At 41.1% G+C, this 1,110,608-nt stretch overlaps 8 protein-coding genes and 1 long non-coding RNA gene across 81 annotated transcripts; 6 read left to right on the top strand and 3 right to left on the bottom strand.

Moving 5' to 3' along the window:
• The first annotated feature begins 23,237 nt into the window (after positions 1–23,237).
• LOC139186197 (uncharacterized) lies at positions 23,238–25,304 on the top strand. Its single transcript, XR_011569735.1, has 2 exons — positions 23,238–23,349; positions 24,521–25,304. It is a non-coding gene; the product is annotated as an uncharacterized lncRNA (long non-coding RNA).
• Positions 25,305–35,002: 9,698 nt separating this feature from the next.
• LOC109567008 (E3 ubiquitin-protein ligase RNF146-B-like) lies at positions 35,003–80,676 on the top strand. Its single transcript, XM_070800605.1, has 3 exons — positions 35,003–35,103; positions 38,011–38,155; positions 79,366–80,676. The coding sequence occupies exons 1-3, from the start codon at positions 35,003–35,005 to the stop codon at positions 79,972–79,974; spliced, it is 855 nt and encodes a 284-aa protein (XP_070656706.1). The 3' UTR covers positions 79,975–80,676.
• A 241,619-nt stretch (positions 80,677–322,295) lies between these two features.
• On the top strand, positions 322,296–420,320 carry RXFP2 (relaxin family peptide receptor 2; the record flags this gene model as incomplete). Its single annotated transcript, XM_070800604.1, has 18 exons — positions 322,296–322,455; positions 372,746–372,892; positions 375,391–375,468; positions 378,506–378,611; positions 379,420–379,491; positions 390,365–390,436; positions 391,265–391,336; positions 393,371–393,442; positions 394,496–394,567; positions 396,317–396,388; positions 397,953–398,024; positions 403,986–404,057; positions 404,168–404,239; positions 408,540–408,611; positions 411,003–411,232; positions 412,038–412,448; positions 415,366–415,584; positions 419,106–420,320. Coding segments are annotated over 18 exons (2,331 nt in total), but the record flags the coding sequence as incomplete, so codon positions are not given.
• Positions 420,321–556,436: 136,116 nt separating this feature from the next.
• FRY (FRY microtubule binding protein) lies at positions 556,437–886,072 on the top strand. Of its 8 annotated transcripts, none has more exons than XM_070800572.1 (63): positions 556,437–556,743; positions 557,532–557,701; positions 686,798–686,997; positions 718,696–718,749; positions 729,699–729,838; positions 733,467–733,557; positions 733,785–733,864; positions 733,982–734,062; positions 738,854–739,022; positions 741,584–741,676; positions 741,772–741,870; positions 743,928–744,029; positions 753,815–753,918; positions 754,396–754,504; positions 756,379–756,465; positions 761,037–761,208; positions 762,668–762,800; positions 769,002–769,109; positions 777,954–778,212; positions 780,245–780,427; positions 782,726–782,812; positions 786,115–786,374; positions 786,846–787,035; positions 787,954–788,078; positions 790,235–790,292; positions 791,162–791,253; positions 791,893–792,065; positions 793,183–793,343; positions 795,326–795,436; positions 799,201–799,355; positions 806,073–806,172; positions 806,608–806,779; positions 811,763–812,019; positions 812,779–812,925; positions 814,800–814,968; positions 816,248–816,338; positions 822,615–822,697; positions 826,931–827,081; positions 827,635–827,738; positions 828,478–828,663; positions 830,620–830,818; positions 833,627–833,748; positions 838,660–838,847; positions 839,862–839,956; positions 841,155–841,762; positions 842,954–843,051; positions 843,386–843,556; positions 846,030–846,170; positions 848,133–848,312; positions 850,541–850,702; positions 853,165–853,239; positions 856,477–856,647; positions 862,725–862,925; positions 863,486–863,647; positions 866,306–866,472; positions 867,718–868,060; positions 871,185–871,334; positions 872,476–872,574; positions 873,979–874,062; positions 880,576–880,593; positions 882,629–882,739; positions 884,102–884,304; positions 885,414–886,072. In XM_070800572.1, exons 1-63 carry the CDS (start codon positions 556,628–556,630, stop codon positions 885,670–885,672), a joined length of 9,429 nt encoding a protein of 3,142 aa, XP_070656673.1. In that variant the 5' UTR covers positions 556,437–556,627; the 3' UTR covers positions 885,673–886,072. The 8 variants fall into 8 exon arrangements, with proteins under 8 accessions (XP_070656673.1, XP_070656674.1, XP_019826989.2 ...); XM_019971430.2 differs by having other exon boundaries at positions 556,441–556,743; positions 867,871–868,060; XM_070800574.1 differs by lacking the exon at positions 556,437–556,743 and adding an exon at positions 557,356–557,449.
• On the bottom strand, positions 855,544–965,659 carry ZAR1L (zygote arrest 1 like). Of its 35 annotated transcripts, none has more exons than XR_011569879.1 (15): positions 962,842–965,650; positions 961,783–961,875; positions 960,001–960,075; positions 885,389–885,896; positions 882,946–883,062; positions 877,917–878,033; positions 875,157–877,051; positions 874,035–874,187; positions 871,942–873,062; positions 869,237–870,819; positions 866,271–868,500; positions 865,966–866,132; positions 861,938–862,097; positions 857,811–858,113; positions 855,544–856,718 (listed from the first exon to the last, which is right to left on the bottom strand). XR_011569879.1 is itself a non-coding variant. In XM_019971438.2 (4 exons), exons 1-4 carry the CDS (start codon positions 963,562–963,564, stop codon positions 954,588–954,590), a joined length of 1,035 nt encoding a protein of 344 aa, XP_019826997.2. In that variant the 5' UTR covers positions 963,565–965,659; the 3' UTR covers positions 948,373–954,587. The 35 variants fall into 35 exon arrangements, 2 of the variants coding, with proteins under 2 accessions (XP_019826997.2, XP_070656692.1); XR_011569880.1 differs by having other exon boundaries at positions 862,002–862,097; XR_011569857.1 differs by lacking the exons at positions 855,544–856,718; positions 857,811–858,113 and adding an exon at positions 860,077–861,183 and having other exon boundaries at positions 875,157–875,556; positions 876,926–877,058.
• A 66-nt stretch (positions 965,660–965,725) lies between these two features.
• On the top strand, positions 965,726–1,004,738 carry BRCA2 (BRCA2 DNA repair associated). Of its 5 annotated transcripts, XM_019971421.2 has the most exons (21): positions 965,740–965,895; positions 966,567–966,668; positions 968,878–969,123; positions 973,159–973,267; positions 973,890–973,939; positions 974,032–974,072; positions 974,280–974,391; positions 975,340–975,389; positions 975,644–975,752; positions 978,418–979,524; positions 981,032–985,999; positions 988,413–988,508; positions 991,330–991,399; positions 997,165–997,571; positions 998,025–998,206; positions 998,928–999,115; positions 1,000,834–1,001,004; positions 1,001,475–1,001,829; positions 1,003,166–1,003,321; positions 1,003,509–1,003,653; positions 1,004,605–1,004,738. In XM_019971421.2, exons 2-21 carry the CDS (start codon positions 966,602–966,604, stop codon positions 1,004,736–1,004,738), a joined length of 8,763 nt encoding a protein of 2,920 aa, XP_019826980.2. In that variant the 5' UTR covers positions 965,740–965,895; positions 966,567–966,601. The 5 variants fall into 5 exon arrangements, with proteins under 5 accessions (XP_070656681.1, XP_070656680.1, XP_070656678.1 ...); XM_070800577.1 differs by lacking the exons at positions 991,330–991,399; positions 997,165–997,571; positions 998,025–998,206; ... (4 more) ...; positions 1,003,509–1,003,653; positions 1,004,605–1,004,738 and adding an exon at positions 989,068–991,298 and having other exon boundaries at positions 965,738–965,895; XM_070800578.1 differs by lacking the exons at positions 991,330–991,399; positions 998,025–998,206; positions 998,928–999,115; ... (3 more) ...; positions 1,003,509–1,003,653; positions 1,004,605–1,004,738 and having other exon boundaries at positions 965,739–965,895; positions 997,165–997,299.
• N4BP2L1 (NEDD4 binding protein 2 like 1) lies at positions 975,748–1,043,058 on the bottom strand. Of its 15 annotated transcripts, none has more exons than XR_002181899.2 (7): positions 1,042,659–1,043,054; positions 1,025,742–1,025,869; positions 1,025,343–1,025,431; positions 1,023,369–1,023,445; positions 1,021,864–1,021,914; positions 1,004,721–1,004,919; positions 975,748–981,475 (listed from the first exon to the last, which is right to left on the bottom strand). XR_002181899.2 is itself a non-coding variant. In XM_019971428.2 (6 exons), the coding sequence occupies exons 1-6, from the start codon at positions 1,042,835–1,042,837 to the stop codon at positions 981,470–981,472; spliced, it is 648 nt and encodes a 215-aa protein (XP_019826987.1). In that variant the 5' UTR covers positions 1,042,838–1,043,053; the 3' UTR covers positions 975,748–981,469. The 15 variants fall into 15 exon arrangements, 13 of the variants coding, with proteins under 13 accessions (XP_019826987.1, XP_070656698.1, XP_019826988.1 ...); XR_002181900.2 differs by lacking the exon at positions 1,023,369–1,023,445 and adding an exon at positions 1,023,251–1,023,319 and having other exon boundaries at positions 1,042,659–1,043,050; XM_019971428.2 differs by lacking the exon at positions 1,004,721–1,004,919 and having other exon boundaries at positions 1,023,251–1,023,445; positions 1,042,659–1,043,053.
• Positions 1,007,290–1,019,212, top strand: LOC139186271 (breast cancer type 2 susceptibility protein homolog; the record flags this gene model as incomplete). Its single annotated transcript, XM_070800555.1, has 5 exons — positions 1,007,290–1,007,481; positions 1,007,570–1,007,708; positions 1,013,779–1,014,023; positions 1,015,940–1,016,086; positions 1,016,982–1,019,212. Coding segments are annotated over 5 exons (1,365 nt in total), but the record flags the coding sequence as incomplete, so codon positions are not given.
• A 5,364-nt stretch (positions 1,043,059–1,048,422) lies between the features above and the next one.
• On the bottom strand, positions 1,048,423–1,110,090 carry LOC109566793 (NEDD4-binding protein 2-like 2). 14 transcript variants are annotated; one of them, XM_019971424.2, is made up of 10 exons: positions 1,109,930–1,110,090; positions 1,107,416–1,108,659; positions 1,101,069–1,101,193; positions 1,096,987–1,097,075; positions 1,096,523–1,096,599; positions 1,093,973–1,094,116; positions 1,055,304–1,057,060; positions 1,052,355–1,052,440; positions 1,050,722–1,050,768; positions 1,048,423–1,048,598 (listed from the first exon to the last, which is right to left on the bottom strand). In XM_019971424.2, exons 2-9 carry the CDS (start codon positions 1,108,657–1,108,659, stop codon positions 1,050,745–1,050,747), a joined length of 3,546 nt encoding a protein of 1,181 aa, XP_019826983.2. In that variant the 5' UTR covers positions 1,109,930–1,110,090; the 3' UTR covers positions 1,048,423–1,048,598; positions 1,050,722–1,050,744. The 14 variants fall into 14 exon arrangements, 12 of the variants coding, with proteins under 12 accessions (XP_019826983.2, XP_019826982.2, XP_070656682.1 ...); XM_019971423.2 differs by having other exon boundaries at positions 1,048,423–1,048,578; XM_070800581.1 differs by lacking the exon at positions 1,109,930–1,110,090 and having other exon boundaries at positions 1,048,423–1,048,578; positions 1,101,119–1,101,193; positions 1,107,416–1,107,638.
• Between the last annotated feature and the right edge of the window lie 518 nt (positions 1,110,091–1,110,608).

Here is a 1,110,608-nt window from a genome sequence, read left to right as displayed (position 1 = left end):
GACAAGATTGCATTGGGAGAGAAGGAAACAGAGTCAGCCTGAGCAAGAGGGTCAGGGGGGTGGAAGGGAAACTCGGAACAGGTTTGTGTAAAGGAAACCAAGGAAAGAGCGTTCTGAGAAGCAAGTGGTCGTGTGCCACGTGTTGCCAAGAGGCCCATTAGGAGAGGACGGGGAAGGGACAGTGTGACCTAGCAGCATGGGAGTGATCTTGATGAGATGGCTCCCAGAAAGGCAGCAGAGTGGGAACTGAGACTGTAGACAGCAAGAATAAACATTTGGAGGGGTCTATTGTCGTCAAGTCGCTCAGTCGTGTCTGACTCTTTGTGACCCCATATACTGTTGCCCACCAGGCTCCTCCATCCATGGAATTTTCTCGGCAAGAGTACTGGAGTGGGTTGCCATTTCCTTCTCCAGAGGGTGGGCGGTCTATAGTTAGTTCTTTTTATGATTTAAAGACAGGCTAAGGTAGTTTGAGGGAAACCATGGGATCTCGGGAGTTTTTATTTTAAGGTGGGAGATTCTAGGAGATGTCAACGTGAGATGTGAGTGATAAGTAGAGGGAAAAGGATGAGAGATTGGACTGGCGTCCTTATGGAGGGGGGATCCGAGGAGTCCACTGCAGGAACCTTGACAGGAGGGTCTACTGTCAAGAGGAAGGTTTTTCGATTTGCTGACATGAAGATGTGGGTACTGACACTGATCATTTCTGTTAAGTGTGAGACAGGGTTATTTGCTGAGAATGTCTGACTTTTTACACAGGTTTACTTCACGTAAATGGCAACATTAATAACAACGACGATGATGGCAACCACTTATGTGATGCTTATTATACTTGGCATGATTCCAAGTGTTTCACATTACGTTATTGAGCCTTCACAACACCCTCTGAAGTGAATACTAGTGCGTTCCCCAGTTTATACTGGCGGTAACTGAGGCACGGATTTAGTATCCAGCCCAAGGCCACACAGCTGCTGAGTCAGTGGCAGAGCTGTGTTTTGAACCCAGACATTTTGGCTCTAGAGTTTGTTCATATAATCTCTTTGCTCCTTCACCTCTGTCAAGAACATGTAGCCTCTTCCCAAACCGTGCATCTGGTTCTAAAACACTAGCGCAGTTAAAGATGACCATGAATCCAAGAGTTAGGGAGTCTAACCCTAACTGGTGGGCCAGTGGCTGAGACTCCACGCTCCCAATGCAGGGGGCCTGGGTTCCATCCCTGGTCAGGGAACTAGATTCCATGTGCCACGGCTAAGAGTTCGCATGCCACAACTAAAGATCCCATGCAGCCAGATAAATGACTATTAGAATCCAAGAGTTAATCATGAAGTAACTCTACAGAGATGAAAGGCAAGTATGATTACATACCAAATTACAGCAGCAATAGGTACTGGGCGGTGAAAAAAGGAAAAAACCGGCTCACTGAAACTGAATTTTGAATTTTTGTTCTAGAACTCTGGAAAAGAATACCTCTGGTAAGAGTTACGATCCTTATACACTGTGGCCCAGAAGGTCTCCCCTGAGGCACATACCCTAGTGAGACACATCCTTGCCCTGATAAGCTTGAACAAGAATGTTCAGAGTAGCATTGGAGAATTGGTAGGTTCTGGAATGTCTTTGTCACATTATGCTGTGGTTAGTATGGGTGAAATATAGCTACATGACATGTCTCAATGTTAAGCAAGTTTTAAAAGATCACAGAATAAAACTTACAGTTGGATCTCCTTTATGTAACTTGAAACTGGAAAATGAAAGAATAAATGTATATAGATACACATCTAAAAAAATTAAGAGGATAGACAAGATTCAAGATAGTAGTTACCTCCCTGTCTCTAAATCCTTGTACTTAATCACCCCTCATCTGAAAAATTCTGTTTCCTGTATGACATGACACTGTCCGGGGGTTAGGACGTGGGTATCTGGATATCTTTTGGGGGAGTGTCATCAGCTCACCACAGTATGTGATGTGACACTTTGGCAGACGGGTGAGTCAGGGGAATCTGAGGATGGCCTGCCTACTCCTTCTTTCATTCACTCATTCATTCACACTTGGCAGATATATTTTGGGCAACAACCACAGCCAGGGGGCTTCCCTGGTGGCTCAGACAGTAAAGAATCTGCCTGCAACGCAGGAGATGTAGGTTTGATCCCTGGATTAGCAAGATCCCCTGGAGAAGGGAATGGCAACAACCCACTTCGGTATTCTTGCCTGGAAGAGCCTGGCAGGCTATAGTCCATGGGGTAGCAAAGCGTGGGGCATGACGGAGAGACTAAGACCTCGTGCCAGGCACTGTGCTAAACACTGGCTCAGCGATGCCACCTAGATCATCTCTTACCAGCAAACACACACACAAACACACATTTATTTTAAACAGCTAGCCATTCTTTGGCTTCCCTGGTGGCTCACACAGTAAAGAATCTGCCTGCAATGCGGGAGACCTGGGTTTGATCCCTGGGTCAGGAAGATCCCCTGGAGAAGGGAATGGCAACCCACTCCAATATTCTTGCCTGGGAAATCCCATGGACAAAGGAGCCTGGTGGGCTACAGCCCTTGGGGTCACAAAGGGTCAGATATGACTGAGTGACTAACGCCTTAACTTCAGTCATTCTGTACACAGAGAAGAATTAGGCTAAAGACCTGCCTGAGGGACTTCCCTTGGCGGTCCAGTGGTTAAAAGACTCTGAGCTCCTACTGCAGGGGGCATGGGCTTGATCCCTGGTCTGGGAACTAAGATCCTGCTTGCTATGTGGCCAAAGAAAGAAAGAATGACCTAAAGATCTGTCTGGTATTATTCTGGGCTTCTCTGCCCGCAAGTCTGCTGGATATTTTCAGACATTCCCAAACCTAGAATTTCTTTTTACTAGATTACCTTCCTGTCTTATTTCCACACCCCCTCCCCAACCCACCATTGAGTTTCTACTGATTTTATAACCCAAATTGGGAGTTACTCTGCTTCTTTTTTATCAGGGCAGAATGAGCACAGGGTTAAACGGTCCTGTGCTGGCCTCATTATTATGTGACCTCGGGCTGGTCACGTCGTGTCTCTGGGCCTCAGTTTGGTAATGAAATGCAGTTTGAACTTTAAAATGCTATGATTCTACTATCTAAATAGAGGGCCCCTATCACTAACTATCCCCCATAGGTGCTATTTCCACATCTGTGCTCCATCCTGAAAAGACCTTAATCTCAAGACTTAATTACAATGAATTATCTGTTCTATCAATCTGGAAAATTTTGTCAGATTGAGTTTAATCAATTTGAAGTACATCTGACTTTCATTCATGGATTCAGAAACAAGGAGAACTGTAATAAGGGTTTTAAGATAATTTTTTATGGACACAAAAGTTAACTTTGGCTCACTCAATCAATATTAAGTTTTCTCTTATGTTTGAAGGTTCTGGAGATGTCATGGTAAACAAAAGCAGACAGTTTATTGTTCTTGCAGGATTTATCACCAAGGGCACAGATTGGAATAAAAAACTACTGGGCTTCCCTGGTGGCTCAGTGGTAAAGATTCTGCCTGCCATTGTGGAAGACATGGGTTCAATCCCTGGTCTGGGAAGTTCTCACAAGCCACAGAGCAACTGGAACCCATGCGCCACAACCACTGAGCTGCAACTACTGGAGCCCTAGAGCCCATGCTCTGCAAAAAGAGAAGCCACCGCAATGAGAAGCCTGAGCACCACAATGTAGAGTAGCCCCCAGTCACCACAACCAGAGAGAAGCCCTCACAGCAACAAAGACTCAGCACAGCCAGACAGAAATCAGACAAACTGCTGCTACTAACTCACATGATTATGAACTTTAATAAATGCTGACAGGGATTTGGGCTTTGATTTGAGATACAAAAATAAAAAGCAGTTAACCAGGTAAAGGGTCAGGAGGAGAGCATTTTAGGAAGAGAAACAGAAGATGCAAAGGTTCTGTGGTGGAGGGATCACAGCTTCTTTGAGAAACCGAGGAAAGCCAGTGAGGCTGCCGTGCTCTGGGACTGCATTTCACGGCCCATGACTAGCTTTTCTCACGGACCTCTCCATGAGCTCACTGTTCCATAACAGAATCCCACAGAGTGTTCACTGTATGTATGTTTACACTGTAATTCATCTAAGGATTTCTCCAGTATCGGTTATTTTGATCATTTGCCATTTCCACACTTTGGATTCATTTTTATAAGGGATTAAATAGAAGCTTGATCCTTGGAAGAAAAGCAATGACAAACCTAGACAGTGTATTAAAAAGCAAAGACATCACTTGGCCAACAAAGGTCCATATAGTCAAAGCTATGGTTTTTCCAGCAGTCATGTACAAATGTGCGAGTTGGTCCATAAAGAAGGTTGAGTGCTGAAGAATCGATGCTTTGGAATTGTGGTGCTGGAGAAGACTCTTGAGAGTCCCTTGAACACCAAGGAGATCAAACCAGTCAATCCTAAAGGAAATCAACCCTGGATATTCATTGGAAGGACAGAGGCTGAATCTCTCATACTTTGGCCACTTAATGTGAAGAGTTGACTCATTGGAAAAGACCCTGATGAAGGCAAAAGAAGAGGGCAGCAGAGGATGAGATGGTTGGATGGCATCACCAACTCTGGACATGAGTTTGAGCAAACTCCAGGAGATAGTGAAGGACAGAGGAGCCTGGTGTGCTGCAGTCCATGGGGTCACAGAGAGTCAGACACAACTTAGTGACTGAACAACAACAAATATGTGGAATATAAAATATGACATGAACGTATCTACAAAACAGAGACAGACTCACAGACATGGAGAACAGACGCACTAGTACTAGTCCATCCATATAGGATGGATAAATAACAAGGTCCTGCTATATTTTTAGCACAGGGAACTATATTCAATATCTGTGACAAACAATAATGGGAAAGAATATGTGTGTGTGTGTGTGTGTGTGTGTGTGTGTGCGTGTGTGTGTAAATCACTTTGGTATACAGCAGAAATTAACACAACACTGTAAATCAACTATACTTAAAGAAGTAAATCAATGTGATTAGTTTTATCTGTTTGGGAATGCTGTTTGCATTTATCAATTAGTTTTCCTTTCACAGTTGTATAAGAGCTATAACATAAATTGTCATGGGCTGAACTCTGCATGCTAAGTTGCTTCCGATACTTTGCAACCCTGTGGACTGTAGCCCACCAGGCTCCTTTCTCCGTGGGATTCTCCAGGAAAGAATACTGGAGTGGGTTGCCATTTCCTACTCCGGGGGGTCATTCTGACCCAGGGATTGAACCCAGGTCTCAAACCCAGGTCTCCTGCATTGGCAGGTGGGTTCTTCACTGTCTGAGCCACCTGGGAAGCCCAAAGTCATAAAACTTGGATTTTAATCCTGACTCTACAACTTACTATGTAATGCTGAACAAGTTGATTAACTTCTCTACACCTCAGTGTTCTCTTCTGTAAAATGCATAGAACCACAGTTCCTACCTTTTAGGGTTGTTGTGAGGAATAGATGAGTTAAATGATATAATCAATGAGAATACCCAGAACAATATATAGAAACCTACATTAAAGCTGTGTCTTGTTTGAAAATTATTCATGCCATTTTGCTCCTTATCTTCCTAATTCTGATAAATTTCCCTAGTAAAACAAAAAAATTGATAGAGCCATATATCTAACTTACAATTTTTCTGTGCTATTTGTAAATAGCTCTTATAATTGGAAAAAAAAACCTTAGAAATAAAGGATATAGGACATTTTAAAATTTCGAAGCAAAAGGGATTTAGTAAAGTTGCCAACAAGAAATCTTGGGGGAAAAATAGCATGAGCTATCCTTGGCAAGATTTAGCTTGGGTTGCTAGTTCTAACAAAGGTGCAAATTATTTGCTTGGAAAGCTGCACATACCTTTGGTATGGAAGAGTTGTAATGGGGCTCACTTCACATGGTTTTCCAAGGACCCAAAGGATTAAAAATTCAATTTCCTTTTTGCATTAGGCAACTGAATCATAATACTCTCTGAAAACATAATACCATAAAACACATACTTGGACTTTTGGGGCGCTCTGTAAACTATATACCCAAAGTTTCAACTTCCAACTGGGAGGAATATGAGATGGAACACGGGAACTTTTCACCTAGCTGAGGATTTGCCATCTGTATTAGATTCCTACTGCTGCTGTAACAAATGACCACAACTCAGCAGCTTAAAACAACATCAGTTATTAGCTTAGAGTTCTGGGGGTCAGATGTTTGGAACGGGTCTCACAGGCTCATCAAGTGTCATCAGGGCTGCTTTCCTCCTGTAGCTTACAGCAGGGGACTCATCTCCTTCCCTTTAAGCGAGGGATCTATTTCCCTGCAACCCCCGGATGCCACCTGCACCTGCACCCCTCGGCTCCTGGCTCCTGCTTCCATCTTCAAAGATGGCAGCGTGTCATCATGTTTAAACCTCTCTCCACCTCTGGCCCTCCTGCCTCCCTCTCCAGTGTAATCACTGGAAAGCCCAGTGTAATCACTGGAAAGCCCATGATACCCTCCCCGTCTCAAAGTCTTTACCTTCATCACATCTGCACACCTTTTGCCACCTGAGGTGACGTGTTCACAGGCCCTGAGGGATGAGGATGTGGGCATTTCTGGGGACCGTGGTTCTGTCCACCACACCATTCGAGGCTCTGTTCTTCCTTGAAGTCAGATTTACTTGGGTGTGTTTCTGTTCTGTGCTACCTTGGGCTCCGTGGATGATGACGCTACGTGTGTGACAAATGCTTTCTCTGCCAAATCAACTCTGCATGCGTTTTTGTACAACTTGAATGCAACTGACATTGTCCTAAAATTGTTTTTAGTTTACAGCTGAACACACTTCTCCCTGTCATCACACAGGACACGTGGAACCTACGGACAAGAGGCCCCCTGACATTTCTGTAACAGCTCATCATGTCAGTTTGCACACGATCATCACCTCCTGGTGTTCTCACATTTTGTTACGGAAGGTGGAGCACCTCAGAGAAATGCTGGCAACAGGGTGACGTGAGAACCGCCTGGTGATGGCTGGAAGCCAGCCTCTTTTATTATGCTACTGTTTCTTACTATTTCCAAGGATAAGGTCTCTGGATTGGCCCTTAAGATGCTCAGCACTAGCTAATTTAGAAAATTTCCACAGTGGCTCTTTAGGAACTACAGGTAAGGGAAATGACCTTATGGATGAAATCATAGCTAAATTTAAATAGACTTCCAACAAACAGTTTTAGAAGCCTTTGCAAAAATTGAGTTCATTGCCGCTTTCATGGGGAATTCTATTCCAAGAGATGATTTCAACTGCAATTCCCACTAAGAGTGAAAGATGGATTTAAACAGGAATATTCTGAAAAGCACAACTTAACAAGAAAAGTTCCGCTTTTGCATTGTGTGCCATGAATGACACGAGCCCTCACTATGAGACTTACGAATGTGTTTTGCTGGCAGGAAACCTGGGAGTTCAAAAGAAGAAAAGTAACTGAGAAACACGCTCACCAGCCCAAAACCAAGGGATGGACTTAGAGACACAAAGCACAGCAGAAATGACACTTTTAATGATGGTCTTGCAAGATTGGGTGTCTGGTGGGCAGGCACCCTCAGGGCAGTTACAACAAGCAATTTGTTTCCTAACACGCAGGTCCCTCCCCCCAGTTCCTCATTGCCCGAGTACTATGGGATGTATAATCTTTCTAGATGTCACCTAAGTTTCATTATTTCCTTACAGGATATCGTTCTTTCTCCCTTCCCAACTTACATCCTCATTTTTCAACAAAGATTTTCTTGCTAGTTTGTCCCTTCCCCAACATCCTGTTTACTTAGGGACCCTCCAGGTACATGAGCTGCATCACATCCACAAGCCATCAGGCAAGTTCACTGCCAGGGCACAGGCTACAGGTGGAGTCCTGTCTCTTCAGGATCCAGTCTGATCTCCCTCCCCAAACCTCAACTTTATCTAAAGAGTCCAGGCATCAATGTTGTCTTAAAAATGGACCATTCAAGTTTCTATTTCTTACAACTGTTTTCAAATGATTGCATTTAAGTTCTATTATTTGCACTTTGAGGGAGCAGAGAACCAAATACCAAATCCCTGAGGAAACTGCCAGGCATCTGTGGGCCATGTGGTACCTCAGGTCAGATCAGACAGGCCCACAGAGAGTTAGGAAGGCTCGACTGGTAACAGCCAACTGTGGGGAGGGGGAGCACAGGTTAGAAAAACACTGTGATTACTCAGAACCGTTCCCTGGAGATACTGCTTCTACAGAAGATGGAGGAGCCAGAATCCCACGGTGACTCTGAAAAGAAAAGGGAGCAGATCGGGTGGCTAGTCGCTGTAGCACACACAAAAATCACCTCAGAAGAGAAGTCCCTACCGAGTACAGAAATACAAAGAACAAGCCCGTGTTACTGAACGCTGGAGGAAAAAGAAAATATGCTGGTGTCTTTGGGGGTGTGGGGGTCACTTTAAATATTTTCCACCTTTCCCAGTTAGGTGCCACCTCCTGGCCTCTGCCACCCCTGGGACCCCATAAATCACACTGCATTTAGAGACTCCAGCTGTCTGGTAGTGGATCCCACTGCAATTTCTGCCCAAGAAGAGCAACCACACAGAGTTCAGGGATGCTGCGGCCCCTACCAAATCCATCGTCCACGATCATGGTAATGTTAAGGTAGTTAGAACAGAAAAACGAGTCCAAGACGGTGGCTAGAAGAAGCACTCACTGGGTAAACAAAAGAAAAAGGCTGTGAAAGAGGAAGCCAAGGACTGGTCTGAGAACCTCTGACAGGATAAACATGCCCCAAACAGCTCCCCTCCTCTGATTGGCCTTAAGCCTATGCCCCTTGGCATTCCCTTCCCTGATTGGTGGTGGGTACAGCCCTATTTTGCATAAGGCTGAACCAATCGGGTTCCAGAGAGAAGAGACAGAACCTATAAGATGGGAAGCAAGAGGGAGCCACTCCTATGGGGTCAGTCCCAGTGCACTATCTGCTGCCTACTGGAACTGTAAGTAGTCTGTCGAGACAAGAAACTTGAGGGTACACTGTCTGCTGCCTCTTTAATAAATCCTGCCTACTTGAGCTATAATTAGTTGTTTCAAATGCTTGCTAGGATGAGACAAGAGCAGAGAAATCCCATCTGCTCTAGTTGTAGGTTAGTCTGTCGTTTCAAATCTTTGTTACAACAAGACAAGAGCCAAGGGAGATGAATAAACTGAACTGACAGTAATAGTGTGCTCTCTGGTCCCACTCAAGGTGGGAGAGCAGGGTCTATATGATAAATCCACTTTAACATTCCAACATCCCTCAATCTTGGATGCCTTTCTCTGCAGTCCACCAAGGCAGTCCTGGCATATGCCATCGTTAGTCCATATTTCAGACAATCCACCAAAAAGAGCTCTTCCTCTCTGTTCCAGCTAAAACATTGTATTCAGAATTGTGCTTTGCAAGCCCATCTCAGCCTTATCCAATTTTACATTCCTTCCACTGTGATTTCATGCCCTTGAGATCCATTCCCACACAGACTGTTTTCTATCTATATAAATGGGAATGATCAGAGAATTCTTTTGGTAAGTATCACACAGCCTCAAATATTGGATGTCAGGGAAAACAGCTTATAAAGGACTTGACTAGAATAAATGATGAAATTTATGGATCAGCTCCTATGTTAAATTTTCTGAGTTTGATCCTTGTGCTATTCTTTATGTACTTGTTCTTAGAAAATACACATAAATCTGGGCAGAAACAGCCTACTAATCCTCTGCTGCTAAGTCGCTTCAGTCGTATCTGACTCCCACCAGGCTCTGCTGTCCCTGGGATTCTCCAGGCAAGAACACTGGAGTGAGTTGCCATTTCCTTCTCCAGTGCATGAAAGTGAAAAGTGAAGGTGAGGTAAGTGTCTGACTCTTCATGACCCCATGGACTGCAGTCCACCAGGCTTCTCCGTCCATGGGATTTTCCAGGCAAGGGTGCTGGAGTGGGGTGCCATTGTCGTCCTCTAAAACATGGCTAAACATAAACCACATACTTACACTTAGAGCATTATTGTTCATGTAGCCCTTAAAAGAATTTTGAAAAATTACATTATTCTTACCTTTTCAAGTTAACATTTAAACTATCTCATCATAAGCTTTCCAAGGAGAATAAGATAAAGATGATTCTATGAACTTTTAAAAAAATTAATTTTTAATGGAAGGATAACGAAATCTAGAAAGATGGTAGTGATGATTTTGTGAACTTTTAATATCTTGCTAAGAGTATTTTTTAACAAGTTAGTTTTAAGGCAATCTGACTGTTTCAGGGAATGGAAGTTTGACTTAGTTTTACACTTGATTAGAGTCCAGTCATTTTACAATTTTACATTTCTGTAAAATTAGAGGTTAGCTTGTATAAAAACAATAAGGTGCATTGATTTTTCTTCTGTCTGCTAGAGCAGATAACCTTAAGGGTCATGATTTTAATGGAATATAGGAATTAGCCAGTTTTGTTTCTAATTTAATAGTCTTGTTTCATCATTCCTTCTCTTACTAACTACATAAAACCCCAGAGTCTGATAACTTTAAAAAAATGGCTGGGCCTTCCCTAGCCATACAGCGGTTAAAACTCGGTATTTCCATTGCAGAAGGTATGGGTTCAACCCTTGGAGAACTAAGATCTTGCATGCAAACCACCCCCTCAACTTTGTCTCGTGTCGGTCCCTTCTTTAATGGGTTAACTAAAGTGTTGATTCATCTGTTTGTATGGTAATTATGTTCTTAACATTTTGAGTTATGCTTTGACAGTTTAAATAGTCATAAAACATGTAACTGCAGTATACTGTAAAAAATTTTAAACTGCTAAATCACCCTTTTGATCCATCCAAATGAATCCAAATACCACACTGATTTAACACCTATCATCATTCTCTTAAAAAATAGAGAAATGAGCTCATTTTTAACAAGCTGAAGGTTAAGTCACTGTTTTTCCTCCTTAAACCATGCCCACAATTCTCAAAAGTCATTAATAATCTTATCATACTTCTTGGCAAAAATGTATATATATATAAATTATTTTTAAAAATTTCCTTTGACTCTAAAGATATAAATGTTAAAATAGTCTCAATTGATTTATCATAATTATTATGAAAGCACAATAAGTCAAAATAAGAGTTTTATATGAGATGTTTTGATAGTTATTGATTATAAGAAAGTATTTTATTGGAAACTCAGCTCAGTGAAATTAGTGGAGCTTTATACAATGTTTCTATATATTCAAAGATGAATATTACTTTTTGTTATTTTAATTTTGCTAATCCAATATGTAAGCACCTCAGTAAGTAGATGGAAATGGAAATATTATCAATATTATAGTACTGTCATTTAATTCTTTGAAATCCTCTGAATTACACGCCAAAAATTACAATGTAGTTTATTCATATAAAATGATGTTTAGTGATCTGTCAGCTAATAACTCCATTGCATCATCCTTCAATTTTGTTGACAGCAAAGAACTGGAAACCACCTGATTTACATAAAGATTTCTAGCTGGTCACTTCCCATGGCTGATACCAAGATTTTGAATGGATCTTTTATTTTGTGCCTAGGGGGCTTTCTGGGAGAAGGCAATGGCAACCCACTCCAGTACTCTTGCCTGGAAAATCCCATGGATGGAGGAGCCTGGTGGGCTGCAGTCCATGGGGTCACTAAGAGTCAGGCACGACTGAGCGACTTCACTTTCACTTTTCACTTTCATGCATTGGAGAAGGAAATGGCAACCCACTCCAGAATTCTTGCCTGGAGAATCCCAGAGACGGAGGAGACTAGTGGGCTGTCGTCTATGGGGTCGCACAGAGTCGGACACAACTGAAGCGATTTAGCAGCAGCAGCAGCAGGGGGCTTTCTACCCAGAGCAATGTATCCTAGTGAGATTAGGGGTAGTAGAGTGCAGGCCTTTCTATTATAGAGTGAGAAGGGAGAAGTGAGAACTCTGCCCTGAAGTACAGAGTTCAGAGCACGGATGCAAGTGCAGGTCTGGAAATGAATTCTGTTAAAAATCCCAAACTACTTACAGTTTGAAAGCTGCTACTCCAGAGAACTTAGCTCACAGTTTTGTGATGCTGCCAAGCAGGATTCCCTTAGCCACCAATACTGACCTTTCCAGGGGTTTAAATGACTTCCCAGCACAGGTGTACTGAATCCATCCCACCGTGCCATTTGTGCAGTTAGCCAATGTAATTCCAACAAGAAACTCATAAAATGAAGAAAACACAACCTAGAAATTTGTATCAGCATTTGACAACAGTTTTTTGAGGTAAGCACTTTAAAAAAGATGAAAAATATTCTGTCTTCAGACACTAATGGCAATGTTTTATTCTGACATTAAAGCACAAAGTCATACTGACTCATCTGCCTGGGATTAAGATGCAGAAATGTCATATTACATCCCCAGTGATATGAAGAAAGGCAGTCAGTCAATCAGAGAAAGTTAGCAGAATGTTTCAAGAGTCTACTTAGAGCTATCATCATTTGCCAGAAAACATCAGTTCAAACCATACACAAGGGGAAAGATATGTAGTCCCTCCCCTTCTTCTTCCAACAATCTCTCAAGAAGCTTGTATTTAAATTTCAGTGACCGATCTTTGAAATGTAAAGGAAACAAGTTTTTATATTCTCTTGCTACTGCTGCTAAGTCACTTCAGTCGTGTCCGACTCTGTGCGACCCCATAGACGACAGCCCACCAGGCTCCCGGGATTCTCCAGGCAAGAACACTGGAGTGGGTTGCCATTTCCTTCTCCAATGCATGAAAAGTGAAAGTGAAGTCACTCAGTCGTGTCCGACTCTTAGCGACCCCAGGGACTGCAGCCTACGAGGCTCCTCCATCCATGGGATTTTCCAGGCAAGAGTACTGGAGTGGGTGCTATCCACTTGCAAATCATTTCACTCTACAGCCTCACATGGGGCTTCCTTTATGCTCAGACAGTAAAGAATCCACTTGCAATGAAGGAGACCCAAGCTCGATCCCTGGGTCAGGAAGATACCCTGGAGAAGGGAAAAGGCAACCTACTTGCTTGGAGAATCCCAGAGGAGCCTGGTGGGCTAGTCCATGGGGTCACAAAGAGTCGGACACAATTGAGCAACTTTCACTTACTCACGTGGAAGTCAGCGCTAATTTAATTAATTGGAAAAAAAGCAAATACATATAAAGCTCCTCGAACTCATCCTAAGGCATGCAGTGTTAACTTGTAGATGAGTCTTTGCTAATGAGATTATGTATTTTATACACACACACACACACACACACACACACACATGCATATATTCCAAGATTTCAGATTAGAGTATTTATCTGCCCTCTGATATTATGAAGGAAGGCTATTTTAATGCAAGAAAATGAATATGCTTCCTTGGTATGGACCAGGGGCCCCTGCCGGTCCCCATCTGTGAGGGGTCAGTGGTGAGCACACTTGCGTTTCCTTCTAGTCCTGGGACTCACTCGTCATCACGCTAAACTAACCCAGCTGAGAGAAATGAGGAGACGATAGCTTCCTGTGCCTGCTAATGGCTTCCTGTGCCCGGTGGCCGAGGGGGAGGGGGCACAGCAAAACACCGTACTCCCCTCACCTCTGACCTAAGGAGCAAGGAAGTGGGAGGCAAGCATTGAACCGTTCAAGTCTGTATGAGTGAGTCCCCGTGGAGAGGAGGTCGGGCTGTTCTCCTAATTCTTGGCTTTCACCATCTCCAGATGGGACTTTGAAGGAAAATGATCCATTACACCCAACCTTTCATCCTCCCCACTAAGCAAGTGGCTTGGCCTGGGACGCGGATGGAGGGTGCAAAAAGAAAGCCATGACCGAACAGTTTGCCCCAAACATTTTCCCAAATGTTTCAGAAATTCAGGAAGTTTACGAGGTTTCTAGTGAGGAAAGGGAAGGTTTCTCTTTTTCTTGAATAAATTTTTTTTGTTTTGTTTCATCTGGTGCTCTGAATCCCTTGACTGCAGAACTGAAGAATGCCTTCCTCTAGTTAGTTAATGGGTTCATTTTCAGGCTTCTTCAACTTAAGAGCTTTAAGTCCTCACCTCTCAAGGATCGTCAGGATTTCTTGAGTGGCTTTAAAAAATGCAGATGCTCAGGCTCCGTCCCTGCAGAGTCGGTGACTACAGGTGTGGCCTGGGGACCCTCCACAGCACAGCAAGGACTGAGCTCTAGACACGCAGGCCCTCTGAGACGTCCCCTCACATGACTCGGATAACAGTGCCGGGAGGGCGCTGCTGTTCACTCCTGGGAAGAGAGGCCCACGGTCTGACGTTGTGTGTCCCGCTCCGTTTGTTTTAAGGATTTCTGCCAACCTTAAATGCGAGAACACCTTCCTCCTGCTCTTCTGGGGTGGCTCCCAGTTACGCTACGAAAGGCTATTTTGCTCCTGAGGCTCTAACTTCAGAGATACGTTGCTTTTCGTTTTTATAAATAAGAAACATCTTGTAATTGTTTCTGATTATAAAGGCGTATGTTCATTATTAAAAGCACAATGCAGAATATATAAAGAATAAAACCGTCTGAAGAAGATAAAAGGCACATGTAATACGTGCACCTGAAAACAACTGCCATTCACACATATCGTGCAAAACACCACTTCATGTCTGATCACAAAGTTGGGATCATATGGTATAAATGGGTTTGTTACTTGATTCTTTCATCGGGAAGATGCTTAAGGTCAACAAATAAATACAAAACCACGAATGTGTGTGTGTTTGCTCTCATGACGGTGTAGTATTCCACCACACAGATGTACTGTAGTTTATTCAAAGAACTGGATTTTGATTTCACTGACTTTCTCTAATTTTCTCTTTATTTTCTATTTCCAGCTTCCCCAGACATGATTTCATTTCCCTCTAGACAACAGACTTGGGGCAAAAAACTTGATCCAATCAGGATTTGAGGTGATTTGAGGGAAACTTCAGGCTTTCTAAGGGCTGTCCTTATATCTGGGGCTTGGCACTGCAGGATCTCAGGCTAAAAACCTGAACTGTTCATCAGGGCCCTTGTTTCCTGCCACACCCTGATGTGCAGTTTTACCTCCTCAGCTCTGTTAGACTGTTCAGGCTGTTTAATCAGGCAGCCTCTTAGCAACTATTTTCTGCTTACTTTCTTGGCTTCAAGACCCAGACTCATCTATGGTGTGGCAAATTCCTCGAGGACAAACGCAACACACAGTAGTACAGATCGTCGGGGCTCACTTTTCTGCAGTTCCCTTTACTTTACGACCTTGGCACCTCAAGCCCTGGCTGCCTTGCTAACTGTGCATTCACTTCTGCCTCCAAACTCGAAAAATCTCTAGGCAACTATTCTCTGCCCGGTCTCAACCTCCTGCACAGAAAATGAGCCTTTCCTGGAGGGTAAAGGGGACCAAGAAAGGTCAGCCCACCCCAGAATATTGTTGTTATTAACTTTGGGCTCTTAGCTCTTCAATATTAATTTTCTTGGGCTGTGCAACAAATTATACATAAACGTAGAGGCTTAAAACGACACACTTTATTTCACAGGTTCTTAGGGTCAGGAATCCAGACACAGCTTAGCTGGGTCCTCTGTGTCCACTAGAGGCAGGATCGCCTCTCAAGGCGAGACCAGGGAAGGTTCCGCTCCCAGGTACACTCAGGAGTCACACTTGTGGGCTGCAGGGCTGAGGGCCGTTCCCAGCCAGCTTCTGGCCACAGTCCCTCTGTTCCCACCCCATGAGCTACTCCCCTGCGGCTGCCCGCTCCATCAGCATCTACACGCTGAGAAGCTACACGCTGGGAGAGCTTGCTAGCCAGGTGGACCTTACAGTCTCACGTCGTGGAATCACAGAGTGACAGCCTGGCACTTTTGTGATAACGCTGGTTACAGACCACTTAGAAGTCACACCTGCACTCAAGAGAAAGGGATTGCACAGAGGCATAGACTCCATAGCTGGGGACCATCTGAGAGTCCACTATCATGGCCTGCCTGCCCTGGCCAATTTTTGATGACCAGATTCAAAAGCTTTCCCCCACCCCTCAGTTTTGTTTTTATAGTTTTCTTGGTAGAAAGTTGGGTTTAATACAAGTTACTCTATCAGTGCTGCAAGCAGAAAAGTATACATGAACTTTTTTGTGGGAAGATACACATAACATATAATGCACCATTTTAACCATGTTAAAGTGTATGATGTAGCGGCATTTAGTTCACTCTGCAGGGCGTGCAAGCATCACCACTACCAAATTCTAGAACATATTCATCACCGCACAGGGAAACCCTACACCCATCCATCGACTCCACTCCCTTCTCCCCCAGGCCCTGGAAACCATAAGTCTGCTTTCCGCCTCTATGAATGAGCCTATTCTGAATATTTCATGTTAACTGAATCATACAGTGTGTGGCCTTTTGTGTCTGGCTTCTTTCAGCATCACTGAAACCAAGGATCACTCATGTTGTAGCATGGTGTCCAGGCTTCTTTTCTGTTTATGGCTGAAACATGTAATTGTACAGATATGCTGTGGCTACTTTTAATTCACGCAGATAAATCTGACTATAGATCTCATTATGCTTTTTACTCTGTTTTGATTCAGGAACTTAAAAAAAAATTATTTTCTTTGAGGTACAATGGTCAAGCGTTACAACTGGATGAGCTTTGATAAATGTATGCATTTATGAAACTACCACCACAATCCTTATCACACAGAACGCTTTGATCTCAATGTTCTCTTGCGCCTCCTGTAGACAAGCGCGTTGGCCTACCAGGGGCCCGGGACGGACACTGATCTGCTTTCTGTCACCACAGTTTTGCTTTTCCCAGAATTTCATATAAATGAAACCATTCAGTGCAGCATCCAATGATTGGGGCTTCCATGGATAATATGGAAATTGGAGAGGAGAAGTTATCAAAGAAACAATTTTCCATTACAAAATTCCCCAGGGAGATAGAGAGACTTCAATGTTATAATTAAAAGGTCCTATTCTACGTCTAGCATGATAAATAAAAAACAAGACATAAAGCAACACATAAGAACCTCTGACGCTTAGACACAGCCATGTGAAATTTAACAGAACAAAAAAGGGCCAATCTGAAAGATGAAGAAAACCACAGGACTCCTACAGGAGGGAGAGTAAGATGGGTGTCAAGCAATACCAGATGTTGGAATCAAAAGGATCAGTGCCTTGTAAGTGCTGAGAGTAAGTGATTCGGAACCTAGGATGCTATACAAGCCACACTGTCAATCAAGTCTGAAGAGCCAGTAAACAAACTATTAACTGTGCCAGGATGCAGACATTTTATTTCTCACGTGCTGTATACTGCTTCTTAGGAAGCCCTCGTGTCCCAGCCAAATGAGACAGTAAACAAAGTCTCCTCCTCAGCTGAACAGTAAGGGTTCCAGAGTTGACAGAACAAAGCAGGTTTAGAGAAAAACCAGTCCAGCTTGCTGCAGGAAGACGGACAACTCCAGCGGGGAGCTCTCCTGGGGAAAAGGAGGTCCATATGGCTTACAGAACTACTGAGAGGCGGGATGAACTCAAGAACGTGATGAAGGGAGGAAACACTAGATACTCCATAAAGTAAAAGCTGTCAAGGAGACACACGTGACCGTAACACACTAGCTTTGCAGTGAACAGTCTCCACACAGATAACAATGTCATTATTTTATTGATATGGAAGACCTTAAAAATCCACCTACAGACAAAGAGGAGAGCAATTAATTTTTGTTCCAAATAGCATACAAAGCGTGTAAAAGTGCTTATGACAAAGGGGTGAGGAGTGCGAAGAGGATGTGATAGGAAGGCTGTATGCTTATATTACAACCTGAAGTGTTGACAGATAATGTTCTAGACTGATGTTCTGATGTTCTAAGAAAGAGAAATTTAACTCTACTATCTGACGTTAAGGTAATTAGCAGAGAGATAAATAGGTGATATAACTACATTGGGGGCAGGAGGAGAATACAGGTAAGGGGATCCCTAAATTTGCTAAGTAAATAATGATAATAAAAAGTATATCATCTAACTAGCAGTGTTTTAAGTGAATGGGTGTGTGTGCGTGTGCGTGCTGAAAGACGGGCTTGGTGTGTTCGGGAAGTCAGAAAAATAAACACTGCATATATCTTTCATTGGGGCACTATTTTTATGAACATTTTTGGTAAATAGTAAAGCATTTGGTAAATGGTAGATTAAAAAAAAAGTATATCATCTAGAAATACACTGGCAAACACAAGAAGAGTTAGTGATGCCTGGGGATTTGAACTAGGGAGAAAAGGACTAGAATAAGAACTTCTGCTTTTCAGTACTTTCCCTCTGATTTTTAAGACTATGCATATGTGTTATTTTTTATAAAATGTGAAAACACAAACATTTCAAAAGCAAGGTAATTTAAAAGATGGTACTGACTTGAGAACTAAGGTCCAGATTTATGAAAAACTCAGCAGACTGTAAAAATGAGTCAGATTTTACCGTAGGTTATGATATGATCTTAAAAATTTTTTATCCAGGGAAAGACTTACTACACTTTGCAGAAAACAAAGATTCCGAGGCACTGGGTGACGTGGTTTAAGACATGAGACAGGTTCCAGCAAGGATGCTGCTGCCCTGGAACAAGGCAGAGGGGACGAGGGCCTGGGCCAGAGCAGTGAGCACTGGGGGTGAGGAAGGCTGGCGGGGGCTGTGCGGGTGTGCTGGGGTGGGAGGTGAAGAATCAAGGGTCACAGGTGGGCTGACTGAGGGAGCAAGACGATGAGGGCCTTAGACTTGGTTATAATGCACCTGAAATGAATCAAGTGGCCTTGGGAAGGTCACCGGGTCAGGTGGAAACAGGAGTGTATGGCTCCGGAGGGAGGGGTCAGGCAATAACACAAATCTGCCCAGTGTCCACTGAAGCCATGATGGTGGGTTAAATGGCTCAGACAGCGCTCACAGGAGCAGCCTTGGCCAGGAAAGCATCACCAAAAGCATCTGATCACCACGGCGCGTGGAGTGGTGGCAGCATCCCGGGGCTGGACGTCTCAGTGGACACCCAGCCACCTGGCTCGGGCACACCTCTCCTGGCCGGACCTCCTCCTTCAAGGCTCAGCTTTTACTCTTCATCTCAGAACTCCTGCCACAGACACTGTGGGAGACTCCTTTTATCTTCATGTTCTCTATCACAATTGTCTTGTTGTGTGGCATGTAATGAATAGTTTATTTAGTGGCCAACAGAATACACAGGCTGTGAAAAATAACCAGAAAAGCAAATGAATTTTTCATTTAATCGTTCTGTAGGTAGAATTTTAGGTGGAGAAGCGAGGGCAGCTGGTTCTCTCGGTCAGTGTATTTACTGGGACTTATTTTCCACGTAGTGCTGGGCCATGCTGCCTTGGTTGTTGATTTCAGTACAGGCAAGGTATCTCTTTACCTCTCACGGAATAACTTCAGAAGCAACTAGATATTTGGAAAAAGTGACAACGGTCTGAATGTTAAATAATAATCTGAACAATTTACTGATACACTTAAAGGGAAAAACAAGTGGAATTAAAGTGTTCAACTGCACTGCAATAGGCAAGGCTTGATAACTGTCTCCTTGGAAACCAATTACTGCTTGACTTCCTGTGGCCACAAAGACAAGGAGAACTGGGGGAACATAAAAACCAAAGGAAACTTTGAGTTGACAGATGGGTCATAAATATCAAGTTTTCTCAGTGGAGGCATGCATGCAGTCTCCTGCAAGATGATCCATACCAAACGCTTGGGCACACGGCTTCCAGGTATCAAATACATCATGAGATGGCTTACTCTCCTCCACTCTGGCCCAGCACCCATCCTCATTACTGCAGACTAACAGTTTGATATTGCCTTCATTATTCCACAGTACCTGATTTATATATTTTCATCTTAAATGGGTCCAGAGAGATAGTGGTTTGAATCATTTTGTTGACCTGAGGTTGAATGATATGTCATTTGAGTCAACAGACACACTCACACACACACACATAAATGGATAAGAAACAAAGGTAACCAGAAAATCCACAGCCAGCACAACCATCTCACAAAGAAAGGATCCTTCATTTGGCATTAAGTAAGCCAAACTCTGGGCTTCCTGGGTGGCACTAGTGGTAAAGAATCTGCCTGCCAACGCAGGAGATGCAAGAAATGCAGGTTTGATCCCTGGGTCGGAAAGATCCCCTGGAGGAGGAAATGGCAACCCAGTATTCTTGCCTGGAGAATCCCATGGACAGAGGAGCCTGGTGGGCTACAGTCCATGGATCACAAAGAGTTAGACACGACTGAGCACACAAAACAAGCCAAGCTGTCCCAGACAGGAACAATCATTTTTCAAATCAACCTGTACAGAAAGAAACAAACATTTGAACTCTGTGGTTTTAACTGACCAAACAAGAAAGTTCACAGAGGAGACAATGGGAAGTCCAGTCCTGTTGTGGAGCATTGACGCTCTTTAGTGTTCATTCAGGAGTCCCTCTTGGGCTGACTGGGTTCACCAATGAATTTGGATAATATAAAATTAGGTAGCAAGAGAATGCCGCAAGACCGAATTTAAACACTTGATAATTTTGCAGTTATGAGAGCCACTGTTCTGTGTCATGGTCTGGAATAATGAATCACAGCCTTGTTTAGACAGTAGAACAACTTGAAACCAAAGAATTTGTTTTAGAAACCCACAAATACTGGGTCTACTTCCTCACGACACCAGGAACCATTTCAAACACACATAATGATATATTTGGAACACATGCAATCAGGTTAAGCAGGATCATCCAACTAGGAGTTTTCTGTTAGTATATCTGATGCTATTGATTCCTTGGATTTGGTTGTCTGCTAACCTCTTAACAGATCAGGCGGCAGCAGCTCACGTGGGTGTGGACACTATGGGAGAAAAATCTTAAAATCTAGAAAACATTACAATTCATTTAGTTTCCCCCTCCCCTAGACAATCAGAAAAACAAAAACAACTGTTGTTAAAATCTGAGTACTTGAGCATGATAACCTTGGCAAACTATTCTGTAGGAGTACCTTTTGGAGAATCGCTGTTGTAGCAAAAATAGAAATCAAGGCCTAGGCATCAGAGTTGTGGGGTTCAAATCTGTCCTTTATCGAAGGCAACATTTGCTTAGTTTCACTTCAGGAAAGTTACGAGTCTTTGATCTGTCATACTGACTCAAAAGTCAGCAAACTCTTCTGCCTGGTTGAATTAAGAGAACAGCGCATTGTCTTAATCTAGAAATTCAAGGGCTTCTTCCCTGGCTTAGCGGTAGAGAATCCACTTGCACTGACCATGCAGGAGACATGGGTTCGATCCCCGGTCCAGGAAGATCACACGTGCCCGGGAGGAACTCAGCCTGTGCACTGCAACTACTGAGTCTGTGCTCTAGAGCCTGCGAGCTGCAACTCCTGAAGCCCTTGTGCCCTAAAGCCCTTGGATCTGCAACAAGAAAAGCCACGGCAACGAGAAGCCCTCGTAATGAAACTAGAGAGTAGTCCCTGCTGGCTGCAATGAGAGAAAAGCCTGTGCGGTGGCAAAGACCCAGCACAGTCCACGATAAACATTTTTAGAAAATTTAGAAATTCAAACCCTTTGAACTACTGCCAATTTAAATAAGTAAAAATTGCCATCACTCTCCCCCAGCCTATTTACAATATCTATGATTCAGGTAAGAAAAGACATACTGAAACTGTCAACATGTACAGGGTAGGGCAGTGGATTTTAGGTGATAGCTGGCAATGCACAGAGTAGGAGGCTCAGGAGGAGGGGGAGAATACTAAGAGGGCAGGAGAGAAGAAGAATTAACAAGAGATGCTGAGTTTTAGAAAGAGCGGGAAAAAATGTATTGCTTTTATTGAAGTATATTTGACTTACAATATTACATTAGTTTCAGTGTACATCACAGTGACTTGATATTTTTATATATTACCTACCACAGCAAGTTATTATAGCACTGACTCTATTCCCTGTGCTGTACATCACATCCCTGTTGTTGATGTACTCCTGGGTTGCTGCAAAATTGTGGTTTTTGCTGTTTGATATTGGAATACATTCTAAATAATGTATGTGGGTTATGTTATATATCATTTTAATTTGCATTTCTTGCTCTATGTTTTTTTGCTAATAACTTATTACTTGCTCTTTATTTCATGTTTAATTTAGACTATGGATATGATATTAGACAAAAAGCAAATTCAAATAATTTTCTTATTTGAGTTTAAAATGGGTCATAAAGCATTGGTGGTTCAGTGGTAGAATTCTCACCTCCCAAAATGGGTCGTAAAGCAGCAGAGACAACATACAACATCAGCAATGCATTTGGTCCAGGAACTGCTAACGAACGTACAGTGCAGTGGTGGTTCAAGAAGTCTTGCGAAGGAGACGAGAGCCTTGAAGATGAAGAGCATAGTGGGTGGCCATCGGAAGTTGACAGTGCAACTGAGAGGATCATCAAAGCTGATCCTCTGAGAACTACATGAGAAGTTTCTGAAGAACTCAACATCAACCATTCTATGGTCGTTCGGCACTGGAAGCACATTGGAAAGGTGAAAAAGCTTGATAAGTGGGTGTCTCGTGAGCAGAGTGCAAATCAAAGAAATCATCACTTTGAAGTGTCATCTTCTCTTATTTTACACAACAACAATGAACCATTTCTTGAGCAGATTTTGATGTGCGACGAAAAGTGGATTTTATATGACAATCGGCAATGACAAGCTCAGTGGCTGCACCTAGAAAGAAACTCCAAAGCACTGCCCAAAGTTAAACTTGCACCAAAAAAGGCTCATGGTCACTGTTTGGTGGTGTGCTGCCCGTCTGATACACTATAGCTTTCTGAATCCCGGCGAAACCATTACCTCTGAGAAGCATGCTCAGCAAATAGATGAGATATATCGAAAACGTCAACTTAGGCTAAAAAGACATTTTTCTTTTTTAAAAAAAGACTTATGTTTTTACCAAGATATCTTTTTTGTCTCCCCTCCAAATTTGGCAGGCCAAGAAAAAGCAGGTGCATAATTCTAGATCTAAAACTAGGAGTCGTCATTGGACTGGAAATCAAAACCGCAGAAAGAGCAGGTTGAGAGAACCTTACAAGAATCTCTGCTGAGAGACAGGTAAGTTAGACAGCCTGCCTGCCAGCCCCCTCCCCTATCCCTCCCATGAGCACAGGTACCAGGCCTTCTGATGTGGGCAGAACAGGGCAAGGGAGTCCAGCACACTCAGCGCCCGGGGCCAGTCAACATCTACACCCACACCTGTCCACCAAGGGAGGAGCTTTCAGCTCCCATTGGGAATACAGTCTGGTGTGGTGACAGGCTCCTGATGGGAGAAATGTCTCGAGTCTGTGTTGACTCTCACTGGCTAACCTTTCCTGAAGACTAGGCCAAGCCGGCTGAGCACACTGGAGCTGGACAAGTCTTGGACCAACTGCAGGTAGGGACACCCACATTCATTTTCTCCCTTTCTCTCTCCCTCCTCTCTTTCAGCAGGGCTTTTGAGCCCCTGATGTGTGCCAGATCACTGTTCTTGGCACCCAAGATGGCTAGGAAACTGTCAAGGAGCTTCCATTCAAGAGGAGGGAAATGGAAAATTAAGGTCCAATTTATTTTTCAGATTTAAAAAACCTCTATGAAGGAGAATAACTTGTAGGAAAGCGGGTCAGGAAGACCCTTTCTGATGAAGTGACAGAGGGAAAGTGGCCCTACTGTTAAGGAAGGAGGGGAGAGCCTTCTTTGTCCCGTGACTTAGCCAGCTACTGTTTCATGGATGCTGACAGAAGACACATGATGCTGGGAGACAAAGGACTTTGTTTTTCATGGCACAGAGAACAGCAGGAACTCCACCTGTCTGTGTCAGTTCCTTTCACTTCCCAATCCCGCAGGGTGACATGTGGATGTGGTGAGCACCGTGGGCTGGCATTACACGTGAGCAACTTGGAGCTCAAAGAGCCCTGATCTTTTTAAGGAGCTCCAAGCAAACTGGCCTACTGCTGTCTTAGGAAGACATTGTCTGTATTACATTGGCCAGTAAACAAACCTGCCCCAGGCTCCAGAATGAGGCATAATTCCTGGCTTCTAAGGCTCTGAGCTCTCCAGACATCCTTCAAAAATGGTCTGGAAGAAAAGCTGTCAGTGCCTCAGCTTGTAAGACACACATCAGACTGGAGTGACCTGTCTACCCACGATGCAGTTCTGAGAGATGATGGCCACCAGTAGGGCCAGACGGGTCCCCCCTTGGTTGGGTGGGCCTTACGACTGCTTCCAGCCAATGAGCTGTAAGCGGCTGTTACTGACATGGTACATTCCGGAACCCTCTTTTCACTCTGGCTCGGGGATGTTTGAGACAGTGGCTGTTCAACCAGTCTGGGTCTCAAGGGGTTCACAGGGAGCAGAACCCTCAACTAACCCATGATCAACATGGAACATAAACAAAAATGAAAGCTTTGTTTTTTAAGTCAGAGATTGCCAAACTTCAACCCACAGGCAAAATCTGGCCTGTAGTCTGTTTTTGTGTTGTCTATGAGCTCAGGAATGCTGGGGTGATCTTTTTGTTATGGTTTCAGATAGATGAAGCTCCATTTTTAACGTATGACATTTCCCTCTAGGGATGTGAAAGAGTTAGGCATCTGTTGCGACCCCATGGACTATACAGTCCATAGACAGCAGGGAGATCCAACCAGTCCACCCTAAAGGAAATCAGACCTGAATGTTCATTGGAAGGACTGATGCTGAAGCTGAAACTACAATACTTGGACCACCTGATGCAAAGAACTGACTCATTTGAAAAGACCCTGATGCTGGGAAAGACTGAAGGTGGGAGAAGGGGACGACAGAGGATGAGATGGTTGGATGGCATCACCGACTCAATGGACATGAGTCTGTCAGGAGTTAGTGATGGACAGGGAGGCCTGGCATGCTGCAGTCCATGGGGCTGCAAAGAGTCAGACACGACTGAGCAACTGAACTGAACTGAACTGATGAGCTCAGGAGTTTTTTTTTTTCCTAAGTGTTGTGAAGAAAAAGCAGCAGCAAACAGAGAAGAACATGGTTCAGAGTCCTGCATGGCCTGCAAAGGATAAAACATTTACTCTTTGGCATGTAATAGAAAATGCCCTCCAATCCATGGTTGACCTGGCCAATCTATCTGATGTGGAAGAAAATAAAAAAGATACAAGGGAAACAAAAATAAGAAAAGTGTTGGAAAAAGCAGTCAGTGTCAAAGGCTATCGTATCAATGGAATAAGGTGAGTTTCTGAGGCGTTGTCATTGGCTTTGAGAACATGGCAGTTACTGGGGGCTTGATAAGTGCAGGTCCGTTTGGACCGTCAGGGACAAAAAAAAAAAGACCAATTGGAGTGAAGAAGTTGAGTCTCAAAACGAATACAACCGTTATCAAGGTTCACTGTGGACAAGGACAGAGACGTGACAGGAATGGGCTGTGGGGTAAAAGGAGAGTTGCTTTTAAAGACGGGAGAAAGCAGGGCCTCTGAATAATCTCAAGGATCAGCCAGGTGGAGGAGGAGCTGACCCAAGAGAGCAGGAGAGACATCAGGTGACTGAAGGAGTGAACTCCAAAGAGCAGAGAGGAAGTGATATGACCTCAGTGGGAGGACCCGCCATCGTCAGGAGGAGGATCTCTTCTCCCGTTGCAACAGGAGAAAAATGAGTCTGCAAATGCAGGAGGACCTGTGGCTTCAACGGTGATAAGACGAAGGAGTTCTTATCTGATGACTTCTATTTTTCAGTGAAATATGAGGCACATTAGGGAGGGAGAAAGCTGTTGAGAAGAGGGCAGGGGACATTTGAGGGCAGAAGAGAAAATTGAAATGTCTCAGAGACTGAGGGGACTCAAGCTCCTAATGAGGAATCAGTGAGGAGGGCTGAGACACCTTTTGAGATGAATGATCATGAATTTAAAGTCAGCGTGACAGTCTGGCTTTGCGACATCTCCCGCAACTTTTAGTGTCTGGGTGCCAAGGGGAGAACGTCAATCTTTTGATTCGAACATATTTGGAGTGCGACCATTTGAGTGTAAATGAAAAACAGAATGTGCTGAGCTGCTCTGGGAGTTTTTTAAGGGCTTCTTGAAGGGTCCCTCCAAAGACACGCTGACCACTAGGCACCCCACTTCAGCACAGTGGCCAAGGGTATGTGCTTCAGAGCCAGAGTGTCCCGGCAGAAATCCAAGCTCTGTCACCTATGACCTCAACCAGGCTATTTAACTTCATTTGGAACAAGGTTAGTGGTTGGACTCACCTCATATGATGGTGGTGAGATTTATATAAATGAGTTCTTCTAGTAAAACCTTCAGAACAATGTCTGATCCATAGAAAGTGTTCCCACATGGCCTTGGTATTTAGCTGTATGCCACAATTTTCAGGTGACCTAGAAGCCGGATTAATATTAAATTTGCCAAAACCCTGCCTAGAAAGCTTGTGCTGTCCAGCCTTCATTTAAGTCAGGCTTTCTCCCTCTGGGGAACAAGAGTAAACACATTGAGAAATGAAGGTGTTCCCTAAGGCTCAAGTCCACTTTGAAATGCTGAGTCATTTGCAGAATCTTTTACAGGGTGAGACTCTTCACACTGAGTGCTTTAGACTGGCATTCGCAAGGGAGTATTTCCTGGAATTTTATTGGAAAGTGACTCTGAGGGACAAAGTGGAGTGAGCCAGGGACTAGCAGAGGCATTTTCCTACACAGCTTCCTGAGGTGAGTGGTTGGGGAAGACATCCACCACACGGGGCTGGCCCCTGCAGGCAGAGCAGAAAAGATCACATGCCTGCAACTGTCTAATGTGATGAATGTACTGGAATCAGGAAGAGAAGCCTCTTCTTCCCGCGATGTCCCTCCATAGCACTTTACTGACAGAGCTTAACATCATGCTTGCTACAAAGGAAAAATGCTAAAATGGTCCTGCCCCAGGAGGCACAGCAGGTAATGGAGGATGGACTAGGGCTGAAGGATAAAGGTAACTTGAAACTTGTCCAAAGGGCACCAGAAACACTGATAACATCAGTCTAATGAAGGTCCAGAAATGACTCTCTACCATCTAGCTGCTGCTTCTGTTATATTTGCCTAAGAGGCGAGATTTAAAAACCAGACCTGGGGTAAACCTCCATGGAGGCGGCGGCAGCAGTGCCTGTGGCCGCCCCCTCTGCCACCTGAGCCGTGCTTCACCGCCGCTGCCACCGCGTCGCAGCCGCCGTGGGACCCATGCTCCCCGAACTCCCTGGGGACGGCCATGGCCAGGTGGGCGGTGGTGGCCGGTGCAATCCCGGCCCCCTGCTGCCCCCGCTCAGCCCACGCCTAGAGGCCGCCCCGGAGGCCGTGGCCAGACAGTCGCCAGGTCTAAACACAATTAAGAAGTAGAACTGCCATATGACCCAGCAATCCCACTGCTGGGCATACACACGGAGGAAACCAGAATTGACACGAAGAGACATGTGTACCCCAATATCCATCACAGCACTGTTTATAATAGCCAGGACATGGAAGCAACCTAGATGTCCATCCACAGACAAATGGATAAAAAAGCTGTGGTACATATACACAATGGACTATTACTCTGCCATTAAAAAGAATACATTTGAATCAGTTCTAATGAGGTGGATGAAATTGGAGCCTATTATATAGAGTTAAGTAAGCCAGAAAGAAAAACACCAATACAGTATACTAATGTATATATATGGAATTTAGAAAGATGGTAATGATAACCCTGTATGCAAGACAGCAAAAGAGACACAGATGTATAGAACAGTCTTTTGTATTTTGTGGGAGACAGCGAGGGTGGGATAATCTGGGAGAATAGCATTGAAACATGTATATTATCATATGTGAAACACATCGCCAGTCCAGGTTTGATGCATGAGACAGGGTGCTCAGGGCTGGTGCACTGGGATGACCCAGAGGGATGGGATGGGGAGGGAGGTGGGAGGGGGGTTCAGGATGGGGAACATGTGTACACCCATGGCTGATTCATGTCAATGTATGGCAAAACCACTACAATATTATAATTAGCCTCCAATTAAAATAAAATTTTTTTTTAAAAATTAAAAAAAAAAAGAGCTTCTACAATAACAGCAGATGAAGATCCACTAGTAAATTGATCAATATTTTTGGCTGGCCCTCCAAAGAAAAGGTTAGGAAACTGATGGTCCAAGTAAGTTAGGTGACTGGCTTACGTTACACAGTTTGTAAGTGAAAGAGCCACTATATGACCAGAAAAAATTCATAGGGCTCCAGAGCCCGCCCTCATTTTCCTCATCTGTAAATAATAAGTTGGCCACCTCTGTGACATCAGATGTTCCAGATTAAAAAAACATGAATAATAATTTTGAAAAATGAATAAGCCTGCTTTTTCCCATCTAAAGAAAGCCCCTCTAAGTAAGCAGCTATGACACGTGTGCCTCAGGAGTATGGATATTACTGCTGTGTGAAACATGCTGATTAAAATCATTGTTTCTGGAAAACAAAAACAAAACCCAGACCTAAGCAGCCTAGTCTATAGTTCAATTGTCAAGATCAGGGTTATTAGCGAACTGTTTGCAGAGCAATGAGTAAGTTAGCCCGAGAGTAGACGTGGCACCAGTGCTGAAGGCTCAACACTCAGTCGTTAATTAATGTTAGGTTTGGAGATTCATCTACTTCTCTCATAGTTATCTAAAAGAAACAAGGACGTATAAAGGTTTATTCACATGCTCTTCTGTTTCCTTCTGACTGAGCAATATTCTAGCTGCCAAGATTTCCCTTCCAGCAACCTGTCCATCATCAATTCTTTTCCACTTTGACTCCTCTCCTCTCTTAACCAGTTTCAGACAAAATGTAAAATAGGGAGCCCTCTTTCTAGGGCTACCCCTAGGGTATGTGGCTGTTGGAAAATATTTTTGCAGAGCACCTGTCTGTATATAAACAACTTGATCAAAAATGCATTACAAAATTCATGGAGCCATGTCCATGAATAATGGGTAGAATAATGGGTAGAAAAGAAGGACTTATTGATTATCTTCCCATTAGTGCATGTGAAGATCCTTTGTCTTGTGTACTATGTGAGTGTCACTCACCACCCATCAGTGTCTCAGCCCGATTTTGGTGGCCCGACCTCATGTGATCCTGTGAAAGAATTGCTGTGCCAGCCAGCGGGAGCACCCTGCTCTCCAACCTGTCCTTCTGGGACTGGGTGCCACTCCAGAGCCAGGGGCTGACTCTATTAGCCTGACTTCTGGAGCCCCAGAGGACTTCTGGTCTACCCCACACAGGGAGCAGAGGGCTGGAGTGTGCTCCTGAGAGAGAGGAGATGAGGACTGGACCCATGAAGGCCACAGCCTGGGCTTGGGACACCCAGTGCGGATGACATGGTGGGCCCCAACAAGTACCAGGGGTCATCAGGGAGGGCCATCTTTCATGGAGGGCACTCCATTCACTGGGTCCTGGGGCCTGGAACCAGCCACAGGATGCTGCTTCCCTTATCCAAGGGCTACAATGCCTCTTTTCAGGTCTGGCTCACTGCATCTTTGACCATGGAGACAAAATTCACTCTCTTTGTTGTAACTGGAGATAGGCAAAGTGGCTGAGCCACAGCTTGTCACACAGTGAGCTCATGGTAGGGCCACAACCCTGGTCCCCAGGCCAGTGACCACTCACTCTTTCACGCCATGTGGCGTCTGATGTTCTCTTGCTCTTCCCTGAAACATTCAATGCCTCTTTCTGTTTCCTGGTATTATGGACTGAAGGTCTGCCTCTCCCCACTGTCCATACCTGAAGTCCTAAACCCCAGTGTTGCTGGTTTTGGAGATGGGACCTCTAAGGAGGTGATTGAGGTGAGATGAAGTCATTAGGATGGGGCCCTGATCCCAAAGAATTAGTATCCTTCATTCATAAAGAAACATAAGACAGCTAGTGCACGCTACCCCCAGTAACGGGCACCAAGAAGAGGCCACGTGAGGACATAGTGATGAGGCGGCTGTCTACAAGCCTGGTAGAGAGGCCCACCAGAAATTGAATTTTCTGGCACCTTGATCTTGGACTTCTGGCCTCCAGAACTGTGAGCAGATAAATTCCTGTTGCTGGGGCCACCTGGCATTTTGTGGTATTTTGTTATCGTGGCCTTGGTTTCCTAGGGGATGTTCACCCCCTTCCAAAACCAACTTCCAGATCCCTCTCAGCAGATCTTCAAATTCTCCCCTTGTCGTCTCAGTCCTTCAGAGGCTTGCCTTCAGTTAGCACCCTGATACATAAACCCACAACGATGGTTATTAACATCATAGCTTCTAGCTAAGATATTTAATCAGGACTACTTCTGGATAATCCCCTAATTCCAAAGACTGGTTTTAACAGTGGACTTGTAAAACATTAGGACAATCAGATTGAGGAAGTCAACTGCTTACATAGGCCTCCCAGTGGGCCCTTGAACCCCTGCGAAAAGCAGCTGCCTTCTCTCTCGTGAAGGCCTCAACCCTAACTTCCAGACTATAGCAAGCCTTTTGCTTTCAGTATCCAGGTGAGGAAAACTTATATTCCTACAGGGAATAGGGAAAATAATTCTACTTAGAAGTATCAGTCATTCATTACTGTATCATTTATTTGAAATTAGGCTATTACATATCATGTTTCATTTGAGTAACTGAAATGGAACTTAAGTACTAGTAATACATTGGGTTACAAGTGATAGGAAAATTAAACTCACAGAATCTTAATAAGAATTTATTTTTCTCTTAAAAGTAGGCAGATTCTGGCTTTGCTTTAGCAGCTGAAAAACAGGGACTCATTCTCTTTATACATTTTCACCTTGTCATCCTCAGCATGTTGGCTTTTGTTCTCCTGATTGTGCCTCATGAACAAAAGTGACTGCTGCAAACTCAGAAATCATCCTTCATTCGAGGCTGAAAAATGGGAGGACATGTCCGAACTGTGCCCAGTGGCCTCTACTAATTGTTAAAGTAGGCTTAGAAAGTAGCTATTTAGTTTTTTAACCTAATATAGATGCTGAGTGAGCCATGACTGGAAGAAATTAATTTGTGTTTAGAGATGGTGCTTTTCACAAAATCAACTGTTAATGCTAAAATGTATGGAGTGATATTTGTACATGATATCTTGGAAGTTTTTTGTAAATAATTCTAATTGAGAATTACTTCCTTTTCTCCAATTATAAAACTTGTGCATTTTTGACTTGCCTGTAGCTAAGATACAGAAAGCAGTGGCAGGTCATTATCCCCACCACAACAGAAGAAACTGAATGAACTGCAACAGAACACGTTTTAAAAAGAACATCGGCTACTGGGAATAAAATAGGTCTAGTTGCTAGGAGTCGGACACGACTGAGCAACTTCACTTTCACTTTTCACTTTCATGCATTGGAGAAGGAAATGGCAACCCACTCCAGTGTTCTTGCCAGGAGAATCCCAGGGACGGGGAAGCCTGGTGGGCTGCCGTCTATGAGGTCACACAGAGTCGGACACGACTGAAGCAACTTAGCAGCAGCAGCAGCAGCAGCAGAGGAACTGAATGCCAGAGTAGAAAGATCTCCTTTCCACTCTGAATGCAGATCTGTAGCTCTCTTCCTACTTTAGGTATTTGACAAGTGTGTGCATGGGCTCAAAACTGGACTCAATATTGCACAGGAACTATGAAAGAATAAAGAGAAACAGAGCTTTTGAGGACTGGTGTGAAAGCCAATTCTGGAGCATTCCTAAGGCAAAGACACTTTTTTCCTGCTGATTTCTTGTCATGGCAGCTTTAATGAGTACTTTGGTGGTAAGGGAGGTGCAAGCTGAGCTTGCAAGGAGAACAAAGTTCCTTGCACTCTGAAGGAGCACAGATGCCAAGATCATGCTGAAGAGAGAAGTGCAGGATAAACCAAGCACACCTCTCGCCCTTGAGACATCTGAACCAGAGGTGAATTGACTGTAACAAAATCTACAGCCTTTCCCCAGTGCCACCGCTGGCTCCATCATACTGATCGGCATTTTATCTTACCCTGGCTGCCTGACACAGGAAAGAGCAAATCCTCTCTGGGGGGAAAGAACACTTACTTCAGTCTTTACACAACTTTTACACACACAGTTTCTGGCAAGTAAAAAAAATAATTACAATACTTGGGGGGAAAAGGGGGACAATCATGAGAAAAAAAAAAACAGGATAAACTGATGACCCAGATATTATATTTAACAAACAAGATTTTATGACTATTATAATCATGCTAAAGAAAACAGGGACAGAAGGTGAACAAAACTGATGACAAGATCTTGGGAGAACTTCAACAGGGAAATGGAATCTGTTTATCTATCCCAATGGATACTCTAAACTCTGAAAAATGTAAAGAACTTACTGGGCAAATTTAATATGGCATCACCAACTCAATGGACATGAATTTGAGTAAGCTCCGGGAGCTGGTGATGGAAAGGGAAGCCTGGCATGCTGCAGCCCGTGGGGCCTCAGAGTCGGACATGACTGAGCGACTGAACCAAACAGTCGGAACTGAGCGACTGAACCGAATGAGAAGACACAAGTACTGAACTAAAACTTGGGTCAATGAAATTACCCAAACTTTTAAATAAGCACACAGAGACAATGGAATTTAAAATAAAAACCAACATAAAAAAACTTGTGAAGAACATTGTCAAATCACGTATGTGGCTGAAGTCCTAAAGGAGACAGGAAATGGGGTGAATGCAGTATTTGAATTTTCTAAACCTGACAAAAGATCTCAATCCACAGATTTAAGAATCTCAGTGCATCCCAAGCAAGAAAAATGTAAGTCAAACTGAGATATATCACAAGCCAAATCCTGAAAACTAACGAGGAAAACTAAGTAAAGGGGGCAATCTTTAAAGTAGCCAGAGGAACTAAAAGACACATTAACTTCAAAGGAACAACAAGCAGATTGATAAACTTTTTAACAGAAACTCCAGGATGGGATCCATATGGCAATTGAATATGTTTAAGGTGCTAAAGGCTCTCATGTTCTTAATTCTGGGGAAGCTATCAATTAGAAAGGAAGATAGTCAAATAGAAAAATAGATATCTGAAGACAAAATCTAGACAATTCATTTCCAGCAGACCTAGAGTTAACAAGTACTAAACAGAGGTCTTCTAGCTGAAAGGAACAATCTGTGAAGGAAAAGAACTGCAGAAAGGAAGGAAGAGCCTTGGAAAGGATAAATTCATGGCTGGATATATAAGGGCGTTGACCATTTAAACCAACAATAACAAGGACCTGTGGGATTTAGATCCAGTCTATGACAACCCAAGTGCAAAGGGCAGAAGGGAGTAAATTTAGCTGTACTTGTTTACCATTCTACTCATGAAGAGGTAAAGTTTATGAGCGATGTAGATAAATCAAGAATGCAGATGGTAATTGCTAGAGTAATCACGAAAAGCAGAAGAAAAGCTAAACACCTAGCAGAGGAGGGATAATGGAATGTTAAAATACTTAATCAAAATAATCAGAAAAAGGAAGAACATATGAACAAACAGACGTGACTGATAGGAACTAAGTAAAACCACACAAATCCAACAATATCAGGAATTACCTTAAAAATAGAAACTGACTAAAAACTTTCATTTTAAGAATGAATTTTATACTGGGTTAAACAGTAACATTCAACTTTATACTGTCTAAAAGAAACACACTTTAAAATATAAAAAAAAGCCCTTATAAGTTGAAAATAAAAGGATGGAAAAAATAGGCAATGCACACACTGACCTATGGGGCTTCCCTGGTTGTCCAGTGGTTAGGACCCAGTGCTTTCTCAGAGGCGGTGCAGGTTCAGTTCCTGGTTGAGAGCCCACATGCCAAGTGGCGCTCAAAAAAAAATACCTTGTTTGCAAAATTAATAGCAATGGAGGACATTTGAGGCGAAAATACTATTAAAGGCAAACATTTCATAAGCATAAAAGGGAAAATTTAATGGGAAGACATAACCATTTTAAATGATTGCATTGAATAATATAGCTTCAAAATACTTAAAGCAAAAATTGAATGACCTAGAAGAGAAACAGACAAATCCATCCTTGTAGTTGCAATTTTTAATAAACTCTTTGTGTTTTACAGTACAAGCACACAAAAAATCAGTGAAAACCCTCAGAAAACTAGAAATAGAAGGCAAATTCCTCAATATAAAAAGGGTGTCTATAGAAAATGCAGTTATCAGACTAATGTCACCAAATTGAATTATTTCCCCCCTAAGCTTAGGGAAAAGACTAGAGTTTTGACTCCCTATTCAACACTGTTTAGGAGATCCCACATAGCACAAGACCACAAGGAAGATGGAACTGCACAAAGAATGGAAATAGAAAAGTAAAAGTATATTTGGAGATGAAATGACTGTATTCAGAGAAAATCCAAAGACACTTAATAAGTACCATATCTAATGAATTTATCAAGATCACCAGATATAAGGTTGACATAAAAATTAACTGCATTTCTACACACCAGCAGCAGTCAGAAAATAAAATTAGAAAAATAATGTTTACAATAATATAAAAAATATCACCCCCCTAGAAATAAATTTAATGAAATAGTTGTAAGACCTCTACACTGGAAGCCATAAAATGTGCTGAGAGATATTTAAAAGGAACTAAATAGAGATTTATCATTTCATATACTGAAATATTCAATATTATTAGGACTACAACAATCTCACATTTATCTACAGATTCAGTTCCAATCAGAATCTCAGATTTTTTTGTGTGTAAAAGTTGACATGCTGATTTCTAAATATACATGGAAATGTAGCTAACCTAGCATGGTCAGATCAATCTTGAAACAAAGTCTGAAGATTTACATGACCAGATTTCAGGACTCAGCAAAAAAACTCATAAAAAGTTATTGGCAGAAGGATATAAATTAGACAAACTGAATGGGATGCAACCCCAAAATGGGTGCACACATATGTGGGCACTTTAAGACAAAAGCAGTAAGTACAATTCACGAGGGAAATTATGCAGAGAAATCGGGTCTCTCTGTGGAACGATATGAAGCAGCCACATAGATTCTGGTGGATGACAGCATACAAAGCTTAAACTGAAAACACAAAGGAACAATGGTCCTCAGCTGGGGGAGACAGTTGGGGGGGTTGCTGGCCGTCACAATGGTGAAGAGGCACTCCAGACATCTGGAGGCCATGGATGCTGCCAAATACGCTACAATCACAGGAGAGCCCCCAAAACAAGGAACCGTCGCACCCAAAACGTGATCAGTACCACCAAGGCTGATAAGCCCTGGTCTGGAAGGAAGAACAGAAGACTCTTTGTAACCTCAGGTGGACAACCCAGTGGTGAACAGATCATAAGAAAAACTGTCCATAAAATAAAGAATGGACAAGTTTGGTTTCGTTTGAATAAAGCCGTTTTTTCTATCAAAGAAAAGGATGAGGTAAGTTACAGACTTGAAGACGAGCTACGTGATCAATCCACACTTCGGACCAGGACTCTGGCAGGCAGACTCTAAAAATGGTCCCTCTAACCCCTGATTCTTGGGATTCAGGATCACACCCTTGGGCTATCTTCCCTGGAGTTGTGTGTGAGGTGGAGGGGGGCGGGTTGTAACCTGGGATGTGTGTGAGCGTGCTCCGTGAGCCTGCGAGGAGACACACTCCCTGGCTGGCTAAAGGAAACAAGTCTTCTGGAAAGGAGGGAAGAGCAGGCTACAGGCGGCAGCGGCAAGAGGCTGAGGCCCGCAGGCCAGCCGACAGCCCACGTGGACCGGGCACAGCTGACAACCCTGAGCCTGGATGCATGTCCTTCCGCAGATGAACCCCGATGAACCCACAGCCCCGACCAGCACCTCGACTGTAACCTTGTGTGAGGCCCTGGAGGGAAGGCCCGGGGGAGCCAAGGCCAGACTCCTGGCCCATGTGAACCCTCAGGCGGGGAGCACGTGTTGTGCTGTGTCACCGGGTGTGCGGCAGTGCTGCTCTGCAGTAACACGTGCTACAGATTCACAGCCAGGGTGCCGCCTACATGTGCCTGACACAAACACCACCCACCCAGCACGTCCACAGCACTTGAACCACCCCTTGGCAGGAATTCCAGGGGCTCATAAACACACATTTTCGGTGCTCAGCATCACTCATATCATGCCATCACAAGGGAAAGCCACAACGAGACATGCTACATGCCTACAAGGCTAAAAGGAGTAAGACCGCCAATTCTGAGCATGGACGAGGATGTGAAGCAAACACTGAATTCTTGGGAAGTATTGCTTAAGAGTTTTAAAAGAGCAGCCACTTTGGAAAACCTTTCGGCAGTTTTTACTAACAAACCAAGCATCTGCGCCAGGGTTCCACAAATGACAGCCCATGTGCCAAATCCAGCCTGCCACCTGCTTTTTAAATGAAATTCCATTTATGACTTGCAGAGCCTGAAGTATTTATCTGGTTCTTTACAGAAAAAGTGTGTGCTGATCCCTGGTCTACACTATGTCTCAACAAGGCTCTTCCGCAAAATGCATGTTCGAGGGAGTTTATTTAAGTTTTATACTTTAACAGCTTCAAGCCAGGAAGGGAAAAAAACTGAAATTCCCACCAAGAAAATTCCCATATATTCACATATGGAGTACTTTACAGCAATTAAAAGGAGCAAAGTATTGGTAGATGTAACATATATGATGCTCTCACAGGTTGAGCAAAAGACACCAGACACAAAAGAGAACCATGTAGTTCCATTTACATGAAATTCAAGAACTAGTAAAAATATCTGACAGAAACTGGCACAATGGAAACTGCTGGTGGTGGGGTACAAGGTGCCTAGGGGAGTCTTCTGTAGCACTGCAAAGTCAACGTCGTGACCAGTGCGTAGACACTGGTTACCATGGCCCTCAATTAGAAACTGCATTGTCTCCTACTGAAGAATATCTGGAAAGTGCAACAAAATTTAACCAGACATTGAAAAAGCAGGCACGTTCCCAGCATTTAGAAGGCAACTACTCTCAGGATTTTTCTTTACTTTTTTCTGGTCTTTTTTTCCTTTTAACGGTTTCAAACCTACTGAGAAGTTGCAAAAACAAAACAGCCCTTTCACCCAAGTTCCCCCTTACCACTATGTATTCTGGGATGTATGCCTCCCTACCTCCAAACAAGAATGCTCTCCTCCACTGCCACAGGGCTTCCTTTTAAAACAAGACTGTCTGAAATTAACCAGAACCCCAAATGGTACTTGATCATTTTTCTGACGATGCACAGTGACTCAACATTAACTAGTATTTAACCGGAGCTAGGAGGGGAGGGAGCCCCCACCCACAGGCTGCGTCTCACAAGAGTACACATGGGTGGGGACAGGGCATTTGTCCTAACTGCAAGACCAAATGTTAAGTTTTGGTCTCTGGTTTGATTTCAACATTGCATTTGGTGGCGAGCAGCGTTACTGGTGCAGAAAGGCTCTGGAGGATGCTGACCGCAGTGCACGCCCATGGCCCTTCTGTTCTGGAGGCTGCAGACTGGCTCCTAAGCAGTGTTTTGTCAAACATTCTCTTCAGGCCCTTCTGTAGGAGTATAAAATAGTCCCCACACGCCACAGCCCTCAGGTCACATCTGCTTTACAGGGTGTCTCAAGGGTGACAATCCTAAAGACCCTAAAGGAAATCAACCTTGAATATTCACTGGAAGAACTGATGCTGAACCTGACGCTCCAATACTTGGGCCACCTGATGCAAAGAACTGACTCATTTGAAAAGACCCTGATGCTGGGAAAGATTGAAAGCAGAGAAGGGGACGACAAAGGATGAGATGGTTGGATGGCATCACTAACTCAATGGACATGAGCTTGAGCAAGCTCCGGGAGATGGTGATGGACAGGGAAGCTTAGCATGCTACAGTCCATGGGGTCACAAAGAGTCGGACATGACTGAGTGACTGAACAACAACAGCAACAAGGGTCACAGGCTTTTGTTCATCCTCCAATAGGGTCTCAGTATTAGGGAACCATCAGAGAGGTCAATGTCAGTCGCCATAAGTGAGAAAGGAGTCTTTGGGCAAGGGGTGTTTCAAGGGCCCACTCTTCTGATCATCAAATGATACAGAAAGCCCTGAAAGCCAGATGAGGTGTGTATCTGTGGACTGGTTGGGAGGTGGTAATTTGCCATAATTATCTTGCCCTGTAGTATCAAAAAGCCCGAGAGCAAGTGGCTGTCTGCCAACCCGAGCCGCGCCAGCATGGGGAGTGGGGACGACTGGACACCTTCGGGGCAGATTTCCTTGTTGGAGAGACTGGCTCTGCCCAATGGCTCTTTCACTGACAGCACGATTGTTTGTGTGGCTGAAGTCCTTCTGTGCCCACTTTACATATTTCATGTTCAACATTGGCCTCAAATTCTCTACCAGGGTACTGGCCGCACTGTAAGTGGGTCTCACAGCTGCTGGACAGCACTGCCCATTTTAATTCAGATGCTCAAATATTTCTAGATTTGGCCTGTGGGGGCCCCCTTCAGGCTGGCTCTTAGTCTTTTTGTTCTTATAATTCTTGGAACCTTTTTGCATTTTCTGGCAAAAAAAAAAAAATTGTACTCTTCCTAATCCACTGATGGGATCAGCTATTTCTCTGAGGAGCTCTGGTTCTTTTTGTGAAGGAGGACATTTAGAAGACAAGTCTGATCTGAGCACTCAAGTGTGCTCATTGCTACTGGGTTTCCATTGCTTCTAGGCCTGGCCAGCAGACGGAGATGAAAATACACACCTGTACACAGATACAGACATAGATAAAAACATCCACATACCCACAACACCTGTAACTGTTTCTATATCTATCTGTACATGTATGTATCAACCATTCTGGAGCTGACACCAATACATCTAATTCTGATTCAATACTAGTGTTATTTCTAGCCTTGCTCTTTTCCATGTTGGTGAACCCCCTCTCAGATCTGATCAGAAGACTTTTTTTCAACTGAAGTTTAAGTCGGTGGGAGGACAGTCAAACATGTGAGCCTGGGTACCAGTGAGGCAACAGACACCACACGGGAGTAGATCATCAGTGGCTTTCTGTAACTAGTTTATGCATAGCTCAGCTTGTCTAAGCAGAACAGTTTCTGAGTCCATAAAGGCTCGGTCACTCTTGTTGCACAGACTGAAGTGGGATGTGGTAGGACCCAGATGTGGGCATTGGCAATAGCAATGCCAGGACCCAGGAGGTAAAGAGAGGTAAGCTCCCACCCCCTGCTGCCGGGAGCCACCACGAGAGATCCCACCCATGACAAAGGTCATGCAGAGAGGACCTGACAGGCAAAGGCAGATCAGGACTTGAGGGACTCCCCTGGACCTGCTCGAGCATCTACCCCAAAACCAGAATCTGTCTGTCTACTGTTTATTATATCATGCCTTTCACCAACTCTTCTGACATTAACAGGGGGCTATCCCTGATCACCTTTCTCTGAAGGAAATCAACTTAGAGCTCTAGTTAATAAGTCTCCTGGGCATAATAGGAGTGTTTCAATTCAAACCTCTCAGATGGCTTTCTAACTTGCCTGACAGGTTTATCCGGACTCTTACAACTATGCATGTGATTGTTTACAGCCTCCCAACCACGAGAGGCACGGGAAGCTTAAGATATTCTAACAGTATAGAGCTTCTCAGGGAGTTAAAAATTATTAGAATAGAACTGGTGGAGGATTTCATTGTTGAGCCAATGCTTGCTGCCAAGTTTCCATATCCCTTACCCATTGTGTCCTTGTGTGTATATTAATTAATATAGTTGGTATACAGGAAAAATAGGTAGTAGCCTTGATGTTAACAACTTTAGACCCTCGAGGTAATAAATTCCTTCCTTGTTACACCCCACACCTTTGCCCTATAGGAATGCAACTTTATCCAGTGCTTTCGGGGAGTGGCGCCAAACTTTAGAAAAATCACCTTTGTAGAAAAAAACTTTTCTGGTTGATCAACCTTTATCAGAGGAAAAAATGTTAACAGGCCTCCTGGCCAGAAGATGATGTAAATCACCTAAAGCCTTTTGCATACGATAGGTTTGCAGAAAGAAAGCCTGGTCTCAATAAGGGTCAAGGACTGCTGACCTTGCATGACTCCGCACCCCCCTATTATCCTCTATGTACAACTGAGGATATAAAAGTTCCTTTTAAAAATAAAGTTGCAGGCCTTGCTCACCAAAGCTTGGTCTCCCCGTGTCATTCTTTCTTTCTTTCTTTTTCTCTCTTTCTTTCTCTCTTTTTCTTTCAGGATGACTCCTTGGAGCACAGGGGCCCTCTGAGTTCACTTTTTTTTGCCTGGGCTTCTAAGACCTGATCGGGAAGGCGCCCTGTGTCTTCACCAGGGAGAGGGCATCCTGTGTCCTCATCCCACCAAGAGGGCACCTGAGGCCTCCGTGAACAGAGCAAGTTCCATGTCAGGAGCTTTATTGGCTTTCTGTGTAAACCAAGGAAGATCAAGCATCTTTCTCTCCCCTTTACTTTTAACTCTTTCTCTCTCGCTGACGCCATCATCCTGAAGGTATCCCTGGATCCTGCTGGGGCTGGACCCCAGCACCCTGCTCCTGAAGGAAGTGATTCTTCACACTCAGTCTCCAGCCTAACATTGGAAGGCTCCAGACTGTACTGGCCTACAAGGGGTAGGCCTGTTCCTGGCACTCTGGGGACCTCCTGCAGCATCTGGCAGCTTGTTTCAAGATTAAGTTTATTGGCAGACCCCTACCTCCTCTTCAGGCAGCCAGAGCCTGACTCCTCTGCTCTCCAAGGGGCATCACGGTGAGGAGGCTGGATTGCTAGGGTCACATTCCAGAATCTAAACCAGAGACAGCAGTGATTAGCCTGCTGCTAGAGCTTGGCTCACAGACATTTTGTTTAAGCCATTTTTTTTTTTTTCTTTTTAATTCTGAGTCTTCAAATAAAAATCAGATTTCTGACTTCTCTTGAAAAATATGAAGATGTGACAACAAGGGCCCCACGTGCTTATGCATGGACCCTCAGCTCGAATTGAGGAGGGGCACGTTTCCCCAGGGCTCCACGTGCCCCTGCCAGGTCTCCTCCCATTGCCCTTCACCGTGGGAGAGTCTTCTCTGCATGGCTGATGCGGATTGCTGCATCAGAGGGTGTGGGAGTGTCTCTTGCTTTGTGTCTGCCTTGATTCCACAGTCTTGTTTCAGGGCCACCTTGAGCCCACCAACCTTCTGGAAAGCAGAAGCCCAGCACCCCACAGCTGAGGCCAACTTTGGGCCAGTTGGGAGAGATGAAGCCAGGAAGAATGGTGGTGTACACCAAGACTGGACTTCAAGTTCATTTTTGAGACCAACGTGGAAAAGAAACCAGGCTCGCACAGCATATCAAACTGCCCAATCCCCCATGTACCCAGTTAGCACAGGAAGCACAAAGAGCTGAGGGACATAGAGAGGTAGGCTCAAGCCGCACTGTTTGCTTTTCTGGGTGCACACCTGACCCCATTTCCCAGACAGCCCTCTGGTCAGAGGGGGGTCATGTGAGAGCCAGGCAGACACCCTTGTGGATCGCAGTGATGGACACAACCTCCTAGCCTCGCCCTTACTCCTCCTCCCTCTCCCCACCTTCCACTCAAAAGCTCTTTCTTTGACTAAGGAGTCACAGATTCAGCAGAAGATTCTGAGGTCTGGAGGATGGATGAGCTGCAGGTGAGGAGGAGCCCAGGTCCCCGCCATGATCATGCAGAGCAGAAATTTCCTGCTCTACCTCCTCATTGGACTCCAATGAGAGCAAGAAATAAAATGTCTATGGTTTTAAGCCATTGAGATTTGGGGTTAACTGTTAAAATAGTGTGTCCTGACTAGTAACACTGGCCTTGACTAGTACACAGAGATTAAGGGTTTAACCAAGGTACTTTCAGAAAGAAAGTTCAGTTTCTTTTGTGGTCAAACTTCTCAAATAAATGTTACATAACCAAATACTTTCAAATCGCTTCCATCTAATCATAGCCTTTTTACCAATAATCTGGTTTGTGTTTCTGTGGTGCACTTGCCAGAAATTTTAACTGCCAGATCCAAAATACTTTCCAGCTCTCATTTTACTTGTGCTCCTGTGGTATTGGACACTGTCAACCACACTCTTTTTCCCAAAGCTCCTCCTGCATCTCTCCCCACGCCCAAGAGGTGGGCTGTTCCATCCTCCAACTCCATCACCACTTACTAGCATGTGACCCTGGGCATGTCTTGGGTTTCACTTGGCTCACTCACTTGGGGGCTTCACTTGAGAATTCCATAAGATAATGTGCTGCTGCTCACTGAATGAACGCAACGAGTAAATGGTGTGAAAGCCCACTGAATGTTAGCTGCTGTCACTGTTATTAATCACACAGTGTCTTTGCTTTTCTTCTCCTGTCTCCTCCTCTGTAAAATGTTTTGGTTCTTTTTTCTCCTCTCTGCTCCCTGACTGCCGGCTTTTCCAAACTTACTATCTCGAATCTTTTCACATCTCCTTTCTCCTCTGTGACTGACAAGTTTTTTATGTCAGGTTCTGAATGTTCTACCAAGTTTTATTTCCAGTCTGGGTTCCCTATACCTCTTCCATCATGGGTCATCAAAACAATCACACATGCAGAATAGACACACACAGAACAGACGGGATTCAGTGCTTTCCTCTGGGCACACCCCCATCAGAGACTGGATCTGTAAGGAAGACTCCTCGCAGACCTGAACTGTCATGTGAATGGCACCCCACTCCAGTACTCTTGCCTGGAAAATCCCATGGACGGAGGAGCCTGGTGGGCTGCAGTCCATGGGGTCAAGACTGAGCGACTTCACTTTCACTTTTCACTTTCAGGCATTGGAGAAGGAAATGGCAACCCACTCCGGTGTTCTTGCCTGGAGAATCCCAGGGATGGCAGAGCCTGGTGGGCTGCCGTCTATGGGGTCACAAGGAGTCGGACACGACTGAAGTGACTTAGTAGCAGCAGCAGCAGCAGGTGACCCAGCCATGGCACAGCCCGATGATCTGGCAGAGGTTCCTGAGAGGACTGTGGCTGCTCACTAACTTCCAACACCTTCCTACCCTTCTGGGTTCATGACTCGTGGTCCCCCTAGTCGTCTCTCCCAAATGCAGCATTCAACGATTATTTCAGTTGACTTATTTTTCTTTAGAATGGATATTCCCAGGGTATGAGCCACACAATATCTGACTTAAAAGATACTTCTCAAAAGGAGACTAAAAATTAATTTAAAAAACAAAACAACCAACCCTGTTGGGAATTCCCAGAGCACGTCAGGAAGCCAACGGGCTTGGGGAAGCCGGCTGTGGAGAGACCTGGGGCTTGGGTTAGCTCAGCTGCCTCCAAGCTCACGTGCACACTGGGCTGAGCCCAGTCTGTGAAGTTCCCTCGGCTGCCATGGGAGGGGGCTCAATGGGAGCAGAGAGGAAGGAGCCCCCATTGCCTGGAGCCCCCCGCCCCCAGGGGCAACTGGGGGATCAATCAAGCCAGAAAGGGAGGAGCCAGCTCCCTGAGAAGCCATGAGGTCTGTGTGGTGTCCCAGGAATTAAGACATCTGAGAGGTTTCACAGAGATCGGCTGGTCAGCTACACAAAGTGATAATATGTCTAAGAGTGTGTTCATTCGTAGGGCAAGTCCATTCTAAGAGAGTTTTCTGGATTACTGGCACCTACCTAAGGGTTTTGTGTTGGACAAGTCCTGCTAAGATCAGTGAGTAGCAGTGAACAAGAACAGACACGGTTCCAGCTTTTGTGACCGAGGGACTGGAGGGGCTGGGGGTACCCAGAGCAAATGGAGACCTAGGAGGGACAGCCAAGAGGGACAGGCACGTGCCTCTGGGCTGAGGGACTGAGAGCATGGAGCAGGAGCTGGTGGGGAATTAGGTGGTTCCGAGTCCCTTAGGATAGCTCTCAAAACAGAAGAAGAATGCTCGAGAAACTGCCCAAGAGGGAGCCCCGGGCATGTGAACTAAGTAGAGAACCCTCAGAGGAATCCTGCCTCTTGTTCATGGGTTCATGGGGGTGACTCTGGGAAACAGTGCTGGAGTGAGCTGCTTCCTGTCACTCAGATTCCATAGGAATAAACAAACTTGGCACCTTTAAAGAAGCGCTTTCAAAATGTTTTGAAAGGAAATGCTGGGCTGGGCGGGGGGGTGGCAGTAATCTCTGTGCCCACTAAAGCTCAGCAGGAGGATGGCGTGTGCATGGGTTGGAGCCCTCAATGGGATGACTGTGGTGAATTACAAGGCTATCTGCCCCGTGGCCATGGGCGAAGGCCGTGGAGCAGAGAGCGCACAGTGGATGTCCAAGACCCGGGAGCAACGAGCAGACTTGCTTTGTTTAACCTACGCAGTGTTAACAGAAAACCGAGGAAGTTGCCAACATTTAAAAATAGGGGGATGTAGCATAAAACATGGATTTTTAGCTTCTTTTGAGAAAATGGAGAGTCTGAGCAAATAAATTGGCTGCACACATGGAGCTGTGTATTTCTACACCATGGCAGATTCATCCATTGATATCACCTGCATGGCCCTTGCAGAGACCTGAGTTGGTAACCTTTTGCTATGGCAACTGATCATTCAAGCAGGTACTTTTTTTTTTTTTTGGCTGAGAATAAACAGATTCTGGGGCTTCCCTGGTAGCTCAGCTGGTAAAGAATCTGCCTGCAGTGCAGAAGACCCCAGTTCAATTCCTGGGTCAAGATCCCCTGGAGGAGGGATAGGCTACCCACTCTAATTTTCTTGTCTGGAGAATCCCCCTTACACAGAATAAATAGAATGCTTGGGGCTGGCCTTGTCTCTGTCCACACTGGTTCCTTGCAATATCCAGAGTCTCTCTGTTGCTTCTGCCAGAGCTCTGCTTGTGCCCTTTTGGCCATGCTGAACTACATTTCCCGGAATCCTCCTTTCCCCATGCTTCCTGTCAGCTCAGCTCTGAGGAGATTCTCTCCACAGTTGGAGGACAGAAGGGGGCAGCCATTTTGTAACACACACACACTTTCCAATCTGTTGATCCATCTTTCTGGCCTGAAGCAGCAATGTGATCTTCAACTGCTCTCCCGCCCACCTCCCCACCCCTTCCCTATCCTGGAAACTTCTTCCATGTTCTCTGACTCCTGGGTAAGCTGTCCTTGATGAAGGACCTTGGCCTCTGCAGGATACTCGTTACCTAGGTCAGAGGCAACAAAACCCAACGTGGGTGAGCTAGTCCTTGTGCCCGTGGGGTTCCAGCCTACTCATGACCTTCCTTCCTGACCACCAGCTTGGAGCTCTGGACTCTACAGCAATAGACATGGAGACAACTTTGCAGAGACTACTTACTGAACCACCATGAGTATGTAAGCCAAGTCCCTTGAATAAATCCACATGTATTTATGTCTAATTAGTTTTGCCTCTCTGAGAAAACCTTGATGACACTACACAATACTGTTCGCTGTTGCTCTCCCAGGGCACAAGCCTTTATCAAGGCTGGAGTCCCAGGGTCTGGGACAGGGCCTGCCGACATATATACCTATAGCCTCTCCTCGCTAAGGCCCTGTGTTACCCAGTCACCTTCCCAGAGATGTGCCATGCTGTTCTGTGCAGCTCCCCACCAAGGCAGGATCTATGACTTGAGCCCCTTTCTTCGTCTGGTAGGGATCCCACTGCATGACTCTGTCCCATCGCCTTCACCCTGGAGTATCTAATGACACTTCTCCAGTGATCGCAAACAACAGGAAGAAGCCTTGACTTCAGGCCACTTCTGCTTTTAACCTCACTGAGGAAAGCCAGTGCAACCTCTTACTTCCACGGAGTTGAGAGGTCTGTGTGCGAGGAAAAAAATAAAGGGAAACAGCATAAACACTCCAATAATTATCCAGCACTAAAGATGTGGATGGAGATGTGTTCCTTTGCTGGTGGTTCCTAAAGCCAGCTAGTCATTCCCAAATTATACACCTGCTAGGGTTGGGAACAGGGAATCTGTTTGTAATTTAAAAAGCTCTGTCAAATGGTTCTCTTATGCACAGATGAATGAAAAGTAACTGTCTTCTACCATATTATCCATATTCAATGCCAATTCTCTGAGTGGAACATTTTGATGGCAGTGGATAGCAGATAACAATAATTACCCTAAACTAGGATCTGGTATGTTGGCTACTCCATATGGCTAAATATGCATTTGAGTGAGTTCTGGAAGCTATGAGAGGCAGTATCTTATCCAATATTCTTATGTAATTGGGAGACAACCCCATGTGTGGGAGAACACAGCACTGGGGATTCTAATCAAATGAATACATTTTAGGGTTAGGTCTAGACATCACTGGGGCTGCACCTCACAGACTTGAGGGGAGGGGGCCAGAGTTGGGGGCAGCCTCACTTTTGCCTTTGTGCCTCCTGGTGCAGAGGGGAGGAAGCATTCTTGCAGCTGTGGGTCAGACTGCATGGAGCTGCCCTGGCAGAATTCTAAGAGGCTAGGGGAGTTTCAGTTCACTGGGGAAAAGAAACACAAAAGAAACAGGCAGAAGCATGACGATGGTGATGGAGACTGGTAAAAAAGTAAAGCCTGTCTGGAACACTGCACTGAGCTGGGTTTCAGCAATAGCATGCCTGATGGACACGAGAGCCACAGGGCTACGTGCAACAGTCAACTGGCCAGAGAGACCTTCTCTGTGAAGCAATGGAGTTGCCAAGGGAGGTTGTCCAGAGGAGGTTGTAGGAAATAGAAGACAGAATAACTAAAGATAAAAAGGTTGAAATTGACAGAAATAAGAATGTCCCCCAGTCTTATGCTAAAACACATTTGAAGAGGGAGTCCAATGAAGTCTTTACAAAGAGATGATTGAGTCCGTGCTGCATTCTGGGAACTTTCCCCCAAACTTTCTTTGATAAGCCAACACCATCACCTAGTGCTGAGAGCTCCAGAGAAAAAAGCCCCACAGTGTGTGGGCGCCAGACCCCAGCCCCGACGGGCGCCTGCACAGTGGGCTGGAGACAACTACTCACACAGGAGATGGAACTCGAGAAACTAGTTTCCAAACTAATACTGTCTCATCCGAGGAGGCTCCTATGAGCACCAAAGAGGGACTAGACAGTTCTGTGAAATCCGTGTAATAACAGGAATTTGGGGTGGGGGGGTATTTTGGGTATCCAATTTATTGAATTCAGCTTCTTGCCAAGGAAGCTGGTCTCAAAAGAAAAGCCATTTTCTAGGTGGGCTTTTTAAAGGAATGTTCTCTGCAAGTCCCTGCAACAGCAAGGGTAGGAAGCTATGTGTAAAGATGCCTTTAATCACCTGCTACACTGGCTAAAAACCAGTAGAACTCCCTGGAAACAGTCTCCGACATGAAAGAGATGGTTGAGAAAGAAGGCTCTCCTGCTCCAGTGCTACCTGGAAGCTGAGTCACAGCCATGAACATTGGTGAGCAGGCAGAAGAAATCAAGAGCTTAATTCTACTGGCCTGGAGGTTATACATTAGTGGTCAATTAACACAGCTCTGTTGATTACAGAGCCAGCAGAATCGTGGCTTACCTCTGCCTCTGAAAGTACTGAGAAAACACACAAAGTTTTCTCCCCCAAGGTTTATTTACCATATGCTAGTGCTGCCTCTTGGCTTCCCCTCTGCATAACTGACAAAGCCTAAGCCTGGCTGTTTAAGATGTTTAACAAGTTAGCGATGAGAGGTCAGGACAAGGGAAGTGGGTCTGGTGCAGACTGGCTATGGGAGGGAGCCCAGTGGGCCCTGAGGAAGTGCTGAGTCAGCCCAGTGACTTTTGTAGTTCGCAAAAGTTACACCTCTATGGGCAAGTTGAATTTTGTTGAGGGCTAATTTTGAAAATGATAATGAATTCTTAACTGAGAATGTATTGGCAAGTGGCATTTAGGATTTACTTAAATAGCCAACTTGCTGGGTGCTTAAAATACTGTGCAGTAACCTTCCACATCAACTAGCCAGTTTCCTGCCAGCAGGGAATCATCATGGGTGCCCAAACCAGACTCGGTGTCCTGGGGGCACACAGCGCTGAAGTTTAATTTCCCAAGAAGAACGCTTCGGTGTGGAAAGAACTTGTAGTGAAAAGTGAAATGACAATTCCTTGACTGCTTCAGAATCTCCACAATGACTATGAAAAGTGTACACAGCTGATCCTTGAATCACGCAACAGAAGATCATCCAAATTTTTATTCTGTTTTTTCCTCTTAGAATTGAGTATTTGTGCAGAAAAGCATGGTTTATGCCAATAAGAGAAGTTTTGAGAAAGCCTCTTTCACACCTTTTTGAAACCCCGGCTGAAATCTCTTCCCTTGCCGCAGATGGTAGAGACAAGGCTCAAGTCTATCAAACTCCACTCCATGTCTTGCCTGACATCCCTGCTCTGTTTCTGTCTGCAGAGTCAGGAAAATGTCTAATGTTTAATATCTGAATACAATATTTGATGTGTACACAGTAGAAGTATTCAAACCTCGAACCAGTATTGAAACCAAAAGACAATGGTTTCTTGATCACAGACTTGGAAATGAATGTAAACTCTATTTTTTGTGAAGTGTGTTTTAAAAACTCCTGCCCCAAGATCACTGTTCAATGGGATCAACTGTCAAATTTATTCTAGTACAAGACCAAAAAAAGGAGAAGCCTGTCTAGTTACGGGAGGAGGTGTGACAGCGGCTTTAAGGCTGTATTCTATGTTAAACTATATGATACTGTTCTTAAAAGAATCTATAAAAATTGCTGGGCAGCTTTCTCAACAAAAGGTGTGTACAACAAAAGGGAGGAAAGCAGGGCCCCCAAATAAGGCTCTTAAATTGTTGGTAAAGAGAGGGGAGAACTAGTATTCTGTTAATATTCAAAAAGAACCTCGTTTCAATAGTCTTCACCTGACATGATACTTATTTTCCTCAAAAAAAAATAAAGTCCCTTTTTGAATTGTCTTCCTGCATATATTTTTACAAACATTGTTTTCTTCATCTCTGTGATGTTTTCCTGTTTCATTTAGCGACTTCTGCAGCATGGATTAGATGTTAACTTACTATATTAATGTGTGAGAGGAAAAAAATTATTTAGTACATGGGAACTTTAATGAACAAATGTTTATTTTCTTTAAGTTTTGGAGTATAATTGTGTTTGGTGTTTTTTGGTTGTTCATAAAAAGGAAATTAAGTCTCATTCTTCTAAATATTAAGGAAGAAACTGTTACAGATGCAAACTTCAGAAAAATAATGGGGGAGGGCAGAAGCACCAGAATATTTACTAGCAAAGTATATTTTTTCTTTGTTGCTGTTTTAATAGTGGCAAGAACTGGGCAGGACTCAGGAAGTTCTAGAAGATGTAATAAATTTTACTTTAAAATGAGAATGTGATTTTTTTTTTTTTTTTTTGGTATGCTACTTTTGATAAAACTTAAGTGATTTGCAGGACGGTGGTGGTGGTGGTGGTGGTGGGGTGATGGATATATCTAGTTTCAATTCCCATTATCTTTATCAATTGTTCCAGACATAGGTGAGGATTAGCTGGGTTAAGGGTCCAAGGTTAAGTCAAGGTTACAGTGTCCTGATTTGAGGCAGAGCTGTGGATCAGACTGAGACCTCAGTCAGAGAAACTGCCTCAGCAGTCAGTCTCTGAGCCACTCTTGAATTTTAAAGTGCCCCAGAGTTTTTTATTTTTTGAGTATTTTGATGGAGTACTGATAATTTATATATTCAGTGTGTTTTAATCAATCCCAGTCATTCTTTTTGATGCTCACAGTGTCCCAGATTTAATCACTGGGGGCCCTTCAATTGGCTACTGTTCATTTGGCATTACCATTAGTATCAGGGTACTTCTGTGCTTTCCAGAACAAAGCTCACTTTCTTCACTCCCTATCCCAGACCTGTAATCAGTAAATTCTTGTTTAGTAGCATGAGAATACAACACTATTTTGAAACCAAACTCGACACCAATGGGAAGCCAAAGGAGACAGGGCATCATCAGGTGACGTATGCTCGTTAAAACGTTAAACTCGAATCTGGGTGATGTTTTAGCACCTTCTTCCAGTTTACTAGAAATGCAGGGAGCAGGAAATAAGAGTTAAATAACATGGGGATGAAAGCAGCAGACAAATCCAGACTCTTAGGCCACCTATCAGACGTGTGGCCTGGTTTCTTCAACAAGTCAATGTCACAAACAATGTGGGGAAGACTGTCGCAGATTTGAAGAGACTTAAAACATGCAAACACGGGGTCGATACTTGAATTCCATTTTCCAAGAAAAACTATAAAGCCATTCTGGGAGTTGCTGGGGAACTTTAATATAGATTCACAATTAGATGATACTAGACAATTATTAATTTTTTGAAGTATAACAATGGTATTGTGATTGTTCAGCTAAATATTTTTTGGTAATACAGGCCAAAATGTTTAAGGGTAAATTTAATGACATCTGTAACTTAAAGTGCTATATAACTATATATTACACATTTAGGAAGAAGATATGGTAAATTCAACAACTGTTGAAGGAATGTTGGACCTAGGTGATTTATTGCACTATTTTCCTTTTCCATAGAGTTACTTTTTTTTTTAACTGCTAAAAAAAAGTTTTAAAAAAGGGATATAACAAACTCCCAGCCTTTGGGACACAGGAAGCTTCTTGCTCCTGAGAACATCATGCCAAAGTTTCTTCCTGCCTTTCCTGCCCAGGAGATGGTATAACCAGGCTTCCCAGCCTCCAAGTCAGAGGTCTTTCTCATCTCCTCTTCCTTCTTCAACCTTTTCATTCAACAAGTACTACACTTTTTTTCCAATTACCTTTTCCAAATATACTGTGGATCTGCCCCACCCGTGGCCACTATCCCAGGGTAGCCCAGGACTGACCTCCCTCCTCAGTGATCATCTGTTCCTCACATCAGTTTAACTCAGAGCCATCTTTGTAAAGTCCAACTCCAACTGCACTGCCTCTCGGTGACTCCCCATTGCTTAGAGGATAAAGTCCAAGCCCCTAGCATGGTGTGCACTGCCACACCTCCCAGCCCTGCTCCATCGACATGGAGCTGGGCTTGTGTGGTCCCCTCTTTTGATGCCCTTTGCGTCCTCCTCTGCCCCTGGCCAGCTCCTCATGGGCATCCTGGAATTCCTGACGGCAGGAGTCCTCCTTCCCCAGGACAGCTCCTCAGACCCCCTGCTACCTCACTGGGCTGCAAAATCCCCCATAATAGCATGTTTACACTGCTGTTACTGTATCTGCTCGCAACTGTCTGAGGCGGTGGGTGTGTAGGGACTGGAGCCAAAGTGCCCTGCTACCCACCTATCCTTGTGTGACCCTGGGCAAGTAACTTAGCCCTTTCATGCCTGCCACCTGGTCTACAGAGTCAGGGTCGTAATACCAGAACCTAACTTACACAGTGCTGAGCATGAAGGGAGCCCAGACGTGTCAATCTTGGCAAACAGTGCCTGGTCCATTACAAGCACTCAATAAGTGTCAGCTATTAGTATTATCTCCACTGTGTTCCTGTTGTTCCTGTCTTCTCACTCCACGGCGAGCTCCGTGAGATGAGAGGTGGTGTTTATAGATACTGCCATGTGCCAGGCACGGTGTTAAGTGCCTGCACCTCATTTAATAATCCTCACAGATGAGCTGAGTGCCAATCCTTTCTCCCCGCTCCTGTCTACCCCTCCTTTCCTGCCTCCTTCCTTGCCCCCCGCCCCTCCCTCCTTCCCCTTGCCCTTCCTTCCTTCCTTGCATACACATTTTAGTGGCTTGTGTGTGCTGTCGGGAGCCAGCACGGGAGACCCCACCCATGACAAGGTCATGCGGGAGAACTCTGATGGGCAAGGCGAGTCAGAGCTTGAGGGGGCCCCCCCACTGGACCTGCCTGAGCGTCTACCCCAAAACCAAAATCTGTCTGTTTTACTATTTTACGACTTTCACCAACTCTTCCGATATTAACGGGGGGCTATCCCCGACCACCTTTTTCTGTAAGAAAATCAACTTAAAACTCTAGTTAATAAGTCTCCTGGGCATAATAGGAGTGTTTCAATTCAAACCCCTCTGATGACTTTCTAGCTTGCCTGACAGGTTTGTTCAGATTCACAGCCTCCCAACCATGAGAGGCACGGGAAGCTTAAGATATTATAACAATGCAGAGCTTCTCAGAGAGTTAAAATTGTTAGAATAGAACTAGTAGAGGATTTATTTGTTGAGCTAATGTTTGCTGTCAAGTTTCCATATCCCTTACCTACTGTGTCCCTGGGAGTGTATTGATTAATATAGTTGGTGTATTGAAATGTAAGTAGTAGCTTTAATGTTTGTAACCTTGGACCCTTGAGTTAATTCTTTTCTTGTTATAGCCCACCACACTTTTGCCCTATGGGAATGCAACTTTATCTAATGCTTTCGGAGGTGGCACCTGACTTTAGAATAATCACCTTTAGAGAAAAATAAGTTTTCTGGAGAAAGGGTCATAAAATGTTTAACAGGCCTCCTGGCCAGAAGATGATGTAAATCACCTAAAACGTTTGCATATGATAAGTTTGTAGAAAGAAAGCCTGGCTTCGATAAGGATCAAGGACTACTGACCCTGCATGACTCTACCTCTTCCCCCATTATCCTCTATGCACAACTTAAGGTATAAAAACTACTTTGGAAAATTAAGTGCGGGCCTTGCTCACTGAAGCTTGGTCTCCCCATGTCGTTCTTTCTCTTTCCTTTTCCTTTTCAGGCTGATATCCCCTGGAGCGCAGGGGCCCTCTGCGTTCACTTTCCTGCCTGGGCTTCTAAGACCCACTCGAGAAGGTGCCCAGGGTGGGGCACCTTCCGCGATTCGAGAGGGTGCCTGCGGCCTACGTGAACAGAGCAAGTCCCGTGCTGGGGCTTTACTGGCTTTCTGCGTAAACCAAGGAATATCAGCCTCTCTTCTCTCCTCTATTTTCTTAACTGCAAAATTCTTTCCTTATCTCTATCTATCCTTTTAATCGCCAACGCCGTCCTCCCGAGGGAACCCCTGGATCCAGCTGAGGCTGGACCCCGACAGTGTGCAGTCTTTCCTAGTGTACAGATGAAGACACTGAGGTACAGGAAGGATAAGGAGCCTCTCCACAAGCACCTGAGCCAGTTGCACGCAGCCCCTGGGCTGGGCTGCACTGCCTAACTCAGAGGTTGGTGTGTGCACCACTGGACCAAATGTTCTTTGCACCCACAGCACATAGCATGTTGACGGCTACTCACTGCTCACTAAGTGTTTGTGAAATGAATGAATAAATGGTTAGTAAACTAAGTTACAACAAGGAAAAGAGGAACATAGGGAACTCAGGTTTGCGGGTGGGCACGATAAGCTCTGAACATGTAGGTGAGAAGCCTGCCCAGGAGATATCGGGGAAGTCCAGGCTCAATGGCAAACCATGGTGGAGTGGAGGCTCAAGAGGGGACCAGTGAGGACATGCGTGCCCTGTCCTTCAAAAGGCAGTCCCGCATTTTATTGAGAATTCACCTTAAACTGAAAAATCTGGACAAATATTCATTGAGGTGAATATTCCCTTGTGGTTGTTGTGGAATTGTCAGCATTTTGGGGTGGCTCCCTTCTTATCTAACTCCATAATTCCTCAAAGATTACTCCAAGATGACGTCAAAAAATAATTCCTTGAAGATTACTCCAAGATGATGTTTAAAAATTCCCTCATGATTTTAGCTCTTCTGAGCAAGGATTTAAAGTAGTTGCTACGAGTTCTCTTATTACTTCCATAGTGGAAAGGCTTCTCTACTACCTTCTCTGGGATTTTTCAGTTTGAAATTCATTCTCTTTGACGGTGTTACTCAAGGGGAAGGCCAGTCTCCACTGGGTGGGGGCGGAAGGCCAAGGTCACATCATCAGGAAGCCTTCCTGAGTGCCCACTCTGGATCAGGCCCCCAGTCTCCATTGCTGTCATGTTAGCCTACACTACACAGTTCTAATAGCATTTTCTTTCTCTGAAATTACCTGAAGTCACAGACACAGTGTTTCCAGTCCCTCCCTCGTGGAATGGAAGCTCTCTGAGAGTCTGGAACATCCTTGCTCACACTACTGGGTGGGTTGGAGGTACCCGATAAAAACTGCTGAACAGATGAAATGGGGACACATGTGGCGTGGAGAAAGGAAGACGCAGAAAGAGGGGTACAAACACACAGGAAAGAGCCCCGACGTGGCCCCATGGGCCACACCTGCTGTTGGGGCTTTAGCTCCTATTTTAATCAAAAATAGAATGCCTTTTACTCCATTATTCTACTGTTTTCTATGCTGCTTCGTCACCGCCGCTGGCCTGTGGGCTCCGAGCCTGGCAGTGCTTACTAAGTCAGTGTGTCCTGTCACTCATTCACTCGTCCCCTGATTTCACTTGCTCAAGGGGATGGAGTGCGACTCCAGGCTGGGGGTCTGGGAGCTGAGGGTCCTCATGCGGCAGACAAACGAAGAGGGACCATACATCGCAAGGCTTTGACTTCATAATTCTGCTTATTAAGCCTGAAACACCAAAGAAACACTTGCCTTCTCTCATTGGCCTGGAAGGCTCTATTAGAAGCTGTTAGCAACAGGAAAGCGACCCACTCTCTGTGGCCCAACTGCAGCTCCCAAAGAGACCTTCATCAATCTTCTTAGAATTTTTATTTAACTACTTTCAGAAAACATCTCACTGATCAGTCTTTTTTTAAAAAAATGAGGCTAGAAGTTTATATTTCTTTGCATTATAAGTGGAGTAATTTATGTTCCAAATTTGAAATAGGTAACAGTCCAAATTCAATGACAACACTTTCCACTTTTCATGTTCATTGATAAATATTTTTAAAATGTCATTTAAAAAATATGTTATTATTTGGTATAAAAAGACCTGTCATGCTCAAACTATGTGACATATGGGGAAAACATTGACTTCTTTTAAGAGAGCCACTGTTAGTATAAAAAAAAAAAAAACCTCTCATTTATTAACCAGATTCCAGAGTATCAGGTGCCTACTTTAAAGACGATATTCACACGTGCTATTTACAATTCTATGCCTGAAGCGTCCATGAACATTATCATGGAATTATGAGGTCTGTTTCAAAATGCATCGTGTGTGTCCACCATCACCTCCATCTCCTCCAGGTGGCCTGCTGTAACCCTGACTCCCACCCCAGCCTCCTCCTCCCCTTCCTCATCTTCGCTCTGGCCACACCACTATGTCCTTGCTCCCATCACCCTCCTCCACCTCCCCCACCTCTTCCCACCTTGTCTGCGTACACCACCATCAGCCCCCAGTCCCTCTGCATTGTCCGCCACGTGGACATTCCCTCAGGCGGTGAATCAGGGTCACTCAGCTTTCCTTGCCTGTCGGGGGGTGCTGCCTACTAACTCTGTGCTGTTGGTGTGTGCAACCTTCCAGCTTGTGCTATTACGCGACCTGCCGACGGACCGGCAGAAGCAGCACAAAGATGGGACAGCGTGATTGGCCGTCTTAGTTACGCAAAGCTTAAATTAAGCTGGCAAATTCTTTCCACGTCGTTTCTTTTTACTTTGTTCTATTCCAATAGGGCTGTACTGTCACATCTAATTGCCTCATTAATATCTGAAAATGGTGTTAATTTCTTACAGAAAAAAAAAGGGCGGGGGGTGGAATCATTGGTTTCTTCCAGTTGTTTCATCTATTTTGAGTTTTTTTTTTTCCAAACAGCATTCCTAGACTTTCGAGAGCTGACTCTTCACCTTTGACTCCGTATGGTTTCAACGTAAGAGGAATGTGAGGAACAAGAGATCCTGGTGAGCCAGAGTTATCACAGGCAGCTGGAATGCTTGGCTGCACTTCATTATTTTTCACAAAATGACAATTTTTCTTATTCCTTAACATCTGCTAGGGTATAGATTTGTTCTGTAAAACAATGGCAGTTTGACAAATATTGTATATTAATGCATGTCTAAGGAATCTAGAATAATGGCACTGATAGGCCTACCTGCAGGGCAGGAATAGAGATGCAGATGTAGAAAACGAACTTGTGGACACAGAGTGGGAAGTAGTGGGTGGAAAGAATTCACAGAGTAGCACTGACATACATACACTCCCATGTGTAAAATCTAGCTAGTGGGGAGCTGCTGTATAGCGCAGGGAGCCCAGCTCCGCACTCCGTGATGACCTAGGGAGTGGGATGGGGGAGGGAGGCTCAAGAGGCAAGGATATAGGTACACTTACAACTGAGTCACGATGTTGTACAGCAGAAACTAACAACGTGGTAAAGCAATTACACTCCAATTAAAAAATTAAAAAAATAACAATAGCAATTTGAAACATCACCCTCTAAAAAAACGTAGTCATTAATATTTTCTAATGTGAGATCAGAAAGCAGACATGTCATTTCTTTTAAAAAATCACTTAGCTCAAGTTTGGAGTTTTCTGTACCATTTCTTCCAGTCTTAGAGACCCCTCCTTCCACCCCACACAACAGGTCTGTCTGGGAGACTAAACAAATACACACATGCCAGCTTCCAGGGGACAGTCCCTCTGCTGCTCTGACAAGGGCTCGCCCTTCATGAGTTGGCACCTCGAGGTGCCCAGCATGACCCTGGACAGCATCATTTTAGCATCTAGCTCAGTCATCTTGTGGTCCTTTCCAGGGGACATTTTCATGATGTCGGAGGATTTATCACAGCATCAATTTGTCTCTTCTCTAGTTTGTCTACATCACAAGGCTACATGCCCCATGGGGACTCATTATATTCTAGTATCTGGCATGAAAATATTTGTTGAATAGATAAACCATTAGATGCTACGTAGGAATGGCATGCTTCGTTCAGTACCTCTTGTGGGCCTCTTGAGATTAGAAAGGAACAGACAATGAAAAGGTGAAGCTATTGGATGATAAGAGTTTCACTGACAAGAGTTCCCATCCCAGAGCAACAAACTAGCACAGTCAGGAAGTTAAGACCGACAAGTCACCAGGCTGGGACTGAACAGCGAGCACTGGAGACACAGCCAGCACCACACTCAGGGATGGCACGGTGAGGCATGACATGCAGCTGGGCGCACGGTATCCGAATGGGGCTGGAGGAGCCCCGCAGGGAGGACAGAGAGTCCTCTGATAAGAGCCGCATGGAGGAGAGGCTGATTAACTTACGGTGTCTCCTTCTGCAGCTGAAAAGGTGACTGAGCCTAACTTCAAGTGGCCACAATGGGGATAAAACAGTGGGATAAAAAGGGGCCAGAAATGTACACAGGTCCAGAAACCAAATTAAGGTTAGTACTGCGCATATCCAACTCCAAAGAGATGAATGTCCATGGGAAATGTTCCAAGACAATTCAAAGCACGGCTCTAATCCATCTGGGGGGCACTCTGCAGCCCTGGCTGAGCTCCCGGGGTACTGAGAACGTGCACCTGTCCACCAAATTTCTCCAAAGTGTTCTAGAGACTCTGGGAGATTCTCAGCACCTGTGGTTCAGGAGAGGCTCCAAAGGGGAAATTCTCCCAGGAAGAACCGGCCAGCCAAGGGTCTGTTCGGAAGACCAGAGTTGCCCCCTCCCCAGAGTTCTCGCCATTCTACTGTCACTATTGTGCTGATTACTCTGTTCTTAGTTAAATCAGGGGAGCAGTGGGACAAAGACAAAAACAAGATCTCATCGGGGTTGGCGATTCAGTGTGACAGCGTGTAGCAACCCTGAGCTCATCTAGAATCAGGCAACCATAGAAGAGAGGAGAAATGTGGAAATATTGTACCTCAGAGCCTTAAGACTTCAAAGCTGCCAGCTTCCCAGGCTCCTCTGGAGATCTGACCCAACTATCTGCTCACCCTGGAGACCCTCCCCCTCGCATCTTGCAGAACCTGCCCTTCTCTCAGTCCTCTTCCTGACCCACGGGCAGCTCATCGCCAGAGCTTGGGACGGGTTCTTCTCACACTGCCTGATAGTCCCACCCCACTACGTCTCTGCCCCAGGGCCCTTTTTTTTTCTCTTTTCACTCTATGCTTGGCTGCTGGACAAGCTCATGCATAGCATGACTTCAGCTACCATCTGTATGCTCATGACTCCCCAACGTTTATTTGTTCTTTTCCAGATCTCTGTTCTAGGTTCCTGGCTAAACAGACCGCCCTGTTGAGTGTGCTCCTCAGCCATCTCAAATCCAGAATTTTTCCTGCTTTCTCTCACCACCCAAACCTGTCCCCTCAGCCCCTGGTCTTTCCTGGGAGAAGCCGTGAACGAAGTCACCCGGAACCCATCAGCTTCCATTGTCCGCTCCTTGGCCTAGCATCAAACAGCAAGTTCTCTTGCCTCTGCCCCTGAAATCCATCCCTTCTCAGCCTTTCTACTCCTGGGCTGGTAGAAGTCAGCTTCTTTTCTGGTTGCCAATCTCCATCATAACCCTCTGGCTCCATCTCTGTTGCTACTGTTGTGAATTTTCTATGGGAAAATAGAGGATTGGCTCTCCAGTTTTGCACAGAGTTCCCTGGCTACCAGACCCTCTCCTGGGACCTCGTCTTCTCACAGACAGGCTCCCACCACTCTGCCTGCCTTGCCTTCCATTTCCCACACAACATTCCTGCCCTACTATTTTTCTACTTCCTTTGGCATGAAATGCACGTCTACATCAGACCATCACGAACTTGAATGTGAGCAAACGTGACTTTTTTTAATACAGAATTCAGCTTTGCTTGAGTTGGCCTGGGCTCCCTCGGGTTACGGCCAAATGCCTTCCCACCAAACTCTGCATCTTCCTTTTCCTGATCGGACTCCCCCGCTTCTGGCTCAGGCTTCCTCTCAGAATTCCAACATCTCCTCAAAGGCCTGGGAACAGGCCTGTGATGAGAGAGCTGTGCTGCTCTCCTCCTCCTCCTCCCCCTGGGGTGGTGCCCCTCCCTCCGCCGGCCTGGGCCATGGAAGAAGCCCTCAGAATAGCCCATCCTCAACACATGTTACTTTTCTGTGAGTTCACAAATCTTTCATTTGAAGGGCTGTCTTCAGCAGTGACAGCCCAGCCTCCCAGGTTCCCACCCTAGTTCATAGACCTGTAGGATGCCCAAGTATCTGAAGGCCACACCCCTCAGAAATGGACCTTTCAGTTTCTCTTTGCAGCTGTTGGTCTGATGGGAATGGAAGCCCGGTCCAATCAGAGATGCTCCCATTTGGCTCCCACCCTAGCTCAGGGTCTTGGCTAAGTTCAGGGGTTTTACAAAAGGATCCTCTGGGTCATTCGCTTGGAGAGTTCTACTGTGATGTCCACTGTTGCATTGGGCCCACAGCTGCTGGACCACACAGGCTGGGAGTGGAGTGTCCCTGGGGTCCCCCCTTTCACCCCCTTTCTGCTTCATCGGTATGCTGTGTCTCAGCCAAAAAGGAACCAGCTTCAGATTCTTAGCAGTTTTTCGAGGCTGTCCAAGGCGACCTTTTTGCCTACTCCTTTCACTCATCCATCTTTTGGGGTCTGGTCACTTTCCGTGGATTCCCCAGGAGATAGGGGCAGGTTCCTGCTTCGTATGGTCCCCTCTTCAGACCTCCCAGAGCCTGACTGGGAAAGTGAGGTCTCTTCCAGAGACCCAAGACCTTGGCCTCACACCCACCACCCCCCCACTCCCTGCCCTCTTTCCGCCCGGGAGAGGTGCCTCCTCTTGTCACTGTGGGGGTGGAGGGCAGTGAGTGGGGAGTCCTGATCCTACCCAGCAGGCTTTCTCCCTAATCTTTTCAAGCCAAAGGCCATTCAATTCCCATAAAGGTCTAGGCTCTTGCAGCTCCAAAGGCAGGAGGAGGACACGCGTCCTCTCAGCCCTCCATGGTCTCCTCTCTTTGCTGAGCGCTGTGGGCCCCGTGTCTCACTGCTGAGCAGCGTCAGCCTGGGGACGGCCCTGCATCCTGGCCCTTTGCTGCCTCTGGAGGGTTGTGATGCCAGGCCCATGAACGGCACGCAGGCTGGAGGATCATGGGTCAGGTCCTCCCTTGGAAGGGACGCACGTCCTAATGCTTGACCTCTGTTGCCTTACAACCTTGAGCCAGGACTAAGGGAGCATGTGCATCATCTAAGGAACCCATTTCAGGATCCAATTCAAGAGCTGGTCTTGCTCTCTGTCTGCCTCGCTCTCCCCTCTCCCTTTCGCTCTTTTCCTGTTTGGCACTGACAAGCCTCTGAGGCAGGGGATCTGCTTGAAAGGGAACACAGAGAACGTCAAGGCAAATGAGGCCGAGTGGCCCCCAGGGGCCAGGGTTTGCCTTCTCAGCTGGGTGTTTGCTCTGCTCACCCAGGACAGATGAATATGGGAGCCATGTGCTTCTTCTAGGAGGAGGAGAAAGGGTGGCTGTACCATCGCAGGGCTCGGGGTAGGGGGCGGGAGGGGGGAGCTTTTAAGTATTTCTCTCAAGAAGCCCCTGCAATTAATTGCTTGTGGATCTAAAAACATGGCTGGAAATGCTACCAACCATTGAAAGCAATCTGAGGACAGAGCAGAGAAGGAGACCCCTGGAAAGGACAGAGCGCTTCCTCACGGGCTCCCCTGCTCCCCCAACTCTTGCTGGCTGGTGACCTGACATCTACTGAGCGCTTGCTCTATGCCAGCAGACACTTCATAAGAGCCCCACACGAACTAAACCATTCAATCTTCACAACAACTCGAGGAGGTAAGGACTCAGAGGACGAAAAGTGAGATGCTGAGATGTCGTGGCAGGACAGCTGCCACCCAGGCCCTTCCATCACCATCTGTCAGCTGCGAGGAGTTAGCTCCCCGAGCTCTTGCCCCACACTGTCGCTAAGGGCAGAGGAGAATGAATTTGTCACCCCATCCTTCCCGCCGCTGACCACACTCCCCTCCCCACCAACCCCCCAAACCTTACTCCGGGCCCGAAGCTGCCCCAAGGCGTGGAGTCTGTTTTGAAATCTTGTGTTTTGTCTTAAAATTCAGGCAGGTTACTACGTGGTATGTCCACGTTTACTTCTGGACTTGCCCCCTACGGACACATGGCAACAACAGGCTCAGGATGACAGACCAGGCACGGGCCTAGCAGACCAGAGCTGCCCTGCATCTCTGGAGGATGAAGTCCGGGCCAGCAGGGGGGACAGCAGAGGAGCTGCTCCCCCCCGGCCCCCCACCCCAGCCTGAGCTCCCAGGCCCCACTCTCCCCCAGCTCGAGCTCTGACCAGGAACACGCACGGGGCTTCCCCCGCAGGGTGTCCCCGCTCCGTGTCACTCCACACACCGCGGGAGGCTGGCCGGCACCCTTGGGTGGACAGCCTCCTGACTTGTCACCCGTAGCCTCTCCATGAATCCTCCCTGCTCTTGGAGCTGGGAACCCCAGCCAGGCCCAGGCACCGAGGGGTCTCTCTGCATCAGGCGGTGGGAACCATTCTGCAGTTCTAACGATATTGAACCGTTGACTCCAGGCAAATATCCACATTTTATCTAGTGACTGGTATGCCCCCAACCTTCTGTCACTTATATCCACACCTAAGCACCCTGCTTTTTTGGGAAGTGTTATAGTACCGGGGTTATGAGCATAGGGGTTCTGGGGACTGAGAGGGGATGCCAGGCAGTAGCAGTGTCCACAGGACTGTGCACGTGGCTCATCACATGGTCACTGGCAGTCACTTGTGTCCCCAGAGCCCTGGACCGCAAGCCCCATGTAGCTGTCTCCCCCTTGTCTGTGTGGCCAAGAGCCAGAAATTGGAGAAATGGTTCAAGGATCCTCAGCCCGCTGTGCAGAGACATGTGTCCATGCTGGGAGGAGCCATGTTCTGCCAGCACTTGCTCTCCAGGGTCACCAGATGACAGGGACCTTCCAAGTCACTGCTCCTTAGGGGCAGGGGACTATGGCATGGGCAGGGGGCTGGGGGAGAGGGTTGGTATGTCCCTTTAGAGCCAGAGGCTGCTGACTCCACAGAGGGAAAGTCAACCGTATGCCTCTGTTTGGATACAAAAACAGAAGCCACTTGAAGTGCTTTAAACTCTTCTGGCCATTTCAGACACTTTTCTTTATTTGACCCAGTAGAAACATTACTTATGTCGAATCAAAACACATGCTGATAAGCAATTCAAGTCATCACAGTGACTTATATCTTGCTAGCATGCTCCTTTAAAGAATGCTGTCAAGACGGCATCTTTGGATTACCATTTCATACACTAACCCTTCACTGCCTCCTCTACGGGGGGGGTGGCACGGGGGTGTGGTTTTGTCTGAGCAGCTGTGTCAGTAGCGAGCTGGCCTTGGAGGGCACAGCCCTGCACAGCTGCAGGGTGGCAGGCTCCGGGTAGATCCGTCAACACACATGCAGTTTGGACCGATATTCCTTTCTCACCTTGCTAAGACAATGTGTGCATCTGTAGAATGGGCATAGTAACATCTTACCAACAGGGGTGCTGTAGGGCGCAAGTTCAGCACACGGCCTTGGCCAGCGCTTAGTGGCTGTGGTTTGTATGTTTACTGCCCAAAGTCCTACAGTTACTAAGATACGGGCCAGGGGGTTGGCTCTTAGCTCCTGTGCTCTGCTATTTTTTAATTTTTTTATATTGTAAAATAAAACTACAGAAAAATGCATAAATCCATGCAGTTTAATAAGTACGTGTAAAACTGATACCTGTGTGCCCACTGCCGAGGCCAAGGAAAAGCCCTGAATGCCACCCCGCCCCTCCCTTCCGTCTGGGGCCCTCCCTGCTGGCCAGGGGTCTCCCTGTCCCTCGCTCCAGGCAGAGCCAGAATGGCTCCCTGGAAAGAAAACTTGAGCATGAGCCACGTTCCCCACAGCACAGTACTCGGGAGCTTCAGAAGGTCCCTAAGGACAGCTCCCCCATCCCGCTCCCCACACAGAGATGGGGGTGGCTCAGCTCCCCACGGGCTCCTTTTTCAACTACACAGAGTGACGAGCTTGCCTAGGAAGCCACCGTCCAATTCTCCTTTGTTTCCATCCCCTGGAAACATCCTTCCTGTCCATCCTTCCTGACTGGCAACCAAGCTCTGCTGGATTTCTTTGCTCCCAGTGCCTCCAGGCTCAGTTCCCTGGCCCCAGCACCACCCTTGCGGAGAAGGCAATGGCAACCCACTCCAGTACTCTTGCCTGGAAAATCCCATGGACGGAGGAGCCTGGTAGGCTGCAGTCCATGAGGTTGCTAAGAGTCGGACATGACTGAAGTGACTTAGCAGCAACAGCAGCACCACCACCACCCTTGCAGAGAGAGGCAATGGGTAACTGCCAGGTATCCTGGCAGACTGCCTAGATTCAGGTACTATGTCCAGCAAGGATTTGTGCTCCTGGCCCTTAGAGTACTAATTCTTGAGTTAGGTTTAATCTTATTTTTGACTTTGGTCTCAAGAACAAAGTTTATCTCAGGATAAGACTGTTCATTGTGAAAAGTTTCCCCTTCATTCTCCCATTTAGTATCAACAAAGCACCTCTGTGGATGGCCAGAGCAGTGGGAGGCACCAGGCCCAGTCCCTAACATTTGGACGTGGGGTTTTCTGGGTGGGGTGGCAGTGGTGGGTGATCTTATCAAGGGCCACCCCAGCCCCTGGCCCAGTGCATAGCCCTCAGCAACCACTCAGCTGCAGGAGTTCTTGGGCCCCTGGAGCTGGGGACCCTGGGTAACAACCTATAGCTGGATCAGAACCTTGCTTATACAAATGGGGCTTTGAGGGATTCTTCAGGAAGTAATCCTGAGACCTCAGTATGACATATCCTTCTGTTCATGACCCATCCTGGTGGTCTGCAGTATGTCTGTAAACGCACTGCTCTACAGACAACGTCAGCTATCTGGGCACAACTACGCAGCCCTGGGTAGTAAACACCAGCGAGAGACGCCTGTGTTACATGGAGTGGAGGAGGCTTGCCAGGCTCGCCCGCTGACCCAGAGACATCTGAGTATCCATGTTACAGTATTTGTCCCTCCTCACCCCAGGCACACCTAATCATCACTCAGGCAGGTCCATATACATATAGGCCCTTTCAAGAAGCAAATCCTTGAACTGTAGCAAATGTTTAGTAAAAGTGTTATGAATTAAACTTGAGTTATACAAGGCTGTGTTTCTTGGCATTAAAAGGGAAAATTGAAGAATTCCGATTAACAAAGGTATTTTGGCAATAACCAATAACCAGCAAAAATTCTGAATTCTTACTATATCTGGTCCTGAATTTCAACAGCTGAAAAGCAAAAGTTTAGAGGCAGAGAGAAGAGGTATTGTGTCCAGATGCAAAACTACTTTCCTATGAAAGTACAGAAAGCACTATGATAGATTTTCTAAAAATCTACGGGAACTGGGAAAACTATTCAAAATGAATCAGGTGAATTGCATTCATTATTCCCCCTCGATTGTCTTCTTGTTAATTTGGCAAATGAGAAAATTAAATTACCTTTTTGATGAATTAAAAGTATCTTGTTAATATTTCTAACCTTTTACAAAGTTAAGACCAAGCCAAATCAAAGACAGATGGAGCAATCACATCCCATCTCGTCAGTGTACCACAGAAGGCATCAGGAGCTGCTTTCCACTGGAGACAGAACTTGGTTCACAACACGTCAAACCTTCAAACTGACTTGGGTGGGGGTGGGTAATCAAGACAGAAATACGACAGTGTTTAGAATGGCAAGTTCGATGTTGGCCTGGAAAGTCACTACAGAACTGCAGTGTGTAGCAGTTAAGAGCTAGTAAGTCTTATTCTTCCCACCATCAATGCATTCAGGTGTGTTTGGGCAAATGTGCATATGAAGTCAAGTCTAAAGTAAAGGAGCGGCAGAGAAACGGCAGGAGCAGGAGGGAATGGAATGCTGAAGACACGGAGATGAGGGCATGGCTGGAAAAAAGAGATGAGTTGGTGACAGCAGGGGTGAGAGGTGGGAAAGACAGGAAATGGGAAGGAGGAGCCAGGGCCATCCAAGCGGGATCTGTAAGCCAAGATAAGGAATTTGGACTTCATCCTAAGAGCAATGGAGGACCTCTGAGGGACTTTAAATAGGGAAGTGACAAGGATTGGACATGCATTTTAGAGACTGTGCCTGCATTAAGGAGAAGAGATGAGAGGGAAGAGCAGTCAGGAAGGCATTACAGGTAAAAATGAGAACATATACTATCCTTCCATGTCCACGTTTCTGAAATCCTATACCAAAATCTGAAATCATATAATAAAGTGAAATATCAGATGGAAATGACAAATTGTAATTTTTGATAAATTTGGTGACAAATTTTATCCAATGGAACTTGACTATGGGATCAAAATCCCTGTGTCTCGGGCAATTTCTGCAACACTGTCTAGCATCTGTCTAAAGTAGAAGAGATTTAGGATGTGATGGTCATGTATATTACTAACCTTTCAAAGCACTTTTGGATCAAATAGGTTTTCTTTGTTAGGGATAATGAATTTTTATGTCTCTTGATATTTCTGGGAAACAAGTAATAGCCCAAGACCTAGGAATCTTCATAATCTCTAGATCTTGATACATGGTTGAATTCATGGCTTATTTTTGCTGGAAAAAAAAACCTGTTTTTCTTAATAGGAGGAACTTATCCTAACTAGGTAGCTTGATTTTTTTTTTTTATCCTATCCTGAAAGATCGAAGAATGTTGGGAAAGAAAATGACTGAAGGTTATCCCAGCAAAAGTTAATGAGTTTGTAGAATTTTGGAGCTTGGGATTGAAGGTTTTTCTTTGGTCAAGAAAAATATAGCATTCATTTCAGTTTTTCCCCCCCTTAAACTTGAGGGCACAGTGTGTTCTGATTCACACTATTATCTATGTTATGTAAATAATTATGAGATATGTTCTAGGAATAGCTGATAAGAATGATTAAAAATGCTGTCTCTAGCTTCCTTAATGTTTTAAAAATCATTCTGCTTTCAATTTTTCAATTACCATAATAAATCTCTCTTATTCCTGAAGGAAATCATGGGAGAGGAAATTCAGTTGGCTTTCCTTTGAGAAGGGAGATAAACCAAGACTTCCAAGACAATCTATCACTTAAAAGACATCCAGAAAAATAAAAGCTGTCTTGAGCTATCTACTTTGTCAATTTTCTCCAAAACTCCAATTTAAACTTTGAATAATACAGTCAGTCTGCTTCAAATAAGATTAACTAGATAGATTCTAACTGGATAGATTCTCTGCAGGCACAGCTTCAGGCAAACTCATTTTTCCCTTTTCTGACGTCTTAGTCTAACCTCAAAGTGCCAGACCCGGGCATCCTGACAGTCTTGACTGGAAGGTGTCTGCTCTCCTTGGTTAGTGCCTGGAAGCCTGGCTTCAGTGATTTCCTGCCTCTGAGAGCTGGACATGCAATAGCACCATCAATATTGATCCTCTGACCTGAACACTGGAGGCAGTTAGGAGGGATGTGGCAGTTTTAGAAAGAAAACTCAAGGCTGGAACACCTCCATATTGGTGGGTTGGTTTGCTTTTCCTGTATTTTAATCCAACATTTATTGAACAGCTACATGCATGCACTGTGTCAGTAACATGGGAAGTTTAAAACATATGTAAGGACCATCTCTAAAACTTCCCTAGAAGTTTTTAACAGCTGGGGAGATGAGACACATATTAAGCAGTAAGACTGTGTTTGCAAATGAAAAGCAAAGCAGACTTTTGGAGCATGGAGCAGGCAGACAGGTGCCTTTCAAAGGTCAAAGAGGTGGGGAGGAAACAGATGATGGAGTTACAGAGGAAGGCTTCGGAGGCAGACGACAGAAGAGAAAACAGCAACCCAAGCCAAAACACAGAGGCCCGAGAGCAGTTAGTACAGTCCGTCTAGGGTTTCTCTCTGTAGGAGCAAGAGTGACCAGACAGGGAGCAGGACAGGAGATCACACTGGGAAGGAAGGCTTGGGCTGTACTGTGATAAACCGTGTTTCCTGCCCAGGAGCCTGATCTAACATATCAGCAATGGGATGTCATCTAGGGCTTTCAGTGAGAGGGTGGCATTCACTTCATACATGTTTTTTTTTTTTTTTTTAATTAAAAATGACTTTTAAGTTAAAAATGAAAAAAGAAGATGACAAAAATGAGGATGCTCTTACACCAGACGCTAATGTCTTTCTTAGAGCTAGGAAGCTCTTCCTTCAACGCTGTCCAACATGCTAGTAAAAGAACCAGATGGAGAAGTGTCTGTCCTGTGCTGCGTAAAGGAATCTCAGGATTCTTTCTCTGGTGGTCCCTGAGTCTCGGGAGCAAGCAGCTTAATGAGCTTTGGGAGTCAGGAGACACAGAAAAACACAGCAACAACGGCTTTGACAGGCCACACACACATGGCAGGTGACATAAAACAGCTGAGCCATCTCAGCTGCAGCTGCCTGTCCCCACCGCTGGATCCCCAGACCCACAAAGTTCCCAGGAATCACCCTCTCCAGGTCTGCCCAGCCCCCCTGAAATTTGGATAGAGTCAAGATTGGAAAGTCAGTGACCGGCTCAAGTTCACTCAATCGGGCAGAATAAGAACCGGAAGCTCTTGTGTGCTTTCCTTAAACATCAAGGGTCCTTATCCGATGTGAATCTCCCATTTTTATTTTCCACACTTTCAACTCAATTTTGGAGTTCAACGTCTCAGCTACACTTTCCAGATCCTTCTCTTCCTGTGAACCCTCTAAAGGGGACCACAGGGACTGGGAGCAGGGGTCCAGGCCCGGTAGGTGAGCAGGTTACCCACAGGTTAGGTTATCAGGGTACTGGGTGGCAAGTTAAGAAACAAAGAAGCAGAACAACCAGAGGCAGGCAGTTAGGTCTGAGGACCTGCTCCGTGGAGCTTTGCATTAATTACAGGCACAAAATTGGCAAAATACACTTGCCATCAGCTATTGCGGCAAGGGGATAGGGCTGGAAGGCTAAGGAAGAGGCTTCATGGCCTTTGGCTGTGTAGGAAGGGATTGTTGTCCATGCTTTGGCTTCGTACGGACACTTTTCACCTCCACTTTCAAGCAGGAACTGACTTTTCATGTTAAGTACATTAAACTCTATCCCCATTTTTTGTCTGATGGGGATTCTTTTGAGCTGAAGATCAGCTCCTGAGCTGCGTTTGGATCACATTACTGTGGCATGGAGGAAGTGGCTGGGTACCAAAGAGAAAGCAATTGCCAAAGAGAACACAGAAATAGGCACAGCAGGCTTGGGCTGGAGAGGCAACAGCAACCTCGCAGGGCCCAGTGTGGGGAGGCAGAGGCCAGGAAATAGTTGGGACGGGACATCACACACAGGAGCTGTGCTGTGAGCACCTGTATGAGCCAAGACCAGGATTCAGAAATAAGGACGAAGGAGACAGCTGGTGGAGAGGACGCACACACGGGGAAGAGGATGCAGACAGGACCGGGATGATGCCCTTGTCCATTCGGGCTAAGAGTCACCACCCATTCCCAGTGGGGAAGAATTCCAGGTTCATACCCACAACCCCTCATTCAATCCTTCTTAAGTTCAGAGCCAACTTCACCTGTGGCCCAGGGCACCCACTCCGCATTTGTGGTGACCCTGCCACGCTCCCTGCTCCGGGCTCCCACTTCTTTTCCCAGCAGAAATCCTGTTTTTCCCCCTTCAGGAGCCTTCTTCCAAACTGTTTCGCAGGACTTTACAGGGCACTTTCATTTGTAATCTGAATATCCCTACTTCCAGGAAGGTTAAGTTCACTTTTCTTCCAGAAGTACCTGGAAGGAGTCATGGGGGTTTGCTTCAGAAAAGCCCCCATACTTTTTAGAGACCCCCCCCCACCCCTGAACAGGCCCAGCTGCCCACACTGCTGCCCAGCCCCGCTGGGTCACCACTCCACTCCACTCGCGTTCCCCTGGACCACAGCCCTCCTGTCTCTGGAGCCCACTTTGCTCCTGGGGAAGGGTAGGTGGGGAGACAAATTGGCTCAGGCAGGTGCAGGCTCTCCCTGCCCTGTCTGTATTCACAGGGATTTCCTCGCAGGACTCCTGCAGTTTTTCCCTGCAGTCTGATTTCTTTTGGGGACACCCAGTCCAAGCCGAAATATTTGAATATATATCGCTCTCCAGCTCCTATAGAGCTCCTGCTCTATCAGGCGCATCAAGAGGAATGACTGCACACTGGTCTGAGTGGCAGTTAAGAACCTTCCAAAGTTCTATGGCAGTTAAGAGGGGAGTCTGCCTGGAGCATCATAGCTGACCTCTGGGTCAACGGTCATGAGTTCTAAGCTCCTCAGCTCTGGTCTTGGATTAAAAAAAAATGCCCTTTTCCATGCATGTAACAAACCTCATATAATTTTCATTTCCAAGTATTGTGTTCAGTCATACCCAGTACGTTGTTTTGCTATTTTCACATAAAATACCGAGTTAAGGAATGCCAGGAAATTCTCTCTGCCACACTTGGATTGGCTAGACCTTTAGTCTAGGTTCCCAGAGTTGACACGCCCAAGGGGGGCAGCACTGTTGGGCTAATGAGGATCATTTCTGCATGGGGTGACACAGGGCCAGCAGGGAGAGGTTGTGAGCAAAGGGGAAAGTTGACTGGGCAGGGATCAGAACATCAACAAGGACCGCAAAGGGCTCAGAGTTCTGATACACCTGCATAAGGGCAGGAAAAGCATGCGATTTTATCTTTTTATGAGGGACACTGATGTGCAGTTTTCTTTTTGTATTAGTTTTGGTATCAGGTTAATACCAGCATCATAATATGAGTTGGAAAGTGTTTATTTATGTTCTGTTTTCTAGAAAAGATTGTATAGAGTTGGTGTTAATTCTTCATGCATTTGGTTGAATTCTGCCATGAAATCATCAAGGCCTGGAGATTTTCTTTTTGGGGAGTTAAAATTTTTATGAGTTCAACTTCTTTATTTAGTTACAAGGCTATTTGAATTATCGATTTCATTTGGGTGACGTTTGATAGTTTGAGCTTTAATGTATGTATGTATAATTACATATAACATTATATTAGTTTCAGATTGCAATATAATGATTTGATATTTGTATATATTGTGGCATTATCACAACACCTGTCACTATACAGAGTTACAAATACCTTGTATGATGAGAACTTGTTAAATTTACTCTCTTGGCAACTTTTAAATATGCAATACCTTATTATTACTATGGAGAAGGAAATGGCAACCCACTCCAGTATTCTTGTCTGGAGAATCCCATGGGTAGAGGAGCCTGGCAGGCTACAGTTCATGGGGTCACAAGAGTTGAAAACAGCTTAGTGACTAAACCACCACATTATTATTAACTAGAGTTAGCATGCTGCACGTTACCGTCCCTTAACTTACTCATCGTATAACTGAAGATCTGTGCCTTTTGACCTTCACATATTTTGCCCACCCTTCGCCTTTGGCAACCACCAATCTAGTCTCTGCTTTGTGGGGGTGGGGGGGGTGGTTTCATTGCTATTGCTGCTATTTTAGGCTCCACATATTTGTCTTTGTCTGACTTATTTCACTTAACAAAATGCCTTCAAGGTCCATCAATGGGGTCACAAATAGCAAGACTTCTTTCCTCTTTACAGCTGAGTAATATTCCATTGTGTGTGTGTAACTTCTTCATTCATTCACCTACAATAGACACTTAGGTCATTTCCATATCTTGGCTATCATAAATAATGCTGCAATGAACATAGGGGTACATCTATCTTTTTGAGTTGGTATCTTTGTTTTCTTCACATATAAATACTCAGAAGTGGAACTGGTGGATCATTAAAAAAAATTTTTTTAGCAATCTCTAAACTGTCTGGGCTTCTCTGGTTCCATTCTTTCCATGCCTCTGGCTAGGGCATTGGCTCTGCTCCTCTCAACACGGAGCTTCCTTCACTGAGTCAAAGCTGCTGTCCAGTTGTTCTGTGTCCCAGCCACTGGGACAAGGCAGAGACTCTGGAGTCTTTTAAAGACATGGCTTGGAAGCTGCTCAAATTGCCCCTCACATCCTGTTGTCAGAACTGAGTCTTTTAGCCACACCTGTCTGCAGAGACTAAGGAATCTATTCTCCAGCTCCGTGTCCATACGTCCAGCTAAAACTTGGGGTGTTCTGTTAGTAAAGGAGAACAGGCATGCAAACACAGGGGCAGGGGTTCACAACCAGTTAGTGACATGAATATTCAGGCGTTCAGCTTTACAAGACAATGCCAAATTGTTTTTCAGGATGGTTAAATCAATTTATACCCATCAGCAGGACAAAAATTTCCATTAATACACATCCCAACAATAGCTGATACCACCAAATGTCTTATATATTTATTTTTAACCCATTTAACAGGTATATAATATTTCATTATGATCTTAAGTTGCAGGTCCTTGATGCCTAATGAAGGTGAATGTCAATATTTTCCCTTTAGTGAAATAAATTAGTTGTTCAAATCTTTTGCCCATTCCTTCCCACCCTAGCCCCAACATGTTTTGTTTTTGTTTTTTGTAGGAGATTTTTAATTTCGTATAAAATTTTAAATACTGATCATTTGTCAGTTATGTGTTGTAAATATCGTCTGCTTTTAGGGCCTCTCCTTTCACTTTATGATGTCTTTTGTTTAACCTAAGCCCTTAACTTCAACAACATAATTTTGAATATTCTGCAGTTTGAGCTCTAAGTCTTGTTTAAGATGAATTTCCCTACTCAAAGGTTGTAAAAATGCTCTTTCATTTCCTTCTAGAATTTTAACTTTAGTTAAGCTATTAAAATATCTAGAATCAATTTTTTGTAAGGTATGAGATAGAAATCCAATCTGGCCTGTCTTTCCTGTGGATGTGAAGTGTCACTTTTACCACTTAACTTTCTATGGAGGTGTGAGTCCTCTTATCAGCGCCACACAGATCCACTGACGGATACTCCATCCTTGCATCCAGTGAAACAACGTTCTACTTTACCATAGACTCCTAATGAGTTTTGAGATCTGGTAGGTCAAGTCTTCTCAAGCATATTCTGGCTACTTTTTTTTTCTTTTGCTGTTTTTTTCCCTACATTCTATTCTTTTAGAATAAATTGTCAAATTTCTCCAACAAAATGTCAGTTTGGATTTCAGCAAACATTGCAAATAATGTACAAATAAACTGGTGGAAATTGATATATTTACAATATTAACAAATTTACAATCTTTACAAAAGTACTGATATCTTTATAACACTGAATCTCTCTATTGAGTATCTTTTCATTTAAGTAATCTTTAATGTCTTTCAATAACATTTTAACATATTCTCTGAAAAGGTCTCTGTATACAGTACAATCTAGATAGCATATTCAAAAGCAGAGACATTACTTTGCCAACAAAGGTCCGTCTAGTCAAGGCTATGGTTTTTCCTGTGGTCATGTATGGATGTGAGAGTTGGACTGTAAAGAAGGCTGAGCGCCGAAGAATTGATGCTTTTGAACTGTGGTGTTGGAAAAGACTCTTGAGAGTCCCTTGGACTGCAAGGAGATCCAACCAGTCCACTCTGAAGGAGATCAGCCCTGGGATTTCTTTGGGAGGAATGATGCTAAGGCTGAAACTCCAGTACTTTGGCCACCTCATGTGAAGAGTTGACTCATTGGAAAAGACTCTGATGCTGGGAGGGATTGGGAGCAGGAGGAGAAGGGGACGACAGAGGATGAGATGGCTGGATGGCATCACTGACTCAATGGACGTGAGTCTGAGTGAACTCTGGGAGTTGGTGATGGACAGGGAGACCTGGTGTGCTGCGATTCATGGAGTCGCAAAGAGTCGGACACAACTGGGCGACTGAACTGAACTGAACTGATAGTTTGTAAAATTTATTCCTAGGTATGCTTTTTTTGTTGTTATTAATTTGGTTTCACTTTTAAAACTATTAGGTAGTTAAAATAGGAAACAGGAGTCCAAAATGGCAGTGGCTAAAAAGACAAGGAAGAGAAAAGCCCACGAAAATAGAACAAAGGAAGGTCCGAGGACTGGAGTGAGGACATCAGGTAGAATAAACAACACTCCTGGCTAGCCCAATTTACGTAGGGCAGGCCCAGGGGGAGAAAAAACATATACAAAGAGGAGCCAAAGGGCTGGGGTTCTCTCTCCTGCATGCTGGCGCGCTCCCCCACTCTCTTTACGTCTTTGGGTTGACATGCTCTCATGCCTCGAGGATGGGTCTTCCTGCTATTTTCTAAATAAAATAGAGCTGTAACACAGAGCTGTAACACTGATTTGTCTAAGAGCTATAACATGGTCTGAGACCTGAGAACTATAACATGGCCTATCCAAGACCCGAGAGCTGTGACACGCTGAGGGCTTTAATGTCTGTCACTCCAAATCTTTGTTGTGATGAGACCGAACTGAGAAGCATACACTCTCCTGACAAAACTATAATTTCTAACTTGTGATAGAAATTGTGTAGAAGTGAAACTGACTTTTGAATATTAATTCTAAACTTGGTTACCTCTGCTGCTGCTGCTGCTAAGTCGCTTCAGTCGTGTCAGACTCTGTGCGATCCCTACCAGGCTCCCCAGTCCCTGGGATTCTCCAGGCAAGAACACTGGAGTGGGTTGCCATTTCCTTCTCCAATGCATGAAAGTGGAAAGTGAAAGTGAAGTCGCTCAGTCGTGTCCAACTCTCAGCGACCCCATGGACTGCAGCCTACCAGGCTCCTCCGTCCATGGGATTGTCCAGGCAAGAGTATTGGAGTGGGTTGCCATTGCCATCCATGGTCACCTCTATTATTGATTAATATAATTTGTAGGTTGTTGGGCGTTTTTATGTACACAACCTGATGTGAATAATGACATTATTCTAACGTGTGATTTTCTAATTACTCTAGTGTGTCATATTCTAATTCCTTTCTAACCCTTATATTCTTTGTTTCTTCTTCTTGTTTTATAGCTCTGGCGAGAATCATGAGAACAGTGGAATGGGTATAGTGGAATTGGGCACCATTTTCTTACTCTTGATTTTCAAAGAAATGCTTTTAATGTTTCACCCTTATGCCATTAGGTTAGGTTTTGAGTGGATAACCTTAATCATAATAAGAGCATTCCCTTATATTTCTTACCTTGAATTTACGAAGAGTTTCTTTTTTTCTTTAATTGTGAATATGTGTGGAATTTTACCAAATGTACTCTGTGCCCCTACTGAAGTGTTAAGTGAAGTTTTTCTGTGTTAATGTGATGAACTATGTTTAGAGTTTTGCTTCTTTTTTTTTTTAAATGGTAACCATTCCTGTATCTGTAGAATAACCCCTACTTGGTCAGAATGTAGTATTTATTTTTCATATTACTGGATCTAGTATACTCTTATCATCATGTCTAAGATTTTTTTTCCATGTAGATAAATGAGTGATGTCATTCCATAATTGTAATTTATTATACAGTACTTGTCTGACTTTGGTGTCATAGTTCTCTGGCTCTTAGAGACAAGTTGAATGACATTCCCCTAGTTTTCTGTTTTCTGGAACAGTTTATATAATATGAAATTGCTGTCCTTGTAGACAATAATGAAAATTCTGGAGTTTCAGGAAAAAAGTTCCAGTCTACCAATATGTGCCACAAGCACTGAAGTTTTCTTAACCAGCATATTAAATATTATATTTAAAATACGATAGTTTTGGAGAAGGAAATGGCAACCCACTCCAGTTTTCTTGCCTGGAGAATTCCATGGACAGAGCTCTGAGCCTGGTGCACTACAATCCATGGAGTCACAAAGAGTCAGACATGACTGAACAACTAAGCACAAGGTAGTTTTAGACAGTATAAACTGTAGTGGCTCTCCAGTTTACTGTAACTTTATTGAAAGAGCTTTTGATTTTTGGCATCCAAATGAGGAACATGAAGGTAGTCCACTGGAGAAAGTTCCAGTGAGCCTGGTACATGCAAATGATAATGCTGGTAGCTGTTTCACTTGGGTTGAACAGACTACAAAAACCATCATCAGAATCTTCTCTAGTCTCAGTATATGCATATTCATGTGCTTTAACAACATCCAGACCCTGTCCAGATAGTCTTTTTATTGTCATGCAATTTCTATTTTCTTTTTCATAGGCTTTGATCCTCTCCAAAATAAGTCTCAGTCTTTGATCTCCCATCAATCATTGTGCCCATCTGTCCAATTTTTTTACCTTGTTTATTGTAGCCAAGTGTTGATGTCTTGTATTGGACACTGCTTAAGTTTGCAACAAATGTCTGAATTATTGCTTGTAGGATAGAATTTTTGTTTATGGGTGATTTACAACAAATTTAGATCTCTTTTGTGATTCAGTTTTGAAAATCATATTCCCAGAATGAAATTTTAAAAAATAACTTTATGGAAGTATAGCTGATTCAAATGTTGTGTTAGTTTCAAATATACAGCTAAGTGAATCAGTTATACATATACATATATCCATTCTTCTTGAGATTCCTTTCCCATATTGGTTATTCAGATCAGATCAGTCACTCAGTTGTGTCCGACTCTTTGTGACCCCGTGAATCGCAGCACACCAGGCCTCCCTGTACATCACCAACTCCCAGAGTTCACTCAGACTCACGTCCATCGAGTCAGTGATGCCATCCAGCCATCTCATCCTCTGTCGTCCCCTTCTCCTCCTGCTCCCAATCCCTCCCAGCATCAGAGTCTTTTCCAATGAGTCAACTCTTCGCATGAGGTGGCCAAAGTACTGGAGTTTCAGCTTTAGCATCATTCCTTCCAAAGAAATCCCAGGGTTGAGCTCCTTCAGAACGGACTGGTTGGATCTCCTTGCAGTTCAAGGGACTCTCAAGAGTCTTCTCCAACACCACAGTTCAAAAGCATCAATTCTTCGGCGCTCAGCTTTCTTCACAGTCCAACTCTCACATCCATACATGACCACAGGAAAAACCATAGCCTTGACTAGATGAACCTTTGTTGGCAAAGTAATGTCTCTGCTTTTGAATATGCTATCTAGGTTGGTCGTAACTTTCCTTCCAAGGAGTAAGCGTCTTTTAATTTCACGGCTGCAGGCACCATCTGTAGTGGTTTTGGAGCCCAGAAAAAAAAAGTCACCCACTGTTTCCACTGTTTCCCCATCTATTTCCCATGAAGTGGTGGGACCGGATGCCATGATCTTCGTTTTCTGAATGTTGAGCTTTAAGCCAACTTTTTCACGCTCCACTTTCACTTTCATCAAGAGGCTTTTGAGTTCCTCTTCACTTTCTGCCACAAGAGTGGTGTCATCTGCATATCTTAGGTTATTGATATTTCTCCTGGCAATCTTGATTCCAGTTTGTGTTTCTTTCAGTCCAGCGTTTCTCATGATGTACTCTGCATATAAGTTAAATAAAGAGGGTGACAATATACAGCCTTGACGAACTCCTTTTCCTATTTGGAACCAGTCTGTTGTTCCATGTCCAGTTCTAACTGTTGCTTCCTGACCTGCATACAGATTTCTCAAGAGGCAGATCAGGTGGTCTGGTGTTCCCATCTCTTGAAGAATTTTCCACAGTTTTATTGTGATCCACATAGTCAAAGGCTTTGGCATAGTCAATAAAGCAGAAATAGATGTTTTTCTGGAACTCTCTTGCTTTTTCTATGATCCAGCAGATGTTGGCAATTTGATCTCTGGTTCCTCTGCCTTTTCTAAAACCAGCTTGAACATCAGGAAGTTCACGGTTCACATATTGCTGAAGCCTGGCTTGGAGAATTTTGAGCATTACTTTACTAGCATGTGAGATGAGCTATTACAGAATATTAAGTAGAGTTCTTTGTGCTGCACAGTAGGTCCTTGTTAGTTATGTATTTTATATATAGTGGTGTGTATATATAGTGGTGTTAAACTCCTAACTTTTCACTTCCCTCCCACATTTCCCTTTGATAACCATAAGTTTGACTTCAAGATCTCTGAGTCATTTCTGTTTGTAAATAACTGCATTTTATCTTTTTTATTAGATTCCACATATAAGTGATATCATATAATTTTCTTCGTCTGACTTCACTTAGTATGATAACCTCTAGGTTCATCCATGTTGCTGCAAATGGCATTAATTCATTCTGCAATGGCACCCCACTCCAGTACTCCTGCCTGGAGAATCCCATGGACGGAGGAGCCTGGTGGGCTGCAGTCCATGGGGTCGCTGAGGGTCGGACACAACTGAGCGACTTCACTTTCACTTTTCACTTTCATGCATTGGAGAAGGAAATGACAACCCACTCCAGTGTTCTTGCCTGAAGAATCCCAGGGGTGGGGGAGCCTGGTGGGCTGCTGTCTATGGGGTCACACAGTCGGACACGACTGAAGCACCTTAGCAGCAGCAGCAGTATAACATTGTATATATGTATGACATCTTTATCCGTTCCACTGTAGATGAATATTTAGGTTGCTTTCATGTGCTGTTTACTATAAACAATGCTGCAGTGAACACTGGGGTGCATGTATCTTTCTGAAAGGTTTTCTTCAGATATATGCCTAGGAGTGGGATTGCTGGATCATATGATGGTTCTATATTTAGATTTTTAAGGAACCTCCACACTGTTCTCTATAATGGTTGTACCAATTTACATTCCCACCAACAGCGTAGGTGGGAATGCACCTACATTTGCTCCGCACTCTCTCCAGCATTTACTGTTTGTAGATTTTTGGATTATGGCTATTCTGACCTGTGTGAGGTGATAACTTCATTGTAGTTTTAATTTGAATTGCTCTAACAATTGGGGTCGCAAAGAGTTGGACACGACTGAGTGACTGAACTGAACTGAAAAATTAGTGAGGAGGAGCTTTTTTTCATGTGCTTTTTGGCCTTCTGTATATCTTCTTTGAGGAAATGTCTATTTAGATCTGCTCATTTTTTGATTGGGCTGTTTGGCTTTTTTTTATATTAAGCTAATGAGCTTTCTGTATATTTTGGTGATTAATCCCTTGCCAGTTGTTTTGTTTGCAAATATTTTCTGCCAGTCTGTGGGTGGTTTTTTCACTTTGTTTATGGTTTCTTTTGCTGTACAAAAGCTTTTACATTTTAGTTAGGTCCCATTTGCTTATTTTTGCTTTTATGTTCATTAGGAGGTGGATCAAAAAAGGTCTTGCTTCAGTTTATATCAGAGAGTGTTCTGCCTATGTTTTCTTTTAAGAGTTTTACAGTATCTGGTCTTTATTTCGGTCTTTAATCCATTTTTAGCTTATTTTTGTGTATGATGGTAGGGAATATTCTAATTTCATTTTTTTTTTACATATATCTGTCCAGGTTTTCCAGCATCACTTATTGAAGAAACTGTCTTTTCTCCACTGTGTATTACTGCCTTTGCAATAGATTAGTTGATCACAGGTGCACAGATTTATCTCTGGACTGTCTATCCTGTTCCATTGATCTATATTTCTGTTTTTGTGCCAGTATCATACTGTTAAAAAAAAAAATGAAACCATTCCCTCTAAGATCAGGAACAAGCCAAGGATGTCCACTCTTGCCACTTTTACTCAACACAGTTTCAAAAGTCCTAGACACGGCAATCAGAAGAAAAAGAGATGAAAAAGAAGTAAAACTGTCATTGTTTGCAGATGATATGATACTATCCATGGAAAATTCTAAAGATGCTATCAGAAAACTACTAGAGCTCATCAACTGATTTGGTTAAGTTGCAGGATACAAAATGAATACACAGAAATCACTTGCATTTCTATACATTAACAACAAAAGATTAGAAAGAGAAATTAAATAAATAATCTCATTTACCAGCACATCAAAAAGAATAAAATACCTAGGAATAAACCTAAGGAGGCAAAAGACCTGAACTCAGGAAACTATAAGCTGCTGATGAAAGAAATCAAAGATGATATACACAGATGGAGAGATATACCATGTTCTTGTATTGAAATAATCAATACTGTCAAAACGACTACATTACCCAAAGCAATCTACAGATTCAATGTAATTCCTATTAAATTACCAATGGCATTTTTCACAGAACTAGAATTTAAAAATTTTAAATTTGTATGAAAACACAAAGACCCTGAACAGCCAAAGTCATCTTGAGAAAGAAAAACAGTGCTGAAGGATTCAGATACCTGACTTGAGACTACACTACAAAACTACAAAAGGAGATCTTTGAACTATCCTTGAATAATCCTTTCACTAACAGAACTTTTCTCCAGGCCAGATGAAACTTCTGCCTGCTTCAGCTGAATGAAACTTCAGTTTCAGGTCAGTTCAGTTCAGTTGCTCAGCTGTGTCCGACTCTTTGCGACCCCGTGAATCGCAGCACGCCAGGCCTCCCTGTACATCACCAACTCCCAGAGTTCACCCAGACTCACGTCCATCGAGTCGGTGATGCCATCCAGCCATCTCATCCTCTGTCGTCCCCTTCTCCTCCTGCTCCCAATCCCTCCCAGCATCAGAGTCTTTTCCAATGAGTCAACTCGTCACATGATGTGGCCAAAGTACTAGAGTTTCAGCTTTAGCATCATTCCTTCCAAAAAAAATCCCAGGGCTGATCTCCTTCAGAATGGACTGGTTGGATCTCCTTGCAGTCCAAGGGACTCTCAAGAGTCTTCTCCAACACCACAGTTCAAAAGCATCAATTCTTCGGTGCTCAGCCTTCTTCACAGTCCAACTCTCACATCCATACATGACCACAGGAAAAACCACAGCCTTGACTAGATGAACCTTTGTTGGCAAAGTAATGTCTCTGCTTTTGAATATGCTATCTATATAAAAGATAGATTTGCATGTCTTTCAAAGACATTATATATTGTTTACGTCTGTGGAAAAATAAAAATAAACTCAAGAACCCAACAAAATTAAAAGACACACTACTGTTATAAATTCTCAATAGCAAAAACGGAATTATATTTATATCAAATATATAGGTTGCCGATCTTGAAAATATGGTACAGTATAGGAGAAACGAACATGGACGTCGCAGGAAGATCAAGCGGGATATAATAGATATACCAAAGAAGGGAGTAGCTGGACTTAGGCTGGACTGTGATGCTAATACTGTAAATCTGGCGAGAGAGAGCTCTGCTGACGGAGCGGACAGTGTACCAGCTCAGAGCGGAGCTTCTGTTCAGTCGTCTTCTGTGAGGCCCCTGACGTCAGTAGACGGTCCGCTAACAAGCCCCGCCACACCATCCCCTGATGCAGGCACTTCTCTGGAAGACTCTTTTGCACATTTACAACTTGGTGGAGACAGCATAGTGGAAAGGAGTCATAGAGGGGAAGGAGAAGAAGAGCATGAATCACCATCTTCAGGCAGGGTACCAGCACCAGACACTTCGATTGAAGAAACCGAATCCGATGCCAGTAGTGATAGTGAGGATGTATCTGCGCTTGTTGCACAACACTCCTTGACCCAACAGAGACTTTTGGTTCCTAATCCAAGTCAGACAGTATCTGATCGATCAGTGGCAGCGGGTGGAACAGTGAGTGTCAGATCTCGAAGGCCTGATGGACAGTGCACAGTAACGGAAGTTTAAATAAAAGTTTTCAGATCCATGCTCAAGATGAAAATGGTTATCTGTAAATTTTTGCCCATGTAATATTATACTCATCCCAAGTAGTGCATTTTGGGAGTTGGGGTGGGAAGGGGTATGGGAAGGATAGACTTGTAATTAATATGTCTAACACATCTCTGTTGAGAAATTTATTTAATATAAAGAACTTGGGTGTTAATAGTTGAGAGCTGTTTAGTAATAACGCAGTTTTCTTGAGGTCTGTTTATTTTATAGTTTTTTAAAATACCTTCAGTTCTTTTGGCCAGCGTGTGTGTATTTGTGCATTAATGGTCCTCATCTGACTATTGCATTGGTTCATATTTTTCTGCATGGATTGACGTAAAACCATTACCAAAATTTGGCACCTACAAGATGTCTGGTATCATTATGAACAGAAAGCTTAAATAACGTGAGAACAAATGTGAATTTGGGGTTTTAAAATAACAACTACTTAACAGTAAAGTTACTGAAATGGAAATGTAAAGGAAACAGCTTATAACTTATGTTTCAGAATCTTGTTTGTAACACACTTCATGGCGTTCTCATAGGCTTTGCTGTCTAGTCCTTGTAGTTAAGAGGTTTCTCTTGATCCACATTTTTTTTTTGATTACAGACTTTATAATTTAATAAATATTAGAATTTATCAAAAAAAAAACAAATATATAACTCATAGTCAATTTTCAACTGAACAAATGTTGACACTGCCTGTGGTCCACTCTAACATATGATTGAAATAATCTGTTTCTCAAAAGTGTGGTACAAAGTGCCCATAAAAGTGAAAGTGTTAGTCACTCATTCATATGCAATTCTTTGTGACCCCATGGATTGTAGCCCACCAGGCTCCTCTGTCCACTGGATTCTCTAGGCAAGGATACTGGAGTGTGTTGCAGTTCCCTTCTCCTGGGGATCTTCCTGACCCAGGAATTGAAGCCAGGTCTCCTGCATTGCAGGCAGATTCTTTACTACCGCCTCAGCCACCAGGCAGAACTTGCCCATAAAACCACGTAAGTTACATGCACACTTATGCATACTCAGTCGCTTCAGTCGTGTCCAACTCTGCAACCCTAAGGACCACAGCCTGCCAGGCTCCTTTGTCCATGGGATTATCCAGGCAAGAACACTGGAGTGGGTTGCCTTTTCCTCCTTCAGGGGATCTTCCCCACCCAGGGATTGAACTCGGGTCTCCAGTGCCTCCTGCATTGCATGCACACACCTGGCTTCATGTAATAACTGGGGAAAACTGAGTAACGTCTCTAATCCAGTTAGGGCTGAGTTTGATGTTGCACTACAGTTATGAAAGGTAACATCACTGGGGAAAGAGGGTTCACAGAACTCTATTCAACTCTATTTTTGCAACTTATTGTAAGCTTAGTTATTTCAAAAACTAAAAAGTTAGTAAGAAAACACACAGGCCTGCTGCTTGATACTTTCATGTATTAAAAATGCTTTTTGGAGGGGTCATAAAACACATAGAAAGCATGCTGCATTTACTTCTCAATTCAACTCACTATTGCTCATATTAATTAGGAATGGAGTCTTAAAAGACTTGTGTCAAAGAAGCGGTTTTCACATTTCTCTTTCTCAAACTTTGCTCTTAGAAAATCTGATCTCTGTGAAAGCAAGAATCATAGGTATTAAAAAAAAAAAATCCCAGGGAGGTTAACCTACAGTTGTCTGTCATCCATCTTAACTTTACATTAGTATAATCTAGGTTTGACTGCAATTAAAGAGGTAGCAATGAATGCGATGCCCACAGACCTTCATAAAGACGATAGCTTAATCCATGAATAAGAAGGAGCATTATTGTAGCAAATTGTATTGCAGGCGTTACACTCTCAGGTTTCTAATACTAATTTAAAATCACTTGGATTCATCTGGTGCCAAAGTGTCACCATTCCATTCTGATCCCCGGAGTTCCAAAGATAATCCTGTGCTTCAACTTGAAAGCTCTCTGTCTGCTCCCAGGTGTAGAGGCATCTTTGCAGCTGACTGGAGGAGGGTTTTTTTTTTTTGTCACCTCTCCCGTCTGTGCTGCACTAAGTGTCATCTCTCCCACTATGTGGCCCTCCGTTTGTCATTTCAATGGACGGCTAGGCAGCTGTTAATAATGGGAGTCTATCCAGAAACACCATAATCAGAGACCACATTCAACAGCAGCTCAGAAAGTAGTGACTAATGTGAGGCTTTTAGAGCCTATTGAATGTCATCCTTTTCAAAGAGGAGAGTCAAAGTGACTTTGTGAAATGACACAGTTCTCTATCCACTCTTTTTTTCCCCCTGAGATATAAAAGATCCAGTTTCATTTATGTGTTTATTAAAAAAAAATCTAATAGATACTTCAAGTCATTGGGCTACTTTAAATTCCAAAAGTCTCTAATGTTTTGAAGTTGAAATGGCAGAAACATTTTTATACACTTGGTGATTTCTTTTTCTTTCATGGGTTTCCCTGGATGTCTCAGGCTGGTCAACCATATTTATGTGCCTGAAATCCTTGTGACAGACACCACAAGGATGGGAGAAGAAACTTAAGCACCAGTGGAATATCTGATGCTGCCACAGGTCTCTGAGACAGAAAGAATGAGCATGCTCTCCTGTGCCTTTGTAGGGAGGAAAAAGAGTCAGAGGGCACATGAATTGGGGCAGTATTCCAAGATGACAGGTCTTCCCACATGGTTCAGTGGGTAAAGAATACACCTGCAATGCAGGAGGTGAGGGTTAGATCCCTGGGTCAGGAAGATTCCATGAGGAGGGCATGGTAAACCCACTCCAGTATTCTTGCCTAGACAATCCCTTGGACATAGGAGCCTGGTGGGCTACAGTCCATATGGTCGCAAAGAGTTGGACACAACTGAAGTGACTTAGCATGCACGCACACATTCCAAAATAATCACCACCCACCGGGCCTCAAACTTCTATGTACACAGCAGGGGCTGACTTTGTCTTAGTTTCTTCAATCTTCCACCAAGCTTTTGTTGATTTTCATTTTCCTCACACATATACCATCTCCTTAAATTTCCGGGGAGCAGGCCATTTGGTGGAAGAAAGTTGAGTACCTCTAAAGGAATTCAAATAAATTACTTTTTTAGTACTGTCATTTACTTCATTAAAACTTGACTTTGTCTAAGTCACTTTTAGGAAAAAGAATTCTAATATTTCACACATTCCCCATATTTAGCCTATAAATACAGAATCTTATTTCCAATGACTCATCTTTGAGAAATATGTGACATTTTATAGACAGATAAACCCATGTGCACCAAAGACTAGGATCCTGATTTTAAACTCCCAGACCACACTAGTTCCCAGCTATCCCTGCAACCCTTGATTTGACCTGCATCATCTCCAGCCTCTTAACTTTGAGCAAAGGGACCACTAATGACCTTTGTTTCAGAATCTCTTGTTTCAGAGGCCAGTCACTGGCAGCTGATAAAATATAAGGAGTAGAATCCTGTTTTGGAGAAGGCAATGGCACCCCACTCCAGTACTCTGGCCTGGAAAATCCCATGGACAGAGGAGCCTGGTGGGCTGCAGTCCATGGGGTCGCTAAGAGTCGGACACGGCTGAGCGACTTCACTTTCACTCTTCACTTTCATGCATTGGAGAAGGAAACGGCAACCCACTCCAGTGTTCTTGCCTGGAGAATCCCAGGGACGGGGGAGCCTGGTGGGCTGCTGTCTATGGGATCGCACAGAGTCGGACACGACTGAAGCGACTTAGCAGCAGCAGCAGTAGCAGCAGAATCCTGTTTGACTTTTAAGAATGACAGGCAAAAATTGACACTAATGGCTCTTATCTTTGCTGGATTTCAGTTTAAAAATGTGAAGACGTGTTTCTCCGCATCTGAAGATCCGCTAACAACGGGGTCTGAATCCCTCATGATTATTATTGTACTCTGATGGTTAGAGCAGAGTAGTGAGTAAGAATCTGGGCCACAGGATGGAAACAAGTGTCACCGTGTGGCCATGCCTCCCCTGGCCCCCTGCAGAAGATGCTCCATTAAACCAGGAGCCAGCTCAGAGCTCTTTTATCCATTGCTCCAAGGGAGACACAGCTGTCCAGAGTTGACCCTCCAGATAAAACCCATCTGCCACCCCTGAGCTGACAGCATGTATAACCTGGAGTAGAGAGTTCACCGAACAAACAGGAGTTAAAGATTCATAAAGACTAAAAGAGAAAAATGATTTCGGAACTACAGGAAACGATATTTTTAATGAGATAAAGTCAGAGAAAACTTACTGACCTCTTGCAGAATGTCTGAGGGACGATTTAGTAAATGGATGAGGGAAAGGACATTTAGAAAGGGGAATCCTCTCCACCTTGCTCAAGCATATTAGATATTCACAGGCCAAATGTAAATGGTTGACCATTACTTGCTCTCTGTGTTTTGTCAGTTTGGCAAACAGATCAGTAATTGTGTGTCAAGTCAGCAGTCAATACGTGTGTCTGCATACTGTGTGCTACATAGAGAGTAAAAATCACTAGGCATGAGTATTATTTAATGTTGGATAATGCAGGTGGTGCTAGGTTCTGCCTGCCAATGCGGGAAAACTAAGAGACGATGGTTCAGTCCCTGGGTTGGGAAGATCCCTGGAGGAGGAAATGGCAACCCACTCCAGTATTCTTGCCTGGAAAACCCCAGGCGGGTTTTGCCTGGCGGGCTACAGTCGATGGGGGTCACAAAGAGTCGGACACGACTGAAGTGACTTAGCACAATGCAAGCTGCTGCTTCAATACAAATGACTGTCCTTTTTAGTGAGGGACATTAATTTCTTTTTCTGTTAAAGCTTGACATCTAATCCCAAATATAAGGCAGTGTGCATGGCAGTTAAGAACACAGACCCTGGCCTCAGCTCTGCCCTTTATGGCTTTGTAACATTGGGTAAATTACTCCACCTTTAAAAATGAGGAAAATAATACCCACATCATATTGTTATTAAAATTAAATGAATTCATATTTGTACATTGCTAGAATAATGGCTGGCAAACAGTATCGTCAGAGCTTATTAAATAAACAAATCTCTTCTTAAAAGTGTGTTAACATGCAGTAATTGTAGATGTTATCAAGTCTAGTTGAATTGCAATAAATATACTTATTTCTATCATTTAGCTAAAGAAACTAAGTAAGACCCAGAAAAATAAAATATCTTGTTTAAGAATCCAATACCTGGCAAACTGAGATACTTAAATCAATTTACATAGAACACTGCCAAGGAGGAACACACACCAGTTCTCTTGCTTCCCTAATTAAAAAAAATAAAGAATCATTAAAAGATAAGAAAGAGATGGGGAAATAGACTGAGATTCCATCATTTATGCCCTGACAATGTAGGCCAGCACCTGTCTGTGTGGTTGGATCAAAGTATGTGACCACAGACCCTCCCTTCTGCTGACTCACCCTGCCTCATCAACAGAAACTGGAGGTGAAACAGACATAGGAGGTCCCCACAAGGCCCACCAATTATACAGGAGCATGACCGACATGTGGAGAAGGAAATGGCAACTCACTCCAGTATTCCTGCCTGGAGAATCCCATGGACAGAGGAGCCTGGCGGGCTACAGTCCATGGGGTCACAAGAGTCGGACACAACTTAGTGACTAAACCACCATGACTGACATGAGAGTGATGCTAGCGGGCAGAACCACTGTTTCCTTCGCCCCGGGTAATGGTGCTCAACCCTGCTAATAACTGGGTTATTTCTGTGTGCCATGTCACCTCAAAACAATGGTAGACCAAAAGACCACCTTAGCAACAATTCTATTAAATATAAATGCTCTAAGCATACCAAATAAAAGATAGTGATCATTAAATTGAACAACAACATAAAAAGCCTCAGACTCAGACATATGTGGTCAAGAGACTCACTTGAAATATCCTAACACAGATAGGTTAAAAGTAAAAGGATGGGAAAATGTGTACTAAGCAAACACTTACCAAAAGGAAACTGGGTTATATCTATTCGTACTAGGCAAAGTGGATTTGAACAAGGAAAATTACAAGAACAAAGAGGCCTCATTACATAGTGACAAGGTGAATGCACTGAGAAGACATATCATCTTTAATATGTATGCACACACAGAAAAATCAAAACCAAAAAAACATTAAGATACAACTGGAAGAATGGCAGGGAGAAATAAATGCACAGTCATAGTTGGAGGCTTTCAGTTTCCTCTTTGAGCAATAGAACAAGGACACAAAAAAATCAGCAAGACCACAGAAGTACCAAACAATATCACTCCACTGAAGAACAGCTGAATACACATTCTTTTCAAGTGCACCGGGAACACTTGGCAGGACAGACCACATGCTGGGTCATAAAACAACCCTAACGTAGTTTTAAAAGATTCAGTATGGAAACCATACAAAGTGTATTCTCTGACCATACAGGAATTAATCTAGAAATCAACAACAGAAAAATTTCTGGGAAATCTCCAAATCCTTAGAAATTAAATATTTCTAAATAATCCATGGGTCAAAGAGCAAGTATCAAAGGAAATTTGAAAAGATTTTAAATTGACTGAAAATGAAAATAAAACATACCAAATTTGCGACATAAAGCTTAAAGTAGTGCTTAGAAGAAAACATGCCATTAAATGCATGTATTAGGAAAAAAGAGGCCTCAAATGAATACTGATTCCATCTCAGGGAATTAGAAAGGAAGAGCAGAAAAAACCAAACTTATAAGAAATAAATAAAGATAAGAGCAAGGGACTCTTGAGAGTCCCATGGAGAGCAAGGAGATCGAATCAGTCTATAAGGAAATCAACCCTGAATATTCATCGGAAGGACTGATGTTGAAACTGAAGCTCCAATACTTTGGTCACCTGATGCAACGAGCTGACTCACTGGAAAAGACTGATGCTGGAGAAGATTGAGGTCAGGGGGAGAAGGCAACGACAGAGGATGAGATGGTTGGATGGCATCACTGACTCAACAGACATGAGTTTGGGCAAACTCCGGGAGATAGTGAAGGACAGGGAAGCCTGGTGTGCTGCAGTCCATGGGGTCACAAAGAGTCGGATACAACTTATCGACTGAACAACAAAGGTAAGAGCAGAAAACCATAACATTGAAAATAGCAGAAAGGTAAAATTGAAAATAGCAAAACAATGGTGAAATCAATAAAACCAGAAGCTGATTCTGAGAAAAGCTCACTAAAATTGCTAAACTTCTAAACAGACTGATCAAGAAAATGAGAGCAGAAACATATTACTATATCAGGAGTGAGAGAATGTTACCATTACAGACCCAACACACATTAAAATATTACAAGGGAAACTGTGAATAACTCTAATCACATAAATTCAAAAACTTACATGAAATGGAGCAATTCCTTGGAAGACACAAACTGCCAAAACTCACTGAAGAAGAACAGATACAGTTCTGTATCTGTTAAAAAAAAAAAGGTGAAGTCATAGTTAAATGGCACAAGTCAGTATGGACTAAACAAAATAACTAAGATCAACTTGGGGATGCAGAGCTCTTTATTTTTTTCCTCTAGTGAGGAACCAACTGGTTCCCAAATCTGAGATTTTTGCTGTTAGTTTATTTAGGGAAAGGTGCTGAGTAGTAGGCTGAGAACTACAGATTTTGAGCAAATGTCTTGATATAGGAGACCGATATGATAAACGACTCTAAAGATCTTAGTCTCCTTAAAGTGATTATTTTAGCAAATGTGTTAGGGAACAGACATCTACTGGACTTCCCTGTTAACTCGGATGGTAAAAAAAAAAAAATCTGTCTGCAATGCAGAAGACCTGGGTTCGATCCCTGGGTTGGGAAGATCCCCTGGAGAAGGGCATGGCAACTCACTCCAGTATTCTCGCCTGGGGAATCCCAAGGACAGAGGAGCATGGTGGGCGCCAGTATAGGGGGTCGCAAAGAGTCGGACATGACTAAGCGACTAACACGCTGGAATAGACAGAATCTAGAGACAAGAATACTAGGAGACTGTCAGCAAAATGTCCTGGTAAAGATTTGAGCGAGGTAGGCAGCTTTCCAAAATGAATCTAAGGGGCACATCCCTCGCGCCAGGTGTGAGGACTGAGCTGCGCACCAGGATCCGAGGCCTCGTGGTGAAAGGCTTTTTTTGCGAGGGCCCCGCTGCACAGACCGGCTCCTTGGTGGAGAGAAGACGGGGGGTGGGGTGGGGTGGGGTGGGGGCCGGGACAGCGCCATCACTGCCTGCAGATGTGGGGCCCCGAGTGACCCCAACTTCAAGAACAGGCCACGAGAACGAAAAATAGAAGTAGAAGTTTGCCAAGGAGAGAGCTGGGCTTTCTGAGCTACCTGACTTTAAAGATGCTGAAGCTGTTCAGAAATTCTTCCTAGAAGAAACACAGCTTGGTGAAGGACTAGCTCAAGGTGAATATGAGAAGGGTGTGCACCACCTCAGAAGCAACGGCTGTGTGTGGGGACTGCCACAGCAGTCATGGCAAGTGTTGCAACAAACCTTTGCACCACCAGTGCTCCAGACGACTCTCACTGAGTACCTGACAATTAGAGAATTTTAAGTGCTTAGAGCTTCGCTAAAGATGATGTGGGATGAAAAAACAAATGTCGACATAATGATCTCGATTAAAGCATATTTTAAAAATCTTAACTCAGAAGATGAACAGCTCTGGGGGAGGAAGGGCAGATAAAGCCTGTTATGGACTGTCCTCCAGACTGGAGTCTCCCAAACTTAATTTTCACTTTGTGTAGATCCATTTGTCTGTTATTTTTCCCAGTGAAAAGTGTATTTTTGCTAAAGGGCTTTTCATTTTATAAATACATTCTGAATTACTGAAATATGCATTTTATTTATTTCTCAAATGTGTAATTAGAATGTACATATAACATCCCATTCAGTTCAGTTCAGTTGCTCAGTCGTGTCCGACTCTTTGCAACCCCATGAACCGCAGCACACCAGGCCTCCCTGTCCATCACCAACTCCTGGAGTCCACCCAAACCCATGTCCACTGAGTCGGTGATGCCATCAAAGCACCTTATCCTTTGTCGTCCCCTTCTCCTCCTGCCCCCAATCCCTCCCAGCATCAGAGTCTTTTCCAATGAGTCAGCTCTTTGCATGAGATGGCCAAGGTATTGGAGTTTCAGCTTCAACATCAGACCTTCCAATGAACAGCCAGGACTGATCTCCTTTAGGATGGACTGGTTGGATCTCCTTGAAGTCCAAGGGACTCTCAAGAGTCTTCTCCAACACCATAGCTCAAAAGCATCAATTCTTCGGTGCTCAGCTTTCTTTATAGTCCAACTCTCACATCCATATATGACCACTGGAAAAACCATAGCCTTGACTAGATTGACCTTTGTTGACAAAGTAATGTTTCTGCCTTTTAATATGCTGTTTAGGTTGGTCATAACTTTCCTTCCAAGGAGTAAGTGTCTTTTAATTTCATGGCTGCAATCACCATCTGCAGTGATTTTGGAGCCCAGAAAAATAAAGTCAGCCACTGTTTCCACTGTTTCCCCATCTATTTGCCATGAAGTGATGGGACTGGATGCCATGATCTTCGTTTTCTGAATGTTGAGCTTTAAGCCAACTTTTTTCACTCTCCTCTTTCACTTCATCAAGAAGCTCTTTAGTTCTTCTTCACTTTCTGCCATAAGGATGGTGTCATCTGCATATCTGAGGTTATTGATATTTCTCCCGGCAATCTTGATTCCAGCTTGTGCTTCCTCCAGCTCAGCATTTCTCATGATGTACTCTGCATATAAGTTAAATAAGCAGGGTGACAATATACAGCCTTGACGTACTCCTTTTCCTATTTGGAACCAGTCTGTTGTTCCATGTCCAGTTCTGTTGCTTCCTGATCTGCATACAGGTCTCTCAAGAGGCAGGTCAGGTGGTCTGGTATTTCTATCTCTTTCAGAATTTTCCACAGTTCATTGTGATCCACATAGTCAAAGGCTTTGGCATAGTCAATAAAGCAGAAATAAATGTTTTTCTGGAACTCTCTTGCTTTTTCGATGATCCAGCGGATGTTGGCAATTTGATCTCTGGTTCCTCTGCCTTTTCTAAAACTAGCTTGAACATCTGGAAGTTCACAGTTCATGTATTGCTGAAGCCTGGCTTACAGAATTTTGAGCATTACTTTACTAGCGTGTGAGATGAGTGCAATTGTGTGGTAGTTTGAGCATTCTTTGTCATTGCCTTTCTTTGGGATTGGAATGAAAACTGACCTTTTCCAGTCCTGTGGCCACTGCTGAGTTTTCCAAATTTGCTGGCATATTGAGTGCAGCACTTTCACAGCATCATCTTTCAGGATTTGAAAGAGCTCAACTGGAATTCCATCACCTCCACTAGCTTTGTTCATAGTGATGCTTCCTAAGGTCCACTTAACTTCACATTCCAGGATGTCGGGCTATAGGTGAGTGAGCACACCATCGTGATTATCTGGGTCATGAAGATCTTTTTTGTACAGTTCTTCTGTGTATTCTTGCCACCTCTTCTTAATATCTTCTGCTTCTGTTAGGTCCCCACCATTTCTGTCCTTTATTGAGCTCATAACATCCCATTACTTACATTAAAAATATCCAGTTCTTAGTTTTGAAAGATAGGCCAAAAAAAGTGTAGAAGAAAACTGAAGAATGCAATTTTTTTTTTTTTTGCTAATACATTTTGCTGTACATCAGAAAGTTGGCTGGAAACTTGTGTTGAGCAAAACTGAGCACTAAAATAGATTATTTCTTTCCATTTAATCTCTTAAATATGTACAACGTGCTGCTCTAATAACAACTTCACCCCTACCCTTTAAATGTTTTCTTTAAATCAGTGGGTTTGATGTGTTCTGGATATTTATCTCCTTGTATTTTAGATACATGTAGTTGCAGATAGCACCAGGAATTAGATCTCTGTGCATTCTTAACCTGGCTGAGTAAGCTTTACCAGTTAATGTCTGTCTACTTGCCTCATATATAAAGTGAGGAAATGGGTCTGCTAATTAAGCTTCTAATTCCTTTTGTTCTGTGCAGCATTTTCAAAAATCTCTTTCTGAGGGAAATACCTGTTTGGGCAGCCAGTCCTTGTGTTTGTTTATACTCAGAATTTTGCATGCTTGCCTGACTTAGTTGGTTTGAATTGGTTAGTTGAATTGGTTTTTTAAAAGGTATAATGTGTTGATTTTTAGTGAAATCATGGTTCTGTCACTACTTTTGTAAATTAACCTGAAATGTAACCTTCACAGTAACTGGGATGATATGCTTGTAAAAGTGTTCTCTTTCGCTTTTATCCTCAGTGTACTTCCTTAATCCCCTACCAACCCTTATCTTGTATGAGAATAATGTGTAACTTTGTGGCTGAAGACTTGAATGAAGATAATGGGACCTTTTATTCTCTAAATAGTGACATATTACCTTCAGCCACAGACTCAATATTAGACCTAAGAATAAAAATATACCTAGGTATAAAATACCTAGGTATTAAAAAAAAAGAAAAAGGAATGTGAGGGATAAACCTAAGAATTGGTATAGTTTGTACAAAACCACATGTTTATTTTTCTCCAAGTAAGTTATTTTTCTATAAGAGATAATGTATAGCTATGCTTTGGGGGGTAAAAGGCAGTACATAGTAAATATTTCTAAAGCATCTGGAAAAAGCTGCCTAGTTTAATACCCCTTTCCCTCATCTGTTTAAGGCAGTTTAACATAGTTTGAACCGGTTGCATTTTCCACAATGATTTTAGTTTTTTTTTTTTTGACATTAAAATGACTCCAAGCAGAAAATGAGAACCCTGAAATAGAGGCAGAATAACAAGTATTACTTCTGTTCCATCAAACATAGAATTTAAATACACAATTAAACTGCTCCTGTTTATGTGCTTTGCCATTAAAGTCTTCTTACCCTATACAAAAATCGAAATTACCCGATGGAAAATAACCAATTTGAGACTGAATGAAATGAGCCTGGTGGTCCCAGGGACAAGCACATTTAGCCAAGGAGTGTCAGTAAAATCCATTTTTATGTGTAATTTTGAAAGTAAGCCTTTAGGTCAGCACTGAGTTTGTGCTTGTGCTGAGAACTCAACAAATGTGGCCAAGAGAACAACTCTAGCATAATGCTTTCAGTGCTTCATACTTCAGCCCCATCTGTTTAAACATTTCTGCAGTGGTGCCCAGAACAGCTTGTTGGTAGCATCTGAGGCATTTTCAAGGGACAAATTTTTCTAAGGGCCAAATCAGCTTTAAAATATTCAGAAGGAAAATGGGATGGTCTTCTAAATTCTTGCTACTCGAAGCATTGTTCACAGATAAGCACCGACCTATCCTGGAAGTCATTTCATCTGGAAGAAATGCAGAATCTTGGGCCCCATTCCGAACTACTGAATCAAAATGTCACTTCATTTTATCAAGACCTCCAGGTGACTGATATTGAAATCTGAGACATGGTGGTTTAAGCTCTTTGAGCAGTTTTTTTTGGAGGGGGGAGGGTTGAGGGATGAGAGGATAAGGGCTGTTTTATTAATAAGAAGTAAGTGCTGATTCTTTAGGTGGGGGGTTGGCTTTTCAACTGTGTGCCCCAAAGGAAAAGACCTCATTGAGAACAGCCTCTGCTGCCAGCCATGCTCAGAGGTGTCACCTCTACTGTGGCATGGCATAGCAGAGCTCCTGGAGGCCTCTGGGATGCTTGTCAAGTTCAGAGGCAGGAGTTTCAGTATCAGGCAGGTGGTATTAATGCTTTCTTTGTGTATACTGGGTTGGCCAAAAAGGCCATTTGGGTTTTTCCATAATATCTTATGGAAAAATCTGAACGACCTTTTTGGCCAGCACAATACACAGATCTACGTGTTTTTTGTATTTTGTTTTGCACCTATAAATTAACGACTCTCTTCAAGGGGCCGACCCATCAACACTTTTATCAGACCAAGATAAAATGATTAGATCTGTTAACAATCTGACTTTTCAATGACACAAAAAACCAGCTCTTTCCCACGGGAGGGACATAAGTGACTTCCTAACCCATGATCTGGAGAGATGCCGAGCAGTGTTTTCAGGGTCCAAATTTGGTCTTTTTCCAATTTCCAAAGTGCAGTTCTGAGCCCAAATCCCTGGACACATATAGGGCTCTGCCAGTAACACCCTGTTCAGGAGCAGGGAATCCATCCCGTTTCAGTCTCTGGCAGTCAGGACCTCTCTGCTTTGTTTCAAGATGAATCTTCTGGTTACATCTTTGTACACTTTGTTCTCAGGGATCTTTGTGGAAAGAAGAGGCAGATTCAGATGTTCTAGAGGAGCCTGGCCTAGCAATTCTGTGCATGACGGAGCTCTGAGCTGGGCTTGGGGAGGAGCCCTTGCTTCTCTGCTGGAACTTGTGTCTCCTCCCTGGAGCAGCTCCTTTCATGACCTTTAAGCTGGTTCATCAATGTGATTCCCTCTAGAGATGACTATACAAAGTGTCATCTAAATGTCCAGTGATGGTGGTTTAACCATCTGCTTTTATTGATGGCTCACCCAGTCAGTCATTTCAGGGCTGCCTTATGCTCTGCTTGGATATTTATAATGTCCTTCACTGAATCATTCTTACAGGTTCTGAGGACCCTGGTGATGAATTACCACATGGAAACTACACAGACTCCCTGCCCCCCACTCCCACATCCCCACTGGAGACAGTGAGGAGCAGAGGGAGGAGTCCTGGCTGTGAAGCAAGATGTGCTGATGTGAGCATCTGAGCTCTCGTCTTCTCATGGTGCCATCCTGGGTGGGTTACTTAAGCCTCACTGAGCCTCGGCTTCTCACTGTGATGGGGAAAAATGGTATCTACTGTACAGCTGTCCTTAAGGATTAAGAGAGATAATACTCATTTAGCAAAACCACAAGCACTTAGGGAATCAAGAGGACTGTGCTCCGTTTCTGGTCGATGGTGAATCTCTCAGCCTGGTTTCCCCAGAAAACAGCCTACGGCAAAACCTAAGTGCTAAAAGCTTTGCTTGGACTTCCCCGGTGGCTCAGCCTTAAAGAATCTGTGAGTCAATGAAGGAGACCCAGGTTCAGTCCCTGGGTCAGGAAGATCCCCTGGAGAAGGAAATGGCAACCCACTCCAGTATTCTCGCCCGGAGAATCCCATGGACAGAGGAGCCTGGTGGGCTACAGTCCATGGGGTCTCAGAGTCGAACACAACTGAATGCACGCATGCGTGTGCACACACCCCTTTGCTGAGGACACACTCAAGGGAGGCAGATGTGAAGGGACCGAGTGAGTGAGGTAGGAGGAGAGAGGCAGCAGGTCAAAGGCGTGTGTGCCAAGCCATCCAGACTTTACCAGAGAAACATCCCGGCAGCTCAGAACACATAGGACACCCCCAGGGAGGGTGTGTGGATGCACTGGGTTCGCGCACAGCCACTTGGGGAGGGGTAAAGGAGGAGAATCCATCTGTTTGCTCGCGTCTCCTGTTGCTGACTGGCCAGTCTCCTCCTCTTCTCCACCACTGGGTGTCAGTTGCCCTACATTTCTGGAAAGTTCTGTCCCAAGAGCAGCGACATCAAGCTCGTGAAAGGGCCTGAAGTAGCAACTTTTAATGCCCGCCTCTCTGCAATCTGGAGCCTGGAAGACCCCTCCTGGAAAGCCAGTGGGGTGCAGTGGGGGGTGCCAGTAAGGCCCTGGGATTTGTAAAGCAGCAGTAAAGGAAGCACAGGGGCAGGTGGGGAGGGCCTGGCGGTGAGGTCAGAGGCTTGAAAGGAGGCATGGTTGGTTGGTCCTGCCTCCAGCAACACGGGAGATGGGGAGAAGCCACTTGCTGCAGCAGGACCGCCTGCCGGGCAGCCAGGGCAGTTTGGAATCAGCCTCCAACAGGAGGACGGGGACAGAGCTCAGCAAGCCCCTTTGGTAAGGCTGGACGTCGCCCCTCTGTACCCACAAGAAAGCCACTGGTGCCAAGTGATCTTCCTCGAGGGTCACCAGTAGCATCAAGCAGAAAAACCAGCCCAAACAAATCTGTGCAGTGCACATTGGGTCTGGTATTATGAGAGCAGGATGTGGGCTTTCACCAGTCTGTGAACATGGAAGGATGCGAAACTGGCTCATGACAGACACTGTTTGGGGGACTTTTAGTACAGGCGGCACTAGAGGCTACCTGGTGAACCGCTCAGTGTATATGCACATGGGCTTTTAGAAAGTAGAAAAACAGTTCATTTATCAAAACTTAAAAAAATCTTGTCTCATACTTCATCTACAGAAACAAGCCAAGTGCTGCCTCCTTAATGATGCCCGATAGAAACAGAAGCTGCAGTGTGGGGGGTCACAGCGTACAGGCCTCGACTTGCAAGCTGGGCTACCTGTCTTTGAAGTCTAGTTGTGTCACCCAAGAGCTGTGTAACCTCAGGCAAGTTAAGCCCCTGTGACTCAGTCTTCTCCTCTGTGAAGCGGGAGTGGACACAACCCCCTATCTTACAGGGCTATGGTGGGACGCCACCTGTAAACCGTGGTGCCTGGTACAGAAAGAGCACAGTGTGCACTGGCCGCTACGACTAAATGAGTGACTCAGTATATAAGAGGAGTTTTAAAGTTCAAATTGTGCTACAAAGCAACAAGAAAATTCTGAAAAACAACAGTCTACAAAAGCCCAAACTTCAGAAACCATACGATTTGTTCTTGTGTTAGAATGGTGTGTCACTGCTTTCTGTGGGATGCTATGTTGGTCATGGGCCAGTCCTTGGTCTCATGAGGACTTTCGCTGTCATTGTGTCTATCCCATTTTTCCCTCTGGCATTTGATATATCTTTGCCAAATCCTTGAAACGGCTGATGCAGTCATTCCCTTCCTTCAAGGCCACGGCATGGGTGATGAGCACTAAGATCAGTCAATAAGATTACCTGACTGGTGCACCCGGAGCCACCTCCTTAGCCTCAGATTGGAGACTGCATCTATGCATTTTGTCCACGTTGTTAAAAATGAATGTATCTTGCTCTTACACTGCTACGTGACATTTCAGAATTCAGTAGCACAGAATTATAGAAAAGTGTTCCAAACTACCAGTTTCTTTGAATACCGTACTTCACAATAATTCAGAGCCCTAAGCATCTTTATCAGTTATTTTCAAATGATTTCTTGGAGGAAGGCTGGCGTCTCAACACTGCATGACTTTTCTCAACTGTGCCAAAAACTGCATTCAGATTCACTCCAAAGCTACTGAGGTTGTATCAAAGAATTCAGCCTTACAGCAAAAAAATGGCCTTTTCAATAAAAGTGATAAAAATAACTTAAATTGCCAGGGTGCCCTTCTTCTGAAAAACTCATAAAGCCTTTACGTGATTTGGTGAAGGGATTTTCATCCAGAAGAGATGGCATTTGATTAATAAAGTTTCTCAAAGTTTAAATATATTTCTGAATATCTTTCTCATCTGCTGCAGCTGTATTTTCAGATGCAACTCATTTCAATTTAACTTACTATGACACACATTTGTTTTGTTTTGCTTTTAAAAAAAAATACAAACAGTAGAAGAGCTGAGTTCCTCTTCTTAGTTCTCTATGGCTCAGTCTCTCTGGATAACAGTTTGTTCCCGAGTCCTTTCATCTTGTTCAGCCACTCCCTGCTTCATCCTTCCCCTTCACTGCGGGGGCGGCCCCAGTGGGCGCTGATGAACAGACCCAGCGCTGATTCACCAGGACTCTGGGCCCCCAGTAACGGCCTTACTTTTTAATAGACTGTCATATTCCACTGCCCAGCGTTCAGACCTCTGAGCTTGGCTTTTCCAGGAAGCTAAATCTCTACCTTCCTCCCGTTGTGTGATGGTAAAGACTCTTACCTGTATTCTTGGTCCATCTGAGTGCCTCACACATAGATTTGTGATGCTACCAAATCCACTGACATTCCTATACCCCGGAGTTCTCAACTTCTCAATGGTTTTCAACATTTCCTTAATTTCATCCGCATTATCCAAAATTGCCAATTCTTCTTTAAATGTGTAATATGAAAATGTTTTCTATTTTTCAGAATCTTTATTTTTTTCTAATAATATATGTAATGTATGTTCACTGTAAATAAAATTTAAATATCCATATGTAATTCCACCTCAAGGAAATGAATGATGCCCGTACATTTTTTCAGTTTTGCTTTTGATTAAAAAAAAAAAAAATCAAAATTGGGATCATACTTGACTGGAATGAAGTTTAAGAAAAATCGGAACTTTTTCTTAAAGTGCACTGGATGTTGCCCACCAAGTATTTATAGATTTTCTATTGATTTAAGAAATTTTATATAATTTTGTGAACATTTCCCCAGGTGTTATTACTTTAAAAAAATATTTTCGAAAAACTGCATGAGTTTGCTGTTTGAAAGCATCTGAGGGTTTAGGTTGTCCTAAGTGCTCATGAAACTTTAGTTCAGTGAGAGCTTGTGTTGCCTGTGATGTCACAGGAAGGAAAATAACAGCGGATTGTGGCCCCTGGAAAGTGAAGGGACAGTTACAAACGTAGCTGACTTTGGTTTATGAGTATCAGTCAGGTCTCTACACAACAAAACCAATACAATACACACACACACACACACACACACATGCACACACGCACACATTTTTTTTTTTTGGTAATAAATTGGCTCACATAATGGTGAGGGCTGGCAAACCTGCAGATCAGAAACTCGGGCAGGGTTTGCATGTCACAGTCTTGAGGTGAAGGGAAGTGGAATACTGTGCCAAATTCATCACTCAGTGATCCCTTAACTAGTTGCTCTTTCATATAGTCTGCAACCAGGCACTTTTAAGACCAAAAGCCCAGAAGATGCTGTCTTGACCAAAAGTAAACTGATCAAAAGCTGTCTTGAAGAACAATCCAGAACTCAGATATGTGCTTCAAGTCAAGTATTCCTTCCTGATTTTATTACTGAATCTATGTCAATTTAAGTAATTTCCAGTTCTAAATGATTCTTATTTTAAAGGCTAAAATTCCACATTAAAGTCGATCAACACTGCTGCTGCTGCTGCTGCTGCTGCTAAGTTGCTTCAGTCGTGTCCGACTCTGTGGGACCCCATAGACGGCAGCCCACCAGGCTCCGCCGTCCCTGGGATTCTCCAGGCAAGAACACTGGAGTGGGTTGCTGTTTCCTTCTCCAATGCATGAAAGTAAAAAGTGAAAGTGAAGTTGCTCAGTCGTACCCGACTCTTAGCGACCCCATGGACTGCAGCCTACCAGGCTCCTCCGTCCATGGGATTTTCCAGGCAAGAGTATTGGAGTGGGGTGCCATTGCGTTCTCCGTCGATCAACACTACTTACTACGAAACATTTAAGGAATAGGTTAATTCTGCCCTGTTATACTATCCAACAGCAAAAAGAAATGAAAGTCACCCCCATTTATTTTACAGACCTGAAGCCATAGCTTTAGGTTTCAAGAAGCCATGGCTCTGTCACGTCCTCACTGCTGTTATTAGTGTGTGTGTGCTCCGTCGTGTCTGACTCTTTGTGACCCCGTGGACTGTAGCCCTCCAGGCTCCTCTGTCCATGGGATCCTCCAGGCAAGAATATTGGAGTGGGTTGCCATTTCCTTTCATTTGGGAGCAAATCAGGTCTTTCACAAATGCTCAGGGCTCTGCACAATGTATTACAGAAAGAAATTTCAGAATAATCTGTATTATGAAGTACATGAAAAAGTTCCTGTAAACATCAGCCAGATGAATTCAGAGCTTACCAGCCCAGGCACTGGCACAGAGAAAGCAGAACTGATGCCATTCAGGGATGAGATGTGTCTGAAGAAGTCAGAAGATGGACAAGGGAGTTTAGGGTTTGGGCAAGAGTGGGATGGAGATGGTTTGTGACGAAATCTAAACCCCAGAGCGAGACGCAGGGCTGGTTGATGAAGAGAAGACAAAGCACCTGTGAGCCAGCAGCTCCACTCACAGCGCCTAAGAAGAGCCGAGGCTGATGTTCCCCAGGGAGCGGGTACTCCGCAGGGATAGGGTCTTCACCAGGAGGTGGAAGAGAATGGTCCATAAATGCTTTGGGAGAATGAGGAGAACAGTGACCTCACTGCCTGACCCCAGGAACAACTACAATGATAATCATGAAGATGGACTATTAACAGTTATTGTTTCTCGAGGGCTTATTAAGTAGCAAATGTTGCATATGTATTTTTTAAAATTAGAAATCTAGCAGTCTATTCACACTAAGTCAAATCAGTGGAATCAAAATATCATACATTTTTTACTGAGGCAAAAATTCCTAAGTTTTCTAAAATATATGTATATATATAATGCACATTATTTAGATATATGTATACAAAACAGAGCATCACAAGGAGGCTGATACTGGAGAGGATAAATAACCAGAGGGATGACTCACACCTCCACACACTGAGGGAGGGAGCACAGACTTGTGGTGCAGGTGCGGGGAAATTCGGTCCTGATCACTGTCAGAACCTGTGGATTCTAACGTGGATCAACACAAAAGACAGCGGAAGATCAAGTGTTAGGTTGTTGACCCAGATAAGGAACCTAGGAGCAGAAAGGGGAAAGAGGGCAGAAGGCAGAGCAGCAGCGCTTAGAGAATCTGTCTACCAGGGCCTCTTTCACATGTGGTCAGAGGCAGAGCAGAGAGAGCGGGGCTAGAGCCCACGAAAGACACCAGGTCAGGAGGAGAGCTGGCTGGCTTCATTTGTCTCTCCAGAGAGCTGGCATCACTGAATATATATATAGAGGGAGAGATTTTTTTTTTTTGGTTCCCATTGACTATATGTATTTTCCCCCCAATCTCTCATAAGGATAAGGCTTCTGGAGTCTTACATGTTATTAGCAAATATGCACTGAGTCTCTACTGTGTGCTAATTCTGGTTGGTGCCCTGAGGGATACAAACATGTAGAAAACAGGGCCCATGCTCTCAAGAAACTTAGGGGCAAGAGGAGAATAAAGGTCATAAAAAGTCACGTAGTAACATGAGAAGTTAATGTTGAGACACAACAGAGTCATAATTAAGTACATGGCACCTGGGAAGTAAATGGTATGGATAAATAGTTGTCTGGATCCAGAGAAGAGAGGAAGACCCAACTGCCATGAGAAGGTTTTAGTGGGCCTGTGGAGGAGCTTTAACGGAGCACGATGACCTCTGGACAAGTCAAGAGCGAAGAGCCTTCCAGACCTGGAGCAAGACACTGGCAAAGTCAGGGAGCAGGCAGCCAGGAAGCCAGAGGCAGCAGGCCCGAGCTAGGAGGACCTTGAAGGCCGGGATACAGAATCAAAGAAGCAGGACGTGTCCTGGGTGCGGTGAGAAGCTGGGCGGGTGTGAGCCCTCACTCTGTAAGTTGATTTCTCCTTAGAGGACTGCTCTTTAAAACAATTCCAGGTGGTTAGCTTCAGGACACTCACAGTATCCAGTGAATTAGAGCCACTGATGAGGACCAGACACGAGGCTCAAGGCCAGAGTCTGATAGTTGTTAGCAACTGCTATCTTGTGAGCTGGAGCATGGGACACCAAGAGCCTATCCAAAGGAACGCCTAACTTAGATGGGTTTGCCTTGTATGTTAAATGAGAGGTTTTGGAGTAGACCTAAGAGGAAAAAATGCAGTATGAGAACTGGGAGTTTATGGATCCACAAGAAGCAACTGGGCAGGGCATATGCTGCAGTTGACTGGTTCAAACCAGCCCGGGCAGGTGGCCATGTTTCAGAGATTTGGTCCTTGTGAGCTCTTGTGGCTTGAGGACAGGCAGGCCTGGTATATCTGGCTTCAAGCTCATCACAAGCCTACACAAACATGCTAAGCCGAACTGGGAATGGTGACATCCCTCTTATTCTTGCATCCAAGTTGCACTGATGGACAAATGGCCATAAAGGTAAGAAAGTGGTATGTGCATACAGGTGTTAAAACACATACACCAGACAATGACTAATGTGCACCCTTACCCTGGAGTGCCCAAATGAAGACAAGCCACTTGAGGTGCAAGGAATGGTACGTGAAAACAGAATAAACTTCCCATTTCAGATGTGGACAGATTAGTTTGTGAAGTTAATTGCAGAAAAAAATGTTTATCAGTCTTCATATGACTTCTTCAAAGCCCTCTGTCTTTATTTTGTCACCACATTTCTCCATTTGGGTTTTGGTAATTTCCTTCTTATTCTGATTTTTAAAGAATGGTGAAAATTATGCATTCAGATCAAAAGCCTTATAATCCCACCTTCCTTCTACATACCATCAGAATACTTAGACTCTCTGTTCTTCTGTTACTTTTCAGCAAACCCAATGTTATCTTTTAATTCATTTTCAAAAGTTCAGCTAATAATCAGATCAGTCAATTATATGGGAGAAAGAAACACATAGGTAAAATTGGGAAAAATAGATATGGAAAAGAGGGGAAATACACTAATCAAAACTGCTTGCTTAGTAAAGCCTTTTTCCCCCCCATCTGCAAACATAAAAGTACATCTCAGTTCTGCGCCCTCACAAAGGATTCTGAAACTTAAGTGAGAGATATTTTGAAAATTAATTGAGCTTTCCAGGTTCTTACAGGCAACTTTATAGTACACTCAATGGAAATGGAGACGCAAAGAGGACAGCCCTGTCTCTTCATTATTCTCACCCTTGCTCTGGGCATGCTGGATGGATCAACAGCCTGTCAGAAACCTATTTGTAACCATCTTGCTAGGTTCTCATCATTCCCTGTGGAAGAGGCATCAAAAGAAGGAAAAAATTCCTGTATCACCCGAAGTCCTGTCACTTGACAATGACCAGAGAATTAACAGCAAACCACCAGTGAATGAAGCCATCACTATGCACCATACCCCAGATCACTCCTGAGTTATTTCTCTGAAGAGTCTGTGAACTGATGTTTAGATTTCTGTCAGCACCACAGAAAGCATCTATGATGCACTTCATGGAGTACCAGACTGGACCCGGGCGTTGCTCCTGAGCCCTGCTTTCCAGCCACACGATGGCACTGATTCATGCTGTGTGGAAAAGCACAGCATGCAGACCTCACCGTCTGAGACAGGCAGCACCTGGGCGATGGACATGGGTGTAACCAATTCTTAACAATCACTGTTTAGCTCAAAAAATGAGAAAAATGTCTGATGTGGGGAGGATGAGAGGTCTGAAGTTTTGGGGGAGAGATGGAAGTAAGCTCTGAAAGACAGGCTGGGATAATACATTCAGTAATTAAAGGTAAGTAACTACCCCTCTTCTAGGAAATGAGTCAGGATTTGGAAGAAGGGGTGTAAGTTTTATGATGTGCTGGAGCAGAGAGAAAAGAGCTTAATGAACTGTGGAGGGGGACAGGAAGAGTTCCAAATGTCAATGAACTGAATCAGGACCAAGGAGCTCCACCTAGCACATGTCTGTCTACCGGAAACATTATGGTTTAAACATTGCTCAATGCTTGATGCCTCAGAACACACTGTGCCTGTCATCTGAGAAGGTCAGTTTCATTTTTCTCCTTCCCAGATCTCAGGAAGCCATGTGGCTGACCCCCCTCCATCGACCCCAACCCTTCCCAGGATCTCACATGGGACTATTCTCCAGCCACACTGGACCATTCTGCAAACCCAAACATGCTTTCAGTGGCTTCACTGCACGTGCTCTTGAGGGGGTCCTTTCCTCTCTTGAACCACCCTTCTCTTTGGACCTTTTCAATGCTTATTAAATGTCAACTCTTTACAAAGGTTCTCCTGGCCCTTCTGTAATTGCTTTCTCCTCTGGACACCTATATCATTTTCTGTTTGTAATGAAATTCAACCCATTTCATCATATATTATGGTTATCTTGCCCTAATCTGTCCCCATTTCCAATAGATGATTAAACATGAGTATATGGATTTTTACTTCAATTTTCTTTAGATCCTTGCATGTACCTAGCACAATTTGTACACAGGACATTTGTAATACATTCCGTTCAGTTCAGTTCAGTCGCTCAGTCGTGTCCGACTCTTTATGACCCCATGGACTGCAGCACGCCAGGCTTCCCAGTCCTTCACCATCTTCCAGAGTTTGCTCAAACTCATGTCCATTGAGTCGGTGATGCCATCCAACCATCTCATCTTTGGTCATCCCCTTCTCCTCCTACCCTCAATCTTTCCCAGGATCAGGGTCCCTTCAAATGAGTCAGTTCTTCGCATCAGGTGGCCAAAGTAATACATAGTTGGTGAATAACACTGTGTTGGAATTTGGTGAATGATAATGAATCAGTGGGCTCCCTTTCTGTGGAGAACTCCTTTAGGGGAAGAGTAGGGCCAGGGTCCCACACAGCATGGGACTCTAGAGGCCAGATGGTAAGTGGCGGTGGGACGGGTTTGGTGGTAGGGGGTGCCGAATATGGGGTTGCGGGAACCCACAAGGCAGTAGCGCAGGGCAGAGCCAGAGTGGAGAATGGAAAGGGGAGTCCAGAGGCAGTGTCAGGTGAAGAGGCAGCAGCCAGCCGTTCACCACGAGTGAGCCCGCTGGGCAGAGGATCGGCTAGAGGCGTGTCTCGGGAGCTTTCTCATAGTCACCAGAGCCTAAACGCTGGGATCTGGTTGAAGGGTTAAGCAGAGTAAGCCCTTTAGGACACTCTCGTCCTTGGGTGTTTCATCGTCTGGGATGTCAGAACTGGGTGTGTGCTGCTATCTTAGTTCAGGTATCTTCAACGCAGTTTGGAAGAAGTTCTTTGGTGGCCATCTTCATGACCTAGTTAGAGTCAGTTTTTCTTAATTTTCCTTTTAGCAGCCTTCTAAGCATTCTTTTAATGCTCTGTGATCTATACCTGGCGAGCAGCTTTCTCTAAGCCTCATACGACTGAGTGGGCTGGACGTGCCGCATTCGGAGGACCTTTCCTGTCAGAGACAGAAGGCCTGAACTCACCAGCCTCCAGGAAGCTGGTTGTCAGCTTGTGTCTTTGGACTTTGATTTTTTTTGGAGGTTCTAGATCCAGTGATAATGAGGAGGTATGGTGAAAAGAGCTCTGACAGTAAATACCTAACACAAACCCCACTTTTTTCACTGAAAAATTTTGTAGTTTAACATTAGTTTCTGTGGACTTCAAATACCTTGTTTTTAAAATGAGATAATAATGCCAAGTAGTCCTGTTTATAAAATCCTGCAAGTCATGAACTTTTTCTTGAGGTTTTATTTCTTGAATCACTTAAGTTCATTAATATTTCTCAAGCACCTGTTTTTGTGGGACCCTGGGCTGAAGTACCTACACGCCACACCTTGGGCTTCTTATTCCATCGGACCAATCTGTCTTGAGGTACCAGTGCTTTCTATGGTTCCAGCAAGTCTCTGCAATCTAGAAAAATATTGATCCTGAAACCATAGGTATGTGTCTCATTACTTTATAAGCATTTTTGTAAAAAGAGGACGACGAAAAGCACTACGTGATGACGCTGCCCCAAGGATGAGGTGAGACGTGAGTTAGGAGGGATGCGTGAACTGTGAAGGGCTGGGGAAGAGTCAGCGGCAACCACGACCGCTTATTCTGCAGACTCGGCAGTCCCTCCACCAATCCTGGTCTGAATGAGGCCGAGAGAAGGAATGGGCAGGGGTTCCCATCTGGCTGGTGACGCTCCAGGCGTGTCTGCCCTCTCGTGGCCGTGACCCACAGCCTCTTTCTGGAAGGAGTGCCCTGAGAGGCCAGGAGAGGCATGTCACCGTGGGTAAAGAAGTTCTCAGCAGGGAAACAAGGCTTGTTCTCACCCTTCCCTCCTGGAAGAGGCCAGCCCACTTCCCTTTACTTGTCTGCAGTCCCAGGTACAATGCAGGGCACAGGCTTTGGGGGTAAACAAGCTCAATGCTGTCATCTACCATAGATCTGAGCCAATTCACTTGAGCTCCTTTAGCCTCAGGCCCACCACATGCATGACAGGGAAGAACAAGCCTGCCTAATCTGAGCTGTTGTGAAAGTTAAATGAGCTGATTTATGTAAAACAGCCGACACAGTATCTGGCAGGTATTAAGCATTTTTTTAAAAGGCTTTTGTTGCCTTCAGATTTGCCTTTGGACATTGTCTATGATTTAATCATTTACTGAAGCTATTTATTGAGTGGGTATCAATAACCTCAGATATACAGATGACACCACCCTTATGGCAGAAAGCGAAGAAGAACTAAAGAGCCTCCTGATGAAAGTGAAAGAGAAGAGTGAAAAAGCTGGCTTAAAACTCAACATTCAGAAAACTAAGATCATGGCATCTGGTCCCATCACTTCATGGCAAATAGATGGGGAAACAGTGGAAACAATGGCAGACTTTATATTTTGGGGCTCCAAAATGACTGCAGATGGTGACTTGCAGCCATGAAATTAAAAGACGCTTACTCCTTGGAAGGAAAGTTATGACCAACCTAGACAGCATATTAAAAAGCAGAGACATTACTTTGCCAACAAACATCGGTCTAGTCAAAGCTATGGTTTTTCCAGTAGTCATATATGGATGTGAGAGTTGGACTATAAAGAAAGCTGAGTGCCAAAGAATTGATGCTTTTGAACTGTGGTTGGAGAAGACTCTTGAGAGTCCCTTGGACTGCAAGGAGATCCAACCAGTCTATGCTAAAGGAAGTCAGTCCTGAATATTCATTGGAAGGACTGATGTTGAAGCTGAAACTCTGATACTTGGACTACCTGATGCGAAGAACAGACTCGTTAGAAAAGACCCTGATGCCAGGAAAGACTGAAGGCGGGAGGAGAAGGGGACAGAGGATGAGATGGTTGGATGGCATCACTGACTCAACGGACGTGAGTCTGAGTAAACTATGGGAGTTGGTGATGGACAGGAAGGCCTGGCATGCTACAGTCCATAGGGCTGCAAAGAGTCGGACAGAGCGACTGAACTGAACTGTACGATAGCTGGATTCAACCCTTTGGACATAGACAATGGTGAGCAAGCTAGATGCAACCATTGCCCTCAGGGTGCTTGCAGTACAATAGGGTTACTGAGTGAGAAATGACAATAAAGGGTAATAAACGCCATGAGAAAGGGCGTGCAGAGTCCTTCCAGTGCTCCACCCTGGATGATCCTCTCCTCGCTGTGTATGGGTTCCTGGGTGACCTCATTCATTCTCCTGGATCCAAGTAATGACTCCCAAGTAGAGACCTCCAGCACAATCCTTTCTAGACAAACCCAAACCATGTCTACTGGATCTCTCCTCTTGAGAGAGGAGTCTGAACACCTTCAAACTCAACATGTTAAAAACAGAACCACCCTGGTCCTGAGCCACCACCACCTCCAGTATCAGGTGCCCGCCCAGACAGCTGAGCCCTCTGTGAGGCTTCAGCCCCCTGGTCTGCCTCATGTCACCTCAACAGCCTAGCCCTGGCTCTACTCGTGCTTCCTCCTACGTATCTCTTGAATCCCCCAGTTATCTCAGTTCCGGCTTTAAAACAGTCATTAAAGAGCAACTGCTAACTTTCATTGGACCTTTTTACTATGTGCCAGGTTTTTTACCATGTCCTTTAAATGTATTCCCTCACTTAATACTACTGAGCAAGCTCCAGTGACGTTGAGTGTTCCTCCTGTTTCTATAGATAGAGGAGATGAGGTACACAGAGGCTGAGCAGGCTGCAGAAGCTCACGTGGATGGAAGTAAAGAAGCCTTGTAGCATGAAGCAGTGTCATCAACCAGCCACTCAATGCTCATCCAGGCAGCTTTATCACCTCTTCTCTGGATTTCTACAACAGCCACCACCCATGCCCTCTTTGAAGTTTCACTTCACCCCAGAGTGATATGATGTTTCTACCTGAAGTTCTTCAGTTGCTTCTGTTACCCTAAAAGTCCAAAGTCTGTAACAAGTGTTTTGAGGTTATTCTCCATGAGGTTACCTCTGATGACTTTACGGCCTTCTCATGCCTGCCCTCCCCCCCACCACACAGCCCTAAAACACTTTCTAGAGTTCCCACACACAAGCTTTCTTTAACTCTGGGTCGTCTCACATTTCTTCTCTTTGGAGAATCTTACTCTCTTCATGACTGACCTGACTCCTTCCGTTCAGCCCTTCCCCAACCCACGCCCCAGAAATACAATATTTTTTTAGTTAAGTTTCAGTTAGATGCCTCTCCTTCTAGGAATGCTCCCCAATTCCCCAAGTCAGAGTGAAATGGGGCAGTGGGAACAGTAATGGCTCCCTAGTAATATCCATTTTTGAACCTGTCACCTTACACAACAGAAGGGGCTTTGCAGATGTGATTAAGTTATAGATACTGAAGGAGGACGATCAGCTGGGGACATCAAGATGGATCCAATGTAATCACAAGGGTTTTTATAAGAGGAAATCAGGAGAATCAGGATCGGAGAAGGCAATGTGACAAAGAAAGATGAGGTCAGACTGAGGAAGCCATGAGCCAGGGAACTCCGGGAACAGGCAAGAATGTACATATTTCCCTAGAGGCCCTACTGAACACAGCTCTGTGGATAGCAACAGCACAATTTAGTCCAGTATGACCCATTTAGATTAAACTGAAAATTTAGATAATAAATTTGCCTTGCTTTAAACCACTAGGCTTGCGGTAATTTGTTGCAGTAGCAACAGAAAACCAATGCAGGTTTTCCACGTGCTTCCAGGCCTTTCTTTTCTATGTCTTAAGACTCCTAAAATTCTATTTTAACAGTCTGATCATGTGTTTCTCTCTCCCTCACAGCCTAAAAAGACCTGTAAGGTAATATACTGAATCAATATTATCCGACTTACATTCTCAAGGACCAGGATGGTTCTTGGATCATCAGTTCAGTCGCTCGGTCGTTTGACTCTTTGCGACCTCATGGACTGCAGCATGCCAGGCCTCCCTGTCCATGACCATCTCCTGGAGCTTATTCAAACTCACGTCCATCGAGTCAGTGATGTCCTCCAACCATCTCATCCTCTGTCGTCCCCTTCTTCTTCAGCCTTCAATCTTTCCCAGCATCACGGTCTTTTCAAATGAGTCAGTTATTTGCATCAGGTGGCCAAAGAATTGGAGCTTTAGCTTCAGCATCAGTTCTTCCAATGAATATTCAGGACTGACTTCCTTTAGGATTGACTGGTTTGGTTTCCTTGCTGTCTGAGGGTCTCTCAAGAGTCTTCTCCAACCACAGTTCAAAAGCATCAGTTCTTTGGCACTCAGCTTTCTTTATAGTCCAACTCTCACATCCATATATGACTACAGGAAAAACCATAGCCTTGACTAAACAGACCTTTGTTGGCAAAGTAATGTCTCTGCTTTTTAATATGCTGTCTAGGTTGGTCATAACTTTCCTTCCAAGGAGCAAGCATCTTTTAAAATTTCATGGCTGTAGTCACCATATGCAGTGATTTTGGAGCCCAAAATAAACTCTGTCACTGTTTCCATTGTTTCTCCATCTATTTGCCATGAAGTGATGGGACCAGATGGCATGATCTTCATTTTTTGAATGTTGAGTTTTAAGCCAGCTTTTTCACTCTCCTCTTTCACTTTCATCAAGAGGCTCTTTAAGTCCTCTTTGCTTTCTACCATAAGGGTGGTATCATCTGCATATCTGAGGTTATTGATATTTTTCCCAGAAATTTTGATTCCAGCTTGTGCTCCTTCCAGCCTGGCACTTCACATGAAGTACTCTGCATATAAGTTAAATAAGCAAGGTGACGACATACAGCTTTGACATACTCCATTCCCAATTTGGAACCAGTCTGTTGTTCCATGTCCAGTTCTAACTGTTGATTCTGGACCTGCATACAGATTTCTCAAGAGGCAGGTCAGGAGGTCTGGTATTCCCATCTCTTGGAGAATTTTCCACAGTTTGTTGTGATCCACACAGTCAAAGGCTTTGGTGTAGTCCATAAAGCAGAAGTATATGTTTTTCTGGAACTCTCTTGCTTTTTCAATGATCCAACAGATGTTGGCAATTTGATCAATGGTTCCTGTATCTTTTTTAAATCCAGCTTGAACATCTGGAAGTTCAAGGTTCATGTACTATAGAAGCCTGGCTTGGAGAATTTTGAGCATTACTTTGCTAGTGTGCAAGATGAATGCAATTGTGCAGTAGTTTGAACATTCTTTGGCATTGCCTTTCCTGGGGATTGGAATGAAAACTAACCTTTTCCAGTCCTGTGGCCACTGCTGAGTTCTCCAAATTTGCTGGCATGTTGAGTGTAGCACTTTTACAGCATCATCTTTTAGGAGTTGAAATAGCTCAACTGGAATTCCATCACCTCCACTAGCTTTGTTCATAGTGATGCTTCCTAAGGCCCACTTGACTTCACATTCCAAGATGTCTCGCTCTAGGTGAGTGATGTAGATAACACCATCATGGTTATTTGGGTCATGAAGATCTCTTTTCTATAGGTTTTCTGTGTATTCTTGTCCTCTTCTTAATATCTTCTGCTTCTGTTAGGTCCATACCATTTCTGTCCTTTATCAAGCCCATCTTTGCATGAAATGTTCCCTCGGTCTCTCTAATTTTCTTGAAGAGATCTCTAGTCTTTTCCATTCTATTGTTTTCCTCTATTTCTTCACACTAATCACTTAGGAAGGCTTTCTTATCTCTTCCTGGATATTTTTTGGAACTCTGCATTCAGATGGATATATCTTTCCTTTTCTCCTTTGCCTTTTGCTTCTCTTCACAGCTATTTGTAAGGCCTCCTCAGACAACCAGTTTACCTGTTTGCATTTCTTCTTCTCGGGGATGGTTTTGATCATTGCCTCCTGTACAATGTTATGAACCTCATAGCTGGATATAAATTAATATTTATTTGTTAAAGGAATGTTTGTCAAATGTATAGAAATGCTATAATTGATTTTCTTTGCTTCTCAGAGAATAATCTATAATTAGAAGGTTAGTCAACCATATGTTTTCCTACTTATTGGAAAAGACCCTGATGCTGGGAATGATTGAGGGCAGGAGGAGAAGGGGATGACAGAGGATAAGATGTTTGGATGGCATCACCAACTTGATGGACATGAGTTTGAACAAACCCCAGGAGATAGTGAAGGACAGGGAAGCCTGGCATACTGCAGTCCACGGGATCACAAAGAGCTGGGCACATCTTAGTGACTGAACAACAAGAACAACACACTATATGGAAGGAACTATAGTTACTGCTTTTCCTTCAAGGGATCATTCTTAATTTGGGTTGGAGCCACTTGCATTTGCACACCTTGAAACCAACTCTCTCATAAAGTAATGTGTTGCTTTGGCACTCCTGCAAGCACCAAACCTCTTTTTAAAAATATTATTTTTAATTGGAAGATAATTGCTTTACAATATTGTGTTGGTTTCTGCTATATATCAGCATGAATCAGCCATAGGTATACATATGTCCCCTCCTTCTTAAACCTCCCTAGCACCTCTCACCCCACCCCACCCCTCTAGGTTGTCACACAACCCCCGTTTGAGCTCCCTGAGTCATACAGCAAATTCCCACTGGCTATCTATTCTACACATGGTAATGTATATGTTTTCATGCTACTCCCTCCATTTGTCCCACCCTCTCCTTCCTCCCCTTGTATACAAGTCTGCTCTCTAGGTCTGCATCTCCACTGCTGCCCTGCAAACAGGTTCACCAGGACCATCTTTCTAGATCCCATATATATGTATTAATATTTGATACTTGGTTTTCTCTGCCTTCCTTCACTCTGTATAATAGGCTCCAGGTTCATCCACCTCACTAGCACTAACTCAAATGTGTTCCTTGTTATGGCTGAGTAATATTCCATTGTATATATGTACCACAGCTTCTTTATCCATTCTTCTGTCAATGGACATCTAGATTGCTTCCATGTCCTGGCTATTGTAAATAGTGTTGCAATGAACATTGGGGTAACATGTTTTTTTCAATTATGATTTTCTCAGGGAGGCTTCTTTTTAAAAGAAGCTTAAAATAAAGAGCATTCTCATCCACCAGCCTCTCCTCTTTGAACCCTAAGGTCAATGACCTCAAACTACTTATGGCTGACAGGTGAGTAAGAATCATTTTGGGGAGCTGGTAAAACGGACCTTCCTTGATCTTAGCCTTGACCTGTAGTTTCAGGATCTCCAAGAGGGGTCTGGTTCTCCAGGTGATTGTGATGCAGATCCAAGCTGGGAACTTCCGAGACTCAACCCTACAGCAAGATGAAGTGCAACTGTCACTTCCGCCACTAGATGTCAGGCTTTTACTCTGCACTCTGGGTAAAGCTGAGAAACTGCCTAGCCTTGCCCTCCCCCTTCAGCTCCCACCTCCAGGGAAATTAAATATGTTTGGGGCCAAGTGCTAGGACAGGTGTTCTCATATGCATCATCCCACTGAACCTCTCAACCACACAGCAAGTCAGGCATTATCCCCAAGCTACAGATGGAGAAACTGAGGCCCAATGAGCTAACCAGTAACTGGCTGAACTGGGGGTTAATTGCAAAGCTCATGTCCTTTCCATTTAACCATGCTGCTTTAACCTGTCTGGCCTGGACAGCTGACTGTCTTGCATGCAGGAGGAGTTCAGGAAATATTCGTTTAACAAACAGACGAAAAACTTAAGCCAAAGAGTAGATCAAGGTGAAATCTCCAGGTGCCTCTTAAAGAATTTTAATAATTTATTAAATAATTTATAAACTATTTTTATTTCTGTTTTTATAGAAGGGCAAGGATAAATTTAAAAATGAGTTATACATGGTACCTTTTACATTTTCTGGTAGTCTTTAGAGATAAACAAGGCAAAGTCCAATGTTGGACATGCCAAAAAAAAAATAATAAATCCTATTCAGGATAACCAGTGTGGCCACCTGCAAAAGTGGATTATTGTGAGGCTTGGAAGAACGGGTCCCTCTAGAGCTGTGGCTTCACAATTCTGTCCCTCAGAGGCTTCTGTTCCAGGAGGTGTGTCAGGAGCCTCCTCGGTGGTTGGTGAATGTGTGTGTGAGTGCCTGTGTGTGTGTGGAATCTGGGATGGATCAGAGAGACAGGACATTGAGGCCTTTCAGCCCCCATTTCAAGGAGAACACCCACATTTTATTGACTTTATGGGTCTGTACTTCACATAAGAGTCAGCTTTTAAACATGGTTCCTACCATCAGCAAGTAGAAACTATTGACTGATAAGCAACTGTAGTATTCTGAGCAGAATTCTAATCTGCACTAGCAATATGTTAAACAAAATACTTTGTACTTATTCTTAAGATTTTTCAGTTAAGGAAAAAATGTTTAAGGTTCTCAAGAAAAAAAAATAAGGCACCAAAACAATTTGCCTCGGAGATCCAGAAACTGTTTAAGAAAGGTCCAGACAGAATTAGTCCCCTACCTACTCCATTGTTTTATTTGCTTGCTTGTTTCTGTTAAAAGCAAATAGGATGTATTAGCAAATGTATAGCAAAATGAAACACCCTCCTTTTTAGCAACTGTCCTGAGCCAGGGACATGACTACATGCCAGAACACACGAGGCTCTGAAACGCACGGACTGAGGGGAGTGACATGGTGGACTCGTGAGCTGGTTGCTTAGTATTCCCTAAACCTCCTTCCTCCCCCTGTGCCCTGATTTTAAAGACTGTTAGACTCACTCAAAAACTTTTGCACAGCCAAAAAACCATAAACAAGATGAAAAGACAACCCTCAGAATGGGAGCAAATATTTGCAAACAAAGCAACTGACAAGGGATTAACCTCCAAAATACGCAAACAACTCATGCAACTCAATATTGCAAAAAAAACCCCAACCCAATCAAAAATTGGGCAGAAGATCTAAATAGACATCTCTCCAAAGAAGGCATATAGAAGGCCAACAAACACATGAAAAGATGCTCAATATCACTAATTATTAGACTATCACCTCACATCAGAATGACCATCATCAAAACATTTATAAAAACTTTCTGGAGATGGTGTAGAGAAAAGGGAACCCTTTTACACTGTTGGTGGGAATGTAAATTGGTACAGTCACTATGCAGAACAGCATAGAGGTTCCTTAAAAAGCTAAAAATAGAACTACCTAGCAATCCCACTCCTGGCCATATATCCAGAGGAAACCTAATTCCAAAAGATACATGCACCCCAATGTTCATTATAGCACTACTTTCAATAGCCAGGCATGGAAACAACCTAAATGTGCATAAACAGGAATGGATAAAGAAGAAGTGGTACATATATACAATGGAATATTACTCAGCCATAAAAAGGAACAAAACTGAGCCATTTGCAGAGATGTGGATAGACCTAGAGATTGTCATACAAAGTGAGTCAGAATAACAATAGTAAATACAAAAGTAAAAAAAAAGTAAAAATTCCAAGTAAATACCGTATAATATCACTTACATATGGAATCTAGATAAATGGTAAAAATGATCTATCTGCAAAGCAGAAACAGGGACACAGACATAGAGATCAAATGTATGGACATCAAGGGGGAAGGGGGGAGGGGATGAATGGGGACACTGATATTGACATACATACACTGTTGATGCTATGCTATGCTATGCTAAGTCACTTCAGTCGTGTCCGACTCTGTGTGACCCCATAGACGGCAGCCCACCAGGCTCCCCCGTCCCTGGGATTCTCCAGGCAAGAACACTGGAGTGGGTTGCCATTTCCTTCTCCAATGCATGAAAGTGAAGAGTGAAAGTGAAGTCTCTCAGTCGTGTCCGACTCTTAGTGACCCCATGGACTGCAGCCTACCAGGCTCCTCCGTGCATGGGATTTTCCAGGCAAGAGTACTGGAGTGGGGTGCCATTGCCTTCTCCGTACACTGTTGATACTATGTATAAAATAGGTAACTAATGAGAACCTACTGTATAGGTCAGGGAATTCTACTCAGTGCTCTGTGGTGACCTAAATGGGAAGGAAATCCAAAAAGAAGGGGAGACATGTAACCATACAGCTGATTCACTTTGCTGTACAATGAAACTAAGAATACTGTAAAGCAAATATAGTCCAATTAAAAAAAAAAAAAAAAGTAAAGACTGTTAGGTAGGAGCTATCGTAAGGACTGATATCAGCACATGGAGCCTGTATGATTCCTACCAAGTTTCCCTCTCCGAGCTGCTTAGGATCAAAAAGAGAGGAAAAGTTAGAAAAAAAAAAAAAATCAGTGTTGAGTACAGTTTGGAAACACTTGGCTGGAATAAATTAGAACCACATTTCCATCACCAAGGTCCAACAAGCAAAGGAAACCACCTTTCTCCTCTTTGGAAATGAGATGCTGTCGGAGTTTTGGGAACATTGAGACACAGCTTCCAGGCACAGCTGTGACACTAGGTCCCATCAGGTCTCTGATGACCCTTCTGCACTTACCTCTCCTTGACCTGTAGCCCTTCTCATCCCTTCACAGGGCACCAAGTCTTTTAGGAAGGTGGAAGGAGACAGCACCATTCCCTGGAGGTTTTGCAGACACCAAATTTCCCCTGGTAAGTTTGCAATGACCATCTCGGTCCTCAGGACAAATGGGCAAAACCGAGGCTCTTATGTTTTAGGGAATGAAGGCCACTGACAATACCAGTTTGCAAAACTAAAAGTTCTGTTTAGAACAGCTATTCTTGTTGTCCAACTTCCTTACATTCTCTAGTGCTTATAAGTTTCAAATGTATGCACTTGCTTATTCTTGCATATTTGACCATTCTTTAAAAAATGCTTCCCCGGTGGCTCAGCTGGTAAAGAATCTGCCTGCCAATGCAGGAGATGCAAGAGATGTGGGTTTGATCCCTAGGTTGGGAAGATCCCCTGGAGAAGCAAATGGCAACCCACTCCAGTATTCTTGCCTGAAAAATTCCATGGACAGAGGAGCCTGGCGGGCTACAGTCCATGCAGTCGCAAAGAGTATGACACGACTGAGCCCACATGCCTAAAAAATGTTGGGGCTTCCTTGATGGCTCAGTGGTAAAGAAACTGCCTGCCAAGGCAGGAAACACTAGTTCAGTCCCTGATCCAGAAAGATCCCACAGCCCTCGGAGCAACTGAGCCCAAGAGCCACAACTATCAAGAGCCCGGGAACTACAACTACTGAAGCCTGTGTGCCTAAAGCCCATGCTCCACCATAAGCGAAGCCACCTTAGGAGATGCAAGAGATGTGGGTTTGATCCCTGGGTTGGGAAGATCCCCTAGAGAGGGAAATGGGAACCCACTCCAGTATTTTTGCCTGGAAAATTCCATGGACAGAGGAGCCTGGTGGGCTACAGTCCATGGGTCACAAAGAGACACAAATGAGCAACTAAGCACACTTATCAAGACAGTGAGGAGCTGGGAAGGGGTGGCTGGCAGGTCGGAGGGAGGCAGGGCCTCCTCCAGGGTGTAGGAGGAGCTTAATATCTGAATACTCCGGGAGCCTGGATAACTGGGTCACCTTTCCCTCTATTTCCATCCAGCAGCCAGTCCAGGTCGGTGAGTCAGCAGATGAGTTAGCACCCAGAGTGCCAAAAGCTGCTTAGAGTCACTGAACAAACTTGGTTTGTTATAGTCATAGATCAATGAAAACTGCTATCAAACTTCTATGCAAGACTCTGTTAAATATTTTTTCCTCCCTCTCCTTCCCTTTTCTAAGGATTTTGGAAAAAGAAAATTTTAAGTACACAGAGTTAGGATGAAGAGGAGAGGCAAAGATTTAAGTTATTTGAAAGGGAAGTGGATTAAAAGAAAAGATAGATTTCCAGTTTAAAAGTGCTGAGTGAGTGCAAGGACAATGAAACATATAAAAGTCTTACTCTTCAAACTCAGAAAGTGATAGTTCATTGGCTTAATAGATTTTCAACCTAACCAAATTGCCTTCTAAAAATCAGCTAACGCTATGATTTTTCCAGTGGTCATGTATGGATGTGAGAGTTGGACCATAAGGAAGGCTGAGAGCTAAAGAATTGATGCCTTTGAACTGTGGTGCTGGAGAAGACTCTTGAGAGTCCCTTGGACTGCAAGGAGATACAACCAGTCCATCCTAAAGGAAATCAACCCTGAATATTCATTGGAAGGACTGATGCTGAAGCTCCAATACTTGGGCCACCTGATGTGAAGAGCCAACTCACTGGAAAAGACCTCGACACTGGGAAAAATTGAGGGCAGGAGAAGGGAGCGACTGAGGATGAGATGGTTGGATGGCATGGCCAACTCAATGGACAGAATTTGAGCAAACTCCGAAAGATGGTGAAGGACAGGGGAGCCTGGCGTGCTGCAATGCATGGGGTTGCGGAGAGTAGGACACAACTTAGTAACTGAACAACAACAACACTGTCTTTCTCATGACAAGAATTTTTACCTCAGTTTTTTCATAAGCCTCAAGTTTCTTTTCCTTTAGGTCGGCTTCTGTAATATGGAGTTTGGTATGAATGCAAGTCATTCTTCAACTTTTTGCTATGTCCAAACCTGCTATCCAGAATTACTTCCATAAGTACGCTTTAGTCTGGACTGCTGATTTTTCTTTGTCATATTCTCATGAAGCTAAAGCAATTCACTGACCCTTCAAAATTTGCTTGATAGTAGTGGAAATATTGAGGGTCACCAAGTCACCCAAGGGGCAAAGGGCCCAGAATGTGCTAGAGATAACTCTTGCCTGGTCACAATTTTGTCTACAGCTGTCCCCAACCGGTATTACATGTCAGCTACAGGAAAGTTGTTCCCTAAGGAGGTGTATCTCTGCTGTGAGGTGTGAGGTGGCTACATGCACATTTCAGAAGGTCCTTTGTACTAGGGTTTACACACACCGCCCTGGCATTTTCCCAGCAATGCTGTATTCTAGCTGGGAGGTGGTGAGCTTCTGGGGCCACCGGGGACATAAAAGGAAACTTGCGGAAGTAGAGGCAGAGCCCTGGAGGGCTGGTTGATGGTTGACCAGGTTGTGGCTTGTAGGACAGGAGGAAGAACAGCCTGTATGCATCTATGCAGCGGTCTGGGTTTGAAGAAACCTCCATGGTAGACAGTTGTATACACTTTTGGGAAAAGAAATTCGACAGCGTGTTGTTTACATGTTTACAGTGCTGTTCAAAGTGTTCTTAATCACAGCCCTGAGCAGATTGAAGATGATGTTTAAATTCTGGGCCCTGCCAATCTGAGTGTTTGGGAATGGAAAGAGATGAGTCCTGAAAGGGTGTATTTCCATATTCCACATTCCGTATCTGGAAGTTATCCACGTTGTGGTTCAGCAAACCATATATGAGTCTTATGAATGCTTCATGCTTATTTGGGGGGACATTCCCCTTGTGAAATACATTTGAAACATCCATGCATCCTCATATTCTTCTGGAAAACAGACAAGTGGGACCCATCCAGCTCCTCTCTTATCAACTACTTCACTCCTCTCTTCCCAAACAAGCAAACCAAGCTTCAACACATATCACCATCAACAGACAGGAAGCGGGGGCGAGGGGGCCGGGGGGGGTCTTATGCAGTGGACAAGCACGGGATTGGGGCTCAGGAGGTCAACGACAGGACCACCTGCACTGCCGCCAGCCAGCAGTATGATGTTGGAAGAAGTTAGTTCACATCTTGGGCTTAGGGTTAATTCCCTCAACTGTAAAACACGAAGAGTAAGCCAGGTGATTTGTGGCATCTCTTCTAGCTCAGATCCCGGGATTAGTGTTCAGAAGGCAGCAGAAAGCCACAGCCAGAGGGCAGCACAGTGAGGGCTTCCCTCATCTTCTCAGGGAGACCATCTGCACGTTGTGATTTGCAATAAAGAACTTTCAACCGGTAGACGTTTGCCGGCACTGTGACTACAGCTTCCAAAAGGAAAGGGGGAGAGAAAGGGAGGACTGAGACTAAAACAGGGAGAAGAATTTATGATTTACCAAGAGAAACAGGGAAGGGACATTTATGCTGAGCTGAAAAACTATGTGTGTGCATCAAAAGAATCCACTCATGGTGTGTGGATGAGGAGCTGAGGTGGAGAAAGATGATAAAAGATTTTTAAACAGGAGTTTGATCCAAATCAATCGACACAGTATTGTGTTTAAAGCAGTCCACAGTACAGAGTGCTGGGGCAGTAAGAACTTCTGGAGGGCCAAGTTTACTCAGATGGCTTTAAGCCTTTTAAATTTTATAATTCATTTTTAATGGGAAACTTTTAAAAGTGTACATGCCCTTGTTTTCTGAGACAGAGCACACTAACTTGAATACACAATAGAGATAATCCTTGGGTGCATAAGTATCAGTCGTAACTCACTCCGTGTTTAGTTTTTTCATTATAACTGCAGACTCAGATGTAGATTCAGATGGCAGATTGTGGGCTGATGGTCCTGAAATGTGTTTTTTGTTATTACTACTTGGGAAAATCCCTGGTATCAATGTGCAAAATACTTATTTGCCTCCTTTTCATAAAGATGGCTGAGGCCATGACAGCTAAATGAATTCCTGAGTAGTTTAATGTAGCTGCCTCGCAAAACATTAATGATCTAATTAAGGCAATCTTTCTAATTGTCGCTGTGTGTGTTTTAGGTCGCTTCAGTCGTGTCCAACTCTATGTGACCCCATGGACTGTAAGCCCACCAGGCTCCTCCGTCCATGGGATTCTCCAGGCAAGCATACTGGAGTGGGTTGCCATGCCCTCCTCCAGGGGATCTTTCCGGCCCAGGGACTGAACCCGCATCTTTTATGTCTCCTGCATTGGCAGCTGGGTTCTTCACCAGCAGTGCCACCTGGAAAGCCCCCTAATTGTCACTATTAGTCCCTTTTACTTGTAAACTCTGTTCAGTTCACAGTTACACTCTGATCACAGGCTCCTCGTCAGTCCAGGCCATCCTCTCTCAAGGTCACTGGAAGTGCTTCTCTACATTTACTTTCAACAGGGCTTTTCGCTTTGGGCTACGCAACTGCTTTAATATCACAGCCAATCAGGGTCCTCTTTTCCTTCTGGCCAGGAAACCAACCTAGTGTACAGTGTTCATATAATCTTTAGGTACTGGACTCAAAAACTGGGGTTATTGACAGGTGGGTGTTCAAGGGCTGGTGTCTTTTTGCTACTGAGAAAATTAAAATCATTTACATGCATGCTCAGTCACTCAGTTGCGTCCGACTCTCTGTGACCCCATGGACTGCAGCCCACCAGTCTCCTCTGTCCATGGGATTTCCCAGGCAAAAATACTGGAGTTGGTTGCCATGCCCTCCTCCAGGGGATCTTCCTGACCCGGGGATCAAATCTACATGTCCTGGGTCTCCTGCATTGGCAGGCGGATTCTTTACCACTGAGCAACCACACAACGCATCAGTACATCAGTTATTGTTACATGGTCTAAATTGTGTCGGATTTGTCTCTATGGTACAAGCCCCAACCCCTCCAAGTATAACAAGCTTTCCCTATATGAGCTCCGATTCCAATGGTCAGGCCAGGCCCCCAAGGTCTGAGGATGGTGGACAACAGTGGGATCAGTACTCTTTACAGTGCAACTTGGCGTCCAAGGTCGGTACTTATTTACTTCTCAAACAAAAAAAAAAGAACAATCCCGAGACCACGTAACTGATAAGGAGTTACTTCACTAAACTCTGGGTTACTTCACTAAACTTTAGATACAAATTTGTCTCAAAACAACCTATGACTTAAAACCAAAAGAGTCACCTTAATAACAAGCTCAGGGTAGAACCTATTAGAACACCTAATGGTTTTCTACTTTCCTATTTACTCAGGAAGTATTTAGTTTGTCACATAAAGGCCATAATATTGGAATTCTTTCCTCTTTATTGTGTAGTTTAAAGCTTTCTATCAGTTATTGTTTTGTTTATCCATACTTTAGCTCTCTCCTTATAAATAAATTTCAAATGTATCACATTTTGCTATTAGCTTTTTTTTCAGTTTCAACTGATATATTTATTTTGTCTGGAAAAAGTGAAAGTCACTCAGTCGTGTCCGACTCTTTATGACCCTGCGGACTATACAGTCCATGGAATTCTCCAGGCCAGAATACTGGAGTGGGTAGCGTTTTCCTTCTCCAGGGGATCTTCCCAACCCAGGTGTCCTGCATTGCAGGCAGATTCTTTACCAGTTGACCCACAAGGGAAGCCCAAGAATACTGGAGTGGGTAGTCTATCTCTTCTCCAGCGGATCTTCCTGACCCAGGAATCGAACCCTGGTCTCCTGCATTGCAGGTGGATTCTTTACCAACTGAGCTATCAGGAAAGCCCTATTTTTTATTTTGCCTGGACTGCCATATAAAAATTCATTAACATACAGTCTACATTATGATTGGCTTTTCAGGTGCCAGCACTCTCTGAAAAGCAACACTGCTATTTGCATTTATAGTATCACATAAAAAGCATATAGTTCTATATTTATCAGTACATTTGTTGCATTTTTCTATTTGCTGTGTCTATATATTTATTTTTAACCATATGGTTTTACACCTTTTGCCCAGAATTGTTGGGATATTGTTACATCTACAGATTATGATTTTTGTGTTGGTTCTAATAAATGGAATGATATTTTTATGAGTAAAATAAAATAATGTTTCTCCTATAAAACCACAATAAAATCACTTTCAAAAGTTAAGTGTGATTTAAAAAATACTGAATTTTCCCCTCAAATCTGGAAGTGTTTTGTAGTCAAGCATCTCTCTGAGCGTCTCTTCAGTACGTGCAGAAACAAATGCTACCACTTTTACTTTCATTTGTTGAATGTTTCGTCACTCTGGGTGATTGCTTGTGAGAGACACCCCCACTTCAAAAGCCTTGCAGTCCAAACCTCTTCCTGGCACATCTTAAGAAGTGACACTCACAGAAATTCACACAACACATGCATATTTGGAGTGTTCCAGAAGCACAGGCTGCTTTGCATGTTTTATCATCAGGGTTTGCACCCCAGTGTTTTCCTAACCAGACATCTGATGGCAGGAATCAGACAGCTGTAACTTTAACATTTTAAGTAAACCCACTTGTGAAGCACTGTCCCACAAAGTGGAAGAGGATCTTTTATCCCAGAAAATTTTGACTGGAGTTCTTAAGCAGTTGCAATGTGTGATGGTGACTTTCACTTAGTGATTAAAAAAAAAATTCCCAGTTTATTTATTTTTATTTTATTATTTTTTTAAATTTAATTTATTTTAATTGGAGGCTAATTACTTTACAATATTGTATTGGTTTTGCCATACATCAACATGAATCTGCCACGGTTGTACACGTGTTCCCCATCCTGAACCCTCATCCCTCCTCCCTCCCCATACTATCCCTTTGGGTCGTCCCAGTGCACCAGCCCCAAGCATCCTGTATCCTGCATCGAACCTGGACTGGCGATTTCATTTCATATATGATATTACACATGTTTCAATGCCATTCTCCCAAATCATCCCACCCTCGCCCTCTCCCACAGAGTCCAAAAGACTATTCTATACATCTGTGTCTCTTTTGCTGTCTCGCATACAGGGTTATCGTTACCATCTTTCTAAATTCCATATATATGCGTTAGTATACTATATTGGTGTTTTTCTTTCTGGCTTACTTCACTCTGTAGGCTTACTTCACTCCAGTTTCATCCACCTCATTAGAACTGATTCAAATGTATTCTTTTTAATGGCTGAGTAATACTCCATTGTGTATATGTACCACAGCTTTCCTATCCATTCGTCTGCTGATGGACATCTAGGTTGCTTCCATGTCCTGGCTATTATAAACAGTGCTGCGATGAACATTGGGGTACACGTGTCTCTTTCAATTCTGGTTTCCTCGGTGTGTATGCCCAGTAGTGGGATTGCTGGGTCATAAGGCCGTTCTATTTCCAGTTTTTTAAGGAATCTCCACACTGTTCTCCATAGTGGCTGTACTAGTTTGCATTCCCACCAACAGTGTAAGAGGGTTCCCTTTTCTCCACACCCTCTCTAGCATTTATTGCTTGTAGACTTTTGGATCACAGCTATTCTGACTGGCATGAAATGGTACCTCATCGTAGTATTGATTTGCATTTCTCTGATAATGAGTGATGTTGAGCATCTTTTCACGTGTTTGTTAGCCATCTGTATGTCTTCTTTGGAGAAATGTCTATTTAGTTCTTTCGCCCATTTTTTGATTGGGTCATTTTTTTTTTTTTTTTGGAATTGAGCTGCAGGAGTTGCTTGTATATTTTTGAGATTAGTTGTTTGTCAGTTGCTTCATTTGCTATTATTTTCTCCCATTCAGAAGGCTGTCTTTTCACCTTGCTTATAGTTTCCTTTGTTGTGCAGAAGCTTTTAATTTTAATTAGGTCCCATTTGTTTATTTTTGCTTTTATTTCCAGTATTCTGGGAGGTGGGTCATAGAGGATCCTGCTGTGATGTATGTCGGAGAGTGTTTTGCCTATGTTCTCCTCTAGGAGTTTTATAGTTTCTGGTCTTACATTTAGATCTTTAATCCATTTTGAGTTTATTTTTGTGTATGGTGTTAGAAAGTGTTCTAGTTTCATTCTTTTACAAGTGGTTGACCAGTTTTCCCAGCACCACTTGTTAAAGAGATTGTCTTTAATCCATTGTATATTCTTGCCTCCTTTCTCAAAGATAAGGTGCCCATAGGTGTGTGGATTTATCTCTGGGCTTTCTATTTTGTTCCATTGATCTATATATCTGTCTTTGTGCCAGTACCATACTGTCTTGATGACTGTGGCTTTGTAGTAGAGCCTGAAATCAGGCATGTTGATTCCTCCAGTTCCATTCTTCTTTCTCAAGATAGCTTTGGCTATTCGAGGTTTTTTGTATTTCCATACAAATTGTGTAATTATTTGTTCTAGCTCTGTGAAAAATACTCTTGGTAGCTTGATAGGGATTGCATTGAATCTATAGATTGCTTTGGGTAGTATACTCATTTTCACTATATTGATTCTTCCAATCCATGAACATGGTATATTTCTCGATCTATTAGTGTCCTCTTTGATTTCTTTCACCAGTGTTTTATAGTTTTCTATATATAGGTCTTTAGTTTCTTTAGGTAGATATATTCCTAAGTATTTTATTCTTTTCGTTGCAATGGTGAATGGAATTGTTTTCTTAATTTCTCTTTCTATTTTCTCAGGAACAAGACAAGTGTGCCCACTTTCACCACTACTATTCAACATAGTTTTGGAAGTTTTGGCCACAGCAATCAGAGCAGAAAAAGAAATAAAAGGAATCCAAATTGTAAAAGAAGAAGTAAAACTCTCACTGTTTGCAGATGACATGATCCTCTACATAGAAAACCCAGTTTAAATTTGCTTCCATTTAGCACATTTTTGTGTTTCTTTAAAATCATTTTTACTTCTGCTTCAAATTCAGGCACACTCAGAAAGGGGAAAAAGTGATTTGCTTTTATGATGGTGTAATATGGTGCAGAAACATCACATACATTTATAACTTGAGGTTTATACCACTACCGAATTCCAGAAGAGATCTAAGGTGCTATGTGGAGACATGGGTTTTGCTCTTATCTGGGCGCCTTGAAAATGTAATTTATGCTGGTGTTTTGTCCCATATGTTTACCACTCCTTGGCATTTGGTGATTAATGTCTGTAAGTGGAATAAAACTTATACTGAAGGCATAAAACATCCTCTCATCTGTGAGGTCTTGGCAAGCACTGAGACAATTGCAAGAGGAAATAATTTGAAATTGTACACTAGGCACAAAAGAGCTTAATGGCCATTTTAATTTTAAAGAGGAACTCAGACTGAAAGATAGGTGTGTCTGTGTGAGTGTGTGTGTGTGTGCGTATGTGTTCAGTCCTATTTAACTCTTTGCAACCCCATGGACTGTAGCCTGCCTGACTCCCCCTATCCATGGGATTCTCCAGGCAATAGTACTGGAGTGGGTTGCCATTTCCTTCTCCAAGGGATCTTCCCAACCTAGAGATTGAACCTGAATCTCCTGCATTGGCAGGTGGACTCTTTACCACTGCTCCACCTGGGAAGCCCTTTACAAGCTGAAATATAAAGTCACGTTTTAAAGGGCATTTCCACCAGGAACTGTCCAGGCCTTCCCCTCTGCACTCTCTGTGCAAGTCACACTTCATCCCTGGCATCCCTCTGGGAAAAGGAAACACAACACAAGCCAAGAAGGAAGGGCCGTACTGGCACACCATTCCTGGTCCATTTAGGAATGAGGTGACAACTTTACATGTTTTCATTTGCATGGTGTCATATCTAAAGACCCGGGGAAAAGATCAATCAGACAAGTTTGACATCGTGTAAACAATGCACCTTTTACATTAATCTCTCTTCCTAATCTGATGTTACATGTAGGGTAGTAAAATAAGGGGGAGGGGGAGGAGGAGGAAGGTAAGACTGAAGAAGGAAAGACTGCAGCAGACCTCCGTGTTGGGGTTGGGAGGCAAGGGACTTACACATCTCATGGGTTGGCTGATGGTGGACAGCTGGTTTTCAACAGGACAACTGTATGCTTCAGCTCAGTAATTTCTTTTGGCAGAAAGACAAGCAGCGTCCTCACCACTTCTCAACTCCATTTATGTGCCACCCGCCCTGGTACCTCTGTGCGTCCCTGCTTCCTCTGGCTACTTCTCTGGGACACAGCTCCTACCGAGTCAGGGGAGGAGGCACTGGCACAGAGGAGAAGCAGCTGTGTGGAGGGAGGGAGGAGGTGTCGGGTCAACGCTGGAGGCTCCTCTCTGCAAGCCTGGCCAGCCTGCAGCACCGGTGGGGACCATGGGCCTGGCCCTGGAGCGTCAGGATGCATGCCTACAAGGGAAATCAGCATCACCTGTGCTTATTACAGACTCAACTTCCTGGGCTCTCCCATGGGCCATGGAAACCGCAACCTCTGTGGGTGAGGCCCAGGAATCTGAATTCCTCATCACCTCCTGAAATGATCTGGATGACCCAGATCTGACACCCACCAGGCTCTCATCTGGACTGTCTCTTGCTGACCATTTGTCACTGACACTACGCTTCCAAGGTCACTTGAATTTGTCCTGCTTTATCCCCTCTGAAGAGAAGAAACCCCGAGTCACAGATGTCCAACAAAACTCTCTGAGAGACCGTCCTCATCAGTGCTGACATCTGCAGCATCCTGTCTTGGCAAGCACGGCATGCACGTGCGTCCGGGTCATGGCCCGATAGCTGCTAGGCTGGGAGCAGAGCTGGTCCCACCACAGCCCATCAGCTGCGCCCTGCTTGCTGTCACAAAGAGGCTCACAGGCAGGCCATGGCCAGGAGATGGGTACTAGACAGAGGCAGGGAGAATCGGGTCAGGCTGGCAGGAGAACATGGAAAGCTGGGGCAGGAAGCTGGGGCAGGAGCACACTGGGTCAGAGTAAGCCAGGAGTCCAGCAGGTCAGAGACAAAGTCTGCCTTCCTGAGGGGGAGCAGAGCTCTGCAGAGTGACCTGCACTGCTGGACCTCTGGGGCGTTCTGGGGGAGGCAGGAAGTCTGCCACCCTGAGAAACTACTGACGTGAAGTCCTGGAAACGCAGCCCGGCCTCTGAGACAAGCCAAATCCTTCTTGGAGAGTCCTTTCTTCACAGCTCAGAGTGTAACAGTCTCTCTGGACCTCAGTTTTCTCATCTGTAAGATCTGGGTGCTGAGTTGGAAAACCTCTACTTGATCTTCTAGCTCTGTTTCTACAGAAACCAAACAAAATATTGGGTTGACCAGAAGGTTCACTTGGTTCTTCTGTAAGATGTCATGGAAAAACTTGAATGAAACCTCTGGCCAACCCAGTAAATAAATAAGACAGGAAACAACGAAAAGAAATTTTTACACAGGATAGGAGGGGAGGCAGAAGTTTCTGGAGAGGTAAGAGTCACTCAAGGGAGGAAGGAAAGCCTGGCTAAAGCCAGATAAATGGGGCAAGGATGGGAGGGATGTGCCCAGAGTTCAAGGTCCACACTGGATCTGGTACCACAGGAGAAGGTGGGATTCAGCTTCAGACTTACTAAGGTCAAGTCACAAACCAAACAGCTCAGTGTAGCCACTGCGAAGAACATCGTCCAAGCAAAATGACTCAAGGTCCTCAGCCTATTTTCAAGACGATATTGTTACTTATGCAAAAGATGCCCCTGGCAGTATTCACTTTGCTCAAATCCTTAGCAGTGTTGCGCACTGACCTTTCAAATAGCAGGCACGCTGTTCACAGTATTTTTTTAGTTTATTTATTTTTAATTGAAGGATAACTGCTTTACAATACTGTGCTGCTTTCTGCCATACATCAACATGAGTCAGCCACAGGTACACATATGTCCCCTCCCTCTTAAAGTCCCCTCCCTCTTAAAATTCCCTCCTACCTCCCTGCTCTGGGTTGTCACAGAGTCCCAGTTTGAGTTCCCTGACTCATAGCCCATTGGCTATCTATATGGGAGTGTCTATGCATTTTTAAAAGTCTGAATAAATGGAAAGAAAATCCCATGTACATGTTCTGTGCTGCAGCTTTGAGTTGTCCGGAGCCCCTCAGTTTCCTGTGTGTTTCTAGTTCCCCCGGGCAGAGAGCTGCTTCTGGCGGATCTACCAAGCCCTCCAGGCAGGCGGCACTGGGTTCCTTCAGCAGAGACACAGCTCTAAGGGGCAGGACCTTAGGAGTGCCCCTTCTGCTGCATCTTAGCCCCTAGGGACCTAGAGACTCAGCCGGGAATGACGCCTCCTCACAGCCGTGCACAGAACCCTCCTTCTAGAGCTTGACTTTGCCCTGGACTGGACTGTGCAAAACCCATCGGCGCCATCTCTCCCCTCAGACACAGTGGCTGACACCCCCTCTCACCCTCAACTCTCTCCTCTACAGCTCCTGGAAACACTGAGAGCTTTGTCCCTGTCCACCCTGGGGTTTAGGGGACCAGGCTGGGCCCTCACGCCGTGAGTTTCATAAGAGCACCCAAGTTTGCTCACAGAATGCAGCCCCCATCCCAGCTGCACCATCCTTGCCTCTGTCACAGAAATGAGCTTGAGGAGAGTGGAGGGAGCAAGTCACTTCTCACCACTTTAGAATCCTGATTCCAGCACAGTGGGGTGCACACACTTTTATAGAACTGAGTATCCCTAATGGACAGAAAGAGGACGCATTTCCTCTTAGAAAGCTTCCCGAGATGGCTGCTGAACTAATGCTGGAAGAGCTGAAGCAGACTCAAAGCAAAGTCTTTCACAGGTGTGAGAATAAAAGGATGAGACTTCGCAGGTGGTTTCTTCTTGTGAACTGAAAAGTAGCCTTATCCTCTCTGCTTTGGCTTCCCTGGTGGCTCAGACGGTAAAGAATCTGCCCACAATGCAGGAGATCTGCGTTTGATCCCTGGGTCAGGAAGATTCCCTGGAGTAGGACATGGCCACCCACTCCAGTATTCTTGCCTGGGAAATTCCATGGACAGAGGAGCCTGGCGGGCTACAGTCCATGGGGTCGCAAAGAGTCAGACACGACTGAGTGACTAACACACAGAGACACCACCACTGCCATCCACAGTACTTGTCTCTCTTCAACTTTGTCCTTACTGGAAATTACATATTTTTAAAAAAAATTTTGACAGTTTTCATTTTCAAGTTCACAGTTGGTTCTTTTTCATTGCTACTTGTACCTGTTTCGTTTCTTATTTTTACTTAACGGAGTTTGTTTTTATAAAGTTATGCTTTACTTTTTGAACACATTTAGCGTACTTATTTAAAGGTTTGGCCAAAAATATTCTACAAAACTGAGTCTATAACATACCCTACAACGTTTCGGTGGCTGACTTTTGTTGGCTGTCTTTTTCCAGATTTCAGAACGAGTTTGTCTTCCTCACACTAGCAGAGGCGCCACTGCTTTCTCCTGCCCTCGGGAGTAGGAAGGGGCGTTGAGTCAACAGCAATAGCAGCTGGAAACAGCAGGGCCCTGCAAGCCGGCAGGAGTGGGCTCACTGCCTCATGTACCCTGAACCCTCAGGCTGCTTTTTGAGATGCTCAGCTCAAGGAGGAAGGTGCACACGTTTTCCTTCGTTGTTGAGTGTCTTCACGATGAGGGAGTGCCCCACCTCACCCGCCTTCGTGCCCTGAATCTGGCTCCTGCCACATGTGTGATGGAGAACTTTTGAGTCCTTCATCCTGTGGAACCTCACCTCCTGGGTGCCCAGACCCAGAGCCCAGCAGGCTTTCGGTTTCAGCCAGCCTCACCCTCTGCACCTCCATTCCATCTCTGGTCCAGGATGGCATTTCTCTTGTTTTAAATTCTGGCTAAGGTCTTTTGTTTCTCTCTTTAAATATGTTCCCCGTTACTGCTATACTTTACTTCTTATTTCTCTATTGGTGACCTCAAAGACTGAACACGTGACTATACCTCCAAAAGTGTGGTTATGTTTCTGCTTTAACTTATGCAAATCCTGCTATGCCTGCATACATTTTACAAAGATTTGTTAGTTCCTTAATGTGGAGTTCATTGTTCTAAGTTCTATGTGAGTGTGTATATGTGGGGGGAGGCACAAAATATTTTGACTTCTAGGTCCTTTTAATTTAATATGGGATTAACTCTTATATTCAAATAACTATAATATGGACCGTGCACGTCATCTTCTGAACCAAAAATCAGAATGCGCAGTCTAATTGTAATCACAGCTGTCATCTTCCTAATCTGTTTCCTCGTCTAGAAAACTTTGACAATAATAACACCTACTACTTTGAGTAATTTTCAGGATTAAATAATACAATCCAAATAAAGCAGTTATTTAGCTCAGTATCTCGAAGAAGGCAATGGCACTCCACTCCAGTACTCTTGCTTGGAAAATCCCATGGATGGAGGAGCCTGGTGGGCTGTAGTCCATGGGGTCTCGAAGAGTCGGATACGACTGAGCAACTTCACTTTCACTTTTCACTTTCATGCATTGGAGAAGGGAATGGCAACCCACTGCAGTGTTCTTGCCTGGAGAATCCCAGGGACGGGGGAGCCTGGTGGGCTGCCATCTATAGGATCGCACAGAGTTGGACATGACTGAAGTGACTTAGCAGCAGCAGCAGGCAAACTATTTTCATTTAGAAAATTTTCTTCTCTAAGTCAGATAGAGAGAAACAACATCATAGATATCATTTATATGTGGAATCTAAAAAAAAAAATGGCACAAAGGAACTAATTTACAAAACAGAGTTACAGATGTAGAAAACAATCTTATAGGTACTGGAGGGAAAGTGAGGGAGGGATAAAGTAGGAGATTGGGACTGACACATACACACTACTAGATATAAAACAGATAATCCATAAGGACCTGCTATATAGCACAGGAACTCTACTCAATACTCAGTAATGACCTATATGGGGAAAAAGTCTAAAAAAGAGCATGTATAACTGATTCACTTTGCTGTACAGTAGAAAGTAACAACATTGCACATCAACTGTACTCTAATAAGAATTAAGAAACAAATGAAAAAAATTTTTTTAACTAAAATTTTTTTTTCTCCCCAGTTCTTGCTATCCCTGTGTGTCCCCTTCAGCATTGATTCCTGTGCATCGTCATCTCTGCCGGGGAGGGACTTCTACAGAATTACACACCCAAGTTAACACAGGAAAGAAGCTGGTTTGTTTTGAAAGGGCTCCTCTGAAGTTGGGAGCTCACCATCCCCTTTTTGGGTGAAACCAGGGATAGCTTCCTGGGGCTCAGAAACAGGGTCCTGTGACAAAGAGGGTCCTGGGGGGTGGGCAGAGGAAAGAAAGGAAAAAAATCAGGGAGAAGGACTTCTTTCTGAGAAAGCCTCTGAAAAATGACCAAAGGGAACCGTGAAGAGAGACTTTTAGCCATCCTCTTGGCTCTAAGAGGAGCTGTGACTGGCAGGATTCCTTCTGCTAACAGGCTATCCTTGGACCCTGCAGAAACGGCTGCGTCTTGCCAGTTCTTTCAAAGACACAAGTGTGGTCCCTAGCCTGGTGCCTGGGGGCAGCAGACCCTGGACCACTGCAGGCTGACAGGAGAAGGCAGCGCCCGTCTGATGCATCTCCATAACTCGTGTGGGATCTCTGGGCCCAAGAAGTGTCCTGGGAGCAGATCCTTCACAAAATATTTAAAGTGGTGGCTCTTATGAAAAATCTAAGATGAACAGACACTAAGAAATCTAAGAGTGGAGTAGACAGCACAGAAACTGCTGGACAGGAGATGGGAACAAGCGCAGCTCCTCTCTGATCAGAAAAGCCTGTGGGTCTCCGATCAGAAAGGCATGAGGTCTCCCTGAGAGAATTCAGCAACTTAAAACTGGAATCAGTGATGTGCCAAGCACTGAGAACCCAGTTTTACTTATTTTTCCTGTTTTACAACCACAAAGACAGTTGAAAAGAGAAACAATGTTGGCTGCTGGCCTGTTTCACTGATGAAAATGAGATGGCAGTGGAGGAGATAAAGGCCTGGACACATGGCCAATTGCCCCTGGGGTCACATCCAGCAAGTCAAGTTCATCTGGGTGAACACAGAAGAAAAGAGAAAGCTTGAATGTAGTCCATGGTTTAGAATGGATTTAAAGAAAAAAGTCAAACAGTCATGCTCATTTTTCATTATCTCGGTGTCACAGCAAGAATATTTTTGATGTACCTGAGCTTCCGTAAATTAGAACAACCCTTCTGAGCAGTCACCTTATTTCAGCAGAAAGCAGGCAGCATTAAGACTCATTTTTAGAAGTTCTCTTGGATTTGGTGAGGGGTAGATGGAAATGGCAACCCACTCCAGTGTTCTTGCCTGGAGAATCCCAGGGGCAGGGGAGCCTGGTGGGCTGCTGTCTATGGGGTTGCACAGAGTCGGACATGACTGAAGCGACTTAGCAGCAGCAGCAGCAACAGCAGATAGGAAGTGGTAACAGCTCTGGGTTTTGCTGAGTCCCCTTCTGAGAATGTTTATTGAGGGCCCTATATCCCCAGGTGGGCTTCCCTGGTGGCACAGTGGTAAAGAATCTGCCTGCAATGCAGGAGACTCAGGTCCAATCCCCTCAGGAAGAGCCCCGGGAGAAGGAAATGGCACCCCACTTCAGTATTCTTGCCTGGAGAATCCCATAGAAAGAGGAGCCTGGTGGGCTACAGTCCATGGAGTCACAAAAGAGTCAGGCATGACTTAGCAACTAAACAAAAACATACCCCCAGGCCATGTCCTAAGACCACCCCAAGTGTGGTGGGACTTCCTTGTCCCCCAAATGCCAGATGCTGACATGCGACTGCATTTGTACACTCATGTCAAGAGCTGATGAACATTTTAATTTCCTCCAAAATTTCTCTTCTCCCCAACATTGCAAATGAGAAAATACAGAGGGAGTTTTCTGCTTTCTGGGATTTTGCAGGAGTGATGCCCTGGTGTCTGGGAAGATCTGGAACACGGCTCGGCTGCCAGGCTGGGCACAGACAGGCCCACAAGGCTTCTAGGGACTTGGTGGGGGGAGAGGGGGCTGTGCTTGCGGCTTCAGTGTTTGAATTCAGTTTTATGTTTTACTCCAGGAGATTTTCAAAGATGTGAAGGCCCCATCCAAATGAAGCACGGCCGTTCCAGTCAGTCTCAAAGGGAGGAGGGAGACTGAAACATCATGACCGTGAGGGTTCAGAGATGCAGGTCTGAGGCCATGAAACACCTGGCTCTGCCAAACCCAAACTTGAAGCAAAGCAGCACTGAGGCGCTTTCAGCCAAACCCAGGCCCAGAACACCTGCCCAGATATGTGAGGTGGCTTAGAATTGATCTCAAAGTTGATTTGTTTCTCTACATTACTTCAAATACTGATACAGCGTCAAAAGAGAACCAAGCCTCGAGCTGGATGACCAAGGATTCCCACTGGAAAGAAGGTCATTTTTCCACTCAACCATTCTAACCGAAGTGTCTTTCATAGCATTATGTTTAAAATATCATAGGATCAGTATTTAAAAACAGGTTTCTTGGAGGCTTCCCTGGTGGCTCAATGGTAAAGAATCCACCTGCCGAAGAAGGAGATGGGTTCGATCCCTGGTCTGGGAAGATCCCACATGTCTGTGTGCCGCAACTATTGAGCCTGTGCTCTAGACCTCAAACGCCTCAATTACTGAAGCCCGAATGCCTAGAGCCCATGCTCTGCAACAAAAGAAGCCACCGTAATGAGAAGCCCAAGCACCATAACTCAAGAGTAACCCCCACTCTCTGCAGCTAGGGAAAACCCCGCATAGCAACAAAGACCCAGAACACTAAATAATTTATATATATGTATGCTAAAGCTTCATTCTAGATAACACACTCCCTTAAAAAAAAAAAAAGATGTTTTTCAGTGTTTTTAAAAGTGTCACAATCCATTAATAACTGCAATTTGTTAATTGTCCTGATTTCTTCACTTTTCATCTTCACTGCTCCATTTTACATTCACTGTTCTCAATCCTATCTTTTTCAGGGATGTCTTAATTTCCCATTTGCTTGCCACTTTTTGAGTATTGTGGCATTTTGATGATTTTGCTGTCATTGGTTTGATGTATTTCTTTGTTCCTGTATCTTATTCCTGTGTTGAAGGCTCCATGTCTTTTCATAATTCATCATTTTGGAAAAATAGGCTTTGATATTTTCCAACTCTTTCTTTTTTCTTTAAAATTACTTGCTACCCCATGTTTTTTGAATGATGCTTTTGCCAGATCTCAAGTACTGCCAAAAGGAATCAATTAACATTTTCTCTAGACTTTATCTTGGAAATAAAAAGATAATAAATAAACTTCTCCATGCTACAAAATAGAACATAAGATTCTCCTTGTCTTAACCATAGTCAATTCAGATTTTGTATTTGAAAATAACCTCTAAATACAAAGAAAATTTCTAAACAAAAGAAGGCCATTAAGAAAAAAACTCAAGAATTACTTTCTATAGTCACACAATACAGGAGAATAATCATGTGGTAGCCAGATTATTAGAGGAATACTTTCTTTTTTTCTTTTACTGGTTTAGACTGTATAAAAACTCTAACACTTAATACTATCCTGTCTGAATGACTGAAAGCAGAATATTCTTGACTGCATTAAAACAAATATGAGCTTTTCATGCTTATGCTTCCATACCCGTCTGCTTGCAGATGTTAGGAAAAGTAATTATTAAAATATATAGTGAAAGAATGGAGGTCTTGTTACACGGAATTCCCATATCCTCATCTGTGATAAGATCTCCTTAGGTATGGTGACCTTAGAAAAAGCCTTTGTAAGGAATCCAGGTCGCAGAATAAATGCTGATGTGAAACCCAACTAACTACAAGGTAAAAATATTAATGAGATGTGATCTGCTTAATTTTTCCTCTGTAGTGTTGTCATTTTAATACCAGAAGTTTAAAGGCAGTTTCTTTTTCCTTTATGAGTATCCAGAAGCTATAAAATAAGATATTAACAACGGAGAAGATTTATCACCAAAGTTACATGTGCTCCTATGCTCAGTTGCTCAGTTGTGCCTGACTCTTTGTGATCCCATGGACTGTAGCCCATCAGGCTCCTCTGTCCATGGAATCTTCCAGGCAAATAATACTGGAGAGTGTTGCCATTTCCTACCCTAGGGTATCTTCCTGACCCGGGGATCAAACCTGTGTCCCTTATATCTCCTGCATTGGCAGGCAGATTCTTTACCACTGAATCACTTGGGAAACCCAAAGTTTTGTATGAAATTATCCATTTCAAGAGACCTGATATAGTCAGATACTACAGTGATGTTCCTGGACAATTGAAAAATTTTTTGTTTGTTTTGTATAAAACCAACACTATCTCATTTATCCAAATATGCTACAGCCAGGCAGAAATAGGCTTAGAAATATTTCCATCATTAATAACTACCCATATCTACTTGTAAAGTCCTCAGTGTCTGCGAGGTCACCCACTTCAGTCTTCTCTTTATACTTCATTTAAAAAAACATTGTCTTTTAATTTCTATTTTTGAAGTAGCAATATATTCTCTTGAAAAATTTAGACATGAATTAAGCTAGTATTCCTCAGCCCTCCATTTCCAACCCTGGTTCCCTACCCAGAAGTAACCACGGTTATCAATTTATTGTATAAAACTCCAGCCCTTTTATTTCTTCAACGCATTTTCATCTATAGCTATACAGTCATTTGATTGACTGGGTCCCAAAAGCATAATGACAAATATCTCCCCACTTTTCAGGTATTTTTGTATTGCCTCCAAAGGGGGAAAAAAAACTAAGTGAAAAATAATATTTAAATCACTACCAGATTTAATATTGTCGAACTTGGTATCCGTGAACAAGTCATTACATTTGAAAAGATTGGGTTCCCCTCACTTTACAAAGGTTCCCAAATAGAAATGACAGTCATTGAAAAATCATGGCTAACTGCAAACTAAATAAATTGCGTGTAACCAAATTTGTTCACAAGCAAAAATAAAAAAATTCTTTCTTTTTGCAACAAAAATTTACATTTAATTTGAGAAATACATTCCAAATGCAGTGGAGCAGTGTCTTCAATATTTAAGATTGGTTAGGGCCTACAAATTTCTTAAATCAGCCCTGTACAAACATATAGCATTATTTAGGGTAAGTACGTATTTTTTTTTAACTTGCTTTATTCACGCAAATGGCTTAGGGATTTTAAATATGAGGAGATCTATATCCACATGGTAGCTTTGTAACTGAGAATTCATATTTCACAATGCCCATGGGGAAAGGGAAGGTGTGATGGTGGGTAGTTATCATTGGGAATCAGTGGACATGACTGGTACTCAAAAGACTATCAAGCACAAGCCAGATGAAGAACTGTGTGATTACAAATAAAAGCCCTGAAAAAAGCAGGTATCACAGCACACAGCAGGCAGCCTACAGCGGGGAGAACCCACTGCATGGCAGATGGACTCACCCGGTCACTCGCTCACTCCACCAGTATATGCTGCCAAGCCCCTGGTGTCTCTCCTCATGGTGCCAGGCCCTGGAATGGAGCTCCAGAACACTCTATAGAGCTACACCATATACACTATGTGTATCAGCACACTATACATGGACTCACCCTCATGGAGCTCAGAGTCTCACCAGAGGACAGACATTACAGAACAACACGTGAAGATGTAATACAGGGGAAGGAAACAGGGTGTGCTAAGCAATTTTAAATGTCTGGCAAGCTCCCCTTGAGGAAGGAAAAGTTAAGCCATAGCTGAGGGATAAGTCTGACTTTGCCCAGTCACATGGAGGGGTCAATCTGCAATGGGGGGAAAAGTGGCATTATAGGCTAAGACTAGCAAACGGGAAGTCCTAAAAGCAAGAGGAAAGATAAAAACAGGAAAGGAGGCAGAGAAGACAGGCAGATGTCAGGGTCTGGAGGGCCTTGAAAGCCTGGTAAGGAGTTAAGTCTTCTATCTAAGGGCAACAGATGGTCTTTGAAGGGTTTTGAGCAGGGCTGCGGCCTGGTCAGATCTGTCTCCTAGCAACAGAACTAGAGTGGTGATTGTGATGGATGGATTGGAGAGGAGCATCCTGGAGAAGGGAGACCAGTGCAGAGGTTGTTACAATAATCTGGATGAGGGACAAAGAAGGTCTGCACACAGGTGATGGAGAGAAGTTCACTGATTCAGGAGAAAACAAGAGGCAGAAGCACCAGGACTGAGGCTGGGGAGTGAGAGCCCAAGACTGAGTTTCTGACTCCAGAGATGAGAACCAGAGTGGACTACAAATCATCTTTTAGCCTGACTGGTGAAGGGTATCACCCATTCCTTAGCAGGAGCAAACTAGAGAATAATATTAGAACCTGGTTCTTTGCCGGTAAGTATGAACGGTAAAGAGCAGGTGCTTTCATTCCAGAGCATAATAGTTAGTCATTTTCAAGAATATGTTTTTTGTTATTTTTATCATCTTAAAGATGACACTATGTGGCTAAATTTGGGTCTCCCACTTTACAATGGGCTTCTCTTGTGGCTCAGACAGTAAAGAATCTGACTGCAATGAGGAAGACCCTGGTTCCATCCCTGGGTCGGGAAGATCTCCTGGAGAAGGACATGGCTACCCACTCCAATATTCTTGCCTGGAGAATCCCATGGACAGAGGAGCCTGGCGGGCTACAATCCATGGGATCCCAAAGAGTTCGGCACAACTGAGTGACCAACACTTTCACTTTACAACTGGGCTTCCCAGGTGGCGCTAGTGGTAAAGAATCCACCTGCCAATGCAGGAGATGTAAGAGACTCGGGTTCGATCCCTGGATTAGGAAGATTCCACTGCAGGAGGAAATGGCAGCCCACTCCAGTATTCTTACCTGGGAAATCCCATGGACAGAGGAGCCTGGCGGGCTACAGTTCCATGCAGTCACAAAGAAGTGAACATGACAGAGTAATACTTCTTCACTTTTTTTTGAAAGTAAAATGAAGCAGGTAATATCTGCCCTTCTAAGCTCAGAGCACTGTAATGAGAATCACGGGCATTTACACATGTGAAGTCAAAATAGAGAACATATCCAAATAGAAACACGTCTCCTTAACTCAGAATACCATATCAGTACTCATGCAGTTTTGCTTACCCTTAACTGTAAAGTGTGTGTGCTCAGTTATGTCTTGCTCTTTGTTCTCATGCCCCCAGCTCACGTAAGAGGTCGGAAAGGACCTGCTGGGAGAGGAGTGGCTGCTGTGGGTGCCTGACGCAGAGAGGCCAGGAGGAAAGGCAGGTGCACCAGGCTGGGTGAGGAGAGAGACCCGCAGCCCAGAGGCAAAGCTCCTGCCATCTGTGTTGAGCCGGCACAGGCATTGTTTGTCAAAAGACACCCAAATGGGCTCAGAGAAACACACGTGTGTTTTGAAATGACTACATTTTCACTCTGAGGAGCAGTGTTACCTTAGGCGCCTCATTTTGAAAATGGTGTTTCTAAGCAGGGCGGGGGTGAGCAAGGAGTCTGGGTGTCCCTGCAGGGCCGGGACTCAGCCCGTGTGACCTCAATGAGCTGCACCACCAGCTGAAGCTGAGTCTGGCCCTAAGCCCTCCTCCAGGGGCACTGGTGCTGATCGCCAGCTTCCCCATCTCACCGCGGGCTGCTCAGCAAACCTGTAACTGAATGAGGGCTCTTTTAGGGCCATGGACATACTGAGTAAGGTAGTTTTCTGAAATTCTGTTTTTAACAAAACAATTATTCACATAGCTCAAGGTGAGTGTGTGTGTGTGTGTTTGTGTGCACACATATGCATGCGTGTATGCTGCTTGAGTTTTTGCATTTTTGCTTTGAGTTTTTAAAATATGACTACTTGCACAAGTAAGAGATTCAACTAACTTTCTCTAGTGGAAAAATCTGTTTCAGTCAAAAAGATTTAGTTTAGAACATATGCAATATATTATATCTCTTACTCAGCAGGCCATGTAAAAAATAAGTGATATACTGCATGTTCTAAATAAACAAAATCATTTTCATGAAAAATCCTTTTCTTGAGCACATGCTCTTCTGTATTATGTACCAAAGGTCTCAATCAAGTTACCACCACTACTATTTTAAGAACTGTCTCAAATATGTAGGCAATTCAGAGTCTCTAAACTGAAGAAAAAAGGTTTCCTTTCTCCTAGTCTTTCCTTCTGAGTTTTTTGGGAAGACATTTTGGAATGGCTTGGTGACAATTTTGCTTGGAGAGCATTCCATGGTCAATTTAGAGTGCATAAATCTTACTGCTTTTTCTATTTTTAAAATGTCAAATCAATTACTGCCTTCCGAAGCTGCCAAGCTTGCCAGCAGGGCACACTTGTGCCATCTCCTCTTGGCCCCTGTGGGTCCTGGATCAGAATAAAGGGATTGGTCCAGGTGACTCTCCTGGTGGCTCAAGTTTGGAGGCACAGTGATGCTACATGCCACACATGTCCCACACAGGAGATGGGAAGACTGGGCTCAGTGGTCCGTAGAGAGATGCTTGACATGGAACTTTGATTCTACACCAAAAGTCTGGGAGCTGGCAGTCTTTGAGCTGCCCACGGAAAGTTTGTTTTGTCCACACAGTGCTTTTCTTTTAAAATGAATTTATTACAAACATTTTAATATTGTGATATTTTTATATTAAAGTTTGGATTTCAGCCTTTCAAGAAAAATCAGAAGATCTACATACATGGGGTCTCCATTCCCCCATGGGAACAACAACCCTGTCTAGATGAGGCCCATGTTCTTTCCTCTATGAGGCCCCATTCCTCATGAAAGGGAAAGTTGCTCAGTTGTGTCCGACTCTTTGCGAACCCATGGACTATATAGTCCATGGAATTCTTCAGGCCAGAATACTGGAGTGGGTAGCCATTCCCTTCTCCAGGGGATCTTCCCAACCCAAGGATCGAACTCAGGTCTCCTGCACTGCAGATGGATTCTTTAGCAGCTGAGACACCAGGGAAGCCCAAGAATACTGGAGTGTGTAGCCTATCCCTTCTCCAGAGGATCTTCCTGACCAAGGAGTTGAACAGGGGTCTCCTGCATTGCAGGCAGATTCTTTACCAGCTGAGCTATCAGGGAAGCTCTAGTTACCAGTAATATTTTCATCATGGGGCTTGCACTGTTGTATTTCTCACACCAGACTGGCTTGCTATTTATGTTCGGCAGCGACAGACTGCGCAGAAGCACGGCTGAGAGGAGCTACCCCTCGCCCAAGGTCAGGGGTGGCGATGGCACAGGAGCAGCCTAGAGGAGCTACCCCATGTCCGAGGTCAGGGGAGGCGGCTGAGAGGAGCAACCTCCCATCCAAGGAGCTGTGGCTGTGTGGGTGCAGGAGGGCTGACAGGAGCTACTCCACGTTCAAGGTCAGGAGGGGCGGCCGTGAGGAGATACCCTTCGTTCAAGGTAAGGAGCAGAGGCTGCGCTTTGCTGAAGCAGCTGTGAAGAGATACCCCACGTCCAAGGTAAGAGAAACCCAAATAAGACAGTAGGTGTTGCAAGAGGGCATCAGAGGGCAGACACACTGAAACCATAATCACAGAAAACTAGCTAATCAGATCACACGGACCACAGCCTGTCTAACTCAATGAAACTAAGCCATGCTGTGTGGGGCCACCCAGGATGGGCTGGTCATGGTGCAGAAGTCTGAGAGAATGTGGTCCACTGGAGAAGGGAACGGCAAAACACTTCACTATTCTTGCCTTGAGAAGCCCATGAACAGTATGAAAAGCCAAAATGATAGAATACTGAAAGAGGAACTCCCCAGGTCAGTAGGTGTCCAATATGTTACTGGAAATCAGTGGAGAAATAACTCCAGAAAGAATGAAGAGATGGAGCCAAAACAAAAACAATACCCAGTTGTGGATGTGACTGGTGATAGAAGCAAGGTCTGATGCTGTAAAGAGCAATATTGCATAGGAACCTGGAATGTCAGGTCCATGAATCAAGGCAAATTGGAAGTTGTCAAACAGGAGACGGCAAGAGTGAACATTAACATTGTAAGAATCAGCGAACTAAAATGGACTGAGTTAAATGGAATTTAACTCAGATGACCATTACAACTACTACTGTGGGCAGGAATCCCTTAGAAGAAATGGAGTAGCCATTATGGTCAACAAAAGATTCCAAAATGCAGTACTTGGATGCAATCTCAAAAACAACAGAATGATCTCTGTTTGTCTCCAAGGCAAACCATTGAATATCACGGTAATCCAAGCCTATGCCCCGACCAGTAATGCTGAAGAAGCTGAAGTTGAACGGTTCTATGAAGACCTACAAGACCTCTTAGAATAACACCCAAAAAAGATGTCCTTTTCATTATAGGGGACTGGAATGCAAAAGTAGGAAGTCAAGAAACACCTTGGGTAACAGGCAAATTTGGCCTTGGAGTAAGGAATGAAGCAGGGCAAAGGCTAATAGAGTTTTGCCAAGAAAATGCAGTGGTCATAGCAAACACCCTCTTCCAACAACACAAGAGAAGACTCTACACATGGACATCACCAGATGGTCAACACTGAAATCAAACTGATTATATTCTTTGCAGCCAAAGATGGAGAAGCTCTATACAGTCAGCAAAAACAAGACCAGGAACTGACTGTGGCTCAGATCATGAACTCCTTATTGCCAAATTCAGACTTAAATTGAAGAAAGTAGGGAAAACCCCTAGACCATTCAGGTATGACCTAAATCAAATCCCTTATGATTATACAGTGGAAGTGAGAAATAGATTTAAGGGACTAGATCTGATAGACAGAGTGCCTGATGAACTATGGATGGAGGGAGGTTTGTGACATTGTACAGGAGACAGGGATCAAGACCATGCCCATGGAAAAGAAATGCAGAAAAGCAAAATGGCTGTCTGGGGAGGCCTTATAAATAGCTGTGAAAAGAAGAGAAGCAAAAAGTAAAGGAGAAAAGGAAAGATGTTCCCATTTGAATGCAGAGTTCCAAAGAATAGCAAGGAGAGATAAGAAAGCCTTCCTTAGCGATCAGTGCAAAGAAATAGAGGAAAACAACAGAATGGGAAAGACTAGAGATCTCATCAAGAAAATTAGAGAGACCAAGGGAACATTTCATGCAAAGATGGGCTCGATAAAGGACAGAAATGGTATGGACCTAACAGAAGCAGAAGATATTAAGAAGAGGTGGCAAGAATACACAGGAGAACTACAAGAGCTTCACGACCAAGATAATCACAATGGTGTGATCACTCACCTAGAGTCAAACATCCTGGAATGTGAAGTCAAGTGGGCCTTAGGAAGCATCACTATGAACAAAGCTGGTGGAGGTGATGGAATTCCAGTTGAGCTATTCCAAATCCTGAAAGATGATGCTGTGAAAGTGCTGCACTCAATATGCCAGCAAATTTGGAAAACTCAGCAGTGGCCACAGGACTGGAAAAGGTCTGTTTTCATTCCAATCCCAAAGAAAGGCAATGCCAAAGAACGCTCAAACTACTGCACAATTGCACTCATCTCACACACTAGTAAAGTAATGCTCAAAATTCTCCAAGCCAGGCTTCAGCAATACATGAACCGTGAACTTCCAGATGTTCAAGCTGGTTTTAGAAAAGGCAGAGGAACCAGAGATCAAATTGCCAGCATCCTCTGGATCATCGAAAAAGCAAGAGAGTTCCAGAAAAACATCTATTTCTGCTTTATTGACTATGCTAAAGCCTTTGACTGTGTGGATCACAATAAACTGTGGAAAATTCTTCAAGAGATGGGAATCCCAGACCACCTGACCTGCCTCTTGAGAAACCTATATGCAGGTCAGGAAACAACAGTTAGAACTGGACATGGAACAACAGACTGGTTCCAAACAGGAAAAGGAGTACGTCAAGGTATGTATTGTCACCCTGCTTATTTAACGTATACACAGAGTACATCATGAGAAACTGGGCTGGATGAAGCACAAGCTGGAATCAAGATTGCCAGGAGAAATATCAATAACCTCAGATATGCAGATGACACCACCCTTGTGGCAGAAAGTGAAGAGGAACTAAAAAGCCTCTTGATGAAAGTGAAAGAGGAGAGTGAAAAAGTTGGCTTAAAGTTCAACATTCAGAAAACGAAGACCATGGCATCTGGTCCCATCACTTCATGGCAAATAGATGGGGAAAACAGTGGAAACAGTGTCAGACTTTATTTTTGGGGGCTCCAAAATCACTACAGATGGTGATTGCGGCCATGAAATTAAAAGACGCTTACTCCTTGGAAGGAAAGTTATGACCAACCTAGATAGCATATTCAAAAGCAGAGACATTACTTTGCCAACAAAGGTCCGTCTTGTTCAAGGCTATGGTTTTCCAGTGGTCATGTATGGATGTGAGAGTTGGGCTGTGAAGAAAGCTAAGCACCGAAGAATTGATGTTTTCGAACTATGGTGTTGGAGAAGACTCTTGAGAGTCCCTTGGACTGCAAGGAGGTCCAACCAGTCCATCCTAAAGGAGATCAGTCCTGGGTGTTCATTGGAAGGACTGATGCTAAAGCTGAAACTCCAATACTTCGGCCACTTCATGCGAAGGGTTGACTTATTGGAAAAGACCCTGATGCTGGGAGGGATTGGGGGCAAGAGGAGAAGGGGACTACAGAGGATGAGATGGCTGGATGGCATCACTGACTCGATGGACTCTGAGTTTGAGTGAACTCCGGGAGTTGGTGATGGACAGGGAGGCCTCGCATGCTGCGATTCATGGGGTCGCAAAGAGTTGGACACAACTGAGCGACTGAACTGAACTGAACTGATAACCATTTAAATTTGTGATTCCTGTTCTAGTACATTTTATTTTAAAACCCTGATTTGGCTTTAATTTAGTTGCTTTAAGCTAACAGGAACTAAGTTCCTATTCTAGACTTTATATGCAAGCAGCACAATCATTCATTCATTCAACCTTTCTTGAGAACTTGCTGTGTTCAAGGCATCGTGCTCTCAGTTCAGTTCAGTTCAGTCGCTCAGTTGTGTCCAACTCTAGGGACTGGGATACAACACAAAATAACTCCAGTCCCTGCCTTCATGATTTTATAGTCCAACTATAATATCATTATCATAATAATATGATAACCACAGTCCAATTCAATTATAAAATGGCAAATATTTGCTATGGGGAGGTAAACAGTTTTTACAGGACAAAACCTTAATACTATGTAAAACAACCAAGGAAAGTTTCCAACCATGAGATATGCTCTCTGCTCTTGGGGTGAGTGGATGCTGTGATGCTTCAGGTACACTAGCACTGCAGAGCTGGGAGATGTCAGGCAGGAATCACCTGTAATACTTGCTTTCTGAGATCAGGATTCCACCATAAAGCTACAATGAACCATCCTTTGATGACTGTGACGTCATCTCATGGTATCACAGGGCCCCCAGACTGTCTTCAGGAGCAGGTGTCACTGTGCTCTTCTGTATCACCAGGCAATCCCCTGGTCTCTCTGGGCCTCACCATCCCTTTCTGGAAATGATCTCTAAGGTCTCTTCTAGCTCTCAGACTGATGATTATGTATGAAAGGGCTAAAAACATGTGAGAAAGGATTCAGAGTATCAACAGGGCACCAAAGAATCTTTGAAGAATGGGTTAAGTTTGGTTAAGGAGAAGTTTTAAAGTCTGGGTCTAAAAGGAATTTGAAGATTCAGTTTACTGGACAGAACTTAAGAGAGTATCCTTCATTGGAGATGAGGGAAAATAGGCAAAGACATGAAACGTGGGTCACGATAATAAAGGACCACTGGCAGACCATAGAGCACCAGCTGACGGGATGGAGGGCACCAGGGAAAAGCAAAACAGAAGCTCAGAGTGAGGCCTGTAAACTGAAGGCATTGTATCCTAAGGTAGAGAACTCAGTCTTGACACAGTAAGAAGGATTTAGGTAGTATTTTAAGATGATTATTTAGACAACTATATAGACCAGTCTAGTGCTTTCCCATCACCACCACCCCCAACATCATCAACTGTTTTCAAAGCCATTTAGCACCTGGGCAAAGCCTCCTCAGTTCTTATGCAACAACGGCCTATAGCCTTCATGTCTTAAAATACTTAGTCACAACCTAATGTCAACTGAGCAGACAGAAACTGTGATTGAAATAAAAGCATAATTGTAAATTACAAAGACGAGCCAATACTCATCCACCTCAAACTATTCCAAACAACTGAAGAGTATGGAAACACTCCCATGTTTCTATAGGACCACTATGATCCTGACACCAAAACCAGACAAAGACACTAAAAAAAGAATAAAACCACGTGATCAGCTCAATAGACAGAAAAATCATTTGATAAAGTTCAACATCCATTCATGAGAGAGTGCCAAATCCTAACCACTAGACCACCAGGGAGCATCTAACATTCAGTCATGATAAAAACTCATTCTTACCCAAGTTGGTATAAAGGGACATATCTCAACATAATAAAGACCATTTATGACAAACTCACAGCCATAGCACACTCACTGAAAAGATGAAAGCCTTTCTTTTGGCTCTGTCTTCAAAGATAAAAGAAAGAAAGGCAACAATAAACAAAGTGAAGTGAAGTGAAAGTCGCTCAGTTGTGTCCAACTCTTTGTGACCCCATAGACTATGCAGGCCATGGAATTCTACAGGCCAGAATACTGGAGTGGGTAGCCAGTCCCTTATCCGGGGATCTTCCCAACCCAGGGATTGAACCCAGGTCTCCTGCACTGCAGGCAGATTCTTTACCACCTGAGCCACAAGGAAACCCAATGATAAACAAATGGGACCTATTTAAATTTAAAAGCTTTGCACAGCAAAAAAAAACCCCATCAACAGACCAAAAAGACAACCTACTGAAAGGGAGAAAATATTTGCAAATGATATGGCCAAGAAGGTTAATAATACCCAAAATCTATAAATAGCTCATACAACTCAATATCAAAGAAACTAACAACCTAATTTAAAAATGAGCTGAAAACCTGAATAGATATTTTTCCCAAAGAAGATATTCATGTGGCCGACAAGCACATGAAAAGATGTTCAGTATCACTAATCATGAGAGAAATGCAAACCAAAACCACAATGAGACATCACCTCACATGTGCCAGAATGGCACAAATAACAAATGTTGGTGAGGATGTAGAGAAAAGTAAACCCTCGTATACTGCTGGTGGGAATGTAAACTGGTGGAAAACTATGGAAAACAATATTGAGGCTCCTCAAAAAACAAAAATTGTACTACTATATGATCCAGCAATTCCACTCCTGTGTATATATCTGAAGAAAACTAAAATACTAATTGGAAAAGATACATGAACTCCAATGTTCATAGCAGCATTATTTTTAGTAGCTAAAATATGGAAGCAACCTGACATCCATCAACAGATGAACAGATAAGAAGATGTGAGATATATATATATATATATGGTAGAATACATATATATAGAACTGCCATACGACCCAGCAATCCCACCACTGGGCATACACACTGCTGCTGCTGCTGCTAAGTTGCTTCAGTCGTGTCCGACTCTGTGTGACCCCATAGATGGCAGCCCACTAGGCTCCTCTGTCCCTGGGATTCTCCAGGCAAGAATACTTGGAGTGGGTTGCCATTTCCTTCTCCAATGCATGAAAGTGAAGTCGCTCAGTCGTCCCTGACTCTTAGCGACCCCATGGACTGGAGCCTACCAGGCTCCTCCGTCCATGGGATTTTCCAGGCAAGGGTACTGGAGTGGGGTGCCATTGCCTTCTCTGATACACACTGAGGAAACCAGAATTGAAAGAGACATGTGTACCCCAATGTTCATTGCAGCACTGTTTATAATAGCCAGGACATGGAAGCAACCTAGATGTCCATAGGCAGATAAATGGATAACAAAGTTGTGGTACATATACACAATGGACTATTACTCCACTATTAAAAAGAATGCATTTGAATCAGTTCTAATGAGGTGGATGAAACTGGAGCCTATTATACAGAGTGAAGTAAGTCAGAAAGAAAAAGACCAATACAGTATATTAACGCATATATATGGAATTTAGAAAGATGGTAACGATGACCCTATATGCGAGACAGCAAAAGAGACACAGATATAAAGAATAGACTTTTGGACTCTGTGTGAGAAGGCGAGGGTGGGATGATTTGAGAGATATCACCAGTCCAAGTTTGATGCATGAAATAGGGCACTCAAAGCTGGTGCACTGGGACAACCCTGAGCGATGGGATGGGGAGGGAGGTGGGAGGGGGGTTCAGGATGGAGGACACATGTATACTCATGGCTGATTCATGTCAATGTATGGCAAAAAACACTACAGTATTATAAAGTAATTAGCCTCCATTAAAATAAATTAATTAATTTAAAAAAGATTATACAAAAAGATGTGATATATTTATAGAATATATATATGATAGAATATTACTCAGCCATAAAAAGAATGAAATTCTGCCATTTGCAACAATGTGGATAGACGTAGAGAGTATTATGTACAGTGAAATAAGTCAGATAGAAAGAGACAAACACACTATGTTATCACTTATATATGTAGAATCCTCCCAAAATATGAATGTATATAACAAAATAGAAACAGACTCACAGATATAGAGACCAAACCAGCAGTAGCCAGTGAGAAGGAAGGAGGGAGGGGCAAGAAAGGGGTATGGAAATAAGAGGTCCAGACTACTATGTATAAAAAGATAAGCAATAAGAATATATTGTGTAACAGGGAAATACAGACACTGTTTTGTAATAACTTTAAATAGAGTATAATCTATAAAAACATTGCATCACTGTGTATACTTGAAACTAATACAATCTTGCAAGTCAAATAAACTTCAGTAAAAAAAGAAATGAAGTCATGAATGCAAGCAACCTTACAGATCTATATGTATCTTTAAGAGTCAATGGCTGAAAAATTTTCAGCAGTCTACAGTCTGTTTCAATTCTAGGTAACTTGCCATTGCCAGATACTCTTCCCCTCCTCCTACGTTAAGAAAATAGGAGAATCTGTCAACAACAGATAAAAGAAAGAAGCAGAGATAATTGATTTTCAGAGTCTCTAATATAAAATACAATCTATCTGGATTTTTATAAGTGGCAGGCAGGGTCATTTTCCTTTCCAGGGCCATTTTCCTGGATTCAAGAAGTTTGAGATTGAATTTTCTCAAGTCTCTCACCTCTTTTAAAAGTGAAAAATGAAAATCAGAATAGTACTCTTCTCTGCTGGCAGAAGAGAACTGAGGTCATAAGTGCCAAAAGATGATTTCCAAAGTAAGAGGATTTGGAACAGAAAGAAAACACGACTGTCATATCAGCAAGCACTCCAAGGCACAACCTGAGTAATCGTGCCTTTCTCCCGTCCTTCACAGTATCTTCAGAAGCAATTTTGTTTAATTATTTTGTGTCTTCTGATTTTGAAAATCATTAACTCAGCAGAATGCTGGCCATTGGAAGCAAACTGTAAGCTAAATTTAGAAATTTCTTGGAAAAAATACCCAGTGCCTATCATATATGTATGTACATGTGTATATATATATATTTATATGTATATGTATGCCTATCATATATATATATATAGTTGCTCTCATTATGCAAGATTTCTTATAAGCTGGCCTTTGTGTATTTTAAGGAATGAAGTGATCCCATCCCAGCTCTGAAGAAAGCCCAGAGGATACTTAACTTATGACAACATCTCAAAGCAAAGGAAAAGGGGAGTCACTTTAAGGTTTCAAAGAACCTATAGTGATTTTGGTGGGAAAATAGAAGATGAATGACAGGGAATTTTCACATCATTTGAATTGTTTGGAGCACTGCTTTGATACCTTGAATATATTTATGGTGTGGGTGGTACAAAATCAATCACTGTATCAGGTTTAAAGCTGGGACAGTTGCTCTAAGCAGAATCGGCTTGTGCCACTGAAAATTGGAGGCACGTGGTACTAGAATGCCAAGAACACTTGTGCTTTCTGGGACCACACCTGCCATATCAGAGGTGTGTCTACTTGCTCCAGAGGACAGATTAGGGGCTTACTCTATGTAAGCAGAACTTTGGAAATAAAATCAGGTTTTAAAGGAATGAGGGATCTTCTATTTAAACAATTTGACTTCTCAATCCACTTTCTCAGTTCAGTTCAGTCCAGTCACTCAGTCATGTCCGACTCGAACTGTAGCACGCCAGGCCTCCCTGTCCATCACCAACTCCTGGAGTCCACCCAAACCCATGTCCACTGTGTCGGTGATGCCATCCAACCATCTCATCCTCTGTCGTCCCATTCCCCTCCTGCCCTCAATCCTTCCCAGCATCAGGGTCTTTCCAAATGAGTTGGCTCTTTGCATCAGGTAGCCAAAGCATTGGAGTTTCAGCTTCAACATCAGTCCCTTCAGTGAACATCCAGGACTGATCTCCTTTAGGATAGACTGGTTGGATCTCTTTGTAGTCCAAGGGACTCTCAAGAGTCTTCTCCAACACCACAGTTCAAAAGCATCAATCCACCTTCCACACCATCTCTAAAATGATCTTTTTCATAAAGTTACAAATCAGAGCAGGCCACAGTTGCTCTTGCTAAAAACGTTCAGTGACTACCTATTACTGACATCTAATCTCTCTCCAGAAACTTCAATTTCCGCGCCCAATTATAAACATCACAACAATTTTTTTGCTTCTGTGGCATAAAGTGAGGATTACTCCTAATTTCACATGAGTCCTCCGGTTATTATATCTAAGTGGTCCTCTAGATTGGGCCAGGTGGAAACCATGCAACACAGTTTTCTTTAATACCTGCTTTCTTTTCTAGTTTGTCATCCTTTGGGAAAGCTATCTCTTTTGGTCTGGTGAACCCATTCATTTCCTCTTGAAGCATCCCCCTCTTTTTGTATACTTGCTCAATATCTGTAACAGTTAACTGTCTTAATAGCTGAATTCATAAAGTGAGCCTCTATTACAACACTTGAGAGTGACTGTAATTATGCCAGAATCAATCACTTCGCTCCTGCAGTGTACTCTGAGATCTACGAGGGCAGAAGACCTGTTTTATACAGCTTTGTGTCTTTAAGTGCCTGAAATACACTCTGCACTAAACAAATATCTGTTAAAGAAATGAATAGAGCAACAGTGAATCCTTTTCTAAAATGAAGAAGCTCTTTTTGTGATGCAAATAACCACACCCTGATCCATTTGGTTTGAGTTTGGATATTTATCTGCTAGCTTTCTGTTCATTGTAGTACAACAATATGTCACGTAGCTTCAAAGAGCACAACGGGAAAAATGTCTCAGCTATTCCTATGCCCGAAACAGAGATTTATCCACTGGAACATCACAATGACTAAGGAAAGAGATAGAAAACAAAAGAAAATCCTAGGCTTCAATTTATTCTGGTACTGATTTTCAAACTCTTTCTCTTTTCTTTTTACCAGACTGGAAAAGATGTAGTACAACTGTCTGATTTGAGTTTCCTCCTCATCCCTAGAAGGGGTAACATTAGGCAGAGGCTGGTGGGACTGTGGGGCAAGTGGCCCTTGGTTGGCCATCACCTCCTCTCCCATCCTCTTCAGCTATCTGGGTTTAGCCTACGCCTCCTGAAGAAACACCTGAAATCCCCTCCTCCAGGAGGCTGCCTCTGAAGAGCCCCTCAGTGCCTATGTTCCCATTCTGAACACAACTGTATTGTATTTGCTGTTATATTGCTTTGTAAACATTCTTAAGCACTTCATATGTCTGTGCAGGGTTGCTAGTTATAGCGAAGCCTTCCTCAGGGACATGTGTGCAGTTTCTGTCTCTTTGATGTCCTCCATCCATGCCCAAAGGCAAGCAGCACAGGATTCCTCTAACGCTGACAAGTGAAGATTTACATCTGTAGGAAATACACACCGTGTCCTCAACTTCCTCCTCACCCCCCCTTAACCTCCAGTAAAGTGATATATGGAATATTTAATTCAGATTTCTTTCTTCATTTAGAAATGTTGTAATATCTCTTAAAATTAATTGGAAATCCCCAAATCCCAAAAATAAAAATCGTATGATACTGTGTCTTAAAACCAAGATAGAACAAATGTTGTGCTAAGTCAAGAAGCCTGAGTAAGAACAGGACTCTGCTACTAGCATAGAGCTGGTGGAAAGATTATTTAAATAGGATGAGAACACTTTGGAAAGAGAAAGCCAGTACCTTTGAAGCGTCTTCATTTCCTTCCATGTATTGTACAGGACACACGGACTCAGTGGTATGCTAGTAAATTGGCTCCCCAGGAGAAAAAAGACCCCAAGCTATAGCATCTACTGACTTCTGTGGTATAAATACTCCCACCATGGTGGTGGCGCAGTGATAAAGAATCCGCCTAGCAGTGCAGGAGACACAAAAGATGTGGGCTCAATCCCTGGGTCAGGACTCCAGCTTTCTTGCCTGGAGAATTCCATGAACAGAGGAGCCTAGCAGGCTACAGTCCATGGGGTTGCATAGACTTAGACATAACTGAGCAGGACACTAGATCATGCAGGTATTACCTAAATCAAATCCCTTACAATTATACAGGGGAAGTGACAAATAGATATAAGGGATTACATCTAATAGACCAAGTGCTTGAAGAACCATGGATGGAGGTTCGTGACACTGTACAGGAGGCAGTGATCAAGACCATCCCCAAGGGAAAAAAATGCAAAAAGGCAAAATGGTTGTCTGAGGAGGGCTTACAAATAGCTATGAAAAGAAGAGAAGTGAAAGGCAAAGGAGAAAAGGAAAGATATATCCATTTGAATGCAGAGTTCCAAAGAATAGCAAGGAGAGATAAAAAAGCCTTCCTGAGTGACCAGTGCAAAGAAATAGAGGAAAACAACAAAATGGGAAAGACTAGAGATCTCTTCAAGAAAATTAGAGATACCAAGGGAACATTTCATGCAAAGATGGGCTCAATAAAGGACAGAAATGGTATGTACCTAACAGAAGCAGAAGATATTAAGAAGAGGTGGCAAGAATACACAGAAGAACTGTACAAAAAAGATCTTGATAATTCAGATAACCACAATGGTGTGACCACTCACCTAGAGTGAGACATCTTGGAATGTGAAGTCAAGTGGGTCTTAGGAAGCATCACTAAGAACAAAGCTAGTGGAGGTGATGGAATTCCAGTTGAGCTATTTCAAATCCTAAAAGACGAGGCTGTGAAAGTGCTGCACTCAATATGCCAGCAAATTTGGAAAACTGAGCAGTGGCCACAGGACTAGAAAAGGTCAGTTTTCATTCCAATCCCTAAGAAGGGCAATGCCAAAGAATGCTCAAACTATCACACGATCGCACTCATCTCACATGCTAGTAAAGTAATGCTCAAAATTCTCCAAGCCAGGCTTCAACAGTACGTGAACTGTGAACTTCCAGATGTTCAAGCTGGTTTTAGAAAAGGCAGAGGAACCAGAGATCAAATTGCCAACATCCGCTGGATCATCAGAAAAAGAAGAGAGTTCCAGAAAAAACATACACTTATGCTTTATTGACTATGCCAAAACCTTTGACTGTGTGGATCACAATAAACTGTGGAAAATTCTTCAAGAGATGGGAATACCAGACCACCCGACCTGCCTCTTAAGAAATCTGTATGCAGGTCAAGAAACAATCTGTTTAGGTCTTCTGCACATTTTTTTCCCTGGGTTGTTTGTTCTTTGTGTGTATGAGCTGTTTTTCTATTTTGGAAATTAACCCCTTATCAGTTGTATCATTTGCAAATATTTTTTTTCCAGTCTGTAACTTGTCTTTTTGTTTATTTATAGTTTCCTTTGCAAAAGCTAATAAATTTGTTTAGGTCCCATTCATTTATTTTTGCTTTTATTTCTATTGCTTTGGGAAACTGACCTAAGAAAACATTGCTACAGTTTTATGTCAGAGAATATTTTGCCTATGTTTTCCCTCGGAATTTTATGGTGTCATTCTTATGTTTAAATTTTTAAGCCATTTTGAGTTTATTTTTGTGTATGGTGTGAGGGAGTGTTCTAACTGATTTACTGTTACCCAACTTTTCCAACACTATTGCTGAATAAACCGTCATTTCTCAAAAAAAAAAAAAAAAAAAAAAAAGAAAGAAACAACAGAACTGGACATGGAACAACAGACTGGTTCCAAACAGGAACAATACACATTGTTTGGCATTGCCCTGTGTATTGTCACCCTGCTTATTTAATTTCTATGCAGAGTACATCATGAGAAACACTGGGCTGGAAGAAGCAGAAGCTGGAATCAAGACTGCCAGGAGAAATATCAATAACCTCAGATATGCAGATGACACCACCCTTATGGCAGAAAGTGAAGAGGAACTCAAAAGCCTCTTGATGAAAGTGAAAGTGGAGAGTGAAAAAGTTGGCTTAAAGCTCAACATTCAGAAAACGAAGATCATGGCATCTGGTCCCATCACTTCATGGAAAATAGATGAGGCAACACTGGAAACAGTGACAGACTTTATTTTTCTGGGCTCCAAAATCACTGCAGATGGTGACTGCAGCCATGAAATTAAAAGACACTTGCTCCTTAGAAGACAAGTTATGACCAACCTAGACAGCATATTGAAAAGTAGAGATGTTACTTTGCCAACAAAGGTCCATCTAGTCAAGGCTATCATTTTCCAGTAGTCATGTATGGGTGTGAGAGTTGGACCATAAAAAAAGCTGAGCACTGAAGAATTGATGCTTTTGAACTGTGGTGTTGGAGAAGTCTCTTAAGAGTCCCTTGGACTGTAAGGAGATTAAACCAGTCAATTCTAAAGGAAATTATTCCTGAATATTCATTGGAAGGACTGATGCTGAAGCTGAAACTCCAATACTTTGGCCACCTGATGCGAAGAACTGACTCATTTCAAAAGACCCTGATGCTGGGAAAGATTGAAGGCAGGAGGAGAAGGGGATGACAGAGGATCAGATGGTTGGATGGCATCACTGACTTGATGGACATGAGTTTGAGTAAGCTCTGGGAGTTGGTGATGGACAGGGAGGCCTGGTGTGCTGCAGTCCATGGGTTCCAAAGAGTTGGACACGACTGAGCGACTGAACTAAACTGAAGTGAACTGAACTGAGCAGGAACACGAATAATCAATGGATTAGTGACCAGTTTGCAAAATTCATGACTATTTAATAATTGCTTTTTGATACAGGCCGGCTTTAGCCCACTACTGTATATGCCTGGACACTGAGGTTAGATACTGGATTAGGTCATAGTAAAAAATAACACTAATACCTCAGTGTTACTTTCAATGTAGCAAATCAGCCATTTTCAATGTCACAAAGGGAAGATGGCATCTATCTCTCACCCAAGTCCTTCTCCTGTTGTATCTATAAGGTCTTCTAGATTTGAATGCCATGAATGTAGGGGAAATGTGATGATGAAAAACAACACACTGGTGTTTTATTAAAGTACTTGCTTATCTTCTTATTTTGCAGCAGCTGGCAGAGTAAGATTTATGGTGGCCACCCAATTAGAACTCAGAATGCTTCCCAGCTAATTATTTTACATCCTAAGTGAAATGCAGAAAAAGTAATACTGATTATTATTACAGCTGATGTCTAGTGAATGCACATGATGTGCCATGTGTTTGATGTATATTAAATCATATATTCCTTCGTCACAACCACCTTGAGCAGACATGCAATCATCAGGCCCCAGGTTATGCAGCAGGAAATGGAAGCCCGGCACACAGGAAGTGGGATGTAGTCCTAGGGAGCCTGGTGTCAGCAGTCTGGCTGTACCAAGAAAGGTTAGTAGCTCCCACTTATTCATCGTCTTTAAACCTGTCCTCCCAGGGGCGAGCTGGCTGCATTTATCACAATGCAGTTATATTCCATATCCTTGGCTGTACAGCAAGGAGGAAGCTTGGTTGAAAATTTCTGCTTATTAAGAGAGGAAGCTAACTGGTTTCTACTAATGATTCAGATAATATTCGCCTCATCATCTACTCTTGATTTAGACTCTTCTTTTTTCCATATGGCAATTGCAGATCCCTCTGCACTGGATATGTAGCAGGGTAGAGAGTATTTCTCCAAAACCCACTGAATTAAATGGAATAATATAGCCCTACTGCACAAAGTGAGCCACTCCTGCTTTTGCAGTCCCTGGCCTTAAACATGAGTTTTCTTACTTGAACTTTGATTTTCATATTATTGTGAATTTTCTGCGCCTAGAACTTCACATTGTTTTCTTTAGTTACACCAAGACCAACAGAAGAATAAAGTAAACATTAAGTGCTAAGTAGATTGGTAAGGAGGGTCATGGTGCAGATTTGGGGAGAAGCCTGGTGCCTGGTTTTTTAACAAATAGTGGTTTACAGAGTAGAGGTTTAGAGGATTGGGAGTTGGAGATAATTTTTACAGCAGAGCAAAACTTCTGAAAGGCTAAGGTGCAATTATATTTTCCCAAGGAAAAAGCTGAGAAAAACTGCTCGAAGAGACTATGTAAGTGATATCAATACATTACCTTTAATTAACAGCTACAGAAAAAGAAAGCAGTTGTGCAAAACTGCTTATCGTCCTGGTATCTCATGCCCTGTTTGAAACTTCTCTATATAAAACTGAAGGAGTTGGGAAGATTGGGGCTCAAGGTGCCCTATAGGAGGACCCAACCCATCTTTTACTTTGCGGAACTGTTAGGGGAAACACCCTGACTGAAACTGCCTGCCTTGGCCAGGCACCATAGTATCCAGTTGTATGAGCAATTATATGACAGGAGATCCCGGTAAGGAACACAGAACTAACAAGCCACCGCCAACTGGACGAATACAGGAAAGGTCAAAAGGAGATGCCATGTGTCCTACCACCTCCCAGAATCCTTCTTGCTGGCATCCATCCCGGCTGAGCAATACGTGCATCACCAGGAAGGACCCTGAGTCAGAATGACTGGCCAGAGACAACCTGGAAACCAATCCCATCACCATAAAACCCAGACTGAGAGCCACGTGGCACAGCAGTCCTCCTGGGTTCCCTTACCCTCCCGCTCTCTGCCCGGGCACCCCTTTCCCAGTAAAGTCTCTTGCCTTGTCAGCATGTGGGCTTCCCAGATGGTGCTAGGAGTAAAGAATCCACCTGCTAATGCAGGAAAGGTAAGAGATGCAGGTTCGATCCCTGGGTTGGGAAGATCCCCAGAGGAGGGCACGGAAACCCATTCCAGTATTCTTACCTGGAGTATCCTATGGACAAAGGAAGATGGCAGGCTACAGTCCACAGGGTCAAAAAGAGTCAGACATGACTGAAGTGTCTTAGCAGCATGCACGTGTCTCCTCAGAAAATTCATTTCTGAGTGTTAGACAAGAGCCCCCTTTCAGACCCTACAAGGGGTCTCCCTTTCTACAACAGAAGGATTCCCCACACTTCTTCAATGCACACCAGTGAAACGTTTTCCTGACTATATATGTAATGCAAGTTGCCTAGAACCTTTCTGCAAGCAGCCAAACTTCAGAAAGTTTGATTTGCCTTGAGACCTATCTGAGCCTGCAATGCTACAAGCCATAGCAAGGTTTAATTCTAGTGGTATTTTAAAAACTGTCTCTTCTAACATGGAAAGATGCTCAACACTGCTACACTGCAAATTAAAATTACAGAGATATTACCTCCCAGCGGTCACAATGGCTATCATCAAAAAGAACACAAATGACAAATGCTGGCAGGGACACACAGAAAAGGGAACCCTCAAAACTCTTGCACACTGTTGGCTGGGGTATAAATTTGTATAGCCACTATGGAAAACAGTACAAAGGTTTCCCAAAAAACTAAAAACAGAAGTACTTTATGATCTGCATTTGCACTCCTGGGTATATATCGGAAAAAACCCAAACCATGCATTTGAAAGAACTATGTACCCCCATGTTCACAGCACCATTATTGACAATTGCTGCGATATAGAAGCAACCCAAGGGTCCATCAACAGATGAATGGATAAAGATGTGGTATGCATACACAATGGAATATTAGCCACAAAAAGAATGAAATTTTGCTATTCGAAACAACATAGATGGACTTGGACGGAATTATGATAAGTGAAATAAGTCAGAGGAAGACAAATACTGGTATGGCATCACTTACATGTGGAACCTAAAAAATACAACAAACTAGTGAATATAACAAAAAAAAGAAGCAAACTCACAGATGTAGAGAATAAACTAGTGGTTCCTAGTGGGGAGACGGGCAAAGAAGGGTAGGAGACTAAGAGATATAAGCTATTATACACAAAAAACTACAAAGATAAATGTGCAACACAGGGAATATGGCCAATACTGTATAACAGCTATAAATGGAGCATAACCTTTACAAATTGTGAATCACTATATTGTACACTTTTAACTTATGTAATATTATTTATCAACTATTCTTCAATAAAAAATTTAAAATTGCCAGGTCTAGACAATGATCTCTGCTTCCTCCTTCTTTCTTTTAACAATCTTATGTTAGAGTTACAAAATTCTTAAAACTACTTTTGGAAGAAAATGATTATATACATAATTTTAAAAAAGCAATTCAGTCTATACCATAAGACTTTTCCCTATTTAGTTTCTGAGTTTCAGAAATACCTGATTAGTAGTTGCAAGTCCTAAAGGAACAATGAAAGAAAGAAGTACTGAGCAGTATGGATAAAAATAAATGTTCTAATTTGAGTCTTTCTGGTTCAGTTAGGGACAAAGGCAATTTAAGTAGTAACTCAGTGTTATACATTATGGAACTATATAACATGAAATTTTTTAAAAAAACATTTCCAGTTATAGAAGAGGTTTTTATATGCTGAAGGCTAAATTATATTTGTAACTTATTTCCATTTTTATTTTGTTTAGCTTTTCCAATTTTTAATGTTTCTTAATGCAATACATGCACAATGTTAAAATAAAACAATACATGAGGCTTGGCACATGACTGGTATTCAATAAGGTTCTGTTTAATGAGTGCATGTGTATGTGTTCAGTCGCTCATTAATGTCCGACTCTTTGTGACCCCATGGACTGTACCGTGCCAGGCTTCTCTGTCCATGCAATTTCCCAGACAAGAATACGGGGATCAAACCTGTATCTCTGGCGTCTCTTGCATTGGCAAGTGGACTCTTCACCACTGCGTCACCTGGGAGGCCCATGAATACATGGATTAAAGAATTATAAGCCCTTTCTCAGCCCTAATGAGTTCCCGTTCCCAAAGACAACACTTTAAAAAAATGTTTTTTTTTTTTTTTTTAAGACTTCATTTTTCTTAGAGACATTTTAGGTTCACAGCAAAACTGAGATAATAAAAAGATTTCCCTTATACCTACTCCCACCCATGCACAGCCTCTTTACCAGATGGTACATTTATTACAATGGATAACCCTACACTGGCACATCATAGCCACCCACAAAACACAGTTTACATTATTGTTCACCTCGAGTGTTATACATTCTATGAGTTTGGACAAACATATAATGGCATATGTCTATCATTTTGGAATATTTTCACTGTCCTAAAAATCCTCTGTGCTCTACCTATTCATCTATTCCCCTTCTTCCCCATCCTCTACCCCAAGGAGACATTCAAGCTTTTTTAAAAAAATTTTTATTTAAAATTAAAAGATGTTTTCTACAATTTTTAAAAGTTACTTTGTATATACGGGGCTTCCCAGCTGGTGCTAGTGGTAAAGAATCCACCTGCTAATGCAGGAGACTCAGGAAATGCAGGTCCCATTCCTAGGCCAGGAAGGTTCCCTGGAGGAGGAAATGGCAACACACTCCAGTATTCTTGCCTGGAAAATGGGCAGAGGATCCTGGCAGGCTACAGTCCATGGGGCCACAAAGAGTCAGATAACTGAGCACACACACACACTTTTCATATACAGTTATTACAAAGTGAAATCGCTCAGTCGTGTCTGACTCTTTGCTACCCCATGGACTATAGCCCGCCACACTCCTCCGTCCATGGGATTTTCCAGGCAAGAGTACTGGAGTGTGCTGCCACTGCCTTCTCCAGGGGATCTTCCCAACCCAGGGATCAAATCCGGGTCTCCCGCGTTGTAGGCAGGTGTTTTACCGTCTGGAGCCACCAGGGACTCCCTGTGCTGTAATAATACTTGAGGCTAGCTTGCACCCAGTAATCTGTGCCTTCCACTCCTCACTTCTTTTCTGCCCTTCTCCATTCTCTGTATCTGTGAGTCTGCCTGTTTTATGTTATATTCACTAGCTTGTTGTACTTTTTCAGATTTCACATATACATGATATCATACAGTATTTGTCTTTCTGACTTATTTCACTTAGCATAATGCCCTCCAAGTCCATTCATGTTGCTGCAAATGGCAAAATTTTGTTCTTTTCTACTTGCATAATGACCCATTGGTCATTTGCATTTTCTCTTTGGAAGAGTGTCTACTTAGTTCTGCTTATTTTTAAACTGGGCTGTTTGTTTTGCTGTTGAACTGTATGAACTGTTTATAAATGCTGGCCATTAATCCTTTATTGGTCATATAATTTGCAAATATTTTCTCTCATTCTGTAGGTCATCTTTTCATTATGTCAAGGGTTTCCTTTGCTGTGCAAAAGCTTTTAGATTTAATTAGGTTCCATTTGTTTATTTTTGCTTTTATTCCCATTACTCTAGGAGACAAATCAAAAAAAAACATTTCTGTGATTTATGTCAAAGAGTGTTTTGCCTATATTTTCTTCTGGGAGTTTTATAGTATATACTCTTTATTTGGATTTTTAATCATTTTGAGTTTAGTTTTGTATAGGTGTTACAGAATGTTCTAATTTCATTCTTTTTAAGTAGCTGTTCAGTTTTCCTAGCACCATTTCCTGAAGAGACGGTCTTTTCACCATTGTACGTTCTTGTTTCCTTTGTTGTAAATAAATTGACCATAATGGTGTGGATTTATTTCTGGGCTGTCTATCCTATTCCATTGATCCATGTGTCTGTTTTCACCGTCTCCATAGTTTTGCCTTTCCCAGAATGTCATATAGTTAGAATATACAGTTTGTAGTCTCTTCAGATTGGCTTCCTTGATTTATTAATATGCATTTAAGACCCCTCCATGTCTTGTCATGACTTGGTAGCTCATCTGGTTTTGGTGCTAATATTTAACTGTTCAGATGTGCCACAATCTATCTGTTCACTTACTGAAGGACATCTTGATTGCTTCCGTGTTTTGGCAGATAAACACCCATGTGCCCGTGTGCAGGTTTTTGTGTGGACATAAGTTTTCAACTCTTTTGGGTAAATTCCAAGGAATGCGACTGCAGGACTGACTGTACGGAAATGAAGGATGGAACCACCACACTGTCTTCCAAAGCGGCTGTCCCATTCTACATCCTCACCTGTAATGAATGAGGGTTCCTCACCGGCATTTGATGGTGTCAATCAACTTTCTGGATTTTGGCCATTCTGATAGGAATGAGTTTTCTTTTACTAACATGGTTTTGAAATTTACTTATGTTGCAGCAAGTATTAGTAGTTGATTCCTTTTTATTACTGAGCAGTATTTCATTGTAGGGATAAATACTAAATAATCTTATTTACTCATCATTGGTGGACATTTGAATTGTTTCCAGTTTTAGGTGATTATGAATAATAAATAGTGTAAATGGTATAAATATCTGCATTCAAACTTTGGGTGGCCATGATTTCCATTTCTCTTAAGTATAAATTAGGGTCATATGGACAGTTTTATGTTTAACATTTTAAGGAAACTGTCAAGTTGTTTTTCCGAGAGACTTTCTGCTCTTTACACTCCCACTAGCACTGTATGAGGGCTCCTGGTTCTCCATGTTTCTGTCTTTCTGATTATCATCATAATAGTGGGAGTAAAGTGGTATCTCATTTTGGTTTTACTTTGTATTTCCCTACTGATTCATGATGTTTAACATATTTTTATTTACTTCTTAGCTATTCATAATAGCTTCTTTGGTGAAATGTTTATTGAAATCCTTTGTGCAGTATGAGAAACAGTGGGAACGTAAGCACAGTTGTGCCAGTTTCCCTTGTCCCAAGTCCCACGGGTGATACGCTGGGCCCAGAAAGCAGCTCTGCCTGCACTGCGCTGCACAGGAGAGGAGGAAACCAGGACTTGGGGTTCAGCATCTTTTGTAACAAGCAGCCAACAAATCAGCAGCAGCCCTGGAGCGTGAGTGGCTATGCAGTCATCTTTCAGTGGTGCATCCACTTAGTGGCTGCAAGAACTGCTGCTTTCTATTCCTTCTACTTTAATGTCTTTCTCTTCCACACTTCCCTTTTTATTTTATTTTTTCAAGTGTTTAAGCTGAGAGGGCCTGATTGCATTTAATGTCTCAATTATCTTTTAAATCACTTTTGGAAACGTTTTCCCCTCCCTTTCAGAAACATTCAAGGGACAGTAAGTTTTATATTTTATTTAGATACTGTGTTTACTCTGTTGGATTTCCCCCTCCATCACCAAAGATAAATGAGTAACTCCCATACCTCAGTGGTAGTTGATAAAAAGATAGGTGCAAATTTCAGGAAGAAAAAAAAAGGGAAGAGAGAGGAGGAGAGGAAGGACAGGGGACAGGAGAGGAAGAAAGGGAAGAAGGAAGAAAGAGAACGATTTCTTATAGTTTTAGGAATTAAGTTTCTCTGTAGATCCTCTTCTGGCACTGTATTCAAGAGATCTTGGGAGAATTCTTAGTTTCCTGTGCTAAACAGGGGGAAATGCAAGATTTTCTTGAAAGATGTCACGGATGACAAAAAGGCTATTAGAATCCTACTCCCATGATAGCTTCATTAACAGCAATGCAAGTCTCTCCTTCTCCTTCTTGTTCAAGGCCAGCTGCTCTCGAACAATGTAAGGCTAGGTACATGGAATAACTCTGCAACAAGTTCTCAGTCCTGATACCAAAGAAGTTCTTTATTAATGAAATGAACTGAATTCTAACTTAATAATTCAGTCTTTATCTCGACAAATATTTACTGACTGGTGATACAATTGCTCCTGAAGGAAAAACACACTTTGACCAAATGAATAGGTTCTGTAGTTTTTAATAATAGGAAAAGCAGCAGATTCACAGATGTAGAGGAGAAGGCAATGGCACCCCACTCCAGTACTCTTGCATGGAAAATCCCATGGATGGAGGAGCCTGGTAGGCTGCAGTCCATGGGGTCGCTAAGAGTCAGACTCGACTGAGCGACTTCACTTTCACTTTAATCTTTCATGCACTGGAGAAGGAAATGGCAACCCACTCCAGTGTTTTTGCCTGGAGAATCCCAGGGACAGGGGAGCCTGGTGGGCTGCCGTGCATGGGGTCGCACAGAGTCGGACACGACTGAAGCGACTTAGCAGCAGTAGCAGCACAGATATAGAAGACATACCAGTGATTACCAGTGGGGGTGTGTTAGGGGGAGGGACAATATAGGTGTAGGAAGAAAAAAGAGGTTATTATTTATGTGAAATCATGTGTATGACATTTTTGAAAATTGTAAGCACCACAGAATTTATAGCATCTTTCACTCAATAAAACATCAAAATAGGATATCCATATTCTAAAGTTCTTTTGTGCATCCTTGAATGACTGTGTGCTTCAATACAGTAGGCACGGATACAGAAAAAACTGAAATAAAAGAAACCTGGGGAAGACTGTAGACCCAAGCATTGTGGCCAAGGTGCTGGCAGCCAAAAATGAATGTAAGAGAACGTAATGGACAGTGTCTGCTTCAGAGGCTATTTTCCGTGCTACCTTGTTTTATCTTAAGTGACTCATGCATAGAATAAATATTCCAACTCCAAGGGTGCATGTGTTCTGGCTTCACAGCCTTCAGGATCTGTAACTCTACTAAGGACACACTTCTCAGAGCCTCAGTTTCCATGTTCCTTAATCAAGTATGACTTGATTATGGACATGAGTTTTGAGGGCAGACAGAATTCAAGTCTGATTCCATTGTACACTAATGATTTAAATATGGGTATATTACTTAGCTAAAGCCTTTTTAAATATTTGTTTTTATTTTTGTCCTTAAGCTGTGAAATGAGAATTACAAAAATACATACTGCAAAAAGTTGTGAGACGGAATTAATTTAATCTATTTAAAGCACTCAGCCTCAAATCCTGGACAAATTGCCCTTAAGTGTTACTATTATAATTATTACCTCAAGTTTCTAGTGTTCTGTCATAATATCTAAAGAGCAGTTGTAATAATAGTGATAAAAAATTAAACATTCATTAGAGGTGATCAGTAGCATGCGTCTGGGTAATTATGAGCTGTTTTTGCTCACCCATCTATAAACTGTTGGAATAAAATGGTCTTAACCAAATATCCTTGAGGCTGTCTCTGCTAATAGTTAAAGAGAAGAGGTGATTTGTGGTGGGCCTTCCTGGGGCTTACCAAAACCGAGTTCTTTTGTATTGCTGGGACTTTATGTCTTTCTAATAAAGACTTTATTTCTAGCTACCAGCTTGCTCCTTGGAAGAAAAGCTATGACCAACCTAGACAGCATATTAAAAAGCAGGGACATTACTTTGCCAACAAAAGTCCTTCTAGTCAAAGCTATGGTTTTTCCAGTAGTCAGGTATGGATGTGAGAGTTGGACCATAAAGAAAGCTGAGCATAAAACTGATACTTTTAACTGTGGCGTTGGAGAAGACTCTTGAGAGTCCCTTGGACTGCAAGGAGATCCAATCAGTCCATCCTAAAGGAAATCAGTCCTGAATGTTCATTGGAAGGACTGATGCTAAAGCTGAAACAATACTTTGGCCACCTGATGTGAAGAACTGACTTATCGGAAAGGACCCCGATGCTGGGAAAGATTGAAGGTGGGAGGAGAAGGGAACGACAAAGGATGAGATGGTTGGATGGCATCACCGACACGATGGACATGAGTTTGAGTAGGCTCCAGGAGTTGGTGATGGACAGGGAGGCCTGGCGTGCTGCAGTCCATGGGGTCACAAACAGTCAGACACGACAGAGCAACTGAACTGAACTGAACTGAGCAGGCAGGTGGGGGCATGTGACTTGTTCTACTTGATGACACGTGAGTAGAAATACAGTGTCTCATGATTAGAAGCAGATTCTGTGGGTCTCTCACTCATGATAAATGATGAAACCAGAGGATCTAAGCAGGTTGGATTAATGGTCACTGAGTGGAGAGCAGCTGATTTGAAGAGTCAGCCACACTCAGGGTGGACTGCGAGTGAAAACTTTTTACTGTGTAAAGCACTGAGATGATGGGGCTGTTTGTTACAGCTGCATAACTCAGGCAATCCTCATTAATAGATTATGAAGCTCAAAGTTACTCTATTTTTCATATTTTAAATTCAGAACACCTAATGCAAAGAGCCAACTCAATGGAAAAGACCCTGATGCTGGGAAAGACTGAGGGCAGGAGGAGAAGGGGGCAACAGAGGATGAGATGGTTGGATGGCATCACCAATTCAATGGAAAAAACCCTAGGAGATAGTGAAGGACAGGGAAGCCTGGCATGTTGCAGTCCGTGCTGCTGCAAAGAGTCGGACACAACTGAGCAACTGAACAACAACAACAAAATGTTGTTATATAACACAGAGGTCACCAAGTGGTGGCAGAGCTCAGACTAAAATCTTGTTTCCACATTTCCTTCTACTACACTGTTCTATGATATTCTATACCCACAAACCTGATTTGCAGGACTATTGTAAAGAACATAGGCAAGGTAAATAAGGTGCCTAGCATGAGACCTGTCCCATGGCACACAATTTAAAAAATGGTAACTAAGGTTTAGATTCCCTGTTTTCAAAACCTATTTTATATTGCACTATGTTCCTGCCTGTGCCAAACATGCTAATTAATGACCTTTAATTTTGAACCACTATTAAACTAGGAATTGATCATATATCTCAATTTTGGAGCAATTACATTTTTACAGCTTAGATTGCTGGCATGGAATCTATACTCCACTCCATTTATTAATACATCTATTTAACACAAGAGAAATGCCTATCCATTTTTCAAACAATGACAGAAAATTCATTCACATTTTATGCAGAAACTTTGAGAGTTTATAAAAGCAGAAGCCAAATTCCTGGGAATTCTTTTATCATCATCACTTCTGGGTCTTAATTCCTTTTTTAAAAAATTTATTTATTTTAATTGGAGGCTAATTACTTCACAATATTGTAGTGGTTTTCCCATACACTGACATGAATCAGCCAGGTCTTAATTCCTATAACCATGTATCTCCTCCAATCTTCCTTATCCTTACTGGTGAGCTTTTTGTTGTCCCTCTTCTTTTTTGAAAGATGCATTATCACATCATTGTAAATTCCTTTTGGCACATCTAAGATGACATCTGGCTCTGGCATAATTCAAGGACATCAGAAAGCATTCAAACTATTAATAGAAATATACTGCCTTCAGGTTAGAAGGGGCCTTGGAGGTCATCCAATGCAGAGTCCTGAATTCTCATTTAAACAATGCCTCAAAAATGTTGATTCTTAACACTCCCCACTCCTAGTTTCAGCTCCCACTTGATTCTGCAATCACCCCTACACATCCCGCTGAAAATTTTTTTCCTACTATTACACTCAGGGACGGGGGAGCCTGGTGGGCTGCCGTCTATGGGGTCTCACAGAGTCAGACACGACTGAAGCGACTTAGCAGCAGCACACATATTATTCTCAATTTGATACTATTACACATTATATTAGCTATCTGTTCCTTTACTTAGAGCTTCATATCATCCATAGAGATGATAAATAGGAGTGTTTAACTTCTTAACTGAAATGTCGAACTGGGGAGAGACCCTAGCCCTGACAGAATCAAGATAGAGATAGCCTAACGGCCACAGAGGTCTCCCTTCAGATTTTCACTAATAATGAGCAAATAATACTTCCTAGGTACACCCATTTTCTACTATTAATAATCACTAAATCCTACTTCTAAAACTGACAGTAGCAGTGTTTTAAAATGAAAGCCAATGCTAAGGCATTTTGAAAACTTTTATTACAGTTTGTTTTAAGGCTGAAAAAATCCTGCAGAATTTAATTATAGTTAATTTGTTACTCAGAAATTCAATGGAAGCAAGTAGGGTGAAGTGGAAACATTTATTGCAGCCTTATTCATAACAGCCCTAAACCAGAAATAAATCAAACATCATGTCAACAAGAGAACGGATAAACAAACTGTGGTATATTCAAATACTGGAATACTACTCTGTCAAAAAGAGGACAGAAATAATGACATGTGCAATGACGTGGATAAATCTCAAAAGCGTTAACAGTGAGTGACATAAGCCTGATCCCGTCTGTATGACTTTTAAGAAAAGACAAGACAATTTCTGGTGATATAAGTAAAAAAAAAAATTTGCCTTGGCATGAGGAAGACTACATGGAAGGAGGCACAAGGCAATGTTCTTGGAAAATAGGAAAATTCTGTATCTTGATTTTGGATAGACTTACATGAGTATGAACATTTCTTAAAACTAAATGGAACGTTAAAGATCTATGTGTTTATGTGAATTACACCTACACAACAGCAGCAGCAACAAATACAGTGGTACACACAAATTTGGAAAAGCCTGAGATGAAAATTAGAGACAGTATCACTGACATATCACAAACTTCATGGAATGTCTACCCCAATATATAGTTTGGATGGTGCAACACTTAGGTTATAAAGATCCTATACACTATCTTGGAAAAGAAGTTTTGTACAGGTGGGAGAAGTACTGGGAAGCCTCCACTATCTCTTGGTTACTACTAGAAACACTGCTAAGAACAGACTGTGGACCCACCACTTAACTTGCAGCTGGAGCTGCAAGGACATGAAAATTCAATTCAAATACAGAAACCACATGTGCAGAGAATCAGGAAGACCAAGCATGGGAAGGCAGGACAGGAATGAGGTATCTCTACTACGGCTACTTGCCCCCCCTTTCCCAATATGCAGGAGAACTGGTTAAGCCTCAAGTTTCTTCTATGAAGACTTGGATGGGTACCTCAATTAATTCCTTACTGACTTCAGCTCAATTACTACATCAGTATGATCCAATATTTTTAGTACGCTGATTATATAGATGGCCTCCAAATACAAAACACAAACAATAAACAAACAGAAACATGCTTTACAGATCAAAATAAATAAAACCTTATTCTAAAAATTGAGACTGTATTTCCTTTTATGAAAAAAAAAAAAAACAATGATTAAAAGATAACTCTGGTGGAATTTTCAAAGCTTAAAGGAAGATCAAAGAATCAGACAGGAGAAAATGTCCAGGTTATCAACAAAGAGAAACAAGTCAAGATGGTCCCAGAGTGAACCTCAAGAACAATAAATGCTAGCAGGCGATGGAGCAAAACCTAAAGCTCCCGACAGAAAAAGACTGTGACTGAAGTTGATGTGTGAGGACCACAGAACACTGTTCTCAGATGGTCCAGGGAAGGAAACAAATTTAGAGATGTCAAACTTAGTGTATAGTTACATGTGACAAACGCTATATGTTGGCTCACTCGATGCTGATTTCGATCCCCTTGTCTTCTAATTTACAGAGGCTATAAAAAACAAAACACACAAGTAAACAAAAAACCCTAAAACCCTCCTGTAGTTTCATGAACTCTCTTGCTGTAAAGATGAGCCCGTAGCCTGAGATACTGCCTCTTCCTGACTTTCCATCTTCATGCAAATGAGTGTGTACTGGCTGGAGCTGCAGGAGCCGTTACGTTTGATGGAGCAAGAAGAGAAGAATTCTGAGTTTCTGACAGTATCACGAGCAGCTGAAACACTCCTGGGCTACCCATTCCTCGACTTCTTACTGAGTGAATAAAATAATGCCTTCCTTGTGGTAAGGATTTTTGTTACAGTTGAATACCATCCAAACTGATATATTACAACATTAAAGTTGCCTACATCTGATATAAGAAAATATACAGATCTACTGGGCAGAAATACAATCCAGAAAACCCCAAAACATACCTTGCTATATATAATAGATTATATATTCTAAGGAAGTAATAAGCAAAGTATCATATATCACTTAGTGGGGGCTGACTTACAGGAATCACTTCCACTGGGTAAAAATATCCGAGCTGTTTATAACATACATTAAGTTCATCAAAGCGATACACATAAATTATAAAATTATAACAAAAATACATTTAAAAATTCAATATACACTAAACAATTTTTTTAAATCTGATCTCAAACTGGAGAAAGAACTTCCCAAATATAAAATCACTGAAAAAAAACTCACCAAAAAATTTGACTCCTTGAACAAATATGACTATTTCGTATACATACATAAACCTAAGTCTAAAAGTCAAACAATACACCAGAAAAATATTTGCCTTGAATGTTATAAGCAAATGCTACTTTTTCTTAATATATAAGGAAAAATGAACAGAGGCCATTTCTAGGACAATTCATAGAAGAAATGCCAATGACCAATAAGCCCAGTTTCACTGATAAAAAAGACATCTGAGATAAAACAAAGTAAAGACTTGCTTTGGGTTTTAGGTTATCAAAGAATGTGCCATAAAAAAATAATTAGAAGTAGGAACCAAAATTTATGTACGTCTGATTGCCACCTCAGTTGAGTTACTTTTATTGGACTCGTACAAGCAGTGATTTTAACATAAATTTGAATTGCAAAGTATTGCTTTTAATGTCTTAAAATTATTCTAGGTGCATACTTCAAACAAAAACTACTTTGCATGCAGAAGACTGCCTGCCATGCACTTGGCCACACATTAGGTGATGGCAATAAAGCCTACAGAAATTATCCTGGCCTTAAAATTTTCAAAACTAGGAGAGATGGCATGACCAAGTGAGTATTGTGAAGGACTTTTGCTCAGGCCTGAATAGCTACATGTCAAGAGCTCAGACCGAAGACCAAGAGGAACTGCATAAGGAAAAACTTGGACTAACTTTAACCGAATAGGAAATGCAGAAAAATCCTGATATTTCAAAAATATATCTCAAAGGTATATTTTCAGTTCCAAAAGGGATGAAGTGGTAATGATTACAGGCTGCCAGCAGTAATGATCCCTGCTGCCAGGGACTGCTGATGATGATAGCACAGAGCAATTTATAACAATATTTAAATTAAAGCAGAAGGCTTACAGGAATGCATTATGAGTCATATATATATTTCTTTTAATCTGTTTTCAATTTGTTACAAAGGAAAATTTGTATACTTCTCTTTTCTTGGTAAAAATGTTATTAAATTGATAATGTGTCTTAAAAACAAAAGCTTCCAAGATCAAGGAAATAAGATACACACACAGAGATAGGTCCCTAGGAGGACAAACAGCAAAATGTTAATTATAGTCATTTTGGGATTATAGGATAATGATTACACTATGTTTTCTTTTTCCTAGTTATTTTCTTTCCTAACTTTTCATGATGAAATTTTTCTTTCATAAAATCAGGGTAAAGAAAAATATTTTTAAGTGACTGAAATCATCTATAACCACTTAATTCTTATTCTGGGTAAAGCAAATATTCCCAACTAACCTTTAGTGTAGTTATTATTATCATTATTTCTTACCACTTTTATATTTCAAGGCTGAGTCTTTATTTCTGGCTTCTGTTTGCTGGCTTATAAATGGTTAAGTTCGCAACTCAGATCAGTTGCTTTACATAATCTTTATAAATACTCCTTTACTGTTGTTTTCTTCTGTTGGCACTGATCTCCAACGTGCTCCAAAATATTATTTCTGTGTCACCCAAACTTGTGTTTACTCTCTTTATCACAACTCAACGTGTCAGTTTGTCCTACCAGATTCTCCTCATCAATGTCATGCCTTTTTTAATGTACTTCTTCTTCATTTATATCAATGGATATAAATAAGATGTGTAGATAAAGATACAGGTACAGATACAGATATGGGTAGAGTCACCATGTACAACCAAACCAAACAGACTGCCAGAGATTTCTCTAGAAAAGATGGGTTTGTTCAAGTTCAGCAGAGAATTGCGATTTGGGGTCTACAATTTGGGGTAAGTGGGCCACAGTTCAGTTCAGTTCACTTCAGTCGCTCATTCATGTCCGACTCTTTGCGACCCCATGAATGGCAGCACGCCAGGCCTCCCTGTCCATCACCAACTCCCAGAGTTCACTCAGACTCATGTCCATCGAGTCGGTGATGCCATCCAGCCATCTCATCCTCTGTCGTCCCCTTCTCCTCCTGCCCCCAATCCCTCCCAGCATCAGAGTCTTTTCCAATGAGTCAACTCTTCGCATGAGGTGGCCAAAGTACTGGAGTTTCAGCTTCAGCATAATTCCTTCCAAAGAACACCCAGGACCGATCTCCTTTAGAATGGACTGGTTGGATCTCCTTGCAGTCCAAGGGACTCCCAAGAGTCTTCTCCAACACCACAGTTCAAAAGCATCAATTCTTCGGTGCTCAGCTTTCTTCACAGTCCAAGTCTCACATCCATATGTGACCACAGGAAAAACCATAGCCTTGACTAGACGGACCTTTGTTGGCAAACTAATGTCTCTGCTTTTGAACATTCTATCTAGGTTGGTCATAACTTTCCTTCCAAGGAATAAGTGTCTTTTAATTTCATTGCTGCAGTCACCATCTGCCACATCATACACAAAGGAAGCAGAATGCTTTTATAGGGAGGGAAAAGAAGTTGGGAGGGCTAAGTAAACAAAGAATCCATGGCTTTTCATTCGGTGAGTCCTTTCTAGGAAAGAAGTGTCTTTCTTCTTGTTGGGCTCAGCAGTGCTGCAGGGCATGAGAGCTCCCCATTCTGGTCTCCTGATGCTGCTAAGTTGCTTCAGTTCAGTTCAGTTCAGTCGCACAGTCGTGTCCGACTCTGTGACCCCATGAATCACAGCACACCAGGCCTCCCTGTCCATCACCAACTCCTGGAGTTCACTCAAACTCATGTCCATTGAGTCGGTGATGCCATCCAGCCATCTCATCCTCTGTCGTCCCCTTCTCCTCCTGCCCCCAATCCCTCCCAGCATCAGAGTCTTTTCCAATGAGTCAACTCTTTGCATGAGGTGGCCAAAGTACTAGAGTTTCAGCTTCAGCATCATTCCCTCCAAAGAAATCCCAGGGCTGATCTCCTTCAGAATGGACTGGTTGGATCTCCTTGCAGTCCAAGGGACTCTCAAGAGTCTTCTCCAACACCACACTTCAAAAGCATCAATTCTTCGGTGCTCAGCCTTCTTCACAGTCCAACTCTCACACCCATACATGACCACAGGAAAAACCATAGCCTTGACTAGATGGACCTTTGTTGGCAATGTAATGTCTCTGCTTTTGAATATGCTATCTAGGTTGGTCATAACTTTCCTTCCAAGGAGTAAGTGTCTTTTAATTTCATGGCTGCAGTCACCATCTGCAGTGATTTTGGAGCCCAAAAAAATAAAGTCTGACACTGTTTCCACTGTTCCCCCATCTATTTCCCATGAAGTAATGGGACCGGGTGCCATGATCTTTGTTTTCTGAATGTTGAGCTTTAAGCCAACTTTTTCACTCTCCACTTTCACTTTCATCAAGAGGCTTTTGAGTTTCTCTTCACTTTCTGCCATAAGGGTGGTGTCATCTGCATATCTGAGGTTATTGATATTTCTCCTGGCAATCTTGATTCCAGCTTGTGTTTCTTCCAGTCCAGCGTTTCTCATGATGTACTCTGCATTTAAGTTAAATAAGCAGGGTGATAATATACAGCCTTGACATACTCCTTTACCGATTTGGAACCAGTCTGTTGTTCCATGTCCAGTTCTGCTTCCTGATCTGCATACAGATTTCTCAAGAGGCAGGTCAGGTGGTCTGGTATTCCCATCTCTTTCAGAATTTTCCATAGTTTATTGTGATCCACACAGTCACATGTCCAACTCTGCGCGACCCCATAGACGGCAGCCCACCAGGCTACCCGTCCTTGTGATTCTCCAGGCAAGAACACTGGAGCGGGTTGCCATTTCCTTCTTCAATGCATGAAAGTGAAAGCGAAGTCTCCCAGTTGTGTCTGACCTTTAGCGACCCCATGGACTGCAGCCTTCCAGGCTCCTCCATCCATGGGCATTTCCAGGCAAGAGTACTGGAGTGGGGTGCCATTTCTGGTCTCCTAAGTATATCTAATTTAGGATTCTCTTCATTAATTTCTTAGAAGTAATACAGTCCCAGTGCAATGTAGGTACAGGCTGCTGCAGTCCATAGGGTCACAAAGAGTCAGACACAACTGAGCAACTGAACTGAATACCGTCCTCATGCAATGTAGGTAATTCTCAACATCTAACTAGTGGGGCTGAGTTTAATTTAATTTCTCTGGGGTAAGGCCTGGGGATCAGTATCTTTTAGATTCTATTGTTCCAGAGTTGAGAACAATTGAACTGATTCATCTCTATCAAAGTAGCCTCCTTATTCTACAACAACACTTCTCATGCTTTCATGTACAAAGAAATCACCAGAGATCCTGTTAAGATGCAGATTCTGATTCAGCCAAGTCAGACCTGAGAGTCCACGTTTCTAACAATTTTCCAAGTGATGTGATGGTACTGTTTTACAGAACACATTCTGCAAGGAGGTAGACCACACTATAGAAATGCAAAGAAATCACATGAGACATAGTGAAAATGGCATTTAAAAGATTGCGAGAAGATGGAAATTATTCCACCATAGGGATATTATTTATTTATGTCAAGTATCATTGGATGATAGCTAATTAGTCACTCATTGAGTCATTCAGAAATACTGATTGAGAGCCTACTGTGTGCCAGACACTGTGCTAAAACACATCTAAGACAATAATTAGGAAGATCATCTAAGTGTTTACCACTTAGACACTATGCTCTAAGAGTCAAATCAGGAATGATGACAGGCAGAGATTTACCTGCTATTATATGAAATGCCAGGCTGGATCAATCAAGGGCTGGAATCAAAATTGCAGGGAGGAATATCAATAACCTCAGATAAGCAGGTGATACCACCCTAATGGCAGAAAGTGAAGAGGAACTAAAGAGCCTCTGATGAAAGTGAAAGAGGAGAGTAAAAAAAGCTGGCTTAAAACTCAACATTCAAAAAATGAAGATCATGGCATCTGGTCCCATCACTTCATGGCAAATAGATGGGTAAAAAGTGGAAGCAGTGACAGACTTTATTTTCTTGGGCTCCAAAATCACTGCTGATGGTGACTGCAGCCATGAGATTAAAAGGCACTTGCTCTTTGGGAGGAAAGTTATGACAAACATAGACAGAGTATTAAAAAGCAGAGACATCATTTTGCTGACAAAGGTCTGTATAGTCAAAGCTATGGTTTTTCCAGTAGTCATGTACGGATGTGAGAATTGGACCATAAGGAAGGTTGAGCGCAGAAGAATGAATGCTTTCAAACTGTGGTGCTGGAGAAGACTCTTTGAGAGTTCCTTGGACAGTAAGGAGATGAAACGAGTCAAGGAAATCAAGCCTGAATATTCATTGGAAGGACTGATGCTGAAGCTGAAGCTCCAATACTTTGGGCACCTGATGCAAAGAGCCTAGTATTGGAAAAGACCGTGATGCTCAGAAAAATTGAGGGCAGGAGGAGAAGGGGACGACAGAGGATGAGATGGTTGGATGGCATCACTGACGCCCTGGGAGCTAGTGAAGGACAGGGAAGCTTGGCATGCTGCAGTCCATAGCGTCGCGAAGAGTCGGACACAACTTAGTCACTGAACAACCACATGGACTGAACTGTATGCCGCCCCAGCCTCAATTTATATGCTGAAGCCCTCACCCTGATGTGACAGACCCTTTGGGAGGGGATTAGGGTCAGATAAGGTCATGAGGGTGGGGCTGTCATGAAATTAGTGTCCTTAGAAGAAGCAACAGAACGCCAGGCCTGGCAAGATGTCTGCCTGCAAGCCAGGAAGAGAACTCTCATCAGAACCTGTTCACACCGGTACCCTAATCTCAGACTTCCAGCCCCGGAAACAGAGCAAGAACATATGTACATTGTTCAAGTCAACGAGTCTATGGTATTTTCTTACAATAGCTGAGCAAATCAAAACAATGGTGAAGGGATATGGGTGCTGACAGTGGCAATGTTTGCTGAAGGCATCTGCAGGGAACAGTTTACTAGTTTCTCTTAGTTTGTTTTTCTCAAATGCTACTACAAGTTAATCTTATTGTTCCAGGGATTTGAGCTTTTCTGAAAACCAGCTGTGTAAAATCCAGCGATAATCAGATGAGCATATATAGTGGGAGTGGGCTCCTGGCAGGAACAGAGATAATCAACTGCAGAGAATTTTAAAACAATATTGAAACTGATAGAGGTTTGTCTTTTAATTATCAGGTGGCAATAGTGGTAAAGAATCTGACTGCCAATGCAGGAGATGTTAAGAGATGCGGGTTTGAGCCCTGGGTCGGGAAGATCCCTGGAGAAGGGAATGGCAACCCACTCCAGCATTCTTGCCTGGAGAATTCAATGGACAGAGGAGCCTGGCAGGCTACAGTCCATAGGGTCACAAAGAGTTGGACACAACTGAAGTGACTTAGCTCACACACACCATGGCAGTTCTAAACAGTGTTAGTTATATTCTTCCCTCATGGGCCAACTGCTCTACCCCAACTCCTTACCTTGTTCCTCGTGTATGCTGACAAAACCAGTTTTTAAGAGAACAAATCACTTTACAAGTCACTTTTGCACCCTCCAAGGTTTTGGATCTGCAAGGGGTCTGATGAATGAAGAATGGCTACACCTTAACACTTTTAATCATTCATTCACACAAGCAATCCTGACGCCATATACAGCAAACGACTATGGTTACAGTTAGGTGACCATTCAGTGTGTGAGTGGGGAGTTGTAGGTGACCAAGTATGAGATGATTTTCCACATTGCCTATGATGGTTATGAGCCCATGGGGAGGTGAAGCCTCTTCATACTCTATTGTGTGTGTATGGACGCACAAATAGTGAACACTGGTATCCGTCAAATGTGTTTGAAAAATGTCGTCAAATGTGGACGACAAAATGTGGTCCACTGGAAAAGGGAAAGGCAAACCACTTCAGTATTTTTGCCTTGAGAACCCCATGAACAGTATGAAAAGGTAAAAAGATAGGACACTGAAAGATGAACTCCCCAGGTCAGTAGGTGCCCAATATGCTACTGGATATCAGTGGAGAAACAATTTCAGAAAGAATGAAGAGACGGAGTCAAAGCAAAACAACACTCAGTTCTGGATGTGACTGGTGATGGAAGCAAGGTCTGATGCTGTAAAGAGCAATACTGTACAGGAACCTGGAATGTTAGCTCCATGAATCAAGGCAAATTGGAAGTGGTCAAACAGGAGACGATAAGAGTGAACGTCGACATTTTAGGAATCATCGAATTAAAATGGACTGGAATGGGTGAATCTAACTCAGATGACAATTATATCTACTACTGTGGGCAAGAATCCCTTAGCAGAAACGGAATAGCCATCATAGTCAACAAGAGTTTGAAATGCAGTACTTGGATGCAATCTCAGTAACAACAGAATGATCTCTGTTTGTTTCCAAGGCAAACCATTCAATATCACGGTAATAAACCAATGCTGAAGAAGCATTACTCTTTAGTTCTTCTTCGCTTTCTGTCATAAGGGTGGTGTCATCTGCATATTTGAGGTAATGCTGAAGAAGCTGAAGTTGAACGGTTCTATGAAGACCTACAAGACCTTCTAGAACTAACACCCAAAAAAGATGTCCTTTTCATTACAGGGGACTGGAAGTAAAGAAACACCTGCAGTAACAGACAAGCTTGGCTTTGGAGTAGAGAATGAAGCAGGGCAAAGGCTAATAGAGTTTTGCCAAGAGAACGCACTGGTAATAGCAAACACCCTCTTCCAACAACACAAGAGAAGACTCTACACATGGACATCATCAGATGGTCAACACTGAAATCAGACTGATTATATTCTGATTATATTCAGCCAAAGATGGAGAAGCTCTATACAGTCAGCAAAAACAAGACCGGGAGCTGACTGTGGCTCAGATCATGAACTCCTTATTGCCATATTCAGACTGAATTGAAGAAAGTAGGGAAAATCACTAGACCATTCAGGTATGACCTAAATCAAATCCCTTATGATTATACAGTAGAAGTGAGAAATAGATTTAAGGGACTAGATCTGATAGACAGAGTGCCTGATGAACTATGGACAGAGGTTCGTGACACTTGTACAGGAAACAGGGAACAAGACCAACACCAAGAAAAAGAAGTACAAAAAGGCAAAATGGCTGTCTGAGGAGGCCTTACAAATAGTTGTGAAAAGAAGAGAAGCAAAAAGCAAAGGAGAAAAGGAAAGATATACCCATTTGAATGCAGAGTTCCAAAGAACAGCAAGGAGAGATAAGAAAGCCTTCCTCAGTGACCAGTGCCAAGAAACAGAGGAAAACAATAGAATGGGAAAGACTAGAGATCTCTTCAAGAAAATTAGAGATACCAAGGGAACATTTCATGCAAAGGTTGGCTCAATAACGGACAGAAATGGTATGGACCTAACAGAAGCAGAAGATATTAAGAAGAGGTGGCAAGAATACACAGAAGAACTGTACAAAAAAGATCTTCACGACCCAGATAAACATGATGGTGTGATCATTCACCTAGAGTCAGACATACTGGAATGTGAAGTCAAGTGGGCCTTAGGAAGCATCACTATGGACAAAGCTAGTGGAGGTGATGGAATTTCAGTTGAGCTATTCCAAATTCTAAAAGATGATTCTGTGAGATGATGCACTCAATATGCCAGCAAATTGGGAAAGCTCAGCAGTGGCCATGGGACTGGAAACGGTCAGTTTTCATTCCAATCCCTAAGAAAGGCAATGCCAAAGAATGTTCAAACTACCACACAATTGTACTCATCTCACACACTAGTAAAGTAATGCTCAAAATTCTCCAAGTCAGTCTTCAACAATACGTGAACCATGAAGTTCCAGATGTTCAAGCTGGCTTTAGAAAAGGCAGAGGAACCAGAGATCAAATTGCCAACATCCGCTGGATCATTGAAAAAGCAAGAGAGTTCCAGAAAAACATCTATTTCTGCTTTATTGACTATGCCAAACCCTTTGACTGTGTGGCTCTCAATAAAATGTGGAAAATTCTGAAAGAAATGGGAATACCAGACTACCTGACCTGCCTCTTAAGAAATCTGTATGCAGGTCAGGAAGCTACAGTTAGAATGGGACATGGAACAACACACTGGTTCCAAACAGGAAAAGGAGTACATCAAGGCTGTAAATTGTCACCCTGCTTATTTAACTTATATGCAAAGTACATCATGAGAAACACTGGGCTGGAGGAAGCACAAGCTGCAATCAAGATTGCTGGGAAAAATATCCATAATCTCAGATATGCAGACCACCACCCTTATGGCAGAAAGTGAAGAGGAACTAAAGAGTCTCTTGATGAAAGTGAAAGAGGAGAGTGAAAAAGTTGGCTTAAAGCTCAACATTCAGAAAACGAAGATCATGGCATCTGGTCCCATCACTTCACGGCAAACAGATGGAGAAACAGTGGAAACAGTGGCAGATTTTATATTTTGGGGGCTCCAAAATCACTGCAGATAGTGACTGCAGCCATAAAATTAAAAGACATTTCCTTTTGGAAGAAAAGTTATGACCAACCTAGACAGCATATTAAAGAGCAGAGATGGTACTTTGCCAACAAAGGTCCATCTAGTCAAGGCTATCTTTTTTCCAGTAGTCATGTATGGATGTGAGAGTTGACTGTGAAGAAAGCTGAGCGCCAAAGAATTGATGCTTCTGAACTACGGTGTTGGAAAAGATTCTTGAGAGTCCCTTGGACTGCAAAGAGATCCAACCAGCCCATCCTAAAGGAAATCAGTCCTGAATAGTCATTGAAAGGACTGATTCTGAAGCTGAAACTCCAATACTTTGGCCACCTGATGCGAAGAGCTGACTCATTGGAAAAGACCCTGAGGCTGGGTAAGATTAAAGGCGGGAGGAGAAGGGGATGACAGAGGATGAGATGGTTGGATGGCATCACCAACTCAATGGACATGAGTTTGAGTAAACTCCGGGAGTTGGTGATGGACTGGGAGCCCTGGCGCCCTTCCATCCATGGGGTCACAAAGAGTCAGACACGACGATCAACTGAACTGAGTATCCATCAAAGCCTTTAGTTATTGGGCTGCCCATGTTCCACACAGCCATTCAGACACCAAATCACTATTTTTGTCTTACTGTACCATCGTTCCCCAAGGGTACTGATCTCATTCATCTAAGGGAGTTGGGTCACTGCCTTCTTCCTGTATCAATCCCCGGGATGTGGAGGGCAAGTGATTTATTTTTTAGTAAGAGACAAAGGAAAAGTGTATCTCGCTTTCCCTTATATTTCACAATCTAAAATATTTTCTCAGGTAGCGTGAGAAAATACTGAGAAAATTTTCTCAGGTAGTGTGAGAATATGGCATAATCTCACAACACCAGCTTAACAGAGGCTGCACACGTGATCAGGGATGAAATGTCCACTAAGTCCTCCCCACTCTTTGTACTCCAAGCATAAGAAAACCGCCTATTTCAAGAATTCATCAGTGAGAAACCAGCCCCATTTGAAGTATTCACTGCTATATCCAACAGTAAGAGAAACTGAGAAATGTAGTCTCTAGATTCACAGCCATGAACCCAGCATAAGACGAATCACTATGGGAAAAAGGGAGAATTAACCTGGGAGAACAGATAGTAGCCTGTCATAAACAGTAAGTATCCACAGATTTTATAAACATGCATTTTTCCTCAGCTAAAAAGATAAGAAAGACTCAGCCCATAGCTAAGACAGCAGGTTTAGTCCCAGCTTCCAGGGACAGTGAAATTGACACACTAGTAAATATGTATTCACACAGACATAATGAGGTCAAAATGTTCTGATGAAATCAGAATTCTGCATTTGCATTTTATTTCCACATGTCGTTCTTCTTGACAGATAAGGAGAAAGCTGATTTATTCTTCCAGGTACAAGAAGAATGCAAACAATTAACATACAACAACTTAACACTTGGAAAACATACATTTAAACATAAATATAATTCACTGTAGCACTTAGGTTTCCTTGGAGACTTTAGCCCAAGGTCTACATGAATCAAGGAAAACATTTTTAGATGGAACAACAATGTACAAAAACCAAGGGTAAGTCTTCCTGTCCTAATGCTATTCACTCAAATACACAGAGATTGATCAGATTACTCAGGGAGGCCACTATCTCTGTTGACCGCTGGCATTTCCTTCATTAAGACCAAATCAGTAATCAAAAACTCAGTTTCATCTTGTGTACTTTATCTCATACCTAGGAACACAACAGTTCACTATCAGGCATAATATTGAATATACTGCAAAATGCAAACTGTCAAAATTTTCTACGGGCTTATTAATTCCTGTTATTTTGGCATGTCTCTGTTGTTTACCATATGACTGCCCAGAGTGAAGTTGTTTTTACATTAGTTCACATATGCTGGTTAACACAAGCATAAAGAGCTTAAGAAGCATTAAGCTTCTACTTAATAAAAATGATTAAGATGGTAAATTTTATATGTATTTCACTGCAATAAAAAACAAAAAAAAGTGTTTTAAGTTCCTAAGTTTACTGCAATTTGTTATGCAGCAATAGAAAACAAATACAATTACTACATTTTCTTAGATGAATAAACTGCTTAGAGTATAAATAACTTATTTAAGTTTAAATGGCTGATTAGTTGACAGATATGGGGTTTGGACCCAGATAGTCAGAGGAAGCGGAGAAGGCAATGGCAACCCACTCCAGTACTCTTGCCTGGAAAATCCCATGGATGGAGGGGCCTGGTAGGCTGCAGTCCATGGGGTCACTAGGAGTCCGACACGACTGAGTGACTTCACTTTCACTTTTCACTTTCATGCATTGGAGAAGGAAATGGCAACCCACTCCAAGTATTCTTGCCTGGAGAATCCCAGGGACAGGGAGCTTGGTGGGCTGCCGTCTATGGGGTTGCACAGAGTCGGACACGACTGAAGCGACTTAGCAGCAATGAGATAAAAACTGGTCTCAAAAGTAAGTGCCAGATGATGTAGGGCGAAGTATCTCTACTCACACAAGGAATAAAGTTACTATGGTTGTTTATATATTGAAGGAGCACATATGAAACGTCTACAATGGCTCCCTCTCACACACAGAATAAAGTATAATTCCCTAGGCAGCCGCAATACGCAGTTTCTGCTTTACTTTCAACAACTTGTCTTCATAAGCCCTCTATTCCTGACTACTAATGATTCCAAAATACCTGCTGCTTTTCTGCGTCTATACCTCTGCTCACACTACACCCAAGTGAAATTAGCTTCCTCTTCACCTCTGCCTCTATAGTTTATTCTTTAAAATTCTTTAAAGCAGAGCTCAAACTCTACCATGTTGGGAAAGCATTTCAGCACAAGAACCCCTGCTGGAAATGGTTTCTCTCTCCCCCATCTCTGTGGATGTTCACTCTCTACACAGATTCATCATTTACTTTGTAAAATTATTAGTATTTGATTCAATTTCTTGAATATTTATGGCATTTCCAGACACAGTGCCAAACTGCAGAGAAAGCAGTGAATGACACGTAGACTCTGCCTTCGAAGAGTTCTCTCTCAGTTGATTAATAGCTATTTGCAGAACAGGCACCTAAGATTTCAAAGTAACTTTTTAAAATACAAATTAGGCTTTAAAATAGGAAAATCGTTCATAATTTAATGTGAATAACAAACATTTACTTTAAAAATAAAGTTTGAATTTTAAATGAAAATAAACACAACTCTCTTACAGAACAAAAAATAGACCCAAAGGCTCTCAACCTATGCTCACAAGGTCAGTACGCACCTCAGAGTCAACAAAAATGGAAAGGAAAAATATCTGGGACTGGGACACAAAATCTGAACAGGTTAGGGTTGAAACAGTAAAGTGTCAGATGAGGAAATAGATTACATTAAAAAAAATCTTTCTTCATTAAAGGTGATAAAAAAAATAAGGAGGATTCATTATCAAAATATCTCAAGTCTCCCTAAATCTATGTATATAAAAGCAGCAATGGGTGTTTTTCTAGAGCTAGTGAGGTAGATACTAAATTTCATGTAGAAAAGAAATTAAAGAGGTTGTCTCTACCAGATAAAAAGCCAATCATGAATATTGTAATTACCCGACATTTAGAACAGAAAGCACAGAACATATTATCTTGAATCAATGAGGAAAACACCAACTTCTCAAACGTGGATTTTGTTTGACTAGATGGCCACCTGGAAAACAACTAAAGTTGAGTACCTATTAACTACTCACAAACTCCAAAGGGTCTGTGATTTACATGTAAAAAATGAGATTATAGCTCTGCTCAGGGAAGACAGAATAGATGTACTTTGCCCTATTCCTCTTCCTAAGTGCAACTAGAAACCTTCCACATTATATACAAAACCAAATAGGAGATAATTCTGAGAGGTGGAGAGAGGAGGCAGACCAGCTAGGAAATCGGGGACCAACAGAATGAAACAGAGGCACGTTTCATGGATTTTCTTTTTGCCTCATATATTCTAGACTTGGAGTTAATGAAGCTGGCAACCCAGAAACATCAATAACTTCAGACAAAAAAAAAAAAAAAAAAAAACCAAAAAAGCCCACTCTCCTGCCAAAGGATCAGGACAGGGGCAGCCTAGCAAGATCAAAACTCTGTCAGATAATAACTGCTCTACTCCGGCCTAACACCACAGAAAATACTGTGCCCCCTCTCCCACCCATGATAGCAAAGGCTGAGTGGGGAATTTGGGCTCCCATCCTTGCCGGGCTACAAAGAGGTGTTGTCAGGGAACACTCAACAGGGAGCTGGGACTTCCAGCCCCACTGGATGGTAATAAAGGCCCCAAAGCCCCACGATGTCAGTGGGAACCACTGCAGGGAGACTGGAATTCCACCTCTACTTGGAAGCAACAAAGTTCCCTCCCTAACTGCCCCCCACCACCACTGCACAGGGCTAGTGTCAGGGGAGGCCGAGGAGAGAATGAATATGCTTACCACTGTCCAGTTCCCTGTGATGCAAGTGGAAGCCATGTGGGGAGCAGGAATGAGGCCCTCTTATCCCAAGAGGGTCAACTTATCAAGATGATATAATAATTATAAACATGTGCACACCAAACAGTAGAGCTCCACAGTACATAAAGCAAACACTGGCAAAGATGAAGGGAGAAACAGGCTTCCAGTAATGTAGTACCACTGTCGACAAGGTACAGAACTTGTATACAGGTTAGTAAGGAAACAGAGGACTTGAATAACACTACTCGATCAACTCCAACACCCAAAACCAGCAGAATACACATTCTTCTCAAGTTCACATGGCACATACTCCAGCACAGATGGTATGTTAAGTCATAAAATGAGTCTCGATAAATTTAAGAACTTACTCAGCGTCTTCTCTAACCACAATGGAACAAAGCTAGGTAAAAACAAAGCTATATAAAACCAGAAAACTCACAAACACGTGGAAGGTAAATAACATAATCTTAAACAACCAGTGGGCCAAAAAATAAATCACAAGGGGTATTAGAAAATACTGCGAGACAAATAAAAACAAAATACAACTTAGCGGAATTTATGGGAATCAGTGAAAGCAGTGCTCAGAGGTAAGTTCATGGTTGTAAACACCTGCATTAAAAAAGAAGAAGAAGAAAAAGAGGGAGCTCAAATCAATAACTTTACCCCAAAGGAACTAGAAGAAAAACAGCAAACTAAATACGTAATGGCAACAACATTTGCTGGGAGAGGCATACCTCTTTGTACAGCACTTGGGGAAATCTTATCCTAATGACCACGATTAATGTCTAAACACTCATGTGCCCACATAAAGCCTAATTCTCGTCTACCTGTAGTCTCTTGCATGAAAATGCTGCCTTAGTGCTGTCATCGATCACAACCGTGTAAGTTAGTGGTTAGCAAACTAAAGGAGGCCCACAGTATGCTTCTGTACGGTCCCTGAGTTAAGACTGGGTTTTTACATTTTTAAAGAGTTATTAACAACAAACCAAAAAAACCCAAGAAGTACATGTGCCAGAGCGTGTATGTGGTCTGAGACGCCTAAAGCATTTACTATTTGGCCCTTTGCAGAACAATTTGGCAGAAGTCTGCCACTTCCTCAGCCATGTTATATTTTGCTGACAACCTTCAAGTCTTGGTAGTTTATAAAAACAAAGGTTTCCTTTTCACTGAGTTTACATGTCAGTGATGGGACAGTTATGGTGCAGCTCTTCATTCTACGTGTCTTCTTCGTTCTGGGATCCAAGGTGTAAGAGCAGAGCCTGTCTGGCAAAGGGAATCAAGCAAAGGCTGAACGAATGTTGGCTCTTACTGTTTCCATACTTAGATGGGGCACAAATTCCCTTGGTCAAAGCAGGTCACATGGCCAAGTCTTATGACATTGCAGCAGGAGAAATACATCTCCTCTCCAAGAAGCATCATCCAGAAGAGGCTTTTTCTAAGGGGCCAAATAGAGAGAGGGCAGTGAAGAACCAAAAGCAACCACACAGCCTATTGCAAAAGGTTAAGTGGAGACAGCGTTAAAAGTGTGCTAGTTGCTCAGTCGTGTCCGACTCTCTGTAACCCCAGGGACGGTAGCCCACCAGGCTCCTCTGTCCATGGGATTCTCCAGGCCAGAATAATGGAGTGGGTTGCCTTCTCCAGGGGATCTTCCTGACCCAGAGATAAAACCAGGTCTCCTGCCTTGCAGCTGGATTCTTAACTGTCTGAGCCATCAGGGAAGCCCAAGTGGATATAAAGCCTGCTCAAGTCACCACATATTGTAGAAGGGTAAATGCAGTAAGTAACTTTAGACATCAATAAGCTAAACACACATGTAATTTCCAGGGTAGCAACTAAACAAATAGAAACAGACAAAATTTCTAAACCAGTAAATATTTAAATGGCAAAAATAAAATAAAAATCAGCTTAGAAAAAAAGGAAAAGAAACTACAAATATATCGAATGTACAAAGTAAGACAGAAACTTTAGCTCCAAAATCTCAGTGATTATTTTAAACGTAAATGTGCTAAATGCTCCAGTTAAGGGACAGTCTCTACCAGTGCTGTTTCTACCTTGGGGTCTGAACAAAGCTACAGTTCAATGGACACTGTGTGGCTGTGAGCAATTTATATTAGTGGAAGTCTGATTATTGTGCACCAGTGAAAACCACAGTTAATATTTATTATATTTATCAATCATCTATAGCAGTCCTTATAAATAGCTGTGAAAAGAAGAGAAGCGAAAAGCAAAGGAGAAAAGGAAAGATATACCCATTCAAATGCAGAGTTCCAAAGAATAGCAAGGAGAGATAAGAAAGCCTTCCTCAGCGATCAATGCAAAGAAATAGAGGAAAACAACAGAATAGGAAAGACTAGAGCTCTCTTCAAGAAAATTAGAGATACCAAGAGAACATTTCACGCAAAGATGGGCTTGATAAAGGACAGAAATGGTATGGACCTAACAGAAGCAGAAGGTATTAAGAAGAGGTGGCAAGAATACACAGAAGAACTATACAAAAAAGATCTTTACAACCCAGATAATCACGATGGTGTAATCACTGACCTAGAGCCAGACATCCTGGAATGTGAAGTCAAGTGGGACTTGGAAAGCATCACTATGAACAAAACTAGTGGAGGTGATGGAATTCCAGTTGAGCTATTTCAAATCCTGAAAGATGATGCTGTGAAAGTGCTGCACTCAATATGCCAGCAAGTTTGGAAAACTCAGCAGTGGCCACAGGACTGGAAAAGGTCCGTTTTCATTCCAATCCCAAAGACAGGCAATGACAAAGAATGCTCAAACTACCGCACAATTGCACTCATCTCACACGCTAGTAAAGTAATGCTCAAAATTCTCCAAGCCAGGCTTTAGCAATACGTGAACCGTGAACTTCCAGATGTTAAAGCTGGTTTTAGAAAAGGCAGAGGAACCAGAGATCAAATTGCTAACATCCGTTGGATCATGGAAAAAGCAAGCGAGTTCCAGAAAAACATCTATTTCTGCTTTATTGACTATGCCAAAGCCTTTGACTGTGTGGATCACAATAACTGTGGAAAATTCTGAAAGAGATGGGGATACCAGACCACCTGACCTGCCTCTTAAGAAATCTGTATGCAGGTCAGGAAGCAACAGTTAGAACTGGACATGGAACAACAGACTGGTTCCAAATAGGAAAAGGAGTATGTCAAGGATGTATACTGTCACCCTGCCTATTTAACTTCTATGCAGAGTATATCATGAGAAACGCTGGGCTGGAAGAAGCACAAGCTGGAATCAAGATTGCCAGGAGAAATATTCAATAACCTCAGATATGCAGATGACACCACCCTTATGGCAGAAAGTGAAGAGGAACTAAAAAGCCTCTTGATGAAAGTGAAAGAGGAGAGTGAAAAAGTTGGCTTAAAGCTCAACATTCAGAAAATGAAGATCATGGCATCTGGTCTCATCACTTCATGGCAAATAGATGGAGAAACAGTGGAAACAGTGTCTGACTGTATTTTTCTGGGCTCCAAAATCACTGCAGATGGTGACTGCAGCCATGAAATTAAAAGACTCTTACTCCTTGGAAGGAAGGTTATGACCAACCTAGATAGCATATTAACAAGCAGAGACATTACTTTGCCAACAAAGGTCCGTCTAGTCAAGGCTATGGTTTTTCCAGTGGTCATGTATGGATGTGAGAGTTGGACTGTGAAGAAGGCTGAGTGCCAAAGAATTGATGCTTTTGAACTGTGGTGTTGGAGAAGACTCTTGAGAGACCCTTGGACTGCAAGGAGGTCCAACCAGTCCATCTTAAAGGAGATCAGTTCTGGGTGTTCATTGGAAGGACTGATGCTGAAGCTGAAACTCCAATACTTTGGCCACCTCATGCAAAGAGTTGACTCATTGGAAAAGACCCTGATGTTGGGAGGGATTGGGGGCAGAAGGAGAAGGGGACGACAGAGGATGAGATGGCTGGATGGCATCACCGACTTGATGGACATGAGTTTGGGTAAACTCCGGGAGTTGTGATGGACAGGGAGGCCTGGCATGCTGTGATTCATGGGGTCACAAAGAGTTTGACACGACTGAGCGACTGAACTGAACTGAACTGATAGCAGGCACTACATTAAACATGAATTAACTCACAGCAACCTTATGTAGCTACCATCCCCGTTTTATAAATGAAGAAACTGATACTTGTAAGATGGAGTCCCTAGCACAAATTCACCCACAGAACCTGAGATAGGTTTGAGCCCAGGCAGTCTGCTTTGCTGCTCACGTATCTTCTAAGCTTGTGGTTCTCAAAAGAGGGCACACGTCAGAATCTCGGGAAGGCTTTCTTAAAGATCCCCACGGCTCCTAATTCCATAGATGTGGAGGGGACCCTGAGAATCTGTACTTCTGCTATATCTGGGGATGCCACTGATGCTGGTCTGGGGACCACACTTTGAGAACAGCTAGGTGCTCAAAGGATGCAGGAGTGAGCTCTAGCTCAGATCTGTGGTTCTCCCCTCACTTCCTGAACCCGGTGTCTGTGTAATCAGGCATGCTAACTCGCTTCAGTCATGTCCGACTCTTTGTGATCCCCTGGACTGTAGCCCACCAGGCTCCACTGTCCATGGGATTATCCAGCAAAAGATACTGGAGTGATTTGCCATTTCCTCCTCCAGGGGATCTTCCCAACCCAGGGACTGAACCCGAGTCTCTTAGTCTCCTGCATCGGCAGGCAGTTTCTTTACCACTCGGGCCACCTAGGAAAGCTGTGTAATCATATTCACCCCCAAACAACCAGCTAGATGCAAACCTGGCCAAAAAAAAAAAAATCACATTCACGTTCAGCCCATGACTGGATGCCATATGGCTCTTGTTTTCTCTTCTCTAACATTTTTGATAATTAATAGTTACATAATGATTTGTTAATACTCCTAACAGCGTACAACAGTGGAGCAACTGCTGTTTTCACCACCTGGCCCCTTTCAAGTTCTTGCAGCTCAAGTCTCCACACCGTTTAAGTACGGATGGACCCCTGAAGCACAGCAAAGCGACAGGTATCAGGTACAAAGAGAAGCTTGTCTGCCTTTCCAATACTGCTTTTCCACTGAGCCTGGCACTTCTCTTCTTCCTCTGGGGCATGGAAGCCTCACAAGTATCTCCACCGGGGCCGCTGTGTGACTTCTGAAATAATTTATTTCAGACAAGTTAGCAAAGGGCTCCTCTGGTCAGTAGAATTTTGCTGACGCCGCTGCTCACTCTGACACCTCGCCACCCACTCTTCTTAGTTCTTCCTCCCTTTTCTGAGAAATAAATGAGATACCAGAGAGATTTACTGGCCTAAGCTCTGCATGCTGTCTCCCTTGCCTCTGCAAACATGCCTCTGCTTCTCACTGACGCTTCTTCTTAAAAGGAGCCCCCTGCTTTTGTTCACTGAATCCTCTGCTTATATGATGAACAGAATGACTACACAGTGACTGCAGGGCTATGAGCTTACACTTCAGCACTGACAGTTTCTGCTTTTAGACTAATGGTGTCTGCAACATATTGCCTGACCTGGCACACAGGTAACATACAACCTGCACTGAGTGCTTAAACAGTTCACATGTTGAATTCTCATTTCTCATTTCCCCAAAGGTCTGTATAGTCAAAGCTACGGTTTTTCCAGTAGTCACATACAGACGTGAGAGTTGGACCAGAAAGAAGGCTGAGTGCCAAAGAATTGGTGTTTTCGAGATTCCCTTGGACAGCAAGGAGATTAAACCAGTCAATCCTAAAGGAAATCAGTCCTGAATATTCATTGGAAGGACTGACGCTGAAGCTCCAATACTTTGGCCACCTGATGTGAAGAGCTGCTGCTGCTGCTGCTAAGTCGCTTCAGTTGTGTCCGACTCTGTGCGACCCCATCGATGGCAGCCCACCAGGCTCCCCCGTCCCTGGGATTCTCCAGGCAAGAACACTGGAGTGGGTTGCCATTTCCTTCTTTAACTCACTGGAAAAGACCCTGATACTTGAGGGCAGGAGGAGAAGGGGGCGGCAGAGGAAGAGATGGTTGGGTAGCATCACTGACTCCATGAGTTTGAGTAAGCTCCAAGAGATAGTAAGGATAGGGAAGCCTTGCATGCTGCAGTCCATGAGGTCACAAAGAGCTGGAAATGATTTAGCGACTGAACAACAACAATTACCCTATCAGGTAGGTACTACTATGTCAATTTTACAGATGAAGAAATCAAGGCTTGGAAAGATTAAGTAACCAAGGTCACACACCTAAACAGCAGAGCAAGGTTGAAAAACCAGTGAAAACCTAAATACATTTTACTCCAGAGCACTCAGCTGCTTCCCATTTAACTGCTGGCCCCATTAGCAGTGAACTCACACAGTCACTGTCTACACACTGACTCCAAATTCTGGAGCATCTTAAAACTGCCCTCTCTTTCCATTTCATCGTCATTGCTATTTCAATGTTTAGGGCAGGGACTTTCACATCTACAGACAAAGGTGTAGGTGGGGAAAGTGACTCCACTTATTAACATTACGGGCCCCCTAGGACCACTTACAATTCTATCCCCCTTATTCCCGGTATCCTCTGAAGGCTTCCTCTGGCCATGACAACAGAACTGCTGGTTTCAGTTTCCTGCCTTCAAATATTCTGGCCCCATGGGCCTGCGGCTGTTGATTTCCCACTCGGAGGTTTCTGACAACCCTTTGCTGGTGCTTCTCTAGACGAGGAAGAGAGGAAATCTATCCTGAATTTTTAGAAGGACCTTTAATTAGTTTCACATCCAAGTTGACACTATTCATTTTTCCTAAGCAAAATTACATGTTGCTGGCAGGCAGGTAGAGGAGGAAGCTGCCTGGGCCTCTCATTTTGGCTGTTCGCTCTGTTTCCCAGAGACCCAGTTTCATGTTTTCAAAACTTGAATAGTAAAAATCAAACTTACCAGGAAACACAACACCCTTAAAAGAAAAGAACCAGGGGAAACCAGATAGCTTCCTTTGCAATGGGATTTCACCAAGTTTCCTGATTATGTCTGATTTCAACTTTTAAAAACCACCATAGATTGCGGTGTTTATTTTCCATGTTTCCATTTCTGACATATGACCCTCATTTGGGTGAAAAATAAGCTTTCTTTCTTGTCCCTTTGAGTGAGCCTCTTTCTGCTACTACAAAAGACAAATGAAAAATGGGCTATATTCATGATCAAAACTGAGAATATACATAAAATCATGCTGTTCTGTATAAGCTTGTATTCCACAATTTCTTAACCCTTTATTGAAGTAACACACACACAGAAAACGCACAAAATGTAAACCAGCATTTTAATGCATTATCACAAAAGAAAAGCCTGTGTCCTCACCAAGACGCAGACAATCTCTTATGTTCTCCCCACTTACCACCCCTTCTCTCCTTCCCAAAGGTAATCAGATCTTGACCTCTGCTAACGTAATTTAGTTTTGCTGGTTTTGAATTTTATAAAAATTGAATCTTATAATGTGCATTATTTTGTGTCTGACTTCTTTCACTCAGGAGTGTATCTGTGAGATGTATTACACTCACAAATGTTACATGTTGTAGTAATTCATTTTTACTATAGAACAGCATTTTGTTGCTTATTACACACTTTATTTATCCAGTCTGATGCTGAATGATGTCAGGGTTGTTTCCTGTTTAAGGTTCACCCTAGTGATAATGCCATGAACATCCTGGTACCTGTTCTTGACTCATGTTTGTATGTATTACTACAGGATGTATATCAGGAGTGGAACTGCTGGGTTCTGGAGAATCTGTGCATACAACTTTATCAAATAATCTGGAACTGTTTCCCAGAATGGTCAGATCAATTTACATACCCACTGGTAGGTATGAGCATTCCCCTTATGCCACACCATTACCAACATTTAATACTGTTGTTCCCAGGTGCTGGAAGGGATCCATCACTTTGATATCAATCTGATGTTTACGGAGCTTCTGCTCTACATGACAACAGAAGAACAGCCTTTGTATGAGTCCTTTCCCCAGTAATTTCAGAGACTCCAGGGAATGACTGCGCATCTTATGGATATTTCATGGTTGTCTAGCATGAAAGATGGCCTACATCTTTCTCTAGACTAGCCCTCCCTCCACACCCTGCAGGTCTCCTCTTTTGCAACTCCAAGGACTATAGCCTGTCAGCCTCCCTCTGTCCATGGAATTTTCCAGGCAGGAATACTGCAGTGGGTGCCATTTCCTATTTCTGGGGATCTTTCTGACCCAGAGATCGAATCTGTGTCTCTTGCATCTCCTGCATTGGAAAGTGGATTCTTTACCTCTGTGCCACCTGAGAAGCCCAACATTCTGTATTCAAAGTATATTTCAAAATTCCTGTGGTTTGAGAGACGTCTTTATCCAGCTTGATAACAGGAACCCCTTTAAAGCGATTTGCTTCTTGTCTCTCGTAACCTTCATGCTCATACATACTTATCACCTTGAGGAGCCACCCAATTTCCTACCAGACTCCGGTATGACAGACCTTCCACAGGGAAGGTGAAGACTGAAATCCACTATTGTTTTATCTGTGTGGTTTCCGTGAGACGAGGACGACACGTGACAGCAGGTGCCCTGATGCAAACTGGCTCTGGGGTGACAGGACTAGTGGCAGCCACTGTGGGTGTGCAGAGATGTTTGAAGTTGGAGGAATGAATACAGAGTGCCTAACAGGTATTGTCTAAGTGATTGTGACATAAGTTATGCTCCAACTGTGAAACTCCAATAAAGCCCATAAATCTAGGCCAGTGACAAGGAAGCCCCAGACGCGGGGCCGCTCCGCCCACTCAGTACACAGGCCTCAGTGAATTTATGGTAGCTTTGTCTCTGACTCCTTTCTCCCATTCTGGAGATTAGTTCCTCTCTTTAATTCTATCCTGCAAAATGTGCAGGCTAAAACTGCCTCACAACCTTATCCATCATTAATCTTCAGATTAATTTCAGCATTTGGAAATGCTAAGATGCCAGAACTTAAAAAAAATATACAACTTTGCTGTCTGTTTTATTCATCACTGGCATCTTCGTCTCCAGAGATAAGTGCAACATTAATCATAAGTTCAGGGAAGCATTTTCCATGTTGATTTAAGTGGGTTTATGGGGGTCACTTATAAAAAAAAGTATGAAACATTTGCTTATTATTCTGCATATAATAAGTTGCTAAAAGGTTATTTTTCATTTTATGGTCTTATAACTCAGGCCATAGTTTTAGTCCTTAATTAAAGAGTGATTAAGAAACAGCAGTTTCTCATTCACAGGAAAAATTGACATAATTTACTTACACAAAATTGTTTATAAATGCAAACAGTACAAAGGGAAAGGCAAGAGAAAGGAAAATTTGACAATGCATTCTGCACACCAAGTCTCATAGAACAAATCCTGAATGAATGAATGAAAGAAAAGTCTCATGGAGACACTGGCTGTAGACTTCTGTGTTTTACATTGAGCAAAGTCAAATCTCAGGAGGACAGTTTTCTCTTTAGCAATCAAATTTGCAACTTGGTGATCACTGTCTAATGAGTTACCTAAATCACAGGGTCTCCAACAGGCTTCCTTTTGGTGTTATTGGTGAAAGGCATCTTCTAACTAGTTACGTTGGCATAAGTGAGTTTTCTATGGTTTACCAGTACTTGAAAAGGTGCTCTTTCAATAAATTTACTTGTTGGTTTTGTGTGTTGCCTTAGGGAAACTTCTGTATGACATGTTAAATAATAAGATTATACCAGGAATCTTGGTTTTATTCTGAGCTTTATTGCAGCTTTCTCTAGGATTTCCATTTTAACTTAGATGTTGCCAATGGCTTAAAATAGATGTAATTTATATTATCTTTTGAAAAACTATTGGGATAGCCAGTCTCTAAAGACTCTTGGCCTCAGGTAGTCACATCTCTGTACAGTCAGTCTCCTCCCACACTGACTAAAGCTGATCCGAGCAACCAATAGGGATATTACAGAAATGATGCTTTGTTGACTTCTGGGCTAGTTCATAGAAAACAATGAGACTTTTGCCTGGTGATTCTTTTCTGGATCGCTCACCCAGAGGGAATCTGTTGCCATGAGGTGAGGACTCTCACCTCACTGCAGTGGTCAGGGGTGGAGGTCTTGCATCCCACCAGCACTAACTCGCTGGCCTGTGTGTGGTCACCTTAGAGGCAGAGACTCTGGCTCACACTAGCCTTCAGATAACCGCAGTCCTGGCCGGGATCGTGGGTGCAACCTCATGAAAGCCCTTGAACCAGAATGATGCAACTCAGCTGCTCTTGAATTCTTCACCCACAAAAACTTTGTGAAATAATAAATGCTTAATGATTTAAACTGCTAATTTGGGGTAATTTGTTATCCAGTAACAGGCTGCTAACATGCTTTCAAAAACTCATTGGGAAAGACCCTGATGTGGGAAAGATTTGAAGACAAAAGAAGAGGATGGCAGAGGATGAGATAGTTGGATGGCATCATCAACTCAATGGACATGAATCTGAGCAAACTCCAGGAGACAGTGCACAACAAGGAAGCCTGAACTGCTGCAGTCCATGGGATTATGAGGAGTCGGACGCGACTTAGTGAGTGAACAACAACAATTTAAATCAGTAATGGTAACAACTACACTGAATGTCTTTTCAATATCTATTGAAGTGGTTCATTTTTGTCTCATATTTTATCAGTCAAATGATGTTTTATTTCATTAGCTTGCCTAATATTGATCCTTTCTTTTCTTTCTAAATAAAATCTTCGCAATTATGGCCGATTATTATTCTAACACACAGTACTCTCTAATTTTATTTTCTAGTCATTTACTTGAAATTTTATTTATGCATTTTAACAAATGAGATTGGCCTATACCTTTCTTTTCATTAAAATGAAGATTATCATGCTTTTATAAAATCATCTTTTTCTCTATACTGTTACTAGTTAAAGGGAATCATCTGTTTTTTGACAGCTTAAAAGAGCTAGACCATGAAACCTTTCAGCCCATGACCTCTGGTTGTACTTTCTTTCATAACTCTCTCAAATCTCATCATACTCAATGGTCTATCCTGTTTATACTTGAATCAATTTTTAAGGTTTATGTGTTACAGAAAATGTTAACTAAACCACTCAGATTGCTGGCCTATATATCTATTTACTTTCAGTATCATTTGTCTTATGATTTTTAAAAACCTTCCTGAAGTAAGAAATGAATGTGAAGAAACTGAATTCATGGGCAGAACTGAACATCCAAGGGCAGGGGGCGGATGGTCAAGAGTAGAAACCAGCCTTGGGAAATGGCTTAGCTGTCTTGCCCAAGTAAGAAATGGATTCAAGAAACAAATGAAAGGTTCATAAGGAACTGGATCGGTGGGGTTCTTGGAAAGCTGGGAAGCTAAACCAAGAAGGCACACTTATATATCTTGCTTGCCACTCACTCCCCAAAAGAAACAAGCTTTTATTACTGACAGTTGAAGCAACTTATATGGACGCATCAGGCCCCTGAGAGGAATTAGCTGTATGGATGCCAGCAAGCTTAGCACTGTGGGGCACCAAATTAGGAGGAAAGTGGAAAGTACTTTGGTATCTCCATTACAGGATGGGTGACATCTGCCCTCATCCCTGTCCCCTCAGCCTTCTGCTCACAGCTCACTCCTGGACAGCTTACACCACATTTACTCTTCCCACTAACATCTTAGCGGGATAAAGGTTTCTCCTTGGGCTGTGGAGTTTAGAGCTATTTGCTTCCTGAATGGTTCAGACTGGCTGAACTTGGTTGTTTGCTCAGCACTTGCAGCTATACTGAGAAAGGTTTTTGACAGAGTCATAGAATTTCCCTCCCATATATAACCATCCTGAGAATTCCACACAGTCAAAGGCTTTGGCATAGTTAACAAAGAAGAAATAGATGTTTTTCTGGAACTCTCTTGCTTTTTCGATGATACAGTAGATGTTGGCAATTTGATCTCTTGTTCTTCTGCCTTTTCTTAAAACCAGCTTGAACATCTGGAAGTTCACAGTTCACGTATTGCTAAAGCCTGGCTTGGAGAATTTTGAGCATTACTTTACTAGCGTTTGAGATGAGTGCAATTGTGCGGTAGCCTGAGCATTCTTTGGCATTGCCTTTCTTTGGGATTGGAATGAAAACTGACCTTTACCAGTCCTGTGGCCACTGCTGAGTTTTCCAAATTTGCTGGCATATTGAGTGCAGCACTTTCACAGCATCATCTTTCAGGATTTGAAATAGCTCAACTGGAATTCCATCACCTCCACTAGCTTTGTTTGTAGTGATGTTTCCTAAGGTCCACTTGACTTCACATTCCAGGATGTCTGGCTCTAGGTCAGTGATCCCACCATCATGATTATCTGATTGTGAAGATCTTTTTTGTATAGTTCTCCTGTGTTCTTGCCACCTCTTCTTAATACCTTCTGCTTCTGTTAGGTCCATACCATTTCTGTCCTTTATTGAGCCCATCTTTTCATGAAATGTTCCCCTGGTATCTCTGATTTTCTTGAAGAGCTCTCTAGTCTTTCCCATTCTATCGTTTTCCTCTATTTCTTTGCATTGATCACTGAGGAAGGCTTTCTTATCTCTCCTTGCTATTCTTTGGAACTCTGCATTCAAATGGGTATTATCTTTCCTTTTCTCCTTTGCTTTTTGTTTCCCTTCTTTGCACAGCTATTTGTAAGGCCTCCTCAGACAGCCATTTTGCTTCTTTGAATTTCTTTTTCTTGGGCCAAAGCCTTTGACTGTGTGGATCACAATAAACTGTGGAAAATTCTGAAAGAGATGGGAATACCAGACCACCTGACCTGCCTCCTGAGAAACCTGTATGCAGGTCAGGAAGCAACAGTTAGAACTGGACATGGAACAACAGACTGGTTCCAAATAGGAAAAGGAGTACATCAAGGCTGTATATTGTCACCCTGCTTATTTAACTTATATGCAGAGTACATCATGAGAAATGCTGGGCTGGAGCAAGCACAGCTGGAATCAAGATTGCCAGAAGAAATATCAATAACCTCAGATATGCAGATGACACCACCCTCATGGTAGAAAGTGAAGAAGAACTAAAGAGCCTCTTGATGAAAGTGAAAGAGGAGAATGAAAAAGTTGGCCTAAAGCTCAACATTCAGAAAATTAAGATCAAAGACACAGCCTCCTACTTCAGCTTCCATGGACTGGCCTTGGACCCTGATGAATGAGCCCCTCTCTTCCCCAGCTCTGCCAACACTTCCACACCTGGACTTCCCCTGAAGGCATCCTGTTTCCCTAACTTGTCAGTGATAAAACTTCCTATGTTGTCTGCTCACAGCTGCGGTGGAAATGGCACACAGTTCTTCCCCTTGACTATGCATTCTCCCAAGCCATTGAGTGATAAGGTTCTCCTTTGTTCCTGAGGCCTAAGGCTTTAAAAAAGCTGTTGTTTCACCATTCAAGACCAACAAATGATTTTAAAAATCGTTCACTTAGAGGTCTTGTGGTCACCACAATACATGCTAATTCATTTCTTACACTCTGTACCACCTGGTTAGAACCTGAAATGCTAACACTTAGGTGATGCAGATGGTAAAAAAACAAGCCTAGCAATGCAGGACATGAAACAGACACAGATTCATCCCCTGGGTCAGGAAAATCCCCTATAGGAGAGCATGGCAACCCACTCTAGTATTCTTTCCTGGAAAATTTCATGGACAGAGGAGCCTGGTGGGCTACAGTCCATGGGATTGAAAAGAGTGGGACTCAACTGAGCACACACTACCACCATGCAGCATCTAATCACCGCCATGAGTCTAAGAATTTCCTTAAAATTCCTGGGCCTATTTTCTCATGGCCTCTTACCAATCAACTTGATTAGTACCTTTCTGAGGAACTACCCATCCTGAAGAGCCTGCCGCTGCAAACCACGTCCAACAGTGTCTCTGCAGAAATGACTTCTCTTCCTGCAGGTCCAAACAGTCTGCTTAGGTTATAGGCTACTGACATCCTTCACTCTTTCTTTAATGAACAAGTCCTTGTGACTGAGATCACTGGCGTGTTCTCCAAGCAGCAGAGAAGCCAGGAAGGAGGACCGTGGGGTGTTCGGACAGAACCGGGAGCATGGACTTGGACTCAGATTCTGTCTCTACTGCTCACCAGTCAACAAGTGTCCTTGGGGAGTTTATGTCCTCTCTCTCATCCTGAGTTTCCATGACTGTAAAGTGGCATGATGATAATAATACTTATCTCCCAGGGTTGCTTGTTTGTTTTTTATATAAAATGACACACTTGGAAGTGATTTTAGAAATCATGAAACATCAGAGGATAACTACTCCTCAGCTCCTGTGCTTGCAGAGGAAGATGGAAACACCACGTGCCTTTGTTTATGTGCCATGCTCACAGATTCTGCTCCCTGGAGAGAGTTCGAGACATGCCTTACGTCAGGCTACAGCATCACAGATCTAATAGATGGGTTTGTGCTTTTATCCTCTTTCTTGGATGTGGGCCTGCAGTCTTGCCCAGGGTATGGCTGATTCAGCCACAGAAGGTCTTCTAATTAATTCTTCATCTCTGGGGTGGTTATGTTCTCTTTCTCATTTTTAATTTAGTTTGCTTTGTGTTCGTGCTTTGCTATTTTTTTTATTAAGTTCTCTAGAAATTTTATTTTAATGAAATTAAACATAATCAGCTTTTGGTTCCATGTATTTTACTACTTTCAGTTTTTCACTAATTTTTCCAGCTTTAATTTTTCTTCTTCCCTGTTTTTAAAATGATTTGAATGTTTAATTATTTTCCTCCAAAGGTATTTAGTCTTTCCTAAACTAATAAATAATCTTAAAATCACAATTATGCATAGGATACTTATATTTGCAAATAATTGTTCTTTCCTGTTACAGTCATAAGACATGACATATGCAATAATACCCCTGTTGTCTTATGGGAAATTTATAGGGTATTGAGTTCCACAATGATCTTTAGCAAGAAAGATCATTGCTTACATTTGTTTTCTGTCCAGTACTAAGTTTTTCTGGGAGAATATAAGACAGTACTTGGCGAACTGCAGCTGTCATCCCTTCCCTCTTTCTCTGTGTCAGGTCACTCTTTCCTGCTGAATTGGCATTCTCCAGCCCGTGCGTGACACTTAGAATAGCAAATACAGCTAGCCCTCCCTATCTGCAGGTTCGCCATCTGTGGATTCAATCAACTGTGGACTGGGGTTTTTTGTTGTTGTTTTAGAAAGTTCCAAAAAAACAAAATTTGAATTTGCCACACACTGGTGATAACTTGCATAGCATTTACATTATATTAGGTATTGTAAGTTGTCTAGAGATGATTTAAAGTATACAAGAGGATGTTTGTGCATTATATGCAAATACTCCGCCACTAACCACTTGAACATCCATGGACTTTGTTATCTGTGGGTTTCCTGAAACCAATCCCATATGGATACTGAGGGTAAACTGTGCAGTTCAAATACAAACTGCCACAAAAGTGAGAAAAGGTGCTAATTCTCATTATTAGTAGGAAAATGTGAAGGTAGCCTGTTTTGTTAGCAACTTTGGATTAACTTCCTTTGATTCTGTTACCAACAGATGACAGATGAAAATGTTAATCCATTTGGGTGAATTTGTACCTCTCACTTTCTGCCATAAGGGTGGTGTCATCTGCATATCTGAGGTTATTGATATTTCTCCTGGCAATCTTGATTCCAGCTTGTGTTTCTTCCAGTCCAGCATTTCTCATGATGTACTCTGCATATAAGTTAAATAAGCAGGGTGACAATATACAACCTTGACGTACTCCTTTTCCTATTTGGAACCAGTCTGTTGTTCCATGTCCAGTTCTAACTGGACAGAATCAGTTAGGTGGTTAGAAGCAGATCAGGTGGCCTGGTATTCCCATCTCTTTCAGAATTTCCCACAGTTTATTGTGATCCACACAGTCAAAGGCTTTGGCATAGTTAAAAAGCCTCTTGATGAAAGTGAAAGTGGAGAGTGAAAAAGTTGGCTTAAAGCTCAACATTCAGAAAACGAAGATCATGACATCCGGTCCCATCACTTCATGGGAAATAGATAGGGAAACAGTGGAAACAGTGTCAGACTTTATTTTTGGGGGCTCCAAAATCATAGCAGATGGTGACTGCAGCCATGAAATTAAAAGACGCTTACCCCTTGGAATGAAAGTTATGACCAACCTAGACAGCATATTCAAAAGCAGAGACATTACTCTGCCAACAAAGGTCCGTCTAGTCAAGGCTATGGTTTTTCCTGTGGTCATGTATGGATGTGAGAGTTGGACTGTGAAGAAGGCCGAGCGCTGAAGAATTGATGATTTTGAACTGTGGTGTTGGAGAAGACTCTTGAGAGTCCCTTGGACTGCAAGGAGATCCAACCAGTCCATTCTGAAGGAGATCAGCCCTGGGATTTCTTTGGAGGGAATGATGCTGAAGCTGAAACTCCAGTACTTTGGCCAGCTCATGCAAAGAGTTGACTCATTGGAAAAGACTCTGATGCTGGGGGGGATTGGGGGCAGGAGGAGAAGGGGACGACAGAGAATGAGATGGCTGGATGGCATCACTGACTCGATGGACGTGAGTCTGAGTGAACTCTGGGAGTGTGAGATGGACAGGGAGGCCTGGCGTGCTGTGATTCATGGGGTCGCAAAGAGTCGGACAGGACTGAGCGACTGAACTGAACTGAACTGAACTGTACCTCTCAGTTATAAGGTGAAGGATATGCCTCCTTGTACCATGTGTTTCATCATCAAAAAGCAATACAGGTATTGGGGAGTATGCTGCTGCTGCTGCTAAGTCGCTTCAGTCATGTCCAACTCTGTGCAATCCCATAGACGGCAGCCCACCAGGCTTCCCCGTCCCTGGGATTCTCCAGGCAAGAACACTGGAGTGGGTTGCCATTTCCTTCTCCAATGCATGAAAGTGAAAAGTGAAAGTGAAGTCGCTCAGTCACGTCCGACTCTAGCGACCCCATGGACTGCAGCCTACCAGGCTCCTCTGCCCATGGGATTTTCTAGGCAAAAGTACTGGAGTAGGGTGCCATTGCCTTCTCCGTTGGGGAGTATGAAGCACAAACTATTGCATGTAAGATAAGCTATAGGAATATACTGTACAAGCACAAATGGATATACTATACAATATGGGGAATATAGCTAATATTTTGTAATAACTGTAAATATTTTGTAACCTTTAAAGCTGTATTAAAAAATAAAAATTTTTTAAAAGAGAAAAATATATATGGTCCTCAAGGAGGCAGAAAGTGTAATTTCTGCAAGGTTGCCCTGTTCTCTATGTAATGTACTCACATCACAACAACAAGCCTTTTGGCTGCAGCACAAACAGAACTTACCACGTGTCTTACACTCCCGATTCCGTTTTCTAAGACAGCTTCTGGCTGTTTAGCTACACAAGAACACACACAAGAAATGGGATAGCGTCTGCCCTAGTTTAACCACATCCACCACATTAGAAAGAATAATTAGCTAGAATTATTAGCTGTCCAGTGAATTTTCTAAATTTCTTATAGAATCAGCAGTTTGCTTTCCTCTATGAGCTATTATACTTGATAGCCTGAATCCACAAAGTATTGGGATGCAACATTAAAAGACATCTGTCTATTAAAAGGAGAGAAGCTGCAAAGCAGAGGACCCCTCCTGTGACTTCTCTCCACAGTGTATACACCACAACAGTCTTCCCATCCTCCAACAGCTATTATTTTTAGCACCCAGGATCACTGTAAACACTTTACCCCTCTGGGCAATGTTCTGCATTTGCATCAACAGTAACTGAGGCAAGGCACTGCTGACTCTCTGTCAAGGCAAACCTTTCACTGCTGCTGCTCCCCAGGAACCCTACTCCCGGGGTCTTCTGAGGGTTAGAAACAGGCCCTCCTGGTCCAAAATATTTCTTCCACTGACCTGCAAATATGCCTGGAGGCCTGAACTGAATGTAGACCTTATGGTATCTGAAAGGAGTAACAAATGAGCTATAATATTAGCTGGAGTTAACGGATTGCTCCTTTCTCCTTACGGGCTTCCCTGGTGGCTCAGTGGTAAAGAACCCGCCTGTCAATGCAGGAGATGCAGGTTCCATCCCTGGGTCAGGAAGATCCCGGGGAGAAGGGAATGGCAGCCCATTCCAGTATTCTTGCCTGCAGCATCCCATGGACAGAGAAACCTGGGGGGCTACAGTCCATGGGGTCGCAAAGAGTCGGATACGACTGAGCGACTGAACGTCAACAATTCCTTTCACCTTGGCAGAAGAGATGAGACTCTTAATGGAAAGATTTTCAGGGCAGAAGTCGGTGAGCTCTGGAGCTTGGAGCAACTTGGGGTCAGGCCTGAAAGCTGTTTAATCATTCAGTTCACTAATTAAATGTTGCCCATCTATTGTGTGCCAGGACTCTGTCAGGTGACGGGGTTACATCATTAGGTGTCATCAGGGGCCTCGTCAGTAGCTTTGGTGATGCAAGGAGATGACACAGCTAACCAGCCACTCTGAAAAGCATGTGTGTTGAGGAGCGCACCCCTGCATTTGTGCCTGAGGGCACCTGGCCAGGCCGGGTGAGACTGGCCCTGAACAATCACCTCTTCCATTAGCAGGCGGTTTCTGGCTGTTGAATCCCCAGCCCAAGTCCCAGCAGTGCCTCTCTGTACTTTTGCTCACTCGCTTACCCTCAGCCAGAAACATCTATCCTAGAGCACCAGGAGTGCACCTTTTCTTCTTAGCTCTGGGTTATTCACAAAAATCTTGAAACAAATCTGTCACAAACACTTTCTAGTGAGCTCACCACAGAATGGTGCTAATTCTTCCCAAAACCTTCAGGAAGCAAAGCACTATGATATCACCTTAATTAAAAATAAATTCTAATGAGATACTTGATGCAGATGCAGAAGTACCTCTTGGCGACATTCACTCCAGGCTTTGAAATTAATTCTAAGGCCCACTGGCATTTATCTTTGATTTAGAAAGGGGAAAATTGCTTTCCTTTTTCTTCTTTAAAATTTATGTAACTATTATAGAGGGAAAATTAGAGTGCATGAAATATAAAAATTGAATTATAATCCAGTGTAGCACATTTCCTTTTCCAGAAAGTCAAATGTCATCTGCCTATGAGCTGATGAGCCTCCAATGGGATCCTTAGACTTTTTTTTCCTTTCTACCTACAGTCTTCAAATTAAATTTTCATCATTTAAGGAACTCTAGTTGTTTTCCTTTTATGCAGGCTATGCCAAAACATAATCAGGTTCTCTATGAAATAAGTTGGTTACGTGAATATATTGCCAAGATAGGATTAGGTGCTCACCAAGAAATGGATGGAAATTACTGGGGAAATACAATTCAGGCATTTGATGATGGTGATGAAAACCCAATATTACTTAAAGTGGAGCATGAACCATTGGGTTTAGAAATTAGGAGGCTGCTGGTGACTTTTCTAAGTGTAATAAAAGCATTTCTTTCTTTGATAGAATCATCTGAACCTTAAGTGTACTTTATATCAATTATAATTTTTTTTCTGATTGCAATTGGTATTTTAAAAAAATGTATATAAAAGGGCTTGGCTCACTATATTCTAGACCTATGAGAGAGAAGACTCAGTGAAGTTTGGTTTCTGTCTTCACATTGTTCAAAGTTTATTTTATAGCCTGGTCTACAAAATTAGATTGAAATAATTAACTTTTGTTAATTATTTAATAATAATCTGTTTAATAATTTTAATCTGTTTCCTACAATAGAGTGTTTATTCACCATCTGCTAAGGTGTGTCCAAGAGAAACAGATTTTATTCAGTATTATTCCAACACGGGAGAGAAGCTTCAGTGAAGCTGAGTTTAACTCCAAATACAGCAAAAACAGCTGGGGATTTGTAGCCAGGCAGAATGGAGGGGGCCAGTGGGTTGAAAATGACTAAGAGTCAAGAGTAGGGGGATTCTTCCTAAACTGGTCAAACGGTATTCTTGCTGAAGGGAGCCATCATCAGTGGTGTGGAGTGAGGAATTTAATCAGGTGTCAAACGTGTGGAGACTCTAGCTAAGCAAACTTAGCAGTATTTTTGCTAAAACTGGGCTTGGTAGGCCAAAGACAGAGACCAAGGAGGAAGCCTAGTTAAAAAGGAGCTCAGAGGAGCCTGCCTTAAAGTTTGGTCAAGGAGAGAGTCTGTGGGGTGGCAAATAAGTACCCTCTCCCTGGCCTGCTGCAGTCAATTGATGGTGCTTGCCTAGGGGCACTTCAGAAAAATACTAGTGTTTCCCCTGGGTCTGGAGTCAATTAGCCCTGGTGCTTTCCAACTGTGGTGCTGGTGAAGACTTTTGAGAGCTCCTTGGACAGCAGGGAGATCAAACCAGTCAACCTTAAAGAAAATCAACCCTGAATACTCATTGGAAGGACTGAAGCTGAAGCTCCAATACTTTGGCTACCTGATACGAAGTCAACTCATTGGAAAAGACCCTGATGCTGGGAAAGATTGAGGGCAGGAGAAGGGTTAGACAGAGGATGAGACGGTTGGATGGCATCAACAATTCAATGGACATGAACTTGGGCAAACTCCAGGAGATGGTGAGGGACAGGGAAGCCTGGTGTGCTGCAGTCCATGGGGTCCCAAGGAGTTGGACACGACTGAGTGACTGAACAACAGCAACAAACCCTGATACAGCGGGGCACACGCAACCCGTGTGGGTGGACTTCAGCTTCAAAAGAACATCAAATCTTTCATTCTAAAAGGGGCCACTGCTCACAAAGACTGGTTCTCCTTGTCCAGCGTTTCTCAAACCTGAGTGAGAGTCAGAATCACCTAGACGCCTGTTATTCAGGGAAGGCTGGGCCGGCCCCCAGAGTTGCTGCTCCAGGAGGTCTGGAGGTGGGGCCCAAGATTCGGCATCACTAGGAAGTTCCAGGTGATGGTGATGCTGTTGCTCTGGGGAACCACTGTGCAGGGACCTTTCTCCACCTCAGCACCTCTCCTTGAATGAGCTGCTGGGAGTCAGCCCGAGGGCACCCGTATCTCCCCAGATACAACCCCTACCCACTAACTGCCCGATGAGCGAGAGCAGGTGTGTGCAGACACAAGTATTGGGGAGGTGGTGACTGGCAAGGGTATCTTTGCCAACAAACCATGCACTCCCTTTACTGGACAGGAAACAATGTATGAGGCAGAAGCGGGTAGACATCTCCATGGAGTGCAGGGGGCTGTGCACCAACTCCTCTTCAAGTATTCTGGAGAAATGAGGTAGGTATGCTTATGTCAGGGGAAATACGTGCTGCATTCCTAGGATGGAGCCAGCCGCCCTACTGCCTGCAGACTGGGCTGCGTCCCTCCAGGACGCCAGCTCTCTTGCAGTGGAGGTGAGTTTAGAGCTGAGCTCTGTGAGGGAATTTTCCTGACCTTCTCTCTCACACACGGCCCACTGGGTCATTTATAGTTCGAATCGTCAGTTATTAGTCACAGAAATAAAACTGGCATAAAGTCAAGCTGTCTCAGTTAACCCCTCTGCCACATCTGTGGATATTTTAAGCTCATTCTGTTAAGCAGCCTTGAATTCTTATCCTAGAGCAATTTCTACCATATCTATTTGATAATAAGATTTGAACCCTGGACTATACTTCATAATCTAAAAGGCCAAGGATTCATCCAAGGAGCCTTTATTATGAACCATGCTTCAAAGACAGCTTTCACATATTCTCTCCTTTCAAAATTCTTCCAAGGTATATATTAGAGCTTTTATTTATCCCCATGTGTCTTAATTTCACTTTCTTTTTATCCTCTCTGCTGCATTTTGGTTGATATTATACTTCTCTATAAATTTACTATTTTTCACTGTCTATACATCTATTTTTCTTTGCACTTCTGTGTCCCAATGGCCATATGTTTAGTTTTAAGACTATCATTTTGGTTCTGTGAAAGATTTGCTCTTTTTTTTTTTTTTTCATGCTGTCAGTGTCTTATCCCATTTCTGTCTTTAAACATCTTAGGCTTGTTTTAAATTCCCTTTGATATGGTGCTATTGCCTTCCAGTCTTGGTAAAGCATATCTTCCAGCAATCTCTATATTTCTGAGTCTCTTTGTTTTGCTTTCTTGCGTCACATTGCAACTTTCATTGTATTACTTTTTACTGTGAGAGTCTCTTCCTTGGGCTGTTTTCCGTGGGAATCCCCTGTGTGCTGGTTATGGCTTCATCCTTACAGAGTGTTTTGTGTTTCCCATGTTGGGAACACAGTGCGCTCACTTCGGCCAGATCTCTCGTATTAGGCTCTTAACCTGGTGTCCTTCTTATGTGAATGCAGACTTCACACCAATGTGCAGTGCAGGAGTACGGTTCAGATTTCTCATGAGTGGTTATTTTTCTCCCGACCTCCTCAGGGAAGGCAAACTCCCTATAACCTTTCCACACACACAAGTTAAAGGGAGTGCTTCCTGTCTGGGGACACACACCCTGGGGTCAGAATTCACTCCCCACCAGCCCTCATCCCCACGTGTCAGGTCCCACACATGGAATCAGTTCTCTGGCTTCAGTTTCCACTCATCTTTCTGACCTGGAGTTTCCTGTTCATTTCTAGGTTTTGAGCTGACTGATGTATTAACAAAAAAAAATTTTTTTGATCATATTCAGCATGTTTATGTTCTAAAGGTTAAAAAGATGTTTTCTTTTTTCATCCCTGCATCAGTTCTGTCAACTTTACTGACCCCCAAGACTTGAAGTACTGGATCATTATCCATGTCATCCCTAGCAAGGTTTGCTTCACTTAATATAAGATGCAAAAATCCTGACACTAATGTTTCCTTCTTTTTGATTGTCTCTTCCACTTTCTCCCTTTTGCATTCTGCCCATATTACCCCAGCTGGAGGGCCTTTCCTGGTATGTGTCTTTTGGTGGGGAGAATGATTTTCATTTCAATCTATGTGATAAAGGGATTCTCCACTGGGCCAAACACATTTTCTGCCCTATTAAATATCACATCTTTCCTGGCAGCAGCAGCTCAGAGTCTTTTAACTTTTCATCCTTTCACATCCAATATTGGGTAGACGAGACTTCCACATACTTTATCTCATTTGACCCTCTTAAAGTCCTGCATTGTTACTATTATCTTAATTTCATAGCTTGGAAAACTGGGCTTCAGGGGATAATTAACTTGTCCAAGGTTGGTAACTAACAAAGTTCCCCTTCCTCCACTGAGGAGGAACCCTACCTAGAAGGACAGCTTGCAAGCAGCTTTACTGGCCCTACTCCTCTCCTGGTATTGTTGTTCAGTCACTCAATAGTGTCCAACTCCTTGTGACTCCATGGACTACAGCACACAGGGCTTCCCTGTCCTTCACCATCTCTGAGAGATTGCTCAAACTCATGTGCATTGAGTCGAGGATGCTATCCAACCATTTCATCCTCTGTCACCTCCTTCTCCTCTTGCCATCAATCTTTCCCAGCATCAGGGTCTTTTCCAATGAGTCAGCTCTTCACCTCAGGTGGGCAAAGTATTGGAAGTTCAGCTTCAGCATCAGTACTTCCAATGAATCTTCAGGATTGATTTATTTTAGGATGGACTGGTTGGATCTCCTTGCAGTCCAAGGGCCTCTCAAGAGACTTCTCCAACACCACAGTTCAAAAGCATCAATTCTTCGGCGCTCAGCCTTCTTTGCGCACATCCATATATGACTACTGGAAACACCATAGCTTTGACTATACAGACTTTTGTAGGCAAAGTGATGTCTCTGCTTTTTAATATGTTTTGTCTGTCACAAGCTTTTCCTTGTAAGTGTACAGGGCTCCTCTCAGCCAGAGAACTTCTACTTGTAAACCTGCTCAGAGAAGCCTCTGTATGATTGTGCTCTTTGTTTTGCATATCTGAAGCAAAACCAGAATTTCCTGCAGATGATTATAATAAAAAAATGATTCTGAGAAATGCATTCATTTGCTCTCTGGAAAGCTGTGTGTCGCAGTTTTAAGCTTCTTGGATTTATTATCTGAAATTTCTAAGCTTTATCTTTTGGCACTGACTGCTACAAAATTATAGAAAATGGCTTTAAAGACTCAATGTATTTACACAAAGATGTGTTAGTGTGATAATTCTGTATCAAAGAATATTACATATTTTAATCTTCAGAAATTCAATTGGTATACTGATGTATCAAGGAATATTACATATTTTAATCTTCAGAAATTCAATTGGTATACTGATGTAAAATTCATAAAATTGAAATTGCTTTGGCTCTGGTCTTCATAATGAAAGTGTTGTGATGCCTTTAAAAAAACAGCATTAATGTCCTATCTTGAGACCTCAGTTCTCCTTGTCATCTTTGTCCCTCTCACCCTGCGATAAGTGATCCCCTGAAATGACCCAGTGTTGTGTGCCTTCTATCTTGTTTGTCTTGTGGAGTTAATAACCAAGGAGCTACAGGCAGCCTTGGGGGGCAGCTCCCATTTCTTTTTGGTATCCTCAGGGTACCTTATGAGGGCACTCCTCTGTCCTCTTCTTCCTTACTTTTTACACAGAAAAGGGAACTGCAAGGTATTTTCACCCTCCCTGTATTTGTTTTGTGGCTTCAATAACATGAAAACTAGAATTTTCATAACATGCAGCAGCAGGGGTTTTTATTTTAAAGAGAAGAAAAAAGAGGAAAAACACACAAACCGACAGTTAAACCCACAGCATCCAAAAACCTTCGGTTTTACTTCTCTTAAGAGAAAGGTGCTCCGAAGATTTTCACCTCTGGGTCTCAATGTATGAAGATGTTTCTGACACTTCAGAAGGGTGTGATGTTTCATAGTTATGGGTATATTTCTGCAAACTGTTTTGTTCTAATACTTTATTCAATGTCAGTCTTCCTATCTGCAAGTTCAGTTATAGCTACACTTTAACATCTTTTTAGATCTTGAGAGCACTCATTGTTACAGACTGAATGTTTGTGTTCCCTACCCCCAATTCATATTTGAAACCCAATCCCTGATGTAACAATGGTGTTTGGAGGTGGGACCTTTGAGAGGTGATTAGGTCATGAGGGTAGAGGGCACTAATGGGATTAGTTAGTGCCTTTATGAAAGAAGCCACAGAGCACTGCCTTGCCCCTTCTGCCAGGTGGTGGTGGTATTCAGTCACTAAGTCATCTCTGACTCTTTATGACCCCATGTCTGCAGCACACCAGGCTTCCCTGTCCTTCACTATCACCTGGAGTTTGCTCAGACTCATGTCCATTGAGTTGGTGATGCCATCCAACCATCTCATTTTCTGCTAGGTGAGAACACAACAAGACAGTGTCTATGAACTAAACGAACTAGACCTGGGGGTCTGTCTATAAGCAGACCCTCACCAGACCTAATCTGCTAGTTAAACAAGAGGGAAGCCGGCAGAGCACAAACTGTAAAAGAATGATACAGCCTGAGGACATGACATAAATTGATTAGAACCAAACAGGTCCAAGACGGCAGACGAGCTGACTTCAGTACATGCTCACTGTATCACATCAGCTAAATGACACACCCACCAGCACCATGACAGTTCCAAGGTCGACTAAACACCAACAAGTGGGTGGCAGCCCAATTCCTGGAAGTCCCCTTCCCCGAAATAGTTGGAATACTCCTCCCACTCGTTAGCCTATGAAATTACTCAGCCCATGAAAACTAACTACACCATATTTTAAGGTTACTCTCGACTTGTGTAATGGCTCACACTGTCTGTGGAGTGCATTTTTCTCTAAACAAATCCACTTCTTCGTTGTTTTGTTGCTAAGTTGTGTCCAACTCTTTTGTGACCCCATGGACTGTAACCTACCAGGTTCTTCTGTCTGTAGGATTATTCAGGCAAGAATACTGGAGTGAGTTGCTATTTCCTCCTCCAGCGGATTTCCTGACCCAGGGATCGAACCCAGGTCTCCTGTACTGCAGGTGGATTCTTTACTGCAGAGCCACCAGGGAAACACTTCTTACCCATCACTTTGTTTCTCACTGAATTCTTTCTACAATGAGACATCAAGAACCTGAGCTTCATTAAGTCCTGAGACCAGGTCTGTGACCTCAGTTAGAAGACCATGAATTCAAGTCCCAGGCTGGGGCACACAGTTTCAGCTTCACCTTGATTTTGCATTTCCCAGCCTTCAGAACCGTGGGAAATAAATTTCTTTGGTTTATAAGCCACTCAGTCTATAGTCCTTTTGGTATGGCAGCACAAATGGATAAAGACACTTACCCTGTTGCTCTAGGGAATTCAAATCTTATACAAACTAAAAATTTCACCTAAATACCACTGACTAGATAAAGAAAAGAAACAGATGATGATCTTTAATTATTGCCTTCAGACAATGTTCAGCAACATCTGCCTGCTCACTGTGCTGTAAAACGTTCTTAGGGGAGGAGGACTGTCTCAGCACTATATGCTTACTCTGGTTAGTAAGGATCGATTTATATGTACCTCTGTGTGTATTGTGCTATGCTCCCCAACGCCTTCTGTAAGCTTCTATTTCATTTTGTCAGTTCCAGGATATGTGTTCTCAAGAAAGGAAATTTGGGACGCCTGAGTTTGCTCTGCATTTATTTTCTTACTGTTAATCTTTGGTGATTCTCCCTCTATGAACTTACTGAAAACACTGGGTAATACATTTAGGAGAAGAATGTCAAAATCTGTACTGTATTGCTGAGAGAATTAAAATAATCCTCCAGAGGAAACATCTGACACACACACAAATATCTTAAGCCTCATTTATAACAGGAAAAATAATTCCTTGGAAAAAAGTGAGGAAAGCACAGAAAAATAGGGTTTTGGACTCTGCCCAAGACAAACCAAATCAGAGAGATTAATTATAAAGGCATTTTATGGTTTCTGCATTAGAAAGGAAGAAATGGCCAGGTCAGAAGTGGTCCTCATTTTTGCAGGAACATACAAGAAGCAGTGACTTGCTCTGATTTCTAGTTGTCTTTCCAAGTACTTTTTCTAATGAATTTTTTCCAAGTCAGTAATTTACATGACTTCCGGCCCTCCCATTCTGCTCACTGGACAGCACACAGCAAGGATGAGTGTGGCGTCAGGTCAGTAAATCTGTGGTGGGCCAGGTCCTCAGTCCACAACCTTTAAATCACGCTCTGACTGATCTACAGCCAGGGAGCTTGGCTTTTGCCATTTCCAAATATAGAGCATTGATTTCTTAACCAATACTTCAACAGTTAATCAAGAATGTTTATTTATGGAGCACCTTTAATTTGTTTTTCACCACTTGGGCCTGAGCAAGAGCTAATCTGACTGGAGAGATGCATTGGTCAATATGTATTAGACACGAAGCAACGAGAGAGCTGTGCAAACCAACATCAATACAATTAATGTCGTAGAGAGGAAACTCTCTTTGGGGTTCACAGACAAGGGAGATCATCTAGGAAGCCTTCAGTCATGAAGGAGGTTCAGTGAGCCAGGGGCAAAGAGAGATGCAATTGGCCAGCAAAAACAAGTAAAAATATGCTGAGGCAAGATCTGTGGTGTGTGGTGGTAAAAACACAGCCTACTTAGGGAAAATGAGCCTAAGGAGAAGTGTGGGCCATCCTACACCTTCACCCTCATGCCCTGACACAAATCTCCACACAACTTAAGCTCAGCCATTTTTGGCCACTTGCCATTATTTTTATCCATTTATTTATTCATCTTCTCATTCAATCGCTCAGGGAGTGTTTATAGAATGTTCATCTTATGCTGATATTGTACCAGTCACTATGGGAGCAAGGGTGAGCAAGGGGTCATTCTATCATGTTGGTTACAATCATGGGTTTTGTAGTAAAATAGACTTGATAAAGGTCTGGTTCTGCCAGCTACCACCTGAACAAATTATTTAATCTCTCAAAGCATCAATTTTGTAATCAGGAAGTACGAATATCTTATGTGATTTTTTTAAAGACTTTTTAAAATGAGAACCATTTTTTAAGTCTTTATTGAATGTATTGCAATATTGTTTCTGTTTTATGTTTTGTTTTTTTGGCAGAGAAGCATGGGGATTTTAGCTCCCTGACCAGGGGTGGAACCTGCACCCCCTGTGTTGGAAGGCAAATCCTTGACCAGTGGATTGCCAAGGAAGTTCCCCTTATGTGGTTTTTATATTTAGTATGTTTTTGCCTAGCCTTCCTTTCTCCTTACCAAATTTCCTTTGGAACTGCAGACCAAGATGGTGATAAGGAGAATCCTGAACTTCCCTCATCCCTCAGATAAACTGAATGTATGGCTAATTGCTGTCATTTCCTTTGAGAGAAATTCAGAAACTACTTTGGTGATGCCTATGCACTGGACCTGGCACAGTGCCAAACAACTGGTAGGGGATCCCCAACTTCCAGCTTCCCCTTGAGGAGCAAAGGGTCTGGACCACATGTCTCTTACCCCACTTTTAAGGCTCCCACCCAAGGGACAGGACCCTAAAAAACCTAGCTCCGAAAGCCAACAGAGCTTGTGTTCAGGAGACCCATAGAACTTCAGCAGTAAAGCAGCAGTTCTCATCTCATCCTCTGCCCCGCAGATGAGATGGTTGGATAGCATCACTGATTCAATGGACATGAACCGGGGCAAACTCCGGGAGGAGTGAGGGACAGGGAGGCCTTGAATGCTGCAGTCCATGAGTCAGTGCAGAGTCAGACACGACTTAACAACTGAACAACAACAACAAGGCAGCTCTTAGTGACGGCACAAGCATTCAGCCTGGTTATTCCTGCCAGGGCTCAGGGCACAGGAAGCTGGCAGAGAAGTGTATCTCTCAGTCTCCCCTGACAGAGGCAGCCTGCCTATGTTACATGCTCTTTTGCTGATTAGTGCCCATCCAGCTGCTAGCAAAAATTCTCCCTGGCTCCCAGAAGGTCTGGTGCACATTCCGTTGACTTCTCTCTTGGGCTTGCTCGAACAATAAAATCAGGTCACCAGCAACTCTCTCCAAGGAGCTTGTCCAGGTATCAGTTCAATTCAGTTCAGTTGCTCAGTCGTGTCCGACTCTTTGTGACCCCATGGACTGCAGCATGCCAGGCTTCCCTGTCCATCACCAACTCCTGGAGCATACTCAAACTCATGTCCATCGAGTCAGTGATGCCATCCAACCATCTGATCCTCTATCGTCCCCTTCTCCTCCTGCCCTCAGTGCTTTCAAAAGCATCAGGGTCTTTTCCAGTGAGTCAGCTCTTCGCATCAGGTGGCCAAAGTACTGGAGTTTCAGCTTCAGCATCAGTCCTTCCAGTGAACACCCCGGACTGATTTCCTTTAGGATGGACTGGTTGGATCTCCTTGCAGTCCAAGGGACTCTCAAGAGTCTTCTCCAACACCACAGTTCAAAAGCGTCAATTCTTTGGCACTCAGCTTTATTTATGGTCCAGCTCTCACATCCATACATGACCACTGGAAAAACCATAGCTAAGACTAGACAGACCTTTGTTGGCAAAGTAACATCTCAGCTTTTTAATATGCTGTCTAGGTTGGTCATAACTTTTCTTCCAAACAGAAAGTGTCTTTTAATTTCATGGCTACAGACACCATCTACAGTGATTTTGGAGCCCAGGAAAATAAAGTCTGCCACTGTTTCCATTTCTTCCCCATATATTTGCCATGAAGTGATGGGACCAGATGCCATGATCTTAGTTTTCTGAATGGTGAGGTGTAAGTCAACTTTTTCACTCTCCTCTTTCACTTTCATCAAGAGGCTCTTTAGTTCTTCTTCACTTTCTGCCATAAGAGTGGTGTCATCTGCATATGTGAGATTATTGATATTTCTCCCAGCAATCCTGACATCAGCTTGTGCTTCGTCCAGCCCAGCATTTCACATGATGTACTCCGCGTATAAGTTAAATAAGCAGGGGACAATATACAGCCTTGACGTACTCCTTTCTCGATTTGGAACCAGTCTGTTGTTTCATGTCCAGTTTTATCTGCTGCTTCCTGACCTGCATACAGATTTCTCAGGAGGCAGGTCACGTGGTCTGGTATGCCCATCTCTTTCAGAATTTTCCACAGTTTGTTGTGATCCACAGAGTCAAAGGCTTTGGCATAGTCAATAAAGCAGAAGGAGATGTTTTTCTGAACTCTCTTGCTTTTTCCATGATCCAACAGATGTTGGCAATTTGATCTCTGGTTCCTCTGCCTTTTCTAAAACCAGCTTGAACATCAGGAAGTTCACAGTTCACATATTGCTGAAGCCTGGCTTGGACAATTTTGAGCATTACTTTACTAGCATGTGAGATGAGTGCAATTGTGCAGTAGTCTGAGCATTCTTTGGCATTGCCTTTCTATGGGATTGGAATGAAAACTGACCTTTTCCAGTCCTGTGGCCACTGCTGAGTTTTCCAAATTTGCTGGCATATTCAGTGCAGCACTTTCACAGCATCATCTTTTAGGATTTGAAATAGCTCGGTTGGAATTCCATCATCTCCACTAGCTTTGTTCATAGTGATGCTTCCTATGGCCACTTGACTTCACATCCCAGGATATCTGGCTCTAGGTGAGTGATCACACCATCGTGATTATCTGGGTCATGAGGATCTTTTTTGTGTAGTTCTTCTGTGTATTCTTGCTACGTCTTCGTAATATCTTCTGCTTCTGTTAGGTCCCTACCATTTCTGTCCTTTATTGTGCCCATCTTTGCATGAAATGGTCCTTTGGCAATTCTAGTCTTTCCCATTCTATTGTTTTCCTCTATTTCTTTGCACTGATCACTGAGGAAGGCTTTCTTATCTCTCCTTGCTATTCTTTGGAACTCTGTATTCAAATGGATATATCTTTCCTTTTCTCCTTTGCCTTTCACTTCTCTTCTTTTCACAGCTATTTGTTAGGCCTCCTCGGACAACCATTTTGCCTTTTCTCATGTCTTCTCCTTGGGGATGGTCTTGATCCCTCCCTCCTGTACAATGTCATGAACCTCCATCCATAGGTCTTCAGGCACTCTATCAGATCTAGTCCCTTGAATCTATTTGTCACTTCCACTGTATAATGATAACAGATTTGATTTAGGTCATACCTGAATGGTCTAGTGGTTTTCCCTAATTTCTTCAGTTTAAGTTCAGGCATAGGTGATGAGAAACTGAAATAGAAAGATGAAAAGGAATGATGGGAAGAAGAGAAAAGGGCTGGAAGAGGGAGTTACCCAGATGTAAGGAAGGTAAGTAGAGACTAAGGCAGTGAGTACTGGGAATGAAACAAGGGACACTAGCAGGCATGGGGCGTGACAAAGGCAGCAGCACATAAGCTTCTGTCTGGGTATAGAGACCTTAACCGATGGAAGTCTCTCCATGTGAAGTCATGGAGAGAAGCAAAGCCTGTGTGACCAATGCAATAGACTAAGACAATGCACAGTAAAGAGAGTGGGGAAATCAGCCACAGAACACCTGTCATGCACGTTATGAGGCAGTACCAGTGATGCAGCTCACTGAGTATCACTGTTCTCACAGAATCCATGTAGTTGTTCTATAGAATCTTGTACTATATTTTACTCCATATTTATTTACTTTAATCCAGCTTTTTATTATGGGAAGCTCTGACGTTTTCCTGGGATTCCCAGGTGGAGCTACTGATAAAGAACCCCACTGCCAATGCAGGAGACCTCAGAGACGTGGGTTTGATCCCTGGGTCAGGAAGCTCCCCTGGAGAAGGAAATGGCAACCCGCTCCAGTATTCTTGCCTGGAGGATCCCATGGACAGAGGAGCCGGCTGGGCTACAGTCCACGGGGTCACAGAGTCAGACATGACTGAAGCTATTTGGCATGCCCATGCATGCTGATATTTTCCAGGTAATTTGGTTGATGGGATAGCTCTTCTCTGACTTTGGCTGGACCTACCTAATATGGGAGGTCTCAATATCCAGGGCTCCAGGGGTAGATGTCATGTATCTAATGCCCTTTGTATTTAGGTTCAGATCAAAGCTTGACTCCCTGTATGCTCAAGAAATACTGATTCGATAGTATCTTCAGGAATGTCTTTATTATAATCTGTAGAGATTTAGAGAGGGGTGTGAAAATCAGACAGGAGAAAAGGTCTAAGGATGACATCCAAGTTTTACATTTGTCTAAAGAGATTGATTGTGTTTCTGGTAGAAATATAGACTCTGGGGTAGGGATCAGGTTGCAGGGTGAGGGAAGATGGTGGGTCTCAGGCTCACAGATCTTCCAATCTACACCATTTCCCCTTTAGTATTTTCATGCCTCTCCATATTATCATTACTATCAAACTCTTATTTTCTTCCTGTGCTCATTAAATGGCTAATAGTAGTGCCAGAGAATGAACAATGTTCTGAGTCGTGTTTTAGATTTTCAAATGGTCATAAGCAGTTTCAGTTCACTTAAGCATATTATAATCAGCAACAACAGGAAGAAAACAGAAAAACTGCTATTTCAAATCTCAACAATTACACTGATTTCTTAATGGTGGATGTAGGAAAAAAGATCCATGTTACAGGGAGAAAGCAATTTTAAAATAGCAGGTTTACTATATGATCAGTTGTGTCCAGAATGATATGCAGTAAATACAACTAAGGAACTATCATGAACTGTCTCCTACGTGTTTTTCACTTTTTGCAATTATTTAAAACTTTTCTCTGAACAGTGCTGTTCACATAAATATGAAGGTTCACACTTTCAGACAATGTCTTGTTATAAAGCTATTTGACATCATAAAACTTTATCTCTTTTCATCAAAAGGAAAGAAAGCAGGCACAGATACACTGGACACCGTCCAGTAATGTCACCAAAGGTCTCTGTTGAGTTTACAGTCACTCCTCAGTATCTGCTAAGAAGTGGTTCCGGGACCCCTGAGGATACCAAAATCCATGATGCTCAAGCCCCTTACATAAAATGGCCCAGGATTTGCATGCAGTGTAAGCATATCCTCCTGTACACTTTAAATCTCCTCAAGATTTATAATAGCAAATACAATGTAAATGCTATGTAAATAATTGCCTGCACACAGCAAATTCAAGTTTTGCTTTTTTGGAACTTCCTGGAATTTCTTTTCCAAATATCATTGATCCACGGTTGGTTGAATCTGTGGATACAGAACCCCTGAAAATGGAGAGCCCACTATACTAGACACTTTTTTCTTTCAGTTTTATTGAGAGTCAGTTTTTAAATCAGTACATGGAAGGACGTACTTTTTCCATCCCAGGGTCCTCAGCATATTTATCACGGCTGTTTTAAATTTTTGATCTGAAACATCCAACATCTCTGGCATATTTGAGTGTGGCTCTGATGCTTCCTTTGTCTCTCCAGCTTTGTGTGTGTGTGTGTGTGTGTGTTTTAGTATGCTTTGAGCTGAACATGATGTACTGGGTAAAAATCACTGAGGTGAATGAGCCTTTAGGGTGAGGTTCTTTGTATATTGAGGTAGGAGTCAGGCTGTGTTTACTGTCTGCTCTTTTCTGCAGCTGTTGGAGGCTGGGTTTTCCTCTGATGTCATTGCTTTTTATCTCCCCTGTTGTCTTTTGGTTTCCCTATAGGTTTCTTCTTAAGTAAGATGAGGCATGCAGTTCTTCCAGGTAATGGCCCATTGTCATACATACAAGACCCAACTGATGCAGTGTTAAGGTGGACAGGCACACCTTATATTATTGCACTTAGCTTTACTGTGCTTTGCAGATGTTGCGGTTTTTACAGATTGAAAGTCTATGTCAACCCTGTAATAAGCAAGTCTATGGGCATAAATTTTCCAACAACATTTGCTCACTTTGTGTCTCTGTGTTGCCTTTTGATAACTGTCACAATATTTCAAATTTTTCCATTATAATTATATATGTTGTGGTGATCTGTGGTCAATGATCTTTGATGTTACTATTGTCATTGTTTTGGGGAGGCACAAGTTGCACCCATATGAGGGGATAGACTTAATAAATGTTGGATGTGTTCTGACTGCTCCAACTACCAGCCATTGCCCCATCTCTCCCCTTCTCCTTGGGCCTCCCTGTTCCCTGAGACACAACAACGGGAAATTACAGCAATCAATAACCCTGCAACAGCCTCTCAGTGTTCAAATGAAAGGAAGGTCACATGTCTCTCACTTTAAATCAAAAGCTAGAAATAATGAAGCTTAGTGAGGAAAGCAGGTTGAAAGCCAGACGGGCTGAAACCTAGGTTTCTTGTGTCAAAAGTTACCCAAGTTGAGAATGCAAAAGAAAAGTAACTTGAAGGAAATTAAAAGTGTTACTGCAGTGAACACATGAATGATAAAGGGGGAAAAAAGCAGCCTTATTGTTGATATGGAAAGTTTAGTAGTCTGGGTAGATCACACCAGCCACAACAGTCCCTTAAGCCAAAACCTAATGCACAGCAAAGCCCTAACTCTCTTCATTTCTAGAGCAGAAGGCAGCTGATGTTTCTGGGTGGCATCTGAATTCTGTTTAGAGTGAAAATAGTCCAGGGGTTAAGACTCTCTCTTGCAATGCAGTGGGGGTGGGTTTGATCCCTGGTGGGGGAAGTAAGATCCATAAGCCAAAGAGCTACTAAGCCCATGCGCCATAGCTAGAGAGTCCATCCACGTGATGCAATTAAAGATATGCGTGACGCAAAGATCTGGAATGCCACAACTAAGACCCAAAGCAGCCAAATAAATAAATACAGAAATATTTTTAAAAAATAAGTTAAAAAAATTTTTAATTAAGAAGACAGTAACCAGCTGATGTGGTTTTTCTCCTATACTCTCTGCCTTACTGGAGCAGCAGTTATTTAAGTATCAATGAGGTAACAGCCTGAGGTCAAAAGCTCACACGCTGAGGGTAATGAAAAGACAGGTGGTCTCTGAAAGTATCATTCAACAGCTGAACAAATATCAATAACCACCTACTCACAGAGCTGTTATGTAACACATGTGTGTGTATGCTAAGTCGCTTCAGTCATGGTCAACTCTTTGCAACCCCCTGGGACTATAGCCTGCCAGGCTCTTCTGCCCATGGGATTCTCCAGGCAAGAATACGGGAGTGAATTCCCAGGCCCTTCTCCAGGGGATCTTCCCAACCCAGGAATTGAACTGGCATCTCTTGTGTCTCCTGCATTGGCAGGCAGATTCTTTACCACTAGAGTCACATATAAACAACAACAGATGGTATTCTTCTATTTGGCTCCATATATTCATCGATCAGTTCAGTTCAGTCACCTAGTCATGTCCGACTCTTTGCGACCCCATAGACTGTAGCACACCAGGCTTCCCTATCACCAACTCCCAGAGCTTACTTAAACTCATGTCCATCGACTCTGTCATGCCATCCAACCATCTTATTCTCTGTCGTCCCTTTCTCCTGCCTTCAATCTTTCCCAGCATCAGGGTCTTTTCCAATGAGTCAGTGCTTCTCATCAGGTGACCAAAGTATTGGAGTTTCAACTTCAGCTTCAGTCCTTTTAATGAGTGCTGGTTTCCTTTAGAATTGACTGGTTTGATCTCCTTGCAGTCTGAGGGACTTTCAAGTGTCTTCTCTAACACCACAGTTCAAAAGCATCAATTCTTACATATTCATAGATGACAGTGTACTATTCTCAGAAGCAACGTGCTACAAGTTGGTTTCAAGCCATAGACTGTGGACAATGAGTAAACAAAAAGACAGAGCAGTCATAGGTGAGGATCCAAGCACTCCAGGTTGGAAAGCAGTGGCCCTCACTATGAAGTGTCAAAACACTTGGCCAAACTGCCATCTGCTGAATCTCACTACACAGACTCTTTGCCAGGCTAGCCAAGAAATACTACGGAAAACATCAGCAAAAAAGGTGTTACACAGCACTTTCTCTGACTCTTAAAATCACCCACCCCATTTATTGTAACTGAATTAGTGCATGAAACTTACATAAAATTCAATAAATTATAGATAATAGAATTAACTATTATTAGATTAGAAGAATTTACATTAGCTTTGTAAATTTTGAAGTGTAACTTAGAATCCAGCTTATCAAGTAAGAAACTGACCCCAGGGACAGCTTAGATTAGTGAATTTCTGTTTTTAGTTCTTGGGTAAGCTGGTATTTGCTTATCTGACATCTCCACCAAAAGTTGGGCAGGCAGTACTACCAATTAACTGTAGTGGTTGACAGCATTTTAGAAACATGGGTCTCAGGAGAGAGGAATTCATCTTTCTGGTGAACTCATCTTTTGGTAATTTATCTTTTTCTGTGATCAGTGAATATGCCAGAAGATCCAAATCAACTCACTTGCCTGCTTGCTTGTCACCAGACACCTCTCAGAAAGACACCTCTGGAGAGAGGTAGAGAGGACGACACCGGTGCAGAAGGATCTCCTCTACACACTGGTGTGTGTGGCACAGCCTAGGAGACTCAGCCACGCGTGGCAGGGCTGGACTGGTGACCCACAGCACAAGGCCTGGAGACACAGGGCACAGCACAATGCAGCCGGCACGGGGCTGTCCCCAGGAGACGGCAGGGCCAGTCCATGAATAAACAAAACCCAAATGCTGGAGTCCACCAACCCCAGAGGAAAACGGACACTCAGTCTTAAAGCATCAACAAAGCAGAAATTCAGCAAACTTGTTCTATTTCTGACTGGCTGCTCTTAGCCAAGACAATTCAGTCTATCCATTTTGTCCTGTGTTTGAGTAAGTCTCTGACACAGCAGGCGTTTATTACAATGGACTGAATTAAAATGCTACTGTGCTTTTTTGGTTCTCATTTGCATGTAAATTCTCCTTTTTTTTTTTTTAATGGAGCATGATTTGAACCATGAGACCGGAAGAAGATCAGAGACAGTCCTTAGGAAAGTCAAGGAAAGAAGCAATTCTGAACCAAAGATGCTCACAATGGCATACTTTTCAACTTTAGTACATTTTGTGCAACTTTGCACCAGTTACTGCCAAAGGATATTTTTCCTTCACCCGTTTAACAACTTCATTTATGCTTTACGCATCTTAGCCACTGACTGAGTAGAAATTCTTACCCATTTTCAGAATGAAACAAATACCACAACTAACGGAGAGGACTTTTCTGGCCAGGGAGTAACTTGTATGCACTTCCGGTCAGGCTGATCACAGGAATGGAAAAAAGACTGCTGCATTGTGCTCAGCAAATTATCCACCCTGCAATCCTGCTTCTGCTAGATGGGATTCAAGTAGCTAATGGCACTGAATAGTCAGCCATGTGAATCCTGTTGTATGACAGACCCCTCAGAGTCAAGAAAACACTTAAGATGATCAAGAAATGCTAAAGAAGAGTCATGGAACCATTTTTAAAAGGTGACTGTGAGCACAGTGCAATACCTTAACAAGAAAAAAAAAAGTGCCCTATACCTGGATATTAAGTGGACTCTGAGTTTTCCACAAGGCAGAGAAGAGAAGAAGAATATGAGCAAGATAGTATTTTGACATTACTATGTGGATTTTTTTTTTCTTCTTTTCCCTCTGCCCTCTCAATTTCCAAGGGTTGACTCTTGAGTTTATGGCTCTATTCAGGTGGTGGGGTAGGGTAGAGAACTAGCATTGCCTGGCAAATGTGTTTTCTTTTGGCCTGTATTTCCAAAACCCTAAGCTCAAAAGGAGAGGCTTCACCCATGTAGGATAAGAAACTCTCTGCAGAAGTAGGAGTGAACGTGGGGACCCTCACTCCAAGCCTGACAGATTCTCCTTGAGATGAGAGAGAGGCAGAGACATCTAGAGGTCCACAGGGGCTTCCCAGATGGCTCGGCAGTAAAGAATCTACCTGCCAATGCAGGAGATGCAGGTTCGATCCCTGGGTTGGCAAGATCCCCAGGAGAAGGAAATGGCAACCCACTCCACTATTCTTGCTTGAAGAATCCCAAGAACAGAAGAGCCTGGTGGGCTACAGGTCACGAGGAGATGGACACGACTGAGCATGAGCGTTTACTAGACGTTTAATGGGGATTCAGAGAACAGAGCTTCTCTGGACTCCGTTTCTCACTAATTTCTCCAGGGGTAAAAAAAAAGCCTCTGGAGGGATTGCTACAAGGCATGGTTAGGAAGATAGGACCAGGCAACCAGAATGGTGCAAGGCGGCAGGGGGACCCGGTAGTTGGAAGCAGTGGAGTCTGCACAACAATGACCGATGACCAGGGTGTCCCTGGCCCCCAGGGCTTCAGTGCTGCATTAGACCTGTGATGCCCAGAGGACCAAAAAACAAGATGAGCTCAAGAGCTTCAGATGCAGGAACAGAATGCACCAGACCTCTATCACCCTCCTGCCATGTTGCAACTGGTGCAGAATTTATTTTGAGCCCTCCCAGGCAGCATGGCCTGTCCCTGTCCCATCCCCTATAAGGAAAGGTATTTGTCCTGTCCTTCCCCTGCCCCATGTAAGGAAAGCACATGTACCTCATCCAACCAGCAAATGAGCCACAAGGTTTCTACCCTGGTCCTTTGTTCCTGGCTATAAAGTCAGGCAACTGACCCATATTCAGGGTCTGTTCTCCCTGACTAACAGGAAGCTGGCCTGCTGTCCCAGAAGCAGCCCCTGTGCACAAATTCTATTCTCTTTCATTCTCTCTCATGTCTGGAAATTCTTTTCCATCCTGCACACAGACACTGACAAGAACCATGTGGCGGGAATGAAGCACTGAGAGTATCTGAGACTCCACTAAGAGATTAGAAATTAATCTGTGTGTGGGAAAAAGTTCAAGTTCTATTTCTTTCATCTAGAAGCTTTTCACTGGTTTCATATCCAGAAAACTGTCCCCTCTCTGGGTATCCTTATAACCTCCACCTGCCCTGACCCCACCATACTCCTCAAACCCAGTTCAGTTTCAGTTCAGTCACTCAGTCATGTTCAACTCTTTGTGGCCCCATGAATCAGGCCTCCCTGTCCATCACCAACTCCCGGAGCTCACTCAAACTCATGTCCATTGAGTCAGTGATGACATCCAGCCGTCTCATCCTCTGTCGTCCCCTTCTCCTCCTGCCCCCGATCCCTCTCAGCATCAGGGTCTTTTCCAATGAGTCAACTCTTCGCATGAGGTGGCCAAAGTATTGGAGTTTCAGCTTCAGCATCAGTCCTTCCAATGAACACCCAGGACTGATCTCCTTTAGAATGGACTGGTTGGATCTCCTTGCAGTCCAAGGGACTCTCAAGAGTCTTCTCCAACACCACAGTTCAAAAGCATCAATTCTTCGGCACTCAGCTTTCTTTATGGTCCAACTCTCACATCCATATATGACCACTGGAAAAACCATAGCCTTGACTAGGTGGACTTTTGTTGGCAAAGTAATGTCTCTGCTTTTGAATATGCTATCTAGGTTGGTCATAACTTTCCTTCCAAGGAGTAAGCGTCTTTTAATTTTGTGGCCGCAATCACCGCCTACAGTGATTTTGGAGCCCCAAAAATAAAGTCTGACACTGTTTCCATTGTTTCCCCATCTATTTCCCATGAAGTGATGGGACCAAATGCCATGATCTTCGTTTTCTGAATGTTGAGCTTTAAGCCAACTTTTTCACTCTCCTCTTTCACTTTCATCAAGAGGCTTTTTAGTTCCTCTTCACTTTCTGCCTTAAGGGTGGTGTCATCTGCATATCTGAGGTTATTGATATTTCTCCTGGCAATCTTGATTCCAGCTTGTGCTTTTTCCAGCCCAGCATTTCTCATGATGTACTCTGCATATTGTCACCTCAAACCCAAGGTAACCAACATTTCTGATTTCTAATTCCATCAATTGGTTTGGACTATTAGAGACTTTCTTATTAAAAGGCATCATACACTCTCTTCTCTTTCATGTCTGGCATCTATTCTACAATATTATGCTACAGTTTTGGTTTGTGATTTTTATTGTTAAGTACAATTCCACTGTAATAATATACAATTTATTCTGTTGACGCTCCTTTGGGTTGTTCCCTATTTATGGCTTTACAGGATAAAGTGGCTTCAAAGATTTATGTACATGTCTTTTGTTTAAAAATGCAATCTTAAGTAAGTCACACATCAAAAAAGAAACTACAATGAATGATGAAGAAAGTCAAACTTGGAATTGACTTACACTGAAAGCATTACATAAAATTTGTGGGAATGCAATAAAAACAGTGCTTTGAAGAAAACTGATAGCCTTATATGCTATAATTTATCATTTACAGCCACAGAAAAGGCTATAGGCTAAAAAATTAATGATTAGGGATTTAGTACTGGCCATGGGGGAGTAGCAAGTAACTTATTCTTCTGCTGTAAACAACTATAAACCTGTATAAAATATGGGGAAGCAACCATTTTCAGGCAATGGACAATAAGCAGCACAAGGTTATGATCTTTGAGAAAAGGAAACACACAGTGAGCTCGATATTCATGCTGGTTTCTGCTGGGGCACTTCCTAAATGGCAGCAGAAACATGGTGCCGAAACAGAGGCCGTTGAGGGCGAGGTGGCCGACTCTGCGCTGGTGCTGCTATGGGCAAGGCTACGGAAGACGTAAGCCACACTAACAAAGAGCGCCAGAAAAGGGCACTGAAACGCCCTGGAGACTGCAAGCAGACACTCAGCCGAGTGTGGGCAGAGCGAGACTCTGGGAGGCTCAGCAGAGAAAGGCAATAGGCGTGTTGGCGGGGCCAGAGGCTCTGTGGTGGCACAGGGCAGGGAGACCCTGGAGTTCTGAGAGGCTTGTTCACGCTTTTCAGCCACTCTTGTAATTTTATACAGACGACACCTGTAAGGATTTATCTAAGTATTCACCCTTTTACTGTCTACCCTTCGGTCTTGCAACCCCAACTGTCCTTTTGGAATCATTTTCCTTCTTTTTGAGGGCTTCCTTGATGGCTCACACAGTAAAGAGTTCTGTCTGCAACTCGGGAGACCTGGGTTTGACCCCTGTGTTGGGAAGATCTCCTGGAGAAGGGAAAGGTTACCCATTCCAGTATTCTGGCCTGGAGAATTGCAGAGTCTTTTTGAAGTCAATAACGTAAGAGTTCTTTTGAAATAAGTTTCTTTGTAGTAGACATTCCCCTTTACAGATACTGTAAATTTATAAATAGTTTGTGTTGTTTTTATCCCTGAGTTAGTATTGTGGAATGCTGGGTTCTGGCTGACTTATCCTCACTACAACTTGTAATTTTCATTCCGCTGTATTTTAAGGTCCACTTCTGCCATTGATAAGTCTGCTCTCATGACGCCACAGTCTGTCCTCTCTCTGTAACTGTTCCTAAGATCTTCTCCTCTCCTTTGGTGTTTGCAGATCCTCTGCAGTCTTTCTAGGTGTGGGCTTCTCTTTAGTATCCTCCTTGAGATACACTGTACTTCCTCAGTCCTCTTAGATGTCATTTAAATTTTGCAAAATTTGCAGTCATTCTCATTTAAACTATTTCCCCTCAATTTTCTCTCTTTAACCTCCTGAGACACCAATTGCTTACAAGTTAGAATTTTTCACTCAACCCTCCTTGTCCCTTAACCTTTCTTTCATATTTTCCTTCTTGTCATCTCTCTTCAGTAAATTCAGCTAAGTTCTTCAGATACATCTTCTCCTTGGTTGAAACTAATCTGCTGTGGAACTCACTCACTGTGATCTGACATCAACAATTCAGTTTTCCATTTCCTAAAGTTTTGATTCCGTGTTTTTTTTCAAGTTTCTATATTGATTCCTTGTATTTTTTATAACTATGTCCTTTATATATTTATACAACTCACAGCAACTGTTCTGCATTCTGTATCTGACTCCTGTAGTCCACAGACTTGGGGTAACCTAAATTGGCAACCTAACTGATTCTGCAATTTCCACTCGTAGCCTGTCTTCTCATGTATGTGGTAATTACTGTTTCTATGGTCATGCTTGATTTTAGTCATTTAGGCCAGAGAAGAGAAACTGCACTCATATGGGAGACTGCTTCTTCTGAAGGCAGCACCCTGCCCTCTGGCTCCTCACTGTCCCAGTGTCCCTTTTGGGAGAAGACACAATGCATCTTCCTCCAAGTGATCCACTGATCTTCTTCCAACAAATATTTATTAGCATCCATAACGTGCCTGGCACAGTTTGAGATGCTTGGCTTGTAAGAAGACCACTACAGGCCAAATGTTAATTGCTTTGGGAAAAACTAAGGCAGGACAGGAGGACAGAATGTGCTTAGACTTGGAGAGATGTTTTGCGATCTTTGAATAGGGTCGGGGAAACCCTGCGTGAGAAGACAGCATCTGGCCTCAGTGAGAGGAGGGAGCCAGGCACACAGATGACGGAGAAGTGAGCATTCTGGTGGAAGCAGCAGCAGATGCCAAGGCCCTGAGATGGAAATACGTCTGATGTGTTGGAACAGCTACAAGAGATCAATGTGGCTGAAACGGAGTGAGGGAGCAGAAGAGTGGTAGGAGACGAGGTCAGAGAGGAAGCAACAGCAAGTCCTCAGTGCTTGGCAGGTCACTGTAGGGATGCAGACCTCTACTGTGCATGGAATGGGAAGGCACAGAGGTTTTGAGCAGGACAGTGACGTGATCCATTAGGATCTAACAGGCTCACTCTGGGTTCTGTGTTAGCAATCACCTGTGGAAAGAGTGAAAGGGTGAAGCAGGCAGAAGGGTTAAGACCACAGTGATGACACAGGAGAGAGGACAGTGCCACTGGCCAGGGAGACAGCAACAGCGGCCGCAGGAAGCAGCAAGACTCTGGATACTCTGATGGCCAAGCCAACGTGCTGTGCTGATGAACTGGATGTGAGCTGAGAGAGAAAAAGAGTAAGACAGCTCTGAGGGTCTGAACGAATGGCAGATGGAGTTAATATCTCTTGAGAAGGCAGAGGCTGTAGGAGAAGCAGATACACGTTGTAGGGGAGAGAAAGGACAGATGAAGTTTGAACATGATATGTTTGAGGTATTACCAGATATCCAAACGGAGGTATCAGGTAATTAATCAGATACATGAATCTAAAGATCAGGGAGAGGTCTGGGCTGGAGATATGAATTGGACTCTTCAGCATATGACAGTATTTAAAGCCAGTTCAGTTCAGTCACTCAGTCGTGTCCCACTCTTTGCGACCCCACAGACTGCAGCACACCAGGCTTCCCTGTCCATCACCAACTCCCAGAGTTCACTCAAATTATGTTCATTGAGTCAGTGATGCCATCCAACCATCTCATCCTCTGTCGTCCCCTTCTCTTCCCACCTTCAATCTTTCCCAGCATCAGGGTCTTTTCTAATGAGTCAGTTCTTCGCATCAGGTGGCCAAAGGACTGGAGTTTCAGCTTCAGCATCAGTCCTTCCTATGAATATTCAGGAATAATTTCCTTTAGGATGGACTAGTTGGATCTCCTTGCAGTCCAAGGGACTCTCAAGAGTCTTCTCCAACACCACAGTTCAAAAGCATCAATTCTTTGGCGCTCAGCTTTCTTTATAGTCCAACTCTCACATCCATACATTACTGGAAAACCATAGCCTTGACTAGACGTACCTTTGTTGGCAAAGTAACATCTCTGTTTTTTAATATGCTGTCTAGGTTGGTCATAACTTTTCTTCCAAGGAGCAAGTGTCTTTTAATTTCATGGCTGCAGTCACCATCTGCAGCAATTTTGGAGCCCAGGAAAATAAAGTCTGTCACTGTTTCCATTGTTTCCTCATCTATTCGCCATGAAGTGATGGGACTAGATGCCATGATCTTAGTTTTCTGAATGGCGAGGTGTAAGCCAACTTTTTCACTCTCCTCTTTCACTTTCATCAAGAGCCTCTTTAGTTTTTCTTCACTTTCTGCCATAAGGGTGGTGTCATCTGCATATCTGAGGTTATTGATATTTCTCCTGGCAATCTTGATTCCAGCTTATGCTTCATCCAGTCCAGCATTTCTCGTGAGGTACTCTGCATATAAGTAAGTAAACAGGTTGACAATATACAGCCTTGAAATACTCCTTTCCCAATTTGGGACCAGTCTGTAGTTTCATGTCCAGTTCTAACAGTTGCTTCCTGACCTGAATACAGATTTCTCAAGAGGCAGGTCAGGTGGTCTGGTAATTCCCATCTTTTGAAGAATTTTTCACAGTTTGTTGTGATCCACACAGTCAAAGGCTTTGGCATAGTCAATAAAGCAGAAATAGATGTTTTTCTGGAACTCTCTTGCTTTTTCAATGATCCAACAGATGTTGGCAACTTGACCTCTGGTTCCTCTGCCTTTTCTAAAGCCAGCTTGAACATCTGGAAGTTCATGGTTCACGTATTGTTGAAGCCTGGCTTGGAGAATTTTGAGTATTACTTTACTAGCATGTGAGATGAATGCAATTATGCAGTAGTTTGAGCATTCTTTGGCATTGCCTTTCTTAGGGATTGGAATGAAAACTGACCTTTTCCAGTCCTGTGGCCACTGGTGAGTTTTCCAAATTTGCTGGCATATTGAGTGCAGCACTTTCACAGCATCATCTTTCTGGATTTTAAATAGCTCAACTGGAATGTCAATTACAGTGAAGCACTGTCTCAGCAATCTGCTTCTACGGTAGCTTGGTGCAATGTTCTAAGGGCTTAGGGAGAAAGTGACCATACTTTTCAAGTGAAAAGTCAGCATGAACTAACAGGAAACTAGAATGCTGGGCCTTATACTCCCAGGGAGGCCCCACATTACATGACACCTCAGTAAACACACTTGGCATCCTAATCTCTGAAACCCATTTACTAGTTTAAAGAACAAATTCTATGTCTCAAAATAGCCCTCTTTGAAATTTGTATTTCTTGTCAAAATCTAGCTTGAGGAGGAATACTTCCTTAATTTCAGTTTCTTAAATTATCCTACTTGTTTTAATTAGAGATCTACTTAAATCTTTGATTTCATAACTCCAAGTTATTAGACTGAATGAAAGTGAGTTTTTATGAAACAAACATTAAGACTCATTACATTAATATCACTACATTATATAGACTGTTTTATGTATATACTAATTCACAAAAATGTAAAACGAGCTACCAGGTTCATTTACATGTAGGCAGTGGTATGCTTTAAAACTTTAATGACTGGCCTTCCAAATAAAATTCCTTACTTGTAGAATTGGCCAGTTTCTGTGGTGTAATACTCCTGTTATATCTGATTTCTAATCACCACATGACATCACTGAACATGGAATTGGAAAGAGACGTGAAAAAGCAGTGTCTGTGTGCCAGCTCCTATGTATCTCTGCATGTCTCCATCAAGAGGTGGATCCCACGTCTTCTTATTAGAGAGATTTTTCATTATGTGATGATCACATCACACCAAACACTTCAGAGACTGATTTGGTTATCTGGAGTTCTTTCTGATTCATATGAATTTTGGAGTTGCTTTTTCTGTTTCTATAAAAAATGTCACATGAATTTTGATAGGGACAGCAATGAAGTTGCAAATTGTTTTGTACAATGCGGGGCCTTTTAACAATACTAAGTTTTTCAATCCATAAACAAGGATGTCTTTCCATTTGTTTGCGTCTTTAATTTCCTTCATCACTGTTCTGTAGTTTTCAAAGTAAAAATCTTTCACCTTCTTACTTAAGCTTATTCTGAAGTATTTTATTCTTTCTGATGATGTTATAAGTGGGGCTGTTCACTTACTTTCATTTTCAGATAATTTATTGTTACTGTACAGAAATATAACAAATTTTTGCATGTTGATTTTGTATCCTACAACTTTACTGAGTTCATTTATTAGCTCTAACAGATTTTTGTGGAGTTCTTACACATATAATATATACATATTATATATAAATATCTATTAATATATAAAAGATCATTTCATCTGAAAACAGGGAAAATTTTACTTCTTCCTTTCCAATTTGGATGCCTTTTATTTCTTTTTTCTTACCTAACTGCTCTGGCTAGGATGTCCAACACTATATTGAACAGAGGTGCTGAATGTGGGCACCCTTGCCTGCTACTGATCTTAGAGGAAAAGCTTTCAAATGGGACCACAAATAATTCTGAATAGCCAAAACTGTGTTGAGAAGAAAGAACAAAGCTAGTGGCATCACATGTCCTGGTTTCAAAATACATTAAAAAGCTACCTCAGATATGCAGATGACACCACCCCTATGACAGAAAATGAAGTAGAACTAAAGAGCCTCTTGATGAAAGTGAAAGAGGAGAGTGAAAAAGTTGGCTTAAAAGTCAACTTTCAGAAACTAAGATCGTGGCATTTGGTCCCATCACTTCATGGCAAATAGACGGGGAAACAATGGAAACAATGACAGACTTTATTTTCTTGGGCTTCAAAATCACTGCAAATGGTGACTGCAGCCATGAAATTAAAAGACGCTTGCTCCTTGGAAGGAAAGCTATGACCAACCTAGACAGACATTACTTTGCCAACAAAGGTCTATCTAGTCAAAGCTATAATTTTTCCAGTAGTCAAGTATGGATGTGAGAGTTGGACCATAAAGAAAGCTGAGTGCTGAAGAACTGATGCTTTTGAACTGTGGTGTTGGAGAAGACTCTTAAGAGTCCCTTGGACTGCAAGGAGATCAAACCAGTCTATCCTAAAGGAAATCAGTCCTGAATATTCACTGGAAGGACTGATGCTGAAGCTGAAACTCCCATATTTTGGCCACCTGATGTGAAGAACTGACTCATTAGAAAAGACCCTGATGCTGGGAAAGATTGAAGGCAGGAGGAGAAGGGAACGACAGAGGATGAGATGGTTGGATGGCATCACCGACTCAATGGACATGAGTTTGAGTAAGCTCTGGGAGTTGGTGATGGACAGGGAGGCCTGGCGTGCTGCAGTCCATGGGGTCACAAAGTGTTGGTCACAACTGAGTGACTGAACTGAACAGTAATTAAAAACAGTATGGTCCTGGCATAAAGATAAGACAGATGGATCAATGAAAACATAAGACCTAAAACCATAAAACTCCTAGAAGAAAACACAGGATAAAAGCTTTTGGTCTTGGCAATGCTTTCATAGACATGACACCAAAGGCACAGATCACAAGAATACAAAGCACAAGTAAGAAAATTAAACTACGTGAAAGGAAATAAAAGTGAAAAGGAGTTAAAAAATTAAATTAAATTAAAACAAAAAAAGTGAAAAGGCAAACTATGAAATGGAGAAAATGTGTGCTAATTATACCCAATAATGTGTTAATTTCCTAACTATATAATGAACTCCTACAATTCAACAGCAAAATAACCAATAACTCAATTTTAAAATGTGCTAAGGACTAGAACAGACATTTCTCCAAATACCAAAAAAGCATACAAAAAGGCACTCAACATCACTAACCAGGGAAATGCAAGTGAAAATCACAATGAGTTACAACCTCATACTTCTTAGGATGACTATTAAAAAAAAAAAGACAGACAGCAAGTGTTGGCAAGGATGTGGGAACTCCTATACTCTGTTGTGGGAATGCAAAATGGCAAAAATGTTACTACAGAAAACAATATGGATATTCCTAAAACAATTAAAATTAGAAGTACCATATGATCCTGCAAACTTACTTCTGGGTGTTTATCCAAAAGAACAAAAATCAGAATCTCAAAGAGATATTAGTGTTCCCTCATACACTGTAGCACTATTCATGCTAATCAAGATGCAGGACTTAAATAGACTTAAATGTCCATTGATGTATGAATGAATTGAAATATGATATATATATATACATATATATATACACATATATATACACACACACACAATGGAGTATTATTCTACCTTAAAAAAGAATATTATTCCACCTTATTTTTTTTAAGATGGAACGTCATTCTACCTTAAAAAATACTATTATGCTACAACATGGATGAATCTTGAGTCATTGTATTGAATGAAATAAACAGGTCAATCCAAAATAGATAAAACCAAAATGGCATTTGTTTGCTCACATCACTGGTAAAGTCATTTTGTAATTTCAGGCACAGTTTGATGAAGATGTTCAAAAGATGTCATCAAGTATTTCCTCCTCTCTTACATTCTTTGTCCTCTCCCTGTCTCTCCATTTCTCAGCTCTATTTGACTCTGCTTGTCATCACCTAATTGGAGGTCAGACTCTGTATAAAATGATGCTCATGACTGCTCGGCAGTTCTTTAAGGTGATGGTCTCAGAAAATGAGATCTCTCCTCCCTTGTCGCTTATTCTCAGCATCTGAATCAATCCCAGAATCATCCCTGTTGGATGAGATGCTCACTCCTACCCTGGAGGAAATGGCTGTGCGGAGATAAAATATTCTACTGGCCAGTGTGAGTCATGTGCCCATACTGCCACAGTCATAGGGAATTGTTATACAATGCCAATACTACTGCCACTAATACCAGTTCACTTGTGTCCACAAACTCAATCAGGAACAATTTGGCCATAGAAATAAATTCCCTCTTATCAGTAAACTGATAAAAGTTATCAATTATATGTCAAAAATATCAAGAATATACATATGTGCTGGGAGGGACCTAAGAATAAAAATGAAAATACCTATGATACTTTAACCAGACTTTGATGATTATTCTGTAATCATCAAAACCCTTTTACTATTTTGACTGGGCACAATGAATTTCAACAGAAAAGTAGGAATATAGTGCTGGTGCTACTTAGTCCTAGTTTACACTTAGACTCTATTTTAGAACTCAGTTATCAATCAGATCTGTACATCTCACCAAGTATATTCAAAGGAGTAGACATTAGTGAGCAATATATTAGAACTGGAAAGGAAAAGTAACTCGGGTTCAACATCCCTCTTCCAAAACCCTTGGAGTCATAGGTGCCTTCAAATTTAGAATTTTTCATCAGTGTTCTAAAGCAGCATCCGTAATCAAATACATTAATAACTCTGCATAGAAAATGCACAAATATTTATACAAAATGTGGATGAATTAAGACCAACCATAGCCTCATGTCAGCTAAGGTCAAATTTCAGAGCCAAATGAGCTACGAAAAGATTTTCAATTTTCGAGCTTTATTTTTTAAATCCTGGAAATGCAGATAAGAGTTTGAGAACCTACACTGAAAAGGAGAACTTTGTTTTTCAAAAGCTCTACATTGTCATTGAGTGGTTTTCTTTTGGGCTTTTATAACGGGATCTAAAATGATTGTAAATGCTGTAATTAACTTCCATTATCAAAAAAAGGCAAAAAAAAAAAAAAAAAAAAAACCCTGGGATTTTCCAGGCAAGAACACTGGAGTGGGTTGCCATTTCCTTCTCCAATGCATGAAAGTGAAAAGTGAAAGTGAAGTTGCTCAGTCGTGTCCAACTCTTCGCAACCCCATGGACTGCAGCCTACCAGGCTCCTCCATCCATGGGATTTTTCCAGGCAAGAGTACTGGAGTGGGCCATGTAGCCTGTACAAATAATAATATACAGAAAATTAGAACTACAAATCATGCACATTTTCAGCACATCAAAATCAGAACATCAGTGTCGTTAAGATTTTCAGTCAGTTCAGTTCAGTCACTCAGTTGTGTCCGACTCTTTGCAACCCCATGGACTGCAGCATGCCAAGCCTCCCTGTCCATCGCCAACTCCTGGACTTTACTCAAACTCATGTCTATTGAGTCGGTGATGTCATCCAGCCATCTCATCCTCTGTCGTCCCCTTCTCCTCCTGCCTTCAGTCTTTCCCAGCAGCAGGGTCTTTTCTAATGAGTCAGTTCTTCACATCAGGTGGCCAAAGTATTGGAGTTTCAGCTTCGGCATCAGTCAGTCCTTCCAGTGAATATTCAGGACTTATTTCCTTTAGGATGGACTGGTTGGATCTCCTTGCAGTCCGAGGGATTCTCAAGAGTCTTCCCAACACCACAGTTCAAAAACATCAATTCAAAAGGTTAAGATTTTGACTATCTATAGTTCCAAAGGGAGACTGCAGAAAAGTAGGAAATTATCTACGATTATGTTGTGTTTTGTGGAGAAGGAAATGGCAACCCACTCCAGTGTCCTTGCCTGGAGAATCCCAGGGATGGGGGAGCCTGGTGGGCTGCCGTCTATGGGGTCGCACAGAGTTGGACGCGACTGAAGCGACTTAGCAGCAGCAGCAGTATGTTGTGTTTTGGGGTGTGCATATGAGGCAGCTGTGAAGTAAATTTTTCCTTCTCTTTAATTCTATGGCACAAATTAAGAAACCTTTCAGTTTCAGAAAATTAAAACATCCTAGTGACTCACTGCTAACAGCTTCATTTCTTTTACTTTTTCACTTGTCTCCCAACTCAAGACAATTATATACTTACCACCTATTCACATCCCCTCTCATTTGGGGAGAACTGGAAAAAGTCATCTAGACTTTTATTTGAAGCATTAAGCCATTCTGAAGCAATAAGTAGGACTGTCAGAAAAGTTCTGTGTGTGTGCAGTTAAAGAACATCAGTCAGTTTCACAAGTAACGACTGAAAGATCTAGATAAAATTCCTCACTTAATGATTCTTTTTTTTTTCAGTGTAACTCAGCTCTCCCACTGGGGAACTTTATAAAATATATATAAAGCAAAAAGAACAATTCTTGGCAGTGAAATTTTATCAACTGCTTCTAAGCAATTTTGTTGAAGTGATGTGGAGTCATTTGGGGAATTTTTCTGAACCTCCAATATTTAACAAATATATCAGCTTGACACTGAGCTAGAAGTCAGGTCTAGAGAAGCTGCTATGCTCTTTGAAAGAAAGTTCACTTCAGTCGCTCAGTCGTGACCGACTCTTTGCAACCCCGTGGACTGCAGCACGCCAGGCTTCCCTGTCCATCACCAACTCCCGGAGCTTATTCAAACTCATGTCCATTGAGTTGGTGATGTCATCCAACCATCTCATCCTCTGTCGTTCCCTTCTCCTCCTGCCTTCAATCTTTCCCAGCATCAGGGTCTTTTCTAATGAGTCAGTTCTTCACATCAGGTGGCCAAAATATGGGAGTTTCAGCTTCAGCATCAGTCCTTCCAATGAATATTCAGGACTGATTTCCTTTAGGATAGACTGGTTTGATCTCCTTGCAGTCCAAGGGACTCTCAAGAGTCTTTTCCAACACCACAGTTCAAAAGCATCAGTTTTTCAGAGCTCAGCTTTCTTTATGGTCCAACTCTCACATCCATACATGACTACTGGAAAAACTATAGCTTTGACTAGACAGACCTTTTGGAGAAGGCAATGGCACCCCACTCCAGTACTTTTGCCTAGAAAATCCCATGGACAGAGGAGCCTGGTAGGCTGCAGTCCATGGAGTCGCTAGAGTCGGACACAACTGAGCGACTTCACTTTCACTTTTCACTTTCATGCATTGGAGAAGGAAATGGCAACCCACTCCAGTGTTCTTGCCTGGAGAATCCCAGGGACGGGAAGCCTGGTTGGCTGCCGTCTATGGGGTCGCACAGAGTCGGACACGACTGAAGCGACACAGCAGCAGCAGCAGCAGCAGCAGCAGAAGACAGACCTTTGTTGGCAAAGCAATGTCTCTGTTTTTTAATATGCTGTCTAGGTTGGCCATAGCTTTCCTTCCAAGGAGCAAGCGTCTTTTAATTTCATGGCTGCAATCACTATCTGCAGTGATTTTGGAGGCCCCCCCCCCCAAAAATAAACTCTGTCACTGTTTCCATTGTTTCCCCATCTATTTGCCATGAAGTGATGGGACCAGATGCCACGATCTTAGTTTCTGAATGTTGAGTTTTAAGCCAACTTTTTCACTCTCCACTTTCACTTTCATCAAGAGGCTTTTTAGTTCCTCTTTACTTTCTGACGTAAGGGTGGGGTCATCTGTGTATCTGAGGTTATTGATATTTCTCCTGGCAATCCTGTTTCCAGCTTCTGCTTTATCTAGCCTGGCATATCACATGATGTACTCTACATATAAGTTAAATAAGCAGGGTGACAATATAACAACCTTGATGTACTCCTTTCCCGATTTGGAACCAGTCTGTTGTTCCATGTCCAGTTCTAACTGTTGCTTCTTGACCTTCATACAGATTTCTCAGGAGGCAGGTCAGGTGGTCTGGTATTCCCATCTCTTGAAGAATTTTCCATAGTTTGTTGTGATCCACGCAGTCAAAGACTTTGGTGTAGTCAATGAAGCAGAAGTAGATGTTTTTCTGGAACTCTGTTGCTTTCTCCATGTTCCAATGGATGTTGGCAATTTGATCTCTGGTTCCTCTGCCTTTTCTAAATCCAGCTTGAACATCTGGAAGTCTCAGTTCATGTCCTACTGAAGCCTACTTGGAAATTTTTGAGCACTACTTTGGGCGCATGTGAGATGAGTGCAATTGTGTGGTAGTTTGAACATTCTTTGGCATTGCCTTTCTTTAGGATTGGAATGAAAAACTGACCTTTGAAAGAAAAGTGTTTAAATTCCAACTGAAAACTGGGAAGATGACTTTTGGAAAGCAAACATGTCAATATATGAGACTTTAAAATATTTAAACCCCTCAGCCAGAAATGATAAAAATAGACAAAGGCAGGGAGACAAATAAGAGACATGCTCCTCCTCGTGTTATTTATAGTAGCAAAAAGACCAAACGGCCCAAACACAACAAAAGGAGAAGGCTTTTATAAGCATTATGTTCACCCCAGGTAATATAATACAGTTATTAAAAGTCATCTGCAAAAATCATAACAGGAAAATACTCATAATGTCAAGCAGAAAAAAAACAGAACCCAAAATATATAATAAAGTGTTACTTTAGTCATCAAATTTTCCCTCAGTCCTGGACTATTCCCACCAGCAAACACACCTGCTCTACTAAAATGACCAACTTGAAAAACAATCCCGTAAGCATCCACATCAAGCTCCTAAATCATTTCTCTGCTCCCTTTCACAGTAAATTTTCTTCAAAGCACTGTCTGAATTTGCTTTCTTTCCGGAACCTCCTCCAATCCGGATTTTGCTTTCACTGTTCCACCAAAATCCACGCCCTGACCGCTGTCAGCTCCACTCCTTGGGGACACAGCCCACCAGCAGTGTCAGACACAAAGGCTAAGTTACTCCTCCTCGACTTGCTCTCTCTTCTGGATTCTAGAACTTGCTGTCTCAATCCTCCTACTTTACTGGCCAGCCCTTCTCACTCTCCTATGCTACATGAATCCTCTTTCCCGTCTGTCTTGCCATCTAAACACTGCAATGCCCTGGGGCTCAGTCCTCCAGCTTCTTTTCTAATAAACATACATACTTCAGTTCATTGGGTCTTATGACTACAAGTGCCACCTAGGTGATGATTCTCTCCATGACTACATGACATCTCCACTTACAGCTTCTACTTCCCTGACTAATTTGATTCTCTCGCGGTCTTCCCCATCTCAGGGAATGGTTTCTAATTGCTCAGGCCAACAGCTCTGGATTCATTCTTGTCTCCTCTTTTCCTTATACCCCAATATCCAAACCATCAGATGTGTTTGACTTTCTACTTTCAAACCACCCCCACGAAATCTTCCCACTCTTCTCACCTGCACCACTGCCTTCCAGGTGTGAGCCCAGCCCCTTACCTCTCACCTATTATTTATGATATCCTCCAATGGATGCCCCTCATTTCCTGACCTCGTCCTCTCTTGCTCTCTCCTGAGGTCCTTTCCCAGAGATGCCACAGTGATCTTTGGAAAGGTTAAGTCAAATCATGTCTTTGTTTCTCTGCTTAAGCACTTAGAAATCTTCCCACCTGCACTTGATATTGTGGGTTGACACTCAACATTAACTCTGAACTTCTCCAGCACACAGGCCTTAAAACTACCTTGCAGTGATGTTCTAGACTATGTTAGATTCTGTAGGTTAGGATGAAGGCAGATCCGACACAGAGGCTATAAACGACAGCCACTTCTTCCCTGCTGCCGGTAGAAAGCAGTGTCATGGGTGTGTTTTGTTTTTGTTGTGTTTTCTGCGCGGCAGCTCAGTATCTAGGCACCAGTGTGCTGGATGCAGATGGGCAGGTGCAGAAGCAGCAGCTTCTGGCTCCCTGATCCCAGTGGTGGCCATGTGCTCCAGAGAACAGCACCTGCAGCATCAGTGAGCCCCTGACTCCCTACCTTCCCAACCCTGGCAGAAGAGCAGTGTCCACGGCATGCCCTTGTGAGGGAGTTTTTCTGGAAGGTACTCCCAGAGATCCACTGAGAACCCATTCCTCCAACCTTTCCAAAGATTTTATAAGCACCAAATCCACTGAATTATATCTTCTTTTTGCAGGTGCCTCAGTGGTAAAGAATCTGCCTGCCAATGTAGGAGATGCAAGAGCTGTAGGTTCGAATCCTGGGTCAGGAAGATTCCCTGGAATAGGAAATGGCAACCCTCTTCAGTATTCTTGCCTGGAAAATCCATGGACAGAGGAGCCTGGCGGGCTATAGTCCATGGGGTCACAGAGTTGGACACGACTGAGCACACATAGTGCTCCTTTGATAAGCCAGAGATTCCCATTCTCTGAAAGTAAATACAGCATCACAACACAATCAATTCCCAAATCCTTACTCTCACTCGTGTGACTCTATGTCACCCTCTGGTCTAAGACCTTCTATGGTCCTTCTTGCTCATTCTACTCCAGAAACACATACAGAAAAATAAACATACTGTTAAAAGAAAACAGAACAACTGAAGATTCAGCTACTGAGTTTCATTCTCAGTCACTTAACAAATACACCAATATCCACAGTTTTGTCATAACTTCCAGGAAAGCTAGACCTTTCCCATCTAGAAGGGTAAAAGGTAGGTTCTAGATCCAGGGGTAGAACTGAACCGGTGAGTGTGGTGAAGGCAGGTGGGGGAAAGGGGAGCAGAGGATGCTCCCGGGAAAGTAAACAGGACAGATGATGCAGCTGAGAGCCCTGGCTGCTGAGGGAAAGCAGCAGGGGCACGGCTGGGAGGCTAGAGGAAGCCGGCGGGATCCAGGAGCAGCAGCCTGCGTGAAGGCGGCAGAGGAGCCGCAGAAGGAACAGTGAAACAAGGGGAAGAAATGTGGAGGCTGCGGTCTTCGCCAGAGTGTGGCTGAAATTCCGCCGCCTTGCACATCCATCCCCTCTTGCCTCCATGAGGATTCCCTTTTTAGACTGGAGCATCATCACGCACACCAAGTCTGCATTTCTCAGACTCCAACTTGGGCTCAGTCAGGCCAGTGAGGGTGGTGTGGAAGCTTCTGGAAAGGAAAGAAGTGAACCCTTTCTCCCCGCTTTTACTTCCTTCCCCACACGAGACGCCGTCTTGGCCCCTGAGGCAGCTCAGGAAGGCGGGTAAAGAGACACATAAGAGCCTGCCTTGTCTCCTGCCTCTAGAATTTTCTGTTCTTATTTTGGTTTGCATGTGAGGAAGGTATAAAGCCCTGTGTGGTTTTAAGTCACTGTTACTTTGGGATTTCTTAAACTTCCCAGCTGAACCTAAACCTAACACACAATGAGACACCGAGTTTAAAGATTTCTGAAGTGAACCCTTGTCAGGATGTCCAGGCCCTGGCTGTGAGAAGCACAAGAAGTGTTAAGTATATTTCCAACTATGCAAAGTTTTCAATTAGATTAAAATCTACGCCCCGGTAGCTTTCATTAGTTTCCTTAGTCTTTCCCTAATATGTCATGCCAAATAAATTTAGGTTTATTCTTTTCCTTCATGACACCTGAAAGCAGCAACTGGGCTCCAAGTTATCCTTTTTACAGGCTGCCCATTCACTGGTTTGTGGAACTCTCTAAGTGCAAAGCTACGCATCTCTGCACCATCCTGCGTGAAACTGCCTCTGCACACAGCCCAGTGAGCCCATTCCCATCTTTGAGAGTGAGGTCTGGATGGGGACACGGGGTACAGGTGTGTGTGAGCAGGCTATTATCTCCTTCCCTCCAGGTGACATGCTTCTATTATTACTGTCTCTGCCTTTTCCAGCAGAGACACCACATTTTCCATTCACATGAAACCAGTTTTGACTGGAATGTGTGTCTTCTCCACCCAAAATGCTATTAAAGGCATCGTCCCCAATTTCTACTTAAGTAGTTTTTATATTTTTCAAATTCAAGTGCATAGTCTCACAAAGCCAGCTCCATTAAATTTCACCTTTAAGATCTGACTCACTGCTTCAGCCCAAGTTGCTTTCTGGAAATCTAATTCTCACACCCATCCCCTCTGGGTAAGCCTCGTGCTACTGGCACCTTTGATAGGCCAAGGTTCTTCATCTAACCCTTGAATCAAAAGATTGAACAAGACACCCTGTTCCTGGACAAGGGCTTTCCTCCCAGCTGTCATTCATCAACCAACTCAGAGTTTAGAGACTCTAATTTGCAGCCAGTGATTGTTCTCCTGATTGTATTCAGGATTTCTTAGCACAAAAAAAGGAAAGCTTAAGAAATATTCCTAAAGGAAATCATTTGGCCACTCAAGGGTTTTTGGAGCTGCTGGGAGTTACAAACTCCATGTCTGAGTGTCAACAGAATTCTTACCCCAGTGTACGGAGACAGTATGTAGAGGCAGGGCCTTTAGAAGGTAATCAAGTTTAGATGAGGTCACGAGGGTAGAAACTCCATGATGGGGTTAGTGCCCGCAGAGTAAGAGCAAGAGATACCAGAGCTTCTGTTCTCTATGACCTGCGAATATATCAAGAAGGCAACCACCTGCAAGCCAGGGAGAGTCCTCACCAAAAAACCAACTCTGTTTCCTTGACCTTGGACTCCCCAGTCTCCAGAACCATGAAAATGTCTATTGTCTAAAGCACCCAGTCTATTACAAAGGTCCCAAACTGACTAACAGGGATTTCCAACCAGCAACCTTCTCAAGGTGCCTCTGGCTCTCTATTGTCAAACCTCTGACATGTCAAGGTCATTGGGAAACTGTTCTCTGTGACAGTGACTCACGTATTAAGACGGGGTACTGAATGACATGCCTGCGTCCTGCAGGAGGCCCCAGGCACGGAACGTATGCCCACATAGAGGAGGCAGTTGTAAAAGCTCATCCTATTTTAAGGCCTCACTCTGGAACTGCGCCAGTGATCATAGGAATGTGCCCGGAATTTCTGCCTCTTCGTTTATATGCCACACAGATTTGGATTCTTGTTCCTACTTTGTATTTCTGCCAAGAGAAGCCAACTTAGGCATGTTTCGAAGGGTGTGGAATTTCAGTTTCACTAGCCTTTGTAAGGGAAAAGCATTTGAAATTTACACAGATCATCATAAGGGACAGAATGTTAATTTTTGTCCCAGAAATAACTTTCATGAAGAAAAACAGTTGCCTTTTCAAAGGCACTTATTCTACCCAAGTATTCTCGTCTTTTAAAATGCTAAAGCTGTTGAACTTTCTTATTTTGACACTGGAACAAATTTAATCTCATACACACAGGCCTTGAACCCAAGGAGATTTCAAGGTGGCAGGGTGATGAACATACCTTCTTCACTGGCTCTCGGGGCGTTCAGGCAAAAGAAGGTACGTGGAATGAAAACTAAGAGGCTGATAAGGACACATCCTAGTTCTGTGTCCTCAAACAGTTGAGAGCATGTGGGATCCAGAAGCTGATCCGATGACTATATCCCTATTCTAGGGTCCTCGGGACAGACGGAAAAGTGACTCAGGCACAGAAGAGCGGGGCAGGAGATTCTCTGATCTGGGATTCCCTCTGGAACCCAATCTGGTACCAACTGTGATCCCAGCCCAAGACTGTGCTGGGTGGAACCATTATTCAGGGCTTTCTTTCATGTAAACTCTCCCGGAATCTCACCTTGAGCTCCTCTCAGGTCACATGCATCCTATGATCTCCCAACAAATACTGGGGATGGCTGTACCTCACTCTGCACCATTCAAGCCAGTCACCTGTCAGCTGCACAGATTTACTAATATGACCTCATTTAACAGAAGCCCTATGAGGTGGCTATGATGCAGGATGTGAAGGTCATATTGATGAATCAGTCAGTCTTCTCAAGGTTACCCAACTAGAAGCAGATAAGCAGATGAGCCAGGACTTGGAGCCAGGACTTGAACCCAGGACTGCCTGCCCCCAATCCTAGTTCCTTTCACCACACATGCTGCCTCCACTTGCCCTGAGCAGCAGGATTCTTCTATTTCAATTTTGCTCCTGGAATCTGGGGGGTCAGAGTAACCTTGAGAAGCAGAGAGAGGGCCTAAAATATCTGTCTAGTCCTGCTGAGCATTTCTTTCTGACTCATGCATGCTTCCTTCTGAATCTGCTCACATAACTCAACTACCTCAAGGTCTGTAATCTTTGAGCTTTGACTCTGACCTGACCTGGAGGCTGATTCTGCTAAGGGGGAGACAACCTGCTCCACCTCAAAGGGAATATGAGAGTCTTTCCGGTTCATACACATTTGTAGTTACATGTGACCACTGGCTTGGTCAGTGTGCTGGCCATGGGTGAGGGGCCCCCTCCCTTCCAGAATGCCAGGGCCAAAGGAAACTGGGATCAACGTGAATGTGGGTTGAAAGTTCAAACAGAGACATTATATCAACGCACATTTTTTCATGGCATATCGGTACTTTGTTCTGAAAAACATGGAGCACCTTCTGACAGAACCATACAGACAGGCATTAATTTCTGCAGTTGGGCTCCAGGAATAAAAACAGCAAATCCAAATGCCGAAAGAGGCAGTGGCTCCACGAGGCATGGCTGAGCCGATAGGCTCTACCCACCAAGGAGACAGAGACCTGGACAGTCTAAGAGTGGTCTTCCTGTCTCACAGTGATTCTGCTGCTCCTGTCAGATTTCCTTGGACCTAGAGCTGCATTTTTTTTTTCATTCATCAAAACCTATTTTAAATACTAACCAAAGGGATTGTGAATTCTTAAAAACCTCGCTAATAGATGAATATCAGAAGTTTCAAGGAAGGAGACATTACCAGTCACATTCAAATGATTTCAAAATACATGGTGGAAAATGTGAAGAGAAACTCTCATACGAGTTTCAAACTTGAAACCTACAAAGTAGATCCAGCATGATAAATCAGACAAAAGAGAATTAGCCCAGCTTTTCCAAATCCTGATTGAAAATAGGAATAAATCCAAACTTGGGAACTGTCTCCATTTTGCTTGGGCTGCCATAACAAAGTACTATAAATTTAGTCGAATGTATTGCCTCACAGTTCTGGAGGCTAAAAGCCTGAAATCAAAGTGTCAGAAGGGCTGGTTACTTCAGAGGGCTGCGTGGAAGTTTTTATTCGCCACAGTATTGAAAGTCCTAGCAATCAGACAAGAAAATAAGCAAAAGGAATCCAAAGTGGAAAGAAAGAAGTAAAACTGTCACTGTTTGCAGATGACACTACAATATGAAATTCTAAAACTGTACCAAAAACCTCTAGAACTCATCAATGAATTCAGTAAAGCTGCAGGATACAAAATTAATATACAGAAATCTATTGTGTTTCTATACACTAACAAGAAACTATCAGAAAGAGAAATTAAGAAAATAATCCCATTCACAATCACATAAAAAAATACCTGGGAATATATCTAACTAAGGAAGTAAACGAATCAGATTGGACTATTTTCTCATACCACATACAGAAATACACTCAAAATGGAGTAAAGACTTAAACGTAAGATATGAACTATAAAACTTTCAGAAGAAAACGCAGGCAGTATGCTCTCTGACATTGGTCTTAGAAGTGTATTTTTTTGAATATGTCTCTTCAGGCAAGAGAAAAAATAAAACAAAGAAAGTGAAGTCGCTCGGTCGTCTCCGACTCTTTGCGACCCCATGGACTGCAGCCTACCAGGCTCTCTGTCCATGGGATTCTCTGGGCAAGAATACTGGAGTGGGTTGCCATTTCCTTCTCCAGGAGATCTTCCCGACCCAGGGATTGAATCCAGGTCTCCTGCATTGTAGGTAGAAGCTTTACTATCTGAGCCACCAGGGAAGAGAAGCAAAAGCAAAAATAAACAAATGGGACTACATCAAACTAAAATCCTTTTGCATAGCAAAAGAAACTCAATAAAACAGAAAGGCCACCTACTGAATGGGAGAAGCTATCTGCAAAAAATATACCCAACAAGGGGTTAATATCTAAAATGTACAATAACTCATACAACTAATCATCAAAATACGACCCAACCAAAAAATGGGCAGAGGACCTGAATAGATATTTTCCCAGGGAAGACATGCAGTTGGCCAACAGGCACATGAGAAGATGCTTAACATCATTAAGAAAATGCAAATGAAAAGCACAATGAGTTATCACCTCTCACCTGTCAGAATGGCTATTATCAACAAATAAAAAAGTAATGGCAAGAACATGGAGAAAAAGGCACCTTTGTACACTGTTGCTGGGAATGTAAACTGATACAGTCACAGTGGAAAACAGTACAAGATTTCTCAAAATATTAAAAATATAACTACCATACAATCGACTAGTTAAAAATATAACTATCATACAATTCCACTTCTGGGTATTTATCTGAGGAAAATAAAAACACTAATTCAAAAGTATATATCCACACCTATGTTCACTGCAGCATTAGTTACAATAGCCAAGTTATGAAAGCAATGTAAGCACCCATCTGCAGATGACTGGATAAAGAAGATGTGATTATGTATATATACATATATGTGTGTGTGCATACACACATACTGGAATATTACTCAGCCATAAAAAAGAAATGAACTCATGCTATCTGCAACAACATGGAAGGACCTAAAGGGTATAATGCTAAGTGAAGTCAGTCAGAAAAACAGAAACAAATGCTGCATGATTTCACCTATACATTAAATAAACAAACAAATGAACAAATACAACTAAACAGAAACAAAGTCAGAGATACAGACAGCAGGTGTTTGCCAGAGGGGAAGGGGCTGGGGGGAAAAGAGAAATAGGTGAGGGAGATTACAGGGTGCAAACTTATTATAAAGTAAATGAACCACAGGTATGAAATGTACAGTGTATGAATATAGGAATAATTATCCAATATCTTTGTGTGATAACAGGTGACAATGAGACTTATCATGGTGATCATTTTGAAAAGTACAGAAACATCAAGTAATTAAATTGTGTACCAGGAACTAACATAATGAATATCAATTACACTTCAAAAACAAACTCATAGAAAAAGAGGTCAGATTTGTGGCTACTACAGGTGGAGGGGGGGATGTTCATAGCAGCATTGTTTACAATAGCCAGGACATGGAAGAAACCTAGATGTCCATCAGCAGATGAATGAATAAGAAAGCTGTGGTACATATACACAATGGAGTATTACTCAGCTATTAAAAAGAATGCATTTGAATCAGTTCTAATGAGGTGGTTGAAACTACAGCCTATTATACAGAGTGAAGTAAGTCAGAAAGAAAACACCAATGTAGTATATTAATGCATATATATGGAATTTAGAAAGATGGTAACAATGACCCTATATGCGAGACAGCAAAAGAGACACAGATGTAAAGAACAGACTTTTGGACTCGGTGGGAGAAAGCGAGGGTGGGATGATTTGAGAGAATAGCATTGAAACATGTATACTATCATATGTGAAACAGATCGCCAGTCCAGGTTCGATGCATGAGTCAGGGTGCTCAGGGCTGGTGCACTGGGATGACCCTGAAGGATGGGATGGGGAGGGAGGTGGGAGGGTGGATCAGGATGGGGAACACATGTACATCCATGGCTGATTCATGTGAATGTATGGCAAAAATCACCACAATAGTGTAAAGTAATTAGCCTCTGATTAAAATAAATTAAAAAAACAAAAAGAAGTGTGCGGGGTGTTAGTCAAAGGGGAAATGAATGAAGGAGGTCAAAAGGTATAAATTTCCAGTTATAAGATAATTAAACACTTCCTGGTGGCTCAGATGGTAAAGAATTTGCCTGCAATGCAGGAGACCCTGGTTCGATACCTGGGTCGGGAAGACTCCTGGAGAAGGGAATGGCAACCCACTCCAGTATTCTTTCCTGGAGAATCCCATGGACAGAGGAGCCTGGCAGGTTACTGTCTATGGTGTCGCAAAGAGTCAAACATGACTGAGCAACTAACACTTTCACTTTCAGTGATGTAACAACTTGATAAACAATATTCAGCATTGCTGTATGTTACATGTGAGAGTTAAGAGAGTAAATCCTATAAGTTTCCATCAGAAGAAAAATGTATCCTTTTCTATTTCTTTAATGTTGTGTCTAGGAAATGATAGATGTCCACTAACCCTACTGTGGTAAATACTTCACTATATAAGTAAGTCAAGTCATTATGTTGTCCACATTACTTACACAGGGCTGTGTACCAATTATACCTCAATAAAACCAGAAGGAAAAAAAAATAAAGTGCAGGTGAAAGTGAAAAAGTAGATCAGAGGGCACCGGGTACTCGGGCTATTGTTTAGTGGGTACAGAGTTTCTTTTGGGACTAATGGAAAAGTTTTGAAAATAGTGGTGACGGTGTCACCATACAGTGACTGCAATTCATGCCACTGAATTGTATACTTAAAAATGGTTAAAATGGCCAAGTTTGAGTTATATATAGTTTAGTGTTTTTTTTTTTTTTTTTAATGTAAAGATACCTTAAGGAAGACACAGTAATCAATGTCTATGAGGGGTCAAAGTGGAGAGGAAGTATACCCATTACATATTTCTAGCTCTCAGAGGAAATAAGTAACGGTGTTCAAGTAACAGTATTTTATTACTATCATTACAATTATCACGCTCTTGCCTGACTCCCGAGCTCATTACTCCTAACATTATGATGCTACACGTACAGTGGGCACTCCTGAATGTCGTCATGGGAGGCCTTAACTGGGTCTGAATGATGGAAAGGAAGCAGTGAATGACAGTGAAGTCTTTGCGCAGTGGAGCAGGGACACATATTAAGGAGAAAATCTAAGGTTTTATAGTCCACCTAGTGAGTTGATAATAATGCTGAATAAGCAACTTACTTCTATTAACTAGTCCTGCGAGCTCTCTGCTTTTCTACACACAATTACTTCCACGAAATTCCCCTCACTTCTGTATTGATTTGGTCCCCTGCGTGGTTGCTAACTCCTTTCTGCTACTTTCTCGAGGGGGAAAAGAAAATCAATTCAGAGTAGCTGGAAGACATTTGGCTTTGTATAAAAGTGATCGATGGCAATAAATTTCATCTTTGTTATTCTCTTGTTCCAAGAGGCTGAGCTTCAAAAAGCTTTGCAGAAAAGAAACAGATGGTGAAGAGAAACATAAGGTAATAGTTCCCTCCAGGGGAGGGGCTCAGAAGAGCTTTGTGGATCATTCACGGCCGTATTCAGAATGCAAACGGGGAAATAATCTGAGTTTTAGTGAGGACAAAGATTAAGAAGCCAAGGAAAGTAGACTGACTATTGTTTGTGTAATACGTGTTTTTTAAAACAGACTCAGTTATGAGCCTTTAAAGCAAATAATCATGTGTGCTGGGTGTTCGCTGGACAGCCTGGTAACTGACTTGGAAGCTTGGGAGATGGATGCTCCAGTTGGCATCTTTATATTTCCAAAGGTAGAGGGCAGATTTCTTGGGAAAGAAGATCAGAAACATCACCTTGCTGTACACCTGAAACTAGCACAGCACCGTAGTCAACTATACAGCAACTACTTCAGTATTTCTGAAGCATGTGATGAAAAAGTGATGCATCCAGGTAGTGCAATAAAATTCCTAATTTTCAATCCAAAAAGGAAAAGTTACAATCTCAGGCAAGTTAAACCGAGAATTTTGTATTAGGAAATCAGGTCAACTTTCAGATGCCAGTCTCTCATGACACTTGTTTGATTTAAACGCTTCATCACTAGTGGCAAGACTGGACACTCACACTGCTGGTGAGTCAGATATCACACAATGTCCAGCTCGGCAATGCAGAGTCCCTGAACCCCGCAGTGTCTTCAGAAACGCACATTTCCTTCCTTGGGTATGTTACTAATAAGACCCTGGAATGGGACCAACTAAAATTGTTGGTGTTGAGAACAATTCACCCCTAGATAAAGAGGCTTTGCTACTTCCAAGTTCTGGGACCCGGCCAAGATGCATGTGAACATGGAATGGTTTGCTCTTGGATGCCTCTGAGAGGTGGGAAACTTTTCTGAGGGCGAGATTCTTCACGGAGTTGCCTGGGTGCTCTGTGTGTGAGCATCAGAGTGTGGGGATAGCTTGTCCAACTACTGGCCTCTGCAGGAGGTTCATGGGCTTTTAAACTAGGAAGACCAGGGTTAAGTAGAGATTAGTGGTGCTCATCTGGCTTTCCCAGGTGGTGCAGTGGTAATGAATCTGCCTTCCAATGCAGGAGATGTGGATTTGATCTCTGGGTCAGGAAGATCCTCTGGAGAAGGAAATGGCAACCCATTTCAGTACTCTTGCCTGGAGAATCCCATGAACTGAGGCACCTGGAGAGTTACAGTCCATGGGGTTGCAAACAGCTGGACACGACTTAGCAACTAAATAACAACAAAACAAAAGTGGTGCTCATCAGTTTCACGTGCTGCGGAGAGCAGGAGGACCTGCTCTCGGACAAAGTGGAAAGATACTGCGAATCATTCTGCTAAGCTTGGGGAAGGCAATCCCATCTCCTTGGACATGAAGGAGAACCCAACAAGGAAAAGAGAATGGAATAAATTTAGAAAGAATACAGGGAAATCAAACTAAGGTGGAAGAATACAGTACCTACAAGAAAGAGAAGGCTCTCACTGTCACAACAACGTCTGGGGCTATGCATCAGGCAAAAGTCCTCAAAGGTGATTAAGACCTCCAAAGAGAAAGCTATGGTTTAAGTAACAAGGAATATTAAGAGGAAGAAGTAAGGAGGGCTTCTGTCACAGACGACAGAGAGGAGGAACAGGTGAGTCAGGGCTGCTGGTGACCCCAGAGAGATGGCTTCAAATAGCCTAGCTTGGCCAATCAAGGGACTTGTGAGAACACTGGGCTCCATTTCCTTCTTTTATACATGAGGAACAGAGGAACTGGAGAAGGCAATGGCACCCCACTCCAGTACTGTTGCCCAGAAAATCCCACGGATGGAGGAGCCTGGTGGGCTGCAGTCCATGGGGTCGCTGAGGGTCAGACATGGCTGAGCGACTTCACTTTCACTTTTCACTTTCATGCATTGGAGAAGGAAATGGCAACCCACTCCAGTGTTCTTGCCTGGAGAATCCCATGGACAGAGAAGCCTGGTAGGCTGCAGTCCATGGGGTCGCACAGAGTCGGACACGACTGAAGCAACTCAGCAGCAGCAGCAACAGAGGAACTCCTGAACTCTCATGAGCTCAGTGGGCACAAACCTATAATCCCTTAATCCTTGCTAATTTGGCTCAACAACGCTGCCTTGGTTTTACCACTGGACTCAAGGGAACTCTTTTTAAGGTGTATGTACCTTGTAGGGATCAAAACCATCCCCAAGAAAAAGAAATGCAAAAAGGAAAAATGCTTGTCTGAGGAGGCCTTACAAATAGCTGGGAAAAGAAGAGAAGCTAAAGGCAAAGGATAAAAGGAAAGCTATACCCATTTGATAAGAAAACCTTCCTCAGTGATTGATGCAAAGAAATAGAGGAAAAAAACAGAATGAGAAAGACTAGAGATCTCTTCCGGAGAAGGCGATATTACCCCACTCCAGTACTCTTGCCTGGAAAATCCCATGGACGGAGGAGCCTGGTAGGCTGCAGTCCATGGGGTCGCACAGAGTCGGACACGACTGAAGCGACTTAGCAGCAACAGCAGCAGAGATCTCTTCAAGAAAATTAGAGATACAAAGGGAACATTTCATGCAAAGATGGGTACAGTAAAGGACAGAAATGGTATGGTATACCAGAAGCAGAAGATATTAAGAAGAGGTGGCAAGAATACACAGAAGAACTACACAAAAAAGATGGAGATAATCACGATGGTGTGATCACTCACCTAGAGACAGATATCCTGGAATGTAAAGTCAAGTGCCCTTAGGAAGCATCACTACGAACAAAGCTAGTGGAGGTGATGGAATTCCAGCTGAGCTATTTCAAATCCTAAAAGATGATGCTGTGAAAGTGCTGCACTCAATCTGCCAGCAAATCTGGAAAACTCAGCAGTGGCCACAGGACTGGAAAAGGTCAGTTTTAATTCCAATCCCAAAGAAGGGCAATGCCAAAGAAGGTTCAAACTACCACACAATTGCACTCATCCCACACACTAGTAAGTTCAGTTCAGTTCAGTCACTCAGTAGTATCCAACTATTTGCAACCCCATGAATTGCAGCACGCCAGGCCTCCCTGTCCATCACCAACTCCCGGAGTTCACCCAGACTCATGTCCATCAAGTCGATGATGCCATCCAACCACCTTATCCCCTGTCTTTCCCTTCTCCTCCTGCCCCCAATCCCTCCCAGCATCAGGGTCTTTTCCAATGAGTCAACTCTTCGCATGAGGTGGCCAAAGTATTGGAGTTTCAGCTTTAGCATCAGTCCTTCCAATGAACACCCAAGACTAAGCTCCTTTAGGATGGACTGGTTAGATCTCCTTGCAGAACAAGGGACTCTCAAGAGTCTTCTCCAACACCACAGTTCAAAAGCATCAATTCTTCAGCACTCAGCTTTCTTTATGGTCCAACTTTCATATCCATACATGACCACTGGAAAAACCATAGCCTTGACTAGCCAGACCTTTGTTGGCAAAGTAATGTCTCTGCTTTTGAATATGCTATCTAGGTTGGTCATAACTTTCCTTCCAAGGAGTAAGCATCTTTTAATTTCATGGCTGCAATCACCATCTGCAGTGATTTTGGAGCCCCCAAAAATAAAGTCTGACACTGTTTCCACTGTTTCCCCATCTATTTCCCATGAAGTGATGGGACCAGATGACATGATCTTAGTTTTCTGAATGTTGAGCTTTAAGCCAACTTTTTCATTCTCCTCTTTCACTTTCATCAAGAGGCTTTTTAGTTCCTCTTCACTTTCTGCCATAAGGGTGGTGTCATCTGCATATCTGAGGTTACTGATATTACACACTAGTAAAGCGAAGGAGTCTTTTGGGCCTAGAAAAGAAAACAACAGTTTCAAAGGCCCTTGCTTAATCATCTAACTTTGGAGAAAACAAAACAGAACTTTAGGTCCCGCCCTGATGCTCCAGGCCGGTTGCATCTATCTGGGAATTATCACCCCCTGTCCAGAAACCTTCCACCCCCCATACCTGCCCAGAAGACTTATCATCCCCTGTCTGGAAACCTTCCACCCACTACACCTGCCCAGAAGACTTATCACCCCCTGCCCAACTACAAATGCCATCTCAACTAAAGAATACCCCAAACATCCCGCCTGATTAACATTTCCCTTATCACTTCCACAACCTCCCTATAAATATGGAGCCTCTTTGATCCCTCTCAGCCTGGTCGTTAGGCCAACTGTCGCCCCTCCTTGCCTGAATAAAGGTAACCTACTTCTGTTGAGGTTGTCTTTCCTCTTTCTGCCTCGGCTGAACTATACCTTACATAAAGTAATGCTCAAAATTCTCCAAGCCAGGCTTCAACAGTAGGTAAACCGTGAACTTCCAGATGTTCAAATTAGATTTAGAAAAGGCAGAGGAACTAGAGATCAAATGGCCAACATCCATTGGATCATCAAAAAAGCAAGAGAATTCCAGAAAAACATCTACTTCTGCTTTATTGATTATGCCAAAGCCTTTGACTCTGTGGATCACAACAAACTGTGGAAATTTTTCAAGAGATGGAATACCAGAGCACCTGATCTGTCTCCTGAGAAATCTGTATGCAGGTCAAGAAGCAACAGTTAGAACTGGACATGGACTAATAGACTGGTTCCAAATCAGGAAAGGAGTGCGTTGAGGCTGTATATTGTCACCCTGCTTATTTAACTTATATGAAGAGTACATCATGAGAAATGCTGGACTGGATGAAGCACAAGCTGGAATCAAGATTGCTGGGAGAAATATCAATAACCTCAGATACATAGATGACACCACCCTTATATCAGAAAGTGAAGAGGAACTAAAGAGCCTCTTGAGGAAAGTGAAAGAGGACAGTGAAAAAGCTGGCTTAAAACTCAACATTCAAAAAACGAAGATCATGGCATCTGGTCCCATCATTTAATGGCAAATAGATGAGGGAACAATGGAAAAGTGATAGACTTTATTTTCTTGGGCTCCAAAATCACTGCAGATGGTGACCACAGCCATGAAATTTTAAAAGACACCTGCTCCTTGGAAGGAAAGTTATGACCAACCTAGAGAGCATATTAAAAAGCAGGGACATTACTTTGCCAACAAAGATCCATCTAGTCAAGGCTATGGTTTTTCCAGTGGTCATGTATGGATGTGAGAGTTGGTCTATAAAGAAAGCTGAGCGCCAAAGAATTGACGCTTTTGAACTGTGGTGTTGGAGAAGACTCTTGAGAGTCCCTTGGACTGTGAGGATATCAAACCAGTCAATTCTAAAGGAAATCAGCCCTGAATGTTCATCGGAAGGATTGATGCAAAACCTGAAACTCCAATCCTTTGGCCACCTGATGCGAAGAACTGACTCATTGGAAAAGACCCTGATGCTGGGAAAGATTGAAGGCAAGAGGAGAAGGGGATGACAGGGGATGAGATGGTTGGATGGCATCACCGACTCGATGGACATAAGTTTGCATAAGCTCCAGGAGTTGGTGATGGGACAGGGAAGCCTGGCAGCTGCAGTCCATGAGGTTGCAAAGAGTCGGACACAACTGAACAACTTAACTGAACTGAACCTGCAGGGAAGAATGGCACCTCTATCTGCCAAATATTCCTAGAGCGTGTAGGAATCACAGCTCAGACCAATTGAGCAGTCACTTCTGCCAGGCACTGTTTCAGGCACTTTTACATGTTATTTCATTTCATCCTCACAATAAACCTATCAAAAGGTTACTATTATTATTCTCTCTCTCTCTTTTTTTTTTTTTTTTTTTACAAATGAGGAAACCTGGGGTATATGCCAGGAGCTAGGGATAGAAAAGATTAATTTTGTGTAGCATCTTCTGATTATAAAGGGAGGTTATGGTTAAAGTATTCTTGCAACATACAGAAGTTGCCATTTTCTCAAAGTATTTGATCACGCAAGAAAATCACATAACTAATTGTATTAAAAAGAACCAATTAATACAGCCATAAAATTCATTTCATCACAGTAAAAGAGCCACATTCAAGCATATTTGGAAATAGCATATCTCCTTCTATAGCTATATTCTTTACTGCTTTTGTTTTCCGAGCCTGACTTCACTTTTATATTTTAGATATACTAATTGTGCCTTGGGGGGTTGAAGCCATAAAGTAGAATATCTATCATTTTTCAAGCAAGAACATCCTTTAAAAAATGTTACTAATTGCTAAATAGTCACATTTATTTCTTGCAAAATTACTCAGTAATAAATTCAAGCCAAACACTTGGAGGAAAAAAGGGGGCTAGAGTTCTTCCACTTAACATTTTAGTGGTTGTATGCAAGTCTTTTACCAAAGGAAATGGCAACCCACTCCAGTATTCTTGCTTGGAGAATTCCACAGACAGAGGAGCCTGGCTACAGTCCATGTGGTCACGAAAGAGTCAGACATGACTTAGAGACTAAACAACAACAATGCAAGTCTCTTAGGCAGTATAAGCCCACTACCCCTTCCCATCCACTTTCTGCTTCCCTATGAGGCAAATGTCAGCAGAGAAAATTCTGAGCAATAGTCTGGTCCAGCAGCCATGGATTGGGTGGGCACCTTAGAAGAGGCACTACTTACTTCTCTCCATCGCTGTGGCAGAATGTTGATTTGGTGGCTCTCAATGAACCATGCTCCTGGTATTCACACCCTATGTGCCCATCCCCAATGGGCTTAACTATTTATCTAGTTTTGGCCAATGGGACATTAGCAAGTGTGAAATACACGGAGATCTGATAAGCTCCTGCACTTAGGGCTTATACTCTGAATATACTGCTTTCTGAAACCCAACCACCATACTGTAAGGAAGACCAAGAAGACACATGAAAGGAAATAGGTGGAGAACTGAGCTCTCTGATTGAAAGCTCCAGCTGGGGTTCCAGTTTGTGGCCTGCACCAAGTGCCACCCACATGAGTGAGGTCATTCAGACCTTCCAGCCATTCGCCAGCCACAGTGGACACTGTATCATGCAGAAGAACCAAGCACTCAATGCACAGAATCACAAGGAATAAACTGTTCTTTATTTAAGCCAGTGAGTTCTGCAGTAGATTTTTACACACCAATGGGTAACTCAGACGAGCCTTCCTGCACCCTGCTAATTCCCTTCTGGATTAATGTCATAAAATGGTGAAAAAAAAAAAACAAAAAAAACTCCATGTATCAAGTCACTCCATTGTATACTCCAAACTCTAACCAGAGGAATCTTTCTAAAAACCATCAATGGCTCCCTAGGGTCTTTAATATAAATTTGAAGACTTCCCTGGTGGTCCAGTGGTTAAGAATCCACCTTCCAATGCAGGCCACATGGGTTCAATCCCAGATCCAGGAGGATTCCAAATGCCATGAAGCAACTAAACCCACGTACCACAATTACTAAGCCTGTACTCTAGAGCCTGGGAGCCACAACAACTGAAGCCTGTGCTCCAAGAGAGAAGCCACTGCCATGAGAAGCCCACGCACCACAACTAAGAGCAGCCCCCAGTGGCCACAACTAGACAAAGCTCCTGCACAGCGACAAAGACCTGTGCATCCATAAATAAATAAGTTATATGCAAAGTCGAGCCTATAACATGGAACATGATTATAATATGACCCTTACTCATCTCTCTAGTCTAGCCAATTACTTCACTTCAGCCCATCCTTCCTGTTCTGGTAACAGTGAACTGTGCGCCTTGCTCTACCAAGGGCCAGGCTCTCAGGAACCATCCTTCCCACTTCCACCTTTGCAGCTCAGGACTTGGACTGTGTGCCTCTCCCCAGGATTCTTTAGCACTCTGCTTACATCTGCTTACCTGCTGCACTGAAACTATATCCTTTCTTATTTCTCTTCTTGCTAAACTGTAGACTATTTGAAGACCAGGAATATGTATTTCCTTTGGTCTGAATATCTGTGTGCCCCCTAATATTCATATATTGAAATCTTAATGTCCAAAGTGATGTTCTTAGGAGGTTCTTAGGTTATGAGAATGGAGCCCTCATAAATAGGGTTAATTGACCTTATAAAAGAGATCCCAGTGAGCTCTCAAGCCTATGTCTACATACCAAGAAGGCATTGGCTATGAACCAGAAGAGGGCTTAACACCAGAGTGGGACCATGCTGGAGCCCTGATCTTGGACTTTCCAGGGGAAGGCAAGAGATAGAATCAGGTTTCCTTCCTGACAATAGGTGATGCCAGAAACCCAAATGTGATGGGTGATGTGTGAGGGGACCAAACTGTTGAGAATTATAAGAGATGTTCGGTCTAACTGCCAATAAAAAAATATGAAGAGGCTTCAAAACTGGAACTCCAAAGAGTTAAGAACTAAGACAATGAAACCAAGTGAAAACACAGAATCAAACAGGTAGACCTGGTGCATCTGAACTTTTGCACCAAATTCTGGCTGATGTTGAGACTTTGGCTTTGTCTACTGTAGAATGGCAAGAAATAAGAGGGAGAACCTAGCTTCAAGGACAGGAGTAGGTCAGCTGCTATCAGATCGCTTAAATACACAATGAAAAAAATTATAAGGCTCATGGTCTAAGAAGGAATAGATCTGGGGATCAACAGGGCAAATTTTTAGAACTGGAGAATATTTAGATACCATAACTATATGAGGTCACTCTTGGAAAAAAATGCTTTGAAGGCTTATCTCTATTAATTGCATCTTAAATGCTCCAATTAGAGACTTCCCAGGCTACTAATGATGCTGTTTCTTTAGGATTAGAGGCATCTAAAAAAACTTAAATGGGTGTGTCTCAAAAGCCTGGAAAGCTAATTAGAGAGCTCTAGTTCTAACCACTAGACCACCAGGGAACTTTGGAAAGCTAATTAGAAATGCAAATTCTAGGACTTCATTCAATGAGCTTTGAGCTTCAGAGTGAGTAGGGAATCTTCATTTTAATCCAACACTCCAGGCAATCTTGGTACAGGACATTTTTGAGAAACAGTGACTTAATAAGATTTTCTGACACAAGAGCTTTTGAAATTCATTAGCATTTATGAAGGCATACATGGATAAATAATTCTATATTCCTGTATCCCCCAAATTCAATCCTCTTTACCATGCAGCTGGGGTAGCACAGTTTTACATTATACTTTTTTCTTGCTAAAAATCTCACTTTGTTCTGGAATACATCATGGAAGAGGGACTTAATTTCATTTCCAGTTTTACCAACTGAGAATGAGACACATGACAATCCAGCTGCTCCAAACCTTTCTAGAAATGGTCTGGAGAATACACAGAGAAGCACACAGACACACCAGATATTTAAAATACAAATATTAAATAATCTTTCTGGAAGGTTGTTTTTCACTTTTAACCCATGAAATTCCACAAAGATGAGGACTGGAATATTTCCTGTTCTATCAGTAAACAAGGATGTCACAGGCATCAGCTATTCCAGCCCTCCAAGGCACTCAGGAAGGAGAATCCCAATCTTCATAGCCATCAGGCTGCAACCATGCCCTACAATGAGCCTAAGGGGAGTTCAGGATGTGAAAAACACAGAAAGCTGGCAGCTGAGATGCATATGAATGGAATGATTTCGGTGAGCCCAGCCTCTTGCAGCTTCCCATACACACTAAATTCCTTAATTTGGGATATCTGGTTTTCTTTAATTAACAATCATCTTTTGATGTTCAGACTACTGGCCCTTTGTTGCAGAACTTCTATATATCCTGGCTTCTTACCCACCTCCTCGGAGCAGTTCTCTCAGGGTTACTTGAGATGCTGTCTTCTGATTTTAAAGTCCTAAAAATTCCCATTGAATAAAACATAACTCTCAATTTTTTAGGTTGTGAGTGTTTTTTAAGTCAACAAAGACAAGGATCGCTTTTATGAATCAACTCACGTCAACACAGGCAACTAGATGCAGAAATGTCAGTGAAGACTGCAAAATTAAGGAATTCAGGCAGAATCCTATACTTTGGGTGCAAAAAGAAAAGGAGGCAGATGCTGAAAGGAGGCAGAGAGGGCTACATCACTGTCACACAGAGAAAGAACTGAGGCCTATATGACACATGCAGTCAGCATTTCAAGGCCGGGGACACAGGACGGTTGCTTAGCAACTGCTGTTCTTCCTTCACTCCCAAGTGGAACGTGTTTTTTGTGAGTTCATTTCCCATCCTTTCTCCTGTCTACAGACCAATCATTTAGAAATTGTGCTCTGCAATAACTCTAACAGTACATCAAAAATAACTTTTACATGATCCTTTAGTCAAGGAGAAGAGAGTAGGAGACTTTGTTCACTTATGCAAGGGATCTGAATGGAATCCATTCTTGAAATGTGTCCTGTATTCAGTTCTGCTAACAGTTTAACCAAGAAGAATAGTGACAAACTGAGAGATGAAGGTGAGGAGTTATAAAAATATTTTAAGTATGAGAAATGTCTGAGAAAGTAGAGTGTGCATATATACACACACGCACGTATACATACACACATTTAATCTTTAAGATGCTATTATGAAATGTATTATTTCAAGAATTCTAAGATGTATATTTTTTCACATTTCGACAATCTGAGATCATTCAAAGAGCAATGATGCAGATTAATAACTAGAAAACCAGTATCACTGCAGGCTCTTGTGTGACTCATCTGGGTTATGTGCCGCTCTCTGACTTCCTAGAGTAGGCACTGCTTTTATTCTTTTATTTACCACTCCATTTCTTTTTGCTATAGTCATATTTCATATTTATGTATCTTCACCAATACAGTCTTTTAATTTTATGCTTCTAAGACATGATAATTGATATACTACAGTCTTCTGTAAATTTCACTTGACACTGTTCCTGGGATTCATTCATGTTGTCTATAATACAATCATTTCTACTACTCTTCAGTACTAATACACCAAATTTATCTGTTTTATACAGAGGATATCTGGATTGCTTCTAGGTTTTTTGCTACTACAGACAATACTGTGGTAAACATTCTCATTCATGCTAAAATCTATTAATTTCTAGACTTTCAATAGGCTCAGGACACAATTCATTGTATTATGTGTACTACATAGATATTCTAGTTTATGGGTGACTTTCTACTTTATCCACCCATTCCAGTCCATCTTAGTTCGGTGATTCCTAGAATGTTGATGTTCACTCTTGCCATCTCCTCTTTGACCTCTTCCAATTTACCTTGATTCATGTACCTAACATTCCAGGTTCCTATGCAATATTGCTCTTTACAGCATCAGACCTTGCTTCTATCATCAGTCCCATCCACAACTGAGTGTTGTTACGGTCCATAAATCAAGGCAAATTGGAAGTGGTCAAACAGGAATGGCAAGAGTGAACATCAACATTCTAGGAGTCAGCAAACTAAAATGGACTGGAATGGGTGAATTTAACTCAGATGACCTTTATGTCTACTACTGTGGGCAAGAATTCCTTAGAAGAAATGGAGGAGTCATAATAGTCAACAAAAGAGTCTCAAATGCAGTACTTGGATGCAATCTCAAAAACGACAGAATGCTCTCTGTTCGTTTCCAAGGCAAACCATTCAATATCACGGTAATCCAAGTCTATGCCTGACTAGTGATGCTGAAGAAGCTGAAGTTGAACAGTTCTATGAAGACCTACAAGACCTTCTATAACTAATACCCCCAAAAGATGTCCTTTTCATTATAGGGGACTGGAATGCAAAAGTAGGAAGTCAAGAAACACCTAGAGTAACAGGCAAATTTGGCCTTGGAATACAGAATGAAGCAGGGCAAAGGCTAATAGAGTTCTTCCAAGAGAATGCACTGGTCATAACAAACACCCTCTTCCAACAACACAAGAGAAGACTCTACACATGGACATCACCAGATGGTCAACACCAAAATCAGAATGATTATATTCTTTGCAGCCAAAGATGGAGAAGCTCTATACAGTCAGCAAAAACAAGACAGGGAGCTGACTGTGGCTCAGATCATGAACTCCTTATTGCCAAATTCAGACTGAAATTGAAGAAAGTGGAGAAAACCTTAGACCATTCAGGTATGACCTAAATCAAATCCCTTACGACTATACAGTGGAAGTGAGAAATAGATTTAAGGGACTAGGTCTGACAGACAGAGTGCCTGATGAACTATGGATGGAGGTTTGTGACACTGCACAGGAGACAGGAATCAAGACCATCCCCAAGAAAAAGAAATGCAAAAAAGCAAAATGGCTATCTGAGGAGCCCTTACAAATAGCTGTGAAAACAAGGGAAGAGAAAAGCAAAAGAGAAAAGAAAAGATATACCCATTTGAACGTAGAGTTCCAAAGAATAGCAAGGAGAGATAAGAAAGCCTTCCTCAGTGATCAATGCAAAGAAATAGAGGAAAACAATACAATGGGAAAGACTAGAGATCTCTTCAAGAAAATCAGAGATACCAAGGGAACATTTCATGCAAAGATGGGCTCGATAAAGGACAGAAACGGTAGGGACCTAACAGAAGCAGAATATATTAAGAAGAGGTGGCAAAAATACACAGGAGAACTGTACAAAAAAGATCTTCATGAGCCAGATAATCACGATGGTGTGATCACTGACCTAGAGCCAGACATCCTGGAATGTGAAGTCAAGTGGACCTTAGGAAACATTACTACGAACAAAGCTAGTGGAGGTGATGGAATTCCAGCTGAGCTATTTCAAGTCCTATTTCAAGAAAGATGATGCTGTGAAAGTGCTGCACTCAATATGTCAGCAAATTTGGAAAACTCAGCAGTGGCCATAGGACTGGAAAACGTCCATTTTCATTCCAATCCCAAAGAAAGGCAATGCCAAAGAATGCTCAAACTACCACACAATTGCAGTCATCTCACACGCTAGTAAAGTGATGCTTAAAATTCTCCAAGCCAGGCTTTAGCAATACGTGAACTGTGGACTTCCAGATGTTCAAGCTGGTTTTAGAAAAGGCAGAGGAACCAGAGATCAAATTGCCAACATCTGCTGGATCATCGATAAACCAAGAGAGTTCCAGAAAAACATCTAGTTCTGCTTTATTGACTATGACAAAGCCTTTGACTGTCTGCATCACAATAAACTGGAAAATTCTCAAGGAAATGGAAATACCAGACCACCTGACCTGCCTCTTGAAAAACCTGTATGCAGGTCAGGAAGCAACAGTTAAAACTGGACATGGAACAACAGAATGGTTCCAAATAGGAAAAGGAGTACGTCAAGGATGTATATTGTCACCTTGCTTATTTAACTTATATGAAGAGTACATCATGAGAAATGCTGGGCTGGAAGAAGCACAAGCTGGAATCAAGATTGCCGGGAGAAATATCAATAACCTCAGATATGCAGATGATACCACCCTTATGGCAGAAAGTGAAGAGGAACTACAGAGCCTCTTGAGGAAAGTGAAAGAAGAGAGTGAAAAAGTTGGCTTAAAGCTCAACATTCAGAAAACTAAGATCATGGCATCTGGTCCCATCACTTCATGGCAAATAGATAGGGAAACAGTGGAAACAGTGTCAGACTTTATTTTTGGGGGGCTCCAAAATCACTACAGATGGTGATTGCAGCCATGAAATTAAAAGATGCTTACTCCTTGGAAGGAAAGTTATGACCAACCTAGACAGCATATTCAAAATCAGAGATATTACTTTGCCAACAAAGGTCCATCTAGTCAAGGCTATGGTTTTTCCAGTGGTCATGTGTGCATGTGAGAGTTGGACTATATAGAAAGCTGAGCACTGAAGAATTGATGCTTTTGAACTGTGGTGTTGGAGAAGACTCTTGAGAGTCCCTTGGACTGCAAGGAGATCCAACCTGTCCATCCTAAAGGAGATCAGTCCTGGGTGTTCATTGGAAGGACTGATGTTGAAGCTGAAACTCCAATACTCTGACCACCTGATGTGAAGAGCTGACTCATTGGAAAGACCCTGATGCTGGGAAAGATTGAGGGCAGGAGGAGAAGGGGACGACAGAGGATAAGATGGTTCGATGGCATCAACCAACTCAATGGACGTGGGTTTGGGTTGACTCCGGGAATTGGTGATGGACAAGGAGGCCTGGCGTTCTCCAGTTCATGGGGTCACAAAGGATCAGAGATGACTGAGCAACTGAACTGAACTTCTACTTTATTACACCACTTTTATTATTGGGAATTTCCTACTACCCAAATATATATATACACACACACACATATATATATATTAATCTTTCTTTTATACTGTACATGTATATTTTGTCTTAAAAAGTTTTGCTACTCCCCAAATATGAAAGACATTCTCTCATATTTTCTTTGACATTTTTACATTATTTACTTTTCAAGTTTAAAATTTTAATCCAACTGAAATTGATTTTTGATTTTGAGATATGGCTCCAATTGCAGGTTTCTCCACATGAGTAAGTAACCAAGTGGCCCAGCACCTTTGAGGACATCCTCCCTTCACTGATCTGCCCTGCCACACTGGCAAGTATCTTTTCCATATCTGCATGAGTCTATCTGTGACCCCTCTAATCTGCTCCATTAATCTCTTCACTGTTGCTACAGTGCCATCATCACAAGGTTGCACAGTGAATCTTCATTCCGGTAAGGCAGTTTCCCTCAACCTACTATTTGAGAGTGTTTTGGATATCCTTGGACTTTGCTTTTGCACACACATTTTACAAGTGGCTTGTACAAATTCCTCAAAAAAAAGAAAAAAAAAAAAACCTTGCTGGGACTCTTTTTGGAACCACTTTGAATTTATAAATCTATTTAAATGAAAACTATCACCTCATGTAAATCTTCGTATACATGAACACAGTGTATTTCTTTATTTAGATCTTTTTTACTATTTCTCAACAAAGTTCCATAACTATCTGCACAACAGTCCTACACATTTTTCATGCCATTTATTTTACAATGACTATTTTGGGTGAAGAATTAATGCTTTTGAATTGCGGTACTGGATAAGACCCTTGAGAGTCCCTTGGACTGCAAGGAGCTCAAGCCAGTCGATTCTAAAGGAAATCAATCCTGAATACTCATTGGAAGGACTGAAAGCTGAAGTTCCAATACTTTGGCCACCTGATGAGAAGAGTCAGCTCATTGGAAAAGACCCTGATGCTGGGAAAGACTGAAGGTAAAGGAGAAGGGGGAAGCAGAGGATGAGATAGTTAGATACCATCACCGATTTGAAAGATGTGAATTTGAGCAAACTCCAGGAGGTGGTGACACACAAGGAAGCCTGGCATGCTGCAGCCCATGGGGTCACACAGAGTTGGATGAGACTTAGTAACTGAAGAAACAAACAAAAAACTCTGGGCTGCAATAAATTAGATCTTTTGTAAAATGATATTTTCTAACTGTCTCTGCTGTATAAAATGTAATTTTTTGCAAAATGATATCTAGAAACCTTGCCAAAAACCTCTTATTTTATTTGAAAGTCATTATGGATTTTCTATGTAGACAATCATAACTTCCATAAATGATGACACTTATTTCTTCCTTTCCAATCCTTATATAACCTTAATTTCTTTTTCTCATCTTAATGCACTGAATGAGACATGAATTCAATATTGAAAAGAAAACAATGAACAGTTTTGACCTTTTCCTAATAATGAATGAAAATGTTTCTAAAATCTCAGTGGTAATAAAAATTTTAGTTCTATTTTGGGAGGATATACTGTAGATTTGGAACCAAAAATGAATTGATTTGATTTTCCAATTTGTTTCCCTTTTTTTAAATCACCACTCATGAGTCGGATTTGTCTTCCATTTTCCTTGTGTGTAACATATATAAAAACTTATTAGTAGCTTCATAAAATGTATTATGAGGAAGAATCATGTGCATCATATGAAAAGTAGAAGTTACCTCACTGTTATGGTACTTTGCATATAGCGTTTGCGTTTACCCAAATTTGTTGATTAAATAAAGTGGCAACTGGTCCCAGTTGCCAAGGGTCTCAATGATGCTGAGGTGCATCACTGAAATCTGAGAATCTTAGGAACTGAGTTACTTTTTAAAAGTTAGTTAAAGTAACTCAGAGACTACTGTATAGGCCCAGTGAATCCCAGATTTGGGCTTTAGAGCTTTAAATTTTAATAGAGGGGAAGAGACCTCCACCATGAACATGGCTGTGTAAAGGCAGTGTTTTTTCTCTCCTCCTCCTAGAAGTCATATGAAAGCCAACAAGGAGAAAGTTGGGGTGAGGGGGGTGGGAGACGAACTTTGTTTTCAGTAAAATTAGAGTACAGTTATCTGTACAGTTCAAAATATGTGAGGATGCCAGAAGGAGCTTAGACTGGGCAAAACCAAGTAGAGATGTAGAGAAAAATCATAAAAATGGCTAGGGATTTCGGGGCCAAGAAAAATATACTTTCTGAAGCTAAGAGGCTCACTCTGATGTGCAAACCTAATAGATATGTTTATTAATGGGAATAAGAACTGGGGTTAGCAGGAATATTTGAAGTCTCTCTGGACACAGTTTGGCTTGGAGAAGGAAAGGATAAAAGACTAAAGAAAGAATAACATGGAAGAGCCATTTTAGCATAAAGCAGTTTGTGTTGTTGCTACTGTTGTTTAGTTGCTAAGTTGTATTGGCTGTGTGGCAGAGAATGAAAAAACATTTAGGATGTGAACCCTACATACACACGCTACGCCTACACACACATGTGAGCACATGCACATGTACAAACATACCTACTCATTCACACACATACTTACATGCATGTACGCAAACACCCACCAACCTTCAGCAAAACCCAGTCCAAGAAAAATTTATTTGGATGAGTTATAAGAAAAAGTCCCTAGAAATGCATTGAATCAATGAGCATAAAATAAAAATATTGGGAAAACAGAAAACTTTAGGACAAAGAGTATTTCTCATTGAAAAATATTGCTACGTAGCAAATAAAAATCATGTCCAAATATTTCATACGAATTTCAAAGAACTTAGTAACGAGCAGCTTCAATGAAGAAATACAGTAAGGTAACAGAGGATGAAATAAAAGTTGCAGAACTCTGGAGACAAATAAGAAAAAATGAAAACTATCACAGAAATGAAATGTGAGTTAGTACATGGGAAAAGTGATACTGTAAAAAGCACAAGTGACACAGATGATATGAAAAGTGAACAATGGAAAATGGAAACAAAGAGATAAGGAAAATGGTACACACACACAATGAAAGCTAAAGCTGACAAAGGTGACCCAATGTGTACATAAGTAGAGTCCTAAGAAAGAACTGAACAAATAAAGGTATGAATCTTTAAAGGTATACTGACACTTGAAGCTATGTAAAGACAAGCTATTTTTATTAAAATATCAAAAGACTTTGAAAAAAATAAAAATATATCAAGGAAAATTCTTGAAATAAATGGAAACTTGGTACATTATGTGTTGGAAAACTTGCCTCTCAACATTCAACACTGAGACAAAAATAAAGCAGAGAGACCCCACAGAGTAAAAAGCTCATAAAATAAACTCTAAAAAAGAAAACATAATGTGAAATATGTTGACAGAACTGAGATCAAATAAAACTCTAAATACAGACAAAGAGGAGCTTATACGTATATAAAATATAGCTCAGAAAAGTTAAAAATAAAAAGGATGAATAAAGGAGAATTGGGCAATGCAAGGGCTTCCCAGGTGGCATGGTGGTAAAGAATCTGCCTGACAATGCAGGAGACACAAGAGATGACGATTTGATCCCTGGGTCAGGAAGATCCCCTAGAGTAGGAAACAGAAACCTGCTCCAGTATTCTCGCCTAGAAAATTCCATGGACGGAGGAGCCTGGAGGGCTACAGTCCCTGGGGTCGCAAAGAGTCGGACCGACTGAGCACACATGCGCACAGCACAGGGCAATGCAAATACATTAATCAAAAACCAGAGATTACTATCTTAATAGGAAACAAAGTGGGATTCAGGTTTTAAAAAGAGGACAAAGACAAGAACTCTATAATGCTAATGAAGACGTGAGATTATGTATTATGTATGTATGTATTATGTATGAAGACGAGAATCTATGTATTAAATAATGAAGCAGTTATGTTAATAACTGGAGAGGGAAATGGCAACCCACTCCAGTATTCTTGCCTGGAAAATCCCATGGACAGAGAAGTCTGGCAGGTTACAGTCCATGGGGTCACAAAGAATAGGACACAATGACTAAACAAAACAATGTTAATAACCAGAAAATCAAGAAGAATAAGACCACCCAACAGAAAAATGGGCAAAATACATAAAGTATTAACAGAAAAGGAAATACAGATAGCTCTTAAACATAGGAAAATTTGTACATCCTCTTTCTTAGTAATATAAATATAAAACTGTACAGATAAACCATTCTCCCTTATTAGGTTGGTAGTAGTAGCGTTAGTTGCTCAGTTGTTGCTCAGTCATGTCCAACTCTCTGTGACTCCATGGATTGTAGCCTGCCAGGCTCCTCTGTCTAATGGGATTTTCCAGGCAAGAACACTGTAGTGGGCTGCCATTCCCTTCTCCAGGGGATTTTCCCCACCCAGGGATTGAACCCAGTCTCTAACATTACAGGTAGATTCTTTACCATCTGAGCCACCAAAGCCATTTGGTTGGCAAAGAAACCCAAAGATTCACTGCATGTGGAGCTGTGGGGAGACAGTCCTTTCAAACACTTCTCGTGGTAGTGAAAACTGGTAGACCCCTCCTACCTCACTGCTCTACAGATGACAGTGTCAACCTCAAACCACCTTCTCATTTATCCTCAGACCCAGCAATTCAGCTTCAAGGAACCTGTCCAGATTAGATATAAACTTGCAGGAGTACTAAACGACAAATATGCTGGTTATTCACTGCAGCACTGTTTACAGTAGCAGAAGATTGGAAACAGTCCTACATTCCTTAATAGAAAGCTGCTTAAATAAATAATAGCGTGTTCCTGCTTTTCAATGCACAATACTGGATGCTTGGGGCTAGTGTACTGGGACGGGACGACCCAGAGGAATGGTATGGGGAGGGAGGAGGGAGGAGGGTTCAGGATGGGGAGCACATGTATACCTGTGATGGATTCATTTTGATATTTGGCAAAACTAATACAATTATGTAAAGTTTAAAAATAAAATAAAATTAAAAAAAAAAAGAAAGAATGAGAAATACTTCTATACACCGATACAGACAGAAAAAACCCTCTAGTATAATATGTTTATGTGAAAGAGCAAGGGGCAGAGCAGTGAATATTATCTTTTGTCTAAAAGAGGTTGAGAGAGGTAAAAATAGTATTTATATATATTAATATATACACACGTACATATATGCATAAAGAATCACAAAAATAGAAATCATCACAGAGGTAGCGTATAAGGGAGACCATTCACTTCCTTCTTATCTTTAATTGTTTAATCATGTGAATTTATTACCCATGTAAAAATTAATTTAAAATATGATAAATATAAAAGAGAGATTGTCACAGTCCTGCCAAGTTTATATTTTTATATTTTTCCAAGAAATGATAATAAAAGACTTCTACCATCCATAACTATTACAACCGTAAAGTAAAGGACATCTTGAAACAAACAAAAAAACAATAAAGAATTATCATTTTTAAAGAAAGGCTTTTAAATTGGCAACACTATTATCTTTTCCACACATCACTGTGGACCATGTGCACGTCATCACCACCTAGCACTGGCCACACAGAAACCTGCAGAAACCACTAGCACGAGTGATGAGAGCAGGCTGGATGGGAACAGGGCGGGAAGGGGGCCCAAGAAGTCGGAGATGTATGTACACATACAGCTGATTCACTTTGTTGTCCAGCAGAAACTAACACTGTAAAGCAGTCATAACCCAATTTAAAAAAAAGAGCCCTGCTAAAACCATTGTCAACCCAGGATGACATGCCCAAGGTTGTGCCTCTGAAGAATGAGCGACATTAGAGGCTTTATAACTATTGTGAATGGGGTTTCCCAGGTGGCGCGAGTGGTGAAGAAGCCATCTGCCAATGAAGGAGATATAAGAGACACAGGGTCGGGAAGACAGCTGGGTCGGGAAGATCCCCTGGAGAAGGGCATGGCAACCCACTCCAGTATTCTTGCCTGAAGAACCCCATGGACAGAGGAGTCTGGTGGGCTACAGTGCATAGGGTCACAAAGAGTCAGACATGACTGAAGTGACTTTGCACACATGCACAAAATTATCATGAATATTACTAAAATAGTCCAACTGAGTTGTTAAACAAATTAATAAGCAAATAATAAGAAACCCCTGGCAGGGACATCAGTATCCAGAGGTGCTACATTATTTTAAATGCCTAGTTTTCAACAAAAAATCTGCAAAGAAACAGAAGTGTGACCCATCACAAGGAAAAAACACATAATAGGCAACGGAAACTACCTCTGAGAGGGTATAGATGTTAAATTTAACAAAGACTTCAAAATAGCCATTATACACGTACCTGGGGAGAACTCAAAGTGGCCAGACTTAAAGAAGAAAGCTGTGATGACAGTGTCTCAAACACAGAATATCGAAAAGAGATACAGCTTATTTTAAAAATGAAATTCAAGAATTGGAAAGGTCAATAACTGAAATGAAAAAATGTACTAAAGGGATCCCACAAAAGACTGGAATGGCAGAAGAAAGAATCAGTAAGTTATTTTAATCTTCAAATAAAGATTATGTAATACAAAGAACAGAGAGAATAAAGAAGGAAAGAAAAATGAACAGAGTTTCACAGAAATGTACAGCACCATTAAGGAAGCCAGCACATGTAATGGGAGTACCAAAAGGAGAGGGACTAGAGAGGGATCAGAAAACATATCCAGAGAACTAACGGCTAGAAACTTTCCAAATGTGTTTTATAGTACACACACACACACACAAACCCAAGAAGCTCAGTGAAGATAAAGACAAGGAGAAAATCTTGAAAACAGCAAGAGAAAGGTAACTCATTTTGTACTAATGTGCCCCAACAGATAAATAGCTGGCTTCTCATTAGATACCACAGAGGCCACAAGGCAGCATGATGCCACATGCAAAGTGCTGAACGGAAAAAGAAAAGTGCTAGAAAGAAAAGAAAAAAAAACTGTCAACTAAAAATCTTATTTCCAGAAAGAGTGTCTTTCAAAAATGAAGATGAAATAAATATATTCTCAGATAAACAGAAAAAGACAATCTGTTGCTATCAGACCCTCCTTTGCAAGAATATTAAATATTCAGGCTAACAGGTAGCCCAGACAGTAACTCAAATACACACAAAAAGTGTGTGCCCACAAGAAGTGAAGAGCATCAGTAAATGTAATTGTGTATGACAGTTTAAATTCACATTTCTTCCCTTCTTCTTCTGATTCAAATACAAATGGTGTACAATAATATGGATTGTATTCTTAGGCCTATATATATACAAAGGTAACATATTTGACAATCGCAGCACAAAGGAGTTAGGTGAAAACAAAGGTTTATTAGAATAAGAAAAATGACACAATATGATAATTTGAATCCACAGAAACAAATGAAAAGACCAGCAATGGTAAACAGGAAAATTATTACAACAAACTATACATATATACTCCCTGTCTTGCTTCTTGCAGCTTCTAGACATGAAAATACATGAAGTAACAATTATAGCAATGTATTATTAGGTTTGTACTATGTATAGATGTATTATATATAAAACTAACAGCACCAGAGGATGAAAAGGAACTCTATAGAACTGTAAATGCAGAGGCTTCCCTAGTAGCTCAGACGGTAAAGCGTCTGCCTGCAATGCAAGAGACCCGGGTTCAATCCCTGGGTCAGGAAGATCCCCTGGAGAAGTAAATGGCAACCCACTCCACTATTCTTGCCTGGAGAATCCCCATGGACAGAGGAGCCTGATGGACTACAGTCCATGGGGTCGCAAACAGTTGGACACGACTGAGTGACCAAAACACACACACACATAGAACTGTAAAGGAGTAACATTCCTGCATCTCACCGGAACTTAGTGTGTATATCTGAAATAGATTCTGATGAGTTAAGATGTGCATTGAAAAAACCAGTGATGTAGGAGCCCCACCACTGCTTAGCCACAAAGATCAGCAATCAGACATCTATCCACAAACAGAAACAGCTCCAGTAGAGCTCGAGTCTACTCAAGAAACTTCAGCAACATAGTGAAACAGAAATACCTGAGAATAACTGCAGAAGAGAAGGAAGGCAGGCAGCTTCGTTTTGCCTGCTGCGTCCCATCCCCAAGCCGGCACTGCTCAGCACCAAGAGGGAACTTCCCAGCCAGGAAGAGTTACCCTTGCCAGGAAGGAAGAGTTGAGTGAGTGACCAGTTTCCCTGGTATGAATCATATTTAAAAGTAATCTGGTCAACAGATGGTACTGGGACAACTGGATATCCACATGCAAAAGAATGAATTTGGACCTCTACCTTACACAGTGTGTTAGAACTGAACCTAAATGAAAGAACTAAAAACATAAGAATCTTAAAGCAAAGCAGTAAATCTTCATGACCTAGAATTTCAATAGATTCCTCTACATGAAAGCAAAAGATGATTTAAAGTTTATCCTGTTTTAAATTAGTACAGGCATCCCACTTTCTTTTGGTTACTATTTGTATGAAATATATTTTTCCATCCTTTCATACTCAACTGATTTGTTCCTTGCATATAGCATATAGCTGGACCCTTCATCTTTTTATCCATTTTGCCAATCTCTGTCTTTTGATTGGATATTTAATCCATTTACACTTAAAGTAATTATTGCTAAGAAGGGACTTGATTCTGTTCCTTTACTATTTGTTTTCCCTGTATCTTATAGCTCTTTGCCCCTCACCTTTTGAATTTTATGTTTAGTTTTTGCAGTAAAACATTTTGGTTCCTTTTTCTTTTCCTTTTGTGTATGTTCTACAGCTAATTTTCTCTGTACTTATCATGGTGATTACATTTAATATCCAAAAATTTTAACATTCTAATTTTAATTCATACAAGCTTAAATTTAATAACATACAAAACCCTTCCTATCAGCTCCATCCCCACACACTTTCAATTATTGATGTCACAGAATTACATCTTTACACACTGTGTGTCCAAAAACACAGACTAGTAATTGTTCTTCTTTATGCATTAGTCTCTTAGATTATGTAGAAAACAGTTTCAACAACGCTATCGTTTAGACTATTTTTAATGTATTAGTCTCAAATCATGTAGAAAACAAAAAGTAGAATTACAAACCATTGTTACAATATTACTTTATATAACTGCCTGTGCATTTACCCTCACAGAGATGTTTATTTCTTTATACAGCATGAGTGTCCTTCTGTTTCAGTCTTCAGGACTCTCCTTAGAATTTGTTAAGGGATCTGGTATTAAACTCCCTCAGCTTTCATTTATCTGACAATATCTTAATTTCTTCCTCAGTTCTGAATTACAGTTTTGCTGGATATGGGATTCTTGATCTATAGGGTTTGGTTTGGTTTCCCTCTCAGCACTTTGAATCAGCCAGCCTTCTGGCCTCCAAATTTTTTGATGAAAAACCTGCTGATATTCAAAAGCAGAGACATTACTTGGCCAACAAAGGTTCGTCTAGTCAAGGCTATGGTTTTTCCTGTAGTCATGTATGGATGTGAGAGTTGGACTGTGAAGAAGGCTGAGCGCCAAAGAATTGATGCTTTTGAACTGTGGTGTTGGAGAAGACCCTTGAGAGTCCCTTGGACTGCAAGGAGATCCAACCAGTCCATTCTGAAGGAGATCAGCCCTGGGATTTCTTTGGAAGGAATGATGCTAAAGCTGAAACTCCAGTACTTTGGCCACCTCATGCGAAGAGTTGACTCATTGGAAAAGACTCTGATGCTGGGAGAGATTGAGGGCAGGAGGAGAAGGGGACGACAGAGGATGAGATGGCTGGATGGCATCACTGACTCGATGGATGTGGGTCTGAGTGAACTCCGGGAGATGGTGATGGACAGGCAGGCCTGGAGTGCTGCGATTCATGGGGTCGAAAAGAGTCAGACATGACTGAGCGACTGATCTGATCTGATCTGATTCTTACTGTGATTTCAGCTCCATTTGTTACTGTTGCTGGTTCAATTTACTGTGTGCCTGTAAAAGTTAATTACCAAACCAGTGACAGAAAGAGTAACTGGTATTCGGCCAACCAGAAATGAAGGCTGGAAGTAAAGTGAGAACTCTGGGCTAAATTCTCATGCTAACTAGTGGTCAAGGAAAATGTTCTCATTTAATAAAATAAATCCTGTTATCCAATCATTTATATCACATTTGGCACAGATCACAGCCCCTACAGATGGTTATACCTCAGTCTGGGTTGTATAGACCATGAAAAATACACAGGCTGCTGCACTTGGCACCCTGACATTGGTTAGACAAGACCTTCAGCTGACCTCCGCATGCTCTGATGCCAGACAGGGTATTAAGCAGATGCTCCTAACTACATCTGCCAACATCTATCCCAGAAACCTGACTCTCCAAAGCTCACCGCATGTCTCACATTAAGCCTGGTCCATACTCCTTCCAAACACAGCACAAAGTGATCAGAAGGATGGGCCTCTGGACCACATGAGGATTATGAAACAACAGGTGGGCTGGCTGCTGTGAATGTGCCCACATGTTTAGAGGAGCAAAGCCAATCAGGCATAATCTTTGATGGTCACATTTGCCAGATCGCTGATGTGGCATGTACTGCTTCCAGCCAACACTTGGGGAATCGCTGAAATGATTAAAACTAATGGTAAAGACTACTCCCATCATTCTCTAAATATACCATAAGACTGGAAACACTGATCTTTTAATTTTTGTTTCTGTCATCAGCTATCTTTGCCACCTAAAAGAGGTAGAGGTACCCCAGCACAACTTTCAGCTGCGCACTTCAGATTAGAAGGGAGTATGCCTTATCATTGCCACTCTCATATCACAAGTGCTAAAAAGAGGGCCTCTGTGCGCCCCTTCCTCTCCACACGCACTGACAGAGAACATCCACGAGAGAATTAATGCACAAATCGAGTGGTCTACAGATAAGGTAGCAGAGTGTCCTGGGATGAACTAGAAGTTTAGAGATCTGCTCCTCCTCCACACTCCCTGCATCAGTTCAGTCTGCCCTCTGCATCCACAGGTTCTGCATTCACGGATTCAACCAAGTGTGATTAAAAAAAAAAATCCCCAAAGTTCAAAAGCAAAACTTGAGTTTGCCATGCAGACAACTATTTACATAGTATTTACACAGTATTTGTAACTAGTCACACAACATTTGCATTGTTTTAGGTATTGTAAGTAATGTAGACATGATTTAAAGAACATGGGAGGATGTGAAGAGGTTGGAGGCGTATCTCAGAGGTACTGCAGTTTGGTTCTAGACTGCTGCAATAAAGTGAAGATCGCAATAAAGCAAGTCACACAAATTTTCTGATTTCTCAGTTCTTATCAAAGTTACATCTACAGTATACCATAGTCTATTAAGTGTACAATCACATTATGTCTTAAAAAATTAAAGAATATACCTTAACTGAAAATACTTTACTATTAAAATATGCCAAACAATTTCAATAGTAACATCAAAGATCACTGACCACCATAACAAATATAATAATGTAAAAGTATGAAAATTTTCAAGAATTATCAAAACATGACAGAAACATGAAGTGAGCAAAGGCTGCTGGGAAAATGGTGCTGATGCAGGATTTCCACAAACTGTTCATTTGTAAAGAATACAACATTTTGTGAAGCACAATAAAGCCACGGCACAATAAAACAGGGTGTTGTATACACAGATCCTGTACCATTTTACACAAGGGACTTGAGCATCATGGATTTCAGATCTGTGGAGGGTCTCTGTTGGACATTGAGGACCAACGGCACAGAAGGCCTCCCCCACACCCCGCCCCCACACTCTGCAAAGCTAGCTGAAGGACACCAGTCTGCTAGGCTGAGGACACCGATGCCCCCAGCTGCCAGCAGACCTGAACCTTACCGAGCTGTGAATGGACTGAAGATCACTGAATTGACAAAGGCTGTGAATATTTCAGAGTTGTGCTGAAGTCAACCGATAAAGCATTACCGTTAGGTTCATGTTTGGTATGGAAGTGAAACTCTGATGAAGCAGCTCCAAGAAATCTCCAGTGTCCATGTTTTTCCCTCACTGAAGCCTCTGACCTGAGTCCTGCTTCAGATCCTGATCCAGACAGTGGGAGCATCACCCCAGAGTAAGCTTTTCCCCAGCCTCAGGGAAGATAAAGACTTCTTTCTCTTTTCCCAGAGTTCTCACTTTATTATACATTTCCAGGAGTCTGTTAGTTACTCACTTTTTATCAATACATCAAATAAAATGACTTCTGAGACAATGGTGAGGACTATACAGCTATATTTGCAGGCATTGATATTTTGATTGGAAAGAATCAAATTAAGCACCATTGAAACTCCACATCTTTTTGAAATATTAAAAATACATCTAAAAGGGAAATACTATGATTCAAAGCATATTAGGCAAATACTATAAATAAAATCCTCAATACTATTGAAAATAACCAACCTGGGGTGATAAAGTGAATGAAGGATGAGGAGAGGTTCCCAAGAAAGCCAAGGGTCATCTGTAGTGGACTGGATCTGCAATCAACAACCTAAGAGAGCAGAATCTTTTCTGCAAATGAAGAAACTGAGGTTTAGAAAGATAAAGTGACTGCCTAGTACCATCTAGTAACATATCACACAGCTATCCAACTTCCTCCTAGAGAACAGTCTAGATAGCAGTGGCATTTTCACATTTGCCTTCTTGCCTATTTTTCTTCTCAAGAGAATTTACTATATGACAAGTATTTATCAGGTTTTATATTATTCCCTGCTGCTGCTGCTGCTAAGTCACTTCAGTCGTGTCCGACTCTGTGCGACCCCATAGACGGCAGCCCACCAGGCTCCCCCGTCCCTGGGATTCTCCAGGCAAGAACACTGGAGTGGGTTGCCATTTCCTTCTCCAATGCATGAAAGTGAAAAGTGAAAGTGAAGTCGCTCAGTCCCGTCCGACTCCTAGCGATCCCATGGACTGCAGCCCACCAGGCTCCTCCATCCATGGGATTTTCCAGGCAAGAGTACTGGAGTGGGGTGCCATTGCCTTCTCCGATATTATTCCCTAGTCCAAATTTATTAAGTAGCCACTTGTATTCTCATTACATAGGTGAATGCGAGCAAAGTAATCTGCTTAAAGTTTCTTAGCTATTAGTGGGGGAGCTGAGTAAGACCCAGGTCTGCTTAACTCCAGTTTGTGACTGATTCCCTAAACTATATTTCCTTCCTAACCAGCAAGTTTGTGGTTAATTGCTTCAGGTACAAATTGATCAGGAACATTAGCATATTGCAGTTCATGGGGTTGCAGAGTCGGACATAACTGAACAACAATTAGGTTTGAAATCAAACGTTACGGAGCTGTCTCAGCTTCAGATAGGGGGAATAAAACTTCTGACTGAATGCACTCAAACTTTCTCCCTGGTTCAATCCGCAGGCTACCCCAAAAGCAGAATTTGCTAAGAACTGTAGATACAGAGCTATCAGTTCTGACTGCCTAAATCTAGAAGAGCACAGGGTCTAGTCAATCATTCCACAATTATTTACAGTGGGAAGTTGGTGCCACAAAGAGTTCCCCAGGAGAGGCAGAGATGGATCTGGCCTCTTAACACTACAGCTGGAAGCGATTTGAGGGGTGACTTAGTCATTAGACTTGTTCTCTGATGGGGCTGTGAGGCAGTCTGGCCGCTTCACTCTGCTGCACTCCCACTCCCGGCGATGTTTTTAATATCTATGCCTAAAGTTAACATGCAGTTCCCAAAGCCATAGTCTTCTGTAAAATGTTCACTCTTCAGAGAACATTCATTTCCTAGTACTTAAGAGAAATATTTACGTTCCCAAGGGGGCATAATCAGACATCATCTCTGGAAGCATTTTCACAAGAAGTTCAACACGAGAAACAACACAAATACCCTCCAGTAGAACTGCTACATGAATTGTTATATAGCCATACTATAGAACATTTGGGTAGATATGTATAGTTACTTGAAAATATTCCCAAAATATACTATTAAGTGAAAATGTAAGTTACCAAAATGCATATGTATCACAGGATCCCCTCTACACAAACCAACAAAATGAAGCTTGTGTATTTGTGCACAGTTAGCCCTCCATTTCCATGCATTCCACATCTGCAAATTCAATCAACCATGGACTAAAAGTACTAGGGAAAAAATTCCAGAAAGTACCAAAAGCAAAACTTGCACTTGTTGTGCACTGGCAACTATTTACACAGCATTTACATTGTATTTACAACTATTTACAAACATTTACAGGCACAGGTATTATAAGTAATGCAGATGATTTAAAGTACATAGAAAGCGATGTGTACAGGAAAATATTACACCATCTTATATAAGGGACTTACACATCTGCAGACTTTGGTACCCATGGGGGTCTTGGATTGGCAGATGCTCTGTCCTCTACCTTCTCTCTCACACAAAGTTGAGTCAGGTACCATGGGAAAGCCTATTTTTCTTAAATAATTCAGGGAGAATAGGAGTCATACATATAACCAAGACAAGCCTTACTCAGTAAACAACTCCCAAATCACCACTTAATTGGCTATAAATCAGTAGCTGCTTCAGAGGACACAGCTCATCCACCTCTTCCCCACCCCCCAACAACTAGTTCTTTTAAGAATAGAATTATTTGTACTTTAGGTTGTCCCACTTCGGAGATGAGGATAAGCTCATCTTAGTGGTAGGGGAGACAGTTACATGACTGAAGCAGAAGTATGTCTCGTTTCCTCCCTCTTCCCCCACATGAATCTATGTATTACACTGAGCATCCAAAGAGAATTCTACATGGATATTTAACATCCACATTTGGGGGATGTCCAGCATCTGCACTCTCTTCCCACATTGGGGAAATGCCCAGAATTCCCAACTACCTGGAAGAAGAGTCCTGCTTCCCATCATAGAAGGTGGGTGTTAAACTAGTGGTAAAGAACCTGCCTGCCAATGCAGGAGACGTAAGAGATGTAGGCCTGATCCCTGGGTTGGGAAAATCCTCTGGAGAAAGGAATAGCAACCGACTCCAGGATTCTTGCCCTGGAGAATCCCATGGACAGAGGAGCCTGGTGGGCTACAGTCCATGGGATCACAAAGAGTCAGACACAATTGAAGCGCACAATATTATTATTAAACTACAGTTAGATAATAAACTTCGTTCCAAATACTGAAACTCTGGACAGTGGGCCATTTTCCCACAATTAGTGGGGAAATGTCACAATTTCAATCTTTTAGTTTTATAAACTATGGATTAAAATATAAGGTTGAAGGACTTCCCTGGAGGCTCAGCGGTTAAGATCATAAGCCTCCAATGCAGGGGGCACAGGTTCCATCCTTGGCTGAGGAACTAAGATCCCACAGGCCACATGGTGCAGCCAAAAAACATAAAATATAAAGTTGAAATCATCAACACACCCTTTACAAAGCAGTAGAAGAGAAGTGGAAATGAAGAGTAGTTCAAATACACAAATATGTATGTGCTTCAGTAAGAAATAATTTATGTATACGTTCAGTTCAGTTCAGTTCAGTCGCTCAGTAGTGTCTGACTCTTTGTAACCCCATGAATTGCAGCACACCAGGCCTCCCTGTCCATCACCAACTTCTGGAGTTCACTCAAACTCACGTCCATCGAGTGGGTGATGCCATCCAGCCATCTCATCCTCTGTCGTCCCCTTCTCCTCCTGCCCCCAATCCCTCCTAGCATCAGAGTCTTTTCCAATGAGTCAACTCTTCACATGAGGTGGCCAAAGTACTGGAGTTTCAGCTTTAGCATCATTCCTTCCAAAGAACACCCAAGACTGATCTCCTTTAGAATGGACTGGTTGGACCTCCTTGCAGTCCAAGGGACTCTCAAGAGTCTTCTCCAACACCACAGTTCAAAAGCATCAATTCTTTGGCTCTCAGCTTTCTTCATAGTCCAACTCTCACATCCATACACGACCACTGGAAAAATGATAGCCTTGACTAGACAGACCTTTGTTGGCAAAGTAATGTCTCTGCTTTTGAATATGCTATCTAGGTTGGTCATAACTTTCCTTCCAAGGAGTAAACGTCTTTTAATTTCATGGCTGAAATCACCATCTGCAGTGATTTTGGAGCCCCCCAAAATAAAGTCTGACACTGTTTCCACTGTTTCCCTATTTGCCATGAAGTGATGGGACCAGGTGCCATGATCTTAGTTTTCTGAATGCTGAGCTTTAAAGCCAACATTTTAACTCTCCTCTTTCACTTTCATCAAGAGACTCTTTAGTTCCTCTTCACTTTCTACCATAAGGATGGTGTCATCTGCATATCTGAGGTTATTGATATTTCTCCCAGCAATCTTGATTCCAGCTTGTGCTTCTTCCAGCCCAGCGTTTCTCATGATGTACTCTACATAGAAGTTAAATAAGCAGGGTGACAATATACAGCTTTGACATACTCCTTTTCCTGTTTGGAACCAGTCTGTTGTTCCATGTCCAGTTCTAACTGTTGCTTCCTGAGCTGCATACAGGTTTCTCAGGAGGCAGGTCAGGTGGTCTGGGATTCCCATCTCTTTCAGAATTTTCCACAGTTTATTGTGATCCACACAGTCAAAGGCTTTGGCATAGTCAATAAAGCAGAAATAGATGTTTTTCTGGAATTCTCTTGCTTTTTCCATGATCCAGCGGGTGTTGGCAATTTGATCTCTGGTTCCTCTGCCTTTTCTAAAACCAGCTTGAACATTAGGAACTTCATGGTTCACATACTACTGAAGCCTGGCTTGGAGAATTTTGAGCATTACTTTACTAGCATGTGCCGCTAAGTTGCTTCAATCGTGTCCGACTCTGTGCGACCCCATAGACGGCAGCCCACCAGGCTCTGCCGTCCCTGGGATTCTCCAGGCAAGAACACTGGAGTGGGTTGCCATTTCCTTCTCCAATGTGTGAGAGAGAAAAGTGAAAGTGAAGTTGCTCAGTCGTGTCTGACTCTTAGCGACCCCATGGACTGCAGCCTACCAGGCTCCTCTGTCCATGAGATTTTCCAGGTGAGAGTACTGGAGTGGGGTGCCATTGCCTTCTCCGTACTAGCGTGTGAGATGAGTGCAATTGTGCAGTAGTTTGAGCATTCTTTGGCATTGCCTTTCTTTGGGATTGGAATGAAAACTGACCTTTTCCAGTCCTGTAGCCACTGCTGAGTTTTCCAAATTTGCTGGCATATTGAGTGCAGCACTTTCACAGCATCATCTTTCAGGATTTGAGATAGCTCACAAATGGGAACAAAAAAGACATGGGGATATTGGTGTTGACTAATTCTGATTGTCAAGAGAAAAAATACTCTTAATACTTGACACTCTTAATGGTAGAGAGGAATTTGGACAGAACTCCAGGTAATCTACCACTTCCTGTTCTACCAAGTCAAGCAGTAAGAATTAATGGATTTTTGACAATCCAATCTAGGTAGAATACTCGTGGTTCAGATTCCTTACCTAATGAAGTCACCATACATAATAACGAATCAGAACAGCCAGGCTAAACACAGTGGAATTGGTAAAATAGAAAAGTCATTAAAGAAATATGACCTTCTGACAAATGCAGAATGCATTTATTATATATGGTGACTTCATTAGGTAAGGAATCTGAACCACGAGTATTCTACCTAGATTGGGTTGTCAAAAATCCATTAATTCTTACTGTTTGACTTGGTAGAACAGTAAGTGGTAGATTACCTGGAGTTCTGTCCAAATTCCTCTCTACCATTAAGAGTGTCAAGTATTAAGAGTATTTTTTCTCTTGACAATCAGAATTAGTCAACACCAATATCCCCATGTCTTTTTTGTTCCCATGTGTTAAATGGCAAGAAGAACCTGAAATGATCAGGGGGAATCCTCAAGTTTCAATTCAAAGGAGCTATTTTTTATGTTGCCTGGTGGAAATATATTTATAGTCAAAGAGAATAAGGCTGTTTAGCCCAGGTAAAAGCCTCCATCACCGGTGTCATGTTCTCTTTATTCAGGAACCCACTAAGAGTATTAGAAAGATTACGAAATATACATTCACAAAGCCAGACATTTTGGCTGATTAGCACTTGAGTGCTTTGGGGAAGAATATTCATGTGGAACGAATTCTTACACTCTGGTCCTTTTCAAAATCTGAACTTCATAATTCTCCCTGCAAGCATGCTTGTCATCAGGCCTCCAAATCTTGTTCCACGTTCTGATCTCCCCAAAGAATCATTAAAAATAATGAGTGATTGATTGTAGGGCCTGAGGTACTCTCTCCTTCCAGGCAAAATACTTAAAACATACATTGGGAGGAATTTCACTTTTTCCTATGTTTCAGAGTCACCCTGCTTGGGTCTGTGATTCTATAGAAGCCAGCTTATAAGAGCTCACAAATCAGGCAGGGTCTTTTACAATTAAGGTTAAATTTTCTTTTCTCTTCCGTCAACTGGTTATAGAGAGGAGAGAATTGCTGAAGGAGTACAGGTTCCAATTTTGAGATTCTAGGATAAGTCACTTTAACTATGTGTGATGTTATTACAGGGTTTCTTCCTCAATGGCACCTGGTCTTCTGTGCACTCAAGATATTCTGGGCCTTTGAAATGATTTAGGTCTGAGAACTGGGTGAAGAGCTAGGACTCTCACAGTGGTTCAAGCCAGGTCTCCAGGCAGCAGATTTTGACGTGTACAAATCCCTTTTTCGGTTTGTGTGCTGCTTCACTGCACTGGTTCCAGAGACCTCCAGATCACCAAGACTGACCGGCGCATTGAATCAAATCGAAACCACGTTCTAGGTCAGACATCTCCAAGTACATTTATGACACATTCCTCATGCTTTTCCGTGGTGTATAGATGTGTAAGACTTCTCCTCCTGGGTTAGAGTCTGTCATAGATCCTCCTTGCTATGCTGCTGTGAACCTCCAGCCATTGGCATGCAGGTCAGAGAGCATGATATACACTGATTTTTGCCTTTACACCATATCATTACTCTTCAGAAAAGGTAGATATGGCTAACAGATTGGAAAACTGGATTCTTGGCTGATAAGGATCAGCAGAGGTTGAGGTAATCCATGTCTCATGATTCCTCCCTTATTTTTTGTTCCAGGTCATGGATCCTCAGTATTTCTCACTCGATTCTTGAGCTCCTACATTGGTGACCTGACAAAGCCAATAAATCAACAGCTTTTTAATTTTGCAGCTGAGATAAACCTGTATAGGTTTTATTTATTTATTTAACCCTGATGGCCTTAAGAATTGAGGGGGTTGTTTTGCCTTTTTTTTTTTTAAGCATGGTCATAGAAAGTCACGATTTTTAAGTCAAAGATAGATAAACATTTAGAAATAAGTCTACCATTCTCTTTCTTCAGCTGACTGGCTGAATAGAACTTTGAAGTCAAACCATGATCCATGGATCAACTGGCCCAGGACTGGATCAATAACTGAGAGCTTCTCTAATATTTGCCCCCTGTTTTTAGTGGACACCAGTACTCTTGCCTGGAAAATCCCATGGACGGAGGAGCCTCATAGGCTGCAGTCCATGGGGTCGCTAAGGGTCGGATACGACTGAGCGACTTCACTTTCACTTTTCACTTTCATGCATTGGAGAAGGAAATGGCAACCCACTCCAGTGTTCTTGCCTGGAGAATCCCAGGGACAGGGGAGCCTGGTGGGCTGCCGTCTATGCGGTCACACAGAGTCGGACACGACTGAGGTGACTTAGCAGCAGCAGCATTTTAAATAAATACCAGTGATATTTTAATTAGTTTTTTGGCCACTGAGTGCCGTAGCAGTCAGATTCCCATCCCCAAATATAGCTGAATTTTCTCTGCCTTCAGCCCCCACCAGGTCAGATAATCTCAAATTGCCTGATTGTCTTTAAAGCCTATTTACTGCCTACAACCATTTCTTTATCTGTCAAGTTTCTGTCTCAAGTGGATTCCAGAAAAGAACAGAAAAATGAGACTACGAAGAGACTACTGAACAGCTCTCACCCAACAAAAGACCCAGGCTTAGAAAACCAATAGAAATGAAGGTGAGGAGTGATCAGCATTATACTTCCTGCTTCTCCGACTTTCCATCAAGAAAAGACTGATCATTAAGGACACCACTCTTGCCCACCACTGTCACCACTGGCAATGGATACAAGATGCTATAGCTGTACCCCTGCCTCCAGTGATGATGGAAACACACTGCTGTTGTTTCCTGCCCCCAGAAAGGATTCCCTAGGGTTCCTCCCTCTCTGTATGGCCTTTGATTCAAGATCTAAGGCTGATGCTTCTGATGGGTAAACCAGTACTCTTTACACTCCCATGCTCAAACTATCAATACAAGGGAAAAGAAAATCCATAGCTGGAATTGTCAGCTTTCATAGGGGTAGGCTGTGTTTGCTTCTCACACAGACTTACAAGGTAGGGAATTTTCAAACATAGGCGTTTAAGGCTTCCCTGGTAGCTCAGTGGTAAAGAACCTGCCTGCCAATGCAGGAGATGTGGGTTCGATCCGTGGTCCCAGAAGATCCCACACACCCTGGAGCAACTAAGCATGTGCACAACTACTGAGCCTGTGCTCCAGAGCCCAGGAACCACAACTACTGAGCCTATGTGCTGCAACTACTGAAGTCTGTGCACCCTAGAGCCCATGCTTCACGAGGCGAGAAGCCACCACAGTGAGAAGCCCACAAATGGCAACTCCAGCCCCCCCAATTAGAGAAAAACCTGCACAGTAACGAAGTCCCAGCACAGCCAGAAATAAATTAAATTTTTTTTAAATTTTAAGTTTAAATGCCAGATAAACAACAACAAAAAAAGACAAATGTCAACTACATGGAGGTGGGGAGGGGCAGTCAATTGATTTCTTGTGTCAGGGAAGCCGAGGATCACATGAATCAGAACTGAAACTGAATTCCATCAATATCCCAAAGCATGAGGCTCTGAACCCCAGCTAACGTTTCCCTCAGGGACAGAAAGAAATAGATGTACAATTACGGTTATTTTTTAAATGGTAAGTTTTTGTTTTTTTTTCCCCCGTACTGTGGTTATGGTTAAAGTTATATAATTAGAGTTTTCCTGCAGTGTTCATCATTTGATGACAAAATAGAGACATTCTGGCCCTTTTCCTTGGTTTTTATTTCTCGGTCTGGAAGAGAAAAATGGATCTGACTGCAAGTGATTCATCTGGTTTTTCCCTTTCTGTGTTGTTTTGATCTTTGTTCTTCTATACTATATCATTTCTGCAAGTAGGGCCTATTTTTAAAACTCATAGTTTCCACATTAAAAACAAAAACTTCATACTATTTCTTTTTTAGAAATGAGAGAAGTCGATTTTCTCCTAAGGAATGTTCAATTACTGTCACAGTCGAGTCAGAGGACCTGCCTTTCATTTGTCTCCCTGACAAGCACTGCTCCTTATGAGGAAATCATCCTCGGGCCTCTCCTATTTCGGAACAAAGGGCATTCAGGGAGCAGCTTACTCAAAAGTTTATTTTTCATTCAGGGAGAATACTCTGTCTTCCTAGTTTTACATCTCTGGTATTTCTAGTTCTCCCTTTAGTGCTGGAAGGCTTGTTCTTGCAAATATCTGTGCACACATCCAATTTTTTCATTACATACGTTGCACTTATACAATGTCCCACATTACCACAATTTCACAGACAAAGAAGCAGACATCCAACGGGATTAAATAACTTGCCTAAGCAAACAATGACCTTGCAAGCAGCAAGGGGCATAATCAAGATTCAAGTGTGGTTTTCTCCACCTCACCTCCCTGTGCTTCCCAATCTAGGTGGGCCTGACAACAGGGACATGCTCAGTAGATGTTTCCTGGACACAAGAGGAGCTAAATAATTAAACCAAATGCATCAAAACATGCTTCATGTTCTCTGGATAATCTCTGGTTACATAGGTCTGGGAGACTTATATCCATTGATTAAAATTGCTATTGATACTTACTGCTGCTACTGCTGCTGCTAAGTCGCTTCAGTCGTGTCCGACTCTGTGCGACCCCATAGACAGAAGCCCACCAGATTCCCCGGTCCCTGGGATTTTCCAGCCAAGAACAGTGGGGTGGGTTGTCATTTCCTTCTCCAATGCATGAAAAGTGAAAGGGATACTTACTGAGTGCTAGTTAAATATCCAAGTTTCCTGGAAACTGGAATTCACTGGCAGTCCAGGTAATTTTCATCAACCAAAGAAGTTTCAGAAACACTCTTTTCAGCTATAGGAAAAGAAGCTCTGGGGCCAGGGGGATAGGGTTAGATGTCATGAGAGACTCAGTGTACGTCCTGAACCATTTCATCTGGATCTCAAGAAGACATGAAAACATCAGATACCTGGCAAGACTGTCCTTTCCTGTTATTGCAGTAGTCCCTATCTTTGCCGATTTTTAAACAAAACACTAGATGATTTCATTTCCCTTTTCATCTGTGTATGTTGGTATTCTAGAACATGACCTAAAGTCCCACAAAAGTATTATGCTTCTAGCTCTGTACTGTGTACCTACTGGGCTTTCCTGGTGGCTCAATGGTAAAGAATCTGCCTGCCAATGCAGGAGACCTGGGTTCAATCTCTGTGTCGGGAAGATCTCCTGGAGAAGGGAATGGCTACCCTCTCCAGTATTCTTGCCTGGAGAATCCCAAGGACAGAGGAGCCTGGTGGGCTATAGTCCATGGGATCGCAAAGAGTCGGACACGACTGAGCAACTAAACAACAACAACAAGTACCGATCAAGTCATGTATTGGTGTCTGAGGGCTGCCATAACCAAGTGCCATACACAGGGTATTCTATAAGAACAGAAACTTGTCTGTCTCACGGTTCTGGAGGTGAGAAGTCCAAAGCCAAGGTATGAGCAGGCCATGCCCTCTCTGGAAGCTCTAGGGAAAGTTCCTTCCTTGTCTCTCAGAGTTTCTGGTGGCTGCCAGCAATCCTGGCCTATAGATGCAGTTCTCCAAGTCTTTGTCTCTGTCTTCACCAGGATTTCCCCCCAGTGTATCCCAATATCCCTCTTCCTAGAAGGACACCTCATCTTGACTGCATCTGCAAAGGCTATTTCCACTTAAGGTCATGTTCACAGATTCTGGGTGGACATGAATTTGGGAGGTGGGGACACTATTCACCCCAGTATGGCAGTAAAGAAATACTAATTGAGGGCCTCCCTGGTGACTCAGTGGTAAAGAATCTGCCTGCTGATGGAGGAGACACAGGCTTGAGCCCTGCTCCAGGTAGATTCCACGTGCCTCGGAGCAAATAAGCCTTCGAACCACAACCACTGAACCAGCCTTCAAGGACCTGGGAGCCACAACTACTGAGACTGAGCTCCCTAGAGCCCATGCTCCGCAAAAGAGAAGCCACCACAATGAGAAGCCCGTGCACTGCAACTAGAGAGTAGCCCCACTAAAGAAAAGCCCGAGCAGCACCAAAGACCCAGCACAGCCAAAAATAAATATGTAAAAAAAAAAAAAACAACCTAATTGAGAGAAGGAAGAACATGTCAAAGTCTTATGTTAATGGCCAGTGCCAAGAAATGCAAGGCCTTTCTGTGTGGAGTGATCTCCCTCTGTCCGAGTTCAAACCAACATCATTCCACTTCAAGCAGAGAATACAAGCAACTCTCCCTATGGGATTCTTTCTGTGATTTTCCTTCAGAGAGTTATCACATGTTATAGTGAACTGTTTCTCTGACATGGTGAACTAGATGCACACTTGCAGTGTTAACAATTTTCCCTGCTCCACCCTTCATATTTCTTCATTCTCATGGAAGTGATGCATGTTTTCCAGATAACTAGCTTTCCAGAATCGAGTAAGACTTCTCAATTGCCAAGGATGTGTACTGAGTACTATTGCTGGGGAGCCCCTAACCAGGTCTGTTGCTAGAAGAATTCAACTTACAGGAGGAATTCCCCTCTCCATAATTTCCCCCCTCAGATACATGATTTACATGAAATCTGTTTCAAATGAGCTCACAGGCACTGTCAGAGAAAGAAAAAGACGAAAAGTTGTCTGAAGAGGGGTGTGTATGTGTGTATGCATAAAACCACTGTGAGGCCAGGTCATGTCCACTCCTGAGATTTGGGCATGTCTAGGCTTATCGGAGTACCTGAGGATCCTCCTGAGAAAGGCAGCCAAGCCCAGTCAGACTGGCTTTAGTTTTGGAGATAAACATGATTCAGATTGGAAGACCCACCCACTGCCCAGGTGGTGTTCCTGGTAAAGAACCCTCCTGCCAATGCAGGAAACATAAGAGATGGGGTTTCAATCCCTGGGTCAGGAAGATCCCCTGGAGGAGGGCATGGCAACTCACTCCAGTATTCTTGCTTGAAGAATCCCATGGACAGAGGAGCCTGGTGGCTACAGTCCATGGGGTTGCAAAGAGTCAGATGCAACTGAGTGACTTAGCACATATATATAGATCCACTGCCACAGGGCTGGGCTCTTTTCAGAATCATGTGATGGAGGGGGAGTATGCTAAAAGAATTAGATATAAAACATTAATATTTCTTTAAAGTCCCTGTATCATCCTTAAGCAAAGGCTAATTGGTTTAGCTGCTAAGTCGTGTCTGACTCTTGGACTCTTGCAACTCCATTGACTATAGCCTGCCAGGAGCCTCTGTCCATGGGATTCTCTAGGCAAGACTACTACAGTGGGTTGCCATTTCCTTCTCCAGGGGATCTTCCCAACCCAGGGATGGAACCTGGGTCTCCTGCATTGCAGGCAGATTCTTTACTAACTGAGCTATGAGGGAAGCCCAAAGGCTAACTAATGGGTGCAATTCAAAACATGGTCTGCAGACCAGTGCCAGCTTGTGATAAAGTGAACACACAAACCGGGAGTGTTTAGATGCTCCCAGTTGACAGTGCTGCCACATCAAAGCACAAGACCCATGGATTTGTCTCAGTGAACACGGGGGAGCCTACACGTATTAACATCATTCACCACTCATTACCAGAAGCACCAACATAAACCACAGGACCTAATGGGAGGCAGAGGGATCCAGCATTCCCTCGTGGTCTAGAGCTCCTTCCAGCCTTATCCCCTCCTACCTACATATTCTGACTCTGTGTCCTCTGCTTACCTTAGAGTCACAAAATGATTTCTGCAGCTACAGACATCATAGCCTTAGACCAAATCCCCACAAAGGAAGGAAGGAAGGAACACAAAGGTTTCTACTTTCTAAGGTCCTCTCTTCTTCTTTAGAAGAAGATCCCGCCCCCTCCCTGGAAGCTCCTGGGAAAACGTTCCCTCACATTGCTCAGCTGAAGAGGAGGCTGAGATACTAAGTTTTTAGAAAAGAGTAATGAGAGTACCATGACTGTCTTCAGTTCAGTTCAGTTCAGTCACTCAGTTGTGTCCGACTCTTTGCAACCCCACGGACTGCACCACGCCTGTCCATCACCAGCTCCTGGAGCCTACTCAAACTCATGTCCATTGAGTCAGTGATGCCATCCAACCATCTAATCCTCTGTCATCCCCTTCTCCTCCTGCGTTCAATCTTTCCCAACATCAGGGTCTTTTCAAATGAGTCACCTCTTCATATCAGGTGACCAAAGTATTGGAGTTTCAGCTTCAACATCAGTCCTTCCAATGAATACTCAGGACTGATTTCCTTTAGGATGGACTGGTTGGATCTCCTTGAAATCCAAGGGACTCTCAGGAGTCTTCTCCAACACCACAGTTCAAAAGCATCAGTTCTGCACTCAGCTTTCTTTATAGTCCAATTCTCACATCCATGACTACTGGAAAAACCACAGCCTTAACTACATGGACCTTTGTTGGCTGATTATAATACAGCCCCTCAGACTGACACGGGGTCTGCCCTTCTCAGAAATCAGAGCATTTTCTCCTGCTCCCTGAAGTAATTATGGTTCTGTTAGAGAGGAGGAGGAAATGATTGCTGAGTAGACAATAACTAATTTCTGGGACCCTCCATTAATATATGAGCTCCATGTGGGTTAATATGGCTAATCCTCAATGGTCAGCATATTTCTGGTATATACTGGGTTCTCATGACAACCAAATACAAAGACAAAACTAAAGTATTCAGCCCATCACCTAAATGCTCGGTCTTTACAATACCACAGGTACAGGTATTAAGCAGCATTCTTCCCCCATCTCCTTGTCCCAGTTCTCAACTACCATAGGCATCAAATTGTTTCACTCAAGTTTTCTGGAAGCAATAATGCAGACTCTGAACCATGACTCATAAAGTGCTTCTACTTCCCCTCATTAAAGAAAAACCATCTCATGCAGACTTTCTCAGTGGTCCAGTGGCTAAGACTCTGTGCTCCCAATGCAGGGGGCCCAGGTTCGATCCTTGGTCAGAGAACTAAGATCCCACATGCTATGCAATGTGGCCAAAAAATTAAAACAAAAACACCAGAATATTGGAAATAAAAGCAAAAATAAACAAATGGGACCTAATTAAACTTAAAAGCTTCTGCACAACAAAGGAAACTATAAGCAAGGTGAAAAGATAGTCTTCACAATGGGAGAAAATAATAGCAAATGAAGCAACTGACAAACAACTAATCTCAAAAATATACAAGCAGCTCCTGCAGCTCAATTCCAGAAAAATAAACAACCCAATCAAAAAATGGGCCAAAGAACTAAATAGACATTTCTCCAAAGAAGACATACAGATGGCTAACAAACACATGAAAAGATGCTCAACATCACTCATTATCAGAGAAATGCAAATCAAAACCACAATGAGGTACTATTTCACGCCAGTCAGAATGGCTGCGATCCAAAAGTCTACAAGCAATAAATGCTGGAGAGGGTGTGGAAAAAAGGGAACCTTCTTACACTGTTGGTGGGAATGCAAACTAGTACAGCCACTATGGAGAACAGTGTGGAGGTTCCTTAAAAAACTTGAAATAGAACTGCCTTATGACCCAGCAATCCCACTACTGGGCATACACACCGAGGAAACCAGAATTGAAAGAGACACGTGTACCCCAATGTTCATCACACTGTTTATAATAGCCAGGATATGGAAGCAACCTAGATGTCCATCAGCAGATGAATGGATAGGAAAGCTGTGGTACATATACACAATGGAGTATTACTCAGCCATTAAAAAGAATACATTTGAATCAGTTCTAATGAGGTGGATGAAACTGGAGCCTATTATACAGAGTGAAGTAAGCCAGAAAGAAAAACACCAATACAGTATACTAACGCATATATATGGAATTTAGAAAGATGGTAACGATAACCCTGTATGTGAGACAGCAAAAGAGACACAGATGTATAGAACAGTCTTTTGGACTCTGTGGGAGAGGGAGAGGATGGGATGATCTGGGAGAATGGCATTGAAACATGTATAACATCATAGTATGAAACGAATCACCAGTCCAGGTTTGATGCAGGATACAGGATCCTTGGGGCTGGTGCACTGGGACGACCCAGAGGGATGGTACGGGGAGGGAGGTGGGAGAGGGGTTCAGGATGGGGAACATGTGTACACCTGTGGCGGATTCACGTTGATGTATGGCAAAACCAATACAATATTGTAACGTAATTAGTCTCCAATTAAAATAAATAAATTTATATTTTAAAAAAAGAAAAAAAAAAATAAAGCAAAAACAAAAAACATTTCTCTTCAAATTCTAAAACCCTGAAACTGACTTTGCTTCATCAACAATCATTGAAAAATCGTAAGTCTTAAATCTTGCAATTTCAGCTTTGGCAAGCAGAATTGTTTAGCCTGGACAAACTAAAAATCAAAGACTTCTCTTGGACCCACACAGGGAGGCCACAGGGCAAACTGATGCTCTGAAATCTGCAGAATCAGAGAAATCCAGATGGTCACTGCCAAGAATGGCTTACCTGGAGCAGAAGCTCCTGGAGTTCCCACAACATGTAAACAGAAATTTGGGTGAACTATTAGAGGCTGAGTGTGCACCAGTTTGAGAATGAGAATTTCCTTGGGACTATGATGGGGAAGGGAGAAGGCAATGGCACCCCACTCCAGTACTCTTGCCTGGAAAATCCCATGGATGGAGGAGCCTCGTAGGCTGCAGTCCATGGGGTCGCTAAGGGTTGGACATGACTGAGTGAGTTCACTTTCACTTTTCACTTTCATGCACTGGAGAAGGAAATGGCAACCCACTCCAGTGTTCTTGCCTGGAGAATCCCAGGGACGGGGGAGCCTGGTGGGCTGCCGTCTATGGGTCGCACAGAGTCAGACACGACTGAAGCGACTTAGCAGCAGCAGCAGCAGCAGCAGCATGATGGGGAAGGGGAGGGCAGCACACATTTTATTGGCTTTATCTCCATGAATCCCACGAGCTTCTCTGATAAAGATAACCTCCCAGCTCTGGCATGGGAAATTAGAAGTAATGCTCATGAAACTGGCCCAGACCTTTTCTATAACATTCTTCTCTCCAAGGGGAAAGACTCTACCAGAAACTTGTTCTAGAGCCAGTTGGGGTCGGGGGGGGGTGGTGGTCATTTCTCTGATTCTTGCCCCCATTCAACCTTCTTGTCTTACCTAAGGAGCATGGCAAGGGAAAGTATAAAACCCATGTGATCATGGGCTACAGACAAAGGCCCAATGAAACAGACTTAATAGGAAGATTCAAGAACGTCCCTTCTCCCAGATAGACCACCACATGAACAGGGCCCCAGTATAATATGAGTGAGTTACAGCTTAAAGGGCTGTAGGACATGGGGAATCCCAAAATCAATAAGGGAGACAGAATCAAGGACACTAAAAGAACTGGAAGGACCTGGCACCTACAGCAAACAGCAAACACAGCTCAGCTCCCAGAAAGACCTCACATTCAAGGCTTACTGAACTCAATTCCTATTACCCAATGCATCGATCGAATCCTGATTTCAACATAAAACTACAAGTTACTCCAAAAGGCAAGAAAAAAAAAAAAAACTGAAGAGCCAAAGTAAATATCAGAACCAAATCCAGAAATGACACAGATATTAAAATTGTTCAGTCATTAAAAATAAGTCTAACTAATATGTTAAATTCAAGATGTTTCTTACACAGAAACTCTTAAGAAAGAGCCAAAAGTAAAACCTAGAACTGAAAATACGATAATAGAAATGAAGATTACCTCGGATGAGCTCAACCGTAGACTCCTCACAGCCAGTCAATGAGCTTAAAGATAGGTCTGTATTTCCCAAACTGAAAATCAAAAATAAAGTAAAACATTAATAAAAATAATAATGAACAGAACAATTAACACAAGGTGCAACTATTCATAATGGGAATATCAGATACATAATAAAGAGAAAAAAGAGTCAAAAAAATTTTAAGAAATAAAAGCTGAGACCTTTAGAAAATTTATGGGATCCACCGAACCACAGACCCAGGAAGCTTAGACTAACCACTAAACAAACAAACAAACAAACCCACAGGCCCACCCCCGCCTAAGAAAAGACCCTAACTGAAAAGCCCATGCCTAGATATATCTATGCAAACTGCAGAAAACCAAAGACCAAGAGAAAATCATGAAAGAGCCCAGGAGGTGTGAAAGTTCAGTGTGTCCGTCTGACCTGCACAGGACAGACAGCCAACTGCTCCTGGAAACCAGCAACATCTGTTTTCTCCCTTCACCCGAGGGTGGCCTGCAAGCCCTCAGATGGAGCTAGGTGTGGACAGGAAGAGTGGGGTTTCCTGGATTGCCAACAGGGCTGGGCTGGGGCCATAGGGGCTGAATGGTTTGGAGTGCGACAGAGGGCTGTGACTGAGGCCCTGAGTTGCCGCGGATACAGGATGGACTAGATTCTCCCAACAGGGCACAGCCCTCAAGCCCAAGGGGCTGCCTCCACCACCTCCCTAGAAGAGGCCTCACCTTGCAGGACCTCAGGCTTCCTTGAGGGCCTGCTGGGAAGCCCTGCGATGAGAAACACCGGAGTGTTCTGGGTGCTGGAGGGGCCTAGGCCCAGACTTTCTATTTGCAAGGGTTCCAGCCCACGCCATCCATCAAGTAGACTCCAAACCTACTCAACAGGGCAATGTCTACCCCTCCCCATGGCCTTCACCTCAGGGGTAGGCAAAGTGTCAGGCAATGCCTCTGGACCAAAGCCCAAGCTGCCCAGGCAGGATGGTCCAGGACCAGCAGGAGCCACCCACTGAGCCTGCATGGCAAATCCGGAGCCTTCCATCCTTTAGTGGCAAACCCCAGGGCCCAAGCCAACCCTCCTCGGGATGCAGCAACCCAAACGTGCCATGCCGTTGCACTCCCTTGGGGGCTGGTTGTTCCTCTGGCACCCGTGAGGTGGCCTGGGTTCATCCCAGGAGACCTGTATCCAGTGAATTGTTCTTCAGAAGTGAAGGAGAAATGAAGACTTTCTCAACCATACAAAGCACTGAAGGAGTTCATGACCAGCAGACTGAAGGAGTTCATGACCAGCAGAGCTTCCTTGAGAGGAATGCAAACTGAAGGGAGAAATGGGTGGTCCTGTTGTTAATATTTGGAGACTATTACCCAATCTCAGTAATGGATGGGACAACCAGATAGAAGATGAGGAAAGAAATAGAGAGCTTGGACAACACAATAAAGCAACTAAAACTAACACACGTATCAGTGAAAGTCACTCAGTGGTGTCAGGCTCTCTGCGACCCCTTGGTCGCGCAGTCCAAGGAATTCTCCAGAATACGAGAATTAGTATTAGCCAGAATACTAGAGTGAGTAGCCTTTCCCTCCTCCAGGGGATCTTCCCAACTCAGGGATAAAACCCAGGTCTCTTACATTGCAGCTGAACCACGAAGGAAGCCCAAAACACATATACAGAGCACTAATCAAAAACAGTACAGTAACCTTTCAAGTGAACTGAAAGAAATTGGAACATTCACAAGTGTGTGAAATTAACATATTCTTAGCCAATGATTTGGGCTCCCCTGGTGGCTCAGTGGTAGAGAATCTGCCTGCTAATGCAGGAGATTTTGGTTGGATCCCTGGGTGGGGAAAATCCCCTGGAGGAAAAAATGGCAACCCACTCCAGTATTCTAGCCTGGGAAATCTTATGGATAGAGGAGCCTAGTGGGCTACAGTCCGTGGCATCATGAAACAGATGGACATGACTTAGCAACTAAACTACAACAAAACCAATGACTTAAAGACAGGATCAAAAAGGATATTAGAAAATAACTTAGAGATAAATGAAAATGAAACAAAGACCCAACAAGTTATAGTATGCAGCAGAAGCACTGCTAAAGGGGAAATAATGTAGGTGTTACAGATTTATATGTATGCACATATATGCGTATATATTTATATATAATTTATATATACATTTAATATGTAACATTTAAATCGGTTCAGTTCTGTTCAGTCGCTCAGTTGTGTCCGACTCTTTGCGACCCCATGAATCACAGCATGCCAGGCCTCCCTGTCCATCACCAACTCCCGGAGTTCACTCATGTCTATCGAGTCCGTGATGCCATCCAGCCATCTCATCCTCTGTCGTCCTCCTTCTCCTCCCCCTATCCCTCCCAGCATCAGGGTCTTTTCCAATGAGTCAACTCCTTGCATGAAGTGGCCAAAGTACTGGATTTCAGCTTAAGCATCAGTCCTTCTGATGAACAGCGAGGACTGATCTCCTTGCAGTCCAAGGGACTCTCAAGAGTCTTCTCCAACACCACAGTTCAAAAGCATCAATTCTTCAGCACTCAGCTTTCTTCACAGTTTAACTCTAACATCCACACACGACGACTAGAAAAACCATAGCCTTGACTAGACAGACCTTTGTTAGCAAAGTATAATATCTCTGCTTTTGAATATGCTATCTACGTTGGTCATAACTTTCCTTCCAAGGAGGAAGCGTCTTTTAATTTCATGGCTGCAGTCACCATCTGCAGTGATTTTGGAGCCCAGAAAAATAAAGTCTGACACTGTTTCCACTGTTTCCCCATCTATTTCCCATGAAGTGATGGGACCAGATGCCATGATCTTCGTTTTCTGAATGTTGAGCTGTAAGCCAATTTTTTTCACTCTCCTCTTTCACTTTCATCAAGAGGCTTTTGAGTTCCTCTTCACTTTCTGCCATAAGGGTGGCGTCATCTGCATATCTGAGGTTACTGAGATTTCTCCCGGCAATCTTGGTTCCAGCTTGTGCTTCTTCCAGCCCAGAGTTTCTCATGATGTACTCTGCATAGAAGTTAAATAAGCAGGGTGACAATATACAGCCTTGATGTATACTCCTTTTCCTATTTGGAACGAGTCTGTTGTTCCATGTCCAGTTCTAACTGTTGCTTCCTGACATGCATATAGGTTTCTCAAGAAGCAGATCAGGTATTCCCATCTCTTTCAGAATTTTCCACACTTTGTTGTGATCCACACAGTCAAAGGCTTTGGCATAGTCAATAAAGCAGAAATAGATGTTTTTCTGGAACTCTCTTGCTTTTTCCATAATCCAGTGGATGTTGGCAATTTGATTTCTCATTCCTCTGCCTTTTCAAAAACCAGCTTGAACATCTGGAAGTTCATGGTTCATGTATTGCTGAAGCCTGGTTTGGAGAATATTGAGCATTACTTTACTAGCATGTGAGATGAGTGCAATTGTGCGGTAGTCTGAGCATTCTTTGGCATTGCCTTTCTTTGGGATTGCAATGAAAACTGACCTTTTCCAGTCCTGTGGCCACTGCTGAGTTTTCCACACTTGCTGGCATATTGAGTGCAGCACTTTCACAGCATCATCTTTCAGGATTTGAAATAGCTCAACTGGAATTCCATCACCTCCACTAGCTTTGTTTGTAGTGATGCTTTCTAAGGCCCACTTGACTTCACATTCCAGGATGTCTGGCTCTAGGTCGGTGATCACACCATCGTGATTATCTGGGTCGTGAAGATCTTTTTTGTACAGTTCTTCTGTGTATTCTTGCCACCTCTTCTTTATATCTTCTGCTTCTGCTAGGTCCATACCATTTCTGTCCTTTATCGAGCCCATCTTTGCATGAAATGTTCCCTTGGTATCTCTGATTTTCTTGAAGAGATCTCTAGTCTTTCCCATTCTGTTGTTTTCCTCTGTTTCTTTGCATTGATCGCTGAGGAAGACTTTCTTATCTCTTCCTGGATATTTTTTGGAACTCTGCATTCAGATGCTTATATCTTTCCTTTGCTCCTTTGCTTTTCACTTCTCTTCTTTTCACAGCTATTTGTAAGGCCTCCCCAGACAGCCATTTTGCTTTTTTGCATTTCTTTTCCATGGGGACGGTCTTGATCCCTGTCTCCTGTACAATGTCACAAATCTCCATCCATAGTTCATCAGGCACTCTATCAGATCTAGTCCCTTACATCTATTTCTCACTTCCATTGTATAATCATAAGGGATTTGATTTAGGTCATACCTGAATGGTCTAGTAGTTTTCCCCACTTTCTTCAATTTAAGTCTGAATTTGGCAATAAGGAGTTCATGATCTGAGCCACAGTCAACTCCCAGTCTTGTTTTTACTGACTGTATAGAGCTTCTCCATCTTTGGCTGCAAAGAATATAATCAATCTGATTTCGGTGTTGACCATCTGGTGATGTCCATGTATAGAGTCTTCTCTTGTGTTGTTGGAAAGAGGCTGTTTGCTATGACCAGTGCATTCTCTTGGCAAAACTCTATTAGCCTTTGCCCTGCTTCATTCCATACTCCAAGGCCAAATTTGCCTGTTACTTCAGGTGTTTCTTGACTTCCTACTTTTGCATTCCAGTCCCCTATAATGGAAAGGACATCTTTTTTGGGTGTTAGTTATAAAAGGTCTTGTAGGTCTTCATAGAACCGTTCAACTTCAGCTTCTTCAGTGTTACTGGTTAGGGCAAAGGCTTGGATTACTGTGATACTGAATGGTTTGCCTTGGAAACGAACAGAGATCATTCTGTCATTTTTGAGATTGCATCCAAGTACTGCATTTCGGACTCTTTTGTTGACCATGATGGCTACTCCATTTCTTCTAAGGGATTCCTGCCCGCAGATATAATGGTCATCTGAGTTAAATTCACTCATTCCAGTCCATTTTAGTTCGCTGATTCCTAGAATGTCGATGTTCACTCTTGCCATCTCCTGTTTGACCACTTCCAATTTGTCTTGATTCATGGACCTGACATTCCAGGTTCCTATGCAATATTGCTCTTTACAACATCGGACCTTGCTTCTATCACCAGTCACATCTACAGGGAATGTTTTTGCTTTGGTCCATCCCTTCATTCTTTCTGGAGTTATTTCTCCACTGATCTCCAGTAGCATGTTGGGCACCTACGACTCTGGGAGTTCCCCTTTCAGTATCCTATCATTTTGCCTTTCATACTGTTCATGGGGTTCTCAAGGCAAGAATAGTGAAGTAGTTTGCCATTCCCTTCTCCAGTGGACCACATCCTGTCATTCCTCGCCACCATGACCCGTCCATCTTGGGTGGCCCTACATAGCATGGTTTAGTTTCATTGGGTTAGACAACGTTGTGGTCCGTTGATCAGATTGGCTAGTTTTCTGTGATTATCGTCAGTGTGTCTGCCCTCTGATGCCCTCTCAAAACACCTACCGTTTTACTTGGGTTTCTCTTACCTTGAATGTGGGTAATATTTATATACATTTAAATTATATATATTACATATATATTATATCTAATATATGCATATATATTTATATATGTTACATTTAAAAAGTTAAACACCCAATCTAAAAAAGCTATGTAACGTATGATTCCAGTTAGATGACACTGTGGAAAAGGCAAATCTATAGATGTAGTAATCAGGTCAGTGGTTGCCAGGTACTGGAGAAGGGGCAGAAGGTTGATTAGGTAAAGCATAGGAAATCTGGGGGGAGGGAGGTAGTGAAACTATCCTGTATGATACTTTAATGGTGAACATAAGACATTATGTTCAATAACCTCAGATATGCAGATGACACCACCCTTATGGCAGAAAGTGGAGAAGAACTAAACAGCCTCTTGATGAAAGTGAAAGAGGAGAGTGAAAAAGTTGGCTTAAAGCTCAACACTGAGAAATCTAAGATCATGGCATCTGGTCCATTCACTTCATGGGAAATAAATGGGGAAACAGTGGAAACAGTGTCAGACTTTATTTTTCTGGGCTTCAAAATCACTGCAGATGGTGACTGCAGCCATGAAATTAAAAGACGCTTATTCCTTGGAAGGAAAGTTATGACCAACCTAGAAAGCACAGTAAAAAGCAGAGACATTACTTTGTCAACAATGGTCCATCTGGTCAAGGCTATGGTTTTTCCAGTAGTTGTGTATGGATGTGAGAGTTGGACTATAAAGCTGAGCACAGAAGAATTGATGCTTTTGAACTGTGGTACTGGAGAAGACTCTTGAGAGTCCCTTGGACTGCAAGGAGATCCAACCAGTCCTTCCTAAAGGAGATCAGTCCTGGGTGTTCACTGGAAGGACTGATGTTGAAGCTAAAACTCCAATATTTGGGCCACCTGATTCAACGAGCTGACTCATTTGAAAAGACCCTGATGATGGGAAAGATTGAAGGCAGGAGGAGAAGGGGTCTACAGAGAATGGTTAGATGGCATCACCAACTCAATGGACATGAGTTTGGGTAAACTCTGGGAGTTGGTGATGGACAGGGAGGCCTGCCGTGCTGTGGTTCATTGGGTCACAAAGACTCAGACACAAATGAACAACTGAACTGAACTGAACTGATAAGACATTAAGCATTTGTTAAAAGCCAGAGAACTTTAGAGACCAAAGAGAAAACCTTAATATATGCATATTTTTAAAGTCATTTAGGAGATCTGGGATCCCAGGATGAAATGCAGAATGTGACAGAAGAATCTAAATGCATTATGAATGTATGAAACAACTTCATTGAAGAAAGTGGAGGAATAAGATGCCAACCTAAATAACTTTGGAAATGAATGACTGTTAAGACTCAAGGCAAAAGGAATTATACATAAGGACTGTACTCTAGCTGATAATGTTTTTCCCATGGGGTATGGTTAGCAGTTCTAAAACCACCATACTGGAACAGAAAATTATGTAAATGGATGTGAAACAGTGAGGGCCAGGGTTCTCACTTGTGGAGTGGGAAGTGACAGGTGAATAGGAGGACTGTGGGAGTGGACTATAAATGGAGATATCAGTATGAATTCATGTGTAACTTATTACAGGTATAGCTGATTACATATAGAATAATTATAGACATGTGTGTATATACACAAGTTGGTATATACACATGTATCTCCTTGCCCTGTCAGCGGAGAGGGCCCAGAAGTAATGGCAAACACTCCAGTGGCAACTGGCACACCTACCACCCTGATCTTGGTTTCTAATAAAATTATCCAATAAAAGAAACCAGAGCTCCTTGTAGACGTGATTGATTCTGGAACTGGGCCAGAAATTTGCTAGATGACCCTAGAGCATTTTGTAGTTAGTGCCAAAAATTAAGAAAGTTCAAAAATTTTTTTAAATGCAATGATAGAAGTATATAAAAAGGACCTAGCAGCCAACTCAAAGAGTTTTCCAATAACTGAAAAGGGAAAAATTGAGCAACAAAACAGATATAGTAGTGCAAAATAAATATACATGACTCCACAATACTAAACTGATTAAGTAAATGAGTAAGGCAGATAGACAAATCTTCTAAACAGAAAAATTCTAACTAATTTATGTGCACACTCTTACTCTCAAGAAAATCAAACATAACTCACTACCCTTAAGTGTGTGCTTCACACAGTGACTTTCTTCCAAAGAGTACAGTATGGAAGGGGAAAAAATAATAATTAATTATGGTTAGTGGAGAATCCTGACAGACACTACCTCAATCCGGTGATCAAGGTCAACATCAAGAAAAGGTTATACTGATGGTATGTACCATGCATATGATGTGATAAGAATGGGACTTCTCTGGTTTTCCTCCCACAAACACATTTTTAGTCATGAGAAGACTATCAGAAAAATCCCAAAATATGTGGACAAAATACGAGATTGGTTAATTCTCAAAACTGTCAAGGTCAGCCTGAACAAGAAGGTATGAGAAAATATCACAAGCATGATCTCATGAAAAGGACTTCCCTGGCAGTCCAGTGGTTAAGACTCCAAGTCTCCACTGCAGAGGGTGTGGGTTTGACCCCTGGTCAGGGAACTAGGATCCCACATGCCAAGTGGTGCAGCCAAAAAGAAACTTGTTTACATAAATAAAAGAAAAAAAATCACATGATAAATAAATGTAGCATGAAATCATGGATAGGATCCTACAACAGAAAACAACATTACAGAGAAACGGAGTAGATTTGAATAAACTATGGGCTTTAGTTAATAATAGTGTTTTAATATTGGTTCATTAGTTGTGACAAATGTAGCACACTAACATAAGATGTTAATAACAAGGGAAACTGGGTGTTATATATATGGAAACTCTCTATATTATATTTGCAGTCATTCTGAAAATCTAAAGCTGTTCTGAAATTAAAGTTTCATTTTAAAAAATTTCTTCCTGATATCTGAATGTAAGTTGCAAAGTAACAGATAACCAAAGATCACTTCAGTAATAAATGTTATTTATATACATATCACACACATTAAGCATTTTTTTTAATGATTGACTTTTAGGTTGAGTTTCACATGTGTTTTAAATAAAGTTTTATTTCATTTCTTTAAAGACTTAATTTAAGTAGCACTTAATTTTACATTCATTGAATCACATTGAGGAAAATAATTGTATGAAACCAGACTGTTCAAGAAAATTTAGAGCGACATAGAGATGACCACAAAGTCAGCAGTTGCTCACGTCCATCAGGAATGCCAGCAAACACCCTGCCCAGTCCTCCAAAGACTTGGTTCTTCAGGGCTGTGCCATTCAGTAGCCATGCCCCGGTGTGCCCTGAAAGGAAATTCTCCATAGGGACTGCCATTAGAATCTCTATAGCATGTCTGTTCTCCCCTCACAATGTTTCTTCTTCTTTTGTCTTAAGGTTGCCTCTAAGAAAAGAAATGCAAAAAAGCAAAATGGCTGTCTGGGGAGGCCTTACAAATAGCTGTGAAAAGAAGAGAAGCGAAAAGCAAAGGAGCAAAGGAAAGATATAAGCATCTGAATGCAGAGTTCCAAAGAATAGCAAGAAGAGATAAGAAAGCCTTCCTCAGCGATCAATGCAAAGAAATAGAGGAAAACAACAGAATGGGAAAGACTAGAGATCTCTTCAAGAAATCAGAGATACCAAGGGAACATTTCATGCAAAGATGGGCTCGATAAAGGACAGAAATGGTATGGACCTAACAGAAGCAGAAGATATAAAGAAGAGGTGGCAAGAATACACAGAAGAACTGTACAAAAAAGATCTTCACGACCCAGATAATCACGATGGTGTGATCACCGACCTAGAGCCAGACATCCTGGAATGTGAAGTCAAGTAGGCCTTAGAAAGCATCACTACGAACAAAGCTAGTGGAGGTGATGGAATTCCAGTTGAGCTATTCCAAATCCTGAAAGATGATGCTGTGAAAGTGCTGCACTCAATATGCCAGCAAATTTGGAAAACTCAGCAGTGGCCACAGGACTGGAAAAGGTCAGTTTTCATTGCAATCCCAAAGAAAGGCAATGCCAAAGAATGCTCAGACTACCGCACAATTGCACTCATCTCACACGCTAGTAAAGTAATGCTCAATATTCTCCAAGCCAGGCTTCAGCAATAAATGAACCGTGAACTTCCTGATGTTCAAGCTGGGTTCAGAAAAGGCAGGGGAACCAGAGATCAAATTGCCAACATCCACTGGATCATGGAAAAAGCAAGAGTTCCACAGAAACATCTATTTCTGCTTTATTGACTATGCCAAAGCCTTTGACTGTGTGGATCACAATAAACTGTGGGAAATTCTGAAAGAGATGGGAATACCAGACCACCTGACCTGCCTCTTGAGAAACCTATATGCAGGTCAGGAAGCAACAGTTAGAATGGGACATGGAACAACAGACTCGTTCCAAACAGGAAAAGGAGTCCGTCAAGGCTGTATACTGTCACCCTGCTTATTTAACTTCTATGTAGAGTACATCATGAGAAACGCTGGGCTGGAAGAAGCACAAGCTGGAACCAAGATTGCCGGGAGAAATCTCAATAACCTCAGATATGCAGATGACACCACCCTTATGGCAGAAAGTGAAGAGGAACTCAAAAGCCTCTTGATGAAAATGAAAATGGAGAGTGAAAAAGTTGGCTTAAAGCTCAACATTCAGAAAACGAAGATCATGGCATCTGGTCCCATCACTTCATGGGAAATAGATGGGGAAACAGTGGAAACAGTGTCAGACTTTATTTTTCTGGGCTCCAAAATCACTGCAGATGGTGACTGCAGCCATGAAATTAAAAGACGCTTCCTCCTTGGAAGGAAAGTTATGACCAACGTAGATAGCATATTCAAAAGCAGAGACATTACTTTGCCAATAAAGGTTCGTCTAGTGAAGGCTATTGTTTTTCCTGTGGTCATGTATGGATGTGAGAGTTGGACTGCGAAGAAGGCTGAGCACAGAAGAATTGATGCTTTTGGAACTGTGGTGTTGGAGAAGACTCTTGAGAGTCCCTTGGACTGCAAGGAGATCCAACCAGTCCATTCTGAAGGAGATCAGCCCTGGGATTTCTTTGGAAGGAATGATGCTAAAGCTGAAACTCCAGTACTTTGGCCACCTCATGTGAAGAGTTGACTCATTGGAAAAGACTCTGATGCTGGGAGGGATTGGGGGCAGGAGAAGGGGAAGACAGAGGATGAGATGGCTGGATGGCATCACTGACTCGATGGACGTGAGTCTAGGTGAACTCTGGGAGATGGTGATGGACAGGGAGGCCTGGCGTGCTGCGATTCATGGGGTCGCAAAGAGTCAGACATGACTGAGCGACTAATCTGATCTGATCTGCATCTAAGAGAGACTGGTTTATTTATAAGAATGCAAATTTTAAAAGCCTTCTGGAATTTGGAAAAGGCTTGTCATTTAAAATCCCTATAAATTAGATATGCGCTATTCTACGCAAAAAAAAAAAAAAAACTTCTACATGTTCTTTCTCACAAGATATGCAGCATCAACAATTTGTTAAATGTGATTCTTTCAGGGAGACTTTTGAATTTAGCCTCTAGGTTCCAGAAAATTAAGATCTTACTCAAATGTATAAAAATTCTTTTTTTTTTTTTTTTTATTGTAAACATATTTGTGCTCAAAATTTCCTGTAGTATTTTTTGTTTGTTTGTTTCATTGGAAATTAATTGTAATTTTATCAACTGAAGTTTTCATGATTTTAATTCACATAAAATTATGTGAATTCACATAAAATTAATCTTTTTAGAGTGGTTAACTGAGTAGCATCTAGAAAATTCATAATGTTGTACAACCACCTTTATCTAGTTCTAAAACTTTTCTACCATTCAATGTAAAACTCTGTACCCTTTAAGTAGTTTTTTTCCCATTTCCCTCTCTTCCAGACCCCAGTAATCTCCAAGTATCTTCTGTCTCTATGAATTTATCTCTTCCCTGGTAGCTCAGAGGTTAAAGCATCTGCCTTCAATGTAGAAGACCCGGGTTTGATCCCTGGGTTGGGAAGATCCCCTGGAGAAGGAATGGCAACCCACTCCAGTATTCTTGCCTGGAGAATCCCATGGACTGAGGAGCCTGGTGGGCTACAGTCCACAGGGTCACAGAGAGTCGGACATGACTGAGTGACTTCACTTTCAAATATTACATATACATGGAATCATACCATATGCTTCACAGTGTTTCTGGAGGCTTGAATATTGACTGGATTTTACTTTGTGATTCTTTAACTCAACTCCTTAAGAAACTTTTAGATTCTCTTATTAAATGATAAACATTTAATCTTATTAAATGATAAGCTTGGGTATTTTGTCTTTTTCTAACTAATCAATAAAGAACTGTCTTTGTTCTCTGACTTCCCAATAGCAAAATTACACTTCAATTACAATTATAAACCAGATTTCACATACAAGGTACTGCTGTATATGTCTGCATTTCCCCCCCTGCCTCCCATTTGCATATATTTGATGCTCATTTAGAGAACGACAATAGATTGCAGTCACATGAAAAGCACACGTTAACGATATACAAATTTGCCATTCCAAATCTTCCTGATAAAAATCAAAATATTTGAACAACCTTTAAAACATCCAATTTAAACAAACTCAGGAATCGAAGTATTGGGGGCATATATCACCTATAGCTCTATCTATACAGCATCAAGCAATATGGACTTTCAGATTATGTAAGTGACTCAGAGGTCATAGTCACTAATTCCCAACACAGAGATGACCATAAACATAGTTCCATGTCATGGCTGCCTCTTCTTCTAAAATGACACCAACAAGTGGTCTATTTTGTTTGTTATATTATTGAAATTTTCCAGGTATCTGTTTTATATTCCCTGGCAGTGCCTGAGGCTACAATATTTTCATTTCTTCCCAGATCAAGCCATACACCTAAAAGCCCTTTTGGAGGTAATTTAACAAACATATCTATGCTCTTTGGCCGTAATGATATTTTCATGACAGCTCTTGGAAATTTTATTCCAGAGGAATGAGGCTAATGATAGGAAATCCATGAAGATTGTCTGGGGAGATGTTTTGGAGTAGGCTGACCTTTTAAAACCTTTCAAATCTTCTATCCTGTCCTGTTTAGATTTAGGGTTGACTAATTTGAGATATATATAAATCTTATCTTTCTTATGGAGACTTTGTTGCCTTTAACCAAAGAAAGATGAAAATATGAATTCTTATGATTATAGAACCAGGGACCAATGACCTTGATCAGCACTATCAAATCTAAGTAATATAAACTATGTTTATATTGAAACATAGTTTAAAAATTTCTAGAGGTCACATTAAAAAGAGGTAAAATTGATTTTGACAACATACTTTAACTCAATATCTCTATATTATCATTTTAATATATAATAAATACTTTAAAATTCTCATCAGGATATTTTAATTCTTGTTCATACTGTCTGAAATCTTGTCCATTTTACACTTACAGCACATCTTGATTTGGACTAGCCACATTCCAAGAGCTCAATAACCACACATCTAGTGGCTACCATCTTGGATTGGGCACTTACAGATACAGTGGTGATTAACAGGGAGGACCTGGGCTTGAATGGTTTAAGAGGTGGAGTGAACATGATACAGTGGGGAAAATGTGAGGGTTCAGTTACCAATATTAAAATTCCACCTTCCACAATTAATTAATTAAGAAGCTTTAGAACATTTGCCTTGAATGTTTGCCAAATATTCATGTGGTACAGATAAGATTAAATGAGATAATGTGCATAAATCTTTGGCTACACTGCAGATACTCATTAAATCTTATCTTGACTCCTTCAAAGAGAATATATCCTATGAATTTACTAATTCTGCAGCATATCTCTATTACCATGCTGCAGACTATAGCCCACTAGGCTAATCTGTCCATGGGATTCTCCAGGAAAGAACACTGGAGTGGGCAGCCCTCTCTTCTTCAGGGGACCTTCCCAACCCAGGGATCAAATCCAGGTCTCCTGCATTGCAGGTGGATCTTTACCAACTGAGTCACCAGGGAAGCCCCATATCTCTGTTGACCAATTACTCAACTGTTATACATCAGTGAACAAAACAATTATAGCTAGAAAGTAGAGGAAGACAGACAACAAAGACATAAAATATGTTGTAGTATTTTAGAAGGTGACACAGGAAAGGGAAAACGTGCTAAAGGAAAAATAAAAGGGGTCAAGTATGAAGAGGACGTGACATCATTTTAAATAAAGTGGTCAGGCTAGCTGAGGGGGAGACGTTTGGGCAAAAACAGAAAGCAGGTGAAGGAGTTGACCATGTAGCTTTCTGAAGGAGGAGCCTGCCAGGAGGGGTCGGCTGGAGAACAGACCCTGAGGTGGGTTATTCCTGGAGGGTTTGAGGAACAATAGGGAGAGCGTATGGCTGGAAGGCAGGGAGCAAGGGGAAAGAGCTAAGAGATGAAGTCAGAAATGTTCTGATTGTGTGGAGCTTGTGAGCCACTGTAAGAATTCAGGTTTTCATTCCAAGTGAGGTAGGAGCTACTGCAAGATTTTAAGTAAGGACCGACATACTCTGATTGCTAATTTTAAAGCATCACTCTTACAACTGGGTTGAGAACAGGCTATGGGTGGTAAGGGTGGGGGGCAAGGGTGCTAGCAGTAAGGGAAGAAGCACAGAGACCCATGAGGAGTTACCACAGTAACTGAGGAGAAATGCTGGGTGGCTTAGACCACAATGGTAGTAAAGTGGTCATGGAAGTACTGAGAAGTGGTGAGTCTCTAAATCTATACTGAAGGTAGTATCAACAGGATCTCCTAATCATTTGGTTGTGGCGTGTGGGAGAGAGAAAAGCATCAAGAATGACATCAGCATTTTTAAATGATACAACAGAACGTATTTACAAAGCAGAAATAGACTCACAGACATAGAGAACAAATTTATGGTTACCAAAGGGAAGGGGTGGGAGGGATAAATTAGGAGTTTGGGATTGGCAGATGCATACTATATATATAATAGGTAAACAACAAAGACTTCCTATATAGTTCAAGAAACTATATTAAATGCCATGCAATAAATTATAATGGAAAAGAATATGAAAAAGAACACACCCACACACACACACACATATATATAGGATGTATCAGTTCAGTTCAGTTCAATTCAGTTGCTCAGTCGTGTACGACTCTTTGTGACCCCATGAATCGCAGCACGCCAGGCCTGCCTGTCCATCACCATCTCCCAGAGTTCACTCAAACTCACGTCCATCGAGTAGGTGATGCCATCCAGCCATCTCATCCTCTATCGTCCCCCTCTCCTCCTGCCCCCAATCCCTCCCAGCATGAGTCAACTCTTCACATGAGGTGGCCAAAGTACTGGAGTTTCAGCTTTAGTATCATTCCTTCCAAAGAAATCCCAGGGCTGATCTCCTTCGTAATGGACTGGTTGGATCTCCTTGCAGTCCAAGGGACTCTCAAGAGTCTTCTCCAACACCACAGTTCAAAAGCATCAATTCTTCTGTGCTCAGCCTTCTTCAACAGTCCAACTCTCACATCCATACATGACCACAGGAAAAACCATAGCCTTGACTAGACGAATCTTTGTTGGCAAAGTAATGTCTCTGCTTTTGAATATGCTATCTACGTTGGTCATAACTTTTCTTCCAAGGAGTAAGTGTCTTTTAATTTCATGGCTGCAGTCACCATCTGCAGTGATTTTGGAGCCCAGAAAAATAAAGTCTGACACTGTTTCCACTGTTTCCCCATCTATTTCCCATGAAGTGATGGGACCAGATGCCATGATCTTCGTTTTCTGAATGTTGAGCTTTAAGCCAACTTTTTCACTCTCCATTTTCACTTTCATCAAGAGGCTTTTGAGTTCCTCTTCACTTTCTGCCATAAGGGTGGTGTCATCTGCATATCTGAGGTTATTGAGATTTCTCCCGGCAATCTTGGTTCCAGCTTGTGCTTCTTCCAGCCCAGCGTTTCTCATGATGTACTCTACATAGAAGTTAAATAAGCAGGGTGACAGTATACAGCCTTGACGGACTCCTTTTCCTGTTTGGAACGAGTCTGTTGTTCCATGTCCCATTCTAACTGTTGCTTCCTGACCTGCATATAGGTTTCTCAAGAGGCAGGTCAGGTGGTCTGGTATTCCCATCTCTTTCAGAATTTCCCACAGTTTATTGTGATCCACACAGTCAAAGGCTTTGGCATAGTCAATAAAGCAGAAATAGATGTTTCTGTGGAACTCTTGCTTTTTCCATGATCCAGTGGATGTTGGCAATTTGATCTCTCGTTCCTCTGCCTTTTGTAAAACCAGCTTGAACATCTGGAAGTTTGCAGTTCACGTATTGCTGAAGCCTGGCTTGGACAATTTTGAGCATTACTTTACTAGCATGTGAGATGAGTGCAATTGTGCGGTAGCCTGAGCATTCTTTGGCATTGCCTTTCTATGTGATTGGAATGAAAACTGACCTTTTCCAGTCCTGTGGCCACTGCTGAGTTTTCCAAATTTGCTGGCATATTGAGTGCAGCACTTTCACAGCATCATCTTTTAGGATTTGAAATAGCTCAACTGGAATTCCATCACCTCCACTAGCTTTGTTCGTAGTGATGCTTTCTAAGGCCCACTTGACTTCACATTCCAGGATGTCTGGCTCTAGGTCGGTGATCACACCATCGTGATTATCTGGGTCGTGAAGATCTTTTTTGTACAGTTCTTCTGTGTATTCTTGCCACCTCTTCTTAACATTTTCTGCTTCTGTTAGGTTCATACCATTTCTGTCCTTTATCGAGCCCAGCTTTGCATGAAATGTTCCCTTGGTATCTCTAATTTTCTTGATATATATATAAAATTGATCACTATCTGTACACCTGAAACATCATAAATCAACTATATTTCAATAAAATAAATCACTTTTTTAAAAAAGAATAAAGCAATAGAAGCTATTTTCATTACAAACCATGTGGAATAACATATCCTTGTGCAGCTTTGCTAAAAATAAAATAAATGATAAAAAATAGGACATGATCTAATGATGCAACACTTTATGCTTTGAGTCCTTTCAGAGCTTTCAGAGATCTGCTATTCCAAAAGCCATCTTCCAAACCACTACTAGAAGAACTTTCTAAAACTTGCTTGCTGCTGCTGCTGCTAAGTCTCTTCAGTCGTGTCCGACTCTGTGTGACCCCAGAGATGGCAGCCCACCAGGCTTCCCTGTCCCTGGGATTCTCCAGGCAAGAACACTGGAGTGGGTTGCCATTTCCTTCTGCAAAACTTGCTTACATTTTGACTATCTCCAGAGATCCGTTTTGAACATTTTGTCATGAAGTTTTCACATCTCTTAAGCAAAACAGAAAAGTTGGTGTTCAAAGCATGGAGCTGTCATGGAGGCTAGAGCCTTGAGGGAAAAGAGAAACCCAGAGAGCTAATGGGAAGTGAACCAATCTTCCCATAGATTCCCTCGGTGGGGAGTGAGGGGTGGTGTCAGCTCTGACAGAGGCTGCTGTAATTGTTACTGACTTGAAGAAAGATACTCTTTGGGTCTGGCCACTGATGGTTCCTTGCCAACTCCATGGGCCACAGACAACTGCCGACAGACCCACATGTGGCCCATGTGGTAGCTTCCAGGGCCACTGGAGTCAGGCATCAATCTTCAAGTGACCAAAATAGTATTCATTCTTCACAGCTCAGCTGGAGCTGGATAAGGGATTCATTTTTTTGTTGTTCTACTGATCTTTAATCAGAAACCTATAATTGTTCAATTTGGCAAAGCAATGAATACAATCTTTTCTAAAGGAGAAACTGGAGGGGAAATAGCCTAGAAGTGCCAAGTTGATTTGATGCTAAATCAAGGCAAGGATGTACATTTACAGTATAAGTAAAATTTGAGTTTCAATGATGAGAAAAAGAAATTCAATCTGCTGAAGTCATTGAGGCAAACTAAAACAATCAACAACAACAACAAAACACATACACACAAGCAAAAACAACAACAGAAAAGAGAAGTGTATGTTTGCTTCATCAAGTCCAGAAAGATGCGACAATTAGAAAAACTGTAAAAAGTTGTAATCAGTTGTGTGTCCCTTAGGGGAGAAGACACAGAAATGTTTGTTTCCAGCTACACAATGTCTTTTCCATGAGAATAACCATGCAACCACAAATCTTTAGAGTATGCATAAATGAATAGATAAAGAAGTAGGTAGATACAGAGCTACTCAAGAGAGCAGGACAAGAAGTCGGAAAAATGACAAAGAGGGGAAAACTATTAAGTACACGGGGCACTGATACTGTGATGGGAGAAAACACCAATACCTTGCTATCAGAAGGCTCAGGAAAAAACAAACCCCAGGGCAGCAAATCCATGAGCAAAGCCAGGAGCCAGTGTAAACAGCAAAAACAGTTCTTTTATTGGTGCCAGAGGGGGTGAAGATTATTACTGCAGGAATCACTCCAGTCGACGAAACTTCCTACACAAGCATCCATTTTTACCGAACCAGATAATTTGGAGATGGCTGCTGTATTCTAAGAGTATGAGACAGAAATACATCTTTTACATAGCAAACATTTCTAATGACTTTTCTGTTTTTGAGCACAGCTAACCTACCTAGCAGGAAATAACTGAATTGGGAGAGTGGTTGACAAGCAAGTGGCTTTTCTAAAACTCTGGGGAAGGGGGGGTTGTTGCTGACTCTTTCTGACAAGATGGACTGCAGCCCACCAGGCTCCTCTGTCCTCCACTATCTCCCAGAGTTTGTTCAAATTCATATCCATTGAGTCAGTGACGCTATCTAACCATCTCGTCCTCTGTCACCCCTTTCTCCTCCTGCCCTCCATTTCCCCCAGCATCAGGGTCTTTTCCAACGAGTCAGCTCTTCCCATCAGGTGACCACGGTATTGGCGCTTCAGCTTCAGCGTTTGCACTCATTTTCCAGCCTGAGAAAATAGCAGAATGCAACGACTATGTTCCACAGTGTCACCTAGTGGCCTTGAGGGACAGGATCCAGAACCCAGGCAAATTCCAGTAAATGTACATACAGTCGGCTTCAGAAGCCTATCATTTCAGAGAGCAGCCTTCTCCCTTGATTGGAGGAGTGGGTGGAACAGGATTAATAGCTAATCTTGTGGCTCAGCAGTGAGGCTAAAATTCCCAAGCCTGACCTCCACTGTGTGTCTCACGGCACTGACCTAGGTTGCTTTTATAAACCTAAAACCACAGCTTTGAAATCACGTTTCCATTTACCTGATATGAAACATCTCAGTCAGGTGTCTCTGAGATTTCTGAGATCCACATAGAGAAAATACCAAATAAACAGATGTGTGAGTTTATGCAAATGTCATTTCTGAGTTGTGTGGATTTGTGATTTGTACACCTAGTAGTAAAGAACCTGCCCGCCAATGCAGGAGATACTAGAGATGTGGGTGAGAACCCTGGGTTGAGAAGACCCCTTGAGGAGGAAATGGCAACCCACTCCAGTATTCTTGCCTAGAGAATTCCATCGACAGAAGAGCCCGGTTGGCTACAGTCCATGGGGTTGCAAAGAGTGGGACAAGACTGAGCACATACACACAAACATAGCTTCATTCTCAGGTTCCAGTCTCAGTGTATCTCCAGACCAGTTTGTCACGTGATGAAGAGATCTCAGGCCTCACTGATGTGGAAATCTTTAGTTCAGGACAGTCTCCTTTGTTTTCAGAGTCACTGCAACTGACTTGCCTGCCTGTAGCCTGGACGCTGCAGAATTTATCACCCATAGACCTGCTAGTCCACTTTCTAAAACACAAATGCGATTGTGCTATTCCTGGCCTCAAATCCTTTACAGCTTCCTCTTTACCCTCCACAGAAAGTTCAGATTCTTTAAGAGACATGCAAGGCCCCAGGCTTCACCCCGTTTACCTGCCAGGTAGAACCAGCCACTGCTGTTCACACTCCACACTGGGCCAGTCTGTGTCCTATGGGACCTCTGGGTGCTGGCTCATGCTCTTACTGCTACAATACCTGTCCCCACTCCCCTTTACCTGGTATTCCTGTGCATCCTTTGACCCTCCCCAACCTCTAGCCTGGGTTAGTGGCCTTTCCCACACTCCCCGAGAGAATCCCACATGATCCATAATGTGACATAATACTCCATTTGGTAATTACTCTTCCATCTAACTACTAACTCCTGGAGGATCTGACAAATCCATCTCTCAAGTGCCTGGAAGACTGCCAGGGACAATAGTTACTCTAGATAAATATTCAGATAAAAGAAGGCATGAATGAGTAAATCAATGCCCTACTTCTCTGTCCCCTTAGTGCCAATCAACTTAGTTCCAAACATAAATGGGATCTGATGCTTAGTGGGACATGCCTGTGACTATTAAACCACAGAGCCATAGACAAAGAAGACACATTCTAAAGAGAGCCCACAAGAAAAGCTAGACATCCGTCTCTCACCCCAGACCCTATTGCAACTAACCACCATCTACTTTTGGCCTCCCTCCTCACCCTAGGCAGGTATCCTCTAAGAGGTCCAAGGAGAGGTAGGAGAGTGGCCATCATCAGCCTTATGGGGGACTGTGGTGTTCCTGTGGGATTTATCCCACTGCCTCTAGTATCACGTAAGGGGGAGAGCCCAAGCCCTCCCTGCCCCATACAGGTGTGAGGAGTGCCAGCAAGAAAGGAAGCCCGGCTCTTGCTCCCCAGCTGGGTGTTGGCAGAGTGTGGTGCGAAACTTCCTGGGAAAGTCTGGGGTGTCTTCGGGAACAGGGATGCAGAAATATGGAAACGGGGGTTTGTTTCTTAGTTGGTTACTTCCAAATGCAGGAGGCTTGATGGTGGTGGTGGTGGTGGTGGCTTAGTTGCTGTGGCCAACTCTTTGTGACTGTAGTTCCAAGGACAGTAGCTTACCAGGCTCCTCTGTCCATGGGGTTTTCCAGGCAAGAATACTGGAGTGGGTTGCCATTTCCTTCTCCAGGGGATTTTCCCAAACCAGGGATCAAACCCATGTCTCCTGCATTAGCAGGCAGGTTCTTGACCACTGAGCCAACAGAGAAGCCCCTCTGTTAATATTACATCAAGTAAATTGTTTAGTAAGCAGAAAGGGACTTTATTGAACTAGATTAGTGCCTGGGACCCACTCCAGTACTCTTGCCTGGAAAATCCCATGGACGGAGGAGCCTGGTAGGCTGCAGTCCATGGGGTTGCTGAGGGTTGGACACGACTGAGCGACTTCACTTTCACTTTTCACTTTCCTTCATTGGAGAAGGAAATGGCAACCCACTCCAGTGTTCTTGCCTGGAGAATCCTAGGGACGGGGGAGCCTGGTGGGCTGCTGTCTATGGGGTCGCACAGAGTCTGACACGACTGAAGTGACTTAGCAGCAGCAGCAGTGCCTGGGAAGAAAAGGACAGGAGGATACGGTCCTTCTAATTCCTTAGGTTCTTTGGTACCATGAAGGAGCTCGGAGTAGAGGACCAGCCACATGGGGAAGGGGTCCTCAGGAACAGAAAGGGCCAGAGGGACACAACACCATGTGCCCATCCACAGAGACCACTGTATCAGCAAAGAAAGACTTGATCTAAAATCTGCTGAAGGGACATGAAGGGACCACAAGGTATGCCTTCAAAGAGCATGGTTGGCGGTAATACTCAGAGAAGAGAAAACTGACTGCTCATGTGCAGACTCAGCCTGCAGACTCTTCCCTCCTTTAATCACACCTGGACTCCCAGCCTCTAGAGCTATTGGAACCAAACTCCAAGGAGGCACTGAATTAATCCTCCCTCCTCAGCACATTGTTCATCAGCCTCTTTCCTGTCTCATCTTACTCTGCTCATATCTAACCACGTTCATTTGAGTTAAGGCACATAGGACTGTGTGTGAGAAGAGGACATTTAATTCTTAAATTTCTTGAGAAGAAAAGTACTTTTCAGTAAAAACGTTACATCAGCATGCAGAGGAATTACTTCCAAAGTAACCCTAACTTTGTGGATCTGTACATGAAAGTTCTTAAGTATCTTAAGGTAATTACTTCACCTTTGAAAATGTCTACTTGGAATTATTTTCACTCTCTCGTAAACACAAAATTCACTCTGATTCCTTTATGTGTACCTAAGTTGAGGAGACCTCTATTTTGATCAATTAATTCAGATATGAACTCCTTCTACACTGCCTTTATGAACAGGTTGGTGGTTTAGATACTTTACTTTTCCTAGTGGAAAACACCACCAGATGCTTGGAAAAACTCCCAACAATTTGACAGATAGTGATGATTTCCATTTGTTGAAATTGGTTTCTCTTTATTTACTCCCTATCAAATAGCAGTATGAAGAGAATTCTTAGTGCCAATGATGATCCAAGGAAATAATAATTTAATATATTAGGCTGGCCAGAAAGTTCCACCCTCTGGAAAAGCCCTAAGGAACTTGTTGGCAAACCCAATATTTTGAATAAATAAGAGAAATTTTTATATTCTTTTCATTTGTATCAAAGTAAAGTAGGAAAGTTGTGTAATAAAATGCTATGTAATAAAATGTGGTTCTTTGTGACGCTACAGACTGTAGCCTGCCAGACTCCTCTGTTCATGGAATTCTCCAGGCAAAAATACTGGAGTGGGTTGTCATTCCCTTCTCCAGGGGATCTTCTTGACCCAGAGATCAAACCTATGTCTACCTGCACTGCAGGCAGAGTCTTCACCATCTGAGGCACCAGGGAAACCCAATAAGATGTGATATAAAGCTTTATTTCAGATCGTACAGAAAAATTTTGGAGGCAATAAATTTTTACAGTATGTGCTAGTATTCTTGTTAAACTAGTAACAACTCTAGTAGAATATGGAAATTTTCTCTCAATCTCTTCCCCAAAGAAATTTATATAGAGTCCTTTCTTTAATATTCATATGAAACAGAGACTTAGTGGGCTTTGTAAATCTTCTGAGTGGCCTCTATGAGTACCTTCATAGAAGATAAACTCTGGTTCATACAAGAATGGTACTTTTGCCATTACTGTTGGAATTCCCTTGCTTGTGCTATTCTACAGATACTTTGTGAAATGTGAAGAAGCCTCTCATATTTTGTGCAAGTCTCAATATAACAACTTTGGAAAGATCCAGAGGGTAGAGTCAAAGTATTCTTCCCATTATATCTGCTGAAATGCTGAGCATTAATTGCTCACCTATGTTTGACTTATAAAGTATATTCCTCATGCTCAGATTTTGGTTGGCACCAAATTGAGGTATGGAATTGGGTCTTGTATTCTTGCTCTCTCTTGCTCATTAGCCGAATGATTATGAACTGAATCTCTTTTTCTGGGCCTCAGGTTTTGCAATTATGAAATAAGCTGAACTAGATGATTTCCAAGATCTCTCAATTTTCACAGATTCTGAAAGTGGTTAAATGTATTGTCATGTAAAAATTATACTTTACATCAACAGAATATTGTCTTTTCTTGAACCTCCAAATGATGCTACATTTCAATGATTCAGAATTTGCATGGTGTGCCCTCTGCAATGTTTTTGACCCTGTGCAAACTAAAAAAAAAAAACAAACAAAAAACCCCACAATCATTGAATCTACTGGCAAGAAGTATTAATCATATTTTTCTTTGAGACGAGGACCTAAAGAAATGTCTGTGAGATTAGCACTTGATTATAATTTCAGTTATACATCCTCTGGCCAACATTTCCCAAAATGTATTTTCAAACTGCCTTTATGAAGAAGTTGGTTGCTTAGAAATTATTTCACTTTTCATAGTGAAAAATACCACTCGATACTCAGAAAGGCTTTAAATGCCAGTCCTGATAAGACAGTGGTGATTTCCATTAGTTGAAATTGGTTTCTTTTACTTTATTTTTAGCTCTACAGTGGGCTAACAGATATTTGCTTTTTAAAAAGAAACCACCACAGTACTGTAATTATCTTCCAATTAAAATAAATACATTACTTTAAAAAACAAACAAACAAAATGGAGTCTTGGGACTTCACTGGTGGTCCAGTGGTTAAGACTCTGAACTTCCAATACAGGGGGCAGGGTTCAATCCTTGGTCGGAGAGGATGCATTGACCAGAAAACAAACAAACAAAAAACAAATGAAAAGGAATCTTGTTGGCAAATGATTTGGAGAGATGATGGGTTGACAAAGCTAGATTCAGATGATTAAATTTTCTAATTTGATTTTCATTTTCTCATACAAGAGTGGTTGTCGCTGTTGTTTAGTCGCTAAGTCTATGTCTGACACTTTTGCAGCCCCATGGACTCTAGCCCACTAGGCTCCTTCACCCATGGAATTTCCCAGGCAAGAATACTGGAATGGGTTGCCATTTCCATCTCCAGGGAATATTCCCAACCTAGGGATCAAACCCACGTCTCCTGGTTAGCAGGCAGATTCGTTACCATGGAGCCACTTGAGAAGCCCATACAGAAGTAGTGTGTCCTGTAAAGGGAGGGGCCTGCTGCCGTATCAATAGGTACTCCTGCCCACGCCACCTAAACCCCCAATCCCGCTCTCACAGTGGGTAATAAGACAGTGAGAATTTTGGCCGGAGCAAGTCTTTCTGCACCACAGATATACACACTAAGTCAAACTAATTTTGCTTTGAGAAGTAGGGCAGATCTTGAGCCAGTCCAAAAAATGTTCAATTCATAGTTCAGTTTAAGCCATTCCCAGTTCTATTTAAAGGACTCTTTACAAAGCAGAGCTAAGTAAAAATGGAAAGAATTCTTTCTGGAGGCAGTGGGTTTCGGTCCTGGGAAATGTTCATACAGACGCAATCAGGAATTACAGGAACCAGGTACCCTGAGCATTTCCCCTGGGAAAGGTAGGATGTGATTTTCGTTCGGGATCTGAACATTGCAAAGAGCATGATAGGCTTGGTGGCAGTGCTCTGCCATTCAGTCATTTTGCTGGGAGTATGGGTTGATACACCCATTGTGGTGGGTTGGGGGGACACAGCTTATCTGTATGGCCTCAGGCTCGGGTTGAATACAAGCCAGGGAAAGGAGTAGCATCCTCCCAGAGGTCTCGTCCTAATTCAGCAACTGCCCACCTCTACTGCCATGGACACCTGGCCCAGCCTGGCTCCATGTACTGTTCACAGTACAAAGTTTAGCAACAAGGCAGCAAAATTTGGAGGTTAAGAGCATGGCCTTTGGAGCCAGACTCCCTGGGTTGGACTTTTGAACAGATGGGAACTTTCTATATCTTAGTTTCCCCATCATAAAAAGGACGTGATCTTAAAAGCTGCTCCAGAGTGTCATTTTGAGAGATGAGTGGGTTAGTCATGTCAAACAATTCACAAATGTCAACATAATAATACTTAGCACTTCTACAGTAGATATAATTTTGGAAGTAGTATTTCCAAACCTATTACCTTACTTGAACCTCATACGACAACTCGATAAAATAGGTAGGGCAAATGTAGAGTAGTATGCTTTTTTCCTTCCCTGATATGAGGATATTGAGGGACAAAGCAGTTGAGTGATTCAGGTAGTCAAGAGCTTTAGAATCAGGGAGAACTCCTTCTGAATCTGAGTCTACCACCAACTAACTCTGTGTCCTTTAGCAACTAACATAACCTGTGTGTTCCTTTATTTACTCATCTCTAAAATGGGAATAAAAATAGTAACTACTTCATAACGTTGTGGTGAGAAATCAAAGAGTCCATACATGTTAAGCATTTATAATAAAGCCTGACAAGTAAGAACTAGTCTTTTTTTTTTTTTTAATCTTTTGGCCACTCTGCACAGCCATGTGGGATCTTAGTTTACCAACCAGGGATTGAACACTTGCCCCTGCATTTGAAGCACAGAGTCTTAACCACTGAACCACCAGGGAAGTCCCAAGAACCAGTCATTTTAATTGCTGTTTTTTATTATTTCTCCCCTCTGATTAATTATATTCTTTTCCTATTTCCCCAATTCTTGGTATAGTACTTGATACATAAATTATGATCAATCATACTTTGTTGAATGAAAATGCTACAGGACTTCAGAAGAGAAGGAGATCTTGCAACCTGGGGAAAGTCTAGAAGGTTTTATGAAGGAGGTGGGGCTTGGGTTGGTTTTGTAGATAGCTAGAACTTAAATATGTGATAAAAAAGAAAGTTTAGTATTTTTGTAGGTGACAGAAGAGACTAATATATGAGTACTCCTGGATTACATATTTCACCTTTTTCTTTGGGTTTAATGAATTCTACATTATATTATTTAATTTCTCCCATTTGTAGTTAATTGATGGCAAAACCTATTTAAACTGCATTATAAAATGTAGCTTTATCTTACACATATCTTGTGTGCTTGCTGTAAATTCCAGCTAGCATAATCAGAAATCAAACTGAATTTATCGTCATTTTAAGAAATGGAAAAAATTACATTGAAATGCTTTAGGGATATTGTTTAGCTGCATTATAAAAAATAACCCACAATAATTTCACAGAGAGCATTCATTTTATCTGTTTCATTTTTGCTAAATGAGTCCAATTACAGCTCTATTTCTCTTAGTAGCTTGGGATTTTTTTTTTTTTTCTTAACGGTCTCCAGGCAAAACATCTATGTTTAATTTGCCTGAAGTGAAACTCCGTCTTCAAACGTCAGAAACTGTTGAATTCACCGTTTGCTACCAGCCCTAGAGCATCTTGATTTCTTTGTTCAAATGTCTGCCATTGCCAGTCAGGGTGCATTATGCATATTGTAACATAATTAACACTGAGGGTTTTTCAGAAAGTAAAAACGGTTTCTTTTTCCTCTTTTTAACTCTATACTTGTAACCCTTCCCACACCATGCCACAATAGCCAAACAGAAGAGGAAAAGCACAGGAAGCCAGCTGAACATTCGATCTCTCTGATGTTGGTGTCCAGATCGTGTGGTCATTTCCAATGCTCCAGATGATTAACACCTTGTCATGTGACACCCACACCTTCGGACTTGACCTCTCCCAGCTCCTCTTTGTCGTCATCTCTGGACCCCTCCCTATTCTCTCTCATCCTCTGATGATTTTACCAACTGTCCTCCTCCTTGCTCCTGTCATCATTCTTAACAACTTCAACATCCACATAGACAACTGATTTCAACATTTTAGTCTCTCAAATCCTTGGGTTCTTTGCTTCCAATGATGTGTTTACTTCTTCCCATCTCAGCATCTCTTCTGGAGTCTTTAAAACGTTCTCCCCTTGACAATCACATCTTTTCCTTCCAGCTCTCCTACCCTGAGTATCCACTCCAGAAATTCTCAGACCTACCCAAGCACCGACTTGATCTTTCTATCAGCTTCCCCTTGGGTTTGTGTCCCTTCTTATTTAGTGTAGATTCCATAGATCATAATTAGAAACATAACCCCCTCACTCTTCTCTTCCTAACTTCACTAGCCTTGCAAAGCCAAAACCCTACGTAAGCCCCACTATGCATCTGCTTCCCACCTGCACCCAAGCAGCTCAACAAATGCTCCATCAAATACACAAGCAAGCAGACTCATATCTCCTTAAGTTTATACTGACAACTCAAATGAATATATTTTCTACTATGTGTGCTTGTTCATTCTCCAAAAAAATAATTTCCTGTATTCTCCTTTCTGTTCATTTCTACTCATTACACACGCGCACACACACACAACTCACACACACATAAAAAAAGTATTTCCTTCTTGCTGCAATCTTTGCAATTACCAGCGACCTGGCTTCACACCCTACTAGAAGAAATACACAATCCGTTAGGCACAGTACTGATTCACTTTACCTGGATGCACCTAGATTAAGAACTTTGCTCTTAGGTACAGTGATGGATCAAGATAGAGAACTTGTTTAATAAAAGCAGAATTACACTTTTTTTGTTTACCTGAGGCTTGTGAATTGAGAACATTATATCTTCAGTAAAAGCAGAATACTTGAGTGTCTTTTAAATCTTCATTAAAATATACTTTTAAATTATTGCTACAAGAGAATATAAACACAAGAGAAGACTCTACACATGGACATCACCAGATGGTTAATACCAAAATCAGATTGATTATATTCTTTGCAGCTGAAGATGGAGAAGTTCTATACAGTCAGCAAAAACAAGACCAGGAGCTGACTGTGGCACAGACCATGAACTCCTTACTGCCAAATTCAGACTTAAACTGAAGAAAGTAGGGAAAACCACTACACCATGCAGGTATGACCTAAATCAAATCCCTTAAAATTATACAGTGGAAGTGACAAATAGATTCAAGGGATTAGATCTGTTAGACAGAATGCCTGAAGAACTATGGACTGAGGTTCCTGACACTGTACAGGAGGCAGGGATCAAGACCATCCCCAAGAAAAAGAAAAGCAAAAAGGCAAAATGGTTGTCTGAGGATGGCTTACAAATAGCTGTGAATAGAAGAGAAGCGAAAGGCAAGGAGAAAAGGAAAGATATACCCATTTGAATGCAGAGTTCCAAGAATAGCAAGGAGAGATTCGAAAGCCTTCCTCAATGATCAATGCAAAGAAATAGAGGAAAACAATAGAATGGGAAAGACTAGAGATCTCTTCAAGAAAATCAGAGATACCAAGGGAACATTTCATGCAAAGATGGGCTCGATAAAGGACAGAAATGGTATGGACCTAACAGAAGCAGAAGATATTAAGAAGAGGTGGCAAGAATACACAGAAGAATGATAGCAAAAAAATCTTCATGACCAAGATAACAATGATGGTGTGATCACTCACCTAGAGCCAGACATCCTGGAATGTGAAGTCAAGTGGGCCTTAGAAAGCATCACTATGAACAAAGCTAGTGGAGGTGATGTAATTCTTGTTAAGGTATTTCAAACCCTAAAAGATGATGCTGTGAAAGTGCTACACTGAATATGCCAGCAAATTTGGAAAACTCAGCAGTGGCCACAGGCCTGGGAAAGGTCAGTTTTCATTCCAATCCCAAAGAAAGGCAATGACAAAGAATGCTCAAACTACCGCACAATTGCACCCATCTCACATGCTAGCAAAGTAATGCTGAAAATTCTCCAAGCTAGGCTTCAACAGTATGTGAACCATGAACTTCCAAATGTTCAAGCTGGAATTAGAAAAGGCAGAGGAACGAGAAATCAAATTGCCAACATCTGCTGGATCATCAAAAAAGCAAGAAAGTTCCAGAAAAACATCTACTTCTGCTTTACTGACTATGCCAAAGCCATTGCCTGTGTGGACCACAACAAACTGTGGAAAATTCTTCAAGAGATGGGAATATCAGACCATCTGCCTGACTCTTGAGAAATCTGTATGCAGGTCAGGAAGCAACAGTTAGAACGGGACATGGAACACCAGACTGGTTCCAAATAGGAAAAGGAGTACGTCAAGGCCGTATATTGTCACCCTGCTTATCTAACTTATGTGCAGGGTACATCATGAGAAGCGCTGGGCCGGATGAAACACAAGCTGGAATCAAGATTGCTGGGAGAAATATCAATCACCTCAGATATGCAGATGACACCACCCTTATGGCAGAAGGCGAAGAAGAACTAAAGAGCCTCTTAATGAAAGTGAAAGAGGAGAGTGAAAAAGTTGGCTTAAAACTCAACATTCAGAAAACTAAGACGATGGCATCTGATCCCATCACTTCATGGCAAATAGATGGGGAAACAGTGGAAACAGTGACAGACTTTATTTTCGGGGGCTCCATCCAAAATCACTGCAGATGGTGACTGCAGCCATGAAATTAAAAAGACGCTTGCTCCTTGGAAGAAAAGTTATGATCAACTTGATGTAAAGTGAAGTGGCTCAGTCATGTTCAACTCTTTGTGAGCCCATGGACTGTAGCATACCAGTATCCTCCATCCAGGGCATTTTCCCAGCAAGAGTACTCTAGTGTGTTGTCATTTCCTTCTCCAGGGGATCTTCCCAACCCAGGGATCAAACCCAGGTCTCCTACATGGCATGCAGACACTTTACTGTCTAAGCCACCAGGGAAGCCCCCTAGACAGCATATTAAAAAGCAGAGACATTACTTTGCCAACAAAGGTCCGTCTAGTCAAAGCTATGGTTTTTCCAGTGGTCATGTATGGATGTGAGAGTTGGACTATAAAGAAAGCTGAGCACCAAAGAATTGATGCTTTTGAACTGTGGTGTTGGAGAAGACTCTTGAGAGTCCCGTGGACAGCAAGGAGATACACCCAGTCCATCCTAAAGGAAATCAGTCCTGAATGTTCATTGGAAAGACTGATGCTGAAGCTGAAACTCCAATACTTTGGCCACCTGATGCAAAGAACTGACTCATTTGAAAAGACCCTGATGCTGGGCAAGATTGAAGGCGGGACGAGTAGGGGACGACAGAGGATGAGATGGTTGGATGGCATCACTGACTCAATGGACATGAGTTTGAATAAAGTCTGGGAGTTGGCAATGAACAGGGAGGCCTAGTGTGCTGCAGTCCATGGGGTCGCAAAGAGTCAGACACAACTGAGTGACTGAACTGAACTGTGCTCCTATGTGATTGAATAAAAAGAAATCCAGCATTATCTGAAAGATCAGTGGCAACTAAAGATGACCTTTATGTCCTTTAAAGTTTGTTCTTGGATCGATCTCCTTGATATTTTATGGATGAAAGTACATAGATGCTAATAAGTTGGAGAATAAAACTAATATGCTAGATGAAAAAATGTTGAAAAGATTTAATTTACCAAAACAATGGGCTGAGACAAATAAGATACAATTTAATAAGGATAAATATAAAATCCTTCATTTACCTTTAAAAACAAATCTGTGATATAAAGCAAGATGGACAGCACTGCATTAACAGAAACAAATCCACAGACTAGGGGATCCCCAGGTGGCTCAGCAGGGGACACAGTTTCAATTTCTGGGTTGGGGAGAGCCCCTGGAGGAGGAAATGGCAACCCACTCCAGTATTCTTGCCTGAAGAATCCCATGGACAGAGGAGCCTGGCAGGCTGCAGTCCATAGAGGCTGCAGGGTCAGACACGACTGAGCATGCACATGCATGCACACATGCAATTGCACAGAGTAGCCTTTCATTAACAAAGATATACATTAATCACACAAAAATTTATGTTCATCACAAAGAAAACAATAGACCAACTATCCTAGGCACAGACTAGACCTCAGCTGAAAAACTAGATTTAATTCTGGGGACTTAATTTCAAGAGAAAGTTATAATGTCTACAGTACACCAAATTAAGGGGAGATGGGATAATGAAGAATGAAGAGAAGAGAAAGTCGCTGCCGGGGTCCAGCTCCAGTGGATCCAGGGAATTCGAAGGGGAGATGGCTTCGGCGATCAGGAAACAACAGCTTATTTAAATGTTAATTAAAGATATAAAGAGTGGCCGGGAGGACCAACCTCACATCCAAGGAGCCGTGGCTGCGTGGGCGCAGGAGGGCCTAAAGGAGCTATCCCACATTGAAGGTCAGGAAGGGTGGCGGTGAGGAGATACCCCTCGTCCAAGGTAAGGAGCAATGGCTGCGCTTTGCTGGAGCAGCTGTGAAGAGATATCCCACGCCCAAGGTAAGAGAAACCCGAGTAAGATGGTAGCTGTTGCAAGAGGGCATCAGAGGGCAAACACACTGAAACCATACTCACAGAAAACTAGTCAATCTAATCACACTAGGACGACAGCCTTGTCTAACTCAATGAAACTAAGCCATGCCTGTTGGGCAACCCAAGACGGCCAGGTCGTGGTGGCGAGATTTGACAGAATGTCGTCCACTGGAGAAGGGAATGGCAAACCACTTCAGTATTCTTGCCTTGAGAACCCCATGAACAGTATGAAAAGGCAAAATGATAGGATACTGAAAGAGAAACTCCCCAGGTCAGTAGGTACCCAATATGCTACTGGAGATCAGTGGAGAAATAACTCCAGAAAGAATGAAGGGATGGAGCCAAAGCAAAAAGAATACCCAGCTGTGGATGTGACTGGTGATAGAAGCAAGGTCCGATGCTGTAAAGAGCAATATTGCATAGGAACCTGGAATGTCAGGTCCATGAATCAAGGCAAATTGGAAGTGGTCAAACAAGAGATGGCAAGAGTGAATGTCAACATTCTAGGAATCAGCGAACTGAAATGGACTGGAATGGGTGAATTTAACTCAGATGACCATTATATCTACTACTGCGGGCAGGAATCCCTCAGAAGAAATGCAGTGGCCATCATGGTCAACAAAAGAGTCCGAAATGCAGGACCTGGATGCAATCTCAAAAACAACAGAATGATCTCTGTTTGTTTCCAAGGCAAACCATTCAATATCACAGTAATCCAAGTCTGTGCCCCAACCAGTAATGCTGAAGAAGCTGAAGTTGAACAGTTCTATGAAGACCTACAAGACCTTTTAGAATTAACACCCCAAAAAGATGTCCTTTCCATTATAGGGGACTGGAATGCAAAAGTAGGAAGTCAAGAAACACCTGGAGTAACAGGCAAATTTGGCTTTGAAATACAGAATGAAGCAGGGCAAAGACTAATAGAGTTTTGCCAAGAAAATTCACTGGTCATAACAAACACCCTCTTCCAACAACACAAGAGAAGACTCTACACATGGACATCACCAGATGGTCAACACCGAAATCAGATTGATTATATTCTTTGCAGCCAAAGATGGAGAAGCTCTATACAGTCAGCAAAAACAAGACCAGGAGCTGACTGTGGCTCAGATCATGAACTCCTTATTGCCAAATTCAGACTTAAATTGAAGAAAGTAGGGAAAACCACTAGACCATTCAGGTATGACCTAAATCAAATCCCTAATGATTATACAGTAGAAGTGAAAAATAGATTTAAGGGCCTAGATCTGATAGATAGAGTGCCTGAACTATGGAATGAGGTTTGTGACATTGTACAGGAGACAGGGATCAAGACCATCCTCATGGAAAAGAAATGCAAAAAAGCAAAATGGCTGTCTGGGGAGGCCTTACAAATAGCTGTGAAAAGAAGAGAAGTGAAAAGCAAAGGAGCAAAGGAAAGATATAAGCATCTGAATGCAGAGTTCCAAAGAATAGCAAGAAGAGACAAGAAAGCCTTCTTCAGCGATCAATGCAAAGAAATAGAGGAAAACAACAGAATGGGAAAGACTAGGGATCTCTTCAAGAAAATCAGAGATACCAAAGGAACATTTCATGCAAAGATGAGCTCGATAAAGGACAGAAATGGTATGGACCTAACAGAAGCAGAAGACATAAAGAAGAGATGGCAAGAATACACAGAAGAACTGTACAAAAAAGATCTTCATGACCCAGATAATCACGATGGTGTGATCACTGACCTAGAGCCAGACATCCTGGAATGTGAAGTCAAGTGGGCCTTAGAAAGCATCACTACGAACAAAGCTAGTGGAGGTGATGGAATTCCAGTTCAGCTATTCCAAATCCTGAAAGATGATGCTATGAAATTGCTGCACTCAATATGCCAGCAAATTTGGAAAACTCAGCAGTGACCACAGGACTGGAAAAGGTCAGTTTTCATTCCAATCCCAAAGAAAGGTAACGCCAAAGAATGCTCAAACTACCACACAATTGCACTCATCTCACATGCTAGTAAAGTAATGCTCAATATTCTCCAAGCCAGGCTTCAGCAATATGTGAACCGTGAACTTCCTGATGTTCAAGCTGGTTTTAGAAAAGGCAGAGGAACCAGAGATCAAATTGCCAACATCCGCTGGATCATGGAAAAAGCAAGAGAGTTCCAGAAAACCATCTATTTCTGCTTTATTGACTATGCGAAAGCCTTTAACTGTGCGGATCACAATAAACTGTGGAAAATTCTTCAAGAGATGGGCATACCAGACTACCTGATCTGCCTCTTGAGAAATCTGTATGCAGGTCAGGAAGCAACAGTTAGAATTGGACATGGAACAACAGACTGGTTCCAAATAGCAAAAAGGAGTTCATCAAGGCTGTATATTGTCACTCTGTTTATTTAACTTATAAGCAGAGTACATCATGAGAAACGCTGGACTAGAAGAAACACAAACTGGAATCAAGATTGCCGGGAGAAATATCAATAACCTCAGATATGCAAATGACACCACCCTTATGGCAGAAAGTGAAAAGGAACTCAAAAGCCTCTTGATGAAAGTGAAAATGGAGAGTGCAAAAGTTGACTTAAAGCTCAATATTCAGAAAACGAAGATCATGGCATCCGGTCCCACCACTTCATGGGAAATAGATGGGGAAACAGTGGAAACAGTGTCAGACTTTATTTTTGGGGGCTCCAAAATCACTACAGATGGTGACTGCAGACATGAAATTAAAAGATGCTTACTTCTTGGAAGGAAAGTTATGACCAACCTAGATAGCATATTCAAAAGCAGAGATATTACTTTGCCAACAAAGGTTCGTCTAGTCAAGGCTATGGTTTTTCCAGTGGTCATGTATGGGTGTGAGAGTTGGACTGTGAAGAAAGCTGAGTGCCGAAGAATTGATGCTTTTGAAGTGTGGTGCTGGAGAAGACTCTTGAGAGTCCCTTGGACTGCAAGGAGATCCAACCAGTCCATTCTGAAGGAGATCAGCCCTGGGATTTCTTTGGAAGGAATGATGCTAAAGCTGAAACTCCAGTACTTTGGCCACCTCATGCAAAGAGTTGACTCATTGGAAAAGACTCTGATGCTGGGAGGGATTGGGGGCAGGAGGAGAAGGGGACGACAGAGGATGAGATGGCTGGATAGCATCACTGACTCGATGGATGTGAGTCTGAGTGAACTCCGGGAGTTGGTGATGGACCGGAAGGCCTGGCGTGCTGCGATTCATGGGGTTACAAAGAGTCGGACACGACTGAGCGACTGATCTGATCTGATCTGATCAGTGAGGAAATTCAGTGGAGAAAAGAGGATGAAATAAGGATAGCTCAGTGAGGAAATTCAGTGGAGAAAAGAGGCTGAATAATTCAGCCAGAAGGTGAGAGAAAGAACAACATGGGGAGACCAAGTTTCGGTGAATGAGGCCCGCACTTTATTTTCCAATGTAGTTTTTATACCTTAAATTATGCATAGAGGATAATGGGGGAAGGGGTAGAGTCATGCAGTAAGCCAGGCTTTCTTCCTGCAAACTTATCATATGCAAAAGTTCAGGTGATTTGCATCATCTTCTGGCCTGGAGGCCTGTTAACATTTTAAGACCCTTTCTTCAGAAAACTTATTTTTCTCTAAAGGTGATTAGTCAGGCGCCACCCTCTAAAAGCATTAGATAAAGTTGCATTCCTATAGGGCAAAGGTGTGGTGGGCTATAACAAGAAAAAGAATGAACTCAAGGGTCCAAGGTTACAAACATTAAAGCTACTACTTACACCAATTATACTAATCAATACACTGCCAGGGACACAGCAGGTAAGGGATATGGAAACTTAGCAGCAAACATTGGCCCAAAAAGTGAAAAACCCTTCACCAATACAATTTCTAATCAATCTTTTAACTGCTCAAAGGAATCTGTATTTAGACAGTTTAGAACATCTCATGTCTCTCACAGATGGGAGGCTCTGTGCAATCACATGTGGCCGGAAAATCCTATTCAGGCAGGCTAGAGGACTTCCAAAGGAGTTTGTAGGTTGAAACACTGTCACACCCAGGAATTATTAACTGGAGCTGTAAGTTAACTCTTTTTTCAGAGAAAGGTAGTGGGGGACAGCCCCCCATAAAGTCAGAGGTGTAGGTGAGAGCACAAAGCAGAAAGTAGGCAGACTCTGGTTTTGGGGGTAGATGCTCGAGAATTTCCAGGGGGACTCCTGAGGCTCGATCCCGCCTTTTCGTATGCCGAGCCTCCTTCCTCATGACCTTTGTCATGGGCGGAGTTCCTCACGCTGGCTCAAGTCGCTCAATCAGACTATACAGTCCATGGGCTTCTCTAGGCCAGAATATTGGGGTGGGTAGCCTTTCCTTTCCCCAGGGGATCGTCCCAACCTAGGGATCGAACCCAGGTCTCTCACATTGCAGGCAGATTCTTCACCAGCTGAGCCACAAGGGAAGACCAAGAGTACTGGAGTGGGTGGCCTATCCCTTCTCCACCGGATCTTCCTGACCCAGGAATTGAACTGGGGTCTCCTGCATTGCAGGGAGATTCTTTACCAACTGAGCCATCAGAGAAGCCCATGGAGAACTTCATGAAACACCTCTCTGAGAGCTATATGGGTGGATCCTGTACTGACTGAAGGGCAAATCCAAGGCTGTCTGGCATAGGGGAGTCTGAAGTCCTTCATAAGCAAGCTCATATCAAAGCTTCGTCAGTGATGCACCTTTTAAACTTTAGTGAGTTCCTCTCATCTCCAAACCTCAGTTAACTTCATTTACCAAAAAAATAAAAATTACAAGATAATCTTATTAACAACTGCCTCACTAAAATGTATGAAAACCAAATGAGATAATCCATTTAAAGCAATTTGCCCATTCCTGTGAGCATGCTAAGTTGCTTCAGTTGTGTCTGACTCTCAGCGACCCCAAGGACCATAGCCCACCAGGCTCCTGTGTCCATAGAATTCTCCAGGTAAGAATACTGGAGTGGGTTTCCATGCCCTCCTTCAGAGAATCTTTCACACCCAGGAATGGAACCTGCATCTCTTTATGTCTCCTGCCCTGGCAGGCAGGTTCTTTACCACTAGCGCCACCTGGGAAGCCCTGGCCCATTCCTAGTAATAAATGTTAAATAAACATTTGTTCTTGGGCAAGGGAAGAGCTGGCAGAACTGGTAGAACAATAGAGTTCAAAGTTGGTGCTTTCAAAGTTCAGTTACTTTTTATGTTCAGAAAATATTGCTCTATTTTATCAGTTAATTTGGGAGGGTTTTGTTGTTGTCGGTTTTTCTTTTGTATGTCTTTATTGAATTTGTTAAAATACTGCTTCTGTTGTTTATGCTCTGATTTTTTGGCCACTACGCACGGGGGGATCTTGGTTCCCTGACCAGGGATTGAACCCCCTGCATTGGAAGAAGAAGCCCTAACCACAGGACTGCGGGGGAAGGCCTTATTCTTTTTCTCTAATGCAGAAGATCTGATCCTAGTTAGGGGGAAAAGTTGAAAAGGACAGTGTGTTGCTGAGCCAGAGAGCAGAGGGAGAGAAGCATCTGAAAGCATCAGGTGTACAGTACCCAGAACCACGAAGCGGTGACAAACACATGGGGCGTGGGGGACATCGTCAGGCACTGCTTGGTTTCTGTCCCCCAGGGCCTCTTCTGGAAACTTCTGCTTCCATCTGGAGGACATGGTTTTGTCTTTATGAGGGTGGGGTGTCCTTACCTGCCGCACGACAGGGACTGCATTGTGAGCTTGGGGACAGAATGTGACATCTGGGGGAGAAACTCAAAGTGGCCCTTTGACTTGAGCCCCGGCCGAGCCAAGAGCTTTCCGTATGACTGCTGCAGGACACGCCTCAGTAACTTACCAGTGCAACAAATACGGAGCTTCTGTCATCAACCCTCTGGAGCTGGGCCACAACCAGGGGCCTTCTGCCCTGTGCCTGCTCTCACCAATGGAATGAGACTAAGTTCGGTTCCAAAGGCAAGGAAAGCGTTCTCCTCAGATCAAAGAGTGAAGACGCTCGAGCTTCCGCTCCAGAGAAGGTGTTCTCGCCACCCACCACTGGCAGTTGCTTAGTTTACGGCGACCTCTACCGCCCGCAGGGGAGGGGTAGTTTTGCAGAGGCGCGCAGGCGCAGCTGTACCGCTCAAGCTCCTGTCAGGAGGCGGCGCAGCCTCTCTGCACCGCCTCCGCCATCTTGGATGGAGTTAAGTGCGCAGTGTCTGTACAGGAGCCAGAAGCTGAGGCCGCCGTGCAGCTGTTTGGCACCAGGAACGCAGGTCAGAAGGGCCTGGGCGTGAGACCTCTACTCGCGGCACCCTGTGAGGCAGTGAAACTAGGCTCAGCATAACGGAAAAGGAAAAAATGGTTAAACTTTATTTTGTTGTTGTTGTTCAGCCAGTATGTTGTGTCTGACTTTTTGCGACCCCATGAACTACAGCACTCAAGGTTCCCAGGCTCCTTTCACTGCCTCCCAGAGTTTGCTCAAATTCATGTCCATTGAGTCGGTGATGCCTCTAACCATCTCATCCTCAGCTGCCCCCTTCTCCTGCCCTCAGTCTCTCCCAGCATCAGGGTCTTTTCCAATGAGTCGGCTCTTCAACATCAGATGGTCAAAGTGTTGGACCTTCCGCTTCAGCATCAGTCCTTCCAATGAATATTCAGGTTGATTTCCTTTAGGATTGACTGGTTTGATCTCCTTGCAATCCAGAGAACTCTCAAGAGTATTTTCCAACACCACAGTTCAAAAGCATCAATTCTTCCCCACTCAGCCTTCTTTATAAACACTTTTGTTAGCTACATTCTATTTTTACTTCCTGGTAATTGTGAATGGGCTTTGCTGGTGTCATCCGAGCTACATCCCTCCTGCTGATGTTAATTATGTTCAGTTAAGTCGCTCAGTCGTGTCCGACTCTCTGACCCCATGAACCGCAGCACACCAGGCCTCTCTCTCCATCACCAACTCCTGGAGTCCACCCAAACCCATGTCCATTGAGTCGGTGATGCCATCCAACCATCTAATCTTCTGTTGTCCCCTTCTCCTCCTGCCCTCAATCTTTCCCAGCATCAGGGTCTTTTCAAATGAATCAGCTCTCTGCATCAGGTGGCCAAAGTATTGGAGTTTCTCATGCTCTTTTTAGACTTGCCCTGTGGGAGAAAGAGAAGTGCTAGACACTCCTTCAGGAAGAGCCCAGCCTGCAAAGCTAGCTGACACCTGTCTGTGGTCCCCAGGACCTCCTCTGAAGGGCTTCTGGGCACCTTTCCACTCTCCCTTGTGTCTTCAGCTTCCCACTGTCTGTTTCAAAAGTGCCTTTCCTGCCTTCTTCCGCCTCCGGCCCACATCACTCACACCATTCTGTCCTTCAGAATCAAGCTTCTCCAGAGAGTGGTCCTCACGGTGCAGTAGATGCAGTAGCATGGACTGTGTAGTGTTTTTCAGGTGGATGGTGATATACATTTATCACTGTGTTTCATGCTTGAAAAAGATGAATTGTGAAGTGGACTACTGGGCTCATGAGTTACCTAAAATGCTTTTTTTTTTAATATTTAAATATTTATTTATTTGGCTGTGCCTGGTCATAGATATGGCAGGTGGGATTTTTTTTTTTTTTCAAGTTGTGCCATTTCCGCATGTGGGATTTAGTTCCCTGGCCAGTGATAGAACTTGGGCCCCCATATGTTTCAAGCACACTGTCTTAGCCACTGGACCACCAGGGGAGTCCTCCTGATGTGCTTTTGAAAGTATCAAATAAGCCAAAGGAAACAGAGTGGTCCCATGAGTTGCTGTTGTTTTGTTACCTGGTCCTTTCTTATCCCCTGGAATGTGGCCCTCTCCCCACCACGCCACTGAAACTGCTCTACCAATGTGACCAGTGCCCTTTGGGGTCTGTGCTTGCTTCGCTGGAATTCTCTGCCGTGTTCGATGGAATTAAGGCTCCAGGACTCTTGGCACCCTTTCTTATTTTCTGGACAAACTCTCTCCTTCCTAGTTGGCCTCTTCATCTTTTCCCCCAGAATCTCTTTTTTCCTACTTAACCACCTGTCACCGACCTTATGTGCAGCCACTGAAGAAGCTCATCTGCTTGCCTGTGAAGAGGTGCAATGGTGGGAAAGGGTGAGCAGCAGGGCTTAGAAAGGGAACTGGCTGGAGCAGGGCTGGAAATTCTTCTTCCCAAGGCTGCCGTTCCCTCTGTGAGGACAGGAAAGTGGAAGCAGTGAGTACAGCTGACCCCCCTAACTAGGGGTTACAGGCACCAACCCTCTGGTCAGTGGAACATTCAAGTGTAACTTTACAGTCAGTCCTCTATGTTCATGGTTCTGCATCCATGGATTCCCCCAGCCCCTGTACTGTAGTACTCTAGTACTACATGTACAGTACATGTAGTACTCTAGTACATATTTATTGGGGGGAGGGGAAATAGTGTATATATGGGCCCTTGCAGTTCACATCTATGTTGTTCAAGGGTCAACTGTATATAAAATGTGTGGTATATGTTGCTTTTTGATAACTGAATAGAGTCTGAGACTTCCAGATCTCAAAAAATGTAGGCAGGAAGGCATAGAAGGCATAGAAGGGGAAGAGACTTTACAAGTATAAACATGTGGACATGGCTTGAGAGGAGGCCTCAGCCTCCTCAGGGGTCTTATCCCCCAAAGCAGGCTGGAGTCAGCCTTTTCTGCACCATGACAAAACAACCATGTCTTAGTTTATTAAAAAGTCAACTGAGTGCCTGCAAGAGACGCCCTGACTCTTCTCTCCAGATAAACGACCCAGTGTAGAATGGAAGCAGGAGATTGTCTCTTCCCTTCCTCCTGCTCCTACCTTAAGCTCAGAACAAACAGTTTTCAATTTTTCTTTCCTGCCCAACCCCTCCAATCTCCAGATTGAAATCAGTGGGAGAAGGTGCATGCATCAGGTCATTTCACAGGGAGAGAAGCAGGCAGGAGAGAACAGGGGGGGAATGCTTCTTTTAAATCAAAATGCCGGTCTAGTCTCTAGCTTTCCTACCTGAGGCCTCTACTCCTGTCTTGTGAGGTCTGAAAAGGACTGAGGACTGAGAGGCAGGGTAGAAGGATAAAGGAATCTATGTTTGCATGGTTCCAGAAGTCCATCCTGAGGGTCCACTCAATCAGTGGCCTGTCTCCAGGGCCTGCTCCTCTCCCTTCACCAGGTAATTCCCACCCTCTCCAGAGGCCACCCCAGGCTGTGCTGTGTTGCTCTGCCTGAGTGTGGACTTAGGCACACTTGAGGACTCAACTAATGCTTGATGGCAATTAATGGAAGACTTGCAAAACAGCAAGTGGAATTTGAAGTAGAAATAAGATGAATGTCTTGACCTGTTTGGACAGTTATAACAGAACACCACAAACTGAGTGACTTCAAATTTCTCACAGTTCTGGAGTCTGGGAATCCTAGATCAGGGTATCTGGTTAGAGCCCACTGCCTGGTTTGCAGACGGCTGTCAGAGACACACAAACATTCATTCTGTAGCTATGACTCTTTTTCTCAGTGTCTGCATGTTCCAGACCCTCCAAATGGGTCCTTGAAGTTACATCTTTTCTCTGACCCTGGCATGATGCTAAATCTTGCCCCTTACATGGGCAGTGGGCATCTCCTTGACAAATGTCCCTCCTGCATAGTGTCTAGCTTCTGACATATGGAAATGGACAAAGACTTCCTGATAGATACAAGAGTTGGATAAATGGAGAGATTCGCTGTGTTCTTGGGTGGGAATACTGAATCGTTTAAAGATAATGACCCTATTATTTTAAAGGGTTAACATAATTACAATTTTAAAATTCCAACAGATTTTTGGAGCTTTATAAATTGATTTGGTTGCGAATTATTGAAAAAATAGACAGGCAAAAATTGCTTGAAAAAGATGAATTATGAAACGAACTACTGAGTTTCAAAATCCCTTTTAGAGAAAGCTAGTGATGATGAGGATGACAAACTATCATTTGTTGAGAGCTTGTGATGTGCTGGGCATTATGCTAACCACTTTGTGCAAATTATTTTTTTTCTGTTCTAACTGTAGTGCTGTGAAATAGGCACTGTTATTACCCATATTTTACGGATGAAGTGACAGAATGAAAGTGGTTGTTCAAGATCAATAACTTGTTCAAGATCAAACAGCTAATCCGGGTCTGCCTGATTCCTAGGCTTATCGCTTCACTCCTCTTCACCAACATGGAACCCACATGCTGCTGATTAAAGAGCAGGCAGATGGAGCAGTAGAATAGAACAGAGTGCTCAGGGTAATTTTCTTAAAAATTATGAAGTTAAAAATTATGAAATAAGACACAAGGAAAACATCTATGAAAGTAACCAGGCAAAAATTTAAGCCTATATTGTTACAAACACATACACATAGTATACATACAAGTGAAGGCATAAAAAACCAAAATGGCAGCAGATATAACAAATAGTTGGAAAGGGGTCAAAGTTAGAATTGCAGTCCATAGCTGGAAAAGAAAAGCAAGTGCAAGCAGAAGGGAGTCAAGGATGAAAGAAAGTCCAGAAACACTTAGAATCAATTTCTAACTCAGTATCAGCTGCCCTTTTGACCTATGTGGCTGAATGCATCGAAGATAAACCAGAAGATATGTGAGAAGTCATATTAAAACAGTAGCCACTCGTTTTTACCCACTAAACTATCTCCCCTTCTAGGGTTCCACAGCCCCAACCCAGAACAGAGGAGCAACCCCCAAAGGATTGCCATCCTCATGTGTGAATGTGCTCAGTCCCTCGGTCATGTCCAACTCTTTGTGACCATATGGATTATAGCTCGCCAGACTCTTCTGTCCATGGGATTTCCCAGGCAAAAATTCTGGAGTGGGTTGCCATTTCCTTCTCCAAGGGATCTTCCCAACCCAGGGAGAGAACTGGTGTCCCCTGCATTTGGAAAAATTATCCTTTAACTTTGTCACATTATTATTATATATAATATATTTATATTATTATTGTCACTTATCCTTTAACAAATTATTGTTATTCGCCCTTTGACAGACTATGGTATATTTATCCAGTGATTTTCCTTTATTCAACTTATGGAGAAGTTGTGTGTTTGTTCAGTGTCAGGATCTGAAGAGGTTTTGTTTTGTTTTTGAGACTGAAGTGTTGTTCTACGTGGTGAGGCCTGAGCCCCGGCATGGCTTGGGGATGGAGCAGGCTCTTGGTCTGGTGTGCAGGCTCTTAGTCCAGGAGGACAGGTCTGACTTGACCCAGCCACCCTCTGGAGGGTAATGACATGGGCTCCAATGGTTGGCTTTTGCTGCTGTCCAGGGTGTGGCTAGGGCAGCCTGACCACTGTCAGCACAGCCCTACTATAAGCACCTCTTAAGCAGGTATCACCTCTGCACCCCATGTGCTGATTGATGGCCGGCCTTCTTTCTTCTGATGTCTGAGATTTCCCAGGGCTCTTTGGGTATCCTGTGTACCCATTTCCTGGGTGAGATCTCTCCACTGCTTGTGTTGATGTGGGGGCAGTTTGCTTGCATTACAGCTATACAGTCTAAAAACGACAAAGTATTTTCCACTTGTTCACAGTGACGTCCCTAATTTTTCAAGGCTGATAGAGGAGTTCCTCTTTAAAAAATAATAATTCTTTACCACTTTCAGTGGGATTGGGGAAAAAACAAGGCAAATCAGTGAAATCAAATAATTGTCAATCTCATTGTTTCTAAGGTTTAACTTGTGTAAATAGCAATGATATCACCTTCGTATGTGTATGATTTTTTTTTTTGGCTGCTGTTCCCTGTGTGACTAATACTGTGTGACCACGATCAGCAGGAGCCCACTGTTGACCGATGTTAGTGAATATAGGAGTAAAATTGGAGCAGAATCTCCCTAGTCCCATAGTGGAATTACTGGTCCATGTATATTGTCATATTTATGTCTCTTAATACGTAATTGCTAAATTGCTTTTTCTAAAAGGTCAGTTCCTTTTCCAGTGCCTTCAGTGACAGATGAAGATGTGAAATGTCAAGACTAGTTTATCGTGAACATTTTTCCTCCCTAATTTGGTAGCTAAAATAGTACCCACTGCTTATTTTAATTTGTGCTTCTTTTATTCTTTTGAAGAAGAGTCTGTTACCTTCACATTAGCTGCAAGGATGCTAGCAAGCTCCCCTGCTTGCTGGTTTCACCTGTTCCATTTTATTAAATAGCTTCAGTTCTCTTGGGTGATGGAAACCTGGTGTCCACTGTGACAGATCTGAAGATCTGATATTTTTCCTCCAGTCGATTCTTATTCATATTTTTCAAGTCAACGGAAGCCTCTGTTTCTCCCATTTCTTACCTCATGTGACTGCTGTCGCTCTGTTTCCTTTCTCCATTTCCCTAACACACTCTTCATACCAGGGGCAGCAAAAGGAGGGGCGGACGTTTGCAAGGAAACAAAACATCTCAGCATGGCAAACAACCTAAAGATTCGATGTAAACCATCTCCATCATAAAGGGGCACAGCCACTCCTCCTCCTGGGAACGTGTCTCTGGTCCCTTGCATTCTTGGATGCTGGCTTCCTTCATCTGGCTGGCCTGTCTCTTCCTGACCACACCTTGTCCACTTCCCCTTCTAGAGCCCTCAGTCTGGGCTGGGCTCCTTGCCTTGTGTTTCTCTGAGGCTTATAGTCCCCTTCTACTACTCACTTCTCTTTGGCCATATAGATTATTATTGTAATATAATAAAATATTGAGTCCCCTTCTACTCACTTCTACTTGGCCATATAGATTATCATTGTAATATAATAAAATATTATTATATTTTAATAAGCTAGAATGACCCATTTAGTGCTTACCTAAGCAAAATGCAATTTCCTCTCCCTAGTAACTATGCCAATCACTTTTAACCATTATTTTTTTTTCACCCTTTTCCTCCAGTCATATTTCCTTTTGTCTGTTTTCCGGTCAGGCTCTTCACTTGTTTATCTACTGATGTCTTAATGTTTCTCTTATTGCTTAATACCCTTTTTTTGTTCACTTAAAGATTCCTGAATTAAGAAAAATATTATAATTAACAGATGTTCTCTCCACAATAAACAGAAGGTACTATTTCTTAGTTTCCAAAGAAAATTACTTTTTCATAGAAGAATCAATAAATCTTTCAAAATATTATTACATATATGGCTTCAGAAATTCAAATTTCATTATATATATATATATATATATATATATATATATGTTTCTTCTGATATGTATATATAAATATATATATATTTCTTCTGATATATATATATATATATATATATATACGTATATATATATATATATATATCAGAAGAAATTTTCCATAGTTGTGTTTATTTATCTCTGGCTGATCTTGGTAATCAATACCACATTGTTACCCATAAAAAGTACAATAAATAGTCAACATCTGAACTTTAATAGGCAAAACAAACATCTTTGTTTTGATTATTAGACGTATGTTATTTTATTTTGAACCTTATTCTGAATAATTTGAAAATCATCTAATTTTAGAAACTTCTCTATAAAACTCAAATCTTTGGCTGTGTCTTTCCAGAAGTTACCTCATCTTGATGTTTATTATATCTCAGATGAAAAGAGGTAGATTTTTAGAAAATGCAGTTCATTGTTATTGTTGTAGTTCATTCGTTAAGTCGTGTCCAGCTCTGCAACCCATGGACTACAGCACGCCAGGCTTCCCTGTCCTTCACTATCTCCTGGAGTTTGCTCAAATTCATGTCCATTGTGTCGAGGATGCCATCCAACCATCTCATCATCTGTCACCTCCTTCTCATCCTGCCCTCAATCTTTCCCAGCATCAGGTTCTTAGCAGTTGAGTCAGCTCTTCACATCAGGTGGTCAAAGTATTGGAGCTTCAGCTTCACCATCAGTCCTTCCAATGAATATTCAGGACTGATTTCCTTTAGAATTGACTGGTTTGATCTCCTTGCTGTCCAAGGTACTCTCGAGAGTCTTCTCTAACACCATAGTTCGAAAGCATCAATTCTTTGGCCCTCAGCCTTCTTTGTGGTTCAACTCTCACATCCGTACTTGACTATTGGAAAAGCCATAGCTTTGACTTAGACAGACCTTTGTTGGCAAAGTGGTTTCTCTGCTTTTTACGCTGTCTAGGTTTGTCATAACTTTTCTTCCAAGGAGGAAACATCTTATAATTTCATGGCTGCAGTCATACTGTCTACAGTGATTTTGGAGCCCAAGAGAAGAAAATATGTCACTGTTTCCACTTTTCATAGCCAGTGCAAATTAATAATAAATGCTCATACCCTTTGCCAGCATTTCTCAAATATACATACAGTGACCCTTTGAAGAAAGCAAAAAAAAATTAAGAAAAAAAAATTTAAGAATGATACACAAAGGCAGACTATAAAGAATCAATGGGGAATCAAAATAAATAGTAGATAAGTGCCATAAATATGAATATTTAAATATATTTTACAAATAAAAAATCAAATCAAAATAAAGGGGTTGTCATAGCAAGAACTTGAAGGTGGAAGTAATTCTCTGCCACCAGATCTCTGTGACTATTAGCAGGCTGCAGAAGAATAAGGAGGCTTCACATGCCATCTCCCAATGGGGGTTAATGAATTCCAGCCTTTTCTGGAGAGGTCCCTCCCACCATCCTAGGCGGAAGATTCACCAACCGACTGTTCTTTATGTGACTCTATCCAGCAGACAGCCTGCCAAAATACAGCAGACCTCTTACCTGTCAAACCTTTCAGCTCCTTGCTTCTGCCCGTATGTACAGGAGTAATTCATATAAACTGAACAGACCTGCCGAATATCTGCAAGAACTTTGACATGCTTGGAAGGAAACGATAGATCTTAAAAATATAGGTGGTATGTTCATATTTTCTTTAACTTTCATTCAAAGTGAAGAGAAGAGCGATAAGATAGAAGTGAAAACTTGTTTTTATGGCTGCTGTCAGGGAAAGGGATTTGCTAAACATGCGCTCCACCACCACACACTACACTGAACTGTGTACGAGTTTGCTTTTCTAGATTACAGCTCAAACTTTCCAAACAATGGGTCTTAATAAAGGACAGAATGATTATCCTGAAGACCAGGGAAAAAAGCATTTTTCCCCGCTTTCATCCAAATATACAAAGGCTAATTATGTGATTAGGAATGCTCATGAATCAATTTGGATAAATTATTTTTGTAACCTTTGGTATCTGGAGCCATACTAACTTGTGAGAAGATAAATAGAAGTGTAATTAGTATTCTTATTGTTGGTGAATATATTCTTTGTTTCTGAGCCTGCAACAAAGGATGTTGAGATCCCAGCACCCACTGTATCATCTCCCACATCTTGGTCTTTGCCAGGTCAATGGGTGGCTTTTCCTCTCTTGCTGAGTATATAATGTTGTGGTTGGGGGGGAATGTCAGGTGTGGGAGGCACACAGAAACCAGAACAGGTTTGTCTCCTGCTGTCTTTAGCACCTAGTACAGTTCCAGGATCTACTTTCTATGGATACGGTGAGGATGAGTGGAATAATGGGAAGAATTATATAACATTGTGGAAAATAAAACCCTATTTCAGGGGCCAGATGAGATGGTTTCAAATTCCTTCACTTCCTAACATTACAACTTAACAACAATCCCTTAACCTTTCTGTACCTCCAGTTCTTCAGCTGCAAAATAAGAATGCTCACAATAGTCTCTTGTTTTGAAATGTTGCCTCCATGCCAAAAAATAGAATAAGTCCAAACTCCTTATCAGTACATATAAACTTCATATTTTGGCCTCAGACTAACCACCGCTGGCTCTTAAAACCTCCTAATGCACCTTCTTCTCCTAGCATATAACCTGTTCCTGTAGGACCATAGGGTAGAGGAGGATCCCTTAATAACGTGCCTGTTAGACAAGGTTGCTCTTTATCTTTCTGCCCTATAAACTCCTTCTCACTCTTACTGTTGTTGTTCAGTTGCTAAGTCATGGCTGACTCTTTGCAACCCCTTCACTCTTAAATTTCTCTCAAAATCTCTTCACATTTCTGACGTCTCTGCTTCATGGGAATGAGATGGATCCACTCCTCTGAGTGCACAGTGAACTCTGAGTTTCCTGCTCTCTACCAAACATCTGTTTTACGCTCTTTTTGCTTTAACTTGTAAGCATCTTGAGAGCAAAATATGTTTAATTTATCTTGTCTACCATCTCTGACACTGTAATGGTACATAATGGGCTATTATTTAGTGTTGAGTGAATTAAGTTCTTCCATGTGTATTTTTTAACATGTTTTCTTAAAAGTTAAACAATGTGACAAATAGTCTTATGTAAGAGTTTATATAGTAGCTCAGTTTGATCAATGAATGAAGTGAATGAATCTTCTTACTATTGAACATCTTCACTGATGTTCAGTTCTGTACCTTGAGGCAGGTTGATTCTAACTTAGCTCATAGAGGAAGAGACACAAAAAGCCAGTAAACATATGAAGGAAAAGGTTCAACTGAACTAACAAAGAAGTTAAAGTATAACAACAAAATACAAAAAGAAAACCCAATAGAATAACTGAAAAAAATTAAAGATATATAATTCTGGCTAAGGTGCTGTGAAGCAAACTCTTATACATTGCAGGTGGGAATACTGTTCTAACATTTCTGTAAAGCAATCTGATAATATGCATAAAGAGTCTTACAAATCTTATCTGTTCTACATAGGCAACTTCTAAGAATCTCTCACAGGGAAATAAATAGAAGTCATGACAAAATACTGTGCCTGTAGATACTCTGCATATAATAACAAAATTTGGAAACAATCCAACTGGAAAGAGTTAAGCAAGTTATAATATGTCCATGCAAGAAATGTTATGTAGCTACTGAAAATTATGACTATCTAGAGTCAGTAATACTGTTGAGAAATGTTGAGGATTACTAGGGCATCATGAACTTTAGCACGAGGATGATGGCACATAAGCAGTCTGTAATGGCAACAGCACTTCTGTTTGGTATCTTTTATTTTTTTCTGTACTACATTTTTCCTGTCTAGTTTCAGTTTTCTTTAATGAGCAAATATTTTGTTTAAAAATTAAAGCATTAGTTTAAAATTTTAAAAAAAAACTGAGCTTATCAGAGAGCTGCAATCATGGCCTTAAGTCATTTCTTCCATAAATGGATCCTCTAGCCATCTCCCCTTTAAGAGCACCCCTCAGGGAAGGGCTCACTAACATTTAAGCTGAACTTTGAAGAATCAGAAGGAGTTTGTTAGGCGAGAAAGTAAAAAGGCATTCCAGGCAAGGGAATGAATGGCCTTGGCACAGGAGATGGGATATCTTTTGAGATCAGTCTTTAGGTATTGCAGAGTGGGGTATGAGAGATGGGTCTGGTATTGACAACAGGTTCATGGAATATAGGGCACTGGGGTCTGTGCTATGGAGTTTGGACTTAAGCCTGCTGTTCAAGACAAGCCTGAGGAGTTCTGCTCCTATGTACATACCCAGCTAAGTTGCACACATACGCTCACCAAAAGACACAACTGTGGATGTCCATGGAGCGCCTGTTTGCAGTGGTCACAAACTGAAACGGTCCAGCCGGTCACATGTGAGGGATGATGGATGAATCTTGATGTAGTCTTCAGTAGTGGAAAACAGCGAGACTGGATGAGGTTTAGTTGCAAAATGTAGTTGAACTGTGCAGTTTTGGTGTTGAGTGAGGGAGGCTACTCACATAGGGGAATACGTGTGTGATTCCACGGAATTCTGTGTGCGGAGAAAAAGAACAGGTCAAAGACATGTATGCTCTTGGAAGTCACCATGGTGATTGCCCTTGTGGCAGGGGGCAGTGCTAGGAGGGAGACACTAAGAGGGGCTGTCTCTGGTGCAGTGTGCAGTTTCATAAGCTGTGTTTGCAGATCACAATATGATCTGTGTTTGCATCCACTATGTGAAAATATATGCAGCCGTACAATTAAGATTTGCATACTTTTCTGCATGTCACATTTCCACAGTATTTACAAAAATAAAATACAGTAAAATAAAATCAACTCTGGAATAACTTTCCTTTCCTGCTTCTCCGCTGCAGCATACGTAGTTGGAAGCCCTTGCTTTCTGACTGTCAAGGTCTGGAGGAGTCTTCTGCCTTCCTAGCTCCCTTTGTAGTCAGTCAAAGACCCCAACCACTCAGGGGTCCAAATGATTACTCTGACATCTACTTAATCAATATATTAGCATGGGGAGGAAAGTGCTCAAGTTTACCTTAGACCTGAGATGATGACTGGTCTAATCCAGGAAAATTTACAGCTGCTTATCTGATTTTAGACTTCCTTGTTCATACAGATTTTGACTCTGTCCCTGAGGATTGATACTGTGATGAATCGCACCCCTAACACAGTCCAAATTACAGTGCCTGGGGTTCATCATCAGGCCAGACTTCTATATATATTGCCAAGTAATCCAGATGTTTTTTTCCTATTTCAGTTTAAAAGTTGTAATGTTTTCTACATACATATTCATAATGGATTCCGTTTCAAGCAGAAATTATGGACCAGCCCCTGCAAGGTGGTTGGAGAATATCTTACCCAGAAAGGAAATACATTAAGGTCATGAAAGCCCTTTGGAGCATCCAAGTCTTGGCTCCGTTTTTTGGACTTCCTTCCACTTTCCAGAATCCTTCCTTCAGATATTTTCTTTAGATAAGGTGGCCTGTGATGACCTCAGCACACCCTGATGGTTCCTCCAGATAATATGTCCTCAACACAGAGGAGCCATGTGGTTTATTGAGAGCACATGTTCCCCACTGTCATCACTCAAGCTGCTGGCCGCTCTGTGTGCCAAAGCCACAGGCAATGCCAAAGCTGTTGAGTCAGAGAAATTGCTCCCCAATATCAACATGCCAACTCTCCTCTCAATAATATATGCTAAGTCGCTTCAGTCGTGTCTGACTCTACGCGACCCCATAGACAGCAGCCCACCAGGCTCCCCCATCCCTGGGATTCTCCAGGCAAGAACACTGGAGTGGGTTGCCATTTCCTTCTCCAAAGCATGAAAGTGAAAAGTGAAAGTGAAGTCGCTCAGTCGTGTCGGACTCTTAGCGATCCCATGGACTGCAGCCTACCAGGCTCCTCCATCCATGGGATTTTCCAGGCAAGAATACTGGAATGGGGTTCCATTGCCTTCTGCGCTCAATAATATAAAGAGGTCTTCATTTGCTCATGAATTCACTCAGCCCCTCCAACATTTCTTGAATGTCTACTGTAGCCAAGCATGTAGCAGTAGGTATTGAGGATAGATAATGAAGAAAATGGTCACAAACCTTGGCCTTGAGGAACTTCCATTCTAAAGAGACAAGACTGGCAACAAAGAGGCAGACATGTGAAAGGATTGTGGGTGGAGAGAGGGCTGGGAAAAGAAAGCAGAGAGAGGGGAGATGGCAGGTGGACCTGGATATTTTGGGTAACCCAGTCAGCGGGGCCTCTTTGAGTATGGACCTCAGTGAAGGGAGCTTTAACTCCACCAAGATCCAGGGAAAGAGCATTCTGTGAAGGGAAACAGCCAGAGAGATGTGCACCAAGAAAAAGAATCAGCTTTGCTCATTCACCATGGAGCCCAGATAACTGGCTTTAAATATCTGCCAAAGAAGAGTCAAAGCCTGGTTAAACTGGTACAAAGCAAGCAAGTCCTTAGGGACTTCCCAGGTGGCTCAGTGGTAGAGAACCCACCTGCCAATGCAAGAGAGGCAGGTTTGATCCCTGGATTCGGTTCCTCGAGAAGGAAATGGCAATCTACTCCACTATTCTTGCTTGAGAAATCCCATGGACAGAGGAACCTGGTGGGCTGCAGTTCATGGGGTACCATAAAGTTAGACAGGACTTAGTGACTAAACAATAACAAGCAAGTCCTTTCCTGCTTCTCCTGTTTTTCTGTGGCTTCCACTTATACCTTGGAGGGGTCAGAGGCCATACCAGGTATGTAGAGGTACAAGAATACATTCTAGACAATGAAATAGAGAAGAAGTTGGTGGGTGATGTCCTACAAAGCATGACCTGGCAGTGCGTGCTTCCTCTCTCTGCTGCTCTTATGGGCTGAACTGTCTGTCCCACCCCACCCCCATTCATATGTTGAGGCTTTAACCCCCAGCACCTCAGAACGTGACTATTTGGAGACAGGGCCTTTAAAGAGGCAATTAAGGATAAATGAGGTCTTGAGGTGAGCCCTGATTGAATATCACATAAAAAGAGGAGATTTGGTCATAGATATGTACAGAGAGAAGACCATATGACCACAGAAGAAGATGGCCGTCTATAAGTCAAGGAAAGGAGACTGAGAAGAAATCAACCCACCTTGATCTTGAATTTCTACCCTCCAGAATTGCAAGAAAATAAATTTCCGTTTTTTAAACTGCCCGGTCTGAGGTATTTTCCTACGGCAGCCCTAGCAAAAATACTACAGTTGCCCATTAATGTTTAGACTTGGGAAATGACTTAAAACATTGAAGAACTACCTTTGTAAATCAATCTTAGTATCCTACAATGTTCTGGAACTTTATTGGTAAATCAGTCCAATAAGTCTCAGCTGTACTTATTTTCCAAGATCAGTTGAAAAATCTTTAATCAGAGGGTAAAACAAATGGAGTGCCAAAAATGTCAACTTTTGAAGATATTAGTGAATTGCATTTGTTGAAAACAACACATTTTCTGGCTTTTCCTCTATTAAAGCTGAGGAGGAATTGAACAGATTAAAATTAAATCCAGTTATGCCCTGCATCTAATTTTGAAAATTTATGAGTTTTGAAACATCTTGACTTGTAGGAAGAGCCTTTGATGAAGCTCCTTTGTACTTAATTGGATACATTTATGTACTATCAGGAGTAAATAGAATAGAGGAGGCCTGAAATTTTTAGCCTCTAAATTTGGCAAAACATTAATAATTATAAAGGCAACTTATGTAATGAATTTTATTTTTTAAAATGTGATTTAAAACCATCAACAAAATGAAAATTGGGGGGAGTGGATGGGAAAATATTTACAAATCCTATATCTAATAAAGGGCTAATATCTTAAAGATCTAATGAACTCCTACAACTCATTTTGAAAAAAATTTAATTGAAAAATGGGCAGAAAATCTGAATAGACATTTTTTTTAAAGGGAACATCCAAATGGCCAACATGTACATGAAAAGATTCTCAGCATCACTAATCATCAAGGAAATGCAAGTCAATAACCACTGTGAAATATCACCTCACACCTGTTAAGATGACTATCACACACAAAAAAAGAAATAGCAAGTGTTAGCAGAAAGTGATGAGAAAGGAACTCTCATACACTGTTATAAATTGGTGCAACCATCAGGGAAAACAGCATGGAGTTTCCTCAAAAATTAAAAATAGAACTACCATATAAGCCAGTGATTCATATCTGGGCATTTATTCAAAGAAAACAAAAAAACTAATTTAAAAATATCTAGGTAACTGCCCATTTATTGCAGTTTTACTTACAATAACCAAGACATGTAGAGACCTTATGTGACCACCTTGGGATGAATGAATACAGGAAATATGATACATATACACACACAATGGAATATATTCAGCCATAAAAAAGATTGAAATATTGCCATTATTTCACAACATGGATGGACTTTCACAGTGAAATAAGTCAGATAGAGACAGACAAATACCATATAATCTCACTCATATGTGAAATACAAAAACAAAGAAACCAAGCTCATAGATACAGGAAACAAATCAGTAGTTGCCAGAGGCAGGAAGGGAGTAAGGGCTGAAATGAGTAAAGATGTCAAAAGGTACAAATTTCTAGTTATAAAAAAAAATAAGTCATGGAGATGGACACCACATTCTGTGTTGTGTATTTAAAAGTTGCTGGGAGAATAAATCTTAAAAGTTTTTATCATAAGAAAATAAAGTTTGTAACTGTGCATGGTGACGTATAACTAGACTTAGTGTGGTGATAATTTCACAATATATACAAATATCAAATCATTATATTGTACACCTGAAACTAATATGTTGTGCATCAATTATACCTTGATTTAAAAAATATATATGAAAAAGAAAGATACTCTTAATGGAGACCAATTACTTATGAGAATATTTGTTTACCCAGGGATTGAGCGAACCTGTGTCTCTTATGTCTCCTGCATTGGCAGGTAAGTTCTTTACCACTAGAACCACCTGGGAAGTCCTATAATATTTATACAGATCAATATTAAAAATAAACTAGGATCAAATATATCCTTCATTTAGCAAAATTTTCTCTGAGCTTGACACTTGGCATGTTTCCTGGGTCCTCACCTACCAATGGGCTTCCCTGATGGCTCAGTAGTAAAGAATCCACCTGCGATGCAGGAGACGCAGTTTCGAACGTTGGGTCAGGAAGATCCCCCAGGAGGAAATGGAAACCCGGCCCAGTATTCTTGCCTGAAAAAACCCTATGGACCAAAGGAGCCTGGTGGGCAATATTCCAAAGGGTCACAAAGAGTCAGACACGTCTGAGCACTTATGCAGGCACCTACCCCACTCTTACCCCCAGGTGGTTTATAAAAGTTAGCCAATTTTAAAACCTGAAACGAAGTTTGGGATCTTGCTTCTGAATGAACTCTTTGATTTGTGAAAAAAGTGCACAAAGGCGTCTCTGAAAAACACACAGTTTTCCTTGATTCACACTCTTATAATACTCCTGATGCCAGATGAGTGGATTTGTTCCCATACCCACCAATTCTCCCACACCAGCTGGATGGTTTATAATTCAAATCACTTCTGACACTAAACAGATTTATCACAGACCCCACCAGATTGCCCCCTACTCCAGATCAGATGCTGGTCACAAGCAGTGAGTCCCCAGGTTGGTACCACTTATGTCCTTCTTGGCTAAAATTAGAGGTTCCCACCACCTTCTCCACTGGTTAAGTAATTTGCTAAAGCAGCTCATGGAACTCAGGAAAACAGTTGACTTACTATTGCTGATTTATTACAGAGGATATTTTAACGGATACAAAGGAGAGAAGAGACACAGAGGGTGAGATCTGGTAGAGTCCCGAGCAAAGGAGCTTCTGTCCTATAGAGTTGGAGAGCATCAACCTCCCAGCCTGTAGACCTGTTCACCAACCTGGAAATTTCTCTGAACCCCACACTTTTAGGGATTTTTTTTAAAATGAGGGTTTGATTATTTATTAACTCAATTGCCAGCCCCTCTCCCCAAAGTGGGAATTGAACCTGAAAGTCCCAAGTTTCTGATGATGGCTTGGTCTTTCTGGTGACCAGCCCCAATTCAGGAATCTATCCAATGTCACCTCATTAGGACAAAAGGCACTCTTATCACAAGGAACTTACAAGCAATTTAGGAGCTCTGTGTCAGGAATTAGGAGCAGAAGCCAATGGATATTTATTTCCTATTATTTCGCAAAATGTTTGTCCTGCTGTCAATGTCAACAGTGCCTGCCTTACCCATTCACTCTCTTTCCTTTTTGTTTCACAAATTATTTTACAGCTCATCACAAGGGAAGGTGACATTGGAGGAACAGCTATAATAAATTACAAGGAATTCCACAATACGCTTAAGGTTCCTTGCCCTTGTGTGCCCCTCCCCCAGAGCACTACCAGTGGGTGGTCTTAAGGAAGATCTGCAGGACCACTCCCTTCAGGGAGCCTGCCAACAACCCCTTTTCCTGCTAAGGAATGAGGAGGGGGTGGTCATACTTGTTCTGTTGACGCTGGTGGATCAGCTGAGAACAGGAATTTAAAAGTGATTTGTTACCTCTAAAAACCTCTGTTGAGATGCAATGAATTGGTATTTGGTTTCCAAAGCAGGTTTCACTACTAGGAGGGAAAATGTGTTGATATTTCCTGTCAACATGATCCTGGCAGTCATCTTCCTCATTAAAAATGGTTGAGTTGACTTTCATCTCTAACTTGAACTCCTGTGGGATTGGACAGCATTGCTGCATTTCCCAGTGTATTCCTGCTGGGAATACTCAGCAGGAGTTAACTCAGGTTAACTCAGCCACAAAAGAAACTTAAAAAAAAATTATTTATTTTTTAATTGAAGAATAATTGATTTACAGAATTTTGTTGTTTTCTATCAAACCTCAACATGAATCAGCCATACATGTACATATGTCCCTCCATCTTGAACCTCCCTCCCATCTCCCTCCCCATCCCAGCTCTCTAGGTTGATACAGAGCCCCTGTTTGAGTTCCCTGAAACATACAGCAAATTCCCATAACTAAAACATGGAAGCAACCTAGATGTCTATCGACAGATGAATGGATAAAGAAGTTATGGCACATATACACAAAATAAACTTTCAAGGTTCACTTCTGCCGAGCTGACAGACCAAATGGAAGTCACGTATCCTTTCCCACCACAGCTGGAGAATAATCATAAACATGAATCTTTATAATGGGGCCAGTGCATTAGAACAAGGAGCTGAGATGCTTGGGCAGTGCTGAAGTGACCTTGAGGAGGCCATCTGAACTCTGTCAGGCTAAATTTGTCACCTAGTAAAAAAGTGGGGTGAACAATATTAACCCTGCCTATTTCAGGGTTGTTATGAAGATTAAACAAGGTCTGTAAAAACACTTGGCAAAGTATGAAGTGGGTGATAGAAGTGAAATACTATCAGTTATTTATTATTATATAACTGAATTACTAATTAGAAAAGAAATTGAGTTGAAACTAAATCAAAAAGGTGTTTCTCATATCATAAAAGACGATGTTTGGGGAGATCATAAAATAACAGTACTAACAAACCGTGGTGTAAATGTATTATCTCATTTACTGCTTATAAAACAAAGCTCCCAAGATTAGGGGAAAATCTCCCACTTCTTTAAACTTGAGATCAGACATATCTTTAATATTACAATGAGCAAACAATTATGGAAAAATGACTATAGCTGGGTCACTTTAATCCACCTTGGACATCAAGGTGTCTGCCTTTGAACAGTTTAGAACTTAAATGAGGAATGAGAACATATACCCAAGAGAGCAATTAACGTATATGGTGGTGGTGGTGGTTTAGTTGCTAAGTCATGACCCCATGTACTGTAACCTGCCAGGCTCCTCTGTCCATGGGATTTCCCAGGCAAGAATACTGGAGTGGGTTGCTGCTTCCTTCTCCAGGGAATCTTCCTGACCTAGGGGTTGGATCAGCATCTTGAACCCATGTCTCATGCATTGCAGGCAGATTCTTTACTGCTGTGCCCCCAGGGGACCCCAGTTAATGTATATAGGCAGCAATAAATTATATACTGCGAACAAAAATTGCCTCAGAAATTGAGAGGAGGGAGAAATCTCTGTGAGCTGAGAAATTTAAAGAGTTTTGATAAGAAGGCAGTGGGACTTTTATCAGATCTTAAAGCACACATCATATGTAGTTGGACATACATAGATTCCTAGGCAACCACTGCTGGCAAGGAGAACAGTATGTGAGCAAAGGTAATGGGTGAAAATTCACTGGTGCATTTGAAAAATGCATCCTTAAATTTAGGGTGAGTGGCTGGAGTCAAGGAAGCATGAAGTGGCCAAAGGAAAACAGGGTTGGATTACAGGTGTTCCCAGATGTGCTTTGTCTTCATCGATAACTCCCTCTGGGGATCTTCCATTCCCAATTTCAGCTCCATCCCAATCATCACTCCTGCCCCGTTTGCAATGACACCCCAAGGGAGTCCCAGTTTGCACATATACCATCTCAAGTTAGGAAATGACCTCTAGGAAAGACACCTCAAAATAGGAATATTCTAAGATAATACTTGTGTCAGAGACTTTTTCCAATCATAATTAAATATCTTTGGTTTAGGACATGCCTGTTCTTGACTTAAATAACACTATTATGCTTAGAATCAGAATGCTATTTTCTTAGAGTGTCCCTCTCTCTTCAAAGGTTAAAAATAAGAATAATCACCCTTAGTATTTAAAATAAAAGTTTTAGAGCCCAGTAACATTGAGAAAAGAAGCAAAGCAAAACTTTTGCTTACTTCAGTGCTGCTATCTTAAAATCTGTTTTGGTGCTTTTGTAATAATGATGTTTAGTTAGTTCATCAAGCAGTTATGGGCAATACAATAATTTTTTTTCTATGAAGAACTTATAATGTCAAAGGGAGAAATCAACCAAGGCTTAAAAATAATCTTTTTTTGTTTTCTGAGAACTATAAAACAGTCAATTTACTCATGGATTTATCAGTTTACTCATGGATTACATAAATATTAAGATTCTTTTTAGCCAATAAACTTAAATTCTTTTATGGAACTAAATTGGAACTAAAACTGTTGCTGCTGCTGCTGCTAAGTTGCTTCAGTCGTGTCCGACTCTGTACAACCCCAGAGATGGCAGCCTTCCAGGCTCCCCTATCCCTGGGACTCTCCAGGCAAGAACACTGGAGTGGGTTGCCATTTCCTTCTCCAATGCGTGAAAGTGAAGTCTCTCAGTCGTGCCTGACTCTTCGCGACCCCATGGACTGCAGCCACCAGGATCCTCCGTCCATGGGATTTTCCAGGCAAGAGTACTGGAGTAGGGTGCCATTGCCTTCTCCGGGAACTAAAACTGTTGGAATCTAAATGTATTTGCACTCCATGTTGTATTCATTTAAATGAGGGAAATGGTAAAAGAGAAAAGGAAAAAGGACAAGATAATGAGAGGTGAAGAGAAACACAGAGAGTAAAGAGAAAGATTGATGGAGGAAATCCCCTGTTTACACAATAAGTAAATGTTTTCGGAGAGTCTCCTCTGTGACTGGACCAATGCTAAAAAGGAAGAAGGAAAGAATAAAACCAAAAAAAAAAATTTTGCTAATAAAATGAAATAAAAAAAAGGAGGAGCCATGTGGTTTCTGGACCAGAGGGAGTCAGGGTGAAATGCTATTCTCTAAGGCTGTGCTTTCTGAGGTCCTTCTGTCCTTCAGCATTTTGATGAGTTAAAACATGCGGTCCATTGGTCTCCCAAAGCGTTATTAAACCTTCACCATCATTAAACCCTCATAGACTCCTCACAAAATGGAATAATCCCAACAAATAAAAGTGCCCTGAAGGTTGTAGCAGCTCTTGTCAGGCCCACATTCACATGGGGGATATTTGCCAAGATTCAGATGAATGAGAGCTGGGGCCACGTTTGGCCCATGGGCTGGAGACTTGCCAGATCCAAAGTAATCCAGTATGTTTCTCCAGCAAATATTATGCAGTATGTGATCGTGTCCTGAGTTCAGAGTCCCATGTAGTGAAAAATGATCATAATCAAAAGTTATGTATTCATGGATGCCAACCTGTTTAGATTCCTAAAAGATACATTAAATGAAAAGTTTTCAATTATTCAATATAATTGGAATATATAATTATTCAAATACATAATTGGTGCCTGTTATAAAATCCAACAGACTCAATTTACTAAAATTAGTACTTAAATGATTTTTAAACTACAGAACTAGTTCAACATATGCTAAGGACAGACTCGGAAGACTTATTGGATTTTCAGTGTTTCTTTCAGCTTAAGAGGTTTTCTGGTTTATTCTATGGCCAGACTTTCTGGATTGTTAACACTATTTTTGCTCTTTCAGTTTCTTCAGACTCAGAGGATTTTTTTCCCCCCTCTCCCTTCCCCCTCCATCTTCTCCTTCTGTCTTGCATGCTCTCTCTCTCCGCTTTTCTCATACATGCATGCACATATTCTCCTCTATTTCTATAGTTTTCTGTTAGCAGTGTCTTCTGAAAGGTAAAGAAAACACGTCTGAGAATGCAAACCAAAGAAAGATGAAATATATTCTGCTTTGAAATGTTGGAGAAAATTTTTACAAAGCTGAAACCTTCTGATTTAGCAAAAATATAAATTTCACATCATTTATCATTCAGACCTTTAAGCTAAAATGAGAAAAAGGATTGTGTAGATTTTTAAAATATATTTTCTTAGAGCTTATTTGATTTATTTATTTATTTTACTGGAACTACAAAATCTTTCTTTATATAAATTATTTTCAATAATATGCTGTATCATGAAACATGGTTTTCCTGTTATTTTAGGATCAAATGTTTTCTAGAGAAAAGTATTTTTGGTTTCATACTGAAAATCAATCTCTTATTGACTCAATGGAAAGAAATGTATTCTACAGATACTATTGTTGGGACTTGAGCTATTTCACTTTTCTGTTATACATTAAGAATTTGAAGTTTTGGCAAGATTTTTTGACAAGACAAATTCCCTTAGAAATTCTATAATGTGGGGTCTCTGCAACAAAATAGAACTCAACTAGAGGCCCCTGGTTTGTCTTCTGCCAATCTGTCTTAAGGACTTCCCTCATGGCTCAGCAGGTAAGGAATCTGCCTGCAATGCAGGAGACACAGGAGACTCAGGTTCGATCCCTGGTTCAGGAAGATCCCCTGGAGGAGAAAATGGTAACCCAGTCCAGTATTCTGGCCTAAAAAATCCCATGGACAGAGGAGCCTGGTGGCCAAAGTCCACGGGGTTGCAAAAGAGCCAGACCCTACTGAGCGACTAAATGCATAACACAACCTGTCTTTAAAATAGTCATGAAAACAAGAACAAGGTATAAAGTTCCTGCCCCAATAGAAGCTAGACATGTGAATCAACATCTACAGGAAGAATTCACCTTATTGAAGCTGCAGATAGTAGAAGATTGGGAGTAAGGTAAAACAATATGGCACCTCACATGTCTCTCTGTGAAGTCTCTGCTGCTGCTACTGCTAAGTCGCTTCAGTCATGTCCGACTCTGTGCAACCCCATAGATGGCAGCCCACCAGGCTTCCCAGTCCCTGGGATTCCCCAGGCAAGAACACTGGAGTGGGTTGCCATTTCCTTCTCCAGTGCATGAAAGTGAAAACTGAAAGTGAAGTCGCTCAGTCATGTCCGACTCTTAGCAACCCCATGGACTGCAGCCTACCAGGCTCCTGCATCCATGGGATCTTCCAGACAAGAGTACTGGAGTGGGGTACCATTGCCCTCACCATTATAGGGACTTTGCTGGGCAAGTGTGGACCATCAGTCTTTTCGAATCTCTTTTTTTAGGTAAATGAGCTCTTTAACAAACATAGTAAACCCTTCCCTTCTTAGAACAGCTCTGTTTAATTTAGGGACTGTAATTTCCAATGATACAATAGAGCCATGGATAGAAGTGCCAGGAGTTGTTCAATATAATTCATCATATTTTATATATATATATATATGTATGTGTGTGTGTGTATATATATATATATATATATATATATATATATATATATATATATGGAGATCAAACCAGTCCATTCTGAAGGATATCAGCCCTGGGATTTCTTTGGAAGGACTGATGCTGCAGCTGAAACTCCAGTACTTTGGCCACCTCATGCGAAGAGTTGACTCATTGGAAAAGACTCTGATGCTGGGAGGGATTGGGGTCAGGAAGAGAAGGGGACAACAAAGGATGAGATGGCTGGATGGCATCACTGACTCGATGGACGTGGGTCTGAGTGAACTCCAGGAGTTGGTGATGAACAGGGAGGCCTGGCGTGCTGTGATTCACGGGGTCACAAAGAGTCGGACACGACTGAGTGACTGAACTGAACTGAACTGATATGTATGTATATATATGTATACACACACACACACACACACACACACACACACACACACACGACAAGGACTGTGTTAAGAATTCAGGATAATATGATGATGAAGTCATAGTCTTTGTTATTGAATATAGTGGTTAAATGAACATATATAAATTACAGTATAAAAAGCATCCTACAAGAGGCTCCCAAAGGCCTGCAAGCTAAGGAAGCATCTTCAGATATTGCAAGTTGACCACTGCAATATCCCTTCTCTCTTTCCTTCTTACTAACTTTTTGTTGCTGTTTTTGAGTCACTAAGTCATGTTTGACTCTTTCCCACCCCATGAATTGCAGCATGTCAGGCTCCTCTGTCCTCTTCTATCTCCTGGTTTCCTCAAATTCATGTCCATTTAGTCACTGATGCTATCTAACCATCTCACCCTCTGCTGCTCCCTTCTCCTTTTACCTTCAATCTTTCTTAGCGTCAGGGTCTTTTCCAGTGAGTCAGTTCTTCACATCAGGTGGCCAAAGTATTGGAGCTTCAGCATCAGTCCTTTCAATATATATTCAGGACTGATTTCCTTTAGGATTGATCTTGCAGTCCAAGGGATTCTCAAGAGTCTTCTCCAGCACCATAGTTCGAAAGCATCAATTGTTTGGTGCCCAGCCTTCTTTATGGTCCAACTCGCATCTGAACATGACTATTGGAAAAAACAGCTTTGACTATATGTTCCTTTATTGGTAAAGTGATGTTTAGCTTAGTTAAGTTTAGTTAACATAGCCCTGCTTTTTAATAGTTTGCATGTTTCCACATGGAATGAAAGACTGCTGCTGCTGCTGCTAAGTTGCTTCAGTCGTGTCCGACTCTGTGCAACCCCATAGACGGCAGCCCACCAGGCTCCGCCATCCTTGGGATTCTCCAGGCAAGAACACCGGAGTGGGTTGCCATTTCCTTTTCCAATGCATGAAAGTGAAAAGTGAAAGTGAAGTCACTCAGTCGTGCCCAACTCTTAGTGACCCCATGGACTGCAGCCTACCAGGCTCCTCCGTCCATGGCATTTTCCAGGCAAGAGTACTGGAGTGGGTTGCTGTTGCCTTCTCTGGGAAGGAAAAGACTACATCTCCTATATTCTCTGTGTGGCTTGAGTCCTGGTTGTCACAGCAAATCTACCTGGCCAGTCTGGAAAATCAAATTTCCAGAATTTTTTTATGTGAGAAGGAGTTAAATTTTTCTTTTTCACCCTTACATGGGAGTTTAGCAGGTAAACCTAAATATGATACAAGGGCTAGTCAGAGGTGGAGAAAAGGAAGAAAGGGCTGCTTTAAAGATAGAAGCAAGAGATGGAAGACCTCCAGGAGCAGTGCATTCTGCTATTGTGGGTTTTTTGTACCCTACTTCTCATAAAGGAAGACCTAAAATCACAGAGCAACTGCTCCTTATTCTAAAAGAACCACAGTAGATAAATGAAACCCTGGCCTAATTTATTTAAGAGAAAGATCAGCATATCAATACATCAATCAGCATTCCAGTATGAAAAGAACACAAGTGAGGGGGTCCCATGAAAAAGCACCAGTTGTTTACATGACTGCTGGAAAAACCATAGCTTTGACTCTATGGACCTTTGTTAGCCAAGTGATGTCTCTGCTTTTTAATATGCTGTCTAGGTTTGTCATAGCCTTCCTTCCAAGAAGCAAGCATCTTTTAATTTTGTGGCTGCAGTCACCATCTGCAGTGATTTTGGAGCCCAAAAAAATAAAATCTGTCGCTGCTTCCACTTTTATTTATTATTATTTATTTTTATTATTATTATATTTTTTCTTTCATTACCTTTGCATTTTGATTCATAGTTAGAAAGTCTTTCCTTACATTAAGGAAAGATCATCCCTACTGTCCTCTAGTGCTTCTGTGCTTTCAGCCTTGACTTTTTGATCTCTAATCCATTTGCAGTTTATCTTATGTTCAGTGTGAGATATATACTTGAGTTTATCTTTTTTTCAAGTTGCTCTCCTATTTTCAGGTCTCTCCCTCCTAACTCTGTTTAATCATTTCACACCACTGCTTGATCTGTCCCCCTAAAGCCTAGCTTCCCTCACATGCCTCTCTTGCTCAATGGTCACAAATAGCTTCTTGTCACCTTCTTGTCATCTTTGGACTTCTTATCATTCTTTGGACTTCTTGCCATCAAGTCCAAAGGCTTCGTGCCAAAAAATTAAAGCACTCCGTAATATGTACCATTGGACATATCCAGTCCATCTCCGGAGAAGGCAATGGCACCCCACTCCAGTACTCTTGCCTGGAAAATCTCATGGACAGAGGAGCCTGGTAGGCTGCAGTCCATGGGGTCGCAAAGAGTCGGACACGACTGAGCGACTTTGCTTTCACTTTTCACTTTCATGCGTTGGAGAAGGAAATGGCAACCCACTCCAGTGTTCTTGCCTGAAGAATCCCAGGGACGGGGGAGCCTGGTGGGCTGCCGTCTATGGGGTCGCATAGAGTCAGACACGACTGCAGCGACTTAGCAGCAGTAGCAGCAGCAGGGCTACATACAGCTAATTTCAGATTACTATCTAATGACCATTCATTATGGGGCCAGCATACTGTCTCCATTTGGGTAAGCCAAAGTGAAAGATTTAAGAAAAGAAAAATGACAATACCACAATGACAATACCAATACTAATGATATTAGCTGAAACTAGGTAAGTAATACGCACCTGTGCATATTCCCAAGTACATATGCAGGAAATTAGCTAGAGCCTGTCAATATAATAGTACTAGATTTTAGAATCCATACCTAAAGCACATAAACCTAGCAAATGAATGACAGTAAACACTAAACTCCATGAAAATACTGAAAAGTTTTATTTTGTGGGATCTGATACAACAGCTAACTCCAGAATCAAGCTGATGAATTCAAATATGTGGGGCCAAGTACAGGGCTAGATAAAGGATGTTTTGTATAGACTCACTCAATCGTGTCCAACTCTTTGCAGCCTCATGGACTGTAGCCCTCCAGGCTTCTCTGTCCATAGGATTTTTCAGGTAAGAATACTGGAGCGGGTTGCCATGCCCTCCTCCAGGGGATCTTCCAGTCCCAGGGATTGAATCTGCATCTCTTGTGTCTGCTACATTGGCAGGCGGATTCTTTACCACTAGCGCCACTTAATATGACCTAGGAGGATGACAGAGGGAGGTATTTGAAAAGCAAATACTCCAAGAGAAAGGAACTAAGTAGCAGAGCAACTGTTAACAAAAACTTATGAAGTGAACTTGTACATTGGAGAACAATGAAGAAAAATAGGCTAAAATAATGAGATGTTTCCGCTTCCCTGGTGGCTCAGACAGTAAAAGATCCGCCTGCAATGTGGGAGACCTGAGTTCGATCCCTGGGTTCAGAAGATCTCCTGGAGAAGGGCATGGCAACCCACTCCAGTATTCTTGCCTAGAGAATCCCCATGGACAGAGGAGCCTGGCAGGCTGCAATACATGGGGTCGCAAAGAATTGGACACGACTGAGTGACTGAGCATATGGCACACAGCCATATTTAAGAGTAAGCCCATGGAAGAAAAGGGAAGCTCCAGAACTGTATATAGTATGTATTTTTTTTTTTTTTTTTCTTTTCTGTTCTGGAAAGCTCAGAGAGTGAAAAAGCTTCTCTTCCGAAAATATGCTAATAATAATTACACGTTTTTTTCATCTCACATCTGCCAGTGTTATTTTCCTGTTTGATGTGGTTAATAACCAGTTCCTCAGGAAGTCACATGACCATACTGGGCAGGATAATATACAGAAAATTGACAACAGAACATTACATGGCTCAGTGATACACAGCAGTTTTCCCAGGAGTAGCTTGGTTGCTTGTTTTTGAGGAAGATGCAAGCTTACATCATTATGGACTACTGAGACATTTACATGAGCTGGAGCTCAAGAAACATTTAGTAAGGAACCATGTTGATTTCCATATAGCAGAGTTCTTTTGTCATTTCCTTATTCGTAAGTTGTGCAATTTTTACCTTTTTTGCTGTTGAAGTTTTTCAGAAACAAATCTGAAACCCTTCAAGGCAACTGTGTTAAGGATTGTTCATAATTATAATTTACAACTATTGCCAAATGTAACAGTGAAGTCTCTAGTGAATAAAACAGATACATAGAAGGACCACCCCCCCAAAATTAAAATATTAAATGCAACTCTGTTTCCTTATAAACTAGAGACATGTAGTTTGTACAACTTTCCCAGGCTGGACCCTCTGGATTCTAAATGGATCATGGACTGAACAGAGTACTTTGTAAAATATCATCTTACTAGGAGAAAAGAACTTATAACTCATTCTTTTATTATAATCAATGTAAACAAAAATATGTTAGGTACAATAATGGATATATATTTATATATTTTAAAAACTTTACTAATAGTTTATATACAATAAAATTTAAAAATATATAGCTCATATAGCAATTCATATATCTATTTATATAAATTTTAGCTCTTAAAGTTTAAAAAGAAGAGGAATCAGAGATCAAATTGCCAACATCCGCTGGATCATTGAAAAAGCAAGAGAGTTCCAGAAAAACATCTATTTCTGCTTTATTGACTATGCCAAAGCCTTTGACTGTGTGGATCACAATAAACTGTGGAAAATTCTTCAAGAGATGGGAATACCAGACCACTTGACCTGCCTCTTGAGAAACCTGTATACAGGTAAGGAAGCCACAGTTAGAACTGGACATGGAACAACAGACTGGTTCCAAATAGGAAAAGGAGTACGTCAAGGCTGTATATTGTCACCCTGCTTATTTAACTTCTATGCAGAGTATATCCTAAGAAACGCTGGGCTGGATGAAGCATAAGCTGGAATCAAGATTGCTGGGAGAAATATCAATAACCTCAGATATGCAGATGACACCACCCTTATGGCAGAAAATGAAGAAGAACAAAAGAGCCTTTTGATGAAAGTGAAAGAAGAGAGTAAAAAAGTTGGCTTAAAGCTCAACATTCAGAAATCTAAGATCATGGATGGCATCTGGTCCCATCACTTCATGGCAAATAGATGGGAAAACAGTGAAAACAGTGGCTGACTTTTATTTTTCTGGGCTCCAAAATCACTACAGTGAATGCAGCCATGAAATTAAAAGATGCTTGCTCCTTGGAAGGAAAGTTATGACCAACCTAGACAGCATATTGAAAAGCAGAGACATTACATTGCCAACAAAGGTCTGTCTAGTCAAGGCTATGGTTTTTCCAGTAGTCGTGTATGGATGTGAGAGTTGGACTATAAAGAAAGCTGAGTGCTGAAGAATTGATGCTTTTGAACTGTGGTGTTGGGGAAGACTCTTGAGAGTCCCTTGGACAGCAAGGAGATCCAACCAGTCCATCCTAAAGGAGATCAGTCCTGGGTGTTCACTGGAAGGACTGATGTTGAAGCTGAAACTCCAATACTTTGGCCACCTGATGGGAAGAGCTGACTCATTTGAAAAGACTCTGATGCTGGGAAAGATTGAGGGCAGGAGGAGAAGGGGATGACAGAGGATGAGATGGCTGGATGGCATCACCAACTCAATGGATATGAGTTTAGGTAAACTTTGGGAGTTGGTCATGGACAGGGAGGCCTGGAGTGCTGCAGTCCATGGGGTTGCAAAGAGTTGGACATGACTGAGCGACTGAACTGAACTGAACTGAAAGTTTAAAAGACTGGAAAGTCATTACATGCTCAGATTATGGAGATGGGTTTCCATTAACTAAATGATTACAATTTTCTAATTGTAACTTTTCAATTTCTTTAAAGTATTGTAGGTAATTATTCTACCAATGAGACTATTTCAAATACCATACCTGTTTCCTGAATTCTAACTTCTCTACCTGTTGACACTACTTTCTGGATGATCCTCAGGCCCCTTAGGGCTTCCCTCGTGGCTCAGATGGTAAAGAATCTGCCTACAATGCAAGACACCTGGGTTGGATCCCTGGGTCAGGAATATCCTCTGCAGAAGGGAGTAACAACCCACTCCAGTATTCTTGCCTGGAGAATCCCATGGACAGAAGAGCCTGGTGGGCTACAGTCCATGGGGTCACAAACAATTGGATACGACCGAGTGACTGACACTTTCACTTAAAGTTTTGGGCTTCCTTGGTGGCTCAGATGGTAAAGAATCCACCTACAATGGGGGAGACTGGAGTTCAATCACTGGGTTGGGAAGATCCCCTGGAGAAGGGAACAGCTATCCACTCCAGTATTCTGACCTGGAGAATTCCATGGACAGAGAAGCCTGGCAGGCTACAATCCTTGGGGTCGAAAAGAGACAGACACAACTGAGTGACTTTCACTTTCAGGCCCCTTAAGTTCAACACATGGAAATACTCACTCAATACTGTCTCTGATAACCAGTGGCTCAGTTTAGAGATCCTGAGAATCCCCTGAAGTCTCTCTCTCCCGTCCTTCCATTGCTCCCTTCAACTTTACCTCCTAAGTGTATCTTAGATTTGTTTCCTCTTTATCCAGAAATTAACTGATTTATTGCTTTGTGGGGTCTTGCTTCTGCTCTGTCCTGTCTAAGACCAACAGTTTAGGCACTCTTCTGGATACTGCATCCAACTGTCAGAATTGTAAAGTTATAGAATGAAGAAACAGTGCACAGATCGGTGTTTATATGCAAGCAAAAGGCAAAATAAGAGAACAGGATGAGGATAACAGCTGTTAGGAACATTCAGGCTGGTTTGAGGGCATTGGTAGGCTGTGCCAGGTTTGTGTTTTTATGATCCTATAAAAGGAAGGGCTGGCATAATGAATTCGAGAAGAATTTAGATAAAAATGATTTGTGGATTTTCACTTTACATCAAAGATCATTACCCAGCAGTAGATATGATTGTATTTTGTAAATAAAGGTCCATTCACTCAGAGTAAACTCAGTATACAAACTTAAAAGTAAAAACATTCACCAAATAGTGTTCAAATTTATTTTATGTTACCTGAAGTTGTAAAATGGAAGGCACTTAGAAACCATGGTACACAAGCACTAGAAAATAGCATCTACTAACTTATTTAAGCTCAGTCATATTTTATAGAATTTCAGAAAGCAAAAGAACTTAGGAAATATTTAGGAACCATTTTGTGAATACTGAAGGGAATGTCACCTCAGCAAATAATAGCTGCATAATTTACTCTAAGAAACATGGGAATCAGGTATAATGTAGAAGACATTTCAAAAGAAGAAAATTACTTCAAATAAAAATGGAATTTGTGCACTAATTGATTCAATATATATAGCACATCAATTCTTCGGCATTCAGCTTTCCTCACAGTCCAACTCTCACATCCGTACATGGCCACTGGAAAAACGATAGCCTTGACTAGACAGACCTTTGTTGGCAAAGTAATGTCTCTGCTTTTTAATATGCTGTCTAGGTTGGTCATAGCTTTTCTTCCAGGGAGCAAGCGTCTTTTAATTTCATGGCTGCAATCACCATCTGTAGTGATTTTGGACTGCGATTTTGAATTGTGGTGTTGGAGAAGACTCTTGAGAGTCCCTTGGACTACAAGGAGGTCCAACCAGTCCATCCTAAAGGAGATCAGTCCTGGGTGTTCATTGGAAGGACTGATGCTAAAGCTGAAACTCCAATACTTTGGTCATCTCATGCGAAGAGTTGACTCATTGGAAAAGACCCTGATGCTGGGAGGGATTGGGGGCAGGAGGAGAAGGGGACGACAGAGGGAGAGATGACTGGATGGCATCACCGACTTGATGGACATGAGTCTGAGTGAACTCCGGGAGCTGGTGATGGACAGGGAGGCCTGGCGTGCTGCGATTCATGGGGTTGCAAAGAGTCGGACATGACTGAGCGACTGAACTGAACTGAATATAGCACATGCCACTAACCCAATATCTTTAGTTTTTGTCCTGAAAACCTAAGGTCAGGATGAGTGACTTCCAGATCCATCTCTCTGAGTCAGGTTTTGTTGTTTTGCAACCAAAACAGCAACAAAAAAAAAATAAAAAATCTCAGTGGCTTACAACCACAAACATGGATGCCTTGCTCACGAGTCTGTGGGTCATGTGTGGCTCTTCTGGGCTCGGTTGGGCTCAGGTTCAAGCCTGCTGCACGTGGCTCTCACTCTGGCTAAGGAGTGGGGAAGCTAAGCCACACCACACAAGACATTTGAAGCCTCTCCTGGAATGCAGCACATGCTACTTCTGGTCACATTTTATTGGTCAAGAGGCAAAAATCAGTGCAGCAGAGAAATACACACTCATTATGAGAGGTTCTGCCAAGTCACATGGCAAAATGTGGAACAGTGCATAATCCTTTTGCAGACAGTGGAATAATTGGGAATGCTAATCTGATGTAGCATAATATCTCTCATATGCGTCTTTTTGGTCTGGCCATGTATGCGTGGCCAGGAGTCTCTCAGTTTTACTCGGGTAGAAGAACCAGTTTTACTTTCTTCTGCCATTAGCCTGACTGTGGACTTAGTTGCTCCACACCATGACATGACTTCTTAATCTCTCAGTTTGTTCTATTCAAGATGTGCATGGCACAGATTTCATCTAGTGATCTTTGCAGTTCAGACAGATTGCTCCCTTCCCTGAAAAGCCACTGAACTTCTTATCTGCACCTTTCATTTGGAGTCTTAGCTGACTTTTCAATATATCTAGTGCTCCCTTTAAAATACATTTTTCCTAAGAATACAGTTTTTAGTTGCCAGTCATTTTCTCTCAGAATTTGAATGCTATTACATCTATGGTGGCTTCCATCATCGTTGTTGAGAAGTCCGTTAGCATTCTAGTTTTCCCTGTGTAGCTCATCTGCTTTTTCTCTCTGCTTTATTTTAAAGCTTTCTCTGTATATTCAATATTACCCAATTTTAATGCCAAATGTCCAGATGTGGATTTATTTTTATTTGCACTGCCTACCAGACATCATTCTTCCTATATCTATAAATTTTATATTTTATCATTTCTAGAAAATTCTCAGTCATCACCTCCCTAAATGTTCTCCTTTATTCTTACGACTTGTTCTTTCTGGGACTCTAGCTGCATGTTGAAACTTTTCATGCTTTCCTCTGAAGCTTTTAATTTCTTTAGTTTTGTTCATTCTCTGTTTATCTGTACTAAATTCTGGATAATTTCTTTACCTCTTTATTCCAGTCTACAACTTTTTTTCTCCTCAACTACTTCTTAATGACTACTTTTACCCATACATTGAGTTCTTAAGTTCCACAAATATGTTGTTTGTTTCTAAAAATTCTGTTTCTTTTGAATGGTTTCTTATTTCTTACTTATTTTTGTGATTCTGTGTGTTTCTTTCTTTAAACATTTTGTATTCCATAACTGATCATTTCAATATATGAAGCTCTTGGGGTTCTGAATCTGTTTTCATTTGTGCTAAGTGTTACCCTAGGGTGCTTGGTTGATCGTTGATAGTGAGCCAGTAGTTGGTTGACGTTAATCTGGGTAAACCCCGAGGAACTAAACTGAGGATGTTTTCTGCAGAGTTCGTGTTTCTGTTGCGCGGTGCTGGAGGGTGACTCTGACGGTGCATGGCTTTGTCCTCTGGGGAGGCTGAGGCTGAGCTCTGAGACCTTGCCACTCCCCCAGTTTAAAAGTTGATCTTTCAGTTGGCATCTGCTTTGTTTGTAGGCATATCTTGCCTTTTATGTTTGTTTACTGTTCTGCATTGGCGTTTCAGCATTTTTGCTTTTGTCTTGTGTTTTTCCTTTAGGCTTGATTCTCCTCATTTTTAACACTGCAGAAATGCAATGAAAATTGTTTTCGTGCAAGAGCTTTTATTTTCAAGCAAGAAGGCTTTTCAGAGACTGTCTAATCTACCCTCCTGCTGGGAGTGGTTGTCTCTGTGATATTTTTTTACTCTGGGTTTATAGCTATGCTCCTATTCACTGAGCTTGCCAAGAGCTTGAAGTTCCCAGATAAATGGAGCATGACTTAAATTATTTTAAATGTAAAGTATTAGAGTGAGAATACTTAACTGAGACTTCCCTTCTCAAAACAGACCCTATATGAGGACTGGTTTGCTCAACTGACTGACATTCTACGCTAATGAGGTTGTGTGATTCAGTTAGGTTTGTTCTGCCTACAGAGTAACAAGTAGGTCTGTTACCACTGCTGAAACGTTACTCAAAATATCAATCTTATTGAATGAGGAGTTAATGATGTATCCCATGAAGAGGGGGCTAACATAATTATAATCCTAATCCTAATCCTAATTATAGCTGAATATCTAAGGTTTTGGAACTTCCTCAGTGGCTCAGTGGTAAAGAATCTGCCTGCAGCACAGGAACCACAGGAGATGTGGGTTTGATCCCTGGGTTGGGAAGATTACCTGAAGGATGGCATGGCAACCCACTCCAGTATTCTTGTCCTGTTTGACCCTTTTGCGACCCCATGGACTGTAGTCAGCCAGGCTCCTCTGTCCATGGGATTTCCCAGGTAAGAATACTGGAATGGATTGCCATTTCCTTCTCCAGGGGATCTTCTCAACAGGGGTCGAACCCACATCTCCTGAATTGGCAGGTGAATTCTTTACCACTGAGCCACCTGGGAAGCCCAGGTAATTATCCTGTTAGTGAATTCCCTTGAATTAGCCAGAATTACATTGAATTGTGCTATTATTAAATACTATATTTATATGAGCTTTTATACTGTTATTGCCAAAAATGTGAGTGCTACCCACAAGAGACTTTCATGAAGGAGTAAGTTGATTGAGCCAAGGATCAATAAAATACACTTGTGCAAGTTTGACGTTAACATCCAGGGATGAATCAGTTTGTACAAATCTTCCTCTCTGCATGAAGCACTCTCTGGACCTTCTGTACCAACTGTGTCTCCAAGGAAAGAGTCAATCTGTTCACCCTTATTAAACCCCTATATTATATCCTTGTGTACATTTCAACCATTTGGGTTTCAGTTCAAGATACTGGATGCTCATACTAGGTAAATCAAAGTTAAAACTTACTAAATGAAATATCTTACAATACATGCACTTTCGGCCTTTAGAAACCAATAATGAGCCTAAGACGTTCTTAACTATTATTTATAATTATGGAGTTCTGAATTATTTATGTTAATATTAGAAAGATTGAAAAGCTTAACACAAAAGGATGATGATTCAATGTTTTAACAATTTAAATCTATTTCTAAGGCTTAATATTCAAGAAGCAGTCAAAATTAAGGGCTTTGAAATCTTGACATTTCTTCTTTCTCCAAAAATTGTGTTTTCATGAAATATACATTTAAAACCTCAAATAAATTTGTGATGGGCAATTCATGGTATTTAACTGCACTTAAAAAGTTATGCTTAACGTTTCAATACCAGACACTAGCACCCCTCATTTTGACAGTAGAACACAAAATATAGGAAAAATTCATCACTCTGAATTTTTTAATGAAAACTAAGGCAAATTTTATGTAAAAAGACCTCAAAATTAGTGAAGAAAAAGGGTGCTTGAAATGTAACAAAAACCTTGAACTATTTCTTTTCATCATTTCTTTTATTCTTGCTGCTCTCTCTTTTGGTTTGAAAAATAAGATGAGAATACAGCTAAATGTATCTGGAAGGAGTCTTGGAGAATTTAGCTCACTTCTTAAAAGAGAAAAGAACTAACTGCATTATGTGATAAATGAAATATTTTCTAGTTGAAATTCCCTTTGAATCTTTATTCTGTCAAAAGCTGGAATGAAAGAAAGAACAATGAAAACCCCATTTCTTATGATTTGTGATGATGTAGCCAGTCATCACAAGATAGTTTTTCAGTGTTGTTGTGACAGAATTCATAGCAACATATAAGAGTGTCATTTCCTTAGAAAATCCTCTGTCCAAATCACAACTACGAAATGTTTAGTATGTCTACATAGACATTTCTCAGAATTTCTTAGACGATGAAATTCTACAATGTCCTTTTGTAGACTCTTTATCATTAGACTAGGATCAACTGAATTCTATGACCAAAGTCTCTTTCTCTAACTTACACTGACTATGCTGCTTTAAAAGCTGCTTTCAGGATGTAAGATCTGAATTATAATTAATATTTTCTAATAGATGTGAAACACGGGATTGAAAGCAAGAATAAAAGTATCCATTTTAAAAAAAGGAACATAATTATAGAGGAAGTAAATGAAGTTTAAAATATTGTGTGAATGTCTTACAGTTAGTAAGTATTAAACACAGGGCCATATATCTTAGTTATTACTATCTTTCTGTATGCCATTTGAAAACATTTAAGTGCATATGAATGGAAGCAGGTATTCTTTGTATATTTGCCAGTGAGTAGCTTTTTGTTAGTTGTTTATTGAATGAAAAATATGTTTGCAAAGAGTTTCATCACCTATTCAGTGTAAATCTATTTCCCTCCCTATTGGAGAACTTCTATATACTATTGGATTTAAATTAAGAGTAAATCTGTGTTCGCTTTGGCAGCACATATACTAAATTAGGAGCAAATTGTGCTACATGCTTTAATGGGAAACTTTTTTAGAGTGATTTTTTTTTAATGTTTTTTATAATACCAGAGTTTTATGTATGTCTCTCTGTACGTACTATAATGAATTAATGATCAAGAACACAACTGTAGATTTGAAATAAAATGAAACCAAAAAAAAAAGAATGAAAAAGATAGGCTGCATAGTGACAAAGACCGTCTCCTCTCGTGCCAGTAAAGTTCTAGCTGTGAGCATGCTCAGACACAGGGGAGGCACCGAAGTCAGTATATCAGAACTCCTTCTGAGGTATAAGGAGCATACATCTAATAACTCAGTTGCTGTGAACCCATTGTTACGTTTCTGGTATTAAGTGTCTCTTCAGCCGCAGATTGATTGCAATGTTCCTTCTACTTCATTTCATCGTTCTGATGGATGTCAAAGGTAAGGCTGCTGCTTTCTCACTTAAATGAGTGCAATTCCAAAAGAACAGAATATTTCTACTTAGTTCTATCATATTTATAATACACTCATTGCAATGTTTGATGAGCAGACCTCCAGTTTGCATTGTCATTGTCACTAGTTGCTTGTAGTCTCATCCTAGCAGTTTCTAGATGCAACAGATTTTTCGTGGAAACTTGCCTTTTAAATGTGGTTAAAATTGTAGACAAGATAGCTTAAAAAAACGATGATGAAGAAATCAATGATAATGGAGAAATTTTTTTAGTATTTGAAAAAATGTACGACACGTTAATAAGTTAAAATTTTGCCTTATGAAATTTCAACCTGTTGAAATCTGTTCATAAATTTTATATAGTTGTTATATTTCATTATTGCTATATTTCATTATTAACATAATTAAATATTGCTATATTTAATAATATATTGGTATATTTCATTATTAACATAATTAAACTGGAAACTGCAAAACCAAAGACAAATCTAAAATCAATATTTCTCCCTAAGAGCAAATTTAGATAAAAGACAATAATTTAAATGAACCAAAGCTACCATAAGATAATTCTTTCTGTTTTTAATTTTTAAACATTTTCATTTTAGCCAGACTGCTCACTTTCAAGTTGGTGGCATTTTTATTGTATAGCTGAGAAAAAAAAATGAAATTTAATCTTTACCTGGTTTTAAAGAAAAATATAGACTTGTTTTGCTGTGAGCTTGTGCACCTCTAAGTAAATAATCTATTCATCATACCCAAGGCATGTGGGTTTATTATTAGTCTTATTAAGGATGTTTTTAGATTCATAGGCTTTCTTAGAAACTTTTAATAAACCTCTGAGAATGAAGTTAAAATTTGAAATTGTATTTCTTTTCTGAGAAATTTGTTTTAGGTTTAAAATTTTTTTATTTTATTAAATGAATTCAACTGCATATTTTAAATATTGAAATAAACTGCAGTATTTACGAGCAGTTATTTAAGAATATCTACAGATAAAATATTTTTAATATTCAAATTTTAGCTTGAATTTGGAATACTAAAACTTTTTTCAAATTATTTTAAAATATTTTAATACATGTAGCATGAGTTTTGTCATATTTTAATCTTTCTTACATGAAAACTTAAGTGTTATCTAAGGAGAAACATTATATGAACTCATTTTGCATGAAATACAGTTGTAGAAAGGAGTCTACTTGATTTAAGGTCTTCTTCCTTCAGAAGTTAATGCTCTATGCACATCTGTAATTTCAACTTTTTATAATCTTTAAGAATAGACAGTTTAAAATAGGTTCTTGTATTCAACACATGTCATAAAGGTTATCTATGCCCTTAAAAATTCTTTAATGTACAGATATGTAACTATGGTTAACCAATTTTACTAAAATACTTGCTTATAGTAATGCATCTAAATTGATTTGCTTTGGAAAAGCAAAATCTTTATCTATTACCAAAGTAATGTTTTTAAGATTTACCACAATGTAATGCTGTTCTTTAAAAAAGAAGGAAAAATTTAAGCAGATGATTTTTTTTATTTCTAAGTAAATGCCATATTTAAAATCCATAGTACCAATCTAATAAATATTTATTAATTATAATTCTCTGGAAATTTATATTTTCTAATTTTATATTACTTTTAAACCCTTTATATTTAAAATCATTTACTTTCAAAGTTAGATATGTTAATGCTTTGATATCTTACTCCTGCTTATAAAAATAATTTGGTATATATATCAGCAAAATCTTTTTCTTTTCCATGATAAAATTATAATTGTTAGTTAAAGCAGTTAAAATTACACAGTTAAAGCAACAAAGTTGTTTATAATAAACAAAGGAAAGTCATTTAGAATTATAGGAGTAAAAATTGCTTTTTAAATTTATATTTAAAAAAGAATGAATGATATGGCTATCTTAAGCTACCAACATTAGTTAATCAGTCAAGATAACAGATCTGATCATCACTTTCTTCATGTATTTTATCATCAGTTCATTTACTTGTATTGTTAACCAGCTTCAAACTCCTTCCCCATAAAAATTTTATGGGCTAATTATGAGCAATATTACAAACTAAAAACATGGGCTGGGAAATTGAAAGCATGAAGTACTGAGAATGCTACTTGATAACTACCAGTTGCTACTTATTTAAATACTTTGTAACCTTGAAAAAACGCAGTCATCAAAAGCAGAGCTAGAGCTTTGAGGAGAACAGTATTTGACTGCCCCCTAATGGACCAATTCAAATCTCAACCCTGTCCTTTCTAAATCCTGTCAGTTCAGCCCTTGAGAAAAGGGCTGAGACTGTGTCTTGAGAAAAGGTTTATGAACTAAATCTTAGTTTCACACAATTACATCCATGCTGCCAATAGCTGTGAAAATCAGTTATACTGTGGGCCAGTCATACTGAGAGGCTGAAGCAGCACTGCTAATGAAAATTCACCTGCTTCAGGGCTGAATGGAGCCCACTGTGAGGGAAGAGGAAAAATAGCAGAAACCCAGAAGGGAAGGTCATTGGAGATATCTCTAAAGGCACTACCTAAAATACATCTCCCAACAGATGTTATTCATTTGTTCATCTTACCGTGAATGAATATGACCCAGTGTAATAAAAGAGTTTTAAGGATTCTCACTTGAAGTGACAAAATTGGCTGTCACCTGAATTTTAAAGACAAAAATTGGGATGTTGCTTTCCAGTAAGCTGATATTGAAAAATGGCACATTTCATCCTAAGACATTGTGAATAAAATTCAATTAATTAAGGATAGTTTTTGTGTACACAGTTATATGATGATAAATAAGAAATCATAAGAAATAATAGTGGAAAATAAATCAGAAAAAATAGTGGAAAATTTACACATGAAATCATAGTGGGGAAAAAAAAGAATTCATAGTGGAATTAGCAGAAGCATTTTTAAATGCTTCATTCACATGCATCCATCCCTCATCCCTATAATTCTAGATCTTCAGTAGCATAGAAAAAAATAAGTTTGCAATAAATGTTCTCATCAGTGGCATATCACTTTAATTTTTTCCCCGCCTCAGGCAAGTTCTGTGTGAATAGAATATGTGCTTGATAAGGGGAAGATATTTTATCTCCCAATTCCCTAGGCATGAATTTTCTCTTTTTTGAAGGCCTGGACATTTTCATGACGTTGGAGGGATTTTCCTCCTGCTCATTTCTCCCTATGAGCGATCTCAGAATTGCATCAACATAGTTCATTGGAGTGTTCAGTTCTGAGCCGTGGTTTATATGAGAATCTCAGGGACTTTGCCTTGTGGGTGATCAAGTTCCAAATCTCATGCCCAGTTTGCAGAGATACCACCGCTGATTTCCTTCCTGGCCAGTATTAAAATCACAGCCTTGGGTGGTCAGCAGAGGTAACTTATCCCCCACGCATTGTTAGGGGCTGTACCCCAGCAGGTGGCTTCATGCAGGTCCCAGCTTCTGCTGACCGGCTGTGTCCAGCCACTTCCTCAAGCCAGCTTGGAAGCCGGATCTAACTGCTCTTACAGAGCTTAGCTCCTCTCACAGCAGCAGCCTTTTCTCTGGTCACCTTCTGTGGAGATTCTCTCTTCAATAAACTAAATTTTTCAGTGAAAAAGCAGAGTTGTCAGTCGGCCCTTGTGTCTTCGGAAAAGTGAGTGTGGTGGGGAGCGTAGTTGGGATTTGCTCACAATAGATCATCTTAACCCAAAGCTCAGAAAAGAAGGTAGTTTTTAATTCTTCTGGTGTTGCTTTAATCAGAGACTGGACACGGAGGGCATACACAACAGAGATTTGGAATCACGAAGTGCTACACCAGTGGAAGGGATTAGGACAGGAGTGGCGTGGATGCTAGATTTAGGGGTGAGCCAACCTGTGTTCCAGTTACAGCCCTCATCCTCTGCAGTCTTAGACCTTCTGCGTCCCAGACAACCTCTGAGCCTTGGTCGGACATTCGTGCAATTATTAAACTCTCAGAATTATTGTATCATTAATCCTAAGTCCTGATATACAGGTAACCAGTTCTCTCAACTCGTCTTCCTTCTTCAAGACACAGCTGGCTTTTCCTGTCCTTTTTTGTCCCCATATGTGTTGGAGAAACAGCTTATCCATTTCTACACACATATACATACCCATCCACACTCCTGGATTCTTACTGAAATTGCTTTGAACCTATATATCAATTTGAGAGAAGAATTAACTCCATTTATTTAGGTCCTTAATAGCTATCAATAACTTTACATACTTTGCACAAATGTCTTGCAAATTTTTCTTAGATTTGATGCTATAGTAAACACTGTTGATGCTATTGTAAAAGGCATTTTTAAAAATACTTCATTTTTCAATTGTTTGTAATTGATATAGAGATATTAAATTGACTCAACAGAAACCCTTCATAAACTCTATAATGCTAATTATTAGTTTGAATTTGTTAATGTTCACACTGATATCATTTGTGAATAGTGACAATTTTATTTTTTCCAGCATGTATATCATTGATTTGCTCACCTTGCTTTACTACATTTGCTAAGTCCTCCAGTGCAGACCACCCCCACCCCCCCCCACACACACACACACAAAGTGTTTATTTATTTGGCTATACCAGGTCTTAGTTGTGACTTGAGGGACTTTTAGCTGTAGTATGAGAACTCTTAGCATGTGGGATTGAGTTCCTGGACCAGGGATTGAACCTGGGCCCCCTACATTGGGAGCTCGGAGAGTTAGCCACTGGACCACCAGGAAAGTCCCCAGTGTAGTCTTGAGAAGATGCAGTAATAGTGGATATCACTGCCCTGTTCTCAACCTCCAAGTGAACATCTCCCAAAATTTCCCATTAGGTATATTATATGCTATGGATTTTTATAAATATCCTTAATAAATCAAGTAAGTTGCCTTCTATTTTTAGCTTGCATAGTTATTTTAAAGTCAGGATCTGATCATTTCCTCTCTAGAGCCTCTGTTGTAAGCAAAGTTAAAGACAAGTGACACAGTGGCAGAAAACACTTGTGAGTTATAGAACCGAGGGGCTAACCTCAGCAAAGAATTCTGCTTGCATTGCCAGATTCAGTTTTCTCACACATAGTTCCAAACACTGTGTTCCAGGCCACTGCTGTCAGGAATGAAAGTTTCACCCATCCATGAGCAAAAATAAGTTAGTCTTTTGTAAAGCTAAATGTATTCCTTTCAAGGGACTGTCTTTTCTTCTGTGCATATATTCTCTCAGATTTTTAACAATAAAATACTGTTTTTCTTATAATAACCATTCTAATAATCATAATTTAGGGTTTTTTTTAATGTTCTTGTTTGACAAACTAAAATATTAGTAACTCTTCACAGGTCCCTCTAAATTCTTTAACTGACTTGATTCTGACCTAATGCATATTGGTGACATTCAGGATATTGATGAAGAAAAAGGAGCCAACACATTAAGGAGATGGGATGGAACTAGAGGAGGACCATGAGAGAGTGTGGAGAAGAAGGAAGTAAGCCAGGACAGTGAGACATCACAAAGCCAAGGAAGAAAGGCTTCAACCTGATGACTGTGGCTGGCTGGGTCAAATGCTGGCAAGAATTAAGCAAAATGAAGACTATAAAATATCTATGGTGTTTAGAAATAAAGAGGACATTAGTGATTCCAGTGGGAAAAATTTCAGTGGAGCAGCACAGCCAAGACTGATGCTGTGAACTGAGAAAAGAAAGGGTGGTAAGGAACTGGAAACATTGGCTAATATGATTTTTCTGGGAAATTTAACTTTGAAGGGAGGAGTGTCTCAGCTCCAGTAGGACTGGGAGTTGTTTAGTTGATTGGTTGGTTGCTTGCTTGCTCAGTTAGTTAGTTGGTTGGTTGATTTGTTTGTTTTGAAGGTTAAGAGGTGATTGAGTAAGATTAGTGTTAATGGAAAAGCCAGTGGAGAGACAGGGATATTGAAAATACAGGAGAGAAAAGAGATAATGCCAAGAGATGCTGAGAAGAGGAGATGAAGTGGAATATAAGACACAGATGGGAGCTTTGTCTGAGGGCAGAAAGGGAGCCCATCAACCTTTGTGCATCATAAAGGGCGCATCATCCAGGGCCTCAGGCTTGGACCTTGTGGCTCCTACACAGCTCAGCAGTAGCAGCTGTGTGAATGGAGCCCCGCACTTGTGCAAGGTTCATCCTGCCCGGTCGTACGCAGCAGTCTAGGACACAGGTCAGTATGTAAGTTGGAGTGACACAATTTGAGACAGTTACCACCAAGAAGAATAGCCCGTGAAAGTCCCTCAAGACAGAGCAGCCAACAAATCAGAGAGGGTTAGAAGAGAGGTGAAATGAAAAAGGTATCATCTTTTCTCCTCTCCACATCTCCCATGCCAAGTTTCCATCAAATTTCACCCCATCTCCTTCATAATAACCCTTTCCACATTCTTCTTCCATTCACCCATCACAGTGTTCATTCTCTTAAGTTCATTTTACACGGACAGGTTTTAGGAAGAAGTCAGTCTCTTACAGAACAAGATGTGGATTTAAATAGTAAAAGACCAGATACGAACCTCTCTTAAGTTCATTTTACACGGACAGGTTTTAGGAAGAAGTCAGTCTCTTACAGAACAAGATGTGGATTTAAATAGTAAAAGACCAGATACGAACCTAAAAGGATGCATCCCTCAAAATGAAGTTTAAGCAGTGAACTGATCAGTAGAAGAGATCTGTTGAAAAGAAGTCTTTCTTGTGCCTTTATATACCTTAGAGCCCATCAAGAGCCATGGTGTTCATTGCGCCACCCACATAAAAGCACCCAGCCCAGGGGGACATGGGGTGGAGATCCATCCCTTGTAAGGATAATGTTGGCAATTTAGAATTCTTTTTTTTTTTTTTCCCCAATTTAGATCAACACATATTGAACCAATACTCTATTCCATATAGTTAGACATTGTTTTTGGAGAAGGAAATGGCAACCAGTGTTCTTTCCTGGAGAATCCCAGGGATGGGGGAACCTGGTGGGCTGCTGTCTATGGGGTCGCACAGAGTCAGACACGACTGAAGTGACTTAGCAGACATCATTTCCCCAAATTTGTCCAAACTTCAGACAATAACCTGAGGAGGGAGCTGGGGTGATAGTTTCTGCAGAAAATCTGTGAGTAGGATCATGAAGAACATTCACCAGTTGGAGGTGGTCAGTTTGTCTCAGGAGAAAAGAACAGAAACTGGGGACTTAGAGAAACTCAGTTAAGGCCAGAGTCTTTGAAATGGGAAGAAGGTGGAGTCAGTGTGTGCATAAAATTGGATCTGAATTCTGCACACTCACTGATGTGTGCGTGCCAAATTTTCCTTCAGTCGTGTCCAACTTTGTGACCCCATGGACTGTAGCTCACCAGGGTTCTCTGTCCATAGGATTCTCCAGGCAAGAATACTGGAGTGGGTTGCTATGCTGTCCTCCAGGGGATCTTCCTGACCCAGGGAGTGAACCCGCATATCTTATGTCTCTTATGTCTGCCGTATTGGCAGGCAGGTTCTTTACCACTAGTACCACCTGGGAAGCCCATATTCACTGATAGGGCCTCACAATATTGTCAGGGCTGGGAGGACCCAACAGTGGAGTAAAAGGATAAGATTTCTAAGTTTAGAAAACAACCGCCAGGAGGCCAGTTTCTCTCCACTCACCTTAACATAGACTTCCCTTGTGGCTCAGCGGGTAAAGAATCTGCCCGCAATGCGGGAAATCTGGGTTCAATCCCTGGGTCTGGAAGATCCGCTGGTGAAGGGAAAGGCTACCCACTCCAGTGTTCTGGCCTGAGGCATTCCATGGTTCGTACAGTCCTTGGGATCACAGAGTTGGACATGACTGAGTGACTTTCACCTTAACATCACGGCTTTTTTTTTTTTTTTTTTTAAGAGAAGATTTTACTAGTTTCCTTCAAACAAATAATAAATCCTGTGCCCTGAAAAGGTGGGGTGTTAGTGGAGCTCAGACTCTTCACAGAGGTCGGGGGGGCTCCCGAAGGTGATCTCAGGTACTGGGCTGGATTCACCTTTGCTTCCCTGAGTGGCATTGCTGCTCCCCTTGGAGATCCTGCCACCTGAGCTCCAGGTGGGGATGGGCAGTGTTGTGTCTGCCTTGTGGACAGAGCACATTGTAGGCACTCAGCTGACGTTTTCTAGATGTTAAATGAATGCTCCTTCCCGTGATGCAGTAACTGTCTCTTTAGAGTCAACAGCAGAGGCCTCATCTCCATCTGAATTCCACTAGGAATAGAGAAATGGCCTCATGGGCCAAGATCCCCTGGGCTTCCTGGGGGTGGCGTCCCCCGTCCCTGGTGGAGACGTGGAAAGAGCCTCAGCCAGAACACCAGGCTGAGAGGATAAGGACTTCCTTCCACAGCATGCAGGACGAGCGTTGGCAGAGAATCCAAGAAAGCAGAGAGGGACTCGCTCATCCCCATCAAGTCAAACTGAGTACCTCAAAGATCATTCTCATCTGTTTTTCCCCCTCAAGGAAGGGGTGAGCAAGCAGTAAAGTATGTCCTTAGGCAGCAGTCCAGTTGGCTTCAAAAAGCTATCAAGGAGTCATTTCAGAATCCCTTTGCACAGACATGTCTAGAATATTGACCAGAAGAGAAGAGAGGAAGACTATTACAGAGAGATTCTCCCCTCAGCTGCACGTTTGGCAGGGGTCCCATTTAAAAGCTATTGACACAACTTTTATGTAGGCATCCTCCATTTTTATAATCCCCGAGTTTCAATAAAAACTATCTCCACTTGCACAGATGGCAGGAAGAATAGACAGCATGATATGCTGTCTACAGACCGGTATTGGCTCTTTTTCAGTACATGCCAACTATAGCAAGGACTCTTAATCATCTTCTAAATTGTATAATGACAGAATGATAAATGATAAGCACTTTGAAGACTAAACAATATTTTGTCATCAGAATCAAAACATTAGCCTGCAACTTTGGAAATTTCACATTTTAAAGGGGTTCCTCCTTCAACCCTTCTTTTATTCCTAAATGACCCATTAATTCATTTAAAAAATTAATGAGCACCAACTAAGTACCAGGCACTAGGTTAGATAATAAAGATTCATGATACAGAGGGCAAGGGGGTAGGTAGGGAATAGATTTTATTTCTCTTCCACATACAATTTTTATTGTTATGCTGTTTTCAGGAAGATTCCATTCTGGGGTGAAAAATGGGAATTTTTAGAAGTACAGTTGGTAAGGTTCTGTTTTTACATGGTCAGTCTTTCCCCTCCCCTTCCTTCACCCATACTTGGTGAATGTAGCCTATTTTTTTCCCCAAGGAAAAGGAAACAACCTTGATCTTTCCTGTCTTTGACCCTGGATTGTTTGTCTCACTCGGAATGAGTCTGCATCTGTAGGATTGACATTTAATGGGGCCAGCCCTCGGGGAACTCAAGGTTATCTTCATAATAAACCCCATGAGAGAAGACAGTGTTCTGCCTTCAGAATATCCTACACAGCCTCAGCTGTCTATTTCAAAACTGTCTTTAAAACCGAGTCCTTAATCACCTCTTCTAGATCAATAAAAAGATATTATTAGAAAATTGCAAGGATATTTCTGTTGCCTAATCATTTACAATCCCCCTTCAGCTTTCAAGAGGTTGAGGTTACTTAAAACAGAAACCATGTATGTCACATGACTTTTAAAATAATAACATGAAGCAGTAGGAGAAGCTTTATTATAGTCCTGTTATTTCTCTCATAGAAGTTGTATAAAAAGATCATGCAATGGTAAGGCCCAGCAAGGTTCCATCAAAGTTTTATGCTTTTCACCTTGCATTGCAATTGCCAGCAAACTGTGGTGTTGGAGAAGACTCTTGAGAGTCCCTTGGACTACAAGGAGATCCAATCAGTCCATTCTAAAGGAGATCAGTCCTGGGTGTTTTTTGGAAGGAATGATGCTGCAGCTGAAACTCCAGTACTTTGGCCACCTCATGCGAAGAGTTGACTCATTGGAAAAGACTCTGATGCTGGGAGGGATTGGGGGCAGGAGGAGAAGGGGACGACAGAGGATGAGATGGCTGGATGGCATCACTGACTCGATGGACGTGAGTCTGGGTGAACTCCGGGAGTTGGTGATGGACAGGGAGGCCTGGCGTGCTGCGATTCATGGGGTTGCAAAGAGTCGGACATGACTGAGTGACTGAACTGACCTGAACTGAACATTAACCAAGGGTCTTCCATGGGCCAGGCATTCTCCAGCACTTCATAAGCACTAGCTGGTCTGCTTCCTGGGATATTATCATTAACCCAGTTTTAAATATGAGAAAACTAGAGTTTACAGCTTGTTCAAAGTCACATAGCTAGGGAGTGGCAGAGAGAGTTGTAATCTGGATCTGATGGTCTCCAGAGTACTTCATTACTAATGAATATTTTAAAATAGTGATTCACATCCCATTGGTGCCTCATGAGATCAACTTAGTGACTTGTGATGCCTTTTTAAGTGAATGAGATAGAATGGTAATGATCAGAGTTCATCCACCATAGTAAAAGGTAAGTAATATTTGAAGAAATTTTGTTTTCTGTGTGTGTGTATATGCGTGTGTATTTGTATGCCAAATTTTGATGTGATGCAAAATTTATTTCTAACTGTGAGTTACTATCTTAATCTTAAAGCTGCTTCACTAAGAAATATTGACTCTTACTCATTCATATTCCAGGGCTTCCCAGGTGGCACAGTGGTAAAGAAACCGCCTGCCATGGTAGGAGACCCAGGTTCGATCTCTGGGTTGGGAAGAACCCCTGGAGGAGGACATGGCAACCCATTCTAGGATTCTTGCCTGGAGATTTCCATGGACAGAGGAACTTGACAGGCTACAGTTCATGGGGTCCCAAAGTCAGACATGACTGAAGTGACTAACACTTTCACTTTTATGCATGTTCCAAGCACAGGAGGACTAGTTTTTATAAACCTGCCCTCTGTAGAAATCTTTGTAAGAAAGCAGTTAAGAGATTTAAAAATCTATGACCTTTCATTGATTTTTTAATCTATGAAATCCTTTCCGTGTATGAATAGGCTTAACAAGCCAACCTCCAGAGCCTCACAGCAGAGAGTTTTCCTAAAATAGTCAGACCTGACTGGTCTTATGCCCAGTTGCTCACAGTAAATCATTCATCGATCACTACAGAAAAGGCAGAGAAAATATGTTCTGCTTTTGTAAAAACAAAAACCCAGTGGGGAGAAAAGAATCCAAGGGCCACGCTCCCCACTGAGGGAAGGCCTCGTGGATGCAGCGGGTTCCATAGGAGAGTGAGCATAGCCACATCTCAGTGTCCCCATGAAAGACCGGATGCTGGTCCTTTATGTGTTTGCAGGGTCGTCAGGGTCGTCAGGACTAAAGCTCAGAATATCCAATAATCTACTCATGCTGTCTATCAATATCACTAAAAGCTTGACATGTAGTATAACTCAGACCTAGCTTTAGTGTCTGTATCAAACTCCTGCCCATTTACAAATGGCGTGATTCGTTAAACAAGGAGGGTCAGCAGGCATGACTGACTTTAGGAGAGTGAACACTCTGGCGGGAGAAGACTTCATCACAAAGCAGCGTGGGCTGGGAGGACTCAGAGCTCACAGGGCATTTTCCCAAGGACCAGAGTAGAAGTGTCCTTCATATGCTCAGCAGCCATTCATTATTTTTGTTATTGTTGTTTAGTCGCTAAGTCCTGTTTGACTCTTTGCAATCCCATGGACTGTAACCCACCAGGCTCCTTTAACCATGGGATTCCCCAGGCAAGAATAGTGGAGTGGGTTGCCATTTACTTCTCCATGGGATCTTCCTGACCCAGGGATCGAAGCCACATTCCCTGCATTGGCAGGCAGATTCTTTAATGCTGGGCCACCTGGCAAGTCCACATTCCTCATCTTCACATGGAGACAGTAATACCAACAACACAAATGTGTTAGGATTAAGTGAAATAATTAGGAAACTAGCAGTACGCAGTAGATGATGCTCCCCAAAGGTTAGATTGTCTAGTCCTCTGCTGTATTAAAAGGCACCATAAAGTGTGAAAGTTAAAGTCTCTCAGTTGTGTCTGACTCTTGGCAACACCATGGACTGTAGCCTGCCAGGCTGCTCTGTCCATGGAATTCTCCAGGCAAGAATATTGGAGTGGGTAGCCATTCCCTTCTTCATGGGATCTTCCTGACTCGGGGATCAAATCCTGGTCTTCTGGTTTGTAGGCAGATTTTTTACTGTCTGAGCCACCAGGGAAGCAAAAAAGCACTGGACCCCCCAACCCAGGGAAATTCCTAGCCATGATGCCAACCTTCATGGGCATGATTAGGAAAACTTTGTCAACATCCCTTGTTCCCTTCAAGTAGTCATAATGAACTATAGCCCTGCCTGAGAATGCACTCTCCTTAAATCAATTTATTTGAAGTTTCATCTTGCACTTTTTTCCCCTACATTGTACATTTTATACCTTTGACTCATTTGTTTTGCAACTGGAAGTTTGCACCTCTTAATCCCCCTCTCCTATTTCTATCTAACCTCTACTCTCTTAAAAAAAAAAAAAAATGACTCCTAAATTTTTATTAGATATTTGCAAAAAAAACCCCCACATATCTTTATTTTCTGGAAAATATTCTTTAAAACTTGAGAGAATGGCTCTCACATCTATGTTTCTGGAATCTCTTTGGTCATCTTATCTACAGATATAGTAACTTTCCAAATATTAATTATGTTTCCTTTCTGCACTTTCTCATTCAATCTAGCAGTTATTCAGCTCTCATTCATTTTCTTTTATGTTGCCTGCACAAGGAGAAGACTTTTAGATCATCCTCATAGAGGACTTATGCTCCTTGAAATTCAGATTCCTGATTCTCCCTAGCATGATGGTTAAAAATGGGCCTCTGGGGTCAGAGAGATGATTCAGATCAATCTGTATGATTTTGCATTTTGCTTCCCTAACTCTGAAACTCTCAAGAGTCTTCTCCAAGACCACAGTTCAAAAGCATCAATTCTTCTTTGCTCAGCTTTCTTTATAGTCCAACTCTCACATCCATACATGACTACTGCGAAAACCATAGCCTTGACTAGATGGACCTTTGTTGGCAAAGTGATGTCTCTGCTTTTTAATATGCTGTCTAGGTTGGTCATAACTTTCCTTCCAAGGAGCAAGCGTCTTTTAATTTCATGGCTGCAATCACCATCTGCAGTGATTTCGGAGCCCAGTTCAGTTGCTCAGTCATGTCCAACTCTTTGCGACCCCATGAACTGCAGCATGCCAGGCTTCCTTGTCCATCACCAACTCCCAGAGCCTTCTCAAACTCATGTCCACCGTGTTGGTGATGCCATCCAACCATCTCATCCTCTGTCGTCCCCTTCTCCTCCCACCTTCAATCTTTCCCAGCATCAGGGTCTTTTCCAGTGCATCAGTTCTTTGCCTCAGGTGGCCAAAGTATTGGAGTTTCAGCTTCAGCATCAGTCCTTCCAATGAATATTCAGGACTGATTTCCTTTAGGATGGACTGGTTGGATCTCCTTGCAGTTTAAGTGACTCTCAAGAGTCTTCTCCAGCACCACAGTTCAAAAGCATCAATTCTTCGGTGCTCAGCTTTCTTTATAGTCCAATTCTTATACCCATACATGACTACTGGAAAAACCATAGCCTTGACTACACAGACCTTTGTTGGTAAAGTAATGTCTCTGCTTTTTAATATGCTGTCTAGGTTGGTCATAGCTTATAGCTGAGATTACCCACTGTGCAAACTACCCAGTACACAGTAAGCCCAATGAGAGTTACCTGTTATTACATAGTATTATCTCTCCTTATTCCAACGTGGTCCTGAATTTCTCTCTCATTTACACTTCATCTTTCCTTCTGCATGTGTATTTTCATTATGTCACCTCAAATCCTTCTTATAAAGGATTAATGAGTAAATAAATCCATCTGTTTGATCCTGTTAGCTCATGGTTTTGCTTTCCTGTTTCCAGGGAGTGAACAAGTCTTTGATTACATACACAAGTAGGACAGTCGCTTTGACTTTGTTTACTCTTGCTTTCCTGAAGCAGATTCATAACGAGCCTTGATTCCATTCTTGGTAGAGTTAATGTTTGGTATGACGGTGATTATTTTAAGTGTTATAATTAAGAACATTACTCAGAGAAACTGTAAACTAAGAGTAACGCCAGAAAACTCAACTCATAGAGCTTTGGGAAAATTAAACAGGATAATATGAAAAGAGTTTGGCCATATCAACAATTTCTTCTCATTACTTAAGATTCCTGTCCCCTCTTTCATACAGATTGTGCACTGACTGAAGGCAGTACAATCACTCCTTTGTGCCCAAAAGGATATTTTCCCTGTGGGAATCTCTCCCAGTGTTTGCCTCGTGCTTTTCACTGTGACAGCGTGGAGGACTGTGGGAACGGAGCTGACGAGGAGAACTGTGGTGAGTCCACTTGCTCAGCTCCATACGGACACACCCCCTTGTGAACTCCCCAGAACTGTGTGTGGATCGAATGCTAACAGTGATGAACTGGAAGAGGTGATTTGGTATTCTGTAGGGACTCCTATTGTGACACGACTAAACAACTCCTCTCCAATGGATTTGTGATAATTACCTGCATCTTCCTAGTTAGAGGTGGCTTGAATCAGAAACACAGTATGATAAAAAACAAAATAAAACTATTTTAAATCCTACTCAGATACCCGTATTTTAGTTTTAAATGGCTTAAACGATGACCACTTCCTTCTGGCTTGGAAATTGGGTTCAGCTGCAAGAATATCTATAAAGTGTGAATAGATCTTCCTAGAGAAGTAAATTATTCAGTAGACCTATATCGTGTCCACTGCGTCCTCCCCAAGTCAGCAGGACATGACAGGCTCAGGGGAGACAGGCGCCTCACCCTTGCGGGGTTCACAGAGACCGTGTGAACAAGGATGTGGGCAAACTTGTACTTAAATAAATAATTTAAGAGAGTAGTAAGCCCCATGAGGTATGCAGATCAGGATAGTGGGAGAGGAAGTGACTTGGAGGAAAGGCTACTTTAAAGACATAGCCACAAAACCCCTCGCTGAGATGATGACATTTGCGAATGAAATGAAAGAAGAGGAAAACCATGAAATATTCTGGAGGAACAGAGTTACAGGCAAAGGAGACAGCAAATGGAAGGCCCAGAGGCTGAATGAAATAAGATAGCTGTGTTTGTGGGAAGTGAAAGCCAGACTGAGATGGGCGGAGCGAACAGGATAAAGAGGGTAAAGAGGTAAGAGAGGCCAGACCAGAAAGGTCTCCCAGGCCACTTTAGGTGTGTGTATCAGGACTGTATATGTCTTCTCATCTAACCTGTGCATTTTGCCCATGGAGAAACTGATGTCCTGAGAGGTCGACATGTCTAGTTAGTTGTAGAGTAGACCCTAGGAACCAGGTGTCCTGAATCTGGAAGAATCGTGTGTGTTTTATACCACACCAAACTGCCCCTCCTTGGAACGGCCCAGCTAGCAAGCAGGGGTGACAGCAGAGTCCAGGAGTGCCTGGTGTCTGGCTCTAGAATCTGCTCTCACGCCCCTGGGGACTCATGCACACTCCCGGCACTCTGCCTTCACCAGCTGTGCGTCACTCCTCCTCAGCCTGTAGGACAGAGTTCAGGCGTCCCATCCTCACCTGAGAAGCTTGGCTTCCCGGCCATGCCTCCCGCCCTGAGGCTGTACCACTGTCTAGGACAAGCACCCTTTCTCTCTGCTGCTATCGCATCCTGGTGTGCCTGGATGATGGTACTAAAGACGGCCTCGTCTTCCCACCGTACTTCTCTCACTAGACAGAAACACCTTGCGAAGGGTTCTTACAGGCATCTTACTTGCTTTGGTGTCACCAGAGCCTAGAACAGGCAAGGACAGTCAGTGCTCAGGAGTGGAGCAGCTCTCTGGGTGCCAAGGGCAAGTCACTCACGTTTTTGCTCTCTCCTCTTCAACTGCTTGGGAATCTCAGACCATGCATGTTGTCTGCCTCATGCGAGTTTTCCAAATGCAAATTAAGTAATTCATGTAAAGACACCAATAGAATAATTATAAAAACTGTTGGGAATATTAATAAGAAATAAAAATAAACTAAAATTTGCAGGGATCTGCAAAAAGGTACCTATGGAAGGAGTTCCCTGTGGTCAAGTGGTTAGAATTTCAGGCTTTCACTGCTGTGACTTTGGTTCAGTCCCTGGTCAGGGAACTGAGGTCCCATAAGCCACACAGCGAAACCAAAAAAAAAAAAAGCAGAACAGTAAAGGGACCTGTGGGCAACTATTTAAATTTAGTTTTCTATTTATATAAACTTTAGGATCCTGCATCATATTGTATGTTTTATTGCCTCTAATAGCTTATGCTAATGCTAAGATAATCATATTTCAAAAATCAAGCCTTCTTTTTTAAAAAGAATATGTTTTCATTGCTAAAAAAGAGAAGGAAACCTGGCAAATAAGCAGATCATATCATCTGACAAATTGAGAAAATATTTTTCTCATCAGGACTAGACAAACTTTATTAAAAGGAACTTCATTTTTGCCTTATTAAAAAAGTCAAAGGACATGAATTTTATCAGAATTCATTACATGTATCAAGTAGGTATCTACATATACATATACAGATTATGTTTTCTTCTGAGGATCTCAAAATTAAGATCAAACATTTAAAATGTCAGCATTAGAAATCGATGATATTTTTCAAGGTGGATACACATATGGAAAATAATCATCATATATTTAAAATATTTGTAATTGCAGAAACAGACAAAACTCGAGATGTTTGCCTGCTTTTTCTTCCTTACCATTGTCGTTATCTTTCTATTACTTAAAACTTTAAGTTGATTTCATGATCAAATTTTTATATTTTTGGTTTGTAATTTGATATTTTATTTATAGAATAACTGACACATGTTCATCACCGTGTGTTTCACAGGAGACACTAGTGGATGGGCGACTATATTTGGCACAGTCCATGGAAATGCTAATAATGTGGCATTAACACAGGAGTGCTGTAAGTGGTATTGGTTCGAAGATTCAGTATCAGCTTTGCGAGCAACATGATTTGTGGTGCATGGATTTACCTGGGTAGTGTCATTCATTCCCTTAAGAATCCCAATTTCAGTTCAATGTGTTTCAGTGGTCAACTGGTCTATTATCTGTTCGTGGGACTGAAAAGAGAGAAAAAGGAAAACAACATGCTCTATTCATGCTTCCTCTGTGTATTAGCCTGTGACTGCACGAATGCATAGGTACTGAATACTTGTGACAAGTAATGAAGGTCTTACTCCTTTCAATCACCAACTTTTTTCAGCCCCTCTGTTAGGCACTGAGAGGGCAAGGATAGCTAAAGTGTGGCCCCAATCTTCAAATACCTCACACGGTTCCAAAGTAGAGACAGTTCCTTACAGAAGCAGGAGTGATACAATATTAGTGCTGAACTGAAGGAAGAATGTTTGCACAAGTGGGTATGGAAGCCCTTTGGGAGAAATGATGTCTGTGCCAGGGAGGGTGAAAGATCCACAGACAAGGTGACACTGAGATGGACTCAGAGGTCCTTGGATGGAGGGAAGAGTAAGAGGTAACAGAATGAGCACCGGAGCATGACCTGCAAAGCAGCGGGGTAGGAAGTTCAGAGCCTGCTTCCCGATGCCTTTCACATCGGTTCGCAGAGTGTAAGATGTAGGAGCAGGAGGTGGACCCAGAGGGTGGGACCAACCTGCAGGGGGCTCTGGGTGCACAGTTCAGAGTTTGGCCTCTGTCCTATGGTAGAATTATCTGTATATACATACACAGATTATATTATATACTATATATTACACACAATATATAAATGGATAGATAATTATAGTGTATATATAGTTACATACACACATTAGTATGTATACATAATATACATGTATAAAGTACATACATTAATTTTTACACTATTATATACTTTATAATATTAGGTCATAGCTACCACTTAGTATATAGTTTACTATATTCAAATATATCATACATAAAATTAGAAATCAAAAAAGAGTAAATTACAAAAAATGAAAAATAAATATATGAAAACTCTAGCGTCTTCTTCCTGAGCCACAGCGGGTCATCTTGTACACACACCATTGTGGAGGCCATTGCTGTCCACAGTGGGCAACCACCAAAGTCGTGAGCTTATTTCCATTTAATGAAGAAGAGGAACCACATGACAAGAAGTGTATGGACCAATGATTCTTGCACCAGAATTATAAAGAATGAGTTAGAACAGTGTTCTCAGCTTGAGACACGTATGCCCCTGGAGAACATTTGGCAACGTCGGGTACATTCTGTGTTGTCACTTAGGAGAGGGGTGGGTGACTGCTGGCTTCTGGTGAGTGGAGGCCAAAGATACTGCTGAACCTTTTACAATGTGAAGGACAGCACCCACAACAGAATGACCTGACCCAAATGTCAATCTTGCCAGGGTTGAGGAGGAAGCTTGGTGAAGGAGACACTGAGCATTACATTTCTTGCAGTGCTCCAGACTAACACTAAGAATCTGAGCCCAGAAAACACCTCTGGGAGGAGTGAGGTAGGGAGGGCAGCAAGAGGCATTTCATAAGAAGAATCCAGAGGTTGAGGTGTGACTGACCTGCAGGTGAGGGAGTTACGCTCACATTTCTGGTTTAGTCAATTGGCCCAGCTTCGACTACACGCAGTTCTTCTATTGGTAAATAAAGAGTTCCCAACCCTAGTAACGTAATCTAGGAATGTAACTACTTCAATGTCAGTTAAACATTGAAGTAAACATTCTGAAGTCATCTTTAAGAAGTTGAGATCATTAGCATCAGCCTATGAGCAACACAGAATATTTTCTAAAAGTTTGTGCACTAGAACGTGTCTTTTGAATTAAGCAGGTACTCGATAAAAGTTTGTTGGGTATATTAAAAGTCAGTGAAATTGATTTTAAAAATAAAGTTTGAATAAAAGTGATCTAGAGGAAGCAGAGCAATCAGAAAGGACTTATAGTCAGAGTTAAATCAATAATAAATATAAAAAATTGAAAATAACTCACTTTTTTTAGCTCCGTCACAGCCAAGTACCATCATATGCCCCATAAATCTCATTCCCCAAGACTCTCTCTCCTCTCTCTTTTCTCTCTCTCTCACACACACACAAACACGCACACATGGTGATTGTTCTGTTGACTCACTTGGCCAGGTTTCTCCATAGATTTCTCACATGCTGTTATTTTAATAATTAACATAATTTTTAAAATAATTAACATAATTAGTAATTATATATAATAATGAATAGAATTACATGATGATTATATATTATTAATATATCATTAAAAATCTTAATAATTATAATATGCCATTATATTAATAACTTCCTCCTTTGGAGTCAATCCTAAATCATTTTTCTTCCCTCTGAATGCTTTAGATAGATGGAGCTTTGGTTTTCTCCGCTTTATAGCTTCTCTACCACTTTGACCTACCACTTCAACTTCATAGTAATGGAAAACTAAGAACCAGAATAATAGGGTATCTGAGTTGGTTGGTTTTAGTAAGACACAATGGTGGCTATGGCAGAATCTGCATCTAACTCTCATCACAGCTCTAAGAGAAGTTTGAAAGGAGGGAAATAGTTGAATTTAGCTTTAACCAACAGCATGTATTGAGCAGCCTTTCTGTGCCATTCAATTAAGTGAAATTGACTTAGTTATACCCATTAAATATTTAGTCAGTCACACTCACAGTTTTCATTGAGAAGAGCTTAATCTTGCTTCACTATATACTTTTTAAAACACTATTTAAACATGTTTGTGATTTCTTTCTAATCTCTTGTTAAATGCCTCTAAAATGACCACTGGAAGCTAGAACTGAAATGAATACCACATGAGTCTATATTCAATTAGAAGAGATTTCTTGTTTGCTTTTATTTGGGGCCTGAATAAGTTCATTTAACAAAATGTGACTGTTATACATTCAATGGAAAAAGAACAATGTCAGTTACCAGAGATAAAGTCATAACTAAAGATAAGTATTTTTTCTTATTGAATCATTGCTCTTTTTGCCCCCTAGTTTTAGATCAGTACCCACAACGCTGTGTGTGCAAAGGAACTGAGTTGGAATGTGTAAATGCTGGTTTGAAGTCTGTGCCAGTGGTTTCTAGCAATGTGACATTACTGTGAGTAGCATTCAAATCTTGATATTTGCTCCTGACCTCATATGAAAACCATACAGTCTAATCTTTGTTCTGTCTTATGCTACTTGTGTATTCGCAAAATAATAGAAAACCATCAGCCATCAGAGAATTCTGCATGCTTCCTCTCCTGGGAAAAAGTGTTTTAAACACTGTATGTTGAACTATCCAGGTTATCTTTAACTCACAAACTTCTGGAATTCTTATTTCCAATTACTTTCCAATTTATGTATGATTACTAATATGCCAGTACTATTCAAGTGAAAATAAAAATTGGGGGGAAAAGGAAGAGCACCTTACATGTTCTATCTTGTTTTAGATAGTAGTAATTTGTCCCAGACTTTAAAGGTGTAGAAGATGCGTGAAGATAACTATGGCATAATCAATCATGGAGGTTTTTTTTTAACTCTGCATAGATATTTGGAGAGCCTCAGGAAGTTGTTTGCAAATATATCATAATTTGGGCACACGTGAATTGGTTAGGATTTTTGTTGTTTTTTGGATGTGCTTGCTGTGTTTTGTTAAATTGTCTACAGAAGAAAAAGTTAAATCACCATAGATGTTCCAGTCTATTATACTAGCTGGCTAATGTGGTCAAATATTTGCAAGCTGCTTTAATTTTGCTTTATGGACTTTTCATTCTCATGTGAAAGTTTTCATTTATTATGGGCATTTTCAAATGTGTGTGAAGTAAAATGGAGCACGATAAAATATTCTCAAGCATGTAACTTCTAGAAAAGAGATTGGTTAGTCATAAATTCCATAATAAAGTCTTCTTTACATGTTGTTTTAGGTCTCTTAAGAAAAACAATATTCACAGTCTTTCAGATAAAGTTTTCATCAAATACACAGAACTTAAAAAGATGTAAGTAGCTTTTAATAGTGTTTTTATGAGAAAATCTATGAGATGTTTTGTTTAAGATGTTTTTAATCTGAGAATAAAATGAAATATAAAGTTAATTACCTTTATCATTAAGGTTATTTTTCTAAATGTAATTAAGGTTAGACATTAAAGCATTGAAAAGTATGCTTTCTTTCCATTTCATAATTTAAACTAACAACTGATTTTATTTAACCTTTGTTAGAGAGTTAAATTGGAGTTGCGATTAAGCATCTCAGTTTACACAACTCCACACTCTTACTTCAGAGCATTTGGAAAATGACATTGTAGATTCAGAGATACTAGATGTGCTTTTTAACCTGGGAGAGTGGTGGCAGAGACAGGAACTATCAGATCATTTAAAATGCATCATGATGGGGTCTAGACTGTCTACCAGGATAAAAAAGAGCAAAAACATGATCTTGGTCAAATCAGTGAAATTAATATATTTGAGGAAGTGAGTGAAAGTCTCTCAGTTGTGTCCAACTCTTTGTGACCCCATGGACTATACAGTGCATGGAATTCTCCAGGCCAGAATACTGGAGAGGGTAGTCTTTCCCTTCTCCAGGGGATCTTCCCAACCCAGGGACTGAACTCAGGTCTCCTGCATTGCAGGCGGATTCTTTACCAGCTGAGCCACCAGGGAAGCCCATATTTGAGGAAAGAAAACAATAAATAGGAAACAGTCAAACACAGAAACAGAGCATCGAGATGCTTCCAGCATCATCAAAGAAAGAAAACCGGGACCTGAGAGATAAAGTCCCTAGACACAGTCTCCAGTGAAGGGCAAGGAGGGACGGTCAGCCTACACCAAAATGCCCATGAACTTTATTGTGATGCTGTCCATATCAGGATGGAAAATCTCTTTGCTTTGATTCCCTGCTCTTCAATCAACCTTATTATGATTACATTAACTTCCTAAATTATTTACACTCAAGTATTTGGGAAGTTACCTTGGATGGAGAATAAGACTGTTCCAATTAGTGGAATGGGATATATCTGATTTAAATAAAGGGATTAAATATTCAACCTCTTGAGAGTTCGGTTACTGAGTGTCAGTCCCTCTGAGCCTGAGTCACTCACTCGGATAATGGAGAGGTCAAATTTCTACAGTTGCGAAGATGATCGTCAGAATAGATTAGAAAATTAGCGAGACAATGTTGTAAGGTCATATCATCGTCTTACAGTTTTTGCCCTTTAACATTCAGAATAGAAGAGAAGGTTTCTAGAAATGTGATATATGTTAAATTCCAGGACTAAAAAGAATCTGACTTTTTTGCTGATACTGTACAAATGTACTTGGTTTGAAGTGGCATCAATAGTTCTATGTTCTCATGAGTCTTTAGGTATAGACTCACTCATACAAGAAAGGAAGTCCCTGAAGGAAGTCCATTAGTGAGAAGAACCTTGTGTGAGCATGAAGAATCATGCCTGGGTTTGATGGTAGCGTTGGTGGTTCCCGTCTGCAGTGAGCTCCTTCTGTTCCATCATATACCATGTGGTCACGTTGTCATTGTTCCACTGGAGCAGCTGTGCATTGACTCTAGGGTTCCAGATTCCTCTAGAGAAGAAATCTTAACAACACTGCTTCTGGTCTTACTGGAAATGCAGCACTAGCAGAGAAGAAGGAAAAATATTCATGTTTTAGAGTAGCTGTTTAAATCTATTATCTAGAGTCATAGAAGTCTTATGAATTTCTAATTAAATCTTATCATCATTTATAAGGCAACTGAAGTTTGCAGCAATTAAATGACTTACCTAAGATCTACAGCTACTTAGCAGAAGAAACAGAATTACAGTCCGTATCTTCTTCTTTATTATTATTATTATTTTTTACTTTACAATATTGTATTGGTTTTGCCATTCTGATGCCCAATGCAACGTTCATTTTACAACACAATAACCAGAAATCTGGAGGTGGAAAGAAATTGTTCTAGTACCTAATTGAATCTTCTACCGACACATACTCTTCTGTCCCACACCGAACTCCATTCTATACTTTTGGTCCCCAATTTAGGGGAAGCTGACCTCTGGTGAGGCTCACTAGAAGATCAAGCAAAGAGGTTTAAGATAGGACTTCTGAGGGCAAGTCTTTCCCTGAACCACTGATCCACGCTTTGTTCCGTGTCAATACTTCTTCCTCAGCAGCTGGTAGCCATAGAAGGGAAGAACATGGAAGCACTAATTTGCACATACAAGTCCCAATTTTTCCTGGTTAAAAAAAAGTTGAGATTTTTTTTCCTGCCGGATGGCCCAGATGAGCTGTAAATTTCTCCAATTAAATGTTTAATTCGGCTTTTTCTGAGAAAACTTAGGTACCGCTGAGTACCTAAGTCATAACCTGAGTATCACCCAGCAGGAGTTCCCTAATGCAAGCTGCTTTTTGATGCTTTCTAGGTGAATTTGATTCTCCCAGAGAACCAGAGAGAAAAGAATTATTAGAGTCTTCTCATTAAACATTCACCAAGTGTCTTTTACGTGCAGGGTACAGCACAGGAGACAAAACACAATTCCTTACATTTAAATATCATTTTTTAAAGTTGACAAAAGACTTCCAGGATTTGGAATTCTCATTTGGACTTTGTCTCCGAAGTCTATGAGGTGAGATAAACAGCATTAGATCCCTTTCAGGAATGAGGACACCATCCTTGGAAAAGAAAGATTATTTCCCTGATGACTCAGATGGAAAAGAATCTGCCTGCAATGCAGGAGACCCGAGTTCAATCCCTGAGTCACAAAGATCCCCTGGAGAAGGGAATGGCTACCCACTCCAGTACTCTTGCCTGGGAAATCCCATGGACAGAGGAGCCTGGCGGGCTACAGTCCATGGGGTCGCGAAGAGTTGGACACGACTGAGTGACTACCACTTTCACTTTCTTTCAACCAGCTGACACGTATTAGAATTTAACTTTAAAGCCAAACCCTTGACTATGGTCTCCTGGAAATCCACCCACATGGGCCAGTCTCAGTATATTGTTACTGTCGGTGAAAACGCCCAGAAACCGAACCTTGGTTGCACAATAACAGAAGTTCTTCGTAAGCATTATTCAAATATTCTAAAGCCATTCATAAGCTCAGCAACTCTTCTCTAAATCCTTTCCTCCCATCTATTTTTTTCTACTTCTCAGCTCCTCCTGCCACTCTTCCCCCAAACTCCCAGGAAAACCGCTACAGTTTCAAGCAGTCCCCTGTCCTGTTCAGTCCCTTTTTCTACCAGTCCTGCATTTCAACAGTCCAAACAACCAATGAAACTAAACATAAACCATCCCCAGGAAAAGATGTCCAGGGAAGGAAGAAATCAGATGGACACGCCCAGAACTGTCGGCAGAGACAGCAGGAGGGGAAGTGGTAGCCTAACCCACATTTTAGTGCATTCTTTCAATGAATAGTTGTGGATACCCATCAGGAGTCAAGGATATAGTGGTAAACAACACATCTGAAAATCTTCCCTCAAGGAACTCAACTTCCAATGGAGAAAGACAAAAGTGCAGTGTGTGTTAGATACACAGCGATTATGGGGGAAAAAATCAACCAAAAAAAAAGAATTAGGAGATGCTGAAGGAAAGGAATGCTATTAAATTGTCCTGCCATGTAACTATTGTTGTTTGGTTGTTAAGTCATGTCTGACTCTTTACAACCCCATGGACTGCAGCACACCGGGCTTACCTGTCCCTCACTATCTCCCGGAGTTTGCTCAAGCTCATGTCCATTGATTCAGTGATGCCATCCAATATCTCATTCTCTGTCAATCCCTTCTCTGGCACTCATTCTTTCCCAGCTTTAGGATCTTTTCCAATGAGTCACCTCTTCGCATCGAGTGGCCAAATACTGGAGCTTCAGATTCAGCATCATTCCTTCCAATGAACACTCGGAGTTGATTTCCTTTAGGATTGACTTGTTTGACTTCCTTGCTGTCCAAGGAACTCTCAAGAGTCTTATCCAGCACCACAATTCAAAGGCATCAATTCCTCAGTGCTCAACCTTGTTTATGGTTCAACTCTCACATCTGTGCATGACTACTGGAAAAACTACAGCTTTGACTAGACAGACCTTTATCGGCAAAGTGATGTCTTTGCCTTTTAATATGCTGTCTAGGTTTGTCATAGCTTTTCTTCCAAAGAGCAAGCATCTTTTACTTTTGTGGCTGCTGTCACTGTCTGCAGTGATTCTGGATTCCAAGAAAATAAAATCTGTCACTGTTTGCACTTTCTTCCATCTATTTGCCATGAAGTGATGGAACTGGATGCCATGACCTTAGTTTTTTGAATGTTGAGTTTTAAGCCAGCTTTTTCACTCCCCTCTTGCATGCTCATTAAGAGGCTTTTTAGTTCCTCTTCACTTTCTGCCATTAGGGTGGTATCATCTGCATATTTTATGTTGTTGTTGCTATTTCTCCCAGGAATATTGATACCAGCTTGTAATTCATCCAGCCCAGCATTTCGTATGATGTACTATGCAGAGAAGTTAACTCTACTACTGCCCAAAGTACCTGTAAATCTTTTTGTGATTCTGAGAGTTACCCCATGAGACTGATCAGAACACGTAGTCTCCTACCTAATTCCTCTGATATTCAAAGCTAGCCATTATCACCACGCCCCCCACCAAAGGTCTCTCCCCCAAGCAGCCTCGAATCCTTAACTTCTTCCCCTAAGGACCTGATTTCAAATCTGTTTGTCACTCTGTGTATGATCACTTACACATTCCTTACATATTGTGTCTAGAATAAATGTAACATTATCACCTGTATGACACCTACAAGGGCAGAACAGGGAAAGCTAGCAACCCTTCTTTTCTAAACTGCATATGCCCTAAGGTTACATTTGTTCTTTTTGTGGCTGCTTCATACTCTTTAACTCCTACTGTTTGTGTCCCTAAAATTCCAAATCCCATGCCACATGCGTTAACTGAACAAGTGACGGCTTCTCCATCCTGTACTTGTGCACTTAGCATCTGAGAGCTAGTTGTGGGGCTTCAAATTTATCCTGGTTCAGTTTCATCCTGTCAGATTCAACTCTTCTTACCAGACTGTGAAGATCTTTTTTGGCTCATCCCAACAGATTTACTACTCATCCCAGCATTCTGTCATCTGAAAATAAGATGAGCCATCTTCACCTAAGTCATGGAGTAGAATACCAGGCAGGATGCTGTGAGATCTTCTTTCCAGATCCCTTCATCATCATCATCACCATCCATCAGACAACGTGTCTTGTTCTTTGTCTATAAAACTGCTTGATCACTGCCTGGTAGACATATAAGCAAAGTCAACCACATTTTTATCTGATGAGTATTTCAAAGTAGAAAATCAAGTTGATCTGACATGTCCTGTTTCTTGGGAACTGCCCTGTTCCTGTTCTCTCTGAGGTGCTCACAAGCCCCCATCACAAGATCCTGTCCTGTGATCTTGCCTAGAATCAACATCAAGCTCATCCAGCTATAGCTTGTGAAATCTACTTCCCTTTTTGAAAAATCAAAATGGCACTTGCCATCTTTAATTTTCAAGCTGCTCTCCTCTTTTTCCAGATTCCTGAGCCATTCATCATGACTGAGTATTCACATTTTCAGTGTTTTCTCAGTGTCTAGGAGAAATTGTCCAAACAAGCGGGTTTTAACTCATTTTGGTTAACGTATTCTATCCTCTTGGGCTTTCACTCCCACAACCCCATATGCTATTTATTCACTTCAGTTCTGAGATCATCTTTTTTGACCAAGAAGACAAGAACAATATAAGAGTTGAGAATTTATATTTTCTTAGTATTTCACCATATTGTAAAACAGGTCCCATACCACAGGCTTGGGCTTCTCTGTAGACATTTTTTTTTGTTTTAAAATATAACTATAAATTCATCCCTATTTCTCATAGTAGTCTTCACTTTCTGAGTTTTGAACAAGGCTTAGGTCATTCTTTCCATTATGATTCCATTTTTATGAACCCCTAACATTCACCCTTGGATTTTGAAGGAGGCCCTCACTGACCAACACACCCTCCTCCTGAACTGAATGGTCCTTCTGGTTCCCTCACAGTACCATGTACCACCACTGCCACCACCCCTCATTGTCAACTGTGTTGAAACATACAGAAGGGTCGATGGGTATTTATTGAAGGGTGCTCATTGGAAGGGTTGATGTTGAAGCTGAAACTCCAATACTTTGGCCACCTGATGCGAAGAGCTGGGAAAGATTGAGGGCAGGAGGAGAAGGGGACGACAGGGGATGAGATGGTTGGATGGCATCACCGATGCGATGGACATGGGTTTAGGTAGACTCCGGGAGTTGGTGATGGACGGGGAGGCCTGGCATGCTGCGGTTTATGGTGTCGCAAAGAGTTGGACATGACTGAGTGACTGAACTAAATTGAACACAGAGGGCAAAACAGAAGGTAGGGAGCATCTTCAGCAAGGAGGACCCAAGAAACATGAACAGAAAAACTCGAAGGCTGTTAGGAAGAGAGTGACTGGGCAAGTTTGTCTAAAGGGGGAGTTACCATAGGAAATGGTGGAGTATATGCTGGAAAGGTCATTGAATCATGATGCTAGGGCCTTTGAATGCCAGGCTGAAGAACTGGGGCTTTATTCTGTTTGTCCCAGGGAAAGACCTTCATGGACACACATTTTCAGTTGTATTGAGCTAATAAATCTGGTATGCATTTTTAAGTTGTATTGGGATATATCCTAGGGAATCACCCAATTTAGTGTCAAGTGGGTCTCTGGTCTTGCATGCTCTAAATATTCACAGTGAAATTGAGGTCATTGAGGCATCCAGAAAAATAAATTTCTAAGTAAAAAAAAAACTAATTGCTAGATGAACAGATGTCACTCAACTTACTTGAATCCTTTTATTAGTGATCAGTTTATTCATTTTAATAATTTGTTAAACTTTCTAACTCTGGGTGATAAGAAGCAATTTAAGATGAACCTTCAGAGAAACAAAATACCATGTATGAGCTTGACCATAATACTTTATGACTGCTACCATGGAAACCAACAGCAATTCTTCTCACTGGGACATAAATTGGACTTCCTTCTTAAACTGGGCTCTTGTTCAGTGCAATCATTGGCAACACAATGTAACTCAAGGAGTCTGCCTGGCTCATAAATACAAAATGTGGCATTTAAAAAATAGCCTATAAACATGCATGTCATTAAAGCATTTATTTGCTTTAGTTTCAGGTACATAAATTCCTGGCGTTTCTGCTCGAAAAGTCCTGACAGCTGAAACAGCAGGAATTCATGAACCAGTAAGTTATTCTTAGAAAAGCCACTCAGTATAAAGTATATTAGAAGGACTCATATCTCAGCTCTGAATAAAAAGAGGACATCACTTGCCAAATTGTCCCATTTCCAAATTTCCCCCTCACATTCACCAAGTTACTATTCTGTAGAAAAGAAAGCAGATACTGGAGGATCAAGCTAAAATTCAGCAGCCTAAGTCTGAAACAAGGGACCTGGGACTCTAGTTCTCCATGGGGTGCCAGCAAACTGACTAAATAGATTAGAGGCTGTTTATTATTTAAGAAATTGGGAATCTTAACTCATGTCAGTGAAGGCAGATAGACTGAACACATCAGGTGAGTCACGCAGATCAAAAGCACAAGGTCAGATTCACAATGTCTGACTGCCCCCACCTCTTCAAGATTAACAATGTGTAGGTAAAATGCACAGTACTGCACCTTTTGACTTAATGATCTTAAATGAAATGTTGCAGAAATAGCACTAGTTAGGTGGTAAATTTTATATTTAAGAGAAACTTCAAATGCACATACTACTGTATACTTTCTCCATTTTCATTTGCTTTTGTAATATAATTCACCATATTAGCTTAATGACATCACTCCAGGGGCTCTGAAAATGCTAAAATAGATATTGATCTCTTCTGTTTTAGAACTCTAAAGCAAAAGCAGAATTTATGCTACAACGTGAAGCATCTCCTGATAGGCACGTTGCATCAGAGAGGGAGGAATGGAATGGCACAAGTGCTTACTGGGTTTCAAGTTCACTTTGTAGCATTGAAATTGATGCTTTGCATGCCGCTGCAGCTGTAATGCTTGTGCTCTGTGACACCCACATTTTCCACATGGTGGTACACAGAGAAAATGACAATATTTGTTTGATTCTGGGGGTAAAAGATGGGTTTGTTAATAACTGGAAGCTAATCTTGGCTTTACTTTGCCACCTTGGAGAAGGAAATGGCAACCCACTCCTGTATTCTTGTCTGGAGAATCCCATGGAGAGAGGAGCCTGGTAGGCTACAGTCCACGGGGTTGCAAAGAGTTGGACACGACTGAGCAACTTCACTTTCACTTTGAGGACTGAGGGCATCAACCTGCCCGCACACCTGTAACATTCATGACCCAAAGGCTGGGAAGCTCTGATGAGGAATAATCGTGGCATAACAAAATTCAGAGTAGAGCCAAATGCCGAATGAACAAGGCCACGATCTACCCAGAGTTTTGCAGTGAAGTAGCATGACAATAAGAAAGTGTTGTAAAATATTTTAGGAACCAGGAATTCCCTGGCCATCCAGTGGTTAGGACACTTAAGCTTCCACTGCCGGGGGCACGGGTTCAATACTGCAAGCTACGTGGCAAAACAAACAAAACAAAACCTCAGGAACCAAAACATATCAAAACAAGAGATAGGGAAGCTACTCAGAAGATTATACAGACATTAGCTACTATTAATAGAGTGATTATTTCCTGCCTAAAGATCTTTAGAAAATATGAATTCAGGGCTAACCTCCCATTGTTTAATGAGCACAGGAAATAGAAATTGTTTACTTAGATACTCCTGAAAGAGGGCTTCCCAGGTGGCTCAGCAGGAAAGAATCCACCTGCCAAGACAGAAGAAGAGAGTTCAGTCCCTAGGTTGGGAAGATCCCCTGGAGAAGGAAATGGCAACCCACTCCAATATTCTTGCCTGGGAAATCCCAGAGGAGCCTGGTGGTCTACCATCTATGAGGTCAGGTCACAAAAGAGTCAGACATGACTTAGTGCCGAGGACCAGCCCTGGCTGATCCAGGGTATTCGAAGGAGAGACGGCGTAGGCGAAGATCAGGAAACAATTGCTTAATTAAATGTTAATTAAGGATATAAAGAGTATGAGGCTAGCTCAGTAAAATTCAGTGAAGAAAAGAGGCTGAAATAAGGATAGCTCAGTGAGGAAATTCAGTGGAGAAAAGAGGCTGAATAATTCAGCCAGAAGGTAAGAGAAAGAACGACATGGTGAGACCAAGTTTCGGTGAACAAGGCCCGCACTTTATTTTCCAAAGTAGTTTTTATACCTTAAGTTATGCATAGAGGATAATGGGGGAAGGGGTAGAGTCAGGCAGCAAGCCAGGCTTTCTTCCTGCAAACTTATCATATGCAAAAGCTTAGGTGATTTGCATCATCTTCTGGCCCGGAGGCCTGTTAACATTTTAAGACCTTTTCTTCAGAAAACTTATTTTTCTCTAAAGGTGATTGGTCAGGAGCCACCCTCCAAAAGCATTAGATAAAGTTGCATTCCTACAGAGCAAAGGTGTGGTGGGCTACAACAAGAAAAAGAATGAACTCAAGGGTCCCAGGTTACAAACATTAAAGCTACTACTTACACCAATTATATTAATCAGTACACTGCCAGGGACACAGCAGGTAAGGGATATGGAGACTTAGCAGCAAACATTGGCCCAACAAGTGAAAATCCCTTCACCAATACAATTTCTAATCAATCTTTTAACTACTCAAAAGAATCTGTGTTTAGACAGTTTAGAACATCTCCTGCCTCTCACAGTTGGGAGGCTCTGAACAATCACATGTGGCCAGAAAAACCTATTCAGGCAGGCTAGAGGATTTCCAAAGGAGTTTGTAGGTTGAACACTGTCACACCCAGGAATTATTAACTGGAGCTGTAAGCTAACTCTTTTTTCAGAGAGGTAGTGGGGGACAGCCCCCCGTAAAGTCAGAGGTGTAGGTGAAAGCACAAAGCAGAAAGTAGGCAGACTCTGGTTTTGGGGGTATATACTCGAGAATTTCCAGGGGGACTCCTGAAGCTCGATCCCGCCTTTGCGTATGCCGAGCCTCCTTCCTCATGACCTTTGTCATGGGTGGAGCTCCTCACGCTGGCTCCCGGCAGTGATAGAATTCCAGTTGAGCTATTCCAGATCCTGAAAGATGATGCTGTGGAAAGTGCTGCACTCAATATGCAATATGCCGGCTCCCGGCAACTTAGAAACTAAAACAAGCAACAAGCTTATGAAAGTGCTATTATCAAATCCATGCGCTCTTGCTAGATAGAGATTAAGTAGATCATGACCCTGTGAGCTAACCTTGGTGCGCTGGTCCCAGTTCAGCCACTTGTGACCTTGAACACCTCTCTAATTTGTTGTGTGCTTCTCACTCTGCATCTTGAAACAGATCAAAGTAAGACTTGCCCTAACCTTTTTTCATGTGAGTAGAATGAAAAGAAATGAGGAGTTGAAGGTGAAACTCTGGTACTGAAAGAGTGAGGAAGCTCAGCAGTGAGAACCTGGCTAATCTCACTTGATGGGCAACTCCTGCAAGTCAGAGAAGGAAGGTCACCAGGGTGCCAGCTCGCAGAAACAAGACTGGCTCTTTGCTCACACACAATGCACGGACTTTGGTGGGTTCAAGTCAGAGATGCCGGCATCTCACTGCACGGGTGCTCTCAGAACATCAGGCACTGGCTAGATCCACAGCCTTCTCTCACGGGCGGTGCTCCTACCTCCCAACGTGAGACTAGGACTTAGGACTTTATGAGCTGGTTTCACAAGTCATCTTTATGTGAACAAAGTGGACAGCACATTCAACAACCTAACAAAGTATGAGTACCCTAATCACATGACTCTCCTATCTCATTCCTACCAGATTCCTCCAGAGGAACTGTATTACATATATATCCAGGAAAGCATTCTTTGGATTACATAACCTGCAAATACTGTGAGTAACTTTTTTCATAATTATATCTTGAGTACAACTTTAAGTAAAGATTAAAAGGGTAGAATGATATTTTGTTAAAGGCTCGGCTGTGGATGTAAAGAGGGAGCAATAGGTTTTCAGAAAGTACCTAGAATAGTTGTTACACTGAAAGAATTACGGGAAAAAAAAAAGAAAAATCCTAGTTTTACCAGAAGATAGATATGAAGGCTCTCTTTAATCTTGTCTCCTCAAGTTTGGGTCATTTCTACAATATTTTATCATATTTTTTCTAACCCTTGCTAACTTTACCTTTATGGGGCTTCCCTGGTGGCTCAGTAATAAAGAATCCTGCTGCAATGCAGGAGATGCAGGTTCGATCCCTGGATTGGGAAGATCCCCTGGAGGAGGAAAAGGCAACCCAGTCCAGTATTCTTGCCTGTGAAATCCCATGGACAGAGGAGTATGGTGGGCTACAGTCCATGGGAGTCACAAAGAGTCAGACAAAACTTAGTACATACTTTCTTAAAACAATAGTCTACAAAGGAGGTGAGCTAAAGCAAAAATCACCTCACACGTTTATCCTACTCTTCCACGCTAAGGTCATATGATACCCCAGTGGATTATTTTCAGCCACTTTCCTGGTGCTGGCCCTGGTGCTTGTCACACTGGGCTTGGGATCATCTGTATCTCCTGGTTGTCCTTGGTTTTCTCTCCTTGCCCATCCAGTTGAGTGCTGTCAGAGACAGATGTCCATACTTCATAATCGTTAACAGAGGCTCGTATTCTAATTATATGTAACTAAACTGGAGTATTAAGTTTGCCTCATTGACTCACCCATTCTATTTGCAGATATCTCAACCACAACTGCATTACAACTCTCAGACCTGGAGTCTTCAAAGACTTACATCAGCTGACTTGGCTGTAAGTATTCTAGCTTTTCCTTCTCTGGGATCACAGTCCTAATGATACTCATCAAGGCTCATAGTTTCCATCTATTTATGTATCTTGCTTATCATACCAGTTTTTCTGCTTATCACATAATCTGGAGCACGTTGCTCTGGCAATTCAGATCATGGCATGCCAGATGATAGCTGTGTGAAGAGACATCAATGCTGTGCTTTCTCAGGTGGGCTTCTGCGCCCAGCAGTAGGCTTGCTAAGTCATCCATCCATCCAGTGTTTACCTGTAACAGGAGTCTCAGCCCAGCTCTCTGTTGGCCTTCCGGCCCAGATAATTCTTTGGCTGGGCTGGGAGGGTGGGGTGGGGGTGGGGCGGAGTGGAGGAGGGATGGAGGGGTGGGGCTAGTCCTGTGTGTTTTTGGATGGTTAGCACCCTCTGTGGTCTCTACCCCACAAGATGTCAATAGTACTGGCTCCCAGAGTCATGCCAATCAAAAATGTTTCCAGACCATCCCAAATGTCCCTTGGGGGCAAGAGTGCCCTCTGTTGAAAACCACTGACCTAGAAAGTAAGCAAGTTGAAGACTTTTTTGATTTCTAGAGAATGTATAGAAACAACTGAAAACATGAGAGCTTGTAGTGTTTCATCACTTACCTGGCTGAGCCACCAGCTCCATCCCAGGGAGTCTTTTATCAGAGGTCCATGTTTTCATCAGGGGAGATGAACAAGGGCAGTTAGAAGGCTGTGTCAGTTTTCCCATTTCTCGAGGTCAGCCTGGTCCAGAGGAAAAGCCAGGACTTCAGTTTCATCCAGATCCTTGTGTATGCCATAGCCCTGTGCTTTATGTTCCAGGCAATTTTCTTAATCTCCTAGGCCTCTTTTTCCTCATCTGTATTTTTTTTCCTAATGCCATTTTTGTAATTAAACTTTTTATTTTGTATTAGAATATAGCCAATTAACAATGTTGTGATGGTTTCAGGTGAACAGAGAAGGGACTCAGGCATACACATACAGGTATCCGTTCTCCCCCAAACTCCCCTCCCATCCCAGGCTGACTCATAACATTGAACAGAGTTCCCTGTGCTCTACAGTAGGTCCTTGTTGGTCATCCACTTAAAATACAGTGACTGTATTGACTATAGCCCCCCAGGCTCCTCTGTCCATGGGATTCTCCAGGCAAGAATACTGGAGTGGGTTGCCATGCCCTCTTCCAGGGGATCTTCCTGGCCCAGGGATCGAACTTGCATCTCCTGCATTGCAGCAGGATTCTTTACCACTGAGCCACCAGGGAAGCCCCTTAAATATAGCAGTGTAAACTATAATTATAATTCCTTTTTTTCTAAGAGGGATGTTGTGAGAATTATGTATGTAAAGTGCCATATGCAAAATGCTTGTCATATAGTAGGTGTTCAGTGAGCTTCCTTCTCAGAATCCTACCCTCAGATTCCTCTGAGGGTAAGGGGAAATGGTAGCTGGCTTTGAAGGCAACAAGAGAAAAGAAGTCATATTTCCCCTTACAGTAATTTTTTCCTAAGAAAATACCATATAGAGTTTAAAACAGTGATTTAAATTTGTAAATCTTTTCACTCTTTCACCCTCAAAGCTCCCAATAAGTTTGTTTGCATTCATTTAAGTTCCATGAGTCTAAGGAATCACTTCCTAAGAATTCTTTTTCATTCATTCTTCATTCAGTCAATCAGTAGATCAAAGCATTTATGGAGCCCATAAATCAGCCAATAAATAAGAACAGCTTGTCCGGACCTATGTATCTAGAGGCGGAGGGTCTTAAGTCCAAAGGGAGGTGGATGAAGGGAATGAAGACCACCAGGATGGACTTGATAAGTGCTGGGGGAAGTGGGGGCTTGGAGGAAAGTGTTTCTCCAACCACAGTGGGGAGGAAAAGCTCTCTGGGAAGAGACATGAGCCAAGTGTGGACAGACAGGAAGGAGGAGAGCAGGTGTTGGGGGAGGCAGGATTGACATGACCTTTTATTTCTTCCTGGCTGTATTTCACAAACATCTCTAACATTGGAAATGTTTGTGATGTGTTTTGTCAGAATTCTAGATGACAATCCCATAAGCAGAATTTCACAGCGGTTGTTTACTGGATTAAATTCCTTGTTTTTCTTGTAAGTATTCATCTACCTTTCAATCCATCTGTCTATGAATTGCAATGACATCTAAAACTAGCTTACGAAAAAGAGCTTTAAGAAAATCAAGTCTCTAAGATTTCTATTTGTCAAAACATTTCCTGTATTTCAAGCCACAATTACTGTTGCTACTTCCTAGCCATGGCTCATGGCATATTTTAAGCCTACTAGTTCATTTCCTTTTAATCTCCTTTCATTCCTTTTAGTTTTAAGGCATGTTTTTATTTGCCATGGTTGACCAAAGATAGTATTCATTTTTATCTTCTTACTACATTTAAATCTGTCAGAATCTCCCCAGAGTTCAGCTCCAGCTACATTTTTTAACAAAGAAAAATGTGTTTTTGCCCAGCAAGAGCCACTGAAAATTCCAAAATCTTTGTCTTACCAACTAAACTTTTCTCATCATTACATTTTCCGTGTTTATTAATAGACTGGATGGTTTGTCAGCAAGGGATTATTATGCTCCTTTACAACTGATCATATAGCATCGTTAATATTCCATTTGTGAAATGGGATATCACAATATCATAAATTAATCGTGCAACTTAATGTTCTCATGAGTTGTCTTCTTCCCCAAATGTCCCCCCTCCCCACTGTCATCACTTCTTAGATTTAATGCAGTTTCCAATGTGACCTTTTAATGCCATAAATGATTAGCATTTCTCTTAAAGTGAAACTTTGGATGTATGATGCTGGAAATGATCGTAACTTTGAAGTTTACAAGGAAAATTACCATGAACTTCAAAACTATTACCCAATATACTTTTGTTTCATCTCACAAAGTCATACTGTTTCAAATTTATTCCTAGGTTATGTATCACACTTATACATTCATAGTTTCTCTGACATCTGCTCCCTTATCCATGCCTCATGTGTATCTAGAGACCATTTTGAAGGGGTAGTTATGTTTATGGTTTTCATCCTAATATATTGATTTTAACATGCAAGTTTCCCAGTTGTGGAAATAGTGAAAACACCATCCCTAAAGTGGCATGTCATTTTGTCTCTAATCAACCTCTTCCGTGTGTAAAGGTCCATGGTGAACAACCACTTACAAGTCCTTCCGAAGCAGATGTGCGCCCAAATGCCTCAGCTCAACTGGATGTGAGTATAAGCTTAGTGGCTGATTTATTAATCGACCAGATTCAGAAAGCTAGCCCTGCAGGTAATTCACAATTACACAGAAAGCTCATCTGTGCTTTTCTTTCTAAAACCAAAATCTGATCATATCCCTTCCAGGCTTAAATCCATTTTATATATAATTTTATTTATTTGGTTGTGCTGGATCTTTGACATTGCACTTGGACTTTCTCTAGTTGCAGCACACAGGGGGCTCCTCTCATGGCAGTGGCCTCTCTCATGTGGAGCACGGGCTCCAGAGGATAGGCTCGCTGGTTGTGGTGCACGGGCTTAGTTGTTACACAGCATGTGGAATCTTCTTGGATCAGGGATTGAACCCATGTCTCCTTCATTGGCTGGAGGAATCTTATCCACTGCACCACCAGGGAAGTCGTATTTGGACTTTCAAGGGACCACAGTGTTTATGTGTAATTGCTGTATTTTAAGAGCGAAAAAAAAAGTTGAGTTCCCGCAAGTCCTCCAAGATGGTTTAAAATAGGAATTTATATTAAGGGTAAGTTAATTAACGATAATGTAGACATTTGAAACATTAAACATCAGATGTTCTAAGATGCAAACAGTAAAATAGGATTTTAAAGGCAATACAAAGGAATTGGTAATTTTAGTGTGAGTGTGAGGAAGGTTCAGAGGCAGTAATATAGCTACTGTCTGGACCTGGAAGACTGTAGGACGCCGATCATAAAAAGAATTAGGAGACTTGGCAGAACAGCCGACCCTCTCATTCCTCGGCGCTGCTGGGAGCGGTCATGTCAGGGTGTTCCTGAGGTTGTTCCCTGACGACGTGGGTGCTGCTGTCATAAGGCTCACCTGCGTAATCTCTACCCCAGGGCTACTCCAGCATCAGCAGGCATCACAAATAGCTTAGGGACTTCAGATAGACGGCTGGACCTCAGTCCTAGGGTTTCTGATTTAGTGGGTCTGGGAGAGCCTGGGAATCTGAACATTTAACAAGCTCCCATGTGATGCGGAGGCTTGGTCCTGGGCACCCTTGGAGCAGCTCTGCTTTCAGCATCAGCACCACAGAGGGAGGTAGAAAGAACGGACATTTTCTGTTACATGGCTTGGAGTCTGCATCCTGACTCTGGCATCCAGTATTTGGAAGGCAAACTAGACTGAGTTTCTCCTTCAGCAAAACAGAGACACAGATATCCACCTGATGTTGGGAGGACATGAGAATTTAACCATCTGTGATGCCGTGGCTAAGTGTCTAGGAATCCGATTCAGGCAGATCTGAGTTAGAGGGTCAGTTCTACCACTCAGTAGCTGTGCGACCACAAGAAAAGTGCATTTCCAAAGTCCTCAGATTCCTCAAATTATTACCTCAAATGGGAGGTAATAATGCCAGCTTCTCAGGAGGGTGTGTTATGCATGCGGAACAGCCCCTGACACTGTGAAAGCCCAATAAATGGAGTTGCTGCTATTATGGTGGCAGCATTATGAGAATTAATAGCATGATGTCCAGCATAGAGAAACATTCACTAAATAGTGGGCTGCCCTTTTGCTCAGTTTTTTTTTTAAAGTTCTAAAATTAATTGGAAGGGGAAAAGAAGCAGAATGTTAATTATACTGTTCATGCAATAATTAGGAGGAAAGCCTAAAAAATTGGAATGAAGTAAAAATAAAGTTTGAAACTGTTACATCACTGACAAATGGCTTAAACATATGATTTGTGCAGAAACATTAAAAAAAATTTTTTCCCTCCATGCCTTTTAGGGATTTGGAAGGCAACGGGATAAAATTCCTCACGAATTCCACCTTTCTGTCGTGCAGTTCTCTCACAGTGCTGTAAGTATACAACGGTGAATGAGGGGAAATCTAGCAGCTTTGGAAATCAAAAGAAAACATTGACAAGGAATTTCAAAGTATGTTTTGTTTACAGCCTTGGTCTGAAACTACAGTACTGGAAAATGCACACATGGATGGTGGGGCCAAGCCTTATGATTAGCTGCCAACCATTTAAGCTTCCTTCTTTCTGAGGGCAGTTGTTATTTCTGTGCACTGCCCACCCCCCCTCCCCGCCCCAGCTGACCTGGTACCATGGTCATGAAGGAAATGAGATAATGTGTGTGAAAGTGGTTAGTGTTGCTGCCAGTGACACATCACTTAATATTTCTCTCTTTAAAGAAAAAAAGTTTATTCTAAAGAGAAGAATTTCGAACACATTCTGGTTGGGCAAAGATTCTGATTGCTGTTTTGTGTTTTTTATGAGGGCAGGAAGGCAGATGGATCAGTTAATTGGTACATTTGCGTGGTAAGCTTAAAAACCCAAAAATGTGCTTTTGCTTTCATCACAGTTCTCCATATATAGTTAGTGCTCAGTAATGTTTGTTGCTTGGATGGGTAGTTGGAAAAGAAAAATCATTGTATATCCGTTTGTGGTGGTCCAACCACTTTTCACCAACAGAAAGAGACAAAGCTATTGCCAGGTTACAGATTAATCAATCAGATTGAAGATTAGCATACTCAGTAAGGAAAGAGGGTGTCCCACATAGGAGATGGGTAATGAGAGAGAGCGCTGGAAAACTAAATGAATGACACCCATGCCTTCTATTTCATAGCTCCATGTAGCTTTTGAGTCACCTTCATACTCATTCGGTGACTTCCCTGGTGGCTCAGATGGTAAAGCGTCTGCCTACAATGGGGAAGACCCAGGTTTGATCCCTGGGTTGGGAAGATCCTCTGGAGAAGGAAATGGCAACCCACTCCAGTACTCTTGCCACGGACAGAGAATGTGGTAAGCTACAGTCCATGGGGTTGCAGAGTCGGGCACAACTGAGAGACTTCATTTTCACACTCATTATCTCATTTGTTAACACCTCTGTAAGGCGGTCAGTCGCCAACCCCCTCTTTTTTGCCATTTGTCCTGGAAGATTCCATTTCAAACAGAGGAAATGTAAAACCAGTGTTCCCCCACCCCCAATTTAAAATCTGTTTGTGGCCCAAATGGGGTTGGTTCATGCTTTGCTCTTTCTGAGCCTTCTTCTTGTAAGGAAGGTGCCTTGCTCAAAGATCCTCTCGAAGCCTTCTCTGAGAATCATTAACAGGGCCCAAATTTGACATTCTGTGTGTATGTTGGGAAAAGAAAAGCTTTCTAAAATAATCAAAATCCAAACAAAGTATAGCTCTGTAGCCCACGCTTGGCGCCTCAAGTTCCGTGTGGCAGCATGTCCTGGAGCCAGTGAACATATGGAGACACTGTCAGTGAGAAACCGCCACCTGTGTCCCACTCCAGAACGTGCCTCACCTCGAGGTTTATTAAATTACAGCCAGATCAATGGCATTTCCCAATGAGAACTGATTACTACAGCAGACTCAGACCAACAGTGCTGACTCTCACCATGTCTTACAGGTTTCTGCCTAGAAATCAAATTGGTTTTGTTCCAGAGAAGACATTTTCTTCATTAAAAAATTTAGGAGAACTGTAAGTAGCATTGTCTACTAGGAAAAATATGATTGCTTCTTCAAGATTACAAATTGAAATGACTAGTGAGACTGCTTTTTCACTAGTAGCAATCAAAATCCTGTAGACTGATATTCAAAATCAATTAAGAAAACCAGCACTATCCTGAAAACAAATTAAAATCAGACAGTGGGCTTGATATGGATTTAGCCTACTCTGATTTCCCTGCCTGTTTTCTTTGGGTGATTTCATATATGTGTGTGTTTGGGAGTAAATAAGTTTTCCATGGCCCCTTAAACTCACAGATTGTATCGCTGACAGCTGGAGTACAATTAATTCTCTGTTGAAGTTTGCTGAATGAATAATGGACTGAATGAAATAATATTAATTAGCTATAACTAAGCAAAGGAATGAACATGCTTATTATCCCTTAAGAATTTATGACTTCTAGAACAAATGAAGCAAACAGAAATGTCTAGAAAGAGGATTAGGCTCACTGAAAAATATTCAGAGAGCTCTTGTACATTTTTCCATTCAAATATATATTTTGTAGATCTAAGCCTTTTGAAAATCATCTGTCTTGCTATTAATTCATTGCTGCCCACAAAGTAGGGCATCACTGGAGTTTAAAATTGTCTGTGACATTACAAATAGGGTAGAGATCTCCTCCTCCTGATCTGAAGTCTAAAAAATGGAAATCCATTTCTTAATCATCTTCTCCCCCATTCTTTATACTGTGTTTTGAAATCCAGAAAGGATGAGAAAAATAGTTCAGTCAGAGTAATTTCAAAAACACTTATGAATAAGATAATTTAATCTAATAATGAGCATCATAAACCAAACCCACACATATTTATTAAGTGCCTACAAAGTACAAAGCACTGTATTAGAACTAAAATGCTACCATTTTATGGCAAAAAATAAAAGACTGGTCACTCCTTTCTCACAGAGGAATTCCTAATCAGACCTTGGAGGATGGATGTGGATTTGGGTTATAGGAGTGAGATGGAGGAGTAGCCCAGGACAAACAAAAATGTGTTTTTATACAAACTTAAGAAAACAGTGGTATGAAGTCCACATTTGGAAGATTTTCCTAATCCTTCTCTTATCCTACACTTAGGCAAAGCGCTCCCTCAAAAAAAGAGCCTAATTAAGAGATGCTAGTTTTCCTTTTTTTATCACCACCAATAATTCATTCCAATCCAGACAGCATCAGCATGATGGAAGAAATTCAGAACTAAATAGAATGAACTTGAACAGGGCATTTATATTTCTTAAGCTGACAAAAATGTCAGATAATTTTACTGTGCCTCCATGACCATAAACCCCTCCTGGAGAGGAATAAGTCCACGTAGGTGAGATCACTCAGATCCTTTTCACGCAGAAGACTACTCTATCTCTCAAGGTAGCACTTTGCAGGACGTTCTCTAGGTGTATGAGGTCGTCGTCCTCTTGCTCTGTTGTCAGGTTCCCTCTGATCTGTGCACACCTGAGGCTTTCCTCTGAGCCGCGGCCCACATGTGCTCCTTGCACCTGGAGCACCAGACCAGAATACCAGCTGGCAGCCTGTCTACACTTGGATGTCATGACAGCACCGCAAAAGCCATCTTTTGAAGTTAATTTACAGATGACCCTTACCCCACAGCTTGCTTCTCCCCCTCGACTCTCCCGTCTTAGTCAAATGATCATTCTTCCTGGCAGCCTGGCTGGAAGAGTGCTCCCTTCCTTCTACCTCTCTTGACATTTGATATCTCTTGATATCCCATCAACCCATAAGTCCTGCCAGTGCCTCCTTAAACCCTCAGCAGCTCTCACCTGGTCCAGGGCCAGAGGTCCCCCTCCTCTCAATCTCTGCCTTTTCATTTTATCTTTCATTCTTCTAACAGAATTACCATACCATAACCCAGAGCATATTTTGCCACTGTCCTGTTTAACATTGACCCTGATTGTTGCCTGCGATAAGGCAAAGTTTTTACTGAGGTTCTCAAACATTAATGTTCAGAGAAATCACAGGGAATTCTGGCTTTAAATGCATATTACCAGATCCCTTCCAGAGATTCAGGTGTAATGGTTATGGAATGGCCCCAGCAAGGTGCTCTTCTTACAAGCATCCTTGATTCAGATGCCTAAATTGTACTCTGAGAAATGCTGCCTTGGGAAGTATTCTCAGCCTTCCCATTTTGACTCCACTCTCTTTTCTGGGCTCACCTCCTCTATGTCTTGCCATCCTTTCATCCACACTAGACCACTTACTGACTCCTGACGGTGTCACCGACTTTTAGCCTCTGTCCTCTGGTCCCACTTCATCCTCACCTGAATACCTGCTCTCCTTTGACTCCACCTATACAAATCATCAGTTCAGTTGCTCAGTTGTATCTGACTCTTTGCAACGCCATGGACTGCAGCACGCCAGGCTTCCCTGTCCATCACTAACTCCTGGAGCTTACTCAAACTCATGTTCACAGAGTCGGTGATGCCATCCAACCATCTCATCCTCTATAGTCCCCTTCTCCTCCCGCCGTCAATCTTTCCTAGCATCAGGGTCTTTTCCAGTGACTCAGTTCTTCGCATCAGGTGGCCAAGGCCAAAGTATTGGACTTTCAGCTTCAGCATCAGTCCTTCCAATAAATATTCAGGACTGATTTCCTTTAGGATGGACTGGTTGGATCTCCTTGCAGTCCAAGGGATTCTCAAGAGTCTTCTCCAACACCACAGTTCCAAAGCATCAAACCTTCAGTGCTCAACTTTCTTTATAGTCCAACTCTTACATCCATACGTGACTACTGGAAAAACCATAGCTTTGACTAGATGGACCTTTGTTGGCAAAGTAATGTCTCTGCTTTTTAATATGCTGTCTAGGTTGGTCATAGCTTTTCTTCCAAGGAGCAAGCGTCTTTTAATTTCATGGCTGCAGTCACCATCTGCAGTGATTTTAGAGCCAAAAAAATAAAAGTCTGCCACTGTTTCCACTGTTTCCCCATCTTTTTGCCATGAAGTGATAGGACCGGATGCCATGATCTTAGTTTTCTGAATGTTGAATTTTAAGCCAACTTTTTCACTCTCCTCTTTTACTTTCATCAAGAGGCTCTTTAATTCTTCTTTGTTTTCTGCCTTGAGGATGGTGATATCTGCATATCTGAGGTTATTGATATTTCTCCCAGCAATCTTTATTCCACCTTGTGCTTCATCCAGCCCAGAGTTTCTCATCATGTACTCTGCATAGAAGTTAAATAAGCAGGGTGACAATATACAGCCTTGATGTACTCCTTTTCCTATTTGGAACCAGTCTGTTGTTCCATGTCTAGTTCTAACTGTTGCTTCCTGACCTGCATACAGATTTCTCAGGAGGCAGGTCAGGTGGTCTGGTATTCCTATCTCTTTCAGAATTTTCTACAGTTTGTTGTGATCCACACAGTCAAAGGCTTTGGTATAGTCAATATAGCAGAAGTAGATGTTTTTCTGGAACTCTCTCACTTTTTCGATGATCCAGCGGATGTTGGCAATTTGATCTCTGGTTCCTCTGCCTTTTCTAAATCCAGGTTGAACATCTGGAAGTTCACAGTTCACATACTCTTGAAGCTTGACTTGGAGAATTTTGAGCACTACTTTGCTAGCGTGTGAGATGGGTGCAATTGTGTGGTAGTTTGAACATTCTTTGTCATTGCCTTTCTTTGGGATTGGAATGAAAACTGACCTTTTCCAGTCCTGTGGCCACTGCTGAGTTTTCCAAATTTGCTGACATATTGAGTGCAGCACTTTCACAACCTCATCTTTTAGGAGTTGAAATAGCTCAACAGGAATTCCATCACCTCCACTAGCTTTGTTCATAGTGATGCTTCCTAAGGACCACTTGACTTTGCATTCCAAGATGTCTGACTCTAGGTGAATGATCATACTATCGTGGTTATCTGGGTCATGAAGATCTTTTTTGTATAGTTCTTCTGTATATTCTTGCCACCTCTTCTTAATGTCTTCTGCTTCTGTTAGGTCCATACCATTTCTGTCCTTTATCGAGCCCATCTTTGCATGAAATGTTCCCTTGGTATCTCTAATTTTCTTGAAGAGATCTCTAGTCTTTCCCATTCTATTGTTTTCCTCTATTTATTTGCACTGGTCACTGAGGAAGGCTTTCTAATCTCTCCTTGCTATTCTTTGGAAGTCTGCATTCAAATGGGTGTATCTTTCCTTTTCTCCTTTGCCTTCTGCGTCTTTTCTTTTCTCAGCTATTTGTAAGGCCTCCTTAGACAACCATTTTGCCTTTTGCATTTCTTTTTCTTGGGGACAGTCTTGATCCCTGCCTCCTGTACAATATCATGAACCTCTGTCCATAGCTCTTCAGGCACTCTGTCTATCAGATCTAATCCTTTGAATCTATTTGTCACTTCCACTATATAATCATAAGGGATTTGATTTAGGTCATACCTGAATGGTCTAGTGGTTTTCCCTACTTTCTTCTATCTAAATCTGAATTTGGCAATAAAGAGTTCATGATCTGAGCCACTGTCTGCTCCCAGTCTTGTTTTTGCTGACTGTATAGAGCTTCTCCATCTTTGGCTGCAAAGAATAGAATCAATCTGATTTCAGTGTCCACCATCTGGTGATGTCCATATGTAAAGTCTTCTGTTGTGTTCTTGGAAGAGGGTGTTTGCTATGACCAGTGAGTTCTCTTGGCAAAATTCTGTTAGCCTTTGACCTGCTTCATTTTGTACCCCAAGGCCAAATTTGCCTGTTACACCTGGTATCTCTTGACTTCCTACTTTTGCATTCCAGTCCCCTATAATGAAAAGGACATCTTTTTTGGGTGTTTGTTCAAAAGGTCTTGTAGGTCTTCATAGACCCATTCAACTTCAACTTCTTCAGCATTATTGGTCAGGGCATAGACTTAGATTACTGTGATATTGAATGATTTGCCTTGGAAATAAACAGAGATCATTCTGTCATTTTTGAGATTGCATCGAGGTACTTCATTTTGGACTCTTTTGTTGACTATAATGGCTATTCTGTTTCTTCTAAGGGATTCTACAAATCATTAAGCTTTGCTTAAACACTCTATAATTTCCCATGCCAAGTTTGATGAGTCCTTCCTCTGTTTTTAATCTGTACTTCCGTAGTAGCCCTTGTTTCTATCTTTTCTTATTTTATAATCTAGTTTTTAAATTCTAAGCTTTTTTAGAGAATGAATTTTCACAGTCATTTGTAACTCCCGTATATCCATCAGGAGCACCACAGCATCAGAAACAGATCTTTTGTTTGACTCCTAGGCAATTTCATATCTGTTTCACTTTAACACTTTCTCTGGCTCAGAAGGATATTTTGGACTTGAAAAGATTCCTGATTCCTTCTTTACCCTGACAAATCTTGTTTTCACATTCTCTAGAAACGCTTCCCTGCGATTCTTTCTGGATTGGACAGCCCTATTAGAGTCAGATCTAAAGTTTCAATTTCTTCTAAAAAAAAAATTGGCACCATGTAAAAATAGACAAAAAATATGTGAACTTATCCATTCAGGATTATCTCGGTGGATATTACATGGTCAAAACTCTTAGGTGGAATGCAAAATACGTGGAAGACACTGGTCTTGACCTCAGAAAGCTTCTAATGTAGTTGGGTAAACAAGATATCACGTGTGTGAACCAAATTGGAATCGTAGAAACAAGGAATGGTTGAAGGTACAAAAAGTACCTAAAACAGAGGAAACTAACGAAAGTAGACCTTGAAGCTAGGTTGGGAATGTGTTGGAGAGCAGCTGAGAGGAAATTCCAGACTGAAACTGGATAAGCAGAATGTCACCCGTCTGAGAGTGGTGGAAAACATACCCATTTGGCTGAATCACATGGCTTAGTTGCGTAACAAGCTCTCAGGTTGGTTAAAGTGGATTGTATTTTCTGTTATGTCAAAGGGGATGATGACAGTTGTGAGGAGTAACAACTATGGCATTTATTTTCATTGTAATTGCTTTGGGATTTTCACTGTCACCAACAGGGACCTATCGAGCAATATGATATCGGAGCTACCACCCCACATTTTCAAAGACCTGAAGTGTCTACAGAAACTGTAAGTTCTTCTTCCCACCCCCGTCATCAGAGTTAAATGGCAACATCTTGAGTTTCCAAAATAATAACATCCTGATGCTTCTTTCCTCCTCCCTTCTAATGGTACAAAAGGAATCTGTCGTCCAATCCTCTTTTGTATCTCCACAAGAGCCAGTTTGGAAGTCTTAAACAACTTCAGTCTTTGTAAGTGAAATGTAACAGTATGTTGATTGTGATGTTAGTGGGTTGCTTTACTCAGAATCACATTTATTTATAAATGAGTGTTTGGCACACAGGAGGGCTTTTACTGTGAGCATGCATTGTCAGACAGTGGTGAATATCATGGTTATCGAATGACAAACAGAATCTCATTTTTTACCATTCAGTGTATAAAGACCATTTCTGGGTTTGAAGCTACACACAGCTCCTTCCTGAAAACAGGATTCTCATGGAAATATCTCATCTACGGTTCTCACAAAGATTTAAATTTGCAATAGTTTCATCACTAAGTAGTTGGTTAAAAAAAATTTTTTTAAGACTTCTCTACTTTTTCCCTTTCTTCTTTCCTACAGCCATCTACTTGATAATCAATCTGCAGAGCACGCTTTTTACTTTCCAAACAGTAAATAAAAATTACTCCACAAATATGAACATTCTGACAAATAGCAGTGTTTTACAATTTCAAATGTACTAGATTTCAAATGGTGCCAAGAACTCTGCCAGTTAGTCCTAAAACCTCAACAATTCCTGTCCCATAAACAGCCACTGTTGATCAAAGCTTTTCTTTGTCCCCCACAAAGGACATACTGCCTTACCTGATCTCAGCCAAAAGCTTTTCTTCATTTAATTCAAAAAACCATTCCTTAATACCACTTTTTATTCTTGCTAAATAGTTTTCTATTGGAAATTAATAGAAGATTTAGATTCTCTCTCAGTAGGTATTAGTGAACATCCAGTGATGAAAAAGTCTTGGTTCCTGCTCTCAAGAAGCTAGAATATTAAACACATATATGTATATATATGTGTGTATATATGTATATATATGTGTATATATATATGTATATATATGTGTGTGTATATATGTATATATATGTGTATATATATGTATATATATGTGTATATATATGTATATATATGTGTATATAGATATGTATATATATGTGTATATATATGTATATATATGTGTATATATATGTATATATATGTGTGTATATATGTATATATATGTGTATATATATGTGTATATATGTGTATATATATATGTATATATGTGTGTGTATATATATATGTATATATGTGTGTATATATGTATATATATGTGTGTATATATATGTATATATGTGTGTGTATATATGTATATATATGTGTGTGTATATATGTATATATATGTGTATATATATATGTATATATATGTGTGTATATATGTATATATATGTGTGTATATATGTATATATATGTGTGTATATATGTATATATATGTGTGTATATATATGTATATATATGTGTGTGTATATATATATGTATATATATATGTGTGTATATATGTATATATATGTGTGTGTATATGTATATATATGTGTATATATATGTATATATATGTGTGTATATATGTATATATGTGTGTGTATATATATATGTATATATGTGTGTGTATATATATATGTATATATGTGTGTATATATGTATATATATGTGTGTATATATATATGTATATATATGTGTGTATATATGTATATATATGTGTGTGTATATGTGTATATATATATATGTGTATATATGTATATATGTGTGTGTATATATATGTATATATGTGTGTGTATATATGTATATATATGTGTGTATATATGTATATATATATGTGTGTATATGTGTATATATATGTGTGTATATATGTATATATATGTGTATGTATATATGTATATATATGTGTATATATATGTATATATGTGTGTGTATATATGTATATATGTGTGTGTATATATGTATATATATGTGTGTGTATATATGTATATATGTGTGTATATATATATATGTATATATGTGTGTATATATATATGTATATATGTGTGTATATATATATGTATATATATGTGTGTGTATATGTATATATATATGTGTGTGTGTATATGTATATATATGTGTGTGTGTATATATGTATATATATGTGTGTATATATATATGTATATATATGTGTGTGTATATGTATATATATGTGTGTGTATATGTATATATATGTGTGTGTATATGTATATGTGTATATATGTGTGTGTATATATGTATATATATGTGTGTATATGTGTATATATGTGTGTATATGTGTATATATGTGTGTGTATGTGTGTATATATGTGTGTGTATGTGTGTATATATGTGTGTGTATGTGTGTATATATGTGTATATATATGTGTGTTTATATGTATATATATGTGTGTATATATATGTATATATATGTGTGTATATATATGTATATATATGTGTGTATATATGTATATATATGTGTGTATATATGTGTGTATATGTGTGTATATATATGTGTGTATATGTGTGTATATATGTATATATGTGTGTGTATATATATGTATATATGTGTGTATATATGTATATATGTGTGTGTATATATGTATATGTGTGTGTATATATATGTATATATGTGTGTGTATATATGTATATATATGTATATATATGTGTATATATATGTGTGTATATATGTATATATATGTGTGTATATATATATGTATATATGTGTGTATATGTATATATATGTGTATATATATGTATATATGTGTGTATATGTATATATATGTGTATATATATGTATATATATGTGTGTGTATATATATATAGGAAGCATATGCTTATATGTATATATATGTATATGTGTGTGTGTGTGTGTGTGTATATATATATATATATATATTCTCCCCTGGTGGCCCAGACTGTAAAGAATCGTCCTGCAATGGACCTGAATTCGATCCCTGGGTTGGGAACGTTCCCTGGAGAAGGGAATGACTACCCACTCCTGTATTCTTGCCTAGAGAATTCCGCAGACAGAGGAGCCTGGTGGGCTATAGTCCACGAGGTCGCAAAGAGTCAGACACAACCAAGCGACTAACATGATGATGATAATATATATGTATTACATATATATAATATATATATATGTATATATAATACATTGTTCTTAAGTATAAGGAAAAAGGCCTGAGGATGTGGACCAAATGATCTTCCCTTCACTCACCACATACTGAATTCTAAAAACCAAAATATCATTACACATCCTGCCTTTCTGAAAGATAATTCAAAGTAGTAATTTACTACTTTGTAAATTTACTCCATATGTCTCTTTCTTCTTTTCTTTTCTTTCTTTATTGCTTCATTTCCTATTCTCTAAAGATTCATTTACACATTTATTTTACAAACATTTATTGGCCAACATAATCATAGCACTGTCTTGGGCACTCAGTATACAGTAGCCTCTGCTCTTTTGAAAACTACAGGGCATTCACCAAATAATCACATAACCCGTGTAATGGTGAAGCTATGATAAGTCCAAAAGAAAGCTAGAGATCAAAAGAAAGAAAAGAGAAAAATTCTTTAAAAAGGACTCCAGAGTTTTCTGTAGGAGGGGCCCTGTTCAGTAGTAATAGTTGTTCCCCAAGTCTCATTTCTGACCATCAAAGTCCTCAATGAGCAATGGACAACTTGGAACCTTGTCAAGAAATCCTTATTCTGATTTGCCCAAAAGAAACTGAATGAGAATCGCACATTTTTCAAAATAAGCCTTAAAAGGAATAGGTTTCTGTCTTCCTAGATTATCCTCTTTCTAGCTACATTTCCTGAGAACATGAAGACTCCTCTAAATCATGTCATCCTAAAGAGTCTTCAAAGAATCCACATTTAAAGAAGCTTCTGGATAAATGAGGAGTGTTGGGGGTTACCATTGGAGCCCCCTGAGGACGTTTTATGAGGCTGGAGGAGTGAAAGGAATTATGCTTCCCATGGTGGTCTGAGAAAGCAATTGCCCTGAATCAGAGTTCCTCTTACCATTCTCATGGTTTTCCACCTTAAAGACACATAGGCCAGGAAGAAATGACTCTATTTAAATCTGGTTTCTGACAAAACTCACTTAGGTAATGTTCTCAGGTTGAAAATATCAGCCCCTGTCTGAAACCCTGTAACTCATATTGTTTGGTTTATGAGATCAAGCTACAGAGCCAATTTCACAATCAGACCAAATCACAGCTGCAATTTTTACATCAAAAAAAATGAATGAAAGTGTTTTATTAGAAGGTAGTTTTGCATGTGAAAGTGACAAAATCAACCCCAAGTTATGGGAGGCATAAATAGAAATGGCAATTTTCTAAAATGGTTTATTGAAAAATTTTCATCCTATTTTGAATTGATAACAGAAGATTTTGAAGCATGGTTTTTAAGATCGGCAAAGAAAACAATGATTAAAAAGTTAAACCCTAAAATCAAGAAACCTATTGTGCCTATTTTCCAGAGACCTGGAAAGGATAGAGATTCCGAATATAAACACACGGATGTTTCAACCCATGAAGAATCTTTCCTACATGTATGTATGTCTGAAAGAACAGAGAAGAACATATGGTGAAATGTTACAGATGCTGCAGCGTAAACTGTCTAATGTATCACTGCAATGTGTTTTTATGCAAGAAAAAGTCTTTTTTGTTGAGAACTTTTTAATTTTGTCACCTTTGGTCCCTGTTCAGATAGAGTTCAATATTATGATGTGCCGACATGAATGACACTTCTCTCTGGAAACACGCTGTTTATCCAATTGAGGCCCAATAAGAGATCAGGGTACCAGAATGCCACATATTACACAGGATGAAGTCCCTGGCTAATGGTACTCGAGAGACCTGGAAACATTAATTCACCTCACATGAGTGAGCAGTCGGCCACTCTAAGAGTTGAGCCCTTAGGAAGAAAGATGCTATATAAATTCCAGGTGTTGTTTCTGTTACTGAGTGCACTGCAAAATGGAGGTAATTCATCTTTATAGTAGTTTTTGATAAGTCACGTTAATATATTTGGCTAAAGTGCACTGTGTAAGTTGTGTTAATATATGTGTATATGACATGATCATTTCTTTATCAACTGTGTAACCTATATGTTCTGATTTCAAAAATTAACCCTTGTCATCCACAACAATAGGGAGGATTCGATGTAAGATATCAAGTTGGGTGCAGCAAGTGGCTGAAATGGTTAGTGTGAAGGTGCACTTTGGGGAGAACATTTTGTTTATGTTTATGCAGCAGGACTGATTACCCAAAGACAAGTATTCGATGTACATCCAAATGGTTTTCATAACTTCTCCTTCTGTGGCTCCAGTAGATAAATATTTAATGAGGCTAGCATTTCCTTGTTGCGGGCAGAATGTGAGGTCTTCTTAGAACAGAGAAATTCAACCTTTGTAGAATTTGATGGAGAAGCAGCTGCTTTAAACGTGAACCTCGGGTTGAGGTCAAGAAGGACCCAACAATTAACAGAAAGTCTGTGAACGTGGTTCCTTCCCTACTAAGGGACCTAGTGATTCTCCTTTCATCTTCCTTGTCCATTGTTTATTGAAATACCTCCACCTGCCCACCTGCCCTGGTCACAGCGGGCAGAGAGGCTGGACCACTGCTATTTGAGGACGGGGGTACCTGACACAGCCAGAGCTAAACCATTCATCTGCTTGCCTAACACATGTGTGTGTCCAGGGCCTCCCTCAGGCCAGGGGGAACACAGGGATCAGCAAGAGAGAGAAGAATCTGCCCCATGGAGCTTCCATGGAGCTTCGGGAGCCAGAAAGTAAACTAGGAAACAAATAAATGATGAAGAAATGCTGGGAAGGAAAGTGTTGCGAGTTCAAGGGATGGAGGAAGGGAATGTGGATGGTTCCCCCAGAAGTCAGAGATGTGACAGTCAAGCAGCCCTGAATGGAGGGAGGCAATTCTGGGGGGAGGTTCTTGCAGGCAGAGGGAAAAGCAAAAGCAGCACACTGAAAAGAAGGTGAACCTGCTTGTCTGAGGATCAGAAGAAAGCCCACGTGTCTGGGTGGAGGGAACATGGTCAGGAAGTGGTGAAATCATCAGGGTAGCCAGGGGTCCAATCACAGGAGGCCTGGAAGCCAGGCAAAGTAAAGCTTTCTTTAACGTGCTAGTTTAGCAAAATTGAATGAACAGATTAAAAAAAAAAAAAAAGAAAAGATTAGATGAGAAAGGAAGTGAAAGAAATGGTAAATGAATAAAAAAATAGAACGAGTTTTATGGGAGAAAATCCTAAAAATAACATGTTTGGAGAATGACCTTAAATCCAAATGACCTCCCCAGTTTAAACCCTTGAAGATTGCACACACTTAGATCATAAACACACCAATCACAGACGAGCCTGTATTTTCTTCTCGAAATGGTTTAAGTCCTTCCAGGCCCTGACCAGGAATCTGTGTAGCTGCTTCTCCTACTCGCTGCCATGAGACTGAATTTTCCTAGTCTCACGGACCCTCCCTTCCTGCCCCTACCAGGGAAAAGAAGGCTAGTTTAAGGGAATAGACTTAAAAGTAAGTAATGTTTTTAGTGAGAATCTTAATGTCCCAAACCCAAGCCCCTGAAAGTTTGTTAAATATCAGTTTCACAATGGCCATCAACTTCTTATAACACCCCCATCAACTTCTTAGAACACACCCAATGTGGCAGGGAAAATTAGAGCCCTGGAGACTTCCCATTCTCACGTCCTTGCCACAGATCCCGTGTTCTTCAGGTTCTTCACCTTAAAGGAAGAACACTGCCTAGAGTAAAGTAATACTGAATGAAGAACTCTGTCCTCCCATAATCACTACTAAACAAAAATAACCGAGCCTAGTGAAGCCACACGCCTTCCACAGCTGCAGCCCCAGATAGGACTGCACCTGTCGTCTCTGTGTCATTGCTGTCAAGTGACTCTTTTTTCCCTTTGACTTTAGTTATTTCAAAAACTTTCGATACTGCTCCTATGCTCCCCATGTCCGAATATGTATGCCCTTGACTGACGGCATTTCTTCATTTGAGGACCTCTTGGCTAACAATATCCTCAGAGTATTTGTCTGGGTTATAGCTTTCATAACCTGCTTTGGAAATCTTTTTGTCATTGGCATGAGATCTTTCATTAAAGCTGAAAACACGACTCACGCTACGTCCATCAAAATCCTTTGCTGTAAGTATATTTCCCGTGTAAATGGATTAAGGGTATCTTCAGTGTGCTGTGCTCTAGATTATATCAGCCTTCAGCAAATGGCATTTAATATGAGTTACATATTCTGGGAAATTTTTTTTTAAGTATGAAAGTCCTATTGTTCTCTTTGGTTACTCTGTTCTGGATTGCATGAGTCTGCAGTGATTTATGTCTTGGAAATGAAGTAACAGGGAGTCAATGAGTCAAGGGATGGATTATAGAAGGACAGGTTGTAGGTTACAAAACTATGCTTTGTTTAACCTTTAATTGCAGTAACATCCATGTTCCTCAAGCCCAGAAAATTACTCCTTTTATTAAATATGTAAGTTATATTTTTTACTGTTTAAAACCTAGATTCCCTACATGACCCAATGGACTGTAGCCCACCAGCCTCCTCTGTCCATAGGAGTCTCAATGCAAGAATACTGGAGTGGATTGCCATACCCTCCTCCAGGGAATCTTCCCGACCCAGGGATCAAACCTGTGTCTCTTATGTCTCCTGTATTGGCAGGCAGGTTCTTTACCACTAGTGCCACCTGGGAAGCCCAGGCTCCCCACAACCCTAATTATCTCCCTACCACCACTTTTTCAAAATTATAAAGATGCAGTGTAGTACTTTAGAGATAATATACCTTTTGAAGTCTGTTGACTTCAAACAGTACTCCTAAGTACTATTGTGGGTGTTTACGTTAGTTCGTTTAGGACAGTATAGAGGAAGCAGATCTAATCAGAAAACGAAGACAGAGATGCTGAAACTGCCAACACACACTCTGTGATTCTTCAACAGGTGCGGACTGCCTGATGGGTGTGTATCTGTTCTTCATTGGCCTTTGCGATCTAAAGTACCGCGGGCAGTATCAGAAGTACGCGCTGCTGTGGATGGAGAGCTTGCAGTGCCGCCTCCTGGGCTTCCTGGCCATGCTGTCCACTGAGGTCTCTGTCCTCTTGCTCACATACTTGACCCTGGAGAAGTTCCTGGCCGTTGTCTTTCCCTTCAGTAACATTCGTCCTGGAAAATGGCAGACCCTGGCCGTCCTCATCTGCATCTGGATTGTGGGGTTCTTAATAGCTGTGACTCCATTGTGGAAAGAGGATTATTTTGGAAACTTTTATGGAAAAAATGGAGTATGTTTCCCACTTTATTATGACCAAACAGAAGATATTGGAAGCAAAGGGTATTCTCTTGGAATTTTCCTAGGTAACTTATTTCTCATTTCCTGGACAAACATCATTTTGATAGAAGTACCTCAAATTTCAGTAAAGCCATATTTGTCCATTTCAGAAAGTAAGCAAATATAGTTAAGACTGTCTCCTTTTTTTAAAGAAAAGTTCTTGCTGCATATTTATAAGTGTTTTATTAAATTTTTATTAAAAGATTTAGTATGAAAAACAAAAACATACTGTCAGGATCTCCAAATGATCTTTTTTATTATCTGTGAGACCCTTTGATTTTATGTTCATACACAATGACAATGATCTGGAGGAATTCCAGTTCACTGCCATGTCCTGTGACCCTTCCAAGTTATTTGAACTCATTTTTTCACAGTCTAGATATGAGCCAAATAAATAATAATAACAAAATTCTTGAAATTCACTAGCAGGAGATTATTTGAATGGAAATGCCAGAAAAGTTTATTGCCTTTCATAAATGCAGCTCTAGAGTCAGCAACAGAAGGGTGCTTTTCCATTTCCTTAATTCTCCCTAATTTGTTAGAAAAGAAAACCCAACCTTTTCTATTACAAGTGAATGAGAAGTTTAGCCCCTAAAGATTAAAAAAATGTTTTATATTGTCTAATAGGTATCTCTCTTGCTTAGCACTAAGGCCATCTCTGTGTTCTGTCTTTAACCAGGGCTGTATCATCAATTCAGTTCCCCCCTTCGCATCTGGTCCCCTCATCTAAGGAAGAAATAAGCTCTGTCATCCTTTCTTTTTCATCAAATGTTTTTTCTTCAAAATATGCCTCTGACTTCTCTTTCTTTCAGTCTCTATCTGCTGCTGTACCTTTCTTTAAAGCCTTATGACCTTCACCCTGAATTATTACATTAGTACTTGCTGGTGTTTTGGCCTCTGGGGTCTTTGCTCTCCTGTTTATCTGTTCACCACCTGAGTATCCCAAGGACTGAGTATCCTCTGCTTGGAGACCTTTAGGAACCCCTACAACCAGGGTTAAGTTTAAATTAGTCACTTTAAAGCCCATCACAAAATGGCCCTAAGCACAATTCCCAGCTATTCTGGTCCTATTCCTTCTCCCTCTGAAAAAGAAAACACTTAATTTGCACCATTTTAATAATACTTCTCACACACAAGCCTATTTGGTAGTTGTGTTTCATGGCTATATCATGTCTGCAGTAATGTAAGCCGTTCCCAGTAGAGGTGCACTTCATGGAAAACTTCCCTCCCCGACACACGCATAGCCACACACACACACACACACTAACTACCTTATATTCATGGATTCAAAAAGGATTTATTGAGCACCTACTATAGGCCAGGCACTGTTCTGGGTACTGGAGATCAAATAGATTGGTCCCCACAGACCTGCAGCCAGCAAGGAGGATGAAGACAAGTAAACACGTCCTTGTGTCACCAGCTGACAGAAGCCAGGAAGGAGGAGTGCAGACTGTCCTAGAAGCCCAAGATCTGAGGACCGGGGAAGGCGCCTCAGGAAAAATTAGCCCAAATGGGGGCCCAAAGCATGAGGATACACGGGCCAAGTGAAGGCAGACATTGTGTTCCAGGAGTCAGAGACCCGCAGCCAGGGAACAGGCCCAGATACAGGGCAAAAGAAGTTTGTGTGGCTGGATCTTGTGGTGGAGGTGTGGGGTGGTTGACAGGGTTTAGCACACGCGCACACACACACACACACACACACACAAATATCATCTGCGTTTACACAGCTTATGTGTGAGACATGGAGACTTAAAGGCCAATATTTTTGCTTAAAAATAAGAATATATAGTTTTAAAATAATTTATAAATTTTAGAATATATTTAGATTTAGAGAAAAGTTGCAAAGACAGTACAGTTTCCTGTATTCCAGACATGCCTCACCAGATTCCACTGTTGTTAACATCTCACATTCCTATGGTGTTTCCAGAACATACACTTCTGAACCTTTCTATAGGTCTGTTTTCAGGATTTGTACCGGAGAAACATCTTTAACAGTCTTTTTTTTTTTATTTATTCTTAACTTTCTGACAGTAGACCTAAGATCAACCCATTTTGTGAAATCCAATTGTATGGTTTTGTAATGAGATTCCATGCGAAATGTTTTGGATAAAAAAAATGAAACACCATGAGTTTATAGTATTTTTCCCTAGACTTTACTAGTCTTACATACAATCTACTCAGATGGACGTTTTAAAACAACTTTGAAATTATATGGATATTTTACATTCACTATAAGGAATAAGATGAGCCCTCAGGATTTTTATGGTAGCAAGAATATAACAAAGTGACCAAAAAGTCACGATCGTGGGATAAGTGGCTCTAAAGCAGTAATTCATATAGTTGACTTTTTAGTTTTTCTCTTACTCTTTTTTCTAAAATAGTCTAAAGAGTTCTGAATTTGGGTTTAGATGACTATGGACAATCTGAAGGAAAATAAAGATTTTTTTTTGTCCTAGGTATTATTTTGATTTAAGACCAATAAACATGAGAAATAATGTTTCTGATGCTATTATCTTCTTGATATCCCAAGGTTATCTTAATCATATTTATAAGATAAAGGAATAGGGCATACTGATTTTTTGATATGTACATGTGATTATAGTAATCCCTTAAGGTTTGAATTTGCAGAGAGATAAAAAATTAAGTAGCCTTTTTCCTGCTTTAAAAAAGCTACAGATTACCCCATGATAGACCTAGATCTGAATTTCAAAGTCTATAATTCTTGGTAATGTGTTTATGTATTTGAAATATCTTTTTGATCTGGCCAACCCAATGCCTTTATTCCAGTTTATAGCCGTGAGTTCAGGGTTTTACCTGATTACCACTTGGCTAATACAAAGAATGGTTCTTGGAAAAGGCACCATACCAAACATCTAAGTAATAGAGTGTTTCTGCTGTTGATGTATACGCCCAAGATGTTAAGAGCTGTGCTTTTCCCAACAGGTGTGAACTTGCTGGCTTTCCTCATTATTGTGTTTTCCTATACTGTCATGTTCTGTTCCATTCAAAAAACTGCCCTGCAGACCTCAGATGAGAGGAGTCACATGGGAAGAGAGGTGGCTGTCGCGAACCGTTTCTTTTTTATAGTGTTCTCTGAAGCCATCTGCTGGATTCCTGTATTTGTAATTAAAATCCTTTCCCTCTCCCGGGTGGAAATACCAGGTCAGTCCCTTCTATGATTCCCAAGCACGTTGTGTCTGCTTTCGTCCTCTGTTTGACGAGGCCAGAATACAGGGTCTTACGTGTAGTGAATTCTCCATAAATCCCTACAGCTTGAGTTATGATTTCCTCAGTGTTTATATACGCATATATACGTATATAAATAAAATATATTATATATTACATATATATTTTTATATAAATAAAATAAATATATATATGTGTATATATATAATTTTATTTGTTTTTTACTGTTCTAGCCTTGCTTGCTGTGCGGGCTTTTCTCTAGTTGTGGCGAGTGGGGGCTCCTCTCGAGTTGCGGTGCACGGGCTTCTCATTGCAGTGGCTTCTCTTGTTGCAGAGCACGGGCTCTAGGGCGTGTGGACCCAGCAGTTGCAGTCCGTGGGCTCCAGAGCACAGGCTCAATAGTTTTGGTGCATGGACCTAGCTGCTCTGCAACATGTGGGATATTTCCAGACCAGAAATCGAACCCATGTCTCCTGCATTGGCAGGCGGATTCTTTAGCACTGAGCCACCAGGGAAGCCCTCCTCAGTGTTCTATAATCAGTATTTTAAGATAGGAATTGGATAATGGTGTAAGCCTGACTAGAATAATAAAAACACAGGAGATAGAGAAAAACCGCATCTTAGTGTCTCACTTCCACCGGAGCTAGATAGTGGTGCTTCACCAAGGGTGCGTAAAACAGAACAAAATATCTATGCCCAGGTTCCAGCCTGCCTCTGAATTCAGTCTATAGGGACCAAGGCCTGGGTATGGATATTTTAGAAAAGATCGCCCTGTGATTCTGAGGTGCACCCCCCTGGTTAAGAACCACTAGTCTGTTTCACGGCCCTGGCCATGTGGTTGTCACACTGGGCCCGGTGGATGGCTAAGTAACAAACGTGTGTGTGTGCTTAGTCGCTGTCACGTCCAACTCTTGCAACCCCACAGACTATAGCTTCCCAGGCTCTTCTGTCCATGGGATTCTCCAGGCAAGAATACTGGAGGGGGTTGCCGTTTCCTTCTCCAGGGGATCTTCCCAACCCGGGAATCAAATCCAGGTCTCTTGCATTGCAGGCAGACTCTTTAAGTAAAAATCTCCTCCAACTATTTATGTCCCTCTGGCTTGTCAGATGTCTTACAAATGCCACACAACACCCACCACATCCCTTTAACCTATCAGCTTAGTCTCACGACAAGGTTTTCTGATAGTAGGGGTTGTGGTAGTTCGTTAGTTGCTAAGTTCTATCCGAGTCTTTTGGGACCCTATGGTAGGGTAAGTAGCCCGTCAGGCTCCTCTCTCCATGGGACTTCCCAGGCAAGAATACTGGAGTGGGTTGCCTTTTCCTTCTCCAGGGAAGGAACCTGCATCTCCTGCTTTGCAGGCAGATTCTTTACCACTGAGCCACCAGGGAAGCCTGATAGCAGGGGTAGTAATCGTCATTCTCGGAGAAAGTCTAAGACATTTCAGACCATGATAGGGAACCAGATCAGGAAGAAATTACTATGAAACATTATTGGGCCACACGTTAGTCTTTCTCTACATTTTATAGTTCAGCAGTTTGAGGTTTGTCTTGAATGTCGCAGTGGAACCAGGAGAAAAGTCTTTACCAGACTTGACTAAGCCTCTCCTTCCTCGCCCAACTTCCCATGGTATTGGGAAAACTTAAACCCACCCCTTCCCCACCCTCCAAGAACTGTGGGGTCTTCTCCACCATGACAGGTGGCCAATAGTACCTGGGCTCAGCCACAAAGGTAAGCCGGCTTCAGCCCTCCCATCTCAGTCCTGAGATGATCTAACCTTACACCACCGAGTGACCCTGAGACTAACAGGACACCTCATTCCTGATCACAGCTTCCTTTAAGGACTCAATAGACAAAAAAAAAAAACAAAAAACCAGTTTTTCTTCCATCACATACTGTTTGTATCTAATTTTTAAAAAAATTAAGGACAAGTAATATATAGTAATATAAAACTTCATTGAATCAATCTAAGATATGCTAAATACAAATGTTTTTCTTTCATATTCTTTCCAGTTAAAAAGAAATAAGGAAAAGAAAGAGAAGACGGGATGAAAAAAGGAGAGGCAAACATAGAAAAAGGAGAAGGGAGAGGTCAAAGGGGAGGAGGAAGGGGCAGATAAGTAGTCAGAGAAGAGATGGAAAGCAAACCGGAAGAAGAACAGAAAGGATGTAGGGAAGAGCGGGACTAAGAGAAGAGCAAGCAACAGTGTGTGAAGGATAAGAAACTGCGGGGTGGGGAAGCAAGAGGTTGCAGTCACAAAGGAGTGGGAGAGGGGAAGGCAGGATGCTGGTCTCCCGAGATGACAGTTCTCTGACTCTGAAGATAGGGGAGGAGGCAGCAGAGTGTGGTGGGTCTGGAGAACCACAGGGCTTAGTGCTGAAAAGGGACGTCCGCAGAGCCGGCCCAGCTCCCGGACATCAGTCATGTAAGTTATCATCAGCCCCTTTCACAGATAAGGCAGTTGAGGTCTGGGGAGCTTAGTGATTTGCCCACAGTCTCAGAGCTAAGAAGTGTGCAAGCCTAGGGTCAGGCTCTATTTGAGGAGGAAAACACATTTCATCCTAACCAAGTAAATGATGTAGTCGGCCCATCGTACCTCTGCATTCCAAATCCATGGATTCAACCAACCGCACACCGAAAGTATTGGGGGAAAGTTTTCCAGAAATTTCCAAAGAACAAAACTTGAATTTGCCTTGTGTTAGCACATATTTGCATAGTATTTACATTGTATTTATAACTCTTTACATTCAAGTACATTGTATTAGGTATTATAAGTAATATACAGATGATTTAAAGGGAGGATGTACATAAGTTACATGCAAATGCTATGCCATTTTTTATAAGGGACTTAAGAATCTGCTGATTTTGGTATATGTCCCACCGTGGATATCAAGGGACAACTAAATTCAGAAAATGCTCTGTCATCCAAAATATCTCCTCCCTTTTTGTGAAACATTTCCCTTACATTTCCCTTATATTCTATTAGCCTTTGAAAGGCTTCACACAGAAGGAATTCACTGAGTTTTGAGATATATATTTTTTGCTCCTCAGATCTTCTGACTCCATTCTGAATATAGTAGTGTAAGGCAGGAAGATCTTCAGGACTGAAATTTAGACCAAGTTCAGATCTGACTCTAAACCAGAAGATTCCTGGACATTGTCCAATTAATTGCTTTTTTTCCTATTTTTCTATAAGGAGAGGCAATAGAAACTAGAAAAGTACGTATCAATCTATAGTTTATAAAGTGTTTTCACATAATGTTTCCTCCCATATTGATTTACGACAAATACAGAGTAGTTACTAAAACTCAGAAAAGTTCATGTAGGACCTTGAATCCGTAGCTCCTATGCTCTTCTGGCAAAGAGATTTTCCATAAGGTCAGAGAAGACTTAGATGGAACAGGTAGCCCTCTCAAAAATGGCATTAACTATAGCATGTAATGTGTTTTGTGTGTATTAAATCTTCACCTTTCTTTCACGTTTCGTTTCCTTCTCCAGACACAATCACCTCCTGGGTCGTCATTTTTTTCCTTCCAGTAAACAGTGCCTTGAACCCAATCCTCTACACTCTCACAACCAGCTTTTTCAAGGACAAGTTGAAACAGCTGCTGCACAAACATCGGAGAAAATCCATTTTCAAAACTAAAAAAAAAAGCGTGTCTACTTCCATCATGTGGGCGGATGACTCCTCCGCACTTAAACCTGGGGCTTTGAGCAAAATAAACCTCGAGGACAATATAGTGAAACCAATTTCCTAGTCACGGTTTTGGAGCACTGGGCTTCAAAGGGACTACCTGAAAAAGCACAGCGTTTGGAAGATGACGCCTGCAACGCTTTTCATCTTTACTGAGAGCAAAACTTGACTGCACTGGGAGCATAGTAGGAGGGTGTCGGGCATGACGTTCCGATGGCAGCCGTGGTGTTTACCACCTGAGGACTGTACCTGAGGGTCTCCTCACCCCGACGTGCCTGCGAGGCACTAATGACCCATAAATAGCAGGCTGATGGGCAGTGGACCTCTATCTCGGCAGCACGGCCAACCTACCAATGGATGCCCGCCCTTTGGCCCTGCACAGTCTGCTCTTAAATTGAGTTGCACTGTCATTAAATGAAAACATTCATGACATCTAATTCTAGCGTGGCCATAATCGCATTAAGCCTAAATCGCTTTCCTTGCTTTTTCAACGTCAAATGAATCCATCAGCATCCTGCTGAAGTGATAGCAAAAGGACTTCTGAGATGTCCACTCACCTCAAGTCCTCCCTAAGGAGGCCAGTGGAGCGGCAGCTTTGAAAGCAGAACTTTGCACAAGGCTCGAAGTCTAATATATGACCAGAAGGGCGTGCTGACTATTCACCTGGTACCCTTCACCTTTCTGGCTTGTATGTGATGTCAGAAGAGCTGTGCTCTCAAAATACTTTTCTTAAGGTTGCCCATACCACAGAGGAAAATTGGGCATTACAACTGCCAAAAACTATATTTCCATATGTTTTAAAATATAATTTCTCTAGAGCATCATCCCTATTGCTGGCAAGTTCTGCCTTCACAGAACACACAGATAAGTGTGAAGGGGGATTTAAGAATACTGGACTCAAATAAATTCCCACTGTTTTTAACAAAAAAGCTAGTAAGTTTGTTCGTTTTGGAAAATGAAAAGCACTTGTGAAGGCCTGGACATGTTTTTGTACTGAAAGATTATATGTGAAAAAAAGAATCAGGTAAATAAAATTCTATTTTGCAATTGTCTGTGTATTATTTTAAGTTCAACAAAGACCACATTCATGTGCTCAGTAGCTTCAGTCATGTCCGACACTATGGACTGTAGCCTGCCAGGCTCCTCTGTCCATGAGATTTTCCTGGCAAGAATCCTGGCGTGAGTTACTGCGCCCTCCTCCAGGGGATCTTCCTGACCCAGGGATCGAATTCATGTCTCCTGTGTTTTCTGCACTGGCAAGCAAATTCTTTTCTGCTGAGCCACCAGGGAAGACCAGCAAAGACCAGTGATAGGGCTTATTGACTATTAACCACTTTTTCTCTAGTAGAGAATATAACTCAGAAACAAACACATAACCTCAGTTAACAAGATGCTTTTTACATTTTTTTTTCTTCCCCCTCTTTTCCAAATCATGAAGCAGTAACTTAATTTCTTTATTTTTCACTTCCTTTGGAGTTCCCTTAATGAGATGAAATGTAAGCAGGTGAGAACCCCAGACCACCTCCTACTGCTTATTTATCTAGTAGCACCCAGGATGAAAGGAATTCCAGAATTGATGCATCACACCTGTTTTGGTGACCTACTGTTATTATCTAATATTGACTAAAACCATCACGTGAGTTCCTTTATTTTGATCACGTGAGATATTTCTGACATCAGTGAAATCTTTCCACATTTATTCTAGAAATAATTTCCCTCCCCATCGACAAAGCTGCCCTTTTTTCTTACAGTTTCAAATTTTCCTCCTCTTGTCTCCTCACTATGATTAGTTACTTCCCCATGTGCCTATTTTATTAAATGTCCTTTCTAGTCCTTGAACATCATATGATTTATTTCCTAATACATTTCCCAACATCAGAAGCATAAATAAGGAATAGACCCTGAGCCTTGGGTATTTCAGTCTTAGCACAAATGTGTATCTCCCAATTTCCCATTCCTGAAAGGCATCAGGCATGGGCCAGGAAGTGAGGCTCTGGGAACTGTTTTTGAGTGTCTGCGTTCTTGCTATTGAGCTTTGGGCATGAGGAGAAGCACAAGGGCAGATGCACCATGGAAACTAGCAGCATATGTCAGAAGAAATGGAGGTTATTGATGCGTATTGGTCAGCGGCATGCCAACCAATAGTACAAAATTGAGTTCTAATAGCTTAGTGATATATAATCTTATTCTGTATTGAATATATAAACAGAAAACCATCAGAAACCATCAGAAAACCATCAGCTTTATTTGTGCTAGACATAGCCTGGCTTTCCGCCCCCCCACCCCTCAAAGGGAGGGTTTTTTTTTTTTTTTTACTTTACAATATTGTATTGGTTTTGCCATACATCAACATGAATCCGCCACGGGTGTACACGTGTTCCCCATCCTGAACCCCCCTCCCACCTCGCGCCCCATACCATGCCCCTGGGTCATCCCAGTGCACCAGCCCCGAGCATCCTGTATCATGCATCGAACCTGGACTGGCCATTTGTTTCACATATGATATTATACATGTTTCAATGCTGTTCTCCCAAATCATACCCCCTCCCTCTCCCACACAGTCCAAAAGATTGTTCTATACAGCTGTGTCTCTTTCACTGTCTTGCATACAGGGTTATTGTTACCATCTTTCTAAATTTCATATATATGCATTAGTATACTGTATTGGTGTTTTTCTTTCTGGCTTACTTCACTCTGTATAATAGGCTCCAGTTTCATCTACCTCATTAGAACTGATTCAAATGAATTCTTTTTAATGGCTGAGTAATACTCCATTGTGTATATGCACCACAGCTTTCTTATCCATTCATCTGCTGATGGACGTCTAGGGTGCTTCCATGTCCTGGCTATTATAAACAGTGCTGCGATGAACATTGAGGTACACGTGTCTCTTTCAATTCTGATTTCCTTGGTGTGTATGCCCAGCAGTGGGATTGCTGGGTCATAACGCAGTTCTATTTCCAGTTTTTAAAGGAATCTCCACACTGTTCTCCATAGTGGCTGTACTAGTTTGCATTCCCACCAACAGTGTAAGAGGGTTCCCTTTTCTCCACACCCTCTCCAGCATTTATTGCTTTTAGATTTTTGGATAGCAGCAATTCTGACTGGCGTGAAATGGTACCTCATTGGGGTTTTGATTTGCATTTCTCTGATAATGAGTGATGTTGAACATCTTTTCACATGTTTGTTAGCCATCTATATGTCTTTTTTGGAGAAATGTCTGTTTAGTTCTTTGGCCCATTTTTTGATTGGGTCGTTTATTTTTCTGGAATTGAGCTGCATGAGCTGCTTGTATATTGTTGAGATTAATTCTTTGTCAGTTGCTTCATTTGCTATTATTTTCTCCCATTCTGAAGGCTGTCTTTTCACCTTGCTTATAGTTTCCTTTGCTGTGCAAAAGCTTTTAAGTTTAATTAGGTCCCATTTGTTTATTTTTGCTTTTTTTTTTTTCTTGTCTATCCACAAACAATTTTATTTTTTTTTATTAATTTTTTTTAGATTGATGTCCAAAAACAGATAAATATATTTTAAGAAATTAAACTACCTAACAATATTTCGTATAAAACAGGGTACAAAAATTCTGAACAAAATTTTAGCAAATCAAATAGAAAAATGCATATGAAGGACAATATTTCATGGCCAAATATGATATAAATTGAGAATGTAAGGTAGATTTAACATTTGAAACTAACACATCAGATCAGATCAATCACTCAGTCGTGTCCGACTCTTTGCGACCCCATGAATCACAGCATGCCAGACGTCCCTGTCCATCACCAACTCCCGGAGTTCACTGAGACTCATGTCCATCGAGTCGGTGATGCTATCCAGCCATCTCATCCTCTGTCATCCCCTTCTCCTCTTGCCCCCAATCCCTCCCAGCATCAGGGTCTTTTCCAATGAGTCAACTCTTCACATGAGGTGGCCAAAGTACTGGAGTTTCAGCTTTAGCATCATTCCTTCCAAAGAAATCCCAGGGCTGATCTCCTTCGTAATGGACTGGTTGGATCTCCTTGCAGTCCAAGGGATTCTCAAGAGTCTTCTCCAGCACCACACTTCAAAAGCATCAATTCTTCGGTGCTCAGCCTTCTTCACAGTCCAACTCTCACATCCATACATGACTACAGGAAAAACCATAGCCTTGACTAGATGGACCTTTGTTGGCAAAGTAATGTCTCTGCTTTTGAATATGCTGTCTAGGTTGGTCATAACTTTCCTTCCAAGGAGTTAGCGTCTTCTAATTTCATGGCTGCAGTCACCATCTGCAGTGATTTTGGAGCCCAGAAAAATAAAGTCTGATACTGTTTCCACTGTTTCCCCAGGTATTTCCCATGAAGTGATGGGACCAGACGCCATGATCTTCGTTTTCTGAATGTTGAGCTTTAAGCCAACTTTTTCACTCTCCTCTTTCACTTTCATCAAGAGGCTTTTGAGTTCCTCTTCACTTTCTGCCATAAGGGTGGTGTCATCTGCATATCTGAGGTTATTGATATTTCTCCCGGCAATCTTGATTCCAGCTTGTGTTTCTTCCAGTCCAGCATTTCTCCTGATGTACTCTGCATGTTTATTTAACACCCTGTTAAATAAACAGGGTGACAATATACAGCCTTGACATACTCCTTTTCCTATTTGGAACCAGTCTGTTGTTCCATGTCCAGTTCTAACTGTTGCTTCCTGACCTGCAAACAGATTTCTCAAGAGGCAGGTCAGGTGGTCTGGTATTCCCATCTCTTTCAGAATTTTCCACAGTTTATTGTGATCCACACAGTCAAAGGCTTTGGCATAGTCAATAAAGCAGAAATAGATGTTTTTCTGGAACTCTCTTGCTTTTTCTTTTTTTTTTTCTAATTTTATTAACCTTAAAAGCTTCTGCACATCAAAGGAAACTATTAGCAAGGTGAAAAGACAGCCTTCAGAATGGGAGAAAATAATAGCAAATGAAGCAACCGACAAACAACTAATCTCAAAAATATACAAGCAACTCCTACAGCTCAACTCCAGAAAAATAAATGACCCAATCAAAAAATGGGCCAAAGAACTAAATAGACATTTCTCCAAAGAAGACATACAGATGGCTAACAAACACATGAAAAGATGCTCAACATCACTCATTATCAGAGAAATGCAAATCAAAACCACTATGAGGTACCATTTCACACCAGTCAGAATGGCTGCGATCCAAAAGTCTACAAATAATAAATGCTGGAGAGGGTGTGGAGAAAAGGGAACCCTCTTATGCTGTTGGTGGGAATGCAAACTAGTACAGCCACTATGGAGAACAGTGTGGAGATTCCTTAAAAAACTGGAAATAGAACTGCCTTATGATCCAGCAATCCCACTACTGGGCATACACACTGAGGAAACCAGAAGGGAAAGAGACACGTGTACCCCAATGTTCATCGCATCACTGTTTATAATAGCCAAGACATGGAAGCAACCTAGATGTCCATCATCAGATGAATGGATAAGAAAGCTGTGGTACATATACACAATGGAGTATTACTCAGCCATTAAAAAGAATACATTTGAATCAGTTCTAATGAGGTGGATGAAACTGGAGCCTATTATACAGAGTGAAGTAAGCCAGAAGGAAAAACACCAATACAGTATACTAACGCATATATATGGAATTTAGAAAGATGGTAACAATAACCCGGTGTATGAGACAGCAAAAGAGACACTGATGTATAGAACAGTCTTATGGACTCTGTGGGAGAGGGAGAGGGTGGGAAGATTTGGGAGAATGGCAATGAAACATGTAAAATATCATGCACGATGCTGGATGCTTGGGGCTGGTGCACTGGGACGGCCCAGAGGGATGGTATGGGGAGGGAGGAGGGAGGAGGGTTCAGGATGGGGAACACATGTATACCTGTGGCGGATTCATTTTGATATTTGGCAAAACTAATACAATTATGTAAAGTATTTTTGCTTTTATTTCCAATATTCTGGGAGGTGGGTCATAGAGGATCCTGCTGTGATTTATGTCAGAGAGTGTTTTGCCTATGTTCTCCTCTAGAAGTTGTATAGTTTCTGGTCTTACGTTTAGGTCTTTAATCCATTTTGAGTTTATTTTTGTGTATGGTGTTAGAAAGTGTTCTAGTTTCATTCTTTTACAAGTGGTTGACCAGTTTTCACAGCACCATTTGTGAAAGAGATTGTCTTTTCTCCATTGTATATTCTTGCCTCCTTTGTCAAAGTTAAGGTGTCCATAGGTGTGTGGATTTATCTCTGGGCTTTCTATTTTGTTCCATTGATCTATATTTCTGTCTTTGTGCCAGTACCATACTGTCTTGATGACTGTATAGCCTGGCTTTATTATATCACCATGTTTTATTCTTGCTTTATATCTGATTAAACTAGCCCATGCCCATCAAGAAAAGACCCCGATGCTGGGAAAGATTGAAGGCAGTAGGAGAAGGGGGTGGCAGAGGATGAGATGGTTAGAGAGCATCACCGACTCAATGGACATGAATCTAAGGAAACCCTGAGAGATAGGAAAGGACCGGGAGCCTGGCATGTTGTAGTCCATGGGGTCGCAAAGAGTCAGACATGACTTAGCAACTGAACAACAATGCCCATCACAGTTGCTGAAATACCTTAAATTAAGGATATCAGAGCTTTTGTGTAATTAGCAGTATCACCTCCCCCCACCTCCCCCCAACTTGTCTCTGTAGCATCAAGGAGCCACAAAAGCAGACCCACCTCTCCAGCATTTGTCTCCTAAGGATGACTTTGTTGCCAGGTCAAGTAAGTATTTGGTCATTTGCTACCTATCTACTCATGACACATTTTTAAGATTGTGTCTAATGCCCCAGGTAAATCTTCTCTCTGCTTTAGCATCCTCAGGTTCATAAGCAGAGATCCAAAGAGTGCACATGTTAGAGGTGAGAAATAGTAAAGATTTCATATCCATCATATCCACCCTATCATGTGATAAATACCCCAAGAGAGTCTGAAGGAAATGTATCTTCCAAAACTAACAAGGAATGCATATAAGACGTTATTTCTTTTTTATTTTTGCAGTGTGACATAAACAGGCATACAATTCTATTTAATAAATAGCCTTAGGCAACTTTACTCAAGAAACAAAACATTGAAGATAAGAATTTATGGTTTTATTTATTTCCTTATCCTGGTGAGTAACAGAGAGAAATTAAAAAGCTCTCTTTATATGTATGTGTTTATTTGTTCATGTATGTATCTGTATTATCAGTTGTCTGATTTCTTATTTATGAAAGACAGAAGATGCATATTTAATAATGATAGCATTTATTTCTGAACCAGGAAAATAAAATGAAAGGGTTCTCCTTTTAAATGGCTTTTCAGTGGGAGATCTCAGAGTCCTTGAGAAATACTTCCCAAAGCCCTATAAGCTAATTGAGACCTATTACTCAATGTATTTCATCACACTCATCTTCAGGATATTTCTCCACATGACACAGACAGAAGAAGTAAATTGAATAAATGACGAAATAGCGAACAGAAAGGCCAAGTGACAAAACTGCAGATCCGGGAGGGGAACTGCTGTCTGAACAGCCTGGTCCTAGCCTTGGTGGCACTCCTACCTCTACGACCTAAGCAAACTCATAATGAACTTGAGTTATAAACTCGTAACTACTTTATAAAACAGAAGAAATTATTCCTGGTCTGTACAGGACCTAGTAAAGCATTTACTCATTTAGTGACTCTCTAAATTCATGGTTCAAGGGTGTTTGATTCAGTATAGGTTTCATAATGAAAGCCATATACTTTCTAGACAAAGATAACACAAATTTAATACAAGCAGAAATAGTATCACAAGTGAGGGGACTGGCACCATAATTCCAGGTCAGCCATCAACTACTTACAGGACCTCAGACAAATATTTTTCAATCTCTTTCATTCTATGTAACCAACTTTCCTTAAGATTATATCACAGAAACTGAAATCGTGTCCGGTTTCTGGAGAGATTTGTTGTGTAGATTAAAACATATGCTGAAGGTTGGTGTAGATTAAAAATCTCAAAGTTTATATAAAGTTCAAGGATTACTCGATTCTCAATTTCCCTTTTCTCAGGAAAAATCAATGCACAGAGCACCCGTGTTCTGAAATCCACCCCTTCTAGTGAATTTCTTTCCAGGAAGATTCTCTTCTGGAAAAAAAAGACTGAAGTGAAGCCTCAGACACTGAAGCTTTTCTAAGATACAGGCACTTCCAACAACACAGCGGTAAGTACAACCTAAAAATCAGGCAGTTGATTGCTAGCAGAATCTAGGAATGCAGTTCAGTTCAGTCAACCAGCCATGTCTGACTCTTTGTAACTGCAGCATGCCAGGCTTTCCCTGTCCCTCACCAACTCCTGGAGCTTATACAAACTCATGTCCATTAAGTCAGTGACGCCATCCACCATCTCATCCTCTGTTGTCCCCTTTTCCTCCCACCTTCAATCTTTCCCAGCATCAGGGTCTTTTCAGATGAGTCCATTCTTAACATCAGGTGGCCAAAGGATTGGAGTTTCAGCTTCAGCATCAGTCTTTCCAACGAACACCCAGTACTGATTTCCTTTAGGACAGACTGGTCAGATCTCCTTGCTGTCCAAGGGACTCTCAAGAATCTCCTCCAACACCACAGTTCAAAAGCATCGATTCTTTGGTGCTCAGCTTTCTTTACAGTCCAGCTCTCACATCCATACATGACTACTGGAAAAACCATAGCCTTGACTACATGGACAAAGTAATGTCTCTGCTTTTTAATATACTGTATAGGTTGGTCATAACTTCTCTTCCAGGAAGCAAGCATCTTTTAATTTCATGGCTGCAATCACCATCTGCAGTGATTTTGGAGCCCCCCAAAATAAAGTCTCTCACTGTTTTCATTGTTTCCCCATCTATTTTCCATGAAGTGATGGGACCAGATGCCATGATCTTAGTTTTCTGAATATTGAGTTTTTTAAATTTCTGAATGCCAACTTTTTCACTCTCTTCTTTCACTTTCATCAAGAGGCTCTTTAGTTCTTCGCTTTCTGCCATAAGGGTGGTATCATTTGCATATCTGAGGTTATTGATATTTCCCCCAGCAATCTTGATTCCAAATTGTCCTTCATCCAGCCCAGTGTTTCTTATGATGTACTCTGCATATAAGTTAAATAAGCAAGATGACAATTTACAGCCTTGATGTACTCCTTTCCCTATTTGAAACCAGTCTGTTGTCCCATGTCCAGTTCTAATTGTTGCTTCCTGACCTGCATACAGATTTCTCAGGAGGCAGGTCAGGTAGTCTGGTATTCCCATCTCTTTCAGAATTTTCCACAGTTTGTTGTGATCCACACAGTCAAACACTTTGCGTAGTCAATAAAGCAGAAGTAGATGTTTTTCTGGAACTTGTTTGCTTTTTAATGATACAACGGATATTGGCAATTTGATCTCTGATTCCTCTGCCTTTTCTAAATCCAGATTGAACATCTGGAAATTCACAATTCACGTACTGTTGAAGCCTGGCTTGGAGAATTTTGAGCATTATTTTACTAGTGTGTGAGATGAGTGCAATTGTGTGGTAGTTTGAGCATTCTTTGGCATTGTCTTTCTTTGGGATTGGAATGAAAACTGACCTTTTCCAGTCCTGTGGTCACTGCTGAGTTTTCCAAATGTGCTGGCATATTGAGTGCAGCACTTTCAAAGCATCATCTTCCAGGATTTGAAATAGCTCAACTGGAATTCCATCACCTCTACTAGCTTTGTTCGTAGTGATGCATCCTAAGGCCCACTTGACTTCACATTCCAGGATGTCTGGCTCTAGGTGAGTGATCACAGCATTGTGATTATCTGGGTCATGACAATCTTTTTTGTACAGTTCTTCTGTGTGTTCTTGCCACCTCTTCTTAATATCTTCTGCTTCTGTTAGGTCCATACCATTTCTATTCTTTATTGTGCCCATCTTGGCATGAAATGTTCCCTTGGTATCTTTGATTTTCTTGAAGAGATCTCTAGTGTTTCCCATTCTATTGTTTTCCTCTATTTCTTTGCATTGATCACTGAGGAAGGGTTTCTTATCTATCTTTTCTATTCTTTGGAACTCTGCATTCAAATGGGTATATCTTTCCTTTTCTCCTTTGCCTTTTGCTTCTCTTATTTTCACAGCTATTTGTAAGGCCTTGTCAGACAACCATTTTGTCTTTTTGCATTTCTTTTTCTTGAGAATGGTCTTGACCACTGCCTCCTGTACAGTGTCACGAACCTCCGTCCGTATTTCTTTCAGGCATTCTGTCTATCAGATCTAATCCCTTGAATCTATTTGTCACTTTCACTGTATAATCATAAGGGATTTAGGTCTTACCTGAATGTTCTAGTGCTTTTCCCTACTTTCTTCAATTTAAGTCTGAATTTGGCAATAAGAAGTTCATGATCTGAGCCACAGTCTGCTCCTGGTTTTGTTTTTTGGGTTTTTTTTTTTTTTTTTTTTTTTTGCTGATTGTATCTTTGGCTCCATCTTTGGCTGCAAAGAATATAATCAATCTGATTTTGGTATTGACCATCTGGTGATGTCCATGTGTAGAGTCTTCTCTTGTGTTGTTAGAAAAGGGTATTTGCTATGACCAGCGTGTTCTCTTGGCAAAACTCTATTAGCCTTTGCCCTGCTTCATTCCATTATCTAAGGCCAAATTTGCCTGTTACTCCAAGTATTTCTTAACTTCCTACTTTTGCATTCCAGTCCCCTATAATGAAAAGGACATCTTTTTTGGGTGTTAGTTCTAGAAGGTCTTGTAGGTCTTCATAGAACCGTTCAACTTCAGCTTCTTCAGCATTACTGGTCAGGGCATAGACTTGGATTACTGTGATACTGAATGATTTACCTCAGAAATAAACAGAGATCATTCTGTCATTTATGAGATTGCATCCAAGTATTTCATTTTGGACTCTTCTGTTGACTATGGTGGCTATTCCATTTCTTCTAAGGGATTCTTGTCCACAATAGTAGATATAATGGTCATCTGAGTTAAATTCACCCATTTCAGTCCATTTTGGTTTGCTGATTCCTTTTTTTTTTTTTTTTTAGTTCGCTGATTCCTAAATGTCAATGTTCACTCTTGCCATCTCCTGTTTGACCACTTCCAATTTGTCTTGACTTATGGACCTAACATTCCAGGTTCCTATGCAATATTGCTCTTTACAGCATTGGACTTCACTTCCATTACCAGTCACATCCACAACTGGGTGTTGTTTTTGCTTTGGCTCCATCTCTTCAGTCTTTTCTGGAATTATTTCTCCACTGATCTCCAGTAGCATATTGGGCACCTACTGACCTGGGGAGTTCATCTTTCATTGTCCATGAATGCAGAGATCAGGGTAATTAACAAGCAAACCTAACTACAAATCACAGACTGGTCTCTTCACATAAGTGTAAAAGTGGGTCTACTGTCACCTGTATTATCCTCTAAAACAGATATAGATGCACTGGGATGTCCAGCCCTTAGGACTCGGCATACTCCTGGGGAAAGCATTGTTAGGATAAAGAGATTATGACTTATCTAATTCCCCCATGGAACCAGCTTAGAACATGTGGTTCTTGACCCAGGATTGATCTCTACCTCCAACTTTGCACCATCAGCCATAAACTGACTCCTGGCTGGTCAACAATGTCTCCCTCCTTCTGCTGGCTCTTCCTCCTCAGCTGGTAATGCTCATAATTCTCAGCAACAAGAAAACAGTCCTCCCATCCTGTACCTTCCTATAGAATTTGTCTTCTCTTTATGGCTAAACGTTTTGAAAGAATGGTGCATTCTTGGTCATCAGCATCTCACCTCCTATGACTTCTCAACAACTGACCTCCACCTTCACCACTCCACTGAGCTGCCCTCCTGAAGATCGAATCACCAAGTTGTCACATGAAACCAATATGAGGTTATGTCAGTTATGCTTCGGGGCTTCCCTAGTGGCCAGACAGTAGAGTCTTCCTGCAATGGGGGAGACCTAGGTTTGATCCCTGGGTCAGGAAGATCCCCTGGGAGAAGGAAATGGCAACCCCACTCCAATATTCTTGCCTGGAGAATTCCATGGATGGAGGAGCCTGGCGGGCTACAGTCTGTGGGGTTGCAAAGAGTTGGACATGACTGAGCGACTTCACTTTCCTTTTTCCTTTTCAATTATGTGTCAATGAAAATGTCAGTAAGTTACTTTGTTTTCAATGAAGTGTATTTGATTTCCAACATTTCAGGTGTCCAAGGGTCTCTGGCTCTTCCACCACCTCCTGTGCGGGCCACAGGAGGGTGAGAGTGGAGGAGGATTTCTGCAGCAGCTCCGGATGATGATGTCTAAAACTGCAGGGTGACTGACTTCTCCCCGAATGGACTTTGTCCACAGGAGAGAGAAGAGAAAGGCGGGCCAGCAGATCAGTTGCCACTTGTCCTCCTCCAGTTCACTGCTCCTAGGAATATGTCCCTCTATGGCCTACGTCCAGAGACACCCCGTTTGGCCAAGCGGGTCCACCTGCCCAGCCACTCTTCTTCAACTTGCAGGTGTTCACCCTGGAGAAACTGCAGCACATGGGCACAGACAGATGAATACAAAGATGCTCAATCTTACCATGTGTGTTCAGTATTTGTATTTGCGTGAAAGCAGAGGCAATCTAACTGTCGTGCAGTAGAAGAATACATAAATGATGGTAATTAAAACAATTCTTATATAGCAGTTAAAGTGATCTCATGTATCAAATAGAGAAATGTCAAGAGCATAATACTGATTAAAAGCAAAATTATAAAAGATGAACAGTGTAAGTTATAAAAGATGAACAGTATAACATTTACCCAAAATTTTACAACACAAAACAATGTGTCCCCTTACATATTTAAGCCATGGGAATGATATTCTGCAATTTTAAGAAAGGATTTACCTCTGGGAATGAGAGAAAAAAATTAATCTGTCTTAAACAGTTGTTTTTAAAAAAGACCTAAAGCAAGTATCACTAATGTGATTATCTGTTTAACTTTGCCAGTGTATACATTGTTATCAATTATATTAGTTCATAAACCTTTCTGTGGTTCCACCATCTTTTAAACAATTTTATTTATTTACTTATGGTTGCTCTGGGTCTTTGTTGGTGCTTGCAGGCTTTCTCCCGAGAAGGCAATGGCACCCCACTCCAGTACTCTTGCCTGGAAACTCCCATGGACGGAGGAGCCTGGTAGGACACGACTGAGCAACTTCACTTTCCCTTTTCATTTTCATGTGTTGAAGAAGGAAATGGCAACCCACTCCAGTGTTCTTGCCTGGAGAATCCCAGGGACGGCGGAGCCTGGTGGGCTGCCATCTATGGGGTCGCACAGAGTCGGACACGACTGAAGCGACTTAGCAGCAGCAGCAGCAGCGGGCTTTCTCTAGTTGCGGTGAGTTGGGTCTACTCTTCATTTCAGTGCAGGGGCTTCTCACTGTAGTCAGTGGCTTCTCTTGTTGGGGAGCCTGTGCTCTAGGTGCTTGGGCTTCAGTAGTTTGCAGCACCTGGGCTCAGTAGCTGGGGCACACAGGCTTCAGTTGCTCTGCAGCAGGTGAAATCTTCCTGGACCGGGGATCAAACCTGTGTCCCCTGCATTGGCAGGCAGATTCTTATCCACTGTACCACCAGGGAAGTCCCCACCATCATTTAGAATTAAAATGTAAATGTCTTAAGCCCTGATCCTGCATATCATGGCATTAACATGTCTTGAGGCGTCGTCAATCAAGGTTTCTTTAAATTCTCAGGGGATTTATAATTGGCGAAGTCAGTTCGTCTTCTGTGAGCCCTTTCCTTCCCCCCGACCTCTTGCTCTGGGCTTCCTCTAGCCTCATCTGTCTGGGCCACAGGCCTTGGTCCTCCCAACAACACAGGTGCAGAGCGGAGGGATGTTGTAGGCAGGACTGGGTTACCCCTCAACTCTGGGCATCATCGCTAACACAGAGCTACTTGTTTGCAGACTTAGAGCTGAGGATAATGAAGACAGATTGCAGTTCAGTCAAAAAAAGAACTTGAATAAAATGTGTTCTAAAACTTCATTCAGCCATTTCTATCTCTACATTTAGGTCCACATTGTCTCCATCTTTGGGGGCTTTTCTGTTATACACACACATGCATGCACATATACCTTCTCCTTACCCTGACTGCCAGCCTTCCATCCCATAAGTTCTGTTAATCCCTCCTTCAGAAGAGTTTTGTTTTTTAACCTCTGCCCCAAACTGAGTTTCAAGCCTACCCTTGCTTATCCAAAATACGAATCTACATTGCTAAACAAAGGGCCTTCTATTTAAGGTCTCCGCCCTTTGGCTGCACAAAACAGAAGGAAAAGCTTTGAAATTTTCGGGTTTCCTTTAGCATGAACAAATTTTATGAAAAATAGCTTCCCCCTACAAGTCTTTCTGAAAACAAAAGGAAAACAGTATGAAAATTCACTTCATATCTGTTCAAAATAAGTTTGCAAGCTTGGTGAAACGCCCCCATACCCAACTCAGCCCCCCTACCCATATATACAAACACTAGAAGCCCTGAAATCTAGATTCATTTAGTATAGGGGCAAATGCTTCATCCACCTTAGTTGACACCAAAGAAATGTCTGAATTATGGCCCAGTGTTAGAATGACTGTTCATAAGGATGATGCCGTAGATGTGAATAGCCTTCCATAGTTTATGAAGAACTTTTATATAGAAAACAATCTGTAGAGAAATATACGTGTGTGTTGTGTTTGACTCTTTGCAACCTCATGGCTCAGATGGTAAAAAATCTGCCTGCAGTGCAAGAGACCCAGATTCAATGCCTGGGTTGGGAAAATCCCCCAGAGAAGGGGATGACAACCTACTCCAGTATTCTTGCTTGCAGAATTTCATGGACAGAGGAGCCTGGCAGGCTACAGTCCATGGGGTTTCAGTTCTACTAAAAATTATTTGTGATCCCTTATATATTTCTCTGGGCTTCCCTAGTAGCTCAGATGGTAAACCATCTTCCTGCAATGCAGGAGACCTGGGTTTGTTCCCTGGGTCAGGAAGATCCCCTGGAGAAGGAAATGGAAACCCACTAAAGTTCAGTTCTCTCAACACTCAATATTATTCTTTATACCCTACCAAACTGTATCGAATCTTCTGTCACCAAGAAAAGATTAGATTAGTATAAGAGTTCTATAGAAATGATGCTTTTGAACGGTGGTGTTGGAGAAGACTCTTGCGAGTTCCTTGGGCTGCAAGGAGATGAAACCAGTCAATCTAAAGGAAATCAGTCCTGAATATTCAATGGAAGGACTGATGCTTAAGCTGAAGCTCCATTTGGCCACCTGATGCGAAAAATTGACTCATTGGAAAAGACCCTGTTGCTGAGCAAGACCGAAGGCAGGGGAAGAAGAGGACAACAGAGGATGAGATGGTCAGATGGCATCATCGACTCAATGGACATGAGTTTGAGCAAGCTCTGGGAGCTGGTGACGGACAGGCAACCCTGATGTGCTGCGGTCCCTGGGGTCACAGAGTCAGAAATGACTGAGTGACTGAACTGAACTGACTATAGAAAGGATCAAGTGAAAAGAAGTATAAACGATTTCAGACGGAATTTATTCCAAACTTAAGCTTTGATGGATAAATGGTTACCTAGAATAGTGCCTAATGCATAGTAGGTGCTCAAGAATTTGTTGAATGAATGAATGAAATGTGTATATCCTTGGCTGCCTGAAATCACTATTTAGTTATCCAGAATGACTCAAGGGTTTTAGATAGCTACAATGGTGTTATCCAGGATGCTGGGATGTATGAACACATCTCCCAGCATCCTGGATAAATGAAACTTTCTGGCCCTTATTTTATTTATATATGTGTATATATATATATGTATATATATATACACACACACACACATACACCAGCTGAGCCACCAAGGAGGCCCTATACATATATATATATATATATTTCTAAATATATATATTTATATAAATTTATAATAAATTTCTAAATATATATATTTATATAAATATATAATAAATTTCTAAATTTATATATAATTTCTAAATGTATATATATATTTCTAACTTTCTAATATATATATATATAAAATATAAATTTCTATCTCTATTACTCTCTTCCTTGCCTACATCTTTGGTCTTCAAAGCCACATTAGGAGGTAAAGATTGTCAGTGTACAAGAAAACATACACAGGGATATGTCTACCTAGAGGAAGACACTGAGATTCCAGTAAGAGTTTTTCACAACTTTGTTATCTACTGAATAGAGTACCTTTTGTGTAATTTTCAGTGACATCAGACTTTCTTAAAGGAGTGAGCTTATGTGACGACCTTCTTCCTGGCACTGAAGATGAATGTGGCTGTGCAGAATACAGAGATGATAGAAGGTGAGTAAAGCCCTTGACTTTGATTCACGAGATGGGGAAAATTTGCTCAGAGAATGGAACACATCAGAGAACAGACCTCGGAGTCCCAGGCTCGGAAGAGACTGCCCAGTGGTTGAGCAAACAGCAGAGTTTTATTAGGCAGAATTTGCTTCACAGAGTAAGAGAAGAGAGAAGGGATTCAAAGAGAAAGAGTGAAATCAGGTTTTAAACTTTTATACAAATACTGTGTCAGGCTTGAAGCACAGTGGAGAGTTTAGAAAACTAAACCAAAATAGAAGCAATGTTTATCTAACAAAAATGCCAGAATGTTCTTAAGTCATCTGCAAAGCACATTCAAGAGAGGAGAGAGGTCTTTGCAAGAAAAGACAGCAATCCCTGAATGGGTTCCTGGTCTATGACCATGCGAAGCTTAGAAAATACACCAAAATATTGAACTTGCATGATTGTGTTGAATTAAAAATTTGTTAAATGATTCAAACATCTTATGACAAGTGAACACGAATCCAAAGAAACAAAATTCCATTAACTCAATGCAATTTTGAATCAGCAGATATTAAGATTCAATTTAAGAATTAAAGATTTTGTAATAGCCTCTAGCAAGAAGATAAGGGCTTTCCTGGGGCTGGATTCAGCCTTCCCCGATATCCACAGCTGCTGAATAGCTTCCTCTGCCAGGTCTATTCCCCATCTCTCTAAACCCCATCTCACTAAACCCCATCTCACTGCTGAGACCCAACAGGCTCACTCCCAGGTTGACAGTGATGCTGGCAAAGCCACAACTGGTGGTTCGTCTTCTCAACATTGTAAGTAATATCACACAAACTAAATTATGGCAACATTGAAAGGACAAACAAAAAAATGCAAACCACCCACAATCCCACAACTTTAATATAATATGACTTTCATTTATTTATGTTCTGGCCTTTATTATGTTAATACATACATTTCCATCATTTCAAATCTAGCATATGTATGTATGATTACATTGTGCTGTTTTTCAAGAGTGTAAATTTTTTTCATGTTCCCTAGTTTTCACAATTGCTGTTTTTTCTATATTGAGATGCATGATTTTCCACTGAAGTATTAATCCTAATTGATTTAACCACTTCCCTACTGTGAAACATTTTGGTTCTTTCCAACTGTGTTTATTCATTTGGAAAACATGAAGTGCCTTTTATGTGGTAAACATGGCAGTAAACATTAGAGACATAAATAATCCTTGCTCTTGACAAATTCAGGAGGAAAGAAATACAGTCACTGAAGGGGAGACCTGGGACTACACTGCCTGGATCCAGAGCTCCCATGGCATTGGTCCTGCAGCCCAGCTCACCTCTCCTTCTACCTAATCTGCCTCCTCCCACTCCCTTCCACAGGTGTCAACCCCGAGTACACCCTGACGAATCCCTTCAACACTAAACTCTGTCTCAGAGTCTGCTTTCTGAATACACCAACTGGTGAAACACCATAAGAGAAAGATGAGGTTGCCAGACCCTTGGGTAGAATTGGAATGTGAATCTCACATCAGGCATCAAAAGACCTGGTTCAAGTCCCAGATCAGCCACGGAGAGGCAGTGTGATCATTTTTTGTTTGTTTGTTTGTTTGTTTTTAATTATTTAGTTTAATTGGAGGCTAATTACTTTAAAATATTGTAGTGGTATTTGCCATAAATTGACATGAATCAGCCATAGGTGTACACGTGTTCCCCATCCTGAACCCCCTTCCCACCTCCCTCCCCCCTCCCTCCCCATCCCATCCCACTGGGTCGTGCCAGTGCACCAGCCCTGAGCACTCTGTCTCATGCATTAAACCTGGACTGGCGATCTATTTCACATATGGTAATATACATGTTTCAATGCTGTTCTCTCAAATCATCCCACTCTTGCCTTCTCCCACAGAGTCCAAAAGTCTGTTCTTTACATCTGTGTCTCTTTTGCTGTCTCGCATATAGGGTCATCATTACCATCTTCCTAAATTCCATATATATGTGTTAATATACTGTATTGGTGTTTTTCTTTCTGAATTACTTCACTCTGTATAATAGGTCCCAGTTTCATCCACCTCATTAGAACTGATTCAAATGCATTCTTTTTAATAGCTGAGTAATATTCCATTGTGTATATGTACCTCAACTTTCTTATCCTTTCATCTGCTGATGGACATCTAGGTTGCTTCCATGTCCTAGCTATTGTAAACAGTGCTGCGATGAGCACTGGGGTACATGTGTTTCTTTCAATTCTGGTTTCCTCGGTGTGTATGCCCAGCAGTGGGATTCCTGGGTCGTATGGCAGTTCTGTTTCCAGTTTTTTAAGGAATCTCCACACTGTTCTCCATAGTGGCTGTACTAGTTTGCATTCCTACCAACAGTGTAAGAGGGTTCCCTTTTCTCCACACCCTCTCTAGCGTTTATGTTTGTAGACTTTTTGATAGCAGCAATTCTGACTGGCATGAGATGGTACCTCATTGTGGTTTTGATTTGCATTTCTCTGTTAATGAATGATGTTGAGCATCTTTTCATGTGTTTGTTAGCCATCTGTATGTCTTCTTTGGAGAAATGTCTGTTTAGTTCTTTGGTCCATTTTTTAATTGTGTTGTTTATTTTTCTAGTCAAGGCTATGGTTTTTCCTGTGATCATGTATGGATGTGAGAGTTGGACTGTGAAGAAGGCTGAGCGCCAAAGAATTGATGCTTTTGAACTGTGGTGTTGGAGAAGACTCTTGAGAGTCCCTTGGACTGCAAGGAGATCCAACCAGTCCATTCTGAAGGAGATGAGCCCTGGGATTTCTTTGGAAGGAATGATGCTAAAGCTGAAACTCCAGTACTTTGGCCACCTCATGCGAAGAGTTGACTCATTGGAAAAGACTCTGATGCTGGGAGGGATTGGGGGCAAGAGGAGAAGGGGATGACAGAGGATGAGATGGCTGAATGGCATCACTGACTTGATGGACATGAGTCTCAGTGAACTCCAGGAGTTGGTGAGGGACAGGAAGGCCTGGTGTGCTGCGATTCATGGGGTTGCAAAGAGTTGGACATGACTGAGCAACTGATCCGATTTTTCTGGAATTGAGCTGCAGGAGCTGCTTGTATATTGTTGAGATTCTTTGTCAGTTGCTTCATTTGCTACTATTTTCTCCCATTCTGAAGGCTGTCTTTCATCTTGCTTATAGTTTCCTTTGCTGTGCAGAAGCTTTTAAGTTTAATTAGGTCCCATTTGTTTATTTTTGCTTTTATTTCCATTACTCTGTGAGGTGGGTCATGAGGATCCTGCTGTGATTTATGTCAGAGAGTGTTTTGCCTATGTTTTCCTCTAGGAGTTTTATAGTTTCTGGTCTTACATTTAGATCTTTAATCCATTTTGAGTTTATTTTTGTGTATGGTGTTAGAAAATGTTCTAGTTTCATTCTTTTACAAGTGGTTGACCAGTTTTTCCAGCACCACTTGTTAAAGAGATTGTCTTTTCTCCACTGTATATTCTTGCCTCCTTTGTCAAAGACAAGGTGTCCATATGTGCATGGATTTATCTCTGGGCTTTCTATTTTGTTCCATTGATCTTATTTCTGTCTTTGTGCCAGTACCATATTGTTTTGATGACTGTGGCTTTGTAGTATAGCCTGAAGTCAGGCAGGTTGATTCCTCCAGTTCCATTCTTCTTTCTCAAGATTGCTTTGGCTATTCAAGGTTTTGTTTGTGTTTTTGTGTGTGTGTGTGTGTGTTTCCATGCAAATTGTGAAATTATTCATTCTAGTTCTCTGAAAAATACCATTGGTATCTTGATAGGGTTTGCATTGAATCTATAGATTACTGTGGGTAGTACACTCATTTTCACTATATTGATTCTTCCAATCCATGAACATAGTATATTTCTCCATCTATTTGTGTTATGTTTGATTTCTTTCATCAGTGTTTTATAGTTTTCTATATATAGGTCTTTTGTTTCTTTACTAGATTTATTCTGAAGCATTTTATTCTTTTTGTTGCAATGGTGAATGGAATTGTTTCCTTAATTTCTCTTTCTGTTTTCTCAGTGACTAGATATAAGTGCAGGATATAAAATTAACACACAGAAATCCCTTGCATTCCTATACACTAACAATGAGAACACAGAAAGACAAATTAAGGCAGTGGGATCTTGAACAAGCCTCTTACTCTCTTGAACCTCAAGTGTTGGTTAAGACAAGAGTAATTCCTCCCCATCTATCTTACACAGTTATGGTCCTGAGGACTTAACAGTAAGATAAGATGTATCCTGGGAAAACACTCTATGGAATGTAAGAGGTTCAATGATTTGTTATTCAATAGATTCTGGAGTTGTTCTTTTCTTTGCTTATTATTTAAGTTCATCCTTCTCAGCATTAAACCATTCATATTGCTCTAGAAAAATATTCCCCTGGACTATTCTCATAGGTGGTTATAACTAACTCTTCAAGGCTCATGTGCATGTGAATGCTCAGTTACTCAGTTGTGTCCAACTCTTTCTGAGCCCAAGGACTGTAGCCTGCCAGGCTCCTCTGCCCATGGGATTCTCCAGGCAAGAATACTGGAGTGGGCTGCCATTTCCTTCTCCAGGGGATCTCCCTGACCCAAGAATTGAATCTGCATCTCCTGTATTTTCTGCATTGGCATGCAGATTCTTTACCACTGTGCCAAGTTGGAAGCCCCTTTAAGGCTCATAAAGAGATGTAAAAAATCAAGAACTCTGAGTGACTGTCAAAGGACTCTGCAAATTTCACACAAACATTTCTATATAAGGGAATTCCCTGGCCATCCAGTGATTAAGACTCAGCACTTTCATTGCTCTGGGCCTGGGTTCAATCTCTAGTCAGGGAACTAAGATCCTGCATGATGCAGCCAAGAAATTTTTTCTACACAATATATTTTGTGACTACACACTCAGATCCTAGGCTACACAAACACCTGTAGTCTTGGATATAAATGAACTACATGAGACATAAGAGAGCTCGCAGTAGACAGGAACAGATATAAAGGACATATATGGGCCCAAGTCCTGTTAATGTATAGGAAGTTATCTGTTCAGTTCAGCCACTCAGTTGTCTCCAACTCTTTGCAACCCCATGGACTGCAGCACACCAGGATTCCCTGTCCATCACCAACTCCCAGAGCTTGCTCAAACTCATGCCCATTGAGTCAGTGATGCCATCCAATCATCTCATCCTCTGTCATCCCCTTCTCCTCCTGCCTTCAATCTTGCCCAGCATCAGGGTCTTTTCAAATGAGTCAGTTCCTTGCACCAGGTGGCCAAAGTATTGGAGCTTCAGCATCAGTCCTTCTAATGAATATTCAGAACTGATTTCCTTTAGGATTGACTGGTTTGATCTCCTTGCAGTCCAAGGGACTCTCAAGAGTCTTCTCCAACACCACAGTTAAAAGCATCAATTCTTTGGTGCTCACCTTTCTTGCTAGTCCAACTCTCACATCCATACATGACTACTGGAAAAGTCATAGCTTTGACTAGACAGACTTTCGTTGGAAAAGTAATGTCTGTGCTTTTTAATAGACTGTCTAGGTTGGTCATAACTTTAATTTCATGGCTGCAGTCACCATCTGCAGTGATTTGGGAACCCAAGAAAATAAAGTCTGTCACTGTTTGCATTGTTTCCCAATATAGGAAGTTATAGTACAATGATTTTATGGGGAGGGGGTTATATTGCTGATGTGTCAGCCCATCCTGGGCTTCCCAGGTGATGCAGTGGTAAAAATCTGCCTGCCAATGCAGGAGACACAGGTTTGATCCCTGGGTCAGGAAGATCCCCTGGAGGAGAGCTTGGCAGCCCACTCCAGTTTTCTTGCCTGGGAAATACCATGGACAGAGGAGCCCGGCAGGCTACAGGCCATGGGGTCGCAAAGAGTCAGACATGACTGAGTGAGCACACACACACACAGCTCATCCTGGCTAGAGAACTTTGTAAGTACAACTTGGTTCACTTTTCTTCCTGTCATTGAAGCTTCTTCATAAGTAGGAATCTCATCAGAGAGATAGTAACTCAACTGGAAATCAGGACAATGATGGACTTTTGGATTTACAGTGGAAGGAGAGACTGACGATGCAGAGACTGGATGTAGTGGGGTCGGACCTAGAGACTGTCATACAAAGTGAAGTAAATCAGAAAGAAAAACAAATATCATATATTAATGCATATAAGAGGAATCTAGAAAAATGGTATAGATGATCTTATTTGCCAAGCAGAAGTGGAGACACAGTTGTAGAGGACAAATATATGGATACCAAGGGGAAAAGGAGGGGTGGGAGGAATTGGGAGATTGGGACTGATATATATACAGTATTGACATTATGCATAAAACAGATAGCTAGTAAGAACCTACTGTACAGCACAGGGATCTCTGCTTGATGCTGTGAGGTGACCTAAATGGGAAGGAAATCCAAAAAAGAGGCGATATATGTTTACACATAGCTGATTCACTTTGCTGTATGATAGAAATTAACACAAAATTGTAAAGCAACTATACTCCAATAAAACTAATTTTTAAAAAAAAAACAAAACAAAGCAAAACAAAAGCCTACTCTTGGAAATGAAACTGCTCTGTCAACATCAGCAAACAAAAGTGAACAAATTATCCTTGATTTCCCCCAAAATATTAACAAATAATTAACAAAGAAAGTGGAGTCCACTTGATAGTAAATAGAATAAGATCTAGGCTAAACAAAGAAAATGCAAAAAAGCAAAGTGTTTTAAGTTTCTCTTCTCTACCCTTCTCTGTTTCTCTCCTTTCTCTGACTCTTTAGATCTACCAAACTTTGCACAGATTTCTTCTCTTGCAGTCCCTTGGTCTCCCAAGCTCCTCACCCTAATTTGGCTCTCCATGACTCAGAATCCTTATTTTACCTCCAACCATCAATCCAAGGTATGTACTATTTCTCCACTTATAACCCCAATAGTCAGTGGGTTCTTACGCCCTTGGGTTTTAAAGGGTAACTAGCTAATCCAGAGGCTACCCAGGTGGCGTGCTGGTAAAGAATCTGCCTGCCAATGTAGGAGAGGCAGGTTCAATCCCTGGGTCGGGAAGATCCCCTGCAGGAGGAGATGGCAACCCACTCCAGTATTCTTGCCTGGAGAATCCCATGGACAGAGGAGGTTGGCAGGCTACACAGTCCATGGGGTTGTAAAGAGTTGGACACGACTGAGCTACTGAGCACACAGTTAATCCAGAGGCTAACATAGTATTACAGAAAAGAGTCTTGTAGGGATGGGCTACTCCCAGATAACATGTAAAAAATGCATGTTACTAATAACCTCCTAAAGACAAGTGGTCTGTGGGAACCATTTTTCCCATGAGAGAGTCTAATGATGGACACTCACACTTGACAGCTAAGAAGGGCCAGGCTCCATCTGCCTGGGGGTGCACAGATAACTGCAGCCAGAATGACCACTCTCACCCCAATCAGAGGAGGTTCCTCCCAGCCCTGATCTCTTGATATCAAGGCCCTCTACCTCCAGTTTCCTTCCTTCAGAGTTCTGGGAACATTGATGCTATCTCACCAAAAGCCTTTCTGATTCCCTTAATTCCCTCAGTCTGAGAGTACACTTGGCTTCAGAACAGAGAGGATTGAAATGTCTGTCAATGATGATCTCCTCTGATCTGGCAATCCTGAAGGATAAATGTGCCAAAATGAGACAATTAAAGGAGCAGTGTCCTGTGCATAAGAAAGAACTATGATGTATTAAAGTACAGAGTGCCACCCAAATGATAAGGAGTAGGTACCCAGACATGCTGTCAGTATTTTCACTTTAATATTTACAAAGAAAAAAAATCATGAAGCTTTAAAATTCCTCCAGTGAAAAGAATCTTAAACCAACAAACAAAAAAAACCAGACTGGATATATATAGGGACTTCAAAGGTGGCTCAATAGTAAAGAATCTGCCTGCCAGTGCGGAGACATGGACTTGATCCCTGGGTCAGGAAGATCCTCTGGCTGAGGAAATGGCAACCCACTCCAGTATTCTTGCCTGGAGAATCCCATGGACAGAGGAGCCTGGTGGGCTACAGTCCATGGGGTCACAAAGAGTTGGACAAGATTGAGCATGCACGAATGTATAACTAATTCACTGAACTGCACTCTTGAAGCTAACAAGGCATTGTAATTCAGCTATACTCTAATAAAATGTTTAAAAGAAAAAAAAATTCCCCCAGCAGAATCATTCTGCATTTCCTGAGGTAGAGGCTGTGAAAACAGAGTGAGATTGCCAAGGGTATCTGGGGAGGCTGATCAGCAGTGACAGTAAACAGCAGTTTCCTGTGAGAAGCACAGCTGGCATTTAGACAGGGCGGGAAGAGCAGAAACCGAGCAAAGCGGATGGCGGGAAGTGAACCACGATGAATGGAGAAGCCAAGCCATGATAGTAAGCGGTAAAGTACCGAAGAAGACCTCAGCAAATGCCACTGCTCACAACACACACCCGCCACCATCTCCTGATCTCAGGACACCTGAAGCATAACCCCCCACACAGCAACCCTTCCTTTATTCTTATAAATTGGCAACAGGCCCACATCACTGATGTTGCACCAAAGTCCTGACTATACAAAATAACTAGAGACAAATCATTCACTCATTTGGTGAAATGAATGGAATGGACAGTGGGGGACAGGGACAAGACAGATTTCATCAACTTCCACACATTCCAGAATGACCTTTATGCTTGCAGGGCTTCCCAGGTGGCCCAGTGGTAAAGAATCCACTTGCCAATGCAGGAGATGCAAGAGATGTGTTTGATCCCTGGGTCGGGAGGATACCCTGGAGTAGGAAATGGCAACCCACTCCAGTATTCTGGCTGGAAAAATCCCATGGATAGAGGAGCCTGGAGGGTTATAGTCCACGGGGTCACAAAGAGTTGGACACGCCTGAACAACTAAACACATTTTATGTCTGCCTTTCACTTGGATGTTAAGACATGTATGTGGTTGAAAGAGACTTTTATTCCTCTTGTTAACATATTCAGGTAGCTGTGTTTCACACGATTAATATACAGGTATATGATTTAAATTTGGTCAATTTTGCTTATTTTTGTTTGTGCCTTTTTATCAACCTCTCTCTATTTCTTTCCCTCCTTCCTTATCCCAGAGCAGCCACTTTTCTACACTTTGTTTGACATTTCCAAAATTTTATTTTATTTAGTCATTTATTTATTTCAGATTCCACATATAAATGATATCATGTGGCATTTTTCTTTCTCTTTCTGGCATATTTCACTTAGCATCATGTCCTCAAGGTCCATTCATTTGTCACAAATAAGAGCATATCCTTCTCTGTTATATTATTCTGTCTGAATCACAGTCAATTGTATTTACAGACCTTTCATGACTTATGATAGGGTTATGCCCCATAAACCCACTGTATGCTGAAAATATCATAAGCTGAAAATGTATCTGATACCCCTAACCTACTGAACTGGAGAAGGCAATGGCACTCCATTCCAGTACTCTTGCTTGGAAAATCCCATGGAACGAGGAGCCTGTTAGGCTGCAATCCATGGGGTCGCTAAGAGTCGGACACAACTGGGCAACTTCACTTTCACTTTTCACTCTGATGCATTGGAGAAGGAAATGGCAACCCACTCCAGTGTTCTTGCCTGGAGAATCCCAGGGACGGGGGAGCCTGGTGGGCTGCCATCTATGGGGTTGCACAGAGTCGGACACGACTGAAGTGACTTAGCATAGCACAGCAACCTACTTAACAATGTAGCTTAGCCCAGTCTACTTTCAATCTTCTCAGGACACTTAACATTAGACTACAGTTGGGCAAAACCATCTAACACAAAGCCTATTTCACACACAAAAAAGTGTTGAATATTTCATGTCATGTATTGAATTCTGTACTGAAAGTGAAGAACAGAATGGTTGTTAAGGGTATGGAATGGCAACAGGAGTGTCAGCTGTGCAGTCACGTGTTCCTCTGGCTGACTGGGAGCCAGGCTCCCAGAACCACACGAGAGAATAGCGTAGCATGTTGTCACTAGCCCAGGAAAAGATCAAAATCCAAAGTACAGTTTCTACAGAATGCATATCATTCTTGCACCAACATAAAGTCAGAAATCATAAGTCAGACTGTCATAAGTTGGAGATCGTCCATGTATACATCGCACCTTCTTTATTCATTCTTCTGTGGATGGACACTTGGGTTGATTCCACGTCTTGGCTATTGTAAACAGTGCTCCTGTGAACGTGAAAGTGCAGCCATCTCTCTGGAACTCTGTTTTCGTTTACTTTGGATGTATACCCAGACGTGGGATTGCTGGATCAAATGGTAATTCTATTTTTAAATTTTTGAGGAACCTCCAAACTGTTTTCCTTAGAGGCTAAAACCATTTACGTTCCCACCAACACTGCACAAGGGTTCCCTTTCCTCCCTGCACCCTTGCCAATGCTTGTTATCTCTTGTCTTTTTTATTTTTCATTTTTATTGGAATATAGTTGCTTTACAATGCTGTGTTAGTTGCTACTGTACAGCAAAGTTAATCAGCTACAATGTGTACATATATCTCCTCTTTTTTGGATTTCCTTTCCATTTAGGTCATCACAGAGTATTGCGTAGAGTTCCCTATGCTATTCAGTAGGTTCTTATCAGTTATCTGTTTATATAGTAGTATATGTATGTGAGTCCCAATCTCCCAATTCATCTCACCCCCTGTTCCCCTCTTGGTGTCCATACATTTATTCTCTACCTCTATGCCTCTATTTCTGCATTGCAAATAGGTTCATCGGTCTTGTCGTTTTGATGATAGCTATTCTGACATGTGTGAGGTGATGTATCAATGTAGTTTTGATGTGCAATTCCCTGATGATTAAGAAAGTGGAAACCTTTCCATGTACCTTCTGATCATTTATGTGTCTTCTCTAGAAGAATGCTTGTTCAGTTCCTCTGCCCATTTTTAAATTGAATTGTTTGGGTTTTTTTTGCTTTGAGTTGTATATGTTTTTTAATATATTTTAAATATTAACCCCTTAGCAGATATATGAGTTGCAAATATTTTCTCCCATTCCCTAGGTTGCATGTTCTTTCATTTTGTTGATGTGCAGAGGCTTTTTAGTTTGATGTATTCCCACTTCTTAATTTTTGCTTTTGGTGTCAAATATAAAGAGAAAGTCACTGCCAAGACCAAAGCCAAAGAGCTTACCCTCTACGTTTTCATGTAGATCAGTTCTGTCAACTTTGGTCAGTTATAAAGAAACTTTATTCCTGAATGACTTGTTCATTGAGTTGTCACTGTGAAAAGAAAACAATATTAAAATACAGACTTAGAAACACAAAAACTATAACAAGTTTTGCAAGGTTGGAGTGCTACTCACTTTTGCTTAATATCAGGTTGTCAAAATTAATAATCATCACTGCAAGAAAGAAATAATTTATTTTTTCATAGCCTTGACTAAAGATTCAATTTTTACAAGGTGGAGAAAAATTGTATGATTTTTTTTGAGATGAAGAGTTTATTCAATTTGCTTCAAGGCCATTACATAACTGCTTATTTTGGTTAGCATAATATTTTGTTGTGCAATTAATGCTATTAATTTATACCATCAAATTGTATGATTTTTAGCAATTTTCCCCTTAGTACCTGAATAATCTTTTTATAATTAAGGAACAAAATTTTTTAAAAAAGAAACATTTAAAAGAAAAGTTCAATTGTGTCAATGTACCTAATGGATATTTTAAAATAAACCAGATTATATTGGATTGGGCTTCCTCTCCTAATAACTGACCCAGAAAAGAAGTTAATTTCTTGGAATGTAAAGTAGGACTATTTCCTTGTATTTGTCTGTTAGTCAAATATCTTAAATCCAAACTTATAATGGGTATATATAATACATCTGGCATTAAATTGTTTTAAAAATTAAATATGTTATTTCTCTGACCCAACAGCTATTACTGAATACTACAGAAATGTCTGTAATTGTGTTTGTATGCACAGTGATAATGGTTTCTGAAATATGATTTAAAAATCAATACCTAAAAGTATTTTAAATGCATACTTGGGCATTATTCATCCTAGAGGCATGCACATTTTATTTTCTAGAAAAATCAAAGACATATTTTGTCAAACCAAAAACTGCATTTTCAATATGGTCTATATGATTTGATTGTGCAGGGACAATACTTAGATTTAACCAACTTAAAGGATGAACCTAAAAGATGAAAGAATATTAAACTTGAATATTATTTCCCTGATGGCTCAGTTGGTAAAGAACCCACCTGCTCATGCAGGAGACACAAGAGACACGAGTTTGATCCCTGGGTCAGGAAGATCCCCTGGAGAAGGAAATGGCAACCCACTTCAGTGTTCTTGCCTGGAAAATTTCATGGACAGAAGAGCCTTGTGGGTTACAGTTTATAGGGTTGCAAAGAGTTGGACAAGACTGTGTGTGTGTGTGCACATGTGCACGCACGCACGCACACACACACACAGGAGATGAACTAAAGGATGAAAGAATATTAAACTTGAACAGCATAAACATAGATTTTCTGCAGCTAAATTCTGTGTTTTAGTAATACGTAGCTACCACAACCACTGACTAATGATTAAAGTAAAAATTAACTGTAAGTTTCTTTTATCCTAACATTTCTTTTAAAGTATAAGAAAAAGACCATTTATATTATTTATGAGCTTAGTATTATTTTCCATTGATTATATAATGCTTATTTCATTTTTCTAATGTATGTTTGGAAAAACAAGGTAACAATATTGTAGGGAGTACATTAATGAAGAGCAATTACTAAATAACAAATCAACAACATTTATAACAAATATAAAGTAATTGCTAGGGTTTTTAGGTCCTTAGGAATTTTTGAATATTGAAAGAGCAAACAGATATAAATATATTTTGCTTTAGTTTAGGTTTGTAATTTTTCTTCCCATGTTTACTTTTAGGGAAATTAAGACACATTTTTATGGAAAAAAATTTACTCTATGATTACATATTACTTCAAGATTTTTAAATTCATGCTCTATAAATAGACTGTAATCAAACTAATTAATAATACTACATTAACCTGGTTCATACAAATCAGGCTACAGTTGATACAACACTCATTACTATTCATCTTTAGTTTATATATAATTGAGTTGATTTGTTTCCAAACAAAAATATATTGAGAATATAATTTTTATTTATAATAATTAAGTGTGCAAATCCACCAAAATTATATATTTTGCTAATCCTTTGGCACTTGAGAATCTATAATTTGGGTAACTTTTCAGCACATGCCTGAAAATTCTAAATTTACAATGTATTGTAGTTTTAGTTGCCATTGAATAGTGACCTCAAATTGGAAGCTTTAACTGTTAAATACTCAGAGCTTCTTACTTCAGACCTTGGTAGATGTTGGTTTGAAAAGACTTTGAGAGAAATACGTTACTTAGAAACATATAGTCTAGGGTGGAAATGAAATACATAAAGATTTCACAAGAAATTCTGATGTCTGCAGGCAGACCCAAGGACACGTCCGCTGAACCACACCTGACCCACAGAGTGGCAGAGGGCGAGCTGTGTGCAAGATGGAAGCTGAGAATAATTCTGCAAATGTGCTGAAAACAATCCAGATCCTCTCAGTACAGTCTCTCAATCTCCACATTCCAACTCAGGTGGGAATCTCCCTCCCCTTGTCCATTCCCATCCCTCAAGCTGTAATTTACACTTCTGTCTTCAAGGTGGCTGCTGAGTATAGTTTCACCTGATTTCATTTCAATAAGGGAGACGCTCTCTGAAGTAAGGGAGACGCTTGCTGTCGGGGATTTCCAGACTCTGCGCAGGTGTAGAGGTGGATCTGCCCTGATCGTCGCATTTCCAGGCCCTTGCAGGTGGCCAGTCTCCACGTGAGCCCTCCATGCTGTCTAGTTAACAAGTGTCCATCTGGTTTTTTTTAAATTTATTATTTATTTATTTGTGGCTGCACTGGGTCTTTATTGGGCTTCCCAGGTGGTGCTAGTGGTAAAGAACCCATCTGCCCGTGCAAGTAGACATAAGTGACGCAGGTTCGATCTCTGGGCTGGGACGATCCCCTGGAGGAGGGCATGGCCACCTACTCCAGTATTCTTGTCTGGAGAATCCCATGGACAGAGGAGTCTGGCAGGCTAGGGTTGCAAAGAGTCAGATGTGACTGAGCAGCACAGCAGCAGCAGCAGCGTCTTTCTTGCTGTGCAGGCTTTCTCTAGTTGCAGTGAGCAAGAGTTACTCTCTAGTTATGGTGCATAGGGCTTCTCATTTCAGTGGCTTCTGTTGTTGCAGAGCATGGGCTCTACGTTCTCAGGCTTCAGTGGCTGCAGTGCTTGAGCTCAGTAGCTGTGACATAATGGCTTAGTTAGGTCTAAGCAACTAAGTGGAGCTCAGTTGCTCCGTTGCATGTGGGATCTTCCTGGACCAGGAATCGAACCTGTGTCCTATGCATTGGCAGGTGGATTCTCAACCACTGGACCACCAGGGAGGTCCCAGCATCCATCTGATTTTTAAATCACACTGAGAGTTGCAGAACACAAGGCCTCAGGAACCAACCTAAAACTGAAAACATTGCAGTTGTTAGTTATATATAGTATAACATATACATGGTTCTTCCAGTAGTCAGGTGTCTTTTAACCTGATAAAAGCAGTGAAGTGCTAGCTGGAAATGAGAACCAAATCTGCAGAACTAGCTTAGGTGATTCAAATCTTCCAGAAAACACTTACCCTGAACCAGTCCTGAGACAGCCCTCCATCTATTGCAGTCACCACCAATGTCAGAGCTCCTCTAGTTCATTTCATAACTAGACCTACATCCTTTGAAAGGAGTAACATGATTGTTTCCATGTTAAGTGGTCAAAGACAACCTGGCTATAGTAGTTTTTAAAAGAAATCAAAAAGAGAGAGTTAAGAAGTAAAAAGGATGAGTTCATTTTTTGAGACAAGTTTAGCTACATCAAAAAATGCTTCAAGTCAATTTAAAAAGGAACGATTTCACTGTCAATCTTCTCCATATGCCTCCTTTGGGTTTTGTTTTATTATCATTTGAAGGTAACTAGAATTGCAAACATCAGCTTCTCTGAATAATCACTAAGATGTCTTCCAAAAGAAAGTCAAGGGCTATAATCCTAGTCTAAATTTTTGGATGGCTTCCCAGTTAAATGTCAAAACAGTAGCTTCCTTTGGGATAGCTATTCCTTTTTATTGTACTGAAGAGCCCTTTTAGTGGCTTGTTCTGAATAATTACATATCATGCTTGACTTTCCTTTTACATAATATGAAAATTTTTTATTTCCTTATTCTCTATGGTAACAGCCAAGTTGCTTCAAGCCTGTTTCTTTTCTCTCAAGTACAAAGCTATTTTCCTGGAAGTGGAGGTGGGGGATCTGTCATACACGCAGGCAGAGAACGTTGGAGCAGTTTAGATGAACAGAAACATGCATCCCGTCTGCACTTCATCTGCGTCAAGTTGGCCTGCCCGGGACTTCCGAGGTGCTGTTTACTCAGCATAGAGTGCTCTTCCCTCCTTCCCATCCTCAGACTACTGTTCGTCACTCATCTTTCACTGTCAGCTCAGAATCCGTCCCTATCATGATGACCTTCCCCTGATCATCCAGACAGGATCCTGTGCTCTTTTCTCAGCTAGGGAAAGGATGTGCTTAGTCATTCAGTCGTGTCTGACTCTGTGACCCCCATGGACTGTAGCCCGCCAGGCTCCTCTGTCCATGGGATTTCCCAGGCAAGAATATCGGAATGGGTTGCCATTCCGTTCTGCAGGGGATCTTGCCAACCCAGGGATCGAATCTACGTCTCCTGCATTGGCAGGTGGATTCTTTTACCATTGTGCCACCTGGGAAGCCCAAGGAATGGGTCCCCACTGTGAACTTTTAAAAGTATGCAATAAACGGTAGCATTAATTTTGATTTTTTTTAATTCACAATTTTCACAATACCTACAAAATTGTTCTTTTTCATGGGGTTACCAACGTTTGTAGTCACCGTCTGCATGTATCCTTTCCTGAAATATTGTCATAAGATATATTAATTTTCCTAGAACAGAAAGGGGGACCCCTGGCTAGCTGATTGGACACACCAGCATTGAGCGGACCACTCAGCAGGGGAACATGCTGGCTTCCTCTGTCTTTTGTTGTTGTTGTTGTATTTTGTATTTATTTTTTAATCGGAGGAAAATTGGTTTACAATGTTGTGTTGGTTTCTGTTGTACAGCAACATGAATCAGTCATATACATGTTCCCTCCCTCTTTGATTGGCTTTTCTTCCATAGAAGCAGGTCGCATCAATATCCCAAGGGCAGAGGCAGTCACTGTCCCAGTGGCTCTCTGCCAAGTGACCTGGAACGAAGGAAGGCTGCTTAGAAGGCTGCTGAGCCACAGCTTGGGGGCAGATGATGGCTGACAACCCCCTGAACCCCTCCAATGGCACCTCTTCCCTCCTCTTGAGGACTACTCCCACACTCTGTTTGTTCCATGTGGTCCAGTTAAGTCAGTTGTGTTAGTGTTAGCTGCTATGTCGTGTCTGACTCCTTGAGGCGCTATGAACTGTAACCCGCCAGGCTCCTCTGTCCACAGGATTTCTCAGGCAAGAATACTGGAGTGGGTTGCCATTCCCTTCTCCAGGGTATCTTCCCTACCCAGGGATCGAACCCACATCGCCTGTATTTGCAGGTGAGTTCTTTACTACTGAGCCACCTGGGAAGCCCTCTGATTAAGTCAATCCTTTTGTGCGAAGCACTTTTTTTCCTAAATCTATTAGGGAAACTGTCATGTTCATCAGCTTTTTATTTTTATCAGTAAAGGATACTTATTTAGGGAGCTATCTGTCTGGGGCTGATGATATTTGATAACATTCACAAAGCAGTTAGCTTATTTTCATTATCTCATTTCTTGCAGCACATCCTAACTCCTCGGGGAGGGCAACATCTGTTCCTGCAGGGGGAATGTTTCCAGCCTTCTCATTGGTTCCCCCCAGCTTTAGACTCCAGGGAAACCAGCTCTCCCTCATTCTTGTGGATTCCCTAGATTTTTGCATGGAGATTTATGAAAAAGAGACTTGTAATGCTTCAGTGTTAATTAGATATCACAGTCTTGTGAACGATAAAAACGAGACTAAAAGGATGATCTGAAAAAAGAAAAAGAAAAGCAAAGGAGATTTAGAAAAGATTTCAAAGATTCTTTAAAACCACTAGGAAATTCTCTCTTCAGAAGGAAAAAAAAATTCTACAACAAATACGAAAATTATTCTGCTTCAAATACTTAGCTTATTTACTGTTAAAATATTAATATTGTGCCTTCCTAGACTGAGACTAACTTTTAAATTTCAGGCATTTAGATTTAGAGTTCAACTCACAGCTTACTAAAGTGTGGAATGTGATTCGCTAATATTCTTACAACTATACCCCAGAACTCCAGAGCGTATATACTATATGGGCCAATTAATTTTCAAATTTCATAAAGTATGTCAGTGCTATAAACAATTAGTGAGAAAAGAAAAATGATACCCTTTTTGATGGTAGAATGACATGGAGCACTTAAACATTCATTGAGGGCCTGTTGGGCTCCAATGGTAGGGATGGGGGTGGGGAAGGGGACAGGGTAAGGATAAATGGAGATGCGAGTGGGGGGAGGGGAAATCAGGAAATTCACAAAGAACAGTACCTGCTTGCAAAAGGTGTCCACAATTCCATGAGGGGAAAAGAAAAGGTGGAGGAAAAGAAAATGCTGTTGGTATGCTGACAGTTGTATCATGACAAAACACATAGGTAGCCTCCAGTTTTTAAACTGTTGAGCCACTTTTTAAATAAAGCCTGGAATCCAGGATTTTCCAGAATAGGCCCAACTAAGGAGCTAAGGGGATCAGTAGCTGTTTTTTGTTTTTTTTCTTTCTTTCTCTTTGTCCCTCTTAGGGCCTGTAATAGTCCTACTTCCTGATCAAAAAGTAGATCAACTCCAAGTGTAAAAACAGTTTCATTCTCTGCAGCTTAAAAAGCTTTCTTAGCTCAAGAGTTCAGTGATGGAGTTCTGTCCCAGCTCCACTATTCAGAATCCACGAGGTCTTGAGTGCATCCCCTCACCGCTCCACCTTCAGGAGAAACTGCAGGAAAGCCCTTTGTGTGCTAAAAGGGTAGAAGCAAAGGCCAGCTAATGGTACTATGATGCTCCAACAAGATGATGGAACTGGGTTTAGAGTAAGACCATTCACCAAAATTGCACACTATACCAGGGATAAGAAAGACCTAGAGAAATTCAAATTTTCACTTTCTGATTAAGCTGTCCCTCTTGAACTGAGTTCTGATCCACCGTGATATTTTGTCCTGGGAGTAACTGTCCAGCTTCACTTTCTGCCACACTTCCCACCCTGGGCCACATCAGCTGTCACTAAGACACCCAACTCCAGTCTCTCTTTGACTGTGCCAAGGTCCTTTCTTAGGTCTTAGTACCCAAACCTGTGAGAAGTGGACCATAACGAAGGCTGAACATTGAAGAATTGATCCTTTCAAACCGTGATGCTGCAGAAGATGCTTGAGAGTCCTTTGGACAACAAGGAGATCAAACCAGTCAATCCTAAAGGAAATCAACCCTGAATTTTCATTAGACGGACTGATGCTGAAGCTCCAATATTTGGCCACCTGAGTCGGGAAAAGCCGACTCATTGGAAAAGACCCTAATGCTAGGAAAGATTGAGGGCAGGAGGAGAAGGGGATGACAGAGGATGAGATGGTTGGATGGCATTGCCAACTCAGTGGACATGAGTTTGAGCAAATTCCGAGAGATGGTGAAGGACAGGGATGTTGCATGTTGCAGTTCATGGGGCCGAAAAGAGTGGGACACAACTTAGGGACTGAACAACAACAACAGGATTAAACCTGGCACTGTTTTACCTCCTTGGAGTGACAACTTATTGTATTATAACCAGTGCCCCCTAACAGTGTGGGCACCCACTGAAGACAGAGATCGTGTATTATTAATCTTTGTACCCTTGTCAGTGTACCTGGCAAAGACACCTGGCTTAGTGAATGAATGGATGCATGTACACCAATCATAATTTCTGCCCATAAAGAACAGGATTGTGACATACTCCAACTACATGTTTCTGTGTGTTTCCCTAAAGCACTATAACTGTCTACATAGTTTTATAACAGCTTTGAGTGAGTGAAGTCGCTTAGTCGTGTCCGACTCTTTGCGACCCCAAGGACTGTAGCCCACCAGGCTCCTCTGTCCATGGGATTCTCCAGGCAAGAATACTGGAGTGGGTTGCCATTTCCTTTTCCAGGGGATCTTCCCCACCCAGGGATTGAACCCAGGTCTCCCGCATTGCAGGCAGATGCTTTAACCTCTGAGCCACCAGAATACAATGTAACTGCTATATAAATAGTTGTGAATACAACGTAAATGCTTTGTAAATAGTTTGGCTTTCTGGAACTTTCTGGAATTGTTTTTTCAAATAATTTCTATCAGTCCTTGGTTGAATCCATGGATTCAGAACCTGTAGACAGGAAGAGGTCACTGCATAACTAGAAAATCTCTAAGGTCCTTAGACCTTCCAAAGCCTTAGAGCTCCCAGTCAATTCCCTGAGGCATGGGGAGGGACTGGAGATTACCAGGAGGAATCTCTCCCAATAATATACAATATAGAAAGGTAACTGTGATGCTCTGAAAAATGAAAGGAAAGCTATAAGTACACATTCCAAAGGGAAAGAGGAACAGAACCTGTGAGTGAACTTATGAATGATCCACTGTACTTAATTACACAGCTTTTTTGAACAAATGTATATGTGTACATGCAAATATTTATTCCTGAGTCAATAAGAACATCTTAAAATTATTCTAGAACTTCATTTAAATTGTATCTTTTGGGTCTGTTGATTGGAATGGAATTGGCCTGTGGATCCTTCTGTGGAAGTTTTTATATGTTCATTTGTGAACGGTCATCAGTTAATTTATCTTAAGATCAAGACCAGGAGTCAAAGCTATGATGGTGATGAAGATATGGAAACTCTTGCTTTGGTAGACTTGACCCTAAGCTAAGTGGGACAAGAAAAAAAATAAATTGAGGGGTTAAGAATACTGAATCCATGATCTACAAATTGTAAATGAAAAGTTCCCTTTAAAGAAAGACTTTTTATGATAAGAGCACTGAGATGTAATTCCCAGGTAACCTCAGCTTTTCAAAAGTTTACTGGGTATCACTTGTTATGAAAAAACCACATTAGTTACCGTTTTCGATCACCAAAAGAAATCCAAAGAGGGTTTTTGCTTTTATGTAAAAGGCAAAAGGCAAAAATAGCACTCAGCACTCGATTTGCAGCAAGCTTATACAGAGGCTGGAGAAGGAAATGGCAACCCACTCCAGTGTTCTTGTCTGGAGAATCCCAGGGACGGGGGAGCCTGGTGGGCTGCGGTCTATGGGGTCGCACAGAGTCGGACACGACTGAAGCGACTTAGCAGTAGCAGCAGCAGTATACAGAGGCAGTGTCAAGCTCCACCTCCTGCCCCCAACTATACTGGGCATCTCGGTATCAATCTGCCATAGATTTGAACTAAGTCTGTGAGCATCTGTGCTTTATCTTGATTGATTTTGTGTGCTCATTAGCAAGATGTGCCCCAAGGTAATTCTTTTGTGCTTTCTGCCCTTTTGGCTTATGAAAGGTTTCATAGAAACACTCTACTTCAGGTAGTGGGGAAGCTTGCACAAGTTCACTCAATGTGTATTAATATAATGCAGTGGTTTTTAGTGGATTCAGAACTAATGAATTCATGGATGGATTCATCCATCACCACTAACAAACTGAGGGAACAGTCTCGTCACCTTCAAGAAACCCCAACCCATTAGCAGTCACTCGCCAACCCGCCTCGCGCCCCTAGCAACCATTAATCTACCTTCTGTCTCTATGGATTCTTAATTTCTTGTTACACTGTGTACACAGCATCAACTATTAGAACGCATCTCTGTGCCCGACTGAGACATAAGAGCAGAAGCAGTTCTGATTCAGTGAAGAAGTACAAAATCAATCTCCTTGCTTTGTGACCTTGGGTAAGTTGTTGAACTGGATTTAGTTTCCTCCTAAAAATGAAGAAGTTTGGACTGTGCAAGAGGTTAAACAAAAAAAAAAAAGCAAAACCCCTCTGGCTATAATTCCAATAGGCTTCCTAATACATGTCTTCCTGTAATTAAGATTTCATACCAGAACTGCTGCAGCCGCTGCCTTCCCCGCGAAGGGCCCTAGAGAAAACGTTTTCTCTTTTTCTGCCCTTTGTGGGTGTCTATTCCTGGGCGGGCCAAGGAGAAACTGCAGAGCCCAGGAGCGGAGTCTCTCGCGCGCGGCGCCCGCAGGAAGCCTCGCCCAGCTCGGGACCGCACCCTCCGCGGCGCCCCTGGGAGAGAGCCGGCAGCCGCGCGCGCCACGGACGCGGGGAGGGGCGCGGCCATGGGGAAGGGGGCGGAGCCAGCGGCCTGGCAGCCAATCCGGGCGGCCGCGCGTCCCGAGGGCCGCGGCTCTCCGGGCGCGCAGGGGGCGGGGCTCCGCTTGACAGTGGCGGTCGCCGGGCAGCGGAGCCCGGGCACAGCAAGCGCGGCGCGGCGCGGCGCGGGGAGCACGGGCGGCGGCGGCGGCGGCGCAGGGCCCCTGCCAGCACAGGGTCTCGGCGCAGCGGAACAGCCTCCCGCGGCGGCGGCGGCGGCGGCTGCGTCCGGGCGATGCGGCGGGTCTCCTCAGGCGCCCGTGTCCCGACCTCTTCCTGAAGGTACCGCGCGGAGCTCGCCCCCTCGCCCCCGGGCGGCGCAGCGCCGGCCCCGCCGCTTTGTGAAGCCCCGGCTGGGGCGCGGGGTGGGTGGGGCCGGGCGGGGCGGCGCTGTCTGGGCAGCTTTCCCCGCGAGGAAGAGGGTGGCGGCGGAGGGAAGCGGGCTGAGGGAGGAGGGCTCTCTCCCGGGCGCGGCTGGCGGCCCTGCCGCCCTCCATCCTCCTGCCACCCCTTCCCTTCCCACCCCACGTGGCTCGAAAGAGGTCTCGTTCCGGGAGAAAGTTTGGTGCTGAGACGCGCCGAGCCGGACTCGGGGGTCCCTGAGGCGCGTCCCGGTAGAGGGGAGGCAGGTCGTCCTTGCCGGGAACGCCCGTGACCTGCATATGGGCAAGCGGGAACCCAGGCCACTTTCTAACCTCTCCCCACATCCACTCTCCCCCCAGCAGCATTCCCGACGCAGGCTCTTCCCCGAGGGAATTCCTCGATGGGGATTCCCCCCTACCCCAACTGGAGCAGGGGACAGGCACCCAGAGCCCCCCCCACCCCCCACCCCTGCTGTGGCTTCTGCCGAAGGTAGTAGTTCAGTCTCCAGCACCTTCTAATTAAAGGTCCCTGAACAGTGTGTTGGAGCTGCCGGTGATTCCTTCTGTGTCACATCTTGAATATTTTTTTCATGCCACTAGGCTTACAGTTGGCTTCTCCAGCGTGCTGGGGTGTGGAGCACAGGAACGGGAGTAGAAGCTGTGGCCCATCTCTCAGGGTGCAGGGTGGGGAAAAAAAAGAATACAGAACGCACTGATTTACTTGACCATGGGAAAAAGTTTCAGCCTTCAGAAAAAGATGGGTTTCCATGTGGATTATTTGCTTTGACGAAACTTCCTCAAATGCAGAGAAATAGAGTTAGTATTGTGTTTTACACAAGGTTGTAGGAACAGTCTGTCGTCACTGTAGCTGGGAGTAGAGGTGGCCATGTGTTTATCATAGGGACTTGAAATGAGCAGATGTCGACAAGTGTGTGTTGAATTCTGTTTCATTCTCATCAGCCTGATCATACGTGTGGATTCTCACAGGTACTTTATTTCTTACCAAGAGTATTCATACCATAAGACAACTTCATAATACCTTCAGTATCTGCAGACTGCCTTAGCCACGGACACTGGCCTCTTGTTCTGGTCCACACTGTTTCTCCCTTCACCAGGTCCCATCACTTCCATAAGAACGTTTACATACAAAAGAGCAGGAAACCTCCTTCGTCCATGGTGACACGATATATACAGCATATACATAGTGCATACAGGTGTCCTAGATATTTTGTATGTAACTTTGATTCTCACAGTCACCCTGATGTGTTCTTGTCACTTCCCCTACTTTAGGATTTAAAGAGTTTTGCAGTCTTCCAAGATTGGAATTTGAACCTGGATGTCTTTGACTTCCTGCCTGGTGTTTGTTTCCACTAACCTATGCTATCTCTTGGACTCTCTAGGGAGAGAGTTATCCATGTGATGATATACTAGGAAATCCCAGCATGGCAACATAGACTGCGTCTCCTGACCTCCTGGGTCAGAGCCCTTTATGGAGTGTCTTCTCCTGGGAGCCCACCACTGTGTGCCCAGCCACTATGACATCAGGGGTTGACATCAGGGACTGACATCATGGGCTCCGCACAGTACCCCCACTCCCCTACACCCAGGATGTAAGTCAGATGGCAATCTCCAAACATATAAACACCTTCCCCTTCCTAATACCTTGGTTCCAGAAGGCAGATGAGTGTTTTCCCTTTCTGCTGCTTAAGGAGCAGTTTCTCCCCTCTTAGCCATTCAGGTCTATTTTAAGTCTGCACAGATAAGTACACCCCACCAGCTGGCAGCCACGCTTCCCCTGTGGTGTTCACAGGGACACACTCACCCTCCTGTACCAACTGTCGGAGAATTCCTGACACAGCCCTGCCTACTTACAGCGGAAGACTGAAACAAGGTCTCTGGGGAAGATGGTATTCGTCCAGGGAACCCCTGGATTCTCCTCTACTGACCAGAAAGGAGACTCACCCAAAGACCCTAGGGGCAGGAAGCAGGCCTTCTCAATAGTACCAAATGCCGTGTGTGTGGTGGCCTGTTGTCAGCACTGTTAAAGATAATGTACTCGCAGTATAGAAACGCTATGACTGGTTGGTTGTCTTCGTGATGGACGGAGGTGATCACCTATTTCTGATTTGATTACTCACTTTTATACTGAGGCAGTTTTCACCTGGGTGAAGGGTCTGGAAACATGGTATCACGGTTGTGATAGTGAGTTTGAAGATATATCTAAAAAAAAAAAAAGTAACTTTTATTATAATCTACAGCTACTCTTTTATCACTTCTCTTCCCTAGGCGGGTTGTATGTATGTCTGTTCTCTCCCTTGCTATAGTCTTCAACTCTCCTCTGGTTCTGAAATGGTTTGCAGTACTAAGGCTAAAAAGAGATAAATGCATTTTTGAGCTGTGACCATATGCTGCCTGGAAGCCTGTCCTCGTAGTTGGCATTTTACTCATGTTACTCTAGTGTTCAGCATCTCAAAGTCCTGTGTGCGTGCTTTGGGATTTCATATGGGCTCTCCTGTCTAATCATTTTACTCCATCCCCCACAGTGTGGTGAGGTTTCAGTCTAGAAGATAGCCCTTGCACCTCCCCTCTGATAGCTCTAAACTGTGGAAAACTGGAGCAGCACTAATTAAAGTTGGGAAAGTGGAACATGAGGTGTACTCATTGTCACTCTCGCACCGGAATGGGAAATGTACCGAAACCATTTGCGGGGAGAAAGAGTGAAGCCGACTTCTTTAAATGACTGGGGATCTGCAAAACTGTACCAGGTGGTTGACATGGTACAGCCAACCTGAAGTTGGGAGCACGCAGATACCTCACTAACCTAAAAGTGTCCACAGTCAACAAACTTCCACTCTGCATTCTATTCAGGTTTTAAAACCTCTTATTAACTGGCAACCCATCTTTATTTCTGTGTTTCATTAAATTGGGAATGTCATCAGAATGTAGGACATAGCATGATTTTTCTTATACAGGGAGGAAAAAAAAGGACTGCCAATTATATTATGACTTGCCACTCTAACAGTGGTCTTCCAGGAAGACACTGCATGAAATTGTCATGCTAGCATCTCACAGCTTTCAAGGCTCATCTTTTCCATCAGTTGTGGTACTTTTTACTGCTAGTACCTCAGTAGCATTGCTTATGGTGTGATAGGCAATCAGTTTGTATATGTCTTAGTTACGAACTGTAACACAGATTCCTCTTCTGTGTTTTCCTTCAGTCTAGTTAAGCATTTGGATTTTGCTTTGCAAGGTAATGTGGAAACACTAAACAAAGACAAATGTTTCCTTTAGTAACAGAATATTTAGACCCCACTACTCTGTTTGCCTTGGTGTACACACAGTAACATCTTTAAGTGCCAAATCATGGTGTAATCTTTTTGAAAGCCATTTAAATGGCAATTTAACAGAATACGTGCAATGCCAACGATGCCTCTTAGTGGAAGCAATGACAAAATGAATAACCAACGATGCCTCTTAGTGGAAGCAATGACAAAATGAATAGCGGTGACCAAGTTGATGCAAATACAGGGAAATGATGATTGTGCTGTGACTACTGCCAAGTTGTCAGTCATTTTAAGATACTGTCCTTATTAAGACCCATCCTGATTTCAGAGATATTAAAGTGCGGGGGGAAAAAATGAACCTTATCAATGAAATATGTTAATCTGTGCCCACTTAGTTTGGGGAACTTGACCTGCCTACCTACCATCTTGCATGTTTTCATTCATTCTTTCATTCACAGAGTCAGTCATTTTGTTAAACTCCAAGCTTCAAAGGCTGATGATGAGAGCTGGCAGAGAGTGGCCCAAGTGAGAGAGCCAATAAGGAGGTGGTTAGGAGTGTGGCCTCAGGATCGGCTGGTTTGCATATGAAAGGCTTGTGGGAAGGCCAGTCTTTTTATCTTTAGGAATTGGCTCAGCCTGAGAAGGGCACTCCCTCCAGGGTCCTCAAGGCACCCCCTCCCCACCCCGAGATGTCAAAACATCAGGATACAGAAAATAAAAGGCTTGGTTGATTACCCGGAGATTTTTTTAATAGTCAACTAATGGATTCAGCTCTGGTGCAGCCAAGCATGCGGAGCTGCCTAGCTCAGGATGTGACACATGGTCTCATCCAGTCAACATTCATTAAATCTAAGTTGTGGTGCCAGATGGTCCAGCCGTGCTCACAGTCAGACTGTGCTGGATACTGTATCAGGTGTGCACTGTTCATCTTGAGAGAGAGCAAAAAAATGAGAGACTGTACACTGCCCAGAGGACCCCCAGATGAAAGATGAACCACCCAGGACAAAGACAAAACCCAAGTCTCTAAAAACATAAATGAACCCTAAGCAGATACATCTTCAGCTTTAAGATCTGAAAATCTGTAAGGTAATTATATATTGGGGGCTTATTCACTGTGGATTTGGAAAATCAGTAAGAGTCAGGAAGCATGAAAAAGTTAGTATTAGTTGCTCAGTCATGTTTGACTCTTTGCGACCCCATGAACTGGGGGTCAGGTTCCTCTGTCCATGGGATTCTCCAGGCCAGAATACTGGAGTGGGTAGCCTTTCCCTTTTCCAGAGGATCTTCCCGACCCAGGGATTGAACCCAGGTCTCTGGCATTGTAGGCAGATTCTTTACCGGCTGAGCCCCTAGGTTGTTTGTCAGAGTGAAATTGAAGTTGGAAAGTGAATTTAGTGTAGGTGAGTGGTGTGCTCAGGAGTCGATCGCTAAAGGTGAGTTACTCGAAATAACGTGAAGCATCCTTTTCTTCTCAGCTGCAGGCAATATCGATCAGATGAGCAGATGGTTTACATACACAGAAAAGAATGTCACTGGAGAGAGTTATTTGAAGGCAATTATAGGATGTGTGGTGGCGACAAGTCTAAGCGTAGAATGTTTCACGTATACCTGACTGACAAGTGTCCGCTTTGAGGACACTGATGGAGAAGGCAGTGAGTGGGATGGACCTGGGTTTAGATTCAAGGCATTGCTCTTAATAATGAAAACGGGGGTGTTTGAGGATGGCATGTCTGGACCCACAGTGAAGTAAATGAGTCCTTCCTCTGGGCAGCCTCTTGACTTTTCTTTATGTGGCTGATTAATGGTTATAACGTGTTCAGAATCCTATGACTTTTTCTTAGAATCTTGACCATGCATGTTAAGAAATAATCATGAAAACATAAGCAGGAGGTCAGTCTCTTCATGTAAGAAGGGTAATTCCTTTGTAGTGAAAGCTGTGCAGTAGCCCTCCGCGTGCAATTCCTCCTAGTCTGTGACTTTGCACACATCATTCTTGTGTTTGTGTAGGAGCTCATCTGTGTTGATGGAAGTTGCAGAAATGTGTTCACTGGAACACACAGCTGCTCTGCCTTTGTGTTTCCACACTGATGTCATAACTCTTTAGTTAAAGTAGTGATGGTAGCCAAAACTGGCCAGCGAAAGCATTTCTGCCTGGCTTAGTTGCTGACCTGGATTTGACGTTGGTCAGGATGGTCTTTGGGTTTATCCACTCCAGTGATGAATTACGTCTCAACCTCACATACATTTCATAATCCAGGCTTTTATGGCCTTTTAACCTGATTCCCTACATGAATTAGGTCCATGTGAAAATGGAATATTCAGTCGAATGAGATAATATGCAGACATATGTGAATCGGCCAAGAAATGTAATGGACAATTACATCAAGCTAAATGTTGCTTTCAGGTGTTACTCAATGTCAGCGATCCCTGGGAGTCCTTGGCTTTCTGGACCTCTTTCTTTGTGTTGATTCTTAAGTGAGACCCCCTATGGAAGGCTGCGGGGAGAAGGGACAGCCTTCCTGGAGCTATTCTTGGTAATTATGTTCTAACTTTAACCTTTGTGAATTTGAATTGCTCTCTTCTGGGAGTGGCTGGAAAGAGGCATCTCCCTGCTGATCTCTTCAGCCCTGGAGCCTAGGAAAGTGCCTGCAAATGGCAGGGGCTTAATGATTACTTGCTGAATTAAAAAATATCCTTTGACTGGTTGACACAGGTATTCCCATCCTTCTTTGGTCCAAGATTCTTATCGCTTATGAATAGAAATCCTCACAAAATACCTTGTGATTTCATATCTAAATCATTTAGTATAAAGAATCAAGGATATCAAACCTGAAATTTTAAAGAATGGAAGTCATGAAGATAAACTCTCCTTAACAAATTAAAAAATGTATTGTGAGTGATCATTATTAAAATTCTACAATATTGGATTGTAAGATAGGAAGACTAAAAATAATGGTATAGAAAATACAGATTTTGACTCAGATTATTTAGGGAGCTTAACACATACAAATACAAAATACAGCTTTTGAAAAAAGACTCAGTTACCTAAGGAAGCTTGCTAGAACAACAGAACAATAGCTTGAAGAGAAAACAGTAAGAAAGAGAATAATTTACATTTTGGTCTTAAGCAAATACTGCATTAATTTCTGATAAGTGTTAAACGTTGGAGAGGAAAAAAAGAAATACCATAATGATGGATACATGTCATTATGCGTGTGTCTAAACCCACAGAATGGACAGCACAGAGGCTGAACCATACCGTTAACCATTAACTATAATGGACTTTGGGTGATTATGAAGTGTCAGTGTGGGTTTATCAGCTGTAACAAATGTCCCCACTCTGGTGGTGAGGTTGACAGTGAAGGAGGCCGTGTATGTGCGGGGACAGAGAATATACGGGAAATCTCTGTACCTTCCCCTCAACTTTGCTGTGAACCTAAAACTGCTCTGAAAGAATAAAGTCTTATTAATAAAAAAGGAAAAGCGAGGAAGAGGAGGAGGAATGGACAGACAGAAAGCAGAGTCATTTTTCTATCCCAAGTCTGAAAGCAGTGAAGACTTTCCTGAATATTCATGTCATCTTATAAGACAAATACATTAGAATATAGAAACCTGATAATCATTTAAATAATGATCCGTAATAAAACCATCCTAAAAGGCAGCATGACAGAACATGGCTAATGGAAGCATACGTAAAATATGTCAGGGGTTGATATGAATATGGGATGTGTGGCCTGGTCACACATTCCAGGGGTTGAGGGAGGGCAGCAGATGTTTTGGTCCTTGATGTACAAATGTGAGATCATTGCATGATAGGCCCAGAGTGTAAAACATATACATTAATCACTACCACTTAAAGGCGTAGTTTGTGTTTTGACAAAGATCAAAGATCAGAAGTAATTGGGAAGTTGGAATTCTGTATCCACTGACTGCTTGTTCATTTGTTGCACTACTGGAAAACAAACAAACAAACAAGCCTTCTATAAAGCACAGGAAGCTCAGTTTAGTGCTCTGTGATGACCTAGATGGGTGGGAGGGAGGTCCCAGAGGGAGGGAACATATGTATACATATAGCTGATTCATTTGGTTGAATCAAACAACATTGCAAAATAATTGCACTCCAATTAAAAAAAAAAAACACACAAAACACCTAAAAACCAGAAAACAACAGAAACCATCCTTGAAACACCACTCAATAGTAAGGGCTTTATTCAGAAACCACTTGAGACAGAATTACGTATCAGAATTTTCTTCTCTTGTTTTTCCAGACAATAGAAACAAATTTCATAAAAGGCTACAGTTTGGACCCTTGGAGGTATTAGTAGCACATTAGACAGTGTCTCTGCCTTAGTTGTATGCCTTAAAAGTGCACTTATCTGAAACAGTAGTTTAGGGTTTGAAATCTGCTCTCAATTCTCATCACATGTCCACTCCAGCATTGTTTTTCTTTTCTCTGTGGGAAGTGGAGGTAGAAGCTCTGTCTCTGTGAGTATTGCATGTGGCTGGACAGTGACCTTCCAGCCCATCGAAAGGATCAGAACAGAGGTTGGGAGGTCCCTTGAGCAGTGGCTATGTTATATCAGGTGTGTCTGGGGGGTGGAAAGAGCTTCGACTCAGACTGACGTGGGCTTGCCGTCCCCTTGTCATGGAGTGAGAAGTGCATCATTGCCCAGTGAGGGGGCTGTGTGGCTGATTCCCAGCTAAAGGCTCTCTGTTGTCTCCCTATGCCATTTAATCCTCATACAGCCCCTGGGCGGTCAACCTTGTTACTGTCTCTGTTTTGCAGATGAGGAAACTGAACAACAAAGAGGTTAACTGTTTTGCTTTGGGTGACCTTGATACCCAGTGAAGAGGCTGAGAGAAGAACCTGGAGCATCTGACCGGGATGAAGCACCGACTTTATGCTCCCATGGGGTGTGCTTAACACCCTTCAGACTTAGCTTCCTTGTCTGTAATTGGGGCCGTTCATTTCTTTTTTTTTGTTTTCGTTCATTTCTATACTCAGCCAGTTGGTGGTGAGTTTGCGTTTGCAAGAGAATATGAATAAAGTATCAAGCACGTTATAGCCCAGTGCACAGTGGTTACCTGTTACCATTGCTGTCTTTTTCCCCGGTGATCCAGTGGCCAGAACTCCACACTCCCAATGCAGGGTCCCAGGTTCAGTGCGTGGTCAGGGAACTAGATCCCACGTGCTGCAACTAGTTCACATGCGGCAGCTCAAAGATTCTGGTGCTGCAACTAAGACGTGGTGCAGCCAAATAAAACTTGAAAACAATCTTAATAAAGTTAAAAAAAAAATTTAGCCCATTGCCATAGCAGCCAGTCATTCCTAGCTGTTCACTGTTACAGGTCCACAGGAGCTTCTTTACTGATGTCCATTAAGTCCCGTCTAGAACCCTCTCTTCTCCACCTGGATGGATATTTTCTTTCTTCTGTAGAGTAACTGGATGTGAGGGAAGCAGAAGTGGAAGAGCAAGCACTTTAAAAATGGAGGGAGGCAGAGCAGCCTTAATCCTTGTGGGAACCTCACCCCCTCAGCAAAACAGTAGACTTAAATCCACTGAAAGTAACACAGAAGGCACGTTTTCACTCAACACTCCAGTGTCAAGAACTGGGGAATCTTCATCTGTTATCCTTTGAGTCCTGTATCTGTTGTCTTCTCAAGTAAGAAGAAAACTATAGGCAACCTCTGGTGTACTCTTGAAGCAGTAACTATATAGAAAGAGTACATGTAATTACAAGGTCTTAAGTAGTTAGTGACCGTCAACATTCTTGTAAATATATTGTAGCTAGTGAAACCTACAGGGTATTCCTCTAGACCTTAAAGAGATTCTGGTACATCCACTTTGAAGTATTTAGAAATCAATTAAGAAATAACTTTTTTTTTTCCTCACAAGTCCAATGTCATGTTTATAGAACACCTCATTTATACATTTGTAATACATTTTAACTTGTATAAAATACCCTGTGGCTTCCCAAGTAGCGCTAGTGGTAAAGAATCTGCCTGCCAGTCCAGGAGATACAAGAGACTGGGGTTCGATTCCTGGGTCAGGAAGATCCCCTGGAGTAGGAAATGGCACCTCACTCTGGTATTCTTGCCTGGAAAATTCCATGGGCAGAGGAGACTGAGCACAAAATACATTAGATATATTTTTAATGTTAGCATGTTTTATTATGCAAGTAATATGTTCAGTGAGCTTCCCTGGTGGCTTGGATGGTAAAGAATCTACCTGCAATGCCAGAGACTCTTTTGATCCCTAGGTCAGGATGATCCCCTGGAGAAGGGAATGGCTACCCACTCCAGTATTCTTGCCTGGAGTATTCCCTGGATAATGTTGAAAATTTTAAAGATTTAGTTAAGCAAATAGAAGAATATAAAAACCATCCATAATTCCACCTCCTAAATATTATCACTGTTTGCATTTTTGCATATTTTCTCCCAGATTTCTTTTTTTCGTTTATAGATGTATACAAGACTGAATCATTTAGTATACTGTTTTATAAGCTGCTTTTTTCACATAGCACAGTTTATCCCAAATCTCTCACCATAACAGTAAACCATTATGTAGATTTATTAGACAAACGTCAACAGACCTTGGCCCTTGTATTTCAGGACACTAGAAAGGCCTCCACTTAGCCCCGAGGCCGAGGACGTTGTCCAACTCTATACAAAACATGCTGTCTGCCTGGTGGAGCTTTTAAGCCCCCAAGCTGGGCCTCACTTGCACAGTGTGAGGTCTCCATCTGCACTCCTGCCTCTGCCCAGTATCCTTCTCATCCTGAGGCTCCTGCTGTTTATCTCCTGAAGGTTCTCGGTGTCACCCTGGTGTTTCTGACATGGAACTGCAAATGAGCTTTTTCTGCCTCCCGTCCTCTGACGGGTGAAGGTCGGGAGATACACAGCCCTGCCAACTGGCTTCTTAAAACCAGGACCATCTGCCGATAAAAACCTGCCATTCAGAATACTTACTCCCTCCCCATTTCTACAGCTGGCTCTCAGTTACTGCTTCCCCTGGGAGCCAAGATCCCCAAGATCATTAAACCCCACAGTGGAAAACCGAACTTCACGAGAGTTTAAAATCTCCTCCTTGTCCATCTTTCAACTAGAGCTGCTCACCAATGCACTGATTTGAGTTTCTTCTTTTATCCCCCTGATTCAGAGCCTAATGAGCAATGAGGTAGCCAAAATCTGGTTATCAGACAGACGAGCAAGCAGCCTGTCGTTATGATCCTACAGTTTGAGTGTATGTCTCTGAAACCTCTCCTGCCTTCACTGTGAAGGGTACTAAGCAAGGTGTTTTATAAGTTGCTTTTATCTATCTAGGTTTTCCAAAAACCCATCAGAGCTCTTCACATTAAGTTCTAAGTAATTGATACTCTTTTCTTTTTTAAACACTATTTCCTCTGTTTCAGTCTGCCATCTAATTTCCACCCTTCTGTGAAAAAAAAAAAAAAAAAAAAACTATATACACACACAAGTCTATGTGTATTTCTGTGTATGTATATTCATACAAATACACTTTTAAAAAATGAATCATCTGTACCATCTTTCTAGATTCCACATACAGGCGCTCATATACAATGTTTGTTTTTCTCTTTCTGACTTACTTCACTGTATATGACAGACTCCACGTCTCTACAAATGACCCAATTTCATTCCTTTTTTATAGCTAATATTCCATTGTATGTTGTATATATCGACCACATCTTCTTTATCCGTTCATCTGTCAGTGGACACTTAGGTTGCCTCCATGTTCTGGGCTATTGTAAATTGTGCTGTAGCGAACACTGGGATACATGTATCTTTTTGAATTATGGTTTTTTCAGGGTATATGGCCAGAAGGAATAGAGATGCAGAGGTGAGGAACAGACATGTGGACAGGGGGGTGGGGGCGGAGAGGGGAGGATGAGCGGGGAGATTGGGATGGACGTGTGTGCATTGCCACGTGTCAAACAGATAGCAGTGGGGACCTGCCTGTGTAGCACAGGGAGCTCAGCTCGGTGCTCTGTGGGGACCTAGAGGGGTGGGATGGGGGAGCGATTGAGAGGGAGGTCCAGGAGGGAGGGGATATAGGTATACACACAGCTGATTCACTTCATTGTACTGAAGAAACTAACTCAGCATTGTAAAGAAACTATACCCCAATTAAAAAAAAAAAAAAGAATCAGAGTCACCATTCTCTAGCCATGCATGTTTTTGTTCTTATACCTTCTCCATCAAGGAGCACTGAGCCTTGACATTGCCGGGCATTCAACACGCCTGTGTGCAGGCACATCCATCCTTTCCTCCCTGGCCAGCGTGGGCAGCTGCTTGTCCTGTCTGCTCCTCTCTCCCCCAGCTTCAAGCCTGCCTTTAGTCCTGACATATCTCTTCTCCCCCTTCTTTCCTGCTGGTCAATGCTCTGACATTCTTGTCCTCTCAGGGAAGATATGTGATACATCCGAAAGAACAAACCTTAGGACCACGGTATTCTCTGCAACCATCACAGTTATTAACATTTCCTGAAACAGCACTCCCTGTTTAAAAGATTGTGGGGTTTTGGTTTCTGTTTTTTCTTAAAGGAAGCCTTTCCGTGCACTGGCTTTCATGGCACTCTTGTGGCTGGAAAGGGCTACTGCCCTCTGGTTATGTCATAGATGCTGAGAAGGGGCATTTCGACTAAGGCACAGCCAGCACTTAGTTCTGAGCATTCCAACCGTCTTGCTGTATAAGTAGCTTATTCCTCAGCAACAGTAGTGATTCAGGCCCCATGGGACCACTCCGGCCTATTTGAATAAACTATCAATAACATTAAAAGCCTTCCCCGGCATCGACATTTGCCAGCACTTACAGGCCAATGCAAATGGGATGAGTGGCTTTTGGACGTTTTCAGTTTCTCCCCAGTGTTTGTTAAACATCCAGGGTATTTATCAGAAATGGCCATGGGACACGAACACCTTCTAGTATGTGCTTTTAATTGTATTTTTGCTGAAACTGTCAGACTCGATTTCTTGTTGGATCATGTCTTTAGCCCCGGAGAGGAATCCTGGAAGTGCTGAAAAGAATTCTATGTGAATTACCCCTATTTAGAAGAAGACCAGTCAGAGTTGGCATAGCAGCCTAAGCTTTCAGCCAGGGCTGAGTGTGAGGACTGCCAATTAGGAGGCTGGAAGCGGGACCCAGATCTGTGCCCCTCCTCTCCTCTCCCACTCAACAGAGCGCCCCAGGCCCACTGACCCAGCCAGGCACCAAGTCCGCTGGACCCCAGACTAGAATCTGAGCAACACAGTCCAAAGCTAGCAAGGAGCCCGGGGAGGTGGCCATGGCGTGACTGGTTTCATTTGCGTCCTGGATGAGTTTCAAGACAACGACGACCTCTCTCTCGAAAATGTGTTTTTCACACAAATACCTTCTTTTTTCTTTTTTTGGAAAGAGTCCACTGCTTCGATCAAGTTCTTCGATCTTAGAGGAATCCGTGGCTACAAAGTGCTTAAGATCCATGGTCTAGCTTTTCTCTCCTGTTGAAAATAGCCTCCCCTTTGCTGACTCCTAAGTTTTATTCAAGTCCTGAAAGGAAAGAAGTTTGAGGTGTTCTAAACCTCTGAGTTAAGCTACAGGGGTTTAGGGGGCATTTTAAACCCAAACCCTTACCTTCCTGAGCCCAAGAAATCACAGAATCAGAGGAAAGCTGCTCTGATGAGGTTTAACAGTATGTGTGAGAGGGGTGACACTGTCCACTCCCAACATGAGCTGAGGACTCTGGGAAGATGCTGGACCATATAGTGGAAGTGGGCAAAGTAGTTGCCAGTCGGGCTCTGCAAAAGAACCTTTATTATTTTTGCTAAAATGGACATAGAGTCCTACAACTTTGTGTGTAGCCCCAAACAGCTAAGGTCCAAATACACATTTCACAATTCTGAATTCTAAAATACACTCTACTGACAATAATTTACATGACCTTTTGGATCAGAAGTATAGTGAGAATTGATTATATTCATTTGGTTTTTCACCTAGGATATAATTTCCTCAGGAGTATTGGTAATATTGGTCAATATGAAAAGAATGGGTGCCTGAATGACATATATAAATTAAAGTCTCCTTTTTAAAACATGACTGATCTGAAATACAAACAAGAATACCACCAAGTCATAACCAAGTCCTTTTCATACGGGATTAGGTTTTGAGAGTTTAAGGGCTGTCCTTTATTGTCTCACATGGTGATGAACTGACCAAATATACATACAGGAAAAAGAAGTAAAGATATTAAATTTTTATTTTTAAAAGTTTGCTCTTTACATCTGGGCTTCACTGGTGGCTCAGTGGTGGAGAATCCGACTGCCAGTGCAGGAGAGCATGGATTCAATCCTTGACCCCGTTAGATCCCATGTGCCGCAGAGCTGCTAAGCCCGTGTGCCCCAACTACTGCGCCTGTGCTCTAGAGCCTGGGAGCCGCAACTGTGGAGCCCACATGCTGCAACTGTGGAAACCCGTGAGCCCGAGAGCCTGTGCACCGCGACAAGAGAAGCCACCGCAATAAGCTCAGCTCTCCCCAAGCAGCAATGAAGACCTAGCACAGCCAAAACTACGTGAATAAATAAAATTATTTTTAAAAGCTTGCTAATAATATCTTCAGATCAACATTATTATCAGTATGGTAGAAAAGGCTAAAGCTTATTTTCCAGAGGAGAGTTTAATTAACTTTTATTTGGCCAATGTGACTAGCTAAATTCCCTTCTGGTAATCTTTTAAAATACTGGATCTACTTATGAGTTTTATCTGTGAACTTCAGTGGAGTTTCTGGATTTTCCTGGATGGATTTACTTATTTGCAATACTTTGCAAGGTGGTCTCTGTTTCACTTGAAAGCCCATTAAATAAGAGGATATGCTTGACTGAAAAGAGAGCTTGAGGATTAACCAGCCAAAGCAGAAGAAAGCAATGACTGAGTGAAGTTAATCTGATTGTCCCAGAGTTGATCCTAAACCATTACTGCCTAAGCCTTGGTGGATCCCTCTGTTTACAAGGAGGACACTGCCTGTGGCATCAGCAGGAGCTTAGTGTGCTGTTTGGAGGGCTTATGCAAAGTCGGTCACTCAAGATTTCACAAGCACAACAAGGCCTCACTTATCTGTCATTAGAGGGCTTTGCTGACAAAGGTCCATATAGTTAAAGCTACAGTTCTTCCAGTAGTCATGTACAGATGTGAGAGCTGGATCATAAAGAAGGCTGAGTGCCGACTGGTGCTTTCCAACGGTGATGCTTGTTGTGAGTCCCTTGGACAGCATGGGAATCAGACCAGTCAATCCTAAAGGAAATCAACCCTGGTTATTCATTGGAAGGACTGGTGCTGAAGCTGAAGCTCCAATACTTTGGCCACCTGACGGAAAGAGCCAACTTATTGGAAAAGACCCTAAGGCTGGGGAAGATTGAGGGCAAGAGGAGAAGGGGACGACAGAAGATGACAGTTGGATGGCATCATCAACTCAATGGACATGAGTTTGAGCAAACTCCAGGAAATAGTGAAGGACAGGGAAGCCTGGTGTGCTGCAGTCCGTGGGGTCCCTAAGAGTTGGACGTGACTGAGCTACTAAACACCAATAACGGCTTCCCAGGTGGCTCAGTGGTTAAGAATCTGCCTGCCAATGCAAGAGATGTGGGTTCCATCCCTGGGTCTGGAAGATCTGCTGGAGGAGGAAATGGCTGCCCACTCAAGTATTCTTGCTTGGAGAATCCCATGGACAGAGGAGCCTGGCGGGCTGCTAGTCCATGGAGTCAAAAAGAGTTGGATGCAACTGAGCACACACACAGGACAATGCATTCCAAATATGTTAGTTTTTTACATAACATAAGCTAACTTTTTTTGGAATCTATTAATTAAAGGAAGACACTGTCTTCCAAAACAGTGTTGAAGTTAACTTTCCCTTTTCTGGATGTCTTGGGCATGGATGTACTTCGTGCAGCTGTAAAACTAGAAATGTGAGGTCATTTGTCCGTTAAGCCAAGTTACTCCAGAAGGCTGTGCTTTCTTCCCTGCCCTGATTTTGTGGACCCATTTCCTCCATGGATCCTGAGGGAGGAAATGCTCTTCCCATTCCTGTTGGAGTATTTAATCTACATCTGTTACCTGGATGGCTCCATACCTTTCTTATGCTAGAGAGAGCGCTTTGCAAGTTCTGTTCTTTTAAAAATAGAGAGGGACTTCGCTGTCAGCCCAGTGGTTAAGACTCCCAGCTCCCAATGCAGGGGACCTGGGTTTGATCCCTGAACAGGGAACTAGGTCCCGTTTGCCTCAATGAAGATCTCATGTGTGGCAACTAAGAGCCCGAGCGGCCAAATAAATAGATAAAATACTAAGAGAGTTAGTGTTGACAACATGTAGTTCAGGGTAATGAAACTCATTGGCTTTAATTATTCTCAAAATCGATTTGGGTTAAAGAATAGCTTCTAGTTCATTATTGTGACATTGGTAAAATTCTGACTGGACCTTTTAATTTAAAAATTTTGAGCTCTTTAGAAACTGTAAGTGCAAAGCCCTGTATCTAGCTTCATCTGAAGTCAGTCTCCTAATTCTACCTTGACCAGAAATTTTGGCTTAATTTATGTTTTATGTGTTGTAAGGGCTCCCCAGGTGGCGCTAGTGGTAAAGAACCTGTCTCCGAATGCAGAAGACTTAAGAGCTGTGAGTTTGATCCCTGGGTTGGGAAGATCACCTGGAGAAGGAAATGGCAGCCCACCCCAGTATTCTTGTCTGGAGAATCCCATGGACAGAGGAGCCCTGGTGGGCTACAGCTCATAGGGTCACAAAGAGTCAGACTTGACTGACGTCTCGCACACATGTGTTTACATGTTGTAGGGTAAATAACACAAGTGATAAAATAATGCAAATGATAAGGACCTAAGGGGAAAGTAAATGGGAGTTTTGAAGAGCTCACATCATCACTATGCATGACTGTGTAACTTTTTAGTAAGTATGAAGTGAGAAGTGGAGTGAGTGAGAGTCGCTCAGCCATGTCCAGCTCTTTGCAGCCCCGTGGACTATACAGTCCATGGAATTCTCCAGGCCAGAATACTGGAGTGGGTAGCCTTTCCCTTCTCTAGGGGATCTTCGCAACCCAGGGATCGGACCCAGGACTCATGAATTGCAGACGGATTCTCTACCAGCTGAGCCACAGGGGAAGCCCAAGAATACTGGAGTGGATAGCCTATCCCTTCTCCAGGGGATCTTCCCAACCCAGGAATCGAACTGGGGTCTCCTGCATTGCAGGCGGCTTCTTTACCAACTGAACTATTAGGGAAGCCTTTAGTAAGTATGCTGCTGCTGCTGCTAAGTCGCTTCAGTCGTGTCCAACTCTGTGCGACGCCATAGACGGCAGCCCACCAGGCTTCGCCATCCCTGGGATTCTCCAGGCAAAAACACTGGAGTGGGTTGCCATTTCCTTCTCCAATGCATGAAAGTGAAAAGTGAAAGTGAAGTCGCTCAGTCGTGTCCGACCCTCAGCAACCCCATGGACTGCGGCCTACCAGGTTCCTCCATCCATGGGATTTTCCAGGCAAGAGTACTGGAGTGGGGTGCCATTGCCTTCTCTGTTAGTAAGTATAGAGAGATTTAAATAAATTTAGAGTTGTGTTTCTCTCAGATTTAAGTAATTGGCTACACACTAAATGGCTTGATGACTTGGTTTCTATGTATGCTGCTGCTGCTGCTGCTAAGTCACTTCAGTCGTGTCCGACTCTGTGCGACCCCAGAGACGGCAGCCCACCAGGCTTCCCCGTCCCTGGGATTCTCCAGGCAAGAACACTGGAGTGGGTTGCCATTTCCTTCTCCAATGCATGAAAGTGAAAAGTGAAAGTGAAGTTGCTCAGTCGTGTCCAACTCCTAGCAACCCCATGGACTGCGGCCCACCAGGCTCCTCCATCCATGGCATTTTCCAGGCAAGAGTACTGGAGTGGGGTGCCATTGCCGTCTCCGGGTTTCTATGTATATAGCCCTACAAAAGAATCTTTTCCAGTACATGCTTAACAATCAAAAAGTAATTTTTATTTATTTTCAGCGAATTAATTCTTTTGTGGAATGGAGACAGTGTCTCCATATTTCATACGCCTCTTCCAATATGTATTTATTTCACAATGCTTTTTTCAGCATTGCGAGTAGACACATAGAGCCAGTAGATGTAAACATGTACAGTTTGCTTGCTTTAAACGTCTATATAGTCGTGGTGGCGGTGGCTGTTAATAGCGTAACTAGATGCTATGGAATTAGGCAGAAACATACTTGTTATATAGAAAAGTCTGGTTACCACAGCAGCTTCTCCTTTTGTCCTGGATCAGCATTTTTTTTTTTTTTTTCCCTTTAAGTTCCAGACTAGAGTTGTTTACAGTCTTTTTTTTTTCCTTCACAAATCCCAGTTGCCTGGAGATATGGCAGCTGATCAACACAACTTATTACTCTGCAGGTGTAAACCAGATAATTTAGGCCCCCAAGCCATCCGGGACCAGAAGTACTTAGTTGCTTTTCTTCATTAGTGAAATTCACAGGATGGTTCTATCAATAAATCGTCCCTTTACATCTTAGGTTTGAAAATCAGACCCTCATCACAATGCCATTGGCTTCCCTGATGGCTCAGCAGGAAAGAACCCACCTGCCAGTGTGGGAGACACAGGGTTTGATCCCTGGGTCAGGAAAATCCCCTGGAGAAGGAAATGGCAACCTACTCCAGTATTCTTGGCTGGGAAATCCCAGGGACAGAGGAGCCTGGTTGGCTACAGTCCATGGGGTCACAAAGAGTCGGACACGACATAGCGACTAAACAACAGCAACACAATGCCATTTAGCTGGTCTGGGTGGGAGCATGCGTATCTAGGTGAGCCACTTAGATGAAGTGAGAAGTCAGTAGGTCAGAGCAAGAACGTGAGTTATGTGACCACTCCAGCAGCATCATTATTATTGGTCAGGGAAAGGCACTAAGGTCACTTTATCTGCTGAAGTGGTAGGGGATGGTGATTTCATCGCATATGGCTTTTGATTAGAATGTCTTAATGAGATTGTCAGTGACGGGGAGATGAATCTCGGAGAACAAGTTTGGATTGTGTGTAGGTATGTTTAAGTAGCATCCTAATGACTTTTGAGAAATTACCTGAGGAAGATGTAATCAACTAGACCATACTGGCTTATCAACATTGGGCCATATTCTGCATTTCTAATTTGGTTACCTGGAAACTAGTATCATTAAACTAAAAGACATCTGTGTTGTATGTCTTGATGGCAGGGGGTGGGGTGGGCAGACCAAAGAAAGATGAATGATACTTTAGGAAATGCTCTGACTCTGTGCTGGAAATGATCTCTTCTCACAAATTTTGCATTCCAGCCTAAAACAGCCCTGTCCGTGCTCTATAATTAGAAATATAATAAATAGTCAAACCCAGGCACTAGGAAAAATGTCAGATTTATTTTCCCCACCCCCACTTGTCCTATATTTGTTTGGTTTATTGTTCTCTTGGTCAGTGAAGAAATTTTATTTATATGTGAGTGACAGCATAAAAGTAAATGATTCAACAAATTTACCATTTGGAGTATATTCTATTTTTTATAGTAATTAACCATATTTTGGGACATAAAGTACAGGAAGGCTTCCCTATAGTATTTGTATGATAACTTTTCTGTCCACAGAAATGTGTTGCATTTTAAACCCATATGACAAGCAAATACTTCTATCCTAAATGTCTGAAATAAAGATATCTAGTATGATTTCCTGTGCACAAAGATGTGGATTACAAGGCTTTCAAGAGCTGTAAAGTTGGTTTTCTGTTTAGACCTACCTCATATCTAAGGTATTTAGAAATTAACTGGTGCAAAATAATGTACTATTTACTAGAAACAATTTTAAAGGACCGTAGCCTATCATCTGTTTCAAATAATCTTTACTGGGGACATTCACACGAGCATACTGTGGCCTGGTGCATGAACTTGCTGTTACAGTGTTGGGGACCACTGCTTTCTCAGATTTTACACTGGATCAGAGACAGTCTTCATGCTGATAGATGATACTAGAGGAGTGTCAGTTTCCCTGGACACTCTCAGAAGCTACTCCCATCCTAGAGTCCACTCACCAGGTAGGCCCAGAAATCATCTGCTCAGACCAGAGACATCAGATGGGTGTCCTTGCCTGAGGAGGCGAAGACGGTGCAAGAAAAATGCAGGACAGAATTCCAGTCTATAAATAACTCAAGAACATAAGAGAAACAAGGAACCAACTAAACTATGGAAAATTCAGTACTCGATTGTGTGAGGTTCAAAGTTCTTTTCTTAGAGAACCAATCAGGAAAGAAAGGAAGCCCTGAAGCAGGGCTGATTTTTTTAGACATACAAAAGGTCAGAGCTTTCCTCGTGGTTTTGATATGATGTAGGACCAGAGCTTGTGGCTCAGGGGTTAAAAGAATACACCTGCCAATGCAGGAGATGCAGGAGATGAGAGTTTGACCCCTGGGTTGGGAAGATCCCCTGGAGGAGGGCATGGCAACACACTGCAGTGTTCTTGCCTGGAGAATCCCATGGACAGAGGGGCCTGGCGGGCTCCACAGGATCACAGAGTTGGACACAACTAAAGTGACTGAACACACGTGCACAGGACCAGAGCTTGGTACCTCTTAGTATTAACTCTTGGTTTTAACGGTGGCAACCCACTCCAGTGTTCTTGCCTGGAGAATCCCCGGGACAGGGGATCCTGGTGGGCTGCCGTCTCTGGGGTTGCACAGAGTCAGACATGACTGATGCGACTTAGCAGCAGCAGCAGCAGCAGCAGGGCAGACATCCTAATCCTGAGCCACCCTCATTGTGTTCTTGCCCCTGTCATAGTTTAGAAAAGGCTGTTTGGCATCAGTGGAGAAGCTGTGCTTCACCTGAGGTGGAGATGAGTCTCCTGTGCATAACGGGAGACCTCTTGACAGCAAACTACATGACCGGCAAAGAGTCTGTCCATAATCTAGCAGGCGGTGGGAAGGAAGAGAGAAAGCTAGCTCATATGCATCTCATCCTGCCCAGGAAAATTTTTGCTAATAGTAGTTCTACTTGTTTTTGTAAACTGTGGGTAGAGCACTTAACATGAGAGCCAGTCTGTTTTAAAAAAGAATGTTTTATTATTTTTAGCTACTCTCTAGTTGCCATGCACAGGCTTCAGTAGTTGCGGTGCACGGGCTTAGTTGCCACTTGGCATGTGGAATCTTCCCAGACCAGAGATAGAACCTGTGTCCCCTGCGTTGGCAAGTGGATTCTTAACCAGCAGACAACCAGGGAAGCCAGGAAAGCTATTCTTTTAACACAACTCTTAAGTGTACGTTCCAGTGTTGTTGACTTTAGGTACAGTGTTTTACAGAAGATCTTTAGAATGTATTTATCTTTCTTAACTGAACTGTTAATGTCAGTTGACTAGTAACTTCCCATTTTTCCAATCTTTGATTCTAGAAATTTGACTGTTTCATTAGATAGCTCGTGTCTATGGAATCATGCAGTATTTATTCTTCTGTGATTGGCTTATTTCATTTAGCATAATATCCTCAAGGTTCATCCATGTTGTCACATGTTGCAAAATTCCCTTCTTTTTAAAAGGTGGATAGTCTTCCATTGTCTGTATCTGCCACATGTTCTTCATTCATTTATCTGGGCTGCTTACGTTCTTTCCACATTTGGCTACTGTGAGTAGTGATACAATGAACAAAGGAGTGCTAATATATCTTTAAGATTCTGATTTCAATTATTTTGGATAAATACCCAGAAGTGGGATTGCTGAATCTTACGTAGTTTTGTGTTTAATTTTTTGCAAAAGCTCCATACTGTTTTCTGTAGCAGTTGTACCATTTTGTGTTCCCACCAACAGAATGCAAGGGTTCCAATTTCTCCACATCCTTGCCAACACTTCTTGTTTCTTGTTTGTTTGCTTTTCCATATATAATAACCATCCTGACAGGCGTAACGAGATGTCTCATTGTGATTTCGATTTGCATTTCCCTGATGATTAGTAACATTGAACATTTTTTATATATGCTTTTCCATATAAAATAACCATCCTGACAGGTGTAACATGATGTCTCATTGTGATTTTGATTTGCATTTCCCTGATGATTAGTAGGAGAAGGCAATGGCACCCCACTCCAGTACTCTTGCCTGGAAAATCCCATGGACGGAGGAGCCTGGTAGGCTGCAGTCCATGGGGTCGCTAAGAGTCGGGCACGACTGAGCAACTTCACTTTTACTATTCACTTTCATGCTTTGGAGAAGGCAATGGCAACCCACTCCAGTGTTCTTGCCTGGAGAATCCCAGTGACGGAGGAGCCTGGTGGGCTGCCGTCTATGGGGTCGCACAGAGTTGGACACGACTGAATCGACTTAGCAGCAGCAGCAGCAGCAGATTAGTAACATTGAACGTTTTTTATGTATGGCTCCACCATCAGTATGTCTTCTTTGGAAAAATGTCTATTTAAGTCCTTAGCCCAGTTTTTTTCAGATTTGTAGGAGTTCCTTATATGTTTTGGAGATGAGCTCCTTGTCAGATGTACAGTTTGCAAGTATTTTTTCCCATTCCATAAGTTGCCCTTTTATTCTGTTGATTGTTTCCTTTGCTTGAAGATGTTTGGTTTGATCTTAGAGGAAAAGCTTTCAGTTTTTCACCATTAAGTATAATGTTTCCTGTGGGTTTTTCATAATTAGTCTTTATTATGTTGAAGTAATTTCCTTCTGTTTCTAGTTTGTTTTGAATTTTTATTATAAAAAGCTGTTAGATTTTGTCAGATGCTTTTTCTGTGTGTATTGAGATGATCGTGTGATTTTTATCCTTTATTCCGATAATATGGAATATCACATTAATTGATTTTCATATATGAAACATTCTTCCATCCTAAGGATAAATCTCACTTGGTTGTGGTATATAATCCTTCTCATGTGCTGTTGGCTTCAGTTTGCTAGTAATTTGATGGGGAATTTTGCATCTATATTCATCAGCTATATTGGCTATAGTTTTCTTTTTTTGATGTGGATCATTTTTTGGAAAAATCTTTATTGAATTTGTTATAATACTGCTTCTGTTTTATGTGTTGGTGTTTTGGCTCTGGGGCCAATGGGATCTCAGCTCCCCAAGCAGGGATTGAACCCATAGGCCCTATATTGCTTAGTCGTAACTACTGGACCACCAAGGAAGTCCCTGACTCTAGTTTTCTTTTCTTGTGGTGTCTTTTTCTGGTTTTGGTATCAGGCTAATGCTGGCCTCATGAAATGTTTGAAAGTGTTCACTCTTCTTCCGTGTTTGGAAAGAGTTTGAGAAGGATTGGCACTAATTTTTCTTTATTTGGTAGGATTCATCATGAAGCCAAGTATTTTTGTGTTTTCCTTTGTTGGGAGATTTTGATTATTGATTAATCTCTACACTTATAGATCTGCTCATACTTTCTCTTTATTTATGATTTAGTCTTTGTGGGCTATATGTTTCTAGGAATTTATCCATTTGTTCTAGGTTATCTGGTTTGTTGGTGTATTGTTGTTCATAGTAGTCTTTTATGATCCTTTTAATTTCTGTAGTATCAGTTTGTAACGATTCCTCTTTCATTTCTGATTTACTTGAGTCTTCTTTTTATCTTAGTAGGAGTTTGTCAATTTTGCTTATCTTTTCTAAAACTAACTGAAAAATTCACAAGTATGTGGAAATTAAACAGCCTGCTCTTGAATAACCATTAGGTCAAAGAAGAAATAAAAAAGGACATTAGAAGATACCTCTAGACAAATGAAAATGAAAACAAAAACTACCAAAACTTACGGGATGAAACAAAAATAGAAGAGGGAAGTGCATTGCAATACATGTTTAGATGAAAAAATGAGAAAGATCTCAAAGATTACACCTCAAGGAACTAGAAAGATAAGAATAAACTAAACCCAAATTTAGCAGACGGAAGGAAGTAACAAATATTAGAGCAGAACTAAACGAGATATAAAATAGGAAAACAACAGGGAAATGTCAAAACTAAGAATTGGCTTTTTGATTGCCACTTTTCTCAACTCTGAAATCAAGAAAATAAGTGAGTCTGCAGTAGCCACTTTAATTGAAGCAGGTATCTGTATGCATGTGATTTGGGGCAGAAATATGATTCAGTTCAATTCAGTTCAGTCACTCAGTCCTATCTAACTCTTTGTGACCCCATAGACTGCAGCACGCCAGACCTCCCTGTCCATCATCAACTCCCAGAGTTCACTCAAACTTATGTCCATTGAGTCGGTGATGCCATCCAACCATCTCATCCTCTGTCATCCCCTTCTCCTCCTGCCTTCAATCTTTTCCAGCATCACGGTCTTTTCAAATGAGTCAGATCTTCCCATCAGGTGGCCAAAGTACTAGAGTTTCAGCTTCAGTGTCAGTCCTTCCAATGACTATTCAGGACTGATTTCCTTTAGGATTGAGTGGTTGGATCTCCTTGCTGTCCAAGGGACTCTCAAGAGTCTTCTCCAACACCACAGTTCAAAAGCATCAATTCTTCAGTGCTCAGCTTTCTTTATAGTCCAACTCTCACATCCATACATGACTACTAGGAAAACCATAACTTTGACTAGATGGACCTCTGTTGGCAGAGTAATGTCTCTGCTTTTTAATAAACTGTCTAGGTTGGTCATAACTTTTCTTCCAAGGAGCAAGTGTCTTTTATTTTCATGGCTGCAGTCACCATCTGCAGTGATTTTGGAGCCCAAAAAAATAGTCTTCACTGCTCTCACTGTTTCAATTGTTTCCCCATCTATTTGCCATGAAGTGATGGGACCAGATGCCATGATCTTAGTTTTCTGAATGGTGAGGTTTAAGCCAACTTTTTCACTCTCCTCTTTTACTTTCATCAAGAGGCTCTTTAGTTCTTCTTCACTTTCTGCCATAAGGGTGGTGTCATCTGTGTATCTGAGGTGATTGATATTTCTCCCAGCACTCTTGATTCCACCTTATGCTTCATCCAGTCCAGCACTTCTCATGATGTACTCTGCATAGAAGTTAAATAAGCAGGGTGACAATATACAGCCTTGACATATTCGTTTCCCAATTTGGAACCAGTCTGTTGTTCTATGTCCAATTCTAACTGTTGTTTCTTGACCTGCGTACAGATTTCTCAGGAGGCAGGTCAGGTGGTCTGGTATTCCCAACTCTTGTAGAATTTTCCACAGTTTGTTGTGATCCACGAAGTCAAAGGCTTGACATAGTCAATAAAGCAGAAGTAGATGTTTTTCTGGAACTCACTTGCTTTTTTGATGATCCAACGGATGTTGGCAGTTTGATCTCTGGTTCCCCTGCCTTTTCTAAATCCAGCTTGAACATCTGGAAGTTCACAGTTCACGCACTGTTAAAGTCTGGCTTGGAGAATTTTGAGCATTACTTTATTAGTGTGTGAGATGAATGCAGTTGTGTGGTAAGTTTGAGCATTCTTTGGCATTGCCTTTCTTTGAGGTTGCCTCTCTTCCAGTCCTGTGGCCACTGCTGAGTTTTCCAAATTTGCTGCCATATTGAGTGCAGCAGTTTCACAGCATCGTCTTTTAGGATTTGAAATAGCTCAACTGGAATTCCATCACCTCTACTAGCTTTGTGTGTAATGATGCTTCCGAAGGCCCACTTGACTTCTCATTCCAGGATGTCTGACTCTAGGTGAGTATTCACACCATCTTGATTATCTGGGTCATGAAGATCTTTTTTGTGTAGTTCTTCTGTGTATTCTTGCCACCTCTTCTTAATATCTTCTGCTTCTGTTAGGTCCATACCATTTCTGTCTTTATTGTGCCCCTGTTTGCATGAAGTGTTCCCTTGGTATTTCTAATTTTTTTGAAGAGATCTCTACTCTTTCCCATTCTATTGTTTTCCTCTATTTGTTTGCACTGATCACTAAGGAAGGCTTTCTTATCTCTCCTTTCTATTCTTTGGAACTCTGCATGCAAATGGGGATATCTTTCCTTTTCTCCTATGCCTTTTGCTTCTCTTCTCTTCATAGCTATTTGTAAGGCTTTCTCAGACAACCATTTTGCGTTTCTTTTTCTTGGGGATGGTCTTGATCACTGCCTCCTGTTCAATGTCACGAACCTCTGTCCATAGTTCTTCAGGAACTCTGTCTATCAGATCAATCCCTTGAATCTATTTGTCACTTCCATTGTGTAATCGTAAGGGATTTGATTTAGGTCATACCTGAATGGTCTAGTGGTTTTCCCTACTTTCTTTAAGTCTGAATTTGGCAATAAGGAGTTCATGATTTGAGCCACAGTCCGCTCCCAGTTTTGTTTTTTTGTTTTTTGCTGATTGTATCTTTGGCTCTGTCTTTGGCTGCAAAGAATATAATCAATCTGATTTCAGTATTGACTATCTTGTGATGTCCATGTGTAGAGTCTTCTCTTGTGTTGTTGGAAGAGGGTGTTTGCTATGACCAGTGATTACACAAGGACAAAATGTGTATCAGCTTACTCACAGGAAGGCTTTACCATTGCCTCTTAGTTTAGGGATATAGGAAATTAGAAAATACAGAAAATCATGAAACCTCTTTAGGTGATAGTTGAAGTTACTGGTGGGCTCTGCTGTCAGTGACTGCCAGGAGAAAGGAGTGCAGATTCATCACCCTCTGTCAAACTTTGTGGACCATTTGCTATAGAAATATCTCAGTCAGCTCATGTCTACAGCAGTCTTCAAGACTTCCCTACAGTTCTTTATTGTTCACTCATTCTTTGTCAGGGTGTGCCATGAAATGATGCTGGGAGTCTGGTTTCTTGCTTTGATTCGCTCTTTTTCCTTGTCTAAAGCACTTCCCAGTGGGGACAATAACCTAATACACTGAGCTCAGTGTAAACAGGAAATCTGGCAGCAATAACTGGACCAAGGGCTAACTTTGCAAAGCCAAGTTTTAATGAGTAATTTGCAAAGTAATTAATCAGGAGGCCACTGTCCTTAGAAAATGGGGCAAGTGCACACCACGCTGACTTGGTGCCTTTCCTGTTGCCTGAGGTGACAGCGTCTTATGGACTCCTGCCCTCCTTATGACCAGCAAGCTTTTCTTAAGTCATCTGCTGTTACCAGGATCGAAGGGAGAAAGTTAGTGAACTCCAGAATCCGCTTCTTTAGTCTCAAAAAACTGCAGATCATGAGCTGTTAATGACCGATCAGTGGATCAGAAAATCAACTTAGTGATTCCAGTCTTAGTCCCTCAGTCGTGTTAATTCTTTGTGACCCCATGGACTGTAGCCCGCCAGGCTCCTCTGTCCATGGGATTTCCCAGACAAAAGTACTGGAGTGGGTTGCCATTTCCTTCTCCAGGGGATCTTCCTGACCCAGGAATCAAACCCCGGTCTCCTGCATTATAGGCAGATTCCTTACTGTCTGAGCCACCAGAGAAGCCCAAAATCAGCTATCAAAAAAAATTAAGTGGAATAAATTAGAAACACCAGTGTGTCGTATGCTATAAGGTTAAATATTTTGCAAAACAAATTTTTTATACACATATAGATATGTACACCTATGTTGGTACTGGATTATAATATATATTTCTTACTGTAGATCTTGGTCAGAAAAGCTTAAGCATCATCACACTATTTAAAAATTTTTTGAAATATGGAAATATTTTCTCAATTACATTTTAGATAGTGATCAAGAGATAGTTTATTTCTTTATGCTTAGGAAAAATAAATTTTCTAGGAAAATAATGAATGTATTTAAAGTTTCTGTAATTAGACAAAAGAAATGAATGTTTGTATGATTCTCCCCAAAATATGACATTAAGTGTAAACTGTTTGATAGCTCTTGCTATTAAGTATCCTAAATATTTCAAAACTATATTTATGATATATTTTGTATGCAAATTAATGATAAGGCAAATAATACAAATATTTAAACATTTTAAATAGCATTTCAAAATGTAGAGTCTTGACACTAAAAAGAAAAAAGTAAAATTGAATTAAAAAAAAGTACAAACAGCAAGTCTACAGGTTCTTCCAAGGAGCAGAGAAGATAATTGAGCTATTTCAAGGCTGTCATCAATATACTTTTCAGATATTATCATAGAAATTCTATAAAGCCCTATTACTTTTATTTAGTATTTGAGCAGTTTTCTTCATCATCCACAGTGACACATTTATTTGGTGCGGGGGGAGTAAGGGAATCATTGTGTTTTAAAGAATCATCATTTTTATGTAAAATATGTAACACAAGAAGCAACACAGGAACATAGACTCCAGAACCAGATTGCTTGGGTTATGTGACCAAGAGCTGGTGCTTTAACCTGTCTGTGTTTCTTCATCCATAAATGGAGGAAAAGAGCAGTGTCTGTATTAAGGAGGATTAAATGAGTTAATATTTATAAATCGGGCAAGTTAGGAAGTGCTCTTGAAATGTTTGCTGTTTCTCATGGCACCTAGTCAACCTTTGTTTATTCAGCAAACATTCACATTGCACCTAGAAGATCAAATGCTGAGCTGGGGATGAAAGAGCAGCCTCCAGCATCTTAAGAGTACAGCTGGGTAGATCAAGTTTCTGGAAGGGTAGACGGGAGACAGGACGCAAAATGCCACTTTGGTGATGGGGGAGGGGAGCTGGGGTAGACAGTGCGAAAACTCACTTTTCTTAAACAAATAATAGTTGCCCACAGTCTAAACAAAGTCCAGATGTTGACATTTATTTTGGATTTTCCCCTTGACCAAGCAGCCTAATTCCTGGCTTTTCCCTTCCCTACCACCTCGCCCTAAGCTTTTTGTTGCCATGTCTCTAGTCTGGCTTTTCTCTAAGCATTCAGTCTCAATGGAGCAGTTGAAGGGTTACAGTTGGGATTCAGGAGCGATGGATCACACAGGACTCCAGGCATAGGTGGGGATCTCTCAGTGCTGATCCATATGCCTGTGGTTGGTTGGCCCCTTTACCAGAGGCAAAATGCTTCAAATATCCTCTAATCATACTTGGTATATAGTATAAATCTTCTAAAGTACGTTTCACCTGTGAAAAATGTAATCCCTGCATGGTTCTGATTTCCCTAATAGTTTGTCACGCTGTGTATTTACTCATAAAGTCAATATTACAGAAGGAAAATTGGGCATTTGGGTCCAGGGTTGAGAGTGAGGGAGCCATTTCAGGAACGTAGAAGTCTTATTCGTTAAGCACTTGATAAGCCCCAGCTGTGAAGATCCAAATATGAACCAGACACTCACAGGGCTTGAACGCGGATGGGGAAACAGATGTAACTACAAGAGTTAGGAGCACTCTAGTAGAAACACAGACGTGTTTCAGTGGTGGCTCAAAGTGGGGCGTGATCAGTTAATGCTTTGGTGCTGTTAGGGACCTCACGTTAGCATGTTACTACCCGGAGCACCAGCGCATGTTAACCAAGGACCTTCTGCAGGTGGAACACCACACCCAGGAGCTGGGCTGTCCCCCAAGACAGGACAGTGGGAAGGTAGATCAGGAAGCCGCCCAACTAGCCACATCTAGCCCAGCCCTGTGTACACATGACCGCATCTGAACTGAGGTCATGTCCCATGTCCCACATCTATACACCATTCCTGTTCCTGTAGGGATGGCTTAGAAGCTATGTGCCTGTCTGTGGAGGTTGAGAATATGTTTACCTTATATAAAGTATGCAGGAGGTGGTGAAGCAAGCGAATGAAAGATAAACCCCTACCCAAATGGTCAACAACACCAGCAAAGCAAAAATTTGATGCAGATGTAACCACAGAAAGTTAACAATGGTAAAGAATAGGAAGAGAAGCTTTCGGAAGGAGTATGACTTTGAATAGGATGATTCACAAGCAAAGAATAAATGCTTCGTTCACCTTGACCCTAAAAATGAGAAGGTTAATTGAATGCAAAAGGAGGAACATTATGATAAAAAATTCGAGTGACTGAATGAAATGAAAAATGATTTATTAGTTGATGGAGATTCAGCGGGAAGCTCAACCTCCCATCTGGGGGGAAAAGGGAGACATTAACCTTCGATGTGACTCTCCAGAGCTCAGTAATAATAACGTTGAAGGATAAGTGAGCGGAGCCTTGGTTAGAAAAATCAGGAGAAGTAGTCATGCACCGAAGAGATGTTTCCAGGTTGGGATCAGGAAACCAAGATGAGTAAATCAACGCAGAATTATTGTGTGCAACATGATCAAAGTAATGAAAAGACCTGTCTTCTCAAACTGTATATGAGCAAGGAAATCCCAGAATGGCAGTGGCAGGGGTACATGCGGAGGACAGAAAATGGTGTCGGGAGTTCAGGAACCAAGTAATAAAACAATAACAATAACAACACCCCTGTAACCTGTAGATCCTCAATGTAAGGCCTCAGAATAAACTAAAAGGCATCACAGTGCTCTTTGCAAGCCACACGAGGTATCTGTGTTTGCCCGGCCACCTGCCTCCTGAATTGGGAACATTGCCAGATACAAAAACAAACAAGATGAAAGAAAGAACAAAGCAAAACACTTAGACCTGATGCTTGGAAAGACTGAGAGCAGGAGGAGAAGGGGGTGACAGAGGATGAGATGGTTGGATGGCATCATTGCCTCAGTGGATATGAGTTTGAGCAAACTCCGGGAGACGGTGAAAGTCAGGGAAGCCTTGTGTGCTGCAGTCCATGGGGTCGCAAAGAGTTGGACATGACTGAGTGACTGAACAACAACAAACGATTCAACCACATGAGCTTGATGATTTCAAACTTGAATTGGAAAGGGCAGCAATGTCATAAGTGAGAGAGGAAAAGGAGGTGGTTACCAGGACATGGACAGATCTTGAGAAGGAGACAGATTCTGAATGAATCTGATGAATTCTGATCTCATTGCTGTTCCCACCTGGAATAGCAATGAATGAATTCTGATCTGTTCCCACCTGGCTTTGTGGTTCTGGTGAGGGGGTTTCCCTGTGTGTGTGTGTGTGTGTGTGTGTGTGTGTGTTTTCCTTGCCTGTAAAACAAGAGTCTTAGAATAAATGAATTCTAAGATCCTGACTGCACTTAAAGATTTCCATAAGGATATAGAGAATATAAAGTGAATTCAGTTCTCATGACAAGTTCAAAGTGAATCACTACTCAGGATGTAAGAATGAGGTTACTATCAGTTGGTCATTTACTTATTTTCCTTCTTTTTTTAGTTTGCCAACCCACTCTTGATCTATCTAGGTTCACACTCAGAAAACCTGTTCCATCCGCTTCCTCAGAACCTTCCTAGAATATCACAATGTCTTCAAAGGACTTCTCTCCCAATTTCAGTAAAAATGGGCATATTTTGCACCATTAAAGGCCATAATGTCCAAAGTTTGTCCATGTTCTGCCAATTTTGGTCCTGCCGAGCTCCTTCTAGAGATGTCAGGGCCCTTGGCTTACTTGGTTTTGTGGGTGGATACTACCTTTTGGGGAATATAGTAGCTAAGGGATTTAAATCATGTCTGTTTAAAGTTGCATTGTAGGGACCTCCCTGGTGGTCCAGTGGCTAAGACTCCTTGCTCCCAGTGCAGGGGGCCTGGGCTCCATCCCTGGTCAGAGAACTAGATCCCACATGCCGCAACTAAGAGTTGGCATGCTGCAGTGGAGATCGAAGATCCTGTGTGCTGCAGTGAAGACTTGGTGCAGCCAGATAAATAAATAAATAATTAACTGGAAAAAAGTTCTGTTGTGTGGTTTAGGGGGAACAGAGGAAGGTGGCCCAAGAGTACAAAGCCCCAATTATAAGATAAGCAAGTGCTGGGAGTGTAGTGTACAGTATCCTATATCCTTACTAAGAGAGGATCTTAAATTCTCATCACGAAGGAAAAGAATGTGTAACTGTGTAAAGTGACAGATGTTAACCCAACCAATTGTGGTGATCATTCTGTAATATATACTTATATCAAATCATTCCGCTATACATACTAACCTCGCCTAGTGTTATATGTCAGTTATGTCTCAGTAAAGCTGAGGGGAAGTCAAGTTGCATTGTGCAGTAGGATATTGCTTGGTAGCTTCAGTTATAGTGCCCGCGTGGATGCTACGTCACTTCAGTCGTGTCCGACTCTTTGCAGTTTTAACAATCATAGCCTGCCAGGCTCCTCTGTCCATGGGATTCTCCAGGCAAGTATACTGGAGTGGGTTGCCTTGCCCTCCTCCAGGGGATCTTCCCAACCCAGGGGTGAAACCCGCATCTTTTATGACTCCTCCATCTCCTGCACTGGCAGGCGGGTTCTTTACCACCAGAGCCACTTGGGGAGCCCCATCAGTTGCGGTGGTAGACGTCAAATGAAGAGTGTGAGGCACGTGCTGTCTTATGCCTTCTGCAGACTCCAGTGCCTTTTCTCTTCAGTGTAAATGGGCAGTAACACACCTAATAAAGCCAAAGAATAGAATGATCATTTCAGCCTGCCAATTTAACGGGGCATTGCCCTGACTTTTATCCCATGGGTGCTAATGTGATCCTAAACACTCAGGAAAGTGGGACCTCTCTCTTTTCTGTAGGTTCAAAAAGAAAGACAAGTTACTTAAGAATGTTTCCATGTCTTCCATGAAAATGCACCTTCAATAGGATTGAACCAGAGGCTCTGCAGGGACTTCCCTGGTAGTCCAGTGGTTAAGACTCCACACTCCCAATGGAGGGGGCTCTGGGTTTGATCCCTGGTCAGGGAGCTAGATCCCACATGCCACAACTCAGAGTTTTCACACTGCAGCTAAAGATCCCATGTGCCACAGTGCAGCCAAATAAATATTTTTTAAAAAAAGAAAAAGGGAGTCTTGCAGCCAGAAGGGGCAAATCAATGAGAGTGGAGTTAGAGAAAGATGCTGAAAGGCAAGGGTCAGATGACAAGACTAAGCCACCCAGGGGAAAGTCCTGCTAAGTTTTAGACAACAATCTTGGTCAAGTTACACTTGAATTACCAATGAGCTGCCACATAGAAGATGCTGCAGAGATAACTGACAGTTAAGATTCCACAGGATGAAGAGATCTGGGCTGGGCAGTCAGATCAGGGATCTGCAAACATAGGGCAGATAATAGAATTTGAGGACAGGTGATCAATAAAAAGGGTGGGCAGTCGACCAACAGTAGAATCTATTAAAAAAAAAAAAATAACACGAGCAAGAAAAAGCAGAGTCTTCAAGGCTATGTCTGCACTAAACTTGCAAGTGAGGTTGAAGGGTCCAGAGCATCTCTTACTGTTTATCACCACCCTGCAACCTGGAGCTCCCCAAGAAGTTTTTGAAACGGATGCTCCATCTGCATTCCAGGTAGGATATTGCTTGGGGTGAGGGGGCTCCTTTTACTCTGCTTTGATTCTTTTACGGAATATCTGCTGTTGTTGACTGTGGTACTCCGTTTGATCTTTGGGTTCAGAAATATGAACTTTTTAAAGAGTTGAAGCTTGGACGTGACCTGCCTTGAAAGCGCACGTGGAAAGATGATCAGGAAATCCTGAGAAGGCCAGTGTCATTAAGGAAATTCCAGGATATGGACTTAAGGGCAAGGAAAGTCTCAGCTAGAAAAATCTACCCCTCGTTGGATGAAGATAAAGGGATTCTAGAAGTGGTTAGCATTGTTCACAAGAAGCCAAATACTGGTTTTAATTGAGACCAAAAAAAGACAAAGAAAAAAATTAAAAATTCAGTAAAGCACCAGGGAAGAAAATAATGATTATCACAGAGTATATAACAAAGGTTTCTGTTAAAGGGGAGGGAAAGAAAAGAGCATGTTAGGCAGGAATAGCCATTTGGTTCAAAAGAGGCTTTTATGAAAATTAGCTTGAGAAAGTGACATTCATAATTAATGACCTAAAGGCAGGAAAATGTTTCCTGCACACTCTTGTCTTTTGAATTTAATTACTCCACATCCTCTGAGATACACCAGGGCAGTGGTGATTTTGCAACATTAGTTATCTGTTCGAGTTGAATATTATAGATGTAAATGTGTGTGCCTTACATAGTAGGGCAAGAATGTGAGTCTAACGTCTAGTTCAGATTTGAGAGTCTTAGCCCGGGTTTAAGCTTAGCTTAAATTCATTAATAGAATTTAATTAAATGACAGCCAACTGATTCTGTTTGAATGAAGATATGTTTTCTTTTTTATTCTTACTCCACAACTAAGTCGTTATGTAAGTTTTCAAAATTTCTACTTCAGTGGCATACTAGAAAAAATTTGAATGGAGGCAGAATGAAAGCTCACTTGCAATTTTAACCCCAAGATAGGCTCATTTCTCCCTTGCCAATAGAGGAAATCTACAGGGACCTTTTTGTTTCCAGACAGATGGAAAATTCCTATTTTGGGAATCCACCCCTACTATTTTTAAATAGTATTCAGCCATTACTTAATCTGAGGCCCGGCTTTTGATCCACTGCTCAGAGGATTAAGTGAAATTCTGGGTTTCAAGTGAAAAGTCAGCAGATGCTACATAGCCTGCGCGGAAAAGGCTGAGTCACATGGTTTGTTACTGCTCACGCATCCCTGAGATTCATTTGCATGGAACTAGTCATTTATTTCAAGTTTCTTGTCAAATTTTTTTAAGCACTTTTTAACAATTGTTTATTATGATCTTGTAAGGGGGACCCAAATTCAGTCTGATACGTTGTTTGCATTGAAGTCTCTATGTTTGCTAAGTGAAATGTTGTAAACTGTGTCAATTCATGACCATGATGGATGCCCGCACATGCCTTCCAGTAGCCCCGTACCTTGAACTTCAGTGCAGTCTGACTGACTGCAGATTAAGTAACAAATGGAATTGAGATGCAGTGGAAACGTGAAGCTAAGTCAGATAAAGAGCACTAGCGTTACCCTCGGATGTGCATCAGAGGGGAAGAGGAATCTGGGAACCCGATGTTGTGATAGCGGTGCCTGAAATGTGATGCTGTTAGCCTGTGGAGAGACCTGGTCATGCGTATGTATAACATTTTAGCGTATATCTGTTTAGAGGGGACCATCTATGATATATATGTATATAAATATGTGTGTACACATATATATCACAGATCATAAATATATATGTGTTAGATAATCCCTTCAAATATATATGCATATGTGTATGTGCGTGTATCTATATTTAGGGGCCAGGGGGCAGGGAGGGACTTCCTTGGTGGTCCAGTGGTTAAGACTCTGTGCTTTTAGTACAGGGGATATGAGAACTAAGATCCCACATGCCATTCTCTGTGGCCAAAAAAATAAAAGTAAAATAAATGAATAAATAAAATCTCAATTTTTTAAAAAAGAGAGAGACGGAGATAGTTCACCCAAGCATGTGTACAAGTGCGTGTGTGTGTGTGTGTGTGTGTGTGTGTGTTCTGTGGACAAATGTATGCGTGCCCATGTATGTATGTACACTTATATTTAAGGATATGTCACAGATGGCTAGAAATCTTTCTCAGATTGTTTCCCTGCTTTTTAAGTACCTTCCTGAGCAACAGAACAGTTGTAAATGCCTCTAGGTTCATAAAGCATTATCTATCATTTGTAAGTATGATAGATAGTTCAGTTCAGTTCAGTCGCTCAGTCGTGTCCGACTCTGCGACCCCATGAACCGCAGCACGCCAGGCCTCCCTGTCCATCACCAACTCCCGGAGTTCACCCAAACCCATGTCCATCAAGTCGATGATGCCATCCAACCATCTCATCCTCTGTCATCCCCTTCTCCGCCCGCCCTCAATCTTTCCCAGCATCAGGGTCCTTTCCAATGAGTCAGCTCTTCGCATCAGGTGGCCACGATATTGGAGCTTCAGCTTCAACATCAGTCCTTCCAATGAACACCCAGGACTGATCTCCTTTAGGATGGACTGGTTGGATCTCCTTGCAGTCCAAGGGACTCTCAAGAGTCTTCTCCAACAGCACAGTTAATTTAATTCAATTCTGGATAGATAATGTCTAAGCTTCTTGATTATAATACATTTTTGTTTTCTCTGTAACAGTTTTTCTTTCTTGAAAAATAAAGGCAATGGGAAGCTTTTCCAGTGATTTTTTTTTATATGTGAAATTAATTGTTGGCCTCAGTCCCAGGCCTTAGTGGGTAGACATCATTATAGAACCCAGGTGCCAGCTGTTGTCATGACATTAGGACTAACTTTGAAATGTAATTTCCATAGGAGCCCATGGTTCAAATGTGAGGTGTCCCTAACTAAATCCAGAATTTTCAGATTACCATGGAATCAAAATTTATTTCTTGAGAAAAAAACCCTTATGCCTAGTGGGAACATAAGCTCTGAGATGCCAATATTCAGGTGCTTATGAGTTTTATCTTTGAGATTGTGATGGCTATTTCTGAAAATGTACCTGATCACCAGGGAAGCCTAGAGATTTGCTTCCAACTTAAAGATATATATGATATTTATTCTATATCATCATAATATGGCTTTCCCAGGTGGTGCATTGGTAAAGAACTCACCTGCCAGTGTAGGAGATGCAAGAGATGCGGGTTCGATCCCCTGGAGTAAGAAATGGCAACCTACTCCGGTATTCTCACCTGGAAAATTCCATGGGCAGAAGACCCCAGTGGACTTGTTTTCTGAGCAGCACCATGAGCTTAACAGTATGCTAAGCATTATTCTTGCAAGCCATCTGCTGATTATCAGAGTCAGCAGTCCTTCTCGTCCAGGCACTCCAGTGGTCCTGTAGGGCTTCAGGGTGCTGGCGCTCTCCTAGACTGACAGAGACTCCTTTGCATACATTCCAAACACTTGCATCCTAGTAAATATTCTTCCAGACCTCACGCGTATCCCCAACCAGTCTCGTGAGTACTGTTTCTCTCCACTTAATTTTGTGTGTTCACGGAACTTCTTATTACTCAAGCCAGGACTCATTCAGCCAGCCTAAGTTGACAGTAGCCTCTGCCTGATAGCATTGTGGGTGAAGACTCTTACTGAACCTACACTCTGAAAATGTTCTCACATGGCAAGCCGACAGTGGCATGAATGAAAGCTTTAAGGTAGAAAACCTTATAATCTATTCTGAGTGTCCAGTGGGAGGAGGCAGCTGTCAATAGGTCTTATATTTAAAACCAAGAGCAAAGGATCACATGTGTTTGTGCTGCCAGCTTCATGTTTCAGAAAATAGTTGACTCTTCTGATGGTTGAGTTCATAAAGAAATGGAATACTTCCTTCTCAGCTTCAAATTCAGTGAGCTTTTGGGTTCTTCAGGGTATCTACAGTATTCCTCTCTTCTGTTTAGCAAAACATAAACATTGTTCTTCTTGAAATGCACGGGAAGAGCCAGCATAGTTGCTTCCATGTGCAAGGCACTTATCTTGCTATTTTCATCACTACTAATGTTAAATGTGATTTCTTTAAAGCTTTCCTTTCATCTGTGCTAAGTCGCTTTCAGCCGTGTCCAACTCTTTGTGACCCACCTGGTGGGACTGTGGCCCACCAGGCTCCTCTGTCATCCGAGATACACTGAATTCTTAGTGCTCCTGTGAAATGTCAGTGAATGGAATTAAGCAGGCAGTGAAGCAGAGACAGAAGCTACGTTGGCATAACTACATTTTAGCATATATATTTTAGGGAAAAAATAACCCAAGAGATGGGAAAAGTATTTTTAAAGGCATCAAGGGACTTGTTAGCAGTGAGTGCTCTGACACACCATTTTTATTACACGTTTTGATCTTGGTGTTCTCCAGTATTCTTGCCTGGAGAATTCCATGGACAGAGGAGCCTGGTGGGCTACAGTTCATGGGGTCACAAAGAGTCAGACACGACTGAGCAACTAACACTCTGGGCTTCCCTGGTGGCTCAAACGGTAAAGAATCTGCCTGTAATGCAGGAGATCTGGGTTTGATCCCTGGGTTGGGAAAATCCCCTGGGGAAGGGAATGGTTACCCACTCCAGTATTCTGACCTGGAGAATTCCATGGACAGAGGAGCCTGTTGGGCTACAAATAAATGTGTTTGAAAGTGATAGAAGAGCCATGATTTCAGATTTTTGCGACTCCCATAGACAGAGGAGTCTATGGGGTCGCAAACAGTTGGACACGGCTGAGTGTCTAACACTTTCACTTCACTAATTTTAATACATCTTCTTTGGTAAGAAAAAGAGTAGTAATTTAAGTGATATCTTTGCCAAAAAAAGAAGAAGAAAACTAGTTAGAATGATTCTTATGGTCTTGGCTTGCAGTCTTTTTGTCCCATACCTGCTGGAAATTAATTGTAACAGTCCACTTATTTAATTTAATTAAATTAAAAGTTTATAAAAAGAAATTTATCCAGTAAAATCATAAATTAATGGCTCTTTGGAAATGCTTAGTAGGCCAGAAGTCTTTATCCTTTACAACAAGAATTGTGGAAAGGATTTAGATGAATGGATTAGGTTTTATTTTATTTTAAATTTATTTATTTTAATTGGAGGCTAATTACTTTACAATATTGTATTGGTTCTGCCACACATCAACATGAATCCGCCACGGGCGTACACATGTTCCCCATCCTGAACCCCCCTCCCACCTCCCTCCCTGTACCATCTCTCTGGGTCATCCCAGTGCACCAGCCCCAAGGATCCTGTATCAAACCTGGACTGGCGATTCATTTCTAGGTTTCATTTTGAAGGCATCTATTTTGTCATTGTCAATATCAATACTTCCTCGAGAGTCAGACTTATATAGGATGATCCTTCTGTAGAAATAATTTATGAGATAAAGGAGAGAGAACAAAAAAATCAGGGACTTCCCTAGTGGACCAGTGTCTTTAGACTGGAAAGACTCCGCATTCCCAGTGCAGAGGGCCCAGGTTCCATCCCTGGTCAGGGAACTGATCCCACATGCTGCAACTAAAGATTCTGGGTGCTGTAACAAAGACTGAAGATCCTACATGCCACAGCTAAGACCCAGCACAGCCAAATAAATAAACATTCGGTTTTTTAAAAAATAAATGACATAAATAAATGTGAGTAGTTTACCTTGTAAGTTACCATAAGTACCCTAAGGAAAAGAAAATAGGAGCCAAATACTGGAGTGCTTATAAAGTTTCAAAGCAACAATAAGGTATGGAGAGGAATAAATGTGTTTGAAAGTGATAGAAGAGCCATGATTTCAGGTTTTTATGTGAACTGTAATTGATTTAAATAATCAGTTTTTTCCACTCTGGAATTGTTTTCTTGCTTAATAAATGGAATGCACAGTTATGCATTATAAGGAGTTGATATTGAAATGATCATTCCCTCTGGGGAGAAGAGTTGCAGAGATATTCTGTAATGGAAAAGGCATATAATGTGAGCCATACATGTCATTTTAAATTTCCAGTGGATGCATATAAACAAGTAAAAAAAAAAAAAAGGCAAGTGAATTAATTTTAATAATACATTTAAAACCCAGTCCATCCAAAACATTATCATTTCAACATGTGATGAATAGAAAACAATTAATGGGATATGTTCCATTTTTTCCCTACTGTCTTCTGAAAGCTCGTGTGTATTTTATACCTGCAGCGCATCTCAGAGTCAGACTAGCTTCATTTCCTGTGTTCAGCAGCCACCTGTGGCTTGTGGCTACTGCACTGGACAGCGCAGGTCTAGACCGAGGACTTACAGGGACTAAAATGTGAGAAAAATGGAGCAAGAGGCCAAATGGTGCCAGTGATAAGCTGTGACTTTTCTAGAATGAGCCAAATTGTTCTCAGCCCAGCTCATTCCTGCCATAGCCCTTGAGCTGGCAGATTGTCTGGTTTTTATTTCAGGGAAGCCAGAAATTCAGAGTCCTGTGAGAAACGTCTTGATTTTTAAGTGTTGGCAACAAATTCAAAATTTTTTTTTTTTTTTTTTTTTTTTAGGTATCAATTGTATTTTTATTCATAAACTATTAGAATTTGAAATTTACAATGCCATTTACAACAGCATCAAAACTATGAAATGCTGGCAAGTGATATGATAGGCTTGTATACTGAAAACTACAAAGTATTACTGAAAGAAAAGGAAGAAGACAAAAATAACTGGGCTGTTTGTGGGCTGAAAAGCTCAATATTGTTAGGATGTGAATTCTCCCCAAATTGATACACAGATTCAATGTAGTTCCAATCTAAAATACTAGCAGGCCTGTTTTCGGTAGAAATTGACAAGCTGATCCTAAATTTCATATGAAAAGCAAAGGACTCAGCACAGCCAAGACAAATAAGAAAAAGCAGAAATTTGGAGCAAATCAGGTAACACTATTTCTACAACTATTCCAACCAGTGACCTCAACTTCCACCTTGAATAACTAGAAAAAGAAGAGCAAATTAAATCCAAAGGAAGCAGACAAAAGGAAACGAAGATTACTCTAGAGGTCAAGGAAAGGAATAGGGGTGGGTGAACTCCATGTTGAGGGTGCAGCCCAGCCCCATGGGGTATTTTGTGAAGAGTGTGCTTGGCACAGCAAACCATTCACTAGTGCTTAATGAGGAAAAAGGTACTGGAGGAGTTGAATATCCGTATTATCCCCCTCAGCCCCTGCTGTGACCCTGCACCCACACCTTGCTACTGCTAAGTTGCTTCAGTCATGTCTGACTCTGTGCAACCCCATAGACAGCAGCCAACTAGGCTCCCCCATCCCTGGGATTCTCCAGGCAAGAACACTGGAGTGGGTTGCCATTTCCTTCTCCAATGCGTGAAAGTGAAAAGTGAAAGTGAAGTCGCTCAGTCATGTCTGACTCTGTGACCCCATGGACTGTAGCCTACCAGGCTCCTCCATCCAAGGGATTTTCCAGGCAAGAATACTGGAGTGGGTTGCCACTGCCTTCTCCGAAATTCAAAATTTTTAAAACATCTTATGGGTCTGGCCCTCAGGTTGCCAGTTTGTGGCCTCTGTTCCCAGCATTTTGTGTTTTAAATCAGTTTTCCTGGCTCATCCAACATACAGTATTAGGTTTGGTTAAGGACAATAAAGGTCCTTAGTTTTCACAAATGCAAATGTGTGTGAACATATTTATAAATGTATAGAGATGTATCCCACATCTAGGCAGTGGTTGCCCAGCTAACTCAAGTGCCTTTAGGAAAGAAAATTTCATATATTCACGGAACCTGGAGCTGGAAAGCCTCCGGGATAAGCTCTTCATTCTTTCAGCTGACTGCATTCCTCCTTTTTAAAAAACACTCATCCTACCTGTGTTTGTTCACCATCCCTATGCTGTGTCAGGTTGCAGGCTTCTCCAGGGCAGGCAGAATCTGTCTTGCTCCTCACTGTAGCCCCAGCATCTTGTATATGGCAGGATTTGTGCAAATGTCTACTCAACGAATGAGTAAATAGCTTAAAAATCCAAGGAGGAAATGTTGGTGAGAATGTGGAAAAATCGGAACTCTTGTGCACCGCTGGTGGGGATGAAAAGGGTGCATCCACTTTGGAAAACAGTGTGGCAATTCCTCAAAAAATTAAAAATGTACCACATCATCCAGCCATTCCATTTCTGGATATATGTGTGGATATACCCTCCAAAATAGAAAGCAAGGACACAAAGAGGTATTTGTACACCCGTGCTCATAGCAGCATTATCCACCCTTGGCAATAGGTGGAAACAGCCTGTCCATCAATGTGTGTGTTGTGTATTCAGTCACTAAGTCATGTCTGACTCTTGGCGACCCCATGGACTACAGCACACCAGGCTTCTCTTGATATAAATAGATGAAATGCCATACATATGTATTAATAAAAAATAGCTTAATGGCTATTCAGCCTTGAGAAAGAAAATCCTGTCACATGTTATATATAACATGCGTGAAACTTGAAGACATTGTGCTAAGTGAAATAAGACATTGTGCTGAGTGAAATAAGCCAATCACAAAAGAATAAGTACTATACGATTCCACTTACGTGAAGTATCTAGAGTGGTCAGACTCATAAACACAGAAGGTTAGAATAGTGGTTACCAGGGACTGGGAGGAGGAGGCAGTGGGGAGTTATTATTTGATGGGAACAGAGTTTCAGTTTTGCAAGATGAAAAGTGGATAGATGGTGGTGATGGCTGCATGACAATGAGAATGTGCTTATTGCCGCTGAACTGTGTGCTTAAAATGGATGAAGTGGTAAATTTTACCTTATATATATTTTGCTACAATTAAAAACATTAAAAAAAATACCTAGGAAGGTTAAATGACTTATCCAAGGTCACAACATACTACTCTGGAGCTTTTAACACATTGTTGGTCAGAGAAAATTAACGCCACAGGCATCAGTTTCTGCAAAAATCCCCCTGTCAATAATGTGTTAAAACTATCCCAGACTGTTTGCAGTGTTTTCTGACGTAGCACAAAAGTGAAAGGAAGGACCTAAAGGTGGGCACCAGGAGACTGAGATCTTGAGAAGTTCTCTGAGGTCTCGGTGCCTCATTTCCCACACGTGCTGTGCAGTGTCCCTCGAAGCAACTGACCAGTAGTTAAGAGGATGAAATGAAGTATGTATGAGAAAGAATGTATGCTGGGTTAATCCGGGCTGAATTCATTATACTCTGGGGAATGAGTGTGTTATTGAGATAGAAACTTCCAGGTAATGCAGGAAATACGTGAGGTCCTTGCTGAACGGCTGCCCAGTGTGATCATTCCTCAGTTCAGTTGAACGGTCGACTGAATGTAAAAGTTTGTCTCCGTCCCTGAGCGAGTTTGTTTCACTTTGTTGTCATTATGATACTGACGGTTTTATTTCAAAGCGGTCTTGCGTGTATGCTGAAATGCCCTTGGAGTCAGATTCATCTTCTCTTGGTCTCAGAGAAAAGTGAGGTGGGAAGGGAATCTGACACCCCAGTAGGATATCTAGTCTCAGGACGGCAGTGCCCCACCCCCAGGAGCAGCATCTCCAGGTGACCTTGACTGGCTCAGGAGCTATGTGAATGTCTACTCTTCAAAGCAGCCAGATTTCAGCAATTAGAGGAGAAAGCATAAGTGATTGAATTTCTTCGTTCTCTAGAGATTTGCTTTCTTAGGAAAGCAAACTCTCCCTTGTCTGTCATGTGCTGTACCGAGTCTCATTGTTGAAGACGACATTATCTTGAAGCCGAGAAAGTAAATGAGATTCTGTACTAGTTCTGCATCGCAGATGGTCCAGTTTATCCACCCTTATGTTTTAAAAATGAACACAGCACATGCCTTGTGCGTTGCTACTTACAGATCGATTCTTCCCGTTGTTGGGAGAGCTTTCAGTTACATCATGCACTAAAATAAATTCAGGATGGATTAAGTGAGTTGAATGTAGCAAATAAAACCATAAAAATCAAGAAGGAAATAAACTTGGAAAATTAGTTTGGGAGAGGCATAAATGCCAGGAAAATGCTGCAGAAGAAAAATTGATAAACTGATAAATTTAACTGCAAATAATCTCTACATATCAAAAATATAAAGCAACATTTTAGGAAAGATTTTGCAGTGAGTATGATCAACAAAGCGTTAATATATAAATAAATCGGTAATCAATTATAAAAACCTTTACCACTCCTAGAAAATAATGGACACAGGACATGATTTGTTATTTAGTTGCTAAGTCATGTCCAACTCTTTGTGACCCCAGGCTCCTCTGTCCATGGATTTCCCAGGCAAGAATACTGGAGTGGGTTGTCATTTCCTTCTTCAGGGCATCTTCCCGACCAGGGATTGAACTTGTGTCTTCTGCATTGGCAGGTGGATTCTTTATCACTGAGCCACCTAGGAAGCCCATAGGACATAACTAGGGACATGATTTTTCTTTACAAAAGAAGAAATGTAAGTCACTAGTTAGTGTAAAAAAGTCATTATCTCTAGAAATTAAAGATATGCAAACTTAAATAAGATGGAGATTATTTCTACTATTAAACTGGCAATTCTTTTTTAAAAAGATAACATTTAATACTGGCATTCATATATTGCTGGGAGGAGTATAAATTAAAATAGCCTTTCTGGAAAGCTATTTAGCAACAGATACTTAAAGCTTTAAATGTGATCATACACTTTAGGACTTAGAATCTTTTCTAAGGAAATAATTAGAAATACCAGTAAAAATTTATGTGTAAGGATGTTTCCATCAGCATTATTTGTAGCAGTGAGAAATTGAAGTTAACCCAGGTGAACAACGATAGGGAATTATATGAATTATGATTCACTGATGACAGTGTTAAAAATCAGGAGTCCTAAGAACATTTATTAAATTGTTCAGTGTGAATTGTGCACATTTATATAATGTGTAATTGTGTGAATGTGTACACCCATATACCAAGATGTAACCTGGCAAATATATACATTTCCATTGCTCAGTTGTGTCTGACTCTTTGTGACCTCCATGGACTGCAGCATGCCAGGCTTCCCTGTCCATCACCAACTCCCAGAGCCTGCCCAAACTCCTGTCCATTGAGTCGGTGATGCCATCCAACCATCTCATCCTCTGTTGTCCCCTTCTCCTGCCTTCAATCTTTCCTATATATATATGCATTGAAAAGAGATTACATGACAGTTGTCAAATACGTTAGAAACAGTTATCTCTGCATGGCCAGATTACAGATGCTTTCAGTTTTCTTTATACTTTTCTGCCTATTTCAGATTTTCTACAGTAAAAATATATTATTTTTGTCAATGGTAAAGAAAGTTTTTAAAAATGGAATTGCAACCAAAACAGATTTATTGTGAAAAAGACTCTACATCTTTTCTGTAAACTTTTTCCTGGTACCATCACTCACTTCATCATTAATGACTCTACCTTTCCCCCCCAATCCATCAAATTTTCAGGTTCTATAAAATCTTCCTCCTCAATGCTTCCTAGATCTGGCCCTTTACTTCCCCTCCTACAGTCAGTCCTATCGTTTGGGGGGTGTGTGTGTGTGTGTGTGTGTGTGTGTGTGTGTGTGTGTGTGTGTGCGCGCGCATGCTCAGTAGTGTCCAACTCTTTTCGACCCTATGGACTGTAACCTGTCAGGCTCCAACCCACATCTCCTGCATTGGCAGGCAGATTCTTGACCCCCTGAGCCACCTGGGAAGCAGGTTGGGTTCCCTTCTCCAGGGGATCTTCCCAACCAGAGATTGAACCTGGGACTTCTGTATTGCAGGTAGATTCTTTGCCACCTGAGCTACCAGGGAAGTCCCCTCATTATTTATCACCTGGTCAAAAACTTCCATTGTCTCTCCATCGCCCTGGGGTTTGAACCCTGATTCTGAGCCCCACATCTACACTCTTGGTGACATACCCCTCATATAACATTCACATGTTAGTCCTCAAGCTCCCTATCCCGTCAACCACACTGTCCCTGTGTTCACATCTCTATGATGCTCCTTCTGCTGGCAATAAGTGTTCATTCATTCATTCATTCAACAGCCATTTACTGAGCAAATGTCCCATGCTAGGCAGTCCAGGGCACAAAAATGAATCAAACACAAGTCTCTGCCTCACTGTAGCTCAGTCAACTTGGGGGAGACAAACGAATAAGGAACTAGTAATGTTTTGTAAGATAAGAGCTGCTGCTACTGCTAAGTCACTTCAGTCGTGTCCAACTCTGCGAGACCCCATAGACGGCAGCCCACCAGGCTCCCCCGTCCCTGGGATTCTCCAGGCAAGAACACTGGAGTGGGTTGCCATTTCCTTCTCCAATGCATGCAAGTGAAAAGTGAAAATGAAGTCACTCAGTCGTGTCCGACTCTTAGCGACCCCGTGGACTGCAGCCCACCAGGCTCCTCCATCCATGGGATTTTCCAGGCAAGAGTACTGGAGTGGGGTGCCATTGCCTTCTCCAGGATAAGAGCTAGTTATGGTAAATAATCTCTCCAGGGATGGAACGGGATTTGAACTCAGGTTAACTTGCCCTTGGGGCTGCCCTGGTGGCTCAGACAGTAAAGAATCTGCCTGCAATACGGGAAACCTGGGTCGAGAAGATCCCCTGGAGAAGGAAATGGCTACCCACTCCAGTATTCTTATATGGAGAATCCCATGGACAGAGGAGCCTGGTGGGCTACAGTCCTTGGGGTCGCAGAGAGTCAGACAGGACTGAGCGACTAACTACCAAGTCCAAGCTCACTCTGCTTGCCGCAGGAGGGGCCAATGAATCCAAGAGATGGGGGATTGCAGCCAGGAAAAGACTTTAATAGGGGAGTCGGCTGACCAAGAAGATGGCAGGCTAGTGCCTCAAAATTACCCTCTTACAGAGGTCTGGGTGCCAGATTTTCTTTCACAGATCAGAGATGGAAGAGTAGGTGAGGAAGCAAAGTGATAAGGCCATTTATCCTGCAAACATCTCCTAGAATGGCAAGTCTCAGGCAGGGGATGTGTTAATTTCTTCCTTCCTGCCATTTACAGGGGGACAGGGTTCTGAAAAAAGCACTTTAGTTTACAGTCAGCCAGAGGGGCAGGGTTCTCTGAGGCAGGCCATTCTGTGTAATTACAATAAGAAAAGCAAGGAAAAGCAAGTCCGAGGAACAGTTCCAACATGGAGTCAGGATTGGCTTCTTCTCTGCAATAGAGTCAGATATGGCTGGTGCTGAGTCTGTGTTGGTGGAGGAGCAGGAGCTGAACCTCAGAATGGCCCATCTGCCACACTGAGGGGGTTGCAGCTTAAACCTCTTTGTAGCTGGAATAACAATAGTTAATAACTGATACTCTGTGCCAGGCTCTAAGTACTTTGCATAGGGACTTAATTCATCCTCACAACCACTCTATGAGGGAGGTAGAAACAACTGTATCTTTTTAGAGACAAACTGAGGCACAGGAAGATTCAGTCATTTGAACAATGGCATGCAGCAACTCCCTAGCTCGGGTGTCTGAGCTCTTTGCCAGTGTGCTTCAGCAGTTTCTCGTGTGCTTAGTTGTCTCTTCAGTTAGATCGTAAAACATGGAAAGTCAGCGACTTTCCTAGGCACTGTTGCATCCCTAGTACGACTCTGTGCATTGACACCAGTCAATAGGAGTTGAATGGAATTGAACCAAGAGCCTTCACAGACTCCTGTGAAATATTCCTACTGGTTTTGATAATTATCCAGACCTGTGTTTTGGGGGTGGAAATTGAAGAAAAAAGCAAAGAACTGTTGATCCTTCCATTTCAATCCCACATTGAATGTCCTTCAGAAACAGATAACACACCTGCGTTGACTGAATTCACATTACATGGTTCCTTCAAGTTGGAAGCAATCCGGCAATGACCTTGTTGAACCGCCCACTGGTTCGAAACTGTAACTTGACTGAAAGACACTGAGAATGGGATTCCAGAATGTGAGAGGCTCTTGCTTTTTTATACTCACTTGTTCTAAAGCCTGTAGCTCTTTAGAGGAGATTACGAGCCCTGCCGGGCTGGACTCCAGCATAATAGAGTCCTAATAATCACCACTTGTTTCCTGTTGGAACCCTGAGAGAGGGCACCGTGCTCAGGAGGAGTCTTGCGTTTTACATCCTGAGGGCAGTGACTGACCTGCGTGGCCACTATAGGAATGTCACTGGACACTAGCAGCCCATGTGCACAGAGGTTGGACCATGTTAATCCTTTATCTGCCTTACCTCCATGCTCACTCACACATGTGGGAGGAACAAGCTGCCATGAGGTCATGCAAGGACACAAAACACTTCTCATTCCAACCATAGCATCACGTTTGCTTTAGCAGAGCTGCCGGATGGAGGGGAGAGATGGGAGGCGGGGCGGTAGCGAGGACATGTCACACCACCCTCTCCCGCCACGGCTTTTGTCACAGCTTCCCCTTCACAGCCTGACCTCCATGCCAACGATTCAAAATAGTGTCTAGCCTTTGAGGCCAGGTCTAGCCAAGGCCTCATTAAGAACATTAGTAGCAGCTAACGTTAATTGAGCCTGTCCACCAAGTGCCAGACGCTGTTCTTTCCATAGAGCAATGCTTGTAGCACTGGAGGGCTGCGTCCGTTGTTCTTGTCTGCATCGACCAACTGCAGTAGGTGGGGCTTGGAGCAGTTTGGTGAATTGCCTGGGATGGAGGAGCCAGGACTCAGCTCAGAGCTGTGTCACTCCAAAGCCCCGGCTCTAAGCCTTCTTGATTCGCCTTCTTGGCCACAGACTTCTGGCCTCCAGGAGTGCCCTGCTTTAGCCTCCAGCCAGAAGTCATTTATCCTCCTAAGCGATTCTCACAGTGCTTGATCTGCATTTCTTTCTTGGGACTTCCCAGTTCAACACCCAATTATCGTTATTTGTATAAACTGTTCACTTGTCCTGTTCAGTGGTGGGGTGGGGCCCGGAGGTAGAGCCCATTTCTTACCCCTCAGTGTATTTTCCACGGCTCCCAGTGTAATATGTAGGGCCCTCAGCAAGACTAAATAATGAGCGAGGCTGTTTTTGATTAGTTCTGTTCCCTGAGCACCTGCACCTCAATGGGAATTTGGGAATCAAGAAAGCTGTTTGTTGAAATTCTTTGGCTCAGGTTTCCCAAAGAAAGATTTACCTGAGAAAAGTTGAATCATGGTTTTCCTAACAAAAACAGGTAACTCTTACCCCGTGGTCCTCCTCACCCTGCCTTACCCGTGATGCCCCGGTTCCTTGCTGTCCTAGAGGCTCAGAGAGCATCAGCATCCCAGGCGGCACAGATCCTCTCCTTGTTTATGGTTCAGATTTCTTATCCCTTCCTGCGCCATCACATTTATCTAGTGTCTGGGTGGACGCTTGGTTGGATCCCCTGTGACAGGCTGCAGAGACACTTCTACCTCACGGTGCTTCAGTTCAGACCTTAGAGGATCTAGTTACTACCTGTACTTGGAGGTTCTACTGTTACATAAATTTATCCACACAGATTTCAGAACATTCTGGGAAATGCCTGCTCAGCTATTTCTCATAGCAGGAATGCACACCCATCACTCTTTCTGTTTCTGTCTCCCTTTCTCTCTCTCTCTCTCTGGAAGTATGCTTCTGTCTAATCTTGCTTCTTGGGCTGTGACAATTGAGAAGTGTTTGAGGTTCATATCTTGATCCAGTTTTTGGCAGAAGAGAACCCTTTTGAGGATGAACCCAACCTTATAATACCTCCCACAATCCACCTGTTCTGGATGCGTTACTCGAGACGTTTATGTTTTTCTCTTTAACCATTTCATGATCACTGGTTTCGAAGCTATCCTAGCACAGTATTTTGTTCAGAATTATGCACAAATACGGAGAAGGCAATGGCACCCCACTCCAGTACTCCTGCCTGGAAAATCCCACGGGCAGAGGAGCCTGGTAGGCTGCAGTCCATGGGGTCGAGAAGAGTCGGACATGACTGAGCAACTTCACTTTCACTTTTCACTTTCATGCATTGGAGAAGGAAATGGCAACCCACTCCAGTGTTCTTGCCTGGAGAATCCCAGGGACGGGGAGCCTGGTGGGCTGCCGTCTGTGGGGTATCACAGAGTCAGACACGACTAAAGCAACTTAGCAGCAGCAGCAGCACGCATGAATAATGAGGCGAATGAACTAATGAGAGGGAAAGGGAAGAAAGAAAGTAGCATGTCCAGAGATTTCCCTGGGGGTTCAGTGACTAAGAATCCGCCTTGCAATGCAGGGAACACAGGTTTGATTCCTGGTCTGGGAAGATCCCACCTGCCTGTGCTCCACAGCTATAGAGGCTGTACTTTAGAACCTGGGAGCCACAATTACTGAAGCCTGCGCACCGCAACTAGAGAGTAGCCCCTCTCACCACAACTAGAGAAAGCTCGCACAGCAACAAAGACCCAGTGCAGCCAAAAATAAATATTAAAAAAAAAAGGAAAGTAGTGTGTCCAGTTGCACTACCACAAGCAAACCACCCCTTTTCTTCAAGTGCAGCCCTAAACAAGGTGTCCAGATGGAGCACCCCAGCCCCTCCCCTTGCTGATTTCAGTAAATCACAAGGAGCTTCTGTTTGCCCTGGGGTCAGTCTTGGTGTCTGAGTTGCCTGCTGGGGAGCAAAGTCTACAGCTGGCCCAGATGTTGCTGTGCATTTATATAAGTCTGTGTGTTTGCATGCGCCTGTGTGTGTACACATTGTGTCCTGTGTCTTCTATGCAGAAACCATGCCTGTCTCATCATGGGCTGTGGGGAAGCAGGGGTTGGCAGTCGCAACTCAGGAGGCCCCCTGCCTGCTGAGCCACCCCCATGCCTGCGGCCTCATTCACTTTGGGTTCTGCCTCCTTTTCTGCAACCTCCAAATGCTTTCTTCTTTTCTCAAGGCCAGATCACACATTCGTGAGTGGTTGGGCTATCTTTGAACCCTTAGTTCTTGCAGGATGACTGAGGGGAAAGCCAGGAATGGTGATAAGGAAGCAGCAGAGACATGGCATGTCATCATGGCCACTTAATTCCTGTTGCTATTTTTAAGTGTTGCTCAGTTTAATGTTCGAAATGAACGTCTGTTGTCAGTGCACAATGCATGCTGTGCTTTGGTATATGGTCCTGCCTGAGTAGGATTTGCCAGGCTGAATCTTTGGCAGGTATCCATCTGCCTGCGGATTAATTGAGGCAAGTCAGTATGGGAGAAGCCCCTAAACTCCTCAAGAATGTGGCTGAATGACTGAATGCCTCAGGGGCAGGCGCAGTGCACTACAGCAGTTCAGTGGCATCAGTGAACAAACCATCGCACAGTGAAGCTCCTACTAAGCACCAGGCACTCAAGCATCTAACTCTGCGGCCAGCTGCTGCCAGCACGCTCCGTGCTACCATGGTCGCCTCTTAGATGCCAACCTTCGTGTCAGTGCCCAGAGTATTTGGAAAACGTCATTAACAGATATGGCAAAAAAAAAAAAAAAACAGATATGGCAATTCATTTCCTTAAGACAGAACTCAGAGTCACGAGGAGGTTAAATGAAAAGGAACACAACAAGGCCAGGTTTCCAGCCCTTTCTCTTGTGCATAAATATTGATAGATATATATAATAGGTAATATATTATATAATGGAAATATAATACATAAACATTAATAGATAATTGGCATAAGAGTTCTTCAGCTTTGCCATCTCCTGTGATAGTGGCAGGGCTATGGGTTGCTTGTGCACTGTTAATTCTCCATTTGCTCGTCTTTGGTATTCAGCATATTCTTTGCCCCTAATGAGGGCATGACAAACCAGAGCAGTCCAACAGGTAGAAGCAAGTGAAGATAAACATCCTTGTGACCAGGACTTCTTGTCGAATCTCCTGATCTGCTTAAAATATAAAAGGAAGACATTCCACCTTTAAAGACACTTTCTATACCTTTGCTCATGGAATGGAACAAACCTCTGTTTAGCTGGGGATTGGAAGGGGGTGTTGGCTTTGCTTTCAGTGCATCAAAAGTACCATTTGTCTAAAACTAAGGGTTGACACGAAAACATCTCCAAAGCATACTGACAAGAGGGACTTAGGATCTAGGGAAAGATGAGGCATAAGGCTTGGGTCCTTTGCTCTGTGCCAGTGAGACACATCCACTCAGGCAGTCACTCATCTGAGACAGTTTCTGCAGGTGCAGTAAAGGGTCCCCAGAGCAGCTGTGAGTTTGCAGGGAGATGCATACCTGAGCATGCTCTGAGCTCAGAGCACCACCTTTTCTACCCCTTCTTTAATTGCCTCTTTATTGCATCGTGAACAGTATCATATAACCGGCATCACTTAACACAAAGCTGTCTGCTTTTTCAGTCTCTGTTCTGTGTGGTGACGAGCATAGAACCGGGCACACAAGATGGCCCGGGATGCCGTCAGGCCCATCACTTGCTCATCTGAGACCTTGTAGTGCCTGTCACACAGGAACGGCCTGTAAAGTAGCTTTTCTAATCTTAGACGTAGATCAATTATTCACCCGCCTGGCTCCTCTTGTGCATTATCTTATAGAATTCACCCTGGCAACATTGCACCTTGCGTCTAAATCTTAATCTGAAATTGATACATGGATATTAGGTTTCTTCCGCTTTAGATTGTTCTAAATGTCAGCCAATTGTGAAAATGGTTTTAAAATGTTTTCTCCTTCCCTTACTTTCCCTTATGAAGGTTACTTGGCTTTGTATGAAGCTTGATAGGAAGTTTAAGAAATTAAGAGCTGGCTCTCCTTCTCTGCCTTTTAGTGTCATTTATGAGGTCAGACTTCAGAAATATCAACCATTTAGCTTTTAAGAAGAAATGTATAAGCAAGAATTTCTGTTTAAATTTATTTTTTAGTTGCATATAAGAATTGTGTGTATTTTTTAATTAATCAACTTTATTTATTAGAGCAGTTTTAGATTAACAGAAGTTTGTGTGGATAGTAGAGAAAGTTCTCATTTCACCCTCGATTTTCCTTTATTAATATCATCTTGCATTAACATACCATATTTGTTAGAATTGATAAACCAATGTCATTACATTGTTAATTAAAATCTATATACTAGGGCTTATTTTTTGTGTTGCAGAGTTTTCAACATAATTAAAATTTATACAATTTTCACACAATACCTAGATACACATTCTATTCAAGTTCAGTGTCTCCTGGTTTATAGTCTCTGCTTAAATCTATTTTATATACTATGTTGTTTTCGGTGTTGAATGCAATAGTATAAAATGTGTTTTCACTTTTCAAATAAGTGTCATTCAGAATTACACATACTAAAAACAAAACAAAACAAAATCACACATACTAGAGTCATTCTTTTTCACTGCATATGGAGAAAACTGTGTATAGTATCAAGTTCCTGATAGTTTCATATGTAAATCAGTAAGTCTGTGATTGCCAGAAAAGTGATATGGACATGAAGAAAGTCATTCATTTTGTTTTTTCTTTTTTACCTTGGGTACAAGCAAAGGAAACAAAACCATGTTGAGGGAGGGGCCACGTCATGTCATTAATTGGCTCTCCTGACAAGATGGATAATTATGCTCTTGAGCACCTCGCATGAAAGAACTCATGGCTCCTGGAGAGAGTCTAGCCGGCCCAGGAAAAAATCGGAGACTACAGTGATGACATTAATAGCCTTAATGAGCGTGTGTACATTTATCTTCAGAGTGAAACAGTGCCCCTTGGTCCACACGCTGCCATCAGTCGGTGCTTCCATGTCGTAGTCATGAAAATTAAACGGCGGATGATTTCTCGCTAGAAAACTAGCATTCTTTTACATATATATATGTGTGTGTAATTTTATTTATTATTTATTTCTGGCTGTGCTGGTCTTTGCTGATGCACAGACTTTGCTCTAGCTGTGACGAGCAGGGGCTTCTCTATTGTGGTACATGGGCTTCTTGTAGCTTCTCCTGTTGCAGAGCATGGGCTCTAAGGAAAGAGGGCTTCCGTAGTTGCGGCTCCCAGGCTCTAGAGCGCAGGTTCAGTAGTTGTGACACAGGGGCTTAGTTGCCCTGCGGAATGTGGGATCTTCCCAGATCAGAGATAGAATTTGTGTCTCCCACATTGGCAGGTGGATTCTTTACCACCGAGCCACCAGGGAAGCCCGAAAAGTAACATTCCTAAAGAGGTGTCAGAAGAACACAAGTGGACACGCTCCACATTTAACCCCATGTGCAAAGGTGGGCCCGGGAGGGCTGCCCATCAGTAATACTTCTGTTGTTTCATCACACATCGGACACATGGGAACTGATTCAGCCCAGGTCAGGGGTCAGCAAATGAGCGACAGGAGGGAGAGCCTGCATAGTCTGAGAGTCAGGTGCTCAAATGAGTGGCATTTTAGGACATGAGGTCTAAGTAAATCGAGGATCCAATGAAGGAAATTAATAATATCTCAGTTAAACAATGAACATATTCTCAAGCATCTTCAGGGTCCTGTTATGATATCATAGAACATTTTCACTCCACCCTTGGAGAGTTTAGATTGTGCTAAGTAGAATATGCTGAAATATTTCTGCTTATTTCTTCAAAGACTGTTTCTTAGAGCAGTTTTAAGTTTACAGCAAAAGTGGAAGAGAAGGTACAGAGATTCTCCATTTCCCACTGTGCTCACACACGAACAGTCTCACCCATTAGCAAGACTCCCACACCTACTTATTTTCACGAATATTTTTGACAATATTTAACTATCCAAATCTTTCCAGTGTTTGTGAAGTGTCCCCCGCCACCATGGGCCTTTGTCCATTTGTTTATTTTTTTAAATTTGCTGGAGTATATTTGATTTAAAATGCAGTGTTAGTTTCAGGTGTACTGCAAAGTGAATCGGTTATACAGATACGTATATCACTTACACATATACATCTATCCCCTCTTTTTTAGATTCTTTTCCCAACACAGGTTATCACAGAGTATTGAGTAGAGTTTCCTGCGCTATACCGTAGGTCCTTATTGGTTGTCTACTTTATATATTGTAGTGGGTATGCATCAATCCCAATCTCCCAGTCTATCCCTCCTTCCCCCTTCTCTGATCAGTAGCCTTAAGTTTGTTTGCTACATCTGTGACTGTACTTACAGCTTAGAGGCTATGTAATTTTGCACAATTTACCTCTCAGAACGCCAGTGTCCTGTCTATAAAATAAAACTAGTAATGTTTTATGGGGAATAAAGGTACAGTTTGATCCTCATGGTACACAGGGCATTGTGTCTTGCACATCATGCACACTTAGTGAATGTTGGTGACAGGACTTAACCAGAGCAAACACAGGGCCCGTCCAGCTCTCTGTGGTGGCCCTGATGGATTGTTAGTGTTGATGTCATATCAATGGGAAAAGTGTTCAAAACACTCGACCTACTATAGACAGATTGTGATTATCTTAAATTGTAATTTTAACAGAAAATTAAGAAAAACAAATTTAGAGATATTCAGGGTGTTAAAGATGTTCAGGGTGGGAGAGATACAAGCTGGAGCAATTAGAAACGTTCTCAAAATTTGGAATATTCTTTGGAAGGACTGATGCTGAATGTGAAGCTCCAGTACTTTGACCACCTGAGGCAAAGAGCTGACTCACTGGGAAAGACCCTGATGCTAGGAAAAATTGAGGGCAGGAGAAGGGGGCAGCAGAGGATGAGAGGGTTGGATGGCATCACCAACTCAATGGTCATGAATTTGAGCAAACTCCAGGAGACAGTGGAGAACAGGGAAGCCTGGCATGCTGTATAGTCCAGGGGCTCACAGAGTCGGACACAACTTAGCGACCGAACAACAACAACAAAGATTTGGTGCTTGAAGAATGAGTGGGAGGAAGGGGTATTCAAGTTCAGGATAATTTTTTTTTTTTAATATTTATTTATTGTTTGGCTGTGGAGGGTCTTAACTGCGGCACTCAGGACCTTCGTTGTGTCTCGAAGGCTCAGTAGTTGCAGCAGGCAGGCTTAACTGCCCCGCTGTGTGTGGGATCTTAGTTCCCCGACCAGGGATCAAACCCTTGTCCCTTGCATTGCAGGGCAGATTGTTAACCACCGAACCATCAGGGAATTCCCTGAGAGAGTGTTTTGTGCTCGCTCGCATAAAGATGTCAATGTGGTTCAGTGCCAAGCTTGAAGAAAAATGCCTCCGTGTCACTTTGCTGGGAAGAAAATCAGCAGATAGCAAGCCTTTTAGGGTTGCTATTAGGCATTCCAGACAAGCCTGTTGTGAAGAGGGACCCCCAGTGGTGAGAGTTGCCATTTAGAAGATGCTCATCTGAAATGACCGACAACCGGAGGAGCCCCCCACCCTCCCGCCCCACCCCGCAGGCCCTAGTCCTTGACAGCAGCCCCCAAAAGGGACTGTCGAGGCTTATTCTGTGACCGTGACAGTTGTGGGTAAGAACAGCGACCCCGGCACACAGGGAGAGGCAGGGCGGTCCCTCCCCTCCCCCGGCCCCCTGACCAGCCCTGTGAGAACTGCTTTCCCACCCTCGAAACAGGACTCCACCTCAAAATAAAGCAGACACCATCCATAGCTGCCTAAGCAGCCCCGTGGGGTTTCTGGGAGCTGAAAACCACAGCAGAGCTTTCTCCTGACTGGGCATGACTCTAAGACAAGAAAAAGGATAATTTTAGACCACCAACTTTGACCTTGCAAGTACAAGGAGAATGGTATAAAGAAAGAAAAATAAAGTGGAAGAAACGAGTGGAAAATGATAGGATTTAAACCACTGGATCCTAAGATCAGACCCAGTTTTTTTAAATACCCTAAAACCTCATACTGGAGAGTTTAAATCTGAACTTAGCTATTGTTTCTTGTGTTTATTTTATGTGTAATATAAATGATTGTTGTTGTTTAGTGCCTAAGTTGTGTCCAGCTCTTTTGCGACTCCATGAACTATATAACCCACCGGGCTTCTATGTCCACGAGATTCTCCAGGTAAGAATACTGGAGTGGGTTGCCATTTCCTCCTCCAGGGGATCTTCCTGACCCAGGGATTGAACCATTATCTTCTGCATTGCAAGCAGATTCTTTACCCCTGAGCCACCTGGGAAGCCCAATTAGGAGCTGCTTAATATTAATGCTCTTCTGACGCCTACTGTTTATTGACATTTTGCCTTGTGCAGATCACACAGAATGCCCTACGCACCATACTCAGTGTATTAGTTGCTTTTGGCTGCTGTAACAAGTTTCCACAAATTTTGTGGTTTAAAGTGACACAGACCTATTCCCTTACATTTCCAGAGACCGGAAATCCAAAATGGGTCAGCAGGGCTGCATTCCTTCTGGAGACTCTAGGGAAATATCCTTTTCTTGCCTTTTCCTGCATTTCTTGGCTTCTGGTCCTGCCCGTCCTGACCTCTGCTTCCGTAGTCACGTCTCCCTCTCTGACTCCCATCCTCCCATCTCCCTCTTATAAGGATCCTTATGACTATATGTAGGGCCCACCCAAGTAATTCAAGATAATCTCCCATCTTGAGATCTTTAACTTAATCCCATCTGCAAAGCCTGTTTGGGCAAGCAAGTGACATATTCCCAGGCTCCTGGGACTGGGATGTGGACTTCTGAGGGTCTGTTGTACCACAATGAGGCTTCCCGTGTGTTAGACCATCAACCTAGACTGAAGTCCATCAGAGGAGAAAATGGCCAAATGTTACAAGTGGAAGGTTGTGTTACAAGTGAAAGGTCAGTTAGTTCCTGTACAGAATTCTATAGGTTAATATATTTTATATGGGCTTCCCAGGTGGCTCAGCAGTAAAAAAAAAAAAAAAAAATCTACCTGCAGTGCATGAGACGTGGGTTCAATCCCTGGGTTGGGAAGATTCCCCTGGAGGAGGAAATAGCAACCCACTCCAGTGTTCTTACCTGGAGAATTCTGTGGACATAGCACAGTAGCAGTACATGCATGCTCAGTCGAGTTCGATTCTTTGCAACCCCGTGGACTATAGCCCATCAGGCTCCTCTGTCCTTGGGATTCTCCAGGCAAGTGGATTGCCATGCCCTCATCCAGGGGATCTTCTCAATCCAGGGAATCAAACCCAGGTCTCCTGCATTGCAGGCAGATTCTTTACCAACTGAGCCACCAGGGAAGCCCACGTGTACTACTACTACTATGACCACTAGTACATTTTATATGTGGAAAATGAAAATGTATTTAAGTGTTATATTCAGAAAGAGGAAGTTTCTCCCTTAACATTCTGTAAATATTTTAATGTGTGGTCCACAGCATCTTCTCCTTCGTCCTGTAGCCTAGCTAACTGTGGGTCCTCCATCCTCTGGGGGCTGCTGTCAACTCCAGGTGAACCACTTAAGGCAGCTCATTTCTTCTCAGGTACAGTGTGTCTTTGCTTTATGTTTAGCATTTAAGCTGGTTGTCAGCCCTGCCCCAGAACAGTGACTTGAACTTGCAGTCTGCACACGTGCTAAGTCACTTCTTAGGGATGCCATGGACTGTAGCCTGCCAGAGTCTTCAGTCCATGGGATTCTCCAGGCAAGAATACTGGAGTGGGTTGCCATGCCCTTCTCCAGGGGGTCTTCCTGACCCAGGGATTGAACTTGTGTCTCTTAAGTCTCTTGCATTGGCAGGCATGTTCTTTGTCACTAGAGCCACCTGCAGTTTAGCGCAGCACATCCTCTGAAGTACAACAGTGTCTTTCTGGCTTCCTCCTGTGGCTTGTGGTGGCTCAAAGAAGCAGGAAGAAAGTTCAGGGTAGGGAACACCCTGGAGTGGTGGGAGAGGGGGTGGTTAGCAGATGGCACCCTGGCAGTAGAGGAGGTTGTCTGGGCGTTGATGGGTGACAGAACTGTGTGCTGACGGTCCCAGCAGGAACTGCCTGCAGAGGAGGGCTTGGAATTCAATTCCCAGTGCAGATGGAGGAGCTTGCTGTAGAAGTTTCACATCCGTGGATAAGATAATAAAGATGTTGAAGAGGTACTTACCCTCCTAGAGAGTGTCGATACCACGGCATTGCGACTCACTGCAAAGCCAAGGGCTTGCTGGGGGCACCTGCTCAGCTTGGACGCTGGAAGCTTGGGGATCTCTTAGTGACACTCAGCACTGTCCCATGTGTGGCTCCTTAGAGGCTGGTGGGGGGGCCACATTCTCCTCGTACTTAATTACTGGAGTGGAGTCCTAGTCAGGACTAGATTATGGTGACATTTGGTTGTATTTTAATTTGTGGTGACCAGACATAGATGTACTAGTTTCCTACTGATGCTTTAACAAAGAACCACAAACTTAGTGGCTTAAAGCAACACACGTTGGTTTTCTTACAGTTCTGTCTGTCAGAAGTCCAACACGTATCTCACTGAGCCAAGTTCAAGGCTATAATTCCTTTCTGGAGATGCTGGAGAATCTCCTTTCTTGCCTCTTTCACCTCCTAGTGGCTGCCTACTTTCCTTGGTTCATGGCCCCTTCTACCATCTTAAAGCCAAGCAGAATCATTCTTCTTTTTTTTTTGTTATGGGAGAGTGACTATTTCTTTTCTTTTCTTAAATACTTGTTTATTTGATTGCACTGGGTCTTAATTGTGGCATGTGAACTCTTAGTTGCTGCACGTGGGATTTAGTTCCCTGGCCAGGGATTAAACCCAGGCCCCCTGCACTGGGAGCATGGAGTCTTAGCCACCAGACCACCAGGGAGGTCCCCAGAATCTTTCTTATATTCCCATCTCACTGATGGTCTTTTTTTTTTTTTAGAATTGCATCTTCCTCTTCCTTTCTCTTCTGATATCTGGATTCTGAACATTTTGGGATTATGCCAATCTCTTCCAAAACTTTGTTACCAGTGTTGTGGTTCCATTTCAACTAAAGAGTTATGAGTGAGGAAATAGTGATCAAAGTGAAAAGAGAGAGTTTCAGAAACATTGTAGCCAGGGGTCAGAAGCATGGGCAGGTGTGAACAACATAGAAAAGAAAGAGTCAGTCAGTCCGTCAGTCAGTTCAGTTGCTCAGTTGTGTCCGACTCTTTGCGACCCCATGAATTGCAGCACGCCAGGCCTGCCTGTCCATCACCATCTCCCGGAGTTCACTCAGACTCACGTCCATCGAGTTGGTGATGCCATCCAACCATCTCATCCTCTGTCATCCCCTTCTCCTCCTGCTCCCAATCCTTCCCAGCATCAGAGTCTTTTCCAATGAGTCAACTCTTCGCATGAGGTGGCCAAAGTACTGGAGTTTCAGCTTTAGCATCATTTCTTCCAAAGAAATCCCAGGGCTGATCTCCTTCAGAATGGACTGGTTGGATCTCCTTGCAGTCCAAGGGACTCTCAAGAGTCTTCTCCAACACCACAGTTCAAAAGCATCAATTCTTCGGCGCTCAGCTTTCTTCACAGTCCAACTCTCACATCCATACATGACCACAGGAAAAACAATAGCCTTGACTAGACGGACCTTTGTTGGCAGAGTAATGTCTTTTCAATATGCTATCTAGGTTGGTCATAACTTTCCTTCCAAGGAATAAGCATCTTTTAATTTCATGGCTGCAATCACCATCTGCAGTGGGGCACCAAGAAGTATGTCCTGGTGAGTCTGAGCTTTTTATATCAATAAAACTTGTGCTTTTCAAATAAATGAACTTTAAATGCTTGTAGAAGCATCAATTGTTTTTGTTATTCAGAGGAAGTAATTCATGATAAAATAATAAAGAAGCTGAACAGATACAGAAGTATCTAGGTGAATAATCACCTAGATAGTGTTAATACCATATAATTGCAAGTACTTTTCAGAGAAATACAATTCTGTTTGGTTTGTAGAAATTATAATTCCCATATTTATTTCTCATTGATCTATTGCATTCTCCATTATAACTCTGGGAGAATATAAAAATTGACCTGTATCAAATAGAAACATGATTCTGGCAGCAAAATAGGTTTCCATAAAAACCAAGCAAAGTGGACAAAACAGAAGAGCTAGGCAGATTTTATTAACATTTATTTTTGTCCGGTCCCTCAGTTTTTCCTGATTTATTTTAAAACCCAGGTCACATGGGCCAGAATCTATATTTATTGTTAAATAAATATATCTGTTAGACTTGAACCATATATGGAAAATATTGCTAATCTTGATTCCAGTGGTATTTTAAAATATTAATATTCTGAGTTGGTTTAGTGGCTTTAGCCTTTATTATTTTTTTTCTCCAGGCTTTGCACTCAAATATACTTGCCAGCTTTTCTCCACTTTGCTCCACTTTTCTCACTTCCTGTGTCCCATTAAAACTTGAAAGGATGTCATCCCTCATAGGACATGATTCTCATCCCCCACTTCTTCATTTCCATCCTTGCATTTCTGTCTTAGCTAAATGTTAGCCTCCAGAGAAACCAAGCAAAACTTCATTCTTGAAGAAAGTTATTAAGCTAATTTTTACACCATCTCTTTTAAAATTCCATCACTGATTCTTAATCAGACACTTTTGTTAAATTCTAGATGTCAATGAGCAGAATCAAAGGCCCATAGTTATATGCTTTTCAGAATAAAGTATTGCTGTTGCCTCTAGCTTTGCACATTCTGATCTAAAGCATTAATATTTCATTTATTTCTGCCTCAATCATCTGGTGGTATAATGCTTAAAAAAAAATCACAGGAAGATGACTGAGGTTTGGTTAGTAGTGAAAGAAGGCAAGTCTTTTCAGAATCACAAAGAGCTACAGACAGTGTTTCAATTGTACTTACTACAGAGAGGTCTCAATTCATGTCCCAGTCTGTCCTAACTGAACAGCTGTGCCAAGAAGTCTGGATCTGTGATCAACCAGTAATGTCTGTATGGATACAGAATGTGAGAGTAGGAATATATATATGTGCCACATATTTACCATTCTTAAAATCTAGATGAAGGCTTCCTGACATTTTTTTTCTTTTAAAGATAGCGTGGGGGCAGAGGAGGAATTGGGAGGTTTGAAACTATGTATAAAATAAATAACTAATGAGAACCTACTGTATAGCACAGGGAACTCTACTTATTAAATGCACTGTAATGACCTGAATGGGAAGGAAGTCCAGAAGGGAGGGGATACATGTATATATATTGCTGATTCATTTTGCTTTACTGTAGAAACTAACAGAACATTGTAAAGCAACTATACTCTAATAAAAATTAAATTATCCTCTAATTAAAAATAAATTTTAAAAGTACTTAGGAAAAAATTAATTTATAAAAGGCAGTATGGTAGTGGAAGGAACTTGGGTGGGTTCAGGAATCAGATCCATTTGGGTCCAAATCTCTCCTGTGAGTGACTGAGTGAGTGAGTGACTGAAGGTGCTCAGTTGTGTCCGACTCTTTGCGACCCCGTGGACTGTAGCCCGACAATCTCTCCTGTAGTTTTATCCAATTGTATGATGCTAGGAAAGCCAACTACCACTTGTGCAGTCTTTAAGATGGGATCAATAATACCTGCATTTCATGGTTGTTGGAATAATTAATCAGAACACTGCATGTGAAACCCCTGGGCCCTAGGAGAGTCTTCATCTGTGGTAGACTGTTCACTTCCTGTGTTATCTTTCCACACTGTCACCCACCCATCTGCCAAGACAAGGTCTTTACCAGACCAGGGGGTTCTAGTAGAAGGGAGAGATATCTCAACTAAACCAGTCACATTATACTGCTTCTCACTCAGATCAGACCAAAACAAGTTCTTCCTTGGGGAATTCGCAGGCTTAAGCTGGTGAAGAAGACAAGCTTTGTTGTCCTGTGCTCCCAGAGCCGAGGATTCTCCTCCTGTGACAAAGCCTGTTCACGGTGGGGAGAATGAACTCATGGTGCAGCATCTGAGTGTCTAGTTCTAGAGCCTGGGCCGCTGGAGCGGCCCCAGATCCTGTCCTCCCAAAGCTTGGTCATCTTTTCATTTGATTCATTAAGCTCCATCCCACTCCAAACACAGACTTCTAGTCCCGTTTAACTTTTTTTTTTTTTTTTAATGTAGTTATTGTTGTTTTTAAATTAATTAATCTGGCTGCACCGGATCTTAGTTGCAGCACATGGGATCTTTACTTGTGGCATGTGAACTCTTAGTTGCAGCCATGTGGGACCTCGCTGTCTGACCAGGCATCAAACCCAGGTCCCTGGCATTGGGAGCATGGAGTCTTAGCCACTGGACCACCATTTAACTTTCAGCTAGATCCAGACTCGAAACAGTTCTGACTGATACACTAATTATTATTATGCCTGTTTTTTAAAGAAGTTTGATTTCTACAGATTATCACTAAATTCCATCATTGCTCTTCTCTTGATATTTTGTCATTTTCTTTGTATGAACAAGTCTTAAAATCCAAAAGAAGTGGATTTCAATGGCTTTGCTTATAAGCATGTCATATTAAATAGCTGAGCTGTGAATATTTATGATTGATGCTGCTGCTGCTGCTGCTAAGTCTCTTCAGTCGTGTCCAACTCTGCGAGACCCCATAGATGGCAGCCCACCAGGCTCCCCGTCCCTGGGATTCTCCAGGCAAGAACAGTGTAGTGGGTTGCCATTTCCTTCTCCAATGCATGAAAGTGAAAAGTGAAAGTGAAGTCACTCAGTTGTGTCCAAATCTTCTCAACCCCATGGACTGCAGCCTACCAGGCTCCTCCTTCCATGGGATTTCCCAGGCAAGAGTACTGGAGTGGGGTGCCATTGCCTTCTCCTATGATTGATGACATACTGGTAAAGTCTTTCTCTTGCAGTGGCTTAAGTAGATAACATTTATATCCAAAAATTGGCACTATTGAGTGGTCTTTTAAAAGTTTGGTGCTATATGATGCAAATGAAGCCACAGTCATGCTTCTAGAACCTGTTCAGACAAGATAGGTCTATAGAAAGAAAGCTCCACTCCATCTCACAGATGGTGCCTGCCAGTCTGGGGTCCTCAGGGGCCTGGGTAACCCTGGGAGCACCTCAGCCTCAGCGTCATCCTGGTGGGAACTGTGTTAGAAGGCATTTAATCTCTGTTATCCTCCTTCCTGGGCTTCCCTCCTGGCTCAGTGGTAAAGAATCCACCTACCATACAGGAGACACAGGTTTGATCCCTTGGGTCGGGAAGATCCTCTGGAGTGGGAAATGGCAACCGACTCCAATTTTTCTTGCCTGGAGAATCCCATGTACAGAGAAGCCTGGAGGGCTCCAGTCCACAGGGTCGCAAAAAGTCAGACATGACTGAGCACGCATGCACACAACGCACCCTCATTCCCACCCCACCTCCTGCAACCGCCGACTCCAGTGTCTGGCCATGGTTGGTCTTCCAGAAATGCTTGTTTAATTTTGGTTTTGGCCACCCCTCGAGCATCAGGAGCTTAGTTCTTGGACTGGGGAGTGAACCTGCGCCCCTGCAGTGGACGTGCAGATTCTTAACCCCTGGACTGCCTGGGAAGTCCTGTTTGTTTGATTGATTAGAACCTCAAGCAGAGAGAAAACATATTAATCTAATGCACCTTTTCCCTAAATCTCACCCCAACAATTGTCCCTCACTATCTTCAGGCTTTTTCTATGTAAAAGCACCTTCTTTTCTACTTCAATATTTCTCAGCTCCTTTAAGAAGAAAATATTTCTTTAAAATGAAAATTCTAGATTCAGGAGAATGATTTTTCCATAAGCTATATAGAAAAATCAGATCTACAGATTTCAACTTACTACTTATACACATACACACAACTATTCTTGCCCTTAAGAAATGCTGTGTATTATTTTATAAACTCATACACATGAAATAGTTGGAAAATCACAAATTCACAAACTCTCATAATTAGGGAAACTGAAAAAGAGGCGGCCAGGGAGAGTCCTTTTTATTTTCCATTTTCCCCATCACAGTGCTAAGCATGAATAGAGCAGACATTTGCTGTTAATTTGCACTTTAACTAAAAGCCTATATAATCCAATTCAGCTTTTTGTTGAACTTCAGTTGTTTCACCTAGATTGAGCTTTTATATCTTATTTGTTATAAACACTTCATGAACCAAATTTGAATTATGCCTTTATGATTATCTTTTACATTAAATACTTAGTCGATACTTGATAACTGAATAGGGAATACAAGAAAAAAGAATGTTTTCAGAAGCTGATAGTGTGATGGGAAACACAGGATCAACTCAAAGATGACTGTAATTTCCCAAAGAGCATTCAAATGAATAATTTAACCAGCTTTCACTTTAAAGCTGACTTAAGATGGCATTACTCAGTAGGACTGAAATTGCTGTGTCCCAGAGCACAGGGAGAAATATAATATGTAGGCCAATAGGCGGGTAGAATGTTCGGCTCAGTCGTATGTCTGTTTAGTATAATTTCAGAATCTGAGGAATCATGAGCATCTTTAATCCAAGTCCTTCATTTTGTAGAGAGAAGTGACTTTTGCAGAATCACCCAGTTAACTTGAGATAGAAAGCTCTATCTCAAATCCTCAAGTTCCTAACTTTCTCATCTAGTGATGGCCATTCAGTCCCCCTGAGCCTCAGCTCTTTCATCCGTGGGATGAGATACTGGATTTCTGCACCCAGTGAAACATGTGTGTAAAGATTCTTTGTTCGTTGTAAAGCTCCAGGGTAATGGGAGGTAGCATTCTTTCTGTTATTGGGGTCTTGAAATCGCTATGTAGAATTTCTGATACTAGAGAATGCTAGTTGCAGGAAACACCTGTTTTTTTTTACTCTACACTGACTTATCCAGGGATGTGACTTGAAAACATTAAAAGTAAAGGCTGCTTTTAGATAGAAGCTTTCAAAAGAAAGCTTTTTTTTTTTTTTAAGTGACTCTCCATCTAGAGCAATGAAGAAAAACATTGTTCTGATTCATGTCTTAGCCAGCTGTCACTTATTAAAAATTATTTCCTCTAAGAACAGGTCTATTAACTAACCTGTATTTGTCCATCTCACACTGAATTTTCGTCTCTCTCTTATGTTCCTGTTCAAATGGAGGCAGCTGTGCGTGAATATCAATTAAAGTTAATGGAAATTTGGTCCTCCTCTGTCTGAAAAATTGTGAATTGATGTTTTAACTGCTGTTTGCATAGTACTAGATTAGGCACTTGGGAGTGTAGCTGCGGTGGAGAAATTTAAATTGTCACCAACACAATGACAATAGCTCATGAGTGGCCTCCGCCAGAGGGGAGTGTGTTGGGTAGTCCTGTGTTCAGAGGACAGAGTGGGAGGTCCCACCAGCAACTCAATTCAGTGGCTCTGGGTGGAAATTTCCCAGGCTCTTAATATGGAGATGCTCCAACATGTAAAGACAACCGTCTAAGTAAAAACAGAAAGAATGAGAATTTCTGGGTGGGACACACAAGTCCTTCTTTTCCATCACTAAGATTCACTTGCAAGTTCTACACAAAGTAGACTGTGCTCTGCAGTAAAATGGGAAAAATACATCACTTGAATCATTGAAACCCGGAGATGCTGACCAAACATTATTTTAGCAAGTGGTTTCAATTTTTTTCAGAAAAGAATGTTTTCTACAAAGGGTCGCCATTAATTGATTTTAATTTTCTTTTTTTCCTGCATGGAATATCCTTGATTTTCAATAGAGTAAGATAAAGTAGGAAAGAAATAGAAAGGCGATCAATATTGATAAAGCCTGTTTTCAGTGTATGCGTTACAACATGTATTTATACGGTTAGAGATATTTAGAGGCTTCCCTGGTAGCTCAGCTGATAAAGAATCCATCTGCAATGCTGGAGACCCCAGTTTGATTCCTGGGTTGGGAAGAGCCCCTGGAGAAGGGATAGGCTACCCACTTCAGTATTCTTGGGTTTCCGTGGTGGCCCAGATGGTAAAGAATCCGCCAGCAATGCAGGAGACCTGGGTTCAATCCCTGGGTCGGGAAGATCCGCTGGAGAAGGAAACAGCTACCCACTCCAGTATTCTTGCCTGAAAAATTCCATAGACAGGGGAACCTGATGGGCTGCAGTCCATGGGGTCGCAAAGAGTCAGACACGACTGAAGGGACTCCCTGAAGTCACTTCCCTGCAGAGCAACCACAGTGATCTTTGAGAAGCTTTAATATTTATCACACTGTCCTTCCCCCACTTGTAATTCCCCAATGGCGTCCCCTCCACCTGCCATGACATCCAGACTCTGTCCTGGATAACAAAGCCCCTGCCTCTCCTGGGTCCTGCCTGGGTCTCCAGTATTGATTTCTGTCACTCTGCCTTTTTTCACACCCCAGTATAGTGTTTCCTTCTTGTTCTCTAACACATCATATATGTTCCTACCACTGAGCTTTTGCATAAGTTCTCTGCTGTATGAGCTCTTGGCTCTCATCTCTGAGTGGCTGGATCCTTCTTAACTTTCAGATCTCAGCCTAATGCACCTGCTGGAAGATGCCTCCCACAACAATCCCTCTAAAGTAGTCACCCCCTATCCTGCCCCTCGGCTTTCCCTCCTGTGTATTCGTTGCTGTCTGATACTGTCTTTCTTATCTGTTTATAAATTTTTCACTTTTCAGTCTGTGTGCAGGCATGCATCCCTATACTGTAGGCTCTGAGAGCAGGGCCTTGAAAGTATTCTTTGCCATAGTAAACTCAGTCCTTGGAACGGTGCCTGTAGAAGATGCTCAAAAAACATATTTGGAGCAAATGAGTGCATGCATTCAAGCAACAGAGAAATCTGTTTGGGGGAAATTGATGACGTCTGCTTTATTTCATAGTGAGGACTTGGCTGATCTTGCTAAATTCCTAAGAACTAATAAAAAAATAAAAAAATACAAAATAAAACTTCCTGTTATTTGGCCAGTTCAGTTCATTGAACTCTCTTTCTTCTGCATTTGTGATCAAGGCTGCCGTAAAAGAGAAGCATGTTGGCATTGTGAATTTCTGATTAGATGCATGGGAGAGGTTAATGTGACATGGAGACAGGATCCTTATGACCCAGGATGTCTAGATTCTCATTGATTTGATAAGATTGTGGCCGTGATCTTCAGGTCTTTTGGCAGAACCAGAAAGTCTGCAGTACTAAGAACTACTCCAGTGGATGGCTATGGTTCTCTCACCAGTCCTCCTTCCTTTTTTTTTTTTTCTGCTACCAAATGAAATAAAAAGTACAGCAGGCATGGCCCTGGGATATTCTCAGTCAGAACTAACCATGTGGAGATTCTCACCTGTGGGGCTGAAGCGCCCGTGTGAACCTAAGTCTATCTAACTCTCAGCTAAGCTACACCCTTTCCCTAAGGAGATTTCTGAGGCCAAGACTGTTGACCCATTTAGAGATCCAGGGGTAAGGAGCTTTCTATTTATTTGCCAGTAAAGCACTATTTATGGCATTCTGATCACACTTTGCTCTTAAGACTATACTTACAGAGTTTTGTATGGGGAGAGTATAGAACACTCCTTGTAGGGTTTATCCTTTGGGGATTTAGGATTGAAAACATTGAAGGTGGTTTTACTTAGTATTGAAAATAGTTGTATATGGCCTCTAGCCATTTCCTCATTCCTCCTTTCTCATTTCACAATTGCAGAGTGCTACTGGTGTAGTTTGCATCTGTTTTGAGCCCCACCCTTCCTGTTGCTAAGCAGATGAACTGGGTTGCATAAATTGTCAATTACTCAGCTGTGACAATGAAAGCGACAGGACTGCCATGGGCAGAAATGAGGACAGCAACTTCTAGCCCTTGGATTTCAGATTAGATGATAGAGAGGTAGAAGGCAACAGGTGAACTTATCATGAGTAAAAGTTTGATCCTTACAAACTGGTAAAATTTGAAAACAGAACAAAAACGCCCCCTCCCCTTGCCCTAATTTCCTTTACGTATATTTTCAGGAAGACCTGAGCAAGCTCATTCTCCTTTTCAGAATATTTGTTTATTGAAGGGAATTCTTCCTTTAATGTAAAAGTCATCTCTTATCATGACCAGAAGTAAAAAAAGAAGAAAGGATATTATGGAAGGAAACATGAAATATAATTCTGCTACTTTAATACCACCTCATTAGAATCTGTGTGTGTTTCCTTCAGAGATTTGTATTCATTATATTAGAGGACATGGGTTAGATTTGTTTGGGTATTCATTTCTTTGTTTGTGTCTAGTTACAATTTACATACTTTATCCTTTAGTTTTGGGATTCCCTGGTGGCTCAGTGGTAAAGAATCCACCTGCAGGAAACGCAGGTTCAATCCCTGGGTGGAGAAGATCCCCTGAAGAAGGAAATGGCAACTCACTCTGGTATTCTTATCTGGGAAATCTCATGGACAGGGGAGCCTGGAGATCTATAGTCCATAGGGTCGCAAAGAATCAGACATGACTGAGCAACTAAACAGCAAACATCAATCCTTAGTTTTAGAATATTTATTGAGTAGCAGTTACTAGTTTAATATTTCAGGTTAGGTTGACTCCCAAGTCTGAAGTCAGTTCTAAATCTGTATGTAATCACGAGCATATTTGCATTTCTGACCCAACAACAACAACAAGAAAAAGCTGACTTTGCTTTGGGCCATGAATCCTGACTCATCTCATTTACCCAGCTTCTTTAATAAAGCAGGTTTAGTGTGGCAGGTGTCCACCAAATCTTCGGCTCTCGGCACGTCACCTGTGACTTCCCACGGAAATTTTCCACGAAACAAACATTGAATAGGATTACAAAGATTTCCTTCTGGAGTCCTAGTGTACTGACTCCACTCACCTATATGAGGCAGAATAAGCTCAGTGCCGGCTCTAGCCCCCGCAGAGAGAGGTAAACCGTGTGTACAAGCATAATTAGCGCACCATCAGGTTGTAAGAACCAGTATTTGGTTTTCTCTGTTGGGGTATTTTCCTCCAGTGGCTTCCCAAAGAGCTTCTTTGCAAATAGCTGTGGAAACTGCTACAGCAAATAATGCACTCAAAAAAAAAAAGAAGAGCGTGCTGCAAATGGAACACTAGAGGGCACTAGAGTGACATTGTTATGTGATTGCATTTCCCTTGGCTCTGCCACCAAGATACTGTTTTTATTGAAGTGCAGTTGGTTTACAGTGTTGTTAATTCCTGTTGTACAGCAAAGTGGTTTGACTATTGTTGTTGTTCAGTTGCTCAACAACTCTTGTTGTTTGTATCCGACTGTTTGTGACCCCATGGACTGCAACACACCAGGCTTCCCTGTTCTTCACTGTCTCTCGGAGTTTGCTCAGACCTGTGTCCATTGAGACAGTGATGCCGTCCAACCATCTCATCCTCTGTCGCTCCCTTCTCCACCTTCCCTCAATCTTTCCTAGGATCAGGGTCTTTTCCAATGATTTGGCTCTTTGCCTCAGGTAGACAAAGTATTGGAGCTTCACATATATATATATATTTCCCCCCATATGTACATATATTTATTTATTTACATTCTTTTTTAAAATATTATTTTCCATTATGGCTTATCGTGGGATATTGAATAGATAATTCTCTGTGCTATTCTGTAGGACCTTGTTGTTTATCCATTTGATATATAATAGCTTACATCTGTTAACCCTATCCTCCCACTTCATCCCTACCCCAATGCCCTACCCCTGTTAAAAGCTTTTAAAATATTGCACTGCCTTGTCCTGAACACATTTGTTGGAGTTTACACAACATAGATTTATGATATGAGTCAAACGTTTGTTGTTAGTTATCATTCTAATCAATGTTTTCTCAAAAGCAGGTCTTTTCTTCCTATGCTGAATTTAAAAGAATCTTTAGTAATTTCTTCTTAGTTTTGTTTTTGAAGGAAAGCACATCTTATTCTTCTAAAACTGTAACTTTCCTAATAGTTCTAATACTAAAGATATTAGAATCTGCTAGATATTAAAGAAAGGAATTATTCCCAAACCTGCTTTTAGACTCACAGGATGTGGTCATCATATTAATATGTGCCTGCTGTTGAATTTAAAATAAAGCGTATGAATGCACCAGGATAATGTAGCCGTGCTAAAAAGTAGATAAGTATGCGTAGTTAGAAAATTACACTGTCACTTAGTCCTAAACAAACAGTTTAACCAGAAGGTTTTCTTTTACAATGCTAAGCTATTTCAGAATTCTAAATGAAATAGTTTTATTCGATATAAATTAACTTAAAAGTGGGAATTTAGTGTCTAATGTTTATGTGCCTGCGGGCCTAGAATTCTCTTTTAAATCATCCTTGCTTCCCCTCAAGACCTGTCAGTCTACTTGAAGAAACAAGGTATTTTCCTTTTAAGAAGTTGTCACATGACAATTTAATCCAAGAGATAAATAACACTGACCAAACATACAGAATTTTGCACATGTGTATCAGGTAAAATTGTGTTTAAAGGGTGGAGATGCTACAGGAGTGGACGGGCTGGGGGGAGACTTGCAGAAGGGAAAGGGCTCTCTGGGCTTGAAGGCTGGGTAGGATTTGGGCAGAGGACAGGTAATTCAGAATCCCAGCCCGGCGAGAAGGGAGAAGGAAGAAAGTGTTAGTCCCTCAGTTGTGTCCGACTCTTTGCGATCCCATGGACTGTAATCCGCCGGGCTCCTCTGTCCATGGGATTTCCTAGGCATGAACACTGGAGTGGGTTGCCATTTCCTCCTCCAGGGGATCTTCCCGACCCGGGGATCAAACCTGTGTCTCCCACATTGCTGGTGGATTCTTTACTGTCTGAGGCACTAGGGAAGCCCTGGTGAGAAGGCAGGCATGTGTGCTGTTGTGTCCGACTCTCTGTGACCGCAGAGACTGTAGCCCGCCAGGCTCCTCTGTCCATAGAATTTTCCAGGCAAGAATACTGCAGTGGGTTGCCGTTTCCTTCGGGAGAGCCAGCAAGAATTCCTCAGCCCCAACATACCAGGCATCTTCTGGTCCCTCCACGGGGAGGTCCCAATCCAGGGTTATATGTGCCATTTGTTTTTATGTTATTGCTTTGTTTGTTTTTATGTTGGAATTTGGGGTAGTTGTTTTCTGTTTGGGTTTTGTTTTGGAGTTTGTGTTGTTTGTTGTTTTGATGCTTCTTTCAGTTCAGTTCAGTTCGGTCACTCAGTCGTGTCTGACTCTTGCGACCCCATGGACTGCAGCATGCCAGGCCTCCCTGTCTATCACCAACTCCCGTTGTTGCTTCTTTCATCAGGAAAAAAAAAATCCCACCATTTGTAAGACAGCAATTCATTCTCCATCCACAATATTGCTGATCCTTTTCCTGGCCTTTCTTGGCTCTGTTGCAGCCAAATCTGTGCGTGCTGCTGTGATGCCCAACTTGACAGCTGGGCTGCCTTGGTCGGGTGTGGGGAGGGTCCTGAGTGTTCGCACTGAGTGTCACCCACCTGTCCGATGCACCTGGAACCAGTCCCTCCAGGGCCTGAAGGAAGAATCAGGGCCTGATTTCATCTTTGTAGTCCTGACACTCAGTACACATTAGGAGTTTGGTAAATATTTATTTTATAATTAAAAATATCTTTTTGTTAGTGTAAGAGCAGTGTAAATCCATTATGGAAAATTAGAAAATACATAAAGCAAAAATACTTTTGAAAAACAGCATATTCTCACATAGGTTACTATTAACATCTGAGTGTCTGTCCTTCCAAACTTATTTCTATACATATCTGTGTTAATTTGTCTTTCTTGTTTTAAAATTTTTTTTTAGTTGGAGGATAATTGCTTGACAATGTTGTGTCACTTTCTGCTGTACAACAACATGAATCAGCCATGAGTACACATATATCCCCTCCCTTTTCAGTCTCCCTCCCACTTACCCCCTCCACCTTTCATCTATCTAGGTATTTTAAAATGAGATTATGTTATAATACACAGTTTTATTAATGTGCACTGTTTTCTAGTCTCTTTTTTTCATTTAATAATCTCCCCATTTATACATAAATATGTCTGGTCTCTATATGATTCCTATCAACAAACACACTGCATAAAAATCTTCCAGGAGAATGTTTGTTAAAATTCAGATTCCAGGACTTCCCCTGTAGTCCAGTGGTTTAGATCCCTCGCTCCCGATGCAGGGGGCCCAGGTTCCATCCCTGGTCGGGGAACTAGATCCCACCTGTTGCAATCAAGACTTTGCACGCTGCCACGAGAGATCCCGTGTGTCACAACTAGGACCTGATGCAACCAAGGAGCATGGTTTTAAAAATTCGGAATCCTTGGCCCTCGTTGGATCTTGAGGTTCATATCTCCAGGGTTTGGCTCTGAAATCTGTATTTTAGCCAGCGACTAAACGCCCAAATCCCGGTCACTGATCTACAGCGTCACCGTGTGTGGGCTGGGGGTGGGATAGACTTTTATTGTATGAATGCACCTCGGTTTATTTAAGCAATCTCTACTGGTTTAAGTCTTGGCCTCATCTTGAACCAAGTGATAAAGGTCATTTGGTGATGAGCATAAGTCGAGATGATAAACATTTAAAATTTCTGTGGACGTCAACGTAGCTTGATGTATTAAGCGCTAGTGTTACAGCATTTTAAATCTGCTCACTGTTGATAGAGGGCGACCTTTAGTACGATCCCCAAGCCACAGGATGGACCACCATAGAGTGGGCTGACCTTAAACTATGGCAGGGGCCTTTCTTTCTTTCTTTTGTCTTTCATTCACGGGCCACGAGGACATAAACCTGTGTGTCTGTGTGCGAAACCAGATAACTCAGGTCCACATGTCTAGCACCCTCGTCTCTGGGTTATGTGGACACACTGACCCATTTGCCTCTTAATCCTTCTGCTGTCTGCTGAGTCTTTCTTACCACTTCACGCCAGTGATTAAGTGATAAGCAGACAACTCTGCCCAGCCCACATTATTTCCCCCTAATGTGTGGATATAATTGTCTGGTACTCCCAAGTTCTTGGCCACTGTAGAGAAAGTGTCTGCCCAGGATTTTTTCTTGTTTTTTTTTTTCCCCCCCTTTCAATTATTTTCTGTAGTTCCCCAGGTTTCATGATGTAATAGCCATGGAATTCAACTTGAGCAGCTTAGAATTAGTAATTGACTGCATGACGCTTCAATTACGATTACTAATTGATCCCCGCCTACACCTGGTGGCAGCAGACTTCCCAGTGCTGTGATGGACACACAGGAAAAGCTCTGAACTGTGATGCATGAGATTCAGGTAATTAGGTTAAAAAATGTTTTCCAGAGTCCTCAGATGGGCCACATTTGTAAAACACTATTTGTGGACACCTAGACATTATAATGTTAATATTTCCTAATCTATTAAGTATAAACTTACTGATTCTATTTCAACACAAAAGGTAAGGCTTAGAAATTCATTTATTCGTTCACTAAATAGTTACTGAGCCCTTATTGGATGCAGGCAGGATGCTAGGCACCAAGATTCAATTGGAGAACTAGATGGACCTCGTTCCTGCCCTCATGAAGTTTACAGTCATGAGATCAAAGACAAACAGGCAGTTCGTACTAACACAGTAGGGACAATTTAGCCCAGACTCAGAGTGCCAGGATAGGCTTCTCATGTAAGTTCTGTCCAAACAAATCAGTAGGAACTGATGAAACAGGAAAGGAGATTTCTAAGGCAAAGGAGCAGCATCTTCAAAAGCCTGTGAGAGGAACTTCCCTGGTGGTCAAGTCGGGACTCGGGTTCTATCCCTGGTCAGGGAACTAGGATCCCCTGTGCTGAGGAGCAGCTAAGCCCATGTGCCTCAACTAGAGAATCCATGAGCCGTAACGGAGATCCAGTATGCTGCAGTTAAGACCTGACGTAGCCAAAGATGAAGTCCATGAGGTACTGAGTCCCATTCAGGGAGCTGAATGAAGCCCACTGTGGCTGGAATCTGAGCTTGACTGAAATGGCTAAGCCAGACCAGGTTACCCCATGCCTTGGAAGCCCTGGCAAGAAGTTTGGGCTTCACAGGAGGCGCTAGTGGTAAAGAACCTACCTGACAATACAGGAGACATAAGAGACACAGGTTTGATCCCTAGATTGGGAAGATCCCCTGGAGGAGGGCATGGCAACTCACTCCAGTACTCATGCCTGGAGAATCCCATGGACAGAGGAGCCTGGAGGGCTACAGTCCATGGGGTTGCACCAAGTTGGACACAACTGAAGTGACTTAGCACTCAGCACATAAGAACAATAGGGAGCCATTGACCCTCTTTAAGAAGAGGGTTATAATCAGATTTACATTTTAAAGGTATTACTCTTGCAGAAGTAGACACAATGGGTTGAAAAGTAGTGAGACAAGAGGCAAGGAGATTGGTTTGGGTCCCCCCAGCGTCACCCAACCAAGAGCTGCTGCTAACCCATGGGAGACAGGAGTCATTTCTGTTCTATTTATTTAGTGTGACTATTTGGTTTGTAATATTACACTCAGCTGATAACACTGCACTTAGCTTAGACTCTTCCTGCCAGAAGCCAGGCACTGTTCTCTTTCAACAGTCTCTGTCTTTTGGGAGCTTACAATCAGGTGAGGAGAGACAGACAATAAACATGTTTTTTAAATTAATATGGGAATTCCCTGGAGGTCCAGTGGTGGGACTCAACAGTCTCACTGCCAGACCCCAGGTTCCGTCCCTGGTCGGAAAACTAAAAATCACACAAACCACATGGTGTGGCCCCCCCAAATAAAGTTAATACATCAGCAGCCTTCCTCACAATGACCAAAAGTTGGAAACAAAGTTAATGTCCATTGATAGATGAATGGATAAACCAAATATGGTGTATACATGCAATAGAATATCATTTTACCTTAAAAAGGATGAAATTCAGATATATGCTGAAACACAGATGAGCCTGGAAAACGGGGTGCTCAGAACGCTCAGGGAGATGAGCCAGACAGAGAAGGACAAGTGCTGTGTGGTTCCACTTGTGTGCGGTACCTAGAGTCACCAAACTCAGAGAGATGGGAAGAACAGAGCTTACCAGGGGCTGGGGTTCGGAACGTGTGCGGAGTTACTATTTAATGGGAATAGAGTTTTTGTTTGAGAAGGTGAAAAAAGTTCTTGAAATGGGTAGTGGTAATGTTCACACAACGTCGTGGGTGTACTTAATGCCACAGAATTACATACGTAAAATGGTAAATTTTACTTTATGTCTGTTATACCACAATTTAAAAAAAAAGAAAACCTTGTTTCCCCCGCAGCCAAACATTCTGTAAGGCACTGGGGTAAAGAAATGCAAGGAGTGGCCAAAACTATGTTTCAGGTAAATTTTGGTATGGACAAAAAAATGTAATATAGATGGTGGTAAATTAAATGAAGCAATAAAGCAGATGATACTGGGGAGATTTCCTTGGGGGGCCAGGTGGGGGCTGGGCTCTTTCTTTAGGGGATGTGGTTAGATAAGGACTCGAAGGAGGGGACATTTAAGCTGAAACCTGACAGAAAGACTCAGCCGTAACCTGACGTGTGAAACTGCATGATCCGTGACTGTATGATCTGAATCACATGAAAAATGAGTGCTTAGTTGGGAAAATACACAAATGAGACCTGTAAGGACACATCAAATGGTAAACTGCTTGTGATTATGAATGAATTTGGTTTTTGCTTGTGGTTTTTTTTGGTTTCCTATTATGCACATGTTTAACTTTTAAGAAACAAATGTTATTTTATAAACCTTAAAAAAAAAAAGGATGACTCAGCTGTGCAGGGACCCGGCTGAGGAACATCCTTGGAAGAGATGAGCAGGGAAAAAGGTGCCACGGTCCTGAAGCGCTTGGCAGAGAGAGTGATGATCACTAGGGCCAGAGGGCAGCGAAGAGAGCAGGAGGTAGGAATAAGGCAGGATTAAGGCAGGAACCAGAGCCCAAAGGGCTCGCAGGTCATGGGAGGGAGGTGAGTCTTATTCTAGCTACAGTGGGAGGCACTGGAGGATTTTAAACACAGCAGAGATGCGATCAGGTTTATGTAACAGGAAGATCGCTCAACGGGGAGGTCAGGGCCGTGCAGGGGGAGGGAAAGGCATGAGGAGGTGCTGGCAGTGAGGGGGAAGTGATGCCAGGACTCGGAGAGGGCTGTGATTCGGAAGCACCTGGAAGGCAGGGTCCCAGGATTCCGCACTTGAACAACCGCAGACAGTGTGCATCTGTGATGCCTGGGTTTCCAGCCTGGGTTTCTGGATAAAGGTGGAGCCGCCGTGGGGGTCAGGTTGTTAGAGTGCTGGGTCCACGCTCACTGTTGAGGCCGGCGTTTGGTTTCATCCAGGAAGTATGGAAGGAGAAGAGTAGTAAACGTGAGAGCCTCGGCTTTGGAGTCCAGAGGCTTGGCTGTGCGTGGGCATGACTTACCAACTTTGGGAAAGATAAATTGCTTTAAGCCTCTGAAAATGAGGCTCATGATAGGAAATCTGGGTGCAGTGGGACCTCTAAAAATGAGGGATGCCCTTCCCTTCTGTGAGCCCCTCACCAGCCTCACAGCCTCAAAGTCAGTAATACAAGGTCTGGTCTGAAGGATCAGTCAGGCATATCTCAGGTAATATCCCAAATCCTGCTCTTCTCCAGAGTAGCTGAAAACGGGAGACGTATTAACCTGAGGGAAGCCAAGAACCCAAACAGCCGCACAAGCAAGGTCAACCTGCAAACACCTAAAGGCTTCTGGCTCCAAAGAAAAACCATGTCAAGTAAAGGGGGTCAAGGGGATGGGGCGGGGGTTGGTTCTCATTCACAATAGTAACAAAAGCTAAAAGGCAGGAATAAATCTAAAAGATATTCAAGGCCTTATAGAGAAAATTACAAAACATTACTGAGGAACATGGAAGAGGAAATGGCAACACACTCCAGTATTCTTGTGTGGAAAACTCCATGAACAGAGGAGGCTGGCAGGCTACAGTCCGTGGGGTTGCAGAGAGGGACCATGTGTGGACCGCACACTGAAGAACGTAAAATAAGATGCAAATCAAAGGCGAGAGGCCACGTGCCTACATGGTGGGATTCAATATCAAAACCAGTTTTCACCATCATTGATTTCAAAACTCAATCAAATTTCAATCAGTCTCTCAGCAGGTTGTGTGTGTGTGTGGGAGTGTGGCGCTGTAGAAGCCAAATGCATGTAGAAAGCACAATAAATAAAATTATCTAGGATGAGTTTGAAGACTATCAAGAGAAATTTCCTCTATCAAATACCAAAATTTATTTAGAAACTACACTGGTTTAGTCAAAGGAGCATTGGTGCAGGGATTAAAAGTAGACCAAAGTTGAGACCCAGAAACCAATCCATGCACATATAGAAACTCAATTTATGGCATCAGATATTGGCATTGCAGATAAAGTAGGGGAAGTGATTGATACTTGACTCGTAACATATACATACAAAAATAAATTCCAGGTAGATTGAAGACCTAAATGTTAGCAACACACATGTAAGAACAAATGTCTGCAAAATTTCATATCATGGAGGGATTTTATAGACAGGATACAGAAAGCACAATCACAGTTGATAAGTCTGCCTACATTAAAATGAAAGTTGTTTGTTCAACAGAAAATACTATGAGCAAAATGGTAAGCTACATAATGGAAGAAGATATTTGCATTGGCTCTAAGTGATTAAAAATTAGTATCCAGAATTTTTTTTTTTTTTTTTTTTGGCTGCACTGTGTAGCATGTGGGACCTGAAGTTCCCTGATCAGGGATCGAACCTGTGCCCGCTGCAGTGGAAGCCAGGGAAGTCCCTGAATATATTTTCAACCTATAAATCAATAAGATATAGAAGCATAGCCTAACAGAAAACTGAGCAAAGAAAATGAACATAAAATACACAGAGGAAATTGAACTGGTCTGAAAAGACACCCAGCCTCCCTAGTTACGAGGTTGGAATGGCAAGGCTTTCCAGATGCCCATGCAATGGCTCAGTCTCCTGGGGACATTTGTGACAGGTCGAAGGTTCACAGTCCTTAGGAGTTCATAGGGTAGCCCTGTGGCTTGGAGCTAGATGCCAAGTTGATGCCCATCTCTTTCAACTTTGACAGAGTTTAGAAAGTCAACAGCCAGGGTATTGTGAAATTCAGGTCTTAAGCTAAAACCACACAGGATGAAGACTTGGTGAGATGGGAAGGCTCAGAGCTATAGGGATGAGCACCCCAGAGAGCTTCAGAGCCAGTGGACAGCACAGGTCACAGGAAGCCAGAACAGGAGCTGAAATTTATGCCCAGTTGATTCCCATTTAGCATGGGGCAAGTGAAGGCTGGGTGCTTCCCTGGTGGCTCAGGTGGTGAAGAATCCACCTGCAGTTCAAGAGACCCGGGTTCGATCCCTGGGTCAGAAAGATCCCCTGGAGGAGGAAATGACAGTCCACTCCAATATGCTTGCCTAGGAAATCCCACGGACAGAGGAGCCTGGTAGGCTACAGTGAGGCAGCAAAGAGTCGGACGTGACCATGCACACACACACACACATGCAAATGAAGCATGGGGCTCTAGGCAGGCTGAGCCCCACATGGAAGGTGGCGACTCTGCAAATGATGTGATATAAACTTTGTGGCCACCTCTGGCTACTCGTTCACCTCTGTCCTTGTTGCCAACTAATCTCAATCTTAATAAGTAAGCAATGTCTCTTGAGCAAGACTAATCCCCCAAAGTCAGAGTTGGCGTTTTGGCCCATTCCCTGGTTTGTTGGTAACACCATTCGCTCATTCAGTATGAGATGACCAAGTGCCTCACAGCCCCTGGACACTGTTCTATGGACTTGAGACCTCTGTCCTCCTGGAATTTACACTTTAGAAGGGGGAGGGGAAGGGGAGGGAATTATAAATCACCAAAATGAACAAGTAAATTACTTATCTCAGCCTCTACCCCAGACCTACTGATAAAAGAGTCTGTGTTTTAACCAGTTCCTCTAGTGATGTTTATGTGCATAGAAGTTTGAGAAACTCTGAGTCTATGAACCATTGGCTTTTCCATTCATAATTCTGCATCCAGTCATCACAGTTGGATTGACTTTCTGCCAAGTCAACACCTAACCTGTTTTTGGTAACAGACAGGACATCTCCTGCCGATGGGAAGTAGTACTTGTGAGCAGATATTATAGGCAACACTTAACCAAGTCGTTCTCGATTTGGGACTCATTCCTTTGCTATAAACGTGCCTATTTCTTCTTATACTGAGTAACTACTGGCTATAATTAAGCCAACTTTAACAGCAGCAAGTGGTTTTGTTATTTTATGCAGCTTGCTATTCTGGACCAATTTATTTTAGTTCTGGTACATCTGGTTATACCAAAAAACTTGGCTCCTTTGCTAAATAAAGGTGTTCTCACTGTTTTCTTCATTTTAACACAACAAGGTAGGCAAGTAGTAAGAGCAAGTGGTCAGAATTGTCTGAAGTGCTTTCTCATTTCCACACTTTGGCGTCCACCACCGCTTCCAGAAGTTTCTCTGCCAAAACAAAGTATTCCTTTTTGGTAGCCAGTTCCTAGTTAATCAGTTCCATTCATGTTTTCCTGCTCATCCCCAAATAAAGTAGTTGTTTTTAACTTTCAACTCATTAGCACCTACAGTTACTGTCTCTCTGATTCATTTTGAGATGAATCATGTACTGACATGCCAGCTCTTCCACACTCGTCTTGAACTGTCATTTACGTCTGGTGAACTGTCATTGAAGTCTCAGATTATTGTTTACATTCTCATACTCAATAGAGTTTAGATTCCTGATGGACAGGAACTCTGTCTTATGTATCTTAATGTACTTCATACATCCCCTTAGTTATTGGATACATGCTTCTTGATTTTAGGACTTCCCTGGTGGCTCAGATGGTAAAGTGTCTGTCTACAATGCGGGAGGCCTGGGTTCGATCCCTGGGTCGGGAAGATTCCCTGGAGAAGGAAATGGCAACCCACTCCAGTACTCTTGCCTAGAAAATCCCATGGACGGAGGAACCTGGTGCAGGCTACTGCCCACGGGGTTGCAAAGAGTCCAACACGACTGAGCGACTTCACTTTCACTTTCTTGATTTTAGTGTATGTTTGTTCTATCGGTAAAAGTTGTTTTTTTTTTTAAGTCAAGAATCCCATATATAAATTATAAAATTTGAGGCTTACATCACACAGACATTTCCATTTGCTGTTGGAGTAAAGCTTTAAGTCATATTTTAAGGGACTGAATCATATTTAGCTTGAAATGACATTCCCCAGGCAGCTGGTTTGTTCTCAGCTTCTGAGACGGTAGAAACTAGATTCTTGTTTGAAGAGCAAGGTAATCGGGTTCCACCATTAGAAAGCAAGCAGAAAAGGTAGTTAGAATTCAAATTGAACACTATTAATTTTCAGTATGGTGTTCCTTGTACAATGTCATCACCAGACATTTGAAAGAAAGCTATGACTCAGATGTAAATAGCATTGTCATAAAAGCAGAAAGAATGTGAAAAGCATAGAGAATTTTTTTCATATAGCACAGTGGAAAAGCAATTCAATACTGAATCTAGGACAGTTCCCAATAAATGGTATAGATCACTACAGGACAGTGTTTAATCCATTTATTCCTAACTATGTGGTTTACCCAAGAAGAGATTAGCAAGAACTCTGAAACTGAGAGACTATACTAGAGCTAGGATAAAAGATTGCTTTCCTCATGCAGTCTTTTTTTCCTTCAACAGAAGTACATTCTTACTATATCAATTTTCCTCTTTCCAAAGACTTTCCCTTTATATTGATGAAAGGAAGAAACAGGTTATCTCATTCTTCAAATATTTATAATAGCTCAGCACATCATTCTAAGCTTCATTGGGCCAACTGGGATCTTGCTAGAAACTGAACTCCAGATTTCCAAATGGGATGAGCTGAAGCTGCCTACAAAATTGAATTTTTGGAAGATGGGAAAAACAAAATAATAAACACTGAAAGTTTATTTTGGAAAATACACAGACCCCTATTTCCTGACTTTTTCAGGATTTTTACATGTACATAGCTGTAAAGTTTCATATTCTAAAAGTAAATCTGCTTATCTAACCCAGAATAAATGGCAACCATTGTTTGAATTGTAGGAGAGTACTCATACTCAAATTTTCAGAAATCTGATTGACTATTTCTCAAACTCAGATGTATCTAAAGATAGAAAATGGACTCAGAGGTCCCAGTGTCCAAGAAGCATCCTGTCACACAGAAGCCCATCTTAGTGGTCAAACATTTCCTTTTTAGAATGAATTTGTTCTTCCTTTCATTTATCTGTTTGGTTCTTCAAACTGTTGTCATGAGTCATGTGTCATGTGTGTGTGCTCAGTCATGTCTGACTCTTTGCAACCCTGTGGAGATGGGAAATGGACATGGGCTACTCTTTGTAGCCTACCAGGCTCCTCAGACCATGGAATTTTCTAGGCAAGAGTACTGGAGTGGGTTGCCATTTCCTTCTCCAGAGGATCTTCCCAACCCAGGGATCAAACCTGTGTGGATGTATTTATTCACACAGAAATGCCGGGTAAAAGATGAAAAAGATGACTCTTGGTTTATTTTTGTGAGATGTTTACTATGACCTTAACATGAGTGGGAAAAGTAATGGCCATATTAAAGATGGTTTCATATGGTCAGCATAAATAAACTCTTACATAAACCAGATTTTCAAACAATCAAAATCACTTATTATTTGACTTTGGTAGCATCTGCTCTCTGAAATATCAAATCCATGGCGCACATAATCTTTGAGGGAGTTTTGCAAAAATTGAACTAGATTTCAAAAAGATTGTCATTAAACCACAAGATATTTATACCACTTGTTACGTGGAAAAAGTAAAAAAAAAAACAAAAAGTTTTACCGACATGTTTCATAGTCTGCTTAGGAGAGAGCAGGGACTCATTTCAGGCAGGAAGAATGAATTTTAGATAATTTCAGGGTTAATATCTTCCTGCATCAAATTATTTAAAAATATTTTCATTGCACTTTCTTTCCCCTTGGAATTTAAAGAATCAGACCATTTTACTTTCGTACAAGGCGAGCTCACCCTAACTTGAACCTTTGAATCACAGCCATTTGGGTAGAAAAACGTATTTTCTGTGAAAATAACTAAAGTAGTAAAGTAGGATGAGGAGAAAAGGATTAGGAGGCATTATTAAGAAGACCGTTTTAAACAGCAAAAATCAGCTGTCTCTCCATACTCTGTTATTCAATGGAGGGTCCAAAGAAGGGAATTGATTTCAACCAGCTGACATGTTTTGGCTTCTGGTTCTGACATTATTCCAAGCCAGCTCACGTGACGGTCTTCAGTTACTAAACCCTTACTGACCAAGCATGTGCTGTCCCACGACGGACAAGACAGACACAGTTCCTGCCTTCATACAGCCTACAGTTTAGTGGAAAGTCCTTTAGGAAGCCCTCCTCCTTCAAAGGGCAGGCCACCCCAATGTCCAGTGAGTCTGCGTTGTATTTACGTTTTTGTCTCTGAAATTCCCCACCTTAAAAAGCTCTTGTCCCTTGAATTTCAAGATATCATTGTCTTCACATCTTCTCTAATTTTAGTTCTGATCTTTTTCTAAAGAAAAAAAGAACTGGGTTCATACTACCCTTGCTTACCATTCTAAAGTCCTCTTTTGGAGTCAGTCCTGTTTTCTTTGAATTCTACGACCACCCAAGGACAATACACTGGTGACTGGTTCATCAGCCCCACACGGACTCTCCTCAGCTCCAAACTCCACACCCCTAGTCCCTGGGTATTTACACATCCTGTCTCTCAGGTAACTCAAGCTGAACTCACCCTGTATTTTCCCAAATTTTTCCACCTCCTGTCTTACCTGTCTTAAGAGCATTATCCAATTTCTCAGGCTAGAAATCCTGGGGTCACACTGACCACTCCCTTTCTCACACCCTTGCTTCTCCTAAGTCCTATATTTTGTAATTAGAATATATTCTAATATATTCTAATTTAAAAATCCCTTTCTGTCTGTTTGGGGGCTTCCCTGGTGGCTCAGATGGTAAAGAATCTGTCTTAAATGCAGAGGACCTGAGTTCGATCTCTGGGTTGGGAAGATCCCCTGGAGTAGGAAATGGAACCCCACTCCAGTATTCTTGCCTGGGAAGTTCCATGGGCAGAGGAGCCTGGTGGGCTGCAGTTCATGGGGCCACAAAGAGTTGGACACAATGGAGCACGTATAGACATACATTCTTAGATTCATCAATTTTACAGTTTTCTAATTCATTACTTTCTGGTTTTACATGTCTCTTAACTATTCCCCTTCCATATTCTTTAGATTTATGTTATTTCTGTCATCTTAGGTAATATATATTTAATTTGCTTGTTTAAATTTGTTCCTGTTTAATAATAGCAGTCTCACTTGCATTTTGTCCCCTAGAGTCACAGGTGTTTTAGAAGTGGAGGAAATTGTCAAAACCATATAATTCAAACCTCTTGTCTTCTGTGTTAAGAAGGCAAACCGACGTGTTTCACAGCCAGCTGCTTGCAGAAGCGAAATCTCAAACAATTTTTGTGATCCTCTTTTTCCACTCCACCACCCTCCATGGCTGCTTAACCAAAAAAAAAAAAAAAAAGAAAAGAGAATATAGTAAAGAGAGATCATTTCTCGTGGGAATGTGACCTGTCTGAAGCTTGGGCAACCTCTCAAAAGGCCAGGACTTAATGTAGCCAGCTAAAGGCTTTCTGAGCGCTGTTTTTTCCCTGTCTCTGGGACAGAGGTTAGTTTGTGTTGACACAAGCTGTATAAATAAGCCCATAGATTCAGGCAGGGTGCAGGACCTGTAGAGGGTGGCTGTGGGACTAGAGTTCAGACCACTGGAGCTGCACCTGTCCTAAAGGAGCTCACGTTCCTTTAACTTCGGGCTCCCAACCAGACCTCCCGGTTGAGAGAGCCTCCCTCTTCCCACTCTGTTCCAGTCTGACCGCATCCCCCACCCCAGCCCATTGTTCCAGCCTCCTGACCTGACTGAGCTGCCTGGGAGGACTGTCATCTCGTTGAATGCTATGTCCCAGGCTAGTCAGCTCAGCAGCGGGGGCGGGGAGAGGAGAAGAGCAAAGGGAACAAGAGCAGTTCGACTGCGGAAGCGTCTGGCCTGTATGCCGCTGTGCTCCCTCCGTTATCCTCCTTTCTTGCCCTGACTTGTGTTAGGGAATGTGGAGGGATGGGGCAGGGGGCTTCCAGGTGGCTCAGTGGTAAAGAATGTGCCTGCAGTCCAGGAGACCTGGGTTCGATCCCTAGGTCAGGAAGATCCCCTGGAGGAGGACATGGCAACCCACGTCAGTGTTCTTGCCTGGAGAATCCCATGGACAAAGGAGCCTTGTGGGCTGCATGCAGTCCATGGGATCCCAAAGCATTGGATACGACTGAGGACTCAACAGCCGCAGTAACAGGGATAGGGCATAAAGCCAAGTGGTGTAGACAGGGATTCGAAAATGAGTTTTTCTTCCTTTTTACTTACAAATGCTTAGGAAAGTTCATTGCTTTAATTTAACACTGGATGTTGATGACCTTTTGAGAACAAAGATGTAAAAAGATGGATGTGTGTATACACATGTATGTATACATACATATGTATATATGCACATACATTTACACACCTAGAAGAGTCTGAAACTCACAGAAATCTTGTGATGGAGCATCTCTATGTAAAGTGCTGGATGTTTTTGCCATGGGAATAATTTTACTCCTTTACTCTCCTTCCCCTTTTTCCTACTCAAGGCTTCTCCCGGCTGTTCTTTATAATAGCCAGACAGTCCATGAGGTCAGGTAGAGTTGTTCTCTTTGGTTCATTAAATTGTGATTCCTCGAGCTCAGGAGTTTTTTTATTCTTTATTCCCACCTTCCACCCCTGGATACATAAAAGAGCTCAGTAAGTATGGTGACTCATTGAATGAAATAGGGCCATAGCATCATATGTATGACCCCAAGGGGGTCAGCCCTTGGTGGGTATACTATTTGTACCTCCACCAGCCCCATGGTATGTTCAGAGACCACTGTTTCCAGAAGGGGATTGAGGTTCACAAGGAGATGCCATTCACGGTGGCAGACAGTAGAGCCAGGCCCCCACCCTTCCAGCCCCTATATTAATATACGTAATCTAGAAAATGGTACAGATGAACTTATTTGCAGGGCAGGAATAGAGATGCAGATGTGGGGAACAGATGTAGACACAGTGGGGAAGGAGAGGGTGGGACAAATTGAGAGAATAGCATTGACATATATACCCTCCTATGTGTAAAATAAGTGACTAGCAGGAAGCTGCTATATAGCACAAGAAACTCAGCTTGGTGCTCTGTGATGACCTAGAGGAGTGGAATGGGGGTGGGTCGGTGGGAGGGAAGGGATATATGTATACATACAGCTGATTCACGCTGTTGTACAGCAGAAACTAACATGACATTGTAAAGCAATTTATCCTCCAGTTAAAAATTAAAAAACAAGAAAACGCTTTACCCTTCTGTCTTCCTGCCTCTTCCCTTGGAATGGGGCTGCTGTCCTTGCCGAAATCTGTTGTGTATCATTTAGATTCTAAATTAAGTATCAATTAAATGAATTAGCACTAGAATTCTCTTCCCTTCTTTCTCTCTTTTTCGGTATATTTTTTTAAAAAATAACTTTTTTTTAATTTTTTTTTTTTTTTTTTGCACTCCTTTGAAACTTAACCAGAGCAGTTGTTTTATGGTCAGGTTTACACCATATGTGAATCAAGAAAATCAACCTGGGAAGTTTAGAGTCTGATTTTCAGGCCTTATCCTAACACATCAGCCTTTTACCTACATATTTCAGTGGGTGTTGAACTCATTTTCCTTTTTCTAACTTCCTTTCTTCCGCTGATGTCAGCCAGTTAGGTATTTGTATTAGAGTGTATGAAAATAAAATCCTGCAGCCCTAAATTGCTTCTAGAAGCTGCAAGAAGTCAGGAGACACAGTTCTCCTGGAACCCACTCTGCCCTCTGCTCTTAGCCCTAGGAGCCTGGCTTAGGTGGCCCCAATAAGTCAGAAGGGTGACCATCCAGTGCCACAGCCCAGGGAGCAAAGATGTGTAAGAAGTGAGTTATATGCCAGCAAGGGAGAATAAGGATGCACGGGCAGATCATAATAAAACAGTGTCGGAAAGGCAGTGGGAAGCTGAGGGAGCTAGGAGCTCAGAGATGCTACTAAAGTAGCTGGGAAAAGCCAGAAAGTTTCTTTCTTCCTTTTTTTCCCATTGTTTATTTATTTGGCTGCACTGGGTCTCAGTTGTGGCACACAGGCGTAGTTGCCCCACGACATGTGGGACCTTAGTTCCCCGAACAGGGATCAAACCTGTGTCCCTGCGTTGGAACACGGATCCTTAACCACTGGACCGCCAGGGAAGTCCCCAGAAATAGTTTCTTAATGGAGCCTGGGGAATTGGGGGCAGAGTAGGAGAGAAGTGGTGCCAGAGAGGGCGAAGGGAATTAAGGGATAAGGAGAGGGTAAGAAAAGGACCCCGGGAGAAGACAGCAATGAGAACTAGGACATTAATTGAGAGACGGCTGGGAGTGGGGAGCAGTCAGAATGTAACCATGTGCAGCTGAGCATTGCTGAGCAGGCCAGTGCAAAGAAGGCTGTTGTAAGAGGTGAGTATAAGGAGGTGAACTGGCCCCAGGTCGTGCAGCGAAGGCTTAATGATGCCAAGGTATTGAGATGGAGCCTTCATTGGCTTTCCACCTATAGACCCAGGAAGGCATTAGGACGAGTCTAGGCAAGAGTTAATGGAGACCTGCACTGGGACAAGGTTGACAGGAACAGAGGAAGTGACGCATTCAAAGAGGTAAAATTGGCAGCACTGGCTAAGCACTCTATGTGGTGTCGGGGAGAGGAGGGAATTTAGAGTGATTCCTAAGTTAGAAATCCAAGTGGTCAAGAAAATGCAGGGTGGGTAGCAATTTAGAGACAATGATGATTTCAGGGCTGGACCTGTTGAGCCTTGAGTGATCTTGAATACCCAGATGGAAATGAACATCAGGTAGTTGGACATGAGCCCAGTGATGAGGTGGTAGCACGCGTGCGTGCCAAGTTGCTTCAGTCCTGTCTGACTCTGTGACCCCGTGGACTTTAGCCAGCCAGGCTTCTCTCTTCTCCAAACAAGACTACTGGAGTGGGTTGTCATGCCCTCCAGGGGATCTTTCCGAACCAGAATTCGAACCTGTGTCCCTTACGTCTCCTGCATTGGCAGACGGGTCCTTTACCACTAGCGCCACCAGGTGGCATAGGTCTGAGGAATTTATGTATCTGAAGAACACACCACCAGTACTTGAGAAAGAGCACAGGGTGATGAAATGTTATCCCTCAGTGAATAATACCTGTCTAAAAATCCCTGGTGACTCAGTGGTAAAGAATCTACCTTGAGTGCAGGAGACAAAGAGATGCAGGTTCGATCCCTGGGTTGGGAAGACCCCCTGGAGGAGGGCATGGCAACCCACTCCAGTATTCTTGCCTGGAGAATCCCATGGACAGAGGAGCTTGGTGGGCTACAGTCCATAGGGACACAAAGAGTCGGACATGACTGAGCGCTTGAGCACAAAGCACGCACAAAATCCCAGGCTGCTTAGACATACAGATAAAGATACAGATAAAGATAGAGATAAAGATACAGATGTGTGCACAGATACACTTATGTCTTTTTCTGCTCCCCCCCCCCCCCCCACTGAGGATTAGTAAAATAGGAAATATTCTGTGAAGCATAGCATCAGAAGAAATGTTCTCAAGGAATGTAGACAAAACAACATTAACCAAAACCACATACCTCCTCCAAAAAAAGAGCACTGCATGTAGAAAATTACAGCTTTTATCCATGTCAAGGAAGAGCATTTGACAGCTACAGGATGTGAGAAGAAGATGCAAATGACTAACTGGTTTGGGGAAAAAGAATGTTCACACAGAGTCACAAGAGAACCACTTACATCTTCAGTATCTGATAAAGTCACCATTAATACTCCAGCCCACTCACTGTAACAGTGTGTTTAATGTGATCACCTAGCCTCTGTACCCCACTTCCCACCCCCTAGTAAACTGTACAAAATACTGCTGATTTTTAGATCTGGGCATTCACTTAAGTCATTTTGGTATTTCAAGGTGGAAGTTAAATTGTAGACGTTTTCTAGGGAAAAGAAGCTTCATATGTGTATCTCTGTACGAGCTTCCCAGGTGGCTCAGTGGTGAAGAATCTGCCTGCCATTGCAAGAGATTCAGGAAATGCAGGTTCGATCCCTGGGTCAGGAAGATTCCCTGGAGAAGGAAATGGCAACCTGCTCCAGTATTCTTGCCTGGAGAATTCCATGGACAGAGGAGCCTGGCGGGCTACCGTCCATGGGGTCCCAAAGAGTTGGACACAACTCAGCATGTATGCACTCACATATATAGTATAATATATACAGCTGGCCCTCCACATCCACAGGTTCTGCTTTCTTGAATTAAGCCAGCTGTGACATTTTACCAAAGAGGCTTGAGCATCTGTTGATGGATCCTGGAACCACTGCCCCTCAGATACTGAGGATGACCTTCTCGGTATTATCTTTTGTATTACCTTACTAAATGACACCTCAGTACAGGGAACTCATATTGAGTGATTTAAATAATTTTATTTCTCATGGTTCCTCTCCTGGAATGGGAAAGAAATAAACATTTGTAGTAGTTGATTAATATTCTATCATTTTTTCAAGTCTGAATTACACAAGAATTCCATGCTAATTTCTACAAAACCCTAAAATGTTTTAGAATTTGTCAACATTTCATTACTGTAGGAATCCTCTGTCAATGTAGAAAGTGGAAATGAAAGAAACCACAGTTATAAACAGTGGCTTTTTGATCAACACTAAATAAAAATAAAGGTTTGACAAAAATAGAAGCATATGAAAGCTGGAGCTGAGGCAGTGGGTCATTTTTGAGAATTTCAGAAGAATTATTGTGGAAAAATGGAAAACCACAAAACAGCTTTTTTTTCAAATTACTAGTCAAACCTCTTCTACATCCCTGTAAAGACTGAAATGAAACCACAGGCAGTCACAGATGGAAAAAAAACTGACCTCCCTAATAGGGCAGCATTTCATCAAGGTGGTGTGATAACTGATCGTTTGTGGAGAAACTTGTTCAACAACAAGAAAAATACAGGTTTGTGTGTAACAGAGTAACTACCGATTGAGTGAGAACACTGCTGAGTTTCAGTTATTTTCTGTCTACTTTGAGGACAATCTGTAGAAAAATATAATGATATTTTGACTTCCCTTGCCCCCTTCCAACGGTTGGCGTGTGTTAGAAGAGTAAAACCCCTTTTCTTTCGTTGCCTGGATAAATTATAATTGTAAGGATACTTCTGTGGCTTGTATTGGATTTCTGAGTCTGAGTTAAATTATTTGAAGTTACTTTTCTCTGGTCCATCTTTTTCAGCACAGGCAACAGTAGTTGGTTTTGTATTGATTGCTTCGCACTGAGATCTGTTCTCCTAGTAGGGGAGGGCGGACCTGGCAAACAGCCTGCAAAGATGTAAAGCTTGTTCCTTTCTTCTCTGTGGCCTGTCACAAGGCCCAAAGAGGCCTTAGCAAATGGCCTTTTGTTTTGCACAACATGAGGGCTTGAAGGATACTAATAATTGTTACAGAGAAAACAAGGGGAAAGAGAGTTTTCAGTTAGACCACTTTTGGAAAATGCCAGTTAAACAGAGTTAAGTGGGGTTGATTCTTTGCTGCAAGACTCAAAAGTCTAAGACGTGGACTCTTGCATGTTGACTGTCTAAGAGAGGACAGTTGTTGGCAGAACTTCCAAGATGTTTCTCACCTGGACACAGCTCTGTCACTAGAACCCCTCTTAAAAAAGGATGGTTTAAGGCACTGACTCAAGTTCTATAAAGACTGACCATGTGGCCCAGGGAAGGGGGTTAAACCACAGGCCTCAATTGATACATAGTTTTGGTTTCTTTGGCCTATATCCTGTCTTTAAAAACCTGAAGTCAGGGACTTCCACGGTGGTCTAGTGGTTAAGACCCTGAGCTTTCAGTGCAGGGGGTTCTGGCTTGAGTTTGATCCCTGGTCAGAGAACTGAGATCCCACATGGCCAAAAACCTCCCCACAAAACCAGAAAAACAAAAACCTGAAGCCAGCGTTTACAAATCAGGCTTGTTGTTGTTCAGTTGCTAAGTCATGTCCTACTCTTTGGGACCTCATGGACTGCAGCATGCCAGGCTTTCCTGTCCTTCACTACCTCCCAGAGTTTGCTCAAACTCATGTCTGTGGAGTCGATGATGCCATCCAACCATCTCCTCACCCCTTTCTCCTCCTGCCCTCAATCTTCCCCAGCATCAGGATCTTTTCCAGTGAGTTAGCTGTTTGCATCAGGTGGCCAAAGGATTGGCGCTTCAGCTTCAGCATCAGCCCTTTCAATGAATATTCAGGGTTGATTTCCTTTAAGATTGACGGTTTGATCTCCTTGCAGTCTAAGGGACTCTCAAGAGCCTTCTCCAACACCACGAAAATCAGGGTTTCTAGCTTTTCTTGAATGGAGAAGGAAATGGCAATCCATTCCAGTGTTCTTGCCTGGAGAATCCCAGGGATGGAGGAGCCTGGTAGGCTGGAGTCCATGGGGTCTCGAAGGGTCAGACACGACTGAGCGACTTCACTTTGACTTTTCACTTTCATGCACTGGAGAAGGAAATGGCAACCCACTTCAGTGTTCTTGCCTGGAGAATCCCAGGGACGGGGGAGCCTGGTGGGCTGCCGTCTATGGGGTCGCACAGAGTTGGACACGACTGAAGTGACTTAGCAGCAGCAGCAGCTTTTCTTGAAAAATCAGAGGATGAGGCACATCTGATCTTCGGTCCTCCACAAGCACTGGTCACTGGACTTGAGAAGCCGCTGCCCTGCAGGGGAGAGATGTTCACTCATTTTTCAGTGTCTACCCACCACATTTCAGTACGCACGACAGCCCCGCTCACTGGTCTCCCTTGGGTGGCTTCAGACACACTGGCCCCTCCAGTCACATAGTACCCCTCTCACGGATGAGAAAGGGCTCTGAGGTTGAATCTGGGCAGGTGGGGGATGGTAAGACAAAGCCTGGAATCTGGAACCAAAAATGCCAAAATGTTGACAATGGTTGTCTTTTATTTATTACTTTTTTGTGCTTTCCAGATACTCTGCAACAAACATGTTCTTTGCAATTAAAAAAAAAAAAAAAAAAGAAGAAGAATTTAGAAAAACAGCTAGAAAGAATCTGAAATAGGAATTTTTTTTTTTTTAGATTTAACTACTATGAAAATATCTGCCTTCCTTTCAATCCTAATTACTAATAGTGCTTATAAAACCAGCAACAGAACCATGAACTTGTGCAAGAAACCAAAAATAGGTCTGCTTCAAGAGTTGTCTTAAGATCCTGTGTCTTAGCTATTCATCCTGAGTTAATAATATACATTTGCAGTTATGTTTTATGGAGGCAGAGTTGAAAGATGTTAGTTCAGCTTATGTGAAGTTTGGTTTCTGATACTTCAACCTTTCCTAGCTTGGAGAATATGATATAAATTAAATCACCTTTTATTTAGAAAATGATAAATAAATAACTAGAAGAACAGATAGATCTTTCTGAGATGATTTGGAGGCCTAAGAGAATTGAAAATTTGAGGCCCACCTTACTGGTGAGGACAGGAGGAGAAGGGGATGACAGAGGCTGAGATGGTTGGATGACAACACTGACTCAACGGACATGAATTTTAGCAAACTCCGGGAGACGGTGAAGGACAGGGAAGTCTGGCATGTTGCAGTCCATGGGGTTTCAAAGAGTCGAGCATAACTTAGCGACTGAACAACAACAACAATTACGAGTTAAGATAGTTCCAAGTTTTCATACAGTTTCCTCGAAGCTGGCTAGGACTCAACAGACATTTGGAACCCAGAGTTGGAATTGAATTCATGGAGAAAGGAAATAAAATAGTGGCTCCTTTCAACACCCAAGGGAGAGATACTGGAAGGACACCATTTGAAATTTCTCATTTGATTCATTTGCTCTTTCTTGGTTATATATATAAAAAAAAAAGACCCCAAAATGAGGGTAGAGCAAAGGAGATGCTTTGATAAGGATAAGACACCAGAGAGAGGGAAGACAAAATCAAAAGAGAAGAGCCTGGAGATAGTTGGGAAACAAAGAATCATAAGGGAAATTATATATTAGAGAGTTTAGTAGGCTTTGTTGTAATTAGTTACTAATGCAGCTTCTCAAGGGGCTTCCCTAGTGGCTCCAACAGTAAAGAATCTGCCTGCAAATAGGGAGATACAGGAAGATCCCCTGGAGAAGGAAATGGCAACCCACTCCGGTATTCTTGCCTAGGAAAACCCATGGACAAAGGAGCCTGGCAGTTTCTTGGCCCCTCTTTTGTTCATTTTTAACTTTTTAAAAAGCTAAAATTTTTAAATTAGAGTATAATTGCTTCAGGGTTTTGTTAGTTTCTACCATACAACAAGATGAATCAGCATATATACATATATATACACACATATATATATGCCCTTGCTCTTGAGCCTTCCTCTCAGACTGAGAGAAAATATTTTCAAACAAAGCAACTGACAAAGGATTAATGTCCAAAATATACAAGTAGCTCATGCAACTCAATATGAAAAAACCAAACAACTCAATCAAAAAAATGGTCGAAACACCTAAACAGACATTTTTCCAAGGAAGACATAGAGACAGCCAGCAAACACATGAGAAGATTCTCAACATTGCTCATTATTAGAGAAATGCAAATCAAAACTACAATGACATATCACCTGACATTGGTCATAAAGACCATCATCAAAAAATCTACAAACAATAAATGCTGGAGAGGATGTGAAGAAAAGAGAACCCTCTTGCATCTTGCACTATTCTTGGCCCCTCTTAAAGAGTTTCCTCCTCTATAAAGTGGAGGCAGTGGTGGTACCACACTCATGAAGACCAAGGAAATACTACAGGAAAAATACTTAGACAGGACATGACTAGGAGAATACATAACAAAGACTATTATCAGCATTAGACTAAAAGAAAATGTTTGTTGCTGTTTTTTATTGACTCCCAGTTTTATTGGGTTGTGATAAAAGAATATCTCATAGAGTATGATAAAAAACAATTCTGGTATTTTGAATTTTGTTTCATGGCCTTGTCCGTGGTCCATACTGGAGTGGGTTGCCATTCCCTTTTCCAGGGGATCTTCCTGACCCAGGGACTGAACCCAGGTCTCCTCCATTGCAGGCAGATTATTTACTATTTGAGCCACCAGCAAAGCCAATCATTTTTTAGATGTTCTAAATAAATTTAAGACATTATTTTGGGGTAGAGAATTCTCTGTCTGCTCGATCAGATTTTTAAATTATGATGTTTAAATCTACATTCTTAAGAGTTGGTTTTGGTCTGCTTAATATCAGTTTCTGAGAGACTTCATTTTTTACTTTCGTTTGCATAAGAAGCAATGAGATGTTTTTTAAAAATGCTAACCATATAAAGTTATCTTGGGATTTAAATGGTGTGAATTATAAAGTTTTTTTATTGTGCAAGAGCTGACTCACTGAAAAAGACCCTGATGATAGGAAAGATTGAGGGCAAGAGGAAAAGGGGGCGACAGAGGATGAGATGGTTGGATGGCATCACTGACTCAGTAGATGAGTTTGAGCAAGCTCTGGGAGATGGTGAAGGACAGGGAGGCTTGGTGTACTGCAGTCCATGAGATTGCAAAGAGTCGGAAATGACTTAGCAACTGAACAACACCTGAATTTGCACAGAAGAGCTAGTTCAGTGACTATGACATTTCACAGTTTTTCGTTAAATGGGTGATGTCACCTGAATGATCAGTGCAGTGTTGGATCCAGCTACAAAGCCAGTGCAGGCACTCATGCTGCCACTTAAGTCTGGAAGGTTCCCATAGGAGAGTCCCAAGAATGTCAGCAGCGTCTGAAATTGTCGGAAGTCTTCAGACCAGCAGGGGCTTCCCTGGTAGCTTAGCTGGTAAAGAATCTGCCAGCGGTGCAGGAGACCCCGTTTCGATTCCTGGGTCAGGAAGGTCCGCTGGAGAAGGGGTAGGCTACCCACTCCAGTATCCTTGGGCTTCCCTTGTGGTAGAGAATCTGCCTGTAATGCGGGAGACCTAGGTTCAACCCCTGGGTTGGAAAGATCCCCCGGAGGAGGGAAAGGCTACCCACTCCAGTATTTTGGCCTGGAGAATTCCATGGACTGTATAGTCCATGGGGTCGCAAAGAGTCGGACGTGACTGAGCGACTTTGACTCATTTTCAAACCAGCTCATTTCATCCAGCTCTCAGTGTCTAGCAGGGTTACTACCCAAGTCATTTAAGATAACCCATGTTTATCTTAATCTTGAAGTTCTTTGGCCTAAAAGATCTCACGCTTTTTCTTGGTAGCTTGTAAGGAAACTTCCTCTTAAGACATGCCTTCATTTTTTTTTTTTCTTTCAATTGCAGTCTTTTACTCATTTACTTGTTGTTCATTCTGTAGTATTTATTGAGCACCTTCTCTGGGCAACTCACAGTGAATGTGTTACATGGGATTATCAGATAGACGTCTTTCAGGCATTCTTGGAGCTCTGCAGTGTGTAAATTGAACACTGAAGACATGATTCAGGTTAAGAAAATTCTTAAGTGAAAAGGACTCACATAACTCTTGAGTCTGTGTGTATTTTTTACTCCCCCTTGAGGCAGATGACCTGAGTCTGAGTGAACTCCGGGAGTTGGTGGTGGACAGGGAGGCCTGGCGTGCTGTAGTGCATGTGGTTGCAAAGAGTCGGACATGACTGAGAGACTGAACTGAACTGAGACAGATGATGCAATTGGAATTTTTTCTACTTTTATTGATTAATTTTATTAACTGAAGCCCAGAATATGTCTGAATCTTGGTTGAATGCACTGGGGGAGAAGTATAACTTTGCCTTTTGAAAAAAAGTTGTATTGCGGTATAATTGATGTATAATAAATTGCTCCTGTGTGTGTGTGTGTGTGTGTGTGTGTATGTGTGTGTGTGTACTGTGTGCTCAGTTGAGTCTAACTCTTTGTAACCCCCTGGACTGTAGTCCACCAGGCTTCTCTGCCCATGGGATTTCTCCAGACAAGAATACTGCAGTGGGTAGCCATTCCCTTCACCAGAGGATCTTCCTGAGTCAGGGATCAAACCCACATCTCCTGCATTGGCAGGCAGATTCTTTACCACTGAGCCACCTGGGAAACCTGTCATACTTAAAAGTATAGAGTTTGATTCCTTTTGACAAATGTGTACACCACCCACCGTCTCAGATCTAGCACACCACGGAGAAGTTTGAGGTGGAGTTGGACTTAACATCCTCGATACGCAGACGGAAGTTAAGTCGGGGCTGAGACCTTGGCTGAGCCCCACTGAGTGACAGCGCTGCTGAGGCTGTCTGAGTGACAGCAGACACTTATCAACCTGGTTTTAGCAACCGCATTTCTGAGGTTACACCATCTAGTATTTGGACAAAATAAACACTTCAATTCTCTTATGCAAATTTCAGTTCAGTTCCTTAAAAAGAAAAAATTAGCTACCCATCCTTCCTCTCGCAGACCGTGTGGGTGTGTTGGGGGCAAGGAGGGAGATTTGTTTATGTTGTCCTCTCTTCAAAGAGCTCCTCAACAAGCCCAGAAAAATGTGCCCTTAAGCCCTACCTTCATTTGAGAACAGTCCAGGCAGTTATGCTGGCATTTTGCTGAGACTTGCAAAATTGGACAAAGAAGAATGCAAGCGCAAATAAAGTTGGATTTCAAGCCAGTAAGAGCTGGTTTGAAAGCTTTTTTAAAAAAGGTACAGCCTGTATGACATTAAAAACTTGGGTAAGAGTCTACTTCCACAAGCCTCTGTATCATAGATTCTGGAATAAATAAAGATGGTTCAGGAGAAGGGTTACTTACTGGAGCAAGATTTTTTTTAAATGTCTTTTTAAATTTCGTTCGGAATTACCAAAGTGTTTGGAAAGGTTGGAGTCAGTTTTTTTTTTTTTTAAAGGAGATTGTCTTCTGTATGTCCAGTTTTCGGTGGTGTTTAGAAATATGTATAGTAATGCCAGCTTACGGTTTTTCCTTCTGTCCCCTATCTGCTGGGATCGCTCCGTCTCTTGCCGTGTCTGGCAGGCCCAGTGTCAGTGCAGAATCGTGTGGGCATTGGCTGTGATGTCACGTGTTAGTGCCTTTGCCTTGGTTCCCTCCATCTTTCTTTGCAAACTCGCTCCTTCTTCCCTGAAAACCCTTCCCTTCCCAGTCCCCTCCCCACCAGAAAGAGCTGACAAAGTAGCTTTCTCTACCTCACCTCTGCACAGAGGGATCACTCTGTGCGCCAGTAACTTGTTTGTTATAGGTCTGCTCCCTTCCCAGACGCAGAGCTTCTTGAGGGCAGAGACCTTCGACTTCTCACGGTGTCAGGCATGTTGTTGTTTAGTTGCTAGCTGTGTCTGACTCTTTGCAACCGCATGGGCTGTATAGCCGACCAGGCTCCTCCGTCCATGGGATTTCCCAGGCAAGGATACTGGAGTGGGATTTCCTTCTTCAGGGCATCTCCCAGACCAGGGATCAAACACAAAGTAGATGCTCAACCAGTGGGCTGGCCAAAGAAAAGGGGAGAGTGAAGGAGGGAAGAAAATACACTTCTAAGGAGTCCTGAAAGAATCCAAGCATAAGGGATCTGAGAGGGAGGACGAAAAACAAGAGATATTAGTGTCAAGGACACCAAGGGAGCAGAGAATCGGAAGAGGGAAAGGCTGGCCATTAGTGTTAATTTGCCAGGGACAGCCAATGAGATAAATACTGAAAACCTCCATTGTATTTTTAGGAACTGAGGGAAGATTTCTTCTGCCGTAGTCACACCCTGGATAATACTGCAGGTGTGCTAACAACACCAGGCAGAGATGTGTCGGCAGTGAGAGGCGGCAGGTGACCTCTCAGAGGGATGCTTCGGTGGAGCTTGGCTTGGTGATATATTCTTCATCCTGATATTCTGTACAATGATTTTTTTTCCTGGTGTCAAACCCACTGAATAATGGGTCCTCTCAGTTTACAAACTGAATAGAGAGCTCAAAAATTCAGAAATATTTGCAGGATGTAAAATTGAGAGTCAGATTGAGTCAGACTGAGATTTGGGAGTTTATTGGGTGAATCTTAACAGGCCTAAAATCCTGGTGGATCATTTCTCAGAAGGTGATAATGAGCAAGATGGTGACAGTTATAAAATTGTACAGTTCTCAACTTGCCTTTTACTCAAAAAATTCAAATAATTTAGATTTTTTAAAACTACCAAAATTCACTTTAAAATTCTCTTCTTAAAACTACCAAAATTTGCAAGAAAATTATAGCCATAAAATAAGGAAATAAATGTCTTTCTATGGAACATTTGAACACTCAAAGAGAAAGAAGACAATGTCTTATTAGCAGGAAGAACGTTTTTATGTATGTTCATGAGATGGTAACATCATTTAATAAAAAAAATAAACAGCTTCTTGAAGTATAAGATATTAGAATAATTCAAAGGAGATGAATATATTGGATTTTTAGGAGAATGGAAACCTTTAAAGCATCATGATTATTAAAAGTATAGGAATAGAAGATGTCCAATTATATATTTTAAATTACTTAATTACACTCTAAGATTTCTTTGAGCTCAGAGCCCAATATCAACATCATTCTTTGCACTACTTGAAAAAAAAATGAAATTCCACTTGTGACTGTTACCATGAAGAGGGGGAGATGGACTTAACATCACAGTCTGTGAATATTCTCCTTTAGCCCAAACCAAGCTGAATTCTTTGTGGCTGATTATCATTCATCTTGTCAACCAATTTAAATATTTTGAAAGGAAAGTTTATTTTTTTCATGTTCACAAATTTAATACTATTTTAAAATAAAAATTGGCCCTTTTATCATTATCCTAAAATTTGAATAATAGCACATTTAAGCTGTTCTCACTTTTCTCTTTAAGAAAACATATTAAATGACTAGAGTCATATCTTTTTTTATTCCCAATGAGTGGAGAATAGTTGGGCAGGAGAAGGGTTACATTGAGAATATCTGGAACCCTAGAACCCTCTCTAACATCATTTTATTTTTAGAAGATCAGGAGATGAGGGACACCTTCAAGTGGGGTGGGATTTTTTTCCCCCTAATTATAATTTAAATCTCAGGAAAATGTAATACGTTTATCTAAAAGGCATCTTAATATGCAAAGTCTCAACTTGAATACATTTTATTCAAGCAAGAATCTGAATTCTCCTTCTGCTTTTTCTTACTGCCATTCCATGGATGTTACAAATGTCCTGACAGCTGGGTTAATAGCGGGGGTGGTGTTGGGGGGCTGGAGTTAGGTCAGCCAGACCCCTCCTCCCTCACTCAGTGGCGCAATGGAAATCTGCCTAAAACCTAGACTTGTCTTAGGAAGGTAGAGAAAGACTTTAGAGTTCTTTCAGATTTCACGTATACATTTTAAGAATGCAGCATGGCGTACTTTTGAGTATGGTAGTTTTTGTTTTGTTTTCTTCAGTATGGTGTAGCTTACTGTTTTCTTCAGTATGGTGTAGCTTACTTGGGCAGAAGCATTGGAGGCAGGTCAAATCTGTGTTCCGACCTCCTCTCCCCGGTTCCTTGGCATTTGGCAGTCTCGGTGTGCTCGTCTGTAGAACAGGGGGATTAGGAGGGATCCGTGAGATGATGCATGTCCAAAGCTTAGCACAGAACCTGGCCGGTATTAAGGGTGCAGCAACCACAGCTGTTGTTACTGTGTTCCAGATGCCTGAGCTCTTAACCCTGTGTTGCAGCCAGGCTCTCCGTGGGCAGCCATGCCTGTCCCACACTCTATGTGATAATCACACCTTGCTTCTGAGGCTCCATTTCATTTCGTCTGCACTCTTGTTCAGTCCCCTGAGGATACTGTGAATTGGGAAATAGAGTCCCTCAAAGCTCGACTTTCAGCTTATCTTTGCTAGATTTCCCTCTGTTAACATCCAGTATTTTGTGGCCTAGGGCTCTACCCTGTTAAGGACTCAGACCTTAACCACTGTTCTCTAGATTTTTATTATGGGAATGTATTTTTTCTCCTGTTAACTCGTTACCTCAAACTTTAAGTAATGCTTTACTTTTAATTTCTTTGCTGGAAAAAAAAAGTGTTTTTATTAAGCTAAGGGAGATTTAAGAAGTCTCATGGGCTTTTCAGAATAGTTTTGTACAAGCCACTCATTGTTTTGAAGTTTGTGGTGTGTTCCAACTTGACAAAATAGTTTTAAGTCCTGCAAGGGAAATGGTGTATACTTAGTAAAATAACTTAATAATCTAATATGTAAACAGTTGCTGGATTATAATTATAATTTATGGGTTATAGTGCAACCCTAATCTGGACACACTTCTTAAAAAAAAAAAAAAAAACTTTACTCTTCAGAAAATCTGTTGTAAAAAGAACTATTTGCTAAAAGGAGAAAAGAGAATGAAACTTATACTCAGGTGAAAAGACCCAGCTCCTACATTCTATCAAATAATCTAACCTACTTGATATACAGTAAACCAAAGTAAGGGCTTCCCAGGTGGCACTAGTGGTAAAGAACCCACCTGCCAATGCAGGAGACATAAAGAGATGTGGGTTCCATCCCTGGTTTAGGAAAATCCCCAGAGAAGGGCATGGCAACCCACTCCAGTACTCTGGCCTGAAGAATTCCACGGACAGAGGATCCTGGCCGGCTACAGTCCAGAGGCTTGCAAACAGTCTGTTCAGAGGCACACATACAAGCACAAACCAAAGTAAACAGTAATTTCTGAAACAGCCTCTAAATCCCTTATAATGTTACGCATCTACTGATTCCAGGCACTGGGAAGAGAAAAGGCAGATTTTATCATCTTTATCTTCTGACTCACACTGCAGTCAGACAGAACATAAGGGGAGTGTGTGTGTGTGTGTGTGTGTGAGAGAGAGAGAGAGAGAGAGAGAGAGAGAGAGAGAGAGAGACCCAGGAGGAGCAGGGGAGAGGAAACCCAGCCCTGGGACATGAGAGGATAAATGGTAGAACTATGAGTTCTGCAGAGTCAGAGAAAAGAGGGCAGAGCCTTTCCACATAAATGGAGCAAGGGGGAAGGGAACAAAGGATGTATGAATGCAAAGTCCGGAAGAGAGAGAAAGCAAGCATGGGACAGGTCGAGCCGGAATCTGGTGAATGCTGCTTTTTCTCAGACCACCAAACCAGTTGGCCACGTTAGTTGCGAGCCAGGCGGGATCCCGGCAGAGACCTCAGGGTCCTTTCCACTGGCTGAGTGGAGAGTGCCATCTGTGGTAGGTCACAGCTCACTGGTTAGACCTCTGACTTCACCTTGTCAGACAGCTGACCTTTCCCAGAAGCCATCTTCCAGGTAGAGCGCAGGAGGGGAGGCAAGGGTGGGGGGCTGCACTGGGTTCCCAGCGGCACTGCTGCTCATGCAGGCCCACCCCGGGGTCCTTCCTGCTCATCCCAGCCATCTGTCATCTCCGTCCAGCCCACTTCCAGTCCACTGCCCGCCAGATAAGGAATGTCGTAAAGACAGACGTTTGCTCTGCCTGTGTCGTGTGAAACAAAAAGGTAGGAGGGAATGTAAAACTGTTTCCCAGAGTTTCCCAAAAACTTCTATAAAAAAAAAATCTCCAAGAGTTTCAGAAAACAATAATAATTAGGCTTGTGATTTGCATAGGTATTCATTCTGAAAGAGTAAGTTGTGGTTGCTTTATGGCGTCGCACCAATAAAACAGAGATCACGCTCAGCACTCATCTGGCCCCTTTTATTACCCGTGTGCCACAGCTGTTGGCATTCCTCAGCCTCCTGCACCTAATGATTTTTTAGATCTCTCCTCCCCTGTGCTCTTTACTGTGGATAGGAGGGACTGCTTAGTAATTCTACACCTGTTCAAGTCCACGCCTATCAACTTGCTAAGCTTCCCAAACAAGTGCGGGGCAAAGCATGAGAACTCCTGAGTCTGGGGTGGAGACAGAGGCGGCTGCGCCCGGGTTAGGCTTTTCAGAATTTTTTGCCAGGAAAATCAAATGTATTTCCTACCATGGCGGTTGATGACAGCAATTTATATTCCAGGACGAAGAACAAACTAAATTCATCACAAAATGATTATAAATCAAGACGGAGCAGCCTGCCACCTGAATTACTCATAGGAAATGATATTAAAGCAAGACTTCAAAGAAACTTTAGAAACTTGGAACCCATTCACCTGAGGCGCCCAAAAAAGAGACCATCCATATTTCCAGGTAGGATTTGTTTCAATTGATGCCTGCCAGTTAAAACAACAACAACAAGGATTGTATTTCATTTCTAACGATCAGATGTGTTACATTTCAGATTAACTTGGGACATGTTTGAGAACTTGAGGCAGTAAACATGTTTAATTGTAAAAAAAAAAAAAAAAAATTAGAACAATTCTTTCACCTGAAAGCACTCTCATCCTTTTTCTTTTCTTGATTTATTTTCATATCTTTAAGGGTCTGTAAATAGGTGACTCTTTGACTTTAAGTATCTGTAAATAGGCGGCTATTCTGTTGGGCTGCGGAATCTGGGACCTGCTTTGCTTGCAGTCCTGGAGAATTCCATGCTGCATTTCATTTTCTGACATATTTTCTTTATTTTGCAAGATTATTGGATTGTTGAGTGAAGCTGATGTTTGTGTGCACCAGAAATTAACGCCGTTAAATACTCAAATGCATGCTTCAAATTCCTGTCTTGCATTAGAGCCTAAAACCATTTGTAGTAAAGGGCTCGATTAAACAGTGTAGATGGTGGAGTGTACTGGAGCTCAGAAGACTCCCAGATTTCAATCTCGATAAAGAGACTCTGGTGGTGGGCTTAGGTGGCCAAGCCTGGTATTACAGGTGTGTAGATTGTATAAGGTGCCTGCGACAGTGAACTCTCGCTGAGGTTTCACTGGTGCGTGATCCCTGGAGAGGATGAATTATTTAGTCAACTTATTTCAGTACTGTTTGCATTGGAATTTTCTGGAGAAACTGAAAATGGCCTTTTGTTGTGATTGATCGGTTAGATTGATAGATTAGACCCAGCTGCTGAAATCTAATTCTGTGATGATAGAAAATAAACGAGAATTCATTCAAGCTTTCGTTCGTCATAAAAATGAAACAGACTCCCCCTCAGAGTCTTTGTACTATTTTAGGAAATATTGAATAGCTAGGTGATGATTTAGAAATGTGAGCCACCAAGGCCACAAGCTGAAAATTTCAGTTCATAAGGAAGTTCTTGTGTTCATGAAGTTCCTGGGTCAGTGATGCTACCTTGGTGTGGAAATACTCTGCAGGAAAAAGCAAAGCCCGGGGTTGCAGTGGGCCAGAGGTGTACGTGTGTAGGTGCATTGGCAGGAGAAGGAAGGGGATGATGGAAACAAGGCTGTGAGGAGGAGCGTTTGAGTGTCTGAAGTATCTAAAAACACAGTAACTTTCTGCCTGTTCTCTTTGATCTTAAAGTAATGAGGAGCCCAGACCTGCCTCACTCTCCTGAGCCTGTGTGACACGAAATGCTTTCTGTAGAGCTGGTTCCCTAGCCCTTCTTCAGAAACCTGCTCCCAGGCCTGTTCTTCACCTTCCGCTCTTTCTTCTCCTTGTTTTTGGTTTAATGTACGGGAATCCATATGGGCTTCCCTGGTGGCTCAGTGCTAAAGAATCCGCCTGCCAGTGCAGGAGACACAGGTTCGATCCCTGGTTTAGGAAGATCCCCTGGAGGAGGCAATGGCAACCCACTCCAGTATTCTTGCCTGGGAACTCCCATGGACAGAGGAGCCTGGCAGGCTAGAGTCCATGGGGTCAAAAAAGAGTGGGACGCGACTGAGCGACTAAACAACAACAACATTGGATCCACGTGTGTCATGATTCACCAGGCTTTTCTCTACTACCCCTCCCCCACACTTCCAGACAGCCAGATCCGGAACATCTCGCCCTCTCCAGCCCCCATTTCCGTTTTGCCTTCTCTTTCTAGAAGGTTATCTCGCTCCAGGCTGTCAGCTACAATCACAGAATTATGAGAAGACCTCTAACTCTAACCTCACACAAGTCATTCCTTTCTAAGATCTTGGACTGTCCTAATTAACTGGACAGGGTGGAGTTGTGGAAGAGGCGCTGAACTTAGGGGACCTGGGTTTTAGAGTAGACTGTGTCCCTAAAGGGCTGTTCGTGGTTTCCGAGCCACCTCACCGACCCCTGTGGCCTTCAGTGACATTCTTTTTCTTCTGCCTAGTTCTGCTGCCATTCCCCACCTTGGGGACAGCAAGAGGGGATGAACTCTTAACAGCCTCCCTGTGTGCCACGGTATCCAGGTGACAAGGTGGAGAGTTACCTGCCTGAAGTTTGAACAATGCTGGCTACTTCTTTTTTGTCTACATTCGATTTCAAATAAACCACAACTTCACTGTCATGCAGGTTGCACTAACTTCTTTTTACGATAGATGACTTAGAAATACCCTGGCCTGAAAAACCCACTGCAGCTCCTGAAGGTCAGCTGAAAGAGAAGTGTACATCAAGTGTGTTGTTGTGCTCAGTCATGTCTGACTCTTTGCGACCCCCATGGACTGTAGCTCACCAGGCTCCTCTGTCCACAGGGATTCTCCAGGCAGGAATACAGGAGTGGGTTGCCATGCCCTCCTCCAGGGGATCTTCCCAACCCAGGAATCAAACCCAGGTCTCCTACATTGCAGGCAGATTCTTTACCATCTGAGCCGTGAGGGAAGCCCAAGAATACTGGTGTGGGTAGTCTATCCCTTCTCCAGGGGATCTTCCCAACCCAGGAATAGAACCAGTGTCTCGTGCATTGCAGGCAGATTCTTCACCAGCTGAGCCACCAGGGAAGCCCCTATATGATATGTAGTGACACGTAAAGAGCAGATATAATGTGGGACCAAGCATCAGGGGAATTTAAGCACCAACTCAAAATGATCATTGTTGTTATCATTTGTCTGATGAGATTCAAGATTGAAGACGTGTCAGTGTTCTGATGTGTATTCACTCTGACCCTTACAGACTCCCAGGTAGCATTATCCTCTATCTCAAGTCCCCTGTTCTCAATCCTGAGCCAAGCGATTGACTGCTGTGTTGATCAGTTCATTCATTCACTCATGAAATATTCATTTAGTTCTTACACTGGGCTAGGTTGGACCATGAAGAAGCAAGCTACATGTTATTCTGTTCTTATTGCCCATTTCTCCTCTAAGGACCATCCCACATGTCAGATGGTTATCTACCCAAAATGAAAATGTGTTTGTTTCATTCCCTTAAATTCTTCAGTGACTCCCTTCGCTCTTAGGATAAAGTCCAGACTTCTTAATGCAAAGTACACGAGACTGCTTACCCAACCAGTGCTTCTGTCCTTGGCCCATCTCTTAGCATTCCTCCTCTTGCTGTCCTGCAAACCCAGCCCACTTCAGATCCCCGTGGCCCATCACACCTGCTCTTCTGGGTTAAGTGCTGTATCACCTACATGCCCAGTTACACCTGACTAATTCCTACCTTAGCTTCAGGTGTCAGCTTGACCACCTTCTTAGGAAACGTCCAGGAAATTTTCCTGACCCTCCCATCTGGGTTGGGTCCCTTCTCCGTTCCTTCTCATGACACCTGGACTTTTCCCTATCATAACACTTATTGTATTGTATTGTAATTATCCGTTTACTTGTCTATATCTTCCGCTAGCCCGGGAGCCAGGGACCATATCAGGGACCATATCAGTCCTGTTAACCATTGTGTCCCTTGTACCTGTCACAATGCTTGGCACACAGCATGAACTCAGTAAATATTTATTCAGTTGACTCAAATTGTGGTGGACAGAGTGAGCTCCTGGTGTGCCTGTGCGCTCTGTATGCCTCTTTCACCCTCCCATCCTCTCTCACTCCCAATATACACACACAAACACACACCACACCGCACACACACACACACCACAGACACACACACCACACACACACATACACCACACACGACACACACACACACCACACACACACACCATACACACACACACCACACACATACACACACCACACACACACACACCACACACACATACACCACACACCACACACACACATACACCACACACACACCACACACATACAAACACCACACACACCACACACACACACCACACCACACACACCGCACACACTGCACACACATACACACACACCACACACACACACACCACACATACACACAACACACACACACACACACTGCACACACACACACTGCACACACACCACACACCCACACACACCACACACCACACACACACACACACCACACACATACACCACACACCACACACACACCACACACATACACACACCACACACACATACCACACCACACACACCGCACACACCACACACACTGCACACACACACCACATACCACACACACCACATACACACACACACACCACACACACACACTGCACACACATACATCACACACACCACATACCACACACACCACACACATACACACCACATACCACACACACACACCACACACATACACACCACATACCACACACATACACCGCACACATACCACACACCACACACACACACACCACACACACACTGCACACACATACACCACACACACCACACCACATACCACACCACAGACACACATATATACCACACACACACCACACCACACACCACACCACACCATAGACACACATATATACCACACACACACACACCACACACACGCCTGTATTCCCGTTCTGCTCTTTCTTCCCTTCTCCACCTGGGCTTCAAGGCCTGATTTGCGACTTCTGTCTTCTTAATCGCCCAGTCTTCTGGCCTCTCTTGCATTCTCCTCTGTGCTGACCACCTCCTTGGCCTCATTACTGCATGTAGAGTCCTTCCCTTTCTTCCTGGGGTTGTGTTCAGTTGTCTTAGGTTGTGAAAGGGTTCAGTACTTTATTGCTTGGTGGAAACTGTTAAGTTTTGTACAGAAACTCTTTGAAAACAGGGACATATATGTCTTCGAGCAGCCCAGTTGTATCGGAGGAGTTGGGCACCATAGGTGGTCAGTGTTCAGTGAAGTTAACTAATTAACTTCAATTAGTGGTGAGTTAACTAATTTACTGTGAGGCAGTGTCCTTCCTGTGGAGCCCATCTCATTCTAGCTCTAGAAAAGAACTAGTTGGCAGTAGAGACTGTCAAAGGGCAAGGTCTTTATTAATGATGTTCGTCACTGTAGGAGCTCCCGGTGAGGGGGAGTGCAGGTACCCCTGTCTCAGTGTGTAATTCATTCATTAAAATGTGTTAGGATCCTCTGTATCCCAGGATCTATTCTAGCCCTTGGGAAGACAGCAAAAAAGAAGACAGTTTCTTATGTGACTGATGGGAACGAATTTTCCTAGCAGGATGCCTTGCATACCGGATAATCTGGCAAATACCTCTTGAGTCAAGGAATGAGGGGACACCATACTCACAGCAATGAATCGTACCCAAAACCAGTACATATAAACATCATATTCATATGATTTTTACAAAATCATCAAAAATTAACCATTTATCTTTCTCTTGAAGAAACCTCAACAGTAGAACTAGTTTGAGTTGCTCATTTGAAGTTCCACCATCTCAGTTCTGCCAGGCCAGGCATTAAGAATGTACGTAGGTCTCAGGACTTCCCTGGTGGTCCAATGGGCTAAGACTCTGGGTTCCCAATGCAGGGGCCTGGGTTCATTCCCAGGTCAGGGAACTAGATACCACATGCCTCAACTAAGACCTGGTGCAGCACCCCACCCCCCCAAACAAAATTGTAGGTAGGTCCCTAGCAGGCAGGCAGCCTGACTTCCTCATCCTCCTGAAAGAATTCCAGCAGCTTCAGAGCAGGGGCCTCAGCTCAGTGATCTAAGAAAGCAGAGGAGGAGAGAGAAGTGGTCCTAACACATACCACACCCATGGGCATTTCAGATTGAAGTGAGCATCCCTTCCTGCACGTGGAACAGAGTGGGGCTCAGGTCCCAGGTGTCAGAGGCTGTTCACTCAGCTCTCCTAAGCAGACAAGTTGATGCATCTCATCTGCTCAGTCTTAAAATATCCTACGGATTTTGCAGTCATCTGTTTGAGAAGCAAGGAGCCATCTGCCTGGAGGAAACAGGCCGTTCCGCATACTTCCTTGTTGCTTAGAGGACAAGTGTGGGGAGTCTGCTGGGGCCACGAGGAGCAGGGCCTTCCAGGCAGGACTCACATAGCAGATATCCCAGTGATATAAGCGAACCTCCATTCTCGTTTTTAAATCAGTTCTATTCCAGAGGCTTTCTTTTAAAAAGAAAATCCACAACCTAAAAAAAAAGGTCATTTATATCATTTTAATAATCAAACAGAATTTGAACATTTCTGGCTTCCCAGGTGTCTCAGTGGTAAAGAATCTGCCTGTCAAATGCAGGAGACTCCAGTTCAATCCCTGGGTTGGGAAGATCCCCTGGAGGAGGAAACGGCAACCCACTCCAGTATTCTTGCCTGGAAAATTCCATGGACAGAGGAGCCTGGTGGACAGGAGTCCATGGGGTCGCAAAGTGTCAGGACACCACTTATCAACTAAACACTAAAAACAAAGTAAAATTTCCCCTTGCTGCACGTAGGATTTTATTGGAAACACAGGGAAGCAGTAAGAACAGTGGCAGCTAGATGGTTCTGGGCTCCCCAAGGTGGCCAGAAGGAGACAGTGAGGCTGAAGAGTTGGGCTGGGCGCCCTCCTGGGAGCCTCTTATCCTGGGCGTGGGGAAGGACTGTAATTAAGCTGCCTCCCCCAGTACTGTGTTGGCTGTCAGAATTCTGTTACTCAGGCCTCTGCTGAGTAGTGATTGGATGACGGTCCAGCAGGGCCTTCCAGGGACCAAGAGGCCGCCATAGCGACTCCTTAAAGATGTGCTGTAAACTGGGCTTCCTGGGATCCTGTGCAGCTGGGTTCAGTGGCTTCTCTTGGTGACATCAGGACCCATGTTTCCCATACCTGGGTGTCCCCACAACACCCTCCTCAGGGCTTTGACGTGGGAGGTGCCCTGGAGGTGGTAAGATGGGCAGACAGGGTGGAAGCAGGTGCGAATGAATGTGTCATCACCAATCCAGGGCCCCACCCCCGTCCATCTTTCCTGCCCATCAGGTCATGTGACTTCCTTCTGCAGCAGCTTCCAGAGGTGGCTGTGCTCCAGACTAAGGTCAGAAAGCCCCAAAGACATGAGTTTGAACTGCTTCTCTCGTGAAAGAGTTCCAGCTGAAGGATTTCACAAAGTACCTCACAACTGGGTTCAAGTTCTAACCCCGCATCTTACTAAATGTGTAACCTCAAATGAGTCACTTGATCTCATAGAACCTTTTATTTATTTATTTTCCTAGTTGCTGAACAGATGCTTTCTGTTGGAAAAAATAGATAAATAAATAAATGAAACAGTTGTGAAACTGAAATTAAGTGTAAACTTCCAGGCTATTAAACACTGGAGACTTCTTTCTATTTTTCCTCTCGGAAACTTTTTTATTTCTTCATCTGTAACATGAGGGTGAAAATCCAGTGTCACCGAGTCACATGAAACTCAAATGAAATAATGTATGATGATGAAATGATACACAGCTGGAATTTACAGTGTTCGCTTATACTTCAGTAGTATCAAAGGTCTTGTTTCTCATAATTTGTACTTTTCATGGGTAGGTGTGATTGGAACACTTTTGCAAATCTTCATGGTTGGAGAATTATCCTAAGGTGCTAACCAGGCCCTCTCCTTACATAGAATGTAAATTCTGTTTAAGGAGATGATGCTACTAAAGACCTGTTAATTTCATTTTCCAAGAAAAAGAGGATAACACAGAAACTCTTGTCATGATATAAATATCCATATATTTTCTCAACATGAATTATCAAACTTGAGAGTGTTGTCATGACAGGCCTCTAAAAAAAACTGTTCTGTATAAGTAACAACACTGTTGGTGATTTCAAAACTTAGTTGCAGTCTTGTTATGTTTAATAATTTTTCTTAGTTTCGTCTAAGGCGCTGCTTTTGGAAATTCAGCCCTGGCTTTCCTTTGAACCAAAAGTTGGAATAGGATGGTAATTGGTTTGTAATTATATATAATACATAGCTAATCTATATGATTATAAATGAATTAACCACTTGAAATTCATCTTTTTAAATATTAGGAGTATTTAGACTTCAAAACTTTTGAATGTCAAAAATTTGACATTTTGGGGAAATGGAGGTTGAGTGTTAGGACTTGGTGCTTTCACTGCTGGAGTTCACTTCCTGTTTGGGGAACTTAGATCCTGCAAGCCACTTGGCACAGCCAAAAAAAAAAAAATTGACATTTTAATTTAAAATATTTATAGCATTTCTCCAAGTCTGTGAGTCTGTTTCTGTTTTGTAAGTAAGTTCATTTGTATAATTTCTTTTTAAATTCCACATATTAGGGATGTCATACAATATTTCTCCTTCTCTGTCTGACTGACTTCATTCAGTATGACACTCGAGAAAGAGCTTGTGGTTGTCAGAGGGATGGATGTGGGGAAGGGATAGTTAGGGAGATGGACAGATACACACTCCTATATTTAAAGTGGATAAGCGACAAGAACCTACTGCATAGCACAGGGAACTCTGCTCAGTGTTATATGGCAGCCTGGATGGGAAGGGAGTTCGTGGGAGAAGGGCTACATGTGTATGTATGGCTGAGTCCCTTCACTGTTCACCTGAAGCTATCACAACGTTGTCTGTTAATTGGCTATATACCAATACAAAATCAAAAGTTAAAAACATAAAATATTTACAGTATTTCTTACTTAAAAATATTAGTGCAGCAGAACCCAAGGAATCCTCTCTTCTTACCCAAGGAATCCTCTTTTCTTAATCAAATGTATTTTTTGGACAAGTTTCTTCAGGAAGGCAAAATTTCTGTTCTCGTTTTGCTTTGTTCTATTTTCTAAAAAGAGACAAAGCCAAAAACCTTTAATGAAACAATTAATATGGTGCTCCAGTTACTTTTAAGGAAAACAAAAATGCTAATACTATAAACATGCATGATAAACAAAGGGAAATAAGTTTTACCTTTATGCAGGGACCCAGAATAAGCAGAAGGTGTTAGATTTACAGCTTGACTTCAGACTTTTTCCCCTTGTCATAAAAAGATAAATAAATACAAATAATATGGTTCTGAAGACAAGACTTACGATATATTAAGAGGTGGCTTAAACACTCTTGTTCTAAAAGCAGTTCATTTCCATTTGCTGATCTATAGCAAATGTATAGCTGTACAAATTTGAACGCTCCCACAAACTTATTTCCATTCTTAACATTTAAGTTCTAGTAGTCATATCTAGACTGTGAAAAGATTATATATTCTTACATCCACATAAATTTATATTAAGATCCCTGGTGGTTCAGACAGTGGAGAATCTGCCTGCAATGAGGGAGTCCTGGGTTCAGTCCCTGGGTCAGGAAGATCCCCTGGAGGAGAGCATGGCAACCCACTCCAGCCTTCTTGTCTGGAGAATCCCACGGACAGAGAAGCCTGAGGGCTACAGTGCACAGGGTCACACAGAGTTGGAGATGACTGAGCAACTTCATATTTACTCAAGCTACTTCAGTGATAATTTTAAATATTTTTTACTGTTTTCATGAGGAATGTACTTTTAACAAATATTTAGCAGGGGGAATGGTCATCCAGTTACCCAGTTAAATAAATAAATGACCAGACCCCAACATTCCATTACTTCAAATACTTTGGGAGTCTGTAAAGAATGTTTACCTTCACATTTTAACTAGAATACCTCCCACTTTTCTTTAAAGTCTAGGAAAATGTAGACTTAGGAATAGGGGTTTACAAAATGAGCTTAAACACGTAGTCATGTTTGGGTGACATGCATGTAAAAACTTTCATTACAAAATGGTCGGGTTGTTTTTCAGTCACAAGTTTAAAACCTCCCATCTTGAGTGGGACATGAGTTAATTTTTTTGTGTGCCAAACAACTTATTATCAGAGCTATCTTTGAACATCCTGGGAGTTCAGAGCCCCAAGGTGGAGGAACCAGGAAGATGGTGCGTACTTTGTCAGTAGATCAGGTTTCTCTATGGTACTCCCTCAGCTGTCAAATCACGTTCTTCTGTCCCACCCTGATACTTAAGAAAGACTGAATCCTCTTGATGGATAATCAATACTGGATGGCGTCTTGGAGCAATTAAGGGCCAGAAAGATTCAGTTTAATGAAACATTATTTTAAGTATCAAAATAGCTCAAGGATAAGGACTTCCCTGGAGCTCAGTGGTAAAGAATGCACCTGGCCAGTGCAGGAGACACGGGTTTGATCTGTGGTCTGAGAAGATCCCATATGCCATGGAGCAACTAAGTCTGTGCACCTCAACCTCTGAGCCTGTTCTCTAGGGCCTGGGAACTATACAACTACTGAGCCCATGCACCACAACTGCTGAAGCCCATGCACCTAGAGCCTGTGTTCTGCATTAAGAGAAGCCACTGCAATGAGAAGCCCGTGCACCGCAACTCGAGAGTAGTCCCTGCTCACTGCAACGAGAGATACGTCTGCACAGCAGTGAAGACCCAGCACAGCCAAACATAAATAAACAGTTATTTTTTAAAAACAGTGCCCAAGGATAAAGGAAGCTATGCCATGAGAAACACAACATCTATTCAACAAAAATCTAAGCTATCTTGTTGAATGTCTACTAGATGCAAAGCACTGTGAAGGCCTAGTTGATGGTTAAGACACTGACATGCCGCAATTTGTTCCCTATCTAATTTTTTACCGGGACAGTAGGGTGCACTAATTTGGGTGTTCGTGCTTCTCCGGCACCAGTATTTAAACCTCTGTGTTGCACCAGCTAATAGCAATACTGACACCGTGTCATCACAGAAGCCCTAATTGGCAGTGGAGTGTCTCCTACAGGAAAATGCCAGGGGACCGTAATTGTCCTCCGCATCTGGGGGCTTTGCTGAGGGGTTGTTTACCTATTGTAATTTGGGCCTCTTCTGCACCCTCTGGAACATAGCTAACTGGGAGAGGGGTCATAACTCCACTGTTCCTTCCCAGAGTCCAGCTCAGGAAGGGTTTCCTGTCTTTTGAGATTTTCAAATGCTTGTACAACTAAAGGAATATTAATTTAGCAACATAGAGCATTCATTTTCAGTCAATATTGCAAATGCAAATTATTGAAGGAGGTTTTTCAGAATCCACAGCCCTGGAGATTGGATTGAGGAACTCTGGTGGGCAGGGGCTGGGCTTCTAACTGCAATGTGAAAATTTTCCCCACATACTTGGGACGTTTGTCCCCATCCCCTAGTAGAGAACTCTTGACTTAAAAGAAGTAGAAAAGATACTAAAGATCAAAGTCGTTCTTAAACTCTCTCCTGTTTCACATGTAGGAAGCAGAAACCCGCCCCCCCCCCCCACCCCGCCAATCCCAGCCTCTTGTCATCTGGTCCCCTCCCTCTCACACCCAGCCACCACCCACCTCAACTATCAGTATGTTCTTGGGCAAGAAGAGAACCTGCATTTTCTCTCCTAACAGTGCCTGGGTTTGGGTTCCATTATATAGAGACTTCCTCCTGGTTCCCACTCATAATCTTACAAACTGTTCATCTAGGTCTTTGTTCTAACCCCTGCTCACATCAGAGGGTGAAACACTAGAACTTTTCCTCCCACCCCTTGGTCCATTTAAAAAATTGTAACAATGTGCTATGGGCTGAATGTTTATGTCGCCCCAGGATCCATATGTTGAGTAATCCCCAATGCAATGGCATTTGGAGTTGGGAGTTTTGGTGGCAATTAGGTCATGAGGATGGAGCCCTCATTAATGGAATTAGTGCCCTTGTGAAAAGATACAGAGGAGAGGTGATCTTTTCGATTTGTTTCTCTTTCCATCTCTGGGGCGGGAAGATCCCCTGGAGAAGGGAATGGCTACCCACTCCAGTATTCATGCCTGGAGAATTCCATGGACAGAAGAGCCTGGAGGGCTACAGTCTATGGGGTCACAAAGACTTGGAATGACGGAACGACTAACACTCACTTTTTTTTCTGTGAGGACACAGCAAGAAGCCAGGAAGAGGGGTCTCACTAGACACCAAACCAGCCAGCACCTTGATCTGGGACTTCCCAGCCTCCAGAACCAGAGATGTAAATGTTTGTTGTCAAAGCCACCTGGTCTATAATAATTTGCCATTTCCTTCTCCAGGGGATCTTCCGGACCCAGGAATTGAACCCAGGTCTCCTGCATTGTAGACAGACGCTTTACCATCTGAGCCACCAGGGAAGTCCAGTAATTTGCTATAGCAGCCTTAATTAACAAAATCAATGGGATGGGTAAGAAACATTCGAGTCCTTAAGAACAAACACTGTCAAACAGTACAAGTAATATAATAGAATACAGAAATATTTAGTGAATAAAAGTTGATGAATATCATGCACGATACTTAGTGCTGCACAGAAACTGCATTATTCAGAAATAAACTAGAATGACTTACTCCCTTTTGTTATTGAATCACATCCATAAATAACAGTTGAGCAACTTCTCAAAAGAAATATTGCCAAAATGTAATTACTTTTAATAAAGATGCCACAAATTGCTACATAATTATTTAAATAAAAGGCAATGCAGTTTTGGAAGACTTTCTAAACAACCCAGTGTTGTAGCCTTGTACTTTGTCTTAATTTATGCTAAATTAGAAAGTGTTCTGCTGTTTCAAATATACCCGTACTATTCAGTCCTTTAGTAAAAAGACAGGTGACTAAAATCTATATGCTTAACCATGCTTAATGAATATTTATAATGGTAGAAGCCATTTTATTGGCAGTAAATAAGCTTCTGATTTCTATGCCAAATACTCCCACAAACATAAACATGGAGGGCGGCAAGCAGGAAATGGTCTGGAATTATATCCTTCATGAACAACCTGAACTGAAAATGCAAAATCTCCATCAATGGGGTCATGGCTGGGGATAAGGAAGTCCAGAAGGAATTTATACAACATACTCAGCAGAGGGATCTTGGAAAAAAAAAAATCAAGCAAAAAGAAAATAATGTTATACTTACATCCACAATCACCCCTCCCATCACAGCAGGGAATTTGTGGGGTGGTTTTTAGTTTAAAATTTTTACTGCTACGGACAGGGCAAAATGACTTGCAAAAATGAAACTGGGTTTGGTGCTTGCCTCTGGGGAGTAGAATGACTGAATGTGTTAGTCTTTCAGTTGTGTCTGACTCTGCAACCCCATGGACTGTAGCCCACCAAGCCCCTGTGTCCATGTGGATTCTCCAGGCAAGAATGCTAGAGTGGGTAGCCATTCCCTTCTCCAGGGGTTCTTCCTGACCCAGGGATCAAACCGGGTCTCTTGCATTGGCAGGCGGATTCTTCACCTCCTGAGCCACCAGGGAAGCCCTCTGGGAAGCTCCTTAAATGTCACTGAGACGGTTCAGAGGGAGAGTAGCAGCAAGAGTGTAATACTTGTTTATTTGATAAGTAATGGTTCTCTTTATAAATGGCTCTTTTAAAGTTTCCAAACATTGAAAATAATGATGAGCTAACACAAGATAAATAAAGTGAGACAGGAAGAGTAGAAGACAGGAAGTGTTGTTCCCCCAAACAACAATGGACTGTGTGTCTCTACTCAACTACTGCCTCGGGGAATTGATTTGTAGGAAATTGGAGCAATGGGGAGGGTGATGGAGGAAGCCCGGAAGAGTCCATTGGCTTCTCCTCATTGTCACTCCTGGAAAGGCTCCCCAGCTCAGCCTGCACATTATTGGTTTAAAACAATGTTAAGACCTAACTCAGTTGTATTTGGGCAGCAGAGGTAGAAATTACTGATATATGAGATGCTGATATTCAGACAGAAGTCTAGCATTACACATTGCTTTCTTTAAGTTGGAAAACACAATGTGTAGGAGTTGAAAAATTTACTCAAAAATCCACCACACTCTGACAGGGGCTATAGTAGAGGGTTCTGCTTCTTTAAAGTGTGGACATTTGGGATGAACACATTAAAATTGATTAATATGTGATTGTTGAGACTTCTCTGGTGGTCCAGTGGTTAAGACTCTGTGCTTCCAATGGGGCTCAATCCCTGGTTGGAGAACGAAGATCCCACGTGCCATGCAGTGTGGCCAAAAAAAAAAAAATGTAGTTGTTGCTCACAAAATACAGATAAATCAGCTGACTGGAGTTCTGTCTCTGCTCTGGGCCAGAGTGTTTACAAGCCCTTGCTTACTCTACGGTTGTCATCTTAACGTCTCACATGGCTGTATGCTACTAATCGCTGAATGGAATGATCTCCTGCATTGGCAGGCAGGGTCTTTACCACTAGTGCCACCTGGGAAACCCTCGTATAGTGTCTACTCTACCAGTATTCTTCAACCTCCGGACATCTTGGTGTCTTCTTTTCTTCTCCCATCTGTTCTTTCAAATTCCTTTCTACCACATGTCTCCAGAATTTCATGTTCTTCTCCCTCTGTCATATAGAACAGTTCAGATCTTTCCAGCTCTTACCCTCCAGCTCTTCTTCAGGCCTATCACAGCACATCCAGAAACAACTGAGGCGCTCATTGAAATCAAAGGGCCATCTGAGGTTACTTCCTTTAAGCCCATGGTTATCTTAAGGGTACGTAAGAACCATCTCAATTTTTGTTAAAATTAAATTTAGATGCTGGCTCATCCGGTTTGGAGTTGGCTGGGGAATACTTAGCTTCCCAGGTAGCTGAGTAGTAAGGAACCCGCCTGCCGATGCAGGAGATGAAAGAGATACAGGTTCAATCCCTGGGTCTGGAAGATGACCTATAGGCAAGCATGGCAACCCACTCCAGTATTCTTGTCTGGAGGATTCCATGGACAGAGGAGCCTGGTGGGTTACATTCCATAGGGTCTCAAAGAGCTGGACACGACTTAGCAACTGGGCACTCAGAGTACTTACTTTTAATAGTCATGATTTGATTCTGATTGAGGAATCTTCTCAAATCTATGGTTTTTCTGGTAGTCATGTATGGATGTGAGAGTAGGACTATAAAGAAAGCTGAGCACCGAAGAATTGATGCTTTTGAACTGTGGTGTTGGAGAAGATTCTTAAGAGTCCCTTGGACTGCAAAGAGATCCAACCAGTCCATCCTAAAGGAGACCAGTCCTGGGTGTTCATTGGAAGGACTGATGCTGAAGCTGAAACGCCAATACTTCAGCCACCTGATGCGAAGAACTGACTCATTAGAAAAGACCCTGATGCTGGGAAAGATTGAAGGCAGGAGGAGAAGGGACGACAGAGGATGAGATGGTTGTATGGCATCACCGACTCAATGAACACAAGTTTGAGTAAACTCCAGGAGTTGGCAATGGACAGGGAGGCCTGGCGTGCTACAGTCCATGGGGTCGCAAAGAGTCAGACACGACTGAACTGAACTGAACTGAACTGAGGAGTCTTCAGCATCTTTGAGAAACTCTATAGTCTAATAAGGTTCATCCTCTATAGGAGCCAGTTGGAGTCAGATAGCAGGGTTTTCCTCCTTTACATATTGAACATACCTACTGAATCCTGGAAAGACCCCCACTGGGATGTCTCTCCATCATCCTATTTATTGCTAGACCGTCTTATAGTGTAAGCCCAGAATCACTCTGCTTAGAAGCTCTGTCCATTAAAACTTTGGTAGACTCATTAGTAGCGGATAAGAGTCGTATTTCCCATCTTCAGAGGATTTATCTTGTCAAACATGTTGTGTTCACTTGAACAAGCCCAGTGACCCATGTAACCAAGTTACATAGAGGACAGAGCTTGCTCTGGGTTGAACCAGGGAACTTTGCTTCCCATCTTCCAGTGAGGTAGAACAGAAGACAGGTTTAAGGGATCAGGAAGTAAGACCATCGTGGCTTAGCAGAAGGCCACATTATTTTCTATTTTTAATACCCAGAGTGGTTGTGATAAGTTCACATTGATTTGGGCAACATTTTTCGATATTAGCTTTGTTTCCCTCCATTTACAGGATAGCTATGTCTCTTTTAAGAGTTAATTTAATTATCATGCAAACCAGAAACTGATCAGAGGGTTATTATAAAGTGTATAAATTATCCATACTATCAGTTAATAAAAATTAATAAATTCTCTTACAGAATGCATTTCATTTTTTAAGAAAGACTTTTTAAAAAATGTATTTATTTGGCTGTGCTGAGTCTTAGTTGTGGCAGGTGGGATCTTTCGTTGGTGCATGCCAACTCTTAGTTGTGGAATGTGGGATCTAGTTCCCTGACAGGGATTGAACCCAGGCCCCCTACTTTGGGAGCTCGGGGTCTTAACCACTGGATCACCAGGGAAGTCCCCAGTAAGGTATTTTTAAAAATTTGTTTTACAGAAATGTGCACTTTTCAGAAAGCTGTCAGTTCTATTGTGTAAAGAAATATGTACACATCAATACCATCTTTCCTAATGAGTTTAGTCTTTTGTCATATTTCTGTCATCCTTCTACCTCAGTTTTTAGCTTTTTGATTAAAAGAGCTAAATTTTCTATTTCTCTAATGTTCCTGAGACATTTATCCTGTGATTTCTGCCCTCAGTGGATGTTCAGGAAAATCCTGTGCCCCACCCAGAGCTGTGTCATATTTTCCTCTCTTCCAGTAACAGAGTGTGGACCTGGATAAGTAATTTGGCCATCCTATACACCCTAGAATATTCCTTGAAAAGTGGGATAAAAACAGCATCTGATAAATCCACGCACATATGGACACCTTATCTTTGACAAAGGAGGCAAGAATATACAATGGATTAAAGACAATCTCTTTAACAAGTGGTGCTGGGAAATCTGGTCAACCACGTGTAAAAGAATGAAACTAGACCACTTTCTAACACCATACACAAAAATAAACTCAAAATGGATTAAAGATCTAAACGTAAGACCAGAAACTATAAAACTCCTAGAGGAGAACATAGGCAAAACACTCTCTGACATACATCACAGCAGGATCCTCTATGACCCACCTCCCAGAATATTGGAAATAAAAGCAAAAATAAACAAATGGGACCTAATTAACCTTAAAAGCTTCTGCACATCAAAGGAAACTATTAGCAAGGTGAAAAGACAGCCTTCAGAATGGGAGAAAATAATAGCAAATGAAGCAACTGACAAACAACTAATCTCAAAAATATACAAGCAACTCCTACAGCTCAACTCCAGAAAAATAAATGACCCAATCAAAAAATGGGCCAAAGAACTAAATAGACATTTTTCCAAAGAAGACATACAGATGGCTAAGAAACACATGAAAAGATGCTCAACATCACTCATTGTCAGAGAAATGCAAATCAAAACCACTCTGAGGTACCATTTCACACCAGTCAGAATGGCTGCGATCCAAAAGTCTACAAATAATAAGTGCTGGAGAGGGTGTGGAGAAAAGGGAACCCTCTTACACTGTTGGTGGGAATGCAAACTAGTACAGCCACTATGGAGAACAGTGTGGAGATTCCTTAAAAAACTGGAAATAGAACTGCCTTATGATCCAGCAATCCCACTGCTGGGCATACACACTGAGGAAACCAGAAGGGAAAGAGACACGTGTACCCCAATGTTCATCGCAGCACTGTTTATAATAGCCAGGACATGGAAGCAACCTAGATGTCCATCATTAGATGAATGGATAAGAAAGCTGTGGTACATATACACAATGGCGTATTACTCAGCCATTAAAAAGAATACATTTGAATCAGTTCTAATGAGGTGGATGAAACTGGAGCCTATTATACAGAGTGAAGTAAGCCAGAAGGAAAAACATAAATACAGTATACTAATGCATATATATGGAATTTAGAAAGATGGTAACAATAACCTGGTATACGAGACAGCAAAAGAGACATTGATGTATAGAACAGTCTTATGGACTCTGTGGGAGAGGGAGAGGGAGAGGGTGGGAAGATTTGGGAGAGTGACATTGAAACATGTAGAATATCATGTAAGAAACGAGTTGCCAGTCCAGGTTCGATGCGCGATACTGGATGCTTGGGGCTGGTGCACTGGGACGACCCAGAGGGATGGTGTGGGGAGGGAGGAGGGAGGAGGGTTCAGGATGGGGAACACATGTATGCCTGTGGCGGATTCATTTTGATATTTGGCAAAACTATAATACAATTATGTAAAGTTTAAAAATAAAATTAAAAAAAAAAAACAGCATCTGATCCCAAACATGTCTGCTATTTGAAGGACCCCTCTGAAGTCTAGAACTGTATCTGTCATCTTCTTGTAGCTTTTGTTCTTTTAAACATTGAGATACTTTCTAATAACCTGCATTTCCTTTCTGGTGGTTTCTTTACTTTCACTGTCTTTACTACACTCTTGAGCATGGCACTGAAGACCCAGGAGCCCTCCCAGGCTGGCCCCATGCTCAGATGAAGGCTTTGTCCTTCATCTGAGCATGTCCTTCACCTTTGTCCTGCACGCCTTCCCAGCCATGTGATACCATGGACACTCTCTGGTCCTGCTCCTCTCTGACTAGTGTGGGTCTTTACACAGGCTTCCTCATCTGCCCCCTTTGCTTTTATTTGTTATATTCTTTTTCAAGGCTAAGCTCAGGGACTTCCCTGGTGGTCTAGTAGTTAAGAACCTGCCTTTCAATGGAGGGGATGTAGGTTCGATCCCTGGTCGGGAGACAAAGATCCCACATGCCCTGGGCCAGCTAAGACCATGCACTGCAACCAAATAAATAAATATTAAGGCTGAGCTCAAATGTTACCTTATCTCTCAAACTGTCCCTTGTAATCCCACCCTTAGATAATTTAGTTATCTTACCTTTTGTTTTGGAGGTCTTTACACATTTCTATGGTGTTTAAGGCTGTGTGTATCTGTTGTTACTACCACCGTCTCTGCTTCAAGCCTTTTGAAGGCAGAAACAGTATATCCCATGAATGAATGAATGAGTGAACAAATGAGTGTGTGTGCTCAGTTGTTCAGTCATATCCAACTCTTTGCAACCCTGTGAACTGTAGTCCATCAGGCTCCTCTGTCCATGGGATTTTTCAGGCAAGAATACTGGAGTGTGTTGCCATAGCCTCCTCTAGGGGATCTTCCCAACCCAGGGATCAAACCTATATCTCCTGTGTCTCCTAGCATTGGCAGATGAATTATTTAACACTGAGCTGCCGAGAAAGCTCCTGAGAAAATGAACGAATGGATACTTTTCCTGTCTGTCTACATATTAACTGCCTGGTCTGTGGCACACCACTCCAGTACTCTTGCCTGGAAAATCCCATGGACGGAGGAGCCTGGTGGGCTGCAGTCCATGGGGTCGCTAAGAGTCAGACACGACTGAGCGACTTCACTTTCACTTTTCACTTTCATGCATTGGAGAAGGCAATGGCACTCCATTCCAGTGTTCTTGCCTGGAGAATCCCAGGGACGGGGGAGCCTGGTGGGCTGCTGTCTATGGGGTCGCACAGAGTCGGACATGACTGAAGCGACTTAGCAGCAGTAGCAGCAGCAGTCTGTCTTAGCAATCAGTAACAAGCACAAAGCTAAATTATTTCTCAAGAAGTGATAGTCATCCTTGATATTAGTTTTCCAGTGAAAGTGGTTTCTTTTCCTCTATCCAAATCCCTCAGCTTCTGGACTCCTGTTGTTTTACTCTTGTCTTAGCATATCCCATTTCAAGAGGATTTTTTCCTTGTAGTATTAACTACGCTAAATTCTTTGCAGGTTTGAGTAAGTCCCTCATGGCTTAGAGGGTAAAGCGTCCACCCGCAATTCGGGAAACCTGGTTTCAATCTCTGAGCTGGGAAGATCCCCTGGAGAAGGAAGTGGTAACCCACTCTAGTACTCTTGCCTGGAAAATCCCATGGACAGAGGAGCCTGGGACGCTGCAGTCCATGGGGTTGCAAAGAATCGGACACGACTGAGCAACTTCACTTCACTCACTCTGAGTTAAGTGAGAGGTATAATGTAATCTCTTCTGCGCATCATATGAGCTAGATAAAATCTTTCTTCCATCCAAGGCTGCATCATTTTTTCCACTTCCCTTCCCCACCTACTGTATCCTGTATAAAACTGAGGTCAACCGCTCGTGTGTCCATCAAGTTGCCTAATGTTTTGAGTCAGTATCCTTTATTAATTTATTTTGCTCCTGCATCCATGATTGGCTACAATTCTTTGACAATTTCTTTTTAGCTAGTAGATTTACAAAATCAAAACTTTCTAAAGCACTTCACTTGTGCTGGTATCGTTATACATGTTGCAGTAGCAGAGAATATAACTGTGTTTTGTACAACACTGTGGAAGAGTTAAGTAGGAGGAATGAAGAGACTCAACAGAAAGAAATAACTGTAAGCTTGTCAGAGAATCAAAGTGAATTTCCAAAAACTGTTCATACGGCGACAAGTATATGTAACTTCTGCATTAAATCATCAGGTATAAAATCTTATTCTGAAGAAAGCTCATCAGAATGATGCTTCTTTGATGTATGGAATGGATTGTTTACCTGATGAAGCAACACAACAGCTATGTCAGGAATAACCAGCTTTACAGCTGACGGCAAACTCCCTCGGGCAAGGACTTTATATGTCTGGCACAATTATACTTATTGTGTGTCAGTGCTGTGTAAATATTTAATAACAGTTCCTTCCACACCTATTCCAGGCAGGTCGAGCCTTCCTGACTTGTCATGTCCGTAATCAAATATGTATTTCCACAGTAATCATTTGAGGTGTGGTGCCACTGTTAGTCTGGTTTCTTCTGGGTGATCTATCTTCTCTAGGCTTGGGGTGTGCTCTGGGTGACTGGAATATAGGTAAATAGCTGTGAAAAAAAATCTCTTCATTTTTAGAGTTGAATGACTTGCATAGAGTGAGCTATACTTTTTCCTAAAGGCAACTCACCTTTGTTGGGGGTTACACCAATACCTTAGGACTTCCCTGGTTGCTCAGACGGTAAAGCGTCTGCCTACAATGCAGGAGACCCGGAGTTCGAGCCCTGGGTTGGGAAGATCCCCTGGAGGAGGAAATGACAATCCACTCCAATACTATTGCCTGGAAAATCCCATGGAGAGAGGAACCTGGTACGATACAGTCTATGGGGTCACAAAGAATTGGACATGACTGAGCAACTTCACTTCACACCAATACCTAGACTTCTTCATCCAGGCTCTTTAATCCACAACTAGCCTCTGGGCAGCTTGCTTGACCTCTCCTGGGGTTTGCTCATCTAAAAAAGATCTAATCACAAGGGTTGTTTCTGGCACCAAAGTTTTATGTACTGCCTATTTCCAGTTGTAATATTGGTGCTTCTTTACTCAGAAGGGGTAAATGTGCTCATTCTTAAGTCTGTCTTTCTAGTAAATGTGGGAAATGCGCTACTACTTAAACTTTTCATCTGTTGTCTGATGTTATTTATTCTTTAAGAGAAATTTATGCAATATTCCTTTTTTTTTTTTTTTTTTTTGCTTTTTTAAACTGTTTATGGGGTTCTCGTGGCATGAATACTCCTTGCCACTCCCTCCTCCAATGGACCACATTTTGTCAGAACTCTTCATTATTTAGAAGAAGAGAATCATTGTGGGAACAGATTGGAATTCCAAAGCACATACATAGAGAAAAGCATAGCTATTGAATTATGTGAATTTTAAAGGAATAACACATTTAAATTGATCAGAAAGAACAGAATCTACTGGCTCTGGGAGATAAGTCTACTAATCCTACGAACTCTGCCCCTTGGTTTCTTTATCAGTGAAGTGAGATAGAGACTTAAAGGGCCATTGCATTTACAGGAGTTCCAGTTGGAATGTGTATGTGCCTTGCTCAGTCATTCAGTCAGACTTTCTTGTAAAAAGATGCTTCAAAGGTTGGTGTTTCAAGTTTTCTGTCCCCATCCCTCTCATGACTTTTACCGCAGTTCCTTTATGTCTGGCTCCATTTGGAGCTACCATCGTTGCTCATACACAGCCCCTCTGATATTTGTTACTGGTGGTGCAGCAACACTGATCAGACCACTGTGCTTTGCTTAGTCTCTCAGTCGTGTCTGACTCTTTGTGACCCCAGTGGACTGTAGCCCGCCAGGCTCCTCTGTCCATGGGGATTCTCCAGGCAAGGATACTGGAGTGGGCTGCCATGCCCTCCTCCAGGGGATCTTCCCAACCCAGGGATCAAACCCAGGTCTCCCTCATTGCAAGTGGATTCTTTACTGTCTGAGCTACCAGGGAAGTCCAGACCACAGAAGGATTTAATCTGTTGTTTGTTTCCACCAACAATTTCCTCCAAAGGCCCAAGTTCATTTGCCAAAAGTGAAGTAGTTAAGGCCTCATAAAAAAGCTGTGTAAATCCTTTCGGTTTTATTCACCTTGTCTTCCTCTCCTATCTGGAACTCCTAGTCTACAGAAGTTTCGTTTGTGCACACTAAGGCTTCCAAGGATGACTTGGGCAAACTGGAAAAGTTCTTTGGTCCAGGCAACATTGGGATCATTCCTACTCGGTTGCACTCCATGAACCCCAGGTAGGTTTTTCTTCAGGAGCACAGAGAGTCCACTGATCTTCACAGCTGGGTGACCTTCATCACCTAACAGTAACTATTGTGCTTCCCATTACAATGACCTACGCCTGTGTTACTCTCGTGTTTAAATTATTAATATAATTGATCTATTAATACATCAATGCATGAATACACTGAGAATCATATAAGCCACTAACACTTTTGTGACATGTCTTATTTATCCCTCTAAACACCTTTAAAAATATATACTTCTTCCAAGTCCCCAATTACTGATTTTGACCACTCCATCATTGACTAGGATCAATCTGCTTAATCCGATCTTTGTTTCTGTATTAGTAAATCTTATAATCTGTATTGTTATGATCATTTTTCCACGTTGATTCCCTCACCAGTGGCTGCAGTTCATAGAAGAATCATGTACCGGATCGTTCATTCAAGTCATTTATACTGCAAAGACTTTGAGAACTTACTGCATGCCAGGCAGTGGTCTAGAACTTGCCCATAAGTATTCAAGTGTCCTATGACATATACCTCCTTTTATCAAGCTTCTGTTTATTGTACTTCACAGATACTGCTGTTTTTAAAAGGCTTGTAGCAATCCTGCATTTTCAGACAACACTTAGCATTTTTAGCATTAAAGTATTTAAAGTATTCTTTGTTAAAGAATTAGGGAGATGAGTTTTTTTTGCTGCACTGGTCTTCATTGGTGTATGCTTCTTTCTCTAGTTGCGGTGAGTTGGGGCTAGTCTTAGCTGCGGTGCTTGGGTTTCTCACTTTGGTGGCTTCTCGTTGCAGAGCACAGTCTCTAGTGTGCACGGGCTCAGCAGTCGCAGTTCTCAGGCTCTGGAGCACGGACTCAGTAGTTGTGGTGCACAGGCTTAGTTACCTCCCAGCACATGGAATCTTCCTGGACCAGGGATCAAACCTGTGTCCCCTGCATTGGCAGGCTGACTGTTAACCACTGGACCACCAGGGAAATCCAACAATAAAGTATTTTTTAATGGAGGTATGTGTGTAGACATAATGCTATTGCACATAACAGATGACAGTATGGTGTAAATATAACTTTTATATGCATTGGGGAACCAGAAAATCCATGGGACTTGCCTTATTGCAATATTTGCTTTACTGTGGTGGTCTGGAAATGAACTCATAATATCTAAGTTATGCATACCTCAGCTGAGACTTTAGTGACTCATGTTAGTGACATCAAGGATCACTGATCACGGATCACCATAACATATATAATAATAAGATTAAATGCTACGAGAATTACAAAAATGTGACACCAAGAGACACCAAGTAAGCAAATACTGTTGGGAAAGTGGTACTATAGACTTGCTCAGCAGAGTTGCCACAAACCTTCAGCCTGTAAAGTATGTACTGTCTACAAAGTACAATAAAGTCAAGTGCAAAAAAACAAGCTATGCCTGTATTTTTCCCTCCTACTCTGACAATATTTGCTTCATATTTAGGGCAGCTCTGATGTCTATTGCACACATGATTGTTTTACCTTCTTGGTAAATTGAATGTTTTGTCATAAAGTTCTTTGTCTCCTGTAACAATTTTTGATTTAAGGTTTATTTTTTCTGTTGTTAGTATACCACCCCCACTCTCTTTTGATTACTAAGATGAATTATGTTTTCCCATGCTTTTACTCTCAAAGTATTTGTGTCTGTTGATCCTTAGAAGTAAGTCTCTTGTAGAAAGCATATACTTGGACTCTGTTTTTGGTTGTTTTTTTTAATCCACTGAGCCAGTCTACATCTTTTGATTGGGGAATTTAATCCATTTACAGTTAAAGTAATTACTTAAAGACTTCCTGGTGGTTAAGTGGTTAAGCTTTGCCTTCCAATGCAGGGGGTGTGAGTTTGTTCCCTGGGGAGCTAAAATCCCACATGACTCACTGCCAAAAAATCAAAACATGAAACAGTGTTGTAACAAATTCAATAAAGACTTTAAAAATGGCCCACATCTTAGAAATAGTAATTACTATAGAAGGACTCACTATTGCCATCCTTTGTTTTCTGTATTTTTGCTTTTTGTCCCTCATTTGCTTCCTTACTGCCTTCCTTTGTGTTTAGTTGATTTTTTTTTTTTTTTTTGTAGTGACATATTTTGATTTCCTTCTTGTTTCCTTTTACTTATGTTCTGTAGATGTTTTCTTTGTGTTTGCCATGGGATTGCAGAACACACTAAAGTTATAACTATATATTTTAAACTGAGCCTGGTAGGCTGCCATCTATGGGGTGGCACAGAGTCGGAACCGACTGAAGCAACTTCAGTGAAGCTAAGGGATAACTTCAACTGCATACAGAAACTCTACTCCTTTAAGTCTCTGCCCCACCTGTATTTACATTATTGACGTCACAGATTACATCTTGGTACACTGTGTACCTGTCACCATTGATTTATAACTCTTGTTTATGCTTTTGTCTTTTAAAGCCTATTTAAAATTGAGTAGTGGAGTTATGGACCAAAATTGTAAGAATTCAGGTTTTTGTATTTGTCCATATGTTGACTCTAACCAGAGGACTTCTGCAGTCATATGCTTCAAGTTCCTATCCAGCATCCTTTTGTCCCAACTTTAAGAACTCCCTTTAGCATTTCTTGTAGGGTGGGTCTAGTGTTAACTCCCTCAACTTTTGTTCACCTGAGAATGTCTCAGTTTCTCTCTATCATTTCTAAAGAACAGCTTTGCCTTATGTAGTATTCTCAGATGGTGATTTTTTTTTTCTTTCAGTACTTTAAATACATCATCCCCTTGCTTTCTAGCCTGTAAGATTGCTGAGAAATCCACTGATGTTATTCTTGTAATTTCCTCGTATATGATGAACCACTTTCCTCTTGCTGCTTTCAAGATTCTCTCTTTGTCTTCTGTTTTGGTTCTTTTTTTGATTATTATTTGGTTATTGGTTTATAATCATCCTTTTTGGTTTATCCTACTTAGAGTTTATTAAGATTCTTATATGTATATATCCATGTCCTTCTTCAAATTTGGGACATTTTCACCATTTTTTCTTCAAATAAATTCTCTGCCCCTCTCTCTCTCTCTCTTCTTCTGGCACTCCCATAATGCATATATTAATCTGCTTAATGGTATCACATAAGTCCTGTAGGTTCTCTTCACTTTTCCTCATTCTTTTTCTTTTTGTTCCTCAGATTTAATAAATTTCAAATGACCCATCTTCAAGTTTTCTGATTCTGTTTTTCTGCTTGTTTGAATTTGTTGTTGAACCTCTCGTGAATTTTTTAATTCAGTTATTTGTTATTTCCAGCTTGGTAGTTTCTGTTTGGTTCTCTTTTTAAAAAACATTTTTACTGGAGTATAGTTCCTCTACAGCGTTGTGTTACTTTCTGCTGTACAGCAAAGTAGATCAACTGGACATATCCGTCTAGCCCCCCTGTTTCGTGTTTCCTTCCCGTTTAGGTAATCACAGAACACTGAATGGAGTCTCCTGTGCTATACAGTTGCTTCTCGTTAGTTATTTTGTACATAGTAGTGTATATATATTGGGATTCCCTGGTGGCTCAGATGGTAAAGATTCTGTCTGTGACGCAGGAGACCTGGGTTCAATCCCTGGTCAGGGAGATCCCCAGGAGAAGGGAATGGCAGCCCATTCCAATATTCTTGCCTGGAGAATTCCATGGACAGAGGAGCCTGGTGGGCTTCCCTGGTGGCTCAGCTGGTAAAGAATCCACCTGCAATGTGGGAGACCTGGGTTAGATCCCTGGGTTGGGAAGATCCCCTGGAGAAGGGACAGGCTAACCACTCCAGTATTCTGGCCTGGAGAATTCCATGGACTATATAGTCCATGGGGTTGCAAAAAGTCAGACACGACTGAGTAACTTTCAGTGTATATGTGTCAATCCCAATGGTTTTTTTATTAATAATCTCTTTATTGATAGTCTCCTTTTGTTCATGCATTGTTTTCCTAAATTTATTTAGTTGTCTGTATTCTTCTTTATCTCATTGAGCACACTTCAAAAAATTGTTTTAAAGTCTTCATTAGGTAACTCTAAGACCTGTGTTTCTTTAGGGTTGGTTTGTGAAGGTTAACTTTGTTCCTTTGAATGGCCCTTGTTTACCATAAGCAATGGCCCTTGTTTATGTCTTGTGATCTTTTGGTGAAAATTGGGCATTTGAAAAGCCATTTTTTCACTCAGTCTTTGTGGACTGGCTCTGCGCAGAGGAGGGTCTTCACTAATCAGCCTGGGATGAAGGCTTAAGTTTCAGCTTTTTTCTGAGGATACATCTTCCCTGCACCTGTACAGTTGCTTTTCTCCCCTCCAATTCTCCTGTATATGTGGCAGTTTTAAAAATCTCTTATTTTTCCTAACAATCTTATCCCTGCCCACTCTCAGGACCCTAGATGTTCTGTTGTATTCCTCTGCCTGTAATCTCTTGCCCTCAGGTGCCCATGGGCCTGAAGTTGTCACAGGCTGATTCACCCCCCACTGCTTTCTGTAGCCTCCAACCTGATAGCCAAAATATGTCACCATTCCCATCAATACTCTGAATCAGGCCAGGAGGAAACCAGTTCCCACAAAAAAAAACAGAGTGTTGCAAACAAGTTCTACCATTTCATTGTGTCCTGAAGGAGGAACCAGAAATTGGTTGACATCAACCTGACCACGTCATGCTATATCAGGAAGGGATAGAGTAAAGGTGAGCAAAAATGTCCCAAATGTCTTACTGATTTTTTTTTTCTTTATTAAATTTGTTAAAGTACTGTTCTAAGTTTTTATTTTTTGGAAGGTGAAGTCTTAACCACTGGACCTCCAGGGAAGTCCCCTGTTTTATTGTTTTGAGTGTAGGTTTTTTTTCTTGGTTAGGCATTCATTTGGTTGCTGCAGCTTCTTAATTGGTTCTCAAGTTCCCACAAAGCTGCTTTGGTGCATATATTATTGATCCTTTGATATTTCCATGGGAGAACAAGGGCCTACAGCTTGCTAGCCAGTCATCTTGCTGATGTCACCCTTGTTAATTAGTAACTCATAGTCCAGGGAGGAAGAGAGACACACAATGAGAAGGACATAAATAGCTTTGTGTTTTTGAAAAAAATAACTTAAGATTACACATCCTTGTATTGGGTTGGCCAAAAACTTTGTGCATGTTTTTCTGTAAGATGCTATGGAAAAACCCAAATGAATTTTCTGGCCAACACAGTACAAGAAAAAATAAACTTCAGAGCCAGGGAAACCACTGGAAACCTGTGTATTAGTCTAGATGAGAAATGATAAGGGCCTGGACTAAAACAGAGTCATACGTTTAAGAAATATTGAGGAGGCACAGTTCTAAGGCTCAGTAGCCTATTGGAAGCATGTGCCAGCGATGCGAGGACAGAAATATAGAATCAAGAAATAGACAAGAAGTAACTGTAGAAATAGACCCGGTAGCTCTGACTTTAAGCAGGTTTCTTAGCCATTCTATGCTCATTTCCTCATCTATTAAATAGGATGGCTGTGAAGACTGAGAGAGACAGCAGGTCTAAGTGCCTAGTATGTTGTAGGCACTTCATCAATTAGTTTACTTTTCCCCATCCCCCTACCTCTAACCAGCATCACTAGATTGTGCAGCTTGGTAGATGGCGATGCTGCTAATTAAAATGTAGAATAGGAAAAGTGCAAGCCAATCTTTTAAATCTCTGGGTTTGTTGGAGTGTTTTAAAAAACTCTCACTCTTCAGCAGTAACACACACTAGACAGATTCTATATAAGGAAATGTTTGCATTAATGTGTATCTTTGTCAAATAAGCTGTCCTACGTGTCCCAAAATTATCCTCTGATTCCCAGAATATCCCCTAAAATTAGGCAGGAAGCAGGGTCACTTTGAGCACATGGTTGGTTGCAGGTTGTTCAGTGAATTTGGAGCAAAGTGATAAAAATAATTTCTGTCTCCTGGCTCTTGAGCCAATACTTTGTTATCAAGTCTGAGGCTTTTTAAAAATTCTGTGAGAATCTTCTCCAAATGGCTATAATTTGACAGATTTATAGCCATGTAAATAGATGTGTGCATTCATGATGACAGTTTAAATGTTATGTTTAGAGATTATGAAAGGACAATAGGAAAAGGAACTTTAACTAGCCCTTTTCCCCTTCTCAAGGCACTGACCTTTTTATAAATTATATTTTCCGTAGGCCAAAATTCAAATTGCTATCAATACTAGAGAATGTTGGTTTTCATGCAACTGCTATTTTGTATGGACTATGTCTAGCTGAACAATTCAATATGTGGTAAGTTGTAAAAGCTGACAAAGAGCAATTTAAAAACTTGTTCTTGAGATAATCTGAAATGATCAGGATATTGTGTTTAACCCTTGATAAATAATGCTGTAGTTAAGATCTATGTATCAGATTTTAGAAGATGGTCGTTATATATCTGGGGATTCCATTCTGATAAAAAAAAATCCACTGGATTGTAAAATATAAAATCTGAGAAGTTGGGATGATCCAGGCTTCTAGCTGAGGAATGGCGTAAGCAGTTATTGCAACTATGCCCTTGGGTTTTTTCCTCTAAGTCATACTCCACTTTCTCACACCACCCAGAAATGGAATTTCCCAAAGTCGTGCATTTTATTAATCATACATTTTGAAGTCTTTTCAAGAAAAACAAAAGCTATAAAAATATCAAGTGGCAACAACAACAAAAAAAGTAGCAGCATCTAATTCGTTTCTGTTCATCCGACAGCTGTGGTCCATTTCCTGCATCTCATTGCTTATCCAGTGAAATAGTCAAATATGTCATCAGATGTTACCTCCCGTAGAGAAAGTAGCAAGCACATTTTTGGGGTAGTGAAAATAATGAAACTGTGACGGGACTCTTATCATAACTCCATCATTATGCACTTAAAGATATTTTTCTTTGGCAGAGTCCTGATGACTGGAAAGACAGAACTGTTCAGTGAGTGACGTCTCCATCTGTTTTTGCATGTGATCTCTCTTATTCAGAGGTTTGACTTCAGCAGATTCATAGGGTTACATTTCTCAGAGATGACACATGGACATGCCCAGACACAGAGAATAGTTTTGCCTCATAAAACCTTATCTCGTTTCTAAATTTTTTAATTGGTGGAAAATTGCTTTACAGTGTCGTGTTCGTTTCTGCTGTTCAACAACAGGAATCAGTCTTGTTTACATGTGTGTGTGTGTGTGTGTGTGTGTGTGTGTGTGTGTCCCTCCCCTCCCTCCATCCTACCCCTCTGGGTCATCACAGAACACCAGGCTGGGCTCCCTGTCTTATCGAGCAACTTCCTAGTAATCATCTGTTCTACATATCACAGTATATATATGTCAATGCCACTTTCTCAGCTTGTCCCACCCTCACCTTCCCCACTGTATCCACAAGTTTGTTGTCTAGTAGGTTCGTCAGTACCATTTTTCTAGGTTCCGTGTATGGTTCCGTGTATATGTGTTAATACTTGTTTTTCTCTTTCTGACTGTTTCACTCTGAAAGACTCTAGGTTCATCCACTTCACTACAACTGACTCAAATTCATTCCTTTTTATGGCTGAGTAATATTCCATTATATAAATGTACCACAACTGCTTTAACCATTAACCACAATAAGGTATCACCCCATACCATTCAGAATGACCATCATCCAAAAAATCTACAAACAACAAATGCTGGAGAGGATGTGTATAAAAGAGGATCCTCCTGCACCATTGATGGGAATATAAGCTGATACAGGCATTATGGAAAGCAGTATGGAGACACCTTTAAAAACTAGAAATAAATCTACCGTGTGCTGTGTTTAGTCGCTCAGTCATGTCCACATCTTTGTGACCCTTTGGACTGTAGCCCAAAGGCTCCTATGTCCATGGAATTTTTCAGGCAAGAATACTAGAGTGGGTTGCCATTTTCCTTCTCCAGGGGATCTTCCTGACCCAGGGATCAAACACACGTCTCCCTGTGTCTCCTGCATTGCAGGCAGATTCTTTACCTGCCCAGCAATCCCACTACTGGGCATATACCCTGAGAAAACCACAACTTGAAAAGACAACGTGTACCCCAGTGTTCTATGAAACAATATTTATAAGAGCCAGAAGATGGAAGTAACCTAGATGTCCATCAACAGATGAATGGAAGAAACAAGATTGCCAGGAGAAATATCAGCAACCTCAGATATGCAGGTGATACCACTCTAATAGCAGAAAGCAAAGAGGAACTAAAGAGGCTCAAAGAGGGTACAGAAGAAGAGTAAAAAAGCCAGCTTAAAACTCAGTATTAAAAAAACTAAGATCATGGCATCTGGTCCCATCACTTAATAGTAAATAGAAGGGGAAAAGGTGGAAGCGGTAACAGATTTCGTCTTCTTGGGCTCTAAAATCACTGTGGATGGTGACTGCAGCCATGAAATTAGAAGATGATTACTTCTTGGCAGGAAAGCTATGACAAACCTAGACAGTGTGTTAAAAAGCAAAGACGTCACTTTGTTGACAAAGTTCCGTATAGTCACGGTTATGGTCTTTGCAGTAGTCATGTTTAGATGTGAGAGCTGGGCCATAAAGAAGGCAGAGCACCAACGAGCTGATGCTTTCGAACTGTGGTGCTGGAGAGGACCCTCCAGGAAGACCCTTGGAGATCCAACCCGTCAATCTTAAAGGAAATCAACCCTGAATACTTACTGGAAGGACTGATGCTGAAGCAGAAGCTCCAGTACTTTGGCCACGTGATGCTAACAGCCGACTCATTGGAAAAGACCCTGATGCTGGGGAAGACTGAGGGCAGAAGGAGAAGAGGGCGACAGGATGAGATGGTTGGATGGCATCACTGACTCAAGGACAGATGGTGAGGGAAGGGAAGCCTGGCGTGCTGCAGTCCATGGGGTCGCAAAGAGTCAGACATGACTTGGTGACTGAACAGTAACAACAACTGGTCTTTTTCTTTAAATTAAAAAATAATTATGAAGAGTTTCAGAAACAAAGGAATAACAAATGTGGTATTAAATACTGTGCACCCACCCTCAAAATAAAACAGATGCTAATAATGTCAGAAATTAAATTTTGCAGATACAGCTAAGTCTCCATCTCTGTCTCTTCCCCATTTCTTCCTCCAAAGAGATAACCATTGTTTCCTGACGTTGGTGGACTTCATTTCTATGAAATGTCTTAATGGTTCTACTATCTACTGACACTGTTGCTGTTTAGTCCCTAAGTCATGTCCGACTCTTTGCAACCCCACAGGCTGTGGCCTGCCAGGCTTCTCTGGACTATCTACTTATCCATCTCTACAAAAACATGTTTTTCCATGAGCCCCAGATCTTGTTTCCTGATTCCACACTAGCCAAGTTCCTAAGTTCCCAAGAGCAGCCACTGCTCCCCATGACTGTGTCACAGGGCCACCGTCATGTCACCTCGTGTCTCACTGATTGTCAGTTCCTGGGCATTTTAGGAACCCTGTGTTTCCCCTTCTCTCTTACAAAGTTAGCCATGCGTGTTAACAATTGTGTATTATGCTTTAGCCAGCACATCTGAGTGATATAAACAGGAGTGTTTTCTGGTTTGCTCTCTCAACTCTGTAAAAAGCAGTTCTAACTTCATTTTCATGAACCAGTCATTTTCCTGTAGTAACTCTTTCATGTCTTGTGTCAATGTTTTGGTTGGACTGTGCATACATTCCATGTTTTGCATCAGTGTGTAGTAGGACCCTTAGAGCAAGGCTCCCAAGCCTGTTTCTTCAGTTACCTTCTAACTGTAAGATTCTGTATAAAATATTTCATAACAATTTTATTATAAAAACAAACTTCATTTCCATTGTTAAGAATACTTCCAAGAAGTAACCATAGATATTTTCTTAAGAAAACATGCATGATCATGAAATAAAATGATTTAATAAATGAATATGTTGGTTTGAGCAGATTATCTCAAAAGTTTGCATTCTTTTCCTTAACCATGATTATTTTGTAATATTTTTCTTAACAAAGCTTCTTTTGCCCTTATCCACTCCTTAGTCAAGACCAGTGCCAAGTTTTTAATTATAAAGTAACTTACTTCATAAGCCTGAAGGAGATGAATCCTGGCTGATTACTGGAAGGATAAAACTAGAAATCCCAGTTAAGTAAAGTTTCACCCAAAACATTCTGTTCCAACAGAGTCATTTTTCCTTCCAAAAAACCTGGCATAAGACTCTCTCCCCTGGGCCAAGTTACACCTATGTTTTCCAACGTCTCTAGGACTTTGCTGTGATCTACATTTGTTCTCTTAAAGGCCAGTAAACTTAATGGGCTGTCTGCCAAACTGAGACATAGCACTGAGTAATTTAGACTCCTTCCTGATGAAATGTGTCCTTATGGAGATAACTCATTCCTTGAGCTTCATCACTGCCTGGGACCACCGACGCACAGTCCCAGGTTGTTAGCATCAGCTCCCCCAACCCCAGCCTGGGAATTGCATGAAAGTGAAAATGTTAGTCACTCAGTCATGTCCATCTCTTTGCTACCCCATGGACTGAAGCCTGCCAGGTTCCTCTGTCCATGGGATTCTCCAGTCAAGAATACTAGAGTGGGTAGCCATTTCCTTCTCTAGGGGATCTTCTTGACCCAGGGATTGAACCCAGGTCTCCTGCATTGCAGGCAGCCGCTTACCGTCTGAGTCACTAGGGAAGCCAGGTGGGAGTTGCTTAACGTACCATTAGAATGTGTGGAGCTTCAGAGCCGCTGGCCATGCCTGCACCAATGCCCTGTTCCCAACACCAAGTTTGCACACAAGACTGAAAGCCCTTTTATTTTGAGACTGTAATGGGATAGTTGTATTCCCCCATTATCAAATGGTTTTAAATACATTTTATATCACTTGAGAGGTTGAACATAAACTTAGGAAAACTTATTCTGATGGGAAATGAAGGGCCTATTGAAAGATCAGTGTGGTAGGAGACCCCTGGCAAATGATTCTGGGAGTTTTAAAGAAGTCTTGAGGAGAAATCCTGAGAGCCTGGGTCGGGGTTGGGGGACGGGTGTGGGAATGTGAGCCCTTTAAGGTCCCTTGTCACTCGGGAGTTGTAATTGGGGTTCTCTCTTGGAGTATGAGGGCTTCCCTGGTGGCTCACTTGTAAAGAATCTGCCTGCAATGCAGGAGATTCAGGTTCGATCCCTGAGTCCAGAAGATCACCTAGAGAAGTAAATGGCAACCCTCTCCAGTATTCTTGCCTGGGAAATCCCATGGACAGAGGAGCCTGGTGGGCTGCAGCCTATCGGGTCACAAAGAGTTAGAACATGACTTGGCAACTAAACAACAATTTGGAGTGTGGGAAAAAAAGAATTAAAGTGACATCCAGACCAAGGGACAGAGAACCTGTATTTGAATCCCGGGTCTGCCTCAAAGTGACATCTTAGGACACAGGTCAGTATACAGAGCCAGTGGCCCATGGTTCCTTTGTTTGGAGTTCTGCCAAGGTCAGAGTGCTGACCGTGGGAGTTCTTCTCCATCTCTAAAGAGCCTGTACCCAGCAGATGCCTTTCCAAATATAGCTGGTTTTAATTGTTTCCTTTAGTATGGGTGTACGTGATGTGGAAGCCTGGCAGACATCTGCCATCATGACTTCATAGACTCTCTCGTTATTTCCTTGACCTACATGATATTGAGTGACCTGCCCCTCTGTTCACTGGAAGCCTTTCTGTTTTCTTGAGATTCATTCCTCAAGGTCTTTACATTAGTTCAGTGCTGACATTAACATTTTCACTCCTCTAATCTGGTTTAACCAGCAGGACATATATTGCTGATATTTCAGCCTTCCCACTATGCTCCTGACCTGCATCTGGTCCATTTATTCATTCACGTATTCACTCAACCAACATTAAGCATCTCCAATATTCCAAGTCCTACAAAGTCTGGGGCTGAGGTTGCAAAGTGGACAAGAATGTTTTCTGTAGTACACTGCTCCGGTAAAGGTCAACCTGGTGTCATGAGACCACCCAGAAAGCAGCTGTTTGCTCTGTTATGTTCCTGGAACAGAAGATCTCAAATCTCCTGACCCTTAAATCCACTACCAGCCAATAAATGATATTCCTATCATAATGCTTTACTTGTTTCCATATTATTAAACCATTTTCTTCTACTCTGTATTCTAGATATTCACATATATATATATATATATATCTCACTTCTCACTTCTCTGTTCCCCATCTAGTTTCTTCAGAAAATGGTACTTGCATTTATTTCTCTCTTCTTGACTATCATATGGAAAATATTGAGAAATCAGCTGCATTGGAAAACTACTCCACAAAGAAAAGTTACTCTTTAAGGCATTGTACTTACTAGAAAATTAGAGATAAATATGTAACAGTCAACCAATTGTTCTTACAGATGGTTTATTCAAATATATTTATATTCTTTTTTTTTTTAATTGGAGGACACTTGCTTTACAATGTTGTATTGGTTTCTGCCAATACAGCAATGCAAATCAGCCACAAGTGTGCCTACATGTGCACTCAGGTGCTTCTGTCGTGTCCAGCTCTTTGCTACCCCATGGACTGTAGCCCGCCAGGCTCCTCTGTCCATGGAATTTCCCAGGCAAGAATACTGGAGTGGGTTGCGGTTCCCTTCTCCACAGCCATATGTGTATAATATACCCTTCCTCTTAAGCCTGCCTCCCAGCCTCCCCACCTCACCCCTCTAGCTCATCACAGAGCGCAGGGCTGGGCTCCCAAATGTATTTGTATTCTTAATGGCCTGTTCTAGACATATTTGAATGCCTTGTTGGGGATAATCTGGAGATGTGCGATTTGTTTAGAGTGTAGCTAGAAATCAAGGATATAAGTTTGTAAAGAAGAAAAGCAGAAACAGAAATCTAGATGAAGGTATGATGAAAGATGGCAATTAAATGCCGTATTTTTCTGAAAAGATGACAGCCACTTGACCTATGTAGTTTAACTGGAAAGGGAGGAAGACTTAAATTTGAGATATCCAATTATCTATTGATGAAAGGAAGTACTTAAAGGTTACCATGTTTATTGATAGTTCATAGCATACAGCTAGTTAGTCAAACAGCTTAACCAAAGTAAAATGAGAGAATATTATAATAGAAAACACAGTGCCTATAATGAAAATTATAGAGAAATGTGAGGTATATAAACTGAAGACAGTGCTGGAACCTGTGTTAGAAGGAGTAATGCCGTAGACGCGGTGTATTACACAGAAGCTGGGTGGTGGCCTTAGCCGTCTTTTCTTCCAACCTATGGATGCCCAGCATAATACCTCTGATACATCTGTTGGATTGTTAAATGGTTCTTTGACCACGTCTGGAAATTTTCAGTGACAAGGAGTTTCATCATTTAAAAATCTGTCTTTTTCAGTAGTGAGTAACTCTAATTTGCTAGAACCTAGTCCTCATGATATAATCAAATTGACCACCTCCTGTACAGTCTCCCTGGTTCTGGGCTCTGAAGACACAGAAAGTAAATCCACTCTTTTTTTTTTTTTTTTTTTTTATTGTGACAGCCCTTTGTAAAGACTTGAAGAAACGGATTGTGTTTCTTTTGAGTATCTTTTCTTAATCTAAATGTCTCCCATTTTACAACTTGTTGTTCCTGAGTTTGTTTCCGTACTTTTTGATATCCTGGGCCTCAGTTTATCAAGGTTCTTTTTTAATTTAAGTTTTTTTAAAGTCTTTATTGAATTTGTTACAGTATTGCTTTTGTTTTATGTTTTTCCTTTTTTTTTTTTTGGCTATGAGGCATGTGGGATCTTAGCTCCCCAACCAGGGATTGAACCTGTACTCCCTGCAATGGAAGGTGAATGCGGATCACTTAACCACTGGACTGCCAGGGAATCCCTAAGATTCCTTTTAAAACACAGTGCTGACTCCTCCGATGTGGTCTGAGCATTGCCAGAGTGACAGATGGGCTCTTCACTCAGCCAGATCAAGACTGTATTGCCTTTTGAAGGGTAGTCCTATCATGTTATCATTTATAAAGAGAGTTTAGTACTTTCATCCCCAAACTTTCTGAACTTTGGGAATATGTATTCTGTGTTTTTTGTTTGTTTTATTTACAAACACTGAGCGAGCACCATGCTATTTCAGGTGTAATGTTGAGCCCTGGGGACAAAAGGTGAATAAGGTTCTGACTAGAGGATTTTATGATGTGCTGGAGGGAGTGACAGACAATAAAAATTAACTAGAGTGTGCTGTGTGATATAAACGTGAACTCAGTGCTCTAGGAACATAGGAAAGGGCACGAACTGCTTGGGAAGGGGAACTGGTAAGGACTCATCATCCAAACATTCACTCAATAAACCGCTGTTAACTGAGAATCTTCTGTGTGTTACACACGTAAGTTGACCCTCATTGGTGTGATTGTGAAGTTCCCAAGTATGGTATCAGGTCTATATTTTTCTGGATTATCTATAAAAGTTTAATGAAAGATTCTGCAAGCTTCCTTCCTACATTTCCATGATCTTTTAAATTTACCAATAGGAAATGGCAACCTGCTCCAGTATTCTTGCCTGGAAAATTTCATGGAGAGAGGAACCTGGCAGGCTACAGTCCCTGGGGTTCCAAAGAGTCAGACACAACTGAGCGCGCACACACACACACACACACACACACACACAAACACAGGTAGAGGTTAATATCATGAACAACTATTAGTTCCCAGTGATTACCGATTTGTTTTTGAAGTACTGAAAAGCTACTTGTTATATAATTTGCTCTTGGATTTAAACATAAAATCCATGTTAGAGCTTTGCAGTTTCTGGAATATTTCTTCTCCCTTCTGAAAATTTCTTGTCCCCTTTCTTTGGAATTTACCACTTCTTCCTTTTGTTGTAATTTCTCCAAGACCAATAACAGAAGTTTCATGGTCTTCATCATGCTCTTGCTCTCCTGAATCTCCTGATGTTGCTTTCTAATTCTTCCCATGAGAAAACCCTCCCTTAGCCTCTCCCATCCCAACAGGCCCCCAGCCCCTCATCACCCACCCCACCACACCTCCTTTCCTTGAAGCATCAGTTTTCAAGGTTTGGTCTATTGATAGACCTTAAGAGGTCTTCTAGTGTGAAGAGATTCAATTCAGAGGCCCTGTAGAGGATTGTGTTGTGATGTAAAATAATTCTTACTTTTGTCTTGTAAATAATAAGCAAGTCACATCTGATCCTGCCCTATTTGTCACAAGTGAATCCCCCTAGTGCCCCAACACAACCTTCCTTACAATCCCAGTGCTGTTTATCTGACTGCCCGAGAGATGCAGGTTCTCATAGTCTTTGCCAGTATGTTCAGTGTGTTACCATTGTAACATGTGATCACTGTAAAAATCACTCTTGAGATAGTTTACATTCTCTTGTCCTACGAAGTCTTTGAAATCTGATGTATGTTTTAGAGAGCACATCTTAAGAGCTCAGTAGCCAGGTGGGACTATTGGCTTCCATGTTGGATAGTACTGGTCTAGCCTTTGACTCAGTGAGGACAAAAAGCATGCCTTGTGTCCCTGGCACAAAACCCAGTGCCTGGCATATAGTAGATACTCAGTAAATGTGGAAGTAGAAGAGCAGAAGGGAGCCATCTGTGCCACCTCTGTGTGTAACAAGGATCACCCTCATTCAGGTGTTTTTCTCTTTCGCATTTCCTTATGTTCAAAATCGCCCTATTGTGCAAGAGATGTGCTTATGGAGGGTTGCTGCAGAAATACAAAGTGAAAGAAGGAGTTGTTATTTAGCTTTTCAACATCTAAAGCCAAGTTTGTTTGGTTAAGAAAGAAAAGGGATTTTAATAGTTTTTTTTAGCTCTCACTGATGTATCAAAATTTAGATCTTATAGACTATCAGATATACTAAAATCTACTTATAATTCAACTTGTCCAAGTGAAAATAACAGAAATTGTGTATATAATATACAGAATTATGTGTAGAATATATTAGTATATAATAAGAAATAAACAAAAGACATATCACTATGCAAGGTGACCAAATGATTTTAATGAAACTGAGACCTAGTTATGTAGTATTTAGATGTCCTGCAGGGTTAGGAGCAAAAGTCAGAATGTTTAAAATTAAGAATGATAAAATGCACTAATCATTTTCTAGGTTTTTAGCCGTCTACACAAGAGATTCTTTAACATGTGGATTCTTGCTCCACCTTTGACCCATTCAGAGTGTTCTAACTCTCTGAGAAAATGTTGTAAAATAATAAATGTAGGGGAATGCTAGGGAGGAAGGGTAGAGTGAATGGAGACAAAGGGCTGACTTGTTGCTCTTTTAGTTGCTAGAAAAGATCATTAAAGCCAGGTAGGCTGCACGTGGTAGAAAGAGGGCACCTGAACAAACAGGTATTGAATTTAGAGAATGCCTGCAAGACTGTTCTGGGCTGTGTTCCCAGGGCAGACTCCCAGGTTACCTGTCCGGCCAGGTACCTACTAATCTATCCCTCTCGGAAGGGAACATTTTCCCCATGACTGTAGGAGGGTCCTCTTGAAAGCTCCAAGTCTGATTTTTTTTTTTTTTTAATATGCTTAATTGGTAAAGTGCTAAGTTTTGAATAATTACATCAAGTAAATCTTGGTGGTGGAATGAATCCCTGAAACTGCCCTCATGGTCCCACATGAAGGAACAGACATTAGTGTACCTACAGCTGAGAAACTGATGTCAGCCTCTGAATTGAGGCTGGTGGTTCCTGGGGGGAATGCGAATTCAAGGTGGACTAGAAGACAACATGAGATGCCATCTGTGAAACAGGAGACTGAGCAGTTGCTTAAATTATTGGTTTTCTCTTAGCCTAATAACCAGAAATGTAAAAAAGAGGTGCTTGGTATGGCCTCCTGGAGTAAACCACTCAGGCTTCTTTTGCCTTCCCATGTGATCTTACTATTTCATATTTAGGGAATGTACAAAATATGCCGAGTGCTACATCCTCCTCTTTTTTGCACTAGTGTGCTAAGTTGCTTCAGTCGTGTCCGACTCTTTGCCACCCCTTGTGTAGCCCTCCAGGCCCCTCTGTCCATGGGATTCTCCAGGCAAGAATACTGGAGGGCATGGGATGCCAGGCCCTCCTCCAGGGGATCTTCCTGACCCAGGGATCGAACCCATGTCTTTTAAGTCTCCTGCATTGGCAATCGGGTTGTTTACTACTAGCGCCACCTGGGAAGCCCCTTTTTACCCCCACACGTTTAACAAAAATGTCAGCTTTTGATGAACATGGACCCACCAGTTGCACACGCTGTGTACCTCCTGGGTTGCAGGTTAGGGTCACCACCTTCCCCACGGTGTGTCCTCCACTAGTGAAACTTCCATTACCCCCGACAAATACCCATGTTCTCCATATCCTGTCCCATCCAAAACACCCTCAAGAAATGATTTGAAACTTTTATGTAAAACTGGTAGAACAGAGTCTCATCAAAAGGCTTGAGCAATGGAGCCTCACGTGTATGTCCGTGTGTGTGTTTCTAAGATGCCGAGGAGTCTTGCTGTCTGCTCTTCTCATGGCATGAGGAAGATGAATTAACTCACAAGGAAGATTGAGATGTATTAAAAGCAATTACCTGCTCTTTCTCAGAACAAAAAATGGGATGTTTTTTGAGGGGTGGGGGTCCTAAAGGCTGAGCCTTCTTTCTGATGAGCAATCAGAAAGTGATGGAATTAATTTTTTGGTTCAGGTGAAAGGTGGGGTGGGAATCAGAGGAAAGTAGCCTTGTTGACCCACCTGGGCAGGAAGCGGGCAGAGTTGAGGGTCCTGGGAGAGGAGGATGCCCATGCGCTTGGACCCTTCCTGTCAGGTGGAAGTGGGAGGGAGCGGGGCTTGGGTGGCTGGAGCTTTGACCTTGGGAGTCTGAGCAGGGGGCATCTGAGATCACCTTCAGGCAAAGGGGGGCTTCCCTGATAGCTTAACTGGTAAAGAATCCGCCTGCAATGCAGGAGACCCTGAGTTTGATCCCTGGGTTGGGAAGATCCCTTGGAGAAGGGAAGGGCTACCCACTCCGGTATTCGGGCCTGGAGAATTCCATGGACTGTATAGTCCATGGGGTCAAAAAGAGTCGGACACTATTGAGTGACTTTCACTCACTTCAGGCAAAGGGAGTGGAGTTCCTGTGGGGGACTTCACTTCAAGATACACCCTCATTTGAGATGGAAAGGGGAACCGGTGAGACTTAGCCTCCTCATGGGGGAAGCAACGTCAGACCTGAGCCCAAAAGCAGCATGTGAAGCAGGGATGGGGTCTGAGGACTTAGTGGGACTTGTTCACTTTAGAATGGCTTGTTTTATACATGTGAATTTCACTTCACTTAAGAAAAATAAGAGTTTGATATTGAAACTCCAACTAAAAACCTTAATTTATCTACTTAAAAAATAATTGTCATATACAATGGAACTATATGTAACTTTGTTCTGTATTTTCCAAGTCTCCTGTAAATATGTTATCATACTTTCATAATTTAAAAAAAGAGAGAAAAAAAAAGAAAAATAAGACTTAGCAGTGAGGACTTAACTGTGCTCAGCTTAGGAACCAGAAGGCTGGCGGACCTTGTTGTGGCAGTCAGAGTCACCAGGGGTTCTCGAATGATCCAGGGGAGGAGGGGAAAACCAGAGACCAGTAAGTAACAGGGGCAAGAGCTGGTACCAGCTCTGATTTGGTTGGAGAAGATTAAGAAGTGTTGCATGTTATAGAAATGCATATCTAATATGCTATTAAAAATTTCGATGGCTCTCCATTGCCCATGGAAATAAGATCTAAAACCATTTTAATGGCATTCCAGGCTCTCTATGTGAAGCTCCAAATCTTTCCTTGGAGTTTTGCATTTCCTGCCATCTTCCAGCCACCCTGGTACCATTGCTGCCGCTCATATGACTTCCACTTGGATATTTCGCTGCTTTTATTCTGTGGTGACAGTGGGCAGATGCCCATTTGGGATTTTTAATGGGTTTCATAAGTGGGGAAGAGCCTCTGATCCTGATTTTCAGCAGACCTGCTGTCTGTCTGTCTCCTTCCTAGCTTCCTATTTCTCCCGCACCTGCTACCTCCTGACCTAGTATCTTCCTGCATCACGTAAAATCTTTACTATCTCAGTAAAAACAAAATTTCATTTTGCATCCAATCAAACAGTTAAATACCTTGTCATTTCTTGACCTGATATCCATTCATTCACCCAAGTGCAAGTTGCAAGTGTTAGTCCCTCAGTCATGTCTGACTCTCTTCGACCTCATGGACTGTAGCCCGCCAGGTTCCTCTGTCCATGGGATTCTCCAGGCAAGAATAACTGGAGTGGGTAGCCATTCCCTTCTCCAGGGTATTTTTCCCAACCCAGGGATCAAACTGGGTCTCCTGCATTGCAGGTAGATTCTTCACCATCTGAGCCATCAAGGAAGCCCCACCAAATGCTTAATTATCACACCAGGCATAATACTTGCCTTGGGAATCCAGAGGTGAATAGGTCATGGATCCAAAAGAAGACCTATAATTCTGAAAGAAAGTAAGAGAAGTCGTTTCCCAAGATGAAAGGCTCATCTTCAGTTGTGAAGGTTATTTGATTTTATGGATGCTTCCTTACATCTGTTTAGAAGGGTTGCAGAGTACAAGTGATTGAAAGGTGTTTTGAAGACTTTGTGTTTGCCTCACTGACACAGTCTTTGTTTGCTTAAAGTATGGAACAACTAATAACAATCCCTTAGCATCCATTGTGGTACCTCACGCCTTTTTAGTAAAAACAATAGCTAAAAGGCCTTATACTCTGACACGGGATCTCTCAAAGTCCCTTTTCCAGTCCATTGCATCTTTGATTGTAAAGCATGAAAAGCTTGAAATGAATGTCATGGGAGAGATAATTTAGCCAAAATAGGACATTAAACAGCACATGGGTCATAACTTGAGAAAATCTGGACGTAGGCATGTGAACATGATGTTTTCTCTCTTCCAACTTAGGTGCCAAAGGAGGGAAGAATAATACACTGGACTGAATCCAATTAGAAAAAAAACTATAAGAAAAACAAAGCCCAGAGTTTTTATTTTCCCAAGAGATTAAATCTAGATGGGCAAAGATGATGGTGTCCTATTGGACAGAGACATCCCCTGGGGAAATGCCAACTGTGTCTCAAGTTAATATCTCCAGTCATACATGAATATTCTTCTCTTTGCTGGGGTATTTTAATAGATGCTTATTTTGAAAAAGCGAGGCACAACAAAACATATCAATTTAAATTCAGTCATCACTATGATGATGTCAATTCGTTTCCCACAGGTTTTACTCTTTTCTGTGCATGTGGCTCAGTCACTCAGTTGTGTCTGACTCTTTGCGACCCTCTGGACTGTAGCCCAACAGGGTCTTTGTCCATGGGATTCCCCAGGCAAGAATACTGGAGTGGGTTGCCATTTCCTTTTCCAGAGGAACCTTCCTGACTCAGGGATTGAACTCAAGTCTCCTGCATTCTTTACAGGCGGATTCTTTACTGGTGAGTGATGTTTTACCACTTATCACGAGAAGGAAGGGTTTCCTCGGTGGCTCAGCGGTAAATAATCTGCCTGCAATGCAGGGAGTTGCAGGAGACACAGTGTCAATCCTTGGGTGGGGAAAATCCCCTAGAGGTGGGCATGGCAACCCACTCCAGTATTCTTGCCCAGAGAATCCCATGGGCAGAGGAGCCTGGTGGGCTACAGTCCATAAGGTCGCAAAGAGTTGGACACGACTGAAGACACTTAGCATACACGCACCCACACACGAGAAGGAAACGCTTTCTTTTAGGTTCATTTCCTGGACAATGGTAAATAGATGATGTGGAAACTTACCTGACATGATGAAGTACATTCTGGAATGTAAATTACCCTCTCTCCATCCATAACATCCTGTTTATGGCTTAACTATTGACTATTTATACAGATTTTCCCAGCCCCTGGAGTTTATGGGAAAGAATATTTAGCTCTGACAAAAAGAAAATGTTTCCACATATTATATTGTTTAGCTAAAAGTTTTTGCCTTGAATTTTCTGCATCTGGATTACGCATGAATGGTTCAGCCATTACTTTTGGAATATTTGGAATACAATTGGTTATATTAAATGCATCTAACACTGGAGCATGCCCAAGTTATAGAAGATCATAGTTAGGAATAACATCCTCTATCTGTAAAGCATATTATGCATTCATATATAACCTAATATTTAATTATCAAGCTAATCATAGGAAGCGAATAATACTATTATCCCCAGTTGGCAAATGAAAAAACTAGGGCTCTGAGTGTTTATGTAACTTACTAAGAAACACTATAAATGACAGCGGCTGTGGCTGCTGTTGCTTCAGTCGTGTCCGACTCTGTGCGGCCCCAGAGACGGCAGCCCGTCCCTGGGATTCTTCAGGCAAGAACACTGGAGTGGGTTGCCATTTCCTTCTCCAATGCATGAAAGTGAAAAGTGAAAGTGAAGTCACTCAGTTGTGTCCGACTCTTCAAGACCCCGTGGACTGCAGCCTAACAGGCTCCTCCGTCCATGGGATTTTCCAGGCAAGAGTACTGGAGTGGGTTGCCATTGCCTTCTCCAATAAATGACAGAGCTGAGAGCTGAGTTCACATCACATTGCTTTGAGTCCAAATCCAGCATTGATTCTATTTTTTTCCTTAAAAATTACCTTTTGTGTTTATCCAAAGCAGTGTGGCTCTGGAATCAGGAGGCCTGTGTCTATTTATTTTTTAATATTTATTTTTATTTATTTGGCTGTGCCAGGTCTTGTTGTGGACCACAGGATTATCCATCTTCGTTGTGGCATGGAAGATTTTTAGTTGTGGCATGTGGGTTCTAGTTCCCTGACCAGGCATCAAACGTGGGCCCCCTGCATTAGCAGCATGGAGTCTTAGCCACTGGATTCCCAGAGAAGTTCCTGGGAGGCCTGAATTTAAATCCTAGTCCGGCCAGTTACTAAACATGTGGCCTTGACCTCTCAAAGCCTCGTTCCTAAGACCGAAACGTCCAAATGATGATTAACTTGCCTCTTGTAATTGTGAAGATTAAATCAGATCATATTTGTAAAGCTCAAGCATGCAGTAACCACTCTATAAATGTTAGCTATTTTTATTTTTATTCTTAGAACAACTCTTAAGGAAATGTTTTAAGAGTTGACATGAGATTTCAACTCTTTTAACCCACAAATTTAACCCACAAAACCCCTGTCTGACTGAGTTCGTCAACCTTTTTTCTTGTTTTCCCCACCACTAATACATCTATGACAGAGATGTCTAACCGTGCATGAGCCCTCCCCAAATTCAATATTTCTGTTTGGTGATCTCTAGCAATGATCTTGTAATGCTGTTTGTACCACACTGAGAGTCCTCTTTTTCCATTTCTTTCACAAGATGAATTTCCCCTGCTTATAAATTCAATTTAATTGACAGAGTTGGGGAAAATCCTGAAGTCATAAGTCAAAAAATGTCATCCTACTTTTCTGGAACTATACTTAGATGTTAAAATTTCTTGTTCTCTTAAGCCAGTATCTTAAGCTCTTTTGTGTCATCTGTCTCTTCCTCTGTCTGTGCTGTATTCTGGAAAATGTCCTCAGATACATCTTCCAGTTCACCAATTCTTTCTTGTGGCTGTGTTGAATTTGTTGTTAAATCTGTCCATTTCAAACTTCAGTTGTGGGTTTTTTTTGGCCATGCTCTGCAGCATGTAGCCATCAGGCTTCTCTGACCGTGGAATTTTCCAGGCGAGAATACTGAAGTGGGTTGCCATTTCCTCCTCCAGGGGATCTTCTTGACCCAAGGATCAAACCCGTGACTCCTGTATTGGCAGACAGATTCTTTACTGCTGAGCCACTGGGGAAGCCCAGAATCTTTGGGGTAGAGCAGACCACAGCCAAGAAGTTCAAAGAGCAAAAGACTAAATCACCCAGCAGGTGGTTTCTCTAGGAAACAATAAGAAAGATAGATCTGGGTTAATTAAGCTTCTTGGCAGCTCTCTAGGCTCTTGACAGAAGATCTTTTCACCTCGACCTGACTGCCCCCAACCATGACTTCCACCCGATCCAGCTGCAGCTTTCTCCCTCATCCCTCTGCTCTTTGACTTGATATCATTTATCAAGCAGAAAAATACCTATATAAATAGGCATCCAAATCTTCCTCTTCAGAACAGTTTTCATAGCCTTTTAAGCAAGATAAAGACATATTTAGAGTTGTGGGTTAAGGCAATAGTTTTAAGATTTAAAAAAAAGGAATTCCTGAACCAGTTAAATACTTAAAAATTAGAAGTACTTACAGGGAGTATTCATTTTTTTATTTTCCAAGAATGTATATATTTTTTAAATTTAATATCATTTTATTTACGCTTTCGGCTGCGCGGGGTCTTTGTTGCAGTGTGCGGGCCTCTCAGAGCAGTGGCTTCCCTTGTGACAGAGCATGGGCTCCGTCATGGTGCACGGGCTTAGTGCTCGAGGCATGTGGGATCTTCTTGGACCAGAAATGGAACTAGTGTCCCCTGCATTGGCAGGCAGATTCTTAACCACTGGACCACCAAGAATGGTGGAAGTATTATTTTTAAACCACTTCAAATTGGTTTCTCTGTTGTATCAGTTTGCTGCATACGAAACCCCCTCCAAATGCAGCGTCTTACAGCAGCGCCCATTCATCATCTTTGAGTATCTTCCAAGGCTCTTTTCCGGGCCTGCCGGCCTGGAGCTGGGTAGCCTGGATGCCATCTGGCCCCTCAGGGTGGGCAGCTCAGATGGATGGACAGGGCCTGTCTTCACTCGGTCTCTAATCCCAGAAGGCCAGCCCTGGCTCATTTCAGTGTGTCTCAGGGTTCTCTGCAGCAGGAGAGGAAACCCCAGCACACAAGTCCTACCACCCAAAGCAAGGCACACACGAGCTCAGATTCAAGAGCTGGAGAGATGGGAGCCCTCCTCTTGCTGGAAGGAGCTACTGGGTCACAGTGCAGAGGAATGAACAAACAGTTAAGAATTGTGACCAATTCTGCTGCAACGATAGTGAAGGACAGGGAAGCCTGACGTGTTGCCGTCCATGGGGTCGCAAAGACTCAGACACAACTTAGCGACTAAACAACAACTACTACAGTCATGATTATCATTTCATAGCAATAAAAGTTAAGGAAAATTAGAATATAAGTTCTTCAAATACAAAATATTTAGTTTTATGAAAAAGAGGGCTTCCCTGGTGGCTCAGACGGTAAAGAATCCACCTGCAATGCAGGAGACCTAGATTCAATCCCTGGGTTGGAAAGATCTCCTGGAGAAGGGAACAGCTACCCACTCCAGTATTCTGGCCTGGAGAATTCCACGGACTGTATAGTCCATGGGGTCACAAAGAGTCGGACATGACTGAGGGACTTTCACTTCACTTCACTTTATGAAAAAGAGCCTCACCATATCATCCTTTATTCATCTTCTTCTTATTATTAATGATACCATGGGCTATTAAGAACTTCATTTCTGTTCCCATTATTCTAGTGTTGGGAACTATGAAGTTATGAAACCAAATCTGGCAGCATTGTCTCAGATTAAAGGGTGGGGAAACTAGAGGGAGGGAAGCCAGATAAGAATCTAGATGAGAGATAACGAGAGAGCATGAAATGACTACTGAAATAGTGAGGAAGCAGAAGGCAATGGCACCCCACTCCAGTACTCCTGCCTGGAAAATCCCATGGATGGAGGAGCCTGGAAGGCTGCAGTCCATGGGGTCGCTGAGGGTCAGACACGACTGAGCAACTTCACTTTCACTTTTCACTTTCATGCATTGGAGAAGGAAATGGCAACCCACTCCAGTGTTCTTGCCTGGAGAATCCCAGGGACGGGGGAACCTGGTGGGCTGCCGTCTATGGGGTCTCACAGAGTTGGACACAACTGAAGTGACTTAGCAGCAGCAGCAGCAGGGAAATGTGATAAATAGCTCAGAGTAGCATTTAGTACCAGGACAGAATGGGCATGTGTATGTGTGTGTGTGTGTGTGTGTGTGTGTATAAGTGTAGGGAAAGGATGAGTCCTAATTCTGAGCCTTCCAGATCGTCTGTATTATTTTCTGTTACTGTGTGACAAGTTACCACTTGCTTAGCAATTTAAACAACACCCACCTGTTACCCCACAGTTTCCTTGGGTGCGGAGTCAGGTGGGGGTCAAAGCTTCATCCCTGCTAGAGGTTTTGTTGTTGTTTCGTTGCTCAGTCATGTCCAACTCTTTTGCAACCTCGTGGACTGTAGCCTGCTAGGCTCCTCTGTCCATAGGATTTCCCAGGCAAGAATACTGGAGTGGGTTGTGATTGCTTGAGGCTCCATGGGCCAAAATCTGGTGATTGTTTTCATATTTATTAATTTCTTTGGCCGCCTTGGGTCTTAGTTGCAGCGTGTGAGATCTTCATTGTGTCACGGCAGGTCTTTCTGTTGCAGCGCATGGACTCGCTAGTTGTGGCGTGTGGGCTCAGTAGCTGTAGTGCGAGGGCTTAGTTGCTCTACCGCATGGGGGATCTTAGCTCCCTTGAGGGGGGATCGAACCTGTGTCCCCTGCCTTACAAGATGGATTCTTAACCACTGGACCACCAGGGAAATCCCCAAAGTCAGGGTTTTGATTGAGTTGGGCTCTGACCTGGAGGCTCAAAAGATGAATCTATGTTCAGGCTCATTCAGGCTGTGGGTAGAACCCAGGTCCTTGTTATTATAGAACCAAGGACCTGTTTCCTTGTTGGCTGTGAGCTAGCGCTCTTTGCATCTTGTAGCCAGAAGTGGCACGTTGACACCCCCCCTGTGCTTCCAAGCTTCTCTCTTCTTCTGCCACCAGTCCAACAAAAGTCCTGTGCTTAGAAGGGGTCCTGGGATCAGATCAGGCCCGCTCGAATAATCTCCCTGTTTTAAGGTCATTTCTGCCATGTGACATAACATTACATAACATGATCCCATCAAATTCATGGGGATTAGAGCAGGACAGCTTTGGGGGACAATTTTAGAAATTCTGCCTTTCACGTCATCTCTTGGAAAAAGACAGAGATATGATTAAGGAGATGTTTTTTTTTTTTCATGAAGATATAATTTTATTGTGAAACCATCATCATCTCAGAGGATTATTGTTAGACACTCATGATATCAAGAATAATGAAATGGTTTGTAAACATAAGGGTTGGAATGAGCACAGATGCAACCTTTTGGACCATGATATCCACTGCTCGCAAGCCGGATCATCTTAGGCGGGTCAAGGGTATCCAGCTCCCTCCTCCGAGGGGGTTTATTCCTTCTGTCTCTAGGGTCACTTACACGTCTGGGGAGAAGCTTGGCTCCTGGTGGCTATTTCCTCAGTCTCAGGGCTGAATTGGACCAAGATCTGTTCAGCTCCCCTGTTGTGGAGTCCAGAATTCAAGCTCCTTATCCCTGGGGGATTCAGAAGCTCAGAAGTACCCTGAACAAATTCCAGCTCTCTTAAAGGTGTGAGTCACTCATTCACTTTGGGAGTGGGACTTATCATCAGTGTGGTAGGAGTTGGGAGTGAGGGTGAGGAGAGGGGTGGGATGCATTTCTCCTGCTTGAACCTCCTTCACCAAGATCTGGTGGCCCAACTCATTTTGGTGGGGAGGTGAAGTCTTCTCTTGTCCTGCCAGCCTCAGCTGCGTGACTTGGCACCGTCAGGGCAGGTTGACGTTGTTCAGTCGCTCAGTCGTGTCTGACTTTGTGACCCTGTGGACTGCAGTGCAGCACGCCAGGCTTCCCTGTCCTTCACCATCTCCCGAAGCTTGCTCAAACTCATGTCCATTGAGTCAATGATGCCATCCAACCATCTCATCTTCTGTCATCCCCTTCTCCTCCTGCCTTCAATCTTTCCCAGTATCAGGGTGTTTTCCAATGAGTCAGCCCTTCACGTCAGGTGGCCAAAGGATTGGAGCTTCAGCATCAGTCCTTTATATTCAGAGTTGATTTCCTGTAGGATTGACTGGTTTGATAAAATAGGCCAAAACGAAAACCACAGTGCCGACGTTCAGGGTCCCAGGTGGAACGGTGGAATTTTTTGTTGCAGAGACTCATGCGAAACTTGGCTCTCAGGACCTGGACTGTGTTCACTGTTGTCCTTCACTAGACTTCATGGGACTTTAGCCTCCCATCAGAGCCCCCAGGTTTCTAGGTGAGGAAGCTGGTGTGAAGGGGCTGAGCTGCTGCAGATGTGAGCCCAGGCATGCTGCAGGTAGCTGATAGAAAGAACATAACTGATTTGTAGGAGAGAACGCTTGCCATGAAGAGCTCGCTCCCGCAGGATGTAGGTTGTAGGCCGAGAAAGAGACTGACTGCTCAGTCGCACAGTTGTGTCCAATCCTTTGTGACCCCATGGACTGTAACCCGCCAGGCTCCTTTGTCCATGAGATTTCCCAGGCAAGAGTACTGGAGTGGGTTACCATTCCCTTCTCCAGGGGATCTTCCTGGCCCAGGGATCAAACCCAGGTCTTCTGCATTGTAGGTGAATTCTTTACTGTATATGCCACTGGGGAAGCCATTGTCACGGGCTAGCAGTCCTAAAGGGAGGTCCCTGGCCTTTCAAATATATGAGATGGGTTTTCACCTTCCAGTCTTCTATCACCCATTTCGAAAGAGGAATTGGTTTTTCAGAGCCCCAGGCCCCTAATTTGTAAAATAGGTTTAATTTTTTTCTCTATACTTAAAATAGATAAAGTATGAGAATATCCATAATATATAGTCCTGTGCTCATGAAACTATAATACGTTATCTCATAGCAGGTGTTACTGTAATTATCTCTTACGCTGCTGCTGCTGCTAAGTCACTTCAGTCATGTCCGACTCTGTGCGACCCCATAGACAGCAGCCCACCAGGCTCCCCTGTTCCTGGGATTCTCCAGGCAAGAACACTGGAGTGGGTTGCCATTTCCTTCTCCAATGCATGAAAGTGAAAAGTGAAAGTGAAGTCGCTCAGTCGTGTCCGACTCCTAGTGACCCCATGGACTGCAGCCCACCAGGCCCCTCCATCCATGGGATTTTCCAGGCAAGAGTACTGGAGTGGGTTGCCATTGCCTTCTCCGAATTATCTGTTATAATTCAGCTTAAATAAATAGATGAGGCCTGAATTATATTTTTCCTTGAAATTACCGTGCCACTCTCTGATAATTACTTGTAGATTTTTTTTTTTAATTTCTAGGTCATATTTTGCTTCCTGACAGATATTTTGTGAGATTTGTTTATCCTCTGAAAAGCAAGGGAGGGGCTGTACATCTTTGAGAAACAACTTTCGAGCACCTTCTTGCTTGTCTCCAAGACAGCTTGCAGTTGAGCATCTCTCCTCCCAAGGCTGTGCTTACATCCTCATTCAGCCTAGTCTACAAGAACATTTTGAGATGAGATCTTAATCATGAAGAATAAATTCCTTTAAGAGCAGAGGCCAAGGGGAAATATGCTTCCAGGCTTTAATGATTACCTTATTTGTCCATGACAAAAGATCTTCCCTGGAGGTCACTTTTTCTCCCAGAATATCCTAGAACATGAGGCACGTGGTTGAGTTAGAAGAACACAGTAAATCAAGTCTTGTCTCCTGCACATTTGCGGGTGTCACAGTGGGGCCAGGACAGAGTGGCCTCGTTTCATAGATTAAGCTGTTGAGTGACTCCACCGGGCAGCCCTGGGAGGAATCGAGTGTCAGAAATTGAGTGTTTCAGAATTGCCTGCCTGATGGCAGGCCAGGATGCTCTCCACCTTAGAAGCAGCCCAAATCTGTGCAATAATAGAGTAAAAATGACAACCAATTAGGATGGGTCGCCTTTCTGAAACTCAGTCAAACCTTTATTTTTTTAAAAAAAGGAAAAGTCAAAATTGTTTTAGTCTCTCAAAAATGAGACATCATATTCTACTCTAAAAATAGTCAGGGTTAGATTCCTGTTTAGCTGGTGATATATTTGAGAACTGTTTTGAGAATTAGCATTTTTCTGTCCTACCCAATAAAATAATTTTCTAAGCTGTAACTTTTTGTTCAGATTACTAATTGTAGCCTAAGGAGTGTGATTTTGTGTAGCCTTATAAAAGTGCTGTGACTGTCAGTGTGACTCAATTCCTGTTTAAACTGTCCTATGCTACCACCATATATAAACCCATAATTCCAAAATCATGTACCTCAAGATAATCAACATGCAGATCATTTATTTAAAACAGTTTACTCTTCCAAATGCTTAAGATTGTGTTTTTGCCTTTTTTTTTTTTTTGTCTTTTTGGTCACACTGTCCTGAATGTTGGAGAAGGCAATGGCACCCCACTCTAGTACTCTTTCTTTTTTTTTTTTTCCCACTCTAGTACTCTTGCCTGGAAACTCCCATGGGCGGAGGAGCCTGGTGGGCTGCAATCCGTGGGGTTGCAAAGAGTCGGACACGACTGAGTGACTTCACTTTCACTTTTCACTTTCATGCATTGGAGAAGGAAATGGCAACCCTCTCCAGCGTTCTTGCCTGGAGAATCCCAGGGACAGGGGAGCCTGGTGGGCTGCCGTCTATGGGGTCGCACAGAGTCGGACACGACTGAAGTGACTTAGCAGTAGCAGTCCTGAATGTGGGATCTTAGTTCCCCAACCAGGAATCAAACCTGTGCCCCCTGCATTGGGAATGTGGATTCTTAGCCACTGGACCACCAGTAAAATCCCTTAAGATTATTGTAAAATTGCTTTAAAAATATACTTGCATAGCTGCCCCTAAATGAGTCTGTATTATACTTATTTACTGAATATATATAAATATGACTTTAATTTTGATATTGCTATAAAATCACTCAGTTCAGTTGTCACCTTCTCATGAATATTTGCCATCTTGCTTTCCCTCACTATAAGATAGTCCCTTGGCTATTTACTGTTCTTTTCTTCCTCTGTTCCCAAGATTTAGCCTGTATTGCTTTTCTAGTTGAGCCACCTTCCTGGTAGCCCACCAGCAGGCATACCCTTGGGAACTGGGTAGCATATACGTACCTCCTCTATCGAATGCAGGGGACTTTGTGTCAGGACACTTCGGTGTAGAGGAAATTGCATATAGCGTTTGTATGTTTAGCTATGTTGCAAGCATGTGAGAGCATGGATTTATATTATACTTCTCTGGTGGTGGTTTAATCGCTAAGTCATATCCAACTCTTGCAACCCCATGGACTGTAGCCGGCTGGGCTCCTCTTTCCATGAGATTCTCCAGGAAAGAATACTGGAGTGGGTTGCCATTTCCTACTCCAATACTTCCAATACTTCCATTTTTAATAAGTAAGTCCTAATGGTTTAAATGATTGTATCTTCTTACTTTCTGACTTCTCTTTTGAATGAATTTTTTCCTTCCTCTTAGGAGGACTGTAATGGCTCATTCAATGTAGTAGTTGGTGGTAAAAATTTTCTCTCTTTATATATGTCTGCCTGCCTTCTCTTTTCCCAAATCTATACCAGTGCCACTCACTGTGGGAAGAATGCAGAGATCAAATGGGATCTGCTAAAAACACCCACAATGCAGAAGCGTAGCTGACTGTAGGAAGCCCTGTCGTGGCATGCAAAGATAAAAGAGGGAAAATGCCAAAAAAGAGAAGACAGGAATTTGACCTCTTAATGTCAGGAACTTTGTCTTTAAATTTCTTTAGGAGCCTAGAACTAGTGATTCTCGACCGTGATAAGTTGGTCTAATGATCAACTCCCCCTTCTATCAGAAATATTTTGTCACATCTTCTTTATTATCCTGAAATGAAATCGAAAGGTAATACAACTCATCTATCCATATAATGTCTTTTTAAAAAATCTGTACTTAAATATCTGTATCTCCTATCTGTGATATAAAAAGAGAAAGCTAAGAAAAGTAACCCATGATAAACTGCTCGGAATATCAGCACTTTCCATCCTCTGTCACTGTCACTTAGAGGGACACGTTGAAAGAGTCAGGTGCCTGCACCTGTCCCAGAGCCATCATGAATGCATGCCTCCCAGGCAGACTGACCCAGATGTGGGCCAGGTGTAGCATTGCCCTGAGTGTTTGGATTTTCCAAATGGATGACCAGTTCTTGTTGAAGCTCCTGCACAGCAAAGTACCATCTCTTCTCCACTTACACAAAGCAGTTGCATTCCTTGAAAATGTGGAAGATATGTAACCTATGCAAAAACACTTTGTTTACATGTCCAAGGGTTAGATCATTATAAGTGAGTTTTTCATGTTCAAGGATGTCAGGGGGAGCATGTGGATGTCAGTGGGACAGGAGATGGTTCTTCGTGAGCGGGAAAGCAGCAGGCATTGCAGGACATGGAGCCATTCTGCCTCCTGTCCATGTGATGCTGGCAGCCCCTCCTCCATCACTGGTGTGACCAAATCCATCTCCACACGTTTTAAAAAATCCCACTAAAGTGTGGTTTCACATCCTTTAAGAACACTGCCATGGAACATTAAGGATGTAAATTTGATTCTATTTTATTATTAAGGGGTATAATTGTTATAGAAAGTTACATTTTAGCCACTGTTGTATTGAATGATCACCATTTTGTCTTGCGACCAGACTGTAAGCCTATGGAGGGTCAAGACCATATCTTACTGAATCCGAGTTTCCAACAGGGCATGAGGCAGTTAGTTGATACTCAGTAGCTACTTGGTCAATAATTGGACTCAGGAACAATCTACCGTGTTTTCACAGGAGCTGGTATCACCTTCATGTTATGAGTAATACATGCCACTTTTATCAAACTTCATTGTTATTACAAGTAAGCTATTAAATGCTAGATTGTGCAAACCTAGAAGAAAATCAGTGGTCTGTGCCCAGTTGGAGATCTTCTTTCTTGCTTAATATATAAGAAAAGAAATGCTAGCCACTATAGAGTCTGTGATGTTTTCCCTTAGGAAAGTACTCTTCCATTGTTATAAAGCAATTAAGAGCTTTTTAAATACAAGAGCAGAGGAAAACAACAAAGATAGTCTATCCACAAGGACATAAGGATCCATTTGGAGAGATGGGCTATGTATCTAGAAGCATTAAAGCTAATAAGCAAGTGCCAGGAGGAATAGAGACGTCATTAAATACACTAGGAGACTAGGAAGAGCTGATCACTCCTCTTGGAATGCGAGGGTTGGAGTATCATTATATGTGACGGAGGGAGTTTGAACTGCTGAAGAGGAACACATCCTAGGCAAAGGGAGGAGAGTGTAACAAAGGCTTGGAGGTAGCAATGAACACAGTAGGTTGGGGGGGAGGCACCAGGGGAGTGGCCCAGGTGATGGTGGGAAGAGAACAGTGGTGGTGGTGATGGTGAGTAGGAGAAGTTTGTCTGATGGGAAAAAAATGTAGAGAAAGTTGTTTGGCAGAGTAGAGACCAGACTGATTATTTACTTTTGGCCAGAACTACTTTAAAAGACCTGATGTTAACTGTAAGTTCCATGTTTAAAAAATGTTCTCAGAGATTTGTTTTTTTTTTCATTTTCTTTGTGCCAGTGAAAATGCAATGTTCATGGTTGGATTTTGGACTGAATGCTTAGTAATCCTCAACTGAAAATGAGAATTAGAAAACAGAGAATGTTATCCATATTTTACTATAACAGTTTATTATTTTTTATTGCCTCCATTCAGATGACTTATGTTAGAGTCACTGAGCACACAAAGTTAAAGGAAGGCTGTGTGCTAAGCTGTACTTGCGTTCGGGATCAGAATCACTCACAGATGCATCACCTTAGGCAATAAGCCTGGGGAATCTCAGTTTACCCATCTTTAGAATGGGGGTAATACCTCATTCACACACACACACACACACACACACACACACACACAGGTCTTTGGCTTAAGTGTGATAACCTGTAAAATAGCCCGTTCTGTGGCACATAGAAGACACTTAATAAATATTAGGTCTCAAATTAAAATAAGGTATTTAACTCCATAAGATTAGGTGAAATTTGTGTTCAGTTATGGAACTAGTAAAGCTTATAAAAATTCCATCCCATCAGCCAAACAAGTATTTCTTATCTGAGTGACCTTGGATTCTCTGAACTTCAGTTTTTTCATCTATTAAATAGGGATAAAGCACCAAACTCAAAGACTTGCTTTGACAATTCAGTGCAGTGGTGCAGGAAAAGCGCTTCACATAGTCGCGAGCACAAAGCAGTCTCTCAATAAATATTATTGTTGGTGCCATGATGTTATTCATATCATTATGATGCCTCTGCCTTGCTGTGCACATATCCTATCTCTATCTTTACTATAGTCCTACGAGGTGTGTATTTTTTTTTTAATTTCATCTTTACTGAGGTATAATTGGCATTTAAAATTGAAAGATTTAAATTGTACATAGTGGTGATTTCATATACATACACACTGAAAATATTCCCCTCATCTAGTTAATTAACACATCCAGTGGTATGTATTATTAATGTGTGAGCCACCAAGGAAGCCTGCTTTTTTATTGGCAGGAGCTGAAGAATGGGGAAACTAAATGGCCTGCTCTGGGTCACCAGTTGGTTAATTGGTGAGTTTAGACTTAAACACACATCTTGCAGTTCTGAGTCTGATGTGGTTTCTGCCATGCCAGTGCCACCTCAAGCCTCTGTAATATGCCAGGGTAACATTTTCTTTCAAAGTCCGCTTAGAAATGATTCACAGAACAGAATTCACTGGACAGAATAACAAATATTTCTTGAGACCCCTGAGCCTCAAATGACATTTGATACATAGTACCAGTCCTGCCTTAGATGGGGAAAAAGTGGAAACAGTGACAGATTTTATTTTCTGGGGCTCCAAAAGCACTGTGAATGGTGACTGCAGCCACAAAATTAAAATATGCTTGCTCCTTGGAAGAAAAGCTATGACAAACCTAGACAGCATATCAAAAAGCAGACACACCACTTTGCCAACAAAAGTGAAAGTGAAAGTGAAGTCGCTCAGTCGTGTCCGACTCTTTGCGACCCGTGGACTGTAGCCCACCAAGCTCCTCCGTCCATGGGATTCTACAGGCAAGAATACTGGAGTGGGGTGCCATTGCCTTCTCCAGGGGATCTTCCCGACCCAGGGATCGAACCCAGGTCTCCCACATTGCAGGCAGACGCTTTAACCTCTGCGCCACCAGGGAAGCCCTTAAATACAAGAATACAGTCTTTCAGAAAACCTCCTATAGAGACACAGAACAAAGGTATAGTCAAAGCTATGGTTTTTCCAGTAGTCACGTATCAATGTGAGAGTTGGACCATACAGAAGGTTGAGTGTCCCTTGAAACTCCCTTGGACAGCAAGGAGATCAAACCAGTCAATCCTAAAGGAAATCAACCTTGAATATTCACTGAAAGGACTGATGCTGAAGCTGAAGCTCCAAATCCTTGATGCAAAGAGCTGACTCACTGGAAAAGACCCTGATGCTGAGAAAGATCGAGGAGAAATGGGAGAAGCGGAGAAGTGGGCAACAAAGGATAAGATGGTTGTATGGCATCATCCACTCAATGGACATGAGTTTGAGCAAATTCCGAGAGATGGTGAAGGATAGGGAAGCCTGGAATGCTACAGTCCATGGGGTCACAGAGTCGTACATGACTTAGTGACTGAACAACAGCAATGACAACCAGTCCTGAGTAATACAAGTCCTGCTTTTCCAGTGACAAAGATAAACCTATCCTTGGCAACTCCTCTTTGCTGTCACTGCCTTTCTCCCAGTATCTTCATGTTGGCGTCATGTATTAAGTTGGAGTTGGGTGGAAAATTTGACTGTTAGCAATTATTCAGCATGGTTTGCCTTTCAGTATTGAGCACTGCTACTGCAGGGGTAATCATGTTTGACTTCTCACCATCTATGTCATAGCAAAGTTGTTTTTTTTTTTTTTAAATCTGGTTGCCAGTCAGTGTTGATCATTTCTTTGGTTCCACTTGGAGTGATGAGATTCCTTATGAAAATAAATATTTTGGAGGTACAGCTAAAATACAAACAAACATGGAAGTGGAGGTATTGCAAACCTGACATATGTTGGGTTGCAGAAGTTGCCATCTTGGCTCCATATGGAGTGTTGTTCTGGGCACATGGCAGGATTTCAGCAAGTTGGAAATCAGGTTTCTGGGAGCCAGCAAACATTAAACATCTGCCAAAGTGAATTATGAAACAAAAATGTTCTTTATTGAAAATGTTTGTGCTTTTCAATTACCTGAACACCATCATGCTCAGTATGTCCGAGCTACGTGAAGGACCTGGAATCATGACCTTGGGATTTGGGATCGTCCATGGGTAGAGGAAGGAGGGTGTCCTGTCTCCCTTACACTTTTGTATTCAAGGACAGACCTGTTTTTCAAAATCTCTGTAAGGTCATCTGGTAGTTTTTTTTTTTTTTTTTAGCTGAATGGCTGTGATTGAAAGTGTACCAGCTCATCTGCTAGAGCAGAGCCTGTGCCAGAAGAATCTTTGGAACAGCAGCAAAATTCATGAGATTCTTGTGAGTTTCACTGTGTTCTTTGAATGCTGGCTTCTGGAAAGATCTATGGGCAGCCACAGGCACAGCGAGAATTAGACACAGCCAGAATTCACCATCTGCCACTGCTCTTAGGAGTGTACGAAGATGATGACTGTTAATATTATTAATTATTCATCACGAGACATTTATTAAAACTCCACAGTCTTCTGCTGCTGGAACTCATGCCTTCAATTAAACAGACATAAGAAACAGAAATGTCTATTTTCCTCAAAAAAAAAAAAAGTGAAAAAAGCTGGCTTTAAGCAAACAATTTATAGTAAATTATACTAATTTTTTTTTTCTCTGTGTCAGGAGATCATACATTCATGTTGAAGAAATGCAAGATATAAGTGCATGGGCCTGATACTCGGACTAAAATCCACACATGAAGACAGATGTTTAGATGTGGACCTTACCTGTATTTCATTCATCAGTAGGAGAATCAGATTAATAAAATTTCAACTATGAATAGGACCCTGAGGTAGCCTAACCTTGTGTGTCCTCTATCAGAAACATCTCAATAATATCCTCACCGACAGTGTGTTTGACTTCTGTTCACATATCTCCAGTGACAGGAAATGCATTGCCTCTAGAAGAAATTCCTTCACTCAGTATATTCACTGAGCACTCGCTATGTTACTGTCTTCGAGGAGCTGAGTCCTCTAAGCTTAGAGGACTCAGCCATAACTGATAAGTTCAGGACTTAAGTAAATTATGTGTTAGGGTATTTGTTCATTCCATTTTCAGGTGTCTCTTTTTGCCAGAAAGTTTCCCCATATAGTTCCTTCCCTATAGTCATTGCTTAGGTATTTGACAAAAGTGCTCATTACCCTTTTAACTCACCTAATTTTCAAATTATACATTCTTAGTTGGTTAAGCAGCTACTTTTGTATACCAGTTTGCTAAGTCATGTCCAACTCTTTGCGACCCCATGGACTATACAGTCCATGGAATTCTCCAGGCCAGAATACTGGAGTAGGTAGCCGTTCCCTTCTTCAAGGGATCTTCCCAAACCAAGGATTAAACCCAGGTCTCCCACATTGCAGGCAGATTCTTTACCAGCTGAGCCACAAGGGAAGCCCAAGAATACTGGAGTGGCTAGCCTATCCCTTCTCCAGGGGATCTTCCTGACCCAGGAATCGAATCAGGGTCTCCTGCATTGCAGGCAGATTCTTTACCAGCTGAGCTTCCAGGGAAGCCCACCAGTTTGCTAACGTAACCATTTTAAAGGACCACAGACTGGGCAGGGTAAACAACAGAGGCTGGCTTTCAGAGTTAGAGGCTAGTAATCCAAGATCAAGGTGTTGGCAGGATTTGTTTCTTTAAGTCCTCTCTTCTTGGCTTGCAGATGCCCGTCTTCTCCCTATGTCTTCACATAATCTTTTCTCTGTGTCGGTCTGTGTCTTCATTTCCTCTTCTTATAAGGAAACCAGTCAGATTTGACTAGGACACTGGTGACCTTATCTGAAGCTCTACATGCATGCTAAGTCACTTCATTGTGTCCAGCTCTTTGCGACCTACGGACTGTAGCTTACCAGGCTCCTCTGTCCATGGGATTCTCCAGGCAAGAATACTGGAATGGATTGCCATGCTCTCCTCCTCTTCCCAACCCAGGGATCAGACTCGTGTCTCATATCTCCTGCATTTGAAATGGGGTTCTTCACCACTAGCACCACCTGTGAAGCCCTATTTGAACCCTGGTGGCTCAGACGGGGAAGAATCTGCCTGCAGTGTGGGAGACCTGGGTTTGATCCCTGGGTCAGGAAAATTCCCTGGAGAAGGGAATGGCTACCTACTCCAATAATCTTGCCTGGAGAATCCCATGGACAGAAGACGCTGGTGGGCTATAGTCTGTAGGGTCACAAAGAGTTGAACACGACTGAGAGACTAACACACAGACACCTTCTTAAAGACCCTACTCCAGCTACACACATTTTGCAGTCCTGGGGGTTAGGACTTTAACATATGCGTTTAATGGGGGATGCCATTCAGCCCATAACATATACTCTTACGTTGGAACACTCTCTACTTAGGTGGTTTACGTGGGACTCTCAAGCAGGCAGATTACTCCACAGAAAGAATCAGGCCGGATGGTCACATCCTATGCGCTAGATACCTCGATTACATTTGAAAGCCCCGGCATATTGACTGACATTGAACTTGCAGTCAACAAGAAGTGCCAAGTCTTTCCGTGTCTTGTTTTTAAGTCACACCTCCTTCCATCCTTTGCACAGTTGATTCATTCATTTGGCTATTCATTCAGTGAGTCTGCCCTGAGCGCTGGCTACTTTGTAGGTACTACTACACAGACACTGGCTCTGCAGCAGGGAAACTGGCAGACGACGTCCCTGGCTTCTTTGCAGCTTAAATGATATCCATGAAGGCTTTCAATAAACAAGTGAACAAACAAATATGTAATTGTAGATTGATAGGTGCCATACTCTTTACAATAGCCAAGTCATGGAAGCAATCTAAATGTCCATTGACAAGGAGTGGATAAAAAAGATGTGGTAAGTGTATACAATGGAATATCGGTGGTGGTGGTGATGGTTTAGTCGCTAAGTTGTGTCCAACTCTTGCGACCCCATTGACTGTAGCCTACCAGGCTCCTCTGTCTATGGGATTCTCTAGGCAAGACTATTGGGGTGGGTTGCCATTTGCTTCTCCAGGGGATCTTCCTGACCCAGGGATCGAACCCGGATCTCCTGCATTGCAGGCAGATTCTTTACCAACTGAACTATGAGGGAAGCCCCACAATGGAATATTACTCAGCCATAAAAAAGTCACTATTCCTTGTGTACTCATCTCATCCCTATATTCTTCTGAGTTGCTAGGATTACAACCGGGAATAAAATAGTCATAACCCCTGCCTTCACAGATCTTGTATTCTCCTGATGATGGGAGACAGACTATGAATGTGGACGTTTAGATAATGAAACATGCTTTGAATAAAAATGAAGGAAAGGAAGAGAATAACAGGGAAGTGAAATCTTACTTTATAGATAATGGTCAGATTTTGCTGATCGGCAGAGACTTGAAGAAAGAGAAATGGTAAAGCATGTGGACATCTGGGTAGAGAGAGTTCAGGCAGAGGACAGTGAGTGCAGGGGCCCTGGGCTTGGGCTGTGTGAAGAGCAGCAAGGAGGCTGCTGTGGTCAGAGTGGACCTAGTGCTGGCTCTTTTTTTTTTTTTTTTAATAATTTGGCTGTGCCAAGTCTTAATTGAGGCATGCGGGACCTTTAGCTGCAGCATGTGGGGTCTTTAGTCGTGGCATGTGAGATCTAGTTCCTGACCAGGGATGCAACACGAGCCCCCTGCATTGGGAGCGTGGAGTCTTAGCCACTGGGCCACCAGGGATGTCCCTTAGTGTTTATTCTTCATCACTGGCATTTCAGAAAACGTAACAGAAAATCAGGTTGATTCTTTGCTCGACTTGCTCTGTTTGGTTTTGCTTTTGTTCGTCTCGTTAACTAGAAGTATGTGAGAAAAAGAGTGTTTTGGTTCTACTAAGCCTGTATTACCTGGCTGTGGAGGTGATTCCAGGGTGTGTGTGTGTGTGTGTGCATGCTCAGTCGTGTCCCACTCTGTGATCCCATGGACTGTGGCCGCCAAGCTCTTCTATCCATGGAATTTTCCCGGGAAGAATACTGGAGCAGGTTGCCATTTCCTCCTCCAGGGAATCTTCCGGACCCAGGAATTAAACTCAGGTCTAGTGTCTCCAGCATTGGCAGGTGGATTCTTTACCACTGCTGCCACCTGGGAAGCCCATTTATGTATATATCTCTACATATATACATGTTTGATGAAATTAGGAGAGCAGTCGAGACATACATTTTTATGTTTAAATGTGAGAGTGAGAGTCCTCTACCTGATTTTAAAAAAACCTTTGTAGCCCACGATGCAGTCTGCTCAAAGCAGTCCCAGCTGCAGGTGCTATCATTTTCAGCCTCCAAATAAGCAGCAGTTGGGTAAGGGCCAGTTAGGAATCTGAATAAGAGCTCTGATTCTTCGCAGGATTCCCCACACCTGTGTTAAACTACCGCAGGTGCGATCCCATTGGTGCAAACAGTTTTATAAGCAAAACCTAGGGCAGGGGGCGGCCACTTTTTGATGCCAGTCTTCTTTCATGTGCAGTGGGTCCTCCCCTGACCTCCCAGTAGCCAGCTTCTGGGTACTATGCATCCCGAGACATGTTGGGAACTTTTTTTCGGTTACAAAGCAAACCGTTCTCATGCTTCCAAGTGTTTCCATGTGTCAGTTTCTAAGAGGCAACCTATGTCGGGTGGAGAGCAGAGTGAGTGCAGGTGACACTCTGCAGGTGAGCCTGCAGTGGCTCCGACAGCCCAGCCAGGCTGTGGCTGTGACCTCAGAGGACGCCAGGACACTTGAGGTGCTGGAAGCGCAAACGCATAAAAGGGTAACTGCCTCAGAGTTAGACTCCGGAATGCACCACGTAGCCTCACTTGGCCCTGAGAACAAAGTTTGCAAATATAAAAGCAGTGTTTGGACTCATGCTTTGGCCACAGCCATCTTATTTGAATGCCTCAGTTTCTCCACTGGTAAAATTTTAAAATGTACAGAGCTTCACATGATGTGAAGATGCATTAATCAATCAGTTCCTTCTTGGAAAAGAAAGTCATGGTGAGCTGTGGAGGTCGCCCTTGGTTGGAGTCCCTTCTCTGTGAAGACCAGCTGGGTAAGTGTGTAAAGTTGTTTTCTCATTGACAAGTGTTTTCAGAGCATTATAAGACTTTCACGGATCACATCCTGCATCTGCTTGGCTATTTCTAAGGGTTGAACATATGGCATTTAAGGAAATTTTGTGGTAATGGCAGAAGATTTCAAAACTAGTCTCTAGAATTACATCTCTGGTCAGGTATTTTAGTAAACGCAGTCTACTCCACACCGCCATATGATTTTTAGTCTTTGGCTTATATGAAACAATTAGTTGTTCTCCTTTCTATTGTATCTGTGGATTTGAAGAAAGCCACTGGACAGATGCACAGCAAAAGGATGCATTTTGTATAATTAGTGTACTGAGGGGGATGGTAGAGCCATTGCTGGCGGGCTCGCCCACAAAAATAAAGCTCAGCAAGTGTTTTATAGACTCTCTGATACTCCGGGCACCACGCTAGATGCTGGTGCATCAGAGTTGAGGGGCATGGTCTTCCACTTCTTCGGAGGAGCTCAAAGTTTAGCAGGGAGGCAGACTGTAAACTAATAATTACAAGACTGTGCAACGAATGCTTTGTTGTCGTTTAGTTGCTGAGTCATGTTCAACTCTCATCACCCCATGGACTGTAGCCTGCCAGCCTCCTCTGTCCATGGGCTTTCCCGGGCAAGAAAACAGGAGTGGGTTGCCCTTTCCTCCTCCAGTGGGAGGAGGTTCCTTTGGCTGAAGCACAGGGTTGAGTGAAGTTGGAGAAGTAGGAAAGGGTCTAGGATGATGCCAGAGGTTGAACTTGATCCCCAACGTGATAAGAGAGCCATTGAACAAGCTGCAGCTGTAGGCAGGACTGCAAGACTAATGAGAGGACTGTTGCATTGAGCCTGGCAGGGAATCATTAGGACCTGAATTAAGACAGTGATGGTGGGAATGAAGTCGAGAAGATGGGGACAAGAAATATGTAAGACGGAGAATAGACAGGGCTTGCTGAGACTTTGGTTGTAGGGGTAACTAGGAAGGGGGTTCTTGGCTTTCTAAACTTGAGTTGCTTTGTAAATGGTGGCACCATTCGGGCAGTAAAGGAGACAGCTGGAACCGGGGGAGGGACAGGGTGAGTTCAGATTTAAAGATGTTGACTTTCAGGCACCTCCAGGGTATCCAGGTGGAGACAGACAACAAAATGTAAAGAGGTACCCTGTATCAGCAGGAAGAGGAGGTGTAGAAATATTCAGGAAACATGCATAACAGTTGAAGTGTTTAGATGAAATTCCTTAAGCGACATTTATGAGTGGCACAGTGGTAAAGAATCCACCTGTCAATGCAGGAGATGCAAGAGATGTGGGTTTGATCCTTGGGTTGGGAAGACCCCATGGAGGAGGAAATGGCAACCCACTCCAGTATTCTTGCCTGGAAAATTCCCTGGACAGAAGAGCCTGGTGGGCTACAGTCCACGGGGTTGCAAAGGGTTGGAAGAGACTGAGCACACACTAGAAGGAAAAGGTCTCAAATGGAAGTCTGAGTTACTCTTACCATTGAAGGGAGGGTTGGAGGAGGAAGGAGCCCTTAAGGCCATGAAACCAGAGGTAGAGGGAGAACAGAGGAGAATGATACCACAGAAGCCAAGTAAAGTCAAAATGTCGAAAGAAAAAGACCGATAGAGCCAGATGCTGCCAAGAGGCCAAGGAAGGTGAGGACTAGAAGGTTCCCTGGGGCCTGGGCAATGGTGATCCCTGCACACTCATTACTAGTGAGCTGGAATGGCAGCAAATTGGAGAGCAAGGGAGATTAGGAAGGGTCTTCAGAAAGTGTGTGCATGTTCAAGAAACTTGGCTATCAGGAAGACAGGGTGGTTCCTGGTTTCATCAGGTGTTGCTGAGTCCACGGTCAGCCCAGCTGACCATGTGTGGCAGGGCATTCTCCATCAAGCATCAATTCAACAGGCTCCTGGGCAGCGTGGTATTAGACAAGCGTCAAAAGTTTTAGATTCAAAGTCAATCTCGGACCCCTGCCTGCCACTTTCTAATACCTCCTGCTACTCCTAAGTAGAAAAAGTTTCAGACTCTCACTAGAGATGTTCTGGCCCTGATGCTTTGAATAGGACAGGTGCGGCCCAGCTCCACGGAGGACTCGCTCCTTATCGTGTGACAAGGAGCACCTGGCGTCCTACCCGAACGGGCACCTGCTGATTTGTAGGAGGGTGCAGGATTGCATCCAGGCAGTTCTCCCAGTGCTGGGACCTGGGCTGAGTCCTTTCCAGCTTAGGCTTGGGTTTTCCATCCATTATGAGTGAATTTGACTGGATGACGTCTAAGACCCACTCCTCCAGGTCCAGCGGACTTGGATTCTGCCTTCAGCGTTTGGTTTTTGTTTTCCCTTCCACATACCTCCCATGCTTTGCATGATTCCTAGAGTTTTTGGCCTACAACACACAGTTAAGAATGAGCCTTATCTGCAGCTGACATGGTTGGAAACTGTGGCCAGGAAATAAGAAATCGAACACCAAGAAAATCGAGACCATTTTCTTCCATCTTCCATCCCTCTTGGCTTTTTGCCTCTTTGTGCTGCCAGCTTAACACTTCCTCTTGGCCAAAATGGGAGTTTGTTCAAACAGATATCTGGGAGCCTGGAAGATTATGGACAGCTCCAATGGAAATGATTAAAGGCCTAGAGCCGCCAGTATAAAATCGCTGTGCTTTGACCGCCCTGCCATTGGTTAGAATACTTGCTGGTTCATTCATTTACCCCAGTAGCCGTTCATTCACTGACTATTTCCCGAGGGCCTCCTGTGTGCCGTGATGACTGGGCTCACCTGGGGTCCCAGGGCGCTGGTGTGAAGCGGTGAACACCGGGAACATGGAATCTGCCCTAGTGGAGATGATAGTCCAAAGAGAGAGGAAAGCGTATTGGGAAAAGTCACACGGTAAAGGCACAACAGCAAACTGTGATAAGGGCTATTAAAAGCAGCAATGAGGAATTTGAACAGTGGGTCCAGATTTAGACCAGGACGGCAGGGGAAGGCGTCTCTGAAGAAGTGATGTTTTGATTAATGGCACGATGAACAGGATTAGCCAAAGAGAACAGAGAAAGCACGTGGGGAGTGGAGTAGCACTGTCCAGACCCTGAGGTGGGGCAGGGCGAGGTGGCCAGAGGATGGGGAAGGAAGAGCAAGGGAGACGATGGGAGACTCAGGCAGGGCCAGCTGTGCATGACAGGCAAGCAGGGGGTTGTGGAAGAGGAGAAGAGTTTAGAGAAGGGTGGGGGTCAGTGCAGCACACGCTGCTGAGATGCCATTTAATGAAAGACCGAGCAGTGTCCACTGGCTCCTTGGAGACTACTGGTCACCTTAGCAGAAGTGCGGCCATAGGAGATAGACTGGAACTACTGAAGGAGAAATGGGGGGTGAGGTGTAGAGGCAGCCTCGCTGAGACGTGAAGCTACAGTGGGGAAGTTGGGAGGAGAAGGTAGGAATGGGAAGGAAACGTGGGATGAAAGAAAGGGTTTCGTACTGTTTCTTGTATACTTTTAGATGAGTGGTATTTAGCAATTTCAAAAAGACCAGAAAGATCTCACAGAAAGAGAAAGGTTAAGATACAAGAGACTGAGGGCGTGGGGTCCCAGCAAGGGGGCAGAGATGGGGTCAGACGAGGCATCTCCTCCATCTAGCCAGACACGTGGGGTGGTGGTTTAGGGAATTCAGTGGCTGAAAAATGAGGACCTTCCACACTGATGCCACCTGTGAGGCAAAGTCCTCCCTGAGCTGGCAGGAGGGGAAAAGGCAAGACCTGACAGCTGCAGAGAAAGGCAGAGATGGGAGCCCTGCTCCCCACATGCTCCCCACCTCCGATGGGGCAGCCTGGCTCCCTGCACCTGCTGGCAGGGCTCCTGTCTACTCACTGTCTGCCCCACTCATGGGGTCAGCATTCTCAGAGGTATCGAATATATTAGGAAGGCTGTTTTGATTTTGTTTCCTGGGGTTTAATGCCATATTGCACCACTTGATGTAATTTCCGTACAAATCCAGAGTATTCTGCCATGGGAGCAGTGCATTTGCTCTGGTGATTTTTCTTTCCTGTTTTGCATCCAATTAACTTCATGATGCCCCCTACTCTGTGTTCTGTTTTTACCCTTGAACTTGCACATACCCTTTCACCTGCTAATCTGAAAAGCACACAGTTTTGTCTTTTCTGGTTGTTTTGTGTAACTATGTCTCACAGTTCAGTCTGCCTTCCACCCCACTTTTATAGAACACGTTTTGAAGCTGGACTCTTTGATGCAAGCCCACTTACGAAAATATTCACATACTTTGCTTTGTGTAGTTTTTGGCTTCTCCCTCTCCAGATTACCCGCTCCTGCCTGCCCGTGATTAGGAGCTTTGAAGCAACACCTACAGTACGAACTAGAAAGTCCACTAGATCTTTCCTTTTCTTCCCTCTTCCCGTGGCCTCGCTGCTTTCTCCTCGGACCTTTGTCTTCGTTTAGCTTCCTCTCTGTGTCCTGTGCTTGCACTCTTCAGATCCCTGCTTCTCTGCTCCAAGCATCCAAGTTTTCACCTTCCTTCCAAGGACAAGAAGCAGGGATACCTTCTTGGAGATACGAGTCATCTCTTTTGCAGTTCATAAGTCCTTACTGAGTAGCTACAGAGATAATGAAGAATAAGGAAGGGAGTAAACACGTAGTTAGAATTTCCCTGCTAGGTGCATTCTTTCTGCTCTGTGAACCGTTATGGTTATCCTGCTCCAGAAAGCGTTGGTCCCGGTTCATAGACAGATGAACAAATCCCAGAGATGTTTGTGACTTCTTGAGACCTATTTTAGAGCCAGGACTGGAAACCGTCCTTCCTGGCCCAAAGTTCAAGGGGGCGGGAGGTTATCATTGTATCGTCTGGACACTTCATGAAAGAGAGGCCTCATGAAAGTCCTTGACTTGAATCCAATCTTAAAGTTGCTCTGATGTGAGAGTGGCTCCCTGGCAATCAGGAGTCTTTAGTCCTTGGATCCAGGCAGGAATCTTCTTCACCACTAGGTGGCGATGTAGCAGCATCGCAAGTGGTCCCCACGCAAACGGAACCGTAGACTTGGGGACAAGCCTTCTAGGGCTAAGGCGTTCGAACTTTTTTTTTTCCTTTTTAAATAATTTCCTGACATAAAACTAACCATTTTAAAGTGACAATTCAGTGTCATTTAGTGTATTCACGATGGTGAGCAACCACTACCTCTATTGCTCTGCAGAACCCCTTAAGTGTTAAGCAGATTCGTAACTGGGGAATTCTCCCCAATTCCCCCTTCTGTATCCCTGGCAACAGTCAATCTGCATTCTGTCTCGATAGATTTACCTATTCTGGGTGTTTTTCTAAATAGAATCGTGCAGGATGTGGCCTTTTGTGTCTGGCTTCATTCTCTTAATGTGATGCTTTCAAGGCTTATCCATGTAGCATGGGTCAGTTCTTTGTCCCTTTTTATGACTGAATAATATTCCACCGTATGGATGTACAACAGTTTATCTCTTCATCCACTCGCGGACATTTGGGCTCTTTCCACCTTTGGCCATTGTGAACAGTGCTTCTATGAAGGTGTGCTTGAGTCCTCGTTTTCAGTTCTTTGAGACATATACCAAGAAGGGAATTGTGGAGTCATTTGGTAATTCTGTTTTTAACTTTTTGAGGAACTCCTAAACTTTTGCATAGCAGCTGAACCATTTTGCATTGTCATCAGCAGTGTATAAGATTTTATTAACTTTTTTGAATGTGATGCATGAGAATATTTTACATATTTTATATAGCAACCCATCGTTCACAAGTGTGTATGTATATATCATATAGATGCATATATGTGTGTGTGTGTATATATAATGGAAGTTTTATGAAGTTGTGCTCAGCTTATTACTACATGATGCACTCAGTGTTCTTCCTGTTCTATTTTAATAGAGAAACAGGCTGGTTTCAATCCACTAAAGTAGTTCCACAACTCAAAGCAAAATGAAATCTTAAAATATTAGCTGTTAAGATCAGAGTACTATTCCAAGTGTAAAAAATAACTTATCTCCTTTCCATTTGGATAGTCAAAGAATTTAGGTCATCCATTAATTTATCAATGCACAAGCTTGGGGGAGAAGCTTATTTAACTTATGAAAATGACATTTTATATAGTATATTCTTGAACATGGACAATCTAGATCATATTCAAAGATGAGTTGTGTTGCATGTACTTGACAATGTGAGGATTGTAATTAGATGGTGTTCTATAGTCAAGCAATAAATCTGAGTGTCGTACCTGTGGTTTCTAGGAAAAGTCCTGTGATACTTGTGATTTTCACTTACAAATAGTTCTTTGTGTATCGCTTGAATATTTCATAGTAGAGTAAGATACTGCAGGGTGCAGTGGGGATGACAGGAAGAACAGGTGGTAGTAGAGGGAGAAAGAAGTACAATCAAGAGAATTGGAAGAAAAGCATGAGAAGCTTATCTCATGTGCAGCAATACTTTATCACCATCTTCAAGAATCACCTGAAGCTGAGCTCTTCTGGAAGATCTGGTGTTTCGGGAGCAGTGGAGGCCAGTGGTTAGAGGAAATTCTGTTAAAAGGAATGAAGGACTGATACAAGCAGGTCCATAGATACGACTGAGGGGGTTGATGGGCTGCTGCTGCTGTGGCTGAGATGGGGAAAAACTCCATATTACTTTTCCTTAACTTCTAACTGAAATCTTCCGTTTTCCTCAATTACCGGTATAGGCAATAAACCTAGTATTAGCAGTACCTTCAACTTCACTACCAATTGAAATCAGAGATAGTTTCATCCCATTAGTTACTTTAGGTCGATTTCAGTGTTATGTTCATTATTTAAAAATTATTAACTATTAAGCTCATCTCTCAATTGTGTTCAGTAAGCTATTAAAGAAATGGATATATACAATACCATAATTTAAAATTTTAAAATAATTTGATAGCTATTTTGAAATAACTGATTCTCCCTTTCACACTGCTGGTAGGGATATAAATTGGTGCAGCCACTGTGAAAAACCTCCAGTATGGAGGTTCCTTAAAAAACTGAAAATAGAGCTACCATATAATCCAGCAATTCTACTCCTTGGTGTATATGCAGAAAAAAATGAAAACACTAATTCAAAAATAACTAGTTCCCTTATAAGCCCATGTCTCTGATCTCATGTACACACACACATTCTGAGAAGGAGTCACTGGGCTTTGCCAAAGGGGTTTGTGCCCCCCAAATAGTTCAGAACCCCCTACAGCTGTCTTCCCAATAAGGGAGGCAGTACCACATGCAGCTCCCAAGCACAGGGACTGCTGTGGCTGGTCCAAGCTGAGATGCACTATAAAATACATAACAGATTTCAAATATTTCATGCAAAAAGAGAAAATACTTCACAAGTATTTTTTATTGCACACTGAATGATAATATTTGGTGTGTTGGGTTAAATAAAATATATTGAATCTCACCCGTTTATTTTTACTTATTATAAATGTAGGTACTTGAAAATTTTAAGTTGCTTATATGGACATCACCTGCCTTGTGTCAGATGTGAGCTCCAATCCTGGCTCAATTCACATAACCAGCCGTTATCTTCATCGTTGTTATTACTGTTACTCCAGCAGGTCCTAGCTGTCAGATCCCTATCCACTGGCATTTCCTCATCTCTAAGAGTAAATGGATCTTCCTGACCCAGGGATTGAACTGCATCTCCTGAGGCTCCTGCATTTGCAGGCAGATTCTATACTACGAGCATCACCCAGGAAGCCTAGAGAGCCAAAGGGGAGAGTATTGCTATGTTCATTCCAGAGTCAGCCTTCTTCCTAATACACTTTTTATTATCAGAAATGCCCACCATCTTATCTTACCCAAAAGCCCAACAGAAGCCCCACAATCTTTACCCTCCTTCTTTACTGTTCTGCTCCTCAATATTGTAATGAACAAAAAATTTTAATTGTATACATGAGAGTAACATACCAAGATGATGATATAAGAATTCATAGGCAAAGCAATATATATTTTTTTAATTTAAAGAAAGAGAAAAGGAGAAGTTCCAAGGGATATTCCCTTGGAGATTAAAGAAGATGGAAATAAGTCTTGAGGTCGGGTGGAGTCCCAGGCAGACATTTGCCACTCATCCTGTATTTATCCAGAGAGGCTGAAGTGGCATTTGGAGAAGACCCAGGCAAACCACCAGCAGATTCCTGGAGTTTGGAAATGGCCACTTAAATAGCAGGACAACCCTGGTGTGTCCCTAAAGCAAAAAATCCAGCAGGCTTTGTTCAGTAGCTGGGAGGGTGACAGTGTTTAAGAGGAAAGGGGTGATGAGGGACCTCCCACCCTTTTGTTGGTCTGATCCATAAACTGATGGAGCTCTGAGCATCTTAACACTGGTGCCCTGGGAATACAAAGCCCTTTCATCTACAGAACCTCCTCTGAGATCATGAAACAACTTTGTGTAGAAAGCAGATGCTCGCGAATCACGTGTGTCTTATGGATGGGAGGGGACTAGCTCAGACGCACAAGTGGCTCACGGTGGTGGTAAACGGGGAGAGGGGCCGACCGTGGGTTTAGGTTTCTCCATAGCTAACGCTGTGAGGGTCAGATTCACTACCTCCCACCTCTTGTTTCCCTGGGCTTCTCAGAGTGACCTCACCCTCCCTGACCGTCTGCAAAGATCATTATTCTCCCTTCTGGCTCCTAAGCATCTGTATCTGCTCTCCCCACCAGCCTGTTAGTTAAGCTGCTCCCTTCCATCATTCAGCCAGTTTCTAACAGCCCCACCCTCCTACACAAAGCGCTGCCTGTCTGGTCGGAGCAGGGTGGCGATTTCCCCACCCTTTCTAAAAACATGCCTTGCGAGACTCTCTCCATCCTCCAAAATACACTCAACCCTTCACAGTTACGTTTCCTACCACGTTTGAACTGAGCCTGTGCAAGGAGCATCTATCTAATGTTGGTGTTTTCTCTCGTTCACTGCCGTTGGGCCCAGACCCCAATGTACTACAGGCAGAAATCGGAGGGTCTGAACCACACGGCCCCAGGAACAGATGGTCATTTTGAAGATTTAGTCAGTGATGCTCAGTGAGGCAGACTCTTGTTTTTTAAGCTGTATTTCCAAATGAAGGGACATTCTGTATATCTTTTAATTGCTTCGTTCAACTCTTCTTAATCTCAGTGGTGATAACCTGGCTTTGTGTTAAGTGCCAAGTCACTTCAGTACTCTTTGGGACCCTAGCCTGCCAGGCTCTTCTGTCCATGGAATTTCCCAGGCAAGAATACTGGAGTGAGTGGCCATTTCCTCCTCCAGGAGATCTTCCTGACCCAGGGATTGAACCCACGTGCCTTATGTCTCCTGCATTGGCAGGCAGATTCTTTACCACTAGTCAGCTGTAGTTTATCCCTGGTTTCCAGGATGTGTCCAGTTGTATAGTTTTGTCCATTTTCCTCTAACCTGATTAAATCACTTTGATATTGTCTCATTCATTTCACAATAGACAGCACTATCATTTTCATATTGATTTATTTAATTCCCAATTATTTTTTGGTCCTGTGTCTGCTTCTCCTACTCCGAAGCCAGTGTGTGTTCTGTATTGGATATTTTTGATGCTAGCTTTATCAAAACATAGTTGAGAAGGTGAATCTGTTGCCAAAAATCCAAAGAATAAATGCCAAAGATTTACATGAAATAATTTATTGCCCAGTGTTCTGCTTTCATCATGATGTGGTTCCTCCCCATAGGATGGAGAAGCAAAGGCTGGCCTGCCCAAGAGATGAGGCAGTTGGGGATAAGAACCAGCATCCTTCATTCAGTAGAGATGTGTCCAAGGTCATAGTAGCAAGGTCAAAATTAGGAGCATAATAAAGAATTTCCTGATTCCCAATCATTCAGCTATTGTTGGTAGGTAACTGTAAATATGGGACCCTACCTAGAAGAAAGAACAAAATTTTAGCATACATAAAATGTTAAGTAGTGCGGGTATAAAAAATAATCAAAACTTCTGACTTTTTTCCAATTTCATTGACTTTGTATAGATTTCAGTGACTATATACAATAAATGGTGCCTTTGAGGAAAAGTTGATCTGACCCTTATGACTTAAACTCTCATATTTATTTTTATGCATGAAATTGGGAATATGAGTGGGAAATTAGTTCTAGCTCTAAAAAGTACTCAATTTTTATCATTAAAAAGAAATAGCTTACCATACTCAGAACTTTTAATGTAACTATGAGAAGGCTCTTTTTTGGTTTGTTAAATTATCATGCTTATGGGGAAGAACCAACGTTTTCTTAGTTCTCATTTAGATGGCAAATAGTGTTTGGGGAAGAGTGATGATTAATATAAATAAAACTTTTTTTTACTTTAAATATTGTGCATTTTTGGCAAATGTGATGTGCTAAGCAAATGTCATTTTTCACTTCTTCAGAGAAGATTTAAATATTTTGCAGCAAGTGCCATTTTTTACTTAACAAAGGGCTTACTATTTTATAACCCTACGTTGTTAGCTGTTGAAGCTAGTTATATTGGAGCTGTTTGCATCTCAGTGTAAATGGTACTTCAGGTTGCTGGTGGTATATGAAAGTAGAGTAGGCAAGTTATCAGTGCCTTTGTGATAAAAGTCAGAGGAGGTAACCTTTCCATGTTTTCTCTTTACATGCACATCTGTCTGAACACTATTAAATACAAGTGCCTTATATTTACTCTTCAGAAATTGAGGTCAAATCTTTATACTTGCAAAATAGATATGAACCACAGCACAAACATGCAGGCCCTACCATGAGAGCTTAACGGGAGGAGTAAATTGGATAAATATTGAGCTGACACTAAGCTAACCAGAACCTCTGCTCAGCTTTACCCTGGGCACTGGAAGTCAGCAGCACTAAAACACTAAATAATACTTATTTGTATGTGCACATTTAAGCTTTCTTTACCTTTGCAAAAATTCAGCCTTCCCTTGGTAGCCAGCAGAGGTGGGTGGCTGGAGCGCTGGACCCTCTGTGATGAGCAGGGTCCCTCTCTGCCCCTTTCCCTAACCTGGCTCTGGAGTGAAGGGGGCATTTTGTGCTGAGTGTTCTGGGTTCATTGCCAGCTGTAGATGGCTACTTAACAGTTGTCATCTTCCTGTGCCTTCACTTAACTCTCATAAAGAACTTGTGTGATAAGCGCTATTTTACAGACAAAGAAACCCAGGCCAGCAGATAGATATCCGTGCCTTAGACCCGCGTCCAGTTCCTTTGTCGTGTCCCCTGGTTCCGTGTGAAACCCCTTTGTAGGAGAGGTGAGTGAGGAAGAAAACTGGGTTCTGCTGCTATTTTTTAATGAAAACAATTTTAGGAGACACGATTCTCCTTGTTTATGTCTGAATCTGTGTAGCAACAAGCTGCCTTAATGAAGTTCTGTCGTGTTCAAAAAAAATTTAAATGTCTTTCAGTTCATTTCAAAGAATTATTTGTACTGGAGAGTAATGGAGTAAATGTTTTCAAAACTTGTAGAATCTATTTTTGGGAAGATTTGTATATGATGTTGATTTTTTTAAGGAATGATTATCACATTTCATGTTTATGAGATGAACGTTTCTGTGGCATCACTTCCTATTTCTTTCTCTAATTTCTTAGCATAGGATAGATCAGCCCAAATTATGCATAGACCAAAATAGCAGCTTACGATTGATGTTGATCATTTGTTCTTTAGATTGTCTCTAAAAGGTCTCTTCTACTGCTTAAAGAAAAACAAAACCCTTTCTCCACAGTTGTCTCTATTGATCTCAGCTGCTGTCTTGCCAACTCAATCCAGGCGTTGCTTAATTTGACTTGGAATTGTTCTTATACAGAAGCAACGTGTGGAATAGTAGGGATGTGATATATTTAGTGCTGTTTTGGAACCTGAAACTCCAAGTTTTCCCTTTATCAAAAATTGATAAAGGGATTTTCTCTGACATTACGTGATTTTCCTTTGTTTCCTCGGGACGCTGGTAAGACATTTCTCCTCTGCCTCACACGTTCTGTGCATGCATGTACACATCACTGTGACAATAAGTAACACATGTGGAGCCACGCGCAGCCATCCACGGGGGGGGCTGGATTCCAGTGCTAACCCAATCAACTCAATCAGACGCTTTCAAATCATTAGGTAATGGCTCTTTACGTTGGCAAGCGTCCAGATGGTTTGCCTTGCTTTGTTTTTGCCTTTTTTTTTTGAGTACCACACGTTTCAGTCTCAAAATTGACAGAGAAGGGAAAATTAAATATGAATTAGAACAGAAACCAATTGCACTTCTTGGTTATAATCAGAATCCAGGCAGGATGTGAAATGCTATGGGTTGTAAAATATAATCCATGAACCCTTTACCACCATCATCTCAACGCCACCCAGCAATCTGGGGCCTAGGGTGACCACTTGACCTCTGCCTTCTTGATATATACTGTGTTCTTAGTTCTTGCTGCACCACCCTAGGCTACCTTCAGTCCCTTAGGAATCTGGATCACAAAAAAGCACCCTTCTGGTGGGTTGGGGCTTCCCCAATAGATCAGCAGTAAAGAATCCGCCTGCAATGCAGGAGACACAGGAGATGTGGATTCTGAGCAACTAGGCATGCGCCTGTGGGTTGAGTAAAGGGTAGATGCAGCCCCACACCAGGCTGGACACAGCCCATTACCACCCCTTTACCAGCTTGGAGAGTGGAGTTCAGACTAGATTTCCACCCTCACTCGCCCCACCCCTACCACAAGTCAAGCATCCCTTAGACAGAATGCAACCTGTGCAGGTAATCAGATCAAGGTGAAAAATCATGGCATTCTTCTCTAGATTCCTTTTGGGTTGGGCTGCAGCCCCCAAGGAACAACTTCCTCTGGCCTAATGCTGGACAGGAAGGCAGTGAGGAATCCTGGAGAGCCAGGGGACCTCCTGCACTCCTTTTAGTGATAACGAAGGTCTTGGCATCTCTTCCCGAACTTTCGATAAAGAAGCTGGTAAGCATGATTCTGGTCTTGCTTGTGATTGAAGTAAATACATATAATTTAGAATAAGTGACTCAGGCTCTAAAATTTGCCAGGCCTCAATTTTATCAGCTATATGACTTTCACCTTTGACCTTATTTTATGCCTCTTTAAACCTCCATTTGTTCATCTGTAAAATGGGGCGATTAATAGCACTTCATTGTCTCCGGGTGAAGAATAAATATGATAAAGTAGGGACTTTCAGCACAATATTGTGTGCATGCGTACTAAATCACTTCACTTATGTCTGACTCTTTGCAACATCATGGACTGTAGCCCACCAGGCTCCTCTGTCCATGGGATTCTTCAGGCAAGAATACTGGAGTGGGTTGCCATGCCCTTCTCCAGGTGACCTTGCTGACCCAGGGATCCAAACCGAACTCTAATACTTTTCAATAAATGCAGATGGTGTCATTAATACTTATCACAGTCTCAGGTCACTTTCTGACTCCCTCCTCTCTCTCTGATACCATTTCCCTAAGACCTCCTGTTTTTCCTGTATTTCTGCTGCTTTTCTCTCCGCCCCTAACATCGCTGCCTAACTCCTAAAGATTCACGTTCTCCTAAGATTCTTAAAGAAGGGTTCCTCTTTTTACAGATACAAAAGCTGAAATAGCTTTAGTTCATCTTAAATGACGACTGATGTCTCATAAGAAGCCAGGGGTGCCTTCAGATTTTGTATTTAAGTACCTCTGTCCAGGTGCCCATTCCGACTACATTTTTAGAGTAAGTACCCCACCCTCACCTACCTAGAGAGGAAACAAAAGGATAAATGTCTTATCCCAGCTTGCAGCAGGTGTCATTCTATTTGATTTTCAGGCCTTTCAACAAAACAAAAGGCCTTTTCTGTTCTTTCACAATATATGCTCTCTTTAAAGGTACTTGAATGAGAAAAAAAGCCTACACCGGACCAGATTTCTGGTTCTAATGGACAATAACTGGGCTGTTAGTTGCTGATTCATTCTTCACAGGGAAAACTAGATGCCATTAGAAACATTTTTTTCTAAATAGCATTTAAAATTTTATGATAGCTTCCTCTTGAAGTACTGTATATGAGTGGCATTCTCAACAAATTAATACGTTTAATATGATAGTCACATGTATTTTTAACTCCTAAAAAAATATGTTTATAATAGAATTGAAAACTTCTAAAAGCCAGTTAAGATCTCTTTAAAAGTCAGAGAAAATCTGACTTGAGTAACAGTATATAATAGCATGTTTGGTTATTGTAGCTGTTTTAAATGCCTCCAACTTACTGTCCCCAAATAGTTACCACTGGTGTTCAGAAGTGATAGACCTTAAATGGTACCAAAAATGTATTTAACCTAAATTTAAAAGTTCGATTCTAGAGTCCCTAAGAGTTCATAATAAATGTCAAGGTAACAAAATTTAATTGTTTACTCTATGCAAGGCACTATGCTGAACACTTTCATAATGTCATTTAATCCTTCCAGCAAGTCAATGAGATCAGTACCACTATAATCCCCACTTTACAGATGAGGAAATTAAGGTTTAGTGAGGTTAATAGCTTGCCTTAGATCTTATAGCTAGAAAGTTCTGAAGAGTTTTGAGGGGCTTTGTGTTCATTAACTCCAAGGCACCCTGAAGCTTTCCTGTTCATTACTGCCGTCCATAGTGGGGGAGGCACCAGAAAGGGGGACATGGATATTAGTTTTTGTTCTCAAATGTAACAACCAATTCCGTAAATCCTTTGGGTCCTGTTTCACCTAGAATCTACATATTCAAAATACAGGTGATAAAACGAAATTAGCTCATTAACTCTGGTAAGCATGTAAATGAAAACTCAGTCGGTCTGAGGACACTTTAAGACAGTACTGATGAATGGTTGGAATTCTTGGTGGGGTTCTTGCCTTTTGTGTAAGGAGTTTGAAGAGAAAGCTGATTGTATTGATAGTGTCTTGGGGCATTTCAGGACACAGTCCTAAAGGTTCTCCTTCCTGTTAAAATGTTTAAAATTCTCAGTCTTAGAGAAGGTATACTCTCTCCCTGCCATTTGTCAAATGAACAGTTAATCCGGGTTGACTTTGAGTTGGGGGAGGGGCGCTCAGATTATTTTGTGAAATAATTATTAGCATAGTTTATCAGTCCCATTGCAATATGTTGATCATAAATGAACTGGGGATGGGGGTAGGATTCGTGGTTTATAGGATGTTTAGCCAAATCCCACCTGCACAAACGTAGCCTGTGAAGATTAAAGTATTGACTCCAATCCCCTAGCCAAGCTAAATAACAACATGAAACCACGCTAACTGAAGTCAGGACACCTGATACCAAGATTTCATGGAGGAAAAAAGCCATTGTGTAGCCAGGAATACAGCGCCTTTGCTTATCTTTTTAATACAAATAAAAAATAAGCTTTATTGGGCTCGGGGATTTTTAGAATACACAGGCTTGCCGGATGCATTGTGGAGCCTGGCGTTCTGTACACGACGAGCTTTCGTGGCTGGTACTGTCCCCTTCGGATGCACACGTTGGTAGGGGGTGGGTACCCCTCAAAAATGTCAGCATTTCTGGGAGGGAGCAGCACAGAAAGGAGGGGAGGGAAAAGCCCCGGCCGACATCCTGTTGTTATCAAGCTCTCCTCTTGCGGAGGGGCGGACGGAGGACGCTTTTCAGATCCACCACCAGATCCAGGGGTGCCACTGGGCCGCCGTAGCTGTGTGGATTCCGGGGACGGACGCGGGTGGGGGAGCGCGGCCGGTGCACCCTCCGGGGGGCGGGGAGCAGCTCACCCGGAGCGGGGCTGACCGGCGAGGATCCGCAGGAGCTGGGAGGTTTTTCCCACGGCTGAGTCGGGGCCCGGACTGTGGGGGCGGGGGTAGGGGGGACCCTCCCGGCGCATCCCTCCTGGCCCATCCCTCCTGGCGCATCCCCAGCCCTGCGTGCTGGGGTGCTGTGGGGCACCCCCCCCCCCCCCCCACGCTCACCCCGTGCAGGTGGGACTTCCTTGGCCCCGTACCTGCCGGGCCAAGCGTGTGGGCGACCGGCGGCCGGCGTCGCTGGCACTGGCAGACGCCTCCCAGGGCTACAGATCCGCACCCGGCGAATAGGCAGCCAGTCCTGGACCGGGAGGAGGAGCGGCCGAGCATCCCTCTCCCGCTCCGCCGCGTCCTTCTCATGAGGACTCGCCGGAGGTGGACCCGCAGAGCCAGCCTCCCAGCCGCTGACCCCGCTTACATCACGAACCTGTGACCAGCGCATCCCTCCCACGCCCGGTACCTGCTCCGTGCGGCTCACGGTCCAGCCCCGGGAACAGGCTCTTTGTATGCCGCCGACATGGCCAGCCAGCAGGATTCCGGCTTCTTCGAGATCAGTATCAAATATTTACTGAAATCCTGGAGTAATAGTGAGTAACAGAAAATAACCTTTTTTGTTTGTTTGTTTGCTGGGTGTTGCGTAAGATCTGAGCAATAAAAGCCTCAAGCGAAAAGCATAGGCTTGTGAGCCCAGGAAGTTTTTTCTTTTTTTTCGCTTCCATCTGCTATGAAAATCAAAATGTCAGAGACTGAACTAGCCTTCCTGAAGTGCAGAGGCTGTGGTGGAATTACGGTAGATGTGGTTTGATTAAATTTTCAAGTGAGATGGCCCTTCAGACTCTTGGTGAGGGCAGGACGGGGTATTCCAGGCTGCATTTCCTGCTTGGTGTGTGTTTAATGTGCTCAGGTTTTATCGAAATGATTTCATGAAGTGTCAAAGGGGTGTGGCAGGGCTTCAGAGTACTTCATAATTGTTTTATTAGGGTATTGTCTAAAGAAATAAAAAGTACTTAATGGTCCAAAACCTGGCTCATCTTTTTTTAATATAGAGGCACTTGCAGATTTATTTTGTCTCTTCCTTGTCCATTGGTTGGTGTTCAGAATTATACTAGTATATAATGTTAATATAATAGTACTTAATACTTGAATTTAAAAAAATCCTGATGTTCGTCGTAGTCCAGATAATGTGCTTTTCTGAAACATAAACAAGTGAGTTGCTGACCGTAAAATCATTTATTAGAATATCAGAATGTTATGGCTTCTGAAGTTAGGGTTCTGACCTACTTAAAGCTTTTAACAGGAAGATCTTTCAAAAAGACAACCTCTAAGGCATCGTGGATCTGGAATCAAATTAAAATGAGGCCTTCAGGTGATCAGTGATGCCTTGCATTTTCTGAACAGTTTAAAAACAAAGTCTTCTCTATCTCACTGATCAGCCTTTGTACTTGCTTTGGATTAAAAGACTGGCTGGTATTACAGGTCCTGAATTGTTTGAAATTAAAAAAAAATTTTTTTTTCCAAGAAAAATTTTATGTTGTATTGCGTGCATGCTAATTAACCTACCTGCAGGTCCAAGAGCTGGTGATTAATTATCTCCTGCACAAATGACCTGTGGACAAGATTGTTTGTATGTAAACAAAACAGGGGCAGGAAAACCTGTGACTTACTTGCTTTGAAAAAAGAGACAGAGTACCTTCGGCAGGAAGGTGTTCAGGGATATGCATCTTATGCTATCCATAGAAACCATCTTTTCCAGGTCATTTTGCGCCACTGTATACACCAAGGGGCTTGTCTGAAGCTGTTTTTCTACAAGTGGGAAGCCATTTGGGAGTAATACTGTCACCCCAACAACATTCCTTTGTTACAATCATAATTCATTTATCTTGGATTCATTATTTGTGTTAATACTTCACACATAAGGATGAATCTTCTTTTGTCTATTCCCCCCTTTGATTAGTGACAAGAATTGGACATACAAGGTTCTTTATGCAGTTTTCCAATTTCTGGAAAGACTTACTGTGAGTTTGAAATCCGTGATTTCAAATTCAGTGATACTGAATCATTATTTTGAGCGTGTTAAGACCAGATTATTTTCTTCTGTCAATTTCTGTCATTGCCTCATTAGATAGAAAATTATGTTGGGACAATCCTGAGGCCAGTGGGATTTTTTTAAAACCTTTCTCCGCTTGTCTATTTTCAGATTATTCTAGACAAAGCTTATATTCTCTGCCCCCTTCCTAAACTCTCTCCGTTCCCCCACCCTGCGCTCACATCAGGAGATGGTTCAGAATGACTCTTCATTTCTACTTTGAGAGTTTCTGGGACACAGATTTGAATTATTTCATTCATTCAGCAAATGTTTACTCCAGACCTACTACATGCCAGGCTGTGGAGCTACAGAGGTGACTAAGACACAGCATTCACCCTCAATCTTAATTTGCTTCTTGCACAAGAGTGAATTTGGTAATTTCTCTAGTGTGCCTTTGGGGGGAGGTCAGACTGTCTGTCAGTCCTTTCTTAAAAGAGGAAGTGGAAATGCACCTTAGGCTGAGTCTTCTTTAAGCTTGGTGCAACACTGTAGCTCTCAGCTTTAAATGCTTTCAGTGGCCAAAAAAGAAAAGAGAGAGAGAAAGGAATTTGTCTGTGTGGAAGACAAAGTGAAAAACAGAAGCTTTAGGGAGCTCAGCCTGCTCAGGGCCCCAAGGCTGAGAAGATGCACCTTGGGGTGGGCGGCCCATTGGCGCAGCATCACAGGTTTGAGAGGTGAGGGCCCCCCCCACCCAGAATGGAGAATCAGGCCTCTAATTATGCAGTGGGGTTTATTTATGAAAGTGTGACAATTAAAAACCAATAAAACAAACTCTATAACTACGTCTGACTGCTTTCCAAGGTGGTCATAAGAGGAAAGAGGCTTCCTTGAGCATTTACCAGGTTAAGAGTTACATCTTCATAAATTTTTTTAAATGGCACGTTGTGATTTTGTATATACTTGTCTCCCCTGAAGAGTGAACAAGTCAATTACATCAGTCATTGCCTGGTGAGGTGTCTTAGCTTTTCTTTCACTGTTCATTTTGACACTCCCTTCTTCACAGGCTTGCCCTCTCTGTCAGCCTGCACTTTCGTTTTAATGGAGCTGGAAACTCAAAATGGCCTTGATGTTCGGAAATAAAATGTCTTTTGCAGACTTCACTGCTTTCCTTATCCGCCTGGACACCCGTCCCTGTTTGCTCCTTTCCCACTCTTATCCAGGCCTTCCCCAGCTGGTCAGTGATGCTCACAGGTGTGCCCCCTTGCTGTCCATGGCCATGGCCACCATGGGCCCTCCCCGGCTTAACCTGGAGTGTCACCGTGGTCTCCACCTGGTCCACCTGGCATAGAGCAGCCTGGAGGGGCTTCTGCCAGCTTTTCAAAGACTTCCTCTCAGCCCTTCTTGCCCCCGAGTGTCAGTGGCCACCACACAGGACCCTCTTTGAGTTCCTTGTTTATATTCTCCTGCTCCAGCCATAGTTAATTTGCTGCCCTCTCTGTGTTTCAGCAACTTGCTGTCCAGTCCATGCCTGTACACACGTTGGCCCCCTAACCTGGTGTGCCCTCACCTGGAACAGACAAGCTGCAGAACCAGATAGACTTGGTCCACTTCTCTAGCTCCTGCATTTGTGATCCCTTGGACAATCAATTAACTACTCTCTGCCTCAGTTTGCTTATCTGTAAGGTGGAGGCAACAACAATACCTCACAGTAAGTGAGGCATTAAGATGTCAAGTATTAATACTTAGCACAATATCCGGCACATTGTGAATCTCAATAAGTATTAAAAGAATATGAATGTATTCCAATGCTTCCCCCTCTTCTAAACCCACTTAAAATCAAACTTAGACCATTTTCCACCTTAGCATTGACAGCCTCAGTGGATTCTGTGAGTAGTCAATATTTACTAAAACCTCTTGCTTTGGGCCATTTGTTTTTCTAGATTTCCTTTTTAACTTTACCCCCGCCCCCTTTTCCACCTCAGCTACTATTGGAATATGCCTACCTTCCCTAAGTACATACCTTCCAGCAGCGTGGGAGATGGCCTGGGAATATTCTCAGTGGCAGAAAGTCACCTTGGCCTTCTAGGTTTGCTACAGAAAAATGTTTAGGGCAGGTAGTTCCCAGTTGTTTCATGGAAAGGAGGGCTTGCTTTGTATGGAGGCTCAGAGCTGGTATGTAGGCTTGCCTACCTATCTGAAACTTCTAACCAGCATTCCTTTGTTTCACCCCCACCCCATAATATGCAGTGAACATGGAGCCGAGCGGATGAAGGGGCCTGCAGGGTTCTTTCAATGTCTCCATCTTTGCAAGGCAGGGCAGTTTGTATTCTTTCTGCAAAACTGACAAATCTTGCAAACCCCACAGAGATAAGAAACCTCTGGATGTCTGTCAATGCTCTCAGGGAACGGGGACTTTATTGACAAATAAACTGTTCTAGGGAACTGAACAAGCCCTGGGCCCGTTTTGGAAGGGACCGCTATACATTTAAGGGAAGACAGTGGCAACTCACTCCAGTACTCTTGCCTGGAAAATCCCATGGACGGAGGAGCCTGGTAGGCTGCAGTCCATTGGGTCTCGAATGGTCAGACACGACTGAGCGACTTCACTTTCACTTTTCACTTTCATGCATTGGAGAAGGAAATGGCAACCCACTCCAGTCTTCTTGCCTGGAGAATCCCAGGGACGGGCAGCCTGGTGGGCTGCCGTCTATGGGGTCGCACAGAGTCGGACACGACTGAAGCAACTTAGCAGTAGCAGGGAACTGAACAAGCCCCGGGCCCGTTTTGCAAGGGACCGTTGTACATTTAAAATGACTCATCTTGCTGTAGAGAAACTTGCTTTAGTGGAGGAGTTGAGTGTGGCATTTCTCAGATATGAGTTAGGTCGTGGTGATAAGGACAGTGTTTCTGTCTGCTGCAGAAATGCGGTTAGTATATGGTCAGTTCTGAGGACGAAGAGAAGCCACGTGGAAGTGAGGATTGGAAACACATCCATCCACCGCAGAGCAATATTTAGTCATCCCTGTAGATGTCACAGAATACCACAAAGATGCTATGAGAAAGCCTTAGACATCTCCAGGTGTTAGTTTAGTTTGGTAGAGTGGGTTTTTTTTGAGGGGTGGGGGAGGAAGGTGGGAGCTGTGCTGGATCTTCACTGCTGCACGGGCTTTTCTCTAGTTGCAGAGCAGGCCTTCTCATTGCAGTGGCTTCTCGAGTTGTGGAGCATGGACTCTAGGGCATGTGGTTTCCGTTTTTTCGGCTCCTGGGCTCAGGCTCAGTAGTTGTGGTACATGGGCTTAGTTGCTCCACAGTATGTGGGGGTCTTCCTGGACCAGGGATCAAACTCGTGTCTCCTGCAATGGCACATGGATTCTTATCCACTGTAGCACCAGGAAGGCCCCTGGAGTTGGTTTAAAGACGTCAAAAGCTGAAGAGGTTAGCCAGGTTGCCTGAGTCCAGTAGAGCTGTACAACTCAAGTGCAAGCGCACCCACCTGGCTCTTCTAACAGTGGGGAGCACACAGCACTGTTCCAGGCATCTAGAGGAGAGTTACCCCGGGTTCCTGTTCCCATTTCACATCAGCTAAAATAGTTGATGGTCCTGATGAGAAGTGGAACCCCAAATCAATACCCACTCTCTCCAAGGAGAAAGAGTTGATGTATCCTGGGTTTATGATAAAAGCAAATTTGAGATTTTTATTTGCTTTTAAGGGTTTATTTTTTAGGTTGAAATGCATGAAAAATCCTAGAATCTAGAGTAGCAGTAGCTGCCACAGTGCCTGAGGGCCCACCTTGTGTCAGATGTTATACTTGGTAATTTATATGTAGGGCAAACCACATCATTGTTTGTCCGAACTGAGACACTTGCGAGTGAAAGTTAATAATTATGCTGGGATACTAGGCATGAACAGGGACTGCCCTGGGCAAAGGAGGGCATATGACCACTCTGTTTATTATCTTTACTCTTCCCAGTAACCCTGCAAGGTCATGTATTATCTATATTTTACAGATGAAAATCAGAAAAATGAGTGTCGAAAAAGTGATTTGCTCAAAGCTAGGATGGTAGTAAAGTGCCATCAGCCCCTCCCCGAATCCAGTGATAATCTCATTTTTTAAAAATCACCCACAGAGTGACCAAAGGATCAAGAACACTTTGGGCAATGTAGTGCTTTATAGATATTTTCATTCTTGTTGACTGACCGAGTTACCCAGTTCTTAGCCTCTTCCTTCCCTGTGTACCTTTGAAGAGCTCTCTCCCTCTCCCCACCCACCCCTCCTCTCTTTTTCTCTTTCAAGATGGAGAACATCATCTCCTTAGTACATAGCTGTTTGAAAGACTTAAGTGTTACCGATTCTTCACTCTCATTATTAAATACAATACATAGGCAGCTCTGCACCCTATGGTCATTTCACATACATGTACTCACAAAAGATGCATGTAAAAGGGTACATTTCTTCTAGTAGAATATTTTATGTTGATTTCCCCCATTTCTAAAAGTTATTAAATGCATAATTAAATAACTCAAATACATAAGAATGTATTAATGGTCTTCTTTTAGAATTGTCCTTTGCTTGTTGACGTTTCTCTGCTATGCTGTGGGTTTTTTTTTTTTTTTGAATCAGTAGCAAATTCCTAATTGTCTTTATCAGAACAGGGAGACTATTTCCAAGGATGATGGAGATGTGTCTGTAGTTCGGGTGTCTTGGCTTACCTGATAGCTCTGGTCTCTGCCACCGTAAACCAGCCCCGCTGCCCACAAGACTGGCCACCCAAAATGATTCAGTTTTAGCTTCTTTGCCTACTTTTCCATGGTGCTTGGAGAAGTTGTCAGCAAGAACTGAAATAGTCCGAAAGGCAAACGGTAGTAGGCAAGAAGGAGAGATGACCTGGATAGTTTTACAATCTGGGAACCACCCAGGATATTTGAGAAAGTTACCAGTATTTAGATGTTTCAACTGATACAACATGCAAATATGCCCTTTATTTAAAAGACATCTGTTTCAAAACAGTTTAATACCCATGACTCACTAGTTCACTTTTGGGTACAGTTCAAGGAATTGAATAGATTCCATGAGTCCTGATCATCTTATTAGTTACATCTTTATTTCTGAGCCTGGTGGGATACTTCGAATGAGCTGGCTTCAGAAATAAGTTTGAGTTGATGAGAAATGACATTTTACTTGTGTTGGAACTGTTCCATAGATTGGCAGCCCTGAATATAACCTTTTGTGCAGGTTTTTTTTTCGTACTAAACCTTAAATTATTTAGTGTCTTGTAGTCTGCTCAGCACCTTCAAACACTACGTTACCTCATTTGAAGAATTTGATGCATTGATTAGGAATAAACTAGCTTATTGAATGTTCCTGGTTTGGGATAATAAGGCTTAATTTTCCCAACGTTTATCTTCTCTGGCATGAGATACCCATATGGCAGCATGTAGGTATATTTTGTGAGTTTTCAGATCAAATGAGCAAATAATGATCTTAGTCCGTGGGCTTGACCTTTGCATGGGACTTTTGAAATGCAGTATAGCTTGGCATTTATCACCTAAGGTACACAGAGGTGAGTCCATCCAAAACACATCTGTATGAAAAATTCCTGAATTTATTTGTACCCTAGCGTTTCTTAGTTTCTTTTGAACACTTAAACATTTCAAATATTCCACAATATGGTGCCTTTTGGGTATCACCCACTATTTGCAGATGACCCCAGGGCAGAAGGTTTAGCAGGCACCCACTTCCTGGAGAGTGGCATTTATGGAAAAGATAGTACACAGCCTTATCTCTTTTTCTTTGTACTAATCTCTCTCATTTGATAGGTCCCATTCATCATGTTCACTTCAATATTGTTCCATTGTAGAACTGTTGGCTGTATGAATAAAAGAATGCTATCTCTTTGAGCTGAAATGCATCTCCCAGTTTTGGAGGAGAAATAGAAATAGCCTTTTCCATTAGAACGTTTTAATTTACTCTTCAATGCTGCTTTATATTCACACTCAAAAAACTTACTATCTTAGCATCAGCTTTTCTTGGTTATTACTCCAAAATGCTTTGCTTCTTGATACTGTCGGTGAAGCAAGGCAGACACTGTCCATTACTTCTTTCTTCTTGAGCATCTTCTGTGCACTGGACACACTGCTTTGGGAGCGTCATCGATCATTCAGACCTGGATCCCAGCATCAGAGGTCTCAGAGTTTCCCTTCCTTCCTTTTTAGATTCAGAACACAGGACGAGTAATGCAAAAGTTCCCAGGACTAGGAGAGGATCCAGTGATATTTCAGAAAGATTGTGTGCCCTAGAGAATTTTATTTGGGAGGAGGTGTTTGAAAGACTCTGTTGACGTTAACTTTCTGGATGTATTTCACTGCGTCAGAGAACTATTGGAAGCCTGGTGTTTACAGGCAAAGTCCTGTGAGAACATTTTCCAATATTCCATTCTAGCAGGATGGCTGAAGGAGAGGAGGAAATGTAAATTATTTACTCTGGAACACTTAACCAGATGTCAGTATTTGGGAGAGCAAGGGTTTCAGACATTCTTTACCTTAGAAAAATGTGAAGAGGAGTTACGATGTTTATCAGAATTTTGGCATAGGACTAACTTAAAGCCATTATATTTCATTTGAGGTGGATCGCCCTTCAGAATATTTGGGGGCTTAAGAGAGAAGGGATGTGTGTGTGTGTGAAGTATATTTCTGTAAGTTGTTTAATGATCATATATCTCACCTATATTGTTACAAACACTTCTTCTTTTTTACAGAACACACAAGCACAAGCATTTCAGTGTTAGTCATCCAAAACTCCAGATGCTAAGTAGTGAAAGTTTATATTCTGCCAGCATATCAGACTCTGTAATGAGTCTGATTTTGGTTTAATTCCTTTCTACTGTTTTAGTCATTTGATGAGCTACAGATGGAAATTTAAGCCAAAGCCGTAACATTTCAGCTAATACTTTTTATGCTGCTGTAAGAACTTGTTGTCATGTCAATTTAAGAGAGCTGAAATCTTTTTCAAGAAGGCATTCAAATCTACATTAAGTGCTTTTATCAACTCTAATTTGATATACGACTCTAACTGCCTCTGCTGTTCTCAGTTGAAAAGTGCACAGTGGTTGAGCAGTGAAGACAGCTTTGAAATTTCTAGGATTTCTCAGCTAATGCCATAAGCACAACACTATAGAATATACAATTAAATCTCTGTTCAATTTTTTTTGTCCTAAGTTTAAGAAACACTAGGCTGACTTCTTTGAGTTAGGATTTAAACAGGTAAATATGTATTTTGGCAACCGTGAAAAGGAGAGGGTATTAGATTAACTAGGGTAATACTTGAGTACAATTCCATTTGAATGCCATATTTATGTAGGAAGGAATTGGCAAATCGGGAAAATGATATATTATGTAACTGTCAAATCAATAAGATGCTTCAATTGTGCAAATACAAGATTAGGTTTTCCTTCCCTGTTTTTCTGTTATTTTTCTGTGTGTGACCTTGATCATCTCCTTCCCTCACTTCCTTACTTAGAAGGAACAAACCTGACTCTGTAGCTGTTTTGTGTGAAGGGTTTTGAATGCCGCCACTGAAAAAAAAGAGGTTTATGTCAACATCGTGATATTTGTCAGTTATTTCTCCCGCTCCGTTAAAGCCAGACGGAAGGAGGGTGAGCTGTAGGTTTTTGAACTTGACTGATAAGTGGAGACCTGTCTCTGACTTCCCAAGCTTGGTCAGTTTCTTGAGCTAACCAGCTCTTCAGTATCCTGAATAAGATAAAGTTGTCGCATTATACAGCCTATTGGGTTCTTCCTGTCGTTATTTTTACAGCAAAGTGACTGTGTGTCTAACTCAGGGAGTTTGAACGGGGTTGTCTCCAATCTGAGGGGCTGGCATTCTTCATCTGGAGACAGGCGTTTCTCTCTGCATAGCAAGATACAGTGTTTATGGAGATGGCTGGCGTTCTGGAGGCTACAACCCAAGGATACTCTCCAAGGTTTTAGTAGATACTATGTTTTGATTAAGCCATACTGAAATAAAGTTCATAAGGATGCAGGGTTCTACTAGAAAATCTGTCTGAAACATTGTTTGGTTTATTATACTGTTGACCTTTACATAATGCTTGCAGCTAGGTAGAAAGCCCTGTGACAGCTTTAAAGAATCTTAAGACTGGAAAAGTTGCTCTAGCTGAGTAGCTTGCCTATGACTTTGGCAGATTATAAGCAGTTAGTTTAAAATTTACAGGTTAGAGCAACAATGAGAATTTGATAAATTGCAGTTTTCCTTTAAAAAATAAAAAACCTGCTTTTCAACTTTTAAGTTTTTGAAAACCACGTTTCTAACAAATCTTCCCCCAAAGTGAGGCCTTGCAGTTGAAAGACAACATGGACTTAACCTTAGTATTACATGTACTGTGTCAGCGCCCTAGAATTAATCGTCTATTTTTCTGTTTTTAGTTGACGTATAATTGATGTACAATAGTGTATGTTGCGGGTGTACAGTATACTGACTCATAATTTTTAAAGGTTATATACTTCATTTGTACTTATTATAAAATATTAGCTATATTCTCTGGGTTATACAGTATATCCTTGTGGCTTATCTTGTGCATAATAGTTTGCACCTCACATCACCAATTCCATGAACAGGAGTTTGAGCAAACTCTGGGAGATGGTGAAGGACAGGGAAGCCTGGCGAACTGCAGTCCATGGGGTTGCAGAGTCAGACACGACTCAGCAGCTGAACAATAGCAGCAACAGTCCCCTACCTCTGTATTGATCTGCTTTTTTCCAATGAGAATCATGGCTTCCTTGGTGAGTCTGTAGAGAAGCTCACCCCCTGTTGGGCCACTCCGGGTCTTTGGTCCCCCTCCTTCTTGACTTAATGGTGACCCTGAGGCCTGACCTCATCTTTTCTTCCACGACAACCTGTCCTTTTTCTGTTTTACTTGATTGAATACAATCACTAGCAAACAAGAAAATGAGACATTTTAGTCTTGCCTCCTGATTTTGCATTCCATTTACTAAACAAATCCCCAGTCCTTATCATTATGGGAAAGGTAATCCTAGTTTATGCCAATTGAGATATCTATTTTGAAGCTATTTGAAAACTCGGCCCATTTTCAACTTAAAAAAACAAGTAATTTTTAACCAACAATTTAAATGCTTGAACTTTAAGAAAGGTCACAATTATGAATGAGAATGAAGATTCTATCACAGTTTAAATATCCCCAAATCTGTTTCACCTTGGCTGCTTTTCTTTCTCTTGTTAACTGTTCTGTTTGCCATTTCAGTGCTTATTACCATTTTCTTAGAGGGACAAAGGAGTTGAAATTCAAATTCTTATTGTGATTAGTCAACTGCTTTATTTATTTTTTAAAAAAGGAAAGAAAAAATAGAAATTGGAAATTGAGTAGCATTCTGAACATCAGTGAGTTTCATTTCTAAATCTTAAATCCCTCTTGTCACCACTCAAAAAACTTGCCATTCACAGGTATAATGGTATGGTTAATACATAGAACTAACTTTGCCATCTAGTGATGTGAACTGTGTATCATTCTAGGATGCCTTTGCTATACAAAATAGATAAACTTTCTCATGGCTGAAAGAATGAAGACTTAATTAGCATGCCTCACCCACAGCCTGGGTGAAGCTGGGCGATTCCAAGGGGCTTTAGAACCTGGAGGACCCAGACCATCCATCTTTAGACTGGTACTGCATGATAACAAGATGACTACCTTGGTTCTAAATATCTTCACTCTACTTGAGAGGAAGGGAGGAGGCCCACTTGGGTTGGTCTTCTGGCAGGAAGGAGAAGATTTTGCTAAAAAAACAAACAAACAAACCCCAGCAAACTTCTTGTATTCCTCTGGTTGGAATTGTGTCACATGCCAGTCACTGGCAAAGTTGAATGGAATTACCGTGTTGGCTTCAACAAACTTGATTCATGCCCTGCACTGGGTTTGGTCCACCTTCTGGACCAAAGTCTTAGACAAGACTTCTGCCTGCTACCTGAACAAAGTAGTCTTTTACCAAGGGGAGAGGGGAGCCACCAGTGTGTGTTCAGTCGCTCAGTTGTGTCCAACTCTTTGGACCCTCGACCCCTGTGGACTCCTGCCCACTAGGCTCCTCTGTCCATGGGATTTCCCAGGCAAGAGCCACCAGTAGTAACCCCCATAAAACATAAAATGTACAATTACAGATGACTATTAATGACCACCTGTTGTTATGTAACATTGCATTAAACGTAATAATAATAGCTGATGTTATAAGCCCTTGTGGAAGTATCAGTGCTGTTATTAAATGCTTTACCTGCATCATTTTCTCTAATCTTCACCATGACCCAACTTGATATATACCATTTGTAAGTGGCAGAGCTGGGAATCAAACCTAGACTCTAGGATAAACACTAAATTATGAAGTGTTGTGCTGAGTCGCTCAGTCATATTCGACTCTTTGCGACCTCATGAACTGTAGCCCACCAGGCTCCTCTCTCCATGGGATTCTCCAGGCAAGAATACTGGAGTGGGTTGCCATCCCCTCCTCCAGGGGATCTTCCTGACCCAGGGATCGAACCCAGAAATCCCGTGTTGCAGGCGGATTCTTTACTGTCTGAGCCACCAGGGAAGCCCTAAAGATACTGATTAACAGTAGGTAAAATTGATGAACCTCAGGTAGGAGCAGAAGGACGTTGACATGTACTTCGTAGCAGTTTACCACAGTGATGTGTATCAAGAAGCAGTGGCAAAGAGTTTTGAGAGTACTCAAAATAAAAATTTTCTCTCTTTGCCTCCAGTTTCAGAAAAAGGAGCATTTTCTGATGCTTCCTTTCTTATGCCCCTTCGATAACAAATTGAATCTGGTTTTTGTTTTTTTTTAAAAAACCAAGTTGTAAGGAAGAATATTACTACATCAGAAACTTGAGATTGTACCTAGTTCTCAGTTGAAAGACAAGAACGCAAAGGAACGTAATGAGTATATTCAAATCTGTTGTTAGATTAAAATGAAAAAATACAGTATTAATTCATGCCATTTGGCAGTAGCAGATGCTGCTGCTAAGTCGATTCAAGTTGTGTCCAACTCTGTGCGACCGCATAGACGGCAGCCCAGCAGGCTCCCCCGTCCCAGGATTCTCCAGGCTAGAACACTGGAGTGGGTTGCCATTTCCTTCTCCAATGTATGGAAGTGAAAAGAGAAAGTGAAGCTGCTCAGTCGCGTCAGACTCCTAGCGACCCCATGGACTGCAGCCCACCAGGCTCCTCCATCCATGGGATTTGCCAGGCAAGAGTACTAGAGTGGGATGCCATAACCTTCTCCCAGTAGCAGATGAAATATCCTTAATTTTGTTGTTACCCAAAAATGACCAAATATTTTCCTATTTTCAGATGTTTCTGCTTACATAGAAATGTCAGTATTTTCCAGTGAGGTTTAGCTTTCAATCTCATTGTTCAGATTCAGCTATTTGAAAGGGCTTTAAGCCTGACTTTACCTGTCCATGGCCTCCCCCACCCCAAGTTAATCTTACAAATAGTCTAATAAGAAGAATTGGCTCGGTTTCAGCCAGCATGCTATGCGCCATCTCATTTAAACGTCATTGAATCCTGGTGAGGCAAATGTCTCCTCACAGGTAAAAACCCTAAAATAAATGACTTCCCCAAGGGAAGGGCGTGAGTAAGCACTGGCAGCTGGATTCAGATTTAGCTCCACCTGCAGAGCCTCTGTTCTGCCGGTGGACCAGCAGGAGCCCTGCCCAGCCCCCGTCTCCTGTGCTGCTGTGCCACCAGAACGTTTGAAAGATGCAGGTGCTTGCCTTTTCAGCCCTCAGTGCAAGCTTGCAACTGCGGTTCGGTTGCTGGGGGAACTTCTGGAATGCCCATTTGTTCCTGAAAATAGATCAATTCATTCTTGGCCACTCTGATTGACATGCTGCGTCCAGCCTTGGGACACATAGTTCGGTGAAAACAGCAGAAGGAGAAACAAAAAACTAAATCCTAACGACCAGCGATGACGTTAAGCTGAACATGAGTCAAGTTCCTGCTCTTAAGGAGAGGATTGTCTGGTGAAAGAGACCTACATAAATCAGTAGTCACAGTTGAATATGACGAGGGACCAACCCCATGAAAGATGAATTGTGTCTCTGAGTAAGAGTGACTATTGTTTGTACGTAAATGTGGTTCACCGACCCTGAAGGCCAGCTTTTCTGTTCTTTCCCTGCTTTGCTGGTAGTCCTGTCCAATGCTGAATCTTTTTCTCAACAGCCTGGTGAAGCTGTAGCTTCATCTCTCTCCTCCAGGTCTTTACTGTGCTCAGTATTCTCATTATAGATGCTGAATTTCTCTAGGGGTCGTCTCAGGCAAGAAACCCAGCTGTTTTCAACCCTTTGGTCTTCATTCAAAACCTGGCTGAGACGTCTTGTGCTTCTTTCTGCATCTGGGTCTCCGTCACCATCCCTCTACCACAGCCTTGCTCCAGGTCTTCATCACCCCTCACCTGGAGCATCTTAACTCCTCCTTGCCAGCCTTGCTGCTGCCCCTGCCTCTCTGCCTTCCCAGGACAGTCTGGGCTTTTCCACAGCCTTGAGTGGTGGTCTTCGCCTTGGCCCTTGGAACTGTGTGTCAGCACTGAGAGTGATGTTCCCACAGGCAGGGTCGGCCTCATGTTGATGGTAGCAAGCATACTGAATAATTACAATATCATTGTGAACTCACGTCATCATCTGAATTCATTGTCTTGACCGTGTTTATCCAATCTGTTTGTTCTGGTAGGCTTAAGAATTCTGTCGATTATTTACTTCTTTCTGTTCTTTACCTTTCATGTTCTTCTTGATTTGGGTTCTTTTGCCCTATTAATTTTTTTTTTCTTTTCTCCTTTTCTTCTCTTTCTCCATCACATTTTATAAGTATAGTTTCATATGCAATATTATTAGCTACTTCATTACATTTTAAGCATATTAATGAGATATTTTAATAAAAAGCTTTCCAAAACCCAGTCCTGTAACAAATAAAAAAAGTCATAAAGAAAAAATTTGGTAGAACACAGACTTGGATCCCATCTCTGACCCCACACTCTGTCATCACAGTCATGGCCCAGGCGTGCAGTGTTGGTTCAGGGCAGGGAATACAATTCAAGGTAGAAGGAGTAGGACATACTACTCTGTATTTTCATGCTAGTGAGAGTTGAAGAGCCTGGGTTTGGTGGGCATGATGCAGAAATTGAGGAAAAGCTGGCTTATAGTTAAGTGAAAAACGAAGAGCTCAGTATACTTATTTGCTAATAAAACACTAACTCAGGCCGAGGCTCTAATTACTCATGAAGGGTCCAAACTCCAGTGATGGAAGGGCCACTCAACAGTTCTCAAGTGTCCTTTATACACAAAATAACAGTCTTCAAACTGGCCCAGTGAGCTCATTAAATATCATATTGTTCTGCCAGATAAGGCTCTTGTTTCAGGGAGTGACTCAGAGACTGTCACTTCTTGGGCCAGGAGAATGAAAGTGCTCTTCAGGCTCTGGGGAAAGGATAAATTGTTGACGGTGTTCCGAGGCCATCCCTCCCCACTTCGGTCTGTGTCTGATTAAACCATGTGTTATATTGAAAGATGACCACTCAACTGATCTATTCAGCTCAGTGTTGTCATGAGGTTTCTGCTGTAGACCCACACAGTGGAGAGGAGGCTAGAAATAGAAAGTTCCTTATGGACAGGGTTCAACTCGTGCCAAAGAACATCCCAGGCTTGATGGTGCTGGGCTGGCAAAGTCATGTGTGCTCAGAGCTTGGGTCCAAGGCTCCATCTCCTTCCTTGTAAGTGGAAAGTTAACTACCAGCCAAGAGTGTCATCTCATTGGGGTTACTTGCTTTTATTTTTTTCTTACTGAAAAACAGAAGTGAATCACACCCTTCACCAAGCCCTGCTGCAGAAGGAAATGATGCAGTGCTGGTCACGCGGCACAAAGGAGAAAGGGCCATAATGCAAACCTAGTTCTTCATTGTGTTCTGGTGTAAGGACGGCTTCAGTCCCCGCACAAAACTGTGGTTCTTCAGCATGGACCCTTCTTTACGTGGAGGAACCATGATGTTTTACTTCGTTTTTGTCCTTTTTTAATTCTTCTACCTCTTTGACCACTGGAGTTCATTAATTTTGATTGTAATACAAAGTATGGAAAGAATTGATTTAAGCTTGTTTGATTTACTTTTTTTCTGTGTGATTTGGGATAGTTATGACCATGTGCTTTGCCTCAGCCCCTAACTTGCTATGTGACTTTGAGCAAGGTGCTTCCACTCTGATTCTATAGAAAGGTTTTAATATATATTATATCTCTTTATAAAAATAATTGAATGAGTCCCATCACTTCATGGCAAGTAGAAGAGGAAAAACTGGAAGCAGTGACATATTTTATTTTCTTGGGCTCTAAAATCACTGCTGAGTGACTGAACTGAACTGAAAATCACTGTGGATGGGGATTGCAACCATGAAATTAAAAGATGCTTGCTCCTTGGAAGGAAAGCTATGACAAACCTAGACAGCATATTAAAAAGCAGAGACATCACTTTGCCAGCAAAGGCCCATATAGTCAGAGCTATGGTTTTTCCAGTAGTCATGTATAGATGTGAGTGTTGGACCACTCGAAGGCTGAGCACCAGAGAATTGATTCTTTCAAATTGTTGTGTTGGAGAAGACTCTTGAGAGTCCCTTGGATAGCAAGGAGATCAGACCAGTCAATTGTAACGGAAATCAACCCTGAATATTCATGGGAAGGATCGATGCTGAAGTTGAAGCTCCAATACTTTGGCCACCTGATGCGAAGGAAAAGACCCTGATGCTGAGAAAGATTGAGGGCAGAGGAAGAAGGGGGTGACAGAGGATGAGATGGTTGTATGGCATTACTGACTCAATGGATATGAATTTGAGCAAGCTCTGGGAGATAGTGAAGGACAGGGAAGCCTGGTGTGCTGCAGTTCATGGGGTCACAAAGAGTGGATCATGACTTACTGACTGAACAACAACAGTAAAGTTTATAAAATGTTTAATATACAGCCTCACTGTTGTAATTACTTGATAAATTGTGGCCATTCTTATTATTTAATTAATGCTTATCTAAATTCCTCTGTGAGTTAATGCTTTTAACATGTTTGTTCATTGCTAAGACAATAGGGCCAGGGACCACAGAGTCCTGGAGTCTCTTTGTAACATCTTGCCTTGGCGATCTGGTCTTTACCACTCCCTGTAGACCTTTTGGTAAAGAGGTATATTTCTGGAACTTCAGAACATCTCTGAATTCAGAGTTGTGTGGAGTGACTGCTAGTGCAGCAGGGTATGAGTATGCTACAGCTGAAGCCTGTCTTGCAAGCGTCACATGAGTTCAACCGTGTTGTGGTATAGTTGCTAAGTCGTGTCTGACTCTTTGCGACCACCTGGACTGCAGCACACCAGTCTTCCCTGTCCTTCACCATCTCTTGGAATTTGCTCAAACTCATGTCCATTGGGAGAAGGCAATGGCACCCCACTCCAGTACTCTTGCCTGGAAAATCCCATGGACAGAAGAGCCCGGAAGGCTGCAGTCCATGGGGTCGTTAAGAGTCGGACACGACTGAGCGACTTCACTTTCACTTTTCGCTTTCATGCATTGGAGAAGGAAATGGCAACCCACTCCAGTATTCTTGCCTGGAGAATCCCAGGGCCGGGGGAGCCTGGTGGGCTTCTGTCTGTGGGGTCGCACAAAGTTGGACACGACTGAAGCAACTTAGCAGCAGCAGCATGTCCATTGAGTTGGTGATACCACCCAACTATCTCATCCTCTTTCGTTCCCTTCTCCTCCTGCCTTCAGTCTTTATCAGCATCAGGGTCTTTTCCAGTGAACTGGCTCTTTGAATCAGGTGGCCAAAGTATTGGAGCTTCAGCATCAGTCCTTCCAATGAATATTCAGGATTGATTTCCTTTAGGATTGACTGATTTGATCTCCTTGCTGTCCAAGAGTCTCCTCCAGCACCACAGTTCAAAAACCTTAAGCATGTGTTTTTTGGACCTGAGCCAAAGTCTTCTCCCAAGTACGAGTCCAGATGTCACATTCAGGGTGAAGTCTTCTCTGACTGCTTCGCTTCCCCTGCTCTTTCTACATACTTCCACAGCAGCAGTGGCCACAGTGTCGTGTAAGTGTGCTGTGTGGTCTAGGTAACTCCTGGGCTAAGATTCCACCATCTGTTCATCCTTATATTCCCCATACCTTTCAGGGCACATGGGCACTTGATAAGAAACTGTCACATATTAACAGTGAGTAAAATTACCTGAATGGGTATAGGAGGCCTGTGGCCAAATATAACTTACATTGATCCCATCATGGATGAGCTCCCAGCAAGCAGTAACAATGTTCTGTATTGGGGGATGGAGGGAGTTTGCTCTAAGCTGGGACTCAACATCCAGCCTTGGCTATAAAGTCTCTTTCCCTCTGTGACCTTCACCTGTTTTTTTTGAGTGGATTTAATAAGTTAAACTCAGCAGTTCTACTCCTGGATATATATCCCCCCCCTCCTCCAAAAAAAATGCTAATTCAAAAAGATTCATCACTCCAGTGTTCACAGTAGCCTTCTTTATAATTGCCAAGATATGGAGGCAACCTAAGTGTCCATCAACAGATGAATGGATAAAGAAGATGTAGTATAGATATATTCAATGGAATACTACTTAGCCATAAAAAGAACAAAATTTTGCCATTTGGCAGCAACATGGACGGACTTTGTGTTCACAGAACTCAGGGCCCATGTATCCATGAAACTCAAGACGAAGTTAGAGTGAAATAATGTATTTATGTAGTAATCAGCCACTTCAGGGAATATTTCTGTGATTGGTTTTTTGTTTTGGTTTGTTTTAAATTAGTTGACACTGTCAAAGATTGCCTTCTCTAGAAAATATATTCACTTGTTCCTACATTTGCATAGTGTCATTTAAGTTAAATGGATTTAACTTTACTTTTAAACCTTCCAGCCACTTTTGCCAAATTAGAAGGAAACTATTTTTAGTGAGATTACAGAAATAATTCTTTATGATCAAGGGCTTTTTACATGGGAGGGATGCTGCTGTTTCATATTTGGAGAAATTGATTGTCTTAGTAGAAAAAAGTTCTAAACACAGTCCTGACAGTTAAGATGGATTTACTCAGAGCATCAAATTGGACATGCCTGAATGAGCTTCAGGAAGTTCCTGTCAGTGAATCAACAGCCTTTCCCTTCTCTTACAAATTATTGGATGCTTGCTTGAGTAGGGCACCAGGCCGGATAGAGCCTACGCAGCAGGGCCACCTCCTGCCTTCTATGGACTTTACAGTCAAAGACAGCTGGCTTTGATGAAAGGAGAGATAGAAGGAAGTTGCGGAGAACAAAAATGCTGATCAGATAAATGTTCTTTTCTGTGCCAGGCCTTGTGCTTGGACTCAGGGATACTGACATAAATAATCATCCAGAGGATAAACTGATTAATTTTTTTTTTAATGTGGGAGGGAAGAGGCAGAGGAATTGTTCCAAGAGGCTGTGACATTTGAACTTGAAGAATGCTACAGAAAGGCGAGAGGAGAGCAAAGGAAAGAGCGTGATCAAATGCTGGGGGCTATGAAATTCATGGACTCAGGGAGCTATGAAATTAATGGATTCAGGGAGCGGCCGGATCTCAGGGTCCCAGAAGAGTCACAGAAGGTACCTGCAGACAATTGCATCAGATCATAAGGAGCACTGAAGGAGCTGTTGAAGGGTCTGGGCTTTGTCCTGAAAGCATCAGGCAAGCCCCACTGCTTTTGTTTGTTTTTTTCTTCTTCTTTTATATTTTTAAAATTTTGAAAGTATGATAACACATTTACAGGAGACTTGGAAAATACAGAGCAAAGTTACATATGGTTCTACTACATATTAAAATTATTTTTAAAGTAGATAAATTAAGACTTTTAGTTGGAGTTTCAATATCAAACTCAAAACTTAATGAATAGAAAAGTAGAAGGATACAATAGACCTGGAAAGCACTATAAACCAATTCAACATAATTAAGATTTATACAGTTTTCACGCAACAACAGGATACAAGTTCTATTCAAGTTCCCATAGACTATAAACCAGGAGACAGTGAAACATATCCAGAGACATGAAGCAAAGTGCAAACATTTCATGGTCTAAAGGTATTGACATAGTACACTGCTGCTAAGTCACTTCAGTTGTGTCCGACTCTGTGTGACCCCATAGACGGCAGCCCACCAGGCTCCCCTGTCCCTGGGATTCTCCAGGCAAGAACACTGGAGTGGGTTGCCATTTCCTTCTCCAATGCATGAAAGTGAAAAAGTGAAAGTGAAGTCGTTCAGTCGTGTCCGACTCTTAGCGATCCCATGGACTGCAGCCCACCAGGCTCCTCCATCCATGGGATTTTCCAGGCAAGAGTACTGGAGTGGGGTGCCATTGCCTTCTCCACATAGTACACAGTCAGTCTCTTATCACTGGGGATTTATGTTAGAAATCAATATGAAAAGATATCTGAAAATAGCCCACACATTTTCAAGTGTGGTGCCTGACAGCTTTTTAAAGCGGGAGCAACATGGACAGATTCCAGGGAATGCTGAGCATTTGGGTTGAAAGTGGAGGTAGAAGAATCTCTATGAGGATAACCCAGGGAAGAGATGACACAACTAAAAGTAAGGGAGAAGGAGAGGAGGGGACAGTTTCAAGCAACTTGTCTGGGTTAGCATTGCCAGGGCTCAGAGTCCTCCCTAAACTGAGGCTGTGCTTGGTTTTAACACATGATATTGATATGCATGATGATGTAGCTCATGCAAGTGGCTTAAAAAGGAGAGGGCAAGAGACAGAAGCAATTTCCTGAGGAACAGCGTTTTGCAATTATACGTTGAATGGGAGTTGTGCTCTTAGAATATTTGTGTTGAAGCTAAAAGGTGATGATGGAGTTACCTGCTGATATCTCTCTTAATTTATTGCACCAGAATAGCAGAGGCATTTTCTTGCTGATATATATTGTTGAGTTTGGTTCATGGTTATTCCCAGATTATATAGATGGACAGAGATTTTGTGTTTCAATAAAATAAAATTCAGATGAGCAAAGCACCTTGAATCATTTAAATGCACAAATAAGGCTCTAATGAATGCTGCACAGCCCTCTGGAATACTTTGGGATGGTTTCAGGTTATCAGTTCATCTAAATTGTCTAACCAGTTTGTTTTGTTTTGTTTTGGCCACGTCACACAGCCTGTGGGATCTTAGTTCCCCAACCAGGGATCAAACCCACAACCCTTGCAGAGAAAGCATGGAGTCTCAACTTACTGGACCTTCAGGGACATCCCCTAATTTGTCTAACCAATTTTTGTATATGGAAATCTCCCAGGATTGTGTAGTGTGACTTCACAGGAAAGCAGTGCTTCATGAAAGGTCACAAACACTGTTTAAGAGACAAGGTTCAGCATGATGTGATCTCTGTTAGTTGCCTTTTGGTGCATTCATAGCCATACATGGTTTGGTCCTCCTAGGACTGGCTCTCGAGTTCCTGTCTACCTTCTAGAGAGAGCCAGCGTGCTTCCCAGGCCATGTGGACTTGCGTAAATCTCTCTAGGAGAAAAATCTCTCCTAGTCTTAGGCAACTCGATGATGACATATTTTTCTGTGTTTGTGTGCCAGTTCAAACTCTATCCCATTAGGCTAGTTGAATCAGAGTCTCCCAGTGCCTCCTCCCTGCCCTTACGTGAGGAAACTGCTGGAAGTTGTATTCACTTTTATGGGCTGCCAGGGCATGGCCGTCACTACTTCAGAATGCCGCCGAGTGCTCTGTAACAATTAATAAGTCATGGCAGCTGGTTTGTCATCACGTAGGAAAGTAAGGCAGACATGCACCTAATTTGTCATAAAACAGCAGTGTAAACCTTACACTTACCCTGTCTTGAGCATTTAGTTCTCTCAATGAATATTGCACAATAAAGGAACTTAAAGTTATAATTACATATCTGCCACATGTAGTATTTCAGGAAGACACATCAGCATGTGAACAAGTTCTTAAAGAGCTACTTAATAGTGAGGGACTGGTAGTCCAGTGGTTGACCACGTGCTCCCACTGCAGGGGATGGAGGTTTGGTCCCTGGTTGGGGAACTAAGATTCCATAAGCTGTGCTGTGAGGCCAGAAAAAAGAAAAAAGGACTAAAAAGTTAAAAAAAAAAAAAAAAAAAAAAGCTACTTAACAATGAGAATTATTTAAATAAATGAACTAACAGCCGTATAGTTGAGACAGAAATAATACTTTAAACCATAAACCAAGAAGTTACACAGTAACAAAACTCCATTCATACATATACATATTTAAATTTATACAGTAACAAAACTCCATTCATATAGATACATATTTAAATATTTCCATCCCTTTCCATTCTGAGGGCTCAAAGTTATTGCATCCCAGGATGTAATTGGGTGAGGAAAAGAACCGTTGCCCTTTCATTTGGTTAAGGGAGGTTTTGTGGTACCAGTTGGATTTGTAAAAGGTCTTTGAAAGAGAAGATGTATTGGCAGGATTGGGAGGAAAAGGCATGTCAACCAAAAAGTGTGTGGCTGGAGTGAAGAAGCAGAGGAAGGGAGTGGTGGTGTGGCTGGCCAGAGCAGCTGAAGGGAATTCAAGACCTACCTCCTGGAATGAAACAGAAGCCCACCAAAGCTTCAGACACACAGTTGCCAGTTGAGTTTTCTGCTTGAATAGGAGCCCGTGTTCCCTAGCACTCCAAGGGCTCTGAGGTTTCAGGTGGGGATTAGCCGATGAAATGATCCTGCTGTGGGAACAGTATGAATCAAGATTGTGGTCTCTGTGTGAGGATTTCACATTTTGTCAGACCATTTTACCAGCTTTTCTTCCCTCATTCCTGTGGCTTCCAAATTAAAGCTGTAAACAAACAGATACACTCTGAGAACCCACTGTGTGCAGAGCACTGCAGTAGGTGTTTTGGATTGCCCTGAATTGCAAAGAAGTGACCCTCAAGAGGCAGGCAAACTGGGAATCCATGATTTTTAGTAAGAATGCTGATGGTAATACAGTGGTTATCCCAAATCCCTGTGTACTCAGCTGTAACGTGTGGGATATAGTTAGACGGGGCTAAGGGAGTATTAAGATGTTTAAAAATCTGTTTCCTAGTCAGTTTTATGTTTTTGGTTTTATGTGGATTTGGGTGCCATGTGGAAGCATTTAATATCTGAGATATCTTTTATGGTGTTTTTGCATCTCAGTTTCTAGGCAGTCTGGTATAGCAGGAACAGTACACACTTCTGAGTCAGGAGAACTGTATTGGAGTCCCTTGGGTGTGCGATTTGGACAAGTTACTTTAACTTTTTCAGCTTCAAGCAGGCATAAAGCTAACTCCTCAGTCTTGAAATGGAGTCCCCCTAAAACCAAGTTCCCAGTCTTACCCAGCCTGATAGTTTTTGGAGTGATTAATAGATATTCACATATTGAATCAATACATCAATATTTTATTGCTTATTTGTGAATATTTATGGCTAGAGGTGTTTACTGATTCATAGTTATGCAAAAAGGTGGCTTTTCTTAATGGCTTTCCATGTTTAGTCACAAAAATGGTTTCCCATATGTCTAAGTTTTATAAAGCAGTAATTGGTCTGGATAATAGCATGTACAATAGAAATATAATGCACGACTTTTTTGCAGTTTTAAGCTTTCTAGTAGTCACATTAAACAAAGCTTGAAAACATCTACAATTTCTTTTAGTATTTTACCTAGTCCAGTATATTTAAAATATTATTTTGACATGTAATCATCATAAACATTTTTTCTTTTTAAAAAAATTTTTAATTGAAAGATAATTGCTTTATAGAATTTTGTGGTTTTCTGTCATACATCAACAAGAATCAGCCATAGGTACACTCATGTCACTTCCCTCCAGATCCTTCCTCCCATCTCCCTCCCCATCCCACCCCTCAGCCTGTCACAGAGCCCCTGTTTGCATTCCCTGAGTCACACAGCAAATTCCCACTGGCTATCTATTTTACATATGGTATTGTAAATTTCCATGTTACTCTCTCCATACATCTCTCCTTCTCCCACCTCCCCTCCCCCCATGCCCATAGGTCTGTTCTCTGTCTGTTTCTCTGTCACCATAAACGTTATTAATGAAATATTTCATATTCTTTCTAGAGGGAATAATTCTCCAAAATCCAGTGTTCATTCATCTCAAACCACCAATGAATCTAAATTTGAATACCAAATTGGCCAAAAAGCCTTGATCTCTATTTAGATATCATAAAATTTACAGTTTAAAAAACTAGTTGTACATATGCAAATTATTACAGATGTACCTAAATTTTTTCCTATAACTGAATCAAGTATCAAGTTTTCAATTTTAATTTAAACGGATTAAAATGAAAATGCAGTAACTCAATTGCACTAACCACATTTCAAGCGCTTCATAGTTTTATGTGGCTGGTATTGAACAGCACAGCTAAAATTATCTTGAATTGTTTTTTAATAGGTCCCCAGACTTTTAGGCAGCTGAATCATTTCATAATAAAAAATAAAGATATTCTAAACCTGGATTTCATCTTGGGAGTTGCCTTATACTGATTATGCTTAGTGGTGACATCTGACACTCAGCTTGTTCTGCCTGCTAGATTGATGACATCTTCTTTGAATGCAGCTCTCTAGGTTAGCCAAAGTAATGTTTAGTTGCTTTTAAAATGCTGCAGGAGGATGGCTGTTTTTTCATAGCAAGTGTCTGAATCCATTATCTTTTGACTGAAAAGTCTGGATCTCAAACTGCTTGACTTGCCCAAGGTCCTACGGCTAATCGTGGGGCAAGTACCTCTTAAACCTGGACTTATGGATCCTGGCTGCCCTGGAGTCCTTATTTTGCCTGCTTTGGAGAACCCTGAAGGAGGACCCTTTCTTAGACCATATTTTTTGATTCTCAAATATATCATCAACTCCAGATCCAAAGTAGAATGTAGAAACCATGCTGTAGGCTGAGTTGTCTCAAAGGGTCCTTGGGCAGAGCAAGGTTGTGGAGATGAAAAGTCTTGGGGATAGAGGCCTGCTGCTGCTGCTGCTGCTAAGTCTCTTCAGTCGTGTCCGACTCTGTGCGACCCCATAGACGGCAACCAACCAGGCTGCCCCATCCCTGGAATTCTCCAGGCAAGAACACTGGAGTGGGTTGCCATTTCCTTCTCCAATACATGAAAGTGAAAAGTGAAAGTGAAGTTGATCAGTCGTCTCTGATTCTTAGCGACCCCATGGACTGCAGCCTTCCAGGCTCCTCCGCCCATGGGATTTTCCAGGCAACAGGGATAGAGGCCTCCTTAGTAGTAAAAAGCTACGTGACAAAGTCCCTTCTTCCTGCTTCTTCATTCACCTGTAAAGGCAAAATTTAACTTGATAGAACTGTCTTATGATCCAGCAATCCCACTGCTGGGCATACACACTGAAGAAACCAGGATTGAAAGAGACACGTGTACCCCAATGTTCATCGCAGCACTGTTTATAATAGCCAGGACATGGAAGCAACCTAGATGTCCATCAGCAGATGAATGGATAAGAAAGCGATGGTACATATACACAATGGAGTATTACTCAGCCATTAAAAAGAATACATTTGAATCAGTTCTAATGAGGTGGATGAAACTGGTGCCTATTATACAGAGTGAAGTAAGCCAGAAAGAAAAACACCAATACAGTATACTAACACATATATATGGAATTTAGAAAGATGGTAACAATAACCCTGTATACGAGACAGCAAAAGAGACACTGATGTATTGAACAGTCTTTTGGACTCTGTGGGAGAGGGAGAGGGTGGGATGATTTGGGAGAATGGCATTGAAACATGTATAATATCATATATGAAACGAGTCGCCAGTCCAGGTTCGATGCACGGTACTGGATGCTTGGGGCTGGTGCACTGGGACGACCCAGGGGGATGGTATGGGGAGGGAGGAGGGTTCAGGATGGGGAACACATGTATACCTGTGGCGGATTCATTTTGATATATGGCAAAACCAATACAATATTGTAAAGTTAAAAAATTAAAAAAAAAAAAAAAAAAGAAAAACAACCATTTTAATCCCCCACATAGTGGTGCCTTTAGTATGTTCATTTCTAATGTATAAAGTTCTCTTTTGGGAATGCCTCTTTTTTACTCCTACATAAAACCAGTACGGATGATTCATAAGTGTTGGGTGGAAATTGATATGGGATACTTAGCTGAATGGTTCTTGAACGTTCAGTGTAACTGGTTTTTAGATATTGTTGTTTTCTGTATGCTTTTTTTTTTTCCTGTATGCTTTCTTAATGAATAGTCAAAAGGGAGAGATAGAGCTCATTCCTTAAGCTCCTGGCGTGAGCTATTTCACCAGCATTTGCATACTTGATCAAGAAGGTTAGTGTTTTCAGGACCAGTCAAAACTTCAAGTTGGAAATATTGGTTTAAATGATGCTTTTTCAGATGCAATAGTTGTTTTCTCTCATTTTAACTGTACTTCTCTGAGCTCCCATTATCAAGCTCATTGTATTAAGTATTTAGATGTAAAAATATGAAAATCCTTTGAGTTTTCACCCTCCACTATTGATGCAATACATCTTTTTTTTCTTTTTTTGGCCATGCTGCATGGCTTGAAGAATCTTAGTTCCCCAACCAGGGATTAAACACTCATCCTCTGCAGTGGAAAAAAGTGGAGTCTTAACACTGGACCACCAGAAAAGTCCGTAATGCAATACATCTTGAAGAGCCCCTCTTTTTTGTTCTGGGCCACTAGTCAGCAATGCCCTTGTGGACTGTTGTTTCCAGGAGGCTTAGCTCTAAGGGCAGATATTGCCCTGCTTTTGTTGGCACTGTCATTAGTTGTATTTTAGAATTTTTGCATCTATGAAGTGATCATTTGTTACATCTTGCCTTCTCTGCATCCAATTCGCTGAGGGTTTGAAAACTGAACAAATAAACCTGCCTGAGTTGTATGCAAATAAAAGTTAGACTTGCAGTGAGAACTCGAATAGACTGTGTACTTGAGTTTTGTGACATCTATTTGGGCAAAGAAGCTATGAGGCTGTTTCGAGATGAAAAACACATTAAGGACAACATAAATGAGCTCCAAGTTTGCGGGGAGGTTACTTTCTGGTTCTTTATTATGTTTTGAGTTGTAAGGATGAGGTTACTAGCTTGACAGCTCTGTTCAAGATGGTAACTGTTTTAAACCCTCCCATTCCCCTGTCTGGGGAGACAGTTTTATAGCATACTAAATTATCATTTTTTTAAATTAAATATTCCCAGAGGCCACCAGTAGCTTCCAAACCTGGCTGCACATCCAAATTACTTGTGGAGCCTTTAAAAAAGATAGATCACAACTTTCCACCAATTTCACCAGAAATTGGTGAAATTTGTCCTGGAATTTGTGCTTTTTATGGAGCTCCCAAGCTCTATAAAAAGAGCTGTAAAGAGTCCTTTGTCAGCCCTCCCAGAATAAATGCATTAAACTCAAGAAATAGGATCAATACAGTATTCCTCCAATAAAACATAATTAAAAGACTATAGATCAGGGAGAGATCTGGTTAGGCATTGCACTTTCTGCTGTGGAACTGGGGAGTGTTTTTCTAAACTGATTCATCTTCAGAGAAAAGTTTTTGGAGAAGAAGCGCTTAGAGTATGTCTAACACAAGTAAGTTCTTTCATTTCTTATTAGCATAGAACGCCTTCTGATTTTCCTCTCCAAGGTGGGGCCTAAGTGCACCTGGTAATTTACAAGAGAACGGGTGTCACATGGAGGTTTAAAGAGAGGCTCTGTGTAGGTTCAGACAATCTGTATGTCATAAGTATTGCACACCTGTTGGTAGAACACTGCTTTAACAGTGGCTGGGTTCCAGGGGTGCCCTACACCGGAACAAACCAGTATTTTCCTAGAGGCCTTCCTGGTAAATGTTTTCGGATTGCATTTGTTTGTTGCATCTGTCTGTAGGTAATGACCTGCTTGGCAGTTGCCACCTACAACTAGAAGCCAGTGTGATAGCCATTGCCTCCAAGCATAATGAATGACACACTGTCTTTGATAGGTTCTTGGCCCTTACTGTGGTTTCCGCAGGGAAGGGGTGAGGCTGCATGGGATGTTTGCTCACGTTGTACTTAATTTGGTTTCTATCCTAAGACAGTCTCAGAGGTTCTTTGTCTCTGAAAGATTTGTTAATCCAAGTGAATGATTATATTCTGTACTATGTTATGTCATGGAAAAGTAGTGAAAAGATATACATAATCCTTTTGGCACTGGCATCTTACTGTTAACTGCCATGTTTCTATGATACTGTTTTATTATTTTTTTTAATTTAAATGTATTTGTTTTAATTGGAGGCTAATTACTTTACAGTATTGTATTGGTTTTGCCATGCATCAACATGCATCTGCCACGGGTGAATGATACCGTTTTAGCACTTGTATCTGCGGTTGTCATTTAGTTGCCCAGTCATGTCCAATTCTTCATGACCCCCATGGACTGCAGCCTGCCAGACTCCTCTGTCCATGGGGATTTCCAGGCAAGAATACTGGAGTAGGTGGCCATACCCTCCTCCAGGGGACCTTTCTGACCCAGGGATCGAACCTGCATTTCCTGCATGTCTCTGGCATCACAGGCAGATTCTTTACTGCTGAGCCACCGGGGAGGCCCCTTGTATTTACTAAATTTCTAGAAAGGCTAATGTGCATGTGATTATGCAAATAACATGTAACATCTTATTACTGAAATATTTCATTGAATATATCACACACTGGTTCTAAAGACTCAGTGAGAAATGTTGGGTTTTTAAGACCAATGATGGAAAAAAGAGAAAGAATCGTTATCAGCTTGAGTTTCTTATCACTTCAGGGTTTTGATATAGTTAATGTTCAGTATCGTAATTTTAAATGCTGACTTGTTCTCCATGCTAGAAAAATTTGAGTGGGTGTCAAAAGGCTATTTCTTGCTTCCCATAATATAATAAGGTAGATTATAATATACATTAAGGAAGGTTCATACAGCTCTGTAGGTCCCATTTGATGAAAGTGGTTATATAATCTAACCTTCATGTTAATCAAGTAGCATGAAATAGTATCAGTCTGTCAGTAGCCTAGAAACAGTCTTTCCCAAAGCAATGAGGTTAACCAGATACACTCAGGAATGTCCTTGCAACTTCTAAGCTTGTGAAAATAGAAACAGCCAGTTTGGGCTTTCACTTGCACTTAAAAATATTTGCAGTCAGGCCACCAGGCCACACAGATACAGAAAGGAAATTTTTATGAATATTAGATTAACTGTTAAAGTAATAAAAAGCATCAACTTTAAAGTCACCATTCAATTAATATTTGAGGATTATTATGGAACTATCAATTAAGCATGCCAGCAGTCCATTTTATGTTATTTATAAAATTTAGATTACATTAATATAGTTTAAAATGCATGACATTTATTTGGCGTCATTGGGGAACAAATGATCTCTGAGTAAATTTTTTCAGGTCATGAAGTTTAACCCTTGATGTGTCAAAACATTTCAGTTTAATAATACTGAATGGAATTCTTTCCAAAGTGTACTTTACTATTCTCTGTATTGTATCTGTGCCGTCAGAGGCTGTCATGATTCAACCATGTCTAAGTGAATTCAGATTGTCAGCAAATGTATTGATTACTAAAGATTCATTATATGTGGCTACCTTATTTTATTTATTTTTGGCTGCACTGGGTCTTCATGGCTGCACTCAGTTTTTCTCTAGTTACAGTGCTGCTGCTAAGTCACTTCAGTCGTGTCTGACTCTGTGCGACCCCATAGATGGCAGCCCACCAGGCTCCACCACCCCTGGGGTTCTCCAGGCAAGAACACTGGAGTGGGTTGCTATCTCCTTCTCCAATGCATGAAAGTGAAAAGTGAAAGTGAAGGCGCTCAGTCGTGTCCAACGCTTAGCGACCCCATGGACTGCAGCCTACCAGGCTCCTCTGCCCATGGGATTTTCCAGGCAAGAGTACTGGAGTGGGGTGCCATTGCCTTCTCCGTAGTTATGGTGAGTGGGGGCTATTTTCCAGCTGTGGTGTGCGGGCCTCTGATTGCGGTGGCTTCTCTTGCTGCAGAGAGGATGGGTTCTAGGCCCATGGGCTTCAGTAGCTGCAGTGCATGGGCTCAGTAGTTATGGCACACGAGCATAGTTGCCCTGCAGCATGTGGAATCTTCCCGGGCTAGGGATCGAAACCGTCTCCCCTGCATTGGCAGACAAGTTTCCTAACCACTGGATCGCCAGGAAAGCTCAGGATGGTCTCTTTTTATACGAAAATATCCTAAGGCTGCTGTCCTTCAGAAGTTTTATGTCTGCTTTTTGTTGTCTTCTGGTTTTTCTATCCATATGAGCCATCAGCTGACATATTTCACTTACTCAGTTGTCAGTGTGCCTGCCCATAAGAGCCTTCACCTATCCACGATTTGATGCTTTCAGTCTAACATAAACTGAGGCAAGATCAGGATTGCTGGAATGGTGTGTCCAGTGGGAGAAAAAAGCTCTGAGTAGAGACGGGTGAGGTGAGGTAGGAATTCTTAGTAACAAAGATGGACAGACTTTGTGCCATCTGTTTTTGACTCTAGAAGACACCTTGTATTATTCATTAATTCTAGGGATCCAAACTTTTGTAGGAATCCAAAGATGAGAACAATGTGAATCGCCCTTAGGATGTTTCCCAGACTGATACAGGCCAGGCTACTGCAGAAGGATGAATAGATCATGAGGGCATCATGGAGACTCCACTCAGGGATTCATGAATGCTGGGGTTTTAGATATGTGAAGTTTCTGGATTAAAAAGGTAGATCATTTGGAGGCTCTTTCAAAATGTTTACCAAAATAAATACTCTAAGTTTGCCATTGTGTAGAAGTTCCAATTCATAGTAAGGAAAGTACTAGAATAAAAATTAATAAATGTAGTGACTCTGGAGTCTGACAACCCTATGTTTGAATGACTTTGAGAAATCTTATTTTTAACTCCTTTTGTCGACTCCAGAATGGAATTGTAATGCCTGTCTTATAGGGTTGTTGTGAGGACTTAATAATACACGCGAAATGCCTGGCAGAGTACCTGACTCCAGTTCCATGTCTCTCTAATATTATTTCTTTTTTCTACCTCTTTCTCCCTTGTACTTCCCTTAAATGCTGTTTGATAATTAATATCTGTAATAGAGTGAAAAGAAAAAACAAAAATTTTTTTCTTATTTTGCTGAGGCTCTTTTAAGTAATGTTTTTTGTCATTGAATGACAGTCACATCATTTGAAAGGTTGGCCTAATAATAGCCTGAGAGATTTGAAGCTGACAAAGTACAGATTTTCAGTTGAGTCTTGACTCCAATGTAGATCTGAAAAAGGAGAATTGAAAGAATTCAATACTCAAGACTCAGATACCTCCCTCAGCACACTATTGTATTGTAATTGTTTTGACCCCTTTCATTAAAACAAATCAGATGCTACATAGGCACCACAATCAACTCTAAAATAATAATAATAAAGTGAAAGTGAAGTCGCTCAGTTGTGTCCGACTCTTTGTGACCACATGGACTGTAGCCTACCAGGCTCCTCTATCCATGGGATTTTCCAGGCAAGAATACTGGAATGGATTGCCATTTCCTTCTCCAGGGGATCTTCCCAACCCAGGGATCGAGCATGGGTCTCCCACATTGCAGGCAGATGCTTTACCGTCTGAGCCACCAGGGAAGCCAATAATAATAAAAAAAAACGCATCATAAACCCTGAATGTGTAAGATACTGTGGAACCACAGCGGCATCTTTGCTGACCTTGAGCTTGCCTGAAACACTTAGAGTGTTCATTCTGGGAATTTGGACATTTTTCTCCTTCCTGTGAAATGTTTCCGTTCATCAGTCAATTCACCATACCATGCTGTTTTGTAATTTCGACCTATGTTGCTCTAGCAAACCTTCAATTACCCTGAGTAAATCAAGAATAGAAAATGACTTGGGTTTCTTGCTCTTCACAGCTGTGTTAGTGAAGAAAATACACTTTCACTGACCCTCATACAATTCTTCTGTCAGAAATAAAGCCCATTGAAAGCTCAGTTACAATTCTGTTCTGTTTTTAAGTAACTTTGCGTTTTCCTTCCCAGTCTCCTCACTGGCCTAATCTTGTATTTTCTTTGAAGGTGAAACGCTTAATCGTCATCACCAGTATTGGTTCCTTCATAAATTAAGTTTTTCACAAGTCGATTTAGGCTGTGCCTTTTAAAATAATAGAACTGTAGATTTCCACCCTGATCACTTTTCTTTACCGGTTGTGTTAGCAGATGTTCAGCATTTCATCTTCCTTAAGAGTGTAGTTTCTCACTGACTTGGCTTCAGATAGGGATTCTCTGCTATTGCGTTTTGTCTGTAAGAACTTAAGCTGTTTAAAGCTGTTTGCACTTGTGGCCAAGAGTCCTGGTTCCCAAAGCAACGGTTTATCACCCACCCTGTGTTATCTTTGCTCTTGTATTTCTCCGGTCACAGGAACACGAGTGCAGCCTGGTGGGCTGTTCCCTGGGGGCGTGCGTGGACTCGGAATGCGTGGACTGTTTGTGGCGAGCCCTGGGGGTCAGGCTCATGTTCCTGGAGTGCTCTGAGCAGCTTGGCTAATCTGGCAGCATAGTATGTTCTTGTGGTTAAATATAGACATACAGGCACTCTGCAAGTTGTAGGTCACTGTCTTACCGAGCAGCTAAAAATTGTCCCATTGGTATGAACAGTCTGCCCTGGACGGAAGGCCTCTTTTAGTTTGTCTTCTACTGTAGGTTTTAGCACCTGACTAAAAATACACCTTGGGCCAGAAATAAAGGAGACCCACCTGGTGGCCGGGACACTTATGGTGGCAGAGAGCAGCGGGATCATGGACTCGGTCACTCTCTTTTTCTGCTTCGGAACATAGTCTCTGCAAACGGTTCCCGACTGTGAGTTTGGGTTCCTTTTCAGGCTCATGGAGATTACAACAGCTTGTTGGAGACGATCCTCTGTGATCAGCTTCATAAAAGGGCTTGGTAGGTATGAAAGGCTGATAATTGTGTGGAATGGGTCATTGGTTATCAGACTCTGGGTGGAGAGAAGGTTTCCATGCATGGGGGTGGTAGGGACACCTGCATCTCTATGCAAGGATTACTCCTAATGTCACTTGTTTAGAGACGGGAATAATACCCTTTAGAATTTCTGATTGAGATTGCAATTGTTGGGGCTGTTTCTGAGGTTAAGATTTGGTTAATTTTGTGTATGAGTCTGTGGAACAACAAAGCTGTGATGTCATGGAATTTTTCTGTGCACTGAAATTCTGCTAAAAGATTTGGTCTGACTCTCTGTTCTATAAAATTGCTAATCCATAAAAAAAAATTGCTAGTATGCATTTGGAAGATAGTTAACATCCCATTAAATATTACAGCAGAGGTAGGGTTTATGCATGATTTCTTCTAAATGTTGATGTAAATATCCTTATTTGTTTTGTTTTAAACCTTGAAATGGGCCTAAAGCAGTCTTTCCTTTGCTTTGGGCCTAGCCTTCTCCAACATTTAAAAACTGTTTTTCTTTTCTTGTGTAGGAACTAAAAATCAGGATGCCATATGTTAACCAACATTAACTGGATCCAAATTGCATGTGGCTGCTTTTTCTTTATCCAAATAAAATAGCCTGGTTCCATTAGCTCTATCATAACCTTGTGAGCAGTATTGTACAGGAGTTCCAAAAAATTAATGAGAGGAAACTTCCATGACACAGAGTTAATTACATGCAACTTGGATATCAACCACTTAACTTTCTATTTAATGAAAGTAGAGGAAAAAGTTAATTTGTAAATGGTAAAGTCATACATACTGTTCTAGTAGAGGAGAAGCATTTTCTTTATTAATGATTTGGGAGATTTAACTACTTGTTAATTATTCTACTGCACTATCTCTAATAAGACTACTAGATATTTGCATATAATACCACTCTATTTCTAGGGATAAAATCTCTATTAGTCATTAATTTACCCCTTTATGGTTTATAAAGTGGAGTATATTAGGAAACTGTTTTTTTCCTCTCAGGACATTTTTTTTAACGTATAACAAGCATACAACTTAAAAGGCAAAACTTACAGTTTTATGCCTTTGGAAAAATTTTCCACCATAATAGGACTTAATGAAATGATTCATATTTTTGTTTGATATCTCTTGGGAATGTTACTGACCCTTGCTATGTTACTGCTGGACAGACCGCTTGTGTGCTCTGGTAGCCAGCTCAACTTCTTTTTAAACTCAATATCTCTCTTGCTCACAATCTATAAACTTAACTTTTCATAGAACTAATATGGTTCTATGAATCGAAAGATTTACGATCACCTGAAATGATAAACTTGGGGTAGGCAAGTATCTATTAAGTGAATTTTACAGTCATTGTACAGTTCCATAACTATTTAAAAATTTAATAAGACCTATCTGCTAAGTCACTTTAGTCGTGTCCAACTCTGTGTGACCCCATAGACAGCAGCCCACCAGGCTCCTCCATCCCTGGGATTCTCCAGGCAAGAACACCGGAGTGGGTTGCCATTTCCTTCTCCAAATGCATGTAAGTGAAAAGTGAAAGTGAAGTCGTTCAGTTGTGTCCGACTCTTTGCGACCCCATGGATTGTAGCCCACCAGGCTCCTTCATCCATGGGATTTTCCAGGCAAGAGTACTGGAGTGGGGTGCCATTGCCTTCTCCGAATAAGACCTATAATATTTTTTATTAAATGATCTGGCATCCAAGTAAGCACATATGAATGAGGAATTTAATAAATACTTTGATCTTGACAAAATGAAGGACTTACCAGACTATCAAGGATTTCACTTATTCAGTGAAATGTTAGTGAGTTCATTATCACTTAATGTTAATTCAGTGTCAATGACGTAAATATTTGTGTAATTTCTATTATATGTCCTGCATTGGAAGTCCTTATCTTGCTATGAAAGTGAAAGTGAAGTCACTCAGTGGTGTCCGACTCTTTGCGACCCCATGGATTGTAGCCCACCAGGCTCCTCCGTCCATGGGATTCTCCAGGCAAGAATACTGGAGTAGGTTGCCATTTCCTTCTCCAGAGGATCTTCCCGACCCAGGGATCAAACCCAGGTCTCCTGAATTGCGGGCAGATGCTTTAACCTCTGAGCCACCTTCAGTTGACTATCTTGCTATAGATGTTGCAAATATATCTTGAGTTATCATATGTATTCACTTCAGTTCAGTTGCTCAGTCATGTCCGACTCTTTGCGATCTCATGGACTGCAGCACGCCAGGCCTCCCCGTCCATCACCAGCTCCCGGAGCTTGCTCAATCTTATGTCCATCGAGTTGGTGATACCATCCAACCATCTCATCCTCTATCGTCCCCTTCTCCTCCCACCTTCAATCTTTCCTAGCATCAGGGTCTTTTCCAATGAGTCAGTTCTTCTCATCAGGTGACCAAAGTATTGGAGCTTCAGCTTCAGCATCAGTTCGTCCAATGAATATTCAGGACTGATTTCCTTTAGGATTGACTGGTTTGATCTCCTTGCTATCCAAGAGACTCTCAAGAGTCTTCTCCAACACCAAGTACAAAAGCATCAATTCTTCAATGTTCAGCTTTCTCTATGGTCCAACTCTCATATCCATACCTGATTACTGGAAAAACCACAGCTTTGACTAGATGGACCTTTGTCAGCAAAGTAATGTCTCTGCTTTTTAATATGCTGTCTAGGTTGATCGTAGCTTTCCTTCCAAGGAGCAAGCATCTTTTAGTTTCAGCAGTCACCATCTGCAGTGATTTTGGAACCCAAGAAAATAAACTCTGTCACTGATTCCATTGTTTACCCATCTGTTTGCCATAAAGTGATGGGACCGGATGCCATGATCTTAGTTTTCTGAATGTTGAGTTTTAAGCCAACTTTTTCACTCTTCTCTTTCACTTTCATCAAGAGGCTCTTAGTTTCTCTTCTCTTTCTGCCATAAGGGCGGGGGGGATGTTATCTGCATATCTGAGGTTATTGATATTTCTCCTGGCAGTCTTGATTCCAGCTTGTGCTTCATCCAGCCGGGTGTTTCGCATGATGTACTCTGCATAGAAGTTAAATAAGCAGGGTGACAATAAACAACCTTGTCGTACTCCTTTCCTACTTTTGAACCAGTCCCTTGTTCCATGTCCAGTTCTAACTGTTGCTTCTTCACCTGCATACAGGTTTCACAGGAAGCAGGAAAGGTGGTCTGGTATCCCATCTCTTTAAGAATTTTCCACAGTTTGTTGTGATCCACAGAGTCAAAAGCTTTGGTGTAGTCAATAGAGCATAATGCATATGCAGAGCATCTGTATCATACATACATGTAGGTATAGTACTGTAAACATATGTATGTGAATGTATTTGATAGCAGAATGTATATTGTAATGTATATTGTACTGGTGTGTATATATATTACTTTATGATATAGATTATATTAGCAAAGACATACATAGGATCAGATTCCTTTTCAAGTCCCCTCACCTGCTGTCCCGCATCATGTCGTCTCCAAGGGGATCCTAGAGGGGAACAGCTAGAACTTTGGTTTGTGAGATTTGATGTCAGGAGAGGGTGGCTTCTGGCTCTGCTTTATGGTGGTCATCTCCGCATAGCCAGCCTGCCTTGTCTTCATTGTCCCTCCAGATTGGGTCCCTGTGTCATGCACCCACTAATGCAGCTGCAAACACTTCTCTTACCCTTGATTCTGGCTTTAATATGGTTCTGATAACATAGCCCAAGAAGCTGGGTATGTCCTTCCTGGTGGGCCTGAGTCTAACACCCACATAGCAGCCCACATACCACTGCTGCTTCTACAGCCTCTAGAGCCTTCTTGACCGTGACACAGCAAGAAACACATTTTGTGTTAGGCCCAGAGCACACACAGGGACCTATCTATGAACATAGACAGGGATGGGAAACAGAAGTGTCGTGAAACAGTGCTTTCCCTCACTATACAATGTGCCATCACTCTGCTGTTTTTCTCATCTGTGGTTTCCTATTCTATTTCATTGCAGACATGCTGCTTGTGGTATCTTGTGACTGAATATACTAAATTTTAAACTTTTTCTTCTTTATTGAATTTTGAAGAGCATGTTATACATTTTGGGCTTCCCTGATGGCTCAGATGGTAAAAAAAAAAAAAAAAAAAAATTTGCCTGCAATGCAGGAGACCAGGGTTCAGTCCCTGGGTTGGGAAGATCCCCTGGAGAAGGGAATGGCTGCTTACTCTGTATTCTTTCCTGGAGAGTTCCGTGGACAGAGGAGCCTGGCAGGTTATAGTCCATGGGGTTGTAGAGAGTTGGATATGACTGAGTGACTAACACTTTTTTTTTTTTTTTAACATATTAAGGATTCAGTGAACATTTGTTATGTAGCAAATTGATTAACTGATCTCACTCATAGTATTTTCAGACAACAATATTTCTGAAAAGACTCAAACTATATTGTAACATAGGTATGATCAAGGATGCCTGTGTAAATGACATCCCACCTACATTCACCTTTGCTGTGTGTTCTGTGTAAATGCTCCAAGATACACACTATTCAGTCCAACACATTTAATTAATGTGAAAGGTTGTGGCTGGACTTAAAAGTCTTAGTGAATATTCTACTTATGTGATCAAACCTACATTATAGATGGTATTCAGTTTTTTATATCATTATAGCATTCCTTCATTATTGCCACTAGAAGGCAATAATGGAAACTGAACAAATGAGCCTTAGTTTTTTTCACAAAGTGTTGTATTATGAAAAATTTTCAAATACATGTACAAGGAGAAAGAATATACAATATACATATACAAATGCAATATGCAGCACATCACCGTCACTCAGTTTGAGCAGTTGTCAAGCTATGGTCGTGTTTACTTCATACATACATTTAAGAGATCTTTTTCTCTTAAGTATTTTGAGTAAATTATGGATATCATTTCATTGAACTCCATGTAATCAGTATACAGTCTAGAAAATATAGATATTTTCTTACCTACCCACAATACTACTATCATTCCTAACAAAGTTAACCATGATTCTTTGTTACCTGGTATCCAAATTCAAATTCATATTCAATATGCTTTGACATTTTAAAAAAATGACTTCTAACAGTTGGTTTGCTCAAATCATGCAGCAGACCTGCATATTATGTTTGGCGGTTCTGTCTCCTAAGTCATCCTACCTACTTATGTATGTATGTGTGTGTGTATTTGGCTGTGCCAGGTCTTAGTTGGGGCATGCAAGATCTAGTTCCCTGACCAGGGATCTAACCCGGACCCCCTGCTTAGGGAGCGTGGAATTTTAGCCACTGGACTACCAGGGAAGCCCCCATTCTACCTATTTTTATCTTTCATTGACTTAAAGAAATTAATGCACTTTTCTTATAAAATGGACCTAATTCTGGATTATTTCCTTTGTTTCCTAGGGTGACATTTAACTTGCTTCTATATCCCCATTATTTCTTATAAATGGTTGTTAGTTCTAGTGTTTTTGAAAACTGGATGCGCTTGGACATAGGGTGAGAAACATTTCCCTCTTGGCCCCACTGCCAAGGTCATTTCTGTTCTCGCACTAGGAGACTCAGAAGCCCTCTGCCATTCTCAGGAATACATAGCTGACTGTTTTCAGTGTTTGGGGTCAAGAACTTTGACCAATATCCTATCACAGGGAGGGAATTTTGAGAAAGCTGCTAGAGTCAGTATTCTAAAGAAGTATCTTAAACACCTTAATCATGATAACATCTCACCAGGAAACATCTCTTCATGATTTCCTTATTTGGAAGTTGTGATGTTACAGGATTTCAGGTCATCTCTATAAAATGTGTAGGACCTTCCTTTCTGTTCTGATAGGCCTCATCCAGCTTCCCACCTTCATTATTTTTTCTCAGGGTGAGTACAGTGGTCTTTAATTTGTCCCTCAAACAGCCCCTTTGTAGCCCATCCTATACAACAATATCGATCCAACTTTTCTCCGGGAAACGTGCTAACTTCAAGTAAGATCCACATTCATTGACTTGTCATCCAAGCTCTTAATTCTGATAATAAGAACTAAAGACCTACTTTTTTAAATAGGACTTACGAGTTTAAGTTTTCATATGTATGTACTTCTTGAATTATTTTGTTCACACTGAGACTACCGTGGAAGCAGATGGGTTCCGTTGTTTAATTATGTTCAGTTGTTTAATTATGCCAGGCCTTGTGCTAAGGGCTTGGGATCTTTATGGTCCAGTTCTTGAGGACTTCTCAGTGCCTTGGTGAAAATAGCCTGCACGTGTGTGCTGTGATGGGGGTGCATGGTAGGACGACAAGGGGTGGGGGGACAAAAAGAGACCCTCAGCTGATGTCTCTAGATGTCTGCCACGCTGCACCCTTGCCTCAGCTGCACCTTTCTCATCTCTGCTCGTCAGAGTCCTACCTGTCCTCTCAGCCTTGGGTCAGATGCTGTCTGTTCCACCAAGTCTGGCGAATCAGTGGCTGGGGACAGTTGATGCTTCTGTCTTCCTAGGTCTAGCCCAGAGTTTTGTGAAAGGCGCAGTCTCAGGACATGTTTTTTTAAAAACATGTTGACATGAAGGACTTCCCTGGTGGTCCAGTGGGTAAGACCCCTTGCTCCCAAAGCACAAGGCACGGTTTGGATCCCTGCTTGGGGAACAAATCCCATGTGCTATGCGGCTTGGCCTAAAATAAATAAATATTTATTTTTTAATGTTGACCTAAGTCCTGAGTTTATAGTGAAGCATAGTCAGGTTCCCTCATGTGTCCACCTGTAGCATAGGGAGTTGCCAGTCTCAGAAGGGTGGATAGGAGCCAGAGGAGCAGTGGAGGTAGCACTAGAAGGGTCAGGATTGTTTGTCAAACTTTCTTCTAGAGGAAAGACAGACCATGGAATCTCACTAATTTGTATTAAGGAAAGGCAAGTATTGATTATTAAGTTGCTGAATTGTGGAAGTTTTGAATAAGTGATGTTTTATGTGTTGTCAGCCTTCTCTGATAGCTCAGTTAGTAAAGAATCTGCCTGTGATGCAGGAGACCCTGGTTCAATTCCTGGGTCGGGAAGATCCATGGGCAAAGGGATAGGCTACCCACTCCGGTATTCTTGGGCTTCCCTAGTGGCTCAGCTGGTAAAGAATCTGCCTGCAATGTGGGAGACCTGGGTTCGGTCCTTGGGCTGGGAAGATCCCCTGGAGAAGAGAATGGCTACCCACTCCAGTATTCTGGCCTGGAGAATTCCATGGACTGTATATAGTCCAGGGGGTCACAAAGAGTCGGCTCCACTTTCACTTTCACTTATGCATTGTCAGTGCATATTTTTACACAGTCATAGAATACTGGAGCTAGAAAGGACAATGAGGCCTGGCCTCTTTAGGAGGACAGGTAAGGAAAGGGAAGCCCAGGTGCTTCAGGTTCCTTCCCCTGGGTCACACAGAGCCGTGCTGGGACTCAGACCTCGGAGTCTCCGTGCAGTGCTCTCTCTGTGTTTGGCTTACAAAGCATTAAGTTAGTTGGAGTTCATAAAACATATCAGTTTTGCTGCAGATGAAAGGAATGAAGAACACTTCTGTCAACTGGATTCATTAGTCCTCTTTACTTTCCTCAGAGATCTGAGTGTGGTCCCCGGGCCAGCAGCATAACCTGGAAGCTGGTTAGAAATGCAGATTATCCAGCCTTACCCCAGAGCCCCTGAATCAGGAGGGGCCAACCCTTCCCGGTGAATCTGTGTACAGAGTTTCTGAGGACCGATGCATCCCATTGAAAGTCAGCAGCTCACATATGACAGCGTAAGGCCTTGTCCAATTTATCACCACTTTTGAATTAAGAAATTTCTAATTAATGAGATTTGACTGCATGAAATGAGCCAGAAGAGGAAGAAAATAGAAAGGAAGAGAAGATGTGAAGAGGAGGAAGAGGGGGAGAAAGGCCGGCAAGCACCCCCTAAAAGAGAGCAGTCTGTTGGTTCTGTCCAGGAGGAGAAGGAAGTTGAAATTCAGGATTATCCTGTCTCTAGCAGGTTACCCGATCTCCTTTCGGTGAGAAAGGACCTTGAAATGTCAGTGTAACTTCATCTTCCTTTGCTCACAGATCTCGGCAAACATTCCTTCAGGCTCTGATGACAGCACTTACACTTTGAAAATCGGGGGGAAAGTCCATGTAATTGCATCTGTGCAGATGACAGACATTTATAAAGGAGATCACTGAAGTGTTATTGTCGTTTCTCCAAGATAAAACGCTGGAAGGCAAAGGAAGAGAGAAAGAAAACAGAGCAATGACTTGATGCTTGCTCTTTATTGAACTACTTCACTCTCTCCAGGGTATTCTGTCTTTGGGAGACTAAAGACAAAACTGCATTGAGAGGCCACAGCTTGTGGTAAATACAGAGTACTGTGCCTTCAAGTTCACTTGCTTCCTCTTAGGATAACAACCAGTTACAGGTTATGTCATCAGGAAAGAAGAGTGTGTACCTTTCTGCTGCTGCTGCTAAGTCGCTTCAGTCGTGTCCGACTCTGTGCGACTCCATAGACGGCAGCCCACCAGGCTCCCCCGTCCCTGGGATTCTCCAGGCAAGAACACTGGAGTGGCTTGCCATTTCCTTCTCCAATGCATGAAAGTGAAAAGTGAAAGTGAAGTCGCTCTCTCGTGCCCGACTCTTAGCGACCCCATGGACTGCAGCCTTCCAGGCTCCTCTGTCCATGGGATTTTCCAGGCAAGAGTACTGGAATGGGGTGCCATTGCCTTCTCTGCTACCTTTCTAAGGCGTGTCATTAATCAGATTTCATGTATTTAGATGGGGCCTCAATTCTTGATTATTTTTTATGCTCCTAGCCTTTCTCGGACTCATCTAATGACTAGAAGATACATTCAAGTTCAAGAAGGCAGATAGCTTGGCAGGGGACCCATGGCTGGAGGTTGTATGAGTCTTTCGTAGAAATTAACCAACTCTATTATAGGAAGCCTCCAAATTACAACTTTTATATTTTATCTATCATCCTTTGAAGTCCCCAAACTAGCAAAGGGAAAAAACCCTGTGAGCAAAGGGACTTATCTTATTTAGTCTTCATCACAAGCAACTGGTTTGTTTTTAAAAACAAAAAAAACAGGGTGATCCAGGAAGTTCACAAGCTGTCAAGGAGACATGGGTTCAGATCCAGAGTCAACCACTCTGTGACTTTGGACAAATCACTTAACCTCTCTCAACATACACAGTCCTGGCTGTGAAAAGGAGATTGTTTGACCTTCTAGGATTATTTTTGAGGATTAAAGATATTAATTATCCTAGAGCTATCTTATGAAATTGAAACTTGAAGGAACACAATTTGAAAACTATAAAATTAAGAGCCAGATAGTGTAAGAAAAGGCAGGAATGTAGTCATCAAAAATGAAAGGAACGTTGCACATTATGAAAACTTTATGGAGATTGAGCAGAATTTAACATGTCATTGAATATATTTTTCTTCCAAGGCAAAATTTATTTGAGTATTTTTGCCTTGTAGTCTTTTCTTGACCTACTTTGAAATGTATAATATTATTGAGGAATCTTCCATCTCCTTAGAAATGTTTTTCTGTTGCTCAAGCTAATTGTTTTGTCTTATCCCAATATTTTCCACTTCCTAATAATGTTCATCAGAGGAAAATAATTCATCCAATCATACTTGGAGGTTTTTTTTTTTTTTTCTTTTCATCCTAATTTGCTTTCCATGACCTTGAGGGTTTCTGGTCATTTTGAGTATTTGCAGTCCTTTTAAAATGCCATTTCTTAAGCACCCTCATAAATTCATTAGTGGACAATTTATTATTGTTCTATACACAGTGTGACATGTTCTCACAGTAGCTGCGTCATCCTTGGTTTGTTATGTTTTATGAAATGTTCCTGTAATCCCAGTAAACAAAATAAGTCTTACAGGAAAGGATGGACTAGGGGGGAAAGTGTGGCCCTAAAGAAGGACCCAGCTTTTGTTTATGAAAGAGGTTTGCCCTCCAAACCTACGAAGTGAACAAGGCACTGAGAATCAGCAGAAAGAATAACTTGCGTCCAACTGCAGAGAAATCTGATCAGTTTACTCCTGTGTTGAAAGGTAGGGTTACACAGATCTCTGGAAAGTAAAGTTGTATAAGTGGATCTCCCTTTCTGGGAGGGGTACCTCTTTAAACAGTTATTACCTACCGTCTCAGGATATTTAAAAAAAAAAAAGAAAAGAAAAGTCATTTTTTATTTCAAATGTGCAGAGTGTGATTCCAATAACAGAAACATCAGAAAAAGCATTGAGTGTTTTGAAAAGCTGGTTCCTTGTTGTCTGTCTTTGTGAGCTGCCGAGAGCCAGCAGAGATGGCCCCTTTGTGTGTCCTGTACTTGCGAAGGAGGTAAAGAAGCAGGGTGTGCCATCATCATTTTGATTCAAGCCATTACAGGCTGGTTAAAACTCTCATTTTCAATCAAACTGACAGAGATACAGGCAGGCCATGGGGATGGATCAGGAAAGCAGACCTTGCCACGCCACAGCCAAGCACTCTAGGTTTCCTTGCACCCCATGAGTACACGGGGCTTTCATCTCTCCACAGCAGTTCCAGACTAGAATGTCTGAGTGCCTTTGGTTCCTCTGTTCCCTCACTCAATTTAATTTTCCCTTTGTTCTTTTAGAATGTATTGCAATCTAACACATTGTGTGTGCCTGTGTTTGTTGTTGTTTAGTCGCTCAGTTGTGTCCGGCCCTTTGCGACCCCATGGACTGCAGCACACCAGGCTTCCCTGTCCTTCACCGACTCCCAGAGCTTGCTCAGACTCATGTCTGTTAAGTTGGTGATGCCATCCAACCATCTCATCTTCTGTCATCCCCTTCTCTTCCTGCCTTCAATCTTTCCCAGCATCAGGGTCTTTTCCAATGAGTCAGCTTTTTGCATTGGGTGGCCAAAGTACTGGAGCTTCAGCTTTAGCATCAGTACACATGTGAAACTGCTGATTATATGATCCTGTCTCAGTAATCTGTAAACTTCATGAGGGCAGGACCCATCTGTTTTGTTCACAGCTATCTTCCCAGTGCCTGGAACAGAGCTCGAAACCTCAGCCCTCATTCATTAAATATTAATCAAAGTGAATGGGTGAATGAATGAATAGATGGATGGATGAATGGTAGGCTGTAATGAGCAATGGTCTTGCTGCTGCTGCTGTTGCTGCTAAGTCGCTTCAGTTGTGTCCAACTCTGTGCGACCCCATAGACGGCAGCCCACCAGGCTCCTCCATCCCTGGGATTCTCCAGGCAAGAACACTGGAGTGGGTTGCCATTTCCTTCTCCAATGCAGGAAAGTGAAAAGTGAAAGTGAAGTTACTCAGTTGTGTCCAACTCTTTGCAACCCCATGGACTGCAGTCTACCAGGCTCTTCCGTCCATGGGAGTTTCCAGGCAAGAGTACTGGAGTGGGTTGCCATTGCCTTCTCCAGAGCAATGGTCTTAACATCTCTTAAAATCTAACTGAGAAAACCAGTTGCTTTCCTATAGCATAGATTGCCGCTTCTAGCCTCTGGGGCATTCACATGAGGAAACTCATTATAGCCTTTCCTTTCCTTTACTGTCATGATAAAAATGTAGCTGAACTATGAGTTGTGGGGGCGTTTGTACGGGTGTTGCCATTTGCAGTTTTATAATTCCTGGAAATGTTGGTAACTTGGGGAAATTGTACTGAAGACCTTAGCCAGCTAAGAGCAGTCAAACTAAAAATTAAGGTATTAGTCAATGAAATTGGAGAGAAAAACAGTCCCATTCAAAAGATCATCACTTGTAGCTGGAAATAGATCTAATAAAGAGGTAACAAGTGGGCCACGAAGGCCTAAAACATGTTTTACAGAGTAGGGAGTGGACCCTGCTCAGTGTAAGAAATAGACACCCAGTGAAATGGGGAGAGACACCTCCTGAAACCATCCAGCAGAACCAAACTGAAATGGAATTTAGAATAAATATAATAAAATACCACCCACAAAACCCATTTAAGACAGAAGAATTAGAATGTGTTTAATCTGAGATTAAAATGTAAATGAAAAAATATAAAGAGAAAGCAGATTTCAGAAAGATTCAATAATTTAGAGACCTGATTAATATCTGAAAGTCATGCCCTTTTTCTCAACCCCACCTCAACTCCCCACCCCAACTGGGTGGACTGTGGGGCAGAGCCCAGACCCAGCCAGAGGAGGAGAGGGTAGTGACCAGACCCTGAAGTGAGGATGGGCTTGCTTGCCTGGCTGGATAGAAAGCAGTGGAGAGGAATAGACTCAGACTGTAGGGTTGTCCTTCAATATCCCACAGAAGACTGGTGCCAGGAGCCCTGCAGATTCCAAAATCCATGGATTCTCAGGTCCCTTATATAAAATGGCGTAGTATTTACATCTAACCTACACACTTCCTCCCACATACTTGAAACCATCTCTCAATTATTAAGACCAAATACAATGCAAATGCTATATAAGTAGTTGTAAATACAGTCAGTGTAAATACTGTGTAAATAGTTGCCAGCCCATAGCAAATTCAAGTTTTCCTGGAACTCTTTGTTTGTTTTTTTTTTTTTTAATATTTGCCTTTCAGGGTTGGAATCCACAGATGTGGAGCCAGGAGGCAGACTGTAACTGCCTGAGTTTGCAGAGCTGGAGGATGGGGCCCATGTGGCTGTTACTGAACTGGTGGTTGGTTTATATGTTTCAATGAAAAATCCTTTAAAAATCAGACCTATGAAAAAATAGATTTAATTCTCAACAGCACAGTTTACCCCTTAATACACCAAAACCTCTTTCTAGTTTTTTTTCCCTTTTGACATGGAAAACTTTTGGAAATTTATATCATTCTTCTTTCCCACCTTCTCAAATACAGGACTAGAAGTTTAACTTATTTTAACCTTTCCAAGGGACTCTGGGTCATCACCACAAACATTAATTGTGACAGACTGCAGGATGGTGATATCCTTGCCACCAAGCCTGTGGGAATGTTGTATTCTGTGTCCCTGTACCAAACAGCTTCCAGCAATTGCATTTTTTTCTTAATTGGAGGATAATTGCTTTACAATGTTGTGTTTGTTTCTGCTGTACAACGTGAACCAGCTGTGAAAGTGAAAGTCGTCGCTCAGTCATGTCTGACTCTGCGACCCCCATGGACTATGCAGTTCTTGCAATTCTCCAGGCCAGACTACCGGAATGGGTAGCCTTTCCCTTCTCCTGGGGATCTTCCCAACCCAGGGATCGAACCCAGGTCTCCCACATTGTGGGCAGATTCTTTACCAGCTGAGCCACCAGGGAAGCCCATGAAGCAGCTGTCTGTATACATATATCCCCTCCCTCTTGCACCCCCCTTCCACCCCACCCCGTCTCACCTCTCTAGGTCTTCACAGAGCTCTGAGCTGAGCTCCCTGTGCCTTATAGCAGGTTGCCACTGGCTGTCTCTTTTCCACATGGTAGTGTATATTTGTCAGTGCCGCTCTCAGTTTGTCCCGCCCTCTCCTCCCCGCACTGTGTCCAAAAGTCCATTTTCTTCATCTGCATCTCTCTTCCTGCCCTGCATACAGGTTCACCAGTACCAGTTTTCTAGATTGCATATATATGTGCAGGCAGCTGCATTTTTAAGTTCTGGTGGCTTTTGAGAGTTTTGCCTTCTTTTTCTTTTTTTTGTTAGTGTTTCTACCTGTAGATTTTGTACCTTTCCCTTGTACTTTCTGTTTCCAGACTATTGTGAACTTAGAAACTAGACCATTGATTTTAATTGTGTGTAGATTAAGATCAAGTCAGTGCTGAGGGAGGTTGTAATGATTTTTTCCCAATGGTCCTGGTTTCATGTTTAGTATGAACTGTGTAACTCAGTTTTGACTGTCAGGAACATGTAGTTTCTGCTTCTCAACTGTGTCGTTACCAAATAACTGAGTCACGCCCTGAAAATTATCTTAACAAAAAACTAGATTTATTTATGAATTAATTATGGTAGGATGAAGAGTAAAAAGGGCTTCCTGGTGGCTCAGCAGTGGAGAATTTGCCTGCAGTGCAGGTTCAATCCCTGGGTCAGGAAGATCCCCTGGAGGAGGGCACAGCAACCCACTTCCCTGAAGAATCCCATTTACAGAGGAGCCTGGCTGGCTACAGTCCGTAGGGTTGCAAAAGAATCAGACAGGACTGAGTGACTGAGTATGCTCTGGGAGGGGTTACTAAAAGGTGTGCGTGGATCGAGATCAAGGACACCTACGCCTACCTCAGTGCCTCTCCCTGCATCTCCGTCTGCCCAGCTGATCTGTTTGCGGCCAGAACAATGGGCGCCTCTCCTTGAATCACTTTCAGCTCTGGCACAGGGCATTGCTGAGCTAGGATAGTTCCAGCCTGCTAAGGCTGTACACAGACTTTTGTAGTCACAGGATGTCTGGCTTTGAAGGACAGGCGGATACTGTTTTTTATGATAGCAATGAATTGGTTCTTTGGCCTTTTTTAAATGCACAAGTTGTCTGGGAGACATTCTGGTATCTGCATTTCAGCCCTTCTGGTTCAAAATGCAGCTTTGCAGGAGGACTGCCAGAGGTCACTGTTAAGAAAATCCTCTCATTATAGTCAGGACTCTCAGGCCCCTAGAGTCTTATAATGATGGATCTGGTCTTGCAGTTGCATATCCCATCAAGCTTATTATTGCTGTCTTCTAGAAAAAGGTTAAGTTCTGTGGACAACTAAAGGGAATAAAAAGTCCTCCACTTTGAGTCTTTCAGTTTCTATTTCAGTCTCAGTCCTATGGCACAGTGCCACTGATACTTTAAAACAGGGGTCCCCATCCTCTGGGACCCAATGCCTGATGATCTGAGGTGGAGCTGATGTAATGGTAAGAGAAACAAAGTGCACAATAAATGTAATGCATTTGAATCATCCCAGAACCACCCCCTCATCCCCCCATGGTCCGTGGTAAAATTTGTCTTCCACCAAACCGGACCCTGGTGCCAGAAAGGTTGGGGACCACTGCGTTAGAATGAAATCTCATGGAGACTCCTTGTCCTTCTGTGCTTTGGGCCTGGGAGTCCTCCTCCTTCCACCAAGTTCTTCTACTTGGAGTAGGAGGTAACACAGTAGAGGAATAGCCAGGCCTTCATTTGTATCACTTGATCTTTGAATATGCTCTTTAGAATTAACAGCACCTTCTAATGATCTGCTAGCAGGGCCATTTGATAATGACTCTTCATTGCAAATACTTCACACTATTCCTTTAAAGACTCTGGCCCCTGATTCTTCTCATAGAGTTCCCTCCTTGTGAATCACTTCAAGACATACAGAAATAAAGTACGGTGTCATTTGAGTTATTTAAGGAGATTTATTAAATATTATCTGTGGAAAGAACTCTGTTAGATCTGGGAGGCTACAGCCCTGTTAGGAGTATATGGTTTGGTTACAGAGCCAACCCTCAGCAAAACCATGTGACCAATTGGTAATGCTTTCACTTGTCAACTATCTCTGAAGCCTTCCTTAAGTCATGTGGGAATGTCCAAGGGCCAGAGAGCGAGAGTTAAATGTTTAAACCTTGTTATACACACACTGAGGACTGGCCTGGTGGAACAAGTTTTATGGAGATGCAAGTAGGTGTGGTTCTGAAAGGCCAGGAGGATGAGATGAGCAGGGTAAAACAGAAAGCAGCAGCCGGAGGGAAAGCGGGAAGGCACAGCTGAGAACGGGGTGCTACTGGGCCAGCCGGGGCCCCAGGCCTTGGGACAGCCAGAACTGCGGCCTACCTTTGAGGCTTACTGATGAGAATTGAGAGCCGATGAAAATGTTGAGTGCAGTAAGTCAGAAAGGAACAAACAAATGTCACACATTGATGCATATATATGGAATCTAGGAGGATGGTACTGATGAGCCTGTTTGCAGGGCGGCAGTGGAGCTGCAGACACAGAACAGATGTGTGGACACAGAGCGGGAAGGAGAGGGCGAAGGAGAGGGCGGGGCGAATTGAGAGAATAGCCTGGAAACATGTACATTACCATATGTAAAATAGATAGCCAGTGGGAATTTGCTGTGACCACAGGGAGCTTGAACCTGTGCTCTGTGACAACCTAGAGGAGTGGAAGCTGGGAAGAAGGTTCAGAGGGAGGGGACCTATGTATAACTATGGCTGCTTCATGTCGCTATGTGGCAGAAACCAACACAGTATTGCAAAGCAGTTATCCTCCAATAAAAACAAATAAATATTTTAAAAAATGTGTTACAGTTAAGCTGAAGGGAGATGGGTTTGGTATGTGAAATGAGTGAAATTAACGTGCAATGGGGTTGCTGTAATAATGTAACTGTAGGTTTCCAAGGGCCTAGACTAGGATGGAGCTTGTGAGAATGGAGAGAGAATGGAATCGTATACAACAGATTTATTTTTATAACTTGAGAGGCCATATTCTTAAAGTTTAATGGAGGTTGAGATATGTGAAGATCTTCCAGATGTAAGGGAGCCTCCAGCTGTATGGGAGATTACATGCATTATAGAGGAAGAGACATTAGAAAAGATGACAGAATCTGCATGACGTGAAAACATGTTGGTAATTCCATGAAATTAGTAAAATTTTTGCCTGGCTTCCTGAATTTGGCTTGAGTTAAAAAGAAGATAGGGCTTCCCTTGTGGCTTAACTGGTAAAGAACCCGCCGGCAATGTGGGAGACCTGGGTTCGATCCCTGGGTTGGGAAGATCCCCTGGAGAAGGGAAAGGCCACCAACGCTAGTATCCTGGCCTGGAGAATTGCATGGACTGCATAGTCCATGGGGTTGCAAAGAGTCGGACGCAACTGAGTGACTTTCACAAAAAGAAGATAAGAGAGGCCTTGAATTTATTTGTAGTGTTGAGAACCATGTTTCAGGTTTCATGGAGAACTTTTTCCCTCCCTCATTATCAATGACATCCCACCATTCTCTTAAAAGCCAAACCAGTGTCCAAACTGGAATCAGCTTTTCTTTCTTTACTCCCTTCATTAATCTCTGTATCCAGTCACCCCAAACTATGAAGTCTTCCCTTTTAAATGTTTACTTTATCATTGTCCTGTCCTCAGCATTCCTAATGCCTTCCTCCTAAGCCCACATACTCTCATATTTCTTTCCTTGAATATTGATAACTGACCATTTTATAGGTACTTAGGTGGAAGGGGCTATTAGTGCGTGTTAGAAGTGAACAAAGGATAGTCCAAAGTAGCATGCTAAAGTCGCTTTAGTAATGTCCGACTCTTTCTGACCCTGTGAACCAAAGCCCACCGGGCCCTTCTGTCCATGGGATTTTCCAGGCAAGCATACTGGAGTGCGTTGCCATTTCCTACTCCAGGGAGATCCTCCCAACCCGGCGATCGAACCTTTGTATCTTGTGCCCTGCATTGGCAGGAGGGTTCTTTACCATTAGTGACACCTGGGAAGCCCCACTTAAAAGTGGAGAGGCATAAAATTTTCATTTGTGAATAGATTTTTTTCTTAGACTAATTAAAACAGTGGTCCAGCTGTTGCATCCTTAAGGAGGCCACTCACTGGCAACTCTGATAATGGGCCTCTGTTCAAAATCTCAGCCAAGCAGGTAATCTGTGAATTTTAAAAGGGATGAGGAGGGACATCCCAACTTGAACCAAAGGATGGTGAGAGGGAGAAGCCACACCTTGGATGGCATAGAGGGGGCACTCCTGAGCCTTTTGTCTTTCAAGAGGGACAACCCCTTTGGGAACAAGAGCTAGCGGGGCTTCTGAAAATTGACTCTTGGAAACTTCCAGAAGGGATGACCTCAGCGTCTTTTCTGTTATTAGCATGAAGCACAGAAGACAGCTCCTGGTCATTAGGAAAACCAGGTTAAGAAAATCACTTGTTTTCCACTGTGTGTTTCCTTAGACCATTTTTCTGGAATACAAAAAAGAAGCTAAAAACATCCTAAATGTTTTAGGATTTATCAGCTGTATTATGTACTTGCAACACTATTTACCTGAGTACAGTAACCAGTAGTATTTTGATGTATTCAAATATGACATAATGCACACGTGTGTAATCAAAATAGTTAAATTGTGACACTGTAAGGCCAGGTTATAATACTGCATACAGCGTTCTTCATGTGATTCATATCTTTATATTTATGGCTTAACACTGCCAATCTGAATATCGATGATTTATTTTCAGCCGATCAGAATATCCATTCTATTTTTCAGCTTCTCCAGTTGGCAACGGTTATATCAAGCCTCCAGTTCCACCTGTGTCTGGCACACAGAAGGAGAAAGGGCCCCCAACCATGTTACCCATCAGTGTGGACCCAGACAGCAAACCTGGAGAGTATGTCCTCAAGAGTTTATTTGTCAACTTCACCACTCAGGCTGAGCGCAAGATTCGCATCATTATGGCAGAACCCCTGGTGAGTACACACAGAAGACTTGTGTCCTTTTCAGTCCTTCTTGATGTCGAATATAGATTTTACAGCTCTAAGAAGGGATGAAGGATGGATGTTTTTTGACATCGTGTGTGTGTGTGTGTGTGTGTGTACTCAGTCATATTTGACTCTTTGCAACCCCATGGACTGTAACCCACCAGGTTCCTCTGGTCCATGGGATTTTTCAGGCAAGAATGTTGGAGCGGGTTACCATTTCCTCTGCCAGGGGTTCTTCCTGACCCGGGGATCGAACCTGTGTCTCCTGTATCAGTAGATGGATTCTTTTTTTTTTTTATTGAGCTGTATGAACTGCTTATATGTTTTGGAGATTAATCCTTTGTCAGTTGTTTCATTTGCAATTATTTTCTCCCATTCTGAGGGTTGTCTTTTAATCTAGTGTATTGTTTCCTTTGCTGTGCAAAAGCTTTTAAGTTTAATTAGTTCCCATTTATTTTTGTTTTTATTTCCATTCCATTATTTTTGTTTTTATTTCCATTGCTCTAGGAGGTGGGTGAAAGAGGATCTTGCTGTGACTTGATGTCAAAGAGTGCACTGCCTACGTTTTCCTCTAAGAGCTTTATAGTTTCTGGCCTTACATTTAAGTCTTTAGTCCATTTGGAGTTTATTTTTGTGTATGGTGCTAGGAAGTGTTCTAGTTTCATTCTTTTGCAGATATCTCTCCAGTTTTCCCAGCACGACTTATTAAACAGACTGTAAAAAGGATAGATGTGTTTTTAAGGATCACATTACTTTTAAAAAACAGTAAACAATAGACACTCCTATCAGCAGGAAATGAGAACCTAGACTCATTATATTCTTTTTTTTTTTTTTTGTCTTTTATTATTCCTCCCTCCTCCTTCCCCACACCATCCCTCTGGGTCGTCCCAGTGCACCAGCCCCAAGCATCCAGCATCGTGCATTGAACCTAGACTGGCATCTCGTTTCATACATGACGTTTCACATGTTTCAATGCCATTCTCCCAAATCTTCCCACCCTCTCCCTCTCCCACAGAGTCCATAAGACTGTTCTATACATCAGTGTCTCTTTTGCTGTCTCGTATACAGGGTTATTGTTTCCATCTTTCTAAATTCCATATATATGCGTTAGAATACTGTATTGGTGTTTTTCCTTCTGGCTTACTTCACTCTGTATAATAGGCTCCAGTTTCATCCACCTCATTAGAACTGATTCAAATGTATTCTTTTTAATGGCTGAGTAATACTCCATTGTGTATATGTACCATCGCTTTCTTATCCATTCATCTGCTGATGGACAAGTAGATGGATTCTTTAACCACTGCCACCTGGGAAGTCCTTTTTGATACCATAGGTAATTTTTCAGTCAGTTCACTTCAGTTCAGTTGGTAAGTCATATCCGACTATTTGCGACCCTATGGACTACAGCATACCAGGCCTCTCTGTCCATTGCCAACTCCCAGAGTTTGCTCAAGCTCATGTCCATTGTGTCAGTGATGCCATCCAACCATCTCATCCTCTGTCATCCCCTTCTCCTCCTGCATTCAATCTTTCCCAGCATCAGGGTCTTTTCCAGTGAGTCAGTTCTTCACATCAGATGGCCAAAGTATTAGAGTTTCGGCTTCAGCATCAGTCCTTCCAATGAATATTCAGGGCTGATCTCCTTTAGGATGGACTGGTTGGATCTCCTTGCAGTCCAAGGGACTCTCAAGAGTCTTCTTCAACACCACAGTTCAAAAGCATCAATTCTTCAGTGCTCAGCTTTCTTTATAGTCCAACTCTCATATTCATACATGACTATTGGAAAAACCATAGCTTTGACTAGATGGACCTTTGTTGACAAAGTAATGTCTCTGCTTTTTAATATGTTGTCTAGGTTGGTCATAACTTTTCTTCCAAGGAGCAAGAGTCTTACTTTCATGGCTGCAGTCACTATCTGCAGTGACTTTGGAGCCCCCCAAAATAAAGTCTGTCACTGTTTCCACTGTTTCCCCATTTATTTGCTAGATAGATGGGACCAGATGCCATGATCTTAGGTTTTTGAATGTTGAGCTTTAAGCCCACTTTTTCACTCTCCTCTTTCACTTTCATCAGGAGGCTCTTTAGTTTCTCTTTGCTTTCTTCCATAAGGGTGGTGTCATCTGCATATCTGAGGTTATTGATATTTCTCCTGGAAATCCTGATTCTAGCTTGTGCTTCATACAGCCCAGCATTTCTCATGATATACTCTGCATATAAGTTAAATAAGCAGGGTGACAATATATAGCCCTGATGTACTCCTTTCCCAATTTGGAATCAGTCTGTTGTTTCATGTCCAGTTTTAACTGTTGCTTCCTGACCTGCATACAGACTTCTCAAGAGGCAGGCCAGATGGTCTGGTATCCCCATTTCTTTAAGAATTTTCCAGAGTTTGTTGTGGTCCACACAGTCAAAGGCTTTGGCATAGTCAATAAAGCGGAACTCTCTTGCTTTTTTGATGATCCGGTGGATGCTGGCAATTTGATCTCTGGTTCCTCGCCTTTTCTAAATCCATCTCTAACATCTGGAAGTTCATGGTTCATGTACTGTTGAAGCCTGGCTTGGACAATTTTGAGCATTACTTTACTAGCGTGTGAGATCAGTGCAATTGTGAGTTAGTCTGAGCATTCTTTGGCATTGCCTTTCTTTGGGATTGGAATGAAAACTGACCTTTTCTAGTCCAGTTGGCCACTGCTGAGTTTGCCAAATTTGCTGGCATGTTAAGTGCAGCACTTGCACAGCATCATCTTTTAGGATTTGAAATAGCTCCAACTGGAATTCCATCACCTCCACTAGCTTTGTTCGTAGTGATGCTTTATAAGGCCCGCTTGACTTCATATTCCAGGATGTCTGGCTCTAGGTTAGTGATCACACCATCGTGATTATCTGGGTCGTGAAGATCTTTTTTGTACAGTTCTTCTGCGTATTCTTGCCACCTCTTCTTAATATCTTCTATTTCTGTTAGGTCCATACCATTTCTTGTGCCCATCTTTGTATGAAATATTCCCTTGGTATCTCTAATTTTCTTGAAGAGATCTCTAGACTTTCCCATTCTATTTTTTTCCTCTATTTCTTTGCATTGATCACTAAGGAAGGCTTTCTTATCTCTCCTTGCTATTCTTTGGAACTCTGCATTCAAATGGGTATCTTTCCTTTTCTCCTTTGCCTTTCGCTTCTCTTCTATTCATAGCTATTTGTAAGGCCTTGTCAGACAACCATTTTGCCTTTTTGCATTTCTTTTCCTTGGGGATGGTCTTGATATCTGCCTGCTGTACAATGTCATAAACCTCCATCCATAGTTTTAAAAGATAATATTTACGTTTCCTGATTTAAGATAATTGAGGCTCAAGGACCTTAAAATAATTAGGAGATAGAATTCAGCAGCGTACTTCACCACTGGGTTTAGGACAGATAAGCTTAATTTGACATTAAGAAGTATTAAAATTGTAGAAAAATTGTGTTCATAGTCTCTGCTGTGTCTGTGTACTTTAGTCAAAATCTTTTGTCCTATCTTTAAAAGACAAAAAAAAAAAAAATCATCATCCTTCAAGGGGTTGTCAGAGCTCCTAGTCTGAGAACAAATAGACAGATGGTCTCTGTGACATATTATCCAAGGAAGTTTTTTGATTCGTTCATAAGTACCATTCTGTTACCTGAAAATTGGAAGACAGGAAATTGTTGATTAAATTGATTAATGCCCTTCAAGTCAGTAGTCCGTATCTTCTTTGCAAATGATTCTGCTGCAAAATAAGGCTTGTGCTTCAGGCTTATGTTAATTACTTTAACAAGAGCTCTAAAGACAGAGTGCTAAATCTCAAAAGGATAGTGGAAAGGAAAAAAGTCCAATTGGAATATTCAGATTACTTGTCTCCTGACCTTGGCGGGCCACTCACAATAAGAGAAAGGAAAGGAATTCAGAATGACGCCGCTCTTTCTGTGAAGCTTGGCTTTGTACCTCCTGTGAAAAGATTGGGACAGGAGAAGAGGTCTGAGGTTGGCTTGAAGGCATCATATTTAAAATAATTAAATATAATATTGAGCCCATAGCCTGTGCGTGCTCAGCCACTTCACTTATGTCCAACTCTTTGCAACCCTATGGACTGTAGGAGCCCATAGCCTAAGTCTCTTAAAAAACTTATGATACTCAGCATCATCTTTTCAAAATGATCTTCATGAGGGACTTCCCTGGCAGTCCAGTGGTGAAGACTCTGAGCTTCCAATGCAGGGAGTGTGGGTTCAATCCCTGGTCAGGAAACTTAGATCATACATGCCATGTGAGGCAGCCAAAAAAAACACAAAAACTCTTACCAATAATAATAATAACCTTTATAAGAATCACAATTTAACATTTGAAAATCAAAATTCAAGGATATTTAAATGCTTTGAATATTTGTAACCCAAAAGTTACAAACTTTGCCTTTAAACGTTTTTATTAGATCAATGAATTCTAACTTCCTATTAAGGAAAATGTTTTCTTGGCTTTACAGTTTAAATCATTTATAATAAACCTTAGTACTCTAGCTTTTCCCCATTCACCCATGTGTTTGTGTTTCTAGTGCTTTTACTACTAATAATAGCTAATATTTCTGGAGTGCTTAACTGTGTGCCAAGCACCGTGCTTAATGTATTATATATCCTTTAATCTTCACAATGACCCTAGGTAGAGAGTATTTGTGTACCTGTTTACAGATGGGGAAAGCTGGCACAGAGAGGCAAAAGTGATCATCCAAGGTCACACACTTTTTATTTGAATTCAAGCTGGGTCTCTCCAGAGCCTACCTCAGAACCATTCTACACTCTGCCAGTCTTTGCGTGGGCATCTTCATAGGAAGATACTTTCTATGGTATCTTTACTTAAGAGACTTAAGTAAAGTATTACTGAAAGCAACAGAGGGCTTTCCTGTAAATGGGGTCCAAAGAATCACGTACCTTCATTCCCATTGCTCAAAACAGTGCTGATCCCTGGAAGCCTCTGAGCTCCTTGGGAGGTGTGGGGGGAGCCAGGCCACCTCCCCAAGATGGAGGGTAGGGAGCTACCTGGGCTCCAAAGATCCTGGGAGAGTTTAAGAAGAAGAAAGAGGAAAGGCACAAGGAAGAATCCTTTCACTCATTGACAGAGGAAACGTGCCAAAACACATCAGGGCTCTCTGAAATTGTGTATCATGGTAGATTTTTTCCAGGAAACTAGTAAGTTACACCTTCCCAAGTGGCGCTAGTGGTAAAGAACCTGCCTGCCAATGCAGGAGACATAAGAGACATGGGTTCGATTCCTGGTTTGGAAAGATCCCATGGAGGAGGAAATGGCAACCCACTCCAGTATTCTTGCTTGAAGAATCTCATGGCCAGGGAAGGCTGGCGGGTACAGTCCATGGGGTCACAAAGAGCCAAACATGACTGAAACGACTTAGCGTGAGGTGAATAGAGGTACTTAGAAGGCTGGATTGTGAACATCCCTGTTTCTAAAATAATAGTTTAGGTGCTGTTGTTTAAGGATTCAGGAAGTGAATTAGATTGGGTTTAACTTCTTCGTCTTTAGTTTACTTCGTTTGGAATGTGTTTGCATAACATTTTTCTTCTTGGAGTAAACATGTCTGAGAAACGAACATGTTCCACAGCGTGCTTTTAATTAGAGGTAGACATTTCTGTTCCTTTCTCTGAGACAATTTAAAGGGCCCCAAACAAGAAAAATGAAAAAAAGTGTAAGCTGTCTTCATCAGCAAATCTTCACTGTGTGCCCAGGGTGAGAGAGTTTACTAGATGCTGATGGCCAAGTAGATGGACATTGTGTTTTTAGCTAAAGAAATGTATTCAATCAATGTTCAGTATTGTTGCTTTTTATAAAATGAGACTAATCCTCTTGTATTTTTTGGCAGAGGTATAAGCTTCTGTGCCATTTCCTTCTCTTGTCTGTTGAAAAGTGCTTAGTAATTTTTGCCCTTGAATTTGTTTACTTATTGGACAATAAATGTGAGTAGATGCTGTGGTTTGTTACCTGAGTCTAATTTAAATGTGTGTTTGGCATTTTGTTCTAGAGCCCTAGTAAGAAGAGGTGTTATTTTTGATATATGTGTAATATGGTTAAAGTCAATTCTGAATAAATGTCCCCTAGTATTTCTCTTACAGAAGTTGACTTGATTTAGAAAGATGTTGGATCCTTTAAAGTTTGGATTCATGTGGATTTGTATCATATCACAAAGTTGTATTGTCTTATCTCTAATATAATTAAAACTTGTATGGGAGTAGCAAAGGTAATTTTTAAAAATTTGGAAGTATTGATTTATTGTTTATGGGGCTACTCAGGAATCTGTATTTGTTTTCTTTTTAAAAGACTGAAACCTTCAGAATTCCACATCAGTTAGGCTGCATGAGATCAGTTATTTACAATGTTAAATTAAAATTGTACTTATGAATTACTGATGTCCAGATAGCTAACTTAAATGGGGGGGAAAGGACAGGAAACAAAGATGTTCCATGAAGATAAAATATTAGATTTTTTTTCTTGTTAAAGATGTTTCACCAGTTTAGCAATATTGTTCTTCATACCTAAAAGATGCTCAGGTCATATTCATTAATATTTATGGATAAGTCAATAATTTTACTCAATTTCTGTTGCTTTATGAGGTCATTTGATAGCATTTGCTCCTGGCTGGTCTTACTATTATTTCACTTTTCCCAAGCAGTGTTTTAAACAAGGTCAATTGGGTCATCTGTAATTTTTTATACTTTTATCTCAAAACAGAGAAAGTACAGAAAACAGCAAGTAGCAGCTGCTGTCCCTCTTGCCTCCTGCTCCTTTCCTCTGGTTTCAAATTTATTTTTCCCAAAGTATCTTTTTGTAGTTCTTTAAGGTATAATCAGTGGCGGGTAAACCACTTGGTTTAGTTTATCTCGGATGCTTGGATTTTCCCCTGAATGAGCAGTGATATTTCAGCTGAGAATAGAATTCTAGTTTCACATTTATCCTCCTTCCAGACTTTTGCCAATAAGTTTCACCATGTTGCCTCTAGCACTGCTGTTGAACAGTCTGGTTGATTTGCTATTTGTTTGTGGATTATTTACTTTTTTCTCTGTCTGCTTTTATGTTTTTGTGTTTTTTTTGCTTTGTCTATAGCTTTCTGCAGCTTCACCACACTCTGTGTTGAGATGTGGATTTATTTCTATTTTCCTGTTTGAGACTCTTATGCTTCTTAAATTGAAGGCTCGTGTTTTTCATCAGTTTTGGAAAATTCTTAGCCATTAATTATTTGAAGATTACCACTTCTCCACTTTTCCTCTTTTTTTCTGGCATTCATATTAGATACACATTGCTCTATTACCTGTCTTTTTACCTTTCTTATTTCTACCCCTCTATCTTGCTGCTGTATTCTGAGTCAATTCCTCAGGTCTAATCTTCAATTTATTAATCCTCTCTCGGGCTATAGGACTTCCCTGGTGGCTCAGTGGTAAAGAATCCACGTTTCAATGCAGGAGACACAGGTTCAATCCCTGGGTCGAGAAGATACTCTGGAGAAGGAAATAGTAATCCACTCCAATATTCTTGCTTGAGAAATTTCATGGACAGAGGAGCCTGATGGGCTATAGTCCATAGGGTCACCAAAGAGTCAGACATGGCTTAGCAGCTAAACCATGACAACTCTTGGGCAGTGTCTAATCTGTTGTATAACGTGTCCAATGAGAGTTATAACTTTGGTGATATAATGTTTTATTTCTAGAAGTATGTTTTAAAATCTATTTAGGTGAGGATTTTTTAAATTTGAGGGGTACCTTATGTTTAGAACTTCTGTTGTGTCTTTGATCACCTTAAACATACATTTTTGTTTGTGTCCTCTCTTAGGTTAGCCCCAGAATCTTCACTGTCTTGGGCCAAATATTATATTAATTTCTTGGTTTGGGAATTTGTGTGTTGTGTCTTTGATCACCTTAAACATACATTTTTGTTTGTGTCCTCTCTTAGGTTAGCCCCAGAATCTTCACTGTCTTGGGCCAAATATTATATTAATTTCTTGGTTTGGGAATTTCTGCACCTGGAAGGTGATACAAATATAAGCTCCAAACTCTTTTAAGACTGTGGTTTAAAATTCTTAGGGAGGATTTTGTTGTACTTACCTAGAACTGAGGCAGGGACCATTGGAATATCTTTTCATCTTCTTGTGCCAGTACATAGATTTGTCCCTAGCCCACTGTTGAGGACCACACGTTATGTGGGCATCTTATCTCTAGTGCCCCACCTCTCAAGGTTCACAGCTTTGTTTCCGGTCCCCAAATGGACAACAACAAAAAGCCTCCGGCATAAGGAGACCAGTGGTCCTCCCCCTGTGCATCCACTGTATCACCTCCTATCTTTCTGCTTTTCATTTCCCTTTTCCTTTCTTGTGGACTCATTTCTTCACTTTAAAAAGTCCTACATTCCACTCACCATTTTCAAGTGTTTATAGCCTGTGAACTTTTGCATTATCTTGGTCTATTATCCTGCCAGGGCCCTCTACAGAATTCTTGATTTGCCTTTCATGCAGATAAGGACAGGGTGGGTCTTTGCATTGTGAGGTTCCTATACAAGCAAACATTCCCATGGCAAGATGGGGTGACCCCAAGATGAATAAAAGGAAGAGTGAGGGGACTGTCTAGTCAAAGCTATGGTTTTTCTCAATAGTCATGTATGGATGTAAGAGTTGGACTATAAAGAAAGCTGAGTGCCAAAGAATTGAAGCTCTTGAACTGTGGTGTTGGAGAAGACCCTTGAGAGTCCCTTGGACTGCAAGGAGATCCAACCAGTCCATCCTAAAGGAAATCAGTCCTGAATATTCATTGGAAGGACTGATGCTAAAGCTGAAACCCCAATCCTTTGGCCACCTGATGGGAAGAACTGACTCACTGGAAAAGACCCTGATTCTGGGAAAGATTGAAGGCAGGAGGAGACAGGGATGACAGAGGATGAGATGGTTGGATGGCATCACCAACTTGATGGACATGGGTTTGAGTAAACTCCGGGAGTTGGTAATGGACAGGCCTGATGTGCTGCAGTCCATGGGGTCACAAAGAGTTGGACAGGCTTAAAGCTCAACATTCAGAAAACGAAGCTCATGGCATCTGGTCCCATCACTTCATGGGAAATATATGGGGAAACAGTGGAAACAGTGTCAGACTTTATTTTTGGGGGTGCCAAAATCACTGCAGATGGCGACTGCAGCCATGAAATTAAAAGACGCTTACTCCTTGGAAGGGAAGTTATGACCAACCTAGATAGCATATTCAAAAGCAGAGACATTACTTTGCCAACAAATGTTCGTCTAGTCAAGGCTATGATTTTTCCTGTGGTCATGTATGGATGTGAGAGTTGGACTGTGAAGAAGGCTGAGCACTGAAGAATTGATGCTTTTGAACTGTGGTGTTGGAGAAGACTCTTGAGAGTCCCTTGGACTGCAAGGAGATCCAACCAGAAGGAGATCGGCCCTGGGATTTCTTTGGAAGGAATGATGCTAAAGCTGAAACTCCAATACTTTGGCCACCTCATGCGAAGAGATGACTCATTGGAAAAGACTCTGATGCTGGGAGGGATTGGGAGCAGGAGGAGAAGGGGACGACAGAGGATGAGATGGCTGGATGGCATCACTGACTCGATGGACGTGAGTCTGAGTGAACTCCGGGAGTTGGTGATGGACAGGGAGGCCTGGCGTGCTGTGATTCATGGGGTTGCAAAGAGTCGGACACGACTGAGTGACTGAACTGAACTGAACTGAGCAACTGAACTGATGATTTGTATAGGTGGAGTCAAAGGAGAGCAGGTTTTCAGGTGAGGATGATGGAGGACCAGAGGACAGATGCTAAAAGTCAATGACACCTTCAGGAGTGAGTGGTCTAGCGTGGATGGGGGATAGAAAGGATGTGCTTGCCTGTCAGCATGTGTGTAGCCCACTGGCCCCTCTTCCTGGAATACCCTTAGCTCTTCATCCTGCCTTCATCTTTCAAGGCCCAACTCAAATACCTCATCATCTGGAAAGGTTATTTGATTTCTTCCCTGACTCCACACAATTATACAGATGTGGATATATGTACCTGTAAATCTCTGAACCACCATATCATTATCTCAAGCAAACTGGCTTCATTAAATAAGAGTATTAGAATAGATTAGAATAGAAATAGAATAGAATAGAAAAATGTCAGGACATTATAGGTTTTAAGGGTACATGTTATTTTATGAAACTTTCAGTTGTGTGTATATCTACCAGACCTTGATATAAAATGTATATTTTTATGATGAGTAGGGGTGAAGGATACAGGAATTCTTTTTTAAGTTGAAGAATTTAGGAATTCACTGGAGGACCAGCAGTTAGGACTGCTTTCACTGCTGAGGGTCCAGATTCAATCCCTGGTCAGGGAACTAAGATCTCACAAGCCATAGGGAGTGGCCAAAAAAAAGAAAGAAAGGAAAAAAGATGCACTTTACTATCCTTTATGTTCCTTACAGGCATTACTGTGTCTTATGTACACATGCACACATACAAATACACATATATCTCCATGTCTAGAAAGTCTCCTTTATACATAGTAGACAGTAAGTGTTTTTTTTTTTTAATGAATAAGTATATGAATAAAAGGAATGGATAGATGAATGGATGAAAAAATATTAATATGGTAGCTCAAAAAGAATGTAGGATCCTGTATGTTTCTCAGGGTCATCTTGCCAACCTCTGAACTGATAATAATGGATTTTGTTCTGTCCTTTGTACCGCTCAGCAGATGAAAGCCCTACAGTCTGCTGAGTAGATGTTAATTCTTAGCCTTCAGCCTTGGGCCATCCAAGGACACCTCATTATTCTCTTATATGGTTGCTGCTCCCACTTCACCCAAGCAGTGTGTGGAGAGGAGCGTCAGGTTGACTCTTAGCGGTCAGACTAAGCCTCAGAGTATACGCTTTCATTATCTCTGCGTCTCTCCATTTATATAGCATCTACCACTAGGAGTCACAGGCAATTACCTTCTCAAAAAACTCTTTTCCAAAAAATCAAGACTCTCCAGCCTTTCAGAATTCATTAGCTCCCATAATCTTGACTTTGGAGATTTAATAGGCGAGAAGAGATAAAGCTGAAAACAAAGCAGCTTTTCATCCAGGCTGATCTGAATTTGAATCCTGATTCCACCTCTCTAGTGTTGGAAGGCCAGTCAGTCCCTCTCCTTTTTTCCTCATTTGCAAGAGCCTAGCTCGTGGGTGGGAGAAGGCAATGGCACCCCACTCCAGTACTCTTGCCTGGAAAATCCCATGGACGGAGGAGCCTGGTGGGCTGCAGTCCATGGGGTCGTGAAGAGTCGGACACGACTGAGCAACTTCACTTCACTTTTCATTTTCATGCATTGGAGAAGGAAATGGCAACCCACTCCAGTGTTCTTGTCTGGAGAATCCCAAGGACGGGGGAGCCTGGTGGGCTGCCGTCTATGGGGTCGCATGGAGTCGGACACGACTGAAGCGACTTAGCAGCAGCAGCAGCAGCAGCTCGTGAGTGGATGAGAGAAGTCAGGGTAATAGGTGGAGCTCTGACCTAATTCCTAGCACCTGCCAGATGCTGCGTTGTCACCATCACCATGATTCTCATGGTCACCTAGAAACTGGTATCAACTAAGTAAATCCCCTAGTGTGTTTCTCTGGCGGTCATCCTGGGGCTTCCTCTCTGTGCTGTTCAGGAGGAGTCGAGGCTTGAGCAGAGTGGCTGGCTGCCTGCTGTGGCCATGCCCTGTTATTTTTCAGGTGGTTGTTCTGAATTCCACCTTCGCGATGAGAAAGGCATAGCCAAAGCTGGTTTGGGCAGAACTGGTGTGGATTCTTTAGGGACTTAAGCTCTGAGAGGTGACGAGGCAAACTAACAGAAGTTTACATGACAAGGCAACACCCCTGCTCTCTCACCTTAGAGCCAGCAAAATATCAATACTTGAGGTTTATGTGGGTGTACCTTGTGAGGACTTAGGAAGTGAAACCAGGGATTTGAAGTGGATCTACGTAGAATGGTTTTCCAAGGCTTTCCAAGAGGAAATTTCACAGCGTCTTGAGCGTAGGGATCTGGGAGACAAGTAGGAACACTGTAGTGTTGGGAAGCCAACGGCCCAAAAAGTAAAAGGCTGGATTACTCAGCTAAGTAAAACACGTTCGGAAAATTTCAAGAACTTTCCTTTCTCTCACTCATGTATTTAAATGTGTTGAAAACCTCAGAAGGAAAAATAATCTAATTTTATTAGTCATCTAATCAAACTGATGTTTCCTGTTTTATTGAGATAAAATTGGTACGTAACATTGTATTGGTTTCAGATGTACAGCATGCCAATGTCATATATATCTTATAAAATGATCACCACAATAAGTTTAGTCAACATCCATTCCTTACATGGTTACAGTTTGTGTGTGTGTGTGTGTGTGTGTGATGAGAAGTTTTTAATGTAATCCTATTTTAAAGGAACTTTTGGAAATTAGTTATTTCTCTCTGTGGTGGGTCTTTGTTGCTGCATGGGCTTTTCTTTAGTTGGGAAGAGCAGGGACTACTCTCTAGTCTCACTGGAGTGGCTTCTCTTGTTGCAGAGCACAGGCCCTGGGCTTCAGGAGTTGTGGTTCCCGGGCTCTAGAGCACAGGCTCTCTCTAGTCTCACTGGAGTGGCTTCTCTTGTTGCAGAGCACAGCCCTGGGCTTCAGGAGTTGTGGTTCCCGGGCTCTAGAGCACAGGCTCTCTCTAGTCTCACTGGAGTGGCTTCTCTTGTTGCAGAGCACAGCCCTGGGCTTCAGGAGTTGTGGTTCCCGGGCTCTAGAGCACAGGCTCTCTCTAGTCTCACTGGAGTGGCTTCTCTTGTTGCAGAGCACAGCCCTGGGCTTCAGGAGTTGTGGTTCCCGGGCTCTAGAGCACAGGCTCAGTCGTTGTGGTGCATAGGCTTAGTTGCCCCAAGGCATGTGTGATCTTCGTGGACCAGAGATAGAACCCATGTCTCCTGCATTGCCAGTCAGATTCTTTACTACTGAGTCACCAGGGAAGCCTGAGAATTCTTGAGATTTACTCTCTTTGCAACTTTCGACTCGGTATTGTCAGCTATAGTCACCCTGCTGTACCTTATGTCCTCAGAACATATGTATGTAATAACCAGAAGTGTGTGCCTTCAAGAATCTTCAACCACACTTCTCAGACTGCTTGTTCTGTCCACCCTCCTTCCTGTAATTTGGCCAATACACAGGAAACTTGGTTTTTCATCAGAGCTCTGCTACCAGCCTGTGCTTCCAACAAAGTCACTTAAGTGTGATTCATCATGGTTTTTTCTCTTATGAAATGTTTAGAGTCAAGCCCAGTTTTACCTCTGGTGTACATAACAAATGTAAGCATTAACTCTCCACATCTCTGAGTGAATAAGTCACATCCCAGTGCATCCACTCAGGTTAAAGCCACCATTGTCTTAGCCGGGAGCTGCAGTGAAGCGAAACCAGGTACGGAGCAGAGTTTTCATCCAGATCTACAGTCTATCAGCATACAATGCCAATAATAATAATAAGAAATTCTGACTCACCTAAGACTTAGAAAGCAAGTGATTTATTCTCTGATACCTGGAAAGAGGAAAAGACCTGCATCACCTCAGAGAACACACCCCTTTTATCCTGTCCTTCATTAGAGCCTAGAACTGAGCAGAGCTTGCCGTCCTGTAACAGTCTGGTATTTAAAAACACTTTTCAGATGAAAACCCATGTGACATTGGGAAGGTTTTATTTTTGGAATTGCTCAAGTCTTGGTAGCCTCTGCTCACAAAACAGTTAATGGAGGCAATAGTATCCCTGTATTGAGCTTGGAGCCTAGGTGAGGGGTGACAGACAGTGATAGAGATGCTAACTGAGGGATGCAGGGAGGGAGTCTTAATAATCACATGATGGGACCTAACTTGTTCGTTTCACTGGTGGCTCAGATGGTAAAGAATCTGCCTGCAATGCAGGAGACCTGGATTCGATCCCTGGGTCAAGAAGATCCCCTGGAGGAGGGCATGGCAACCCACCAGTGTTCTTGCCTAGGCAAGCCCTATGGACAGGGGAGCCTGGCGGGCGAGAGTCCATGGGGTTCCGAAGAATCGGACACGACTGAGCAACTAAGCACAGCTGGTTTGCTAACATAAGAGACACAAGTCAGGGAATTTCTGTTGTTCAGTTGCTGCTGCTGCTAAGTCGCTGCAGTCGAGTCCGACTCTGTGCAACCCCATAGACGGCAGCCCACCAGGCTCCCCCGTCCCTGGGATTCTCCAGGCAAGAACACTGGAGTGGGTTGCCATTTCCTTCTCCGATGCATGAAAGTGAAAAGTGAAAGTGAAGTTGCTCAGTGATGTCTGATTCTTCGTGACCCCATGGACTGCAGCCCACCAGGCTCCTCCATCCATGGGATTTTCCAGGCAAGAACACTAGAGTGGGTTGCCATTTCCTTCTCCAAGGCATGAAAGTGAAAAGTGAAAGTGAAGTCGCTCAGTTGTGTCCAACTCTGCAACCCCATGGACTGCAGCACGCCAGGCTTCCCCGTCCCTCACTATCTCCCAGAGTTTGTTCAAACTCACGTCCATTGAGTTGGTGATGCTATCCAACCATCTCACCCTCTGTTGCTGCCTTCTCCTGCCCTCAGTGTTTCCCAGCATCACTCTTTTCCAATGAGTTGACTCTTTGCATCAGGTAGCCAAAGTTTTGGAGCTTCAGCGTCATTCCTTCCAATGAATATTCAGAATTGATTTCCTTTAGGATTGACTGGTTTGATCTCCTCACTGTCCAAGGGACTCTCAAGAGTCTCCTGCAGCACCACAGTTCGAAAGCATCAATTCTCTGGTGCTTAGCCTTCTCTATGGTCCAACTCTCACATCCGTACAGACTACCGTACATGATTTATATTTTAATATAAGACTAAAAATAAACTATGGGGCTTCCCTGGTGACTCAGTGGTAAAAAATCCATCTGCCAATGCAGGAGACATGGGTTTGATCCTTGGGTGGGGAAGATTCCCCTGGAGAAGGAAGTGGAAACCCACTCCAGTATTCTTACCTGGGAAATCCCATGGACAGAGGAGCCTGGTAGGCTACAGTCCATGGAGTCACAAAGAGTTGGACACAATTTAGCAGCTGAACAACAAAAAATAAACTAGAAGTAACATAGAAGAGTGTTTTGATGTACAAGTGTTTAAAGAATCCAGGATGCCACTCTTGGTTGTGGGACAGCAGTCACAGTGAGCTGGCACAGATGTGGAAAGCCTGAGCAATTAGCTATCGACTGCATTACCACACGTGAATGTGGTTCTAGATTCAGGCAGCCCTGCCTGCTGACACACCTTTGTTTTTTGGCCTTGCGTCTCAGGCTTTCAGCTCCTCCTCTGCCTGATGTCACAGACTGGCAACAGCACAGCTCTCCAGCTAACCCCTAACTGAGCAGGTCACTGTGCTGTAACATTGACACAGTTGACCTGCCACCAACAAGCCAAGTACGGAGAGGGTTCTAGTAGTTTTAATGAGTCTGATTGTGGCTGTAAGGAAGCATAGCCTTTTGTAAGTGAAATACACACTCACCCAACCTCCTCTTAGGATTTCAGACCGGATCTGACAAGAGCCAAGAGACTACGGTTGTTCTGTAGTCTGTTTGTAGTTATAAAAGAGCTCTTTTTCGTTTGTTCTGGTGCCTCTGGCCTGTACATGGATTGAACATTCTGCTGTGGTCTTGTGTTTCACCTCTTCAGATACCTCAGTTGTCTGCTGATGTCTAGATATCAGAAGATATCAGATCCTTTCATCAGGAACTTTTATTTTTAATATTTAAGAAATTTGTGAATTAGGAAATCCTGCTGTACTAATTGAAGGACAGAATTACTGTCTCTAATTAAATTGGGATCTTTATATGGTGGATTTTCATGAAAACTATTATAATTAGTCATGCTTATAGCCTGATGAAGAGAAGTGTTAGTCACTCAGCTGTGTCCAACTCTTTCAACCCCCGGACAGTAACCCACCAGGCTCCTCCGCCCATGGAATTCTCCAAGCAAGAATACTAGAGTCTGATGCCATGCCCTTCTCCAGGGGATCTTCCCAACCCAGAGATCAAACCTGGGTCTCCTGCATTGCAGGCAGATTCTTTACCAACTGAGCCACTAGGGAAGGCTGATAGCCAGTCACTAACCTCAGTGTTGACATTTCAAGATAATATTTCATCATGATCAGAATTTGCAAATTGGTGGGGTGTTTTTTGTCTCATTGTTGTATATGCCAGTCTGACAACCAGATGTTACACAGATGTCATCTAAGGATGTGCAAATAGCGGAAAGAGCACCTTTAGTATCTCTCTGCACTGTGGATTCAAGTTAGCTTTCCAGAAGGACAACCAGCTAGTGTTTTTATCCAAACTTCTCTTAGTAGAGACTCTTGCTCAACAAACCTAATAAGGGAAATGTGAAAAGAATAAAAATAATTTCTAGATTTACTTTCCTACTGAGTATAGAGATAGAATTAAAGCAGTGCTGTCCTTTAAGGAGACTAAGAAACAATTCAGGTCAGATAAGAAATATTTATATTACACTTGACAAAGTACTGGATTATTTTCCAAGTTATAAATAAATATATAACTTTTAAAATAGCTTTTTCTTAGCAAAGCAGCTCAACCTGGCACCCTTTACTTAATCTAGTAAGACTTTCACCAGGAATCTGAAAACTCACCCTAAGCCAGAAACAAAATACTATTAGTAGCTAAAACCAGGCATAATCGTTGAAAGATTGCACTGGGCGGCTGAATGACGTGATCTTTCCAGTGAGCTCACAAACTCACTTTTTTTCCGTGTACTGTTCAACTTGAAGTTTGTTTGCCTTGTTAGGAATATTCTTGGATTGATACAGATGAAAAGCTGTTCTTTTGTGACTGTTAAATGGGCTTTTTCGGCCATGAAATGAAATTTAATATACCATGAGAGTGAAAGTTCGATTGAACCTTACAGCCAATAAACCATATGGAAAATATCATGAACTCACTTAAAAAAAAAGAAAAAAGCACCAGAGGGCTTTTTATTTCAATGTAACAGTATCCAGTTCAATTCATTCATGAGTGAGGCTATAATTTTTATGGCCAGTGACTATGAGAAGATGATCAAAGCTTCTTCTTTTTGAGAATACAAAACCAGGGCAATGTTGTTCCTCAAGTTATCTCCAGTCTAGCCTTTTTGATTATATGCTTAGCTTTACTGCTTATAGAGATATCGTTTTAACACAAAAGATCATTTGAAAATACATCATTTTTAAAGTGACAGAAAATACCAATAAAAGTAAGTTCATTAATGTGACATAATAAACATTGAAGGCCCATTCTTAAAATCACTATGATCTAATACTGCTATGTTTCCACACAGCATTTTGCATTTGACTTCCCTGAAAGTCAGTGATACAGTTTTAGGCAGCAGTAGTCTTCAGCACCATAGTGGTGCTGGCTAAATTTTAACTGGCTAAAATTCTAAAAGTCATGCATTAACAAGAAGACATATTTTATTAGGTATTTTGATTTCCATTTACATGTATATCTAATATTTCCAACTTCAGTGATTCTTAAAAGTCAGCATTCCGTTTGATGGTATTTTCAAATTTTAGGAATTTCTACTCAATTCATAGGTTGTAGTTATAGAAGTTTGTGGAAGGTTAGGTAATATAATCTTTAAATAGTTTTTTGTTTGACCTAACGTGTAAGTATTGCTTTTTTAATGAGGGCTTCCCTAGTAGCTCAGTTGGTAAAGAATCCACCTGCAATGCAGAGGACCTTGGTTCAATTCATGGGTCGGGAAGATCCACTGGAGAAGGGATAAGCTTCCCACTCCAGGATTCTTGGGCTTCTCTGGTGGCTCAGCTGGTAAAGAATCCACCTGCAATGTGGGAGACCTGGGTTCTATGCCTGGGTTGGGAAGATCCCCTGGAGAAAAGAATGGCCACTCACTTCAGTATTCTGGCCTGGAGAATTCCATGGACTGTATAGTCCATGAGGTCATGAGGTGACAAAGAGTTGGACAGGACTGAGTGACTTTCACTTCACATACCATGAGGGCTTCCCTGGTGGCTCAGATGGTAAAGAATCCACCTGCAATGTAGGAGACCTGGGTTCAATCCCTGGGTTGGGAAGATCCCTTGGAGAAGGGAACGGGTACCCACTCCAGTATTCTTGCCTAGAGAAGTCCGTGGATAGAGGAGCTTGGCGGGCTACAGTCCATGGGGTCACAAAGAATCAGACACGACTGAGCAACTTTCCTGTTCACTTTCACATACAATGAAGTTCATCATTTTGTGCAATTCAGTGAGTATTCACAAAGCTGTACAATATCCACTACTAATTCCAGACACTGCCGGTTAATAGCACTTTAAAAGATAGAGTGAGTAGATTTTGATCTACTTTTTTTCCAAATCTTTATCTTCTGGAGTTTTTATTTTACCAGAAAACCATGCCTTTTTTTCCTTGGTTAAGGTAACTGGGTCATTTCAGTTTTAGCTGGGAAGTTTTGATTGCCTGCACAAATCTGGGTATGTAATGAACATATATAACGATGATCATGAGAATACTGCATATGAAATTGCCTGTTCGGTCTCATGAGTAAAACCAAAATTCAAGATACTTAATGGACTGTGGAACCTTCAGAGGAAGGAAAATGCTTACCCATGAGTCAAGCCAAATTCTGATTCACAAATGGCCGAGTGGCAGCATTCCCTGCACTCTTCGTGCTATTTTTTATCAGGATTGTTTTTTATCAGGTGGTTTTTAACAGAATTGCCTACCCTCCTCCCTTTGGTCTTCAAGAAAATAAAATGCCTTTCAGACAGATGAGGGATTCTTCTCATTCACTCAGTGAAGAGGTTTACTTTAAATCAGTATCATTAAAGTACAATTTATATACAATAAGCTACATGGGATTAAAATCTATGATTTGATGAATTTTGACAAATTTGCACACCCATGTCAGCATCACCACCATCCAGATCCAGAATGTTTCCATAATCCTTAGGAGTTTGCTGAGGCCCTGTGCAGGCCCATAGCACCACCTGGGGCCTCGAGCAACTATTGATCTGTGTGGAGGTTAATTCCCAGTTTCTAGACTTTTATATAAATGGAAGCCACATAGGGTGTACTCTTTTGTGTCTGATTTTCACTGAGCATAGTACATTTGAGGCAGTATCAATTTATTATTAATCAGTAACTCATTCATCTTTATTGTTGAGTAGAATTCCATTTAATGTATATACTGTAAAGAGTTGGACACAGTTGAGCGAATGAACCACACCAGCGACCACAATGTGCTTATTAATACTTAGTTACCTTTAAATGGTCTTTGGGTCAAAACAGAATGTTTGAGCACAATTTTGACCAATGCAAGTCTTTTTTTTTTCTTATTCTTTTTAAGATTCTTTCCCATTATAGCTTATTATAAGATGCTGAATATAGTTCCATGTGCTATACAGTAGATCCTTGTATTTTTATGTGTATTATTTAATACATATAGTAATGTATATCTCCAATCCCAAGCTTTTATTATCCCCTCCTCCCTTCTCGTTTTGGTAACCATAAGTTTGTTTTCTGTATTTTTGAGTAACCAGCACAAGTCTTGATTTTCATAGGTCATGCTAACAATTATACTAATGTATATTATATAAGGTGTTGTGATAATAGCTTACAGATAGACAGACACAGTGCTTTTTAACTTTCAAGTGCAAGTGATTGTACTTGAGACTATGCATTATACAAAGAAGAATAAGGCAGGTTTTTATTTTGGGGCTTTTCTGTCACGTTTCAGATGCACTAGTTTTAACCTTAACCCTAGCACATGGGCAATAATAATAATAGTTCATCCTTCTGTATAGTACCTATTGAGTGCAGGCACTGTTCTTAATAGTTGAATCATATCAACTCACCTAATTTTCACATCAGCATCATGGGATCAGTAGGTACTCTTATGCCCCACTTCACATACAGGGAAGCAACTTGTCGAAAGTCACACAGTACATGATGGGGTTGGGACTCAGCACAGACCATCCATCTCCTGGAGTCTTGCTGTTAACCACTATACTCAAGGCCTCCGTAGTTTTTTGGTCAGAGAAGCCAAACTTGGGAGATTTAGTAAGATGTACCAAAGGTGGTGTAGTTGGGCTTAATGTCCTGATTCAAATCCTGGTTTGATTGACTTCAAAGTTCAAGCTCGAGTTGACTTGAGAAGGGAAATGTATGAGAATAACCAGGATGGCTTTTGTTAGGTACCCAGGAACTAAAGAACAGCAAAAGAGCTATGTAAGAGTGAAACCTCTATCACTTCTTATAGGAGTGATCAGGGAAAGTGTGGTGGAATAAATGAACCTGGTACTACGGGTAGAATTTCTTTGACAAGAGGTGGCTTGGTTAGTCTGAGAAGGGTGTGTGTGTGTTTGTGATGTGGTGGTGGTGGTAGTGTTCAGACGCTGAGTCATGTCTGAGTCTTTGTGACACCATGGACTGCAGCATGCCAGACTCCTCTATCTTCCACTGTCTCCCAGAGTTAACCCAAATTCACATCCACCGAGTCAGTGATACTGTCTAACCATCTCATCCTATGCTGCCTGCTTCTCCTTTTGCTTTGAACCTTTTCTGGCATCAGGGTCTTTTCCAGTGAATCAGTTCTTCGCATCAGGTGGCCAAAGTATTGGAGCTTCAGCATCAGTCCTTCCAGTGAATATTCAGGGTTGATTTCCTTTAGGATTGACCAGTTTGATCTCCTTGCAGAGTCTTCTCCAGCACAATTTGAAAGCATCAATTCTTTGGCGCTCAGCTTTCCTTATGATCCAACTCTCATATCCAGATGTGACTACTGGAAAAACCGTAGTCTTATCAGAAGATAAATCAGAACATAATTGATTTCACATCCCCAGCAGCATCCCTGGTTAACATAAACATTTGAGGAGAAAGACCAGCCTATGAGGGACACAGAGAAAGGATATCTAAAGAATTCAGAGGAGAAAAAGTGGGGGATGGAAGGAATTGGGTAGAAAAAGGAATCAGCAGTAGTGTTTCACTGCAGCTAAGAATTCCAAAAAGAAAAGTGCTGAGAGATGGCCGCCAGATTTGTTGTTTAGGAAGTCACTGGGCTTCTAGGGGCCCAGTTTTTTAGTGATGACACAAGGTCAGATTGCAGGTGGTTGAAGAAAGAGTTGGAGAGGAAGGGCAAGACTGAAAGTGTAGATCACTCACTGGAGAACTAAGGATGAGAAGGGAGTAGAAAGAAAGCAGTAGTCAGAGATGGAAGTGTGGTGAAGGCTAAGATGAAAAGTTCTAAGTGAGCACAAGAGCCAGGAGAGCAGGGCAAGGGAGACTGACCTTTGCAGAGTGAAGAGCTGATTGATGATTCAAGGTCCCAGAGGAGGCAGGGAAAGATGCATCCACGTGTAAATGTCCACTCAGTGGATGTGGCATGCACAGTTGGGATGTGTGTGTGTGCTCAGTTCAGTTCAGTCGCTCAGTCGTGTCTGACTCTTTGCGACCCCATGAATCGCAGCACGCCAGGCCTCCCTGTCCATCACCAACTCCCAGAGTTCACTCAGACTCATGTCCATCGAGTCAGTGATGCCATCCAGCCATCTCATCCTCTGTCGTCCCTTTCTCCTCCTGCCCTCAATCCCTCCCAGCATCAGAGTCTTTTCCAATGAGTCAACTCTTCACATGAGGTGGCCAAAGTACTGGAGTTTCAGCTTCAGCATCAATCCTTCCAATGAATATTCAGGGCTGATCTCCTTTAGGATGGACTGGTTGGATCTCCTTGCAGTCCAAGGGACTCTCAAGAGTCTTCTCCAACACCACAGTTCAAAAGCATCAATATTTCGGTGCTCAGCCTTCTTCACAGTCCAACTCTCACATCCATACATGACCACAGGAAAAACCATAGCCTTGACTAGACGAACCTTTGTTGGCAAAGTAATGTCTCTGCTTTTGAATATGCTATCTAGGTTGGTCATAACTTTCCTTCCAAGGAGTAAGCGTCTTTTAATTTCATGGCTGCAGTCGCCATCTGCAGTGATTTTGGCGCCCCAAAAAATAAAGTCTGACACTGTTTCCACTGTTTCCCCATCTATTTCCCATGAAGTGATGGGACCGGATTGTGTCCAACTCTTTGTGACCCCATGGACTGTAGCCTACTAGGCTCCTCCCTCCATGGGATTCTCCAGACAAGAGTACTGGAGTGGGTTGCCATTTCCTATTCCAAGGGATCTTCCCAACACAGGGATTGAACCCATGTCTCCTGCATTGGCAGGTGGGTTCTTTACCACTGTGCCACCTGGGAAGCCCCTGCACAGTTGGGATATGTTGGGACAAAAAAAGTCAAAATACCAACAAAATAGAATGTAAGCCAGAAAAAGATGAGAGAAGGTAGCATCTTAAATTTCTTGGTAGCTGCCGTAGTTTAAGGAGAAGGCAATGGCACCCCACTCCAGTACTCTTGCCTGGAAAATCCCATGGGCGGAGGAGCCTGGTGGGCTGCAGTCCATGGAGTCACGAAGAGTCAGACATCACTGAGCGACTTCACTTTCACTTTTCACTTTCATGCATTGGAGAAGGAAATGGCAACCCACTCCAGTATTCTTGCCTGGAGAATCCCAGGGACGGGGGAGCCTGGTGGACTGCCGTCTATGGGGTTGCACAGAGTCGGACACGACTGAAGCGACTTAGCAACAGCAGCAGCCATAGTTTTTTTTGTTTTTTTTAAGCCTGTGGGAGCTTCTCTTTTGTTCAATTAAAATGAATATTAACTTTGTAAATAATTTTAATTGAGGTTTCCCTTCTGATGTTCAAATAATGGATTTGTCCTAGAAACTGTTAGGTTTGTTGGAGAAACTGACTCCTCTGAAATGTGCAAAGCCAGCTGCAAATAGGACAGATTCTCTCAAGAGTTTTTTAATTTCTAGAACAAATGCAAAATATTCCTCCAGATTTGAATCTACCTTCTCATTTCACATCCCAGGGTACCAGGCAGCATCTTACTTGCTGGTGAAAAGTGGAAGTGTTAGTTGCTCAGTTGTGTCCAACTCTTTTGGGACCCTATGGATTGTAGCCCACCAGGCTCCTCTTTCCGTGGGATTCTCCAGGCAAGAATACTAGAGTGGGCTTCCATTACTTGCTGGTACCTGTAGCTGATTTGAGATGTTCTCTATCATTTTCTTGATCTCAGGATTTTTCTCAATATTTTGTTTAAGAATCAGCATGTATTGTCTTATTTCAAGAAATCCATTTAGTAACTGAATAGAATGAAAGGAAACCCAGTTTCATCTGTTCCTGTAAGCCCCTTTTCTTCCGAGGAGCAAGCACTTTTAATTGACTGCAGCCATGAAATTGAAAGATGCTTGCTCCTTGGAAGATAAGTTATGACCAACCTAGACAACATATTAAAAGGCAGAGACATTACTTTACCAATAAGGTCCATCTAATCAAAGCTATGGTTTTTCCAGTAGTCATGTATGGATGTGACAGTTGGACTATAAAGAAAGCTGAGTGCCAAAGAATTGATGGTTTTGAATGGTGGTGTTGGAGAAGACTCTTGAGAGTCCCTTGGACAGCAAGGAGATCCAACCAGTCCATCCTAAAGGAAATCAGTCCTGAATATTCATTGGAAGGACTGATGCTGAAGCTGAAACTTCACTCCTTTGGCCACCTGATACAAAGAGCTGACTCATTTGAAAAGACCCTGATGCTGGGAAAGATTGAAGGCAGGAGGAGAAGGGGATGACAGAGGATGAGGTAGTTGGATGCATCACTGTCTCAATGGACATGAGTTTGAGTAAACTCCAGGAGTTGGCAATGGACAGGGAGGCCTGGCGTGCTGCAGTCCATGGGGTCGCAAAGAGTTGGACACAACTGAGTGACTGAACTGAACTGAAGCCCCTTCTTCCATTAGATCTGAATGGTTTTAATTAGTGCTTATGAATTCTTATTAGCGAGCTAATCAGGTTGGCATGAAGTAATGCTCATTTTTACCTGTGGATGAACTGAGGGCTGATTCTTCCACTAGAAGTTCAGTGATCCCTGCAGGCATCAAGATACAGAGGTTATCTTCAAGGTGACTCCAAGCCCTGGGTCCCTGATTGCCCCTCGTGTAGGGAGAGACTTCTGTGGGCGAAATGGCCAATATTCTGAACTGGAGCTTCTTGGGCTTGTGCCTTAGGTATGTTTCCAAGGTTGGGTCAAAGTTGGCACAAATAATATCTAGTGGAAACAAAAAGCGTGTCAGAGATGAGGATGTTTTGAACCCTGTTTTCTGTGGTTCAGCCTGAGGAGAGTGCCTGCCGCTGCAGGTGGTGGTTCTAGATGAAATGCTTGAGCAGCATTCTCTGCTCTGAAGGGGCCAGCTCACTGCTCATTACTGCCCCCACCCCGCCATCCTGTGTTCTTGTAAAGGAAAGAAATCCCAGCTGCAGAAGTTCAGCTCTGAAAATTTTCTGTTAACTACTTCAGTCAGTTCAGTTCAGTCGCTCAGTCATGTCTGATTCTTTTCGACCCCATGGACTGCAGCACGCCAGGCCTCCCTGTCCATCACCAACTCCCGGAGTTTACTCAAACTCATATCCATTGAGTCGGTGATGCCATCCAACCATCTCATCCTCTGTTGTCCCCTTCTCTTGTCTTCAATCTTTCCCAGCATCAGGATCTTTTCCAGTAAGTCAGTTCTTCACATCAGGTGGCAAAAGAATTAGAGTTTCAGCTTCAGCATCAGTTCTTCCAATGAATACTTTCAGGACCAATTTCCTTTAGGACGGACTGGTTGGATCTCCTTGCTGTCCAAGGGACTCTCAAGAGTCTTCTCCAACACCACCATTCAAAACCATCAACTCTTTGGCACTCAGCTTTCTTTATAGTCCAACTCTCACATCCATACATGACTACTGGAAAAACCATAGCTCTGACTAGATGGACCTTTGTTGGAAAAGTAGTCTCTGCTTTTTAATATGCTATCTAGGTTGGTTGTGACTTTTCTTCCAAGGAGCAAGCATCTTTTAATTTCATGGCTGTAGTCACTATCTGCAGTGATTTTGGAGCCCCAAAATAAAGTCTGTCACTGGTGAAAATGAAAGTTGCTCAGTTGTGTCCGATTCTTTGTGACCCCTTTGGAATTCTCCAGGCCAGAATACTGGAATGGGTAGCCTTTCCCTTCTCAAGGGGATCTTCCCAACCCAGGGATCGAACCCAGGTCTCTTGCATTTGTGGGCGAATTCTTTACCAGCTGAGCCACAAGGGAAGCCCAAGAATACTGAAGTGGGTAACCTATCCCTTCTCCTCAGATCTTCCTGACCCAGAAATCGAACTGGGGTCTTCTGCATTGCAAGCGGATTCTTTACCTACTGAGCTATCAGGGAAGAACACACATATGTATTATAAAATCTCACTGATGATGACATCAAAATCCTAAGTCAGTGATGCATAAATGTGTTGTTATACAAACATACTACAGCTTCAAGACTGGAGAAGTTTGGTGTTTGTTGTTCTTTTTTAAAAATTTGGTTGTTTTTTTAGCATCCTACCATTAAAAGGGTTCCTCTAAATTACATAATGAGAATTAAAGTTGTAACAATGTTATATTTTTTTAAGAGAAAGGGATAATTACCCTTTATAATGTTTCTTTTCTCCTTTTTGTGATGCAGCTTTCTAGTTATACTTGGAAGCTTCCAGGAAGCTAAATTAAAGGTTTAATTAATGTTAGTGGGGTGGGTGTTGCCCCAGGAAAAAAGGTGGAACTTAGTTTCAGCTCCTGCACATTATGAAAGAGGTTACACATCTTAATTTTATCTAGTTCTAGTAATAATGGTATTGAAAGGAATTTCAATAATAGTAATAACTCTCAATTATTGAGTACTCTGTGTCATTCATCTTGCATTTCTGTGAGGTAGGTTGGCATCATGTATCCCTACATTACCTAAAAGTTAACTGAAGCTTAGAGAAGTTAAGTGAGATCCACTGAGGGACCTCGGAGTCAAAGTCAAATCTCTCACAATCCACAGTCCATGCACTGAACTGTGACATGATAATTAAAAGAGTAAAATAGCGTCTCGTAAGCAAGGTTGGTGACATATTTAACAAATTTAATACGTTCATATTAACTCCAGTGGCATTGCTGAGCGGCATGTTTATTGAAATATCTCTTAAGATTAGTAATAATTGGTAACATTTGAAATTAGCAAAGTCCTACCTATGTGGGGCACATTGGGGATTTTGGGGGGCCACTAAAAGTTCAGAAGTATAAAGTTATTTACTAAATAAGCCCCTTGTATCCCGAAATAAACCACCTTTTGGTAAAGGAGACTCTAGACTTGTCTCACTGCCATGTCTGCGTCACTGCTATTGCCATCTTTTCTCTTGCTTACAGATTACAGAGAGGTCCAGTGTGGAAAGACTGTAAAATGAAAATGTAGTTAGCGTGCACTGAAACTGTTTGGAAATGGAGGTAGAAGTCAGTGGCCTTTTTAGGCAGGTATGGACACAGAGAGCTTTTAGAGTTCGTGTTTTCTTAAGAGAGGGAGAGGTTGGAACATCCTGAGGTGTGAGAAGCACAAACAGAGACCTTTCTCTTTCCCTTTGGAAGTGCTCGAAACCCCTACTGGTTTCTTCCTGACAGGCGAAATCCTCTTGGATGGGTCGGGACAGCAGTGCTCTTTGATTCAAGGGAAGCAAACTTGAAGAAAAGCCCACCGTGCAGGCTGAGAAGGGCAGCTTGCTTTTTCACATGGCAGGCGAGATGCTCGCCACCAGATCCTGCCTAGAAATGGGAAGAAATGAAGGGGGTTTCCTTCTGTAGCTCCATTGGGAAAAGATAAAGAGTTGCTTCCCAGATGGCTCAGTGGTAAAGAATCTGCCTACCAGTGCAGGAGACGCAGAAGACTAGGGTTCAATCCCTGGGTCAGGAAGATCCCCTGGAGAAAGAAATGGCAACCCACTCCAGTATTCCTGCCTGGACAATCCCGTGGACAGAGGAGCCTGGCGGGCCATAGTCTGTGGGGTCGCAAAGAGTCAGACATGACTGAGCACATACAGCACACACACAGGGTTGGATAAGTGCTGTCGAAACCAGTTTTCAGTGCCTTATTCCATCTTAGAAAGTGAGACATTATTGAAAAAAAAATTTAATGATAACCGAAGTGATACATCATGATACTCTGTTTTTAGTTTTTGGTTTTTTTTATGGAAAATTTCAAACATGGACTAAAGTGGGAAGACTGTGTAATGACCACTGTGATCATCTCAGCAGTTACCCACTCATGGCCCATTTGTTACACCCCCAGCACCCCTCCCCAGAAGTATTTGCAGGAAACACTAGAAACCATTTCATTCAGTCTCTAAGTGTATCTCTAAAAGATTGATTCTTTTTTGAACAAGACCATTGCAACACCTAAAAAGTTAAAAATCATCCCATAACATTATCAGATATCTAATGTGTTCAAATCACTGATGGTCTCATGAATCTCGTACTTTCTCTTAAAGGATTATTTGCATCAGAATCCAGATCAAATCCACATAGTGCAATAGCCTTTTTTAAAAAATCAGTAGGCTCCACCTCCATTTCTCTTTGTACCTTTTTATTGAAGCAGTGCCTTTCTTTACTTCAGTTTCTTTCCGTCTGGATCTTGCCAATTGCATCCCTGTGATTTAGTGTAACATATTCCTCTTACTCCTTCTCTAACTCCCGTGTTTCCTAAAAATTGGAAATGTATCTAAAGACTTGGTTAGATTCAGGATTTTTGTTTGTTTTGTTTGGGTCAAGACTGTTTCATAATATTTGCTTCCATCAGGAGGGACAGCATCCATTTTGCTCTCTTTGTCCTGTCTGCAATCCCTCATGTTCAGTGCTGAGTCTCTTGATGTTTTGGGTTTGTTCAGCCCTTCTGTTCACTGTCAACCCAGTGAGCTGGAGCTTCTGGGAAAGGTCAAGTTATAGGCTAAGGTCTCCCAGCTTTGGACCACTAAGAAGTTTCTGGAATTTGTCACCCCCACAGTTTTGAGATTTTTAGAATGATTTTTGAAAAACAAAAGTGTAAGTCAATTCAATTAATGAACCTTTAGTAAATAAGTAAATTTGCACCAAAATACAGAACAAAGACAATTTTTAAAAGCATACAAAGCACACTGTTCTTACTGAACAAATGAGTCCATTATTTTGAGCCTCCTCCTTCATGGTCAGTTTCTACTTGTTCTATAAGTACCTGTTATTTAATCTGTGTTAATCTAGTTTTTCTGCCTGCCATGCAGGAGACCTGGGTTCGATCCCTGGTTTGGGAAGATCCCCTGGAGGAGGAAATGGCAACCTACTCCAGTATTCTTGCCTGGAGAACCCCATGGAAAGAGGAGCCTGGTGGGCCACAGTCCATGGGGTCGCAAAGAGCTGGACACGACTGAGCAACTAAGCACAATCTCCAATTACTGCTTATTTGTTGCTCTTTGAGAACTACTTGGTCTCAACTGTGTACACCTTGGATTCTTACAGACCTTAGATGGCATGTGCTGATCTGCGGGAGAATCTTAAGCAGAACCATGCCTCTGCAGTTCTCTTTTCTCAAGTGGGCATGAGCCTATTGGACTGCTCTATGTTCAGATGACTCTTCTGAGCTTGAGCAAGTTTGTTTCCCTTCTTGCTTTCATTCTCCTCTCCCTTCCTTTGTTCTCTTTTTCTTTCTTCCTTTTCTCTGTACTTTTTAGCCAGTATGAAGCTGTCTTTCCCAGGTCTACTTTTTAACCTCTTGACACTGATAAAATCTATGCTGATGCAAAGATAACTTCGGAAATGTTAAAAAGTAAACTTGATTCTCTGTGTCCAGAGCAATCTTTCCAAATGCATAGGGATACATTCATCTAATCAAAGTGTGTGTGTGTGTTCAGTCATGTCCGACTCTTTGCAACCCCATGGACTGTAGCCCTCCAGGCTCCTCTGTCCATGGAATTTTCCAGGTAAGAATACTGGAGCAGGTTGCCATTTCCTACTCAAGGGGATCTTCCCGACCCAGGGATTGAACCTGCATCTCCTGCATTGCCAGGCAGATTGTTTTAACACTGCACCACCTGGGGATGACTATATTCATCTAAGAAACCTTACTGAAAAGTTTCAGCTCTGTACTAGGAGTGTAGGGAGACAGATAAGTTACAACACTGGAAATGCTGGCCAGAATAGATGCAAACTAAGTGCCATGTGACAACAGATGACTCTACTTGGGGAAAGTGGGGAATAGCTTAATCCTGGAAGTGACATTTAAACTAAGTCTTCAAAGACTGTGATTAAGACAGCATATTTGTGTAAGAACAGTTCGGGAGAACTCAGTATACAGATATGTTGTTTTACTGGGGCATGGAACGCAAGTAATGGGCTGATGGACTTGACTTAGGAGTATAGCAGTAACTTAACAGAATTAATATCTTCTGTGTTTAGGGTGTAAGTCTTTTGTGGTTGAGAATTTCTTAAAAATATCTGACATTAACGGGGTCCTCAAAATAGTGGTGAAGATTGAACAACACTTATTGTTGCAGAATTGTACAGTTAAAAATCATTCAAATGGTCAATCTTGTGTCATACGTATTTTGCCACAGTGAAAAGTATATTAAAAAGTTTATTACAACAAAACAGACACATGCCAGTAAGAGGATCTCTTAGTTGGAGAAACTGGACATCCTCAGCCTAGAGATATGATTGATTAATTTGGCATTTGTCTAGCCATTGCCAAGCCACGCCCTGCCCTGTGACTTTAAGTGCTGGGAAAAAGAGAGGGTCCTACATTTCTGCAGCTTAGAATAGGCACTAGGGGTGGCCATCAGCTGATCACTCTTGGTTGTGTATTTGTACAGGGTAATAAGTGCCATGAAAGGGTACATACGCAGAGCTTTGCAGGCATGTGGGGGTGTGGAGCAGGTGTTAGGAGAGGACTCAGTGAAAGGCTTCCCTGAGGAAGTGACAGTAGCTGAGATTTGACTGGTGAATGAGTCTAGGTAATACTCAGCATTTCAGCTTCTTATCCCCCCTGGCAGGAACACTGTGCTGGTCAGCATCCCCACCGAAGTCTCATTTGACACCTTGTGAGCCCTCCATTACTGTTGGGTGATGAGTAAATAAAACAAGGAATAGAAATGTTTCTACAGGGTTTGTTCCAAAGATGTCTATGGAACCTGGCCCTACCTGTTTTCACTTCTTTGGTTTCACATTTGTATTTTGTTTTACAAAGGGCTTCAGATGATATTAAAACATAGGAAATGCTTCACAATTTATTTGCTGAATTTGTGCTCTCATACGGTCAACTGACTCTGTCTCTTTATTTGTTCTTCTTTGTTCTCAGTTTCATTTTGATATCTGCTCTTCCACCTGTGTGTTCAAGATAATATACTCTGAAGAGAAAATGTTTATTAGCCCTTAAGAACACAGCAGTCTCTTCATTTATGATGAGTCTGCATTTTGAAGCTGTGTATTTTGCAAATGAGACAGAGCAGTTAATTCACACCGTTCTCGATTAAGCTTCGTGTACCCAGACTGAGCCCATCTTTTTAAGAACAGAGACCCTGGGGGCTGAGGGTGGGGCACACCTCCGCCTTAGGCGTGTATAGACATACATATGGATATGGCGAAGAAGACTGGAGAAATGAGACAAGGGAAGGGTCTTTGTGGTCAGCAAAATGTGAACGGACTCTTTCCAGAACATCTACCTTGGCTCAAGTAAAGCTTTAATTTTTGATATATAACTTTTTACATGATTTCTAATCTTAAACCAAATTTGGGTCGGCGTTAGCTTCCATATCTGTGTCAAAGAACATTAAGGATAAATAGTTATAAAATGCCCTCCTGAAAGGTCAGTGAAGTCTTCCTAATGTAAACAAAGACATCACGGTTAGGAAAATTTGTTTGTGTGGACCTTTGTCACTACCCAGATTATTCTTGCTGAGATTTGGATGCGTTACAAGTCAAAAAATCACGCTCAAAATTCAGCACCTACACTAGTAACTCTGACTAGTAGGCTGTCCCTAAACACCGGACCAATAGTTAGGCCTACGGTAAGTCCCCTACATACAAACTTTCAAAGATGTGAACGTGCCCTTGTACACCAGCTGGTGTACTGTAATACTGTACTTTTCAAGGTTATGTAAGATTTAAAATGTTTCCTTTATTTTCTGTTTGTTTTTTATGTACATGTTATTTGCGTGACAAGTATTATAAACCTATTATAGTACAGTACTATATAGCCGATTATGTTATTTGGGTACCTAGGCTAACTTTATTGAATTTATGAACGCTGTCTTGGGATGGAACTCATTCATATGTAGGGGACTTAATGTATTTTGTTTCTAAATCTTGGGACCTGAAATGGTGTGTCACTTTCAACTTTTTATTATCTGTGAAGTTCTGAGATAGGTACTAAAATTTCAAATAAATTCCCTAATTTGTATCATGTGATTTTCATTGAAATACATAGGGCCAGTTACTACTTCAGATTTGAATGTCTTGATCAAATATGTGAAGATGAATAGCAAAAATCCCGGTGGTGGTGATCAAACACTATACTTTAAGGTTTGAATAGTAAAGAAGAGTTTCTTATTTGAAAACTGTCATCTCTGTCTCCCATAAAGGAAGAAATAGATGAGAAAAAATGTAACAGTAATGGCCTTTCTTTTGAAATATATAAGAGCCTCTGGTAATTTTTCTTACATGTTTTTCTTTCTAGGAAAAGCCATTGACAAAATCTCTACAACGTGGAGAAGACCCCCAGTTTGATCAAGTATGTAATATGTATTATATTCTGGTTTTTACTTATTTCAAGATATACAAAGCTAAGGGCTGAGGACTCACTATGGCGTGTAGATGAACTCCCACAAGGAGGAGGCAGGGGTGTGAACCTAGGAGCTAAGTCCTGCAGCTTTTATAGTGACAGCTTATAGTAGCCATTCAACAAATGCCTGTTGGTTTGAAGTGCTGAAGTAATATGAGTAGGTCCTCAATTGGTTGTTTGTGGGATCTTTGTGTATAAGAATTAAAGGAACTGAGAAAAGATGAAGCAACTTCCATTCAAAAACTTTTTGAGATTCTTCTGAATAAATGGTACCATTGATGACCAGATCTCTGCACTAGAGCTTACGTATGTTTGCATCCAATATTCTGTTGTGCTTGACATGGCACTAGGCTCTGGAGAGATGAAATTTAGGACAAGTTTTAGCCTTTCAAGAATTCACAATCCTGTGAGAGAGAAACCACCTAAACAGTAATACAAACAAGTGTGGTAACTTAGAGTCTCATTAGAGAAAGTGATAAATGAGTAAAACAGGTCCTTTGAAAAATAGATCAGGACTGGTTAAAGGACTTCTGGCTCTAAACATAGATGATAAACATAGGAAACGAGGATCTTACATATTCTGGTTGAGTCACTTCAGGAGGGCTTTATGTCTGTTTAGAACAGTGAATAATGGTATCAGAGGAGGCTGGAGATGTGTGTGTGGTGTTTCCTAAACTTCTGTAGTTAATGACGAAGAAGACAGCATGTTCTTTAAAAACCTCGCTTGGTGCCAGTGGAGGAGACAAAGTCCTGCTGGATGCTCAGTGGGCTGGTCTAATACAGTGGGGGTTTTATATTGTCTTATGGACAACACATGCAGAGTACACTTTCTGTAGCTTTGAAATTGCCTTTAATGTGGCGTCTAGAGAAAAATTCTTTGGCTGTTAAGGTCCAGATGTGTTCGACCCAAAAATGTAAGGACTGACTATTGAGACAGAATCCCCCATTTTCTATTTTACAAGCTGTTCCTTGAGTGAGATCTCACAAGTCTGCACTCATAGCCAGTCTTGGAAGGCTGGCGTGGCCCTGGCTTTGCACTCTGTCGCTGGCAGAACTGGCTGTTTCCTGGAACGCTGGTGGAGTGGAGCGTGGGCTTCATCTCTCTGGGTCATGGAGCTTCCTCTCATCTCACATTATCCCTAGTTGCTGTCACCTGCTTCTCCTTGGGCAGTCAGGGACCTGGAGTGAGTGAGTGGGGTCATCCCTTGGGGATTATAGTCATAGCAAGTGTGGCTCTTTCTGTTCTCTTTAAGAATGTGAATATTATCTGTCTTCCACAATTTTTCACTCTATTTTATCTTCTTTGTCTCTATCCTCTTAGATTATCACTCTGTGTTCCTCAAAAAATTGTGCTCTCCCCCCCTCCAGCTTAATGTACTTCTTTCTTTTTTTTCTCCTGGAGAAGAATACTTTTGCATTCTAACATTCCATATAGTAGTTATTCCCAATAATTTGGCTTAAACACAATTTCTCATTTATTATTCAGCACTCTATTTCTGCATTTCAGCATTGTGGGAAAGAGATAGACTTTGGAATTAGATGGACCCGGGTTTAAATCCCAACTTTGCTGCTTAATTAGCTATAACACTTATAACCCTGCTACTCAAAACGTTGCAACGCAGATTCTCTGCCCTGGCCGCATACACTGAGGCAGACTCTACAGCTTAAGGAGACCCCCAGGTGACCGCCACACACATTGACACTCGAGAACCATGCTTGTAAAACAGATAAATAGATGAAAATGTGTGCTCAGTCATGTCCAACTCTTCGTGACCCTATGGACCGTAGCCCACCAGGATCCTCTGTCTGTGGGATTCTCCAGGCAAGAATACTAGAGTGGGTTACCATTTTATTCTCCAGGGATCAAACCCACGTCTCCTGCATTTCCTGCCTTGTTAGGAGGATTCTTTACCACTAGCACCACCTAGGAAACCTGTAACACATCTCTCTGTATTAAAGACATTTCTGGAGTGAACCTATAGTGAGATAGTCACTGAGAACTTTCAAATAAGGCACATAAGATTATCCTCTGAGAACCAACCCACAAAATCTGTCTCATTTGAAAGAGATAGCACAACTCCCAGGCCAGAAGGAAACTTGACTGGAGTTGGTTCCCCTGTGGGTTCAGTGGGGGGAAAAAAAAAAAATGTCAGCCAAATCACCTTTGAAAGTGCTGGTACTGTTTTACCAGCAAATTATAAGAATTGTGGTTCTATGGCAAGGCCATGATTGTATCAAGCTCCCTTAGCATTTTGATATCAAAGGTCCAAATTCTGTAATTCCCCTTACTTCAATTCCAGGCAGAAGGATGTTAATCTAAATTCACACAGATGTCCATCTATGGAAGAAGAACATGCTAGGGACGCCTCCTTGGTGCTACAGACTCCATTGAAGGAGCCTGGTGGGTTCCTTCCTTCCATCGAAGGAACTGGAGGGTTCCCAGTTCCTGCTGATGAAAAACTCCTATGTGAATGAGAATTAATAAAGACACACAAGATTTCCAACAGCATTCTGAAAACACATACTGCCACTAACTTATTTTAAATATGTAAATTACTCAGCACTTGAAAATAAATGAAAAACTGTCCTGGTAATAAAGTTCTTTATTTTAGCAAACATTTATTGAGTGTGTGTGTGTGTGTGTGTGTGTGTGTACATGTACACACATACACACAAAACCCTGTGTGAGACAGAGATGTAAGATGTGGTCCCTGCATTCAAGATAGGAAGGAATCTGACTGGGGAAGACCTTGATGCCAGTTGGAAGGACCTCACCATCTACATGTCAGTAGCTGAAAGATCAAAGTGGAGACTTGATGTTAAAGCCTGTGGGAACAGTGTCCATGACTAGAGAGATCCTTCAAGTTTGGAGGCATTTTGGGAGTTGGAGCATTGATAATGATTTGAGGCAAAAAGGGCTGTAACTAAAACGGAGGCAGAGAAGCAGAAAGAAAGGATGATTATAAGCAACATTATATAAGAAGAATCAATATTGATTAAGAAAAGGAGAAACAAAAAGTTCCTGTAGTTTTCAATGATGATTTGGAGTCATTTCCATTCTATTTAACAAACATCGAGTGCCCAAAGCATGCCAGGGTCTGTGCAAGGTGCTGAGTTTACAGAGCAGCAAGGGAGTTTCTACCCTCCAGGAATTCTCAATTCTAGGAGGAAGACAGATACCTGAACAAGTAGCACTACAATGTGAATAGAAGGTATGGTTCAAGTGCAGTGGAACTCAGGTAAGGGAGCAGCTAAGGATTCTAGAGGATGAGACAGAGGATGAGATGGTTGGATGGCATCCCCAACTCGATGGACATGAGTATGAGCAAGCTCAGGGAGTTGGTGATGGACAGGGAAGCCTAGTGTGCTGCAGTCCATGGGGTCACAAAGAGTTAGACACGACTAAGCAACTGAACTGATTGAAGGATTTTAGAGGGTAAGGTGGTTGGATGGCATCCCTGAATCAATGGACATGAGTTTGAGCAAACTCAGGGAGACGATGAAGGACAGGAAAGCCAGGTGTGCTGCCGTTCACGGGATTGCAAAGAATCAGACACGACTGAGTGACTGAACAACAGCAAAGGATGCTAAAAAGAAGAGTTGCGTGTGTTACAGGACTGTGGTGAGAGCAGAAATCAGGTTTCAGGAATAAAGTGAAGCAGGAAGAGTAAGCATCGGCAGTACACGGTGGGCTGATGAAGCAGTTGGCCAGAAGAGGGACCGGTCTTGCGTGGGTCAGAGAGGGGAGAGCAGAATCAAATGAGGGCTGTGTGTATCTATAGGACCCTCTTCTGCCACATGTAATACAAGAGCTTAAGGCTTTCTACCAGGTGTATGTCCTTTTTTTTTTTACAAATTGTTTCCTGTGTACAGGATTATAACTTGATTTCAGTATGCACTGCAGTGCACTCAAAGTTTAGCTTCCATCTGTCATCATAAAGGTGACCCCATGTACCCTTTCTCCTGTCCACCACCTCTTCCCTGGGGTGACCACTTCTCTGCTCTCCGTATCTCCGTGCTCGTTTTTGTTGGGTTTACTCATTTATTTGTGTGTGTATTCGTTCTTCATTTACATTTGGGCTCAACAGCCTTTTTCAGGATGGCTGAGGTTTCTGAGAATCATTCATGACTTCTGATAATTGGTTTTTTCAACAGATTGTTTCCGGTTCCAGAACAGTTACTATCTCAGGGTCCTATTCCCATTCACTTTAGAGTGAGCTGTGCCTACAGTGAACTCAGGGAGTCTGGAGTTGCTGCTTTTCTTGTTCGGAGCTGATGTAGGACACGCGTTGCTCAGAGGCATCTCCAGTAACCGTCTGGGAGGGGCTGTGTTCACATCTGCTGGGGGCCAGAAAAGTTGGCTTAGTTCAGGAATGCAAGCTAACAAAAGGTCCCAATGGACACCTTGATTGTTTGTGCTTGAGTATGAGATAGGTGGGTCTTTGTTCTTCCCCCACTGTGATTGTCCTGGGTGCCCACGGGGCATTGATAACAGGGCCTCTGGCCTACCCGAATGCCAGAATCTGCAAAATCTGCAGATACTCAAGTTTCTTATGTAAACTGGCATAGCATTTGCATATAACCTACACACATCCTCCCGTATACTTTAAATCATCTCTAGATTACTTATGTATTACAATGTAAATGATACATAAATAGTTATAAATAGGATTCATATCATTGCCAGAGAGTGACAAATTGAAGTTTTGCTTTTTGGAACTTAAGGAATTTTTTTCCAAATATTTTTGAACTGTGGTTGGTGGAATCTGTGGATCCAGAGGGCCGAGTCTATACCTAAAAGCAATATTTATCCGCTCTGATTAAATCTGTCATCAACTTCAGTCATTAACTTAGCCTATGATCTTATCAAAATCAAAATATTTTATGTCTGAGCTTCAGTTTCAATATTTGGAAATGGAAGAGGGGAAAAATGAAATAGGCATGTTTGAAGGTCTGTTGTGAGCCCCACACTTTATAGTGTCTCCTTTAGTCTCCATAAAAGCCCAGTAGAGAAGAATTAAATCCCATTTAGTGCTTCAAAGAAATGGCAACATGGCCAAGCTCATTGTAGCCTATAAAGGGCAGAGCTGTAACCTGAATCCAAAACCGTGTGATCTTCCAGTACACTAATGAAATTATGAAAATTCAGCTCGTGAAGATCAGTCTTCAGATAGGCTACTTTGAGTAGTTGCAGCTGTTTACAGTTCATTGTGACCTGTTCTCTACTGGTGTCATCTCTATATGTTCCAAGTAAGTTGCTCAAACATTCTCATTAACTACTCTTGGGATTTTCTTCTAGATGGTATATGTTTATGTCCTTTTGTGGCATTTAGTTCCTTAACGTTAAAAATGCCGTCTATGGCCAAGAAACACATGGTAACATAAATCTCTTACAAATCTATAATAAAACTAAATAACTTCTTACCATCTTGGGTAACAATGATTTTCCTGCAGAAGAAGGCAGATGAAATTCTAGTGCTTCAACATTGAGTCTCATGCTGCAGTTCAGTGAAAATCTTATTTTAAATGTATAAGTGAAAAGTAAAATATATAAGTGAGAGTAAAAACAAATTGGCTGGCTTTGGATTCACATTAGTGTTATTCGGTGTTTCTTAAATTATTCACCAGTGGAAGTGGACCAGAAAGTGGACAAAGGTGTTAAAATTAAATAATGGAGATCTTTTCCTAATTTGCAAGAAAACATATTTAACAAATAGATTTTTACATTTTTAAGTTTTATAATAAATTATTCTTAAGCATTTGGTGTCTGTCATCACTCATTGAAATACTTTAATCTAGCAATAGTATGAAATGTGATCGAGTAAAAAGAAATTGCATCTGAACTGCTTTCATAGATCAATATTTTGTGGTATCACATAGAGAGAACCCTACCCCCCAGACACTTGGCCACCTGAACTAGTTTGAGAAATTAAACCATCAATGAAGTTACTTTAAAATTATTTATTAAATGCACCACTCATGAGTAGTCAGCCTTATAACTGTAAAATACAGAATGACTCCACTGAGTAATTATTCATACATTTATGTCTGAAGTTTCCCTCTTTGCATTCAGCAAGTATAATAAAATGCTTATGAAAAATTAATGTCATAGCTACAGCATAATGGACAGTCTCTTTTAGCCTATTTATATATAAAATGCCAAAGTAAACATTAAGAAAACATTTGCAAAGTACATTTAGTATTCCCCTCTATCCCCCCCACCCCCAAAAGAAAACACCAGTATGAAATAGTTCTGTGATTCTGTGCGCTTCAGGTCCTCAAGCTGCCCAGTACCTAGCTCATCTGTGATGGAAGAATATGATCATTTAAACGCAACAAGAACATCTTTGTAAATGTTCCTCCCCTTTCACAGCGACACAGAGCTAGAATTCATCTCACCATTGGCTCGGCTTCCAGTAAATGAAGGAGCTGAGCAACCAAGAAGCCAGCTAGACCTTACTCCCTTCCTGAGCTTTGAGGGCCAGGTCTTTGCGAATTCCACCCTTCCTTCCTGACAGCCTGAACTCAAAAGGGCAGTAACAGAGAGATGGAAAAAACACACACAGCCACCCCATGCTGACCTTTCATCTCTTCTAAGATGATCTCAGTGTACTTGCCATGGAAAGTATGCTCAACAGATATAATACCAAGAATGGCTTTAGGAAGGCTTTTTCAGGCATAGAAAAAATTATTACAGCCGGGGTTTGAAAAACAGTATTGACATTCTCTAAGGGGAATATGAAAGTGTTAGTCGCTCAGTTGTGTCTGACTCTGTGACCCCATGGACTGTAGCCCGCCAGGCTCCTCTATTCATGGGATTCTCCAGGCAAGAATACTGGAGTGGTTAGCCATTCCCTTCTCCAGAGGATTGTGTGTTACACCTAAGTGAAGTAGCTGAATGCTCTACCTGGAGAGATTTAAGAGTCAGACACAGGTTTCTAGCACCTTGATGGGTCTGAAGTAAGTAAAGGAGCTTGTACATATCCCACCCAATGTTTTTTTAAATCAGTGTTTAATTTTAGAGTAGTTTTGGGTTTATAGAAAAGTTGCAAAGGTAGTACAGACGCTTGTCATATACCCCACACCCAGTTTTTGTAACCTCTTATATTATCAAGGTATATTTGTCACAACTAAGAAACCCAACATCAGTACAATATTATGGACTAAACTCTGTATTTCATCTGTTTTTCCCTAATGTGTGTCTTCTGTTCCAGGTTACCGTTGAGGATGCCATATTCCATTTAGTTATCGTGTCTCCTTAGCATCTTATCCAGATTTGCACAAGTATTCTTAAATTATTGAAATATAATGGTAGCTACTTTAAGCTTTTATTACAGATTCAGTAATTAAGATGGAATTAACCCATGGTCAGGGACTCTGAATTCTGAACCCTTTACCGCTGTGGGAGGAACCCCCTCCATTTTGTTGTCGTTCAGTCGCTAAGTCGTGTCCAGCTCTTTTGTGACCCCATGGACTGTAGCCCACCAGGCTTCTCTGTCCATGGGATTTTCCAGGCAAGAATACTGGAATGGGTTGCCATTTCCTTCTCCAGGGGATCTTCCCAACCCAGATATCAAACCCTGGTCTCCTGCATTGTAGGCAGATTCTTTACCACTGAGCCACTAGGGAAGCCAATTCGTTTACCAATTCAAAATATTTTAGATGATGATGACTTGAGGAAAATATCCTTCTGATGCTTGGGTAACTTTAGAGAAAACAAGTAAATGAAACCCTTGACACACTGTAGTTGGCTTTCCTCCAAAAATTTTCTGCTGTTTTATCCACAGGAAGAGCAGGAAAATTTGTTATGACTGTGAATGTTACAGTATTGGAGGGTGGGGGTTGCGGGTAGCTCTTTAAAAAACAAAAACAAAAACAAAAAAAACTAGATATTTTAAAATTACAAAAACCTGTAAGAGTGACTAGGTTCACCAGGCAAGCTGAAAGCAATAGCCTATTTTTTTTAATATTATTATATTAACCCATAACTAAAGATAATACAATGTTGAATTATATACATATAATATAAGAGAGAGCATGAAATAAGCTGTCAAGAAATAGGGTCTGAGGAATACAGCATCATTGCCTTGTTCAGTCTTAGGGCTTGCTTTAAAGGTGACAGTGGAAAGTCTTGGTGACATGAAGCATTGATCTTCCATTGCTCCAGTTGCCTGCTTTATAAAAGAAGTTAAGTCTCGCCTGCTTAACTACAGAAATATTTTAGGTTAACTAAGGTTTTCCATTTCTGCTGCCACCTCCCCAGCTCAGGCCCTGAGCACTGTGTGCCTGGGGCTGTTGCAGGATTATCCTTATTCTATTCGTGCGTGTGTGTGTGTGTGTGTGTGTGTGTGTGTGTTCTCTTAACCACCTTTGGTCCAGCCTGCACGCCACTGCTAGATTAAACCTCCCTAAACACTGTTTTTATGAGCTGAGTATTCTACTCAGCAACTTTTCAGAGCTTCTCATTTTCTAGAGAAGAAAATGGAAATTTTTTAGACTGGCATTAAATACCTTTTTTGGACTTCCCTGGTAGCTCAGATGGTAAAGTGTCTGCCTACAATGCGGGAGACCCGGGTTCAATCCCTGGGTCGGGAAGGTCTCCTGGAGAAGGAAATGGCAACCCACTCCAGTATTCTTGCCTGGAAAATCCCGTGGACAGAGGAGCCTGGTGGGCTACAGTCCATGGGGTCACAAAAGAGCTGGACATGACTGAGCGACTTCACTTTCAAGTACCTTTTTTGATTTAGTTCCAACTTAAAATCATCAACTTTGTTTCCCTTCACTCTGGTGTGCCAGAATCCCTATACCAGTCAGATATTTTCTTCTTTCAGTTCCTTCAAAACCTTCATTAATTGTATAATCATTATCAACAAACAACTATTTTGCACCTTCCCAACCATAGGATTTCCTGCTTAGGCTCCTTACTTAGTTTCTTTTTTGACTATAATTTTAAATTTCTACCCTTTTTTTAAAAGGTCCAGGTAAAATCCTACCTTCATTTCTCTTAAACTCCCATCCATCCTCTATCTCCAGTGATCTCTCTCCTGAGAACTCCTGATTTTAATATGCACTCTTAATATGTTAGTATATTTCCTCCTGGTCTTATGTTCTATGCCTGCATATTTATACAATGAAAGAAAAGTGCAAGTGTTAGTTGCTCAGTCATGTCTGACTCTGTGACCCCATATACTGTAGCCCACTAGGCTCCTCTGTCCATTGAATTTCCCAGCAAGAATACTGGAGTGTGTCACCACTTACTTTTCCAGGGGATCTTCCCACCCAGGGATCAAGCCCAGGTCTCCTGCATTGGCAGGTGGATTCTTTACTGTTTGAGCCACCAGGGAAGCCCTATACTTATATAGGTTCTTTTACTCTTTTTTCACTTAACATATCCTGAACATTTTACAACATGAAGTGTTTTTGAAGCAAGATTGTTAATGGTTTCATAGAGAGTCTACATCAAATTCTACATTGGATTAAGGTATTTACACGTATAGTTGGACATTTGTTTCCATTTTTTTTGTTTTAAGTAAGGCTGTCATAAACATTTTTACTCATCTCTAATTATGTTCTTGAGAGAAATGCCTAAGAGTAGATTTATTAAGGATGCTTTTATTAGGTTCTTGATAAGTATTTCCAAATTACCTTCCAGATGTTATGCCAGTTTTTTCGTCTGTCTGTAGTGTATGAACATGTTCGTCTTATCACTGTCTCATCAGCACTAGGCTTTATGATTTGCCTGTACTGTTTGTTAATTAAGTAGTTAATACCTAACTCATTGTAGTTTGACATGTTCCAGTTATAAGGTCTTCATCAGAGAGATGTTTTGCAAATAATTTCTCCCAGTCTATGGCTAGTCCTTTCATCACTTAACAATATCCCTCTAAAAGCATAAATTTTTGATTTTGATGATTTTCAGTAGGTCGAATTCTCATGAACTCTGCTTTTGGTTTGGTCCCTAAGAAATCCTTGCCTACCTTAAAGCGGCAAGGATTTTCTCCTATATTTTCTTCAGAAGTTTTATAGTTTTAGATGTAATACGCAGATCTACGATCCATTTTGATATCATTTTTTGCATATGAGATATGGATTGAGTCTCACTTTGGGGATGATAGTAAAAGATCAGGAATCTTTCCAAAATAAGGAAAGTAAAATAACTCATCTATCAAAAGCATGTTTGTTTTTTGAAGAAGAGGGGAGATGTTTGCCTTTAACACAGGGTAAGTTATTGCTACTCACTTATTGAGTCTAATTTGAGGCATACTTCACATTGTATATGATTGATTACTGGCAGAAAACCATATATTGTATTGCTGCTGCTGCTGCTGCTGCTAAGTCGCTTCAGTCGTGTCCGACTCTGTGCGACCCCATAGACGGCAGCCTACCAGGCTCCCCCGTCCCTGGGATTGTCTAGGCAAGAATATTGGAGTGGGTTGCCATTTCCTTCTCCAAGTTGTATTACAACTTAGGTTATTTTGGGGGGTAAACTTGTTTATTTCACCTAAGCCATTAGTATAATTATATTAATTAATGTATTTATTTGTATAACAAGCATTTTTGAGGATCTAAGAAGTACAAGGCACTGTACTTCTTAGGTGGTATGTGAAAATAATTTCTTTGCGGTCCATGCAATTAACATCTGATTTCTAGAATGAAAGGGAGTCAAAGTAATTAACTTTCTTAAGCCACAAAATTACTATTGTGTGAAGAGCATCTGTCAACAGTAAGAAACTTGGGTTCTTGGGAATGCATGTACTAAAAAGATTATTAAGGAGAGGAGTGTGATGAATAAGAATATTTTGTAGTGCCTATGGTTTGGAGTTATTTGTGAAATAAAAACTTTCTCAGTAATTGGCAGTGCCACGCAAGTTTTTTTAATCACCTGCTTTTCTCTGTAGGTCATCAGTTCAATGAGCTCCCTTTCTGAATACTGCCTGCCTTCCATTCTACGTACATTATTTGACTGGTATAAAAGGCAAAATGGCATTGAGGATGAATCACATGAGTACAGACCAAGAACCAGCAATAAATCCAAAAGGTACATTTCTTTTATATAAGGATTATGAGGATTATTCTTTCTTTCTTTTTAGGAAAAAAGAAAGGAACCAATCTGAGTGGAAGTTGGGAATGCCACTAGACCTTCTGACCTCTTTACACTTGAGCCTAGGCTGCAGGGGCCCCTTTTCTAGCAGGTGGCACCTTCGGAATGTTAGTTGCTGTGAGCCGCCACAGGTTGAAATGGTTCCATGACTTTATTTTGCCAGTGGTGGGGGCAGGGTGTCAAAGACCCCAGGTAACCCCCTTGCCTGCTTCTCTCCTGGGCTCTCTCTCCTTTGGTACACAGTTAAAGGCAGAAAGCCCGCAGCAGGCCCTGCAGGACATTCCCTAGATATTCGGATTCACTTAGTAACCTTGGGCGCCCAGATTACGCAGTGGGAAGGTCAGTGGATTGGACATTGGGGATAGTCCCAGAACTGCCACCAATTAGCCATGAGACTCTGGGCAACTCCCCACCTGTCTGAACCTCAGCCTCTTCATGGGCAAAAGTGGGAAGTCAGATCACCCCATCCCTAGCTTCCCTCCCGGCTGAGATTTGCCTGTTTGTTCTGTGGTTCCCTTCTCTTGTGGATTTGAAAAGTAGAACTTGCTGCTACTTGTGCTGTTCAGGCATAAAACTTAAGACGCTTGGTTGATCTGTCCAATGAATGTATGTCCCCCAGAGTTCTAAGTAAATATGTATAATTTTGTGTGTTTGAAATAAGCCTAATAAAGCAAGGTAGCAAATAAGAAGGTTTAATACATTTATCTTACTTTAAGGAATGAGGGATTATTTTAAAAGCACAGATTTCTCCACATGGATTATACATTTTTTAATGCTTTTAAAGACAATATGATGGAAAGTAATCACTCAGAAAATCAGATATTAACTCCTACTTGTGAGTGATTTATTCCTCTCATGTTTCTTGACACTCCAGTGCTTAAAAATATGTAAACTTCTCTTGAAATTGAAGACTTATTATTTTACCAAATTACATGTCGTCTGAACTTGTAATTTCATGTTGCAATATGCTTGAGTTTTATGCAAGATTTATTTACTTATTTTGTTTGGAGGAGAGATTAATAACTTGTATATTGAATAATTATTCTAGTTGAAGAGGATTTTTTTAACGGAGGCAATTTATATGCTATAAAACACATCCTTTTAAAGTGTGTAAGTCAGTGCTTTCAGTTTATTCACAAGGTTGTATAGCCATCTCATTGTCTCATTCAATATTTTTATTACCCTAAAAAGAAACCCATAGCAATTAGCAGTTTCTCATAAATTACTTTTTAATGTATCAAATTTAAAGGTAGAATTTCAATTCTGTGTCTGAAAATGATTCAGTCTGTATGATTAATAAGTTCATCCACCTATTAATTAAGTATTTTCCCTGTATAACATGGCAGCTTATTAATAGATACTAAAACTTTCTAGGGGTGGAAAGTGGGACAGTTTGAATGAGCTTAATTCAGTTAGTTTTAGTTTTATTTTTCAGAATTGAGTTACTAAAACTAGATTTTTCATAAACTGATTTCTGTATGAATTGAAAATAATTGGTTTTTAGATTGTGTTACTGATTATTTCCAGGAGATCAGAGTAATTGTCAAGATCAAATACAGAACTGGTACAGTGAAATTCAATTCAGTTGTGTTTTAGTTAGCAATTGGAAGCTTAAAATGAGAGAGAATGTGTTTTAGAGAGAATATGTGTTTTGGAGAAAACCAAAAGAATGAGGGTCTCTAGAACATGAAGTAGCTAACAATGGGGTTTTTCTTATTAGAAACAAGAAAAGAGAACTTTAGGAAGAAGCATAAGCAACTGAAAACAGTCAAATGTGATGGAGGTGTATTTGGGTTATGATCTCTAAGATTGTATATGATTTCTAAGATTAGTACAATATCAACATTTTGACTGCCAAATAAATTTGTCAGATGCCTCTGGCTCCTGGCAGAGAGACCACAAACCAGCAACAACGTGAATTCATTATTGGAAATGCATATGTCTTCCTTTTATTTGAAAGCATAAATTGACTGATCAAATAAAATCAAAGCAGGAGTTTAATTTTTTTTCTACCCCCAATTTTTTTTGTTTTGCTACTTTCTCAAGGTCCTCTGGCCCCTTTTGAAGACCCCAGTAGCCCTCCCCTCTCCACGTCTGCTGGCCATCTCTGAGAGTTTGCCTTCCCTTTGGTCTACAGACTTCTTGCTTCTCTTCTCCATGATGTAATCTCTAGGTCAGACTTGCAGACGCCCTGTGTTTAACGTAGCTCCATATGTTTTCCTCTCCTCCCTTCATCTGGCAGCAGCATTTTCTAATTCTGGTGGGTCTTGAAGGGCTCCAGGTAGATGATTTGGTCCATCGCTCTCCCTCCTGGCAGGACTGTTTGTTAATGATCCTGAAGAATGAGCTCCTACCCGGTTCATACATTTCCCCTTGCAAGTTAAAGCTGCAGCTTTCTTTGTTGACCTGCTCTGTCACCTGGTGGCTTAACTGGACGCTCTCAAGGCTGCAGAACTCCTCCAAAGTTCTTTTTTTTAAATCTTTTATATGCTTTCTTCTCATTCTCTCTGGACTGAAGAGAAAAATGTTCCGTATTTAAAAGTATTTTGAAAATATCTGCCTGACAAATCCAAATTCCATCATCCTTTCTCATGAGTTTTATTTAATATACAAGTACTGAGCAGTTGTGTGTTTGGGAGACTCTACTAAATACTTACACGTTTTAATACTCAAGCAAACCTTACTATAATGACTGTTATTATTTCCATTTTGTAAATAGAAAAATTATTGGTAAGTGGAAGAGCCATAATTTTCACCCAGGACTGTTCCACACCAGAGCCAACGCTCTTAGCCACCGTTCTTTGGTAAGGAGCTTGGCAGTCCCTTCATTTGTTCAGTTCCAAATTAGCCCTCAATCAGTTCATTAGAGAAGCAGGAAATGAAGGGAGGGAGGTGAAAACTCACACTCTGTCCTCCTGACGGTGCTTATTCTGTTCCCTAACTTTTGATGAGTTCAGATGACTCTCCTTTGCCCCTTCTACCTCTTCGTCCATCTGCTCTTTAATCTTTCTCTCTTCCACCACCCCTTGACATCTTCTTTCTTCCTCTCATTAATCTCAAGTGGCAAAAGGTCAAGAGAAAGGGCCGGGAAGGCAGGGGGAACAACATTTAACACTGATCCTTCTCCACCCGCTACAGTCCTACTCCCATTGATAATCATACTATTTCTTTCCATTGTTTTGATCTTTTCACAAGATCCTCTAAGTGTCTATCTCTAGCCTGGGAGCCCTGGGTCAGGTTTGTTTCCATCTTCAAGACGGTAGGATTCCTAAATTGAAAGGTACCTTAGGAAGGTCCACAAGGTGAGATTGTCGGTTCCCAAATAGTGACTCAAGTTGACTTGGTTGAACATTTAAAATATGATGTCAGATACTCTGATCCACAGTGTGTCCATCACACCACACTTATTATAGGAATAACTTCAGTGTGTATTTATCACTGCGGTCTTGTCATAACAAAATTGGTTTGCAGCCCACTGGGGATGAATCCTAGATTTTTGATGAATTATATCACTTGGAGAATGTCTTTAGTGCCTATTTAATGTGAATATTTTAAACTTTTACAGTGATGAACAGCAGCGAGATTATTTAATGGAAAGACGGGACCTCGCCATTGATTTTATTTTTTCTTTAGTATTAATAGAAGTTTTGAAACAGGTAGGTCATCAGTTTAATGTTACCTTTAGATAAGGTTTATTTATCTAATAGCAACTTATATTTTTGAGGTCTAAGTTTATTAAATTGTCCATGAATTTCAAATACCATGTCACATGAACTGTATTGCTTGATGGCTAAAGGCTGTCTATAGTCCACTGGAAGTACTCTTATTGATTTGATCTTTAATATTCCCTTCCAAGCTAAGAACCATCTTTTCTCTTTTCCAGATTCCACTTCATCCTGTAATAGACAGTTTAATACATGATGTTATTAACTTGGCTTTCAAGCACTTTAAGTACAAAGAAGGGTAAAGTAATTTCTTTCCTTCAAATTTTGAAGAAGTCGGGTGCTTAAAAAGAAATTGAGTTTGCTCTTCTCAGATGACCTGGGGGATTCCTCACTTGTCTAATTGTATCTTGTCTAGGTACCTTGGTCCTAACACTGGCAATATGCACATTGTGGCAGACCTGTATGCAGAAGTCATTGGTGTGCTGGCACAAGCTAAGTAAGTGAACCTCAGAATCCTTCACCGTAAGAACATGAGTGTCTGTGCCATCCGGCCCTACTCCCAGAAAGGGGAAGGGTGTGAGCTTACAAGAAACTTAGGGTTTATTTTTGCTGTGTGTGTCCTGTTGCTGAATCTCACTAGAAGCTCCCTGAGGCAAGTACCACGTCTTCTTCCAATTTGTTTTCTCCATTACCCTTTTCACTTGGCAGTCGGGCCTGATGCTACCAAGAGTCCATGAGTTTCAGACTACTGCATCCAAGAAGGAAATGGCCTAACCAAAGTACTTTTCTTCCTGCTCAATTTTTCAAAGAAGTTTATCAGTTTTAAAAGTCTTGTGTTCTATATTCCATGAGTGGGTGGTTACGGTATAGCATCCATGAATGGGAAAATTCCGTTCTAGAATGTCCCTTTACTATAGACCTTACTTAATTCAGCCGAGCTAAAAATGTCCCAGACTCTGTCATGGAAACAAGTTGGAAAATTCTCATTGCTAAATTTATCTGGCCCCATAACACCATTTAGCAGGCTAGAACAAAATGGTATTAGACAATTAGCAATAAGATACTTCTTCCAAAAGTGATGTCACACCCTGTTCACCCATCTTCATCTTATTCAACCCGGAGGCAAATAGGGCAAGATCTTGGATGCCTAAGTTAGGCCAAGTGAGCCAGAAACTTAATGTGAATCCAAGCCAAGAGACCAGCTTGGAACAACAGTGATGCCCTGATCTTTGTGAAATGCAACCCTCAGAAAGATTTTTATCTTCAAGAGATGGAATTTCCTAACTTAGCAGCGTGGAAACACTCAATTTATCAAAAAACAAAAGTTTTTTAAAAGCACTTACTCAGCAACTTTAACTAGCCAAACGGTAGAAATAACTCAGGAAACAGACCCCAAAAACTTCTTGACATGACTTTTTTAATCTAACCTTGTTTGTCTGTTCATCTTGACTACCTATTCTAACACATAAAACGTCCGCATTAGATGAAAGAGATGTGGGTACACCTACACAATGAGAAATTTCAGCCTCAAAACCTGACAGCAATAGAGAGGAAAGAAACGGACCCAAGCATACATAAGAACTAAACAGTAGAATTACCTGGAGCATTTTGCATGAGAATATATATTGTACTTTTATTATATAGCCCATTGTAATAATTGTGGCTCATGAGTCATTAAAAAAATGTATAATGCATTTTGGAGAGATTTCTATTACAAGTAGATAATGAAAGTACTGGCTTTTTGAGGGGATAAGTTACAGTTATCTGGTAAATTAACTCATATGTATCTACCTCATACCTAGAAAAGATCAGAAAAATGACTTGTTAATATGTATTTTGGCTGGTTTGTCAAATCCTGAAAATCTCATCATATTCCTTTGTAATTATCCCGGCATAACTTATACAATCATTTGGAAAGTTTAGTATGCCAAAAATGACTTCTTGTGTTTTTCTTAGTTTTTGTGAACTGTACCTAACAATATCAGTTCCTATAGAAGGATTTTCCTTAGCTACATCGATTTTCAATTGAGAATGAATTGAGAGATGTCATAATTAAAACAACACTTTAAGGTTGTAGGAATTTCCACATTAGGTCAGATTTATGATCCACTGAGGCACTGTTTCTTGCCAATAGTGACTTTTTCAATTTTCATGATGTCAATATTTGTCTCAGTTCTGCAATAGTAGGCTATAACAAATGCCTCAATTTGGATAATTGTCCAGCACTTTCTAGTCACAAGAAAATGCTTTCACCAATAGGTTCTTGAAGTAATTGCAGTAATATATAGTAATCACAGTGATAAATTCTCAAATGGTCAGTATAGAGTTAACCTTTTGGGTGTCATACTACAAATTATCGTATTACATTCTTCTCATTAGTATACCAGAACCATTTCTTTATTGTCGCCTTAGAAAATTACTGCTTCCTTTGTTCTCGGTGGGGGAAAAAAAAAGGATGTATGCTTATCTGATACAGGATGGTTATCTTTCTTAAAAAAATAAACTTGAGTAATGTAACAATTCTAATTTTAGATTTTATATCTAGATCCCAGTGGTAATATATACAAAATATTTTCTTCATTCTGACTTAAGTTACTAATGCTTAGTTTGGTCTTTAAGCAGAAACACTATTTTTACTCTTACTAGTGATAATGTGCTTAATTCCTATCACAGAAATTTTTTTGCTATTAAGTGATATTCACCCAGGGTCTTAGCACTTTCAAAGTTAAAGTTAAAATTAGATTTTTTTAAGGTAAGTTTTGGGGATTAAAGTCTGGTATATTCATTTGAATAGTGATGTTTGTTTTTAAGATTCATAATTTCAAAATTTTTCTCTTTTTATATGATATAATTTTAATGTATATATTTTGTAGTCTCACTTTAATAATAATATAAATATTGTGCATTCTATACATTTTAAAGCAGGAGACTGAAAAGTTTTTAGTTACTGTATTTACTAAAGAATATTGAACACTAAAAGCATGGTTATTGAAAAGAAATTTATTTTTCCCTAAAATTATTTTAAGGGAAAATAACTTTTAAGTATGAGTAGGTTTCTAGATTATTTTTATTTTAAAATAACATGTTTATGTCATTTAGAACTTTTTAAAGTAAAACATAGCCATATTTATTTTTAAATGAAAAATAGACATTTAGCCACTAACTTGTGAGAATGTTGAAATAATAACATATACAAATAACCTGCCTTTCCCTACCTCTCCTTGTTTTAGTCATGGATTAGAAAAGGAAAGCATGCTTTCTAAGTATCATGTGATCTTTAAAACCATATAGCTTTAACCTATAAAGTTACCTTTTCCTTTTAAAGTCTCTCATTTCAAAATTAAAACTATAGATTTTTTTTTTTTTAGTGTTTGGAAATAGCTTGAGTTAAAAAGAATAGAATGGAATTCTTAAAAAGTCTAGTTTGAAACTGTGAAATTTTATAATCTTGATTGGAAATGTCACTCCTGTCTCTTTGCCATGATGTTTCTGCTTCCTGTCCTTCATCTGTCCCTGGTTAAAACTCTGCTCACCCTTCACCCCAACATAAATCCCCTCTAATGTATTCTTTGATTATCCAGCTGAAAAGAGCCCCTTCATTCTCCAGTGCCTGCCCCCAGCCCCTTTAGGTGTATTATTCACATAAAGGGCAGTGTGAAATATGATCTGTGTGAAGAATGATCTGGGTTGGGGCATTTCACCTTCCTGAAGGACCAGAGAGATCCAGGAAGAGTCCCAGGCACTTGCTAACATACCTCAAATAATAGTAATGGTTATTGTTATTTTTGAAATTATTATTATTCACATGGCTCATGGTCAGTGCTACATTGTTTTATCTTGCCAACTAAACTGCACACTGTTCTAAATAGGGTGGGGACTACATTTCTCAGCTCACAGCTGTCAAAGGCAGCAGCAAATAGTGGACATTTCTGGATTTCACATCAGAAGGTCTGTGTTTGAGTCTCATCTTTGTCACATTGATCTTCTGATCTGTTTCTTCATAAAATGGAAATGCATTCACTACTTACGCTGCTCCATTGCCTTCTTAAAATTTTTTTACTCTACACAGCAGACATAAAGAAAAACTCATAAATTGTTTAGAAAATATGATTTTAAAAAACTGTTACCAAATGTAACAGTTCCCGCACTCAAACCAGGAACAAGAAAATGGCCAGTTCTCATGAAGCCCCTTCCACCCAACTTGCCAAACACACACCCCCTGCACTGCCTGTTGGTGAAACTGTGTCCATATATTTACTTTATATGTCCTGAAATTTCTACTCTGAGGTGTTGAGAGTTGTTGTTCCAAACTTCTGGGGTTCTGTTAATTGGCCTTCAACTTTTATAAACATAATCACCCTTTCTGATCATGTCTTGTTCCTAAGTGATCCTATGTGGAAACTCAGGAAACAGAATGCAGTGAATCTTAGAAAACTTCCCTTGTTTTTCCTTTTTTTAAACTAATAGTCAAACCAGCCATCTCAGATATAGCTTGGATAACTTGTTTGTTTATGTTCCTTTACCCTTCGGCACTTTGACAATCTGCTACTTCTCCACCCTCTTAGGATCTATTCTTTTCTTAAACTTTTTATGATAATGTTGTTGTTGTGATTAATGTTATTAATATTATTTTACTTTCAAACTGTATAAATACCCTAAGTTCCTTGGGGATCGTCTCTTTTTAGTTGTAAAATCCCATACATGTATTAGACAGCTTAGTCATCTTTTAGAAATGATTTGAATTTTCCCATTACTAGATTTTTCCTTCAACCTAAAAATATTTTTCTCAATAATCATTAACCTAAAACTGTAAAAGAAACAACAACAGAAAACTTTGTAAATGGATGTAGAAATATGACTTGGCATTATTTGCTGCTGTTGTCAGAAATACCTGGCCTCCTATAATATATTATTGCTCATCTGTTCACAATTGGATACTTCAGGCCCTTGGGGTCTGTAAGTACCCAGGCAATTGCTAAGCCAGAGGAAATGGAGCTTTTCATCATTTCAATTTAAGAGCTAGAGCATTTGGAAGGGCTCTAAATAACCTTGCATCTTCTCCCTAGCTTGAAGGAGACGTTGAGCATCTGGTAGAATAAGGGAAGAAACAAGATTGGATGCTTACCACAGCCCCAATATCAAGACTTTTACAGAATGCCCGTCACTGTCCTTCAGCTGATGGGAACGTGTCCCCATCAGTTGTGCTGTCACTCCTGGATGTCGGAGGCTCGCATTTCCCCCACATTCCTACCCATCATTTCACAAATCACTCCTGTCCTTTTCTTAGATTCCCTGCTGTAAAGAAGAAATTTATGGCAGAGCTCAAAGAATTACGGCACAAAGAGCAGAGCCCATATATCGTTCAAAGCATCATCAGCTTGATAATGGGGATGAAGTTCTTCCGAATTAAGATGTATCCAGTGGAGGACTTTGAGGCCTCTCTCCAGTTTATGCAGGTACTGTCTTGGGCGGGAACGTGTGCATCTTCCCTCCTCAGGACCTGAAAGGTGAGAACCCACTCACTAAAGTCCTACTATTTTTTTCTCAATAATTCATGTCCTCATTTGCTTAGTAGTGTCCAACTCCCTGTGACCCTTTGGACTGCAGCCCACCAGGATCCTCTATCCATGGGATTTTTTGGGCAAGAATACTGGAGTGGGTTGCCATTTCCTCCTCCAGGGGATATTCCCCAACCAGGGATTGAACCCATGTCTCTTGTGTTTCCTGCATTCTCGGCGAGTGGGTTTCATAACCTAGTGATAGAATTTCAGGCATATAATTTCATTTTTAAACTCATATCATCTTTGGAGTAGGTGTACAGTGGAATTTTATTTGTAGATTTTTTTTCTTTTTTTCACTCATTGGTTGCATATTATTCTGTTAATAAAATATGGCTTTATTTTTTACTTTTTAAGATTGATAGCATTGAGTTGGCAATGTTAACATTTCTAGGCATCAGAACTTTAAGTAATGAAATCCTTATACTTACTGTAAAAATCAACTAAACCATTTAGGTTTAGGTGTCTGTGACACAGTGTTCACCATTTTGTACTAAAGAATTATTGCTAATAAGGATTTCCCAGAGTACACAGCTGTATTAGATTTTATAAAACTTTAGTATCTGAAGGATTTTTTTTCTAATGGCGCTGTGAATTAGATTTAGTGGGAACCTTAATAAAGAGTTTCAATACCAGGGTTATGAATGGAGGTTGTTCCACTTCATACATGCTAGGATGACTATAAGCAGAAAGACAGATGACAGCAAGTTACCTGTTGGTGAGGTTGTAGAGAAATGGTAACCCTCATACACTGCTGGTGGAAGTGTAAAATAGACAAGCAGCTTTTGAAAACAGTCTAGCAATTCCTCAAATATTTAAATCTAGAATCATCAATCCAGTAATTCCAATTCTAGGTATATTATACCCAAGAAAAATGAAAATGTATGCCCACACAAAATCTTGAATGTAAGTGTTCACAGAAGCATTATTCCTAATAGCCAATGTCCAGGAGAGGCAAACCCACAGAGATGGGAAATAGGTTAGTTGTGTTGGGCTGGAGGAGGCGGCTGTGCTTAGGGAGGGCCGGGCTTCTGGCTCACGGGTGCAAAGTTTCTTTCTGTGATAATGAAAAGATTCTACATTTGATTGTGATGAAAGATGTACAATTGTGAATATACTAAAAGCTATCTAGTTGTACACTTTATAAAAGTGAATTGCATGGTATGTGAACTGTATTCAATAAAGCTGTTTAAAAAAAGAATATAGGCCCATATCAAACTTGAGGAATACAAGCTTCAGTGCTTACCAGTTCTGTGACCTTGGACAAGTCACAACCTAACTCCTCCCAGCTTCACTTACCTTTCCTGCAGAGTGGTAACAGTGACACTCACTTTGGAAGGTGGTTCTGAGCATTCTTGGACTCAGTAAATACTATTTTTCTCTCTCTCATGCTAATGATTCATGTATATGTGTATGTACATGACAATTTGAGATGATATTTACATATGTATGCAAAATAATGTGGGAAAAGGACCATAATTCTGGGAACCATAATGCCCCATTCTGTATAGGGAAAACAGTCTCAAAGACTTTGCATGCCGGCAATGCCTGTCTTGGACTGAGGTCTTAGTATGATATTCATATACTGGGGACTTGAGTAACTGTTGCTGCTGATAGTCTCAATGTGGACTGAAAAAAAGTGGTAATAGTTGATACACATATTACATGTCATCAGAAGTACCTGTAACCTTGGATTCTTCCATGAAAGCTACATCTGGAAAAGACCACAGTAAGTTACCACCCAAAAGGTCAGGAAGGGGAAGGGGGCTGGCAGAATTCTAAACAGGCCAACTCTTCTAATAAATTATTCCCCAGACAACCAAAAGCACCGTTTGGGGTCAGGAGTCCACAGGCAAAGACCTCCTTGCTGGAGGAATGCTTCCAAAGGTTTCCTTGTCCCAGGTGGGGAAGGGAAGCATTCCAGACTTGCTCATGAAACTATCTGAACAATAAACACCTAAAAAGTCAGGGCTAACAAGTAAACATCTTTGTGCCCAGGGTTGTCAGGGCCTAAAACAAGATGAATGTCTTCTGCATCTCTCCCCGTGTTTTCCTTCTCTGGGGATCTGTATTTGTGGGTTATCCAAGGACCCAGGGCTCCCCCACATAGTAGCTAGTCAATAGCAATTTGTTGGAAATGAATGAATGAACCAACCAGTAAGTCAGGGGATGAACACCTGCTTACTGGTTATAGACACTTTGTCCTTTCAGCATCATGATTTTGTGATAGAAATTAGGGGGAGAGTGAGAAAACCAGCCCTGTAAAATGTCATTGGAGGCTATTGTGAACTTAAATATAAATGCTGGACTCCAGTGATTTTTTAAAAATAGATTATGGTGTATGTGATGTTATTGAGTGTTACTGAATTAAGATCTGTTGACTTAAAATTTGTTTACCTACAATTTTCTGTGCACATTTCAATCTTTCTCCCTCCCTTGACTTTCTTTCTGCTTCCCAGGAATGTGCACATTACTTTCTTGAGGTCAAAGACAAAGATATCAAACACGCCTTGGCTGGGCTGTTTGTTGAAATTCTTGTCCCAGTGGCTGCTGTAAGTTACATTTTCATTTTAAAGAATCTCTTCAAATTGGATTAGAGAATCAGCAATTTCATTAAGTATAATATGAACACGCATCTCTGTTTCAGGCTGTTAAAAATGAAGTTAATGTTCCCTGCCTCAGAAACTTCGTTGAAAGCCTGTATGATACCACGCTGGAACTTTCTTCTCGAAAGAAGCATTCCTTGGTTAGTAACTGTGAGAAAATTCAAAACACAAAACTGCAGTGACCCAAATTCCTAGGCTGAAGTCTGTTTGAGAGTCATAAGAGTTCCGCAGATGGGAGAATTACCTACAGCTCCCTCAAAAAGTGCTAAGTCATGTCCAACTCTTGTGATTCGATGAACTGTAGCCTGTCAGGCTCCTCTGTCCATGGGATTCTCAAAGAGGCAACATTTCAGAATTTGGAGCTGGTACCTAATATTAAACACTGATTGAATCATGGTAACCGGAAGGAATTAGACCATGTTACCTCAAGGACCCTACTAGTCCTAAAGATTCTGCTGTTTATGTTCAAAGATTGGTTTAACCTAATATTTATTTTAATTTGTACTTTTTCCAATCTGAAGGCTAAAGATGCTAACAAAAGTTTCTCTTCTCAAGCCCAAGGAATTTTCACTGGCTAATTCCCATCCTGATTTTCAGAATCAAAATGGAACCAGACAGGAAAGGGAGTTAGAACACAGAGAGCTGCCCATGGGAAAGATTCTCTGAAGGCTGAGAAAACAGTCTTGGGGAAGGCTTTTGTGGTGAAAAGCAGCATAGAAGTTTTTAATATCACATCACCCTTTTTCCTCCATTGTCCTCAGAAACGCTTGCAAAATGCACACATCTGCACAACACCCGTTGGGCCTGGGAGTGTTACAAAGTCTGGGGTGGTGAATAAAGAATAAAGCTCTGATTTATGAATTGGAAGGTGGTAGATCAGCTGTACCTGCAATGGTAAAGAGGAAGCTGGATGCTTAGGTTGCTGATTTCTAGTATTGTTTATGTTACTCTTTAAAGTATGAACATTACCACCATTATCTGAGCAAATACTCAGAGTTGCTTTGCTGGAAGTGGTGACAGATTTGTTCATTTGTCTACCTTCTGTGGTCTCTGTGACTGCTTGTATTTTGTGTTTAAATTACCAGGTGTAATTAGAGTTGTACTCAATGACAGTGGTAGTTCAACATCACTTTAAAACTAAGTTAATTAAAAAAAAAAAAAAAAGCAAGTTAATGGAATGTTAAGCACTGAATCTCACTGTGGCAATAGATTTTTTCTAATTCAAGTTAATGGATGAACCAGTTATATTTTTGTTTAAATCTTCACTAGCCCTTGTTTTCGGGGGAGACATTTAAGGTATATACTATCTGGTTCAGCAAAATGGTGGTGAGTTCTGCATGTATACTGTAAAAACCACCCACCAGCTTTTCTGTCTTCTCCAGTTGCTGCGGGAAACCTGCCCAGTTAAGCAGGAAAACCACAGTAGCACCTCTGTTTATTCGGTTGTAAGCAAATTCCTCCTGCGGTTAAATTTGTCTTGGTGGAGTTTACCAGGGCAATAACATTTCCTTGAGGAATCTTCCTTAATTACAGGAAGATTGCATGCAAAAGAAAATATATACACCTACCTCTAAGACAGGGACAAACTAATAGATGTTTATGAGCAAAAAAAACCAGTAACATTTTCAAAGTCAGTGTGCCTTCCTCCTTTTTTTCCAGAGGATTGAGAGTGATCTATGATTGTTTTTAAAATTCATAAGGGAAGACTAAATCAGTGAATCAGATTTCTATTTATGATCCATGAAACTCACTCTACTTTGTACATTGTTGATTCTGTTTAGTCACTAAGTCACGTCCGACTCTGCAACCCTATGGACTGAAGCCTGCCAGGCTTCTCTGTCTGTGGGAACTGCCAGGCAAAAATACTGGAGTGGTTGCCATTTCCTTCTCCAGGGGATCTTCCCGACCCAGGGATCAAACCCACCTCTCCTGCACTGGGAAGCATATTCTTTACCACTGAGCCACCAGGGAAGCCCAATCCTATACACAACTCTAGAGTATTCCATTTCCATCCTTCTCAGAAACACTTGCAAAATGCCCACCTCTACGCAGCACCCATTGGGTGTGGGTGTGTTACAGAGCCTGGCCCGTACGGCACACGGGGGAGCTGGATGGATGGACGGTGGTTCCAGAGAGCCTGTGTTACCTGAGTGATTGCAATTACATCATCCTGTGGCCTCCTCTTCTCTCTCCTCAGGCCTTGTACCCACTGGTGACCTGTCTGCTCTGTGTCAGCCAGAAGCAGCTGTTCCTGAACAGGTGGCACGTTTTCCTCAACAACTGCTTATCCAACCTTAAAGTGAGTATTTGTCAGCTCGAAAAACTCTTTTATGAAAACGTATTATGTGTCTGAGGCTGGTGTGTGCTCCTGAGAGTGACTCCTGAGGTTTGTGGGGGAAATGATCCTGTACTATGGGAATAATGAAGAAAGTATTAATGAGCGTTTTCCTTTTTAAATATAGTCCGTTGTAGAAGGTGATTGGGGATAAGAGAAATCATGTCAAATTTGAGGGGGGAGTCTTTTAAATTTTTAAAAAACATTTATTTTCCTATTGAAGTACAGTTGATTTACAGTGTTGTAAAATCTTATCTAATAAGGATCACTCGAAAGGTAGAATTAAATGCCCCTATGCATCTGTGTGTATGCATGTGTGCTCAGCTGTGTCAGCTCTTTGCGACCCCATGGACTGTAACCTGCCAGGCTCCTGTGTCCATGGAATTTCCCAGGCAAGAATACTGGAGGGTTCAGGATGGAGGGGACACATATATACCTATGGCCGATTCATATTGATGAATGGCAAAAACTATCACAATACTGTAATTATCCTCCAATTAAAATAAATAAATTAAAAAAAAAGAATACTAGAGCAGGTTACCATTTCCTTCTCCAGAGGATCTTCCTGACCCAGGGATCGAACCCACATCTCTTGCATCTCCTGCATTGGCAGGCAGATTATTTACAACTGGTGCCTCCTGAGAAGCCTGTATGCATCTATGGTCAGGCTTTAAATGACTGAAAAAAGAGGAAGTCACACTTCACTGACAGAAGCAGGTGAAATTATTTCGGAAGCTCACCCAAATCTGCTCCAGCCTCCCCCTGACTCATTCCAGGCTAGGAAAACATTAAGTTGGCCAAAAAGTTCGTTTGGAGTTTCTGTAAAATGTTGTGGAAAAATCGGAATGAACTTTTGGGTCAGCCCATTATTTGCAGAGGGGTTTGCGGGGGAGGATTGACCTACTAACAGAAAGCACTTATTTCCTGTCCCTGTTATTTGTGATTATTTGAAGGTATTCTATTCAAGCCACATGATATTCAATTATTAGTCCTAGGCACTCACTGAACAATGGGTGATGGAAGGAGCCAAGGCATGGTCCCTGAAACCGAGGCATGCATGTTCAGTTGCCCAGTTATGTCTGACTCTTTGCAACCCCATGGACTATGTGCCCACCAGGCTCCTCTGTCCATGGGATTCCCCAGGCAAGAATACTGGAGTGGGTTGCTGTGCTCTCATCCAGGGGATCTCTCCGACCCAGGGAATGAACCCAAGTCTCCTGCATTAACTGGAGAAGGAAATGGCTGTCCATTCCAGTATTCCTGCCTGGAGAATCCCATGGATAGAGAAGCCTGGTGGGCTACAATCCATGAGGTCACACAGAGTCAGATACAACTGAGCAATTTAGCAGCAGCAGCAGCTCCTGCATTGGCAGGCAGATTCTTTACTACTGAGTCACCTGGGAAGACCCTGAAACCTGGGAACTTAGAGTTAAAACAGCCATAATGATTAGCTTTTAAATTGACTTAAAACTTGAACATGGTGAATAGATTTTAAGTTTTAGTGACCTGTTGATAAAAGTCAACTAAGTGAACACCATTTCTAATATAAGCAAATAGCACCTAATTATCGTAATTTTTCTCCCGTGTGTCCAAAAATATTGAATTCCTTTTATAATTTTAACGCTTCTTCAGAATTTAAAAAATATATATATTTAGTTATAAAATCCTGTATGTATTTGTACATGCTGTCTTGTCTTTTTTATTTTAAGACACTTTAATTTAGTGAAGTGGTTAAGATTAATTATATTATTTTGGCATTTACCATCATGACACAGTAATCTGCATTGGAGCTGTTTGAAGCAGTAGCTAGATACTGGCTCTGAAAGCTGATTGTGAAATCCAAGATTAGAATCATTTATTTTCTTCAAATTGGCAGGGAAATATAATAGCAGTGGATATAGAATTAAGCCTTTAAGAATTCTGGAAAACAAAGTGCTTTTCAGGATATCAACTATTATATAATGGCCACTTTCAGAGGTTTTATTCAGGGATTTATCCATCTGTCATATGCCTCTAACACACAGCTTAATGTCATTTTTTGTTGTTACTTCATCCACTTTTATGCTATTCAGTTATTCTAGTTAAACATGTTTTTTCTTCTACATTTTACACAAAGAAAAAGATCATTTTGTTCAAAACAAAAAAAAGAGAGACTTGATTAAGAACGTTCAGTTTTCTGTATTTTTTATGCTAGATGTTTGTGATGAATTTTCGTATCAAAATAGTGTTTTGCATTAAAATTTACTATTGTGGCCCAAAAGACCAACATTTTTTTTGTGTCCAGAATTGCTTTTGAAATACAGTAGCATAATCTTACTTTGAACTTAATTTCTTTATATTTAAGTATAAAATCAGCCACTTAAAAAATTTTTATTGAAGCATAGTTGCTATACAATTTTGTGTTAATTTCTACTGTACAGCAGAGTGAACCAGCTATACATATACATATATCCCCTCTTTTTTTAGATTTCCTCCCCATTTTGGTCACCTCTGAGCACTGAGTAACATTCCTTGTTTTATACAGTAGGTTCACATTAGTTACCTATTTTAATTGCTTTACAGTTAGAATACTATGTAAAAGTCAGTGGAAGCCCACCAAAAAGACTTAGTAACAGAGTTACACACAGCCCTTGAGAGAAGGGCTGATGATGTTTCCCCATGTGAATATTTCAAGCATCAGGATTTCCCAATGGGGAAAGCAATAAGATCAGAAAGGTACTCAAAGTGGGGAAGATAGGAAAGTCAGTTATATAAAAACTAGATCCAGGGTGCCTGTTCTCAAGGAGCTTGATGTTTCAATGGGGGATGTGTAATGAAGTTTCAAAATGCGTGTGGCAGACAACGGATGCAAAAGCTGGGAGTGAGGAGACACCTGTGCCATTTCGACAGGTCAGGTGCCCAGTGAAGCATAAAGCAGATAGTTACTGGGCAAAGGAAAGGCAATGATCCTTCACTTTATGGGTAGGAAATGGTCGAAATTCACCTCCTCGAGGGTAAAAGGTATAGAAAATCTTTGATGAGCTACAGTTGAAACAAAATTGTAGCACATGTATTTAGAACTCAACCCAGTAAGCATTAAATGGGACCATTTAAAATGTCATTAATATACAGAAAACCTTCCAAACCACCTCAAGAGTCCTCAACAGGCAAGAAATACCCGAGGAAAAGCTAACATGGTTTCAGGAGCACACTTTGTCTTGAATGGCTTCAGTATTTTGTGGGGTTTAGAGCCAACCATATCATTTCAAAAAGGACCTCCAGTCCAGCTCTTTCCTCTGTTCACTGTCCCTCTGGCCGCCCCCCGGCCCCTACACGCGCTCAGGCATAATGAACCCCGTGTTTGCCCCTACGTGTCGAACTTGGTGGCCACCTTTGATGTGTTCTGCCGGGGAGAGTTGTCAAGGTGGCAGCATGACATAGGGCGGAGTAGAAATGTGTATGAGCATGAAAAATCTGCTTTTAAAGTAAACAAGGTCTCAGATTCAGCGCTCATTTAATGTCGGGCCCTGGTTTATCCTCAGCGTCAGCCTGTCAGGAGCAGGCTGCTTCGGTCACACAAACGTGAAGTCTTTATTTACACTTGTTAACTCGGTCAACTGTGTGTTAGCAAGCTGCCCTTGTAAAGTGGTGAGAAATTTACTACACCTTCTCACCACGACCTTGACATCTTTCAGGAACCTCTGGTCAGTGAGGACCAGTACTTATATGCTTTTATGAATTTTATGTCAGAATTTGAATATACTGAGCTGTTAAAAAATGCTATATTCCCTTCCTGTATACCCTAGTATATCTAATTCTAAAAAAGGGAAATATGTTTTAAAAACTTGATTTAATAGTGCTTTCATATTTTGTCATGAATCCCCATTAATAGTTTTTTAAATTAAAATTATTACGTATTCATTATAAGTATGTGCAAGTTTCTTGTCCTTGAAAATGGATATAATTGGAAGAACCTTTACATTTTCTTTTTCTTACAATAATTAATACATATTAAAACCAGTGAAGTCTTCTTTATTAAAAAGAAAAGAAACCTCAAAAGTTAAGAAATTTATTTATACAATATAGTTAATAACAAGAAGAGGTCTCATTAATTGGAGATTAGTTATGAGCCAGGCCAGCAGTAGGGCCTTTAAATGTATGTTGTGGATTATCATGACAATATCATAGCCTGCATTGAATTCCCCATATGCTTTCATGTTGTTATTTATGTTTTTACCAGAAATTTTGCTCAGGTGGCAATATTTTTTTTAACTTTTCTTTTTATATTGGCGTATAGCTAATTAAAAATGTTATGATAATTTCAGGTGGACAGTAAAGGGACTCAGCCATATATATACATGTGTCCATTCTCCCCCACATTCCTCTCCCATCCAGGCTGTTATATAACATTGAGCAGAGTTCCCCTGTGCTCTCCAGTAGGACCAGTGGGGAAGGATGGGGGAAAGGAAGGACAGTTAGGGAGTTTGGAATTGACATGTACATACTGCTGTATTTAAAATGCTCAGAAATATTGAAGGTGTATCATCTGAAGGTTAGACATTAGTCAGCATAGCTTCAAAGTCCTAGAAACCAAAGTACAGAATTAAAAATATTTCTCTTTTCATCTCAGTCCCTATTTGCACTAGGACTAGAATGCATTCACTTAGTCAGCTGGTCATCAATTCTTCACCAGAAATGTACCAGGCAGTGTTCCAGATGCTGGGAATAAGTGATGAATGAGACAGTGACGCTCGCAGTTCTTTTAGACCTTGTAATTCAGTGGAGGAGACAGACCAGAAACAAGTAAACAGCAAGGACAAAAACTTCAGGTGGTGCTAACTGCTATGAAGAAAATCAAATAGGACCTAATGATAGAGAATCACACATTCAGAATGGTGCAGGGAGGGGAGGGGACAAGAAAGGTCTTTTGATTGCCATTAAGAATATCAAAGTTTGGCTGCCATTAATTTTTTTGATGAATCTTATCATATATCTTCATGTGTAATAATCACAGTGAAGTTAAAGGAGTGTTTTTAACTTTTCATGTAAATATAAGGGTATTAATGATGTCTTCGGAGAAGGTGATGGCACCCCACTCCAGTACTCTTGCCTGGAAAATCCCATGGATGGAGGAGCCTGGTAGGCTCCAGTCCATGGGGTCGCGAAGAGTTGGACATGACTGAGCGACTTCACTTTCACTTTTCACTTTCATGCATTGGAGAAGGAAATGGCAACCCACTCCAGTGTTCTTGCCTGGAGAATCCCAGGGACGGCGGAGCCTGGTGGGCTGCCGTCAGTGGGGTCGCATAGAGTCGGACACGACTGAAGCAACTTAGCAGCAGCAGCAGCAATGATGTCTTTATTTTACAAAGGGGAAGCATTGAGTAATATATTAAGGATTCCACAGTCATTGCCTGAATGCATTAAAATGTATGGTCCTATTTAAAACAACTACTCTCCTCTTGGTAAATACTATGTTTAAATGGTACAGTATTAGCTATTTAAAATAGTTTTCAAGAAGTAGTTATTCTGTTTTAATATAACTTTATTTCTATAAATTTGAGACAATCTCATCTATGTTTCAGATCCATCAAAGGTACATTTCAAAGTGGAATTTATAAATTTTAATAGAACACATACATTGGGTCAGAAAATTAGTGAGCAGATGACAGGTGTGTTACTTACTTTTTTTAATGCCTTTTTTATTCAGCCAGTGAATAGAAAAAATAATCTCTGTAAATTGTTAGTATGGTAATTTTAGAGGTTATCCTAAACTATATCATATGATGTCATTTGGATAATACAGTCATCAAAAAGATTGAATTATGATCAAAGTAATTTGATTCCAGGTATCAAAAGGAAATGCCAAAAAGAAGGAAGGTGTTGACTGGGATAGGCACTGACTTATAGCAGAAAGCAACAGGTTTACTTAAGTCCCTTTACTTGCAATGGAAGAGAGAACTAGAAGAGTTTTAAGTATAGTGAGATCAAAGAAGTCTGGGTGGCTGGGTACAAGTGGTCAACTGATGGATCATGGGAAACATTGGTCTATCCAGTGACCCTATCACCAGCCAAGTTATCAGTGACTTATTTATTACTTATTACTGTTCACACTGAATTGCTTTAGCTAAGTCAAAAGATTACAGTTTAAAGAAGGTTTGGGCAGACTGGGATTGGGATTGGGCAGACTGACATGTCATGTAAAGTCTGGAAGATCCACTCTGAAACCTACTCGTTTCTTGAACAGTTTTATCAATGTAACCTCAGCTCTGCTATAAAGAAATTATTGGTTAATTAATTGAGAAGCATATGCCAATGGAAGAAGAGAATAGTCTTTCAGTCTTACAGTAGAGATCTTTGACACAGAGGTCAGTGGTTTGACACATAGGTTAAAAATGTCAGCATCCTGAGATGGTATAGTAAGACCTTGTATGTTAGCTGCTGTTGGAATATGAAGGCAGTGAAGAAGTCCTGTCTTCAAGCAGAATACAATCTAGTCGTTGCCAGTAGCATATTTGAGCAGCCTTCATATAATCTTAAACTGAAATCATTCATGGTTTGAAGACACTGGGGCCAGACTGCCTGGGTTTTAATTCTGGTTCTGTCACTTATTAGCTCCTCTGGGTCTTGACTCCCTCATCCTTAAAAGGACACAGTAGCAGTATTTACTTTGTAGGTTGTGCTGAGAATTAAAAAGAGTTAATACACATACAACTTTGATAACAATGCCTGATACAGTGGGTATCCTGTAACATGCATGTTCCAGTTTCTGAGAAAATAGTCTTTACTGGAGCAGAAGTCAGTTCCTATCCCAGCTGTCATTTACAGACTTGAAGACCTGAGCCAGTGATTTGACTTCTGTCAAAGACAGAATCCTCCCAGTTGATGTCATGGGCTATGAAAGTACTTTCGAAATAGCAAAATGTGATACAAGTGTGAGATATTTAGTAATATTGTATCATGTCGATTAGCTTCAGCTATGTACTAAGGGTTGCCTTTAGTTCCTATATAAAGAAATTTTGCTTATGCCTCAGGTTGTTCAGCTACTATTCAATTTGCCTTTTGACCCCAGACTTTAAAATTTTTATTTTGTATTGGGGTATAGCCAATTAACAATGTTATGGTAGTTTCCGGTGAACAGTGAAGGGACTCAGCCATACATACACATGTACCCATCTTCCCCCAAACCCTCCTCCCACAGTTTCTTTTTTAAATTAATAACCTGCTGTATGGCAGTCACTGAGGGCACAACAGTGAACAATCCAGAAGTCCTGGAGCTCACAGTCTGGTAGGAAACATACAGGAGAACAACATTCTAGAAGACAGACAGCAGGAGCCCCTGGTAATCTCCCCAGGGCGGAGGAAGGAGGGAGGGGCAGTGGAATGTAACAGAGGAGTGACACCTAATGAATCTTGCTGGGGAGTAGGAATTTTCTAAGTAGAACAAGGGCAGGAAGGCATTCCAGGCATTCAACGAATTGCAGAAGGGATGTAACAGCAGAGAGCACACCGGAGGCGAAGGCAGGAGGTAGGGATGGGGGAGCCAGGTCACCAGAGGCCCCTATTGCACCACATCATGGAATTTGGACATTGTCCAGGAGGTGCTGAGAAGCCACTTCAGAACTTGAAATGCAGGGAGGAGTAAACAGTCACGGTTGCAATTTAAGAATATCATCTGATAGTGCTGAGAATGGAAGAGAAGCCAGGGAAATCATGTTAGGAGGGAATTGCGGTGACCAGTCATATCATCTCGGAATGCTAAAATTCAATTACCAGTACAGGAAAACATGGGTTAAACAAAGCAAAACCTGAAGTCAGCCACTTTGCTCTTTGGTCTCTATGGGAGCAAAAGTAGACTGTCTCAGATGTATTCTTAAGAATGAAAGAACATCAGTCACAATAAGATGCATCAAAAAGATAATTGTGGGTAGAGGGACAGGAAAAAAGTATAAGAGAAGTTGAACAGAAGACAGTGATGCAAATCATTGAAACTGGAGAGTTTAGTTAAGCTCATCAATGAAAGTTAGATGATAACTTGCTCTACTGGATCATGACTCAGAGTATGAGATAAGGCCTGGGAGAAAATTGTGAATGAAACACTATGCAAACATAAGATTTGTTGTTCAGCTGCTCAGTCATGTCCGAATCTTTTTGACCCCACGAGCTGCAGCACACCAGGCTTCCCTGTCCTTTGCCATCTCCTGGAGCTTGCTCAAACTCATGTCCATCGAGTCAATGATGCAATCCAACCATCTCATCCTCTGTCATCCCCTTCTCCTCCTGCCTTCAATCTTTCCCAGCATCAGGGATACTTTTATAAGTAAAGAGAAACTCACAAAGGTGGAGATATTCCCACTAGAATGGCAGCTTCCTGAAGTCAGGGACTACATCTCCTTTGCTGCTAGATCTGTGTCTTGTATATAATAATAGTTACTGTGGGCAGGAACTAAATTCCCTTTGTGCACTAGCTCATTTAGTTCTCTTAACAGTCCTAGGAGGGAGGGAGGGTTAGCATCATTTCACAGACAGGGAAGATGAGGCCCAGAGAGATTATGGAGGGTCCTAGAGGTTGGCCATACCACTCATAAATTACAGAGTGAGGATGGATTTAAACCCGGGCAATGTGTGTCTAGAAGCTGCTTTAAACTAGTGTGTAAGCATGTTAGAGACCTTTGCTGGTCTGGAGGAAGGATAATTAGAATTCCTGACATTTTTAAATGATAGACTATTTAAATGCAACTTTACTAGTTTAAAGTTCCTGTATGTATCTAAGACATATGACAAATTATAAGTTTTATCACTTGTTTTACTAAAAGATAAAAAAAATCCTTTATGTGTAAATGTATGCTTCTAAAAGGAGAAGGCAATGGCACCCCACTCCAGTACTCTTGCCTGGAAAATCCCATGAACGGAGGAGCCTGGTAGGCTGCAGTCCATGGGGTCACTAAGAGTTGAACACGACTGAGCGCCTTCACTTTCACTTTTCACTTTCATGCCTTGGAGAAGGAAATGGCAACCCACTCCAGTGTTCTTGCCTGGAGAATCCCAGGGACGGGGGAGCCTGGTGGGCTGCCGTCTATGGGGTCGCACAGAGTCAGATACGACTGAAGTGACTTAGCATGCTTCTAAAAAGTTGGGACTTTTTTTTCCCCTGGAGCTAGAAAAGTAGTTATAAAGTTTATTTGGAAGAATAAACATATAGGAATATATGAGAAAACCCTAAAAATAGGAAGAAAAAGAACAGTGGATGTTGGAAGATAGGCCATACTAGATAATAAAACACGTCATAAGGCCTCAAAAATTAAAACGATGTTTTATCATTTTATTTATTTAGATCAATAGAAGAAAAAAAGCCAAAATGAGACCAAAATGCATGTGGAAATTTCAATTTTTTTTAATAGAAATTTCAAATTTTATAATGATCACATCAAGTTATTTTAAAACTGTTTTGGCATAAGGAATCTATCTTTCCTAAATCTAAAAAGCTACTCCCTATAGTCTTTTCCATCCAATTTATTTATGTGACTCATCTTTATTCAGCAAGTAGCTTAAAGGTAAACTTATCCTAGATTATATCTAAGCACTTATGAAATCTTCAAAAATCAGGACCCGAATTATCTACACTAAGAATAGAACAGCAAAAATGGTTACAACAAGATGAATAAATGAACAGGGAAGAGGAGTAACAGAAAAGCGAAAGACCTCTAAGAAAGTGAAGAGTGACATCATACCATTTAATCTGCAATCTTATGTCTTGGTTTCCGATGTAGAATAAAGACCCCAAGATGGCTCGAGTTGCACTGGAATCTCTGTACAGATTACTGTGGGTTTACATGATCCGAATTAAATGTGAAAGCAACACAGCTACTCAGAGGTAAGGAGCTGGCTTGGGTTCACGGTAACCCCATTACTAAGTTAATGGTAACCACTCAGCCGGTGAAGAGGGTGTTTTGTTTCATTGCTGCCCACCCTAACCGAACTAGAAGCTGTTCAAAGCTGACAGCTTCTAAAAGATCTAAGTCCTTTGGACATTTTCAGGCTTTCCTTAGACGTTAGCTCAGCAGCCATGACAGAAACCCTAGTTTCTACCGGGATTGCCAAGTTCTGTGTCAGGGTTATATTTGCCGCTTTAACAAAGGAAATGGCTATAATTTTCCAGCTGCCCTTAGTTTTCCAGAGAAACTTTTCATAGAGTAATTATGCTAATGGAAAAAAAATGAAGTGGTTTGTTTTCTTTTTCTGAATTCTCTCTGATACTTAGATAAGATGAAGCATCTACCATTTTCCCTTAAAGTACTGGAGCTCAGCCAATCTTGCTTGTTTTCTCTTTTTTTTCCCCCTTATCTTTCAGCCGTCTTATAACCATCATCACAACACTTTTCCCCAAAGGGTCCCGTGGTGTGGTGCCAAGGGATATGCCTCTCAACATCTTTGTGAAAATCATCCAGTTCATCGCCCAGGTAATGGAGATGCTTCTGGGAGTCTTCTAATTGCCTTTAAGTAGCCACCTCCTTCTTCGGAATTACTAACAGACCTAGAGTCTAAAATAATATCTTACATGTATAGACTTTTCAGAGTGGTTTTGCAAATGTTTTCACACATAGCTTATTTTTTTGCTTCAAAACAAATTGTGGCATGGTGTGCCAAGTGTTTTCAGCATTTGACAAATGAAGGAACTGAGAGACAGGTTTTAAGTGACTCACCTAAGGTCACAGAGACTATTAGCAAAAGGGTCTCTTGACCCCTCGACTCTGTTTTTTCCTGCTTCTCTGCTCTAGATTCCACAAGTCTGGAGGAAATTGAGTCTGATGTTTGCAGGAAATCAGAAGACGACAGTTATTGAACTTGGATGAGTAAATCATAATGCTCTAACTTTCACCCTATGAAAAAGAAGAATGTACATGAATAGTAGCATTTATCAAGCTAATATCAAGCCAAGAACTGTTCTAAGCACTTTACACATACTGTTCTACTTAAGAACTGGGTCCAATAATATGAAACATTTAATTTTAGTTTACTATTTAGACCCAGGACTTCTATTTTTTAAAACATTGTGTAAATGGTTTTATCCCCACTTTGACTTCCTTGTGATTTATGGAGAAGCATGAAAAGGCATTCATTACAGTCTGTCCTCTGCCATGAGCTAGCATGCATGAGTGCTAAGTCATTTCAGTCATGTCTGACTCTTTATGACCCTGTGGATTGTACCCTGTCAGGCTCCATCTGTCCATGGGATTCTCCAGGCAAGAATACTGGAGTGACTTGCCATGCTCTTCTCCAGGGGATCTTCCCAACCCAGGACTGAACCCACATCTCTTGCATCTCCTGCATTGGCAGGCAGGTTCTTTACCACTACCACCACGTAGGAAATCATGAGCCAGCTCTATACCCTAAAGAAGTCCTGGAACATTTTCATTCTAGGTGTCTTTATTTGTAAAATGCGAATAGGAATGCTTGCCTAGTATCCCTCAGAATATTGTGTGGATAAAGGGAAATAACAAATGTGAAAATACTGTTGAAGTATAATTGATGTTGATATAAAGACATAAGGTTCTATTGCTACTTTACAGGTAATTTAATATATGATATCTCTCTGTGTGTTTAGTATAATGAAATGCCTCTGTAATATTTGTACTTAGGGAAAGGACATTACTCCATTATGGACATTAATTCATCCGCCGCTTTGCAGGCAGATGAATTAACAGAACTTTTCTACATTAAGTTATCATGTGGCTGAGAACGTGCTTTGATTATTCTAAAATAGGTTGTATAAAATGAAGATGACAGATCTTAGTAGTCACTGTCTCAAATTATTAGAATCTGGCTTAAATGTTCTCATTTAAGTGACCTTAATGTGTCATCTGTTGATTATTCATTTCCCTTGCACAATTGTCTGTTATAAGCCAAAGGATTGGAAATGTTAGATAACAAAAGAAAATGATCATTTTGTAGGGGTATTTTAAAAACTATGTTTTTAAACTGAGTTTTAAGAAGTTGTCAGCATTTGCAGGACTAGGAGGAGGAGTTTGTAGTGCATATAAGCCCAGATGCTCAGAATGTTTTGGTTTGTCATGTTCTCATTTTTAGTCATTCTGTGTATTAGGGTCTAATTTCATATATTATAGAATGATAGCATCTCCACACATCCCATGAAAACTGAACCAAAGGTTCAGATGGACATGGATTTCCACCAGGGATTCTCTGTGATGCATAAAATGAAGCAGGACCTCTCTTCTTTCAGCAGCCACCTGTTGGGTGCATGTGATGAAAACAGACATTTTCATGTTAAGTGAGTATTTTAACACTTTGTTTTGTTTTCTCTTTTTCACTATAGGAACGTTTAGATTTTGCAATGAAAGAAATCATTTTTGATTTCCTTTGTGTGGGAAAACCAGCAAAAGCTTTCAGTCTCAATCCAGAGGTAAGAATGACCCTTCTGCGTGTCTTCACTTTGCAGTCTTGGGGAGTGGAGTGAAGCCCATCTTCTCCAAAAAGTCTCCTATTGTTTTCTGTCCATGGTATTTGACAAAAATAGTACAGCTGGTGGAATTTCAGAAGTAAGATTTTTGGATGAGTAGACTTAGAATGATTAAAGGTTGGTATCATATCATATTCTGTTCTTGCAGAAGGAAGTCAACCTTGTTCCAAAAGGTAATCTGTCACTCTCAGTCTGATGGTTTATTTTAGAAGAGTCAATACTTAAAACTTATTTTGATGCAGATTAGCAAATTGAAGAGTTTTGGGAAGTGATGAAGCAGAGAAGAATCAATACATGCAATGATAAAATACTTAAATATAGTGAAATTAAATAAGTTAATGTTTGCATATTTGATTCTGTGGCAGCATCATAGTTCCAGGGCCAGGAAGGTCATAGAAATGAGTGTATAATGGATATGATGTACTTCCTAGAGGGTGGCAAGGGGAGGGGCTGCCTATGCACATGAAAAGCACACTCAGTTTTGGACCTCGAAAAAGAGTGTTGACCAAGAGAAATATGCCTGGCAAGCAGCCTCTTTTCAGCCTCGTACCTGTGAGATTGTAGAGAGAACACTGAACCAGAAGTCAGCAGAGCTGAATTTACTGCTTGCCACCAGCTCTTCCACCTTTAGTAGCTGTAAGACATTGCACACCATGAAATTTTTTTAAAAGATTGTTCCTGTCATCACTGTGATATTGTCTGGCTCCTTCATCATGTCAGTGAGGAAGGAGGCCCAGAGCCCAGAGGCTCAGAACAGGCAGCTGGTTAGCAGCAAAGGGAACCAAGCCTCCCTGTACCCTCTTGCTTCCCCTCACAAACCCTGATTGCTCTTCTTGGTGCTGAGATTGAGCAGCACCTTGAGCCCAACAAGCCCCAAATAGGAGTTTGTCTAGTTTTTAGTGATGTCACGGGGGTCCACAGTGGCTGCTGTCAGTCAGTAGGCCAGTGAGGGGGGCGGGGGGATCCAGTGTAAATTCAGGGCATTTTGGCGAAATGAGGCCCATGACCCACTGACTAAAGAGTCTTCTCTTGCCTAGAGACAGTAGTTCCAAGCTTTTCAATGGATAAACGATAGTCTTTTTTTTTTTTTTTGACTGTGACATACAGCTTAGTTTCCCAACTAGGGATCAGACCCAGGCTCCCTGCAGTGGAAGCACGGAGTCCTAAACACTGGACAGCCAGGGAATCCCAGGATAGTCTTTCTAATAAATGGTGCTAAACAGTTGGGCAATCACTTGCAACATGATGAACTTCAACCCATAATTTGCCCTGTCAGCAAAAATTAACTTAAATCATAAGCCTAAATGTGAAATCCTGTATCAGAAATCTTCCAGAAGAAAGCATAAAATCTTTGTGACATTGAGTAGACAGAAATTTCTTTGCATACAAAAATTATAAACTACAAAATAAAAAGTTGATAAATTGACCATCATCATCGTAAAGTATGCACTTTAAAAAATGATGTTTACTGAAGCGTAGAGCCAAAGACTGGGAGAAAATATTTGCAAAACATATATTGACAAACTCTTCTATCCAGAATATATATGAACTATCATAACTCAATAATACAGTTTTTTGTATTCATTTTGTATGGGCAAAATGAAGAGCCTCTTTACCAAAGAAGAGATACATATGACCAGTAAACCCAAGAAAAGATGTTCAACATCATAAATCATTAGAGAAATGCAAGTTAAAACTAAAGTGAGATATGCTGAGAAGAATACAGAGCAATTGGAACTTGATACTGTTTTAGTGAGTATTCGAAATAGTACCACCACTTTAGAAAAGTTTGGTAATTTCTTATAAGTTTAAATATACACTTGGCATTTGATCCAGCAGCTCCATTCCAAGGTATTTATCCAAGAGAAATTAAAACCTATGTCCATAAAGGTTTGTATGAATATTTATAGGAGCTTTATTCATGATGACTAAAAACAGGAAAGCCACTCCTGTTCAACAGCTGGTGGGTGTCTAAAGAAATTATGAATCATCCATACAATGGAGTACTTATTCAGCCACAAAAAGGAGCAAACTATTGATATTGCAGCAGCACCTCCAAAGCATTACACTAAGCGAAATAAGCAAGACACAAAAGTTTGTGTCTGTTTGCCTCTGTTTATATCGTATTCTAAAAAAGGCAAAATTATAGACAGAAATTAGACACTGATAGTAAAGTGCTGGGGTTGGAGGAGAGGACTGACTTTACAGATACACAGAGGAACTTTAGGGGATGCTGGAAATATCTTACATCTTGACTGTGATGATGATAGTTAGCAGACTGTGTTTCTCAAAATTGGAAGAACTTTAGAAAAGGAGTGCGTTTTACTACATGTGAATTATATCTCAGTAAACTTGACTTCAATAGGAAAACTGAAGATTCTTGCCTACAATATATTTGCTAGTAGGAACTTTTCCAGCATTAATTCTCACCATAGCCCTATATGATCAATAGGTATTAGTATTCTCCTTCTACAGAAAGGAACCTGAGACTTGGCCTTGAGAAAGTTAAGTAATTTCTTAAGACCAGACAGATACTAGAAGGAGAGGCATGATACAGAGCTATATGAAACATGAGAAGAAATTATTTTTGAAATTAAGTTAAAAATATACTTCTTAAATTATTCCAACTTACTTCTGTTCTGGATACTATTCAGAGGAAAGGAAAACTAAGAGAACTGGCAGCCTGGCTCATAAATTGGATAATCCACTTGCAGATAATGGCTTGATCATTTACGTCAACTCACGGTCATCCTATAGGTACTGCGTCTCCTGAACTGAACATTGTATTTCCTCACCCAAATGATTGCTGTGTCCTGAAAAAAAATCCACAAGCCTAGAAAATATTTCAGAAAGAACTACTAAAATAAATGAGGGAACTAATGAATTTTAATATACAGTCAATTTTTTAATTAATACTTGTTCATCTTAGAAAATGGAGAGAGAATATTAGTGAAGACCATAAAAGTCATAAAATACACACTGTATTGGGTATGAATGGGCCAGAGAAATGTTTCCCACATCCTGCTTAAAATCTCCCTACTCCTTGAAGCTTGAATTAATAGTTTAAAACTAGAAGTCACAGCTTCTCTGATGGCTCAGTGATAAAGGGTCCACCGGCCAATGCAGGGGACAGAGAGGTTCAGTCCCTGATCTGGGAAGATCTCACGTATCACAGGACAGCTAAGCCCGTGTGGCACAGCTGGAGTGGCCTCCACTGGCTGTGACTACAGTAAACCTGTGTGCAGCAACAGAGACCCGGTGCAGCCATAAAGAAGGAAAGCTTTAAAATAAATAATAAAACTCGAAGTATTGCTTCGTCTTATGAGTACGTGTAATCATGTACTACAGGATGGGTGATCCAGGCAAACTCAACTTGCATATTTAGCTTCCCACCTACTAGTTACGTGGTCCTCAGTTTCCTCACCTGAAAAATAAGAATAATCGTACCTTCCTTGCATGGCTGTTTTAAAGATGAGAGCTAATGTGCAGTTCTGGATATACTTTAAGAATTCAATAAATTGTAATTAGGTTATCAGTGTTATTACTGGTAATTATTTTCTGCATTAGGGAGTAGTCTACTTAGGGAACTTATTAATTTGATGTGGTTTGAAAATATGAGTGTAAATGTTTACACGTGGCTGTTGAAGGAAGAACAGATGTTTTAGTACCTTCTGCCCTTACTGCATCATCTTTTGGAGCCATTACCTGAGACTGAGGAAGATAAACTGCGTCATATTTTACAGCCAATATTATGTCTCACCTGCGACTGAGGAAGATAATGACCTGGCCCAGAAGGACATTTCTTCTTATAAGCTTATGTGTTGTTATCAGTAACAGGTTCTATGGCTTTGAATACTTTAAATTTATTTTCAAATTCACCAGCCTTTGTGACTCCAAAGTCTGCAACCTGCAGTTCAGAGCAGACAACTCTTATTTCTGTGATTCAGTTAGAACTCTGTTTGTTTGGTGTTTGTTTTTTTTTTTTTTTTTTTCTTTCATCCAGTCATTGTGAAGGAGACATGTGAATTAACATGTCTCCTTCCAGGAGACGGAAGAGACTTCTCTTGACCTCAGTTTACCTTACTGAAGCAGCTCCAGAGGGTGGCTGCTTGTCCCTTTGAGGTGGATCCCCCAAAGAGAATGAGTCTGCTTGTCTCTTAACGCGCCCTGCGAGTTTGGTGAAAATCTTCCCAGTTGTTTCCTTGTGATGCAGCAACAAAAGCGTCAGAAATTTAATTTTACTCTCTTCTTGTTCAGTCGCTCAGTTGTGTCCGACTCTTTGCGAACCCATGGATTGCAGCACACCAGGCTTCTCTGTCCTTCACCATCTCCTGGAGCTTGCTACAACTCATGTCCATTTATTCTCTCAGGTTTGGCCTAAACTCTTATGCCTATGACTTTCCCACTCTGATCTAGATGGCAAGCCATGCTTAACTTCTCTGAAGGACTGCTGGTCTGATTTCACGACAGTAACTGGGTCTTTCTCTTCATCATGAACGTATTGTCTCTTACAGAGAATGAATATTGGCTTAAGGGCATTCTTGGTCATAGCCGATAGCTTGCAGCAGAAAGATGGAGAACCTCCCATGCCGGTTACCGGGGCTGTTCTCCCTTCAGGAAACACGCTGAGAGTGAAGAAAACGTATCTGAGTAAGACGCTAACTGAAGAGGAAGCCAAAATGATAGGTGGGTTTCAAAGATGTGTTCACGCTGGGTTTTATTAAGCCTTTAAAATGACCAACAGATACTCACCCTTAGTGAGATACACTTTTAAAAAATATTCATAAAAGTAGCTGATGAGACATTTCAACATTAATTGTTTTGATTCAGTCTGTGGTTTGTTTTACTGCCCTTTAAACTTTTTGGAACTTCCTGTTAAACATTTTGTTGTTTAAATGTTAGATTTTTATCTAAGTTTGGTCTTTTCAAACTTCTAATATTGATTATCTGCAGTTTACAATAAATTTCTAAGATATCTGTGTCCTTTGGTAGATAATCCTGTTTATAAAGCAACCATAAAAATATATTCATTCACTTATTCATTCCCGCATCCCTTTTTACGGTTCCTTTTTTTTTTTTTTTTTCAGTGAAATTAGTTTAATCTGTGTTTTAAACATGCCAAACCCCATATCTGCCAGGGTGTATTTTGGGTTTCGCCTACATAAGATTATTTTCTTTTTAATTTAACTATCTTAACCCAAAGAGATAACTTTTTGCATTTGTTTCTTTTTTTACTGAGTTTGTGAATTTACAAACATGCTTCCAACTTGTTAAGACAGTTCCTTGATTCCAAAGACCTGGAGGAAACATATGAGGAAACTTTTTTCTTTAAAATATTTATCTTAGTTATGAAATGGTTAAATGAGTTCAAAAAATTTTAATACATGAGAAATAACCATTAATAATTATTTCATTAAAGTACAAATTTTGGATGCAAAGCAATTTACATTTTTATTATATACATAAATATGGAAAATGTATATACATATATGAAATACATATTCTATACACATTTGTCTTCCACTCTGCTGAGAGTGATAAAAATAATAACACTGAAATACATCTTCCTTCATTTAAAAATGTATAATGTGAAGCCGTTTTATTACTTTTACTAAAAAAAAATGTTTATTTCAGGGAAAATATAATTATCTTTATATTTATAATAAAAAGTTATTAAAATTCTAACCCCAAATGAGCATTGTCTTTTATTACCTTTTATTCAGATAATCATTCATCAAGGTGATTTTTTTTTTTAATACTAAACAGAAATATGAAAATTCCAGCATGGAACTTTGTTTCCTTTCTTATTTTATTAATTTTTTTGTTTCCTTTTTTATTTTAACTCTTCTGGAAAATATTTGCCTTTGAAGAATTAGATTTCCTATGTGTTAAATTTAAATGATTCTTTGGGTAACACCTATGACATGAGGGCGCTATGCTAAGAATCCTGCAGATAAGAGATTAGAATTAGAATTAAACTCTGCTAAATAGGCTGGTCTAATTAGCAGAATTAGACTCTTCTCGAAGAACTCATTGACTCACAGAAAGTCTTCAATAAAAAATACATCACTGAGGATAAATAAACTGGGCATTTCACTGTTTGATAGATTTAGTCAAATATGTGACTGTAATGCATATTTTTCAGGCATGTCATTATATTACTCTCAAGTACGAAAAGCTGTGGACAACATTTTAAGGCACCTTGATAAAGAAGTAGGAAGGTGTATGATGCTGACTAATGTCCAGATGTTAAACAAAGAACCCGAAGACATGATCACGTGAGTATAAATGAGGACTAAGTTTTCAATGAAGGATTAATGAACCAAAAGACACCAGAGAGGTCTTTCTCCTTTAATTTGTATATTGTTCTCATCTTATTAGAGTCAGCTCTAAGAAGTGTTGTTATTCAATGGTTAAGTCGTGTCTGACTCTGCCACCCTGTGGGCTGCAGCACTCCAGGCTTCCCTGTCCTTCACTAATCTCCTGGAGTTTGCTCATATTCATGTCATTTCAGTGGGTGATGTCATCCAACCATCTCATCCTCGGCCACCCTCTTCCTTTTGCCTTTAACCTTTCCCGGCATCAGAGTCTTTTCCAGTGAGTCAGCTGTTTGAATCAGGTGGCCAGAGTATTGGAGCTTCAACTTCAGCATCAATCCTTCCAAGGAATATATGAATATTCCGGGTTGATTTCCTTTAAAGAAGTGTTAGGGATATTAAAAACATAGTTTGATAATATTTGGCTAACTGTAAAAGTAAAGTCAAATCCAAGATTGATCTTTTTTTGGCTGTGTTTCAAGTATCATTAGGCCAATAAGTTAGAAAATGGACCCAAGACTTTTTCTGGTCCACAGTTTTCAGAAGTGATGTTTTGCTCCCAAGCCCATGTGCTAGAGCAACACCACCAGTTTACAGTCATACCATCTTTAAGAATCATAAGTTCACTTGTTTCTAGTGAGTATTCCTGAAATGTGAGAGTTAAACCTGCTTAATACTCATCTCACACGCTAGTAAAGTGATGCTTAAAATTCTCCAAGACAGGCTTCAGCAATACATGAACCATGAACTTCCAGATGTTCAAGCTGGTTTTAGAAAAGGCAGAGGAACCAGAGATCAAATTGCCAACATCTGCTGGATCATCGAAAAAGCAAGAGTTCCAAAAAAACATCTATTTCTGCTTTATTGACTATGCCAAAGCCTTTGACTGTGTGGATCACAACAAACTCTGGAAAATTCTTCAAGAGATGGGAATCCCAGACCACCTGACCTGTCTCTTGAGAAACCTATATGCAGGTCAGGAAGCAACAGTTAGAACTGGACATGGAACAACAGACTGGTTCCAAATAGGAAAAGGAGTACATCAAGGCTGTATACTGTCACCCTGCTTATTTAACTTATATGCAGAGTACATCATGAGAAACGCTGGGCTGGAGAGAGCACAAGCTGGAATCAAGAGTGCAGGAGAAATATCAATAACCTCAGATATGCAGATGACACCACCCTTATGGCAGATAGTGAAGAACTAAAGAGCCTCTTGATGAAAGGAAGAGAGGAGAGTGAAAAAGTTGGCTTAAAACTCAACATTCAGAAAACGAAGATCATGGCATCTGGTCCCATCACTTCATGGGAAATAGATGGGGAAACAGTGGAAACAGTGGCTGACTTTATTTTTTGGGGCTCCAAAATCACTGCAGATGGTGATTACAGCCATGAAATTAAAAGATGCTTACTCCTTGGAAGGAAAGTTATGACCAACCTAGACAGCATATTCAAAAGCAGAGACATTACTTTGTCCATAAAGGTCCATCTAGTCAAGGCTATGGTTTTTCCAGTGGTCATGTATGGATGTGAGAGTTGGACTATAAAGAAAGCTGAGTGCTGAAGAATTGATGCTTTTGATCTGTGGTGTTGGAGAAGACTCTTGAGAATCCCTTGGACAGCAAGGAGATCCAACCAGTCCATCCTAAAGGAGATCAGTCCTGGGTGTTCACTGGAAGGACTGATGCTGAAGCTGAAACTCCAATACTTTGGCCACCTGATGCGAAGAGCTGACTCATTGGAAAAGACCCTGATGCTGGGAAAGATTGAGGGCAGGAAGAGAAGGGGATGAGATGGTTGGATGGCATCACCAACTCAATGGACATGGGTTTGGGTGGACTCCAGGAGTTGGTGATGAACAAGAAGGCCTGGCGTGCTGCAGTTCATGGGGTCGCAAGGAGTTGGACACAACTGAGCAACTGAACTGAACTGAATATTCTCTATGTAACCGTGTCATAGAAATACTGGATTTTGAGAATGTATTTGTAGCTTAAAGTGTAGAAATCAGATGTTCTTAGCCAAAATTTGAGATCTAGATTTGTAATTAGTGCTCTTCATTAGAAACTCACACGATTTGTATTAGCTACTTTTGATTGCTTATGGCAGGAACATGGATTTGGTTGTGACCTTTCATTTTAAGAAAGTTTGGACTTTCTTGAACTGTGAATTACATCTGGCACCTGTGTCATAAATTTCTAAAAATATAATTAGAAAAATTTTCTTTTGTCACTTAGCATGTGTGCTCCGTCGTGTCCAAACTTTTGCGACCCCATGGATTGTAGCCTGCCAGGCTCCTCTGTCCATGACTTCTCCAGGCAAGAATACTGGAATGGGTTGCCATTTCTTACTCCAGGGGAACTTCCTGACCCAAGGATCAAATTCTCATCTCCTGTGGTTTCCATGTTGGCAGGCTGATTCTTAGCATATCCAGTTCTAAGTATTACCATTAGCAGGAAGGTTGTTACCTGTGTAGGGAAGTTCATGTTATAGGTGTGTATTAACGTTAGTATGTTAAAAGCAAAGTACAGTGAAACAAAACATGATAAAATAAAGTTAAAAATACAGAATTATTTTTAAAGCATATTTAGCAGCATGGCAAGTTAAAATGAAAACCTCCTCTACAGAGCTCCACTTAAAATCTGCAGCCCTTCCTTTATTAAGGGTGATTTATTCCAGAGTTTCCCAATGTCAACGCAAATATATACTTTTTTTATAAAAATGGGTTATACAATGTATATTTTCCGTAGCTTGCCAATCATTTGATTGAAATGATGTGGAGTGCACGTTGCTATAGACATTTCAGCCGAAATGGTAGCAGAAGTGATAGTGACCAAAGTTAATAACAGTGAATATCTTGTCTACAGCTCTAGTACTTATCCCACAAATTGCCAGATTGTCCATAAACCTTTAACTTCCTTATTATGTACTCTTTGAATATGTTTAAGCAATTTTCAATTGATAATGTAGAAGATACAAGAAGTGCTTTTAAAACTTCCTCCATATAGTTGTTTCCTTTGAAAACAGTCAAGAATTGAAAGATGTTTAAAAGAAAACTATGAGGGACTTCCCTGGCCTTCCAGTGGTTATGACTCCACACTTCCACTGCTAGGGACATGAGTTTCATCCCTGGTTGGGAAGCTTAAGATCCTGCAAGTCATGTGGTGCTGCCAAAACAATAATAATAAATAAAGGAAAACTATGTTTGTAATGCAGAGGTCATAGAACAGGTCAGGACTAAAACATATTCAAAACCTTAAAAGGGTACAGGTTTAAATGTAAGTGTAAACATTTCATTTGTATTTTAGTAATACCTCAAACCTTTTCTAAGGTGATTCTTTACTTTTTCCTAGTCAACCATCTTAAGACCCTCAAATTGGACTAGAAAGAGTTTTTGTGCTAGGTTTTAAAGCAGACCCTTGAGTGGAAAATATTTCATGGCTGCATTTCTAAAAAACAAGGAGAAACATTAGAGAATCATATAAGCATTTAGGGAAAGAGAGTTGAGGTCAACACCATGCTAATGGAAATGGTTATTGGAGTTGGTATTTGAGGTTGGTCCAGGCCTTGTGTAGGGTGTGAACTTGAACATGAAGCATTCTGTGTTGCTTTGTTTCCATTTCTCATCCCTCTTGTGCTTTATGCTGGCAAAAATGGTAATAATTGTAAATACAATAATATGATTGTTAATAATAATTATATAATGTCTGTTAATAAATACTATGTTATTTGGGGCTTCCCAGGTGGCACTGGTGGTAAAGAACCCACCTGCCAATGCTGGGCATACAAGAGATACAGGTTTGATCCCCAGGTTGGGAGGATCCCCCTGGAGTAGGAAATAGCAACCCACTCCAGTATTCTTGCCTGGAGAGTCCCACGGACAGAGGAGCCTGGCGGGCTACAATCCATGGGGCCACAAAGGGTCAGACAGGACTGGGTGCACACACACACGTCATTTGGGGGACTCATACACTTCCTATAAAAGCCGAGGGAGTGAGGACTGCAGTAAAAGGAAACCAGGCACCACTGAGAGTTTCTAATCTGGGCTCGCTTTATCAGCTGGGAATTCTGTCTGGCAGAATTTGTCATACACATCAGGCCAGGCAGGGTCAGGCTGTTTTCCGGCAGATAGGAAAGTAATCCCAGGTGTTTAAAACATCTGGAGAGCACATCAGGAGAGCTATTGAAATGACTCTGTGTGTCACACATGAGCACTCACATCAGTCACCAGGCTCTAACTCTGTCTGGCCGTCACAGATATCATTTGAAGTCTGCTCCTTCCTTCAGTTGATTGGAGGCCACTGTACAGAGTCTGTGTACATCCCCTGCAAAATGACCATGGAAAATGAGAGAAAATAATCTTTACAACTTCCCACAAAAACAAAGTATTTTAGAAATGACAGATGTCTCTTATTTTTTGCATAAACAGTTTTGTATTCATTCCTAACAAAGTTACAAACACATGCTAAAAAGTAGTCACAGAGCAAAATTGCTGTCCGATTATCCTCTTTAGCTTACAGAGAGCATGGATTCTGCTCGTTACATTTCTGTTCTGACACAGAATAGAATATGCTGTTCCAGGAAGAAATTGCTTCTGTGCTACTTTGTATTTTCATTATTGTGTCCTCAGTTCAGTTCAGTTCAGTTGCTCAGTTGTGTCGACTCTCTGCGACCCCGTGAATCGCAGCACGCCAGGCCTCCCTGTCCATCACCATCTCCTGGAGTTCACTCAGACTCACGTCCATCAAGTCGGTGATGCCATCCAGCCATCTCATCCTCTGTCGTCCCCTTTTCCTCCTGCCCCTAATCCCTAGGACTGTGTTAATTTGGTGCCGATTCTACATTTATTCTCAGAGGAGTAAATCAGAATTTAAATATGCTGTTTTATTTTATCACTTAAGTTATTTCAAAGATTTGATGTGTAATTTAGTTTTCCCGTAAAGGTTATTGATAAAATATATGATTAAGAATCAGTTACCTACTTAAACTAGTAAAAATTGAAGTAATTTATCACCAAATTTATGTTTTCCCTTCACATTTTACAGCAGAATATAGAAGGCATTGTTGTTTGTTTAGTCACACAATTGTGTCTGACTCTTTTGTGACCCCGTAGACTGTAGCTCACCAGTCTCCTCAGTCCATGGGATTCTCCAGGCAAGAATACTGGAGTGGGTTGCCATTTCCTTCTCCAGGAATCTTCCCAACCCATGGCTCGAACCTGAGTCTCTTGCATGTCCTGCATTGGCAGGCAGGTTCTTTACAGCTGAGCCACCAGGGAAGCCCCATAGAAAACATTAATTATCTTAGAAAGACGAAATCTCCATAGAGGTCAGGACCATTGGTATAATTTTAAAAAACAGAAATGGGTGCACAATTATATACATTTCAGGATTTTACTTGACAATATGAAAGACTTATTTTGGGATGTACTAAAAAAAAAAGTGAAAACCAGCAGTGGGGACTCTAAGAGAAGAAGCATAACTCATTAGAGAGAGAAGCTTTCGGATTTTGTGTTTGTTAGAGGCACCATTTCTTGTATATATTAAAATCCTGTTTTTCAATGCTGAATGTAGGAATGACTACAATACATTTATTACATGCTGGTGCATTTAGGCATTTTAGTAAATTCAGTATCCTTATGGCAGCCCACAGGGACCAAACCTACAGAAAGCCACTGAATGGAAAGATGTATGATAGAATGCTTCTGCTACTGACATTTTCCTCTTCAGATATTTATCTCTGTCCAACATTTACATGTTCGTAAGTTCTCTTAGAACTGGCCAAGCTATAAAGGGCATAAATATTAAGAATAACATGGAATTTTAATTGTAATGCTTTTTTAAAGCTAGCTGATGTTTGATAAAACAAAAAATTTTAATTAAAAATGTATTATTGAGAACTCACAAACTAAATAAGTATAAAAGGAATTTTTAAAATTAAACTATCAAAGGATAGCTTTTGTGAGTTTCTATCATTTATACTTTTGAGGCTATTAAAGCTTAAAAGAGCACTAAAATAGTTTTGTTTTTAAAAAATAATATGGAGCAGATACCAGGCGGTGATTCAGAAGGCCTTGATTCTAGTCTTTGTTTACATATTTGACCAATTTTTAAAAATGTTTTCACAACCTTTGACTTATGTTTAAACTTTGTCTTCACATTCCAGGGGTGAGAGAAAGCCAAAAATAGATCTTTTCAGGACCTGTGTTGCTGCTATTCCTCGACTGCTTCCTGATGGGATGTCAAAGCTTGAACTTATTGACCTGCTGGCGAGGTAGGTGAGGACTGTGGTGGGCCTTTTTTGACCAAACTCAATTTTAATCCTTTGTCATGATTCGTAAAAGAATGATCATTAAAAAATGGACATTTATTAATTCTCAGTACTGTCTAGCATGCCCAGAAAGAGTAAAGAAATGTTTTTGGTTTCAGTTTTTTTTTTAACTCCCATGCTCAAGAGGTTTAAAATGCAATATAGAAGCAAAGACATAAGCACATAAGGTAAGTAGTAATCTAAAGCCTGAACTTCTGCAAATTAATGGCACACAAAATATGTGATACCTGAAATCACAGGGTAGGAGGATTACTGTGGTCTGGGGATGGCAGCAGGTGACTCCTGGAAGATGGTGGAACTTGAGCTGCCCTTGAAGGAAAGACAGAATCAGAAATGCAGAAGGAGTGACGTGAGGACAAGGACAGAGGCGGGACCAGGACATGAGATGAGTCTGTTCAGGATAAAGTTCGTCCAGGATCTGATTCTCAATCTGAGACCCACACCCCTGGAGGGCCAAGAAACAGGGATCCCAAGCTAAGTTTTGTACTTCAGAAAGCTTCCAAAATCCATACATTTATCCCGCACCATCCTCCATAAGAATGCACAGTCCAGCTTGAACCTCAGGTTAATTTGCTTTGAATGAAATGATATTATTGTAGTTAAGTAAGCTTGATTTTTCTCATGTTGATCTGAAGTTCTGGTTGACAGTTATGCATGTCTTTAACTTAAAAATCATAAGTGACTTATAACCTGAATACATTTGAAAGACAGAATCATTAGAAATGGGGTTTGTGGGAAGGGTGGAAGAAGGAAGAACAAAAGTCATCATAATTTGAAAAAGAGAAGAAAAATGAGTTTGGAAACCCCATGATAAAAAGAAATAGAAATGACTGGAGAGGCATATTTTCAACTAATCTTTACTACTAGCTGAGGTGTTTGGACTTGTGGAGAATAACATGATAAAAGAAAGTATCATTTCTGGCTGGTTAATCTGATAATGTTGGGAAGCCCAGAGAGGGATAACAGATATTGATGCTGATTGGATTAAAGATGTATTATGCATAACCTTATTTATCAATGGGACTTCCCTGGTGACTCAGATGGTAAACAATCTGCCTACAATGTGGGAGACCCAGGCTCTATCCCTGGGTTGGGAAGAACCCCTGGACAAGGGAATGGCAACCCACTCCAGTATGCTTGCCTGGGAAATCCCATGGACAGAGGAGCCTGGCGGGCTATAGTTCCGTAGGGTTGCAAAGAGTGAAACACGACTGAGTAACTAAGCACTTACGCACAGAGGGTGGATTCCCAGTGAATGATAAACATGGTTATTTGGAGATGGGAGGAGCCAAGGAAGAAAGAGACCAAGATACTCTAAAGGACCATCCAGGCTAATACGGAGTCTCCCAGAGTGATAGCAAAGACTGACAGTAAAGAAAAGCTGTGAGACAAGTGCCAAAGTCCGCCCAAAACGTAGAGGTGCAGCCTGTCCATTTGCCATAGACAGCAGTGGGGAGGGTGGTGTGACCAGAAGACCAGTGTTAATATTTCCACAGAGGAGAGGCGCTGAGTGAGAGGGCTTCAGGGGCAGTGTGGAATCAGGGGACAAAAGACCACTCTCCGTGGCCTCTCAAGTTCAACTGAACCTGTGTCTGACTCTTTGTGACCCCATGGACTGTAGCCTGCCAGGCTCCTCTGTCCCTGGAATTTTCCAGGCAAGAGAATGAGGGGCCAGCATCTTGAAAGTTGTGGGGGAGGTGCCCCAAAATGGGACCAATACTGATTCCGTTGGGAAATCTTGAATTTTGCTTCTCTGCTTTGCCATTTGACTAGCCAAGTGATCAAGACGAAGTATTTAACCCCTCAGCCTGTCTTTTCTTACAAGCCTGTTGAGAGGGCTGAAAGACAGATGACCTGGCAGCACTTGGTTCATCTGAAAGAAAATGTCAACAGGAAAAAGACTGTTATCAGTTAAATTGAAGTAGAAGCAAAGTTCACTTATTTCAGTGACTTTCTAATTGGTGATGATTATGTAAGTAAGCCCTTTGAAATGCTAAGTTTTTAAATGTCGTGCAGCCTTTTGGTAACATCTCTAGTGCTCTTCTGCTGTAAATCTGAGTGGGAGAGTCTTACCTCTGGAATCACCTTGTTAGCGTCCAGTGACGCCTGGGTCTGCAAACCCTCCGTGCCTGGCATGTCAGGAGGGAATTCTGTCAGACGTGGTTGGAATGGCAATGCTATTTATAGTGTATTGTGTTTATTATTGTGTACATTCTTACAGAGCCCAAAGCAATGGGTCCTGTTTTTATGAGGGGAAAGAACAAATAAATATTCTTGAGAGTTCAAGTCTCGGGGTGAAGTCGAGAAGATGACTGGACTTATATGGGAAGCCTGTGAAGAGGCCTTTTTCATAAGCTTCAAAAGAAGCTGGAGGCCATTCTCTCAGGGGAAGGATAACTCAGAGAGCTGGCCCTCACACTGGGTCCATTGACCTATGAGAAAACGATCCCCTTCAGCTCTCAAGAAGGTCACAGGACAGGAGTGAAGGAGCTGAAGAGCAGTAAATGTGGGTTCCAAGCCTTCACTCACTTTATTCCCCTACAGTCCAGTCACATTTGGATTCAGTTGACTTCTGACACGGTCTCATCAGAGAGGTGTGAGCCCTTTTATTTCAGACAGTCTCGTGTACATCCATGGTACATTTTTACTGGAGAAAAACTTGGTTTGCTTCATAATCGGCAAACCAACTTTCATGCAGGCTCTGCTGCCCCTCACAGCTCAGTTCCCTGAATGAGTGTCGACTGAAAATATATATATACTGATACAGGGTGAAAGTTGTGTTAGGTTTTATTGGGGGCAAAGTAAGGGCTGTAGCCCGGGAGACAGCATTTCAGACAGCTCTGAGAAACTGCTCCAAAGAGCTCTGTGGAAGGTCAAGTATATATGTGATTTCCGTGAAGGGGAAATACGTGAAATCGATTATGTATTTTTTGCAGAAGGTTTCTGCTAGTCTCTTGAAGGCAGCTGCTATTTGTGAGGAGCACATGTCACCATGATGGATTTTCGTGCTTTTCTAGATATGAGGAGATACAAGAATTAGGCTCATAAAATCTTCTGAAAATATCTTGCTATCTGAAGGCCTGCTCTGCCAGTTTTTCCCAGAGCACAGTGTGCCTCATTCCTGATCTCCACCCTGAAACTCCTTTCAGAAGGTGTTGGAGGTCAGCAGCTGCAACGGCTCATAATTTAATCTTTGTAGAGGTAGATGGCAAGTGTCAGTTTTTAGTGACAGGAGTTTCAAGGATTGTCCTCCAGAGGCTCCCTTCCCAGCAATTCAAGTCAAAGTGAAAAGTGAAAGTGTTAGTTGCTCAGTCGTGTCCAACTCTTTGCAACTCCATGGACCGTAGCCCGCCAGTTTCCTCTATCCATGAAATTCTCCAGGCCAGAATACTGGAATGGGAAGCCTTTCCTTTCTCCAGGGGATCTTCCCAACCTAGGGATCAAACTCTGGTCTCCTGCATTGCAGGTGGATTCTTTACTGTCTGAACCAGAAGCAAAGATGGGGGAGCTTACTCTTCTCCTTAGCAATTGCCATCTTTTTTCTCTTTAACTTCCTGAATGTTTCCTGCTCTGCCCTTGACAACAGGAAGGACCTGTCCACCCAACAGTCCACAGGCTCTTCGTCACTTCCTGTAGCACTCTAGTTGCATTCAGGGTTTGCTGACCCTCCTTTCAACAATATGAAATAGGCTTGTGAGAATTAAACAATGCATACAAATCACTTAACATCAGGGCTAGAACACAGTAAGCTCTGAGCAAATGTTAGTTGTTATTTTTAGGCATCTTTGAATCTGAATAGCATACTGTGCCACGATGTACAGTGCAGTTTCATATACACGTTAGGAAAGTGGGCACACGTTCATTCCTATTTTCAGACAAGGAGCTTGAATTTCAGAAGAGTAAAAGTCAGTTGCTCAAATTTATAGAATTTTCCTGAAGCAGAATGGAAGTGACAGATGTCATTGGTTTTATGCAATTTATGCACATTTTATGCAGTGTTTCTTTTCAGTTGGTAGAACTTTGAGGTCATGCGTTCACAGTTCCACAACCTTTGGTGGTATCTGAAAAATACTTAAATTTACCATTCATCGTTGGTTCTTTAGCCTGTGTGTATATAGCAGAGGGTGGCTGTTTTGAGTAGCCAGGTGAGAACAAACTGCCTCAATAAACCCCTTAATTATATTTTTTTTACTTTATAATTTTATCTTACTATTTTTTAACTTTTTATTTTGTACCGGGGTATAGCCAATTATGGAGAAGGAAATGGCAACCCACTCCAGTATTCTTGCCTGGGAAATCCCATGGACAGAGGAGCCTGGCGGGCTGCAGTCTATGGGATCACAAAGAGTCAGACAAGACTTGGCAACTAAACAATATAGCCAATAAACAGACAATGTTTGTGACAGTTTGAGGTGAACAGGGAAGAGACTCAGCCACACATTACATGTATTACACATGTCTCCATTCTCCCTCGAGCTCCCCTCCCATACAGGCTGCCACGTAACATTGACCAGAATTCCCAGTGCTACACAGTAGGTCCTTGTTAGAACACTTCATCTTATTTTTGCATTTTAATTGAGATGTAGTTCAAAGCACTGTAAACAGTGGAAGCTCATTCTCTTAACACCTTAGAGAGGAAATTTCCACTGCTTCTGGTGTGAACATTACAGAGGTGAACAGTCCACTTGTCAGCATGTGTTGCTCCTCTTAGAAACCCTGGTCTCCCTCTGGGCTTTCCCTTCACAACCATTTCTTCCCCTTCTGCCCTTGGTGATGCTGTGGGCCAGCAGGTCCCTCATACGTCTGATAACCTTTGGTCAGTCCTGCCAGAGTTGAAAGGAGGCTGTCCTTCCTAATGGAGATTTTCTTCTGGGTGTAGTTTGTGAATTTGCAATCACTCCCAGCGTACCTCCAGCAACAAAACTCTTCAAAGCGACTGAGCCAACTCCACCTGAAGTGGAGCTCACCTTTACGGAATTATTTTTGGTTCAGTGGTTTGTCTGGTCTGACCAACAAAGAAGGTGGCCTTGTTCAGGCTCTGGGTTTTCCCCACTTTACCCACATCCTTACTCAGCATAGTGCTCACACTACACCCCTGACCTACACCCCGGACTCCAAGCAGGGCCTCGGGACCATTGGCCGTGGCCACCTGTTGAATCAGGCCACTCTGGTCCCTGAACCCCATGCCAGCTGCCAGTGGAGAGGGGGATGAGGGGATGACACATGCAGTTGACATTGGCAGTAGCGATTTTGGGGGTATGCTTGACTCCTGTGTCATGGTGGAGTCCTTTCAAGCCCTGTCAGTGGTCTTGTGTGTAACCATATACTTGTGACCCCATTTTCGGCTCCTGGAAACCAGATCAGCTTCTTAGAAATTTTCCCTCAGGTCCCCCAAGCTGGTCAGACTTCCTGAGTTGCCTTCTCTAAACGTCTCTCTTCTCTCTCAGTTGCAGCCTCCAGATTCTCACAGGACTGCTGTTTATTGTAATCACAGGTGTTTATGTTACAGGCAAGAACCCATCCTTTTCCGGTTTCTCAGTGGGATGGCCCTGCGGGGGTTTGGGGGTGCCCTCTCCTCAGCCACTCATCACTCACTGGACCAGGAGGCTGCGAGTAGGTCGGCCAGCACCACACAGCCTTCCACCACTTCCTGCATCCTCGGGGTGGCTGAGCATCTTTCTCGTTTACCTCTGAGTCTTCTTTTCCTTTTTAGTTAGCTAAAATCTTTTTCCCACTTTCTCTTTTATAATATTCAATCCCGTGTGTTTCACAAGATGATGCTGTGATTATCTGGTTAAAAATCTAACAGAAGTGAAAATGAGAAAGTTCTGGGTAGAAGAAGCAGCAATTGTATGTGATCACACAGCACAAGGTGCAGGGGTGGGGGGACCCCAACCCTTCTCACAACTTCTTCCTCTTCTCTCTCACCTGCTGCCACTCAGTCTTGCCTTGATGTTATTTTCACCCCATGTCAGTTCCGTGACACTGGACCTTTTTCTTCCACAAACATTCCACTTCTGTTATCAACTGGGCCTTCTATTCCCAAAGCTCTCTCCCCTCCCTGGTCCTGTCTGTTCGTACTCCAGGAATGTTTTTGAGTGTTTTCACCAGTCAAGCATGTGAATACCATTATTTCAAGAGCAGTGGTCACCAAAAATAGCAAGGGCTGCACCAACTTCAGACTCTCAGAGTCCTTATTGTGATCCCACACTGTCAGTTTAAAATGAAGACAGATTCCAGATTGCAAATTGTGAATGATGACAAAGTGAGATGAAGAGTAGAGTGAGTCTCATTGGAGATCCGAAAGTACTGGAACTTCTTAAAAGCTTCATCTAAATGGACCGTGCCATGGTTTTTTTCTTGACTTTGACTCTAAAGAAATGTGCCTGCCTGATTTCTTATATATAATAAAATAGCACAAACTGGGTGGTTTCTATAACAGAAATGGATTGAAATACAAAGGAAGTTTGTGATGGCCTGCCTTGGTCCTTAATTAGAAGCCCCAGGTTTAAGACCTCTGTGTGTTCTTTTGGCAACTGTGATCTGCTTGATAATTGCAGACTTAATAGCAAGTCTGCCCTGAAGAATTAGCTTTTCCTTCTCAGCATCTTTGTAGAACTTGACTTGCTTTTAGAACAGAAAATACATCTTTCCTGCTTATGAATGAGCTTTTGCCTGGTTATCTGGTCAAATTTGGACCAATTAGTGTACTTCATGCTCTAAAGCAGTGGTCCCCAACTTTTTTGGCACCTGGGATCAGTTTCATGGAAGACAATTTTTCCACAGATGGGGCAATGGGCAGGGGGGTGGTTTCAGGATGAATCAAGCTCATTACATGTATTGTGTACTTTATATCTATCATTATTACATCAGCACCACCTCAGATCATCAGGCATTAGATCCCGGAGGTTGGGAGCCCCTGCTCTAGAGAATAAGGATATTCCATATCAAGTTTTTGAAATGCTGTCTATTCAAAAATATGTAACTGTTCCAGACCTGTTTTTTGGAGAAAACTTTGCATAAAAGATGAGAAGTCCTGAGCTGGAATCCTGGACTTTGAGAAAGTTCCTTAACCACTCTGGTTCACAATTTCTTTTTCTATTGGTTGAGGATATTATGTTCTACTTAATGGGGGCCCCTGTTGACTCGGCCACCTTCTTCTTGAACACTGAACACTTCCAGACTGCTAAGCCCTGGAAAGTCTGTATCCTAGGTATCTTCACTCTCCATCTCTCCCTTCCTCGCGTCTTCTCTTCCTTGGGTCAGGCCCCTGCCACTTGGTGCCTGAGTCATTGTAATGACCTCCCAGATGGTCTCTGCCCTCAGTCTTGTGACTTCTTCAAGGCACCCTCCGTATTCCTGCCTAACTTATTTTTCCCTCAGATGTGAGCCTCATCCTGTTACTTCCCCCTGTAACTTTCAGAGTCAATTCATTTTCTTCCAGTAATAAGAGCTCCCATGCACCAGGTGCTCACATATACTCCATGCTTGGTGTGCTGCTCAACACTGTGCGTGGATCATCTCAGAGGAGCTCACAGCAGGCTTATGAGATACAAGTACAGCTGTTATCCCAGTCTTCTGACTGGGACTCAGAGGCTGAGAGGTTCAGCAACTAGCACATGGTCACATAGCTGTGCGTGACAGAGGCAAAGACAGCGATCAGGTGCTCTGACTCCAGAGTGTACACGCAAACCTCTTAGTGCTACATCACCTCCTTGGGTGGCCCACAGACCCTCTACCGAACCACCCCGCTCCCTCTCCAGGCCTGTCTCACACCTCACTCTAGCTAACACTCTACCCGGTAAACACAGCCAATCCAAGGGCTGAATCTTAGGAGGGCCTCAAAAATGTGTGAATATTAAATAAGTGAATGAGTAAATCTATAAAGGGTGATGTTAGCTCTAATGCTGCATACCATTGTTGAGATTTAATATTATTTGTGTTCTAGCTTAAATCACAAATACAGTTATTCTTCAGTTGACAAACTCAAGATTTCTCAACTTTGGCATTATCAGCATTTTATTTTACATGAATGTTAATAGAAGCTTTATTTCTTATAATCAAAACACAGAAACTATCCTTATGCCATTCAGGATGAATATTAAACTATGATATAGCTATAACATGGAATACTGATCATAGAATAAGCTGTTCACTATCAGCATTTTCGGCCAGATAATTCTTTGTCATAGGCATTGTCCTGTGCGTTGGAGGATGTTTAGCAGCATCCTTGGCTTCTACCTCTACTCAGATACCAGGAGCACCCTCCCAAGTTTGGCAACCAGTAATGTCTCTAGTCATTGCCAAAAATCCCTTGGTGGGGCAAAACCAATTGAGGATAACTGACCTAACTTTTAATTATTCATTTTCACTCAACTTGTGGACAAGTCCCTTAGTTTCTCCAGTACCATCTTGAAGAGTCATAAGCTTTGATACTATTAGAGCTTATTTTATAGTCAGTAATGTATTAAAAAATATATACAGCTAAATGCAACATGGTACCTTGGATTGCATTCTGAAACAGGAAGGACATTAATGGAAAACTGGTGAAATCTGAATAAAATCTGTATTTTAGTTAATAGCATCAAACCAATATTAACATCTTAGTTCTAATCAACTGCCGTGGTTACATAAGATGTTAACATTAGGAGAGCTGAGTGAAAACTGTCATATTAGGTGAGGGCAACCCATTTTCAAACACAGATAAAAGCAAAGCCCTATATGTGTTCCTTTAGGCTATAGAAGAAAAACTAGTAAATGACGTCATTGTCTTTATTCATCTTACAGGCTCTCTATTCATATGGATGATGAACTGCGACATATTGCCCAGAATTCTCTTCAGGGTTTACTTGTTGACTTCTCAGATTGGAGGGAAGATGTCCTATTTGGCTTCACCAACTTCCTGCTTCGGGAAGTAAATGACATGCATCACACACTCCTTGATTCATCCCTCAAGCTCCTGCTCCAGCTGCTTACCCAGTGGAAACTGGTCATACAAACGCAAGGAAAAGTCTACGAACAGGCCAACAAAATCAGAAATGCAGAGGTAATTTTCACCCTCTTCCCATTAATTGATGTTCTTTTACAGAGTATGTGTGTATGTATGTATGTGTGTATATATATATATATATAAAAGTGGCAGCCCAGAGAACCTGCTGGGTTCTTACTTTCAGCTGTCTAGGAAGTTTCTTCCAAGGAGTGACCCTGAGTTTTGCAATCTGCTTAAACTGTGACCAAGAAACTCAGGGCATGATTATGTCACATCAGGTTAGACTTACTAACAAAGCATTTAGAAAGTAGAAATTGTTTTCTTTCAGAGAATTAGGTTTCAAAATCTGTTTGTATGAGCAGATGACCATAGGGAAGAGATAATAGAGGTGGCTGTGGATCTAGATGTAGATGTGGAGATGGATCTAGGTATGGATATGTATCTAGATATGCATATGGATCTAGAGCTGAATGTGGATATGAATTAGGATTTAGAACTGGATATGAATGTATTTATGGCTCTAGATATGGATAAGAATCTAGAGCAGATATGGATATAGATATTGGTATGAGTCTAAGGTATATGAATATAGATATATGAATATAGAGATGGAGTGGATTATAGAGGTAGATATGGATATGAATCTAGAGCAGAGATGGCTATGAGTCTAAGGCATATGAATATGAGTATAAACATGGAGTTGGATGTGCATTATAGAGGTTGATGTGGATATGAATCTAAAGCAGATACGGATATAGATATGAATATGGATATAGGGTTAGATGTGGATGCAGATATATAAAAGTTAGCTGCCCACTGGTTTCTTTTGTCCCTCAGTTCAGTCGCTCAGTCGTGACTCAGACTCTCTGCAACCCCATGAATTGTGGCACGCCAGGCCTCCCTGTCTATCACCAACTCCTAGAGTTCACTCAAACTCATGTCCATCGAGTTGGTGATGCCATCCAGCCATCTCATCCTCTGTCGTCCCCTTCTCCTCCTGTCCCCAGTCCCTCCCAGAATCAGAGTCTTTTCCAATGAGTCAACTCTTCGCATGAGGTGGCCAAAGTATTGGAGTTTCAGCTTTAGCATCAGTCCTTCCAAAGAACACCCAGGACTGATCTCCTTTAGAATGGACTGGTTGGATTTCCTTAGTCAGCCACAAATTAGTTGCTTTCTCCACTATCCAGAGAAGAAAGTAGGCTTGTGGTTTCTTTATTCTTTCATGCCTCAAACCTGAATGGTAAAAAATAATGATAACATTTTGAAGAGCATTCCTCATTTACACTGAGGAGGAGTGTAATCAGAGGAGAACCCAGGCAGCATGACTTGGCACTGGCAATGAGCCCATAGAGGAACTGTCTGGCTGCAGAAGAGCTTAACTGAGGGTCTGAGGAATGTCAAGGCTCAGGAAGTATGAGAATATTTAGATCCCAGATGGGCTGACCTCAGAGAGCAGGTTCAGGGCATTTCTCCATCCTTGTGTCCTATACTCACCGAAAGATGACAAGGAGGAAAACAAGGGTTGCACATGCTTATAAAAGGAAGCTGGAAATGAAGGCGGAATCTGCCCTGTTGTCTGCTTGCTCTTGTTTTAGACTCACTTGGTTTGGGAAGTTTCAGAACCCTTCTCCTTAACGTGCAAAACCCAGATTAAAAACTAACATGAAAACAGGTCACCAAATCTGATTAGAAAGTCAACGTTTGAAACTTCAATTTAATTAACTAAAATAGAGAATTCGCTATAGAGAATTTAAGTAAAACCAAATTAGGTCACTTTAAATATATAGAGTCATCTCAAATGGTGTGGATAGAAGTGGTTTTTATTCTTACTAATAGTCTTTGAAAAGGTATTCCTTTTTAGAACTACCAGAGGGTTGATGGTATTCCAAAGTAGTAAGTGATCTGAAAACAAAAAAGGGATCTGTGATATTTCATGAATAATAATGAATTCATAGACATGTCTGGTTCTAAGCCAGTGTAATTTATGTTAGTATTACAAGGTCAAATGTGCCAGACGTACATAGAAGAGTGGCGACTTCTTCCACTGTTGTTTTTCTGAACATAGAATTTTTTTTTCATTGCGCGACAGCTAATTGCCAATGGCTCCAGCCACCGAATCCAGTCGGAGCGAGGTCCCCACTGCAGTGTGCTCCATGCTGTGGAAGGTTTTGCCTTGGTTTTACTCTGCAGTTTCCAGGTGGCCACACGCAAACTGTCTGTTTTAATACTCAAGGAAATTCGAGCTTTATTTGTCGCTCTGGGTCAGCCTGAGGTATGGATTGTTTTTCTGAATTTTCCAATTCATATCTTTCAACAGTTTCAAAGTGTAAAAACTGTAAAGAATGCATTACTATTTTATGTACTTTCATGTCACATGATGTCAACAAATAATTTTTGAAAGAGGGTGGGTTTTTAATTGTGAAATCGTACTTTTGATCTGCAGGAACTAAGTTATATATTCTGTGGGCAATAGAATAGACCATTCCTGATTTTCTACGTGATAGTGCTTTGGGAAGAAGTGAATCTTATGATTCAGTAACAGAACATTTTCTTTCATAATGTTCAGAGTACATAGAATTAAGTTGTTATTACATTTATAGTAGAGAATGAACTAAAACAATGCATTCCAGTTTAGAATGAGCAAAGTGTCAAACATTCTATCTTACTGAAAGTTGTTTAATCTCAATAGTGATACAAAAATGGCATCACAAGAAAGCATGTCCTCTTGAGACAAGAGAAATGAGCTAATTAGTTAATTAATGATTGTCTCCAGCTGTTCTTCGGCACTCGGTCAAGTGCTGTACGCCCTTGTTTTGGTTAAGGGGTAAGGTTAAGGTTCATTGCCTTTCGGCACAGGTGGCCAAACCCTATCCATAAGTTGATGAAAGAAGGACATACTTCACATGCTTATTTAGAAGAATGCTACTTTCCATTTTCTTGTTCTTAATCACTAATCTTGGTTTTAAAATGATCATTGTCTTTACAAAATATTTTCAAATGTATCCCAGTCCTTTCTGTTCACATTTCTACAGCAAGCTTTCTGATGTGTTTTAGGACATCTCTGGGATCTCGTGAATGGATCTCTTAGGACATGGTGTATTTCGATAAACCTTCATTAAGTCTCTATAGTAATAATGATAATTATTATTGTGAGGCTAATAATTACCTGAGAATAACCTCAGGTATAACCTCACAAAAACCTGAGAATCAATACTGTTTTTGTTCCCATTGCACAGATTCTTAGAGTGACGTTTAGGGAGGTTAAATGCCATACCTAAAATCAGCAGCTAGGATGTGGCAGAGCTAGAATTGAAAACCATATTTATATATGCCTCTAAAGCCCAGGTTCTTTGCTACTTCAGCAAGCTGTGTTAAGTATGCTTCTCATATGGTGCTTTCTTTAACCAGCCACAGCTGGTCTTTTTAGGTAAAATTTTTTATTGAGATACGAGCAACATACAACAGTATTTGTTTCAAGTGTACAGCATTCCGTAGTTGTTTATATTGTGAAACGTTCACCACAACAAGTAATTAACATCCGTCACCACTCACGGCTACAGGATTTTTTTTTCCTTGTGGCAACTTTTAAGATCTACTCTTTTAGAAACTTTTAAATTTGCGATATGGTTTTGTTAACTCTAGTTGCCATGTTGTATATTACATCTGTGTGACTTATTGATTTTATAGCCAGAAGTTTATAACTGTTTTCTTCCTTTTCCCATTTTGCCACCCCTCCCCCAATCCCTGGGAACCAATTAATCTGTTCTCTGTATCCGTAAGCTTGGTTGTTTTTTTGTTTGTTTTTTTCAGCCACAACTTTTTTGAAATCATTCTCATTCATATGCAAGTATGAATGAGGACATTCCAAGTAAGGACATTCCGAAGCTTTCCTATAAGGGTTCTAATTAAATGATTTCATATTTCTGAGCCTCTCTATATTAAAAATGGCAAATATACACATGTTCATGTGTATAAGCACTATTCATGTAGAAGAATTTCCTGTAAGATGTTTTCTCTTGTGCTTTTTTCCCAGTTTGCTTCTTTTACCAAATAGCTGTGCCCAACATAGGGACCGCAGAGAGGGTGCGGTCGGTCTCCGGTGCACTTTCTTTGGGACTGAAATTCAATCATAGTCAACAGTTAATGTTATTTTAGCAGATCAGTGACTTAAGTATGTAGCCTTATCATGGTCTGGCAAAGCATACTCTCGTGGCTTTTGCATTCCTTAAAATTAATGACGACCTGAACACTTTAGTGAATAAGGTGTGATCCTAAGGTTTAGATTCCAGTCTCATTAAGTGTATGTACATGAGTTTTTGAAATTGAAGTGTCTTTTTCAGTACGAGGTCAAATTGGAGCTCCAATTTTCTTCCTCTGAAGCTTGTAAGACTAAACTCAGAACCGCAGGGAGTTTTACCCCCTACCTTTCACACCTCGGCACTCACTTTTCTGTGCGAAAACCCTTATCACTACCTTGCAAGCTGTTCTGCTGCTTGTGCTGGACAAAGGCGGTGGGGAGGGTGGAAGGGCTCATTTTCCCATGGAGACTAATCGCCTCCCTTCTGTACAGGACGATGACAGACCTATGATTGATGTCATGGATCAGCTAAGTTCCTCCATCCTCGAAAGTTTTATTCATGTAGCAGTTTCGGATTCAGTAAGTACACGTTTGATCCTGCTTGCTGGTAATCATTAAGTATAAGCTCTGGGCCTCTCTGGAAAAGAGATATGAAGAAAAAAACTATGTAGAAGAATTCTGGGGTTTTATGTCAGGTTAATAGACTGACATAGATGTGCTTAGGCAAACAAGACTTAGTTTTTTAGATACTAGTTCTGGAGACCTTCAGATAAATTTAAAGGAAAATTTGTGAGACTTCCCTCGTGGTCCAGTGGCTAAGACTCTGCGTTCCCAATGCAGGGGGCACAGGTTGGATCCTGGTTGGAGAATTAGATACCACATGCTGCAACTAAACCCTGGAGCAGCCAAATAAATAAAAACTTTATTTATAACAGAATTTGAATCTGAGGAAGATGGATACAAATTTTGCAAACTGAAACTTCAGAAATTTCTCAGGATCCTTTAAAAAATTTATTGGTTTTATTTATTACACTTAAAGCTCTATATAGCCTATATTAATGTGCTTTACAATTTACAAGATGCTTTCACAGTTACTCTCTTTTTTGAATAGAAACTCAAAAATGATGAGGCCATAGTTACATAGTATGTTAGGGCCTGAACTTGACCATATCTGGACTCTGAGCATAATAGAGCTTGACACAAGCTGCTACACAAATACATTCTTTGTCTTATTTTATTTTTTTAAATTAATTCTTCTTGGACAGTCTTTGTTTTAAAGCACATATTGGCAAATTTTTAATTTCTGATCAAGTAGAAGGGAAAGTAAAACGGATTTTAATTACTTGATTTAAAAAAATCAGTATAACACAGTAATGAGACTTGGATTGATTTTAGGTAAATGACTGAAGGGAGGCAGAGCGGATCTGTAGAATTGACATTGCTGATGCCCCTTGTGTATTCCAGGCAAATAATTATAAATGAAGAGAAGCATATTTGACAAAGAGCTATAAATAAATTTGTGCGCTTTTCTAACTGAGATTGAACAGAGGTCCCTATTTTTAGTAGCCCTGTTCTTGCTTGTGGTTGTAATATTAACAGTAATTACTAAAACTAGTGAAATTACTAAAACTATTAGCCAAGCAGTGCAAACCTTAACAGTAATACTGAATAATGCTACCACTGAATAGTGCTCCCTCCCTGGTGGCTCAGTGGTAATAACTGCCTGCAGTGCAGGAGACTTGGGTTTGATCCCTTGGCTGGGAAGATTCCCTGGAGAAGGAAATAGCAACCCACTCCAGTATTCTTGCCTGGAGAATCCCATGGACAGAGGAGCCTGGCAAGCTACAGTCCACGGGTTCACACACAGTCAGACACAACTTAGGGACCAAACAACAACCACCACCACCTCTTCGTCTGGAAATTCAGATTGCTTTTACATGAAATAAGACCATCAGGTGTAATTGTTTTATATACTTATCTTGTTTCCCTTCAGATCATATTCTGTTCACGTGGTTTTGTTCTGTGTTTGTCAGAATCTAAATCTTGAGCCGGGGTGGCCAGGTCAACAGGGACGCATGTGAGAAGATGCACAGAAAGGGGAGCAGAGGCATGGGGGGAAACAGCGCCTGCTTTGTGCAAGGGTTTGACATCCCTCATCTCGTGTCATTTACTTAAAAACTAGGTGAGGTCAGCACTGTCATTTCCAGGTCATAAATTAAGCAGACAGACTCTGGGGGGTTCAGAGATGTTCCCAGGGCACTGGCGTTGGGCAGAGCCAGTGTTGGAGCCTTAAGTCTCGGGCTTTGAAGCCGAAGCTATGCCTCTTCGGTCCATTAACCATGGAGGCCACTGGCCACCCCTCTGCTCCATGGGAACTCAGAGACCCTGCAGGTAAAATGGAGCACTTTTCGTGCCCGACAGATATAATAGCAATTCTATCTCCTGGCCCAGCAGCTAGATTATTTGAAACTTTCCTCAAGTTTGATAGTCTGGACTTAAAAGAGAATGAAATACATGAAACTGTGTGTTATCAGTATGTAAGTATATACCTATATGTATAGATATTAAATACAGATAGATACAGGTATCTTTTGGGCACTAGTGGTAAAGAACCCACCTGCCAATGCAGGAGACATCAGAGACACTGGTTCGATCCCTGGGTTGGGAAGATCCCCAGGAGGGGTAAATGACAACCCACTCCAGTATTCTTGCCTGGAGAATCCTAGGCAAGAGGAGGAGGAGCCTGGTGGGTTACAGTCCACAGGGTTGCACAGAGTCGGACAGGACCAAAGTGCTTTGCACTAACGTAGCATGCACCTTTCAAAGGGTTTTAGAATGTATTCTGGCTTGACATCATAGGACAAAAATAAGTAGGTATCTTAACCTCAAAAAAGCATCAGTAAAATGCCCTTCGTAAAAGGGATTACATGTAGCCATCTCCCTAAGCCATAGGGAAGGTATTTCAGTCCAAGTAAAGACTCCTGAGAGTCCCTTGGACTGCAGGGGGATCCAACCAGTACGTCCTAAAGGAAATCAGTCCTGAATATTCACTGGAAGGACTGATGTTGAAGCTGAAGCTCCAGTACTTTGGCCACCTGATGCAAAGAGCTAACTCATTTGAAAAGACCCTGGTGCTGGGAAAGATTGAGGGCAGGAGGAGAAGGGGATGACAGAGGATGAGATGGTTGGATGACATCACCTACTCAATGGACATGAGTTTGGGTAGACTCTGGGAGTTGGTGATGGACAGGGAGGCCTGGCATGCTGCTGTCCATGGGTCGCAAAGAGTCAGACACAACTGAGCTAACTGATGGAAAGGTAAACAAAAATCATGACTTAAAAAAAAAAAAACACACTAATTACAAGGACTTACCTGTGGTCCAGTGGTCAGAACTCTTGAATTTCCACTGCAGGGCACACAGGTTCAATCCCTGGTTGAGGAGCTAAGATTCCACATGCTGCAGGGTGCAGCAAAAAAAAAAAAAACAACCAAAAAGCCTAATTACAGAGGTAATAACACACAAATCTCAGAGATTAGTAGCTTTTCAGAAATGCAAATTGGCACATCTGTGGTTAAGTTTAACTAATGTCGTATATTTGCTTGACAAGTATTTAGTGGTCAGCTCCTGGGTACTAGTGTGTAGGGCTCTGTGACATTGAAACACCACTTCTGCTACCCATAGCCTCACGTAGGAATGACCATGACTGCAAGCCCAGGTCTGGCGTGGCGGGGGTGCCGTGGAAGGGGTGTTTGAGATTCCAAGCTGGGCCCGAGGCAGAGGTAGACGGGCAGAAAACTGTGGAGGAAGAGGCATTGGGTCCGCGAGGACACGGACCGTACAGCTCAGCATCGCATCATAGCCTGCTTCTTACACCTGCAGGCAACCCTACCCTTGACCCACAGCGTGGACCTGCAGTGGCTGGTGGAGTGGAACGCTGTCCTGGTCAACAGCCATTACGACGTGAAGAGCCCTTCCCACGTCTGGATTTTCGCCCAGTCTGTCAAGGACCCCTGGGTGCTCTGCCTCTTCAGCTTCCTCCGGCAGGAGAACCTGCCCAAGCACTGCCCCACCGCCCTCAGCTACGCCTGGCCCTACGCCTTCACGCGGCTGCAGTCCGTGATGCCCCTCGTGGACCCGAAGTAAGGGGCCCCTGCGCTTCCCTCTGTTCTGCTTGTTTCACCGTAATTTCCCCCTTTTACATTTTATGTTAGAGATCGGGATAGAATCCTCTAGCTTCTGAACAGGGCTTCCTAGGTGGCGCTAGTGGTTAAGAACCCCCCTGCCCATGTAGGAGTTTCTGAACATCCTACTACAGAATTCTTAGTGTTGAGTAAAAACAGGTTAAAAGTTCATGTCTGGAGCTAGTTTTCCCCTCCCTTAATCGTCAGTGTGATTATCTGACTATAGAATCTCAGCCTCTTACTGGTTGAAACGGTAGTAAGTTCTATTCAACTCTCCAACCAATAGAGACGTTCCCTGTCCAGACAGACAGTCCTGGACAGGTAATTGTTCAACTCAACTGGGGCCCTTCCCAGCATCTTTGTTGAATAAGTGACACCTTAAAATCCAGAACTTAGTTTTCCCTCTTGTTTTTGACCCCACATTTCTAGTAGCCCAATTAATGCCAAGAAAACCAGCACGGCCGGCAGCGGAGACAACTACGTTATGTTGTGGAGAAATTACCTTATTCTTTGTTTTGGAGTTGCAAAACCCAGTATTATGAGCCCGGGACACTTGCGAGCCTCCACTCCAGAAATAATGGCCACGACACCTGATGGTACAGTGAGCTACGATAACAAGGTGACATGACATGCTTCAGAAGAATTATTCTGTAAGGTTTTTTTTTAGCTTGTTTGTCTAGAGTTCACAGTGCATGTTGCACTGTGCCTGCCATCTGGAGTATATGGGGTCAGAGTTTTCATCCTACACATTTCTAAATTCCATTGCGTGTTTGTGTGAATAATTTATTATTCCTCCCCTGACAATTGAGAAACTGAAAATAAAGGGAAGTTAAGGAACTTGCTGGAAATCGTAGAGTCACTGGTATTTATCAGTGCCCTGAGGCTTGGTGTCCCACATACCGCATTTCTCTCTCGCCTCATCGAGTACTCACCTTTAACCTGGGTCTTGATTAAATTATCTTGTTACAGATGGTTTTGTGGATTTACACAGTTGTGTTTTCAATTAATTGATTTTAATTGGAGGGTAATTACTTTACAATATTGTGATGGTTTCGGTCACACATCAACATGAATCGGCTACAAGTATACATGTGTCCTCCCCCCATCCTGAACGCCCCTCCCGCCTCCCTCCCCACCCTGTCCCTCTGGGTTGTCCCCGAGCTCCGACTTTGGGTGCCCTACTTCATGCATTGAACTCGCACCGGTCATCTGTTTTACATGTGGTAATGTACATGTTTCAATGCTGAGATCCCCTGTGGCTCAGTGGTAAAAAAAAAAAAAAATAGTTTTGTTGTTTTTTTTTTTTTTTTTTAAAGAAGACTGTTATAATAAGAATGTTCTTTAGATTTTTTGTTCCAGGTGAAAATTGCATTCATTGTGTTGTTTTTAAATTTTCGTGTTTTTTTTCCTGAAATGATGGCAGTGCCTTGGGATGTGGTTCAGTACTTGAAAACTGTTATAATGGAATCATCATTTGGTTAAAGGAAGCCTCAGTTATCATGTTACCTCTTTTTCACTTTTCATCAACTTGTTTCAGGCCATAGGCACCCCGTCGGTGGGCGTTCTGTTAAAGCAGTTGGTGCCTTTGATGAGACTTGAGGGCATTGAGATCACAGAATCCTTAGTTTTAGGATTTGGAAGGACAAATTCCCTTGTCTTCAGGTATGGTAATCTTGTTCTGAATTTGTATATACTCCTGCTCTCATGGTTACTGCTTCCAATTCAAGTTTGAGTTTGTGTGTTGGTGTGTGCCTGGAGAGGCTGCAGGCTTTGCACGGTTCCCTTTATGTCCTCGTGGGTTTTTATGCATGTGACATTGTGATTGCCTCAAATTTCACTTTCAGTCATTGCAACTCTGATTTTACCTTTCAGATGTTCTCTCACATACACGCTTTGTTTTAGATAACTTTAAATGAAGTTTAAACTTTTAATGAAGTCAATGTCAGTCCCCAGTTAGCTAGACTGTTCAGAGGCCGTAACATCAAAATAGTGAGAGTCTGCTCATCAGCCACTCAAACAACAGACTCTCAAAGGTTGATCATCGACAGAATATTTTCAGGGGTGTCTGTGACATGTCACACATGCTAGTCTTTCTATAAGATGATGTATCTGCCTTAAGAGAACCGCCGTGTCTCACTGTCTGGATTCCTCTAATCCAATAACCATTTCATCTAAGGCAGTGTCAAAGCATTTTCAAAGAATCCTCATAAAATGTTAGTTTAGGCTGCCTCTCATAATTTTATTTGCCAATAAAAGCCTATAAGGACAAAAAAAAAAAATATAAGTTTTTGATGTACACAGAAAATGGAAAGCTCCAAGCATCTGTGAGAAATTTATTGGAAAAATAAAGATTAACGAGACATTTTAGGAGTGACTGAAAAATATATTACAGTATACACTCGGATTTTATCCTTTAAAAATGTAACTGAGTTCTGACTATTTGGGTGCCAGTTAACCAGTGTTTTACTACTTATTGATTGATTAGTTAAGACAGTGCGTCATATAGAAATACTACAAGAGGATAGTAAAAACAATCACCTAATGTCTTTCTCAAAGAACCTAAGGCTCTTTTGCACATCTTACCCTCTCAGTATTCCTAGGAACAGGAAAGATGATGCAATTTACCAGCCACCTGGATGCAGAAAAATCAATGTCTCAGTGCCCTTACTGGTAAAATTGTTACAATAAATAAAAATAAATTGTATCTCTCTAATTTTAAAAAACTGGTATAATTATAGAATCTATTGTACAGATTTATTGAGGGCATTAAATGTAAAAATGTACATAGTAAATGTTTCATAAAGATTGCTATTAGATGAGGAGACTGTTCCTGTTATTTAGTAACACTGACTCTATTAGTGTTATTTCCATTTCTTTGATGGAGAAATTCTAGCATCTGTATTGGAGGAATCTGGAATGAGATGCAGGATTTCTATTTGTCAGGAGAGAATGCCGTAGTTTACCTTCCTTGGATTTCCCTGTGTTTAATAATAGTACAAAATATTCTGCAAGGAAATACAAGATTTTTCAAACATGGAGCAGATTATGGACAAAGTACCTAGCCACAGGCTAGACCTCCTAATGCTGTCTGTTACGACAAAGCAGTTAGTTTCTAAAGACAACAGCTGATTAGTGGGTATAAAGCTGAGAATTTGATCAAATGGGAACAGATGGAAGTGTATACATGTAATATCAGACATGTATCGATATGAAAAAATTTGTTTACTTTTACTACACAAGAGAAAAGGTTTTGATGAGCACCTCAATACTGAAATACTTGCCAAAAAGTGCATTCATCATCTAGCTCAAATAAAAGAGTTTATCTCTGAAATTCCCAAAAGACCTCATTTTAAAACAAACTCTTAAGACAGTCCCCTGAGCACAGATTCCAAAAGGGGCACCATAGTCATCGCATCTGTTTCTTTTGCTCTAATTGAATTAAAAAATTTATTAATCTTCATTCCCACAGCCTGTGAGAAAGTGCTTTGAATTTAGTAAACACAAAATATTGTTGACTTAATTGTTCAGGTAGGGGTTTTTGCCATAGAGTCTCCAGAATATTAAATCAAAATCAAGTCAACAAATGTGTAGTGAGTCCAAATTTTACACATAGCACTGGGGTAAGACTGGTTATCCAAAGTGCAGGCCGCTGCCTGTTTCTAGCTCACCACGCGACAGGGAAATGGAAGGCAGGGGAGATTTTGATGTCAGAAGCAAAGTTTAAAAAGCAGATTTGGGGGTATTGAATGGCTATATATTGTGACAAAGTTGGTGTCAGTTAATAATGAATTCTAAATGCTGACCTTTTTCATTCATAGAGAATTGGTAGAAGAACTTCATCCATTAATGAAAGAGGCTCTGGAACGAAGGCCAGAGGTAAGATTTTGAATTTGAATAATTAATGCCTTGGTTTATCTGGACAGTAGTGTGAATTTAAACCGTACCCAGTGGTTTGCTGTCAAGAGTACGAACATATTAACATGCTTTTAACAATGAATCTTACTATTTTAATGTTGGTTATTTTCATTATTTCTTTGAGTATTTAGTATAATCTGGGTCCCACTTTAAAAGATTTTAAGTCCTAAGCTTGTGAAAGAAAAGGAACCTAAATAATCATGTGTATGTTAAAATATTATAGTCTTTTTGCAAAAGTTTTAAGATTGAATTTGGATTTTAGTCAGTTATTTTTTTTTTTTTACAAGGAGCTGAGAAACCAGGAACATTATTTGTTTCCTCTAGTGTATAAAGCTCTTTCTTCAACATTATTTTCCTTGAAGTGAACTCTGAAAAGGACAAACTTATAATGCAGCAGAATAAGAAATTAAATAGAGTAAGACTAAAAGAGAAGCTTCCTATGTAGTAGATAAGATACAAGCTTCCCAGCGGAAGCCTGGCAGTTTGCACAAGAACAGTGTTACCAGATTTGGTGTGACTGTTAGTGTCCAGAGTGCTTTTCCACTTTTTTCTGATGCTTTAGTTTTTCAGCTGTGTCTGGGAGCCTCCAGGAAATGAGGCTTGTTGACTCTCAACATTTCCAGCTCAGATATTTACTGACCCACTTGTGATCTATTTCTCTATAGCTTGTGATAACAAGCATTTCTCTAAGGATTAGGTAGCAAAAAAAGTACTTTTTTGTCTTTTGTGTTTAGAAAATTAAAAATGACTAGATTACATCTTTCTTTTTTAAAGCAGAGTTGACATTATTGTGCCCACATTTATAAGTGATATTACCTCTTCCTAAACAGAACAAAAAACGCCGAGAACGGCGAGACTTGTTAAGGCTACAACTGCTTCGAATTTTTGAACTTCTGGCTGATGCTGGTGTCATAAGTGACAGGTAGGAAGGAAATTATACTGAGCTGAACTCTGCTCATTAAACTGATGTGTTTGCCCGTTTTTTTTTTTCCTTTCTCTTTTCTTTTCTCCTTATTTTTATTGAGGTATAGGTGATTTACAATGTTGTTAATTCCTATTGTGTAGTGAAGTGATTTGATTATACTTATATATACACACACACACATTATGTTTCTTAATATTATTTTCCATTATGGTTTATCAAAGGATTTTTTTTAAATTGGAGGATAATTGCTTTACAATGTTGTGTTAGTTTCTGCTGTATAATGAAGCGAATCAGCTAAATGTACATACATCCCTTCCCTCTTGAGCCTCCCACCCCTCCCGCATCCCATCCATCTCAGTCATCACAGAGCACCAAGCTCAGCTCCCTGTGCTACATAGCAGCTTCCCGCTAGCTGTTCTTTATTTTATACACACACACACACACACACACACACACGACCTGTAGCTTTTACTTAGAAAGGTCCAAAAGAGCTTGGTTTTTTTTCATATACACTGCATATACATCAAGAACAAATTTAGCACGTGAGTTTTGGCAGTGAACCTTATTTTCTGTGAAGCATATACTCCTTTGACATCAAGACTAACCATCTAAAAGTTTCACTTCCTTTTGTTCCAGCACCAATGGAGCCTTAGAACGGGACACTTTAGCCCTTGGAGCTTTGTTCTTAGAATATGTGGACCTGACCCGCATGCTCTTAGAAGCTGAAAATGATAAAGAAGTGGAAATTCTTAAAGATATCCGGGCACATTTTAGTGCCATGGTTGCCAACTTGATTCAGCGTGTTCCAGGTACAGCGATGCATCACTGCAGATTACCTTTCATGCTTGAAGTGACATTTGTGGTCCTCATTGCCGTGTTTTCCTCTCTGAACCTACTGGCCTGTGTGCAGGTCTGGGATGGGTCATTACTTGAAGATATGCTTGAACAGATTGTGGGCATGCAGCACAGAGTTGGAAGAGGAACAATAGGAATTGCATTTGGCTTTGTGCTCATGATTATTTCTATTCTTTGTTTTGGTTCCCATCTGAAAATGAACCTGTGTGATTTCTATAGGAAGAAAGTATTTCAAAGGGAACATTTGAGGCTTCGTGTTTTTCATTCTCACTCTGCTCATCTGTGAACATATAATATTCTCAACAATATTTCTGCTCTTGATTCTATCCAATCCACATATTATATAGAATTCTATATATGTTAATAAATTATATTATTGATTATTGTATTAATATTATAATTATAATAATATTATATTATGTTATTTTTTTCATAGAACAAAGTGGGTCTAAAGCATTTTCGTCTAATAGAAGCAAAAGAGAATAAAAATAGTTTGGTGTAAAAATAGACTACTGTCATTAAAATTTTGTGACATAATTATAAAATTTTGTGACATATATAATCTGAAAATCATCTGTTCTGCTTTTTCATTATGATTTAACATTATGATGTTGTAAAACTTTATTACCAATTCTCCTCATTTTTGATGACCCTAAATTATGATTTAACTTCCTCAGTTAAGGAATTTTTGTTTGAAATGGACAGTCTATACATAGTATTTTACAGTTCTTCCTAAAGACACAGCAGCAGTTAAGAGAACATTTACTGTGTAAGGAGTAGCTGAGTGGAAGGTGTTGCAGTTTTTCTAGACATTACTTAGAAAACAGTGTCTGGGAATCCATTTTCTGTTTTCCTGCTCTGAGACAAGATGCTGTTGACTGACACATTAGGAGAGGAAAGAAAAATAGGCTTGACTTTTTAAATCCATGTTTCATTACCTAAAGAAATCTTGAGTTAGAAAATGAAATTACTCCTTTCCCCAAAACGTAGGAATCATGCGTAATAGCAATGTCAACTGTATTCACTGTATTTTTCAGTATAGTAGACTCTTAGCCTGTCTTTTCTCTCTAGTTCACCACCGAAGATTTCTCTTCCCCCAGCAAAGCCTGAGGCATCATCTTTTCATCTTATTTAGCCAGTGGGCAGGACCCTTCAGCATTATGTTCACGCCCCTGGATCGTTACAGTGACAGAAATCATCAGATTACAAGATACCAGTATTGTGCGTTAAAGGTAGGTCACCTTTGCCTCGTGAAGGACTTGTCAGATTGATGATCTCTTTCCTTAAACAACCATGCCTTACATAAGGGTAAAATAAATAATATGGTATGACATGGTAAAATACAAACACACATGCAAAAAAATCAAGTATATACACCTATATAAACAATAACCTCACTCTATACATTCTAAATATCTATACACTCTATACATTCTAAAATATCTGCACATGAACAAAATAGAGATTGCTGTTTAACCATGTAAATATTCCAATTTTGCTCATAATGCAGAACTTTTCCAAGGTTCCATTTTTATCTAAAGGTTTCTACTGTATGAAAACCTTAGTTTTTGCTTATTTTTCCCTGATAGCTCAGTCGGTAAAGAATTTGCCTGCAATGCAGAAGACCCTGGTTCAATTCCTGGGTTGGGAAGATCCACTGGCGAAGGGATAGGCTACCCACTCCAGTATTCTTGGGCTTCCCTTGTGGCTCAGCTGATAAAGAATCTGCCTGCAATGTGGGAGACCTGGGTTCGATTCCTGGCTGGGAAGATCCCCTGGAGAAGGGAATAGCTATCCACTCCAGTATTCTGGCCTGGAGAATTCCATGGACTGTATAGTCCATGGGGTTGCAAAGAGTCAGACATAACTGAGTGACTTTCACTTTAAGTAGCTGCCTTGCCAGTTAACTTCCAATTTAAAATGTATATGGATATAGATATATATCCTCATGTTCAAAACCCGTGAAGGGCCGCATTCTCTTTTTAATCTCCTTCCATCCTAGAAGACTCACAGAAATAAGCTTCTACACTACCAGTACTGTTGAAAATTTTCAGAACCATGATTCCTTACAGCTTAATTTCCTTTAGAAAACTAATTGTATGTTGACTGTGTCATACATATCAGAAGTTGCTAACTGTCAAATTCACCTTTGCCTCAGTGGAGCTAATATAAGCCATGGCCCTGACAGTCATTTGGACCTATTGATTAGAGAGTAACTCAAGGTCTTCCCTTCTCTGGATGGCTGAGTCCCTTTGCTATCTACTGAAACTATCACAACATTGTTAATTGACTAGCTTAATATAAGATAAAAAGTTTTCATTAAAAAAGTTTTCATTAAAAAAGTTTAATGAAAAAAAAAGTTTTCATTAAAAAAAAGATCTTCCCTTCTCTTGCTTTCTCCCCACCTCAAAGGAACTAAAGTTTATATTCTTCATTTTCTTTAGCTTTGATTAAAATCATAGTTATCTATTTCCACATTTTTCATGGCTTGCCAGTTTAGTGCATTAGTCAAATATTTGTTAAGTTTCTGAGTTCAGTGTATTGGTCAAATATTTGTCATCAAAACGAAATTTGAAAAGCTGTATTTATCATAGGCAGAATTCATTCACTTGAAATCACTGAAGGTAAGCTTATTTTAAATCCTGTGAAATGGTCATTTTGTTTTAAATATCTCAGCCATACATTATAAAGATTTATTATAAAAGTACATGTCTACAGAGTTCAATTTACAGGTTTTAACTGTTGTAAAAAGAGACAAAATTGGCAATCTGGCTTTTTTTTAATTGAATCTACTAAGGAATACTTTAAAATCTTGTAGACATAACTGCTTTAAAAGCTGCTGGTCCTGCTAAGTCACTTCAGTCCTGTCCGACTCTGCGAGACCCCATAGATAGCCTCCTTCCAGGCTCCCCCATCCCTGGGATTCTCCAGGCAAGAACACTGGAGTGGGTTGCCATTTCCTTCTCCAATGCATGAAAGTGAAAAGTGAAAGTGAAGTCGCTCAGTCGTGTCCGACTCCTAGCGACCCCATGGACCGCAGCCCACCAGGCTCCTCCGTCCATGGGATTTTCCAGGCAAGAGTACTGTAGTGGGTTGGCATTGCTCTAAAAGACCCTTGTTGTTTATAAATCTGGTAGTATGTGTTTTAAAGTCAATTGCGCATCATTCAGTCATGCAGGACTCATTTGGAGGTTGTGTTCTGTTTTGTTTTCAGGCAATGTCAGCAGTGTTGTGCTGTGGCCCAGTGTTTGACAACGTGGGCCTTTCCCCAGATGGCTACCTATACAAGTGGCTTGACAACATTCTGGCTTGTCAAGATTTACGAGTAAGTACTAGCCAAAAATACATTGTTCTAAATGTCTTGATTGTTTCGTCTTGGTTCAGTTGGTACTGACATGTCTAAGCATTGTTCACAACACAGTCTCTTCACACATTAGCCACAGAAGTGTAGGCTTGTTTGTTGCTTACATTACACTATGATGCATCAAAATAAAAAACATAGTAACATTTACCAAAGTTGACCATAAACCAGGCCATAAAGCAAGTCTCCACAAAGTTCAAATGATTGAAATGACACAGGCTGTATTCTCTAATCACAGTGACACTAAGCTAGTAATAGATAATAAAGATAGTTAAGACATACTCTTCCAGATACAGTGATTTAAAGAATACATAAAAATAGAAAGAAAAATATTTTTAACTGAAGAATAATGAAAACACTACTTACTAAACGTGTGGGTTGTAAATAAGGCCTTGCTTAGGATGAATCATATATTGGAAAGAAAAAATACTGAGGTCAGTCACCTAAGAATCCATTTCATGAAGTTAGAAAAAGCATATCACACTCAAAAAAAGCACACTGAAGCAAATAATAGAGATAAGAGTACAAATTAATTAAAGAGGAAAAATTACTAGAATGCACATTTAAATCAAAAACTTGAATTTGTTAAGACTAATAAAATTAGTAAATCCATGGGAAGTCTGATCAGAAAAGATAAGACATGTGTCAATCAACCTCAGAAATGTAAAGGGTCATTACTACAGATGCCACAGATGCTAAAAATAAGACAACATATAAACATCTTTGTGCCAATAAACTTGACATTCTAGATGAAATAGACAAGTGTCTGGAAAACACAGCACAAATGGAAAATCTGAATAGTCAGATAAGTAGCAAAGAAATTTAATCTATAAATGAGAGTGTTTTCACAAAGACAACTTTAGGACCAGTTGACGTTATGGATTAATTCAACACTTAAGAAACAGATTGCAAAGATTTAATACAAATCCTTAAGGAGAAAACATATAGAAAGGAAACACATCTGGATATATTTTATGAGACCCACATAACCTTCATACTAAAACGTGACAAGGATTTAATAATAAAGACAACTAAAAGGCAAATTCATTCTTGAACATAGTTATAGAAACTTTAAGCAAAATATTAAACAATTGAATTCAGTGTATGTTAAAAAGAGGATTCCTCATGATCAAGTTGGGATTATTCAAGAACTGCAAGATTGTTTTAATATTCAAATGTTCTTCAATTCATTTGTATATTAATTATATTAATAAAGTCTCAGGAAGGAAGTATCTTCTGATCATCTTAATAAGATGCAGAAAGAGCATTTAATAAAATTCTACATTCATTCATGAGGGCAATTCCTAATGAAACAAAGAAAAAAAAACTTAGTTTGATAAAGGGTATCTTTAAAAAAAAACACCTATAGTAAACATTGTACTAAACAGTGAATATTGAAAGTGTTATCTGAGGTTAGAATGACCCAGGAAGCCCACATTCACTACTTCCATCAACATTATACTAAAGATCATAGCCAATGGATTAGGGAAAAAAAAAAAAAAAAGATAGCAGGAGTAAAAAAGAAGAAACAGTTTGTACAGAAACAGGTGCACAGACTTAGAGAATGAATTTACAGTTACCAGTGGGGAAGAGTTACAGGGACGGATAGCTTGGGAGTTTGGGATTAACATGTATACACTGCTATCCTTAAAATAGATAACCAACAAGGACCTATAGTATAGCACAGGGAACTCTGCTCAATACTGTGTAATAACCTAAATGGGGAAAGAATTTGAGAAAGAATAGACACATATGTATGTGTACATGTGTCACCCTGCTGTACACCTGAAACTGACACAGCACTGTTACTGAACTGTGTGCCAATGTAAGATAAAAACGGGAAAAAGGAGTTTGTGGATTTAAATGTGAAAGCTGAAAAATTAAAGTTTCTAGAAAATAAAATAGGATAATTTAATCCCTGGAGTTAGGGAAAGATTTCTTAAACAAGATGCAAAAATTACTAACCATCAGGAAAGACTAGTTAATAACTTCTCTTCACCAAAAGACACCATTAAGAATGTAAGTAGGCTGGTTGTAGAGTAAAAGAAGATATTTGCAACATGGAACCAACAGAATTCTTATCTGGAATATATAAAGGACCTCTACAAATAAATAAGGTAAAGACACTCATAAAAAAAAAAAAAAGAACAAGAGAATTAAAGAAGCACTTTACAAAAGAGATTATCCAGTACATGCAATGTAAGACATATACAGAAATATTTAAAGCAGTATTACAAAGTCAAGAGCTAGAACAACCCAGATGTTCATCAGTAGTAGAATGAATAAATTGTGGAGCAATCATGAATTAGAATATTATGCAACAATGAAAACAAATAAATGTAGATGCCTTTTAAACATAAATTGAGTGAAAGACACAAAATTATATATATTACATATTAATACCATAATTCCATTTAGATAGAGTTCGAACAGCTCTGACTATTCAGTGGTGGTAGAAATCAGGATGCTGTGCTCAGTCGTGTCTGACTCTTTGTGACCCCATGGACTGTCAACCTCCAGGTCCTCTGTCCATGGAATTCTCCAGGCAAGAATATTGGAGCAAGTTGCCATTTTCTACTTTAGGGGATCTTCCCAACCAGGGGACTGAACCCATGTCTTTTGTGTTTCCTGAATTGGCAGGCAGATTCTTTACCACTACATCACTTGGAGAGCCCAGAAATCAGGAGAATGGTTATTCTTGAGGAGGGCTTCCCTGGTGGCTCAGATGGTAAAGAATCTGCCTGCAATGCAGGAGACCCGGGTTGGAAAGACCCCTTGGAGAAGGGAATGGCAACCCACTGCAGTATTCTTGCCTGGAGAATCCCATGCACAGAGGAGCCTGGAGGGCTACAGCCCATGAGGTCACTAAGAGTTGGACACGACTGAGCAACTTTCACTTTTACTTTCTTTTCCCAACTATGCACCAATAAAAAAAAATTTTTTTTAAGTAATTTTGATATACAGTAAAGTTCTGGGCCCATACCCTATAACATAAGAACAAACAAGTCATAATTTTTCCTTCTCCAATATTATTGCTATGGATGGGAGAATGAATAACTTCAGCAAGAAGTGGGAAAATGTTACTTTCTGAGGGGAAAATAGCCCCCAGACACCAGGCTTGTCCTGGATGAATGTAACCATCCAGTATTTAACAGTAGCTTCAAGAATCATCAGTTAATGATCCTGTTCTATTTAGCATGGTGATCTTTTCATATGAAAGTCTGATTAAAAAGTGTTTATTGATAGCATATTTCTTTCTCAAAGATTGTCAGCTAAGGTGTACACAGTGTATTTAGTAATCAAGCCTAATAAACATACTCCTCTGATCTTTTTCCGTAAAAGATTTTGTATGCATAAAGGCTTTCCTTTTATATATTTAATTTTTTAAACCAAATACATGTATTGTTCAAAAATATTTTAAACAAATATTTTCAAGTATTAAATATTTGCCAATGAAGTCTGTCACCTTTTCAGAGTTAAAAATAGAGAATGAGGTGGACCCTGTATGATTGACTGACAGTGACTCAAATTTAGTTTATACATTTCAATTTCCAGTTCCAATATTGCATCCTTTTAAAGACCTTTTTGTGGAATAAAAATTAATCAAGATGGATGTTCAGTCTTCACTTTCCTTTGGCCCAGTTTACATTCACTAAGCTCGATTGTTGTGTCTTTCCTAGAATAGTCTTTCATTAAACATGAGGGATTGCTTTTCTCCATGTATTCAGGTTCATCAACTTGGCTGTGAGGTTGTCGTCTTGCTACTGGAACTAAATCCTGACCAAATAAATCTTTTCAACTGGGCGATTGACCGATGCTACACTGGTTCCTACCAACTTGCGTCTGGTTGTTTCAAAGCCATAGCTACTGTGTGTGGAAGCAGGTATGGGTTCTTTAACTGGAAGCTACTGGTCACTGACAACTACAGATTAAGGTTGCTCTTCATCATATTGAGAACTGATTGAGAATTGAGAGCTGATGTTTTTGCAGATATCCAAGTGGAGTAAATCCTAAGGAAATAGAAATGGCCTATCCTTCCCCAGAAGATAGACTGTTCTAAGTTCACAGCTACATTGAGTTTTCATTCTACCAGGAGAATGGTTTGTAGTTCAAGCACCCTTCTTTTTTAGTAGCCTGGAAGTTTATAATGAAGTATTAGAGCAGGGTTTGAAAATGACCAAGATTTCATTTAAGGAATTTCTAGAAATATTTTTGACAAGTATGAACTATAAGCCCTGCAGCCATTTTGAGACCAAACTAAACTCAGGAAGCAACCTAAAAACATTAAATCTCTCTTGAACAAAAATTGAGAAAGGAAGAAGAGGGAAAAAAAAAACGTGTCTCCTGGGATTCCAGAGATTATGCTTTTAAAAAACACTGCCCTCGCTATGTAAATCAGTCATTCAGCAGAGTCGTTCATCTCTACAGTTTATTGAAGTAATTTCATAGCTAAGATGAAAGGGTTAATAAAGACTCCCAAGATTACAACAGCTCTTCCCAAGATAGAGCTTATTATGTATTACAAATGGAGAGAAGGCAGCCCACCTTTATTTTTGAAAGGACTCATATAGACTGTTAATTGTCCCTTTTAATTAAATACGGCATTTTAAATAGCTATCCTGAGCTACCAGATAAAGGGAATAAAAGTAAATTCATTTTAAATTCCAATCTTTTATGGTTCTAAATTAATAAGAACAATTTTAAAAGACATCTACTTTCAATAAACCTAAAATTAACATGCTATTTAAGGAGACAAGTTTCTCTTTAGTATTTTTCTTTTATGAAGATGGTAGATAACGTTTCATGTCTAAAGCATTCATCTTCCATAATCTTAGTAGTAAAATTTTTATTATACACAGATTTTAATTTCCATAAAAGTCATATCAGATGATAATCTAAACTGTCTGATTTTCCATTGGTTTATTTCTTGATGTTAGCAATACTAAATAAATGACATTTATCCTATAGGATATTAACAAAATAATATTTTTTTATAAAAGTCTCTTTCTCTGGAGAATTGTTTTATTTTCAGGTATTTCAACATTCTAAAAACAAATTTCTGCTCTTTGATTTTAAAGAACATATTTAGAATCTATGACTTGGATCATAAGTTCATCTGACAAAAGTAAGAGGAATAAAAGTTTCCTCTCTTTGCCGCCCTTCTCCCAGTGAACTTGGTTTGAACTGTCTTAGTCAAATTTATTTCATTGCATGGCCATCTCATAAAATATCACAGTGCATTCCTCTGAATAAATCTAGGGTTTTTTTAGGGAGCACAAATAAATGTTTTTATGAATTTAGCAATATAGTCTCAATTCCAGTAATATCCCAGTCACAAAAATATTAGGTTATAAAGCTCTCTATGTTTACAGTAGGTTTTGAAAGATAGCATCCTAAAATATTCTGGTTTCTTAAACAAATATTGCCTGTCAGCTTACACTCATGACACATCTATTCTGAGGGAAGGTTAGGGCCAGATGCTGCCATGGCTGTGACCTCTCTGCTAAGACAGTGACCAGCACTTGTCATTTCTCACCACAGGGATGTTCAGAATTTCAGAGTTCAGCTATGGCCTGAATTTGTTCTCTTTTCCCATAAATTGTCAGTCTTTGTAGTTTAGATAAGTCTCCAGATTTGTTTGAGCAACTCTGCACTTAGGTTTTCAGTATTTTTTTCAAAAGTACTTCTGATGTTTTAGACTTTGTCTTCTGCAAGTTTACTTCTAAAAAAAAAAAAAAAACACCCAAATCACTTATGAAATAATCTGTTCCTGAAAAGTTACACACAAACTAGATCATGTTTTAAATTCCTGAAAACAAGGTATCTGAACAGTAACTCCTACAAGACATACTCTAAAGCAAAGAATTCTTCCTGTAAGGTAATTACTTTATTTTAGTATATATATAATAATTACTATATATTATATATAATAATTACTTTATTTACAATATATGATCGAATATTGGCTGTATTTTTGTAGGAATATGACAATTTATAGGCAGATTCATATATTAAGGAACCACTTGTAATTGACTTTAAAATACCTAAAGGATTTAACATTTTAAAAATGTAGATTAAATTTTTCTGCCTTTAGAATTTTTACATAGCTAGTATATAAATCTTTATATTCGACAGCTGTGACAGTAGGAAAAAATGGTTCTCCGCATTCTTTTCAGTTCCTTTTATTTCTATAAATGTGTGTGTGTGTTGTGAGCTTGTTGGCCTCCAGTCAAAATTATAACTGTAAGTATAACTACAGTCTGACTCTGCTGACATTGAGAGATTTGGAAGTCAGAGTGGAACGTGAATAAGACCAGGGAAAGTGAAGATAAAAATAGAAAGTGATCATAAAACTGATAATATTAGTTTTGAAGGCTTTTTCATGATATGGTTCGTATTTGAGTAAAAGCTATTAAATGCAGCTCAGTACTATAATTTAGCACAAAAGACAATAGTTCACCTGACAGGCAGCATTAGTTCCAATAACTGTTTGGCTCCTGTGTGTGTTCTCATTAAGTTTTCCATAAATTCCATAAATTATATCACTTTAGAACAGATTAGGAAATTGAGAAAGAGACTAAATGGCTTTTCGAGGTTGTAAACCAAGGTAAATAATGTGCTCTCTATTAAAAGTAAGACCGCTTCCAATCACTGGCTTAATTCAGCAGAATTCTCTTCACATTTAATTAAATACTTAAGAATTCATTGTTTTCACTCTTATTCTCCAGAATACTCCTCAAATATATTTAATAGATGTTTTAGAAGTATATACAAGATCAAAGTTTTAATTTTTAAAGAATTCAGTTCAGTTCAGTTGCTCAGTCGTGTCTGACTCTTTGCAACCCCATGAATCGCAGCATGCCAGGCTTCCCTGTCCATCACCATCTCCCGGAGTTCATTCAAACTCATGTCCATCGAATCAGTGATGCCATCCAGCGATCTTATCCTCTGTCGTCCCCTTCTCCTCCTGATCCCAATCCCTCCCAGCATCAGGGTCTTTTCCAATGAGTCAACTCTTCGCATGAGGTTTAAAGAATTATGTTGGGTTTATTTTTGGAGGTGATTTTTATTGTCATTGTTGTTTATATGACTGTCTTGCCCTAACTATAAGTCTTTCCTAATTTAAATCAGGTACAGCAAACTTGAATTATTTTTTTTAATCAAGTTTTTAAAAATTTATTTATTTTAATTGGAAGATAATTACAATATTGTGATGGTTTTTGCCATCTATCAACATGAATAAGCCACAGATGTACATGTGCCCTCCCACCTCCCTCCCCATCCCATCCCTCTGGGTTGTCCCAGAGCACCGGCTTTGAGTGCCCTGCGTTATGTATCAAACTTGCTGGTCAGCTATTTTACATATGGTAATACACATGTTTCAATGCTACTCTCACATCATCCCACCCTCGCCTTCTCCCACAGAGTCCAAAAGTCTGTTCTTTACGTCTGTGTCTCCTTTGCTGCCTTGCGTGTAGGGTTGTCAATACCATCTTTCTAAATTCCATATATATGTGTTAATATAGTGTTTGTCTTTCTCTGTCTGACTTACTTCAAAACTTGAATTCTTAAAAGTAAATGCCCCACATTTCTTAAGAGAATAGCATCCATCTATTACCAAAGAAGACAGGGAAGCCTGTCTTTCAGGAATTCCAGTCGTCCTCCCTAACTGGTGATGTGTGGCCCCGTTTGGTTGTGTCACCTGGAGAATTTCGGCAGAGCACAGAGTTTGGGAATTTGGACTCTGGAAACATAATGTCTTGAGATTGAATTCTAGCTCTGTCTCTCATTAAGCTGTGTGATCTTGAACAACTTACTTCAAATGCTTACTCATTTGTGAAATATGAGTGGTAACAGGGTTAGGGTAAGGATCTTGACCAAAGGTCTAGCACATAGTAAGCACCCTGTAAACACTATTATTATTACTATGCTTATTCAACAGCTATTGGTGGCAAAGAGCTATAATGTAATCATATCAACTAGTAAAATCCATTTCTCTTTAGAAGAACTCAAAATTATCTTGTTTCATCAATTAATTCTAGATAAGCCAGAGCTAATGGGTATTTCTCAAATTCTTCAAAATTTCCTCTCTTTCAGATGGAAAAAAAAATCAGTTTTATTTCTTATTTACTTTCTGAACCACATCTACCTTCTGTATTTATTTTACCATTTTATTTTTACTCTGTATGATCATAGCTGTCTTTCTTTTATCCTTCCACTGTCTATGCTGAATAATTAAATACTGAAAATGTAAGATTCTGTTTCTAAGCCTATTTTAAATATCTAAGTACAGATGTTTTATTTGTACTCTTGCACTCATTGGACAGCTTTCTGATTTTTTCCTTCTCTGGGTTTCTTTAATTTTCTGTATCTGTATTGCTTCTTTCAGTGTGGTTCCCCTTCAATTCCATAACTCAGTTTTAAGCAGCTAATTGAATTCCCTGATTACATGGTTAAGGGCATAACGCTGCATAAGAGGGCAGCTTTGTCTACTCTTCTCCTGCCTTTAAATCCCCAGTGATCCCTAGTAGTTTCCAGTGTTTATTTATATAAAAATATATATGTATTAAGTCCCAGAATCAGAGACAGCAATGTACATAAGACATCTCTGCTACTGTAGGGCTCAGAAGAAAGTTACCTTTCTGTTTTCACAGAAAGTTCTGTTTCCAGATACTGCAGGTCGTAAGAATTCTAAATTAGACTGGTCATGAAATGACCTATTGTGGGGTGACTAGGAGGTGGACAGCACAGTGGATAAGTGTTTGAATTCTTGGGAGTCAAACAAATCTGGGATGGAATCCAGGCTCCACTCTTTCTCCCTGACCTTGAGTGAGAATTTAACATCTCTAAGCCTCACAGGCTTGTTGTGAAGATTAAGTCAGAAATCTTGGTAAAGGACTTGGTATGGTAACTCGCACAAAGTCAGCATGTCCTAACATAAACATTACCCACGGCTCATCCCCATCCTCACCACCATCATTTGGGCAGCTTTGCCCAGTTTCTCATCAACCTCGTGCATTTTTGTTCATTTAAAATTACAGTCCTAGAAAAGTAATCATGTTAGAGTGCTAATTGGTAAAACCACTTTGGACAGTAGTATAGCAGCAGTATCTACCAAAATTTTAAGTATGCCCTTGGACCCTGCACGACCTTGTCTAGAAATCTGTTCTAAAGAAATACTTGCCCATTTGGTGTTTGCGAAGTTATCATAGTGAAAAAAATGAAAATAACCTTTAAACATCTGTCAGTGTGTGTCCAAGGCTGGCTTTCCCAGGAAATAGAACCCTGCAGTGGAGATTTGAGTTCAGGAAATTTATTAGGGAATGTGCTTGGGATCAACGTCTGTGAGGAAGTGAGGGAGACAGGACCTGGTAGAGGAAAGAAACTTCAAGCAATCCCACGGGAAGCACTGCTGGGGAGCGTGCATGACCTTGGTCTAGTCGGTTCCCAGAGAAGGATTCAACCAGAGAGATCAGCCTCCAGCATGGTAGTGGGAGGATGGAGCACCTCTGACCTAAAGGGAGGTCTAGGCAGCACAGCATCCATGATAAGAGTGGTTATTTATGGTTTGTCCATAGTATGGAGCAGGGCTTCTCCAATGGCTCAGATGGTCAAGAATCTCCCTGCAGTGCAGGAGACCTGGGTTCGATCCCTAGGTCAGGAAGATCTCCTGGAGAAGGAAATGGCAACCCACTCCAGTATTCTTGCCTGGGAAATCCCATGGACAGAGCAGCCTGGCGGGCTACAGTCCATAGGGTCACAAAGAGTTGGACGAGACTGAGTGTCAGACCCTTGATACTGTGGAACCCTGTACAGCTGCTGAGAAAACTAGGGTGAGCCTCACTGTCCAGTGAAACGTGGACATGTAGGTAGTATAAGTACATTTAGGTTTAAAATCCTGTGTACTGGAGGGGTATTTTGACATGTATAATCTTTCAAGAAGCTATTCTCTATGCATAGAGTGCACCCCATGTTACCCCTTCCGTGGCCTTGCTAACAATCCCCCGTCTCCTGGTGCTTCAGGACTCAGTTTATTTGTTTCCTCCTCGGAAGAGTGTCTTCTAACCCCAAGTCTGATGTAGTGTCCCTTGTCAGGATTTTTGTATCATCTACAGACAATCCCAGGTTCCTCCTCATAACTAGACTGTATAGTTGTCTCCTTAACTCAACTGTGAGTTTCCTTTAAGAGAGGGCACCAGCCTGACTAACTTAATATCGTCAGTACTTTGCAGTTGTTTGATGTTTGGTGCTCAATACATTTAGACGGATCGAATAAAAATATTTTAAATTAGTGAGCTGCTGAGTTTAGACATATTGTCTTCTGTCTTTTCCTCTTGTTCTTGGTTTTCATCAAAAATCTATTAGCAATAGGTAGACTTATGTGTTCATTGAGCTGATTTGACAATATTCAGTTTTAACCTCAGAGCAGTTTCCCTTCACCTACTAATAAACAGCAGATGGGAACGGTGAAATGGGCTTGGGAATGTCCTTAGTAAGTGTGACTGAGGTCAGTGTGCCATCTAGAATTTTGAGAGGTAGTGATTTGTCAAGGTTACTAGACAGGCTATCGCATAAACTGTACTGTTTTGTTTTGTTTTAGGAACTATCCCTTTGACATAGTGACGCTGTTAAACCTTGTTCTGTTCAAGGCCTCTGACACCAACAGAGAGATTTATGAAATCTCCATGCAGCTCATGCAGGCACGTATCACTGACTGCAGAGAAACTTCCATCCCTGAACACAGAAAATGGAAGTGGTCGTTGATCACTGGATTGCTGTTTATTGATACACATTCATGTATTTCTGCATATCACTGGTGGATATGATGAGTGAGAAAATAATAATTATCTCTAAACTTAGGCAGTAACTGATGCTTTGCCTTTCATACAGTATTAAAATATGCATTCATTAGTTTTATTACAAGACTGTATTCAATATAAATACTCTTGAGATAACCAGCCAATGCTTTTTCATACTGTTTATAACTTGTATATTTCTTTTTTTTATTGTGGACACATGAGAATGGTATAATTTGAACAAGTCATAGTAGAAAACTGGTAACAATATTATCTCAGTTTTACAAATACGCATTTTTACATGTGTTTACACGAAGCTACTGTCCTACTTCTTTCTAGATCCTTGAAGCAAAGCTTTTTGTGTACTCGAAGAAAGTAGCCGAACAAAGACCCGGCAGTATCCTGTACGGGACACACGGCCCGCTGCCACCCCTCTACAGCGTGTCACTGGCCTTCTTGTCGTGCGAGCTGGCCAGGATGTACCCCGAGCTCACTCTTCCTCTCTTCTCAGGTACCGTGCAATAGTCAGTCATGGCATGTGTGATCCTTTCTGCCCTAAGTATTCTTACTCTGAAAATTCTAGTGTTATTGAGAGTCAAAATTATTGATAATACATTCGTCAATCAAAATTGCATTGGGCTAAGATCAGTTAGCCAAATGCCCAATGCCCAGTGGCAACACACTCCAGTGTCCTTGCCTGGAGAATCCCAGGGACGGAGGAGCCTGGTGGGCTGCCATCTATGGGGTCGCACAGAATCGGACACGACTGAAGAGACTTAGCAGCAGCAGCAAGTTCAGTTATCCCTGGAGTAGGAAATGACCACCTGCTCCAGTTCTCTTGCCTGGAAAATTCCATGGACAGAGGAACCTGGCGGACTTCAGTCCATGGGGTTACAAAGAGTTGGACACGACTGTGTGACTGAGCACGCATGCAAGTTCAGTTACATATAAAAGTAAATTGTAGAATACCCTTAAATATGAAAGAGTGTGTGTATCTAAAACCGTGTGGGTATAAACAAGCATAGCACAAATATGAGGATGCTTAGATGAGTCATAATCACTATGTATGTAAAACTTTCCCAAGAAATTAAATATGAGTGATATAACCTTATCCCCTGGAGGGGGAAATGGCACCCCACTCCAGTATTCTTGCCTGGGAAATCCCATGGATAGAGAATCCTGGTGGGCTACAGCCCATGGGGTCACAAAGAGTCAGGCACGACTGAGCATGTGCCCGCCCCCCCGCCCCCACACACACACACACAACTTCTCATACAAGTAATTGCTGTCAGTTGCTTTTTGGTGATGTTGATGGAATTTTGCATCTTGAATGTTGCTACATATATGATTTGTTGAGAGTTTGATTTAGGGCACAAATTTACAAGTAATCTTTGTGAATAATGTTTTGGAAAATCCATTTATTTGAGATAGGTTGGTCACATCCTTGCACTGTGCTTGAAACAGTAGGAGGACTCAAGAAAAACCTTTTTGATAAACTAATTTTCTTCTTGGAAAACTAACATTTATTTTTCTTCACTTTGACCAAGATTTGAGTGCTGCCTGTACGCCAGGCACTGTGCTTGGATCCTAGAAATACAGAGGCAAATAAAGCAGTCTCTCCCATCAAAGTTCATCGTCTAGTAATAGAGAAAAATGTACAAGCATATGATTGTGATACAGTGTAGCAATTTAAAAATTACACTCTGTATGAGATGCACATTGTGTGAGATGGAAGATCAAGAGGTCATCAATTATTGGGTCAAGAATATCAGGAAAGACTTCCCAGAGAAGTTGATGTCTGAGCTGCAGTTTGAAAGAAGAGTAGAAATTTGCAAAGCAGATAAGTAGTTGACATTGCAGTTGGCAAGTGGATTGGCATTACAGGCCAAGGAAATAGCATATGCATTGGCTTAGAGGTATAAGATAACTTGATGCATTTGCGAGATTATATAGGGGGTTTGGCTAATATAACATGCAGAGAAGGGGGAAAGTTTGAGATGGTTATGGACAGAGAGGCAGAAGTCAACCTTGGAAGGCCTTTATTGTGTTCCTAGGAGTTTGCAGGTCAGAGACTGACATTCAAGCAAGCTGCTTGGGTTTTGAAAGCCACTCATCAGTTTCAAACAAGAAGAGAGAGGGGTGAGATCAGAGTGAAGTTTTAGAAAGACTCTTCCTGTAGTGCAGTGAATGGATGACAGAACATCCCGTCTAGAGAGAGGAGAGCAGTTGAGAGACAATGACACCAGTCCAAGGAGGATGTGATGAGGACCTGAGCATGAGAGCAGAGGGGGAGACCAGAGTCAAGGGCTATGGGCAGAGCACACGGAGGAAATGCCTGGTGTGTTATCTGGAAGGTAGGGGAGTGGTAACCCCATCTGGAGAGCTGATTCGAGGAGAAGAGGAGGGTCCAGGCGAGGCAGAGATTATGAGCTCACACTCAGATCAGTTTGGGTTATCGGGTTCAGGTATCTGTTGGACACCCTTGTGTATAGAGGGAAAGCCCAGTGGTAGTAGCTCATGGAAGACCATTTAGGACAAAGCCACAGGAATAAATGAGGTCATGAATGGAGAGAGTACAGAGTGAAAGAAAAAACCTGGACCCCAACTTTTAAGGACCAGGCCAAGGAAGGGTGAGGGAGCAAAGAGGGAAGGGAGGCACGTTTATGGAAAGAGAACACCTAGATGGTGTGTTTCATGGAGACCTAGAGAAGACAGGACTTAGGTAGAGGGAGTGAGTGGTCCACAGCCTCCTACAGAATAGTGAGACCCTGGGGGATAAAGTCTGAAGATAACCCTATGAATTTCACAGTTCGTTGGTAACTGTCTATCATTTCCAGGGAGAAGTAGCAGCAGAAGCCAGACCTTAGGGGCTTGGCTGAGAAAGAAGCAATGAAAGAGAGGATGGGGCTTACGGTGAATGCAGTCAGAGGATGAGCTAGATTTGAGCTTGTTTCAAGGGAGAAGCTGGTAAGAGGAGAGAGTCTGACAATTGGAGAGAGAGAAGAGACATAGTTTAGCAGATTTGACAAGGAAAAAAGCTCATGTAATGAGTTGCAAGCAAGTTCAGCCTTAGTTTTTGTCAAGAATTGACCTTTTGGCTATTTCAACTTATGAGAAATAACTTTTATAAAATGGCATGGAAAAATAAGGAGATTATAATGGAATCCTAGCCTTTGTTTATACTGCCTTTACTATTAAAAACCCCGCGGTGAGATTTTTACTGCCTGTAGTTTCATATGACTTAATTCCTTGTAAGAAGCCAAGCCAGTTATTTAGGTCTTGCCCAAACAGCCAGAAAATGATTTAGCATCCCACTGACATTGTTTTACAGTGTATTTAATTCGTTTCTGGAGAGGTGAATGATGTCTGCATGTCACAGCATTTTTTTTTTTTTCTCTTTTCTCTTTAAAACATCTTTACAACTGATCTGGAAGCATAGGGTATCCCAAACAGAGATCCCTACCCTCTCGGACTTACGACTAACAGACAAGATGTAGTAAACAGCATCAATAAGGAAATTGCTTATAAATTGTATAAACATGAAATTTATAAATACAAACTTGTTTTACATAAATAAGTAATATGATAGAAGGCGATTACTGCTCCAAAAAGTCTGTAGATTTTTTATACCACTGTTGAAAGATGACCGTCTTACAATAGTTGTCCCTATGACTGGAAAGACTTATTTCTCTCCCAAGTCCCAGTGGTTTCTGTTGTTTAATCACTAAGTTGTGTTCGACTCTTTGGGACCCAACAGACTATAGTCCCCTAGGCTCCTCTGTCCGTGGGATTTCCCAGGCAAGAATACTGGAGTGGGGCGCCATTTCCTTCTCCAGGGGATCTTCCTGACCTGATGTGAAACTCACATCTCCTTTGTTTGCAGGCAAATTCTTTACCACTGAGCCACCAAGGAGCCTCCCCCTGCCCCAGTCTTTTCTAGCAGAGTTTAAATGGTTCTTTTGCCATCAAAGTGCCCCAGATCTTTATAAGCAGAATCATTTTCTTCCATCGAACCCCAAAGGACTCTGTGCCTCTGTTGCGTCATTCGTCACTTTCTACCTGGCCCCAGGGTTATCTGTAGACGCAGCTAGTCTCAGAGCTTCCTCCTCAGGAGAGGACCACATCTTTAATCTTTGCTGTCTCCATGGGGCCTGGATGAGCATTTTACGCCTAGAAAAGGTTCGGTATATTGGACTAAATAAGTGGTGTGCTTTTATAGGGATCTGAATATGTGTCATGAAAGTCCATAGTTTCAGTCATCACATCCATATAAGTTTGGACATTAAGTCAATTTTGAGATTTTGATCTGTGTGATATATAACAGCATAACATGTCTGACTTGTAGCACAGCATTAAATATACTCTTACTCTTCAAAATACAAGAGTTGTAATTTTAGGAAAAAGGCCAAATCAATTAAAGTCTCTGTTTCGAGGATACAGTGGCTCATCTCCTGGCATCTGTGTTGTTCTGTTGTGTAGCAGGCACGAGCTCTCTAAATGAGATTACATGCCATGCGGGATGGTAACAGATGCATTACGCCAAGCTTTCTAATGTCCCTTGGGATAAAACGAATTCTTCCGCAAATATTAGAAACAGGAGATGACTTCAGAGCTTGCAGCAGGTATATAAAGCTGTGCTTGTGTTTCTATAGAAAACTTACTCAGATTATAAAACGAAACGCTGCTGCCAGTGAAACAATGCAGAAATGCTATCAGAGGAAGTAATGGTGAGAAGACTGGCCATACACTTGTACCTTTTGCACTCATTTATTTCATAAGACACAGCACAGCATCAAGCACACACCTTCCACACAGTTGGCAGTTTTCTCGTGGACACCACAAATGGGACATCACACACTGGGTTTGTTCTTCCTGGAGGGTTGAAGCTTACTTTTTAACAACTCATGGCTCATGCAAGGCACTTTGTAAAATTTAGGTATAATGGAGAGAATAACAGTCATTATTATGATAATCCTAAGTAAGTGTTAGTCCCTCAGTCTTGTCTGACTCTTTGTGACCCCATGGACTGTATCCTGCCAGGCTCCTCCGTCCATGGAATTCTCCAGACAAGAGTACTGGAGTAGATAGCCATTCCCTTCTCTAGGGGATCTTCCTGACCCAGGGATCGAACCCGGGTCTCCTGCATTGCAGGCGGATTCTTTACTGTCCGAGCCACCAGGGAAACCCATAATAATCCTAACTGCTGTTTATTAAGAGCCTGCTGGATGACAGGCATATTGTGTCTTTTAATCTTCACAATCAACTAGTGTGGGACCTGATTGGCCCATTTTACAGATGAGGAAACTGAGGAACAGAGAACTCCAGTAACTAACCCATAGCCTCATGCAGCTAGTATGTGGACAAACTGGGATCTGGGCATATGTCCTTCTGATTCCTGTTTTGTCTGCTCCAACGTAGTACTTCCGCTACCTGTTCACCTTTTGGTTCAGTCTGATGAAATGACGTGGCTTGCGGTCTCTGCCGTTCTCTGCAGAGGTCAGCCAGCGCTTCCCCACAACGCATCCCAACGGGCGTCAGATCATGCTCACCTACCTGCTGCCCTGGCTGCACAACATCGAGCTGGTGGACAGCAGGCTGCTCCTCCCGGGGTCCAGCCCCAGCAGCCCCGAGGACGAAGCCAAGGACCGCGAGGGAGACGTGACGGCTTCTCAGGGGCTGAAAGGCAGTGGCTGGGGCTCCCCGGAGGCGACGTCCCTGGTGCTGAACAACCTCATGTACATGACGGCCAAGGTAAGCACTGAGGAGCTGCACCTTCTTCACGGGCTCCCGCGTCCCAGGAAACCCGGGGTAAATCAAACCCCAGGAAAGTGGTGCCTGCCATTAACAGTCCCAACAATAGGGTGTGGATGGTGGGGACGGTTGCACAAGTGTGAACGTGCTTCAGGCCACTGAACAGCCCACTTAAAAATGATTACAGTGGGTCACTTCATTATGTGTATTTTAGCACAGTTGTAATCGTGATCCCAGTTATCATCCTTATTATATGATCCTAGCATTTGAATCCAGAGAAGGCAATGGCACCCCACTCCAGTACTCTTGCCTGAAAAATCCCATGGAAGGAGGAGCCTGGTAGGCTGCAGTCCATGGGTTCGCTAAGAGTCGGACACAACTGAGCAACTTCACTTTCACTTTTCACTTACATGCATTTGGAGAAGGAAATGGCAACCCACTCCAGTGTTCTTGCCTGGAGAATCCCAGGGACGGGGAGCCTGATGGGCTGCCGTCTTTGGGGTTGCACAGAGTCGGATACGACTGAAGTGACTTAGCAGCAGCAGCATTTGAATCATCATGTGAATAAGTATTGTGCAGTAGTGAAGTGTGCATTATAAATTCTTGAAAAGTAGCATCTTTGTGATGTGTGGCCATTCTCCCCCTTCTTAACGATTTTGAGATGACTGTGACCCTTGAAATGACTTTTCATCAGACATTTTGCATCCTCACATTTTTCCCACGCATCTCCCGGGCCGGGTTTTATTTTGTCGGTTACAGTATGGGGATGAAGTTCCTGGACCGGAAATGGAAAATGCCTGGAATGCATTAGCCAACAACGAGAAGTGGAGCAACAACCTGCGGATCACCTTGCAGTTCCTGATCAGCCTGTGCGGGGTCAGCAGCGACACGCTCCTCCTGCCCTATGTGAGTGCCCCTCCAAGGCTGGGGTCCTTATTCTGTCGCTGGCTCCATCCACTATTGCAGGTCAGAATGTTATCATCGCACGAGTAGAATAGAGGTGTCAGATTTCGTCAGTCCCGCTCATCTCCTGTGAGCTTTCTAGATGGTACATAAAAGTTCCCTTCTGTCCCCTGCATTGCAAGCTAGCGTCCTCGTGGCATCTCTGTCATCCCCTTTGTAAGTCTTTGGACCCGGAAACTTTGAAATTAAGGAGTCCACATCCCAGGTGGCACTAGTGGTAAAGAACCCGCCTGCCAATACAGGAGACGTAAGAGACACGGGTTCGATCCCTGGGTGGGGAAGGAGGAGGGCATGGCAAGCCACTCCAGTATTCTTGCCTGGAGAATCCCAGGGACAGGGGAGCCTGGTGGGCTGCAGTCCATGCAGTCCCAAAGAGTGGAGTATGACTGAAGCGACTTAGCAGCAGTAGCATTCTTTTCGTAATTACCTAAATCTTTCTTCTAGAAACATTAGACCCATTATGTAAGAGAAACTAGGTAACACATTATATTATTATTAATAAAAATTGTTCTGTGTTTACATCCTGATGCTCTTAAAACAATAAATATGCAGAATATTCCAGTTTATCTCTTCAAAGATAGGTAATAAAAGAGAGAAACAAGCAACAGGAAAATCCTAGTGACACGCCCACCGTCCTGTCTGTAGTTAAAGGTGAGGTGATCAGTGAAATGCCTGCGTTGTGAAAACCCTGCACAGTTGGTGTCTTTGCTGGTTGTTTTTCTGAGAGGTTTCGTGCCTGCCTGCCCTGCTGTTCTGGGCCGTGTAAGCCTCATTGCCGCTGCTGAGCCTCAGGCTTGAGGGTTGCAGTAATGCAGAGATTTAATCCAGAGTTATTTTTAAAACTTAAACCATGCAAACAGCTCAAACTCGTCTGTTTCTCTGGTTGAAGGGAGTAACGGGAGACTGAGTTCCTTTTTAAATGAACACAGCTAGCAGTTTTTCTCCCATGGTTTGCATAAATAAAATACTTTCTCAAGATAAGACCTTAGATGGTAAGGTTTGTTTTGTTTTGTTTTTTTGGAAGATTTTTGTCTTTTTTGTGGACCATTTTTAAAGTCTGTATTGAATTTGTTAGAATGCTGCTTCTGTTTTATGTCTTGGATTTTTGGCCTCAAGGCATGTGGGTTCTTAGTTCCCTGCCCCCACTGGAAGGTGAAGTCTTAACCATGAGACTACCAGGGAGGCCCCCAGATGGCAAGTTTTAAGTTTAGATAGAAGTCGTCTTTAGCCCACAAGTTATCCCAAAAGTAGCTTTTGTAAACTCAGCCATGAGGGAAGGTAAGACTTTTAACAACCCCCTCCTGTCAGGTGTACATGTGAGAAAAGGTGACTTTTGTTTTTGTCTTTAGGTTGAAGATTGGCTTTTAAAAAAAAATGTATTTTCTATTGGAGTGTAGCCAGTTAACAGTATTGTGATAGTTTCAGGTGAACCGCGAAGGGACTCAGCCATGCATACACAGGTATCCATTCTCCGCCAGATGAAGACTCCCCTCCCATCCAGGCTGCCACATAACCCCGAGCAGAGTTCCACGTGCTCCGCAGTCGGTCCTTGTTGGTGATGCATTTTAAGCGTAGCAGTGTGTACATATCCATCCCAGCTCCCTAACTGTCCCTTCTTCCCATCCTTCCCCCTCCCCGCCCCCGCCGGGCAGCCGTAATCCAGACCCTTGGCTCGTCCTAGGAGAGAAGGACCGTGAGCGCTTCTGGGAGGTGTCGCAGTCATCAGAATGAACGGGCTACCACCTCTGCTGTCGACAACCTTGCATCCCCATGGGCTGCTCTGGGAAATATCCCTTGTGTTCCGTTTCTCGTCTCAGATCAAGAAGGTGGCCATCTACCTGTGCCGGAACAACACCATCCAGACCATGGAGGAGCTGCTGTTCGAGCTGCAGCAGACGGAGCCGGTGAACCCCATCGTCCAGCACTGCGACAACCCGCCCTTTTACCGCTTCACAGCCAGCAGCAAGGCCTCGGCGGCGGCTTCCGGTAGGGTCCGGGCAGCTGGGTGGATGCCTTGTCCCGCAACTCTGGGTTTTCCTTCATGTAGAGCATTGAAGGGGTATGAGTAGGTGCTTGCTGCTTATTCTTATTCCTACATATACTGGTATGGCCAAAAAGTTTGTCTGGGTTTTTCCATACCACCTTTTTTGGCCAACCCAATACATTCATCTAAGAGAAGGCTTAAGGATAGCAGAGACTCTTGGCGCCTTGTCTGATTAATGGAATGGTCTTGTAAGGATAACCAACAATCGAGAGCCCAGGACTCATATGCCACAGAGTTTTTTTGTTTTTTTTTTAATTAATTAATTTATTTTAATTGGAGGCTAAGAACTTTACAATATTGTAGTGGTTTTTGCCATACAGTGACGTGAATCAGCCATGGGTGTACATGTGTTCCCCATCCTGAACCCCCGTCCCACCTCCCTCCCCATCCCATCCCTCAGGGCTGTCCCAGCGCACCAGCCCTGAGCACCCTGTCTCATGCATCGAACCTGGACTGGAGATCTGTTTCACATATGATAATATACATTTTTATTTTAGACTGAGCTTACGGTGGACACTGTAGTCATGGAGGAATCTCACTTCTGGACCCTCCTTCTTGTATCTAATGGGATTCTCTTGGCCGATATTCTCCTAGGTTTGACTAAACTGCCCCCCTCCACCAGTGTTACCACTTTTCAGTTGGCCTCCCAGCATCATTGTATGAAATATATACCACCCTCCTCAAACTCCTTGGTGCTGTCTTCCCTTTGCTGCCCTTAACACCATGATTGCCTCCAAACCTGTCTCCTCTTTTGCCTTGGTCTCTTATGCCCTCTTTGTGCCCCAGACCCTGCTGCCTGAGCAGTGATCTCACAGAGACGTGGTGCCCTGGGGATTGGAAGCTCTAGGCATTTGGAATGTTCTAACATTCATTTCATAACTCCTGGAACCAGAAATGCTAGAGCCACTAACGGCAGGACTGGCCACTATAAATAAGCGCATTACCTAAGTAGCCAGGAAGAGAGGGTTTCAAGAATGTTGTAGCCTCACTTTGTAAGAGAGTTGAGGAATTTGGTTTGACTATAATAGATGTCTTGGATTCTTCGCTTCAGTGGTGTGGGCTTGGAAGGTTGTTCAGAGGGTCTGAGATTGTGCAGAAGATGCAAGGAATCTTTCAAACAGGGGATTTTACAGGAAATCCTTTCCTGGAATCACTTAAGACTTGAGCTTGACCCCCACGACAGGCATTTCTTTCTGAGCTGTTCTTTAATCTCATCTACAGGAACCACCTCCAGCAGCAATACAGTCGTTGCCGGCCAGGACAGTTTTCCAGACGCTGAGGAGAGCAAGATACTGAAAGAATCTGATGAGAGGTTGGTGCACAAATTTGGCTTAACATGCAGCTTAACTTTCAGCAATTGTCTATGCAAAGCATTAGTAACATTTGCACGGCTTCATAAATTTCACACACTCATACACAAATCCTTTCTTTTTTAGAAACACAGATTGACTTTCAGACTGCTCTGTGTATCCCTAAAGATAACCATTTCTTCCTGAGCAAAGCCAGAGCAGAGATTAAGAGGGATGTTGTTCTAGTGGCTGAAGCCTATTTACCCCCAGGCTTAATAACAACCACACCTTATTCTGCTCATGGGCACAGTCCATCTGGAGTTAGAGGGAATAGCCATGTGAAATTTGCAAACCTGGTTCTTAAATAATCCCTTAGAGTAGTCATCTTGAGATGAGTTCTATGACACATCACCGTTCTTCTTTTACCTTTAACCCTGTCACATCTTGGTTAACTAAGTGAAAGTGAAGTCGCTCAGTCGTGTCTGACTCTTTGCGACCCGTGGACTGTAGCCCACCAGGCTCCTCCGTCCATGGGATTCTCCAGGCAAGAGTACTGGAGTGGGGTGCCATTTCCTTCTCCAAGGGATCTTCCCGACCCAGCCATTGAACTCAGGTCTCCCGCATTCCAGGCAGACGCTTTAACCTGTGAGCCACCAGGGAAACCTGGTTAACTAAGAACACTGTCTGAAAGAAACCTTCATGTCCTTCCCCTTAGTTCTTTAACAGTAGTATTTCTCTTATTCATATTTCTGCTTTCACATTGCCCAGGAACTATTCATAAGTAAGCACCATATGGATCACTGTTTACTGCAGTTGAATGTGAAGAGCAGAGAGACAAACCAAAAGAGATAAACAGGCCTTAAATCTGAAAATAAAAATTAAGATGATTCTCATGATGTTGAAAACTTATAAGGCTAAGTGTTTTCTAGTAAAAAGTAATGGGGCACCCTTTCACTTAAATTAATAAAAAAAAATGAGGTACAGATTCATACTGAAGAAAATTTAGTGGATCACATAATGAAAGTAATGCATTTAGCTTTAAAAGCCCCTGGATGCTTTGTGATTTCATCGTGTGCATGAGAACCCATCAGGGGCTACAGGTGGAAGTTTTCTGACCCAGGGCTAGGGTTCTGAAAGTTCTTTCTCTAAGTCAGCCACAGCAAATTCCTCAACATGCTGATTACTGGCTGACTGCACTGCCTTAAGGCAAAATGCTCATCGTCTGAGTTTCCCTTCAGATCAAAGGGAATTCACATGTTATTTTTTCATCTGTATTTGCTGCTACCTTCTTTGGAAAACTCCCTAATGGTAAAAAGAAAAAAAAAATCACATATTTCTCTAAAGATATTTCTGTATTCTGGTGGGAGTAAAACATTCTTTATCATTCATTGTATAGTCTGAATTTTTCATCTTAATTATACTAAGGGTAGAAAGGTGATATATTTCCATATATTATCATCTCATTTAAAAGACCCCTTTAGGACCAGAGTCATGGGTGTCCTGCCTCAATCTTTAGTGCTGGCCTTTAAAATGAAGAAGCCAGTTATCACTATAACATTGCAACCAGATAATATCTGAAAGAGGCTTTCTTGTTTATCTCCTGCTTTCCTGCTTTATCACTGTATCCTATTGGCCACTGGGAAGCCCAATGCTACCTACATAGTCATGCATATCTAATTCCTTCATACTGACTATATCTGTGTATCTACCTGTAGGTAGATGAATTGATTATATATATGATCACACCTACATGAATATTTTATCACACAGAATACTGTTGTTACATTAACCCTGTATTTCACCTGTACTATTTCTCTAATATAGTCTGTCTTGTCTTTGATGGTGGACTGTGCTCTCAGCCTAAAGCATCTTTATTTTTCTTTGCAGTCTACTTATCACCTTCCTCCCTGTGAGCCTTGTCATGCTGATTTATGGGTACTTGTACACACGTTTGTGTCTCAACCATTACCTTTTCATTCTTAGAAATCAGAGATTATATGGCTCTTAGACATATTTCTATCCTTAATGATTACCCTACTGTGCTGCACATAGTAATCATGTTTTAAAACGTTTATTCAGCATATAAATGAAAATTGGAGAAACGTCACAGCCCTAGAGGTAGATAAGCTGTCCAAACAGCTTCCAGCCCCTTTCTCCCTCCTGCTTGCTGACCCCATTACAGAAGACAGTTATTTACCCTGTTCTTTTCAGTCCTTCTAGACAAAGAGTCTACAGAGATGGTATTGGTCAGAGATACTGATGGTCTGGCTCCGCTGTGACTCAGTTTCTGGGAATACCAGTCGCCTGATTGCACTGTTGAGCTCCAGGGGGCACCATGGACTTGTACAAAGCCACTGTCCTGATGCAGGTTCTTTACAGCTGACGTGACTGAGCAGCAGCAGCAGTGGCTCTTTGATGTAATTCAGAAATATTTAATAATACCATAGCTACTGACAAAAACATTCAGATAGCTTATAATAAAAGAACCATTAAAACCAATATTGTTAGTTGCTCAGTCATGTCCAGCTCTTTGCCACCCCAAGGACTGTAGCCTGCTAGGCTCCTCTGTCCATGGGATTCTCCAGGCAAGTGTAGTGGGTTGCCATTTACTTCTGGAGAGGATCTTCCCGACCCAGGGATCAAACCTAGGTCTCCTACATTGCAGAAAGATTCTTTTACCATCTGAGCTACAGGGAATCAGGGTAAAAGAATAAGTGTGTGTGTGTGTGTGTGTGTGTGTGTGTGTGTGTGAGTCACTCACGCATGCCCAGCTCTTCACCACCTTATGGACTGTAGCCCACCAGGCTCCTCTCTCCATGGAATTCTCCAAGCAAGAATACTGGAATGTGTAGCCATTCCCTTCTCCAGGGCATCTTCCCAACTCAGGGATTGAACCCTGATCTCCTGCATTGCAGGTGGATTTTTTACCATCTGAGCCACGCTTTTGAACTGTAGTGTTGAAGAAGATTCTTGAGAGTCCCTGGGACAGCAAGAAGATTAAACCAGTCAATCCTAAAAGAAATCGATCCTGAATATTCATTAGAAGGACTGATGCTGAAGCTCCAGTACTTTGGTCACCTGATGTGAAGAGCCGACTCACTGGAAAAGACCCAGTGCAGCTGGGAAAAACTGAGGGCAGGAGGAGAAGGGGACGACAGGACGAGATGGTTGGAGGGCATTCTGACTTAATGGACATGAGTTTGAGCAAGCTCTGGGAGATGGTGAAGAACAGGGAAGCCTGGCAGTCCATGGGGTCACAAAGAGTCAAATGTGACTGAGCGACTGAAAAACAGCAACTAAATAAGTACCTTTAAGTTCTAAGAAGTATTTATCATGTAGTTTTTTCAGTTAAACAATAATATGAATACATATTTTTAATTAAAATAACAGTTTGTAAAATATGCAGAAACAAGCCCTGTAAGTATTTTTAATACATCAACCCTTAATAAAAGCCATGAAAGGACTGTTTATAAGGAACTAAAAGCAATAAACCAGCTATATAGGTTTCTGGTGATCTGTGTTAATACAGGAATAGAGATTAGTAATCCACAGAAAGTTGCTTATGTATTAATTTTGAGAAGAATCAGCAAGGGAAAGCTTAGGGAAACACTTCATCTTTCTAGCTTTTCTCTTACTCAGTCGCTTCAGTTGTGTCCGACTCTTTGTGACCTATGGGCTGTAGCCCACCAGGCTCCTCTGTGGGATTCTTCAGACAAGAATACTGGAGTGGGTGGCCATGTCCTCCTCCAGGGGATCTTCCCTACCCAGGAATTTAACCCATATTTACTGCATCTCCTGCATTGCAAGGAGGTTCTTTACCCCCTGAGCCACCTGGGAAGCCCAGTCTTACCAGTTATTTTTATGATACATTTCTAAGACATGTACTTTTATATTAAAAGACTATTCAGTCTGCTTAATCCTTGAAATTCTTCTAGGATCTAGACCCAAAATTAGTTTCTTCAACCAGGAAAGCAAAGGAACAGATTTTACTCTTGGGAGTCAGTTTTTACTTTTTGTTTTTGCCAAGCATCCACTTCACTGTGCTATGGTTTTGATCTTCTCCAGAATAAGAAATGTGGAAGGGGCTTTCTCCTCCCCTTCATCTTGGCCTCATAAACTCCCCCTAGAAATCCTTTAAAACTGTCTTAAAAAGAAAAGAGATGAATTGCCATCCGTTCTATAGCTCTTCCCTGCCCAGCCTTCCTAAAGACGATTGTAAAACCAAGATAAATCACCGTCTTGAGTTGCTAGCAGATTTCTGCCTGCTGTGAATCTACAGATGTGGGATTCTTTCATCACCCTGTTTTTCTTCCTTGTTGAATGGTGTCTGGGTTCTGCATGTGCTGTTTATATCTTTGCATTTATCAGCATAAATATGATTGTAGAACTTCTTCAGAAGGTAATAAGTTGGTCACTTTTCCAATTTCGTTTAAGGACTAGTCTGATTTAGACAATCACGGGGTCTGATCTGTATGAAACTCAGCAGATGTCTTTTATCTTTTGATAAAAGAAGTTGTGGATTCACAAAGTAATAGCCCAAAAAATGTGAGAATGAAGAATGTTTGAAATACAACATTACTAGGGAAGATTTCTTGTCAGGACTTAAAAAAAAAAAAAAAGCTGCTGCAAATGTCTACAGAGTGAATGAAACCAAAGGCTTTATAGTTGATACACTTCTGAATTCAGCAGTCACATCACTGTCGCAGTGTTCTGAGGTTATACACCTGGGACAAAGTAGCATTTTCATGGCACATCCTGAAAAGGCACTTTTTCCTGAAATTTCCCTCTCTCTCCCTACATTGATGAGGACAGCTGGGACCCTGCACTTTCCCACTTTCAGAGGGAAAGAAGAGTATTGGTCTCATATCAATTACAATAGAAAACCTTGTCAATAACACAGACAAACCACGCTTTGTATCATTTTATGTAAAATAAATAAATAGACATACCATTTCACCCTCATTTCCCCTAAGCCACACCCTTGCCTGACTTTATAGATCTTTGGGTGATAAACATGTTATTGATTTGTAAGTCTCTGGTGCCCTGAAAAGGCATTCTAGAAATCCAAGAGTATGATAATTAATACTCTATAGTTAGATGGCATCTCATAGTTTTGGAAACTTTCTCACATCCTTCCTTTTGATTCCTACAACAGCCCCAACAAAATAAATGTTGAAGTGTTGTTATTATTATTTCATTTAGGCAGGTGTGGAAATGGGGTCCCCAAGGAGGTAAAGAACTTGCCCAGGGTCATCGAGCAGGGGAGCGAGAGCTCAGCCTGAGGTCACGCGTCCCCCCTTCTCAGAGGCAGCACAGCCTTGAAAGTGTCCCCACCGTCACCTTCTTTGGCTGATGCTGGGCAAGATGTTTTGCCTCACTCTGTCTGTTTCCTCAGTGACAGAGTAAATGGTGTGTATCCCAAAGATGAGTGAGTGAGATTAAACGAGATAATGCACGTGAAGTTGTTATACTTTGGGGACTTCCCTGGTGATCCAGTGGTTAAGAATCCGCCTTGCGGTGCAGGAGATGTGGGTTCAGTCCCTGGTCAGTGAACTAAGATCCACATGCCGTGGAACCACTAAGCCCGAGCCCTGCAACTCCTGAGCGCACACGCTCCAGAGCCCCCTTGTACCACAGCTAATGAGTCCAAGCCCTGCAGTGAAAGATGCCATGCCTCATGGTGCAGCAGGAATTCCACATGCTCTAAGACCGGATGCAGCCAAATAAATAAACACTCTTTTAAAAGTTATCCTTCGACCTCTTTGTTTGTTTGTTTGTTTTTGATTACTTCTTAAGCCACAGAAAGGCTAGACAGAAAGAGGCCCTCTGATTGTATTATACCTCTACTTGTACCTTTTCCTAAAAACCTTTTAAGGAAAACATTAAAGCTCGTGAAATTCAAAATTTGTTATGAAACTATTTTCGTATGTTTCCGGGTCTGTCTTATTTCACTGATTCAATCTTTCGGCCGTTATTTCTACCATGTGCCAGGTTACCATGTGAATCAAGGATTCGTGTTATTCAGTATCATGCCCGTCTTCTTTCCAAGCAGATGTTATAATTTTCTAGTTGGAGTCACACATATTAGTCTTCAAATGTTTTTCTTTTCAAGGTTTGAACTTGTGCTCCTGAGCAGGAGTGACCACTGACCTGCTCGAGCACAAAGGGAATGTATGGGGTACACTGTTTACAGTATTCTTTTAGGAAAAGCATCATCAACCGCTAAATAATAGTATTTTTGTGTCTCAGCACATAACACACGTGTCAATATCTCACGATGGCCGTTCTTGTATTTGCAGGTTTAGTAACGTCATCAGAGCCCATACGCGTCTGGAGTCAAGATACAGCAACAGTTCAGGAGGCTCATACGATGAGGATAAAAGTAAGCACTAACAGGCTGAGGGCTTTCAGATGGAGGGCAAATGGTTAGTGAATGCAAAATGAGTATCATGATTATTCTTGTTCTGATCAGTAAAAAGAAGCCCGCAAATAATTAAGTAACCATTTAATCCTGCCATGCAGAGAGTCAGTCTCTTCAAAGTAAAAACAAACCAAACAGTAGATGAATCAGAATTAGGAAGACTTTGAGCTACTACCTAAAACCGTATTTTTGTCTTCTTGGCCCTTTTCCTGGGTGATGCATTTGGCAAAAAGCTAGTACAAGGTTGTCTCTTTGAAAACAAAGATTTCCGTTCAGTTCTCCTGCCTGTCTTGGGAGTGGATTTAACCTTTAAGCTTTGTGAGTCAGCTCACCCAGGATAGATCTGTTTTCATATTTAATTTCTCAGGGACCGAGTGAAAACCATGCCAGACTGGGAGATACGATTGTCCCAGGAATCACACTGTACCTTGGGAAGCTGGAAAAACTGGAAAGATCAACGCGTTCATTGATTTTGTTTAAGTCTCGGACAGGTTGTACACTTATTGGTCATTGGTCAGGGAGTGGTCTCAGTTACTTGTTCACAAGTTGTAGGAATTCTGGAAACAGAGAACATTCCCAGTGACATATTAGCTGTGTAAGGAAATTGGTAAACTATCTTCTGGAACTTACTTGTTTGGGTGGAAATCATAATATGATATCTCATGAGTTAGATCCAATTTGTAAGTTGGCGCACGGAGCTTTTGTACTGGTTGTTTTGAATTATTTTGTTCTTGTGGGAAATGTGCAGAGTACAGTGAGAGCTAAGTATTTTAGGTTGGCCAAAAAGTTTGTTCAGGGTTTTCAGTACAATGTTATGAAAAACCCGAATAAGCTTTTTGGCCAACCCAGTAGTTCTAATGACACTACATTTCAGTTTTACTTATTAATGCACAGATAGGCAATTCACCATTCACAATATCAGTGGAAGGAATGTCTGAAATCCATGTGGTATTGCCATACTCAGGTTGAGTTTTAACTGTGCTCATGTGTTCAGTCATGTCTGGCTCTTTGTGACCCCATGGACTGTAGCCTGCCAAGCTCCTCTGTCCATGGGATTTCCTAGGCAGGAATAGTGGAGTGGGTCACCATCCCCTCCTCCAAGGGATCTTCCCGACCCAGGGATTGAACCCACGTCTCTTGCGTCTTCTGCATTGGCAGGCAAAATCTTTACCACTAGGGTCACCTGGGAAGCCCAAGTTTTAACTGTGTCCCTATAAAACCTTTCTCTAGAACAGTTAGTATGAAGCTGGGGCCAGGGGAAGCTTATGCATTTTCCCTCATTTCTGTGCCCATCAGGGTACTTGGCCTTCCAGACACCCAACAGTTGCATTTCAAGAGCATAGACCATTAGTTCTAGGCAGGACCACATTTTATAGATGAGGAGAGCAATACCTGAGGGATGGAGTTGTTGGTTCAAGAACAGTCTCCTTGCTATACATAAAATTTATGTTATCTCCTTGGTAACATAAAATTTTGAGGACAGAAAAATTGAGTCATGGAAATGTTAGGCAGTCGAATCCTGGCTTCCCCAGAATGTGACAGGCATGCTGTAAAGAAGCATAACATTCTATGACTGTGGATTTTACATTAGGAATATTGTTGCACTTCGACCAGTTGATTCCGTCAAAGTGTATCTCTTTGTTCTGGGCTCAGGACACAGAATTTGGTAGAAAACACTGTAAAAAAGTAATAATCATTTTGAAAATACATCTTCAGAGCCCTCTGGTATTGAAACTTTACATTCCTTATGTATTTTAAAATAGTGACTTTCAGAGGGTAATTATAACAAAATGAGCAACCATGTCATTATATAAACTCAGATCACTGGCTTTAGGGATAAAGAGAAAAAGTAATAGAAGTATGTATAAAGGGAAAGAAAAACTACTGTGAATGAAAATAAGGCAGAAGAGTAGTCTAGTATTATCATCATGGCCTCTGTTTTACCCGGAAATGGTTATAACTTGGCATAAACAGCATCTTACTGGGTATGGTACTTGAATTTGATTGAGTCATGTGTCAGTAATATTCTTCACATGATTACTGATATTAACCAGGGAAATTAAAGTTCAGAGTAAGTAGTTGGGTTACTGAGAGCTCAAATCTTAAATTTCTCAAGTCAAAGAAAAATGGAAATCAAGCTACTCAAACAGATCCTCATCATAGAAAGTCCATAAAATAAATGCTAAAATCCTTTTCTAGTTGTCAAGTAACAGAATTGACTTCAGCTGTCCCAGACGAAGCAGTCCATCCGGTAGGGCATAAGTACCCTCAGAACTTTGGTAACTCGATCCTGCCTGATGCATTTTTGGTTCTAGCTACCCAGTGATGGGTACAGTCTATGCCATGAGAGAAGCAAAGGTTTGCAAGCTCAGTTCCAAACCTTATGACTGGCTGTATGATATATGTCAGGGGTAGTTATTTTCTGCCTGAATTCCTGAGGGTATGAGCAGGGCTAAGAAGAATGAGAAGGGATCAGGAGAGGCCTCATGGCCCAGCGCTTCCTAGTCTGGGTTTATCTAAAAAGAAAGGTGCAGCCTCTTTAAAGTATTTTCTTATTTAAAAAAAAAATACCACCTTGGATAAAGTGGACAGGCAAACAGATTCAGACCTAGTCTATAAAGTTGGTGAACAGCATCTGGCATGGTCACAGAACAGCAAAGAAAGGCAAGGTGTCTGGGGTGCAACGAGCAGAGGGCACGAAATAGGAAATAAACCAAGAAACAGGAGGGAGGTCTTGTCAGGCCTTATAGGGCCTGGAGTGAAGTGAATGCTGGATTTCATTTTGAGTGTGAAGGGGAGCCACTGGCCAGTGGTACGCAGAGAAAGGGACTCTGAATGGACTTCTGTTTTCAAAGGATGGCTCTGGGGACTTCCCTGGTGGTCTAGTGGTTAATTCTTCGCCTTCCAGTGCAGGGGGTGTGGGTTCAATCCCTGATTGGGGAGCTAAGATCCCACATGCCTCCAGGCCGAAAAAAAACGAAACATAAAACAGAAGTGATATTGTAACAGATTTAATAAAGACTTTAAAAATTGTCTACATTAAAAAAAAAATCTTAAAAAAAGGAGGATGACTCTGGCCACTCTGCTGAGAATAGACTGCAGAGGGTTAAGCATGGAGGCAGGGAGGTGGTAGGAGGCTGTGCCTCCTGGGAGAGATGGTGAGGGCTCAGCCCAGGATGGCAGTGATAGAGATGGTGAGAAGTGGTCATCTCTTGGGTTTGTTTTGAGGGAGAGCTTACTGAATATGCGGCTGGTGGCAAGTTACTTAACCTCAGCGTCCCCTCTACAAAATTGGGATAATAGGTACCTATTATTGGGTTATTTATACATGAAATATATAGACCATTGCCTGACATAAAGTAACCTCTCTCTGTTGTTAGTTGCTCAATCGCGTCCGACTCTTTTGCAGCCCCATGGACTATAGCCCACCAGGCTCCTCTATTCATGGGATTCTCCAGGCAAGAATACTGGAGTGGGTTGCCATTCCTTCTCCAAAGGATCTTCCCAACCCAGGGATCAAACCCACATCTCCTGCATTGGCAGGCAGATTCTTTATCACTGAGCCACCAAGGAAGCCCAAGCTGTCTCTCCCTTAGTTCTGACTTTATTATTTTTATTATTACTGTCCCACCATCGTCATGGTTATTAGAAATATAAGCAACTATGGCTGATTTCATGTTGATGTTTGGCAGAAGCCAACATAATTCTGTAAAGCAATTATCCTTCAATTAAAAAAAAATTTAAAAAAATATATATATATATAAGTGAGAAGTCAGGGAGGATTCCCAGGCTCCCATCCTGAGTGAACTGAAAATAAGAAATCACGTTTTACTGAGATGGAGGAGACGAGAGAAGGAGTGAGTTGTCACAGTGATGGGAATTCACGTGATGTAGGGTTTTTCTTCTGTATCTATGTTTTCAGTCGGTCTATAATGAATAACTATAAATTAGATATCCAAGAAATAAAGGAATGAAAGAAACTTAATCAAGTAATTCCAGCCCATTTGATCATATAATTTCATACTCACCAAATGGAATGGTTAGATCATATAATTTCATACTCACCAAATGGAATGGTTAGGAAGTTATTTTTACAAGCACAAATTTGTAAGTTGCTTTCTAAAAAGGCAAGTTGGGAAAACAAGCAGCTTCTCTCCCTGTAAATGAAGCACATTCGTCTTTCTCACACTACAGATGACCCAATTTCTCCCTACACCGGCTGGCTTCTGACGATCACAGAGACCAAACAGCCGCAGCCCCTACCCATGCCATGCACGGGAGGGTGCTGGGCCCCGCTGGTGGACTACCTCCCAGAGACCATCACCCCCCGGGGGCCACTCCACAGGTGAGTAGCACGTGCAGATAGAGGGGAGTGGCCGCTTAGCTCTGACTGGATTTTTCTTCCTATGAAAAGAGAAACCTGTTCCAGGTCCCATCAGTTGAAATGATGTTTGAAACCAGAGGGAACACAAGCGACTTGAACTGCAGCTCTCAGCATACTGACTGACTTTGGTCGAACATTAACCAGTGTGCAAAGCTGCCTTGCAGCCCTTTGAAGTTTCCCTTGATGTGCCCTTAGTGTGGGCGTTCATTCTGTTATGCCTTTTCGATTGTGAGCAGCTAAACGAAAGAACCTTTGTCTTCCGAGTCTCTTCATCCCTCAGCCCTTATTTTCAAGTGACCAGTAGAGTCCCCATTATGTGAATTAGCTCAAGTGAAGTTTCTTCTCCTCATGGAGCTCTGTGCTGTATTAGAAGTTAAACTCCATTTTCCTGGAATCAGGGTCTCACCTAATTCTCCAAGGCTGATGAGTTGGACAGGATTGTGCCCCAACGACCTGTTGGTCTGTTTCTGTCCTCTTCGGACATGGCGTTGACGGCATCACTTTCACTGATTAGGTGCAATGTCGCTGTCATCTTTATGACTGAGATGGTGGTGGACCACAGTGTCAGAGAGGACTGGGCTCTTCACCTCCCGCTGCTGCTCCATGCTGTCTTCTTAGGTAAGCCTGGGACCCAGAGGAATTCTGGCCATTAGAGTGCCACACAAGTCATCCCAGGGAGCTGCCCTTTTACGTGGCCATCCTGCTTTTCTGAAATACCTAATATCTTCTGTTTTTCACCATCCTTTCTGTGACATCTCTATAATTCCAGTTGATCAGTCATTGTTTAAAGTTGTCCTGGCACCATAACAGAGAATGATACCTCATCCATGCTACTTCTGTAGAGATACTCAAAACAAGCTGGACTTCTTTCAGGGGCTTTGGTTCTCCATGATAAATTTAAAGCCCCGAGACACAGTCAGTGCATAGAGAGAAAGAATGTAGAACATGGTCGGCTAAGCACTGAGGTTTTAAAATACCCAAGGTGCAGAGCGAAGAAAATGGAAAGAGGAATCAGCCAGGCAGGGAGACTCAGAGAGAGAGAGATAAAGTTAGAAACCTTTAGTAACAGGGAAGAGAACATCTCAGGAAAGAGGAATGCTAAGCATGTCAGATGCTACAGAGAGGTCAAGAAAAGTCCATCTGTCAGCATTTCAGAAGAACATTTTTTAAGGAAGAAAACATCTGATTTTCCTAAGCCTGATTTCTTTATGTCGGTAACAAACTAACAAAGGAAACTAAACATTCGTCTGACGTGTTCCTCGTGTTCCTCCCGGGCATCTTGGAATCTTTGCCATCCCTGGAATCCAGACGAGCTGAAGGTTTGTTTATATTAAGAGATTGCACCGTTTCGTTCCAGGTTTGGACCATTACCGGCCCGAAGTCTTTGAACACAGCAAAAAATTGCTTCTTCACCTCCTGATCGCCCTCTCCTGCAACAGCAATTTCCATGCCATTGCTTCTGTGCTCCTGCAGACTCGAGAGATGGGCGAAGCCAAGACTCTAACCGTGCAGCCAGCTTATCAGCCCGAGTACCTCTACACAGGTAACACAAGGAGGAGGGGCCGGGAGCCTGAGACAGTGTCACAAGTCTGAGGGTACCTGGGGGTGTCCCTGGAGCCCACATCAATGTCTCTGCTTTTACCCTCACCCTGGCTTTCTAAGGGATAAAATATGCACCACTATGCACAATAAATATGCACTATTTTACTTGATGTTAAATCCTTCATATTTCCAAATATACTTTTTAAATTATTACTGTGATTGATATTTTCATTAAATATGTTATGAAAAAAATTAATATCCATTGACTGAGAGAGCATGAGTCTGGAACACCCATGGAGGAGAGTGTGCAGAACAGTGACCGCCTGCAGCATTTTGAGACCAGGTATCACCAAGGCGCCAGACATTTCCCTATGTACCTTGAGACATAATTACAGTAAATTAATATACACATTCAGAGTTCTGGGCACATTTATGCAAAACATTGTGTATAACCTACTTATCGCTGTTATCCTCAAAAATAGTATCATGTCATATAGTTAAATCGTCTGTTACCCAAGAATAATTTACCTACAGCACAGTTAGGTACAGATGTGTAACAGAGCTATTCATCAGTCAGTGGGCGTGTGAAAGCATGCACACACAGACACACACACTCACTTCTTTTGCAGAAAGCGTCAGTTAAAACACCAGAGCATCAAATGATTTGCTAAGTGTTAGAAAAAGGCTGATTAAGTGAGCTTAATCAGAAGACTCGGTATTTTGAAGATCTTTGTATCTTAGCACAAATGGTTCCATGCCATCCTTTTTATGTCCTGCATAGTATCCATGGCACCCCACTCCAGTACTCTTGCCTGGAAAATCCATGGACAGAGGAGCCTGGTGGGCTGCAGTCCATGGGGTCACTAAGAGTCGGACACGACTGAGCGACTTCACTTTCACTTTTCACTTTCCTGCATTGGAGAAGGAAATGGCAACCCACTCCAGTGTTCCTGCCTGGAGAATCCCAGGGACGGGGGTGCCTAATGGGCTGCTGTCTATGGGGTCGCACAGAGTCGGACATGACTGAAGCGACTTAGCAGCAGCAGCAGCAGCAACATAGTATCCATTGAACCACGTATCTTAACTCATATGTTTCTTATCCACACCTGGAGAAATTGTTCTGGTTTGTGTCTGTTTTGCTTCTTGGCCAATATACAAAATGCCTCCATGAGCCCCTAGGCTCATATACCTTGATGTACTTTTAATCAGTATATCTCCAGGATACATTTCTTAGTTTGTAGTTATTGGGTCAAACAAAAGATGGATGTCTTTAAATTTTTTTTATTGATATTGCAAATTGTTCTCCAAGATTGTTGCACTAATTTAAACCCACAGTATTCAAGAGTGTGTATTGCACGCCTACTATTACTAAACTTGTTTGTCTTTACCAGTTTGATAAATAAAAGGTGGTATCTTGGGGGAGAAAAGGGGGGAAAAAAAGACACCGAAGTAGAAAATAGCAGAGCACCATCTATTACCAAATCACACTGGTTTACACAGCAGTGCAACTATTCCATAAGCAAAGAAAGAGTTCCAGTCTTGTTTAATCCTGCTGCTAAGTCACTTCAGTCGTATCCAACTCTGTGCGACCCCATAGACGGCAGCCCACCAGGCTCCGCTGTCCCTGGGATTCTCCAGGCAAGAACGCTGGAGTGGGTTGCCATTTCCTTCTCCAGTGTATGAAAGTGAAAAGTGAAAGTCAAGTCGCTCAGTCATGTCCAACCCTCAGCGACCCTATGGACTGCAGCCTACCAGGCTCCTCCGCCCATGGGATTTTCCAGGCAAGAGTACTGGAGTGGGATGCCATTGCCTTCTCCGTGTTTAATCATAGCCATAGTCAAAAATCAAGTGTTTTTTTCCCAAAAAATGTAAATAACGGCACACCTCCTGATGCACACCTCCCGACCTCATTCACTGCCTGCCCTGCACATCCCACCTGGACTTCGTCTCCCACCAGGTGGCTTCGACTTCCTGAGAGAGGACCAGTCGTCCCCGGTGCCAGACTCAGGGCTCAGCTCCAGCTCCACTTCATCCAGCATCAGTCTAGGAGGCAGCAGTGGGAACCTCCCACAGATGACCCAGGAGGTAGAAGATGCGGACGCAGCTGCCGACTCAGATGAGAAGGCAAACAAGCTCATTGAATTTCTGACGACCAGGTAAGGGAGTCAGGAGATGGGCTGCTGTTTTGGGGTCAGTCTTTTGGAAGAGTGCCATCACTTTAAAACCGCAGATGAAAATTCTAATGAAGTCTCCTCTCTTCTGAATTGCATCTGCTGGCGTCTGTGTACGAGGCAGACCCTGGGAGGCGCTGTCTACGACTCCCCTGATGTCACAGTGGAGGAGCAGGGAGATTTCCTGCCTAATGAGCAGGTAGCAGATGCGGGCAGGAGGCAAGCATGACTTTCACCATCTATTAGAGCTACCAGCCTCTGGGAGTTCCAAGACTTGGCAGAGAACATCGCTCTGGAAACCCAAAGTATTAGCCATGGTCAACCCAGTAGCAGCTGCAGAGCGGGGACCTCTGTCTGCTCATCTAGTCCAAAGGGTCACTTATAAATGGAATTCAGGAATCAGAAACAATCAGACACATGATGGAAAAGGAATCCAACTAATAAGAGATCAAAGTCAAGAAAACTGCGAGTGATCCCGTTTTTTTTCAGATTTTATGGTTTTTTCAAGGAATGATTTAGCTTTTGGTTCAATTTTCATAGTTCAGTTCATCATTCAGTCATGTCCAACTCTTTGTGACCCCATGAACCACAGCACGCCAGGCCTCCCTGTTCATCACCAAGTGCCAGAGTCTACCCAAACCCATGTCCATTGAGTTGGTGATGCCATCCAACCATCTCATCCTCTGTTGTCTCCTTCTCCTCCTGCCCTCAATCTTTCCCAGCATCAGGGTCTTTTCCAGTGAGTCAGCTCTTCGCATCAGGTGACCAAAATATTGGAGTTTCAGCTTCAACATCAGTCCTTCCAATGAATATTCAGGACTGATCTCCTTTAGGATGGACTGGTTGGATCTCTTTGCAGTCCAAGGGATTCTCAAGAGTCTTCTCCAACACCACAGTTCAAAAGCATCAGTTCTTCAGCACTCAGCTTTCTTTATAGTCCAACTCTCACATCCATACATGACTACTTGAAAAACCATAGCCTTGACTAGATGGACCTTTGTGGACAAAGTAATGTCTCTGCTTTTGAATATGCTGTCTAGGTTGGTCATAACTTTCCTTTCAAGGAATAAGCATTTTTTAATTTCATGGCTGCAATCACCATCTGCAGTGATTTTGGAGCCCAGAAAAATAAAGTCAGCCACTGTTTCCCCTGTTCCCCCATCTATGTGCCATGAAGTGATGGGACCGGATGCCATGATCTGAGTTTTCTGAATGTTGAGCGTTAAGCCAACTTTTTCACTCTCCTCTTTCACTTTCGTCAAGAGGCTCTTTAGTTCTTCACTTTCTGCCACAAGGGTGGTGTCATCTGCATATCTGAGGTTATTGATATTTCTCCCGGCAATCTTGATTCCAGCTTGTGCTTCTTCCAGCCCAGCGTTTCTCATGATGTTCTCTGCATATAAGTTAAATAAGCAGGGTGACAATATACAGCCTTAACGTACTCCTTTTCCTATTTGGAACCAGTCTGTTGTTCCATGTCCAGTTCTAACCATTGCTTCCTGACCTGCATACAGGTTTCTCAAGAGGCAGGTCAGGTGGTCTGGTATCCCATCTCTTGAAGAATTTTCCAGAGTTTGTTGTGATCCACACAGTCAAAGGCTTTGGCATAGTCAATGAAGCAGAAATAGATGTTTTTCTGGAACTCTCTTGCTTTTTTGATGATCCAGTGGATGTTGGCAATTTGATCTCTGGTTCCTCTGCCTTTTCTAAAACCAGCTTGAACATCTGGAAGTTCACAGTTCACGTATTGCTGAAGCCTGGCTTGGAGAATTTTGAGCATTACTTTACTAGCCTGTAAAATGAGTGCAATTGTGTGGTATTTTAAGCATTTCTTTGGCTTTGCCTTTCTTTGGATTGGAATGAAAACTGACCTTTTCCAGTCCTGTGGCCACTGCTGAGTTTTCCAAATTTGCTGGCATATTGAGTGCAGCACTTTCACAGCATCATCTTTCAGGATTTGAAATAGCTCAACTGGAATTCCATCACCTCCACTAACTTTGTTTGTAGTGATGCATCCTAAGGCCCACTTGACTTCACATTCCAGGATGTCTGGCTCTAGCTGAGTGTTCACACCATCGTGATTATGTGGATCGTGAGGATCTTTTTTGTATAGTTCTTCTGTGTATTGTTTCCACCTCTTCTTAATATCTCCTGCTTCTGTTAGCTCAGTTCAATATAGAATTTAACGTGCAGAAAGCTCAGGTAGGGGCTGGTGGTGCCTCCTTACAGGGTGTCTCAGAGACCTGACTGGTTTGTGGGGAAGAAAGGCTTTCTTACCGCTCAGCAATGTCAGTGCTGTGAATGGCGTTCTCTGAGAGTCTCACACATGGATCCCCCCGCTCTTAGCACAGAGGCACCGAGTAGACAGCAGAGGTTGTATCTTCAGTGTGTCCTACAGCGTTTGGCAACTTCACCTACAGTGTGATCCTGATAGAATGTTACCTCTGCACATTCTGAAGTGTATAAAGGGGGTCTGTGTCTAAATCTGTGCTTTATTTGACGTGTTACATCATTTCACTTAAGACAAAGAAACTGTTACGTGCTGAATGAACACTGTCCTGGTGAATTGAGAAGTTTTAATTTTGTGAGCAAAACATATGAAAAAGTATGTCTCCACCCAGTTAAGTAGCTCTATTTTGAGTGTGCTCTTAAGCTTTATAAGACTGAAATTTTCCACCAAATTAATAAGTAAATTAAAAAAAAAATGTTTGTTGCCCCTTTGGAGTTAGAACTGTGTATATGGTTGTGCAAAATGATAGTTACATTTTTGACAGTTTGTGTGTTTTGTTGAAGGGCGTTTGGTCCACTTTGGTGCCACGAGGACATCACACCCAAAAATCAGAATTCAAAGAGTGCTGAACAACTCACCAACTTTCTACGTCACGTTGTATCCGTGTTCAGAGATTCCAAATCAGGTACTTCATCCTGTTTCTACAAAGCCCACTTTCAGCATTTTTCTGCAACGGAGCTCATTCTCCCCGTACAGCTACACACTGTGTGTGTATTTATGTGTGCGCGTGTGTGTGTGTGTGTAAAATTCTCCATTTGGCAGCAATAGCCAAGGAATATTCACAGAGGGTAGTGAAGCTTTTTCCGGTGTGCCTAACTTAATGGTAGTTAACGTCACACGTAGTTGCATGATGCTCTAGCAAACGGTTTCCCCGGTGTCTCTGTTCTCTTGCTTCATTTCCCTCACTACAACAAAACGGTGCCTGTATTAATTTTATTTAAAGAAGGCCATGAGAAAGAAATTTTATTCACTGTCATCAGACTCAACTGGGAGAAAATGGTCCGTCTTGCAAACTGGGTTTTTCTTAACTAAGAATAATTTTTCAATAAAATGTTTTGGGCTTTAAAAGTATTTGCTGACAAGTCCTGTGCCAGTGACCACTCAATATTCTGAACACGGTCTGATGCTAATTTAGACACTAGTAGCCATACAGTAGGAGAAGGCAATGGCAGCCCACTCCAGTATTCTTGCCTGGAAAATCCCATGGGCGGAGGAGCCTGGTAGGCTGCAGTCCATGGGGTCGCTAAGAGTTGGATACGACCGAGCAACTTCACTTTCACTTTTCACTTTCATGCATTGGAGAAGGAAATGGCAACCCACTCCAGTGTTCTTGCCAGGGATGGTGGAGCCTGGTGGGCTGCCGTCTCTGGGGTCACACAGAGTCAGACACGACTGAAGTGACTTAGCAGCAGCAGTAGCTGCACAATATTTAAGCCCTTAGCTGGATTCCATTCAGATCAGCTTGGGCAGAGCTGATATGTGTATGAAATTTAAATTTGGTTCCTCAGCCTGATAAACAGCTATCTCTGCCTTTTCTCACTCAGCAGGCTGGCCATAGTAAATATGTCTCAGTGGCTCTTCTGGCTGCTCTGATAATTAGCACATTTTACAGTTTGAAACATTCCAGATAAGCCACATATCTTTTCATTATCAGAGGATACATGCTAAGAAACAAAAAATACTGTTAAACTGAAATGGGAAAGTTGTTCCCAGAATGGAATTGCCATTTCTTGTTTTGAGTTTCCCCTTTGGAATTTCTTTGAAGTATTAAGACTGCTTTTACTGGTATTTCCCCCACTTAAAAGTCATTTCAATAGCCTTGAAGGAGAAATTCTGTGATGCATGTGAACTCTTCATTTGTGTAAAACTCTTGATGGTCTGCTGCTGCTGCTGCTAAGTTGCTTCAGTCGTGTCTGACTCTGCGACCCTATAGACGGCAGCCCACCAGGCTCCTCCGTCCACAGGATTCTCTAGGCAAGAATCCTGGAGTGGGTTGCCATTTCCTTCTCCGCTTGATGGTATAAAGATACTAAAAATGAGAAAAAGTATGAATGCCATATATAGCATATTCTCAGAGCATGTTTCAGGCTGCTTAGAACATTCTGGACTTCCCTGATGGCTCAGACAGTAAAGCATCTGCCCACAATGCGGGAGACCCAGGTTCAATCCCTGGGTCGAGAAGATCCCCTGGAGAAGGAAATGGCAACCCACTCCAGTACTCTTGCCTGGAAAATTCCATGGACAGAGGAGCCTGGTGGGCTACAGTCCATGGGGGTTGCAGAGAGTTGGACACAACTGAGCGACTTCACTTTCACTTAGAATATTCTGTGTCTTTTCACATCTTTCTCAAGATATTTTTACTCACTACAATTTCCTTGAACGTGGCTGCTTTCTGCCTACTTCCAGTATAGCACAATAAGATGTGTTCCTGGAAACACTTGTATTAGTCAGGGTAGCATAGCTGCCATAGTAAATAAGCCCCAAAGCTCAGAGACCTAACACAAGAGGCTGTTTCACAGTTCAGTGTGGATGTTTGGGAGCAGCTTTCCACCTGGTGCTTCAGGGAACCCCCCCATTCTGTGTCTCTGCCCCCCGCTAGGTTCAAGGGTCTCTACTCAACCCTCTGTGTCCAGGGGCAGGTGGAGGAACAGAGTGCATGGAGGGTCACCCCGGGGGAGTTTGCCTGCTAGCCTTGAGCGAAGCATCCAGCGCATCTCCCCCTGTCCTACTGTCCAGAACTCAAGCCCAAGGTCACATCCGACTGTGAGGAGGACTGGGAAATGTGGCTTCATTGTGTAACAGGGAGAAAAGGAAACCTTTTTCTTTTCTCCGTTGTTGTTGTTTAGTCGCTCAGTTGTGTCCGACTCTTTGTGGCCCCATGGACTATAGCTCATCAGGCTCCTCTGTCCATGGGATTCTCCAGGCAAGAATACTGGAGTGGGTTGCCATTTCCTCCTCCAGGGGAATCTTCTCTACCCAGGGACTGAACCCAAATCTCCTGCATTGGCAGTTGGGTTCTTTACCACTGAGCCACCTAGGAAGCCCCTTTCTTTTCTCTGCCACTCATTAAATAGCTTTTCCCAAAGGACATCATCTTAGGGGGTTGGGGGTCAGCAATCCTACTAGAATACTTCCAACAGTATGATTTATTTTTTCTTTTTTTTTTTTTTAAGATTTTTTTGGCCACACTGTGGCATGTGAGATCGTAGGTCCCTGACCAGGGATTGAACTCACACTCCCAGGCAGTGTAAGTTGCAGAGTCTTAACCACTGGACCAGCAGGGGAGTCCCTCCAACAGTGTGACTTAAAGAAGTTTTTATTCATCGCCATGGGACCTAACCTCCACATATAAAATGGCTTAAATAGAAAAATATGTTTTGAAAAGCAAAACAAAGATGTAAAAAACGATTTTGAAATATCCATTCATAGGTTGTGAACTACCTGTAAGGGTTAAATCTTGTGTTTCCTACCCTGAACGTGCCGAAGTCTGTTTTCCAGGACACTTGGTTGACGCCGCAGGAGCATTGTCTTATTTGGTGTACTGCGTGTCCCAGAGCTCAGCCAGCCAGGCAGTAGCACCAGGAACAGCAACACTGAATTTTCCCTCCTGGTCCCTGTTCATGGAACCATCAAATGTGCCCCCAGAGCCTCTCCATCACGGAGGCAGCACAAATCACTGTTTTTATCAGGTCCACTGACTCGCATAGCCTGGTTTTTCTGCACATAAAGAGGTGCAACAAGTGGAGGATTTAATGGCCCAGAATTCAGCTATAGATATTCCCTTACGTTTTCATTTTACTATAATCAGATGGTTTTCTGTTGCTGCTGCTGCTAAGTCACCTCAGTCGTGTCCGACTCTGTGTGACCACATAGACGGCAGCCCACCAGGCTGCCCCGTCCCTGGGATCCTCCAGGCAAGAACACTGGAGTGGGTTGCCATTTCCTTCTCCAGTGCATGAAAGTAGAAAGTAAAAAGTGAAAGTGAAGTCGCTCAGTCGTGTCGGACTCTTAGCGGCCCCATGGACTGCAGCCTACCAGGCTCCTCCGTCCATGCGATTTTCCAGGCAAGAGTACTGGAGTGGGGTGCCATTGCCTTCTCCAGCTATGGGTTTTCCCTTATGTTTTCATTTTATTATAATCATATGGTTTTCTGAGGGCTGAGATTACCTTCATGCTGTTGAAAGAACAAACACTCAGGAGGTGAAAGTTCAACCAATCCCTGCCTTCTTTGCAGTGCCTGCACCTCCATGTCTGCTTGTTTATGGACGATTCTGAAGAACAGGGAGTTTGGCCCAGGCTTTGGTTGTGCTTGCGAACATGCGTGTGTATGTGCTAAGTCGCTTCAGTTATGTCTGACTCTCTGTGACCCTATGGACTATAGCCCCCCAGGCTCCTCTGTCCATGGGGTTCTCCAGGCAAGAATACTGGAGTGGGTTGCCATGCCCTCCTCCAGGGCATCTTCCCGACCCAGGGATCAAACCCATGTCTCTTACATCTCCTGCATTGGGAGGAGGGTTCTTTACCACTAGTGCCGCCTGGCTGGTCAGATCCACTCATCACTTTCCTCTTCATTCACAAGACTTGTGTCTAACAGTTCTCGTATGACAAAGGAGCAAACATATTCTATGTGAAAAGTGCAGAAGAATGATGCCAAACAGTAGCAGCACAATAACTAATAATACATTTGTAAGCACCAGTGATGTGTCAGACACCACTCTAAGCCCTTTTAAGTTGATTTTCACAACCACTCTTTGAGGTGGATGCTCTGATTCACAAGGTAAAGACAAGGAAACAGGGTCACAGAGAATAAATTTCTTTCCCAGCGTCCCAAATCTCTCCTTTAAAATCAGGACCATATTGCTCTGAAGCTTTCTACTCCACAAAGCTTGCTCCAAACTCTTTCTATTCCACTGTGTCCCTTTAAGATTGATTCAGATTTGGTTTTAATTTTTTGTTTTATTGAAGTATAGTTGCTCTACAATGTTGTGTTAAGGTGAACATTTCTACTGTATAGCGAAGTGAACCAGCCTTATATATACACATATCCCCTCTTTTTTGGATTTCCTTCCCATTCAGGTCACCACTGACCACTGAGTAGAGTTCCCTGCGCTATACAGCCGTTTCTCATTCGTTATAGGAATTCCCGGATGATGCTAGTGGTAAAGAACCCGCCTGCCAATGCAGGAGACGTAAGAGATGCCAGTTGGATACGGTCGGAAAGATTCCCTGGAGGAGGAAATGGCAACCCACTCCAGTATTCTTGCCTGGAGAATCCCATGGACAGAGGAGCCTGGCTGGATGCAGTCCATGGTGTCGCAAAAGCGTTGGACACGACTGAAGCAACTTAACACACAAGCATTAGCTGTCTGTTTTATGCATAGCAGTGTGTATGTCTGTCAATCCCAATCACAGGGTTCATTTTAACTGAGTACCACCAGGAGGGGGCGCTGTGCAGCCAGCCTGTCGTAAGCGCGCAGATGGCTGGTGGCCTCGGTGAGCAGCTGAGTGCTGACCTGCTCCCGCCCCTGTGCCCTAGGTTTCCACCTGGAGCAGCACCTGAGTGAAGTGGCGCTGCAGACGGCCCTCGCCAGCTCCTCCCGGCACTATGCCGGCCGCTCCTTCCAGATATTCCGGGCCCTCAAACAACCTCTGTCAGCACACGCCTTGTCGGACCTCCTCTCCAGGCTGGTGGAGGTGATTGGCGAGCACGGAGATGAGATTCAGGTACCGAAGGAAAGCGGGGCATTCACCCTTCTCTCAGTGCAGAGATGAGGAGTTAATGACTTTCTTTGAACTTTCTTCCTCCTGCCAATTATCCCAGCCAAAAATTCTAGAGGTTGACTTTTGTTATTACAAGTATCTCTCCAGAGGGGGTGCTGTTCTAGAAATTCAGTGGACAATTTTATTGAGCCAATAACTGAAATCCTTTGGCGACTCTTTGTTTTTATTGATTTTGTTTGGTGGGGCCTGGGGGAGGTGTTTTGTCTTGTTTTTGTCCTTTTACTAACAACCTGAGGTGCAGTTGTGCAGCCTCCTCACCCAGAGAAGGGAGGGAGGGTGCTATTTTGTCTGTGCAGAGCACCACTCCTGTCTGTATGGCTGGCTTTCCATAAACTGAGAAAAGCTAAAGAAACAGTGGGCAGAGTAGATGCCACAAGAGGACCCTGTGGACTGTGGAACCCAGAGACTGGAGAGCTGAACAGGTGGAAAGCCAGGGGCATTACAAGCTCTGTAGCTGAGGGAAGGCCTTCTTTTCCATCAGAAATGTTCTGCATCTCAGAGGGCTGTACACCTGGAGACTTTCGCTTCTTTTCCTCCTCTGGCCATTGGAAGCACACTTTAAAATGCCCCGAGTCACAGCCCTTCTCATCCTTCATCTCTTAATCTCTGGCTTCCAAATGTTTCCACTCTGTGTTTCAAATGCCCACCATCCCCTCAGCAAGGGGCCACGCTTGCCCACTGTAGCCTTACCCCTCCCTGTTGGGTTTTGAATGAGACTGATCTGTTGAAAACCTCACATCTAGGGAGAGAAATCATCATGATTACCTGCTAACTCCTAAGCCATCTGAGTTTCCCAAGTAGCCCTTAAAATTTCATTGTAAATTAAAGTAGCCATGACTGTCCAGCTTTCAAAGATGGTATCAGTATTTGAATAAAGTTTGTATCCATTAAATTTATCTTCAAGATGCTAGCAGTAATTGTAAGTGGCACAGAATGTTGTCTTTGTGTGTCTGGCAGGGTTATGTCATGGAAGCCCTTCTTACCTTGGAAGCTGCCGTGGACAACTTGTCTGACTGCTTGAAGAACACTGATCTCTTAACTGTACTATCTCGGTGAGCATCAGCTGAACAATATTTTAAAATCAGATACACTGTACTGAATATTTTGGAGAAGGCTGGACTTTGGGCAAAGTCTAAAGAACAAATCTAGTTTTTTGAAGTCTGTTTGTGACCCGAGAAAGTATGTATGACATTTCCTTCAGTTAAAAAAAAAAAAAAAGGAAATTACAACAGACACATATATACACAGGAAGTTAGACAATGTGTTACTTCTAAGTAATACAAATATTCGTTTTTTTAAATTTCCTATTTCTATGAGTATTTTTTCATATTTTATATATTTATCCTATTTATCACATTTTATAGAAACAAACTAAGCATTCTTTTTTAAATGCATATGTACAAGACTTATCTGATCCATCACCATAAAAACATTTGAAATAAATGTTGATTTTACTTGAAGAAATTTCTACCTTAGGATCTTTCTTTTTTAGTTTTTAATTCCCTTTGTTCCTGTCAATGTTTAATAACCCATTTTAAATCATTCACAGTTTCATATTCTGTTTGGAAAATTAAGCTCATCTTGCTTGAAATTGAATCAGTAATGTTATAGCAGGTTGGGCCTTGTTTCATTTTTAAGGTGAACATTTTTATAATAGGTAATTTTAGTGTAATTACTAACATCATATATATTTATCTGTATAAACCCACAGGTTAATCTATATCAGTAAAAATTCAGCAACAATGTTGATAGGAATACACTTAGAAATCATTTTTCATAAATTTTATAAGTACAAAAATTGACCTTTAACACAAGCATTTACATTTTTCTTTCTAGATATTTCTGTATCTGTTCCTTTTATCAGTCAGTTAATAGAGTATTAACATTTATACCTATTAGATACATTTTATTTCATAATTATTCTCACCTAAATTCAAACAAAAATTAAATGAATGATCAGTAAACTTTAGAGCCAACTGCTTATTTCTTTAACTTTTCAATAAGTTAAAGTCAGTATTTGGTTTTATTGTTTTGTTAGTGAGGATTGTTGTGGTTAAGTTTGGTTTTTTACAGCATTATATTTAAGAATAAGGAAACATATTCCTTTTCATTTAAGAATGTGGAAAAAAATGATTAGAAAGTAATATTTCCAAGGAATGATTTCCCCACTTTGTTGATGGATCTTAAAAGGACTAGCCTTTCACTGAAATGCACTGGATTCCTACTGACCTCTTTAATTCTTATACCCAGCTCTTCATCACCAGACTTAAGCTCTAACACTAAGCTGACGGCGAGCAGAAAGAGCACAGGCCAACTCAACGTGAACCCTGGGGCAGCCAGCGGCAACACGGCGACTGCAGAACGCAGCCGGCATCAAAGGAGCTTCTCAGTGCCCAAGAAGTTCGGTGTTGTCGACCGGTCCTCAGACCCACCTCGGAGTGCCACCCTGGACAGAATTCAGGCCTGTACCCAACAAGGCCTCTCCTCGAAAACCAGAAGCTCGTCCTCCTTGAAGGACAGCCTCACCGACCCATCTCACATAAACCATCCAACCAACCTTTTGGCCACCATCTTTTGGGTCACAGTGGCTTTGATGGAATCTGATTTTGAGTTTGAATACCTAATGGCCCTGAGGCTGTTGAACAGACTACTGGCTCACATGCCACTTGATAAAGCTGAGAACCGAGAAAAACTAGAGAAACTGCAGGCGCAGCTCAAGTGGGCAGACTTTTCGGGGTTGCAGCAGCTGCTGCTGAAGGGGTTCACCTCCCTCACCACCACCGACCTTACCTTGCAGCTGTTCAGCTTGCTGACTCCAGTGTCCAGAGTATCCATGGTGGACTCATCTCAAGCCATTGGTAAAGCTCACACTCTTGAGTTCTGGTCATGGTGGAACGAGTGTTTCGTGTAATAAGATAATGTGGGCTTAGCACTTTTAATGATTGTGTTTAAAAATGGTTCTTTGGGAATAGTTTATTTTTTCTTTTAAAATTTGTATAGAAGTGTTTCTTTAATCTTTTTAAATTTATTTTTTAATGTGCTGGGTCTTTGCCGCAAGCAGGCTTTCTCCAGGTGTGGCAAGCGGGGGCTCCTCTTCACTGTGGTGGCTCCTCTTGTTGTGGAGCTCGGGCTCAAGGCTGCGTGAGCTTCAGCAGTTGCGGCACGTCAGCTCAGTAGTTGCTGCTCCCAGGCTCTAGAGCGCAGGCTCAATATTGTGGTGCGTGGGCTTAGCTGCTCTGCAGCACGTGGCATCTTCTTGGACCAGGGATCGAACTTGGGTCTCCTACTTTGGCAGGAGGATTCTCCACCACGGAGCCACTAGGGAAGCCCTGTATAAGTCTGAACTATGTTTATTGTAGATGTTTTTAAGGCAGTCGCATAAAAGGGGCAAGAATAATACATGAGATTTTTCTTTCTGCTTTCCAGATCACGTTGCAGACAGTGCTAGTTTATTCCATTGCTTTTATAGACATTTTCTCTTTTTTATTAACTCTTAAATCCTTTATTTTTCTGAGCCTTTATTTTCCTCTTGAAAGTTCCCCTGGTTCCCTGTTGTTTTGAATTAAATCAGCAAACCAGATTTTTAATACCATGGCATGTGGCCCACAATTCTTTCCAGGAAGCCAAAGCTTAATACAGTAGAACTAAGCTGCTCCTCATCATTTCAAAGAATCTTTGATAACTTAAATTGATTGGCCTGTGTCTTTTCAAACAAGTTTTCCTTGAAATACATTTTTTTGATAAAAACTTCAAACTAGTGCTTCTGTTCATTTTAATCCGCTTTTTAAAATCTATGCCAACAATCCTTACTTGCAACAGTCGATAGCATGACAGCACTGTATCTGAAAATTGCAAATCTACTTCAGTGCCTGCTTTGAACAGATGCCATTGTGGTTGTACATTTATCATGGATTTTATGTTAGATCAAAGTTACTTCAAAAGGCTGCTTTTGCATCTCCTCGGAATAAAATCTGTAATAGGCCTTCATGCTGTTAATGGCTCAAATGCACCATATTCACGTATCTCCGTTTGTATCTTCTCTAATCCAGGGTTTCCACTGAATGTCTTGTGTCTTCTGCCCCAGCTGATACAGCATTTTGAAAACCCCAACCAGTTCTGTAAGGATGTAGCTGAGAGAATCGCTCAGGTAGGCCTTAAGGCTTCACCCTCAGGCAGATCCAAGACCCGATGTTTAACAGCGGTTACCAGGCTCGGGGTGATAACGTTTCATAAACCTGAAGATACTAACTGATATCACTAGTAATTCACGTTTCTGGGTGGCTGATTCACATGGTCATTTCATTATTGAGAAAATAAGTGGGAAAAAATTGGTGAAAATTAAATGACTAAGTATTCTGCGGCTGCCCCCAAAAATGTATCGATCAGTTTTCCAGGCTGCTGGGGCTTAGAGCAAAATTGCTAACATTTCTTCCTTATTCATCAGGCTATTGTATCACTAGTTGACTTTCTTCTCGTAAAAGGTTTGTTTGGAAGAGAAGAACCCCAAACTTTCCAATCTTGCACACGTCATGACTCTTTATAAAACACACAGCTACACGAGGGACTGTGCCACGTGGGTCAATGTGGTCTGCCGGTACCTTCATGAAGCCTATGCTGACGTCACCTTGAATATGGTTACCTACCTGGCAGAGGTAAGTTCCTGAATTGAGGATAAAATCTATTATAGTTTCTATGGGCAAAATAGTGGGCTTCCCTCATAGCTCAGTCGGTAGAGAATCTGCCTGCAATGCAGGAGACCTGGGTTCGATTCCTAGGTCAGGATGATCCTCTGGAGAAGGAAATGGCAATCCACTCCAATATTCTTGCCTGAAAAATCCCGTGGACAGAGGAGCCTGGCGGGCTGACAAGAATCGGACACAACTTAGCGACTAAACCACCACCACCTAGATGCCCATCAGCAGATGAATGGATAAGAAAGCTGTGGTACATATACACAATGGAGTATTACTCAGCCACTAAAAAGAATTCATTTGAATCAGTTCTAATGAGGTGGATGAAACTGGAGCCTATTATACAGAGTGAAGTAAGCCAGAAGGAAAAACACCAATACAGTATTCTAACGCATATATATGGAATTTAGAAAGATGATAACAATAACCCTGTGTACAAGACAGCAAAAGAGACACTGATGTATGGAACAGTCTTATGGACTCTGGGGGAGAGGGAGAGGGTGGGAAGATTTGGGAGAATGGCATTGAAACATGTAAAATATCATGTATGAAATGAGATGCCAGTCCAGGTTCAATGCACGATACTGGATGCTTGGGGCTAGTGCACTGGGATGACCCAGAGGGATGGTATGGGGAGGGAGGAGGGTTCAGGATGGGGAACACATGTATACCTGTGATGGATTCATTTTGATATTTGGCAAAACTAATACAATTATGTAAAGTTTAAAAATAAAATAAAATTAAAAAAAAAAAAAAAAAACCACCACGGGTAAAATATGTGTGTGAAACTGGTAATAAGAGCCTTAACTTCGTTTATTGATCATGTATTCACTTACTATGTATTATCGTAAATGCTGTATAGAATCAGTTAGAACAACTGATTCTAACAATAACTCAGTGACTATAACAGAGAATCTGAGAATCAGCGGGTTTAGTAACCTACCACGAGTGTAAGATGTCAGAGCAGCCTTTGAAATGATGTATAGCTGCCTCCAAAGTGTAAACTCCTTTTCACTACCCTGGTACCTGTCAGCACATGCCAGAGACAGGAAGATTTTATTCAAATTATTCTGGGTGTTCAAATCTTATTTAAGGACTTAACTATGTTTAATGGCTGTGAGCTCTGAACTCATTAACAGAGCATATATTTTTGAAGATACTCATTTTTCCACCCAATATGTGTGTAATTATTTCCTCATTTGTTAACTGTTCAGTTCTTCCACTTTTGATGTGGAATTTCAGCATTTCTTTAAATCATTTCTATTGTCTTTTAGTTTTGAACAGTAACTTTTTTCATTATGTCTGTCACATCAATTTGCTCATTATTTTTCTTTCCTTTTTGAAAATATCATTGACTTCTTCCTTGATTATAAAAGCAGTGTGTGTTCATAGCAGAAAATTCAGAAGGTACAGAACAGTTAAAAAAAAATCATCCAAAATAATTAAAAATATCCAGAGAGAAAGACTAGTAAGGTTTTGTTGGGTGTCCTTCCTGTGTTATTTCTGTATAACACACACCCATTTACATCAGTGTTAGCATCATTTACTATACAGAAACTATATATCCCTTCTTTATCATTTCACTTAATATAGCTAGTATCTTTTACTGTCTTTAAAAATGTTCTATTGAATACATGGTATTTCATCATACAGATTACCATAATTTATGTATCCATTTCCCTAGTGTTTGATATTTAAATTGCTCACAGAGCTTTCTTGTTTTGTGTGGGATTTTTCTTTTTTTTTTTTTTTTACCATTATAAATAATGCCTTGGTGAAATCTCATACTTAAATCTTGGTATCTGTCTCTAGGTTTGGAAAAGTTCCTAAAAATGTAATTACTATTTCAAAAGATATGAACCCTTTTAGTTATCTTGATCTCAATTGCCAGATTATCCAAGTTACCATTTCCACCGATGATTTCTATCCCTCCTATAGCCTCCCCAGTACCATCATCAATTTGATAACTTGTAAATGTATCTCTTTTGTTTTCATTTGTAATTTTCAGTCACTGGTGGTGTTTGATGCTTTCCTTTTGAGGTTTATTTTGTTGTATTCCATTGTGTGAATTTTTTTAGGTCTTTAAAAAAATTTTATAAGCATTTTTCTTTTTAAAAAGAGCTTTTATTTACTTATTTATTAGGCTGTGCTGCATGGCATTGTGGGATCTTAGTTTCTCAAGCAGGAATCACACCCTGTGCCCCCTGCTGTGGAAGCACAGAGTCTTCACCACGGGACCACCAGGGAAGTCCCTGAATCTTACATTTATATATCAGACCTACAGCATTGCCTTTGATAACATCTCCCCCTCTTCAGCAGTTAGGATTTTCTTCTCCTTTCTAAGGAAATGCGCAGTCGTAAAGGTACTAGGAGACCGTGGTGCTTCTGTGTGGAACCTGGTGTCAGATGACTCACCCTGCCGTTGCCCCCACAGCTGCTGGAGAAGGGCCTCCCCAGCATGCAGCAGCCCCTCCTGCAGGTGATCCACAGTCTGCTCAGCTACATGGACCTTTCTGTCGTTCCTGTAAAGCAGTTCAACGTGGAAGTTCTGAAGACCATTGAAAAATACGTGCAAGTGAGTATTGAACCAGCATGTTTCCAGATAGTTGTTCCAGAAAGACATCCTCTGTATGCAGCTTGTACTCGGCCATAGTTTTATGGGTGCCAGGCTGCGCGTTCATTTATCAATGTCCGTAACACACTGAGAGCGGCCAAGACAGTGGCTGACCAGCACCCTGAGCGGTGTCCTGAGGAGAAAGACAGGACCAGGCCCTAGTGCGTTCCTGAGCCTTCAGAGGACACGTCTCTGCCTCCTGAGCTTAAAGGCCAGATACTGAAAGCATGTCCTGGCTTGGGGGGGAGGGGCAGGGTCTTGTTTGAGGGGTTCTATTTCAAAGGAGAAGGAAGAAGCAACTTGTGTGTGCCTGGTTCCAGACCAGCTGTTTTAGATGAGAAGGGTTAATTCAGAGGAGAAAATTGTCACTTAGGGTCGAAGGAACTAAGGCTAAGAAACGGCATACTTATACTTGAAAATACTCCAACAAACAAAACATACTGTGTACTTGGTGAGTTTCAGAGTTCAAGGGCAAATGCTCGGCTTTCTCTGGTTAAATTCATTGACTAAGCTTGACAACTTTAAACATTTTTTTCCCCATCTTCACTTCACCAGTCACATTACTTGAAGAATTTGCAAATACTAAAAATGATTTTCAAGCTTTTTTTTTCCTCCAAGTGGCATTGCTCCAGTAACAGTTGTACCATGTGGTAGATGTTCATTATCGCTTTCTCGACACTCACGAGAGACAGAGGGGCAGTTCACATCTTTGCCCCTTGTTCAAAAAAAAAAAATTTGTTTTATTAGACTACCTGTTCTTAGGCCTGTGGATCATCCCTGGTACTTGAGATCTTTACTGAATGGTGGCTAATTTCATATCAAACCATGACCTCCCTTGTGCAGAAGTTAACAATGAAGGGAATGCGTTTTACTTCATGTGCTTTTATTCCAAGTCCTAGACAAATAATAACGTTTATCAGGCTGGTTATCCATGTTCAGTATTTTTATGGGAAAAGGGTCTCAGTCTGCCTGGGAGTTGTCAGAGACACAAAGATGGTGAAACACAGTGAGACTTTCAGGAAGAGTAGGAGTTTGATAAGGAAGGAGAGGAAGGGCATTCCAGGATGAGAGAACAGCATGAGGAAACGCACAGAGGCTAGAGACATCGGCTGGGATGGCGAATTCCAGGGGAGAATACCCAAGTAGGCCTTGCTCGAAGAGTGTGGACTTCTCCTTGTCCACCAGGGGGAGCTCTTGAAGATGTTTAAGCGGGAAGTGGCTTGAGCTGAAGATTCTGGAACGATCACTGTAGCTGGAATGGGTTTGATGGACCCAAGGAGAGGCTGCAAGTGGGGAAGCCAGTTAAGAGACCACTGAAATAGTCCAGGGAGGATTCAGCTGAGGCAGTGCCAACAGGAATGGAGGTGGGCAGGGGTCAGATTCTCAGGAGGGAGGGAAGAGGGGAGTTAAGAATGGTTCCCAGACTCTGGGGTTAGGTCATGAGGAAGACGCGGACAAGAAGAGAAGAGGGCTGAGGGCAGAGGTCAGACGCCCAGGAAGCAAATGGAGCAGAAAGAGCCAGAGAAGTGGGAAGTGTAGATGGAAACTGGAGGCAGGGAGAATCTTGAGGAGTGAGGGAACAGTAGCGTAACTGCAATGGAGGCTGGAGCTTTTTTTGTTTTGTTTTGCTTTTCAAATTAAGGAAGTACCTCATTAGCAAAAGTGGTACCTTGTTATTTTAAACTTGTTTATTTGAATGTGGACAAAACTGTTCTTTTTTATTTGCTTATTTCCTAAATGTAGCTCCTCCTACAGATAAATTATCTTTTTTATGTCATTTGCCTTTTACTTATCAAAGGATTTCCTGCACTGTTTTAAATCAGTGAGTTCTGACAGGTCATGAGAAGCTTCAGTAGCTAGGAGCATGTTAGTTTTTTTTTAATGAAATAAGTTTTTAAGTATTGACTGTTTCATTTCCTTCAGAGCATTCACTGGAGAGAAGCTCTGAATATTTTGAAGCTGGTGGTTTCTCGATCGGCCAGCCTCGTTTTGCCTTCCTACCAACACAGCGACCTCTCAAAGATAGAAATACATCGAGTGTGGACGAGCTCATCCAAGGAATTACCTGGAAAAACCCTAGACTTCCACTTTGATATCTCAGAGGTATGTTAACTGTTCCCGTGAACTTTAGCGTGAATGCATAGGAGCAAAGTTCTAAACTAGCTGCCTGGAGAAGGAAGGCTTCCTTTACATTTATGTCACATGAAAGCTTCTAAGGCCTAATGAGGTTCTATTTTTTTTCTTTTTTAAGAACACATTCACAGGGGCTCTCATTTGGCAGCTTTTAAAAATAGAAGCTAGTCTCAGTTATGTAAAAACGATTCCACAGAAAAGACAATTTTTAAAATGGAATGATCTTAAGCATTTTAAACCATGAGCTTCACTCATTCTTTATCTGACTGCTGCCACGTCCTGTCTGGTATCTGCAGCCTTCTTTCCTGAACTGTAGCCAAACCAGTGAATGACCGAGATTTATGGAATCTGCCCTTATGGTCATTTCCCCAAGCCACACTGCTTTTTTTTCTTTAACAATTTTTTAAAGTTGATATGTTGTGTTTTCATTTTTATTAAGTTCAGTTTTTTTGGTGGGGTCACATGGCATGCAGGATTTTAGCTGCCCGACCAGGGATCAAACCCACGGGCCCTACAGTGGGCACATGGAGTTCTAAAAACTGAACCATCAGGGAAGTCTCCCACACTGCTTTTTACAGTACCACCATTTAAATTCTTGCCTTGAGAAAGAAAGGAAATGTGGAGAGAAGAGACCTATGAACCAAACTAAGGAGTCAGGAAGAAAAGAGGACACAAAATAGTCCGATTTACCTGCTGGTCCATGAACAAACTTTTGGAAACCTGCACTTAAGTATGTTAGTCTAAGATATAAAAATACATTTGCTTTCCTGTCTCTCTTACCCCATGGCCGATAAGCCCCCTAAAGCAGAAACCATGGTCTGTCCACTTTGTAATTACGGTCTGTACAGTGTCTAATGCATGAACGTACTTCATGCATATTCTTCAGCTTGGCTGAATCAGTTCACTGAAGGAATAAACTAGGTCTGCTGACATGCAACTTATCGGCTCAGTTGTAGCCAGACTGGGTTTTTTCAAACAATCGTCCCATTGACCATTCAACACTCAGGGTGAGACGCTGTTTATTGCTACTGTTGTGATGTTTATATATGACATTAAGGTATCAAATCAATATTTTTCCATTTTAAACAGTTTATATTGCTAGGGTAGGAGAGGGGTGCTTACTCTTTTACTAAAGTTTATTCTGTTCCAAATTGGAGAAGGAAATGGCAACCCACTCCAATGTTCTTGCCTGGAGAATCCCAGGGATGGAGGAGCCTGGTGGGCTGCCGTCTATGGGGTCACACAGAGTCAGACACGACTGAGCGACTTAGCAGCACCGGTTAGCATTCTATTCAAAAGAGGTACAGAAGACCTGTAGCCAGTCAGCTGCACGCCCCAGATACCCAGTTGCTCCAGAAAGATGGGCGTGGAGAGACAGGTGGAACACGCCCAGCCAGTGTCTCTCATCTCTGAATGTGGGCCTGTGAACAGGCTTCTGCAGAGACCCCCTTGGGGCTGAAGTTTGGGAGGTGCTGCCTACCCAGCTACCACATTACAGACCTCTCAGGAAGTGAAATTTCTTAAATGTTGCCCAAGAACCTGGCCCTGACTGTTTCATTTAAATAACTGAAAACATAGATTTAAATAAATTTTTAAATACTTGAGAGTATAAGGTTGGTGATTACAGGTTGGAATGAAGGGAATGAATTTTGGTCTTAAAAGTCTTTCAAGCTTAAACATCTGAAAATAATTTGCTTTCCTGCATGTTTCCCTTCTCATCTTTACAGTCATTTCTGAAGTGCATTTAAGAACAAGCAATTGGATTTGTTTTCAGTTGCTCAAGAGGGTGGGAAGGTGTTGAAGATGCAAAATGGTTTTTGTGTTAGTCACTCAGTTGTGTCTGACTCTTTGCAACCTCAGGGACTGTAGCTTGCCAGGCTCCTCTTTCCATGGAATTCTCCAGGCAAGAACACTGGAGTGGGTAGTCACTCCCTTCTCCAGGGTATCTTCCCAACCCAGGGGTTGAACCTCAGTCTCCCACATTGCAGGCGGATTCTTTACCATCTGAGCCACTAGGGAAGCAAAATGGTTTAGGATGTGTTCTTGAACATCAGGGAAATGAGCCTCCGTGTAACACTGAACTTCTCTACATTTTCATCAAATAAGCAGTTTTTGGTTGCTGCTGGGAGACCGAGCCACGTACTAAGGACTGTGGATGAGACAGAAGAATGTATGCTTCTCTGCTCTTTTCCCTGCAGACGCCCATCATTGGGAGACGGTATGATGAACTGCAGAACTCCTCTGGGCGTGATGGGAAGCCCAGGGCCATGGCCGTCACCCGGAGTGCATCCTCCACCTCCTCAGGCTCCAACTCCAACGTCCTTGTCCCTGTCAGCTGGAAAAGGCCCCAGTACTCCCAGGTAAAGAGTCCTCGACTCGCAGGATTGGACAGGAGCTTAGGGGGCCCATTGAATCCAGCTGTGATACGCGATTTGGGCAGCCACCCTCCTGATGTCACCCACCTGGGCATCAGCACTTCAGTGATGAGGAGCTCATGGCATCCGTATTCCGAGGGGACCCCTTTACTCTTTGAAGAGTTCATTATGTTGAGTTGAAGTCTGATACTCTGTTGCTTCTACTTATTGATCCTAGTTCTCTTAAGGCTTAGAAAATGCAATCAGATCTCTCACATGGCAGCCCTTCAGACACTTAACCTACCCCCTCTACCACTCACCCAGATGAGTCCTATTTCCTCCAAATAATAAATCCTAGTTCTCCCAACCAATCCTCTGTGGCAGGGCTGCACACTGTCCTGTGGACTGGCCCTGGATCCAGTCAAGGGGTTCATGCATGGCTGACATGAGCAGAGCAGGCGCCCAGATTCCTCCGTGCTTGCCTTGTCTCTATTCACTCTATGGGTTATTGATGTCACCGGACTTGCTGTCGAGTGAAACCTGTGCATTATTTAGGGCTCTTTGGGTGACATGTGCCAGAAGCCCAGTGAAAAACTGCCTGAAGTGAAAAAGGCATGTGTTCACTCCTGTATTGCGGCTTCAAGTGGAGCTGGATTCTAGCACACACAATCCTTAGACCCTCTCCCTCCTCCTCATGGCCCCACCTTCCCGTCCCAAAGTCCTGCTTTCCTCTCTGCTGACTTCATCCTCAGGCAGGTTCTTCCCTGTGAGGCGCCAGCGACCTCTGGCAGCTCCAGATTTACATGGTCTTTGTCTCTGACCATTTCGGGGTAGAGGCCTTCCCTCCCTGACACCCACAGCAATTCTAGAGAAAATTAAAGTGTTAGTCGCTCAGCCGTGTCTGACTCTTGGCTGACCCCATGGACTGTAGCCCACCAGGCTTCTCTGTCTATGGGATTTTCTAGGCAAGAATACTGGAGTGGGTTGCCATTCCCTTCTCCAGGGGATCTTCCCAACCCAGGGATCGAACCTGGGTCTCCTGTATTGCAGGCAGATCGTGTACTATCTGAGCCCCCAGGGAAGCCCCATTATAGAGAAAGGATTCTTGCAATCCCTACGAGGGAGGAAAAGTGTCTCCTGGTGGGAGAAGAGCCGTCCCAATATGAAAAGGAGCTGCGTTACCAGGAGAAGGAGAAGTGGACGCTGTGCAGAGGGAAACCCCTTAGTGTGCACGCCCAGCAGGACTCATCCTCTCTCTCAGAGGCTGGGAAGATGGAGTCCCCAGCGCAGCCCCTGCTGGAGCCGAGCTGGTGCTCAGCGGGTGTTCACTGTGGGCTGGACAGAGAACCCGATCTACTCTCTTGGGGGTTTGGAAAAAAGACACATGCACAGCCCCGTTCCATGTTCCTCTGTGTTGATTCCTTCCCAGAACTGCAGAATGCCCACTAAAACCTAGAGAAAGAGGTTAAGGAATCTTCTGCCATTCTTCAACACCAAGGGCCTCCTGTCTTTGACCTTGAAGTGACACCATACTGAGTGTCTCAAGAAGGATGCAGGGAACTGAGTTACATCAAGAAGGAAAATCTGTGAATGATCCTGGCCTCCTTGCAGGCTCTCTATTAACTTAAATCAGGTTAAAAAGGAAAAAAGTCATTTTCAAGCGATTAGGGTGATTGCTTTAAGAGTAGTTCTGAAGCATGTTGACATTTTTTAGGCTCTGGTTACTCATCTTTTTCATTCTCAACTCACCCATCATTCTGAGACCTACTTTATCTATGTCATTGGAAAATGTGATGGTTTGTGAAGAATCCCAATGCTTAAGGAACTGAAAAGTAAGGTTTATGAAGAAAAGCAAAAGGAATTGAATCTGTTTAACTATAGGAAGAATAAGTTGAGAAAGATTTAACATGGCTTGCAAATAATCAAATTTAAATCTGCGGAAAGTAAAGCTATCCTCCCATTTGGGGTAAAGAGATTTGTATTGTAACATAAGAGATTTAATTTAGGTGTAATGAAGGGCTTGCTAATGACTGAAAGTTGTAGCACACAAGAAAGATAACCAAGGGGAGTAATGAGTATCTGCTAAGAACCAAGGGATTGACTTTCATATCTTCTCCCTTAGGAATGTTCAGATCAGCACTGTCCAGTAGACATACAATGTGAGCCTCATTTAAGTCTTCTTAACAGTCATCTTTTGAAAAATGTAAAAAAAAAAAAAAAGGCAGGTCAAGTTAATTTTAGTAACATTTTAGCTAATATGTCTAAAATATTTTTCAGCATATAATCAATATTTAGTCATTGATGAGCTATTTCACACTCTTCTTTCATACCAGCTCTTCCTGTGTTTTACATCTCTCTGTTCTCACTGGGTACATCTCAGTAATTAGCCCCGTGTGGCTGATGGCCACAGGATGAGACCAGATTTGATCACAGGTCCCCAGATTAAAACCTGTGTGCTTCTTTTCCAGAAGAGGACCAAAGAGAAGTTGGTGCACGTCCTTTCTCTGTGTGGCCAGGAAGTAGGATTAAGCAAGAATCCATCCGTGAGTTCTGTCGTGTGTCGTATTTATTTCGCTTTTGGTATTGCTTTTGCTTTTGGTCTTGTAGTTTAGATGATTCAACTATGAATTACAAGTGTGATATCCATCATCTTGATCAATCTCTTAGACTTGTCTCCACACTATGATTTTTAATCTTACTTAGTTCAGAAACACTGAAAGATGTTATTGGCTGTCTGCTCCAGCTGGCAAATAGAAACTCAAGTTGGTAAATAAAAACTCAAGTTATTTTTATTTTTTAGTATCTTGATTTTTAAAGAATATACCCAGATTTTCTTAAAATAGGTGTATGTGACTCTCCTGCACTGCTGTACACGATATACATTCCTTTGGCATATAATTTGACTCTGTACACACATTTCTTAACGTGATGTCACTGTTTTACTCATGTAAAGGTGAAAACAGTGATATGTTTTTTCCTTGCATAAACTTCTACTGATTTTACAGTTGGAAAAATATATATACCATTGGGCTTTGAAATAAAATGAATAATAAGTACCAGAAGTTAACTTCTGAAGCTTTTTTAAAAATTTAGAAAATTAAAATTGTGTGTGCGAACACTGCGGCAAAAGGTTTGGTTTTGCCAGGTATTTTTATTTCATCTGTATTATAGCATCTTTATTAGTAACCAGAAAAGATTGCAAACCAAGTTATTTTCAAGTAAAGTAAGAACCAGCAAACGGTTTCTCTGTGGAATTGCTTTTAAAATTCCAAAATGTATATGCTAATGTAGTTCATGACTGTGTGAAATTTGAGAGACTCATAGGTTCCTAGAGTAAAGGCTGATACTTATTATCACCCTGGAATGTGCTCCAGCAAGAAGCACTGCCTCCTTTGAAGTTACCTTCCAAGTTGCTGACTGGTGGGTTTGCTGCTGCTCCTGTGACATCACGGAGGGCAGAGGGACCAGGGATGACAACTGGGAGAGCGGACGGAGCCTCCCAGCCCACCAGGAAGGGGAATGGCAGCCTTTATCTCCACAGCAGCACAGCCAGCGAGGGCCACTTCTCTCTGTCCCTGTGGTTACACTTTCCCCTTCAGATCCCAACTGCCTGCTTCTGTGCTGTGGCCTTTCAAGCTAGAACTGTTTACTGTGTTACAAATACGAAAAGCCACACTAACTAGGAAAGGGAGCATTCAGCTGAGGAAATCAGAGTGCTAGTCTCTCCGTGGATGGACCTAGAGACTGTCATAGAGTGAAGTCAGTCAGAAAGAGAAGAACACCATGTGATACCACTTGTATGTGGAACCTAGAAAAAGGGCACAAGTGAGCTTATTTGCAAAGCAGACACAGAGACACAGATGTAGAAACAAATATGGATACCAGGCAGGGGAAGGATGGGTGGGATGAACGGGGAGATTGGGACTGACAATATATACAATATCGATTAAAAGACGCTTACTCCTTGGAAGGAAAGTTATGACCAACCTAGATAGCATATTCAAAAGCAGAGACATTACTTTGCCAACAAAGGTCCATCTAGTCAAGGCTATGGTTTTTCCAGTAGTCATGTATGGATGTGAGAGTTGGACTATAAAGAAAGCGGAGTGCCGAAGAATTGATGCTTTTGAACTGTGGTGTTGGAGAAGACTCTTGAGAGTCCCTTGGACTGCAAGGAGATCCAACCAGTCCATTCTGAAGGAGATCAGCCCTGGGATTTCTTTGGAAGGAGTGATGCTAAAGCTGAAACTCCAGTACTTTGGCCACCTCATGCAAAGAGTTGACTCATTGGAAAAGACTCTGATGCTGGGAGGGATTGGGGGCAGGAGGAGGAGGGGACGCCAGAGGATGAGATGGCTGGATGGCATCACTGACTCGATGGACATGAGTTTGAGTGAACTCTGGGAGATGGTGATGGACAGGGAGGCCTGGCGTGCTGCGATTCATGGGGTCGCAAAGAGTCGGACACGACTGAGCGACTGAACTGAACGGACACTATTGATACTATGTATAAAATACTAATAGATGACTAATGAGAACCTCCTGTATAGCACAGGGAACTCCACTCAGCGCTCTGTAGTCACCTAGTGGGAAGGAAATCTAAAGGAGAGAAGATATATATACACATATAACTGATTCACTTTGCTATACAGTAGAAACTGACACATTAAAAAAAAAAAAAAAAAGAATTCTAGTCTCTCATCTCTCCCTGACTAGGTGGCTGGTCATCAGTGCTGTTTTATCTCAGGTACCCATTTGCAACCCCTGTACGGACTGTGTGTTGTGCCGTTGTATAAAACCTAGTGCAAATCTTATGACTGTTCTTAAAACACAGGAGGAAAAAAAAGTATATTTAAAATCCATTTACTTTTTCCTGTTGAAAGACAGTTGTTATATTTAAATTCTTATGAATGAAATTTTACTTTCAAGGAAGACCAAGAGGTTATAATGGTTAAATTAAAAGAACATTGTTCATTTTGTTTAATATCAGTCTATATGTTCAGGAGAGGCTGCAGAGCAAAACATTTAGATTTATGTCAAGTCTGTTATTCCTAAGAAGTTATATTAAAATGGCCCAAGAAAAATGAACCTATACATATAATTTTAAAATGCTGACATACTAAAATTTTAGTAGAAAAAAAAAAAGTTTTGTTTAAATCAACAGGACAGGAATTTGAGTGTGAATTCTGAACACGGCTGCTCAGCTTCTCTTCTGTAATTCAAATGAACAAGTTCTGTACTTCTTGACTTAGGTTTCTTTTTCTTTACCAGTTCCTGATTTATCTCTCGAAGGGTTAAATCCTTTGCTCTCACAGTTCGTTCTATAGTAACACATTTTGTTGGCATCAGTAGTCCTTAAACTCTTAGGTGATAATATGTATGTGATGTGTATGTGTATGTGAATCTATACAGTTTCTAACCTCAGTCAGTGTAGAAACAATGGAAAATTTCTTGGCTGCTGTAGACTGTCTGTGAACACAGACACGCTCAGTTCAAACACACACACACACACACACACACACACACGTAGGATCCAGTCTTCATTAAGAAGCAACGATTTGACTCTAACATTTTCCTAGTACGTGAACTTGCGTCTTTGCAACGAGTTTAATCTGAAGGCACCTGTCCAACATAAATAATAAGAGAACATTCTAAAAATACCCACTTAAGGAATTAGGTGTGTACTGGAAATACAGTGCTACGAGGAGCCAGTTACGGGTTCTGTAGCTCAAACCACCGAAGGGAGAGCGGTTTCTCAGGAGAGCCCTCTCGGTTCACAGGTGATCTTCTCGTCGTGCGGGGACCTGGACCTGCTGGAGCATCAGACGAGCCTGGTGTCGTCCGAGGACGGGGCCCGGGAGCAGGAGAACATGGATGACACCAACAGCGAGCAGCAGTTCCGGGTCTTCAGAGACTTCGACTTCCTAGACGTGGAGCTGGAGGATGGCGAGGTAGGCACAGGCTCAGTGAAAACCATCCGCTCAGCCTTTTCTTTGCTAATGAAACGGTTTCTTTCTACCTGCTAAATAGTGAGTTCTTTAATTAGAAAGCTTGTAAACTTTATTTTGGATCAGTTTATTTAAAGTACAGCAGCTTAACTTGGTCAAAAGTCACCCCACCCTTCCTGTCTGAGCCCAGGGCCAAAGCGGTTCCAAATTCTTTCTAAATGGCAGAGATCTGACTTTGAATGGCCACACGGAGACTCTGTGTGTGTCTAGTCCAAAGGTGAACTTGAAAAAAAAAAAAACCAGAAACACTGAGGGTCTCAGCCTGTTCTCTGGTGCCTGGGAAAAACAGGCAAAGCATTTCATTAAGCATGAAGTTGCTCTTATGTGGTGATTTCAAAGCTTGCCTGCTACAGCCTGCGACCGGAGCCCGAGGGCCTGGCATTTTTGTGCTGTTTGAATTCCTCAGAACTTGAAATTAGATTTAACATGTAAGAGAGCTCCTGGCTCTGCTTTTGGCTGGTTTTTGACACCTGGAGCATCTGAATTCAAGTCTGAACAGGCAGATGCAGATCTGTGTATCTGAGTGATAATTGTGGTAATAAGCTGCTTCAGTTATGAGTCATGTTTTTGAAAACTGGGAGTGGAAGGAGGAGCATTGTTTTAGTAGCTTGGGGGCATATTCCAGCTGAGAGGCAGGCTTTTTCCTCCTGGGATGGGCACTAAGCTCCCTTCAATGAGGTTGCCATCTGTAAAAATGCCTGCTACCCAGCCTGGTGTGTGTTGGGCTCCACATTATACTTCCCAGACAGAGGGCTTTCTGCCAGTCACACAGTTCAAATGGAAGCCCAGATTCCAAGCTTGTCATATCCTATGGTAAGTAGTAGTAGTAGTGTTAGTCACTCACTTGTGTCAAGTCTGACACGACTTTGTAACCCCTTGGACTGTAGCCTGCCAGGCTCCTCTGTTCATAGCATTCTCCAGGCAAGAATACTGAAGTGGGTTGCCATTCCCTTCTCCAGGCGATTTTCCCAACCCAGGGATCGGACCTGGGTCTCTCGCATTGCAGGCAGGTTCTTTACCATCTGAGCCACCAGGGAAGCCCTATGGCAGGTGGGCACCTCCTAATTATAAACTTGTGGGAAATGATACTTCAGGTAACTGCTTACCTTCCCTAAAAGAACACCTGCTGACCAATCCACTCGTGTCAAGGCTAGGTCACGGAGCTGTCCATTTTTGTCCTTACTGGCCACTGACGACCCTGGCTGTCTGTGCCAGCAAGGAAGAGTCATGTCCTCAGAATGAAGAATGTTTCCTTCCCCAATTCTTCCCCTGGAAACAGGTCTATCAGATCCAGTCCTTTTAAGAGTCTAAAGGCACTGACTGCAAAGCACCTTTAAAACATGTCAGCTCTTCACCTTGAATTTTCTTGAACCAGGAAACAGTTCTGCAGTTTTCTGTGTTAACCATAACTAGCAATAAAGAAATCAACAAGTACATGTGGTGAAAACTGTTTAAAAAGTGTAATGCAAAATACAGCTGTTTTGAATATTTTCAAAATGAGCTAGAGGTCATTTTGGAATGTCAAATGGAATGTCAAAAGATTAACTTCCTAATTTTGGCAACTGACCTCATCTTTGCTCTCAGGCTAGAATTCAAGCTTAGGTAGTACCCTTTTCACTCTGTAAGTTAAAATGAGGAGGGAAAAATTGATGGAACAAGAGAAGCATCATTTTTTTCAGTCTCATACAAAGACAAATGGGCTGTGTGAAGGGATCTGGCAGGAATGCTATCAAGTAGAAGAATCAGACACAATTGCAGAGTTAATTTCTATCAAAATAAGGAAAACCTTAGATGCTCATCATTTGAAAACAAATTTTATGCTAACGTTTGTCAGGGACAGCAAGTGATAGATACTATGCCTTCCTTGTAGGGTTTTCTCTATTGTCCTAGCCAATAAGAACTAGAAAGAAAAAAAAAATAGTGGTTACTTTGTATGATTATGATTTTAAAAGAAACACAAGAGTGTGACAGTATGTATTTTATCCAAATAAGATAAACTATTTGAGAATGTTACTTCTCCACAAGGTTACAATAAGGGATTCTAGCCTACTTACAGAGTCGCAGATGGTCAAAGCAGGTCCAGCTCTGACTTTAGCTCAGCCTCTGACCCAGTTTAATCTGCGAAGCAGCTTCTCTTGGCTCCTCATCTATCAAATGGGGATGATAATACCTGCCTGTAGAGCTGATGTGAGGGATCAAGTAAGGTGACCTATGTAAAGCTTCTCACATAATTTTGGGCACAGAATAGGCATTCTAAGTGTCTGTTCCTCTGTACTGTCACTGATGAATAATTTCAGTATTTCCTCCTCTACAAAAGGTAAGCATATTTGGCTTCTAGATCAAAACGCATTTATAAAAAAAGACAAACAAGTTTCTTGTCATGTCTATTCCTTTCGTTAGTCTCAATGTATGACTAAGTCTTGAAAGGTTTGCCTTGAACTCTTCAGAATCCTTAAAGGGTGCTGGGTCTTTGCTGTTAATTGCACCTCAGCAGTGAAACAGCCCGATCACAAACACTTCTGGTTTTGTGGGCAGGATGAGGTGATGCCACCTTTTTCTCCCCCAGCAGGTGACCCTCATTAGTCTTTCCATGACATTTCACAGTTTTCTCACAAATAAAAATTTAGACATTCTAAAAAAAAAAAAAAGTGTTGAGGAGACAGGCCAAAGTTGTCACTGAAGTGGAAAGCTATTTCAGAAACTGTATTTGTGATTTGTTACCCGCTACGTCATCCACTGCTAAGAGGCCTTGAATTTCCGGTGTTTGGTACTACTTCTCCTCTTTCGGGTTTGTGTATCTTTGCTTCTTAAGGCGCCTCTACTGAAGTATATACTGGTAGCACTGTTAGTGGCTGTTGTGTTAAAACTAAGACAAATGCACTTGAGTATCTGTAATATAATCATTTTAAATAGACCTCTTATTTGTTTTTCTGTCCATTCAATCTGCTACCCAGGAACTTCAGGTAAGATGATACTATTTTCAATTCAGATACGCTAGTAGGTGTTTTGCATCATTGCAGATTTATAACAACATAATTGCTTTTTCTCCCCTTGGAGAGTATGTATGCCTATTTGCACATTTGTATTGAGATGTGTGTGATAGAAGTATTTTTCTTGGTTGCTCGAGGAAGAAAATATTTTCTGAAAGTGTAAATACATTTTAAAATGTAGTTTTAAAATCTTTATATGTCTAGTTCTGGAAGTTGCATAATTTTCTCTCTTGAGGGAAGGTGAGTTTTTAAGTATGATCCATAGAAATCCTATAATTTTTCATTAGGCAGCTGCACAACTGGAATGGTTTGGGTTTGTGGTTTAATTCTTTTATTAAAAGTGAAATCAACAAGCTTTATCTAAATAATACACCACGTCCACTTCCAATCAACTGCTTTTATTTTCTAGGAATTAAGAGCTATCTTTGTAGGGTGAATGACTATCCAAGTGAGGACCTTTTGCAACTAAAAAGGAGTCTGGTAATGATTACACCCAGACAACAGGCATAAGCCAGTGTTATCCTGGACAGAGTGACCTATGAGCACACTATATCCAAGTCTTATAGGCTTAAGTCTGAGTAGGGTCATTTTGGGGAACATGTTTTGACTTCTACGTTCCTTCAACAATAATTCTTTTTTTGGTATTCCAATATCAGCGAATATGATTTCCAGCACTTCTACAGTATTCCATTGTGAGTATTTTCTCATCTCGGTATGAACTCTGCCTGAGTGGTTATTTAGGTTTGATAACCGACATATGCACACTGTCCATCAAGGATAGCCAGCCACCTTCTCAGTCTTCTCACACACACACAGTTTTGGCTTTTGACCCCAAAGGTGACGTAAAATGCAAACACGACATCTGGGTGTGGGGAGCTAGAAGGCAGCTCTGCGAGTGGGGGTGGTCCTGTGCTGTGAGAAGGCCCAGAGGACTTTCAATCACCACAGACTCCAGCACAGGCCAGGCTACTGTTGCTTTCAACCCCTCAGCCGCCACTAGGGAAACGGTTTCAACATCCTTGCCTCCGATGCAGTTACTGCATCCTCCAGCAGGACACCAAATATTATCCCTGCGAGAACAGCTTCCCTGACTCCCAGTTCCTCTTCACCTGAGCTGTGGTCAGATCAACGCAGTGGCACTGTGCCCAGTGCAGCGCTCCTGGCCCTGGATATATCTCTCTGCCAGCTCAGTGTGAGCCAGGTTCAGGGTGGGCGACTTCCAGAACTGCTGCCTGAGACAGTTCATCCAATCCATCCATTGATTCAGTGCAAGAGAATCAGTGCTGTGAATTTGTTTCACAGTTGTACATTTCACCCAGTAATTGTCACATTCCTTTTTCTGTTTTGTAATCTCATTTTTCTTTACCCTCTTTATTTCTTCACATACTGTGTTTTCTTTTTCTTCTTGGAGCTCTTGCCTCTTCCACATTTTTTTCATTCTTTCCGTGAAACAGCTGTTTTAAAATACCAGCACAATAGTAAGCCTTCCCTACCAGGGTTAAAAAACAAACTGTTAGGTATAAAATAAGTTAGGAGGAAATATTATACAGCACAGGGAATACAGCCACTATTTTACAATAACTTTAAGTGGAGAATAATCTAAAAAGATGTGAATTGCTATATTGTACACTTCAATTGTATAACACTGCAAATCAACTTACCTCAATAAAAAAAATAAATAAAAACAATCATTTGGTGGTAATGTAGCACAGTAGTTACAGATAAAAGGTACAGACAGAGCTATAAACTATAGAAATCAAATACTGAGTCGTATAATCAAACAGTCCTAAGGATAATCATAAATATCATAAATGGTGTGAATAATGATAATTTCCACATAATATCTAGAATGTGTTCAGGATTCTTATCCGTTGCATTATACCAGAGATCTGTTAGAATGGTAGGCTTTATTTTATTAGAAGCCAGAAAAAATAGACCCATAAAACCAGAGGAAAAAACTCATTAATTTTAATAGTAATTTACATCTCTCCCTGAAATTATATGATTATGCTATTAACTGAGCTCTCATCAGAAAGTTTATTTCAGTGAACCATCTGTGTTTAAAATGGCTAATGTACATGATAAGATTCTGTGCTAGATTTTATTCAGATTACCTATTTGGTTTAGGTTCAAATTTGCTCACCAATGGGTGAGTAATATTTCTCTTGCTTTATTCCTGGAGAGAAATAAAACCCACATTTGTTTTTAGGGGGAAGAAATTATATTCAATTAAATGAACTTACTTAATATATGATAATTTGTAGAGACAACCTGAGATATATCTGGAATCTTTCTGTAACACTCTACCTTGCCGCTTAGCCCAGTTCTCAGCACACATGTACAATTCAGCAACAGTCCCTGGTACCAGGTCAATCCTTCCAGGTCCAGGGAGGGAACTGTTTCCTGTGTTGGGACAATTGTTTAAAGATGAGCCTAAAGCAAAACTGAAGCCTTGCTGCTCTGGCCTCTGCATCGTGCATGATCGTCTGACTGTGCCCAGCTGCTCTCTGACACCCTTTAACTCTGCATTTTATCTGTGAAAACTGCTGTGGCAGAAACAGGCTGGAATGTGTACCTAATGCTCTTCAACTTAATACCCAGAAGCTGTGGACTGTGCCACAAGCATAGCCCTTACTTTGTTCTCTGGACAACAGTACTAAACAGTGGGGGTCAGGGAGTAGGTAAGGAACACCTCTGTTGATATTAACAGTCTCTTTCTGATAGCTTTTTGTTAACATGGCTCTTTAAGAGTATTCCCAAATCAACTTGTAAAACAGTGTTACCCACTGTGCCAAAGAAGAGTGTATGATCACATCTATCTGTGACTTAACATGTATTTAGGTGAAAACAGTGTGCTGTTTACTACTCTTCACAACACGTAAGCAAAATCATTGGTGCCCGTGTCCATGAGGTGAGGGCTTGAGAATTCATAATGAAAATATCGATGCTAAGCTATGACTGATTAGATGTGTGAAGCTGTACATGTGGGAGAATTCTGGCCTTAAAAAGCAGCTGACGGTGTGATTTCAGGGCGAGAGTATGGACAACTTCAACTGGGGAGTCCGCAGGCGTTCTTTGGACAGTCTGGACAAGTGTGACCTGCAGCTGCTGGAGGAGCGCCAGCTCTCAGGAAGCTCTCCCAGCCTCAATAAAATGAACCACGAGGATTCTGACGAGTCCTCTGAGGAGGAGGACCTCACCACCAGCCAGATCCTGGAGCACTCTGACCTCGTAAGTAGGAACTCTCCACCTCTTCTTCCCAAGAAACTGGGAGACTGCTCTTTGTCATTCAGGCAGCAGGGCAGTTTCCAGTTGCAACTAAAGAAACTTCCCACAGCTGCCAAACTCAAATCTGAGACTGTCGGGTGGGGTCTGTCTGATTCTAACTAGCTTCTTTGGAGGGTGCAAATGGAGACAACCACTAGGGGTTTCATCAGCCCTGAATGCCATCAGATTTGTTCAGGCCTAGATTTTCCTTAAATAACTTATTATGCTGAACTCTTTCTTTTAAAAAAAAAAAAAAATTCCTCCAACATCTGAAGTTTGAGGAAATAAGACATTTTGCTGGGGTTATCTGGAAAGAGAAGGGGTCTTTGTGTCTTACAGTGCTGGGCCTTGCCAGCTGCGGTGTTTAAGTTCTAATGACAGGGAAGTATGTATTACTATGTTCAATAGTTAGTACCTGTCCACTAGCAACCAGCTTGTACACTGGTTTGTACTCTTATGTAAAAAGTAATCAGAGCTTGTAAAGAATGGGAACGTCACACATGTTTCCTTTGCTTTCTCGACAGATCATGAATCTCTCCCCTTCGGAGGAGACTAACCCCATGGAATCACTCACGACCGCCTGTGACCTGACCCCTGCTGACCCTCACTCCTTTAACACCAGGATGGCTAGCTTTGATGCTGCTCTGCCTGATATGAATAATCTTCATATTTCTGAGGGTTCAAAGGTGAAGAGATTTTGGCAATTGTTGGTTGTGGTTTTCTTTCCAAAAAAAAACGTATTTCCAATTTTCTGAGCATTCTTAGCAGGTTATAAGTGGAGGGACTATCTTTATCTTTTATGAAATAATTGTTAGTGCCCCTGAGCCTAGGTTTTGAAGTTGCTTTACTCTCAAAAGACCTAAGCAACCATCTTCTTGTTGGTTGAAAGAGATTTGATTTGAGGTCCTTTTAAGATGAAACGTTTTGCATTTTCCAGAGAGCACAAACACTGCTGATTAACAGCAAAACAAATGTCTCAGATGGCTGAGACAGGGAAACTGATGTTCTTTGTCATGACTTTTATAAAACAATCTGTTAAGTGAGGTGTGGGTGTATGCATAGATTGGGTGACATTTTTTCCTATGTAGGAACCAATTATACAGGCTGTGCACTGATTGCATTCTCGCCTTTTGTTGGGCTATCACAAATTTCAGTATCAATCACAGTATTATGCACAAAACTGTCTTAATCGGCTCTCTGAGGAGAAAAGTAAGTAATGGATAGAATTTCCTTATTTAAAAGGTCAGCTTTTTAGAAAAACTTTAAAATGTGTATTTCATTTAAGGTTTATTTTATTGATTTGCATAAGCCATTTTGTCCATAAAACTATCAACTTCCACACTGTGTTCACATATGTATCCACATAAATGGCCAATAGTATAGAACTTTATTTTCTTATATTAGATATTCCAAAATTGCCTATTACTATTAGGATTAAAGTTTTCTTTAACTTGAATTTGGTTATGGTAGTTTAAGTTTAAAAGAGAAAACAGGAAAACATACATAGAAAACAGATTTATAAAAGTATATTCTTTCTGATGCTTCTACAGAAAAATAAAATACTGGCTATTCTGTATCCTTATACAGTGTACTAAAAATATATCTGAGATCTAGCAAAATCTATATACTGTAAACCAAGGGCAACCAACCAAACTGCAATCACCTAAAAATATTGAAGCTTGAAAAATAATTATTTCTAAGATTTCCCCATTACAAAAGGACTGTGACCAGGATTCTGAGAATTAGCAGAATCCTTTTCTAGCCAAAAAGGGGACCAGAAAGGAAACCTGAGATTAAAATGCCAGAACCTTTGGAATTAAACTTCATGGAACGGACATCACAAAATAAATGTGAAGTTATTATTAGCATATGTTATTTCTCAGTCTTGCAGTAGTCAACTTGTCTATTTTGAATGCTAAGTTATATAGATTTCTCATACAAAGCACTGCCTAAGTAATACTTTCATGGACTCACAAAGAAATCTATCAGGGCAAGGCTGAGTTTAATTTCTGAAAAGCTATCTCTGTTTTTTACATCAGCTGGGCTTCTGCAAAATTTGATTTATCTGTATTGTTAGAGAAAACAAGATGTTTTTATAAGATCTCAGCCTATCCCTAGTAGATTAAGTTTATATACATTAATAACCCAGACCAGTCGGCAGTCTCGTTGGCACCAGTCTAGTTTTAAAGAGCAGGAAGAGACAGATATGGATAAGCCCCTGAAACTCAGTATTTATAAGCAGTTCCTTCAAAGACATGAGATAACCTATTTCCCTAACATATCTGTAAACATTTCTAATTTCCCTATTTAATCCTAGATTCAAAATACTAAAGGGGCAGCCAGATGTCAACCGTGATAACGCTCTATTTCATATGCCTATTTTGCCCTGGTTTTGTCTTTAAGAAAATGACTCACTGAACCACGTACACAAGCTTTCTTCCTCTCCTCTTCTGTTCTGTGGTCAGGCTGCCTTCCTTCCTCTCCCGAAGAACAACTGGTCCTCCAGATGATTTCCCTCTGGCCTGGGTTCAAGCCCAGCCTCTTTTTCCATTTGACCTGCCAGTCGCTTTCCTGCCTCTCAGTGGTCCCAGCTCTGCCACCCTAGAGACGTCTCATCTCCCTGCTCATTCTACACTTTACGGCAACCCAAGAGCAGCCTCTCATATATATACGTGCTGCCTTCAGGGGATATTCCCAAGAGTGAAGCATATATGTATGTGGAGCTCAGAGGATGCTCAGTATGGAAGGCCTGTCAAAGAGGCGGGCTCAATGAATAGCTCTGGGTCACTCATGGGCATGGCAGAGACTTCAGGAGCCTTTACTATGCCAGGCACTGATGATTCTAAATTCTAGTTTCTATCGGTAACATTGGACATACTACAAATTATATACTGGAGAGTTAACTCCAGGTAACTTGCTTTAGAACACTGGGCTTGTACAACGAAGAGAGCTCTGAATCCAGAGATGGGTGTCTCTCACCCTGGCTTTGGCTCTGATTACATACCTGGTATTAGGCATGTCCTTTTCCTGTGTGGAGTATCTACTTCCTCATCTTTGAAAGTGGAGGTCAGACCCAGGGGGTCGCTTCCAAGTTTAGCATTTATACTCCTTAAGTGTGGATCAAATATGGTAATCTTCTGACAGCTTCTTTGGGAACTCTCTCAGAAAAGGCTGAAAAGAAGATAAAGAACAATGCTTCAGAGAATTCTTGAGTCTGGTTACACAAATTGACTATACCATAGCTAGAAGACAGATGCCCCCGATTTCCGTTATTCTCTGGATTTCAGAGTTGCCTCTGGATATCCTTACATGTTGGGGGATTCCTTTCTCTCCTTTGCTCCCAGGCTGATGCCGTCCAGGAAGAGGAGGACGCCACCGTGCAGGAGGATGACCTTTCCAGCTCCATCAATGAACTCCCGGCCACTTTCGAATGCAGCGACAGCTTTAGCCTGGATACGACTGACGCAGAAGAAAAAGGCAACCGAGCGCTGGACCACTTCACTCTTGCCAGGTAAAGGGTGTACATGGCACGTCATACTGGGTTTGCTCCAACTCCAGTTTAACGTCAGGCTTGTGCCTCTGGGACCTCCTCGCAAAGGAGTCCGGGCTGACATGACTTGGAAGGCTGTCAACCAGTAAGGAATCTTCCAGCTCCAGTGTAGGGCCTTATGCGGAACCAGTAAGGCTATGCCTATAGGAACTCTTAGAGCCCTGGAATAATAATGTACTCAGGCGCTCAGTCGTGTCTGACTCTTTGCAACCCCATGGACTGTAGCCCGCCAGACTTCTCTGTCCATGTGATTTTCCCAGGCAAGAATGCTGGAGTGGGTTGCAATTTCCTTCTCCAGGGGATCTTCCTGACCCAAGGATCAAACCTGCGTCTCCTACACTGCAGACAGATTCTTTACCACTGAGCCACCAGGGAAGCCCTAAAGCCCTGGAATAACATAAAAAGCCAAAAAGGAGCCCTTGGGGACGTGGTCCAGACCTTGTAAGCTTTGAAGATAAGCTAGCTTGGCAAGGCTTGGAAATGGAGTTCTTCCCATCTTGAGTTAAAAGACCAGAACAAGAGGCCCTTTATGAGCTACATACCTACTTTTTTTTTTTTTTAATGTGGGTGGCTTTCAGCTTCAAGACTGACATTTCTGAGACAAGTGAGATCTAGTCAGAGAATATAAACAGGAAACATAAAGGAATAGATTTTTTAAAAAAAACTTAATGTGGCATCTAGGATAAATCACAGATAATGCTACAGATCTGCTTCAGGAGAAGAAAGTCAGAATCCTAAAATCACTCCTCTGAACACTGCTTCTGACGTGGCTAGACAGAGGCTTTCTGTTATGGTGACACGTATCCTTTTGTCAGAGAAACAGCTTAGGGTGATACCTAGAGAAGAAATGTTGACTTTTCAGTTCATTTATTTTTCTCTCCTTTGTTTCCCTCTGTCTCACTGTGAATTTCTCTTATTTTCCTTTCTCTGCCCTTTTTCTCCTAGTCATTTATGTGTATGCACCCACTATTACTCTCCCTCCACAAAGGAAAAGTGAAAAGATTCAAAATTTTTCTCATTTTCTTAAAGTGAAAAATGAAAAAGACTGAAATGGGTCAAAGCACAGGAGTGAATGTGCCCTGTGTCTGGGGAAAGGCCGGCAGGAAAGTGAGGGTCAGTTGCTGAAGGCTAAAAAGCGGTCCCGTATCAGAATTGGGGAATCTTGGGAATTACGGAATCCTAGAGGTGAAAAATTCTCTTTTCTAGAATCAGAATCTCAAGACCTCTGACTGAGAGCCAGGCTCCAGAAGCAACCCCCACGGGAGGAGAGGGCAGGAGGGTGCCTCGGGTGAGAACCGACACTGCCGGCAAAGGTGAGGAGGACGCTGTTCCTGACTTTGTTGTCTGCGTTTTTTCCAGCTTTGGGGAAGGTGAGAGGGGAGTGTCGCCCCCTCCCTCGCCCTTCTTCTCGGCCATCCTTGCCGCCTTTCAGCCCACGGCCTGTGACGACGCCGAGGAGGCCTGGCGCAGCCACATCAACCAGCTCATGTGCGACTCGGACGGCTCCTGTGCTGTGTACACGTTCCACGTGTTCTCCTCCCTGTTTAAGGTGCGCTGCCCACAAAGGCTCCGCGGCTGCCAGCTGGTCTCTCCCTGGGTTTACACTACACTTTGTCCTCAGTTTCCTCTGCTTCATCCTTTCTTCCGTTCATTGTGGAGATGTTGTGCTGGGTGGTTCGGGCTGCCGGAACGTGATCCTCGCTGGCCCCTCCGGCTTTCACTGGCGTCATCAGGCACAGGCAGGCAGCCAGGCCTTCGGGACCACAGGTGGCGTCTTCAGCCAAGCCCATCCTCCAGCTCCTTTCCACTTCGACCTCTGGTGTACCTCTTTCTTCTTCGTGGTTTTTCCTTATCTTTTATCCCCACTCACCATGAATTCCTTCAACCTGCCAGCCTGTGACACTTTTTGAGAGGTTGATTCTCTTGAGGACATCATGAGATAAGGCATGGTAATGTGTGCTGGATGGAGGAATGGGGCCCTCTGATCACCTTCAGGAAGAACCATGGCAAAAGGGAGAGATAGGAAAATAAGGAATTATGTGAAAAGTGGAAAAAATGGGATCATCTGCTTTAAATAATTGCAAATTCAGGAAGCCATAATTTAGTTAATATAAAAGTAAAATCGGTTTTTGAGCCTGGAGGCCCTTCCATTCTTAGAGGATTGTATACCAATAGTACTAATAGCTAGTGTCTCCATATTCTCTGTTATTTGTGTGGCCCACTCACAAGTTTTCCAGTTTACTTTTCATGAGACCTGTCTGGGATGAACTGGGGGCTGGAGGGACTGTTAGCCTTAAAACAGGAAACAGTGGGCTGCTGAAAGATAAGAATCCAGAAACACCCTAACATTAAGCCAGACTGAAATTTAAAAACAAACTATCCCAAAGCTACCATTTGAGGTAAATTTGTAAAGATTCAGGAAAAATGTAATTTATTATATTGTTCTAAAGTCTGTGTTTAAGTAATGGTTAATCGTGTATATTTATGTTTGGCTGTTGTGATCCTGTCTTACTAGTTACTAGACTGCACGCTCAACTTTATAGTCCTGAGCAGGACTCTTCCTTCTGCCGAGAACCATCACCTCCTGTTTTCCCTCAGCTGTGCTCCCAATACATACAGATCCCTGATGGGGTGGCACTTCCATGAATGAGGCCTTCCTTTAGCTCTTTCTCCCCTTGCACTCCTGACCTGGGATCCCAGGCATCTGCCACACTGTTGGAATTACCTGTTTAGGTGTCTGTCTCCTGCAGGGGAGGGCAGGTAACGGTGTCTTGCTTTGATTCCAGTGGCTGGTACAGTGGCTCACACACAATAGGCGCTCAGTAAATGCAGCAGGAAAAAAACTTTTTTAATGTACATCTCAAAAGTATAGTTTCCACGTAATGCCAGTACATCAACAGGTTGTCATGTGAGCTGGTACATGGGGCTGGGTACTGGGAGGAACACTAGAGTTCGGATTTTTTTTTTATCAGTTGACTGGATCAATTCCTAAGACATTTATCTGCAATAATAATACAAATTGTGTTTCTCCTATTTTTTTTAATATTACATTTTTCTTTAAGAACTTTCTCAGCTACCATCAGATGCTCTGTGATTGAGAGCAAAGTCGCTGTTCCAGTATGCTGGCAATGAAGCACATTTCAGACACACAGTCTACGGTTCTTTCATCACACACTCACTGGGGCTGTTTACTTAGTTTCCCGATATTCCCCTGTGGTCTGGACACCACGTTGCCCTGTATTTGGTGGATTCTGGACGGAGTAGAGAGGAGGTTAACTGCAAAAATACTTTGCTTTTAAAAACAAGGAAATGGTTTCTAATGGTCCAGCAGGGATGGCTTTCCAAGTGTCTCCGTCACTCTATTTCCTTCCTGTGCTCCTGGGTTAGAATATTGTCATTTGTGTGCACAATGTCACCAAATCACATGCTGTTTTTATATGGAAGTCATAGGTGGCGCTAAAGTTCCCAGCCTCTCAGTCCAATAAAATGTAAACCCAGGTCTGACCATATTCTTGGGTGAGAGAGAAGAACCCAACTTCCTGGAGGACCTGGCTCCTCCTCACTCTGCCAGTCATCTGTTAATAGCTCTGTGATACACGGCATTTCCTGCTCCTCTCAGCTGCAGCATTCTGTCAAGTATTTTAAATTGCACATAAAACGAACACCACCATAAGACATAATGTTATGCGTTATGACAAGACTCTCAGATATATTAAATAAAAATAATATGCAGCACGGTTGGCATTTTTTTCTAGTATAACTGATAAGGAACCAAGAGCCTGCTGCTGTTTGGGGGACCTGCTAAGTACCCCATAGCAGGGCAGAGAGGATTTCTCGTGGATTAGATTCTCCAACTCAAAAGGTATGAAATCTCTTTGGGAAAAGCGAATGCCTAGATCTGGAATTATTTTTTGGTTAAATATTTTGTTCTTTTTGTTAAAAGATATTTTGAGTTGGAAGTTGGGGCTAAAAATGTTCTCATTTTGTCACTGACACAGGCCCCATGAGTCAGATTCTTCCTAATTACGGTTTTTCTTCAGGCAGTATAGGAGGAATAGTAACGTTTACAAAGCATTATCACTTATGAAAGGGATGTGAACTTAGAACCCTTACTCCATCACTTACTGTTTGCATGATCTCGAGTCCTCTGACCTCTCTTAACCTCAGGTTCTTTACCTGGTTGTGAGCACTGATGAGGTGACAATGTGCAAAGCTCTCAGGGAGACAGGTCCCACACAGAATATACTCTTTCTTTCTTCAGAGACTTTGTGGCTCCATTTTAGTCCTCCTGTCTCTGGGAGCTGTGATCTGGGAATGATAGAAAGGAGTCGTATCTCATGACCTTTTTCCTCTCACCCATACTGAAGTAATCTCAGAACTTACTCATCTGACAAACACACTAGGCGAAAGATTCTGGCTGGCACTGGCCATCAGCAAAAAAGCAAAGCAGCACTTATTTAAAAGATACATGGGCATCCACACATTGGGAAATGACATTTTAGGAAGAAACTTTGTCCACACTCACTCTGTTCCTATCTCACACACACACACAGGCCTGCCACTACATGCAGGACCTGTGCTGATTTGATATTTTCCTAAGAATTAAAGAAGTTTTTTTCTAGTGCCTAAGTTAAAACATGGCCTTTACAAATAGTAATTATGTTGCCTTTCAGAATATTCAGAAGAGGTTCTGCTTCCTAACCTGTGACGCAGCCAGTTACCTTGGCGATAACCTCCGGGGCATTGGATCCAAGTTTGTCAGCTCTTCCCAGATGCTTACCTCCTGCTCCGAGTGCCCCACACTCTTCGTGGACGCCGAGACCGTGAGTATCCCAAGCCTACTCCCATGGTCAACGGCCTGCCCAGCGGAGAGTGTGGAACTTCAGGGAAGCACGTGTGTAATTACAGTTTGTTGGAAAGATACTTCCGGTGTTTGTGAGCAGCGCTGTGTGGTGATGGGAGCCCCAGAGGCCTGGGTCTGCACAGGAATGGCTGTGCGTGGCCAGCCAAGGCTGTCACTGCAGGAGATCAGGGAGAGACCCTCCTCCCCAGCCCTGTGCTCCCTCTGTGTCCATGGTGCTTCTCTCTGATGACCCTAAAGGCTGTGAACATGGTGAGCTAACCTCTCAGAGCAGCCCTAGCCAGTCCCCATGATGCCAGGTCAGCCAGCCAGATGGATCCCCAGAGGCACCATGTCATCACTTTCTCTTCTTTCAAGAGACCACCTGCCCTCTTGCTGGATTCGTCCAGCCCCACTGCAGATGATAAATTTGAAGGATAATTAAAGTAGTCGCTGGCTGACTGCTGAATCGTGACTATATAAACACAATGCTAACCTTCCAAGACCGGCGAGCTCTCTGTAGGGGAGAGGGGCACCTCTTTCCAACCCCCATGCATATCACAGAACCGTCTCATCTGCTCAGGACTTACTGGGGTTTAGAGACAGTGAGGATGTGCTTCACTTCTGAAAGTCTCTGAAGAGTCATTCTTTCCAAGAACTTGATTAGTGGTTGGCTGTCTTGCAGCAAAGAATACGATATGAGAAATCTTTCCATCTTAAATGATTTAAAATGCAAATTAAATACAAAGACCTAGTTGGAGGTCTGTCTTCACATTTCCCGGAGTACTACTGGATGAAGACACTGGAGTCCATGCATAAAATGGATGCCGATTCTTAATGCAGGCTTCTGTAGAATGCTTGTTAAGATCTGTCTGTCTAAACTGATATGGGGGAAATGGGTATCTTCACAGGAAATTTAAATTAGCAAGTCATATTCAAGTGCAATTGCTTCTGAGAGTGGAGCAAAATTACAGACTGTACAGGTTATTAAAACAGATGCCACCCCCGACACACTCTATATTACATCTAAATATACTTCTCTTTTCTCTCTGTGTGGCCATGCCTTTGTCAAGGTGTCTCTCTGGAAGTTATTTTAATACAAATTATTTTCCTGTCTTTATTAGCTCCTTTCTTGTGGACTTCTGGACAAGCTCAAGTTCAGTGTTTTAGAACTGCAAGAATATTTGGATACCTACAACAACAGGAAAGAGGCCACTCTCTCAGTAAGCGTCTGTGTCTCTGTGCATATAAGTTTCATTAACACCAAATGAACCCAACCACCATGAGCTCTTGGGAGGCGATGTGAATAACACAAGAGAGGCCCTTTTGGGAGAAGACAGACGTATCCAGTCTTCCAACTTAATGGTGGTAGAACTATCAATAGTATGGGTTATATAAAAATGATACCTACAAAAGAGAAATTTTTTCAGCTTTCAATTTTAGCCCTATAATTTTTCTAACCAAGAAATTGGGGAAAGTGGGTATCTGTTTAATGTGTATCACTTTATCAACATTATAACCTCTCTTTTCTCAGAAATTGATTAATAAAACTGTTAATTGCGTCCTTCCAGTGTTCGCCTCACCCAAAACTGGTTGAGATGGATCTCATCTCTCTCCTCCACCACTCTCAGTAGCTGTCTCTCCCCATCACCGTGGTTTCTCTTGGCCTCAGCTCCTGCTCTTTTCTTCCTCCTTCCTTCAAAGATGTAAACTGTAAAATGTTACAGACAGAAGTGATTCAGAAACCATCCATGTAGACCTCCTGATTTCCAACAAATATTTGTGTGTAATTTCCAGGGAGCACTTCCCATCGTAGACCAGACACTATAAAAAGATCGTAGATTTTGAAGTCAGATGGAATTTGAACTCAAACTGCAGTTCAGTTTCTTAAGGGTTAGTAACCCTGGATAAGTTACTTAACCTCTTGTCATCTCAGATTCATCATCTATAAGACAGTGATACACTATAATAGTCACAGCAGCTGTCATTTTCCTGAGTCCTTTTTATATATCCAATAACCTGGTAAGAGTTATCTCTCTCAAATCATGTAATGCTTGCAACTACCCTGGGAGTTGCTATTATTCTTCTCATTAGCTGGGAGGTTGAAAAGTAGTTATTTAAACCCAGGTCTGTGGGATTCAAAGGTTCATGCTGTTAACTCCAACTCAATATTGCCTTTGAAATAGAAAGAGTGTATGTAAACTGCCCTGCACAAGTACCTCATACACAGAAGACATTCATTCTTAAGTTTTTGTTTCTTGTTACATTTCCATGACTGTCAAAGAGAGAGTTCTAACATTCTACTGCAGCAATTCCCTTTGTCTTCTATTTCTGTGGCTCTTTCACTCACTGTTTTCCAGCTTCTCGGGCATCAGTTAATAAAAGTAATCCTTTAATTCTGGTTGGTGAACAAGCCAGTCTTTTGATGTCAAGTGTGAGTTTCAGCTCTTCGGGGCTTGCTGTGTTCTACCCAAAGGTTCCTTTCACATCTATACTAGTTACTATACTAGATAGTTAAGCTGGCAGAATCTTTTAAATAGCTGGGCTATTATTGTAAGGTCTTTCTTACAGTAAACACATTCTTAAGCCACCACTGAATTCACCCGTGTCTCTCTCTCTGACAACAGTGGCTCGCAAACTGTAAGGCGACATTTGCAGGAGGCTCGAGAGATGGAGTGATTACCTGTCAACCCGGGGACTCAGAGGAGAAGGTAATGAACACCTGTTAGAGTTCATCTTTTCTGTGCTCTGACTTTGTGTGTTGGTTTTGATATACCCAAGAAGCGTGGAACTTGGGAAGAGGGAGGAAGCATCATCCCATACATTCCCACGAGACCTGTACAGTAAGCAAGAATGACATGAGCCAAGCATGATGGTGTGTTGATGGGATTGGTGGGGGAGGGTCTTCTTTTTGGAAAAGCAGAAGTATAAAAATAACCTTTCTGCTGGACACTAACTATACTAACCATTTTCCTAATAAAACTGTTCTTCGTTCAGAATATAAAACCAATGTCATAGGGCAATTATCTTTCAATTAAAAATTTTTAAAAGAGGGAAAAAAATCATTAATTCTTCACTGAACCACTTCTTTCAGTGAAGAAAGTCTCTGTTGACCTTTCAGCAATCACTCAGATTTTTCTTCTCATTTAGAACTGCTTTAAGTATACACCTCAGTCCAGCTGGCTTATAAATGTGTGCCGCCTTGTAAAAGAAACTCGGCAGAAAAGCGTGAAGTCACTCATTCTGTAGTTACTGCTGAGTGGTCCCCATGGTGGGTACAACAGTGAATTCTGCCTGGGTAGAGCTTCTGATCTATTCAGGGAGATGGACATTAACAGTCATATGTGTGTAAACTGTGACAAGTGCCATTAAGGAAAGGTGGGAACAGTGAGCTATGAAAGGATATAGCAGAAAACCTGGCCTAATGAGAGGGCGGTTCCGGGAAGGCTTCTCCACAGAGGTGCCATTCAGGCAGAGATCTCAGCTCTGAGCTGGAGTGTGCCAGGGGTTGCAGGGTGGAAGGCAGGGGCTCGGTGAGCCTGTGAAGGCCCCAAAGTGGCAGGGAAAATGACCCTTTGTGAAGACTGAAGGGATCCTGTGTGGCAAGGCAGGTAGGAAGTGACCAGGAGAAAAGTTGCAGAAGCCAGACCATGCAGGGCTTGGGTGCTTATCCTGACATCAATGGGAACCAATTAAAAGTTGTTAACAGGAGGGTGTGATTAGACTGGGGCTCTCCCACACTCCTGTGAAAACAGACCTAGTGAGCAAGCGAGGATTTGGGAAGACAGGTTAGGAGGCTACTTACTAGTCAAGGCAGAGATGTCCACTTGTAATTACACTATCACATCGAGAAAAGCATGTCAGAGTGTGGGGCCTTCAAAGGATGAGAAATCACCTTCAAGGTGGGCCTTGTGCAGAAATGATGGTGTTGCTCCATTTCAATATTGATCTTATATCCAGAGTTGGTGGAAGATTATTTTTCTAATTGGAGCTACCATTTGGCTTCCATTCCAAAGAAAAACCAAACAAATGTTTGACCTCAGAGCACTGCTTATCCTCCAGTGATTTACTCCAGCTCTCTTTTTTAAGTCAGATTCTCTGTCTTCTGGAATAGTTTGATGGTGCCCATTATTCTGAGCACTCTTTGCATGACGACAGATGGAAGCAGGGATTAGGAAGTAAGCTTTCACTTGAAGAATCTATGTCTGGGGAAAATAAAATTATATCTGGATATAAATTGCAAAGTCAACATGACAGAAATTACTCCACGTGTATATTCTATTTCAGACAAGCGTGGACTTTGTGGAAGGATTAGTGCTTACCTTACTAAACCTAGCAAACTCTTGAGCAGTTAGAGATGTCAGCTGGCCAGAGATGATGACCACGTACAGACAGGCATGTGAAGTCTCCAGACCCCAAGGCTTACCCCATAATGGCAGTAGCCGATTTCTAGTCATTCTTAACAGGTGACATAAGTGAGAAATTACTGTGGAATTTGTGGAAGAGAATATAATTGTTTTCTAGATGTTGAATATTTTCTGACTTTTTGTCTATTCTCAATATAAAGTTGTGACATCAAATTAATGAGGAGAGTTTACACTTAGGTAGCCTATAAGCTATAACCAATTCACAGACATGTTTTATTCAGCTTGTACAAGTTAATTGATTCAACATTTTGAACTTGTGTGAACACATTTGAACTTGTGTGAACACATTTGAACAAGTGTGAACTTGAAATTGTTCACACATACCCTCAAAACAGCATTTATGGCATCTCTTAAAATAAAAAAAATTAAAAGCTAGCAACACCAGGCCTGCCTTCCTAAAGTGGCAGCAGTGGCAGCAGCAGTGGCAGCCACCTTGAGCTGGGTGGCTCTCCACCATCCTTGTGCAGTGAGTTCCTGACCCTGCAGGTGAGAGCCAACCATCACGATGTTGTTTTCTTTATGATAGGAACATGTGCCTCTGTACCTAGGCCCCAAAATGGGGAAGTGAACGCCAAGTAGAAAGAGTTGTGCCTTTTGAGAAAAACGCCAGTGTTCCTCTTTGCTGCTGTGAGAACCATCTCTGTGTACTAAGATGCAAGGGCCCCCGTGCTGGGCTCCCTCCTGGAAGGAGCCTTGGAGGAGGATTCCCAGTGCGTGTACAAAACAGAACAAACCGTGCTCCTGAAAAAAGTGCTTCTAATATGTGAGAAGGATTTTGGAACAGAAGTTGTTTTTTTGTTTTTTTTTAAGGCAGGCATGATTAGTTAATACTTTAGGCTATTGGGTGACTACAATACCAGTTCTAGAATGAGGCACAGCGCACAGTTAATAAGATGTAAAACAAGGTGGGCGTGTGAGTCCCAGACATGGCTTTACCAGTGTTTTCTCCACCTGTGCACATCCTGAAGACAGACACATCTCTACATGACTTAAAAGCCAGCACTGACCTATCCATTGCCCGTGGAATTCATTGTGGAGTGGCTTCTGGGGAGCTGAAGTTCATAGAAATGTAGGTGAGGGTAAAGCGTTGCAGCTCTGGGCTCTCCAGGCCACAACCTCAAGCCTTCAGTGAATTAGCACAGCTCACCTCCTGGTTCTGCAGAGCTGGCCCTGGGAAAGCTGCAGAGGTCATCGCTTCATCTGCTGTAAGTGATTTTAGCTGATGGACACGGAATTTCACAGCCATTTCTGAGCACTACTTGAACACTCGACCCTATGGACTCAAGTACAATAATTTACATTTAGCCCCACTACATTTTATTACATTCAAATCATCATAGAATCTTCCTGGACACTAACCCTCTTGGTTGTGTGTTTCCTATCCCTGCCTAATCCATGAATGGGAGAAGCCTGCAACCTCTGTTCTACAGATTGAACAACAAGCTAAATGTTGAACAAGACAAAATGTTTCTCCAGCTAAACTGTAACCCATTAAACTTCAGATAGTCAGTCGTTCTCTATAAGGAATCTCTTTTCTAGACTGACTAAGGAAATGCCTCCTGAAGTGGAAGTTTTCTTGAAAAGTAAATACTTCAAGCTGTGCAATCTATATTAGAGGCTTAAACGTATTTATCTTTCAAAATTTTGGAAGATATTCATGACAAATGTCCAAAAGAACTACTCAATAAATGTAATACAACAGTCATCAATGTGCCAGAGCCAAGTGATGTTAGCAACAGTGAGAACGTATTGTTTCTACCTGCTCAGGAGGTCACAAGCATCTATATAACAGAGTGGGCTTCCCAGGTGGTGCTAGTGGTAAAGAACCTGCCTGTCAATGCTGGAGACATAAAAGACACAGGTTCGACCCCTGGCATGGGAAGATCCCCTGGAGGAAGGCATGGCAACCAACTCCAGTACACCTGCCTGGAGAATCCCATGGATAGAGGAGCCTAGGGGCTCCTAGGGTCACAGAGTCAGACACAACTGAAGCAACACATGCAACACAAAAGTAGGAAAGCTTCAACACTTGGCTAGATTTTCTAAATTCTATCAAGTTTAGTTTAAACCAGTGACTTTCAGAGATTAAACATGGTGAAAACCATAGCTAATATATTAACAGTAATACTGTGACTTACCTTCTGACATGTCAAAAATTTCTAAGGGGGGGACATTCCTTGTGGTTCAGTGGTTAAGACTCCACACTTGCAATGCAGGGAGGGGCAGGTTTGATCCCTGGTCAGGGAACTAAGATCCTGCATGCCAAAAAAAAAGAAAAATTCTTAGATTTTTCACCTAACTAGCTGTCATAAGCAAAGCACTCCTTTCAGAGCAGAGTACAGACAAACAAGAATGGCTGTGCTACCGCTGATGTCTAGGCTTTAAAGCTACCTTGTCTACGGTGGGTTCTTAATATCTTGACTTAATTTTTCTTCTCATTTTGAGAAAACATACCTCCAAATCCAGTTCAATAAATCACGCTGTATCAGGTGTACAGGAACAGGGCTTAAAGAAAATGTTTGTGACCAAATAAAACAGTGACATTTCCACATTTTCAAAAGAATCTTGAATCACCAAAAACAAATACATCTGTAAAGATTTCTCAAGGGATTATTTTTACAACCTGGATACCAGAAAATATTAGCACAGGGCGGGGAAAAAGCTTAACATTTTCCTTGAAAGGCATTTTTCACTATCTTTTTGAAACTCTAAATGCAAACTTGGTCCCAGCCTGAGGCCAAGGAAAGGATTTTTGAGATAGTAAATATCAATGCAGCTTAGACTAGCCTACCTAAAAAGGAGTGTGTAAGAAGGACTCGGAGAACCGGTGTTCATCAAGTTGGCCAGCTCCCAAGAAACACAATTTTGTGCCCTGAGTGCCAGGTGGGAGGAATTTGTTGACAATGAAATTCCTTAGCATGAGGCTGGAGTCAGAAAGTCTCGTTGGCCTTCATTAAACAGAGAAGATTTTCCTTTAGCTGATCTGACGACCTTCTGGGATTACAACCTTGTTTTGGAAACCAGTAAAAAGACAGCAGTTTCTTCACATAAGACCCTGTAATTGCTCAGTACTTGCTTCTTTCCATGCTTCTGGAAAGTAAATTCCATGGGAGAAGCAGTTACATGCTAAGGTGCTTACTAACATTTCAATCAAATTTGATGTTTTCTAAAAAGTCCTCACAGTGGAGACTCTGTACGTGTAGATTTAAGACTAGCCTTGTAATCCTTTCTTATGTGACTCTGTCTTTCAGTCGTATGTAAGGTTTGGTTATAAAAATGTCTAGCATAATCGTTATAAAGTTTTCTTGAAAATAGTAAATAACTTGGGTTGTATAATCTTTATCACAGGCTTAAAGCTTTAAAATCTATTTACAGCCAGGGTCAAAAAAACTACTCAATAAACTTGATACAGCAGTCATCAATGTGCCAGACCCACATGGTATTACTAGCAAGTGAGACAAGAAGAGACCCTGAGAAGGCAGGGGGTGAGGGAGTTGGTACTGATGATGCTTTATGTTTGAAGATACTAATAATTTGATAGTTTTATTAATAATAATTTGCTGGCTTTATTTTTTGTATACTGTACCTTATGTTAAGTACAACATATTAAACTGATGATAATTTAGGTTTTTTTGGGAAAGAGTTTTAAAGTAAGTGGTTTTTGTTATCGGTGATTAGAAATAGAAGATCCTTAAATATTTTGAATATCCAGAACCAGATGTATTGACCCATAGTTAGAAATGGCCAAGTGGATTTTTTTTTTAATATTCAGTCAGGTTGTGGTAATCTCTTACCACATACAGAAACCTTCCCTAACAAGTCTATGATTACAATATGGTGACACCAAAAATATGACAGCTGTAGCTGAACATGGCCCAAGTACAAATTTATATTCTTCTAGACTAATGGTTGGTTCTAGAAGACTTTTAGAAATTCACTAATGGGGGAAAAATTATAAAAAATAAAATGCAAGGTTACTTGTTATAGCTCACACTTGTTTGGGAGGATAAAGACAACATTCAATCCTTTGAAGTAATATATAGCTCTCCTGTCAGAGGGCTTCCCTTGTGGCTCAGTTGGTAAAGAATTGGCCTCCAAAGCGGGAGACCTGGGTTCAATCCCTGGGTTGGGAAGATCCCCTGGAGAAGGGAAAGGCTACCCACTCCAGTATTCTGGCCTGGAGAATTCCATGGACTATAAGGTCCATGGGGTCGCAAAGAGTCGGACAGAACTGAGTGACTTTCACTCACTCCTGTCAGATATTCTCAATGTGGAAAGCAATAGGACTAAAGAAAATGCCACTTAGATTGTTAATTATATGCTAATTAGATAGTCATAGTTCAGCAGATACGGAGCCAAGCACATAAAAGACTCTGCCTTAACTAACATTTAGCAATGACTGTTTGGGGCGGTAGTTCTTCCAAATTAATCCAATGGCATCTTCACAGTTTTACTACATTTACATGTTATTCACATTTAAACACTAAAATCTTCAAGCAATACAAGTTTTCACTTACGGCCTCCAAGATCAACAAAGCAACTAATCAAGAGAATCTAAAGGATCGCAAATTATGTTTTCCAATGACACGTTTCCCATTAGAGCTTGTCTTAAACTGGACCGCTGTGCATGTTGAATGGGTACAACATTTGCAAGCATTTATCACGGTGGGGCGAGCGATGCTAATACTGCTGGACGGCTCTGCTCTTGAAGAGGGCCGTGCTCTCTGCTGCATGCAGTACACTGACCCTGTACTCTCTTTCCTTTCCTTTGTTTCCTGTGCCATGCTTGCTGTGTAGCAAATGGAATCTCTTGCAGTAAGTTAACTTTCTTTCATACTTTGTCCATTTAGGCATGGACCCATAACAAATCTTATTTTTACTGTGACTATTATATCTTTTAGCATGTTTTTCCCTTTTTTGTTTCATTTTCTTTTATTTGGTAGACTAAGACATGTAGTTTTTATTAGATTCCAGGCTGCTTTCCTCCCAAAATAGAAACCTATGTTGCTATGAACTCCCATGCGCTAGGTGGGGTATTTCTAGTAATAACTACCATTACTGAACACTTAGAAAAGTCAGGGTTTTCATAGCTGGGTTTCACCCTAACTTGTGAAAGGTAACATTCTGTTTTTAGATGATACTTTTTTATCTGAAAGTTGTCTTTAATACCTGATTTTGAAAGGTTTCCACAAACAAAAGTTTAAATGATCATAAAATGTGTTACTAAAACAACCAAAGACCTAATTTGCATTAATGAGTGAGTATAGCTACTTCTTTAAACTTAGGCTTGTTATAAGCACTGAGAGATCACAAAAATTTAAGTAGAATTTCCCCCTACCCTAAGGGCCAGGGAGAAAGGAGAAAGAAAAACTCTATCCAGCATGGTCTTAGCACGAACTAGAGTCATTTTTAAAAATTAGGATCAAACGTATGTTAATAATACCATTAATGGAATATTCTTCCTAAAAACCTAAATTTAAATTCTTGTCATTTCTCTCCTTAAAGTGATCTGGGGAAAAAAATTTTACGTCACCTCAGCAGTCACCTAAGCACCTCAGCAGCTCTCAATTCTGCATTCTTTTTAGTCATATTAAGCTTCCCTGGTGGCTTAGATGATAAAGAATCCACCTGCAAGGCGGGAGACCTGGATCAGTTCCTGGGTTGGGAAGATCCCCTGGAGGAGGGCATGGCACCCTACTCCGGTATTCTTGCCTGGAGAATCCCTACAGACAGAGGAGCCTGGTGGGCTATAGTCCATGGGGTCACAAAGAGTTGGACGTGACTGAGCAACTTCCACACACACACCAAGAGTAAAAGAAAGGCCCTGTTTATCCTTACTTAACCACATTTGAATGGTGAAGTGTTGGTTTAAGCCACATATTTAACCCACTTTCACTGATGACTGCTGAGCCATGCAGTTCTATCTGGTGAAGGCTGTCCTTTTTCCTCTGGCAGAATCCCATCCTCTACTTAGCAGCTAACCCTTTCCTGGGATAAACAGGCAAAGTTTAGAGGCCATTAAGCAGATACAGCTCAAACAGTAGTCATGATCATCGGTGTTGGAATTACTCATGGTTTATCCTTACTTTACAGTACATGTATGCTATATAATGAAAACATTTTCAATTCCAGAGGTGTCTATAGGGCTTAAGGCCCATTTTGTAGGAATAGTTTTAAAAAATTCTTTCCACAGAAAGTTTTGCATGCTTTTCATCATTTCTCCTTTTTGTAAGCACTTTGGGCCCTTTTTATATCTAATTCAACATGTATCTGTTGAGCACTGAGTAGAAACATTGTCGGTAAAACTGGCACAGAACCTTAGACAATCACATGACTTTTCCTGTGTTTACAAACTTTAAGATCCGTGCCTGCACCCTAAGTGGCAGCCAAAATCGTCACGAGGAATAATCTCTCGAGTGTCTCCTGAATTGATAAATTTTGACACCTAGAACCACTTAATGTCGTGCCTTTCAAATATACTTTTAATAAAAAGAAAATGTTTTAAAAGACATATAGCTTATAAAAATTAACACAACCACAGCTGTAATTTGTAGATATTACATCTAATGGACAAATATAATGGAAATTTGGCAGTTCACCAAGTCCCTTTATAGCTACTACTAATTCTATTTAGTAATCTTACAGGATTTGTTTTATTCTATATTATACTGTGAATTTCTCACTGATATTCATTGATTGGATTTTATTGTTCTGTGTTATTTAGAATGGTAACAGCTAGTTACGCTTCCTTGTTTTAAAAAGAAAAAATGTTCGTCTCCACTAAGATTTCACTTACTATGTAAGAATGATCCTTAGTAACTATTTCTTCCTACACAAATTCTCTCTTTAGCAACTGGAACTGTGTCAGAGGTTGTATAAGCTACACTTCCAGCTGCTGCTGCTTTTTCAGTCCTACTGTAAGCTCATCGGCCAGGTGCACGAAGTCAGCTCCACGCCAGAGGTGAGCACCCCACCCCCAGCCCCAGGTCCTGCCATGAGCTCGGCACTGCTTTTCCTTTGTTCTGCCCCCGACCAGTCTGTGTGTAATAAAATCACTTGAACATTTATAATCATTTCACTTAAGCACAAGTCTTAAAACACTAGTGTCTCCTATTTATTTCCATGCTCCTTTGGTGGTGCCAGGACTGGGCGAGGCAAGTGACCTACCTGGACACAAAATGCAAGGACAGCCTTGAGGGTCCCGGGGAGCCAGCTCGGCACAGCGCTGAGGGAGGTGCTCACCCTAGCGATGAGATCCACACACCTTCAGTATTTAAAACTTACCTAGATTTGAAATAAGAGATTAACTTTCAAGCTTTAAAAACTATGTGTCTAAGACAGTCTAACAACTATATAAAAGGCTTATTAACTTCTTTTAATTTTGAGCCTGGGGCTGGAGTGTATCATTGTGTCTAAGCAGCATCTGCGTGAAGACTGTCCTTGAGGGCTTCAGTTCTATAGCTTGTTCAGTGAGCAAGCTGGGAATGAAGAAAGGCAAAGATATTGGGTAAATCAACTTCCCAAAGAAAACAGTCATCCTCAGTTTGCATTAGAAAGGAAAAAAACCTTTAAATTCACATCTGTTCTTTTTTTAAATGCTCTTGAGGTCAAATTGCAATACAGCTATCTTCAACAGTACACTTCAGGGGCCCTAGAAGTGACACAGATTCTCTTTATGGTTTATTTCTTAATAACACAGGATCTTCTGGTTCCAGTGAATCTGAGGGAAAATATCCTTACCTCTGTGATTAATACTAATGTGACATTACGATTTTTCCTCCTCTCTCTTAAAATTATGTCTTTCATCTTTTCCCAATGCATAGGGTTAGGGATAAAAATTTATTCTTCAAACAGGTCCATGTTCGTGATTACATTTATTAGGCACTTATGTGCCCAACTGTTTAAATAAGCTGTGAGGTGGATAACATCTTCAGTCTCACAGCACTGAAGGCACATAAGAGTCTATCTGCTTGACCATGTAGTAGTCAAGAATGCACAAGTGGCATCTAAACCCAGCTTTACCCAGCTCCCCCGCCTGTTCTCTTAGTGCATTTTATCTCTATGTGTTCCCTTCTACTTAAATAGAAAACATTAAGAGGAGTCAATCTTTTATACAAGCAGAGTATGCCAGCTGTTGATACAGTTATTCAATGCATACAGCCCCATAGCCCTACATATATCAAGCAGTATAGTTCCATCAGTCCTGTTTTTAGTTTACTGAGATATTAAGCTTGTGCTTAACCAGACGTCATACAATTTTAATTGGGGGTGTAAAATCCAGCCTGCAACTAAATACACTAAAAATACTTTTTTTTTTGAACAGCTGCTAAATATGTCCAGGGAACTGAGTGACCTAAAGAAAAACCTGAAGGAGGCCACTGCAGCCATTGCAGCTGACCCTCTTTACGTCGAGGGGGTGTGGTCCGAGCCAACCTTCACGTCCACTGAGGCAGCCATCCAGTCCATGCTTGAGTGCTTGAAGAACAATGAACTTGGCAAGGCTTTACGGCAAATAAGGGAATGCAGGTAACGGGACTATTTGTATTGTTGTTTCGTTGCTAAGTCACGTCTGACTCTGACCCCATGAACTTGTAGCCTTCCAGGCTCCTCTGTCCATGGGGTTTCCCAGGCAAGCATACTGGAGTAGGTTGCCATGCCCTCCTCCAGGAGATCATCCCGACCCAGGGATCAAACCTGCATCTCTTAAGTCTCTTGCATCGGCAGGCGGGTTCTTTACCACTAGTGCCACTTGGGAAGCCTGCTAGTTAGAGATGGTTAAAATACATGCGTGCCTAACAGTCACTTTGTCAGGGCTAGGTACTAAATCACTGTGGAAGGAACATTGAGATGTTTATATAAAGTCTCCTCAGATCCTTCCGATTACCATGACAGAAACATCAGGTTTCAGAACTTATTGTCTGAAATATGAGTGTTGGTTCTGGTTATCTGTCATCTCTAAAATGTTTAAACACTTGAAAGTATACTCCAAAATAATTTTAAAACTAATTTTTTGAATGTATCCTTTTTGGGACTTTCTCCCTACATTTTGATAGTATATTTACATTCATTGTAACCACAATGCTATAGCAAATAAATGTTTTAAGATTATAGGATTCCATTCTGGCTTTTTTTTTGGCCACATCTTAGTTCCTCAACCAGGAATCAAACCTACTCCCCTCTGCAGTGGAAGCTCAGAGGCTTAACCACTAGACAGTGAGGAAAATCCCCCTATTCCTGATATTCTTCTCTAGTTTTTTTAACCAAAACCAATAACAATTAATATTAAAATTGATTATAGTTATATTTACACAATTCTGATTACCCAAAAAAGCCACAGAATTATATTTTGGATGGCTGAATTGTATAGTGTGTGAATTTTACCTCAATAAAGCTTTTGTATTCATAAAGTAGTTTTCTTATACTAATAAAGGGGAGGGAGGTGGGAGGGAGGTTCAGGAGGATGGGGAACACGTGTACACCTGTGGCGGATTCATGTCAATGTATGGCAAAACCAATACAAAATTGTAAAGTAATTAGCCTCCAATTTAAATAAATAAATTTATATTAAAAAAAAAAAAGACTCAACCTTATAAATAACAGTGCCTCTAACCTCTGCTACTCTTTTCTGCCTGCAGAAGTCTGTGGCCCAATGACATCTTTGGAAGCAGTTCTGACGACGAGGTCCAGACACTGCTGAATATTTATTTCCGTCATCAAACTCTGGGACAGACGGGCACTTACGCATTGGTGGGGTCTAACCAGAGCCTGACTGAGATCTGCACCAAGCTGATGGAGCTGAACATGGAGATCCGGGACATGATCCGCAGGGCCCAGAGCTACCGGGTCCTCACCGCCTTCCTTCCCGACTCCAGCGTGTCCGGCACTAGCCTCTGACAGGAGCCTCCCATCCCCCATGGGCGCCAAGCTGGGGGTGCTGCCGTGCTGGGATGACGTCATTCGGTGTCTTCTCAGCCTTCAAAAGGCTTGGTCAGACTGTTCTCCCTCTTGTTACCTGCAGGACTTTTCATAAAGAGGATGGCAGAACTTCCCACGTGTAGCAATACTCTTAAGAACCAAGGTAGCATAGGACCGTTCTGGAACAGCCTCCATCCGTCATCCTGTGTGGCACAAAATCGCGTTAACCTTTTACTGAGCAAAAACTCACTACTGAAGATGTGACTTCCATTGCATACCAAAGCCAACTACTCTGAACAATACCCTCCTTTCTAGAAACAATTTTAGATTGGCAAAAGTGCAATGTTTTCTTCACTAAAAAATATTTTATATTCTAAAACTTGTACATTCTTTTTCCTTTTTTTTTTTTAACCTTTGTTTTTTGTGTGTGTGTGAGGTGAGCTGAGGAAGGAGCAGGCAGAATGAAGCTGGCCACTGAAAACTGTAAGACGGTCAAAAGCTGACAGCCTGTGTATGTGAAAAGGGAATTGTAAATGGACAATTTAATGTACACTGAAATTTGAATACCATTACTGTATCTAAAAGGAGCTGCTATGAAGTACCTTTCTTATGTTGCTAGGCTACTGTCTCGGAAAGCCCTGGATCTCTTTGCAGGGGTCTGTGATTAAGACCCTCGCACCAAAAATGGTCCAGATAGACCTTTTTTTAAGGATCTTGGCTGCTTTTTACTAGAATGTTGCTTTTATGAACATATTTATACTACAGAAGGATGAGTGTTAATTTTAACCAACTTTGCCATTTTGTAGAAAAAAGTGAAAGACATCCACATTATAAATTCCAAGTCTCTCCACCTGTTACGCATGCATATTTTAATATCCACGTGGATAGCCAGAAATAGGACATAAAGGTAAAATATGAGTTGTCACTTTGTTTCTTAAGAAATGTCATTTTATTTGTAATATATATGTAAAGGGCCATTCTTAAGTTTTCTCCTTAAATTTAATGCTGTCAAGTGTTAGCTGTGTGCATGTAAACCTGTTGCACATCAGAAACATATTCAAAGTTTATCTATGTAACTTATTCACTCTGTAAATACATTTAAAGTTTTTGTGATGTAATCTCGGTTGACATTCTGTTTAGAACTGCCTTTAAAGTAAAAAAAAAAAAAAATCATACTGACCACAGGTTTTATTTCTACTTAATGAAGATTTTTGCTTTGATTTATATTTTTGCATGTGAGTTGCCATGGTGACAATCTCAAGGAGTACCACACTCGTGTGTTCCATGATTGGCAGCCAGGGGGTTGTGAAGCAAGTACTATGACCCTGGGAAACAGGAGGTCTCTGTAACCTCTTGAGGTGGACACCAAAGACTGTAACCCTCAACCAGCTCTCACTACAATCAGAAGCAAGAAACCAGAAAACAAGAGCTCTCATTATCCACAGCCTATCATTAGGTTGTCATCCTTAAAATTTTGAAAGAGACCCATTAATGATAAGGAAAAAGTAGTGAGTTCTATTCTTTCACCACAACCCATCTATTCTTCACCCAACTCAAAAAATGGGATCATGGAAACACACAACAATCTAACTTCTATGGTCTTCCTACTTATACTCCTTAGATTAACCAATGTAACTTGTTTCCTAATATACAACTAAATCATAAGTAGTAATTCTCTAGAAGTATCCACAACAGAGTCTGATCCAAGATTTTAATTTTACCACAGATACAATTATTAACTGGGTTTTAATGACTTTCTGGACATTGCTGTCAACATACTATTTTGATGATTTTCAACTTACCCTAAAGATGATTAACCATAATCTGTAGGAAAAAATTGAATCACAATCTCTTGGGGGGCAGAGGGGGTGGAAATTTCACAAAATGCAGGTTTCTGTGGTTAACAACACTAGGCAACTCTGAGTTCTGCTGGGACCCCCACTAGAAAGGACTGATTAGTCATGACTGAATTTTCCACCGTGGCCTCTTACCCAGCAAAGAACCACCATGATTGGGTTATTCTTTTAAAAAGAGAGTTTTTCAGTAATATCATCTGTAGTTATGAGGGGGGGGGGTTTTCTGTTTATTTTTTTTAAACAGGTTAATGTGAAAGAGTTCTACTTTTCCTGCTTCTTAATCTCCTCTCCCTTAGTGAAGCAGAAGGGCCCCCTGAAGCTGCAGACAGGCCCCAGCGGAGCCCAACAATCAGTGACTTTAGAGCTGCCCTCAAGTCTCCTGGGGTATCGTGTTCTCCCTCTGTTACTGAAGCCTTAATGTTCACTTCCCCAGGGGTAGACACAGGAGAGGAGGAGTAGGATATCTGCCCTCTCCTTTAGATGCCTATCTCCTCACCTCTGAGGAGGAACACCTCCTCCTACCATCATGCTTTTTAGCCCCAGAATGTCACACACTTTATCCACTGGCACAAAAAGGCAATTCAGGCAGCTGTACTGCAACTTAAGACATAACATGATTAGCCTGTAGTGTCCAAATTGAGTATTTCAGTAAAAGCACCATACATTTTAGAGGCATGTGAATGTCCTATTCCCACCGACAGGTAAGACTGTTACTGTTAGTAAAGATGTGAGGTAAAGATCCTTGTAATTTAACACTGCACACGTGTGTACAAACATGCACAGAGTTGATTCTTAAGGCTTTTCAGGTTCCAAACCTTAACGCTATTCCTTTCAGTGAATTGTGGAATTACAGAAATAAGGTGGCGGTGGGGGGAGGGTAAAGGTCATGGCAGCTCTGTGCCCTCTCCCCAAACCCTGGCTACACACCTGTTCCCTGTGGGTGTTCATCTGTATCCTTGATCATATCCTTTAGCAAAAAAGCAGTAAACAGCACTACTATTTAAGGCACATCCCTCTCCGAAGCTTGGCATTATCCTTTCTACAATCTCGCTGCTCAGCACACAGATCAACATTAGCTCCCTCTTCTGGGAGCCTGGCAGAAACACAGATCCTCAGGTCCTACGCCAGACCTACAGATTCAGAATCTGCAGTTTAAGAGAACCCTCAGAGAGATCCCCGGACAAGGACCTGAGCTTATCCTCTCACGAAAACACCAAAATCACAACTTTCTGCTGAACAACCATGGGGAACAAATGACTGGAACCCACCAAAAAAGATAATCTACTATCAAAGACAAAAAAGAAGCCACAACAACACAGTAGGAGGGTTCCATTTGCCATTTAATCAAATCATATACCCACAGAGTGGGTGACCCACAAACTGGAAAATCATTTTATCACAGAGGTTCTCCCACAGGAGTGAGAATTCTGAGTGCCAGGTCAGGTTCCCCAGACTGGGGGTCTGGCCATCAGGAGGAGGAGCCCCCAGCACATTTGGCTTTGAAGGCCAGAGGGGCTTGACCGCAGGAACTCCACAGAACTGGTGGAAGCAAAAATGCCACTCTTGGAGGGTCACATAAGATTTCATGCACACTGGGACCCAGCAGAAAAAGCAGTAGCTTCATAAGAGCCTGGCCCAGACCTACCTGCTAGTTTTAGATGGTGTCCTGGGGAGGCAGAGGGCTGCTATGACTCATTGCAGGGACAAGGACACTGGTGGCAGAGGTATTGGGGAGTACTCATTTGCATGAACGGTCCTTGAGGCCATCATTTTGAGGCCAAGACCTAGCCCCACCCAACAGCACAAAGGCTACAGTGCTGAGATGCCTGAGGCCAAACAACAAAGGCCTGCCCTTCAGACAGGCTGCTTAAAGTCTTCCTGAGCTCACAGACACCTATAAACACACCTCTTGACAGAGCCAGCGATCAATGCAAAGAATTAGAGGAAAACAACAGAATGCGAAAGACTAGAGATCTCTTCAAGAAAATTAGAGATACCAAGGGAACATTTCATGCAAAGATGAGCTTGAAAAAAGACAGAAATGGTATGGACCTAACAGAAGCAGAAGAGATTAAGAAGAGGTGGCAGGAATACACAGAAGAACTGTACAAAAAAGGTCTTCACGACCCAGATAATCACAATGGTGTGATCACTGACCTAGAGCCAGACATCCTGGAATGTGAAGTCAAGTAGGCCTTAGAAAGCATCACTATGAACAAAACTAGTGGAGGTGATGGAATTCCAGTGGAGCTACTTCAAATCCTGAAAGATGATGCTGTGAAAGTGCTGCACTCAATATGCCAGCAAATTTGGAAAACTCAGCAGTGGCCACAGGAATGGAAAAGGTCAGTTTTCATTCCAATCCCAAAGAAAGGCAATGCCAAAGAATGCTCAAACTATCGCACAATTGCACTCATCTCACACGCCAGTAAAGTAATGCTCACAATTCTCCAAGCCAGGCTTCAGCAATACGTGAACTGTGAACTTCCAGATGTTCAAGTTGGTTTTAGAAAAGGCAGAGGAACCAGAGAACAAATTGCCAACATCCACTGGATCATGGAAAAAGCAAGAGAGTTCCAGAAAAACATCTATTTCTGCTTTATTGACTATGCCAAAGCCACTGACTGTGTGGATCACAATAAACTGTGGAAAATTCTGAAAGAGATGGGAATACCAGACCACCTGACCTGCCTCTTGAGAAACATATATGCAGGTCAGGAAGCAATGGTTAGAACTGGACATGAAACAACAGACTGGTTCCAAATAGGAAAAGGAGTATGTCAAGGCTGTATATTGTTACTCTGCTTATTTAACTTCTATTCAGAGTACATCATGAGAAACGCTGGACTGGAAGAAGCACAAGCTGAAATCAAGATTGCCGGGAGAAATATCAATAACCTCAGATATGCAGATGACACCACCCTTATGGCAGAAAGTGAAGAGGAACTACAAAGCCTCTTGATGAAAGTTAGACAAGAGAGTGAAAATGTTGGCTTAAAGCTCAACATTCAGAAAACTAAGATCATGTCATCTGGTCCCATCACTTCATGGGAAACAGATGGGGAAACAGTGGAAACAGTGTCAGACTTTATTTTGGGGGGCTCCAAAATCACTGCAGATGGTGACTGCAGCCATGAAATTAAAAGACGCTTACTCCTTGGAAGGAAAGTTATGACCAACCTAGATAGCAGATTGAAAAGCAGAGATGTTACTTTGCCAACAAAAGTCCGTCTAGTCAAGGCTATGGTTTTTCCTGTGGTCATGTATGGATGTGAGAGTTGGACTGTGAAGAAAGCTGAGCGCTGAAGAATTGATGCTTTTGAACTGTGGTGTTGGAGAAGACTCTTGAGAGTCCCTTGGACTGCAAGGAGATCCAACCAGTCCATCCTAAAGGAGATCAGTCCTGAGTGTTCATTGGAAGGACTGATGCTGAAGCTGAAACTCCAGTACTTTGGCTACCTCATGCAAAGAGTTGACTCATTGGAAAAGACCCTGATGCTGGGAGGGATAGGGGGCAGGAGGAGAAGGGGACGACGGAGGATGAGATGGCTGGATGGCATCACCGACTTGATGGATGTGAGTTTGAGTGAACTCCGGGAGATGGTGATGGACAGGGAGGCCTGGCGTGCTGTGATTCATGGGGTCGCAAAGAGTCGGACACGACTGAGCGACTGAACTGAACTGAACTGACAGAGCCAGAGGGCTAAGACCCAACTCTGTCCATCAATGGGCTGGCATGAATCCCTCCCACCGGGAAGCCTGAACAAGCCTCGGACCACACTCATCTGCCAGAGGGAAGACACCAGAAATGAGAGGAACTATAGTGCGGCAGACTGTGGGACAGTAAACACACAAAGTTAGACAAAATGAGACAGCAGAGGAATATATTCCAGAGGAAGGAACAAGATAAAATCCTAGAAGAATAAATAAGTTAAATGAAGATGGTCAGTCAAACCAAAAAAGAATTCAGAGTAATGATAATAAAGGACCCAAGATCTCAGATGTCCCTTTTATCATAGGAGACTGGAATGAAAAAGTAGGAAGTCAAGAGATACCAGGAGTAACAGGCAGATTTGCCCTTGGAGTACAAAATGAAGCAGGGTAAAGGCTCACAGAGTATTGCCAAGAGAACACACTGGTCATAGCAAACACCCTCTTCCGACAACACAAGAGAAGACTCTACACACGGACATCACCAGATGGTCAATACTAAAATCAGATTAACTAAATTCTCTGCGGCCAAAGATGGAGAAGCTCTATACAGTAAGCAAAAAGAAGACTAGGAGCTGACTGTGGTTCAGATCATGAACTCCTTATTGCCAAATTCAGACTTAAATGAAGAAAGAAAGTAGGGAAAACCACTAGACCATTCGGGTATGACCTAAATCAAATCCCTTACTACTATACAGTGGAAGTGAGAAATAGATTTAAGGGATTAGATCTGATAGACAGAGTGCCTGAAGAACTATGGACAGAGGTTCATGACATTTTACAGGAGGTGGTGATCAAAGACCATCCCCAAGAAAAAGAAGTGCAAAAAGGCAAAATGGTTGTCTGAGAAGGCCTTACAGATAGCTGAGAAAAGACTAGCTAAAGGCAAAGGAGAAAAGAAAAGATATACCCATCTGAATGCAGAGTTCCAAAGAATAGCAAGGAGAGATAAGAAAGCCTTCTTCAGAGATCAATGCAAAGCAATAGAGGAAAACAACAGAATGGGAAAGACTAGAGATATCCTCAAGAAAATTAGAGATACCAGGGGAACATTTCATGCAAAGACTGGCACAATAAAGGAGAGAAATGGTGTGGACCTAACAGAAGCAGAAGATATTAAGAAGGGGTGGCAAGAATACACAGAAGAACTATACAAAAAAGATCTTCATGACCCAGATAACCACGATGGTGTGATCACTCACCTAGAGCCAGACATCCTGGAATGTGAAGTCAAGTGGGCCTTAGGAAGCATCACTATGAACAAAGCTAGTGGAGGTGATGGAATTCCAGCTGAGCTATTTCAAATCATAAAAGATGATGCTGTGCAAGTGCTGCACTTAATATGCCAGCAAATTTGGAAAACTCAGCAGTGGCTACAGGACTGGAAAAGGTCAGTTTTCATTCCAATCCCAAATAAGGGCAATGCCAAAGAATATTCAAACTACCACACAATTGCACTCATCTCACACGCCAGCAAAGTAATGCTCAAAATTCTCCAAGCAAGGCTTCAACAGTGCATGAACCCTGAACTTCCAGATGTTCAAGTTGGATTTAGAAAAGGCAGAGGAACCAGAGATCAAATTGCCAACATCCGTTGGATCATAGAAAAAGCAGCATAATTCCAGAAAAACATCTATTTCTGCTTTATTGATTACACCAAAGCCTTTGACTGTGTATATCACAACAAACTGTGGAAAATTCTTAAAGAAATGGGAATATCAGACCACCTTATCTTCCTCATGAGAAATCTCTATGCAGGTTAAGAAGCAACAGTTAGAACCGGAAATGGAAAAAAAGACTGGCTCCAAACTGGGAAAGGAGTACGTCAAGGCTATATATTGTCACCCTGCTTCTTTAACTTCTATGCAGAGTACATCATGTGAGATGCCAGGCTGGATGAAACACAAGCTGGAATCAAGACTGATGGGAGAAATACCAATAACCTCAGATGCGCAGATGACACCACCCTATGGCAGAAAGTGAAGAGCCTCTTGATGAAAGTGAAAGAAGACAGTGAAAAACCTGGCTTAAAACTCAACATTCAGAAAACTAAGATCATGGCATCCAGTCCCATCACTTCATGGCAAATAGATGGGGAAACAATGGAAACAGTGAGAGACTTCATTTTCTTGGGCTCCAAAATCACTGCAGACGGTGACTGCAGCCATGAAATTATTTGACACTTGCTCCTAGGAAGAAAAGCTATGACAAACCTAGACAGCATATTAAAAGCAGAGACATTACTTTGCTGACAAAGGTCCGTCTAGTCCAAGCTACGGTTTTTGCAGTAGTCATGTATGGATGTGAGAGCTGGACTATAGAGAAAGCTGAGCACCAAAGAATTGATGCTTTTGAACTGTGGTGTTGGAGAGGACTCCTGAGAGTCCCTTGGATTGCAAGGAGATCAAACCAGTCAATCCTAAAAGAAATCAGTCCTGAATATACATTGGAACGCCTGATGCTGAAGCTGAAATTCCAACCCTCTGGCCACCTGATGTGAAGAACTGATTCATTGGAAAAGACCCTGATGCTGGGAAAGATTGAAGGCAGGAGGAGAAGGGGATGACAGAGGATGAGATGGTTGGATGGCATCACCGACTCAATGGACATAAGCTTGAGCAACCTCCAGTAGTTGGTGATGGACAGGGAAGCCTGATGTGCTGCAGTCCATGGGGTCACAGAGTTGGACATGACTGAGCGACTGAACCAAAGATCTCAGAAAAAGAATGGAGGTACAGACTGAGAAGACACAAGAAATGATTAACAAAGAGCTAAAAAGTTTAAAGAACAGAGATATACAAAACAATAACTGAAATGAAAAGCAGACTAGAAGGAATCAATAGCAGAATTAAAGAGGCAGAGGAACAGATAAGTGAGGTGGAAGACAGAATGGTGGAAATCACTGCAATGGAACAGAATAGAGAAAGAATGCAAAGAAATTAGAACAGTTTAAAAGACCTCTGGAACAACATTAAACTCACAAACATTTGCATTAAAAGGGTACTAGGAAGAAAATAGAGAAAGGACCTGAGAAAATAATTGAGGAAAAAATACCTGAAAAATTCCCACAGGGGAAAAGAAATAGTCACCCAAGTCCAGGAAGTGTAAAGTCCCCACAGGATAAACTCAAGGGGGAATCAGCCAAGACACATATTAACCATATTGACAAAAATTAAAGACAAATAGAAAAAAAAAATTTTTTTAAGAGAAAAGTATCAAATAACATACAAGGTTATCTGATAACATAAGGTTATTAGCTGATTTTTCAGCAGAAACCCTGAAGGCTACAGGAGAGTGGCACAATTTAAAGTAATGAGAGGGGAAAACCTACAACCAACAATACTTTATCTAACCAGCAAGATTCTCAGGTTCAACAAAGAAATCAAAAGCATTATAGACAAGCAAAAGTTAAAGAGAATTTAACACAACCAAATCTGCTAAAGAAACTTCTCTAAAGTTTCTTTAGAGAATAAAAGGCCACAATCAGAAACAAGAAAATTATGAACCAGAAAGCTCACTGGTAAAGGCAAACACATATTTAGGGTAGAAAAGTATCCACACACAAATATGATACTTAAACCAGAAATCGAAAATGAGAGTACAAACGCAGGATATTGAAAATACATTTAAAATTAAGAGACCAGCAAACTTAAAACAATCTTGTACATACACAGACTGGTGTATCAAAACCTCATGGTACTCTCAAACCAAAAATGTATAATAGGACTTCCCTGGTGTCCCAGTGGTTAGGAATCTACCTGCCAATGCAGGGGACACAGGTTCCATCCTGGGTCCAGTAAGATTCCACATACTGTGGCAACTAGGCCCATGCGCCATAGCTACTGAGCCCAAACCCTGGCGCCCATGCTCCACAACAAGAGAAGCCACCAGAGTGAGAAGCCTGTGCACTGCAGCTAAAGAGTAGCCCCTGCCCACAACCACCAGAGCAGGAGAGCACGCAGCAAAGAAGACACACCACAGGCAAAAACAAAGTCTTTGGGAAAAAAACAAAAACCTGTAACAGATGTGCACACAAAAAAGAAAAAGGAATCCAAACACATCACTGGAGACAGTCATCAAATGACAAGAGAAAAGAACAAAAGAGGAAGGAGAGAAAAAACCTATGAAAACATGATGCATATATCCATTAATATACAATGTTTGCTTTTCTCTTTCTGATACCACAGAAATACAAAGAATCGTAAGAGACTACTATAAGCCACTATATGCTAATAAAATGGACAACCTATTAGAAATGGACTAATTCTTAGAAAGGTACAATCCCTTGAGACTGAACCAGAAAGAAATAGAAAATATGAACAGACCAATCACAACCACTTTAGTTGAAACAGTGATTTCAAAACTCCCACAAACAAAAGTCCAGGACCAGAAAGCTTCATAGGCAAATTCAATGAAAAATTTACAGAATAATTAATATCTATCCTTTTGAAACTATTTCCAAAAACTGCATAGGAAAGAACATTCTCAAACTCACTCTATGAGGCCACCATCATCATGATACCAAAATCAAAGGCATCACAACACAGAAAATTACAGGCCAATATCACTGTTGACCATAGAAGCAAGAATCCTTAACAAAATACTAGCAAGCCAAGCCCAAAGATACATTAAAAGGATCACAACCACAACCAAGTGGAATTTATCCCAGGGACGTCAGGATTTTTTCAGTGTCAGCAAATCAGTGATATACCACAGTAACAACCTGAAGAATAAAAACCATAATCAACCTCAATAGATGAAGAAAAAGTTTTTTACAAAATCCAATAGCCATTTATGATTTAAAAAAAACTCCAGAAAAGTGGGAACAAAGAGGACATACCTCAACATAATATAGGTCGTTTATGACAAACCTACATCTAACATCATATTCAAAAGTGAAAAGCTGAAAGCATTTCCTCTAAGAAACAAGTCAAGGATGTTGTTCACTCTCACCACCTTCTTTCAACATAGCTTTGGAAGTCCTAGCCATGGCAATCAGAGAAGAAAAAGAAATAAAAGGAATCCAAATTGGAAAAGTAGTAGTAAAACTGTCACTGTTGGCAGGCGACATGATACTATACACAGGAAATCATAAAGACACTACCAAAAAACTACTAGAGCTCATCAATGAATTCAATATAGTAAGTCGCCTGTATACGAATCTTCAAGTTGGTGAATTTTTCAAAGATAAGAACGTGTGGTCACATGTCCAATCATGTGTTAGTTCATATGTCTGGAGTACGCTGTCACGGTCATAAAAAGCATTGACTTTGCTTGGGTGATGTTATGGCCATCACCATGAAGGCGATTGGGAAGAAACTTTGCCCACGGTTTGTTCATGATTTTTGAGGGTTTAAGAAAGTGGATGAAAAGTCCAAAGAGGTCTTCAGCAACTTAGTGGCCCTTGGTGAGAAGCTGGAGCTAGATATGCAAGAGGACGCCTTCATGAATTTGCTGTGCAACCTGAGGAGCGTACACGAACCCTAACCCTAACCCTAAACCTGACCCTAAGCCTAACGCTAACTCGAACTCGAATTTGGGGGTGTGGAGTTTTGGGGTGAGGGGGTACACGAACCCTAACCCTAACGTTAACCCTGACCCTAAGCCTGATGCTAACTCGACTCGAATTTGGGGGTGCGGAGTTTTTGGGTGAGGGGGTGCACGAACCCTAACCCTAATGCTAACCCTGACCCTAAGCCTGACGCGAACTCGAATTTGGGGTGCGGAGTTTTGGGGTGAGGGGGTGCACGAACCCTAACCCTAACGCTAACCCTGACCCTAAGACTGACGCTAACTCGAACTCGAATTTGGGGGTGCGGAGTTTTGGGGTGAGGGGTGCACGAACCCTAACCCTAACGCTAACCCTGACCCTAAGCCTGACGCTAACTCGAACTCGAATTTGGGGGTGCGGAGTTTTGGGGTGAGGGGGTACACGAACACTAACCCTAACCCTAACGCTAACCCTGACCCTAAGCGTGACGCTAACTTGAACTCGAATTTGGGGGTGCGGAGTTTTGGAGTGAGGGGGTACACGAACACTAACCCCTAACCCTAACGCTAACCCTGACCCTACGCCTGACGCTAACTCAGACTCGAATATGGGGGTGCGGAGTTTGGGGGTGATGGGGTACACGAACCCTAACCCCAACCCTAACGCTAACCCTGACCCTAAGCCTAATGCTAACTTGAACTCGAATTTGGGGGTGCGGAGTTTTGGGGTGAGGGGGTACACGAACCTTAACCCTAACCCAAATAAATAAATAAATAAATAAATTCAATAAAAATAAATCCCGGCTGCTTCCTGTCTAAGCTCCGCCCCTTCCGGTCTCAGCCCCGCCCAGCAAAAAAGAGGGTGTTCCTCTCCCTTTCCGCTGCTGCTGCTGCTGCTGCTAAGTCGCTGCAGTCGGGTCCGACTCTGTACGACCCCATAGACGGCAGCCCACCAGGCTCCCCCATGCCTGGGATTCTCCAGGCAAGAACACTGGAGTGGGTTGCCATTTCCTTCTCCAAGGCATGAAAGTGAAAGTGAAGTTGCTCAGTCGTATCCGACTCTTAGCGACCCCATGGACTGCAACCCACCAGGCTCCGCCATCCATGGGATTTTCCAGGCAAGAGTATTGGAGTGGGGTGCCATTGCCTTCTCCTCCCTTTCCGCTAGGGGCTCCCTATCCTACCCCTAGCCCTAACGCCTACCTCCTAACCCTAACCCTATGCTCCTAGACCCTACCTGGGATTCGAACTCCTAACCCATGGACCTGCCTGCTTACCTGCCTGACTGCCTGACTCTACCCGCTATGGTCCTCATAGCGGGTAGAGTCTGATGGAATTGGAGGCCCAGAGAAAGGACAGAGAGAGACAAGAGGAAGAAGTAACTGAAGAACCAAAGAGATTCATGACACAGAAAATGGCAAGGGGATTTTCTTTATTTGAAGAGATACGGTTAATTTTTGAGGCACAGGACCTGAATGTAGAGTTATACACAAAGTTGCAGCAGTTCAGAATGTAATCCATAAATCAGTGCTACTGTGTGTCAGCTATAATGAGAAAAAAAGAGCTACTATCCTGACATCACTGGATGTTTTCAAGAGGGTAGATAGAATTGAATCCAGTAAGGACCCAGAACCTGTGCCATCAATATGAAGCTTGAGTGAAACTGCAGCTTGCCCTACATCTCCTATTGATGACAATCCCTCAGCTCTACGACATCCCACTTCCTCTCTCTCCTCCAGCCAGTACCTCTGCTTGCCTGTTCACGCGATGTCAGCCCCTGTATGCTAGATGTTGTACCCTACTGTATTTTTCAAGGTACTGTATGGAATAGGCCAGTTTTCATTCCAACACCAAAGGAGGGCAATGCCAAAGAATGTTCAAAATACCAAACAACTCCTCGCAATTCACATGCCAGCAAGGTAATGCTCAAAATCCTTCAAGCTGGGCTTCAACAGATGTGAACCGAGAACTTTCAGATGTACAAGCTGGATTTAGAAAAGGCGGAGGAACTATAGACCAAATTGCCAACATCTGTTGGATTATAGAAAAAGCAAGGAAATTCCAGAAAAAACATCTACTTCTGCTTCACTGACTACAGTAAGGCCTTTGACTGTGTAGATCACAACAAACTGGAAAATTCTTAAAAGAGATACGAATACCAGACCATCTTACCTGCCTTCTGAGAAACCTGTATGCAGGTCAAGAAGCAATAGTTAGAACTGGACATGGAACAACAGACTGGTTCAAAACTGGGAAAGGCATATATCAAGGTTGTATACTGCCACCGTGCTTATTTAACTTATATGCAGAGTACATGGTGTAAAATTCCAGGCAGGATGAATCACAAGTTGGAATCAAGATTTCCAGAAGAAATATCAACAACCTCAGATATGCAGATGATACACTCTAAAGAGGAACTAAAGAGCCTCATGATGAGGGATAAAGAGGAGTGAAAAACCTGGCTTAAAACTCAACACTGAAAATACTAAGATCATGGCATTGGTCCCATCACTTCATGGCAAATAGCTGGGGGAAAAGTGGAAACAGTGGCAGATATTATTTTCCTGGGCTCTAAAATCACTGCAACGGAGACTGCAGCCACAAAATTAAAAGATGCCTTCGAAGAAAAGCTATGACAAACCTAGACAGTGTTTTAAAAACCAGACATCACTTTGCAGACATAAGTCTGTACAAAGCTATGGTTTTTCCAGTAGTCGTGTACAAATGTGAGAGGTGGACCATAAAGAAGGCTGAGCAGTGAAGAACTGATGCTTGTGAATTGTGGAGCTAGAGAACTCTTGAGAGCCCCTTGGACAGCAGAGAGATCAAACCAGTCAATCCTAAAGGAAATCAACCCTGAATATTCATTGGAAGGACTGATGCTGAAGCTCCAATATTTTGGCCACCTGATGTGAAGAGCTGACTCATTGGAAAAGACTCTGATGCTTGGAAAGATTGAGGGCAGGAGAGGGGGCAACAGAGGATGAGATGGTTGGATGGTATCATCAACTCAATGGACATGAATCTGAGCAAACTCTGGGAGATAGAGAATGACAGGGAAGCCTAGCATGCTGCAGTCCAAGGGGTCACAAAGATTTGGACACGATTTAGCAACTGAACAACAATTTTAAGATTAAAAATGTTTATTTTTTTGTTTGTTTTTATGTATTATTTGTGTAAAAAATATTACAGGCCTACTATAGTGCTATATAGCTGACTGTGTTCACTGGGTACCTAGGCTAACCTTGTTAGACTTATGAACAAACTGGACTTACAAACATGCTCTTGGAATGGAAAGCATTCATATGCAGGGGACTGACTGTAAAGTTGTAGGATACAAAATTAACATAGAAATATCTTACATTTCTATACACTAACAATGAAAGATCAGAAAGAGAAATTAAAGAAACAATCTCATTTATCATCAAAAAGAATAAAAACCTAGGAATAAACCTACCTAAGGAAGCATAAGTCCCTTCATGGATCACTGCCTTGTCGTGGCAAAGGGGCTTGTGTAACTCAATGAAGCTATGAGCCATGCTGGGCAGGGCCACCCAAGATGGACGAGTCATAGCAGGGAGTTCTGACAAAACACGATCCACTGGAGGAGGGAATGGCAAACCAACCCAGTATACTTGCTGTGAGAACCTCATGAACTGTATAAAAGGCCAAAAAGACAGGACATGAAAAGATGAGTCCCCCATGTCTGAAGGTGTCCAATGTGTTACTGTGGAAGAGTGGAGGAGAATTGCCAATAGCCCCAGAAGGAATGAAGCAGCTGAGCCAAAGTGGCTATGATGCTAGCTGTTGCTGTGTCTATTAATGAAAGTAAAATCTGATGCTGCAAGGAATAGTATTGTATAGGAACCTGGAACAGTAGGTCCATGAATCAAGGAAAACTGGACATGGTCAAGCAGGAGATGGTAAGAATAAACATAGGTATCTTAGGAATCAGCAAACTAAAATGCACAGAAATAGGCAAATTTAATTCAGATGACCATTATATCTACTACTGTGGGCAAAAATCCCATAGAAGAAATAGAGTAGCCCTCATAATCAACAAGAGTCCAAAATACAGTAGTTAGGTGTAACTTCAAAAATGACAGAATGATTTCAGTTCATTTCCAGGGCAAAGCCATTCAACATCACAGTAATCCAAGTCTATGCCCCTACCATCAATGGTAAAGTTGATCAGTTCTATGAAGACCTAGCGGAGAAGGCAATGGCACCCCACTCCAGTACTCTTGCTTGGAAAATCCCATGGACGGAGGAGCCTGGTAGGCTGCAATCCATGGGGTCGCTAAGAGTCGGACACGACTGAGCAACTTCACTTTCACTTTTCACTTTCATGCACTGGAGAAGGAAATGGCAACCCACTCCAGTGTTCTTGCCTGGAGAATCCCAGGGACGGGGGAGCCTGGTGGGCTGCTGTCTGTGGGGTCGCACAGAGTCGGACACGACTGAAGTGACTCAGCATAGCATAGCATAGCATGAAGACCTAGAAGACCTCCTAGAACAAACCTCTAAAAAGATGTTCTAGTCATCATCGGGGACTGGAATGCAAAAGAAGGAAGTCAAGATATACCTGGAGTAACAGGCAAGTTTGGCCTTGGAGAACAAAATGAAGCAGGGCAGAGGCTAGCTGAATTTTGCCAAGAGAATGCACTGCTGCTGCTGCTGCTAAGTCACTTCAGTCGTGTCCGACTCTGTGCGACCCCAGAGATGGCAGCCCACCAGGCTCCTCTGTCCCTGAGATTCTCCAGGCAAGAACACTGGAGTGGGTTGCCATTTCCTTCTCCAAGAGAATGCACTAGTCATAGCAAATACTCTTTTTCAACAATACAAGAGATGACTTTACACATGGACATCACCAAATGGTCAATACTGAAATCAAATTGATTACATTCTTTGTAGCCGAAGATTAAGAAGCTGTATACAGTCAGCAGAAACAAGACCTGGAGCTGACTGTGGCTCAGATCATCAGCTTCTCATAGCAAAATTCAGGCTTAAAATAAGAAAACCAGGAAAAATACTAGGCCAGCCAGGTATGACTTAAATCCTGTATGAATTTGTATTAGAGTTAATGAGTAGATTTAAGGGACTCGATCTAGATAATAGTGGGCCTGAAGAACTATGGACAGAGGTCCATAATACTGTACAGGAAGTGGTGAACAAAACCATCCAATAGAAAAAGAAAAGCAAGAAGGCAAAGTGGTTTATCTGAGGAGGCTTTATGAATAGCAGAATGAAGAAAAGCAAAAAGCAAGGGAGAGAGGGAAAAGTACATCCAATTAAATGCAGAGTTTCAAAGAATAGCTAGAAGAGACAAGAAGGCCTTCCTCAATGAACAGTGTTTAATAATAGAAGAAAACAGCAAAAGGGCTTTCCCCTAGAGATCTAGGGATCTCTTCAGGAAAATTGGAAACATTAAGGGAGCACTCTGCCCAAAGATGGGCACAATAAAGAATAAAAATGGTAGAGACCTAGTAGCTGCTGAAGAAATCAAGAAGCAATGGAAAGAAAACATAGAAGAACTGTATAAAAAAGATCTTAATTGCCGGGAGCCGGCATATTGCATATTGAGTGCAGCACTTTCCACAGCATCATCTTTCAGGATCTGGAATAGCTCAACTGGAATTCTATCACTGCCGGGAGCCAGCGTGAGTAACTCCACCCATGACAAAGGTCATGAGGAAGGAGGCTCGGCATACGCAAAGGCGGGATCGAGCCTCAGGAGTCCCCCTGGAAGTTCTCGAGCATCTACCCCCAAAACCAGAGTCTGCCTACTTTCTGCTTTGTGCTTTCACCTACACCTCTGACTTTACGGGGGGCTGTCCCCCACTACCTCTCTCTGAAAAAAGTTAGCTTACAGTTCCAGTTAATAATTCCTGGGTGTGACAGTGTTTCAACCTACAAACTCCTTTGGAAATCCTCTAACCTGCCTGAATAGGTTTTTCCGGCCACATGTGATTGTTCAGAGCCTCCCAACTGTGAGAGGCAGGAGATGTTCTAAACTGTCTAAACACGGATTCCTTTGAGTAGTTAAAAGATTGATTAGAAATTGTATTGGTGAAGGGTTTTTCACTTATTGGGCCAATGTTTGCTGCTAAATCTCCATACTCCTTACCTACTGTGTCCTTGGCAGTGTATTGATTGATATAATGGGTGTACAGAAATGTAAGTAGTAGCCTCAATGTTTGTAACCTTGGACCCTTGAGTTAATTCTTTTCTTGATTGAGCCCACCTCACCTTTGCCCTATAGGAATGCAGCTTTGTCCAATGCTTTTTTGGAGGCTAGTGCCTGACTTTGGAATAATCACCTTTAGAGAAAAATAAGTTTCTTAAAATATTAACAGGCCTCCTGGCCAGAAGATGATGTAAATCACCTGAACTTTTGCATATGATAAGTTTGAAAGCCTGGCTTCGATTAGAACCAGGAACTGCTGTCCTTGCATGACTCCACCCCTTCCCCCATTATCCTCTATGCATAACTTAAGGTATAAAAACTACTTTGGAAAATAAAGTGCGGGCCTTGTTCACTGAAACTTGGTCTCCCCATGTCGCTCTCTCTCCCAAATTCTGGCTGAGTCTCCATCTGGAGCGCGGAACCCGCCATGCTTGCTAATTATGCCTGGGCTTCTAAGATCCGACCGGGGAGGCCTCAGTGTCTCCTCTCCTTCGGGAGAACGGAAGGACGCCTGCGGCCTACGTAAGTGGTGCAAACTTCTTGTCTTGAAGTTTTATTGGTCTCCCGCGTAAACCAAGCTACTCAGCCTCTTTTCTCCACTGAATTTCCTCACTGGGCTATCCTCATTCTATTACTCTTTATATCTTTGAAAAATATTTAAATAAATAGGTCGCCTATGCCGTCTCTCCTTCGAATACCCTGGATCAGCCGGGGCTGGACCCCGGCACTTAATGAACCAGATTACTACGATGGTGTGTTTAGACACCCAGAGCCAGACATTTTGGAGTGCAAAGTCCGGTGGGCCTTAAGATGCAGTGCTGTTAATAAAGCTAGTGGATGTGATGAAATTCCAGCAGAACTATTCAGAAAGGATGATGCCATCAAGGTTTTACACTCATTATGTCAGCAAATCTGGATGACCCAGCAGTGGCCAGAGGACTGGAAAAGGTCAATTCTCATCCCAATTCCCAAGAAGGGTAGTACCAAAGAATGTGCTAACCATCAGACAATTGCACTCTACTCCTATGCTAGTAAGGTCATGCTTAAAATCTTGCATGCTAGGCTTCAGCATTATATGAAACAAGAACTTCCAGATGTTCAGGCTGGGTTTAGAAAGGGAAGAGGAACTAGAGATCAAATTGCCAACATTCACTGGATTATAGAGAAAGCAAGGGAATTTCAGAAAAACATCTATCTCTGATTCATCAACTATATGAAAGCCTTTGACTATGTGGATCATGACAAACTGTGGAAAGCTCTAGGAGAGATGGGAATACCAGATCATCCCGTCTTCTGAGAAACCTGTATGTGGGTCAAGAAGCAATAGTTAAACCCTGTATGGAACAACTGACTGGTTCAAGATCGAGAAAGGAGTATGACAGGGCTGTCTTCTGTCACCCTGTTTGTTTAACCTATACACTGAGCACATCATGAGAAATGCCGGGCTGGATAAGTTACAAGCCGGAATCAAGATAGGTGGGAGAAACATCAATAACCTCAGACATGCAGATGATACCACTCGAACGGCAGAAAGCGAAGAGGAAGTAAAGAGCCTCTTGATGAGGGTGAAGGAGGAGAGGGAAAGAGCTGGCTTAATACTAAATATTAAAAAAATTAAGATCATGGCATCTAGCCCCATTACTGCATGGCAAATAGAAGGGGAAAAGGTGGAAGTAGTAACAGATTTCCTCTTCTTGGGCTCCAAAATCACTGCAAATGGTGGCTCAGCCAAGAAGATCTTCTGATTTCATGGCAGGAAAGTGATGGCAATCCTAGACATTGTGTTGAAAAGCAGAGACAATACTCTTCTGATAAAGGGCCATATAGTCAAGGTTATGGTCTTCCCAGTGGTCACGTATGGTTGTGACAACTGGACCACAAAGAAGGCAGAACACCAAAGAACTGATGCCTTCGAACTGTGGTGCAGAAAAAGACTCCTGAAAGTCCCCTGGACAGCAAAGAGACCAAACCGGTCAATCTTAAGGGAGATCAACCCTGAATATTCACTGGAAGGACTGATGCTGAAGCTGAAGCTCCAGTATTCTGGTCATCTGATGCACACAGACGACTCATTTGAAAAGTCCCTGATGCTGGGAAAGATAGAGGGCAGAAGGAGAAGAGGGCATCAGAGAATGAGACAGCTGGATGGCATCACTGATGCAATGAAAATGAACTTGGGCAAACTCCAGGAGATGGTGAGGGACAAGGAGGTCTGGCATGCTTCAGTCCACGGGGTCTCAAAGAGTCAGATATGACTGGGCAGCTGAACAATGAACAACAAGGAAGTAAAAGACCTGTACTCTGAAAACTGTAAGATGCTGATGAAAGAAATCAAAGATGACACAAACAGATAGAAAGATACACCATGTTCTTGGACTGGAAGAATCAATATTGTCAAAATGATTATACTACCTAAAGCAATCTGCAGATTCAATGTAATCCCTACCAAATGATGGAAGGGCATTTTTTGCAGATCTAGAACAAAACATCTTGGTCTGGAAGCACAAAGACTCCGAATAGCCAAAGCAATCTTGAGAAATCAAAACAGAGCTAGAGGAATCAGGCTTCCTGACTTCAAACTGTATTATAGAGCAATAGTAATCAAGGGCTTCCCTGGTAGTTCAAGGATTAACAATCTGCCTGCCAATGCAGGGGACACAGGTTCAATTCCCACTCCAGGAAGATCCCACCTGCAGCAGAGCAATTAAGCCCACAAGCCCAACTACTGAACCCTGGGCACCTAGAGCCCACGCTCCACAACAAGAGAAGCCACCGCAATGAGAATCCCCGTTCACCACAACTAGAGTAAGCCTGCACACTGCAACAAAGAGCCACCACATTCAAAAAATAAAATAAATAAATCTTAAAAAAAAATAAAGCTACAGTAAAACAGTATGGTACTGGCACAATCATACAGAATAGAAAGTTCAGAAATAAACACACACACTTAATGTCAATTAATCTATGATAAAAGAAGCAACAATAAAAACTGGAGAAAAGATAATTTCTTCAATAAGTGGTGCTTGGAAAACTGGGCAGCTACATGCAAAAGAATGAAATTCGAACACTCCATAACACCACACACAAAAATAAACTTAAAATGGATTAAAGACCTAAATATAAGACTGGATACTCTAAAACTCTTAGAGGAAAACATAGGCAGAACACTGACATAAATCACAGCACTATCTTTTTGGATCCACCTCCTAGAGTAATGAAAACAAAAATAAACAAATGATACCTATTAAAGCCTTTTGCACAGCAAAGAAAATCATAAACAAACTGAAAAAATAATCCACAGAGTGGGAAAAAATATTTGCAAACTATGCAACTGACAAGGGATTAATCTCCAAAATATACAAACAGCTCATGAAGCACAATATGAAAAAAAAAAAATCTGAATCAAAAACTGGGCAGAAGATCTAAATAGATCACTTCAAAGAAGATATACAGATGGCCAAGAGGCACATGAAAAGATGTTCAGCATCACTAGTTATGAGAGAAATGCAAATCAAAACTACAATGAAGTATCACTTCACACTGGTCAGAATGGCCATTATTAAAGAAAAAAAAAAAAACTACAATCAATGGTGGAGGGCTTCCCTGGTGGCTCAGTGGTAAAGACTCTATCTGCCATTGCAGGAGACACGGGTTCAACCTCTGATCTGGAAAGATTCCACATGCCGTGGAGCAACTAAGCCCATGTGCCACAACCACTGAGCCTGTCTTCTGGAGGCCAGGAGCTGCAACTACTGAGCCCATGTTTCACAACTACTGACCTTCACACACCCTAGAGCCTGTTCTTCAGAATGAGAAGCCCATGCACCAAAACTAAAGTAGTCCCTGCTCTCTGGAACAAGAAAAGCCCACACAGCAACAAAGACCCAGCACAGCCAAAAATAAATAATAAATACAAAAAACTTTTTAAACAGGGTTCCCTTAGAAGAATAAGAAAATAAATGCTGGAGAGGGTGTGGAGAAAAGGAAAGCCTCCTACACTGTTGTGGGAATGTAAATTGAAACAGCACTATGGAGAACAGTATGGAGGTTCCTTAGGAAACTAAAAATAGAGCTACTATATGATCCTACAATCCCACTCCTGGGCATATGTGTAGAGAAAACCATACTTTGAAAAGATATGTGTACCCCAACGTTCATTGTAGCACAAGATATGAAAGCAACCTAAGTGTCCATCGATAGATAAATGGATAAAGTTGCAGTATATATACACAACTGAATACTATTCAGTCATACAAAAGAATGAAATAATGCCATTTGCATCAACATGGATGGACCTAGAGATTATCATACTAAGTCAGACAGAGAAAAGGCAAATATATGTTATCACTTACATGTGGAATCTAAAAAAAAAAAAAAAAGATACAAAGGAACTTATTTACAAAACTGAAACAGACTCACAGACTTTGAAAACAAACTTATGGTTAAGAAAGAGAAAATCTGGGTGGAGAGGAATATATTAGGAGTTTGAGGTCAACATATACACACTACTGTATATAAAACATAAACAATGGGAACCTAGTGTATAGCACCGGAACTCTACTCAGGACTAATAACTTAAATGGGTTAGGAACTTGAAAAAGAATAGATATATGGACATGTATAACTAAAACACTCTGCTGTACACCAGAAACTAAAACATTATAAATCAAATATACTCCAATATAAAATTTAAAAACAAACAAAAAATAAGGGGACCTCCAGACTGCTTGTATTAGTTACTTACACCTGCTTCTAAATATGTCCAAAAAACATGAATGTCGGTATCCATGGGTGGTTTTACAGCATCTTAATTATATATTATTAAAATTGGAGGCTTTTTAAAGCTTTTTTATACACTTACTCAGAATCAATTACTATGTGAATGCCTATCATGAGCTGAGCTTTTTCTTTTATTCAGCAAATATTTATCACATATCAGTTTTCTGAGCTAGGCACTGTTTTGGGGGATACTGCAGATACCAAAACAGATACATCCCTGTCCTCAAGGATTTTATGTTTTCATGGAGAAGATGAGCTTGTTTTATCTATGCCAGGCCATGAAGAACAAAAAAACAGGACAGAGTAACTGGGACATGGTTCTGGGTCAGAAAAGGGGTCAGAGAAACCTTTCTAATATAGTATTTAAGCAAGTGTGAATGAAGTGAGGACACAGAATAGATATCTGGGGGAAGAATGATCCAGAAAAGAGAGAAGCAAGTGCAAAGAGCCTGAAGCAGGAGCTTGATCCCCTGCTGAAGGGACAGAAAGGAAGCCAGAAACCTGAGTGATCTGAGTGTAGAGGCGAGTGGCCAGACGGTGGCACAAAGGGTCATGTGGCCCAGGAAGAATCTGGGCCTTTCCTGAGTGAAATGAAGAGCCACTGGATGTTGGGAGGCAGAGCAGTGACACCCTCTGACCTCTGACCTATGTTTTAAAAGGATCTCTCTTCTTGGAATGATGAAAAAATTCTTGAAATAGCGGTGAGCATTACACAACATGGTGAATATACTTAATGTCTCTCAATTGTGTACTTAGATGGTAAACTTCATGTTTTATATATATATATATATATATATATATATATTTTTTTTTTTTAACCACAAAAAAATAATTTTTTTAAAAAGGATCACTCTGGGACTTCCCTGGTGATCCAGTGGTTAAGACTGCCTGCCAAAGCCTGTTATACAGAGTGAAGTAGGTCAAAAATAGAAAATATCATATATTAATGTATACATATATATGGAATGTAAAATGACTGATTATATCTAGTGACCCTATTTATAGAGAAGAAATGGAGACGCACACGTAGAGAACAGTCTGCCCTGCCACAAGTAGGGATGGACACGGTGGGAGAAGAGAGGGGAGGACAAACTGAGAAAGTAGCATTGACATATACACACTACCATGTGTACACAGATAGCTGGCGGGCAGCTGCTGAACAGCACAGGGAGTCCAGCCTGACTCTCTGTGATGACTAGAGGGGTGGGATGGGGTTGGGAGGGAGGCTCAGAAGGGAGGGCTATATGTATATAATTTTGACTGATTCATGCTGATGTATGGCAGAGACCACTACAACATCGTATAGCAATTATCCTCCAAGAGAAAAAAAAAAAAAATCTGCCTGCCAATGCAGGGGACACAGATTCGGTCCCTGGACCAGGAAGACTCCACAGGCCCTGGTGCAACTAAGCACGTGTGCCACAACTACTGAAGCCCACACGCCCTGGAGTCTGTGCTCTGCAATAAGAGAAGCCACAGGAATGAGAAGCCGTGCACCACAACTAGAGCGTGGGCCGGCCACAACTAGAGAAAAGCACACACAGCAACGAAGATCCAGCACAGCCAAAAATAAAGAAATTTGTTTTTAAAAAAAAGGACCGCTCTGGCTGCTATATGCAAAGTAGACTATAAAATGGCAGAAGTGGGAAGACTAGTTAAAAGACTATTGCCACAGTGTAATCATGAGACATGGTGGCTTGGGCTAGCACAGTAGCAACGGAGGTGATCAGAAATGAGCCTACTCTGGACGTATTTCAGATATCGAGCTCACAGAACTTGATGATGACACACAGAAATGTCAGCAACTCTAAAATCTGGCCCAAGTAACTAGAAAATAGAGTGGCTGCTTACCAAGACGAGGAAGTGGACATTTGGGAAGTGGAAATCAAGCTTTACTATCACACATTAACTCTGAGATGCCAAATCAGACAACCAAGACAAGGCAGATGAGCAAATGGGTGGATGTGTGAGTGAGTGACTGAGAAGTTTATAAACATAGATATGATATTACAGCCTCTGAGGAAAAAATAGGGTACACACCTGTCTCTCCTGTAAGAATCAAGAGTGTAGAGCAATGAGTTTGAAACCTTAGTTGCACATTAAATTGTGCAGGGAACTAAAAAAACAACAATGCCCCACTCCACTCCTCCAGAGATTGATTTAACTGGCCCGACGTGTACGACTCCAGGGCTGTTTCAAGTTCCCCAAGTAATTCTAATCCACTGCCAAGACTGAAACATTCTTTGATGGTTCTTGAACCTAAGAATCACCAGAGTCAAAAGTCATCAAAAGTACCCACTCAGGTAAATCCAGAGCAAGGTCCGTCAAACTAGCATTTTAATAACCATCTCACTTTGAAAGTCATTGAATTAGGAGAAATTTACTCTCCAGTAAAGTTCATGCCGCCATCATTTTTCCACAGAGGGTGTTTGTGTGATTCAACACCAAATTTGTCACTGTTACTTTGTTTAGCATTTGAGGTCACCAGAAGTTAGTGACTAGAATTCACACAGTACACTAAAAGAAGTTTCCTGTCAGACGTTTCCTTCTCTGTTACCATCTCCTCTAGCCTAGAATTGCTTTTAACAACAAACTCTTACTCTGAAACAGTACGTTAACGTTGGGTTCCAAGAACGTTGGCCACTTGCCACTGGCTTCTGGGAGTTACTGGCTAGGCCAGGAGGCTGACAAAGTTCCTCCTTGTTCCCTTCTAAGATTTCCAACCCATCTCTCCATATTTCTATTTCAAACTGTCCAGACACTTTAAAATTCACGCTGCCCAGCTGCACTAACCATCCTCCTTCCTCAAGCCCATCACCATCCTGATCATACACAGCGGTGGTCTGTGAATGTCAGAGCACATTAGAGTCACTGGGGAAACTTTTAAAATACTATAGCCCAGGTCCCACTCCAGATTCCTTAAACTAAACCCTCAGGATAGCGCCCAAACATGGTTACTTATAAAGTTCCTTGGAGGATTTTAAGTTGCAGCTGTGGCTGAGAACAGCTGACCTAAAACCATAGCTTATTGCTCACTGTCTTCCTCTAAAATGCCTGATATCATTCCCAGGGACTGCAACATTCTCGTGGCTAACCTGAACAGTATCTTTTTCCTCTCGGCTTTAACATTCTTACCTCCAGGAATCTCTGCTTCCCTCTGTCCCAACTTGGCCACCCAATTTCATGTACACGCATGCTCGGTCACTCAGTCGTGTCTGACTTTTTGTGACCCCATGGAGAGCAGCCCATCAAGCTCCTCTGTCCAAGGGATTTCCCAGGGAAGAATACTGGAGTGAGTTGCCATTTCCTTCTCCAGGGGATCCTCCCAACCTAGGGATCAAACCCGAGTCTCCTGCATTGGCAGGCAGATTTTTTTTTTTTTTTTTTACCATTGAGCCACCTGGGAAGCTCACTCAGCTTCATAGTATACCAAAATCCTACCCATAGCAACAGCTCTAGAATCTCATGTTTAAGCATCTCACTCACTCACTTCCAGGCCCCTTTAACTCTGGAACCCTACCCTCTCCAGCATTTCTTTTCCTATCATGCATAATGGATCTGTAGACCTCATTGCTTTTGCCACTACCCACCACCTACCTTCACTCCACTTTTGAACAAGTTAAATTTCATGGATTATAATCACCCCCTTGCTGACAGTCAAAAATATCTTTCCCCCATCTTACTCAACTAGTTCAAACCTTTCCACATGTACACATGCTGAACCATGATATTACTAGAATACAACTGTAACCAAGCCTAATTAAGAGTGCTAACCCTCAAAATGAGCCCTCAATGCTATCAGTCAATCCTAAAATACAATTTATGCTCTTGATAATTTCAAATTCCCATTATCTACAGCCTTCCCACACCTTTCTTTTGTATTCCTATTAAGGTATAATTGGGTCTTCCCTAATGACTCAGAGGTAAAGAATCTGCCTGCCAATGCAGGAAACAAGAGTTCAATCCCTGGGTTGGGAAAATCCTGTGGAGGAAGGCACGACAACCCACTTCAGTATTTTTACCTGGAGAATTCCATGGACAGAGGAGCCTGGCGGGCTACAGTCAGTGGGGTCTCACAAGGTCAGACATGACTGAGGGACTAAACAACAGCAACAAAAGGTATGACTGACATACATTAGTTTCAGGTATGATTTGACACCTGTGGCACTGCAAAATGATCACCCCAGTAAGTCTATTTACCATCTGTCACCACAGAAAATTACAAAAAAATTTTTTTCTTCTGATGAGAACTTATAAGAGTTAATTTCTCAGCAACTTTAAATGTTGCAACAGAATATTATTGACCAACAGAATGGGAAAGACTAGAAATCTCTTCAAGAAAATTAGATACCAAGGGAACATTTCATGCAAAGATAGGCACCATACAGGACAGAAACGGCATGGATCTAACAGAAGCAGAAGCTATTAAGAAGAGGTGGCAACAATACACAGAAGAACTGTACAAAAAAGATCTTCATGACCCAGATAACCACGAGGTATGATCACTCACCTAGAGCCAGACATCCTGGAATATGAAGTCAAGTGGGCCTTAGGATGCATCTCTACAAACACACACAGTGAAGGTGATAGAATTCCAGTTGAGCTATTTCAAATCCTAAAAGATGATGCTATGAAAGTGCTGCACTCAACATGCCAGCAAATATGAAACTCAGCAGTGGCCAAAGGACTGGAAAAGGTCAGTTTTCATTCCAATCCCAAGGAAAGGCAATGCCAAAAAATGTTCAAACCACCACACAAACTGAACTCACTTCACATGCTAGCAAAGTAATGCTCAAATTCTCCAAGTGAGGCTTCAACAGTGCATGAACCGAGAACTTCCAGATATTCAAGCTGGATTTATAAAAGGCAGAAGAACCAGAGAACAAATTGCCAACATCTGCTGGATCACAGAAAAAGCAAGAGAATTCCAGAAAAACATCTACTTCTGCTTCAATGACTACATTAAAGCTTTTGACTGGGTGGATCATAACAAACTGTGGAAAATTCTTAAAGAGATGGGATCACCTTACCTGCCTCCTAAGAAACCTGTATGCAGGTCAAGAAGCAGTGGTTAGAACCGGACATGGAACAACAGACTGGTTCCCAACTGGGAAAGGAGTATGTCAAGGCTGTATATTGTCATCCTGTTTATTTAACTCATATGCACAGTACATCATGCGAAATGCCGGGCTGGATGAAGTACAAGCTGGAATCAAGACTGCTGGAAGAAACACCAATAACCTCAGATATGCAGATAACACCACCCTTATGGCAGAAAGCAAAGAGAAACTAAAGAGCCTCTTGATCAAGGTGAAAGAGGAGAGTAGTAAATTTGGCTTAAAACTCAACATTCAAAAAATGAAGATCATGGCATCTGGTTCCATCACTTCATGGCAGATAGATGGGGAAACAATAGAAACAGTGACAGACTATTTTCTTGGACTCTAAAATCACTGTGGATGGTGACTACAGCCATAAAATTAAAAGATGCTTGCTCCTTGGAAGAAAAGCTATGACAAACCTAGACAGTGTATTAAAAAGCTGAGACATCACTTTGCCAACAAAGCAATACAGTCAAAGCTATGGTTTTTCCAGTAGTCAGGTACAGATGTGAGGCCTGGACCATAAAGAAAGCTGAGTCCTAAAGAACTGATGTTTTTAAACTGCAGTGCTAGAGAAGACTTCTGAGAGTCCCCTGGATAGCAAGGCTATCAAGCCAGTCAATCCTAAAGGAAATCAACCCTGAATATTCATTGGACTGAGGCTGAAGGTGAAGTTCCAATACTTTGGCCACATGATGTGAAGACTCGACTCACTGGAAAAGACCCTGATACTGGGAAAGATTGAGGGCAGGAGATTTGGACAACAGAGGATAAGATGATTGGATGGCATCACTGACTCAGTGGACATGAGTTTGAGAGGCCTCAGGGAGATGGTAAAGGACAAGGAAGCCTGGCATGCTGCACTCCCTGGGGTCCAAAGAGTTGGACATGACTCAGCAACTGAACAACAACAATTATTGATCATGATGTTATTACCTCCCAAAAGCTTATTTATATAATGACTGGAAATTATATTTCTTGATCTCCACCCATTTTGCTTACCCTCCAACCGCCCCCTCCAACTCTGGCAACCATCAATCTTTTCTCTGTACCTATGAGTTTGGTTTGATTTGTCTGTTTTTTCAGATTCCACAAATAAGTGAAATTACACAGTCTTTGATTCTGTCTTATTTCACTTAGCACAATACTCTCAAGGTCTATCCATGTTGTCTCAAATGGCAAGATTTCATTCTTTAGTACAGCTGAATGGTAGTCCAGAGAAGGTGATGGCACCCCACTCCAGTACTCTTGCCTGGAAAATCCCATGGATGGAGGAGCCCGGTAAGCTGCAGTCCATGGGGTCGTTCAGAGTCGGACAGGACTGAGCAACTTCACTTTCACTTTTCACCTTCATGCATTGGAGAAGGAAATGGCAACCCACTCCAGTGTTCTTGCCTGGAGAATCCCAGGGACAAGGGAGCCTGGTGGGCTGCCATCTATGGGGTCACAAAGAGTCGGACACGACTGAAGCGACTTAGCAGCAGCAGCAGCAGCAATGGTAGTCCATTGTACATATTCATCATATCTTCTCTATCCACTCATCCAATGATGGAAACTTAGGTTGTTTATATATGTCAGCTATTGTAAATAATGCTGTTTTGAACACTGGGGTGCATGTATCTTTTCAAATTAGTGTTTTTATTTTCTTTGAATAAATAACAGAAGTCATATTGCTGGATCATATGTAGTTCTATTTTTAATTTTTCAAGGAACCTCTATACTGTTTTCCACAATGGCTGCAGCAATCTACATTCTCATCAACAATGCATTAGAGTTTTCTTTTATTCACATCCTTGCCAACATTTGCTATTTCTTCTCCTTTTGAGAGTAACCATTCTAATAAGTGTAAGGTGATATCTCTTTGTGGTTTTGGTTTACACTTCTTTGATGATTAGGGATGTTGAGCATCTTTTCATGTGTTTGTTGGACATCTCTATGTCATTTTTGAAATGTCTATTCAGATCCATTTTCCTAACTGGATATTTTATTGACTTGTATTAGTTCTTTATATATTTTAGAAATCAACCCCTTATTCAATATACAATTTGCAAATACCATCTCCCATTCAACAGGCTGGCTTTTTATTTTGTTACTGGTATCATTCCCTGTGCAGAAGCTTTTTGGTTTATAATCTCATTTGTTTATTTTTGCTTTTGCTGTCATTGCCTTTGAAGTAAGATTCAAAAATAACACCGAGATCAACATCAGAAATTTACCACCTGTGTTTTATTCTAGGAGTTTTAAGGTTTTTAGACTTATATTCAAGTCTTTAAGTTAATTTCTGTGTATGGTGTAAAATAGTGGTTCAGTTCCATTCTTTTAAACATGGCCGTTTAATTGTCTCAACATCATTTACTCAGGAGACTGTTATTTTTCCCACTGTATATTCTTGATCCTTTTGTCATAAATTAATTGACCACATGTGCCTGAGTTTACCCAAGGTTCTCTATGCTGCTCCACTGACCTGTGTCACTGTTTTTATGCCAATACCATAACAGTTTTATTTACTATAGCTTTGTAACATAGACTGAAATCAGGCATACCTCCAGCTTTGTTGTTCTTAACAAATATTGCTTTATTTTTTTCAAAACTCTGATTCTGTATAAATTTGGGGGTTGCTCTATTTTTGTGAAAAAAGTCATGAGTATTTTGGTAGGGACTGCATTGAATCTATAGATTATTTCAGGTAATACGGTTATTTTAACAATATTAATTCTTCCAAACAAGAACAAAAGACACAGACTGAAAATCAGGGTATAGAAAAAGATATTTCACACAAATGTAAATGACAAGAAAGTTAGAGTAGCAATACTCATATAAGACAAAGTGGATTATAAATCAGTCTATAACAAAAAACACCGAAGGGCATTATATATTGATAAAGGGATAAATAAAAAAGAGAATATAATGCTAGTTAATCCTATATAACTTATATATAATAATATACAAGTACCTTATATATAGTATAATATACCATATTATATATAAGAAGTACCTTATAATATAGAAATACCTAAGTATATAAAGCAAATGAAGGGAAAAACTGAGAACAATAAACAAGAGCAGAGACTTTAACACCCAGCTTACATCAACAGACAGATTATCCAGACAGAAAATACGGAAACACTGGATTTCAGTAAGGAAAAGTTAATAATGACACTGTAAACTAGTTATACTTAATAGATATCTACATGACATTTCATGCAAAATCAGAATACACATGCAATGTTCTCCAGGATGGATCACATGCTAGGCCACAAACAAGTCTCACTGACTATAAGATACAGAAATTATATCAAGTATCTTTTCTAACCACAACAGTATGAAATTAAAATCAATTACAGGAAGAAAAATGAGAAAAGAACAAACATGTGGAGACTAAACAACATGCTACTAAAACAACCAATATGTCAATGAAGAAATCAAAGAGGAAATTAGAAAATATCAAACTCAAATAAAAACAGAAGCACAACTTTCTAAAATCTATGACACACAGCAAAAATAATTCTAAGATGAATGTTTATAGCAATATGCTGCTGCTGCTAAGCACTTCAGTCGTGTCTGACTCTGTGCGACCCCATAAGACAGGAGCCCACCAGGCTCCCCCGTCCCTGGGATTCTCCCGGCAAGAACACTGGAGTGGGTTGCCATTTCCTTCTCCAATACAGGAAAGTGAAAAGTGAAAGTGAAGTCGCTCAGTTGTGTCCAATCCTCAGCGACCCTATGGACTGCAGCCTACCAGGCTCCTCCGTCCATGGGATTTTCCAGGCAAGAGTACTGGAGTGGGTTGCCATAGGCATACCTAAAGAAACAACAATCTCAACCTAACGTAATCTACCATCTAAGAAATTAGAAAAAGAACAAAGCCCAAAGTCTGCATAAGGAAAGAAATAATAAAAATCAAAAAGAGAAAACAGAGACTAAAAAAATAGATCAATGAAAACAAGAGCTGATTTTTTAAAAACAAAGTTGATAAGTCTTTCGCCAGGTTTATTAAAAAAAAAAAAGAGGACACAAGAGAAAAAAGTGAAAGAGATTACAACTGATATTACAGAAATACAAACAATCATGAGGATACTATGAATAGTTACATGCCAACAAACTGGACAACCTTTAAAAAAATGGATAAACTCCTAGAATCATACAATCATCCAAGACTGAACCAGAAAGAAAGAATCTGTTGAGTATAATGTTAGCTGTGGGTCTGTCATAGTCTTTATTATGTTAAGGTAGGTCCCCTCTACACCCATTTGTCTATAGCTTTTTTAACAAATGGATGTTGAATTTTACCAAAAGGTACTCTGCATCTATTGAGATGATAAGGTTTTTATTCTTCAATTTATTAACATATTCTATCACATTGACTGGTTTATGGATACTGAAAAGTCCCTGCATCCCTGAGATAAATCCCACTTGATCATGGTGTATGATCAATTTAATATATTGTTGGATTCCATTTGCTAGTGTTAATTATTTTTTATCTAAGTATATTATTAATAGTGATATTGGCTGATGTTTTTTGCAGATCTTTGTCTGGTTTTGGTATCAGGGTGATTAACGGTTTCATAGAATGAGTTTGGAAGTGTTCTTTCTTCTGAACTTTCTGGAATAGTTTAAGAAGGCTAGGTGTTAACTGTTCCCTAAAATTGGGTAGAATTTACCTGTGAAGCCATCAGGTCTAGGACTTTTGCTTTTGGGGAACTTGTTAATCACAGATTAAACATCAGTATTTGTAACTGGTCTGTTCGTGTTTTCTATTTCTTCCTGGTTCAGTTATAGGAGACTGTACCTTTCTAAGAATTTGTCCATTTTTTTTCTAGGTTGTCCATTTTAATGGCATATAGTTGCTTGGAATAATCTCTTATGGCCCCTTGCATTTCTATGGTATTGGTTGTAACTTCTTTTTAATTTATAATTTAAAAAATTTGGGTCCTCTCCCTTTTTTTCTTGATGAGTCTGGCTAAAGGCTTATCAATTTTATTTTCTGAAAAGTTGGAAGCATCTCCTCTAAAATCAGAAACAAGACAAGGATGTTATTCAACAAAGTTTTAGAGTCCAAACCACAGAAATCAGAGAAGAAAAGAAATAAAACTGTCACTGTTTGCTGATGCCATTATACTACACGTAGAAAATCCTAAAGACACTATCAGAAAACTACTAGAGTGCATCCATGGATTTAGTAAAGTTGCAAAATTACAAAATTAATACTCAGAAATCTGTTAAATTTCTATATACTAACAATGATAGACCAGAAACAGAAAATAAAGGAACAATCCCATGTACCATCAAAAAGAACTAAATACCTAAAAATAAACCTACCTAAGGAGAACACACTGATGAAAGAAACTAAAGATGACACAAACAGATGAAAAATATATAGTATACCATGTCCATGAATTGGAAGAATCAATATCATCAAAATGACTGTACTATCCAAGGCAATCTACAGATTCAATTGCAATCCCTATCAAATTACCAATGGCATTTTTCACAGGACTAGAAAAAAAATTTTAACTTGGATGGAAACACAAAGTTTTTCTTGGATGGACCCAAGAAGTTAAAGCAAACTTGTGAAAGAAAAACAGCTGGAATAATCAGGCTCCCTGACTTAAAACTATACCACAAAACTACAGTGATCAAAACAGTATGATACTGGCACAAAAACAGACACATAGAGCAATGGCACAGAACAGAGATCCCCAAAAGAAAACCATGCACATATGTTTGATCAATACATGACAAAGGAGGCAAAAATATATAATGAGGAAGAGACAGTCTCTTCAATCAGTAGTGTTGGAAAAATTGCACAGCTACATGTAAAAGAATTAAATTAGTACATTCTCTAGGACTATACACAAAAACAAATTCAAAATGGATTAAAGATCTAAATGTAAGACCAGATACTATAAAACTACCAGAGGAAAACACAACAGAAAACTCTTTGACATAAATTACAGCAATATCATTTTTGGATCCATCTGCTAGAATAATGGAAAAACAAAAATAACAAATGGGACCTAATTAAACTAAAAAGCTTTTGCACAGCAAAAGAAACCATAAACAGGACAAAAAGACAACTCTCAGAATGGAAGAAAATATTTGCAAATGAAGCAACTGACAAGGGATTAAATCTCCAAAATATATAAACAGCTCAAGCAGCTCAATATATATGTATGTATATATAAGACAATCTAATAAAAAAACTGGGTAGAAGACATAAATAGACATTTCTCCAAAGAAGAAGACACAGTGATGGCCAAAAAGTACATGAAAAATTGATCAATATCACTACTCATCAGGGAAATGCAAATGAAAACTACAATGAGGTATCACCCCACACTGGTAAAAATGGCCATCATAAAAAAAATCTATAAATAATAAATGCTGAAGAGTGTGTGGAGAAAAGAGAACACTCCTACCCTGTTGATAGGAATGTAAATTGGTACAACCACTACAGAGAGCAGTAGGGAGGATCCTTAAAAATCTAAAAACAAAGCTACTATATGATTCTGCAGTCCCACTACTGAGAATACATCCAGAAAAATTCAAAAATTTTGAATAATTCAAAAAGATTATCACCCCACAGTTCACTGCAGCACTATTTACAATAAACAAGTCATGAAAGCAACCTAAATGTCAATCAACAGACAAAAGAAGATGTGAGATGCACACAGACACGCACGAATACGACTCAGCCATAAAAATGAAATAATGCTATTTGCAGCAACATGGATGATCTAGGATTATCATACTAAGTGAAGTCAGAGAAAGACAAATATCATATGATATAGCTTATATCTAGAATCTAAAATATATATATGTGTGTGTGTATACATACACACAAACAAATGAATTTATTTACAAAACAGAAATAGACCCACAGACATAGAAAACAAATTTATGGCTACTAAAGGGGAAAGGGGTGGGGGAGGGATAAATTAGGAATTTGGTATTAATATATACATACTATTATATATAAAAGAGATAACCAACAAGGACTTACTATATAATAGCATAGGGAGTTATACTTGATATTTTGTAGTAACCTGTAAGGGAAAAGAATCTGAAAAAGAGTACACACAGACAACCAAATCACTTTGCTATACACCCAAAACTAAGATAATACTGGAAGTCAACTATACTTCAGTAAAAATTTTAAAAAAACCTGAGAAATCCAAAATTCAAAAAGACATGTACCACAATCTTCACTACAACACTATTTACAATAACCAGGACATGGAAGCAACCTAGACATCCACTGACAAATGAATAGATAAAGAAGATGTGATACATATACACAATGGAATATTACTCAGCCATAAAAGGGAACAAATATGAATCAGCTAAATTGAGGTGGATGAACTTAGAGCCTGTTAAAGAGTGAAGTCAGAAAGTGAAAAACAAGTATCATACATTAATGTATACATACAGAATCTAGAGGAATGGTACTGATGAACCTATTTACAGGGCAGGAATAGAGACAAGGATATAGAGTACAGACTTGTGGACACAGTGAGGGAAGGAAAGGATGGGACAATTAGAGAGTAGCACTGAAACATGTATATTACCATATGCAAAATAGATAGCTAGTGGGACGTTGTAGTATAACACAGGGAGTTCAACTCAGTGCTCCATGCGACAACCTAGAGGGGTGGGGTGGGAGGAAGGTTCAAGAAGGAGTGGACGTATGTATACTTATGGCTGATTCACACCGTTTTACAGGAGAAATCAATAGAACATTGTAAAGCAATTATCCTCCAATGAAAAATAAATTAAAAAAAAATTAAAAATAAAGAATAAATTGACCTTCAGTGGAAAGGAGAAAAATAAATAGATAATCTGAAGGGACTAAATTATTCAGTATTTAAATTTAATCAGTAATCACAAACTCCCAACAGAAGTCCAGGACTGGACAGCTTCACAGAGTAATTCTATCAAACATATAGGAAGAGTTAATCATTCTTTGTATGTTAATCCTATCTTCTCAAACTACTCAAAACACTAGAGAGGCAGAAACATTCCCAAATTCATTCTACAAGGCCACCATTACCCTTATACCAAAACTAGATGAAGACACTACAAAAAAATTACAAGCCAATATCCCTAATTAATATAGATGCAAAATAATCAACAAATACTAGCAAACAATATACAAACTGGATCATATATCATGATCAAGTGGAATTTATTCTAGAGATGCAAGGACAGTTCAGGTTCAGTATCTGCAAATCAGTGTGCTATAACATATTATATAGAAAGGATAAAAAAAATCACATGATCATATCAATTACTGTTTAGTTACTAAGTCATATCCAATTATTTGGGTTGTAACCTGGACTGTAACCTGCCAGGCTCCTCTGTCCATGGGATATCCCAGGCAAGAAAGCTGGAATGGGCTGCCATTTCCTTTCCACGGGATCTTCCCAACCCAGGGATCGAACCCACTTCTCTTGTTTGGTTGGCAAATTCTTTACCACTGAGTCACCGAGGAAGCCTCAACCATCTCAATGGATATAGAAAAATCATTTGACAAGAATTCAATACCCAATCACGATTAAAAACTCTTAGAAAAGTTGGTACAGAGAGAACACATCTCAACATAATAAAGGCCGTATATGACAAACCCACACCTAGTATCATATCCAATGGTGAAAAACTGAAAGATTTTCTTTTAAAATCAGGAACAAGGTAAGGATGCCCACTCTCACCACTTCTACGTAACAAGTTATTGAAAGTCCTAGGCACTGCAATTAAAGGGAAAAAAAGAAATAAAAAGCATCCAAATTGTAAGGGAGGAAGTAAAACTGTCATTATTTGCATATGACATGCTATTACATAAAAAAAAAAAAACCTAAAGACTTCACCAAAAAGCTATTAGAAATAAATTAATTGCAGGATACCAGACTAATACACAAAAACCTGTTGCTTTTCTAAACACTAGCATTGGAGTATCAAAAATAGAAAGCAAGAAACAATTCCATTTACAATCACATCAAAAAAAGAATAATACACCTGGAAATAAACTTAACCAAGGAGCTAAAAAACCTACACCATGAGAACTCTAAGACACTGATGAAAGAAACTGAAGATAATATAATACAAATAAATGGGAAGACATCCCATGTTCATGGATTGGAAGAATTTTGTTACAATTCTTCTGTCCATACTTCTGTCAATGCAATTTCTAGATTTAAAACAATCTCCAAACTATCCATGACACTTTTCACAGAACCAAAACAATAATCCTAAAATCGGTATGGAATCACAAAAGATCCAAGTAGCCAAAGTAATCTTGAGAAATAAGTAGTAAGGTCAAAGTATTATGCTCTCTGATTTTAGCCTATACTACAAACTACAGTAGTCAGAACAATATGATATTGGTACAAAAACAAACATAGAGAAATGTGGGAGAAAAGAGATCCCCCCAAAAAAGCCATTCACATATGGTTGATTAATTCATGACAAAGAAGGCAAAAATATATAATTAGGAAGAGACAGTCTCTTCAATAGCTGTGCTGAGGAAACTGCACAGCTATGCATAAAAGAATGAAATTAGAACACTTACAAAGATTATACAAAAAAATAAACTCAAATGGATTAAAGATCTAAATGTAAGACCAGATACTTTAAAACCACTAGAGGAAAACGTGGGCAGTACATTCTTTGACCTAAGTCTTAGTAATATTTTTTTGGATCTGTCTCATCAGGCAAGGGAAACAAAAGCAAAAATAACCAAATGAGAGTTTATTAAAACTTAAAAACTTTGCACAGTAAATAAAATCAACAAAATCCAAACACAAGCTACTAAATGGAAGAAGATATGTGCAAATGATACATCCAATAAGGCAGGGGTCCCAAATCTCTGGAGCCATGGACCAGTACCTCCTGTCTGATCAGCAGCAGCATTAAACTAGAAATAAAGTGCACAATAAATATAACGCACTTGAGTCATCCCAAAACCATCCCCCTACCTCAGTCCCTAGAGAAACTGTCTTCCATGAAAACAGTTCCTAGTGCCAAAAAGGTGGGGACCACTCTCATAAGGGGTTACTATCCAAAATATATAAAGAGATCACACAAACTGACAAGAAAACAAGCAACCTGATTTAAAAATGGGCAAAAATACGAACAGACATTTTTACAAAGATGACTTTACAGATAACCAATAGGCACATGAAAAGATGCTCAACATCAGTAATCATCAGGGCAATACAAACAAAAACCATAATGAGAAACTAACACACCACTGTAAAGCAACTATACTTCAATAAAATTTTTTTAGAAAACCACGAGATACTACCTCATCTCAAGAATGGCTGTCATAAAAAAGACAACAAATTATCAGTGCTGGCAAGGATGTGGAGAAAAGGGAACACTGGTACACTGATTGTAGGAATATAAATTGGTAAGGATTTACTATGAAAACACTATGGAGATTCCTCAAATAATTAAAAATAGAACCATCATATAATCCAGCATTTCCACTCCTCAGTATTTATTTGAAGAAAATGAAAACACTAATTCATAATGATACATGTACCCTTATTTTCACTGAAGCATTGTTTACAATACCCAAGATATGGAAACAAAGTGCCATTGATAGATGGATAAATATTACTCAACCATAAAAAAGAATGAAATCTTGTCATTTCCTACAAAATGGATGACCCAAATGGTATTATGCTAAGTAAAATCAGTCAGACAAATACTATATGATTCACATATATTCGGAATTTAAAAAACAAATGAGCAAACACAGCCAAACAGAAACAATCATAGATTCATAGAACAAACAGATGGTTGCTGGAGAGGAAGGATTTGAGGAAGGAACAAGATACAGAAATGGGAATCAAGAGGTATAAGCTACTAGGTATAAACTAAGATACAAAGATGTACTGTAGAGCACAGGGAATATAATCAGGATCTTATTATAATTTTAAGTATAATCTATAAAAATATCAAATCATGTTGTACACCTGAAACTAATATAACACTGTAAGTCAACTATACATCAATTTAAGAAATCAGATAATCTTATCTTTACTCTGAAATCTATAAACCTGTCTTTATCTAATTCAAGTCCATGTTCCAGCTGTACCATTTTTTGACAGAAGAAATTCACTATTCCCACCAGGTCTGGACTACATCTCTTCTCCCTTTTCACAGGTTTTGTACTTGCAGGAATGTTTTCTTGCTTCTGTAACATCAGCTTCCCTCTACTGAATTATTTCCATTAACAAACTTACTCAATTCTACCTCCTTTTAGTGCATCACTTATTTCTCTGCTTTTTAACAGAACTTCTAGAAAGTATTCTCTTTATTTACTGCCTTCACATTATTACTTTTGGCTTCTATCCAAACAGTCCATTAAAGCTTCTCTTTTTCAAGATGACCAGACACCTTCACGTCACAAAATCTAAAAGACGTGTCTATCTTCAGCTTTCTTACTCACCAAAGGATCAGAACACTTCCTCCTTTTTGAAATACTGTTTTATATTTGCTTTCATGACACCATCCTGTTGACCTCCTCTTTCATCTAACCTAAAAACTTCTTTCTGTCTAAAGTGTAGTCAGGAGACTAGTGGCATTGACTGCTAATCTAAGAAGTTCCCAAATGCTAAGTCTGAGACCCATGACCCACTGAATCAGAACATCCAACTAATAAGACAGACCACCAGGGAAAAGAAGGGAAACAAGATGCTAGAGTAAAACAACTTGAGCTCACCTTCTTCATGAAATATAATTAGAACTACTTGCTGAATAACCATCAACAAAAAAGACTGGAACCTACCAAAAGAGGTATTTTACATCCAAAGACAGAAGAAATGGCAAAGGGATAGGAGGAGGGGTGGCTTTGTGATATAATCAAATCTAATACCGCTGCGTAGGTGACCCAGAAACTGAGATGGAGCTGACATAATAGTGATAGAAATAAAGTACACAATAAAAGTGATATGCTTCAATCATCCCGAAACCATCTCCCACCCTGGGTCTGTGGGAAAAACTGTCTTCCACAAAACAGTTCCTGGGGCCAAAAAGGTTGGGGACTGCTTAATGTGATACAGCATATTAACAAATGAAAGAATAAAAACGCCACAAAAATCTATTTTGATGGAGAAAGAGCCTCTGATGCAATTCAACACCCATTTATGGCAAAAAGACAAAATCTACCTCAACATAAGAAAGGCCAAGTATGACAAACTGACAGCAAACATCATTCTCAATGGTGAAAAACTGAAAGCATTTTCTCTAAGATCAGGAACAAGACAAGAATGTCCACTCTCATCACTATTAATCAACATCATTTGGAAGTCCTAGCCATGGCAGAGAATAAACAGAAATTAAAGAAATCCAAATTGAAAAATAAGTAGTAAACCTGTCACTGCTTGCAGATGACATGACACTTTATATAGACAATCCTAAAGATACCACCAGAAAACTACTGATCTATTGTGGGTAAGAATCCCATAGAAGAAATGGAGAAGTCCTCATAGTCAACAAGAGTTTGAAATGCAGTACTTGGGTGCAAATTTAAAAACGACAGAATGATCTTAGTTCCTTTCCAAGACAAATGATTCAAAATCACAGAAATCCAAATCTATGCCCCAACTAGTGATGCCAAAAAAAGCTGAACTTGACCAGGTCTATGAAGATCTACAACATCCTCTAGAACTAACAACAACAACAAAAAAAACTGTCATCACAGGAGACTGGTGTGCAAACGTAGGAAGTCAAGAAGAATACCCGGAATAACAGGCAAGTTTAGCCTTGGAGTACAAAATGAAGCAGGGCAAAGGCTCACAGAGTTTTGTCAAGAGAACACACTGGTCGTAGCAAACACCCTCTTCTAATTTGACCAGAGATCAAATTGTCAACATTCACTAGACCGTGGAGAAAGAAAGTGATTCCAAGCTACACTACTACTGCTTCACTGACTACACTAAAGCCTTTGACTCTGTGGATCACAACAAATTGTGGAAAACTCTTAAAGAGATGGGAGTACCAGATTGCCTAACCTGTCTCTTCCAAAAATCTGTATGCAGGTCAAGAAGCAACAGTTAGAATCAGACATGGAACAACAGACTGGTCAAAACTGGTAAAGAAATACGACAAGGCTGCATATTGTTACCCTGCTTACTTACTTAACAAGCTACAATCAAGACTGCCAGGAGAAATATCAACAACCTCACGTATGCAGATGATACCACTTTAATGGCAGAAGGTGAAGAAAAACTAAAGCGCTTCTTGATGAAGGTGAAAGAGGAGAGTCAAAAAGCTGGCTTAAAACTCAACATTCAAAAATATAAGATCATGGCATCTGGTCCCATCACTTTATGGCAAATAGAAGGGGAAAAAATGAAAGCAGTGACAGATTTTATTTTCTTGGACTCTAAAATCACTCTGGACAGTGACCACAGCCAGGAAATTAAAAGATGCTTGCTCCTTGGAATGAAAGCTATGACAAATCTAGACAGCCTATTAAAAAGCAGAGACATCACTTTGCTTACAAAGGTCCATATAGTCAAAACCGTGGTTTTCCCAGTAGTCTTGGATGGATGTGAGATTTAGACTAAAGAAGGCTGAGCGCCAAAGAATTAATACTTTGAATTATGCTGCTGGAGAAGACTCTTGAGAGTCCCCTTGGACTGCAAGGAGATAAACCAGTCAATGCAAAAGGGAATCAAGCCTGAATATTTATTGGAAGGACTGATTAGGAAGTTCCAATACTTTAGCCACTGATGTGAAGAGCCAACTCACTGGAAAAGACCCTGATGCTGGGAAAGATGGAGGGTAGGAGGAGAAGAGGACGGAAGAGGAAGAGATGGTTGGATAGCAAGACTGACTCAATGACATGAATCTGAGCAAACTCTGGGAGATACTGAAAGACAGAGGAACCTAGAGAGCTACAGTCCATGGGGTAGCAAAGAGTTGGATACAACTTAGCGACTAAATAACAACAGCAGCAACAAATCAATGAATTTGGTAAACCTGCAGAGTATAAAATTAATACACAGAAATCTCTGGCATTCCTATACACCATCAATGAAAGACTGGAAACAGAAATTAAGTAAACAATCCCATTTACCTTTGCAACAAAAATAAAATCGCTACAAATAAACTTATCTAAGGATGCAAAACACCTGTACTCAGAAATCTATAATATACTAATGAAAGAAACCAAAAGCAACACAAACAGATGGAGAGATTACCATGTTCTTGGATCAGAAGAATATTGTGAACATAACTATACTACCCAAAACAATCTACATATCCAATGCAACCCCTATCAAATTACTAATGGCATTTTTCATAGAACTAGAACAAAAACTTTTATAATTTGTATGGAAACACAAAAGACCCTGAAAGGCCAAAGCAATTTTGAGAGAGAAAGAGTTAGAGGAATCAGGCTCCCTGACTTCATACTATACTACAAAGCTACAGTAATCAAAGACCGTTGTTTACTGTTCAGTCGCTAAGTCATGTCTGACTCCTTTGTGACCCCATGGACTGCAGCCTGTCAGCCTCCATGGGGGATTTCCCAGGAAAGAATACTGGAGAGGGCTGCCATTTCCCTCTCCAGGGGATCTTTCCAACCCAGGTATCCAACTCAAGTCTCCTGCACTGGCAGGCAGATTCTTTACAACTCAGCCATGAAGGAAGCCCCAATCAAGACGGCAGTGGCATCAAAACCAGGACTGTAGAGCAATGAAACAGGATTGAAAGACTAGAGATAAACCAATGCATATATGATCATCTAATCTGCAACAGAGGATGAGATGGCTGGATGGCATCACTGACTCAATGGACGTGAGTCTGAGTGAACTCCGGGACTTGGTAATGGACAGGGAGGCCTGGCGTGCTGCGATCCATGGGGTCGCAAAGAGTCGGACACGATTGAGCGACTGAACTGAACTGAATCTGTGATAAAGGAGGCAACAATACATAATGGAGAAAAGACAGTCTCTTCAGTAAGTGATGGTGGGAAAACTGGACAGCTACATGGAAAATAATGGAATGAGAACATTCCATAACACGAAACAGAAAAATAAAAACTGAAAATGGATTAAATACCTAAATGTAAGGCTGGACACTATAAAACTCTTAGAGGAAAACAGAGGCAGAACACTCTTGAAAATAAATCACAGCAAGATCTTTTCTGAGCCACCTTCTAGGGTAATGAAAATACAAATAAAAATAAACAAATGGGAGATAATTGAAAAGTTTTTGCACAGTGAAGGAAACCATAATCAAGATGAAAAGACAATCTTCATAATGGGAGAAAATATTTGCAAATGAAGCAACTGACAAAGGACTGATCTCCAAAATACAAAAAGAGCTCATGCAGTTCAATACCAAAACAAAAACAAAAAACAATCAACCCAATCAAAAGACGGGTAGAAGACCTAAATAGAGATTTCTCCAAAGAGGACATACAAATGGCCAATAGACACATGAAAAGATGCTCAACATCAAGAATTATTAAGGAAATGTGAATCAAAAGTACAATGACATACCCCCTGACATCAGTCAGAATGGCCATTATTAAAAACTCTACAAACAGTAAATACTGGAGAGGGTGTAGAGAAAAGGAAACCCACTTACTCTGTTGGTGGGAATGCAAATTGATACAGACACTATGGAGAATAGCATGGAGGTTCCTAAAAGAACTAAAAATAGAAATACCATTTCGTTCAGTTCTGTCGCTCACTCGTGTCCAACTCTTTGTGACCCCATGGACTACAGCACGCCAGGCTTCCCTGTCCATCACAAACTCCCAGAGCTTACTCAAACTCATGTCTATCAAGGCAGTGATGCCATCCAACCATCTCATCCTCTGTCACCCAGTTCCCCTGCCTTGAATCTTTCCCAGCATCATCCCATCAGGTGGCCAAAGTATTGGAGCTTCAGCATCAGTCAAGGGACTCTCAGGAGTCTTCTCCAACACCACAGTTCAAAAGCATCAATTCTTCAGCACTTAGCTTTCTTCATGGTCCAACACTCACATCCATACATGACTATTTACTTTGTCAGTAAAGTGATGTCTCTGCTTTTTAATATGCTGTCTAGGTCTGACATAGCTTTTCTTCCAAGGAGCAAGATTCTTTTAATTTCATGGCTGCAGTCACCATCTGCAGTGATTCTAGAGCCCAAGAAAATAAAGTCTGTCACTGTTTCCATTGTTTCCCCATCTATTTGCCATGAAGTGATGGGACCAGATACCATGATCTTCTTTTTCTGAATGCTGAGTTTTAAGACAACTTTTTCACTCTCCTCTTTCACCTTCATCAAAAGGGTCTTTAGTTCCTTTTCACTTTCTGCCATAAGAGTGGTGTCACCTGCATATCTGAGGTTATTGGTATTTCTCCCAGGAATCTTGATTCCAGCCCAACATTTCGCATAATGTACTCTGCAATAAGTTAAATAAGCAGAGTGAAAATATACAGCTTTGACATACTCCTTTTCCAATTTGGAACCAGTCCATTGTTCCAAGTCCGGCACTGTTGCTTCTTGACCTGAATACAGTTTTCTCAAGAGGCAGGTAAGGTGGTCTGGTATTCCCAACTCTTTAAGAATTTTCCATAGTCTGCTGTGATCCACACAGTCAAAGGCTTTAGTGTAGTCAATGAAGTAGATGTTTTTCTACTTCTAGAACTTCTAGAACTAAACCAAAAAAAAAAAGATGTCCTTTTCATCATAGGAGACTGGGGAATGCAAAAGTAGGAAGGCAAGAACTCACCTAGATCCAGACATCCTGGAGTGCGAAGTGAAGTGGGCCTTAGGAAGCATCACTATGAACAAAGCTAGTGGAGGTGATAGAATTTCAGCTGAGCTATTTCAAATCCTAAAAGATGAGGCTGTTAAAGTACTGAACTCAATATGCCAGAACTACCATATGACCCAGAAGTCCGACTACTGGGCATATACCCTGAGAAAACCTAAATTCAAAAAGATACATGTACCTCAATGTTCATTACAGTACTATTTATAATAGCCAGGAAACAGAAGCAATCTAAATGTCCATCAACAGATGAATGAAGATGTGCTACAAAAAAAAAAAGATTTACTACATGAATACAATGAGAAAATTACTCAGTCATAAAAAAGAAAAAAACTGGGTCCTTTGTAATAATGTGAATACATCTAGAATCTGTCATATGCAGTGATGTAAGTCAGAAAGAGAAAAACATTGTACATTAACACTTATATGTGTTACCTAGAAACATGGTAGAAATGAACCTATATGCAGTGCTGCAACAGAGACACAGATGTAGAGAAAAGACATGTAGATACAAAGGGGACGGGGAGGGTGTGATGAATTGTGAGAGTAGGATTGACATATATACACTACCATGTGTAAAACAGATAGCTAGAGGAAAGCTATTGTATACCAAAGAGAGCTCAGCTTGGTGCTCTGTAATGACCCGGGAAAGCAGAAATAGAAGAAAAGGTGCAAGAGCAAGGAGAATATGTGTGTGTGTATATATACAAATAAATACATATAGCATATTCACTTCGCTGTACAGCAAAAACTACCACAACAATGTAAAGCAATTATACCTCAATAATAGAATTTAGAAAGATGGTAACAATAACCCTTTGTACGAGACAGCAAAAGAGACACTGATGTATAGAACAGTCTTATGGACTCTGTGGGAGAGGGAGAGGGTGGGAAGATTTGGGAGAATGGCATTGAAACATATAAAATATCATGTATGAAACGAGATGCCAGTCCAGGTTCGATGCACGATACTGGATGCTTGGGGCTAGTGCACTGGGACGACCCAGAGGGATGGTATGGGGAGGGAGGAGGGAGGGGGGTTCAGGATGGGGAACACATGTATACCTGTGGTGGATTCATTTTGATATTTGGCAAAACTAATACAATTATGTAAAGTTTAAAAATAAAATAAAATTAAAAAAAAATAAGTAAAATGCCAATAAAAACAGGAATAAACTTGTATATGTCAATAGAGTTAATCTGAATCATTGATATTATCTTCTCAAAGTTACTCCCCTAGAACAATTTCAGTACTTTTCCTGACAATGAACTGCATTTTACCTAATGTAAACTCTTTGAAAATCTTTGACTGTTAAATAACTGGCCACTCTGATTAGGTAAAATATATAACATTATTAACTCTAACAGAGTGTATTCTACATTTTCAAAAACTAGTGATTTAAAGTTTTATTTAGAGTTTCTAAAATTCAGGCTCAAACTGAAGAAAGTAGAGAAAACCATGAGGCCATTCAGGTATGACCTAAACCAAATCCCTAAGATTATACAGTGGAAGTGAAAAACAGATTCAAGGGATTAGCACTGATAGACAGGTGCCTGAAGAACTATGGATGGAGGTTTGTGACATCATACAGGAGGCAGTGATCAAGACCGGCCCCAAGGGGAAAAAAAAAAAAAAAGGCAAAATGGTTGTCTGAGGAGGCCAGACAAATAGCTAAGAATCAAAGAGAAGCTAAAGGCAAAGGAGAAAGGGACAGATATACCCAATTGAATACAAAGATCCAGAGAACGGTAAGGAGATATAAGAAAGCCTTCCTCAGTGATCAATGCAAAGAAATACAGGAAAACAATAGAATGGGAAAGTCTAGAGATCTCTTCAAGAGAATTAGAAATACCAAGGGAACATTTCATGCAAAGACTGGCACAATAAAGGACAGAAATAGTATGGACCTAACAGAAGCAGAAGATATTAAGAAGAGGTGGCAAGAATACACAGAAGTAGTATACAGAGAAGATCTTCATGAACCATTATGGTGTAATCATTCGCCTAGAGCCAGACATCTTGGAGTGCAAAGCCAAGTAAGTCTTATGAAGCATCACTATGAACACAGCTAGTGGAGGTGATGGAATTATAGCTGATGTATTTCAAATCCTGAAAAATGATGCTGTTAAAGTGATGCACTCAATATGCAAGCAAATATGGAAAACTCAGCAGTGGCCACAGGAATAGACGAGATTTCATTCCAATCCCAAAGAAGGGCAATGCCAAAGAATGTTCAAACTACTGTACTCATCTCACATGCTAGCAAAGTAATGCTCAAAATTCTCCAAGCCAGGTTTCAACAGTACACGAACCATGAAATTCCAGATATTCAAGATGGATTTTGAAAAGGCAGAGGAACCAGAGATCAAATTGCCAACATCTGTTGGATCATACAAAAAGCAAGAGAATTCCAGAAAAACATCTATTTCTGCTTCATTGAGAAAGCTAAAGCCTTTGACTGTGTATATCTCAACAAACTGGAAAAAATCTTAAAGAGATGGGAATACCAGGTCACCTTACATGCCTCTTGCAAAACCTGTATGCAAGTCAAGAAGCAACAGTTAGAAACAGATATGGTACAATGGACTGGTTCCAAATTGGGAAAGGAGTACATCAAGGCTGTATACTATCATCCTGCTCATTTAACTCATATGCAGAGCACATCATGGGAAACACTAGGCTGGATTAAATACATGCTGCAATCAAGACTGCCGGGAGAAATACCAATAACCTCATAAATGCAGATGACACCACCCTTATGGCAGAAAGCAAAGAGGAACTAAAGAGCCTCTTGATGAAAGTGAAAGAAGAGAGTGAAAAACCTGTCTTAAAACTCAACATTCAAAAAATGAATACCATGGCATCCAGTCCCATCACTTGATAGTGAATAGATAGGGAAACAATGGAAACAGTGACAGATTTTATTTTCTTGGACTCCAAAATCACTGCAGATGGTGACTGCAGCCATGAAATTAAAAGACACTTGCTCCTTCGAAGAAATGCTATGACCAACCTAGATAGCGTATTAAAAAGGAGAGGCATCGCTTTGCTGACAAAAGTTTATCTAATCAAAGTTACAGTTTTTCCAGTAGTCATCTACAGATGTGAGAGTTGGACCATCCTCTTGAACTGTGGTATTGGAAAAGACTCCTGAGAGTCCCTTGGACTGCAAGGGGATCAAACCAGTCAATCCTAAAGAAAATCAATCCTGAATATTCATTAGAAGGACTGACACTGAAACTTTAATACTTTGGCCACCTGATGCGAAAAGCCAACTCAGTGGAAAAGATCCTGATGCTGGGAAAGACTGAAGGCAGGAGGAGAAGGGAATAAAGAATATAAGATGGTTGGATGGCATCGCTGACTCAATGGACATGAGTTTCTGCAAGCTCCAGGAGAGTGAAGGACAGGGAAGCCTGGCATGCTGCAGTGCATGAGGTCACAAAGAGTTGGACATGACTGAGTGACTAAACAACAACAAATATATTTATCTTCATAAATATGCATGTGTGGATATATGTATGTGCATGTACATATATATGTGCATATATATGTAAGCATTTGTGATTGTGTGTATATACAATAATATACACAATGATGAAACATAGGGCATGATATTACATTCAGTATGCCTTAGAATCAAGTGTATTTTATTAAATGCAATTCACTGGCAAGAAACATTTAACAAACCATAAGAATAAACTTGGAGAAGGCAATGGCACCCTACTCCAGTACTCTTGTCTGGAAAATCCCATGGATGGAGGAGCCTGGTAGGCTGCAGTCCATGGGGTCACTAAGAGTCGGACACAACTGAGTGACTTCACTTTCACTTTTCACTTTCATGCATTGGAGAAGGAAATGGCAACCCACTCCAGTGTTCTTGAATGGAGAATCCCAGGGACGGGTGAGCCTGGTGGGCTGCTGTCTCTGGGGTCGCACAGAGTCGGACACGACTGAAGTGACTTAGAAGCAAGAATAAACTATAAAACCCTTTTTTAAATAGAATTTTATGTGATACAGTTTTGTAATATAACTATGTCTTGATATTTAATAAAATGAAGCTGAGTTAATGAACATTTTTAAAAAATATTTAGGCAGAAATCCAAAATAAAACTTTTCTCCAAAGAGGACAATAAAAATGGCCAAGAGACTCATGGAAAGATGCTCAACATCTCTAATTATCAGAGAAATGCAAGTCAAAATCACAATAAGGTATCACCTCACTCCAATCAGAATGGCCATCTGCTGTCAACTGATACAACCAGTACAGAGAACCGTATGGAAGTTTCTTAAAAAACTAAAAATAGAACTACCTTATGACCCAGCAATCCCACTACTGGGTATATTGTCTGTGTGTGTGTGTGTGTGTGTGTGTGTAAGTAAACCTTAATTCCAAAAGATACATACACCCCCATGTTCACTGCAACTTTATTTATAATAGTCAACTACCTCAGAGTCTCTCTGTGTGTGTGTGTGTGTGTGTGTGTGTGTGTGTGTGTGTGTGTAAGTAAACCTTAATTCCAAAAGATACATACACCCCCATGTTCACTGCAACTTTATTTATAATAGTCAACTACCTCAGAGTCCAGAGACAGAGGAATGGATAAAGATGTTGTAGATATATACAATGGACTCTTACTTAGTCATGAAAAGAAATGAAATTGTGCCATCTGCAGAGATGTGGATGGGCCTAGATCCTGTCATACAGGGTGAAATAAGTCCGAAAGAGAAAAACAAGTATCATATAAATGCATACGTGTAATCTAGAGAAATGGTATAGATGAACCTGTTTGCAAAGCAGAAATACAGATAAATACTGTTTGATTCCACTTATATAAGATATCTAGAATAGTCAAATTCATAGAGTCAGAAAGCACACTGATAGATGGGGCCACGGGATGGAGGGAATGGGATCTATGGAGGGGGAATGTGGAGTTAGCGTCTAATGGGGACAGAGTTTCAGTTTAAGAAGGTGAAAAATTGGGGGGAGAGTGATGATGAGAGTTGCACAACAATGTAAATGTGCTTAGTACCACTGAAGTATATAGTTAAATATGGTTAAAATACTATGTTTTATATTATGTGACTTTAATCCTAACAAAAAATTTAAAACCTCATGGTAACCACAAATCAAAAATCGGCAAGAGATACACACACAAAAAAGAAAAAGCAATCCAAACAACACTAAAGATAGCCCTCAAATCACAAGGAACCATAGAGAGAAGGAAGGAAGAAAAGACCTACAAAAACAAATCAAACAATCCCATTTACCAATGCAACAAAAAGAATAAAGTGCCTAGGAATAAACTTACCTAAGGATACAAAAGACCTCTACTCAGAAAACTGTAAGATAGTGATGAAAGAAATCAAAGATGAAACAAACAAATGATGAGATATACCATGTTTTATTGGAGAAGGCAATGGCACCCCACTCCAGTACTCTTGCCTGGAAAATCCCATGGAGGAGGAACCTAGAAGGTTGCAGTCCATGGGGTCGCTAGAGTCGGACACGACTGAACGACTTCACTTTCACTTTTCACTTTCATGCATTGGCAACCCACTCCAGTGTTCTTGCCTGGAGAATTCCAGGGACGGGGGAGCCTGGTGGGCTGCTGTCTATGGGGTCACACAGAGTCAGACACGACTGAAGTGACTTAGCAGCAGCAGCAGCACCATGTTTTATGGACTGGAAAAATCACTATTGTGAAAATAATTATATTACCCAAAGCAATCTACAGATTAAATGAAATCCCTATCAAATTACCAACAGCATTTTTCACAGAATTAAAATAAAAAACTTCATAATTTGTACGGAAGCGCAATAGATCCTGAACAGCCAAAGCAACCTTGAGAAAGAAAAACAGAGGTGGAGGAATCAGGCTCCCTGACTTCATACTGTACTACATATCTACAGTAATCAAGACAGTATGTTACTGGCATTAAAATCAAGACACAAAGAACAATGGAACAGGACTGAAATCCCAAGATAAGCCCAGGCACCCATGGCCACCTAATCTATGATAAAGGAGGCAAGGATATACAATGGAGAAAAGACAGGCTCTTCAATAAATGGTTCTGGGAAAACTGGACAGCTACATGCAAAAGAATGAAATTAGAACACTCCATAATACCAAACAGAAAAATAAAAACTCAAAATGGATTAAATATCTTTGTAAGGCTGCACACTATAAAACTCTTACAGGAAAACATAGGCAGAACAGTCTTTAACATAAATCACAGCAAGATCTTTTTGGACCCACCTCCCAGAGTAATGAAAATAAAAACAAAAATAAACAAACAGGACCAAGTATAATTTAAAAGCTTTTGCAGAGTAAAGTAAACCGTAAACAAGATGAAAAGACAACCCTTAGAATAGGAGAAGTTATTTGTAAATGAAGCAACTGACAAGGGATTAATCTCCAAAATATACAATCAGCTCTTGCAGTTCAATATAAAAAACAAACAACTGACTCAAAACATAAGCAGAAGACCTAAACAGACATTTCTCCAAAGAAGACATACAGTCAACAGGCACATGATAATATATATTCAATATCACTAGTTATTCAGTTCAGTTCAGTCGGTCAGTTGTGTCCAACTCTTTGCTACCCCATGAGTCACAGCACACCAGGCCTCCCTGTCCATCACCAACACCTGGAGTTCACTCAAACTCATGTGCATCGAGTTGGTGATGCCATCCAGCCATCCCATCCTCTATCGTCCTCTTCTCCTCCTGCCCCCAATCCCTCCCAGCATCAGGGTCTTTTCCAATGAGTCAACTCTTCGCATGAGGTGGCCAAAGGATTGGAGTTTCAGCCTCAGCATGTCCTTCCAATGAACACCCAGGACTGATCTCCTTTAGGATGGACTGGTTGGACCTCCTTGCAGTCCAAGGGACTCTCAAGAGTCTCCTCCAACACCACAGTTCAAAAGCATCAATTCTTTGGTGCTCAACTTTCTTCACAGTCCAACTCTCATATGCATACATGACTACTGGAAAAACCATAGCCTTGACTAGACGGACCTTTGTTGGCAAAGTAATATCTCTGCTTTTTAATATGCTACCTAGGTTGGTCATAATTTTTCTCCCAAGGAGTAAGCGTCTTTTAATTTTATGGCTGCAATCACCATCTGCAGTGATTTTGGAGCCCCCCAAAATAAAGTCTGATACTGTTTCCACTGTTTTCCCATCTATTTCCCATGAAGTGATGGGACCAGATGACATGAACTTAGTTTTCTGAATGTTGAGCTTTAAGTCAACTTTTTCACTCTCCTCTTTCACTTTCATCAAGAAGCGTTTTAGTTCCCCTTCACTTTCTGCCATAAGGGTGGTATCATCTGCATATCTGAGGCTGTTGATATTTCTCCCAGCACTCTTGATTCCAGCTTGTGCTTCTTCCAGCCCAGCCTTTCTCATGATGTACTCTGCATATAAGTTAAATAAGCAGGGTAACAATATAGTCTTGACGTACTCCTTTTCCTATTTGGAATCAGTCTGTTGTTCCATGTCCAGCTCTAACTGTGGCTTCCTGACTTGCATATATGTTTCTCAACAGGCAGGTCAGGTGGTCTGGTATTCCCATCTCTTTCAGAATTTTCCACAGTTTATTGTGATCCACACAGTCAAAGGCTTTGGCATAGTCAATAAAGCAGAAATAGATGTTTTTCTGGAACTCTCTTGCTTTTTCCATGATCCAGTGGATGTTGGCAATTTGATCTCTGGTTCCTCTGCCTTTTCTAAAACTAGCTTGAACATCAGGAAGTTCACGGTTCACATATTGCTGAAGCCTGGCTTGGAGAAATTTAAGCATTACTTTACTGGTGTGTGAGATGAGTGCAATTATGCGGTAGTTCGAGCATTCTTTGGCATTGCCTTTCTTTGGGATTGGAATGAAAACTGACCTTTCCCAGTCCTGTGGCCACTGCTGAGTTTTCCAAATTTGCTGGCATATTGAGTGCAACACTTTCACAGCATCATCTTTCAGAATTTGAAATAGCTCAACTGGAATTCCATCACCTCCACTAGCTTTGTTCATAGTGATGCTTCCTAAGGCCCACTTGACTTCACATTCCAGGATATCTGGCTTGAGGTGAGTGATCAAACCATCATGATTATCTGGGTCGTGAAGCTCTTTTTTAGAGAAATGCAAATCAAAATTATAATGAGGTATCACTACACACCAGTCAGAAATGCCATCATCAATATGTCTTAAAATAATAAATGCTGGAGAAGATATGAAGAAAAGAGAATCCTCTTACAGTGTTGGTGGGAATGTAAATTGATACAGCCACTATGGGGAACAATATGAAGATTCCTTCAAAAACTAAAAATAGAACTATCACATGACCCAGCAATCCTACTCTAGATATATACTCAGAGAAAACCATAATTCCCAAATATATATGCAGCCCAGACTTCACTGCTACACTATTTACTATAGACAAGATACAGAAGCAAACTTAATGCCCACTGACAGAGGAATGAACAAAGATGCGGTACATATATACAATGGAATATTATTCAGCCATTAAAAAAAATGCCATTTGCAAAATCATGGATGGACTTAGACATTACCAAATGACCATATTGTCAGACAGAAAAAGAAAATTATACGATATCACTTATATGTGGAATCTAACTTTTTTTAAAATGATGCAAATGAATGTATTTATAAAACAGAAAATGACTTACAGATATCAAGAACAGATTTGTGACTGCCAAGATGATGAGGGAAACAAATATAGGGATGGGGAGGGATGGATCAGGAATTTGGGAGGGACACACATGGTCTACTACTTATGGGACGGATGGCCAGCAGGGACCTTACGTACAGCATGGGGAGCTCTAATCAGTACTCTAGGTGGCTTATTTGAATGGGAGTCTGTGAGGAAATGAACATATGTGTATGTGTAACTGGGTCACTGTGCTGTACACTTCAGGCTATCACAACATTGTAAATCAACTATACTTCAATAAAATTAAAATATTTTTTAAAAACTATGAAATATCACCTCACCCTGGTCAGAATGACCATCATCAAAAAGTCTACAAACAGGACTTCTCCGGTAGTCCAGCACTTAGGAATCCACCTGCCAGACTTCTCTGGTGGTCCAGCGGATAACAGTCCACCTGCCATGGACACAAATTTGATCCCTGGTCTGGGAATGCCTCGGATCAACTAAGCCCATGTGCCACAATTACTGAGCTCTCACGCTGCAACTACTGAAGCCCTCACACCTAGAGCTCATGCTCCACCAACGAGAAGCCACCTCAATGCCTGCACACCGAAATGGGGAGTAGCCCCTGCTCACCAACCACAACTAGAGAGAACCCACAACAAAAACCCAGCAGAGCCAAAAAAAAGAATCCACCTGTCAGTGCAGCAAAAATGGGTTTGATCCCTGGTCCAGGAAGATTCCACATGCCCTGGGGCAGCTGAGCCCATGGACCATAGCTAACTGAGCCAGTGCTCTAGAGCTCATGAACCTCAAGCCCGTGCTCCACGAGAGGCCCCCACAATAAGAAGCCCAAGGACTGCAACAAGAGTAGCCTCTGCTCACTGAAACTAGAGAAAGCTTGCACTCAGCAATGAAGACCCAGTACAGCCAAAAGTTAAATAAATATAAATGTTTTTAAAAGTCTACAAATAAGTGCAGGAGAGGGTGTGGAGAAAGGGAACCCTCCTACACTGTTGGTGGGAATGTAAATTGGTGCAGCTACTATGGAGAACAGTATGGAGGCTCCTTCAAAAACTAAAAACAGAGCTACCATATGCTTCAGCAATCACACTCCTGGGCATGTATCTGGAGGAATCCATGGTTTCAAAAAATACATGCATCCTATTGTTCTGCCACATTGTTAACAACAGCCAGGAGACAGAAGCAACCTAATCACCCATGGACAGAAGAATGGATAAAGAAGATGGGATATATATGCAATGGAATACTACTCAGCAATTAAAAAGAATGAAATACCATTAGCGCAACAGGGATGGACCTGGAGATTATAGTATTACGTCAGTCAGACAGAGAAAGACAAATACCATAAGTGAAATACAATTTCACTTGTAAGAGGAATCTAAAAGAAAAAGATACAAATAAGCTTACTACAAAACAGAAACAACTCAGAAAATGAACTGATGATTACCAAAGGGGAAAAGTGGAGAGAAGAGACAAATTGAGAGTTTGGGATTGACATATATACACTAAGATGTTTAAAATAGATAACCAAAAAAGATCTACTATATAGCACAGAAAACTCTGCTCCATATTCTCTAAAAATGTATAAGGGAAAAGATTCTGAAAAAAAAAAATAGCTACAGATCCATGTATAACTGAATCACTTTGCTAGACACCTGAAAGTAATACAACATTGTTAATCAACTGTTCAGTTCAGTTGCTCAGTCGTGTCCAATTCTTTGCAACCCCATGGACTACAGCATGCCAGGTCACCCTGTCCATCATCAACTCCAGGAGTTTACCCAAACTCATGTCCATTGAGTCGGTGATGCCATCCAACCATCTCATCCTCTGTCATCCCCTTCTCCTCCCACCTTCAATCTTTCCCAGCATCAAAGTCTTTCCAATTGAGTCAGCTCTTCGCATCAGGTGGCCGAAGTATTGGAGTTTCAGTTTCAGCAGCAGTCCTTCCAATGAATATTCAGGACTGATTGCCTTTAGGATGGACTGGTTGGATCTCCTTGCAGTCCAAGGGACTCTCGAGAGTCTTCTCTAACAATTCAAAAACATCAATTCTTCAGTGCTCAGCTTTCTTTATAGTCCAACTTTCACATCCAAACATGACTACCGGAAAAATTATAGGTTTGACTAGATGGACTTTTGTGGACAAAACAATGTGCATGCTTTTTAATATGCTGTCTAGGTTGGTCACAGCTTCTCTTCCAAGGAGCATCTTTTAATTTCATGGCTGTAGTCAACATCTGCAGTGATTTTGGAGCCCAAGAAAATAAAGTCTCTCACTGTTTCCCCATCTATTTGCCATGAAGTGATGGGACTGGATGCCATGATCTTAGTTTTCTGAATTTTGAGTTTTAAGCCAACTTTTTCACACTCCTCTTTCAAGAGGCTCTTTAGTTCTTCTCATTCTGCCATAAGGTGGTGTCATCTGCATATCTGAAGTTATTGGTACTTCTCTCGGCAATCTTGATTCCAGCTTGTGTTTCATCCAGCCTGGCATCTCACTTGATGTACACTGCATAGAAGTTAAATAAGCAGGGTGACAATATACAGCCTTGACATAATCCTTTACCAATCTGGAACCATTCTGTTGTTCCATGTCTGGTTCTAACTGCTGCTTCTTGAAACCTGCATACAGATTTCTGAGGAGGCAGGTCAGGTGGTCTGGTATTGCCATCTCTCTCAGAATTTTCCATAGTTTGTTGTGATCCACACAATCAAAGGCTTTGGAGTAGTCAATAAAGCAGATGTTTTTCTTGAACTCTCTTGCTTTTTCGATGATCCAATGGATGTTGGCAATTTGATCTCTGGTTCTTCTGCCTTTTCTAAATTCAGCTTGAACATCTGGAAGCTCTCGGTTCACATACTGTTGAAGCCTTGCTTGGAGAATTTTGAGCATTACTTTGCTAGCGTGTTAGAAGAGTGCAACTGTGTGACAGTTGGAACATTCTTATGCATTGCCTTTCTTTGGGATTGGAATGAAAACTGACCTTTTCCAGTCCTGTGGTCACTGCTGAGTTTTCCAAATTTGCTGGCATACTGAGTGCAGCACTTTCACAGCATCATCTTTTAGGATTTGAAATAGCTCAACTGGAATTCCATCACCTCCACTAGCTTTGTCGGTAGCGATGGATCCTAAGGCCTATTTGACTTTGCATTCCAGGATGTCTGGCTCTAGGTGAGTGATCACATCATTATGGTTATCTTGGTCATGAAGATCTTTTTTGTATAGTTCTTTTGTGTGTTCTCAACACATCTTTTTCATATCTTCTGCTTCTGTTCGGTCCATACCATTTCTGTCCTTTATTGTATCAGTCTTTGCATAAAACGTTCCCTTGGTATCTCTAATTTTCTTGAAGAGATCTCTAATCTTTCCCATTCTCTTGTTTTCCTCTATTTCTTTGCACTGATCACTGAGGAAGGCTTTCTTATCTCTCCTGGCTATTCTTTGGAACTCTGCATTCAGATGGGTGTATGTTTCCTTTTCTCCTTTTTCTCTATTCTCAGCTTTTTGTCAGGCCTCCTCAGACAACCATTTTGCCTTTTTGCATTTCTTTTTCTTGGGGCTGGTCTGGATCGCTGGCTCCTGTGCAATGTCACAAACCTCCATCCATAGTTCTTCAGGCATCTATCAGATCTAATCCCTTGAATCTATTTGTCACTTCAACTATATAATCATAAGGGATTTGATTTAAGTCATACCTGAATGGTCTAGTGGTTTTCCCTACTTTCTTCAATTTAAGTCTGAATTTCAAAATAAGGAGTTCATGATATGAGCCACAGCCAGCTCCCAGTCTTGTTTTTACTGACTGTATAGAGCTTCTCCATCTTTGGCTGCAAAGAATATAATGAATCAGTGTTAATCCTAAACTCTTAATTTATCCCTCCCCTCCCCCAACCTTTCCCCTTTGGTAACCATAAGTTGTTTTTTTCCCCCCCTTTAATTTTTTTTTTTTTTACTTTTTATCATAGTTGCTATGCAGTCTTTTTTTTTTTTTTTAAGGATAATTGCTTTACAGAATTTTGTGTTTTTATTTGAATTTTTGTTAATAAAATTTATTTCTTAGAATAGTTTTATGTTTACAGTAAAAATGAGCCAGAAGTACAGAGAATTCCCATATAGCCCCTTCCCCCAACACCTTACAATCTGCCCAATACTGACATCCCCCATCAGAGTGCATTTGTTACCATCAGTAAACTTATGATGACATATTTTAGCACCCAAAGTCCATCATTTATGCTGAGGTTCACTCCTGGTGTTTTATGGGTTTTGACAAATGTATTTTAACATGCATTTGCCATCACAGTGATGTACAGAATAATTTTACTGCCCTAAATATCCTCTGCGCTCTGCTGATTCATCCTTCCCTCTCTCTTAAGCCCCTGGACACCACTGATTTTTCTTTTTTACTATCTCCATAGTTTTGCCTTTACAGAACATCATATACTTGGAATCATAAGGTATGTAAACTTTCCTTCATGTCTTCTCATGGTTTAATAGCTCAAATCTTTTTAGTTCTGAATAGTATTTTATTGTCTCAAGTATCATAGTTCATTTATCTATTCATGTACCAAAAGATAATTTGGTGCCTTCCAAATTTTGTTAATTATGAGTAAAGTCACTATAAATATACGTGTATAGGTTTTCATGTGAACGCAAGCTTTCAGTTTATTTGGGTAAATATCAAGGAGTGCAACTGCTGTATCATATGGTAAGAGTATGTTTAGTTCTGTAAGAAGCTGTCAAACTGTCTTCCAATGTGGCTGCACAATTTTGCAATTTCTAAGAGCAGTGAATGAAAATCCTTTTGCTCCACATCCTTAGGGTATTTGGTGTTGTCAGTGTTCTGGATCTTGGCCATTCTCATAAGGGTGTGTTGTTTAGTTACCAAGTCATGTCTGACTTGTTTGTGACCCCATGGACTATAACCTGCCAGGATCCTCTGTCCATGGGATTTCCTAGGCAAGAATACTGGCATGGGTTGCCATTTCCTTCTCCAAGGGATCTTCCCAATCCAGAGATCAAACCCATGTCTCCTGCATTGGCAGGAACATTCTTTACCACTGAGCCACCAGGGAAGCCTCTCATAGATGTATAGTGGAATCTTTTTAATTTACAGTTTTCTAATGATGTGTGATGTTCAACATCCTTTCATAGCTTACTTGCCATCCATATATCTTATTTGGTGAGGTCTATGCTCAGGTCTTTGCCTATTTTTTAATCAGATTGTTTTCATGTTGCTGAGTTTTAAGAGTTCTTTGGAGAAGGCAATGGCACCCCACTCCAGTACTCTCGCCCGGAAAATCCCATGAACCGGAGGAGCCTGGAAGGTTGCAGTCCGTGGGGTCACTGAGGGTTGGACACGACTGAGCGACTTCACTTTCACTTTGTATATTTTGGATAACAGTTATCAGATGTTATCATCTTTTGAAATATTTTTCCCAGTCTGTGGCTTGCCTTCCCATTCTCTTGATATTGTCACAGAAGTTTTTAATTTTAATGAAGTCCAGCTTATCAATTCTTTTATTAATTTAATTGGAGGCTAATTACTTTATATTATTGTGGTGGTTTTTGCCATACATTGACATGAATCAGCCATGGATGTACATGTGTACCTCCCCATCCCAAACCCCCTCTCCCACCTCCCTCCTCATCCCATCCCTCTGGGTCATCCCAGTGCACTGGCTTTGAGTGTCCTGTTTCATGCATCGAACTTTGACTGGTCATCTATTTCACATATGGTAATATACATGTTTCAATGCTATTCTCTCAAATCATCCCACCCTCGGCTTCTCTCAGAGCCCAAAAGTCTGTTCTTTACATCTGTGTCTCTTTTGCTGTCTTGCACATAGGTTCATCATTACCATCTTTCTAAATTCCATATATATGTGCGTTAATATACTGTATTGCTGTTTTTCTTTCTGACTTACTTCACTATGTATAATAGGCTCCAGTTTCAACCACCTCATTAGAACTGATTCAAATGTGCTCTTTTTAATAGTTGAGTAATATTCCATTGTATGTACCACAGCATTCTTATCCATTCATCTGCTGATGGACATCTAGGTTGCTTCCATGTCCTAGCTATTGTAAACAGTGCTGCAATGAACATTGGGGTACACGTGTCTCTCTCAATTCTGGTTTCCTCGGTGCGTATGCCCAGAAGTGGGACTGCTGGGTTGTATGGCAGTTCTATTTCCAGTTTTTTAAGGAATCTCCACACTGTTCTCCATAGTGGCTGCACTAGTTTGCTTTTCCACCAATGGTGTAAGAGGGTTTCCTTTCTCCACACCCTCTCCAGCATTTATTATTTGTAAACTTTTTGATAGCGATTCTGACCTGTGTGAGATGGTACCTCGTTGTGGTTTTGATTTGCATTTCTCTGATAATGAGTGATGCTGAGCATCTTTTCATGTGTTTGCTAGCCATCTATATGACTTCTTTGGAGAACTGTCTATTTAGGTCTTTGGCCCATTTTTTGATTGGGTCGTTTATTTTTCTGGTATTGAGCTGCTTGTATATTTTGGAAATTGTCAGTTATTTCATTTGCTATTATTTTCTCCCATTCTGAAGGCTGTCTTTTCACCTTGAGTATAGTTTCCTTTGTTGTGCAAAAGCTTTTAAGTTTAATTAGGTCCCATTTGTTTATTTTTGCTTTTATTTCCATTATTCTGGGAGGTGGGTCATAGAGGATCTTGCTGTGATTTATGTCAGTAAGTGCTATTCCTCTGCCATCTTGGGACCGCTTCCAGCATTTTGGGGTTTTCTGTCATACATTAACAAGAATCAGCCATAGGTACACCCATGTCCCCTCTGTCCCGAACGTCCCTCATAACTCCCTCCACATTCTACCCTTCTGGATTGTCACAGAGCCCCTGTTTGAGTTTCCTGAGTCATTCAGCAAATCCCTATTGGCTATCTATTTTACATATGGTGTTGTACATTTCCATGTTACTCTCTCCATACATCTCACCCTCTCCCTTCTCCCATCCCCGTGTTCATAGGTCTGTTCTCTATGTCTGTTTCTCCATTGCTGCCCTGAAAATAAATTCATCATTACCATCTTTTTAGATTCCATATGCGTACATTAGCATGTGATATTTATACTTCTCTCTTTCTGACTTACTTCACTCTGTATAATAGGCTCTAGGTTCTCCACCTCATTAAAACTGACTCAAATGCATTCCCTTTGACTGCTAAGTAGTATTCCATTGTATATACATACCACAGCTTCTTTATCCATTCATTTGTCAATGGACATCTAGGTTGCTTCCATGTTCTAACTATTGTAAATAGTGCTGTAGTCGAAATTGGGGTACATGTGTCTGTTTCAATTTTTATTTTCTCAGGGTATATGCCTAGGAGTGGGATTGCTGGGTCATATGGTGGTTTTATTCCTAACTTTTTAAGGAACCTCCATACCATCTTCCATAGTGGCTGTATAAGTTTACATTCCTACCAGCAATGCAAGAGGGTTCTGTTTTCTCCACACCCTCTCCAGCATTTATTGTTTGTACTTTTTAATAATGGCCATTCTCACTGGTGTGAGATGGTATCTCATTATAGATTTGATTTGCATTTCTCTAATAATGAGTGATGTTGAGCATCTCTTCATGTGCTCGTTAGCCATCTGTATGTCTGGAGAAATGCCTTTTTAGGTCACTTCCCCATTTTTTGATTGGGCTTTTTTCTGGTATTGAGTTGTATGAGCTGCTTGTATATTTTGGAAAGTGTCAGTTTCATTTGCTATTATTTTCTCCCATTCTAAGGGCTGTCTTTTCACCTTGTTTGTAGTTTCCTTTGCTGTGCAAAAGCTTTTAAGTTCAAGTGTTCTGCCTATGCTTTCCTCTAAGAGTTTTATAGTTTCTGGTCTTACATTTAGGTCTTTAATCCATTTTGAGTTTATGTCTGTGTCCGGTGTTAGAAAGTGTTGTAATTCCATTCTTTTCCATGTAGCTGTCCAGTTTTCCCAACACCTCTTATCGAAGAGTCTATCTTTGCCCCATTGTATATTCTTGCCTCCTTTGTCAAAAACAGTACCCATAAGTGTGTGGTTTTCTCTCTTGGTTTTCTATTTTGTTCCACTGGTCTTTATTCTGTTTCTGTGCTAGTAGCATACTGTCTTGATGACTGTAGCTTTGTAGTATAATCTGAAATCAGGAAGGTTGATTCCTCCAGCTCCATTCTTCTTTCTCAAGACTGCTTTGACTATTTGGAGTCTTTTGTGTTTCCATATGAATTGTGAAATTTTTTGTTCTAGTTCTGCAAAAGATTGGTAGTTTGATAGGCATTGCATGAATCTGTAGATTGCCTTTGGTAGAATAGTCATTTTCCCAATATTGATTCTTTCTACACAGGAACATGAAATAGCTCTCCACCTGTTTACACTGTCTTTGATTTCTTTCATCAGTGTCTTATAATTTTCCATATACAGTATTTTGTCTCATTAGGTAGGTTTATTCCTAGATATTTTATTCTTTTTTGATGCAGTGGTGACTGGGACTGATTCCTTAATTTCTCTGATTTTTCATTGTTAGTATATAGGAATGACAGAGGATGAGATGGTTGTATGGCATCACCGACTTGAGTTTGAGCAAGCTCCAAGTGCTGGTGATGGACAAGGAAGTCTGGCATGCTGCAGTCTGTGGGGATGCAAAGAGTCAGACACAACTCAGCAACTGATCTGACTATAGGAAATGCAAGTGATTTCTGTGTATTGACTTTGTATCCCATGACTTTGCTGAATTCACTGACTAGCTCTAGTAATTTTCTGATAGCTTCTTTTGAAAGGTTTTCTAGGTATAGTATCATGTCATCTGCAAACAGTGAGTTTAACTTCTTTTCCGATCTGGATTCCTTTTATTTCTTTTTCTTCTCTAATTGCTGTAGCTAGGACTTCCAGAAATATGTTGAATAATAGTGGTGAGAGTGGACACCCTTGTCTTTTCCTGATTTTAGAGGGAATGTTTTTAGTTTTTCACCATTGTGAATAATGTTTGCCAAGGGCTTATCATATATGGCCTTTACTATGTTGAAGTAGGTTCCTTCTATGCCCATTTTTTGAAGCATTTTCATCATAAATGTGTGCTGAATTTGTCAAAAGGCTTTTTCTGCATCTACTGAGATGATCATATGGCTTTTATGTTTCAATTTGTTGATATGGTGTATCACATTGATTGATTTGCATATATTAAAGAATCCTTGCATCCCTGGAATAAACCCAACTTGATCATTGTGTATGAGCTTTTTAACGTGTTGAATTCTGTTTGCTAGAATTTTGTTGAGGATTTTTTCATCTATGTTCATCAGTGATATTGGTATATAATTTTCTTTTTATGTGTTGTCTTTGCCAGATTTTGGTATCAGGGTGATTGTGGCCTCATAGAATGAGTTTGGAAGTGTTCCTTTCTCTGCAACTTTATGGAATAGTTTCAGAAAAATAGGCATTAGCTCCTCTCTAAATCTTTGATATAATTCCTGTGAAGCCATCTGACCCTGGGCTTTTGTTTTTGGGGAGATTTTTGATCACAGTTTCAATTTTAGTGTTTGTAATTGAGTTGTTCATAATTTCTATTTCTTACTGGTTCAGTCTTGGGAGGTTGAACTTTTCTAAGAATCTGTCCGTTTCCTCTAGGTTGTCCATTTTATTAGCATATAGTTGCTCATAATATTCTCTTACGATCCTTTGTATTTCTGTGTTGTCTGTTGCAATTTATTTTTCATTTCTAATTTTGTTGATTTGTTCTTTCTCCTTTTCTTGATGAGTCTGGCTAGTGGTTTGTCAATTTTGTTTATCTTCTTCTCAAAAAACAAAGTTTTAGTTTTATTAATCTTTGCTATTGTTTCTTTCATTTCCTTTTCATTATTTCTGCTCTGATCTTTATGATTTCTTTCCTTCTGCTGACTTTGGGGGTTTTTTTGTTCTTCTTTTTCCAGCTGCTTTAGATATAGAGTTAGGTTGTCTGTTCAGTGCTTTTCTTGCTTCTTGAGGTATGATTGTATTGCTATAAACTTCCCTCTTAGAACCGCTTTTGCTGAATCCCATAGGTTTTGGGTTGCTGTGTTTTCATTTTAATTTGTTTCTAGGAATCTTTTGATTTCCTTTCTTATTCTTTAACAACTTCTTTGTTATTTAGTAACGTACTATTTAATCTCCATGAGTTTGCGTGTTGTTTTTTTTTTTTGCAGTTTTTTTCCTGTAGTTGGTATCTAGTCTCATAGTGTTGTGGTCAGAGAAGATACTTGATATGATTTCAGTTTTCTTAAATTTACTGAGGCTTGGTTTGTGGCCCAAGATGTGGTCTATCCTGAAAAGTGTTTCATGTGCACTTTAGAAAAAAATGTATTTTCTGCATTTGGATGGAAAGTCCTGAAGATATCAATTAGATCCATTTGATCTAATGTTTCATTTTAGGTTTGTGTTTCCTTATTGATTCTCTGTTTTGATGATCTGTCACTGGTATAAATGGGGTGTTAAAGACCCTTACTATTATTGTGTTTCTGTCAATTTCCCCTCTTATGCCTGTCAGTGTTTGCCTTATGTATTGAGGTGCTCCAACGTTGGGTGCATAAATATTTACAACTGTTACGTCTTTTTCTTGGATTGACCCTTTGATCATTATGTAGTGTCCCTCCTGGTCTCTTATAATATTCTTTAAACTCTATTTTGTCTGAAATAAGGATTGCCACTCTGGCTTTCTTTTAGTTTCCATTTGCAAGGAATATCTTTTTCCATCCTTTTCCTTCTAGTCTGTATGTGTCTCTAGGTCTGAAGTGGGTCTCTTGTAGGCAGCATATATATGGGTCTTGCTTTTGAATTCGTTCAGTCATCCTTTATCTTTTGGTTGGTGCATTTAATTTGTTTACATTTAAGGTAATTATTGACACACGTTTCTATTGGTCTTTTCTTGATTGTTTTGGGTTTATATTTGTAGGTCTTTCCTTTCTCTTGTGTTTACTGGCTATATAAGTCCCTTTAGTATTTGTTGCAAGGCTGGTTTGGTGGTGCTAAATTCTCTTAACTTCTGCTTGTCTGTAAAACTTTGACTTCTCTATCAATTCTGATTGAGATCTTTGCCAGGTATGGTAATCTTGGTTGTAGAGTTTTCTCTTTCAGTATTTTAAATATATCCTGCCATTCCCTTCTGGCCTGTAAAGTTTTTGCTGAAAGATTCACTGTTAACTGTATGGGCTTTCCCTTGTATGTTTCCTGTTGCTTTTCCCTTGCTTCTTTTAATATTCTTTTTTTGTGCTTAATCTCTGTTAGCTTGATGAATATGTGTCTTGATGTATTTCTCCTTGTGTTTATCCTGTAAGGGACTCTGTATTTCTTGGACTTGATTAACTGTTTCTTTTCCCATGTAGGGGAAGTTTTCAACTTATTTTCTTCAAAAATTTTCTCAGTGACTTTGTTTTTCCTTCCTCTGGGATCCCTATAACTTGAATGTTGATGCATTTAATATTGTTCTAAAGGTCTCTGAGGCTATCCTCAATTCTTTTCATTCTTTTTCCTTTGTTCTGCTCTTCAGCAGTTATTTGCACCATTCCATCCTCTAGCTCACTTATCCATTCCTCTGCCTCAGTTATTCTGCTATTGATTCCTTCTAGAGTATTTCTTAATTTCAGTAATTGTGCTATTCATCTGTGTTTGCTTATTCTTTATTTCTTGTATGTCCTTGGTGATTCTATTAACTGTGTTAAATGTTTCTTGCATTTTCTCTATTGTATTTTCAAGTCTTTGAAGCATCTTTACTATCATTATTCTGAATTCTCTTTCAAGTAGATTGCTTATTTCATCTTCGTTTATTTGGTCTTGTGTGTTTCTACCTTATTCTTTCATTTGTGCTGTATTTCTCTGTCTTTTCATCATTTTTTTCTAACATGCTCCACTTGAGGTCTTTTCCCACACTTTAGGGTTGTTTCTTTCTTCCATTTGGTTTTTGTCCTTGGAGGGAAAGATTGATTGAGTGGTTTGTGCTGATTTCTTGTTAGAGGTGACTTTTGCCTGTGTTCTAGTGGGAGGAGATCAAGCAGATGAAGGAGGTAATTACAGAAATAATGGGACATATACACACACATCCATACATACAGTTATAACCAAAGTATTCTAAAGAAAAGATTACAGGAGACTGACTTGGTGAAGAAAGGAAACCAAAAGTGCTATCAACCAATTAAAAGCAGAGCTAGCTAATGCTCAATCTGGAAAACTGAGCATGAGCAGAGATCTGGAAAACTGAGCATGAGCAGAGTGCCAACTGGGGAATACAGCAAAGAGAGCTTGACAATTTAACTTAACAATCACTTCATGGCAGATAGATGGGGAAACAATGGAAACAGTGACAGACTTTATTTTCTTGGGCTCCATAATCACTGCAGAGAAAGCAATGGCACCCCACTCCAGTACTCTTGCCTGGAAAATCCTATGGATGGAGGAGCCTGGTAGGCTGCAGTCCATGAGGTAGCTAAGAGTCGGACACGACTGAGTGACTTCACTTTCACTTTTCACTTTCATGCATTGGAGAAGGAAATGGCAACCCAGTCCAGTGTTCTTGCCTGAAGAATCCCAGGGACAGGGTCACACAGAATTGGACAGGACTGAAGCAACTTAGCAGCAGCCATAATCACTGCAGATAGTGACTGCGGCCATGAAATTAAAAGATGCTTGCTCCTGGAATAAAAGCTATGACAAACTAGACAGCATATTAAAAAGCAGAGACATCACTTTGCCGACAAAGATCTGTACAGTCAAAGCTATGATTTTTCCAGTAGTCACGTATGGATGTGAAAGTTGGTCTATAAAGAAAGCTGAGCACTAAAGAATTGATGCTTTTGAACTGTGGTGTTGGAGAAGACTCCTGAAAGTCCGCTAGACTGCAAGGAGATCCAACCAGTCCATCCTAAAGGAAATCAGTCCTGAATATTCATTGGAAGGACTGATGCTGAAGCTGAAGCGCTAATGCTTTGGCCACCTGATGAGAAAAACTGACTCACTGGAAAAGACCCTGATGCTGGGAAAGACTGAAGGCAGGAGGAGAAGGGGACAAGAGAGGACGAGATGGTTGGATGGCATCACCAACTCAATGGACATGAATTTGAGCAACCTAAGGCAGTTTGCTGATGGACAGGGAAGCCTAGCATGCTGCAGTCCATGGGGGTTGCAAAGAGTCAGACATGACTGAACGACTAAAGTAGGACTGATAGGATCAACATATACACACTGCTGCTGCTGCTGCTAAGTCGCTTCAGTCGTGTCCGACTCTGTGCGACCCCACAGACGGTAGCCCACCAGGCTCCCCCATCCCTGGGATTCTCCAGGCAAGAACACTGGAGTAGGTTGCCATTTCCTTCTCCAACGCATGAAAGTGAAAAGTGAAAGTGAAGTCGCTCAGTCGTGTCCAACTCCTAGCAACCCCATGGACTGCAGCCTACCAGGCTCCTCCATCCATGGGATTTTCCAGGCAAGAGTATTGGAGTGGGGTGCCATTGCCTTCTCCACATATATACACTACTATACATAAAATAGATAATCAACAAGAATCTACTGTATAGCACAGGGAACTCTACTCAATATTCCATAAGATCCTAAAAGGGAAAAGAATCTAAAACAGAATAGAAACATGTACAAGTATAACTGAATTACTGTGCTGTATCTCTGAAATGAATACAATACTGTAAATCGACTATATTCCAATACAAAATGAAATCACAAAAAATAAACAATAAAAATAAATTAAAAAACAAGGCAATGTGGATCCAAGCTGAAAATCAGTGTCTTTGGGAAAAACCCATCATAGGTCAGTGGTCCTGGCAGAGCCATAATAATGACCATAAAAGTTCTAAATTAAAATCTTGAATATATAGTAGGGCTTCCCTAGTGGCTTGGTGGGAAAGAATCCACCTACCAATGAAGGAGACATGGTTCGATCCCTGATCCAGGAAGATCCCACAGGCCTCGGAGTAAGCAACTAAACCTGTGTGCCACAACTATTGAGGCTGTGCTCTAGGGCCTGGGAGCCACAACTACTGAGCCCAAGTGCAGCAACCACTGAAGGCCCGTGCACCCTAGAGCCTGTGCTCCGCAACAAGAGAAGCCACCGCAATAAGAAGTTCATGTACCACCACTAGAGAGTAGCCCCCACTCACCACAATAGAGAAAAGCCCTCATAGCAATGAAGACCTAGCATAGCCAATAAATATAATGATTTTTAAAAATCTAACACAGAGGAGGGAAAAGATAAGTTAAGCTAAAAACAAGTCAACGTACGATAGGGATCACAGCATAAAGAATTTTTAATAATGGTTGAAGTCAAATTAATTGATTTTATTAAACAAAACAAAAAAAACAAGATCACCAGGTAACTCGTGGTACGTTAAAGTTTTAGAATTATTGTTCCAAGTATTGGTGTGCCCCAGGCGTCTGTGTGTACTCTCCATCTAGGGCTACAGCTTTAAGAACTATATATTTTTTAATCTCCAAATCTCTCTCTGGCTCCAACCTCCTCTCCTAAATTCCAGATTCATATAAGCAATAGCCTACATGACAACTCCATTTGGAAGGAGTCTCAAATATTTCAAAGTTACTATTAAAACAAAAGCCTTTTCCCTTTTCACTACACAGTCCCACCAAAAAAGGACTGCTAAGTTTACTGTGTACCTGTTACACGTAATAACCTAAGTGCTTAACACGTATCAGCTGCTTTAATCCTCCCATCACCATCCACAAGAGATAGTTACTATTATTGTGCCCATTTTACAGAGTAATTAAGAGAGAGAAAGTAACTTACCCACAACTATACATCTCCTAAGTATCACCAGTGATTTGAAGCTAGGTAATTTGACTCCAGAATATGTTCCTGTCATACCTCTCAGTTCCATTCAACCAAAAACTCAAATATAAAGTCATCATTTCACCATCTCCCACTTCTAATCCTGTACATTCCACTTTCAAACATTATCTATAATTGATGTATTTCTTTCCATCTCCATGGTCACCCACTCTTTTCCAAGCCATCATTTTGCTTGTATGTTTGTTAACCTCCTAACTGGTCTTCCTCCTTCCACTCTACCTGATCTTCTCTCATAGCAGTACAATTTTTACAGTAAGAATCTGATGTTAGTGCCTTCTTTAAATACTTTTATGGGCTGCCATATGCTTGACCTGAGCCTGCCTTCTCCAGCATTTGTCTGATATTAGCCTCAGGGACTCTCGTTCCTGAGACAAGCCAAGTACATGCTCCACCCCCAGGGCTTTTGCTCTTCTTGCTTTTGTGGAACCCAAATCATCTTTTCTCCCAGCTCTCCCTCATCCTACAGATCTCAGTTCTCATGTCACTTCTTTTCAACCACCCTTTCTAAAGGAGTCACTACTACAGTTCCATTTCCTTCGCTGCACTTAACACATCTAAATCTGAAAATATAAACATATCACTAGTAGCTAAAGCTGTAGAGAATGTACTGGTCTACCCAGATTTAAATTCTGACTTTATGACCTTCCTGTGGCTCCTTCTCCTCATCTATTAAAAATAAGTGCAATACAACTGCTGTGATGAGTTACAACAATGCCTAGCATATACTAAGTGCTATTTAAGCATTTGATATAATGATTACATATATTTGAAGGCAAGAACCCCCTTGATTGTCTCTATATTCCTGACACTTAGAACACCCAGTTTACAAAAGTTTGTCAAATGACTATTATTCCCTTTCATTGTTCCATTTGTATTAGCGATAGAGTCTACCATTTCCCAATGCTTTATTGATGTTTTTACCCGAGGATCATCAATTAATGGGGCTTCCCTGATAGCTCAGTTGGTAAAGAATCTGCATGCAATGCAGCAGACTCCAGTTCGATTCCTGGGTTAGAATATCCTCTGGAGAAGGGATAGGCTACTCACTTCAGTATTCTTGGGCTTCCCTTGTGGCTCAGCTGGTAAAGAATCTACCTGCAATGTGGGAGACCTGGGTTCTATCCCTGGCTTGGGAAGACCCCCTGGAGAAGGGAAAGGCTACCCACTCCAATATTCTGGCCTGGAGAATTCCATGTACTGTATAATTCGTGGGGTCGCAAAGAGTCAGACATGACTGAGTGACTTTCACCAATTAATGTCCCTTCACAGTCTATTTTACATGCATTTATTTAATTCTATTCACATCGACAACTGTCACACAAACTACAAAAAGTACAAAAGCATAATCCATCTTCCAATACCAGGTCAGGGTCAAGTTGAAAGAAAGAACTATACAGTAAATCACAAGAAGAGTTCAGGTCTCCTGAACAAAGCACACTGCCTGTCACATGATGTATTTAAAGCTGTAAATACTGCCACAGGAGAATCTCTTGTCTTTGCAGCGGCCACACAGTTCCTGCCGATGGGGCCTCCTTAGATTGATGTGTCTTTTCTTTTGAGGGCAGGAACAACGAGACTTTGAACAGGTCTTTAGAAAAGAAGCAACAGTTTGGGCACTAAATGATCAAGTTTAGTTCTTCAAATGAAAATATTCCTCCCTACCACTCATCCCTGCTATCTTTATCCTTTGAATCCCATGAGAAGTCCAAGACTTAAGTTTTACAAAACCACTCACTGCCCATAAAAGTGTCATGCACTTTTTTCCCAGATGAATGGCCAAAGATGACCTTTAAGAAAAGATTGCTGAGCCAATCCAGAAGATATAAGAGAAGTTATACAAGTTAAAATTGTGTAGAGTCTTTTCATTATGTAGGTTTTCACATTTGTAGCCATGTGGGAGTGAGGAGTAGTGAGTATTAAGTGATTTGATTACCTGAACTGCAGTGTTTCTCAACTGGTAGTATTTTACCTACTAGCAGACATTTCAGAATATCTGGAGTATTTTTGGTTAAGACTGGAGGGAGGGATGTTCTAGGCAGCAGCTCAACCTTTTTGGTACAAGGGACCAGTTTCTTAGACAATTTTTTCATGGACTGGGGGTGGGTGGTGGGTTGGGGATGATTCAAGTACATTTATTATACACTTTATTTCTATTATTATTATTATTATATCGGCTCCACCTCATATCATCAGGCATGAGGTCCTGAAGGTTGGGGACCCCTGTTCTAGAGGAAGCTAAATGTTTTCTTTTCAGACATGGCTAATCTTTGCTGGAATTTGAAGTGTTTTTAACCATTATCCCATTCTATCTTCTGATATTAAAAAAAAAAAAAATCACACCCCAAGGAGACTGGTATACTGCCCTGGTCCACCTTCCCAATCCTGTTAATCTGTGAAAATTTATGATCACTGCTCTGTTTTCTGCATATGTCCATAGCCAAAAAGAATAAGTCAAGCTTTACCTTTTATATTGTGAAAACAGGCATTTTTATTTTCCAAATGAGTCTCATATGGTTTATCAAATATTGGATATCTTCCACCCTCCAGCTGACGAGTATGCATCCTTAAGAAAATTCTAACAGTAACACACTCACATAGTGTCTACTCTATGTACTGCTCTAAGCACTTTATATATAAGTCCATTTAGTACTCACATCACCTTTATAAGGAATAAAAAGCTCAATGAAAAAAAAATTGTAATTAAAAAAAAATCACGATTTACTCTAAAGGTAGGTTTCTAGTTTCGGTAATGGTAGGTTAGGTAGTTCTGACTAAGTCTTCTTAGGACAACTAGACAAGCTGAGCAAAGATACTAATTAAAAACAAGAACTACTTGAAGGCACTGGAGAATTACCAAAGTATCCCAGAGAAGGAAACCGAGAAACAGATGAGCCTGATATTTGGGACTAGTTTCTCTTCAAAGGCAATTCTGTAACAGGTAAATTTTTAAGACAACAGGAAGCTGAAAATGAGCTTCACAAGCTGATGAGGCTGAGGAATCTTAAATATGTCAAAATGGGAGAGCACCAGTTAACAATTCAGGTTTTGTGCTGGGACCCTGAAAGGCTACACCCTAGAGTAAGAATGAAACAAAAATTCATCAGCCTTCACAGATGCTGAAGCCTAACTTCAAAACAGCTCAATTATAACTGGCAAATAGTATTCAGAAATTGCTAGTATCTTCATCTGCCTAACATAAGCAAACAAGTCTTCTGTGAAAGATACTATTCTGGCCTCAAATTATCACTATAATTTTTCACATACAATATATAGCACTCAAAAGTAACCAAGTATCTAAGGAGACAGAACAACAATTCCTTGAAAACCAAGGAATGTGAAGAGGTTTACATTCCTTCTGTGGATTCCTTACAATCTTCTGTGATTAAGCTAATGGGGGTTTTCTGGTACAGATTTTAAGAAAATGATGCTTAATATGCTCAAAGAAATTAGGCTGGTATTTCCAGCTGAGAAATGGACACTTATAAAGACATAAAAATTCTAGTACTGGAAAATGAAGTAAGGGGAATCTATAACTAAATAGGTAGCTGCACTGGAAAAGCAGAAGGGAAAACGAGAGAAACAAAAGATGGTTTAGTAGATGATATCCAAACTGCAGCAAGGAGAGACAAAAGCATAGTAAACACAGAAAAAAGCATAAAAGATTTAAGGGATACGGTGACAGTTCTAATATAAATAATTAGAAGAAAATGGAGGTAGAAGTAATATTTTAAATTACAATGACGGATAATTTTCCAAACATGATAGAAGTCTCCAAGTTACAGAATTGCGAAATTGTAAGCAGGTAAATACAAAGAAACTACAATTAGGCATAGAATTATAAAACTTCTAAAAATTAAAGCAGAGAGAAATATCTTAAAAGCAAACAGACTTAAGGTGAAAAAAATGAGCTATTACTTCAAAGGAGCTGCATGAGACCAACAGCCACTTGACAGAAACAATGAACGTCAGATCCTTAAGGGGCAGAAAGAAACTACTACCAACCTAAAAACTTTACACTCAGCAAAAATAACCTTTAAAAAAAGCTATCCAGACAAAACAAAAGGTGTCACCTTCAGACGTGCATTATAGGGAATATTAAAATTAGGTATTCAGGTAAAAAGAAAGTGGTCCCAGATACAAAAAGGATCTAAAAGCAGCAGAAACAGTAAATATGCAGTTAAAACTAACTAGACTACAAAATTAATGTCTTTTGAAGTTTAAAAATAATATACAACAATAACAGCAAAGAAGTTAGGATGAAGTGATAAGGGATTGGGCTTCCCTGGTGGCTCAGACAGTAAAGCATCTGCCTGCAGTGCAGGAGACCCGGGTTCGATCCCTGGGTTGGGAAGATCCCCTGGAGAAGGAAATGGCAACCCACTCCAGTACTCTTGCCTGGAAAATTCCATGGACTGAGGAGCCTGGTAGGCTACAGTCTACGGGATCGCAGAGTTGGACATGACTGAGCGACTTTGTGTTCTAAGGTCACTGCGTTGTCAAGGAATGGTAAGATCAACATCTACATAAATTGCTTAAGCATGCTGTAATATGAACCTTGAAGAACACTAAAGAATGAATAACTGCCAAGATAAGGGAGAGTGATTAAAAAAAAAAACAAAACACTCAAGTGAACACAGTAAGTAAAAGAAGTATAATAGTAAGAAAGAAAGTGAAGTTGCTTAGTCATGTCCGACTCTTTGCGACCCCATGGACTGTAGTCTACCAGGCTCTTCCATCCATGGGATTTCCCAGGCAAGAATACTGCAGTGGGTTGCCATTTCCTTCTCCAAGGGATATTCCCAACCCAGGGATTGAACCTGGGTCTTCCCCATTGTAGGCAAACACTTTACCATCTGAGCCACCAGGGAAGTCTATAATAGTAAGAAGATATATTTAAATCCAAAGTAATTATAGTAAATTGAGAACGTCAGACTAGAAAAACTAAAGACAATAGTTTAAAAATATTAGACTAATTTTTAAAATTACTTCTAAGTAGTATAAAAATATTTTTAAGTGAAAGATTTAGGTAAAAATTCTTACTATGAAAATCAACGATGTCACACTTTTCTGAAAAGCTTAAAGAGTTATCTCCTGCAAGCTGTTTAAGAGCTCATCGAATTCTGTGACACCCTAGACTTTGGAGACACCATGGAATCTGATTACAGCTCTAATATTTAGTATTTGTCTAACTTTGGGCAACTTACTTTCTTACTGAACTTTAGCTTTTTGTTCTGTATCATGGGAATAACACCTACTTCAAAGGTCAGGTTACAGGAGATAATGAAAAGCACGTGGCTCCAAGTTTGGCACATAGCTTAATATGGAGGAGAAAACGGCAACCCACTCCAGTATTCTTGCCTGGTAAATCCCATGGACAGAGGAGCCTGGTGGGCTACAGTCCATGGGGTTGCAAAGAGTCAGATGTGACCACCACTACCAAGAGCTTAGTAAAGGTTACCTATTAAGTTACATGCAAACTATTCACAAGATGTTTGAGGAAAAACACACATACCACATATGTAAAAAAACCACATTAGGCAACTTAAATCTCCTCCTTCCCCCCCAAAGAGTAGAATTTATGCTTTATTTTCTAAAATATTACAAAAACTCAAACATACAGCTGCAGGGAGCGAGCTCCGTCCCTGGCAAAGGTCATGAGGAAGGAGGCTTGGCATATGCAACGGCGGGATCAAGCCTCAGGAGTCTCCCTGGAAATTCTCGAGCATCTACCCCCAAAACCAGAGTCTGCCTACTTTCTGCTTTGTGCTTCCACCTACACCTCTGACTTTACGGGGGGCTATCCCCCACTACCTCTCTCTGAAAAAAGTTAGCTTACAGTTCCAGTTAATAATTCCTGGGTGTGACAGTGTTTAACCTACAAACTCCTTTGGAAATCCTCTAGCCTGCCTGAATAGGTTTTTCCGGCCACATGTGATTGTTCAGAGCCTCCCAACTGTGAGAGGCAGGAGATGTTCTAAACTGTCTAAACACAGATTCTTTTGAGTAGTTAAAAGATTGATTAGAAATTGTATTGGTGAAGGGATTTTCACTTGTTGGGCCAATGTTTGCTGCTAAGTTTCCATATCCTTTACCTGCTGTGTCCCTGGCAGTGTATTGATTAATATAATTGGTGTAAGTAGTAGCTTTAATGTTTGTAACCTGGGACCCTTGAGTTAATTCTTTTTCTTGTTATAGCCCACCACACCTTTGCTCTGTAGGAATGCAACTTTATCTAATGCTTTTGGAGGGTGGCTCCTGACCAATCACCCTTTAGAGAAAAATAAGTTTTCTGAAGAAAGGGTCTTAAAATGTTACCGGCCAGAAGATGATGCAAATCACCTAAGCTTTTGCATATGATAAGTTTGCAGGAAGAAAGCCTGGCTTGCTGCATGACTCTACCCCTTCCCCCATTATCCTCTATTCATAACTTAAGGTATAAAAACTACTTTGGAAAATAAAGTGCGGGCCTTGTTCACCGAAACTTGGTCTCACCATGTCATTCTTTCTCTTACCTTCTGGCTGAATTATTCAGCCTCTTTTCTCCACTGAATTTCCTCACTGAGCTATCCTTATTTCAGCCTCTTTTCTTCACTGAAATTTCCTCACTGAGCTATCCTCATTCTATTACTCTTTATATCCTTAATTAACGTTTAATTAAGCAATTGTTTCCTGATCTTCGCCTATGCCGTCTCTCCTTCGAATACCCTGGATCAGCCGGGGCTGGTACCCGGCATACAGCAAACCGAACACTCCTACACAAATATCCACATCTAGCAAATCCTAATATTTTGCCACAGAAGCTTCATGTTTAATAATGAAAACATTATGGACACAATGGAAATACACAGTTTGCTTACCTGGCACTGGATTGCTTCCACTCGATAAGGGTTAAAACTCTTTTGGCATTTGCAACAGAGTTGTTTGAAATAAACCTAAAGAGAAATTTGTCTTTTACACAGGGTTTATGTGTACCCTAGGCTCCCAGTTCTTAAGTAATCCATTCCTTCACCCTGTAGCTTGCTTTTGCCCAATCTCTATGCTGAAGTCTTAAGCTCTTGTGGTGCTATCAGTCACTTTCTCTTATTTTTTGAATCTCATTTTCTTTACCTGTAAAATCGAGACAATGCCACTTTCTTTTTCTATAGTTTTGACAACTACCCAATAATGTACATAAAGTACTACAGTAAAATTCTTCAGTAAGAAGCAGCTATTTGAATTTTATTCATTGTGCAGACAACACACTTGACCTTCTTTTGTCCTGGTCTATTTGTCCGTTTCTAATTTTTTCAGTATTTCTCCATTTGAAATTCAAATTAATTACAGTTACACACCAATCCACATGTTTCTAGGCTTTGCGCATTCTCACTTCAATTTATAAACCTTTAAAATCATACTTTGACAACAAGATGCCTTCCCTCTGATAGAATTAATCATCCCCCTCCTGTATTATTTTTGTACCACTTCCATGCCACCAGTGCCAATGCACAGATCACCAATCTCATCTTGTCTGCATCATTCTTATCAGAATCAATTTCTTCAGGATGAGTTCTATGTCTTGTTTTTTTGTATTCTAAAATCATGAGTGTTTGAATTAAACCCACTGTTTTTATTATAGCAAGAAAAGGAAAGTAATTTTAGTTTAGTTAAAATATCTATTTTACCTCCAGGATCTAGTAAATGGCTAGTGCAAAAGGAAAAAAAAACTTTTCATTCACATCTTGCATACCTCCTTGCTCTCTTCCTCTATACTCCTTAAGTCAGAAAAGCAGTTATCTAAAATGCAACAGCATAAGGGCCTCAAACTTAAATGCTTATAGAGGTTAATCAGAGAGACTAGGTGTAGGCTGTTGCAAAATGAAGGGCAAGTGCGGAGTGAAGGGAGACAGAAGCTGTTCAGTCCCCGTCTACTGCTCCTCACACAGAAGTCTGACTGTTCAGGAAAATCTAAAAATGCAGAATGTGAAATCTTTCCCAAACTTAATATGTTGACAACTGATTCAAATTAAGGCATGGAGCCTAAATGAGTCAGTCTCTCAATGTTAACCTTCACAATAAATTATTTCTCTCACTGCCCCACCTTGTGGACAGACAGAGGAAGTTTTCTAGAGCTAAAGCCCAAATCTGTTACAATACACCAACTAAAAACTGATTATACAGGTAGGGGGAATCTGTTGTATAGCACAAGGAACTCAGTTCAGTGCTCTGTAGTGACCTAGATGGGCCGGACTGGGGGTGGGATAGGAGGGAGGTCCAAGAGGGAGAGGATATATGTATACACACATCTAATTAACTTGGTTGTACAGCAGACGCTAACAACACTGTAAGGCAACTATTAATATACCCCAATTTAAAAAAAAATTATAACAAATCCCAATGTATACAAGGTCAAGAGTTCATCTAAATAAGGTAACATTTTGTCCAATGCAACTACCAAACCAAATTTAACACCAGGATGTGGTTCAGGAGCTCAAGCTCTTGTGGACAGCCCAATTTCGTTCAGTCCAAGCCTTTGCTTGGCACCTACTATGTCCTTGGCACTAAGGCTGAGTTATGGTCACATTCCATTAAAACACACAGTCTTCCTCCGTTTAACATCCATGCCCACCCCATTCTCCCACTTCCCACTCACTTTCACTTACCTTATTAGTTCCAGAGATGCACCACACATAAGCACTCTCCCATCTGGTCTTACAATCTTTACAGTGAAAATAGCCATATTTGGGTTCTAAAAACTGCAAATAAGGAGGAAAAATACTATCTTGAGGGGTCAAAAGTGAAAGTGAGAAGTCATTCAGTTGTGTCCAACTCTTTGTGATCCCATAGGCTGTATACAGTCCATGGAATTCTCCAGGCCAGAATACTGGAGTGGGTAGCCTTTCCCTTTTACAGGGGATGTTCCCAACCCAGGGATCAAACCCAGGTCTCCCGCATTGCGGGCGGATTCTTTACCAACTAAGCCACACAACGGAAGCCCTGAGGGGTGAAGGAAGGAGGAGGATAAAAAGCCAGATCCTGCTATCCTTGTGGTTTTGTATAAGTAAAAAACAGGAAGCTTCCTTAACCTCACTCATAGCTATTCTCAAGGTCAGTACATGAACTCAGCTGTCAAGGACTGATTACTCTGGGACCCTTCTAGCTTCTCTCAGGCTTTTCCAATCTGTTTTCCCCAAGGCCATGAGCACCAGCTGCACAAAATGAAGATCTGATCACAAACCCAAAACCCCTCTTTTGCCTCATTTGCAACAGCTATGGTTCCCAAACTTTGGGGTTTCACAGGCTTAAAGTTGGCTTCTTATTTTACCAAAAAGCTAAAGAAACAAAGCAAAAACACAGGGACTTCCCTAGTGGTCCAGTGGTTAAGAATTTGCTTTCCAATACGGGGAGGTGGGTTGGACCCCTAGTTGGAAACTAAGAATCCCACATTCGAAACTACTGAGCCAGGGGCTCTAGAGCAAGAGTCGCAACTAGAGCAAAGCAGGCGCGCTGCAAGGAACGATCCCGCGTGCCGCCAGTCAGACCCAAAGCAGTCGAATCAATAAATTTTAAAAACCCACACAGGACATGTAAAATACATGTTTTCAGAACTTCCTCTCTCCTTTATCAAATAAAGGGAGGAAGCGCAATAAGATTCTGCTCTCATGGAGCCAGAAATGGCAGGGGAAAAAAAGAAGGCTAAGGCTAGGGGAGAGAAAGCTCACCTGGAAGTTGGGCCTCCCAAGCGGCTGGCTGGAGTCTACCGGGGCCGGCTTGCTCTTCCTCTCCCGAGGACTCGAGGAGTCTTCCTCCACCAGCTCCTCACGTGGCTGAAGTTCCTCGGGGGGATCCTCTTCCGACCTTGGTGGTGGTGATGGTGGTGGTAGTGGCGGGGGCGGCTGGCCAGCCTCGGGAGGATCCGAGAGCTCCTCCCGCAGTCGCACCTCACCCCAGTGGCCGGGCACCGACGAAGAGACGCCCCATGCAGATGCGGGTGCCCTGTGGCCTGCGCTGGCCCAGGGGGAGAGGCTGTCCAGGGTGCGAGGCCCCAGAGAGCACTGCACGGACTTGCCCACCCGGAGGCTCACCTGCACGCCCACATCCTTGGTGTTGGCCTTGCGCAGCCGCAGGCTCAGGCCAGGGTTCATATGGGAGAAAACGGCCATGAGCTGGGCTCTCTTGTAAGGGTCCACGCAGCAGTCGGAGGCATTGGAGGGCATCAGCAGCCTGGGCCTGGCCAGGAAAGTGGGGGGAACATTGGTTTGCCTCCAGTGCGGTTGTCTGGGCTCTGAGAGTCCAGACTGGCCCAAACGTAGCATGTTCCCATAGCCCGGGTACAAGCTGTAGGGAACACAGAAGATGCGCTCCATCCTACCACCTGGCGCCCAGGCGCAGCCCAATATCCCGAGGCAGTTTGTTTCAGGCCTTGTTTTGTGTTCCACCTTCATCCGCCCCCTTTTTCTCCGGGTCACGTTGGTTCACGCTCTTGCGGAGCTTCTCCATTTATTTCAGATTCTGACGAGTGCTGCTGCCTATTACCCAAATTGGAGGAGGGAAGGCGATATCCCTACCTAGAGAGGCCTAATTGCCACCTGATCCCTAATTGGGATCTCTGTTTCTCTTCAATTCACTGCTCTTGAATCTTTTTTTTTCAAAGCTGTTTTTCATTTAACTTCTTATTCACACACATGCCTTAATTAGCAAATTCTAATTTATTCCTATGCATGCATAGTCGCTTCAGTCATCCGACTCTTGGTGATCCTATGAACTGCAACCCACCAGGCCCCTCTGTCCATGGGATTCTACAGGCAAGAATACTGGAGTGGGTTGCCATGCCCTTCTTCCCAACCCATGGATCAAACCCAGGTCTCCTGCATTGCAGGCAGATTCTTTACCATTTGAGCTACCCGGGAAGCTCCAATTTATTCTTATACTGACTTACAATTTCAGAGACTGTGTTTTAAAAATAAAAAAGATTGAATACAAGCAGCAAAATTTGAGCTGCTGCACTATTAGAGTGAGCATAAAGAAGACAGAATTATGGCAGGACACATAAATGTAAAAAACCTGGTTCTGCAGCAGCAAGAAGCATAGTTATGGGGGTTGGGGGGACAGTGTACTTAGCAAAAAAATATATTTCAGAGGGTTGTATAACATGCCAACCGGTCTCATTAGTCCACTCTAGTGAGAATTCTCCCCAAAAGGGGAAATTTCAGAAGCAAACTGTTCTTAGAGGTTAAATGCAGACTTAATCACAGGATAGTTAAGTATCTTAAGTAAGACTTGAACAGAAACTTGCATGCTGCATGCTAAATCGCTTCAGTAGTGTTCCACTCTTTGCAACCCCATGGACCCCTCTGTCCACCTGGGCCTTGTTTACTAGACAACTTACTCAACTGGATGATTCAGTTTTCCCATCTGACAATACTAAAAAATTTATAAGATTATCATAAGGTTAAATGTGATATTATTTATAAATCAACTGGATGTTTCAGTTTCCCCATCTGACAATACTAAAAAATTTATAAGATTATCATAAGGTTAAATGTGATATTACTTATAAAGCATAAAGAATAACTCACAGATGCTCATTAAGAGGTAGCTGTTATTGGCTAAAGATCACAGGCCTGGGTATCTGTGCTATTTAGACCTAGATGATCACATGCTTTTGTATCTATGTGTATTGGAAAGGTGTCTACAGCCAAGGATTATGATCAAACTAAAATGACACCTCAGGTACCAAGTAAATGGCACCCTTTTTCGAATCCAAAGTTGCTTTCACTGTTCATTGGTCAGGAGCTTTTGTATAGTAGCAAGCCCTATGAGCCACTATCACCTTCAGAATCCAGTTGAAAGCTTTCTAGGTCCTACGATAAACACCTGAATTAAGCCTTGTGCTAGCCACAGCCCATACTCTGTGAGTGAGACTGCTGTCTTCCAGGGCAGTTTCAAGAGCAAGTCAGGCACAAAACAGGTGCTTGGTACCCTAGGAGCGTCAAGGATACGTCAAGGATACTACGGAAGCCTGCAGGAGGAAGTATTATCCAAAACTACAAGAGACTTGAGATAGGCTTAACAACTTTTCAAGCCGGGAGAGTCTGAGAGGTTTTTGAAATTCTGCTGCCCAACAGCAACACGCAGTCTATAACCAATGTACTCCGGCTTCAAATCTCAGCCCCTTCCACTCTATAGGGAGCTCTCCGTTGGGGAAGAAGTTATCCGCGCCGACTGACCACTGTGGGGTTTTCTAACGTCTGCCCACTTTGGGCGACGCCCTCTTAGTAGAGAACAAAGACTTTTCACAGACCGCAGGCCGCGTCGGGGCTGGGGGCGGCCATCCAAGCGAGAGACGGAGCGGAGGAGGGGAAGGCAGGGCGTATACATGGGGCGTGGTCCCTCCAAACAGCGCGGCTTGGTACTCTGAAGGCTCGGAAGAAGAGAACGAGTATCCCGACTCTTTCTTTAGCGACTCCGGAATGACACAAGGTTTAGCCCTCGCCACAAGCGGCAGCACTTACGGCGCAGCCAGACTCTGATTCCGGTGGGCGTATACGCTGCGTGCTGCGTCATGGCGTCATCGCGTGACATATCCCGAGAGCAGGCTTTTGGCGCGAGAATCTGAAACCCGGTGGGCGGAGGTGCGGCTGCTGAAGTTTGCTGTCTCGGGCGGTGGGTCTCCGCGAAGGAGCGTGAGGGATCCGGTTTCTTATCTGAGTGCCGGCGCGTTTTGTCAGACTCCTCTGGCCAAAAAAAATAAACCAGCTTCACCTCTGAAGGCGGTTAGTGTTGGCAGGGGTGGAAATGGGCAGCCTTCCGCGGTCTCAGGCGGCGGGGAGCGCCTCCGGTGTTCCGGTGGGAACCGAGCCCCGCACCAACAGGGAGAAGGGACCAGCTCCTCGGTCGGAGGCTCCAGCCCCCCCGCCCCGTCCCGGGAAGTCCGTGGCCCAGCTTCGGGCTCCGCTCAGCCCACATGTCCCAGGCTGAAATTTCCTTCATTGGAATCACGATGAAGTTACTTTACCGGAACATTGCTGTTTTGGAAAATGTTTCATAGTCTGTGGCACATTGTATCTGCCTCATCGCTTAGTCCCCAGGTAGTTGCTTTGTTAACGAAAATTTACTGATTGGGAATTGTTACCCGGTGTTTATCTAATAGCCCTCTGCTAACTGCGCAGCCACTGGCCACACGTGACTAGTTAATGAAGATTAAATAATAATTAAAAATTCTGTTCTTGAGCAGACTTGCCACAGTTGAGATGAGTCATGTGGCTAATGGCTGCTCTATTGGACTGCACAAATACAGAATACTTAATTCCCCGCGGTGAGTTCGATTCTTGTTTTAAAATAAACAATGTAGCTTCAGGCAGGTTTACCGCTTCCGGTTTTACCTCAGACTCATTTAGCAAGGACTGCATCTGTGTGAAGTGTATTTTGGTGTTCTCTTTTGCAGACTCACCAAACTCTGAAGCAATAGTGTAGATAAAAATGCCGATTGGATGCAAAGAGAGGCCAACTTTTTTTGACATTTTTAAGGCGCGATGCAACAAAGCAGGTATTAACAGATTTTTTATACGAATTGATCGTTTGAGAAAAATGTTTTCAGAAAAATGTAATTATGCATGCTTGTTGAAAAGAATCCAGTGCTTCACGTTTTTGTTTACACCATAAACTGTGCTTTATGAAGTCATAAATCAGAAAAGTAATCATTTACAGTTAACCAAATGATCGGTGTAGAACCTGTGGTGGATAAAGAGGAAACTGGCCCCTTGATGAGTAGAACTGTTTTTAAAGCAGAGACTTTCTAGCAAGTCAGAAGCATTAGTAACATAATAGCAGAAGTTGTCCCAACTTTTTGGTCTCAGTTCGCCTTACACTCTTAAAATGATTGAGGACTGAGAGCTTTTGTCTAGGTTACCATATTAGAAATTAAAACTAAGAACTTTTAAGAACATTAAGTTAATAACAAAAATAAACTCATTGCATATTAACATGAATAATATGTTTATGAAAAATAACTTTTCCAAGAAAAATGTGAAGAGTGACATTACTTTAAAATTTTGCAGTTCTCTTTACTATCTAGCTCAATAGAAGATAGCTGGATTCTCATGCTCATTCTCAAAGAATTGCATTTAATTCTTTACAATATGTTTTGATAGAGGTATATGAAGAAAACCATACCTTACACAGAAAATGTAGTTAGAAAAAGGAGTGTTTTTAATTAACTGTTTTCACTTTATTGTGGGTAGTTTTCTTTGGTATTATACCAAACTTAAGTGGGAGTTTCTTAAAAGTTGCAATGTGGGAAACCATGTAATGAATTTTTTATACTCTTTTTACATTAAATTCAATTAGTCTTTCTTGCTCCTGAATAAATCTTTTAACCATGTTGTGACATCATCCATGGTTTGATTATTTGAAAAATACTGATGTTCTGAATTACACAAATATCCCAAATATTGACACATTCCATTAGACATTATTAAAAAATCACATTGGTTACTTCACTGATCTCATCAGAAAAGTCTTTTCAGGTTGGGAAGATGTCAAGCTCACAGAGAACAAAGTTCTAATTCTCCTTTGAAAACTCACATTTTATCTTTGGCAGCAAACTGTTGTTTTCCCTGCAGTAACAGACTCACTTAATTCATTTCAAGAAAATGTCCACCAAATACCCAATTCACAATAACTTGTCATTCTTTCTAGCAAAAAGGGCTTTCCATGAAAAGTGCTAATTCAACTCACAACTCATCACATGAGTGCTTTTTCCGAATAACTATTGTACTTCAGTTATGCAGAAATGCTTTTATGTGTGCTTTCCATTTTGTCACTAAGGACACTTTAAGTTAAACTTGCTTTTTTGATTTTTTGTAACAAGTTCATGGTGATGAAAAATATAGTAACTCCTAGTACAGTTTGTGGCCACTGCCATGATTCAGGCAAAGCTGTCTCCAATTTTACCCACCACTGCTATAAATGTCAACATTGGGAAAAAGGCAAATGATGTCTAATATGAAAACAGTTTTGACCTTACAGATACCTTGAAAGGGTCTTGGGGAACCTCCCCCTAAGTGGTCCACAGGCCACATTTTGAGAACCACTACTTTAAGTACAGAACATAAGAGACATTTTGTTCTCTAGCAGAGAATCTATTCCACTTGATTTGTGAGTTTATATGTCTTGTGTACCTGTAGATTTGTCACAGCCATTTATGTAGTATCTGTGGGTTGCATTCTTATTGTGGATGATTTTTATTTCTGAATCATGAATATAAAAGAAAACTTTAGAAGAACTAATATAGCTAGTAATCTTGTAAGAAGTTTCTGTTCTACCTTCCTACAGATTCATAAAAGAACAGACTAATGAACTTGTTGAACTCATTATTGACCAAATAAGTATTAATACGTCTTTGTTACATAAACGTTACTGACCAGGGAAGCTTCAGTATTTACTTGTATAACAAATCACTGGTGTTAGCTTCTGCAAAAATCCTCCAGTTAATAATGTGTTAATTAGTATGCCTTAAATGTAATTCACCGGAAAAGGCAATGGCAACCCACTCCAGTACTCTTGCCTGGAAAATCCCATGGACGGAAGAGCCTGGTAGGCTGCAGTCCATGGGATCGCACAGAGTCGGACACGACTGAAGCAACTTAGCAGCAGCAAATGTAATTCACAGTCAAAATCTCAAGCATCCTTTTCTGTATCATAATCTTCACTGGCTGATGGGTTTTATTGTGTCACGATTTTTATTTTCCTTACAGATTTAGGACCAATAAGCCTTAATTGGTTTGAAGAACTTTCTTCAGAAGCTCCACTCTGTAATTCTGAACCTTTAGAAGAATCAGAATATAAAATCAGCAGTAATGAAACAAACCCATTTAAAACACCACAAAGGAAACCTTATCATCAGTTGGCTTCAACTCCTGTAATATTCAAAGAGCAAAGTCTAACTCTGCCACTGTACCAATCTCCTTTAAAGGAATTACATAAATTCAGATTGGATTCAGGTAAGTAATGTGATGTAGTTGACTAGGAAAATATGACCCAGTACTTCAGACAAACCTGTGCTAAAAATCCCAACTCTGTTGTTAACTACATCAGGTTGGTCACATTGATCTCTGGCCACTTTTCTCACCCGAAAAGTGGAAATGATTAAAATACTACCTAGGTTTTGATTAAAGAAAATAATGTAGGTCCTTGATAAATGTTCCTTTTTGTCCTTCCTTTGATTAATATATCCTACCCACTGAGACTTGATAAATTATATCTTTCCTATATAGAAAAACCTAGGGCTTGTTTTGATGTTGAACTAAACTGTATTTTTGCAGGCTGTCACAGAGGACAGAGTTGTTTTTTTTTTTAACAATAGTTATAATGTCTTTTGATTTGGTAGCACTTTCTCTGGCCTGTATGCCAGGTGTTTACAACTTATCATATGCTGCTGCTGCTGCTACTAAGTCGCTTCAGTCGTGTCCGACTCCGTGTGACCCCAGAGATGGCAGCCCACCAGGCTCCCCCATCCCTGGGATTCTCCAGGCAAGAACACTGGAGTGGGTTGCCATTTCCTCCTCCAATGCATGAAAGTGAAAAGTGAGAGTGAAGTCGCTCAGTCGTGTCCGCCTCTTCGCGAACCCATGGACTGCAGCCTACCAGGCTCCTCTGTCCATGGGATTTGCCAGGCAAGAGTACTGGAGTGGGCTGCCATTGCCTTCTCCAACTTATCATATAAGAAGATTATATATTTATCACTTGCTTGATTGAAATAACATACTCTTTCTTTGGAGTATTACTCTCTAGTAAGAGGAGCTAACAGTATACAGATTATGTACAGTTTAAGGTTGAATGTGGTACATGTCAGAAGAAAAGTACAAAAAGTATAATGAGAATTAAGAAAGAAAGCATAAATAGTACTGAGGGCAGTTAAGGAAATAATTCAACTGAATTAAACCTTGAAGAATAAGTGAGATTCAGAAATTTGAAGATGGAGTAGAGTGGGCATGTTCTAGGCATAGAAAGAACATGAGGAAGAATATGTAGTTTGTGAAGTTAATATCAAGTAATTCAGACTGGAGTGTTACATGTTTGAAAAGGACTAGTAAACAACTTGAGGCTTAAAAAAAAAAGGCAGATCGGTGGCAGACATTGCATGCTGGGCTAAAGAAATTAAATTTATTTGATAAGTTGTTGAACAGAGAAAACAAATGTAAATTTAATCATGCTACTTCCTGCTTCAAACCTATGATTACCTCCTTTTGCCCTCATGATAAAATCCAGACTCTTTAATACGATCTACATGGTCCTTTATAATTTGTTCTCTCATTAATGCTTGCCTCATCTTGCCGTAATTTCCTTCTTAGACACGCTCAGTTTACCATTCAGTGATACTGAATTTTGTTTTTTTGGAACTACAGGGAGGCCTGGCGTGCTGCAATTCATGGGGTCGCAAATTGTCGGACACGACTGAGCAACTGAACTGAACTGATGCTCTGTGGCTCTTTACATATTGTTACCACTGCCTAGTACTTACTTTTTAAGCTTTTGCCTAGCTAATTGACACTCATCTTTCAGATCTTGACTCATCTCTCTAGGAAGTATACTTCCTAGCTTCTAGGAAGTATTCTCTGTTTCACTTATTTAGCTTCTAGTGAAGGAATCTTACTTAAGCAATTGTCCTATAAGTGCTATGAAAGAGGAAACTCATGGTATTAGGAAGCGTACACATGAAAGGGGGTATAGGTAACGGGCAAAGATTTTCTTAACATGTTATTGCATACCTAATGGCATACATAGTAGGTGTTCAGTAAGTATTTGTAGAATAAATGAATATCTTGTTTAGAAAGCCTAAAGATTTGGCAGCTGTCTTTGGAGATGTGCTTTTCAAAATGTGATGCCTGGACCATTAGACTCTCCTGAAGTGCTGATTGAAAAAGACAATTCCAAGCACTTATCTGAATCTGTTAAATTAAAATCTCTGGAAATAAGAGGTTATGATGGTACATTTTAAACTAATTGGCGACTCATAGACAAGACTGCAGGCAGGGAGATCAATTCAGTTCAGTTCAGTTCAGGCGCTCAGTCGTGTCCGATTCTTTGCGACCCCATGAATCGCAGCACGTCAGGCCTCCCTACCCATCACCAACTCCCGGAGTTCACTCAGACTTATGTCCATCGAGTCAGTGATGCCATCCAGCCATCTCATCCTCTGTCATCCCCTTCTCCTCCTGCCCCCAATCCCTCCCAGCATCAGGGTCTTTTCCAGTGAGTCAACTCTTCACATAAGGTGGCCAAAGTACTGGAGTTTCAACTTTAGCATCAGTCCTTCCAATGAACACCCAGGACTGATATCAATTAGCAGACATATATATAATGTTCCAGGTGATGGGAGGCAAGTGCCCGAGTTAGAATAATGGTCGTGAAAGTGGATATGGAAGGTAGAAATAGGGGACCCTGCAGTAACCTCAATATAGAGAATTCATAAGAAAGAATCAAATCATAGGTCCAGGGCATGACTGAGAACATAGTGGTGACGTTCGTAGAAATTGTAAGCTCTGGGGGAAAAGCCGGTTTGAGAGGGAAGAGGTTTGAAAAAAAGTTAGGTTTGGACTGCAATTTTAGATAGTACTGGGATGTGAAGGTGTTGATGTCCTAAGAACTTTTGGAGGATATAAGTCTGAAGCTAAAGAAAGAATACAGGTAGGAAAGCTGTAGGAATCAACTCTGTTTGAAAAGTGAAAAAGTCATCACATCTGGTGAGAAAACTGATCATGATGAGGGCTAGGATAGAGCCTCAGGGAATGTGAAACAAATGAAATGTGGAAATCATCCCTTTGAGAAAGGGAATCATCCATTCAGCAAACATCCTGTGCTTACTTTGTGCCTAGTAGCTTGCTTGGCATTAAGGATACAAACTGAATAAGATGGCCTTTGACCTCTGGACCTCAGTCCTGTATAGGAGAAAATATACAAATATGCTGGTTGGTGTATGTTATAATAGGAGCATGTACAAAGCGCTGTGTTGTAGGCATAGCAAAGGAAACAGCCATCTGTCTTAGTGTGGTCAGGAAAACCTCTGTAAAATGGCGTATAATGAATCAACTGAACCTTGAAAGACATACCTAGAATTGGTGGTTTATTTTCTAATTGTAATCTGCTGGGATTGGTCTTTCTATAACCAGGGAAGGATAGGAATGAATTAATAAGGCTGCTGTGGACTCACAACAGAAGCATTAACTTTTTTAAGCTTATAGTACATTAATAATTCTGTTGACTAGTCTCAAGACCTTTTGCTTTTAAGTTTACTTTAAATTCAGTATTGATATGTAAGACTTAAGCTATTTTTCACCTACTTAGTTCACTTCTAATATCTAAAATATTTTTAAAAAATTATCCATTAAATTCCATGAGGAAGTTTGCTATTTCTTCTTCTCATAAGTCTTTCCTTTTGCATAAAATCACATGAGTTTATTTTAACCATCATTTTGCTTATTTATGAGATTCTCAGGTTATTTGGAAAATATTAGGATGTGAACTTTGTTTTGCCCGGTTCTTTTTTCTTTTTTTTTTTTGCTTTTTATTTCTTACAGTTTCTATTCTTTTGTGTTTTCTTTTTATTGCTGAGCCAGTATTGATACCTTTTGTTAAATAAAATCCTGTGTTTACATTAGGGTTCATTTTTTTGTATAGTTCTTTGAACTTCGGCAAATGTGTAATGTCATGTACTCACCATTACAGTATATACAGAATAGTTTCACTGCCCTGAAAATCCCCTATGTTCTACCTATTCACCCTTCCTTGCCCCTAGACCCCTGGAAACCACCGATCTTGAACCATATTCAAAGTGTTCTATGCATTTATATACATAAATGTTGAATGGAGTCAGACATCCTTTGAGACATCACTTTTTGGAAAGGAATTCACTTCAAACTGAATTCCGCATATATTCTCCTTCCAGTATAGATGAGACTTGTTTTTAAATACTTCTACAGAATAAAAATTCACAATCCAGAACATATACATCCTCACTGCATTATTGTATGTTTCAGGAAAGGATATTGCCAACAGTAAACATAAAAGTTGTTGCAGGGTGAAGGCTAAAATCAATCAAGCAAATGATGTTATCAGCCCACCTCCAAATTCCTCTCTTAGTGAAAGGTATGATGAAGCGATTGTATTAAACATTTTCGTATATGTGATATTTTTTTACAGAGATGAATCTAATCATCATTGTAATATTTTGCCTTAGAGCCTGGTAGAGGATCTTCTATTTTAAAATAATTTCCTTTTAGATTGAATCCTTGAGTACAATAATTTTTACATTAGAAACATTTACTCTGTTTTTCTTATAACATTTAATTCACTGTTTTTCTGTGTATCTGTGGAATTTTTATGTAACAAAAATAAATGATGAAAAGCAATGTCTTTGAAATATCCAGTTTAAAATAATTTGTATACTCTGAATCTGTGCAGAGAGTTTGATGCTGTCATAGATTCACTTTATATAATTTTTAAATTCAAAATATACGATTCCTAGCACCTAAAATTTGTGATTACTTTATACATTACTTTCAATAGGGATTTTAAACATAACTTAGTAGTTACTTAATTCTTCATGAGATAGTTCCTTTTTAAAAAAGTAATCTATGAATATTACAAACTAGTATAATTCTAATTGATATGACTGGGATTCCTTTTTTAAAATAAGATTAGTATTTTTTTCTTTTTGCTATTTTCATTCTCTTTGAATAATTGAGGGATTTGTTTTGTTTCCTTTTAGTCCTGTTGTTCTGCGATGTACACATGTAACACCACAAAGAGAAAAGTCAGGTATGATTAAAAACAGGGCCTTTTATTTTTCATATACTCTTAATTCTAATAAATATAAAACTTAGTAATTTTGTCTCTTGTTTTATCCCCAGTGGTATGTGGAAGTTTATTTCATACACCAAAGCTCATAAAGGTAAATAGTTTTATTTTTACTGTGTAGTACTATGTAGTAATTGAGAATTTGACAATGCTGTCATAATTTTGCTCTGAGTCTTACCATTATGTACCTGCTGACTCACATAGGCATTCAATAAGTGATACATGAAAAAAAATAAGTGAAAAGAAAAATTCTCAAGCATCTGTTCACTTCTGTGAAATAAATGATTTTTCTTATTTCCAGGGTCAGACACCGAAACGTATTTCTGAAAGTTTAGGAGCTGAGGTGGATCCTGATATGTCTTGGTCAAGTTCTTTGGCCACACCACCAACACTTAGTTCTACTGTGCTCATAGGTAATACCTGTGAATGTATATTATATAAGACAGTGTTGATAAATTATCACCTGTAATGCTTCTGTTAAAACATTTTATGAAAAGATAATAAGTAACCAGATTAGAGAATCTATCTTCATTAGGTATGTTACTATTTCAGAATAATTTTGTTCTATGTAGTGTTGATTGAGATAAATCTCAAGTGAATCAAATAGTATTTTGCCATATTTAGTCACTTGGTTGTGTCCAACTCTTTGAAACACCATGGACTGTAGTTCACCAGGCTCCTCTGTCCATGGGGATTCTCCAGGCAAGAATACTGGAGTGGTTTGCCATGTTCCCAACCCAGGAATCGAACCCAGGTCTCCTGCCTTGTAGGCAGATTCTTTGCCATCCAAGCCACCAGGGAAGCAAATAGTATTTTAGAGGCATCAAATTTATTTATATACAAACTGGGATTTTTTTTACTTTAGCAAAACTACATTACATTTTGATTCCTCTTTAGTTGGGCATTTAATTGTCTTCTTTAATTGCTTATATGAAATAATATAGGTTAAAGCATGTTGAAAAGTAAGAAGTATTTAACATGATATACCTTTCAACTGTATTATCTAAATAAATACTAAAATCTATAAGCTTTGGCTTTTAAATCATGATTTCACAACTTAATCTGATTCTCTAAGCCTTTGTGGACCGTATTATCTTCAAGTTAGAATCATTGAACTATAGTTTCTTACCAGCTTATCAGTGGTACTAAGGAAATGTGAATATAACTTATCCACTGTGTTGATTGACCTCTCTAATTACTATACTTGGATTAATTCATTTTGCTTTAAATGTGTTATTTAACCCAACAGTGCATGTTTCTTTTGAGGTCTAACTGAAAAATACAGAAGTTTTACATTAATTTTAGTGTATGATGTATAATACAGTATAGGTAAATTGAACTCTTTTTTTTTTTTTTTACAGTCCAAGATGAGGAAGCATCTGCAGCTGTGTTTCCTAGGGATACTACTGCTGTAAGTAAATATGACAAAGTGATTAAACTGTTGTGGTTGCTTTGAATGCCTTGAGAAATTATTTATCTTGAATTTTTCATTCTTTAATTTATGATTTTATAAGCCTTTAGGAAAGTCTCTAAACCTGTTTCTATATGTGATTTTCTTTGACTTCCTATGAAAATCTACTGTCTCTCTATTTAAGAATAAGTTGAATATACTGTGTGCATAGTGACAATTTCTATACTAGTGATTTTAAAATATAACTTTTGCAGATTTTGAAAACATATTTTTCTAACCATGATGAAAGTCTGAAAAATAATAAGTTTATCCCTTCTGGGCCAGACAGTGACAACAAAAATCAAACAAAAGCTGAAAGTCATGGTAAGCCCTTCTGTTTAATTGAATGACTGTTCTTAACTGACATCATTGAAATAATTGCTCATCTTTTCTTAAAGAGAAAAAACGTTACTTCTCCTTTCTTTATTACTAAAGGTATTGAGAACAGAAACTAACTTCATTTAGATTAAAATGTTTAAACATCATGCTAGGACAATACTATTCAAAGATGCTATTGTGACCCCAAAACAAAATCCATAACTCAAAACTTAGAGATGTACAATAAGACTTAGAATTTTTCTAACAAAATGTTAAGACCTTATCTCTAATTAGGAAGTAAGCATGGTTGCAGATACACCAAAAGTTACTCAATCAGGTTATTGGAATGTTCCATATTCTTTAGTTCAGTTCAGTCGCTCAGTTGTGTCTAACTCTTCGTGACGCCGTGGACTGCAGCATGACAGGGTTCCCTGTCCATCACCAACTCCCAGAGCTTACTCAAACTCATGTCCATCAAGTTGGTGATGCCATCCAGCCATCTCATCCTCTGTCCCCTTCTCCTCCTGCCTTCAATCTTTCCCAGCATCAACGTCTTTTCCAATGAGTCAGTTCTTCACATCAGGTGGCCAAAGTATTGAAGCTTCAGCTTCAGCATCAGTCCTTCCAATGAATATTCAGGACTGATTTTCTTTACGATTGACCAGTTTGATCTCCTTCCAGTCCAAGGGACTCTCAAGAGTCTTCTCCAACACCACAGTTCAAAAGCATCAATTCTTCTGCACTCAGCTTTCTTTATAGTCCAACTCTCACATCCATACATGACTATTGGAAAAATGATAGCTTTGACTAAACGGACTTTTGTCAGCCAAGTAACGTCTCTGCTTTTTAATATGCTATCTAGGTTTGTCATAGCTTTTCTTCCAAGGAGCAAGCATCTTTTAATTTCATGGCTACAGTCACCATCTGCGGTGATTTTGGAGCCCAAGAAAATAAAGTCTATCACTGTTTCCCCATCTATTTGCCATGAAGTGATGGGCCCAGATGCCATCCATGTTCTTAGTTTTTTGAATGTTGAGTTTTAAGCCAACTTTTTCACTCTCCCCATTCACTTTCATCAAGAGGCTCTTTAGTTCTTATCTTTCTGCCATAAGGATGGAGTCATCTGCGTATCTGAGGTTATTTATATTTTTCTCAGCAGTCTTGATTCCAGCTTGTGCTTCATTCAGTCTGGCATTTTGCATGATGTACTCTGCATATAAGTTAAATAAGTAGAGTGGCAGTATACAGCCTTGATGTACTCCTTTCCCAATTTGGAACCAATCCGTCATTCCATGTCCAGTTACTAACTGTTGCTTCTTGACCTGCATAGAGATTTCTCAGAGGCAAATAAGGTGGTCTGGTATTCCCGTCTTTTTCAGAATTTTCCATAGTTTCTTGTGATCCACATAGTCAAAGACTTTGGCATAGTCAATAAAGCAGAAGTAGATATTTTTCTGGAACTCTCTTTTTCGATGATCCAGTGGATGTTGGCAATTTGTTCTCTGGTTCCTCTGCCTTTTCTAAATCCATCTTGAACATCTGGAAGTTCTCAGTTCATGAACTATTGAATCCTGGCTTGGAGAATTTTGAGCATTATTTTGCTAGCGTGTGAGATGAGTGCAATTCTGCAGTAGTTTGAACATTCTTTGGCATTGCCTTTCTTTGGGATTGGAATGAAAACTGGTCCATTCCAGTCCTGTGGCCAGTGCTGAGTTATCCATATTTGCTTGCATATTGAGTGCAGCAATTAAACAGCATGATCTTTCAGGATTTGAAATAGCTCAGCTATAATTCCATTACCTCCAGTAGCCATGTTCATAGTGATGCTTCGTTAGAACCACTTGACTTCTCACTTCAAGATGTGTGGCTCTAGGTGAATGATCATACCATGGTGGTTATCTGGGTCATTAAGATCTTTTTTGTATAGTTCTTCTGAGTATTGTTGCCACCTCTTCTTATTATCTTCTGTATCTCTAATTTTCTTGAAGAGATCTCTAGTCTTTCCCATTCTATTGTTTTCCTCTATTTTGTTGCATTGATCACTGAGGAAGGCCTTCTTATCTCTTCTTGCTGTTCTTTGGAACTCTGCATTCAAATCGGTTTATCTTTCCTTCTCTCATTTGCCTTTAGCTTCTCTTCTTTTCTCAGATTTGTAAGGCCTCCTCAGACAACCATTTTGCTTTCTTGCTTTTCTTTTTCTTGGGGATGGTCTTGATCACTGCATGTTCTTAGTATGTGTGTATAACTGTATAAATGTGTAGGATTGGGTATCTTGTATGTGTGTGTTTGTATAAAATCAGATTTTACTGTTGGTTGTAGGGCCACAAAATTAATTTGGAACTTACAATCTGATAAATTTTAATATTAAATTGTGTTTATATAGTAAAATTGAGTAAACTTTATTGTATAGACCTGGTAAAGAAAGGTTATTAGAGATTGAGTGTGAATAAAAGGCTATGAGTACACTGGAATCAGTCTTGACCAGAAGAACAGGGCAAGGTTGGTGTCTCCCTACCCAAAACATAGCTAGCATTCAGGATAGCTCTTCAAATGCTAAATTATGCATTATTTAGTTTATACTATTTCTATGAAAAAGGTTTGAGGGTAATATAAATTATATGGTTGTGTTATAAAATGTTGTTAGTAATACTTATATTTTAAATTTTAACAGGATTGGAGAAAATGTTAGAGGATTCATTTGGTAAAGTAAATAGCTGCAAAGACCATTTTGAAAAGTCAATGCCAAATGTCCTAGAACATGAAGTACATGAAACAGTTGCAGGTATCTCTGAAGAAGATAGTTTGCCAGTATGTGTTTCTAAATATAAAACAAAAAAGCTACAAAAAAGAAAAACTGGCAAGAGTAGGAAAAATATTTTCCATGAAACAAAAACAGATGAATGTGAAGAAGCTAAAAAGGAAATGACAGAAAGTAAACATTCATTTGTATCTGAAACAGAACCAAATGACAGTGATCCATTAGATTCAAATGTAATAAAGCAAAAGCCCGTTGGGAATGGAACTGACATAATCTCCAGGGAAGTTTTACCATCTTCAGTCTCTGAATGGTCTCAGCTCACACTCTCGGGTCTAAATGGAACCCAGGTGCAGAAAACGTCTCTACTGCATATTTCCTCTTGTGACCAAACTAATTCAGAAGAAGACCTCATAGGGACAGAGAAAGAGTGTACCAACTTCATTACTTTAGAAAATTCTTTGCCACATATTTCAAGCATATCAAAAACAGTGAAGATATTAAATAAGGAAACAGTGGTAAACAAGACAGATGAAGGGCAGTGTCTTGAATCTCATGAAGATCCCACTACTGTGGGAAAGCAAATACTAACTGACTCTTCTCCACTTCAGGACACCAAAAAATCTATCTTCAGGATAAGAGAATCTCCTGAAAAGATATTTAGAGAAGATTTCTCAAATAATGTGACTGATTCAAACTTGAAAGAAGAACCAGAAGACTCTAAAAGTGAATCAGAAATACAAACTATTTACTCACAGAAAGAGGATTCTGTATGTTCAAGTTCAGGGGATAATGAGAGCTGGCCAGCCACTACCAAATACACTTCAGAAGCTTTGAAGAACACAGGTTTAATATCCACTTTGAAAAAGAAAACAAAAAAGTTTATTTATGTTATAAATGATAAAACAGCTTATCAAGGACTGAAAATACAGAAAGACCAAGAATCAGAACTAACTAACTCTTCAGCCCAATTTGAAGCAAAGCCTTTGGAGGCACCACATACATTTACAAATGTTGATTCAGGTACCTCTTTGTGTGTATGTAAATAGTGTATATAGTTTTATGGATGGTGATAAATTTTTAATTTGAACATGTGTATCTTTAACCTTTTTTAAAAACATACTGCTTACTTTCATTCTATAATTTTTTTGGTCTTTCTTCTGTCATTTAAAAAAAAATCTATATATTCCATATCAGACGTTGTTTAGGCCTTTAATTACCAGTGTTCAGAATCATTCCATTCGAACTTGTTGGATCAATTTGCATGGTGTGTGTGTGTATATATATATATACATATATATATACACATATATATGTATATATATAAAATCATAACTCTTGAGACAGAGCATGTGATTGATAAACACCAAGAGCTTGGCTACTTAATTCCTGCTCTAATTTTCAGTATTTGTTATATGCAAGTTGGACAGTTCTATAAATATGTTGTGCTATTTAATATGTATTTTCTCTAAAGCAGGTAAAAAACAGGAAAAAAAGCTAATTGTTAGCTAAGTTTAATGTAAGGCAGTCATAAAATAGTGACATTTTTGTTGTTACACAGTTTTCTTAAATATTTAGAGGTTGCTTAGAGTTATTACTATATCTTAGTGTCAGCAGTGTGCATAGTAAAAGCCATTTTTTATTTGAGCAAAAGTTTATTTATCAGTAGCTATTATGTGTGTTCAGTCTCTGGGTCGAGAAGATCCCCTGGAGAAAGAAAATTCCATGGACAGGGGAGCCTGGTGGCTATAGTCCATTTAGTTGCAAAGAATCAGACATGACTTAACACATACAAACTGTATGTTAAAAGGTGATTTTATCTCCCTCTGAGAATATTTGAGTGGGTGATAATATTGTAATGAACAATGGGCTTTGTGGAACTGGAGTACAGAATTGTTTGAGATTTAGGTTAATTTCCAGAGGAAAATGTATAAATCAGAGATAAAACCAACAAAACTGTGGTTAGTGAATAAATAAAATGAGACTAATAATTTTGACTTGTTAATAGATTCAGAAGGTCAATAAAATTAACTAAATATTTGCATATATAATTGAGATTAAGTAATATTTCAGGCCCTTCATGTGTAGAACCTGTTTTTAAAGTTCATTTTTTGTTTTTCTTCAATGTGAAAGACTGAACCAAAGGAAATGGTTACTTTTTTAGTTCCTTTTCGTTACCTTGATTTTCTAACTCCAATTACATCAATATTAGCAAAGAATTCTTTTCCAAGTTTATTTTCTAACAAAAATACTTTGAATTTTACTTATGGCAACTAGCTACATACTAATTTTAATTGACATGATAAATATTATTTAAAAATACTAGGTCCTCTGTATCTTTAGTTGCGAAATGTAACTTCAAAATAGAGAATATTTAGAATTCTCTCCTTTAAACTTGACATTCACTTCTTGATTTTCACGTAATTCTTGTTTTAAACACTATCTTTTTAGACACTATCTTTAAAATATTTAGTGAATGTGATTGATGATACTTGAATTTTATCTTGTCACTTTGTGTCTTCATGCTTAGGTTCATTGCCTTCTTCTATCCAAAAAAAATGTTCACAGAATGATTCTGAAGAACCAACTTTGTCTTTAACCAGCTCTTTTGGGACAGTTCTGAGAAAATGTTTTAATAATGAAAGCAGTTCTTCTACTAATAAAACAATATCTCAGGATCTTTATTGTAAAGAAACAAACATTAATAAGGAAAAATGGCAGTCATTTATAACCACAGAAACTGATTATGTATCATGCTTGCAGGACAAGCATTGTGAAGATAATCCAAAAAGCCAAGGTGTTTCAGATATAAAGGAAAAAGTCTTGCCTGTAGTATGTCGCCCTGAATTGCCACATTCAGAGGAATGTAGTGATACTGTCTTCCAATTCCAGGAAAGTTTTTTACATGACCATGATAATACCACCATTTTAACTCCTAGCTCCAAGGATCTTCTGTCAAATCCAGTTGTTATTCCTAGAGGAAAACAATCATATAAAATGTCAGAGAAAATAAAATCTAAGAATTGTGAAGCAGGTTTTGAATTAACTAAATATATTTCCATGGAAGACAATCAAGAAACATGTGTTTTAAATGAAAATTCTAAGAAAGCTGAGATGTTGTCACCTGAAAAATATATAACAGGAGCATTACCTTCTGTGAAAGTACAATGCCACCAAAATATGAATCTCACAGTCATCCATAAAGACCAGGAAGAAACTACTTTAATTTCAAAAAGAACTGTCAACCCAAGCTCTGAAGAACTCTCCCCAGACAGTGAAAATAATTATATCTTTCAAACAACTAGTGAAAGGAATATTCCTATTTTAGGAAACATAAAGGAAGTTCATGAGGCAGACCTCAGTTGTTTAAGAGAACCTGTTCTCAAAAACTCTGTTAGAGTAACAAGTACAGATATGGATGGTGGACAAGCAGCCAAAGTGTCCATTACAAAAGATTCTGTCTCATCAAATACAGTCCATGGTCTTATAGAGAAGAATAGAAATAGCGTAAAGCAACAATCAAAGATGACTCTAGGTCAAGATTCAAAGCCAGATGTGTCCCTAGATACAGATACAAAATCAAACAGAAATAACTTTTGCAAGGACAAATGGGCAGGACTCTCAGATTTGACTTCAAGTCACAGTTTTGGAAATGGCTTCAGAACAGCTTCTAATAAAGAGATAAAACTCTCTGAACACAACATTAAGAAAAGCAAAATGCTCTTCAAGGATATTGAAGAACATTATCCTGCTAGCTTACCTTGGGTTGAAATTGTAAAATCATTAGAAAATCAAAGGAAAGGAGGCCAACCTCGTGATCGTGATTCACAGTCAGTTGATACAGTGTGTGGGTATGTGCAGAGTGGTGCAGTTGTTTCTGATGGTGAAAACAGTCACACAACTCCTCCAGTTTTATCTTTAAAGCAAGACTTCAATTCAAACCATAATTTAACACCCAGCCAGAAGGCAGAAATTACAGAACTTTCTACAATATTGGAAGAATCAGGAAGTCAGTTTGAATTTACACAGTTCAGAAAACCAAGCCACATTTTACAGAGTAATCCATTTGAAATGCCTGAAACCCAGATGACTGTCTTGAATACCACTTCTGAGGAGCAGAAAGATGTTGATCTTCATCTCACAGCCAGTGCCCCATCTCTCAGTCACATAGATAGCAGCAAGAAATGTGAAGGTTTAGCTGGACGTGAGCAAAAGATGATCTGCTTGTCAACAACCAACTGTAACAAAAGTGTTTCTGGTTCTTTAACAGATGAAGGTGAAGAAGAGTTTAGGGGCTTTTATTCAGCCCGTGGCACAAAACTGAATGTTTCTAATGAAGCATTGCAGAAAGCCATGAAACTGTTCAGTGACATCGAGAAAGTTAGTGAGAAAACTCCTGCAGAAGTAGATCCAGGAAGTTTCTCTTCAAATCAGTGTAACAATTCTGATGTTTCTATGTTTAAGGTAGAAAATCATAGCAATGATAAAAATTTAAGTGAGGAAAATAATAAATGCCAGCTGATACTACAAAGTAACTTTGAAATGACCACCAGCATTTTTGTCAAAGAAAATACTGAAGACTTCAAGAGAAATACTGAAAACAAAGATAACAAATGTGTTGGTTTTGTTTGTAATTTAGGAGAATCTGATGGCTGTGCTTCAAGTAAAAATGATACAGTTTATGTTCATAAAGACGAAAGTGGCTTACCATATACTGATCAATACAACATACATCTGAAATTATCTCATCACTTTATGAAAGAGGAAAACATTCCAATTAAAGAAAGTTTGTCAGATTTAACTTGTTTGGAAGTTATGAAAGCTGAAGAAACATTTAATAAGTCAAATAAAAAGGAGCCAATTGCTAATAAGATGAGGCAAAATATAAAAGATTTTGGTGTTTTTGATTTGTCCTTTTGGACTGCAAATGGGAAAAACATAAGGGTCTCTAAGGAGTCTTTAAATAAAGTTGTAAATTTCTTTGATGAAAAAGGTACAGAAAAAGAATTGAATAATTTTTCAGATTCCTCAAATTCTGAATTACTTTCTGGCATAAATATCAACAAAATAGACATTTCAAGTCATGAGGAAACCAGTATGTTCAAAAACAAAATGTTGCAAGAAAGCAGCCCAGCTGGTATTGAAAATCAAATACTGACACTGCAGCAAAGAGAAAAATGTGAATTCAAAAAGATCAAAGAACCAACCACGTTGGGTTTCCATACAGCTAGTGGGAAAAAAGTAAAAATTGCCAAAGAGTCTTTGGACAAAGTGAAAAATCTTTTTGATGAAACAAAGCAAGACAATAGTGAAGTGACTGATTTTATCCATCAAGGGGCAAAAATGCTAATGGACAGAGAGGTTTGTAAGGAAGGGCTTGACTTAGCATGTGAGATAGTTAAAGGAACTGCCCCAAAGCATGAAGAGATGCAGAATTCTCTAGAGGAGAAAAAGCTTGTTTCTGAGGAGACTGCCATGCCACCCAGGTTCTTAAGTGATCATTTACAAGGACAAACTGAAAATCTCCACACATCACACAGTGTCTCTCTGAAAGTTAAAGTACATGAAAATATGGAAGAAGAAACAGCAAAAAGTCCTATAACGTGTTACACAAACCATTCCACTTGTTCAGCCATTGAAAACTCAGCTTTAGCGTTTTACACAGGACATGGTAGAAAAATTTCTGTGAGTCAGGCTTCACTACTTGAAGCCAAGAAATGGCTTAGAGAAGGAGAATTGAATGATCAACCAGAAAAAATAAATTCCTCCAAAATTATATGTTTAAAGGAATATACTAGGGATTACGTAGGAAATCCTTCATGTGGAAACAGTTCAAACAGTATAACTGAAAATGACAAAAGCCTCTCTGAAAAGCAAGATTCAACTTCCTTAAACAACAGCATGCCTAACAGCTATTCATATCATTCTGATTTTTGTCATTCCAGTGAGGGATTTAATAAATCAGAGAATCTCTCAAAAAATAAAATTGATAATTCTGGTATTGAGCCAGTAGTAAAGAATGTCAAAGGTAGGAAAAACACTAGTTTTTCTAAAGTAATACCCACCATAAAAGAAGCAAACATAAACCCACAAGCTGTAGACAAAGATAGTTGTGTTCTGAAACTTGTGACTAAGTTTTCACCATGCAAAAATAAAAAGACAGCTGCTGAAGTGGCCTTATCTAATTCAAATAATTTTGAGACCGAACCACCTGCATACAGTACAGCAAGTGATCAAATAGCCTTTGTTTCACGTGAAACAACAGTCAGAGAGAGGTTTACAGACAACTGCAGGAACATATATACTAAGCAAAACACGGAGCCGAAATCAGGCACTGACCAAACGAAAACTGTGACAGATTCTCATAAGGCATTGGGTAACTCAGAGGATGTTATTTTCCCTAACTCTCCAGATAATGAAGAACATAATATGCATTCACATGATGTTTCTCCTGACATTCAAAGTGAACCGATTTTACATGACCAAAGTATTTCTGGATTGGAGAAAGTTTCTGAGATACCACTTCGTCATGTTGATTTGAAAACTTCTGATAGATGTAAATTTAACATGGGAAAGCATCCCAGGTCTGTCTCTTCTATGAATGCTTGTGGGATTTTTAACACAGCAAGTGGAAAATCTGTCCAAGTGTCAGATTCTGCATTACAAAAAGCGAGACAGGTATTTTCTAAGTCAGAAGACAGTGCCAAGCAGTTCTTTTCCAGAGTATCATTTAAAAGTAATGAAGAGCATTCAGACATATTCACAAGAAAAGAAAATACTATGACACATAACCCCCCAAATTTACTATCATCTGCTTTCTCTGGATTTAGTACAGCAAGTGGAAAACACGTTCCAGTTTCTGAGAGTGCCTTATGCAAAGTTAAGGGAATGTTTGAAGAATTCGATTTAATCGGAACTGAATATAGTCTCCAGCATTCACCTACTTCTAGGCAAGATGTATCAAAGATACTTCCTGTCTCTTGTACTGATAAAAGAACCCCAGAACACTCTGTAAGCTCCAAAATGGAAAAAGCCTACAATAAAGAATTTAAATTATCAAACAACTATAACATTGAAAGTGGTTCATCAGAAAATAATCACTCTATTAAAGTTTCTTCGTATCTCTCTGAATTTAAGCAAGACCAACAACAGTCAGTATTAGGAACCAGAGTATCACACACTGACAACATTCATCTTTTGGGGGAAAAGCAAACTTTGCCTAAATATATAAAAAAGGAAATTGGGAAAACGGAAACTTTTCCTGATCTTGTGAAAACAAATACAGAAATTTGTTCTACTGACTCTAAAGACCCAGAGAACTATTTTGAAACAGAAGCAGTAGAGATTGCTAAAGCTTTTATGGAAGATGGTGAGCTGACAGATTCTGAATTTCCAAGTCATGCGAAACACTCTCCTTTTACATGCCAAAAAAATGAGGAAACGGTTTTGTCAAATTCAAGAATAGAAAAAAGAAGAGGAGATGCACTTGTCACAGTCGGTAAGTGTCTGTTTTTGCCTTTTGGTCTCCCAGTTGCTTTTTAAATTGTTAAGTCCTTAATAATTCTGGTATGATGCTGCTGCTGCTGCTGCTGCTGTCGCTTCAGTCATGTCCGATTCTGTGCGACCCCATAGATGGCAGCCCACCAAGCTCCCCCATCCCTGGGAGTCCCAGGCAAGAATACTGGAGTGGGTTGCCATTTCCTTCTCCAGTGCATGAAAGCGAAAAGTGAAAGTGAAGTCGCTCAGTCACCTCTGACTTTTTGCGACCCCATGGACCACAGCCTACCAGGCTCCTCTGTCCATGGGGTTTTCCAGGCAAGAGTACTGGAGTGGGTTGCCATTGCCTTTTCCCTCTGGTATGCTAGCTTGTAACAATTAGGAAATTATACACTAAGTACATTTTTCAGACTTGTGTGTGTAGTTTGGTTTCATTCTTGATATTGCTGAGTCTGTGTACCAGGAAGTCATTGGTTAAGTCATGTTTATATACATACACATAGAGATGGGGAGAGAGAACAAAGTTTCAGACTCTGGCTATTAAGAACTTTAAAAGCTGGTTTCTGACTATAGATGTTGGTTAGCTTGCTTTTTTTTTTTTTTTTTTTTCATCTAGCAGGTGTTCTAAGATAAGTTTGTTTTTAGTAAATAGTATTCTGATCTTAATGCCATTTGGACTATGTTCTGACTTCTCTTTTAAATATAGTATATTTAACAACTCAGTTCAATTATGAAGTTAATTGGATGTTTGATTTTTTTTTTTCTTTCTGTTAGTATCTTTGACTAGGAATGATCTCAAATAATTAAATCTGTTGATTAGTTACAATTAAAGTAAATGCCAAAAGTAACTCTCCAACTTTTAAGTGAATGATCTGAAGCATGTCAATCCTGTTTAAAAACTCTAGACTCATAGAGTAGTTGAGTTTTCACAAGTCTTCTTGTCCAGGCCCTTCACATTATAGAGAAAGACACTGAAGATGGTTAGACAAAAACACTGAAGATGGTCAGTTCATTCTTACACTTGGTACATTTTGCCCTTAAGTCATCCTGGTGGATAGAGACTTCCTTAATCAAGTATTATCCATGCCATATTCTATACTAAGTTCATGTTACAGGCAGAGTAGTAAGTTTACAATACTTACCTTATTGTTGCAGTTCTCTAGTGCAAAATTCTGAGGTGCAGATGCTAAAGATACTCATAATTCTTTTATAGAAAATAATGTCTTTATTTATAGGATCCTGTTTTGTTCATGTGTGCACTAAAGTAAGTTGGCCTTATGCCTAGGAATAACAACTCAGATTTCTACTAAGTGTTGTCAACAGCATCATTGTTTCATTTCCCTCACTATTGTTAGATATAAATATATATAGCTTAATCAGCTTCTGGAGAAGGGCATGGCAATCCACTCCAGTATTCTTGCCTGGAGAATCCCCATGGACAGAGAAGCCTGGCGGGCTACAGTCCATGGGGTTGCAAAGAGTCGGACACGACTGAGTGACTAGGCACAATCAGCTTCTGGTTACTTTATAGTACAGGTTCTTGTCAAACAATTAAATCACTTTATAATCGGACATTTGATAAAGGCTTGCAAGGACATTTTTACTTATTAAATCCTTCAAGTTCACTTCCTTTAATAAATCAAAAAACATCTTAAAACAAAGTATCAGGACTTCCCTGGTGGTGTAGTGGCTAAGATTCTACCCTCCCGATGCACGGGGCCTGGGTTCAATCCCTGGTGGGGGAACTAGATCCCACATGCTTCAACTAAGACCCAAGACAGCCAAATAAACAAATATATATATTTTTTTAAGGTATCTGTTAACACATTATCTCAGTATGGAATAGAAATTCGTAACTTCAATTATGGCTTAAGTTTATTCTAAGCCTTTGAAGAGTTTTTAAATAAGAAGTACATATTACTTTTGCCAGTACTTTAATTTTGGTAATTTAAAATATTTTCTCCTACCCACTGACTCTAGTTCAAGGACCTATATAATAAATTCCTTCTTGAGTGTAATGCAAAAAAAAAAAAAAGTTTATTTGAAGAAATTTTTTTGTTTGTCCTTATTGCCAATATGCCTGAAGTTACATCAAGTGGCAGTTTATTAAAAAAAAGATTATCTGTGATATCTGGTACATCTGTTTATTCCTGGACCCAATTAAAAAGTAGTATTTTAAATGGTCAAAAAATAATAGAAATTAAATTGACATTGAAAAATTAATTACAAAAATTACAAAATTATAAAAATCACTTAAAAATAGAATGTTCACTATTTAAATTATAATTATTATGTATTTTTTACTTAACACATTGTAAGAGCCAGTACTTTAGTTTTTAAAAATGGACTATGGCTTTTGAAAAATAAAACTGACGTTATTTGCTTTAAAAACATGTATGGGAATTTCTTTTTAGGAGAACCCCCAATCAAACGAAACTTGTTAAATGAATTTGACAGGACAATAGAAAATCAAGGAAAATCCTTAAAGGCTTCAAAAAGCACTCCAGATGGTAAAATATGCTTTTTAATGTGTATCTTTTCTCCTTCTCTAATTACTGTACTTAATATTCTTAAAGTTGTTTTTCTCACCTCTTTTGGGTATATGGATAATTGGGCAAGACTTTACAGTGTGGTTTATTAAAACTTCTGTCTTGCTATCATGCTTTATTTGTTATGTGAGCTTTTCCTTCATACTACCAGGTATAATGTAGAGGTTTTTCCATAATTGAGAAATGTGAAATGATACTCAAATAAGGAGTTTTAAAATAAAAAGCTGGATTCTACAATTCAGTTGATTTCATAATATTTACCAGACTCGATTATTTAATTGGAGATTGAAAAATAGTGACTTTAAAATTCTGTTATTTTTTTATACATTTATTAGCTGGGATTCTTCAGCAAGGAAGGGCTTTCCCTTAACAACTGGGGATTATCTATATAGTTCTTCCTAAAAAGGCAGGATAAATATTGAATTCTTTCTCTTCACTCACCCAATTTTCAGAGTAAAGAGTAGTTGGTATAATAATCACTACTAAGAGTAGTAAAGGAATTTTTTTCTTTCTCTTTTAGATACAGTTGATTTCTTAGATTCTTATTTATAATGTGGATATAAAGTTTAAAAGAACACTATAAATAATGTATTTCTTTACAAAAGGTAACATTCTTTTTGATGCTCACATCATTTCAAATTTGTAAGTAGTGACCTCTTCAAGTATTTCTTAAGAGTTTTTGTTTTTAATATGCTTTAATTAACCTTTGAACACTTTCTTGCTTTGTATTATCACAGAAAGATTTCTAGGAAGTCATTGTAATTCTTCACCCCAGTTCTAGAGTCCTTAGAATTTCCAGAGATCCTTTCAGTGGTTAATACTTTTTAAAAAACAAGATTTGAGTGCTAACTACACTCAGAGCTGCTGGTGTTATTATTTTTTTAAATGCTGTATTCTTGGTTCTAATAACATTAACATATTTACTTATTTGTTTTATTATCCAGCCAAGATTCTCAAATTTTTTGCTCTCAAAATTTCTTTATACTCTTAAAAATTACTGATGATCCTCAAGAGCATTTGATTATGTGGATTATTTCAATTTCTATTTATCATAGTCAACATTAAAATTGAAAAATTTTAGTATTTATAAATATTAAATATTATACTTAAGTCATTTTGAGAGTATTAGTTCAGAGTTATGTAGCTCTTCCAACATTGATACATTATACAATCTTAAACAACTACTTTTGTTAATGTCACCACTGATCTAATCTAAAAATGTAGTATTAGGAAATTGTCAAGGTAACAACCAGATATAAGCATTCTAAAATTGTCATTTTGCTTAAAAGCTTGAACTTTACAATAGTTTGTTTCGCAGCAAATACTCACTTGTTTTTTTGTAGTGATGAACTTATTTCATTCATTTTTGAAGAAGTATTTGCTGAATACCCAACTCTGAATAAATCGTTTGTTGGTTATGCTTTCAAGTAAAAATGGAATTCTTTGGGGGAAAGTTGATTAGTGCAGTTCACATAAAGTGCATTTCCTTTAGACAATTATCACACTAAAGTATGCAGCAGGACATACCAGCAATGCCAGTGTCAACACAGTGAGAAAGATATATATAACTACTACTACTACTTATTATTAATCACAATTATTATTAAGGTTGTTTGACAGCTTGGATCCCCTCTAAGGATTGTGGGTACTCCCTTCCAGTGTTCCATGGATCACTCTGAGAATCACCGTCTTATAGTATATGTATAATAGCTTCAAGTTTACAGTACCACTGTTACTATTCATAAACTACTAATGGAGATTTAAGTTTTCTTTGCAGGTTTTGTCCTAAGAACATATATCATAAGGAATGTATAGTTAAAGTTCTCTATTTAGATGTCACTCAGAAGAATTTTTGTGGTTAACAATTCGATAATTGGGTTAGATTAATTAGTTTCACTTTGTTTTCAATTTTAAGATTTGCCTTTTTAAATTTTATATTTGAATAAATAGACTGTTTATGTAGTTCATTCATCAAAACTATAGAAATATTTACTCAGAGAAGTCTTATTTCCATCACTGTCTCCTCCATATTGTTCACCAACTTCCTCACTTCCTGCTTATTATATTGGTAACTATTTTTAATGGTTTTTGGTCTATCCTTTTAGGGCTTCTTTTTGTAAAAATAAGTAAATATGTGTGTATATATATATATATATATTCTCATTACTTTTCTTTCTCACTCAAAAGATATCAGTGTGCACAGGGTTTTGTACCTTCTTTGTTGTTCAGTTCGAATTTATCTGGAGATCATGCGTAAATGAGCATTGAGAGATCTTCCTTGTTCTGTCTTGTGACTATGTAGTATTTGATCACATGGCGGTATCAGCGTATTCTGGTTTATTCAACCAGTCCTCTCCCTACTAATAGACTAGTGGAAGGTTTAAGAATCACAAGTTACCTATTGAAAATGAATAATATCTACAGGTTAGCTTGTCAACCTTCATAAAACTAAAGATTTATATTTTCATTGGCAATTCACTAATGCCTTCAAGTTCTGATTAATATCAGCTGACTAAATTTATACTGATTTCATATATATGTTTGCACTGTGCATTATTTGGTATTAATCATTATCAATTTGAGAACCAAATTTTTTGATAGTTATGAACTAAACATTCATTATGTGCATTGAAAAAATTTAAATGTATAATTTTCTCAAATTTTTGTTAGTTACAATAATGTATAATGAACAGACATAGGAAATAAAATCTCTCATTAGATTTTCATTAATATATAATATAAAATGTATTCATTAATACATAATTGAAATATATATTTTTAGGCGCAATGAAAGATAGAAGGTTGTTTATGCATCACATTTCTTTAGAGCCAGTTACCTGTGGACCCTCTTGGTAAGACATGTTTAATTTTTTTTAATTCTACTAATATAGTGTAGTTAAAGTGTGGGTTTTTAAAATATATTTCTAGATATACTGGCTCTAACATACGGTGAAGACTTTAACACTTCCCTTTTTTGTGAGCCTGCATCAGGATTAAGTAATTCTGTACTCTGGTAGTACTTGATACTGCTACACATATTATTATCTCATCTTTAATAACTTTGTAGACATATAGATTTTACTTCAATTTTATGGATAAGGTACTAAAGTTCAGCAGGATATGGAAATTACTCAAAACCAATTAATAAAGGTGGCATATCCTTGGTAGCTCAGCTGGTAAAGAATCTGCCTGCGATGCAGGAAACCCTGGTTCAATTCCTGGGTCTGGAAGATCTCCTGGAGAAGGGATAGACTACCCACTCCAGTATTCATGGGCTTCCCTGGTGGCTCAGATGGTAAAGAATCTGCCTGCAATGAAGGAGAGCTGGGTTAGATCCCCAGGTTGGGAAAGCCACCTGGAGAAAGGCATGGCAACCCACTCCAGTATTCTTGCCAGGAGAATCCCCAGGGAGAGAGGAGCCTGGCTGGCTATAATCCATGGGGTCGCAAAGAGTTGAACATGACTGAGCGACTAAGCACACACATACATCTCAATTATATTAATAAAAGTGAAAGAAAAATGAAAGATGACATATATTAAAAATATACTTTTATCTCTCTTCCCTCTCAAAACCATACTAGTTACAACAGAATTTTTTAAATGTATTAGTCTGCAAGTACAGTGTTGTTTCAGAAGAAACAACAAATTTTTAAAAAATTAATATTCTTTTTAATATTTATTTTATTTATTTATATATTTATTTGGTTGCACTGGGTCTTAATTGCAGCATGCAAACTCTTAGTTGTGGCATGTGGGATATAGTTCCCTGACCAGGACCAGGGATTGAACCCATGCCTTCTGCATTGGGAGCACAGAGTCTTAGCCACTGGAGCACGAGGAAAATCCTGAAATAAAAAAACTTATGAAGCTAAAATCATGAATGACTTAGAAAGACATAGAAATCTAAAGCCTAACATTAGAACAGGCAGAGAAGCTACCCAGTTTGCCCTAAAGAACCTGAAAAAGACTCAAATTGGCAGCAACATATACTTCTGAAGGTGAAGTAGAAAATAGGAAGATTAGTTGAAAATCCATGTAAGATTTTCCCCTCCCCCACTGCAGGCAGGCAAAAAAATCCCTCTTCTACCAAAAGACCAGAAGGTCGTTCTCTGGAGAAGATGAATTGGAGAGATTCTGAATTGGGCATGGGACTGCGGGAAGGCTCTGAAAACAGAGATTAAGTAAAAATCTGGATTTCAAGTGGTGAGAACCCCTAGCCTGGTTCCCACACTTGGCTCCCAAATGCTGGCAGCTGGGCCTCTAGGCAAAAGACTGAATGATTCTTTTTCTGGGTCTTAGGACCAGCCCAATAGAAAAGGCTACTGATAGTCGCAGGTATTGAAATTAAACTGCGTTGCCAGACAGTGAAGCCAACAATTGACAAGCTCACCAGCACACAGCTTCCAGTCAGCTATTCAGTGCTTCACTCTTAAGTGAGAACAGAAAATCAAAAATCACTCATCACTGGAAGAAAGCTCCTGTGAGAGATAGTATCCAAAGTAAAGGGAAGGCAAAAAAGGAGCTTAGGGAAAACAGACCATGCAAAAAGAAGAAAACTTCAAAAGTCCAACTGGATTGCTTGCCTTAGAGCCAGGCATGACAAGAATTATTGTCCTATAAATACTAAAATGAATATAACAAAGTGATGTGAAAACATAGAAAAATTGGCAGCTAATTATGTGACAAAAGCTTAATAGGGAAAGTACTTCAGATGGAATGTAAAGAATGCTGGTTAAACAGGTCATTGCAAATCTGGATGCAGTAAGAAGCTGTGTGACTTTCATCATGGGATTTGTCAGGCATGGGGGTGGGGTGAGGATAGGGAGGAAACAAAGAAATGGGGAGAGTCAGACTAAAAAGGACTTCGCTTGTAGCTCAGTCGGTAAAGAATCTGCCTGCAGTACAGGAGACCCGGATTCGATCCCTGGGTTGGGAAGATCCTCTGGAGAAGGAAATGGCAACCCACCCCAGTATCCTTGCCTGGAAAATCTCATGGACAGAGGAGCCTGGTGGGTTGCAGTCCATGGGGTCGCAGAGAGTCAGGCATGACTGAGCGACTAACACTTAAGACTAAAAAGGAAAGCTTCCTGGATATCATTTCTGACAAATCAAAACCTGGACAGGCAATAGTTTGTCTTTGGATGTTTCTGAGAAGTGACACAACCAGATGTATGTTTTAGAATTAGATCAGAGAGAAACTACTGCAAGGAGATTAGTAAGGAAGTAAAGGCATTTATTGTCTTCCCAGGTGACTCAATGGTAGAGAATCCACCTGCCAGTGCAGGAGACCCAGGTTCGATCCCTGGGTCAAGAAGATCCCCTGGAGGAGAGCATGGCAACCTACTTCAGTTGCCATGGACAGTCCTGGAGAATGCCTGGAGAATCCCATAGACAAAGGAGCCAGGCAGACTACAGTCCATGCAGTCACAAGAGTCAGACATGACTTAGCAACTAAAGAACAACAAAGGCTTCGTTTAGTTAGTACGTGTGGTAGAGTAGAGATTGAGTGGAAGATAGATTCCCCATATGGCCAGATAGTCATTAACAGAGAGTGGCAAAATATGTCCCAAGTAGATTCAAATAGATGTCTTGATTATAGAAGCTGCAAAGCAGACTCCTCATTTTCACAATAGTCTTCATATTTAAAAACAATAGACTAAAAGAAATCAATGAAAGTAACTTTTGGAGCAGGTTTATTCATTCCTGTGCATTTGATCACATCTAGATCATCTATTCAAGGAAACAAGTCCAGCAATTGTCACCTCTCCCTCCTGCATTGATAATTTTTCATTCCTACTGGACTAGTCCCATCAATGTGAAAGTCGTTCAGTCATGTCTGACTCTTTGCAACCCCATGGACTATAGAGTCCATGGAATTCTCCAGGCCAGAATACTGGAGTGGGTAGCCTTTCCCTTCTCCAGGGGATCTTTCCAACCCAGGGATCGAGCCCAGGTCTCTCGCATTGCAGGCAGATTCTTGACCAGCTGAGCCACAAGGGAAGCCCAAGAATACTGGAGTGCATAGCGTATCCCTTCTCCAGGGGATCTTCCCGACCCAGGAATTGAACCAGGGTCTCCCCAGTTCTCTGTATTGCAGGCAGATTCTTTACCAACTGAGCTATCAGGGAAGCCCATCAGTATAGGTAGTTGCTATAAATCTCCCATCTTGAAAAGATTTTCTTGACTCCTCTTATCCTACCAGTCCATTTCCATGCCCCACTTAAAGCACATCTCATTAGAATTGTCTCAACTCAGCTTCTCTACTTAATCTCTTCCCTTTTTCTCCCGAACCCATCTCAGTCTTTTATCACCACCCACTACCACCCCTCATCAAGATTACCAGTGAAGTCTACATTGTCCCCCATCCTGTGTTAACCTGTCAGTGGCATTGACACAGTTAATCACTCCTGCTTTCTTAACACTTTATTCTGGCTTCTGGGCCATCTCTCTTGCTTCTCCTCCTGTCCCACTGGCTATCTTTCTTACTTTCCTTTGCTAGTTCTTCCCCCAGCCACTAAGTATTAAATTACCCCATGGTTCAGCTCCAGATGGCTTCTCTTCCTGCCCTTCCCCACTACTGTCTCATCTGCTCTCATGACTTTTTGTATACCATCTATTTGGTGATAACTCCAAAATTCATATCTTTAAGCCAGATTTCTTCTAAAAACAATATATTCATTCATTCAGCTACTTGCTTGACATTTTTATTTGGGTGACTTGTAGCCATCATAAACTTAACATCTCCAAAGCTGATGTCCTATCCTATAAATGTAAAAGTCTAACAAGTCTGCTTTCAAAATATACCCGAAATCCAATCACTTCTCACCCCTTCCACCCTTAACACCTGGTTCAAGTCATCATAAAACTGCCTGGATTATTTCAATAGATTTGGTCTCCATGCTTCTGACTTTGCCTCCTCCCTCCTCCCTAGACACAGTGAATTTTCAGCAAAGCAGCTGGCAGGGTCCTTTTTAAAGTATTGATATGACAGATTATGTCATTTCTGGACTCAAAAACTGTTCCATGACTTCATCTCAGAATACAAGCTGGAATTCTTTGCCGTGCTACCCAGGTTCTCTGTGATCTGGCCTTGTTGCTCCCTCTCCAGTCTCACCTGCTGACTTCCCCTTGAACTCTGCTCCAGGCACATGTGTGTCCAGCCTAGCATGTGGTGTCCGCTCTGCCTCCAACAGCCTCCTCCCAAGCCCCTACATGTCTTTCTCTCACCTCTTCTAGGTCTCTATACAAATGTCACCTCATCAGTGTATAAAATATCATTTATTTATTTCTCCTGGACACTTTCTGTCCCCCTTATCATGCTTTAATTTTCTCCATAGCATATTATACCAGCTGACATTTGTTTGTTTCCTTCCACTAGAATGTAAATGATTTTGTTTGGTTTGTCACTATATCCTACAGCCAAAATACTGCCTGGCATGTAGTGGAACACATTATTTGCTGGCTAGATGAATGGATAACTAAATAAATTCTAGGGTAACTTCAAGTTCCAAGGGTTTAGGGTTGGGTGAAAGAAAGTATGAGGTTTTCAACAAAGTATGGAGGAAGAACTTCTATGCTTGGGAAGGTAATTAGTTTTAGTTTTGGACAGGCTGAGTTTGAGATGAGTGTGCAACATCAAGGTAGGGATGTCTGATACTTGATGCAGTTCACAGTGTAGGAATAACATCCGGGGAATGTCAAACAAAGATTAATGTTTTTGTTGTTAGATAGATGGTGATTTAAGCAATGTAACTGATTCACATCACCCAGGCAAAGTGTCCACAGAATAAATCCAACTTTAGAGGCAGGAATGTTTTTAAGAGAAAGAAGAAGAAAAAAAAAAAAAAACACTTTAAAAAAGACAGAAGGAAAAAGAGGGAAAATCGTGGTGTAAATGTTGGTGCTGAGAATTTTAAAAAGGAAGTTTTCAAAACTGTCAGGGGTCAAGCTGAATGTATTTACACATGAAGTTTTATTTATTTTGGCTTCGGGAGATCATTAGCACCTTTATTGAAAACAATTTCTACAGAATAATGGGGGAAATGAGAGTTCAATGAGTAGAAAGTGAAGAAGTAAAAACATCTAGTTTAGATTACCTGTAGAAGAAGGTTGACCACGAGGGATAGGTAACAGTATTACCTTGAAGTGGGGAGATAAGGCTGAGAAAAAAGTCAAGGGTGGGCAAGACTTTCTGAGTGAAAAAGGTGTAACAGATGATGAATGAGAAGGGAAGGATATGGAATGATCATTGCAAGAGTGAGACTCCCAAGGTTGAGATACGAAATGGGGCCAGGAGTATAGGTGAAGGGATTACCATGAGATGAGAACGGGTAGAGAGATGTCTGGTGAAGGAGGTAAGTGAGGAGCTGTGATTGAACTGGAGGAGAGACTCTTCTCTGTTATTTGCAGGTGATAAAGTCAGGCTGGGAGTTGGTGTGAGAGAGACAGACTTGCAGAGTGTGGTATTCTTTTGGAGAGCAACCATGATGAAATGCAAAACGGTTATCAGAATAGGATTGCCATGTAGCAGTTGAGGGTCTCAAAAAAAAAAAAAAATATTCAGAAACATTTATACATTTACTGGTGAATAAACTTAAATATTTTCTCCCTGTTGTAGCATAACTACGGAACGTCAAGAAATACAGACCCCAAATTTCACTGCACCTGGTCAAGAATTTTTATCTAAGTCTCACTTTTATGAACACCTGACTTTGGGAAAGTCTTCAAGCAATTTATCAATTTCAGGGCAGCCACTTTGCAAGGTTCCTGACCCAAGGAATGAGAAAAGGAGACACTCGATAACTATAGGCAAACCCATGAAAGTCTTTGTCCCACCTTTTAAAACTAAATCACACATTCACAGAGATGAGCAGTTTGTTGGCAAGAATACTAATTTGGAGGAAAACAAACAACAAAAAAACATAGATGAGCATGGCTCTGGTGACAGTGAAAACAATGTTAACAACTGTGAAATTCATCAAACAACAACTATACTTTTCACCAAGGGTGAAGAAGAACCTTTAGGTATTGTGTAACAATTTGTGTTGACATATTTTTGCCTTTCAGTTATTTATTTCTTATATTAAATAATGCCTTGAGAGGATTTTTCCCACTTTCATTGTGATTACTAATTTTAAAATCTTTTGTAATGCCAGGTCCAAAGCTTAAATTATTCTAATGTTTTTTTCCAAAGGTAACTACTTGTAGATGTTTTTGTTTAAAAAAAAAAAAAACAGTTTTAGACATACAATCTAGGACTGCTATTATTGGATTATATTTTTACCAGGCTGCTAATTTTCTCCCAAATTCAAAATAAAAACAATCTATTTCTGTTCTTCTATACGTTTTTTTAAGTAGAAACTTTTTTCATCCCTTAAGATTTAAAGTTAGAGCAAATTGATATGATTTTATAAAACAAGGGTTGTACTTTTAAAATTTTATATTCAACTTAAGTTTTTGCTGTTTGTTCTTTAATAGATTCAATTACAAATCTTCAGAATGCCAGAGATATACAGGATATGCGAATTAGAAAGAAACAAAGGCAATGTATTTTTCCACAGCCTGGCAGTCTGTATCTTGCAAAAACATCCACTATGCCTAGAATCCCTCTCAGAGAGGCAGTAGAAGGCCGAATTCCCTCTGCGTGTTCTCACAAACAGGTATGCCTTTGTCTACAGTGCTAATAAATCTTACAGCAATGTGTTGTTTTATTAACTGGCATCTCCAAATTGTTTTGTTTAAAGAACAAATTGGGGCAATGGACGAGTAAAATCATGTCCTAATCGGCCTACCTTGGCAGCCTCCTTCCTGTCTGCTGCTTTATTCCACCAGAGTGATCTGTACTTTAAAGTTACTGCTTCTCTTCCCCCTTCAAAATGTATTCATTTAGTACTATAAGTGCTTTCAGCTAGGTGTTAGAGGAAGTGTGAATAACTCATAACCCTGAACCTGCTAAGAGCCATTTACAGTTTTAAGAGAGATTCTTACTAAGCCAGCTCTATCTAGTTAGAATTTGGAGCAATGAAGAGATGAGAGTCTGGGCCCTTTCTAAGTTTTTTAACTTAAGAGGTTTTCTAAAACATTAGGTTACTTTTTTATCCCCACAACGACTTTCTACCACACATTGCGCTGGAAGCAGGTACCCCAAGGGAATGAGAAAGGTGCTGCAGACTCTTGAGGGTCATTTATATTACACAAAAATTTTTTAGCTTCTAGTAAGCAAGTTATGTATTTTTATAGTGAATGTTTTCATATTTAAATGAAAAACTTTGGGTAAATTCAGTTTTGGCTTGTTATAATTGTTTTTTTCTGTGAAACATGTTCTTTTGTTTGATGATTTTTTACTCATTTTCAAAATTTTCTATCATTTATTTTGTCCAGCTATATATGTATGGTGTTTCTAAACACTGTGTAAAAATTAACAGCAAAAATGCAGAGGCTTTTCAGTTTCACACTCAGGATTATTTTGGTAAGGAAAGTTTATGGACTGGAAAGGGAATACAGTTGGCTGATGGTGGATGGCTCATACCCTCCAATGATGGAAAGGCTGGAAAAGAAGAATTTTATAGGTACTCTCTGCAAAGAGAAATTTTATATTATATATTCCATCATCTCTCTCTTTCTTACGAGTCCCTTTTTCATCTTTCTTTCTCTCTCTCGAACTTAAAAACTTGACTAGAAATCAAAAAGCTTATACAATGAATCATTTTAAGCACTTTGTGGTTCAGTTGATATTCTGTTGAAATCTTTTGAAAAATGAATTTTGGTTTGTCTTAGGATTTACTGAATTGGTTCTGCTTAAATTAGGATATTATTCTTATTGCTTATACAAAATAAAGACTGATAAGAAAAATTAAGTATGGGTTGGCCTTCTCGTAAAACCACACACACAGACACGCTTCCGTGCATATTCTCTTTCATTGTGTATTTCAGTAAATATATGAATACTAAAATTAGAAATACTTAAATATCAGTAATACCAAATAACTAGAGAACCCCAGTGGCCCTAAAACTTCAACCAACAGTTTAGAAACTGTTTATCCTCTTAGGATTCTAATGTTTATACAAACAGAATTTAAAGTGCTATCAGGGAAGGTATTTATTACCTAATGCCAGTGACAAGCAATGGGAAACTTTCTCTAGCACCCTTATTTTTGAGATCTAGGTTTATCTTTCCAAAATTTACAGCTTTGGAAAAGTGGTAAAGCATCTTTTCTCTAAATTTTTCTTGTTTTTAGAGTATTTTAAAACAGGAATGTATTTACATCTTGGCATTTGCCCCATATGTCAAATATTGATTCTAGTTGGAAAAGTAATAGTTGTATCACTTAATTGTATTAAGAAGACCACATAGTTTAGAGGTTAATAGTGATTATTTTGTAATCAAGTGGGCATGGTTCAAAAATCTTTGAGTGTTGAAGCTCAAGCTTTTTTAAAAAAAAAAAAGAAAGTGAAAGTTTATTGAAGCAAGAAGAGTCTCTCAGAGATAGTTAGGTAAAGAGCGGCTGCCTCTTTATCTGCTTGCCTTTTTATCAGTTCGCAGATATTTACTGAAGACCTACTATACCCAGATACTGCTCATATCTTGGGTACTAGGGTTAGCAAAACAAAAAAATCTTTGCCCTAGTAAGTCATATATTCTAGTGGAGGGGTTTGAGACAAGGAAGGAAAATTTTTGAAAGGACTAAGTAACTCATATAGTATATTAAAAAGTGGTAAGTACTTTGAAGATAAAACTAGCAAAGTGGGGTAGAGAGAATTGAGTGAGGAGAGGTACAACTTTTTAAACAGAGTAAGAAGGCAACATGTAAGGGTACCAGTTCCAATGGTTGGTAGACCAGAGGGTGAATGTTTATGGATGTTCTCTTAATTACTTCTAGTCACATTAGTACTGAGAGTGAGAATGGGAAAGGCAGAGGGGTTGTAGATTTGAGCAGAAAGGAGTAGATATTAAGAGAACCAGGACTAGAGAAGGAAATTCTTGGGTGATTTCTAAAAACAATCTCTTTAATAAGAAATATATAATCTAAAATATAATTATTTTAAATGTCTTATTTTTCAGTTGAAACAAGTGTATTGAATAATATGTGAAATTTTCATTAGCATATTTTGATACATGTCAAATCATTTTCTAAAGTTAAATTGCTTATTGATTATATATTAACTTATAAAAAACTTATTGAATGATCTTATACAATTTAGTTTTTGTGCAAAGAATAGTTGGGGCTATTGAACTCAGTATCATCTTATGTGGTTTTTATTATTCATTCTCCCTTTATTTGTTCAGAGCTCTGTGTGACACCCCAGGTGTGGATCCAAAGCTTATTTCTAGAGTTTGGGTCTATAATCATTATAGATGGATTATATGGAAACTAGCAGCTATGGAATTTGCCTTTCCTAAGAAATTTGCTAATAGATGCCTGAACCCAGAAAGGGTACTTCTTCAACTAAAATACAGGCAAGTTTAAAGCATCCTATTATGTAATCCTGTATTGTGGTATGGGTCAGACTTGTAAGCCACCTGTGACTGTCCATCATAAAGGATGACTAGCCAGTTGTCATGATAGTTGCTACCCCACTTGCATAGCATAGTTCTCATGTTACCCTCCAGCCCCATTTAAGATCAATTGCACATTTATATACCTCTTGCTTCCCTTTTGTCCTCCCCTCTTCTCAAACTCTTGGCACGTGAGAATATGAATTTGACAAGTAAAGCATTATTGCATTTGGGGAAGATTAATATTTAACTCATTTTAGCAGTATAAAACTTAATATAATGCCAACTATCTTTGAAATTCTCTTTGGTCTTGGTATTTCTTCAGTAAAGGTTATTTAATTTTTATTCTCAATTTTTCAGTGACTTTTTTCTTACAGTGAAATTCTAGACTCACAATTCCTAAAATAATGCATTTTTCTATTTCTTTTTAGATATGATGTGGAAATTGATAGAAGCAAAAGATCAGCGATAAAAAAGATAATGGAAAGGGATGACACAGCTGCAAAAACACTTGTTCTCTGTGTTTCTGAAATAATTTCATTAAGCACAGATATATCTGAACCTTCTAGCAATAAGACTAGCAGTGTGGATACCACAAAGGTGGCCGTTGTCCAACTTACAGATGGATGGTATGCTATTAAGGCCCAGGTGGACCCTCCCCTCTCAGCTCTCCTAAAGAACGGTAGACTGACTGTGGGTCAGAAGATCGTAATTCACGGAGCAGAGCTGGTGGGCTCTTCTGATGCCTGTACACCTCTTGAAGCCCCAGAATCTCTTATGTTAAAGGTAAGTTAAATACATGCACACTCTTGGTAAAAATCAGGCACTGATTCAGTTAAATTCTAGAGAGGCTTTACATTTACATTTTAAATTTACTTATGCCTATTATGTTTCAGTTTTTGAAAAATGTACTGATACTCTATGTGTAAGTGGCAGGTTTCTCAGATAGTTAAATATTTTGGGGGGAAAGCCAGAGATATTTATTGAGCTAAAACAGTGTGGGTTGCAGTTAAAGAATAGGAGTAAATTTGCATCAGATGCTTGATTTTTATACTTGGAGCTCTTGCCACCATGCTGTCCTCATAATATTGCTCAACTTCCACCCTGGTGACTAGGCCAGATCTCTGTTTCAGTGTGATTAGAACATCAAGTCTCAGTGATTCTTGAATATATAATACTAAAGTACACTTTTCATCTCTATGTATATTTAAACCTAGGTAACAGGACTTTGTCAGTGTTGAATAGTCTACAATATTGCTATCAGAAATGATTGCAATGTTGCACATTCAGATTCACTTATGAAATAACCTTGTAAAGAATTTACTTCTGTTATATTTTGAATCACTATTTCAGGAAAGCATTTTAATAAATTAATCATTTTTAAGTTAAAGAGATAATTTGTCATTAACTTGGGCTTCAATTCAGCATACAATATACTATGATTTACATTTCCTTTCTTTACAACTTACTGCTTTCCCTGGAGTTATTAAATGTCTTGTCTTGTTTTTCTTAATTTTCTTTTATCCTTATTACCAACTCATTTCCACACAAGAGCCACATAAAAATCATCTCACTATGTTAAAATACCTTTATCAGTTTCATTTCTTTTTCCTGAAGATTCCTCGGATTTCTCCATATTCCTGCTCAGTTCCCAATTGGTTATTGTCCATGTATGTGGCACAGTTACCATTCTTGAGATTATTTTCACCTCTTTCTGTGTTAGAAGCCCCATAGCCTGGATTTCGTATCTTTCTAGATTTGTTCCCTGGTTTTAAGGCAGACAACTACCATAGGCTTCTTGAGAAAGGAAACATGCAGTAATTTTTTATCTTATTACAAAGTTGACTGAATACAGAATTTGAGGTTGAAATAATTCCTTCAGAATTTTGAAGACATTTCTTCTGTTACCTTGCTTCTAGTACAGTTTCTGCTAAGTTCAGTGTTGGTCTTTCTTATTCCCAGCCCTTCACTATGGATCTGTCCCTAAGACATTTTTAGACTGCCTGTCTCCATGATTCTGAAGTTGCACAGTGAGATCAACCCTAAAAGAAGGAAAATTATGAAATCTGAAGTAGAAGTGAATATATATTTCACTTATAAATCAATTTGTTAATTTGTCTAGATTTCTGCTAATAGCACTCGACCTGCTTGCTGGTATGCCAAACTTGGATTCTCCCCTGATCCCAGACCTCTTCCTCTTCCCTTGTCATCACTCTTCAGCGATGGAGGAAATGTTGGTTGCGTTGATATAATTATTCAGAGAGCATACCCTATACAGGTATGATATATTCTTGAAACTTACTCTGTATTTCTTCTTTTGCATGCTCAGTCATGTCCGACTCTGTGATCCCAAGGACCAGAGCCCACTAGGCTCCTGTATCCATGGGAGTATTTCTTCCCATAGAGACGATTAATTTGAATGATCCCTCCCTACCATATGTTTCTGTTTGACACATTATTAACAGTGGATGGAGAAGACATCAACTGGATTATACATATTTCGCAATGAAAGAGAAGAAGAAAAGGAAGCAACAAAATATGCAGAAGCTCAGCAAAAGAAGCTGGAAGCCCTGTTCACTAAAATTCAAGCAGAATTTGAAGACCATGAAGGTAAAATGAGTTGTGTTTACAAGATCTTTTTTTCATATGAAAATAAAGTTTTAGAAGCTTCTAATTGGGTTAATTGTTTCATTTTGAGTAATAGATTTTTTTTTTTCTGATTCTGAATCTGAATTTTTTGATTTAAAAAAAAAATTACATAGATACACAGATAAGCATTGAATTGGCCCCAAAATATCAGATCTTTATTCACCACAGTTTTTAGAACCTCACAAATTGCCTTAGGCAATTAAACATTATAGACCTACAGCACTTTTCAGAAGTCTTAATTAAACTCCCCCTTGAGCTTTAGTAACTAGAGTATTTGTGGCATCGATTTTTGGTATTAGAGAAAGGAAAACAAGGGAAAGAACTATCAGATTATTCTCCCCAAACCATTTGTCATTTTCTATCCTCTGTGTCTTTATCTGTGTTACAGAACTTGCATTTTTGCTCTTGTAGTTGTTAATTTTTATGTTTTTATACCTGGAGCTTGAGCTTGTTTTCCCCAGTGGCATCAATTTGAATAATAAAAATCATAGTGTTTTATGCTTAAAAGACATGAAATTTTACTTTCTTATCTACCTTTTTTATTGTGGAAAATATTATGTTCTGCATTTCTTCATGATTTTATTATTTAGCTTCATGTTCTATATAAATTTGAAGGAAAATGGGATTCTCAATATTTGATTTGCTTAAAATTACCACTAGCTCATAATTAGGTGAATCATGAAATCATTTACTTTAATTTACAAATTGTTCTAATGAAGTAAATTCTGTATGACACTTTTTTAAACCTTTAATACACTAGTTTCAAATTTTCCTGGAGAACTTTTAGCAGATAAGTAGTTTATTTTTAACCTCCCTTCTTTGGGTGCTTTTTTTTTTTTTTTTTTTGCTGAGTTCTATAGTTTTCAGTGTTCTTAAATTCATAGTTTAGCTTACTTAGTGTTTTTTCCTTAGAAAATGTGACAGAACAATGTATACCATCACGTGCACTAACAAGACAGCAAGTCCGTGCTCTGCAAGATGGTGCAGAACTTTATGAAGCTGTGAAGAACGCGCCAGACCCAAGTTACCTTGAGGTGAGAGAGTAAGTGGGCCTGCAGGAAGTAAGTAAGTGAAGCCTTAGTCTTCATCCTTCAAGGTGGGAAGCTGTCGTCACTCATCTGGTCATTACAGGAGACAGTATGTTGAAATGCTGTGTTTCTCGAAGAGGATGTGTACAATTCTAGGATCCTCAGTGATGTACCAAACCAGGGTGGTACATTTCTACTTCTGTACCAAACAGAGGATGAGAGGGTTAAATAATTTTATATATTAAATATGGTTTAAAATGTGGTCAGAACTTGTTTTTAAGGTAAAACAAGTATCTTCAAAGCACTGTCTGTTTCCTCAGCTCTTCAGATCCTGCCTAGAGTTTATTTCATGATCCTCTACCTTAAGGATAGTTAGTTGTAACACTAAAGTGTGTTACAAACAGCACAGGCTTTAGAACCATGGCTCTACCATTTATTAGCTAAGCAAATAGGAGATAAAATAGCTGTCAAATGGCCACAAAAGATGTTTTAGAATCAAATTGGATAATGTATATAAAGAGTATTGTTGCAAAGTTTTATATAAATGTTATTATTAAAACATCATTTCATATATTAAGGTAATCTACTTCCCAAATTTTTAGACACCTGGGTATCTAATTAATGCAACTTCTAAGATTACTTTGCTAAATAGGGAGAAGAGGGGAAATTTTAGGAAGACAGTTTATTGATTAATATCATTTATTTGATGACAGTAAATGTATATGGCTTTAAGTGGGCCCTCAAAGTAAACACTGCTCTGCTCAGAGAGTGAGCAGTGCTGTTCTGAATAGAATTCCCCTGTATTCCCAAATGTTACAACACAGACTGTCTCAATGGATAGTGAGTCTGATTTTCAAGCCTGCGAGTACAGTTGCTACAAGTCTGTATGGCTTTGTTATGCTTTCCTGAGAAATTATTTGTCTCTGTCTCTTTATGTTTGTTGACGCTTATGAAAACATGGTCTTAATTTCATCCATAAAATTTAACAAAATATTATTCTGGTTTCCTTTTATAGAATTTACTTACAAGGAGAAAGTAGGGGGCAGGATGAGAGCAGGGAGACTAAGTTCTAGACCCTGGCCCTGTGTAGCTGGACAGACCTCAGACCTCCTCCACCACCATCTGCCTGGGAAAGCCTGAGGGTGGCTTATCTCTAAGGGTCTAAGTTTATGTGGTTCTAAGAGATTCACTGAAAGAAAGGTATCATTATCATTCTTAGAGAAAGAAATTGCCATCAGTTTCTAAAATATCTGTTAAAAGGACTTGTTTTCAGTGATAATGTTTAGTTGTTGTGGGGCATCTGAAATCACATAATTTTTTTTAAATTAACGTTTAACCTAAACACTGCCTGTTTAGGAATATCTTTGTAAGGCACAGGGTCCCCCTTCCCAGTATAGACTCAGGTATTAACATGGGTGAGTCAGCAGCAGTCTAGTGGGTTATGTGTCAGAATTCCCATTTATTTTATTTTTGGTTCCTTTATTTTTTGTTAACACTGGGTGAGATTCCTAGGAGGTTCAAATACCAGTTTGCTAAATGACTGGGAGAGAAATGTAGAGACAGAGATAAGTGCTTATAGTACATACCTGTTTTAAATTGTATCTACTGTTCCAGAGAGTTAATGAAATTATACTACAGGGCTAAAAATGGAGGGCTCTTGAGCCAACCCCTGCCTGTATGGCTCTGCAAATTATTTATTGTGTCTGTACCTCAGCTTCATCACCTACCTCATGGAAACAATAACAGTACCTACCTCATAGGATTATTGTAAGAATTAAATGAATTAATACATTACACATACATAGACTTGTTTCTGAAATATCATAAGCATTCAGATGCATTTATAATGTCAGTGTTGATCATTATGATTATTACAGTATATTTATACGTAGGGGTTGTTTTGGCTCTAGGTAAATTTGTCACAAGGATTAGTAAACTGTTTAAGGCACTTGAAAATACCTGTTATGTGATAAACTGACTACATAAATCTCAATTTTTATATTGTCACATCCTTAACATGAACTCAATTCTGTTGTATTTTATCCCCATTTAAAGAGATTCATCTCCAATAGATGAGGTGGTTTATTTCTGTTTTGTTTGCTTTATACTCCAAAATCATCTGCCTCAATATACCAATTGGCCACAGGGTTATTTTAGTGAAGAGCAGTTAAGAGCCTTGAATAATCACAGACAGATGTTGAATGATAAGAAGCAAGCCCAGATCCAGGTGGAACTCAGGAAGGCTATGGAGTCTGCTGAGCAAGGGGAACAGATTTTGCCAAGGGACGTTACACCTGTATGGAAGCTGCGTATCATGAGCTATAAGAGAAAGGAAAAAGATTCAGGTCAGTATGGAGAGTTTTTGTTTTTAATCAATTTTAAGTTTAAAAAATTATTATCTTATTAAATTATTTCAAATGGTAGATCAAGAGTTAAGTGAGTATATATCAGGGGAGACAAAATGGGCTCCCAGTGCCCACAAAATGATAATATATCCCTTGGATCTTTGTAGTCCTCAGTATTTATTTTTAAACAAGATTCTTAATGATTATCATTTCTTCCATTATAATTTGTCTTTTTCCTCTTTCTCTCAATAGTTATATTAAATATCTGGCGTCCATCATCAGAACTATACTCCCTGTTAACAGAGGGAAAGAGATACAGAATCTATCATCTCACAGCATCAAAATCTAAGAGTAAATATGAAAGAGCTAACATACAGTTGACAGCAACAAAAAAGACTCAGTATCAACAACTACCGGTACAAACTTCTCATAATTTTTCAATTTTGATAAATGCATATTAGTTTATAGAATCCATGTATTTTTCTGATTTTTTTTTTCTTGTAGGCTTCAGATGAAATTCTATTACAAATCTATCAGCCAAGGGAGCCCCTTCACTTCAACAAATTATTGGATTCAGACTTCCAGCCGCCTTGTTCTGAGGTGGACCTAATAGGATTTGTAGTTTCTGTTGTGAAAAAAATAGGTAATACACAGTGTATTTAATGGTAGCTTTTTTATGGATGCTTTGGGAAAAGCATTATATTTTAAAATTTATCTTCCTTATGATTAACTGAAGCCACTAATTGACAAGTTTGGTAACTAGTGATTTGAAAGTACATTTGTTTTAACTTGATTCTTAAAGGCAGTTCTAGAATATCACAAGGAAACAACTTATATGCCATTCTGTGCTACTTAAAGAAATTGCTAGAAAATGTTTTGTACCACAGTAATGATTACAAAATAATCTCCTTCTGCAGTTAACTGAGCTATCAAGCCTTCACCTCCTACCTTAGTTTTTATTACTCTTTAACATCTTAGGCAAATTAATCTCTACTTTATTCCATCAATATGACATGGTTCACTCCTCCTTCCATACCCTGTTCCATAGATTTTATCTGCAAACCATGTGCCCAGCTTATGTCTCAACTTTAGCACAAAAGCCTTCCATTTATTGGTAATTTTGTGCCAGGCCCTTTAGCATTTGGTCTCACCACCCCTCCCCCCAGAACTCTGGGCCCCCTTCCCCTTCAGCTGTGCTAACACCTTCCTTGCTATTCTTGCGCCCACTTTCGTCACAGAGCCTTTACACTGCTCCCTCTCCTAGAAACCCTGTCCCCACATTCCCTTGGCTCCTTCAGGCCTCTGGTGAAACGCAGCCGCCTAAGAGGCCTTTCATTGAGCCCCTTTGTAAAAGCTGTATTTCCCCTGCTCCCAACTGAGCACTATTTCTCCCCTTTTTTGCCTTATTTTTCTCCATAGCACCCACCAGCACCTAACTATGTTTTTTTGATCTCCCTCTTCTGGAATGTTAGCTCTCTAAGGGCAGAGACTTTGTTACTGCTGTATCGTCAGCTCTTAAAACAGTGCCAGGTTCAGGGTAGGGTCTCAGATCCATGGATTCCTTGTTGATCAACTTCTCTGTCACAGCTTCTCGCTTTCTCAGCTCTCTGGCTAAGGTTTATCGTCAGTCTTTTTTTCAAGAAGGCTTCAACTGTGCCATATTACAGGAGTTCCTCATATGTTTGAAATGTGAAACTATTGCCCTAATTCTGGGACTGTGTCTTGGCAGGCATAATTATGTAGGATCTTGCTTTCTTTCCTTCCCTCAGAACTTTGTAGAAGTTCCTCTTTTGACATTGAACAGTCTAAAATTTCCCATTTAGGTGATTTTCTTTTTATGTTTAGATGTCTGAAGAACATGTTTTGAGGTCCAAAAGTTCAAGCTGTATCTTATAAACACTCTATACAGTTCTCCTGAAACACAGACGGCCTTTTTATCTGCAAATTCAGGGAATTCCCTGGTGGTCCAGTGATTAGGACTCGGTGCTTTCATTGTTAAGGGGGCCCAGGTTCAATCCCTGGTTGGGGAACTAAGATTCCATAAACTACACTGTGCAGCTAAATAATAATCTGCAGATTCAGTGCTTTCTTTGTATCAGATAAATTCTGTAATATCTTTGAATAAATTTTTTATTTCACTTAGTAGGATTTCTACTTCAAAGCCAGCAGTTAGTCTTATGTTAGATTTTTTTTTAACCTTTTCTCTGCTTCTGTCTTTTCCATCTCCATTCACCATGATTGTATATTAGTAATTTCTGCAATATGTTTTATTCCTTGTGATTTGTAATGCATGCATTTGTCCCATTATAGATAGTTTATTGGTGTCCTCAGTTTCTTTCTTTGATCCTGCAGTCTCCTTTTTGTCTTACAGGACTACTTTTCATCCAATATTCATATCCAAGCTTTTATTTTATTGATTATGTTCCTATTAAGTACAATAGCATGAGTCAGTTTTGAAGACTTCAGAAATTTTCTTTTAGTTTTATTTTTGGGTTGTGCTATGTTCTTTTCTTTTTTGCTTAATGTGTTTTTGTTTACTTGTGTTTTAGTGCTTTGTGGGTTTTTCTTTAACCATAGTATATTAATATACTACATGGTTTTTGTAGCATTTTCATTTCATCTTGTCATATTTGGGTGATTCCAAACATCATTATTATTGTTATAGAGGGTGGGTAATGTTTATTCAGTTTTCAATCAGCATTTATTGAATGCCTGTCATGTGCCAGGCACTGTTCTAAATGCCTAGGTGCATAGCAATGAGAAACAGGCAAATATCCCTGCCCTCATGGAGCCTACATTATGGCTAGGGAGGGAGATCACAAACAAAATAAGTAGCACATCCAGTTTTCTTAGTGTGGCTAAGAAAATGAAGGAGGGAGTGACAGGTAGGATGGGGGAAGGGGAGAGGACTGCAGCTTTAGACAGCAACGTGAGGAAAGATCTCACTGCAAAGGTGGCATCTGGATGAGACCTGAAGGACTAGAGGGAGAGAGGCATGTGGGCATCTTGGTCGGGGTCAGGGGGGCACATTCCAGGAAGGAGTGGCAGTGACAAAGGTCACGTTAGAGAATGACCCTGGTGCCTAAAAGCATTAGCAGCGGCCAGCGAGTGAGCAGTAACAGCTGGGAAGAGGCAGTGGAGGACTGAATTACGGTGTGGGCCTTGCATGAATTCTCTCTCTGAAGGTTTCAAGTAGAGGAGTGACACCCTCTTTCCTTCCAAGGAGCAAGCATCTTTTAATTTCATGGCTGCATTCACCATCTGCAGTGATTTTGGAGCCCAAGAAAATAAAGTCTCTCTGTTTCCATTGCTTCCTCATCTATTTGCTGTGAGTTGATGAGACCAGATGCCATGATCTTAGTTTTTTGAATGTTGAGTTTTAAGTCATCTTTTTCACTGTCCTCTTTCACTTTCAGGAAAAAGCTCTTTAGTTCTTTGCTTTCTGCCATAAGGGCGGTGTTATCTGCATATTTGAGGTTATTGATATTTCTCCCGGGAATCCTGATTCCAGCTTGTGCTTCATCCAGCCCAGCATTTCACATGTACTCTGCATAGAAGTTAAATAAGTCAATACAAGTTAAATAAGGATGACAATATACAGCCTTGATGTACTCGTTTCCCAACTTGGAACCAGTTTGTTGTTCCATGTCCAGTTGTAACTGTTGCTTCTTGACCTGCATAGAGATTTCTCAGGAGGTAGGTCAGGTGGTCTGGTATGGTATTCCCATCTCTTTAAGAATTTTCCATTTGTTGTGATCCATGCAGTCAAAGGCTTTGGCATAGTCAATAAAGCAGAAGCAGATGTTTCTCTGGAATTCTCTTGCTTTTTCTATGATCCAACTGATGTCAATTTGATCTCCAGTTCCTCTGCCTTTTCTAAATCCAGCTTAAACATCTGGCAGTTCATGGTTCATGTACTGTCAAAGCCTCATTTGGAGAATTTTGACCATTACTTTGCTAGCCTGAGATGAATGCAATTGAGTGATAGTTTGAACATTCTTTGGCATTGCCTTTCTTTGAGATTGGAATGAAAACTGACCTTTTCCAGTCCAGTGGCCACTGCTGAGTTTTCCAAATTTGCTGGCATATTGAGTGCATAGCTTGGAAGAAAAGCTATGACCAACGTAGACAGCATATTAAAAAGCAGAGACATTACTTTGCCGACAAAGGTCCGTCTAGTCAAAGCTATGGTTTTTCCAGTAGTCATGTGTAGATGTGAAAGTTGGATTATAAAGAAAGCTGAGCACTGAAGAATTGATGCTTTTGAACTGTGGTGTTGGAGAAGACTCTTGAGAGTCCCTTGGACTGCAAGGATATTAAACCAGTCAATCCTAAAGGAAATCAGTCCTGAATATTCACTGGAAGGGCTGATGCTCAAACAAACTTCAATTGTTTGGTCACCTGATGCGAAGAACTGACTTTTTGGAAAAGACCCTGATGCTGGGAAAGATTGAAGGCAGGAAGAATAGGGGACGACAGAGGATGAGATGGTTGGATGGCATCACTGACTGGATGGACTTAAGTTTGAGTGAGCTCCAGGTGTTGGTGATGGACAGGGAAGCCTGGTGTGCTGCAGTCCATGGGGTTGCAAAGAGTCAGACACAACTGAGCCACTGAACTGAACTGTGACACCCTCTGACTAGGTTTTCTCAGCATCACGCAGGCTGTTCTATTGAGAATAGACTGCAGGGGGGCGTGAGACTCCAAACAGGGAAATCAGCTGGAGGCTATTGTAGAAATTTAGGCAATTGATAATAGTTTGGAGCAAACAAAGCAACAGGAGTGGCCAGGAATAGTCAGATTGTGGTTGTATTTTGAAGGTAGGGGGACAGTGTGGATGAAGAGAAGAATCAAGGACTGAGGGCCAAGGTTTTGTCTGAGCAGCTGGAGGAATGGAGTCACTATATAGAGGGGAGTACGCAAGAAAAACAGGTGGGCAGGGAAGGCCAGGAGCTTTATCAACTAAAGATTTCTACTTGACAGCTGGATATTGTTGTAAGGGAATGGTCTAGGCTGAAGATACAAGTTGGGAAGTCATCAACATACAGGTGATGCTTTAATTCAGGAGACAGGATGAGGTCACTTGGTGTGGGAGTAGGTAGAGAAAAGAGCCAGGGCCTGACTTCGGCCTGTCAGAGGCATTTGATACCACAGAGAGAGGTGAGGCTGACAAGGGAGAGGTGAGACACGGTGTCCAGAGAGGCAGTGTGCAGAGGCCAGGGACTGCACGTGTGGGATGCACAGTTTCTCTTGGAGACAGATGTAAGACTAGTTCTAATGGTCCCACAGCAGATTGTGGTGATGAGGTGAGCTGTGTGAGAGGGACCTGCCAACACCTCATGCAGTTGACTCTCTCTTTCTGTGGTATTGAAGAACAGTTTTTCCCCTCTTAGTTACTGTATGAAGGTGGGGTGTTTTAGTTGCTATCCACTGTTTATTCCCATTATCCCTGGAAGATACTGTGTTGCAGATCATTTTCCCTAGTTCAGCAAGTAGCCCCATGTATTCATTCATCTGCTGAACCACAAACTTAAGCAACATATTATCTGAAGGCTGGAAGTCCAAAATCAAGGTACTGGCAGGGTGGGTTCCTTCTGAGAAAGAATCTGTCCTGTGCCTCACTCCAGGAGGCTATGGCCTTCCTTGGCTTGTAGATGCCTCACCCAGGCTCTGCCTTCTTCACCTGGCAGTCTCCTTGTGTGCATGTCTGTGTCCAATTCTCCCTTTTCATAAGGACATTCAGTCAGGATGTACTGAAATGAAACTTCAACTTGATTTTTTTAGCAAACACTGTTTGCCAGTAAGGTCACATTCACAGGTTAGGATGTCAACATCTTTTATGGGGACACAACTCAACCCATAACTAGAGCCGTTTTCATTATTTCTGATTATTTCTATTTGCTTTTCTTCAGATTTAAGAATAAAAGAATTCTTAAAATGGGTGTTCTCTCACCAGTGTGGAGAAGGAGACTAGAAGCTGAGCCCTGTTGTGCTTCATTCTGTCCTACAACCTGTTTCTTTCTTTCATCACTAGTTCTTAAACTTTATATTAGGATATGCCTTATTTGTATGTCATTGGTAGACATTTCTTTCTTTTTTTATTTAGTTTGATGTCAAGTGTTAGTGGGAGAAATTTCTATCAGAAAGTTTCAAAGTGCCACCCTAAACCTGAAGTACCAGTTCTCCAATACCCAACTCTGATCATGAGGTTTCTTGGCCTAAAATCTTCGGTGGCTTCCTGTCCCTTAGAAAATGAAATATAAACTCCTTCCGATGCCTGAAAAAGCCTTCAGCCTCCTGCCTTAAGCCACCGCCCCACAAACCTCAGCTACTTAGTTTCACATTCTTGGCACACTAAAATATTTAACATTCCTACCTTGAAAAAGTCATTCACTTTGCTTAGAATGCCCTCTTCCTTCCCATCTTGATGAATTTTCCCTATTCACTATTCAGCTTACATGTTTCCTGCTTCCCCATGGCCTCTGTAACAGAATGTGTTGTCATACTGCGTTGAAATGTTAGCACCATAAGCAACAGGTCCTGAGCTGTTTAAAATCCTGAGCTTTTCCTAAATTTAGTTATTTTGGTTTGTTTTTACCATTAGCATACACAAAATAAATGGCCATACTTAAGAGTTTCCTTATATTTTAAAATTTATCCAGTATATATAAGTGAAGTTTTTTATTTTCTGGCTTTTGTTTTTTCCATTTTAGGTATTGTTCCTTTGGTCTATTTGTCAGATGAATGCCATAATTTATTGGCAATAAAGTTTTGGATAGATCTTAATGAGGACATTATTAAACCTCACATGTTAATTGCTGCAAGCAACCTCCAGTGGCGACCAGGGTGTAAATTGGGAATTCCTACTTTATTTGCTGGAGATTTTTCCATGTTTTCTGCCAGTCCTAAGGAAGGCCATTTTCAAGAGACATTCCACAAAATGAAAAATACTGTTGAGGTAAAATTAGCCTTGAGCATTACCATACATGTTGGCATTTTCCTATTTTGACAGTCAGATGTCAAGCAAGTGGCAGCTTTTATGAAAATTGGATAGTTGACATATAATGTGAGATTTTATCATATATTAATTGTTCATGAACCTGAGGAGATGGTGAGTGACAGCCATCAGGGACTAAAGAATGATTTGACAGGAACCGAATTAGGAAAAATTGTGAGAAGGATGTTCAGAGATGTAGACCATGTAGGCAAACTGGAAATTGGTAACAAGAATTATATGTTACCCGTGGTTTACAGCACATGGCAATGTAATCAGTTAATATGTAGATTGCAAATTTACGTTCTAGGGACTTCCCTGGCAGTTGAGTGGTTAAGACTCCATGCTTCCATTGCAAGTGGTACAGGTTCAACCTGGTCAGGAACTAAGATACTGCATGCCACGTGGAATGGCCATAAAAGCAAAAAAACACTTTCTAAATTAACATTTTAAACTCCATATCTACTATTTTATCATTTATACCTCTTTGATTTAAAATAATACCAAATAGGAGAACAAAATTTACTGAGTACTTACTGTACATCTGGCCTTGTAAGCCAGTCTCATTTAATGCTCCCACCAACCCTGGGTAGGGAAGATCCCTTGGAGGAGGAAATGGCAATCCACTCCAGTGTCCTCGCCTGGAAAATCCCGTGGATGGAGGAGCCTGGCAGGCTAGAGTCCACGGGGTCGCAAAGAGTCAGACACGACTGAGCAACTTCACTTTTCACCATCCCTATAATGTAGGGAACTGTTTTCCCATTTCATTGATGAGAAACAGAAGTCACACATCCACATTGGTAGAACCAGGATTCATGCTTAAGCCATCTGAATGCAGGGTCCAGACTATTATTAACTACCATGCAGTGCTGCCTCCTAATAAAATTTGGCATTTTATAAATGCTAACTTGTAAAAATAAAAATCTGTAAAAGATAAGCCTTTTAGTTCTGTAGTTTAATATTTGAAATATGTTATTCAGAATTCATATAAATAAAATTCTATTTTAAAAGCATTAGCTATATAAAGTTTGTATAATATTCTACCTGGACTCAATGTACATCATGAATAACAATACCCTAATTTATTTATGGCTTCTAAACTGGGGGCTGTAAATGTAAACTGGGGGTTACATTCACTATTTGGTTCCATTGTGGAGTACTTACTGTTTATATCCTACATTTTCTCTGACAACTTTCAAGGGCAGTTCATTTACATATCATTTAAAATTTTAACAAAATAGTGATAAATTAGGTTAAACCATAACCAAACTGCTGCTATTTGACCCTTTGTGACTTCTGGAAGTACAGTTTAGGAAGTGGTATAACCTGTATGTTATTTCAGTTAATTCTTAGAACAGACATGAAGACGTTCTCATTTTGAAAGTGAATATTGCTCAGTTGTGTCCGACTCTTTGTGACCTATGGACTGTATGGTTCATGGAATTCTCCAGGCCAGAATACTGTAGTGGGTAGCCTTTCCCTTCTCCAGAGGATCTTCCCAACCCAGAGATCAAACCCAGGTCTCCCCCATTGCAGGCAGATTCTTTACCAGCTGAGCCACCAGGGAAGCCCCAGAACACTGGAGTGGGTAGCCTATCCCTTCTCCAGGACATCTTCCTGACCCAGGATATCTCTTTCCCTCACACACACACCCTCTTTCCTTCTCTCCCTCTAACAATTAAGGTCTTCTTAATCACTGATGTAGCTTTTGCATTTTTATACTGGTGAATTATTTGACAGTTGCTATCAAATTTGGGGTGTCTCATTTTTTTTCTGGTCTGCATTTTTTTATTTCAGGTTTTAAAGGTAACATTTTCTGAAAACATATGAATGTATAGGTTTGCATTTTACAAACCAGCTTTTCCAATTTATTTTCTTAGAATATTGATACGTTTTGTGAGGATGCAAAAAACAAGCTGATTCGTTTACTTAATGCAAGTAATCCCAAGTGGTCCACCCCAACTAAAGACTGTACTTCAGCACCACCCACTGCTCAAACAGTCCTTGGTTCAGGAAATAAGTTTCCGGTAAGTTAATCTAAATTTAACAGATTTTATAAATATTCTATAGAGAGGCAACAATATATTCTGATGTATACCTAGTAAACGTGATAAAATGTAATTAAACTTAATTAGAAAGTGTCATTATTAGTGCCTCCTATAGGTATAGACTACCTGGAAAGTTTATCTTGTTTATTGAAGCCAGAATGTAACACTCTGTGGGGGCAAATTTTGTAAATGGGTGCTTTCATTTTTAGCATTCCCAGTACACATGACTGAGAAGACGTTTTTGCCCATGTCTTTTTGCTCAGAGGACTATGCTATATAATTAGGGTTGTTTCTAAGCTCAGTATAACTCTTTAAATCACAATAAAGGGAAATCGAGCTAAAGTCTGTAATTTTGGCTAAAGACTAGTTCTTAAGTAGCTAAACTTGCTAAGTTATATATATTAACTCATTTAACCTTCACAACAACCCTGAGATAAAAATTATCTACAGTTTACGAACAAGGAAACTATGACATACAGGGGTTAAGCATTTGCCTCCAGTCACAATCTAGAAAAGTAGGAACATAGGCTGTGTTCTTAAAATGATTTAAAAATGCTTATTTTTGTTTAACCTGTTAATAACAAAAAGATTAAAGCATAAATTATGTCTCCTACCCCCTTTTTGCTTTTACTACAATTATTCTTCATCTTTATTTTCATGTCATTTTTATATCCTCTTATGCAACAATCTTTCCTTCTGGAATAAAAATAATAATATTAATGTCTCTTGAAATCATAGCCACTAGGGGAGTGAAAGTGTGTGGAATTTGTATGTTTAAATACTTTTTAATAAAAGATAATTTGATTTTATTTCATATATTAGGATGTAATTATATAGGCTACTTCTTTGTTTTTTTTTGTTTTTTTTTTATTAGCTGTCTTCTCCCAGTAGTGAGATGAATTACCAAAGTCCATTATCACTTTGTAAGCTAAATGAGAAGTCTGTCTGCACACCTGTATCAGCCCAAGTGACTTCAAAGTCTTGTTGCAAAGGGGAAAAAGAGACTGATGACCCAAAAAGCTGCAAAAAGAGAAGAGCCTTGGATTTCTTGAGTAGACTGCCTGTACCCCCACCTGTTAGTCCCATTTGTACATTTGTTTCTCAAGCTGCACAGAAGGCATTTCAGCCACCACGGAGTTGTGGCACCAAATATGAAACACCTATGAAGAAAAACGAATTGAATTCTCCTCAGATGACTCCATGTAAAAAATTTAACGACATTTCTCTTTTGGAAAGTGATTCGATAGCTGATGAAGAACTTGCACTGATAAATACCCAAGCCCTTTTATCTGGTTCAGCAGGAGGAAATCAACTTACATCTATCAGTAAGTCCACCAGGACTGTTCCCACTAGTCCTAAGGATTATGTTGGACTGAAAAGGCCTTACACTACATCTGTGATCAAAGAACGAGAGAATTCCCCAGCCAGGACTGAAGAACAGGAGACTAATATTCCGGACACAAGTGCAATAAAAAACAGATCCAAGAGACTGCAAAGGCGACAGAAACCAAAATGACAATAAATTAGTTACTGACTCAACCTTTCCAGTTTGTAAAACATACACAGTTTCAAACTGTATATCGGAATTTGCATAATGAGTAAAGGAAGGAAATAGTTAAAAGTTTATCTGTGGTTTGTATATCACAGAAATGCTCTTCCCCTTTTTCTTTATTGGTATATGACAATAAATTAGTTACTGACTCAACCTTTCCAGTTTGTAAAACATACACAGTTTCAAACTGTATATCGGAATTTGCATAATGAGTAAAGGAAGGAAATAGTTAAAAGTTTATCTGTGGTTTGTATATCACAGAAATGCTCTTCCCCTTTTTCTTTATTGGTATATTCTTATTTCAATTATATATCTTAAAATTGTGTAACTGTATATTAACTAATCAAGAAAATCTCCTTTAAATCTTTATGACTGGGTTTGATCACTGTAAGTATTACAAATGAAGTAAACACAACTGTTTCTTTTAGATTGTGTCCTTATAACTACAGGAAATTAAGTAAAGTTATTTTGACTCACATAATTCTTTTTGGTTTAGTTCCATTTTAGGTTTGTTTTTAAGAGGTAACCCACTATGAACCAGTTTTTCATAATGCACATGTTGGTTCTAATACAGTTTTTTCCTGATCAAAAAAGTCACGATGAGTAAGATATTATAGTGGTGTTTTCTTTCGACCAGTTCTTCATCCTTAAGTCAGCATGACTACAAGAAAAACAGAACCCTCTGTGCACTTCCTTTTTTGATGCCATTTTGATCTGTAAAATTAAATTATTTATTAAAAGTTGAAATACTTTAAATCAGAAACAGACTTCATTGTGTTAATTTGTCTTTATTTCTTAACAAAATGATCATCTGGACTGCAACTTAAGAGAAAATCTTTCTTTCAAATTGGCACTGATTGTCCTTGCTTTTAGTCCTATCACAGGAGTCGGCAAGCAGTCCCTTTTAAACCTAGTTTTCTCCAACCACCAAAGCAGATGAGAACCATTCAATTTAAGATGGTATTCTCATTTGTTACTTTAAAAAGAGGAAAAAGAGAAAGCAGTTCAAACTAGGAGCTAAGAGCATAAAGTGTTTTAGTATGTCTTAAATTTATATACAATATCCTGTTTTTAAATCTCATTATAAACACACCTTAAAGCCAAGAATAAATCCTTTTAAAAAGCAATTTTCTTCCTTCCATAACTGTGACCCATGTTTTTTCTTGCTTCTAAAAATTAACATAATAGTCTCTTCTGCTATTCTTTTTAACTTAAGTGTTCTGCCAGTCTTGTTAATGTGATTTAACTTTTTTTCATAAAACAATTTGGTCTTCATGTCCTAATCATTTTCCCAATGATCCACACACTAGAACAGGGAATAAAACTTGAGTCTCAGCTGAACAGAAAGAATTATAAGAATTCAGCCTTTTTGTTTCTTGAAAAAACTTAACCTATAACCTCTTTCATTTTTCATTAGCATTTAGACTACCCATAATGGAGGCATCTAACATACACTCTGCTGTTTATAAACTGTAAATAATATAGCCAAGCTATATAAATGTGAAGCTTGAGTACCTATGGATATTGTCCCCCCAAAAGTGACAATTTAATGATTACAAAGTCATCAATGTACACTGCATGATAAGGGGTAAATGGTAAAAGCGATTTGTGTTACTCAACAATCACTTAATGAGAGCCTCTTGTGTATAAAGCACTCTGCCAACCCTGTGAGTAATGCAAATGTGAATGCACAAAACAAGTCAGTGTTAAGTGTTCAAAAATTTTTTTAAATCAGGAGTCATGGGTGTTGAAAGAAAAAATGGGTCATTTCTAGATGGGATAAACAAAGTTGGTGGCATTTTATTAATTTTATGCTCCCAAAAAGGCAAATGTAGCAGGGAACTATTCTGAGCTCATTCAGAGTAGGACAAATACAAAGTAGCCCTGCCCAGGCCAGGTGAACCAGAAACCCTAAGCAGAGAGTCAGAAGTAAATCAGGAGGGCTTGAGTTATGATCCTTCAGCTGCTCCTATGGGACTGAGCAAAGGCACTCTCATCTGGACCCTCTGACACTTCTCACCTCTACTATCCTAAATGAGTCAAGCCACCCACACTGACCTAGTTCTGCACTGACTAGGGACCATGTTGACTAGGATTACCCAGGACCATCTGGGGTCTGGAAAACAGGAGTACTGTTAATGTGGATTATCATCATTATTAGATTATTATGTGTTAAGCTTGGATACACAGAATTTAGCCAAACTATACTTGAGATTCATTCAAATTCACTTAATTTTAGTTTGTTGGGCAAATTCTGCTACTCAAAGGAGACATCAATTTTTTTAAATGTTAATGAAAAAATTACAGATCATTGCTGGTAATCATCAAGATGTTGAATAGATTTCAATAATACTAGATATGGAATATTAAAGTAATACAGTCTTTCTAATGTATAGAGATCAAATAATTTATACACACAAGTAAAATATAAAGTTGCTTTTATCTTTACCTCTGTGTTTCCTAGTCATTAAAGAAGATGGGTAAATATAGTTATAGAAAAACTAGTTCTTAATAGGGTAGAATTTTGTGGAATTTATGGTAAATAAGTTTTTTATTTTCTTAAACCCCCCAAAATTAGATTCAATGACAAGTCCATATAAAGCAATACCATATATAATTTTTAATAACCATAAAAGCACCATTATATAGAACACTTAAAATAATGCTTCACAAAACATTAGAAAGAAGTTGTTGGCCAACAAGAAATAAAGCATACATCCTACATGGTCTTATCTGTGGTCTCACACCAAATTAATCTGATTCCAACCTGTTAAAATTTGATTTGGATTCATAAATTCAATTTTAATATAAGAACTGTAGTAGAACTTTGTCTTAATGCCTCACAAAACACTCAGACTGCTCCTTATAAGAGGAGCATGACTTTTCCTGTTTCCATGTGAGGACATTCTGGATGCTTCATTCCTTGTACGCCCAAAACTTTGGCGCTGCCAACTGATAATACACGTTTATAGGAATAATTTTTAAAAATTGCTTGATTATTCCTCTTAAAAATTGGTGTTTTATAAAGGCAGGCTTGTTTTATATACACTGTTAGCTCAACAGCCAAACAGGTTTATCCCTGTTATCAAACAGGTTTAACCCTGTTTGATAAAGTGGTAGTTAAAACACAAGATGTGACTTGAAACAATGACACTGATTTTCCTAATAGATATTTCTAACAATGACACATCACTAAAATAAAGGGATAATCTCCCAAAGTGTCTACCTCGAAAGACAATATTCCCTTAGGTGTATACTTCCTGATGGCTCAGACAATAAAGCGTCTGCCTGCAATGCGGGAGACCCAGGCTTGATCCCTGGGTTGGGAAGATCCCCTGGAGAAGGAAATGGCAATCAACTCCAGGACTATTCCCTGGAAAATCCCATGGACAGAGGAGCCTGGTAGGCTACAGTCCATGGGGTCGCAAAGAGTTGGACACGACTGAGTGACTTCACTATATACTTCCTGATGTCTTCATCTTAAAGGAAAATCAATATCATCATTACAGCCACACATCTCACATTTTTGGATACACAGATGATCAAAAGTAGCAGTGGCACTAAAAAATTGTTCCTGCCTACTATTTCTCCTCCATCTTTCCAACTTTCCTGATGGAGATGAATTTCCTGAAAAAATAGACTGCTTCAGAGAAAGGGCTACTGAAGCTTTATATTAAAAACAGTTCATTAATGAGCCTATGTGGTTGATTACGTTCTTGGGTATGTTCTCAGGTTTCAGTTTTGAATTAGTTCTTTCCCTAGAGAAAGGATTTTGTTTAATCAAATCGGCAGAATTCCCAGCATCAGACCATGCACATAGGATCACTTTAACAAATGCTTGTTGAAGAGGCATCTAACGACTTCTGCACAGAAACTCTCAGGCTTGACTATTTACACTGGAATTAGAGCTCTGACTACCACTGAACGGAGAATAAATACCAAAAATTGAAGTAAAAACTGATTTAGGAAAATTCGGAATGCCCATAAGAGAGGCCTCTAATACCCATGGTGACAACCACCCCTTCTGTTAAAGGAGCTCTCATTAGTGAAGCTGCCATGCGCCCTCCGGTGTGGGAACTCTGCATAGGTGTTCCAGTACCCTGCACCGTTGGAAGGAGATGCATTATTCCTGTCCTGGTTTCTGTTTGCTCTGCTTGGTTTTTCTGCGTGCAGCACACTGTAAAAGGTAACATCATGTTCATACCGTTCTTTCATTCGGTGTATTTTCTCTCTTGGGACTCCATGAATGTTTCTTCTACGTGGAAAAAAGAAATGCAAATGTTTAGTTAAGGCAGCATATCAAAATGAGTTATATTTTACAAGTGTTTGTAGTTTATAAGTCCTGTATTATTACACAGATATGCACTCCCTATTCTCAGGATGGAACTCTGACAAAAGCAAAACATCGTGTTAAGCAGTTATCGTTCAGCTCAACTGTTTTTCATGCGGCCCTGCACACCCCCAAACTACCCTGGGGCTAGCAAAGAGCTAAAACATCAAAAAATGCTCTGTTTCTGGAAATCTCAATTCTGTGCTTCAAAACATAAGAGCACCATGAGCTCTTCTTATGTGTTTGCCAATTTGTTATGCATATATCTATAATCACTTATGTCAGTCTTAGATACTTCTAGATCCTTATTAAAACAACATTCTTCAATTCTCATGGACATGAGGATCAATTGGGGATATAGTTTTGAAATGTAATTATCAGAGATTTCAACTAAGAACGGGGTCCATGAACTAGGACTTTTAAAAATATTAATCTTATTATTTATTTTTTGGCTGTGGTAGGTCTTTGTTGCCACAGTACAGGGGCTTTCTCTAGTAGCGGGGCACAGGCCTCTCATTGCAGTGGCTTCTCTGTTGCAGAGAACGGGCTCTAGGTGTGTGGCTTCAGGAGTTGTGACATGTGGACTCAGTGGATACAGCTCCCAGACTCAGTAGTTGTGATGCACGTACTTACTGCTGCTCTGCAGCACGTAGGATCCTCTTGGACCAGGGATCAAATCAGCATTCCTTGCATTGCAAGGCAGATTCTCAACCACTGGACCACCAGGGATGCTCCATGAACTAGGATTTTAACAGTCACCTCAGCTGATTCTGACAGAGGTGATTCACACATCCCTTGGGAAACACTATCTGCTTGTAACCATAAGATGAATTAGACTTATTCCTAAAAAGTAAATTCTGACCTCACTGGTTACTTTAAATCATTGACATTACCAAATAGCACAGATGGTGAATTATCAGAACCCATGCATTCAATCAACAAGTTAGTATTATTTGGACATTTATTGCTTTACAAACTAGAAGCAGCATATAGACCATAAATGAACCACAGACTGTTCAATATCTGAAGGTCTTTGTTTAGCCTAAGTGCAAAAACACCACTCACAAGTGCAATCCCATGCAGAGGAAAGTGCTTTTAAATGTCCATTAATGAAGAAGCATTTTAGCAGAATGTTAAATATGTCCTTTTTGAGGACCAAGTCCAAGCCAAGATTTAGCATTTAGCATTATATTAGAAAACTGACCCCAAAGTAAAGTCTTTCACATTAATAATTCCAAAGTTATCAATTTCCAAGAATTACCATTTCTGGCCTGAAAACTACCATGTCCATTTCCAGCCTGAAAAGATTCTTTTGTTCGGTCTGAAATACCTGAAAATAGCAGGATACATAATGAGGAGCTAGAAAAACAAAGAAGTACCTTGCTAACTCTTGGACGTTGAATTTCCAGCGAGTGTCAGGTTCTCGGAATATAACTTCATAGTTATTTTCAAGTGCCTGATTTTTCAAAAGTACATAAAACATTGAAGACATGGTATGTATGTTTGGGAATGTTTATGCTGCCATTTAACATTTACTACAAATCTTTTCTAACATTCCTTTTGTTTAACCAGTAATTTAATGCCTTAATTTATGTTAACAAATACAGTTGGTACATATCCATACTTAGCCACACTCAGATTATATTATGGTTCCCAATGATAACTTTTCAGTAATTCTATCTACTATGTAGGAAAACGACAAAGTTCTTTGTTTTGAACCTTTAAAAAGATAGATCGTTGAACTAGTTTTAAATTCCCTGTCCATAGGAATGAGCAATGAATTCCAATGGTTTCCCAAAGTCCCGTATATGTGATTATCATAGGTTCACTGGCATCAAGTGCCTTGGCTAGTCCTCACAGCTTGGTTTACAAAGTGAGAGTACCAGAGGCACAGAGCTTGGGAAATAAAAATGATTTCCACATACTTCACACATTCTTCCCTCCAAAAAGTAGCTCTCCCATCCATGCCACATAGTTTGGCTCAATTCACTGTGCCATATTTCCTTGAGTTTAGAAAATGATTACCATTTCCATGGAAACATCAAATGTTCTTTGCATTAATTAACGGACTACTACTTATTTTATCTCAAGGTGAACTTTCTGTTATGACTACTGTTTGTTGTGTTATAAAATACAGAATAAAATGGGCTAAGTAAGGGGATTTCCTCTTCATTCTTTAGATGGAGACTTCTAATTTCAGAAGGGTATCAAATATCATACGTGAAAAATATCTAGTTTCTGTGTCTTAGTAGTAGCTGTGGATAGCTGGGAAAGATTGTGCATATCTAGAAATTAGAAAACAAAAAGTAAAATAACTTCCCTTAAGCTACTCTCAGTTAAGCCCTGCCTCTTGGTTCTGAGTTGTGCCTTAATTAACCTGACTCTTCATATCCCTGTCCATTTTTCTCCTAAGTGGATGTTTGATCCATGAACTGAAGTAACCACAAAGTTGATGCTCATTATGTCCTACATTCAGCAAAGTCCCACAGTCTGGGCCTAAGTAAAACTGATGAAAGTATCTAGACAAAAGCACACCTCTATGTAAGATACTGTGCCCAAAATATTAAAAAAAAAAAGCTTAAAAACAGGCTGCCATGAGTCCAGTTTTAGAGATTCACTTTAAAATTAGCCAAGTAGGGAGAATACTCAGCTGTTTTCTTCCTCTCCCTGTTTGTGGATCTTTTCTCCTTATTACATGCAGTAAGGAATGAAAACATATTAGCACAAAAGATGAAATATGTCTGAAAAGTAGATCATACATACTTCATAAATAAAGAAAAATGTACACATTGCTTCATTCATCTGTTCTGACAGTAGATGGCTTAACTGTTACCTTTATATGTGCATTTATATTTGTATTCTAATATCTTAATAGGGTTACAGCGTTACTCCTGAATCTGTTTTTAAACTAAGAAATTCATTGCCCTGGAACTCCATGCAGCAGCAGCACCACATAGCACTGAAGTCCCCAGCGTGGCAAAGACAACTGTCCTAAGAACATCATCTACAGCTCCACTGGAGGCATCACCTAGTCCAGCACTTCTCAGCAGGTTTCAGCAGATGCTCCTACGGATGCCTTCCCTTAGGAAAACAACCAAGACAGAAATGCTGTCAAGAATTCAGACCAAGGGCTATTTTTAAAATGTACCCTGAGGTAGTATTAGCATCTCAGCAAATTTCAGCCATTGAACGGCAGAGAAACACTAAAATAAAACCTCTTTACCTGATTCCTGGGAGAACTACTATTAATGAATATGAGATCACAGAAGACCAAAAAAAGAAGAAAGAACAAATGTTTCAACTTTCTCACAAAATGTCCAGAACTGAAAATTCAGAATGATACTTCTTCCTACCATGACTGCATAGGGCTTCATTTCCCAGGCGTGGAGGTTGGTATTATCAATAATAATGGGGGATATGCCATTCCTCATTGCTTTTCTTGCTGCAACACAATGTTATATAACAGTGAACAACATGCAACAATCACAGAAGGGCGAGTGTACTCCATATTTTGTTATTTTTATTACAGGATGTCCTCATTACACAACTTTAATACTACCTATTTCAGAACCCATTATCAATAATTTTCTTTTTCCTGGAATCTAGGGAGATTACACTCTGGCATTCTGTTTGAGAAGGAAAAATGGCAGAACTTTAGATTAAGCTCCTTCCATAAATTTTTTTCATTTTGCAGGAGCTACAATCTATGTGCACAAGAGGATTTCCCAGGAGCTTGGAAAGGAATCTGTCACCTCTTTTCTGGTTCCACTCATGAGCTTCCTCCAGAAAGTCAGGATTGAACTCATAGGCACCATCTTCCCTGAAGAAAAAATCATCCGTGCTGAAAATCAGGGCTCTGGGAAAGTCGTGTTGCAACTGTCTGGAGAGTGGGGAAACAAGAGATTATTTTATGACTATGCATTTTCATACTATAAATCATTTCCTTCTATCTCTAACATTTAGCAGTTTATACTTCTGAGACCACCAGGTTTGAGTTGTTGAAATTCATTTTAAAAAGAGAGAGTCTCTCTAGAAGGTATCGCTCCTTCATAGGGGTAAGGAGAGGGCTGAGAGGGGACTGTGTGTGTTGCCCAACTCTTTAACAAGTGCTGATCACCACCATGCTGATTTCTGCAGCTACCAGAGCTGATTCTAGATGACACTCTGGAGGCTTCGCTGCAGGGGTGACAAGAGTGGGCACAGCCCTCACTGACATTCCTCTGTGATGCACCACTGCCCAAGTACCCCTGCTGCAGCCCCTTCCTGCACCCCCTTACCTGGCCTGGGTCCCCTCGCCTTGGAGCTCTGTTCTCCATAAGGACCCATGTGAGACACTGGTTCTTGCTGAGGTATGAAATGTAGATAAAAGTGATGTGTGTGCTACCCCTAACAGGTACTTTAGCAGTGACCTAAACCAAATTCTAAAACCAGCAGAAGAAAAGATGCAGATGCAACATTCCCTAGGCTTTCCTAAAGTTCTATCACTCTCTCTGAATATGAAAATACCACACAGAAAAAAAGAAAAAGCATCATGGAGTCCCCTCTTTAACGTAGGAAAGAAAAAAAAAAAAGCACATGAAGTTTTGCACAAAATAACTTCAAAGAGAAGATATTTCCACATGAAATCCTTATTCAGACTTTTTTGGGGGAGAAGATGGCTATTGTGCTAGACAGTAACAAAGTAAATTGCTGATCCTCCTTTCCTCACCTGTAAAAACTGGGGATAACAGCACCCATCTTGCTAAGTAAGGATGACTACCTAATAACCTGGGGAAGCGCCTTGCGCAGTGCCCGACACAATGAGCACATGGTTCTCTCCCTTCTCCCTGTGTGGTTCCCCAGCGTAATTCTAACTTCAAACAAATTGACCAGGCAGATACAGTCCATAACAAAACGGCCGTGCTCAGAATAAAAAGATATTTAAAAGTTGGAGGAAGGACTTCCCTGGTGATCCACTGGTTAAGAATCTACCAACGCAAGGGATGTGGGTTTGATTCCTGGTCCGGGAAGATTCCACATGCTGCACAGCAACTAAGCCTGTGCACCACAACTGCTGAGCCAGCATGCCTAGAGCCCATGCTCTGCAACAAGCAGCCCCTGCAATGAGAAGCCCGCGCACTGCCACTAGAGAGGAGCCCCTGATTGCCACAACTAGACAAAAGCCCACACAGCAACGAAGACCCAGCGCAGCCAAAAATAAGTAAGATTTTTAAAAAAACAAGAGAAAAAATATGTTGGAACATAACAAGAGCAGGAAATGTAAAAAGAAAACAGAACTATTCGGCTCTGTTTGTTCTTCTCCATCAAGAAGAATGCTCTTTAATCAGGAAAGAGCATAAGGCAGTGAAACCACAGATAATGAGTAAAGCACCTAAGCTGCTGGAAACACTTGGGTTCAGTTCCTGACTCTTCCACCACGGTCATGTGGCCTCTCTTTCCAAGCTTCTGTGTTCCTGACTGAAAACTTGTATAATATCACGACCTATTAATCAGAGCTTCTAGTAAGAGCGAAATGAGGTGAGGTACGGGAAAACATTTTTCAAGAGGTAAGGTACTTTACAAACACAAGGTACTGTTATTTTATTAATAACAAATGAAGTCAGATTTTCCATCCAAAACTGTTTACATGCCATCGTAGTAAAGTGCACTGGAGTGTGTACACTCCAATGTAGGAGTGCTAGGAGCGGTGGCAAACAAAATCTGGCCATTTTAAATACACCACAGATACAGAAACGGATACGAAAGGCAAGTATAAAGATCTGATAAAACGGATTTGCATAGTTTCTTTGTAAATGTCTTTTAACCGTAAAGATACTCAAACTGAAAAGCTCAAATCAGATATCCAAACGTTAACCTCCAGGGCAAACAGTTATTACAAAGACACCTTAGAAGAAAACCTAAGGGCAACACTAACTGCACTTTCAGGTGTGCGGATTTTATATTCGTAAATGCTCTACAGTTTTTGAATTCTTTTCATCATTATCTAGTCTAAACATGAAAGTCTCATTCAGAGTTTAAATAATATTGTGTAACTTGTTTTCCTTATCTTTTGTGTACTAAGTTAAGCAACTCTGGATATTAGTTCCAGAACTTCTTAAATATCCCTTCTAAATCTGGCTTCATTTGTCTTCCTATTAAGTCTGCCACTTACAGCTCTGGTTTTGTCATTTTCAAAATGGAGTTTTTCTTTGCATAGACATAGCTTTATCTCCTCTTTATGGTTTATATTATCTACTAGAAGTTAATACTCTAATTTTTCATTAAAAAAAAAAAACCTTTTAAGGCATGTGTTCAATTCACATTTTATTTGAATTCTATTCCCTTCTAGAAAGCAAAAAAGAAAACACAGCAAAGTATCGCCTTGTTTGCAAAATTTTGCCTTAGAGTAAAAGTTAAATTGTTCAGGACCACTATGAAGCTGAACCACCCGCTCATCATTTCCCAAGACACATGTGACCATAGCCTATATGGTCCTCCTAACAAACAGGCAGGAAAAATAGGACTGTTTTTCACCTTTACAACTCTAATGGAACTGGGGGACTGGAGAAGATCAAAGGGTGGACTTTCTGATCTTGCTGAATGATCATTCTTTCAAAACTTGTTTTCCCTTCACCTGAATGTTAAATCAGCACTGGCAGTCATGGTACATTTTGAATACTCAAGACTTAAAAGCTCTCCTAACTAAATGAAGAACTGATTCAATAGGCAATCCTGAGAGTCTAACACTTCAGTGGAAGCAATAAATACCATTCCATAAGCTTCAGAAGTGACAAGCATAATGCCCCAGCTCTAGCTTTCTTAATGGTGGTCAGGAGCCTTATGCATTAGGGAAATTGAGAATGAAAAATGGGGGGGGAAAAAAAGACAATTACACCCACGTAATTTTCACCTCTGCAGTGCCCCCCAAACTCACCTGACACTACTACTATTAGAGTAACTTAGGTTCTAATCTTGATTTCATAACATCACTCTTTTGTGTTATTCTTTCGTTTAACAATAGAGAAACATTTGAATATATTTAGATATCTATTAGTCACTCACCCACTCATTGACAAAGTCCAACATTAGTATGTAACTTTGAGTTGTACCCCTTATTACTGGAATTTTCCAACATGCAAAATAGAATAACATCATCATTCCCCATGTACCCACAGTCCAGCTTTAACAATTATCGTTATATGGCCAGTATTGCTTCATCTGCTTCATACTTCATTTCACCAAATATCTTTTCAGTGTTCAAATTTCCCTGATTGTCTCATAAATCAGTTCAGTTCAGTCGCTCAGTCGTGTCCGACTCTTTGCGACCCCATGAATCGCAGCACGCTGGGCCTCCCTGTTCATCACCAACTCCCGGAGTTCACTCAGACTCACGTCCATCAAGTTGGTGATGCCATCCTGCCATCTCATCCTCTGTCGTCCCCTTCTCCTCCTGCCCCCAATCCCTCCCAGCATCAGAGTCTTTTCCAATGAGTCAACTCTTCGCATGAGGTGGCCAAAGTACTGGAGTTTCAGCTTTAGCATCATTCCTTCCAAAGAAATCCCAGGGCTGATCTTCAGAATTCCTACAATTGGTTTGTTTGAATCAAGAGCTAAACCAGATACATGCTTTGCATTTGGTCCCCACATCCCTTAAGTCTCATTTATTGCATAGTTTTCCCACTCCTTTTTATTTCCACCTAAACTTTCCCCCCACAACCTTTTACATTTAGAAAATGTTCAAACCAATAGAAATAAGTTGAAAGAATACTATGAACACTCCTTACCCTCCATTATTAACATTTTTGTTAACAATGTTAACGTCTTGCCTCATTTATTTTACTTCTCTCACATGTGTATTTTTGATGTACCATTTAAAAATAAGTTGCAGACATCATGATACTTTGTTCCTAAATGCTTTATCAAGTATCTTCTATAAATAAGAACATTATCCTAAATAATCACATCACAACTTAAAAACTGAATTATAAATTATAAATATTATAAATATATACTATACATAAATTATATACTAATTTATATTACAATTTTATATTACAGCTATTTATAATGCATGCATGCTCAATTGTGTCCAACTCTTTCTGACCCCATGAATTGTGTAGCCCACCAGGCTCCTCTGTTCATGGGATTTCCCTGGCAAGAACACTGGAGTGGGCAGCCATTCCGTTCTCCAGGGGATATTCCCGAGCCAGTGATCGAACCCGGATCTCCTGCATTGCAAGTGGATTCTTTACCTCTGAGCCACCAGGGAAGGCCTTAGCTATTTATAATAGCCAATGTTAATAGATTTTTAAATTTAAAATGTCCTTCATGGTATGAATAACATCTTCACAGGTTCAAGTACAGCATTTAGTTATTAACGTCTCTTTGGTGTCAATCTAGAACTGTCCTCATGCCTTCTTTGGTTTCCCTTTTTTTTAAAAAAAATTACTTTTAATTGAAGGATAATTGCTTTACAATATTGTAATGGTTCCTGCCAGATATCGACGTGAATCAGTCATAGGTATATACTTGTCCCCTCTCTCTTGAACCTCCCTCCCTGCTTTCCCTTTTTGAAGAGTCTAGTCAGTTGGCTTGAGAATGCCCCACATTCTGTATTAGCCTGGTTATTTTCCTCATAATTAGATCCAGATTAAACATTTGTGGAAGGAAAATACAGAGGTGATGTTTGCGTACCTGACTGCACATGATGACCATCTGTACCATCCTGCTAAGTTTATCATTTGGCTAACAGGTGGCATCAGCTAGTATTGCTCCCCTTGTGATACTACATCATGTTGGGGTGGGGGTGGGGAGTTGATGTAACGAGAGGCCCCGTGTAACATCCTATTCCCCAACAACCTTTCCCTCAATGAGCTTTATATTCATTGCTGATCACTGCCAAGTGAGTTATTACATTGGGAATAGCAGAATACTTATTACTTCATGTAATTTCTTCTGTATTTACTAGGTGGCATTGTTTAGTAAAGAAGAGCACTCTTCCCTTTCCCCTTTTAATAATGCTTACCATCATCATTCTTTATGATGCTCAAATTGTCCCAAATTTGACAAGCAGGTGCCCCCTCAAACTGGTTCCTGTGTCTTGCTCTACACCAACCTTAAAAATATTACTTTTCCTTTCTAATTAGCAAAGTAACACATATTCAAGGCAAAATATTTTGGAAGAGAAAACTGCGAAACAGGAGATGTTCCTATATTCCTCAACCTAAAAATAATTACTAATATTTTGATTGTCTTTCCAGGAGATAGAATTTTTTTTTCTCATCTGATATTTTGTTCCATAAAAACAGAAACATAATGCAGAGAATATCAACTTCTCGTCACTAAACTTATTTCCACAGCAACTATTTCCCACCTCATGAAGTATGATTCTATGCCATTATTTTTTTTAATTATTTTAATTGGAGGCTAATTACTTAACAATATTGTAGTGGGTTTTGCCATACACTGACATGAGTCAGCCATGGGTGTACATGTATCCCCTATCCTGAATCCCCCTCCCACCTCCCTCCCCATCCCATCTCTCAGGGTTGTACCAGTGCACCAGCCCTGAGCACCCTGTCTCATGCATCAAACCTGGACTGGCGATCTATTTCACATATGATAATATACACTGAAACATATATATTCTCTCAAATCATCCCACCCTCACTTTCTCCCACAGAGTCCAAAAGTCTGTTCTTTATGTCTGTGTCTCTTTTGCTGTCTCACATATAGGGTCATCATTACCATCTTTCTAAATTCCTTATATATGTGTTAATATACTGTATTGGTGTTTTTCTTTCTGACTTACTCTGTATAATAGGCTCCAGTTTCATCCACCTCAGTAGAACTGATTCAAATGTGTTCTTTTTAATAGCTGAGTAATATTCCATTGTGTATATGTACCACAGCTTTCTTATCCATTTGTCTGCCAATGGACATATAGGTTGCTTCCATGTCCTAGCTATTGTAAACAGTGCTGTGATGAACACTGGGGTACATGTGTCTCTTTCAATTCTGGTTTCCTCGGTGTATATGCCCATTAGTGGGATTGCTGGGTCGTATTATGACATTATTTTTGATGAGTTATTCATATGGATGAACCATAATTTACTTAACCAATACTCTGTGGCCAGGTATTTAGTTTGTCCCCAACTTCTTTGATTCTCAGCAAGTTTAAGTATTTTTCCTTATGTGTGCTGCTCATTTAGAGATATTCTTTTGTGAACTGCATTTTCATGTCCTGTGGTTGTTGATAAAACCTCCTTATTGGGAGGTTTATGGCTAAATTAATTTGTAAAATCTTTATTAAGTACCTCAATTTATTTTTAATTTTGTTTATAATGAACTCTAACATACAAGTCTCAATTAACAGAACTTTTCTTAGTCACATGAACTCATCTTTTACGTTCTACTTTCTGTCTTTGATAATACATTTATAACAGTCTTTCCCAACCCAAGATTATGTAAATATTCATCTATGTTCTATTATATTTCACTCCTCAATCCATCTAAAATTTCAGCTTTTATGTGGTTAAAACAGAATGAAAATGGATCCCTATCTCAAGCCACTAATAAAAACCTGAAATGGATTAAAGACTTAAGTGTAAGACCTGAAGCATAAAACTCCTAGAAGAAAGCGTAGGGGAAAATCTCCTTGACACTGGTCTTGGCAATCAGTTTTTAGGTATTACATCAAAAAGCACAAGCCACAAAAGCAAAAAAGTAGTAAAAGACGCTACATCAAACTGAAAAGCTTCTACACAGCAAAGGAAACAATCAACAAAATAAAAAGGCAATCTACCAAATGGCATCACCAACTCGAAGGACATGTGTTTGAATAAGCTCAGGAGTTGGTTGTTGGACAGGGAAGCCTGGCATGCTGCAGTCCATAGGGCTGCAAAGCATCGGACACAACTGAGTGACTGAACTGAACTTACCAAATGGAAGAAAATATTTCCAAATCATATATCTGATATGGGATTAATAACCAAAAAATGTAAATAACTCATACAACTCATTAGCAAAAAAAAAAAAATCCAATTAAAAAAAGACCAGAGGATCTGAATAGACATTTTTCCCAAGACACACAAATGGCACACAGGTACATAGAAAGGTGCTCAACAGTGCTAATCATGAAGGAGATGCAAATCAAAATCCCAATGAACTATCACCTCACTCCTGTTAGAATGGCTATCATCAGCAAAACAAGATATTAAAAGTGTTTATGAGGATGTGGAGAAAAGGAAACCCTTGTGCACAGTTAAAAGGAAAGTAAATTATTGCAGCCTCTGTGGAAAACAGAATGGAGATTTCTCAACAAGTTAAAAATAGAACTACCCTGAGATCCAGTAATCCCACTTTTGGTTTACACCCAAAGGAAATGAAAACAGGATCTTCAAATTATCTGTATACTCCCCATGTTTACTAAAGCATTATTCACAATAGCCAAAATATGAAAACAAGTGTTTGGCAGTGGGCAAGTGGATAAATGTGGTAAATATATGCAATGGGATATTTTTCAGCCAGGAAAAAGAAGGAAATGCTTCCATTTGTGACAACATCAATGAATTTTAAGGTCATTATGTTAAGTGAAATAAATCAGACAAAGACAAATGCTATATGACCTCACTTATACGTGGAATCTAAAAAAGTCAAACTCATAGAAACAGAGTATAGTGATGGTTTCCAGGGGCTGAGGGTGTGGGAAATGTCGGTCAAAGGGTACAAACTTCCAAGTAAAAGATGACTAAGTTCTGGGGATCTAATGCACTGCATGGTGGTTACTGCTAATCCTGTATTATGCACCAAAAAGCTGCTGAGTAGATCCTAATATGTTCTCATCACAGAAAAGAAATGGTGATTATGTGACACAATGGCAGTGTTAGCCAAGACTACAGAGGTAACCATTTTTCAACGCAGGAAGGTATCAAATCAACACACTTTACAAGTTAAACTTACATAATGTTATCAGTTACACCTCAATAAAGCCTGGAAATAAAAAAAAGACAAGTGAGTGGCACACATGGATTAAAACCCAGGCTTCTGGCCTCAGAGCTTTACACTAAACAACTGTAACTGAGGGCCGTAAAATAAACCACAGTTATCTTCTTTCTCTAGTGACACTGAGGTTCTCTGCAATCTTCTGTACCATAAACAAAATTTTCAGTGAACATCACTGTGCCAATCTACTTGTGAATATGTAGAACATCTCCTGAGGGTATATCCTCAAGTGGAATAGAAATGGAAATATTTTAGGTTTTTTTGAAAAGTAGAGCAGGTGTTATTTAAAATTTCCTTCCTTTCAGAAAAAAGAAAAATTTTTTTTCTCACAGAATATATGGTGCATGAAGGCAGGGATTTTGTCTTTTTTTGTTCAATGCTCTACTCTACATGAGACATAATAGATATTTGGTAAGTGTATGAGTGGTTCTTAAATATCAGGTTTTGTTGCCTTAATTATGCAAACTTTGTATAGGGTTGAAAAGAATCTCTGAGAATTTCTATTTACTCTTTATGTGTTGAGAATTTTACCAAAACCTCAGGTTTATCCCCAAAGGAGACTGGGAAAGAGCATTCTTCCTAGACTCCAGTACTTCCTCTAGATGTTATCGGAACCTTCCCCAATGACTGTAAGCTGGGAGGCAGGAAACAGGTTCAGCAACTCAGCAACCTGAGGAGAATGGGGAGGGAGACATAGCTGTAAAAATCTTGAGCCTGATCAAGGTGTGGCTGATCTTCTTGGTGCTGCCAACTGCAATGCCAAGGCTAAGCCTTGCCCTTAGGCAGATGGAGCTCAGCCATCACCAGCTTCATGAACGCCGCCAAGCCACAGGGGCTAAGGGCATTCCAGTAAATAGTTCCCAGGCCATCCCAGGCTCACTCTCGTCCTCACACCTCCAAAGCAGGGCATGTTTATGAGATTCCAAACCAGACTCCTAGTTAGCCCTCATGTGCCAGAGTGGCTCCACTGCACTTTCCAGCAGAAATTCCTTTCAATGTCTTGCGTGTGAACAGCAACTTTCCAGAGAATTCAGCAATGCCACAGGTTTCTCCTATGTTTAATGCTTTGCTGGTCAACTCAGTCATGCTCCGACGAGAAGGAATCACGTAATAACATGTGGGTTCCTTACCCTGACGGTTGAAATACAGATAAACTAAGCTCTTTTTATCAGAGAAGGCAATGGCAACCCACTTTAGCACTCTTGCCTGGAAAATTCCATGGACGGAGGAGCCTGGTGGGCTGCAGTCCATGGGGTCGCTAAGAGTTGGGCACGACTGAGCGACTTCATTTTCACTTTTCACTTTCATGCAATGGAGAAGGAAATAGCAACCCACTCTAGTATTGTTGCCTGGAGAATCCCAGGGACAGAGGAGCCTAGTGGGCTGCCGTCTATGGGGTCGCACAGAGTCGGACACGACTGAAGCGACTTAGCAGCAGCAGCAGCAGCAAGCTCTTTTTATAGGGTATTGACAAGTTTTTTCATTACACAACAGATTGAAATCAACCTCATTACACTTTGATCAGGTCACTCTCACTGGCCTCTTCCTTTGGTGCAGAAGAAAAAAGTCTGATTTGAAATAAGGAGAATTTATCCACTATGACCTTGATCAAGATATGTAACTTCTTGAAATAATGCCATTTGCAGCAATATGAACAGACCTAAAGATTATCGTACTAAACAAAGTCAGAAAGAGAAAGACAAATACCAAATGATATCATTTATATGTAGAATCTAAAATAACAATACAAATGAACATAATCTATGAAAAAAAAATAGATTCACAGATATACAGAACAGACCTGTGGTTACCAAAGCGGAAGGGGGAGGGAAGGGAAGGAATGGGAGTTTGGAATTGGCAGAGGAAATTATGTGTAGGATGGATAAACAACAAGGTCCTACACAGAGAACTATATTCAATATTCTGTGACAAACCATAATGGAAAATAATGTGAAAAAGAATATATACATATATATATATGAGTCATTTTGCTGTACAGAAAAAATTAACACAACACTGTAAATCAACTATACTTTAATACAATTTTTAAAAAAGATATATAACTTCTTAGAGTTTAGTGTCTTCAGCTTGGACTAGATGAACTCTGTGAGAACTTCCTGATCCTTTCCTGAGATTTTCCTATGAGAATATTCTTCCCCTTTCGTTTCTTTCTCTATTTCTACTGCTTCTCTAATCGTAACCACACCTATGACATTACATGGCCCAAATTCAGTAGGATCTTCTTCCCATACCCCAGTAGCTCAAGGACTATAGTGGTGGTGATTCTCCTGTTACCTTTCTAGTACACGACTGAGAAAAGACACTGCACTGTGTGTTCTTACTCTCCATGATCACAGGTAGCATATATAGTCCTGTTTCTTCCCAACCTTCAGAGAGAGGCACTGCAAGGACTCTCAGCACTGGGGAGAAGAGATTCTAGGAACCACCTTAGGAAAAAAATCACTAAAAATATAAAAAGTCAGTAGCTTCTCCAAGTAGACCTGAGTGGCTAAAAATCTGAGATGGCACCTGCCTGATGCTCTAATTTTCATACACACAGACCTGGAATACTACAAACTCTCTATTTTGACCTTGCTTTTACTTATGAGAACCCTAGCCTCATAATTAAAAACACCATGGTCCAGAGCACTGTGGAGCGAATATGCTCTGGGGTCTAATTACTCACTACTTAGTTAACCTAACTAATCCCCTCTTCCCACTGCTTCTCATATTTTTTTTTTTAAACTGCATTTGGTTTAAAGTGTACCTTCGTCCCCATCTCTGTTCTATCATTGCATCACATCAGGAAAGCATCCTTTCACCTCCTTGGACAGCTCTGGTGCCAAGAAATAATGAAAACTTATTTCTCTTGATGGAAAATTACAAGTCATCCAGACATATGAATAAGGAGAAAAGACAGCTGTCAGTGAATATCCTTTGAGCCTACTGAATCCATATCACAAACCATTTTTGATGGTGCCTAAACAAACATTGCAAAGGATGTGTGTCATAAAGCATGGTCCCCAGGCTTTGCTTTGACTCAAACTTAAAGATTTAAAATGCATGAACTGACTTAAGGTTGAGAACTTTTAATTTTTCAAACAAGACCATTAAAATTAAAAAAAAAAAAAGACTACCCTAAACTATTGCCATTTCAAAAGGATGTTTTAGTCATATATTCATGTAAGGCAATATTATTCAGTCACAAAGTAATGAAATTCTGACACATGCTATAACATAGATGAACCCTGAAAACATTAAGCTAAGTGAAATAAGCCATACACAAAAGGACAAATACCATATGATTCCCCTTTCATAAGGTATCTAGAGTAGTCAAATACAGAAATAGAAAACTGATCAGAGGTAGGTTACCAGGAGCTGAGGGGAAGGGAGATGCATTGCTTAATGGATAGAGTTTCTGTTTGTGGTGATAAAAATTTTTTATAAAAGACAGTGGTGATGACAGCATATCACGTAATTAATAGCCCTGAATCGGACACACTTAAAAACGGTTAAAATGTCCTCAAAGGGGGGACATTACACACACACACACAGAAGAAAGCACAGAAGTAAACAGAAGTCCACAGATGTTTTCATTGAAGTCAGAGGAAAGAACAGGTGCAGATCCAAATGAGTATATATCAGTTCAGCTGTGGAAACAAATAGTTCTGGATCACCTGCTGAGGGTAAAAGGGTCTTGGAATTGGAATTCTATTTCTTCTCTCAATCCTATACTTTTTTATCCAGCTTTTTAACATTCTCCGTGGTCTGGCCATGGGGTTACCTAACCAACACACTCAATATGAACAATTCACTGCAATCAAGCCCTGCTACTCGTGAGCCTAGAACACTCAAGGTCTTTCCTATCCCCATCATCTTATGTATGATGCTAATCCTTTTCCTTGGCTTTCTGGTCTTCAGACATCCTCCTGGTCTTCCAGGGCAGTCTGAGAACCACCTCCACATGGAAGAGACTAGCTCTTCCCTAATTATCCTATCCTCCTAATAACCATCCTCAGTGACTCCACTGGCCTTGACCACCACCAGCACAGAAGAGGCTACTTCCCATGAGACTTTACTTACCCACAGCAGTGTGCTGGTTACTATCTTCCATTTGTTAGTCATGTGTAGGCTCCTTCTCTCAACCTTATATTATATATACCTTACTGTGCTTAGTCACTTCAGATCAGATCAGATCAGTCACTCAGTCATGTCCGACTCTTTGTGACCCCATGAATCGCAGCACGCCAGGCCTCCCTGTCCATCACCAACTCCCAGAGTTCACTAAGACTCACGTCCATCGAGTCAGCGATGCCATCCAACCAGTCGTGTCCAATTCTTTGAGCCACCATGCACTGCAGCCCACCAGGCTCCTCTGTCCACGGGAATTCACCAGGCAAGAATACTGGAGTGGGTTGCCAAGCCCTCCTCCTGGGGATCTTCCCAACCCTGGATTGAACCCAGGTCGCATTTCTGGCAGATTCTTTACCATCTGAGGTGTTAATAGTCTTATCAGTACTTAGGAAATACTTCTATTGTTGACTAGTGAGTAATTAACAATAGTTGGTATTTATGAAGACCACACATTCTACAGTGCTTTCACATTCATAATCACAGGATGATTGTTTTTTTTAATATAAATTTATTTTAACTGGAGGCTAATTACTTTATAATATTGTACTGGTTTTGCCATACACTGACATGAATCCACCACGGATGTACACGTGTTCCCCATCCTGAACCTCCATCCCACCTCTCTCCTCATCCCATCCCTCTGGGTCATCCCAGGGCACCAGCCCCGAGCAACAGGATGATTGTTTACCACAGTATCTTAAATCCTCACAATAAACTAACTAAAGGAATATTAGCTCCATTTTAATGAAAAAGAACCTGAGGTGTTCAATCAAATGATCTATACTAGTTCACAGGCTAATAAAATGTAATAAAATAGTTCATAATTAAACAATTAATAGCCCTGAGTAATTAAAATCAGTCTCCTTACAGATTAAAAAAAACTTCTTTGTATGTCCAAACCAAGAATAACCCTAGGGAAGCCCTTTATATAAAAAATTACTTATTTACTTGGTTATTTAATAAATGCTTCATCATACAACCTATGTCTATAGAGCCAAGTTATTGAATAAAACTACTTGCAGTTAAAAAGTTATTTTCGCCTTTAAAAAGTTTGCAAACTTTTTATGGAAAAAGTTGAGAAAAAAATGAGAAAGTCAGGGGCAAAAGTCTGTATTCTACCCACTGCCTAAAAATCAACTATAGATACTTATCTTTTTACACATTTCTTAAAACAAAAAATGGTATTTTTGTGTATATTAGAACATAGATGTCAAACGTACATCTATGTTTTCATTAATAACACGTGACTTATAAGCCAATCCTCTATTTTTGTACACTTAAGTTGGCTCACATTTTTTTCTAGGACATCAAAACTCTGCTTAACATCCCTCTAATCTCATGCACTTGTCCAGTTATTGCCTTAGGATGAATTCCTGGAAGTAGAGTTTACAGGCCAATGACAATAACCTATTTTTGAAATGCTTTTTAAATGAAATAGAGGTGATAAAACACATATAGCAGGGAAGCTAATTTTTTAGTACTCTGATGTACTTAAAAATTTTAAGGCAGATAAAAACTTCAACTGTTTTTTAACATGCCCATAGAATTTAAATAGATGTTTTCCACATTCCAGTCCCTGCAAAGTGTGAAAACATACAGATGAAAAGCACAGAAATCTAACATTGATTTGGGACACCAGACAGAGCCTAATTTCAAAAGCATTTTTATTTGTTTAATCAAATGAGAAATGAAAGTTAAGTAGAAAAAAAGATGAACCTGCATTTGTAAAAGCAGATCTCCTCCAATTTTTTTTTAAGTTTTATTTTCCTGATTCAAGAAATACATGCTCATTATAGAAAATTTGGAATATACATAGAATAATAAAAATATGAATTTCCCAGAATCCAACAATACATAAGATAGCCTTACAGTTTTTACTACTTTCTTACCTACGTGTATTTTTTTTAAAAACAATTTGCAATCCTCCTTTTCTCCCCACAAATGGCCTGTGACGTTCTGCATCCTCACTGCAGGCCTCTCTCCTTGCTGAGCTGTGGCTTGTATCCTTGCCTGTTCTCCTGATTTCCATGTAAATACACAACCCACCTCAAAGCAGGGCCAAAGTTCTGTGTTCTCAGAATTGCCCAGGTCCAGCCTATCAAGAGACCTCACAACGTCAGCTCCCAGCTGCCTCCTTCACTTCAGAGTCAGGCTTCTCCCCAGGAACACCATGAAGATGATCTCAGCTGGTCAACATCTTCAGCAGAAATGAACACCTCTTAAAATGTATACAGCGGTTTAAGGTTTAACAAGTTCTCTCACACAGATGTAATCCTCACAGGAGTCCTCTGAAGCAGATGGAGCAGATTTCCCTGTTTAACAGGGAAGGAAACTGAGGAGTTGAGAGCACAGCTATTCCATGGCAGAGCTTGGATTTGAAGCCATAAATTAGGACTTCCCTAGTGGTCCAGTAGTTAAGATTCTGCATTTCCAATGCAGAGGCACAGGCCCGATCCCTGTTCCAGGAACTAAGGTCCCATGAACCATTGGGTGCGGCCAGAAAAAAAGAAAAGCCATAAATTGACTCAAAGTTCAGAGCTCTTTACCTAGCCTTTACTAACAAAACACTTTTAAGTCTTACAATTAGAAATTAAGAGCTAGAAAGATCTTCAGTAAATCATCTAACCTAATCTCTTACTATTCACTTATAAGGAAAGTAAAGAACAGGTGACTGTCCAAAGTCACCAAACTGTTTTGTGACAATGAGGATCTAAAAGCAAAGTCTTCAGACTTCCAGGCCAGTGCTCATGGCAGCCATTCCTAGAAAGACGTTCTTTAATAAGTTGGTCTCTTATCTGGTGTCTTCCACTTAGCCAAAAGTCAACCAGGAATTAAAATCTTAAAAGTGTAGCTGTTAGAGCCAGAAGGGACCTTAAGATCAACCAGGCCAACGCACTAGCTTTGGAAATGAAGAAAGTTGAGGCCTAAAACACACCACTTCTGCTGTTCAATTCTGTGCACCCTGCACTCACCATATTACTCCCCTCTGGGTAGCTCGAAACAAAATCTGGCCAAAGACGTTTATTCCCTTCTTGGACACAGTGTGTGAGAGGCGACAGATCAGCAAGGCCAAAGTAAAACTGAAGAGGGTTTGACTGCAAGAAGTATCTGGTTGGTAACAGATGTACCCACCATGACTATCATAAAATAATCAAGTTCTGCCAGGTTCCAGGAAAGCTTCCCCATTCTCCACTCAGAGAAAAGACCTATTGAAATGTGTGTCGTTCTTAGAAAAGGGTACCAATGGCCATTTGGAAGTCACCAGTTCCTTGAATCTGTGAAAATGTAGCAATAAGGTTTTGCTAAAGGCAAATCAGCCAGGAATCCTAATTAAAACTGGAAGCACATCCCCAGGGCTGTCATCTTTCCCTGACCCTACAGGACCCAACCCTTCCTCCCACGTTCTTTGTGTACCATTCAAATCCGCTTCTGATTGTTCGCTGCTACCTGGATTCTTTTTCTAAGGTTCCACAGTTCCACGGCCAGCCCCTATGATTCTACAGCTAGCTAGCCTTATGTCTCTGGTGAGATGGAAAGCTCTTTGAGGGCCAGGGACCACTTCTACTGAACACATACTACTGCCAGACACTGCACTTTTGCAGGGTAAGATATGGCCCCCACCTTCAAGAAACTTACAGGATAAACAAAACCATGTGCAAAACTGAGCACAGCCGCAGAGGTGTAAACAGGAAGCGGAGGAGCCCTGAGTACGAGGATAACAGACTTGAGTCTTAAAGCGCTGTTGTAATCAGTTAAGAGAAAGGGCAACGGAGGGGCAAGCCAGGCAAAGGCAAACCAGGCAGGCGGGCCAGCGTCAGCAAAGCCAAGGAGAGAAACAGTTCAACGCTGCAGAGTGGTGGGAGTTGAGGCTGGAGCGGCAGGCCTAGCAAGGTGGCCAAGGCAACAAGCCCGTGTCATTCACGCTGCCCCGATACGGGGGCAGCTGACGCAATTCGCGGGTAAACTAATTTGGGCGCCTTGGGGACAGTTGAAAGGCTGTGTCGGTGACGGCCTGCGAGGCCACGCGACCCCCTTCCAGGGGCACCTGTGCGCCTTCGCAGTCACCAAAGCACACGCGGGGCTGCCTCGACCTGCCAGATATTCTACGCGATCGCGCGCCCTGGCCCGGCCCCGACCCCCGGCCCGAGCGTCTCCGCTCTGGTTTAAAACGCCTGTTGACGCACTGTGGCGGGTGCCTGCACGCCAGCGGGCGGCCCGGCGGTCTCCTCTGCAGTCGCCATCGGGCTTTCCCAAAGAAGGCTGCCCTTGGGCCCCCGACCCCAGGCTGCGAGAGTCGGGGAGAAGGCGTCCAGCCCCGCTGGCAGGGGTCCGCGCGGTGGGGGGCGGGGGTGGGGGGGCGGTGCCATGGGGGCTCGCGCCAGGCGCGGTGCAGACCACCGTCCTCCCGCGAGGGCGCAGCCTGGGAACCCACGGCACGGGCCGCCGCGTCTCAGGCCCGCGGCCCGGCCGGGAACCGGGTGGCCCGGCTTCCCCTCGGCAGGCGCGGGCTGGACCGGAGCCCGACGGGGACTCGGCGCGCGGCGCATCATTACCTGGCCAGTGTAGTTTTCCCCGAGCCCGGGAGGCCTCGCAGGAGGTAGAGGTGTTTCCGAAAGCTGTGGCGGCGCGGAGGTGTCCCACGCAGGGGCGGCGGGGCTGGCGGCCGAGGCGGCGGTGGCTGCTGCTGCCGGAGGCTCAGCCTCCCAAAGGATTCAAGAAAACTCTCCTCCATGGGGTGGGGGCTGGCGGCGAGAGCCCTGCGTTCCCTTTCCTGAAGTCACGGTCTTGGCCAAAGCTGTTGTTTTTGTGGCTCTCCGGCCATGTGATAGATGGAGGGGCGGGCGCTCGCAGCCCAGCCCCTCCTTCCCACCCGCCCGAACCGCGCTGCGTGGGAGGGGTCGTCCCTACCTGGAAAGCCGGGGACGCTGGGAGACTGACAGCCGGGAAAACCTCCACTCCCCTCCCACCGCCCACCCTCACCTCCAGCCCAGACCATGCCTCCCTGCCCCTGTCGCCCTGGGCCCACCGAGCAGGACACTGGTCACTTCCCCGGGCGGCCCGTGTGGAAGGCAGGCCTTCTGCAAAAGCCCTACCCCATCCCACCGCCCACTAGGCCTTGAAAGTGAAATAATTTTAGTTGAGGAAGAGAACGTGAACAGCATTTTGAACAGTAACAGTAAAAACCATAGTCTCCCCCAGTTTGTGAGCACCAATATCTGGCTGGTGTCCCAGTGGCTAATGCCACTCTCCCAGGACCTGTATAATTCTCCCCTCCTCCACCCTTTTTTTTTTTTAAATTCTTCTTTATCAGCGGGCCAAAAATATTTTTAGAAAGCTTTGTTGCTTCTACATAACTTTAGAAATCTCTTCTTTAAAACAAGGCACCCCTTAAAACTCAGACAGATTTATGAACAGTAGTATAAACTAGGCCTCCTGAGAAAGAAGGGTTACTGCCCAGGTACACGCTTTGTTGCCTGAAAAGACATGGTCTCCCCTGAAACTATTTCAGCTCCCCAGGGAAAGGAGCAGTCTACTGACACTAGAGAGAAGCATCCAGAATTCAGTTCTAAGTTCTGGGAACTGGTGAGCGCCAGTTGGTTGATCACCACAGTACCTTCCAATATTTCACACTCAAGAGTGTGATAGAAAGATCCTATTTTCTGAACTAAAATCTAAGAAGCGTGGACTGAAAGAGACAGTATTGAAAATTAACACCATCCTGGAAAAATCCCAGATACATGGTGGCTTGGGCTGTAATAACCATTGTAAAGCAAATACATTTTGTTTCAGGCAGCTAAGGTATGAAAATTTTGAAAAGGAACTGTGAAGAAAAGCAATTTACTTCTAAAACAAAACCCAGGAATTGCACAATGAGCTCTGGAAGGCACTCTCCAAGCAGGGAGGGGCTCTATGCTCAGAATTTCACCTTCCTCTTGGGGTTCTACTAGGGAGGGGCAGAGGAGGACAGGGCGGTGAGCTACTCTCTCTTGACATATCCCTTCCCAGCATCTGAGCAAGGATTTTTAGCACTGCTGAGAAACACTGAAATCTCAAAAGCTTCTCTAAATATTAGGGGAAAACCATAAGGAACAGAGACTATAGATGAATCATAAAAATATGTGATGCTTATCATGTATGTATCCTATCATACTTCTATGTATCCTAGCATACTTCTTACAAGAACTTTTTGCCCAGCCTCAAATACTACCTTTTCCATTCTAGACTTGTGTTCTCTAATATAGGAGTCACAAGCCACACGTGAAATATGACTGGTCCAAGTGAGACTGGGGCATCCCTGGTAGCTCAGCTGGTAAAGAATCCACCTGCACTGCAGGAGACCTGGGTTCCATCCCTTGGTTGGGAAGATCCCCTGGAGAAGGCAACAGCTACCTACTCCAGTATTCTGGCCTGGAGAATCCCATGGGCTGTATAGTCCAGGAGTCGCAAATTGGACACAATTGGACACAACTGAACGACTTTCACTTTCACTTTTCACTTTCAAGTGAGATTAAAATACATACTGAATTTCGAAGGTTCCATATGAAAAAAATGAAGTAAAATATCTCAATAACTTTTATATTCATGTGTTGAAATGATAGTATGGTGAGTACATTAGGTTAATATATTATTAATTTCATCTGTTTCTTTTTGCTTTTTAATGTGGCTAGTAGAAAAGTCTGAATTATGTATGTGGCTGACATATCTCTATTGGACAGTGTTGCATGCGACTTCTGTCCATTTCCATTTCCTTCTGTAGAGGGTGTCCCAGGCAGCATGGATAGGGCAGCAGGACACACAGCTTTGGGGACTAGAAGTTTGGGCACACTGAGACTGCAGTGTAGGGGGCAGCTGGAGCAATGAAGGAGGTCCTGGGAAATGTGAGTGTGCTGTTAGAAGAGAGGCCTGGAGCTGGAGGCAAGAGCTTTGGAAATTCCTGCCCTGTGAGAAGATGGAGAATAGAGCAGACAGCTGAAGTCGGGGCTCAGGGATCACACTTAAGGACTGTGCCCCCTCCCCCCCAGCAAAGTGGATCTGTTGAAAGAAAGTACAAAGGACAGACAGAATTGAGGAGAAAAAGGCTGGCAGTATCTGAAAGTGACCCTAGACACTTCTTTCTCTTAGCTCTCAGATTTAACTAGTCAATAGGCTCTGTTTTCCCCAATTTATTCCTCAGAACCACAGTTCGTTTAAGCTGTTTGTGTATCTGTTTCTTCCCACTAGACTAAGTTCAAAGGCAAAGACAGCGTCACCCTTGTCACCCCAAGAGCTAACACAGCCTCTGACGTTCAGAGGTGCTCAATAATTGTATATGGACCTGAACTGCCTTCTCAGTGAATGAGTCTGAGCATGGGCTTTACTAAAGATTAAGACTGAACAAAGATAGGGACAACTTCAACTGAGGAGTAATGTAAACACAGTCAGTGACCACATCAGCAGTTCTGAGGGTCACAGTAATCTCAGATAACGTCTACAGTCAGATCCTCACTGCCCTAACAAGGTGGCAGCCTCCAGAGAGGAGGGCTACCCCGGGTCAGAGGATCCCTGTGATTAAAACTCCTTCATGCCCTCAGTTCATCCAACCAGGTTTTTCAGCTCTCAAGTTCTATTCTATTTCTCTAGAATGTGATGACCAGCACAATCTCACTTTGCTGTCCTACAAACCATTGCTATGATGAGGTAAAGAAAATAATCTTAGAAGTAGTTTTTGGCAAGCAAAGAAACATTCAAATCTTTCTCTAATTATTACTGCTTAACAAGATGTGGAAAAACAAGGGGGTACACAGGAAGAGCTCATGGAAACCAGAAATTTAACCCTTGAATCTATAGTTCCAAATACTCCACAATTTGGAATGCTTAAATCAGCCCCAGGTTTCTCCCCTGGAGATGCCATATGGCAGAAAGTCTGAAACCAAGATGAAGCTTCCAAAGCGGTGTAACCAAAGACCCTGTAACAGAGGAGAATCATTTAAAATAGAGGTAGTAGCTTCTCAATTCTCATTCTATGTCCTTTCTTCCCCTACCAAAAGCTTTTATCTGATTTCCCTACCAAAAGTTTTGATCTGAATTTTTACTCAAAAACATGTCTTATATACATTTTTACCTTGTTACATATATATATATATATATATATATATATATGAATGACATGAATTGAAAGAATAGGAAAGCATCCATCTGTGCCTCCTTAGCTGTTTCTCTGGGGGACCCCTTGTTGCTCTAGCACCTCCAGCTTTCACCTTCCACCAGTCTGCACTGCACTATTTGGCCATTCAGAGGTAGCGCCTCTCTACTTAAAACTCCTCCTTTCTGGCTCTTCCCTCGTCCTTCCCCTAGAAGCTGGATGAAGGATACAGGAAGCTGGAAGAGATTAGGGAAGGGGGACAATGGGACGGCAGTCATGCAGAGTGTCTGCTGGGCTGAATCAACAGGGGAAATGCTCAGGACTCGGTGGCCTGGGATAAGTCTGCCAACAAAGAAATGTCCTCTGGATAAGACTGACTTTGCTCATTCTAACCTCACATTACCACTGCCTCCTACATCCCATCCCTCTATTTGAGGTCATACGCCTCTCCCAAGGCGATAACCATAATCTGTTTCCAAGCACCAAGTATTTGCCACTATGCATAGGGACACTTGAGGAGTGTAAGATTTGAAGAGGAAGCCTGGGAGGTGGGGAAAGTCATCCCAGCCCATTTTTCTAAAGCTTCATTCTGGAAATTAGGGCAAGGTAATAAAGGTAGTGGCTGGAGAAAGCTGGGGGCATCCTGGACCCTAAGTACAAGCCTGGGTGGATAGTTAGCTGATACGCTTCAATACGGCACAGAGTCTCAGAATTGGTCATTAGCTATGCCATACTCACTGTTAAATATTTATACTATTACCCTTATGCACAGCCATGGTGGTGTATTCATTAGAAATCCATAAATGTTGCTACTGAAGGGCCCTAAGAAAGCAAAGATTTGCCAGATGCCAGAGTCTCCTCTGCAGCCATCTGTGTTTCAACCCTAATACTTATCATCTCTTGTCTGAAATCATTCCATTCTAGGCCAAAGGTGAGTCCAGTTTCACAACAGCACTAGGAGCCTGCACAGAGAGCAAGATCTCAGGGAGTTCAATCAAACATTGGATACCTTGGTCTCTGTCTGGATCAGACTTATGGTCTAGCAGAAAGATAAACTGAAACTGTACAAAATGAACTAGGGAAAATGTTGAGCTATTTTAAATAAAACACTCAATTCCCAACCAAGCAGAAGGAATACAAATAGTTAGCTTCCACTCTCTCATTGAAACCCCAGGAGAATGTAGAGGCTTTTTTTGGGGGGTGGGGGGAGCATTAGGAGAATGGGGGATATGATTATTATTTTTAAGTATTAATATAAACTGTAAGAAAAAAGATCACAGCAACAAAATAATTAAAAACTGGAAAGCAAAAGGCCTAGTGTTAACTAATTTGGAAAAACAATTAAGAAACAAAACTTGAATTATAGAAAGCCAAGAAGAAATACCGTTTACTCTGCATAACCCCTAAAATTTCAGCAACTGGAAAATTCAGGGCTAGAGGTGAGGCTCTAAATAGGAAAGTCAGTTAAAAGTCTGTTTAAGAAACAAACATCCACAGACAGGCAGCTGCCGGCCCTCTAGAGAAGCCTGGAGGTTTATTCCCTGGAGAAGATAAAACAGGATGAGAAGAGTAGAAGGTAAGATAAGGTAGGCAATGCTCCCTTTCTGAAAATAGGGATTACATAAATGCCTACATGTTGAATAATGAGAAATCACACCTTGTTTTTCAAATATGAATTTTCATATTTGAAATCTGTTAAGTACCATTAAACTAAAATAATAGCAATAATAAAAATAATAGTTACTGTAGTATAGTGCAAGTCCCACAATCCCTAACCAAAATCCTTGAGGTAAGAATTGTTTCAGAATTCAGAAAGTTCTGAGTGAGGTCTAGGGCACCCCTGGTAATTAAACACATTAATATTTCTCCAGTGAAATTTCTGAAAAGTCACACTAACTGGGGTAAATAAGGAGTACAACTAACCTGACTGTTCAGGTCAAATTTTGCTGCCAACTTAGTTTTAATGCCAGACATTTAAGAAACAAAACAAAACAACTTTTGGTTTTCAGAGCTTTCTGGATTTGAAATTCTACAAATGGAATCATTGACCCACATTTGGATAAAGGGGCCTATCCTTCTATTCCAATGCAATTTTTAAAATAATCTACTCAAGTTTCCTGGGTCTTATTTTCTTCATGAAATAAAATAGGGCAAGTATCTTCAAAATTAGATAATAAATTATTCAAGTTATTACCTCTTTTGCTGAGTTTTTTATTAGTATTCAGGAAACTGATCAGAATAGTTGAACAGATTATTCAAACCAATTTCAGTCCAATGACTATATCACTCTACATTATCCTTTGGGTTGGCACTGAGCTCTCTTTCTTGATGATCAGGATCTTCAACAGTACCTGGAAGATGGAGAATTCAACTGCAAACAAACACAAGCCCAGACAAGTCCAGACAGAATGGTGACAAGAATGGAGTTTGTTGTCAGTTTCCCAAGCTCATGACTATTTACACACCCCTACAACTAGCATCCAGAATTTCACACTGTCCCCACAGCTCCCACACCCTGCCTGGTCTTGCTTCATTCAAGAGCCTGTCCTCTGGATTCTGCCCAACCTTCTGTTTCTAAATCAAAACCTGGTCTATGTCCCATTCCCTGATTATCCAGCTTTTTACACTGTAAAGTTAAAAATAAATACACTTAATTCATGCAAATGTGTTAACAAGTTTATTAAGTCAATACATTGCTCTGCCAGGAGCACTTCAAATCAAAGCTGCAACCAACAAAGATACTCAGGGGAAGGGAATTAACCCTTATTAAGAGCCTATTATTTTTCAAAAACTTTGCACAATTTATTTCATTTAATCCTCATTTAATATCCCCATGACAGATGAGTATCATAAACCAGTTTTTTTTTTTTTTTTTTCTTTTTTTCAGGTGAAAAAATTGCAGCTTTGAGAAGACAATTTGTTTAAGGTCACATACCCGGTCGGCAGGAACTTCAAGATGGGAATCCCCATTCTCTTTCCAGCAGGCTGCCCTACCTCCTTAAAGGAGTGAGGCAGTATAAATACTCTGGCCACCAGCAGGAAGAGGATTTGAGGCTCCAAGAGCCAACCACATTCTCTTGCTATTTCCTTCTTTTTAAATTTCTGTTTACCACTTGAGGCCCACTGATCATTATGCCAAAGACAAAACCAAAAGGCCCATTATCATTACAATTATAAAAATCCTGTACATAGCTACAGCACTCATAAAATTCCCCCACAAGAGAAGACTAATAATTAGAGATGTCTGCTCTATGAGGTTCACAGAGGGCAGTCAGTTTAGCATGAATGTAAAAGATGAACACAAAAGTCAAAAGTATGGTTCATAAAGTGTCCTTGACACAAAATCAGCATATAGAAAAGACCTGCCGAATTAGCCACTGCCAAATATGCCCATGCTTATTGTGTGCTGTTTATCCTGCTGTCACACAGAGGGGAAAGGTAAACACTCACTTCCTAACTTCAATCCTCACATAAGCTCCATGAGGCCAGTTTTCACTGCTACATCCTCGGTGTGTAGAAAAATGTCTAAACTGAGGCAACTCAATAAACATTTGCTGAACAAATGAATGAATTTGTTCATGTCCTTTCTCTGGAATCTCTTCCCCTCCTCTATCTATCCCACATTTTTTGCTGCTGCTGCTAAGTCGCTTCAGTTGTGTCCGACTCTGTGCCACCCCATAGACGGCAGCCCACCAGGCTTCTCCGTCCCTGGGATTCTCCAGGCAAGAACAATGGAGTGGATTGCCATTGTGGGTCCTTTAAATATCTAATCTCTTCTCCCAAATCTTTAGCCTTTCCCCTTCTTTCAGCAGAACCTTATTTAAAACAAACAGAAATATTTTTACTGGGTATATGTGCGTTTCTGAGTTAGCTGAGAAATGGAAACACAGAATACTCTTAGAAATAAGAGTTATAATGAAAAGAGAAAACATATGGTTAATGCAGAGTATATTCAATTCTTATCAAATGCAGATATATACTGAAATAGTAGCAGCTGTGTTTATCTCATAATTTAGGTATTTGAAAAAAAAGTGCAATGTGTTTATTTTAATGTCAGTTTGTGTCAAGTTTAAAATATAACATGCATTTGTCTACATATTTTACCTCTTTTCCTAGAGAATCTTTTAATATTTAAATATAACCTATATCCCTAATTCCCAGCCCTCATCATATATCAATCTGTCAGGGGGGCGATGGGGAAGAGAATTCATCATAAACTATGTATTGACAGAATGCTCTAAAATATATTCTAACAAATAAAGTTGGAAAATAAATTTGGTAGCAACAATCTAAGCTTTGTTGTATCTCACAAAAAGATCTACGTTTAAAGGAAATAAAAACATCACATGTGAACAGCACACAGGGTTGCTATGGTAACAGACTACATTTTTTATATTTACTCTTCAATTGTACATATGAGCTATTACAACCAAATAATGTCAACATCCATTTCCTTCTGATCATATACAGGTCTCCAGAATAAGTAGTACTTACAGTTCAAGGAATTCTCATTTTTTTTAACCAATCTTCTTCTGTCTTTTCTAGAAATTATAATTAAAATACATATAATAATAATGATTAATTATAGGGCACTGGGGTTAAGTTTTTACACCATCATTTAACTCACTAGGAACACTCCCCAAATGAGAAAGAAACCTAATAAACACAAATGTCAGTTTAAACATTTAAAGTATCCATGCGTTTGTGTGTGTGTGTGTGTATGTATTTAGGTAGCAACAAGGTCACCATGCAAATGAGGAGAAAAAAGAAATTTTAAAAAAATGTATTTGGTTTTACTACCTGAGCACACAAATGAATCTACTTTTCCCATAGCTGTGTTTACATGAAAAGATAAGAAATACCTACTATCCTGAACATATAATTCTATAATGGTTCCCTAAACCTTGATTTTACTATTTATTTCAAAATGTACCTCTAGCATGGCCCTTGGGCACATTTAAGTAACTACCAACTAAGGTAAACAGAATTCCAGCCTCTCCTCATTACATGATACAGAGAACTGGCTTTTCCAGAGTCTCCGTTACCTTTCTAACCTTCTCAGCCAGTCCTCCTCCAGCTGCCTGGGAAATTAATAGCCTGTCAGAACCATCATGGGCCACCAGAGTACCAATAATGAGGTGCTTCCAAGTTAAGTAAATATGAATCTAATTTGTAGCTGTTACTCTATTATAACAAGATTGAGGGGTGGACAGAAGAAAAAGATGTAAAGAAAAATAAATGACTCTCCTAAAACAGGCACCTGAGTCACCCACAGTTGACCATTATACCAGCCTACTCTACAACAACATTAGGGAGTTAAATGCAACTTTCTCTCTGGGACTAATTGAAAGAAACATGCATAGGTTATCCAACCATTCACATACATCCTTTCTCTAATACAAGGGATGTAGCTCTTCCTGTTACATTTGATGAACAGGATTTCTTTTTTTTTAAGAAACCAGTTAGAGGGCATTATGCTAAGAAATAAATCAGAAAGGAAAAGACAAATACTATAAACGTCATATGTGGAACCTAAAAATACAACAAACTAATTAATAAAACAAAAAAGCAGCAGATTCAGATACAGAGAAAAAACTAGTGGTTATGGGAGGCAGGGGCAATATAAGGGTGGAACAGTGGGAGGTACAAACTACTGGGTGTAAGATAAGCTCAAGAATGTATTATACAGACTCCCCTGGGGGTCCAGTGGTTGGAAATCCACCTGCTGATGCAGGGGACATGGGCTTGGGCCCCTGGACCAGGAAGATTCCACATGCCGCAGAGCAGCTAAGCCTGTGTGCCACAACTCCTGAGCCTGTGCTCTAGAGCCTATAGGCTCTGAAACAAGAGAAGCCATGGCAGTGAGAACCCACACACTGCAACCTAAAAGTAGGCCCTGCTCTGAGAAACTAAAAAGTCCACGTGCAGCAACAAAGACCCAAAGCAGCCAAAAATACATCCATAAATAAATAAAATTATTTTAAAAAGAATGTATTATACAACACAAGGAGTATAGACAGTATTTTCTAATAACTATAAATGGAAAGTAACTTTTAAAAATTGCATTAAAAATTAATAATAAAAAAAGAGAAACCAGTTAGAGATCTTTGAAAGCATAAAAATATACCTCTACTGACGTCTTCCACTGTAGGTAGATCATCTTTAGTGTCTTCCGGTCGAGGGGAACCACACAGTCTTCTGGCAACAAAGATTCTGGGGGTGGGGGGGAAGAGAACAAATTTCATCTCTCCTGTCACACATAGTTTTACCCTGAATATGAATATATGCAAACATGGTATCTAGACCTCCATAATGATAAAAGCCTGGTTTTGAAGCTATTTCAGTGACAGCTAAAGCAGGAATTAGTTTGTCTCAGATTCCTATTAGCAAACGCTACCCAGACTCAATAAAAATGCTTAGGTATATATGTAAAGTGATGTGTATCTTAGTTCATATTCTCGTGTAAATACAAACATATACACATCAGCAGCAGGTACTGTCACAGGGCATAAAATTTAGGCAGGCATCCTTTCCTGAGACATTGTATAGAATATTGCAAGCACAGCAAGTTCAGTCTTCTTGCAAATTGCTCCTTCCACATAAGAGTGTATGGGGGGAAAAATCCTCACAATTAAGATACTCATAAGCAAGTCCACACATTGATCTAAACAAATCAGCCAAATTAAACCATACAAGATATTCTTCCTATACTTGCACATCCCTAGCAACACGAGTAGCTTGGTTTCTTCAGGTCTATATATGGTTACTATATAATCCTACTGTGTCTCAGTTCGGTTCAGTTCAGTTCAGTCGCTCAGTCGTGTCCGACTCTTTGCGACCCCATGAATCGCAGCACGCCAGGCCTCCCTGTCCATCACCAACTCCCGGAGTTCACCCAGACTCACGTCCATCGAGTCCGTGATGCCATCCAGCCATCTTATCCTCTGTCGTCCCCTTTTCCTCCTGCCCCCCAATCCCTCCCAGCATCAGAGTCTTTTCCAATGAGTCAACTCTTCGCATGAGGTGGCCAAAGTACTGGAGTTTCAGCTTTAGCATCATTCCTTCCAAAGAACACCCAGGACTGATCTCCTTTAGAATGGACTGGTTGGATCTCCTTGCAGTCCATGGGACTCTCAAGAGTCTTCTCCAACAATACAGTTTCTACAGACTTCCTAATAATAGAATCCAAGTTCCCTGTCTTATTGACAAGGCCGTAGATATGCCAGAGCTTTGCTCCTTCGACCTTCGGCTATAAACGAATTGGTTTACAGCCTCCACTTAAGAGTTTTCTCCTTTCCTTTTTTAAGCATCTTGTGCTCGTGCTCAGACCTCATTTCACAGAGAGATCCTATTTCTGTGACCTCATCGACTGCAGCCTGACAGGCTCCTCTGTCCATGGGATTAGCCAGGCAGGAATTTTTCAAGCATACACTATTTCCAAATGTAAAATTCTTTCCCTCTGTTTTTCTTTTAAGTCACATTTGTATGATATAAGCACAGTTTACAATTCACTCCCATTTGGAGCCATCCCAGACAAAACCACAACCCCATATTCTCTTCTACAATCCCTTTGGCACAGCTAACCTCACTCGTAAAATATTCATAAGTTTATCATTTATATTTTCTATGCACAATAATTTGTTTTGTGTTAGTCTTGTCTCCCCATTTAGAAGGTAAGCTACTTGATGAATGAGGTCTATTTCCTCTAAAAAGCTTTCCAAAGCTTAATTAATGGATGCTGGATCATTATTGTTGATTATGATGGTATTGTGCATTCAGGGGAGGAGGTTTAGAATCTTTTCCCACTAGTGCCTTCATGCTTTCTGGTGCTGATCTAAGGCAGTGATAATTAACATTTTGGGGTCACAGTCATCCCTGAGAACCTGATAAAATCTAAGGACTTTCTCCCAGAAAAATGGCACAAAACGACACAAAGAATTATGCATATAATTTCAGAATATGAACTTTGGAATAAGATTCCTGGCTTAAAAGCAAATGCAATTTAACTTTTAAAATTGGTATGTTTCTTTGGTGCATCTAGGAAGATAGAAAATGGCAGCAAACCGTAACGATGTGGTTGTTCATAAAGTTTATAAAAATGGTAAGAATGACACCAGAACAGGTTGATAGTTGTCAGTCCTCAGACTCTGAGATTTAACCAATCTTGGGTCTGAGCTGATTTAACCAAATACATGGAAAACAGCAGAAGTTCAGGAGCAAAGTAAAAACCACTGGAAGTTAAAGTGTGAGAGAATCACAGGCTCAATGGTAGGTGCAGAAGAAAAAGACTATCAGGAAGATATTGGATGCAGGGACTGGAGCTTTACTTCTTAGCTCTTACAGCTTCTGTCCCCAAGCAAGGGGACATGTAATTACAAGAAATCATTAACATGTGCAACTGACTTACAGACAAGGAAAAATTGGGATATGTTCTTCATTTACTTTTTAAGATATTCAGTATCTTAAATAGGCATATTATTTAGAGGAAATTTACTTAGAATATTTACTTATAATGTTATAACAATATTACTTATAATATTAAAAAAAGTCAACCAGTCAGACTCCTTCCTAACCTTCTTTTCACTACCCTTCTCAGACAGTCTTTAAAAATTAAAACTGATTTCAGGTATTTTTTTCATCACTTAATTTTCATTGTCCATCATTTTACTATTCTCATATCTACAAGCCCAACTGTGAATGAGAAAGGGTCATATGCTAAACAAGGGAAATGTAGAAAGCAGAAAGATTTTTCCAAAAATAAAGCAGTCCATCTCTATTTGTTACCAATCACTGTTAGCCTGTCTCGTTCTTCATTCTTCCTACTGTCTGTTTAAATTGAGAGTCCAAGTATTCAACATGCTCAAAGACATTTCAGACTACTGGTCGATCTGGCAGTGGGACTTGGGGCTTGACTCCATCAAGCACCATTTGCTATACATCCTCCACTTCCATCTCTGAAAAGCATCGCAAGATCAGTTAACTGTAAGAAATCACTAACATGAGGTAGAAACACCTCAAAAATTACTCACATATATTAAACTGGACTTTTTATTTGTACCAAATAAACTCAATTTACCCACTGGAACTCCAGGAGATCCAAAAAGCTTTACTAGTTGAAAGGCAAACTCCTGTGATAATGGTAGCTCAAGAGAATCAAAGTAGTCAGGGCTTGTTAAATCTTGGTTATCCTGAGTTTGTAGGAACGATAAAGGCCTAGGTTCTTCCCATGTCTTTAGCTTTTCAACAAAACTTTGATTTAAGGAGTGAGGATCAGAGGTGACACTAGAAGAGTACAAAGTATCAGGCTGGCTACTTAAAATTTCTGAAGAAGTAAACCTTACATCATTTAGTTTATCATCTACTCTTCTCTGAGAGTTGAAAGTCGAAAACAGTTTCTTGCCTGAAAAAGATATCTTCCAAAAGCTAGATGGATACTGTAGCATAAGAGAAGGAATGGGGTTTCTGTAAAAATACACAGAATGCCTTACTCTATTAAATAGCAGGTAATGAGAATAAAATTGTCCACCAACATTTAGAAGAGAATCTTTGACAATGTCAAAGTAAATGTCAAAGTAAAACCATGACGGATGATAATCGAAGGTCATAATGTGTTGCTTATTCTCTTCATTATTTATTTCTGAAATTTCATCTTTTTCTTCTTCCAAAATAATTTTTAGTCCTTGGCTTTCTGTTAACAAGTCACATTTCCCCATTTCTTTTACATTGGTATGACTCTGTCCCAGTAAGTTAAAGTTTGGTGCCAGACTGAAAATCCTTTTCTGCCTCTTTTTATTCTCTGTTGAATGTAAGGTACTCTTCAGGATATCCAGTTTAAAGATCTGGCTTTCAAAGATATTTGTCTCTGTTTCTATGACAGAATCTATATTCTCAGTTGGAGATGACAAGTCTTCATTTTCTATCGATAGCTTCTCTTCTATCAATGTTTCTGGACTGTCTCCCGGCCCTTCCGAAGTGGAGATCAATTTGATCAACTGCCCCCTGCTGTCAGGATGAGCCAGCTTTTGCCGTCTATCTTTCTTTGGTCTCTGTTCACATATAAACTTATGAGGCCCCTCAGGCCAGCTACCAAAATAGGGTTGTCTATCAGAGCCCAACTGTAAATCACCATCAGACAAATCATTTGAGAAAAAAGCCCAATTATTGTTTTTAGTTGTATTTACTGCTTGTTCCTTTCTTAAAACTTTATCTGATGTTCCAGATGTATATTGATGGCACAGACTTGTTTCATTCAGGAGACTCTCATCTACCATCTCTCCCTTCTGCATAAATAAGCATGGGGCTTCAGCAAATTTATCCTGGGTGTTTAATGTCATGATATTCCTATTTTCAATACGCTTTTCTACCTCTGTAACAGAACAGTCATCACTTGCTACACAGGAAATATTTTGAGTCACTGTTGGACAAGAAACAGAACTTTCATTTGGCATCAATGACAAACTTAGAAACAAGTCATCATTATCTTTAGGGAGGTAATTCTTTGGTGGACTGTCCAACTCAACAACAGACATAACATCTGGCAAACTGTTTTCAGAATTTATGTCTTCCTGTCTTTTATCCTTATGGACATTCAAAAAATCTCCCACTTCATTTCTCAGACTAACAGTTAAGGAACACTCTGATTCCCTTTTGGTCTCTTCTAAGTCTTCCTCTTCACTCTGAGATGGGTCCTGATCTCCTGGTGTAAGATAATTTAAGGTTTCAAATGAGTTTTCCTCCATGATTTTATTATGACTGTTCTGCTTTTTACTTCTTTTTCTGTTTCTCTTCCTGGCTTTGCTGAACCTGTGCCCAGTTTTCTTCAAATCTCTTTCTCTGAAATATAAAAAGAAAATTATAACTTAATTACTTCTATAACAATATAAACTAAATTATACTCAATGTGCAGATTTACAAATCATTAGTACAAGAGAGTCTAAAGTGTGTGTGCACTTTGTACTATGGTGGTGGTTTAGTCACTAAGTCATGTCCGACTATTGCAACCCCATGGACTATAGCCCATCAGGCTCCTCTGTCCATAGGCTTTTCCAGGCAAGAATACTGGAGTGGGTTGCCATTTCTTTCTCCAGGGAATCTTTCCGACCCAGGGATCGAACCCGCGTCTCCTGCACTGCAAGCAGGTTCTTTACTGACTGAGCTATAAACTTTAATCCTCTAAATTAAAAATGAATACACTTTGAGAAACTTACAACTCATTTCATAAACAAGTAACTTTAGGAAAATCTAATGTTTTCCTTAAGATACTCAATATATATATATATATATATGAAGTATACATATATATATGAAGTATACATATATATATGAAGTTTATATATATATATGAAGTGTGTATATATATATATGAAGTGTGTGTGTGTGTGTGTGTGTGTGTGTGTGTGTGTGTGTGTGTGTGTATAGCTTCCCTGGTAACTCAGATGGTAAAGAATCCGCCTCCAACAAGGGAGACCTGGGTTCGATCCCTGGGTAAGGAAGATCCCCTGGAGAAGGGCATGGCAACCCACTCCAGTATTCTTCTGGAGAATCCCCATGGACAGAGGAGCCTGGTGGGATATAGTCCATGGGGTTACAAAGAATCAGACATGACTGAGTGACTAAGCACTGCAAAGCACCAATAAACAACTTACTTTTCCCAACATCTTGAATTTTGAAAAGTGACAGATACAGTCTAAATGACACAGCTTTAATGGCTCAAGTAGTAGATTTTCTCTAGTCATAAAAATTTTGCCAACTAAGATGCTCCATCAAATTGTAAAGAACAGCTGATGATGAGCAGCCAAATTCAGTATTGGGATGATATGCTTCTAATAGGTTAGTAAGCAGTGGTTCTAAATCAGAGGCTCCACCACTGCTCTGTGGGGTGTGTGGAAATGTGGGAAGGCATTTTTGGGTCGCTGGCACTTGGCACTGTAGTCAGGGGTGTTAACTATCCTACAATGGCAGGGACAGTTTCAAGTGAAAATTTTTCTACCCAAATGAGCAGTAGTGCTCACATCAAGCACACTAAAAGTTCACAGTGTCCCTTAATTAAAAGCAATCTTAGATCCTGAGGGAAAAACAGAGGACTTAGGAAATATTCTAATTTAAAATATAAAGGTTTGGTTATCTTCTCTTCCACAATGTACAGATAGAGTTAAAATGTAGTGGAGGAAGGACAACAGACGTAGCTGAGGGAAAAAAATCCCAGGAAGAGGAACGGAAAATAAACAATTAGACAAGCAAACAAATACTGAAGTAGAGAAAGATAATGAGGAAAAGAGAAATCAGTCAAATTGGTTGGGCGTTGGACAGAAGAGCTTATTAAAACTACCCCAGCCTCTAGCCTGATTTATTCCATCCCATGTTGCTGGGCAATTTTCAATAGGCAAGACCCCTGAATACCTCATTCGTTGTTAACTAATTGCTGCTGCCTTTGTTTACATATTCCTTGATGTTGGTTTAGAAAGAACATTAAGATTGTAAATCAACTATTCTTCATTTAAAAAAAAAATTTTAACATAAAAAAGAACATTAAGGACAGCAAATTCTGACAAGCAGTTAAGATGGGGTTTCTATAAAAAGGATGAGGAGTAAAGAATGGCAATTTTGGCAGAACTCTCCTTCATGGTCAGTTCTAGCAGACTCCAATGAAAGGTCTAGTTGAAGTCCAAGGTGCAGTCAGTTGTAAAATACATACTGCAGACAGGTCTGCTGTTCTGAAAACAAACTCCACTGTCTTCGTCCAAACATGCACCATCTTGTTGTAGGGCAAAGAGGAAAAGAATGAGTCGAGTTTGTTGTTGCTTTATTTATTAGACTAAATGGTATAAAAGAATGAGTGTTTGCTGTTGCTTTATTTATTGGACTAAATGGACTTAGATTCACTCCAGGCCTTGTGACTTTGTGGAGCTGAATGCACTTAATGTGTAGCCACTGTCCCTTTAAACAGTTTTCTACTGCACAAGGAAGGAGAACTCTAAACTAAGGAACTGGGTTCCTATATATAGTTCATCACAAAAATTTTTAGAGCTCCTTATGCCACCAGGATTTCTAAGGTCCACAATGCTACTTTGAAAACTGTTTTTTTTTCTTTAAAAAAAAAAAAGCTACTTAATGCACACTTACTCTGTATTAAGATTATTTAACTCCTTTATATGTACAAACTTACCTAATCTTCTTCATAACAACCATATGTAATAAGGCAAATGCCAGTTTTACTCCCATCTCAAAAAGGCAACTAAAACAAAGAGAAACTTCAGGATTTTCTGTACTGCAGCCACAATAGAAAATAGCATCGAGGATCTTCAAAAAGTTAAAAATAGAACTATCATGTGACCCAGCAATTCCACTTCTGGGAATATATCCAAAGGAAATAAAAACACTAATTCAAAGAGATATCTGTACCCCATGTTCACAGAAGCATTACATGGAAACAAGTGCCCATCAATAGATGAATGGATAAAGAAGTTGTGGCATATACAATGGACTATTATTCAGTCATAAAAAATGAGGAAATTCTACTATTTGTGACAACATGGATGAACCTTTAAGACTTTATGGTAATTGAAATCAGTCAGACAAGGAAAGACAAATACTGTATGATCTCACTTCTATGTAGACTCTAATACAAAATGAACAGGAAAAACTCATAGAAAAAGAGGTTAGATTTGTGGTTATCAGAGGTGGGGATTGGGGTTGGGCAGAATTGGAGGAAAGTGATCAAAAGGTACAAACTTACAGTTATTCAATAAGTAAGCACTGGGGATTTAACATAGTAAAACGGTAACTATAGTTGCTATATGATTCATAGGAAAGTTGTTAAGAGAGTAGATTCTAGGAGTTCTCACCACAAAGAGAGAAATTTTTTTCATCTTTTTGCATCTACACGAGTTGATGGATGTTAACTAAACCTATTGTGGTAATCATTTCACAATGTATGTAAATGGAATCATCTTATTGTACATCTTAAATTTACAGTGATATATTGACTATGCCAGTGCATTTTCTCAGCAAAACTCTATTAGTCTTTGCCCTGCTTCATTCCGTATTCCAAGGCCAAATTTGCCTGTTACTCCAGGTGTTTCTTGACTTCCTACTTTTGCATTCCAGTCCCCTATAACAAAAAGGACATCTTTTTTGGGTGTTAGTTCTAAAAGGTCTTGTAGGTCTTCATAGAACTGTTCAACGTCAGCTTCTTCAGCGTTACTGGTTGGGGCATAGACTTGGATTAATGTGATACTGAATGGTTTGCCTTGGAAATGAAAAGAGATCATTCTGTCTTCCAACAAAACAAGAGAAGACTCTATACATGGACAACACCAGATGGTCAACACCGAAATCAGATTGATTATATTCTTTGACGCCAAAGATGGAGAAGCTCTATACAGTCAGCAAAAACAAGACCAGGAGCTGACTGCGGCTCAGATCATGAACTCCTTATTGCCAAATTAAGACTTAAATTGAAAAAAGTAGGGAAAACCACTAGACCATTCAGGTATGACCTAAATCAAATTCCTTATGATTATACAGTAGAAGTGAGAAATAGATTTAAGGGACTAGATCTGATAGATAGAGTGCCTGATGAACTATAGATGGAGGTTCGTGACATTGTACAGGAGACAGGGATCAAGACCATCCCCATGGAAAAGAAATGCAAAAAAGCAAAATGGCTGTCTGGGGAGGCCTTACAAATAGCTATGAAAAGAAGAGAAGTGAAAAGCAAAGGAGAAAAGGAAAGATATAAGCATCTGAATGCAGAGTTTCAAAGAATAGCAAGAAGAGATAAGAAAGCCTTCTTCAGCGATCAATGCAAAGAAATAGAGGAAAACAACAGAATGGGAAAGACTAGAGATCTCTTCAAGAAAATTAGAGATACCAAGGGAACATTTCATGCAAAATGGGCTCGATAAAGAAAAGAAATGGTAGGGACCTAACAGAAGCAGAATATATTAAGAAGAGATGGCAAGAATACACAGAAGAACCGTACAAAAAAGATCTTCACGACCCAGATAATCACAATGGTGTGATGACTGACCTAGAGCCAGACATCCTGGAATGTGAAGTCAAGTGGGCCTTAGAAAACATCACTATGAACAAAGCTAGTGAAGGTGATGGAATTCCAGTTAAGCTATTCCAAATCCTGAAAGATGATGCTATGAAAGTGCTGCACTCATTATGCCAGCAAATTTGGAAAACTCAGCAGTGGCCACAGGACTAGAAAAGGTCAGTTTTCATTCCAATCCCAAAGAAACGCAATGCCAAAGAATGCTCAAACTACCGCACAATTGCACTCATCTCACACGCTAATAAAGTAATGCTCAAAATTCTCCAAGCCAGGCTTCAGCAATATGTGAACCGTGAACTTCCAGATGTTCAAGCTGGTTTTAGAAAAGGCAGAGGAACCAGAGATCAAATTGCCAACATCTGCTGGATCATGGAAAAAGCAAGAGAGTTCCAGAAAAACATCTATTTCTGCTTTATTGACTATGCCAAAGCCTTTGACTGTGTGGATCACAATAAACTGTGGAAAATTCTGAAAGAGATGGGAATACCAGACCATCTGATCTGCCTCTTGAGAAATTTGTATGCAGGTCAGGAAGCAACAGTTAGAATTGGACATGGGACAACAGACTGGTTCCAAATAGGAAAAGGAGTACGTCAAGGCTGTATATTGTCACCCTGCTTATTTAACTTACATGCAGAGTACATCATGAGAAACGCTGGACTGGAAGAAGCACAAGCTGGAATCAAGATTGCTGGGAGAAATATCAATAACCTCAGATATGCAGATGACACCACCCTTATGGCACAAAGTGAAGAGGAACTCAAAAGCCTCTTGATGAAGGTAAAAGTGGAGAGTGAAAAAGTTGGCTTAACGCTCAACATTCAGAAAACTAAGATCATGGCATCTGGTCCCATCACTTAATGGGAAATAGATGGGGAAACGGTGGAAACAGTGTCAGATGTTATTTTTTTGGGCTCCAAAATCACTGCAGATGGTGACTGCAGCCATGAAATTAAAAGATGCTTACTGCTTGGAAGGAAAGTTATGACCAACCTAGATAGCATATTCAAAAGCAGAAACATTACTTTGCCAACAAAGGTTCGTCAAGTCAAGGCTATGGTTTTTCCTGTGGTCATGTATCGATGTGAGAGTTCGACTGTGAAGAAGGCTGAGCGCCGAAGAATTGATGCTTTTGAACTGTGGTGTTGGAGAAGACTCTTGAGAGTCCCTTGGACTGCAAGGAGATCCAACCAGTCCATTCTGAAGGAGATGAGCCCTGGGATTTCTTTGGAAGGAATGATGCGAAAGCTGAAACTCCAGTACTTTGGCCACCCCATGAGAAGAGTTGACTCATTGGAAAAGACTCTGATGCTGGAAGGGATTGAGGGCAGGAGGAGAAGGGGACGACAGAGGATGAGATGGCTGGATGGCATCATGGACTCAATGGACTTGAGTCTGGGTGAACTCTGGGAGTTGGTGATGGACAGGGAGGCCTGGCGTGCTGCGATTCATGGGGTTGCAAAGAGTCGGACACGACTGAGCGACTGAACTGAACTGAACTGATTGACTATGCCAAAGCCTTTGACTGTGTGGATCACAATAAACTGTAGAAAATTCTTCAAGAGATGCGAATACCAGACCACCTGATCTGCCTCTTGAGAAACCTACATGCAGGTCAGGAAGCAACAGTTAGAACTGGACATGGGACAACAGACTGGTTCCAAATAGGAAAGGAGTACGTCAAGGCTGTATATTGTCACCCTGCTTATTTAACTTATATGCAGAGTACATCATGAGAAACACTGGGCTGGAAGAAGAACAAGCTGGAACCAAGACTGCCAGGAGAAATATCAATAACCTCAGATATACCAGATGCGAAGAGTTGACTCGTTAGAAAAGACTTGGATGCTGGGAGAGATTGGGGGCATGAGGAGAAGGGGACAACAGAGGATGAGATGGCTGGATGGCATTACCGACTCGATGGACGTGAGTTTGAGTGAACTCCGGGAGTTGGTGATGGACAGGGAGGCCTGGCGTGCTGCGATTCATGGGGTCGCAAAGAGTCGGACATGACTGAGCGACTGAACTGAACTGATGTCATTATTTCTCAATAAAACCAGGGGAAAAAAATCCCAAGGTCACATGGCTACTGGCAGGATTCAGGCCAAGGCTCACTGGCTCTCCATTCTATATTCTTTACCCATTATACAAAATTGCCCGTCAACTTAAAAAGAGAATTTTACAAAAACACTTTGCTTCTCTTTATCCTCCTCTCATCTTTAAATTCTCACATGTCCATAAACACAGAGATACCCAGCTGGTTAAGAGTTGAGTCCTGTTCTTCGAAGCAGTTCTTTGGTCTTAACTCATGCTATCACTAACCTAACACTGTCTTGAGACTTTTTTTTTCTCTGTTATCAAAGCAAATAAAGAACAACAGAAAGTGAGACAAGGTAGTGTGAAGCAGGAACCATCTTGCTAATCAGACTTTATTTCAAGATTTTATATGAGAAATGGAAAGACCAGAGTAGATGGCTTATAATTCAGATAGGCTGATGAACACAGGGGCTCCTCCTGGAGTTAATTCATTTGTCATGGGGTAGAGTCAGTAATCCTATTCTGGACATATTTTGAAGGAAAGACATGTAAGAGTTGAAAATCAATTGGTTAGAGAGTAAGAAAAAAGATAATGATTGCAAAGATTTGGCCAGAACAACTCAAAGGATGAAGAAGCCATTTGCTGATACAAAGAAATCTGTGCAAGGTATGGATTTGGAGGGAGTGCTGCTGAGTCAGTTGCCTCAAATTCCAGCTCAGAGTCTTAATCAGCAAATTAATCTGTCCCTATAGAAAGCAGAAAAGATAAGGGTTTCTCTAATATTCCTCATGAGTTCCTATGTTTTTTTAAATGAATTATAATCTGATAATAAAGCTATGACTAACCTGGACAGCATTTTAAAAAGCAGAGACATTACTTAGCCAACAAAGGTCCATCTAGTCAAGGCTATGGTTTTTCCAGTAGTCATGTATGGATGTGAGAGTTGGACTATAAAGAAAGCTGAGCGCCAAAGAATTGATGCTTTTGAACTGTGGTGTTGGAGAAGACTCTTGACAGTCCCTTGGACTGCAAGGAGATCCAACCAGTTCATCCTAAAGGAAACAGTCCTGAATATTCATTGGAAGGACTGATGTTGAAGCTGAAACTCTAATACTTTGGCCATCTGATGCGAAGAACTGACTCACTGGAAAGGACCCTGATGCTGGTAAAGATTGAAGGCAGGAGTCAACAGAGGACGAAATGGTTGGACACCATCACCGACTCAATGGACATGAGTTTGAGTAATCTCTGGGAGTTGATGATGGACAGGGAAGCCTAGCGTGCTGTAGTCCATGGGGTCACAAAGAGTCGGACACGACTGAGCAACCTAACTGAACAATCTGATATCTAATTAGAGAAAAGATAGTAGAAACCTACCAATGATGAAAACTCATGATACCTGCAGAGAATTTAACATGGATCATGAAAGAAAGAGGTGGCTTAAAAGACTATTAAAATCTGACAGATCAGGCAATTTATTAAAGCAGTTTGCTAAAACTTAATCCAAGGAGTCTTAAGGACTGGAATTTTTATTAAAAATACAAAGCCCAGAAGTATGAAAATCAGACTAACTGTACAAGGAAGTGTGTCAGAGACCTGTTCTGGTTCAAACCTGTATAGTGACCACACTTGTCCCAGTACTTGGAACAGGCCTTCTGGAAAGAAACACAAACCAGTAACAGGGACTTGTGAAGCATGTGGGAGATAAGAGAAGTGGTAATGGTGGGGATAACTTCTTCAAGAATGTATATGCACTACATGTGCCTAGTCAGTATACACATTTATTTATAAAGTGTAAAAGGCTCATCAAACCTATGTTGCACTCATGCTGATTTATTTAGGGATGAATGGCACCATTAAAAGAAAAGAAGCATCATGAAATATAAGTTAGTTATGGAGAAGAAATCAGGAGAGTTGGAGGAATGAGCTGTAGCTTTCAAAAAGAATGGAAGAAATAAGACAAGAACCAATGGTGACATATCTCTGAAAATAAGATTTAGCTTTTAGATAATGGCTTAGAATTCAAGCTCCTGGGTAGGGATGGAGTGTACCTTTTAAGAATCAGAAAGATAATGTTTGCTCAGGGGAAAGTTAACCTGACCAAGTGAACTGTGACCTGAAGACAAAGGTGAGAGAACATCCAGATATAGCCAAAGCTGGGGGAGAAAAAAGTTATTGCTTCATGTTCTTCATGAGGAAAATAATTAAGGGAGCCGGGAAGATTATTACTTATTGCAGAAGTCTAGATACTAAATTTATGAAGCATGGGCAACCCATGAAGTAAAACTCAGTTAAAAAAAAGAGAGGTCTCACAGCTTTATGGAATGACTGTTGTTGAAATAATCCAGGTCCAGGTTCTAGTCTTGATTTATTAATAAGCTAGAAGGGGGATCTTGAGCAAACCAGGTCTCCCTTCTGAAACAGAGATAACATTACCTTCTTGCAGAGTTGTAAAGATTAATATGGATGCCCTTAAATGACCTCTACCTAACTGACAGATTCCTTCCATTGCCTCTGCAGAAAAGAATAACTAATACCAATGACACAAAATGTTTGCAGCTAGATGGCTCTTTTCTAGTACAACCATACCTTTCTCCTCCTATTATTTAGAGCTGCATATTTACAAGGAGTCAGAGGAATTTACCCCCAAGTCTGTTTACACTAATAATCATAATTGTACTACAGTTATGTAGTTTGATTAAACATTATGTCAATCAGTAGAATGAGTACAAGAACAGAAGTTTCTATAAAAAATTAAATTTAAATAAATGACCCAATAAAGATGAAGTACTAAACAATTGTTATAAAATCCAGTTTAGGCAGGATAACCATAAAGTTTTGCTTAAAAGTCACAAAAACCTATAATTTGCACTCCTATCGCTTTGAAGATTTCTTTGGGTTCTTCCTCCAATTTACATTACCAGAAACTGGAAATCCCTTAAACCCACACATTTATGGTCCATTAATCTATGACAAAAGAGGCAAGGATATACAATGGAGAAAAAGCCAATCTCTTCATTAAGTGGTGCTGAGAAAACTGGAGGGCTACATGCAAAAGAATGAAACTAGAACATTTTTTAACACCATATACAAACATAAATTCAAAATAGATTAAAGATCTAAATGTAAGACTAGAAAACCATAAAATTCCTAAAGGAAAACAAAGGCAAATACTCTTTGACATATGGTAGCAATATATTTTTGTATCTGTCTCCTGAAGCAAAGGAAATAAAAGCAAAAATAAACAAGTAGGACCCAATTAGACTTAAAAGCTTTTGCTCAGCAAAGGAAACCATCAATAAAACTGAATGATAACCTACTGAATTGGGAGAAAATATTTGCAAACGATATGACTGATAAGGGATGTTAATATTCAACATATATAAACAGTTCACATAACTCAATATAAAAAATAAATAATCTAATTTAATAATGAGCTGAACTGAATAAACATTTTCCCAAAGAGAACATGCAAAGGCCAATAGGCACCTGAAAAGATGCTCCGTATTACTAACCATGAGGGAAATGCAAATCAAAACCACAATGAGATATCACCTTACACCTGTCAGAATGGCTACCATCAAAAAGGACAGAAGTAACAAACACTGGCAATGCTATGGAAAAAAAGGAACTTTGGTACACTGGTTGGTGGGAATGTAAACTGGTGTAGCCACCATGGAAAACAGTATGAAGATTCCTCAAAAAACTAAAACTACCACATGACTCAGCAATTCCACTCCTGGTCATGTACCAACAAAAAAAAACCAGAAACACTAATTCAATACATGCACTCCAACATTCATGGCAGGATTATTTACAGTTGCCAAGATATGGAAGCAATCTAAGTGTTATTAACGGATGAATGGATAAAGACAATGTGCTATATACAGTGAGTCCCCTGCACATGAACCTCCAAGTTGCAAACTTTAGAAGATGCATATGTGCGTTCCATCAATCCCACCTTGCCCGCCATCTCCTATCGCTGATGCTCCTTCAGCTCGAACATCTTCCTCCTACCCTCTTTTCTCCAGTCAATAACACTTCTTGCCTGTTCACTTAACGGCAGCCCCTATATGCCAGCTATTGTACTGTACTACTAATCTTTTCAAGTTACTGTAAGATTAAAATTTTTTGTTTTTTTACTGTATTACTGTGTGAGAAATATAAACCTATTACAGTACAGTACTATATAGTCAATTGTGTTAGTGGGGTTCTTGGGCTAACTTTGTTGGACTTACAAACTAAATGGACTTATGAATGCACTCTCAGAACAGAGCCCATTCAAATGTCAGGGACATACTGCATACACACACACACACACACACACACACACACACACACACAGTGGAATACTACTCAGCCATAAAAAATGAATAAAATTTTGCCATTTGTAGCAACATGAATGGATTTGGAGAGACTTATACTAACTGAAATAAGTCAGAAAGAAAAAGACAAACACTGTATGGCATCACTTACATGGGGAATCTAAAAAATAAAACAAACAAGTGAATATAACCAAAGAAGCAGAATCAAGATACAGAGAACAAATTAAAGGTTACCAGTAGGGAGAGGGAAGGGGGAGAGGCAATGGGAAGGGGGAGAGGCAATATAGGAGTAGAGGATTAAGAGGTATGAACTATTGTGTGTAAAAACAATAAATTATGCTATACAGCTGTCAAAATTACAAATCTCACAATGATAAAGGTCTGATGTATTTGCATATTTACATATTTTTAAATATGCACATATATGTTTAAAAACACAGGAATATGCAAAATACTAATGGTGGTGAACTATGGAGGTTGATTTCATTGTATTTTTCATTTTCTGTATGTCCAGAATTTCCTACACTGAAGATGTACTACTTTTGTAGTAGAAAAATAAAGGCTTTCTTCAGTAAACAAATTAGGCAAAGCAAAGAGAAAAAACATACAAAAGTGCTTTCTCAATATTTAACCCTTACTCTAGAATTACAAGTCCATTTATGGATTTACTGAACATATTTTAACTAATAAACATAAATCTAATCCACCCCCCACAAACACACAAAAAAGCCTGTGTGCAAACTCAGTTCTAGCTAGTAAGACTCAGCAATTACTGTTAATAACTGTCTTCTTAAAAAAAAGCTATTTTACTATTTGGTGATTTCTCTATATTTTCAATAGTCATGAACAAGAATAATTCCAATTCAAATTATAGTATAGTATATTAAATTAATTTTCCTATTTCCATTTTCTATCTCAAAGATTTCACTTTGAGATAATTCTTGACATGCTTTTATTACTGCCAATAATAACTGTAAGTTCTCAAAATTAAAACCTAATTTTTTTTAAGTACATTGATTTTGTTATGTCCACCCTTAGTCAAATTCTTTAAAAACGTATCAATATAAAGCAGCATATATTTTAAGATATATCAGATTAAAATAACATTTGCCTGAAAGTTAAATTCTCCAAGGGAAGTAGCTAATTTCCAAATCTTCTAACACCTTTTCAAGTAAATTCTCATTACGGCAAAGGGATTGCTTCAAATACAGAAAAGTCTTTTTATTTTCCCTTGACAAGATCACACTACTGCATGCATAAAATCCATGATTAATAAGGCAAATGAGTTCAATATTCTAAGATACTAACTCCAATTCTATCAATTACATTTCTCCTCTCTGTTACAAATCTAATTTAATTGCCAAGATTTGGGCAGTTCTAGTTCTTTTTTAAAAATACTTGCAGTTCATTTTCACTGCTAATGAACAACAATTTATACTAATGGCATTACTTCACAAACACCCACTATTCACAAAGAAAAATATAATTTATTTTGTTATATCATCATAATAAAACACTAAAAAACATAGGCTTGGACCATATGTTGTTTAAAAATTCCCTTAATAGCTGTTTAAACCAAAATTAGGAAAACTAAGGTGCTTAAATATCACTTCCCAGGTAAGGCCTATCCTGTCCCTGTATTTAAAATGGCAGCCACCCCTCCCTTCCAACCCTCAGCCCAAACACCCCTACCCCAGGCCAGGCCCTCCTTAGTCTCTTCCTTTTTCTCCTCAGCACTTATTTCCATCTAACAGACAGTATAACTGACTTGTCTTCTTTGACTTCTTGTGAAGTTTTGTCCATTTTGCTCCCAGCTGCTCCCTCATTCCCTAGCACAGTGCTTGTGATTTAGAGCTGCTGTTGAATGAAAATTTTACCACGAGATAAACGGTGGAGGCTGTTGCTTTTCTCTGAGTCACAGGTTGGTGACTTACACAAATATGTGGGAAGTGAAATATTTAATTTTGTAATCAGAGTAAATCCTCATTTTTCACCCTGCTTAAGCTGAAAAACACTCTCACAGCCTCAAATGAGATGTATTAATGCTTCCACGGTTGAAGATGAACATATGTCCCTATGATAGTGGCTCAGAACCTGAAAATGTACAATAAACCCAGGCAGAGAGAATTCAGAAGTCTGGAATCTTCCAGGAAAAAGGGTCAGGGTGCTTCTTTTTCTTTTTGCTATTCTTTGCGTCTCAAATGACTCTTCTTACTCAGTTATTAACCATAAATCATATCAATAGTCTTCCTCATTGTGCTTACTGTACATGCTTTCCATGTACTACCTTATTTAGTAACTGTCATAATGACCCTAGAAGAAATTTACTATTAACCACACCAATCTATAGAGACAATGAGATTTAAATATTTTCCCCAAACATCTGGTGGGTGGTAGAGGTCCCTGGCATTTAAAGTTTGCATCTTAAAAACACTATGCAAATATTGCTCCCCCACTCATCATGACCATGTAATTTGTCATGAGATACAAGAATTAATGGATTCCAACATCACTATTATTACCTAATACTGCTCACATTATCCTAAGCACAGACCATATACAAAAGGGAGAACTTCCGTGGATACAGAACAAGCTCTAGTAATGTGTAATTATGAACAATATCTCTTGCTGGGACTATTCATATCAAAGAAATTTCAGGCTACAAAAGCAGCTAAGCCAATAGTCAGTAGGGAAAAAGTAAAACTAACAAAAATCCCAGAAGTTCGCAATAATAACAACAAAAACACAGCAAAAAGTGTTATTATCAGAAAATTTTCCTACTTAAAATGTTCATTTATTATGGAATGTGAATATATGGAACAGAGAAATACTGCTTTGCAAAAGAAGTCTTTTCACATACCCCTACAAAAGGCCTGACAGATTTAAAATACAATGGTTTAAATACTAAAACTAAATGACTTTCTGAAAACTATAGGAAAAGAAAAATGCATTAGGTAAGCCTGTTTAATTTTACTTCTTGTCCTAAGCCTGAAATGTTATTTGTGATATCCATGCACAATCCTATAAACATTCCAAAACACCAAGATAAACTTTCAAAACTGATTTTCCTACATATTCTCTAGCTTTATTTTCTTATTAGAAATTAACATGATTAAAGTAAGAATTCATCCCTATACTAGGCATAAAAAGGATACTAATAACCTTTCAAATCACAAACTTAAACCTACTTAGTAAACCTCATTAGTAGCTGGCATTGTTAAGACAGCCCTGATTTGCTACAACTTTTCAAGTTCTTAACATGTTTGACATATTTAACAGTCACAGCTGTTGTTTTAAAATGAATACAGTAACTAAATTGAAAATTCTTTTCAAACATGAGATTAAGAAAAAAGAATCATGCCCTCTAAGAATAAAAACTTTCAAAACTGGTCTCATAAGCATAAATTTTAAACTTCATACATTTAAAACTGTGGATGTATTTTAAGCTCATCATTTATGCAAGTAGAAAGCACTGACAGCAACAAAATGTGTGCATCTTTGTTGCCCTAATTTTCCAGCACAAACCATACACAACTTAGCTATTTGACAGACACAACAATTTCACTCACTGGAAAATGGTTGATGATCTTAGATGTTTTTAACAAACTTTTGCTTTCCACGTGTTATCACTGTAAATAAGTTATCATTACTATACCGGTCTATAGTTACATCTTAAATGACTTAAAATGATGGGAGCTACTCACTGGCTCTTTTAAACCACCCCACATAGTTAAGCTTCTTGAGTTTTTCTACCTGCATTTGCATCCTCAGATGTCTTCAGGTTATCAGCCCTATTCTCTCTAGGACTGCCCCAACTTTACTACCTCCTGCTACTGCTAAAATATTTGTGGTAGGGAAATCATTAAAATAGCCTCATTCAGGTCTTGTACAAAAAAAAAAAAAAAAGTAAATTGCCTCAGAAAAGTCTTTGAATGGTACTGCATATGGACTTGGTGGGTGTACAGAGCACATGACATTTATTTAGCAAATCAGTAAACTCTTAGATCTTTTGAGAGTTTAGCCATGTGCCAAAGTTCACAAGGCAATGACTCCCCAGTGAGTGAACCATTCTATTGTGTTTGAGTGAAAAAGCATCTGGCACAGATCCTGGAACACAGGAGGTTCTCAATCAATGTACATACACATCATGTGTGTACATGTTGTGTGTCTGTTTCAGACACAAAAAGGGCCTGGAGGATGCACACAAAGCTGTCTAACTAGATTATGAAGGGCATCATGAATAAAAAGGACTGACTTTTGCTTCATCTCCTTTTGTATGAAAATTTTTTAGGTCAGGCTTAAATCATTTATACATATAACTTATATCCAGGTTTCTGTGTCCAAAAAAGCAATGCAAGCACAAAAGATCATTTCTACACTGTGTAGTTGGGATGACTGCCCTCACTGCATACCTGTCAGTCACAATTGAGCGAGCTGTCTTACTGAAATGCTCAGAAGGACCTGTGAATGCTGCATAGCATAGTAACTTTACCATCACTTTTTCCTCCTTCATGTCATAGCTCAGTAGCATGGTTTTAAGTCATACTTCAGAGTACACCGATAGGTCTTTCACTTTCTAGCTTGCAGTTGCTCCTTTTGTTTCATGACATACTATCTATTAAGAGGACCCTAGCACATACAGTGTCAGTGGGGTTGCAGACTACATATAACCTTTGTGATGGGCTGGCTGCATTCCTGTACCATCATCTTAAAGGGGGAAAAACGGTTTCATTTTTTCCCCCTTTAAGATTATGTTGCAAAGAAGAAACTGTCTAAAAAGTTGAATCTGTAGTGGGTTCAGGTTTATGGTCAAAGAGTTCAGAAAATGACACTCTTCCACAGTTTTACTTTTCTAAGAGATGGTTCACAACACACCTGGCTGACTTCCAGGCAGCATACAGCATACAGCTTCAATTCTTTGATGCCGTTTCTACTTCTCCATGTATCCTGTGCATCACTGTGTTGCACATGTAGAACTGTTACCTTTACATTGTGTAAAAGTGATGAGAACCTTAGCTATATACAGTGCATTCAGGTTTTATATTGATACATGACTTTGGTCTTAGGCTTTTATCATCAGCCAATATTCCCACAATTATTCAACAAATTAGTTCACAAAGAACTCTGATGTCAAGCATTGCTGAGTTGGGTAAGTACCCCATTCCTATCTTCAAATTACAGCAATATCTCGTCAAGGTTTCTTGTTAAAATGTTAAATGAACTCAAGAAAATACTAAAACTGAGCCTATCTTCAATGATGCTTTGTGTTGTTTTTGATATAAAAATTAAGGAGGAAATCAACTTTCATAAAATTGCCTTAGAATTTCCATGAATTTTTCTGGGTAGTCAATTTGCAACTGTCAAGGATTCACTTACTGATGAACTATTCAAACATTACAGGCTAATATTACTCATCATATATACTTACTGGAAAGAATTTTGGTAAAGGAAAAAAATGACTGAAAACTAGGAGTGCTGGATGCTAGTCCTAGTTCTTCCACTGAATTTAGGTGGTAAGTTATTTTACCTCCTTGGATCTTAATTACCTCATTTACAAAATGTGAGATTTGAGTTAGATGGCCTGTAAATCCCTTTTAGCCCCAATAATCCACTTTTGAAAACTGGGTTTTAAAAAAAAACTATGTCAAAATACTCTGCCAGTAATATGTATAATGTTTAGTATTTTTTGAAGAATCCAGAATGTTATAAATAGCACCTCATTAATATTCACAGTATTCATGAGGAAACAAAAGGACATTTATATGTAACATTTGAGTCACAAACTGGGACAGCAACTTGTACAGGGCCACAAAACTGCAGTATGAGAGCAATGATTCTAATTTCTTGATTGTGACTGTAGTATTCTATTCACTATACTATCTTTGTTGCTGTTCTACTTGGAAGCAATGTTTTATCCCTTCTCACCCTCATTCAGCCATCTCCAACATACTCAAACCTACCCCGCTCAATTTCTTACTGCCTGAAACCTCCATAGCATTCTTTCTCCTTCAATTGTATCAGCATAATTATCAAAGATACTTTTTCATCTGCTTCCTATATATATGTCTTAGGTTTCCAGGTACAGTACTTGTCACATTTTCGGTCTAATTTCTATTAATTTTTTATATAAATGTCAAGTAAATATAGAAAGGTGTGTCACGACCATCTTTATATCCATCGATATATAGGGTTAGAGCTTGTACCTTTATACCCAATACATCAAAAAATCAAGTGACTGAAAAGGATGGCAGAAATTCTATTATGCTGTTTGTTTCTACCTACCCTACAAAAGATTAGGGGGAAACTGGAGAAACCACACAATTTTCTTAGGCTTGTAAAAGTTGCCATGGATATAGGAGACCATGAGTCTCAGATCTCAAAGGACTAATTAGTATGTTTCTGTGGCCACACAGTTTGTTAAAGTGCTTAAATTCTTCTGCATATAGTACCCTGCACTCCCTCTTAATTCACTGACCAACTCCTTCTCCAGACACTCCCCCCACCCCATCTTCCACTTACCATCAACTAACAGGTTAAGGACTGATCCCAAAGGACCCATAGGTTTTCTCTCTAGCACAGTAACCAGTCTGTTATGACTGACTGGTACCCATGAAATTAACCACCTAAAAATCATGCCTTTTGAACACTGCCACTGGCTCCCTTCAGGGACTTCAAGGGCTAACCTATGCTTTTCCTGCCTTTCCTACCCCTGGATATATTCAAATGGTTCTTGTCAAGAACAGACCTCGCACCAGTCACCTCAGCAGGCAGTCAATCAGCTCTTGTTCCTTTGCGTCCCCTGGAACAAAGGGGCCCGAGATGGCCTGGAACAGTGGGAGATGAGGTATCAGTGGTCGTGGCAGTGGCACCCCAGCAAGCAAACACCTGGTGCCCTTTTGAGCCCTTGACCAGAAGGCTGTGATCTCTTACCACTGTTTCCCGAGTTGCCCTCACGTGGTTACTTGTGGCAACTGCAGCTTCTCTCGGGATTTCAACTGAAGACAGCTAAGTCAAAGTCGCCCAGTCTTGTCCAACTCTTTACAAGCCCATGGACTATACAGTCTATGGAATTCTCTAGGCTGGAACACTTGAGTGGGTAGCCTTTTCCTTCTCCAGGGGATCTTCCCAACCAAGGTCTCCCACACTGCAGGTGGATTCTTTACCAGCTGAGTCACAAAGGAAGCCCTGAGAAGGCTATGAAGACGCTAATGTGCCAGCTGGTTGACTGGCCCCACCACACCAACCACATAATTTGACTACCTCTGCAAAAAGGGTGTGCAACTGGGCTACTTCTGCTTTTTGACCACCCTTCTGACATATCTGAGACTCAGTCCTGGTGAGGAAGGGGTGGGTCAGTCAACTGACGTGCCACTACATTCCAAATTCAGACTTCATAGTCAAGAGCCATTTTGCAATGACTTCTTGACTCAGAGTGTAATGCCAAGGACAACAACTTGTGAATTTATCAGCTACCTTAAATATATGGGTTCTAACCTGATAGTGCCTTCTCTTTATTCTTGCCCAAGACTTAAGACAGGGATGGCGGAGTCTGGTGGACTGCTGTCTATGGGGTCGCACAGAGTCGGACACAACTGAAGTGACTTAGCAGCAGCAGCGTAAGTTAAGGTAGGCAGGGTTAGGTAGGGGGTGGTTTGCACAAACTGAGGTAGATTGGTGCTTATTACAGACAAACAAGCTCTTTTTTTTAATCAAGAAAAAAAGAAAATTGAAACTTTCTTGGGTGGTCCAGTGGCTAGAACTCTCCAATGGAGGGGCCCAGGTTCGATCTCTGGTCAGGGTACCAGAGCCCACTTGGCACAGCTAAGAGTCTGCATGCCACAACTAAGATCTGGCATGCTGCAACAAAGACCCAGTGCAGCCAAGTAAGTAAATAATATTTAAAGAAAGAAAAAAGGAAGTTTAAGTAAATAACATCCCTGTTGGGATAGGTATATTCACTTCCAGAGTGTAGTTCAGGTCCTCCAAAATACAAAAAAGAAAAACATAACAGCAGTTCAGGAGAACTCTTATTTTTCCCTGATAAATGTTGGTTCTTTTAGTAGGGGAACAAAAACAGAGAAGCAAGAAAACTGGCTCTACCAGGATAAGAGTAGCTTCATGTGCTAACTGTGCAGAAGGGCTAACCATTCTACTCTTCTTTCATGGTAGTCACTTCACAAGAGGCCAGAACAAATAATCAAACTTCTATCAATCAAGATATGGTTAGACATAAGCTACACTTGACCAAGGACAGGCCACTCGAGGGTGACTCCCAAAGAGTAGAATGCTGGAGGAGAAATGGAGGAGATTACACTAGAGTGGCCAGGGCACTTGTCAGTAGAATAAGTCCCCACCAGTAAGCTTCATGCCTCTGCCAGAATATCATCCAGTTAGGCTATCTTATCTTAGGTCATTCAACAAACACCACAAAACACCTGGTGCTCTTCCAACTAACTGTAACATGTCCATAGAAGTTTTCTTCTTTCTATTACTACTCTGTAAAGTATGCTCCATCCCAAACAATGCTACTCAAATTGTTATCCGTACTGATGCCAGTCCATGAGAAACCAGTAACTTTTGCAGGAATTTGAAAATAATTTTTGTATCTGTTGAACTGAATTATAAAGTATTTGACATTAAATTTTCTCTAGTAAATTCACTTTTTACTGTCACCCAGTTTATTTAACTTATATGCAGAGTACACCATGAGAAACACTGGAATGCAAGAAACAAGCTGGAATCAAGATTGCCAGGAGAAATACCAATAACCTCAGATATGCAGATAACACCACCCTTATGGCAGAAAGTGAAGAGGAACTAAAAAGCCTCTTGATGAAAGTGAAAGTGGAGAGTGAAAAAGCTGGCTTAAAGCTCAACATTCAGAAAACGAAGATCATGGCATCCGGTCCCATCACTTAATGGGAAATAGATGGGGAAACAGTGGAAACAGTGTCAGACTTTATTTTTCTGGGCTCCAAAATCACTGCAGATGGTGATGGTGACTGCAGCCATGAAATTAAAAGACACTTACTCCTTGGAGGGAAAGTTATGACCAACCTAGATAGCATACTCAAGAGCAGAGACATTACTTTGCCAACAAAGGTCCGTCTAGTCAAGGCTATGGTTTTTCCAGTGGTCACGTATGGATGTGAGAGTTGGACTGTGATGAAAGCTGAGCGCCGAAGAATTGATGCTTTTGAACTGTGGTGCTGGAGAAGACTCTTGAAAGTCCCTTGGACTGCAAGGAGATTCAACCAGTCCATTCTGAAGGAGATCAGCCCTGGGATTTCTTTGGAAGGAATGATGCTAAGGCTGAAACTCCAGTACTTTGGCCACCTCATGCAAAGAGTTGACTCATTGGAAAAGACTCTGATGCTGGGAGGGGTTGGGGGCAGGAGGAGAAGTGGACGACTGAGGATGAGATGGCTGGATGGCATCACTGACTCGATGGACGTGAGTCTTGAGTGAACTCCGGGAGCTGGTGATGGACAGGGAGGCCTGGCGTGCTGCAATCCATGGGGTTGCAAAGAGTCAGACACGACTGAGTGAATGAACTGAACTGAATTATACTTTACTAAATTATGACTGCAATGCATTGGAAAATTAAAAAAAAAAAACAAAAAACTTTTCACCACGAAAAGTTTGAAAAACACCAATTAAAACAAATATTAACTGTCATATTTCTGGTAAAAATCTCTTCTGTGATCCCTACTGTCAGCAAGGTAAGTCTTAGCTCATTAACACTGTGTTTTCAGTCTCCTTTATCAGGCCCCTTCTCTAAAGTAGAGTTTCCTAACTAGTGTGCTTGACAGATAAGCCTACTAAATGGAGCCCATGGCAGGTGGAGTTCCTGAGCTCCAGGACCAGAAGCCTTGGGAAGAGTAGCCTGGTCCATTTACTCCAGCAAATTCTAAAAATTTTGTCTTCTGTGTGTGTTACAATGTAGACAAGATTGAGAACTGCTGATGTCTTGGAGTTACTTCTGGTTACACTTTAGACTAAACTTTATGCTCCACCAACAATAGAAAGCCTGCTCTCCCATCCACACCCAAATTTGTATTTCCAACCCAGACCTCTCCCATGAACTCTAAACACACTATATATTCTACATCTCCACTCAATGTCCAGAAAGCACCTAAAACTTAAGATGCCCAAAACTAAACAGGAAAACACCTGTTTTCCCTTCTAAATGTGCTCCTCCTATATTGTATCTTAGTAAACTGTAACTCCATCCTTTTCATACCCATTATTTGATGTATTTAACAAATCTTGTCAGTTCTAGCTTCAACCAGTTCTTACCACCTCTACCCTTGTCCCCTAGCTGAGGTCTCAATCACCTCTCACTTGGATTATTCCAAGAGCTGTCTAGTTAGTCCCTGCTTCCATTCTTATATCTCTAAAGTGATTCTCAAGACAGCAGCCAGAACTGACATTGTATAACTTAAAACACAAGTCAGATCACATCATCCCCTGCTCAAAACTCTCCAACAGCTTCCCATCTCAAGCAGAGTAAAGGTCTGTATTTCTTCAATAATTTACAAGGCCCATTATTATCTTGTTCCTTTTTCCTCTTTCTCTCTTCTACCACCTTGCCCTTTGCTCACTTAGCTCCAAGAAAACTGACATCCTACTATTCCTTAACCACACAAAGCACAGTCCCACCTCATCAGAGCTCTCAATTGCAGGACCCTCAGTCTGGAATGCTCCATCCTTGCTTCTCTCTTTGCTAATCCACTCTCATTTTCTTCAAGTCTCTGCTCAAATGTTACCTTGTCAATTCAGCCTTTATCGATCACTTCAAGTAAAGTGGTACACATTCCACTAAGCCTCATCCTCCCTATACCACTTATGCTGCTTCAATTTTGTCCACAGTACTTACCATTTGACCTCCCAGATACCTGTTTATTGATTCAGTCTGCTTCCCTACCCTGACTCAGGTAGGAAGGGCAGAGGTTTTGTCTGCTTTGCTCACCAATCTATCATTAAACGGAGAAGGAAATGGCAACCCACTCCAGTGTTCTTGCCTGGAGAATCCCAGGGATGGGGGAGCCTGGTGGGCTGCTGTCTATGGGGTCACACAGAGTTGGACATGACTGAAGCGACTTAGCAGCAGCAGCTATCATTAAAACAATGCCTGGCACATAGTAAGCACTCATGAAACACTGCTGAATGAATACATATATGCATGAATAAATTCAATACTGTTACCCATCTCTGAGCCTTTGACCATTCAGTTACTACTGTCTACAGCCTTTCCCCCTTACTTATTTTCCCTTACTAAATTCCACTTTTTCCTATGTCCAGTCCTCCACATTTCACTCACTGACTACCAATGTACTATATCAACAGTGGAAAAGTAATTAACTCCACTGCAACACACTCATCCAGAAATCATTCTACTGACCCTTCTCACCACTGGTTCTTATTTCTCAACCACATTCCTTCAATCAGAAAACACCATTCCATCTCCAGAAACTATAGCTTACACCTGATGTTTTCTCACTGCACTGAGTACTTCTGCTATGTATCTGCACAGATTGTCCCAAAAGTCAAGATACACCTGATGTTCTTAGAAACAACATAAATCATTCTGATATGCACCAAGCAGGACAATTCAGAGGAAGCCCTATTCCCACCCCCCACCCCCGCCAGTATTTCATGTTCTCATGACTGCCAGAAGCTAGAAGGCCCACAAAGTATCAGTCCATCACTCACCAAGAAATGATACACTGAAACAATCAGGAAAACAAGCCTCCAGTCCTTCAGTACCACTCCTGCCAATGGCCTAGTGTCACCCCTGCATGCACTCAACCTTACTCATTTACTCTGCTGCATTTCAGTTTCTGGTCCCTCTTTGTCTCCCAGTTTATTATGCTTTTGTTTTTTATTCATTGACTGGATTTATTGTTTCCTCAGAATTATGCTTGGTTTTTTCTCAAACTATGTTAACACCTACTTCGGCTCTTTTAAACCACGCTTGGTAAGATGCTCACCTGAATTTCATTCCGAAAGACCTGCTACAGACTCTGTGACTTCAGCAGGTCTAATCCAGTTGCTATAAGGGAAGAATTCATATGACCAAACATTTCTTGAACTTTCCACGTTATTTTCACAACACAACCAACATCTTACTTACAAAGCCTCAACAGCAAATTAATTAATTAAAACCTGATTAGCTGCTTTTTCTTCTGATTTCCTTTCTCCATTGAGCACTATCTATACTGCCCCTAGAAAACCTCATTCTTCTATAGGTAAACTGTTTCTAAATATATAATAATTTCTTCTACTGCATTATTAAGAGTAGAAAATAATCTAAGAAGTGATTCAAAAAGAATGGTATGTTATCAAAAATTTAAAATACTATCATTTAAAATAATAAACACAAGATACTAGTAATTAATACTTTAAAATATTACAAATTAAAAAAACTTTAAAATATTACAAATTAAAAAAAAAAAACACACCTTAAAATATTACTCCTCTCTGACCCTCCAAAAAATGCCTTCTTCCCCTGTCTACTGAATCTTGTGACAACTCTGTCACTTTCTGGACTGCACTACCAAAATAGAAAGCTGACATCCAGTCAAATTGATATTCCCATCTGAATGACTCATTTCACAGACGCCTAGCGTACAATTAACTTAAGTTTCACATAACTACAGGTAAGCTGATATCTATCTCACTGTCACACGAACATGACACAGAAGGTTGTGATGAAAAACAGAACGAAAAAATGTATTCATGAAAACTAAGGGTGGTGGGGAAAAGCTCCTTATTTTTATTATGCTTGACATTAAAAAAATTTTTTTTTCTGTTAAAGAAATGGATTTGTGTGATCTGGCCAATACACTGCTCTGTGAAACTAATCATATCGTATTTGTCAATAAAGATGAGAATATCAAACTGACTCGATCATACCAAGAGTCAATATAACACAAATGAAAAATTAGTGCCACTCAACAAAAAGGCACACATCCCAAACTGTTTTGAAGTATTACACAGCTTAATTTCTGACTGCCTTGCTAATGAGGATTATGAGTATCTTTGTTAAATAACAAAAAAACAGACTTTATCCTTTAGACATAACTAGTATAAAATTCAACCAATTGCTTTGTTTCCTTCTCTGCCATCTCTAGTGTATAAGGAAGTGAAATCATCAAAAGGCAAACAAAATCAGTTTCAAGGTTAACACAAAAGCTACTTCAGCTGAAATTCTAACATACTCATATAATCCATCTAGTAATGGTCATGTATGGATGTGAGAGTTAGACTGTGAAGAAAGCTGAGCGCTGAAGAATTGATGCTTTTGAACTGTGGTGTTGGAGAAGTCTCTTAAGAGTCCCTTGGACTGCAAGGAGATCCAACCAGTCCATTCTGAAGGAGATCAGCCCTGGGATTTCTTTGGAAGGAATGATGCTGAAGCTGAAACTCCAGTACTTTGGCCACCTCATGCGAAGAGCTGACTCATTGGAAAAGACTCTGATGCTGGGAGGGATTGAGGGCAGGAGGAGAAGGGGACGACAGAGGATGAGATGGCTGGACGGCATCACCAACTCGATGGACATGAGTCTCAGTGAACTCCGGGAGTTGGTGATGGACAGGGAGGCCTGGCGTGCTGCGATTCATGGGGTCGCAAAGAGTCGGACACGACTGAGCGACTGAACTGAACTGAATCCTATTTAAGAAAGTGTTCTCATTTAAGAGGCAAAGTTTCATAAAACTAAGTGACTTGCCCAAGCTGCAATTTGAAATTCTGTGCTCCACTAAAAGTGGAAGTTTCTGAGGTACAGCAAAGATAGTGTCTGAAACACAGAACTAGGTTGCACAATGAACAGCTCACAGGGCAGGCAGCCCGCTATACATTTCTTAATTAAACACATTCCATTTTCAGAAAGTTTTGAACTAAATTAAAAATTAAGAATCACTGACCAAGTCAAATGCCCTCATTTTACACATAAAGGAACTGCAGAAGAAATGCCTTACAAGCACCTCTCAACTATCAGATACAAAACTGTGTACTAGTTTGTTAGGACTGTAACAAAATGCGGACTGGGTGGCTTTAACAGCAGTTTATTTTCTCACAATTCTAGAAGCTTGAAGTCTGAGATCAACGTGTCCACAGGGTTGGTTTCTTCTAAGGCCTCTCTCTTTCACTGGTAGATGGCCTTCTTCTGCCAGTGTTTTCAAAGGTCTTCCTTCTGTTTATGGCTGTGTCCTAATTTCCTGTTCTTATAAGGACACCAGTTATATTGGATTACAGCCCATCCATATCTTAATTTATCTCTTTAAAGGTGCTATCTCCAAATATAATTACATTCTGAGGTACTGGGGGTTAGGACCTCAACATATGAATTTTGAGGGGTCATAATTCAGCCCATTCAACACTTCACTCTCTTGCCTCCCATCAACTAATGTCCTTCTCATATGCAAAACACATTCATCCCATTCCAAGAGCCCACAAAGTATAAGCCCCTTCTAGCATCAACTCTAGGAGGAGATGGCAACCCATTTCAGTATTCTTGCCTGGAGAATCCCAGGGATGGAGGAGCCTGGTGAGCTGCCATCTGTGGGGTCACACAAGCCAGACATGACTGAAGCGACTTAGCAGCAGCAACAACAGCAGCAGCAGCAGCAGCAGCAGCAGCAGCAGCAGCAGCAGCAGCAGCAGCAGCAACTCTTAAATCCAAAAATCTTATCTAAATACCATTTAAACCAGCTATGGGTCAACTTGAGATATGATTTATCCTGAGGCAAAATTTCTCTTCAGCTATTATTTAACCATGTGACAGCAGACAACTTATCTGCTTTCAAAATGTTTCCATTCCAAAAAGGAAAAATCAGAAAGAGGAGATGATGGGTCCCAAGCAAGTCTATAATAAGGCAAATTTCATAAGATTTTAATGTTGAATAATATTTAATAATCAACAATAAAGAATAATCTATGACCCAATATTCTGGGCCCACTGGGCTGGAGCCCCACCCTCTTAGGCTTGGTGCTCTGATCCCATGGTGGCAGTGGCAGCCCTGTTGACCTCTAAACTACATTCAGGGTCATGCTACTCTTTTCTTGGAGGAAAACACATGCTTTCAGCCAGGTGACACAGATAGCTCTACTGACTTGTCTTATAGAATCTCAGAAGTCTGACAGCCCCCCTCATTTCATCCTGTCTTTGTCCCTTTCAGTCCAAGCTGGTAGTGTTTCTGCTGCCATAACCCCATCTAAGGTCCTGCTGAGATGGCTTTATGAATCCCTAAGTCACATGTCCATACTCCCTTTATCAAATGGTTGTCTAGCAACAGCCTTGATGTTGTCTCCAGTACACACTAATTTTTTGCAACATGCATAGGCTGAGAATTTCCAAATCTTCAAAGTTTTGGTTCCATTTTGCTTAATAAATCTTTCTGCAATTATCTTTGTCCTCGTGTTTTACTATAAGCATCAAGGAGAAACCAGGCCACGCTTTTAATACTTTGCTTATAAATTTCAGTTAAATATCCAAGTTTATCACTTAACAGTTCAATTTCCCACAAACCCAAAGAACACAATTTAGCCAAGCTTTCTGCCACCTTATATAACATGACTGCCTTTCCTTACGTTTCTAGTAACATGTTCCTCACTTTCATCTGAGACCTTATCAGAAGCACCCTTTTCTTATTTCTATCAATATGATTATACATGCTAAGTGTATAATCCTGATAGCCCTCTTTCAGAGCCCTCAGCAGAATCAGCTTTAATGTTCATATTTCTACCTATAATCACAGAAGGCAACCTTGGCTTTTTCTAACATGAAGCTCAAAATTATTCCAGCCTCTGCAACAGCCAGTTCTAAAGCCATTTCTACATTCTTAGATATTTGTTAGAGCAGCATCCCACTTTCCAGTACCAAAATAAAGCATCAGTCAGGGTTGCTTAAACAACAGCAATTAACCTCACAATTCTGGAGGTTAGAAGTTCAAGATGTCAGCAGGATAGGTTTCTTCAAAAGCCTCTCTCCTTGGCTTGCAGACGGCTGTCTTCCTCCAGTGTTGTTAAGGTCTTCCCTTTTTGTGTGTCTGTATCCTAATCACCTCTTAAGGACACCAATCATATTGGATCAGGGTCCAATCATATGACTTCATTTTACCTTAATTACCTCTTTAAAGGGCCTATATCCTGAAAATAGTCACATTATAAAATACTGGTTCAGGACTTCCAACACATGAAATTTTAAGAGAACACAATTAAGCCCAGAACAAGCTGAGACTTATTCTATATTCACTTATTCTATGAACACTGAATACCACTCTTTCTCATTGTTCTGATGACCATGTAACTGCACACAAAACTGGTACAACCTCCGACACATGGTACTTAAGAATAAAAGGGAGAGGAAATAATCATATACTCATACAAATTAATGAAAAAAAAGTACATGAGAACATATAATATGTATTTTGGACTTCACCAAGCCTGCTTGCTACATCCAAAAAGGTTTCCTTGAAGAGCTCAAATCTGAAGGGTGAGTATGGAAAGGGTGTGTGCACACACAACTTTCCAGGAAAAAGGAACAGAACAGTACATTCAAGAAATTGAGAAATGGCCAGTAGGGCTGGAACACAGAAAGTATGAGGAGTAATAAAACATGAGGTTGGAAAGGAAGGTAGGGGCCACATCAACCACATTATGGTTTTTGGTCTTTATCCTAACAGCAATGGGAAGCACCTGAAAGGTTTTATTCATGATCATATTTTCATTTTACAAAGATCACTCTGGAAAAAAGGGGGCACTAAGGACTTCTAATTTGCTGGGAATGTTCTACTTCTTGAGTAGGATTCTGGTTTAATGGGTATGTTCACTTTGTGAAAATCTACTGAGCTATATACTTAAACTTTAAGCACTTTTCTATATATACATTATATTTCAGTCTTCTAAGACTGTGGAGAAACAGGGCTAGAATACAGAAAGTACAGCTGTGGGGACCCCAGCATCAAAAGAGATGATAATTCAAACTATTCTCATGGAAAAACCCAAACAAACTTTTTGGCCAATGCAATACAAAGATGGCAGTCAAAAATGAAGAGACTCGAGATAATTAAGTGGTAAAATTCAAATACCCCAGTTGATGGATTGAATATGAAGGAGGAAAGAAGGCATCAAAGAAGACTCTCAAGTATCTGTTTACAAAAACAGATGGATGGTAGATCCATTCTCCATGAATGAAAATTCTGGAGTTCCACAGATGTGACAGATCACAGATTCAATTTTTCAGGCTTTAAGGTAGAAATCTCAACTAGGCAGTTAAGTATATAATCTGGAGCACAGAGGACAGGTTTAAAAAGAAAACACCGTTGGGGAGTAATACTATTAAAAGAAGGGCTTCCCCAGTGGCTCAGTGGTAAAGAATCAGCCTGCAATGCGGCAGACCTGGGTTCGATCCCTGAGTCAGAAGGTCCCCTGGAAAAGGGCACGACAACCCACTGCAGTATTCTTGCCTGGAAAATCCCATGGACAGAGAAACCTGGCAGGCAACAGTCCATAGGGTCGCAAATAGTCTGAAGTGACTGAGCACACTCACACACGAGGCCCTGCAGTACTATAGGCACTGGATTAGGTTCTGTGGACAGTTATAAACAGAACAAGTAGGTTATCATAGAACTTACATTCTAATTCAAAAGACCCCCAACAAATTGTATTAAATAAGGTAACTTCAACTACTAACAGGTACTGTGATGAAAACAACAGGACGGTTTAACAGAGTGACAGAGGTGGGGCTACTTTACTTTAGATCGGAATAGTTAGGGCTCTCTGTGGAGGTGACATTGAGGTGAGATCTAAATACTTAGAATTATGCTAGGCATAGGAACAACAAAAAAAATTTAGAGCATTCCAGAAAGAAAAAAAGAGCTTAGTGTTTAAAGCAAGATCAAACTTTGCATATCTGAAAAACAGCAAAAGGCCAGTTATAGACACAATGTAGTAAATGAAGAGCAGAGGATACAAGACACGGTCAGGGAAGAAGCCAAGGGACGGATCACATAGAGTTTAAGCAGGAGGGATGTAATTTATACTTAAAAAGAAGTTTAAGTTATACATTTCTCTAAATACTCTGTGGCAAAGATAAATGTGGAGAGACTACTAGGTCCAAGTGAGACATGATGAAGTCTCATGGGGAAAGTTAAGAGGAAGAATAGAAGTGTTAAAGAAAATATAAAAAAAAAATCTCTAAATGATCTTAAAAGAAACAAAGTCTCAAGGCTGCCCTACTTACCTGTATTCTAGTATTTAATTTTTTGATCATAGATCACAAATCTAAAGACTACTAACAAGATTCAAAATTTCAAACAAAAGGCTCTGATACTGTTAGATAAAACAAGTTAGATGGATGAGCCGTCCTCTCTGCTTGGACGCTCTTTCTTAGCAAGTATCAATCAAACACAACTAATTCAAACTTTGTATTTCCATGTTTCCTAAATTATGAACTGCCCTATACAGTTGTTCTAATTAGATGAATGGGCCCTTAGTATCAAGAGGTTGATTATTTTCTGGAGAAGACGTCTAATATTCAACAAATATTTATTGACTCTTTAAAGGACAAAGCTTCAAAGACAACACAAGGAAGACCATGCTTTCATGCCCTTAAGAAAGTGAAAATTAAAGTCAGTCAGTTGTGTCTGACTCTTTGCCACTCCATGAACTGCACATGGAATTCTCCAGGCCAGAAAACTGGAGTGGGTAGCCTTTACCTTTTCCAAGGGGTCTTCCCAACCCAGGGATCGAACCCAGGTCTCCCACACTGCAGGCAAAGACTTTACCAGCTGAGCCACTAGAGAAAGATAATCTTTCTTAGTATAATGCCTGGGCTCTACTGGTCTTTACACAGCAAATGGAAGATGCAGAAGGAGAAATTACCACTTTTGACCACTAGCTCTCCAGCTTTAACAATTACTTTCCTATCACTCCCCAGAACTAAATTTTTTTTCCTTACTATTTTCTAATTCATTCAAAATGTCTAACCCAGGTCTCCTATCACATTTCTTATAAATGCTTCAATTTACTTATATTCAAAATGAAATGTTTTAACCATATCTTTGTCAGTGTTACATTATATAATATTTCAATAATCTTAATCTCATAATGCAGTTTCATGAACCAAAAACTATTTTAATCTATTCATGAAACCAATGCTATTTCTTCCCCACTCTAACAAAAACTCTACCTCTGATTTCCAATTTAGAAACAACAACAAAAAGAAAATCCAGAAACTACTCTAAGGAATTAAGAAAAATCAAGTAAGATCCAGCCCTTCTATTTTTTAAGTTAACTAAAACAAAATAAGGCACATTTTCAACAGTAAGAGTCCTTCATTTTGTACTCAAAGGCTTTCCTTACAGAATCTAATTCAATATTTTATTTCTATAGAAAACTTAACAGGCACCTTTATTGCTCTTTTAGAAAATTAATGTAAACAACATAAAAGAAAAAAGGACACTATTACAAAAGGTAAAAAAACATAAATTCTTCAGAAATTCAGAAAACTGATGTGATTTCCATGACAGCTACTGCTAGCACACTTAATAAATAAGTGGCCATTAAAAGAAAAATACACTAACATCACTTAAAACAGTATTGGTCTATTTAGGAAATAACTCCCTCAAAGACTCCTCTAACAGGAAAGCCCTATACTCTCTCAAAATTAATCAGCAAAACAAATAGCTTACACAATTTAACAATCCATTTATTAAATACTACATATTTCAAGTGCTAGCTAAAATCAGGAGATATTAAAAAGCACAACAGCATATATAAAAATGCAATTCAAAAGATGTTGCTGAAATATGATTATCAACTATCAATGTATACTTTGCAGAAAATAATTGTACACTAAATAGCATCCAAGCTTTCAATTTTGACTTAAAATAAGCATTCTAGTGGTCATGTATGGATGTGAGAGTTGGACTGTGAAGAAAGCTAAGCACCAAAGAATTGATGCTTTTGAACTGTGGTGTTGGAGAAGACTCTTGAGAGTCCCTTGAGCTGCAAGGAGATCCAACCAGCCTATCCTAAAGGAAATCAGTCCTGGGTGTTCATTGGAAGGACTGATGCTGAGGCTGAAACTCCAATACTTTGGCCACCTCATGCAAAGAGTTGACTCATTGGAAAAGGCTCTGATGATGGGAGGGATTGGGGGCAGGAGGAGAAGGGGATGACAGAGGATGAGATGGCTGGATGGCATCAACGACTCAATGGACGTGAGTCTGAGTGAACTCCAGGAGTTGGTGATAGACAGGGAGGCCTGGTGTGCTGCGATTCATGGGGTCGCGAAGAGTCGGGCATGACTGAGCAACTGAACTGAACTGAACTGAAGCATTCTAAATAAATGGTCACTTTCAGATTTCTTCACTCAGCTTCACTGGTGAGTCAAAATACCTCTAACCCTATACACTCAAAAATGTATCATAAAGATGCACTCAGTTTTCCACTGGAATTTCTTTGCTGCCTAGAAAAAGACCCTAAATTAATAACAAGAATTTAACCAAAGATAACTACGTGGTTTAAAAGATAAAATGAGCTACAATGAAGAATACATCTGAACTAGATATGACTCCTAGTTATCATCACTTCCCAGAGAAACTATGGTCACAGGAGATAAATTGTTTAATTTCTCTAAGTTTCTGTTTCCTCTTTATAAAAAATTACAGTGAGGGTATTTTATAAAAATCACATCTACAATTAGAAAAGGGACTGGCACTGACAGGCGTTAACTAAATGGTGGCAACTTAAATATTATTAAATTAAGGCTTGTTTGTACTAAATTCCTATTGCTCATTGTAGTAGTATTGGAGAATATGAAGAATCACCTGTAAAAGTTGAACTCAAAAATAGCTTTCAGCTTTCTTTCAGAAGCATTCAGTTAAGGCCACATAAAAGAATCATGACAACAGTGAATTCCATAAGAGTGAGTTTCCAACTACTTTTATCAAGTAGTCTATCAGGAAGAGGCTTGAGTACTATAAAATAAGTTTTTCTCAAATACATACATCCAAGTACTACAGTATGCTTATGGGATTCCTAACCAGTGAATAGGGCTTTCCAGGTGGCTCAGTGGTAACAAAGAATTCGCCTGTCAAGCAGGAGACAGGTTTGATCCCTGGGTCTGGAAGAGCCCCTGGAGGAGGAAATGGCCACCCACTCCAGTATTTCTGCCTGGGAAACTCCAAGGACAGAGAAACCTGGAGGGCTAAACAGGTTGGGGTCACAGGGGGTGGCAAAACAGTAGGATACAACTTAGTGACTAAACAACAACAACAAACGAGTAACACTGAGATTCTTATAAACCTTTCCAACTATTTTCATATCAAAGTTCTTCAACCGTACACAGAAGGGAAAAGTTACCTCTGTTTTTGACAGAAACTTACCATCCCACCATCTTCATTAAAAATGTTATGAAGTTAACATGAAGATAGCTGAGCAGAAAATGGAGTGAAGAAAAAATGTATAGGAAAAGACTATGAAAGAAACATGATTTCTAATACCATTAAGAAGAAAAAAGAAAATGAAAAAATGTTTATTTTTTTAAAAAAGAAAAAAAAAATAAAAAGAAAGAACTCATGATCCTTTTCCAAATCAAATTTTCTTTCATTCTGATATACTAAAAAAGACTGAAGAATCCAGAACTACAATTGAAGAGACGGTAAAAAAGTTGTATAATTATTATAATTACTGTTGTAGGGTAAAACTTTATCTTTACATGTCCTATCTGAGGATACAGATGAAACTGCAAAACAAAAAAATAATCCAAATAAAGTGTATTTTAATAGACTGTACTGAACTTGAACACAATTTTAACCACGAATGAACAGATTATTCTTAGTTTTTTTCCCCCTTAGTTACCTATAATAAAGTTGAAAGGCAAAAAGCCCAATAGGCTGTCTCAAAAACCTCTCCATCTTCCCATTAATTTACAAACAGTTCAATTGAAAAAAAAAACAAACAAGGAAATATTAACAACTGCACAATACCAATGAAGTCTTCAGTCATTTCCAAAGTAGATACAATGCTTTGGTAATGTGACTATATCTAATTCTAAGATTAGGGGTTAGAGTATGGCTGTGTCCATATTAGATAAAACAGTTTACTTTTTTACACACTTAAGACAGCTTATTAAAGTTAATGGACTTCATGCTGGGAAGTGCATTGTAATGACTGCAATTTTTACACCTGGAATGAGACAGGGTTATCATTCAGAGAATAAAATTTGTTAGGAGGAAAGGGAAGAAAAAGATTATTTCTAATCTAACTGACCAAAATAAACAAAATTTATCCTCTACTAAAGATAACAAAAAGTCAAAACATTGCAAACTGACACAGTTCTAGCTTCAAAAATAACTCATTTTTTCTCTGAGGATCTTTTCAGAGATTTTTATGCTACTCTTTCCCCTTGTTTCTGTGTGTAAATTGATAGCAATACTGTATTGAGAATTTCCATAGGTGATATTCAAAACTGTATATTCCATTACAAAAATTAGGCCATTCAGTACAATCTATATAAAGATACTGAATCTAAGTTTTCTAATTTTATTTTATTTTTTTAGTTTTATTTTTTTTTAGTTTTCTAATTTTAGTTGCAAAAACCATAATTATAAACTTTTCAAGATTTGCTCTGAAATTTACAGCCAGGCAAAACTGAAATTTGTTTAGACTTAAGACTTAGGCAATTCGAATCAACTGAATTGAATTAATTTAAATGCTGCTTAGCAAAGGAAACAAAGGAATAAAAAATACACACAAGACAATCACTAATTACTCCTTTCAGAGTCTACTTCAACAAATTCATTTAATACTACTTCTTGCCATCCTTAGGATATTTTAAGGAAAAAAATCTGGCATACATACAGGGAAGCCAATTGCTTTAATAATACCTTAATTTTTAAAATAAAATATGCAAGTCTTATTTAACTGCAAAGAAAAAGAAAACCATCACCAAAGAGGATATCTATTAATCCCTTAATATAATCTTTCCTTTCACAAAAATTACAGCTAACAATTTTAATGAGAAAAAAAGTTTTATTTATAAATTGTAATGTACAAAATTTAACTCTAAAACCCACTAATGATCTGCTGTTCTGCTGCCATCAAATGTTTATTTTGAATGGTCATTGTAACAAAACTAAGTAACATTGTATTTTGTTATGATTCTAGACTAAGAGGTATTACTCTATTTATAAAGGGTTGCAGACAAACACAGACAAACATACACTCCAGCCCTAATAACTGAGTCCTCAGTGACTGCATTTATGTTACACTACTATATGATACTTCAATAAACCCTGGGACACCTATCTCATCAAGGTACTAATACATGAACCACATTTCTTCAACATTTTCCAAACAGAACATCACCAATTTTCTCTGAAAATACTTAGAAAACCAGGCTCAGAAAATCAGACATTTCCACCATAGCAAAAACTCAATTATGGGTGAAACAAATATTTTATATGCTTTGATATCATAAATTCTTTCAAAACTTACCTATATATAAAACTGGAAAATTTCATAACTTATATATATTAATTAGGTAAGAGATAAGCACACTTCAAATAGTTAAATCCACCCTATCATATCATCAACAAAATATAACCCAATCTTCTGTAAACAATCTTACTTTAAAACACATATTAAAAAGCTAATATTTTCTTTTAGGAAAGTGAATAATGAAAGATCAATTTAAAAAGCATCAAAAGTTCAACTTAATTACCACACAAATATTTTTATTGACAGTATTGGCATATAGAAAACTGTAAATTTACTTTTCAAAAAGAATCTTTCTGAACCAGACTAGAATCTATATACTGTTTAAATTGTTCACCTTAGTTAAATATGATGAGTAATGCCCATTTTTTTCTGTGTGATGGAGACCAACTCAGAATGGCAGGAAGCAGCAGAGGGAGCTAGTCCATTAGAAAATATCTAAATTTTAAAAAAGAATGTCTGAATAGAAGGAAAAACTTGGATGAAAAAACTTTTAATTGGTGAATTTCATCTTTTATTGTATATTTATTTCTCTGTTCTGTTACTGTTTAAAAGTAAAAAATAACATTAGTCAGAATGCTTGGGGGAACTTTTAATTTACTCTGTCTTAAAATAAAAAAAAAATTGGGACTTCCCCGGTGGTCCAGTGGTTAAGACCCCATGTTTCCAATGCAGGTGGTGCAGGTTCGATCCCTAGTCAAGGAACTGAGATCCTACATACTACCAAGTAGTGTGGCCAAAACACAAACAAAAAAACACACAAAAAGCCCCAACAAAAACGTCTTCTAGAATGTTACCACCTCGCCTCAGTAAACATTTATAACTTTTAAAAATATTTGGTAATGATTAACGATCTCTTTACTACTCAGAAATATTAGATGACATTTAATCTGTAATAAAATCTGGAAATTTATTTCACAGACTTACTATTACGAACAAGTTGCTTCATCATTTGTATCTTCCAAAGGCAATTCTCTAGATCCTTGAAATAAATCTGGCTGCTGTTCAAAACCTAATGGTACTATTACTTCTAAATAAAGTTTTATAAAGACAAAGAGAAAGGAGCACACAATATATACCTAACAGTTGTTTCACGTGTCCCAAAATTAAATCCTTCTATTTCAAAATGTCAATTTACATAATAAAATGCTGGGAAAAGCAAGCCCAAATACCAGGAAGTACTACTCTGAAACAGAAGAATTATGAAAATAGTGAATAAAGGAAACATGAACACATAATTGTATATACATTTATACATAAAACATGAGTTAGTATATTTCTACTGTATCATAGTTAGGATGAACAAATATATACAAACATACATATGTGTTAAAATAAAATACAGTAATACTCATTTAAATGTAAATAGTACTGGAGACTACAAATAAAAATCATATTATCTCATTAAAGGCAATGTAATAAAGACCTTGTTAAAAGTACTATGTTTAGTTTTGAGCCTTGCAAGTAGTATTACTTAATAATTTAATATTAGTTAAAAAGTAATATAAAGATGCGAGAGAACATTTAAAGCTGGAAAAAAAACACTAAAAAGTTTTAAAACAACATCGAAAGATTATGGGATTCACCACTTTGCTCTACACCTGTAACTACCACAACACTGTTAATCAACTATACTCCATCTAAAATAAAATTAAAGAAAAAAATATACTGTAGGATTTAGGATAGGTTGGTTTAGGAGAAAGAAGACTTAAAGGACATGAACTATTACCATGTAAATAAAACACATAAAAAATTTTCAACCGTTGTAAATAGCTTGTGTTTTTTTTTCCTAAAAATGGATAAATCAAAGCAAAATTAGGATGAATTGCCCAAGATCTCTGAAATGAATTCCATCTCGATTTTAAAATTTTAAGTGATGGAACACAATCTAATAAAAATGATAAAGTGAGATACACAGTTGTCCTTAAAGAAAAGCTAAAACCTGGAGAAGTAAAACATTCCAGAGGACAAATCTTCCTACAATTAATGCTAAGGAGCTGTCTAAAATATTTTTTACCCTAGAATTATCCTGTGTTAATTTAAATAGAGAAAAGTAATATATTATCAGAATAACACGAAGAGCTTTTGTAAACTATATAGTGATTGCCCTGTTTTTCATTCCAGAATTGGGGAGTATGGAGAGACAGGGAATGCCTTAAGAAGAAGGGTGATGAAAACGTAAATTACAGAGAAAAAACCCCTGGTGACTGATATACCTACTGTATTGGTATTTGACAAAGAATTTTGTTTTAGTAAGTGATATGCTAATTACAGCTTAGAAATACTTTACAAAGATGAATTTGCAGAAAAACATAATTTTACTGGTATTATGAATAGAGGAATCAACTACAGTTCCTATAACAAGTCAGTATTTCTTATATATTTAAGGTAGTCAAAGAAAAATACTAAAGTTTTATGAAAAGTTGAATTTAGGTATGAACTATAAAATTGTCTGACATCTACAAAAGATAAAATCAGTTTAAAATTCAATTATAGAAAAACATTCTGGTTCCTACCCACTCTACTCAGGGGTCTTCATAATAACCAAAAGCATTACAACAAAAGATTATAAAAACATTTAAAATACAATTTTATATAATTTTTATTTACACTTCAGAATTTAAACAACTTGCTGGGAACATCTTTTGTGAGGCAACGTGGTCTTTTGTTAAAATCTGAAACTGCTTAAGTTTCAAGACAGGCTCACTAATTTTTTTTAAGGGCAAGCAACAAATGCGTTAGCTGAAAATAGCCAACTTAATGATTATTTGTAACACAGACTTCATTATGTGAGCCTAGAGAGCCTCCCCACCTCTGTCTCTCCTGTGGAGGAGGTCTTTGTGTGCTTTTGTGTGGCGGTTCCACTGAATTCATTACAATAGAGATGGACATTTGATATTCATAACGATCCAACATCTGAGCAATCTTCTTTCGAGACACACCATGTTTATTCCTCCTACCAAAAAAGAAAAGGATTTTAATTCTATTTTTTAAGAATGTACAGGATTAACCTATTTTAGAGTAACAGAGCAGAATAGAGTCTAAATTACATTTTGCAAATAAATACTAGAAGATACACCTCTAAAAAAAGGGCTCTCTCAGTTTTAAACAATATAGTAAAAAGGCTTAAAATACCATATATCACAGCAAAATGTTAACTGATTATACTTTCTTCACATAGAACTAACTACTGATTCACTGAACCACTGAGTTAATGACCCCCAACTTTTAAACAACAAAATAAAAAGATTATGCAACACCGTTTTGAGAATTGCAGAAGAATTGCGCGTGGGTTTCTAGGACTTACAAAAATCAATATAAAATATGTTTAACTTATAAAAGTTATTTTTAACACATCTGCATTTAAAAAATTTATTATCAACACCAAACTATTATTAGAGATACAATTTTTACATATCTCACAAACATAGTATCGAATGAAAGAAACTAGAGACAATGACTATATACTGTGTAATTCTATTTATTAATATATAAACTTTGAAAGAAATTAAACTATGGTGCTAAAGTGAAGGATTTTTTTAAAAGCAAAAAAAAAAAAGCTTTAAGGAACAGCAAGCAAGTAACTGTAGGGAACTGTTACTGGGAAAAGGAATTCAAAAAACTTCTCAAGTGTTAGTAAAGCTCTCGTGACACGAGTAATAGTTAAATGAATATCTGACTTATGAAATTTGTTAAGCTACGTATTTTTTATATACTTTTCTGTGAGTTTAATTTTGACAGCAAAAAGTAGTTTACGAATTATTCTTGTCTCTCAAAAAAAATTTTTTAAGAATTTAACCCTTGTAGTTTTCTGTAACTTGAGTTGGACACGGCAAAACACACAGAACATATTTTACATTTATTAAGTTCTAGACTTACTAAAGCTAACTCATCTTCCCAGAAAAAAAGACATAAAAATCTGTCAAACTATACTAGATAGCAGTTAAATTGACTTTATTTTGTAAAGTTATTTTATATTAAGAATTATATAAAAAAAAAATTAAAAAAAAAAGAATTATAATGTTTCAACAGTCTCAAATGCAAATAAAGTCTAAATGTACAACAATTTCATTAACTCACTTATTCAACATAAGCCAAGTATCTTTAAACTCTCTCTTCTTTCTACCTGAGGAGCAATAATTACACAGAGGGCAGGCAAAGAATACCAGATATTAATAATATCTACCAGTTTAACTCTTCATAAATTTGATTTGGCATGCAAATTAGAAAGGGAAAGAAAGATCACCAAAGGAATAAAAATTCAAAGATACAAAAAGAATAAAAGGCAAGGAGGAAAGAAAGCAGTTGAACACCATACACAGAATAACAGTTTTAAGCAGAAGAGGGAAACATGTGGGAGAAAAAAATGGTCTTAAAAAGAGAGGTGATGGTTGTGTAACTCTGTGAGTATACTGAAAACCATTGAATTGTACACTTTTAATGGGTAAACTGTAAGGTATGTGAGTTAAAAGTTGTCACCCAAGATGGGGTGGGAGGAGTGAAAATGAAGAAATGAAAAATGATTTACTGTCAGGAAAACCAGGGAAAATGGATAAAGGTAAACACAAATGGAAGATCAGGGTTGAAAATAATACAAGACCACAATCCCTCACAAATCCTGAAATCTAAAATACTCTGAAAATTCAGTTTTCTGTTGACTCATAAAGAAGCAAAGTCTAACCATGCCTGTACTCATATGGCAGCATGATCTACTCCGAACATTAAACCATGTAAATTTTTCTCAACTGAATAGACTGATCATTCACAATCTGCTGCAGAAACACTGAGATGTTTGATTATGCCATGCTGCCCCAAACTCTTGCTAGGAGTGCTAACAATTAGATACAGGCTCTGTATTACCTTTCTAAAATTGAAAAAAAAAAAAAAATCTGAATTCTTAAACACACTGATTCCCTGGATCTTGGCTATCGGATAATGGATACGTTGCAGAGAAAAGCATCAGGTAAAAAGCTGATGGGATCTAAAATGGGAAAGAGATGAAGTTGGAAAGGCAACGCAGAGAAGTGGCCTAGCAAAAAAGCTGAAGGGAAAGTCCTAGTTTTTCTCTGTTTTCTGGATCTCCACTAGCATTCAATAAACTGGGAACCGATGCAGGAAGTCACGTAAGAAGAAGTGACAAACACACTTAACAAAGAACATTTAAGGAAATTTAATACTGCAAAGAGCCTCAAACAAGCTGCATTTAAGCCAATGCTCCTCTTAATAGAAAGTGAGTAGTAGTAGTAATAGTCCTATTCATAGGTATCAATGATTTAACAAACAAAAGCTAGTAAAGAAACTGATCATGAAAAGAAGAAAGAAAAAAAAAAAGATGAGATTAAAAATTTTTTGAGTGCCTTACTTTTCTAATTCTTCAGGATCAAATTTCCACCAAGTTTCAGGTTCATGAAACTCTACTCTGTATCCTTTTCCTATGGCCTACACAAAAGAAAAGAAGAAAACAAAAACCCAGAGAACACTTCTTAAAGTAAAAAGATGGAAGACAGATACAAATTTCACTTAGACAATACTTCTCAATTTGCTCAACCAAGACAAATTTATCTTTAAAATAATATGGTTTATAAAAATTTTAAGGCTACTTAACAGTCAAATTCCAATCACTATTCTCAAGTCCAGGCAAAACTAACAAGATGAACATACTGCTTAATAAGCACCATTCTCAATTTTTAAAAAATTAAGCAAATGGACACACCTCTTTAGAGAACAAGGACAAATGTTTTAATAGTAAACATCAAAGTAACTGAAATTTCAGAATATGAAAAAAGCTGAAAAGAATAGAAAAACTCTCTCATATCTCATATTTACCATTTCCACATATGGTTTCATTTCCCAAGCTTGTGTATTAGTGTTGTCTATTATGACTGGCGATCTCCCCTGATTGATAGCTTGCTTTGCTGAAATAAAAAATAAATTTAAAAAGCAAAAAACAGAATGATTAGATAAAAATATATAAAATAAAATTTAAACATTCATTAAGCAATTTTCTACATCCTTGTACTTAAAAACAAAACTGTGCAATCTCTAGAGTCAGTGCATGGAAATAAAAGGACTCTGCTAGATTAAGTGGAATTAAGAGACATAAACATATGTAATGGGTTTTCTTCAGACCAAATGCTGGTTTTGAAAAACTAGCTGTAAAGGACATTTTAGGGGAAATATTCTGTTGAACTTACAGCTAATGAAGACTTCAGTCTAGAGCTTTCATTTACAGAAAATGTAGGGACAAGTTACATGTGAATATGGTCTGAGTATGAAAAGAGACAAACATTTAATGATATGGAACGATGGAGACTTTTAACAGAAAATGGCAATTTACAAGATAATATGTAACTGATTTCATTTTGGGCAAACTATAAAGATGAGAAAAGTTACTAAGACACCAAAAGTTGTCTTCTATAGGTAAAATTCCCAGTAATTCTTTCGAAATAAGAGACTTAGGTAAAAAAAAAAAAAAAGTGCTATGGATTTATCACTACTCACATCCTAAGCAGCTAAATTCCAAAGTTCAACTGACTTTGTGGATATTTCTTAGGACAATGATTTCTGAAATTGGGAGCTGAGCTAAACAGAACTTTTCAAACTATATCTCCCTGTCTCTAGCTATTGATTCCAGTATGAGGTGAGAACTATTTCACAGCGATTCCTGTTAATGACAGGCAAGACAATTAAGAGCCCACTATAAAATTTATTTTATTTTACAGAGTTCCATCATTTATGAGAGAGACTCCATTTAAGACTGTTCTCACAGAAAGCTGTAGAAGAGCAGTCACTTGGATGGGGAGGAGGCTAGTGGACCTGTGACTCTCAGAAACCTTCCTGCAGTGGCCATAGCTGGAGGAGGGGTGGTGTCCACCCTTTGGCTCTGTCTCCATCCTGGGCGTCTGCTCAAGGATCACCCTCTCATGGTTCTGACCTCTCTGACCTTGGCCCTCGGGGGACCTCTTGACTTGGCTGTTGTTCCAGATTCATGTATCATGCCTCTTCCTAGAGAAACCTGAGAATTCCTCATATTGGAAGCTTCAGATGCTCCAAGAGCAAATCAGTTAGTGCTTTGAATTTACATGTTAACAAACAGGTCATTTAGCATCACTCCAAAAGAGTAACACAAATTACCTCTAACAGGTGGGGCTATGGATGGATGGTTGTTGTTGTTTAGTGGCTAAGTCATGTCCAACTCTTTTGAGACCCCATGGACTATAGCCTGCCAGGCTCCTCTGTACATGGGATTTCCCAGGCAAGAATACTAGAATGGGTTGCCATTTCCTTCTCCCCACTATAAAATTTAAAAGGCTGAGGCAAAATGCAATGATATGTAAGTTTTGCTGGGATTTAGAATTCAAACCACTAAGTTTCACATAATGAAAACATTTATACAGATGTCTAAGGGAAGATAGAATTTTAAAAGCTAAGTAATAATGACTAATGTGGAATGTAAATACATATTTGGGAGACGACGTCTCTAAATATTAAAAGAAAGTTACAACTTGGGTCACAAACAGGATACCAAGATGCTATCAATTCCCACTGCTTCACCCCAAACAGTGATCATACTTTCATTTTAAAAAAAAATATTAAAGTAATTCTCCTAATGTCTGATAGACAGGCTTACACCTCTAAGGAGTCAAGTTCTACAAAAGGAGCTTATTAACCAAATAAATATCTGATTTGCAGGAATGGAGATATTATTCTCTTTCCATGAATAATTATCGTCCAATACCACATTCCAGTGCACTCCAGGAAAATAAAGGTCCTAAGAAAACAATGTCTGAATACTCAAATAAAGAGAGTCATTTTCTCAAACAAATTAACCACCATACTCTAAGAAAGAGAATAACGACATCTTAGAGATATTTTAAATTTATAAGCAGTTAAAGGTGAATTTAGATTCTTCTAATAAACATGAGGCAGACTGATATTCCCAGAATAATGACTGGCACTTAAAAGTATTCAATAAATGTCTGTAAATTAAACGTAATGCTCACAACTTTCAAAATGTCCAGCAATTGCCAGTTATCATTACCTTGAAAGGGTTAAAAATTACCTTGGAAAAGTCCACACTTACTATACTAATAAAACCAGTTGTTTATCTAGACACCAATATGTTCAGCAAGTATAAGTCACACGGCACAAACATTTTAATAAAATAGTCTAGTATTGCAGAAAGAAAAAAAATGTCCCACACAAACTTTCCAGTTCACCAAAGATATACTGCCTCATTCCCCTTATCATCTACTTCTGTTCCTCTTAACTCTGGGCCAATAACTCTAAGCATTTTTGGGAACTGCCAGTATGATCCTTATTTGACTTGGGTAGTAACACTGCAGCAGTTTAAAAAATAAAAAAGAATTAATTTAAAAAAATTTTTTTCTAAAATAAATATTTGGAGAAATCCTAGAATCAATACTAGAAAATAGTCTTAAAATCAAACTTATCTGACATTTAAACTTTTTATTCAAAAATATCCTCACTGAAATTCCTTGCTTTGAAAAGTGAGAATTAGAAAGAAAAGCATTTATGCTGCTTTTTCCTGTACATACTGTACTTCAGGGTAACACTAGTTGCTAGTTCTAGGTAAGAGGACGTTCCTCATTACAGAAGAATTCTAGCCACTGAACACAGAAGGAATGACAGACCTAGAAAAATCATTTTGCAACTTTAATGAAATAACTGATTAAGGAAACATTCTTGAATAAACCAGGGAGCAGACTGTTCTTCTGAAGCTACTGATCTTAGCATCACTAAAAATGGGACAACCGTTTACTTACAAAGAAAAAAAGGTTGAACCAAATAAATCCTACAAGTTAAATGACTACCACAAGGAAGCAAATAGGCTGTTCACTGTAATCGCTCTACTCCAGGTTTAAATAATGTTTCATCATCAATGCATTCTTAATCTTTTAAAAAAGAAATCAGATTATAGTGTAAGCATGTACCTACACAGTTCTAGATTAATAGTTTTCCATTCTGATTGTAACATTAGAATATCCAGGAAACTTAAAAAAAAAACAACAAACAAAACACTAATATTTAGATCCACTCCAGACCAACTAGGGGCTTCCCCAATGGCTCAGTGGTTGAAGAATCCACCTGCAATGCAGGAGCCTGGGAAGACGCAGGCTCGATCCCTGAGTCAGGAAGATCTCTGAAGAAGGACATCTCAACCCACTCCAGCATTCTTGCCTGGAGAATCCTTCCATGGGCAGAGGAGCCTGGAAGTCCACAGGGTCGTAAAGAATTGGACATGACTGAAGTGAATGAGCACACAAGGACATCAGACTAACTAAACCAGAATCTCTGAGGCTAATACTTGGGCATGAGTTTAAAAAAAAAAAAAATCCCCAAGTGATTCAAATGTTCAGCCAAGGTTAATAATTACTATTCCGAAATTAAAGCAAATTTGACCCATGTGCCTCTAAAAAGTGTATTAAGTAACTTTTTTGTATCAGTGAAAAAAATGTTTAATATTCATGGACATTAAGCCTTAGAAAATATTAGCATTATTCGAGGAAATAACTTTTGGTAACACATTACAAAAATATCAAAGTTTTCTGAATTTGTTCATGAGGTAGTATCAGAGGTTTTCTGAATTTGTTCATGAGGTATAAAGCACTATATCAAAACATCCTATACTTTTATTGTACTGGCTTATGTACACTATCTACAGTTTAAAAAATATTCTAACTACATTCTCTGATTTTCACCTCAATCAGGTAGAGTAAGTATGATTATCACTGCTTCTAAGAGATGAAAAACTGGGTCTCAAAGCTCTTTCGATGGCTTGTCAAAGTCATCCAGTTGGTAAAAAGAAAAAAAGTCAAGAATAAAAATTCAGGTATTGTGACTCCTAGTCAAATATTCTATCCCAGGAGACTTGGCCCAAAACAAACCTCTGTTCTGGTTCCAGTCATGGGCATCACCAAGTTGATTAACATTATACCTGTACCCATCTTGATGGTGAAAATAGTCATCAGTGCTGAACACAATGCCATCACGACTCTGACCAAGCAGAATTCTGTTAATAAAAGAAATCATAAAGGTGCCATTTATAAAATCTATAACCATCAGAAATAAGCCACATAGGAAAGATTATTAAATGAATAGCTGGTACATATTTGTTAATATATTGGAGGCAGAACAGCACAAGAGTTGAAACTTTAAAAGCTTTCAGATTCCAAATATCACTTCACACTTAAATCTACATAATAATAGCCAGTAATAAAAACTATTTAAAGTGGCTTCTATATTGCAACTTTTTTCTTTTTATATTGCAACTTTTAAAAACATTCTTCAATTCAAAATGATGTCAACTTTCCATGTTTTAACTTTAGTGAATTTGTATTTGGTGTCTAAAATTGCCTAAATTTAACACAATAGGTAACCTAAGACAAGCAAGCTTAAGGAAGCAATTCATCTGGGGAAAACTACATTTGGATAAAGATAAGTTTTGACAGCTTTGATATACTATTTCTATAAAGCACAAACATGCATGACCTGAAAGTGAGACTTGTGGTTTAAGGCTGTGAAACAGTCAATGATCCTCCAGAGTATAATCATGTTTTTAACTTTTAAGAGATTAAATTACTAAATGAAATTAACTACTAAATACTGAACAAAGAACACACTCTCAGAACAAGTCAGTGGTAATCAAGGTCTGTTCTCACGATTTACCACCTTTAACTCCTAAGCACAGAGAGATTGACAAGTGTTCAGTGTAAGAGAATTCCCATAACCAGCGACTCATGAAAGAGATTAGAGATGTGCTGAGAAAAGGGAAAAGACAGTAGGAACAATTTGGATCCAACAATAACAAAAAATCCGCCTGCAATGCAGGAGACCCTGGTTGATTCCTGGGTCATGAAGATCACCTGGAGAAGGGATAGGCTACCCACTCCAGTATTCTGGCCTGGATTCCATGGACTGTACAGACCATGGAGTCACAAAGAGTCAGACACAACTGAGGCGACTTTCACTTTATCTCCCCTCCTTCAACCATTAGGCAGTTGGATTATCATTGTATTGGGCTTCCGAGGTGGCGCTAGTGGTAAAGGTCACCTGCCAATGCAGGAGACTTAAGAGATGTGGGTTCCATCCCTGGGTCAGGAAGATCCTCTGGAGGAGGGCAAGGCAACCCACTCCAGTATTCATGCCTGGAGAATCCCATGGACAGAGGGATTCTGTCCCTCTGGCAGGTCACAGTTCATGGAGCGGACTGAAGCAACTGAGCATATGTAATTCTATAATCTCTTTTTGAGAAGGGGAAGGGAGTAGAAGGTGGTGGGAGGGATGATATTGTCCTGGGATGATTCAAGAATACTTCCTAATAAAAGTAACAAAGAATTTCAACTATTAAAACAAACATCTCTCCTTTCCTCAGATAAAACTGCATATATTTTATACAAAAATAAAATCATATATAAATGTAAAAAATGTACTGTATACTTCCACTTATAGAATTCTGATTCAAATTACTTTAAACAAACCAAAGTAAATGGTTTATCATGTTGAAGTTGGCAGAAACCAACACAACTCTGTAAAGCAATTATCCTTCAATTAAAAAATAAATCTTAAAAAAAAGTAAATGGTTTAAATTGTTTGAGGATAAAGCTAGATTTCTCTTTTAACTGGCCATGATTTTCCCAAAATATACCATCTAACACATTTGGCATCCTATTTGTTTATAAGTGATAAAAAATGCCACAATATTAGCATTCCAAACCAAAGCTCAATTGTCTAAAAATATTTTGATCATAACCAACTAGATGATACCTAGTTATGTTTCAAAGTACCAGAAACCTGATACTATCTTTCCTAGATAACATATATGTTTCTTTTTTTTTCCCCCATCTGTTCTACTACTTTACTAGCAGGTGATCCTCTAGGTTTAATAATACCGTACTACAAGAGTATAGGATCTTCTGTACCCAAGAAATGCTTAACCTCCTCCCAAAAAAAAAAAAGTGGGGAGGGAAGGGATAGTAAATCAATTTATATCATTAACCCATGTCAACATCAAACATGAGCAAATCTCAATGAAGAATATCTTAGGTGTATAAATCATAACAACAGCAAATAATTTTAGCTTGGGGAGACTTTTTCCTCCTAGACTGCTCATGCATCGTTTCAAAATTCCCTGAATTATCTCAAAAATACCTTTATCAATCTAGATATATCTAATGTCATATCAACCATCTGAACCAAAAGTAAATTATTTAAGACTATCAGTATTTTCAAAATTCTTAGATTCTATTAGAACCCTCCCAAGTTACGACAGGTACTAAAATGGATTCTCAGAATGCCAAAATTGAGACTTTTGAGAAATCAAGTATACAATAAAAACTTCAGATGTGGTCCCACTGGCCACTTGATTCGTATTTTTTCAAAATAGCTATCTTTCTGAGGACCTAGTATGTGCCAAGCATTTTATATATATACCTTTATGATTCCATTTAATCCTCACAACAACCTTGACAATGTGGTATTAAACAAATTCAGAAATGAAAATAATTTCTGAAATCAGGCCACCAAAATCACATAAACAATGGTGGAAGAGCCAAAACCAATAGCTCATAACATCCCTGCCTCCTGGCGTCCACACCCTTGGATAATCCCCTCAACTGAGGGGACCTTACAGCCTACAGATAGCAAGAAACTGAGGCCTTCAATCCAACAGCTCACAAGGAAATGAGTCTTGTCAACAATTCTGAGCGAGATTCCATGCCGGTCTTCCCCCAAGACAAGCCTTCAGACCAAAACACAGCCCAAAGCAACATGGTGATCACAGCATCATTGGAGACCTTGAACAAGAGGCATCCAGATTCCTGTCTTTCAGAAACTGCGAGACAATAAATGTTTATTGCTTTAACAAGTCAGCTTCAGGGAACTTTGTAACACAACCATAGATAAAAAATTTACTCTGTACTTACACTCTTTCACTTGAGTAACAAATGAGCTGTATTCTTTAAGCGTCATTTTGAGAGTCCTACTCCCCAAAATGGTCTACTATATATAGAATCACTGTAATTTTCCTGCTTTATTTTTTTTAATTTCTAAAAACTATATGTTTTCTATAACACATCATATATATTTAAAAACAGAAGTGATTAAAAAAAAAAAACCTCTGAGTAAAACTGATACTGCATGAATTCTTTACCTCCTTATGTACTGAGTGGCCTTGCATATCCTCTGGCCCAAGACTACTGGGACACTTCATTCTCCAAATACTCCTTGAAAGAAGAAAATTACTCTACATAAGAAAAAGTCAATCCTTCCTCTGGAGTTTAAACTAAGAGCTTTTCCAACAGAAGGAAGGAAAAATGAAATCTCTTCCTCTCTTCAAACTGTTGTGTTCTATAGCTGCTATAACAAATTATCACAAACTTGGTGGCTAAAAACAACACAGGTTTATTATCCGACTGTTCTGAAAGTCAGAAGTCTGAAATCAGTTTCATTAGGTTAATATCAGTTGTGGTCAGACTAGCATTCCTTTAAAAGCAACCTACATATCCATCTTGACTCATGGTCCCTTCATCACCAAAGCCAGCAGAGTAGGACTTTCTCTTTCTGACAAGTACTTCAACTATCTTTTACTCCTGATCAACTCCAGACATTTTGCTAATATGATGAAATTACTGCTTCTGATAATACTCTGGTGAAATCTGTAGCATAAAGGAATGTGGATTTGCTGAAGTAATTTCAATTTATGCCTCCTCCTTGCAAGAACACAGTATAAGAATCTAGCAAAATCTTTAGCCCACACCCCTAAGAATGATACCCCAAACTTGATCCCTAAATGGTCTTGAGACCAATTATGGAATCAAAGGATTCAGTTTGGCTGATTGCCAACTGCAACAGCAACAAAATTCTATCTCTAGAATATTGTTGAATTCTGCCTCAAATGAACCTTTCATCAAAAGGCCGTCAGTTTACCTAAGAGGATAAAGAGCTGGCACCTTGTCATACTTACAGAAGTTGTGTGAACTGGTTTGCACAGGTTTACTTGTAAATATTTAAACTCTGTACTTGTATTCAAACTTAATGTAAGACTGGTTTCATCGAAATCTGTTCATTAAGTTGTGGTAAACACTAAGCGTCTGCCACTTGTAACCAAGTTGGCTTTTAGGTCAGTTATCAGTAAATAAAGATAATGCTGTCTTGAGGGTTGAGATGAGAAACCAAAACATCAAAAGTGGAGGCAAGTAAGAAAACCTCTAAATAAGTAAAATCCTGAGAAAAATGAAAGGACACATATTATGTCTCCTGCAGTGGAGGGCAGGGTACTAGTTCAAGTGCACAAGGATATGAAGATAAAGAGGTAGGTAAGGACTAAAGGAAGAAAGGGACTTGAATACTATCCCCAAAGAATTTGAAATTTATCTAACTCACTATAACTCATTACCACATATCAATACTAAACAATGTTATATTTTAATTTAGTGCCCCAAATTAATTCAACTCTGATCCTCCAAATCTTTACTCCTTTTTTCAAAGCTCATTTGAAAAGCTAAATCCTACATGAAACCATTCCTCATTAGAGAATATGTGGCTTCATATCCAATCCCAAATAACCATTCCTACTTCATTCAAAAAAGTGCTGACCTAAAGAGATACTTCTGCTGCTTTAACCAAGCTATTCAAAGCCAGGAGTCAGGTATAGAGCAACCCATGTGATAGATATTAAAGTGAAGGATTAGGTAAGATACACACCCTCATTTACATCCCCACTTTGATCTCTTATCAGTTTTTACAACTTCTCCCAAGTCCTTGAACCTGAACTCATTTTTTATTAGCCTCTGCTGCTTCTAAAAAGTGAAAAGGCTAATTCATCTCCCAAGATGGTTATATACGGAAGTACTCTATAACCTAAAAACAGTAACATAAATAAATGGTAGTTGTGACTGTAACTTCCATTCTTATTACACCTAATTTCTCAAATAAAGAAATATACATGGGGTCGCAAAGAGTCAGACATGACTTAGTGACTGAACAACAACATATTAAATATAATCACCTCTCATCTCCCACTACAATTACGTCTCCTTGAACTTCTACTGAATTGCCACTACACTTGATTCATTTTCAGTTTCAACACACTCCAATATGTTGTTCCAAACCTAATCCTTCTTTTTGCATTCTATACCAGAGGTCCTCACCAGAAGATGCATTCATCCAATTTCCAACCATCTCTTTTCTGATATTCCAAATCTAGAAGAACGCTCATGTTTTTAAGACTTCATTCCTAATTTCTATCCTTTCTAAAGAAGGGTTGAAATATCATTTTCTCTACAAAATTTTCACTAAAAAGGAATCAAAATGCAGACTTAAAATTCATTCACAAAATAACAGTTTACAATCTAGCTTGAAATGTCTATATAACTTAAATCTTTCTCTAATTTCTTGCTTCTGAAGAAATACTGTGTAAGTTTTTTAGACTGTCTTGCAAATAAATATAAACCATTTACAAAATAGTTCCTTGACTTTTTTATCATCACCCAAAGACATCAAATAAACTCTTTTCCCTCTTATCTAGCATAAACCTCGAAATCATCCTATATAAACTACAAAGAATCTGTATTGCTTTTCATAGCTGCACAAATGTGTTTGACTGCATCAATATTTTAAAAATGTAAACAAAGACAGGAATTTGAAACATTTCACCACACAATAAAACATCATCAGTTCTAACTTCACTAATTTCAGATATTGCTCACTTCAAACTCTTAAAGAAACTGCAAACAGGTTCCCTCCATCAACAATGGTACAAACACGACACAGTTCTTAAAACAAGTTCAAAATTCCTCTCCTTGGGTTATCTCATTGCTTCTCATAATTCCAGAAAAATAAGTATTATTCATTAACGGCGAAACCTGTCCAAGGTCACAAACTGAAATAACTGAGTCAAAGCTCAAGTTCTCTACCTATGAATCCAACTCTTCTTGAATAGCTGACTTGAAGGGCAGCACAGTTCTCAAATAGCATTTGCTTCATCACAGCCATTATTTCACATGGTGAATCTATTTTTAAAGTCCTTAACAGGATCTTAATAAGAATATATATGTCAATTCTCCTTTCCTCTATCAGAAAACATCTTTTAAAATATTTACCATCATATGCCATTCTCAAGTATAACAAATTAAAGATTTTTTACAAGACACATAAAAGCATTTGCCATTGATTACAACTATCATGATCTTAAAGCAATAAATTACCAAGTATTCACTTGGTATCCTTTACTTACCGAGACAATGTCGTTTTCCCAGAACCAGGCAAACCTCTTAAAAGAATAAGTAACTTCTGCAATTTATGTAACTTTTCCTCTTCAAACTGCTGGTTTATAAACCTGTCTGTTCCATTACACTCCTCCACAGAAGGATCTTTCCAGTATCTTTCACTGGTTTCACAGAAACCATTACTCGCATACCCATCTTGCACACTGTAGTCATTTCTAGAGGGATGATCACTACTGCAGTCAGTATATTCATTGTTCTCATCAAAAGTCAAACAATCCCAGTTAGCATGACAACTATTTATAAAATATCCATTCTGCATCTCAAAGTCATCCTGGGAATGGAAAATATTTGATGGTGGATTTGGTGGAACACTGAATCTTTCAATATTTAAGTGATAGTTAAAACTGGGAAGATGAGGGTCTTGTGGTACTACAAAAGAATCCATTGCTTGCCACTCAGGCCTGAAGGAAGTAAATGAATCATCACAAAATGTAGGTATCATTTGTCCATTACAAGGATATTTACCTGGCTCATTCCCCACCCACTGTTGATAACCACAATGTGGTTGAAGGCCATTACTAAGATATTTTTTCTTTTCTTCTTCAGATTTTAACAGATCATTATTAGGGTTCTGATAATATGCAATGAGTTGTTTCTCAGAGGGTTCGGGTTCCTTACAACTACTTTCTGAATCATCTTTTTCATTTTCAAGCTCTTCAATTTCTTTGTAAAACTGGAACAATTCATTGTCAATCTCTGATTTTTTGGAGTTAAATTTCTGTTTGTTTTGTTTTCTTTTGCCGTCTCTACCATTGATAGTGTCTGCTTGATTCCTCCCGTCATTACATTTTTTTTCCTCAGGGGGTTTGTAAATGGGTCCTATAAATGCTTTACTTGTGCTATATATCTCATCATCTGTGGATACCAATGGAGGATGTATATCCTGTACAACTTGTGAATCAACAGACTCAATAACATCCGGTCTGTCACTAGGCATCCCATCATGCTCAGGTTTCAGCAAATCTGTAGTTTGGGTTTTGTCCTCCTGAAGATAACTATGTCCTCTAACATTAGTGATGGTTACAGGGGTCCAATCACTTCCAGTTTTCTCTTGCTTTCTGTAAAAATTACCACTACCATGATAGGGGAAAACATATGCCTCTTCAGTAGACTTCAATTTCTTGGAGCATGGTTCACTTAGTAGTTCTTCTTCATGTCCCATGGATTTAGTTTCAACTTCACCATAAGGCATCTGAGGAGAAAATCACACAACTAATACTTTAAAAACCTAAACAAAAATTTCCTCAGAAACAACAGAAGAAAACAATTGATATAAGCATTTAAAAACCATTTTCACAAAACACGAAAATTTTAAAGTTGTAATTTTATAATCCTGTACTACTGTTATGACATTGTGATTTAAAGCAGGAGTTTCACTGAAGGTAAATAAACATCCTTTTTTAAAGAAAGTTATATCTCCTATTTAATCTAACTCATGTATTTCTGAATTCGAGAACCTAAGCAAAAACTAAAGCAAGCTTGGAAAGCTCAATCAGTAATACACATTTCAATGACACAGATATACAATCGTGTACTAAAAAGGACAGTAAGTGTGCCAACCAAAATGACAAAGATCCAAACTGGTTGTAATAAACTGTATCATAAATGTCTTCCTGTTTAAAACCACTAGGTCCTTAGCAAACCTCACACAACCACAAGTGTTAGCAATCAAACGTCAGATTAACTGAAATGTCAGTCTTTATAGGCCCTATTCTTGCGAGGAGAATAGGGTCCCCAAGTGTGTGTATTACATTGATTTTAAAGAAAAAAACAGTAACTTAAGTTGTCCTGAGAATGACAGAAATATGTGATGTTTAGAAATCTGGCAACTCCCCAAATCAAAGCCCTCATCTTTTCCAGATGGTTCGTCCATCTCGTAGATAAATAAACTCTGCTTCCCCTGAAAATTTTGGGGGACCCTCAACAGTACAATTCAAAAGCCTGTTTTGGTCAATACTTCATTCCGCCCGCTCTCTGGTCTTCCTTTCTCTAACACGAGAGCAAAAGGAAAGGGCAAAAACACGAGTGGGACAAGACGGCCCCAAGGGGACTGAAAGAAAATACACCTGAAGAGAACGCCAACCTCCTAGAAACAGGCCCCTCCTAGGCCGCTTCTCAGCTTCTCATTTCCTCATTATAAACAGCAGAAAAGACCCAGGGAAGAGAAAGGAGAGAGGCCTATACACAACTTGAACCCTAAGGCCTCCTGACCTCCAAACAAGGCAGCCCGGGCAAAAGCGCTTCACCCAATTTTTCTGTCCCAAAGGAGACACGTTCAGGTTCTATCTAGGAATTCCAAAGAGCTCCGAGACCCAAAGGTTCACTCCCGGCTTCTGTATACAGCTAACCTAAAGGGTTCAGTCAAGCGCCGGCGAGAAGCCAAGCCACTTAAGGAAGAAGAAAGAAACTGAAAAACCTCCCCACCACAACCCCACCTCGCTTAAAATGGTCTGTTTACTCACCTTATACCACAGTTCTGCATTGACCTCAAAACAGTAGGTGAAAGAACCGCAGAGACCTTCCCCAAACAGATACCGGGTGGGACTGAAAGCCGGGACCTCAGGAGCCGAGAAACAAGCCGCGACTCCGTACGCAAGATGGCGACCACCTCACAGTTACCCCGGCAGGAATTACGAATTCGCGCCAAGGCATTGTGGGAAACGAAGTCCGGAATTCACACCCAGCCTGGAAATCTCAACGTCTCCCAGAATGCATTGCTTCACATACGCGCTGAGGACAAAAGGCGAAGGCCGGAAGTAGTTCTTAGATTGGAGGCGGGACGTTGTTTAGAAATACCAACTTCGGCTAAAATAGGCATCGACCTGGTCTGGTGTTCACCACTAAATGAAAAGACACTGTGAGTGCCTGACATCCAAAACACATACATAAGCTGTTCTGAGTATATGCAGATACATAAACTGTTCTGAGTACATGCTTTAAGGCTTTTGCCAAGTCGCTTCAGTCGTGTCCGACCGACTCTGTGCGACCCCATGGACTGCAGCCTACCAGGCTTCTCTGTCCATGGGATTCTCCAGGCAAAAACACTGGAGTGGGTTGCCATTTCCTTCTCCGCAAAATAAGGCTTTTAGGGATACTCAAAAACTTTTCAAAAGGGTCTTAACATTTCACCTCGCCAACTAG

The sequence above is a fragment of the Bos indicus genome, chromosome 12 (genome assembly GCF_029378745.1).
Source record: "Bos indicus isolate NIAB-ARS_2022 breed Sahiwal x Tharparkar chromosome 12, NIAB-ARS_B.indTharparkar_mat_pri_1.0, whole genome shotgun sequence".
NCBI lineage: Eukaryota > Metazoa > Chordata > Mammalia > Artiodactyla > Bovidae > Bos > Bos indicus.
The sequence above is the reverse complement of the archived record's forward strand: the minus strand, read 5'-3'. Positions and strand labels throughout refer to the sequence as shown.

What these genes read in the sequence shown, in the direction of transcription:
- BRCA2 (XM_019971421.2), top strand. Translation starts at nt 966,602, where the DNA reads ATGCCGATTGGATGCAAAGAGAGGCCAACTTTTTTTGACATTTTTAAG. An exon ending in TAAATTCAGATTGGATTCAG is followed by an intron (nt 969,124 to 973,158) that starts GTAAGTAATGTG and finishes TGTATGTTTCAG; the next exon opens with GAAAGGATATTGCCAACAGT. An exon ending in TAGTTCTACTGTGCTCATAG is followed by an intron (nt 974,392 to 975,339) that starts GTAATACCTGTG and finishes TTTTTTTTACAG; the next exon opens with TCCAAGATGAGGAAGCATCT.
- ZAR1L (XM_019971438.2), bottom strand. Translation starts at nt 963,564, where the DNA reads ATGAAGGTGGAACACAAAACAAGGCCTGAAACAAACTGCCTCGGGATA. An exon ending in TTGGGAGGCCCAACTTCCAG is followed by an intron (nt 961,876 to 962,841) that starts GTGAGCTTTCTC and finishes CCTTATTTGCAG; the next exon opens with TTTTTAGAACCCAAATATGG. An exon ending in TGGAAGCAATCCAGTGCCAG is followed by an intron (nt 954,732 to 960,000) that starts GTAAGCAAACTG and finishes TCTTTTCTAAAG; the next exon opens with ACCTGTTCAAAGTCTCGTTG.
- LOC109566793 (XM_019971424.2), bottom strand. Translation starts at nt 1,108,659, where the DNA reads ATGCCTTATGGTGAAGTTGAAACTAAATCCATGGGACATGAAGAAGAA. An exon ending in TGACTGGAACCAGAACAGAG is followed by an intron (nt 1,097,076 to 1,101,068) that starts GTTTGTTTTGGG and finishes TTTTTATTTCAG; the next exon opens with CAAAGCAAGCTATCAATCAG. An exon ending in CCTCCACAGGAGAGACAGAG is followed by an intron (nt 1,057,061 to 1,093,972) that starts GTGGGGAGGCTC and finishes TTTATATTTCAG; the next exon opens with AGAAAGAGATTTGAAGAAAA.
- N4BP2L1 (XM_070800592.1), bottom strand. Translation starts at nt 1,042,837, where the DNA reads ATGGAGGAGAGTTTTCTTGAATCCTTTGGGAGGCTGAGCCTCCGGCAG. An exon ending in TGAGTGGAACCAGAAAAGAG is followed by an intron (nt 1,025,432 to 1,025,741) that starts GTGACAGATTCC and finishes ATTGTGTTGCAG; the next exon opens with CAAGAAAAGCAATGAGGAAT. An exon ending in TGAAGCCCTATGCAGTCATG is followed by an intron (nt 1,023,446 to 1,025,342) that starts GTAGGAAGAAGT and finishes TTGAAAAATCAG; the next exon opens with GCACTTGAAAATAACTATGA.
- FRY (XM_070800572.1), top strand. Translation starts at nt 556,628, where the DNA reads ATGCTGCTTTTTCTCAGACCACCAAACCAGTTGGCCACGTTAGTTGCG. An exon ending in CTCTGGAACGAAGGCCAGAG is followed by an intron (nt 790,293 to 791,161) that starts GTAAGATTTTGA and finishes CTTCCTAAACAG; the next exon opens with AACAAAAAACGCCGAGAACG. An exon ending in GACCACTTCACTCTTGCCAG is followed by an intron (nt 866,473 to 867,717) that starts GTAAAGGGTGTA and finishes TCTCTTTTCTAG; the next exon opens with AATCAGAATCTCAAGACCTC.
- LOC109567008 (XM_070800605.1), top strand. Translation starts at nt 35,003, where the DNA reads ATGGTGAAGAGGCACTCCAGACATCTGGAGGCCATGGATGCTGCCAAA. An exon ending in GGAACCGTCGCACCCAAAAC is followed by an intron (nt 35,104 to 38,010) that starts GTGATCAGTACC and finishes CTTGCCCTGTAG; the next exon opens with TATCAAAAAGCCCGAGAGCA. An exon ending in CTTTCACTGACAGCACGATT is followed by an intron (nt 38,156 to 79,365) that starts GTTTGTGTGGCT and finishes TCAAATATATAG; the next exon opens with GTTGCCGATCTTGAAAATAT.